Below are 1,144,170 nucleotides of genomic sequence, written 5' to 3'. Positions count from 1 at the left end.
GTCTCTCTCTGTCCCAACAATAAATAAATGTTGAAAAAAAAAAAAAAATTAAAAAAAAAAAAAAGTTTATAAAGAAGCATTAACTGGGTTCAGTCATATATACAGTCCTGATCTCAACAACACCTTATAGCTCAAGGCTGTGTCCTTGAAAATGTCTCCCACAGTGGGAACAGTAGCAGCAGAACGTGCATTCCAAGAACAAGGTAGGCCTAGAGGAGCCTCGCATTGCCCAGAGCCAGCTTCAGGGTCAAGCCGGGGTCAAGCCAGGGTCAAGCCCTCTCAGTGACCTCCTCCAACAACGTGGTGCTGCCTATTTCTCCCTCTTTTCCTCACTCACTCTGCCCTACTTGCTGTGCGTGCTCCAGCCAATTACACCCGTTTAAGTTCTGCACACTCACCTATCTCTTTCCCAACAGGATGTGGGTGTCAACTGCTCCTTTTGTCTTTATGATCTCCCCTGGGATCCTTATGGAGCTGTCTCTTTCTCATTCTCTAGCTTTGAGATCAGATATCACCTTTTGAGAGTAGCCTTTCCTGAACACCTCTAATGAAGTGATTCTCATTCACTGGATATTCTCCATCCCATTACCCTGGATTTTGTCTTTGCAACAATTGTATCACTCTCTGATTATCTTGCTCATTTACTTCTTTACTTGTTTATTGTCTATTTCCCTCCACAAAAACAGGAATTTATCTCTCTTATTTATTGCTATACATATGGTTCATTGCATAATTCCAGCCTCACAGGATGTGTTCAATAAATACTATTGAATAAATTAATGAATTAATTCATACATAAATACCTGAACTCTGGGGTCAAGGTCAATCACACTGAGGTCAAATTCCAGCTATACTTTACCAACTGTATGATCCACAAAGTTATCTAAAATCTCTAAGCCTTCATATCCTAACATGTAAAATAAGTCTAAGAGAATTTCTCCATATTTCAATTATAAATATTCAATCAGATAACATTTGTAAAATTTCTACATAGACACTGGTTCATATTAGATTCTCAGTAAATGCGGCTTTATTTCTCCATCTTATTTCTGAGTTCCTCTTCTGGTAAACTACCTATTCCCCCAGAACCCCCTTTCCTCTTTGCCTCTATGGATTATAGTGAATCCCCTGTTGAATGGGATAAAACAATACTTACCTTGTGGTAGGATCCCCTCCCTAAGGAAAGGAAAAAAAACAAAAAAAACCTTCAAGGCAACCTGGCTATCCACTTACATGACAACATCCCTCATGACCTTGTAACATGAGACCACTTAATCAGACTGCATGTTTGTGTGTTACTATATATGGGAGACAAAGAAGTAAAAAATAGATATATAAAAAACTACACCACGTGGCATTCGGGGCTCAGCTCTTTGGGTACAAACCCAGCTGAGCGGTGCCAGCAGGAATAAAGTTGCTTCCTGGGAAGAAAAGCCTCGGTGTCACGACTCTGTGCGAGAATCCTGCTACAACCTCACAGAGCTGTTCTAAAACAGTGATAATAGTGGTTAAAACATTTAACTAATACTGTTACTGCAACATCAGACACTAGATTATTGAAATATCCTGCAGAAAGATGCAAGGTACGATAGGCATTACTAGTATTTCCAATATCCAATATTTTTCCTATTTCCTGACTGTTGTGAGGACATACCTCTCCATCTCTTTGCAATTGACCACAGTTTTAATAAATGAGCTATCAGGTGACATGTGTCACTTTCAGACTGTGGTGGTGAAAATCCCATGCAGGATTTTCCAGTCTGTCTTCCTCTCCAGTGTGACAAGCCTTCTGTTGAGAAGTTTGAAACAAGTTATATGACTGAGTTGCCACTTGGAAGGCAGTTGTCTACCAGATATCCCAACAGATTTTGTATAAATAAGACAAAACCCTGGGGCGCCTGGGTGGCTCAGTCGATTAAGCTTCAGACGCTTGATTTTATTTCAGGTCATGATCTCACAAGCTGTGAGATCAAGACCCGTGTCAGCACAGAGCGTGCTTGGGATTCTCTCTCTCCTATCTCTCCGCCCCTCCCTCGCACCCTGTCTCTCTCATTCAAAATAAATAAATAAACAAACAAACAAACATTTAAAAAAATGAGACAAAACCTTTTTTTGCACTGAGATTGGGATTTGGAGGGTTGCTTGCTACCACAGCCCACTTTATCCTATGCTGACTAATATATCCTATCCTATCCTAGGCTGACTAATATACAGAGTCAGGGGATAGTTCATTTCCTGGGGTAGCCATAAGCAGGACTTCTCTGAAGGTGACAAGGAATTCATTGACTTCATTGTTTCACGTTTTATAAGGGGACCAAATGCATTTTAGGATGTGGGAATAACCATAGCGCTGTGACCTCAAGAAAATAACTAGATGCAAATGTTTTGATATATGCAGCAAAAGACTGACCCAGGTTACCTCTAAGGCTATAAAGTTATCTGATGTTATCAAAAAAGTCTGAAATTTCACATAGTTTTATAAAAGCATTTGCTTAAAAAAATGCAGACAGCAATCAGTTGAAAGGTGACTATGGACAACTCATTTTTATTAAATCATTTGTGTAAGGTCAAGAAGTCAGTTCTACAGAAACAAAGTCTTCTATATGAAAATTGAAAATCTTTTATATTCCTGTAAATGTCAACTAAGAGGCTAAAAGTTTTGCAATATCAAAAGTATTATTTGTGCTTTTTGCATAAAATATTTGAGCAAAATACTGGTCTTTGGGTTAAAAAATTAATATCAGCATAACTCGTAAAATAACTTCTCTTAAAAACCAGTAAATCCCCTGGAATTATGTCTCTAATAAGAAGCCTCAGGGAAAAAGACTACTGCATCTAGCTGAGTTTTAGGGCATCCCATCTTTCCTTCACATGTGTAGCCAAGGAGATATATTCCTGTTAATGAGAAACTGCCTTAGAAGGTATTTTTCAGAAGCCTCTTTTGCAGTTTTAATCTCCACATAGCAATAAGGCTTTTAGCTGCATCTAACAAATTGACCTATAAATTTTTGTCATTTAAAAAAGGTTGCACATACATTTCAAATTGGCTAAAATGCAACTAAGTTTCCAAAGTATTAACCACCTAATTTAAACCAATTATTAAAAAGAAACACAATGGTTCACTTTCTTACCTATTTCAGTTCTTTACTCAAATGCCACCTTTTCAATGAGTCCCTCCCTGAGCACACTAGTTAAAAAATGAATCCTACTGCCACAAGCACACACAATCTCTATCTTCTGCTTCTTTTTTCTCCATAGCATTTATAATGGTCTAAGAACATACTGTGGGTTTTATTTCTTTATTGCCTATCTCAATCTCACTAGAATGTAAGTTCCCCGAGGGTCAGAATCTTGGTCTATTCACTATTGTATCTTAAAAACCCAGAAGAGTATCTGGCACATAGAAGGTATTCAATAAATATTTGTGAATATTATGAATTATGAATAAGTGAACAAATGAATTCTCTTCCAGGAGACCTTTATTTTTTTATTTCTTATTTTTATATTTTAATGTTTATTTTTGAGAGAGAGTCAGAGCATGAACAACGGAGAGAGACACAAAATCTAAAGCAGGCTCCAAGCTCTGAGCTGTCAGCACAGAGCCCAACGTGGGGCTCGAATCCACAAACCGGGAGATCATGATCTGAGCCAAAGTCTGACACTTAACCAACTGAGACACTCAGGCGCCCCTTTTAATTTTTTTTTAATGTGAGGAGACCTTTAAACACTAACTAGACAAACCACTGTGTAAATCAATTTCTGCCCGCTAAATGATACAAACCCAGAAAATATGCTGGTGCACCTCTCCTCACATTCTAACTCCTCCATACAAACTGTAGCAGGAAGCAGTGCAGATACACGCAAATATAGGCTGATATTATCAGGAAAATGGTTTTGTTTTATCTATAAGTAGAACTTGGAATAAGAAAAGAGAGATGGCAGATTAGCCAAAGCCTTGTCCAACACTGTGTACTCAACAACAACAAGAAACATTACCCAGAATTCAACATGAGCACAGTGTTTCATAAGCTGGTCCTTCTTTCTCAAAAGAACCATATCTAACATTTTCCAAATTGTAGTTGGCATAAATTATTTGGATAACCTAACCACAAGGTTAATATAATAGAACTGCCAATATTGTAGCACTCTAGAAGAAACAACAAAGAAAACAGTGACGTGATCATGGTTAAGCTTTAAACAACCTGCTTTGCCTTAGCAACCTCTAAAGGCCTGTTTTCAAGAACTTAAAAATAATTTGTAACAAACTGGGCTCTGTGGCTTCATCTGGTCTTACCTATTACCAACAGTTAGATTATAAGAGATTCATAAGGTCCCATGGTTTAGGTTATTGCTTTTAGAGGACTGACAGAGCAAAAGTAGGGTAGGTCAGATATATTACTTAGAACTGCAAGATGTTAGGTCAGAATTGATTTCAAACAACAAACGTATATAGCCTAAAACCAAATGCAAAGCCTTAAGATTGAGGGTTCAACAAACAAAATTAGATTTACAAAGCCTATTTTATTATAATTTACAAAAGCTTTCATCCATTTATTCAATCAAGTACTTATTTAGTGCCTCTTATGTACTATGCCCTGGTAATACAGTCATGAACACTGCATTCTTGGTCATGTTTCTTAAAGAATAATCTGCTCAGATAAGCCTTAATTACAGGTAAAATTCAAATCAGATATATAAATTCCAGATAATCCAAAAGCATAATCATTGAAATTGGAAAGGGATTACACAGATTAAGGCAGAATGAGGACCTGCAATCTTGTCCCTAAATCAAAAGAAGATGATTCATAGAAAAAAAATCAAATTAATATCAAAAGTACTAAAGAAGAATATGTCTTAACAAGCAAAAAACTTATGACAATTAGTACTGGTCTCTTTTAACAAGTACAGTATTTAGCGTAGTATCTTCCTTTGAGGACGCTTGACAGTCTGTATCTCAGCCTTTCTTTCTCTTATTAGTTCAAAACAAATGCTTTTTACCATTCATGATACAAACAAACAAAAAAGCTATGTCTAAAGTGAAACAATACAGGGATCCTCAGACTTTTCTCATCCTACAGTTCTCTTTTCTCATCCACCGACACCACCCCACCCTTGTGTTCTACTGGATGGTATAACAGCAAAGAACTTTGGACCAGGAATCATCATGTCTGAATTTTAGTTCTGGATCTACCACTAATTATCTGTCAACTTTGTGTGAACTGTGACAAGTTACTTAGCATACACTGACCTCATTTTTCTCATCTGCAAAATTGAGTAATACCTGCCCTAACTACCACACAGGTTGATTATAAAGAACAAATGGCATGATGTATTTGATAATTACCTATACAACTACGATGGGGCAAATACAAGTCCAGTACCTATATTTTCCTTAAAAGTTATATTGACATTCAACAGTGTGAACAAGGAGAACATGTGATTAATAAGATATTACCATATGTAATTAAGATCTCTTTTTAGGTCATTATGGTGGACTTGAACAAAAGGATTTTTTAATTAACATTCTATCAAGACCTCCAGAAGTTAAAAATTGTTGGATGTGTATTATCTATCAAGTTATTTAAAAACAAAAAACAACAAACAAACAAAACCTCACCCTACTTTGCAGTGTTAAATTAATTGGACAAGCAGGCCATTAGCTTGAGATGGTTCTTTTTTTTTCCTTTAAAAAAAAAAAACAAAAACGGAGATCATTCTACTGCCTTGGCAAATTACATAAGCAAACCCAGATCTAGCCTGTAAATACTTCAAGGTTAAGAAATCAAAACTGAAAGACAACTGATTGCAAATAGCTAATGAGGCTTTCCAAATATTTAAACTATAACCAATCAAATAATTTCCTTGCTTTCCTTCTATGTCTTCTCTATAAAAGTCTTACCCCTAGCTCCTGTCAGTGGAGCACTACGAACCACTTCCAGTTTGGTGCTGCCTGATTCAAACTGACATTTGATCAAATAAACTCTTAATGTGTTTAACATGCCTCAGTTTATCTTTCAATAGCAGTATGTCTCACATTTTAATACAGAAATAAATCTAGAAGTCATCCAAGACACCTACATCTCCCTTGCATCTAGCCTCCCTCTTAATTCATCACCACATCAATTGGTTTTTATTTTTAAAGTTTATTTATTTATTTTGAGAGAGACAGAGAGCATGAGTGGGAAAGGAGCAGTGAGAGAGGGACAGAGAGAGAACCGCAAGCAGGTTCCACGTTATCAGCATGGAGCCCACATAGAGCTCGAGCCCACAAACCATGAGAGCATGACCTAGGGCTGAAATCAAGAGTCCTACACTTAATCCACTAAGCCACTCATGCACCCCAACTGTTCCTTGATAAATGTGCCAAATATATTCACTTCTCTTTCTCTCCATGGTCATTATTCTATCCAGGGCAAGACCAAGATATTTATACATCCCATAATAGTTAATAATTTGGTGCCACTCAAAAATTATTCTTGGGGCACCTGGGAGGCTCAATTGGTTGAGTGACTGGTTTCAGCTCAGGTCATAATCTCACAGTTCCTGGAATCAAGCCCCATGTCAGGCTCTGCACTGGCAGCTCAGAGCCCACTTGGGGTTGTCTTTCTCCCTTTGTCCCTCCCCTGCTCTCTCTCTCTCTGACAAAATAAATAAACTTAAAAAATATAAAATGCATGATGTGGTATGTATATATGATGGAATAGTACAGAGCCTTAAAAAAGAATGAAATCTTGCCAGTTGCAACAACATGGATGGATCTAGAGACTATAGCGCTAAGTGAAATAAGCCCATCAGAGAAAGACAAATACCATATGATTTCACTCATATGTGGGATTTGAGAAATAAAACAAATGAAAAAGGCAACCACTCAGAGAAACAGTGCAGCTTTATCTACTAGAGTGGAAGATGTCCATTTCTATGATTTAATGATTCTACTCTAAAGTGGTGAATATAGTACGACATTGTGCGCACATGTACTCTGAGTGCTAGGTACAAGGATACTTTATATCAGTAATATGCAGGATAGTAAAAAATTGGAAATGACAAAAATGTCCACTGACACTACAGCAGTTAAATAAACATGGCATATTCATACAATGGAGAATTACACAACATTGCAAATGAACAGATAACAACTACACGCAACATGAATTCCACAAACAATACTGAGTGAAAGACACCAGATACCAAATAAAACATTTTGTATGATTTCATTTACATTAAATTTGAAAGAGGCAGAATAATCCATAATGCTAGAAGTAAGGATAATGGTTACTTTAAGGGATAGAAGACTGATTAAGCACGCATAAAATGTTCTAATATAGTGGCAGCGTTTTATTTCTTGACCAATATTTACTGAGTATTCATGGTTGTGTTCCTGAAACTTTTTAAATTTCATTTGTGAACTGGAATTATGTCTATCTCAAGAGGTCATTGTAAGGATTAAATAGTAATGTATATAAAAGATGCACATTGTACCTGATACCTGCTCAGACAGTTGTAATTGTCATTGCTGTTATTAACAATGCTGTGCATACAATAAATTTGAAAACTTAAATAGTTAAAAAAAAAGAAATAAAACAAATTAACAAAGAAAAAAGAGGCAAACAAAAAAACCCCAGACTCTTAAATACAGATGGTTGCTAGAGAGTTGGTGGCTTAGGGAGATGAATGAAATAGATAATAAGCAATTAAAAGTACACTTATCTTGATGAGTATTGAGTAATGTATAGAATTGTTAAATCATTATATTGTTCACTTGAAACTAATATAACACTGTATGCTCATACCCTGCGACCCACCAATTGCACTGCTAGGTATTTATCCAAAGGATGCAGGTGTGCTGTTTCGAAGGGGCACATGCACCCCAATGTTTATAGCAGCACTATCAACAATAGCCAAAGTATGCAAAGAATCCAAATGTCCATCAACAGATGAATATATAAAGAAGATGTGGTGTATACATATACAATGGAGTATTACTTGTCAATCAAAAGGAATAAAATCTTGTCATTTGCAACAACATGGGTGGAACTAGAGTGTATTATGCTAAGTGAAATTAGTCAGAGAAAGACAAATATTATATGACTTCACTCCTATCTGTAATTTAAGATACAAAACAGATGAACATAAGGGAAAAGAAGCAAAAATAATATAAAAACATGGAGGGGGGAAACATAAGAGACTCTTAAATATAGAAAACAAACTGAGAGTCACTGAAGGGGTTGTCGGTGGGGGATAGACTAAATGGGCAAGGGGCATTAAGGAGGACACTTATAGGAATGAGCACTGGGTGTTACATGTAGGGTATGAATCACTGGATTCTACTCTTGAAAGCATCATTGCACTATATGCTAACTAACTTGGATATAAATTAAAAATAAATAAATAAGAAAAAGAAGGAGAGAAAGAAAGAAAGAAAGAAAGAAAGAAAGAAAGAACGAAAGAAAGAAAGAAAGAAAAGAAAGAAGAAAGAGATAGAGGGGAGAGGAAAAAAAGAAAGAAAAACAAAAACTGAACCAAAACTGTTCCCTATACTTCACTCTCAAAAGTGTTTCTAGATTTTCCTTAGGCCCTTTACATAATTTCATCACTGTGAAAATAAATGAATGAAAATAGTTTGTAAAACTTAAGTCACATCAAGAAGAGACCAAATACTATTTTGCTAATTAACAAAGTTGAAAAAAAAACTGTATGTTCATTGTACTTCAATTAAAAATGTGTAATTAAAAAATCTCTTAATAAACTAAATGTATGCTTTACCTAATAAATTAGAAAGAATAAAGGAAAAGTCCAGACTACATAAAGACTCCCTTTGACAGTGGGGTGTGTGGGACAGGGAGAGGAAGAAGAGAAGAGACAGTGAAAGCAAGAAGGCTATATGCTTTCGTCCCCTAAAAACAAGCCCTTGGAGTCTTGGGAGTTGGAAGCAGAGGAACCCTGGAATCTGAGAGGAGAGGGGGGTCTGTATTCTCTGAGAAGATTTGACAGCTATGTTCTCTTTCTTCAGCATAGTAGGAGAGTAGTAGACAGAATATTTGCAAGATTTGTCAAGTTGGAGACATTCCCTGTTCATCACTGTGGTCCAGGAGCAGAACCAGAGGTTTCTTATATACTACATGGGGCTCAGAGGCCATGTGATTCAGACACATATGTCTCAATGAACACATAAGTGACACACATGAAAATAGAATTACCCTATGGTCCAGCAATTGCACTATTAGGTATTTACCCAAAGGATACAAAAATACAGATTTGAAGGGGTACATGCACCCCAATGTTTATAGCAGCACTGTCAACAATAACTAAACTATGAAAAGAGCCCAAATGTCCATTGCCTGATGAGTGAATAAAGAAGATGGGGGAAGGTAAGAGAGGGAAACAAACCACGAGAGCCTCTTAATGATAGAGAACAAACTATGGGTTGACAGAAGGAGATAGGTGGGAGATAGGCTAGTAGGGTGATGGGTACTAAGGAGGGCACTTGTTATGATGGGTGTTGTATGTAAATGATGAATAACTGAATTCTACACCTGAAACCAATATTGCACTGTATGTTAACTAACTAAAATTTAAATTTAAAAAAGTGACACAGATGGACTGATTACTAAAAGTGAGAAAATTAATGTAGATCTCAGCTAATAATCATAGTGATTATTATGACAATATTATGACAATAACCAAGGATGAGAAAAAACACTCCCAGAGCCCCCATAAGTCCTCTAGAACTTAGATACAATACAGGGGAAATATGTAGGAGGGACAGTACCCCGGAAATGATTAAATTAAGATTTGATCTTCACCAGCAGGCAGTATAGGGGTTCAAAATCTGAATTGGTATAAAAAAAATAAGAAATTTTTTTTATTTGTTCTTGTACTTCATGGCCTGAAATCTGCACTTCCTAGGCCTGCATATCTAAAACAATCAATTTGAAGGATACATTTACTGTGATTCATCATTTAGGGGAAAAAAAGGGAAAATTATGTGTTCTTTTATATTCCTTGCCAGAGTCTCCTGAATTTTTCAGCTCTCATTATTGATGGATTCCCAGAACTGCAGTGAAATTGAAATCATGATGGAGTCCACCTGACATTATTTCTACAGCAAAGACAATTTTAGAAATTACATCTAGCTAAACAACTGAGAGTCATATAAATAATGGAAACTATTCTCCACCTCATTCTACCCTCTGGTGACTATTACTACTTTGCAGACACAGGGAATATGCAATTTCAACTTGATATACATTTCCTCTGTATAAGTGCATAAAAGAAATTTTATTTACAAGAGTGTCAATTTCCCATGTAAAATTAATGCCTATACCATATTACTCAGAGCCTGAAGAAATTTAAGATTGTGTACTTTCCAAATCTCTCTGCATTCTTTCAAAACTGTAACTTAAGGGGTCCATATTTATCCCAATATATTTTGAAAACAAAAATGTTAAGTGAAACTAGAAAACTAGAAAATTTACAGTCTTCTGTGAAGCTTTTTCTTCTAGAAAAAAATAATCAGTTTTTATAACAACCAAGCAGCAATTCCAAAGACCAAATTATTGGAGGGTGGGGGTGGGGAAGATGTTTGGTAACAGTAAATATTTATTTAGATAAGCCAAAGGTTAAGTTAATTTTAAAGTTTCTACCAAACCTGGACATGCTAAAGAAGTTACTTATTTAGTTAAGTCCATAAAGGAACTGAAGGTGACAAGAACAAAAGAGAGAAAAATTATATGATTTAAAAGAGAGCTTGAATTCCTGGGTACCTCAGTCAGTTAAGCGTCCAACACTTGATTTCAGCTCAGGTCATGATATAACGGTTATGAGATCGAGTCCCACTTTGGGTTCGGCTCTGGGTATGAAGTCTGCTTAAGATTCTCTCTCTCGGGGCGCCTGGGTGGCGCAGTCGGTTAAGCGTCCGACTTCAGCCAGGTCACGATCTCGCAGTCCGTGAGTTCGAACCCCGCGTCAGGCTCTGGGCTGATGGCTCAGAGCCTGGAGCCTGTTTCCGATTCTGTGTCTCCCTCTCTCTCTGCCCCTCCCCCATTCATGCTCTGTCTCTCTCTGTCCCAAAAATAAAAATAAACGTTGAAAAAAAAAAAAATTTAAAGATTCTCTCTCTCGCTCTCCCCCTCTCTCAAAAAGATAAACAGATACGAATAAAAAAATAAAAGAGAACTTGACATAAAGCAGTAACCAATCCCCAGGTAAAGCTTCTATTGGAGAGACAAATGTGTAGAGTAAAATTTTACTTCCCCTACACAAATCTTTCACAAACCTGCTTTGTGTAATATGAACCTCTTTCCCCAATATCTATGGTATTCCTGTATCATAGTAATGTTGTAATGATCTATGAAATGCTCTCTACTGTTGTTGTCCCCCATTTCTGCCCTTCTTTTCATTCATATATATATCTTCTAATAATCTCTTAAATCCTAATCTCTCTCTCTCTCTCTCTCTCTCTCTCTCTCACACACACACACACACACACACACACACACACACACACACACACATCACACATACATCTCCAGTGGCCCTAACGAATATCTCCCCACTGATAAACCCAAAAGACAGCTATAGCTCTTGTTGCCAGACCAGTAACACCTTTCTCATCCTCCAATTCATTTATGCCTGACCTATCCAATGGATCTTGATGTTATTTGAGGGTTGAAAATATGACTACTATAGTTTTCTTATTCCCCAAACACTCCAAACCCTTGTTGAGACTCCATAATTGAAGCAACTCTGAAAAATCTTCCAGAGTTTAATAAAAATTAAGTTCCTCAATTCTACTGAGAAAGTATTGCAATCTTCTGGAAAGAAGAATTTACTAGAAGAATGACCCCAGTTTATATCAATTTCACATACTGGCTAACTTGAAGAGATGCCCATACATACCAATTACAACTTTGGATTTAGGGCTTTTGGACTCGATTTCCAATGCTTTTCCTTAAGAAAGTTAAAAGAAAACTGAATTTAGCTGCTCCTGAAGCCCTCTATTTCAGAGATTATGTTGCAAATAAAATAGTTAGTTGACTAGTAAAGTGGAAATAAACCAGAAACAGATGGTTGATATTTCCTTCAAATCAGACATAATTTTAAAAGTTTAGGACAAAGGTGATTTGCAAAACAATAGCAACAACAAAAACATGATTCTGAGTTTAATACCTTCCAGAAACTTGTATAAGCTATCTTGATAGTACAAAATCATTTGGATTCATCCATCCATGACAAAGAGTACGTAAATATAGCCTGTAATATCTTCTTTATTAGCCTTCAAGATATATTTCTCCTTGAGTAAATGCACATCCCTTACTTCTAATCTAATCTCTCCAATTCTTTCCCAATTGTACATTTCTTGTGCTTAGCATCATGATATCTTGGTAACCAGTTATACAGAGCAAAGAAATAAAAGTTTTTAAAAAGACAGAGATTTATTTTTCTTACAATGAAGAAACAAACAAAAAAAACCTCACACACGCAAAACTATGCATGAAGTTCAAATCAATACACCTAACCTTATTCTGACTTCAGTTTTCAGGTAAAAGGGCTTATTTGTTGCCTAACACTTTTAAAATACATACATTACAAGTATCAACAGGCATTTATGTTCACTGAAAATTATGTTAAGAATTATTCTCATCTTGGTAAAACACTTCAAGTGTAAACATGTTAATGAAACAAACAAATAATGCTAAAACCCTATAATGATGGTGATGATAATGATAATGATATGATGGAATGTTAAAGACCAGGTTTCATATCTAAGCACCTCTATATACCATCTGTGTAACCCTAGGCTAGTTACTTAAATTCTGAGTCTTAGTTTCCTTATTTTTGAAATGCTCTTATAAGGGTTAAATAAAATAATATATGTGAAGCTCCTTCTAGAGAACCATCTGTGAATGTTAGTTTCCTTCAGTATCAGTTATATTACTTGCAGTCATATGTTACAATTATCGTGGATCTACCCAAGTAGGGGTTTATTTTTATCACATAACAAGAAGACTAGAGGCACAAAGTCCAGGGCTGGTGCAGTGCTTAAGAAATTTATCCAAGACCCAGGTTCCTTGCTGATCTCTGGTCCACCCACTTTAACAAGTGGCTTTAACCTTATGACCACAGGATTGCTGCTCTACTTTCAGACAACACTTCTGATTTATATTAGCATACAATCTTTTTACCTTTAAGTGAGTTCCTTATAGACAATATAGTTGGGTCAAGTCTTTTGAATGTATACCCAGAAGATAGATTTCTGGGTCATATGATAATTCTACATTTAGTTTTTTGAGGAACCTCCATACAGTGTTCTATGGTGTCTGTACCAGTTGGCATTCCCACCAACAGTGTAGAAGTGTACCCATTTATTCACATCCTTGTCAACACTTACCTTTTTTATACGTAATGGCCCTTGTACCTTGGGTGAGGAGATACTTCATTGTGGTTTTGCTTTGCATTTCCCTGATGATTAGTGATGCTGAGCATCTTTTCATTACCCATTGGCCATTTGTATATCTTTTTTGGAAAAATGTCTGTTCAGTTCCTTTGCCCATTTTTAAATCAGGTTATTTGTGAGTTTTTTGTTTTTTATTTTTGCTGTTAAGTTGCAGGAAGTCCTTGTTTATATTGGATATTAACTCCTTATCATAAGATATATGATTTGCAAACATTTTCTCCAAATCCATAAATTGCCTTTTTATTTTGTTGATTGTTTCTTTTGCTGCACAGAAGTATTGTAGTTGATGTAGTCACACTTTATTTTTCTTTTTGTTACTTGTGTTTTTGATGTCATATCCAAGAAATCTCTGACAAGACAATGTTAAAAAGCTTGTTCCATAAGTGTTCTTCTGAAAGCTTTCAAGTTTCTGGTCTTACGTTTAAATCTTTAATTCATTCTGAGTTTACTTTTGTGTATGATGTAAGGTAAGAATCCAATTTCATTATTTTATGTGGATATACAGTTTTCTGAGCACCATTTGTTGAAGATACTATCCTTTTCCCATTGTAAATTATTGACTCCTTTGTCAAAGATCAAGAATGTATATGAATGAATTTATTTCTGGGGACTCTAAAATGTTCCAGTGGTCTATTTTATTTATTTTTTAATTTTTTAACGTTTATTATTGAGTGACAGAGCATGAGCAGGGTAGGAGCAGAGAAAGGGGGAGACACAGAATCCAAAGCAGGCTCCAGGCTCTGAGCTGTCAGCACAGAGCCCGATGTGGGGCTCAAACTCGCAGTGGCTCAAACTCACAAACTATGAGATCATGACCTGAGCTGAAGTCAGAGGCTTAACTGACTGAGCCACCCAGGCACCCCTCCAGTGGTCTAAATGTCTATCTTTATGGCAACACCATACTGTTTTAGCTACTGCAGCTTTGTAATATATTTTGAAATGAGGAAGTGTGATGCCTCCAGTTTTAACCTTCTTAAGATTTCTTTGGCTCTTTGAAGTCATTCCATATGATCCCAAGTGATTCCATACGGATTTTAGGATTTCTTTTTCTATTTCTGTTAAAAATGCCATTGTTGGGGCGCCTGGGTGGCTCAGTCGATTGAACATCTGACTCTTGATTTCAGCCACACTGCTAGAGCAGAGCCTGCTTGGGATTCACTCTCTCCCTCTCTCTCTGTCCCTCACTGCTCTCTCTAGCTCTTTCTCTCTCAGAATAAATAAATAAACTTTAAATAAATAAACACATACATACATACATACATACATAAAATTTTGATAAGAGTCACATTGAATCTGTAGATCACTTTGGGTAGTACGGACATTTGGACAATATTAAGTCTCCCAGTCTGTAAACATAAGATGCCTTTCCATTTATTTATGTCTTTAATTTCATTCAGCAATGTTTTATAGTTTTCAGTACACAAGTCTTCTACTTTCTTGGTTAAGTTTAAAGTATTTTGTTCTTTTTGAAGTTATTGTGAAAGATTATTTTCTTAATTTCATTTTTAGATAGTTCATTGTTGATGTATAGAAATGAAGCATTTTTGTATGTTGATTTTTGTAGCCTACAACTATACTAAATTTGTTTATTTTTAATAGATTTATTGTGTAGTCTTTAGGGTTTTCTACATATAGGTTCATGTTATCTGCAAACAAAGAAAATTTTACTTTTTCCTTTCTGATTTTTGTGACTTTTATATCTTTTTCTTGCCTAATTGCTCCAATAAGGACTTTCAGTACTATATCGAATAAAATTGGTGAAAGTGTGCATTCTTGTCTTCTTTCTGGTTTTGGAGGAAAAGCTTTCAGTTATTCACTGTTGAGTATAATGATATTGTGGGCTTTCCACATTTGACTTTTATGACATTGTGGTAAATTACTTTTAAAACTATACCATGGAGAGTTTGTATCATGAAAGGATGTTGAATTTTGACAAATGATTTTTCTATATCTATTGAGAGGACCAGGAGACTTTTATCTTCCAGTTAATATGGTGTATGAAATTAATTTATTTTCCTATGTTGAACCATCCTTTCCTCCCAGGGATAAATACCACTTGATCATGGTGTATGATACTTTTAATGTGCTGTTGAATTTGGTTCTCTATTGTTTCGTTTGGAATTTTTGCATCTATCTTCATTGGAAATACTGGCCTAGAGTTTTCTTTTCATGTGGTGTCTTTGTGAAGCTTTGGCATTAGTAATGCTGGCCTCATAAAATGAGTTTGAAACTGTACTTTCTTCTTCAATTTTTTGGAAGAGATTGATAAGAATTGGTGTCATTTCTTAAAATGTTTGGTGTAATTCACCAGTGAAGCCATCTGATCCTGGGGTTTTCTTTTTAGAATGTTTTTTATTACTGATTCAAACTACTTATTTATTAGTCTGCTCAGGTTTTCTGTTTCCTGTAGAGTTCAGTCTTGGTAGGTTATATGTTTCTGAGAATTTATTCATTTCTTCTAGGTCATCCAATCTGTTGGTACACAATTGTGTATAATTGTTTATTATGATCCTTTTTTTAAACTCTGACTTAAATTGTAATGTCTCCTCTTTCATTTCTGATTTTGAATCTTCTCTCCTTTTTCTTAAATAGTATAGCTAAGGGTTTGTCAGTTTTGTTTACCTTTTCCAAAAATCAGCTCTTAGTTTCATCAGTGTATTTCTAGGTTTCTATTCTCTATTTCATTTATTTCTACTCTGATATTTATTTTCTTCCTTCTGATAACTTTGGGCTTAATTTGTTCTTTTTCTAGAAACTTGAGGTATAAAGTTATACTGTTATTTGAAATCTTTCGTCTTATAAATGTAGGCATTTATCACTATAAATGTTCCTCTTAGTACTGTTTTTGCTACATCCCAAAAGTTTTGGTATGTTGTGTTTTTATTTTCGTTTATCTTGAGATATTGTGTAATGTCTAGTTTTCTTTTGATTTCTTCTTTGAGCAAATAAATTGTCAAGAGTGTGTTTTTAATATCTGTGGCTTTTCCAGTTTTCCTTATTTATTAATTTCTAGTTTCATTCCACTGTAGTCAGAAAAGATATTTGATATAATTTCAACCTTCTTAAAATTTGTTTTGTGACCTAACCTGTGATTTATTCTGAAATATATTCTGCATGTGCTTAAAAAGAACACGTATTCTCTTGTTGGTTACGATGTTTTGTATACGTGTGTTAGGTTCCTTTGGTCTATAGTGTTGTGAAAGTCCACTGTTCCCTTATTGATTTCCTGTTTGAATGTTCTGCCCCGTATTGAAAGTAGGATATCGAAGTGTCCTACTATTACTGAATTGCTATAATTTCTCCCTTCAGATCTGTCAATTTATTTTTGTTTTATATATTTAGGTGGTCTGATGTTGGGTCCGTATATGTTTATAATTATGATATATTCCTGATGAATTGACCATTTTATCATTATATAATGATTTTTTGTGACAGCTTTTAACTTAAAGACAGTTTTGTCTAATATAAGTACAGCCACCCTGCTTTCCTTTGGTTATCATTCCAATGGAATATCCTTTTCCAACTTTTTACTTTTAGCCTGTATGTGTCCTTAAATCTAAAGTGAGTCTCAGGACACCTGGTGGCTCACTCAGTTAAGTGTCCAACTTCAGCTCAGGTCATGATTTCTCAGTTGATGAGTTCAACTTCCGCATCAGGCTCTGTGCTGACAGTTCAGAGCCTGGAGCCTACTTTGGATTCTAGGTCTCCCTCTCTCTCTGTTCCTTCCCCACTTGTGCTCTCTCTCTCTCTTTCTCTCTCTCTCTCTCCCTCTCTCTCTCTCTGTCTCAAAAGTAAAGAAACATTAAAAAAATAAAAATAAAATAAAGTGAGTCTCTTATAGACAACATATAATTAGATGTTATTTTTTAAATTCATCAGCCATTCTATGTCCTTTGATTAAGGAGTGTTTGTGCCCTACCCTGACCCCAAATTTGAATCTTGAAATCCTAACTTCCAAAGGTGATGATATTAGTAGGTGGGGCCTTTGGGAACTGATCAGGTCTTGAAGGGGTAGCCCTCATGAATGGGATTAGTGTTCTTGTAGAAGAGACCCCCACAGAGCTTCCTAGCCCCTTCCCCATGTGAGGATACCATGAGAAGTCTGCAACCCAGAAGAGAACCTTCACCCAAACATGCTGGTACCCTGATCTTGGACTTCCAGCCTCCAGAACTATAAGAAACAAATTTCTGTTGTAAGCTACTCAGTCTGTAGTACTTTATTATAGCAGCCCCAAGGGACTCAGACTGCTTCTTTAAAATGATTATTTTTAATTCTTTATCAGGAGATTCATATATCTCCATTTCTTTAAGGTCAATTGCTAGAGATTTATTTTATTCCTTAGGATGTATCATGTTTTCCTAATTCTTCATGTTCCAGTAGCCTTAGGTTGATATCTGCACATTTGAAGAAACCATCACTTTACCAGACTTTTTGAACTGGCTTTGACTGGGAAAGACTTTCACCAATCAACCTAGCTAGATTCTGGCCTTTGTACCTAGCTGTGCCAGGCATTCAGTCTTTTATCTTTCTTTTCTTTTCCTTTCATTTCCTTTCCTTTCCTTTTCTTTTCTTTTCTTTTCTTTTCTTTTCTTTTCTTTTCTTTTCTTTTCTTTTTTCTTTTCTTTTCTTTTTTCTATTCTTTTCTTTCTTTCTTTCTTTTGTTCTTTCTTTCTTTCTTTCTTTCTTTTTGCTGGAACCCATAATCTCTTGCTCCCTCTGGCGTCTGACTATATTGGTTCCTTTGGCATTTATTGTGAACAATCAACAGTAACTGGCCTCCAGGGAGTACACTAAAGCACTGGAGATGTTAGAGACATGTTCTATTTCTCTCCCTCAGTTCTGAGTCTTCTCCCAATCTCTCAGAGCTGGGCCAGATGCAGAAAGCCACCTGCCCACTTTACTTTGTTCTTAGCTGCCTCAAAAGTCCAGAAGTGCCAGTATCTTCAGCTCTCCAAGGCAGGACAGAAACCAGGCCTTCAGGAAATGCACTGAAACACTAGGGACATTGGAGGCACACTCCACTCCTTTCCTTCTCTACCCGGGGAGAAGCCTCAGTTCTGTGCCTTTTCCCAATCTTGCAGATCTATGCTGGCCTCAGGGAGACTCCCTCCCTTTTTCCTTTCTCGTACCTGTTCAAGGCATTCAGACAATGTCAGTTATTTCAGCACTCAGCGAGAGGTAAGATAGAAAACCAGTCCTTTGGGGTGCAACTAAAAGAGAGGGAGGTCAAGTGCCATGCTTCACTCTCCTCACCCTCAACACACAACTGAGAAGTCACAGGCTGACCTCACCTCTCTTGGCACTGAGCTGTGCCAGTTTGGGGGAGGGGGTGCTAACACAGATAAAATGAAATTGCTCTTCTTACCCATTTCAGTGCAGCTGTTTTCAGTTTTATGTTTGTCTGAGGTTCTGCAACTTCTTAATTAGATTCTTGACTTCTCATAAAGATAGGCTGGGACCACCTATTCCTCCATCTTCCTGACATCGCTCAGAAAAATCAGGGAAAATTAGTTTCATTTAATCCAATATATCCAAAATCTTACTTCAACTTATAATCAACATGAAGAAGTATTAATTAGATATTTTATATTCTTTTTACATACTAAGTCTTTGGGACCTAGTGTTTAATCTACATTTATAGCACATCTCAATTTTGGTAATGACTACAGTCACTTCATTGATAGCACGGCTCTAGATCTTCTCCCTACCCATGGCCATCCACAGAGTTTAATTCTTTTCCAAGGGGGGGCATTCTCTTCATCTATCACCCTCCAGGGCTATAAATGAGGTGAACATTATAGAGAATGTCTTTCCTGGAGTTGCATGGTTTTCACAACCCCTTGTATCTTATGTATGTTTGGAAGGTCTACTGATAACCTTAGAGGTTGAGTAATTGTAGTCTGTTGCTTGTTAAGTTTGTGTATCTTTGGCAGTAGAATTCACTCAAAAAATAAGTATTGCTTCTGTTCAGTTCTTTATAAAGCAATCATAATCAAAGATCTTGTGTAGACAGTTTCTTAGGATGTCTTAGGAGAGACCTGAACTTAGAAGAGAAGTAGGGCCTCAGTATGATGCTTGCATTGGCTTTGGTGACAGACATAGAAGCAGTTGGCATTTTTATCCTATCAGTCAATATAGATTGCAGGCTGAGATAAAGAGTATCTCCCATATTAAAGATGGACTTCCTTCTACCTTTGTTTGCAGTAAGGTGGCCCAGCATCTGGTTTGCCTAAGACTAAGAGGGCTCCTAGAATGCAGAGCTTTCCATTTTAAGACTGAAATAGTCCCAGGCAAACACTAGTTTGCAGATAAGTCAAATCTAGACTTAGGTTGTCTCTGTTGGGATTTTTTTTCTCCAAAGTCCGATCCCCACTGTATTTTAGGATTTGTATTTATAGCAATCACTTCCAGGTTTTAGATGCTTTATTGGTTACACATTGTATTTGAATGCATACAATCAGAAACTTAATTACAGAAGTTTAACTAAATAGAAGACTATTTTTCTCGTATCTATTTCTCATAACTAGCAGTATGAAAGTAGATAGACCAAGTCTGCCATGGCAACTCCATAAAACTATAAAAGACTCAGGTTCACTCTTTTTCCCACTTAACTTGAGCATTTGGCTTCAGTCCTTATTATCACAAAATGACTGCTCCATCTTCAGGACCTGCATATGTATTTTAGGCAGGAAGTAAATTTAAGGTAAAGTACCAAAAAAAAATAAAAAAAGAAAAAGAAGGAGAAGGAGAAGAAGAAGAAGAAGAAGAAGAAGAAGAAGAAGCGTGCCAACTGAGGCTGTGTTATTAACCAAAAAATTTTTAGAAGTCTTTCTCAGAAGCCCCATCTAGTTGAATTCTACGTATATCTCATAGAGCTACTCCAAGCTGCAAAGAAGTCCGGAAGATGAGTATTTTTCAGTTTCATTGATGCTTCAAAAAACTACATCTTCTGTTAGTAAAGGAGAACTGCAGAGTTAGTAAAGGATACTGCATAAAGGATAAAGAATAAAGGACAAGGATAAAGGATAAATCAACTGATTTATAACTAAATCAATACCCTGCTATATAATAAAGGTAAAATTTATCTTATCTTATTTATCTTATTAAATTCAAAAGAAACATACATAAACTTTTTAAAGATAAAGTAACAATGGAAGGGCCTACTTTTGCACATAATTCTTCACAAATGAATTTGTTCAGTGATTCAATTAAATTCATGAGTTTTATGTGAAAAACTTCAAAGAAATGCGGGTGACCCTAAGGAATTAGACTGAATCCAAGAGAATTTTGGGAACTTGAGTCCTTGTTCTTTTTAATTAATTCTACAAAGTCTGTGACTACTCCAAAGCCAAAGTCATAAACTCTGTCACCAGAGCGGTAACACAAATTAGTGAAAAATATTGGTATAAGACACATATTTTGATTGCTTGTTAAAAATTGCTTAATATTCTTGACAGCTAGAGAAAAATGTATTTTCTTCCATTTTTCTTGAAGCACAATGAACTTTAGGTCTATTTTTCATTTTCCCACTTTTAAGACATAGTACAGAGAAATAGTTCTCTACTGTGAGAAAATAACAGTGCAAGCACAATGATAAATGACAACTGGCATTTGGTCTAGATTTGGAAGGCCAATTATGTGGGTTTGTATCTGGCAAATAGGAGAGAACCTATCCTATGTAAAAGGGGACGTACTACCAAGAGCTAGGCATTCTTACCTATAGAAGTTCAGATCCAGAACATGCTGTCAGATTATGTTTAGGATCCAGATGTTTTCTATCAAATTTCCCGAGTCTTAACTATTGGTTCAAAAAGCATAAAAATAATGGACAAAGTAGATATACCAGTTCTGTAAATCAGATTTGGATTATGAACCATCAGCTGAATACTTTTGCTCTCCAGAAAACCTCAGAAATTTTCCAAAATCCTACATCTTTGGAAAGCAGTACAAGGGCATTAGGTGTTCAGACATGGGGCAGAGAAAATAAAACTGGTAGACCAGAGTTGGAAAAGAGGAAAAACAGAGTTCACACATTTTATGTTCTGATGTCATAAAGATGTAATAGATGCTTTAATTATATTTTGCAAGGACTCTATGTATAGACTTCAGACTGATTTTAATCACTTTTCAAGTAATGGTAGTAATTAATGCACTTCAATGAAAACAGGGCTGGCCAAAGTGGTCAGCACCAATAAATATTAACGAGGGTCAGTAAATGTATTGCAGACAAAGGGCTAAGTCTTAAATTTTGAACTATAAAAGTCTGCAAGGCTGTATATGAAATAGGAGCAGGAATGTTTGGGAGAAAGAAAAGGAAACTACAAGCTGGATAAATAAAAACTTAAACAGTATAGCAGCATGGTTTAAAAAAATAGGCTTTGGAATCAGGCAGATCTGGTTTAAAAGCTAGGTCTTGGCACCTATAGTTCTATGAAATGTAATAATTACCTTACTTCTTCAAGTGTCAATTTTCTCATGTACAAAATCTCACTAATGATAATCCCTATCTTAAGCATTGCTGTAATGCTTAAATTAGTGTTTAGGCAATATATGTAAAGCACTTAGCAAATTACCCAGCACAGACTGAGAACTGCTATACCTGATATTTACATTCTCCGAGGATATGCACATCTTCTTGTATATTTTTATATATACTATTCAAGAAAGCCATCACATGCAATGAAATTCCACCAGTTTTTACCAGTTTGCATTATTTTTCCTTGAAGATTCTAAGTATTTATAGCATATTCATTTTGTAGCATTTAGTTTAATAGGAGCATATTGATTTAATATATGTTTTCCCTGGTTTCACCAGCCTTTTTTTTTCTTAAGAAGAAAAAATATGTGCCCTAAAAAACAGGGTAAGTTTTACTGTTCTTTAGCTACAATCTCATTTTTACATGGTCTCAACAAACCAAGTGTGCTTTTCTTTCAAGCAAAAGATGAGAGTCTGAATGACAGCATTTGATAAGTATCATGTGAAATGCCTAGAAATCAATTAACCACGTTTCTCTCATTGAGCAATGCAGACAAGACAGAACATGCGTTCATCACAGGCCTCCCCTTGGGGTTCTTTTAAGTGTAGAGGAAAAGAGTACCACGTTAGTAATCATTTTTTGCAATGTCAGAAATTGCCTTTTAGTGGAACACTGTGTTCCCTCGAAAACCCTTTACAAAGTTTTTCCCAGCATTGTCCAGGCAAGACAAACTTTGTGTTATTCACAGTTATATTCCATAATATACGGAAAGTGCTCACCAAGCATTCGTGTCAATGAACTAAACTCTTTCTATGTTGATAATTCTCCTGGCAGACAAAAGAAAAGTTAAAATGTCCAAAATAGCACTTAAAGTTTGCACCACTATTTTGAATGATTGATGACTCTACTCATGTCAGTTTTGAGTGACATAAGCAGTCATTTTTTATGTTTTCTTCTCCTCTCAACAACAAGCACATATTAGATGTTTAATAAATATCTACTAAACTAAACTAATATTTTCCATTTCCTTTTAACAATGACTAGGGACACCTGGGTGGCTCAGTCAGTTAAGCATCCGACTTGGGCTCAGGTCATCGTCTCGCAGTCTGTGAGTTCCAGCCCTGCATCAGGCTCTGGGCTGACAGCTCAGAGCCTGGAGCCTGCTTCAGATTCTCTCTCTCTGTCTCTGTCTCTGTCTCTCTCTCTCTCTCTCTCTCTCTCTCTCTCTCAAAAAAAGAATAAACATAGGGACGCCTGGGTGGCTCAGTCAGTTGACAGCTCAGAGCCTGGAGCCCGCTTCAGGTTCTGCGTCTCCCTCTCTCTCTGCCCCTCCCCCACTCATGCTCTGTCTCTCTCTGTCTCAGAAATAAATAAACATTAAAAAATTTTTTTTAAAGAATAAGCATTTTAAAAAATTAAAAACAATGACTAGCAGTGCAAATTTTATACTAATGTAATCCAAGCTGTACACAGCTTGTTCTTGAAAATAAAATGACAATGCAATGAATTCATGAGATTGGAAATCTATAAACCACAAAATCAGACATAATTCTATTAAAAGAAGTAGAGTACAAGTTTTGAGTTGAGAAACAATAAAACCTTCTTATTCTAGACTAATACTAATGTTTCCTTAACTATGAGGATGTTGAAGAAATAAAGTAATGAGCCCATCTGGTTTAAAGTTCAAAATGACTGTGTTAAATAAGAACACCAGGATATTCTATGACTGCAAACCTCATTTGGTTACCTGTTATAGCAACCTATTTTGAGCAATTTGAACAAGGCAATTGAGGTTTCATAGGAGAAAATGACAGCAATTCCAGTTACATAAAAGTAAGTAATTCAATAAAATAGAATTTCTTCCCTAGAATTTATTAGCATAGCAAATAGATGAAATCAGTCTATACACTGTTCCCATTAGTAACCTCCCTGATAATAAAGCAGATGGCATCATTCTGAATAATGTAAAAGGCAAGGCTCCTTAAAAAGACAGATGTAGCTGCAAAATATTAAGGTACAACTAAACAAAACCTGAGCCCTGAAGTTTTAGGAAAACTTTTTTCTGATTTATTGAGTGCATTCCACCAATTCTTATATGTATGTCTGAAATACTGCATGTATGTTTCAACTCGTACTAGGTAGGAATTTGGTTTTTGCCATTTACACTTTCTACTCCACTTCTCTGTGAGGAATGCATAACTGTTTTTCCCTTAAATATATATATGTACATTTATATTTAATTTTGTCTAACATATTTTGCTTTGAATTTGTAATGGGATGAGCAAACTTGAGAAAATGCATTAGAAAATGTATTTATTTCCTAAACCATGTGAATTCCAAAGAGGAAAATATTTCTTTATCTCTTCTAATGTAAACTAACAATAAAAAGTAAGGAAAGGAAGACATTTGTGTGATTAAATAACATGACAACAGAGAAAAAGTTCATTGGAAAATTCTAAAATTCTCCTCTTTGAATGAATGCCTCTTCCTTCTTTGTCTCTATGAGAGAGCAATCATGAGAGAACATTTCACATACACCAAATTTTGTAAATACAGCCTAAATCTTAATAAACTTCTTGATCCTCTGTTTCTGTTTCTTATTTTATTCATTTCTCTTATCTTTCTTATTTCCTTTCATCAATTTTCTTTAGCTTTTCAAGTCCTTCCTTAAATAATTCGAGCTATTTTCAAATTGAGCTGTAAATGAACTTCTACGCACTTTTCTTAGCAACTTGGATGAATAGAACTTTCATTGTCACTCAATTCTAAATAGATTGTAATTTTCATTTTGATTTCACCTTAATTTCTTATGCAGTCTTACTTTTTTGATTTATAAATCTATAGAGTTTTTCTAAATAGTTTTTTGTTCTTGATTCCTAATTTAATGTACTGTGTTCAGAAGACACGTTCCAACCTTACTGGAACTTCTTTTGACAACTAATACCTGACCAATGTTTATTACTGTTTCATGTATGCTTAAAGAGAATGTATATTTTCTATTTTGGGGTGTAGATCAAGCTATTTATTCAAAAGTATTACTTTTTTATCTACTTGATCTATCAATTCCTTATAAGGTTTATTAAAAACCTCCCAGTGTATTTGTGAATTTGTCAGATTTACTGTATAATTGTGTCAGCTTTATATTTTGAGACAATGTTATGTACACAGAAGTTCATAATTTTTATATCTTCTTGCTAAATTCTTCCCTTTTTATTCTGTGATAACCTTTATCTCTACTAATGTTTTTGTCTTGGTTTCTACTTTGTACTATTTTGTTTTGCTAACTTTCTTTTAATTATAGTTTTCTTAATATGTATTTTAATAACCCTTTTATTCTTTTCATCTTTCTGTGTGGTTTAATTCCAGATTTGACTCTTGGATACATCATATAGCTAGATTTTGTAATGTTTACCCAATCTAATTATCTCTCCTTTAATAGTGAAGATTAATCAACACACATTTATTGAATCTTCATATGTACTATCACACTAGTCATAGTTTTATCATTTTCTTTTTTGTCTTCACTTTTTCTCCTTTGCCACATTCTACTGAATTGATAGTTTTGTATAATAATAATAACAGCTAAAATTGATGAGCATTTAGTATAGACTAGTTACAGTAAGGGCTTTGCATGTATGAATTCATTTAACCTTCACAATAACTCAGTAAGGGAGGAACTGTTAATATCTCTACCTTACATTTGAGGAACTTAAGGCACAGACAGGCTAAGTAACATGTTCCACATCATACGGCCAGTAAGAGGTGAAGTTGGATTTGAACTTGGCAGCCAAGTTCCAAAGTTGCTCTCTGAACCACCATGTGTATTCTTCTTATAGTACCTTTTACAATGATTTTTAAATGATTTCTTGGTTTCAGAAAAAACCTACACTTACATGTACAATAATATCCAAACTGTGAATGTTTTAGAGTCTAACATCAACAGTGGAAAATAAGCAAATGTTTTCTGAAAACCTGCTATAATGTTACCCTTCTATTGATTGCCTGAAACTGGGAGAAATAGGGGAGAAAACTCAACACATAGCCTTGTGATTGTTTTAAGTTACATTTTCAAAGTCCAAACCATTTACACATTAAATCCAAAGGAAATTTATTTTCAAAGTAAAATTATAATTTATATATCAAAGGAAAATTATTTGGAGCAAATGATGATCTTGAACTTCATAGCCTAGGCTTTAAGAAGGTCCGGCAGCTTCTGCTTCATGCTCTTTGGTCCCGGAGGTGGCATGTAAGAAGGTTAAGTAACTAGAGAAAGTGGCCCTGAGGATGAGATGCAATTTGGAGCAAAAGTCGCATGAAGAAACATCAAGTGCCAGAGATATGAGGTGAAGAAGCCGTCCTCAATATTCCAGCTCCCAGCCGTTCCAAGCATCCCAGCTGGAGCCCCAGACGTTGTGGAGATTAAACAAACCATCCCCATGTGCCTTGCCCAAACTCTTGACAGAATTATGAGAAACATTTAAGTTATTGTTGCTTTAAACCACCTTTTCCACCTTTCTCATTTCCACATCAATCCCACACTTTGCATATGATCGCTGAAGCCAATGTCACATGCCTGTGGCAGCAGCAAGGATGTCCACTAATCTGCATCCTGACTCTTCCATTAGAGGTGGGACACAACAACAAAATTTCTCCAGTACATGAAAAGATAGTAGCACCCATGAATAAGACACATGAGTACTACACATACCTTATAGCCATAATATGAAAAATATGAGCAGTTAACCATGGATCATGCATAAATTAGATGCAACTTGACAGCAGAGACTTTATCTGCCAAACTCACCTAGAAAAGAGTCTAGCAAATGCATAGTAGACACTATTTGTTAAAAATTACAGAATTATGGAAATATACATTTAGCATATCTCTCATTCCAATAGATATTAATATGTCTTTCTTGTTGACAAGAAGTTTCCTATACATTTTTTTCTTTTTGATGACTGTCACAGGGTGGGGATGGGATAAGTAGTAACAGCTTCTGGGACTCTTTGATTAAATTGTTTAAGGGAAAATGGACATAGAATAATTAATAAAACCCAGTTGAGTTATTGAATTTCAAAGACAAAGAAATAATACTTTACTTACCCAAAGGAGAAAACACATTTGATGGGTAATTTTATGTGTCAACTTAACTAGGCCATGGAGTGTCCAGACATTTGGTCATACCTGATTCTGGATTGTCTGTGAGGTGTTTCTGGATGAGATTAACATTTGAATCAGTAGACTGAGTAAACAAACTGTTCTCTTTAATATAGATGGAACTTATCCAATCAATTGAAGACCCAAATAGAACAAAATGACTGAGTGAGAGGGAACTTTTCCTTCCTGTTGAGCTGGGACATCAGCTTTGTCCTGCCCTCGGTAAATTTACAACCCATCACCTCAAAATCTACCAATTTTTAAATATTACACAGTAACTCTTAACCCAATTCTAATCAAGCCCCTACACTGAAAGTCCAGGCTTAACTTGGACTTCAAAACTCTCATAAATATCCCAACTTTGTCCTCCCTCTAAGATGTGAAGACATTGTCAACACAGTACTCTCCCTAACCATGGTAAGAATAAATTCAGTGTTTCCTTCTCAATGAGTTGTTTAGGTGACATTTTGAGCAAGCCAGTATTTAACAAAAATAATGACTAAATAAGAAAACAACATAAATCATCTAGGCAAGAAAGTAATTACAAACAAGAAAATTCAATGATACCTCAGAAGGTCAGGATGGGGATGAGGAGGAATGAAGTACATAAGAGCTAGAGGCAAGTAAGACTACCAAGGACAAGATTCCCTAACAAAGGTCTGAGGTGGGTTTAACTTCTTTAAAAATAGAGTTTTAAAGGTAGCTGGTGTATTCCTTCTTGGGAGGCTGAGGGAACAAAGATCAATATAACACCTTTGCCTTCTGTCTCAAGCAGTATTTATCAGAAATGTGAGTCATGGACTGCCTACCTCAGAATCATCTGGAATGCTTGATAGAAATGCATTCTCCTAGGTCTTATCAGATTCTGAAAGAAGGCCTTGAAACTGGCAGTTTTAATAAGCACTGCACTTTGGTAAACTCTCACACCAAATTAGAAAGTCACTGAACTAAAGGGTACAATTATCACATTAAAATCACCCTTTCCAACATTACCATTTATTATGGGAGGTATGACTCTTTAATTAAAACTACTGAGGGGCACCTGGGTAGCTCATTCAGTTGAGCATCCTACTCTTGACTTCAGCTCAGGTCATGATCCCAGGGTGGTGGGATCAAGCCCCACATTAGACTCCGCACTGAGCATGGAGCCTGCTTAGATTCTCTCTCTCTCTCTCTCTCTCTCTCTCCCTCTGTGCACTCTCCCACCCTCACACTCTCTCTTTAAAATAATAAAAAATAAAAAATAATTAAAAAAAATAATTTAAAAAAAACAGCTGAGAACTTCTGGACAGAATAAGTAGTAGTAAGGTAACGTTCAACAAATCACATGGCTAAACTTTCTCTCCCTTAACCAAGCTCCCTTCTCACTTCCATGTACACACCCCTGACTAAGTGTTGACTTATTGGGAAAAAAGTCATTTACTAGTAACACTACAGCAACTTGACTTCTTTGGAGTAATATCATGATTCCATTCCTTTTATTGTTCAACTATTTGTTTAAAGTTTGTTTGCTGGATAGTAATCTCTATAAGAACAGAGAAAATTTGCCTGATACCCAGACATTTTTAAAACAAAACTTATTCATGATATTTGTTAAAGAATAGTAAGGCAGATTTATTCAAGAGAACTATCATGATAGTGCTGGAGAGCACAGCAATAGAGTTTTACAGTAGGACAGAGTGATTGGACTCAACTCTAAATATAACAAGGAAAATGGAACTTTATAGCAAAGGAGTGGAGTGAGAGATGGAGGGGAGTCAATAAAATGGAAAATTACTAAGAGGAAATAGCAGGCATAAGGGCGATTCTGGCTAAACTGTCCTACTGGGATTCTTGCTGAATGTAGATCATGGTAATCAGACATCACCTGAAGGATGATGCAAGATGAAGGACCCTGTCAAGTATACCCCCAGAATACCCCAACGAGAATGGGGGATTCTGGTTAAACTGACACAGCAGTGTTCTTGCTAAAACTGGACAATGCAGGGGCGCCTGGGTGGCACAGTCGGTTAAGCGTCCGACTTCAGCCGGGTCACGATCTCGCGGTCCGTGGGTTCGAGCCCCGCGTCGGGCTCTGGGCTGATGGCTCAGAGCCTGGAGCCTGTTTCCGATTCTGTGTCTCCCTCTCTCTCTGCCCCTCCCCCATTCATGCTCTGTCTCTCTCTGTCCCAAAAATAAATAAATGTTGAAAAAAAAATTTAAAAAAAAAAAAAAAAAAACTGGACAATGCAGAGATTAACACAAAAATCAAAAAGTCAAAGCCTAGTTGAAAAAATCTCAAAAGAACCTAACAAGAATTTGATCAAGGGAAAAATCTTTGAACAAAAAAGAGAGGGGGAAGAATTTTTGTCACTATGTCTCCAGATCCTAGCAGAGTGCTTTGCACATGGTAGATCTTCAATAAATATTTGTTAAACTAATTAGCATAATAATGAAAATGTTGGTCAAATGCATTGATTTCCGTTTTAGTGGAATCAATGGTTAGATAGTCTTTCAAACAGTAATTTGTCAACAAGTTATATTATTACGTAGGATCACTCCTCATTTGTGACAATAAAACAGTAAAAAAGATAAAATCTGAGAAGAATCAGTGCAATGAAAAGATTAATAGTTTTTGAATCTTATAAGAACTTTTTAAAATCCAAGATAATACATTTATTCTCTGTGTGACGTAGGCAAGTTATTAAACTTTTCTGAGATTCCAGTTTTCTGTGGAAATTGGTGGTTGTATTAACTAGGTCACTTACCTATGAACTAGAAGTGTTGACAAACGATAATTTATGGGCCAAATCTGGGTTTTACAGTCCAATTTTGTTCAGTCTGGGAACAAAGAATGGTTTTCACATTGAATAGAAAAAGGAGAAGGAGGATAGACTCTATGTGGCCCACAAAGCCCAAAATATTTACTATCTGGGCCTTTAGAGAAACAATTTGCTAATCCCTGTATGATAATTAAATTTATGTGTCAACTTGAATGGGCCAAGGAATGCCCAGATTAAGCCTTATTATGGGGTGTGTCTGTGAGGGTGATTCTGGATAGCTTAGCATTTGAATCAGTGGACTTGATAAAGTAGATTGCCTTCCCCAATGTGTGTGGGCTTCATCTGATCTATTGACAGGCTTCAAAAAGAACAAAATAGAACAAAAAGGCAAAGGAATGAGGAATTTGTTCTTTTGTGTTTCCTACCTGGCAGCCTGCTGAGTTGAGACATCAGTCTTCTGCCCTTGGAATGAAATTTACACAATGGGCTCCCTGGTTCTCAGGTCTTCAGATGTAGACTAGAATCACACCACCAGCTTTCCTGGGTCTCCAGCTGGCAAGTAGCAGATCTTGGGACTTCTCACCCTCCAAAATTGTGTGAGCTAATTCCTCATAATAAATCTCTTCCTATATTCTATGTATCCAATTGGTTTTTTATGTGAAGAACCTTGGTAATACACCCTAATAATGGTAAAATGCTAGAGAGTTGACACAGATAGTTGAGGTAGGATAATAAAGGGGCTGAGTCAAAGCAAATTGGTTTGTTAACAATTTTATTAATTAGTATAGAGAAGAAAAGCATTCAATAGGTCAAAAATTACCAAATGCCAGAAGGTGTATTGATTTTCTCCAGTGACAAAATTTCATCTGGAAAGGGAGAGCTGCTGGATTCACTACCAGATTAAGTTTACAGTAATCCACTTTCATTCTCCAAGATCTGCCTGTCTTCCAAACAGACCAAACAGTGAATTGAATCGAGCCGTGGTTGAAATGATTATTTCTGCATCTTCCAAGTCCTTGCAGGCTCTAATTTCTGCAATCAAGTAAACGCTGTCATAGAACACTTTAGTGAATATAAACTCTTCCTGGTTTGCCTGGGACTTTCCTAGTTTGGGCATTTTAGGATTCCTCTCAGTCCTGAACAAATCAGGAGTTTAATAGAGTGTTTTGGTTGCTTCTGAGTGACCTGGACAACTAGGGGAAAGAAAATTGTAAACTCAGAGTTTTAAGTTCCCCACTCAAAGCCTTGTTCAGGACCCAAAATTCTATAACTGCCCTGAAAGGAACCTCTGCCTTACATAGGGATTGGATTATAAGTGTCTATTGCTGACAGTTTAAGTACTATTTCGCCACTGCATGTCATGAAAAACAAGTGCTCTTTTTACCAATGGAAACAAGGTTATTACTGCCTTTAAATTTAATCACACCCAAGAACCAATTCCAAAAAACATCCAGAGCCAATTCATGATACCAATCCTTAAGGTTCTCTTCTTCTGGAACCACATCCAACGTCAACTTCTATAATAGGGTTCAATCAGAGAAAAGAACTGCCGTGACTGATACAGAAAAAGGAATTTATTAAGAGATTAGACCTTGCAGTATTCTGGGAGTTGGTGGTGCTGAGAGCTGTATTTGAAAACAGGAAACAAAATTTTACTACTTTAAGAGTAATTCAGGGACACCTGGGTGGCTCAGTCGGTTAAGTGGCCGGCTCTTGGTTTCAGCTCATGTCATGATCTTACAGTTCATGAGTTCAAGCCCTGCATCAGGCTCTGTGCTGACAATGCAGAGTCTGGTTGGGATTCTCTCCTCTCCCTCTCTTTAAGCCCTCACCCCCACCCCATTCTCTCTCTCTTAAAATAAATAAACTGTTTTTTAAAATATAGTTTAGGGGCGCCTGGGTGGCGCAGTCGGTTAAGCGTCCGACTTCAGCCAGGTCACGATCTCGCGGTCCGTGAGTTCGAGCCCCGCGTCGGGCTCTGGGCTGATGGCTCAGAGCCTGGAGCCTGTTTCCGATTCTCTGTCTCCCTCTCTCTCTACCCCTCGCCCGTTCATGCTCTGTCTCTCTCTGTCCCAAAAATAAAAATAAACGTTGAAAAAAAAAAAATTAAAAAAAAAAAAAAATAGTTTAAAAAAAAAGAGTAAATTCAGCCATTCCAGGTTAAATTCAACCAATTTAGAATTTGTCATCTCTGCTTTTCTCAGAGAAATAGCATATAAGTTCCCAAAGAAGAGTCATCATAAGAAGCAGGAGTAGGAATGCTTACTTCGGCAGCACGTATACTAAAACTGGAACCATACAGAGAAGACTCGCCTGGCCCCTGCCCAAAGATGCCACACAAATGCATGAGGCCTTCCATATTTTTATCCTGTTATATGCCCTGTGTCTGTTTTCCAATAAAAATAAATAAATAAAAAAGAAAGAAAAGAAACTGAAGGAAAAATAAAAAGAAGCAAGGGTGGGAAGTAGGAGCTCAGAGGTGAAGGGAAGGTAGCTGATTCTCCCCTATAGATCCTGGGTCCTACACTCTGCTGCCATCTAGTGAGATTCCAGTCCCAGTCAATGCTCAGATGTGTCTTCAGTCCACACTGGCATTCGCTGAGGCAGCCAACTTCCCACCTGGTCTTTGATTTTATGGTCCACACTTCTTTCCTCTGTAGTGTCCCTCAACAAGGATATGAGACTTTCTCAGATCTATCAAGTCTCTCTCTCTCTCTCTCTCTCTCTCTCTCCCTCTCACAGCTAACAGATGTCCTCCTTAAGAATATGGAGAAAAATTAGCACACTATGCCACCCCAGTACCACTAGAGTTCCATTAAACCCTCTGCCCCTGACTCTATTTTATGGCATTCCTGACATGGTGACATGGGGACTCCATGATACTGAGAAGTGGCCTTCTTATGTGACTCCAGGCAGGAAGTGAGAGAGAAAAGAGACACTCATACTTCCTGGGGAGTCCATCCTCCCTCCTTCTCAGAGACCTTCACACCCGTTCAGCATTACCATTATCTCCTCAATTCATCTCCTTTTTCTAGCCCACAGAAGGTTCACCATTCCTGTTTTGACTGGGTTTATTTTTGTTTGTGCGGGATTTATGTTTTACAACTTTAATAAAATATTTTAAATATTCCATACACATTGAAAACCCTACAGTACGTTACAAATGTGTGTAAGGCAAGGCATTCTTTACATGCCCGGTGATGATGCTGATGTTCTACTAGTGCCCTGCCAACAGACTGCTGCCATACATTTGAACATTCGGCACGTCAATCGAGAAACAGATTGTACCAAATCCAGGGCTTTCAAAGCGAAGTAAAATAGAGCAGTTGAGAAATGAAAGTATTACTGATAAAACAAGAATTTAAATTTATGGTTCAAAATGAGAAATTTATACTTTCTATTCTAAGCTTCTCAACACTAGTTGAGAAATAATAAAAAAAAAAAAACTAATAAAACCTGACTCTTGGTTGCAGCCCATTTAATTTTTAACTGCAAAATCCAGCCTGCATATTATGAAAACAATTCTTCTCCTTCAATAGCTATTGGCAAGAAGATGAAGATTTTCTGCACAGGCCCCTCACAATGATTAATAGACACCATTTCCTTCTGGACCAAGTTACCAGACCTTTGGTCACAAACATAGCTTCATAAATCTTGAAGATAAGCAATAGCCTAAGTGAAAGTGCCTACAAACAAGATTTTAATATATAGGAGGATGAACCCACAAAGAAGCACACAAAAGCCAGTGTACCCTCTTTCCCCCACTCACCCCATTCTCTGAAAAATTCAAACTGTGCAGTGTGAAAATGTAAGAAGAACATGAATTTACTCAACTTGGCTTGTCTGGCTGGTTAGCATAAATACACATATGAAGTGGTTTTTACATGAAGCAGGTTTTAGTTGCTGGAAAGAAAATGTGGAATTTTTCTAAAGAAACAAAGAATAAATTCTTTTGCTGGAGTGTTACAAAAGATTCTAAGAACCTCTGAACCACACTAGCATATTATCATCCCTATTTGTCTAGTGACCATTCCAACACTACGGTCTCCCCTGCCATGCCCAACCTCAATGTGGCTTCTATTAGGTCCTCCCTCAGCGCAGGGCCTGAAAAGATCACCTATGTTGGTACCCAAGCCCCTAGAAAGTGCTGTAAGAGCTTTATTTCTATTTCTGATAACATTTGAGTGACAAGCAAACTTTTAAAAGGAGGAAGGAAGTTAAAATGAAAACCATTCACTCGTAAAGAAGTTATTTGTAAACACTGTCAATAAGAATTATTGTAGCAATGACTAAATCCCCGCCTACTGAGCCTGGTGCCCTGACATATCCATTACCTGTTCAAGCTTCACAGTAGTGTACTTGCTTCTTCCTGCTGCATGCATTCAGTGGGTTGGGTAGCTTTTTTTCTAGAAATGTATGAAAGATACACAGTCAAAAAATTACAATTAGATGGGGCGCCTGGGTGGCGCAGTCGGTTAAGCGTCCGACTTCAGCCAGGTCACGATCTCGCGGTCCGTGAGTTCGAGCCCCGCGTCGGGCTCTGGGCTGCTGGCTCAGAGCCTGGAGCCTGTTTCCCATTCTGTGTCTCCCTCTCTCTCTGCCCCTCCCCCGTTCATGCTCTGTCTCTCTCTATCCCAAAAATAAATAAACGTTGAAAAAAAAAATTAAAAAAAAAAAATTACAATTAGGGTCAACTTCAGCATTTTCCAACTTTTCCTCCTTCCTCTTTCTATAACCTATTCTTCTCCTTTCTCACCTTCCTCAAACTTATCAGTATGTCTATGGCTTCCCCAGAAAAGTAATACACAGTATGTGGAACCATGTTTTCCAGAAGTGTCTAGTTTCAAAATCCAATGTTAATGTGAATTCTGAACCTTCGTCCAATGACTCTTCATCTCCAGATGCTATCTATAGGCTGAAGAAGTTAATTTTTAAAAAAATGAATCACTCCAGAGTTGTTCAGTAATTGTTCTAACAGTGCCTAGACACCATGTTTCTGTTTTTCTGATTGTTTTAACTGTAACAATTTTCCTTTTTAGCAATTTTATAATCAGTATTACACCCAGCTGTCAACTATTTCAGGGCCTTTAAAACAAAAATGTTCTGCCTTATCTGGGTCTGATTTTATCTTGTAAGTTTTTGTCAGAACTTTCTTGGTAAAGTAGTCACTGGGTTCAACATGGAAATCTAAAACAAGACACAGCTCAACCAGATCCGAAAATTCTACCCTGCAGGTTGCTCAAGATTTGTTCATCGTATGTCTGTGCTAATTCACTTACCTACCTAGAGGTTGGAGAATATATCTAGAGCAGGGAAACCAGAACTTTGAAATTCATTTGGGATCTGGGTTTCCTACTGTTGCTGCTTTTACTTCTGGTTTGACTTGTTTATTTTTCAGGACTGTTTTAGATTGTTTGAGCCACTATAACAAAATATCAGAGACTGGGTGAATTATATGCAACAAACATTTATTTCTTATAGTTCTAGAAGCCTCAAAGTCCAAGATCAGGACGCCACCACACTTGGGTTCTGGTGAGAGCCCTCTTCTGGGTTGTAGACTGCCAACTGCTCACTATGTTCTCACATGGTGAATGACTGCACTAGATCTCTGGAGTTTCTTTCATAAGAGTACTAATCCTATTTGAGTGCCCCCCTTCATGACCTCATCATCACCCAAAGGCCCCAGCTTCTAATGCCATTAATTCAGGGTTTAAGATTTCAACATATAAATATTGAGAGGCCATAAACATTCAGACCATAGCAAGGACTCCAGCCAATTTATTCTCTACATCATTTTCACTGTTCCAGTCTACCTCTGCTTCTAGAAGTTCAACATTACCACAGAAATTTTTTTCCCTTGCCAAGGAAAGATTGGGTTTAATGCTGCATACTTTATTTCTAAGTATAATTTCTTCATAGATCTTGGTTTCCAGATGAGCACATTGCACCTGAAGGTATCTCAGGGCATTGGTCTTCTTACTGCTTAGGTAGAGTTTCAATGTCGCTTAAAGGAATGAAAAGATGATTTTAAGTCGTTCTCAAAAAAAATCCCAAAACGTGAAGATCCTGCATCACCAGGATTTTCATCTAATTTACATTAGATTTTCTTTATTATCTTGCACTTTTAGCAGCTTCTAAGAAATCCAAAGGAACATCATTAGTTGTCAGAATGCTTTTAGCCCTCATGACTCTTCCAATAGGGCAGCACCGTGGCTGTGCTCACTCTTTGGGCATGGCCCCCAGTGACATGCTTGTGTGCAAGGGAGAGATTTTAAACACCTATTTGTCACATTAACCTAGCTTATAGTCTCCCAAAATATAATTTATATATCCATGAGAGGTGCTTTTTTTTCACTTAAAAGCAATAATATTCATATGCATTTAATCACGTGTACCTGTGTTCTGTTTTCAAGGGGCAATGGGGTTCTCAAAGGCCTCAAATCTAGTAGTACATGGGGAAGAATCCTGCACTTAAAAGGAGTGATTTGGGTGGAAAGGGGGACATATGCAGTCATGCTTTACAGTATCATCCCACCATACGACCTACAGTCCGGTGTCCTTTGTCCACAAGGCAGTCCATGTTCCGACCCCTGCCAAGGATTCCATCCTTATATCCTGTCACTCCTAACCCTTCCCTTCACACATGTACAAACCTGTGCCCCTACAGTACATCATCTACAGATCATTACACTCTAAGACCAGGATGTATTCTTGTTTTCTCTTCTCCACTAGAATCTTTAAGAGGAAGGTTGATAAAGTAAGTACCCCCTCTATCTAATAGTACATATAATAAGTACTCAGTAAATATAAATGAATTAATAAAACAAACGAACATTACTATCTCATACAGGATTACTATCTCATACAGGATTTATATTAATTATTGTTTTAAAATTTTTTAATGTTTATTTATTTTTTGAGAGAGAGAGAGAGACAGAGTGCGAGCAGGGGAGGGGCAGAGAGAGAGGGAGACACAGAATCCAAAGCAGGCCCCAGGCTCTGAGCTGTCAGCACAGAGCCCGATGCAGGGCTTGAACCCATGAATCGTGAGATCATGAGACCACAACCGGAGCCAAAGTTGGATGCTCAACCAACTGAGGCACCCAAGCACCCCAGGATTTATTTTAATTATTGATTACTTACCTTACCTTGTCATTTGACAAATAAATGTCTGCTCATTTCCACCATGGCCACTGTCCAGCCTCCACTTCTATTATCACCACTTAATTGTGGAGTCTTTGGGGACAAGAAAACATGTCATTAGCTAGTGTCCTCTGAAGCACATATGACACTGCCTGGCATGAAATTAGTATTTTAACTGCACTCACAGTATTATCTCAAGCTTGCTTTTACACTTTGTATGTCACTAAGTGGACACCACTTGTATCTTCCATAACAGGCTTTAAAATGCATTTTACAGTCTTCTCACTTTATCTCCTAAGATATATTGCAAATGGAAGTCACTGTGAGTGATTCAACACTTATCATCAAGATATTATGAAGATTTCAAAATGCTTTAAAATTGATTCAGCAGTTAAATATTTCTCCATTGCTCCTTGGAGAGGCTCTAAAAGTCTTCCTCTTTTCCTTCTCCCTGTGACTTTATTTTCTTTTGATTTCTAAACATGTTTTCAGGACATTAAAACAAACCACTGAGAAAAATCTATGAGGCAGTTTAAATGAATTGGAATTTGTAAGAACTTTCCTTTTAAATCTGGGACCTCTAGGGACTAGTAAAGGCAACATTTTGCTCTTGGAATTAAATTCACTCTGTCTTTTTCTTTAGAAGCAATAGAGATTCCAGTATCATGGTTCATTATTTCAGCTTCCATAAGAGTTTAAATACATCTGAAAAGGTGGCTAGCTTTGTGAGGAATGAGATATGAAGAACTAGGAAATCCATGACATAAAGTTGGAATTGAAGATACAAATTAAAGATAGAAATCTGATAGTCAGATAACACCCTTTTGGAAAACTACTAGAATTTAGTCAGTGATGGGGTTAGTGTTATATTAAAAACATAATTCTTGGGGTAACTGGGTGGCCCAGTTGGTTGAGCATCCAACTCTTGGTTTTGGCTCAGGCTATGACCTCACAATTCATGAGGTCAAGCCCTGAGCTGGGCTTTGTGCTGATAGCGTGGAGTCTGCTTGGGATTCTCTCTCTCTCCCTCTCTCTCTGCCCCTCTCCCACTCACTGTCTCTCTCTCTCTCAAAATAAATAAATAAACTTTTTAAAAATGAAGACATAATGCTTGCACAAAGGTCAAAAACTACTGTTCTTTCTTTTTTGTCCTCTCCTCCAATCTTGTCAATTTCCTCACATGGCATTTGGGTTCATTACCAAAATATACCATGACGTGGATAGGCTTCCAGAACCTTCTAACTACCAGCAGTAGCAATGAGATATTCGACTTGAAAGTACCCCCAAGAAATCAAATAACTTTAATTTGTTACTAAGGACTTCAGATTCTTAATATATAATAGCATTTCAATACTCTATGCAAGAGCTATATCAGAAATTTAGTGTAGATATTTTGTTTTTTGAAGTAAAAAAAAAAGTTAAATAAGAAGATGTGAGGAACAAAATCAACTTTAATTTATCATGTTGTAGGGTTGGGGGATGAGTGAATAGGTGATGGGAATTAAGGAATGCGCTTGCTGTGACAAGCACTGGGTGTTGTACGGAAGTGTTGAATCACTATGCTGTAAGTTGAAACTAACAAAACACTGTACACAAACTACCTGAAATTAAAATAAAAACTTAAACAAAATAAGTTTACAAACACTTAGAAAAAAACTTACTGTGTCCTAAAGAAAAAATTACCACTGTATAATAAAAGTTACACCTCCCTCTTCTTTTACAACCAAGTCACATCTCACTAATAGGAATTTGATATTCAAACAATGTGAAAAATCAGATTGTCAAATTTTGTTGAAGAAGTAAGCACTGAAAACGTAGCTGAGGGCCACCTGGGTGGCTGAGTTGGTTGAGTGTCTGACTTTGGCTCAGGTCATGGTCTCTCGGTTTGTGAGTTCGAGCCCCACTTCAGGCTCTGTGCTGACAGCTCCAAGCCCAGAGCCTGCTTTGGATTCTGTGTCTCCCTCTCTTGTTGCCCCTCTCCCACTCACGCTCTCTCTCTCAAAATAATAAACATTTTTTAAAAAAAAAGAAAGAAAATGTAGCTGAGCCTTTTGGATTCAACTAAAGTGAAAAGTTCTACTGCTTTATTTTATTTATCAAAAAATCATATATTAGACCTTATTTGGGAATTACCTCTCAAGTTAAGCAAACATAAAACTTGTAACACAAACACAGAAGAACTTTTATGAAAGGATTCCAGCAGAAGCAGGAAGACATTGGTACCATTACTTAACTAAAAGAAAAAGGAAATTGCAAGTTTTCAAGCCAAATGTTTGTGGCACCCAATGTTTGAAGCTAGAGTAAACTTCTTTGTCCACCAGAGTTAACCATTTACCTTACTCCCAAAGACTCAAGTGAATCACAGCAACACAGACATCCGAGCAATATCCTTCTGGGAGATAAAAGGAATAAAAGAAAGCAAATACTAAACTTATATCATTATTTCCAAAGGAAAAATGTGTAAAGAAGTTGCTCCAACTGGTTTTCTGGTTTGTTGTTGTTGGTTTGGTTTTTGGGAGTGGAAAATGCAACCTCATCTTTGGGATCCAGGTTCCTTCAAGCACAGAGTAATGTATGTTGTGTTCCAAATTTGCAAAGTCCTGGTGTAAATATTAAGAATCTTAAGGAATATTCTCTGCTTTGTATCCCCTTTGATTTTTGTTATTTCCATTATGTATCATCAGAAAAAAATAATAAAGTTTATCATTCCATAAAACTAACTTATTAGAGATAATAGTCACAAAAGATTATAAAATTAACTTTCTCTAAAGTAGATCATTAATTTTTACATCAATCAATTAAAACGTGGTGCTGAAATACACACGACATTCGGGAGGACTTGGATCAAGCCTGAAACAGCACTTTAAGACCCAAGAACTGAGAAGTCTGCGAACTCAAAATGAGTGACAGTGAGCATCAAATGACACATTTATGCACCTCTTGAATCTCTGATAATCTAGTCATCTATGTTCCCTTTAATGACACTTGTCACTAAAGTTTCTGTACATAAGAACCTGAAAGATATAATTGTGTGATTTTTATAAATATTCAATTAATGTGTATTTCATAATTTTGAAATTTTTGTGACCAAATAAGGACTCTTATCTTGCAACAATTGTTTGGTCTACCCTTTTCTTTCTTTAAGAATACAATACCAGCTTGCTTTAAAAAAGAAAAAAAAAAAAAAGCACCGTCATGGAATGAAAACACCAAAAAAGAAACACTTTTGGAGGTTGGCATAACAGAATAGAAATTCTTAATATTAGAGATTAGAAATTCTCTCAATTTATCATTTTTCTCCTCTTATTCACGGGAAAAAATCCTCAATCCCAAGAACCAGTTTTAGTTTATCAAGTAGATAAACAAAAGAATCCATAATTTATAAGGTAAGAATGATAATAAATTAGAATGCCATCATGTATATTCCCTGTGGCATTTTTTTATCTAGCAGCTGTCTCCTCTGTCTCTGCTAATTCTCAAAAACAACTAAACCTAGATAGTCCTCTTATAAATTGTGATATATTTCTGGGAACATTAGAAAATCCTCAGCTACACTGCAATTGTGTCACACTATATATAGTAAGAAAATTATTACATTTTTGTTAACTTCCCGGTAACTGTTGGAATTAAGTCAGGCTTTTATGAAAAAGCACCAAAAAAACTTTTCTAATTATGGATTTGTCAATTGAGTAACTGATCATAAATTCTATTTTTTCCAGTATCCTATTAATTTTTTCTAAATATTAACCGTGTTGTTGGATAACAATAGAGGCATTTTGTAGTGTTTAGGAAAATGCCTGATACAAAATAGACAGTTAATAAATATTTTTTAAATAAATTACAGAAAGGTACTCCTAATTTTATTATCTGCCTTCATGTCAACCAAAGTTGTATTTTCTTTGGTTACTGTAATACACAAATATAAAACGTTCCATCTGATATGAACCTAACCCTACCTTAAAATAATCTGAAACTTTAAATTTAGCCAGTGCAATTTATCCAGATCCACTATGTTCTTAGTGGACACAGACCATGCAGGGGAAAAAAAAAAAAAAAAAAAAACTGGAGGGATATAACAGTCAGCCCCCTCCCCCTGCAGAGCATGCAAAATAGGAAGGACAACATGTACATTAATAACTATAAGACTAGGGAAAATATAAGCATCAGAAGACAAGGGAATATACAACAGTTTAGCAGGGACCTCAGAAAAGGTGTCATGGAAAAGGTGACATTTGAAATAAATTATGAAAAAAGGTCACAAGTCTTTGGCATACGACATTATGCCTTGGGATATCTCAAGCAAAGAAAGCACAATGTACTTTTTCAGGTCTATTCAAGGAACTATGACTAACCCACTTGTACTGGAACAAATGGTCAATGTAGGAATAAAGAACAAGAGGAGCCTGAAAGTTGATGTTCAGCTTGGGGCTGGGGAGTCTATACTTACTGTAGTAGGTAATGGTTTAGGGTTTGTATCAGACAGAGTCTAAAGCAAATAGCACATTCCAGTGGTATCAATGGGTACAGTGGGATGAAGACAATATTTACAAAGGGTGTGGGCTGAGTAAGGGACACCAACAAGGGATGGGAACAACATCCTGCCACAACAGCACGGTCAGCAGCACCAGTCCCAAAGGGGGAAATGGAAGGAAATATTACTAGAACCTGCAGAGAGAAACTATAACCATAAGAAAAGGCCTCCTGACACGAAGCAAGGCCTTCTGTGGAGGTGGGCAAGCAACCTATAGCTGAGCAAGGAGAAAACCAGGGGAATAAATACCCTAACTTCCTGTTTGCTCCTTCCAATCTGCTCCTAGTGCCCCCTACTGGCCAAACCCAAATGGAAGCTAGAGGCAAGAAATCTCACTGATGCAGTCTAAATAGGTCCTCCTCCCAGGGCAGAGAAGGGAATGGATCTGGAAGGGCAGAAGGGAAATATCCAGCACAAAGTTTCTAAGCATAACTCCTCTTAGAAAAATTAATCCAACAGTACTGGTATTAACCCAATAGAATCAATGGATGTGCAGATTAAGAAACTAAGAATATAATAGAGAAGACTAGTAAGGACAGTCAGAAATTGGGCCATGGCAGTGGAAAGAGAAGTGAAAAATTGTCTCTGAGAAATATTACGGTGATTGATTTGGGGGCTTCTAAAGGATTAAATGTATGGGGAAAGGAAAATTAGAGGGTCAAAATTTCCAATCTCAGTTCTTGGGAGAACAGGCCATTGTTAGAAACATAAAAATTAAGTGCTGGATTTCAGAGTAAAATAGGTAGAGTTACTAAGTCCTTCTCATGGGAATGGGGTAAACAGGAGAATGTGTGCTAAGAGTAGTATCTTAGAAATCAGGCCCAACCCAGGGTCATGTCAAAAAGCACAAGAGAAAGAATCCAAATCAATTTGGGGCCTAATATCATATACCCTTCATGAAAAAGCTGCTTTAAAAACTAATACTGCTGGAGTGCCTGGGTGGCTCAGTCAGTTAAGTGACCAACTCTTGATTTTGGTTCAGGTCGAGATCTCACAGTTCGTGGGACTGGGCCCCGTGTGGGGCTCTGCACTGGCAGGATGGAGCCTGCTTGGGATTCTCTCTCTCCCTCTCTCTCTGTCCCTCTCATGATCGTGCCCTCTCTCAAAATAAATAAACTTAAAAATAAAAATGAATACTGCTGATTCCTCTCCCAAAAAATATTCCAAAAACCATGTAAATGGGAGGACAAGTGGGAAGTACTAACATAGAATGAAAGGCAAACAACTGTACTGATTGTGGTTATAAAACAGATGGCACAGTCAAAACTCTTGAAAGGCTGCATAAAGTAAAATCAGCAATTTGGCAATAAAACAAATAAAAATCCAAGAAAATACCAACCAAAGCAAAGAGTAGAAGGACGAGAAGAAACATGACTGTCAGCAATTAAAACAGTGTGGTAGTGTCACAGGACTAAGCAAATAGATGAAGAGAAAAGAATGATACATCTGGAAAAGGTATGTGTGCATATAAGAATTGGAACATGATTAAAATCTATTTAAATTAGGGAAAGGGAATATGGATTACTTGATAAATTGTTTGGAAACAGCCAATCTTTAAGAAAAGATGCACATGAGATTTGGTATCATTTAGGAATGACGTCATGTGCAAGTAGCCAAAATCCCGACTAACAGTTGCTTAAATAAATTAGGCAGGGGGTGGTTACATGGTTGGCCAACAAGAACTCTGGGGATAGGCATTTCAGAACTGACAATGACTTAACAGTATCACCAAGAACCAGGTTGTTTCTCTTGCCCACTCCACCATCACTACTCTGCTGGCTTTTGTTTTCATCCATGTTGGCTGAACCTCATGACCTCAGGCCTGTGTCCCAGGCAAGCAGAAAGGGGAAAGGCAAAGAGCAAAATGGCCATACCAGTCGCACATGCACCCAAATCTTACTGTTGGTGACCTCTGTAACTGGAAGATTTTATGATTGGTTTCTTTGCTTAATCTGAATCTTTCAAAATGATCATGCATTGAATTTTGCCAGAAATTCATGAACCTGTTACCATTTTGCAGAAAGATTAATTAATCAAGGAAATCATAAACTTCTTCCTAATTCAGCAAGCTTCCACTGCTCTGTGATTCTCGGTATTTTGATTCATCTTAAATTTTATTTTTAGCATAGACCATTTACTAGATTTCTTCTTCTGGAAAATGAGCTGCAGTGAAAATTTACTTTTATGTACCAAACCCTTGGGAGCACAAAAATTATAGGTTGTCTTAGCAATAATGCTGAGTCTCTAAGAACTTTATTTAATGCATTTAGATAAGCTGTGTATTTCCAAGTATCTAATTGCAACTTTTAAAAATCATTCCCAGCATGATCTTCCCAGAAGGGGAAGATCTGGGAATGAGAAGAGAAAAATCAACCTACAATGAACTTTTCAATACTTCTCTCCATTTTCCTATTTTGTTTAAATATTCTGTTCTGCCATAGAATATTTCATATGCCATAGAATATTTCATATGCCATAGAATATAGAAATATAAATTTATTTTTACCACACAGATGAATATAATTTTTAAGAATCCAATAATATCATATAGTACCAAAAAGATTGCTAGAATTTGGAAAGAACAGAAATGTCTGTGCTTGAATTAGAAATAAACTCTCACTGTCCCCGAAACTAAAATGGTTCTTGTGATTAACTTACATGATATACTGAGGATTTAAATCAGGTTAATTATTTCATATGTGTAGGTTAATCATACCAACATTGGTGGCAGGAAAGCAGTTAAAGTCCAAAAGAAGAAAATGGTATTTAATTTGGGGTGACAGATTTTTCTTTCTTCCTGATCTTCAAATAACTCAAGAAAATCATTTTCCACATACCATTTCTTTTCCATATGCAGTCCTTTAATAACCACTTTGGTCTTCCAGTTAGGAATTTCTAGAAGTGGTGGAGAGAATGGACATCTGACCAGGCTGCTTTTCAACCCTAGCATGCCACTCAGTCATTTCTTGTAAACAGAAAGAAGTTGGGAACTGGCATGTTATGTTCTCTTTTTTAAAAACATTTTATTTGACATTTGTTTTTATTTTTGGGAGAGAGAGCATGAATGCGTCAAGGGACAGAGAGAGAGGGAGACAGTATCTGAAGCAGGCTCTGTGCTGAGAGTCGAGAGCCAGTTGTGGGGCTCAAATTCACAAACCATGAGATCGTGACCTGAGCTGAAGTCAGAGGCTTAACCGATTGAGCCACCCAGGTGCCCCATGGTGTTTTATGTTCTCTTTATCCTCTTCTCCATCAGTGGGATTCTGTCTGATTCATGGAAAAGGGTCGATTGCTACATTAACCAAAGCTATTTCTGATATCACTGTAATGTTAGTGTGAATCCTAGCTCTCCACTAAGGAGGTTCCTGACCTTTAACAAGTCAGTTAATAACTTTGGCTCTCAGTTTCCTCACCAGTAAAATAGGTGCCACTGGGAAGATTAAGAAAGATCATGTTTCAACAGTGCCTTGCACATAATAACCATTTAATATGTTTTAGCTGTAATATATTTTATTTTATGTTATATTGCATTATATTATTAAAATCCTATCCATTTTCAATACTCTTACATTCATGTCCAGCTTTCTCAATGAAACCATCACCCCTATAAGGTAGTCTAAACAATCTGCCCTTACTGATTTTTGTAAGACACAGTATCTTCCCTATTTGAGAATTTAATTACATCCTGTCTTATAAGTCACTCCCCAATTTTCTCATGTTGTCCCAGAAGGAGACCTTGATCCTACGGGGTCTGATGTCTTGTCCTAATCCTGACCAAAGTAGGAGAAACACACACTGTCGTCCAATATCTTTCTGGAATAATTCTGTGCCCTATACTTCATGCAAATGGATGAGCTCCATTCAATTTGCTTGTCCATTAAACAGATTTTCCATCTTATTCAGATTTCCTTGCATGTAAGATCGGGTGTCCAGAGCCTGGCATCTTTTCTTAAACCCATTCTCCTTTGTTTGTATCTCTTAATATCTCCTGCCAATCTTCTCCCCCAAAAAGGAGTGAGGCTATTTATTTCTGCTTCCTGCTTCCATCTTCCAGTCATAGGTAAGGATTATGTTAAAAATATCAATCACATAAGGTCGGTATAATTATGCTAGCAATGCCTATTCAAGCTTTCTTTGGTTTCCAAATTCTCTTTGTCATCTCTCCCATCCTCCCTGTGAGTTCATCAACATGACTTTGAGTATGGCCTATTTAACTTGTCCACACTCCCACGTGAGGCCAGACCTGCAGCTTGACAGATTCTGTGACAAAATGATTGAGATTGTCCAGACCCTTAAGGAGAAGTAAACAAGCTTATACTTTGTCATAATGAGAAGCCCTTGAGGGTTTTAAAAAGGGAAGTAACAGGATAAAATATGTCTTTTAGGAAGATCTGTCCGAGCACAGTGTGAAGACATCTGGATGATATCTTTTTATTATAAACATCAAGCCAGTTATGAAAGGAAGGAAAAACCTGGAGGACAAGAAGGCCCAAAGAGGGTGAAAGGAAAAGGTCTGGTGTTAGAAAGTGGTGTGCAGGTGGAGAGAAAAGGAAGGAAATGTTACAGATGTTGAATCAACAGAATTTGATGACTATTTGAATATGTCATGGGGTAAGAGAAATGAGAAAAATGAAATAACTTGCTTAAGGTTGAATATCACATGCATGTTTCTTGCCTCATCAACTATGACAGGAATGATCTCAAATGTTTTCATACACACTTCAGTGCCCAGTAAACATGTGTTCAGTTAACCAACAAAGAACCAATCAATCTGCCTATGTTATTTGCAGCAAGCCTTGTCTATGAGGAATTGTCTTATTGAAATCCGGAATGTAAGCTGCAAAGCAATTGTAGCCAGTTTTTCCAAGTTTGCACTGGAAAACAATGCTGACAAAAAATTGCAGAGATGCCTGGAAACTAGAATATCAATTCACTCATTGTTTTAGAGGTAATATGCTGACCCGAGCCTTCTCAATGTGATTAATAATCATTAGAATAAATTTGGATAGGTGCTAATTAAGTTTATCTCATTTAAACTAAGGTTATCTAATTTAAGATACACCAGTGGTCCTCAAACTGCAGTGAGCATCAAAACCACCTGGAAGGCTTTGCTTTTCTTTTAATTAAAAAATCAGTTTCTGATTAAGTTGCTTTAGAATAGTATCCAAGAAATCACTTTGAGAACCACTGCCTTAGTACAGTGTTTCCAAAACTTCGATTATGAAAACCACCTACAGTACTTATTAAAAATAAAGTGCCCCAGTATCTCCTCGGATCACCTCTGAATCAGAGAGTTCAGGCGAGGTGTTCAGGTATCTGATTTTTTGTTAAATGCCTCATATGATTTTTAGAATCACCCAAGTTTGTGAAACACTGCCTTAATGCAGCCCTGAGGTAGATTCTATTATTATTCATATTGTACAAAACAAAAAGCAGAGGATTAGCAAGCTATAATACCAATAAACAGCAAAGTTCTTAACCCTTCCAATAGAGAGCTTAAACCACTGTTCATGATCAAATACAAAAAGTTTCTTATAGGGAAGTACTATGAACACTTTGATAAAAGGAATTTTATCTTATTTATCTCGGTATCTCTAAAACCTGGCAAGGTGGATGGATACTGAATGGTTGGTTAGAGCCAAGCCCTATAAAACAACACTATGCTGATACAAAATTTAAAACACAGAGCAGGGGCGCCTGGGTGGTTCAGTCGGTTAAGCATCTGACCCTTGGCTTCACCTCAGGTCATGATCTCACAGTTCATGAGTTCAAGCCCCATACTGGGCTCCTCACTGACAGCACAGAGCTTGCTTGGGATTCTTTCTCTCCCACTCTCTCTCTGCCCCTCCCCCACTCACTCTCTCTGTCTCTCTCTCTCTCAAAATAAATAAACTTAAAAAACAACAGAGCAGCTAACAACAAACAGACAAAGAAAAAAAAAACTCAGCTCAAACAATGAGTGAAATTCAGGAAGGCAGAATCAAGTCTTCATTTGAATGAATTGACTGAAAAGTTAAAATTCTCAACTCAGTAACTCTTAGTAAGCAGAGAAAAAAAACATATATTGACTTTGATGCCATAATAAATGTATTTTATTAAGCATTTTATAAATGGCTTGATATTTATAATAAAAAGATATTTATTACCCAGATGTTAAAAGCCTTAAAAGTGACTTATAGGGGTGCCTGGGTGGCTCAATCAGCCAACTTTTGATTTTGGCTCAGGTCCTGATCTCACAGTCATGAGTTCAAACCTTGCATCAGGCTCCACACTGAACAAGGAGCATGCTTAAGATTCTCTCCCTCCCTCACCCTGTGCCCCTCCCTCCCTTTAAAAAAAAGCGGGGGTTGTGCGTCTGGGTGACTCAGTAAGTTGAGCATCTGATTCTTGATTTCCGCTGAGGTCATGATCTCATGATCGTGAGATCAAGCCCCAAGTTGGGCTCTGCTGAGCATGGAAACTGCTTGGAATTCTCTCTCTTCTTCTCTCTCTCTGCCCCTCCCCTGTGTGCTATCTCTCTTTCTCTCTCAAACTAAATAAATAAGCATTTTTTTAAAAACACCTTACACATTTTTTACTAGATATTTCAGGACTTTCAGAAAATGAAATATCACTGTTTGCCACAGTGGTTTACATGCGCCAACTATCCAAAAAAATTTTTCCTCTGAAATGTTCCACAATTTGATTGAATGACTTATCTTTTATTATTATTTTTAGAGAGAGAGAGAGTGAGAGTGAGGGAGAGGGGCAGAGGGAAAGAGAGAATCTTAAGCAGGCTCCATGCTCAGAGCAGAACCCAATGTGAGGCTCCATCCCACAACCCTGGGATCACGACTTGAGCCAAAATCAAAAGTCAAATGGTTAACTGATTGAGCCACCCAGGCACCCCAGATTAAGTGACTTAAAGAAAAATTTTTTTTATGTTTATTCATTTTTGAAAGACAGAGAGAGACAGGGCACCAGCAGGGGTGGAGCGGAGAGAGAGAGGGACACAGAGTCTGAAGCAGGCTCCAGTCTCTGAGCTGTCAGCACCAGAGCCCAACACAGGGCTCGAACTCACAGAGGTGAAATCATGACCTGAGCCGAAGTCGGACACTCAACCGACTGAGCCACCCAGGTGCCCCAGATCAAGTGACTTTTAAAATATTTAGGATTTTATATTATTTGACTATAAACTTATGTAAATAATAACAGCTAATATTGATTATACTCTATGTCTTTTAATACATTTAGTTCTCAGAACAAGTATTTGAAGTATGTATTATTATTTTCATCATTTACAGATGAGGAAACACAGGCCCAGAGAGGTCTGAGGCTGCTCATGGTTCGCTTAGCCAGAAAGTGGTGGAGCCAGGCAATAAAACCAGGCCGTCTGGGTCTAGAGTTCACATGCTATTCGACCATGATGTTATGCCGTCGCATATATTTGGAATAAAGAACAGATATCCTCATTTCACTTACTTTCTGAATTTGTATCTCCCGGTGTCATTTTTTGCAATAATAGAAGTATATTAGAGATGAAATGGGGACAATAAATAAACAATAATAAAGAATCATCTCTCAAAAAAAAAGTGCTTAATCTGGGCCACACCTAAAAAGACAAAGAAGGAATTAGTAGCCAATACAGTTATAGGGATCAGACCACTAGCGGCCAATTATTTTTTCAAAGAGCAGCCCTACAGGGACAAGCAAATTCTGCCAAAACATGTTGAAAATTTCTTAACACAGCCTTGCTACAATGCTTTCCTAGAGGATCTAGTCAAAGAATCATGCTCCAGGTGGCTTGACAGATGCTGATTTTTGGTGTTCAGTCCCACATTCACCCTCTGGGGTTATGGGATGGCAATGTAAGCCAAAATCCCTGCCTTTCAGAATTGCAGTGGAAAATTTGAACAGATCCAGACAATTGAGAAACCTAAATCCCCAAACCCATTGTGCTTCTCTTGCCGGTAAAAGCAGAACTCCCTGCCATCTCCCTTCTCCTGCCCGAAGATCCTGAAATGACCCCATTGAGAGAATTCCAGTTCCCCTCAATTTCTGATTTCCTGACTGAAAACACACTGACATAGCAGAGTCACATTTTAGACATAATGGCAATAAATTTCATTAGTTTTACAATGCAAGGTACACAGCACATGCATAATGAATATTTGTTGAGTGGAAAGTTAGACAAAGTCTTAAGCAAGCCCATCTACACTATCAAATTCTAGACTTTGATGAGGCATATTACAGTAAAAATCTAGTAGGCTCCAATATTTTCTTCCTAAGCTTATTTTTCTAAGTCCAATCTGATGAAAAGGAAGATAATTATACTAAATTTATAAATGTTGAATCTCCTTTCTGAACAAAAGAGCCCTTAACTTTCAATTAATAAAAATAAGAACAAAGACTGATTTTCCTAATAGAAGAAAAGCTTAAGGTAAAATTTATTAATTTTACCTACAGTGGCTTTTTATCTTCTAAAATATTTTTTTATTTTTATCAAATACATGAATACAGTTCAGAAATAAAATAAGATCAAAAGACTTACAAGGAAAAACAATTGTCTTCTATGTTACCCCCTCCACCTATCCATTTTACTTTCTAAGGGGAAACACTTCTGTTTTTTTTTTTAATTTTTCTAAATTTTATTTTAAATAGGTTCCACACCCAATGTGGACTTGAACTCACAACCCTGAAATTAAGAGTCCCATGCTTTACCGACTGAGCCAGCCAGACACCCCAGGAGAAACATTTCTGAAGTCCTTTCAGTATTTATTTTGGCAGTTAGTGTCAAATCTCCAAATATTTTTAGGTTGCTGTTCGTTGTTTAGCTATTCTAGATTTTATTTATCCACTACTATAATGTATGCATATTTAAATTCTCCCACCCTCTGTCTATTCTCCATCTTTCTCCCAACACAGTTATATAAAGTTTTAGTTAAAATTGCTAAGCTCTGTTTATAATTTTAGGAATTTGTGAAGCCAAGAGCTTTACAGTGATTATATTTCCTTTCCTGTACAGATTTCCTGGAGTTTCTCAGTGTTTTTCTTCTCTTCATAAAATTTATTTTTTATAATAATCTCTCTCTCTCTTTTTTTTTTTTTAAGTTTCAATGGAGCAGATCCTCTGTGTAATCTCTATTTGTCCAGAGACCTCCTCCCTGGAGTCTTCTGTCTTTCTGCTGCCAACCAGGCTGTTTCTCAGATTTATTTCATGACTATCATCCCAATGATTTTTGCAGACTGAGCTTCTGGATCCCACTCTGCCTCATGTTGGTTTACTTCTCTATTTTACTAGGGTATATTTTCATAGAATTCTACTGAGAAATAAAAGTCATTCAGGTAAGATACACTTCCATACCTAAAAATGCATTTGAGCTGCCCTCCACTTGAGTTACAGTTTTAATAAAGAACACTTGGTTAAAAATCACTTTTCTTCTGAAAACTGTACCAGTGCTATACCCCCAGAACCTCCTAGAACAATTCCTAGTGCATATTTGGCACTCAATAAGTATTTGTTAAATGGGTGAATGAATGAATGTGATGCTTGTTCAAAGCTCCTTTTAATTCTCTTCTGTTTCCTGCCATGTTTCTTATTTTTCATTGCTCAGGATTCTCTCCCAAAAATACAGTGATCCTTCTTTGTCTATGCATATTTAAGAAAAAAAGCTCTGAAAAACTGATTGAGAGTGCTATCCACATGAGTGGTTCTCAAAATTTGCTCTTCAGCTTTACCTGGAAACTTGTTAAAAGGAAAATTCTCTAGCTTCATCCCAAACTTAGTGAATCAGAAACTCCAAAGTTGAGACCAAGAAGTCTGAGTTTTAATAAGCCCTCCAACTGATCCCAATGCACACAAATGTTTGAGAACCATGTAGGTAGGACCACTGCTTTTGGGTTATCTGGGGAGGAGTGAGCATTCATATAGGGAGATCTTTTATATAGGATTGCTAAGTTCTTCAGGGAAGAAATCTTGGGTCTCTCACCCACAAGCTAAATATCTAACTGCTAGTGTTTTGCTGGATGGTTGAGAGTGGGACACAATGACTCACTCCTCTGATATGATGACAAGATGGACAAAGTGACTCTTGGATCCTTAGAACTGCTGTAACTTTTCAACAAAGAGCCATCGTTCCAATTCTCTAAGATATCTGTCATTTGGACCACTAATTCAGTTTCCTGTACCTCCTTTTTTGGAGACTATCTTTTCCATAAACTGTACCCACTTGAGGTAATTGAGTATGTCTCTGCTCTTGCCACTTGCAAGAACATGACAAACATAGTTGAAAATTATAAATACTTGTCATTATATGTACTATTTGAATTTCTTGCAACTCAAAAAATTTGTGTTGGGAAACAAAATAATTCCAGCTCTTCACTTTATTATAAAGTACATTTCACATATTTCTGAGAAAGACCACTAGGTGGCACTTTCTGCTCTTCTTATATTCACAATTTTCTCCTTTCCTTTAGGGTAAACCTTTTATGGAGTTCCTTTGCCTCTTGTGGCACCTCCTCAAGATCTCCTGAAAGAATGGTTGCACTTTGGTGACTCAATTAGTCTTTGGTGACTCATTCAATTAGTTCTGCTGCATCAGTAAAGAGTCAAGTAATGTCTTCTAATTGTTCACCACCCTGTCACAAGTCGCATGTATTTTTACCTTGCCTGGTGGGAAATCTGAATACTAAACCCCCAATTCAACAAACTACAAAACAATTGCCTCCATCTGAAATGTAAAATGGTAGTAAGCTTATCACTCTGAGGATATTTTTGTCCTTGCAATAGGGTCCAACCAAATGAAGTTCAAAAGGTAAAAAATGGTTCCTACAAATAAACACGAGTTCCTTACACAGAGTAGTAACAATGATCCTTTGCCTTTTATAAAAATTTTTGTCTTACAAGTTTAAACAATGTGTAAATCAATATTTCATTGATCATCAGTGGATTTTTTTCTTGAGAGGATTTCCTAAAGATTTTTCTTCAAATTTTTCCTATGTATTTAATGCTACTCATCCATTAAGAATCTGCTCATTTGATCACGTCTGACAAATCTTTACCAAAATCTTGCTCTGTTTGAAGCTGAATTAGGGGTCCCACCTCAGTGCTCTGCATACCTCTACATGGCACTTCCCACATTGTCTTAGAATTGTCTTTTTGTGAGTTAGACCCCCTTAAAGTGCAGGGCTGTATGAGAATGATTTCGATATCCTATTTCTATGGTGCACATTGCCATAGTGCACAGTGGGGTGTCTAGTTAGATTTTCATTTGAAAAGCAAGATAGGTCCATAAGGGGAGCCTGGGTGGCTCGGTCGGTTAAGCGTCCGACTTCAGCTCAGGTCATGATCTCACAGTTTGTGAGTTCGAGCCCCGCATCGGGCTCTGTGCTGACAGCTTGGAGCCTGTTTCGGATTCTGTGTCTCCCTCTCTCTCTGCCCCTCCCCTGTTCATGCTCTGTCTCTCTCTGTCTCAAAAATAAATAAACGTTAAAAAAAAATTAAAAAAAAAAAAGATAGGTCCTTATTTATTTGATGAGAATCTTTTAATGTTCACTCCTTTTCTTAGAAGTCAGCAATCCAGTTAATTAGCGAAGCATATTACAAAGCAATACCAGCTAATATAAAGTGAGATTGGGAAAGAAAAAATGAGATTACCGAAATGGTAGAGATGACCAGAAGGAGACGTGTATCTTGTGCAAGTGACAGGTTACTTGGTTGTGTCCTCTTCTCTAAAATGCCATGGGGTGTTAAAATATGTGAGTTCGGTCCTTTGAGGTCTTTCCTTAAAACCCTCACCTTAGGTCACTTTATGTCTTACTAAATGACATATTTTTCATAAACATGAAGCAGTGCAAAACAGTCATCCAGTTGCTCCAAGTTTCCCCAAAAGTTCAGCAGCATTGAAAGGTGAAACATACAAATTATAGTCACTGGCATACAAATTATCACCTGCTGGCAGTTTCACAAAGTAAAATATAAATGTGCTTCCTCTGAACTTCAGCAGGTTATCTATTATTGGATTTGAGGGATTTTAGTTATTTTTAGGGAAATGGATAGGGACATTCTAAACAGGGGTAGTAAAATGTGGTTTCAGTAGAATAAATGAATTTTACCATGAATTATTTGTTTTTAATTTTTGAATGTTTATTTATCTTTGAGAGAAAGAGAGAGTGTGCAACTGGAGCAGGGGCAGAGAGAGAGGGAGACAGAAAATCCAAAGTAGGTACTTTTCTGTCAGTGCCAAGCCCAACATGGGGCTTGAACCCAAAGTCAGACACTCACAACTGAGCCACCCAGGCACCCCGCCATCAATGATTTTTTAACATCTCAGGGGATGAACTGTGAAAACAAACTGACCAGATGACTAAATATAAGAGAAAATATTATTTATGACTCCTTCTATGTCTTGTCAGCTGAAAAATGCTGAGCCTTTCCAAAGAGATACTAAGGGAAAACAAGACAGTAACCAGTCTTCTTCCTCAGCCAGAAAAAATCCCTGCTTTCAGTGTATAAAAATGTGTGAAACTGACCCAGAAAAGACCCTCTCGCTGGAACATAGCCCAGCTTTCCGCCTCTTGTGCTGGCTTCCAGGCAGCCTGACACTGAGACTAGACAAGAACCAGAACTGAGTTAGGGAGAAGAGAAAATGAAGAATGTGAGTGACCAAGACTTTACTTTTGTTTATGTGAAACTTCTCTCCATCAGCTCTTCTCAACAGTTTGTTTAAGATGAACCTACAAAGAGTAAAACTGTACAAAATAAACTCCTTATTTGGTTTCAATCATATATCATCTCTAAGAGGCTTAAATAGGCAGATTTAAATATAATTTTATTTCATTTTCCTACACTGTGTTGTTTGGAGAGGAAGCAATGGACTGTGTAATCCCCATTCTGGGATGCATTACGGTCTTCTGAATGATAGGGAACAACTTGTCTTTTAGTTTTAAGAGTCAGAAAGCCCAGAGGCCATGGATTCAAGTCCTGGTGCAGACATGACTTTGAGACTTGGGCAAGTCATTCTATGAGCTCTGATATCTCCTAAAATAGCAATGATGGGAATAATTACTTCATATGACTTCTGCATGAGTCAGAAAAGGTAATACTAATAACCACCAAAATTTATCATCTTGGAATAAATTTCTAAAGAGTAATTGTGCATTGAGAGGTAGAATTATAGACTGCTCTATTGTAGTCAGGAGGACTCTTTGACAACAGCCTTTCTTTTTGGAGAACAGACAAAAAAAAGGAAGAAAGAAGCTTAATTAAAATCAGTAATAAATCTAACTAGTGGACCCAAGAAAAGGCAGGCATAGCCTGCCCACAAAAGTCACTCGGGGAAGGATATACAGATCTGGGCTTTCTATTCAAAATGTTATGCCATTGGGTATGCATTCCTGAAACCTGGCTTATAGGTTTCCTCCAAAAAGTCTTGAGTCTATAGTCACCCTATAGTCACATACACTATTCAGTTTACTTAACCTCCTACTGTGAGCAGAAGTGGCTCAGTTATTTCTACTGTCACCTGCCAGAGGATTAAATTCAGAGTAGAGCTAAGGACCCCTGAAGCTTGAGCAATTTTTCTCCTCAGTATGACCTAAATGATACATCTTCACCATAAGAAATTATAATGCTATACAGATGAAATAAAAAACTCTCACCATTTTCAAATGTTTCAGTTTTATACAAGCATCCAAAGAACAATTTTTTCAGTTTATTTCTTTGAGAGAGAGAGAGAGAGAGAGAGAGAGCACATGCAATTGGGGGAGGGGCAGAGAGAGTGGGAGAGAGAGAATCCCAAGCAGGCTCCACTGTCAGCACAGAGCCCAACTCAGGGCTTGAACTCATGAACCATGAAATCTTGACCTGAGCTGAAATCAAGAGTTCGATGCTTAACCCACTGAGCCACCCAGGTGCCCCCATCCAAAGAACAATTTTAAAATAACAGTTAATCCCTTTGTAGAAGCCTTTCCACAAGTACTATTTCAATTTACTACTGATGGACTTCAACGGAAAAGAAATGTCACAAGAAATCTCAGTCAGTGTGCCTATGCAATGATATCTCCATTAAAAACCCTGAACAATGGGGTTCAGAGAGCTTCCAGTTTGGTGAACACATGGAGGGACTGGGAGAGTGATATGTCCAGAGAGGGCACCCAACCAGCCTCTCCACATCTTGCCCTATACATCTCTTCCATTTGACTGTTACTTTGTTGTATCCTTTTATAACAAACTGGTAATAGTAAGTAGTGCCTTGCTGAGTTCTATGAGCCATTTTAACAAATTATCAAATCTGAGGAGGGGGTTGTGGGAACCTATAATTTGTAGGTGGTCATTGCGGTAGGGACTTGTGAATGGCATCTAAATTGGGAGTGGTCCTGTGGGGCTGAGATCTTAACTCATGGGACCTGAAGCTAATTCCAGAGAGGTAGTGTCAGAATTGAATTGTGGGCACCCAGTTGGTGTCTGGAGAAATGGAGGATTGGTTGATATGAGAAAAAAAACCCACACATTTGGTATCACAAATGATATAAGTAAAAATAGCTTAAGTATTAAGAAAATTTTGAAAGGAAAAAAATTTTAATATGTTAGAGCTTAAAAATAAATAAAATGAAAATTTATGTTCACGTGGAATGTTTATAACAGCTTTATTTGTAAGAGCAAAGTACTGGAAACACAAATGTCCATCAATGGTCAAATTGTTCAATAAACTTTACGTATTGTTTGGAATAAAAATCTGTACAATAGAGTACTATTTATCAATTAAAAAGAAAGAGCTATATATAGATACCCATGACAACCTAGGAGGTCCTCAAGGGCATTATGCAGAGTGAAAAACAAGTCAATTTCAAAAAGTTGTATTCTGTATGATTCCATTTCCATAATTTTCTCAAAATACCAAGACTATGGCAATGGAGAACAGATTAGCAGTTTGCAGAGGGCAGGAGTGTCAATGGGGGGTATCAAACACAAAGAAGTAGCATGATGAAATTCTTTTGCGATGGAATAGTTCTGTATCTTAACTGTGGTGATGGTTGCATGAATCTATACATGGGATTAAATTGCACAGAGCTACACACACAAAAGAATGCAGGTTAAAATTGGTGATGGGCAAATGAAGTCTGGTTTATTTAACCAGACTACTTAATATTCTGCTTACTAGCCTAGTTCATTTTAATAGTTTAGTTAACAGCAATTTTAATAGTTAAGATTTAACAGCCTAGTTAACAGTAATGTACCAATGTCAATTTCCTGGTTTTAATATTGTACTATAGCAATATAAGATGAAACCACTGGAGGAAGCTGGGGGAAGGGTACATGTGTGAGATTCTGTGCTATTTTGTAACTTTCCATAAGTCTATAATTATTTCAAAATACACAGTTAAAATATAAAAAATAATAGTTAAAATAATACTTATATTAGGTTGTTGTTAACATTTGCTTTGAATTTCGTTAATTTTTAAGAAAATAGGAATTTTTTCCCAATGTGTTAAACAAATGTCACTGTCTTCCCTTGGGCCATTTCTGATTTCACTTCATTCTGACCTGAAAGTCAGATTCAGCATTCCACTGACCTCCCCATTAAAAAAAAAAATCCATTTCAGGAGGCATTGATGAACAATACAGATTTTATTAAAAATTTTATATAGGAGGGGCGCCTGGGTGGCTCAGTCGGTTAAGCGTCTGATTTCAGCTCAGGTCATGATTTCACGGTTCGCGAGTTCAAACCCCACATCAGGCTCTGGGCTGGCAGCTCAGAGCCTGGAGCCTGCTTCGGATTCTGTGTCTCCCTCTCTCTCTACCCCTCCCCTGCTCGTGCTCTGTCTCTCTCTCTCAAAAATAAAATAAACATTTAAAAAAAATGTTTATATAGGAAATATTGCATAATGCACAATATTAAGTTCCCAGTTAGAAAATATAGAAGGATCCTATTCACAACTGCAATAAAACCCAGAAAATTAATAGGAAAAATGTAACAAAAAATGTATAAAACCTATACCAACAAAATTATAAAATCTTCTAAAAGATATAATTGAAAATTTAATAAATTGACAGAAAAATATAAAAGTTCCAGATGGGAGAAGATAAAGCTACAAAGATGCACTTCTACTGTAATAATCTTCAAAGCCAAAGTAATTACAATAAAAAATCATGAAGATTCTTTAGAAAATTCAATAAGCTTGTTATAAAGTTGATATGGAAAAGAAGGTGCATAATAATAAAAACAATGGCTAAAATTTCTGATTACTTAATATTCTCCATGTCACAAATTATCTTATAATCTTTATTGCAAGGATCATAAATCATCATTACAAATGAGGAAATTGGGTTTTAAGGAAGCTAAATGACTTGTCTGTTATCACCAAATGAATGAGATGAAGCATTACCTCTGACCCCAGCTGGTTTGACCCAGAGTCTCTGCTTTTAGCCACTAGATTCTTCTTCCTCAGAAGATAGGAGTCAACAAATTCCTCTTTTTTCTTTTTTGAGTAAACAAATTCTTTTATTTTTTAAAATGTTTATATTGAGAGAAAGAGAGAAAGAGATAGTGCAGAGAGGCAGAGAGAGAGAATCACAGTCTCCGTGCTGTCAGTGCAGAGCCTGACATGGGACTCCACCTCACAAAGTGAGATCATGACCTGAGCAAAAACCAAGAGTTGGATGCTCAACCAACTGAGCCACCCAGGCGCCCCTGAGTCAACAAATTCTTAAAAAGAACAAAAATGGAGCTCCTGGGTGGCTCAGTCAGTTAAGCATCACTTCAGCTCAGGTCATGATTTCATGGTCTGTAGGTTCCAGCCCCATGTCAGGCTGTATGCTGACATCTTGGAGCGTGGAGCCTACTTTGGATTCTATGTCTCCCTCTCTCTCTCTCTGCCTCTCCCCCACTCATGCTCTGTCTCTCTGTCAAAAATAAATAAACGTTAAAAAAAAGAAGAAAAATGAGGAACGTGGAATGGTAATAGTTACAATTAATTAATAATGAGAACAAACTAAGGGTCGATGGGGGGTGGGAGGGAGGAGAGGGTGGGTGATGGGTACTGAGGAGGGCACCTTTTGGGATGAGCACTGGGTGTTGTATGGAAACCAATTTGACAATAAATTTCATATATAAATAAAAAAAAATAAAAAAAATAAATAAATAAATAAATAATGTGTATATACAAAAATAAACAATAGAAAATAGAGCCCAAGAAAGGATCAGTAGTGATATAGATGAAAACTTAGCTTATAACAAAGGTTGCATTTCATATTAGTGGAGAAAAGATGGCCTAGTTGATAAATGGTGTTAGTATAATTGGAAAATATAGAGTTTCAGAGAAAGTTTGGAAATCAATGTTTGGTAAAAAAAAAAAAAAAAATACTAGCCCTACCTCATGACACACAGTAAATGCATTAAAGATATGAATGTAGGGGCGCCTGGGTGGCGCAGTCGGTTAAGCGTCCGACTTCAGCCAGGTCACGATCTCGCGGTCCGTGAGTTCGAGCCCCGCGTCAGGCTCTGGGCGGATGGCTCAGAGCCTGGAGCCTGTTTCCGATTCTGTGTCTCCCTCTCTCTCTGCCCCTCCCTCGTTCATGCTCTGTCTCTCTCTGTCCCAAAAATAAATAAACGTTGAAAAAAAAATTAAAAAAAAAAAAAAAGATATGAATGTATTAAAAATCATAGCAATACCTAAATATCTATAAAAGAATATTTTCAAATATTCAGGTAGAAAGAAACATCTTATATAAGGCATAACTCCATAAAACATAAATAAAAAATAAACTGATTTGTCCTAATAAAAATTCAGAACTTGTGTGACAGAAGAAACCATTAACTAAATTGAAATGCATGTGACAGATAAGAGATTTGTAAAATATATAATAACCATCAATAGCCAGTTTCTGTAAAGTATTTTTTAAATAAGAAAATCCAACACGCACATAAAAAATGTGTGTGTATGGATGTATGTTGTACATGGAAAGATAGAAAGTAGATAGAAGTTTCAGGCAATTCACATAAAAATGTTATTTTCCATTAAAATTTTAAAAAGATGTTTAACCTCATCATTAATCAGAGAAAAGCAAATCAAAAACAAAAATGAAATATTATTTTTGCCAATCTGAATGGCAAATTTATTACAGATTGATAATAACAAGTAATGCTTTAAGAAAATGACCTTTTTTTTTTTTTTTTTGGAGGTGAAAAAGAAAGGAATTTATTTCCATGAGGCCAACACCAGAAAGACAGCTGACTAACATCTCAAAGACTGCCTCCAAAGTGCTGAAAATACTTCTAGGTTTATATAAGGAAAATGTGGGACAACGGTGGGGGGGTACCTGCAGTTGGGCAATAGAGGTCAGGTTGGTTATTGTCTTGGGGTCAATCACACCGGGTCTTGCTAGCGTCAGAGCGGTCCCTATTGCTTGAGGGGGTAGTTTCGGTTCCCATTATGGGATGCTTTGCCAGCTGGGTCTTTTGCTTGAGTTAAAAGATAAGCTGGGGCTCCTGTGGGGAAATCTGAAGTGGGCGGTTTAAGTCCAGGAGAGCCCCTAAGTCCCTTCAAGATGATTTAGGAGGTGCTTCATTTTGAACCTCATAAGGAGGTAGCCCAACAGCTTGGGGTGCTTTTTTGCTCTTCAGTAGTGAGGGTAGGGGGCGCAGGGGCAGATGGCGGCAGAAGCACTGAGGATGATTTAGGAGTTGGCTACCAAAAGTGAGCATTCTTTTTTTTTTTTTTAAGTATTATTTATTTATTTTGAAAGAGAAAGAGTCATGGAAGGGCAGAGAGAGTGGGAGGGAGAATCCCAAGCAGGTTCCATGCTGCAGAACCCGATGGAGGGTTCAAACCCCTGAACAGTGAGATGAACCTGAGCTGAAGTTGGACACTTAACCAACTGAGCCACTAGGTGACCCAAAAGTGAACATTCTTAAGCAGTATAATTCCAGAATAAATTCAAGATGTCTTTCAAGAATACATTTTTGGCAATATCTTTTCAACTTTTTCAAGCTTCTATTCTCTGCCCAAGCAACCTCACTGTTAGAAATGTTGCCTAAAAAGAAATACTTTCACTTGTGCCCTAAGACCTATGCACAGGTATGTTTGATGCAACAATATGAAGCATGAAAAATTTAGAAACAGATGTGTAAATATAAGGTATTTACATAAGGTGTTTACAAAAGCATCCCTCAGAAGAGTCACTTTATAATTGGCTTCCCACCTATTCAAATTTACATTTCTCTGTGCCTTTTCAATCACATTCTTTTGAACAGCCAAATAATGTTTAAAGACGTATTAGCGAAAACAAACTCTAATCAGTTAGAAAGACTGAGAGAAAGAAAGATTTAACACAGCTGTTGTAATTATTCCCTCAAGTATGACTCACAATTAGAAGTGTTGGATATCCTAATTAACAAGCCTTTTAAAGACTTTTAAAAAATAATTCACTAAAGTAGGTTATGCAGAGGAATAATAAAAAATGCAGCTGTCCTACCATTATGCTGATATTATGTGCTTTCAGTTTGGCTGGGTACTCAATTTCAAATAATGGCATCACAAACAGGTTTAAAAAAGTAAGTGAAATCTTAGCATAGAAATGAAGATGTTTTGCTTTGGAAAAGTGTCAAATGAGTCAAAAAGTGGTTCAATGATAGATAAGGATAACAAGGCAACATTAGAAGAGTTTGGATTCAATTGTTTTAGGGGTGCTTGAGTGTTTCAGTTGGTTGATCATCCAATTCTTGATTTTGGCTCATGTCATGATCCCCAGGGTCATGAGACTGAGCCTGGCATAGGGCTCTGTACTGAGCGTGGAGCCTGCTTAAGATTCTCTCTCTATCCCTCTGCCCTTTACCCCAGCTCATGCTCTCTCTCTCTCTCTCCTTTTTCCTAAAATAAATAAATAAATAGTTTCATAATAATATAATAATGACCAAAATCAGCTACTAAGTTAATATCCTAGAAATATGCATGATATTAAGTATTTGCAATAACTAAATCAGTATTACAAGTATTGCTCACTTCATCTTTACCTTGAAGGTTTATGTATTCACTATGGCCAAAAGAAATGGGGGTTCTCATTACAAGAATGAGAGGAGTTGCTTTATTTGGAGAGTCACCCTACTTTAGGGTAATAATTGCCCAGCAGTAAGAGAGTCATTAAATAAACTATATCCAAACCATTAGTAGAATAAAATGCAAAAGTTACAAAGAATGTTAGACCTACATGATGTGACATGGAAATTTTTCCAAGAGAGTTAAAAATAAAACAAAACACAGTTGACCCTGGAACAAAGAGGTTTGAACTGCATAGATTCACTTACATGCAGATTTTTTTCAATAAATACAGCACAATGGGGCACCTGCATGGCTCAGTTGATTAAACATCCTACTTCAGCTCAGGTCATGATCTCACAACCCATGAGTTCAAAGCCCCTCATCAGGCTCTGTGCTGACAGCTCAGAGCCTGGAGCTTGCTTCAGATTCTGTCTCCATCTCTCTCTGCCCCTCCCCCACCTATGCTCTATCTGTATGTGTGTGTGTGTGTGTGTGTGTCTTTTAAAAATAAATAAACATTAAGAAATAAATAAATGAATAAGTAAATGACAACACGTGCTGTAAATGCATTCTCTTCCTTATAATTTTCTTAATATTTTTCTTAAGCTTTCTTTATTGTAAAAATACAGTATATAATACAAATAATGTACAAAAACATGTGTTATTGTTTGTTATCAATAAGGCTTCTGGTCAACAGCAGGCTATTAGTAGTTAAGTTTTTAGAGAGTCAAAGTTGTACTTAGATTTTAGATTGTATGGGGGTCAGTGCACCTAACCCCCACGTTGTTCAAGGGTCAACTGCACTTGCTTTGTGTGTTCATTTAAATGACTCTAGAAAGATGTACATGACATTGTCAGCAGTTACATCTGGAAAATGAGAGTGGGTAAAGAGGGACCTTAACAGTTTGCTCATACTTTTTTTATTCTATGAATCTTACAAAAACGATATTTGTGTGTTGCTTATGCAAATTTTAACAGAAAAAAGGAAACTGATATAGATATAATGACATGGAAATACGGCAAAGATAAGTTGCTAACTTTTTCAATGTGATGGAATAATGTTTATGAAATCATGAGTATATGTATATGCATGTATACATATATATTCCTCAAAGGTGTGTGTGTGTGTGTGTGTGTGTGTGTGCGTGCACATGTGTCCAAACAGATTAGCATGATTACCTCTAAAAAAGAGGATGGGGTAGTAGGTTTTGGAAAATGGAAGTGACAGTCAATATTACAGTTTTGCTTAAATTTTTCTGATATGTATATATTATTTGGTAATTTAAAAGTTTAAGATAAAACTTTTTTGCCTATAATTCACAACCCTCTCTAATTGGCCTTAAACCACATGTCCAAGCTTTTCTTTCACATCTAAAACTTGTATGTATAGTCCTTCACTCAGCTCAAAACTGCTATTTACATAAAGCCATATGTAACCACCCCAAGCCAAGACTGCAAGGTGCAGTTATACAGGATGTACAGGATGTGCCCTGTACAAGAGCATCTAGTCAATGGAGTAAGTGGGGACCCACCAAGGGGGTGAGAAGCTCATGCTCACCAATTCTGCCATAGGCCTGACAACCTCCCTGACCTCAGCTAAGAGTGAACTTGCTCTCCTATGAATTCTTATGAGTCAGTCACCATCCTTTATAGACCATCCATTTGTTAACTTTCTTTTCCCCCCTATTATACAGTGAAAATTCCTGAGGATGAGAAAGTTGCATTTTACTATCCTTCCAAGTAGAAGGATAGTAAAGGAGGTGTTCTATCCGAGAACACATACAATTTGGCAAGAAAGTTCTGCTAAATGATGAATGTATTTATAAATGTGCCATTATACACCAAAGTAGCATGAACCTTTCAGTATATGGATTGATATATAAACTTTTACTATAACTGAGGATTTATATATTGCGGCAATATCATACTGCCAAAACTTTGAGCTAAGTAGGTCATGAAAAATGATGTAAGGCAATATCCAACTTATAAAAGAGCAAAATGGCATAGTTTAACTCCCAGCTGAGACCAAAATATAATTAGTTATTTATTAAAACATAGAATACTGGGGCGCCTGGATGGCTCAGTTGGTTGAACGTTCAATTCTTGATTTCGGCTCGGGTCACGATCCTACAGTCATGGGATGGAGCCTGGTGTCAGGCTCTATGCTGTGCGGAAACTGCTTAAGATTCTCTCTCTCTCTCTCCCTCTATCCCTCTCCCCTGTTCGCTCTCTCTCTCTCTCTCTCTAAATTAAAAAATTAAAACACACACACACAAAACACTTTGCCCCTTGAATATATAAGTGAGCCAGATAAGAGAAATAAGACTTCTAAACAAGTAACAATGCAGGATTGGAGAAAATCAAAGGGAAAAAATTATAATTTACATATGAAGGCAAATTAATTCCATAAAGTATGCCACAAATATGATGGCATTCAAACATGTTATGTGAACTAAATAAAGATACTTAACCCAACTCAGTAATTGGGCTCTGTTAATAGGTTATTCTCCTGGAGCTCTTATGCTATGATTCAGATCAATAAGTATCATGAAGCAGGAACAGGCTCCAATCTGTAGTCTACATTCAAACCAGGATGTGTTCATTTAGCTCCAAAGATTGGACTACAGGGAGCTATATAGTTAATAATCTCCAGGGATCATTTTTCAGTATCTCAGCCAATTTAATTAATGTCTTTAGGTGCCAGCTTCCTTATACAATGTGTTTGTGCATTTCTGGTACATTAATCACACTAGATAGACCTGGATGCTTGATCTTAACTTTAGAGCTCTGGGATTTAATACCAGGATATCAGGAGATTATATAGTGGATGAAATGAAAATTATTTGAATAGAAATTAAATCATCCTGCTATTCCTTAGCCAAAATACCCATGTTGATTACTTATAATATATTGGTAATGATTAGAATCTTACTTGATTGCCAGTGAACTTTATTCCTTATTGGCAAGATTGCCTAGGAAATGTGCTCAAATTTATAGATAATTTTATTTGGTCTCCATAGTTTAGGCCCAAGAACTAGCTTGAACTCAGGTGCACAAAGCTAAATACCTAGTCTGCATCATAAAAGTAATTCATTGAGATTAAAGTCCCTTAAGGTGTTTCATATTAATTTCATTATATTTCAAAGGAAATAAGCATATAAGACAAATAGTTTTCTAAGCAGAAATAGAAAACTTCCTGCAGAGGATACATCTGGGCCCATGGACTCAATTTCTTGACGTATGCCAGTCTGATATAAGGGGGTGATCAATGGCTCATGGAGTCCTGTCATACCCATAAGAGAAGTAGATGGAGTATCTCTATTATCCTTACCTCATTGCTACAATTTCTCAACTTCTGCCCTCTCCAAAGATCCATCTTTTCTTAAATATCTGGATTTTGATGCTTGATATTTTTTATGACATGGAACATTCAATCGAGGAACTAATTCACATTAAAGTACTCATTACTCAAACATTTTATATTCTTTCTCTGTCATCCCCCTGATTCCAATTTTAACATCGATGATACTTGAATCTTTCACTGATGCCACATCTTTCCCAGTATATCTGTGTTCCTGAAGACTCATCCTCGTGAACACTTTACTCTCCAATTCCTAGTATTAGGAGAATCTCCACATCGCCTCCTACAATTCGTTCTTTCTTTCAGTTCTACACTTACTTAAATGTGGTAGTCAGCCATTTTTCCTTGATTTGTTAGAAGGCATTTCTTATATAGCAGACATTACTGAAGGTTCGGGGAAATGCATAAGGTCTATGTCAATGCAACATAAATGACCTAAAATTAAATGTTAGAATAGTTCCTCAATTTGTTTCTACCTACTTAAACTGCAATTTTCAATACTGCTACTCTGTTGGTTTGCTAATCCCCAACCCCCATTACTCCTGCTTGATTGGTGTAGGCAAATTCCTCTGTCTTCAAAGCCAGCAATGTCATCTCTCTCTGACCCTACTTCTGTTTTCTGCTGTCATGTCACTCTGACCATAGCCTCTTCCTAGCTCAAGGTCGTTATCCTTAATCACAATGTCAAAGTCCTTTTGGCCAAGTAAGGTAACCTATTCACAAATTCTGGGCATTAGGACATAAACATCTTTATAGTGTGTGTGGTGCAATCAGTGGACACTTTTCAGGTGTATGTGGTGCTGGAAGTGGCACTATTTGTGCCTACCAAACTGCCCATTCATTTGTAGCCTTGGCATTCTTATATACAGTTAGCAGAACTTGGCAAGTTCATTTTAGAGGTTGGTTTCAAATATATCAAAATTAAACACGTACATTCTCTTTGACTGCATATACCTCCATATCTATGAAATCTATGCCACAGAAATAATTATTTATTTATTTATTTATTTATTCAACAAATAATTATTGTAAGTATATTATATGCCAGGTATTCTTCTAGTTTCTAAGAATAAAGAGAAAGCCCTTGATCTCAAACCACTAGTGAAAGAAGGCAAAAAACAAACAAGCATGTATTATACAAAAGGGTGATAGATGCTTTTTTTTAACTGATGAGAACAAAAGCTTTAATCTTTCTTAATTCTTCTCCTTTCCATACGAACCAACACATCTTAGTGGTTCTATCTTCAAAACATGTAAGAATCCGACCATGTTCTGTTCACAAATATGCATTTACAAAAATATTTCCCAAAATAAGCCAACACATTATTACCAGATTATAGGAGAGCAAACATTGGATAGGATACAAACAAGCGTTTACCACGATATCTTATCCACATATCCAAATGTGTATAACACAAAGTCTAGCCGAGTAATTTACAGTTATGGCACACTGGCATATCATGAAGTCTTCACAGCTATCTATCAAATTTTTATTATTGCATAGATATTTTTATACCCTACCTGAAGATACATTCTACTATGACGATATCTGTTGAACAGATCATTGAGCTAAATGAGTGATATAAAGCAGACTTTACCATATACAAATTGCGGTAAGTAAAAGCTAGAGTGATAATTCAGTATTAGGATAGCATCAAAGTTAGATCTCACATTTTCTAGAACATATGAGAACCTTGTTTCTTAAACATGGAGGCAAATCCAGTCAAGACCATAACCCGCATATTGGCAAACTTTTTATAACAAGATATTAAATATTTTAGGCATTGCAAGGACAAGTCATTTGGAATCTGCCACAACCACTGGGCTCTACTGTTAGAGCACAAAAGTAGCCACAGATAATACATAAAAAATTGACCATGGCTATGTTCTTTTTTTTTTTTTTTTGAAGCTTATTTATTTATTTTGAGAGAGAGAGAAAGAACAGGAGAGGGGCAGAGAGAGAAGGAGAGACAGAATCCCAATCAGGCACTGAACCATCAGCACAGAGACCATCTTGGGGCTTGAGCTCATGAGCCATGAGATCATGACCTGAGCCAAAGTCAGTTGCTTAACCAACTGAGCCACCCAGGCACCCCTACCATGGCTATGTTCTGATAAAATACCCAAGTGTCATATAATTTTATTATAAAAAGGTTAGTATTAATATCTAAAAGAACCTCACTTTTAAAAACATAACAATGTTTTTGGCAGATGATGGGCCAGGCTATAGTGTAAAGATCCTTGCCATAACCAGTTCTGTTCAAATAACATAATATTGAAAGACATGAAAGTACATAGCCCAATAAATATCAATTAAGTGCAATTTAATTACATCAAGTATGCCTAAAACATTCCTATGGTTAAAAGTGTGCTATGAAAAAGTAAAAAACAAAAGTGTGCTATGAATAAGGTTAAGAACCACCCAAGTTCCCATTTGCCCCTGCTAGATGTGACTAAGTGCTTGCTGTTATGATTCAGAACAGTAAGTGTCATAAGGCAAGCAGGCTCTAATCCTTGGTCTATATTCAGAACAAAAATACCTTGACTCTTCTCAAAAGAGCATCTTATTTGAAGCTCAGTAGTCAGGGAACTTCAGGGTACTCTATTTTAGTATAAGTGCCCAGCTAATTAATACTCTTAGCTGACATTTCAAAAAGGTTTGAAAATAAGTGCACTAATCCTTCCAGAATCTGTACTCCTGATCTTCCGTTCAAGTAATGGCTGTAGGGCACACCAGAGCATTTAAAAATCACTTGGACAGAAACTGACTTTTCACTTGACTCAATAGCTGAGACTTATTTACTATGATCTATTAATTCTATCCAGACCATTTTGGCTGTCATTATTTTTGGCTGTAAAATTATTTTTCTTCAGTGACAGGATTGCTAAGTGAATGAACTCAGAAATTTTATTGACCACAATTTTAGCTTAAGAGCCAGTTCAAACAATTGCACAAAGCTACGTTACACAATTTAAATCATTAAAATAGTTGGATGAGGATCAAATTTTCTAAAGACATCCCACATGGATTTCATTTTACTTAAAGCACATTTTGCAGCAAACAAGCATTGAAAGTTAAGTATCTTATTAGATGATAATTGCACTTTTCTGCAAATGTCATTGCTAGGCCCTCAGATTCAGTGGTCTGTCTCTTTCTAACATGAAATAAAGTAGAGGCCAAAGACCCAGGGAGCACCACATTTGAAAGAAAATCTCTCTTTTATAAGCCTCTTTCAAGTATTGTATACCCCTTTCTCAGAAATACCTGTGCCCCTTCCTACAGCTCTTTTTCCTCATGGGTACCTACAGGCATTAATGTTGCCCAGGACCCTTACCCCTTGCTTAACAGAATTAAGCCTCTGATAAAACTGTTTCCAACAAAACAGTAGTGACTTAAATACATTAGCTTCATCCTCCTTTTTGACACAACCAATACTAATTTTAACTCACATGTCATATATCCAGCCTCCAGTGGAATCCTTGATCCTTTCTCTCAGGATTATTGAGCATTCCTGTGATTAACCCTCTCCTGTCACCACTAATGCGTTTGTTCCTGAGTCCTTCATTATTGCCTTCCTTACTGAGGTGTTCCATCATGTGAAACTCAGATTTATTTTCTTGTTTTCTGCAAACAGAAAAAGAGGAAAATGAAAAAGAGATCATTTGTGTGATAGCCTTTTGTGAAGATATAAGGACAATAAATGAGGTTAGGTAGCAGTGACACACACAGTTCAATATTATCCCCACCAACTTTGAGAGAAGCATCTTCTCATGTTGCTCACCTCTCTCTTTCCCTCTTTACAAACACCAGCATTTCAAAAATACCACCTCTGGGGGCGCCTGGGTGGCTCAGTCGGTTAAGCAGCCGACTTCAGCTCAGGTCACGATCTCGCGGTCCATGAGTTCGAGCCCCGCGTCGGGCTCTGTGCTGACAGTTCAGAGCCTGGAGCCTGTTTCGGATTCTGTGTCTCCCTCTCTCTGACCCTCCCCCGTTCATGCTCTGTCTCTCTCTGTCTCAAAAATAAATAAACATTAAAAAAAAAATTAAAAAAAAAATACCACCTCTGGGTTTCCTTTTATATATCCAAAGACTCTTCCATATGCTCTGGTAATCATAGTCATTTTGTCTGAATCTAACTTTTCTCTCCAACTCCGCAGTCTCTAAAAGCAAGAGAGCTGAATGGAGATTTAGTCACTGATACGAATTATCAGTGAACCCTCTACATTGTAGGGCCAGCTAGCATTAATTTTTATTTTAAATAACCACTATTTCATTCTGTAACATTATATATCCTTGCTACTAGGTTCAGTGTTTCTCCTCGTAATGTGTTTAAACTATCTGTTTGGGTCTCTCTTCCCTCTTGGCACTATGAGCTTTTCAAAGTCAGGAACCAAGTCTTACTGTTTTGTTCTTAACTGTTTATTATGCAAAATAATCTAATGAATCCATCTTCATTAGTACTCATCACCCAACTACACCAGTTACCAATTTATGGCCGATTTGGCCATTATTAGAAAAATTTTTGTTTTTACATGTATTTATTTTTGAGAGACAGAGAGAGTTAGAGTGTGAACGGGGGAGGGGCAGAGAGGGAAGGAGACACAGAATCCGAAGTAGGCTCCAGGCTCTGAGCTGTCAGCACAGAGCCCAACGTGGGGCTTGAACCCACAAACCACAAGATCATGACCTGAGCCAAAGTCGGGCACTCAACCGACTGAGCCACCCAGGTGCCCCCCCGATCTGGCCATTTATACCTTGTCCCTTGCTCTCCCCAATATATAATTTTGAAGAAAATCCAGTTATCATATAATTTTACCTGTAAATCTTTTAGTATGGGTCTCTTAAAGATTCAATAAAAACAATACAAAAAAACAATAAAAAATCATGACCATAATGACACTATCATAAAAATATTAAAAATAATGGTTTCATGGGGCATCTGGTTGGCTCGGTTGGTAGAGCATGCAACTCTCAATCATGAGGGGGTGAGCTCAAGCCCCATGTTGGGCATGGAGCCAACTTAAAAAAAAATTAAAAAACAAAACCATTGCTTCATTTAATCATGGTTTGCTTTCTAAGTTTCCATTCCTACACAACACAACATGGAAGTGCTCAACTACTGTCTCTTGAAATACTGAGCTCTCAGGAAATTTTGAGGATGCAATACTCAGTCTCTCCTTTTTTCCCCAATAGATTCTGTGGACATTTCAAAATTCAACCCAATATTACCTTTTCTATGAAGACGTCCCTAATTCTCCCAAATACAGTTAATCACTTCCTCTTGAGGGCTTTTGTAATTCATCATTCATATTATTTGTATGTATTTCAATACTATGTATTATAATTATACATTTACTTGTCTGTGTTCTTGAATTCCGGCATTCTTTTAAGGCAATAATTGTACCTTGTTTATCACAGTAACCTCAACTTCCAGAGAGCCTGGTTATAAGAGAGATTATCTAATTATTTGAAGAAAAGAAGGAAGGGAGGGAGGACATAAGAAGCTGGGGCTCAGTTTTGCTGCCTGTCATAAGAAGTCTGTGGGAGCATTTGCATGGCCCCCACATACCCTGATTTCGCTCCTAAGTAAGCAATAAGGCAGAGGTGTTTGTCTGTTTTACTTATTGTTTTATCTCTAGCACCTGGAGTAATACCTAGTAAGAGTTTAATAAATATTGGAGGAAGGAAGGAAGGAAGGAAGGAAGGAAGGAAGGAAGGAAGGAAGGAAGGAAGGAAGGAGGGAAGGGAGGGAGGGAGGAAAGGCCCTACATAAAAGATTGATGAGTTAAATGTGCACTTGCAAATTAAAATATCTATTATATTAACATTTTTAATGATTTCCGGCTTTCACAAACCTTTTGAATAAACCAGATATTTATACAAGTATCCACCACTTGTGTTCAAACCAGGATGTATTCCTCTCAGATGAAGTATATATTATTTATTGTCTTAAACAATGCCTACCTAACAATCAGTGCCCTGCTAGGAACTTGATTTCAATGTGAAAGCCACCAACATAATCAATGCCCTTGATTGCCAGATCCAATGGTAGATGGTATTTCTGGGTGTACTGATCTTAATGCAAATGGCAACTCAACAAAAGGAATTCTTGCTTCTTCCTTCAGGGTAACTGGATCCATTACCCAGATCTGGCAGGCAGAGCAGAGTAGTTGGCAGACTGATCTAGATGATTTAATTTACTGAGATAAAAATTACATTCTCCTTTGTTTCCTTGGCTCAGGAGTGCAGTTTGATTTACTTTGACCTGGAGATATTATTTGTATACTTGTTTGGCTGTCAGTGAGCTTTGGGCAATGGAGTCAAAAACCTTTTATGAATCCTATTGGTCTCCCTTTTCCCAGCCTAATAGTCAATAGCTTCGAGTAGTCAGTCACATGCAAATCACCTGATTTACCATTTAAAAAGACAAATATCCTTAACTTCCAAGATAACATCTCTAAGTTCCCATCATATCTAGTACTTAGCCCCCCAGCTATTAATTATTTGGCACCTGCCAGCCTGAAAGAAAAGAAATAGAGAATAGTGAGGGGGCAAAATGTCAGAGTGAAATCTGTGAGATTTCTGTCAACCCCCATCCTCTTTTAAACACTCTTCCCACATGGCCCAGCTACCTTTCTTTCAGTAGCCTTTCTTTCCTAGAGTGCTTCAAGTTTTGACTTTTTTTTATATTGTATGCTGGAGTAAAATAATCTGATAAACAAATTTATGCCAAGATTTTCATGACATCCTACTTTATTCTACACATACACACACACACACACACACACACTTTTTTTTTTTTTTTAACCAGGGCACTTCCAATTCATCCTTCAATTTTCAGCTCAGTAATTATTTCTCTGAGCTACTCATCACTGAATAAATGCCCCTTCTCATTAGAATTAAAATGATCTCAATAGCAAAATGGAAAGGCGAGCCACAAATATTTGTAAATTACGTATCTTATAATGGACTTACATCTAGACTGTATAAGAAACTCTCAAAATGCAATAATAAGAAAACAACTAACTCAATAAAAAAAATAGACAAAAGATTTGAACCAATACTTCACTAAAGAAAATACAGAGGTGGAAAACAAGTACCTGAAAAGATGCTCATCATTATTAATAATTAACAAAGGAAATTAATACCATAATAAGATGCTTCCACGTACTTATTAGATCGCCTAAAATTAAAAATTCAGACTATACCAAATGTTGGCAAAGATATAGAGTGAGTGGAATTCTCATATACTGGTGGTAGGAAAGTAAAATGGTATAATGGCTTTGGAAATCAGTTTGGCAGTTTTTTAAAAAGTGTAATATTACCTACCATATGACCCAGCCATTCCACACCTAGGTATTTACCCAAGAAAAAATGAAAAAATATTATTTACATAAATACTTGTACATGAACCGTCATAACAGCTTTATTTATAATAGCCCCAAAGTGAAAACAACCCAAATGTCCATCAATGAATAAACAGATAAATAAATTGAGGATTAGCTTTGCAATTGAATACTTCTGGCAATAAAAAAAAAGACTAACTACTGATACACACAGAAACATGAATAAATCTCAAAGTAATTATGCCAAGCAAGAGAGGCCAAGCAAAATGAAATACATACAATATTCCCGTTTATATAAAATTTTTAAAAATACAGAGTAAACTACAGTGACAGAAAACAGACCAGTAGTTGTTTGGGGCAGGGGGAAGAAAAGATAAAGGGGAGAGATTACAAAGAAACACAAGGATATTTGGGGGAGTGATGGTTGCAATCACTGATTGCAGTGATGGTTTCATGGTTGTCAAAACTTCTGATTGTATATTTTAGATATATGGGATTTCTTTTAAGTTCAATTACACTTCCATAGATGCGTTAAAACTATTTCTTTAGTGATATGGACAAAATATTAATTATATTTGTATCCTTGAGTTCTGGATGCTGCCTGCCCTTGGTACATAGTAAGCAGACTATACACAACAATTCGTAGCAATTGGCAAATGAGATAAGACGGGGATGGTGTCCACCTCCTATGGAGAAACCTCACAGTACTGTGGTCATGTAGATTGATTCTGAGCAAATAGACTCATCTCAGTTTCTGCAAGTGGTTACAGAACATTTATGGAGAAGCCTGTTTCATGGGAATACTTTTGGTTTTTAATAAATGTTTAAAAAGGATTTACTATCAGAAATATCACTATCATTCTTTGGGTGGAACCTTAGTACTGTTTTCTGTTATTAATTTCAGATATTCATTGTCGTTTAGCCAGCTCTTCATTCAGATCAATAGAAAAAAGAAGTATCTCAGTTACAAAGTATGAAAAGAAGGAAGAAAAAGCAAAACTATTTTATCTATTTTATCGTTAATTAGAACCCAATGGTGAGTAAAATTATAAAATGTTTAAACTCCATTAAAAACATTCGGCAATACATATAGTAGGGAACAATTCTGTCACTTTACAGCACAAAAAGAAATAACTATGAAATAGAATACATTCATTTAATCTAGGTTAAAATTTTATAATAAAAATGTAAATCATCCATATGGTAAAACTCACTCTTTGGCACTTCCATCTTTAAAAAAATCACCTGACTCTATAAATCTATATTTATTGTTAATGTTGGATTTGAATATAGAGTGATAAGAATGCTATCAGTTGAACTGAAATCTTTGCCAAGGCATTTCTCATCCAGAAGGAAAATGGGAAAGACAGAGAGTTGGTAGAAAAGAAAATACAAATGACTCTTAAATATATGAAAAGATGTTCACTAAATGCAAATTAAAACTATAATGAGACACCATTTTTCGTGCATCAGATATTAGCAAGGATAAAAAGATCTGATAACTTCCTATGTTGGCAAGTGTTGGGGAAAGAGGCACTTTTATTCCTTGCTGTGGGCCAGCAAATTAATGCACAACACCCATGGATGACAATCTATCAAAATTAAGAAGCACATATCCATTGGTCTAGCTGATATGTACAGTCTGCTCAGTATAGTACTTCAAATTTATGTTCTGGGAATAAATGCCAGTCATACAAGTATCCTTTTTCTTAATGTATTATTTACTGTTAATGTAATTGCATGAATAGAAGAGAGCCCATCTAAAATAAAATTTAAACTATGATATAGATTGTCTTGGTTAAAGTTTCTACATCATAACTTTTTCCACTTGGCCTATAAATTCTCACCAAATGTGTCTTTTTTTCCCCCCTAAATGACCTAGCAACACTATTTGAAAAACAGAGACAGTACATCCCCATAGCTACACAATATTGGACCCCAAATGTCTTTTTTATCTTCTTTCCTGCTGTGCCTAGCACAAGCACAGCACATCTGAAGATTTCATTACAGATTTGTTAAATTAATCTAGAGACTGGAGGGATTTAAGAAACACTAAGGAACTTTTGCTAGCGAGGAATTTTTAATCTTACAACATCCGTGATTTTGCATAGGGACAGGAGAGGCCTATTTTTGATTCAGAGTCCAAGCAGAATTTGCCAAAGCAAATTTAAAACACACCCCCTACAAACACGGAACTATAACATGAAGAAGTCATTTTTATATACTAGTGCAAATAAAAAGACAGCTAGTGGTTTGAGGAAACATATTAGAGGAAAGCATACCCTTTTGTAAAAAGACTATTAATAAGGGCTTGATCCTTAAAGACTGTACTTTAAGTAAGTACATAATCAAAGGCTGGTTTTGTAATAAGATCCTTAAAGGAAGAAACTGACAGATCATATTTGTAGGACAAGATCCATATGGGACATACTCAACAGAATAAAGATAGGACCAGGATGGAAACTATTTCTCTGCCACAATAGATAAAGGATGTCACTAGATTCTTAGCAAAGAGAATTGAGGATTATTTCTGAAACAACTAAGAATCCTTTAAGGTGTGTTATATGTAAGTACATAAGGTAAACATTTCTTCTTACAAAGTCTGTTTATTTATTCCCAACAAATCATTTTATTAAGTCTCCAGTTAGAGATAACAGAGTAGTGCAAGACTCCTGACCATGTTGCAAATCAAGGAATAGCCTGCACTGAAAAATTATAATGAAGCCTATTTCGATCTTAAAAGGTAAAAGGTATTACAAATTTAGATTTTTCCAAACTCTATTTTTTGAAAAATTAGACATGGCTGATGCTCCCTGGTTTTGGGGTGAAGGAGAGAGGGCCAAGAGAGTGAACTGAGCATAAGTTCCTTAGTTCAAAAATGCTTACTATAGACCTCTTTTGGAAATTGATAAAGTATGCTAGCTTATTAATGGTGGAGAATGGCTGCACTAAAGAAACGTCTTTAACTTTAACATAACTTTCTCAAAGTTTTTTTTTTTTTTTTTTACATATATTCAATAATACACAGAAAGATCTACTATTTCACAAGACAAGCTTTGGAAGAGCTTTGTGATAACTAGAGATGGGAGTAAGGTGCCTAGAATATAATTAGGCCCCAATAAATGGGAACTGTTTTCTCCCATACCAAATTATAAATCTGTTAAAAACAAAGACTGATGGTTTAATAACTAATATCCAGGAACACGAGTATGATTTGAAATATCTTGGATAGAATGACTTCTTGGGGAGTCTGTGTTCAAGAGTTTGGTCAGAGAGGGGCACCTGGGTGGCTCAGTCACTGAAGCGTCTGACTTTGGCTCAGGTCATGATCTCGTGGTTCATGAGTTCAAGCCCCATGTCAGGCTCTGTGCTGACAGCTCAGAGCCTGGAGCCTGCTTTGAAATCTGTGTCTCACCCTCTCTCTGCCTCTCTCCTGCTCACACTATGTCTCTCTCTCTCTTTCAAAAAGAAAAAAAGAAAAAAGAAAAAAGAAAAAAAAGTCTCAGGATACAAAAAAAAAAACGAGTTTGGGTAGGGAGAAACACTGCTAGATTGTATTGCTTAACAAATTGGAGGCATAGGGTAGAGTGTAACGACTCATAAAAAAGGGAACAAGTCATAAGACATCTAATGTGGTTTTGGAAAGCACAATCTAAGTAAAAAGGCTTTAAAGGGAGAGAAGTTGTTCAAGCCCCAGTAGGAAATTTCCTGAGATAAGAAAGTTTAAAGGTTAAGAACTATGGTTAGGAAATCATTGGAGAAATTAATTCTAGTTTACAAATATATGTTGACAGAGGAGGAGCCAACATGGAGGAACAGCATGGAAGTCTTTTGTGTCTCGCGTCCATGAAATACAGCCAGACCAATACTAAACCATCCTACACAGCTAAAAAACTGACTGGAGGATTAACACAACAATCTGCACAACCTGAACCACAGAATTCAGAAGGTAAGCAGCGGGGAGAAGTGAACTTGGGGAGAGGTGCAGGAAGGGAGGTGCTTTTGTGAGCGGAGAGAGGATGGAGACTGGGGAGGGGGAGAATATGGGAAAAGCACCCCTCCCCAAAAGCAGCTGGAGAGAAAGTGGAAAATTGGAAATAGCTGCAGGGACTATACTAAAAAGGTAGAAAGGAGAAAGGAGAGAGTTTAAATTCCATTAAGACTGTAAACAAGGGGAGCGGAGTTTGCAACTCTGCAGCTCCATACCTGGTGGTGCTCTGGTGGGAAGGGCGAAAACCCAGGAACAGAGTGGGGTCCAGGAGGATCTCGGGCCACACAGGGAAAAGCGGTTCCACTGCTGGAAGGACATTTGGTAGAGACTGTTGAAGCCACCTGGTCCCAGCAGACTCCAGAAAGCGGCCACATTCACTGGGGCTAGAACAAGGTCATTAAGGGTGAAGCCAGGTGCCAGATGTGTGTTGTGATCTTCCATAATCCCTGAAACGCTGCTGCTACACTGTCTCGTGAACTTTTTGGGGGGCGGGCTGGCACCTGGCCGCAGTCTCTGGGCACCTGCAGCAGCAGGGTCCAGCAAACATTCCTGGGTGCAGCTGACATTCGGCCATTGCTCTTTAGGCCATTGCTCAGTGAGACCCTCCCGCAGAGGGGCAGAATGGGTCAAAGCCGCAGTCCTTCAGAAGTAAGTGGCCGGGAAAAGCAGCCGCATCTGAGACAAAACTCTGGAGAGAGGTACTGCCTGGGGCCTGGTCACAGAGAGTGAAAAAGCAGGGAGTGGACGAAAGCTGGAGACAGAGGATGGGTGCACGATTGCTGATCCCGGAGAACAGACTGGGTAGCTGGGTACGCGATTTTCACCGCTCCCGCGCATGCGCATACGCACCTACAGGCGCCACAACACTCCACCTCAGTAGGCTAGCAGCGCCATCTAGTGGAAAGCGGAACTGTTACACTGAGCTCCGCCCAACTGGGCCAACCTGGCTCTTCAAGAACACAAGTCTCACTGCCGTCTTAGTTTATGGAATATAAAGTGCTTCATAGAATGACTTCTAGGGGAAAACAATTTCAGTCCTACTTCAATCTAGTCCATCTATTGAATTTGGACCTTCTAGCAGGTCCATCTATTCAATTTTCTTTCTTTTTTTTTCTCTTTTACACTTCTTTTTCTTGAATACAGAAAGAGAAAAAAATTCATTTTTACCTTCAATTTCTATTAAAAATATTTTTCTTTAATTTTTTACTATATTTTTTGCTTTTATGTAAATTTTTTAAAATTCTATTTTACTTCCATCATTTTATTTTAGTCTACTACAGTGCATTCGCTTTTTCAAATTTTCAAACGATTTTGTTTTTTCCTTTTTTTCTTCTTTTTTCTCTTTTTTGTTTCTTTTCTTTTTGTTGAATATAGAAAAAGAAAAATTCATTTTTATTTTTAATTTTTAATAAAAATATTTTCTTTAGTTTTTTCTACTATACTCTTTACTTCTGTGTATATTTTTTCAAATTCTATTTTACCTCCATCATCTCATTTTAGTCTACTTCAGTGTATTCATTTTTTTCAAATTCTCAAATGACTTCCTTTTTTTTCTTCTCTCTCTCTTTTTTTTTTCTCTAATCTGTCAAACCACTTTCAACACCCAGACCAAAACACACCTAGGATCTAGCATAATTTATTCAGTTTGTGTGTGTGTGTGTGTGTGTGTGTGTGTGTGTGTGTTTAATTTTTTAATGTTAATATTTTTTTAATTTTAATTTTTTTTAATTTTAATTTTTCTACTTCATTAATTCCTTTTCTCCCCTTCAAAATGACAAAACGAAGGAATTCACCCCAAAAGAAAGAGCACAAAGAAACGACAGCCAGGGATTTAACCAACACAGATACAAGCAAGATGTCTGAACCAGAATTTAGAATCACGATAATAAGAATACTAGCTGGAGTCAAAAATAGATTAGAATCCCTTTCTGTGGAGATAAAAGAAGTAAAAAATAGCCAGAATGAAATTAAAAATGTTGTAATTTAGCTGCAATCACAAATGGATGCAGTGGCAGCAAGAATGGATGAGGCAGAACAGAGAATCAGCGATATAGAGGACAAACTTATAGAGAATAATGAAGCAGAAAAAAAGAAGGAGATTAAGGCAAAAGAGCACGATTTGAGAATTAGAGAAATCAGTGACTCATTAAAAAGGAATAACATCAGAATCATAGGGGTCCCAGAAGAGGAAGAGAGAGAAATAGGGGTAGAAATGTTATGTGAGCAAATCATAGTGGAAAACTTTCCTAACCTGGGAAAAGACACACACATCAAAATCCAGGAAGCACAGAAGACCCCCATTAGATTCAACAAAAACTGACCAAAAACAAGACATACCATAGTCAAATTCACAGAATACTCAGGCAAGGAGACAATCATGAAAGCAGCAAGGGAAAAAAAGTCCATAACCTTCAAGGGAAGACAGATCAGTTTTGCAGCAAACCTATCCACAGAAACTTGGCAGTCCAGAAAGGAGTGGCAGGATAAATTCAGTGTGCTGAATCAGAAAAATATGCAGCCAAGAATTCTTTATCCAGGAAGGCTGTCATTCAAAATAGGGAGACATAAAAAGTTTCCCAAACAAAAATTAAAGGAACTTGTGACCACTAAACCAGCCCTGCAAGAAATTTTAAGAGAGACTCTCTGAGGGGGAAAAGATGAAAATATATATATAAATAAATACCGAAAGCAACAAAGATTAGAAAGGACCAGAGAACACTACCAGAAACTCCAACTCTACAAACATCATAATGGCAATAAATTCATATCTTTCAGTACTCATTCTAAACGTCAATGGACTCAATGCTCCAATCAAAAGATATAGGGTAACAGAATGGATAAGAAAACAAGATCCATTGGGGCGCCTGAGTGGCCCAGTCGGTTGAGAGTCCAACTTTGGCTCAGGTCATGATCTCACAGTTCGTGGGTTCAAGCCCTGCATCGGGCTCTGTGCTGACCCCTTGCTCAGAGCCTGGAGCCTCCTTCAGATTCTGTGTCTCCTTCTCTCTCTGCCCCTCCCCTGCTCACACTTTGTCTAACTCTGTTTCTTAAAAATAAATAAATGTAAAAAAAAAAAAAAGAAAAGAAAACAAGATTCATCTCTATGCTATTTACAAGAGACACACTTTAGACCTAAAGACACCTTCAGACTGAAAATAAGGGTATGGAGAACCATCTATCATGCTAATGGTCAACAAAAGAAAGCCGGAGTAGCCATACTGATATCAGACAATCTAGACTTTAAAATAAACATTGTATCAAGAGATGCAGAAGGGCCTCATATCATAATCAAGGGGTCTATCCACCAAGAAGAACTAACAATTGTAAATATTTATGTGCCAAATGTGAAAGCACCCAAATATATAAATCAATTAATCACAAACATCAAGAAACTCATGGATAGTAATACCATAATAGTAGGAGACTTCAACACCCCACTCACAGCAATGACAGATCATTGACAGATCATCTAATCAAAAAATCAACGAGGAAACAATGGCTTTAAATGACACACTGGACCAGATGGGCTTAACAGATATATTCAGAACATTTCATCCTAAAGCAGCAGAATATACATTCTTCTCCAGTGCACATGGAACGTTCTCCAGGATAGACCATATACTGGGACACAAATCAGCCCTAAGTAAGTACAAAAAGATCGAGATCATACCATGCATATTTTCAGACCACAATGCTATGAGAAATCAACCACAAGAAAAAATTTGTAAAGGTAACGAATACTTGGAGACTGAGGAACATCCTACTAAAGAATGAATGGGCTAACCAAGAAGTTAAAGAGGAAATTAAAAAGTATATGGAAGTCAATGAAAATGATAACACCACAACCCAAAACCTCTGGGATGCAGCAAATGCAATTCTAAGAGGAAAGTACTTAGCAATCCAGGCCTTCCTAAAGAAGGACGAAAGATCTCAGATACACAACCTAACCTTATGCCTTACAGAGCTGGAAAAAGAACAGCAAATAAAACCCCAACTCAGCAGAAGACAAGACATAATAAAGATTAGAGCAGAAACTAATGCTATTGAAACAAACAAAAAAAAAAACACAAAAAAACAAAAAAACAACAAAAAACAACAACAGTAGAACAGATCAATGAAACCAGAATCTGGTTCTTTGAAAGAATTAACAAAATTGATAAACCCCTAGCCAGTCTGATAAAAAAAGAAAAAGGAAAGGACCCAAATAAATAAAATCAAGACTGAAAGAGGAGAGACCACAACCAACACAGCAAAAATAAAAACAGTAATAAGAGAATATTATGAGCAATTATATGCCAATAAAATGGGCTGGGCAATATGGAAGAAATGGACAAATTCCTAGAAACATATACATTACCGAAACTGAAACAGGAAGAAATAGAAAATTTGAACAGACCCATAACCAGTAAGAAAATCAAATTAGTATTCAAAAATCTGCCAAAAAACAGGAGTCCAGGGCCAGATGGCTTTCCAGGGGAATTCAACCAAACATTTAAGGAAGAGTTAACACCTATTCTCTTGAAGCTGTTCCAAAAATTAGAAATGGAAGGAAAACTTCCAAATTCTTTCTATGAAGCCCCCATTACCTTGATTCCAAAACCAGACAGAGACCCCACTAAAAAGGACAACTATAGACCAATTTCCCTGATGAACATGGATGCAAAAATCCTCAACAAGATATTAGCCAACCGGGTCCAACAATACATCAAAAAAATTATACACCATGACCAAGTGGGATTTATACCTGGGCTGGTTCAATATCCACAAAACAGTTAACGTGATTCATCACATCAATAAAAGAAAGGACAAGAACCATATGATCCTCTCAATAGATGCAGAGAAATCATTTGACAAAATACAGCATCCTTTCTTGATAAAAACCCTCAAGAAAGTAGGGATAGAAGGAGAATACCTCGAGATCATAAAAGCCATATATGAACGACTCAACGCTAATATCATCCTCAATGGGGAAAAACTGACAGCTTTCCCCCTAAGGTCAGCAAAAGACAAGGATGTCCACTCTCACCACTGTTATTCAACAAAGTATTGGAAATCTTAGCCTCTGCAATCAGACAACACAAAGAAATAAAAGGCATCCAAATCAGCCAGGAGGAGATCAAACTTTCACTCTTCGCAGATGACATGATACTCTATATGGAAAACCCTAAAGATTCCACCAAAAAACTTCTAGGATTGATTCATGAATTCAGCAAAGTTGCAGGATATAAAATCAATGCACAGAAATCGGTTGCATTCCTATACACCAACAATGAAGCAGCAGAAAGAGAAATCAAGGAATCAATCCCATTTACAGTTGCACAAAAAACCATAAAATACCTAGGAATAAATCTAAGCAAAGAGGTGAAAAATCTATACACTGAAAACTATAGAAAGCTTATGAAAGAAATTGAAGAAGACACAAAAAAATGGAAAAATATTACATGCTCCTGGATAGGAAGAACAAATATTGTTAAAATGCTGATACTACCCAAAGCAAGCTACATATTCAATGCAATCCCTATCAAAATAACACCAGCATTCTTCACAGAGCTAGAACACATAATCCTAAAATTTGTATGGAACCAGACAAGACCCCAAATAGCCAAAGCGATCTTGAAAAAGAAAACCAAAGCAGGAGGCATCACAATCCCAGACTTCAAGCTATACTATAAAGCTGTAATCATCAAGACAGTATGGTACTGGCACAACAACAGACACTCAGATCAATGGAACAGAATAGAGAATCCAGAAATGGACCCACAAATGTATGGCCCACTAATCTTTGACAATGCAGGAAAGAATATCCAATGGAATAAAGACAGTCTCTTCAGCAAGTGGTGCTGGGAGAACTGGACAGCGACATGCAGAAGAATGAACCTAGACCACTTTCTTACACCATACACAAAAATAAACTCAAAATGGATGAAAGAACTCAATGTAAGACAGGAAGCCATCAAATCCTCAAGGAGAAAGCAGGCAAAAACCTCTTTGATCATGGCCGCAGCAACTTCTTACTCAATGTGTCTCCACAGGCAAGGGAAATAAAGCAAAAATGAACTACTGGGACTTCATCAAAATAAAAAGCTTCTGCACAGCGAAGGAAACAATCAGCAAAACTAAAAGGCAACCGACAGAATGGGAGAAGATATTTGCAAATGACATATCAGATAAAGGGTTAGTATCCAAAATCTACAAAGAACTTATCAAACTCAACACCCAAAAAACGAATAATCCAGTGAATAAATGGACAAAAGACATGAATAGACACTTCTCCAAGGAAGACATCCAGATAGCCAACGGACACGTGAAAAAATGAGTGAAAAAAACATCACTCATCATCAGGGAAATACAAATCAAAACCACAATAAGATACTACCTCACCCTGTCAGAATGGCTAACATGAACAACTCAGGCAACAACGGATGTTGGTGAGGATGTGGAGAAAGAGGGTCTCTTTTGCTTTGTTGGTGGGAATGCAAGCTGGTGCAGCCACTCTGGAAAACAGTATGGAGGTTCCTCAAAAAACGAAAAATAAAATTACCCTACGATCCACCAATTGCACTACTAGGCATTTATCCACGGGATACAGGTGTGCTGTTTCAAAGGGACACATGCACCCCCATGTTTATAGCAGCACTATAGACAATAGCCAAAGTATGGAAAGAACCCAATTGTCCATTGACAGGTGAATGGATAAAGAAGATATAGTGTGTATACATCTATGTATGCACACAATGTATGGTATATATACATAGTATATATGTATACTCAGTTACTCAGCAATCAAAAAGAATGAAATGCTGCCATTTGCAACTACGTGGATGGAACTGGAGGGTATTATGCTAAGTGAAATTAGTCAGTCAGAGAAACACAAAAATCATATGACTTCACTCATATGAGGACTTTAAGAGACAAAACAGATGAACATAAGGGAAGGGAAACAAAAATAATATAAAAACAGGGAGGGGGACAAAACAGAAGAGACTCATAAATATGGAGAACAAACTGAGGGTTACTGGAGGGGTTATGGGAGGGGGGATGGGCTAAATGGGTACGGGGCACTAAGGAATCTACTTCTGAAATCATTGTTGAACTATATGCTAACTAATTTGGATGTAAATTTTTAAAACTAAAAATAAAACTCAAAAAGTATATATATGTTGACAAACTGACCTTATGTCGTAATTTGTAATTTACACCTATTGTCTCAGCATGACAAGTAAAAGCATTCACTTTTGCTCTCAAAGATGTTTCAATTTGGGTATAAATTATATGGAGACCCCTTATCTATTGAACAGCTGCTATGTGCCAGTTGCACTAAGCAGTAATAAATTACAAAAAAAAAAAAAAACTAAAACAATAAAAAAAGGCAGGTTCCTTGCATCAAAGAAGTGAACAACTTCATTACAGAGGCAAGAACAGCATGTCTGAAACAAAGTGTAAACAAGAACAGGTTTTCTAGTTTAAGGTTAGTGTTTAGTACAGCAAAGATAGTACAAAAAAAAAAGCAGCAAGGAGAGAGGGTATAATGTACTCAAGGTGTTGACGAAGGTTGATGGACAGGCTGGTCCCTGGAACCCACACCTGAATCACTGTGCCCTAAGTGGAAAAAGGGTGCACACAGACATAACCCACTGACTCCACACAATGACCTTCAGGATGCCTTTCCTGCAGCAAGCAAACTAAGACTACATTCTCAAAGGAGGCTCAATTATTAAACCAGTTTCTTTGGATTAGGTCAGATACTGCTTCTACAGTAAATGCACCCCAACTATAAACAAGGACTTTCTCTTGTCTCCTTCAGACCATGAATATACCAAATTGGGAATTCTATTTATTTCCCCCAAGAACCTTTTAACTTCCAGAAAAGGGCACATTTTTGATATCCGGAAGCCAAACCGTAGGACTGTTTTGCTCTCAGAACCTTTTCCATGTCTGGGGAGCCTCTGGTTCTTGATCTCATCATTTTCCACTATGTCAGCAGTCCCTTGCTGAGTGTCAGCTCCTAAATTAGATCTGCCCCCCATGGCCTTGTGGGTTTAACCATGCCATTTTTCTAAAAAGTACATTTTCATTTTAACAGGTCTTATTTCTGAGTAGAGCCACAGAAGAACACAGCCATAGCTCATAAAAAGCAGACATATATTTTATGAACTTGGGTGGTTTAGGAAGAAGACACCTGCTGAGTGTGGCACAGAAGTCCACGGTTTTCACAGGGAAAGATGAATGAGGACATGTAATCATCCCCTCTGCGAGCAGCAGACCTGATGAAGAAAAGAGCCCTTTCATGTGGGTGCTTCCTAATGCTTTTTGCTGACTTCACACAGCAACTTCAAAGCCCTCCTCTGCCAAGAGTAATTCTCCAATTTGAAGAGCAACACACAGTCTTTTCACAGATCCACAGTCCCCTTCAGACCTCAGGCCATCTGGATGTGGATACTGGATAGCACTTCATTTCTAGTAAAGGAAACAAGTTCCTCATTCAGCCAATGCAGGAGGAAGGGGAATATTTTCAATTAAAGATTTCCCAAAGAGTTATGTCCTTGGTGTTGGCCTGCTACTCACAGTGGTCCAAGAGCCCAAGTTAGTACAACTTGAAATTAAAAGAAAGTATTAATTCTTGGATCACTGAAACAGAATCCTAGTGTGTAGGGCAACTCTTATATGAGCAAATCAATCCTAATGTTATATAAGACACCATAAACTAACTAATAAAATGAACAAAATGCTGACTTGTGCAACCTTAATTTAGTCCCTCAATAGTACTATTGTGTAAAAAACCACTTGATTCTTCAAACAATTACTGTCTGTGAAACAAAATATAATTCACATTTTCTTCAAAGGCAGTAGAAATTTCTTCAACATGTGATATTTTTTTACTAATTTTTTTAATGTTTATTTATTTTTGAGGAGGGGGGGAGGGCAGAGAGAGAGGAAGACACAGAATCTGAAGCAGGCTCCAGGCTCCGACCTGTCATTACAGAGCCCCATACAGGGCTCGAACTCACGAATAGCGAGATCATGACCTGAGCAGAAGTCGGACACTTAACTGAGCCACCCACGTGCCCCTCAACATGTGATATTTTTAAAGAACAAATGATAAAATATGAAAGGATTTTGGGATCCCAAATTGTTCTCATGTGCAATCTTTTGCATAGGGATTTTGATCATTTTAGTGCATCTTGCTAAAAAATACGAAAAGTGTGTGAAGGCTGTTACCCATTGTGAATTAACTTTCCTAGGATCCCATGCATTTTTTTTTTTAACATTTATTTATTTTTTAGAGAAAGCGAGCAAGCGGGAAGGGCAGCGGGTCAGGGGAATAGAGTATCTGAAGTGGGCTCTGTGTCAACAGAAGAGAATCCAATGCGAGGCTGGAACTCACAAACCATGAGATCATGACCTGAGCCAAGGTCGGATGTTGAACCGACTGAGACTCCCAGGTGTCCCAGATTTCATGTTTTTAATTATTCACTAGTGGTACCTTTACATCTAAATTCTAGAAATAATTGCTAAATTTCTACTAGCATTTCTTTTATGTGGAACTGATTTGAAACCAGCAAGAATCAGCTATGCACAGAACCTTTTCCCAATACATTGTTTTAATTAATTCTAATTTTTAATCAAAGTATTATATTTGAAGCATTTTTTTCTGGTATTGAAATGCCATGATGATTAGCCTTGAAAAAAGTGTGTCATTATTTCTTGTGCTGGAAATTTAGTGGGCTTTTCCAATCTGGAGTCATAAGTCTTTCAAATCTGGGAAATTTTCCAGTATAGTATCTAACTGAAAATGTATTCATTTCTGTTTATTCTCTCTTGCTGGGACTTATCTCAGTAGGATGTTAAGCCTTCAGAAATAAGGTTATCTTTACTTTCTTATTTTCTTATCTTTTCCCTCCTATTATCTATCTCTTTGTCTTTTTTATTTTTCTAGGGATTTTCTTTTTTTATGTTTATTCATTTTTGAGAGAAACAGAGAATGTGTGGGGAAGGGGCAGAGAGAGGGAGAGAGAGGGAGACACAGAATCCAAAGCAGGACCCAGGCTCCAAGCTGTCAGCACAGAGCCCAACAGGAGGCACAGGGGCATGAACCCACCAACCATGAGATCATGACCTGAGCGGAGATTAGACGCTTAACTAATTGAGCTACCCAGGTGTCCCTTAGGGATTTTCTTGGATTTATCCCTTGATTCTCTTTTGAGTTTGTTTTTATTCAGCTTATCTTAATTTCCTGGAATCCTTCCATATTCTGATTGTACCTTTTTTATTGTATTCTGTTCTTGATTAATGGATGTCATACATTTATTATCTCTCTAAGGATAATGACTTTAGTTCCTTTGATGTTTCCTTCTGCTGTCTGCATCATCTCTGCTTCCTCCAATGATTTCATTTTTTAGGTTGCTTTGTTTTGATGTCTAGTGCTCCTTAACTATCAGGGTCAGCCCTAGAGCTAAACGTATCCCACAGCATGTTTTTGTAAATACACTTGGTTTCACTTTCTCTAAAGACTAAGTCTCTTCACTTCTGTAGGAGTGAAGAGGGTTAGTAACCTAATTAGCCAGTAAGGGGGAGAAGACAGGATCAATCTAACTCCTTCTTTTACAAACTCTTAAATAATCCCCTATCTTGGGGCCCCTTTAATACCACTTATGCCTACATTATGAATTATATTTCCAATTTCTGACGTTTCTCAGGGTTCTGCAGGGCAAATTAATTGGCTCATCCAAAGGGAAATTGCTATCCCTTCTGGAAGTAAGACATTCATTCAATACACAATTTCATCTTCTTGGTCTTTGAAGAGCCTAAGGAAATGTCACCTATAAAACAGAGAGCTGGATTGTGTGCTAAAATTACTATATTGAGGAACCCAACTCAGGATCAATACATTCTGTGATGCAAAGATTTCCTAGAGGCATAATTGTTTACTGCAGACAGAACCCCATAAAGATGAATAGGGGTAAAGAAATAAAAATTGAAACATAACCAGAATGAAACCATCTGGTAGTGATGTTGCCAAATACAATCTAGAGTGTAATTGGACATCTGCTTAATGAACTTTGAGAGCTCCAGGGAATGTCTTTTAGCCACTGAGCCAAGGATGTCACTAACCACATTGCAAGCAGCCCAGAGTATGTCCAGAGGAATGATTTTCTAGTTAAGCAGAGACCTCTTGAGCTTTCACACTAAATTAGACTGACACTAGAGTGGGTATGGTAATGGAAATCTTTGAAAATAGATAGAATACTTAATCCAATTTTGCAAAGACTGATTTGTTCTTAACAAATCCCATGTTCTACTCTTAAAATACTCTTGAGCTCAGAAACGCTGGCTTCACAGCATGTAAAGCATTTTGTCCTAATTTTAATTCCAACTAGCCATGAAACAGAGGAAAGAAATTGAGAGAAGAGGGAGAGGCACAGAGGCAGAGACAGAGAAAAACAGAGTAAGAGAGACAGAATAATAAACTGTAATAAAAGATGACTCCCATGAATAAAACAATCATACACCTCCATTCAAAGATAGTTTATATAATAGAAGAATAAGACAAACCCCTTGCTCACATGAAGACTAGATCCTAGTATAAAGACATAAGATGTATATATCAGAAATATGGGATCACAGAAGCTTTTTATCTTCATGAGGTCCCAATAGTTCATTTTTGCTTTTATTTCCCTTGCCTTCAGAGACATGTCAAGTAAGAAGTTGCTGTGGCCGAGGTCAAAGAGATTGTTGCCTGTTTTCTCTCTAGGGTTTTGATGGTTTCCTGTCTCACATTTAGGTCTTTCATCCATTTTGAGTTTATTTTTGTGTATGGTGTAAGAAAGTGGTCCAGTTTCATTCCTACATGTTGCTGTCCAATTCTTCCGACACCATTTGCTAAAGAGACTGTCTTTTTTCCATCGGATACTCTTTCCTGCTTTGTCAAAGATTAGTTGGCCATACATTTGTGGGTCCAATTGTGGGTTCTCTCTTCTATTCCACTGGTCTATGTGTCTGTTTTTGTGCCAATACCATACTGTCTTGATGATTACAGCTTTGGAGTAGAGGCTAAAGTTTGGGATTGTGATGCCTCCCACTTTGGTTTTCTTTTTCAACATTACTTTGCCTTTTCGGAGTCTTTTGTGGTTCCATACAAATTTTAGGATTATTTGTTCTAGTTTTGAGAAGAATGCTGGTGCAATTTTGATTGGGATTGCATTGAATGTGTAGACTGCTTTGGGTAGTATTGACATTTTAACAATATTTGTTCTTCTAATCTGTGAGCATGGAATCTTTTTCCATTTCTTTGTGTCTTCTTCAATTTATTTCATAAGACTTCTATAGTTTTCAGCACGCAGATCTTTTACATCTTTGTTAGGTTTATTCCTAGGTATTTTATGGTTCTTGGTGCAATTGTAAATTGGATTTATAATTTTATAAGTTATTTGTTTGTTTGTCCCCTTGTATGTTTAAAATATTATCTCCTAAAATTAATTATCTGAGAGAATGACTAAAAGAAAGAAGAAGGAAAAAGAAAAAAGAAGGAAATTCCTAAAATAATCTCTCTTGACAAGTGTGGATATGCTTCTCTAGAAACAAATTTATTGACAATATAATCTTGCTGAATATGTTTGCTGCAAACTTCAGTGAAATACATTTCATCAGTGGGTTACTTTGTCTGAAGTTTAGGTACTTTTGGTTGGGGATTCCCCTCAACCCTCTATGAGCCAACTGTAGTTTGCTGTTTCTGACACTGTTAATAAAACTCTGGGCACAAGACCAGATGTTCTTGAAGATCTACCAAGGATTAGTAATACAGTAAGTCTTTTTGTAAACAAAGAACCAAGGAAACACATTATCAAAATACCCAGCAACTTTAAAAACATTACCAGTTTGAAAAAGTGAAAAGTCAGAAGAGAGGGGGATTTTGAAGTGTCTTTTGTAATAGCAAAGCAAAAATGTAGTCAAATTTGGTTATAACTGATTTGAGGCATAGAGAGACAAGACAAATACTTCTCTCCTACAGATTTTTCCCTAAGATGAGGAGAAAAAATATCACCCAACATCGCCGCATACACAGGCTATGCGGAGATTCAGAAACAAGAGCATGGATTAGGGTGCAGGCAGGAAATGACCTCTGATCTTGATTCCACCATAATTGGCCGTGTAACCACTTTCAAGCTCCTTCTCAATACCCTCGAGATAATAACAGTGCTCTTTCAACAATAAGTTCTTGTATATATGTCAGACACTGTGCTAAGCACTTTACAAGTATTCAATCAGTTATGGTTCAAAATAATCCAGAAAAGTAGGTGACATTATCATCCCTGTTTTAGAAATAAGGAAACAGAGAGGAGAATAAGTAATTTGCTGACAGTCCCATGAAAGGTAAAAACAGAATTCAAATTCAGGACATTTGGCTCCAGAGTCCATACTTGCAATCCCTTTTTGTATTTGAAAAAAAGTATGATGTATTCTAGAGACAGTATGTGATGTATAATATTGAAGTATATTTCACAGTGTTGCAAAATACGTGGTATTACAAGTTAAAATGTTAATCTTTTAAGTTAAAATTGTATTTCATACAATTTATGTTAAATTATGTTTAACAATTATGTTAAAACAATACTTGGCACAATTTTCCCCTTCTCTACTTCTGATAATACATTTTCTTGAAGACTGGTGAGTGGGGCAGTAGAGGGACATCTAGATATGAATTCACAAAATCTGGCTTCTGGTATCCAGGTGAAAGAATCAAGCTTATTGTTTCAGATTCGTTATCCCTCACCAAAATGGGGATGTTTTCTAAACGACCTTGCTCCTACCTACCACCAGGTTAGATTCAGCTCAATACAGAGGGTAGGCCCTGGTTTTGTAGGTCTGAGGAGCAAGGAGAAATCAACTAAGAGTTGAGGAAGATTTTTTGTTTTTTAAGAGAGAGTTCGAGAAAGTGCATGAGCAGAGGAAGGGCAGAGGGAGAAAGGGGAGAGAGAATCTTAAGCAGGCTTTATGCCCAGCACAGAGCACTTTGTGGGGCTCGATCTCAGGATCATAAGATCATGACCTAAGCCAAAATCAAGAGTTGGATGCTTAACTGACTGAGCCACCAGGCACCCTAGAGTTGAGGAAGACTTTAAGACTCAGTCAACCTTGAATCTGACCTGGAAGTAAGAAGGAAGCAGTGTTGGAGATCATTACCCCAATTTTGGTGAGGGATAACCAATATAAAAACATAATCCCCTTGATTCTGCAACCTGAAGTCCAGATGCCAGGCTAGAGAATACACATGCAGGTTGTAAACTTTTCCAGAATAACCTGAATATATAACACCTTGGATTATCCAAGTGAGCCCAATCTAATCATATGAGCTTTTAAAAGTGGAAAATCTTTCCCAGCTGGGTCAGAGAGATGAGCCGGAAAAAGAAGAGATTCAAAGCATGAGAGGCACTCAAACCACTTTTTCTGGCTTTGAAGATGGAGGGCAGGAAGCCCTGTGCCAAGGCATGTGGTGGCCTGTAGAAGCTGGGAACAACCTACAGATGACAGCCAGCAAGAAAACGGGGATCTTATTCCTACTATTACAAGAAGCTGAACAATGAAATGAATTCTCCCCCGGAGCCTCCAGAGAGGAACACAGCATGGCTGATAATACCTTGATTTTAGTGCAGTGAGACCTGTCAGTCAGACTTCTAAACTTCCTAACTGTAAAACAATAAGTGTGTGTTATTTAAGCTGGTAATTTTGTGGTAATTTGTTATGGTAGTGATATAAAACTAACACAGAAGGGATCTTAGTGATGTTTTAGCTTAGTCCTTAATTTTAACCAGTGAGAAAACTGTGTCCTAGCTATGCTGTAGAATGTTCTTCCAATCCTGTTCATCTGGCTAATACCTACTCTGCTCTCAAGATTCAACTTGGACATCTTTCATTCCAGGTGTTTTCCCTGGCCTCAGGACTTTGGTTAGACATTCCTGCTGTATGGTGTCATGACACTCCATGCATGATTTAGCACATCTACTTCCCGGAAGTCCCACTAAATTTTTAAGAACTAGGACTTTGTCTTACTTAACGTGGTATCTCCTAAACATAACACATTTCTAGCAGTTATAGCTCAAAAACACTGAATGAAAAAAAGACAATTTGTCTCCTGATTACCAATCCCAGACTCTTTCTCCCATGCTGCCAGAGTATTCTACTAAAAAGGATGAGAGCATGGCAAACAAATTGGTAATCTTGAAGTAGCAATATGGCTTGTTTGTTAAGAGCATGGCCTTTAGGAATCATACAAACCAGGTTCATGTCCTGGCTCCACCATCTACTAGATGGCCTAGGCAAGTTTTTTTAAAGGTTAGTTTCCCTTAGTGTTACTTCCTCATTTATAAAAAGAAGACAGTGATAGCATCTGCTCAAATAATTGTATGAGAATTCATTGAAATGATGCTTGTAAAAAGCTTAGTCAAGTACCTAGCACATAGGAAAAGCTAAATGAAAATTGGCCATTACTACTAGATATCTGTGATAGTTAATTTTATAGGTTTATTTGGCTGGGCCACACTGCCCGGATATTTGATCAAACATTATTCTGGATGTTTCTGAGGGTGTTTTGGATGAGATTAAAATTGAAATTGGTGTACTTTCAGTGAAGCAGATTGCTGTCTATAACACGAGTGGCCTCATCCAATCAGTTGAAGGCCAGAATAGAACAAAAGACTGACTTTCTTCAAAAAGAAAGAATTCTTCAGCAGATAGACTTCAGACTTGAACAGAAACACTGACTTTCCCTGCATCTCCATTCTGGCAACACACACACACACACACACACACACACACACACACACACACACTCTCACATCCTACTGGTTCTGTTTCTCTTGAGAACTCTAATATAATATCAAACCTGTAAATATAATATTATTATGTACAACCTGTAAAAATAAAAATATGAAGATAAGTAAGATTCTCATTATCCTTTGTAAATAAATATTTCCTTCATTCCAATATCAGAAGGGGTTATTTCTGTTCAGAAAATCAGTAACAAGATAACAAAAGAGAAAGTAGCCTAACCAAAAAAAAAAAAGGAAAAAAAGGTTAAATGGATGCCAGGCAGTCAAAAACAAAAGGTAGCCACTCTAACTGCTTAACAAAATCACTCTTTGCAATTTTGGTTATTCTGTCTTTTACAAAGGCTATTTGATTTTTGAGAGCCAAAACCACAAGAGGATATCTGGCACTAAATAATTTTAAATCTTCCATGCTGTAAACTCATCCAACATAGAAAATTTTTAACAATGAATTTCCTTTCTTGGCACCTTCAAAACAAGAGCAACTTCAGGGATGTCTGGGTGGTTCAGCTGGTTAAGCGTCCAACTTCGGCTCAGGTCATGATCTCAGAGTTTGTGAGTTCAAGCCTCGCATTGGGCTTTGTGCTGACAGCTCAGAACCTGGAGGCTGCTTCAGACTCTGTATCTCCCTCTCTCCCTGCCCCTCCTCTGTGCTCTCTCTCTCTCTCTTTCTCTCTCTCAATAATACAATAAAACATTAAAAAAAAATTTAAACAAGAACAACTTCAAACCTTTCAGCAATATTACAGTGAACATTATTGCTATTTGGTGATGATTAAGCTTTTAATCTTGCTTTGTATTTCAAAATACTCTTGTTATAATTTGTATTAGCTACCACATATGGGTTAGCCAGATCCTCTGACATTTCTTTCTGCAATATTTAACTAAAAACGAAGAGGAAGAAGGAGGAGGAGGAGGAGGAGGAGGAGGAGAAAGAGGAGGAGAGGGGGAAGGAGAGGGAGAAGAATTCCCCCACACCAGTTGGTTGGAAGCAGCATGTGGCTAAACTAAAATGAAAAAAAACCTCCCCGCTTCTCCCTCCAACCAGAATAACCAGTCTGTAACTTAATAACAAAGTGTTGTAAATCTAAACTGCAACAGGAGTTGAACCACAGTTTTTATTTGCCATGACTCCACTATTCAAAACAGTCTATAAAAGAACTTGAAGGTGTACACACAGAAATTTTACGATGGTTGTAACTAAGCCAAGGGATAGCTAACGATGACTGAGGACCTACCACACGTGCTTTACATTTATTATGCCAGTTGATTCTTATAACAACTCTATGAAGCAAACATTGTTATTATCTCCATTTTACTTATAAGGACAGACAGTGATGCTTCAAGCATTTAAATAAGCTGCTCAAAACAAGGTCAAGTAGCTGGTAAACACGAGCTGGGGTTTTGAACAGTCTGATTTCCACTTTTAATAATGGAAGCCTTTTTTTTTTTTTTTTTAATGTTTAGTTAGAGAGTGAGTGTGTGTGCACATGCTAGTGGGAGAAGAGCAGAGAGAGAGGGGGACTGAGGATCTGAAGCTGGCTCTGCTCTGGCAGCAAAGAGCCCAATGTGGGGCTCGAACTTGCAAACTGTGAGATTATGACCTGAGCTGAAGCCAGACACTTAACCAACTGGGCGCCCCTGGAAGCCTATTTTTTTTAATTGCCTTTATGGTGTTGGGGAACAAGAATTTCCTGTCCTTTTCAAGGTCCTTTTAGTTGGACTAAGAGTCAAATTGACATGAGACAGATAAACAGGAGAAAATAAAATTTAATTTCGTTCATATGGGGCATTTACACAGACATGGACATTCCAAAGACAGTCTGGAAAATATATAAAATTATATATATATATGAGATAAATATATGTATATATTTATCTCATATATATATATATATATATATATATATATATATATATATATATGTCTTTCTGAACTAAGGAAAAGGGGTAGGAGTCTGGAACTTTAAAGAGAAAACATGCAATTCACAGGAAGATGAAAAAGAGTAAATGTTTGGCAAACAAATATTTCCTGGACCAAAAGGAAACAATGGGGTATAGAGGGTTTTGGTCAAACAGGCCTTACTAGGTTCTTCCTTGTCTAGCACTCCTAGTTTATAGCATAATGTAGTGATCTATGGTGATAACTCTTTTCCTAGAGCAGGTCCTCTATCTAAATTGAGGTGGGGGGGGGCGGGTAAAAACCTTTTTCTGAAGCTGCTGAGTTTTGATTGCTTTATTATTTTTATTTATTTATTTTTAATTCTTTTCATGTTTATTTATTTTGAGAGAGAGAGAGAGAGAGAGAGAATGAGCAGCAGAGGGGCAGAGAGAGAGGGAGAGAGAGAGAATCCCAAGCAGGTTCCATGCTGTCAGCACAGAGCCCAATTGGGGGCTCAATCTCATGAACCACGAGATCATGACCTGGGCCGAAATCAAGAGCCGGATGCTTAACCAACCAAGCCACCCAGAGCAGAGGTTCCTGATTGCTTTTGTTTTTCTAAGATTTTTAAAAAAGTTTATTTATTTATTTTGAGAGAGAAAGAGCAAAGGAGGAGAAGAGACAGAGGAGAGAGAGAATCCTGAGCAAGGTTAGCACTGTCTGTGAGCTCAGAGCCCTCCATCAGGCTCCAACCCATGAATGGTGAGATCATGACCTGAGCCAAAATCAAGAGCCGGATGTTTAACCAACTGAGCCACCCAGGCGTGTATCCTTGATTGCTTTTTAACTAAAAAATAATCTTCATGACAAAGTGGCCCATCTGGAGGTGGCCTATCCCTGGCCTCTGTATCTATAACTCCCTAAACTCTATAGAACAAATCCTTTTGCCAAAAGAGAAAAAAAAAAAAAAATACTATGGGAAGGAGAAATTTTATCATATTCCAATAATCACATCACAGCCTCAGTAACTTTTTTAGACTAGCTTGGAGGTTGTCAGATATAAATGGACAAGGAGTAACTTAACACTTGTAGTGGATACTCTAATATCCAGTGGATATCCTCTACCATACCAGGGTACCCATCCACCCTTCTCCAAAGAATTGCCTTGTGCTGGCTGGAGTCACTTCAGCAGGGAAGTTACCCAAACCCTCTCCCACCACCACCACCTTCCCTGTCCCCTCTCCACCCCAGTTCATAACTAATGACTGAATAATACAGGACTGTAAAAGGCCAGTCCTCTTTCCCCATTTCTGTAGGGCATTTATTTCAGAGACCAACCCTTAAGAAGCAGTCCAAGGCTAGACTTTGCTAGACTCTTATTCAAAATAAAATAAACTGTACGAATCAAATACATGTCTATCTTAGAGAGTTCCCACCCTATTCTCTTCCCCCACCAGAAACTAGGGTTTTCCTTATAATGACTTGATCACATAATAACAACTTTCACAATTTCACCACCATAGAGTGGTTTGCTAATCTGTTTAGGAATTCTCTTATGCTGGACTAAGGAATGGTGTCATAGAACAATGAAATGAGGTCAGAAGACCAGAGTTCCAGCCCTGGTTCTGCTACGTGATAAGGATCACAAGACCACTCCGAATCTTCCTTTGCTTCTCTGTAGAAAATGGATTATATTTGTACCTTCCAATTTAACAGGGAAGTGTGAGAACAAGAGAGCTAATAAATGAAAACAAAAACCCATCAAACAATCAGGTCTGAGCATTTTTCTAATTGAAGAAATTGAGATAGAAGGTTTAGTAATAATAATAATGAAGTAAGTAATCTCTAATTCCTAGTACTATATACTATATGTGTTCTGTCAGAGGCATTTTACTCAAAAGATGGGGAATGTTTGCAATTTCGACAGTTCCAGTGGGAACAAATTTATTTATTTATTTTAATTTATATTTTACCATACTTTCTTAAAATTTATTTACTTTGAAAGAGAGACAGTTCGAGTTGGGGAGGGGCAGAGAGAGGGAGAGAAAGAATCCTAAGTAGGCACCACACTGCCAGAGCAGAGCCCAATGCGGGGCTCGAACTCACAAACCTGAGATCATGAGCTGAGCTGAAATCTACTAGAGTCAGACACTTAACCAATTGAGCCACCCAGGACCCCCTTGTGGGAAAAAATTTGAATTGACTCTGTGACCAATAAGTCAAAATTGAATCAAAGGTGAATCTTAAAAAAATAATAATACAGCAATCCTTTTCTCAACTCATCTTTAATTTCTAACCCAAAGCAATTATATTTTTCGTTATACTTATTTTTTTTTTCTAAGTTCACATTTGGATCATGAAGCGAATGGAATCAGGGTTTCTTTTATTGTGGAGATGGAAATTCTTTTTTTTTTCTTGTTTATCTTTGGGTAATTCCTAAGAGAATTTCCCTTATTTTGAATAATACTACTTTTGTAGTATTTCTCTCTCTCTTTTTTTTTTTTTTTTTTTTTTTGCTTATTGGCCTGAGGGTTTTCTTATAAAGCATTTATGTTGTTTTTCTAAAGTGCATTACAAGCTTTATTTCCTTTGCCCTAAAATTTTCTTTAGGTCCACCTGAGTAATTAAGTGACATTATTTTCATTTTATAAAAATACAGGATATTAGATTCCCATTTTTGTTAAAATAAATGTATAGTTCCCAAGTGTTTCCTGGCTTCTCTGTGGAATTCAGGTCATTTAAGTCTACTCTTGTTAAAAAGGATGTCTTGATTTTTAAAAAATATTCCAGATTTCATGGTTACTTTTTATTTACTCCTCACATCTCAGAGCTGGTAGTCTTTGGCACAAAATTCCAAAATCATGGACCACCTTACCAACTTTACCTATAATAGAAATCTCTAAAAAACTAAGAAAACCTACAAGAACACCGAGAAGAAGGGTAAGTGCCATTTCTTTTGTTATGTAATAGAAAGCAACCAGAAGCCAGCTATGAATAAGCTCTCAGGTACAAATATATGACTAAACTGAGTCACAAGCAAAAGAAATGAGCTTGTTATACTCTGTAATATTTTCTCTTAAATGTCATCTAGCTGAATATAATAAACATACTGCTGTATGTCTACTTAAGATAGTACCCACTGGCTTTGGTGTAAGATACTAATTTCATTCAGAATTCCAACAGTGAATGTAGTAAACACAAGGGTAGAATGGTATTTTGGATAAAGTGCCCTATAAAGCAACTCAGTGAAAACAGTGTTCTGGCAGCCTGACTTCAGCTAACCCAACCAGAAGGTGACTGTCTAAGTATTATTTCCTTCTTACAAGGCCAGATGTATTATGAAGGGGGTGGAAGGTGGAGGGTGCAGTGTTTAAATACTAAGTCACTGCCTCTGTGTAAACTATATTAATGGAGAAAGATATGCTTGCAGACAACCAAAAGTTGTAGATAAACCTCATAAACCCTAATAAACATAATGGTGACTTCTCAGGCAGTAAGTAAGGAACAGTGCCTAGGACATGTTTGTGATGGTTAATCATGCGTCAACTTGGCTATGCTTATAGTGCCCACTGTTTGGTCAAATACCAGTTTAGATGTTATTGGGAAGATAACTATTAGATGTGATTAGCATTAAATTAGTAGATTTTGAGTAAAGGAGACCAGTCTCTATGTTGGGGGCCTTCACCCAATCAGTCAAAAGCAAAGAATTTAACATAAAACTAAGCCTCAAGCCTGCAACACAGAAACCCTGTCTGAGACTGCAGATTCTGGACTCAAGACAGCAACAACTCTTAATGAATCTCTAGCTGGACCCACAGATTTCAGACTGGCCAGCCCGAGTAACATTAGCCAATTACTTAAAATTAATCTCTTTCTCTCTCTTTCTCTCTCTGTTCTGTTCCTCTAGAGAACCCTAATACAAGGGTAGTTACTGCTCACAAGAAGCTCTGAGAGACTGAATACACAAATGGACCATGGATAGACCTTATACAAACATGGAACTTTGACCTACAATCTGCAGCAGTCTCTGCAGAAAACCAAACCTTTTATCTACAAACAACAAACAACTGAGGAAGCCAGCCAGCTAGAAGTCAGACCTGCTATCTCTAGTGACAATCCAGGAAGCTAAATATTAACTTCTGTAACAATCATCCCCAAATGGCCAGCACTTGATTAGTAAGTGACAAAGTGACAGCTCCCCTAAGTTTGTCTGTTTTCAACTGAAGACCAAACCTAGAAAACCACATATGCACCCCTAACCAATGGCATTGGACATCCCACTTCAAATTAGGTTGCCTGCAGCTTCCCCATGCCAACAGCCCCTAACCACGGCATACTGAAACCTTCACTTGTTCACACTATAAAGCTTTTCCACTCCTGTCAGCCATAATTTTTCAGCTTTTTTTTTTTTAACATTTCTGACAGTGGTTTAATGTTTTCCATTTAAAAGTCTTCTGAGTTTTAAAAAAAAATTTTTAGTGTCTATTCATTTTTGAGAGAGAGACTGAGTGTGATTGGGGTAGGGGCAGAGAGAGACACACAGAATCTGAAACAGGCTCCAGGTTCTGAGCTGTCAGCACATGGCCCGATGCAGGGCTCGAACTCATGAACCACCAGATCATGACCTGAGCCAAAGTCAGATGCTTAACTGAATGAGCCACCCAGGCGCCCCTGCTTTTTTAAAAATATATTTTAAAAAGAGTAAGTAAGTGGGGGACAGGGGCAGGAGAGAGAGAATCTCAAGCAGACTCCATGCTCAGTTCAGAACCCAACCCCACAACCCTGGGATTATGACTTGAGCCGAAATACAGTCAGATGCTCAACCGACTGAGTCACCCAGGGGGCCCTTCTGACAGTTTTAAATATGGAAATCTTAGTTTCTCATCCACATCAACAGATACTAAATTTTCTACAATTCTTTTTGTTGTTAAGTAAGCTTCATGCCTAGCACAGAGCCCAACATGGGGTTTAAACCCACAACCCTGAGATCAAGACCTGAGCTGAGACCAAGGGTTGGATGGATACACACTTAACCGACAGAGCGATCCAGGCACCTCTAAAATTCTACAATTCTTTTTTTTTTTTAAGTTTATTTATTTATTTTGAAAGAGGGAGGCTAAGAGAGAGAGAGAGAGAGAGAACATGAATAGGGGAGAGGCAGAGAGAGAGGGAAAGAAAGAAAATCCCAAGCTCCGTGATGGCAGGGCAGTGCCCAGTGAGGGGCTTGAACTCATAAACTGTGAGATCATGATCTAAGCCGAAATCAAGTCAGATGCTTAACCGACTGAGCCACCCAGGTACCCCCTAAATTTCTACAATTCTTTATGCTCTGCTTGCCTTTGAGTGTCTGTCAAAACACAAGTGACAGTACCTGACTCCCTTGTAAACTTAGTATAAATAGTCCTTGCTTTTCTGATTTGGTTGGTTGTTGTGATTTCCACAGCCCTAAGGTACTAAGATAGGACCTGCCTCAAAATGCTGCTGCCTACACATGAAAAGATGTTCAGCGTCGCTCCTTATCAGGGAAATACAAATCAAAACCACACTCAGGTATCACCTCACGCCAGTCAGAGTGGCTAAAATGAACAAATCAGGAGACTATAGATGCTGGAGAGGATGTGGAGAAACGGGAACCCTCTTGCACTGTTGGTGGGAATGCAAATTGGTGCAGCCGCTCTGGAAAGCAGTGTGGAGGTTCCTCAGAAAATTAAAAATAGACCTACCCTATGACCCAGCAATAGCACTGCTAGGAATTTATCCAAGGGACACAGGAGTACTGATGCATAGGGGCACTTGTACCCCAATGTTCATAGCAGCACTCTCAACAATAGCCAAATTATGGAAAGAGCCTAAATGTCCATCAACTGATGAATGGATAAAGAAATTGTGGTTTATATACACAATGGAATACTACGTGGCAATGAGAAAAAATGAAATATGGCCTTTTGTAGCAACGTGGATGGAACTGGAGAGTGTGATGCTAAGTGAAATAAGCCATACAGAGAAAGACAGATACCATATGGTTTCACTCTTATGTGGATCCTGAGAAACTTAACAAGAACCCATGGGGGAGGGGAAGGAAAAAAAAAAAAAAAAGAGGTTAGAGTGGGAGAGAGCCAAAGCATAAGAGACTGTTGAGAACTGAGAACAAACTAAGGGTTGATGGGGGGTGGGAGGGAGGAGAGGGTGGGTGATGGGTATTGAGGAGGGCACCTTTTGGGATGAGCACTGGGTGTTGTATGGAAACCAATTTGACAATAAATTTCATATATAAATAAAAATAAATAAATAAATAAATAAATAAATAAATAAATAAATAAAAACAAATTTACAAAAAAAATGCTGCTGCCTACAGAGTCAGAATTTCCAGACTCTTATCATGTAATTCAGAATATGCACAATATATAATGTGTATTCTTGTGTATTTGCCGCCTACCTGGCATTATTAATCAAGTTCAACAATATGCTTTTTTAAGGTGAAACAAATGGCAAGAGCAGACAAATGACTAAAAGCCTTTAATATAAAAGCAATTTAAAACATCTAATTATTTGATTTATGGCTTCTTGACAATAACTTGCTGACAATGCACTTAATTCTAGAAGATTCTTTTTTAAGCATTTCTTTAGACTCAGTAAATTTACCATTACAGATAAAAATATAAATAGTATGTCTCTCTATAAAAGTGGCTTTTGACCTCCCCTGCTAGAATCTATAACGAATCTGCAAACACTAAGATTTGGACATGACAGTTACACAATTGAATTTACAAAAATTACTGTAAGTGGCTGAGACCTTTAATGCTGACGATTAAAAGGGCCCAGGAATCCAAGTTAATGCCACATAATATAGGAATATCACAATAGGATGCATTTGATAATTAGATTTATTTATTTTTTTAAATAGTAAGTACAACGTTAAATCAGCAGAATTTCACAGTAGGCTTCTCAAGTATTTGATTTTTGGCTTATGGTAATTCAGTGTAAACCATTGCTTTAAGTGCTGTTTTCAACAATATGCAAAAATCACACTTGATTTAAGAACATTCATTTAATAATTTAAATTCTTCAGAAAAACATCAAAAATGAATTATCACTATATTGTAAACATGATCAATATAAACCTTAAGCTATGAAAAAAAGATCACAATCCCAAAAAGCAGCACAAATCTCACCTCCTTCAGAGGGAAATGCATACCAAAATTATCAAAAAGAGAATAACAGAATTGACCTGTCAATTACAACAAGAGAAAGAGGAAACTGTTTTTAACAAGGATGATCCCTGTAAGGTTACAGCTGTGAAAGGTAATGAGGTGCCTTAAAATTTTCACTTGAAAATCCTGCAAAGGCTCTTTAATTGTCCATTTGATTACGCAGAGTTGACCTTCTCAGGAAGCAACTTCTACTAGCAGTCCTGGAATGCTAGTTATGACCTGCCTTTGGAGGGTGCTGTATTAAAAGTGCACAAGAAAAATGTTATTAGACCCACAGGCAGAGACTTCACTTCTTCTAAGGACTCTTTTCTGAATACTACCATTTTTTTTTTTTAATTTTTTAATGTTTATTTTATTTTTGGGAGAGAGAGAGAAAGACAGAGCACTAGTGGGGAAGAGACCAAGAGATAGGGAGACACAGAATCCAAAGCAGGCTCCAGGCTCTGAGCTGTCAGTACAGAATCCGATGCGGGACTGGAACCTGTGAACCGTGAGATCATGACCTGAGCCAAAGTCGGTCACCTAACCAACTGAGCCACCCAGGCGCCCTGAATACTACCATTTTTAAAATCTGCCCTTCTACTGAGTTCCCTGTCTATTGTAGGAAGAGAAGAAACCTTTAGAGTTTACAGTGAGGCCACTCTAGAAAACAGTGACCACCCCCTCCAAGATGAGGCACACAAACACCCCAAAATAATTAAACTTACTGCTGCCTTCAAAGCTTGATCTAGATCTTCAAGTATGTCTTTTTTATCCTCTAAGCCCACAGAGAGGCGAATCAGTGTGTCACTAATTCCAAGGGCATCTCTGTCGCTCTTAGGCACTGATGCATGGGTCATGATTGCCCTAAAAGAAAGAATAAGCAAATTTTAGGTCACTATATTGTATCTTATTAACAAATTACAATTATCTTCCACTTTTTTCTACTCTAGATGCCAAATTCTTCATATGTCTATAATTTTTCACAGGCAAAAAAAAAAAATTTGTGAAAATTATCTTTTCTAGTCATTAAGTGAAAACGAAGATCTTTTATTGTTTTTACACCATCAGTGTTCTCAATCCAGACACTGACAGTGCCAATCAAGCACTCCCATGCAGGAGGGAAAAACAGCCTCCAGTGCATGCGTTTTAACACCTGACTGAATGAGGCTTTGACCAAGTCATAAATCCCATGACCAAGCAGCTAGACTTATGGAGGGTCCACTGGACTGAGAGCCAGCCAGAATTAATTCCCTCTGAATCAATGGATTAATCCAGAATGGCACCTTATGAGGCTGATCAGGGAAAGTCAACCCAGGAACACCAGCAGTGGCCAGCAGTGAGCATTAGGAATTCCAGCACATATCCTATGAATGTAGAGGCTTGAAAGGATTTTCAAAATTACCTAGCAACCCATCATCATCAACATGTGTAAAGGTAAAGCACCTACCTAAAGGTCAGGCACTATAATAAGAATTGGGAAACCAAAAAAAAGAGATATTTTCTCCACTCTAGATAACAAAGCAGAAGCTAAAGATGATGACAATTCATGGAACAGAACAGTCTGCAGCAAATGCCAAACAAGTATGGACAGTAAGGATTGCCAGAATTCAGAGGAGGGAGAAACCTGTGGGCGGAGGCATCATGGAGGAGAGAGGCTTGTAGCCTTGCTGAGCCCTACATACATACGCTGTCACCAATACTCATCCTTTCCCTGCAAAAAAATGCTTCTACCCGCAAAATCAATGCCTTAGTTGCTTTGTCCTGTCTCACTGCAGATCCATGGATAGAAAATCTCAGACGTGGTCAACGTAAATGAGTATCTTCTTTTATCACTCTACTGAAGGTCTACATGCAAACACCCTTCTTAAAATGTTGACTTTTCAGGCTTTTAATTCCTTAAAAGAGAGTATACACATAAAAATAAGAACTTAGGCCTCTGAGACCAACAGACCTATGCATGAATCAGTCCCTCCACACACTGGCTGAGTGGGCTTGTAAAAGTTACTTGTCCTCAGCATCGATGTCCTTATCTAAAATAATAATAGCGGGGCACCGGGGTGGCTCAGTCAGTTGGGCATCTGACTTCAGCTCAGGTCATGATCTCACAATCTGTGAGTTCGAGCCCCGCGTCAGGCTCTGTGCTGACAGCTCAGAGCCTGGAGCCTGCTTCAGATTCTGTGTCTCCCTCTCTCTCTGCACCTCCCCCGCTCATGCTCTGTCTCTCTGTCTCAAAAATAAATAAAAACATCAAAAAAAAATTAAAAAAAATAATAGCTATCACTTATTATATGTTTACCATAAGGCAGGTACTCTATGAGGTCATTTGTGTGCATTAACTCATTTTTAAAAAATGAATACACATTGGATAGAACACCTATTTCAAAGTTTGGCATAGTCATTAATAGAAGAAACACATATAAAGCATTTACAAGTGTAAATGTACAAGTATGGAGTGTATTAGATGCCTAATAAAAAATAGTAATTCCTGGTAATAGGTGACATTTATGGGGCACCTGCTATGAATCAAGGCATTGGGTTTGGGATATTTTTTTCCCCATATTTCCATAACAACCCTAAGAGCTGAGTACAGTGCTATCTACATTTCACAACTCAGGACAGGAGAGATTAAGAGAGCATCGGTAACTTTTCTGAGGCCATGGAGTGAATATGTGTTGTCAGGCTGGCAGACCAAGGCTGTGCACATTGGCTTCGCTTCCTCCCTCCCTTTTTGCAATGCTGTAGTCATTGCAGTGATTGGGAGTCACAGAAGGAGGGGGATAGAACAGACAAGCCCTGACCTAAATTCACTCGTCCACTGGCAGGCATTGAGGTTATGGCGTAGCTGGAATATCTGAGGGCCAAGCAACTTTAAACCAAATCCCCAAATAAATCAAGAGGGCTCTATTTTTAAGAGAGACCTAAAGTAATACACATTTCTTTACTATGAAAAATAACCCAATTTCATATGCGGAGTGTGCCCTCTTGTGCATCCAGACTTACTAGCAGGCATCTTCTTGAAGACTCACAAAAACCTATTTTTGTTATCTTAATTATTTGAACAATTATTTGGGCATCATAGATTTTTTTTTTTAACTTTCTGTGAAACTGCCTGACTCTTCCCAGAAACTGTAAACTACTTACTGTGAGAGGGCAGGGCAGCAAATGTGCCTAAATTTTGGCAATCCCTGACACTCCTCAACACAGTGCTTCCAGAACATTGTTATTCCAGAAATGTTTATGAAAATTGAAACACAGAAACATACCAGGGACATTTAGTACACTTGATAACTATTAGGTAATGATGGTGAATCACCACTGCAATAATTACAATCTGTGGGTAGAGTGACACATAATAAAATCAGGACACAGCTCAGGAAGGCTAGGAGGGACAGGTAATCAATAAATGGCAATTATTATTTTACATTTTTTTTTTCAACGTTTATTTATTTTTGGGACAGAGAGAGACAGAGCATGAACGGGGGAGGGGCAGAGAGAGAGGGAGACACAGAATCGGAAACAAGCTCCAGGCTCCGAGCCATCAGCCCAGAGCCCGACGCGGGGCTCGAACTCACGGACCGCGAGATCGTGACCTGGCTGAAGTCGGACGCTTAACCGACTGCGCCATCCAGGCGCCCCGGCAATTATTATTTTAATTATCAATCACATTTTATGGATGAAAAACACTGAAAGCTTAGAGGTGAAGTAATTGGTGGGGCAAGTCTCAAACCCAGATCCAGGCTGCTTTTACCTCCTCTCACTGTTTCCATGGGAAGTTTCAAGAGTTGCTAACATTTTCCCATGTTAGGAGTAATCAGCAAAACTTGCTGAACCTTTGTTTCCTTGTCTATAAAATAAGTTGTTGGACTGATGGATCTCAGGCTGCACATTCTAACATCCTCTAGTGCTTTGATAAAATTAAGATGAATTGACTGGATCAAGAACACCAAGTTAAATTTGGGGTCTGTCTTGCAAATAACAGGAAGTCATTCAGGGTTTACCCAGAGGAACAGAAAATAATAGTATCTAGTAGGGCCCTCCTCTGACCATTGAGGGCATGGAGGTACTTTATCAGAGACACAGTCCCCATTTCAACATTTCAAGGAGATTTGAAATCTGCCCTTTTTTTTTTTTTAAATATATTCTTTTTTTAAAGTTTATTTATTTTGAGAGAGAGAGAGGGAGAGAGTGAGGGGCAGAAGGAGAGGGAGAGAGAATCCCAAGCGGGTTCTATACTATCAGTGCAGAGTCTGACATGGGGCTCGATCCCATGAATCATGAGATCATGATCCCAGCTGAAAACAAGTCAGATGCTTAACTGACTGAGCCACCCAGGCGCCCTGAAATCAGCCCTTCCAATACAAAGTCTCCAACCTCCCTTCTAGAGTGGAGTGGGATAGAACAGTCAGAGCTCAGAGGTCCTAAGATACAAGTCCCCTGGAATCGCCTTCAGGCTGAAGGGGGAAGGAAGCAACATTGGGTGCGGGCGGGGATACATATAGCTCACTGAGATTTTATCAGGGTCTCCATTCTATTGGGTTAAGAGTCCATTCTGATTAGATACCAAGATGCTGTTCTTATTGTTCAGTATCTTTTTAAAAAAAATTTTTTTTTACTGTTTATTTATTTTTGAGAAAGAGCACGCACAAGAGCAGCAGAGGGGAAGAGAGGGAGACACAGAATCCAAAGCAAGCTGCAGGATCTGAGCTGTCAGCACAGAGACCGACATGGGGCTCGAACCCACGAACTGTGACATCATGACCTGAGCTGAAGTCAGATGCTTAATCAACTGAGCCACCCAGGCACCCCTTATTGTTCAATATGTTGAATTATTCCTGATTTTACCACACTCTTTTTCTAAACAATTGTTAAAGCTGACATCAAAGTTAAAACACGGAGAAAACAGAAATATACTCACGGAAGCTCAGCAAGACTTTCGTATCCTCCCAAGCTCTCAGCCAGAGTAAATAACTATGGCAAAGAAAACATTCGTTTAGATCTTTCACTAAAATAAAACTACAAAACTAAATGTTTTTAATAGAATGGCCCTGGACAGACGGTGAAAAATGGGGATTATGAAGAAAACACCAGTCGGGCAGGAAACCCAGAGAAAAAAATGAAAATAAAACCCGTAACACTGATTTCACCCATTAGACATATTATGTGCAAACTTATAAAACATTAGAAGTTGAGGAAAGTGAATCTCCCATACCTTCCTAATTTGGTCCTATACTTAAGTAATAATTAACATGAGCCCTAAAACCTCAGAATTATTGCATTTGAGACCTAGTTCTGTGGTTACTCTTAAATAAAACCTCTATATGTCTACCAAGTTACATACGTTTACTTGTTAGTATATATCACTTACTACATTAATACATCCATTTAACTGCCTCCTGGAGTAGAAGGGAAAAAAACCTGTTTTTGTATTTATTTAGTGTTATAGTGTCATAGAATTTTACAAATATTTTAAAATTACTCTCATAACCGTATTTAATTAAATATATGCTATCTTTCTGCTTTTAGTACAACTGTTAGTTACCAGTAGGCTTTGACTAATCTGGCAGCAGCCTATTCATTGACTTGCAGTATTTAAAACTCAGAGTCTGCTGCATGAGCTCTGTAAGCCCAATGTATGTAGTTACATAGACCTCTCTCCCAGGGCCCCTGAGAGCCCCCTGCTACCATGAAAATTAGACAAAGGCCTCCCTTCCTTCACCACAGGCAGACGCAGCCGGGAGGCACAGGGTTTAGAAAGCCCTTCGTAGGCTGGATTTCAGAATAGCCTTTGTGCAGTGCCCTGACCACACATTAATTTGAAGTTTCATGTACTATTTCACTTGAAAGTGAATTTTTAAAAGTGAATTTTTAAAATAAATTTGAAAAACCAATGCATCAGAACATTATGTCTCTCTCGAGTTCATGGCTATGACTCGAGAGTTAAGTAAATAAACATATTCAGATATCTGCTACTGAGCCAAAGTCATTTTCCAACCCAATGCATTTCATGATAAGGAGGTTTGTGGGTGTGACTTGCAGGTACAAAAACATTAATCCGAGTTGGGTGGAAATGACAGATAATGAACTGCTGTAATTTATCTCTATTACTTATTTACTTTTAAATGTTTATTTATTTTGAGAGAATGAGAGAGCATGCATGTGCAAGCAGGGGAGGAGTAGAGAGAGAGAGAGAGAGGGAGAGAGAGAGAGAATCTCAAGCAGGCTCCACACCGCCAGTGCAAAGCCCAATGCGGGGCTTGATACCACTAACCATAAAATCATGACCTGAGCCAAAATCAAGAGTCGGACACTCAACCAACTGAGCCACCCAGGAGCCCCTACCTCTATGATTTAAATAGCTCTTTTGAAAGTTTACCTTTAGGTTCTTGAGAAAAGTCTCAGCATGTTGAAGAGTGCCCTTAATATAAAAGGTGATCATCCCTGGACAGCCTGTGCACTGACGCTTTGCCAGCTCATGCTGGGGATGAGAGGGCAGTCCTATAATCATGAGGCATAATAAAAGTCTTATTTATAGTCAAACATGTAATTTCAGGACAAAAAAAAAAATCACTGTTTGCTAAAGCAAACTGCAAATAAGCCTAATAATGAGCTTTATGCCATGGTCACATCTGACGACTTGTTCTGGCCCCTGTCTCTATGTCTCTGGCTTCATTTTGACCTATCTTTTCTACCCTCTCCATGCTGGAGCTACATTGGCCTTCTTTACACTGATTACCCCAGCCACTCTGTTACTTATATCATTCTTTAATTTCTTGCTTAACATCTGTCTTATCCACCAGACTAGCTCCGTGTGGAGAAATCCATTTCTTTTGTTAATAATTGGATCCCAGTTCCTAGTACAAAGCTTGGTCCGTAGTTGGCAATTGATAAGCATTTATTCACTGAATGAATCTGAATGCCTGTTCATGCCCTTCTAACAAGTGCTACCCATTCTTCAAGACACAGCCCAAAACTTTTCTCCCTCCTTCCATTTAAAATATACACCAGTCAACAGCTCTTTACCTAGGGTACATATGTAGTTCTGTCTTGGCTTACCTAAGCTCCTTGAGGGCAGGGATCAGGCTTAATTCTCCTGCCCACCCAAACTATATGGCAAATACCTCAAAGGGTTTAAAATAACTATTTACTTAAGACCACCACAATTTAAATAAAATAAATTCAAAGAGTAATACAGAAGTCTGCTAACTCCACATGAGCATTCTAGATGTTGCCAGAGGTGAAAAAATTCAAAAAGCAAGAGAGCTTTGGGGGAATTTTGGTACATAAGTATCAAGTCTGAATTTGACGAATATCAAGCCCCAACCTAAATCAGATAAAAGTTAGAGCTAATGCAAAATAGTTGACTGACAAGACTATAAGCAAATCAACTGAAAAGTAAAATGGTGTAATCTTGGAATAAACACAAACTTGCAAGCTAAAGGCCATCACAGGAACATCTAACACATAAAATCAATTTCCTAACATCCAAGCAGCCACTAGACTATATGCAACACAAGGCCACAGATCAGGTCTATCTTCTTCGCCACCAGACCCACCACAGAGCCTGCCCATGAAACCCTAGGAGTCTCATTAACATACCAGGATAAATAACCTTTTCTACCCTAGGATTAGATTCCAGAAACCGAGCAACTGCCATCCCATTTTCGAAATGCTTCTCCATTCGGACCTGTAGAGTCTTCAGACCTCGATTGCAGAGGTAACAGTCAACAGGAGATGGAACTGCTCCAAGAGCTGGAAAATGAACATATTCTGGGTTAGTCTGAAAGGTGGGAGAGACCCAGAAGATTCTCTCACTCTTTTTCATCATTGTGACTCTGAGAAGCCAGCTACAAAGGCCAATGTTTGACTTCTCGGGGGGGAATTAATATATCCAATCAGAAGCATGAGAATGAAGTATAAATTATGCTTAAAGAGGAGCGCCACGGTGGCTCTGTTGGTTAAGTGTCCAACATTGGCTCAGATCACGATCTCACCATTTGTGAGCTCAAGCCCCGTGTCAGGCTCTGTGCTGACAGCTCTGAGCCTGGAGCCTGCTTTGGATTCTATGTCTCCCTGTCTCTCTGCCCCTCCCCTGCTCATGCTCTTTCTTTCAAAAAAAAATAAACATTAAAAAAAAATTATGCTCAAAGAAATGGGCTTTTTAAATTTTTTTTTAACATTTATTCATTTTTGAGAGTTGGAGAGAGACAGAGCATGAGTGGGGGAGAGGCAGAGAGAAAGGGAGACACAGAATCTGAAGCAGGCTCCAGACTCTGAGCTGTGAGCACAGAGCCCAACATGGGACTTGAACCCAAGGGACATGAACCTTGAGATCATGACCTGAGCTGAAGTTGGATATTTAGCTGACTGAGCCACCCAGGTGGCCCAGAAACGGGCTTTAAAATGAGAGGGGAAATGAATATCCTCCAAACTACACATGAATACAATATGAACTTTTCAAATATGAAGTAAATAATCCTATGGCTTTGATTAAATGACATAGTGCACATAGTTTAACCTCACATTTCTTTGAAAAAGTAGAGAAAAATAGCAGTTCAGCTCCTATTGTTACTGAATGTTCTTCTAGCATTCTATTTAGCTTTTGTCTAAAGCAGCCTAGGAGTTAATATGCCTCCAGGGTACATACCTCGCCTCTACTTTATATAAATGAAAGGAATTTATCAAGCAATAAGTTTTGCTTTTCCTCCTTGGTGCTTCCTTGTTTTACTTTAATACTTACTTCCTAGGGAGGCATTTTTATTCCTAATTATGTTTCTCTCTTATCTGTCAAATTGCAATGGTTAACGAAGTGTCTTCAAATAAACCCTTACCTATACTTGAGATAACTAAACTATCTAAACAGGACATGTGTTTAGACATCTGTTGAAAAATATAAATTCACCTATTAAGTGCTATTTAAAATTAACCACCATTCTAGATATAAAAGGTATAGTATAAGAAAGCCATTATTCCAAAGGTTTTATTTAAAAACAAATCTAGTAAGTTTGAAAATGAAAAATTCATGTGGGCTTTACCCAATTACAGTCAAAATTAACATGGATTTGAAAAATAACAAAATTGATCCCTTGAATCATGTTATAAAGCCCTGCTATGATCTAACTATATTTTTATATCCCAATTTTTCTACTTTCCTTTAAAACTCAGAATCTTTCTCCCCCACATCTCATTTCTTCCTAATTTAGTAGAAAGCTATCACTTCTCAACATTTAGTGGAAATACAAATTATCAAATGTAGTCCCTCTGAGGGGTTAAGGGGAATTCTGGACTTTTCAGTACTTACAATTTTGTAAGAAGCGGAGCCTATCATGGAGGCTCTCAGAATTAAGAGACACTAAGCCCATTACAACATCACTGTGGCCTAAAACAAAACAAAAACCTTGAAGTTAAAAACAATGCACGTCTATTCTTCATTCTGGAATTTCTAAAATATGACTTTCACTTGAAAAAACTCTTTTGGAAAATGATAGAATAAGTTTAAATAAACTGTGTTCAATTTGATAGTACCAAAAGCTATACCTATAATAATAAAATAAAAATCATATAAAAATTAAATGTTTCTTTTTAAAGCTGTCAGTAGGATAAAAATGTAACATTTTTTAGTAAATTTCAATCCTCTGTTCATAAGTCATGAGCATAGTTTTGTCTGCTATAAAATGGAATCTCATATTTAACCAAAGTATAAATTTTTTACTTTCTACATGAGTCACAGAGAAAACCAGAATAGAAGAAAAAAATATCAAAATATCAAACCCTATGGTATTATCATGTATCCATGGAAAGGAACACTCAAAGTATAGACTATGTCTTACCATTCATGTATTTTGTTGCTGAATACATACAAATATCAGCTCCCAGAGCCAAAGGCCGCTGAAAGGAACAAAAGATTTTCATTTTCAATGGTAAAGCACTTGAAAATATGCTTCATTACATGCTTATTTGCTATTGTAAATTTCATTCCCAGTCTAACTTTTCAAAAACACATGCGTCTTAAAATTTTCCAGGATCTCTGATGCTATCTTTTCCCTTTCTCCCTCCCACCAAATAAAAATACAAAGTATTGGACCCAGTATTCAATCCAAAAAGGACAAATTTTCTGGAAATAGCAGATAAACTCAGGTCAACTGGTCTCCCGAACTTGTTTCTTTAGAGCAGTTGCTAGCTGGCCCTAAGTGTATTACTAAATTTATAATGCAGAGATGCTGACATTTTATGACACAGTAAACACAAAAGTAGTTGACATAAACATTCAGCAACTGTTTCATCAAGTGAGTATAAAACTAATATGCTTAGATCTTTGATCATTAAAACCTTATAATGTATGCTGTAATTATTCACTTGATGTGCCATGATCTTGACTCTTAATTACTCTTTTATTGTACCAGTTGTGCCAAGTGTAAAGTCACTTAGTAAGAAAGTTGTTTGGATTGTTTTCCCTCACCCAACTTTCCTGCAAATCAATCCTTTAGTCTTAAAATGTCTTTGTTTATAGCGAGAGTTAAAGTTACAATCAACTTATTCACTAAACAATATATTATCAGCATCTTTCCATTTATACATTCTCTTTTTTTTTTTTTTTTTAAGTAAGCTCTATGCCCACTGTGGGCCTTGAGCTCACAACCCTGACGTCAAGAGTCACATGCTCTACTGACTCAGCCAGCCAGAAGCCTATTCACATTTACATTTTCTGTAAAAGAAAGTGTGGGCATGTGTGTGTGTGTGTGTGTGTGTGTATTAATTAACCTCACCAGTTGTTTAGTCTTTGGAAGGTGTTACTATAAGGGGGCTATAGGGCTTTTTCATTTGAGGTATTTCAAAAACAGGATATTTTAAATCTGGTATTACTCAAAGCACTCTCTACATAGGTGTTTGCTCATCTTCAAAGTGATGGGAGTCAAACTAGATGATGGTCTCTTCCAATGCTAACATTCCGTAAACTCTGGTCAAAAGAAAAGGAAAAATGAAGACCAATAACTAACACCTGTTGAGCTTAATATGTGCTAAGAACCATGTTAATACTTTACCTATCCCAGGGAAGCACAGTACAAAATATTTTACCCGGCTCAATAAAATCAGTATCTTAAGATTCTAATTGTACAGATGAGGAAAAAGGACTAAGAAAAACAAAATAGATCACTCAGATTAAAAAGCTGGGAGAGCTGGCACTCACACCCCGACTACATGGATCTAGAGGTTCTATCCTGAAACACTGAAACTTTATGCTGGTATGTCCATTTTGCCTTTTGTGACGTTTATAGAAGATCCAGAAGACAAAAAGTAGGGAAGAAGGAGAATGTATCCAGTTTTCAGGAGAGTAAAATAATGAGAGGACCTCTTCAGAAGATTTGATTTATGGAATTAAGACATGCAGTTCTTCATGGACAACATGATTCTGATTAACTCAACTGGAATGAATCCAGGTTGAAATGGAGCAAACTGCAGTCCCTGGCATGAGGAAATGTGATGTGGGCTTCAGAAAGGTAGAAAGACTGGACCTATTTTAGTGACAGTAATAGCGAAAAAAAGGGCCAGGCGTGATGAGTAATCTGGGCAGGCCCAGGCTAAAACAATTCATGTAGTCTCCATGGGAATATACAGGACTTAATGTGACTCAGCTAGAGCAATGCTATGCTGTGTTAACTGGCCTAGTGTAAGTAGTATATGGGGTAAGAAGTTGGGATAAAGAATCCAAGAGTGAAAATCACCTGGGACAAATAGAGAACTCCAGGAGCTTTCCACTTGGAAACAGACTGTTTTACCTGATACAAGAAGAAGCTAAAGATATATCGTGAGCCAAATGTAGGTGGCCCATGAAGCTATCCAATCAATGTAGCCAGGAAACATGTTTGAGGAAAAGAAAATATGGTAGTGCCTTCTCACTAAAACAGAAGAAGGTGAAGAACAGGTTTATATAAACTCCCAGGAAATCGGCCAGTCACATGAAGGCAGCAGCCTGAGCCAACTTCAGGGACCCAGAAAAAAAGGGGGCAAGTATAAACAATTGGCTATAAACATCTGCCTAATTTAAGAGTAGCAGAAAATGAGCTGGGCTTTCAGAAACTCTGCAGGAAGTGCTTTAAGAATGAGCATAAGGTACAAGCAGGAAGGAAAGAGCAAGGAGAAGGTAAGCTCCTAATAAGGAAAGGAAACAGATTGGGCTACTCCAAGGAAAGAGAGAGAACATGTGGGAAAAGGGCAGACAACTAGTCAATTGTAAGGAGATCCCTAGATGATCTACCAAAAGGAGCAAAACAGAAAGAAGAATATGGAAAAAAGTAGGAAGAAAAAGAAAAGGAATGGAGGGTGAATGGGAGGGCTTGAGGGGGGTGGGGTAGGAAAAGAGATAGCTTAAAAGGAGCACTGCTGGGATGCCTGGCTGGCTCAGTCAGTTAAGTGTCTAACTCTTGATTTTGGCTCAGGTCATGATCTCATAGTTCATGAGATTAAACCCTAAGTCAGGCTCAGTGCTGGGTATAGGGCCTCCTTGGGGTTCTCTCTCTCCCTCTCTCTCTGCCCCTCACTTGCTCATGTGTGTACATACACACACTCTCCCTCTCTCCAAAAAAAAAAATTTAATTTAAAAAAATAAAGAAATTCATAATATAAATAAGGTAAAGCTATAAAGAGCTGGACACTGAGGCACTGAAAGAAGAGAAACTAGAAAGGAGGAAAGTGGAGAAATAATATGTGTGACATACACTGAGATGTCATGGAGTATAGCCTGTGTTTTCCATTTATTTGGAAGGTTAGCCAGGTTTAATTATATAATGCATTTATATATATATATATATATATATATATATATATATATATATACATGTATATATATATATATAATGTAGTACATTTAAATATACATTAAATTATATAGCTTAAGATTTAATTATATATTTTAATAATATATTAAAAAATAAACACATAATACATACATTAAATATATAACATACCTGTTTTTCAGTCACACCATATATATAAAAAATAATATAACCGACTTGTAACCAGCACATAAACATTGAAGTCCCTACTATTTATAAAGCACTGACAGATAAAATCACATAAGGTCAGCTCTTCAGAGAGTTTACATATTCTAAGAGAACTTAAAAGCTTTAATTAAGACATTTAAAACACACAAAGTCCCATACCACATATTAACCTCGGTTTCAAAAGATATTAACTAATGGCAGAAGGGTCCAATTAAAAAAATTTTTTTTAATCTTCATTTTTGAGAGAGAGACAGAGTGTGGGCAGGGGAGGAGCAGAGAGAGGGAGACACAGAATCCGAAGCAGGCTCCCGGCTCTGAGCTGTCAGCACAGACCCCGACACGGGGCTCAAACTCACGAACCATGAGATCATGACCTGGGACGAAGTCGGACGCTCAACCGACTGAGCCACCCAGGCGTCCCTAGAAGGGTCCAATTTTAATTTTTTGTGTAATCAAGAACTATGATTACATTCCATGAGTTTGATAATGATTTTAATGGAAGCAAGTCTTTCCTTTCCTAGTTACAGGTATCTGTGTGGTCTACTAATAATGCCAAAAAATTTATTTTCATTTACCTGGAAATACGCCGACATGAAAGTGTTATCCACGACCAAAATTATGTCGCCGTGTTTATGGACGGTATGTGCACAGGCTTCAATGTCAATCATCTTCAAGTTAGGGTTTGTGGGGGTTTCAATCCAAACAAGCTAAAACAATTCAATAAATGACAATAGTTTATAACAATCCACTGCACAAACATACATCTCATATATTGTAACCATCTGGCAGACTACAGTGGAAGAGTGTGGGTGATGAAGTTGCAAGGTTTGAATCTGAATCCTAGGCCCCATTAATTTCTGAAAAGTCATAGCTAAGTAACTTACCCTCCATATTCTTCAAATTTTACATCTGTACAATGGGGTTGATAATATTTATCTTATGGAGTTGTTATAAAGATCAAATGAGATCATGTTACATAGAAGCAGAAAAGTGCTCAAGTTAAATTACTTTCCATTATAAAGAGGATGAATTTCAAAGACATAGTTCAGTGTCTAGGAATTTTGTTCTCAAAGGTAAATAACACAGAACACTAAGACTATTACAGCCTAGAATTTTCATTAAGGAGAACTACCCCTAAGCTATCAAACATATTCTAAATATTAACTTAAAAAGTGCCATATGCATTAGAAACTGTAAAATAAGTATCCAGAACTTGAACAGCATGGGTTTTAAAGTAAAGGAGAGAAGTTACACACAACAGAAAACCTGCTCACAGCTCATTTAAGAGACAGTATCATACCCCAAAACTTAGGGCAATTCAGGCACTGAATAGTAGATGCTTGATAGTGATTGAAAAGACCAAAGAAAAGAATTCTGTTTATTAAACAAGATGCCATTGCATTAAATGACATTATCTATAGCTTTCTTTTTAAAGGGGTTAATGATTCTTTATTACTATGTAAATGAGCAAGATATCTAGTTCAGTATTCTTCTGACTCAAGAGTTTTACCAGGGAAAAGATAAGGGAGTTAATGCATATTCTATAAGAATTGAATTATTTTAAAAATAAAAAAAATACTTTGGGTAAGAATTTATTACTCCCATTCACAATAAAAAAATTAGTTAAAATAAAAATAAGTAAATAAATACCAAGTTGATTTTACAGGGACTTGAAAAATCTACTTCATATGACGAGGCAGATATTTCAGGGGGAAAATGTATTAATTCAAGTCAGTAAAGAGCCACTACATAAAGTTCTGTTGACAAGAATTAACATACTCACAATTTGCTTTCCTCCCTTAGAAAGACTCAGACCAGCTATTTTAATAAGTATCTTTTCTCCTAAGCAAGATAAAAAACAAGTTCCTTTGAAAACAAACCTTAATCACTCAAAGCTCACCCCTGTGTTAATCTTCAAAGTAATAATTTGTGTGAGAAAAGGTTTTCGTTTTTTAGCATTCACCACAACATAATCTTAGATACAACTGAAACCTTTTAATCATTAGCAAAAAGTTGGAAAAGGCTGACTTATAAAAGACACTGGTCCTTCTTTTACCCATGCAGAATTTAAATGAGGCCCCAAGAAAGAATATCACATATGCCATTCACTCAGGCACAAAACACCTTCCGGTGGCATACAAGATTCCCAGGACGGAGGCTGAAGATTGTTTGTGGCCTATTCTCCACTTGTAACTATTATTTTGCTGAAGTATCACTTAGAATTCTTAAAAAGCCAGTATGCTGAAGGTTTGGGTCTGGCAAGCTTCCTTTTCTGCAATCCAATCTCTGTGATGACTGTTACCAGTACCAGCTTGATAATGCAGTACAGAATTGTATGCTTTTGCTAACAAATCTTTTTAACAGTTTTTATGTGTTAGATACAATCCTAAGCATTTCATAAGCCTTACTTCATCTACTTTACACAACTACCTTTCTATAAAACAGGTGCAATTATCCCCATTTTGGAAATGAAGAAATTGAGACTTTGCTTAAATAATTTGTCCCTGATAATACACCAACTATGATACAGAGTTAGAACTTGAACCCTGCTATGGAATTCATGTTCCTGAACATCACGAGAAGCCAGACCTATCTTAATCTTGTTGATGGTTTCCAATGGCTTCTAATAAAATTTGTTGTGCAAATTTAAATTATGTCCTCTAGTAAACAAAATTATAAAAACACAACATCACACAGAAAACAGACAAAACTGAAAACTAACTAAGTTACCTTGGTTTCGGGTGTAATGGCTGCCTCTAGCAACTTGGTTTTGGAACAATCAACAAAAGAAATCTTTAATCCAAATTCAGCTGCCACCTGCCTGAAGTACCTGTTTGTACCTGAGGCAGAAGAGAATCAGACAAAATGGAAAGGACACTGTACTGAGAAATGTTTATTCCTTATAGGTATAAATACTTTAAAAATATAAGGAAGTGTCAATCACAAATAAAAACAAAATCAACAATTCTACTTTGGTCAAATAATTTAGCTATCTTGTATAATAAAGAAGATAAGGCTTGGATTTTAAACTAAGAGTTAAAGGGTCAAATTAAACACACTTGATATCTGCACCAAGAACATGAAGTGAAGCAGAAAATATTTCTGAAAACATACAATCTCTGCTCTTTAAACATTAAGTGGCATGCATGCATCAGTATCTTTTCAACAATTTTTTCGTAGTAATCAAATTTAAAATGACTGAACCACTGTCAGTAAAACATTCAAAATAAATTTTCAGTCTGATTATGCTTTGATAATAGAAAAAAACAGGTTATTATTCTTTGTACTTTCTCAATCTTTTTGTTATGTGGTTCTAAAAGCTTTAATGATAAATGAGGCAAAAAAATCAAACTACTAGCTTATAGTTTTACAGTGAAAGAGAGAAGTCATTCAACCTAGAATAATTTCTTTCATAAACACTGTTCTGGATTTGATTTTTACATATGCAAATTTAAAGGAAAAATTTCTATTATTGCTAGTCAAGCAAAAAAAAAAAAATACTCTATGACCAAAGATATACTGAACTTTGATGTTATAAAGACCAACCCTAAGTAATGTAAGATTGAAAAAGAATGTAAAGAATTGTTAAAAATCAACAGCAATTTTCAAGATTTTATACCTAAGTGTGCCATGAGGTTTTTATAATGCATTATAAAAGCAACTAAGGGTTTGCTATTTTTATAATTTCTATTCAACAAACTATCATAGGGAACAACCATAAATACCAAGCAGTTGGCAAATTTCTAGGAGGGTTAAATGATTACTAAAAGTAAGATTTAACTTTTTGTTAATAGGAGATAGATAAAATAATATTCTAGAAGTTTTATTTTAATTATCTGGAAGCATGTGGAATATATATATATTTACATTTTTGCTATTGTTTTGAACACAAAATCAGTCTTGCTTACAGGGCAACCTGTCTCCTTTACCTTCCTGTCCACCACTTTAAATAACTTGCATTTATTTATTTATTTTTAAGTTACTCGCATTGAAATTGTTTAAAATTTGAAGTTCTTAAATTTGGATCCATGATGGACTTCAAGAGGTAAGACTTCTTGACCCTAAACTTAAAATGATAAACATTGGGTGTAATCTTAAGTACACTTTTTGGGGGGAAGGGAGCCCATAGTTTTCGATAGATTCTTAAAAGGTTAAGTGTGTGGCAGGGATACAGGGGTGGGTAGAGGTAAACCCTTGAGAGTGACCTGGGTTACAGCTCATTCTCATTACAGGTAAAAATTCTAAATAACACTAGAATACTCTCTCTTTAAACACTATCTTCTCTGTAGTAGAATATATGTAGAAAGTAAATCAGGTCCAACATCCTCATTCTAGCAGTTTAAATAAAATTATTATTAAGCAATCTCTCTTATAAGCAGTTCCAGAGCATGGATCCTAAATGTTTATACTCTTCCTTTACCAGGTCTGGGCCAGCATGGAGGTGTCCCTCACACCTTTAAAAGATAATAAATAATCAATAAGCCTGGTAACATTGTTCATATAATTCTGGACCTACTTTATTGTCTTTAACATTATCAGTTGACACAACATGAATGAGAGAGGTCACCTACCTCCATATACATCATCCATACAAATAATTTGGTCTCCTGCTTTTAAGAGATGGGTAATAGTCACAGTGGCTGCTAAACCTGAAGCAAAGGCCAAACCTAAAATAAAAGCCAAGTTAGAGTAAGCCAAAAAGTTAAACCTAAAAGTTGAAGAACACCTGGAGTATTTACTTGCTTTACTTTATGTACCTCTCTCTGCTGTTAAGGACAGCCATTACTACTGAGTCACCAGAAGTCCTCCAGTTAATAAAATTGCCAAATTCCCTTGCTGCTTAGGATAAAGTATCTTTTTTTTTTTTCCAGTTTGTTTATTTCTTTCGAGAGAGACGGAGAGAGAGAGAAAGAGAGACAGAGAGAAGGGCAGAGAGAGAGAATCCCAAGCAGGTTCCACACTGTCAGCATGGAACCAGAGTCCAAGTCAGGGCTCCATCCCACGAACCATGAGATCAGGACCTGAGCCAAAATCAAGCACTGGATGCTTAGCCAATTGAGCCACCGAGGTGCCCCAAAGATAAAATATCTTTAACATCAAAATGTATAATTCTGCTTTCTTTATAAAATTTAAACATTTCTTTTATATTTTTTTTTATTTTTTTTTAAATTTTTTTTTTTTCTTCAACGTTTTTATTTATTTTTGGGACAGAGAGAGACAGAGCATGAACGGGGGAGGGGCAGAGAGAGAGGGAGACACAGAATCGGAAACAGGCTCCAGGCTCCGAGCCATCAGCCCAGAGCCTGACGCGGGGCTCGAACTCACAGACTGCGAGATCGTGACCTGGCTGAAGTCGGACGCTTAACCGACTGCGCCACCCAGGCGCCCCTAAACATTTCAAAGAAATAATTCTTTACAAAATTCTGAGATTAAAGGCCAATTGCCAATTAAGTTACAGTTTAAAAATAACTCTAAAAAAATTTCAAGCCTGAAGAACAGAGCTAAGATAGGATCACTCATTAACTATATGGATATCTCAAAATCAGACTTGAGATGTATCTGGTAAATTCTAAAAATATGAGTTTTTGAAGATTTTTTAATGTGTAATCTCTTTTAAACAAATATGATCCTGAAATCTCATATAGAACAAAAATAATGAAAACAACTTAAAAACAAAACCTGGCATTGTATACATTAAACACTGTAAAAGAAAATATCTTGACAAAATGTCAATACATCACTGTGATGATAAAAATCACTATATGGTAGAAAGGATAATTCAATAACTTGAAAAATGTAATTATTATAAAATCTTCTCAGAAGTGTTTAGGTTGGGATTACAGTTCTCTTCTCAGCAGACCTGTGATCCAGCAATGAATTCATATAGAAGGCTAAACTTTAAGCCCAGTTAAAAACAACCATGTTTTCTATATCCCACTTGAAAAACTTGTTGGCAAAACATATCTAAATACTCAGCCTTTATACCTCTTACAGGAGGAAACAATGTTCCCCATACAGTACTAAATTATAGTACAAGTTTAGTGTTTAAAAAGAACTCCCCTAATGCTAACTAGTGCAGCCACTCTGGAAAACAGTCTGGAGGTTCCTCAAAAAATCAAAAGTAGAACTACTCTACACCCCAGCAATTGCACTACTAGGTATTTAACCAAAAGATATAGGAGTGTTGTTTCAAAGGGGCACATGCACCTCAATGTTTATAACAGTGTGTCAACAATAGCCAAAGTATGGAAAGAGTCCAAATGTCCATCAACTGATGAATGGATAAAGAAGATGTGGTATATATATATATAGAGAGAGAGAGAGAGAGAGAGAGAATAGAATACTACTTGGTGATCAAAAAGAACGAAATCTCGCCATTTGCAACAACATGGATGGAACTAGAGTATACTATGCTAAGCGAAATAAGTCAGAGAAAAACAAATATCATATGACTTCACTCACATGTGGAATTTAAGATACAAAACAGATGAACATAGGGAAGGGAAGCAAAAATACTATAAAGACAGGGAGGGGGACAAACCATAAGACTTTTAAAAACAGAGGACAAAACTAAGGGTTGCTGGAGGGTTTGTGGGTGGGGGAGATGGGCTAAATGGGTAAGGGGCATTAAGGAAGAGACTCGGAATGACCACTGGCTGTTATATACTGGGGATTAATCACTGGAATCTACTCCTGAAATTATTGCACTATACGCTAGCTAACCTGGATGTAAATTTAAAAAATTAATAATAAAAAAAACCTCCCCTCATCCAAAACAAAAGGAAATCCCCCCAAAAAATCCCAACAGCTCTTATTAAGATTTCTAACCCCTACACTCTTGCAATGAGAAAACTCAGAAGACTCTTATTTTCTATTCACTATTCTGCCCTCATTTAGTAACATTTATATAAAAAGTACAAAGATGATTTAACGGTAATCCACTCCTCTCATGAAAAAAAAAAGATTCAAGGAGTTAATCCCTCATCTCTGAGGTCACATTATCAAGGGTACCTGGGTATTGCAAATGTTCCCCGATGTTATTCTCAAGCATTATCAGGTGGCTGAACCAGAGTATAAGAAAGTTTATATTCTCAGAGGCAGTGTTATAAAACTCAGTTAATATTTATCTATTTACACTGACAGCTCCAGATGGAGAGTGTATTTACACAAATACTAGATGGCAAATTCTGCCATTTTGCCTCTAATCATATTTATTTTTACCTAATAATCACACATACGCATATCATGCCATCTGTGGGAACTTAGACAAAAAAATTCAATGTCTTAGTAAAATAAAAGTTTTTAAGTAGCTAATCCTTACTTCTTTCCAATTTAAAATTCTGTGTCTCTATGATTTTGTCTACACAGAGAAGACTGGGTTCTAGGCTTCACAAACTTTGAAATGGAAATCACTTACTGTACTTGGCCCCATCTAGTGCTGCCACTGCTTTTTCCAAGCAATTCCTGGTGGGGTTTCCAGAACGACTATATTCAAAACCCTGAAGAAAAGAAATGAGAGTTAATCCTAAGAGATTTACGTTTAGTTATCAGTGTCCTAACACAGCCACCTCCACAACTACAGGTTCATCCTACCATAATGAACTTCTATTATTTAGTTATGACATGTCTTGCCATTAAACAGGAACAATACTGTGGCTGCAGCCAGTGTGATTAGAATTAGGTATCTGCCGCTTATGAGCTGTATGCCAAATAGGTAAGTTACTTAACGTTTCCTAGAGTGAGCTCAGTACCTATAAAATGGGAATAAAACACAGAAAAATAATTCGTAAAACTGTTGTGATGATAAAACTATGTAATGTTGGGGCGCCTGGGTGGCGCAGTCGGTTAAGCGTCCGACTTCAGCCAGGTCACGATCTCGCGGTCCGTGAGTTCGAGCCCCGCGTCAGGCTCTGGGCTGATGGCTCAGAGCCTGGAGCCTGTTTCCGATTCTGTGTCTCCCTCTCTCTCTGCCCCTTCCCCGTTCATGCTCTGTCTCTCTCTGTCCCAAAAATAAATAAACGTTGAAAAAAAAAAAATTTAAAAACTATGTAATGTATAATACATTTGCTCCATGGTGACTGGCACATGCTAACTACTAGAAAAGTGGTTGTTTTTATTAGTAGTAGTATTACTATGTTAGACTCACCTTTACCCGTTCACCTGGGGGCATCAGGAAAAGGGAATCACTAGAGCAAACAGACTAAACTTACTTCTACCCTGTATTTCATTTTCTAAGAAATCAGTGGTACAAGTCCTGTTTAGCAACCTACAAGAATCTATCAACAGATCCCACAAATGCTCAAAGTTCAGATCTTGGCTCTCCAGAGCAACTCGAAAATATGGAGAGTAATTCTTGGCAAAGTGGCTACACACAATTTTTTTAATTCGCTCCTTTTACATGCACCGTACTAGCTATGTTCATCTAGTCATTTCATTTAATCCTCGTGCTCTGCTTCTACAAAAGTGAAGCCAAAGGCCATGGAGAACATCAGAGCCAGTATTCAAACCCAGGATGTAAACATTGACTAAAAATATAATTTTCTCCCCATGCCTCATATACCACATAACAAAACACATTGTTTCTGATTTGGGAGCCCAGGTATTAATAATATATACATAGGGGCGCCTGGGTGGTGCAGTCGGTTAAGCGTCCGACTTCAGCCAGGTCATGATCTCACGGTCTGTGAGTTCGAGCCCCGCGTCGGGCTCTGGGCGGATGGCTCAGAGCCTGGAGCCTGTTTCCGATTCTGTGTCTCCCTCTCTCTCTGCCCCTCCCCCGTTCATGCTCTGTCTCTCTCTGTCCCAAAAATAAATAAAAACGTTGAAAAAAAAAATTAATAATATATACATATATATATTTTTTTAAGTTCTGTTGCTTTGTCTGTTTCCTTGTTTTTGACAAACTGAGTTGACCTATTTTATAGGTTTCCAAGATATCCTCCACCCTCCCTCCCATCACCTCCTTGATGTCACCTGCAGCTGCACTCCCCAGACAAAAAAATGTTTGGATTCATGTGGCCACTGCCACAGAAAGGCACCCCATGTTTCCATAATTATTCACTGCGGAGATTTAACTTTTTTTGCGGGGGGGAGGGAAGGAGAAGTATATCTCAGTGGCAAATTCCCACCCTCTCACCCATTCTATGGCTTTCCAAATGGAACAGGAGAAATAGATGCTTCTCATTCAGCTCCTCAGATTGTCTTTAGCGCTCTCAACTGAGTTTTTAAAGGTATTAACAGGATTTTACCTGGATTTTACCATCCCTGCTGGCTCTCTGAAAATACTTAATTATTAATATCTAGTTAAATGGTTAATTTTCCACCAAGAGCTCAAGATTGGGCAGCCACACATTCACAAAATCCTACATCAGCAACAGACTGCATGCTTGGAAAACAGATTGTATAACACGTTTTGATTCCAAAATACAGTAGCTAGAAGTATCCTAAACCAACTGTAGAAATGCTCTTTGAATTCTATCTCACAGGGGCTCAGTAGGTTAAGTGTCCAACTTCGCCTCAGATCATGATCTCACGGTTCCTGGGTTTGAGCCCTCCTTTGGGCTCTGTGCTGACAGCTCCGGGCCTGGAGCCTCCTACTCACACTCTTCACTCTCTCTCAAAAATAAATAAACTTTAAAAAAAAAAAGGTTTTTTTGAAAAGAATTCTACCTCACAAAACAAAGAGTTAAGTTTAAAATAATTTTTCTAGATTTATATAACATAACACAATAAAGAGGTTTTTGAAATATAATCAAGGCTTTGGACCTAACAAGGTTTATTTAATCAATTTCCTTAAAAGCTCAGCAATTTTACATACTTCAAGATCCCCTCGATGTGTTATCAAAAGGGAGTAACAAAAAGAATCCTCCTTCAGAGCCTTGTAAGTCATTTATCTCTAACTCTGGGTCAGTTCCTTCTGTATAAAACTTGTGTAATACCTGTCCTGCCCTCTGACCTGGGGAAAGTGTGAATGTGAACACCGTGAAATACCCACCTACTGAACAATTATACTGTATGATAAAGCTTAACATATGTATCAACAATTCATGTGGTAAATACTATTATTAACCCATTTACTCAGGATTAACCTGAGGCTTGGATAGGTTAAGCAACTTGCTCAAGGTCACCCAGATCAGAAGAAGTGGTGTTAGAATTCACACCTAGCTCCTCAGACCAGGTGATTTGTGCTCTTAATCACTAAGCCTCACTGCATAAATGATGCAATGGGTTAGATTATTACTAGTATTATTGGAGTAGAGCAGAGTGTAGCCTAATGTCTAAAAGCAGGGTTCTAGAGCAGAGTTGGAATCCTAGCTCCACCACTTACTAGCCATGTGGCCTTAGGCAATAGTTACTTAACACTCTTAAATCTGTTTCTTCCTGAGAAAAATGAATACCTAGTTCCCACTAGGGCTGTTGTGAGAATTATCCCAGAGCATACTTGAAATACATATGATATACTATGTGTAAGTCTGTATCTAGCCCATAGCAAGTACTCAATAACTATTAATAACAATACAGCCATTGGGCATGATCTTGATTCTAGGTGAGTTATCAGATCCCGAGTTGTTTTTTGGGTTTGTTTTTTTTTTTGGTTGACTCCCTAGTATGTCTTTATAATTTCTGCTGCTGAAAGTGATTCAACAAAGTTATGACCCTCAGTTTTGAACTGCAAATTTCCCAAAATTACATGAATTTCAGTTTAAATCTACATGGCAAGTTGGTCATACTGTTCCTTCCAGTCCTGCTTTATCAAAAGAAATGTGATCACTTGACCATCAAATACAAAGATTTAATGCAAGGAAGATTACAGGTGTAGTAAACATCTTTTGGGGATGCAAAGTGGCTACACACAATATTTTTTTTAATTTGTATAAGCCATCTTATAAATTATTTACATGCCTTTTTATGTATAAGCCATCTCTCATTTCCCGCCCAACCCCTGACCCCCATCCACCCACCTCCCCAGCCAGACCCAGCTTACCGAGTGATGGCCGGGAGCCTCTTGCTTGAACGTGGTGGACAGTGAAATGGGGGGCACCACAGCATGGGAGGTCCATTGCTCGGGTTCCTGGCCCACATGGATGGCCTGCGTGGCGAAATGTTGGAAGCGAGGCTGGAAACCGTACGGGGAGGCGTCTTTTTCCTGCATCCTGAGCTGCGCGGGAGGGAAAGAGAAAGAAGGCGAGGAAGATAAAACTAGACAACTGGTACGACGGGCCTGAAAGAGACACAAGACTAGACGAACGAGAGCCAAAGAAACGGCGGGTGAACCACCGCGAGCGCACAAAAACCGGGCTCCCCGATTCAGTGCCTGACACTTTAGTAGCCGGCCGGGAGCTTTGCATTTACCGCAGGCGGAACCAGAGAGACCCAATGAGCTAAGGCCCCGACGCGGCCCCTGTTCCTCATTGGCCGGAAGCGGAGGCGTTGCCTGGAGCGTCGTTGGGACCGCCCTTCCCGGTGCTGAAAGTGGAGTGAAGCGGGAGTCAGTGTGTCCACGTGGTGTTAGTCCCTGCGGGCGAAATTCCTGACTCCGGCCCTGCGGGAGGCTGCCATACTGGCTCCAGAGAGCCACCGAGGCGTCTGTGTGACCTCAGGGCAGAGGTTCGCCGGAGCCCGGGAGAAAGGCTGGCTCAGTTTGAAACCGAGTAACCTGTAAACAGGCCACACAAATAGCTTCCCCTTACTGTGTAGCCAGTGTCCCTGACCCCATCCCCAACCCCCTTTGCCCTAGGGCGATGCTGACCTGACGCTAGCAACCAAGTGGAGATTCCAACGAAAACCGCGGCGCAATCTGCCATATCTGCAGCTTGGATTCTCATTAACTTCGGCAGCCTGCCTTTTAAAGTACACTGAACTTTGTAATGACCCAGTACTTGCAATGATGGAAACATGAGTGAGGGTCATATTTTTCTTAAGGGCAAAGCTGCTGTAGTGAGGATCTCTAATCAGAACTTTGGCAGCTTAATTTGAGTTTAAAATTAAAAGCTTAAAAGCCGAATTTGAGTTTTTTTCGAGACCCGGAGAAACTCTCCCTGATGAAAAAGAGTGTGTGGCTTCAAAAAACTTATTGGAGCCTGAAATCCTTACACAAAATGACTTCACTGTTGCACAACTGACAGCCACATCCTGGTAGGAAAAAGGAAGCAATCCCCTGTGGCGATTTACTACTCACCTGCACCCAGAGTCCTACTCTCAAGGATCACTCATTTAAAAGAAACAACAAAAATCTCCTTGTTCCCTAAACAATACAGATTTGACCTACTTACTATTGTGACTGTTTTCTAGGATTGGGGAATTTAGGAATATTTCTGTTCCCACAAAATATTAGCTAAAGATCTGAAAACTTTATTAAGCCATCAAGAAAGAAGAGATTACAGAATAAACAGTTCTTAAAATTTTACTGGAAAGACCAAGGCAATTTGCTTTTCAAATTAGCTTCAGGGACACTCAGCCATTAAACACTAGAGGAGCGGTGTGAGAGGGTCTGAAAACTTTTAGAGGCCTACCAAAATGTGTATGCCTGGGAGAAAAAAATGGATGGACTCCAAAACACTAATAGATATTAATATCTATTTAATTAATATTTTCTATTTAAAATATAGCATGTCAACTCAAGAGGTATATATAACTATACATGGGTATGTTTTTATGTGATATGCTTAGGGACCGGGAGGTTCTAAATAGTCCTCATTAGTTTACCTCCTAATATTTATGAGCAAAACCTGAATTGTATAAATATGGATTTTTTTTTTTTTTTAGTGTTACTGTAAGAAAGGATTCTTTAAAAGATAGCACCAATATAAATGTTCTATGTTATGCCTTCTTTTACTCTTATAAACTGAGGAGACTGGGGGTGCCTGGAGCGGCTCAGTCAGTTAAGCGTCCAAATTTGGTTCAAGTCATGATCTTTCAGGTTTGAGCCCCACAAGTTGGAGCCCCGCGTCTGGCACTGTGCTGACAGCTCAGAGCCTGGAGCCCGCTTTGGATTCTGTGTCTCCCTACTCAAGCTCTGTCTCTCTCAAAAATAAGTAAACATTAAAAAAAAATTTTTTTAACATTAAAAAAATAAAATTAAAAAATTGTTTAATAAATAAATTGAGGAGACTTTCTTCGATGATCGTTTAGTATTCTGTATCAGGGATTCTTATGACTCATGAATTGTAGGAATTTATCTTTCATATGTATTCCTACGTGTGTGAAGATGAGCCAGGACGTTCTTTATACCTGTTTTTTGCCATTTTTAATATCAAAAGAATAGAAAACAGCTTAGCTTCCAACCATAGGAGACTGGTCAGTCAGTTATGGCATAGTTCTGTGATAGGTACAGTTTGGCAGAGAAGCAGGAGATGAGATGAGGTGGTATGATGTGATCTCTAATTTCTGAGACAGCAAAGCAAAGTATATGTTATGCTTCCACTTTTGTCAAAAGAGTATATAACGTGCTGCATTATTTTTAGACAGATATATATGATTTAATGTGTATAAAAATCGTTCTGGTAGTAGAGACCATGGATCTGTAGTAGAAAGAGAACGTTCTTTACGTTTTATTTGCTTTGGTGTTCAAGTTTTATGCCATGGGCATATTTTACCTTTTCAACAATAATAATACCAAAAGTTCTAAGTTTGAAATTGTAGTTAAGCAAGTTATTTAGCAAAAAAGTTTTTAAATAAATATAAAAGGTAGCCGCTTTATAGTAAATCTACATAGTTTGGGGTGTATGCTAATTTTTCATGTAAATTAGCTTGTAAACAACAAAATAGCATCAACATACCTACTGAAATACTATTAATTCCTCCCGAGACTGAGATTCAGCATGGGCATATATTTTAGAGGAAATGGGAGACTTCTCATTGTTTACATGTTTTCACTCTTTAATCGTTTTATGTAACACAAAGTTCATTATTACTTTTATAGTATATACTTTGTAAAACCTATGAAAATGTCACTGTGCTTCTTGCATATATACACAGAGACCTCAACTACTCTCATTAAAGGCAGGCTGTAAATAAAATACTGTGACTGAATAGCAAAAACAGCACAGTAAGGACCCTGGAGGGATGTTCACATACTACGTTATTGTCAGTTTACATATGGGAAATGATTAGATCTATTTTGTTTTACCTCAAAGGAAGAAAAGTTTTGCTCTTCCTTGGGCTTTTGCCAATGAAATTATTAGATGGGAATTTAGGGCATGGGGAGAAATCCTGAGGAACAGTGCACAAGTCCTTAATTTGTGGGTTTGTAGATCACCGCAGCCGGCCAAAGCCTTCCAGGTGACACCCACTTTCACTTGCTGGTGAGAACAACTTTTAAAAATAACATCAAAAGGAAGCAATCTGGTTTTGATATGACATAACTGAAAGTGACGTATCTTGAGAATGAAAGATTTAATACTGTTGATGGGATTACTAAATGTAATATCAAGAGAGACATTGGACAGTGAGTTTCTAACACAGTTGCTTTGTTTGAATGATGAGATGCAGAAAACAGAAGTGACATGCTCATGCTAACATATACAGTGAATATCTAATCTGAGAATAGAACAGAACTTCATTGGGATAAGAAGAAAAAAAAAACACAGAAATCATTAGAATGCATTCAACAATGATATAAATGTTGCCAAAAATGACTGAAAACATAATGAAGTACTGACTCAGGCACTTTTGACTAACACTAAAACAGCTGAGTTTTGGAGTCAGAATGCTTGGGTTTGAAACTCAGCTCTAGTACCCTAGTACCTGCTATCTCGGTGACCTTGAGGAGTCAATTTACTTAACCACTGTCAGTCTCAGTTTCCTCCTCTGTAAAATGAGGACAATATTAATACTTGACAGTCCTCAAAAAAAAAAAAAAAAGTCCTTAGAAGCTCACGGCAGGGCAGAGATAGGGTAAGGGCAAATAGACTGAGTGAATGGCATATAGGTCAGAAAGCCACTTTTTTATATTTTTAATATTTCAATATCTTTGCAAAAGAATACTATTCTTAGGCCATGTGGTCCGACGGAGAAAGTGGGTGAGGTCTTTTTGCACAGCTCATAAGCCACCACAGAGATAAAATACAAGACATAAGATAAGGTGACTTGAACTATCCAGACATGCAGAAGTCTTATTCAACTGGTGATACAACAATTGAAAAGCTCTTGACTTTCTTGCTGACAATTTTATATCACAGAAAAAACATTTTAAAGGAAGAGAGGAAGGGAAAACACTTAAATTCTCCATGTTTCAGGACTGTCTGGCTTACTGCAGAGCAGTTAACCTTCCTGGTGGCCAGTGGCATACCCCCACGTTGTTTCATCAACCCCAGCTGAGAACCATGGCGCTTGGAACTAAAAGACTGCTCTGAAGTTAGTCTTTCCAACAAACAAAATGGATTGGTAATGGATAAAATGGAGAACTGTGCCTCTAGGAATATCTGTACAAAACAAACGGTTCTGTGGCCAAACGCATTTGGAAAACACCACGTAATCAGCCATGTTTAGATTCCTAATGCCTGCTATTGGCATGACAAATGGTCAGAGAAGTCTAAGAGCAGGAAACCAAGTAAGAAATATTTAAAAAGGGAAAACTCTTTTTTTCCATATGCCTCTTAAGATGTACTCTTCCTATGACCCCTTTCACATTTCTGCTGTAACTGTGTTCGGTTAGCAATTTAAAATGAGCTTCTCTGCAGTTTTTAAAATATTTAAGAAAAAGTATAAAATAATTCTAGTGTAAAAAAAGACAGATCAAGGGGCACCTCCGTGGCTCAGTTTGTTAAGCATCCGACTTCAGCTCAGGTCATGATCTAACAGTTTGTGGGTTTGAGCCCCGTGTCAGGCTCTGTGCTGACAGCTCAGAGCCTGGAGCCTACTTCAGATTCTGTGTCTCCCTCTCTCTCCTCTCCCCCACTCAATCTCCATCTCTCTCTCTCTCTCTCTCTCTCTCTCTCTCTTTCTCCCTCAAAAATAAATAAACATTAAAAATAATTTTTCTTTAAGAGAAAAGAAGTCAAGAAAGTAGTAGAGGAACTCCAACTCTTCCACTATTTTTTTTTTTAATGCAAAAGGAATGTAGTATTTTAAGATTCTTTCCTCTGATCCTTTAAACCAATCACAAATTCCCTGGGATGTCCACAATTGGTCAGTTTATTTTCTGAATGGCCACTACAGCTACAGTAGGCTTTCACCACTCTTTTTCAAACCCCTACCCCAAGACTCTCTTCCTTCTTCTCTTCTTCATACCTTCACAGAAAAGTTAAGTGTGAGCTCACTTAAATTTCCTTTCTGTGCCCCAGCTTTTATCACCCCTTTATTGTACTTGTCTTATCTGAAAGTCACACTCTTATAATAATAATAGTTATAATAACTACCTTTTGTTGAATGCCTTGCTTATTCTAAGGGCTCTGCATAATTACAGTTGAACTTTGAGCAATGCAAATTTTAGGGTAGCTGATACTCCCCACTCCATGCTGTCAAAAATCTGCATATAACTTTTGACTCCCCCAAAACTGAACTACTAATAGCCTACTGTTGACTAGAAGCCTTGCTGATAAGATAAAGTCGATTAACACGTATTTTGTACATTATATGGACTATATATTGTATTCCTACAATAAAGTAAGCTAGAGAAAAGAAAATGTTATCAAGAAAATCGTAGAAAAGAAGATGCATTTACATTACTGTAGTACACAAAAACCACATATAGGGGCACCTGGGTGGCTCCGTTGGTTAAGCGAACCACTTTGGCTCAGGTCGTGATTGGCTCAGGTTGGTGAGTTAGGGCACCACATGGGGCTCTATGCTGGCATTGCAGAGCCTGCTTGGGATTCTCTCTCTCTCTCTCTCTCCCTTTCTTTCTGCCCCGTCCCTATGCATACTCTCTCTCCCTCTCAAAAATAAGTAAACTTAAAAAAAAAGCCACATGTAAGTGGACCCATGCAGTTCAAACACATGTTGTTCAAGGACCAGCTATAATTTCTAATCCTTAGAACAGTTTCAGAGGGTGGAAATTACCTCAATTTTATAAATGAGTAAACTGAAGTTCAAAGAGGTTATATAACTAGCTCTGGTCATAGAGTCAGTGGATAAAGATTCTAAGACTCCAGATCCTATCCTTACCTTCTTCTCCTACATTTTATTATATACTTCCATCCAACTCCTTACCCTCAGGGTGCAACCATGCTCAAACTCCTCCTGTTTAAAAAAAAAAAAAAAATCCTGAATCTCTTCATCCTTCTCTAGCAACAACCCTAATTCCCTTAATCTTTTCATAATCAATGCATCTTTTAAATGTTTCTGTGTTTTAAATGTTTTTTGTACCCATTGCAGCATTCTTGATCAGGTTCTACTGTGTACTTCACTCTGTTCCCTTTTCAGTTGACATTGCACATTATGGGCAGAATCATTTTTCTAAAGTACAGTTTTGATCATGTCAGCACTCTCGAGTCGCTTCTCCTAAGAAAGGACTTTGTGGGGCACCTGGGTGACTCAGTCAGTTAAGAGTTTGACTCTTGATTTTTGCTTCGGTCATGATCTCACAGTTTGTGAGCTCAAGACCCTTATTGGGCTCCATGCTGATGGCAGGGAGCCTACTTGGGATTCTCTCTCTCTCCTTCTCCCTCTCTCTCTCTTTCTCTCTCTCTCTCTCTCTCTCTCTCTCACGCGCGTGCTCTCTCTCGCTCTCTCTCTGCTCCTCCTCTGCCCATGCTCTCTAAATAAATAAATAAATAAATAAATAAATAAATAAATAAACTTAAAAAAAAAAAAAGGACTTTATCCCTAGAGCTATATATGCATGTTTGGCAACTACCAACATTAACCTATATTCATTCTTCGTTAATTTATTCATTCAATAAACAACTATTCAATGCCAATTATGTGCAATCACAATGCTTTGTCTTAAGTCTTTTACCTGTCACCTGGACTATTTGTAATGCTTCCATTCAACCAGAAAGAACATTAAAAGTTAAGGTACAAAACTTCATGGTCTGTCCTGCCTAGAAAAAGTTTAAATTCCTTTATCTGGTGTCCCAGAACCTTGGTTATCTTGCCCATCTTGTTGGGGAATGTCATTGAAAAGACATGACTGCCAGTTGAGTTGTGAGTTGGATCCCAGCACTTGCAGGCTCCTTACTCCCTGCCCTGTTCTTGGAATGTGGGTTCTGCTTGTCCTTCCCACTCCCAGAGCCTGCTCCAAGAACACAACCTTGAGCTAGAGATGTGGTGTTGAGAACACCTACACAGTATATGTGACTAAACCCAGTTAAGGCCTCTATAAATTTTTAAAGATTTGGTGGGTGGGTCCAGGGATCTATTTGTCTTGTCGCCTCCCGAGACAAGCCTCATATGTAAGTTCTCTCTGCTTATTAAAACTGCCACTACCAACCTCTAGTGGCCGGCCTCTTTCTTCTGGTCTCTCCCTGTCCTCTGAATATAGGGTCCAGTTTCAGATTACAACAGAGAAGATTCTTAGAAGGTTGCAAACCAACACATCCCTACTCTTCTCCAGCCACACCAAGCTATATCTATTTGAATATGCCAATGTCCTTTCATGATTATGGGTCTATATTGTTATCCTGGGATTTTCTTCCCCCTTCCTCACCAGGTGAACTAACTCATATATATCTCAGGTCAAGCTTTTCCTCTTCTGGCAAAATTTATCTGAAGCTGCTATCCCTAGAGTTAGTTCCTTCCCACAGACGTGGGTTCCATAACAGTTCTTAGTGTTTTTAATTGAAATTTCTTGTCTAAATGTCTTTTGCTAAATTATATATTCCTGGAAGGAAGGGAGAAATATTTTGTCTTAGTATCACCAGCACCTACATCTGTTTCTGGCATAAAAAAATGCTCAATAAACTTTTATTAAATGACAGAATAAACACTAGGCAATCAAGGGAATACCAGCACGTAGTCTTTGTCCACAAAAAGTCTAAAAAGTAAATAGTGGAAGCACACCAGTATTGCCACACTATTTACTGTGTTTTTTACTTGTTTTAAATCAAACTAACTTCTTTATAAAGGAACTTTGTTCCCAAGTGAATTATAAAGAGCTGATTATAAGACAGCTGTAGATATATCCATAGATCTTTGGTTGTCTGTACGAGTGATTCTTCTGAAGTACAAATCTGATCATAGAAAGAAATTAATGTGAAAATATAGGGAGAGTTGTTAAGAAGCAATGGAAAATGGGAAGAACAGATTAAACTGTTCTTCCGATGGTTGTAGTTCAAGAAAAAGGAGGAGAAAAGATAAGCATAATATCTGCTGTTGCTCTTAAGTCTTCTGTCATCAAGTTATCACTCATATACTTTGTCTTCTACATGACTCTTATCTAATCATCAACAAAACAAATTATTCAACCTGAAAGACCATTGGGTAATTTTATTCAATAACATTGGAGCACTGTTGAGTTCCTCTTACCGTAGTGTTTATTCTAAATGGGCAGAAAGTCATGTTCCTCCATTTATAAATCCATGGTTATTTATTTAAAAATTCCTTTAACCTTTGCAGAAAATTTTTCATGACAAGATATATTCCCTGAGATACCATAAACAGAAATTCTAAGTCCATTTATTTGTGCTAAATGTTCACTTATTAACAGAAACTTAAGCAAAAGATTGAGTCACAACTATTAGGGTTGATAATATCACCATCCAGTCATTCATTGAACATTATTTATTGAATTCAAACTATGTGCCAAGTACTGTGCAAGATGCTGGGTACATATAGATCCAGTGATAAGCAGAATACACGTAGTCCCCAACCTCAAAGACCAAACAAATAATCTTAACATGTTTTCTTAACACAGAAAGTCATTTTTAAAAGACATTCTTATTTGTTATGTCATCACCCAACGGATATTATGAACGACCCTTCCATTTTAACCATTAAAGACATAAGTATTTCCACTGCCTTTCACCACTGTCTCTCTGATGGATTACTGTCTTGGCCTCTCCTTTCCAGCTTACACTCCATACAACACAGCAGCTTGAGTGATCATTTCAATATATAAGCCAAAACATGTCCTTCCTCCTTAATACTTTTACTCTTAACACTCAGGGTAAAAGCCAAAGTTCTTAAATTGTCCTACAAGACCTTAAATTGCTCTCATCTCCTACTCTTCTGGCCTCCATTCACAGTGGTCTTCTTGTTGTTCTTTGAACAAGCCAGACATGCTCTTGCCTTAGGGCCTCTGCACCAACTATTCCCTCATTCAGTGTACCTAAAGGACCCTTCCTCCAAATAGTCCATGGATGATAGCTTTACCATCTTCAGGTCTTTGCTCAAATGCCACCTTATCCTCAGTAAGATTACCCTGACCACACTATTTATTTAGTGTTTAAAAAATTTTTTAATGTTTATTTATTTTTGAAAGACAGAGCATGATTGGGGGAAGAGCAGAGAGAGAGGAAGACAGAATCCAAAGCAGGCTTCAGGCTCTGAGCTGTCAGCACAGAGCCTGATGCAGGGCTCGAACCCATGAACCGTAAGATCATGACCTGAGCCAAAGCCAGACGCTTAATCTACTGAGCCACCCAGGTGCCCCTGACTATACTATTTAAAATCTCAACCATTTTCTCCCCCAACTCTGATCTCCCTTATTTTGCCCCAAATTTACCGTAACATTTGTCTTCTAGCAGACTACATAAATTCCTTATTTATCATGTTTATTAGATATCATCTTTCTCCTCACTAGAATTAAAATCTTTGGGACAACACTTTTTATCTTGTTTACTCACATATATCAGCAGCTAGTACAGTGTCTGGTAGATACTAGGTATGCTATAACTATTTATTGAATAAATAAACATAGAAAAACTACTGCATTCCAGTTACATAAAAAGCAGACTACTTTTTACTTGTATATTGATTCAGCCAAATTTATTAAGCATAAGTCATGACTTAGACACTCAAAGTAGAAGGTGAAGATGAATGGAACCAGGTTCTTTCCATGCAAGTGTTCATATACACACTAGTGGGGGAAACACATAATTTCGTTTTGTCAGGTTAAGTATCACAATAGAGCACAGAAGTCAGAGTAGCTAAGTTTTGCAGATGCTCATAGGATGCAGAGAGATAATTTCAGCTCATAATAATTGCACTCATTGTATGGCTGTTTGTGGGGGGTGGTAGGAATCTTGCTCTAAGGAAGCTGGATGTATAAAATAGTGGTTGAACGTTACTGAGGTCTGGAACTAACATGCTTGAATTAAAATTCTAGTTCTACTCCGTGAGAGTTCTGTGATGTTGGGAATAACATCAAATATATCTTACAAGCACTATTATTACTTATCTTGACACAAGAAGTGCTATAACAAACACTCTTACATATCGATTTAAAATAAAGAACTCATCAAAGCAATAGATTTGCTTCACCTTTATGGACAAAAGGAAAAGAATAAATTCTAAGGCCCTTCTGTCTAAAAGACCAAGCTGATCAATTTTTATACCTTTATAAATCAGAGGTGTTCATCTGAGTACTATTACTGGAGACAACCAGTTAACAAGTGAAACAAGCAATACAACAAGCAAAGCTCTTTAGAGAATAAAGGATGCATTTCATATAATCTTTGAAGCTTATGTATATTAAATAACTTATTTTCCTGCTAATATCAAAAGGGTATTTTTAAAGTAACAGAAAAGTGAACAGGATGATTTTAAGTATAAGTTCTCTATTGTGTCTATATATTAGGCAAAGACAGGTATTCTTGAAATGTTCTCAAGTTGATGCCTTTATAAGCAGCTTAAACTAGATTCACTGTTCAGAATTCTGTCTACACTCTGCAGCCTCAGAAAGAACAATTTCCTTTTCTTTACCTCTATAAATTCCTTTCACTTATGGTTGTTCACTAGGATGCCTTGCATTTTTAAAGGCCAAGTACAGGGATTACTTTTGTTGGCACTGAGTAAAAAGTATAAAGAAAATGAAAACTTATTTAAAATTGCAAAATGTATGCATTTTTAACAACTGGAATATGTGACATGGAACACTCTGCTTCTTCGTCTAGTTTTGGGGGATATTAAGTGAATTAATGCAGTAACATTTTTCTTATTTAATTTTTGTTTATTTATTTTATTTGAGAGAGAGAGAGAGAAAGTGCAAGTGGGGGAGGTGGGGAGGGAGAGAGAGAGAGAGAGAGAGAGAGAGCTCTTAAGCAGGCTCCGTGCTCAGAGCTGAGCATCACATGGGACTTGAGCCTATGACCCGGGATCATGACCTGAGCCAAAATCAAGAGTTGGATGCTCAACTGACTGAGCCACCCAGACACCCCACAAGTAAAGTTTCTAGAACAGTAACTGGCACACAGTAAATGCTCAATAAATGTTATCTATTATAATCATGCAAAGTCTGTTTGCCAAAAAATGTTCTCCCAAAGAGGTAGAAAAATGCTAACAAGTCCATTAAAAGTGTTGTGAAGAAATCTCATGTGTTGATTCACTCTGATTTTTAAAACCAAATCAAGACAAAAATATTTATTGAGTACCTACTATATACAGTGCACTATACTTTGCCCTATGTTTATAAGTTATTATCAGTTTCATATTTGGCTTCTAATTTCGCCACAGATCCTTAGGGAGAGGTCCTAGAAATCTTAACATGCTAGAACAGCAGTTTAACAATGACAAAACAAAAACTGCAATAATAAGTACATGCATGTTTAAAAAAAAATTAGTTTCTAAATACTTATTTCACCTTCCCCTCCTCCCATATATCTTTTGCCCTTCTCTTTTGAATTTCAGTGAACTTCTGTAAGAAATTTTGATAATCAAATTAAAAGATACAATTTCATTAAAATATCTGAAATCTGGAAATTTTTGATTATTTGTATTAAAAGGATTTTAAAAATTAAAAGAATAGGGGCACCTGGCAGACCCAATCAGTAAATAGAGCATGCAGCTCTTGATTTTGGGGTTGTGAGTTCAAGCTCCACGTTGGTAACAGAGTTTACTTTAAGAAAATAAAATAAAGTAATAAAATAAAATAAAATAAAATAAAATAAAATAAAATAAAATAAAACAAAACAGTAAGATCTTGGAGAGGCGCCTGGGTGGCTCAGTCAGTTAAGTGTCTGACTTCGGCTCAGGTCATGATCTCCTCACAGTTTTGTTTTTTGTTTTTTTTTTTTTAATTTTTAATGTTTATTTAGTTTTTGAGAGAGAAAGAGAGAGAGAGACAGAGTGTGAGTGGGGGAGAGGCAGAGAGAGAGAGGGAGACACAGAATCTGAAGCAGGCTCCAGACTCTGAGCTGTCAGCACAGAGCCCGACATGGGGCTCAAACCCACAAGCAGTGAGATCATGACCTGAGCCCAAGTCAGATGCCTAACTGACTGAGCCACCCAGACGCCTCTCCTCACAGTTTTTGAGTTCAAACCTCATGTCAGGCTCTGTGCTGACTGCTCTGAGCACGGAGCCTGTTTCAGATTTTGTGTCCCCTCTCTCTGCCCTTCCCCTGCTCACACTCTGTCTCTCTGTCTCTTTCAAAAATAAATAAACATTAAAAAAATTTTTAAATAAATAAGTAAGTAAGTAAGTAAGTAAGTAAGTAAATAAATAAATGAGTAGGATCTTGGAAATCTGCTGCCCTGAATGAGGTTTCTTGACCTCTACACATAATTTCCATCCTTATGCTTCTTCCTTGCCAAATGATGACATAGGGCCTATAGGAAGCTTGAAGCAGACAGGAATCAACATCAGTGCCCTAGTAGGAGTGGGAGTGCCTGGTCCTCATGACCTTCCTGTGGCTGGGAGAGTATGGGGAGATAAGGGCACATAGAGGCAGCAAAGCCTCATGAGGGACTGGCAGACAACCACCAGCCCATGCAGGGAAAGATAGAATTGCCTTCATCCACCTGCAGTACTATCATATCTCAGCTACCATTACAACCAGACTTAAAACTCAAAGCTGACAAAGGAAAATACAGTTCATTCAAGGGACCATGTTATACCAGTTTCCCCTAGAAACGGTTTCTGCAACTCTAAGATTCATGTGTTGGGGTGGGGGGAGGGGTAGCGAAGATTCCAGGTAGCAACAGCTGTGATATAAGAGAAAACTGTGCAGAAGGAAAAGTTGAACTGCTGTGCCGTTGCAACAGAGGCTCCAGTAGTAACTATTGGGCACTCAGCACCTGGAATAGCCCTTCAACGTTGTCCTGCCTTGAGGCAAGATGGATGGACTTGCCCCCTCATGTACCAGTGGCTAGATATAGACTATCCCCAGGGAGGGGGTACATTGTTGGGTGAGGTGACTCTCTTCAGCTGTGGGCAATTCCTTGAGGGAGATTCAATAGTGACTCATTGGTCACCAACATTCAAAGCAGCTGGGAGAATGAGTGTGTTCTGTAGGGAGATCTGAGTGGCACACCATGGCATCCACCCAACTTTAGCCTCTGAGCTAAAGAGAGTGAGATCAATCTGGTCAAAGAGGATAAACATGCAGTGGAAGAGAACTGATGCCATCTTTAGTTCTCTCTTGGCTGTCAAATGTACTTAGTCTTGGTAGTCGTCCAAATGCTAACTCTCTTGTGGGGACCTTTCATGACCATCTCTAACACACATCATTAAGTATTATCCTTTATAGGTCCCTGATACAGACTTGTAACTTGTAACTTCTCAGTCTAATGGTTTCTGGTGATATACCTGGCACATAGACTCTCTCTCATCCTTCCAGATAGATTTCTTGGGTAGTTTTCTTATTATAGTTTTTTCTGTGAGGACCACATCATGCTCTGAGAAATAATTACCTTTGCCCATCTATGGCAGGACTGCAATACTTCTACAATGGGAAGCAGCAAGTGAAAGGGAAACAAGTGCAGGACCCAGAGTAACAATGGTAAAGACCAACCATGCTGCCTCTCTACCTTCTCAGTTCCAAGCTTGAGTTAGGCATAAGCTTGGGATAAGCAAGGTTATTTATCAATATTTGAATGAAAATGACAAAATAATCTGGCCCTATGGCATCTGACTGAGATTTCATGGACATGGAGGTGAGAGGCAGAAAAACCATTTGACATAATGGGTTTAAAAGTACAGAGATGATGCAACTACATGAATGGAACTACAGGGTATTATGCTAAGCGGAATTAGAGAAAGACAAATATCATATGACTTCACTCATATGAGGACTTTAAGAGACAAAACAGATGAACATAAGGGAAGGGAAGCAAAAATAATATAAACACAGGGAGGGGGACAAAACATAAGAGACTCTTAAATATAGAGAACAAACAGAGGGTTGCTGGAGGGGTTGTGGGAGGGGGGATGGGCTAAATGGGTAAGGGGCACTAAGGAATCTACTCCTGAAATCATTGTTGCACTATATGCTAACTAAATTGGATGTAGATTAAGAAAATAAATTAAATAAAAATACCATAAAATAAAAATAAAAAAATAAATGTACAGAAATGAGAATAATGTTGCTTCTGCTTATACCCTATTAATTCTAGTTCTTTCAATTAACTGCTTTCATGATTTCATAGATATGGTACTAGAATAGGAAGGAGTAAAAGGAACAGTGAGCAGAAGTGAGAAAAAAAATTAGATCCATGGTAAAATGGTGGATCACTTAGTAAATTTTGCTGCAGTATAATCTAGGAAACTGCAAGGACAGGCTTGGAGTTAGAGAGCTCGCCACTGATAACCTTGAAACTCAGAAACAAAAACCATGTTTGATTCTATAAAAAATAAAAGATTTTGGTATGACAAAAGAAACCCTGGGGTGCCTGGGTGACTAAGTAGATTAAGTGTCTGACATTGTCTCAGGTCATGATCTCACAGTTCGTGGGTTCAAGCTCCACATGGGGCTCTGTGCTGACAGCTCAGAGCCTGGAGCCTGCTTAGCATTCTGTGTCTCCCTCTGTCTCTACCCCTCCTCCGCTCATGCTCTGTCTCTCTCTGTCTCAAAAATAAATAAACATTAAAAAAAAATTTTTTTAAAAACTGACAAGAGATAACTGCTGTGGATATTGACTACTTATTTTATTTAGGCCCTACTCTATATAATTTGTATGAATTGGCTCATGTAATCCTACAACCCTATGATGAAAGTATTAGTATTATCCTTAAGAATAAGACAACCTATAAGCGTCCGACTTCAGCCAGGTCACGATCTCGCGGTCCGTGAGTTCGAGCCCCGCGTCAGGCTCTGGGCTGATGGCTCAGAACCTGGAGCCTGTTTCTGATTCTGTGTCTCCCTCTCTCTCTGCCCCTCCCCCGTTCATGCTCTGTCTCTCTCTGTCCCAAAAATAAATAAACGTTGAAAAAAAAAAAAAAACTTAAGATCACTTATCTCTTTCTTCTGCTGTAGTGTCTAAACTGCTGTTAAGTTCATCCAATAATTTTTTTCATTATTTTGACCAGAGTTGAGTGTGTCTTAAATGAATGCATACAATAGTCATGTTCAGTTAAAAGCAGAGCTATAAATAGTATTTGTCAACTACTCAATTTAAAATGGCTTATTAAGGGGCGCCTGGGTGGCGCAGTCGGTTAAGCGTCCGACTTCAGCCAGGTCACGATCTCGCGGTCCGCCAGGTCACGATCTCGCGGTCCGTGAGTTCGAGCCCCGCGTGGGGCTCTGGGCTGATGGCTCAGAGCCTGGAGCCTGTTTCCGATTCTGTGTCTCCCTCTCTCTCTGCCCCTCCCCCGTTCATGCTCTGTCTCTCTCTGTCCCAAAAATAAATAAAAACGTTGAAAAAAAAAAAAAAAAAAAAGAATAAGACAACCTAGCCACAGAGAATTGGAAGAAATTGACATTGTTTATCTGGGTAGTAAATAGCAGAGGAAAGACTCACACTTTAGCAGCTAACCCCAGTACGAACCCTGCTTCCCACTACACTATTTTATCTCTCTGGAGTGTGGGAAAGTGTACCCCACACATTACTGATGATATGATGACAGCCTTTTGGAAAACCATCTGACAACATCCATTAAAAGTATATATATGTATATATGTGTGTGTGTGTGTGTGTGTGTGTGTGTGTGTGTGTCTATTGAACCTATAATTCCAAACCTGGGAATCTAGCCCATATAAGTAAGACAACCAGCACATAAAAATAAATGTATAAGAAATGGGGAATGATGAATTAAATGATGAGATATCCAGAGAATGGAATACTATGATCACAACAAAAAAGAATGAAGTAAACTAAATTGACTAAAAATTTTCTTTAAGGTATTACTGAATGAAAAAAGCAAGATGAAAATAATTGTGCATATAATCCCACACTTATAAAATTGACCAAAAAAACTTTGTGTGTGTGTGTGTGTGTGTGTGTGTGTGTGTGTGTATGATAGAATTACAGAAGCCTGGAGAAAAATAAAGAACTAAAGAAAACTATAAACAGTCATAAAATAATGGTTAGGAGCTTCAGTTTAGAGTCAAACTTAACAGGTTCAGACATGAGATGCACCACTTAATGACTATGTTACTTTAGACAAGTCACTCACTTAACTTCTTAGTTCCTAAGTTTCTTTATCTACACAATGGAGATGATTCCAGTATAGACATCACACAGTTGTTAGGATGAATAAACCAGTTAATGTACATAAAGTAAATAGATAGTGCCCAACACATAGTGAGTTCTCACTAGAGGTTATTTATTATTATTATTATTATTATTATTATTATCGAGAAATGGGAGGAGTCAAGTAAAAAGGAATTTTTAGATGACCTGATGAAAGTATTTTACAATTGCATTTACATAAAATTATGTCCATATATGTCTACATATTTTTTTTTAATTTTTTTTTAACATTTTATTTATTTTTGAGACAGAGAGAGACAGAGCATGAATGGGGGAGGGGCAGAGAGAGGGAGACACAGAATCGGAAGCAGGCTCCAGGCTGCGAGCCATCAGCCCAGAGCCCGACGCGGGGCTCGAACTCACGGACCGCGAGATCGTGACCTGAGCTGAAGTCGGACGTTTAACCGACCGAGCCACCCAGGCGCCCCAATGTCTACATATTTTTAATAGACTTTATTTTTTAGAGCGGTTTTAGGTTTACAGCAAAACTGAGTTGAATTTCTAGAGATTTCCACATAGCCCTTGCCCTCACTTATGCATTGCCTCACCCATTATCAACATCCCTCACCAGAATGTCACATTTTTACATTTGAGGAATCTGCACTGACACATCAAAATCAACCAAAGTTCACAGTTTAAGTTTCACTCCTGCTATTGTATGTATTTTGGGCTTGAACAAATGTATAATGATGTGTACTCACGGTAGTATCCTAGAGTAGCTTTGCTTCCCTGAAGATTCTCTGTGCTTCACCTATTCATCTGTCCCTTCCCCTAACTCCTGGCAACCACTGATCTTTTTACCCTCTCCATGGCTTTTGCCTTTTCCAGAATGTCATATAGTTTGAATTATACAGAGTTTATCCTTTTCCAATTGATTTCTTTTACTTAGTAATATGCATTTTAAGTTTCTATCATGTCTTTTCATGGCTTGATGGCTCATTGCTTTTTAACACTGAATAATATATTGCATTGTCTGCATGTCCACAGTTTATCCAGTCACCTACTGAAGGACATCATGGTTGCTTACAGGTTTTGGGATTATTAATAAAACTGCTGTAAATATCCACATACAGGTTTTTATGTGAACATAAGATTACAACTTCTTTGGATAAATACCAAGGACAGAGATTGCAGGCTTTTATAGTATGTTTCTTTTTATTATTTTTTTAATGTTTATTTATTTTTAAGAGAGAGACAGAACATGAGCAGTGGAGGGGCAGACAGAGAGGGAGACACAGAACTGGAAGTGGGTTCCAGGGTCCAGGCTGTCAGCACAGAGCTCCACACGGGGCTTGAACTCACAAACTGTGAGATCATAACCTGAGCCGAAGTCAGAGGCTTAACTGACTGAACCACCCAGGTGCCCGGAGTATGTTTCTTTTTGTAAGACACTGTCAAACTGTTTTCCAAAGTGACTACACCGTTTTACATTCCCACAAGCAATGATTGAAAATCCCTGTTACTCCGAATTTTTATCATCATTTGGTGTTGTCAATGTTCTGGATTTTGGCCATTCTAATAGGTATGTAAGTGTATCTCATTGTTTTATTTTGCAATTTTCTGGTAACATATGATATGCAGCATCTTTTTGTATTCTTATTTGTCATCTGTATATCTCCTTTGTGAAATGTCTGTTGAGATCTTGGCCTATTTTTAAATTAGATTGTATTCTTGGTTTGAGTTTTAAGAGTTCTTTATATATTTTGGATAATAGTCCCTTATCAAATGTGTTGTTTGCAAATATTTTCTTTCAGTCTGGGGTTTGTCTTCTGATTGACATTGTCTTTCGCAGAACAAAAGTTTTAAATTTTAGTAAAGTCCAGCTTATCAATAATTTATTTCATGGATTCTGCCTTTGGTGTAGCAACTAAATAGTCATTGTCATATGCAGGATCATCTAGGTTTTCCCATATGTTATTTCCTAGGAGTTTTGTAATTTTTGTGTTTTATATTTAGGTCTATGATTTATTTTCAGTTAGTTTTTGTAAAGGGTATAAGATCTGTGTCTAGATTTTTTTTTTTTTTTTTTTTTTGCATGTGGATGTTGGGTTGCTCCTGTACTATTTGTTGGAAAGATTATCTTTGCTTCATTGTATTGTCTTTGCTCCTTTGTCAAAGATCAGTTGGCTAATTAACAACTCAGGCAACAACAGATGTTGGTGAGGATGCTGAGAAAGAGGATCTCTTTTGCATTGTTGGTGGGAATGCAAGTTGGTGCAGCCACTCTGGAAAACAGTATGGAAGTTCCTCAAAAAACTAAAAATAGAACTACCCTACGACCCAGCAATTGCACTACTAGGCATTTATCCACGGAATACAGGTGTGCTGTTTTGAAGGGACACATGCACCCCCATGTTTATAGCAGCACTATCAATAGTAGCCAGAGTATGGAAAGAGCCCAAATGTCCATCGATGGATAAATGAATAAAGAAGAAGTGGTATATATATATACAATGGAGTATTATTCGGCAATCAAAAAAGAATGAAATATTGCCATTTGCAACTACGTGGATGGAACTAGAGGGTATTATGCTAAGTGAAATTAGTCAGTCAGAGAAAGACAAATATCATATGACTTCACTCATATGAGGACTTTAAGAGACAAAACAGATGAACATAATGGAAGGGAAGCAAAAATAATATAAAAACAGGGAGGGGGACAAAACAGAAGAGACTCATAAATATGGAGAACAAACAGAGGGTTACTGGAGGGGTTGTGGGAGGGGGGGATGGGCTAAATGGGTAAGGGGCACTAAGGAATCTATTCCTGAAATCATTATTGCACTATATGCTAACTAATTTGAATGTAAATTTAAAAAATAAAATAAAATTTAAACAAACAAACAAAGTCTCTTCTGGTTTGCCTCCTGCCTTGTTTTTATCTTATTTTTCCTTTCCTTCCCCTATGTTCATCTGTTTTGTTTCTTAAATTCCACATATGACTCAAATCATGTGATATTTTTTCTTTCTCTATAATAATCCCTTTAAGGAGGATTCAACAATGTGTTCCACAATAATAAAATAAACAACTATCTCAAATATAAAAATTAAATGAAAAGTTGATCCCTCTTTCTTTTTTTTAAGTTTATTTATTTACTTTGAGAGAGAGAGAGAGAGAGAGCACAAGCAGGGGAAGGGCAGAGAGAGTAAGAGGGAACCCCAAGTAGGCTCCGTGCTGTCAGCCTGACGCAGGGCTCAGTCTTGTGAACTGTAAGATCATGACCTGAGCTGAGACCAAGAGTCAGATGCTTAACCTACTGAGCCACCCAAGTGACCCTGATCCCTCATCTTCTGATAAATAAGACCTTTAGAAGTACTTTAGATGATGCTACTCAGTGAATTATAAATAAGATTCTGATATGACTTACAAAGTAACCAATATTTGTATTAGACCAGATCCAGTAATATCACATGACATCATCTCAAAAAGTAGGGTGGTTTATTGATTATGAACCGGAACACTGAAGCCAGTCTGCATGGGCTCACGATAATGCACTTTAGGCAAGTTGTTTGATCCCTTTCTATGCTTCAATTTCCTTATTTATAAAATAAGGGTTATAATAGTTTATATCTCAATGTTTATTATGCGGATTAAAGAGTGAATGCATGTGAAACACTTAGAACAGTGCCTTGCAAATAATTATTCAGTAGGTGTTAATTATTGTAATTTCTGAGGGGGAAAACCCATTTTGCAAAAAACTCAAATCTGTATGAAAGATGCATATTTGCAAGTTCCATTACGGTGACACATGAAACTTTGTTTTTTAAAAGGGCTTCAGCCTAATAATCAGGCTTTGGGTATGAGTTCCCTTGAATCATACAATGAAATTCCATCTCCTGACCAAGAATCAGTTCATTAACAACCTAAATCATGTGACTCCAACTGGTGATTTTTGAGGAAGGAGATTTTGGCAGTGCCGGGAGGAAGGGGGAATGTGGTATGGTTATTGCAACCCTGCATAGTATTTGGTAAAAAAAAAAAAAAAAATATATATATATATATATACAACGCCTTATCCAACAAATTCCAGTTCTGACTCAGTGGAGAACAAACTGCCACCCCTAATTCCAATACTAATGGTGAACTGAGTATAAGTGTAATTTTTAAAGCCGTTGGTATGCCCTTCAAAGGTGTCCCTGTTAGGAGGTTTTTCTCCATCTTGGAGAAACAGCAATCCTGTTAAATCAAAGCAATTCTTCATTTACATTGTTTTCACACCAGCATTTTTACTCTATTGCTTTTTGGCATATTTATTATTCCCTAAAGTAGCCTCCAAACACATTGGGCTGCCTGACTGGGTTGTTCAAAGTTTCTTCTGAAACACCAACTATTTTCTTGATACCATTCTGGCCATAGGGTTGCATAGGTTTTGGGTGGTCTGCTTCAACCCAATGTTGTTATTTTTATTGCATAATATTGCAGATTGTGAGGGTTGTAGTGGCATATATATGATACATAAGGTATGGCATAACCCCAACATCTTGAATTAATCATCATCCCAAACTTATTGTTATCATCCCAAGTTTAGCATTTTCATCATCATAAACATTTGTATGGTCACAGCACTAGACTAGTAGTTTCGAATAAAGATGATACAAAAGTCATACAAAAAATAATTCCTGCCAATAAGATATCTGAAATCAATAAGGGAGAGAGAATATATACATTAAAAAGACAAATAGCAAAGTATACTTAAGTATAAATTTAACAAAATATGTACAAGATCTATAAAAGGAAAACTAAAACTCTGATGAAAGATATCAAAGAACAATGAGATAAAAGGAGAGATTCCATGTTAAAGGCTAGGAAGACTAAATATTGTTAAGATAGAAGTTCCTCCCAACTTGATCTATAGATTTAATACAATCCCAACCTAAGTATTTCATTTTTGGGTATGCTTCCATAAATGATGTTGTGTTTTCTCTTTCTTTCTTTCTTTCTTTCTTTCTTTCTTTCTTTCTTTCTTTCTTTCTTTTTCTTGCTGGCTTGCTTTTAAATTCTATTTATTTATTTATTTATTTATTTATTTATCTATTCATTTAATTAATTAATTAATTAATTTAAAGAACAAGGGAATAGGGAAGGAGCAGAGAGAGAGGGAGAGAGAATTTTTTTTTTTTTTAATCCAAGTTAGTTAACATATAGTGTAATAATGGTTTCAGGAATAGAATTTAGTGATTCATCACTTACATATAACACCCAGTGCTCATCCCAACAAGTGCCCTCCTTAATGACCATCACCCATTTAACCCATCCCCCCACCCAACACCCCTTCAGCAACCCTCAGTTTGTTCTCTGTATTTAATCTTATCTTATTTTTTATCCTATTTTTTATTTTATTTTTCTTTCCCTTCCCCTGTGTTCATCTGTCTTATTTCTTAAATTCCACATGTAAGTGAAATCATATGACATTTATCTTTCTCTGGCTGACTTATTTCACTTAGCATGATACATTGTAGTTACATCCACATAGTTGCAAATGGCAAGATTTCATTCTTTTTGATTGCCAAGTAATATTTCATCATGTATATACCATATTTTCTCTATCCATTCATCAGCTGGTGGACATTTGGAGTCTTTTGGTAATTTGGCTATTGTTGATAGTGCTGTTATAAACACTGGGATCCACGTGCCCCTTCAAATAAGCATTTTTGTATCCTTCGGATAAACACCTAGTAGTGTAACTGCTGGGTCATAAGGTAGTTCTATTTTTTTTTTTTTTTAATTTTTTTTTTTCAACATTTATTTATTTTTGGGACAGAGAGACAGAGCATGAACAGGGGAGGGGCAGAGAGAGAGGAAGACACAGAATCGGAAACAGGCTCCAGGCTCTGAGCCATCAGCCCAGAGCCTGACGCGGGGCTCGAACTCACGGACCGCGAGATCGTGACCTGGCTGAAGTCGGACGCACAACCGACTGCGCCACCCAGGCGCCCCAAGGTAGTTCTATTTTTAATTTTTTGAGGAAATGGTGTTATGTTTTCAATTTCCAGTTCCATTTGTTAATTACTGGTATATTAAAAAGTGATTAACTTTTATATGTGTACACATAAATTTAAGAATGTCAGACACAGTGTTTAAGGACAAAAGAGCCACGCTAAAGGGATTCCCAGCCACCAGGGATTCTGGACCCAGGTCCAGAATTGTGATGCCTCCAGCTTTGGTCTTCTTTCTCAACATTACTTTGGCTATTTGGGAGTCTTTTTCTGGATCCCATACAAATTTTAGAATTGCTTGTTCTAGCTCTGTGAAGAATGCTGGTGTTATTTTGATAGGGATTGCATTAAATGTGTAGATTGCTTTGAATGGTATAGACATTTTAACAATAGTTGTTCTTCCTAACCATGAGCATGGAGTGCTTTTCCATTTCTTTGTGTCATCTTCAATTTCTTTCATCAGTGTATTACAGTTTTTAGAGTACAAGTCTTTCACCTATTTGGTTGGGTTTCTTCCTAGGTATTTTATGGGTTTTGATGCAATTATAAATGGGATTGATTTCTCTTTCTTCTGCTTCATTATTTGTGTATAAAAGGCAACAGATTTCTGTATGTTGATTTTGTATCTTGAGACTTTAGGGAATCTGTGTATTAGTTCTAGCAGTTTTGTTTTGTTTTGTTTTGTTTTGTTTTGTTTTGTTGTAGAGTCTTGGATTTTCTACATAAAGTATCATGCCATCAGCAAATAGTGACAGTTTCATTTCTTCAATGCTGATTTGAATGCCCATTATTTCTTTTTGTTGTTTGATTGCTGAGGCTAAGGCTTCTAGTACTATGTTAAATAACAGTGGTGAGAGTGGACTTCTCTGTCCTGTTCTTGACCATAGAGAAAGAGGTCTCAGTTTTTCCCATTAAAGAGGGTTTTTATCAAGAATGGATATTCTACTTTGCCAAATGCTTTTTCTACATCTATTGAGAGGATCATATGGTTCTTATCTTTTCTTTTATTAATGTGGTGTATCACATTGATTGATTTGTGAATATTGAACTACCCTTGCAACCCCAGAATAAATCCCACTTGATCATGGTGAATGAATTTTTTAATGTATTTTTGCACTTGGTTTGCTGGTATTGTATTGAGAATTTTTGCATCCATGTTCATCAGAGATATTGGCCTGTTGTTCTGTTTTTCAGTGGAGTCTTTATCCAGTTTTAGTATCAGGATAATGCTGGCCTCATAGAATGAATTAGGAATTTTTCTTCCTGTTTCTGTTTCAGAATAGTTTGAGAAGAATAGGTATATATTTTAATTTTTTTAACATACTGTATACTGTGTATACGGAATGCCTTAATTACTAATTAGCAAATGTGTTATAATAACAATAAAAAAGATTATTATAATTGTATGAATGAAATATACCCAATCAACAGGTTTTAATTACAAAGGGATCATTCAGAGAATATATGTGCTTGATAAGATCTGTGAGTACAGGATCTTGGGGAAAAAAGAAAGAAATGCTGAAGTAACATATCTTGGATATGAAAAAAATACAGGTATAGCAAAACAACATGTATGATGAACAGCCATGGCATCAAACAAACTGAAATTATATTCAAAATTCAAGGGGTACCTGGGTAGCTTAGTCAGTTGAGCGTCCTGAGTCGGTTTGGCTCAGGTCATGACCTCGCTGTCTGTGAGTTTAAGCCCCGCATAGAGCTCTGTGCGGACAGCTCAGAGCCTGGAGCCTGTTTCAGATTCTGTGTCTCCCTCTCTCTGCTCCTCCCCCACTCATGCTCTGTCTCTGTCTCTGTCTCTCTCTCTCTGTCAAAAATAAACATTAAACATTTTTTTTTAAATTCAAAATGAATTAATTTTGTATAATGAATAGTAGAACATTGAAAGGAACAAAAGCATATATGTAGGACTTGTTGAAAATTCAGGAAAGAGAATGATAGGAAATGCCTGCATTATGAAGGGGCACTTGGATGTTTAAAAATTAGAGATTGATTTATCAAAATGAAGCTGTACATATGTCCTAATATGTTTTGTTTAAAATTAATCTGAATATGTTTCTTCTTTTTTTCCTTCCACTTCCCCTCCCCCCTCCCCCCTCTTCCTCTTTATATTATTCATGGTTATTTAAGAACTAATTAGAAAAGCTTTGAGAAATAAGAATAATTGTCCTGTATTTTGTGTGTGTGTGTGTGTGTGTGTGTGTGTGTGTGTGTGTGTTTTGCACACAGGTACCCGTGTACATGTAAAAGGGTTGTTTAAAAAGTTTAACAAATATTTCAATTAGTACATCACATTTGTTAGTAATTTTCCTAATTCCTACTTCCTGAGATGAAATATTAAAAATATTTTTGCTTTTTATTTTGTGTTAACAGTATATGGACACAACATTGAAAAGCCTCCCCAAAACATAAAAATAAGGGAATAGTTACTTGAATTAAAATTTGAAATGATCACAGCATAATATATAGACTTGTTGAATCACTATGTTGTATGCTGAAACTAGTGTAACATTGTGTCTCAACTACGCTTCAATAAAAAAAAAAACCTTATTAAAAGATACAATTAAATATAATTATCTAAAGTAAAAAAAATTGGAATCATCACATAATACGTATGAGTAGAGATGTGCAAAGTCATCTAAAGAAATGTAACAGCTTTCTGGATTGGACTGGACAATAATCACAGGGAATGTTTGTTTTTGTGTTTGTTTCTCTATTGAAGTATAGTTGACACAGAATGTTATATTAGTTTCAGGTGTACAACACAGTGATTTGACAACTCTCTTTTTTTTTTTATTTTAGAGAGAGAGAGAGAGAGAGCGAGCATGCAACTAGGGGAGAGGGGCAGAGGGGTGGAAGGAGAGAATGGCAGAATCTTAAGCAGGCTCCACTCTCAGCACAGAGCCCAACACAGGGCTCAATTCCACGACCATTGGATCATGACCTGAACCAAAAACACTGATGCTCAACCAAATGAGCCACCCAGGTGTCCCGATTTGACAACTCTAAACCTTGTGCTATCCTCACCCCAAGCGTAGCTACCATCTATCACTGTACAATGCTATTACACTACCATTTACTATATTTTCTGTGCTGTTCCTTTCTTTCTGGTGATTTAGTCATTCCATAATTGAAACCCTGTATCTCCCACTCCCTTTCACCCATTTTGCCTATACCCCTACTTACTCCATCCCCTCTAGCAACCACCAGTGTGTTTTCTGTAATTATGGGTCTGTTTCTGCTTTTTTTGTTTGTTTGTTCATTTGTTTTGTTTTTTAGATTCCACATGTAAGTGAAATCATAACGTATTTGTCTTTCCCTAAGATATTACACTTAGCACAATACCCTCTAGGTCCATCCATGTTATTGCAAATGTCAAGACCTCACTCTTTTATATGGCTGAGTAATATTCCAATGTGTGTGTGTGTGTGTGTGTGTGTGTGTGTGTGTGTATGTGTGTGTGCACCACATTTTTATACATTCATTTATTGATGGGCACAGGTTGCTTCTATACATTAGCTATTATAGTAATACTACAATAAATGTAGAGGTGCACATATCTTTTCAAATTAGTGTTTTTGTTTTCTTTGAACACCCAGTAGTGGAATTACTGGATAGTATGGTATTTCCATTTTTAATATTTTGAGGCACGTCCATCCTATTTTCCACATTGGCTGCACTAATTTATATTCCCACCAATAGTATACATAGATTCCCTCACATCCTCTCCAAAGACTTGTTACTTATTGTCTTTTTGACACTAGCTATCCTGACAGGTGTAAGATGGCATCTCACTGTGGTTTTGATTTGCATTTTCCTGGTGATTAGTAATGTTGTGCATCTTTTCATATCCCTGTTTGGCCATCTGTGTGTCTTCTTTAGAAACATGTCTAATCAGGTTCTCTGCTCATTTTTTTTAAATCAAATCGTTTTGTTTTGGTTTGGTTTGGTTTGGTTTTGAGTTGTATAAATTATTTGTACATTTTGGACATTAACCTCTTATTGAATGTATCATTTGCAAATACCTTCTTCAATTCAGTAGGTTGCCTTTTGTTTTGTTAGCGGTTTCTTTTGCTGTACAAAAGCTTTTTATTTTGGTGTAGTCCCAATAGTTTAATTTTGCTTCTGTTTTCCTTGCCTTAGGAACCATATCAAGAAATATGTTGCTAAGGCCCATGTCAAAGAGATTACTGCCTATGTTTTCTTCTAGGAGTTTTATGGTTTGAGGTCTCATGGAATGTTTTAATATATCTAAAGAAAAAAGAAGCAACATGTAGATGCATATGAGATTGGCGGATGGAAGTGTTAGTAAGAAAAATGAGTCACAGAGGCACAAGTTGGCCCTGGTCATCAAAGCATGGTATGCTGGTGAGGAGTGGATTATTTCTTCTTAGGTCTTGTGAGTGTCCATATGCCTCACAGACTGAATTTCATTCTTGTGGAAGTGTGCACATCAGGCTTTCAGAATGCAATGCCATTAAAAATTAGAATCAAACACCTGACCCCTCTTATTCTGATTCCATGCTCACTAAGCAGCCTTCTGCTTATTTGGCTTTGTATGCAGTTTATCTACAGGGGGGTGTGCTGATGGATAATTCTAGTGTACTCAATGATTAATTTTAGATTAGAATTCTGATACATTAGTCTGTTATCCTTGGTGATCTCAACTCCATCCCTAGAAAATGGACTCACTCTCAGAGAGCTGACAAAATTAAATTTCTTTACTTGTCACCCTGAAGACAAGCTCACAGACTATGGTGAATCCACCATAGTAAGTGCAGCTAAAGAATGCTCTTGACTCTTAGCCAATATTCTGCAAACAATAGCTCTTTGCATTCCCTGGGCCAAACGTTTCTAACAGTCAAGGAACCACAGTAGGTTTAAATTTTAGCAACAGGGGTCCTCAGTAATTATATGATTGCTTAGTTTATTTTTCTTATTTTTTTCTACTCTTGATTTGGTCCCCAAATGACCCAGGTAATATTATTTTGGAAGCCACAAAGGTAGAATGTGAGGATAGGAGTTACCTGAGTGCTGGAATCAGAAAGCCTGAGAAATGGAAATAAACAGGGTGCTGTTGGAGTAAAGATGGCATCCTTATGATACTGTACTTATGACACCAGTTTCACATATTGTTTTATCCTGTTCAGCATGTTCCAGACTCTTCACCAGTATCTGTCTTTTCTTCCGTTAATGAGGATGAGGGAATGCTAAGGAGCAAGGATTCTAAGAAGCATCTTAAAATCAGGTAAAGTTCCTCTGCTATTTGAAGGAAGTGTTGTAAAGTTAATAATGGTGTCTAGAAAACTGATGAACAAGAAGGAGAAAGCTCGAGGAAGCAAACCCAAGGAAGTAAAAGAAAGTTTTATTCTTTTAGTAAGGTAGCAATGCACTGATGTTTACACATGGGATTAGGAGCTGTTAGTACATCACAATCTTTAGGTAGCACATGGACTTTAAGGGAACTGAATGGAATTTAAGGGAAAAGAACAGACTGAGAAGAAAATACAGGTAACAATGAAATTTTCAATAGAGCCCATAAATGCAAGTGGAAAGTATCAATGCATAATACCTATTGTATAATGTAATAATACCTACTATATTGACCGAATTTGGATTTATAGATACACAAAGCACTTTTCACAAACTTAATATGTAAGTCTAAGTGTGGTTTGTATAATCCGAGGAACACTTGCTATGGGTTTATTCCAAACAACAAAAGCAAGACCTAGTTTAGGTGACAGGTGATATTGAAACCAAACTTTGCAATATAAATGACAGAAGAGAACTTTATTCCAGGTAATGACTTCTAACCCGCAAACTGTGAGGTGGCAACCTTTATGTTTACATCTAGATGCTGATTTTAAAATGGGGTTCATATTAAAGTAAAATTATAACACACCTCAAGAATGTTAAATAAACCAGCCATGAATGTTAACTAATTCATTCCTAAAGAAAATATTTATTGATGGTCCATTAGTGCCAGGCACTGGGTGGGGGCCATAGATGTTAGGATGAGTTCAACACAGTCACTGTATTTTTAGAGTTTATATTCTAATGGGAGGTACAGAGAAATAAGTCAGCATTTACACTTGGTGAAAATAAATGGGAAGCGGTGGTAAAAGTGCTGGTTTCCCTGGAAGAACAAAGAAGTACCTAAGCCAGATAGAGATGAGGTGCCGGTGAAGTACTAATAACTAATTTAGGATTTAGGGACAAGAGCAAGAAGGGTGGGGCTAAGTTCTTGAAAGAGGGAATAGAATGGATGATCTTTCGAGGGAAATTGTTCAGGACAAACAGACTGTTGTGTAAAGAACTAGAAGTGCCAAGATTAGAGAGGTAAACAGAGTCAGTGAAACCATGGTGATGTTTGTAAACCATATTCAGTTCTTTGGACGTCATCTAGAGGGCTGCTAAAGATTTTTAAAATATATTTTATATATTTGACACACACAAAAAACATAGTACTATAAAAAATCTGTGTATACACTACTAAGCTTAAGAAATGAATCATAAATACTCTTTAAAAAGGGAATAAGGGGCGCCTGGGTGGCTCAGTCGGTTAAGCGGCTGACTTCGGCTCAGGTCATGATCTCGCGGTCCGTGAGTTCGAGCCCTGCTCATGCTCTGTCTCTCTCTCAAAAATTAATTAACGTTAAAAAAAATTAAAAAAAAGGGAATAAAACCCCCAAAACAAAATTAGATATACATGCTTAACACAAATACACCTATGATGGAATTTCCATATGGAAATGGCACATTTTCCCTTCATGCTCCACAGAAACCACTATCTTGAATTTGGTGTTGTTATTCCTATACTTTTGGATTTGTATTTTAACTACATATGTAACTCTAAATAGCACAAATGGTTGAGAGGTGGGTAAGTTTGCCATATAAAATACAAGATTAGTTAAATGTGAGTTTCAGATAAGCAATAAATAACCTTTTAGTATAAGTATGTTTCAAATATTGAATGAATATTTTCAATACTTGCAATGTTGTCCAAAGCAATATGTGGGACATACTTATACCAAAAATAGTTTACCTGAAATTCAAATTTAACTGGACGTCTTGTAATTTTACTTGGTAAATCTGGCACTCCAAGGGGTAAATGGATGTAGGCTTCTGCATATGCATGTACAAGTGGGAAATGGAAGCTGGAGACACAGGGATTTGGAGGCAGTTTCAAGTGGTAGCTGCCTGAACCCAAGGATGGCCACTGTAAAATCAAGAGAAATGGTTCAACTTTAGAGCTATGTGCAAAGTATAAAGGTCAAGATTTGGTAACTGCTTGAATGTGGGGCTGAGAGAGAGGGAGGAATTTAGGATAGTGGAAATTATACACAATTTTGGCCAGTGGGATTGCTGATGGAAATCAGCTCTACTTTGGACATGTTGGAGTTGGTTGTTCTCTTGAGGAACATTTAGGTTAATTGATACAGCATGTAGTTGAATGTACTTTAGGCAATAAAACAGAACCAGGAAGCCATGGACACAAATAACTGACCCTTATCCATCTATTCCACTTAATCTCTTACATATCTACTTACTGTATCTTAACCTCTTTCAATGAAAAATCCACTCATATCCCTATTCTATCTCTTGTTCCAAGTCTTTGTTGGTAATCTAAAAATAATTTCACTTATAAATGTTGCAATGTATCTTTTCATATTCATCTCATATTGGCTTGTTTTCTCATTATGCTCCTGGCATCTTTCCTCTCTCTCCCCTGCATAAATCTGTGTGTTTTATCTGTCTCAGAGGAATTCCTTCCCTCATTCTGGAACTTCCACAGCTATTGGCTCTGGTTTCCTTGGCAACCTCTGCCTCTCTGATTTTTTTCTGATTATTTAAAAGAAATCTGACTAAATCACTGATAGTCACTGATCAGAAATAGTAGAAAAAAAGGAAAGTGCCCAACATTGCCTCAGAGAAAGGAATTGGGAAGATTGAGAGGAAACAGGAAAATACTGAGACCTAGAGAGATGGATGTAAAATGTGTGATGAAGGTATTGATCTACATGGTTTGTTATTTTCATTTTCAGTGCACTGTTAGGAATATTGTCAGGGGATGCTCAAGACGATAACCTCATTAGTCAGGCAGCTGTATCATCTATCCAAACAAAATTCTCCTAGACCTAGCTCAACCAATATGGAGTGCAGGAAATAATATTTCAGATTATTGTGAAAATATGAAATACAAGCTTTTAGAGAAAGAGGAAAAAAAGATGTAAACTGAACTTGCTTTAATTTTTCTATTAGAAATGTGTTTCTCGAGTAAGATTAGTAACTACCAATTTTAATTGTAGGTCTCTTGATGTATTTATAAAATATAACCAGTGAGATATTATTTTTTTTAACGTTTATTTATTTTTGAGACAGAGAGAGACAGGGCATGAACGGGGGAGGGTCAGAGAGAGGGAGATACAGAATCCGAAACAGGCTTCAGGCTCCGAGCTGTCAGCACAGAGCCTGATGCGGGGCTCGAACTCACGGACTGCGAGATTGTGACCTGAGCGAAGTCGGCCGCTCAACCGACTGAGCCACCCAGGCGCCCCAAGTGAGATATTATTAATGTGTACAGTACATTCTGTGTTTCAGACTGTGATACGATTGCTCTCATTAAACCAGACAATAGGGATTAGGTGCTTTGTCTAAAGCTAAAACAGATACATACATTTCCAAAAAAAATTCAGAAATATGGATTCTTAGCTACACCAGGGGAGAGATTAAGGACTAGAGCATTACCTAGTAAGCTCAATAGTTGAGTTACACAGTTCACTGTTGTATTGAATTCTGTCTTGGTAATATTTGAATAAAAAGTAAATTTGTTGTTGGATGGTGTAGTTATTCACCTGTTTATGTAATTGATAATCACAATGTATTTCATCATATTGAATTCAAGACACAAGTTTTTTTTTTTCCCAAGTAAAATCTCATTTTACATCTGAATGTAGTACTTTTGCTGACTGCTCTTGTCTTTGTCTCCTTTTCATCTTTCCCACCTAGTTCCCATTATGAAATAGTCTTTATAGTTTGTGAGGGTTTATCCCCAACTTGTCCAGTTCAGAAATGAGTGCTGATTGGCAAAACTAATCACGGTAACCACCTCCCCCACAGGGAGTTGTTTAGGTAACCCAGGCCTGAGCCAATCAGCACTCTCCTAGCTACAGGGATTGGACAGGGTCCTTTTATGAATGTCGAGCACCACACTTCTATGGTCATGGGCCCTGTTTCAGAAACTGAAGGAGGGAACACATGGCCCCTGTTAACTGCTGGCAGGCATCTTCTTCCCTGAGGGAAACTGGCCTTTCAGGGGGGACACTCCAAACAGGGAGAGGCATACTAAGAGTCACCTAGAAACTGACATGTATTTTGGATCAGGCCCCTCTTGAAGATATATCTTTGCCCCTTTCTGTAGTATAAGTTGATAAATCAACTTAATTTAAGCCAGTTTTCATTGAATTTGTTGTTATTTGTAAATGAAAAAACAATCCAAGATGAAATATTTTCTCTTGGGTCTCACATAAGAATCCAAGAGAGTAGTAGTCAACTTCAATGTAGTCAGACTGGGATTATTTGTTTATTTAGCATCTCATCACTTAGTTTACAATTGTCTTGGTACATTGTAGATACTTTGGGGTTTTATGTTCTAATTGATTGGTTAATCCAAGAACTGTTAATTATTAATATTAAGCATTCACTATTTCACTATCTGAAAGGCACTGTGCATACAGAAATGATAAACATAGTTCTGGGACTCAGAGAGCTCAAAGGACTAGTTGAGGAAGCAGACAAGATATAACTTGCAAAAATTAAAATGGGAAATCAGAAAGAAGGCAAAGGAAGGACACCTAATTCAGAATGGTGGCACGTTGGATAGGAGAGAAGGAGAGAGGAGGTGTCATTAGAGACTCCTAAAAAGGAGTAACTTAAAAAAAATTTTTTTATTATTTAAGTGTAGATGACATGCAATGTTATACTAGTTTCAGGTGTACAATGTAGTGATGCAACAGTCCTATGCATTACTCAGGGTTCACCATAGTAAGTGTAGTCATCATTTGTCATGCAGCGCTATTATGTTATTGACTATATTCCCAGGCTGTGCTTTTCATCTCTCTGACTTATTTATTTTACAACTGGAAGTTTGCACTAACTTTTGTTTTCGTGCCAAGAACCTCTTTGGCAGTATGGTGAAGCCTAGAGAGCCATTTTCAGAACAATGTTTTTAAATGCATAAAATACTTTGGGTTACAAAAGGAAATAGCTAATGAAATAAAACAAATCAAATCAAAATAAAACAAATCAAATAGCTATTGAAATCAAATAAAAATGTGATATAGTAATTAATGTGCTTTATTAACTCATTAAAAAACAAGATCAAGTAGTGGACATATTAATTAATGTAAGTTTGAGATAGTGATGAGCATAAATGGTATTTTGGGATATCTGTAACAACTGTAATGTGGCCCAAAAATGTGTTTTCTTGTGATTGCAAAGGCACAAGTGCTGCCAATACTATTGTGGTTTGTGACCTACATTCATAATAGAAAGCCACGCTAAAATGAATTTTATTTAGAGGTTTAGTTCAATGTAATTTCCTGGACCCCTGAATTCTATGTCAAGTTAAAAAAAAAAAAAAACCCTTGTGCTAAGAAGAGAGAAAATTTAAACTAATTTTGACAGACTGAGGAGGTATCTAGGTGAATGAAATAGAAATGGGTTTAGGACATATGGAACGGCATGTGCAAAGGCATGGAAACATGAGAGAGGATCAGGGACTGCCAGCAGATTGTTTTGGTTAGAATGAGGAATGAATCTGGAAATGTGGGAGGAGGCGAAGCTGGAAAGTTTGGCAGAATCTCCTATTTTTGGAAGATGGGTTGATTATACATAATGGTGATTACATGTGGTCCTGTCTTTACTGTGTTTGAAATCTTTTGCAAACTCTCCACTGCCTAGTATATACCGTCCAAGTGTCTTACGGTTGCTTTTTACAACCTATCTCCTGCTTTGTTTTCTAGCCTTATTTACAACCACATTTCCTGTCACATACTATGCTCCAATGGTTCTAAAATATAATGCTGCATTTATACCTACTATTTTTTCACCTCTACTAATCAGCTGGATGATCATTTCCTGTGCCTCAGTTGCCTCATCTGTAAAATGGGGACAGTAAGTACCTCATAGAGATGTTGTGTGATTAAATCGAACAGTTATTGAAACTTGCTTGGAACAATGCCTAATACATGGTAAGCTCTCAGTAAATGGTAGCTGTTATTATTATAATTATTGTTATTATCTATATTTTCCCCTTGCCCAATTGGCCAACTCTATACATTCTTTAAAACCTAATTCAGACTATTATCTCCTTCAGAAAGACTTGCTAATCACTTGACTTTCATTTCCTTCAAATAGAATTAATAACTTCTGTATTATATCAGGATCTCATATAATTTCTTGTATTTTTCACAATGTATTGCAATCTTATATTTCTACACCACTTTTCACTATTATATTGTTGAACCCTTAAAAATAAGGGCTGAATATTACTTTTGATGCCTGCAGTGTTTGATTTTACTAGAGGGACACAGGAATTTTCATTTCTATCTACAAGTGTCAGTCACTAGTGATAACATACTTCTTAGCTATAATGGTAGACTATTTGGTGTAGGTTTTTGATTACAATAGGATATTGGCCACTCTTTTTATACACAAGCTTTACATATTGGTATTTTATTCTAGACTGGACCTTAATTTCTCACACTATGCACTACACACTGTTCCTTGGGGAAATTCAAAGACTTCTGTGGCATCAATTACTGTGTAATGATAACTCCTGAATCTTAACCCCGATCTCTGCCTTCTAGGGTAATTTCAAAATATCCAAAATGTAAACCATCTTACTTCTTCTGGTTGAGCAACAAGAAGCTTCAATTCAATATGCCAAAAGCGAACAAAAAAAATTTTTTAACTCTTGCACCTTCTCTAGCATCACTCTTACTAACTTGGTTCATGCTCTCATAATTTCTTACCATCTGAATTACTGCAAACTTCTTTAAAAATTAATTAATTTTTTCTGAAATAAAAACTAACCCTTTCCCTTTGTAAATAAACATTCAAGCAATGTAGGAAATACGTGCTTTGGCAATCCCATCTTCCAAAGCTAACCACTGTTCACTCTGTGTGATAGGTATATTCTGCCATACTTCTACATGCATTTACTAACACATTTATTTTTTGATTTATGCAGTAGTCTGTCAGTTTCTTTGTCTCTAGAGTAGCCTCCTTGTAGTCTATTCTTGATACATGTTTTTCTAAAGTATGAGTGAGTGAATGGCTCTTCTAAAAGGCAAATCTCATCATCCTATTCCCCTATTCAACGTCTCCAAAGGGCTGTCCATTTCCTGTGGGCTAAAGTCTAAACTTTGAAGAAGACATACAAAATCCTGCATATCTGGCTCCTTCCTAACTCTCTAGCTCTAGAATCAGGCCGCATTGTGCTGCATTCCAGCTTTGAAGCATTGGGCAAGTTTTTTCAACTGTCCAGTGAAGATTAAAAATAATATCACAAGGAGATAACAGCATATAAAGTGGCAAGCATATTGGCTGCCTTAGAGTTAATAAATATTGGCTACTGTGGAAGAACAAAGTGTTTTTGTATGTATGTGTTCAGTATCTCTTGCTTTATGAGTAGGATAGGATCCTTTGAGATGTTGATTAGGTAATGGTTGAAGATAACTGGAACAACCTTCATCCCCCTCCCCCTCTCCCCCCCGCTAAAAAAAGAAAAGAAAGCAGGGTAGAAATAAATCGAATTGAATAGATTTGGAAGAAGATGGGAGGTGAAAACCTGAATGGCAGGGAAGGATAAAGAGACCCCAGCTCCCACAGTTATTTATTTATTTGCCGAGGAATGGAGGTGGCAATAAAGTTTAAGAAAGAAGAGATTTGAGAGAAGCAGCTGTCAGTGTAAACGGGACTTCGAAAAGATAAAACGAGTGAAGGAAGACTTCGAGGATGTTTTTGCTAACTACCCCACTTCAAGTTCCCCACAACTTTAGTTATTTGGTCCAGACTTCAGATTTACGTTTCTTCAGAATTTGACGATGGGTCGAGTTTGGCCATGAACTAGTCCAAGGATATTCCATTTACACAATTATTATTTGCCATCCTTTAGCGTCCATTTCTTGCTTGAAACTCTGACACCTGTTTGTAACTCATTTATCTAACAAAAATCTGACTTCCCTTCACCCCGTTTGCCGAATAGCCTGTTTTCCAAGGTCAGCCCCTAAACTGTTGTCTTTTCTGACACCCCAACGCGAAAATTTTTCTCTTATTTATTTGTTTAGTTTAGTTTTTTGTTTTCAACCCAGCTCCCAATTGTTTATCGTCCCCCCCCCCCCCCACCCCCCGTGTTGATCTCTTTGGAGCCAGGAGTGGCGTCTTGGAAATCTAGTAGCTCAGTGTATGATACAAAGTAGATGCTTAGTAAATGTTGATTGAATGAGTATCTTGTGCAACATCATACTGACATCACATCCTGTGTGCAGTGGCGTCAGTTTGCATTACTCTGCTGGAGACCCAGAGGTCTGAGGGTTTCAGTCATTGTTTACAAACTGCATCGAGTATCTCAAACACAAGTTAAGGTTTTACACCGCCCATCAGAAGCGCCAATTGTCAGGTCCTAAACTAGGGGCGGAGCTCGGTTACTCTCCGGGACTAGACGGTGCGAGGGAGGGAGCGGCCAGCTCACTTATCGCGGTGTTTCCTCCCTCCTCCCGAGGGAGCTCTCGCGAGAGAAGTCAGGGTAAGATGGCCGTGCCCTGTTTTCCGGCGTGAGGTAGTGGCGGCGGCTGCGGCAGCGGGGACAGGGATCCTGGTGTCGTGGGCACCTGAGCTCTAGCTCCCCCCAGCGAGCGCGCGTCCCTTCGTGCCTAGGCGAGAGCCGGCTCTTCTCTCTCCAGGAGATGCGTTTGTCCCGGGCTCGGGGGCGCCCTGAGAGTTCATGCTGCGCTGGAGGATCCTGGCCACCGCTCTAATCGCCTTGCGCCGCCGCAGCGCCAGCTCCGTCGCGGGCGGTGAGCCTCCCGGATCCCCTCTCTGCCCCTGGCGGCGATGACCGGGGAGAAGATCCGCTCACTGCGGAGAGACCACAAGCCCAGCAAAGAAGAGGGGGACCTGCTGGAACCCGGGGATGAGGAAGCGGCGGCTACCCTAGGCGGCACCTTTACGGGAGGCAGGCTTGGGACAGGCGGCGGCGGCAAGGGCGGCAAAGCCTGTCATAAGATCTTCAGTAACCATCACCGCCGGCTGCAGCTGAAGACAGCTCCGGCCTCCTCCAACCCCCCTGGCGTCCCGGCCCTGCCGCTGCACGGTTCCTCCGTGACTACCACCTCCCAGTCCCCGGCTCTTCTAGCGGGCACCAACCCCATTGCTGTCGTCGCAGATGGAGGCAGTTGTCCCGCACACTACCCGGTACACGAGTGCGTCTTCAAGGGGGATGTGAGGAGACTGTCCTCTCTCATCCGCACGCACAATATCGGGCAGAAAGATAATCACGGTGAGGAGTGCTCGTCCGTCTCCACCTCTCCTTTCCCGAACGTAGGGTGTGCCTTCCCAGGCCTCTGGAATCCTAGGCTCCTCTCCAACAGACCTTTCTTTCCTCTCCTTTGCTCGTCATTCGGGCCAAATGCCTGTAAATCATGACCGTTTCAGTAATAGCATGCCAGTGGTCAGGGGATTGATGCTTGTGGGTGCAAAGGAATGTTTCCTCCTTGCCCACTTCAAAGTTTCCTCTGAGAAGCTGTTTTGTTTATTTTTGAGACAGGCCTTCAATGTATTGATTTTTTACAAAGAAATTGAAAATTGCCCCATGTCCAACCTGGCCTTCCTATGTTTATGTAACTGTGTTTCTTTTCTTTCTCTCCCCTTCTCTCACCTGGGGATCTCGAATTTTGTACATATAAAATGGCCCACCTGCCTTTCATTATTCAGGTACAGATCCCAACTTGACTGCAACTGGTTGTGATTTCTACCTGCCCCCAGGTTGTCTGTTTCTTTTTCTCTGCTTTCAGGAAACTTAGTTTGATACAAAGTGTCTACACTTTGCATTTAAGATGGGATATAGAATGCTTTGATTTCTAACAGCCAAAATGTAGAAAGTTGTTGGCATTTGATGCCTAGAGTAAGTAAAGTGACTTAAGTAGCTAAAATTTTGGAGTAGAGTTTTGAGTGTTTTGCTTGTTTTACATAATTGCTAATAATGTTTCATCTTGATGACTGTGACTAAAAATAGTACTACAGTTTTTCATAGTAACTTCATCATAACCTATATGGCAAAATAGAGTATCATTTATTATTCAAGGACTGTATTTCTACTTTCTGTCGTAACTCATCAGCTGAACTTTTTTTTTTTTAATTTCAAAAATGTGATGTAATTGAGTTGACTTCCAAGAAGCAGTGCATTTATTAATGAAAACACGTCAACACTGACATTTTCAACATTTAATAAGCCATTTTAATTTTTTTTTTTTCAACGTTTATTTATTTTTGGGACAGAGAGAGACAGAGCATGAACGGGGGAGGGGCAGAGAGAGAGGGAGACACAGAATCGGAAACAGGCTCCAGGCTCTGAGCCATCAGCCCAGAGCCCGACGCGGGGCTCGAACTCACGGACCGCGAGATCGTGACCTGGCGGACCGCGAGATCGTGACCTGGCTGAAGTCGGACGCTTAACCGACTGCGCCACCCAGGCGCCCCTTAATAAGCCATTTTAAATTGAGTAGTTGACAAATACTATTTATAGCTCTGCTTTTAACTGAACATGACTATTGTATACATTCATTTAAGACACACTCAACTCTGGTCAAAATAATATATAACACATTAATGAAATGCTTGCCTGAGGAATAAGCTCCCTTAATTCCAGTGGACTCTAGGCTTCTTATGTGAAATTAGGGCAAAAATTTAGATTAAAAAATAAGATTTCTATTGGTTGTATAATTCTCCAACAATTGCACTTGTATCTGAATTTCCAGTATTGTTTTTTTAAAATAGTTGCCTTTTTAAAAATGTTTATTTTTGAGAGAGAGACAGTGCGGGGCAGGAGGCAGAGGCAGAGAGAGAGGGAGACACAGAACCCGAAGTAGGCTCCAGGCTCTGAGCTGTCAGCACAGAGCCGGATTTGGGGCTTGAACTCATGAACGGCAACATCATGACCTGAGCCAAAGTCGGATGCATCACCAACTGAGCCACCCAGGCGCCCCTGAATTTCCAATATTGTAATAATATCACTGTCATTGATCATAATTCAAATCCTCAAAAAAGTACCTGAAAGCTGCACCTGGTTTTTCATTCCTACATTTATTCAATCATTTTACTGTTATTGCAACAAGCATAATATTGTTTGTTGATGGTAGTGAAGTAATTAGAATCCTAAATCCCTTATACTCTTGTCCTTAGCCTACTGAACTTCTCTTTTTACATTGCTTTGATGTACCAAATGTTTGCAGTGAACTTAGCTGCCCTTGTATTGTTGGTATTTCTGATGACTGTAACCAGTAGTTCACATATCTATAGAGAGTGTAATTTTTCCCCCTTCAATATATATTTTCATCTCTCACCATGAAGTCAACTAGGAAGAGTAGCTTATATTTAATGTGCTACTTCTTTAGTCCCTTTTCTTTCTGTAGCTGCATAATTTCCCCATTACATTACATGACTTTTATTCCTGATATTTTACTAACCTGGATACTTATTTAGATTTTAAGGATATTTTTTCCTTCACATTACAAAAGATAAACGCTTTTAAAATCACCAAACAAATGCAAGCTGTATATTATATTTGGATTGTTGTAACATGATAAGTGCATAGCAGTTTCATACACTCATGCAGGTGCATAGCAGAGCCATGCAGTCATACCACATCATACCACATAGTTAGTTTTATATTCACCAGAGAGATACCTTCTACAACATGATGATGATGATGATGATGATGATGATTATCCTCATCATAGACACAATTTACTGAGTGTGTCAGCACTATGCTAAATGTTACCTATATTATCACATTTAATTTGCACAATCACCTTGCAAAGCAGATTCTTTTATCCTTATTTTAAAGGTGAAAAAAGTGAAGCCTAGAGATACAAGGAAACTTTGCTAAAGTTGCATACTTGGTATAAATTGCAAAGCTGGGAACTGAACTAATAGCTAGGACTCCAAAGTCCGTGGTCAGCCTCGGTAAATATTTCTGTTAGTCAGGACCCACTATACTGTACAGAAGTACATTCTAGTAATGTGTACTGTGGAAATTTACAACAAAGTTCTTTAATATGTATTTTCTCATTTAGTCATTATAGTAGCCTTATGGAGAGATTTTTGCCATTGGACAAATTTCAGAGTTGCTATAGAGCCCAAACCGGTCACTCTTGTTTGTTCTGTTTCCTTTTTATGTAATGGCACAAATAAATGGGCTACCTCATCCACATGATAGCCCTTTAGATCTTTGACAAGAGCTGTCATGTTCTTATCTTTCAGTTAAACATTCCTAACTTCTGCATCCATTCTTCATTTGGCATGGATTATAAAGTGCTTAGATGGTCCCTGAAACATTAAATACTAGATATGTGTGTTAAATAAGTAAATGAAAATCTTAATCATTGTCTTTTAGTGAAACTCAGTTTGTTAATTCTTCCCTTTGAGGATGGTGCTAAGAACTAACCTTAGTGTTAGAGCTATAGTAGCCTCATAAGCAAAGACAAAAAGGAGAGCATATTCGTTGCTTTAAGCAATGTATGTTTAGAGTTGAACAGTGTGCCAATGTGTACTAAAAAGCACACATTAAGTAATGCAGTGCAAGAGTATGTTAATTTTTTAATATTGCTTTTTCTCAAGTGATTGGCTGTCTCTCCATGCTGTCCCTTCTTACAGTTATTTTTTTAACCTAAAATAGGACTTTACATTTATTAAATCATACTTTGTTCGTTTTGATCCTTTATTCTATCTAGCTGGAAAGCTTACTGTGCCCTAATCTGGTCATTTAGCTCACTGTTCGTTAGCTCTTTCAGTTCCCAGTGATGTCTTATTCGATAAACTTTTTAAAATGTGTTTTTGTGTATTTTTGTGTATTTACAAATTACTGACTTGAATAGGAGCAAGGATTGAACTTTTTCTTTTGTGATAAAATGTTCGTTGAGTATGAGTTGCTTTTTCTGAGTCATCAGTTATCTTGAGGAATACTGTCTTTGGATCCAAACAAATCTTTGGAAATATAAGTTAAATACAGTAATAGCTATAAATCGTGAGTATACTGTGTTCACATATGCCAAATGATTGTGACTCATTGTATACTTAGTAAAGTTTTGGGGGGGTGGGAAAAAAGATACACTACATTAAGTGTTCACAAATTTATTTTTATTAATTTTTTTAAGTTTATATATTTATTTTGAGAGAGCGAGAAAGTGCAAGTGGGAGACGGGCAGAGAGAGACGAATGTAAGAATCCCAAGCAGGCTCTGTGCTGTCAGTGCAGAGCCCAATGTGGCGCTTGATCTCACAAACCATGAGATCATGACCTGAGCCGAAATCAAGAGTTGGACACTTAACTGAGCCATCCAGGCGCCCCTAATATACACAAATTTATTAAATTTTATATCCTTAGTATATCTTTAGTTATATACTATTTTTTCTTTAGTATGGAATAAAGTTTAAGTCTAAGCCTCTCTTCACATTGTAAAAAATTTTCTGAATTACTTTTTGACATTGGTAGTTAAAGCATCATGGTGAAATGCTATTTTTTAGTTGATGGTAATGATTTTTACTTCTTTAGCACTTTCAGAATTGAGAATGCTTATGAAGCATATGGAAGACTTTCTTGATTTTGACTGCACTTCTCATTTGTTAAACTTGTAATTTTGTTTTTTCCCTTGAGTTAAATATCCTCAGACGTAAATTATTTTCCTTTGGACATTAATCAGAAGCTCTTAGGTACCAGAGTGATTGAAATCCTTGATATACGAGTTGATTAAACCAGCTTTTCCTAGATGTGAAAAATTCCTGATATATTCTGAGAAATTTGGCAGTTTCTGCTGCCTGTAATTACATTGCCTGGCATGTGACAAGCCATCTTCTGTATACAGTTAATTTTCATTTAAAAAAAATATTTTTTTTTAACGTTTATTTATTTTTGAGACAGAGACAGAACATGAACGGGGGAGGGTCAGAGAGAGGGAGACACAGAATCTGAAACAGGCTCCAGGCTCCGAGCTGTCAGCAAGAGCCCGACGCGGGGCTCAAGCTCACGGACCGCGAGATCATGACCTGAGCTGAAGTCGGCCGCTCAACCGACTGAGCCACCCAGGCGCCCCTTAATTTTCATTTTTAATGAGTTGTAATGTAATCTTTGTGTAGCTATTACACACAGTGATTGGAGATTTCAAATGTAAGTTAAATCTCAACTGCGAGTATTGCTGCCAATGCTGGAAACTCAAGGGAATGGTAATGAAATGGTTAACATGTGTAACCTCTCTGCCCAGTGGCTGGCAGATTTCTTCAGACAGGGATTTTATTTATTTATATTTTTACTTCTTTTTTTTTTTTTATTTTATTTTTTATTTTTTAAAATTTACATCCAAATTAGCATATAGTGAAACAATGATTTCAGGAGTAGATTCCTTAATACCCCTTATCCATTTAGCCCATCCCCCCTCCCACAACCCCTCCAGTAACCCTCTGTTTGTTCTCCATATTAATGAGTCTCTTCTGTTTTGTCCCCCTCCCTGTTTTTATATTATTTTTGTTTCCCTTCCCTTATGTTCATCTGTTTTGTCTCTTAAAGTCCTCATATGAATAAAGTCATATGATTTTTGTCTTTCTCTAATTTCACTTAGCATAATACCCTCCAGTTCCATCCATGTAGTTGCAAATGGCAACATTTCATTCTTTTTGATTGCCGAGTAATACTCCATTGTATATATATACCACTTCTTTATCCATTCATCCATCGATGGACATTTGGGTTCTTTCCATACTTTGGGAAGTAGTTGATAGTTGAAAGATTGTTTCTTTCCATACTTTGGAAAGTAGTTGATAGTTGAAAGATTGTTGATTAGTGCTGCTATAAACATGGAGGTGCATGTGTCCCTTTGAAACAGCACACCTGTACCCCGTGGATAAATGCCTAGTAGTGCAATTGCTGGGTTGTAGGGTAGTTCTACTTTTAGCTTTTTGAGGAACCTCCATACTGTTTTCCAGAGTGGCTGCACCAGCTTGCATTCCCACCAACAATGCAAAAGAGATCCTCTTTCTCCTCATCCTCGCCAACATCTGTTGTTGCCTGAGTTGTTAATGTTAGCCATTCTGACAGGTGTGAGGTGGTATCTCACTCTGGTTTTGATTTGTATTTCCCTGATGATGAGTGACGTTGAGCATTTTTTCATGTGTCAGTTGGCCATCTGGATGTCTTTGGAGAAGTGTCTATTCATCAGACAGGGATTTTAAAACATCAGAAAGATTAAAAACATGTTTGGGAATTGAGGCAATAGGATAATTTGATGCCTGTATGGTATGTTTGTTTTGGCTTATTCTATATAAATCTTTAAATTTCATTTTGATATTATTTTCTCTGCTTTGTTTTTGTTACGAAAATCTTTATGATGGGTGATGCAAGAAAATACTGCATTTTATGTCTGTTTGAGAAGAGGTGACTATAAAGCTACACTTTGCTTTCAAAAAAATTTTAGAATTAAGTGTTAGATGAACAGTTTTAGCCAGGAAGGTTAAAATGCTGGCACATCTTTAAAAGAACAGCAATAACTTTGTATTTTTCTCCTGTGTTTTGTGGTGTTTTCTGAACTTTGTTTTTGAAAGGCAGACCTCAGTGTCTCTTAGAAAAAAAAAGTGAAGTGCTTTTTGGAGGCCCAAGATAATCCATTAAAGCATCATGTACCTTCACTTGGCATGAAGGTGGATTGGCAGTGAAATCTATCATTTCACTGATCTGTCAGGGTTGATTCAGTTGATCTTCATGTCTATGTGAATATGACCTTCCTCTTACCTCTCTTCCCCCATATGCATCTCCCAACAGAGTAGGACTGTCCTTGGGTTAAGTGGCTATGTTTGTTGATGGCATTGTTATAAGTATTAGAATGTGACTTGACACTTAGAATTGTTACGTGAACACATCTGCAGAGCTACCTCATAAGAGGGTAGAACGAGTCCTCTTCTCCCCTTTCCTGTACTGAACTATAATAGGCGCAGGAATCCCTGACCTTTCAGCTTTGGCAAAAAAAAAAAGGGAAGCAGAAATGAGCAGTTATTTCATGTTGTGTCCTTTGCATCCTCAATAAGGCAGGAGAATTCTGGAGGAGTCCTTGAAGAATTGAATTCTAGGCAGTCTGTCCCAAGTTAATGGCATTCTTAAGTCATAGAAATCTAATGTGGAGTATAACATAATTGTCAGGATGCTTTGGATTCTAGAAAATGAACATAGTTCTTCAAAAATTGAGTGAGGGCTGGGTAGTCAAACAACATGTTCCTGTTCATATACTATTTATTTCATTGGGGGACAGATGGAACCTTAGTTTTATTAGAGCAAGACTGATATTGCTGAGGGTAGGAAAAAGAAAAAAGGTCTTCTTTCTGTTTGAAGATTATGAATGGTGTTTGTTATCAGGATATATTAGGTTTAACTGTATGGCTTGGTTGAATTTCATCTGTTCTTGAGCCTGTCACTCTTGTTGAAACCTCAAAGATGATCTGCAAAACTAGGAGGCCATCTCTATATTTGGAATTAGATCTTAGTTTGAGGCCACACTTCTCTACAAAGAGGTTTTTATGAAATTCTATTTGCTTGACTAAGAAGATACAATAAGAAGATACAATAAGAAGATACAATAATAAGAAGATACAATAATATCTACCCCTTGGGTGGGGTACTGTAGTCTTGAATGGGAGACTGCATTTGAAACTGTTTTTAACTCTGAAGGCTCATTTAATAGTAATACCCATTGATACCAATATCTTACTCTCGGTTTTCATGTTAAGTGTCTTCCAGCAGAAGACATTCTTGTTCCTGAGGTTTAGATAGTACTTCAGTTGAGGTTTTTATCTGATACTTGAATTTATACTGTCAGTCTTCTAAAGGGTTAGGTTTATTTGACTCTCATAGAAGTCATCTTTGATCTACTGGTGTAGTGTGTTTTGATTCTTGGCTGTAAGTATTTATCAGGCATGTTAATGCATGTGCTCTCTTACTCAGTACTATACTGAATTCTGTAAAACCACCTATATGCTGTGTTGAATATCCTCTTTAGCACATATATCCTTTGATTGGCTTTCATAGAGAATCATGTGGAAACCTGCATTGTTCTGTGATTGAATGCTTTTTGGAAAGTTAAAAACAGATTTTAACACCATTTTTTTTTTTTTAATTTTTAACGTTTATTCATTTATGAGAGACAGAGAGCACAAGCAGGGTAGGGGCAGAGAGATAGGGAAACACAGAATTGAAGCAGGCTCCAGGCTCTGAGCTGTCAGCACAGAGCCTGACACGGGGCTCAAACTCACAAGCTATGAGATCATGACCTGAGCTGAAGTTGGATGCCCAACCGACTGAGCCACCTAGGTGCCCTGATTTTAGCACCATTCTAATGATTCTTTATAATTATTTAGTTTTTCTTCTCTTTGTTCATTCTTTCCTTCATTTAACAGATACATACTGAGCTCCTACTATGTGACAGTATTTTAGGTGCAGGGGTTGCAGCAGTACCTAAAGAAAATTAGGGAGCAGATATCTGGCAGAACAGTTTCAGATCGAGAATAACAAACATAAAAGCCCCATGTTCAAAGGGGTAGAAGGAAGGCCAACTGTGATTGGTACAGGGGAGAGTGGTAGGAGATAGGAGACTTGAGAGGTAGTAGAGGGGGTTAAGCCTGTGGAGCTTTTGTAGACCAAAAGGATTTTGGCTTTTATTCTGAGTAAATAGGAAGTGAGGATTTTGAGCAGAGAAGTAACACAATCTGATTTTACAAGGCTCCATCTGCTGCTATATGAAGCAAAGCTTGGATGGGCAAGGGTCAATTTAACATGCTATTGTAACTAGGGGTAGCTGTGGAAATAAGGAAAAAGTAGACCTGGTTTGGAGTCTAATATTACGTGTGTGTGAGTTTTAGTAGTATAGTACTGTTTATGAGAGAAAACACAGGAATTCTCCCTTCTTAATGCTTGCTCGGATGGGATTTGAAGGTGTCTAGAAGCTGGAGCTTCCTGTTTTCTCCCTAATTAGGGAGCGGGTGAAATCAAAGCTATTTTTGTAATAATACAAAGTCATTGCTTGCCTTTTTCACTGTGCTGACACTTTTGCTGATGTCACAAAAGCAGTGGTGGGTAAAGTTATCAGAACCTGAGTATGAATCAAAGACCAAACTTGCTGGTATTTACTGTGTAGTCACATAATGCGTATGCCACATATTCGAGTTAAAAAAAAAAAAGCCAGTTTCACTTAATGTCTTTGTTGAAGCTGTAGAAATGATTAATCAAGTCTTAATCTTGAGTACATATCTTTTTGATATTCTTTGTGACATAATACAGATTTTTCATGATGCTCTTCTGCATACTGAAGAGAAAATAAGGGAAAACATTTGTATAGTTCTTTGAGTTGTAAGCCAAACTAGCAGCTTTTGTCATAGAACACCATTTTTACTTGAAAGAACAGCTTCCAGACAAACTATGGTTTTTCCAATTTAGATACTTGGCAGACATTTTTCTGGAAAGTGAATGACTTCACAGAAGACAATTGGTAGTATTTATTGCCAATGAAGAAATTCAGACTTTGGATCAAAAATTACAATTTGGGAAACTTGTCTTTGTCACTTTGACAGTTTTCCAGGATCCAAAGACTTTTTCGGTTGGATTGATGGTATTTTGATTTTTTTTTCTTTATATAATGAAATATGTTGATATTTGGAAGATCTGCATAACTCAATCAACTAGTATTTTTCAGATGATCAGAGCATGATGTTTCAAAATCATGTAAAAGATCCATTTAAAGTACAAGAGAAACCAATGGGTTTCAGTATAACTCAATGCAAAAAGTTTATTGATACAGTTTTAGATTTCACATTGCAGCTAACCTTTAAGACATGACTACTTACTGGGGTGTCTGGGTGGCTCAGTTGGTAAAGCATCCGACTTTGGCTTAGGTCATGATCTCACAGTTTGTGAGTTTGAGGCCCGCATTGGGCTCTGTGCTGACAGCTCAGAGCCTGGAGCCTGTTTTGGATTCTGTGTCTCCCTATCTCTCTGTCCCTCCCCTGCTCTTGCTCTGTCTCTCTCTCTATCTCACAAATAAATAAATATTAAAAAAAAAAAAAAAAAAATGACCTCTGAGTTTTGGTATAGTAGCAAAGAGCACCTCCAATTATTTAAAAAGGCTATTAAAATACCCCTCCTTTTTTCAACTGCATAGCTTCTGAATGTAGGTTTTCTTCAGATCAAAGCAAAATTTACACATTATTGAATGCAGAAATAATTATAAAAATCTAGTGTCTTCTATTAAGCCAGACATTAAAGAAATTGATTTTAATTTTTAATTAAAGAGTTTAAAATAGCACCATTCCTGTCATTTATTTTTTGTTTTGTTTTGGAAAATGCAATTATTTTCCTCATAAAAAATTTTATTAGTTTGTAATAGAGTGATTGTAATTTTAAAATTAATAAAATTCTACATTTAATTTTAATTTCTAATATGGTAAATATCGATAGTTTTGTCCATATAAATAATCTACATAAAAGATCTTTTTTTAAAAAAAGATCTTTAATAATTCTTTTTTTAAATAAGATTTCATTTTAAGTTATTTATTTTGAGAGAGAGTGAGCGAGCAAGGGAGGGGCAGAGAGAGGGAAAAAGAGAGAACCCCAAGCAAGATCCACACTGTCAGTGCAGAGCCCGATGTGGGGCTTGAACTCATGAACCATGACACCATCACCTGAACTGAAATCAAGAGTAGGATGGTTAACTGACTGAGCCACCCAGGTGCCCCAAAATCTTTAAGAGTATAAATGGGATCTTGAGACAAAAAGTTTGAAAACTGTTCATTTAGTAAGAAATTAACATACAGATTTCAGAGTCATGACACATACAATTTCTAGATATATAATTTTAGGAAATTATCTAACTACTGTTAGCTTTATTCTTCTTACCTGCAAAATAGGAATAATATTTGTCTCACAGGGTATTGGGGTAAGATAAGGTTTATGTGGGGCGCCTGGGTGGCGCAGTTGGTTAAGCGTCCGACTTCAGCCAGGTCACGATCTCGCGGTCCGTGAGTTGGAGCCCCGTGTCGGGCTCTGGGCTGATGGCTCAGAGCCTGGAGCCTGTTTCCGATTCTGTGTCTCCCTCTCTCTCTGCCCCTCCCCCGTTCATGCTCTGTCTCTCTCTGTCCCAAAAATAAATAAACGTTGAAAAAAAAAAAAAAGATAAGGTTTATGAAGTATATATAGTACAGTACTGGGCACATAGAATAGATGCCCTGTAAATCTAGCCTTTTGGTTGATAATTTGCATACTTTAGCACTGCAGTGGTCTTAATGTTACTGGAATATTTTTTATTCATTTGACAGGACAGAATTCAGTTTATTTACCAAGTTAGAACCACAGCATCTGATTTCAGATTTAAAAACTATATTGTGGAAAATTGGCAGAAGGTTATTTTAAGTTTTAGTATCTTTTATGTAACAAATTAGCTTAAGCAGCAGGTTGAGGTCTTAGAAAACTGAAGGGATAGTCGATGAAGCTTAACTAGGACATTTGAGCACTTAGTTTCATGGCATACTTGGCCAATAAAGCAAATCCAGTGTTGGCTAGAGAAGGAGTATGATGAAAAAATGATGATGATTTGCTTTTAAAATATTGAAGCCAAAGCATGATGTTTGTTATCTTTAATTAGAATATATTATTTCTGATTATGTACTTAACCTATAAAATGAGAGGGATTGGATAGTTGAATGCAAAGTCATTTCTAGTTCATAAATCTTCTAAAAATGTGATTAATTTAAACTTGTTACAGTAATTTTAATTTGTAAGCATCAGTAGGTACTGATGCTTTTGCCCTTTCACCTTTATTTTCCTTGAAAGCTTAAGAAAATAGAGTAATAATGTAGGTGCATAAAGGCCTGCTTTCTTTACCTAGGTGCTCTGTCTAGACTCGGGTAAGTTCTCCTTAATTTGTGTAGTTTTTTGAATAGTTATTACATTCACATGCTACAAAATTATAAAAAGATGTAAAAGATACATTGTAAAAATAGTTTGCCTCCCACTCATCTTTACCCACTCAGTTACCCTTCTTAACAGCAACTGGTGTTATCAGTGCCTTGTTTTCTTCTTGTCACCATTTAGAACATGGTCCTTTTTTTTTTCTCCTGGAAGATAGAGAAGTGAAGAAAGATAACTATTATTACCTTTTATACTATTAGGGCAAAAGTGGATATTCACAAATTTCTATGTTTGATTTTAAATGTCTCTTTTTTTACTGTCAAATTTGCATATACTTCCAATCTAGACTTCTTGGAGTTCCCATATTTTATAATTATCTCCACTTGGGAATCTCAGAGATACTTCAAAATTCATTTGTCAAAATGTTATTATTATTATTTTCCACCTTATCCCCTCCTACCTGGCCATCCAGTCCTTTATTAAATCACATCATTAATTATCTGGTTGCTCAAGCCTCAATTATTGGGATCATTCTTTGTCTCACCTCCTCCTCCTATCCACGCATATCTAATTAACAGGTTATTTTGCATCATTCTACTTTCTGTCTCTATTGCCACCATTTTGAACACAATTTTAAGTTTTTTTTCCCTTGGAATGCTACACTGGACTCATATCTGGTCCCATGTCCCCCTTCCTTCACAAGAGTGATCTTGGAATGTCATTTTTATCATGTCATGTCCCTGTTCAAGATTCTTTAGTGCCTTCTCCACTAAAAAGTAAGTTCATATTTCTTACCATAGTTATAGAGCCTCACATGATCTGGACCTTGCCTGCTTCTCTGATATAATCTTTTGTACAAATGTCTCTTTTTTTTCTTTTCTGGCAATACTTGTTTTCTTTTAGTTCCTTGAATATGCCAGGTTATTCCTGGTCTCTGACTGTAATGCTTTTCTTCTTATTCTTTGATTTCTTAGTTTCTACTCCTCTTTAAGATCTCATTTTAAACATTATCTCATTAGAGAGGTTTTCCTGCCTGAAGAATCAAAGTTATGTATCCCTTTATTAATTTTTGTCTTAGCTCTTTGTTATTTTTCTGAACACCTATCATAATCTGTTTTGTCTCATTTTCTGTTTTTCTGCTCTCTTTTGTTAACATAAGCTCCTTGAGTACAAGAATTATTTCTAATCATAGTGGTTGACTCTTTAATATCTAGCACTATGCCTAGAACATAGTAATGCTCAGTAAATCTTAAGTGAAGATGAATGGATTTTATCTCTGGGTAAAATGTTGGGAAAAATAACAGAACCTTTGAACTTCTAATTTACATTAAACTATAATAATGACTCTAGAATCAAGTAAACTAGATTATGAGAAAAAATTTTAATAATAGTAATATGTGATTATATATAGAAATTATATTGACTGACAGGTGTTCTATCCTGGAAGCAATGCAATATGACATGAAACCCTTGCTGATCAGAGCAGGGGTCTGCATACATAATTAAAGGGCAAGATAGTTATACCGTTGTTGAATCACTCTGTTATATACCTGAAACATTGTGTGTGAACTATACTTCCATTAAAACATTTTTTTTTAAAGTGCAAGATAGTAAATATAGGCTTGCAGGCCTTACCATCTGTTGTGTGAAAGTAGCCATCAACAATGAGAAAGAATGAAATCTTGCCATTTGCAACAACATGGATGGAACTGGAGGGTATTATGCTACATGAAATAAGTTAGTCAGAGAAAGATAGATATCATATGTTTTCACTCATTTGGAATTTGAAAAACTTAGCAGAAGACCATGGGGTAAGGGAAGGGGAAAAAATAGTTTCAAACAGAGAGGGAGGCAAATCAGAAGAGATTCTTAAATACAGAGAACAAACTGAGGGTTGATGGAGGGAGGTGAGGGAGAGGAGAAAATGGGTGATGGACATTGAGGGAACTTGTTGGGATGAGCACTGGGTGTTGTACGTAAGCGATGAACCACGGGAATCTACTCCTGAAGCCAAGAGCACACTGTATACGGTGTATGTATACATTGACAATAACTTGATAATAAATTATATTAAATTTTTTTAATTTAAAAAAGAGAGAGTAGCTATCAACAATTCATAAACAATCAGCAGGTGGTTATATTCTAATAAAACTTTATTTATGTCATATCCCTGAATTAGAGGGTGAGAATGTATCTATATGGGAAACAGATGGCAAGTTTGTGCCCTACAATAAGCCTACCCCTTCTTTTTGCCTTCATTTCTTGCTATCCTTAGGATTATAGCAGTAGAAAAATAATAAAGCTATTTCTAGTATCTTAGAAATATTCACATCGAAGAAGCAAGTGGGCAAGTAAGCTTATTTTAGTCAGGCGACATACCTGGGTGATGATTCTTTAGGTAAAATAAGATGTCCAGTACAAAGGCTTTTGTAAGGAAGACTTTTGCTTTTAAAATCGTTAGGGACATGAATAAATATTTGCTGCAATTCTAGCAACCTTACTTATACCCCATTTATCTTCTATTTATTTTTAAGCAGCATATTGTAATATTATTCACATACCATACATTTGAACCATTTAAATTATACAGTTAAATGGTTTTTGTTGCATTCAAAGTTCTGTAGCCATTACCACAATTTGAGAACATTTTCATTCCCTAAGAAGAAGTCCTGTACTCTTGACCTTTTACTTCCTCCTCCCCCCCATTTGCCTCAGCCCTAGATAACCACTAATCTGCATTCTCTATAGATTTGATTATTCTAGACATTTCATATCAATGGAATCACAATATATGGTCTTTATGACTGGCTTTTTTCACTTAGCACATTGTTTTCAAGGTTCATCCATGTTATAGCATGTATCAGAACTTTATTCCTTTCTGTTGCCAAATAATATTCCATTGCATAGATGTACCTCATTTTATTTATAGTTAATGGGCATTTGAGTTGTGTCTACTTTTTGACTATTATGAATTACACCGCTATCAACATTTGTATGGCAGTTTTTGTGTGAACATGTTTTCATTTTCTTGGATATATACCTTTGGCTGGGCCATGTGGTAACTGTGTTTTTCAAAGTATTTTACTTTGTATGAGGATTTATTTCAATTTCTCCTCCTTGCCAATACTTGTTACGTCTTTTTGATTATAACCATCCTAGTGAATGTAAAGTTGTATCTCATTTTAATGGCTAATGATTTTGAACATCTTTTCATGTGCTTATTGGCCATTTGTATATCTTCTTTAGAGAAACAGCTATTCAGATCCTTTCCTGTTTTTAAATTGTTTTTTTTTTAATTATTTAGTTGTAGTTCTTTATATATCTGGATACTATCAAACTTATAATTTGCAAAATATTTTCCTCCCTAGGTTCTCTTTTCACTTTCTTGATGCCATTCTTTGGAGCAAAAAACATTTTAATTTTTATGAAAGCCAATTTATTTTTGCTTTTGTGCTGTGCTTTTGATGTATCTGAGAAGTCATTACTTAATTCAAGGTCACAAAGATTTACTCCTTTGTTTTGTTTTGTTTTCCAAGGGTTTTAATAGTTTTAGCTCTTATAGTTAGGTCCATGATCTATTTTTTCTTAATTTATTAAAAAAAAATGTTTATTTATTTATTTTTGGGAGAGAGAGAGAGTAGAGGAGAGGCAGAGAGAGAGAGAGAAAGAGAGACAGACAGACAGAATACCAAGCAGGCTCCTTGCTGTCAACACAGAACTCAACGTGGGGCTCAAACTCACTAACCAGGAGATCATGACCTGAGCCAAAACCAAGAGTTGGACGCTTAACCAACTGAGCCACCCAGGTGCCCCTAAATTTATTTTTGAGAGAGAGAGACACACAGAGAAATGCATGCAGGGGAGGGGCAGAGAGAGAAGGAGAAAGAGAATCCTAAGCAGGATTTGTGTTGTCTTGTGGAGCCCTACATAGCGCTCAAACTAATGAACCATGAGATCATGACCTGAGCCTAAATCATGAGTCGGACGCTTAACTGACACCCAGGTGCCGCCTGTCCATGATCTATTTTGAATTAATTTTTGTGTATGGTATGATTGATCTGTTGATATTTAGGAGTGTCTTTATGCAAGTACATACTGTTTTGGTTACTGTGGTTTTGTAGTAAGTTTTGAAATTTGTAAGCCTTCCAACTTTGATGTTCTTTCTCAAGATTGTTTTATATATTCTGGGTACTCTGAATTTTTATATGAACTTTAGGATCAGCTTGTCAGTTTCTTCAAAAAAGCCAGTTGGGATTTTGATGGAGATCGTTTTAAAATTATAGACCAATTTGGGGAGTATTGTCATTTTACCAGTATTTAAATCCATGACTTCAGGATGTCTTTCTGCTTATTTAGGTATTATTTAATTTCTTTCATTGATATTTTATAGTTTTAGGAATATGTCTTGCACTGTTATTTTTATCTTTCATTTCTATGTAACAACTCCTCTGTCTCTCAACTATCTGATACTCTTCGTTGTATCTAGAGTATTAGAATAGAGTGTCACAGGAAAATGCTTAGATATCAGCTTGTTCTTTTAGCTTCAGAGTTTAGAAAGGGTTTTTTACTTTGGTTCATTTTTTGAATGAACTGAGAGGAAAGTGGGGGAAGTCTGATTGTCTTTTCCCATACTAGATTTGAATAAATCTTCATTGCAGGATGGATGAGCAGGAAAAAAAAAAGTCATTTGATAGTCTTTGAAAAATACTCATTTAAAAGAAGTGTCATCAAAGTATCCTGAAGATACTGTTAAGTAAAGGCTTGACAGTATAGAAAATTAAATGAATGATGTAAAAAAAAAAAAAATTTGAAAACAGACTGTAGAGGAAAAAGAAAAATTAATGAGGGATAAGTTATAAATACAGAGTTATACCTCTATAGATTTCATTTGATGAGTAATATGTACTTTCAGATAATAAAACAGAATAACTAGAACAGAGGCAATACTCAAAGCTACAGGTAAAGAAGAAAAACATTTTTTGATCTAAAATTGGTTCAGACTCCAAAGTTACAACTCATAGAAAATTAATGAAAAGAGATTCTGTATATCTTGGTGATATTTTAAATTTTAATGAAGAATTCTATACATATATAAGTAAAGAGCACAGATTGCTATTGAACAAATGAATATCAGTTTGGCCTCAGACCTCTGCAATATTAGATCATACTTGCTGTGACATCCTCTAACTGTAGAATTCTTTCTAGTCAGGTATTCATTTGTGAAAGCAACAATAACATTCTAGAAAATAGATTAACCACCATGCTATCATTCCTGAAAAGTATTATTCAAAGAAATATCCCAAATCATAAGAGATGAATTTACATGATTAACCCAAGAAAGGAGTTGTGTCAGAAAAGCGTTGATAGTGAACATTGAAACCACTTAATTAAACGTACCATAGATGAAATCTAATAATCATAGTAAATATGATTACAATCTTGACAGCAAATTTCCAAAAAAAAAAAATCTTTTGCTTCAAAATTTAAGACATATATTCTATAAAGGGTAAGAAAAAGGTTTATAACTATTGATTAAATTAGTGAAACAAAAATGGAGATGAGAAATAAAAGCATTAATTTTTTCATTTTTTGTAAAAGGGAATCAAATGTATGGTTTATTTTTTGACTGTTAGATAAATGTTAAGTTTAAAAGTATTTTCTAAAAAGGTGTAAATTTTACTGCAAATAGAATTTAAAATCTGTCTATATTCTGTGTTACTGCAGAAAATAAATGCCATTTTATTTATTTATTTTTTAATGTGTTTTTATTTTTGAGAGAGAGAGAGACAGAGTGTGAGTGAGAGAGGGAGACACAGAATCTGAAGCAGCTCCAGGCTCTGAGACATCAGCACAAGAGCCCAACATGGGGCTTGAACTCATAAACCATGATATCATGACCTGAGCCAAAGTCGAATGCTCAACTGACTGAGCCACCCAGGCGCCCCCCATTTTAAAAGCCCAGATAAAGACAGAATAAAATAGCAAAAGCACTTTTAAAAAATAGAAATTTCCCAAACTGTGATTAGGGCAAATAAGGCTTTATATTCTTTTATTGTATTAGTAATGGTTTTTGCCATTGCAAGTGAAACTCACTGCAAACTAGATTAAGCCCAAAGGTATTTATTGATTTGTATAACTGAAAGTGATAGAGTAAGAGCTAATCTTGGGTTTGTATGTATCCGGATCTCCTGCAGTGTTGTGAGGACTTTTTAACATTTTTTTTTTTTCTTTTTCTAATAATCTCTTAGCTTTGCTATTAGGTAAAGCTCCATTTTTTCCTTTTGCAGTTGGGCTTTATCTATTTCAGTTTTTTAGCCTCTGCTCTTGACATTCTGTGCCAGAGAATTATTTGTGAGATGAAATTGTCCAGTGCATTGTAAGGTATTTAGCAGTATCCTTGGCCTCTACTTTCTAGATGCCATTAGCACCCTCACTCCTCAGTTTTGACAAGAAATGTGCCAGACATTGCCAACTGTTCCCTTGGCATAAAATTGTCCCTGATTTAGAACCAGTAACTGAGGTGGTAGAGAATATGAGAACCACCTTAAAACATTGTGGTTCCAGCAGCAAAAGACAGTCTTCCCAGCCAGTTCTAGCACCAAAATAAAAATGCAGAAAATAATTTTCTAGTAAAGAAAGAAAGAAAGAAAGAAAGAAAGAAAGAAAGAAAGAAAGAAAGAAAGAAAAGAAAGTCAGTCAGTCCCAGGTGGGAATTGTGCCTTTCCCTGAAATAGTATTCTAGCTGGGTCTAAAAATAGTAGCTATGGCATCTACTAAAAGGAAGGGAAAAGACTTTTACAGACACATCTAAAGGAGATTGGAAAAAATGGAAAATTTATGGCTGAGTCAATGGCAAAGATTATGAATGGAAAGATTAGTTACTGATAAAATTGAACTTGAGATAAGAATGATTTAAAAGTACTAAGAATAATTATATTTTGATTGAAGTTATGATCATTAGTGCTCATAAAATTATCTCATTTTTATACATTAATAGTACCAAAGAATAGAAGGCATAGTATTACAGATATGGAGAAAAGTTAAGAAATAAAATTGAAGTATCATTTCTGCCTCTAGTCATGATGGACTAGATTAGGATTAGTCTTCCTTAGAAACAAATAAGAATCAAATATTTAACTTAAGATTATTGGAAATCTAACAAGGTAGGAAGTAATTACTGGGCCAAGTTCTGGCAGAAGAAGGAAATCCAAAGATTTAAGCCTCCCATTTTAGGTTATTTTGCCCCAGTAGCTTTTGTAGAGCCAAAAGAAGTAGTTAAGAGGCTGAGCAGCACTTTTGATGGCCTCACTGAGGTAAGAGGACAAGAGGTGGAGGCCAGTGCCTACTAAGTGTGAATATCTCTTTAGTACTCTGCTCTTTTAGCATGTAACTTGAAGAACTGCACCTTAGGAATAAGGGTGAACTGAAAGTAAATCAACTCTGATGGAGGCTGAAGCACAACTTTGTGTCATTATGAGGGCCAGAAAAAATGTCAGTCCCTGGATTAATGAAGTCTAGTAGTTCCGGCCACATGTGAAAAGCAAATGAGAGTATCTGGGTGGTTTGTTTCTTATGCTTCAAATTTTTATAGAGAGAGCTCATTAAATACTATATCCAGTATATTATTAGAGATGCCTGGGTGGCTCAGTTGGTTGAGCTTCAAACTCTTGATTTCAGCTCAGGTCATGATCCCAAGCTTGTGGGATCAATGCCTGCGTTGGGCCCCATGCTGAGTGTGGAGCCCTCTTAGGATGCTCGCTCTCTCTCTGTTTCTCTCTGTCTCTGTCTCTGTTTCTCTCTGCCCCTCTCTCCCACTCATGCTCTCTCTAAAATAAAAAAATAAAAAATTAATATCATTTATAATTAAAGATGACCAACATTATAAGGAAACTGAACAACATGATGAAAACTGGGGTTTCGGGGGGAGGAATTAAAAGAAGCCCATCAGAACTTCATTTATTTTAAGTATTATTAGAGGCTTTAAATAACAACATTTATTATGTTCTTGGGGGATAAGAGATCAGTCTGAATATTTTAGCAGAGAACTGGAAACTATAAAAATTGAAATCACATATTTGAAAATGAGCCAGCGGCGCCTGGGTGGCTCAGTTGGTTGGGCAGCTGACTACAGCTCAGGTCATGATCTCGCGGTCTGTGAGTTCTAGCCCTGCATCAGGCTCTGTCCTGAGAACTCAGAGCCTGGAGCCTGCTTCCGATTCTGTGTCTCCCTCTCTTTCTGCCCGTTCCTGCTTGCTCTCTGTCTTTCTCTCTCTCTCAAACATAAACAATAAAAAAATTAAAAAAGAAAGAAAATGAGCTAAATAAAAATTCTCAAATGGAAAAATATAATAACTGGAATTTAAAACTGTTTAAATAGGCTTACTAACAGTTTTAGACCCTGAAAAAGAATTCGTGATGTTGGAAATAGGTTAGAAGAAAATATCTTTAATGAAAAATGGAAAGGGAAAGAAGTTTTTAAAAAAATAGAAAGGGTAAGGGGTGCCTGGGTGGCTCAGTCAGTTGAGCATCTGACTTCGGCTCAGGTCACGATCTCACAGTTTGTGGGTTTGAGTCTCCCGTTGGGCTCTGTACTGACAGCTCAGAGCCTGGAGCCTGCTTCAGATTCTGTGTCTCCCCCTCTCTCTGCCCCTCCCCTGCTCATGCTCTGTCTCTCTCTGTCTCAAAAATAAATAGAAACATTAAAAAAAATTTTTTTTAATAGAAAGGGTAAGAAGTTTTACATTAATTGAACCCCAAGAGAAGAGAACCCCAAGAGAGAAAGCAATATTTGGAAAGATACTTGCTAAGAATTTTACAAAGTTTGTGAAAGACACAGATTCAGGTATTCAACAAGTCCAACCCAAGTAGAATAAACAAAGGAATCCACACTGGAGTGAAAAGGCTGATTAATTTGAAAAACAAAACAAAACATACACATAAGTGCAGCCAGAAATGTCACATTACTTTCAAAGGAGCAGTAGAAAGTTCTATGGCTGGCTTCTCAACAAAAAAGGAAACCATAAGACCACGTAGAATGTGAGGAAAAAATAGCATCCAATCAATAATTATATACTCAGTGTAATATCCTTTTAAGATTGAAGTTGAATACACATTTACAAACAAAAACCTGAGGGAAATCACTTATCAAACTATCACTAAAGGTAATCCTGAAGGATATGTTTTGAGTAGAAGAAAAATTCTAATGGAAGGTTGGAGATGAAGGAAGGAATGAAGAGCAGCAAAAATGGTAAGTAAATCTAAATGAATATTGACTCAATAAGATAAAAATAAAACCTCATAGGACTAGATAATAGCATAAAAGAAGATTGCTAGCTCCCTAAAAGGTCTGGAATTTTTGGAGAACTGGTTTGTTTTTTTGGAAAATAGCCTATGCCAGTAACTTGGCAACTCATAAAGTTTACTTCTTAAATAGCATTGTGAGCAAAACTTCTTATCTGGAGACATACTTCAGTGTATGATTATTAACAATGTGGGGCACCTGGGTGGCTCAGTAGGTTGGGCATCTGACTTCGGCTCAGGTTGTGATCCCATGGTTGTTTGGTTCAAGCCCCACATTGGGCTCTGTTCTGACAGTGCAGACAGAGCCTGCTTGGGATTCTCTCTCCTTCTCTCTGCCCCTCCCTGACTCACTCTCTTTTGAAATAAATAAATAAAAAAAAACAAAACAACGTTTATTATAGAGGTTTCCATATCTCAAGTAAAATTAGTTATGAAGTATGAAAACTGGGGAGTAGATTGCCTAGTTCCTAGTGGAAATTTTATTTCAGGAAAATATAATGTGAATTATGTCCCCAAATCTGTCTTTTTGTTGTTGTTCCTAATAGTGAAGACTAAGAAATTTACTGTAGTCCAGGTTTTTGTTTTGTAAAATTACTTACAGAGAAAATTTAAGTTTATTGAATTTATTAAACTTCTAAATTTTGCGCAAAATACTATCTGGCTATCTTTACAGACAGTTCTTATTCCACTGTGCTTTTATTCAGCAAAAGATTGTGTGTGTGTGTCTGTGTGTGTCTGTGTCTTAACCATCTGTACAGGTTTTGTCAAACTAAGAGAATGGGATAGATCATATACAAGGTTTTAAAATTTTTTGGGGGGGCGCCTGGGTGGCTCACTCGGTTGAACATCCAACTTTTGATTTTGGCTCAGGTCATGATCTCCTGGTTTGTAGGATCAGGCCCTGCATTGGGCTCTGTGCTGGCAGCACGGAGCCTGCTTAGGGTTCCCTCTCACTCTCTCTCCTCTGCCTCTCCCCTGCTTGTGCGTGTGTGTGTTCTCTCTGTCTCTCAAAATAAATAAGAAAGATTTTTTCTTTTGGATAGAGAGAGAGCACATGTGTGCGTGCGTGATGGTCAAGCAGGGGAGGGGCAGAGGGAGTAGGAGAGAGAATCTCAGGCAGGTTCCACACCCAGTGTGGAGCCCATCCCTGGTGCTCCATCTCATTACTATGAGATCATGACCTGAGCCAAAATCAAGAGTCAGACACCTAACCTACTGAGCCACCCAGGTGCCTTAGATCATATATAAGGTTTTTAGAACAAGTAGTTAAATCTTGTTTTATGCTGTATATGATTTCTTGATAAGTGTGCAGCTCATTTTATAGGCAAAAATTGTTCATGTGGTGCCTTCTGTAAAAATGCTAATACTGAATCTGAAAATTAGTATACACAAATTTTATTTAGTAACTTTATTTGCAAATATTACTATAGGTTTTCTTTCTTTTATAATCAAGAGGTTTTTAGGCTACTAGTGTGGCTTAGGGTATCATTTTGAAATTAAATTAGTCATTGTATAACATCAACTAAAAGGATATATTCAAACTTCATAGTGTAGCCTTTTGCTTATCTTACCAATTTCATTATTTACTATTCTCTTTACCCCCACTGGCCATAAACATTTTTTTGTTGTTTTTGTTGTTTGCGAAGTATGAACTGTTCTTGCATTTGAATGTAATTTGGGGGAATTGTTTTTAATTTTTAAATTGTTTTTAACACAGTATAATAGTGAGTTGCTTTATTTACCTATAAATTTTTAACCCATTCAAGACTTATTTCAACATGATCCCTCTTTAATAGTTAATTGTTTGCACAGACAAAATTAGGAGCTCTGTTCTTTATTCCATTATCATGCTATACTCTCTTTTATTCTAATAAATAATAGCAATTATTTATTTTCCTATCAGTCTCTAACAGAAGACTTCTGAATGACTTGAGGGATTGGGTATTTTTGATATCTGTCCCCAAAGATGAGTATATAGTAGGTATTTAAATTATTTGCTGAATGAACAAAGAATGATATGATAGATAAATTAGCAGGAAAGGAATCTGTGAAATCTCTTGGGAGAAGAAATCTCAAAAGCAAACTGGGTATCCTTTTTTTTGGTGGGGGTTGGTTTAGAATACATTGTGTTTAGAAATCATGGCATCCTCTGACTTTGAATTTGCCATATAAACAGGGTCATTTTGCAGTCACATTTTACTTAAATCTGTCAGTGAAATTTCTGAAGGAGCTAAAACCACTTTTAAATAACGATTTTCTATGTTTTTACACTAATTTAATTTTTTTTTAATTTTAGGAAACACTCCTTTACACCTTGCTGTGATGTTAGGAAATAAAGGTTAGTAAATATTTCCTTTCTTATGTTTAACTTCATTCATGTATTTTCACATTTAGTTAAAGCTTTTTAAGATGAATTTTGTCTTTTGAGTTTTTCAAAATTAACCTGATTATTTTATTTGCTAATTGAGTTAAGAGTCAATATATTAAAAATAATAACATTTTCTCATTTTCTGTAGTTCACCTCAAGAGTTAGTGGAAATCCTGTACTAACTTTATGCTTTTTGAAACTGTGTGTTTTTTCTTATTTGGTTATTTTATCAAGGAAGTATTTATAATTTCCAAATATTAAGATATGTTAACTTTTATAATACTTTTAATATTCAGAGAGTTTTATAAGATTCTTTAATATGGACTGTTTTATATATCTAAACGCAGAAGTCTACACCTTTTGTATGTTAGATGTTTGTAAAATCTTAATATTTACTTATTCTTTAAAACAAAAACTTCATAGATGATTTAAAAGATTTACTTTGAGAGAGAGTAAGACAGAGTGTGAGCAGGATAGGGGCAGAGAGAAAGGGGAGACACAGAATCGGAAACAGGCTCTGGGCTCTGAGCTGTCAGCACAGAGCCTGATGGGGGGGCTTGAACTCACGAACGGTGAGATTATGACCTGAGCTGAAAGTCAGACGCTTAACCAACTGAGCCAGTCAGGCGCCCCTGAAATATTTACTTTTTAAGGTTATTCCTAGAAGTGATAAAATCTTTGTTATCTGGTTTCCCAATAATCCTGGAGAGTGAGGATTTCAGATAGGTGATTAGTAACATTTTGAGTGCTGGATTTTTAAATTTTTGATGTGTTTGATAAAAACCTTTTAAAAACATAATCTTAAATTTTTAAACAGGCTAATGAATTTTTGTTAACATTTTTTCTTTCTGATAACCTAGAAGTATCATTTTGGGACAACTATTATTGATACAAAGTATAATACAGTTAGTGTAAACATTTGATCTGAATGTATGCAGATCCCAGGGGTGTTATCAGTGCTTGCTTTGTTGAAAAACAAAATTTTTTTGTCAGTTTGGTTTTTAAGTTTATATGCCTAAGCACATGATCTGTAGGATAATTTAATGTTGACTTTAATTCTGTATAAATTGGTGACTCGTATTTTGTTTTCATTTTTAAATTTATTTTATGCTGTTTTTTTTTTTACCTTCTTGCAAGAAATATGAGTAACTTCAAAGTTAAGAGAGATTTATTAAGAGGCTACATATTGTAGAAACTCAAGAAATGGGGACTACCTATGTCTCAGGAAGAGAAGTAACTGAGATCATTTGGGAACTCAGCCATTCTCCCCTCACTCTGTCTGTCTACCTACTTACCTACCATCTGTCTATCTCTTCTGGTGTGTCTGCTGTTCTTTATGTATATGTAAATTATAGATATAATATTTATAACACTAAGAGGAGACAAAGCAAATATGATAAAATGTTAACAACTATTGAACCTAGGTAGAGAGTATTAGTATTTAAATGTTCATTGAGATCATCTGTTTTTCTGTATGTTTGAAATTTTTTATAGTATTGAAAGAGAAACAGAAATGGTATTGTTATGCTTTATCATAGGTTTAAATTTTTTTTGTTGTTGATATTATTCATTTTTGAGAGATAGAGCATGAGCGGGGAAGGGGCAGAGAGAGAGGGAGACACAGAATCGGAAGCAGGCTCTAGGCTCTGAGCTGTCAGTACAGAGCCCGACACGGGGCTTGAACTCTCAAATTGCGAGATCATGACCAGAGCTAAAGTTGGACGCTCAACCGACTGAACCACCCAGGTGCCCCTATCATAGGTTTATATTAGCATGTCTAAATTATGTTTCACAGAACATTAGTTTTATGGCATACTAATAATATTTAGGGGAAAATAATATTTCCAGGTCAAATCGATTTGGAAAATAGTGGGTTTAATAACTATTAAGCAGTTTTCTTTATTATGGACTTTCTTAGAACTTTGATACGCTTATATGCACTGTGACCTTCTGAGTTGAGGCAGGTGTTGGATATAGAGTCATTATTCCCCAAAGTTATCTGATTTTTTTCCACATGTATCCTGAGAGATTAGAGTTCGGTGGAAGGTATTTTGGGGAAACATTTGGTTAAGTGATTCAGGATCTGCACATGATGTCAATATTTGCTTTTTCTGAGTCCTTTTCATATAAGGTAGGTCCAACCGTTAATAATACTGATCCATTTTACATTAAAACAATTTTTTTAATGTTTATTTATTTTTGAGAGAAAGAGAGACAGAGCATGAGTGGGGGAGGGGTAGAGACAGACAGAGACACAGAATCCAAAGCAGGCTCCAGGCTCTGAGCTGTCAGCACAGAGCCTGACGCAGAGCTCGAACTCATGAGCTGTGTGATCATGACCTGAGCCAAAGTCAGATGCTTAACTGCCTGAGCCACCCAGGCACCCCCCATTTACGTTTTTTTATTTGTATATTCTTTTTTGCTTTTTTCTTTATGACCTTTAAACATTTTTGAAATTTGATTACACAGGAGTGTTATTGAAATGTGTAGTGGAAGATAAAACATCTACCTTATTGGGGTGCCTGGGTGGCTCACTTGGTTAAGCATCTGACTTCAGCTCGGGTCATGATTTCATGGTTCATGACTTTGAGCCCCACATCAGGCTCTCTGCTGTCAGCACAGCACCCGCTTTGGATCCTCTGTCGCCCACTCTCTCTGCCCTCCCCCACTCATTCTCTCTCTCTCTCTCTCTCTCTCTCTCTCTCAAAAATAAATGTTAAAAAAATATATAAGGGTGCCTGGGTGGTTCAGTTGGTTAAGTCCAACTCTTGGTTTCGCTCAGGTCATGATCTCATGGTTTTGTGAGTTCAAGTCCGGTGTCAGGCTCTGTACTGATGGTACAGAACCGGCTTGGGATTCTCTGCCTCCCTGTCGCTCTGCCCTGCCCTCTCCAACTCTCATTGTCTCTGTCTCTCTTTTTTTTCTTTTTTCTTTTTTTTTTAATTTTTTTTTCAACGTTTATTTTATTTTTGGGACAGAGAGAGACAGAGCATGAACGGGGGAGGGGCAGAGAGAGAGGGAGACACAGAATCGGAAACAGGCTCCAGGCTCTGAGCCATCAGCCCAGAGCCCGACGCAGGGCTCGAACTCACGGACCGCGAGATCGTGACCTGGCTGAAGTCGGACGCTTAACCGACTGCGCCACCCAGGCGCCCCAAACAATATTTGTTGATTGATTTAAAGAGAAGTACCCCAGGACTTTTGCACTTTTATTTACTTCTGTCATTCATCTTAACTTAATAACTGTTCTTTTCACCATTGAAATCTGATTTTTTTCTGTATTTCTGGGTCTATTGACCATGTTGGCCTTTGAGGCTGGGAAGTTGTTGAACTATAGATTTGAACTGAAATGGAAAGAACATCATACTTAAGGTTTCGGGAATCTTTAGAAGAAGAAATAGAAAAGAAATCTTTTCTTATCCTTTTGGTTAGACATCATAGAAAGGTTCTTCAGATCAGTTGCTTCAACTTTTAATTCATTCTTTTGGATCTGCAGTTTTAAATTTTTTGTCTGAAATAACTCTAGGGTTATTATAATTTCTCATTCTCATAAGAGTGTGTCTGGATGTTCTCTTTTGTTTGCACTGTCCTATTTATCTTATTCTCTCTCTTTGTATTTTATTACCTTTATAAATCTTGCTTATTTATATGTGATTTCTGTTCCTCATAATTTCATTTTATCCATATTCCTTAAGGCCCAGCTTCTTTGTTGCATTTATATATTTTCTTAAAAAAATAATTTATTGTCATGTTGGCTAACATACAGTGTATATAGTGTAGTTTTGGCTTCAGGAGTAGATTCCTGTGATTCATCACTTACATACAACACCCAATGCTCATCCCAACAAATGCCCTCCTCAATACCCATTTCCCATTTTCCCTTCTCCCCCAAGCTCCCTCCCCCATCAACTATTAGTTATCTGTCTTTAGAAGTATGTTATGGTTTGCCTCCCTCTCTGTAATTTGTTTTTCTTCCCTTCCCCTATGGTCTTCTGCTAAGTTTCTCAAATTCCACATATAAATGAAAACATACAATATCTGTCTTTTTCTGACTGGTTTATTTCACTTAGCATAATACCATCCAGTTCCATCCATGTTGTTGCAAATGGCAAGGTTTCATTCTTTTACATTGCTGAGTACTATTCCATTGTATAAATATACCACATCTTCTTTACCCATTCATCAGTTTATGGACATTTGGCTCTTTCCATAATTTGGCTATTGTTGATGGCACTGCTGTATATAAACATTGGGGTTCATATGGCCCTATGAATCACTCCTGTATCCTTTGGATAAATTCTAGTAGTGCTATTGCTGGGTCATAGGGTAATTCTATTTTAATTTTTTGAGGAATCTCCACGTTGTTTTCCAGAGTGGCCGCATCAGTTTGCATTCCTACCAACAGTGCAAGAGGGTTCCCATTTCTCCACATCCTTGCCATCATCTGTTGTTTCCTGAGTCGTTAATTTTAGCCACTCTGACTGGTGTGAGATGGATCTCAATGTGGTTTTGATTGTATTTCCCTGATGATGCGGGATGTTGAGCATCTTTTCATGTGTCTGTTAGTCATCTGGGTATCTTCTTTGGAAAAGTGTCTATTCATGTCTTCTGCCCATTTCTTCACTGGATTATTTGTTTTTCAGGTGTTGTGTTTGGTAAGTTTTGATACTAACCCTTTATCTGATAGGTCATTTGCAAATACCTTCTCCTATTCTGTTGGTTGACTTTTAGTTTTGTTAATTTCTTTCCTTTGCTGTGTAGAAGCTTTTTATCCTGATGAAGTGCCAATAGTTCATTTTTGCTTTTATTTCACTTGCTGTCAGAGACCTGTCAAGTAAGAAGTTGCTGCGGCCGAGGTCAAAGAGATTGTTGCCCGTTTTCTCTCTAGGGTTTTGATGGTTTCCTGTCTCACATTTAGGCCTTTCATCCATTTTGAGTTTATTTTTGGGTATGGTGTAAGAAAGTGGTCCAGTTTCATTCCCACATGTTGCTGTCCAATTCTCCCGACACCATTTGCTAAAGAGACTTTTTTCCATCGGTTATTCTTTCCTGCTTTGTCAAAGATTAGTTGGCCATACATTTGTGGGTCTAGTTGTGGGTTCTCTCTTCTATTCCCATTGGTCTGTGTGTCTGTTTTTGTGCCGATACCATACTGTCTTGATGATTACAGCTTTGGAGTAGAGGCTAAAGTTTGGGATTTAGTGATGCCTCCTACTTTGGTTTTCTTTTTCAACATCACTTTGCCTGTTCAGAGTCCTTTGTGGTTCCATACAAATTTCAGGATTATTTGTTCTAGCTTTGAGAAGAATGCTGGTGTAATTTTGATTGGGATTGCATTGAATGTATGTATAGATTGGGAAGTGTTGACATTTTAACAATATTTGTTCTTCCGATCCATGAGCATGGAATGTTTTTCCATTTCTTCGTGTCTTCTTCAATTTCTTTCATAAACTTACTATAGTTTTCAGCATATAGATCTTTTACCTCTTTGCTTAGGTTTATTCCTAGGTATTTTATGATTCTTGGTGTAATTGTAAATGGGATCGATTCCTTGATGTCTCTTTCTGTTGCTTTATTATTGGTATGTAGAAATGCAACCAATTTCTGTACATTGATTTTATATCCTGAAACTTTGCTAAATTCATGTATCTGTTCTACCAGTGTTTTGGTGGAGTCTTTCAGGTTTTCCATGTAGTGTATCATGTCATCTGTGAAAAGTGAAAGTTTGACTTCTCCTTTGCCAGTTTAGATGCCTTTTACTTCATTTTGTTGTCTGATTGCTGAGGCTAGGACTTCTAACACTATGTTAAACAACAGTGGTGAGAATGGACGTCTCTCTCTCTCTCTCTCTCTCTCTCTCTCTCTCTCTCTCTCCTTGACCCTCCCATACACACACACTTTCTCTCAAAGTAAATAAATAAGCTTAAAAAAAAAATAGCCTAGTGGGTATCCTTGCACATCTTCCTTCTTTTTTATATAACAGAGGGGATTAGTTTGTTTTTAATGAAGTTAAATCACTATATACAGTACTATGCTATATTTTTGTTTTCATTCAAAAGTTCATCATGAAATAGTTGTACAAGTTCATAGATCTTTATGAATGTTTATGTTACTCTAACTTCTTTATATGTACACACATACACACTTATTTGCATAAAACTTGATGGTAGGTTTCTTGAAGGGAGAATCCATTTTACTTACTTACTTGTTTATTTATTTATAAAATTCTTTTTAACTGAAAAAAATTCTTTTTAGTTTTTTCCAAGTTTTTATTTATTCTGGTTAACATACAGTGTAATATTTGTTTCAGGTGTAGAATTTAGTGGTTTATCACTTACATACAATACCCAGTGCTCATCAGAGCAACTGCCCTCCTCAATATCCATCACCCATTTAACCTATCCCACTGTCCAGTAACCCTCAGTTTGTTCTCCTTGGTTGAGAGTCTGTTTTGTGATTTGCCTCTCTCTTGTTTTCCCCCTATTGTTCATCTCTTTTGTTTCTTAAATTCCACATATGAGTGAAATCATATGGTATTTGTCTTTCTCTGACTGACTTATGTCATTTATCGTAATAGTCTCTGGCTCTATCCCTATCATTGCAAATGGCAAGATTAAATTCTTTCTGATGACTAATATTCCCATTGTGTGTGTGTGTGTGTATACATACACATAATTACACACCACATCTCCTTTATCCATTTATCAGTCGATGGACATTTGGGTTTTTTTCCAGAATTTGGTTATTGATAATGCTACTATAAACATTGATGTGCATGTATACCTTTGAATTAGTATTTTTGTATCCTTTGAGTAAATATCTAGTCTTGCAATTGCTGGATCATAGGGTAGTTCTAGTTTTAACTTTTTGAGGAAACTGCATATTGTTTTCCACAGTGGCTGCATCAATTTGCATTCTCACCTACAGTGTAGGAGGGTTCCCTGTTTTCCACATCCTCGTCAACATCCGTTGTCTCCTGTGTTGTTAATTTTAGCCATTCTGACAGGTGTGAAGTAGTATCTCATCATAGTTTTGATTTGTATTTTCCTAATGATGAATGATGTTGAGCATCTTTTCATGTGTCTGTTGGCCATCTGGATGTCTTCTTTGGAAAAATGTCTATTCATGTCTTTTGCCCGTTTCTTAACTGGATTGTTTGTTTTTTGGGTGTTGAGTTTAATAAGTTCTTTATAGATTTTTGGATATAACCCTTTATAAGATATGACATTTATAGATATCTTCTCCCATTCTATAATTTTCCTGATTGATTCCTTTGCTGTGCAGAAGCATCTTATCTTGATGAGGTCCCAGTAGTTCATTTTTGCTTTTGTTTCCCTTGCTTCTGGAGACATGTCTAGTAAGATGTTGCTGTGGCTGATGTCAAAGAGGTTTCTGCCTGCATTCTTCTCTAGGATTTTGATGGTTCCTTGTGTCACATTTGGTTCTTTCATCTATTTTGAATTTATTTTTGTGTATGGTGTAAGTAAGTAGTCTAGTTTCATTCTTTTGCATATTGCTGTCCAGTTTTCCCAACACCATTTCTTAAAGAGACTGTCTTTTTTCCATTGGGTATTTTTTCCTGCTTTGTCAAAGATTAGTTGACCATATAGTTGTGGGTCTTTTTACGGGGTTTCTGTTCATTCCATTGATCCATGTGTCTGTTTTTGTGCCAGTACCATACTGTCTTGATTACTGCAGCTTTGTAACATAACTTGAGGTCTAGAATTGTGATGCCTCCAGCTTTGCTTTTCTTTTTCAAATTGCTTTGACTCTTTGAGGTCTTTTGTGGTTCCATACAAATTTTAGGATCGTTTGTTCTAGCTCTGTGAAAAATGCTGGCGGTAGTTAGATAGGGGTTGCTGTAAATGTGTAGATTGCTTTGGGTGGTATAGACAATTTAACAATATTTGTTCTTCCTGTCCGTGAGCATGGAATGTCTTTCCATTTCTTTGTGTTATTTTCAATTTCTTTCATCAGTGTTTTATAGATTCAGAGTACAGATCTTTTACCATTTTGGTAATGTTTATTCCTAGGTATCTTAAGGTTTTTGGTGCAATTGTAAATGGGATTGATTCCTTGATTTCTCTTTGTGCTGCTTCATTATTGGTATACAGAAATGGAACAGATTTCTCTATGTTGATTTTGTATCCTGTGACTTTACTGAATTCATGTGTCAGTTCTAGTGATTTTTGGTGGAGTCTTTTGGGTTTTCTATATAGAGTATCATGTCATCAGCAAATAGTGAAAGTTTGACTTCTTCCTTGCCAATTTAGATGCCTTTTATTTCTTTTTGTTATCTGATTGCTGAGGTGAGTACTTCCAGTATTATGTTAAATAACCGTGGTGAGAGTGGGCCTCCCTGTCTTGTTCCTGGCCCTAGAGGGAGAGCTCTCAGGTTTTCCCCATTGAGGCTGATACTAGCTATGGAATTTTCATATATGGCTTTTACTATGTTGAGATATGTTCCCTTTATCTCTACTTTGCTGAAGGTTTTTACCATGAATGGATATTGTACTTTGTCAAATGCTTTTTCTACATCTAATGAGAGGATCATATGTTTCTTATCCTTACTTTTATTGATGTATCACAGTGATTGATTTGTGAAAATTGAGCTACTCTTACAGGCCAGGAATAAATCCCACTTGATCATGGTGACTGATTCTTTTAATGTCCTGTTGGATATGATTTGCTGGTATCTTTTTGAGAATTTTTGCATCCATGTTCATCAGGGATATTGGCCTGTAGTTCTTTTTTTAGTGGAGTCTTTGGTTTTGGAATCAGGGTTAATTCTGGCCTCATCAAATGAGTTTGGAAGTTTTCCTTCCATTTCTATTTTTTGGAATAGTTTGAGAAGAATAGGTATTAACTCTTTAAATGTTTGGTAGTATTCCCCTGTGAATTCCTTCTGGCCCTGGACTTTGGTTTGTTGGGTGATTTTTGATTACTGATTCAATTTCTTTCCTTTTTATCAGTTTGTTCAAATTTTCTATTTCTCCCTGTTTTAGTTTTAGTAGTTTATATGTTTCTAAGACTTTCCATTTCTTCCAGATAGTCTGATTTGTTGGCATATAATTTTTCATAATATTTTCTTATAATTGTATTACTGTGGTGTTGGTTGTTATTTCTCTTCTCTCTTTTGTTATTTTATTCATTTGGGTCCTTTTACTTTTCTTTTTGATAAGTCTGGCAAGATTTTATTAATTTTTATTAATATTTTTATTAATTTTATTAATTTTTTAAGAGAACCAGTTCCTGGTTTAATTGGTTTGTTCTGCTTTTTTGTTTGTTTCTATATCATTTATTTCTGCTCTAATTTTTATTATTTCCCTTTTTCTGCTGGTAGGTTTTGTTTGTTGTTCTTTTTATAGCTCTGTTAGTAAGGCTAGGTTGTTTGAGATTTTTCTTGCTTTTTGACATAGACCTGTATTGCTATATATAGTTCTCTCTTATGACTGTTTTACTATATCCCAAAGGTTTAAAAAAAATTTTTTTTTTTAACGTTTTATTTATTTTTGAGACAAGGAGAAACAGAGCATGAACAGAGGAGGGTCAGAGAGAGGGAGACACAGAATCTGAAACAGGCTCCAGGCTCTGAGCCGTTGGCACAGAGCCCGACGCCCCGACGCGGGGTTTGAACTCACGGACCATGAGATCATGACCTGAGCCGAAGTCGGCTGCTCAACCGACTGAGCCACCCAGGCGCCCCGATCCCAAAGGTTTTAGATGACTGTGTTTTCATTTTTATGAGTTTCCATGTATTTTTTAATTTCTTCTTTAATTTTCTGGTTGACCCTTCATTCTTTAGTAGCATGTTCTTCAACCTCTATGTAGTTGTGGTCTTTCCACTTTTTTCTTATGGTTGACTTCAAGTTTCATAGCTTTGTTGTCAGAAAAGATACATGGTATGATCTCAATTTTTTTGTATTTATTGAGGTCTGATTTGTGACCCAGTATGTGATCTATTCTGGAGAATGGTCCATGTGCATTTGAAAAAAATGTGTATCATTTAAAGCTAGTTTTTCATTTAAAACTAGTATTTCCTTGTTTTTCTCTTTAAGATGATCTGTCCATTGATGTAAGTGGGGTATTAAAGTTGCTTACTATTATTGTATTATTATCAATGAGTTCTTTTATTTATTTTTTTAAGTTTATTTATGTATTTTGAGAGAGACAGCAGATGTGTGAGCTGGAGAGGGGCAGAGAGAAAGAGAGAGAAAGAATCCCAAGCAATTCCACACTGTCAGTGCATAGTCTGACTTGGGGCTCAAGCCCTGGAACTGTGAGATCATGACCTGAGTTGAAATCAAGGGTTGGTCACTTAACCACTTGAACCACCCAAGCACCTCTTTTGTTTGTTATTAATTGCTTTATCTGTTTGGGTGTTGCCAATTTGAGGGCATAAATATTTCAATTGTTGCATCTTTTTGTTGGATAGACCCCTTTATTATGATATAGTGCCCTTCTTCATCTCTTGTTAGAGTCTTTGTTTTGGAATGTAGCTTGTCTGGGAGTACCTGTGTGACTCAGTCAGTTGAGCGTCCAACTCCTGATTTCAGATCAAGTCTTGATCTCATGTTCATGAATTTGAGCCCTGCTTTGAGCTCTGTGCTGGGAGCACAGATCCTGCTTGGAATTATCTCTCCCTCTCTCTGCCCCTCACCCACATTCTCTCTTTCTCTCTTTCTGTCTCACTCTGTCTCTCTCAAAATAAATAAAACATAAAAAATGTAGTTTGATATAAGTATTGTAACTCTTGCTTTCTTTTGACAACCATTTGCATGATAAATATTTATCCTCTCATTTTCGATCTGCAGGTGTCTTTAGGTCTAAAATGATTCTCTTGTAGGCAGCATATAGATGGTTGCTTTTTATTTTTTTTTTATCCATTTTGACACCCTGTGTCTTTTGATTGGAGCATTTAGTCCATTAATTTCAGAGTAATTATTGATATGTGTTAGTGCTGATTTATTACCTGTTTTGTCATGATTCCTGGAGATTTTCTCTGTTCCTTTCTAGTCTTGTGTGACTTTTGGTCTTTCCATCCCACTCAAAGAATCCCCTTTAACATTTCTTGTAGGGCTGATTTAGTGTTCATGAACTCCTTTGGTTTTTGTTTGTATGGGAAACTCTTTATCTCTCCTTCTGATCTGAATGAGTATTCTTCCTTGCAGATTTTTCTCATTTAGCATGTTGAATATATTATGCCACTCCCTTCTGGTTTGCCAAGTATCTGTGGAGAGATATGCTACTAACCTTATGGGTCTTACCTTGTGAGTTAGGGATTTCCTTTGTCTGGATGCTTTTAGGATTTTTTCTTTATCACTAGATTTTGCAGATTTAACTATAATATGTCTTCGTGTTAGCCTGCTTTTTATTGATTTTGATGGGAGTTCTCTCTACCTCCTGGATTTGGATGCCTGTTTTTTGCCCCAGATTAATAAGTTTTCAGCTGTTATTTCCTCCAGTAAACCTGCTCCCTTTTCATTCTCTTCTTTTTCTGGGACTCCTATGATAAGGATGTTACTAAGTTTGATGGAGTCACTGAGTTCCCTAAGTCTATTCCTGTGATACATCATTCTTCTTTCTCTTTTGTTGAGCTTCATTATTTTACATGATTCCATTTCTGTATCACTTGTTCATTCCTGTGCTGCTTCTATCCTTGTGGTCATTACAACCAATTAGTTTTGAATCTCAGATACTGCATTTTTTTCATTTTTGCCTACTTGTTTTTTAGCTCTTTTATGTATGTGGTAAGTCATGTCCCTGATGTCTTCCATGCTTTTCTCAAGTCCAGTTAGTATCCTTATGACTGTTGCTTAAAATTTTGCATCAGGCATATTATATGTGTTTCAATTTAATCTTTGGCTATGACCTTTTCTTGTTCTTTCTTTTGGGATGAATTCCTCTGGCTTGGCATTTTGTCTTCGTCTCTGTCTTCTCTCTGTTAGAAAATCCTGTGTGTTTCCTGTTCCTGCGTTTAATGGCTTTATGAAGAAGAGATCATTTAATGTCCAGGGCCTGGTGCTTCAGGAAGTGTCTCTGGTGTTTGCTGTGTGCACTCTGCTGCTGTATTTTGGCTGCTCTCTCCCTTAGGTCAGTCATCTGCAGAGGCTCTCCTTGCCTGCAATAAACAGTGTTTGGATCTTGGCCAGAGTTTTAATAGGTGTGTTGTGGTCTGCCTGTTAAATGAGACCTGATGCTGTTTCCACTAGAACTGAAGCTTTGCGGAACTCTTTGGTCAATAGATGAGGTGCATGCAAGGGTTTGTGCTGGTCTTGTGGGGAAGGGGCCTGCTGCTGTGGTCCTTAGGCACATTTGCCCAAGAAAAGCAGCACCAGCAGAACACAGGGGCTGGGGACCTGTTGTAATCAGGTTAAGCAGACAGTGTTGACACTGTGGTATTTACTGAAGTTGGTTTATGCTGAGGGGTGGGGAGGGGGGTGGGGGGGAATGGCACCAGCCAGCACCTTTTTCCCCAGAGAGGGGATCCCATGCTTGCTGTCCTCAGGATAGCCCTCCCAGTAGAGTGCATTATTTCCCCTCATGCATCCTAGGTGTTTTTCAGATTGCTGTTTTCACACTGTCTCCAGGTTGCTTGCTTGCTTGTCTGGAACAGTGCTGTGCACTTTGGGCTCTATCACAGCCAAACTTGCTGACTTTTAAAACTCCAAACTTTAGGTACCTGGTGTGGCAGGGCCTGTATTGATCTTCCGGGTGAGGGTCTCACTGTGCTGGGACAGATGCAGGTTTGACCCAGAAGGGTAGTCACGACAGCATGCAGCGGCATGGGATTTGGACCGAAGCAGGCTAAACAGCCATTTTCCCAGTTAGCCACCCTCAGTCGGTGCCTCTGCACTTATGCTGAGGGATGGAGGAGTGAAATGACACTCACTAACTCCTTTGTTCACAGAGAGGCAATGGCACCTGTCACAGATACCTCCAAGAAGAGGGAACGGTCTCCCTCCATGTGCTCTAGGCAATCCTCAGATTGCACTGTCTGCCCTGGGGTTGCTTGCCTGACTTCTCTCCAGAAGTAGGGCAGTGCCCTCAGGTCTCTATCCCAGCCAAGCCCACAGGGCTCCAAAACTCCAGTCTTTGAGCCCTGCTATTTGCAAAAACTCATGAAAATCAGCCCCTTTTGTTTTCCCAGCCAATGGCTTTGGGGAAGTATTCTCCTTGTGCTTATTCCTGTTCACTCCACTCTCTTGTCTTTCTCTATGACCAGGGCTCCCTCCCTTCCCCAGCACCTGCAGTCCTTTTCAACCCCAAACCACTTCTCTGGGCTTCCTACCTTCCTCAGTATGCCTCCCCCCCCCCCCCCCCCCAGTTGTGCAGTGTTTTCTTTCAGTCCTCAGGTAAATTTCTTGGGTATTTAGAATGATTTGATAGTTATCTAGTTGTGTTTGAGGGACGAGGCAAACCTAAGTTCCTCCCACTCTACCGCCATCTTAGCTTCTGCCCCTCTTACCTCTCTTCTTTCAGTAAACATGTTAGCAATCTGCTGGATATTCTTCCATACTTTTCCCCATGTTTATTATTACATATAAAAGTGTATGTGAATCTAAACACATACTTACAAAGGTAATTAAGTTATTTTCTAAAAAATGGGATCATAATACACTTCTGCGTGAGCAGATTTGTGATATCATTCAGCAGTACAACGTGGACATTCTTTTATATCTGTTGGGATGGCTTAAATTAATTCTTTTTAAACATGTGTCTTTTGGGGTACCTGGATGGCTCATTTAGTAGAGCATGTGACTTCTGATCTCAGGGTCATGAGTTCAAGCCTTACGTTGGGTGTAAAGCTTACTTAAAAAGTTAAACAATAAAAATTTGTCTTGTTTCCATTCTTTTTTCTTTCAGTGCTTCATTATGAAAAATTACATATACTCAGAAAAACAGAAATATGATCACAATGAACATTCAGATACTCTGTACCTAGGTTCAGTGTTTGATAACATTTTGTCAGATTTGCTTTCTCTTTCTCTTAGTGTTATATATATTATTTTTTCTGTTTCGTTTGAAAGTTTCACATAGACATCATGACATTTTACCTCCAAATACCTTAGCATGCATCTCTAAGAATAAGGACATTCTCTTTCATAACCACAATATTCTTATCACTTAAGAAAATTAATATTATTATAATCTCTAATATCTAATCCATATTTAAATTTTTCCAGTTGTTCCAAAAATGTCCTTTATATGTCCTTTATATTGAGTCAAAACTCAATTAATTGAGGTTTAGTCATTGCATTTGGTTGTTATATCACACTATTTTAATATAGAAAAGTTTGCCTGCTTTTTTTTCTTCCTTTATACCTTACTTTTTGAATTGCATGCCCAGTCAATTTGTAGAATGTCCTTCATCTCAGATTTGCCTGATTATTTTCTCATGATGTGATTTAACTTATTCCTTGTATCTTTCTTCAAATTGAAAATTAGCTATCAAGATTTGATTAGATTCAAGTTAAATATTTCTGGACAAAATACTACATAGGTGACATTTTGAACTTTATATTGAATCACATTAGAAACACAAACCTGGTTGCTTTGTCCTTTAATATGACACTATTCTTAAAAAATGGCTGTATAACCCTCAACAATAGCCAAATTATGGAAAGAGCCTAAATGTCCATTAACTGATGAATGGATAAAGAGATTGTGGTTTATATACACAATGGAGTACTACGTGGCAATGAGAAAGAGTGAAATATGGCCTTTTGTAGCAACGTGGATGGAACTGGAGAGTGTGATGCTAAGTGCAATAAGCCATACAGAGAAAGACAGATACCATATGGTTTCACTCTTATGTGGATCCTGAGAAACTTAACAGAAACCCATGGGGGAGGGGAAGGAAAAAAAAAAAAGGTTAGAGTGGGAGAGAGCCAAAGCATAAGAGACTCTTAAAAACTGAGAACAAACTGAGGGCTGATGGGGGGTGGGAGGGAGGGGAGGGTGGGTGATGGGTATTGAGGAGGGCACCTTTTGGGATGAGCACTGGGTGTTGTATGGAAACTAGTTTGACAATAAATTTCATATATTGGAAAAAAAAAAAAAAAAAGGATTCCGGACCTCAGTTTCCCCAACTGTAAAACAGGGATAACGATGGTACTTACTTCATAGGGTTAGTAAAGATTAATGAATTAATAGAAATAAAGCGCTTAGTAGCTGGCATGCTGTAGGTGTTCAGTAAACACCAGCAACTGTTAGTTGTCTCCTTATGTGAACCAATAAAGTCCAAATGGACAATAAAAAAAAAAAATGGCTGTATATTACTCTAGTGGTGTAGATACATCCTATTAATCAGTCATTCTCACATGATGGATATTCACTTAGTTTCCAGTGTATTTTCCATTATAAACTGCTAAAATAAACATTCTTATGCATGTATTCTTATACACTGCTACACATGTTCCTAAGTACCTCTGTGAAATTTCTATTTTACTTTATCTTAATAAAATTTAGTATAGTTATTCCTAGTGCTGTGTGCTAATATAGTTATTCCTTCTATGTCTAGGAATCACATTCTTCTTCCATCTCAGTTAACCTACATCACACTATCATAACACTCTTATTTCCTTCAGAGCACTTACCATTAACTGATATATATATATATATATATATATATATATATATATATATATATTTCTTAATAGTTTATTTATTTTCTTCTAACACAGGATGTAAGCTGTCTCTCTTTTTTAAATTTGTTTATTTATTTTGAGAGAGACAGAGAGAGTACTAGCAGGAGAGGGGCAGAGAGAGAGAAGGAGAATCTCAAGCAGGTACCACTCTGCCAACGCAGAGCCCAACGCAAAGCTCGAATTCACAAAACCATGAGATCATGACACAAGCCAAAATTGAGTTGAACGCTCAACTGACTAAACCACCCAGGCACCCTAAGATGTAAGCTTTCTGATAGCAAATCCTTATCTTTTTTCTCACTGCTTATATCCAGGACTTAGTGCTTAGAAATGGCATATAACAGGGACTTAGTTAATATTTGCTGAATGATGGATTGAATGAATGAATCGTTCATTTAGGAAATTTAGAATGGATAGCCATCCTAAATTTCCCATGAGCCTTAGTTTTGAATTTTTTGCCTGTTAATATACTTCTTATTTCTACTTTTTAAGAAGTGTATCCTCAACCTATAGAAAGGATTATACCTTAGACTTACTTTGACTACTGGAAGGACTGTCCAGGGGTACTTGGGTGGCTCAGTTGGTTAAATGTCAGACTTCAGCTCAGGTCATGATCTCAGGGTTCGTGAGTTCGAGTCCTAGGTCAGGCTTTGCGCTGATAGTGTGGAACCTGCTTCAGATTCTCTGTCTCTTTCTCTCAAAAATATATAAACATTAAAAAAAAAAATGTCCAGATTTGTTCTTGTAATCATAAACAGATGTTTTCCTCTTTTGGGTTTTTATTCTTGAAGTAAATGAATCGTAACATTTGAAAAGAAATGTTTATGGAAACATTACTGGTCCTTTTTGAAAGCACATTTTTTTTCTGAAATAAATTAGGAAGTTTCCATTTGACATTCCATACATACACGTCCTCTTTTGATCTTGATTAATAGGGGCGCCTGGGTGGCGCTGTCGGTTAAGCGTCCGACTTCAGCCAGGTCACGATCTCGCGGTCCGTGAGTTCGAGCCCCGCGTCAGGCTCTGGGCTGATGGCTCAGAGCCTGGAGCCTGTTTCTGATTCTGTGTCTCCCTCTCTCTCTGCCCCTCCCCTGTTCATGCTCTGTCTCTCTCTGTCCCAAAAATAAGTAAACGTTGATCTTGATTAATAGATAATTTGATTTAAATTACTTTTGGGGATCTTGTTATCTTTAGACTATGAAAATATTTTCAGAATATTCTTGGGAACAATTATTAAGGAACATAATACTTCCTTGTAGAGAGATCCAATTTATTTTTAAGTAATAGCATGGAGACTCCTTGAATCTGAGATCTAAAGTTTTGAAATAATCTTGTTTAGATATTTTGGGCTTTTAAAAATTATTTTTCTCCATAATACAGTGTTTATTTTATAGATCTATTTATGCTAAAATTTGTTTGTTTCTTTCTTTGAGAGAGAGAGAGACAGAGACAGAGCATGAGTGGGAGGGGCAGAGAGAGAGGGAGACACAGAATCCCAAGTAGGCTTCAGGCTCTGAGCTGTCAGTACAGAGTCCAATGTGGGGCTTGAACTCACAAACCATGAGATCATGACCTGAGCCGAAGTTGTATGCCCAACCAACTGAGCCACCCACGCGTCCCTTAAATTTGTTTCTTAAATTCCTAAATGATTTTTATATTTAGAGATTCTAAAAATTGCATGTTTTTGATATTATTACCACTTTATGTTTCAGAATGTGCTCATTTACTTTTGGCTCATAATGCTCCAGTAAAGGTGAAAAATGCTCAGGGATGGAGCCCGCTGGCGGAAGCCATCAGCTATGGAGATAGACAGATGAGTAAGCAACATAAATTATGTTGTTGATATATATGCTAAAAATATGAAGTTATTTCATTTGACATAATTTTCATTTAGGGTAACTTTCCATAGTATGAAAGGTTTGTAGCTATTTGTAAACTTGTATGCGAATTGTTCATGACTTAGGAACTTGAACATTGGGTAGTACACAAAAAGAATTGAGGAATCGTGTTTAAAAGTATGTTATTATTTTTTCTTCTTTTACAGTATTCTGCTCTTGATATTTTTCCATTGTTTTACTTATTCAGTATGAAGTATTTTTAAAAACACTGAGACCCAACTGTCCTTTTTGGCAACTAAGTTATATGGGAACATTAATTGGAACTGAAAATAACCACAGTGTGTTGTAACAGTTATCTTTTTGCTTTAATTGCTGGGTATAGGCTGTGCTGAAAGTGAGAAGCAAATCTCTTTGTTTTAGTCTTTGAGAATTAAAAAAAAGTCACGTATTTTCTCACAGTATATGGAGTGTTCAGTTACTCTACCTCCCCTATTCCTAAGTTTTCTTTTTTCAACTTATACAGGTCTTATTTATGTCAAGCACATCTCAATAGTTGAAAATTGTATAAAATTTCAATCTGGATGAATAAGAATATTATTTTTCTGGTAATATCTTTTTATAATTTGAGGCTGAAAATAATTAAATCTAGCCTTGTGGAAGGAACGGTAAAAAAAAATTGGGCAGTTTATTAAAGAAGTGTATAACATTGAACACTCTCAGAATGTTACCATGGATTTAGTTCTGTTTGATGCTACATTTTGGGCTCTTATGCTTTAGCTTTTATGTAATCCACATAGTACATGTTTGTGGACTTTCTGAACACTTTGAGCAACTTTTAATGGTGAAGTTACATTTGGCCTTAAGATTTAATGAGATAAAATAGTGATGATTTAACAATTATATAGTATATATATTTTTTGTTATTTATTGTCCTTTCTGGACAAACATCAAGAAGCCCTTATGAAAGTAAGAAACCATACTAATTCTAGAATTATGTCAGGGAAAAGATGAAAATATACAGATCTAATAAACTAAGAATAAAGTCAGAGTTGCAGCAACCAGTCTGAAGAAACTTTCTCTGATGTTTCTAAGCCATTAGCAGAATGGAGAGGAAACCAGATAGATTCCTGGGCTTCTGACTTACACTGAGACTTTTGTGGCTTTCACATAACTTTTTTGTTTTGCACTTGATCTTAGCCAAAAGGCTGAGAAGTGGTAACTTTTATTTTTATGTTTGTATTTATTTATTTTGAGAGAGAGAGAGCAAGTGAGCATGTGAGTGAGCGGGGGAGGGGCCGAAGAGGGAGAGGAGAGAGAGGATCCTAAGCAGACTCCATGCTGTCACCATAGAGCCCATTGAAGGGCTTCATCTCATGAACCGTGAGGTCATGACCTGAGCTGAAATCAAGCCACCCAGGCACCCCAATAACTTTATTTAGAGTCAGTGAATTTTTAATGAGTCCTTACTATAAAGCATGTATATAGGGTAAGATGTAGAGAATGAAAACATGGCCTCTGCTCTTGAGGAATTATAGTCTGTTGGGTAGCCCAAGAAATAGTTTTCCTGGAAAATCAGTTAATGGACTTTAATATAAAAGATTGAGCCACATAGTAGTTGAGGTTTGCTTTTAAAGTGATTTTCTTCTATAGAGTGATGGCTTGGATACACATTCTGAATAGTATTCCATTGTCAATCATTGAATAATTATATATCCATAATTCTTCAGTGGTTTTAAAAAATCATTTCCCATCACATGAAATGGAAATATTTAACTGCTAACTTAAAGGATAATAAACCTAACAACTCTTATGCTACTCTTAAGTATTTAGAAATATTAATCTATAACTCTTAAGTACTTAGAAATATTAATATAAAAATATGAATGTGTTTATAATGGTGTTAAATTGGTCTTTACTTTGAGATTGTTTTAAGTATTATGATTTAAGTTTTTGATGGCTTGTGTTACATTAAAACATTCTGGGCATAGAAAGTTACATTATTTGAAAAATCAGAGATAATCTAATATTATAAATTATTACTGAAATATCTAATTAGCAAAATATAATCTAATATTATACATTATTAGAAAAAACTGTGACCTGTTTCTTTTTTGGTCTGATTTCTGCTAAAGTTTTTGTGCTACAGAACAGTGAGATAATGCTAAACTATTCATCTGAGACTTTTTAGAATTATTTCACTTGAGGGGCACCTAGCTGACTTAGTCAGAAGAGCATGCAACTCTTGATCTCAGGGTCATGAGTTCAAACCCCATGTTGGGTGTAGTGATTACTAAAAAAAAAAAAAAAAAAAAAAAAAAATTAAAAAGGAATTATTTTATTTTAAAATTAATTTAGGCTTATGTTGCTTTCCAGCTTTATGCTGGTTGCATGGTGAACAGTGATCATTGCAGGCCAGTATTACAGATCAGTCTGGGATTTAATTAATTTGATGTTAGATTTGTTGAGTTTGAGTTATCTGTGGTATATCTAGGTAGAACTAAGAAATGGGAAATAATTATTCTGGAGCATAGAAAGAAGTAGAGGGCAGAAGATCCAGATTTAGGTGTACTGAATACTTAAAAAATACTTTATATGGGAAAAGAAGGAAAGAGAAAGATAAGTTGTAGTTTGTTGGAGTTCTTCATTGGAGCCTTTGTGTGAATTCTAATATCATTTAAATCCTCTAAAACTAATTATCTTTATTATCAGTCATCACTAATGAGATTCTTCTAATATGGGAGTACACATACTGATTCCCCCTGAAAGATTGGTCATTTTTTATAATTGCATTTTGAATGTATGTTTCTAAGAAGGTTTGAATTGATATTTTATTTTATGTTGTTTTATTTTATTTTTTAAAATTTATTTATTTATTTTGAGAGAGAGAGAATGAGAGAGAGAGAAAGAGAGAGAGAGAGAGGAAGAGAGAATCCTAAGCAGGCAGCATGCTGCTAGAGTACAGCCCGAATCAGGGCTCGAAACCATGAATCTCGAGATCGTGACCTGAGCCGAAATCAAGAGTCAGATGTTTAACCAACTGAGCCACACAGGTGCCACCACAGTGTTATTTTTTAATGTGAAGTTTCATAGAACAAGAATCTCTTTGTCACTATCTTTTTAATAATGTTTGGGCATTTTAATCTAATTATTATTTAGTGCATGCCTTTAGTCAGTTCAGTATATTTACCTGGTGAAAAATATGTGGCTTCTGCTTTTCATTAAGCTATCTTTTCTATCTACAAATTGAATTCTTTCCATTTTTTACATTCACAGAGGTTGTTTGAATTTGAAGGCAAATTGCCTTCCTTGAAGGCAAGGAAGATTAAAGTATTTGAGCTTAGTATTAAAGTATTAAAGTATTTGAGTGGAGAAGAATTATAAAAAGAATTCTACTAGGGGTGTTTGGGTGGCTCAGTTGGTTAGGCATCAGACTCTTGATTTCGGCTCAGGTCATGATCTCTTGGTTGGTGAGAGCCTGCCCCGTGGGGGGCTCTGCGCTGACAGCAGTGAGCCTGGCATGGGACTCCCAACTCAGGAATTAGAAATCATGACCTGAGCCAAAGTTGGATGCTCAACTGGCTGAGTCACCTAGCTACCGCTAGCATCTAAGAGCTTTAAAAAAGAGAATTACTTTCTTCTGTGATCACCATTTCATTTAAAAAAGACATTTTGAAACAAAAAATGGTATAAAGAATAGTCTTTAAATTGAAAAAAAGTATATAACTTATAAATAAAGAAGAAACACCAACCTGATTCCAAGTCTTTTTCATTTTGCTGCACATCACTGGAAAGTTGAGAGTTTGGCACTGAAATGTAGACTTGTATTTGGAAACTACTAACCTAGGTCACAGAGCTAGTGTATAACTGAGATGAGGTCCGTGTTCCTTGGCTTCTAGGTCTCAGCCTCTTTTGTTCCAAAAGACCTTGAGTAATTGAAATGTGCTCTTTGATTTTTGGCTTTTTGAATACAGTGGGATTATGGTTAGACCTGTGGTTAAAAGTAAGAATAGATTATACTAATTTTCAGATTCTTCTCTGGGCTTTTCCTAATTTGGCCAGTGTGGACAGAACAAATCTCGTCCAAGCTTTCACTGCTGTCTTCTTCCCTTTTACTTAAAAAAAAAAAAATATTTTTTTTAATGTTTATTTATTTTTGAGAGAGAGAGAGAGAGAGAGAGAGCGAGCAAGCGAGTGCTGGGGAGGGGCAGAGAGAGGGAGACACAGAATCTGAAGTAGGCTCCAAGCTCTGAGCTGTCAACTCAGAGCCTGCTGTGGGGCTTGAACCTACGATCTCTGAAATCCTGACCTGAGCCGAAGTTGGATGCTTAACCGACTGAGCCACCCTTTTTACTTTTTTTTTTTTTTAACCTTTTGCTTCTGTATTCCACATAAAGGTTTAAGTAGCTTATAAGAATACATACTATAAAATAGTAAAAACTAACAATTTTTTAGTGTATATGAATGTATACATGTACATATACATATGTATATACATAATGTATGAAAATATGTCAAGACTAGGAGGAAATCAGCATGTAGTGATATATACATTTTTTTTCCTCAGTGCATATTTTCCATCTTCTCATCTTTTGTAAGGTTTATTTCATTTAAGTATAATATTTTCCCTTATTTCAATACATGTTAGGGATTGATTGGTTTTTGCAAGTCAGTTTTAGACCTTCATTCTAGTAGCTAAAAATTACATTTACTTAATTACAGGCATAGTAGTAACCAATTTATATTGAGCCTTTATATAAATTCCACATAGATTTTATTTTATTTTTAATTAACAACTGAAAAAAAAAGAAACTGAAATTATGGGAAATTAAGTAACTTGTTCACATTTACATATAGCTAATAAGTAGTGAAGCTGGAGTTGCACTTTGGCATTGTAGCTAAATCTCAATCTGAACTATTAAGAAAATACTATGGAGGGCTTCAGGTTTTATTAGATTCAGAAACGCTTTCACAGATAAAATAGGATCCATTTTTATATTTTTTTCTGCTATGTGGGGATGTGTGAGAGTACAGTCTCTAGTGAGAAAAGAACAGATACACCCAGTAACAATTACAAATAATTACATTTTTACATAAGTGATATCCAATGGGATCTTTGAGATCTTTTAGATCAGTGTTACAATAGGACATTGTATCATCTGACTGAGATTGATAAATCTTGGCTCACTCACGTAAATACTTACTGATAATTAAAAACTAGGAAAACTAGTGTGAATATAAGTTCATGTTGAGGTGTCTCTTCTCAATTTTCCTTGGGGTTTATAACAGTTTTATTAAACTTATTAATATAGTATTTATATCTATATATATCTTTGTATAATAAGTAAGTGATGTTTTCTAGCATGATAAATTTTTTATAAGTCTTTTTAATTGGGCTATAATTAACAGTCTAGCATGGTGAAAGTTATTTTAAATTGAAACTTTTTAAATTTTAGTTACAGCTCTTTTAAGGAAGCTTAAGCAGCAATCCAGGGAAAGTGTTGAAGAGAAACGACCTCGATTATTAAAAGCCCTGAAAGAGGTAGGCTATATCTCTTTGCTGATCTTTACCTAAAGAGTAATTGTAAGTGTACTTTAAGGCATTTTTTAAAATGCAGTCTAATGCTTACTGATGATTAAGAGTTAAGAAATGGTTTGTCAAAATCCTGTTTGAATTAAGCAATAATGATAAAACAAAATACTCTGATTATAAGGTATAAATTTAATTTTAGGGAATCACCATTTACTTTGAACTAGGAAGGTAGATAAAGAATTACTGTTTTCAGCAAATTAGATAAGAGATCTAAGAATAAGGGGTAAGCCATAATTAATGGCAATAAAAGATTCCTGAAGAGCTGAAGCCACTACCTGCTAGCGGGAACAGCATCTTCTTTATCTAACAAAACTCTTATTATCTTCATGATGGTAGGAGCTGGGTGTGTTGGCTCAAAAAAGGAAGAGAGCTTTGTTTTCTCTTATTCTCTTACACTGTAGTTTTGATGTCTGAAGTAACTGTGGGAGAAAGATAGACCTATCATGATAACTGTCTCCTCTTAAGTATGCCTTTTTTTTTTTTTTTTTATCTCAAGCGATAGATTTTTTTTGGGAATATTTGATCACAGTAGTTTCCTTAACAGTTATAGGCTTTGCTTTTTAACTTCTACTTTGTAAAATTCAGACTTTTACTATACATCTCATAAGATGACATATTATTTCAGATTTAGTAAACTTGTGTTACCATTTTATAGAAAAAAGTATTTCAGTGTGTCATTTTCGTAATCCATCATGAGGCTGCACAAATAGTCATTTTGGAAGTTGTATTTTTTAACACATCTAAAGTTATGAGCTATTTTTACAACGATAGTTACTGTTATTTTGGCTATGCTGGGAAAATGGACTGTTTATTGATGCAAATTTAAATGCCTGTCAGTTTCAGATATTCCTGTGTGGTTAAAATGGTCTTGTAAAATCCATAGTTGGTGCATATTTTCCTTTGTAGTTAAGTATTATAATATGTGCTATTGTAATGTTTTAAGTAATTTAATCATATGTTTTTGTTCTTTCTTTTAACTCCAAACTTTTAAACTACTTTCTGTTTCTGTCTATAGACCTTTAATGATGGTAGATTTTTTTTTTTTAAGTAAAATATTCAGTAAATATAAGGACTGCTTATTAAGGTGCATTCAGTAATTGTTTGTATTTTGTTTCTCAGCTAGGTGACTTTTATCTGGAACTTCACTGGGATTTTCAAAGCTGGGGTAAGAGTGTACTATGTTTTACTATAAAATATGTGCACTTGCAAAAATGCAAGTGCAAAAGTAGCTATTATATGGAAATGTTAACACAACAAATTTGTTACTTGCCCTAAGGAAAATTAAATATTTCTCATAACATTGAATGTAATAGTTATAAAGCCCTGTAGTAATAGTTATCCGAACTTGATTAGTAACTTTTAACATTCTTATTTTTAAGATTGAAAATTATCTTTTTTTTAACCAAATGAAATGAAATATTACATTAATTAAATATAAGCAATTCTCAAAGAGAAGAGAGTAATAATTATGGGATTATTAGATTACTGAATTTTTTTTTTTAAGTTTTTTTTTTTTCCAACGTTTATTTATTTTTGGGACAGAGAGAGACAGAGCATGAACGGGGGAGGGGCAGAGAGAGAGGGAGACACAGAATCGGAAACAGGCTCCAGGCTCCGAGCCATCAGCCCAGAGCCCGACGCGGGGCTCGAACTCACGGACCGCGAGATCGTGACCTGGCTGAAGTCGGACGCTTAACCAACTGCGCCACCCAGGCGCCCCTAGATTACTGAATTTAAGGAAGTTTGAAATATAGTACTCAGATCCTGAATGAGAAGAATTTGGTTAACATTATTTGATTTTGTATATTTTGTCAACTTTAAATAATTTTTACCATTTTTATTGTGTACTTTATAGCTACTCTCTTAACATATTTTTTGGTTGTGCACTGTTTCAATTTTTCAATTATTTATAAAACCTTAATCCCTAGATATTTTGCAGTCTTTTAATGGTTTATCTTGGCAAGGTAAGTTTCTCTCCTCCCCTTTTTAAACCTGAGTCCATTTAGGGAGAAAACCTTCATGTCTAAATAGGAAGTTTGATCCTAGTGACCTTTACTAATTAAACAACTACTAAAGCAACTAAATTTAGGTTTTTTTTTTCTTGAAGATTTAAAACCAATGTAATCTGTATATAGATTTGAATATAATGAGCTTACATGTGTTTTTTTAAGCATCTGCATTAATTTTTGTGATATAAAGATATTTGAATGCTCAGGGATAATTATAAAACTAATCAGATTTGACAACTATAAAAATCACTGTTAATGTTTCACGAGAATGCTTTCGCATCCTTTTCAAAGTTTACACAGCATATGGTTGAATACATATATATGTGTGTATATATCCTCAGAATTAGTTTTTTTTTATGGGATCATGCCATTATATCATTATGCAATTTGTCATTTTTACTTAATGTATCTAATATTAGGCATTAATTCCATATTAGTTCATGACGAAGTACTTCAACCATTGCATAATAATGTATATGGAATGAATGATTAAAGTTTTCCTAGTGTGTTTGTTCTCTAAATGTAAAGTTTTGATTTGTGAAATAATCAGTTCTTTCCAACATTGTTACAACTCTAGCAAATCAGGTTAGTTTGGGCTCTATCAAAACCACACATGATTTTGTTACTTTGTAGGCCTACCTTGCCTTTATGCTTTATATATCATTCAGAAGCCCAGGTGTCTTAGAACACTGAGGGAAAAAGGTTTGTAGTAGCTTTGTATAATAAAAGAACTCCAAGTTAGATTGGTTTAAAGCCTGATTACTGGGGCGCCTGGGTGGCGCAGTCGGTTAAGCGTCCGGCTTCAGCCAGGTCACGATCTCGCGGTCCGTGAGTTCGAGCCCCGCGTCGGGCTCTGGGCTGATGGCTCAGAGCCTGGAGCCTGTTTCCGATTCTGTGTCTCCCTCTCTCTCTGCCCCTCCCCCGTTCATGCTCTGTCTCTCTCTGTCCCAAAAATAAATAAAACGTTGAAAAAAAAAAATTTAAAAAAAAAAAAATAAAAAAAAAAAAAGCCTGATTACTGTTTTTTACCCAGTTTTTTTTTTTTTTTTTTTTTTTTTTAACATCTTTAGAAACCCTAGTCCAGCTTGGTGAGCTTATATTCAAGGTTGTCCCTTGAGTATATTGGCTTTTTAACTGATTCTCTTAGAAACTGTTAGTGGTGTAAATTTAAAATAGTCAATTTATCTTGCTGAGCAAATGTTTTAAAATATTTTAATACTTTTTTTAAGTTTATATATTTATTTTGAGAGAGACAGCGCAAGCAGGGGAGGAGTAAAGGGAGAGAATCCCAAGCAGGCTCTGCGCAGAGCCCGACATGGGGCTCAAACTCATGAAACTGTGAGATCATGCCCTGAGCAGAAATCAAGAATCAGACACTTAACCAACAGAGCCACCCAGGCACCCCTGTTTTAAAATATTTTAAAAGTAACATTTCAGTTATATGAAGCAATGGAAATGGATGTAATCACTGCTGAAATTGTGCAAATATCTGTAGTTATAAATATATTTATAAATGTTGCGTAATCAAATTCATGATGTAACCATTGAGGTATTTGTTAAAAGTACTGCTTCTTTGAGGATTGATAGAAAAAAGTCAGCACATCTGTTTCATTGTTGATAAAAGATTTTACTGCTTTCATGTCAAAACTATTAGCACCTGATGGTTAGATGACATGTATAATTCTAAAAACTAAACTCATTGGCTACATTTAATTTAGACACTTGGGATTAAAAAGCTCTGAATAATCCCTATTGTTAGATTTGATTAGTAAGCTTTTTTCTAGAGTTTAGGCATGATTCTTTCCATTGTCAAAACTCCTAATATCAAGGTGTGTGGCTGGCTTGGTTGGTAGAGCATGTGACTCTTAATCTCAGGGTTGTGAGTTCAAGCCCCACACTGGGCGTGGAGCCTACTTAAAAAAAAAAAAAATGAAGAAGGGAGAACTTATAAATTCCCTTTTCAAACATAAAATGCTAAATAAACATGAAAGTTTTTTTTTTTAAACTCTAATACTAAAAAAAAAAAAAAAAAAAAAGGCAACCCAGAAATAAGAGAAAGTTAAGAAATATTGAGCTCCAGGATTAGGTTTAATTTAGAGGTAGTGGAGCATGCACACCCTTTCTCATACTGTTGTATTTAGTGTTTGGCTGAAAATAGCCTCAGACTTGGTTAACAGCAAATCTGAAGGCAACTAAACTATTCCACCTTAGGTTTTTAGATATAGAAAACCTTTAAATTGGAATCAGAAATCATGGCTCCTATTTGATGTGGCAAATCACATGTCTTTCATGGGCCTCAGTTTCTTTATTTTATTTTAAGTTTATTTATTTATTTTGAGAGAGAGAGATTGAGAGAGAGCATGCGCACGCTCACAAGCTTGAGCGGGGAAGGGGCAGAGAGAGAATCCTAAGCAGGCTCCATGCTATTGGGCAAGGAGCCTGATACAGGGGTTGATCTCACAACTGTGAGATCATGACCTGAGCTGAAACCGAGTCATGCTTCATTGACTGAGCCACTCAGGGACCCCTTCAGTTTCTTCATTTTTATATGGGAATAATAACTGCCCCAGATATTACAAATTTTGTTTATGTGTGGATGAAATGAAATTATTTTTTGAAGGAAGTCCTTTATATACTGTAAAAGCATTAAGTAATTTATAGTATCATAATCATGACTTCAAGTTTAGCATCACGTATATAGCACATTTCAACAGAAAAACTAGTAGTTTTTAAAGTTTCTTTATCTCATAATCTACAAAATATCCATTTTTGAGACTGTTATTTGTATATTATAAATGGAAAACTTTAGGTTTAGAAACTTTTCTTAAGACCAAGGAGTAAATGACAGCAAAACCAAATTAAAATATACAGACTGTTCATTGTTAAGTTCAGTGAATTATGCTACTTTTGGAGTGCTGTGTTAAACTCTCAGATTATGCTGTGATAATTTAAGACACAGAGAACTTGATTGTTCAGTTTACATGAGGGAGGAAAAGTCATCGTAGAATTGGAAAATGCAAATTGCTCTATTGCTCTCCTGCTATTTAATGAAATTGTATTTATAGGAGTAGATAGGATCCAGGTCCATCAGGTTACCTATTCCTGATGGTTTAGTTGCCATAGGGCACTGTTTTCTCATCTATAATAATGTCCTACAATATGTACCTCAAAGTGGCATTGTATTGACTCTGCTACTTGTGTGTGTTGGTGGGTGGATGCGAGGGCAGAATGGTGAACTACACAGCAATTACAATTGAATAGTAGATATTTGAAGTTGCTCAAAATTGCCTTATATGCTATTTTAAATGGAAAAAATGATTTTAAAGGAAAATTGTTACAATTTTAGTGAATTAGTAGAATATTTACATTACTCTTTTTCTAATAGAGAAATTTGTAGTGTCTCAGAACTTCAGGTAGTTATTTTTTATCTTTTCTTTTTAAAAATACAGTGCCTTTACTTTCCCGAATTCTGCCTTCTGATGCATGTAAGATATACAAACAAGGTATCAATATCAGGTAAGGTGATTTGATTTTTTTCTGAGTAACAGAAAATTGAGATGTATAGGAAGTTTTTCTTTCTGTAGTAATAGGTTACATTTGAATGTAGTATTTTATAACTTAAACATGCTGTTATATATTTACACTATTTTATCTTATTTGAGACATCCTACAGATAAGGAACCAAAGACATAAAATCTTGACTAAAACAAAGGTATTAATTCTAATTCAACTACAGACTATCTAGCAGGGAAACAGTGAAGATCATGGTATAATACTGAGAAGATTTAAGATGGTTATCTCTCTGATCCTGACTTTTTTAAAGAATAAGTGACCCATAAGGAAGACACAACTCTTGTCCTTTTTTTTCCAACCCTCTCATACCCTTCCCTCCTGTATCCATCCATTCATCTAATCATCTCTTCCTTCGAGTAAAAACTTGAAGGCTAATTTTAATTTTCTTCTTTTTAAAATTAATATTGACTTTTTGATCTAATGGGAAATTATTTATTTTACTCATTTCAGAATTTACTTTTATCTTTCTTTATGTCTTTGTATTAATACAGGTATGTCTATAAATTATACATATGTAAATATATAAAACTGGCAAGTATGCCAACTTATATATATATATATATACATATTTTAGTATATTTATAAATTATATATATAATTTTGTATATCTATAATTTTGCATATCTCTAGAATATTAATTTTGTATATCTATCTCTATAATTTTGCATATCTCTAGAATATTAATTTTGTATATCTATCTCTATAATTTTGCATATCTCTAGAATATTAATTTGGACATGTAAGGGTCTAGAACTGGAAGTATCTTGAAAGATTATTTCATATAAACTCTTTATTTTATAGATGAGAAAATTCAGAGAGGTGATGTGATTTTTATAGGAGCATATTGCGAATTAATGGCTGGGCCAGGACCTCTGACTTCATGTCTGTTCTTACCATGTCACAAGGCAGAAATTTTAGTCAACTCTGAGATTTATTATGAGATATATTGAATTTTAGTGAAGAGATAATCTTTAGTTGAAAGTAAGTTCTAGGGTATTTGTTCTCAAGAAATAGAATTTGAGTAAGGTAGAAGTTTCAGGTTTTTGTTTTTAAAAAATAACCTCTAATGATGTTTCTAATTATGAAAGTGCTTATGTACATTAAATTCATGGTCATTATTAGAAACCTTGAAAAATGCAGAAAAACATGGAAAAAAAAGTAGGAAAGGATTTGATAATTATGTAGATTTACTTAAGCAACCTGTTAACAATATATATGATTTCATCAAAAATTACTCATCAATTTAGAAATGTTTACTATAGGTGCTTGCCAAAGATAGCAGATAATTTGGGAGAATATTATTATATTCCTTGTGCTACTTTAAAAATTGTTAGTGTTAGTTCTATTTGATTCCTAGAAAAAAAAGGAGGCTTTAAAAAATTATTTCACATTTATATATGACTTTTAAAAGTAAATGATATGATGCATATTACATAATAAATACAGGTAGTAAAGCTGTAAATGGTTAAAATAGAGACATAAGAATAAAAGCCTGAAGGAGAATAATTGTGTCAGAGAATATAGATTAAAAGGAAGTTACTATAATTTAGGGGTGCCTGGGTGGCTCAGTCAGTTAAGCATCCGAATCTTGATTTCACGTTCTCACAGTTGGTAAATTCAATCCCCGCACCAGCCTCTGTGCTGACAGCATGGAATCTGCTTTGGATTATCTCTCCCTCTTTCTCTGCCCCTCCTCCACTAGTACTATCTGTCTGTCTGTCTGTCTGTCTTCCTCTCTCAAAATAAATAAATAAACTTAGAAAAAAAAAGAGGAAGCTCCTATAATTTAGCAAGATACTCAGACCTCGGACTTAAAGCAGCTGAGGATAAAGGAGAGATGTGATAGGTTCTAAAGCTGTCATTACTGAAGTTTACCAGGTTAATAGAGAGGCTGGCTTTTAGGACATATTGCAAAAGTTTTTTGCATAGATGAGAAGAATCTAATGAAAAATAATCCATTAACATTAAATAAAAACTTTCTTTTTTTTTTTTTTTTCCAACATTTATTTATTTTTCGGACAGAGAGAGACAGAGCATGAACGGGGGAGGGGCGGAGAGAGAGGGAGACACAGAATCGGAAACAGGCTCCAGGCTCTGAGCCATCAGCCCAGAGCCTGATGCGGGGCTCGAACTCACGGACCGCGAGATCGTGACCTGGCTGAAGTCGGACGCTCAACCGACTGCGCCACCCAGGCGCCCCTAAATAAAAACTTTAAAATGTAAACATCATGAGATGATTAGTTTTTATTTATTTATATATATATTTTTTTTTTTAATTTTTTTTTTCCACGTTTTTATTTTATTTTTGGGACAGAGAGAGACAGAGCATGAACGGGGGAGGGGCAGAGAGAGAGGGAGACACAGAATCGGAAACAGGCTCCAGGCTCTGAGCCATCAGCCCAGAGCCTGACGCGGGGCTCGAACTCACGGACCGCGAGATCGTGACCTGGCTGAAGTCGGACGCCTAACCGACTGCGCCACCCAGGCGCCCCTATTTATATATTTTTTTAATGTTTATTTTTGAGCGAGACAGAGCACGAGCAGGGTAGGGGCAGAGAGAGAAGGAGACACAGAATCTGAAGCAGGCTCCAGTCTCTGAGCTGGAAGCACAGAGCCTGATGCAGGGCTTGAACCCATGAACTCTGAGATTATGACCTGCGCTGAAGTCAGATGCTTAAACCATCTGAGCCACCGAGGCACGCCCGATTAGTTTTTTTTAAACATCACTTCAAATGAAACTGAATTTTAAAGTATGTTCACAGAAATCTTTAAAGTTTACTTTTATTTCATGACAGCCATGTGATCATTTAAAATACCTTTTCTGATACCAAGGAGAAATTAATACTTTAGTGGAAGTAGGAAAGTATGAGCAACTTTATTGTTGAGAATATTAACATTTTCACTATTAATAATTATGAGGTAATCTTATGAGCGCTGACTGAAATGATCAGAGCAAAGTTTGCAAACTTTGCCTCATTTCAGGCTTTTCTTGTCTCAAGGCAAACCTCTATTATGTCCTTTTGCAGTGTTATTTGGCATTCTCCAAGCTTTTATCTTAAAAACATTTTCTATTGATTTTTTTGAACATTTTTAGTTCCAATCTTTACATTTGTATAATTATATATTTTTAATGGTTAATTACATGGTAAAAATAGAATATATTTAGACTCATAGGCTTAAAGCAAGGACTAGTTAATAATTTAAAATACCATCATGACAAGTTATGTCATTATAAGGCATGTGTAATAAAGCTTAGTAGATCATCTAATATGTCAGGGATATTGTAGAAGATGCATTAGACAGTGTTCTTTCAGTTGCAAATTATAAAAACAAATGAAATAAAAATTGACTATGACTCATTTTAGGTCTAGCTAGATCTAAGGTTTCAAATGTCACTATGTCAGTCTGTCTTTGTCTTTCTGTCTCTGTCTCTGTGTATCTTTCCTTTCACTATACTTACATCCACTACCAACCCACTACCACTCTCATCCAGGATGGGCAAGACGGAAATGGATGCAGAAGATTGTTCTGTTTCATTTCGTCTTTTATGTGAGGTATAGAGTTTTCTGGTAGCTGCAGCTTGAAGTCCACATAGATCACTGATATAAAATTATCTGTTCCTTTTTGATATTCAGTAGCCCACATCTTACAGAGGTAAGGGATGAGCCTCTTTTACTGGCATTATTTTCTTACGCCACATGTACAAGTAGTAACAGGATGTGTTCAGTAGTACAGGCTGGCCCCTGGAGGTGAACCAGGAGCTAGAATTCAGCTATAAAGCAGCAGGCAGGATTCACTCCTACAGGAGTTGGTGACTTGCTTTTTTTAGGGCTTCTTGATTTCATTATGAGGGGTGTATATATTTTATATGGCTCAGAAAGGAGGCCCTTATACATAAGGTAACCATACTTCCTTGTTTGCTGTTGATTCATCGCTATTGTCCTGACAAAATTATTAATGGTATCACATTGATAAATTATATATGACCCCAGTTACTCTTTTTGATGCAGCATATAAGATATGTTCCAGTTCTCAGATTTTTTTCTGTGTAGGGAAACCAAGAATGCTCATTCACTTTGCCTAGTCTAGCATGAGAATTGAATAACTTACAAGGTAATGAATTCTTAGAAACTCAGCAGCCGGGGTGTGATCAGCATCTCTTAACTGCTTTGTCAACCCATTTTTTTGATTAAGGACTATATTTTGAGCAACCAGTAAGAGAGATCCTAATGGGATCTCCTACAAAGCTTGGTACAAGATTGAAACATTTTAGGGTACTTGTGAAGTTTTCCATTCTAGTATTCTCCCTAATTTCAGCAAACAGTGGTTTGTGGAATTTATTTGAGACCAATCCATTGAGCTAGACCATGCCAGGTCTTGGTTACTAAAGACTACGATAAACATACAAGTATGTTAAGTCCGTGAATCTTTGATACAGTAATGATCCATAAATTTTTAGGCTGTGGAGATGTTGGGAAAGAATGCTAATCTGAATCAGAGAGTCAAACAGGACAAGAATTTGGAGTAAGTTAAATGATTTATCTAGTTGAAGGATGAAGCAAGGTTTGGTATCAGATGGCTCAGCATAAGGCATAGATGTAGTAGATCAAAAGAGCAAGATTGGAAACACAGTCCTTAATCTAAGAATGTGGTCCATCCATTTCTGTACCCTTTCTATATACTCTGCTGAGCTAGCAGCATGGTCTTATTGGGATCAAAGAATGTTAGACAAGTTTACTTTCCTTTTATGCCCTTCACAGTTGAAGTAACTTTTATGGAGTAGCTGCAGTAAGGGAAATGGTAAGGAACAAGGGTATAGTTAGGGAAATACTTGAACAATATGGAAACAATATTTTTTTTTTCTGGATTAATGAAGGATTTATTCAGAAAATGAACTATAGGAAAAATGGAATATTATTTAAATATTCTTTCAGTGTTTTTAAATAAAATACTTTCGCCTTAACAGTAAGTTTGACTTTGAAGTATGGTATTAGTACCTTGGTAGAAGCAATGAAGCTTGTTTAATTATTATGGAGTTTTATCAAAATTTTATTTGTCAGGATTTCTCATCTACCCGTCTTTCACAGGCTTGACACTACTCTCATAGACTTTACTGACATGAAGTGCCAACGAGGGGATTTAAGCTTCATTTTCAATGGGGATGCGGCACCCTCTGAATCTTTTGTAGTATTAGACAATGAACAAAAAGTTTATCAGCGAATACACCATGAGGTGAGCATGTTGTCTTATCAGTGTTCCTCTAAATGCTTTTGTAAAAATGTATGTATGCAACCAAGCCTCAGTGTAATTGTTTTAAAAGGCATAAAGTATAGGTGAGATGGTTCATCCCCAAAGCTTTCATGTCTTTACTACTAGCTTTAAATTTTTTTTTTTTTTTTTTTAATTTTCTCGTCTTCATCCTGAGCATTCCAATGAGATTGTTTCTTCATAATTCACTGATGATCTCCTGGTTAAAGGATCTCCAACTTCTCTTAGTTCTCATTTGTAGCTCTCATTTGTTGAACTTGTGCTGGCCCTTTTACCATTTATTATCTTGCTACCTTAGCTTCTTTTAATTTTGCTGACAATCTCTGTTTCCTTAATAGCAACACCTCTTTTGGCTGTCTGTCACTCTTTTTGTACTCTTTTACTATCCCTAACTCTTTGGCTACTTTTCTCTATCTTTTCCACCTTAGAATACAAAATTTTCTTCCTTCTGTCACATCATATTTCCCTGTTGGTATTGTTTCCACAACCACTGTTGAAAAACATATATACATTATTTTTATCCTTTGTTCCCTGGATGGCCATTTCCCTACTATAAACCAAGAAAAAGCTTTTCCTGTATCTTTGTATCATTGATAGCCTTAAAAATGTTTTTAAGTCAACGTCTTATTTTGCCACTGTTGCTTTTCTTTTGTTTTTATGTTTCAACACTTCATTTCCCCATGTTGTCATTCATCATATCCTGTGGCTCCTTTCTTAATATCTCTTAGATTAGACCTTCCTACTACCATATGTATTCATGAGACCTTAATTATCTTATATGCATTTATATTAAATATTATTATTCAATACTGACATAGTTTCCTAACTGGCAGTGAGCAATGAAAATTTAGATTGGTAGAGGGAAGAAAAAGGAGGTATTCCTTATGGAAGAAAAGGGATGAATAAATTCAGGGAAATGGGAATGAGAATGGTCTGTTTGAGGAAAGAGATCTGACTGCGGTGAAGATCTCTTATTGAGCATGGGAATGTGGTTTATGAAACGCTTTAAAAGCCACATACTAGGATCTGCTGTAGTTGGCAACAGAGAGTCATATTCTTTTTTTTTTTAAGATTAAAAAAAATTATTTATTATTTATTTTGAGAGACAGAGAGAGTGTGGGAGGGTCATAAAGATAAGGAGATAGAATTTCAAGCAGGCTCTGCACTGCCAGCATGGAGCCTGTTGCGGGGCTCGAAATCACTAACTGTGAGGTCATGACCTGAGCAGAAACCAGGAGTCAGATGCTTGACCAACTGAGCCATCCGGGCAACCCCAGAGAGTCATATATATGTTTTTTAACATTTATTTATTTTTGAGAGACAGAGTGTGAGCGGTGGGGGGGGGGGGGGGGGGGGGGTTGGGGGGGTAGAAAGAGAGGGAGACACAGAATTCAAAGCAGGCTGCAGGCTCCGAGCTGTCAGCGCAGAGCCCGATGCGGGGCCAAAACTCATAAACCGTGAGATCATGACCTGAGCCGAAGTCGGATGCTTAACCGACTGAGCCACCTAGTCACCCCACATATATTTTTTTTTAACGTTTATTTTTGAGAGAGAGAAAGACAGAGAATGAGTGGGGGAGGGGCAGAGAGACAGACACAGAATCCGAAGAGACTCCAGGCTCTGAACTGCCAGCACAGAGCCTGATGCGGGGTTCGAACTGCCAGCACAGAGCCTGATGCGGGGTTCGAACTCACAAGCCCTGAGATCATGACCTGAGCTGAAGCCAGATCCTTAACTGACTGAGCCACCCAGGAGCCCCCAGAGAGTCATATTTTTAAACAAGGTGTTGATTTGATCCACAAGTAATTTAAGTGCTTTGCAGCTTTACTCATTAAATCTTTAAAATAACCTATCAGACCGGGGCGCCTGGGTGGCGCAGTCGGTTGAGCGTCCGACTTCAGCCAGGTCACGATCTCACGGTCCATGAGTTCGAGCCCTGCGTCGGGCTCTGGGCTGATGGCTCAGAGCCTGGAGCCTGTTTCTGATTCTGTGTCTCCCTCTCTCTCTGCCCCTCCCCCGTTCATGCTCTGTCTCTCTCTGTCCCAAAAATAAATAAACGTTGAAAAAAAAAAATTAAAAAAAAATATTGTTAAAAAAAAATAAAATAAAAAATAAAATAACCTATCAGAGCAAATGGTTTTATTTTCCCCATTTTACAGATTAGAAAATTAAGATTTATAGATGTTAAATGACATTTCCAAGATCACACAACTAGTATGTAAGATGGATTGGAAAAGGGAGACATTGGAGGCAGGGAATTTATGGGAGACATTTTTACAGTTCTACAGGTGAGAAGTGGTAAGGATCTTGACCAGGATGGTACAGTGAATACTTAAGACAAAGAGATTATGACGTACATTTCCCAGAATGAAAGACTATGACTTGCTAGTAGTTTGAGTATAGTGAATTAAGAATTGGAAAGATTTAAGGGTGAGTGTAGTGCTTCTATCTTGAAGAGTAGAATCATGGTGGTGCCAAGGTTAGAATTAGGAGATCTGGAAATGGAAATAGGTTTGGGGTTTTACATGATGTTTGTTTGCTATAATCAGTGTACTTGCTTCAACCATCTATTGAACTTCTTTGAAGTATTTGCTATTATTGGTAACTCAGTTCTTAAATTTTTCATTTTCTTAGGATTTGACTTTGGTCAGTGGTTCTTTTCCCTTCTCTTCTTATTCTTTTTTCCTATTCCCTTTTCTCTGCCACCTCTTGCATCCTCAGTATGGTTCTCATTCCCTGCTATAAGTAATGATTCACAAATATATATTTCTACCAGGTGGATCTCTAAATGGAGATCTGTCTACTTAAATTCCTCATGGATATCATGTAGGTCTCCCAGGTACCTCAAAATTCAGCTCATCTAAAAGTAAATTCCTTTTTTCCTCTCCAAACTCCAAACCTGCTCTTTCTCTCATTGTCCTTGTTTTGGTGAATGATATCATTTTCTATTCAACCAGAAAACTGAGTTATTTTTGAAATATTTTCTTATATTCCATGTTCTAATTAGAGAACATGTGTGGTCCTTTCTGTCTCCCTAATGTCTTATTATTACCTCTTTTTAATCATACCATTATTGACACAATCCGGGTATTTATTATTTCTCAACTGGACCATTGCAAAAGTCTCCTACATGATCTTCCTATCCCCCTTCTTGACTGCTTCTAAATTATCTCACATATTGGAGATAGATTGAACATTGAAAACAAATTCATGAAATCTGCCTTCCTTAAAGGTACTTTAAAAGATCTCTATTTTGGGGCACCTGGGTGGCTCAGTTGGTTAAGCATCCAACTCTTGATTTTGACTCAGGTCACGATGTCTCAGTTTGTGCGATTGAACCCCAGATCAAGCTCTGTGCTGACAGTGTGGATTCTGCTTGGATTCTCTCTCTTTGCCCCCGACCCCCAAATAAGTAAACTTCTACAAAAAAAAATCTTAAAAAATAAAAAAAAATAAAAGGTCTTTATTTCCTAAAGAATGAAATCCAAATTCCTTGGCATGGCATGGAACCTTCTGTGATGTGGCTTTTGCTCACTTTTCTGCCCTGTTTTTACCTTGCTATCTTAGATACCCTTATTACTGAGCTGTTTACAGTTTTTCAGATGTGCCAGGCTATATAGTACTTCATTCCATTGTTCACAGTTTCTGCTTCCTGGAATGCTCTTCTTGTACCACTTCCACACTTGTGGGACACCTACTTAGTGTCACTTCTTCCCTTGCCAGGAGACCATTATATTCTTTATGCTCCCACTAAATCTGGTATCATAGAGCTTCTAATGCTATATTCATTTATATGTCTTTCTTACTCTGTTCCCTGTGGTTCTTTTAGTTGTATTCTCTGGTTCCTAATATTTTGCATCAGTGCATTCTAGGCTAGAGTTTGGCAAACTCTTTCTGTAAAGGGAAAAACAGTAAATGTTTCAGATATTTATTTATTTATTTTATTTATTTATTTTTTATTTATTTTATTTTATTTTATTTTTTAAAATTTTTTTTTTTTAACGTTTATTTATTTTTTTGGGACAGAGAGAGACAGAGCATGAACGGGGGAGGGGCAGAGAGAGAGGGAGACACAGAATCAGAAACAGGCTCCAGGCTCTGAGCCATCAGCCCAGAGCCCGACGCGGGGCTCGAACTCACGGACCGCGAGATCGTGACCTGGCTGAAGTCGGACGCTTAACCGACTGCGCCACCCAGGCGCCCCTGTTTCAGATATTTAGATATATTTTTGGACCAGATGGTCTCTGTCACAACTATTGACAGTATTTAAATGAATGAGTATGGCTATACTCCGATAAAATTTTATTTATAGAAACAGGTGGTACACTGGATTTGCCCTACTGGCCGTAGTTTACCAGCCTTTATTCTAGACTCTCGGATAATTTGTTAAATAATTTGAGCTCTTGCATATTAAAGACAACAGGATAGCTAACTAGGCAACAAATGAGCTAGAAGCATGGTATTGAAATAGAAGCCAGAGATTAAGGCTATTTATATAAGTATTAGCTAATGTTATATTATCAATGAGATCACTAAAGGATTGGTATTTAGGGTATGTGTGTGTGTGTTTTATGCCTAAAAAAATACAGCAAAGCTAGATTTTAAACATTAATCCTCAAACAGGGAGTAGTTGTTTATACTAATATACATAAATAATAGCTGTTCAATAAATGTTTGTTGAATGAATGAATCAACAATTGGTCTTTTTCAATGATGTGGTTAGGAAATGGTCAGTCTATGATTTTATAGAAGAGTTCTGTTCCAAAAGTTTATTTGAAAAGAGGGTTTTCAAAAGTTAAGGCACGTTTCTTCATACATAGTGTTATTTATCTAAAGTGTTGTTCGCAAGCTAATACATAAAATCCTAATTGATTTATAACACATTTGAAACAATGTTTAACAGTTAGTTCTATGCAACCTCTGACAGCCAAAGTTTTTCTTTAGAAAATTGTGTTCAGAATTAGTTTGTTCACTGGGACTACGTTTTTACCTCTTTAGCTTTAGCATTAATATCAAGATTTTTCATTTTTCTCTTGTAAGTGTGCAGGAAATGGTACTATTGCAGTCCCAAGGTATTGCTGTTTTTTTCTGTAGTTCCATAGATTCAGAAATGGACTAAATCTGGGTGAAGTTTGGTGGGGAAGAATAGAAAACAGACCTCTCAGGAAGTTAGAAATCAGGATGTAAATCCTATGGACAATTCTCATTCCCCAGTTTCTGCCTTTTCTCTCTTCCTTCTCCCCCCCCCCCCCCCCCCCCCCCCCAGGACACTGTAGTCTTAAAGTATCAGAGATTCTCTCTCTTGGCCTGTTACAGGACAGAACCTCATTTTATACCTACTCATTTACTGTCCCATACCTGATCAGTAAGTCTTCTGCCTCTGAAGCAAACACAAATCTTTTTTTTCTCTTTTAAAACAATAATAATCAGGGGTGCCTGGGTGGCTCAGTCGGTTAAGTGTCTGACTTTGGCTCAGGTCATGATCTCTGTTAATGAGTTCAAGCCCTACTTCAGGCTCTGGGCTGACAGCTCGGAGCCTGGATGGAGCCTGCTTTGGATTCTGTTTTTTCCCTTTCTCTCTGCCCCTCCCCAGCTAATGCTCTGTCTCTCTCTCTCTCTCAAAAATAAAAAATAAGCAACAACAAAAAAATCAGTTATTATATGCCAGCCCTGGGGAATATGTAGAGGATAAACTTGAAATAAGACTACTTACTAAGTTTAGAAACCATGGGTTGGTATTTTCAGATTCCATTTCTTTCTATAAGGAATATAGAGAAAGTTTCCTTCCTTTCTTCTCTCCTCTCCTCATCTCCCCTTTCCTTCCATTTTATAGCTATTAGGAAAGAAAGGCTCAAATGATAGTGGTGGGTCTTTGGATGAAAAAAGAATTAAAGTAAGATTCATCTGTATTAAAAAAAAAAAACCTTTATATGGGAATTTTGTCTCAGACCTGTCAACTTAATTCTTAATCTTTTAAAATTGCTCTACATACTCTATATTTCTGTAATGGATAAGTCAGTATTGTTTCCATGACATATTTTGAACACAAAGTATTGTATTTCATGTACCCTGTATATATAGACTTATAATTAATCATAATTCTAACTTAGTTAGATATATGGAGTTTAAACTTCTGTAATTGGTTTTTAGGATAAGTAGTACTTCACATTTTTTAGAATCTGACCTTTTGTTTTTTGAAATCTGTAACATTTTAATTGTTGATTATTTTCATATGTAGTACTAATAACCTTTGAAAACATAGATTTTTATATTTAACTTTTGTTCCCACTGCAGGAATCAGAGATGGAAACAGAAGAAGAGGTTGACATCTTAATGAGTAGTGATATTTACTCTGCAACTTTATCAACCAAATCGATTTCTTTCACACGTGCCCAAACAGGATGGCTTTTTCGGGAAGATAAAACAGTATGTGCCGATCTTGATTTTTCAGTTTAAAAAATTGTTTATTTTTTAATGTTGCCAAAATAATGTGGTGGAGGTGTAGGAAGCTTACTGACTTATTTTCCAGTAGTTTATTCTCTCCTCCCTGAATCAAAGATAGGGAATTATAATGGTTGTTTACAGAGTTGGAAGTTATTTTTGCAGAAGCCAGGAGAGAAAGTTTAGCTCATTTGAATTTTATGTTGGGAAAGATTCTTGATGTCAACTGCCTTGTTATTTACAGGGAACAGTGTCTTCACATGGTTCTATTATATTTCTAATGCTTTTATTCCTTAAGAAGACCATTAAGAGGGATACACTTTTGAATTCATTTCCCTGGACCTTTTTATTGTTTCCACATTGACTTCAAAACTATGTACTCACTCAGAATCTGTTTCTCAGTAGTCCATATATATGACTAAAATTAAATAAGCTTACATTTCTATAACACTGTCATTAAATTAAATTTCCATGGAGATTCCCTCATTAGTGAATTGTAAATTCTTTCCATAATTCCCATTTCATCTGCCAGCAAGAGGTTATATAAAACTATTCAAAATATGTTAAACATGTTTAATTAGACATGAAGAAGCATTTGGTAAAGTTTTAAAGTTAAGAATAAATCATCATATAGGTGAAGGCCAAGATTTATTGCTTTTAAACATTATGTATTTAAAATTATGTTTTATTACACATGGTAGAAATGGACATATTCTTCCTGGAAAAATAAAAACAGCTTGCATTAGAGTTCTCTGAGGAAATCAGTAGATCTCTGTCTGTATCTCTATCTAGATATATGTATATCTCTATATAAATATATGGATATAGAGAGAGAAGGAGGGAGGACTATGGAAGAGATTGATTTATTTAAGGGAATTGATGTATGTGAATATAGGTGATGGCCACTCTGAAATCTGTAGAGCACTCTAGCAGGTCAGAAATTCAGGTAAGAGTTGATGTGGTCTTGAGTCTAAAATCTACAGGCTAGAATCTTTGGCAGGGTTTCTGTGTCACAGCCTTGGGGCAGAATTTCTTTTCCTTTTGGAAATTTTAGTCTTTGCTCTTAAGGTTGGCAGTTGTTTGAATGAAGCCTACCCACATTGTGGAGGGTAATCTACTTTATTCTAAGTCTAGTGATTTAACTGTTAATTACATCTAAAAAATACCTCCATAGCAACATGGAGACATGTTAAGCCAGACAGCTGGGCACCATAGTCTAGCCAAGTAGATACAAAATTAATCACCATACAACCTTATACATAAAGTTATAAAGTACCCCTTTACGAGTACTCAGTCCCCAGAGCCCTTTGTAAAGGATTATCCATTAGTATACTCAACTTTTTTTTATGTTCTGCATTCATAAATATGTATCCCTAGTAATATGTAGCTTTAGTTGTTGATATTTCTTTATTTTTTTCTGGTGTTATATCTACTGGTTTGGACCTTTTTTTCCCACTCTTTAGTTTGTTTAGAAGCTTTTTCTTATCAGTAGTGCCACTTCATTCTTTTTAACAACTGCATAGTATTCCATAATATGGATTGTAGTTTATTTATCCAGTCTCTTATTTATGGACATTTTGATGAATAACACACATTTGTGCCCAGTTTTCTGCCATTATAAATGATGTTGTGTTTATCATCCATTCACATGCCCTTTCATTGTCTATTATAGACAGCAAGAAATGGAATGGCTGGATTATGAAGAATATACACTTAAAATTTTTATTGATATGATAATTTACTTTTAATAAATTCTTTCTCATTAGAAGATTTCAAAAAGTGAGAATTATCACCTGAGTATTTCTCAGCCATAGAAAAATTCTCACTTTTAGATATAGGCTTCTCAACTTTCTTCTCTAAGCCTGTTTGGCAACAAATAGTATTATAGGATTCCTAGTTGTGAGCTCCTACACTGCAATCCCTTTGTTGGCTTGAAGTCTTATTTGTTTGTACTCTGTTCTTCTGGACAGCATTAGAGGATCACCTCAAGAGAAGATAAAAATTGAAGCTGCTATTCATCTAGTACTACTGCTAAGCAGCTCAAAGCTCTTGAACAGCGTCTAGGTGATCTTCTTAAATCTTTGACAGGTAAGGAGGGAGTCAGTAATACTTATGGTTCCCATTTTGTAGGTAGAAACAGGTGCAGAATGCCTTACTTTTTGGTGACTGGTAAGGAGGCCACCAAAAACAAGGTGGACATGGAAATAACTCTAAACACATAGTTTTGGAATGCCAGGAAACATCAGAAGATGGAGACCAAGTGATTTGCATGCAGGTAGAAATGAGAAGCTTGTTTTCAGTAAGTTATTGATCATGTTTTTTGTAGTAAGCTGTTTGAAACTGACCACCCATGGGTCTGAAAAAGGTGAAGGTTAATGTTGAAGAAGGACTTCATTGAAAGGAAATAATTCTTTTCTTGATATCATTTATATCACTTGAGTTTCCCTATCCCTAATCCATAATGTAAGCACTTAATTGTAATTGTATTGGTGAGCAAAACTATTCTGTTGTTCTCTCTTCTTTATTGAAAGCAGCAAGCAGCTGTAACTTGAAGTTTGATCCTGTTAGAGAATAGAGTATTGGAACAGGTAATTAATTCTAGTTATGCTAGAGATTCTTATGTAATTTAGATTATTTCTTTTTATTCCACTTTTTTTTTTTCTATCTATAAAATGGGAACAGTAATTATCCCTGACCCCTCCTTGTTACTCATGGTGTTTGACTATCAGCTAAATAAAGTTTTCAGATAGCTTTGTGCTACTTGGGAGTAGATTTTAAAGGAATACTATGTGGTATTTCTATTTAGATTTAATTCATTTGCAGATTAACTACCATACATCTTGGGTGTTTTAAATTTTCCTTTACAAATTTTAAATGTGTAATTGTATATATATTCTTAAATTTAATAAAATGCATAAAATAATTTGTTAAGTTCAAGTACCAAGTGAATATTTATTTTCACCTAAATGTTACATGTTTATGGAAAAACATTGTGTATTACTTTGAAACTTTCTTTTTGATCTAAGATAAACTTAATTCGTTTTATTATTCTGAAATATTTGAATGTTTTATTATTTTGATTATTTAATTTTGTTTTAGGAAAGAGTAGGAAACTTTTTGGCAGACTTTTATCTGGTGAATGGACTTGTTTTAGAATCAAGAAAAAGAAGAGAACATCTTAGTGAAGAAGATATTCTTCGAAATAAGGCCATTATGGAGAGTTTGAGTAAAGGTGGAAACATAATGGAACAGAATTTTGAGGTATAATATTTCTAATTTACAATTTTCTAAAGAGAGAAGGGGTACACTTCATTCCTGGCGCTCAGTGAGTTTATAGAAGAACATTCATAGATTTGTTTGTTTGTTTGTTACTATGTATCACCTTTTATTTTTCTGTGATAGGGCCTTTGGTGACTTTTTTGTGAATTTATTCTTGGTCTTTGAGTCTTCATTAACAGATTAAACTCATTTTATAAGCATGAAACCCAGTGTTAATTTTTAATCTGTGTCCCTTTGCCTATGTTTTTCCTACTTCATCAACTGAAATCTGTTGCTCTGAAGGCCCAGCTCCTTAATGAAGTCATTTCTAATCTATACTTTCCCATAAGTTTTTTATTCAGCATGTGTATATTGAGAGCATGCTTTCTGTAAAGAATTGTGTGCCAGTAAGGAAAGGGGAGGGGAAATTAGGAAATACTAAGGTACATGGGACATCATCATTGCCTCTGCAATCTTATTCCCTAATCAGATGAATTGGATGGGTTCCTAAATTTATTTTTCATTTTGACAATTTTAGATTTACAAAAACCAACTAAAACAGTACAAAGAATTCCTGGATGCTCTTCATCAAGATTCCCCAAATGTTAACATTTTACTACATTTGTATAGCAGTGTTTTTCAAATCGAAGGCACCATAGGGACCCCTTAGTAGTTTATGAAATCAATTTAGTAGGCTGTGACCACCCTTTTTAAAAGAGAAAAAAACTAGAATCTAAATAATGATGTTAGAGTAAAACCAGAGGACATCACATGTAGTATAGGTCATTATTTCTTTATGAAACCAAGTTTCAGGGGTGTATGTGTTTGTAAATATGTATATGTGTGAGTGCTGGTTTGAAGTGTAAAATGTGTCACAATAGCAAAAAGTTTAAAGGCTATTTTGAGGAGGCTTGAATTCCTTGAACATTTAGTCTCTCCTATGGTGTCAGATTATGTTTTAGCAATAGATAACCATTTCAGATTAGTATGCCAGGTTCCAGCTAATTCATGGTAATGCTGTGCATGCCAGGAAAATATTTTAATGTTTAGAAAGTTCATGTGTCGGGGCGCCTGGGTGGCGCAGTCGGTTAAGCGTCCGACTTCAACCAGGTCACGATCTCACGGTCCGTGAGTTCGAGCCCCGCGTCGGGCTCTGGGCTGATGGCTCAGAGCCTGGAGCCTGTTTCCGATTCTGTGTCTCCCTCTCTCTCTGCCCCTCCCCCGTTCATGCTCTGTCTCTCTCTGTCCCAAAAATAAATAAACTTTGAAAAAAAAAAAAATTTTAAAAAAATAAAAAAAAAGAAAGTTCATGTGTCTAAGTGACTCAGCCATAGTTTAGTTAAATAAGTACAGGATATGAAGTATTTAACAATCCTCATTAAATGTTAAAGTTGTGATTATGCCAGTGTAGTGTGGTCCTGTCCCCTTTCTGCCAGATCCTCTAGTACTTACTTTCTTTGGGCCATGGGATAGAGCCTCACAGGGTTTCATTTTCTGGAAGCCTTCGGGTATTTACTGATCTCTTGAGCAGTAGGACATGATATGCTTAGGAAATAGATATGGAGAAGATGAACTGAGAGAGGGAATGCTGAGCTCCGTCTTTAACAAAGCTGCTACCCTCTCCCATTATTGACCAGATAAAAGGCCATTTCTTTGGACTTGCCCTGTGATTTAAATTTTATTGGGCTTGTTAAAAATTCTGAATAGGTATATAATAGAATAAAATAATATGAAATAAATTAACTAATTAGCTTTTGACTTCTGGTCAGAAATCAAAGGAAACACTTCCTGTGTGAATCATAGCCCCTTGAACTGTATAGTTCTTGATGAATATTTAGATTCAGTTTTTCAATTTGTATAAAAGAAAAAAAACTTGATGGGATTTTGATAGGATGATGTTGAATCTGTAGATCAATCAATTTTTACATAAATGCCTGCTTGATTTTTCTTAATTTGACTTTTCATTTTGAGATAATTGTAGGTTCACATACACAGTTGTAAGAAATAATACAGAGAGATTCTATATATGCCTCACCCAGTTTCCTCCAGTGTTAACATCTTGCAAAACAGTAATATCATCACAAGCAGGGTATTTGCATTTATAGGCAAGGTATAGAACATGGCCATCACCACAAGATCCCTCCTTCCCCTTGTATAGGCACACCTACCTTTTTGCCCCTTTGCCCCTTCCCTGTCCATTATCCCTGGCAACCATTAATCTGTTTCTCCATTTTTAAAATTTTGTCATTTCAAGGATGTTGTATATAACCTTTTGATTCTGGCTTTTTTCCTCCTTCACTAGACTTAATTCCCTGGTAGTTTTTCCAGGTGTGTATATCAGTAGTTTGTTCCTTTTACTACTGAGTAGTAGTCCATGGTATGAATGCACCATAGTTTGCTTAACTATTCACCTGTTGAAGGACATTTGGGTTTCCAGTTTGGGGCCATTTATGAGTAAAGCTGTCATAAACATTCACATATAGGTTTTCGTGTGGACATAAGTCTTTATTTCTTTGGTAAATAAATGTTCTAAATGGTCTCTTTGGGAATGCATGAAGCTGGCTGTTTGTGTGTGTGCATGAGGGGTAAATGGGCAAGGGGGACCCTTAAGGAGTGGGCCCTAGGACTCTGTATGCCCCACTGCCCTGATGGCTCTGGACCATGGTTCATGCTAGTTGTTTGATGTATCTACTCTGTGTACTGTTCATACTGTAACTGGGGCCCATGGGTGCAAGAGCACTTGGCTCTGATGATCCCAAACAGAGTAGGTTAGGCCACTTGCCACTGACAAAATCCAAAGGCAGAGAGACAAGTGGTGGTGAAACAAGAAAGGAATTTATTTCAGTGAGGCCAACACTGGGAACACAGCTAACTGATGTCTCAAAGACTCTCCAAAGTGCTGACAGTACTTCTGGGTTTATGCAAGGAAAATGTGGGACAGAGGTCAGTGAGTACGTGCAGCTGGACAGTAAAGGTCAGGTTGATCATTGTCTTGAGGTCAGTCACACAGGGTCTTGCTGGTGTCTTGGCAGTTTTTATTGCTGAAAGGAATAGTTTGAGTTTCTATCAAGGGATGCTTTGCATGTAGGGTTTTTGTCCAAGTTAAAAGATAACTGGAAAGAAGAACTGAATCAATTTGAAAGTATAGACGGAGGTTGAATGGAGGTATTTGAAGTCCTCTCTCAATACTTCTCTCTAGAATGCCCAGACCTTGTTCTTGCTCTGGTCCATTCAAAACTCCCTCCATAGTGAGGGGTTCATATTCCTCCCCTCCACACACACACACAAAGACTACAGTCAGGTCCAGGTGCAATTGCTAGGTTTTGTGGTAGTTGTCTTTTCATGTACTTATTTGCTATAAAATATACAGATTTATATCCTCTTTGATAAAATGTTTCTTCATGTCTTCCCATTGTCTAATTGGATTGTTTCTTTACTGTTGAGTTTTCAAAGTTCTTTATATATTCTAGATACTAGTTCTTTGTCATATGTGTGTACAGGTATTTTTTTCCTACTCTGTAGCTTATCTTTTCATCCTATTAAATGGGTCTTTTGAAAGGAAAAGTTTTTAATTTTGATGAGGACCAGTTTATCAGTTTTTGTTTTATTGCTTCCACCAAGTCTAAAAACTCTATGCTTATCTGCAAGTCCCTAAGATTTTCTTCTATATGTTTTTGATAAAGTCTTATATTTCTACATTTTACATTTAAGTCCATGAATTAGTTAATTTTGTATAAGGTGTAATGTCTTTTTACTTCTTTCTTTCTTCTTTTCTTTCTTTTCCTTCCTTCCTTCCTTCCTTCCTTCCTTCCTTCCTTCCTTCCTTCCATATTTTATTTGCCTTTGATGGCCAGTTGATTTAACACCATTAAAATAAAAAGAGCTATGCTTCCTCCATTGAATAACCCGCTGGAATTTTTATTGAGGTACTGTTGAATCTGTAAATTAAAGTCTGGAGACTTGATATCTTAAAAATATTGAATCTTGTATTTGATAAACATGGTATGTCTCTTCATTTATTTAGGTCTTTTATAGTTTATCTCAGAAGTGTTTTGTAGTTTTTAGTATACAAGTCTTACACATTATTTTACTAAATTTATCTGTCAAGCACTTAGTATGGTAATGTGTTTGGATTTCATTTTCCAGTCGTTCCTTGATAGCATATAGGAATATATATGATATTTATGTTAGTTATATCGTTTTCATAGCTTCCTTAGGGTTTTCTACAGATGACCATATCATCAGGTAATAAAGGTTTACTTTTTCCTTGGTAACCTTTTTGCCTTTGTTTGTTTTTCTTACCTTATTATACTGGGAAGTAACTGGGAAGTAACACTACAATATAATGTTGAATAAAAGTCCTGAGAGCAGGTGCCATGCCTTTTACCTGACCTTAGAAGGGATTTTTTTATATCAGTGTGAATTTTAAAAAATCATTATACTAATTTGCAACCTGGCAGAGGTAATTTATTAAGAATTACTAAGAGCCATGACTATATTGTTATTTGTTAGCTCTAGAATCCTTATAAGATTATATTTTTAATTGTTTTAGAATGAAGGAAGTATGTATCTCATATGTAGTTTGGACTTTTGATAGGGAAGAACTGAAGAATTACATTTGAGAATTTTTTGGAGTTCAATTATAAATATTTAGAAGAAATTTAAAGAAAATAGTAATTCTGTCAGATACTCACCTATACATATAATTTGATTTGGCTGAATCAGGTAAGGTACAGGATGCATGAACATCAAAATAGTATTGATAGGTCTAATAATAAAAAAGGTACAAAAAGCTGTGTTTGTGTGTGTATGTGTGTTTGTGTGTGTTTGTTTGTGTGTGCGTGTATTTTCTTAGATAGAATTTGCTAACACATGAAAAGCAGCATGAAATTGATACCAGTTTAATTCTATTCAATAGTGGGAATTAAAAGAGGAGAGAAATATTTGAATGCATTTTGTAGGTAATTTTAGGAATATAGTTCTTTTAAACCTACATGAGCTTTTTAGGAAAGGTATATATAAATTAACATGCAAAAGTTGAAAAATTTGAGTTAAAAAAGAGTAAACGGAGGGATCTGTTGAATTTTAATGATGAACTATGTTTATAATCTTAACAGAGTTTAAAAAAACATATACAGGAGTTTAAAAAAAACATAGGACCCTTAACCCAGGCTGTTCTTGCTTTAAGTATATTCCTTTCCAGTCTGCCTTGGTCGTAGTTGCTTCTTTCTGTATATTCAGATGTTTAACATGTCACAGAATTTCTTTCAAAATATTGGGAAGCTGAAGTTGGAAGAGGAGTGGCAGAACCTTAAGATACCATCCTGGAGAGATGCTGTTGGTAAATGTAGTAAAAAAAAAAAATCAGTATTGTGGTATTTAAAAAATTATGTTCATAAAAGGCATATTAGTAAAAAATATGTTTGGCTTTGGAGCATTATTGAAAATTTCAAGAATCTAGAAAATAAATATAATTATTCTTATTGTTTCAAAAAACATGAAAATCATATTTTTAAGCCACATTTTAATAGAAATTCAGTTTTTAAAAATAAATGTCTAATTTTTTTCAGAATAAATTTATATTCTTTGTTGTAAATGAATAGCTTTGAGTTTCTTCTTTTTTTTTTAGGGAAATATTTTTTCTAATTTCCGTAAGAAATAACTTATAGATAGCATTTAGGAGGAATTGTTTGCCATTTAACTAGTTTGCCATGCCTCTTCTTCCTCTCCCTCCTTTCCAGATATGTTTTTCATATTTAATGTATATTTTTGATACACAGAGGATCTGAAGTGGGCTCTCTGTTGACTGCAGACAGCCTGATGCAGGGCTCGAACTCATGAACTGCGAGATCATAACCTGATTCACAGTCGGACACTTAACCGACTGAGCCACCCAGGCAGGCGCCCCTTGACAATATTTTTTATAGGAAAACTTAAGTGCTCAGAAATTCTTAAGTCATGGGTACTTGCTCCTATGTTTTTGGTGCTTTTTTCCCTTTTTGTTCTAACCAGTTATTGTTGGAGGAGGGAACAATTCTCCATTTATACCTTAGATACAGAGTCATTGGTAAAAGCATTTATTGTGTACAAACTATGTATATATTATGTGTGTGTGTATAATTTATATATTATATATTTAAATATGTAAATATTTAAAATATAATATTGAGTTAAAGTCTATTACTATTTATGTATTTTTTAAGTATATAAAATCTAAATAGGAATACATAGATATAAAATAAATGAATGTCTTAAACTTCCAGAAGCCTTTGCTATATAATAGAATAGTGGCAAACCTAGCAAAAAATTTAAAAATATTTTTTATATGCTTCAAGGAAAACAGGCATTTGAATTTTTGCATTTAATCATGAAGAAGGGTTTGATAACATTTCAGTTACAGAACCTGCTGACCTGGGGAAATAACATTAGAAAACCATCTGGTATTCTGTGGCAGCCTTCATGTCTTCCTGTTTCATTAGATAGCTATGGTAGCAGTGCTGAGGGAACACTAAAGGATGTAGCTACAAGTGTCAGTTTGTCACAAAGGATCAATTAGAATAAACAAACTAGGAAAGACTTTATTAAAATATAATAATTGATATCATGATGAGGTAAAGTACTCAATAAAAGGTTAAATTAGATTTATTACAGTCTCTTTATAAGATGGTAATGTATAATGTACAGTTTAGGAAGAATTTTATTAGAAACAGTAGGAACTGCCTAGAGAAGTTTATTACCTGAAAAAATATACTTAACTGACATGCCACATTATCTAATCATGCCTGGCAAATGAGTCTTTATTATGATAATATGTATATATGTATGATAATACATGTATATATACAAGTATAAAACCAGTTATAGTCAAATATACATAAGTATTAACCAGACTGGAAGCAAGAGTAGACAAATTTGAAGCAGTGTTCAAAGAGAAATTGATTATAGCCTACTTAGTTAGAGATTTAGATGGAGGTGAGATTAGCTTTTGCTGTTTTTCTGTGTTGGAGCAGCAGTCTTAAGTTTTTCTAGCCTTTTCCCCCAGAATTACAGGTTCTGTTAGTTAGCATATATCTGTCTGTCTTTTGCAATGCTACAAGATACTATTTTACCTCATATCACAATATTTATGAGGGTCATTAACTACCTTTTAAGCCTACTTGTCATTGTACGAAGCCATTGCCACATACCACAGCTTTGTGTGTAGTGTCCTACTTCATGTATTAAATTGGTATTGATTACTTTTTTCTTCTGTAAAAATCTGAGTTTGTGTGGTTTCTCTGCTCTGTGGGTTAATCTCAGACCTACTCTTTTTTTGTCTTATTTCTTTGCTATTCTTAGATGTGACTCTCATCCACATGGTTTAAGATTATTTATTATGTATTTAGTATTGCAGCTAGCAGGAATAGTAGTAATTCCTAATAATAGTTTGGAATAGTTTGGAAGGAGACCAAAATTTTGTCCTCCTGATTGTTTGAGGACCCAATCAGAAGTTGCACACATCACTCTGCTCACATCCCATTGGTTAGAACTTAGTAACATGGTAACACTTGGCTAGGATGGCTAGAAAAATAAGTCTTTAATCTAGTAAGTCATATGTGTAGCGAAAAATTTGAATGGGAGTTTTGTTTGTTTATATATTTAATTTATGTATGTATGTATTTATTTATTTTACAATAAAGAATGGGAGAATAGACACTAGGTAGACAACTAGTGGTCTCTAATGTCTCATTGGTTGGATACATATCTGATGATGCTTCTGTTATCATTTAAACACTGGTAACTCTCACCCAAAATATACTTTGGACTGTGACTTTTCTCCTAATCACCAGATCTTTAGTGCTTTCCATCAACTCCATTTGGATAAACATAAGTATCTAAAATTTAGTATATTTAAATCTGATCAAACAATTTTGTTCCTCCTGCCTGTCTTCTCTGTCTTGAGTGATGGCACCATTATCACTACCATTACCCAAGCCAGCAACATGAAATTTGTCCTTAGACTTCTTTTAGCTTTCCTTACCCTTGTGTCTGATCAATACAAAATGTTGAAGATTTCTTGAATCTATTTTCTCCTTCCATTTTGAAACAGCAGGCTGTTGTCATTTCTCATTTGGATTACAGAGATAGCTTTGTAACTTACACACAGCTCCCAGAGTGCTCTGCCTGAAATAGATTGAACTTTGTAATGCCTGTGCTCAATAGCTAAAATGTATAGAGTAATTACTATGTGTCAGGCACTGTTTTAAGTACTTTATATTTAACCAGCCTTTTTTATCCTCACAACAACCTTGTGAGGTTATATAGTTGACTAAACTGAGACAAAAGAGGTTGAATAATTTGTCCAAACTCCGTTGGTAATTGGTGAAGACAGGGTTTAATCAGTCTGGCTCCAAAATGTGTGTGTTTAAAAAAAAAAAAAAAAAAAACACATTATATTGTTCAAAATATCTGTCTGTTGCTTCCTGAGAAAAATACAGATCTACTCAGTGCACAAAACCCTTACAAACTACTTTTTCTCATTTCTGTCTTGCTCCCTTATCCCTGTTTCTTACTAGTTTCTCTTCACATACTCTACTCCCACTAAGTACACACACTACACTTGCAGTTTTCCAGTACACCGCATTTTTCTCACCATTGTGCTTTCCTCAGTCTCCTTCAACTGGTGATTTTGTTCTCTTTCTTTTCGACTCAACTGCTCAGGAACCATGATTGCTGGCACTTACCTTTGGCCACTCCAGTCTGAGTCAGAAACACCTTCTCTGTGAGTTTATGTCCTCCTTTAGATCCCTAAATCATAGCCCCCATTATTCTGGATGATAACCTACTTTCTGTGTGTCTCTTGTAAGCTTTTCACAGATGGAAAAGCTTTCATACTGCCTATGTTCAGACACTGTTAGTTTCCTTTTTAACGACATCCTTTGATGCTATTCAGAGATCTCAATGACTTCTGACCAACAAAATGTATGGCCCCTTTTCAGGCTTCTTTCTCTTTAAAAGTCTTTGTATCATTGTATTTAACAGTCTTTTGGCCTCTCTGACAAGTTGATGCTCTGATTTTTCTTTTTTCTGTATTGATTAATATTTGGCTTCTTTCTGTCTCTCCCACCACCCCCCAAAACCACCAATGCATGTTATTTTTAGGACTTAGTCATCAACCCTCTGTTTTCTCATATATATATATATATATATATATATATATATATATATATATATATATATATATTTTATCTAGTCAGAGAATTCCCATATCTTTAACTCTGATTTCTTCCCTTTTCTTTTTGTAACTGCCCTCTAGAAACTTCCCTGGATATAACTGTTACTGTTATTTACTGAATACTTTATTCTGTTCTAGGCAGTGTGCTCTTTCTATACATTAATTCCTTGAATTCTTAACTATAAGATAGGTGGTCATCTCCCATTTTGCAGGTGAGTTAAATTGACATAAGAGAGTGTAACTTGCCCAAATTTCTACAACTACCAGTGGAGCTGGGATTCCAACCCAGTTTGCTGTCTTCAAAATTCTTGATTTTAACAGCTCTAGTATCCTACCTATTAACATCTAATGCTCATAATATCCAGAAAGAAAGGTACTTCTCTGAATGGGGCCCTCTTCCAGTGTCAACTCTTTATCTTGTTATTTATATCAGTCTTTCATCGATTGCCCTTTGCTCCGTGAGTTTGTCTTGGCAGTTTTCAATTTCTGCGGCCACTCCCTTAGTCCTTATTGCAAATCCATCCTGTGGTAATACAAATTGATATTTAACAAAGACAACATGTAAGTTTTAAAAACTGATATGATCTTTATCACTGTTGTTACTCTCTCTTCTGAACTTCCCTTTTCAGTTCAAATACATCAACTACTTTTTTTTTTTTTACCATTAATTCTTCTTGTCTAAAATATACTTTTTATTTTGTTTTCATTTAAATCTGAACGTCCATCTCCTAGTCTCAATTTATTGTCCATAGAAGGTTGTTCTTTTTTCTGAACTTCAGTACTACTCAGTTTTTTGTAAGTTCATTTGGCCTTTAATCATGTAATATTTTATAATTCTGACTAACTGTTATGTCTGTATGTTTGTTTTTTTTTTTTCTTTCCAACTCTGAATTGTAAATTCCTTGAAGTCCGGGTTAGTTTTTATATTTCTCTTTTGTTCCCATGTTCAACATCTGGCATAATATCAGGAATATTTTAGATGATTAAAACATTGAATGAATGGATTTGATTACTTTGATACTTGTCTTATTTGAGATTTAGAAAAAAAAAATAATCTTACTGATGGAGCTTAAATCACCATGGAACTATCTCAGAAGTACTTCCTAAAGCATTATATTGAAGAGATTTAATTTAAGTATGTTAGCAATTTAAATAGTTTATTTTATGTTTTTATTTTATATTTTTAAAAATAAGACATTTTTCTTTCCTCTCTCCCTCTCTTTGTCTCTTCTTTCTTTGTTTCTTTTTATTTTTTGGCAGCCGGTTCGAAGACAGTCCCTTACCCCTCCTCCTCAGAACACTATTACATGGGAAGAATATATATCTGCTGAAAATGGAAAGTAAGTTTTTTTTATTTTATTTTGGAAAGTAAGGGTTTTTTTTTTCTTTTGGTTTTATTTTGTTCATTGGTTTTTAGAAAGAACAATTTGGAAAAACATGAATATTCAGGTGTAAAATTATCTTAGAAAGAATTACTATTATGGTTTTGTCTGAAGCAATTATTTTTTCTTTTAAAAATATGATTAAGTGTGATCAGAATGGAATGGTTGTTTTTCATATTGCCTGATGCTCAAACACTTTCCTTTTGTCCCACATCTTTCTGATGCCATTCAAAGAAAATATAATGTGAGGAATTTCCCACTGCAGTTGCTTATTTGAGTGTTTCTATTATGTGTGAACTTTTATATTCTGTTACTCTGCTGAGACTTTACATGGTGGGAAAAGCCATGCACTGCTTTTCTACTTTTTACCTTTCTAAGCTCATCAACTATCATTTATCTCTTTGTTTTAGCCTGTGCCAGACTTCTTCTCATCATCCTTACAAAAGACTTTGCTTAATGTTTTGTTACTGATCCTGGGGCACCTGGGTGGCTAAGTTGGTTGAGCACCCGACTTTGGCTCAGGTCATCATCTTGTGGTTCGCCAGTTCGTGTTCCACGTTGGGCTCCCACTTCGGATCCTCTGTACCCTCTGCCTCTGCCCCTCCCCTGCCTGTGCTCACTTTCTCTTCTTTCTCTCTCTCTCTCTCTCTCAAAAATAAAATAAACATTAAAGAAAATTATTTACAAAATGTTATATTACTGATCCTTACTAGAATACCAATTACATGGTTTGTATATAGTAGATACTTATTGAATAAAAGGATGATGAGTGGATAAATGATTTTATTTTTTTTTAAAGTTTATTTTGAGAGAGAGAGAGAGAGCATGCAAGCTGGGGAGGGGCAGAGAGAGAAGGAGAGAGAGAATCTCAAGGAGGCCCTTTGCTGTCAGCTGCTGTCAGCGTGGAGCCTGACTTGGGGATCTATCTCAGGAACCGTGAAATTGTGAACTAAGCTGAAATCAAGAATCGGATGCTTAACTGCCACCCAGGTGCCCTAAAGTGGTTTATTTTAAATGAATAAGTAAAAATATTTTTTTTTTCTGGCCAACTGTGTCAAAGAAGGTACAGTTGTTTATAGAAAATATTATTCCTTTGGTGGAGAAAATAAAATATTGCCTACTTCCACGATTAGGAAGAAGTTGTCATGACTATTTTTTTTTTCTATTTAGGGTTTTTTATTATACTCTTCTAACTTCTCCAAAATGTTTCCATCTTATAATAGTCTATAGTTAATATAAAGTTCTTTATTTTTTTCTTCTTATTGGTCAGTGCTAAGAAGTGTACACAGTAAAAGAGATTCAATTGGATAAGTGATTTTAGAGATATACAATATTTTTAAAGTTTATTTTTTCTAGTGATTTGATTTATTCCTAAAAATAGTGGCTATTGAAATTATATTCAATATGAAATTTGTTGAGTTTGATCATTTTTCTGAACTTTTCATTATGCTAGTTTCTTCTTTTTTTTACCCTTGTCTCATTTCTTGTATATGTCTTAAGTCCTTTTAACATAATTTAAATTGATTTCTACACAGAGTAAGAAAAATTAAAATATTAATGATGTCCTTAGAAGATGACAGATTCTTTATAGAAAGATGATAACATGTAGAAAAGGTTTTCCTAATTTTTTTCCCCCCATTTTAGAGCTCCTCATCTGGGTAGAGAACTGGTGTGCAAAGAGAGTAAGAAAACGTTTAAAGCTACAATAGCCATGAGCCAGGAATTTCCCTTGGGAATTGAGTCGTAAGTGTGTTACAAACTATAAACATTTATGAAAGAAATTGTGAAACCCTAAAGATTGTAATGATATTTGCATCTGAGTGTTGCATTTGATGCCTTTGAAATGAAAAAGCAAATAGCCATTGCTTTGATACTATGTCACCCTTATATACATTTTCTGGTTCACAAATTATTAACATTTTTACTACTTTAACCAGATACATTTTCAAATTGTTTTTAAATTATAAAAGTAGCAAATGAATATATGTTTATTGTAAAAAATAGCGTGGAAGTTTATAGAATAAAAATAACAGTTTACTTCTACTTCACTAATAGTTAATTGGTGAATAACTAGAGTATTTTTGTCTAGATTTTTCTGCGTGTTTTTGCATTCTTTATAAGCTTGAGGGATAGTTTACATTTTGTTCTGTGAGTTTTGCTTTTTAATTTCTTTTTTCTTTTTTTCTTTTTAAAAAAAAATTTTTAATATTTATTTAGTTTTGAAAGAGAGAGAGACTGAGTGTGAGGGAGGGAGGCACAGAGGGAGAGGGAGACACAGAATCAGAAGCAGGCTCCAGGCTCTGAGCTGTCAGCACAGAGCCCAACGTAGGGTTTGAACTCATGAAGTGTGAGATCATGACCTGAGCCAAAGTCAGACACTTAACCGATTGAGCCACCCAGGCGCCCCAGTTTTGTTTGTTTGTTTATTTTATTTAAATCTTGTATTTATTTTTGAGAGAGAGAGAGACAGAGTGCAAGCAGGGGAGGAACAGAGAGAGAGGGAGACAGAATCAGAAGCAGGCTCCAGGTTCTGAGCTGTCAGCACAGAGCCCAACACAGGGCTCAAACCCATGAACCATGAGATCATGACCTGGGCCAAAGTCGGATGCTTAACAGACTGAGCCACTCAGGCACCCCTTGTTTTTTCTTTTAAAAATGAGTGTACAGTAGGCAAGTTTAGAAGGGGGAAGGAACTAAGAAGGAAAAAAAAAATAGCCTGGGGCTTCAATTCATTCCTTACTACAAAGCTGTAATCATCAAGACAGTATGGTATTGGCACAAAAACGGACACACAGACCAATGGAATAGAATAGAGAACCCAGAATTGGACCCACAAATGTATGGCCAACTAATCTTTGACAAAGCAGGAAGGAGTGTCCAATGGAAAAAAGATGGTCTCTTTAGCAAATGATGCTGGAGACTTGGACAGCAACACGCAGAAGATTGAAACTGGACCACTTTCTTATATCATATACAAAAGTGAACTCAAAATGGATGAAAGACCTAAATGTGAGACAGGAAATCATCAACACCCTAGAGGAGAAAACGGGCTAACAGCCTCTGACCTCAGCTGTAGCAGTTTCTTGCTTGACTTGTCTCCAAAGGCAAGGGAAATAAAAGCAAAAATGAACTATTGGGACCCCATCAGGTTAAAAAGCTTCTGCACAGCAAAGGAAAGAATCAACACAACTGAAAGGCAACCAACAGAATGGGAGAAGGCATTTGCAAATGACCTATCAGATAAAGGGTTAGTATCAGAACCTACCAGTCTCAACACCTGAAAAACAAATAATCCAGTGAAGAAATGGGCAGAAGACATGAATAGACACTTTTCCAAAGAAGATACCCAGATGGCTAACAGACACATGAAAAGATGCTCAACATCCCGCATCATCAGGGAAATACAAATCACAACCACTTTGAGATCCATCTCACACCGGTCAGAGTGGCTAAAATTAATGACTCGGGAAACAACAGATGTTGGCGAGGATGTGGAGAAACAGAAACCCTCTTGCACTGTTGGTAGGAATGCAAACTGATGCAGCCACTCTGGAAAACAACGTGGAGATTCCTCAAAAAATTAAAAATAGAATTACCCTATGACCCAGCAATAGCAGTACTAGAATTTATCCAGAGGATACAGGAGTGCTGATTCATAGGGGCACATGTACCCTAATGTTTATAGCAGCACTATCAACAATAGCCAAATAATTTGAAAGAGCCAGATGTCCATAAACTGATGAATGGGTAAAGAAGATGTGGTATATGTACACATACATATCTACACACACACACACACACACACACACGTATACACACATATATATACACACACACATATATGTATGTGTCTATACACACACACACACAATGGGTCACTACTCGGTGGTGAAAAAAATGAAATCTTGCCATTTGCAACAATGTGGATGAAACTAGAGCATATTATGCTAAGTGAAATAAGGCAGTCAGAAAAAGATATATGTTTTCACTCATATGTGGAATTTGAGAAACTTAACAGAAGAGCATAGGGGAAGGGAAGGAAAAATAATTTACAAACGGAGAGGGAGGCAAACCATAAGAGGCTCTTAAATACAGAGAACAAACTGAGGGTTCATGGGGGTAGGGGGTTGGGGGAACGGGGAAAATGGGAGATGGGCATTAAGGAGGGCACTTATTGCGATGAACACTGGGTATTGTATGCAAGTGACGAATCATGGGAATCTACTCCCAAAGCCAGGAGCACACTGTATACACTGTATGTTAGCTAACTTGACAATGAGTTATATTAAATAAATAATAAATAAAAATGAGTGTATCTCAGTATTTGCACAATAATTACATTTTTATGTCTTTTTCCTCTTTCCTTGGTATTTTGTAGTATTGATGTACTATCCTTTATTTTATTGTACCCCTACTGATAAACATTTTGATTGTAGTTTTTCACCATTGTAAACAATACTTCAATGAACATCTTGACTATGTCCTTTCAAACCTGTACTTATCAGATGCTCATTTAAAAAAAAATCATTTTGGAGAGATGGGTGGAATGGGAGAGGTGGGTCGGTAGAGCTGGCTGACAGAACTATAGCTTTAGCCTCCTCTCTAAAGTAAGGGGTAAGTTGAAGCTGCAGGCTATTTTTTCCTTCTTACTTCCTTCCCCTTCTAAACTGGCCTAGTATATTAAAAATAATTCTCATAAAAGAAAGAAAGAGTCATATTTTTTTTACCAAGGATATACATGCCTCATACTCCTCAATAACCCAAATATAGAAAAATAGAATGAGCTATGTATAGTCCTCAATCTATAGATCAGAGAGGGAGATTGATAGTTCCCAGATGTGGCAAGGGCATTAGCCATGCATACAAATCTGCATAATTCATCCTGTCTTGGATCCAGTTGACCCATAAAACTGGATACACCAGTTTTATGTTCTAATAAGGAAGAAAATGTGGCTAATTGTAATATGCTATCAATTTTAGGAGTTATCCCAATTTCACTGTTAATATGTGAAAAAAACCAGGTACATTAGTATTTATAGTGTGGTCATTATAACCATTCCTTCTGAAAAAAAGAAACATAGCATATAAAAGCCAGACAAAGAATTCATTCTAGAATATAACATAGGTCAAAGAACAGAAGAAAATTCCTTGTAAATGCTATAGAAAAACGTAAAAGGTACCTGGGTGGCTCAGTTGGTTGAGCGACCGACTTCAGCTCAGGTCATGATCTCACAGTTTGTGAGTTTGAGCCCTACGTCGGGCTCTGTGCTGACAGCTCGGAGCCTGGAGCCTGCTTCTGATTCTGTGTCTCCCTCACTCTCTGCCCCTCCCCCACTCATGCTCTGTCTCTTTCTGTCTCAGAAATAAATAAACATAGGGGCGCCTGGGTGGCGCAGTCGGTTAAGCGTCCGACTTCAGCCAGGTCACGGTCTCGCGGTCCGTGAGTTCGAGCCCCGCGTCGGGCTCTGGGCTGGTGGCTCGGAGCCTGGAGCCTGTTTCCGATTCTGTGTCTCCCTCTCTCTCTGCCCCTCCCCCGTTCATGCTCTGTCTCTCTCTGTCCCAAAAATAAATAAACATTGAAAAAAAAAAATTAAAAAAAAAAAAAAAAGAAATAAATAAACATAAAAGAAATTAAAAAGAAAAACATAAAAGGAATGTGAAATCAGTGAAATGGATCATTCTAAGATGAGATGATAATAGAATGAAATAAAAAGACTATAAAGCTAAGGAAATAAATTAAGCACTAATAACACTGTTGCAAAATAAATACATTAGAAACAACAGTGAACACAGTAGATGTGGCTGGAAAATAAAATCCGATAGTTCGTAATGAATTTATGAAAAGAGATTAAAGGAATTGGAGAAGTAGCGTTTATGGAGGATAAAGAGGGTTCAACATAAGGATTATTGGTGATCCACTTATATAGAGAGCCTCCAAAATGTAAACAAAATAATATTCAAAATAGGATAAAAGACATTTTTTCTGTAAGGAAACCCTGAGTTTGTAACATAATATTATGTTCTAATGAGAAAAATCAATAATGATTGTAACAATAATTATCCCGATTAGACTATTGGACTTCAGTTGTTGACAAATCCAAAAAAGAGGTTAAAAACCTGGCTTTACATTTTTTCACATCTCTGGCATTTCGGAGACAAAGAAAGTGTGATCAGGTAGTGTATCTGGCTAAGATGTCATTTACATAGCAAGGCAGTTGAAGAAAACACAGAAGAATTCAAGAAATATAGCAGCTATGGGTCCACTTTGAAAGAAAAACACTATTGCTAGGGGCCCCTGGGTGGCTCAGTCGGTTGGTTAAGCATCCGACTTCAGCTCAGGTCATGATTTCACCATTTGTGATTTCAAGCCCCACATCGGGCTCTGTGTTGACAGCTCAGAGCCTGGAGCCTCGTTTGGATTTTGTGTGTCTCTCTCTCTGCCTCTCCCCCACTCACACTCTGTTTGTCTCTCAAAAATAAAGATAAACATTAAAAAAAATTTTAAAAAGGAAAACACTACTACTTAAAAATGAAATCCATCCAACCAAAAGATGAAAGGAGAAGTTCTAGTTAATGACTAGTGTAATACTGAATCCTGGGAGACATCATGAAATTGTAATTCAGAGGGAAAGAAGCATAAGCTGAAATTTTATGCCAGCTAGATTGCCCTCTAGCAAAACAGAACACTCATTTATGAAATCTTCAAGAAATCAAGGAATACTAAGCACATAAGAGCCCATCACACATAAAGAATTGACAGTGAAATACAGCCACTCAAACAGTGAGGCTAAGTAAAGAACTCAGGAAAGTGTAGACTTCAGAAAGAACATGGGTGTAAGCCTTGAGTTCATTTAAGTATAGATCTAAAGTCAAACAGTGTGGAAATTGTGGCTTCACATTCAAATGTAAAAGTTGTGAACTTTGACAGTAAAAAGAATAATAAAGAGTCATGAGGATGAAGGAGGTGACATTTCCTCATCCTTAACATCTAGAAGTTAATACTGTCTGAGTTTGATGCATATAGTTATAAAACAACATAAGGACACAAATCAATTTGAAAAATGATAACATTTTTTTCTCCTTCCATTTTTCAGATTATTGAATGTTTTGGAAGTAATAGCTCCCTTCAAGCACTTTAACAAGCTTAGAGAATTTGTTCAGATGAAGCTTCCTCCAGGCTTTCCTGTAAAACTAGGTAAGAGAAAAATTTACATTTCCTAATAGGTAATTTCATTGCCTATTAGAAACATGGAACAGTTTACTAACATTTAATAAGAAATGTGCTTTTGAAGGAAAATGATTTCCTAGTTGCTTATGTTTTTATAGTTTTTCTGTGATGATACGGATTGAGATTCATGTTTTCAACTATATAAAGTGCCCAATGCATTTCTAATTCTACTGGATTTAACTTACATATAAGGGATATGCGAGTATTTCGTACAATGGGGTGCGGTTAAACTTACAATGCACTGTGATAATGTTTTTAACATGGAAATAGGGAGACTGGATTGAGCCCTAAGTTTTAGCAGACTCTTGAGTTTCTGAACAGTGGGGATGTTTCTGGGATCAGCAGTCGGTAGTCATGGGTAAAGTAATCCTCATTTTTCAGTCTTAAATGTTTAAACTTAATTTCATCTTTTTTTTTTTTTTAATTTTTTTTTTTTTTTTTTTTGCAACGTTTATTTATTTTTGGGACAGAGAGAGACAGAGCATGAACGGGGGAGGGGCAGAGAGAGAGGGAGACACAGAATCGGAAACAGGCTCCAGGCTCTGAGCCATCAGCCCAGAGCCTGACGCGGGGCTCGAACTCACGGACTGCGAGATCGTGACCTGGCTGAAGTCGGACGCTTAACCGACTGCACCACCCAGGCGCCCCTAAACTTAATTTCATCTTAAGCATGATCTTTAAAAATAGTAAACTCCCATTTTGTATGCAATAGTAGTGCATATTTAACTATTTAAGTATATCAGAAAACTGGGAACAAGAGACTATTAAAAGTTTCTTTAGGAGTTTAGACTTATATTTAGCATTAAGCTTCAGGAGAACCTTTCATACCACCCATTTTATGTTTGGATGGCATTAATATGCCAGCAGATATTTAATCAGTGCTTGCTATGTGCCAGATGCTTTTCTAGGGGTTAGAGACAGCAAAGTCTCTCTTAGTGTTTGCATTCCAGTGGGAGAGAAAAATAATATATAATAAATATAACCTTTCTATAATCCCTCAGATATATTTTATTTTTTTATTCAACATTACTGAAACCACATTTCACAATAATTAGGCCAAAATGCTTTTCTCTCAGAAATAATGCTTTAATTCCTAAAAACATAACCTTCTCAACTTTCCCAACCTGGAAGTAAGCATTTTGAGGGTTAAAATGGATTTTAAAGCATGCTTTCAAAATGTCATTATGATTCCCTTTGTGATGAAAAATGACTGGGAACCCAGTATCTACTTGGAGAAACCAGTGATAAGACCTTAGGCAGAAATGATTTGAAAATTAAAGTGATCAAGAGATGTGTGTTTGAGCTGTGGGTAGGGATCATTATGTGAGCATTTCTGCTTAAAATCCCACTGTAATTCTCTATAGCCAGAAAATAGTTGAAGCAATGGACTCCCTTGTAGGTGCTGTATTTAAAGAGGCACAGTGACAAACTAAAGTAGTGGGCAGGGATTGAATATATGACAGTTTCAAACTATCCCTGCATTCACATCTATTTAAGTCCCAAACCCCAAATGCCCACAATACAATATAGACTTGTGTGCAAAAGAAAAATCTGATTATGTGAAAAGGAAAAAAGAGTCTGCAATACTTCTTTGCAGGCATTTCTCTGTTTAGAACCACATTCTTAACAAGGAATTGATAATCTTTTGCTTGTATACTTAAAGTTTTCAGGAATTTGTTTACCTTTCTCTCTTTTGTCTTTTTGTCCCTCTTTTGCATTAAATTCCTATAAAACTCTGGTCCTGGGTCTGGGTCCACCATTTCTGTTTCTGTGTTCAGTCTGAAAAATACAATTGAGGGGGAAAATTATAAAAAATTTAGAAATTGTTGTTAAGACAATTGTATGTTTTCAAAATCAGCCAAAGCTTTAAATCTCTTTTTATTCTCCTTCCATTTTGCTCAAAGGCTAAATTTGAACCTCTTTTCACCAGTTCCATTCTTCTTCCACTATTTCCTCCCACAGTCTAAGCAGATGATTTTTGCTTCCTTTGTTCCAAAAAAAGACAATCACGGGGGCACCTGGGTGGCTCAGTCCATTGAGCATCCAACTCTTGATTTCGACTCAGGTCGTGATCCCAGGATTGTGAGATCGAGCCCCACATCAGGCTCCACACTGAGCATGGAGCCTACTTAAGATTCTCTCTCCCTCTGCCCCTCTCCCCGACTCGCATTCTCTCTCTTTGTCTCTAAAATAATAATAATAAAAAGAAGCTTGCTTCAAAAAAACATGATCTGAAACAATACCTCCCTATTACCACTCCCCATACAGACTTTTTTTTTGCTCCAATTCCATCTTTTCCTTTATCTTTCCTGTCTCAGTGGAAGTGGTGCCTCTCTTTTTAGCTTGAATAATCTCTCCATTTGTACTATGGATCTGTTTTCCTCCCATCTCTTTTAAAAAGCTTGCTCTACCAATCTCCCCCTATTTCTCTTTTATATTCAGACTCTCTTCTTTACTGCTTTTTCTCTCTTAGCTGTCAGACTTTGTTCAGATCTATCTCCTTTTAAGATTCAACCAATTGGGGCGCCTGGGTGGCATAATAGGTTAGGCATCAGACTTCAGCTCAGGTCATGATCTCACGGTTTGTGAGTTCGAGTCCCACATCGGGTGAGCACTTTGAGCCCAGCTTCAGGCTCCGTGCTTGGGATTCTCTCTCTCTCTCTCTCTCTCTGCCCCTTGCTCATTTGTGCCATTTCTCTCTCTCAAAAATAAATTAATAACAGAAAAGAGAAAAGAAAAGAAAAAAAAATTTCAACCAACTAAGTAAAATATAAAACAAACCCTTGAACTCTGTCGTACCCAGCACTTGCCTTTAATCTTTGCTTTTCATAGCCAGGCTACTTGAAAGTCTACTTTTTATCTCCATGGTTACTTTCTACTTATAGTTATATTGTAAATGGGAGAAGGTGAAGGGACATAAAGGGAGGCAAAGTTTTTCTACTTCACTTGAACTGCTAAAGTGATGACACCAGGAGACTATAAGTTAGTTATATATAATCAGTACCTGGCTGAAGAAGCCATATACAAAGAGAAGAATCACCTCAGTCTTTTTCTTCATTTTCACATGAATGTTCTTGCTGTATGTCTTCACACTTTCCCATGTTGTAAGGACACTTGCCATATTGGATTCGGGACCACTCTAATGACTTTTAACTTGATTACCTCTGCAAATTGTAGACCTTGTCTCCAAAAATGGTCACATTCTATAGTAGGAGTTAGGACTGGAACACGGATTTTTGGAGGGGAAAGAATTCAATGCACAGCAATAGCCAAAGCAATTTTGAAAAGAATAAAGTATGAGTAATTAGTCTACTCAATTTCAATATTTATTATATAGCTATAGTAACCAAGACTGTGTTGTATTGGCTGAGGGATAAATATATAAATCACCTTAACAGAACAAAGAATCCAGAGATAGACCCTCATAAATATGCACAACTGATTTTTTATAAAGATGCAATAGCAGTTCAATGGAGGAAAGCTACCCTTCTCAACAAATGATGCAGGAGCAATTGGACATCCAAAGGAAAAACGGAAACCTCCACCTGAGTCCTGTGGTTATATAAAAATTAACTGAAAATGGACCAGAGATTGAATTAAAATGTAAAACTGTAAAACTGTAAAACTTCTGGGAAATAAACAGAAAACACCTTACAGATATAGGTTTAAACAAAGAGTTCTTAGACTTCATACCACAAGTATGAGCCATAGAAAGAAAAATCAATGAATTGGACTTTATCAAAAGTAAAGCCTGTTTGCTCTGTGAAATACCCAGTTAAAAGAAAGAAAACACAAGAACTTTTGAGACTCATCAGTAACAAGCCAATTATAAAAGGGCAAAAGACACAGACATTTCATCCAAGAGGATGTATGAACGGAAAACAAGCGCATGAACAACGTTCAGTATTATTAGCCATTGGGGAAATGCAAATTAAAATTAAGTGTCACTTTACATACCTAACAGAACGGCTAAAATAAAACATGTGACAACACCAAATGTTTGTGCAGAGGTGGAAAAGCTGGATCACTCCTTACGGGTTGAATTGATTGTAAAAGCCCCAACTAGAAACAACCCGGCAGCTCATTGCAGGTTTTCTTTATCTCTTCCACTCTGTGTTTATTATTGATATTTATATTGTTAAATCTAGTGGATGCTTTTCTGTTATCCTTCTTAATCTCTCCAGGATCTGTAGCGTTCTATTTTTGTAGAGTCCTGTCTGAATGAATGATAGTTTTTCTTCAGATTTCCTCTGACTTGATAGAATTCTCTCTTGATTTTCTTCCTGCCTGTCTGGCTGCTGCTTCTGGAGCACATCTCTCCTTTTGCTCTTGTCACCTTACATTATATTCTCATTGCATCTGCTAAAACATAAGCCAAAGCACGTTACTACTCTGCTGACAAACTTTCATTGGTTTCCCATTTCCTGGAGAGTAAAAGCCAAAGACTTTTTCTGGACCTCAAACCCACTTGATGTAGGTCCCTGTTTCTCCTCTAACCTCATCTCCTCCTTATCTTCCCCTCATTGGTCTCTTAGCTGTTCCCAGGATACACCAGACACTTTCTTTTTTAGGGCTTTTGGGCTTGTTCCCTCTACTTGGGATTTTTCCCCCTCTAGACAACTAACTGTATGGTTCATACCTCAGGTCTTTGGTGAAAGGTCTAGAACTCTTACCCCAATTATTCCAATTCTGATGGGATTTTTTTATCACATATATTTAAGTGATGGATTGTAGTTAGTATTTTAAAACAAAGGGACTTATGTATTTCTTTTGTATTAGAATGATAATAAATCAGCTCAGATTAAGAATAGCATCTATGCTATAATAAGAAGAAAAGATGCCAGAATGCAAAAAGCACAAATGTTTCTGTCTCTTTGCCCCAAGTAAAAGATCAAAAGACCAGTGGAGTCTGGCATTACAGTTTTAAGACTGGGAAGCAATGGGAACTTGTGTTTTTGGTGTGATTCTTGATGCCTTGGTGTGTGTCTCTTTTCACCAATAGAAACCCTTCTCCAAACTAGACACACTCACTATTAGACATATTTTAGGATTTATCAGTTCCTTGAATAATGCTTTTTTACATTTGAAGGAGTATGGATATCTCTAATAGTATTTACGGTGTATAAATAGATGATCACTTTATTTTACGGTGTTATCATTGATCGTCCTCTCTAGATATTCCCGTGTTTCCTACGATCACAGCCACTGTGACTTTTCAGGAGTTTCGATATGATGAATTTGATGGCTCCATCTTTACTATACCTGATGACTATAAGGAAGACCCAAGCCGTTTTCCCGATCTTTAACTGACATGGAAAATGATGTCATCTGACCAAGGAAAGCAAGAGAATACAGAGACCCCAGAAGTGAATCCAAATAGAAGGGACAAATATTCCACGGAGAAAAGGGAATTACATTGAATCGACACATCAGTAAAATGATATGATGAAATGGGCCTTTAAAAAGAATTTCAGCAAGTTTCCTGATGTGCCATTTTCAGTCTTTTTAAAAATATACATATTATAAGTGTAATAGTTTGACACCTTAATGACCCTGAGTACTTCTTATGTAAAACAGCTCTAAGTGCTGTGATTTGTTTTTAAAGATTTTTACACTTCTTGTTGAAATATATATGCATATAAATATATCTATATCTAAAACACTCCTGGACCATTAACATAAATTAAATGTCTTAAGAGATATGAAGCCCTTTTAAACTTGTCATCTTATATTCAAGGTGATATTTATAAATACTCCTTCAAGCTTTGTTTTCATAAAATGTAAACTATGTAACATTATGTATAGTTCAGTAATTTGAATGTTTGTTCAATATAATGAACTAGAAGGAATGCAGTTTTCTGTAGATGAATGAACCAAATGGTAACCATTAAACAATTGCATTTATATGTTGCAATACATTTCAGAAGGAGCGTTCACTCTGCAGGGAATAAGGTACCTCCTTTAGCACCTTAGTGCAATTCATCGTGGTGCTATTTGTTTTTACCTGAATTCTTTCTTCAATGAAAAATGTTTGTTACTAATCTTCCTTTCATAGAACCTCAATTTTTTTTTCTAAACTTGAGTTTAAAAGTCCTTTTTGTGTTCATGATAAGGTGTGGTTAGCATGCTTAAAGATACTCCTCTTCCAAATCTCAGCACTTTAAAAATACTCCACAAATTTTTAAACTTGCTTCCTAATAACTGCACATCATTCTGATTATTTTGTTTTTAATGGAACATGGATGCATTCGTGTCAGTTTTAAAAAAACAACCCACATATTTTGGATGTCCCTACATATTTAATGCTTTCAAAGTAAGGTAAAAACATTTTATATGCTAACAATATTTGTTACCAGCTAAATTCCAGAAATGTACACAGGATCGACAGTTCCTACTGTTTATTTTTTTAAGTCACAAGAAAATATTTATTGATTTTAATTAATCTCCGAAGTGAAATCATGCGTTACTCATTTTTGCATTTAAAATTTTTCATATTTATTCCAAGATGGTTTGAAGGTCCAAGAATGAAAATAAATTAGGGAGAATAATGTATTACAGTCATAAAATGTTATGCTGTATTAAAGAGCTTAAAGAAATGTTTTTTAAATGTGTACTGATAAATGTGTCAGAATGCATCTGTCAAATTTTGTAGAATGACCAAATAGTTTAAACTTTTTCCAGGATTTTAACTAATTTGAATGAATTTAGAGACTTTTATTGAAGAGGTGATTTATTTAAAAATCCAAAGCATCAACCATAAGAAAATTTTATAATAAACATCTTTAAAGCTGCATCTTCATGCTGAAACATACTACATTGCATACGTTGACATTTTATTAAATACATTTTATAATGAAGTAATCATAGTTAAAAATTCAAAGACCAATTACTACCTTGTGTGGGTCTGTTGAATTTTGTGGAAAAAGTTGGTAAACCCAGATTAGGTTTATTGAATAGAAGTTGATCCCTATTATTTTGGGAATGCTTGTTGATCAAGTGACTTGGAGACTGAATTATCCTGTCGGTGATTATATGAGGTGTGAGACACTGAACAGCAGTGGGCACTGTTGCTTTTAGGCTCCCTCACTTTGTGGGAATATGGTATGCTTCAGGAGTAGACTGCAGATTTTTTCAGACATACAGACAACTTAGTGGATAAGAAACATGGTAAATTGCAGCTTGGGATTTATCAAGCTCCTAAAAGCTGTGAATATTTTGCTGGGGTACACTGGAGGTAGGAAGACTACTGAAAACTTTTGCACTTGGATTTTGTTTTTAACTCTTATCTTCTTCTTTCATAAAGAATAGTAGATTATCCATTCCAAATTTTTTTTTTTTTTTTTTTTTTACTCTCTCATAGAAGCTTATTTAAAAGTTCAGTGGGTGATGGGCACCCATATTAAGGAGAGCACTTGTTGTGATGAACACTGGATGTTATATATGTGATAAATCACTAAATTCTCCTTCTGAAACCAATACTACACTGTATGTTAACTAACATGAATTTAAATAAAAATAAAATTAAAAAGTTCAAATTTAATGAAGCAATCAGGAAAGACTTTGTTTAAGAATTCTTCAGTCTTTGTTAAGAATCCCCAGTCTTTCAGGGATCAGCCCCTCTGGGTTGATCCAGGTTTTAAAAGGGCAACCTACTATCTCCCATTCTGGGTGGGATACGAGCCTACATATCTGTATTATGTATTATCACTCCACCAAAATGTCTTTTATCTGATCACAGAGGGCAAGCAAATGTATCTCTTATGATGGTGAAAACAAGGAGTTAATTAATGCAAATAAACTTTTCACAATATTAGACTTTTCAAAATGTGCCTTTTAATCCAGTTAATGAAGCTCTATGTATGCTGTGTTTCAAGTAAGTAGATCAAAAAACCATATATTTTGATAATCTCACGTGAAAATCTAGATTTTGTGTTGATTTATTTAAGTCTGTAAAATTCTATATGCCTTCCAACTGTGACTGAAGAAACTGTTTAAACTTGGGAGACTGTAAAATGGTCACCTGACATGGCCCTTTACAAGTGCTCAATATTCCTGCCACCTAGTACAGAATCAGAGGAGATAGGATTCTTGTCTTCAAGAAAATTGTTCCCTAGAGACAATTTGCCTCTGTGTGTAGTCATTTGTATACAGAGAATTGTCACACGTCACAAAGGGAAGCATAAAGCAGATGCTGTGATTATGGGGGGGCAGGTCCATACAGTGGTCTGGAAATGAACGCATTTTCAAAGAAGCCGATAGCAGCTGTAGCCAAAGAACTACCAACGGCTGACCCTTGAACACACAGGGGTTAGCGGTGTCAACCTCCCCCTCTTCCCCCGCAGTCAAAAATCCATGTAACTTTTGATTCCCCCCCACCCCCCCCACATTTAATTACTAACAGCCTACTGTTGACTGGAAGGCTTACTGACAAAGAGGTGATTAACAAATATTTTGTTCATTATATATATTATATATTCTTGAAACAAAGCTAGAGAAAAACATTAAGAAAATGATGAGAAAATATACAGTACTGTGCTATATTTATCAAAAAATCTGCATATAAGTGCAGCTGTACAGTTCACACCCATGTTAAGTGTCAACTATAGTTTCTTTCTCCTGCTTAGAACTGGTGTTGCGCCCCACTCACTCAAAAATGGGTTTTCCTGGTGGTGTTCATGTACAGTTTGTTATTCACACCTTGGGGGATGGTGGTAAATGATTGTTTTAGTGAGCCTAGTCTTTCAAATTGAGAATTAGTGAGTAGCATGGGGCACAGTATGTCTCTACTGTTAACTCTAGCAAAAGGTACCTTAACCATGTTTTCAGAATCAACAAAATGCATCCTTACCAAACTTGTTATATTTGAAATTAGGAAGTTTCAAAGACGACTGATGGTGAAACTTGCCCCAGAGATAATTGGACAGGAAGTGTTAAACCACTTGTAAAGACAACAAAATTCAACTTGGTAAAAGCCCATCAGTTGTATACTATGAATTAGCAGAAACTACCTTTGCAAAGCATTTTATGACAGAAATCTGTGGCAATAGTATGTCCTAGTCAAACCATCTCAAGTATTAACATATTTTTCGGATCATGTGATCCTTCTTACAGTACTATCCAGTGAACTTTAAAAAAATTTTTTTAAAGGGTATCACATTGTAACTGTGTGTGTGTGTGTGTGTGTGTGTGTGTGTGTGTGTGTAATGTTTATTTTGAGACAGAGAACAGGGGAGGTGCCGAAAGAGAGAAAGAGAATCTCAAGCAGGCTCCGTGCTGTCAGTGCTGAGCCCAAGGTGGAGCTTGAACTCATGAACCATGAGATCATGACCTGAGCTGAAATCAAGAGCTGTTGGCTCAACCGAGCCACCCAGCCATCCCTCCAATGATGAACTTTTAAAACTGTTACAGCTCAGTTTAGAATAGTGCTTTCAGCCACAATGGCACCTATGGTACACAAAATTAGAATTTCACGCTGGCCACAGCACTTATAAATACTGAAATAAAATCTCTTAAAGGCTTTAAAGAAAGGTACTTGGCAATCCTTCCTGAATTTGATCATGCTTTGCAGGTGAAAACAAGGTAGAAGCTGAGTGTAATGTAAAAACAAACCATCACTTATATCATCTGTACCTCTCATAGAGTTCTTGGTCACTAATGGTGGCTAACAATGACTGGCTTTAGTATTTTAAATAATGAATGTGGGGGGCGCCTGGGTGGCGCAGTCGGTTAAGCGTCGGACTTCAGCCAGGTCACGATCTCGCGGTCCGTGAGTTCGAGCCCTGCGTCAGGCTCTGGGCTGATGGCTCAGAGCCTGGAGCCTGTTTCCGATTCTGTGTCTCCCTCTCTCTCTGCCCCTCCCCCGTTCATGCTCTCTCTCTGTCCCAAAAATAAATAAATGTTGAAAAAAAAAATTAAATAATGAATGTGGGTGGCGTGGGAATTTCAGAGGACAGGACAGAAGCAGAAATTCCGTAGTTTATATACATTGTGGCTTCTCAGCTGGCCCCTTTGGGATGATGAGGCAGTAGCTGGACCTACAATTGCCTCACCTCCCCCTAGATCCTCCTTCAGCTTCTCAGACTATCAGCCAGGACAGTGAAGGGTCCTAGTTTCTGCAGGACACCCCTGCCACTGAGGTCAGAAGCAAACAAGACCTGATGGACCTAAGTTTCAGCCCACCCTTGTGGGCTCTGGCTCCTGTGTGTGGTTCCATCTTACTCCTACTCCTCCCAACTATCCAGCTTCCACTGTAGACTGCCAGTGGGGCTTTAATCTCCAGCATTGCAAAGACACTTTTGAGACTCCTTAACCAGCCCTCAAAATTAAGGTCAAATCTCTGTTAAGAAAAGTTGCTTCCAGTGATTCTGCTCCTCTGAACACCGATAAGAGAAACATTCTTAACCTATATGATACTTGTCTTCTGAAACTTGATACTTAAGCAAATTTTAACTTTTCACAGTGAATGAAAAAAGGCAGTTTTTACACCTGGTATATTGATAGCATTGTATCCTAACTGAAAAGTAATATTAAGCATCATTTGGATCATCCCATTCCTTGTGACCCTAGACCTTTAATTTCTATGTACAAATCATACATTAGCTAACCAGCTTTTTAAAAAAGGACATCCTTTTAAAGGACTAATTTTAATGACGTGACCTGGGAAAATAACCTTCACAACAGAAGACTTTTAAAAGAACGTGGGGCGCCTGGGTGGCGCAGTCGGTTAAGCGTCCGGCTTCGGCCAGGTCACGATCTCGCGGTCCGTGAGTTCGAGCCCCGCGTCGGGCTCTGGGCTGATGGCTCGGAGCCTGGAGCCTGTTTCCGATTCTGTGTCTCCCTCTCTCTCTGCCCCTCCCCCGTTCATGCTCTGTCTCTCTCTGTCCCAAAAATAAATAAAAACGTTGGAAAAAAAAAAAATTTAAAAGAACGTGAACATCACTTCCCCGATTTTTGTAAGGACAGAATTAAAAAAAAAATTAGTTCTATCAGATCAGATCCTTTCTCTGTGAATTCTTTGATTACCAGTAACATCTACTATTACACTTTAAGTATATTCTTTAGAATATCCCCACTGGTAAATTAGCATGGTTCACATATGAATTATTTTGCTAAAGGATGTCTAAATGTATTTCACACAGACCTCGACATAAAATGAAAACGGCATTCAAAATAAAACTGAATAAAGCAATCTCAAACATCTACAACTCCAGATTAGTCTCATTTAGAAAAGCTGCTTGTGTCAATAAAGCCTTAGTGATAGACATACTCTTAAAAGTACCAGTAACATTTGTCACATTGATAGTTAGCTAAAATAAACACAATTACTGTACCTGATCACAGAGAAGTATTTTAGAACAGGGATGAAATTCATTAGCTTAGATTTGAGGCAAAAGGAACAGAAATCTTAATTCCAGCTTGAAAGGTCTATCTTCAAACAGCATGCCCTCCCACCACATCCCAAGTACATAATCTGGTGCCCAACTGGAGAAACTGGTATTGGTTTTGCTAGAGGGAAAGTTGGCTTGTGCCTGCTGATACTCACCACAGAACCTTGGTCAATTCTAAGATGCAACACCAAGGTTAAAGAAAATTAGTTTTTTACTGTTCCAGTGAAAGCCTAGTTTGATTTCCCCAAGTACCTAACATTTTCCTATGCTCCACATAATAGGTTATCGCTACCAGGAAGGTGATCCAAAATCCGGTCACAAAAAGAAAAACATAGCCTTCTCAAAGCCTTGTCTCCACACAATTTATCTTAGAGCTTCTGCTAAAACATTATCCCAAACTAATTATTGTATAGTTTTGAAAAGCTCCATAATCAAATGGCAGGTACCATTTACTGACCCAGGCATATTGTTTTTGTAACTACCAAAATGCATGGCAAAACCCCTCATTCTAGACAGGAAAATTAAGGTAAGAAACAGGTCTCCCACCTGGTGAATGAAACCAAAGTAAGAATGGACATTCATATAGCTTACTACTTCTCATTCACTCCTGAAGGATTGAAGTAAATAAATAGGACAAACATTTTTCTAACAAAACCACCTTTATTTTTAAATCATTTTTACTACCAAATACAGAACATAACTCAGCGTGGAGGCAGTATTCACTTGATTTCAACTGATTATGTGGTAAAGGGTTGTGTCCCCAGTGCAACCCTACCTTTGTGCATAAAATGTTCACTAGAAGAATAACCTAGAAGTGTGGATTCCCTTCACTGTTAGAATCTTAAGTCAATGGCACTATTTTAAAGCCAAAAATTTCTTAACTGCCTTTGAAAAGTTAGTATATTTGTTTGTATTCAGAGATTACAAGTGAGGAAACAGGTTTTACTATTAGGTTTAACCACATGATTGCCAATATTTTACTTGTTTTTTGACTTACAAAAATGGCAATGTCATATGGTTCAACCCTTACTAAAAAAGTTTTCCAAAGTTTAAACAAATGTCATTTGTCTTCAACTTTGTGTTTAAAAAACGCAATGGGACCATTACTAGAACTTTTTACTCACTATAGACAAAATTCCTTTGATAAAATCTTTAAAAAGTTACTTACTACAAACTGTAAAAACAATGCTGCTTTTCTATATGGCATTTTAAAAGTTAAAAAAAATGATACTCAAACTTGCATAAAAGCTACAATTCCAAGTCTCATTTTCTCCTTAATGCCAGCCAAACACTACTCATTTCATAACTGAATAAATAGACTATTTAGTATTTTACAGTAGATACATACCATTGACAGTTTCTATACTATTCCAGAAAAGGCAAATATTTATATTTCACTGAAAATATAAATTTACTAGATATAGGTGGGATCATTTATCCTAAAGTTAACTGCTTTACTCAACCCCATTCCTACGCCCAGAATATGAGAAATAAAATTACACTAAGACTGTTTTAGATAGAAATAAAACCAACTTTGACAATTCTGATGGCAACTAATCGCTACACTGACGGATTTCATCTCATTACTGTATTTCAATATGTGGACTGAAAGGGGAAAGAACTTGATTTGTAAAATGAATGAGGTAAATGTCATACATTCAACAGTGTAAATAAATACAAATACAGTTTTACAGGAACATGAACATGAGTTTAAGGGTTTTATTATCAAAGTCTTGTAAAACAATTTCAGAAACTGTACATCAACATGGCACAGACTGTAGCCTACTTTTGTTTTTACTGCACAAAAGTGAAGCTTGAAACTCCTGTAACTAAGAAAACAGTTGCCTAACTACTTTGCATTTAACATGGAATCACTGTGTGCATAAGATTACTACTGCAGTAACAGTAACACAAATTTATTGGTTTTATACAACTTGAGATCAAATAAAAAGTACATTATCAAGTAGATTTGTCTTATTTTAAAAGCGTATGAAGGTCAATTTAAAATGCACTACCCTCTTTTTCCAACACTGAGATTAAAACAAATTAATAAAAGAGTGGAAAATTGAAAATCAGGACAAGAGAGAACTTTTCTCTTACAGATGGACTCAGGATAGGCAGAAGCTTTCACTGATGTAGATGTGGAATAAATTATTTCAGGAAAAAAAAATTCCCAAACACCTTATGAAAAAGTATACAACTCTACTTCAAAATATGCTATTTACTCACTGCCAAAGACAGTTTCATTTGAAATCTTGTTTCTGTAATTAAAGCCTAATCAGCCATCAAAAAAGGTTAGTGCATATATAACCTTTCAAAGTTAAACAAAAGCCACAAAAATTTAGCCGCAAGGCTTAAAGGATTATCTATTTCAAATGTTCATTTTCAGGTGTAACTGTAAGAATGTTAATTTGTCATGTCAACAAACAAGACCATAAGTAGATCCATCATGTTGGAGGATTTTAATGACATTTAGGATATTCCTGCCACAATAACATGCAATCAGTGCATTCCCTACATGGCTCTATTACGGCAATGAATCAAATTCTAGAAATACTATAAGTGAACTTACTTATAATAAAGGAGATCATACAACATAAACAATCCATGCCTGCTGTAGATGCATGCAGCTTTTCATTTTTGTTATGAAGCAGCACCAGAATAGTAAAACTGCTTGGATACTCAATCAGATTTCACCATGTCAAGAATTGGTTACTCATGTGTCATTTTCTAAAAGCTTTTGGATGTAAATAACTAATATCAATATCAGGAGCTTTATAACCATTTATAACTCAGAGCTGTATACATCTAGGTTTGAGATGAACAAATACAGCATTAAGAAATCACACAAAGGAATGACACTGATGCATGTATACAGTTGGATTCCCATGGAGGCAATATTCAGTCACTCATATCCATGTCTTCTTCATGATGATCATCCCCATTCACTTTGGATTCTCTTAGTGAATCACCAGTTCCCTTTTCCACAGAACATTCTTTTGTTTTAGGGGAACTTGGTTCTGTTGGCTTCTTCTCCTCTTTTTTCTCTTTCTCGCTGTCATATCCTTGTTCCTCTTCATCGTAATCCCGTGTAACCTGCTTTGCCAAGGAGAATAAAAAAAGTAAACGTCTTCACAGAAAAACCACTTCTTAAAATTACCAGCACTACCCTAAGTATCCAAGTAAATTAGTTTGGAAACATACTTTCACATCTTTATCACTCTCTGATTTTCTTTCCCGATCCTTTTCCTTATCTTTACTTTTCTTCTTCTTGCTTGTTGAACGTTCTCTTTCATCTCTGCTTCTTTCTTTGTCTTTATCTTTCTTCTTCTCCTTTTTATGTCTAGGATGACAGTAAAAAAATTCTCAAAAAAGATGCTTTAAAGGAACCACTCAAGAAGTTTCACCCTTAAGTGTAGCAGTAAGTTTAAACTTCTTCAGATGGTGAGCCTGACCCAAATTCATACGACACGAAGAACAAAGATCCAATTTCAAAATACCGGATACAAGCTGTGCACAAATAATACAGGCAAGAGGACTGGAAGCGGGTTACAGGTCTAAACGCTCACTCCCAAACACTGTTTATTAGAACACAGTCTCAAGCATGGAGGGAATGAATACATCAGCATGTTCTTAAGCACTTTAGTTCCTGAAAAGGAAGGAAAAGTCTAGAATTTTAAAAATAAAAACAGTTTCTGAAATATAGAGAAGTACAGATCCCTATGACTAATATTCTTACCTCCTAGGGGATGGTGAGCGAGACAATTTTCTTTTAGGTGACCTAGGCTTTTTAGGAGATCTCGTGCCACTCCTACTTCGTCGTCGTCGTCTCTCTCTAGAAACACAAATGTGCAAACTAGACTTTAAAATACAGTATTATCTAAAATATGCAGGCACATCATAGCAGATGTGCCCATGAGAGAGCTCCACTATGAACTCCTACAAGTTTCTGGTAATGAAAAATCCATTTATTTTCCTTTAGTTTTTTTTCTTTTTTTTTCAGATTTTTAGTAGTAATCTCTATACCCAATGTGGGGTTCAAACTGACAGCCCCAACTTCAAGAGTCGCATGCTCCACAGACTGAGCCAGTCAGGCGCCTCCAAAAGACCCATTTTCAAATACTGTTTTGAGCTGAAGAATCAAATGAATAATAAACAGCTGCAATGTTTTTGCAAACTGTGTGCTTTTCCTTTAATGTCCTCAAGAAAACCTTAAGTTTTCTTAAAGACAAAAGTTCTAATGCGTGAGGAAAAAGTCTGAAGTAAATGTTCAGAAACTGGTTTAAATTCAGTGGCTAGAAAAGGTATATAAAAGTATGTTGTGATATGAAAGTCAATTGCTAATAAACTCTAGGACAATTTTTTTTTTTAGGTAAAATTCAAGGAGTGGAGTTAGTAATAACAGAGATCAAACTAACTCCCCACATTCCAACAAATCATGTTGCCGTCAACCCTGCTTTGAGCAATTGTTTTTAAGATGTATATAGCCTTTCCCATCTTTAAAACTGTGGGTTTTTCTTTTCTTTTTAAATATTCTGCCTGCCATTGTTCTGAAAATTTTTAAGACTTATAAGATGACCGTTATAATAATTTAGGCACAAAAAATAATCAAAATCCCACATTTTCGGTTGTCTTTTTTAAAAAAAAGCTTTTTGACTCTTACAGCCCTGGGACCTCTACCACCAGAAACATTACACACAACTTTTCATTCATCAAATATTTATTAAGCTTGTCAAGTCTGTATACCTCATTCTTTTTGCTACCGCTCTGTGTAATCGAAAACTCCAAATACCCTAGATAGAACAGATGTTTTGTATTTGTCACATAGTATGTATGCAACAAAAATTTAACATCTATCAGTACATTTTCTTTTTACTGCTGAATAATATTCCATTGTATGAACATACCATTTTGTTTACCCATGTTAGTTAATGGGCACTGGGGTTAACTTTTGGCTTATTATGAACAATGCTATTATAAATATTCAATGCAAAAGTTTTTGTGTGGAAATTAGGTTTTCATTCCTTTTGGGTACATCCCTAGGAATGAAACTGCTGTGTCAAGAAATTCAAACTTTTTAAGGAATTGCCAGTTTTCCAAAGTATCTGCCCCATTTTAAAAATATTTATTTATTTTTAGAAGAGTACAAGTCGGGGAGGGGCAGAGAGGGGACGGAGGATCTGAAGCAGGCTCTGCGCTGACAGGCTGACAGCAGCGAGCCTGATAGAGGCTCATGAACTTGAACTCATGAACTGTGAGATCATGACCTGAGCTGAAGTCAGAAGCTCAACCAACTGAACCACCCATGTGCATTTTACATTCATATCAGCAATGTTCAGAGTTCCAGTTTCTCCACATCCTCACCAACCACTAGTTACCATCTGGTTTTTAAAATATGACTATCCTAGTGGGTGTGAAGTGTTTTTAGTTTGCATTTCCTTGATGACTCATGTTGAACATCTTTTTATGCACTTATTGGACACCTGCTTACCTTCTTTGGAGAATTGTCACTTCAGATCCTTTGCCAAATTTAAATTTGGTTATTTGACTTTCTATGATTCTGCACATGTATTTCTGTACATCCTTTCTATGATTTCTGAACAAATCATATGGCCTCTCATTTTATCAATAAACCACTATGTATGTGGATATTTTAAGTATGACTTACTATAATAAAATGAACTTAATGTAGCAATTCAGCATACATTAACATTAAAACTTAACTGTTAGGAAAAGAACACAAGCAAACCAAATCAGGATGTGAAATGTATACGGCAAACATAAAAACTGACCTTTATAACTGAATTTCATGTCATTTCAAATGTAACACCATAAAACGTAAACAGAACTTTAGGTTACTCTTCAAAATTGCCTTAAAAAAACTTCAACGCTGAAGTATGTACTGATGTACTAGAAAACATTTAATGCTCACAGTCTACTATTCTTGCAAACAAAGTTTTAAAAGGTGCCAAGAACTCCTAATGCCACCTTACCTGCTTGCACTTCTGGAACGTCTGGCTGTGCTATAACTTTTTGGTGGTGTTTTGGAACGTTTCTTTTCTTTATCTTCTTTCTTTTTTTCTCTAATAGATGAACACAATTTATGAATGCATAAGAAGAGTCAGCTAATATAAATTAATATAGCACTACAAAAAGCACAATGAAATCTAATCTCATTCCTGAAAAATGAATGGTATTCTTATAGAAACAGTATGGGAATAATAGCTCAAGTGGCATATTTGTAGGAAATCAATTTTAAAAAATCCCATTTTCCTGGTATTACACATAAAACTCTCCAACAAAGCAAAACAGACTGTATGATGAGAAAATAATAAAGGATGATGGCCAATTTCTTGGTATATACTCTGGCAATAAACACCAATAGTTTTAATAACTGCTTCTAGGCTCTTCAAACCTCTTCTCTCTAACTGAGTACCAGTTTCCCAACCCACCATGGCTCTATGTCCTCTACTATCAAGCCAAACCCAACAATGTGCCACTGGATTTAATCGTCAACATTACCAATATTCTAAAGCACATACTCTATGTTGTTAGTTAATTTCACCATGGACCAAGCCAACCTTCTACTTTTGTTTCCTGCTACATATTCTGGGCTATTCAGTGCTATCAAAATAATTCCCATCATAATGGACTGTTGCTACAACCACACCTCAACTTCTCCAAGACTCTGGGCAAAAGGTAACCAATGTCTTTGTTGAATGAGAAGTCCTTTAACCCCATAAATGTATACATACCCAGCCTCAACTATTCTATAATTTTAGACATTAAAGTATCTCTTTTTTTCCCCCCTAAGCTAATTGCCCTATGCTACAGTTTCTATTTCACTCCTTTCCTTCTCTGGTCACCCTGCTTCCTTGAGTTACCTCCTCTCTTCATTCAAGTCTTTACCATCTAATTTCCAATTACTCTAACAGTCCCTTAAGGAGACCCAGTCATGTTTCCACAAGCTGATCCTTTATCAGAAATCTTTTCAAAGTACAAATCTGAAAATAATAGCTCCTGATTCCATTAACTTTTCCATCTGGAGACACCGTCTCCTGGATCAGGTGTGTCTAAGTGTGAATAACACAGCCTTCCGTGTGTCACCTGTCTCCTTACACTTTTCCGACCTCATTTCCTAGTTCCCCTACACCAAAATACTTGTTTTCCTAAGAATGTATGCTAACTTCGTAAACTACGTTCTATACCTGAAACCATGTTCTTAAATCCAGTCAAATCTTTCAGATTTTTTTTTAATCTGAGAGAGAGAGAGAGAGAGAGAGAGAGAAAGTGAGCATAAGAACGTGGGAAACAGGCAGCAGGAGTGAGAGAATCCTAAGCAAGCTCTACATTCAGTGTAGACCGTGACATAGGACTCGATCCCACAACCCTGGGATCATGATCTGAGCCTAAATCAAGAGTTAGATGCCCAACTGACTGAGCCACCCAGGTGCCCGTCAAATCTATCAGAATTCAATACTCAGTCACTTCTCAAGTCTCTTCTAACACGACTAACAATGATACTTCCTTGGTAATCACATTAATCTCTCTTATATAAGAAAAGTTCCTTGAGGAAAAGAATGCCCAATTCCTCTTTGTATAATAAAGGTTTCATTACACAAGTTTGTTTGATTGACTGCATTAAGATGACTCACTCTGTAAAATATAGTAACAAAGCCTCCTTTCCCAGTTGAGTTATATGCTCACCAAAAATAAATTCTTCTGGATACCAGTTGTCTTTATTATTGTAATTACATAATTATACAAATGGATAACAGTCTAAAATAAAAGGTCTGCTTCTAAAAATTTAGGCAAATATTATAGAAAGTGATAAGAAAAGTTGCTAAAAAAACATTGTGAAACTATGTGACAACTAAAATTTGAGAAGAAAAAATTTAGTCACTTTTAAAATGTGATAGTTCTCTTGTCACCTTAAAGGTGGCTGAAACGAAAAAACAAAAACAATGATTTAGTAGATGTTACTCAGGACTACATATTAACTTAAAAGGGTCTGGCCCTAAATGAAAAAGACTACTGAATGGATGCTTGTTTAAGTCCAAATAAAATGTTAAGGTAGGATGTTTAATGAATCCTTCAACTTTAGCCTTCTGCTGGTTCCAAATCTTGGGATGAGACACTCTAAGTATGGTTCAGCAGTTCTTAAAAAATATTTATAAGGTGCTGACAATGAGATTTGTAAAGATGAATTAAGGCATGGCTGTCTACCATGAACTCTTTAGCAGACCAAAGGAATGGCTGGTAGCACCATATGCTTAGCAGGGTTGAGTGAAAAGAAGGAAATGAAAGAAGGCAGTGGGATAGCTAAGAAATTTTATTACAGGGGCGCCTGGGTGGCGCAGTCGGTTAAGCGTCCGACTTCAGCCAGGTCACGATCTCGCGGTCCGTGAGTTCGAGCCCCGCATCAGGCTCTGGGCTGATGGCTCAGAGCCTGGAGCCTGTTTCCGATTCTGTGTCTCCCTCTCTCTCTGCCCCTCCCCCGTTCATGCTCTGTCTCTGTCCCAAAAATAAATAAAAACGTTGAGAAAAAAGGAAAAAAAAAATTTAAAAAAGAAATTTTATTACAAAGAAATTATTATCTAGGTTTTCAGCTATAAGGAGAAGCCTCAAGTTTGCAAAAGGGCACAAGAAAACAAATGTCAGTCTCCTCAAACTTCAAAGAGTCTCTTCTCCAGTCTAGCCCTATCCCCTTTCACCACCTCTTTTGTCATTAAGTAGCACTGTATTTAAGTCTTGGAAACTCTAAAATTTGTCTTCCCACTCAATGTCAACGGTCTACTGTACCTGGTTTTTGATGTGCTCCTTGACCTTCTACCTCTCTCTCTGGAATGAGATCTTCTCCGTCTTGGACTTTTGGATCGTCGCCTACTTCTTGACTTAGAATGTGATCTCCTTCTTGATCTGCTTCTTGATCGCCTAATAATGCAAAAAGAAAGCCAATACACATATATAAATGCAGAAAGACTAGCTTTGTGACTGTTTCATTTAGCATCAAATGATTCAGACATATGGGTTAACCATCAATAAGTATGGGTAATTTTCTGTCAGTTGCTGATACTATTCATTTAGTCCATAAATAAAACATCTTTGATACACTAGAAATTAATACTTTTTTTTTAACACCTGGAATTTCTTTTTTTTTTTTTTTTCAACTTTTTTTTTTTTTTTTTTTTTTATTTTTGGGACAGAGAGAGACAGAGCATGAACGGGGGAGGGGCAGAGAGAGAGGGAGACACAGAATCGGAAACAGGCTCCAGGCTCTGAGCCATCAGCCCAGAGCCTGATGCGGGGCTCGAACTCACGGACCGCGAGATCGTGACCTGGCTGAAGTCGGACGCTTAACCGACTGCGCCACCCAGGCGCCCCTAGAATTTCTCACCTTACCTGTCAAAATAGTCCTCCTATGCCCTACAAGTCTGAGCCTAAAAATAGTGCTAGACAATGAAGGAAAATAGAAAGTTATCTGATTCATTTGCATCATCTTCCACAACTACACAGAATTTTATCATGTATCTTATGTGAATCCTCACTACTGCAGGTTAAATCTATGTCTCTATTACCAAATACTTACATATTCTTACCATGTGCCTTACAAATACTCGTTCTCACAATAAGCCTGTTGAGTAGGTACCATTCTTATTTGCATTTTTTAAATGTAATCCACTTAACGTGTTCTTGCCATCTATGATTTCTAATTGTTTCACTTGATTATTTCACTTCTATTATTTCACTTGATTTACAACTTAAGAGATATCCGAGCAATGCAGATTTATATAAAAATATGCAACTCAGCACAGTCTCTTTGACTCTCATATCCCGTCAACATCATCATTATCTCTAAGTGATCACCCCTTTCCAGTCCTGTAACAGAAGTATTTCTCTGTGTCCTCTCCTCCTTTACCCCCAATCCTATATACTTTCTCTTCCAGAACTTAAGCACAATTAACTTTTTGATGTTGTCAATGATCCTCCTTCTTATATTTTATCCTCTTTTACAAATAATTAAAAATAAATTGTATCGTTTGCTTAAGACTTTTTTTTTTTTAAGTAGGCTTCATGCCCAGCACGGAGCCCAATGTGAGGCTTGAACTCACAACCCTGAGATCAAGACCTGAGCTGAGATCCAGAGTTGGATCCTTATCGACTGAAGCACCCAGGCACCCCAAGACTTTTGTCATTTAACTTATAAGGACCATTCAACTTGTTTCTAGGAAAATTTCTAGTATAGTCTAAACTTTTTGTATTCACTTCTTCAAGTTGTCCAGAGGATAGACACTTTAGAAATGAAAAAGATTTTTGTGTTCAAATCTCAATTATAAGGCAGCACATCTAAAACATTCTCTGAGCCCATTGTTTGAACATGAAAAAACAACAGCACCTATATTACAAGTACTCGTCGTTTAAAGTGAAATTAAAAAGTTCAGCTCTGCAGCGGGGCAGGTTGCCTGGTAGCTCAGTGGGTTGTATGTCCAACTCTTGATTTTGGCTCAGGTCATGATCCCAAGGCCGTGGGACTGAGCCCCGTGTTGGGCTCTGTGCTGGCATGGAGCCTGCTTAAGATTCTCTCTCTCCCCCCTCCCCTACTCACATGCTCTCTCTCTTAAAAGAAAAAAAAAATTAAAAAAAAGGAATTCATGGGCACTTGAGTGGTTCAGTCAGTTAAGCTTGTAACTTAGGCTCAGTTCATGATCTCACAGCTTGTGAGTTCAAGCCCCGCGTCAGGATCTCTGCCTAACAGCTCAGAGCCTAGAGCCTGCTTCGGATTCTGTGTCTCTCTCTGCCCCTTTCCTGCTTGTGCTCTCTCTCTTAAAGATAAAAATTTTATTTTATTTTTATTTATTTATTTATTTTTTTTTAATTTTTTTTTTCAACGTTTATTTATTTTTGGGACAGAGAGAGACAGAGCATGAACGGGGGAGGGGCAGAGAGAGAGGGAGACACAGAATCGGAAACAGGCTCCAGGCTCTGAGCCATCAGCCCAGAGCCTGATGCGGGGCTCGAACTCACGGACCGCGAGATCGTGACCTGGCTGAAGTCAGACGCTTAACCGACTGCGCCACCCAGGCGCCCCAAAGATAAAAATTTTAAAAAATATAAAAAATAAAATTCAACTCAGTGCCTTAGTGTAGGTGTATGTAAGAAATACTGACTGCCTTCTTTCCTCTTACTAATGTGCTTAGATGGCTTCTTTTGTCTCATTATCTCAAACTGGTGTTTCAAAACCTATCACTAGTGTCTTACCAAATTCAATAAATTTTTGTTAAGTAAAAATTGTGATAAAAAAAATCACTTTTTTTTTACTGTATTTGGAAACTACTACGAACAATCCTTCTCAATACATGTCTATAGCCTAGGAAATGTTCATGTAATACTTACGTACCTTTCTGTAAGCTTAATAAAAATGGAGAGTATATACATGTCTACCTTATTCAACACTCTACTCTTAACAACTACTATGTTGCCTAACTTCAGTAAAGGGAAATAATAGTATATTTTGGGTGATATGGAATACAAAATATCAGAATAATCACTTTCTTCTTGAAGGTTAAAAAAAATTCTGGAAAATAAAAATTGATGTTACTAGAATTAAGCACTACTCATCTTTTGAGGACTCTGGCTTTAAGAAAACTTAAAGCCAGAAAACTTAATGGTCGATAACCATTTAGCTAAACTGAGTTATTAACTCCTTTTTCCTGCCTTTAATGTATACAGAAAAATTACAGATGTAGAAAAAATCATAAGCACATTCTTAGTTTCTTTCTAAACAAAAGTGATTAATAATACAAAATATCTTAAAAAATTCTAATAAGCAGGGGTACCACACCCATAAATTTACTAAGGTCCTGAAACAGCTATTTTTTTTTAAGAGTGATGTGCTGTAGAGCCACTTTAACACACTAGCTTATATGAGCTCTTAAAAAAGAAATCAGAAAAATATACATAGCAGCATATTAAAAGTTTGTTAAAAGTAACTGGTCATTTTACAGATCAACATGCTTAAGATACTACAACCCATAATAATTCTGTTATGAGGTATTGTTTATTACAAGCGTCCAAAAACACTCTGTTCAAGGAAATACATGTTTCATTGTAAATATTTCCTACTGGTCATATTAAAATAATTCAAATTAAAATCTGAGAACGCTACTATGTAGTTTGGTATATACAGAAGAAAAAAAACTTAGGTTCTCCTTTTTACTGTAAACTAAGCTAGAATAGCATGGTCCTGGAAGATGAGGATTATAAGTAGGACCAATATTTCATGTCAGAGTAAAATTTTAGCTGATCCTGAACAAACAAAAACGAGTTCCTCAGGTGCAGGTGAAGATGTAGTAAATTTCATTAGGCAGAAAGGAACATTATGAGCAAAAACATGGAGGTACACAGAAAATGTGGCTCCTTGAATACTAGTGACATAGTATTGAGTACTAAATATTAAATCTAGTCCCTTAAGCAATGTTCTGTCCAATGAATGCAAAAATCACTTCTCGTACTTATTAAAAGGCCAATGGCTGTTATCAAAGAAACTGTCATGACTGAGTTGTGAGCGTAACTAACTGCTTTTCCCCTGAACTATCACCTTTACCTGGAAGAGTATGTCTGACAAACTATGTTCAGACTAGGTACTGGCAGACATTCTCTTGAAAAAATGAACAAAGCCTATCATGTCACGAAAAACAAACTTGTCGCTGATGACAACATCTGAACTTTCAAGAGAAAATTAAATTTTGGAACACTTGAACCCACTACAGTGAACATGACAGATTCTTAAAAGGGTTTTCAGACGAGATGTATGGTGGTATTACCAAAAGAATAGAAAATCATTTGCAAATATTCATGCATTAGATGGGTAATCAATCTGTAGGTTGAGTGATGACCTTCCAACTTATGAGTGTTAAGAGTCTAGTGAAAAATCAGAACTAGAATTCAAGCCAAAAGTTTCAAGTCTAGTGTTTTTTCCATAGTTCTAACTCTATTCAGTGCTCCAAATCCCAGTACATTCCTCCCATCCCTGGATTTTTTGGAGTTTTAAAGTACCGATCATCTATTTAGCCCATACCTTTTCTTCATGTACACATATGTGAATTCACACACTGTACTAAAGCGAAGTTACTAAAACACACTTTAACCAAGAGCTAAGTATGTTAAAAGGTAGTAAATGAAGAAGGATGTGAGGTATAGAAATTATCTTTGTCTGTGGTACAGTAAACTACCATAAACAATCTAACCTGTGCCTAGAAGATGAGGGAGTCCTCCTCCTTCTAGAACGCGATCTTGATCTTGAGTGCCTTCGTTTTTCTTCTTTCTTATCTACATTTTAAAAAAAGGAATCTGTATTTAGAAATCATCAAATAGGAAGATTATTCCCGTTCGTGAGTTATTCTAAGAATTTATTAATTCTCAGATTTCATATATCATCCTTAAATGTTATGTGATCATTTTATCCAGGCTTTTGGTAGACACAAATTAGGCTTCTGATTTTCGGCTAGCCAAAAGTTCCTTTCACTATTTCATTTTCACTAGACTTGGAAGGCTGTGAATGTAATGTCCATAAGCAATTGATGAAAAGGCAATTGATGAAAAGAATTAAACCTTCTCATTCTTTATAGAGAATCCTCTATATGAGGATCCTTTCTCATCCTCTAAATGAGGAGTCCCTTTTTCCATTCCTAGGTTTACTTTCCCAAATATGGCCATAATTCACCCAGATTGAAATTATTTTCACATGTTATATATTAACACCTCCCAACCACCACTTAACTACAAGATACATATTTTTAATAGATTTATAATAGAAATAGAAACATTTTTAGTTCTTAGTCCATTAAGATATTCCTTCTTTCTTTACCACTTAGGCCTAAGCTGCTCTGCTAAACAAATTCCAATACAGTTATGTTAAAGTGGTTGATAAACAGGTTCAATATTTGGCCTTTGATTCCAAAAAGTCATGATTCGTTCACTGTTCTCACTATACTCCAAGACAGAACTGGGTTTTAGTAAGCAAGCTGTCTTAATCTGTTTGATCCCTCCTCTTTGCCACCAATTTTCAACTGTGTAAGTGTAGGAGACAGATCTAGAATGATTTGACTCCCATTTCCTCGATTTTAAATAGTACACATAAGCAATTCCTTTAACTTGGGACTTAAGAGGAATAAAGCTATTGCATTCTTCATACATGGTTTGTATGAAAGTGAGATTGAAGACTTCTTTCACACTTAGACCATTTCATTAATACAATTCAATTTACTGCAAATGTCAATATTAATAACAAAATTCTTGGGGGGATTCATAAGTAAACTATTTTTAGTAATTCTAGTTACTAATTTTCAATGAACACAGAAAGTTACAGCATGGTATTCTAGCTTTGTAGTCATAGATCCAGTTATGTCTACAGCTTGCCTTGTGGCCTTGGATTAATTAACAGTCTGATTAAATAACTGACATAAAGCACTTGGTATTAATTTACCCAACATTATACTTACAACTATTTTCCTAATCCCGTACACATGTAAAACCTTCCATTAAGAAGAGTGAAAAATGAATAAATCGCTACTTAAAGGGGGGAAAAAAAATCAGGACCAAACATCCAGTCTATATAGACAGACAACACGATAACCATTCATTTCATCTCAAAAAGACAATCTGCAAAGAATAAGGTACTATTTTTAGGTATTTGCTTTTCTTTAAACAAATGTCACAATAGAAGCATCTTTAGTAGGTTCTTTTGGTCAAATTAAAGACTAAAATCAACTGGGCTATCCCAACACAGGCAAACATAAATCTAGGCACTATTATTTCAGAATGCATCATTCTTTGAGGGATGGGGTATGGTGCTTGTCTGGCAGGATGTAGGATTGTAGGATGTTTAGTAACAATCTGACCCTCTACCCACCAGCACAACAATTAGGTATCCCCAGGTATTCTCAAATATGTCAAGGTGACACGTCCCCTCCCCTTGCCTAGGATCACTCCACTACATGATCTTTCATCAGAATTTGGAAAATTAAAAAAAAAAAAAAAAAAAAAAAATGACTATAGTATTACTCAATAAATTTCCAAGCTTATGCAAGAATCATTTTCACAAACAATCATATATTTTCAACACAAATGCCTACAATACTTTACCTGGTTCTATAGCAGCAGATATTAGGGACTGTGCTTCTCGTACTCTCTTCATGGCTTCCTCTATTTCTTTACTAGAGGTATCTGATTTCAGACTTGGTGAAACAAGACCAGCAGCTACATGATTCAACCTGAAACAGAACCAAGAACTGAGATCCGAAGGATTTTAAAATGCATAACAGTATTTCAAATAAATGTACAAATGTTTTATATATCATCATTCTAGGAAAATACTACTTGAAAAAGAGGAGAGAATTTCATAATAATTTCGGTAAAACCACGTACAATATAGTATCCTTTTCAATACTGACAATGGCATCTGCATTTTAAAGATTCAGAGACCTCTGGAATAAGAAAAAATACCTGCTTAATTTTTCTGAACACCCATTAACTTTCCATAAGCACATGTTGAGAAATGCTAGTACATGGGAATACACAGATGCTGTAGATTTTTGATTGTAGATTAAGATTTCGATTTTTCATGATTTAAAAACTTTCTACAGCAGCAAAATTTTGCTTGGGAAGAACATTACTTGTAAGGTTGAGGATAGACAGAAAATGAGGCAGAGGCCAATGGCACACCAAAGTTACTCATGGAATTGCTGACCGGAAAGATGGACCTCAAGGGTTTACACACACGTGAGAAAAAAAAATTAGAAACAAATGTAGGACAGTAGTAATTATTTGTGGAGAGAGGGAAATGTAAACAAGAATGGGTACACAAGAAATTTCAACAGTACTGGTTATAAGCTGGGTGGTAGGTACATGCTAAGATTTTATCTAATAAGTTTTAAGAAAAAAGGCAACTACCCTAGTCAAATGATTCTGTTCTCCCTCACTCCATGCTCTCCCACTTGCTGATAGTGAAAATTCACTAAGTAGGAAAAGCATTAAGTTCAATTTAACATAAGAAATTATCTATTAAAATACCTCAGGACTTTGCCACATATCAACTAGAGAATGTACACTTATAGCACAAAGAGAACTTGCAAAGCACCTAAGAAAAGATGTTGGCATTATGTGACATTCACTGCTCTTCTGCTCTGGGATACTGTTTCCTTCACTGCTGTCTCCCTATCTACTATTCATGCCCCAGGCTCAGCCTCTCTGATCTTAATATGAAGTTCTCCTTGTAATAAGTCCCCACAGCACCTGTGTACTTCCTCTTGTTGGATGCACATACTTTTACTGTATTTAAATGTCTCCCTTTCTGACTACAGTATAAATGCTATGAAGGTACAGACTTATAGCAGGTACTCAGTATACATCTTTCAAAAGAATTAACTAAAGTTAACATGTAGCTCTTTTCTGGTCATCCTGGCAGAAAGTATTTACAATTGTTCAGAAAGAGTCAAATTATATGAACACAAAACCCTTTACAGATGGGCTTACTTCTGAATTTTTCTCCTTGTTTCTAGAAAACAGAATTATGTATTGTACAATTTGAGATAACTTTCTAACTATCAAAAAGTAACTTCTCCAGACATTCACATACTATATCCATTATCACCAAAGGAAATACAGACAAAAATCCTTACTTGGGATCAACAGTACTCATAAGCTTCAGCAACTGATCTGCAGCAAGAGACTGCAAAAACAAAAATATAACAGTGAGAATACATAAAATAAGTGATTGTTTTTTTTTTTCCTTCAGTATGTTGAATGTCTTAGAATGCTCTCTGGCCAACCTCCAAAAAGTAACATTATTTTAGGCACAATCAATGGTAACCAACAGGAATATAATGTCAGTGAAACATGTCACATTAAGTTGAGCTGCTTTACCAAGTTAAATATGAATATCATAATGCTGAACAGTCTAGGTTTTATAAAACAATTACTTCCTGCTTATTTTAAGACTTTCTGAGGAGGTAACATTTCAAAGAAAAATGTAAAACAGAACTCCAAGTGCTTAGGCAGTGTAATGCAAGAATTCCACAATGTAAGGACTTTAGAAAAAAGTTTAGCCAAATTAAAGTGAGAGAAAACAAACTTTCCAAAGGAGTAAATAACAAGAACATGAATTATGAATCTATGTTCCCATCCTTTCATGACTATTTACTCTGACTCCGTAACATAATGATGTACTGGCTTCTTGTGAAACTACTCTGAACTATATAAAACGAGAAATTCTCTAATGGTTAAGTGGCTATTAGTGCAGTAACCTTTTAAACCTTTCATTCACAAGTTTATATAAAAGACAGTAATACTACACTACAGCAATCAGTTTTTTTCTGTTCTGGAAACGCAAACATAACAGTTAGTGGTACAAATTCTTTAATTATAAAAATGCGCTCAAAATTGAAGGCTTTTAAGTTGTACCTGCGAGTTCAAGTTTGCTCCAGGAAGCCCAAGTGCAGCAAGGGCAGGATCAAGAGTAGGAGCTCCCAAAGCAGCCAGTGGAACAGCGCCAATCTGTAAAATTTCAAATTTTATTTATTTAAAATTTAATTTTTGTATCTTATGCGAGGGGTCAACTTTTTCCCCCCTCTTTTAAAGGACAATGTAGTAACTAATTTAAGTCCGTAGCTATGTGGGCTCTGTTGCAACTACTCAGCTATGCCACTGTAGCTTCAAAACAAAGATAATACTAAACAAATGGGCATGGTTGTGTTCCAATAAAAATTAACAAAAATGGGGGTCTTGCCCAAAGGCTGTAGTTTGCCTACCCCCGCAATATACAGTAGCCTCAATTTTCACTTATTACGGCACATTTATCCCTATGGCCAGAAGTCAGAAGAGTATTTTAAAAAATGTAATATATTCTTGTGCTAACAATTCTAAATATTTACTGCTTCTCAGCTCCAAATCCACTGTCCTTGCCCTGTTTTGTGATAATGGAAGTAGCACCCTTATAAATATTTCTCTCTTGACATCTGGCATGATGTTAAGCTTTACCTGTAGGGGGACCTAGAAAGACACTGTGGAAGGGGTTTCTCTTCCTAGTTCCTATGTCCCCTTTCTGATTGTTACTGCAGGGGGATGCCCAGTGGTTGGTTTTCATCTTTTTAGTGAGTTTTGGTGCCATCTTCTTGGGCACCTTCTTCTAAGTTCTGTGGGCACCCCAGAGAATTTCTGTGTCATGCATCCTTTCTGAAGGAGGTGTGAAACTTAGCCTTAAGAGAGAAGAAGAATACCCTCATCTAATGTGTTTGCGTTCTTTCTTCCTCAGCTCTAGAAGTAACGGTTGCTTCTTAAACCTGTGGTTACTGTATTCATTGGGGTTGCACTAAGTAATCTCCTGTTACTAATAACTCTTTATATTAAACTTCTCCTATTCAAATTACTATGTGCTTTTCTCTCTTGCCTGACATGATTCTAATCAATAATAGATGCAAACCACGCAAAGTCCTGTAGCTCTACAGGCAGTATGACTTTCTTTGTAAGAACTGTGCAAAAAGCTCTCCAAGCTTCTAGTAATATTTAATAAATAAAAGGTACCAAACTGTACTTTAACTGTTTACAGAGAACAATTAAAATATAGCTACTATTACTATAAAAATATCTGCCTTAGTTATTACCTAATTTTATATATTGAAGATATCTACCTACAAGTTACCCAGATCCTCATTTTGTAAGTAAAAAATTAGGAGCTAAGTGACAACGTCATACTCAAAAAGATGGAAATTCCTACTGTCATCCTTTTCTGGTACCATACCAGTCACTTAATAGTTAACTGAACTCTTTAGACAGGCAAAATAACAGAAAAAATGCTATTATTTATAAAATTCTAGTTGAAGCTTGCTGTTCACTATTACCTGTGAAACCACTCACTGACCAGTTATAATCTCTGAATAAGAACACATGCAATTTGAAGTGCTTTCAGTCCTAAAATGAGATACTTCTTACAGTATCCAATCACGATGAGAAACATTACTACCAAAAATTTTCTCCAACTTTATTTCATCTTCCCCATGTTAAAAATCTCCATCAAGAATTCATCTTTATTTCAAGCCATGTACTTAATTCAAACCCCATAAGAGTAAAAGATCAAAAGGGCACTGAGAAAGAAAAAAATAGTCTGAATTTCACCTTTCCTTCTGGGTCCAAACGAACATACTATTTTTAATAGCATGTTCAACAGAAGTCTTATACCTCATGAGGTTCCCCCCCACACCCCCAATTGTTCCTTAGGAGTTATTCTGAGAGTGGCAAAACCAAATATAACAGATTTGTGATTTTCAGAATGTTCTTAAAAATGTAAATTTTCAAGACGTTCTCCCTAGTATCTACGATTACATTATAGGCTTTACAATACTGTGCACTGATCGTTAACAGCACTTAAAAAGCTCAAGTACGATTAGGTTTATCCACAATTCTGTGTTCCTTTCTATCCTTTAAGAATTCAATGAAACTAGTACCTGGGTAAGTGGGTTAGGGGTAGGCAGGAGTCCACCACCAGGCAGAAGACCTGCCACTGCATTAGCTGGTGCCAACAGAGACAAAGCCTTAGTCTCATCAGGAATAACTCCTGCAGAGAAACATCCTTGCATTAGAACACACTCTTTTGCAAGACAGAAAACACACAAAAACACCCAGAAAATGTCTCCCTGATACACCACCTGAGTTTGTTGAAAAGTACTTATGTTCGCTAAAATATAAAGCTTGACTTCTATGATTATTTATCATTAATTTTATGTCAGAATGAAACTTCAATGTGTGAAAATTTGTTTCCTTTTTCTCTACAAATGGTTAAGTTTCTAGAGTAAAAAAAAAATAGCACAATACACACTACTTTTTTGTTAACACTGCCAAGATTTCATCACCTGTACTCGATTTTTAAGTCATGAACCAAACGTAAGCAAGCACAGTCGGTTCTCCAGGGGTGTGCTCTCAACTTTCAAAAGCTGTTTTATGAACAACGACTCGTGTCGGCTGCTTCACTATAAAGCACACAGAAAAATCAAGATACACAAGACAAAAAAAGTTTGATTTAGGGGTTAATAATATGGTACAGTTACTATGATTTTCTTTTACACCTACCATACAAATTTTGTAAAAATTAAGAGAAGAAAAGTATGTAAAGGAAATATTCTGTTGGAATCAAGCGTAGGGCTTTTGCTGACTCATGAAAATGAATATGAATGTTTCTGAAGGTCTCTGAATACACACAGGATGTGTGTGAAAGTGAGTAAGAAAGAGAGAGAATAGGTAAAACAACATGGCACATTCCTTACCTGTATAGTAAAATGCTTTATGTTCCAACATGTGCCATGCTAACCATACCAAAAATGCTGCTACATGAGTGTCAGTTCAAAAGCTAACTTAGCCAAACTCCTAAAGCCAAAAACAACATGTATGTCTGTTTTTAAAGCCTAATCTGTGTATTCAGATAAAATCTAAGGGTCCTAAGACAAATATTTATGTAGACAATTTAAATTCTATCCAACAGCAAAAGCCCTATACAGATGGATTAATCTGTTAATGTGCCCAAGCCCCCAAAATGAGAGTTCAATAATACAATTAAACTACATATTTGCAAATACCAGTAGTATTTCTGTAATACATATTAAGAAACTGCATCTCATCATAAAACATACAATATGTACAGGGCACTTAAGAGAAACTGGATAAGCTGCAGAAGAAAACTGTTGGGTGGTATTTTCAGCAGGGCCTGGTATATAGTTCAGGCTGAACCAGGGAAAAGAACTGTAAAACACAACAACAAAAAAGAAAAACCACTGTTAAATAAAGGTAATGGTTCCTTCCACCTATACTGAGAAGTGCCGATAATATAAACAAATGTATACTACACAGCACTGTTATCTTGCTTGTGTCAGAGCTGTCATCAATTTAGATACCAAGAGTTATGGAGGGGTGGGGGGAGAAGATCATTTAGATATAGGGCATTAATGCATCAATATTAACAAACCTACAAAGATTATGGGATAATTTTGCATGCAAAATTATGTCTCAAGAGGATAATATTAAGTATCAACATCTTACTCAAATTAGTGCATTTGCAACATATTTCTGGCAAACTAACATCCTCTTGAATATATTGTGAGACACCTGATAGAAGATCTGCATCCATTAAAAAAAAAGTCATGCATCTGATCCTCTGATTTAAAAAAGACTATTTAAAAATAAAACTACAATTTAAAAATAGCAATGAGGCCCCTCACCAGTTAATTTTCATGCGTCAAGAGTATTTTTTTTACTGCTGCTTTGATAGAACCATGAAATACTGCATGAATGTGTAGAAATGAAAGAAAAAGAAACAGACAAAAGAAACAAACATTAACCAAGGAACCTAAATAACCCCCAAATCCATTACTATTAAGAGTTCCTTCCATATCCAGCTATCTCAGTTTTTACCAATTAAGACTATTCCTTACCGTAGACTTTGTGTCTATTGTTTTAAAACACTGACCAAGAGCCAACACCAAAGTGTAAGAGCTAAAACTAGGGTGAATGGTGACAAAGGGATTGAGTACATCAGTTATTTAACGGTGGCAACATTAATACAGCATATCATACCAAGAATTAAATACACCAAAAACAGATACTGGAACTAAATACTTCTGTAATTCTATATACACTCCTAAACATTTCATTTTCATAACAGATACTAAAAAGTTTACTATGGCCTAACAATATTTAAGAAAGCCAGTTATATGATATACTGTATTATGTTCAGGACTTGGGAACTATGATACTTAGACAATAAGAATTCTTTAAATTTAAAGCCTAACTATAGTTTTGCACATTACTCACATGATTTGAACCTTGTTTCAAAAACTGCATTTTACTTATCCTAAATCTGAATTCTGGAAATTTTCTCTTGGTGTTAAGTCTTACCCTACAACAGGCACACTGATATAAGAGAAATTGCTTAATCAAAACACACTAAACTCAAACGTTTATCAGTACATATATAATTTAAAACCTTAAAATAGGGTTCACACACTTTAATATCATGGAGATAGATGTACTATTATTACATAACATGTCTTAATCCATCTAAGAATGCAATTTAATTTCTTCAGAAAACCACAAAGGCAATTCTTCTAAATTTTAAGGACTAGACAGTTCACAACTTTTACAAGGTATGGTGTAAATGTTCACACTGGTATTCAAGATCTAAGATAGCATCTAAAGTTAACAATATCAAGATTCTGCTTCCACTGACCAGTTCATTAAGGGGAAAGCATTTAAATTCTGGTCAGTATATATGTTAAATTATTAGCCTAAAATCCAGTAATTTTATCATATTTCAGTGATTTCTTTGATCAAAATTTATAGTAACAAAAAGCAAATAAAGTAGCAGTACATTGGGAACAAACTAATTATAAAAGGTCTCAGAAAATTTTACAAAATGGAATTAAAATAGTGCTGTCTTGTCACAGTGGCTTTTTTAGATCCAAAAACCCTGCTCATTATTTTTCTGTCAAATTACGTTAACAGCCTAAAATGTAAAAAGAGAGAAAATGTAGTTAACAAATGGTTACACCAGGAAAACACTTGGGGGACTTGAGTGCTTGCTGGCCTTTAGTTAATGTCTAGAATCCCCTGTAGCTGCAGAGGACCCACTGTTTTTCAGTCATCTGGAAGAGTTTTGCATTTGCCTTCTCCACTACAAAAATCACACACACAAATAACAGAGAGAAGAATTTATTATTTAGAGATATCTAGAAAATATAGCAAGAATGAACAAGAAAATCTGGCATAAAAACAATTCACCCAGTGCCCAGCTGGCACCTAAGCTATAGGAAATCTTGAACTTTCATAAAAACCAAAATCATTGCAACCCTTGGTATACTGGAATTCAATGTGGGATTTTTTTTTTAAGTTATCTGTGAGAAGAAGTACTACATAAATAATACTAACCTAGTCATATTCAAAACAGAAATAACATCATGCATTTATTTGAAGGTTTCTACATAAATGTGCATGGAGTGAACCATTCACCTTCAGGACTTTTTCATAAAACTCAACATTAACTAAGTAGGTATATCTTAAGGAATTACAATAGGGATATGGTTTTAATGAACTTAAAATGTTTTAAAAGAATGCAAAAAGTTAAATATCTTATAAAAACAGGCCTGATTTCTAATTTTTAGAATTAAAAAAATCTGCAAGTAAAAATATAGACTGCAGTATAACAAGGGTTTCAAAATTTTAAAAGCTTAAATTTCTAACATGCTACTAACGCTCACTCTACGACTATACTGAGGTAGATGGTCATCATAGGATGCCCTCATAGGTAGTTAAACAAAGCACAAACCTTCTGCATATGGTACGACTATCAAAGCTCTGTCAACGAATACAGTGTTTGTCAGATGCTGTGCCACAACTGCTGAATCCGGATCATGGAACTTAACAAAGCAGACACGGGAAGAGACTGGCAAAGGTGAATCACTAAAAAATAAGCAAATAACATAAAAAAAGAGAAAAAGAATATAAGCTAAAACACAAATGTATGACTCACAAACATTCCAAAAGTAAAATAGGCAGATAAAAATACATACCACCGTATGTATTACTTTATTTAATCACTTCAAAAGAAAATGATGTTTCAAATAAGGTACCGCCCACTGAGCTCCTAGCAAATTGCATGTAGAGAAAAACAATCACTATTTAAATTTACAGTGTATCAAGTTAAAAAACAGTTTGTAACTATAATCTCAAGAGTCTGAGCAGACCACAAAACTGTCAACATTCTTTTCCATTAATACCATACCACCCACTTTCTAATTACAGGTAAAAATAATTACTTTTGGTTTAGAAAAATTTTCATTATTGGTAACTTTTCAGAGTTAAAAACACAAAAAATTTCCACTTCAGGGATAAAAGAATATTGCAAGAAGGTACATCTTTTTGACAATCAAGCAGTTTCTTGACCTGACTACTAAATGCTGTCATCTTTCACCTACAGCATGTTAAAACTCCTACCCATTATAAATAATTAAGGCTGCCTTACTCAGACCACCTTCAGAAAAACACACAAAAAATGTATACACTTCTACAGTACTCCAACCCCAAGTATTACACAAATATTCAAAAATTCCCTCAGTTAATTGTTTTTATAGGTGTAACAAGAGAAGTGCAACTTATGGCAGGGTAACAAAGATTAGAGGAGGATTTTTCTCTTAACCCCACACCAAAAGTTATTTGAGAACCAATGCCCTAAAGCAGTAGTAATCACCAGTGGAGTAAAACACAACAAAACAAAACAACCCAGGTTCCCCACTCTACACAAATTAAATCAAGATCTTTGAAGTACTGAATGCCTCCTCCTTCTTTAATTCTCCATGACGATTTTAACATGCACCCAGAGTAAAGCACGACTGCTTTATTATAACAGCCAATTGCATTTTAAGACTCAATAATGAAAAGGTAAATCCTAAAATAGATTGGAATGCTACTAGAATGGGGCTTGCTGCTAACTTTTCTAGTAAATTAGATTTTCGTGTGTACATAAAAATGTAATTACATCAGATTTGGCTACACTAGGTATTTCAGATAAGCATTCGTTGTGGCAAGGATTTTCCTCATAATTTAAGCACTAACATGAAGATATAATAGCTCAAGAACTCAAACCCATTAGAACTTTTAATGTTTCCTGAAAGGCATTGCCCATATATTAAGCACATACCCAAATTCAGGTTCAAAGCACAGCTGATAAGGTACATCCAAAGGGAATTTAAGCTATCTTATTACAGAAGCTAATGCCAAATGTTTTTGAAAGGATACAGTGTTTTTAATGTGGACACGGTGTTTCATCTTTTTAATGTGAAGCACTACTGGTCTATAATTTAACAATGCTGCACCCATAGTAGTGGAAAGAATGTCCTTTCAACAACTGTAGAAATAGCATCACTTTTAGAAAGTGTATCACTTTGTATTTCTTACATATCCACCTTTTTAGCACAAAATTAAAAAGTTCTTTAAATTATGCTATCATTTCATTCTTAACACCTACCACGATGGCTTGGGAAGTAGACACTTAAATTGCTGGAAAAGTGATCTCTACTATTTCTCTGACACTGTCATCTGACTAAAGGAGAAAATGACTATATAATAAGCTGTTAAAAGACATCAACCCAGTGAACAGTTCTTTTTATAAGAAAATTAGGAAATACTGCCTACGTGTTCACAGTGTATTTCCATTAATTCAGCAATTAAAATGCTTCATATTTTTTCTATCCATTCATGTCATTGCAATATTACAGCTATTGCTTGCAGCTATTATTTAGCTATATCAAACCTGTAAGTGATGGGAAGCTAAAAACATGAATAATTAAATACTATGGAAAAGAGAGTCGTAAGTCACAGTAAGACAACACAGAAGGGCAAATAATTCATCTCCTCCCACTTCAAAAGATCTTTTTTAAAACCATTACTATTTGGACCCACGGGTACACTTTTCTATGTTCACTTAGAATTTATTAATAAAAGACACATACTAATAAGATAGCATGTTAGTTTCAGACTGATGCCTGAAATTAATTTTTTTTAAATTCGTTTTATGTTTGAGACAAAAAGAGAGAGAGCATGCGTGTTGCACGAGCAGGGGAGGGGCAGAGAGCCAGACACAGAATCTGAAGTGGGCTCCAGGGTCTGAGGTGCCAGCAGAGCCCGATGCAGAGCTCGAACTCACAAGATGACGTGAGCCAACGCTTAACTGACTGAGCCACCTAGGCGCCCCTGAAATTAATTTTCATACCTTAGAATTTTGTGCAAGTACCACTTCCAAAAATATAATCGTGTAAGAATTAATATAGATGAAGCAGGGCTGCTGAAAAGAACTGAGAAGCAAGATAGAAAAAATTGAGCCCTGTATGATGCTTTTGCCTTTAGGTACAGAGTGGTAGTATTTTTCCACTGTTTTTTAAAGTGTCCTCTAAGGGTTGTTTCCAAATCTTTTGGGATGCACAAAGAAAATTGAGATTTCTGTTTTTCATCAAGCCTAATGAATCTGAGAATCCCTTTTGTAGGAGGGCTTTGATTCATAAGATCCACTGTTAATATACATGCCAACTAAAGTATGATAACTAGTTTAGGCCACCGATAATACTTTTTCAACTCCCACTTTAATACTGTTAACCAAACCATTTCTGGGTGGAAAATTTTGAGCATACAATCATAAACAAAGGCATCTCTTAGGCTCCCAAAACAACAGGTCAGTGACAATGTTAACATTCACCTGAAAATATGACTCTCTTGCCCTAATATGCCCTCTTTTTGTGTCCTTATTCAGTTATAAAGAAATACAGTAAAATGTTGCATTCAATTAAAAAAAAAAGTTTTTAAAGATAACGTTACCAAACTATTCTGTTGTTTATACTTATTACCCCTGATATACTTATTTTTGGTGCTCACTTCCACAGCACATATACTAAAATTGGAATGATAGAAGATTAGCATAGCCCCTGTGCAATAACACTCAAATTCATGACATGTACCATACTTTTAATTTTTTCTAATATATTTTTTGTTACAAGGTTTGTAAACTTTTCCTCAGAAATTTAATGTATGATGATTTTTTTTTTGCTGTGAAAGAAAACTAATTTTATTTTTGTTTTCCAGTTGGGATAAGCAAATGAGTTCCACGTGAGTTTGTGAATAGTGAATTAACTTTCAGCGACTTGAAATATCAAATATATACTACATCAGAGTCTGCTATAGTTATGGAGCTGGGTCTACTTGGCTATGCCTTCATTGAAAATAAAGTCTTTTGGTAACTATAGAAAAATAATCTATTTTTGGTTATTTAAGTTACTGACGTTAACCTTCAACTTAATGTGTAACTTTGACACATGCTTCCCTGGGATCATTAACCCAATGAACTCTCTGGTTATATTCTCCATTCTGAAATACACTAAAACCACACATTTAAAGAATACCTACTAACTGTAAAAGAATGATTCCACTCATAAGTTGCTTGGCTAAATAATGGAAATCCTTATCAAGCAAAGCAGTGAAGGACAATCACGACACTGGGGTTGAAATGCTAGTTCTGACACTGGTAGAGTAGTTTGGGAGTGCAAAACAAACTATGTGAATTTCAGTTCACTCTTCGTAAAACAGGCTCAGATAAAATAGGAAAGCATCTAGCATATACTAGACATTCAGACAATGTTGAGTTTCCAATATGCAATTTAGGAACAAACAGAATCAAATTAACTATTTTCCTTTAAAAGAGAGTGAGAGAACACCAACAGAAGCTTCTCAAATAGCTGTATGGCTGTCATACCAAAGAAAGGGTTAGAATATTATTTTTTTATGAAACATTATTATCACTGGGTAAAATTATAGGCCGGTGATTTTCTTAAAAGAACCAAGAGGGGGACTCAATAATGAAACAAAGGGAGAAACCTTCTTGAGATTGTCACTGAAATGTTTGGCATAATCCCAGGTCCTAGAATCTCCCTAGCCCCTGCCAATAGGCATTTATAAATCAGCATGTCAGCAGTGGTGGGTTAGGGCTGTCATGCTCCCCAGGTGATGCTGGTGACACAAGAGGCCACATATTCTAAAAGAGGGAGGAAGCTAAACCTAACCTGTCAGTTGGTAATTAGGGCTTTAGAGAAAAACAAAGCAGTTAAGTTGAACAGAGAAAGCAGGAAGCAGCAGTGTTTTATTTCTATACAGGGTGATCAGGGAAAGTTTCTCTGATTAGGTGACATTTGAGTAACAAAAGGAAATAAGCATGTCATAGGTATACCTCTAGGTGAAAAGAGTTCAAGGTGAATATAAATGCCTTTTGAGGAAAATAGAAAATACATATACCTCCTTAAAAAAGTGGCAAATGTGTTTACAATAGATTTTATATATTCTGACCCATTCAATATTATTCTCTAAGTAAAAAAGTAGAGTTTTTGAATATTTTGGAATGATGAACCTTTCTGGAGTCCTATGTCAGATTCCATACCACATTATCCCTGGCAAGCTACCGCCGAAAACTGTAGTAAGCTTACAGAAACTGTCCATAAAGTATTTCCAAATTATGCAGGTCAGATTAGCAACTGAGACTTACATTAACATTAAATCAACATAAGTAGGAATCTACATCCATACTATTCAAATCACGAAGGCAACTAGGGTAATATTAGCATCTACTATATTGGAACCTTACAGTTTCAGATGAGAAAATTATATGTAGAAATATATATGAAGGGATCAAAGAGCAAAAATGTGTCAATATTTATCTGCTCTCTTCCCAAAACAGGGAAAAGAGTTCTTAATGCACAGCACTCCAGATCATGTTATCTGATGCACATAAGTTATTCTGTTTCTGATGGAACTACTCCTTTGATAATAAAGCAAAAAAGTCAGACTCTGGTCCATCATGATTCTAAGATGTTGATCATTCATTAGGTAAAAGAGGAACCAGTAAACAGCCAACACCTCTGTCATCTGTTTATAAACGCATCATAAGAACAGCATTTTCAAAACTAACAAAACATTCTAAAGTCAGCAACTGTAATGATATTCTTAATAACTTGTCAGACTGGAAATAATTATTTCATAATCAATCCAGTATGTCAAATACTTCAAGAAATAACATGATTACAAAAATCATATCGGTCATTCTCATTTTCTGCCCTTTTACTGTTTATTAATTTCACTAACAACTTGATAAATGGTATGTCGTGGGAAAACGGAATAAAATATTTTTGTATGCTCATATTATGAAAGCTATTTGCCCTCCATTACCAAAGGCAGTCAAGTTTCCATTCAAAATAACAAAATGCTCCCCGAATTCTACACTCCGTGAAAATCAAGCATCTCTCTGCATGAATATTTCCCGAAAATTAAACACACCAATCTGAAAACACTAAGAAATCATTTGAAAATATTTTAAGCAGAAAGTGATGAAATATGCGAAATACTTAATACTGCAGTATAATCAACCTGTTATTTTAGAGTAAAAAGTACTTAATGATTTATTACAGCCACAACAGTGGATTCCTTGAGGACTCCAATTTCCTGTTTAGTACTTAAGTGACATCATAAAACTCTCAATGTACAGCGGGTACCCTGCGTTCATTAGACAATAATATTTGAATTTTCACTCTTCACAAAGAGCACATCATTTTATTTCAAATGTTGGTTCTAGTATTTATCACGTAGCTTACTTCATAGCTTTAGTTTTTCTTTGCAATTAACCCACTCATTTAATATTTTCGCAATGAGACAACAGAATAAAAACAAAAAGCCATCAATCGAAATTCAAAAATTTAACATTCTATTAAATTCCTCTCAAGAACAATTGTGAAACATAAAGGTGTACGTTTTTTACACAAAAGAAAACCTTACGTTTCGGCTATAACCCATTTTTGTCATTAAAAAAATTAAGTATTAAGGCTCACTGAATTGTCAAAGAATATTAACTCAAATATATTCACTGCGCCAGAATCAGTTAACGGCAATACATAACAGTTAAGTGAACTGACAACAAACTTCATTATCAAATTAACATAGGAATGAATAATTTTGTTACTTTTCAAAGAACTCAAACATCTGACTTAAAAAAAAACTATATACAAAATTCATAAAATTTAGTTTGCCTTCCTCTCTCTCAATGCTCAAGGAACGACCACGTTGGCACAATTTAAGAAAAAACCCCAAATCCTGAGATTTTAAAAGGCTGTGCCTCTTTAATTCCCAAAACACTGTCTTCGCTTCTTTGCGTTAAGCCTAATACGCAGTTTCTTTCACAAGTAAATCAACAGCCTGCCTCAACTAAAGCAACCTGGTCCAAGGGAGCGTCGACAAGGGCCTAGGAAATGGTGTAGTTAGGCCCCGAACGGGGAGGAGTTAGTAAAAACGGTGATGGTGGACGATACTCACTCTGGCGGGAAGAGGCGCAGTTCGTCGATCTTGCCTAGGAAACCGAAGAGGGTCCGCATCTGCTCAGAGCTAGCGCTCGGGGAGACATTAGTCACCTGGATTACCTCGGTGCCGCCGCCTCCGCCGCCACCGCCGCCGCCACCGGGCCCGCCGCTGGGGCCCGGGCCCGCAGTACTGGGGACGACGGTAGTGTTGCTCATGGCGCTGCTCGCGTTCTCGCTCCTGCTTTAACACATCAAACACACAACAAACAGTGAGAGGGAGGGGGAAGAGGAACCGGTTCGCCGGAGAGGAGACAGACGTGTGTCCGCTGTTACAGCCGCCGCTGCCACCGCCGCCGTTCCTCCACCCCGCCGCTTGTCGGGGGTGGGGGGGGGGGCGAGAGCGCGCGAGTTCGAGACCACGAGAAAACAAACGGCCGCCCCCACCTCGCTTTCCAACCACCTCACTCGCGGGCCCGAGCTCCCCACAATGCCTTGCGGCGCAAGGGCGCGTCACCGTCGACCCCGCCTCGCGCAGGCCCAGCAAGCCTCGTCCGCAGCCAGAAAAATGCGAGGCACCGCGGTCTAATGGAGGTCGTCGTCCCTCTTCGCTACCCCCACCTTTTTTTTTTTCTTTTTAAGAAGCGGAAGTCATTAACTTTAAAAAATAACCATTCACTCCTCTGCAAAAAACTGCACACCTTAGCAACTATCCTTATTAGAAATGACCACGATATTTTATTTCTTCACACAGAAGAGCTACAGATCTGTCCAGTTACTACGGAGATTTCCTCGCTAGTTACCAAATTTTCCTCCCCATCACTATACAGTTATAAACCTTTACATACATTTTGGAAACATTAACTTTTTAACCAATTTGCGTTGCCACTAAAACCTTGAAAAGAGATTTCAGTGTTTTACTTTAGCGCTTAACACACACATTTTATTTCACAAGTTGACTTTTTAAAATCACACTTTATAGTACCTAAATATATTCAAGTATATGATCTGAAATTTCTACAGAAAAACTTGATTTACATACATATTATCTTGCTTAAAATAGTTTTGAAGCTTTGACGATGAAAAATTGTCTAATTTTTCAACCTCATCTGAACTACTCACCCATTTTATCCAAACACGTGCAGTTCCCCAAACCTGACAAAATCTTTCATGTCACTGTGCCTTTATATAAATTATTAATGCCTTCCCTCATTTTATCTGCCTTCCTCTGTGGGGCCTTCCTTCCCTCACACAACTTCTGCAAGCTGACTTAGGGCTTCCTCTTCTCTGCTCGACAACAGAGGATACATATACTGTATTTGTTATGTTGACATGTATCTCCTCCCAAAGCCTTTGAGTTTTCTGAGTCAGTTTAAGACTCAGGGAAATGTCTGTCACATAGTGAACGTCCAATAAATGTATTAAATACATGAATAAATATGCCTTAATGACAGAGCCATTCACTCTAAGACGATTGTTAAATATTTTACTTGCCCCTAAATATTTTTGGAGGCTAACACCTGAAGCTAAAACCTGAGGTCTTACAGGATATTTTTGTTCATTAATACATCTATGCAATAAAGAAGTCAAGAGTGTGATTTGTGAGAGATTAGAACACAAAGTTATTGAGATTTGGATGTAGAGGCAATTAGCTAGGTTTATGCACTAAGTCCCTTCTACTAGTTCTTATAAAAACAAGGGTAGGTTGGTTGCATGTAAGTCTCAGTAAAATTACAAATTACAACTAATGGCATGTCACTCATTGGTGTGTACTTGTGAATATAAAAAATGTCTGATAATTTATTTTCTCACTTTGAAGCTAACACATGTAACTGCCAATTACAGACTCTTAATTTGTTAAAGTTAATTTGTATCAGGACACACAAAACTGAGGCTGCCCTAGTGGCCTGGCCCAAGTCATAAATCTAAACCTAAGTCAGCCTGCACCTACGGGAAACACCTACCTCAAGAAACCTAACTTACACCAATCACAATCCTCTAACTCAGCTTTTAGTTAACTTATCTTATCTAGAAAACAGGGCCTGCTAGCTTTATAAGAAAATCCCTCAACCTCCTGGCCAATCATGTCCTATTTCTGTGCTGCTTCTCCTAATCTTCTCTAGAACACGCTCTTGTCCAAAATCTTTTGGGAAGGGTGTTTAACAGTTTGTGAGGCACCGTAATCCCCGAATCCATGGATTGTCTTCCCTGGAATAAAGGACATCAAACTGATTACCAAATTGTTTTTTGCTTTGTTTTGTCATATGAAAAGTTCAACACTTACTAGAAGTACCTATCATGTGCCAATCCTGCTACATTGTTCTATGATAAAAGGACAACACAAAGGCAGGGTTCATACCTGCCTTTTTTTTTTTTTTTCTTTAATGTTAGCATGTTTTTATTCTTTATTGGTGGATACACAGAAATCTTTTATGTTACTCTACATATATCTGACATATTTCATAATTAAAATTATACATTCAAACCAAAGAGAGTTTTGTGGTTAAACCATCAGAAGCCAGTTTATGTATAATGACTCACTGAATATGCCAATAGATGGTGCTTCCAAATGGAGAAACAATGTGGCAAAAAAGAATCTTATTATAATAAAGAGGATTTTTGAGTATTTTCAAGTCATCTGATAGGTAGAAAAAACACTAGATCTAGAGCCAGAAGAGTGGTCAGAATACCACCCTGTTATTTATAAAGCGTGATTTGAAGAAATTTCACTTCACTTCTAAGAATCTACTTCAATCAGGACCTGAACCATAATCATGAAAATCTTTGTAGGTCTAACAAGTAGATTAAATAATTAACTACCTTGAGTTATTGTTATATGATGCCCATAGAAATAACTAAAAGCAAATAAATATATCAAAGTAAATAACAAGTATATCTATTTTTATATCTATTTTTTATGTTTATTTATTTTTGAGAGAGACACAGAATCTGAAGCAGGCTCCGAGCTGGCAGCATAGAATTTGACATGGGGCTTGAACTCACAAACAGCAAGATCCTGACCTGAGCCGAAGTCAGACACTTAACTGACTGAGCCACCCAGGTGACCTGAATCTATAGTAGTTTTAAATCACTTCAGATTTGTTTAGGCTCCTGATTAAACATAACTATAATATAGAATCTGAAGATGGGTATAATGGTCATCTTAATTTACTTTAACGTCCATATCATAAATGTTGTTAAAAACTTACAAATTCCTTCAAGTATTATGCACCTGTTATGTTCCAGGATTTTCCTAGACATTAGGAATACAGTAGAGAAAAGATAGTCAATGTCCCTGATCTCATATAACTTTAGTCTGACAAACTTTCAATGAATAAACACAAAGATGTATGTGAATAATATGCCATGATGAAAATAAACCAGGATAAAAGATAGGGGAGAAAGTGTTATCGAGCTGAGACTTTATTTTATTTTTTTTCAACGTTTATTTATTTTTGGGACAGAGAGAGACAGAGCATGAACGGGGGAGGGGCAGAGAGAGAGGGAGACACAGAATCGGAAACAGGCTCCAGGCTCTGAGCCATCAGCCCAGAGCCTGACGCGGGGCTCGAACTCACGGACCGCGAGATCGTGACCTGGCTGAAGTCCGATGCTTAACCGACTGCGCCACCCAGGCGCCCCTCGAGCTGAGACTTTAATAAAAGGAAGCAAGCCTTTTGAATTTCTGGGGGAAGAGCAATCCAAACATGAGAAATAGCAAATTAAAAAGATCCTGAGGGCAAGAATAAGTTTGAAGCTTTCAAGAAAAGTTGGAAGATCATTGTTTATATTTCAGAGAGACTTATAAGGAGATCCTGTCAGTATCATGTGGAAAGTGAAGTGAAAGAAATATGTAAAGGGAAGGGTCACAGCTGATCTTTGGGAGTAGATTGGGAAGGCTTCCAGCTATATCTGAATGAGAAATATTACCAGTGTAACCAAGATTTAATGCTATTTCTAATCCAAAGCAAAAAGTAATCTGTCATTTTGGCCTGTATACCAGTCATATTATGGCTTATATAGTCATATAATTGGTTTTGGCCTATATATGCATGTTATAGTGCATGATTTCTGAAAGGCTTTTGGAATATAGAAAATAACTTATAGGTTCCCCATAATGAAGTCCTATTACTTACAGGTGGGGAACAGCCATTATCACACTGCTAAGATATTGGCAGGAATATGTTGATATTCTGTAAAAGAATATTAGAAAGTAATACTTTACACAAATCTTCAGAAATAATACCAAGCTTCTTAGTCATAATGAACAAGCTTTAGTACTTTCCAATTTAAAGCTTCTACAAAGATCTTGTGTTTAAAAGAATGAAACTAGATCTCTATCTTACACCACTCACAAAAATTAACTCAAATGGATTAAAAACCTGAAACTATACAACTTCTAGGCAAAAAAAAAAAAAACCCAAAAAACAAAAAAAAAACCCCAAAAAAAAACCACACACACACACACCCACCCAACAACAACAGGGAAAAAGCTCCTTGACATGGGACTTGGCAATAATTTTTTGGACACCAAAAGCACAAACAACAAAATCAAGAACAAATGAGTGGGACTACATCGAGCTAAGAAGCTTCTGCATAGCAAAGGAAACCATCAACAAAATGAATGAAAGTACAGAATGGGAAAAATATTTTTGCAAACCCATAGATCTGATAAGGGGTTAGTATCCAAAATATACAAGGAACTCCTACAACTCAAGAGCAAAAATAAATAAATAAATAAATAAATAAATAAATAAATAAATAAATAAATAAATAAATCCAATTTAAAAATGGGCAAAGGACCTAAATAGACATTTGTCTAACAGTTATATGAAGTGATGCTCAGTGTCACTAATAATCGATTAGGGAATTGTAAATCAAAACTATAATATCACCTCACACCTATCAGAATGGCTAGCATCAAAAAGAGAAGAGACAACAAATGCTGGGGAGGGTGTGGAGAAAAGGGAACCTTTGAGCACTGTTGGTGGTACTGCAAATTGGTACAGCTAGTAAGGAAAACAGTATAGAGGTCTCTCAAATATTAAAAATAGAACTACATATAATCCAACAATCTCACTTCTGAGACTGTATCGGAAGGAAACAAAAACACTATGTTGAAGAGATATATAAACCCCATGTTCACTGCAGCATTATTTGTAATATCCAAGACATAGAAAAAACCGAAGTGTCCACTGACGAATGAATAAAGAAGTTGTGGTATGTATATGTATGTGTATATATATACACAATTGTATTATCATTCAGCCATAAAAAACAAGGAAATCCGTTCATTTCTGACAACATGGGTGGACTTTAGGGCATTATGGTCCCTGAAATAAGTCAGACAAAGACAAATATGGTACAATCTCACTTATATGTGAAATCTAACCTCTCCCCTCTACTGCCCAAACTCATAGAAAAAGAGATCAGATCTGTGGTTACTAGATGTAGGGGTGAGGGTAGGGGGAATTGGAAGAAAGTGGTCAACAGGTACAAATTTCCAGTTATAAGATAAATAAGCACTAGAGATGTAAAACAAAATGACTATTTAAAAAATACATTTTTTCCTTTCTATTATCTATATGAGATGATGGGTATTAGCAAAACTTATTGTGATAATTCACAATACATTAAGATCAAATCATTATGCTGTACACCTTAAACTTACACAGTGCTGTGTGCCAATTATATCTGAATAAGACTAGGAAGAGAATACTTATAAAGATATTTCCAATGCAAAAAACAAATCTCATAATTTCAGCTGGAATTTCTTCAATTAAAAGATAGAATAGGCACAGGTATGTATTATCACTCTACCCACTGGATACCATGTTCCCAGTTGGATAAGTCAAGCAAGTCACCTGTTACTGTTAAGATTCGCTTGTGCACACTAATAGAAAAGGCCTCCAAATTGACACAATTTTGCGAATCTGCAAAAGCAACAGAGTTTTAATCAAATTAGTTAAGCAGCAATTTCTCTCTAGCAAATAACACTTTTTGAGGACAGGGAAGACAATGTATTTGTCTTTGTGTTTCCTGATGCCCAACAATATACTACAACAAAGTCAGTATTTGACAAAATTTAGGAAGTATCATTTATGTGCTAGAAACTTCACAAATGCCTCACTCATATAATCCACTCAGCAAAGGCTTGCTGAATGAAGACAGGAATATACTTGTTAGATTTACAAGGAAATCTGGTTGAGATAAACTTTCCAAGTATTTGGCTATACATTTTTTTCTCTATGGCTATAGAATGTAGTAAGAAAAAATATGAAATAAACTGCTGCTTACAGATCCTCAACTTAAAAAAAACTTATCTGCAGATCTATCTTAATTTGAATTTCATTAAAGAAAGGTTTTTTTTTTTAATTTTTTTTTCAACGTTTTTATTTATTTTTGGGACAGAGAGAGACAGAGCATGAACGGGGGAGGGGCAGAGAGAGAGGGAGACACAGAATCGGAAACAGGCTCCAGGCTCCTAGCCATCAGCCCAGAGCCTGACGCGGGGCTCGAACTCCCGGACCGCGAGATCGTGACCTGGCTGAAGTCGGACGCTTAACCGACTGCGCCACCCAGGCGCCCCTAAAGAAAAGTTTTTAAAGGTTTTTTTAAAAATAAAATCTACGCCCAACGTGGGGCTCAAACTCACAACCCTGAGACCAAGAGCTGCACACTCCACCAACTGAGCCAGCCAGATACCCCTTAATTTGAATTTCTAATTTACAATTAGAGAATTTTATTTCTAATTCTATAAATTAGATAATTCTATAAATATTAATATCTATTTTAATATCAAAATTGTAAATCTCACGCTCCCCTTTCTTCTTCTCCATCTAAATGAAGAGGAGAAGCTAAAGGATAGTTAGCATTATGCGACCAACAGATAGATGGATGAATGGACACACATACTAGGACAGAAAAAAAGTCTACTTAAATTTATTTCCAAATACTAGTTTTGTATTAATTTGTACTGTCTACCAGTAGCAGGAATATCTATGTTTTTCAATTGGACAGCACAGGGTCTATTAATACCTTGAATATTAACATAGAGGAAAAAAGTAGTAGTTGGAGCATTAAAATGCTGTTGCCTATATATACATATGCACAGTATTCACAGCCATAATGCATATGTATTACTTGGAAAATCACAACTTACTTCTACAGATTTGTTTGGCTTTTTGGATTGAAGAGGGTCAACATAAATACTTGGATGGAGAAGCTCCAGATACAACTCAATACTATCCTCTATGTTATAGAAGGTTCTTTTGGAGTTTCAACTGAGAAAAGGCCATTTGAGGGGCTGCTTCACAATCGTTAAAAAAATTCAGTAGAGTTACACGTATCTTTATTCTAAGTAAGCAGTTTCAAGCATTTTAATATTAAAGTTATCCTTAATCAAGGAATTAGGCATCTGCACCATTTGAGCACTTATTTTTTTCCTATGGTATAAAATTTTCTGTTTATGAAGGAAAATTATTTCGAAGGTCTGATAAAACTGGGAAAAAAAGAAAGTGTGTTCAACTCAGTAAAAAGAGGACCTACATTGGAACGCTTTTATAATGCCTTTTAGCCCTGGCAACACTTAAGGTGATTATGAATGCAGACCTAGAGTTAAACTAAAGGGGCTCTACCACCAATGAAGGGAATTGTGACCTTTGGCTCACTACTTTATGCTTCACATTCCTCATCTGAAAAATAAGGATAAGAGTGGGTTGTTATGAGGATGAAAATACTAATACAAATGCTTAGAAAAGAAAATATTAACTTCTATTATTATCCTTACTCTACAAATTAAAAATCTTCCATTTTCAAAAATGAATAGTTACCTCAACTGGGTTCCATTTTATTTACACTATCACTATATTTTAGGCTAGTACTGTGCCTTAGACATCATTCACATGAAAGATATTAATCAGAAAAGCTAATATATATAGAAGAGTTTCTTAAGATCTCACTTTAAGTTTGTTTGTTTGTTTTTGAGACAGAGAAAGAGCACTGATGGGGGAGGGGCAAGAGACAGGGAGGGAGAGAGAATCCCAAGCAGGCTCCACACTGTCAGCACAGAGCCCGATGCGGGGCTTCAACCCATGAACTGTGAGATCATGACCTGAGCCAAAGTCAGATGCTAAACCGACTGAGCCACCCAGCTGCCCCAAGACTTCACATTTTAACATAGGTTTTGTTTTTGGCCTATTTAAAAATTATAAAGTAATAAATGCCAAATGTTAAATACTAAAACTATTTAAATGTTAAAAAGTCCAAGTCCCCCATTCCACTCCTCTGTGCATGTTCTCAACCTTTATAATAGGGGCTGCCTATAATTAGCCATGTGAGCCCTAATTCCCTTATGTGAAAAATGAGGACAAAAGTACCAAAGTTTTTAAGATTAAAAATAATATGAATATGAATCACCTAGCATAGTGTCCAGAACATAGGCACTCAATGAATGGTATCTATCATTACAGGAAAGTCTGTGTTCACCTTATCTTTTCAATGTCTTCCCTCAGAGCATTATTGTCAAACGTGAAAATATTTTGGTAGTAAACATGTAAAACTAATTACTAGGTGTCCTTTCTTCTTTAAGAGGTTGCTACAACAGAAAAATGACACCAACAGATTTCAAATTTTCATACTCATTTTGATCCTAATACAAACAGCATGCACAAATAATTGATAATGGCTAAACAAAGCATCCCTTTTTTGGTAAAATGCAAATGTTTCATGGAAAAATCTTTCTAGGAAGGCTTCAATTACTTTTCTACATTTTTAGAGCAAGAGTATTAGTATTCTTATTTTTAAAAGACATAAGCAATTGCATATATGCTTGATTAATCTTAAAAGTACTATGACATGGGTTAGAGCAACAGACCATCAAATGACCAAAGCACAGGAAAAAAAAAAAAAGGAAAATATTACTAAGTACATGAGACCATCTGAATTCCTGACAAACGATAAGCTAAAGACCATAATGCTTTTTCCCAAATGCCATTCCAGTCACTTGAAACTGTAACTATGAACTGCAATTAGCTCACATTAAGGTCTAAAAACACAGAGATGTTGATCAAATAATTATTTTGGATAGAAGAGATGGTGGAAAAGTAACTTTCTTGGAAATGAATTAAAAACAAAAAAGGTCAGTCTCTCTAAAATGGAAAATAATCAAAGCCGTATTAACTACGTAAATTCAGTAATGAGGGCAAAACATGTATCTCCAGAATGATGAAGAACAAAGCTGGGTTCACAGATTTGCCATGTAGGGACCAGATATGTATGTATGTACATAGGCATGTATTTATTTTTTCAAAAAGTTTATTTACTTATTTTGAGAGAGAGAAAGAGCTCAAGTGGGAGAGGGACAGAGACAGAGGAAAAGAGAGAAACCCAATTAGGCTCTGTGCTGTTAGCACACATCCCAACACAGGGCTCGATCTTGTGATCCATGAGATTGTGACCTGAGCCGAAATCAAGAGCCAGATGCTTAACTGGCTGAGTCACCGAGGCACCCCAGGACCAGGTATTTAAATGTTCACTAGTATTTTAACATCCCAATGATGGTACCTTTCAAATTATTGAAGTATACGTAACTGTGATATTTTAAATGATGGGGAAAAAAAACCGATGGGGAAAAAATTGTGGACAGTCTTAAAAGTTCTTAAAGTTAAACTAGTGTTTATCTTAATTTCAGTTGTGAGTATAAATATTCTGTCTTGAAATCTGAGTATCAAATTTTTAAATAAAAATCTATTGATTGTGATTATCAACAAACTATCAAATCATCCTTATATTTCTTTCTTATCAACTTAAGTTGACACTAAGAAAAAAGTCTCAGTGACCATATATCTTGTCTTATTAAAACCTTATAAAAACTGTTCATATAGAACAATATACGCCATGTATAATCATGTAATTTTACTCTTTTTTTTTCTTAAAGTATTGAGCAAATGAAGCTGCAAGCTGAATTCAACGGAACAAAACTGTCAGCAGGGGTGATATAAAGTCAAATTTTAAAACAGTGGATTTTTACTAAAACCAATTTTTAGGGGTTGGGCCTGGGTGGCTCAGTTGGTTAAGCGTCCGGCTTCGGCTCCAGTCATGATCTCATGGTTCGTGGATTTAAGCCCCAGGTCAGGCTCTGGGCTGACCGCTCAGAGCTTAGAGGCTGCTTCATATTCTGTGTCTCCCTCTCTCTCTCCCCCTCCCCTGCCACACTCTGTCTCTCTCTTTCCAAAATAAACATTGGGGAAAAAAACCAACCATGTTTAAACAGATTTATTTACTAGTGCTTTTGTATGTATTAATATAAAGATAGAATGATATTATAAAGCACACTCTAGGATTTGGTGCCCTAATTTTCTCTCTGTATTACTTTACTACTTTAAAGCAGACAAATTCCTAAACCCTATAAAATTAATATTTTCAGTCAGAGAAACATTAATCTTGGAAAAATGAGCAAGAAAATAGCTATTAAAGGTTAGGAGTAAGGGGGCGCCTGGGTGGCGCAGTCGGTTAAGCGTCCGACTTCAGCCAGGTCACGATCTCACGGTCCGTGAGTTCGAGCCCCGCGTCAGGCTCTGGGCTGATGGCTCAGAGCCTGGAGCCTGTTTCCGATTCTGTGTCTCCCTCTCTCTCTGCCCCTCCCCCGTTCATGCTCTGTCTCTCTCTGTCCCAAAAATAAATAAACATTGAAAAAAAAAATTAAAAAAAAAAAAAAAAGGTTAGGAGTAGGAATCACTGGGAATAATGGGAAACAATCTCAGCTGATTTTAGAAAAAACAATAAACAATACCATAGTGCCTTTTATTTAATGACAGAAGAAAGACTGCTTTATAACCACCCATTCAGCTTTTTCTCAATAGAAAGGAAATAAACCAAAAAATAAAACTAATAGTAATAAGGATTTTAAAAAATGTATTTTTTAATTAGTTCCTCCACTTTTCTTCACAGGAAAAACACTAGCATGTAAAAGCCTTTTTGAAAGATGAAAATGAGGGGCGCCTGGGTGGCTCAGTCGGTTGAGCGTCCGATTTCAGCCAGGTCACGATCTCGCGGTCCGTGAGTTCGAGCCCCGCGTCGGGCTCTGGGCTGATGGCTCGGAGCCTGGAGCCTGTTTCCGATTCTGTGTCTCCCTCTCTCTCTGCCCCTCCCCCGTTCATGCTCTGTCTCTCTCTGTCCCAAAAATAAATAAACGTTGAAAAAAAAAAATTAAAAAAAAAAAATAAAAGGGGCGCCTGGGTGGCGTAGTCGGTTAAGCGTCCGACTTCAGCCAGGTCACGATCTCGCGGTCCGTGAGTTCGAGCCCCGCGTCAGGCTCTGGGCTGATGGCTCAGAGCCTGGAGCCTGTTTCCGATTCTGTGTCTCCCTCTCTCTCTGCCCCTCCCCCGTTCATGCTGTGTCTCTCTCTGTCTCAAAAATAAATAAACATTAAAAAAAAATAAAAAAAATAAATAAAAGATGAAAATGATAGTTTCCTAAAGCTGGTGGACCAAAATTCTCTTCTATTGAAAGTAGAGGGAAATATAAGACCCAACACTTGAATCAAATATTAAACTACCTAGAACAAGCTCACTGCTTTATGACTCAAAAGTGAAAAAGCACAGGGAACATACAAATGAATTTCCTAAAATAAAATGCACTCTCTCCATCAGAAAAAATTACCAAAAATTTTGTTGTTATTACAACAAAATACAATTCAAATCCAGATTTAAAACTATGAATAAAAATGCAAAATATGTACTGTCTTCAATGAAATAGTATAGAATGTTTAAAAGTTGGTAGTTATAGGCATAAATGGAAAACAAACGTGAAACTGCAAAATGAAATTTTTAAAGAAAACTGAAAGACGTGGGTAACAAACATCTGAAAAGTTGAATATTTAAAACATGGAGAGCCCCTGTCCTATATAATTTGCTCTCAATTTTGATCATTTAAAATAACTTACTGACGGGGCACCTGGGTTGCTCAGTAGGTTAAGTGTCTGACTCTTGATTTGGGCTCAGGTCAAGATCTCATGGCTAGTGAGATTGAGCCCCACATCGGGCTCAGTGCTTACAGTGTGGAGCCTGCTTGGGATTCTCTCTCTCCCCCCTCTCTGCCTCTCTCTCTCTCTTTCTCAAAATAAATAAATAAAGACTTTAAAAACATAAAATAAAATAACTTACTGACAGAGGAAGGGACAAACAGAAAAAATTTGAGTAGTAAGTATATTAAAATGTAAAAAATTCAACTTAAGAAAACATTTAATAAGCAATATATGTTAGGTTCAACAATTCCAATCAATAACAACAGTGTTAAAAAGCGAAATGCTCTCTCAATAACTTTACAATAAGATAGCAGTTCTCACTGATTAGGCAATATTCTGAAAGATAAACAATACTAATTCAAAGTAGGCTACATCTAAATCTCTTAATTTACACACACACACACACACACACACACACACACACACACACACATCCTAGAAATGTCTGAAAAGCAAATTCACATTGCTCTTAGTTGGTAATATTTTTTAAACAAATGTGCTTAAAAATTTTGCAGAAATTAATGCCATTTTCCTTTACTACTGTTTCTCTTTTGCCTCAGTAAATCCATCTTACCTACTGTACCTTTCAGCTTTGAAAAAAATCTAACAAGTCAGAGTGGCCAAAATGAACAAATCAGGAGACTATAGATGCTGGAGGATGAGGACAAACAGGAACCCTCTTGCACTGTTGGTGGGAATGCAAACTGGTGCAGCCACTCTGGAAAACAGTGTGGAGGTTCCTAAAAAAATTAAAAATAGACCTACCCTATGACCCAGCAGTAGCACTGCTAGGAATTGACCCAAGGGATACAGGAGTACTGATGCATAGGGGCACTTGTACCCCAATGTTTATAGCAGCACTCTCAACAATAGCCAAATTATGGAAAGAGCCTAAATGTCCATCAACTGATGAATGGATAAAGAAATTGTGGTTTATATACACAATGGAGTACTACGTGGCAATGAGAAAGAGTGAAATATGGCCCTTTGTAGGAACGTGGATGGAACTGGAGAGTGTTATGCTAAGTGAAATAAACCATACAGAGAAAGACAGATACCATATGTGTTCACTCTTAGGTGGATCCTGAGAAACTTAACAGGAACCCATGGGGGAGGGGAAGGAAAAAAAAAAACAGGTTAGAGTGGGAGAGAGCCAAAGCATAAGAGACTCTTAAAAACAGAGAACAAACTGAGGGCTGATGGGGGGGTGGGAGGGAGGGGAGGGTGGGTGATGGGTATTGAGGAGGGCATCTGTTGGGATGAGCACTGGGCATTGTATGGAAACCAATTTGATAATAAATTTCATATATTCAAAAAAAATGTAAAGAAAAAAAAGAAAGAGTAGAAAGGCTTCCATTTTAAAATCAAATTAACTATGGAAGGATAGTGGTTATTCTTGATGCCTTCCTTTTGTTACCTTCTACATCAAATATGTAATCCTCACCCACTCTTGTTAATCTTGCCTCCTTTACATCCTTCAAACTCCTAGATAGTCCTCTTGATCAAAACAGGAACAATCCAGTGTCATCTCTCATCTGTATTCATGCATCATCTTCCTAGGGAGATACCTCCCGTCTTCATACATGCTCTTTCTTCCCTGGGTTCATCCCCAAAGTTAACTTCTGGAAGAAAAAACTTACCTTGTCTCTCTCCTGATTAAAAATTCAGTGTCTCCTATAATGGTTAATTTATGGGTCAACTTGGCTTGGCTATAGCGCTCAGTTGTTTGATAAAATAATACTCTAGATGTTGCTGTAAAAATATTTTTTTAAGTTGTAATTAACATTCAAATCAGTAGATTTTGAGTGAAGCACTTTACCTTCCGCAATGTGTGTGGGCTTCATCCAGTTGGTTGAAGGCCTTAAAAGCAAAGACAGATTTTGCGAAGAAAAAGGAATTCTCTTCAAGATTTAAACATAGAAACCTTGCCTGCATTAGTTTTCAGCTTTCTCTTTATCTCTAGTTTGATGGATTAGATAAACAGATGGATAGATACATACATACATACATATGTACGTAGATAATAGATGATAGATAGATAGATAATAGAGATAATAGGTATAGAGACATAGATATAGGTAAAAAAAAAGAAAAAATCTAACATGTAGCAATGTTCTTAAGAGTAATATGGATATGTCTGAAAATGTCTTATTAAATTTTAATGGTAGAGACATGCCACTCTATCTTACTTTGATAATAGTTTACTTTCTGTTACGAAACGTAACAGCATTTTTGGCTGGTGTACTTTTTTAATAAAGTTTATCCATTTATTTTGAGAGGGAGAGAGAGAAGAGAGAGAGCAACTGTGCATGTGTGCACAAGCAGGGGAGGGGCAGGGGAAAAGGAGAGAGAATCCTAAGGAGGCCCTACGCTCAGTACAGAGCCACATGCTGGGCTCAATCCCACAGAACATGAAATCATGACCTGAGCCGAACTCAGGAGTCAGATGCTTAACCAAATGAACCACTTAGGCATCTCTGGCTGATGGAATTCTTAGGCTCCTATATTTTTTGTTTCTTCACTTTCTTTTTTCATTTGGCAAAGAAGATAATCACTTTCTTTCTTTCTTTTTTTTTTTTTTTTCATCTGGCAAACAAAATACAAGAGAGAAACTTTCCATTACCTTATTAAGATGAATATAATAAGTGCAGAATTCTGGCAAATTCTGTTTCAAAAGGTAATTATTCAGTAGATGCCTGCCCCTGCACAGGAGACATCCATTTCATATTATTTTAAAAATCCAATTTTTTTTAAAGTAAATGCTTTTGCTGAAATGCTCAAGTTGAAAAAGGATTGGCTTTTTTGTTTGTAATGCATTCTTCCAAAAGTAATACAACTGCTATAAATTGCTAAGTCCCATGAATATAAACACATACATATATGTATGTATATAAAACTATACTCTCTCATAAAGGAGCTCAATTCAAGTTGATAAGCTTTCAGTTTCTATCAATTTGAGATAAAATATGTAACTTTTCTGTGTGAGGTAATAATTTTCACCCTCACTTACTTAATCTGCACTTGGTACACAGTACAATATACAGTTTACTATAGATACATACTAGTATAATGTTTACTTCTGTCAGTTTATATCTATTGAAGTTTACCACAAGTACATGGTCACTTGGGAGTTTTCAGAATTACTTTGCCATTAAGCAGAATTACGTTCTTCTTATACAAAGTGCAGCAATGTTTATTATAATTATATGTCAATAATGAAATATTTAACTTCACATAGAAGCACAATAAATGAAAATATTATACCTTGCCCATTCTTTTAAAAAATATTGAAAAAAAGAATCTATGGTAGGGGAGAGGTGGTTACTGTAAACTTTTATACTTGAGTAATTCACCCTCCAAAGGCTGTTAAATCCTATGAAAGAGAAAAAGTGTTTTCTCTAATATAAAAAGCCTCCTTTAAAACATAACTGAAGTGTCCCTTAAAATGGTTCTAGGATAAAGGTGTTGAAAATGATGAAATAAAAGCCACTAGGCAAGTCATAATGATAAACAAGAAAGATTTTGGAGAGAGAACTAGGTTCACGTTCTTGACCATACCACTTACAGAAACTTGTGACCTCCAGCAAGTTTCTTAATCCCTTTTAGCCTCAATTTCTTCACCTGCAAAAATAGTTATTGTGCTAAATAAGAGCAAAGGAGATATTATTAGCACTGTGACTGGCACTTAGTAAGGTGACAATCATCATTACTGTCAAGATAAACTTGGGCTGCGGAGGAGGCTCATTACGATCCTTGCATTAATACCCACTCTCCTTCGTTGGTAGTGTAACTACTGGTACCTAGCTGTTACTCACTTTCAGTGTAAAGGACTCCAAAGAACTAAGAAGAATACAGAGCGAGAGGGGGTTAAAAACCGAATTTTACAGGTAGCAAGAACCTGGACTCTGGCTGCAGAATTTGTCAGTGGGCCGTCATCGCACTTTTCAAAATTCTCCTGGTTCGCAGCCGAGTTGATGGAGGGTTTGGAGATTTCCCGGTTATGTGCATGCTTTTTAGAACAAAATCACTTCAGCCAAAAGAAAAGTCTAGCACCCAGCACAGGACTGAAGATGATGACTTCCTTATTATTTGTTGAATCAATCAATACAGGTGTACATTTCAGGGAAAAACTATCCAGGAAAACCGACTTATTGAATAAAATTTTATCTTCTATCCTGGAGTCCCTTTCCTCTCCAAACGCTCAATATTTAAAGTTCTATCTTCACTTAATTATTTAAAAAAACGAATGAGAGAGGAATTATCCCTAAATTCATGAAAAAGGAGTAAACTTTAAAAACGGTCAAACTGCCTACAGTTAGTTACCCAGCTGGTAAGCTACAGAAGCAGCTCCATTCGAACTCACATCTCCTGCGCCTCAAAGTCCAAGCTGTTTTCAATACACTAATGTTTGCGCCTCGGCTTATCTCCGTAAACTGTCCAGTAGAGAGAACATTTATCATTGATCTTTCTTTTTCCTTGTCTGATGCCAGCCCTTCCATTTCACGCTACCTCCTATGCTGGGCTATAAACTAAATACAACAACAGGGAAGCTGCACGAATTCTAGGAATCGCGGTATATGCGCGAAGAACAGAAATCTGTTTTATCTTCTACGCCAGACGGATGTCCGGCGCCACCACTACAAACGACAAACACAGGCTAGGGTCCAGAGAGGCTGAAGACCGCGCCCAGGTCTCAAGTTTTGGTCAAGGCCCACGTTCAGGCCAGGCGAGGAAAGGTTATCCTTCCCCGACACCCTGGCCAAGGCGGGAGCCCAGAAGAGTAGGTTGGAGTCGCAGTAACAGTACAAACAATAAAGCCCAAAGTCCCTCTTCAGTCCGTTAAGCGCACTTACTTGAGCAAAGTAATTCCAAGACACAAGGCCGGCACCGGCAACGGGAAAGGCTCCTCTACCCTCCAGCCCAGGCGCTGGCGGTGACGACATCGGGGCCGCGCCGGCGAGAGCTAAGGCCCAGCTCAAGGCCACGAGCACAGCGCGCGGAGCGCGCGCTCTCGACAGGGGCGGGTTGACACGCGGGCGCCACCTTTAAGCGTCACGCGCGGGGCTCTGCCTCTGGACTTGAGGGTTTGAACATGTCGCGCCTGAAGGGAGTGGCCGAGCGGGATCCCCGAGTGGGTTTCAGAGCTGAGAGGAGAGACTGCGGTGCCTCGGTACCCCAGGGGCTTTTAAAGGCAGCGAGGAAGAGCGGCCAGTTAAACCTGTCGGGTCGGAATCTTAGTGAAGGTAAGATCCAGAGGTACCACCCGATTGTGCTGTTAGAAAGCACTTGCCCCTGTCTGGCACCCTTTCCTTGGCCTGCTTTTGGCCACTGCCACAGTCTCCTAGCTAGGACTCCCAGGCTCTAATTCAGGCACTCATCACAGTTACACTGGTTCGGTCAGTACGGTTCGGTTCCTACTTTCTCTCAAGGAATAGTGAGCATATTTCCTAAATTGAGGATCAAGATAGATGCCACACAAAGTGAATTTGGAACCATCCTGAAAAACCTAGCACAGATTTGGACACCATGAATAATAGCCAAATGCTCTTTTTATTGTCTGTTGTGTAAAGGAGGGACTGGGAAGTGGGAAGAGAGAATATAGCATTCTTCCCATAGTGTTTTTCTCTTTTATTCAGATTTTAGGCGATCCGAGATTGAAACCTTCCATTTTTCATCTAATGATTGCTTTTTTATTGTGCCATGTATAGAGCAGATAAAGCAAATACTTGCTGAACGAATGAAAGGGTATATGACGTAAAATCTCTGCTCTATCTGCAAAAGCTTTTTATCAGTGGGAACATAAATATTTTAAAACTACAGATACACATACACATTTGCTTTTCTCAGAGCCTGGAACAGTTTCCTTGATACCTGACTAGGGGTTACTTGCTTCCTGTAGGACTCTGCTCAGAGGTCACACCTCTCAGAGGCCCTTCCTAACTACTCTATCTACAAACACCATTGCTAACACTGTTTTCTTGTTCGATTTTTTAATAACATTTGTCATTATCAGAATTTATTATGTATTTGTTTATAGTCTTCCCTGCCTTCTCAATAGAATGTTATTTTCAAGAAGTCAGGGAGCTTTGTTTTATTCGCTGTTGTTATTACTAACAACCCAAAATAGTACTTGGTACGTGATAGATTCTTATTAAATAAATATTTGTGGAAGGAATAAGTAAATGAATATTTGCAAATACTAAGTGGTATACTGGAATGTACTTTTTGATTGGACCCAGATGATTTTGTCTAGTACGTTTAAGGGAGCAAATGAATTTTGGCTCTGAACTCCATGATGACATGATCAGGGCCATTTAGGTTATCATTGTATAAACAGAACCTAACAAAATTACTGGCACATATTAGGTACTCCATAAATTATGTTGAGTAAGTGGATGTATAGTATTTCATAGGGGAGAAAAATATAAATGGGAGAAGCACATGGTATTTGTAGTTTATTATCAAAAAGAAATCCTTGTTACCATAATGTAGAAGGTGTTTAACTGTAGCCTTCAACTTCTCTTGCCATTCAATCTTTGCCACCCAAACCACTGTAATTCTGAACTATGTAAAGTCCCTTATGGGGCCATGCTCTTTATCTCCATATCTTTGCTCATGTAACTTTGAGATGCTTAATCTTACTGTGCCTTATTTTCTCATTTATAATGTGTTTGTGATAATAGGACCTACTAAGGTTTAAATGAGATAATACACACAAAGTATCTGGTACTAAAAAGTACACAGTAAAAATGAGTATTACTGTTATTACTATTAACATTGTAATAACTTTCTAAGTGCTTTCCTGGATTTCTTTAAATCTCACCCTCTAAATCAGTGTCATCATCAAGATATCCTTTTAAAAGGATTTGTCTTTGACAAATGCCTAATGTCATGTATCCACCATTACGGTATCATAATGAACAGTTTTACTGCCCTAAAAATCCTCCGAGCTCTGCTTATTCATTCCTTATCTGCTTCCCCTGAGGCCTGGCAGTCACCAGTCTTCCTGTTCCTGTAGTTTTGCCTTTCCCAAAATGTCATATAATTGAAGTCATATGTAGCTTTTTCAGATTGGCTTTTTTCACTAAGCAATATGCCTTTCAGGTTCTTCCATGTCTTTTTGTGCCTTGATAACTCATTTGTTTTTATTTCTAAATAATATTCTATGGTATAAATGTATGTACCATTTTATCCATTTACTTTTTGAAGGACAACTTTGTTGCTTCCAGTTATTGGCAGTTTTGAATGAAGCTGTAATTTGTGTTCAGGTTTTTGTGTGGACCTAAATTTTCAACTAATTGGGTGTTAACCTAGGAGTGCCATTTCTAGATCACATAGTAAGACTGTGCTTAGCTTTGTAGGAAATTGCCAGACTGTCTTCCAGAATGCATGTACCATTTTGCATTCCTTCCAGCAATGAATGAAAGTTCCTGTTGCTCCATATCCTTGCCACTTTGGGTATTGTCAGGTTTTTGGAGTTTAGCCATTCCAATGAGTGTGTAGTCCTCTATCTCAATGTTTTAGATATGATGTGCAACATCTTTTCATAAGCTTGGTTGCCGTCTGTATATCTTCTTTGGTGAGATGCCTGTTCAGATCTTTTGTTCATTTTTTTTTAAGTTTATTTATTTTGAGAGAGGCAGAGACAGAGTGAGTGGGGGAGGGCAGAGAGAGGGAGAGAGAATCCCAAGCAGTCTCCACACCATTGGCACAGAGCTCGATGCGGGGCTCGAACTCACGAGCCGTGAGATCATGACCTGAGCTGAAGCCACGAGTCGGACCCTTAACTGACAGAGCCACCCAGGCACCCCTGTTCATTTTTTAATTGGGTTGTTTTCTTATTGTTGAGCATGGTTGTCCTTTATTTGTCTTTTCATGCAACATGTCTCTGTTCAGTAACTCAGGATTCAATGAATAAGTGATATATAGAAGAAGGCCAGTGGCCTGTTAGGATTTTTTAAAGTCAATATTATATGAAGAGTAGATAAAATCAATATAAGTATTGGTTTTTTTTGACCAAGTAATTGCAGAAAAATGATTACTACTCTTTTCTGATAAACTTTTACTAACTTGTCCCTTTTACTGGCCTACACATTGTTATACTTTTCAAAAACATACTCCTTTTTTAAAAAGTCTTCTCATTATTTATATTATCTCCAAATTTATATTATCTCTTCTCATTAAATTATCTCCAAATGTTATTACCTAAAATTATGTATTATGTTCAAAACGATTATCACACTTAGCTTCTTTCAGATTGTTATCAATATGTATGAGATATCATGAGATATTTATATGACAGATATGAGCATATGAAAGTGTTTGAATGCTACAGACAGATACTTATTTACATTGCATTTGTTATATACCTGTTATGTATGTTTTCTCCAGATATTGTGCTGAAGAAGCAAATTGACACTTCAGATAATTTATAGTCACATGAGCATTTTGGTATGTTTTATTCAAATTTGTTTATTAAAAATTGCACTTGTTAAATAACAATTTTTTGTGTTGTATTCCAGGTCTTTCTTCCCTTCTTATTTATGCAGTAATACATAGGTACATTTGTAATGTACCATCATGTCCATAATTTCTACATGGAAAAATAGAACCTAGCCTTTAATTTTGAGGTATATAACCCAAAACAGTTAACAGTCTGTTTATTCTTTCTCTTAGATGGTGGCCTCCTTGAATTGATTCTTCTTAGCAGAAGCTCTAAGAACAATGGGACACTTTATTTCCCTGATAGGGTGTTATCTGATACCCAGTACAGATTAATTTTTGTGTGTAACTGAAATCTGAGTATTCTTGGGGATTTTTAGTACCCTTTCTTTTTATAGGCTGTAGTTCTTTTATGGAAATACCCATTTATTATTTTCTTCTTTATAAAGCATTGTATCTATGACAGAAAAACTACTATCTATAGAAAGCATAAAAAGTGAAAATAACCATTCAGGGTTAATCACTGTTGATATTTTGAAGGTTTTTCTTCTATAGTTTTCTGTGTGAATGTGATGTATAATTTGCCTTTTATTTTTTATTTTTAACAAATTAAGAATTGTACTGAGTCCTCTTTTCTGAATTTTGTTTGTACATTTTTTGGTGTTACTTACATAATCTGATTATTTTTAATGACCATAATATTTCATCTTATGACTACAATAATATTCTTTTTTTTTTTTTTTAAATTTTTTTTTTCAACGTTTATTTATTTTTGGGACAGAGAGAGACAGAGCATGAACAGGGGAGGGGCAGAGAGAGAAGGAGACACAGAATCGGAAACAGGCTCCAGGCTCTGAGCCATCAGCCCAGAGCCTGACGCGGGGCTCGAACTCACGGACCGCGAGATCGTGACCTGGCTGAAGTCGGACGCTTAACCGACTGCGCCACCCAGGCGCCCCTACAATAATATTCATAAACATCTGAATGTTATTGGTAGTTTTAAAATTACCATTCATGAGTGTCAGTTTTATAAGTTACTCACAAAGTTATGCCTTAACAAAATAACTGTTAATAACCAACTTCAAAGAGAACATTAGAAATATTCTGGAAATTTTAAATGACTGCTCTTTTTTCTGAGCAAGTACACAAAAATATATCATTGTTTGGTTTAGTATAGATATTGCAGCTTTTTCATTGGACCAGATAAAATAAAGATGGAGTTGAAAAGGAGGTATTGATTGTTGCCTTGTGGTTGCCTGCCATTGGTAGAACAATAGTATAGAACATGTTTTTGGGTGATTCATCAAAAACTCAATGAAAGAAAAAGGTGCCAGAGTTTGGAACAAAAGAATGCTGTAAATTTTAAAGAAACCACATTGTTGAACTGACAAGAAAATTGGTAGGTGGATAATTTATTAAACAAACCAATTATGTTTATTCGAAAACCATATTATTTGAAAGGGAAATAAAGGTATAAGGCTATCCTGCCTTACCTTTCAAAGAGCAGTTTGGTTAGTTTCCATTTGTGGAATTAAGTAAATAGGTCTAGGGCTTCTAGGCCTCCAGATGTCATGTCATCTATTTTGAGGTAGTAAGAATTTGCCTTATTCAGTATGTAGAGTTTGTTATGACACTATAAAAAGTGTAACATAAACCGTATACTTCCCAAGTTTTAAATAACCACCCTTACATCTGTATTAACCATGTTCTGCTTTATTATTTACCTTGACTCTGTATTTTGACTACTGGTTGTCTTCATGGAATTTACTATAATATTCTAAACAGCTCATAAGAATTAACCAAAGTATCAGATTTTAACAACAAATAATTCCAGAAAGAAACTATATTTCCAGATGAGTAGATCATTAAAACAAACTAATTCTTGAACATTTTTTAGAAATAAAAACAAAAGGAAAGTGTTTTAATCTGTATATGATGGCAGAATCTTGAGGTAAACATTTAATTTTTAGCATACTGAAATCCTGGGAGGTCTGGAACAAGGAATTAGATAATTAATTAAAAGTTCCATTCCTATTTCTTGATCTGTTAGAATAATTCTAAACTTTAGTGTCTCAAACTCTTGATGTGTATTTCAAGTTATTGTCAGTGCCAAAATTTGCTTAATAAATGAGTGCAAACTTAAATTTATCTCTATATTAATGTCATGTTCATTAACTTGCATTGTAATGTTTTCTTGAGTAAGAGTTAAGTGAATGCCATCTGTCATATATTGTCACAGGAAAAAAAATTATTGGGAAGAATGGAATTACAGTTTCAGTGAGACTTATGTTCACTATAAAGCTGAATGTACTCTCAAGTGAAAGTAATACATTCAAGCATATTTTTCTCTTAAAGTGATTGGTAAAAATGTTTTCTTTTTTATATGTTAAACATTGTTTCATTTTTTCTTATAGTATCCTGCTGGACTTCAAGAGTACCATTCTCTTCATGTATTCTAACGTAACAATGACTCAGGTGCTCTAAAGCACAAAGATACATCTCTCTGTGTCAATCTCAAGCTGCAACTGAGTTAATACCTTCTATGTAACTATAATTTTATTCTGGGGTGTGTGTGTGTGTATGCGTGTATTTTTTTCTTATTAAGCTTTAAAGATAGTCTGAAAGTGACATAGTATTGTGGATTGTCGATATGGGATTCTTTCTTTAGTGTAATGAGCCCATTGGTTGTCATGAATAAACTACTGTGGAGAAATTTGGAATGTTTATCAATGGAGCTTTTCCTAATCTTTTACATAGTGTTGGACTTACTGGTTTATATTCAATTCTCATAATTTTTTAAAAATGCTCATAATGGGGTAGACAGTTTACTGAATGGCATTTGTAGGATAAGCTGTTATTAAAATATTATTCTGCACCTAGCAAAAGCCTTTTTGTACTACTGTTGTTGGATCCTAGCATTTAAATTATGATGGGGCCCTCTCATTTAATCAGCAAAGAAATTGGTAACCAGAGATATTAGATGAGATGTTAATTGGCAATCAGTTGGATTAGTTGCACCGAATCTTAGTTCCCTGACTCTTTGGTCAGAGATACACCCATTATGTCCTATTGTGTATCATAGTTTAATATATTTACAGCCTTTTAGAAGATGGAATCTACATAGAGTAGGATATAGACCTTAATGGGAATGATTATGGTTTTCTACTTAAGGAAACATCATATATGGTGGGTAATCTTTATATCTATGAAACTGTTTAAAATGGTCAAAAAAGACCTTTAAATCTCATATGATCTGTTGCTCCTATGGTTTGCTGGCTACACATTCTTTTATCTCTCCATGTAAACACCATTTTAATCATGTTTTTTTCTTTTTTATTTCTTCTCTGTTTCTTCCCTTACTCACTTCTAAGTATCTTCCCCATATTATACAGTTCTCTACCATCAGCCCATCTGTATTCCCCCTTTTTCTTTTTTTTTTTTTAATGTTTATTTATTTTTGAGAGAGACAGACACAGAATGCGAGTGGGTTGGGGCAGAGAGAGAGGGAGGCACAGAATCTGAAGCAGGCTCCAGGCTCCGAGCTGTCAGCACAGAGCCTGATGCGGGGCTCGAACTCACAAGCTGTGAGATCATGACCTGAGCTGAAGTTGGACGCTCAACCAACTGAGCTACCCAGGCGCCCCTCCCCATTTCTATAATTAACTATTGTAAGTGGAAGAAAGAGTAATATGCCAAAAAAACATGTAAAGAAATCTTTTCTCAGTCTTTGTTAAGGGCCATTCTGTCCAGTGTTGAAGCCTTAGTCACCTATGGCTATTTAGATTTTAATTAACCAAAATTAAATAAAATTAAAAATCATGTTCTACAGTCACTTTAGCCACATTTTAATAAGCGTTCAATAACTGTATGCAGCTAGTGGCCATCATATAGTGCAGCATATAGGAAATTTTCATCATTGAAAAAGTTGTATTGGGTAGTGCTCTTCAAGGCAATTATTATCTTGAGAGAAATATATATATGTGTGTGTGTGTGTGTATGTGTGTGTAGTATACCAGTGTGTATATATGTATGTGTATTTATACATGTATATACCTCAATTTGTTTATTCATTCACTTGTTGATACATATATACATAAATGAATAAATGTGTATATGTTAATAAGATTATCTTGATATATTACATCATCTGTATTTTTATTTTGCATTAACCTTATTGGAGTATAATTTACAAACAACGTATGCATCATTTTTTTTAATTAATTTTTTTAATGTTTATTTTTGAGAGAGAGAGACAGAGCATAAGTGGGGGAGGGGCAGAGAGAGAGAGAGAGAGGGAGACACAGAATCTGAAGCAGGCTCCAGGCTCTGAGGTGTCAGCACAGAGCCTGATACGGGGCTCGAACCCACGAACTGCAAGATCATGACCTGAGCCAAAGTCAGATGCCCAACTGACTGAGCCACCCAGGTGCCCTGTATGCATCCATTTTAAGTGTATCATTTAGTAGGTTTTGACATACACACACACACATTTGTGTAATCACTACCACAATCAAAATGTAGAACATCTTCAATATTCAGAAATTACCTTTTAAGCTCCTTTTCTGGCAGTCAATCCCTACTGCTAGTTCTACACAACCAATGATCTGCTTTTTGTCAATATAGATTAGTCTCTTCTAGAATTTTATTTACATGGAATTACAGATTTGCAATTTTGATTTCTTTTGCTTTAGCCTTCCCTTGCTTAGTATGTTTTCTGAGGTTCATCCATGTTGTTTATATCAGTAGTTTTTTTTTTTTTATTGTTGAGTAAGTCTATTGTATGTATATACCTCAATTTGTTTATCCAATCACTTGTTGATATACATTTGAGTTGCTTCTAGTTTTTTTTTTTTTTTTAAGTTTATTTATTTATCTTGAGAGAGAGAGAGAGAGAGCAAGCAGGGGAGGGGCAGAGAGAGAGTGAGAGAGAATCTCAAGCACTAAGGTGCAGAGCCTGATGCAGGACTCAAACTCACTAACCACGAGATCACGACCTGACCCGAAATCAAGAGTCGGATGCTTAACCGACTGAACCACCCAGGCACCTCAAATTGCTTGTAGTTTTTGACTATTATGAATAAAACTGCCATGAACTTTCAAATACAGTCTTTGTGTAGACATACATTATCGTTCCTATTGAGTTACATACCTAAGAGTAGAATTTGTGGACATACAGTGATAAATAAATGTACATTTAACTGTTTAAGAATTTACCAAGCTGTTTGCTCCTAGTAACATGAGTGAATCAGTTGCTGCACGTCATTACCAACATTTTCTATTGTCAGCCTTTTTAACATTAGCCGTTCTTGGGATCGTGTTGCAGTATGTCCTTATGGTTTTATTTACATTTCCTTAATGCCTCATGTTGTTGAGCATCTTTTCAACTGCTCATTAACCATTTGTGTATCTGCCAAGTGTTCATATTTTTTGTCTATTTTTAAATTGAACTATTTGTCTTAAGTTATGAGACCTTTTCTATTTTGGGGATAGGAGTACTTCTCAGATATCTACCTCTATTGATAATCTATTATATCTTCTTAGTCTGAGGATTAATGATTTCTTTAGAAGAACATAAGGTTTTAATTTTGATGCAGTCCAGTTTATCATTTTTTTTTCTTTTGGGTTTTGTACTTTTTCTGAACTAAGAAATTTTCTCCATCCAAAGGCTGTGAAGATTTTCTCCTCTGCTTCCTTTTAGAATGTTTATAGTTTTAACTATAATATTTAAGTCTATGATCTATTTTGAGTTAATTTCAGAGTATGTCATAAGGTAAATGTTGAGGTTCCTTTTTTCATCCGTATGAATTTACAGTTCCAGTGTGATTTGTTGAAAAGACTCTCTTTCTCATTAAATTGGCACCTTTATTGAAAATCAATGGATAATATATTATTGTGTAGAATTTTCCTTAACTTTTCTTTTCTATTGATTAATATATCCTTATGCTAATACCACAGTGTCTTGACAGGCTTTATGGTAAGACTTGTAATCAAGTACTGTTAAGTTCTAGAACTTTATTCTGTTTCAAAAAATTATTTAACTTATTTCAGTTATTTTGCATTTTGATAATACATTTTAGAAGTTTAGAAGTTTGTTAATTTCTATAGAAATGCCTCCTGAGATTTTGATTAGGATTATGCTGAAGCTGTAAGTCACCTTAGGGAGAGGTGACATCTTATTAATTAGTTTGTAATGTGGTATATTTCTCTACTTACCCAGATCTTCTCTGAGTTTTCATATTTTATATTTACATACCACAGGACTTGCATATATTTGTTAAGCTGAACCCTGACTATTTCATGGTTTTAGATTGTGTGTCTTATAAATCTTTAAACATATAAAGAATATTTTCATTTATCAATTGCTAATACATGGAAACACAGTTGAGTTTTGTATATTAATCCTGAATTCTGTGCGCTTTCTAAACTCATTACATATAATTTTTTTTTATAGATTCCTTAGGATTTTCTGTATAGATGATCTCTTAAAGAGACAGTTTTACTTTTTCCTTTCTAACCTGAACATCTTTTATTTCTTTTGTTTTATTGCATTGGTCAGGATCCATAGTAAAATTCTAAAGTAGTGAGAATGACTAAGAGAAAGCCCTTAGTCTTTCACCTTTATGTATAATGTCAGCTGTACCTTTTTCATAGAAACCTTTTTTTTGAGTGTGTATAAGTCTCATAGATTTAAGGAGATTTGCTTTGCTTCCATAAATCCACTGTATCAGACTAGTAAACCTGAATTGTACTTCAGTATCCTGAACTTGAAACTTTGCACTTTTTCATTTAGTATCATTCTGTAATCGTAGTCAATGACTGCAGGGTATAACTGATTGTTGCCTTGATTAATAACGCTCAAAGTTCTAAATCAGACTGATATGTAGTCCTACTTATATGATGGAATGAAAGACTCTTTAAAATAGTTTTGCTACCACGCTATAGTAAGTTAGTACCTTCTGGAGGTTTCAGTTTTTATAGTGGTGAACCTCGACTCTCCATGTTCAACTTACAGTCTTATTTGCTGTGTTACAGGAGTTGCGATATTTGTTCCAATGGGATTCACACAATGTTGTGTGATGGGGTAAGAAATAAAATTGTATGTTAGGTAAAATAGAGAGCAGCTACCAGAGTCAGTTATGCTTTCCAAATATCCACCGAGAGTCAAGACAGTAGTATAACTTTACAGGTGTTTGAATCCCATTTCTGCTCCTTACTGGCTGTGTAGCCCTGGGTAAATTATACATTCTCTCTGTGCCCCATTTTTCTTGTCTATAAAACAAGAATAGTAACAACACCTATCTCGCAGAGTTGTTACGAGGTTTAAATAGTATATTAGAAAATTGCCTGGTATTTGTAAGTGTTAGCTATTATCATTAGCTATTATTAACATCAGTGTTTTCTCAGAGAGTATATATTAATGTTATAAAATTATGACATAACCTTATAAATGTTGATTTCCATGCCTTCTCCCTATTCTATTAGTGCAATGGTAGAGTCCTTTCTTTATTTGCATTATATGTCGACTGCAATGTGCTGTGCAGAGTATGTATATAGTAAATATAGTTGAATGAAGATAAAAGATTTAATATGTAAAATACATATCATATTCTGTTTTTGAATAAAATCAACTTTAGTTGTAATTCATTGTTCGTTTGAATTGTTTTTAAGTATTTTTTTTTAATGTTTCAGAAATTACTTTCCAATAGATGAACTGCATGGCTATTATAAAAATATGCCACTTAGTATCTCACTTCTTGTTTTCTTTCTTTTCCTTTTTTTCTTTTTGGTGTGGTGGTGATGGAAATAGTACCTCAGTGTGTCTGGAGAATAAATGTGGATATCCCTGAGGAAGCTAATCAGAATCTTTCATTCAGTGCTACTGAGCGATGGTGGGAGCAGACGGATTTGACCAAACTAATCATATCCAACAATAAACTTCAGTCACTTACAGATGATCTACGACTGCTGCCTGCTCTCACTGTTCTTGATGTAAGTTGACTGATTCTAAATATGTCATTAGTTGCGACTCTAAGAGACTCTAAGGCTAAATTTAGGCTTCATAAGCAGAAAAAAGTAGAAAACCCATGTTTAATTGGTAGACTGTAGGAAGAATAACAAATTATTGGTGGGTATAGCATGATAATTAAGAGTGTACGTACAGAACATCAGGCTTCAGTTTCTGACTGTGCCACTTGATAGCTGTGTAACCTTGCAAAGTAACTTCATTGTGCCTCAGTTTCCACTTTTATAAACCAGGACTGACACTACTACCTATTTTTAAAACTTGTTCTTAGAATTATTTTTTTTTATTTTTATTTTTTAAATTTTTTCTTTTTAACTTTTATTTACTTTTGAGACAGAGAGAGACAGAGCATGAACTGGGCAGGAGCAGAGAGAGAGGGAGACACAGAATCTGAGACAGGCTCCAGGCTCTGAGCTGTCAGCACAGAGCCCGACGCGGGGCTCGAACTCACGGACCGTGAGATCATGACCTGAACCGAAGTCGGACACCCAACCGACCAAGCCACCCAGGCGGCCCAAAACTTGTTCTTAGAATTAAATGCATTATTGCATGCAAACAGAATCAGCATTTAACAGGTGGTTGCTGCTGCTTATCCGTTTTCATTGCTATTATTTTTCTCATCATTATTCTAGACATGAAAGCAGCACTTAAAATTAATTTATTCTAAACTTGTCTTCAACGCTGACTTAAATTATTGAACATAAATTTTTGTGTGTATATTAAGAGACTGTTTTTAGTCTCTAGTTGCCATGTGTTGTGAAGTAAAGCATGAGTAGTTTGTTTTACAATCTACAGAGTTCTGATGTACTTTATGTAGGAACATCAGAAATCTTCTAATTCATGTTTGAAAAAGTTGGATCTGGTGAAATTTCTAGATACGTTTTTATTTTCTTCATTTGTAAAATGAATGGATTGGCTTTAGGTGTTCTCTCAGGTTTCTCGTACTTTCAAAATAATATGGTTCTGTGAGAACATGAGAGAGGTTCCCCCTACCCTTTCTCTCTCTCTCTCTCTCTCTCTCTCTCTTTTTTTTTTTTTGCTATATGTTGACATAAATCATACCATCAAAGTGCTATTAGTTTCTAATAGCTATTAGTTTCTCATTTCTCATTTCAGATTGAAATTCCACTCAATGAGATAAAGTTATTTTTTAAATTGTAATCTTTAAAATTGATGACTTTATCACTTCACGGTTTCTGAACAGCATTGTGGTCAACTTCAAATTCCTTTTCCTCTTCTGTACATGGAATAAATTACCAAACTCCAACTCAGTACTGTTGAATTACAGTAACAAAATTATTGTGGAAGAATTCAGTACAGTGACAAACTCATGCTCATGTATTATTAATTATAAGACTAAGATATTGACTGTCTTTTAATAACTTTTAGATACATGATAATCAGCTGACATCCCTTCCTTCTGCTATAAGAGAGTTAGAAAATCTTCAGAAACTTAATGTCAGGTAAAATTTAAGCTTATTTAATTTCAGTATTGCTAATATAATGGTATAAATCTAATATTTTAAAAATATTTTTTAACATTAGAAAATATTTTTGTATGATCTCAGAAAGTGGTAAAAGCAGAGTAAGAGTTTTAAGTTTCTCAGATTATTTATTTTTGTTTTAGAATTAATTGCCCACATGTTTTTCTGATTTTACAAATGTCCAGTTGATTTTCTGAAAGTACTTTTTGTTTTATTTTTATATAACAGTTTTTAGTGGTTATTTCAGAAAACCTTTTTGTTAATATCTCAGGTTTTAAGTTACTTTGATATTCTTTAAAATATCCAGGTCAAGCAAAGGAAGAAATTTGAAACAGTTATTTCATTAGTGATGAAAAATGTCATGGCTTTAGTATTAGTAGCTTTTAAACTTTTCTGAGGACTCTGTGGATATGGTTCCGATACTCGTTAGGTATGTGGGAAGCCAGGTGGCTAAGGCTCTCACTAACTTTTTTTGCCCTTCAATCTATACCTCTAGACTTTTAAGAAATAACAACCTTATATGCTATATATACACAGGTTAGGGGAAAAGGGATTTGGGAAGATTTCATTTAGTAGATAAAAAGGTCTAAGTGTTCAAAACATAGTTTGAAAAACTGTGGTTTATAAAATAGGTATGGTTACAGATCTATCTAACATAGCATAGTCAAGTCTCTGTGTTCTGGAGGTAAGTTCATTGCTTTGAGGGAAAATGGTTCCTTAATTTACAGCCCTTATCTGGTGAAAAACTTAAAATTACCACAAAAGCAAAAATAGCTACACACAAAAGGTGCTAATTGTTTAGAGCTACATCAGAACTTCTTCCCCATACAAGTCAAAGGCATGGGTATGGCCTGTAAAGGCAAGAGCCAAAATCTAGAGTCAAAGTCTAGAATCAGATGAGCCACCTAGGAGCCCCAATAGTAACCAATTTTTGACAGTTTTTTAGTGTTTCTTATTTTAGAATGCATCTTTTGGCATTTTTGTTCTAACTAGTTTTATTTTTATATAATTTAAGGTTATTTTTACCCTGTTATATTTCTCATTTTACCCTGTTACTTGTTAAGTAATTATATATGGTGTGAAAGTAGAATGGATTCCTAAGTAAATAGTTAAGATAAATCTGGGAACAGGTTAAGTCAGGTCATCTCTTAATTATCAAGGAATATATCATGCTCAGTGACTTGGGACTTCTAAAACAATAAACCAAGTATCTCTACAGAGGAACTGAGTAGAAAAGTTAAGACTAAGCACAAAGAAGAGTGGAGTCACATATTGCATTCAGCTGGACATGCCAGGCTCTTAAAAAGAGCTATTTTTGTCTTGAGTGCTAGCTTAAAAACATAATCCCCATATGAGCTGTGACTCCCATTATAATGTATGTGTGCCCATGTCTCTTGTCAAAATTCTAAAATTCAGACATAGTATGAAACATTGTCCAGTATATCCTTTCACATTGCATATAAAATCAAGAGTAGGTTATAAGGAAACAATTAAAAGTTCATAAATTATTTCGTTAAAAACCTGTATTTCTTTGTTTTCTTTGAAACTATTGATTGCTTTAGCTTACTGTAATTTTAATGAGTTAACATCATTAGCATGTGAAGTTTGAGAAGTCCTTAAAATTAGTCACCATATTTTATTTTTTAAAATGAGCCCATGTAGTTAGCAAAAATACCCTTACAATTATGTATTGTGTTGTGACCAAATTAATCAGCATTTATTTTATCAATCAATAGCCATAACAAACTGCAAATACTCCCTGAAGAAATTACAAATCTGAGAAACCTGAAGGGCCTCTATCTCCAGCATAATGAACTAACTTGCATACCAGAGGGATTTGAACAACTTTTCAACCTAGAAGACTTGGTAAGTTGTGATTTTCCAATTTTTATGTAATTTGGGGCAGGTGGGATTTTTCACCAGGCTTAGAAATTGAATGTATGATTGAAATGATGAGAACATGGACAGCTGATTACATGACTGGATTATCAGAAACTGCATTTCAATTAGATTGCTAAATTAGGTATTATAAAATCAGTTTTTCTTATTTTTTCTTATGAAATCAATTTAGGTTTGAATTTAGGAAGAGAGTGTGGGAAAGGGGTGACAAGGATGACTGTTATTCAGAGGATTTTTATGGTTTTGCAAAATAGAGCATGGGTGCTGTAGCATATACCAGTTCTCTTTTGTATACCCATCCTCCTTTATTGCCTCTATGACCCTCCTGTCCTATGAGTGTCTAGATAATCCCTTTAAGGCCCGCCTTTTCGTCCCCATTTTTCAAAATGTCCACATTATCTCACAAAATTTTCATTTTATCTGTCATATCCTAAATAGAAATAACTGTAAAGCAATACAGATATTATTTTAAGAATAATACAAACAGTAGGCACTTGGCTTTTTGCTTTACCTATAGCGAGGTACATAGTTTTATCCCCTAGAATAGATACAGAATTACGGTTTATAAAAACAAAACAAAACAAAACAAAAAACATCTCATCTGAAGTCACATAACTAATAAGGAATTTAGGATTTTAACATAAGTCCATTTGACTCTAAAATGTATCCCTTTTTTTCTTCCACTATACCCTTGAAGGAGTAAGATTCCACTGTAAAATCTGCAATCTGAAAGACGTTAGCTAGATTAGATGGAAATTAGTTGTTCTGATATATACTCTCTATTGTACATGGTTAATTCCTCTTATATTCTTGTTCTTTTCCCAATTACATACTTTGAAGAACTTATTTATATCACTTTAGTCTTAAAGTTTATTTCCCACTAAAGGAAAAAGTAATTCTTTTACCTCTGTTTTTTTACTTTTAAGTACATCTTCCTTGATATTTCCCTGATCTGCTGTAGTGTTTGAAATCAATGTATATACTGTCCTCAGACATTCCTTCAGTATCTGTCAATATCCAATCTGATCAAATTGGATATAAGGTTTGGAAAGCAAAAGGCATAGGTAGATAAAATGAATGGCTAAGGAGGGAGCCATCAGATTTTCTTATAAAGTTTAATGGTAAAAGATAGCAATTGATGAAAAAAAAGAGGAGTATTTAGATTAGAAAGGAAACGTAATAAACTGTAGCAGTTCCCAGTTGTTTTTATGGGTTCCCAGATAGGCATATGCATAATGAAAGGATATTTCAGTTGAGAATTGTGTTCTTAAGGACTCATTTATCATATCATAAATGTGAGCACTAATATATTACAACATTAGAAATATAAGCATATTAGGGGAGCTTGGGTGGCTCAGTCGGTTGAGCATCTGACTCTTGATTTTGGTTCAGGTCATGATCCCAAGGTTGTGGGATTGAGCCCTGCATCAGACTCCCCGCTGAGTATGGAGCCTTCTTAAGATTCTCTTCCTCTCTCTCTCAGCACAGAGTCTGACACAGGGCTCAAACTCACGAACTCACAAACTGTGAGATCATGACCTGAGCTGAAGTCAGAAACTTAACTGACTCAGCCACCCAGGCATCCCAAGCTAGTAGTATTTCTTAAAGGTATATAAAAACTGCTTAGCAATGGTACTAAATAAATATTTACTGAAGGAATGACAGCATAAATATGGATTTATTTATATATAATGTATTTAATGATATATAAAGTAGATGCATTAAATTAGATACAATGCTTTATATCTAATACAATTATTAACTGCAATAATGTTTAATTTCTTAGTAAATTTTGTTGATTTGGGTTATTTAAAATGTCTTAAGAATTTGTGAATTAATATCTCTTCTGTATCAAAACCCTTTTTATTTAAGCTTTTTATTTTGAAATAATTTTAGATTTACAAAAATGTAAAGATAGTACAGAGAGTTCTTATATATTCTTCACCAAGCTTTCCTTAATGTTGACAATTTACATACTCATGGCACATTTGAAAACTAAGAAATTAACATTGGTACAGTATTACTGACTATACTATAGATTTTAAGATTTTCCCAGTTTTTCCACTAATGTCCTTTTTTTTTGTTCCAGGATCCAATCCAGAATACCACATTGCATTTATTGTCAGTAACTTTTGATATTAACAAAATATTTATTTATTAGTAATCTCTTAGTATATAGAGTATTAGAGTTGTAGATTGTTTCCTGTTGTAGTTTATGATATGCTGTGTTATTTATGATAGTAACAGTGTGTTTTATAAAAAATAACTGATCTAGCATTTTTACCTTTTTCTATCATCTTAATTGATTTAGGGTTACAAATGCAACTGTTTAATGTTAGACTGAATGAAAGTCTTCAGAGAACAAGTTACCTTAAGTCATTTTTTTCTTATCTATTGTTGCAATTGTCCCTATCTAACAGTTTGCTGTTAGCTAGTGAAGTACTTACACCTAATTCAACTGTCATTAAGTATTATCTGATTGTCTTTTAAGTGCAGTTTCAAAAAAAATGTTCTCTCATAACTGTTTATGCTTTAATGAAAAACTAGAAACAATGATTTAAAGAAACAGGTATAGACATTAATTAGGCAAGCTTGAATGAAGGAAAATAGAGAGCAAACTTCTGGACTCTATTAAAGCAGATTTGCTGAGATCAGCAGAAGAATGGAGGGACTATTTTTCCCTTAAAAATTAAAATGTCCATTTTCTCAGCTTTATTTTTGTCTTTGAAGAATTTTTCTTTCTTGCAAATAAATTTTTCATTTCATATTACAATTTACCTATATGGTTTGCCTAATTTATCATAGGTAGTCAATAAATACTGGATGAACAAATGGGTTTTTAAATTAAAAACATGATGCATGATATGACTTAGTAGTAACAGAAACCTTTATGTAAAATATTTCTGAAGTCAGAATTCATTCTGATTTCTTCCTGCTACATTATTAGGCACATAGTGGTCCTGTAGAATACTGAGGTAATGAATGACAACTTGTGAAATTGTGAATGGGGGCTACAAAACATACCACCTCTGAAATAGTCTTGTTTTAGGTTGCAATCTCCTCAAACTTCTGAAATCCCTTTTAGGGATCATTTGTTTGTTTGTTTGTTTGTTTATTTATTTATTTATTCATTCATTCATTCTTTCTTTCTCTTTCTAAAGGATCTTTCCAATAATCGTCTTACAACTGTTCCTGCTAGTTTTTGTTCTCTGTCCAGTCTGGTGCGACTCAATCTTTCCAGTAATCAACTGAAGAGTTTGCCAGCAGAAATAAGTGGAATGAAAAGTAAATCTCTATTTTAAAAAATACATAAATTTGAAGTTGGTGCAACTTATATTTAGAAAAATAAATTTTAATATAGTTAGTTACAGAGAAATAAAATAATAGATTTTATACTGGCAAAGCAAACAATAGCAAGTAGCCAGATTTTCTTCAGAGCATTATTGTCTAGCTTAACTTCCTAAACAGCTACTACTAAAAACATATTTTGGCATATCAAAAAGAGGAAAATAAAATATGATTATGAACTATGGTAAAATTATATATCTGAGATATTGATTAGGGTTTTGAGCTATGCTATCTCCTCATTCATTCATTCATTCATTCAACTTTCACCAAGAGGTTATTCCCCTCCCATAGGTGATTCCGCTTACGTGGTTACATTATAGCTGTAGTTCCTCATGGCCCAGAAATAATGATGTCAGGGATGGTCTAGTTTTGTCCAAATGGTCAATCATTTTTTTTTAAAAAGGTTAAAATAGTGGTTCTATTGAAGTTTACCATTGAACCATTATATTTAATGTATTCTAGAACTAATAATATTAAGTGATAAAAAAATAGAAGGCAGATTTCAGTACCTTTTAAATAATTATACTTAATCATCTTAGAATTCTTGATTTAGAGGCCAAAATCTTGGTAATTTTTGTTGTTGTTGTTTAAAGGCAAACTATTATTATTTCTTGGTTAATGAGCACACTGTGTGTGTCAGCCTTACACTGTTTACCTTATATAGTCTTTTCTGCTAATCATATGTAAGCCCTCTTCATTTCTTTAAACCTCCCTTTTGTGGAAGTTATGGAAGTGATTTTGTGCAGTTGATTACAGATCATTTTGAGATAAATTTGTAAAATTGTGCTGTTTTAGTTTAGATTAATAGTCATTTGTAATAGGAATGCATAAGTTAAATCTGCCATAAATCAAGTTGATATTCTAGGGGAGCCTTTGCTTGGGTTACGAGTAATGAAGACTTTGCTTGTCTTTGCCATTTTTCAGTAAACATATTAAAAAGTAGAGCTAAACATAAAATATGTTATCTCTAGTTAGTATGTAAGAAGCATGGATTTTTTTTTCCCATAAATTAGATGGACCTATCTTGAGAGATGGGAAAAGATAGAGAAATCGATAGAAAAATACTTCGAATTTATGGCAAATTTTCCAATATGCAGCATAATTCATGATTAGATACTTTCTTCCTTTAGCCATGACAGTGATACTTTTAAACTATCACCAGTAGTACATTTGGTTATTATCTCACTATTTATGACTGGATCCTAAGAACAATATTCTAACATTCGTGTGATTCTTTGTAACGAATACTTTTACATATGTTGTTTTGCCATTACAGAGGTTCTGTACGTTAGGGGGATGTGTATTTTTTACATTTTAAAGATTCATAAACCTAGACTTAGAAATTATCTTATAAATTGTATCCTATAAGAGCTTGAATCCTCTTACTCCATCCCCATTGCTCTTTCCACTGCACGCTGCTTGTATTCTCAGTCAGTGCTCTTAAATGCAAACAATTGTGAAAACTGTAGTCTCTAACTTTTATTATTATTTTTTAATGTTTATTTATTTATTTTGAGAGAGAGAGAGCATGTGTGTGTGAGAGTGGGGGCAGGACAGAGAGAGGGAGGTAGAGAAAGAATCCTAAGCAGGGTCCATGTTCAGCATGGAGCCTGACGCTGGTCTAGATTCCATGACCCTGTGAGATCATAACCTGAGCCAAAATCAGGAGTTGGACGCTTAACCCACTGAGCCACCAGGGGTCCCTATAATAGGTCTGTAGCTTTTAAAACCAACTTTTCTTCATAGAATTTACTGGATTTGGGGTGGATTACATTGTGACATTTTTAAAAATGCTGTAGCCAAATAATACATAAATTACTACATTGTTGAAAGTAGTACATTTCTTTTGAAAAACAACTTCTTTAAATACTTAAAGAGGCAGTTTAAGGCAATGTATCAACTCAGTCTTGCATTATGTTAAAATTGGTAGGCTCAAAATATAGCAAAAAATGTATATCACCTATTCAAACTAGACAGTTGAGACTGAATTGTGGAAAATATGTGGTGTGGTGGCCATTGCAAGTTGAAGAATCTGTGATATGGATTGGGGGCGTACTGCTTATTGAATTCTTAATGGAAAGAAGACCTTTACTTTTATCCATTTAGTTTTTGATTTGCCTTTTAAGAAAGAAAGATCCAGGAGGTAAGAGAGAGTTGCTGCAAGTAAGAACATCCTTCTTGAGCTATATAGTATGCATTCTTGTCCATAGTGTTAGCTAAGATGTTAGAAAAAACATGTAATTTAAACAAAAATAGAAAAAGGAAGGAAAGAACACAGGGAGAGAAAAGTAGTATGGATGGATGGAAGAATAGGAAGGCATACATAGAAATCCCAGGCTTTTTGACAGAAAGTCAACTTGGGGTGCCTGGGTGGCGCAGTCGGTTGGGCGTCCGACTTCAGCCAGGTCACGATCTCGTGGTCCGTGAGTTCGAGCCCCGCGTCGGGCTCTGGGCTGATGGCTCAGAACCTGGAGCCTGTTTCCGATTCTGTGTCTCCCTCTCTCTCTGCCCCTCCCCCGTTCATGCTCTGTCTCTCTCTGTCCCAAAAATAAATAAACGTTGAAAAAAAAATTAAAAAAGAAAGAAAGTCAACTTGCCTAATTTAAATATATATGTCTGAGCTACTACTAGCCACAGTTGTTTAATATCCATTCATACAGCTAGTATGCATGCGTCTTTATATGTCTTTAACTACCTTAAGCTTTTTTTTTAAGGATGTATAAGTACTGAGGGAAGTAATATCTCATAGTATGTAGTTTATGTATTTTAGAATATCTTAACAGAGTACTGGAGTACTTTGGTTTTTACCATTACAAAGATTACTTGGACTATTATTATTTTTTTAAACCACTTTATTGATGAATGATTGACACAAAAAGCTATACATATTTAATGTGCACAACTTGGTGAGTTTAAGATGTGGTTGGTTTTTTGTTGTTGTTTTTTTAAAATTTACATCCAAGTTCGTTAGCATGTAGTGCAACGATGATTTCAGAAGTAGATTCTTTAATGCCTCTTACCCGTTTAGCCCTTTCCCCCCTCCCACAACCCTTCCAGCAGCCCTCTGTTTGTTCTCCATATTTAAGAGTCTCTTATGTTTTTCCCCCTTCCTGTTTTTATATAGTTTTTGCTTCCCTTCCCTATGTCCATCTGTTTTATATCTTAAAGTCCTCATATGAGTGAAGTCATATGATATTTGTCTTTCTCTGACTAATTTTGCTTAGCATAATACCCTCCAGTTCCATCCATGTAGTTGCAAATGGCAAGATTTCATTCTTTTTGATTGCCAAGTAATATGATGACTTGGACTTTTATTAAACATTATTTTTAATATCAGTTCTCTTTAATTATAATTAAATGTAAAAAAAAATCTTACTTTACGTTTAATTCTAGGATTCTTGATTATTATATCAGTATTGCATGAGTTTATAAGTCCTCATGATGATCCTCATGATGATGTACACATTCTTTGAATGTATACATAATTATAGACTAATAATTTTCTTTATTAAGATATTTTTGTTTTTCACTTACTATGTATTGCAGGATTAAAGCATTTGGATTGTAATTCAAATTTCTTAGAAACTGTACCTCCTGAATTGGCTAACATGGAGTCACTAGAATTGCTCTATTTGCGGAGGAATAAATTACGTTTTCTACCAGAATTTCCTTCTTGTAGGTTATTAAAGGTAATATTTACTTGATTACTAAATAACTATGTATTTTCTGAAAGTTAATTATGAAAATGAAAATTTTAATCTTGATTTACCTTGGGAATGTGTATTAGTTATAGGTGCTATGTTTTTCCTATATTTTTCAGAATTTTAATATGACTAAATACATTCATGGTATTGCTAGTAATAGATTTTTTTTTAACGAAATAGTCAACTTAAAAATAGGAATTTGTCTCTTTCATCTGGGGAGTAGTATACAACTGGAGAAGTAGGTGTTGAGACTAATGTCATAAGTTGGAGCCATACTGTAGGAGACCTGGAATACTAGGGAGGAATATGTATCTAATTCTGTAAGTTGCCACCTCTCATGTTTACCTGATCATAATTGGGTCTCTTTAAAATTAATTACTTTCTTATGGTTTTAAGTATATAGTGTTAACATTGTCTTTTAAATTTGTCATGTTTTGTTTTTCTTCATGTATACTGTTATGTATTAGAGTTAAAAGAGTTTTATTTATTTGTTTTTTAGTTTTTAAAGTTTTATGTTGAGATAGAAAGTGTGAGTGGAAGAGGGCAGAGAGAGAGGGGGAGAGAGAATCCACAGCAGGCTCTGCACTGACTGTGGGGAAAGGTTCGACATGGGGCTTAAACCCATGACTGTGACCTCATGACTCCAGCCAGCCGAAGTCGGAAGCTTAACCCACTGAGACATCAGGTGCTCCAAAAGGGTTTCTTTTAAACAGAATGGTGGCAGTGATAAAAGGAACTGAAAATGTTATTGTTTAAAGATTAATTATACATCTAATATTTATAGATTCTGTTAATGGGAAATCAGTATATATAATAATCACTAATGAAAATGTTGAATAACAAATTGTGATATAAATAACTTTTTAAACTTATTCTGATTTGTTTTAAAACTTTACTTTTTTTTATTAGTATAGTTCTTAGATTTGTATTTTTATTCTATAAATATTAACTACTAAATAATTTCTGTGGTTTGGTTTTACAGATTTTGAGCTTCTGCCAGATTAAATCTGTAATTATTTTTAAATTTCCAGAAAATCCTTGAAAGTGTTCTGTTTTTGCCATTTTTAGCTGTAAGATAGCTTACTTGTAATTGAAAATTTAAGCACCTTAGTAATTAGAAACATGTTTTTCCATGTGTTTTTCAGTGATTAGATTTCAATATTATTTTCATTACCTAATAAAAATTGAATACAGAAATACATGTGATTGATCTTTGGTTTTGTAGGAATTACATGTAGGTGAAAACCAGATTGAAATGTTAGGGCCAGAACATCTTAAGCATCTGAATTCTATCCTTGTGCTAGACCTGCGGGATAATAAGTTAAAATCTGTTCCAGATGAAATTACACTACTACAGTCTTTGGAAAGGCTTGACCTAAGCAACAATGATATCAGTAGGTAAGTTTAAAGATCAAATGAATAAGAAATCATGCCTGCATTCGCTTATAATTCAGAAGTTAATATTAATAAGTTAATAATATTTGAGAAAAACGTGGAGATCTTTTTTTTTTCTAAATTGAATTCAGTAAATATTTAGTAAACAAGTATCATGTACAGACCTACAAAGAATAGTTAGATTTGGTCCTTGACAGCAAGCTTAAAATACTAATAGAATCAGATCTATTTTACAAGTTACTCTAATCCACTAGAACGTAAACTAAGAAGTCAGGATATTTATCTGTTTTGTTCACTGCTCTCTCTCTAACTCCTAGATCAGTGCCTTGGTATATAGAAGGTGCCTGATAAATATTTCTTGAATTTATCAAATGGATGTAAAGACATGGGAGAGATATAAAGTGCTTTGGGGGCTTAAAAGAGATACAGGAACCAGCCATTTATTGAGAGGAATCAGGGCAGACTATGTAGAAGAAATGTTTTTAGATGATCGTTAGGACTTAGACTAGTGTGAAGCAAGTTGAGTGTTTAAGAGCACAAAATTTAAGATCATACCTACTTTCAGGGTCATGCCTCACTTTAGTCCCACCATGTGATCTTTAAAGGATGACTGCGATTTTTAAGTACACATGTAAGGTGATTAGAATGATTGCCTTGGTAGGATGAAACTGTACAAAGAAAGCTTTGAAAGTTCAGGAAATTGTAGGGATATATTTAGAGAACAGCAAGGAATCAAGTTTACCTGGTAAATAAGGTACATTAAGGGAGACTGTGGGAATTTAGGACTTGTAAGTTAAGGCCATGTGGTCTGTAAAATGCTTGTGAAGAGTCAGTTTTCATTCGTTAAGAGATGGGAAGCTACTGAAAGATTAAGAGCAGAACCAGTTTGATTATATTCTCATTAAAAAATAAATTGGTGGGGTTCCTGGGTGGCTCAGTTGGTTGAGTGTCCAACTTCAGCTCAGGTTGTGATCTCATGGTCCTTGAGCTTGAGCCCTGTGTTGGGCTCTGGGTTTACAGCTCGGAGCTCAGAACCTGCAGCTTTCAGATTCTGTGTTTCTTGCTCTCTATGCTCCTCCCTGGCTTGTGCTCTGTCTCTCAAAAATAAATAAACTTGGGGCACCTCGGTGGCTCAGTTGGTTAAACGTCTGACTTCAGCTCAGGTTATGATCTTGCAGCTCGTGGGTTCGAGCCCTATGCTCAAGCTCTGTGCTGACAGCTCAGAGCCAATGCCTGCTTCGGATTCTATGTCTCTGTCTCTCTCTGTCCCACCCCCCCTCACTCCCTCTCTCTCTCTCCCTCTCTCAAAAAATGAATAAACATTAAAAAAAATAATAAACATGGGGTGCCTGGGTGGCTCAGTCAGTTAAACATCTGACTTCAATTCAGGTCATGATCTCACAGTCTGTGAGTTTGAGCCCTGTGTTGAGCTCTGTGCTGACAGCTCAGAGCCTGGAGCCAGTTCTCCCTCTCTCTCTGCCCCTCCCCACTCATGCTCTGTCTCTCTTGCTCTCAAAAATAAATAAAACATTAAAAAAATTAAAAAAAATAAACATTAAAAAATTTAAAAAAAATTGGTGATTATGGGTTGAATACATGGGATAGGAGTGGTTTTGCATATGGGAAATCTCAGTAAACTATTAGATCATTAGGGAAGAATTTTCTTTGCTTACTTGAAGGGCAAAATTGAAACATTTAATATTAATGAGTATGGCTATCCTGAATCATTGATTCTTTCAGATTTGCTTTTTATGGTTTTTATTTAGCAAATGTTTTAAAGTTCACATTTTTTTAGCAATCACAATATGACAATTTCAAAATAAATCTATTTTTTCTTTTACATGTTAAACATTTATCTCAAAGGGATTTATTTTAGGCCTATGTTACTTGGGCTGTTTTTGACATGGTTATATGATATAGTTTGTCAAATGTTACTAGTTTTATAGCCAACTATTTGGTTGAATTATGTTTAATCTTTTTTGTAGTCTACCCTGTTCATTGGGAAAACTTCATTTGAAATTTCTGGCACTAGAAGGAAATCCTTTGAGAACGATTCGAAGAGAAATTATAAATGTAAGCATATTTGGAACTCAGCTATGTTTTTAAATTTGAAATTCAAACATGCATGTTGATCTATGAAACTGCAAAGTATGTCTTGGTGAATATGTATCTTCTCTCTATGTTTTCAGAAAGGAACCCAAGAAGTTTTAAAATATCTGCGAAGCAAGATTAAAGGTACTTTTCTATATTTTCCTGTATTTTGAAGGAAAATGTGAAAGGTAGTGAAGTGCTAACAATACATAAATTTACATGTATTTGGGGTATAAATAATTAGAGGAAATGGTCCATGGCAGGTGTGGTTCTAATTCTGAAATCAAATAGGCCATACATATGCTGAAATTATAAAAACATCCTTAAATTCACAATAATAATGTTTTATCCTTAATTTATTTCATTTGCGCTACATTGTACCAACTGGAAAATATAACAAAGATTCAATAAGTACTCTAGTGCTTTAACTTGCAAAAAAAAGCAAAACTTGGCTTTTATGGTAAATGAATTCTATTGACTGGTGGTATATTAATAGTATCTGAATATCTGCTTCATGCATAGTTTTGCCAAGTTCTAACAGATATAAAGATAAAACACATTTTTCAGGATATGTTAATTTAGTATGAATATGCACCCAAAGAGAAAGTGATACTATACATTTGATTTTGTTTTTAAATTTTTATGTTTATTTATTTATTTTGAGAGAGAGAGAAAGTACTAGCAGGAGAAGCCAGAAAAGAGGGAGAGAGAGAATCTCAAGTGGGCTCCGCACTGATATTCATATGTGAAATCTCAGTAAACTATTAGATTACTAAGCCCGATGCGGGGCTCAAACTCACAAACCATGAGATCATGACCTGACCCGAGACCAAGTGTTAGACACATAATAGACTGAGCCACCCAGGTGCCCCACTATACATTTAATTTTTAATGCTATACTAAAATTGTGCTATATCCCAATTTTTATTTTATGTATGTCATTGTAGGATACACTAGAGCATTTAGAAAAAATCAGTTGTACCAGTGTATTGCTGAATAACAAACACTCTACAACTTAGTGGCTAGATACAGCAACTGTTAATTTAGCTCACAACTCTGTTGGTTATGCACAGCCTAGCCTAGCACCATATTGCCCATATGTTAAATGAATAACAGGGGCACCCGAGTGGCTCATTTGGTTGAGAGACCAACTCTTGATTTCGTCTCAGGTCATGATCTCATGGTTTCTGGGATCGAGCCCCACTGTTTGCTAACAGCGTGGAACCTGCTTGGGATTTTCTCTCTCTCTGTCTCTGTCTTTCTCTCTATCTCTTTGTTCTTTTCCTGCTCGCACTTGAGCACTCTCTTTCTCAAAATACATAAATAAAACATTTAAAAAAAATGAATAAGGTAATTGAATGCTTCAGCAATTTCCATTTTCCACCTTGACCTTCCAATAAATTAACATAATTTTGTAAGACTTTCATTTCCTGCCAATTTCTAGGTATGCTTTCTCCCCCAGAAAAATGTAATTCTGAAATAATCAGTTAGGTGTCATATCAGAATAATCCAAACATTTTTTAAAAACTAAATTTTTTAGGGTAGTTTTAGGTTTACAGCAAAATTGAGAGGAAGGTACAGATATTCCCCTATATCCTCTGCCCACACATATGCATAGCTTCCCCATTATCAACATCCCTTACCTAAATGGTACATTTGTTTTTTTTGTTTTTTTTTTTTTTTTTTTACTAAGGATGAACCTACATTGACACGTAATCATCCCAAGTCCATAGTTACCTTAGAGCTCACTTTTGGTGTAGTGTATTCTACGGATTTGGACAACTGTTATATATCTACCATTATAATATACAAAGTATTTTTACTGCCCTAAAAATCTTCTGTGATCTGCCTGTTTATCCTGCCATCCCCTCTTATCACCCATCTCTGATCTTTTCCCAGTTTCCGTAATTTTGCCTTTTTCAGAATGTCTTGTAATTAGAATCTTTCAGATTTGCTTCTTTCACTTTGTAGCATGCATTTATGCATCCACCATGCCTTTTCATGGCATGACAGTTCTTTTTTTTAAGCACTGAATAATATTTCCATTGTTTGGATGTAGTACAGTTTATTTATTTACCCTACTAAAGGATATGTTGGTTGCTTCCAAATTTTGGCAATTATGAATAAATCTACTCTTTTTTTTTCAACGTTTATTTATTTTTGGGACAGAGAGAGACAGAGCATGAACGGGGGAGGGGCAGAGAGAGAGGGAGACACAGAATCGGAAACAGGCTCCAGGCTCTGAGCCATCAGCCCAGAGCCTGACGCGGGGCTCGAACTCACGGACCGCGAGATCGTGACCTGGCCGAAGTCGGACGCTTAACCGACCTCGCCACCCAGGCGCCCCAAGAATAAATCTACTCTTTTTTGCACATGGATCTTCTGATGTTTCAGCACCACTGTGGAAGAGGCCATCTTTGCCCCATTGTTTTTATAGCTTTTGCTGCTTTGTCAAAGATGAATTGAGTGTGTTAATGGAGGTCTATTTATAGGCTCTCTGTTCTGTTCTATCGATCTCTTTGTTCTTTTGTCAATTTCACACTGTCTTGATTACTGTAGCTTTATTGTAAGTCTTCCAATTGGATAATGTCAGTCCTCCAACTTTGTTCTTCTCCATCAATACTGTGCTGGCTCTTTTGAGTCTTTTGCAGCTCTATATAAACATCTTGCCAATATTGAGTCCTTTTATCCATGAACGTGGAATATCTCTCTAAGTTAGTTCTTTGATTACATTCATCATAGTTTTGTAGTTTTCCTCATAGAATTCATGTACATATTTTGTTAGATTTATATGTAGCCATTTCGTTTCGTTTGATGCTAGTGTAATTGTAATTGGTATTGTGTTTTTAATTTCAGATTTTACTTGTTCATTATTGATATAAAAGAAAGCAATTTACTTTTGTATATTAACCTTGTATCCTGCAACCTTATTATAATCACTTACCAGTTTCAGGGGGTTTTTCTTGTCACATCTTTTGGATTTTCTACCTAGATCATGTCATCTGTGGACAAAGAATATTTTATGCCCTCCTTCCCAGTTTATATTCTTTTTATTTCATTTACTTACCTATTGCATTACCAAGGACTTCCAGTATAATGTTCAAAAGGAGTGGTGAGAGGGGGCTTTCTTACCTCGTACCTAATCTTAGGGGGAAAGCTTCAGGTTTCTCACCAAGTTATGATGTGAGTTGTAGGTTTTTTTGTAGATATTCTTAAGTTGAGAAGGTTCTCCTCTATTCCTAGTTTACTGAGAGTTTTTATCATAAATGGGTGTTGGCGTTTGTCAGATGTTTTTTTATGCATTTATTGATATGACCGTGTAATTTTTCTTTTTTAACCTGTTGATGCGAAGCATTGCATTGATTGATTTTTGAGTGTTGGACTAGACTTGTATACCTGGGTCAAATCCCACTTGATCACAGTGTATAATTTTTTAAATACTTTTTAAAATTCAATTTGCTATTATTTTGTTGAGGAATTTTACATGTATATTCATGAGAGATAATGCTTTCTAGTTTCTTGTCATATCTTTTCTGGTTTTGGTTTTAGGATAACTTGTTGGCCTTGTAGAATAAGTTAGGAAGTATTCCCTCTGTTTCTAGCTTGTGAAAGAGATTGAAAAATTGATATGATTTCTTCCTTAAATGTTAGGTAGAATTCACCAGTGAACCCATCTGGACCTGTTGCTTCCTGTTTTGGAAGGTTATTAAATATTGGTTGAATTTCTTTTATAGATACAGGCCCATTCAGGTTGTATGTTTCTTTTGTGTGGGTTTTGGCAGATTGTGTCTTTCAAGAAATTGGTCTTTTTCATCTAGGTTACTAAATTTGTGGGCACAGAGTTGTCAATTTTAGAACATTTTCATTACCTCAAAAAGAATTTCCATACCCTTTGGCTATTATGGATAATGCTGTGATACACAATTATTTACAAGTTTCAGTGTGAGCATGTGTTTTCATTTCTCTTGTGTATATATCTAGGAGTGGAATTGCTAGATCAATGGTAATTTTATGTTTAGTCATTTCAGGAACTGCCAGACTATTTTACAAAGCAGCTGTACCAGTTTCCATTCTTATCAGCATTGCATGAGGGTTCTGATTCTTTCACATCCTCACCAACACTTGTTGTTTTCTGACTTTCTGATTCTAGATGCACTGGTGGGTGTGAAGTGGTATCTCACTCTAGATTTGATGTGCATTTCCCTGATGACTAATGATGTTGAATGTCTTTTCATGTACTTATTGGCCGTTTGTACATCTTTGGAGAAATGTCTGTTCAGATCCTTTGCCCAATTTTTAATTTTTTTTTTAAAGTTTATTTATTTTGAAGGATAGAGAGAGGGAGGGAGGAAGGGAGGGAATCCCAAGTAAGCTCCACAGTGTCAGCACAGAGCCCAATGCAGTGCTTTATCTCGCAAATGGTGAGATCATGGAAGAGTCAGATGTTTAACCAACTGAGCCATCCAGGTGCCCCCAATTTTTAATTTTTTATCTTTTTATTATTGACTTGTAGTAGTTCTTTTGTATCTCTTGTCAGATATATGATTTGCATATATCTAGTCCTCTGTGGGTTTGGTTTTTCATTTTTTGGTACTGTCCTTTGAAACAAATTTTTATTTTTGTTTTTTTATTTTGATAAAGTTAATTTATCTGTTTTTGTTTCTTTTTTGCTTATGCTTTTGGTTTCACATCTGAAAATCCTTTGCAAAAATCTTTTTTGTGAAAACTATTTCCTTTGTGTTTTTTTGAAGTTTTGATTTTATATTGAAGTATTTGACTCATTTTTTATACTGAAGTATTTGATTTGAGTTAATTTTTATATATGATATAAGATTACAATTTATTTCTTCTCCATGTGGTTATTTAGTTTCCTTGCACCATTTGTTGAAAATACTATTTTTTCCTTATTGAATGGTTTTGTCATTTTTGTTGAAAATCAGTTGACCATAAATACAGGGTTCATTCTGGACTGTCAGTTTTATTGCATGGATCTGTATGTCTATACTGTGCCAGTACCACAATATCTTGGTTACCATTGATTTGTAGGAAGTTTTGAAATCGGGAAGTATAAATTCCTTATTCTTTTTTTCTCAGGCTTGTTTTAGCTATTGTGGGTTTCTTGCAATCCCGCATGAATTTTAGAATCATTTTTTTGATTTCTACAAAGAAATCTGGGATTCTGGTAGGGATTACATTGACTCTGTAGATCAATTAAGGGAATATTGCCATCTTAGGTTTTTTAGTTAAAAAGTCAGTAAATGCTGATGATAAAAATTCAGTCAACATACAAAAATATATAATGAGAAGAAAATCCATCTCTTTCATAGTCCCTTCCCAAAGGATAATAGTTTCCCTCTTTACATTCTCCTTGGTGCTGATTATTAAAAATAGCTCAGGGGCTCCTGGGTGGCTCAGTTGGTTAAGCGTCCGACTTCGGCTCAGGTCATGATCTCGCGGTCCGTGAGTTCGAGCCCCGCATTGGGCTCTGTGCTGACAGCTCAGAGCCTGGAGCCTGTTTCAGATTCTGCGTCTCCCTCTCTCTCTGACCCCCCCCCCCCCCCCCCGTTCATGCTCTGTCTCTCTCTGTCTCAAAAATAAACGTTAAAAAAATAAATAAATAAAAATAAATAAAAATAGCTCATTGGAAAGTGTTGAGAATACTCTTAGTATGCAATCATGCTAGTGTACATGTATATGTAAAAAATAATGCTGGGTTTTGTTGCTGGTTTGATGTTTTCTATCTGCTGGTATAATTTGGCAATATATATATTACATACTCTTTAAAGTGACATAACCAAACTGCCAGGGCACTTCTAAATACCAAAGCATTTACTTAATGCTAATATTTATCTTGATGTCTTCTATTTCTATTTGATACTGTCTTTTATTTTGTGCTACTTCTATAAATAAAATATCCATATATTTGCATAAGAAATACTAGTTTAATGATTGTTGATTAGTGAATAACTGATGAACTCAATGCAAGAGAAATGTACTTTATAGTATTCAACAAATGTTCATTAATTTCCCAGGGATACTACTGATTTTTTTTTATATTCTTTTAGTATGCCTTCTTGTCTTAACATATGAATGCTAAGACTATTTTGTTTTTTTCATGTTGTTGAAAATTGTCTTTTTTACTCTTGTCTAGATTGCTGTGGTCTCTTGTCAAAAAATCGTGAAGCCATTTCTTTTTAAAATGTATGATTTGTGTTTATTTTGCTCTTTCTACCATATGATGGCAGTGTTAAACAGTGTCTGGAGACTAGTGAGGGGGTTGATTGTGTGTGAATGTGTGAGTATGCATATATGTTAGAAAACATCTATTGAAAATAAAATCTTGCATTTGCTAAGAAAAACTCTTAACATAAATAATGTACCAAAAGCTTACTTGATTATGTAAATTGCCAGGTTTTAAGTGATTGAGAATAATCAGTTTCCTTGTGTCCTAAACCGAGAAGATAGGCATATGCATATTTGGTAGACATTTGTGGGAAATAATACTTTTCCTTTGTTAACAAATTTCTTCTAATAGACCATATTATTTTTCTTAAGAAGGAAGTTTAGTGTCATTGTTTGTTCTGAGAGATTGTTGTTATTCTTTGAAGGTTCTTTCCTACTCCTAAATTTCCTTATGGTAAGATTTATTAAAAGATTTCAAAGCCTTATAGTAGTAATGTTATCTACTTTCTATTAATTAACTATTAAGTTCTAGACCCAGATTTGAGTCATTGGAAAAACAGTATATGACTAAAGACATTCTCACCAATAATAATTTAGAAATCACGCATACCATTTTTACATATTTTCGAAAATTTAAAAATGACTTTGTACTATGAATATTGATTTTTTATAATTTGTTTCTTGCCAGATGATGAACGTAGCCAAAGTGATCCTGTTACTGAGACTGCCATGACACTACCAAGTGAATCCAGAGTCAATGTACACGCTATCGTCACATTAAAAATACTAGATTATAGGTATGTAATTTTCTTAAATACTGCATAACACATAGGAAACTTTGAGAAATAATCCTTCAGATATAAGGACAGTTGGTAAGGGAGAATTCATCAGAGTGCATTAGTACTTAAAGTAATAGCATTTGTAAAATCAGTGATGAGATAAAAGCATATTAAAAGTACAGTGAACTTAAATGCCCATTCCTTAGGTGCTTTGTGTTTATTACACTTAAGAGGTATATAGATGGTTATTAATATTGAAATTATTATACTAAAGAATATTTTATTATTATCAAAAATAAAAGAGTGACAGTACTGGTTGGTAATAAATTTTGACTCAGTAACCAGCATCAAGAGAGAATTTTATATTGCAGGGGTCTGTGTTAGTAAGTAAGTATCATTTAGTTAATGAAGACTTCAAGCAGGCAGAGCTTGAGAGATTGTACCCCATTAATAAATCTAATTAATAGAGCATATAAATCTAATATACTGGAGCCTAATATTATGCTCTAGTATACATATATTAAACCTGAAACAATTGTAATACTGTTATATAAATTGAGACAAAAGCCTAACCATTTTTATATTATGGAAGTTTATTCAACTGGGAAAGAAGATACCTATGTACAGGTTGGGAGGGGTTGGCAAGTCTTTTTTCAATACTATCTAGGCAACAATGATAAAACTAATCAATACTGTCAAAGCTCCTACACTGATTGGCTTGTGTCTGGGTATTATAACGGTAATACAAAAGAATACAGACTCAGATTCAAGTCAGGTGACTAGATTTATTTATTTAGTTACCTAACAGCCAGCATCAGTGTCTAGCCTCTTTGCCTTACTGTATCAGTAGGAACCATCTTCTCAGCAGTCAGGTTACAATTTCTATTTCAGATCTGTTGTTTCATTAACGTTTTTACCTCTAGTCTGACACTCTTCTGTGTTTGTAGAAATCACTGCTCTAAACCAACTTCCTTTTTTGACACTATAACACAAGATAGTACTCTTCCATACTTAAATTTGTATCCTTCTTCTCTCATAGCATAGCATGGAGACTTAGCATGTCTTATATTACACATAATATATCCATTTATTCAATAGATATTTTCGAACCTAATAGGTATCAAATCCTATGCTAGGTGTCATCATACACCAAATGATGATAAGACAGACTTGATTCCTCCTTAGAATTTCTTTTTTCTCTCCCTTTATTCCCTCCACCATTCCTTCAATCCAATAAATGGGTACCATTTATTGAGTCCCTATTCTATGCTGGGCACTGTACTAGATATTTTACAGATGCTGTTGCTTTTAATCCTGCAAACAGTCTATAAAGTAATACTGAGACAGTTTTATTTAAGATAACCATTCCCACTTTTTAAAGTCACAGATATCACAAAAGTGTTATAAAGATAGCAGTGAAGACCATACATCTTAGATTGTTTTGATTCTAAATTTATTGTAATTTATTTTCCTCAGAGACTTTAATTGGAAAGGAGTATTCCATTTAAAATATAAATTAAGTCCCAATCTCAAGGCATAAATGCCTTGAACTAAATTTTTTAAGAGTGTGAATCTTCAGCATTTGATTAAATCAGTTCCCTGTGACTTGAGCATTTCTGATGGAAAAGATAAAAATGCTACATCTGCACAATAGAAAATAGGGCCCGAAAGCAGAAGTCGAAGGCGTAAAAACTGAAATTTTGGCTGTCTTTTTATCTATCTATATTACAATGCCTTTCTTATAAGTTCCTCCATATTACACATTATATGTAATAATTGTTTTCTTGTCCATATAGTCATTAATTTAGCATTCCATCAACAATTATTTTAAGTGGATGGCATATTAGGCATTGAAAATTGTAAAAGAAGAATGTAAATGGCTAATGATAACAACAAATTAGTAAATCTGCAAATGTCAGAGTACTACTATATTTCATTTAAGATTAAATGTATACTTAATTGAAAAGGAAATTTATTTACAGTATACATTATACATTTGCAAAACTTCTGGCACACATAACAATGAATAACTCTTTAGATTCAATTTCACAGAACTGAGGCTAAGAGAAAGTAAATTACAAAGCTCCCTTAATGGTAAGACCAGGGATAGTTTAGTCGAAGGCCACTATCCTGTCTACTTTGTCACATGCTAACAGAGGGAGAAATTGGTTGAGGTTATGAGAAAACAGTTTAGTATAATGTTGAACTTTTAAAAAATTATTGTTACCTTGCAGTTAACTGTACACCACATAAAGTTGGCAAATAGTCCCTGTTAGAGATTTTTAGAAAAGGGATGACAACAGTTTTAAAATTATAGCTTTAGTTCTATTCTGAGGTAGAGGAATCCATTTACTGATTACTGTCCATTTACTGTATGGCTTCTAAGCATCTTAGACTCTGAAGATATATCTGTTTTTATTCACATGGAGTATGTGATTGCTCAGAAGGTATGATACAATGTATTATGATACAACATGTTGTCTGAATTCTTAATGGTGAACATTTTGTGAGTTGGCAGGTTTTTGTGGCATTCTTTACAGAACTTCAAAATGTTCTTCATAGCCAACTGCCTCGAAAAATCTTATAAAATCTTTAAAGTCCTTTAAAAGTGAAAAGTAATAATCATATCTTCCTGGACTGTTAAGAATGATGCATTTTAAACCATTTTCCATTTAGTGATAAACAAACAACTTTGATTCCTGATGAAGTATTTGACGCAGTAAAAAGCAACATTGTCACTTCTGTTAACTTCAGTAAGAATCAGCTATGTGAAATTCCTAAAAGGTGAGAATTGCTCATCATGTCATTTCTATTAAGTTGTGACTCATTCTCAGTGGTTTTTGCACTTCAGTGTCAAGAATTATTATTTTTCACAGTTTTTTAACTTGAAAGTATATATATAGTTTTCTTCATTAATGTTACTTGAAGGATTTAGCAAAATTCACCTAAGTATTCTCTGAGACATATTAACATTTGTCCTGAGAGGTGTACAGGTATAGGTATTAGAATTTTAGGTATTAGAATTACTGATAAGTATTAGATATAATATAAATAGGTATTAGAATTATTATATCTATAATATAATATACCTATAAGTAGTCATTAGAATTATTAAAAGTATAAGTTACTTTTTCCATATAATGAAATATTAGAGAACATTTTTTTAAAAAAAAATTTTTGTTTCAACGTTTATTTATTTTTGGGACAGAGAGAGACAGAGCATGAACGGGGGAGGGGCAGAGAGAGAGGGAGACACAGAATCGGAAACAGGCTCCAGGCTCTGAGCCATCAGCCCAGAGCCTGACGCGGGGCTCGAACTCACGGACCGCGAGATCGTGACCTGGCTGAAGTCAGACGCTTAACCGACTGCGCCACCCACGCGCCCCTAGAGAACATTTTTAAGATACCGTCCAAAGCCAGGTCCATGTGGCTTAATAGGAATTTTCATTTTGAGCTTCATGTTAATGAATTACCAAGCCACTGAATTTTTCCATTGATAGTAAAAGCAAAACAGATTGAATCCTATTAATATTTTCCTCCCAAAAAAGAATTCTTGACTTCCGAATATTAGTGCATGTGCATTGTACTTTGTATTATTCAGTGTATCTTTGTTGATATTAATTATAGCAAAATCTTTAAGTTATGAGAGAAAATTAGTTTACTATAATGTTGAACTTTTAATTTTTATATATATATGTTTTTTAATGTTTATTTATTTTTGAGAGAGAGAGAGAGAGAGAGAGAGAAAGTATGAGCAGGGAGGAGCAGGGAGGAAGGAAGACACAGAATCCTAAGCGGGCTCCTTGCTATCAAAGCAGAGCCTGATGCAGTGCTCAAACTCATTGTGTGAGATCATGAAACCAAGAGTCAGACTCTCAACTGACTGAGCCACCCAGGCACCCTTATGATACTGAACTTTTAAAATGATTGTTAGCTTACAGTAATCTGTATACCCAAAGAAAGTTGACAAGTAACCTTGCAATGAAAACAACAATATGGGAGACAGAATGGTGAAATGATAAAGAACTTGGACAGCGGAGTCATTGCATATATCTGTATCCCAGATCTGTGAGCTGTGTGGCTTTGAACAGGTTAACTAGCTGCTCTTAGTTTTCCTGTGAAGACATAAAGTCCCTGTTTTATAAGAATTAAATGACATAATCCCCACAAAGCATTTAACCAGTGCCTACCACTTAGTAAGCACTTAAGTATTAGGAAAAAAAAAAAAAAAGAGTGGGAAAATAAAATGGCTTTCATCTGACTGCCAAAAAAAATTTTTAGATATTCAAAATTTTTAAAGTCAGACAAAGTATAACTTGCTTTCTATTTTACAGACCATAGTTTGAAGAATGCAGATTTTTTTTTTAAGTTTATTTTTGAGAGAGAGAGAGAGAGAGAGAGAGAGAGAGAGAGATCACAAGCAGGGGAGGGGCAGAGAGAGGGAGAGAGAGAATCCCAAGCAGGTTCTGCACTGTCAGCACAGAGCCTGACACGAGGCTTGAACTCACAAACCATGAGCTCATGACCTGAGCTTAAACCAAAAGTTGGATGCTTAACCAACTGAGCCATGAGGCACCCTGGAGAACACAGATCTTAAAAGACAATTAACTTTGAGATTCTGTTGCAAAAGGAGAACTAGTTCATCTCTTGTTTAAAGGGCTCAGAGTGTATTTGACAGAATAACTAAGCACTTAGATTTGCTCTCAGGATGTTTGCCTTGGAGATCCTGGATCAAAACTGGGAATGAAGATGGAAGGAGTTAAAAGATATCACCTTATAACTTACTTTTTCTTTTTACCTGACAATCTGGTTGTTCGTATGCACAACAGTATGGTTTTCTGTTACCTCTGTTATTTCCTCATATTTTTTTTTAGCAATTTAGAGGGCCAAAGAAGAAAGATAGTAGAGACATACCTTGATCTAGAGTTTCTGAGTCATTTTCCCTCTTTCTTAAATTTTTATTTCACAAGTCACAGTTTTCACTATATTATTTCCTGATTGTGAAAGTAATACTTATTCATAAACATTTGAACTAAATGAAGGGACAGATCATTTCTATTTATTGATTTATTCTGATTTATTCTATTCATGGCATGTTTTATTTCAAGCTATTTCCCATTTAGATTTATATATACCATTTGTATCCCAGCTGGTTTATATGTCATAAGTGTTTCCCTATGTTGTAAACAATACTTTTAAAATCTGATTTATCTGTGGACACTTGGGTGGCTCAGTCAGTTGAGCGTCAGACTTTGATTTCAGCTTGGGTCATGATCCCAGGGTTGTGGGATTGAGCCCTGTGTCAAGCTCCATGGTGAATGTGGAGCCTGCTTGGGATTCTCTCTCTCTGTCTCTCTCTCTCTCTCTCTTTCTCTCTCTCTGCCCTTTTACCCTGTTCGCACTCTGTATTGCTCTCTAAAAAAAATAATAATAAAAATAAAATCTAATTCACCTATATACCATAGGTTAATTATGGCAATAAGTAAAGCAAAACATTCTGTTTCTTTAGGCCAGGTTTCCAGGAGAATTCCTAAAAGGGGTATGACTCTCAATTCAAATATCCAAAAACTTTCCAAAAGTTTCTTATCAGTTACTTATCCAAACTCATCTTTCTTTAGCAGCTGATAACTCTTTCTTTCTTCAGTTTGCTAATACGATAGAAAAAAATGATTTACAGTTATAGCTTAACTTACATTTCTAAGCAAATTTTATATAACATTTTTTGTTCTTATAGTTAGTAGCATGCTTTAAAATAACTAATGTTGATTAGGCTTGCTTAGAAACATTTAAGTCTTTGACTTAAATTGCTTAGTTGTGACACCAAACCTAGGAATTAACTTAATGTTTTCTTCCATTCATGATTAATGATAATTTGGACAAAAAATACTTTTCTTGAAAATGTTGACATATCATCTATACTTGAAAATGTTGACATATCATAGAAAAGATTGTGAAGTACTCAGATACTGAGAATATTGTATTATGCAGTCTAAAAAGAAAACTACTATAATACAGAATACACATCTAAACTGAAATTTTGTGAGAAAAGTAAAAGTTACGGAAAATCTTTTTATTTTACTTTTTTAATTTTTAATGTATTTATTTTTGAGAGAGTGAGACAGCATGAGTGGGAGAGGGCAGAGAGAAAGGGAGACACAGAATCTGAAGCAGTCTCCAGGCTCTGAGCTATCAGCACAGAGCCCAATGCAGGGCCTGAACTCATGAGCCGTAACATCATGACCTGAGCCAAAGTCAGGCAATAATCAACTGAGCCACCCAGGCGCCCCTAGAAAATCTTAATTAGCAAAAATTATATCAGAGTTTCCCCCCTATGGTCTGCTTATAGTTTTGAAGTTCTGACAGTAAATTCAAAGGCTAAAATTTTAAAATGATTTTTGTTTCAGGATTGTGGAACTGAAGGAAATGGTTTCTGATGTCAATCTCAGTTTTAATAGGCTTTCCTCCATATCCTTGGATTTATGCATGCTTCAAAAGTTGACTTTTTTAGATCTCAGGTATTTATTGATACTATTGCTTCACTTTTTCATTATAATGTGTCTTTGAGTTTTGCCTAACATTTGCCCTTTCTCTCATATTTCCTAACAAATCGTGGAAATTGGTCTTTAGGTAATTAATAACATTTTAGGACAAGTCTAAAATTAAGCATTTAGGAAATAATTTAATCAAACATCTATCATTTGTAGGCAGTTTATAAGTTAAATAAGAAATAATGATTTGAAAAATTAGAAAATATGAACACATTCTTTAAATTCCTACGTAAGCAAAGTTACAAATAACACATGGAAAGTGTTTGTTTCACACTGTTCCTTTCCTGAAAGTAAATTAAAACTGTCAAAATCCTCTGCTGGCACAGCAGCTAGGATGGCTTCTCTTAAAAAGAACCTTTGTGGTTTCAAATATTATGTTAAATGTGCAAGGCCAGAAATAAAGAAAAAGAACAGCCTGAGTGGCAACAAAAGGAAAGAAACTATTTAAAGCCCTGCAGTGGTAATAAGAAGTTTAATTTAAATGTGTCCTAAATTGAAGAGACAGCATCAGAATTGTCACAGTTCTTTGAGGGTAATAATAAATGGCTCAGGGGTAGATAGTCATTTATTTGTTTGGGCTTTAAGTCTTTATTTGTAAGCTATATCTCTATTTTCTAGGCTTCCTACTCCTATACTGTTACTGGGTGTGCTTTTAGTTTATTTAAGGCATAGCTCCTCTTATTCTGCTCAAATAATAGGCAAATAACAAGCTAAGTTATATCTGTTTGAGAATTTATTCTCTATTCTTTCTATAGAGACATTTTTTATTTTTTCTTATGGAATTAAAGCAAATCTACTAATACTCTGCTCGTATTAAATGTAGAATTGCTTGTTTTGAGTTGGTAGTTACACTGCCAAAGTAGTGTAAGACCATATTTTAGTTTAGTATTAATGGAGAATAATGAATTCAGAGAGAATGAATTCATGTACTCATTCTTGCTATCTATACTTTTGTCCCATTCGTGTGTGTGTGTGTGTGTGTGTGTGTGTGTGTGTGTGTGTGTGTATGCCATTGTCTATAACTATACCTTTAGGCTTCTAATTAAGTGACTAACATACACTTTTATATCTGATATCAGTAGGTATTTATGACTCTAGGAAAAGGATAGAAATCACCAGTGAGTTATTCAGTACAACTTAATAATAACGGTCTTTATAACTGGAGAAAGGTACGGAGAAAAGAAAAAAAGAACATAGGTGTAGAAAGTATGACTTAACATATTAGGCTTTACTTTGGAATGCAAAGAAATTTAGAAAAAATTCAGCTAATAGGTAGCCATCTAGTTGGATATAATTTTCTCACAAATATTTTCTATTATTAGTAATTATATAGTTTCTAGAATCCTTCTACCTTCTTATTAGCCTTTCTTTTAACATTGTTCCCAGATCCTTCCAACAATAAATGCGATTCTGTTTACTGCCATGTTTCATCATAAGATTCTAAAAAAAAACATATGCATTGTGCAAATTGAAATTATAAACTTAGAGTTGAAATGGACTTGCTTAATGCCTATGTGGTAGAAAGCTCCAAATTTCTAAATTCATAGAATCTCATTACTTTTCCCTTCTTTTTTTTTTTTTTTTTTCATATAATTTTACACTTCTGCTTGGAGTAGAATTTCATGTCTGTGTGCAAGATATAGGTATTAAACACCAATCAAATATTTGTGGAATCAAATAATGTGATATTCGTAGGCATGATCTCAAGGGCCCTATCTGTGAGAAGTATTGATGAGCTCAGTTTAAAGGAGATAAGGGATTCGTTTACAGTGTTGCCCTGTTAAATCTATTATTAAAGACTTGGTTGTTTTATCAATTGGTTGCATATTGGTATTAGGATTTGGCATACAAATCAAATACCTGAGACAGCTGACTAATTCAGAATTCTTAGGACTTAGCTTTAATGAGATAGATCAAGGACTGAGAAACCAAGCTACATAATTTTTTTGTCTGATCAACACTTTAATTATAAATTAAAGTTGTACAGATTTTCAAACTTTGTAAATCATATTTTTTTTTTCCAATTTAGGAACAATTTTTTAAATTCTTTGCCTGAAGAAATGGAATCACTGATAAGACTACAAACAATTAATCTTTCCTTTAACAGGTGAGAGACAGAACTGACTAATCCATGACTAAGGATTTTTCTGTGGAGAATTTGTAGGTTTTACTAGAGAATACAGCTAAAAGAACCAAATAAAACAGCCCCATGTGTTTACTTTATTTAAGTATTCAGGTCTATTTTCACTTTATTCTACTTAGAATTAAAAAGTGATATTGCTTTCTTAGAATTTTCACAGCTGATGTCTGGTATACATTTTGTTCCTTTTAACAATTTTAAGAAACTGAAACTTACAGCCCAGTAGGAAGACAGATATGCAAATAAATAATTATAATTGTTATAGGGAAAACACAGTGCATAGGTAAATGTATTTCCTGAGATTGCTTGAAGGTGGAGGAGACAGCATTGAAAGTAAGACTTGAAAATTAGATGTTGGCCAGACACACAGGGATAGGGCATCCAAGGTGGAGTAAATAACATGTACTAAGGCACAAAAATGTGAGAATACTTTGTGTTTGGGACATGTCAAGCAGTTTGATATGGATCAGACCATAAAGTAAGGGGCTAGAGAAGTAGAAGTAACAAATGAAGTTGGCATATAAGCAGTAGCAGGCCCTCTGTGGGATTTATATACTAAATAATAGATTTTATTCTGCAAACACTATAAAGATACTGCTAATAATTAAGAGTAGCTAATATTGGGGCACATAGGTAGCTCAGTCATTTAAGCCTCCAACTTTGGATTTAGGCTTAGGTCATGATCTCATGGTTTGTGGGTTCGAGCCCCTCATCAGGCTGTACATTGATAGCAGAGAGCCTGCTTGGGATTCTCTCTCTCCCTCTCTCTCTGCTCCTTCCCCACTAGCACACTCTTCTCTCTCTGTGTCTCTCTAAATAAATAAATAAAGTCATTTAAAAAAGAAGAGAAACTAATATTTAATGGGAGCTTATTATCTGCTGATAGAGGACTAAGTACATACATCTCATTTAATCTTCAGAAAAGGTGGTTTCTGTCATTATAGTTCTGTATTACTATGTTCACTTAAAAATCAAGGATTAGAAGTTAAGTAACTCACCTAAGGTTCACATAAATAGTAAATAATAGATCTGGGGTTTGAGCCCAGGTGGTTTGCCTCCACGAGTTGGCCTCTTAACAACTATGTCATAGTGTTTCCTATGATGAAAGTGTTTCTGCTAACAATCTAAATATTAATAGCTAACATTTACTTACTGTATTCCAGCTGAAATAGAATTATTCAGTCCTTATAACAAGTGTGTAAGTTTAGTACTATTATTATTCCTCATTTGCAGTTGACGAGGCTAAGGCACAGTGATGTAACTAAAATACTGCCTCTTTAAATTTTTGTCCTGTCTGCTTCATTATTGCTCATGCTTTCTCATGTGTAGGTCAACAATGATATCATTATTGTCATTATTTAAAAATATATCCACTTCTTGGATTTCTGCTAATTTTTATTTGTGAATCAAACTATCAGTTCTCTATTAAGTTTCCTATTGAGCTGTCAATCACACTGTCAAGTAACGTCTGTGGGGAGATGGCAAAAGCTAACCTAACTTCTGTGTGAACAGGTGAGCTACACCTTTTTAAATTAGCTTCTTCATGCATTGGTGTGGAAAAAGAGGAAGGACCGCTTAGGGGCTGTTCAGTCCATCTGTGCTCCTAGTTATTCACTTGCCAGTCCCTCTGGAACTTCAGAGCTGCCTTGAGTTTACCTTTGCTAGTCTTTCTCTTCTTTTCTTTCCTTTTCTCATCTTTTCTTTCTTCCTCTCTCCCTTCCCCCCTTTCCTCCCTCCCTCCATCTCTCTCTTCTTTTCTTTCTTTCTTTCTTTCTTTCTTTCTTTCTTTCTTTCTTTCTTTCTTTCTTTCTTTCTTTCTCTCTTTCTACATCAAGGCAGCAAAAGAAGGCCTGTATGTGGAAGTAAAAAGGCCACAACTATAAAACTGTCCTTCAGCCCATCCCTTGTCATTTCTAGTCCATGACACAATTTATCTCACACTGAAACCAAACCAGCCACTGTCCCCCAAAAGATCCTCAATAATGTTGCATTAATTGTTGAGAGCTGTCAGCCTTCCCTTCTTTCTTGTGGCATCTTCAGTGTTGCTTTGGATGAGGAAGCAGCAGGCTATGTTAGTCTGTCATCTTTTGAAGAGCCAAGAATACACTCGTTTGGAAGCTTCATCAAAGCAAAATACAAATCTCTAACATTTACTTAAAACATTGGCAGTAATTCTGTCTCATAAGAAGTAAAAATGAGCTAAGGAATAATACCTACATGGAGACATTTTATAGAGAATCTCAGAAGGATTTCCTGGTTTCTTAAATGCGAAGAGAAAAACATGGGAGAAAAACATTGTTGGATTTACACAATAAGTAGAAAGTGTTACAAATCTGTCCACTTAACATATATTTCAAGGTTTCCAAAATCAGTTCATTTTCTTGAAAATTGGGATAGAGGACTTATACCAAATACAAAATAAATTACACTAAAGAAAACTACATCATGATAACAGACTTAAGATAATCTATTTGAAAGAATGCTTTTGCCCTGATCCCAATATATTTAGGTGTTCTGTTCATATTTTAATAGGTTCAAAATACTACCTGAAGTTCTGTATCACATCCCCACACTTGAAACAATTTTGATTAGTAACAATCAGGTTGGATCTGTGGACCCTCAGAAAATGAAGGCAATGGAAAAGCTGATCACATTGGACCTTCAAAATAATGACCTACTTCAGATTCCACCAGAGCTTGGTAATTGTGTGAACTTAAGGTAGCTACACCATTCTACTAGAGTTTTCCATTGATTTTATTGATTTGTAAGGATTTTTTTTTCTCTCTTATTGAGGTACTTTTGCAGGACAGTTGAAGTAAAAAAATTGATGTTGTATTAAAAATAACAGGTAACAAAATCCAGAATACCAATTGTGCTTTTCAGGTTTTAGCAAATATATATTTTTTTAGCTTTGCTTATATGGTATAATATAGTGTAGTAACTGTTTTCTGATACTTTTGTCATCACTATATATATGTCTAACTTGAAACTCCACTGTGTAAAAATGTCAGTTGTGCATGTAAGGTTTTTCAGAATCTGTTACAGTCACCATGTATTTCAAGCCCAGCATGGTTTTCCTTATTCTTTGTGTTAGCTGTTACCTTAGTCTCAAATGCCTTTACCCTGCTTTTATCAGCAATCAACCTAAGTATCATCTTTGAAAACTTTCTTGCTTCTCCAAGCAGTTAGTCCCTCCTCTGATTTTCCATCCTGATTTGTTTGGACTCATTTATACCATTTCTTTTACCTCCTTTAGAAAAGAGTTGTCCCAGTGCCTAGAACACAGTAAGCACCCAATAAGTGCTGGTTAAATAAATAGAAAGTGAGTTTGAGATGTCAACAGAAAGCTAAGTGCTTAAGCAGAATGTTTCAGAAGTAATTTATTGAAACTGATGATGGCTTGGCATATTTTACTAGGACGCACTGGCATCTGCTTTGGTACCTCTTATTAGTGAATGTAAGAGTAAAATACTGTTGGTTCTCGTCATTTGCTGTAGTTTGTATTCTATAAAGTCTCTGTGAACACCAAATTCATGAATACTGAGCCATTTCTGCTGGGGAAGTATCGAGTTAGGTTCTTTTGAGCCTCTGGTCACATTTTCATGAACCAGTCAATACATAACCTTGTTCTCTGTGTGTTTCTGTATTTCATGTTATTTATTCATTAACATTTAACTATGGCCAAATAATACTATAATTCATGCCTGAATGAAGCTTGTCTGACATATGTATTTTCTCTGTAAGGCACACGATAGTCTTCTTGTGTTTAGGGAAACTAGACAACACTTGAGTCCTTACTTGGCAGGCCAATTTTAAACAGTGAGATCACCAACACAAAGTACAAAAATGCAAAAAATGTTGTACTAAGTAGACTACAGAAAGGACACTTGATTACAGTATGAGAACTGACACAAGAAGGGAGAACATCACCTGTTTAACCTCAGCTGAGAATGTTCTTATTGATTGACTCAAATTTTTTGCTGCCCTGTGCAATATCTAAAAATGACCTCGAAAGTGCCATGAGTATTGATTTGGGGTTACTAATAAATTTTGATGATAGGCAAGTTAGTGCATAAGGAGTCTGTGAATAAGGAGGATTGACTGTAATGAACTCCTTTTTATAAATTAAGAAAACAGCCTTTAAAAGAATCCCCATGGACCATAGAAATACTGAAGATGTAATTTAGATCTACTGTATAATATGGTGTGAATCGTTTGACTTTATTTACACACCTAAGTTTGAAAATTAAAACAAAAGTCTCTTTATTTTATAATTTATTTCATTAATTATATAAAGAAACAAATCAAACAGCACTCAAATCTCAAATTAAACCTCATTTCAGAACATATGAATAGATTTTGTGTGTGTATCTGGTCAAGGGAGGTGGAGAGCAGACACGTGTTAATGTTTCTCAGGGTGGAAGTGGGATATGTGGATTATATTATAGTCCTTGGTATGTGTACTTGTCAGTATGCTCATTCTAACGTGTAAATATAATTGAACCATGTTGTATATGATCATTATAAGATTGAGAAGAGGATGGGTAAAATGGGGGTTCCTGTCACAGCTCCTCTGTTTAGTAGCTGAATGATCTTGGACATGTCTTTCTTACTCCTCAGGATTTATGCTTCCTTATCTATTAGATAGGAATATTAATGCTGTCTAGATCATAGGGTTGTAAGGTGATTAAGAGAGTCAGTGAATATAAATTACTCAACACAATACCTTTCATATAATAAGTGTTCAGTTAATGTTGTTTGGGTTATTATTGTAGTTCTAATTCCAACTATTGAAATGCTTAGATTTGAAAAGGGACAAGTAGAAAATAATACACACATTTTATTTATAAAGTTGCAAATGAAGTTAGAATAAAAGCCTTCCTAATGGAAAATGTTGAAATTCTTAATTTTCTCTTTTGTTTAGAACATTACTGCTAGATGGAAATCCATTCCGTGTTCCTCGAGCAGCCATATTAATGAAAGGAACAGCTGCTATTCTGGAATATTTGAGAGACCGGATTCCTACTTAAATTGGAGTTGTTTTATAATCTTGATCATGTTCATTCTTAGACTTCTTAACATTGATAAGTAATGTTTTTCTAAGGTATCGTGTGCATTTATAATGGTGATAACCACATACAGTGTTAATGCATTTATTCTGATTGTTTTGCATAAGATTTATCTTACTTTCATTCCTTATAAGATAGCAGTTTCTTTAGATGTGAATTTTTATTTAATGTAGTTTAATATTTTTATAATGATAAAGCATTTTTGTAGAAGTGGGTTTTTTCTCCCCATTTCTCATTGTGTTACATATAATGTGACCAATGAATTTGAATATGACCATCTAATTTCTACCTTTTTGTTAGATATAAAATTGGATTGAATTTTATTCAAAACTGTTCTTTGGTGTTTAAAAAAATAAGACTTTTTCTTACCCATGATAAGACTTAGTGATACGGTTAGTCTTGGTATAAATTTTAAATTAATATTCACTGTCTTGTTTTTGTTTTAATCTAGTTGAAATGTTTCTTTTCTAGCCTTTTCCCCATATCTTATGAAACCATTTTGTCAGAAATGCTACATGAAGTGTAGTTACTGGTAGAGAAAACAGTAAAAGTGTTATAATTTTTCTCACAATTTTGAATTTAAAACTTGCAATGAAATGCATGTATTAATATACAATATGTCTATTACTCTGTACTAACATAATCTAGTACTTCTGGATTCAAAAAATTTAAAGAGATTGGATCTGCATATTTTTATCTCCCAAGTATGAGTGTTTAAAAATAACTTTTGTTCTTTTTAAAGTCCTGAAGACCTTATTTTATTAATTCTATAGTTATCAGCAGCAGAAAATAACTAACAACATATACTGCAATGAAATCTTGACCTGTACTTTCTTAAATACTTACTTAGGTATTTGTACACATAACCTACTCTTTTGGTGTGTTCTAACCCAACCTTGTGCATTTTTTTTTATTTCTAGAGCCTTACTTTTCAAATTTGCTTCTAATAACCTATAGTTAATGTGGTAATTTTCTGAAAGGGAATTTGTTATAGGTTAACTTGATTTAGTAAAAAATAAAATATAAACATTTTTATTTACACCAAAAATACCAGAAGTAGGCTGATCAGTCATTATGAAACTTACCATGTGAATCTATTAAGTAGCCAATCAACAGAATGTCTATTAATTTATATAGACAGGTAGGTAGGTAGCTAGCTAGCTAGCTTTTGAGTGATTGTGGCATGCTCATATTATGGGAAAAAAAACAAAACAAAACATTGCCAATAAGGATAAATAGCTACATGTCCGTAATAAAAGTTACATTTTTCAAATATTGCTTATAATGGTTATGTTTTTCGTTTAAAAGAAACATGCCTTTTTCACACTACAACTCTGTGGCTAAGAAATCGGCTTTGATATTAAACAAAAGACACTTTACAATAAGGTGACATTTTATTATTTATACAATAAAGAGACTTTTATGTTATTCAAAACACGTTTTTAAATACTGAAAAAGTTGAGTACACCAAAGCCGAAAAATGGCTCTGCTATACACTGCACAGCATTATTTTAGTCCCTGTATTTTGTATCTGTACAGAAAGCATCTTCAAAATGCATTCTAATCACATTGTACACCTTTACCAATTAGTGTCAGTACATAAAATAAACTGGAGAATACAGCTTGCATTTGCAAATTAACTGACAAAGTAATTAATTTCACTGATTCAGTAAATTTAAAATATAGATTCATAGGACTCCTTTGCACATAAAATGAAGCAGCTTTCAAGGTCATTATGGTCTTATACTGCAAAAGAAAAAAACCATTAAGTACATTCACAATCTATGTTAATAAAGTAGTAAATATGTCTTCATTCAGTTTTTATTTACATCAATATGTAGTTCAACTAAAAAGTACTGTTAATTGTGATACAGTTTGTTAACACATACAAAAATGACAACTTTTTATATATAATTTAAGCTCAAAATCACAATTATCTCAAAATATTAATTACAATACAGCCATTTCAATTAAACATGTCATGATTTAATTGTTTTTTATAAAATGGTAAAATTTGTTATTAAAGTAAGCAATTTGTTTTGAATTGGCTACAGTTCACCCATGTAGAAAACCTTAAATGTTAAGAGGTGTTTCCTGCCCCTCCCACCCGAATTTGTATACAGCCACCTAGCCTAGCAAAGAGACAGAAAAGGCCCCAATTTATAAAGATTAAGCCTCTTTTGCTATACTGCTGTGGCTTGTTGCTTCTTCCATAAAAGCTTTACAAGGGGAGTGTCAATAAACTATGCAATGAAATGCATGCATTAATATACAATATGTCTATGTAAAATGTTAGTGTTTACCAGTGCACATTAAAATGTTCACAAAGACTGCAAAAGAAGTCATAAAGAAGCATTTATAAAGATCTACCAGTTGCAAACTGTGAACTTGAAAACTACTTGATAACGTAATGAAATTTCTTTGAAAACAGATCCCAATTCTCTGGCTAAAGGAATTCTAGTTACTTGGCCTTAAGGTGTCACTGTTGTGCTGCACATATGGTAGTGAAGTCAGATGTTGAAAAAGAATGAGTCTAGAGACTGTCTTCATCTTACTAAAATAGTGGCCCAGTGTTGCATCACTGCATAGGAATTTTTCTTAAACCTACGGAAGAGTGAAATATTTCACTAGCTGATTATATGCTCTCAAAGGAAAAATGGACAGTTTATATGTGTGTGCATGTGTTTAGCATATGGAAAAATATTAATATAAATAGGTGGAATTAGAACTTTTTTATATAGTAATAAAAGGATTGTGTCCCTCCAAGTAACTAAGGTCCAAAGTAATCAACTGTCAAGTAGTTTAGGAATGAAAGAATAATTTTCATGGGTACTTAAAATTCTAAAAACCTGCATCTAGTATCCTTTTACTTATAATTCTTTACAGACCAATTAAAAGTCTAGCACTGTCTATTTAGAATTGCTGCTGTTAATATTTCTTTTCTGAGTAGAAAGAGACCATAGTTCACCTTATGTTTACTTATATGCAGCTGGGTGGGGAGGGTGCCCTTAGGTGGTTATACAGTGGGAAAATGAAACTATAGTACTTGCAGCCTTACTTTTGCAAGGTTATTTGAGATGGTCTTTGAAATTTGCAAACAATTTGGTAGATTCACCTCTGATTTTTTAACTAGGAAAAAATTGCTCTTTTATATGAGGACAGTGCCATTGTCCTTAAGCTTCCTTTAGTCCCTTCTCTATGCTGAGTACAAAGAGAAACTTGACTGGCTTTGAGACAAAAATATCCAGCTTATCTGCCTATTATCTTTCTCTTCATTTCAAACAGAAAACAGTAAGGCTTGTGTTTTCAAGGAGAAAAATGTAGTTGAGGGTGTTAAAGGGAAATACCTAAACATCATAAAGCGGTATAAAACATTTATTGCATTCCATTGACACTAGGTGTCATCAAAGCTAAAACCAAATTACCAGAGTAAAACTTAACAGACAACACTACTCACTGCCCTGAACAGATGCCTTTTCCACATTCAAGACCAGTAAGAGTCCTCTGCAAGGAAAGACTACAAGTATTGAATATGGAATTGATTCTGGCACTACATTCTGAAAACTAATGATCATTCTAACAAATATGGAACTGTTTTATGTTCTATCTGCCTGAGACTTGCAACTTGGTTTTCCTGTGGACTTTCCAAAAAATTACATAAGATTTCCTGACTAAATAAGAGATGTTCTTTAGTAGAGTGCTGGGGAAGGGGAAGAGAGATGGAAAGATACAAAGAGTTATAATATGATTGCTTTTGTCCATTCATCAAATACCTTCATTAATCTAGCTATCATAAAAGTCAGTTGACCTGCATACCTGGGCATTAATCTCATTGCTTTACCTGTGCAAAACAAGTGTGCAAAGAAAAACACCTACATATGTGTGTCTATACAAAGACACAAAACCTGAGTCACAATAAAAAGTTTTTAATCTAAGAAAACTTTTCTTAATGCAGGAAAATAACCTTTAAAGGGCCAAAAATACCTTTGTACAATATTATCAGCTGACTTGAAAACTTCAATGTGCTTAAGTATCACGTATTTTATAAGACCCAACGAAAAAAGATCACTTACATTTGATAATTTTCTTAAGTATAGATACCCACATTTTTACTTCTAACATCTATTTTCATTCCCCTGAATTCATTAACTTTTCAAAAAATAAATAAAAAGCACATTCAGCATGAGGACTGTTTAATTTCTGATGAACAGTTCCTGATTTTTTTCTAAATATTGAGGACATAGGAGATTTGGGGTTGCTAGGCATATAACTAACTGCCAAGCCACAATGGAATTCTAAAATTCAAAACAAAATATAATCTGTTATTAAGAGAAACATTACTTGGAAAAATATTTTGTAGATGCAGTTGGGCCAAAGTCTGCGTAAAGCTATTCTCTCATTTGCAGGCTCCCTCCCTTTCTGCAGACAGCTCAAAAACTCCTTTTTTTCTCTATGCTCCATTTCCTTAGCTTTCAATGGTTTTCTTACCTTTTCCCTACTCGAACCCTGAATTGTGCCAGCTGAAGCTCCCTTGCCCACATTCAGCCACCAGTTACAATATTTTCTTTACTCATCTACATCTTTGTTATCTCTTCCTCTTCCTCAGGAGCTCCGTTCTCTGGGATGACTCCTGGGCTTCCCTTCATGTGCCACTAACTAGTCAGTTAGGAGAAAATCTGTTTAAATGTCCCCATCCCTAACATTAGACACTGACCTAAGGCTCGATTCAGGACATACTTATTCCCTGGTCTGTATACATCTTAGCTGCATACTGAGGATATTTTGCAGAAAAATGAGTGCAAGTTGCTTCTCCCATGTTGCCTTCAAATGGCCACTGCCATCAACTATACATTTATGTCAGTTAAATTACTGGCACTTAGAAGAGGAAGCCATCTGAACAAAAGGTTCAATCCTTGCATCTGTAGTTGGTTGGGGGGGGCGCTTTGAATACTCGTATCAAAAGGTGAAGGGATTCTGGGCCGTGGGTCTGGTTTGGGGATAGGTGGGAAATAAATGCAGTAGGGTAAGGGATTAGAGGCATTAGCCTAGGGAACTGTAGTCTCTTCCTGCCTTTTAGTATGACACTTGCCCAAGGATCACTAGAAGGATTTTGTATTGTGTGGAAGGCTAAAAGCAGAGTCACACTTTCTCTGCCAATAGACTCGTTACCATGGGAACCAATGCAGAAAAATGAAAATATGACAAGGGGCTGAGGATTAAATGTGGAGAAAATTGATAGGGAGTTAGTTTGTACATGGCAATTTGAGCACTGGGGATTTAAAGAAACAGGATGTTCCTCGGGTGGCCAGACCAATGAAAATGGACAAAATGCCTTGTTGGTAGCTGATCCTGGAGGCTGAGATGTGGGGGATGCGGGGGAGAAGGCAGTAAGCATGTTGTAGTTTGGACAAGGGGGACTCAAATCCAGTCCCATCCCTGGTGAGGTAAAACTCGTCAGTCCAAACGTCAAGTTAACCATATGATCAAAGCTGCCCTCAAAAGGCATGTCCATGCTTAACCTGAAAAATAAAAGCAGACTGCCATAACAATTTTCTTCTTGCCCTTCCAAAGCCAGGACAATCTACCTGACGAAAGTATTGCACACCTAATATATTATTGCTTGAGACACATTCCTGAATATTAAAAAAAAAAAAAATCACAACTTTAAATTTGTGGTTGCCAGCCCCCAACAAGCAGCTACTGTAACCTAGAATTTAAATTAGTTTTTCATTAAGGAAATAATTATTTCACTTCACCCAATGCAAGTCCTCTTTATGTATATGCCTCTGTCATTCTGGAGTTGATCATAAACTGATCAAACCAGAATCTAGGATTCCAGGGCAATCTTCAACCAGGACTTGAAGCATCCACCTAATCTGAGGAAGGCAGACGTACACATTGTACTTTCAGAGGTTCTAGGGAGACTGCACCATTTTGTCCCTTAAGCTTCCCAAAAGGCTATTTTCTGAAATCCAACGATTAATGCCTCGTTCCTGTGACTTAAGCTTTTGGCCCACATTTAAATGTAGTTGTCCTGAGGAGATGAGGGAAAGTCACAGTGTAGATGACTCGATTGGATCCTTCCCAGAAAGCTAATTTTCAAGTGGTAGTGACACCCTTCCCCTGACCCGCCCTCCCAACACACACACACATTAAAAACTAGAAACACCATCCAGGAAGTAGGAGACAAGCCATTGTTGGATAGCTGTCTTTAGGGTACATCTAATTGCAAATGGTCTGGATAAACTATGATCTTTGCACAGTGCTAAGTACACTGGAGATAGATTTCACTAGAAATGTTTATTTATTTACTAATGATTTACTGTTCTGTGTGAGTTTCTTACTGAAGCCTCTGATAATCTTAGCAATGGGTTCTTGAAATGCCAAAAGCCCATTAATTTCTGTTTTCTCAAGAGTTCTTGGAGAATTCTGAAATCCAATAAAATGCCTGAATTTTCCTCCACTTGCAGAGTTGGAGGCAAACTTGATAAACAGAGATTTGAGTACAGTGATCTTGCTTACGCTAAAATAATTTCTGATATAAATATTCCAGTGAATTTCAGGATTGGAGACATCTATGGTTGGTTTTTGCAGGGAGGGGGCATTACAATGACCTGACACAGGACTAATCTTTACAGTCACATGCAGGACTACTTTGTACGAGGGACAGACAGGTAAGCACATCTCTTTCTGAGGTGAACAAAGCATAACAGGGCCTTCACAAGCAGCTATGCCTTTGAATTTGACATGTCATAAATACAACACTGCTTCTTTTCATTTCTAATATGGTCTCTGAAATCAGGCAGCAGATGCCTGGAGGAATACTAACTGTTCTGGATTAAACTAAAATGATTAGCTTTTTCTGTGACTTTGTACTGATTGTCTCACTGGGAGATCTTTTCTTAGACAAACTTCAGCTCCTCCAGGCTGGGAGGCCACCTCTGACACTCTTGTATTTAATAGTTTTACCACATCCATTCATTCTTCAGCCAATTTAAAAAACTGTCCTAACAAATGTCATGATGTGTTGAGAATTTAAATTTGATGCCTTCAAATATTTTAATCAGTTTGGTTTTTCCTCTCCATTTTCTTTGAGGTTGTGTAAGTGATTCCCTGCTCTATCACGAACGCTAAGGAGTTAGAGACACAACTTTTACAGAGTTTCCTCTAGTTTTGCATACAGTTGAGTATACAGTTCACAAAAGAACCACTCTTGCCAATATTAGGACTTGTATTGCTTTCATCTCTCACAACAGTTTGGAAATATAAAAGCTGTCTTATGGGTGGAATGATGATATTTGCATAGTAGGAATGTGAGGAGTAAGTCTAGAGTACAGCATGCGGACTGTAGCTGATAAAATCATATTAAATACTGGAGATCACCTAAAGGGTAGATTTCAGGGGCTCTCACCAGACACACACAAAAAAGGTAGCTATGTGAGGAGATGAGTTAATTAGCTTGACTGTAGTATAATTCGCTAACGTATTTGTATATTGAATCATCAAGTTGTACACCTCAAATATACAATTTTTATTAAAAAAAAAAACTAAAAAAGAAGAGCATCACACTCCATAGCTGTTAAATAAATAAACAGTTCAATGTAATAGTGAAAAAAATGTGGCTTTTTCATGTTGGCCACTGAATATATGTGGATACCGGGCTTTTTCCAATACTTTTCAAACTTCATCTCCAGCACTATGTCCAAAGTGGTACTTGAGGATCAGAAGCCCACTGACTAAATATTGAAGACGCACTAACTCATAGCTGTAAGCATGCTTCACAATCCATTGCATAGTTTTAATAAACTTACATTTTCTAAGTCGGTGCACAAAGACACTAAATTGCTCTAAGGTAAAACCCACCACTTCGTCTCCAAATGGCAACTAATTTTCCAGACCATGGTTGAACTCATATACTTTTTGAACCCACCTTGATTATATAGTTGCTGTTCTACCTCTAGGCTCAATCCAACCAGAGTAAAATAAATAAAAACCTTCACGTTAACCTCAAAGAACAAACAAAAATGCTGGGATTTTGTTGGATGTAAAACCGTATCTCTCTCTCTCTTGCTAATGTAGTAGTCACTGACAAGATTTTCCCCTCAGGATATAATTTATGGGAATTTAGATGGCTGCCACAGCTGAGTGCTTAGAGATGTTGCCAGGTGAAATTGCCGATGCTGAAGGACCTTAGAGAAGGGTCTAGGGATGGACCCCATAGCACCTCCGCTGTCTATCTCTCTGGACAGCGCGCATCTGTATCTGCTAGTCACTCTGTCCAGCCACTCTGGTTTTTTGCTTCCTAGAAAATTTCATTATAGGTGCTCTTCAAGTTGCTTTTCGTACTGAATTCTAATGAGTCCTGTTCTGTTCCTAAACACAAAGCATCCCCCTAATGGTGAGGTGTTTGCTAATACTAAAGAGTGTGATCTTTTCCTTTATGTAAGTATATAAATATTTAGACTATGCAAGTCTACCAGAATTAATTGTGTTTAAAATACAAATGAAATACTTTAAAGCAAAATTTCAAGAGACAGCAAACGTTCACCATTCTATTCTCTCCTTTCTTTAGACTGATCTCTTCAAGCGGCACATTAGGCCTTTGTTGCCAAGCTTCAGTACTCTCTCTCTCCAGGAAACAGGAGCTGCCATTGAGTCCTTCAGCCCCTCTGACTTTGGCCCTTAAGGGACAACCCCTTGGAAGGACAAAGCCAAGTGAAAGTGGAAAGCCAGAACTCAGCTAGCCTAGAGACTATCCTTCCCTGATATGGTTCATTCAAGAGGAGGACTACAGTTATTTTCATTAACCTGAGACATTGTCCTTTTTTGGAAAAGGATATCTATGAGGGACAGGAGCCTGCCTTCTTCCTAAGGAAATAGAAAAATATTCCTCATTCATATTATGTTAAAACAAAAAGGTGAAAGGAAGCTTTCGCCATCTTATTAGAGGAGGAGAGGTGATAATACACTGTGCTCCATTCTCCCCTCATGTTTTGTACCTACACAGTACCATTTATTAGACTTTCTGTGTCTGTTTCCCCACTACACTGTTTCTTGAGAGGGGGCACTGTGGCTTATTTATATCTTCCATTGTCCTCAAAATCCTTTGCTCATCAATATTTGTTGATTAAATTGCATGTACAGCAAGACAAACTGTTTTAATTACTGATAACTTTTTTAAAAGAATAAACACATAGATTGTCCAGAGACCAAATCTTAGGGTGGTCCAGAGGAAGACTTAGAGAAAAATGCTTTAACAGCTCTTGAAGCTAGATCTGTTCCAATCCATACACAGACCTGGGTGAATGCTCTAAATATGGGTATATATTGTGAGGGTGTAGGTGAAGATGCTGTAGATATTTATGGAAAGTTTAAAAAATAAAAGAAGTTATAGTATTTTACCTTCGAGTGGTTTATGATGATTTGGGTCCCTAGATCACAGGGATAGTAAATATCATTTTTCAGAAATAAGTGAAAACCTAAAAAATGATTGACTTGTGTATGTGTATGTGTGTGTGTGCACGCGCGTGTGAGACACAGAGTCCCAAGTTTGAATTTCCCTGGGAAATGGCCACAAACCTCTATCTATAATGTTTGCCAGCAGCCTTCATGGTTTTATAAAGAACATATCATAGAGATGGCCTGCTAGAGAAATCTGTCTTGATCATAACAAGGCTGTGTGATTCTATCAAGTGCAAAATACTTATTGCTAAGTTGAATGACACCACAAGTATGGCTGAAGAATTGTATTCAAAGACTAGTCCCCAAAGAAGGTTGAATGAATTCCCTAAGAGTGCACTGTATTAGTGGTTCCCGATCAGGGGGCCAGAAGGAAATGGTTTCCTTTGGAGGAAAACACCCGAGGATTTAAGTAGTTTTACATAGACTTCGGGAAAGAAGAACTTGTTTTCCTTCTATTTTTGCTTGGGGTTGGAAGAAGAAAAGATTAAATGGTTTTAAGAGAAACCATGAACCCACAAATAAATAGGACCGATGGAATTAGCAAAGGAGAGTCCCATACAAAGGTGCTGGCTAAGTTGTGAGGGTGAGGATATAATTAGCTTAGAAGCAGTAAACAAAAATATTTGGGTTTTAAAACTATGATCGAGCCATCAGACACTCTGAAGTTCCAAATATTTAAGAATCAAAACAGCTTGAGGACAATGTCACCCAAACTGCCAGAGGTTCTCTGTCTTCAATACCCAGACATTCTGACTGAAAGAAGGGAGGTGGGGGAGATTTTAAACTACCTTTGGAATCTGATTATCACTTAATGAGAAATCTTTTGAAATACATTCCTTATTCCCTTTACAATAAGGTACAATCTGATTATATTATGCTAATTACACAGATAAGTTAGGAGTTTATATTAGATGCCTAGCTGCTGCCAGTTATCAGCTGGAAATAAAGCCATACACAGATACACACATACTTGGGTTGAACTAGTTGTAGAACTGTGTAAGGAAGGCTATGCTAGGCACATTTACTTCTTGATGTTTAAGTTTTAGACAGCTCATTTAAAAACATGTATTTTAAATAACTTGTGGCAAATATCTTTCTACATATTTAGAATGAGCACATTGTAAGGAAGCTTCTTACAATAATGGCAGATAGGCACAAAATATTTGGAAATCACAATGAGATTAGAGAATAGCTATTAAAAAGGTGGATGTAATAATTAAACTGAACAATTGGGAATATCAAAACTTCAAATCACACATTCACTGAGGCTTAGAGAGAGCCCTATGATTGGGTCTCTTTATGATTGGGATACAAGCAGAAAGTTTTAGTAAAAAATATAGAAACTACTTAAACCCAAAGCTCTTCATTTGTTTTCTTATATTTAAATTTAAAGCATTGTTTCAAATTAATTGTCTCAAAAGAGTATAGAAATGGGTGTTAAAAGTTTCATCAACAGTTTATTAACACTTACTTATTCACAGGTACATCAGCATAACCGGTATGAGAATGGACTGTCGAGAGTGTTTGGTAATCCAAACTAGAGAATTGCCAGGATTTGGATATAGAATATAGATATAAGGGCTCCATCTAGTGGCAGCTCTTCCTAACTGCAGACATGTTCCTAAAATGTATGTGGATCTGTGCAACTACAGATGAGGACAGTATATGTCAGATTTGAATCCAGCAATTTAAACGGAGGGTCTTATTGGGATGAAACATATGTTTTGTTTCCTTTGCAGGGTGGGTTACTGAGGAAAGTGGTAGCCTGTTCTCTGGAGGAATTTAAAAAAGCATTAATTCTTCCCAGAAGGTAGACAGATTAACCAGATCTTCTCAAGGTCCTTTTCTATCTTCTGATAGGACAATAATTTCCCTTGTTTTCCCTCAGAATTTACTTATGGATATATTGTTTGATATTAGGTTTTATTTCAGAAAATTTCCCTGTTATTTTTTTTTAAGGAGATAACTTTTGGTGATTTTCTTTATACTGAGAAGTTGCTTGTCCAAAAAATTATCCACTACATTATGAAAGTAGTTCCTAGAAACAAATAGCAATTAAATGAAATATAATTCTAATACATGCCTCAGTTTTTCATTTTGAATTCTTTCTACTTCTAGATGAGTGGGAGGGAGGCCAGAAACCAAGGAGAGCTGAAAGATCACTTTACCAGCCAGGAGAGAGGGGAGGGAGGGGAAGGGAATTCTGGAACTGTCTGAATGAGGGGTTTTGTCACCAACAGACTGGAGAGTGTGTCTGAATCTGAATGTGATTTCTGTCATCCAGTTTCTCTCTGTTCTTCTCTATCACTGTGTTACCTCCCTTCTTTCCCTTTTTTTCTCATCCTTACTTCCCTAATGTACTAATTTCTCTCCAACCAGCTCTCACGCCTGCTTTCACTCTTATTATTCTAAAATACTCTTACTGAAAATACTTCAATGACTGTTACTATTCTGAAATATTCTTACTACTCTAAAATGTTACTCTATCAACTAATAATTTACTTTTCATTTTTCACTTCAATTGGTTCAAACGGACATTGGCATTCTCTTCCTCTATAAATATAGAAACACTGGGCTACAAGAGCAAAGCGTAGGTCTCTGGTGAGTTTGAGGCACCATACTCTTAAAGGAAATGATGATGAGAGTTTCCTTCAATGTATATTTATGGTTTCTAGAATTTAAAAAATCCTGAAAAGAAGCCATCATCAGCCAGCTAGCAAGTTCTCCTCATATAATGAGGAGGTAGCAAGTTCCCCTCACACAAAGAGATTAAAAGACAGGCAGATGGAGTGATTAATATTATCTGTATAAGCAAAATAGTAGATGAGAAATGGATTTAACTTTGGGAAGATTTCACTCAATTCTGTAGTCAGTTTGTGTTGAAACTCAAATAGAAAAAGATGGGAAATAATTCTGAGAGAAAGCTAAGAAAGAAATGCTTTACTTAGAAGGAAATCAAGATCCTATGAGGCAATGAAGGAAATGTGGTTAGGAGCTTACCAACCTAGGGCTTTCCTCTCTTAGATGCTGTTTTTCTTTTTAGGGGCTACATTCTGCTTCCCCTCAAACCCTTAGATGAGGGAAGTATCTAATGAAGCTGATGCTAATGGCAGTATAAATAATTTTCTCTCTACTCTGATATCAACAGACCAGATTCTGACCTCTATAAAAGTTTGGCATGGGACACGTGATTTTATCAAGTAATGCAGATTGTCTGTGATCTATCTAAATAGTTCATCATGTTAATGCTATAGCTTTTGTGGCTTTTTTTTGATAATTTTGGCTGGAGTATATGACATTTTCACTTTAGGGATACAGGTGGTGGAATCTGTCCATGAAATGATGCCAAAATGCAATGTGTAAACACTGTCAGAGTGAACTATGGTCAAAGGCCTCTGGACAGGCTCTTCCTTATTCTAAAATGGACAGCATGAGGCAGAAGTTAAATTTTAGAGCTAAAATAGGGTTGGGGACTCCCTCTTCCCAACTACCTTTCCCTAATCCCATTCCCAACCCAACTCTTTACCATTTCCCATGCCTCCAAATTTTAAAAGTAGCTTGAGCAAAGTAATCTACCAAGTCGTAATGTACAGGGAGAAGAGCCTTAAAAGGGGGTCTAAAACCAGATCCAGCCATCTGTTTGTCTTCTCAGTTCACAGTCACATCACCTCTCTAGGACTTTGGGCCTCTGATAAAATGAAACAGGACTTGATTATCTCTAAGATGTCTGTAAGGCCAAAACCATGGCTCTGTAAGTTCAACCTCATGCACTCATTTCTCTGAAATATTTCTGGAATCTATATGCATGATTTCTTCCAAGATGAGAAAAAAAAAACCAAATAGATCAAAAGGATAGATGTTATATATTCCAATTCAATGAACAAAAGCCTCTTCTTAAACTTTTTGGACAATGTTAAGGTCCTTAGAACACAAAATAGGAAAATTAAACACAATTGGTAACACGTGGAAGAGTCGCTTAAAAGGTCTTAGGAGAGGATCTGGAGGATTGGAGGGGAGGAAGATTAGATTAAAAGGGGGAATTAAAAAAAAAAAACACTAGAAACAAAAGACTAAGAATGGTGAATGAACTGAGAGTTAAGATTGTGTAAACTGGACATAAACTTCCCACTTAATTTAAAAATCCTGTCATCCAGGGGCGCCTGGGTGGCGCAGTCGGTTAAGCGTCCGACTTCAGCCAGGTCACGATCTCGCGGTCCGTGAGTTCGAGCCCCGCGTCGGGCTCTGGGCTGATGGCTCAGAGCCTGGAGCCTGTTTCCGATTCTGTGTCTCCCTCTCTCTCTGCCCCTCCCCCGTTCATGCTCTGTCTCTCTCTGTCCCAAAAATAAATAAACGTTGAAAAAAAAATAAAAAAAAAATCCTGTCATCCATTTAATTATTGTATAAACATTTATTGAGCACCTACTATGCTTCTGAGTCTATGACAGGCACGAACGATCCATGGTAAGCACAACCAGATGTGCCGTCTGGAAGCTCTTCTGTCTAGAATGCCTCTTTTAAGTATTGTCTGATCCTTTCAAAGAGTTGATGAGAGAGAACGAACAAATACCAAATGGCTATGTGATAAGTGCTATAGATAGAACAGAATGTGGTAAGTACTATAAAATATGCAAAAAAATTAATAAGACCTTATTACCATAGGGAAGAGAAATTTCTTCCAGTTAAGATCAGGTAAAGTTTTACGATGGTGGTGATGCTTGAGCTGGATATAATTTCGATAATTTAGAAAGGGAATGGGAAGAGGAAGACATCACAGTGGAGGGACCAGTGTGGGTAAAGGCAGAGGTTGAAAATCACAGGGAATACTCAGGGAAAGGTAAGGATTTCTAGGTGTCTACATCATTGGTTATGTATAGTTAAGGTGAAGAAAAAACCAACAATTCTTAGATTCAGAGGAATCAGATTTCCTTGGAAGAATAAATAGATGTCTATGATATGTAAATATGTATGATCTAACCTCACGCAAAGTCATGGGGTGGAATGAACAGCCTTCAGCGAAAATGTCCCTCACCCCACTGAAGGAAGTGAAGTAAACAAACAGGAAATGCAACTGCTGAATGAATATTCACTTCATTGCATTTCTGAGTGCATCATTCTAACATTGGATAATCAGGACTCCCATGCTCCCCAATAGTCGGTAAGAGGCAGTGGTCATAGGAGCAACCCTTTGGGGACACAACACAGAAGAAACTCTTCAATCCAACAGTCCATGTCTTTTAAAGTACTGGCTTCCATCTCCTTCCCCCAACATGTCAGGGGCCTATAGACACAGTGCTGTTGAGGAGCACCATCTTTCACTATGTTCTCTCTCTTCTTTAGAACGAACAAACTGGCAAAATTCTCTTCCACGGATTCAAGGGACTCTGGTTGCTACTTATGTTGTCCAGTAAGGTCTCTTCTCTTGTCACTTCTAGCCTATCAAATCTTGCCCTAAATCTTGGCAAACATTGATAATGGCCTCCCAAAGGCCATAAGACCCAGTAGGGAGAACTATGTGTATAGCTCCAAATGGAACAACCATGCTCAAACACGAGAGATTTGACTAGATAAAGATGCTACTTCCTTTTGCTATACACAGGTTGAGGGCAGGGACAAAGGGACTCACCACATTGCCTTGTACTGTCTTTTTTTCTGGAAGCTCTCTCATCTTCCCACTTGGTTGTGAGACTCTGTGCAGAGGAGACCATGTTGTATCCCTTGCAGAGCCTGGTCTATAGTTGATGCTCCACAAATAGTTGCAAACATTGCACTTAATGTTTTCATTATATTCTCCAATAAAATGCCCATATTTTGAATTTTGAATGACATACCTTAAACTTCTGAGATTCAGCTATAGTAATTGTTTTCCTGTGGAGGAAATATGGATTTTTCTGATGAAAATAAGTCTGTGTAAGATATTTTACTCCAGGTATAGAGATACCTGACTATACACTGCATACACATGTTAAAGTTGGGGGAAACAAAAACTAGCACAAATAATACAATTGTGCAACAGTGATAGTTTAAGAATGAATATATATATACACATATATATATATGTATATATATACCTTTCAAACTAGAGAAAGATTGGATCACTTATTTAACTTTTACTCAACACTCGTTCCCACACTCATTGAAAATTATGGTAGGTTTGAAAATAATATTTGTAAAAATTTGACCCATGGCTTTTTCTTTGGGTCAGGCCTACATTGGTTCTGATACCAGACTATTAAGAGTCACAGGATTTCAGTGCTTTTTACATAAACACTGTCAGGATTTCACAATCTTCCACTCTTTAGGTACTGCAATTAATAATATTAGGCAAAAAAAAAAGTGTTTTGTAGCATAATTTGGGGAGATACTGGTACAGCTTCAGAGATATCCTTATCTGTGCCTGGCTTACATCCAGTTCCATTTCTTATCTTGCTTAGTGCTCAGTGAGTTGTTACCAAGTGTGAGCTTACCGTCCTACAACAAAATCCAACAAGGGAAACTAGCAGATGAAGTAATGCTTCTAGAGCTGGAACCAGTGTATTATTTCCCTTCCCTTTCAGTTTTCTCTCTTTACTTCCCCTGGAACTGCTCTTTGGGAAGATTATGACAATCACATTGTTAAAAGTCCAGGGAAGTCAATATTCCTAGATTTTCATTTATTCCTTTTAATCAAACATCAGAAATCTCTGGCTTCTCCAAAATAGAAGGCTTGCAATCTATATCCTCACAAGAGAATGTTTCCAAACCATTCTCTTGCAGAGAATGTCAAAGGTGAGGAAGATTGGAACCTGTCCCACTAGCAATCAGCTGGCAGGCTTAGAGAGAGTCCTCGATATGGTAAAATTCAACACTTAAAAAACAGAAGTGGAAACACGGTTCTATTAAGGCATTGTCACCCTTGCTCTTGAACACACAGTTTGTTGTCAGAGACAGAAGTGTTCCACCTTTGCACCTTGGTTAATGCTATTAATCCAGGTTCCTTGATCACCCAAGAAAGTTCTTCCCAAGCTGGAAGCTGGAACCATCAGTAGATACTCAAGTGTCTCCAAACAATTAGAACTCTAAGGGGCCCTCTTAGTCTTGTGTCAACAGGATAGATGCAGACGGCCACTGCCTTTGGAACATCATGGGGAGTTAGAGGGATGAATCTATAGCAGCAATAGCAGCAATGAAGAGAGGTCAGTTTTACATACTAGAAACAGAAATGACCCCGAAAGTTTCCAAATATAACTAGAAAACTTGACTGCATCTGCTTTGACTTTTGTAGAGTGGGATGTTTCAGAAAATACATTCTCTGAAATGTTTAGATCAAATGAAGCTGAAAGGCTGCATTGGAGAGCTGACACCCAGGATCTCCTATAATATTAACCCACACGCTTTCTATGCACATCCTTTTTTCCACAGCCCATGTTCTATTATCTTTCTATAATGTATACTTGGGTGATGGTCTTACTGAGTGATGGGGAAACATTCTGGGCCAAGGCAAGATGCTTTTCTTAGTGGAAAGCAGTTGTATTGCTTGGGAAAAAAGGTTCATGCAGGTGATCTCACATCTGAAGATTTCCCCCCAATAACCAGATGACCAGATAACTACAACCATAAGAGAGGGCACATCACCAACCCAGTGTTTGAACATTTTATTGAGCCTCACAAAGATTTAGCATTGCTGTGAGAGGAATTTTACTGGAAACTCAACCCTGCTCTTCTTGATACTACGTAAAGGATCCATCATCCTAACTTATTGAATTTCATTATTTGCATAACTTTTTACTGACCTAGTGTTTCAATAAACCTGCTCTTTGGTCAGTATATCAGGAGTCAGTCAAACATATTGTCTGATTGAATTCACCAAAGGCTTAGAGTAATAGTCTTGTACCAACATGCCGACATGGTGGTTTATCTGGTTATGTTGTATTGTTGCCTCTTGATAACAATGTCTCCATCAGAGTAGACATTCTTGATCTGTGTGCCAATGAGGGGCAGAAATTGACTGAGGATGGCATTAACAGCCAATGAAAAGACAGGTTAGGAAACACACTATGTTTTCTAAATATTTAAATTTTGGTGAAGATATTAAATAGATTTTATGATTTATAGTAAAATGTTTTTTTCTGGCTTCCTTCATCTAGTCATTTTGGCAAATTCAAATACTTTTTACTTAATATTTGAATGTATAAATCTAATTTCTTCATTTTCTTTCATCTGAGTACACTTTCTCTTCAGTTCACCTGGTGAAATATATTTCAGTACTACTTTTTAAGCAAGCAATTTTATTAGTAATATGTGTGCAGCCATCTTTAGGATTAAAAACAAATTAATGTTGATTTGTCATCCTCTCTTTAAAACTGCCTTTTTCATATTGAAAGTGGTAACCCAATGGAAGACCCGGAAGTGACTGGGATTGTTAGATGTTTATATAATTAACAGTTCTAATTAACGAGGATGCATGTATTTTACAGGTTTCAATGAGTGATAAATCAGCACGATGTAAATATTAGCATGTTATACTGATTTTGAGTATTCCTTGCCAAAAATCCACTCATATTTTGAAATTACTATGTCTAGATGACTTATGTCTGAAGGTGGAAATTATCATAAGGGAGCTTTTGTGACAATGTATTATAAGCCATGTAAGTTGGTTTTTAAAAGTTGTCCACTAATGTCTATTTGGTTTGCAAATCTGTAGGAATTCTACCAGTATTTTTCAGTGCTTGTTCTTTGCACCTCTGATCCTTCTCATTCCCCTTCATTGTGTCTTACTGATCCACCAGATATAGACAGCTGCCTCAGGAAAAAGATCTCAATAAAAATCAAAGACCAAGAGGTGAGTCTATTGGAGTCATCATGAATTCCACTCCTTTGTTGTTGTCAATCTTCTTTTTTTAAAGGCACACCTTTAACTTTTTGGGGGAGGAGTGGGGTTGGTGAGGGGCGGTTAATACAAACCAGATTCTAAATTCAGGCAGCAAAAGCAGTTATTCCAAAAAAAGTCAATACTCAAATTAATGTATTATTGGTTTTGGTCACGTATGGAATAAATTAGATTTTTTAACCCCCTTAAGTAATTAGTGATTTTATTCAATCTAAAAAAAAAATGCTTCTTTTCATTATTACCTGCCTTTTCTCAGTATGCAGCATGGCAGTACAAGTGACAATGAGGTGCTTTGGCACATCACATTTCTTTTCCATTTGGTCAGGGATCCCTTTTCACTTTTTCTCACTTCCTATGGGAGAGGAAGGGTTAAAGCATTGGCCCAGGACAACGTTGTCACATCAGGAGTGACAGAGGTGTTTACTATGATCCTCTCAGCTTTGTGCCTCAGAAGCATCTCCTGAAACCCTGGGTTTGATGTGGAAACCTGACATAAGAAGAGACTTGGGAAGTCCTCTATCTGGCTCTTCTCTCACCTCTCCTGTTAAAGATTAAACAAAATTGATGGGATGACTTGAGATGCTTCATTGCCACCAAACTATACCCATGAGTTTGTTTTTCCTTTATGTGATCTTGTGAGGCCAGTGGCGGGGTGGGGGGCATCTATCTTGATTCATGACGATCATTCTATACTAGGAGCTGGAAACAGTGGTACCATGGTTTGGTGTGAGTGTTTGACAAAGAAAATTAGGCTCTGAAAGACATTTCTCATCAGAAACTGTCAATATATTAAAATGCATTTAAAAGTTACTTCTGGGAAACATATTAAATAGGCCAATCATTTAATCATTTGCTAAATGTCAAACCCTATAAAATCATGGTATAATGTCACCCTGACATAAAGCAACATCAAAATTAGTGCATCATCTATAAAGTGAAGTATCATTTGCCTTCAAGTGACAAATTCTATTGCCAAAAAATACCACTGTACTTCTAATAAGTGACACTCATTTTAATAGACCCTACAAAAATACAGTATTTTCAATGTCCCCATAAAACAGTTAACTTACAAATATTACTCTCAGAGCTTTGGTGACATCAATATGTGATACTATTGTGAAAATCCTTATAGAATACTTGAAAAGCTAGCATATAAACTAAATTCATTATATATATATAATATATATATAATGTGGAACTATGAGGGGGAACATGCATACAACCAACTCTGGGAAATTATTCTGGAATTTCAAATGAACATTTTAATCAAATTAATGACTAATATATAAAAGAAATATTTTTAAAGGATTATAAAATGAATTTTGATCATTTATAGAGGAAAACAATTCTAATGTAAAAAATAACTAATTCTATATTAACTATGCTTGTCTTTCTCTCCAGTAAGACAGACTCAGGATTTTATATACTTTGAAACTTTTTTGGAAAAAAAGTATTTTCTCTATTTTTGCCCACAAAAACAGGCACTGAAATTAATATTACAGGTAGACCACAGCTCTGAGAAATTATATTTGCAGTTTCATATTTAAATACTAAAGTTTTTTAATCATCCACCATAACTTTCTAACAACAGTCTTTCTTAATGATAAATTTTATCAATCTCCAAAACTCATTTTAAATGATTTAAAAGTAGCAAATTAGATAAAGCAACACACAAATAAATTCCACATTTACAAGTAAAGAAATCACAGGGGCTACATTTTATAATCAACATAAATTTGAAAGAAATAAAGCAATATCTTTCCTGCCACCCATCATTCACTGCTTAAATTTGTGGTGAAAAAGATTTATCTATAATGACCTTTAGTCTGTATCTTAACTCTGTGTGTATTGTAATTAGCTAAAGGCATTGAACAAATTAGTTTGTCCTATTTTTATTCAGGTCCCAGAGATAAATGGCTAATTTATGAAATATTTCACTCTGTGTTATGAGAATTTAGCAAATGAATATGGAACCAAATATAAACACTTTATACCATATGTACAGTTACTTTCATAAGGCATTATCATGTAATTTTTATTGAAAAAGATTCAATATAGTAAAGTCTTATTTTAAGATATAGTTTCTTTCTCAATCCGAGATGTTTAGTTTATGAAAATATTATTTTTCTCTATATTCTTTTTGTATATATGCCAACATATACCTGTGCTAGAAATATTTTATGGGAATTACAATTCTTTATATTTGTATTTTCTATATAAAGGCATATACAACTTTGAGGCAGTGTTTCTGATGGAGAGCAGAATTCGTAAAGAGCTTGTATGTGCTTCCGTGCTCTGAAATTATATGAAATCCACTTCGAGAAGAAACTTATTTGATTAAAAAAACAAACCAAAAACAAAAACAAAACTGCACCAATGCACAGCCAGAGGCTGACAATTAAAACTAATACATAACCACATGAACATCATATTTATATAGTTAACATTTTTAAGGATGATCAGTGCTAACATATAGTATTATACATTTGGCACTAATGTTTGCCATTGGTCCAGCAATTGGCAAAATTTGTTTCTATGTATAAATTTATTTTTTGAACATTAGGTCTGGCTAGACGTATCTTCACTATTTATAAAAAATATTTAGACAGTAAGCTCACGTTGAATAACTAGGTCTACTGTGTTCTGGAAACTCTTCAGTAGTAATACAGCTTTTTCATGTTCCATATGTACAAAACTATGTCCATTTGCCTGTAAACACACAAATAAAACAGGGCAATCAATGCAAGATACTTGTATGTCACTTCACCATTGTTTCTCATCATAAGAGTCAAGGGAGTATTGAGCAACCACAAGTTATCAGTTTTTAAAATTCACAGAATTGTAACTATGGAAACAACGAATTAATTTCATCCAGTATGACTCAATTTATTAATTCAACAAATATATTTATGAAGCATCCGGTATGTCCTATCTGGGACTGTCCTGGCCACTCTGCTAATCATGGAGATACACTGGTGAATAAGAGCCAAATGTATTTGAAATATGGTACTTGTTCTGTGGTTGTTCTTTTGATTTGCTTGTTTTTTGCAGGAACTTAGTTGAGATGTTTTGGAAGTGCCCACAGGACCATTGCCTTCTTGCCATTTAATTTCTGATAGAATAGGGGCGCCTGGGTGGCGCAGTCGGTTAAGCGTCCGACTTCAGCCAGGTCATGATCTCACGGTCCGTGAGTTTGAGCCCCGCGTCAGGCTCTGGGCTGATGGCTCAGAGCCTGGAGCCTGTTTCCGATTCTGTGTCTCCCTCTCTCTCTGCCCCTCCCCCATCCATGCTCTGTCTCTCTCTGTCCCAAAAAATAAATAAACGTTGAAAAAAAAAAAAAGTTTAATTTCTGATAGAATAAATCCATCGGCAAGGTCGAATATTTCACTCATGACACACATGATTGTGCACTCATAGTATTATTAAATCTTATTTTGCCTTACTGAAAAGTTCTTAGTTTATGCATTTTTATACGAAAGAGATCATTTTTATTTCTCCCATTGCTAAATGCAAGTATATTCATTATTTATACCAGTGGTTCTCAAGGATGCCATCTAATACACCTAAGAGATTGATCCCTCAGAGGTAAAGCACATTGACGTTGGTAACAGTGAAGATGCTTGCCATCTTCTAGTTAAGAATCATCAATCTATGCATTCAAAATCCATTTTTGAAAGTTTATTTATTTATTTTGAAGGAGTGTGCAAGAGTGGGGGAGGGGCAGAGAGAGGGAGAGACAGAATCCCAAGCAGGGGCTCCACACTGTCAGTGTGTAGCCCAATGTGGGGCTCTATCCTCTGAAAGCTGAGATCATGACTTAAGTCGAAATCAAGAGTCAGATGCTTAACTTACTGAGCCACCCAGGCTGACCCCCAAGTCCACTGTAAACATAATTAGCCTAAGGTTTCAATTTTGGGATTCCAACTGACTATTATTTAACATTTCAAAAATTTTCTGTAGTGACTGCTCATGGTTCTTTTTCCTTTTTTTTTAATTTTTCTTCTCTACATTAAATTACAGATTCTCTTGATTGGAATGATTTTTATTATTAATATATACAAAAGTGGATCCCATAAACCTTCACTGTCATGAACGACAAAATAAAACCCAATCTTACTGGAATTTGGTAGGAATAAATCTTGGAAACTTAATAGGCAACAATTATGTAACTGTTTTCCTTATAGGCTGGGACGCCACTGATTTGGAAGAGTCGCCAAATTGACTACTTGGCAAAGTATGGACAATAGAGCCAGTTAATTGGTTGAGTTTTTCAATTTTCAATTTGCTGAAACTAATTTTGGGAATCCATTGCCTTTTTTGTTTTATTTTTTAAATGCTTTCTTAAAATATGATTAATATTTCACATAACCACTCAAGATATTTCACTGCTTTTGACTTTTTAAAATTTATAAGAGTAGGCGGTACCTGGATGGCTCAGTTGGGTAAGCCTCCCACTTTTGATTTCAGCTCAGGTTATGATCTATCTCACAGTTCTGAAATGGAGCCCCATGTTGGCTCTGTCAGCGCAGAGCCTGCTTGGGATTCTCTTTCTCCTCTCTCTCTGCCTCTCCCCTGCTCATCTTCTCTCTCTCCCTCTCAAAATAAATAAATAACAAATAAATAAGATTGAAAACAGCAGCTTTCTAGCATTACTGGATAGTCTTTATATCATAGATGAAAATCATGGGACACAATATATGTTATCACTAGTTTGTTAAAATTGGTTGGCCAATGATGTGATAAAAAAGAAAGTCCTAAAATATTGCATTTTTTAAACCAAAGTACATCTAACAAGTAAGGAAAATACTAGGACACAAAAATGTAAACCCATGAAAACCCATATAACTAGAAGTTTAAATTTATTTTGAATTAAAGAATCTCCCTCTCTCTCCCTCCCTCCTTCCTTCCCCATTCTCTCTTTCCTTACTCTTTTCATCTCTCTCTCTCTCTCTCTCTCTATATATATATATATATATATATAAATCTGTACCTATCATCTATCTATATCTCCTTTAATATGTATAATAACATTTAGTTAATTGAAATGCCTATCAAGGTTGGCATTGGCTGTTGCAGTGGCAGGAAACAGTAATTGGGTAGAACTTTGGGTTTGTTACACAGCCCAAATTTCTTGCTTTAAGTTATAGTTAAAAGCAGACAACTGGGTTCTGTGTGATGTTATTTCTGGTTAGACGGTGATGTGGAATAGAGAGAGCACAGCATATGGTACATTCTTTTTATTCTCAATCTGTATCTGACATGAGGAAAATAGCAAACTTGGGTGAAAGGTATGTTTATTTTTGAGGAATAATCTAACTACCTTAATGCTTCAGTTTGACCAAAAGGCATGCCTTGATTGTGAAATAAATTTAACTTTATTTACTTATTTACTTACTTATCTTAAGTAAGCTCCATGTCCAATATGGGGTTGGAACTCATAACCCTCAGGTCAAGAATCACATGTTCTACGGAATGAGCCAGCCAAGTGCTTCTAAATTTAACTTTAACCATGGAGTCCTTGAATGTTAAATATTGTTAATAACTTTGTGAGTGCTCAGATTTCCTCTATCAGAAGACTCAGAACCTGGAATTGGAATGAACTCAAACCCACCAAGAATTTTCAGAGCATTGTTTGAAATTTAAATATCTTGGTGTTTCAGGGAAAAGGAATGTTTTGGGATTTGGAGGCCATCAATGGTATATTGTCCACCATTACACTTCACCATTCCTGGTTTTAGCAACTACTAATCTCAAAATAATGTCAATTTTGAGCCTCCTGGTGCTTACCACAGGCTGTGTTCTTATACTGACTGTACAGAAAGAGGAGGCAGAGTAAATCCACCCATATACACCCCAGCCCAGTGCTTTGCCTCGTCTGTGTTGGGAATGGGGGGACATGGAGTTGAGGTTTTGAATCTGACTTGTTCCCTATTCTCCAGGCAAAGAATAGAAATGGAGAGAGCTGAGGCTGTAGCTTTGAGACATAGCAACTGGGCAGGGAGGGATTGTGGCTGGCTCTTCAAAAAAAAAAAATAATAATACCAATTATAAGGGCATAAGTGACACAGAACCCAGATAGCAAATTAATCATAGCTGTTAATTTTTAGTGATACTTTTATCAAAAGTTCTTCAAAAAAGGTTGCTCTGTTTCCACCATTTTTTCAATCAAACATAAATCTTTACGTGTTAACTGTGCCCAAGGCATTGTGCTTGGCACTGGGGATAGGAAGTAAGAAAGAGATGAGACAGGGACGCTCCCATCGAAGAGGTGACTATATGGAAGGGGAAATTAGCCATGGACACAACTAAAAACAATGTAGAAAATGCCTTACCTGTAGTAAGGACTCAGCAGTTGCTGAATTGAATTAATATCAGAAGAGATAAATAAAGTACTAGAGTAGCTCAGTGGAAGGAAAAGAGAGAGGTTAAATTTCCAGAGAAGTTGTTTCTCTGAGGTACATAAGAAGTTTCTCTGGTAGTCACATCTGGCAAGAATGTGATTAGTGAAGGGCCACAATCAATGTTTTGTCTCAAGGCTGGGGTTCTCTCCAGCCTTAGACACATGAACAATTGGCTCTTTCAAGTAAATTTTTCAACAATCGATGCAGGGAAAAGAGTTTTTATATGATCCAGGTATGTAATCATTTTAATGAGAATTTAAAAATAAAAATACCAGTGAGTTGAGATCTTAGGCTTTAGCATAAGAAGCAACCATAAGATTAAACTAATGTGGAGGGGCTTGATAGGATGTGGGGTTAGTTCATAGATTCCTTTCTTCAAAATGAAGAGAGATAGTTCAGTATGTGAAACATTTGAACAGAACTTTTCTGGAGAGACAGAGAGAGGGAATGAGAGAGAGAAAACGTGAGAGTGAGAGCAAGCATGATCTAAGCTAATCCTGTTATTTTATAAATGAAAGAGTTATATCTCAGAGAGACCAGCTAAGTGACTGAGGCCACACAGCCAGGGCTGAATAATCTGATACCATAATATTTCTTCTCATTATTTCTCTCAATACTTCACTGAAATAATAAGACTACAATTGCTTCCATCGATTTGAGCTGGCATTTCACTGATTATGCTAAAATAATGAACATTTTCCCCTTGAAATTATTGCTATATCACCTCCTGACATAATTTTGTTCTTCACTGCAAAACCTAACTTCTCATTCAGATTCCTATCAGGATTAACTTAATTCATTCTAAAAATACTGGCAGAAATAACATTTAATCCTAAATTAGCATCTCCAGAAATGCTGAATCTCTCATTCTTATTATAGTATTAACTTTGGCTTAATTGGGTTCTTGTAGCCATATGTGAGCTTTCGCTCTCAAAAGTGGAAAGACTAAGTCAGGCTATCTGCTAGGACAGTGCCAGGAAACTTGAGGAGAAATGGATTAAAAAAGGAGAAAAATTTTAGGGTAAAATCTATAAATTTGGCATCTCATTGAACATGGGTATAAGAAACAAGAATCAAACTGTGATACAATTAATGAAAAATGGAAATGAAAATGGAGTTTGAGGCCATGGCAATGTGTGCAAGGGAAATATTGATCACATATTTAGAGACAAAAGAGTAGAGTCCAGGAAGGAGGTCAGAATGGCAGCATTAGCAACAGAGGTTAGGTTTTACTGCAGTCTGGTATTCACCACATGGAAGGCTGAGAGATTTATCAGAAAATACGTTTAATGGGGCGCCTGGGTGGCGCAGTCGGTTAAGCGTCCGACTTCAGCCAGGTCACGATCTCGCGGTCCGTGAGTTCGAGCCCCGCGTCAGGCTCTGGGCTGATGCCTCAGAGCCTGGAGCCTGTTTCCGATTCTGTGTCTCCCTCTCTCTCTGCCCCTCCCCCGTTCATGTTCTGTCTCTCTCTGTCCCAAAAAAAAAAAATAAATAAACGTTGAAAAAAAAAAAAAATTTAAAAAAAAAAAAAAAAAGAAAATACGTTTAAAAGGGAACACTGTGAAAGAAGGAAAATCTAACCAAGGGAGTATGAGGGGGCTGCAGCTTGAGAAATGGAGAGCAGAGCTGAGAGATAGTGTTTGCTGTTGACCTTGGCATCTAAGAAAACCTGTCTGAATTAAGGACGGGGAAGGTAAAGCAGAGCCTAATCCTTCCTGCCCAGGGATGGCAGAACTAAAGAACAGAGATTCCCATGGGACTGATGCACGAAGGGGAGAGAATAGGAAAGCTGGGTTCCTGAGAGCTCCCGGGAGGAGAATAACTGGGAAGAGTTGTCATGAAGGGGGATCAAGGTACTGTGCTCATAAAGTAGCAGGAAATCCAAGAAAGTAAAATCTTTTCCAGTGGCCCCAGTGAACCCTAGTTTTCTGCAGCAGAGTAAAAAAGCAGGGAAAAGGAATAGCTAGATGAAGTCTGGCCTTGTATTTGGGTCTGTTTCCAAAAAACAGGCTTCAAGATGTTCCGAATCACAGTCCGGGTTCTAATTCAAGGCTAGAAAGATCCCATGTATAAATGAGCTTTTAATGTCACTTTAAATATCAGCTTTTTGTTTTCACGCTTTGGAAGTGAAAAATGAGAGTTATGTAGTTGGAAACTCAAATACAGGGCTGATTTTCCAGAAGGAAATAAGCAGATTGATAACTTAGATCACCAAGTTAAATAAACACTAGGACTCTACATGCAATTTTAGTACCCAGACATGTTTTGGATCCAAAACCCAAGCTTTGGTGAACCTCAAGAGGACTGTTCAAAATGCCACAACTAAGGACTGCCTGGGAATGGCTTCAAAATACCAGGAGGACTCTGAAAGATCAGAAAGCACATTATTTTAGAAAGTTCACTAAAGATTAAATGAGTTAATATATGTCAGGTGCGTAGGCCTGGCAAACTATAAATCAATCAAATGTTAGCTACTACTATTAATGTTACGTCACTATTATTTTCTTGAATTTTCATGGAGTCACAAATAGAAGGACAAAATGTCAGAGGAACTTTTCTCTTTTCTTGTTAGTTAACCTTAATTTTTTTTAAAGATGAAAATGTGAGGAGGATCGGAGACAGTACATGAAATATCCAAGCTCAGAGTGCTAGAGACTAGGTGGGAATTTATGTCACAGATGTCAACTCTGCATCTTGGCATAATTCGTCCCATTGGATGTTGTGAGGTTGGTAATGACTGTTTTAGGTTCATTACATGAATTCAATATTTAATATTAATTGAACCATTTCTTGATATGGAACATTATGTTAGACCTGATGTTGGGGGATACAATGATGGAAAGGGTTGGAAGAGGGATTTGAATACTTATGGTTGTCTTATGTGTCTGACTAGAAAAAGGGCTGAGGAAATAAAGGACAGTACTATGCAATATTAATTGCAAGGTATAAATCCAATGATGCTTTGAAAGTGATGCATATAACCTACATTTGTGCATTTCATAATTTGGATATACATAATGGAAATGCAAAAGATGGTTGGAAGACTATATGTTAAATTAATGAAATTTTTATTTATTAGAGAAATTTTAATGTTTATTTATTTATTTTGAGAGAGAGAGAGCGAGAGAGAGAGAGAGAGAGCGTGTGTGCATAAGTGCGGGAGGGGCAGAGAGAAGGAGAGAAAGAATCCCAAGCAGGCTCTGTGCTGCCAGTGTGGAGCCCGATGTGGGGCTCTAACCTACAAGCCGAGGGCACACCACTGGTCCGTCTCGCCCGCCACGCCGGGGAGGTGGAGCATGAGCGCACGTGTTAGGACCCGAAAGATGGTGAACTATGCCTGGGCAGGGCGAAGCCAGAGGAAACTCTGGCTGGATCATGACCTGAGCTGAAATTCAGAATTGGATGCTTAACTGACAGAGCCACCCAAGTACCCCAGCTAAATTAATAAAATTTTAAAATACATTGCCACATTTGGCCACATACATGTTTATATAAACACAGTGTCTATTGTGGATTATAATAAAATGTGTGCACTTTAGAGGAAATAGCAATTTAATGAAAAAATGAGAAATAAATGAAATGGCTTATTAAGTTAAAATGAAGTTAATAAAAAAAATTTAGGAATGAAAAGATACTCTGAAAATTTTATGCTTCCAGAATATATGGCTAATGGATTTCTGGCTTTAGCCGATTTGAAAGTATAAAGGAACATTTTACTGTATAATCTTTATATTGTTTCCAGAAGATATCCTACCTTTTAAAAATTCCATTTGATATCTGTGCCATAAAATGATTTTTAATTGCCCCTTTGCATGATTTAGATATGGAAAGATGGAGGGTTAATGAAAAACAATATTTACAATAACAACAAAAAGTAGAGCTTTGCAATTATGGTAATCCATTTACTATAAAACATACTTGGTTTCTGGATTTCATCCTTTTTTTCCTTCCAAGATCTATCTTTGATTTCCTTCTGGTAAATGCTTTGTTAAATGGATAAATTATGGATGTTTATACTATAGAACTTCTACAGAGGATTCTGTAATTCAAGATTCAGGAATTTTGTTGTACCCTTATTATCCAAAACTTTAAATTTAAAAACTAATTGCGAAGGAGTCTTGGCTGAAAGGTAGGTGGTATTATCCAGTAAGACGGACAGCATGACTCTTTTAGGATACAAAAAAGAAATGGAATTAGAGACTCAGATGTGTGATTTTTGTTGATTGAAACTCACCTTCAAGGACAAATATTTAAAGGGTCAGCATAGATGCAGTTTTAATTAAAAATTTTTTTAATGTTTATTTTTGAGAGAGAGAGAGACAGAGAAAGACAGAGAGACAAGTGTGAGCAGGGGAGGGGCAGAGAGAGAGGGAGACACAGAATCTGAAGCAGGCTCCAGGCTCTGAGCTGTCAGCACAGAGCCCAACATGGGGTTTGAACTTGGAAACCACGAGATCATGACCTGAGCCAAAGTCGAATGCTTAACAGACTGAGCCACCCAGTCACCCCAGATGCATGTATTTCGTATATTAGATATACATTAGTACATTAATATCTTTGAATGCCTAGGCTCTTGGAATGAGGGAAAACTTAAAAAAAAAATACAGCAACCATATTAGAGTTATAAGGGCAAGCCTTCATGGTGTTTAATCCTGACAGCCAGACATTATGAGAAACAGTAGAAATCTTAAATAATTATAATTATGTTTCACATTAGCTACCTGGAATTAATTCTCATTTCAAAATTTTAATCTGATAGAGTGCTCTCATTAAATATTGGCATATATTTGGAATTGAATATACTGCATAATCAATACTACACTGACTTTATGCCAAGTCATTTGGAAACTTTTCCTTTCTATCAAAAATCTGAACTATAGATCCTAAATTCTGGGAGAGTTCCTATGAAAAGTTTACACAGAGCTTTTTAAATGTGAGAAGTCTGAAGTCTTAATGGCTTTTACTTTAGTATTAAAAACTCTTTATAGAATAAAACATAGATAAGAATTTCTCTTCTATCTGAAGTGCACACATGTATTACTGCTTGAATATTTCATGAATTCAGGCTCAAAAAAGACATGTTAAGATAGAATAGACTCAACTAAACGAAATACTTTGTCAATTTTTGGTTTACAAATTTGGGCATGGAGGGCACCCGGGTGGCTCAGTTGGTTAAGTGTCTACTATTGATTTCGGCTCAGGTCATGATCTCATGGTATTTGAGTTCAAGCCCTGCATTGGGTTCTGTGCTGACAGTGTGGAGCCTACTTGGGATTCTGCCCCCTCCCCCTCAAAATAAATAAATAAACTTAAGAAAATTTTTTAACAAAAAAAAGTTTAAAAAATTTGGGCATGGAACTGATAATAGTCATCTTGAAGACATTTACTTATTTATCTGATTTTAGAATGCTGTTTTCTTCTTATCAAACATCTTAAATGAGCATCTCTAACAAATGGGTTTCCTACCTTGGTTTGCAGAGCAGTTCCCTGATAAGATAGATGTTATTTATTTTAAAAGAAATAGAAACTGCGAAGTGAACCGAACTGCAAAATCAACTTCTCATTTTCAGGGGCTCATTGTAGCCATGTTGGTTTCCATTTGGTAAAACATTTTCTCTTAAAAGAAGACAGACTGGGAGCTGATTTTATTAAATGTTTAAAGTCCCCTTCTATCTATCCTCTTTTCCTTCTTCGTTTTCTGCTCAGGTAATTTTGGGCATGTCTGCTTCCTGGGCTAGGTTGTATGAAGCCAGGGACTTAGATACATTCTTTATTACATTGTTCACATTGCTTGGCACAATACTTTGTACACAGTGGGCGTTTAATACATATTTTCCAAATATATAAATAGCAAATGTGATGAATATGATGCTATCAGTAAAATTTGTTGCAATAAAGCCAATATTGTATAATGGAAGAAGGTCAAATAAGTTATTTAACCTCTGTCAACAGTAGATACCTTGCAGGGTTGTCTTGTGATATAAAAGATACAATAGAGGTACTTAATTGTTATTTTTGTTTCAGCCAAATTATGGAAGTTAAAGGCAGACTAATGAGCTTAACTTGTTTTTGTTGGTTTACCTGTTTTCCTTATCTCTTATTTTTTTGATGTGCAATAAGTATTTACTCAATCTTTTATTAGCTGACTGTACTGAACTTCATAAATGGAATGAGATATGGAGTGAAACTCTGGCATATAAAATCATAAACAATTTTGAAAATAATTTTTTGTTGTCTTCTAATCAAATTGTATCAAAAAATCTTATTCTTTGAATGTATCACATCATTATAAGCAATAGTTTCTCTAAACACTAAGAATGACATGACATGATTACTGACCCCCTCCCCCACCTTTCCCTCCAGCCTCTCTTATGTTTTTGATTTTCAACCACCAAATAAAATCATAAAGAAAAGCATTAACTCATTTGACCTTGCTGGGAAATGCTTTAGTGAAATTTCCAACTACCTTAAATTTATTTTTTTTTGAGTCTCATACTTCCTTTTAACCATAATGAAAATTTCTCACTCTACTTTTTGTAGCCTTTTTGGGAGAAATTTTTAAAAATTCAGAGACATGAATATACTCTAACCCATTCTGAATGACTCATGATGATAATTATGAACATGAACTCTCTGTGGGATAAAGCTGTGGGTCCAGTTAGATGCTTCTATAAGAAACATTTCCTAAAGTGTGTTCTTTGGAGGTAGTTAATTGATGTTGTTATTAAGAGGGATGTATGGTTAAATATGTTGGGAAATAAAAGTTTGAAAGATTTTTCAGGGTCTGAAATGCTTAATACATTGTGAAATACTGAAGCAAGGGATAGAATCTGAGGTGGCTCAGATAATTTAAGGGATGCCATTGGGAAACACCTTATAGTCTATACTTAACGACTCTGCTGTACTTTTTGAATTTTGTTTCTGTCTTTTAAAAGAAGTTTCTCGAAGAACGAAATATGGCCCTTTGTAGCAACATGGATGGAACTGGAGAGTGTGATGCTAAGTGAAATAAGCCATACAGAGAAAGACAGATACCATATGGTTTCACTCTTATGTGGATCCTGAGAAAGTTAACAGAAACCCATGGGGGAGGGGAAGGAAAAAAAAAAAAAAAAAGAGGTTAGAGTGGGAGAGAGCCAAAGCATAAGAGACTCTTAAAAACTGAGAACAAACTAAGGGTTGATGGGGGGTGGGAGGCAGGGGAGGGTGGGGGATGGGTATTGAGGAGGGCATCTGTTGGGATGAGCACTGGGTGTTGTATGGAAACCAATTTGACAATAAATTTCATATAGTGAAAAAAAAATAAAAAATAAATAAATAAAAGAAGTTTCTCTCCCTTCCTGCACAGTGAAACTGTCAGCTATGACTTCCTGCTTCTGATGATGTGCCTGGATCCAGAGGGTTTCTCCTTGGTGGTCTGGAAAGGTAGGCAAAAGATTCCAAGTATCCAAGTATGAAATCGGGTCTTATGAGTAAAAGGCATGATATTTAGTGCATGGGCTTTGTGACATTAATTATGGCTTCTCAGAAGCACTTTGTTTTGAGGTTGTTGAAGAAATATGCTAAGCTAAGTAAGATAACACTGTTAGCAGCTAACCACACCTGCTGGTCATTCAAAGATGTATAAAACTTCCATTCAGACAAGGAAGGTTTGATCCGGTGGTCAGATACAGATACAACACTATATATCTGTATATGACAGATTCAGGCATCTGTGGACATTTCTTTTAGACTTTTGGGAAGTCTAAACTTTTTTTCTCACATTCTGAGCCTTGAAAGCTGTATCTCACCACCTCCTCCCCATTCTAAGCCCCCTTTGTGTTTCAGTTCTCCAACTCAGTACAAAACCTTAAAATTCTAGGATTTTCTTTCTTTAAGCCTGCAATTTCTCTCTCCAGTATTCTCTCTTTGAACTCCACACTCACTCATTCTGAATTGAGTCTCTCACCTCTGCTCCTTAACAGTGTTGTCAGGCTAGCCCACAGCTGTTCCTCCTGCTACTTATACTCCTTTCTCCTCCCTGTTAAGCTTGGGGTAACTCCTGCTCACTCTCTTTCTCTCTCTCTCTCTTTTTTTTTTTTTTTTGAGAGAGAGAGAGAGAGAGAATCCCACGCAAGCTCCATGCTGCTAGCACAGAGCCTGATGCAGAGCTCCATCTCATGAACTGTGAGATCAGATGCTTAACTGACTGAGCCATCCAAGGCACCCAACTCCTGCTCAATAAAGAGTAAATTCTCTTGATAAGACACTCCAAGTCAAACAACCTACTGACAGCTAGCTGAAACTTGATAGACTTGTTTGTTGAGAGTGGGTTCTTGAATTGTCTATATGAATTGTACAACCAGAGTTTCTTATGACTAGAAAACAAGGGGGAAATATCTTATTTTTTTGAATTATCGTATCTTTTGATTATTTTATTTTGGTATCTTAGAGATATAGCCATTGACCAGGAATATATTTTGGGAAACTCTTAAAATTATGGTAAGGTAGAAGAGAGTATGAAATGATCTGCAATTATGTATCATATTAGTATACCTTATATGAGAAAAATCTGTTTTGATGACTGGTAAAATTTGGATGTCATTAATAAGTATTTATAAATCATTTAATTTCTTTTCTCCTGCCAAAGTTAGGCACTTGTGTGTGGACTAGGGGTGGACAGACAAATGAAGAGAATATTTTGACTACAGTCATATAGTAGAATATTATACTTATAAATATAATATGTAATATAATATGTAATATACTTACTTAAATGAGCATTATGTTATAACTGTGAACCATGTTAACTATCAAGTACAATATGATTTTCTCTAGTCTATTCATTTTTCAACAGAATAACTATAATTAATAGATTTTCTATAGTTAAAAATTTTTAATGTTTTAATTTATTTTTGATAGAGAGAGAGAGAGAGAGAGAGAGAGAGAGAGAGAGAGCACAAACAGGGGAGGAGCAGAGAGAGAGGGAGACACAGAATCCGAGGCAGGCTCCAGGCTCTGAGCTGTCAGCACAGAGCCCAACGTGGGTCTCTAACCCACAAACCGCGAGGTCATGACCTGAGCCAAAGTTGGATGCTTAACCAACTGAGCCACCCAGAGACCCCTACATTTTCTACATTTTAACATATTTTACATTTAAAATGTATAATAAGTTAGATTGAAATTTTTTTTAACTGGAAAGAAAGTTACAAAAAAAAGAAACTATGATGTTAAACCAACAAAATCACTACTTCAAAAATGGGCAAATATTGGCAAATTCACATGGTTCAATCTAATAATTTTTTTGTGATGAATGTGCTTTTATTGTTCTCTCTCACTCCTGTAGGATTTGACTTTATGTAGGAAGATGAGGTTGGGAGGGTTCAAGTCTCCCAGCATGGCGGTAGCTTCATTTGAATATGCTCATTAATTATAGTGTATTTATTCTGGGAAAATGAACAGTGAAATGTCGGAAACATCATGCAAATATATTTTAATTAAGATCATCCTCTAATGCACACCTCTTCATGTAATTCCTATGACATGTTCCTGATCCCATAGCAGAGTAAGAAGAGAATAGTGGGTAAAATAAGTTCTAGACAAAGAAAAGGACAGCTCTTATATAATAAATTTGGGGTTTGGTGGAGATTTAGGAAAGGTATATCTTTTTTGCTACTTAATATCTCTTGTTATTTGCTATTGGGTTAGATCAAACCCAATAACTCCCATCACTTAGGGAGCTCATTTGTTGATTTTTGTTTATTTCTTTGTTCCTTTTACCTTGATTTTCTAGGCTGTTACATTGGTAACAAGGCTTGTAAATAAATTTGCTCCGGTAAGGAGCAAAGATCCTATTTCTTTCTGAAAGTATAACCCACGTCTGCTTTTTAACTAGTATGAGTAAAACTGTGAATATAGTAATTCATTTGATTAAGGTCTATGTGCATTTTTCTTTTGCTGAAAATGAATTTTGATTTTATTGTACTTGATACAAATGAGTTCCAAAGCAAAAAATAAAATGTTACATCTTTCATAGTCATTTGTGGAGAGAAGAGCTAACCCGGGTGCAGCTCTTCTGCAGATTTTTGGCTTTTAACAGATTGGGTTTATGATTCCTTCCTACTTCTTGCATTAGGAAATGATTCCTTAGTGCACTTTGCTGTTGCTGTATACCTCTTAAGGACTAGAAATACTAAACTCCCATGTTCCTACATATAAGCCTTCTAGAATTGCACAGCTAGAAAAGAGTATTCTAACCCTGAGACTAGACACTAACTGATTTCTTATTTCCCTTATTCAGTATATCTGTATTCATCTATACTGATTATCCATCTATCTACCATCATCTATCACCTACCTATAGATATATGGATATGTAACATTTTAGCATGTAACATAAACATATATTATGCATTATATCTGGATTCTCCTGAATCCAGAGAGAAAAATCTTTCTTTTGCTACCTCTGTCATGAATGAAGACAACTCTTCGCCTTATCTCAAGTTATGGAAGACTTCTCTAAGCAGCCTGGCATTCCAAAGATCAGAGATCTGAGATTAAGTGCCTACATTTTTTTCAGGCTCAGATATTCAAAATAATTGTTTGAAATTCAGTAGAGAAAAAAAAAAAACAAAAAAAAACAAAACAAAACTAGCCCTATCCTTTGCTAAACAGTAGCACTTACCAAGTGTTAGGAAATTACATTGTTAATTTATTCTTGACTGTTTTCCATCGAAATTTATAAAATCATTGAAGAGTTGAACATTTAAGCTGAGAGGACCTTAGATATAACATAAACCACACTTCATTCTACACATAGTTGTGAGTCCCATAGATATGATATAAAATGCTTAAGATCAAAGGGCTAGTTAGGAAATCCAAAAATATAGAACTTACAGAACAAAATGGCAAAAACAAATTTAGATTATTTTATGTGTGTATTTTGTTTCAATATTTTAACTCTAGAGATCAACTGCTGGCTTGGTCTTCTGCCTTCATGGACTGGACTCAAACCTGTTGGATGCTGTTTCTACTGTGACAATGCTACAGGTCGGAGCAACCCATAGTCTTTTCAGAGAACTATGATTTTTGAGAACTTGAGTTTTCATGATCCTGCTAGTTAGTTTAAAATATTTCTGAGCAGGGACCTGGTTGGCTCACTCAGTTAAACACCCAACTTCGGCTCAGGTCATGATATCAAGGTTTGTGAGTTCGAGCTCTTCATCAGGCTCTGTGCTTTCAGCGCGGAGCCTGCTTTGGATCCCATCTCCCTCTCTCTCTGCTCCTCCCTCACTCAAGCTCTCTCTCAAAAATAAGTAAACATTAAAAAAAATATTTCTGGGGTACCTAGGTGGCGCAATTGGTTAAGCATCTGACTTTGATCTCTGCTCAGGTCAAGATCTCACAGTTGGTGAGTTCGAGTCCCACGTCGGGTTCTGCACTGATCGTGTGGAGCCTGCTTGGGATTCTGTCTTTCCTTCTCTCTGCCCCTCCCCTGCTTGTGCTTTCTCTCTCTCTCAAAATAAATAAACTTAAAAAATAAAAAAATAAAAAATATTGCTGGGAATAAAATATTAAAATATATGTATATAGAGTTATATAGGGTTTCTACTTTCCTATAACTTTTTGAAAGTGTTTGGTAAATAGATAGAAGATCTCCTCAGAGCCGAGTTGTATTGGGCCCTTGCATTGTTGTAAATGTTTGCAGAGCCAACCTAGAAGGGTCCTTTCTGACATGTCTTTTCTTCCCAGTGTCCTGATAGATTATGTTGAACCATTTCATTATTGCTCCAAATGCTTAAATATCTGTGATGAAAGATACTTCTGCCTAGTGATATAGCGAGAAATTTCTGGGGTCATAAGTGAAAATACTGAAGCTTAAATAAACTGATGATACTTAAGTCCCTTTCTTTGCAATGTAGGAAATAATTAAGCAGAAGTGAATTCAGAGAGAGGAACAAAGAAAGCAAAATGGTTATACCAAGCATTTACTTAGCTGTTTACTGGAGTGACCCTTTTCTGTTCCACAGAGCTTTAAGTTAGAGAAAAAGTCCTTTCTCTCAGACAGTACATTTTAATAAGTCATCTTATATATAGGTGCTTGTTCAAGCATCTGAGAAGGGGGAGGAGGGAGATATAACCATGTGTTTCACAGTTTTCAAACAGTAATAAGCTTACTGTTGAGAATTAAATATGGACGAGTCCCTTCTTCTTCATCCAAAGTCACATAGATACCCTATTTTGGTACCTCATGACTCATATTTGATAGCTATGCATAGATTATTGTATGTCTCAATTCTTCTTCCATTACCAAATAACAGTATTCATATAAACAAAAATATGCAGACCATCTACCATATGCCAAATCGTGGAACGTAAAGAATTATATGAGATTGAATTTGTTTCTGACTGCCTCTCAACCCCCCCCCCCCCAATAAAGGCAAATAAAAAATGTGAGAAGGACTTATTGCCAATCATTTAATTCAAGTCATTCAACTTAATAACATGGATACATATTTGTTTTATGTTGTCATTTGAAAACAATGCTTTTTATCTCTCTTACCTGAAGGATCTTATCACCAGGCTGCAGCAGATTGGATGCTGGTCCATCAGGCTGAACCCTAGTAACAAAGATACCCTATAAGTCAGAAGTAACAGAGGTTAGGATTATTATCAAGAACTAGCCCTAGTTAAAAAAAATTTTTTTCATTCACATAGAAACAATGAAAACAGACTAGAAAAAGTTTACATATGTAAGCTTCAAAGGTTATTACAGCATTTTAAGCAAGGTACCACTCTTCAAGTCAAGTTTGAGAAGCAACATCTTATTTGGATAACAAAGGTTTATCTTGTTTTTAAAATACACTTATAATTTTTTTTTTTTAATTTTTTTTTCAACGTTTATTTATTTTTTGGGACAGAGAGAGACGAGCATGAATGGGGGAGGGGCAGAGAGAGAGGGAGACACAGAATCGGAAACAGGCTCCAGGCTCTGAGCCATCAGCCCAGAGCCTGACGCGGGGCTCGAACTCACGGACCGTGAGATCGTGACCTGGCTGAAGTCGGACGCTTAACCGACTGCGCCACCCAGGCGCCCCTTTCTTTTTTTTTTTTTTTTTTTTTTAATTTTTTTTTTCAACGTTTATTTATTTTTTGGGACAGAGAGAGACAGAGCATGAATGGGGGAGGGGCAGAGAGAGAGGGAGACACAGAATCGGAAACAGGCTCCAGGCTATGAGCCATCAGCCCAGAGCCTGACGCGTATAATTTATAAATTAATCTCATAGCATAGTCTTAATCGCTTTCTTAAATAGTTTGAAATATGGTACTAAACCATTCTCCATATAATTCTGAAATTGTCCTAAGGTATTCTTCATTGAAAATGTATTCTATTCGATAGGTTGTAATCTGTGTACACTTTAAAAACCTTATCAGAATTACATGTAAATATTGGTTTATTTTAATCAGTATTACTTTGTACGTTACTGGGAATTTTAATATAAAATGCGTATGAACAAATTAAGCATAAAAAAATTCCAAGCATAAAGTTTCTACCCACATAGTTACAAAACCCCTAAATTGATTAATTTAGTTTATAAAAAATCAAAACAATTTTCTTGATCATGTATATAAAGCAAGCATAAAGTTTCTACCCACATAGTTACAAAACCCCTCAATTGATTAATTTAGTTTATAAAAAATCAAAACAATTTTCTTGATCATGTATATAAAGCAAGCATTATTGAATGTCTACCATATGCTAGGTTTCGATTGCTAGTGTTATAGTGATACACAGAATATAATTTTTGGCTTCAATGAGCTCACAATATAGTAAAAGTCAAGAAAACAAGAATTATAAAAAAATTAAAAATATAAATAATTTATATAAAAATATGTATCAACATATAAAAATTATATCTTAATACAGTTATTATTTTTTGTTCCTAAGAAGTATTAATAGAATAGAAGATAATATTTTAATGTCATTGCCTGTTATTCAGTAAATCATCTTATTTGTTGATTTGTAAACTTGATGACTCTCCCTTCAGCCCATTAGCTTTACATGCGTGTGTGATGGTTTAACAAAAAGACCCGAATTGAAATACGTCTTTGTGTGTTTTTATTTAGCATTTCAGATCTTTATGAATTATTCGTTTAAAGCATCTGAATGGTTTTTATCTTTCTGATTTTAAGCAGTTTTCCTTCCCATTTAAAGATGGAACTACAGGGGCGCCTGGGTGGCTCAGTTGGTTGGGCAGCTGACTTTGGCACAGGTCATGATCTCACAGTTTGTGAGTTCAAGCCCTGCGTCGGGCTCTGTGCTGGCAGCTTGGAGCCTGGAGCCTACCTCGGATTCTGTGTCTCCCTCTCTCTCTCTACCCCTCCCCTGCTCACACTCTGTCTCTCTCTGTCTCTCAATAATAAACAAATATTAAAGAAAAAAAATTAAAGATGGAACGACAGACAGTCATCAAGATCTTTAGAAAACTGCATAACTTTTAACCAGTAATTCAACTTCTAGAACTTATCTTGAAGTAACTGGACAAGTGGCAACATTCATTTACTAATACATTAATCATAGAATTATCTGTAATAATAAAAATACCAACCACACATAAAAGTCTAATAACAGGGAATTGATTAAATTACAGTAAACTCATACAATAGTATGATATGTGGTCATTAAAAATGAAGTCCTAAATGGCAGGCATAGAGTTCACTAGTGCTTAGTGAAACAAGCGGGCAATAAAACATTATACTGTGTGATGGTATTCTTATGCTATGATACTGTCTTTGCTGAAACATGTTTATATACATATTTATGTGGGAAATATCTGGAAGGATATATTCCTAAACATTAACAGTGGTTGTTACTGGGTAATGACACTTCATATATGTATATAATGTATATTTTTTTCTTTTTTGCTTCTCTGTGTTTTCTAATTTTTCTATAATGATTATGTTCTACATGTAACATTAAGAAAATAATAATAAAACTTAAAAAAATAGGTTAATAATGTCACTGTTCAGAGTGACAGAGTGCTCAGCTTCAGTTGTACAGATGGTCAATTCAAAAGGAATAAGAAAACTGGTTGAAAAGGACAGTAAAATAAGGCATGATGGTTAATCCACCCGACCAGTGAATGGCACTGGTCATGAAAATAAATATAATTTTTACAGCCTGTACACATTGGGCATATAGCACTCATGCCATCAGTCCAGGACACTGTATGTGCAATTGGTCCCTCTGGTAGTCCCCCTCTTTGTCATCGGGGTCTCTGTGCAACAGGCAGATTGTCACTGTTACCCAAAATAAGCCACTACATCTCTGGGTGCCAGAAGTGAAGTTGTTTTGAATATTACTTTATCCCAGCAGTCAAAGTCTGGGCTCCTAGTTAATTTTGATTGCCTTTCTTCAGCTTATTCTATGGGAGCCATTTTTAATAATGTTTGCATGAATCCAGACCATAAGAGCTAAATTATGGGTATTGTATCTGCAATGTTGGGAGGAATAGTAATGCTCCACAACCTGACTGCTGAAAGAATACAAGTGTAATGTACGTGACAGGTTTAATTTCATCCATCACAAAGCTCTGTGGGATTCAATCGCTGTTCTGAAGACTTGCTTTGAAGCTTACTCTTATGGTGGCCTGAGTCTTCCAAAGCATTTATTGCTGCTTTCTAAAGCTTTAATATTTCTTTTTTTAAATCATTTTATTTTTTCCCTTTTTCATAAATTAAAAAGAATTGTCTACATTTATTTATTTTTGGGAGACAGAGAGAGATAGAGCATAAGTGGGGGAGGGAAAGAGAGAGAGGGAGACCCAGAATCTGAAGCAGGCTCCAGGCTCTGAGCTGTCAGCACAGAGCCCGAGGCGGGGCTGGAACTCACAAACTGTGAGATCATGACCTGAGCCAAAGTCAGATGCTTAACCGACGGAGCCACCCAGGTGCCCCTCCCTTTTAAAACATTTAAATCAACATTAGTTTCTTAGTTGATGAAATTTATTGATTGACTAAATTCTACCCCTGAAACCATTACTACACTGTGTGTTAACTGTTAGTGCCCACTGGTATAGTATTTTTTTTTTCCTTTACATATACATACATGTCTGATCAGGCTGCATACTGCCACATTAGTTGAAACAGATAGCAATGAGTGTTATCTTTGATAATGCTCTGTGGCATTCATTATTTGTGTAAGTGGAATGTTTCCAAAAAGATTGCCTGCAAAGGCCAGTGCCCTGATTTTTCACTCTATTTATGTACATAAATACAGCCATAGGAAAAAAAAATAACTCTGAACCCATTTTGTGGCCTCTGCTATGATGAATATTGATGACTTTGATGCAGTTTTGGGAAATCCATTATAGTAATGTGTCATTCATCTTTTCAACAAATTCATTTTATCTGAGACTTCAAAGAATACTTTGGCACAGATGACAGAATTTGGTAAGGAAGCAAACTATTTGTATTCTAAATGTTAGAGTAATAACTTCCTACTGTTTGGTAAAAAACCATCATGTACTTATCAAAGATCCATATCATGGCATTATCTATTTTATAACTCTGCTGCAAGATTTAAAGTATGTCCAGTTTCTTTTCTTTTTTTTTTTTTTTTTAGTTTATTTATTCATTTTGATAGAGGCAGAGAGTGCAAGCAGAGGGGGGAATGTAGAGAGAGGAGAGAGAGAGAGAATCCCATGTAGGCTCTGCACTGTTAGCGCGGAGCGCCACATGGGTTCGGACTCAATGAAACTTAGTTGAAATCAAGAGTTGGACTCTTAACTGACTGAGCCACCTGGGTGCCCCAAGTATGTTTAGCTTCTTGTAATATTTGGTTGAGTGACAAATGTGGGACAAACTATCATGTAATACATTCAAAACAAGCGAAACAACCTATATACCTAAGGTTATAGCAAGACCATTTTGCCCAAGGAAGGAAAATGCCTCAGTAACTCTTTTTCAACAAGGTTGTATATATTAGTATTTTTGCTGCTGCTGTCAAGTTAACACAAACTTAGTGGCTTAAAATATCACAATTTTATTATCTTACAGCTCTGTAGGTTAGAAGTCCAAAATAGGTCTTAATGGGGCTAAGACAAAGGTTTTGGCACAACTGCATTATTTTCTGGAATATCTAGGGGAAAAGTTGTTTCCTTGCCTTTTCCAGCTTCTAGTAAATGAACACATTTCTTGGCACATTGTCCCATTTTCCATCCTCAAAGTCAGCAATTGTTCATCTCTCTGACCATTTATCTATGTTCATATGTCCCTCTGACCACAGCCAAGGAAGATTCTCTCACCTACATGATTAGACTGGGCCCACCTGGATCCAGGATAATCTCCTTACCTCAAGGTCCAGAATTTAAACTCAGCTGCAAAGTCCCTTTGCCATGTAATGTAACATATTTACAGGTTCTAGGAATTAGGATGTGGCTATCTTTAGGGGGGCATTTTTTTTTCCTGCCTTCCCCATAGTGTAAGAAGTGAGTAAGAGCATAGCTCTAGAGTTAGCTTATGTTTACCATTCATTAATTGGTGACTTTGGGTAAGTTAATTAACTTTCGTGTACTTATCTTTTCCTCATCAGTAAAATGGGCATGGTAATGGCACGTACCTCATAGTTATTAGATTGAGTAAATACATGCAAACATACTTAGAATAGTGCATGGCACTCAGTGTAGCATCAATAAATGTTATTATAATTATTGAAAGTCTGAAATCTGAGCTACAATCCAAGGTCTTTATAGCCAGTAAAACCCATACTGAGAGTTTCTGAGTCTCCAATTGTACTAGATTGATTGTCTGAAAATTCTTCTTTACCCTCAATTGGGAGTATATTAAAAGGCCAACATTTGTTATCTTTCTCTTGAATGTCCATCGGATAAAAGGATTTGCATCTCCTGTTTAGAGAAGAGGACAAGAAGAGAGCTGGGAAGTCTCTGCTATCTCATCTGTGGTTTCCTAGTGGTGGCTCTCAGTGATAATGGCTCCAATTATTGTTCACTCTCAGTAGTGGACATGGGTGCCAACTAGAGGGCTTTCTGATGGTTCTTAGTAACTTTCAGGTGTTGCTTCCTTTCATAGCTCCAAGTCAGGAGTGTTAGCTCTTTGTAGTAATAGCTGTTAGAGTCTAGTTACTGGCTTATGGCATTTCTGAGTGTGTTGTTCTAATGTGTAACATCTCCTGACCAGCATAATGACTTTCCCCTCTAGACAGCATCTCACAACAGAGCCACAAAATATGTGCTGCAGCCCTTTCTGAAGAATATATGTTTGCTTTCCTCAGACACCAATATCTGGGTGTGCTTGAGTCAGACACAGCCTCCCTGGACTCATGCATCACAGAGGGATCCCCACAGGTTTGAACCAGAGCTAATCTAGAGAGGGCTGGCCAGATGCTACTAATAGGTGAACCTGTTGCCATTTCATTTTTCTTCCCCATTTTTTTAAAAATCACTCTTTGTGCAAGTCATAAATCGTTTTTTTTTCTAAAAGTACCCAGAATGGGTTTTTAAAAAAGTTTTACTTTTCACAAGTAATTTTGAAAAGTCGCGAGTATGGGAAGTTCTTCATGGAGTTAAAATCAGACCTTGTCTTACTGGTTACCTAGTCTATACACCTCTGGACATAAACCTTAATGGACTCAGAAAGTTAGTCTACAAGGTGAACATTGAACGTTCTAACTTTAGAGGACAAAGGAACTTTATATGGCTTTTTAATGATGAAGGTGAATGACTGTGACAGTCTCAGCGATTGTAAATGTAGACCCCAAAATAGAACTTGTCTTAAGGGAACTGTAAGTTCAATTTATGAAATATGTTTTTCTTTAAAATTCTGAAAAATCTTGGCTCCAGCTGACAGTAAGAAATTGGTTTCTAGGAAGGCCATATCTCAAATAAAAATTGCATACTATTACCATTACAATTCAGAACACCTTGGTTAAATATTATAGAATATAGTATTTTATGCTCTCATATACTTAAGATAGTTCAAAAAGTATTTTTGGAGGAAAAAGTGACTCAGAGCAAACACAGCTATAGATTCAATAGCTTTTAAAGTTTTTTTTTTTTTTTTTTTTTTTTGCAAAAAAAGGGCAAATAATTTTTTTTTCATGGGTTGGATCAAGTTAATATGAAGCTGGGATGTGGCTCATAGAAACAGCATTACACATATAAAATAGACTAAATTTAACCCCTGTGATTAGTGGAAGACGTGCCACATCAAGGATAAAGGTATTATTATCAATAGTTTTCCTCAGTATGAATCAGGAGTGTGATCATAAAATATTTTAAGACTAACTGCTGAGTATCAAATCTTTGGCTTTGAACAATTTGCTACCTTAGCAACTGAGGAATCTATATGTACCAAGACAAGAAATGTATACCATGGTCATAGAAACTGAAGGAGAGTGGGAAGGGTGAGAGGAAGAAAAAGAGGCATTAGCAGCTGAATATGATGCTTCAGTGTACGAATGAACTTAAGTCAACAAAACAATGAAATATAAAATCCATAAAAGATAAGCAGAAATCATTGTTTAGAAGCCTAGAAAACTTGAGCCTCAAAAAAACAGAGATATAAATATGCTACAACTGACCAAAGTCCACTAAAAATTTCGCAAAAATATTCTGCACAGATGTTTAAAGGAACACAAAACTCCTTTTCACAAGTTTTTAAAATAAACATTAAAAAGGAAATCACTCGCCTTCATTTGTAAAAAAATTACTAATAATACATTGGAGCAACACAGAGACTGGTAAAACCCATAGAAATTAACTACATGATTACAAACATCCTGGTGGCACTATAATGGAGAGGAAGAACTACATATTGTTTGCTCTTTAGACTTGTATCCTTCTTTGAGGTCATTTTAAGGGTTTGTTTAGTAGCCAAAATTTTTTTTAAAAATCTGTATTATATATACTAAATATACATAAATACCACTATAGATGGTATATAAATATATATTCTAAATATATATGTTTAGTAGCCAAATAACATATATATACATAATATACGTAGCTATCTATATTATAGCCATATATATATATATTTTTTTCAAGATACTGCTTTTCTGATTTGCTAAAAGCATCCAAAATAACTTATTTATTCCTCTTTATTTGAGATTCCTTAAGAAATGACAAATTAACTACTAGAATCTTTTTATGGTTTGATGCTGATCATCATGAAGTATTCTTTTCTGAATATATGGGTTAAAATTATATTTGGCTTTAATTACCTTATAATTATAATTTTACTCTTTAAAGAAATTTTTTTTAGTTTTTATTTTTGAGAGAGACAGTGTGTGAGCAGGGGAGGGACAGAGAGAGAGGGAGACACAGAATCCGAAGCAGGTTCCAAGGCTCTGATCTGTCAGCACAGAGCCTGACGTGGGGCTCGAACTCACGAGCTGTGAGATCATGACCTGAGCCAAACTTGGTCGCCCAACTGACTGAGCCACCCAGGCACCCCTAATTTTCCATTTATTAATTGTTCCAGTATTCCAATTATTAACTAACAGTGAAACATCTCTGGGCTGTCTGTCCATGGTGACTGAAAGTACCTTTGCTTCCTGCTCATTTCTTGGTGAAATTCCTGAGCTTAAAAAAGGTTTCTCTCATTTGATTTTCATATTTTCTCTTAAAGACAAATCATGACACTCCTTCACACAGTCTTTTCAGATTTTTGCCTCTTTGGAAAAAATATAAACATGTTTTCATTTGTTTTATTTTATGAATTCTTTAAAGTCTATATTTAATAAACCACCTCAACTGCTACTGAATATTTGGGTTGCTGAGCTTCCTACAGTTTACTGATTCTGTCAGGACCTCTCGTGGCTTCTATTTCCAGCTTCCTATATGGCATAAAATAGTAGAAACTATTAAAAATAGGAGTAGGTTACTGTAGGTGCCTGTGGATTCTTCTTTGAAGCAATTCCTAAAATAGTATCAGTAATCAGCTTTCTGATTATCATCACTGCAGACTTCCTCAAAGCCCCTTCGATGGTATAATTTTTGACACTATCCATTTCAAAATAATGAAGTGAAAAGTGAAGAATTCAGTGAAAACTTTTTCTGTCATTTATGCTAAAATAACATTTTTTAAGTGAAAAATTATTTTGTAAGCTATATTCAGTCAAACTATGATTCTGTTAGACTTAATTTGGCTTTATATAATGGCTAACACATCGTTGTATAGTTAGACCTTGCTAGAAGTGTTGTTCAGAGATGGCAGTGAACTCAGGAGGTCAAAAAGTCCAGTGGTAAATGTCTGGAAGGCATACAGTTGTAAATTCCTGACACACTGACTGATGAAGTGGCCAAGGCTGTGCATTGGCAGTATAGCATGGAGTGACAAGGAAGGTTTTTGTTTTTGTTTTTGTTTTTCTTGTCTCTCTATATTGCTATACTATTTGAAATTATATATGTTAATGTTTTCATTTGTTATCTGTGTAACTTTTTAGAAATTGTACGTTAAAGAAAAAGGGCTTTGCAGTTGCACACATTTGAAACCAAGAATGTATTATGTTTTGTTTTATTTTATTTTATTTTATTTTATTTTATTTTATTTTTTGGGGGGAGAGCACATGCAAGGGACGGGCAGAGAGAGGAGGACAGAGGTTCCAAAGCAGGCTCTGCACTGACAGGCTGATATCAGCATCCTGATGTGGGGCTTGAACTCACAAACCGCAAGATCATGACCTGAGCCGAAGTTGGACGCTTAACCAACCGAGCCACTCAGGTGCCCCTTTATATGCAGTTTAATATTTATGTAGTAAATATAAATCACATGCTATGTGGAGTTCTAGACAAATGTGTTTGCTATTCTTAATTTTTATATCTGTGAAGAACACATAAGAAATAGACATATGGCATGTACTTTTTTCATAGGCCAAGAATGTATCTTTTGAATCTTTTTGTTTACCAATTACCCAATGCCATGAATCTAAGCAAACCTGGAAAATTATTCTTGTGCATTTTCTAACTTGCCACTGTCCAGTGTGCCTCTGAGTATTATTATTCCTGAGTAAAGGTATCAAGTAAATGCTTTGATTCTGCTCATAGAATACATCTTCTCTTAATATTTATCATATAAAAACTTTCATTTGATGTAGTACTCATCTCCACACAAAGAAAAAATCCCATTGTTTTTCTAGGTGTTGAAGGAAGAGTGTAAAGTTGAGTCCTGTTGCAGGCTGTTTTGGCATCTGGAGTCAATCTTTTAGAAGTGACGTAGGATAGAATACAATAACTTATTCTGAAATTCCAGAACATTTATTTAGGGTTTCTTGGCAATTATATTTCACATTTGCCATGTTTACAATATTTTTCTTGGGCTTGGGACTTCACCTGTACTGTAGACAAATTAAGGCATTTTTAAATTTTTCATTTTTTCATTTCTGTGTCTACATACAGACTGCCCAAATCCGTGGAAATATGGGTGGACTCTATGGCATCAATTGAATGTGGGTATTATGATAAAATGGTGGAGAATAAGTGATTCTTTGGTCCCAGTGCCCCAGTATGTGTATTTCCTGATACCAAGTATTTTGAGGATATCCATAATATAGCTTTCATTTTGATACTATGACTAGATGATTGTTTGTGGGACTGTTCAGTACTATACTTTTAGAATATATAGAAAAAGTGACTAAGAGTTTTCTTTAATATATTTAAACTTTAGGAGCTTAATCCTTCCTCCTTAAATAAGGCAAGGAGGGATAGCAGTCTCTGAATGATGAACTATGTGAACGCATCATTTAAAATTCACTCATCTACAGAGTCTTGGGCTGACTTACGAAGTCGCTACAACAATACAGTATCAGTCATCCATTAATCCGGTCTCTTCTTTCTAACAACATCCAGTGGAAACTGTATTGGTCAATTATTTGAATTTTGCAATCATGAGTTATTATCCCATGTACATTTAAAAATAGGTAGAGATTATTGTGGTTTCTTCCACTGGCAGAATCACCACTCTAATGATACCTTAGTGCAGAAGTTATATAATTGCTTAGCAATCCACTGTGTACAGTCTGCTTCTAATTATCTAGGTTCAATGGAGAATACATGCTGACTTCCAAGGACTTGTTGAAGCAAATATCTAGACTTGACTAATTAAAGGATTTTGTAATACTTTCAATATTAGAATATCATATTAGTCTCAACTCTACAGGGTATAAATTTGTCATGTGGCTCTTCCGCTAAGTGGCATTTGCAGAGTGTGGCATGCATCATAGTGCTTATTAAGAGAAAAGGATTTGGAGTCAGATCAATTTGTGTTCAAATCTTGTCTGCCACATATTACCCAAATGACCTTGGACAAGTTAATTAACACCTCTGGGCCTCAGCAAAATGACAGATAATAATACTCAACTAACACAAGTTGTTAGGAAGATCAGATAAGTGCATGTACATAAAGAGCCTAACAGAGTGACCAGCACATTGTAGATACTCAATTAAAGGCTATTATTCTTATTCCTTTTATTATTATCATCAGATTTGTTAGATCAAAATCTTTCATCTCTCTGCAGCATATGGCTATCCTGACAGCAATGTTTCTCTATGATAAGAGACCAGATCATGGCTTCCATCCACTTACTGGGAGGACAGAGGCAAGCATTATATAGGGCCATTTTCATCTGTTTTTCTCTTTCCAAGTATGTAAAAGCAGTTTTCACCTGGCAGTGAGCCCAAAATAATGAACTCCATGATAAGTGAATTGGTCTGTTCAGTTATTAAACCTTGTTCTGACAATGACACAAGCTGTAGGACTAACGGTACTCCATCCATTTAGCCCCAGGAGACTATATTTGATTAGGACTACCTTGCGCTCTTTGAGAGGAGTTAAGTTTATAAGACCAGGTGCTGTCTGAAGCTCTCAAAGTCCAGTACAAAATAGTCCCCATATCTGGATTAATCCTGAATTCCCCCTAAAGCCTCAGTTAGCTTTTGGAATGTCTTAAGTATTTTCTGCATAAACTCATGCAACCCCAGAATTTAAATTGGAACTTCTACCAGACTGAACAACACAGTTCACTCTTGCCCTATTCTCATACTTCCAGCGTTTTGGGATGATTACTTCACACTTCATGCTTTCCTTATCTGGCTATATATAGGCAATCCGTTTGGATCCTGTCTCACAATGGACCTTGATATTTGGCTGAAACAGTGGTTCCCACTAATCATAATGAAGAGAATGGAACAAATCTACTGGCTACTTTATACAGAAAGTTCTCAATGCCTTGAAGACATCCAGGCATCTTGGATATTTAGAATTTTGAGTGTCATTACAAAACAGTCATACATTCATTCATCAAGAGTAAGTAAAATAATACAGTGTGCTTTGGAGAATATTTCTTTTTTTTAATATTTTTTTATTTTATTATTATTATTATTTATTATTATTTTTAACATTTATTCATCTTTGAGAGACAGAGAAAGACAGAGCGTGAGTGAGGCACAGAGAGAGAGGGAGACACAGAATCTGAAGCAGGCTCCAGGCTCTGAGCTGTCAGCACAGAGCCCGATGCGGGGCTTGAATTCACTGATTGCAAGATCATGACCGGAGCCGAAGTCAGATGCTCAACTGACTGAGCCACCCAAGCGCCCCTGGAGAATATTTCTAATCCATGAGTTGTTTATTGAAAGTGAATACATATCATATTAAAGTTTAAGCTTTTGCTTAACTTTGACTAGGACTCGTTACAAAGCATCCACCCTGACTAAGGTAGTATCTGTTGAATTTAAGCATCTGTTTAATTTGGTTCTCCTCACCCTCAGCTGTAAATTAGCCACCTGATGAAAAAACAGTCTGTTTTTCAGCAGTGAAGAGAGGAGTATTTTTAAAGTTCATTTTCATTTTCTTACTGTTTGGCATTTTTAGTTTAGTTTAGTTTAACTTTAGTTTAGTTTAGTATAGTTTAGTTTAATTTAGGCATTGGGTTCTACTCTAAATTTATGCAACCACTATAAGAATGGGACATGGGGCTAAAGAGATGCAACTGAATTTCCAAGAGATTAATCCCTTTCCTTGTGAGTGAATTAAATTCTTGTAATAATTGTCAGAGCCAATATCTTAGATCCTCTGGACACTTCTAACTAAATATCCACCATATGTTTGGTGTGACATCAAAAGTGGTCAATAAATTAAGAGCAGTCTTGACAGTCTTCTGCAGATTTGGAAGTTTTAATTACTCCCACCAATTTTGCAATAATAGAGATTCACTTTTCAGATTGTGAAGTGTTTTAGAGAGGAATCAGGTGAATAAAAGTGCTTTTTAGGGGAAATCTTTCAGTGGACACAGTATCAATTCAAGCTTTATATCCGTTGTATTTAACCACAAGAGCACATTATAATGTCATAGAAATAGTTCAGTCTCACTAGAGACATCAGAATGTCATAAATGTGAAATTAAATTAATAGTTATAAAGCGTTCATATTTGTCACAGTGGAAGAATTACAGGAATAATTTTAAAGTCTCACATTTACTGTCTCTTTCACTTGAAAATCACAGCAGAAAATCAACAGCATTCAGACCTCTTGACTACTTAGCAATCTGTTCATCCTTAATTTAAAAACATTTATTACCCTGTACCTTCCAAAAATATAATAACAAATGTACATGCTCTTGAGAAAGGAGTGAAAAACATGTCTTTTGGATTTTAACTGTCTTAAGAATGATAAGATTATTAACTTCTCATCGGAAGAATTTAGGGAGAAGATGTGAAACCAGAGGCAAAGAGAAGGGTTAAGATGAATAAAACATAATGATATGAGTCTTTTAAAAATACCACCATATGTTTCTGATAACTGTGAACTTTCATAATTTTTTTGTCTTAAGATATATTGATAATTTATCAAAATTAAATAAACACTTGGTCCTGCTAAACCATGAGTATTTTAATTCTATATCAATGGTTATCCTCAACATCATTTCAAAATAGAAAGGCAGTAGTTAATGATGCACAGACATTTCTAACTGGCATTCCCCTAATTACATAGGGCTGCCTCATATACATTACTTATATATGAATAGCTGCTCCAACCAGTTGACCAAAGGAACGCTTATCTATAGCCACTGGGGAATTCTTTATAGTCCCTTCCATCTTAATATGTTGGGTGTGAATAATTCTACCTTATAGTCTACCTCTTCCTCTCTTCTTCTCCAGAAAGGAAACAAAGAAGGGTACAAACAATATTTGAAAACAAGAAGATGGAAGAAGTAGAGGAAATTAAGAGATAAAATCCTGTTTCAGGCTATAGAAATCTCCAGAGCAGGGGCATCCATGGTTTTTCAGAAGCAGGTTTTATGATCAGAAATTGATGTATGGTTTTTTTGTTTTTTTGGTTTTTTTTTTAAATAATAGTGATAAGTGGAAAGAATCAGTCCCAGGTTGTGACTCAGAGGTAAACCGAGACCTTGTGGAAGTTTCATTCATATCTAATTTCTGTCTGTTTTCATCATCCCAAAGTTTTAAGCCACTTAAATGCAATTAAATTTGATGAGGTCAAAAGCAAATAGTTTCAATTATCATCAATTATAATATAATTATAATTACTGATTGATTCAAAGTCGAGAGCATTAAACTCTGATGCCAGCAGGGTAGCTCAGGGTAACTTTTCCAAAATAAAAAAAAAAAATCAGGTGGTCCAGGTCCACAGAGGGATCATACAGGCCAGATATGAATTTGGACACCATGTTCGGTGTTCAGCATTAAGGTAGCGGTGAACTTTTACTCACGGTGTGACAAACAGGGCTAAGCATAAGAAGAGGCCCTGATTTTTCTGCCATGGCTAACTTTAATTTTCCCACAGAATATTTATTTTCAGTGGTCTTTCAGTCCATACTTCTATTAGTGAAATACATTATGACCATGATAACTTAAAGAGATTTCAGTCAGCTGGCCCTGGCCATGAAGCATTATTTAATCATTCTGTTACTATGAGAAAACATTTTCCCAAATAAGTGATCTACAAGTAAACTTTTGGAAACAACTTGTTATAAATTGCCTGTATAGTTTTCTTTGAAAATATATACAAATGTAAGCAAAACAAAACACAAAAAAACAAAAAACCTTTTCTTTCAAAGAGAATGCTTAATTTTCTCCCTATTCTTAGGATTTGTCAAGCACTGCAGTGAATTCCGTTTCCCTTGTGCTGAAAAAGTGTGTAACTGGATTAATAATTAGCTAGTTTATTAAAGCCCAGTAGGTTTTTTTCTGACATTTTTTTCCTTTGGTAGAAGACAGTGTTTTCCTAATTAAAACTGTCAGTAAGAAATTCACTTCTTACCTTGTCAGAAGGTTTAAATGGATTTCCTTGTCCGCTAATTCCACCACTGATACTAAATCCAAGGCCAGGATTCTTTTCTATTCTCACACAAAACTATGTAAAAAAGATATAAAAAAAGTGATCAACTATATGTCAAGGCTAAATATCTTCAAATAATTGCATCACAGTAGAGAGATTCACATTTCACTTAAGTTGTCAGGATTAGCCTATATTAACTTAGTACAGAAAAGACAAACTATTTAGTGCTCCTATAGGCATAAGTTATCATTGAAACTAGCTTGAAATTACCTGGTAAAGCAGATATTAGTAAGAAATTACTCATTACTATGTGTAGGAATACATTTTGACAAACAGTTTTTAAAAATTAAGATTTATAACAATAACAAGATTGTGCATTATTTCAGTTACCTACTTTAAATCCACATATATTCTGATCAATTTAGAAGAGACTGTATGAATAAGTGAAAGAAAATTTGCAAGTGTACATTTGGGGAAAATATGGTCATTTAATTAAGTTGCCACTGCTTTCCAGGAGAGTAGTTCAATTCATCTCCTTGGTAGATGGTTCTATTGTTTAGAAATATAGGGCTTTTATTTTGAAAAAGAGTAGAACTTTTGACCATAGTCTGAGTGTATGTGGAACAGAGGAAGAATGAAATAGTAATAAATATTTTGGGTTTGGCACCAGCTCCTGGAGGGACAGTTAGAGCCCTTGGAAGACAGAGGACCTGGAAAAGAAAGAGGTCAAGGATATGGAGAAACGGTGATAGGCAATAGTCGATGAGTATTTAGGAAAGTGAAGGATAATCTTCTAGTATTCTGTGCTTTATTATCTTCCTAAGCCCAAATGAAAGTCTGTTAAACACAAGAGCCTTGTGCTTTGAGACCTATGGGGAAAAGATGGCACCAGGAATAGGTCCAAATCATGCTAAGGCTGTAGTAAAGATGTTAGCTATTGTAAGAGTGAATGAAAATGTAGATCAAGAATCCAGCAGAAGGAAAATCATTGCCATGAATGACCTAGAGGAATTATAGCAAACCTAGGAATTCTTGATGATTCTGAGCTAGGATATGTATGAGGACCATGGTGAAAAAGCTAATTTTTCATGAAAAGTGGGACGGAGTGACCCTAGGTGATTGAAAGACTTGGGACCCCAGAGGTAGCATACACTTTGGTTACATAAAGAAAGAAAGAAAAAAAAAAAACCCCACACTTTTATTATAACTTCTAAGCACAGAACAAGTGCTGGAACTAGGTGAACCAAGTGTTACTAGAGATTGGGAGGCAAAAGATTAATAATGAATTAAGAAGAAAACCTAAAGAAATACATTAGCATATATTTTGTATTTATGTAAATATATACTGGGAAAGTTCCTAAAGATGATTGGAAATGTTTGCTTTCTTAAGTAGCTTACTATTTTCCCTAGCAATCCTGCTTAGTTAGCCCATTGATTTGCTTATGTACAAATGCACATGCCCAAATGCTCTCTATATTTTTATTTTCAAGGTATCTTTAATCTCTACCTCTTAGATAGATCAAGGCAAACTTGAGTACTGTGCCTGGCTTAATTAGCATATATTATGAGTTGCCGGGAACTGGATTAATTAGGTTTGGCTGTTTAATGAGACTACCCTTAATTTACTATCATATTTCATAATAATAAATATAATGTTAAACTATTACAGAGTTCACTTACAACACAAGGGCAAAGAACTATCCACTAATGTGATTTTTATGGTAGAGTCTTTAATGAATAGTTTCTAAATTATGGGTAACTGCAATTACCATAAGTACTTTCCCATATTTTTATTTTAAAGATATGTTTAATTATAACTTTTCTTCTAATTGAGCTAGATTTGTTAAAACTAGTTATCATAGGGTATTAGCAACTACAGTTTATAATAGCTTTGTATTTATATGGCTCACCATCTGTGGATATGAACATATAATAGCTTGATGTAGCTTGAAGGAATATTTTTGCTTTATTCAATATACCGGTTTACCTTGTAGTCCTTTTTTGTTATTAGTGGTTAATTAGACAATAGGAAGAAAGAAACTAATATAATTTAAACATTTTATCTTTGTGTTTTCCCATATATCTGTGCATTTCCAATTAAATTATTTGAGATTTGGGTTACATCTTTCTCATGTGAACATTTTATATTGTACAATGAACTATGTGGAAGGTATATACACTTTTGGCTTTCCCCAGGCCACTATAAAACCTGAAAGGAAACATATGCAACACATTTTATTTACAAAGTAAATTGCTGAGAGTACTTTCCAGTCGTTCTCTTTCAATGTACCAACTGTATCTATTTTATATTATTGTCAATCTGGAAGGCACTAAAAATCTAAGGGAAACAAATTTCATATGTGCCAACTATATGAATAACTGCCTCAATAAATTTTTTAATAATAGAAATAATAAAGATGACACTGTGGTTTTATAAATGTGACAAACAGCCATAAATTTTGATCTGAAGCTAGACTGCCCTTGGGCATGCTGTGGTATGGCTAATAGGTTGTGTTGTGACTGTTGTGTCCCATAAAGCATGTCAGAGAGAGTATCATCTCAAATATAAGGAGTTCCACCTGCCTGGTAACAGGGCCATAAAATGTAAGACGAGACGATACCTCACAGCCAAGAAGCAGTCTGAAACGAAAGAGGATTATCAAAGCGGAAACGTGGTTTTCTAGCAAAAGGTCAGAACTAAGAGGCTAATAAATAGCTTATTTAATGAAAATAGCATTTCAATTTTCTATTAATATATTGATATCAATGAATGAAATTTCTGGCTGAAAATATAAACATCAGCCTGGAAGTCAAGGGTGTATTTGCTTCTTTTAGAGGCTGCTTCCATCACTTGATGCGTCTGGGTCTCTGTCAATCTTGCTCTAATTAAAATACCGGGTCTTAATTTAGAGATGTCTATGATAAAATGAATTGTTAATGTGGCAGTGAGGCCCTGTGAGGTCATAGTCTATGATCTCTAGAAGGTAGTAATCTGATTTGGCCTTGCAATGCTCTACAACCTAGTGCCAAGAACAAAGGAAATGGTAGCACTTGTGTATACACATGACATAAAAACAACACATATGTGTGTGTGTGTGTGTGTGTGTGTGTGTGTGTGTGTGTGTTGGGAGGTGTCATTCAGGTTTAGGGCGTTGCATTACAGAAGGATATTTGGTGATGTTGTAATGAACCGGTTTACTATGTTCTAATTACCATTCTCTTTCCTAGCAGTATGTATAAAAGCTTTCAATGGATACCTATTGCTTTTGCTGCTCAAGATCCATTCATCCTAATTCTGGTAGCTATAACCTTAATTTCTCTTTGAATAATCACCCACTTTCCTATTCTCAGCCTATATGCTTTGGACGGATCATGTTATGTAGGCCTAAAACAAAGCACCATATCCCCTAGAAATATGATGTGTGACAAAAGATACTTTCAAATATGCATTGTCAAAAGTATATAATGGTTCCTTCTTAAAACATGTGATCAGCTATTAGTAAGTATGCTAGTTATTCAAAGGAATGCTTCAATTAATAAATTACCTGCTTGGTAAAACCATTATAGCTTTGAAAATAAAAATTGTAGAAATCATGATTCATGCCTTTATTCCACAAATAGTTATTGATTTCCTACTAAGTGCCAGGTATCTTGTCAGACAGAAGAAATATCCTTACCCTCATGGAACTTACATTCTAGTGGGGAAGACAGATAGTAAGCATGTAAACAATAAACAATTTTGGATAGTGAGATGAGCTGTGAGAAAAATAAAGCAGGGAAGGTAGTAGAGAGTGATGGAACAGGAGTGTGGAGCTATTTTAGGTAGAACAGCCAAGAAATTACATTTCAAATGCTCAAGTGACATTTTAGCAGAAGTATGAATAATGTAAAAGATGAAGCAACAAACAAAAAAATGGCAAAACTGCCAGCCTCCAACTCAGTTATTTTAAATGCCCTAAAGGCAGATGGGTATTTATAAAATCAAGAAACAACAAGATGGCACAAGGATAAAATTGGGAGTCCAGAAACAAACCCTACTATTTATGGTCAGCTGATTTTCAACAAAAGGTCCAAGGTGATTCAGTGAGAAAAGAATAGTATTTTCAAAAAATGGCACAGAGACAACGTACCATTATCCCATACAATGGGATATCCACGTACAAAATAATGACTTTTACCCTTACCTCACACCACATGCAAAAATTAACTCAAACTAAATCCAGAGACTGAAATGTCAGAGCTAAAACTATAAAACTCTAAGAGTAAATCTCCATCATCTTCAATTAGGCAATGATTTCTTAGATATGAAGCCAAATGTGATAAAAGATATGATTGACTTTATAAAAATTAAAAACTTTGGTGCTCCAAAGGAGACCACCAAGAAAATGAAAAGACAACCCACAGAATGGGAGAAAATATTTGCAAATCATATATATGATTAGGGTCTTATATCCAGATTATATGGACAACCCTTACAGTTCAGGAATTGAAAGAGCCAAATAACCTAATTAAAAATGGCCAAAGAATTTTAATAGACATTTATTCAGAGAAGACATATGAATGGCTAATAAATGCATGAAAAGACACTCGACATCATTAGTCATTAAAAAAATGTATATTGAAATCATAATGACATACTATTTCATAGTGTAGCTATAATAAAAATATAGATGTATCTATATTTTTATTTTATATATAATAATCATCATATATAATATATCATATATGTAATACATATATATAAATATAATAAATAATAGAAAGTGGAGAAATTAGAATACTCATTCATTGCTGGTGGGAATGTAGTTTGTGGTAGCCACTATACACAAGAGTTTAGAAACTTCTCAAAATGACAAACAATTACCATTTTGTGAAACTGAGCAATTTTATTCCTAAGTAACTGCCCCCCCCAAAATGAAAACATACATCCACACACAGATTTAGAAATGAATGTTTTTAGCAATATTATTCATAACGGCCCCAAAGTGAAAATAATCTAAATGTCCATGAACTGATGGATAAATAATTTGTGGCGTATCCATGTAATGGAATATCATTTGGCAATACAAAAAGGGATGAATTAGTAATACATTCTACACTTAGCACATTATGCTAATTGAAATTAGTCAGTCACAAAACTCCCACATATTGTATGATCTCACTTACATTAAATACCCAGGGTAGGGAAATGTATAGAGACACAAAGTAGATGAGTGATTGTCTAGGGCTGGGAGGAAATGAAGGGGAGGCTGTATGGAAAGTGACTGTTAATGGGTACAAAGTTTCTTTTTGGAATGATGAAAATGTTTAAAAATTACATTATGGTGATGGTTGCACAATTTTATAAATATACGAAACCCACTGACTTGTACACTTGAAACAGGTGAACTTCAAGGTGTGTAAATTATATCAATAAAGCTGTAACAACAACAGGTTCAGCATGACTAGAGAAAGAATAGTGGAAGGAAAGCGAAAGAGACTGGCAGGGGCCAGGATATATATAATTCCAGAAATTTCAAAGCCAATAGGGCTTTTTAAGCAGAAGTGTGACATGATATGATTTATATAATGACATGATCTGATATTACGTGATACATAATATATTAATATACTATATATAATTATATGCTGTAATAATTATATGATAATATGTGATAATTATATAATATAATCAAATATATAAATGTTAATATTCAAGAATAGTTAAATTTTTTATTCTTCTATGTTCATACCTTTTTTTGTTGTGAATTAGATGTAAGTCCAACTCAAAGTGCTAATTAAATCTTTTGAAAAGACATACTAAATAAAGATTAATGAGTAAAGTCCTCTGATGTACCATTTTCTAGATCTTCCAGAAAAAAGTAGCTGACTCTGTGTGTATCTAAGAAATAGACACTCCACACCCGAAAAGCAAATAACCCAGTGAAGAAATGGGCAGAAAACATGAATAGACACTTCTCTAAAGAAGACATCCGGATGGCCAACAGGCACATGAAAAGATGTTCAGCGTCGCTCCTTATCAGGGAAATACAAATCAAAACCACACTCAGGTATCACCTCACGCCAGTCAGAGTGGCCAAAATGAACAAATCAGGAGACTATAGATGCTGGAGAGGATGTGGAGAAACGGGAACCCTCTTGCACTGTTGGTGGGAATGCAAATTGGTGCAGCCGCTCTGGAAAGCAGTGTGGAGGTTCCTCAGAAAATTAAAAATAGACCTACCCGATGACCCAGCAATAGCACTGCTAGGAATTTATCCAAGGGACGCAGGAGTACTGATGCATAGGGGCACTTGTACCCCAATGTTCATAGCAGCACTCTCAACAATAGCCAAATTATGGAAAGAGCCTAAATATCCATCAACTGATGAATGGATAAAGAAATTGTGGTTTATATACACAATGGAATACTACGTGGCAATGAGAAAAAATGAAATATGGCCTTTTGTAGCAACGTGGATGGAACTGGAGAGTGTGATGCTAAGTGAAATAAGCCATACAGAGAAAGACAGATACCATATGGTTTCACTCTTATGTGGATCCTGAGAAACTTAACAGGAACCCATGGGGGAGGGGAAGGAAAAAAAAAAAAAAAAAAGAGGTTAGAGTGGGAGAGAGCCAAAGCATAAGAGACTGTTGAGAACTGAGAACAAACTAAGGGTTGATGGGGGGTGGGAGGGAGGAGAGGGTGGGTGATGGGTATTGAGGAGGGCACCTTTTGGGATGAGCACTGGGTGTTGTATGGAAACCAATTTGACAATAAATTTCATATATAAATAAAAAAAAGAAAGAAATAGAAACTCAAATGCTTAACTCACTAAAATTTAAATAAAAATAAAAAAAGAAACTCAAGTGCTTTTTTGTCTGTAAATAAATTATAAAGGTCATTCACTTCATTTCCTTCATTTGAGGAAAGAAACCAAGGAAATCAAACATATATTTGGTGGAACACTGACAGAGGCCTTCTGTTCCTACTGCAGTGTTTACTGAACTCTACTTTGTAGAAATTGTGGTGTTGAGTTACACATTATTTGTTTCAAACTGTGGATTATAACTTCAGAGTTGCAGTATTATTTTGGTTACTGAAGAATAAAATTCTAGAGGAAAAATATAAATAGGAATACTTTAAGTGGAATAGAATGAGGTATGGGATGTCCCTGAAACAAACTGAGTAAATAACATATATTAAAACCATTTTAATACTTATTTTCCAACTATCTTCATCAAATTATTACCTTTTAATTTAAAAATCCATAATTTAAATAAAATTTTCCAAGTTATTATTCTTATATCAAACACTCAGAATAATGTTTTCTTCACTTGACCTCAACAGATGAAAGGCTCACCCTTATGAGCTCTTTAGGCAGCTGACCAGAGCATCTAAAGAAATGTCTGAAATATTATCTTTTCACTAATTGTTTCATGTACTCCACATATTATTAAATATTAAAATGATTTCTTCCAAGGTACACTGGGGTGGTTTTGGAATTTGTTTTGCTTCTTTTCCCTTGAATATGAGGGATGCAGATCACTTTGTATAACTCACAGAAGTTAATTCTAATGTAATTCGAAGGTAGTAAGTTCTCTTTCAGGGACAAACTTTAGTTTGAATGTATACTCATGGGAACTGGCAAGAGACATCTATGGAACTCCTGCCATCCTTGTATGTTAGGCCGATTAGCAGGTGTGTCCTCTTGTCTGGGGCAGACATGGACTCAGGGATTTATTTTTCCATAGTTTAGTGTTTGTGACCACAGGCAAGACGTTAACTTCTCTGAATCTTACTTTTCTAGTTAATAAAACAGAAAGTGCTCTACCTCTATCAGATCATTATTAATTGGATTAAATAAGTTAATACATGAAAGGGTTTTGAGATGTTTGAAGCATCATGTTGATGTTTTTCTTTCCTATTTCTGCTTTGATATCTGTATGTTCCACATATATATAAATATACTTTGCCTTGGATTATACATTTGCAAAAAAGAAAAACCAAGTTAATGTTAGTTCCTTTTAAAAATATTCAGCAAATTATGGACAATGTATGTATCAAATTAGTGACAATAATGTAATTACCCAGCAGTAAATTGTTGAGTTATACAATATCTAAAGTATTGGCTCTTAGCCTTGGCCACACAACAGAATCCATTTGGGGAGTTTCAAAAGTTCCCATTAACCAGGTCACGTCTAGACTAATGAAATTAGTTTCTTTGGGAAGGAGGCCAAGGTGTCAGTTTTAAAGCTCCTGAACAGATTCTAATATACAGCTGAGGTTGAGAACAACCAATATACAGTATTTTACGGTACAGGGTATGGTAAGGCTAGGATCCTCACTAGGATTGGGAAACAAAGGGAAGAGCTGAGACTATTCCACTGCTTAATGTAACTCTGACTCAAATCCTCTGTTATGATTGTCAATAGTCAAGATGGCTTATGCATTGAAATCTCTTTTCTAAGTAAAATTCCCTGAAAATGAACTTCAGGTAATATGCACATGGTTTTGTGTTGTAAATAATTTGTTAAAAAGAACATCCATTATGAAATCAGATTTATAGTCTATAGAAATTAATTGACTTGAATCTGGGTAGCACTTTATGGTTTAAAATTTACTTCCATATATTTTATTTAATTTAATCCTAGAGTTGAAAACAGACTTGATTTTCAACACCTCTGAAAAATAAATATGTAAATATAAGTGCATTAAATTAGAATTGTTGGACATTTTGCCCTGTTTTGTTGTGGCAGGTGGTTTGAAAGTTGAGATGTTTCATCATTGAGGAGGAACGTCAAAGTTTACTAAGTGCTTTTCTATGGTTAAACAAGGTTAAGAATTCTGGCCAGGTAAAAAATGACATTCATTTTAATTCATTCAATGTCCTCAGTGGTGGCATTTATTATATATGCTTATTGCTATATGGAGTTTATTCTAATAAGATTAGAAATGCGTTAGTTCTTTAGGTCACATTAAGGGATGCAGAGCTATGTTTTTGTTAATAATAAAACTTTCCATTTATTCAGTACCTTTTGATTTTCAAAGCATTGGAAGTGCTCATGTGAGTTCAAGTCAACACTCCATCTGCATAAGGCAGTTCTGTAAGTCTGAATTGTAGCTGAAGCAGATTTAATTAATATTATTTGACAGAAGAGGACACTGAGGCCACAGTGGGCAAGTGTCTGAGGTCATGTGGTTAATTGAATTGGGACACAGAACTTCGGTTTTGAGTCAGACAAACCTAGGTTAAAATTCCAACTTGCCCAATTATACCTTTGACAAGTTACATATTTTCTCTGTGCCTTGGTTTCTTCATTTACAACAAAGAAGAAAAGATTATTGTGATGATTAGATAAAACATTATGTGTAAGCAGGACCCGCTATATACTTAGTGGTGCAAAATGAAAATGTGAGTCTCCTTGTTCAATGATTATTACTAATGACACAATGGCAACAGCAGAGCATTAAACCAAGTGTGAGGTACTTCTAAGTGCAAGACTTTGTGTAACTTCACTGGTCACACACCCCTGAAGCCCTGCCTGTGTTTAAGATACATAATATAGGGGCACCTGGGTGGCTCCGTAGGCTAAGCATCTGACTTTGGCTCAGGTCATGATCTCACGGTTTGTGAGGTCGAGCCCCACGTCAGCTGTCTGCTGTCAGTGCAGAGCCTGCTTTGAATCTTCTGTCTTCCTCTCTCTCTCTGCCCTTCCCCTGTTCATTCTCTCTCTCAAAAATAAACATTAAAAAAATATACATAGTATATACGACATATATACTATACAGTAGTCCCTCCTTATCTGCAATTTTGCTTTTCACGGTTTCATTTATCCGTAGTGAACTGTGGTCTGGAATCAGATGATCCTCTTTCTGACTAATCCTCAGCAGGTTGATAATAGCCTAACACTATGTCACAATGTCTACATCATTCACCTCACTTCATCTCATCATGTGGGCCTTGTATCATCTCACATCATCATGAGAAGAGTGAGTACAATATAAGGTATTTTGAGAGAGACAGAGGCCACATTAACATAGCTTTTATTACAGTTTATTGTTATAATTATTCTATTTTATTATTAGTCATTATTGTTAATCTCTTACTGTGCTTAATTTATAAATTAAACTTTATCATAGATTTGTATGTATGGGAAAAACAGCATATACAGGGCTCGATATTATCCATGGTTTCGGGCATTCACTGTAGGAATATATACCATATGAATAAGGGGGGGGGCCTACTGTATATAGTGTATTTAGCATAGCAGACACTCAGTGTATGGTGGCTGTTGTCACTTCTTTTCCTATTTTCATTTAGATTTCTTTTCCTTAAATTAAAAAATTTGTATTCATTGTAATTGGATTTTTTTCAACTATAGCATTGCAATAAGTGATTATTTAAAAAAATTTTTTTAAATTTTTTTAGAGAGAGAGCAGGAGCAGGGAGAGGGGCAGAGGGGGGGGGAGAGAGAGAGAGAGAGAGAGAGAGAGAATCTTAAGCAGGCTTCATGCTCAGTGTGGAGTCCAAGGCTGAGCCTCTCCCATGACCCTGGGATCATGACCTGATCCAATATCAAGAGTTGAATGCTCAACAATTCGAGCCACTCAGGCACCCCCACCCCTTTTTTATTTTATTTTTTAAAATGATTAGTTTTTTTAAAATGTGAAATTTCCAAACTTTAATAGAAATTATGGTGCTTCATCATGCTGTGTAGTCTGCCTATACTATGTTTATAATGTCTCCTTGCACTTAAAAATTATGAATGATTTAGGTTTTTTCCATATTGTACAGATCTTCCTCAACTTACAAGGGGATTATATCCAAATACATCCATCATAAGTTGAAAATATTATAAGTCATAAAATGCATTTAATACACCTAACCTACTGAACATCATAGCTTAGCCTAGCCTGCCTACTTTATATGTGCTCAGAACACTTAACACTAGCCAACAGCTGGGCAAAACCATCTATTACAAAGCTTATTTTATAATAAAGTATTAAATATCTCATGAAATTTATTGAATACCCTACTAAAAAAGAGAACAGAGCAGTTGCACAGGTACAGGATGGTTATAAGTGCATCAGTGTTTACCCTCGTGATGCTGTGACTGACTGGGGACTGCAGCTCACTGCCACTGCCCAGCCTCAGGGGACAGTACTGTCCTGCATATTGCTGGTCCAGGAATAGATCACAGTTCAAAATTTAAAGTACAGTTTTTACTGAATGAGTATTGCTTTTGCACCATCATAAAGTTGAAAAATCGTTAAGTCAATCTATTGTAAGCTGGGAGATGTCTGTACTTGGCCAAACCAACATTGTTGTCATCAGTTAAGAAAACTCTGTTTTTCTCTTTATGGCTTTTTAATTGCACCACTAGAAATGCGTTATTAAAATAGAGTGTCTTGATTTATATGACTGAAACCCACATTAGAAATTTTCAGTTACTTCCTTGATCTTTGCATTTCAATCACTACTCTATAGTTTTCATGTGAAACTATATAGCTTTAAAATATTTTAGGGGCGCCTGGGTGGCTCAGTCGGTTAAGCTGCCGACTTAGGCTCAGGTCATGATCTCCTGGTCCGTGAGTTCGAGCCCCGCGTCGGCTCTGTGCTGAGAGCTCAGAGCCTGAAGCCTGTTTCAGATTCTGTGTCTCTCTCTCTCTGACCCTCCCCCATTCATGCTCTGTCTCTCTCTGTCTCAAAAATAAATAAATGTTAAAAAAATTAAAAAAATATTTAAAATATTTTTCTCGCTTTTTTTCCCTTGTTAAATATGGGATAAAAGTCGTTAAAGCATGCGCGTGCGCGCGCACACACACACACACACACACACACACTGGAGAGGTCTGAGTTTTCAAAGGAATTCTAACCCAGAAAAGTAAAAAATACATGTAATATTTTCATTATGAGAGTGATATACATAACCTTTTTCAGCCTCTTTGACTCTCTCTTTTTGGTTTTATTTTGCTTTATTTGATTTTCTGTTTGTAGATTAGGGAGGTTGGGACTGATATCATGAAATGCCCTCCAATATTTTAATTCTTAAAATGTATTTCTACCTCTTCTATTTCCTATTTCTGTACTCTCAGTGCCAGGCTAACTATGTGTGTATGTGTGTGTAGAATTGTATCATTTGACTCTTACAAAAATCTTTGAACGTTGTTTGTGGGTGGTAATGTTCTCATTTTATAAGGAGGAAAACAGAACCTCAGAAAGAGTTTATGACTTGGCCAGGGTCACACAACTAATAAGCATTAACATGAGACTCAACTCCAAATTCTGAGACCCACCCCTAGTATTCGCTTTCCTGAATGCTATGGGGTTAGGTGAAGAGGTGGAGAAGTTAGGGGGGAAAAAAGAGATGAAAGAAAACAGTGTAGTACTTGGTGGTGTGCTGGAAAATGTTTACAAGCTGGCTGAGGGTAAGGGGTAGCCTGATTTGTAGTGTTCATTAATTTCCCTGGTGTAATTATGCCCATAGGTTCATCCTATGGTGTGATGTCACTGAAGGAGGAGTTGGGAAGTAACGATCCAGTATGAATCTAGCATACCACCGGTGGTAGATAAAATGTTACAGTGAATTGTGAAAAAAAGTTTTGAGAAAATGTCAGATTTATAGCTCAGGGGAATGGGGAGCATAGTTTGGGGACTAGTGCTCATTATTTAAAGACTCCTTAGGCTTCTCATGGTCAATCCAAAGTTTAATCTCAGCATTCCAAACCATTTCAGTCTGAAACCAATGCAGAAAAAATTGGGAAGCTGAGAGGAATTTGCTTAAGTCCCTTTCTTAACAAAGCCATTGAATGTTTCAGTTTTTACCTCTCAGTTTGAAAGGCACCTGGATCAAAACATTTGCAAGCAACTACAAATACCTTCTCTAAAAGAATCATGATATTTTAAATTTAATTAGTATATAATTGTAGAATTTAGTAAACCTCTCATTGGTCAAACTATACAATTTATGTATTTTTGAGAAATAAGGTAAAAAAGTCTTTAAAATTACAGTGCTCACTAAACCTATTATTCAAAGTAGGTAAAAAAGGGCATTGATCTCAGAGAATTTTTAAATGCGCTGATTCTAGGTGAAAAAAGATCATGTAGCTGCTAATAGAAATAATTAAATCAGAGAACTGGGTTAGGTTATGATATTTGTGGGAGAGGAAATATGAATAATTTTTAACCTTCTAGGTGCCTGTAAATAAGGCATAATTAAAACTTTATCAATGTTTAAGAATCTCTGGAGAATTAAAAACATCATATCAGGTGCCCTGATTAAAGGCACCTTTCTGGTTTATTTTCCTTGTTACCTTAAATCCAACACTTGACCTAGATCAAGGCAGGATAGGAAGAAAATTATCTTTTAAAAAAAGCCAATGATTCTGAGAATGATTAAGACATAATCTCAGCTTCAAGAAGGATTTTAAGAAATAGAGGCAATGTCTAGAGCAGCTGGGATCCAAATAATGAATGGCTATTAACAGTGTAAAAGAAAAAACTGGAGGACGAAGATAATGTCTGAGATGTTCAGAAAATAAGGTAGGGTAATGTGTGAAGCTTAGAGTAGGCAGTAATAAAATGAAATCCTTATATACCATATTAAGGAGTTGGTGAAGTCAGTAGGAGCTTTGCCAAGTTATCTGAAGAATGAAATAAGAGAAATTAATTTTATGGGAGTATTAAGATCTTAATGTCTTGCTTTCTAAGTGTAATATAATTTAATAGATAAGATCCTATTCAGTTTTCTGGTTCTAAGGAAGAAAAACAGATTCTGTAATGGAAAAGTAAATCCTAATTTTAGATACGTCAAAGAAGAAGCAATTTTTGTGCTACTTGGTATTTGTCAGTAGTTTTTGGAGCATTTCAGAAATGTTTCCGTTCAAACTGCTCTTTATCATTTTCTTCAGAGCAAAGCTTTATCTTTGTCTTATTCAACAATCAGAAGATAGGACTTTCAAAAAAGTTCCCACTGTCCCACAGTTTTACACTGTCAGTTTCACCAGAGGCCTTGGTAAATACACTTAATCCCCTGACTCTAATATTCAAAAGCCGTGCAATAGAGCTAAATTGGAGTTGAAATTGAGTAGATGGTGTAGGATAAATAAGAAAAACTTCCAGTTCATCAGATTTTCCTTATGTGAAAAGGCCATTTTATCAACAATCAATTTTTATGTGTTGTAGTGTTTAACCACTGAAAATAATGAGAAAACCCCTACAAAGAATGCTCCACTCCATTCAACATGGTGACAGCATTAATTTGTCCCAGACTACATAAATGAGAGAAGGTAAACCATGGATTCGTTGGACTGCCCTGAACATTCCCTGAAACTTCATCAATTATAAAAGCTCTTCTCACCTGCTCTGGATATCCATCCATACTCCTTTGCCCTTTAGTTTGAATTAAGCACCGTCCAGGCTGAGGTCCCCGGGTGGCCTGTGAAGAGGGGATCTGAATAGGCAATGGTGACTGAAATTGCTGGATGGTCACTTTGTTTATATTTCCCTCATATGGCTGCTGCTCCCGGCTCCGATGCTGAAGGCTTTGGGACCCCATCAAAGTCTGGATGTGGCTTCCTGCCTGTGGAGAAGATAATTTGTCAGACGAAGATTCATGGTGTTGAAAGGATGTGATTAAAGTAGAAAACACGTACAGAATACCTCTCTGGTAAAGTGGCATCATTTGGGCTCTCAGCCACTGCTGGAAAGGATAATGAAAAAACAGTAAGGGTCTGCCTACTGTGGTTTGTGAAAATGTTAATATTGGAGCAAGGTTGCAATAAATACATTCATAGTCATTTGATGCCTTGCCACAGATTATTTTGTCCCTGATTTTAAGGGAGCAAAATTCTCCCTGAAAAATTTCAAGAAGAAAAAGAAGTCACAACTTAAAAATAAAGTGGAGTCCTATCTGGCATTTTATTTTATTTAAAAAAAATTTTTTTTACATTTATTTATTTTTGAGAGACAGACAGAGCACAAGTGGGGGATAGGCAGAGAGAGAAGGAGACACAGAATCCGAAGCAGGCTCCAGGCTCCGAGCTGTCAGCACAGAGCCGGACACGGGCTCGAACTCACTGCAAGATCATGACCTGAGCTGAAGTCGGATGTTCAACCAACTGAGCCACCCAGGCGCCCCTCTGGCATTTTATTTTGAATAACAGCAGGGAGAGAGATGTAGTATAGGAAACATCAGGGGGAGAATGACAGAAGCCAGTTCCTAATTCTGTAGCAAAAGAATTGAAGTGTATATATTCCTTTGTGGCACAGTGCATAGTGAGCTTGTTCAGGTGAGTTTAATCAGTATTTATTCATTTTCTGCATTATTAAATCAAGAATATGGTTTTGGGAATCTTTAAGTCACATTGAAAATGAATGATATGATAAATTCTTGTGAGTATCTGTAACTCATGGAGGCACTAGATATGGAAAGGTCTTCAAAGTGAGCTCTGCATGCATATCATCCCATTGTGAGTTTTAGAGAGATTATTAGTACCTCATGTAAAGCAATCTACTTTTTTTTAATGTTTGTTTATTTTTCAGAGACAGAGTGCAAATGGGAGAGGGGCAGAGAGAGGGAGGGAGACACAGAATTGGAAGCAGGCTCCAGGCCCTGAGCTGTCAGCACAGAGCCCAACGTGGGGCTCAAACTCATAAGCATGACAGCATGACCTAAGCTGAAGTTGGACGCTTAACCAACTGAGCCAACCAATTGTCCCAGTAATGATCATTTCTCACTTCTTAAGGTTGGCTGTTGGACAGAGAAGACATGTTCACTTGGTCTCCAATCTTCAAATGATATGGTGCATACCACTGTTCTGTGCTCACTTTGATTTTCACGCCTTTGTTCTAGCATTGGTTCCTTGAATCGTTCTTTCTGAAACTTTTTCCACCAACCAAGCAGTTCTGCTTGTGGGCTGGTAACCTAGCATATGCCTTTCAAAATTATGTATTGTTTAACATGGAGGTCTACCATGGAAAGTGAATGCTTATCATTAATAGTTTTAAACATATGTTTTACTGTTGTGCTTGGTACATCCCTTATTACTATGGAAAACATCTGAGGGGTTACTTCCTGAATTAGTTTTTTTTTTTGATCTTTTAAGGGTAGATAATTTGGAATTCAAAAGTGAATTTTACCTTAGAATTCATTAGCTAAGAAAGGCTGTGAATTTTGCTATTAGTAACAAATTTGTAATTCATTAGCTAGGAAAGTCTGACTAATCAAGATTTTTGATTAAGAAATCAGATTGGAGGAATAAAGGAAACATTATTAAACATGTATTCAAGGAAGGGATTAATTTGAATTTTTAAAAATTCTTAAAAAAAGAGCAATGTGAGACATAGAAAATAGTGATCATGGAATATCATTTGGAGAAGATGGGAGGTATATTACTTGGTTCCAAACAAAAGGTGATTTCAGTAAAAAAATACTCAAAGTTATTATTTCACAATATGAATGGCAAAGTAAACAACCATTTGAATATATATTTAGACCCCAACTGGTTAGCTTATTATCATGTACAATTTTTTACATTCAGAAACACTAAACATATATCAGTCATGAAAAATTGGAAGAAAAGATGCAAAAAAAGAGTGTCAGGCAAAATGAGCACAATGTGAAAATAATTACCAATCCAACGTTATCCAACACAACTAACCAAGAATGGCAAAACTATAACATCATAAACACAACTAAGATAGCTTTATAAAGGGCAAAAATATATTTCTTTATTGCACCTATTCCCTTCTCAGAAATCTAAATGAAAGGAGATGTTGCAACTTTGAGAGCTATTCTAGATGACTGAACACCCTCCTGGTCAAATTTTTGTCTTTAGTTTAATTCTCTCCTACCTCTATAGAATTTCACATTCTCTTGTTCGGTAGGAGAGAAAAGCCATGATAAGCTGTATGACATTTTGAGCTGCTATACTCTGAATGAACTCACTGGCATGCTAAGCTATGCTAAGTTACATAGCTAGACATTGATTTCCTAGAGTTAGAGGAGCTGATGATGTAGGCCAACTGAAGCTGTACAACTTGGCTATGGAACAATAAATTGATTTTACACTTATACCTGCTTGTCACCTCCACTGTCATAATTCATGGGTCTTCAGTCAGTGCTTGAGCCAGTGGAAAAGAGGAACACCATCAGTTTAAATGAAAGTGATCACATAGACAAGCAAAGAATTGTTAACACCCAGAAAAACTTAGAGGGATCTAGAGGGGCAGAGATGGTGGAATAGCATGGAAGTTTTTTTGCATCTCTCGTCCCTGAAATGTAACCATCCTGCACACCTAGAAAACTGACTTGAGGATTAACACAACAATCTGTACAACATGAACCAGAGAACTCAGCAGGTACGCAGCAGGTACGCAGAGAGGTGACCTGGCGGGGGAGAGGAGGAGCTGTGCAGGGCAGGGAGCTGTTTTTGCTTGTGGGAGAGGACGGCGAGGGGGAGAGAATACAGAAAGCACCCCCAATGCCCAAAAGCAGCTAGAGAGAAAAGAAAGTGTACACAAAGGACTGAACAAAAAAGGGAGAAATTAGAAAGGAGAGGGTTTAAATTCCATCAAGATTCTATAAACAGGGGGAGTGCAGAGTCTGAAACCCTGCAGCTTGATACCTGGTGATGCTCTGGTGGGAAGGGCGAATCCCCAGAAGCAGAGAGAAAGAGGTCTTCAGGGTCCTCAGGGCATATGGAGAGAGGCGGTTCCCCTGCTGAGAGGAAACTTGGTAGAGGCTGTGCGGCCTCTCCACAGGCAAAGGTCCCAAATGGTCCCCAGAGACAATCACATTCGCTGTACTGAAACAAGGATGTTAAGGGGAGCCTGGCACCAGATGTGTGTTGTGATTTTCCATAATCACTGAAATGCTGCTGTTACATGATTGCATGATTTTTTTTCTGGGGCAGGCTGGCACCCAGCTACAGTCTCTGGGCATCGGCCGCAGCGTGGTCTCCCAAACAGTCCTGAGGGTGGGCTGGCATCTGGCCATTGCTCTGTGAGACCCTCACCCAGAAGGTCTGAGTAGGTCAAAGCTGCAGTCCCTCAGAAGTGAGGGGTTGGGAAACACAGTCACATATGAGATAAAACTCAGGAGGGAGGTGCTGCCTGGCAACCTGATGGCTTGGTCACAGTGTAAAAGCGGGAAGTGGACAGAAGCCAGAGACAAAGGAGGGATGTACAATTGCTGGTTAGGGAGAGCACAGAGTTCTGATACTAGAGATTGGGTAGCTGGGTGACACCAATTTCACCTCTCCCACGCATGTGCATACACACCTACATGTGCCACAACAATCCACCCCACTAAGCTAAACAGCCCTATTTAGTGGAGAATGGAGCCCAGCCCAACTGGGCCAAACTCACTCTTCAGGAACAACACAAGTCTCTCCGCCTGCTTAGTTTATGGACTATAAAGTGCTTCATAGTTCAACTTCTAAGGGAAACCAATGTAATTTTAATCGTACTTCAGTCTGTTTGCTGGTCCATCTATTCATTTTTTTTCTGTTTTTATTCTTGAATGCAAAAAGAGGAAAAAAATTGTTATTCTCCATTTCTATTAAAATATTTTTCTTTAATTTTTTTCTACTCTATTTTTTACTTATTTGTAAAACTTTCAAATTCTTTTTTTTCCTTCCATCATTTCATCTTATTGTATTCATTTTTTCAAATTTTCAAACATTTTCCTTTTTTATCATTTTTTTCCTTATCTTTTCCTTCTTTCTCTACTTTATCAAGCTCCTTTCAACAACCAGACCAGAACACACCTAGGATCTAGCATCCTTTATTTGATTTTTTTGTACTGTTTTTAAGTTTTTAATTTTAATGTTTTTTACCTTATTAATTCCTTTCTTCCTTCAAAATGATGAAATGAAGGAATTCATCCCAAAAGAAAGAAAATGACGAAATGACAGCCATGGACTTAATCAACACAGATACAAGCAAGATGTCTGAACTAGAATTTAGAATCATGATAATAAGAATACTAGCTGGGTTGAAAACAGATTAGAATCTCTTTATGTGAAGATAAAAGCTAGTCAGGATGAAATAAAAAAATGTTATAACGAAGCTGCAATCTCAAATGGTGGCCACAGTGGCAAGGATGGATGAGACAGAGCAGTGAATCAGTGATTTAGAGAACAAACTTATGGAGAAAACTGAAGCAGAAAAAAAGAGGGAGACTAAGGCAAAAGAGCACAATTTAATAATTATAGAAATCAGTGACTCATTAAAAAGGAACAACATCAGAATCAGAGGGGTCCCAGAAGATGAAGAGAGAGAAAAAGGGATAGAAGGGTTATGTGAGCAAATCATAGCAGAAAACTTTCCTAACCTGGGGAAAGTCACAGACATCAAAATCCAGGAAGCAAAGAGGACTCCCATCAGATTCAACAAAAACCAACCATCAACAAGGCATATCATAGTCAAATTCACAAAATACTCAGGCAAGGAAAGAATCATGAAAGCAGCAAGGGAAAAAAGGTCCTTACCAACAAGGGAAGACAGATCAGGTTTGCAGCAGACCTATCCACGGAAACTTGGCAGGCCAGAAAGGAATGGCAGGATACATTCAATGTGCTGTATCAGAAAAACATGCAGCCAAGAATTCTTTATCCAGCAAGGCTGTCATTCAAAATAGAAGGAGAGATAGAAAGGTTCCCAGACAAACAAAAATTAAAGGAGTTCATGATCACTAAACCAGCCCTGCAAGAAATTTTAAGAGGGACTCTCTGAGGGGAGAAAAATGGAAAAAAAAAAAAAAAACGACCACAAGCAACAAAGACTAGAAAGGACCAGAGAACACCACCAGAAACTCCAACTCTACAGGCAACGTAATGGCAATAAATTCATATCTTTCAGTACTCATTCTAAACATCAATAGACTAAATGCTCCAATTAAAAAGACAGAGGGTAACAGAATGGGTAAGAAAACAAGATCCATCTGTATGCTGTTTACAAGGGACTCACTCTAGACCTAAAGACACCTTCAGATTGAAAGTAAGGGGATGGAGAACCATCTATCATGCTAACAGTCACCAAAACAAAGCCAGAGAAGCCATACTTACATCAGACAATGTATACTTTAAAATAAAGACAATAACAAAAGATGAAGAAGGACATTATATAATAATTAAGGGGTCTATCCACCAAGAAGATCTAACAGTTGTAAACATTTATGCTCCAAATGTGGAACACCCAAATATATAAATCAATGAATTATAAACATAAAGAAACTCATTGATAATAATACCATAATACTAGGGGACTTCAACACCCCAGTTACAACAATGGACAGATCATCTAAACAGAAAATCAACAAGGAAATAATGGCTGTGAATGACACATTGGACCAGATGGACTTAATGGATATATTCAGAACATTTCATCCTACAGCAGTGGAATACACATTCTTCTCCAGTGCACATGGAATGTTGTTCAGAATAGATCACATACTGGGACACAAATCAGCTCTCAACAAGAACAAAAAGATCGAGATCACACCATACATATTTTCAGACCACAATGCTTTGAAACTCAAAATCAACCACAAGAAAAAATGTGGAAAGATAACAAATACTTGGAGACTAAAGACTATCCTACTAAAGAATGAATGGGCTAATCAAGAAGTTAAAGAGGAAATTAAAAAGTACATGGAAGCCAATGCAAATGATAACACCACAGCCCAAAACCTCTGGGGTGCAGCAAGGCAGTCATAGGAGGGAAGTATATAGCAATCTAGGCCTTCCTAAAGAAGGAAGAAAGGTCACAGATACACAACCTAACCTCACACCTTAAAGATCTGGAAAAAGAACAGCAAATAAAACCCCAAACCAGTAGAATACAGGAAATAATAAAGATTAGAGCAGAAATTAATGTTATAGAAACCAAAATAACCAGTAGAACGAATCAACGAAACTAGAAGCTGATTCTTTGAAAGAATTAACAAAATTGATAAACGCCTAGCCAGTTTGATCAAAAAGAAAAAGGAAAGGACCCAAATAAATAAAATCAAGAATGAAAGAGGAGAGATCACAACCCACACAGCAGAAATATAAACAATAAGAAGAGAATATTATGAGCAATTATATGCCAATAAAATGGGCAATCTGGAAGAAATGGGCAAATTCCTAGAAAAATATAAACTACCAGAACTAAAACAGGAAGAAATAGAAAATTTTAACAGACTCATAACCAGTAAAGAAATAGAATTAGTAATAAAAATTTCCCCAAAACAGAAGTCCGGGGCCAGATGGCTTTCCAGGGGAATTCTACCAAACATTTAGAGAAGAGGGACCTCCTATTCTTTTGAAGCTGTTCCAAAAAATTGAAATGGAAGGAAAACTTCCAAACTCTTTCTATGAAGCCAGCATTACCTTGATTCCAAAACCCCACTAAAAAGGAGAACTATAGACCAATTTCCCTGATGAACATGGATGCAAAAATCCTCAAAAAGATACTAGCCAACCAGATCCAACCATACATTAAAAAAATTATTCACCATGACCAAGTGGGATTTACACCTGGGATGCTGGGTTGGTTCAATATCAGCAAATCAATCAATGTGATACAGCACATCAATAAAAGAAAGGACAAGAACCACATGATCCTCTCAACAGATGCAGAGAAAGCAGTTGACAAAACACAGCATCCTTTCTTGATAAAAACCTTCAAGAAAGTAGGGATAGAAGGATCATACCTCAAGATTGTAAAAGTCATATATGAAAAACCCACCGTTAATATCATCCTCAATGGGGAAAAACTGAGAGCTTTTCCCCTATGGTCAGGAAGGAGACAGGGATGTCCACTCTCGCCACTCTTATTCAACATAGTATTGGATGTCTTAACCTGAGCAATCAGACAACACAAAGAAATAAAAGGCATCCAAATCGGCCAGGAGGAGGCTTACTTTCACTCTTTGCAGATGACATGATACTCTTTATGGGAAACCCAAAATATTCCACCAAAAAACTGCTAGAACTGATCCATGAATTCAGCAAAGTCGCAGGATATAAAATCAATGCACAGAAATGGGTTGCATTCCTATACACCCAATAATGAAGCAACAGAAAGCGAAATCAAGGAATCAATCCCATTTACAATTGCACCAAAAATCATAAAATACCTAGGAATAAATCTAACCAAAGAGGTGAAAAATCTATACACTGAAAAGTATAGAAAGTTTATGAAAGAAATTGAAGAAGACACACACAAAAAAGGAAAAATATTCCATGCTCCTGGATAAGAAGAACAAATATTGTTAAAATGTCAATACTACCCAAAGCAATCTACGTATTCAATGCGATACCTATCAAAATAACACCAGCATTCTTCACAGAGCTAGAACAAACAACTCTGAAATTTGTATGGAATGATAAAAGACCCCGAGTAGGCAAAGCAATCTTGAAAAAGAAAACCAAAGCTGGAGGCATCACAATCCCAGACTTGAAGCTGTATTACAACCTGTAATCATCAAGACAGTATGGTACTGGCACAAAAACAGACACTCAGATCAAAAGAACAGAATAGAGAACCCAGAAATGGACCCACAAACATATGGCCAACTAATCATTGACAAAGCAGGAATGAATATCCGATGGAATAAAGACAGTCTCTTCAGCAAATAGTGCTGGGAAAACTGGACAGTGACATGCAGAAAAATGAACCTGGACCACTTTCTTACACCATACACAAAAATAAACTCAAAATGGATGAAAGAGCTCAGGGTAAGACAAGAAGCCATCAAAATGCTTGAGGAGAAAGCAGACAGAAACCTCTTTGACCTTAGGGGTGCCTGGGTGGCTCAGTCAGTAAGCGTCTGACTTCGGCTCAGGTCATGGTCTCGCGGTCGCGAGTCGGGGTCTGTGCTGACAGCTCAAAGCCTGGAGCCTGCTTTCAGATTCTGTGTCTCCCCCTCTGCCCCTCCCATGCTCATGCTCTGTCTCTCTCTCTCTGTCTCTCAATAATAAATAAACATTAAAAAAAATAAAAAAAACCCTCTTTGACCTTGGACGCAGTAACTTACTCAACCTGTCTCTGGAAGCAAGGGAAACCAAAGCAAAATGAACTATTGGGACCTCATGAAAATAAAAAGCTTCTATGTACCAGAGGAAACAATCAGCATAACTAAAATGCAACAACAGAATGGGGGAAGATATTTGCAAATGACATATCAAATAAAGCATTAGTATCCAAAGTCTATAAAGAACTTATCAAAGTCAACACCCAAAAAACAAATAATCCAGTGAAGAAATGGGCAAAAGACATGAATAGACACTTCTTCAAAGAAGACATCCAGATGGCCAATTGACACATGAAAAAATGCTCAACATCACTCATCATCAGAGAAATACAAATCAAAACTACATTGAGATATCACTTCACACCTGTCAGAATGGCTAACAATAACAACTCAGGCAACAACAGATGTTGGTGAGGATGCAGAGAAAGAGGATCTTTTTTGCATTGTTGGTGGGAATGCAAACTAGTGCCACGACTCTGGAAAACAGTATGGAGGTTCCTCAAAATATTAAAAATAGAACTATCCTGTGACCTAGGAATTGCACTACTAGGTATTTATCCAAGAGATACAGGTAGGCTGTTTCGAAGGGGCACATGAACCCCGATGTTTATAGCAGCACTATCAACAATAGCCAAAGTATGGAAAGAGCCCATATGCCCGTCAATGGATATATGCATAAAGAAGAAGTGGTATGTATACGCAATGGAGCATTATTCAGCAATCAAAAAGAATGAAATCTTGCCATTTGCAACTACGTGGATGGAACTAGAGGGTATTATGCTAAGCAAAATTAGCCAGTCAGAGAAAGACAAATGCCATATGACTTCACTCATAAGTGAATTTTAAGATATAGAACACATGAACTTAAGGGAAGGGAAGCAAAAATAATATAAAAACATGAACTGAGGGCTGAAGGGGGGTGGGAGGGTGGGGATGGTGGGTGATGGGTAATGAGGAGGGCACCTTTTGGGATGAGCACTGGGTGTTGTATGGAAACCAATTTGACAATAAACTAAAAAATAAATTAATTAATTAAAAAAAGAAAAAAATAAAAATGGTATCTAAGAAATAAAATAATATAAAAACATGGAGAGGGACAAAACATAAGAGACTCTTGAATATAGAGAACGAACAGAGGGTTGCTGGAGGGGTTGTGGGGGGAGGATGGGCTAAATGGGTAAGGGGCTTAAGGAATCTACTGCTGAAATCATTGTTGCCTCATGTGCTAATTAACTTGGATGTAAATTATAAAAAATAAGCAAATTATAGAAAAAAAAAGAAAAACTTAGAGGGGTCTAGAACATTACTTTAAACCCATGGATGCATAATCTACATGAAAACATCAGTAAAGACTGCTTAACAACCCCTTCATTGATTAGAATATTCTTATAATGGTCTATCCAAGGGTGAAAAGCTGATTGCATATATTATATAATAGCCTGTAGAATTATTTTTCTGGTTTATTTTTACCTTCTCATGGGATAGGTGCAGCCCAGGACTATGCTTTGATTTGTAACTCCTTGAAGGCAAGCTCTATATCCTACTTATCATCTTTAATGATTTGCACAGTAACTGGCATTTAATAAATAATGACTACTATCCAAACACTAGGTGCTAAACAATGCACTAAAACTTACCTTATACATATATCCTCCTTTAGTCCTTATAACAGCATTAGAGATTAATTATTATGAATTAATATTACCCAATTTTGCTAAGGAGGAAACTAAGTCTTGGGGAGGTTAAGTAGCTTTCCCAAGTAATTTGCACTAGTGGTAAACTGACAGGATCAGGATTTGAACCAAGGCTGTCTGACTATTAAAGGTCATTCTCTTAAACACAAAACTATACTGCAATCTCCTTACCCCCAAATTGACTTTTCTGTTCTGAAAAGGAACAAAAGGATCAGGTTTAGGATATATTAAATTTCTTTAGCAGCTCTTTAATTTGCCAAAGGGCCATTCCTACTTATTGAATTAGGTCTGTTATCTATTTTAGATCCTATGGATGTGACAGATTGTTATAGTTAGGCAAATAAGTGCATTTAGCAATCTTTCTATAATTATGAAGTAATGAAGCTCATGTTCTCACATGGTTTGGTAAAACATAAAATGGGCATGAAAAGAATGTGCTGTAAAATGATTCTGTTTGCATCAGTACTGTTCTTTCATTCTCTATTGGGGATACAGGCTGCAGTGAATGGGGAGAGGGAGATACAGAAGAAAGCCAGGAGTTAACACTACATTTTGTGTGAAGTTAAGCAAACATAAATGACATAAGATATCTAATGGGACAATTACAGTGTTGGAGGGACTGTAAAGAGGGTTTTTTCTGACTGGCACAAAGGCTTGAGAAAGGTAATGAGGATGCTTATGATGAAGTACAAAGGGCTAATGAAAATGTAGAAAATGTCAGAGGCTCGATTTGTTCAAGCAGAGGGTTAGTCTTGAGAACACTGACTCATACTGAAGGGGAATTTGAACATGAAGCTTTCTGTAAAGACTGTGCTACACATTTTGAATGATAAAAAGAAATAGAGTAGATCTGACATTTGTTTTGAACTTTCAAGGGGAGGTTGGACAAAATAACATGTATTTGAGGAGAATAGTGATGAAACATAGTATTTTCAAGTTGACCCAAAACCATACTGTCAGAATTTACAGGGAAAAAGTCCAATATCCATAGAACCCAAGAAAACGTTTATGTCTCTCTAAGTGAAGAATGCTAGACTGAGAAGTATATTACCCAATTCATCTGTCATCTGTTTTACTAGCCACCTTGGCTCTTGAACCACTTAGGATTGCTTCCAAAAATCAAACAGCCTCGAAAGATGACAGTTTATGCCGCTGAGAATATTCAAATGGACACAATTCATTCTCTCACATTAAGTGCAACAGAGTTCAAAATGTTTGGGAGCAGTGTCAACAACACAGAATCATCTAAAAAGGATAATTCAGTAACTAATTTCAAGGAACCAGTGACGCTCATTTAAATGAGTCAGTTACAATAATTTTGTAAAACGACAAAAACCACAAAACAGTCCTAATCACTTTCCATTTATACCATATGTTCTGTAGTGACTTCTTTTAGTAAGCAGGTTAAGTTTAAAAAATATAGACAACTGGACTTCTGCTTCCAGTTAGATGAAGTAGACTGACTTTTCCCTGTTCCCTTTAAGAACAATTAAAACCTTGGACATAATAAAGAAACTTGGACATATAATATAAAACAAATATATAAACAGTATATATATAATTATATAAACAAATATAAGGGAACTCTGGAAAGAAGACAGAATAATGCAGATCAATTACGGATCTGGAGACCAAGCAACAACATGGCACTGAATCTCTTGGGTTTTATTTTTGTGAGAGTCAGGACCTTCTCTATCATTCAGTGAGGCTACTCCCACTGAGGTATTAGTGGAGACCCTCTGTGGAGCTGGAAATTCCATCCTCATCTAGCAATAACAAGAAGACTCTGCCTCAAGTGTCAACGGAGACTGAATGGGAAAATTGGACTTCTCCCTACCTGGCCTGAATGAGGCAGTGCCCCATTCTTCTCCAGTTGGAGTGGTTTCAAGGAAAGATAGCTAAAACATAAGGTTTAAGTACAATCCAGAGTTTTATAACATTCTACAAAATTTCTAGGTTTAAATCATACCAAGAACCAGGAAAATGTCAAACTAAATGGAAAAAGATAATCACTAAATGCCAACACTGAGAGAACGGAGATATTAGCATTATCTGACAAAAATTTTAAGGTAGCTAATTAAAAACATGTATCAATGGCCAATTATGCATATGCTTAAACAAAATGAAAAAAAAAAAACCCAGTGAAAAAATATAAAATTTCAGCAAATAAATAGAAGATATTAAGAAGAAACAAATGGAATTTTTAGAGCTGGAAAATACAATGACTGAAAAGCTCAATGGATGGGCTTAAAAGCAGAATATAGAAAACAAAGAAAAGAAACAGTAAAGTAGAAGCCAGGGCAATAGAAATGATCCAATCTGAATAAAGAAAACACACTGGAACAAATGACCAGAGTGTTAGGGACCTAACAATCATATTATCGAAAGGAAAGGAGGAAGAGAATGGGGCTGAAAATTAAACGAGGAAATAACTGCTGAAAAATTCTGATATTTGTCAAAAGACAAAAACCTACAGATCTGAGAAGCAGAATATCACACAGATTAAACTCAAAAACCATGCATTGACACCTTATAATTAAACTTCTGAAAACTTAAGACAAAGAAAAATGTCCTAAGGCAGCCTGAGAAAAGTGACATCTCACCAGAGACTAAAAACAAATCAAACGGCAGTGGATGTCTCATCAAAAACCAAAGAGAAAGGAAAGAAGTGGCACAATATTTTTCAATCGCTGAAGGAATAGAACTGTCAACCTAACATTTTATACCAGTGAAAATGTTCTTCAGGAATGAAAGAGAAATTGAGACATTCTCCGCTGAAGACAAATGAAGAAAATTTGTCACCACCAGGCCTATCCTAAAATAATGGCTAAAGAAAGTTCTCTAAATAAAAAAGGAAATAATAAAAGAGGAAACCTTGGAACATTAGAAAGAAAGAAAGAACATAGCAAACAAATATATGGATACATATAATGAGCTTTCTTTATCTTCTTGAATTTTCAAAGTAATGTTTGATGACTGAAGTAAAACTATGTCATTATCTGAGGTGGTTCTATATGTGTGTAAAGGAAATGTTTGAGACAGCTATAAGCAGAGAAGGGTGAAGTGACAGAAAGACAGGTAAAGTTTCTGCACTTCATTTGAACTGTTAGGTGATGACACTAGCAGACTCTCATAATTTATGTATATAGAATATAATAGCCAGAGCAACCATTTAAAAAGCTACACAAAGAGGTTTACTAAAACACTGTAGATAAATAAAATAGAAATTCTAAAAAATGTCCAAATAACACACAGGAAGCAGGCAAAAAAAAAAAAAAAAAGACAAAACAGAGAAGCAAAGAGAGAGAGAGAGAGAGAGAGAGAGAACAACAAACAAAAAATTACATTAAATCTTTAAACCTTAATGTGTCAGTTCTTAAATTCAAAGAGACTAAATGCACAAATTAAAAGACAGATCTTGGCAGAAGGGATTAAGGAACATTACTCAACTATATGCAGACTATAAAAACTACATGCAGACATTACTGCAAATATAACAATATAGGAGGATAAAAAGTAAAAGCATTAAAAACATATATCATGCAGATATTAGTTAAAGGAAAAGAGAAGGGGCTGTATCAATACTAGATAAGGTAGATTTCAGAGCAGAGCAAATACACTCAATATAGAGAGGGATCTTATGTTATGAAAAAAGAGTCAGTCCACTGAGGGGACATAGCAATCCTAAATGCATACATAGCTCCAATAACAAAGCTGCAAATACGTGACCAAAATTGATAGAACTTAAAGAGAAATAAACAAATACACAATTAGAGTTGGAGATTTCAACACTCTTCTCTCAACAATTGATAGAACTACACTGAAAATGACCAAGAATACAGAAGAACTCAACAATACCATCAACTAACCAGATCTAATTGTCATTTATTGAACATTCCACCTGACGTCATTCGAATACACAGTATTTTCAAGTTTTCATATAAAAATTACTAAGATAGAATATATCCTGAACCAGAAAACAAATCTCAGCAAATTTAAACGAAATAAAATAACACAGAATGTATTCTCCAACCACAGTAGAATCAAACTAAAAATTTATGACAAAAAGATAAAACTATCTAAACACTTGTAAACTACACAATGCAGTTGGAAATAATGTGTGGGTTACAGAGGTCTCAAAAGAAATAAAATAATATATTGAACTGAACATAAATGAAAATACAGCACATAAAAATTTGTGGAACACAGCTAAAACAGTGCTAAGAGAGAAATTTATGACCCTAAGTGTAGGTACTAGAAAAGAAGAAGCCTCAAATCAATAATTAAGATCCTACATCAAGAGCCTAGGGAAAGAAGGGCTAAATAAAAGCAAAGCAAGTTGGTTTTTATTATTAAGTTATATAATAATATAGTTATATAGTTATTATTATATTATAGTTTTTATTATTATAAAAAGAGAAGAAAAAAAGCAGAAATCAGTGAAATGGAAAGTGACTAACAGATAAAATAGATGAAACAAAGAGCTGGTTCTCTGAAAAGATAAAAAAGTTGACACATTTCTAGTAAGACTTAAAAAGAAAAAAGAAAGAAGGCATAAGTTACCAAAATTAGGAATGAAGAAGGGAATATCATTTCAGTCCTATAAACATCATAAGGCTAATAAGGTAATACTAAAAATAACTCTACACATAAATTTGACAATTGATATGAAATGGGCCACTTTCTTGAAAAACCCAAACTACCATATTTCATCCAATATGAAATAGATAATTTCAATAGTCCTGTAACTATCAAGATTGGAATCTGTAATTTAAAATCTTCCAGGAAAGAAATCTCCAGGTCCAGATGGTTACATTGGAGAATTCTAACAAACATTTAAATAAGAATTAACGTCAATTCCACACACTCTTTTCCAGAAGAGGAAGTAACATTCCCAATATATTCTATAAAACTAGTATTGTCCCAATAACAAAACCAGACAAAGACAGTACCAAAAAAAAAAAAAAGAGGAAGTAAAAGAAAACTACAAACCTCCTTCATAGATGAATGCAAAAATCCTTAACAAAATATTGACAAATAGAATTCACCAATATATATATATAAAAGAATTATGTACCATGACCAAGTAGGGTTTATTCCAGTGATTCAAAGCCTGCTCAATATTTCAAAATCAACCAATGCAATGCACCATATTAATGGACTACAGAAGTAAAATCATGTGATCCTATCAATGGAAGCCTAGGACATTTGACAAAATTCAGTTCCCATTCATAACAAAAATTCTGAGATATATAGGAATGCAGGGGAACTTACCCAACTTGATAATGAACATTTCCAAACTTAAAGCTAACATTATACTTAATGTTGCAAACTGAATACTTCCTCCCTAAGATGAAGTACAGGCACAGATGTCCACACTCACCACTCTTTTTAAACACAGTACTGGAAGTTCTAGTCAATAGACTAAGGCAAGAAAAGGAAATAAAAGGCATACAGATTGAAGAGGAAGAAATTAACTGTCCTTATTTGCATATGACATGACTGTCTACATTGAAAATCAAAAGAATCAACAAAAATATATTCCTAGAACTAACAAGTGAGTCGAGCAAGTTTGCAGGATACAACATCAAATGTATTTATGTACGTTAGCAACAAACATGTGCACATCGAAATTTCAAGCAACAGCATATACAATCACACACACAAAAAAGTGAAATATTTAGGTGTAAATCAAACAAAGCTTGTACAGGACTTATACGCTGAAAAACTACACAATGCTGATGAAAGATATCAAAGATTTAAATAAATGAAGACATATTTATAGATTGGAAGACTTAACATAGTAAGGACGTAATTCTCTCCAAATTGATACACAGGTTTAACAAATTCCTATAAAAATCCCAGCATGATTTTTTAATGGATACATATAAGATTATTCTAAAATTTATATTGAAAGGCAGCAAAAATAGAATAACTATAATGATTTTGAAAAAGAAGAAGAAAACAGGAAGAATAAGCCTATCTGATTTCAAGATTATTATAATTACAGTAATCAGGACTGTGTGATATTGGCAGAGGGACAGACAGATAAATGGAACAGTTCAGAGAACCCACAAATAGATTCACACAAATCTGCCCAAACGACTTTTTGTCAAAGGTGCAAAAGCAATTCAATGGAAAAAAGATAGCCTTTTCAACAAACGGTGCTGGCACCATTAGACATCCATAGGCAAAATAAATGAGACCTGACCTATGTCTCATACTTTGTATGTATATAAATTAGCTCAAAATAGATCACAGACTTAAATGTAAAATGTTGAGAATGAAAATCAAACTACAGAATTCGAGAAAAGATTAGCAAATCAAGAATGGGATCAAGAACAAAGAACCCTCAAAATGCAAAAGTAAGAAACTAAATAATCCATTCGGAATAATGTTGAAAGATGTGAAGAAACATTTCACCAAAGATTATACAGATGGCAGCAAATAAGCACATGAAAAGATGTTCAAAATCATTAGCTATTGGAGAAATTCAAATTAAAACCACAGTGAGATATCACTACACATGTATCAGACTGACTAAATAAACCATAGTGACAACAACAAATGCTGACAAAGATGAGGAGAAACTCAGAGGCTGCTGCTGCTTGAAATGTAAAATGGTAAGAACCGTTCTGGAAACATTTAACAGTTTCTTAAAAAACTAAACATGCAAGGAGTACCATATGATGCAGCAGTAATATTCCTGGGCATTTATCCTAGAGACTTAAGACCAACATTCAGACAAAAACCTGTCCATGAATGTTTAGAACAACTTTCTTCATAACAGCCCCAAACTAGAAACAATCCAAGTTTCTTTCAGTGGGTGACTGGTCAAACAAACAGATGTGTCCTTACCATAATATACAAAACAGCAATAAAAAGTAAGAAACTATTAACACACACACACACACACACACACACACACACACAACGATATGAATGAATCTTCAGAGAATTATGCTGAGTAAAAAAGCTAAGCCCAAAAGATGACATACTATAGGATTCCATTTGTATGACATTCTTCAAACAACAAAATTATAGAAATGGAGGGTTGTAGAAATGCCAGGAGTTAATTTAAAAAATAAGAGGCAGTACAGATAACACAGTCTTTGAAGGTAGATGACTCTGGGTTTTATTTCTTGCTTTTAGTTGTGCAATCGTATACAAGCTACCTAAGCCCTCTGCTTATCATATGAAAACTGTAGATATAATAAGTGCTTCATAGAATATTGTGAGGAATAAAGAAGACAATGTATTGAATTGAGCAAATTTCTTGGTACATAGTAAGTACTCAATAATTGCAATGAGAATAAAAAGTTCTCTGCTGCTTAAAGATCTGATTGTTCTTTGGACATAGCAATAGATAATCACCCAAAAGAACTGTTTTTAAACCTATGGCAATTAATCAATGTCAATTTGCTTTATAAACTGCTCCTGAAAGTTAGCTAATCAGCAAGAGTCTCACTCAAATAACCATGCTTCCCCAGTTCAAGGTCAATTAACCCCTAAATATTCCAACTTCTGAAAATCCATCAATTCTTGAACTCCATGCTTCCTCAGACTGTCGTTTTACTCAGAGATTGTACCTTACAAGTTATTTGTTAGCAAGCAGTAAATTATGTTTTGTTTCAGATATTGAAAAATGGCTTCTTTATGGAGGGATACCGCATATACAAATTTAAAAAACACAATTCTGGGGCTACTGCGTGGCTCAGTCATTTAAGAGTCCGACTTTGGCTCAGGTCATGATCTCGTGGTTCATGGGTTGGAGCCGCGCATCAGGCTCTGTGCTGACAGCTCAGAGCCTGGAGCCTGCTTCAGATTCTGTCTCCCTTGCTGTCTGCCCCTCCCCCACTCACGCTCTTCCTGTCTGTCTGTCTCTCTCTCAAAAATAAACATTAAAAAAATGTAAAAAACACAATTCTGTCATAAGTGGAGATGATGCTACTCACTCTTCACTAATACAGCTAATATTTTAAGTTGCAGTGATTCACCTTCATTTTTTTTCCCATAGACACTTCCATCCCCATTATTTATATGATTTCATAAAACTGTCCAGATGAAGAGTACAGCCAGTGTTAATGTATAAGTAATTCAAAAGAGACACTAACTCATGACCTTGGTCTCATTAACAGCCTGCTGTTAGGAACACCGCTAAATGAAAATTTAGCTTGTCCCTAATTAACAGATTTTTATCCAAAATAATATTATAACAGCTACCAATAATTAAACACTTATATGACAGACATTGTGATAAATATTTTACATCGTGGTGTTAATTTTTAGAACCACTCTATAAGGTATGCATCACTGTGCTCTTTGCCCCACTTTGGAAATTCAACAGCAAAGCTTAATATGCGCAAGGGCCAATCAAAGATAAAGTTCAAGTTGATAATTTCTCTTGCACTCCTGCTTAAAAGAAAAAAAAAAGAACACGATTGTAAGAACTAATAAAAAATTGAGATTTTTTTTCCCTGCAGCTTTAGTGCATTATTTAGTTTTTATGTTTTAGTATAATTGTCATTTTGCAGGGATTAATTCAATATTCAGTGCAGTTTCATCACGTTTACCAGTGATTTTGGTGACAGGATTTATGTTATTTTGTGGAAAATGGAGAGAGTGTTAAATAGGGGGTGTGGTTGGAATCTTAGGTGATATAATCAGGAAGTTTGATGAGCTAAATTATTGAGAAACAGAATTAACAAAATGAACTAAATTCAATACTATAGAAGAATCTGTAGGTAGGATTCAGTCATGCCCAGAGCTCCTACATCTGTTCCTTCTGGATTCACAAAAGTAAGTAAAGAACTTGCAAATGTTTCGGATGAAAGAAAATGAAGGTTTAGGGGAAAAAAGTGCATTTAAGATCTAAACTCAATTTGTGTAGGATTGGGAAGAACAAGTTGAAGAGGACTCAAAAATTATTTTTAAGTACATGACTGGTGCCAGGGTTTCTTTCTCTCTTCTGAACATGGAAGAGAAGAAACAATACCAAGTTGTGGCAAAAAGTTCTAGCTAACTACATATCAAATATATTGCTGATATTGAGGGTTATTTATTATTACAACAGGTCTGTGCTATAATGTTTTCTGAAAGTTTTTGGTTGAGTGGGGTGGGAGGGATACAATACCTTAGTAGTATAACATAGTAGTTAGACCAGGTTGTAGAAGCAGACATTACTAGGCTCCAATCCTGTGTTCCTCAATTCCATGCCTCTGGCTCCCTGTCCCATAAGATTGTTGTGAAGATGATACGAGAGTGTCTATGTTAAACAACTTAGTACAGTCCTACTCTGTGTTGTAGAAATTGTTTTATAATTATGTTAACCAAACTAGTAAGCATTATTTCTTCTTCTTCTTCTTCTTCTTCTTCTTCTTCTTCTTCTTCTTCTTCTTCTCTCTCTCTCTCTCTCTCTCTCTCTCTCTCTCTCTATTTTAAATATTCAGCTGGGGCAGTTTTGATGCCAAAAATCTATGTTCTCCCATTTGGGCATAGAGGACAATTAAGCACAGATACTTGGAAGGGAGCTCTGAAGCTTAAAAGAGAGGGGGCAGGAAGATGTTCTTTCTCCTGTCCTGGGGACTGGGTGACATTGCATTCTGCTGGCATAGTGCAATATTTTTAGAGGGGGTTATTCAAAATACTTGTTGACTTCAATTTTTTAAGAGTTAAAAACTGGTGATATACTTCAATGCCCCAAATGACAGTTAAAAGGGTGAGGCAATAGGCCCTTTCCCTTCAGTGCATACGCCTTAGGATGACAGCTGGCTGATATGTGCAGACAGTCTTTTCCGGCTTATTGAATCTCATAAGCATATTCTCTTATGATTAAATGTCAACTTATAAAACACAGCTATGGAACTGGAAATTATTAACCAAATGAAAAAAACAATAAAGGATCCACAGTAGCGAAAATGATGAAATTAGAGCTAAGTCTATAGTCTTCAACCTACAATTTGTTTTGTGATGATGCTAACTTACTACATTCCTGAAATAAAATAAAAAGATGTTAACAGTAACAACAAAAATTTGACAATTATTCCTTTCACCCTTAAGATTTATTAGAGCCTTTAGATAGCCAGATAAAGTCAGATAAAAATCAAGTGGCAAGACATGGGATCTTACTCTTGTGATATCTTCTATTCGGCAACAATCCTTGATCATCTGCCAGTTGCCATGTTGTTTAGATCTTCAAATTACATACTCGGTCATGGACATTTTTATTTCACTGGATTAACTTTTCATTTTCCTTTTGCTTTTATATGTCTTCCAAAATGAAGATAGTATAAATGTTATTGAGTTATTTCAATTTTCCTAGGCAGAATAGTCATTTGTTTTAAGGAACAACAAGAATTGATGGAATAAGTAGTTTTAATCTGCCACTTTATTGTTTTAATCTGTGGCAAGGTTTTTTTTGTTTTTTTTTAACCTCTGACTTATCAGTCATTTGATAGACGTTCTTTGGGTTTGCACTCTCACTGAGGAAATAATTTAATTTTTTTTTCAACGTTTTTTATTTATTTTTGGGACAGAGAGAAACAGAGCATGAACGGGCGAGGGGCAGAGAGAGAGGGAGACACAGAATCAGAAACAGGCTCCAGGCTCTGAGCCATCAGCCCAGAGCCCGACGCGGGGCTCGAACTCACGGACCGCGATATCGTGACCTGGCTGAAGTCGGACGCTTAACCGACTGCGCCACCCAGGCGCCCCTAACTGAGGAAATAATTTAGAGTCAGTCCAGATGAGAGCAATCTCCTGATTTTATAACAGCGATGGCTTTCACTACTGGACACAGCTGTATTGTTGTACTTATATTAGGAGATAAAGGGATGTACTCTGGAAATTAAAGAATTAATGTTGTATTAAGTAAAAAAAAATAATTAAAAATAGCAAGCATGAAACTAAACAGGGTTTTACTCAACTGCCACTTTTGCTTCAAGTTAGAGATTTTTTTCACTCACATTTCTACAAACTCCTATCCACATTAATAATAGTACATCAATCGATTAAAAATATATCATTCTAGCTGGTCAGATTAACAAAATAAATCTTTGCAATGGATCATTAAATAGAGGAAATTACTTCATTGATTTCTTCAAACGCTTCTTCCTGATTCAGCTACTATTACCGAGGACATGGAACTGCCCCTGAAGGGGCCCCTTTCCATGAAAGTTTTGACTTCCTACAGGCCATGTACTCTTGCTTTGGCAATTAATTCTTATTTAACAAGCAAGTCTTACTATTTACTCAGGCTTCTCTCTCTTATTTCAATAATTCGCAATTATGGGGGGCATTGAATCTAATTGGATGCATTCATTCTTATTTCTCTAGTATAGTGAAAGACATGGCTGCACTGATTTACTGGAATAGATAACATGGCAATCAATCAGGAAGCTGTGTTTTAAAAGCATACATTTAATTCATCTGAATAATGGTTCTGATACTGGTAACATAAAAGGAGTGCAACTTGAAATTCTCAAGACTAGATTTGAGCCCTTAGCTTACAATTCCTACAATTATTCTTTGGATTATTGTATGTATTTTAACACCTAGCAGTGCATTTTTATCCTGTTCTAGAACAATAACTGATATTTATGCCATAAAGACCATGCTGAGGCTACGCTAGTAGATATAAAAGCATATATTTGTTAGGCAGGGGACATTAGTGCATGTCTTAATGTAGTCACTAAACATAAGCATCAGAAATTTCAAAGAGCCTCCAATGGATATTTGGTGGATGCCTAACAATATTAGCAATAATTGATACTTAACCATAAGTCATATAAGATAGAGTTTTCACCTACTTCCCTCTCCTACTCTTGACCCCTCCTAACCTGGAAGGAGATTTGTATGACGGTGGGTATGCTTGCTTCCCAGGCAACTCGTGTGTTGCTTAACACTCCTTTTTTTGGGTGCTGGGGTGGCTCAGTCGGTTAAGTCTCTGACTCTTGATTTCAGCTTAGGTCCTGATCTCATGGTTTGTGGGTTCAAGCTCCACGTGGGGCTCTCCGCTCACAGCGCAGGGCCTGCTTCAGATCCTCTGTCACCCACCCTCTGCCCCTCTCCCAGTCATGCTAGCTCTCCCTCTCAAAATTAAATGAACGTTAAAAAAAAAAAAAACCCTCCTTTTTCAATCTAAGGGCAAAATTAAGGAGTGGGTACTTACTATGCACACAAATAATCATTTTCAGATTATTTCTGGATACCAAAACCCTACTTTCCAGGATATCAAAGAAAAGTATAGTTGCATTATTGTAGATCCAGAAAGTTGTCTTCAAAATCATGCTAGGGATTAAGGTTCATACATTTGCTATCTTCCCACTGTTCCCCTGTCCTTTTTAAACTTTAGTTTCCTGAAAAAAGTGGCTTTTGGTCAAGAGAAAAATTGCATATATTAGTGTAGGAAATTTCTCTCTGGGGGCAACAGATTGTGCCAAGTTTTTTTTTTTTAATTTAAAAATCCATAATTATATGACGTCATCAATTTGCCCTTTCACTGACTCATTTCTTCATTTTTGGGCAGAGCTCCCTGACAGTGAATGAGTTTGGCTGGTCTTTCTTCTTGAAGCTCAGCAGCCTCAGTGGAATATGCTGTCACCGTGGATATCAATGTGGTCTCGATAGAGTCAATACAGAGTCCTAAGTGACACCACCGTGAGTGAGAGTGACAGGAAGAGGATGAGTGAAACAAGGAGAATCTCAGTCTACCAAGTGACTCAGAAAAATCTTTTCCTAATGTTTAGAAAAAAATGTTTGGAGCTTAAAATGACTATATAAAGGATTCCAACCTGTTTTTGATTTTCAGGGATGGCCCAGTCTACCAGAAAAATTAAAGAAATATTTACTCTGGCCAGTGCAAAATGTGCCTCTATCAGAGGAGAAAAATGAGGCCCGGAAAAGAGAAGCAGAAAAGCAGGAGCCAGGATTGTGCTTGGCATTACTCACAGTGATAGGGAAAGTTGTTCTCATTTGCTTATGGACTGACAAAGTCGAGGCATTTATTCCTTGTGGTTCTTTACTGTTAATAATGTGCATTGCTTTGGGAGGGAAAAATACAAAGCCTCAGGCAAAACCTACTATACCTGACATATTTCTTTCTGTACAGAAGAAGAGGTTAGCTACAGAATTGACAATTACTAAGTTTCAGAATATTTTTTTATTTCACTTTTATTTTAAGCTGGAACTTGACTCTGATGTAGTTGATGGAAATGAGAAACATACCTATTTCCCTGTATCTTACCTCCTATATGCAAGGTTTACTGGGTTGATTTTCCTATCTGCTTCTTCCACATATTGACTTGCTCTCTTATAGCCTCAAGATCTACTCTACTTTTGCCATCCTTACTTTTTCCAGCATTTAAATATTCATCTCTCTTTCTTACCTGTTCTAGACTTTACACTATTTCCATATAAGCAAGCTATATTTACCCGCCTCCCTGCCTCTGATATAAGGGATTTCAACAGCACTATTGCTGTGTCTCAGCTAAATTACAAAAGTTGTGAATTATTGTTACTTTTATTTCAGTTCCACATATATACAGTGCGTATAGCAGTATTTGCTCTTAATGGAAAAGGGTTTGGAAAAAGTTACTTTTCAATGGCTATAACTTAATAATCATGTATTTTAAATACTTTTTTTTTTTAATGTTAGAGAGAGGAGTGACAGTGAGGGAGAGGGGCAGCAGGGAGAGACAGAATCTCAACTTCCCCTGCCTAACAAATATATGCTTCTTTTTTTTTTTTTTTTTTCTATTTATTTTTGGGACAGAGAGAGACAGAGCATGAACGGGGGAGGGGCAGAGAGAGAGGGAGACACAGAATCGGAAACAGGCTCCAGGCTCTGAGCCATCAGCCCAGAGCCTGACGCGGGGCTCGAACTCACGGACCACGAGGTCGTGACCTGGCTGAAGTCGGACGCTTAACCGACTGCGCCACCCAGGCGCCCCAAATATATGCTTCTTTAACAGAGAATCTTAAGCAGGCCCCACGTTCAGCATGGAGCCTGATGTGGGGCTCTATCTCATGGCCATGGTTCATGACCTGAGTTGAAATCAAGAGTTGATGCTCAACCAACTGAGCCATCTCTAATGATTATATATTTTAGATGATATCTATGGTAGAATAGTAAAATGCTTTTTATTTAAACAACTAAATATGCAGGTTAATTTTCATCTGTCACACTTTTAAATATCTACTTTTTATTTAAAAATGATCTCACTTTTTTGGAAAGTTCTACAATAGATGGACTTTTATTACAAGTGGAAAACCAATTCTAGTAAAAATTTGATTCACTTGTTTTAAAATAAAAATGATATCTTGACCATATGGTCAACAGCAAGGCAACATAAGATTTTCAGAAGGTATTTTAGATCTTATCTTTCTAAGTATGTATAGAAAGAAATGGTAAAATGAATTATACTAAGATACATGAAAAATGCCAAAATTAAAATAAGGAATGAATATTCCTTCCCAGGAACTTAATTAAAAAAAAATTTAATACTTCATATGATTTGAAAAAGCAAAAATTCTAATTTGGTTCCTGGGAAAGAAAGGATAAAAAGACAATGCAAATGATAAAAAAAAACAAACCCACATAAGTTTTCTTAACTTTCTTTAAGTTTCTCCTAATGAGTTCATGGGCATGCCTCACAGATGACAAGCATCTGGCAATCACGAAGCCCTTAATGGCTGAGCTGGCTTTGTAGATGTGAGAAAATCCTGGGCAAATTCAGCATCAGGGACAAGTTTATGAGCCAAGACTAAATTAGCTGCATTTTTATACTTTTCTTCTCAACTGTGTCCATCTTGATGTTGACCCTTGGTACCTATCTTTATTATTCTAGCTGCCAACTCATTATGCACTTAACCTAGAAAAACAGACACTTGGGGAGGGAAGAGTTGCTAATGCTGAAAGAGACCTTTGAATGTCTAGTCTTTACATATTAAAAGATTTTCAGATTTAATAACACTAGGATTTTAAAGTTTCTTGGTTACCCTTTCCAGAAAGGGAATGTTTTAAGTTTCATTTGTTTTAATATGCCACTTTAGCCTTTTTGCCACAATGCTTTTCTGCTCCAACATTGCAACATATCCTTACGGGCTTTATCCTTCAATTTTAAACCTCCTCAAGGATATGCAACCTTAAGACTCTCAAAAATTTTTTAAGACTCTCAATATTCTTAAAAGAGTTTGTCATTTCAGAAGTAGGGAAAAACAGCCTTGTCATTCCTATGGAAGGAGTCTACCAAATCAGAGTATAATATCTGGCTTTAAAATGAAAAAATTTTCACATAAGAAAGGAAAAACAAAATTTCACTATGAACTTCCTACTATTTTCTCTTAAGTATGGGAATGTAATCTAAAATATGTAGTCACCTGTGAAATCTTGGTGAGTAATCTAACTTAAACCCCATATCTCTCGGAAGAAACTGTTTCTTTTCCGGACAGCGGATAAAAATAATAAAAAATAATGAAAATAATAGTACTTACCTGATATGGTTGTCATGGGGATTAGATGAAGAAATACATTATGACATTTAGCACAATACCTGACACAGAGTAATATTTAATATATGGTACATAATAGTTCTTACCAGAGTGACTTTAGCATAATCCAACAGATGACAGCTGTGAAAGCAGAGATGTGACAGCACTCTAACGTACAAATATTCCTGAAACCACTGTTTTCAGCCATTCAAAAGTTTTTAATAGCAATTCTTAAAGTGCTTGTGTAGTAATGTTTGGAATTCAGGGGGAGGTTTACATAGCTGTGACATGTTCTTCCAGCAATGACCCCCAGACTCTGCATTGACGGATATTTAGAATTTGAGATTTTGGACACTGACATAGCAAGAGAGAACTGAAAACTACCACCTACTATTACACCATTAAAAGAAAAAAAAAAGTCAGTTAAATCCCACCTCTTGCCACTCAGAAAAAAGAAAGCAAAAAAACAAGTCGGGATTTAACACCCTCAAATTTTGCCATGGATTAGCCACTCTCGGTACTCAGGACAGAAATAGTAGATAAAGAGCAAAATCCTTTCTGATCGATGAGCACTTTTTGTCTATTTTATATGTCTGAAATATTTGATGTGTTGGAGGGTACCCAAATTTGTTCTCCTATAGTGTTTGCAGTACTCACAGGCATATCCGTGAGTACTACCAATATTAGTTCAACCAAAGAGCTATGATAGCCAGAACGGAGAGCCACAGTTCAATCAAAGCCTTTCTGAAACTGTGTCTCCCCCTGAATCTCTGAAGCACCACAAGGTTTCTGATCATGGTAGTATCACAGCACTAAAAACCACACAGTTGAAGTATCACAGTAGTAACATAGGAGTATCTCTAAGAATAATAATAAGATTGTTCAAAAACTCTAATACAGAGATTTCAAGAAATACACTGAAATGGAGCTGGCTACGACTTCATCATTTATTCTCCTTTGATTCCCCATTCCATTTGTAGTCCAATTCTTAATTTTCCATTCTCACTCTGTCTACCCTGACTACTCACTTCAACTGCAAAAGTAATATTGATTTTTAAAAACATTCACTGTATAATAAAATATAAACACAATAAATAGTAGTATTTTTTTTCATATTTATTTCAGTGAATCCGGAAGCCCAGGTTAATAATCCCATTACCATTTTCATTTCCTTAAATTGATTCTCACGGAATATTAACTTAATATATTCATTTAGAATATAATAAACTAAATTTGGATATTTAGAGCATCTTTTAATCTCTCTACTCTGTGAGATAATAGGTAGACACATCTATACGTTCTAAAATCCCAGATTTTAGGCAAATTTCAGGTAATCTGAAAATGCATATCATGATAGTGGGAAGAAGATACAAATGAGTTTACACATGAAAGACATACTACATTATTTCACATTTGAAAAGGAGTATCAAAGGTTATGAAGTTTTCACATAGATGAAATAATTATTTTAGTCTTAAATAAGACCAACTACCTTACTAATGTTTAATCAATACAGGATTGCATGGGGTTCTTAAAAAAAGTAGAGAAGCAAGCAAATGATTATCATGATTTTTACTGATGATATGATTATGGAGCTTGAAAATAGATTTCAGGTAAAGTGCATATATGGATGGTTAATGTAAACACCTCTTAATTCCATTTAGAATAATAAGTGAATAAAGCTTTTTCTTTCATGGGAAAATTATAGTAGCTTTTGCAACTATGTAAGTGGATATGGTTCCCCCCTTGGGTAGGCAACCTCCCCTTGGCTCTGATAGGTATTCCTTCAACTTCCTGTCATCACATTCATCCTCTTATCTTTCCTCAAAAAGAAGTAGATCCCCCTCCTTTCTTCGCTGAGATTTTCAACTTTCTCTTCACCGGTAACTTCTCATCAGCCTTCAAATATGATCAGGTATCTGCCACTTTAAAAATTCCTTCTGTCTTCCTTACATCCCTTTTTATATTCTACCATAATTCTTTCATTCCTTATGAAGAAGCTCCTTTCTTGATATTCTAGGTTTCTATGTTTACCTACTCTTTAATGTAGGTTCCAATGAATTACACTCCATCAAGTAGGTATTAAACTGCTTTTGCCAAGACCACCAATGATCTGTTTCTAAATCCAGAGAGCCTTTAGTCATACTTATTTTGTTTGAATTTTTTTTGTTTTTGGCAACACATGACACTGTTGACCACTACTTCCTTAAAACATTTTTTTCCATCTAGTTTTTTATTGGTCACTGGAGTTGAGAGCCCTATCTATTCTACTCCAACTGATTAGTCAAAGCTAATCATATAATTCCATTCATTTTGCTAGGGGTGGGAAGTCCTTCACTATTTTGGATCAATGAGATCTAAGAAGACATTGGTATTTAGGGTTGAAAAGTTTTGCTTGAAGTTTTGAAAAGTTTTGCTAAGAAGAGGTAGGGATTTAGGATTGAAAAGTTTTGCTTGTAAAAGACTGCTTTTGGAAACTTGGCTCTTTCCCTTGATGGATTTGGAAGAGGAAGCTTGTATCTCTAATTGTCACTGGCACACAACATAAATAATGAGAGGGACCAATTTGGGGATAAAGCCAACAATATGGATAGAAGAATGGAGAGGGAGAAAAACCCTAAGTATTTAAAATAATATAACTGAAGACTAAATCTGAGGCTTACTCTAGATCTTGATAATCAGCTAGATATTTACTTAATATTCAAGGCTGTTTCCCTTGAAGTTTCTATAACTTGTGGTAGACCCTATTGATAAAATCTATGGTTATTCCTTCTCTGTTCTTCTTCCTAAGAACATCCCTAAATGTTGGTGTCCCATGGAGCTCTGTGTCATCCATCTGCCTCACAGCTCAATTATGACATATATTTTGATGATTGCTAAGTCTGTATCTTTAGCTAAGATTTCTCTCCTGAACTTCAGATAAATATCTCTAAATATCCACTAACCGTTACCACTTAGATACCCTAAAGATACCTCAAGTCAACACAGTAAAATGTAAACTAGGCTTGCCTCCTCCACTTCCAACCATTAACTCTTCTTGTGCTTCCAGTCTCAGTGAATGAGATATATATCTCATTCTATCTCCTATACCCTATGTCCAGTCAATCCCAACATCATGTTGGCTCACCTTTTTTTTTTTTTTTTTTTTTTTAAATTTTTTTTTTTTTTTCAAAGTTTATTTTTATTTTTGGGACAGAGAGAGACAGAGCATGAACGGGGGAGGGGCAGAGAGAGAGGGAGACACAGAATCGGAAACAGGCTCCAGGCTCTGAGCCATCAGCCCAGAGCCTGACGCGGGGCTCGAACTCACGGACCGCGAGATCGTGACCTGGCTGAAGTCGGACGCTCAACCGACTGCGCCACCCAGGCGCCCCTGGCTCACCTTTTAAGAAGATATTGAATCTATGCATTTCGCTCCACCACCCATTGCTTCCACTTACTCTCCCCTGTATTACAGTAGAAGCTTTTTAACTGGTCCAGTTGCCTTCAGTCTTTCTTCTCTATAATTCATTCTCTGAAAAGCTATCAGAATGTTCTTTAAATGAATATTTAATCTTTGCTGTCTCATGTTGAAAACATTTCAAAACTCCCCTTCTCATTTCCTTCAGAATAAAGTACAGCACGATCAACCTTCTGTTTACCTTCCAGCCTTATTTTACACCACTCCTCTCAACTTTGGTTTCTTTACTGAACAGGTGCCCTTTCCAGAAAATCTCATAACCCTGTGTCCCAACTTCAAAGCACTAATCACACATTATGTTTATCTGCTGTGTTAAATATTGCCCAACAGGCAGATTAATAACATGTGTAACACCTGTAATCAGGGTATTAACAGCTATTTGAGGTAAAATAATTTGATATTTAATATATATATATATATTTTAAAAAGCACTGAAGTAGTCATCAAGAGGAAAATCATCACCTAAATTACAAAGAAAGTATGTGATTATGTAGTATATATGTAAGCTATGAAGCATAATTATAAAATTCAACCTAAGAAATAAAACAGTAGCAAGAATAATGCAAATTTCCTCCATGATCTTACCCCAGTTTCCTCTTTAGAGATACCTCTAATCATAAATTTTGCTAACCATTCCCTTTTAAAAATAGTTTTCTGACTCATGTACTTATGCCTAAACAATATATTTTAGTTTTGCTTATTTTTGAGAATTATAAATTTGATAGGTTTGATGTGTTCCATCTTCTGAAACTTGTTTTTTACTAAAATTATGTTTCTAAGGTTTATACATATTATCATAATTACTGATTAACTAATTTTCATTGCTTTAAAATATCCTTTTGTGTGAATAACAGAATTTATTTACATACTTTTCTGGTGGTAGGTTTTTCCGGTTTCCTACCATTGTAAACATTAAAAGTGTCTTGAATAACATCTTAGGAGGACAATTTTTAGAATATAAGGTACACTCATGGTCATCTTTATAAGATAATTTGATTCCAAAATGGCTGTTTTTATTCCTACAGGAACTATGAAAAGGTTTCCATTGCTCTTATACTAGCAAACAGTTTACATTTTTCAGACTTAATTTTTGTGGACTAGTAGGTATAAAGTAGCATCTGTTTTTTTTTTTTTTTTTGCATTTCTGATTGACAAAAATATTCTGCTTTTTAAAATGTTTATTTACTCTCCTAATTCTCCTTGTATTTTACCATTCTTTTGTATTGTGTTGTATGTCTTTTCTTATTGACTATATGAGTTTTAAAAAATATATTCTGGAATAGCAATCCCTTGTCTCTCATATATGTTGTAATTATCTTTTCCTGGGTTGTGGCTTTCTTCTTATTCCCTTTATGGTAATTTAACATGTAGCATTATAATTACTTACTTATCACTTAGGCTACCTCACTAGACTAAAAGATCTTCAAGTTAAGACACCATATCTTACTTTTGTTCCCCAGAATCTAAAAACTGCTCAACACATAGCTGAGCACAGTTGCTCAGTAAGTATTTATCGAGTGAATGATTAGATGAATGAACCGGTATGACTTTACAAATGGTAAATCAATCTTTTTAGTTGAATTTCATTTTACACAAATTGGCTACACCATACTGCTAAACTCAAGAGGGTCAGAAGTGTATATTACACACAATCCTGTACTTGCACTTCAAAGGTGGGTATCAGACACTAGTAAGAGGTGATAGTATCCATAGAGGTGGCAGGATATTGTTTATAAAAATCTGTTACCAACTCTGAACATTTGGCAGTGTACATTTTTCATTCTTTTCATGCACTTATGGTTAACTAAACTCCTTATAGTGGGAAAATATTTAGTCTAAATTTATTACAAAATTAGAAATGAGGTTATGACATAAAATATGGATTACATATTACAATGGATGCACAAGGTTCATCGTTTGTGTCATTAATTTGAAACTGGTTACCTTTTTAGTAATGGTGTCCGGAGGTACATCCCGCCTCCCAAGAGGATAAGGATTCCATTGGCCACTAGGAGATACATCTTCTTGTCCATTGTCTAAAATGTTGCTTTGCTGGGACGGGGTCTATTGCAAAAATGGTATGGCATTCTTTAGTGATGTAATAGAAGTTTATCATAGTTTTCTGAAAAGAGTCCCTAGTGACTGTAAAATTAATTGTGTTTAATCGCAGAAAAACAAATATTCTGAACTGGAAGTATTATTATTCACTATTTACTTAATAAGAATTCTGAATTGACAGGTTTTTGGAAGCAATGAGAAATTCAATGAAAATAACCACTTTAGAATTACTTACTGAATTTTAAAGAAAAGTTTAGATTATTTACAATACCTGAATAAAAAATAATCCGAATAACATTAACCAATTGTTAAAAACCACAACATTTAAAAATTGCTTAATTCATTTCTTTACTATAATCTTACCGTTTAGACTATAAACTGAAACCATATAATACATAGTATATAACTTTCAATATTCCAAACCTAAAACAAATTTTATAAGGCTGTACTGATTCTGGGAGAACATGCGTTGCACTAATCCAAAATAGTGTTAATAATAGTATAGTGTAAGACTTACGGTACTATGATATTATCTACAGATAGCTTTTAGGGAAATATGAAAGCAACATCAAAAACGTTGTGCTATTAGAATCACAGCATAAAATAAATCTGACTGTTGTGTTTCTAAATTTATTTATATAGATCATTTGTGCTTTAAGTTTAAACACCTCATATATTTTTAGCTGATTTACTGCTTATTATTTTTAACAAATAATAATACCCCTGTATTTATTATTATTAGTATTTGATATGGGAGAGAGTTCCATAGTTTGACCTGAGCAGGTAATTACAACCATCAGAAAGATGGGCTCCCATAGAGGGATATAGTAGTGGTACATTTTTCCTGTGGAATGAGATTAACTTTTCTCAATGACTTTTCTCCTTCTCTAACCTACCACATATGCAGCTACTCCTTGATTTGCTGGGGAATTCTTCTGTGGATGAGAAATTATGCTGTTTCGTACACCGTTTTCTGTATATGTTTTGAAGTATCCCTATGGATAAATCAAGCCTAGTTAGAGGGTGCATGTGCAGCTCTATTCTGTGTGAGGAAGTGTCCAACCCCAGGGTGGGAAAACTGGGCCATTCTCTTCACAATGTTGCACAGATGGGCGGCTTGGCAGCTCTCATCTGGTTATACAGAGTGGTCCTTGTTGGTTTTTAAAAAAACAATTATATAACCATCCAATCTGCATGCTGATTGCATGCGTTTTTTAAAAAGGATTGCTTGGAACTATTTTAAAACAGGGTTATGATACCAGATGGAGTTTTCCTAAGGTATAATGGATATCATGAAAAGTAAGGAGGTAACTCAATTTTCTTATTGTACTTTGGCCATGTGAATTCCTTTTTCAGGAGTCTATCAGAAACTATGAACAAAGAGAAAAACCATCCTGAACTGAAGCTTCTGGGTTAGCTAGGAATGCATTCACTTGTGGTTGTTTGAAAATTCGCATGTAGGTAACACATTTAAAGTACATATTACTTGAAAAAAAAACAGATTGCTACTAAATCCCTGTCTGTCTGTTTTCAAGCATTAATTTTCCTTTATTTACTAATATTTCCTTTATAATATTTCCATTATAGTCTTTTCCTTTTTCAGATTAACACGTTTGCATATGCCCCCCCACAGTTTTTCTATATATTAAAATACAACAAATCAAGTTATTAAAATTAAGCAGTTAAAATATAAGTATTCAGGGTAAGCACTCCTAGCTGGTGTTTTTTTGTTTGTTTTTGGTTTAAATTAATATCCATGTCTTTCTGGCTTGATTTCTTTGCCAGTGAAATGGGATAAAAAATGTGTTCATCTGGCTAAGTGTTTGCAAAATACACTTTTAAGAAGTGGCCAGAATATATAACACAGATATCCCTTTTTTTCCCCCCTCTATATCATGTCCATCTCCTTCTCTATTTCCTCTACGAGTCCTGCTTCAGCTGCCCAGACAGGACTCTTTGTCACAGAGAGCAACTGAGAATTGCAGAATTTTTCTTGGTGTTAAAAAAAGGTGAAAATCCTTTAGTTGACATCCTAATATCGTAATGGTGTAGGTTCTTCATTCATTTAGGAATCTCTCTCTCTTTTTAAAATTAGAATTAGCAACCACATCGATTCTACATTACAGGGGTCAAAGAAAACATAAACATGCAGACACGTGAAAAAAATACTCTCACTAGACACGGAAATTAAAGGAATTTCCTGAAAGCAATTTCCTTTATTCATTTCAAGAATGCTCTGGCCTTTTTTGTTTTTCTTAAGTGAGACATCCTGGGAGGAAGGGGAGTTTAAGTTTGGAGAAGTAGAAAGACCATGAAAACAGCTTATCAATGTTGGGGGGAGGGCGGGGATGGGTAATCTAAAAAAGAATTATACAGTGGGTTCACATTCTGTTCCTAAGGTGTACAGCTATTTACTAAAAAATTATACTTTTCACAAACTGCTACTGAATTGTATGTAAATGCAGTTGCTGAGTTGTGAAAATTCTAACAAAGGTTAAAAGGAGCAACTGAAAAACATTTAAAAAAGTAATGAAGCTATCATTGTTGAAATTTGTTATTTCAGAGAAAATAACCAAATTGAGATTCAGTTACTCATTCAATTATTTCTAATACTACATTCTAGATGTTTTCTTTAGATACTTTAAAAAAGTAGGAATGAATCTTCTTTTCCTCAGCATATGTAACCAATTAAATATAGAAGACATCGAAAATTACCATATTGCACCATTTTCTCAGCATCTAAATTCTGTAGATCTTTAATATTTCAAAATATAGACAAAATGGTCATTATGATTTAGTGAAAAATCAGAAATTATATTTGTTAAGAAATACTCCAATGCTAGGAGTTTTGCTGATGGGACTCTGTCCCAAAAATGACCATGGACATTTATAGATTTAACATTTATGTTTTTGACTACTGTGAATGAGCACAAGTGTGTACTGGAAGAAGTAATTTCTAATTTGGCTGAGACATAAATATGCATGAAAACGTGTGATATATATATGCATGTATATAAATGTGTGCATGCATGTGTTTATATGTGCCTATGTGAGTATGTGTGTATATGCAGGATTCACGTATATGAATAAATGAGCTTAGCTGACCCAGTAGTTTTACTTGCGTTAGCTAATTAATGGATACACTGAATGCTTGACAAATTATACTTACTGCATTTAGCTGGAGAAATTATATGAGAGTGGTATTAGCATTTGGCACTTTGCAAATGTCTCAGGATGTATGCCTTAAGATCTCAAGGATCTATTTTGCTTAGTAATTAGCCTATAGTTCACAAAGGCATTACCATAGATTCAAAAATGTTTTAAAAACAATTTTCCCAAAAGTATTTCCAGTGAAAATTGGAATATAATTTATTTTCCACATATATTTAAAAAATAGGTATTACAAAGACAAATATACGCCAAGTTACAATATAAATGATTTTGATTTCAAGGGGTTCAATCTGAAGGTGGTAATGTAATGTTCAGATGATTTTTAAACCAGCATTTCATTATTATGGTTAGGAAGCGTATGTGTGAGTACTAACATCATGATGTTGGTAATGTTAGTCATTGTCCATGAGGATTTATGTGGATTTACAGGCTGGAGGTTTTTTTCATAATTAGAAAGATAAGTGAATCTTCCTTGAGTGATAGATAGCCAATAATAAATCCAGCAGAATCAATAGAAACTATAGGCAATAGAAACTATAGCCCCAAGGTGCTACATAAATCTTGCTTTGCTTTCAGCAGAAAAAAAACGGGATTAAGTAACCCATGAGAGTAGGGTGAATAAATGCACATCAAATGTTGGTACTATTTGATCCTGAATCATGTGCATAGATCCAGTAAGAAAGGACATTAGAAATTTAAAAAATAATTTTAAATAGGTGCAAACATTTCTATCTAAATTTCTCTAATTCAAAAGGTAGTAGGATGAGTATCAAGTAATAAAACAGATAGCAAGGCCATCTTCTTCCAGGCAAAATTCTATGAAAAGATTATTTAATACATATATTTCCATCACTTCAACTTCCCTTCCTCTGAAATTGTAATTTATATTAGTGTCTGTTCCAATAAGGCACTAAGTAGTGGGTGCTACGGTATAATATGGTGGTAGAAGTTGAAAAGAAAGGAACAAGACAAAAAAGTATCAGTTTCTTCAATGTGGAAGAGATTATGCTATACCCCAGCCACACACCTGCAGAGGTGGAATTAGAAGAGGCCAGTGATTTCTTCCCCAGTCCCACTTGTCTCTGGGGCTGCAGTAGCAGGAATGATTAACTTGTGATTTTGGGGTGTTCACAATCTTTGGCCTTTCCCTGCCATCAAGCATATTTCCTGGTGATAACTGAGTGCCCAGGAAATGGGTGAGCATGAGGTAACTTTAAGCGGTTACTTTAAGGTAAAGGTAAGGTAAGGTTACTTAAGGTAACATTAAACATTTACTAAATTCTGCTATGAGAGCCCTGTGTCCGTAGCACAGAGGGAATGATTTGGGTCATGATAGGTTTTGGATTAGTTAATATATTCGACTTGTGTATTCTCTTCTCCATCCCATAATATCTATTTTTCTGGATTATTGTGAAGATGATGTGAGATCATAATGTATATGAACAAACTTTATCAACTATTTTGAGTTATGTTCTCTGAAAATGCCAGGTTTTATAAATATTTGAGAAGGCTTCATTGTACAGTAAAAACAGCAGGGACCAGGGTGCCAAGCAGAGTCAGATTCAAATTTTGCCTACTACCATGTTAAGTGCCAGGGTTACAGTAGTAAAACAGAATTGAGGGAAGTTCCTTTGTGTGACACGTGAGCCTCAGTTTCCTCATTTGTACAATGAGATAAATACTTCCTTTGTGGATTTATGAGGGTAGTGTGAAAAAACATATTTAAGGTACCTAATGGTACCAGGTACACAGTAGATTCTTCATAAATCCTAGTCTTTATTCTCTTGTTGAAATTCTTATTCTACCATTAATCTGGATAATAAAAATGGCATTTTGAACTGACATTTTACAATATTAGATTTCTCTCTAATAACATAAAATTTCAAGACAATAGCTAAGCTCAATTACAACAGAACACATCCAAAGAAGCACATGGAACCATTAATAATGTCATAGAAAGTTGCTTTAAATGCTTTTTGGAGAGGCAGTAAATAAATGATAAATGGATAAATGAATGAATGAATAAATAAATAAATGAATAGATAGAAAATATTAATAATTTTATAATTTAATAGCTGATTTATATAGGTTAAGTGTTCTGGTTATAAGTACTATTAATTTTTTTAGGAAATTAAAATAAATATCAATGAATAAAAACATTAAAGAATATTAAATATTAAAATAATTTTGGGGCACCTGGGTGGCTCAGTCAGCTGAGCGTCCGACTTCAGCTCAGGTCATGATCTCATGGTTTGTGAGTTTGAGACCCGCATTGAGCTTGCTGCTGTCAGCACAGAGCCCGCTTTGGATCCTGGGCCCCACCACTCTGTTCCCCTCCCCTGCTGATGCTCTCTCTCTCTCAAAAAGAAATAAAACATTTAAAAAATAATAAAAAAATTTTGTTGTATTTATTAACATTCTGTTAATATCTTAACAGATGTCATAAAATTACCATAGAATATGTAATTTACTGTTCATAGTATGGAGCCTATATGTGGCTTGTAATTCATGAAAAATGTTTAATACTTGACCTGGCATGTAATAAATATGAACAAATTAGAAATATTCAATGCACAGCAAAATCTGGGAAAGTCTTTTCTTTTCATCTACATAAATATTCACTTTTAAAATAGAAGTATAGATTCTTTGATCTTCATTCACAAATAGCTATATCCTTTAAATAATTTATTACAAATTTGTTTAAAAATTTGAAAAAAAAAACTAGATATTTTTGGTAACTTAAATAGAAACTCAAACCAAAAAACAAATAATACACTGAGTCAGGACCTCAGTTAGCACAAATAGTGACTTCTTGTCAATTACCAAAATGGAGGTCGGGGGAGGTCAGAAGCACTGAAAGGTGCCCTCTCTGGGCAACCTGCAAACAGATAGTTTCAGTGTGACAGAGAAAATACAAACAGTGCTCCTTTCTCTTAATTGAGAGAGGTTAAGGCTTGAAAACAGAGTATGGGGAAAGAGTGTGGATTTCAGCCTTGAATGTTCCCGGGGTAGGGCACTACCTACACAAAAGTAGCTGCAACTCGAATTCCAGTGCTTACATGGTAATGCATGAAAATGTTAATTTAGATTCCTTCGACATTCAGAGTCATTTACCACAGCACCTAACTAAGGATTGCCAGGATTGTCATTTAGGAATTTTATAAATAAAAAGAGCTCAGTATTTCCACGGGAACATGAACAGTTTTGTCAATTTTATCTACTGAAAATGTTTGTTTATAAATTGCTCTTACTCTATATTTTCAATGAAATTCTCGTGGCTCACAAGCATTTAGAGACTGAAAAGAAATCTTAAATTACTGACATTAATTTTTATTATCTTAAGTAGCGAAAGTGTTGTAATAGGTTTTTATGCAAAGGAAAATAATTTTTGCCTGTCTCCTCTCCTGGTGAGAAGGGTTCAGGGAAATTAAGCCTCAAACATAGGATCTGTTAGCAATGGCCAGTGGAGCCAAGAAAGGAAAATTTTACGAGAGGCTGTCTCTAAAACTTGGCAGAGAAACCAAAGAAATTTTCAAATTAAAGAAGCTCTGTGGAAGAGATGTGCCTGAGCACAAAGATAACGGGGCAGAGACAGACTGGAATCCATGGAAGTAGGGTCTGGAGTATTATTGAGATATCGAGCACTCGGTGCCCATACCTAATAAAGTTCCTGCACTGGCAGCAGGTAGGAAAGTTGTCCCAGATGTCTAAAGCTCAAAGTTTATAGGCCTTAAACTGATAATTTAGGGTCATAAAATCTTTTAGGGGTAATGGAGTAGTTGCCCTGTCCGTATTCTTTATTCCCTCCCTTGCCTTCTCTCTCTCTCTCTCTCTCTCTCTGGTGTGGATAATAACATATTGATGATAATTCGTTTTGAGATGGAATATTTCAATACTTGAATTATTCTTGGGTTGCAGTTTAATGCAGCTCCCAAAGAGAATTCCTTTAGCTCATCTCTGTACCTAACCGAGGAAGGTTGAAAAGTCTCCAAATATGATAACTCTGTAATATTTCCGATATAAATGATCTTAGAGCTATAGTAACAGTTAATGAATGCATTTTCTAGGCTACCCCACACAAGATCAGAAAATTAATACAGCAACACAGAGGTACTGAATTTATATCTGGGGAACACTGCAGACATTGAGAAATATATGTTTCAAGTATAGCCCATTTTTCAGAATATATTTATGTCATTCTATAGATGGATAAGCAAATAGGACTAAACATTAAACAAAATAAGGGGTTTTCCATATAATTTGAGGGGGTTCAAGCAATAGCTCCCTTCCTATCAACATGTCTCTAATCTGCTCACTGAATTTTGAAATTCCACCCTCTTAGTTTAAGGGTTTGATTTCTACCAAGTGCCAAGCCCTCCAGGGGAGAGACCTATTTCAGTTGTGATGTCTCATTACTCCTTAGTGCAAACACATTTCAGGGTCTTTTGAATGCTGGTTTTGTGAGGGCAGAAGATGAGAACCCTGGGCATCTGAGGTGACATGAAGAAAAAGTTCCATTAAAGTAGAGGCTGCCATAGAAAGGGTCTTGCTGATAGTGTGCTGGAGCTGATTTGTACTAGCTCGTGAGAGCTAACTGGACTCATGTCCCAGTTCTGTGTTCAGCGATGTTAAGTTAGTACCTTGAATTTGGCCATAGAGGGAGTGGTTACATCACAGACATTAGCAAACGCCACAAACCAGGGTTTGTTCTTCTCCCTGGAAGGAAAGTTACCTACACACCCCTTGTCCTGCCACAGGAGACTGAGGACAGGAGAAACAACATTCAAAAGTTCTTAATTTAGTCTTTTTTTTTCTTTCCAAAATAATTGTGGGTGAGGAAAAAGCTGTGAATATAAATGTCTCTTTGGTTTTATTCCTCTATTCACGGTAGGAAGCAAACTATCCAGAGTCAGGGATTGTTATTAAGACTAATTTGACAATAAAACATGGATTCAAGGTCTTTTGACCCTCATTTTGCTGGGATAGGTTTTTTTTTTCCTTATGTTCATCAATTTTATTATGAGAGAAGTGTTTGGAGGCTACTGTCATTCTGTTATCCCTACTTTGCATTGCTTTTTTCATAAAACTTACTAGGTTAATGACTATATTAATAATATAGTCATAATGACATATTGTGTGAAAATGACTCATTAGCCTCCATCAAAATGTAACTAAGACAGAGGCATTAATCCATTTCAACAGGTAAAATGTGCATTCTCAGTTTTGCCTGAATAAAACAGCAGAAATGTTCTTTTGACAATGGAAATGTGTCCTCTTCCAGTATATTTCATTTCAAATTAGCCCACAATTTCACTTAAGGCCATGTTAACGTGCTCCTTTCCCATTAGTCTAGGGTGAGTAACAATTTGCTAGCTAAACCACAACTTGCTCCTCACGTTTTATGTCTGTGTAATATTTCCCACAAAGACAATGGGCTGAAGGAGCATCGAGAAGTGCCAAACACTTCGTTTCCATTATAATTTAGGTCTCTATGTCGTTTCCAAAGGAATCAACTGAAATCCAACAATAATTTCTAGCTCTGTTCTCAGAATGTGTCAGCAAGGGAACATAGGGCTATCTCTGAAAAGGTTTAAAAATATATGTTTATATATCTACACACACACGAAAGAAAGGAAAACAAAGAAGAAAAGAAAAAGAAATGGGTAATAAGAAAATGAGCCTTAGAGCAACTCAAAAAGCCATGTGCCTGCTCAATCCAAAAAGCAAAGCTATTAAGCAGGAACCTGCGAATCGTTCTAGCTCCAAAGATTCATTTAGCAGCTAAGAGTTTGGGCTCCACATCATTTGCCCTTGTGCTTTTTGAACTCAGGAGAGTCTATAAGCAGGGTTGTATGTACAGCCTAAACACATTAAGTGAACAAACAACATTAATTGGCTTTGGTATGCTGACACATGTAAGGCAGTCCATACTTACTTTCTGAAGAGGTAGTTCTTGTAGATCAAATTTAGACTTAGTCTGCAAGTTTAAAGTCATGCTTCTGCCTGCATGCATTGCTGAAATACCTCCATAGGGCAGCATGCCAAGGTTAACTGTGTTGTGTTTGTAAGCAGCATTCTGAGTAGAGGAAATAATCATGTGACAGGGTGTGAACACATGCTCAACAAACTGATTATTACATGAACATGTTTAAATTTATAACATTTAACTTTAAGCGGGCAAACAGTAACTTCCTTTTAAACATGCACTTGATCAGACAGAAGCATACAGTAAACAGTGTTAGTTATGCACATAATGAATACCATCCAAAACTACAGAAAAGACAAAAAAGCAAGGATACATTCTGTTTTACATTTGCTGCTAACTCAAAGGCATAAAACCTATCTCTTCTATATCATGATAGTAGTGACTTTGGACAAATGTTGTTCATCTGTGGTAGTCTATTGATTTGAAAATTTCAAACAGTGCGATCTTAATCAAATTCTGCCAGCTGCAAATCTCATGGTCTCTTTCACATTGTGAGATAAACACATACAAAAGACAAATGCCAGCTTCTAATGCTGCCTTAAAATGGATGTACTACAATGTTAAAGCCAAAATCAGTGTCCTTTATTTCTGTCTATAGACATAATTACAGCAACTCAGAAAAAGATCTGGTCAAAAAATCATTCAATCTGACTATTGGCTAACTGAATTTACTGATTAATTTAGTAAAACCAGTCAAATAACTTGTATGTGGATCTGAGGATTCTAAGGTTTTTTTTGTTGCTTAAAAATTACATTTTAAAATGGAGAAATTTCATAATGAATCTATAGGAATTTTTATTTGAACTATTAATGCTATGTATCAATTTTAGTATATGTGCTGCCGAAGCGAGCACAGTGCTATGTATCAAAAATACCTAACTATCTAGAGCACTCTGGTGATATCTGCATCGTGGTTATCCTTCAATCGGTGCATCTAAAGTTATCCCAAGTGTCTGATAGCTAGTTAATTTTTTTCTACAGAACGTCATTTAAATTAAAACATTTTGTAGGCCCTGTCATCAAATAGCTTCCATTAGTATAATCTCCACTTTCCAACTCTCATAAAAATGTAATAATTAACAGTATTTGGCCCTTTTAAGTAATTCTCTTATTTTGGATTAAAAAAAAAACTACACAAATTAACTTAGTACACTTTTTAAAGACTGACTGTTCTTGAACAATAACAGCAAACAGCTATTCTGTTCTGAGGGCGTTGTTTGCAAAGTAATGACTTTTAGCATCAGTTTTACTGAACTCAGTTGAAAGACTATGCTCCTGATGGTGTGTGCTTGTCTACCAATCACATTTGTTATGGATCCTTGATTATTTCATCCAGAGATTTTTCATTGTCACCATGCCAAAGTTGAAAAGGACACTGAACATTTCAATCTAGCACCTGAATGATTCCTTAAGGTTTAAAATTACTTCAGTCTAGTGCCTTCTTAGTTCCTGCAGAAGAGTAGCAATCTCGGACATAGGGGTTCAGGTTTTAAATTCTCTCAGTCACAGTGGGACTCTGTAGTGGAAGCATGAGCCTTGAGGTTAAACTACAGGAGAAAACAGCATCTTTTATCTGTAGCTGCCTCTCCAAGGTCAACACCGGGCAAGATCCTTAACCAACACCATTTTGGACTGTTAAGCTTATCCAATGTCCAGGCCTCTAGGCAGTTCTGTCTTATGAAGAATGGACAAAGATCTTATGGTTTCTAACATAACTATTTGATATCCGGATTGAAATCTTCACCTAAATTTCACTGGGAAAGAAACACACCAAATCTCTGGTGCAGTCTGACTTTGAACAGTATGTGAAGTAGCACAGCTATGTCTAAACTAGTTTTATATAACGAGACTGTGCTTCAGTACCCTGAATTCATGTTTGTGAATAGCTGAAAAATTTTAAGTAAGATACAGCCTGAAAAGCTCAATAACTCCATTGAGGGGGGGAAGAAATGTTACGTGGAGGAAACAAGAAAAAGAACTTTTAGAACCCAGTGGCTTGAAGCAATACTCTCAGGTAACTTAATTTCTTGGAATAAAATAAGAAGCTATTGCACATACATTGAAGTTGATCTGAGGAATGAAAGACAGACTGAGGGAATTATAAACATACAGGGGAAACGTGGAAGCTAATTAAAAAGGAAGGTGTGGGCACAGCAATAGGAAACACGCATGAGTTTACTTTTAATTATCTGGATCTGGGATTGTCAGGAGGCTTCCAAACTTCTGCTGATCCAAATCCCCCTCCCCCAGACCTATTTTCTTCTTTCCAAATTCCTGCTCCAGCTAGCGGAGTAGCTCTGATCAAAGGAGAGGAACTGTTTATCTGAGAAACCAGTAAATAAATGATGGTACCAAATGCTTAGAATTTTGTCTTCTTTCTCATGCTTTGTTCTCACTCACTCTTCTCTTGCCTCAAATTACTAGCCATTGCACATATGCTCCGAAAAGCTTCTCATAACCTTTCTTGACTAGTTCATCTTACCCTGTTACGTATGGTCGTGTCTACACGAGGCCAGAGTTCCCAAACTGTACTGTATTATTTGGCCCCAAATATTTTCGCCCTCCAAGTTATCTGTCTACATGGAGGGTAAAAGTTGAGGTAAGGCATGGTGACAACTGACCAGGTGTCTCCCACTGACAGCCAGTCATGAGGCTTTGATGAGGCTCCCTTCAATGGGACTGAGCACACCTATTTGAAACAGACATTCTGATGAAATATTTTGCAAGGCAGAACCAATTTCCACATTGAAAAACTAACACCCACACCCCCATTTATCAGTTCACTTTTCCCTAAAAATAATTGTGTTCTTGTCATGTAGACACGACCTCCAAACAATATAATTACTTAAAAAGAGTATACCTGAAAACATAAAATTCAATATTAAAGAAATATATAATAAATGCAGTGACCTGTGTTTTTAACAGGACACCAAATAAAATAATAAAACTATTGAGCAAAACTTTCTAATGGTATATTATTAATTATTACCCAGAGCCCCAATTTACACTAAGTTTTTCAACCCTAGGAAATGAGAACAAAGGCTCTATTTTTACAAGAGACCTGAGGATTCTAAGGTCAATGCAGAGTACGCAAAGCCCTCTACACCAAAGCCATGAAGTATACTCACTGATAATGGTCAATTGATCATAGTTCTACAAAATGGAATACCAGATTTTTCTTAGAGAGATAGATATGAACAGGCAACAAAAAGTCACTCTCAGCTTTAAAACAGTACATATATATATATATATTTTTTTTTTTACTCTCCTCAATCACTATTCATTCCATGCTTTATTATGACTCAGTTTGTAACTGAATTGGGATTAATTTCCTTTTGCGTTGTTGTTGCAATATTCACACTAATTTGTACATTTGTAGTCTTCATAAAGACATCAGCTATTTTTGTTGCCTATAGTATGATTTGAATTTAAGCATTTATTTCTTTATAAAAGCCAACATTTGAAATGGCAGGATTTTTTATTTAATAAAGTAATGTGTAGGAGGGCATTTAATCTCTGCTTATTTTATCTTTCTGTTTCTTGCTGGGAAGATTATTGCTCATTAGAAGTAATAAGTTTACGAGTCCCATAGCAGTAACTGTATGCAAATTTTATAAACAAATTAGGCTTGACTTTATTATAAGTGAGTCTGTGCATTAAGGGGCAAAATACTCACTTTTTATAGATTCAATAAAAATCGTACTCCTTAGGTCACTAGAGAACAGTTCTGTGTCCTAGGAGAGGCATTCTGCCTTAATGGCCAGAAAGCAATTGAAGCACCGTCCCATATAATAGAGTCAAATTCTTTCTTACTAACAATATTTAGGCTAGATTTGATAAATCATTCACCTACAGGTTATGGACTCTCGAAGAGCAGTAAACAATATCCATGAGAAACTATTATGATCGATTTCCCCACAATATAGAGATAAATAAAATGCTGATCATCTATTCATTCATGTAGTTCATGCTTCACTACATGTGCTTAGAAATGCCAATAAAGTAAAACTAAAGGCAGGAGGGATATTCTTACAGAGAAATGCCAGACATACCCTGTCTAACCTTCTAGCTTCTATATGTCTAAGCAGCTGTTGTCTCCAGTCTGCAGGCATTTTACCACAGCTCTCCTCTCCCTTCACAGGAGTAGGCCTCGTCTTTATATCACTGTTATCTGATGGCTTGTCACCATAGTTACCCAAGTTATAGTCAGATGGTATTTTTTCCAAAAGAGCTGCCATAGTAGGCCTAGCTGAAACTGGCCTGGTTTGGGAGGCACCGTAACTCTCTGTACTGTAGCTTCTTGCAGACAGTGGCCTCCTCTGGGTAAGGTTTTTAACTGGAAAACTTCCCGCCTGAGCTTTCACTTCTTGATATGAAGGGTGTTCATCTTCATACCTGCCATTCCTTTTCAGGAACTGGGACTCAGTCACTGAAACGCTGCTTTGGCGATCCAGACCTCCCCTATATGGAGGTCTGCCGTACCTATCACTCGGAGGCAGCTCATGAGGTTCACTGACCCTTCTAAACATGGCCATTTCTGTGGAGCTCGCCAGGGAGTCAGCTCTTCTCAAGAAGCCTGCCCTGGCACCTTGGCTTGCAAACTGGGCATTCACCACAGCATCCTCATTAACAGATGGCTGAGAAAATGAGAACATTTGCTCCATTGGTGGGTATCCTCTGTAAGCTCTAGGACTAACCAAATCCTTGGCGATGTTTTTGCTGGGCTGTTGCACGTACTCAGAATTGTGTTGAAAGGGGGGTGGTATCCTCTTTTCGGCTTTAACTTCCACTGCTCCTTGGGGATTGAAGCTTTGGTCAAACTGATAGACTTTTTTTGTCATGGAAGCCTTCTGTTGTTGTGGCCCTTTACTACTTCCATAAGTGAGCATCTCATCATCCAGCATTGGGACTGACTGGCTTCGAGACATACTGGACATACCATGCTCTGGTCCCAACATTTTATCTGGTCGTTCATGGCTTCCTAAGTGATCACTCCCAGAAGCATAGTTTTCTAATGGTATATTATAAACCTTGTACGTACCAATGTCAATCTCATCGATACTCTGTGACTTTTTGAATTTATTGGACTTGATATCTTTCATTAGTGGGGAAAGCCTCTCTGTGCTTTTGCTAATGGAAATAACACCTTTAGAAGATTCTGGGCGGCAGTGGATTTGAGAAAAGACATTGCTAAGACTCCTGTTGGGATTGGAATCGTGATACTCCCATGGTACTCCTGGAGAAAAAGGACTAGGTATTTCAACAGATTCTTTTATATGTTCTTTCCTTTCAGGCAATGGGCTGGTGGTGGGGGTTGTCTCTAATTTGGAAGGGAAAGCGGTCCTGTCTTCAAAAGGACTAGGGGTTCTGGTCCAATTCTGCCAAGGATTGGAAGGAGGCACTTCTGTTTCTGGTGTGTGTCTGTGTGTAGACTGCTCAAGTTCCAGGGGAACACCAACAATCCTATCCTGCCTAATCAAAGGTCTGCGTCCGTGAGAAGATGTGCTTCTAGATTTCGAACTTAAGAGAGGATTGTTGTTGGCATTCTCGCCTGTGGTCTCTTCTGCAACAAACCCTGTGTTATCATAATGTGAACCATCAGTCCAGTTGTCAGTGAAGGCATCACTCATTGGCAGCCGGTCAGGACGCTGTGGTAGATTCCCTGGGGGAACAGCCTCCCGCTGGCTGAGTAATGGCTTTGAATCAAGAGGCTGTGGGAAAGATGGTGCAATCCTGTGAAGACAGTGGGAAGATGAAACATGAAAATGAGGAAGAGCTGGGTCTTTGTCAGAAAGAGAAGCATCATCCAAAAATGCCACAATCCTTTGTTAACGGATCATCCAACCACACCTCACTTATGACTAAGATAGCATTATTATTTCATATCTATCCCTATACCTTTCTCTGACTTTTATTTCCTCCTTGTAATTATCACCTTCTAACATATCATATAATTTACTTACCTATTTTATTTATCGCGTTTTGTCGTGTGTCCTCTGCTAGAATGTAAACTCATGAGGGCAGAAATTTTTTTTTTCTCTTCAAGCCTAGCATCGTAGGCACATAGTAGGTGTTTGTTGGATGATTAAATGAGTGAGAGAAATGGATGGGTCTTCAGTAATGGTCCTGAAGCTTGTCCCATAATTAGAATCCCCTGATTCCTTTCTGGTCCTCATCCTGGAATTTCTGATTCTTACATTTCCAAACTATTGTTTGAGAGTACCTTTCTTATAAATACTTGATACGTCCAATGAACCCAGACTATCTTCAAATAGCATATATTTGAAGGTCAGGTATTGAAGACGTTAAATCCATTGTATAGAGAACACATTTTCTTAGAATGTAAATTATATTATATTATATTATATTATATTATATTATATTATATTTTTTGGTCATTAGCCTGTTTACACTAGTGACCAAAGTATCTCTAGAAGATGTTCATTTTTCTAGGTTTATTGTAAATGATTTGCACAGTTATAACATTGAGTTATATATTTTTTTATCAGTGAGAGATTTTTGTTTTTGCTAATATTTTCATCACAGGCATTGAATATTTTCATCATGGGCATTGAAAGGTAGAAATAGTTATTCATTAATTACCAAAGAATATCTTACTAACAGTACTAATGTTATCAATAAAATATGAGTCGAAATCAGTGACTACCTATATCATATGATGATTTGTATTTGCTGTTTATAGCATAAAACATAGCAGCAAGTTACAAAACAAAGAATCAGAACTGGGTGAGTACTACCTCATGGAGTCACTCTATCGTGCTCTTTGTCTTTTAATTTTTCATCTGTAAAATGGAAATAATATAGTAGGAACTATTTTGGAAAGATTAAATATTTTTACTTACATCCTAACTTTTCCAGCTGATGATAAATTGATGATGATGATAACGATGATGATGATGATGATGATGATAGCATTGAAAATTTTATTATTTACTTCACACTAGGCAATAAGTGCTTTCCATGCATCTTACTTTAACCCATTTTGGATAGTGAAATGAGCACATGTGTCATAAATAAGTATTGGGCAAACAGGGCTTTTGGTTTCTGATTTATAAGGGATGCCTGGATGACTCAGTCAGTTAAGCCTCTGACTCTTGATTTCAGCTCAGGTCATGATCTCACAGTTTGTGAGATGGAGCCTGCTTTGGGTCCTATGCTGACAGTGAGGAGTCTGCTTGGGATTCTCTCTCTCCCTCTCTCTCTGTTCCACCCCCACTTGCATGTGCACATGCTCTCTCTCTCTCAAAATTTTTTTTTAAAAAAAATTACAAAAAAATACAATTTCTTGTCCTATCATCTCAACCTGATAATCACCCACTGTCTCTCCCTTAAACAATGGTTTTGCTGCTAGACCATTCATCCTCTCCTGGAAGTCCCAGGGGAACTGTTTTTGCTTACCTGCCTGTTCTGTCTTCTACGCCACTCATGTGCTGAATACAATTCAAAAATTAAGATTCAATTTTTTTTAAAGTTGCTGAAAGAAAGCACTTGGGAACAGAAAAAAGGGAATTCTAAACACACCTGTTACCCCACAAAGAATTATGTACTGCATCTTTAGCTGTTGTCTGCAAGGACCCCACTTTAACCCGGGTGTTAGAGGATCCTGAGGAAGCCTGGGAAGGTGAGTAGTCTGAGTAAGTGCCTGAGGAAACACTGTTATTCAGACAGTGAGTTTTGTCAACTTCAGACTCATCAGTTGATTCTGAAATGTAAAGGGGAAAATGTTATAATGCTATGCACATTGACAAGAATAAACACAGAAAAGCAAGTTTGAAAAACAGATAGCATAACAATGTTAGGAATATATATTTGTAAAATATTTCTACAGACTATGGTGTATCATCATTTACAACTGGTGATTCATCATGCACATGCATTTGTGGCATATTTTCCACATCAGGTTCACAATGTTACCTTTTTTGTCCTTCCCTAGCAGAACAAGTTTGGGTGGGTACAGAGGGGTCTCAGCTAATGAAGGGTGAAGTTCCCCAATCCTCATTTCATTAGCTGGATGAACAAAAGAATCCTGAGAGATATAATAATATAGGACAAGGAAAGTAAACATTTAAACATTGGTTAACCAAGATGGCAATATCTTTATTTGGCTCAGATTTAAAGATTGGGGCTCTAGAATTTAAGTCACTATGGAGCACTAGGAGAAGTGCATATGTTTCTCTGAGCTAAGTACTAAAATATTTTGCTTTTCTAATTTAAATGAGTCCATTTATTCACCAGATATTTTTTGAATGCCTGTTTATATGCCTGGCACTGTGCAAAGAACTGTGGACTTTCCAAAGAAAGATAAAATGTCACCCATGGCCCCTGGAAATTTATAATCTAATTGGGGAGATAAGCTATATCTCATTACAACACAGGACTGACTTATGATAAGCTGTATGTGAGTATATGATATATACATATAGATATATATACATACATGTGTGTGTGTATATATATATATATATATATATATATATACACACACACATGTGTATATATGGTATATACACATGTAAAGGGAGAACTTCCTTAAGAGTTCTAAGAGGAAAGTCTATCACTGACCAACTTTTTTTTTTTCATCCTTAGTCATATTTATGCACAAGTGCTATTTAACAAGTGGTCTTATCTTTAATTTCTTCAGTTTTATCATGACTTCTTCCTAACATTTCTAGTTTTCGCATGATTAATCTAGCCTGTTGAATCTTCATTCTAAATCCGTTCATTGAGTGTAAAGACCAACATTGGTACAAGAATAAAACTTTATAAAGACAAATGAACATGTTAAAAAAAGTATGAATTTAAACTTCTATAATTAAAATTATTATTGCCAGTTAAACAGATAGTGAGACGGCATTGGGGAAAATAAAATACCAAAGTCTCATTTTCTTACACATATAAAAATTCTTGTCTATACCCATGGGGAGGTAGCAATATAAATTTATGCACGGCAGTTATCTTCATTTCTTTTTTTCTTAAATCTTGAGTTAATTTCAATTCGAAAGATAATTTTTAGTATTTTTCAGTTTTCTCTTTCATTAGTACTTGTTAGTTTAAAATAATAATGTAACATTTAGAAATATTTTGTTAAGTCAAAGAAAGCATATACTTGAACACAAAAATGTAGTAAGTGAAATGTGTTCTGTCTTACACCTAATTGGTAATAGTCAGAAACTCTTATTATACATTTTATTGCCCGACATAATGACAGGCTCAAGTATTTGGGTATTGCAAAGAAACATCCGTTTCTTTAACTTGAGGCTTAAGTTTTGTTTTGGGGGTTACTTTTAGTTAGGTTTGTAAGAGAATATTTGCCTGTGAAAAACCTGGGTATATCTGATATGTGTTAATTATTTAAAAAAACATTTCTAGTCAAATTCTTTCATTTTCTACAAGTGGGTTTTGAGACTCAGTGAGGTCCATGCTTACAGAGATAATTAGACCAAGATCCAACATAGAGGCAGGATTCTGGGGTTCCAGTCTTATGATCTTCCCTTATATTGTGCTGCCTCCTAGTGTGCTCAGCTGTGAGCACATCTGAGACTTAAAATCCAGCTCCAGAGTTGAAGAGGGATAGGAAAGAGAGTAGGATTGATGGAAATTCTGGAGATGAAGAGGGAAATCTGTGTTCTCATGGATTTTGAAAACTATTTCAAAGGCTTAGCATAAGAAATTCATGATAAAATTTTAAGGTGACAGAATAGAGAGTAAAGCCTTTACACATCTTTGTAGAAATTTATAACTACAGGAGACCCAAGTTTGAGAAATTGTACCATGGAAAGGTATAAAATATGTTAAGTTTTGTCAAAACTATTTCAGTTGCAAGGTGGCATATTTCTATTCTATTCCTGCTTTATCATTTATTAATCGGGCTATCTTGTACAAGTCAGTGTACTTCTGTGTACCTTATTCATTTCACCAGTAAAATGAAGGTAATAGATGAAAGGAATTAATGTTATTTTCTGTCTAGTACTAACACTCTATGAATTTAAATATAACTCATAGTTACATTGAAATAATATTTTGAAACAATATTTTAAAAAGGAAATATTCTTATGACACCTGATAGAGAACTACAGGAATTTTGTTTTAGTCAATAAAACAGCCCAAAAGTTGTACAAACATAGAAATGTAAATAAAATTAAGGGTTTCATTACTTTTTTCCCTTATGCCTTACACATTTAGTATGCAAGTTATATTGCATGTATAGGTCAAATTTTCAAATTTGTGTCCTAATTTTGTGGCTGGAGCTTGGCATGGTGGCTATGATGTGACTCACTGCTTAAGAATTTCTATTTTGAATCAAAAAGAGCCATAGTGATTAGGGAGTATGGTAGTAGCTAATCATGAACTGCTTCCTTTCTCCAGAGTTCTGTGAGACCCTCCACGTAGGAGGACTAACACTGAAGCAAGAACAATGGATTTGCACTGATCCAGTTAGACTCAATTATCTTTATGAACAAAATGATAATAGTGATGATGATGATGATGATGAAGATGATGATGCCATCAGTTATGGAGAATCTATTACATAGCTGCTACTGCTACTATGCTAAACACTTCATCTGTACTATTAATTATTTAATAGACAACTTTGTTTTTCACTGTTATTTATTATTTTGAGTTATTTATTATCATCATCTTTGTTTTGCAGTTAAGAAGATGAAAGCTTAGAGAGGTAAAGTCATAATTCCAAGTCACAATTTCAGTGAATGGTAGAGCCAAGATTTGAACTTGGATCTGTCTTACTGGAAGGTCTTCTCTGTAATATTATGTATTGTGTACCCAGAGAAAAGCTCACCTACCAAATGGACTTCACAGAAAAGACAAGTTAACTGTCCAACAAAGGAAATTAAGCATCAACTTTGTCTCTATCAATTCTTTTATAAAGAGGCTGGAGGAATCAGGTTCATGTTGGAAAAGTGGGTGAAGCTTTTGGGACTACTATGGTGAAGACAGTGGAGGCTATTGGTAGGGAATCAAATATAATGAAGGTCCTATTTTAAGCACATTGAGCCATACTTGCTTCTGAGGAGACAGAAGAGGGAGAGAAAGAAAAGGTAGAATCTCTTTTTTCTTTAACTCCATTGATCTTGTGCCATTCAAACTAAATCTCCACTGCTATGGCTGTAGTGAAAGGGAGCTGACGACAGAAGTGAGAGGTGGGGAAAAGCTTGTGTCTGAGCTTTCAAGAGTCCAGGCCTAGTATTAATAAAAGCATTTAAGGACATTTTCAATGGTAATTGACTACTTATTACCAGGAGAAAGATGTGTTTTCTCTATATAAAGAAATTAGGTGGAGTCTCCTAACAAAGGAAAAAGTCCAAAACCTTTCTGAACATGGTGGACATGGTGAACAGGTATCCAGTGAGAAGTTTTCTGTAATGCAAGATAGTGGCCCGCAAAATGATTAAAGGGGGTTGGGCAGGATTAGCACATGATTCTCTTGTGGAAGGGAAGGGAATTATCACTTGTTGTAACTTTCCTCTGTGCCAAGAACTGTGCTTGCAGTTGTATAAAAGTATTTGTTTTTGTCTGATTTCATCTCCACAAAAACTAAGCATTATTGGTATCTGTATTTCTAAGATAAAGAAAGCAAAGCTTAGGAAGTTTTCAATGACTTGTCAAGGTCACAAAATTGGTAACAAGGTAGATTCAAGATTTGAATTAATGTCTCCTGGACTTGAAAGCACTTCTCCTTGTTCCTAAACTGTGCTCCAAGGTACCTGTGATGCTGTTGTTAATTCACAGTGTTACATGGGTTGTTTTAAATATTTGGGGGAAACAAAGCAATACTTGGCATCAGTCAGATATTGTGTGAACTGGTGGCTCTCAGTGTCAACATTAGATTGCACTTTCCTTTGATGACAGTCTTTGTGAAGCTGGCTTTTTGGTGGTTCTATGATTAAAAATCAAGTGTCATCCAAAAATCAATATGAAACAGAATTGTAGTGAATGATGTGATTCCAAGGTTTGAGAAGATAAGTGGTGTCCCACAGGTACACACATTTCATCAAGTACTTTTGTTATTTAAGCATGAAATAAAACTATTATCTCCCCTTTTAGTGTATGTGTATTATTTTTCAAATGGCCACTAGGCAGGGCATAAATATTTAATAAATTGTTCAGAATTAACTGCTTAATAAATGGAACTGTTAGGTACTTCTTTTGGACTATGGTCCTTGTAACAAAATTACTAAGATACTAATGGCATTTGTATGCCAAGGGTTTTGGAACCCCCAGATTTTACTTATTTTACATCATAGCTTTATTTACCATACTGTTCTTCTTTCCTTCCCTGATTTTCTCACTCTCCCAATATTTCATCATGATAATTTGCCTTTACTCATAATATTATATTAGTGTATTAATATAGCAAATTGTTATTGTTAAAATACATGTTATTCAACACATAGGTGAAAAATATAAATAGTTGTTGCAGTCAATACTTAATTCATTATGAATGTGACAAAAACCCAAGAGAAATTGTTCTTGCCCTCAATTAACTTCTATTGGATGTAGAGACACACATGTTATCAGATAAGAGTCATTCATATACTCAACAGGTAGTTACTGTGCCCAATTCTGTACTAGGCATTGTGCTAGACCCCAGAAAGGCAATGGAGACAAGACATACCTGACCTCGCGAAACTCACAGCCTGTAGTTAATAAACAAAATAATTAGAAATATTTTTATTATATGTAACACAAATAAACAGGATAATGTGATAGAGAAAATCAGAGGTTCTACTGATCATGGTGATCAGGGAAAGCCTTCCTGTTGAGGTAATCTTTAAACTGAAGGTTGGAAAAATATGGAAGTGTTAGCTATATAATTGGACCTGGGTGCTAAAGACTGAATGTTTGTGTCCCCTCAAAATTCATAAGTTGAAACCTATATGATGATATTTGGAGGTGGGATCTTTGGGAGGTGATTAGGTCATGAGGGTAGAACCCTCATGAATGAAATTAGTGCCACTATTAAAGAGACCCCACAAAGCTCCCTATCTCCTTCTACCTTGTGAGGATATAGAGAGAAGATGGCCATCTATCAACCAGAAAGTAAGCCCTTACTAGACACTGAATCTCTTCGTGCCTTAATCTTGGACTTCTTAGCCTCCTGAACTGTGATAAATAATTTTTTTTTTTAATAGCCATGCAGTCTATGGTATTATGTTATAGCAGCCTGAATGGATGAAGACACTGGTAAAAAGCGAATGTAAACTTCATAAAAGGAATTTGGAAGTAGAAGAGAACCTTCATACCTCTCCATCCTCCTTGTTCATATGACTCTCCCGGCTGTATTCTCTGTCTAGCATAACATATATTAAAAGTCTTGGTATAGGTTTGGCAAACAAAGTGATCAATAAATGTTGATTTATTTCCTTATTCTTTTTTCTCTGCTGAATTTGTAATCTGTTTACCTTGTTTTTTCTTACTGTTTTCTGCTTCTGGTTCTGCCTACCTCTATTCTTTTTTTCCTTCATTTTCCATATTTAACCACATGGATAAATGCGTCATGCAGTTAGTGATATTCTCTTCCACATTCTTGAGAATATGAACTAAATAATGACTCAAAATATCAAATAAGTGCAAAACATACAAGAAAATATTATACACTTAATATAATATACATTGATCAGCTAGACACTCGGTTGTCTGTATTAATTATATCTGAACGTTGAAAATATGGAGCATGGCCCCTTAATCTGGGTGAGTAATTTGATAAAGAATTGGCTTCTCTTTGCTCTAGGATGGCTAAAAGTTGGGTAGAGAAGATCTAGAATTTAAATTTTAGAAAAAGTATTGCACTTACCAGTGAGAATTCTATTCAACATAAAGGGCCAGGAGAACTTAAGAAACTTAAGAAAACTTAAGAAAGGTGGGGTGAATCACTGAAATTATAAAGACTAAGACTGAGCTTCAATTAAATAGGCAATAAGAAGCCACTGTAGTGTTTTTAAGCAGAGAAAGTTAAATTTGTTTTTAAAAGATCATTAACAGAGTAATGAGGGGGCTGAGGACAATGTAAGTCAGGAAGTTGACAGGTTTTATAGAAATGCAGGACAGAGTTGAGGGCCTGAAGAGGTCAAGGAGATACACTTAGATGAAAATGTATAAGCTTAGGTGATTGTTTGGAAGGGGCAGTGAATGCAGAGAAAGAAGGAATAAGAAATCAGGATATCTCCCAAATTTCTACCTTGAGTGGACTAGTAAAATAATGGTACAAGCTGAGATCAAGATCGGGCATATAAGAGCAGAAGCAAAACTGGGGAAGAAACATCCGATTTAATTTTGGATTTTTCATTTGAAGTGTTTATGGGATAATTTTAAGATTTATTTTCTCTACTAGGGTTATTATTAAATTCATGACCAAAGCCATCTTTTCCTTGCTTCACCTATCCCAACCCTGAATTAAGAAATTTTAGAATCTTCTTATTTTGTAGTAAAATTACTCAGTTTATGGGTTATCATGACCTCACAGTTATTTGGATGTTAAACTGTGACTACATGAGATTTAAATACAAAGTGTCTCCAGTGTGTACCTGCTAAACATTGGCTTTCTTCCTTTTTATATTATTGAAATATCTTAGAGATAAAAGCCTGTTATCAGACAATATCAGACAATAATACTGATTTTATAAGTAAATGGAAAAAAAACCCAAAATGAGTACTTAAATTTTCCTCCCTAGATATCCAGCTATATTCTTCTCTTCTGGGGTAGGCTGGTACCTCCACTGGCAGATGTTCACACCATGCTTATTCTTGCTCAAGCTTTTTCCTTTGTCTGGAATGACTTCCTTTCTTTCCACTTTAGATGAATCACCCAAATATCAATATACGGTTCAACTTTAAACTGTTTCACATAACTTTTTAATTGATTGGCCGTGATTGCATCTCTCTCCAATTTCTTAAAGTATTATATTTGCCATCACTCAACAAATCATGTGACTGTATTTTATATGATATGCTCTCTAATCACCTTCTCTGTGGTAATTTTACCTAGATAGGCTCTAAATTATTTGAGGACTATGTGCACATTTTATATTTCTTTTCTCTCTCTCACAGTGTTTAGCACAGTGCTAAATATACAGTTGGTGTTTTATCAATGCAACAAATTGATGCTGTGAAATGCAGATTTGTAAAAGAGTTTCATGAATCTAGATTTTTGAGAAGTGCGTATAGTAACTTCTAGATGTACTCATACCAGTTATGTTCCTAATGAAGATAAAAAAGGTGATAACCAAATTGGCTGAAGAGTTGATGAGATAGTACAGAGGTGGCATAAATGTAGTTGAATTCTTTTCAGACCACACAAATTGATAAGGATGAATATCTAGTTTATTCTAAAATATAGGAATTAAGCTTCACATGACTAGATCCAGAAAAGCTAAATTTCAAAGTTATCTCCTGTTTTTCATTTATAGTAGTGTTTCCTATAATGGTTTTAACCCAAACCCTAAAACAAACAAACAAAAAATTGGCTCTAAATCTGATCCAGAATTTTACTGAGATATGCAGAGTACAAAAACAAAACAAAACAAAACAAAACAAAAAACCCCCACAAAACACACACAAAAAAACCCAACTTCATTTAGTCTTTTCTAATGACTCATACAATAAAAGTTTGGATAGCCAAAACAGTACCATGAAAATGGTATAATGCACTTACTGGCCAGACCTCGCTAGGTGAGCAAGTATTCCTTCTGTGTGTATTGGAACTTTTGGAGTCGTATTATAATTTTAGGCCATGAGGGTGTCATTTACCTGTAATTCAGTAAATGCAACTCTCATAGTTTGAAAAAGTAGAGAAACTCATTTATATCTTAGGGAAAAAAAATGCACTTATCAGAGATCTAATCAGTTTAAAAAAAACATAGAATTTAGTAATTCCAAAAAATCCAAACCACACTGGCAATTACCAATAACCTTGAAATACCTCCACTGTAATCTCCTTTGGGGCTACAGGCCACTTGTGTTCATACTTTTCTTTCACAGTTTGCTCCGTGTTAGCAGTTGGGTTTGAATTCTCAACACGCACTCCATGGCTTGGCTTACCCACCAGATTTTGAACAGATTTTACCATATTCTTTAAATCCTCTGGGTAAGGAGTTGGATATCGTTTTAGGTTTATTTCAACCTAGAAGTTTATAAAAAGAAATTTCACATAAAAATACCTTCGGCAAACATGTTCACAAAACTACTCCATTTTATGTGCAGTAGTGAAACCAAATGCAATATAGTGAGTGTTGAGCTGGCTGAGAAACTGTACTGTTGCTGTCAGTGGTGTTCTTTCCATATTCTGCCCTCATGGGGCTTCTTCCCGCCACACCCACCTTCTAGATTAAAAATAATTTGGGGATTATATCCTAGCTTTAGACCTACCCTGAGGATCATTGAAATAGGAGTAGGTCAAACATATAAGTGACTAGCAATCTGAAGATTTTAAGCAAATTACTGTCAGCTGCTTTTATACTTTAGAGGCTGTTCCTTCCCTATCTTAGTTATTTATAAGTAATTATTTTCATGTTAAAAATATCTTTGGAACATTAATATAGATGATAGGAGGAGACCCCAAAAGATTTACAAGTAGAGTTTATCATGTCTTTAAAAAATGGGGAATTGACAGTATCTGCTACCAAATATGCATCAGCTCAATGTTAATTAATTAGCATGTTATATCAAAAGGTAGGGTAGCTAATTCTTGTTAATACCTAAAAAAAAAAAAAATGCTTCAGGGTGGCTTTTATATTTAGTTTTTACCCTAATAAAGTAACATTGTAGGTAATGCCTTAAAATACTTAAAATCTTAAAATACTCCTTTGTAGGTAATGTCTTAAAATAAAAAATTAAAAATTGAGGAGATTTTCTAAGATATTCTATGTAAACACATAAATGTTAGCTTATATTTACCCAGATATCTATTCCCCTTTCTTGAATTCATTTTTGGTGTATCAATCTGCCTTTAGGGAATATATATTAATGCTCATTCTTCACATTTAATTTAGAGGGAGAAAATATGAGACACTTCCTTATGGAATATCCCATTATCAGAGTATTTAAAATATACCTAAATTGGAATAAATCCAATTTATTCATGCCGATTAAAAGGGAGTGGGAAGAAATATAAGGAGCAGATTTATTTGGCCTGGCTTATTCCAGTAGTCACAACTTTTTGCATCTGAGTAGAACCAACTTTACAAAATGGAATGGTTTATGTGATTGTAGTGAGTATGTGTCTGTGGAAAGTGTGTGTGGGGGTAGGTGGGAAGGAACGGAGAAGGGGAAAGCAAAGCTGAAGAAGGAAAGAGTGGGAATGAGAGACGAAAGGAGAAAGTGGGGGGGCACATGCACCCCCACCTGCCCACACCCATGGAATTCATGGGATGTAAGAAACTATGATGGTGGTATAGATCTGAGGATTGTAAATATGAATTCAAACACTTTTGCTCATCTGCAGATTTAGCAAATCCGCCAACTTTGCCATATTCATCTTCCTCGTGGCTCATTTTCCATATCAAATGCTGGGATTGGACTCCACTGGATGATTTCTAACATTTCTTTTGAGACTAAACATACAAAATTATTTTTCGAATACATTTTTGAAAGGCTGATAAAAAACCAGATAATTCTGCTAGTATAAATATTGTTTAAATGTAATTTTGTCTTTTACACTCCCAAACAAATAAGAATGAACTTAATAATATATAGAAATAAAGCTACAAAAATATAACCCAAGGAAAATTTAGACTTCTCGGAAAAAAAGTGTAAGGTGTTAGAATGTAATGTAAATATAGCTCAGGGTACTTAATTTATAATGCATTCTTAAATAAACATAAAGAGAATGATATCCATGCTAGACAAAGTCCATTGGGATGCATGCATTCTTGGATCTGCTGTTTAAGTTGGTATTAGAAATGTTCATCACAAATTAAATCTAAGTTTTAAATGATATTGTTGAACTCATTTAAAAGTACTTGATATCAAAGGGCTAAAAGTCAAAAAACTACATTTAAAAATATAGATTGTAGAGTGGTATGACTATTATGCCAATTAAGAACATCTTTTAATTTTTAATAACCAATGGTATATGAATGAAAAATAATTTTCAGGTAGAGAATTAAAATCCTATGTACCTTAAAAAATTCTCAATGCTAAAATTAAACTCCTAAATTGAATCAAAAGGAAAAAAAAGTGTGAAATGTTCTTCTTTAATTGAATTAGATTCTTCATTGAATAATGCAATCTATTTTTTATAGATGCTATGTCTCATCTGACAAAATTAGATGACTATTTACTAATGGCCATGGTGCCAATATTTTCTGGTTATTTTATAAACAAGTTAATATGATATTTTGGTCACATCACCAGAATATGTTTGGGTACTTTATCTTTGAAAAATATTTAAATTTAGAAACAGAAACAGATTTGTCATGAATTTAATGAAGCTTCAGTTTTAGAGCCTGTCACTTGCACAGCCTCTTTCTAAAGCCTTGTGAGGGGCCCTACTTATGTATTTAAATGGTTATTTTATATCCTTTTCCTTAAAAGAGGCCCCTCTCCAAACTGTGGGGGTTTCAGGTCTCATACAACTTGGATTTGTTTCACCTAGCCAATAAGTTCCTTGTTTCCCACTTGTTGGACCTGGAGTCAGAAGATCTAAATTTAAGCCACAGATTTACCTCAAACAAGCTATCAGCCACTAACCTTTCTGTCCAGTTTCCACTTGTGTAAAATGTGAATGATAATATCTTTGGTGAATATATGACTAAAATGAGATAATACCTGTGACAGTCTTTTGAAAATGTGTAAATTCTATTCAGAGATTAAATACTATCTAAAATCAGATTCTACTTAGGTATTTTTAAAATCTCAATTCTTTTGGCAGTTTAGATTCTACTATATATACTATATACTCATATATGTATATATATACACACACATATGTATATACATATAAATACCATACTACCTGTAACTATCTGGATTTTTTCAGATTGTATGCAGCAGCAACCATTATTTATTCAGTATCTGCCATTTGCCAGGCACATGCAATATGTTTATAAGGATATTTAATTTATTATTATCTATACGATAAATAATACTTATCTATATGATAAATAATACTTATTTTATTATTTATCATATAGATTTAAATATAAATAAACACTGACTAATTATAATTAACAATAATTAAATAATTATAATTAAACATAGTTTAAATTGCATAACTCATTATAGCATCTGTTCCCATTCTACCAAAAGGGAACAGTGTTGGTCCAAAGTCATACAGCTATAGGTAGCAATGCCCAAATTCAAACTCAGGTCTTTGACTCCAAAGCCTATGCTATGGAAGTGTTACTTGGCTCAGAGCTATTGTCTGGTAGAAGTGAAGCACATTATTTGTACAATCTTGTGAAAAAATGGTGTTTGTAAATCTATAATGTAAATTTTACTGAGTTAAATAACAAGATGATTTCAATTTTTAAAAACATAAAGCTAACAATTTTTTATAATTCCTCTTAAAATTTAAATAACGCTGTAATATTTTATAATTGTTATGTTTGTAAGTTCTGTAAAAACATATTTTATATCCTTTTACAGATTGTTTTGCCTTCCTACTTTTCTTTTTTTATGCCTTCCAACTTTTTAACTCATGTGTGCACTGCTTTAGAAATGAATAAACATGCTCATAAACACAATTTTATTAATAGTTCAGTAATGCCCCAATACAAAAGCAGTTTCTTTATATTTCTAAGTATATAGGCTAGAAATATTCCCTTATTCTAATATGGGATGGAAAAACAAATAGGTGGGAAAAATTGTCACTTATGTTCTTACCAAAATGTTGTATATATCACTCACCATAAAGTATTTGTTCATTTTACATATACATCTTATTAAAATGCAAGATTTTGTACTGCAATGTTATTTCACTTTAATTTTAGAAAAATAGCAATGTTTCACAACATTCTGTATATCTCAGATCTAAAACAAGTGCAGTAAATGCAAATAGCAGCTGCAAGATGTTGGAGACTCCCAAAAGTTTAGCAATGGAAGAAAGAATTAACATAAATAGCTAGGCATTTAGAGATGATATCTTGAATTCACAAAGAAAACCGTGGTTTTCTTATGTAATGATTAAATTCTAATTTGGTTTGGCTGTAAATTCCGGTAAGAGAAATAATAGTGAATGCCTTGATTATTGATTGTTAAATATCTTATTCTGGGATTTAATTAGGACATTTTACACAGAAAGGAAACCTATAGCAGTTTCAGTGAGGATTCTCAGCTGGCCTTATATTGTGCATAGAATATAAGACACAGAATAAGAATCTAGTCCATTACATGTGGATGGTAAAGCTTACCAAAAATGTAGTGTTCTTTCACATCCCATTAAGACATTTTTTTAAATGAAACTTTTAAACACCCAACCCACTGAGATAAGGAAGCCCTATTTGCCACAACTCCTAAACCAATCTTCTCTTACAGGAATTCTCATCATCTGTGCCTTCAAATTAGAGGGAAATCGATACTTTTCAACAAATGTCCATCTTTGTACTCAAAGTCCACTCTCAGCAAATCCCAATTCAAATCTCATGCTGTTTTATGAATCAATTTTTAGTTATTTAATCTCCCTCAGAATTGACATTATACAAAAATGCATGTATGTATGGGGACAATTTAGATGTTATCAACAGTGTCATCAACATTCTGCCCGACTATTGGTATTCCCACACTTTAAATTAAAGAAAAAAATATTTAAAAATGAAAACATAAATGAAAATGAAGCACCCAACTAAAAAATCATGCCATATATCCCACCATTAGGTACCTCATTATTAATGTTCCCTCCCCTGACTTGGTTCTCTCCACCCCATTGCCAATGTCAATGAACAAAACTTAAATTGGGATCGAACACTGGCAACTGGATGGTTTCTATAGGATCAACATTCCTTACCCCAAATCATGCAGAACATACCCCATAAACCACTGTTCCAAGGTTGCCTCTACATGGGGGGTTCTCCTACCCCAAACACCTAGGCCTACCTGTCTGCCACTTAGAGAGGGAAGAGTGGTGGATTGTGCTGCAACTGGCAATGGAGTACACATGCTCCTTTCCTGCTGGAGGCCACTTATACAACCCCATGCCAGCTGTGGGTCATTCTGGGGGACGGGCATATCTTGGATCTGCTGATCACACCTGGCCCATGGTGTGCAGCAATCGCCAGACAGTCTGGCAGGTTGGAGAGTAATCCCACGCTGGCCCCTTTCCCAGGGGGCTTGGCAAGAGTGATCCTGTGGGAGAAGGAATCTCCATTTTCTGGGAGAAAGAGGAGCACTGTAGCAATACTTTCACTTTATCATTTTTCTACTCTTGATTTTTTTTTCACTCTGGGTAATGCATTTAAAACAACCACAGAAAATTAGTTCAAACTCTCTAACAAAATGGTACCAATATCAAATGAAGCTAAAGGGTCACCACTTCTTCACACAATGCACCAGTTATACTACACTGTACACTCTATAAGTAGGGCATTATACTCTAGTCCATTTGGAAGTTTATGGCATAGGTCAGTGGTTCCTTTTTAGATTTTATGTAAATGAAAGGTAAAATGGTGCTAAATTTAATGTATATGTAATGAACCAAAAACGTGTGATTAATTTACTATAAGATTTCCATACATTCCATTCATCATACTTCCATGATGATTTATTTAGAAGTTTGTTTGTGTTCTAATTTGCCCAATAGCCAATGGCATTGGAAATGTTCAAATTAGTCAAAACCAAGTGTTTGAGATTTTTGAAACACATATTGTTTCGCCAAAATATAGATAAATCAAACATAAATAAGTATAAAGAAAATGCAATCTAAAGTATAATGAGCCTACTCTGATTATAAACAAACCTGATCACATAACACACAAACAGGGCTTCTAAATAACGGTTTCCATTTACCATATTTTATGTTTTCATTGACACATATACCAGAGTATATTAAATGTACTATTTTCTTGTTGGATCCTTTGAATATGGATTTTTAGGAATAAGTATGTAGTTTTTGACATTCAGTGAAGAAAAAGAATGAATCAGAGGTCCAGTATAGAATGCATCATCCATTGGTTCTATATTTAACGTACGAAATCTTAAAAGAAGAACTGAGATGTTGTAAGGGTCTTTGTTTACTTTTAGTTTGGCATTGTTTTTTCCAGGAATTCACAAGTTAAAAAAATGTTTCTTTGGTTATTAGATAGCATTAACCAAGCATCCAGAAACATTTTTTTTCAAAGCCAAATCTTTAATAAAGCTATCATTTTGATTTGGGAGTCCGTTTTGGGTTCTCCACAATGATGTAGAGGTAGGCCTTGTCAATTACCTTACTGTCTAAATCTAGTAAGGTTCCAGAGTGTGTTGGTTTAAGAAAGAAGTTTAGAAAATGTGGGAATGAGGGGAAAGAAAAGAACACATTACACAATCTATATCTATTAACAGGATGCACATAACAATTACTTAGGCAATTAGTCACTCAGAGTGAGAGCTGTTAGTATCCATGATGGAAAAAGTACACAAATAATACTATAAAAAATTAGTGAGAGATTCAAGATGTTGCCATGATGTTAATATGAAGATCTGATGTTGAGAAGAACTATATCACTTCTGATATCTTCAAGCTTAAATACTTAAAAATATAGATTGTAAAATTTCACCTTGTTACTTGACTTAAATTAGTTCCAATGAAGAATTTTAAAAATATATGTTTGAGGTGAAAAACTGAATATCCCCTGGTATTCTTGCCTCCTTTAAAACTTGTTTTCATATTTAAGAAAACTCAGAAAATTTTCTCAGATACCCCAGGGACATTGAATCTTTCAGAGATTTTAATGCCAATGTAATATATTAATCTGTTGGTTTTTCCTTAAATGTGTACTTGGGTCTCATATGGCCTGCCTGATGCTTTGCTTGGCGATTAAAAGAAAACCATTTCAGTGTTTCAAAAATATAATAAGATGCTTAGGTAAAGTCTATCAGCCAGATTTGTTTGTTTGTTTTGGCTTTCTCTCACCTTGAATCTCTTTCATGTCGTTACTCTGTAAGATGGGTATTAAATTTGCTCAGAGACATTAGTCTCATTCTGAAGCACACCAATGCTTCTCAAATTACCATCCTGCTATAATGAAAGGTACCACCAGAACACTTGAAGATATATCTGACCTTCAAGCAGAGGTCACTCAATTTTTCCCTAAGTCTATTGTATTAATAACAATGGACAAACAAAGATAATGAGAAGAAAGAAGAAACAAAATTAAAAGTTTCACCTTAACTTTCCCAGCATTTTCGTCATCTTCCTTTTTTTCTTCAAATTCAAAGGCAACAGTCATGCGTTGTTGTCTCTGCTCTTCCCACAGTGTTGGGTTAAAGCTGTCACTGTCTGACTGGAAATCTACAGTTAGATTCCAAAGTATTATTGCTTTTTTTTACATGAAGTGTTATTAATAGAGCTTAGTACACTATGCAAAAAAATGGCAATAGGTACTATAAACAAGTACAAAATCAAAAAAAAAAAAAAAGGAAAAATAAAGAGAAAGAAAGAAAGAAATAAAGAAGAAAGGAAAGAAAAAGAGAGGAAAGTTCCTTTGATATTTGTTACATGGTCTTTTACATCTTAATTCAAATTCAGCTTTCCTAAGTACATATTAGTTACATATTGGGATTGGGAAGTTTTCTAGTGCAGAGAATGGGCTCTCCAAATACTATTACTAATGATAATACAAGAGAGCTGGGCTATACATTTTAAAATATTAATTTTTAAATCTTCACACCAGCACACTATGGGTAGTACTAATATATCCTCAATTTGTTAATGAGAAAACTATAGTTTTCTCTGGGCCAGTGCAGGATTCTATTCCATGTCTGTGTGATTACACAGCCCATACCCATATTTGTAGCCACTAAACTCTATCAGGATTTTATAAAAGGTACTACATAACATTGGTTTTTCAGTAAAGTGTGTAAGATTGAAAGCTTTATTTATTTATTTATTTTTGCTGTGTGTATGTGGTTGGGAGGAAATGGAGGGGAGCTTGTTTTTAGGGTTATGAACATATGGAAATTCAGTCTTTAACATTACAGTCTCAACTAGTCTATATATATCCCCAATTAATAAGGAAAATAAGTGGCTTATAAGTATTTAATTTATATCAAAATATGGACTAATAGTAATATCTTCCTTGCCAACATTAATTGTGAAGATCACATGAAAATGCAGTACAAGTACTTCGTTCAGGCTAAATTCTTTCCCAAAGGACAACACTTATCATATATGTACTTGTTTGTTGCAAGGGATTCTGAAAATTCATTAATTATACTTCTGCCTGAAGAGCCAAAAGGTGACTTGCTTAAAGTTCAAAAAATTTTTCTATTACCAGCTCTTCTTTCCTCAAAAGAGAGCAAAACAAAACAAAACCTGGCTAATTCCTTTACATCACACTTTGCCTAACTAGATCTACCTCAGTCCCTACAATAAATTAGGGATTCAATCTGTGCAACCATATCTCAGAAATGACCAGCAAATCTGAGATTCTTTTCACTTTTCCTTTTATTTTTTAAATCAAATATTTTGATAATCTAGGGACTAATATGAAAATATAAGTAAAGTTTAGGTTTAGGTTTTTCAACACGTGTATCTATCATAGCTACTGACATCATTTAGAGAAACTCAACTTGAAAGAGAAAGAATGGTCATTATTTTCAAGTTATCTCTTTATGGTCGACCCTTAACATGAAATAATTTGGGGCCTGGGATCACCAGACTAAATGTTTAAATTGTGTTCATGAAATTAGTGAACACAGGAAATAAAACAGTTCACTGAACCTTCCTTAAGATTTGACCCTTCTTAGCTCATTTCAGTGAGCTGGGTACTACATTTAGTTAACTAGTCCTATGTCTTAGAATCCACCAAGAGAAGTTGCTCCCAAAAATCAACACTTTCATATAAGATATGAAGAGGGAGAGTTACATTTTTGGGATCTTATTTAAAATAGTATAGTGTACATTGATTTTGTAACCTGCAACTTTACTGAATTCATTTATCAGTTCTCCCAGTTTTTTGGTGGAGTCTTTCAGGTTTTCTATATGGAGTATCATGTCATCGGCAAATAGTGAAGGTTTTACTTCTTCCTTGCTGATTGTGGAAGATAAGATTCATGTTTAGGGTTAACCCTTGGATGACTTATATGTGTCATCTAATTATTTTCATAGCCTTGCCCATGTGTCAGTATTCCTGGCCAGATATCAGAATAAAATTATTCCCTTTTATCCATAATTATATAAGTATAGGAGAAATTTTTACTGATAATTTACCTTCATCACCACGAGGTTGCTGGGGAAACATGTAGTTAGTCAATACTCTTTGCTTTGTTTCTGGATGGGCTTCAGTTTGTAAAGGGATAAGGGCTTTTGACTAGACGCAAAGAACATACAAAATAGATTAATAAGATAGTGAATATGAAGAATATTACTTTTATATAAGACATGGTCAATAGTTTGGCCTCACTGAGCTGAATGAACAATTAAAAGAAAGGCAAGGAAAAAAGTAATCAAATAATTAAGGATTACATGAAAGACTATTGCTGAGGAATATTCTTAAATTCTAAGGTCTTCATACTGAGAGTTTCTTTTTCTGTAGGATACTTTTTTACAAAACCTATCATCTTCACTGAGCAATGTCAGTTTTAGTCTTAAAGAGACCAAGATGTATTAAATTATTCAACTAAGTAAGCTTTTGGTGTGGTTCTATATGCTCATTCATTTTCACAAACTGCTGCCCTAAAAAGACAAATGGGATTTGCTATCAAATCCATGCTACTGCAAGATCATCTATGAATTTAATTAGGTTAAAACAGAAGCATGCTTTGAAAGATATTTTTGTAACCAAAGACAGAGTCCACATAAAAATAAGCAACTATTCTTGTTGTACCTGATGTATCAGTATATTTCTTGTGGATGGTAATATTTAATTCTTTATTATTAATTTGATTTTACAAATACAATTTCTGAAGGGTATTGTAGAACTCTGATATTAAATTATATATACATGTGTGTGTGTATATATATATATATATATATATATATATATACACCTTATTGGAAATGATGATATCTAATGTTTAAAAAATCCACTAATTTCATGACATTTATTAATAGGAGTGAAACACAAAGTGGATTTGGCATATCAACTTGTCTCATGCAACTGAGTCAGAAACACATTAAATCACTGTTATAAATAAAAGTTAAATGATGCAGTCATTGTTCAGTTCAGTCTCCCACAAGAATAATAAATCATGATATTAGCAGATATTTTTTCACAATGAAAGACTGTAGAATAGATTGTTCCATTAGCATAACTCACATTGAATCCAGAAATTATTTATTTATAATGATATATTAATGCCTTGAAAAATCTATAGTTCATTGATAAGATTTGGATTTGAATCTAATTTCTCTACTCAGCAGATGGAAGCAAGTACTATAATGACTGTAGGGACACAAACATTATTCTTACACTTACATTTTATGTTTTGTAGAGATTTAATTTTTTCACAGAAGTAGCCCAATACTTAGAAATCTGGTCAATTCATTTACCTGTAATGCTGCGTTTATGCTCAGGAGATAATGATAACAAACTAAATTCAAGATGATTTGTTTTCATTTGGCTATTCATATTTGCAAAAAGGTGTTTCAAAATTTTGGGATTATGAGAAAAAAGTAAAGATTAATAAGCCATGTCAAAATTGTCCACCACCATTTTTTTTTTCTGGTGGCAAATCAGATGTCTTCAACTATTTCTTGTTATTTTCCAGTTATTAAAGTTATTCATTAACACTCAATTACTGATTTGAATATAATCTATTTTTGTGATTATAAAAAATAATATCAAACCAATTTCACAGAAAATACTGATAATAGTCACAAAATATATCTGAAAATTCCTTGTATAAAATTTTAGAATTAAGTTGATTATAATGAAAGTATTTTAAAAAGGAATACATTGGATAATAATTCCCTCTGTGATTTCTTATTCTTTACCTTCAGAGATATAATTAAAGAACATCCCCTAAGGACACAGAGGTACCTTTTAGAAGTACAAAGCTATAAAAATGATCGTTTTGTGTGTTTGATACATGAGAATGAAGTCGATGCTAAATCAAAGTATTTAAAGAGGGTGGAGATTATAGTACTGTATTATCTGTAGCAATGAAATACACACTTGAACTGCTATCTTTACAAAAATCTTTCAGAAGATAAAGGGATCTATATTTTGTAGTATATGCCGAAGGTAGCTACTGGGAATAAGTTAGTAATTCAAAGCTTAAATTATAGTTCATCTTAATAAACAAAAAAAATCAGGTAATAACGGTTTTTACCTGATTGTCAGAAAGCCACAAAGCTGCAAGTTCTTTAAGTTTGGTAAATGAGAATGGTAAATTCTTCAACCTGCGAAAACAAGAAAATTCTAATAGCGTGGGTGAAGATGGATATAGTTCATTTTTATGAAGAATTATTTAAAATACTGTAACTTATTGATTTCGTTCTTTTCTCTAATTCTTTCCCTTCAGTAGTCTGAGCAATCTTTAAAAAGTGAAAATCCCCATTTGCAATCCTCCAAATGCTTTCTATCACATCTAGAAAAAAATCCAAAATTGTTACCATGTCTTGTCAGATCTTACAAGATCTGGCCCTCCAAGCCCCTCCAGAAACTTCTGCTACTCTTTTCCCGGCTTAGTCCCACCAGCGCCACTTACTGGCCTTTTATCAGCCCACTACAAGGAGTAGCCAAACTCTTATCTGTCTGGAATATTCTTTCTCCACAACTTCACTTAACTAATTCCCATATGTCTTTTAGCTCTTAAATGCCATTTTCTCAAAGAGGCTTTTCCTGCCTCCTTATTTAAATAACTTTCCCCAGTGTAGTCTCTAAGTACCTTATACTTTCTTTGATGGAACACATCATAGTTTGTAATTATATATTTATTTTTGTGATTACAGCTTTGCTGGCTGAACTCCCCACAGAACTGTAGGCTCCATGATGGGAAGGGGTCATGTCTGTCATACTATTAAAGGAACCTACAGCTCCTATAGGTGAGTCCCGAGAGCATGTCCTTTTGTTCTGTCACCTTTTTGTATTCCAAGAGGGAATTTTTAAAAATGCATTTTGAGGTATGTGAGGTTTGGCATCAGCTATGATATTCAATTGAAATGATCTATTTAGTATTGGCTTTAGCCTTTGGAGGACCAAATTGCCAAATGCCTACTTCAGCGTACTATCTGATATCCCTGAAATTGTGTATGATGCATAAATTGTGATTGCATAGGCATATATGTGATTGCCATCATAGTCACTCAGCAAAGTGGTAATATAAACAAAGCCTGCCACTGGATTCATTGTTAATTTCTGCATATTCACTTTTGAATAGAGGTACACATTTTAGATAGAACTTGGAATGAAAATTTCCTTAAGTCTTTAATATGTTGGAATTATTTCAGCCAATCCGTGAATACATATATTTTGACAATGGAAATGGAAAACATTACAATAATTAATAAGGATTGTGGAAATGGTTTATATTATATGCAAAAGGAGTGACCACTTCAAATGATTTAGTAAATTTGAAAAGATATTGATAGCCAATACAAATAGCAACAGTGTGCATTAGCCAGATAACTTTAGGAAGAATATAATAACCTCTCTGAGCTCATAAATATTTATAAAACATAAATAAGCATATAAAGAGTAATGGAGACTGATTTATATCATAGTTCTCTTTTTATGAAATTATTTGCTATACTAGTATTTATAACATGAAACTAAAATTACGTAAAAACTGTTTGTAGTTTTTGGTTATTTAATTTCATTGAAGCCAGGAATTATGAAGTAAGGTGTTATGGGAAGAATTTTTCCACATCATATGGAGATGAATTGAAAGTAGAATATCAATTCTGCCACATCGAAATTATGTGAGAGGGAAACTCTCCTATATCATACAACAAAATGCATGACAAATCATCATCAATCCAGTCATAAATGTGGAGTGTAAGGAAAAGAGACTGTTAGAGGAGGACAAGTTACACTCAATTCTCCTTAGTCCCCCAGTAACGTATGTTAAAAGTGAGCTTCTATTTAGTATCACAAATGTGCAATAAATTGACCATAGGAACAATCTTGCAGTTGACAGTGCATGGGAATAATTTTTCCTAAACTATAATACCAAAATTTTTAAAATTCATTCTATTATAAATGTGAAATGGTGATAGTCATGACATTTGGATGACATTTCATATTTAATCTTTTATCCAAGCATTTCATATTTAATCTTTTATCCAGTTCTTTCTCTGATAGTAATGTTAAATTTGGCCTCAGATTTGATTAATATTGATTTTAATTGCAAGTTAAGTCATTGATTAATTCATTAACTAAGAAATATTAGTTGGCTCTATACTATGTTCTAGTCGCTGTAGTAGGAGAAAAATTAAGCTTATATAACTGACCTGACGAAATAAGTTCCTGGATATTGTGAGATTCTCAATGACTTATTCATATCTTTTGCCCTACCATCTAGCAATATGTCTGTCCCATTGTGGTTACTGAATTATCCTCTATTTGTTGAATAAATAACTTCATTAGCAGCCTTTCTACTTTCTTACACCATACACAAAAATAAACTCAAAATTGATCAATGACTTAAATGTGAGGCCTAAAACCATAAAACTCCTAGAAGAAAGCAGGCAGTAATTTCCTTGACATAGGCCATAGAAATATTTTTCTAAATATGTCTCCTCAGGCAAGGGAAACAAAAGCAAAATTAAACTATTGGGACTATACAAAAAAAAAAAACCAAACAAACAAACAAACAACTTCTGCACAGTGAAGGAAACCAGTAACAAAACCAAAAAGCAATCTACTGAATGGGAGAAGATATTTACAAATGATATATCTGATAAGGGGCTAATATCCAAAATATATAAAAAAAAAAAACGTATACAACTCAACACCAAACAAAAAATAAGCCAATTTAAAAATGGGCAGAGGACCTGAATAGTCATTTTTTTTTTTCCAGAGAAGACATACAAATGGTCAACAGACACATGAAAAGGTGCTCAACATCATTAATCATCAGGGAAACGCAAATCAAAACCACAATGAGATATTACCTTATACCTGTCAGAATAGCTAGAATCAAAAAGACAAGAAATAACAAGTGTTGGTGAGGATGTGGAGAAAAAGGAACCTTGCTGCACTGTTGGTGGTACTGTAAATTGGTGCAGCCACTATGGAAAACAGTATGGAGGTTCCTTAAAAAATTAAAAATGGAAATATTGTATTATCAAGTAACTACTACTGGGTATCTACCTAAGGTAAAGAAAATCAAAACTGTAATTCAAAATGATATATGCACCCCTACACTTATTGTAGCATTATTTACAATATCCAAGGTATGGAAACAACCCAAGTGTCCATCCATAAATTGATGGATTAAATGTGATATATAGATATTTATGTCTCTATCTATAAATATATATTACTCAGCCACAAAAAAGAATGAGATCTTGCTATTTTCCAGGTCAAACAAGGATGGACCTAGAGGGTATACTGTTAAGTGAAGTCAAGTTAGACAAAGACAAATACCATATGATCTCACTCATGTGGAATTTAAGAAACAAAACAAGACAGGAAACAAACAAAAAAAAAGACATTTAAATACAGAGAAGAAACTTGTGGTTGCAAGAGGGGAAGTGGGTGAGGGGATGGCTGAAAGCGATAAAGGAGATTAAGAGTACACTTATAGTGATGAGCATTGAGTAATGTTTGGAATTATTGAATCATTACATTGTATATCTGACATTAATGTAATACTATATGTTAATTATGCCTCAATAAAAATAGTCAAAAAACAACTTTATTAGTATTACTTCTAATTATGGGTCATTTTAAATATTTGATAAGCATATTTTCTATATCATCATGCAGATTATTACTGAATAAAAGTTGAGCAGACCAAGAATTTAAGAGAGAAAACCCCTCTCCAAGTTACAACAGTAATGGAGCTCAGTTCCATTGGGGACTGTAATGGAATCTACTGAGAATCCATTTTCCTATTATATCTACATTATCATATTTCCTAATCTTATTCATAAGACTATAATTAGAAAATTTTGAAAAATGTTTTGCTGAAAGTCATGTAGAACATTCAAAGCATTTCTCTCATTTTCCTGTCTGGTAACCCAGTCCAAACAGGAGAATGAGACTGATTTGATTGGACTTACTCTTGTACCAAGGTATGAAGCTTCCTTGTCATCTTGATTTTAAAAATTAAATCCCAAACCTTTTAATAAAATGCCTTATTCTCTTATATGGAATATTATTGAATTACTAAGTGAATGTGATTTTTGAAAATCACATTATTATTATTATTTTCTTCAAACCAATAAACAAATGAGAACTCGTACATCCATCTTGAAACTTACAGATCTGAACATTCTTAATGATTCCATCTTTGACAGTTTCATCGCAATCTCTGTTTCTCATTCTATCACTTGTCTGACTGAAATTTATTTTGTATGTTCTATTCTATAATCATTTTATCTACTGAGTAGTTATCTTCAGTCAATATTTATTTTTATCCTTTCCTATTGGAGGGCAATTGTGGTGGAAACAAAGATGAATTGCAGTTTTGCTTTTATGTTTTTGCGTATCCACCACTATAACAACTTTGTCACAAGAAGAGCACCTATCTTTTCTTTTTTTGCCTTGCTCTGAACATGACGAAATAGCCATTTGGTTGTCTTTACCATAATGTACAAACTTTATCGTTTTTGATATTAGCTAATTGGCAATATTCTTTCAGCATTTTCATGGTGTCGACAAGACACACATTGTCCAGTTAATTTACTGGAGACATAAATATGTACACAAAAATATATACATATGCATACATACATATATACTTATAAACATATTTTAAGTAATAAATTTTGTAGCTTTTTATTATAACTTTTTCATGTTTTCATAATATTATGATTTCTGAATATAGGAGGGTTTTAGTATATAAATTTGGGTGTACAAATTTTATGTAATTTAAACATATAATAAATATATGATCTGAAATTAATCAAATGCAAAAATTTAGAAATATAAGTTTGAAAATAATTTAGCTTCTGCCATTTTCTCAATAAAACATGGATATCTGCATTCTATAAACCTCATAAGACAGAAAATATTTTTTAAATCATTAACAAGATATAATAATAATTTACTTTTAGTAAATAGCTAATATGTGATTGTGAAATGTTGCAGAAATACCTGTTGTCACTCAAATTTAAGACTCTTAGTTTCTGCATCTGTCCAATCTCTTCAGGAAGAAATTCCAGTTTATTAGAACGTAGAGACATAACTGTTACATTCTTACAGCTTCCAATCTATGGGTAACAAAAGAAAATAAAGAAATACACTGTAAACCATTTTATATTAATTTTTAATGTTAAAATAATCAATTTACAGATTTCCTTGTCACTTTTAAGACTCCCTTAATATGTCTATTGTTTTATTTTTTATAATCCCACTTTAAAATATGTGTATATATAATATATATTCCTCTAGGTATTAAGGCAACATATATCTCATATTCTTTTGCACATTAGGAAGGAAGAATTTTCTTTATAATTTTGTTATTTAGAATGCTCATTAACTTCATTGTTTTAATAAGTTACATTGTTTTTATTGTCCATCCAAGTGAGTGCTAACACATCTATGTTTCTCATAGATCATACATACTCAAAAGATGTTGACATTGCCTTGACAAAGTTAGTTTTATTTCATGTTGCAATGGTACTTGTTATTTCTATTCATAACTTTTGGTTTTAAAATAATGGCATATTGATTATTGTTCCTTCATTATGAAAATGTTTAGTATAAAATGTTAAATTGAAAATATACCCCACATTTTTTTCTTGACATTAATAAATAAAAATCCCACTTAGAAAGAAAAACCAACAGAACCTCCTGGTGAATTCTAAAATAAAAATAATATTATTATGCCACATGATACCTAGAAAAACTATTTACATTAAAAATCTTTCACGTCAGAAATGGAAATGTAATGATCCCAGAATGCTATTTATCATTATTCTTAAGAGCAAAATATTTAAATTATCTAAAACTGCATTCCTTAGCATTGAGTAACTTACAATATTTTATTACTTTTCTTTGCAAGTAGTGTTCGAGTCAAATGCATTTTCTGAGTCAAATATAAGCACTTATCACATATTACTTAAAGGATAATAATCAATAAATACTTATACAGATAACTCCTATATACATTGACAGCTCAACTCATGAATCTACATTGCTACTGCACCAGTTAAGACTTAATCCCAAAACATATTCATTAAAAGTTAGTTAACAAAAACAAGTTTATTTCTCACTTCTCTGGGTAATTCTGGAAGGAAATTCTCATCGACTGCTAACGTTCGAAGACTATGAAGGTAGCCGATAGTAGAAGGTAGAGACTCCAATTCATTACAGCTACAGTCAAATTCTTCTAATAAAGATAAACTGAAAAGTTAAATACATTAGTTAGACATTTTAAAGGTAAAATGGCAAAAGAGCCTTTAAAAGGCCACATATCCAAGTTCACTGAACAAAAAAAAGTTATTCATTTATGACTACAATGGTATCATATAAATTGTTTTATCAGTTCAGCCAAATGGTTCAACCAATGCTATTTAATAAGTGGCTCAACTTATGGGGCACCTGGGTGGTTTGGTTGGTTAAGCATCCTACTCTTGGTTTGGGTCAAGTCATGATCTCATGTTTCATGAGTTTGAGCCTCGCATTGGGCTCTGTGCTGACCATGCAGAGACTGCTTGGGATTCTCTCTCTCTCTCTGTCTCTCTCTGTCTGCCTCTCTGCCCCTCCCCCACTTATGCTCTCTGATTCTCTCAAAAATGGATAAACTCTAAAAAAATTAAAAAAAAAATGACACAAGGTTTTGTTTGTTTGTTTTATACAACTTAAGTGTCATTTATAGCTTGATATTCATAATGTATATCCTTGGAGTGGATGCATATAAGTGGCATGGGATAGGTAGAAGGGTGTGAAGGGCAGGTCCACAAAGGAATAGTAAGGGGGGCAAAACATTAACAACAAATCACTGATTAAATTTTAGGTTTACTAAGCACTTTAAAGATAAAAATAATCTTTACCTTATAACAACTCTATAAGATAGCTATTATTTTTAAACCCATTTTACAGATAAGGAAATTGAGGCTGAAAGAGGCTAAGTAATTTGCCCAGGGCCACACAAAGTAGGAAATCTGGGAGCTTAAATGCACACAGTATGCCTCTGCTGTATTTTCTTGCCTCTTAGCCAGTGCATCTGTAGCCAAGTAGCCAAGAGTACAGAGAGGGCTCATTTCAGCCTGCAGATATGTTCAGTTTGGTTTACATAATATTTTGAAATGTGGTAAACTCTACATAATGATCGAGATTCTTGGTACCTCTTGAAAGAGGAAGATCTGGCAATACTGGGTTGATATTTCTCCATGACAGGCAATAGAAACAGAGTAATGGCTGCTGCCTTCACATGAACACAGTTCTTTAGTTTATCACAATCCCTACTACCCCATATATAGCCAGTTTTGACCCAGATCTACAGAAAGAAATTCTATAAATGCACATTCAAGTTATCACCAGGGAACAAGAAATTTCAATATCTGGTTTGAGATAGCTGGGAAAGAAAGATGGCCTGTCACTAAGGAAGCACTATCTGTATTTAAGTTGTCACTGATGTTGTTGTTAATATTATTACACTGTTATTACCATTCATAACATCATTATTACTGTGATAGGAAGGAACCCCCAAGAGCAAGGATCTTGCTGTTATAAAGCGAAGGATGAATTAGAGTTAGTTGGATTTAAAGTTGTATAATCAGCTTCCATCAGCTGACTTGAATGCAATTTACCCCCATCATTTAGTTAATGAGTAAACACAGAAATTAAACATTATAGGTTTTAAGTCAGTCAGAATGGATTTGTGCCCAAGCTCTGTCACTTACTAGATGTGTTATCTTGGGTACCAAACAATAAAACAAAGACCACAGCTCAAACACCAAAGCTGATTTTATTTACCTGCCAGGCAAAGGAACATACCAGGGAAGAAATTCACAGAGTAGTGCTCTGATGGGGAAAAGTCAGTGCCCAAAGGGGGTGGGTAACAGTGGGATGTGCTCATTAAAGATCAAAATTTGCATTATGGAGAGGGTGGAATGAGTTCACAAGCCTGTGTACTGTTACATAAATCAAGTCCTGTTAACCACGGGTCAGGAAAGAATAATTTGGTAGGTTAAGTCTGACCCCGAACCGAGGTAACTCATGATTCATAGTCCTTAACAGTTTCAGCTACTTAGAACCACATGTAGTGAAACACAGCATTCAGCTTTGAATAATATCTCATAAGCAAGTGCTGCTTAAGTGAACAATTTTCCTTTTTCTCTGAGCCTTAGTTTCTTCACATTTGCAAAGAGAATACTAGCAATTCCTGCCTCATGCAGTTGCTCTGAGTATTTTATGAAATGTTGTAAGTAAAGGATTTAGCACCTTTGCTAAATCCTGCCATAAAAATACATGCTCAGGAAATGTTTTCTCTTTGTATTAGTGAACCCTGATGAATTCGTTTCTAAAACCTTTGAGGCCGCACATGCAGGGGTGGTTATGTTGCTGGGTACCAGGTGTGTATGGCTCTGTGTGTGTGTGTGTGTGTGTGTGTATGTGTGTGTGTGTTGGTGGGGGCAGGAATCAATGTATGTGGGAAACCCTGTAACAGTTTTTTTCTTTAAAAAAAAGTCTAGCATAGTGCCTTACATAGTGTACTTAGTGTACTTAAGTACATAGTGTACTTAATATATTTGATAGAATTGAATAAACCATGTATGGATGATTTAGGGTTATGTACTCAGCAAGTGACCGGTCACAAAAGTGCCAGAAGCTTTCAAAAATAAAAATTTCAGATGTACCTTCAGAGAAGAAGTCAAAGACTTAAACAGTTCAAAATATAATTAACGTTTTTCGTTTTTCTTTTCTTTTATAAAAACATGTTTTGAGGGGCGCCTGGGTGGCTCAGTCGGTTAAGCGTCTGACTTCGGCTCAGGTCATGATCTTGGGGTGTGTGAGTTCAAGCCCGGGTAGGCTCTGTGCTAACAGCTCGGAGCCTGGAGCCTGCTTCCGATTCTGTGTCTCCCTCTATCTCTATCCCTCCCCCACTTGCGCTCTGTCTCTCTCTCAGAAATAAATAGACATTAAAAAAAATTAAAAAAAACACAAAAACCCCCATGTTTTGAGTTTAGTCTTGAGTCACAGTAAGGCAGCCTTTTGTGCGGTTCTGATATGAACAAATTTCAATCATCATGGTTTCATTAAATAACATTGTACCCCCACAACATGGCTCAAACATCAGTATACTCACTAACTGTGAGAAACTGCATAAAGTATAAACTTCGCTCTTAACTCTTGGGTCCACAAATCACAATGTAAATAACAGATGGGCATCAAGACTAGTCACATTACTTCCTTCAAAGTCTGTCAGTGATTTGTCTCTGAACATCCGTCATTCAGTTCACACACAAACAGTACATCATGTAGTTGCATTGCCTTCTTGTCAATCAGCGGTAGATAGATACTATAGGTATAATAATTCAATATTTATAGCACTGTTACCGTTGAAAAATCTCTTGGTCTCCCTAATGCTCTTGGTGAGTTAAATGAAAATGTGAAAACTTACTTTTGATCACCAAGAGCAAATTCACTAATCCAGCCAATGGACCAAGGAGTTATTTCAACTTTGAAAGCCTATTATCTTACACAGACTTTGCAATAAGCCATCAATGCTACAACTGGAGATCATGAAATTTATTTAGCTGAGTTTTGGAAGAAATATGACGTAAAGCATACAAATGAAAGTATTTAAGCATCATGGCAGGAAGTAACAGCAAGTAGTACACGTGCATTACAGCAGGAACTTTTAACACAATGTGCGAACAACCTTGGAGGACTTGAATCAAACATAACTGGAGTTGTAGAAGAAAGAGGGTCACCTGGGTGGCTCAGTCTGTCAAGCATCCAACTCTTGATTTGGGCTCAGGTCATGATTTCACAGGTTTGTGAGTGTGAGCCCCACTTCGGGCTCTGTGCTGGCAGTGCGGAGCCTACTTGGGAGTCTTTCTCTCTCACTCTCTGCCCCTCCCATGCTCTGGCTTTTTCTCTCTCTCTTTTTTTCTCTCAAAATAAATAAATAAACTTAAAAAAACAATAAGAAATGGCGGACTGTGCAGATAATGCCTGTCACTATTCAAGGTACTGTAAATATGCTGCCAGAGGAACTTGGTAAACTCATTGACATAAAAGGAAAGCGGTTGTAATGAAAAGGATGAAGACATCCTAGAGGAAGCCATGCTGGTAATAAACTTCACAGTAAAGGAACTCTCAGAGAAGTTTCATGACACAAAAGCACAAAGGACAGAAGTTTGGAAGACAATTCAAGCTTAAAACGTCACTTCACTGATGCATAGAAAAGCCATTCACTGTGAGCTATAATTTACATGATGAAAAGGCAAGTGATGTTCAAACTAATCTTGATAACTTTTTTTTACAAAAATTATCAGTTTAATTCTTGATGTTCCTACTGTTTACAAAGACAGCAAACAAGATAAATATTACTTTTACTATTTTTCCATTTCCCTATACAATTATAACCAACCGTAACAGTATTTAATGTTCTGAAAAAGGTTTTAAAGACCTCAGGCAGTACTATCATGGTTTTCCCTCATTGATTATTAAGACCGTTGCATGGTTTCAGCTTCCATGGCCATTTCCACAATCCTCCGCTACTGTGCAAGGTGAGAACTTCCTGCATTAAAAAGACAACATTTGACTGCACTAAGGGCTGTACTGAATTAATAATTTATAGTCGAAGTATTTTACATCTCTGGGTTAGAGAGAAAGCTAGTGGTGCAAAACACACACTCTTCAATGATCTCTGACATTTAAAAGATTTAAACTCATAACATTCCAGCTGACTTTGCTGATGGTTATCTTGTTATAAATCACTTAAGGTATTCTAATATAGGATCCTCTCTGAAAAGAGTTATATCACATTTACTCAGATTATCACTGACTTTCAAAAGATAGATCAAAATAAGTGAAATAGGTCACTAGAAAAAGACAAATAATGTCTTATCTCACTTATATGTGGAACCTAAAACAAAACAAAACTGAGCCCATAGATTCGGAGAACAGATTGGTGCTGGCCAGAAATGATGGGAGAAATGAATGAGTGTGGTCAAAAGGTACAAACTTCCAAAATACTTCATGGGGATATAATGTATAGCCTGGTGACTATAGGTAACAGCACGGTATTGCAGATAGATCTTAAAAGTTCTCATCACAAGAAAAAAATTGTAACTATGTTTGGTGATGACTATTAACTAGACTTTGTGGTGGCCATTTCACAATATATACAAATATTGAATCATTATGTTGTACACCTGAAACTAATGTAATGTTATATCAGTTATATCTTAGTAAAAAACACATTCGGTATACTTTTTGCAAGAGAAAGACCAAAAGTTCCCTTTTTTTTAGAATTGTTATCTATAGACTATAATTGTACACACTGAAAGGAAAAATCAACAGCAAGGAAAGTGTAAAGTAGTGCTTCCCAAACTTCAGTGTGCCTATGAATCACCAGCCAAACTTATTAAAATGCAGATTCAGATTCAGTGGTTGGGATGAGCCCGGATTCTGCATTTGTAACAAGCTCATAGGTGATGTCAATGCCCCTAGTCCTAGGGCCACACAATGGGTTTGTTGTAAAGCTTTAAATAAATAAAGCTCTTACAAATATTTCCAGAGTTACACTTACACACACACACACACACACACACACACACACACACACACACACACACAAACAGGCATGCTCATAAAAGATAAAATCTCCATAACTATTACAAGAGTTGTGTTCTGCAAAGCTTTGCCTTAGTTCACACATGACTACTACTGCTGAAGTATGCTACTGAAGGTAGTAATGCTTGAAATTAAACAATAATGGTATTGACTTCATTTTCTAAAATTACCCTCTCTGTTTTTCTCTAGTTTGGTTTTCATGAACTAGTTTTGGCTGGGAAGTTATTACTGTAACATTAACCTTCAAGTACCTAGCTAAATGATAAGACTGTGAATATATTATGTAGATAATCTATAATTTCGCTTTAACATCATTCAGGACCACTAGAAACCATTAGATACTATTAAATCTTCTATTAATGTAGATGGTAAAAAACATAAAAATAAATAGGTTTGGGCTTCACTTTCCTTGTTCAGTTTTCACTCATTAGAAATAATGTAATTCAGTAGAAAATATTCAGACAGGCATGGGTTCTAATTCTAGTGTGGCCACTTAATAGCTGAGTAATTTTGTCTACTATTACTTCCTGTTTTCTCATCTATAAAATTGGTTGATAATGCTTACTATATAGAGTTTCAAAGAGGATTAAATTTATGCTAAGCCCCTGGTATAGATATGGCACTCCATTAAAATGGCCAAGATGGAGAGCACCCTAAAAAAATCTTGAACAATGTTTCTGAAATACGTAAAAGTTATCCTGTGGTAATTCAGTTTTTAAAATGAGTTTTTTCATATAAACAAAACCTTCTAGTAGACAAAATATAAAACTACCTGAAATTGATTAGTAAGGCATGGGAGCTAGACAAATTTAAGGTGATATGAAAGAAATTAAATTTAATTTAATTTAATTGTATTTGCGAAGATTTAGTAGAAATGGATATATAGGCATAACATGGAGATATTGTGGGTTTGGTTCCAGACTGTCAAAATAAAGTGAATGTCGCAATAAAGTGAGTCAAATGAATATTTTGGTTTTCCTATTATATATTGGTGCATGTAAAAGTTATGTTTACATTATACTATAGTCTATTAAGTGTATAATAGCATTAGGTATAAAAAATATACATACCATAATTAAAAATGTTTTTTGCTAAAAAACGCTAACCATCTGAGCTTTCAGAGAGTTGTAATCCTTTTGCTGGTGGAGGCTCCTGCGTTGATGTTGATGGCAGCTAACTGATCAGGATGGTGATTGCTGAAGGTTTTCATAAAATTTCTTAAAGTAAGACAGCAGTGAAGTCTGCCATATCAATCGACTCTTCCTTTCATGAACAATGCTCTGTGATGTGATGTTGTTTGATACCATTTTGCATATAGTAGAACTTCTTTCAAAACAGGAGTCAATCTTCTCAAACCCTGCTGCTGCTTTATCAACTAAGTTTATGTAATATCCTAAGTCCTGTGTTGTCATTTCAACAATCTTCACAGCATCTTCACCAGGAGTAGATTCCATCTCAGGAAACCACCATCTTTGCTCATCCATAAGAAGAAACTCCTCATCCATTAATGTTTCATCATGAGATTGTAGAAATTCAGTCACATCTTCAGGCCCCACTTCTAATTCCAGTTCTCCTGTTGTTTCCACCCCATCTGCAGGTATGTCCTGCACTGAAGTCTTGAACCCCTCAAAGTCATCCATGAGGGTTGGAATCAACTTCTTCCAATTTCCCTTTAATCTTAATATTTTGACCTCTTCCCATGAATTATGAATGTTCTTCATGACATCTAGGAGAATGAATCCTTTCTAGGAGGCTTTCAATTTACTTTTCCCAGATCCATTTAAGGCATCACTATCTATGCAGTTATAGCCTTACAAATTATATCTTTTTTAAAAGTTTATTTATTTATTTTAAGAGAGAGAGAGAGAGAGAGCCAGCAGGGGAGTGGGAGAGAGAGAGGGAGAGAGAGAAAGAATCCCAAGCAGGCTCACGGAGAGCCTGATGTGGGGCTCGAGTCCACGAACCATGAGATCATGACCTGAGTGGAAGTCAAAAGTCAGACTTTTAACTGACTGAGCCACCCAGGTGCCCAATTCAAATTATATTTCTTAAATGATAAGACTTGGAAGTGAAAATGACTTGGAACCATGGACTGCAGAATGGATGTTGTGTACAACATCAGTCTCATTCTACATCTCTATCAGAGCTCCTGAATGATAGGTGCATTTTCAATGAACAGTAATATTTTGAAAGGAATCTTTTTTTCTGAACAGTAGGTCTCAACAGTGGGCTTAAAATATTCAGTAAATCATTTTGTAAATAGATGTCCTGTCATCCAGGTTTGTTGTTCCATTTATAGAGCACAGGCAGAGGAGATTTAGTGAAACTCTTAAGGGCCCTAAGATTTTTGGAATGGTAAATGAGCATTGGCATCTCGCTTAAAATCACCAGCTGCATTAGCCTCTTGAAAGGCATTGGCCTTTCAAAACAGCCTGTGTTTTGAAACTCCAAAGCCATACATTAACTTTTTCTCTCTAGCTATTAAAGTCCTAGATGATATCTTCTTCCAATAGGTGGCTGTTTCATCTACATTGAAAATCTATTGTTTAGTGTTGCTACTTTCAGGAATTATTATGGTTAGATCTTCTGGATAATGTGCTGCAGCCTGTACCTCAGCACTTGCTGCTTCACTCGGCACTTTTATCTTATGGAAACAGCTTCTTTCCTTAAGCTTCCTATACCAACCTCTGCTAGCTTCAGACTTTTCTTCTGCAGCCTCCTCACCTCTCTCAGCCTTCAAAGAATTGGAAGAGATTCTTGCTCTGGATTAGGCATTGTTGGGGCAGGGAATATTGGGGCTGGTTTGATCATCTGTCCAGACCATAAAACTTTCTCCATATCAGCAACAAGACCGTCTTGTTTTTCTTATTATTTGTGTGTTCACTGGAATAGCAGTCTTAATTTCCTTGAAGAACTTTTCCTGTGCATTCACAGCTTGGCTGTTTGGCACCAGAGGCCTAGATTTAGGCTTATCTTGGATTTTGACATGGCTTCCTCACTAAGCTAAATCATTTCTAGCTTTTGATTTAAAGTGTGAGTTATGCAACTTTCTTTCACTTGAACACTTAGAGGCTGCTGTAAGGTTAGTAATTGGTCTATTTTCAATATTATTCTTTCTCAGCAAATAGACAAGGCTGAGGAGAGGGAGGTTGATGGGGGAATGCCTGGTTGATAGACAATTTAGAACACAAATGATATTTACCAATGAAGTTCACCATCTTGCATGAGTGCAGTTCATGGTGCCCCCAAACAATTACAATAGTAACATCAAAGATCACTGATCACAGATCAATCACCAAAACAAATATAATAATAATGAAAAAGTTTGAATTACGGTGATAATTGCCAAAATGTGACACAGAGACATGACATGAGTAAATGATGTTGGAAAAATGGCACTGATAGTGTTACTTAATGCAAACCTTCATTTTGTAAAAAATGCAGTATCTGCGAAGTGCAATAAAATGAGGTATATCTGTAATAACTAAAGGGAGAGATATAAAACTTGTTTGGAGAACATTTAGAATGGGCACATAGTGAATGCTAAGTAACTTTTGCCATTATCCTTATTTTCATATGTTGTAAAATAAATTTCATTTAATTTAGGCCAAGAATCAAGTTTTAGACTCTACCCTTAATTTTCTCATTAATATTTGGTAAGTCACTTGTGCTACTTCTAAATAATGCAAGAAATTAACAGAAATTAAACTAATTCTTTTCTATGGTGTTTATTAAATGAAACTCACCCAGTTTTTATACTAAATCCTACAGTCTAAGATGAAATCAGTCAAACTGTGGTGGAAACAGCATTTGTTAGGAGTAGTCAATCATTTAGCGATTTTACCCGTGAAACATCTATGTTAACTGATTTTGAACAGTTACCATCATTATCAAGATAATATACTTTTCATTTGACCCAATTTTCCCATTTTTCCAAAGTAATCACTGATCTTTCCCTTCCTTTGAACCCTTTAGGAAGTTAATTAAGTTGACTGAAAAGAAAATCTATAATTTTTTTTTATTATAGGAGAAAAGTACCACCCAAATGTAAAATTCTATTTAAAAGTATTGTTTTAAGTGAACGTATCTATAACCCATGAGTAGAAAATAGCTTTGCCATTGAAGAAGACCACTAAAAAAAGATTCTATATGTGTTGCTTGGGTGGCTGAGTTGGTTAAGTGTCTGACTCGATTTTGGCTCAGGTCATGATTTCGTGGTTCATGGGATTGGGCCCCTGTCGGGCTCAATTCTGACAGCACAGAGCCTGCTTAGGATTTCTCTCTTTCTCTACCCTTCCTCTGCTTGCATGTACACTCTCTTTCTCTCAATATAATACATAAATAAACTAAAAAAAAGATTCTATATGCTTCAAGATAGGATACTGAAAGATTTTTTAACCAACAAAAAAGTAGAAACATTTCATTTATGCTGCATTTAGAATTTGGCGACAGCCCATAAATGGTCACAATCCTAAAATATTGGGACAGGGAGTGAAGGAGAAACTAGGCAGTAGAGGACAATGGCTCTTAAATGGAAATCATTGCTGGTTTTGTCCCTTAACTGGAATCTTATACAATCATAAATGAAATTCCATTTGATCATTTCTCTGTACTTTTCTCAATAACTTTTATTTTTTCTGTAAGGATAACTTGACCACTTCAGGAAATAGATTATAATCTTTTTCTTTTGTGTCTTAAATTTCTCTCTCTAGCTCCTTAGACTTTTCAACCAAATACTATGATTCTAAAAGCTTATCTCTGAGGACTCTGCTAAAAAGCATAGAATAATTTCAAACACTGCTTTTCTTTTCTTTTCTTTTCTTTTCTTTTCTTTTCTTTTCTTTCCTTTCCTTTCCTTTCCTTTCCTTTCCTTTCCTTTCCTTTCCTTTCCTTTTCTTTTCTTTTCTTTTCTTTTCTTTTCTTTTCTTTTCTTTTTTAATGTTTTTCTTTATTTTTTGAGAGAGAGAGAAACAGAGTGCGAATAGGGCGGGGCATAAAGAGAGGGAGACACAGAATCGGAAGCAGGCTCCAGGCTCTGAGCTGTCAGCATAGAGGCCATGCAGAGCTCAAACCCATGAACGGCAAGACCATGACCTGAGTGGAAGTTGGATGCTTAACCGACTGAGCCACCCAGGCACCCCTAAAACACTGCTTTTCTTGAGAGTATATTTTATAAGTTCAAATATGTATGTCATGGACTGAATGTTTTTGTCCCACTTCCCAATTCATATTTTAAAGTCTTAACCTCCAGTGTGATAGTGTTTAGATGTGAGCCTTTGGGAAGTAAATCAGAGTTAGATGATGTCTTTGAGGATGGGGCCCTCATAATGGGATCGGTACCCTTATAAGAAGAGTTGCTAGAGAACCAGCCTCTCTCCCTCTTTCTCTGTTTTTCTTTTTGTGCATCACAAAGAAAAGGTTGTGTGAGCACACTGAAAGACGGTAGCTGCTTGTAAGCCAAAAGAGGAGACCTCAAAATGAAACCTATCTTGCCAACACTTTGATTCTGGACTTCCCAGCCTCCAGAACTGTGATACATAAATTTATGTTGTTTAAGCCACCTAGTCTGTGATATTTTATTATGGTAGCCTGAGAAGACTAAGACAATATATTATTATATTTGCAAATCAGTATAAAACATTTTTCTAAGAACTTGATGTTATCATGTTATTAATCATCACACAAAAGAACATAAACAGCAGTAAATAAATGTCTTTTTGATTATTACTATTAAAGCCTATTATAATTTATTGAAGGCTATCTAACAACAACCTCTGAGATGTCTCACAACAACCTCTGAGATGAATTATTATTTCCATTTCTCAGATGAAACAATTGCAGTTCTGAGATGTGAAGTGACATGTCCAAGGTCAATTAGTTTAATCAGTGGAGAAGCCAGGATTGGAATCTGTCTAGTTCCAAGGCTTGCAAACATGCCCCTCTGCCATACTGCTTAGGTACAATGAAGGAGATTAAATATTCTCAAAACATGATCTCAGACCTTAAGGAGCCTATATTCCAGTTGGTAGGACGTGGCAAAATAATGGAAAAGTTTAAATCATGATACAAAAGATAAATAAAGAACTTATATAACAAATGAAAAAATATCACAAGTTAAGAGTGTTCTCTACCTTATATATATAGTTCCCAAAACTTATCTGTCCATGAAACTTATCTTTGTGTCATACTTATTAAAATTCCCAATAATAACTGTTTTGAGTAATATAATTCAGAAAATGCTGGTCTACTTTGTAGGTGTACTAGAGCTTTTGATTTAGAAGAGGAAGCTGTAGCAGTCTGGGTGGGCAGAAGAAATAAGAATTAAGCTGTAAAAACAGTAAAAGTATTTCTTGAATCCAAAACCCGGAAATGCAAATTAAATAAGTCAGTAATTTTTTACTTTATCAAACTATTTTTTGAAAACATTTATTGCATATGTGCACTTTCTATTTATTAATACATTTAATCCTCACAACATTCTTATGAGGTAGGCATTATTATTATGATTTCTATTTATAAGGAGGAATCTAAGGCTTTGTTGCCCAATAACGAATCAAAGAGCCTGGTTTTGAACCCAGAAGGTCTGGCTCCAGAACCAAAGCTATCAACACTATGGTAAACTTCCTCTCTAAGGCAGCTTCATTTTAAACTGGCACTTCAGGTAATTCTGATGCAGGCACAACAGATTCAGGTTTGAGAAGATAGCTGATAACTGTAAGCTGAATCTAGATAGTTGTTCTCAAACTTTAGCATATCATAATCCCCTAAAGGTCTTGTTTACACAGAGATTGAGGGCGCAACACCTAAAGTTTCTCATTCAGTAGACCTGGGTTTGTCTCAGAATGTGCATTTCTAACAAATTCCCGGTTGAAGCTGATGCTGCTGATCAGACAACCACATGTTGAAAACCACCAGTTTAGACCATGTAAAAACTTGAATATTTATGTAAATGGATTTCAGTTTCATCCAGTGAAGTGTGCATGTGTGTGTGTGTGTGTGTGTGTGTTTTGTCTTTAATTAAAAAAAAATTTTTTAACATTTATTTATTTTTGAGACAGAGAGAGAGCAAGAGTGGGGGAGGGGCAGAGAGAGAGAGACACAGAATCTTAAACAGGCTCCAGGCTCTGAGCTGTCAGCACAGAGCCCGATGTGGGGAACAAATTCACAGACCATGAGATCATGACCTGAACTGAAGTCAGATGCTCAACTGACTGAGCTACCCAGGTGCCCCTGTCTTTAATTTTTTGACTAGAATAACATTACATAATGGAAAAGTCAAGAACTACAGAGTATTTGATAAAATCAAGTCTCCTTATTTTTCTCTATTCACCAGCTCCCGCATTCTCCTCCCCAAACTGGTGTACATTTCTAGTTTCTTATGTATCCGTCTATGAAACAGGAAAACAGAAGTAAGAATGTTTTTAGTGTTCAGGTACCTAGAATAAAGCTCACTTATTTTCTTGTGATAACAGTATAGTAAATAGACTACTGGAATTTACTATCTGGGGTATTGATATCATATAAGCTAAACATCGGGATCAAAGAACTAGAGAATTTTAGATGCAGGTAGAAATTATAAGTGAGGAAACTAAGCCACAGAAAGGTTAAATAACTTGTCCAAGTTCACACAGTAAGTGGCATAGCCAATATTCACATCCATGATGTTTGACTCCACAGGCAGTGCTCCTTGCACTATCCCTTAGGAATCTGAGGCCCATCAAGAAGAAAGGTCTTACTCAGCTTTGCTAAGTTACATAGATTGTCTGGTTTCTAGTCCAGAAATATTTGTTTGACCATACACTGTGAGGGAATGACATTTTAAAATTTCCATTCACATTTTTGAGTTTTTATTGCTTTTTTTTAATTGTTAAAAATGTTTATTGATTTTTGAGAGAGAGAGAGAGAGCACACACAAATGGGGGAAGGGCAGAGAGAGAAGAAGACACAGAATCTGAAGCAGGCTCCAGCCTCTGAGCTGTCAGCACAGAGCCTGACACGGAGCTCAAACCTACAAACTGTGAGATCATGACCTGAGCCAAAGTTGGAAGCTCAGCCAACTGAACCACCAAGGCACCCCAACTTTTTATGACTTCTGACCAAGACAATGGAGCTAAGAAAGAGAGGGCTTAGTATGCAGTTTTTCTTACTATGGAAAATCCTTTGCCTCTACAGCAGTGTGACCCATTAAATTACCAAATACTATGAAATGTAGGATACAATTATCATATATAGTATTAAGAGGCATCATAGGTCAATTGACAGCTTAGCTATGAAATCTATTGACTTCTCTCAGCCTCAGTCTCTAATTGTTGATGGGAAGATAATAATATACATAGAATGGTGTTAATGGGGACTTTAACTACATAAGAATTGGGGTAAAGCACAAAACATGGTATCTGGTGCCATGTGAGTAAAAAAAAAGTTATTTATTATTATTTTCATTGTATATTTGACTCTTCGAGTGGCTGGAACTCCTAGGTACAATTTAATGTTGGACAACAAAAATAATCAATTTTACAAGTCATTTCACTCAAAAGTCATGGAATCTTTTTCAACTGTGAAAAATGTTGAAAAATTAATTCTTCCAGCACTTTTTACTAGTTGGACTATTAAAAATGACCAAAGAGGAGCACTTAGGTGGCTCAGTTGGCTGAGTGTCCAACTCTCGATTTCAGTTCAGGTCGTGATCCCAGGGTCGTGGGACTGAGCCCCATGTCAGGTCCACCCGCACTGAGCATGGAGACTGCTTGAGATTCTCACTCTCTCTCCATGTGCCCTTCCCCCCACTAGCATGCTTTCTCCCTCTCTAAAATAAAAATAAAAATGAACAAAGATAAGTCTAACATATTGAAACATTCTAAGTGTAGAATGAGATTAACACTACAGCTGGTCATAACATTTCCAGGATTTTGGAGAGTTCTAGGTAGAATGTTTAATAATAAACTGCTGACTATTCTTTTCACAAAACACTTTTTGCATGTGATCTGGGATGCCATTAAATACCATCATAATCAAATTTCATCTCTAGCCTTTGCACTGAACCTCTGATGTATCAATTCTGAATTCCCTAAGAAAAATAAAACTATTATTATTATTGCTATTGTTATTATTTTTACTTCATACAGATTGCTTATTAAAGTATATTATAAAATTTTAGATATATATTTTTTGCCATACATGCAAATTCAAATTATATATATGCAAGTGCTACATTGAAGTGAGAATATAAGTTAGAAAATGGTCTTGTAATTTTACTATACAAACCATGATGTGATATAAAACAGATACCTTCAAACTTGTTGGTCTTTATAGTCTTAAAAATTATTGATAACCCTAAAAACTTGCGTTTATATTTTTTATATCTATTGGTATCTACTATATAATAAATTAAAACAAGAATTTTAAAAATAATTATTATGTAAAATAATAATAAACCTATAACATGTTAAGATAAATAACATATTTTTATTCAAAGTAATGATATTTTTCTAAACAAAAACATTTAGTGAAAAAGGTAACATTGTTTTTATTTTTGCAAATCTCTTCAATGTTGGGTTTAATAGATGATATTAGATTCTCCTATCTGCTTATGTATTCAATTTGTTGTGATATATTGTTTTGACTGAATTGTGCATAAAAATATCCAGCCTCACACACATGCGTAGTTGGAAAAGGGAGGAGTGTTTCAATAGTCTTTTTGGATAATTGTGATTATTCTTTGATACTACACCAAAACTCGCCAAGTGGCTGTTTTTTAGGGGATAACTGCAATGTAGAATCTGAAACTATATCAATGAACTTTTCTTATTCTTCATACCAATACATTAAACTCAACTGGCTTATTCTGCATTTTGAATGGGTCTTTTACTCATGCCTGATCTTGTAACTCATGCGTTGGTTATTTGGAAAGCGTTGCTTCACTGAGTTGCACAGGTTTTCCAGATGTTGACACATTTCATAATACACTATCAACAAATTATGTTAATTTATATCATACTAGTCTTATCAGAAAAGCCTATAAGTATTGGGAAGCTGTCAAGCTCACAGTGGCAGATAGGAATTTTCCAAAATTCCAATTTTTGCTTGACAGCTCAAATTTTATTGTCAGTCACAAATTCTGTCAGTTGTTTTCCTTGAAGTGATGAGCTCACTTTGTTCATTTTTGACAAAATGTCTGGCAAAAACCCAAGTTTAAATAACCAGTTTGTCAGTCATTCTCCTTTTTGTTGAAGACTATGTCTTAGGTTCACAGCAAAAGTGAATAGAAGGTATAGAGATTTCCCACACACTTCCCAGTGGCTTCTTTTTGTTTGTTTGTTTTTTCACCTTTTTTTTTTCAGTCTATGTCTCTAATACTTTCCTTTTATTTTCCTTGAAACAATAATCAAATTAAGATAATGACACTTAAAATAACTAAAAAAAAATGAGCTTCTATGATAAAATTCTTAACCTTTATCCCTCTAAACCAGTAATCAACTTCTGAGTTAAATAGGCCCGTTTATCTTTGATGAATATTTTTTCATACCTTCAAAGGCAAATAATTATTAATTTTTAAAAATTAAAATGCTTAAAAGAAGACTAAGTATGGAAATAACCTAGCATCCATATTCATAGCTAATCTAGCATCCGAATTCACACCAAATTTACGCCAAAAGCTGCATACTAAAAAAGCAACTTTTCTTTGTGTATTTTTAGATTATCCACCCTTTTTAATTTGTCTTCACAGAGCTAGGGTAATTAATTTATATATTTATATAAAATTATGTGAACATGAGTGGTAAAATATCAAGCATGATCTTGGTAGGCGTAAATGGAGTTGAATTCAGTTTCTCCTGAGTATTGACCTAAAGAAGAAAATTAGTGCCTAAGAATATAATTATATAGGAAGAGTTGTTTTTTTTTTAAAGCATCAGGCTGATAAAGATGATTACTTTTGTGTACCCCAAAGGAAAGTTAATCTCTCTCTATATTGGAGACAATGTGAATAAATGCAGAGAGAAATATATTGCATGGTATTAACATTAAAATATTAAAAATAGATGAGATTTTTAAAAATAGCTGAAATTTTCACTACTTTCTAAAGTTTGGATATTGGTATTTGAATTTAGTCAAATTGTTCTACTCTTGGATTTTCCATATCCATTTTCCATATCCATTTTCCATATCAGTGGTTACTTGCCAACTTGGGGTGAGGAGGGGAGACAGAGAGAAAAGGGGACAAGAAACGTTTGGGATTGAAGAATATGTTTATCATCTTGATTGTGGTGATGGTTTCATGGCTTTCGATCTATTTCAAAACCTATCATATTGTAGATTTTAAATATGTGCAGTTTATTACATGTCAATTACACACATTAAATATTACTTAAAAAAAATTAATGTTTAGTTTTTTGAGAGAGAGAGATCAAACAGGGGAGGGGCAGAGAGAGAGGGAGAGACAGGCTGGAGCAGGCTCTAGGCTTTGAGTTGTCAGCACAGAGCCTGATGTAGGGCTTGAATTTACAAGCCATGAGTTCATGACCTGAACTGAAGTCAGATGCTTAACTGACTGAGCCACCCAGGTGCCCCAAATCTCACTTTAAAAAATGGCCACTCTTCCCTCACTCCCCAAATATACCCAAATCTGTTAAATTATGGATTTCTGTAATTCTTCATTCTGATGTGTGAGGCAAGATTCTTATACAATGAACTTACATAATTTTAGAATGAAGAGAGCCTATCAATTCCTCACTTCACACAAGTTATAAACAAAAGCATTTTCAGTGAAACATTGATAACAATACATATTTCTTAAAGAATCGTGAACCAAATGTTAATGGCAACATAAAATTAGGAAGAGATTGCTCTCAAATAAATGGAATATATTTTATCCTTAAAAGGCAATTATGAGGTCATCATCTTGAAGCTTTCAAAAATGCAAGCTAATAGAGAGTGTAATGCTAGATGAAATAAGTCAGAAAAAGACAAATACCATATGATTTCACTTGTGTGGAATTTAATAAGCAAGAAAAAAAAGCAAGCAAAGGAAAAAAGAGAGAGAGAGAGACAGAGAGACAGAGAAACTAAGAACCAGATTCTTAACTATAGAGAACACACTGATGGCAACCAGAGGGTAGAAGGGTGGGGAGATGGCTGAAATAGGTGATGGGGATTTAAAGAGCGCATTTGTGTGATGATTGCTGGGAGATGTATGGAATTGCTGAATCACTATATTGTACACCTGAAATAAATATAGCACTGTATGTCAACTATACTGGAATTGAAATAAAAACTGAATTAAAAAATTCAAGAATAACCACATTAAAATTTGTAATAAAAATTTAAGAGAAATGCAATATAATTTACTACAAACTATAAAAATTCAATTGAACAAGCTCTGCACTTCCATTTGATTATTTAGTATTTCATATTTATTTTTTCTTTCTTTATATTTTCTTTCAAATTTTTATTTAAAATCTAAGTGTTGAATCACTAAATTCTACTCCTGAGGTAGAATATTGTTCTAGATTTTAGTGATTCATCACTTACTTATAACACCCGGTGCTCAACACAAGTGCCTTCCTTAATACCCATCACCCATTAGTATTTAATATTTAATGCTAGCATTGAAATAATAAAATTGGCATATGCCATTTAAAAATGCATGTTAAACAGGTGTCTATCTCTTTAGCTTCTAAAAATACATTGAACTTCTATAAATATCAATTGGTAATATAACTTTATTATATTATTATAAGTAACCTTTACAGTACTATTATATGGCACTATTGCTATAAAACAATTACTAATATAATATATAAATCATTTATAGTGTAATGGTAATATAGACTACAGAGTTTATACAAATTGATTTGATTTTGTAAGACATATCCAAGTGAATTTAGAGGTTCTACTCAGTCAAAAACATCAAGCTAATAGTATCTGGGAAATTATAGGCAATAACATAATTGAAGATCTAGGTAATCCCTTTGCTTAAGAAAAAATCATAGTTATTTCTTGTGATATTATATAGTTAAATGTCAATGCAATGTTCAGATATAAAAGTAAATTAAGATAGTAGAAAATGTTTTGAAGTAAAAAATCTAACATATCGTTTTGTTTCTGGCTTAGAGGGGCTGACTGGTATGAAACTTTGGCACTTACTTTCCGATTGTATTGGGTAGTATTGTAAGTTGATTGTCATCTACTTTGAGAGTAGTTAGTTTTTTCAAAAGACCTAAAACAGAGAAGAAGTTTTATTAATACATAAGAACAGATCTCTAACAGAAAATACAATATGAAAGAAAAGGAATCACTTGTGAGGAGTATTTGTCATGCCAATAGGTTGCACTCTGTTCATATAAACCTACAAATAAACCTACAAATTTGCATGTGCTCTAGTTTTGACTGTCCAGTTGCAAAAACTTTACCTACATCAGTGGGAGTTCAAGTACATCAAAGCAGACAAATAAACAAAATGTAGGGCTCCATAGAAACTTAAGTTGACAGCAATACTACCACATTTCCCTTATCTATTTTGCTGCAAATGGACCAGATGAAAAATTTTAAGCCAGCTGTGATTTAATGTATAATTAATTCGCAAGCACTAAAAAATAACATTTTTTTATTTGTGATACAAATTAAAAACAAATCTGAATTAAGCCTAATGATCAACAAATGGGCACTGAGGTATTGTGATGCAGTGATTATAATTATGGACTTGGAAAATTACAACATATGACCTCATACTCTTTTTGTTACCATAAATCCTTGAACTTGGATCAGCAGAAAGTACACAAACTTGCAATTTTAATATACCGAGTAGAAGTGGCCAAGAATTGAAGTTTCAACTATTTATATTTCACTGTCGGATTTATGCCTTTCATACCCTTACTGCCTACTCTATTCCCAGGGTTCTAAGGAGTAATAGCCACAGAGTAATTGAAGTACAGCTTCCTTTACCCAGCCATAATTTAATCTTTGGTATCAATATGGCTTAAATAGCCAAAGTCCAAGGGCAAAGCATGGTTAATTTTTGTTTTACATTGGAAATATGCATATAAGCTGTAGGCTACTTGTTTTGCATAAAACTAGTTTTGATGGATATGGTAGTTTCCATGGTAAAATGTGTTTGGGAATTACTAAATTAAACAACATTAAACATATTTCTTAAATGAAGTTTTCCTAGGAGCTTTTAATATATTAATGTAGCAATGTGACTCTCCAAAGTTATTGCAGAATGCGTGTAAGTGTGCAGGGTCTTGTTCAGCTAGTGTTTGATGAATGTGCTTTGAAAAGCATCGCTGTAGATCATGCCCATCCACCTCAAATATTCTGAGGATTCCTTAAAAGCATAAAGTCAGAATATATTTGAAATAAAAACCAATTATTACACTTAAAATTGCAGTACCCTCAGTTACATATTCTGTAGAAGCACTCAGAATCTCTAGTGAAGAGAAAGGGTCTCACTGTCAAACTGCTGTGAGAAAATATCTACAAAATATCAAAACTTAATACATCAGCTTGTGCCCCCAGGATACACTGCTGAAGATAGCAGCACCTGGGAAAGACGACAATTCTCACTGGGGTAATTTGTCTCTGAAGTTTGCACACCCACTGCCATATTTATCTATGTTTAAAGGGTGAGTGAATCACTTCAGTTTCTCTAGTGTGTATGTAAAAAATGTCAACCTTGGAAATATGAAAGAACTCCTAAGCTTGTTCATCAACTGTGAAAAGAAAACAGGGGACAATGAATTACAGCTAAATTTTTTATGACTTGGTAGCCCTAATCAAATGACTGCACCTGCCCACCAATGGAGCTAGAAGGTGGTTGACAGTCTCCATCACTTGACTGGGTCATAAGAAGTTTTGAGCTGGGTCACAAATGGCTGTGCAAACACCATGAAACCAGGTTGCAAGGTATCCTTTAAGAGAATGACAGTACTTAAGTCTAAAAGTAGTGGTGAAAAAATCTTGAAGCATGTTAGGGACTAAAACCAAAAGGTTGATGCAACAAAGTTTTTCGAAGAATGGAGTAGAGGCTCTGACAGCTGATAGAAGCTTCTGCAGCTTTAAAGGTGGAAGCAAGTTAGGTCTCTTTGCTTAGTTCCATGTCTGTGGATTTAAAGGAATCTCACTCATTTGTGATGTGGCAACTTTGTCACTCACATATTCTATCTACGAGGATGCTCTTTGGACAGATTCTGGAGCTTCTATAGGAATATGGTTGTCTGTAGAGCAGAAATAGAGCATCAACCTTACCTTCATTGCTCATGACTTCCTCGGGCAGATAATTCCTTTACTGCATTTCTATATCATATCTTCTTGGGCTTTCTTCTTCTACTCTACAGGAATCAAAGGCATTCTATCTTGTTCCTTCCCTCTATTTGGGTTTTTCCCTAATTCCCCACCTCTTTATCCTACACTCCCAACTAAGAAGTATTGAAGAGAAAGAAAGAGGAGGCCTTTTACTATTGTTTTAGCTACTTATATATAAATATATAATAAGCAGCAATGTTTTAAACATTAATATGATTTGTTATCAAAATAGCTAATATTTACACGACAGTTACAGATATGTAATAAAACTTTGAAAAACCAAATAGCTGTGTGCTCATCAAATCTGAGATTATAATAATTATCATATTATTATAATAGCTAATACAAGCACTTACTATGTGCCAGTTACTATCCTAAGCAATTCTATATATATGAATTCACTTATTGCTGAAAATAATCCCATGATGCAGGTACTACTACTGCCCCACTTAATAGATGAAGAAACTGAGCGCAGAAAGATTAAGTAGCTGGTCTAAGGTCACAAAGCTAGTAAGATAGAAAAGCCAGAATTTGAACTCAGGTAACTTGACTATGAAGTCTGTGTCCTTAACCATTAAGTAAAAAAGATAAATTATTTTGGAAAGTAAAAAAAAAATTAATTAAAGCTCTCTCTAGAGGAGCAAAAGAGCCCCCTTCATTTTCCCTGGAACCAGACAAGGAAAGGGATTCAGCATGCAGGGGTTGTTGAGTAAATCACTCCATTCAAATACCTCATGGCTGTAGAACTAAAATAGATGTGAAGGAAGTAAAGATTTTAATTTTAGTTGCTATTTTCCTTTATTGGTACTATGGAATTTCTTATCTTTTGTTCTTTTAAATGTTGGTAGCCCAATAATGTCAAAATAAAGAAGACAAGATGCAATTTCCCATCAGAATCAATCCCAATCAGAATCTATGAATTCTTTTAGGGCCTGAGGACACAGCTCTCAGTCTCCTATCTCAGATACTTCTCTTGATCAAGAGGGGGATTTTTGGAGGGAAGTCAGCTATTGTACATGTATAATCAGGGACTCTGGCAACTCTGCAGATGCATAAATGTAATCTTCCCTGAAAGGTCAATAGAGTTTAAAGATCTTGTCTGAGGCGTAAGCTACTATAACAAAGTTACTTTCCTAATTTGAGAACCATTCAGATTCTTAATTAAGGTATTAAAATACATGGTATCACCTGTCTATCCTAGTTGGCTTTATGTCAGCCAAGTATCCAATCTGATGTTTTCTATCACTTATCCATGCTGTCTTCCTCAGACCAGAAAGCTACTTTCCTGGTCTTCTTTCTTAAAGGAAGATATTTTAAACAAATAATTATATCATCTTTTGTTTTACTATGTGCCATTTTTGTTTCCAGGATTTCTAATTTTTTTTTAAAAACCACCTATTCTTAGTAAGAGTTCTTATTTTTGTTTTATTAGTTATTATTTTTATGAATGTCATCCTAACTTTTGTGTATTTGACAATCTACACATACTTAAAAATCATTTTTTACATTTCTTGGTGACTTTGGTTTCTCCTGGGTAAATTTTCCTATTTGTTTGAGTTTTTGGTTGTGGTTATAACATTAGTTTTCCTTTAAAATTTTCATTTGCATGCTCATTTGTGAAAGTGAATGTTTTCTCTTTACCGATGCTCACCCCTCCCTGCCTGATAGTTTTGTAGTTACCTCCCCTGACTCCCAAGTTTCTGGAGTGGGAGTATAAGGCATGTATTTTGACTAGGTGGTTATCTTGACTAGATGATCATCGCTGTCATCTTAATTAAAGGATGCTCTTTTTAACCATTACACTTCCTCACTTTCTACAACATAAAAGAGTATTTTCTAAACTTATCTAATTATAAGTTTCATCTAGGATGTTTAATAAAAACAAATTAGAGGGCCTACCACAAACTTACTGAATCAGAATTTTCAGAGAAACTGCCTGGAAATGTGTAAGTGCCTAATAAAACTGTCAGATAAGTCTTACAATGGAATGAGTTGGAAAAATACTGTTATAGTACAGTATGTGAGTATATAAATCAAAAAGTTATTAAATCTAGACAGAAAGAAATTCTAGCCTGTTTTTCAAAACTAGTATCCTCTATTAGCCTGAAGGAATATGAAAATGGAAGCAATCAAATAGTGAAGAAAAATTTGGAAAACTGCTTTATCTTCTAGCTTCCTTCTAATTAGAGTACCTAGGTGTAACTTAATTTTCAGAAGCTTTAATAAGTTCAAGAATATATGACACATTGTATTCAAAGAGTGTTTAAAAACTAACACCCAAAGTCAGGTAATTTGCTGATTATCCTCCTAAGTCCTCTCATAAATAATAGTAAGATATGTACACAAAACAGTTTACTTATTATTAAATTAGATTCTTTAGTTACCTTACTCATATAAAAATTTGTAACAAAAATGGATTGGGTGCTTGATAAATACTAACAGACATTCTCTGCTGTCATGAATCTTAACAGCATATAAAAGAAAATACATCTTTTTTTAAATAATAGAACTACAAAGAGATTTTATATTTATTATATATTTATGTTATTTTCAGATTATAGCAGTGTTATAACAGTATTGAAAATAGGATATAGCAACACTCTGTGGATAGAAGCTATTGTAATTTTATGGTGATAAAAGATGATATACATGGTTATCAAATTACTCTAAATCTAAGAAATCTACTTTTTACAGTAACATTTTACAACTTAAAAGATTTGAATTGAAAAATATATCAATTTGGTAGGATCATGTATTTTAATAGTAGAGCTTTCTTGAGTTTGACAATTATTTACCATTTCATTTTAAGATATTGGTAAAATAGTATTATACCAGTAATAATGAACTTTGAATAATGAAGTTTGTAATTCATTATTATCAGTCAGGCTAACAGTATATTCCCTATATCTACTGATAAACTAAGACTACGCCAAAAAAGAAAGTTTCATATATTTCATATAAACATTCATGACACAATAGAATATTCTTACCTATAGAGTCGGGCAACTGTTGCAACATATTGGATGACAGTAAGAGGTCCTCAAGGGCTTCACATCCAGAAATTTCCATGTCAACCGTTTCTATTCTGTTTTTTGACATATCCAGGTATACCAACATCTTTAACTTCCCTATAGACTTGATAACATTGCGTAAACTCAGGATTAGTTGAGAAACTTTCACAAGACATTTGAAAGTTGTAAAAACCACAATACTGTAAAACTGATTTTAAAAGCAACTACAACAATAATATGTGTTGGTAAGAATGTCGAGAAATTATAATCCTTGTACATTGCTAGCAGGAATTTAAAATTGTGCAGCCACTTTGAAAAACAGTTTGGCCATACCTCAAAATGTTATACATAGAGTTTCCATATCACCCAGCAGTCCCTAGGTGTATACTCCAGGATGCAACATATGTCCACACAAAAACACAAACTTTAAAGCAGTATTATTCACAAGAGCCAAAAAATGGAAACAACCTAAATGCCTATCAGTTGATGAATGGATAAACAGCATGTGTTATATCCATATGTTGTACTATTATTTTGCAATACATGCAAATATATATTACAAAATGGATGAACCTTGAAAATATATGCAGTGAAAAATGCCAGTAATAAAAAAAAAAAAACAAACAGCTGTTGCATGATTCTATTTGTATGAAATGTCCAGAATAGGCAAATCTATAGAGATGGAGAGTAGATTAGGGTTTCTAGAGGTTGGGGGTAAGGGGACATGGGAATGACTGCTAATGGCTTCAGGGATTTTTTTGAGATAGTGCAAATGTTCTAAAATTAGATTGTGGTGATGGCTACTCAACCTGTGAGTATTCTAAAAGCCATGGAATTGTATATTATAAATGGGTGAATTTTATGGTATGTGAATTATATCTCAGTACAACAGTTAAAACAAAACACAACAATCTCAAAGTTGCCACTGAATTAAATAAATTAATTAATAATAAAAAATAAATAACAATTGTCACCCAAACAGCATATGTTGACATATTGATTCTTACACTTTCAAATGCATAAGAAAGGGTTTAAATCCTACCAGATTCAATATTCTGTTATTCAACAGTTGTTTTTGAGAGTCTACTATGTAACAGGGCTTGTGTTATACATGGAGACCAATCATGAATAAGTCAACTAAGTATGAGGAGAGACTTGTCATGATACAGACAAAATCTGTATCCTTATGGAGCTCACAGTAGTGGAGGAAACTGTCAAACAAATAATTACAATACCCTATAATATATGCAATTAAAAAAACATGTAGAGAATGTCATAGAAGCACAGGGCTGCAAACTGCCTGGAAGACACAGCTTGGCAAGAAAAGGAGAACATGCACCTAAAAGAGAAAATGACATATACTGTTCATAGTAAAATGTGAAAAACCATGGCATGTTTGAGGAAGAGTGGGACATTTGATTTATAAGATTATAAGAAGACATGTGTTAAAAGGCCTTACATATTATATGAGGAGATGTAAATTCTACCTTTTAAGGAAGGAAAGCTATTCAAGAGGTTTTTGTTTGTTGGTTTTGTTTTGTTGAAAGAGAGAGCATGCATGTGTGCCCCAGTGTGCCTGTGAACACAGTGGGAGTAGGGGAGGAGCACAGATAGAGGGGAGAGAAAGAATCCCAAGCAGAATCTGTTCTGTCAGCACAGAGCCCAATGAGTGGCTCAACACCAGGAACCACGAGATCATGACCTGAGCCGAAATCAAAAGTTGGACCCTTAACCGAGTGAGGCATCCAGGTGTCTGTATTCAAGGTTTTTAAGACAAAGAATGACATGATTAGATTTGTGCTTTAAAAATCCAGCTTCAGGGAACTACAAAGGAGAGATTCTGTGATGAGAGTTGCAAAGACCCATCACGAGGATCTGGAAACAGTTTTTTTTTTTAAGTTTATTTATTTATTTTGAGACAGAGAGAGATAGTGTGCAAGCAGGGGAGGGCAGAGAGGGAGAGAGAATCCCAAGCAGAGTCTTCACTGACAGCCTGATGACAGGCTTGAACTCACAAACCATGAGATCATAACCTGAGCCAAAGTCGGACACTTAACTAACTGAGCCACTCAAGTGCCCCTAGAAACAATTTAGCTGAGGAGATAAGGGCCTGAATTAAGGCAGCGGAAGTGAGGAAGAAGAAGGGATGGGCTCAAAAAAAAAATCAGAAGTGGAATAATTAAACTAGTAACTAGTTGCTGAGGACAGGGAAGGAACAAAGTCATACTGTGAACAGGAGTAACAGGGACCGCTTAGCTGGGACATGGAGCACAGGAGTCAGGACAAGATAAAAGTCCTCATTTTCAGTTTCTTTCAGGGCATATTTTGCAAATAAATACCCTACACATAACTGTGTTCAGTGGATCATCTGTCTGTTTAATCCACCCGTATCCATTTTAATATATTGTCTCTACTTGTTTGACAGAATATAAATAAAAAAAAAAAACTTATTACACACACAAGCACACACTTGGCACTGTGCCAAGTACTTTGGCTATATTATTTGATTTAATGCTTCATATCTTTGCTTCTCAAAATGTGTTTTGCAGACCAGCAGCATTGGTACCACCTGGAAGCCTGTCAGGAACATACAGTCTTAGATCTCAGACGCACTCTGGACCTACTGAATCAGAATCTGCACTTCAACGCACAATGAAATTTAGTAATTAATGTCACACAATGGGAAGCAGAGACAAGGAGAAGTTTATGAGAGAGTGTTCTTAGGATCAATACCAGTGGGAAGACAGAGAGGAGAAAGGAGGCACGGCTAGGCAGATGAAGCAGCTGAGCTGGAATGAAATCTTCAGGAACTCCTTGGGTGGCCCTTTAAGAGTCACTGAGTTGGATTGCCTGGCAGTAGCAGGGTGAGTCTAAGTAAGGATGAGGAGCCAGGCCTTTATCACTGGTCATTGGGTACAGGCCTCCCAGACTAGAGATGTGACCCTGGGTAAGGAGGTTCTTTTCAGCTGGAGCAAATCCTGAAGAAGGTGGAAAGCTGCAAACAGTATTCCCAGAAGCTTCAGGAATAGAGAGTAAGTTCTTCATTCCAGGAGGATGATTCATGACAGCAATTATTACAAATAACATTCCAAGGTTACCCCATTAATGAGGGGTGGAGCTAAAATTCAAATCACTTTTCTCAGATTACAGACCACAAAGCCTATTGATTATATCAGCAGTCACTGACCTCTAACTCCGTAATTAACCCAGCATATATCTCTAGGTCTGTGACCTCACGCCCCATGGAGGCACAGAATGTGCGAAGTCTTGGAATAGATGAATAGTTGCTAGGCTAGGAACTGAGTACTTTGGGTGAGTAAAGCCAGAGGGCTGAATTCTCCCTACACCTGGAAATATGTCACTTGGAAAAATACTGTCACTTTACTTATAGATTCCCACCCTAAGGAGCTATTATGATACCATAACCATTCTTCTCTTCTGGTGAGCAAGGAAGGAATGATGTGTTGTGGGGGGGGGGCTCTTTTTTGTTCTTTCATCATGAGGAAATTTCTTTACTCTTTGAAGCCCCCTTCATTGTTATTTCCAGCACAACTCAATATTTTGGTGTGAAGTTTCTAAACATCATTCTTAGAAGCAAAACAACACTTTGGTGTTTATTTTTGAGTCTTTCTAAACCCTCACTTTCAAACACCTTATAAAAGCAATAGTAGCCTGCGGTGATAAAGACCTTTGAAGTCTAATGTCTCAGAATCCTTGGGGATATTGAATGCTGTTCCAACATCTCTCGATACAGAGGGCTCTATAAGTGAGCAGTAGATAGTAAATGAAAAAAGTAAAAGCCATCACAAAAGAAGATACTGGAGTTTGTTTAAAAATAAATACTGATTCAATGCATTGTTTACTCACATTTGGGTTGATTGATCTTAGAGTGACAGTGAACAAGATAGCTATGTAGAAGACTAACTTCTGATCATTAGCTCCTTTCTTCTCTGATTTATGAAAAATGGAGTAGTAAAATGATAGCTCAGGCTTCCAAAAGTATTTTAAAAGTATGTTACTTTAATGTACAATGATACATGAACTAATAATAAGATGATCTTGCTTTTTTCCCTGGGTCTTATAACACTAAATATTTAGGATTAATCATTTTGTGAAACTGATAGACTGGCTAGTTTAAGGCTACATTCAAGATTAGTCTCTCAAAGACACGTGTTTCTAGGTCCTTGCATAACAACTATTTGCCAGCACAGACATTCAGAAAGCCATGCCTCTTTATGGCAGGGAGGTGGGGGTATTCCCACAAGGAATAAAATAAAATATAAAAACTCAAGTGTACTAAAGTGAGAAATCTACGTAAAGCAGTATGTAAGAAAAATCTATTCTCACAACACTTATCTGTTCACAGACGGTTTCAACACTACTTTTCTATTTAGATAAAAAGCTTACTAAACAATATGAGGTCTGAATTGATTGTTAAGTTTGGATTTTGGAAATGTAATGACTATGAAAAATAAGATGAACCTAATTCTCATCTGTGCCCTTTGTTGATTCTCTAGCAGCAGGATTTTGGAGCTTGAGAATGAACAACAGCCCCTGGTGTTGGTTTGAATTACACTTCCACTATTTACTGGCTGCGTGACCTTGGGCCAGTTTCTTATTCTTTCTGTTTCAGTTTATCATCTGTAACATGGGGATAGTAGGAAACCCTACTTCATAGGCTTATTATAAGGACTCAAGGAGTATCTATTTGTAAAACATCTAGCATTTATCATGAGTTAGGCATTATCTAGGTGTTTTTGAATTAGTAAATATATTGAAGAAGCGGGTATAGACTTTTCTGATTAGACATACATTCCGATTTCTCAATCTCTGCACAGGGAATTGGTGAGTGTCTTCCCTGTGTTGCCCCAGGATTTGTACATACTTTGGCTATGGCACAAATTGGGCTCTACTACATGTAGTGGAATCTAGATCTGTCTCTCCTGTTATGTGTGAGTTCCTCAAACAAATGTATTCAAGGTCATTGAATATATTATCTTTGTAGCTCTAACATTAGCATGGTTTCTGGTTCATAGAGGTGTATTTGTAAACGGTTTTTGAATAAATCAATATATAAAAGATGTGCATGCTTTTTTGTTTTGTGTCTGTGATGATAGTATAAATGTATTCTTTTGATAAGAGAAGAAAGTATTTTTTTCCTGAATCTTTTGCCAGATTTTCTCTTTCATGTGGTCTCATGCTTGTTCAAAAGAGAAACACTTCTTGTTCTTGTTGCTTTTGCAATTATTTTAAGGAATTTTTTTTTTCAACGTTTATTTATTTTTGGGACAGAGAGAGACAGAGCATGAACGGGGGAGGGGCAGAGAGAGAGGGAGACACAGAATCAGAAACAGGCTCCAGGCTCTGAGCCATCAGCCCAGAGCCCGACGCGGGGCTCGAAGTCACGGACCGCGAGATCGTGACCTGGCTGAAGTCGGACGCTTAACCGACTGCGCCACCCAGGCGCCCCTTAAGGAATTTTTAATGTCAAGTCAAAAGAAGAATAAAATTGGCTTTGGGAACACACATCAAAATCTCAGTGGCTGAAGAGTTATTATAAATCCAGCTGCCCTGGCTACTCAGCCCAATTGTGGTTGCCGTGTGTGTGTGTGTGTGTGTGTGTGTGTGTGTACATGCTTATTTGACTGCATGTGTTATGAGTGGCAAGAGGCAATGTTTTTATTGGAAGCCACTATTTCACTGAGTGGGAAAGGCTAAATATTCAAACTCAATGAGTTAACTGGTAAACCTACTACTTAGGAGATATTACTGGATTGTCTGTGTGTTAGTAGAAAAAAAATGGACTCTAGTTGAACTTTCTATTTTTAACACCTGATAATTTGCCATTTACCATTTCAAAAATTCAAATGGGTTCTAATGGAAATCACCCAAACTGAGAGAAAGATTTTCATTTTGTGGAAAAGCTCTAACATAAGCAGAAACTATTATCTAGTTACCTATACAAATAAGTTTGATTTTGCAAAAATAAGACTTGGTATTATATGTAGCATTTTCTTTTTCAGTATATAACAATATAACTTTCTCAGTTTTAAAAATCGGTATGTGGAGAGATGAAAAATATAATCCTAAGAGAACAAGAGAATCTTTCATACATTTCGTATGCCTATACTATTTACAAAAGGTATGTGAAATACAAAAAATAAACAAACAAACTAGTGAAAAAACACTTGGTAACCAAACAAATGTTTTATTGTGAAAGGCAAACACTGATATTTATATATTAAGATTATTAGTCATTACCATTAATATATAGCACAGATGCTAGACAATGTGGCATAATAAAAACTTACATACCCCAGGTAGCACTTGTAATGCATTATTATCCATCCATAACTCCCTTAAATTTTGTATTTGATCCAGAACTTCAGGCTAGAAGAGAGGTAGGGAGAAGACAACACAATTAGTCTTTTCTTAGCACAATAGAAGTGTAATTTCTTGAATCTGGAAACTTTATTTGGGAATCTAATGTTAATCCTTTAAGAAGTTCTAAGTTTAACAGACTTTCATCAAAACTGAGAGTCCCTCGTATAGCTAACTTAGAACTCATCTGGAAACAATCAGAACAACAGTAATAAAAATTAGAATCTATAACTCTCTCTTAACACCTTACAATGATCCTTTGTAGCATTTATTACACTCTAATTACTCAATGTGTCTGTCTTCTTCACTAAAATATAAGCTTTTGAAGAGCAGAGCAATGTTTGTTTTTTTCATCTTTATTGTTTTTTTTTAATTTTTTTTAAAAATTTTATATTTTATTTTTTAAAATTTACATCCAAATTAGCATATAGTGCAACAATGATTTCGGGAGTAGATTCCTTAGTGCCCCTTACCCATTTAGCCCATCCCCCCTCCCACAACCCCTCCAGTAACCCTCAGTTTTTCTCGTGTTTATGAGTCTCTTCTGTTTTGCCCCCCTCCCTGTTTTTATATTATTTTTGTTTCCCTTCCTGTATGTTCATCTGTTTTGTCTCTTAAAGTCCTGATATGAGTGAAGTCATATGATTTTTGTCTTCCTTTGACTGACTAATTTCACTTAGCATAATACCCTCCAGTTCCATCCATGTAGTTGCAAATGGCAAGATTTCATTCTTTGTGATTGCTGAGTAATACTCCATTGTGTGTGTGTGTATATATATATATATATATTTTTTTTTTTTTTTTTTAATGTTTATTTATTCTTTTTTTTTTTTTTTAAATTTTTTTTTTATTTGACGTTTATTTATTTTTGAGACATAGAGAGACAGAGCATGAACGGGGGGAGGGTCAGAGAGAGAGGGAGACACAGAATCCGAAACAGGCTCCAGGCTCCGAGCTGTCAGCACAGAGCCCGATGCGGGGCTCGAACTCACGGACTGTGAGATCATGACCTGAGCCGAAGTCGGTCGCCCAACCGACTGAGCCACCCAGGCGCCCCTTTTTTTTTTTTTTTTTTTTTTTTTTTTAATGAGTTAAGTGGGTAGTAACGTTTTTTGGCAGCTTGTTCTTTAAATTTTTTTTTTTTCCAACGTTTTTTATTTATTTTTGGAACAGAGAGAGACAAAGCATGAACGGGGGAGGGGCAGAGAGAGAGGGAGACACATATATATATATATATATACACACACACACACACACATATATGTGTGTATATATATATATATACCTCATCTTCTTTATCCATTCATCCATCGATGGACATTTGGGCTCTTTCCATACTTTGGCTATTGTTGATTAGTGCTGCTATAAACATGGGGGTGCATGTGCCCCTTCGAAACAGCACACCTATATCCCGTGGATAAATGCCTAGTAGTACAATTTCTGGGTCATAGGGTAGTTCTATTTTTAGTTTTTTGAGGAACCTCCATCTGTTTTCCAGAGTGGCTGCACCAGCTTGCATTCCCATGTTTATTTTTTAATCACTATTCCTCACATCCCCATTGCTTGCCATGGTACTTGACACACAATAGGTTTTTATCATGAGTATGTGTTAGAGCCTTACACACAATTGCCCCCTCCCCCACCGTCCCAGGCATTGTATTACTGAGATATGATAATAGTATGAATCAGACCCACTCATTTTTTATCTCTGCATTTACTCAGCAAATTTTGATTGGTTGAACAGTGGGGATGCCTACTATGGTAAGGCACAGTGTACGATCCACAGTTATTCAAACTCAGTTACTGCCTTGAAGTAACGGATGATCTAATTGAACAGACAAATGCATATAAATAGCAGAAACAGAAGGTAGCATATGGGAGAAAAGAATAATGTAGAGAAGTTCAGAGAAAGGAGAGAGAGAATATGATCAAGGTGTAACACATAGTGCATAACGAAATTTCAATTCCCAAGTTGAAGCATTCTCTAAATTGTACCTCATGGGCAGCAGACTATATGGAAAGGTTAGAGGTTGCTATTGCTACCATCATTATCTTTTTATTCGTGATGACCTTTTTCTGATTTCTCTCTAGAAATTATCCTATTCAGGCCACCAGCTTCCCTTGAAGTTGATTCCTTCCAGGAGGGAAGTGAGGAAGGCCTAAGCTAATTGGTGCATAGTATTCACCTGGCCACAGGGTTGGCTGGAGGATGGGAACATGATCCATTCAGAGCAGTTGAGAAACAATGTTTCTTTCACTGAGGCTTCAGGGGAAAAGACTTGCTCTTCCCTGCTGGATTAGAAACTGGAAGGGGACAGCCCTGGGAGCTTCAGGTGTGAAGAAAAGGGGAAGGCTGTTTCAGTTAAGAGATGGATCCTGATGACATCATATTAGGCCAAAATTAAGCCACACCTGAAATCAGATGTTTTGTCTCTTTCAACTGAAAAAAAAAATTATCACTGAAACAAAGTACAACCATAGTTCAGTAAACTTTGAGACCTACTTAGGAAAACTAGTGTATTTTATAGAATAATAGTGTGAAAGAATGGAATTGTATATATGTTAAGATGAGAATATTGGTAATCGTGGGTAAGCAGGAGTGATGTACACACATCTTTGACACATTAGAAGGGCTTCAGAAACTGCTAGGACTAGTTTGGAAAGAGGCTCTGATACCTTTAGCTTGCAATTGCAATTAAACATGGTACTATTCCTTGGAGAAATTCCATTTACAACAAAGATCAAAATCTAAAGTTAGAGAGTGGCATTCAGCTGTGGACTCAGAGGCATGTGTGAGTAAGTGTGGGGGATTTTTTTTGTGTAGGAAAATATTCCTACTTTTACTGACACCAATAGCAAACAGTCAGTGAACTACTCCAACTGTATGATATGCTGGGCAAGGACGGAAAACATAAATCAGGTCGTAGGAAGCACACTCTGATGTGCAGAGACTTTGAAGCAGAGGGCTGGCTAGGAATAGTCAAGCCAGTTGGAAAACATCAGTCATATGGTGCAGATTTTCCTACACCCAGGCACCATGCAGACTTTATGAAAAGAGATAAGAGTTGCATACTGGAAACTTCAATACATCCTTATGTATGTGATAAGATGGAGATTAATTTATAAACTTCGAATGGTGAACATTACTCAAGATAAACTCTATTGTGTTGTGGTAACAAATTAATCCCCAAATCTCAGTGGTTTAACACCACAGGCTTACTTCCCACTCTCACTACATCCAGTGTCATGGGTTGCCACCATCTCAAGACTTCCAGAAGAGCCAAAGCAGAGAAGACAGTATAGAAAACTAGTCATTGCTCTTAAAGATCTCAGACTAGAAGGGACATATATCACTTCTGATTATACCTAATCATCTAGACTATTTCTATGGCCTCAAGTTTAAGAAAGCCTAAGAAATATAAGAGAAATTCATGAATTATTTGGTGAACACTACTGTCCCTGCTACATGGTGACACCATATATATAAAAAAAAAGAATGGCAAGAATGGATACATAGTACTTCAATAAGTCAGTTATCCCTTCATTCAGTAAGTACTTATTAAACATCACCTAAGTTCTAGGCATTACACTAGAGTCATAACGCATGGTGTGGTCTCTGTCCTCAAGAAAGTCATGGTCTATTTCTGCAGCAAATATGCAAAAAGCAAATACATGGCATTATGGGAAAATGAAGAAAGGGGAACCTATATGCCCTTGTAATGAGGAAGCCACATAACTATTCATGGAGCTCAGATGGGAAGGAGTTGGTCAGTAAAGAGGAGAGAAGAGGAAGCACATTTTAGCCAGAAGCAGAGAGATGAGAAATAGCATGATGTATGAATGGCAACAGGCGCTTTGCTTTACTGGGGTGTTAAGTTTGAAATAGAGTGAGTAGTAGAAAATGAGGCTAACAAAAGAGGGTGGGGTCTGTGAAGGTCTCATGTTAGGGAGATAGAACTTTATTACATGGGTGAAGGAACATCACTAAAAGATTTTTAATAGGAAGTGATTGTGGCAGATAGGTGTTAGATATATATAACTGTCCTGTTGGAAAAAGGAAAAGAAAACAACAGGAAATCTTAATAGGGCTAGTTACGAAAGAGATAATGAGGACTAAAGATAAAGAAGTTGAATTCAAAAAACACTTAGACAATGAAAACAATAGGATTTGGTGACTTAATATAGGGGTGAGAGTGAGGGTCATGCACGTCCCCCAGTTTCACAGCACCTGGTAGTTGTCACCAATGGAAATGCAGAATATTGGGCTGGAAACATATGAGAGAGACTGAATTTAGTGTTTTTTTTCTCAAAGGTTTTATTTAAGTTAAAGTTACTTAACATATAGTGTAGTATTGGTTTCAAGAGTAGAATTTAGTGATTCATCACTTACATACAACACCTAGTGCTTATTATAACAAGTGCCCTCCTTAATGTCCACCACCCATTTAGCCCATCCCCTGACTTATTTTCCCTCCGGTAACCATCAGTTTGTTCTCTATATTTAAGAGTCTCTTATAGTTTGCCTCCCTCTCTGTTTTTATCTCATTTTATTTTTCATTCCATTCCCCTGTGTTCATCTGTTTTGTTTCCTAAATTCCACTGAGTGAAATCATATGGTATTTGTCTGTCTCTAACTGACTTATTTCACTTAGCATAATACACTCTAGCTCTGTCTACTTCATTGCATATATATACATACACATTACATCTTCTTTATTCATTCATCAGTTCGTGGACATTTGGGTTTTTTTCCATACTTTCGTTGTTGTTGATAGTGCTACTATAAACAATGGGGTGCATGTGCCCCCTTTGAGTCAGAATTTTTGTATCCTTTGGAGAAATACCTCGTGGTGCAATTGTTCGGTTGTAGGGTAGGTCCAGTTTTAACTTTTTGAGGAACTGCCATACTATTTTCCAGAGTGGCTGCACCAGTTTGCATTCCTACCAACATTGTAAGAGGGTTCCACTCCTTTTCTGTGCAAACTTGCAAACATCTGTTGTTTCCTGAATTGTTAATTTTAGCCATTCTGACAGGTGTGAGGTGGTATCTCATTGTGGTTTTTATTTGTATTTCCCTGATGATGAGTGATGTTGAGCATTTTTATGTGTCTGTTAGCCATTTGGTATGTTTTCTTTGGAGAAATGTCTGCTTATCTTCTGTCCATTTCTTAACTGGATTAATTCTTTTTAGGGTGTTAAATTTGATAAGTTCTTGTAAATTTTGGATTCTAGTCCTTTATCTGACATGTCATTTGCAAATATCTTCTCCCATTCCATGATTGCCTTTTAGTTTTGTTGATTGTTTCCTTCACTATGCAGAAGGTTTTTAACTTGATGATGTCTCAATAGTTCATTTTTGCTTTTGTTTCCCTTGCCTTCAGAGACATGTCTAGTAAGAAGTTGTTGTGGCTGAGGTCAAAAAGGTTGCTGCCGGTGTTCTCCTTTAGGATTCTGATGGCTTCCTGTCTCACATTGAGGTCTTGCATCCATGTTGTCTTTATTTTTGTGCATGGTGTAAGAAAATGGTCCAGGTTCATTCTTCTGATTGTAACTGTCCCGTTTTCCCAACACCATTTGTTGAAGAGACTGTCTTTTTTTTTCCCATTGGATATTCTTTCCTGCTTTGTTGAAGATTAGTTGACCATACATTTGTGGGTCCATTTCTGGGTTCTCTATTCTGTTTCATTGATCTATGTGTCTATTTTGGTGCCAGTACCATACTGTCTTGATGATTACAACTTTGTAATACAGCTTGAAGTCCAGAATTATGATGCCTCCCACTTTGCTTTTCTTTTTCAACATTACTTTGGCTTTTTGGGGTCTTTTCTGGTTCCATACAAATTTTAGAATTGTTGGCTCTAGTTCTGTGAAAACTGCTGGCATTACTTTGATAGGGATTACACTGAATGTGCAGATTGCTTTGGGTAGTATAGGCATTTTAACAATATTTGCTCTTCCAATCCATGAGCATGGAAATTTTTTTCACTTCTTTGTGTCTTCAATTTTGTTAATAAGTGTTCTACAGTTTTCAGAGTACAGATCTTTTACCTCTTTGGTTAGGCTTATTCCTAGGTATCTTAACGGTTTGTGGTGCAATTGTAAATGGGATCGATTCCTTGATTTCTCTTTCTGTGGCTTCATTCTTGGTGTATAAAAATGCAACAGCTTTCTGTACATTGATTTTATATCCTAAGACTTTGCTTAATTCATGTATCAGTTTTAGCAAAATTTTTTTTGTAGTCTTTTGGGTTTACAACATAGAGAACTATGTCGTCTATGAATAATGAAAGTTTAACTTCCTTGCCAGTTTGGATGCCTTTAATTTATTTTTGTTGTTTGATTACTGAGGCTAGGACTTCCAGTACTATGCTGAACAACAGTGGTCAGAGTGGACATCCTTGTTGCGTTCCTGACCTTAGGGGGAAAGTTGTCTTTTTCCCCATTGAGGATGATACTAGCTGTGGGCCTTTTGTATATGGTCTTTGTGATGTTGAGGTATGCTCCTTCTAGCCCTACTTTCTTGACTTTTTTTTTGTATCAAGAAAGGATGCTGTATTTTGTCAAATGCTTTATCTCCATCTATTGAAAGAATCATAAGACTCTTATCATTTCTTTCATTAATGTGATGTATCATGTTGATTGATTTGCAGATATTGAACCACCCTTGCAGCCCAGAAATAAATCCCACTTGATCATGGCAAATAATTCTTTTAATGTACTGTTGGATTCGATTTGCTAGTATCTTTTTGAGAATTTTTGCATTGGTGTTCATCAGGGATATTGGTCTGTAATTCTCCTTTTTAGTGGGGTCTTTGGTTTTGGAATCAAGGTAATTCTGGCCTCATAGAGTGAGTTTGGAAGTTTTCCTCTCATTCCTGTTTTCTTGGACAGTTTCAGAATAGGTATCAACTCTTCTTTTTTTTTTTTTTTTTAATTTTTTTTCAACATTTATTTATTTTTGGGACAGAGAGAGACAGAGCATGAACGGGGGAGGGGCAGAGAGAGAGGGAGACACAGAATCGGAAACAGGCTCCAGGCTCTGAGCCATCAGCCCAGAGCCCGATGCGGGGCTCGAACTCACGTACCGCGAGATAGTGACCTGGCTGAAGTCGGACGCTTAACCAACTGCGCCACCCAGGCACCCCTCAACTCTTCTTTAAATGTCTGGCATGGGAAGCCGTCTGGCCCTGTACTCTTGTCTGTTGGGAGATTTTTGATTACTGATTCAATTTCTTTGCTGGTTATGGGTCTGTTCAAATTTTCCATTTTTTCCTGTTTAATTTTGGTAGTTTACATGTTTCTAGGAATTTATCCATTTTTTCCAGAATGCCCAATCTGTTGGCATATAATTAATTGCTCATAATAGTCTCTTACAATTGTTTATATTTCTTTATATTTCTGTGGTGTTGGTTGTAATCTCTCCTTTTTCATTCTTGATTTTATTTATTTGGATCCTTTCTCTTTTTTTTTTTTGATAAGTCTGGCTAAAGATTTATCAATTTTGTTAATTCTTTCAAAGAAGCAACTCCTAGTTTTGTTGATTTGTTCTACTGTTTTTTTTTTAATTTCTATATCATTTATTTATGTTCTGATCTTTATTAATTCCTTTATGCTCATTTTAGGTTTTATTTTCTGTCCTTTTCCAACTCCTAAAAGTGTAAAATTAGGATGTGTATTTGAGATTTTTCTTGCTTCTTAATAAATGCCTGTATTGCTACATACTTCCCTTTTATGACTGCCTTTACTGCATCCCAAAGGTTTTGGACTGTGGTGTTTTCATTTTCATTTGCTTCCATGTATTTGTAAATTCCTTCTTTATTTCCTTTTAAATGTTTATTTATTTATATTGAGGAGGGAGGGGCAGAAGAGAGGGAGAGAGAGAATCCAAGCAGACTTTGTTTTGTCAGCACAGAGCCCAAAGTGGGGCCCAAACCCATGAATCATGAGATCATGACCTGAGCTGAAATCAAGAGTTGTATGCTTAACTGACTGAGCCACCCAGGCACCCCTCATTTCTTCTTTAATTTTCCGGTTAACCTATTCATTCTTTAGTAGGATGTTCTTTAACCTCCACGTGTTTGTGGTCTTTCCACATTTTTTCTTGTGGTTGACTTTGTTTCATAGCACTGTGGTCTGATAACATGTGTGGTATGATCTCAAACTTTTTGTACTGGTTGAAGGCTGATTTGTGACCCACTATGTGATCTCTTCTGGAGAATGTTCCATGTGCACTTGAAAAGAATGTGCATTCTACTGCTTTAGGATAAAATGTTCTGAATGTATCTGTTAAGTCCATCCAGTCCAGAATGTCATTCAAAGCTATTGTTTCCTTGTCGATTTCCTGCTTAGATGATCTGTCCATTGTTGTAAGTGGGGTGTTAAAGTCTCCTGTTACTATTGTATTATCAATGAATTTCAAGTTTGTTATTAATTGATTTACACATTTGGCCTCTTTCAAGTTGGGGGCATAAATACTTAATAGTGTTAGATCTACTTTTTTTTTTTTTTTTTTTTTTTTTTGGAGAGAGAGAGAGAGTGAGAGTGTGTAAGCAGGGAAGAGACCAAGGAAGAGGGAGAGAGAAAATCTTAAGCAGGCTTTATGCCCAGTGTGGAGCCTGATGCAGGGTTCAATCTCGTGACCATGAGACCTGAACCAAAATCAAGAGTGGATACTTAACTGACTGTGCCACCCAGGCACCGCTAAATCTTCTTGTTCAATAGACCCCTTTATTATCATATAGTGCTCTCCTTCATCTCTTACTATAGTCTTTTGTTTAAAATCTAGTTTGTCTGATATAAATATGGTTACTCCAGCTTTCTTTTGATGTCTATTAGCATGTCCTCACTTTCAAACTGGAGGTGTCTTTGGGTCTAAAACGAATCTCTTAGGGGTGCCTGGGTGGCTCAGTCAGTTGGGCATCTGACTTCAGCTCATGATCTCATAGTTTGTGGATTCGAGCCCCATGACGGGCTCTGTGCTGACAGCTCGGAGCCTGGAGCCTGCTTCGGATTCTGTGTCTCCCTCTCTCTCTCGCTGCCTCTCCCCTGCTCCCGCTATGTCAATCAAGAAAATAAACATTAAAAAAATAAAAAATAAAATAAAATGAATCTCTTGTAAGCAGCCTATCAATAGGTCTTGTTTTTTTTTTTTTCATCAATTCTGACACCCTGTTCTTTGATTAGAGTATTTAGTCCATTTGTATTCAGAGTTGTTATTGATAGATAAGAATTGAGCGCCATTATATTGCCAGTAAGGTCACTATTCCTGTAGATTGTCTCTGTTCCCTTTTAGTCTTTGTTGCTTTGGGTCTCTCTTTCCCTCTCAAAGGATGACCTTTAATATTTTTTGCAGAGCTGGTTTAGTGTTCATGAATTACTTTAGTTTTTGCTTGTCTTGGAAACTATCTCTCTTTCTATTCTTAATGACAGCCTTGCTGGATAAAGTATTCTTCACTGCATATTTTTCCCATTTAGTACATTGAATGTATCATGCCTGCCAAGTTTCTGTGGACTGCCAAGTTTCTGTGGATAGGTCTGCTGCTAACCCTATGTGTCAACCCTTGTAGATTAAGGACCTTTTGTCCTTAACTTCTTTCATAATTATCTCTTTATCTTTGTATTTCTCAAGTTTCACTATGATATGTCTTGATGTTGACCTGTTTGGTTTTTTTAATTTTTTATTTTGAGGGGAGTTCTCTGCGCCTCTTGAACTTGGATGCCTGTTTCCTTCCCCACATTAGGGACTTTCTCAGCTATATTTTATTGAAGTAAACCTTCTGCCCCTTTTTCTTGCTCTTCTTCTGGACTCCTATAATATGGATATGATTGCACTTAATGGAATCAGAGAGTTCTCTAAGTTTATATTCATGATCTAATAGTTTTATTTCCCTCTTCTTTTCAGCTTCATTATTTTCCATAATTTTGTCTTCTATATCACTTATTAGCTCCTCTGATTCTTCCATCTTCATTGTGATTAAAACTAGTCAGTTTTTCATCTCAGTTATGGCATTTTTTATTTCAGCCTGCCTAGTTTTTAGGTCTTTTATCTCTGCAGCAAGTTTTCTCTGATGTCTTCTATGCTGCTTTCAAGCCCAGCTAGTATTCTTATGATTGCTGTTCTAAATTTTTGTTCAGATGTATTGATTATATCTCTTTTGAGTAAATCCCTGGCTATGATTTCTTCTTGATTTTCTTTTGGGGAGAATTCCTCTGTCTTTTCATTTTGTCTAGGTGTCTGTCTTTTACGTGTTATGAAAGCTTGTTATATTTCCTGCTCTTGAGAGTACTGCTATGTTAAGAAGGTGTCATACACTGTCCAGGGCCTGTTACTTCAGGAAGTGTTTCTGGTGTATGCTGTATGCACTCTGCTGTTGTGTTTTGGCTGCTCTTTCCCACAGGCTAGTCCTCTGCAGAGCTCCTCCTTGCTTGCAGTGTGGAGTGTTTGGACTTTTAACGAGGTGTGCTTTTATTTGTTTGTTACAATATGCCTGATTAAAAATTATAAAGAATAAAATAAAAAAAAGAAAAAAGCCTGATCCTAGAAAGAGAAAAGGAAAAGGAACTAAAACAAAGAATTAAATAAAAAAACTGTAAGCCTGGTTCTAAAGGAAAATAAAGTTAAAAAAGAAGACTGATCCAAAAAAAGAGAAAAGGCAATGAACAAACAAACAAAAAACTATAAGCCTGATTCCAAAGAAGAAAAAGAAGAAAAAGAAAAAGAAAAAAAAAGCTTGGTACTATTTCACCAGAACCGAAGCTGATGCTTTGGAATACTCTATAATCAGTAGACTTGGTGAATGGCGTGGGGTGGGGAGAGCTATGCTGGTCCTCTAGGGGAGAGGCTCACAATCAGACCTGCCTTAGCAAAGATGTCTCTGCAGAACACAGGGGGGCAGGGTTTGGTGTACGTGGCTTCAGTCTCTACTGGAGACTGTTGCTCACTGCTCTCTGTTGCTCACTGAAGTCCCACCCTGCTGGTGGATGGTGTCACCCTGCTCTCTTATCCCTGGAGATGGAAGCTCATGACTGTCACTGGTTGGGAAGCCCAACCAAAAAAGCAAACAATCTCTCCCTCCTTGTGTCCCAGGCTTCTGTCAGATCCCAGCCCTCACCATCTGCCTTGGCTATTGGCATGCCCAGTGCCACAGTTCTCGTGTGCTTTATCTCTGGTGTGCAGCTGGGATTCAAAACTCCAAATATTAAAGAATGTGGCATGGTGCAGACCTGCTCCTCTCCTCTAGAAGAGAGCTTCACTTTGCTGTATCTGGTGCCATTTTGTCCCAGAAAAGCAGTCACAGGGCTACACAGGTGCGTGGAGTTTATGGTGAATCACGATGAAAAGCTTCAAACAGATTATCTGCCCTCTGCACGTGCTTCTGTCCCTTGCTGCTGAATGTCTGCTCAATGGTGCCCACTGGGTCTTTTGTCTTTAGAGAAGCAATATATCCTCTTCCAAATGTACTCCAGGAAGGGTAGTATTCTCTCCCAGTGCGACCTAGTGGATCCCTACACCATGCTGTCTGCTCCCTGGCCTCTGTCCTCCTTTCCAGGAGTACTGCTGCCCACCTGGCTTGACTCTGGTGAATGGCGTGGACTTTGAAAACCTCAGAATTTAGGGGTGCCTGAGAGGCTCAGTCATTTGGGTGACCAATTTCGGCTCAGGTCATGATCTCATGGTTAGTGGGTTCAAGCCCTGCACTGCACCCTGTGCTGACAGCTCAGAGCCTGGAGCCTGCTTTGGATTCCATATCTCCCTCTCTCTCTGCCCTTCCCCATTTGCTTTGTCTCTCTCTCTCTCTCTCTCTCAAAAATAGATAAACATTAAAAATAAATTTTAAAAACCTCAGATTTTGAACTCCATTGTTTTCAAAGACTTGCGATAATCAGTTCCTCTTGATTCCTCAATCAATGGTTTTGGAAAGATGTTTTTCTTGTATGAACCCAATGCAGGGCTGTCTCTCCTCTTCCATTTTCTTCTCTCTCTTCTCTGTCCATGGAAAGGGCTCCCTCCCTTCTGCGGCACCACAGCTTCCCCCCACCCCCCCAACCCAATTCACATCTCTGTACCTCATAACCACCATATTTTCTCTCTCTAATTTTGCAGATTTTTCTCTTAATCCTCAAATAAATTCCCTAGGTGTGCAAAGTGATTTGATGTTAATCTACTTGTGTTCAAGGGACAAGGCAAGCCCAGGGTCCCCCCACTACTCTGCCATCTTAACTCTCTCCTCTGAAATAAGTTTTGACCATGATTAGATTTAGGTTACTGTGAGATACTATTGGAGATGTCTAGGAATCAGTTAACTACTAAAATCTGAAGGTTGGGGAATAGGTCTGAGCAAGTATAAATACATGTGGATGAGTTCCCTATGGAAGAATGTGAGGAAACCAGAGATACAGCTGACTGAGAGAAGAACCTTGGGTAACATTAACACTCGAGAGCTGAAAACAGGAAGAGCAAACTCAAAAGAAGGCATTAGGGCATAGAGTCCAGGAGAGAAAGAGGTTACTAAAATCCAATGAATTGAGTTGTGTTAAGGAATAAGGAAGTGTGAATAAAAGTATCATTTACAGGAGAGATGTCCAGTGAAATAAGAGACTGAAACTGTCCACTTAATTTTGGAAATAGTAGTATAATGGTAACCTTAGTGATAGAGAGAAATTGAGGGGCTATGAAGAAATTGAAGAAGTCAAGGGAAAAGAAAGCTGATAAGAAGATACTAGTAAAGACAGGCAGATTAAAGACAGATAAAATGGTATAAAATTAATTGAGTAAATTCTAAAAGGTGGCAAATAAGTGAAATTGATAACACAAGAGGAGATGCTGGCCTTGAATAGAAGTAGGACATCTCTTTCACTGAGACTCCAGGGAAGATGGTAAAGGTGGTGTGGTTGTAGGTGGGCTTGACTGGGGAAAGGCTGAAAGTGGAAATAGGGCATGTGTGAAAGTCTCAAAGTTTCTTGATGAAGTAGAGAGCAAAGTAACCTGTTGAGCAGGAGGGGTCAAGCAATTTGTACACATACAGCACTTGGGGAGAATGGTACACACTGGCATAGTTTGAGGGGAGTCAAAGAGGAAGGTAAGGGCAATCAAAAGAGTCCTGTCAATGATAATTATTTTAACTTTTTGGGGGGCCATGTGGGGGCTGAAGTCTAGAAAAATAAAAGAAGAAGCAAGAGACTTCAGATTTCCAATGAGGTCAGTGAGGAATGAGGTAGAAATGAGGCATTGAGAGAAATAGGAGGATAAAAAATTGGAATGAGAGCAGGAGTTAGGAGTTTAAGATTTCTCAAGTGGTTCCAGGCAATGATAGACTTGAAGCTGGAACTTTGGGTAGTATGAAATCTTGGTGTGTAGGCAGGGGAGGATGCTGTGGGAACATAAGGCCTTGCATGGTCTCTAAAACTTTGGGTAGGCTTTGATGCACTGTATAACTTGGTCCCTTGGCTGTGCCAGATAAAGTGGCAGATAAAGCTGACCAATTACACCTCTAAAATATCTCTCACACTGGGTTCTACTGGGAACCCGAGGCATCTATGACTACTTGGAAAAGGATAACTAATGTTAATCTATATTTCTACTTTATTTCAAAAGTCCTCACTTAATTTATTTAATGACATAATAAGATAATCATAGTCCTACTTTATGGATGAAGAATCCAATAATCATTTCCTGAGGAAAATGAGAATGACTTTATGAGGATTGCATAACTATAGCTGGGATTGTTCCTCATATCTTCTAGCTCCAAAGATGACATCATGTTACCACTTAAAACTGAAATCCTGAAATAATGAAGCATGCTGGTGATCACAGATACCCAATAAAGAAAGTAAAGCATATGCTGGGTTAAAAAAATATATAATATTTTTATTACTGGATGTTATAATAACATATGCCACAGAAGAAATTTCAGCTAGTTCCTAATAATAGCAGAGAGAAAATATATTTAGTAGATCAATACATGACTTTGCTGAAACAAAAGCCATAACATGAAGATGATGCAATGGCATTTCATGATCAATCAACAATTTTAAGTGGCTCTTCGAATGAAACTATGTGGCTTACACTCAACCTTACACATAAACTGCCTTTTTAAAAACACTATAGATCTTCCCAGACTTGTGATGGGGTTACATCCTGATAAACCCATCAGAAGTTGTAACTATTATATGTCAGAAATGCATTTAATACACCTAATCTATTGAGCTTCATAACTTAGCCTATCCTGCTTTCATGCTCAGAACACTTACATTAGCCTACAGTTGGGCAAAACCATTTAACAAAGCCTGTTTTATAATAAAATGTTAAATGTCTCATGTGATTTATTGAATTCTGTAGGGGAAGTAAGAAATGGAATGGTTGTGTGGGTACAAAATGGTTATAAATGTATTGGCCATTTACCTTTGTGCCCCTCTGGCTGCCTGGGAGCCGTGGCTCACTCTTGCTGCCCCACGTCACAAGAGAGCATCACAGCAATATTGCTAGCGATATGATCAAAATTCAAAATTTGAAATCTGGTTTCTACAAAATGAGTATCATTTCTGCATCATTTTAACGTTGAAAATTGTGTGGAACCAATGTGAAGTCAAGGAATATCTGTACTTAATGTCATATCAAAGTTAGTTGTTGCCATTAAAAATGAATGAATTTACTCAAGAATGGCTTAGTGTATTCAATGCTGGTGAAGGTGTGTGAGCTGAGCACTCACATAAAGTGCTCTGAATATTACAAATTAGCATAGCCTTCTAAGGAAAACATTTTCAAATATGTTTCTAATGTCTGAAAAATGTTCATATCTGCTTTCAGGCAACTATTCTACTGAGATGCTCTGAAATATAGAAAAATCTTATTGTAGAAAAACATCGTTGCAGAGTAATTGATAATATTAAAAAGTTGGTTAGAATCTAAGTAAACAATAGCCTAAGGGAACAGAATACCAAATTATGATAAAATCATATGTTGGTATAGTACACAACAATGAAAGTGAATTATCTATATTTTTAAGTATGCTGATGGATAGAGCTTGCAGACATATTGAGTGAAAAAATAGGCATAAACATTCATACACCACAAATATATACATGCAGTTAAAATAGGAATGTATGGAATAGAAGCACACCAAATTCAAAGTTGAAATTGTGCTGGGATAGGAACAAGACTAGGAGGGAGAACATAAAAGACTTCCATTTGATCTATAATGTTTTATTTCTTTGAAAAAAAGATTGATCTCAAACACAAAAAGTAGTTAACATGTGTTCATTTGGGTTGGTAGGAGTTTGACCTATTACTTTAAATTTTTATATTTTAGGGGCACTTGGTGGCTCAGTTGGTTAAGTGTCTGACTTCGCCTCAGGTCATGATCTCACAGTTTGTGAGTTTGAGTCCCCCATGGGACTCTGGGCTGATAGTTCAGAGCCTGGAGCCTGCTTCCAATTCTCTGTTTCCCTCTCTCTCTGCCCCTCCCCCACTCATGCTCTCTTTCTCTCTCTTTCAAAAATAAACATTAAAAAATTAAAATTTTTACATTTTATAAAGACATATTTTATTTAAATATTTATATACTTTATAAAAATATACTTTTTTATATGTTTTTACTTTTTTTAAAGGTAGAAAGGGGCACATGGGTGGCCCAGTTGGTTAAATCCCACTCTTAATGTCAGCTCAGGTCATAATCTCACAGGTTCCTGAGTTCGTGCCCCACATTGGGTTCTGCACTGAACAGCGCCGAGCCTGGTTGGGATTCTTTCTCTCCCTTTCTCTGCCCTTCCTCTGCTCTCTCTCTCTCTCAAAATAAATAAAAAAATGAATTAAAAAATAAAAGAAAAGAAAAAATATCGGAAGAAACTATGTCAAAATATTAATTTAAAAAATATCAGTGGTGGGATTACACGTGATTAAAAATTTCCTTCTTTTACATTTTTTCTATATTTTGCAAATTTCCTACAGCATGTAGGTATTACATTTAATAATAAAAATATTAGAGAACATTTTAGGCTTTTAAATTTATACCCACTTAAACCACTTTAGGATTCTTTTTGTAGTGACCTTACTTTGGTTAGTTAAAATAAGCTAAGAAAACTATCACATCAGTATTAACATAAATGGAACATATATTTTGTAATACTGCAACAAATTGCAATAACTTCCATCATGTATATACAATTGTCTGTTGTTCTATTTATTTGAATATATGTAATACTTTTATTCCAATAATTTGCATAATAGAGTTAGTTTGTATTCATTTTTATATCTATTAAATTTTTCCTTCAATGAGACTAAGAGAAATACTAACAGAAAAACATATTAACTGAAGTTTATCTAATTTTGTTAAAATTAAACTAAGAAAATTAAAAATCTTAAATTTTAGGAAAAGGACTTTAAACTCTAACTGCCTTAAAGTTGATTAGATGATCTGGTGATATAGCAACTTGTTACTCCCAGAAAATATGTATAATGAAAAAGCAGTAAGATAGAATCTACATTTTGAAATAGACTGCAGATAAATAAAAAGGTGTTTTCTCAAACCAACAAATGTAAAGTACTAAATGCAAATTTGAAAAATTATATTCTCTAACAAACTGACATAAATTATGATATTTAACTGAGATATTTCAGTTACTACATTTTTTGAAATTTTAAGATCAATACTTCAAATTATTATTTTTATTTAATTTTTTCTTACATTTACCATTTTTGTAAATGTAAAAAATGATAATCTTTAGTGTTTGCAAATTGCCAAGGAAGAAAAATTACATTTTAAGAAACTTTCTCCCATTTTTCTTTAAATCTTTTATTTAATAATATGCTTGGAATATTACTAGCCCTTTAGTCTCATAACTGGAAAATTTTTCATTCACACATTTAAGAGTGCACAGTTGAAACCCTTTCTGATACACAAAATTGGATGATTAAAATTGTTCTGCTCTGATGACAAGCATATGTGTTCATTCTCTCAATTGTTTTCTCCTATATGCCTTGAGACCATTTAACTTCTTCAGTTAATTTCTTTGGTGATGAAAAGTTTAGCGGTCTCTTCAACCTATCTCCACTTTACATTAGTTCTCAATTTTATTTCAGATGTCATTCCCACTACAATGTTTTTATTTTAAAGCCGTGTTTTTAATTCAATTACTGTAATTAGTTAATATTTAAGAATATATTTGTATATTCCATAAGTTGTTGAATGAATAAATAGATATTCTTAACAGCAATTAATAATAAAATCTACTGCTGAGAAAATGTGATTAATTTATAATTAATTGAAACACTTTCAGCCATAAAGTTTAATGAATATTTTAATATGAATATGAATGAAATATAATCCATTTAAATACTCAGATGAGTATACTGATGGCACACAGTAAAAAAAAAAAAATCTGATGACATGATGCTGGGGGGAGAAACAATACATGAAATGACTGAATTAGTATCCAAAATGATCTGAAAATGTTGGAAGACTGGATAGCTCTAATTATGTGCAGTTCAATAGGGAGAAATGTAAAATCCTGCCATATGTCTCAAACCAATTATACACATAAAAATTAGAAGAAGAAGTACCTATGAAGAAAACAGGATTTAAGTCAAAAGTAAGCTCAGTGTTGGTGAATTCATTTGTTTATAGGTGCATTCATTCAGTGAAGAAATACTATCTGCCCCATGCAAAGAAGGCACTATAATGATCTCTGGGAATATAATTCAGACTGTGAAGGGCTGTGTTAAGATACTTTTTGTTAACGCCCCATTGTATATGCAATCATCAACCCACCGAAGGACTACAGAATTCTATCCCCTCTAGGTGCCCAAGTGTAAAGGTATCTTCAACAAACCAGAGTTTACTCAAAATTTCTGGAAACCATGCCATAGGAGAAATGGCTGAAATGACGTAAACTGGTTAGGTTGGAGAATGGAAGATGTAGGCATAAAAGACACCTGTCTTTGAATATCTGAGGGCTGTTGTATGCAGAGAGGTTGGATTTGTCGTATCTTCCTCCCTGGTTCAGAACTTGAATCAGTGAGGAAAGTTGCAGGAAGGTAGATGTAAGTAAGCATTGCAAAAGGAGTGACTTTCTCCCAACTAGATCTGTTTAAAATGAAATAATCTAATTTTCTGTAGTAGAGAGTGACTCTTCTATCAAATGAACACATAGTTTCCTAAGAAGATATAAATAATAAGAATAAAAAAATAACAACAAAAGCTAACTTCTATTGGGTACTGACTACAGTAAAGCACTTTTCAAAGTGCTTTTACATAAATTATTCTTTTTAAAAATTTTATTTATATTCAAGTTAGTTAACATACAGTGTAGTCTCGGCTTTAAGGGTAGAACCCAGTGATTCATCTCTTACATATGACACCCAGTGCTCATCCTGAAAAGTGCCCTCCTTTTTTTTTTAATGTTTATTTATTCTTGAGACAGAGACAGAGCGTGAACAGGGGAGGGGCAGAGAGAGAGGGAGACACAGAATCTGAAACAGGCTCCAGGCTCTGAGCTGTCAGCATAGAGCCCGACACAGGACCCGAACCCACGAACCGTGAGATCATGACCTAAGCCGAAGTTGGAGGCCTAACTGACTGAGCCACCCAGGCGCCCCACGATAAGTGCCCTCCTTAATGCCTGTCACTCACTTAACCCTCCCCGCCCCCCACAACAATACCCTCTTCCAGCAACCCTCAGTTTGTTCTCTGTATTTAAGAGTCTCTTATGGTTTGCCTCCCTTTCTGTTTTTATCTTATTTTTCCTTCCCTTACCCTATGCCCAACTGTTGAATTTCTCAAATTCCACATATGAGTGAAATCATATATCTTTTTCTGACTGACTTATTTCACTTAGCATAATACCCTTCAGTTCCATCCACATTACTGAATCTCAACAACTATCCGATGAGGGAGGTATGATTATTGGACAGGTAGTAAGCAGGGTGGTTAAGAGCAAGGTTTCAGGAGCTAAACTGAGTTCAGCTCAAGGTTTTGTTGATTATATGCTGTAAAATCTTGGTTTGGGTTCCTTATCTCTACTAGGTGAATGGCAGTGGCACGTTAATGAGGATTAACTGTATTAAAATATTTAAACTGCTTGGAACACTGGTTTTAAAAAGTGTTTGTGCATAATGCTCAATGAGTATTATCTATTATCCCTACCTTACAGACAAGGGGATTTAGGCATAAAGAAGCAAATCACTGTGCTCAAAGTTTTATGGCTAATATATAGGGAAGGCAAGAGCCTGATCTTGAAGTTTTGTTAGATGGTGAGTAAGGTTCAAAAGGAGAGGGGTATCCCAGAGAAAAGGACTAAGTGGTTCATGCCTAGTATGATGCTACTTGGGCAGGTAGGTTTAAAATGAAGGTGCCAAAGCAGGAGATCAGATGCTAATCAGAGACTTTATTTCACTCAGTGTATTCAATTAGTATTTATTCAGAGTCTATTTTGAACTGGGCACTGGAAGAACAGTAGTGAACAAAACAAGCCTTCATGGAGATTACATTCTGGTGTTTCCTGTTTCCTAATGTCCCATAACACATTAACAATTAGATAAGGGAAGCAATTCTGATTACATAATTTCCATTTTAATATGCTACCCACTACCCCACAGAGATTACAAGTTTTGATGATCTTGACTAAATCCAAATTTAAGAGTGAAAAGTGTATAACGCATACATTCTCATCTCATAATTCAAACTGGTCTTCTAGTGTTCTTTCTCCAAAAAACTGCATCCACTTCCTTCCTCCATTCTTTATCTACACTGCAGCCAGTAGGCCATTTCATTATGTCTGCTTTTGCTTGAAACAAAGCTTTCCTACCATCCAAAGAATACACATCTCAGATACCTTTACATATAATACAAAACAACTGTCATCTGACATTTTTCTTTCCCTACATCCTCATTCAAACTGGAGCCTCAAAGAAAACCTAACTCTGCTGTTCCTAAAGGCATCATGCTTTATCTCACGATCAGGCCTTTGCAAATACTGTTCTCTAAGCCTATTGATCTGATCATGGATTGCATTAGGTATGCTTCCTTCCGTGTTGGAATTCCTACTGGAGCACTTTGCATATTATACTGTGAGCTCCTTGAAGCAGGGAACTGCTTATTTACCTTTGTATCTTTAACACTTTCCATGGTAACTTGTGCATGCTAGTGTTTCACACATTCTATCTGAATTGAACAAAATAAACAATCCACATTCGTAATCAATCTTTTCCTTGACTCTGTTTCAGTAACTCACTCCCAATATCCCACTTAAACTGTCAACACAAGTATCTGTACCAACTCTGAAATCTCAGTTGCAAATATCCCACTGGCTGACCATCAGCTCCTATATTGCCAGTCCACTTGCTTCAGTAACATAGAACTCCCCTGGAGCAGTTACTGGTACGACTGACATGACAAATCTACCTTTATTCATCTATCTTTCCTTCTTTACTCAGCTGAGAGTCATGATAAACCCCACATCATTATAAATGGTTTCTTGCAAACATCATTTAGCTAATTTGTCCTCTTTCCTTTCGTCACATTCACCTAACTGAACTTAACCTGGGTCTAAGCCAACTTTCTGCTTTTTTTTTTTTTACTGCACTAAACTTTGTTGGAAGAAATCACAAGGTGGCTGTTTGTCTCACTTTAAATTCATGACAAATACCTGAAACGAGGACTGAATACTGCTAGACAACCATATTACTTTTCCTCAAGAAGTCTTTTTTCAATTCTCTGAGACTATTTCAGAGTTCTTCAGTCTTGTTAAAGATTGCATGCTCCTCTTAACTCCAGTTCCTAACCTACTCTATTGTTCACTGAAACAAACAAACAAATAAGCAAACAAGCAATCAGAAGTGGAATCACTCCAGAGGTAATGAAGCTTAGACTTCAGGCCTCTCACATACATGTTGAGACAAATTTGCAAAGGAATACATTGTAGAGACAATCGGTTAAGATTGCTGTGGTTTGCTACACAGACTTTCCCTCCATCATACTTCCTTGGGCATAATGTGGCACGTTCAGGATCTGGCTTAGTTGAAATTGAGTTGGGGATGCATTTAGTTTGGATTTAGCACAACATGTTTATGTGTTTTGTAGTCACCTCTATGGTTCTCTTCATTAACCACCTCTGGCCCTTCCAAATGCATATCCCCTTCCTGTCCATTTGAGCTCTAGATCGCGTCTCTTCCATGTCTTCTTGTCTTTGCAGGGGTCTAGACTTGGAGTTATCTCTTTCTCACATGCATCAATCTGTGTGGCTACCAGGTCATACAAACATGCTTTAGTTTCTCTCATCATTAAAGAAAACCCCAAAAAACAAAAAAATAAAACTATTTTCATTGCCTCTATGGCCTCTTCCAGCTACTTTCCCATTTGCTGCTCTTCTTCAGAGACACCTTAGAAAAAGTTTTGTCACTATTTGCCTTGGCTTCCTTATCTGCCATTCACCCTTAAGACACTCTGAGGTATCACCGAAAACTGCTCTTGTGAAAGTCATTATTACCTCTACTTTGTAGGGGGGTCCCTAAAATACAACTACATACATCAGACTTCATGCTTAGCCGCTAAAGTCAGATAGTACAGGGTAAATAGCAAATCATGGGGGAAAATATTAAATGTAGAAATGAAGAAATTACATTAAAGTCCAATTAACTAAAGGAAATATTATGGTTGTAAGTATTTTCATGGGAGAAAAAAATTAGCAGTTGCTAATGCAATTTTAAATTCTAGAATCTTCAGGTGATATATGGATATTAATTAATGCAAATTATAATTATATTAAACTGTATAATTTCTATGTTATGCCTATTTTCCCAATGTCTTATTAATGTTTGAAATGTTGCAAATATATACATATACTTATAGTTATAACATATTCCATAATTTACAAATTTCTATGAGCTAATCTGAAAATACCTAAAACTGTTTTGTAGCAGGTAAGTATCTTTCCAATATAGATATCTGAGTCACTATTTTTTATTTACCACCATTGATCAATCCCCTGACATGGATTAATTTATAATAGCAGTGAGAAATGTTTTTAATGAAATTGATGAGATGTACATAAGAATCTATTATAGCATTAGTCTGATCTTCTATAGGTACTGGAAAACTTTTTGTCTTGGTACTTCTTGATATCATTATTGGATTTCACTTAAATATGGTGAATATTAGTGTATCCAGCAAGCCAATAACCTGAAATTTCTTTAAACTTTCAGTTTTACTGAAAGTTCACTATTTTGAACTAACTTCTGGAGCATATCTTGCGTCTCTGAATCCCTAACACTGAGCAGTGTGCCTGTTGCAAAAAATACCAGCAATGACCCTTGAAGGTCATAGAGGTGTACTGCAAAACTGAAGTACTCTTGAATCTAAGACTACTTCTATTCAGAGTGATTTCAATGAAATTCAGGATTTAAATTTCTTGAAAGTCAGTAATCAATCAATGGTATATATGATAATTAGTTCTCCATAAACCACAGAATGACCAATTACTTGAACAGAAAATAACAAAGAAATTTCCACTAATCTGCTAAACAGTAAGAATTGTAGCAAATAAGAAGCTTAACTGTCAAGTGTGTGTGCATTAACTTTTCTGCCTGAAAGTCAGTCAACAATAAGGCAGATAATTACATTTTATGTCAGTGTCTTAGGTTTGTTCAGTGGAAGTGAGGACCTATATTAAAAATTGTAAATCTTTCCATGTGAAGACCATTTTGTTGTGTTTGGTAGTTCATTAAAGTCAGGCAAGAAAGGATTCAGACAAGACCCATTTATATTTGAATTCCAAAGCCATTCTGTCTTTAATTTGTAGCAGTTAGGAAATTCTAATACTGAGTCATAACCATTGTATCTTTACCACCTAGCCTAGTGGATGTTTAATAAATATTTGTTAAATGAAAAAAGAAAATTATTAGTATTATTAGTAGAAGCCTTTAATCTTGCTGTGCTTTAATTTTCCCATTAGAAAAGTGGAAACCCTTATATTTATCCTATTTTAATTCACTATATAGTAATGTTCTACACATCAAAAAATGTTTGCATGTTATACATCATGGGATTTTCAGCTACATTTTGAGGACATAAGTATTTATAAACATTATTAGTTTTATGGGTTATTTTAAGTAGAATTTGAGTTATTTATTTTGCATATTATTCTTTTATTATTACTTAATATATTTTTGTTTATTGTTCCTGCATATGTCATCTTCATTTGTGCATATGTCATATGTCATACTTTTATAATATATTCTTACTCTCCAGTTATGCACATTATTATGTTATGCATATTATTGTTATTATGTTATGCAGTTATTCTTAGTTAAGAATCAGATCAGAACACAAATGGTGGAAGGATTGCTGGATATTTCTTATATTTTTTCCATATCCCTAATAAACAATATAAAGTGGTAAGGAAAATTTATAACATTCCACAACATCTATCCCTAAACCTGGTTACTGTAATACTTATTATCTAAATAATAATAATTAATAATAATAATAATAATAATAATAAACTAAACCTAACAGCTTATACTACCTCTCATTATTAGTATTAAAATATACACTATTTATTTATAAATAGTATAACTGGTCACTTCTGAAGATTTCGTAAGTACTTACCAAGCACTAACTTCATATCCAGCACTGTGTTAAGGGATATAAGTGCACGTGCATGTTGGGGAGGGAAAACTCAAGTATTGTAATACAATCTCAGACAAAATGTCGATACAGGTTAATGGAGAGAGGCATAGGATCGAGAGCTAACTATTGTAGTGGAAATTATAGTAGTATACAAGGCCAAAGAAAAACAAAATGAATTGGGGAAAATGATATTAGTCTACCTGACCAAATACCTTATAGTAACTAGGGAGAAAATAAATTCAATTGTGTCTTCAGTCAGGTTTTAACATTTCATTTTTTCCACATCATTTGCTTTAAAGCTCTTTAAAAGTCTTAGCTTTACTTTTCCTGCACAAATTCTATTATGTGAACTACACAATTAAATATATATATTTTTTATTAGCTTTATACAACAGTTGAATGAGTTGTTTGCCAGGGTATATTAAACTGTCAATATAGTTCCACATCAGTACACCCAAATTATTCTTATGGTACTGTGTTGATTCCTTTATTAACCCCCATTTGTGAGCTAATTGCCAATATGTAATTTAGTAAAATTATAATATTTATTGGTGCAATCTACAAAGATCAAGGCTATGTAATTTGAAATTACATGCTTGATTGTTTTGCTCATCTCTGTAAAAAATTGTATGTTTTATTGGACAACTTTTTTTACATTACAAATGAGCAATGAGTTTCAAGATTATAACTGGAAACAGTTTGTATTATGTCAACTTTAAATGAGATATTCCATTATCTATATAACCTTGGATAATATTTATAATTCCAGAACTCTTTAAGAGTTGTTTTAATACACTTTCACCTTACCTACCTCCTCCTTCTCTTTGTCTGGTTAATTGTACTCATCCTTTAGATTTCATTTCAAGATCACTTCTTCAGGAAAGTCTTTGGCCACATTCCTTTATAGACTCCTCAACACTTATCATAGCTGGAATTTTATATTTGTGAGTGTATTTGATTAATATTTGTTTCCCTCACTAGACTATAAACTCCATGAGGGCAGGGACTATCTTTGTTTTCACTTTACTTTTGTATATGAGAGTTTGACAGAGTGATCAATAAATATATTCAACCAAAATATATTAGTGTGTGGGATGAAGCAGAGAACAAAGTAAACTCATACAGCTACATCCATTCATCCAAGGATGAATGGATAAAGGAATGAGGGACAATTTGTTGAAACAAATGATTCCATATCTGCCTTCCATGTAATGACGAATCTTTTAGTTTGGATCTTACACATGGTGCTTTATGATTAACATTGTGTGTTCAGTGCCTTGCAAGTAGTAGATTGCTAACGACTATTTGCTAGATTAGTGAAGGAATTAATTTCTAAGTGGATTAATTTTAGATGTACAGGTGATGCCACCTGTGTTATAAGACCAAAGGAATATATTTTAACTGAAAATTTATTATCCTTTTAATAACAAGTTCATTTCTTCTTCACGTGTGAACAGAATGTTTTTTTTAAATTTTGCTTTATCATTACTATGGTTATTAATATTCAAATTCACATGAACACATCAATAAGGGATTTTGCTAAAAATGTGAATTCCAGCCAACGTAATATGAAAAAAAAGTTGTCCATACTTCAACTTGAAACATATGCTTTAGTCTATTTTTTTCTTTTTAATACGGAGTTGTGAACAGATGCTTGGGCAGGTTAATTCTGTATTAAATCTTGTACTTCTACACGTGCCATGGAGGTGGATGCTTGCCAAGTCTGCACTGTAGCTCCCTTGTCGGTCATTAATCACATCAAAACCACTTATTTTTGCTTTTATTAAATTAAGATGAAAATGAGAATTCTGCTAACAAAGGTTTATTTTATAGAGTGGGGAAGCAGCCTCATCTCTCATTCCTCTGCCTAAGAAACTGTGCTTTTGTTAAATTAATCTAATCATCAGCCCTCAGCATGTTTGTGTTTCGTCCTCTGCATTCATTCCTATGATCTTGTCAATCGCCTGGCTGGGATGTTCTCTTCCCTCCCCACTTATCCAAATCCAGCTCATTCTTTGAAGCCCAGCAAATCCTGTTTCTTATGGAAAACTTTTTAAAATTACACCAGTCATCAGTAATCCCATTAACATACATCAATCCCACAGAGTCTGAGGATCTACTATTTTCCAATAGCTAGGCCATAGACGGGAAAAACACAAAAATTAAGTCTTTCCCTTATGATGCTATAGTTTAAGAGAGAGAGAAAAAAAGTCAGCATTAATTTAACAAAGACTTATTAGCTGGTAGCCATTTTCAAATTTACTGTGGATAAGAATCATCTTGGATGTTTGATAAAATGTAGATTCCTAGGATTCACATGAAACCCACTGAATCAGAATTTCTAAAAGTATGACCCAGAAGTCTCAACTTAAAAATTTTTAAGTGTTGATGGTAATTTAAGGATGTTTCCTTAATACACATTGCTTGTACATAGGGGTTGCTAAGATGAATATACAGATTTTCTGCCCTCAAGGAACTCACATCCTAGTTAGGGCAGGATGTTAGTAACAAAACAAATCAAATATTATGTGACTATTACATTAAAAAATAGAATAGGCTTGAGAAATGATTTCAGGAATCATAGAGGATAGAAAGAGTCAATATCCCTGGATGCACTGAAAGCACAAGTTAGCCTCACTGACTTCTGAGGGATTGAAATCCTTTTATGGACTATATTTGCCAAGCAGTAGGGGTGGGAGAAGGGAAGGTTGTATATTGTGATCATGTACCTACATAGATAGGGACAGTTGTAACATCAGGAGGGAAGTAATGGGTACAGTAGAGATTTCTTTATAGAGAAATTTACACAAGGGGAAGACAATTTCCAGCTAGTAACATCAGAGAATTTTTGAGGAGGTGCTGCATTTTGGCTGAACCTTGATGATGGGTAAGATTTATAAACTATAATATAGAGATGAGGAAAGGCAAGGATATTCCAGAAGGAAGAATTAATACAGTCAAGGACACAGAGGCAGGAAAGCAAGCTGCATGTATGGAGAATAGCAAACAGTTCGGTGTGGGCTAGTGAAAGGCATAAGAAGGACAATTTTTATTTTTCTTATAGTTTTAGACTTAGGGAAACACTTTAGAAAGGTAAACTGGACCAGATCTCAGAAAACTTCGAGTACTAGAACTCAGAGTAACATTTATTCCTTGGACAGCTCATTTGACACTTAATATATTCTACTTTTTATGCCTTGTCTCCCCAGCAAGCTTATACTTTTCTTGGAGAAAGGGAAATGTTTCATACTTCTTAATAAGTCCTTCAGAATGCAGTGCAATGTCTGGCACACAGCAGGAGTTCAAAAAATTATCTTGAATGATTAAGAGGGATTGCATTTGTTTCCACAAGGAAGGCTTCCATACCACGCAGGAAGGCCATGAACCACTGGGGTTTTCTCTACTCTGTTGGCACCACATATGAGAAGACTATCACTGTCAACAATCACAGGGGTCATGCTCTGAGTAGGTTGGAAGTATCAGAAAATGAATAATGCAATTCCAGCCCACTGGGAACTTTACTACAGAGGCACGCTCCTTTTTTGTTTTCTTCACATCAACTATAAATATTTTCTTAAATTTGTATCTGTCTTATTAGCATAATATAAACATGGGTACTTGGGATGGAAAAAATAGTAACTGTTCTATACAACAAACTGTTCTAACATTTAAAAAATAATAACTGATTGTTGTAGTTTTATTTGGGCTACAAATTTAAGGAAGACATGTTTTGTTTTGTTTTGTTTTGTTTTGTTTTGTTTGGAGATTTTTTTCCCAAAGTTATAGAACTGGCTCTCAAACTCTTCATAGATTTGTGACTGTTGAAAAGCCATGATCCCTAATCCACCCTATAACAAACACGTATAACACATTCAATAAATACATCCAGACAAGGCAAGAAATATCTACTGAAAACCTACCCCTTATTTGAAAATGTTTTAGGTTCTTGGAAATGCTGGTTAACAAGGGAAACAAAATCTCTGATTTTGTGAAACTTAAATTCTGATAAGATCTAGTACTTTGGTTAAATTGTTTCAGCAACAGCAACAATAATAGCAAAAACAGTAATTAGTTATACTGTCTAATATCTTAAATTTGTAAAACTTTCATTTGCTTTGTTATTTTCCACAACACCCTTCCCTTCTGATTGTACACGTTTCCTTTATTTTTAAAAAATTCCCTCATTTTGCTCCTCTCCATCCCTTGCGCATCTGGCAACCACCAATTTATTCTTTGCATTGAGGAGTATGGGTTTGGTGTGGTTTGGTTTTTTGGATTTCACATATAAGTAAGTAAAGTCACACACTATTTATTTTTCTCTGACTTATTTTACTTAGCATAATACTCTCTGGCCTCTCATTTAGTTACAACTAAAAGCAACATACCTGATTCTTTTCACCCAATCCCTTTCTGCTAGTTCTTTATGTCTTGAATCCAACATTTTGTTCCCCCTCATTTCTCCTGTCTTCATTTCTTACTTCTGTCCATATAATCTGTTTCCTAAACTATTACAATAACTTTTGCTTATCACTGTATTTAATCCATTCCTATTAAAGTTCTAGTTGCTACTGCAATTTCTGACACGTAGTAGGTTATCCATAAAATATTCATTGGGTGATTAATTCATCCTTCATCTCAGCGGTAAATTTTAAAACGCAGATTTGCATATTTTATTTTTCTGTTCAACAATTTCCAGGCTCTTTGTCGTTCATGGGATAACTGCCAGATTCTTAGCATGACATTCAAAGCCTCTGATGCTCTTACTTTAGTTCATTTTTCTAATCTCACCTCCCTTTATCCTACAACAGAATCTATACTCCAGCCATATCTAACCACTTCAAGCTTTCCAAGGCTACTCTTCTAATTTCTACTCTTTTGAAACCTCCATGAGCTGTTCTCTCTCCTCTACTTATCTTTCAAGTCTTTCCTCACCTTGAACCTCTCAAGTCTTTCCTCCCAAAGTCACTCTTCGGTTCTCCTATTTTATAATCCATTTCTCCAACTACCTTTTATTTGCTAATTGTGGTGCTATCATTTGCATTTTCAAAATTTCTGAAAGGTAAATTTATGTTTTATTCATCTTTGTATTCTCAGTGCTTGCAGCGACTGCATAAATACAGAGCAAATGTATGGTGAATGAATAAACAGCAAGTTGATTCAGATGTCAAAGTGGGTTTTATCTCCCATCTCTCCGAGTTCCATTAAGAGGACAAAACAGAAACAAAATTCAAAACAAACAAAAGGGAAAAAAAACAGTGCTGCAAGTGAACAGGAAAGGGTAAAATTAAGAAGCCAGAAACTTAGAGAGTTTTTTAGAAGGTACTAAGTAGATTCAATTATAGTTTTAAAAAATTCAATGCTAATCACCTGTGACTTACTACAAACCAAAAGGGGTCTCTCTGGGAAGTCAAAATTGTTTGGTTTCTCTAATGAGTTCCAAAAGTTTGTGTATATTAGTACGGCTTTCGAGAGGGAAAATGTGCAGGACCCACTAAAACAAAACATGTGTAACAGACAATCCAGCAATTCTCCTCTAACAGGCCGTTCTTTGCAAATATTTGCATGTATATGGAAAAATTGGTCATCGCCTTATTAAAATAGCAAAATATTGGAAACAACATAGATGTCCACCAATAGTCTACAGAATAAATAATGTCATGCCCACTCTAGGAAACCATATGTAACTTTTAAAACAGAATAAAAGATGTACAGTGTACGTTTTATGTTCTTCAGTGGAAAAAAATGCATATGCACATGCACCTTTGTAATTGCATAGAAAAAGAAGAGGCATGAAGACATTAAACTTTGTTTACCTCTGATGAGTGAGACCAGGAAGTTGCTGAGGGGGATTTTTTCTCTTTTTCCTTTTTATACCTCTGTATTAAAATCACTTTTGTAACTAAAGTGCCATATAAACAGTTTAACAATTTAAACAAAGAAAATTTCCAGATGTGAAATAACAGGGGCTGAGAGCAAAATAGGCCATGGTCAGCCCATAAGGAGCAATTGAAGGACTTCTAGATAGTTGGGGATTAGTACTTCGGGTTATTTCACTAGCTGGAACTGCTCATTAAAGATCTGCCCACTGGCTTCTAATATGAGTGGTAGGGTCAAATAGAGAAGGAGGCAGTATTCCAGCTAACTTCAGGCTGGCACAATCAAAGCAACAGTGAAATTCTATAATGTGTTTATCCTCAACAGTAATTATTCCTCCACATCTTGCTAGCAAGTGCAGCTGTAGCCCCTAAGAATCCCCTGACAATGGCTAGACAAAATGATGGGTTGAGGACTGCTCTGAGGACCTGCAACCTAACTAGAGTGTCTCCTTACAGGTGGCTGACCACAGCATTAATTATCTAGGCATGGGCAGAAGGCTTTGCATTGGAGGTTTCTCATGTAAAGAAGGGCCCTCTGCTGCCATCTACCTTTCTTGCAGGCCCCAAATGACATCTGCTTGCTGGTCTACCTACTTGCTCACTTACCATAGCCAATATGTAGTACCCTGCTTGGGGACCCAGGGAGAGTGAAATAGGGAAAGGGAAACCGAACTAAGCAATTATTTTACAGTAGAAGTGCTGCAGCTCTATGCTTATCTCTCAGGGAAGACTATAAGTCTAGCACCGACCCTTGGCTGAGATAAGGGCAATGAGCTAATTAATAATTTATAATGTACTATTTAAAGTTTGAAACTCCCCTGGTGATACCCAGCACTGATCTGTTTATTGGGGCTTATGCCTGGCATCACCAGTTAGATAGTCTGGTCTAGCTATGTGTACAGAAGGGCACAAAAGGCATGAAAGGTATAACTTTTAGGAGCTCTCTTGAAACTAAGATTTATCATTCAAATTGTGGTGGTTTTATTTACAGATGAAGCACATACTTGTGTGAATGTGAAGGATCTTGGGAAGCTGTACTTGGAAGGTTCTCGGTCCCCTGATGTTTGACCACATTCTTTCTACTGCTCTACTGTATCATTTGCCTTTATTGAAAGTCTTATGTGAGTATGCTCTGTGGAGACTTGCAAATCCTTTCAATTATCCAACATGTTGTAATCTTTGCAAAAACAATGAGTACAACATAGTGTATTAGTTTTTCAATGCTGCATAACAAGTTACTGAAAACTTAGCCGCTTAAAGCAACGTTCACTTATTAGTTGTCAGTCTTTAGGTCAGAAATCAGGACGTGGTATGGTTGTGTTTTCTGCTGAGGGTCTCAAAAAGCTAAAGTCACGGTAATGGCTAGCCTGCATTATCATCTGGAGCTTGGAGTTCTCTTTCAAGCTTGGGTGGATGTGGCAAGATTCAGTTCCTTAGGGTTGCAAGAGAAAGGTCCCTGTTTCCTTGCTTGCCGTCAGCTATTTCCTTGCTGGGGTCACTCTCTGGTCGCAGAAGCTAGCTACATTCCTTGAAATATGGCTTCTTCCCCTGGCCATATCACACTTCCAATCTCTTTAATTAAAAAGAATCCATTCCCTTTTAACAATAACCTCATTAGGTTAGATCCACCCAGGATAATCTTTCTATTTAAAGTCAGCTGACTTGGAACTTTAATTACATCGGCAACATTGCTTCCTAGCAGTACTTGTATTAATGTTTGATTCAATAACTGGGAGAAAACTTCTGTATTCCAGAAGGTACAGATCTTGGGGGTCATTTTAGAATTCTGTCTTTCATAATGGCTTCAATTTGTTAATTGAGCCTATTAATACAAACCATAGAATTGCATTTTGTGGAGCTAGAGAAAGTAGAAGACTATTTGGTACCAGACCCCTCTCTCATTTTACCAGAGTGACTACTTTTATCTATTATACACAATTTTGGTCTGTATAAATTGTTGTTATTACATTTTGTTCATACCCCTCCTTTTGGTAATCACATCTAGTCTCATGATTTTAAATTACACACATGCACACACACACACACACATATGTATATATATATACACACATATATGTATATCTGTACATGCATAGATAGACATATATATGTATGTATATATATATACATATCTGTACATGCATAGATAGACATATATATGCATGTATATATATATACATGCATATATATGTCTATCTATGCATGTATATATATATGTGTGTGTGTATACATACATACATATATATTGTATGTATATATGTATATATGTATATATTTATATATATATACATGCATATATATATGTCTATCTATGCATGTATATATATGTGATAATATATATATATATATATTATCTGGCCTGAACTTCTGCCCAGATTCATAATTAATAGACTTTTTGAATTCTCTACTTGGATTTGTAATAGGCATATTAAACTTCAGATTTCTAGAAAAGAACTCCTGATCTCCCCCTTTAAAACTACACTTCTTGTAACCCAAATCTCTAGCTGGGCTAATTGATGAAGGTCTTCCCCTTTACAAAACTAATCTGTAAAAAACGGGGAAATGTAGGTGGTTTTGTTCAGACACCAAAACAAAGTGTCATGGAACATTGAGAAACAGGGAATATAGCCAAAACAAAGGAAGAAAATAAATTTCCTAAAATCAATGCTAATAAATGGAAATATATTAATTAACTGACAAAGAATTCAAAATAGACATCATAAAAATTCTCAGTGAACTTATGAAAACTATATATGAGCAAAATAAATATTTCAGTAGAGAAAATATAAATATATTAAATATTTATTTAATATTTAAGTATATATTGAATATACATATTTAAAAAAACAGATACTTGGGAGCTAAAGAACACAGTAACTGGGGCGCCTGGGTGGCTCAGTAGGTTGAGTGTCCAACTTTGGCTCAGGTCATTATCTTGTGGCTCATGGGTTTGAGCCTTGCGTTGGGCTCTGTGCTGGCAACTGGGAGCCTGGATCCTGCTTTGGATTCTGTGTTTCTGGGTCTCTCTGCCCCTGCCCCACTGATGCTCTGTCTCTCTTTCTCTCTCTCTCTCTCTCTCTCTCTTTTCTCTCTCAAAAATAAGTAAACATTTAAAAAATTTAAAAAAAAAGAATACAGTAACTAAACTGAAAAATTCACGATAGGGTTTGAACAGCAGATTTGGTCAAGCTGAAGAAAGCAGATTTGATCAAGGAGAAGAAACTATAAGTCATTTGAAATTATCCAGTCAGAAAAGAAAAAAGAAAAAAAAAGAGTGAAAGCTGTGAAAAGAGCTTAAGGAACTGGGGTGCCTGTGTGGCTCAATTGGTTAAGCATCTGACTCTTGATTTCAGTTCAGGTCGATCTCACTGTTTGTGGGATCAAGCACTGTGTTGGTCTGGCACTGGCAGAGTGGAGCCTGCTTGAGATTCTTTCTCTCCCTGTCTCTCTGCCCCTCCCCTACTCATGCTCTCTCTCTCTCTCTCTCAATAAATAAATTTAAAAAAAAAAGCTTAAAGGACTTATGGGATACCATAAAATGTATTAATGTGTGCATTATGGATATCCCAGCAAAAAACTAAGAGAGAGATAAGGCAGAAAGCATATTTAAAGAAATAATGGCTGAAAACTTCTGGGGAAAGAAGTGATCATCTAAGTTAAAGAAGACTGTAAATGTCCAAGTAGGATGAACTCAAAGAAATCAACACCTAGGCATCTTGTAATCAAAGTATCAAGTCAAAGACAAAGAGAATTTTGAAAATAGCAAGAAAGTCACTTGTCTCATACAAGAGAACATCCGTAAGACTCTTATTGGATTTCTCAGCAGAAACCTTACAGGCCAGAATAATGTGTGATGGTATATCCAAAGTGATAAAAGAAAAGAATTGCCAACCAAGAATACTATATCTGGCAAAACTATGCTTCAAAAATAAAGGAGAAATAAAGACTTAAAAAAAAGTTGAGAGAGTTCAATACCTGCCTTACAAGAATCCTAAAAAGAATCCTTCAAGTTGAAATGAAAAGATGCTAAACAGGAACATGAAGCATACAAAAGTATAAACCTTGCTGGTAAATATAAATACATAAACACATGCAGAATAGTACAATTCTGTAACAGTAGTACACAAATTACTGTCAATTCTGATATAGAAGTTAAATGTATAGAAGTACAAAAAGTAATTAACTATAAAAATAAATTAATAGACAATATAAAAGATGTAATACACTTCAATAAAGTGTAGAGGGAGAAATAAAAGTATAGCTTTTGTATATAACTGAAATTAAGTTGTTATTAGTTTAAAATAAATTCTCATAAGATGTTTAAATAAATAAACATAAATAAATAAAATAAATTCTCATTCTTATAAGATGTTTTATGTAAGCTTCATAGTAAAAAAAAGAAAAGAAAAAGCATCTATAGTACACACACACACATACACACACACAAGAAAGGAAACAAAATATGTCCCCACAAAAATAATTAACAAAACAGAAAGAAGACAAGAAGAGGAAAAGGACAGAAAAGCTACAAAGCAGACACAAAACAATTGACAAAATGGTAATGGTAAGTCAATCCTGATCAATAATTACTTTAATGTAAGTGGATTAAACTCCCCAGTCAAAAGACACAGAGTCATGGCCTTTCGGGTTGTTTTTGTTTTGTTTTGTTTTTTGGCTGAATGGATTAAAAAATAAGACACAGCTATATGCTGTCTACATGGGATTTACTTTAGATTTAAAGACACACACAGGCTGAATGTGAACAAGTGGTATAAGTATATACGCACCCAGAAAATATCAGAAAATCCAAACATGTAAAGAAAAAAGTTGAAAGAACTAAAGGCAGAAATACATGGCAATGTAATAATAGTAGAGGATTTTACAACCCCACTTTCACTAATGGATAGAACATCCAGACAGAAGATCAATAAAGAAAAAGAAGTCTGAATCACACTATAGACCAAATGGACCTAATAGGCATATACAAACCATTTCACACAGTAGCAGCAGAACACACATTCTTCTCAAATGCACATGCAACATTTTCTGGGATAGACCACATGTTAGGTCAAAAACAAGTCTTAACAAATTTAGGAAGATTAAAAAATACCAAGTGTAGTTTATGATCACATAGAATGAAACTAGAAATTGATAGCAAGAGGAATATTAGAAAATTCACAAATATGTGTAAATTAAATAACACACTCCTGAACAAGCAATGGACCAAAGAAGAAATTAAAAGGGAAATTAGAAAATATCTGGAGACAAGAGAAAATGAAAACATAACATAATAAAAACTGATGGGGGGTGGCTGGGTGGCTCAGTTGGTTGAGCGTCTGACTTCAGCTCAGGTCATGATATCCTGTTCAGTGAGTTTAAGCCCCATGTAGGGCTCTGTGCTGACAGCTCAGAGCCTGGAGCCTTCTTTGGATCCTGTCTCCCTCTCTGTCTGCCCCTCCCCAGCTCAAGCTCTGTTCTCTCGGTCTGTCAAAAATGAATAAATGTTAAAAAAAAAACAACAACTCATGGGATGCAGCACAAGCAGTAGTATGAGAAAAGCTTCTAGTAATAAATGCCCATATTAAAAAAGACGGAAGATCTCAAATGAACAGCCTAACTTCACACAACAAGGAACTAGAAAAAAGAAAACAAACAAAGCCCTGATTTAGCAAAAAGAAAGAATAAGAAGAATTAGAACAAAAATGAAATAGAGTAGAGAACAACAATAAGAAAAAACTCAATGAAACTAAAAGTTGTTTTTATGAAAGGATCAACAAACGGACATCTGTTTGGCTAGACTAAAAAAAAAAGAGAAAACTCAAAAAAATGAACTAGAAATAAAAGAGGAGACATTACAACTAATGTCACAGAAATAAAAACAATTATAAGAGACTACTGTGAACAATTAGACACCAACATTTGGACAATTCCTAGAGGAAATGGATAAATTCCTAGAAATACACGATGTTCCAAGACTGAATTGCGAAGAAAAAGAAAACCTGAACAGATGAATAAACAAATAAGGAGATGGAATCAGTAATCAAAACCTCCCAAGAAAGAAAATCTAGGACCAGAGAGTTTTACTGGTTAATTCTACCAAACTTGTTTTGGAAGAATTAAAGCCAATCCTTCTCAATCTCTCCAAAAGACTAGGGAAAAGGGAACACTTCCAAACTCATTTATGAAACCAGCATTACCCTGATGCCCAAATCAGGCAAAGTATACTACAAGAAAAGAGAATCACAGGCCACTAGCCCTGATAAACATAATTGAAAAACATCCTCAACAAAATACTAGCTAACAGAATTCAATAGCACATTAAAAGGATGAACCACCAAAACCATATGAGATTTATTCAGAAGATGCAAGAATGTTTTAACATAAGAAAATCAACCAGTGGGATACACCACTTTAGCATCAGAAAGAATAAAATAACATGATCATCTCAATAGATTCAGAAAAGGCACTGACAAAATTCAACATTCTTTTATGATAAAAGCACTCAAGAAATTAGGAATAAAAATAAAGTATCTCAACAAAATAAAAGCCATATATGAAAAGCCCACAGCTAACATTATACTCAATGGTGAAAAACTGAAACTCATGACTGAGGCAAGGATGCCTGCTCTCACCGCTTCTATTTAACACAGTACTAGAAATCTTAGAACATATAGGCAAGAGTAAATAAGATATACATAGCATTCAAATAGGAAAGGAAGAAGTAAAAGTATCTGTTTTCAGATGAGATGGTTTAAATGTAGTAAATCTTGACTCCACCAAAAAAAAAAAAAAAGACTCATTATAACTAATAAAAAAATTTGACAAAGTTGTAGATACAAAATCTAGATTCAAAAAGAATCTGCATTTCTTTACACTTTCAATAAAATATCTGAAAATTAATCCCACTTACAATAGAATCAAAATAAATAAAATACTTAGAAATAAACTTAACCAAATGTGATGAAACACTTCTTTATTGAAAACTACAAAACAATGATGAAGGAAATTGAAGAAGACATAAATAAATGGAAAGATGTCTTAGGTTCATGGATAGCAAGACATAATATTTTTTAAATGCCCATACTAACCAAAGCGATCTACAGATTCAATGCAATCACCATGAAAATCCCAATGACATTTTTTTTTACAGATATATGGAAAGCAATCCTAAAATTTCTACAGAATCACAAAGGATCCCAAATTACCAAAAGAATCTTAAGAAAGAAGAACAAAGGCATAGGTCTCATACTTCCTGATTTCAAAACATTATGAAGCTACAGTAATTAAAACAGTAAGGTAATGGCATAAAGAGAGACATATAGACCAAGGGAACAGAATAGAAAGCCCAGAAATAAATCCACTCAAAAATGATCTTCAAAAAGGGTTTAATGATACACAATGTACAAAGGATAGTCTCTTCAACAAATGACGCTGGGAAAACAGGATATCTCCATGTAGAAGACAGCAACTAAACCTTTATCTTACACTATACATAAAAATCAACTCAAAATGGATTAAAGACTTAAATATTAGCCCTGAAACAATGAAATGCCTGGAAGAAAACATCGGAGAAAAACTTCATGACATGGATTTTGGCAATGATTTCTTGGATATAATATCAAAAGCATAGAAAACAAAGCAGAAATAGGCGAGAAGGACTACATCAAACTAACTGCACAGCTAAGGAAATAACAAAGTAAAAAGGCAACCAAAGGAATGAGAATAAATATTCACAAATCACATATCTGATAAAGGATTACTATTCAAAATATAGAAGCAACTCCTACAAGGGGCGCCTGGGTGGCTCAGTTGGTTAAGCATCCGACTTTGGCTCAGGTCATGATCTCACAGTTCGTGAGTTTGAGCCCCCCATCAGGCTCTGTGCTGACAGCTTAGGGCCTGGAGCCTGTTTCAGATTCTGTGTCTCCCTCTCTCTTTCTGCTCCTCCCCCACTCATGCTCTGTCTTTTCTTCAAAAATAAATAAAAAACCGTTAAAAAAACAACAAAAAAAAGAAGCAACTCCTACAAGATGGAAGAAAGACTCAATTAAAATATGGACAGAAAATTTGAGTAGACGTTTCTCCAAAGAAGACTTTTAAATATCCAGCAAGTATGTAAAAAGATGTTCAACATCACTAATCATGAGGGAAATGCAAATCAAAACCATAAGGAGATCATCTCCTATGTATTAGTATAGCCATTATCAACAAAACAAAAAAATCACAAGTGTTGAAAAGAATGTGGAGAAAGTAGAACTCTCATGCACTGTTGGTAGGAATGTAAAATGGTGAAGCAACTATGGAAAGCAGTATACAGGTGTCTTAAAAAATCTCACATCTGGATATACATCAAATAGAACTGAGATCAGTATCTCAAAGATTTATTTGCATTCCCATGTTCATTTCAGCTCTACTCACATGGCCAAATGTGGAAATAAATGTCCACGGACAGATGAATGAATAAAGGAAATGTGATACACACACACACACACACACACACACACGTATATATACTCATATGTGTATATATATATACTCACATGTGTATATATATATATATATATATATATATATATATACTCATATGTATACACACATATATTTATATATACACACACACATATATATGGAATATTATTCAGCTTTAAGAAAAGAAATTCTGTAACATGTGACAACAGGGATGAACTTTGGGGACATTATGCTAAGTGAAACATGTCAGTCACAGAAGGACAAATGCTACATGATTGCACTTATGCGAGGTACCTGAAGTATTTAAACCCATAGAAGCAGAAAGTAGAATAGTGGTTTCCAGGGGGAGGGGTTTATGGGGAGCTGTTCTTCACTGGGTGTAAAGCTTCAGTTATGCAAGATAAAAATGTTCTAGAGATCTGCTGTACAGCACTGTGCTCATAGTTAATACTGTACTGTATACTTAAAAATTTGTTAAGAGGGTAGCTAATGTTATGTGCTTCCCCCCCCAAAACAAAAAAGAATTGAAAAAATAAACAACAACCTTGCATCTGGTAGGGTAGTCTACCCAGAAATAGAAATTTCCACCGACAATGTAAGAGAAAACTGATGCAGCCACTCTGGAAAACAGTATGGAGGTTCCTCAAAAAAGTTAAAAACCTACAACCTAGTAATTGTCCTACTAGGTATTTACCCAAAGGATACAAAAATATAGATTTGAAGGGGCACATGCACACTGATGTTAATAGCAGCATTATCAACAATAGCCAAACTATGAAAAGAGCCCAAATGGCCCTGGACTAATGAATGGATAAAGAAGATGTGGTATATATATGGGTAAAAAAGATGTGGTATATATATGGGGTACCTGGGTGTCTCAGTTGAGCATCTGACTCTTGATTTCTGCTCAGGTCATGATCCCAATGTGGTGGGATTTAGCCCCGCATCTGGCTCCATCCTAGGCATGGAGCCTGCTTGGTATTCTCTCTCTCCATGCCCCTCTCCCTTGCTTGCACTCTCTCTCTCAAATAAAAAAATATTTAAAAAAGAAGATGTGATACACACACACACACACACACACACCCCAGAATATCACTCAGCTATCAAAAGGAATGAAATCTTGCCACTCGCAATGATGTGGATGGAGCTAGAGTATATTATGCTAAGCAAAATAAGTTAGAGAAAGACAAATACCATATGACTTCACTCATATGTGGAATTTGAGAAACAAAACAGATGAACATATGGGAAAGGAAAAAAAGCAAAAGAGAGAGGGAAACAAACCATAAGAGACTTTTAACTATAGAGAACAGAAGGGATGATGGATGGAGGTGAGTGGGTGATGGGCTAAATGAGTGGTGGGTATTAACGATGGCACTTGTTGTGATGAGCATCGGGTGTTATATGTAAGTGATGAATCATTAAATTCTACACCTGAAACCAATTTTACCCTATTTGTTGACGTTAGTTTAGTTATATATAACTATAGTTATATAGTTATATAATTTAAAAACTTGAAAAAAAGTAGAAAATTTATCTTTTAGTTGCTTAGGTCTCAACTCATGAAGTCATTATTAACTATTCTCCCTCTCATTCCTGACATCCAATCTGTCAATAAATCCTGTTGCTTCTACCTAGAGGCAGGTGTACTTTAAATTTAATGAGGTTCAAACTTTCAGGACCTTATTTGCATGAACTCCTTGCCAGATCCTGGGAGGAAGTCTGGCAGTGTGTTTACATGGCCATGTTGTGTGCAATTTGTAAAACTAAGCTTGTTTTCTTTTTTAAGATTAAAAAATAGAAATATAATTCACATACCATAAGTTTTACCTTCTTAGAATATAGAGTTTAGTGACTTTTAGTATACTTACAAAGTTATGCAATCGTAACAACCATCTAATTATAGATCATTTTCATCACCTCCCCCAGAATACATCACCTCCCTCCACCATACTCAGTCTCTCCTCTCTCCCCTTCCCCTAATACCCTGGAAAGTATAAATCTATTTTCTGTCACAGTGGATTTGTCTATTCTGGAAACTTCATATAGATGCGACTGTACAATACATAGTCATTTATTTCTGTCTTCTTTCATATACCATACTGTTTTTAAGGTTCATCTATATCAGTCCTTCACTATCTTTTTATTGCCAAATATTCTACTGTATGGGTATACTACATCCCACTTATCCATTTATTAGTTAATGGGCATTTGGATTTTTTCCACTTTTTAGCTATTATGAATATGCTGCTATAAATATGCATGTATAAGATTTGGTGTGGACATATACTTTAAATTTTGGGGGGTAACATGGTAAAGTGAATAATGGCTCCTGATAGTTGTGCATATCCTAATGTCCAGAAACTGAGTATGTTACCTCACATGGAAAAGGAGAATAGAGGTATTATTATTTCAAAGGTCTTGAGATGGAGAAGAGAGATTATTCTGGATTATACAAGTGTCCTAATGTAGTCACAACTGTCCTTATAAGTGGGGGCTGGAAAGTCAGAGAAGGCAAAAATGGAGATATGATGACAGAAACAGAAACTGAAGTGATGCAAGGAAGGGGCATTGGGATAAGGAAGGTAGGTGGCTTCTAGAAGCTACAAAAGAAGAGAAAATGAATAGTTCTCAGGAAGGAACACAGCTTTAATGACACTACAGAACTTTAAAATAATATATTTATGCTATGTTAAGCCACTAAATTTGTCATCATTTGTTATCATTTGACAATGGGAATTATATTTTGGAACTTGGAAGTGGGTTACTGCCATAATAAATACCCAAAAATGTAGAAGTGTCTTGGAATTAGGCAGGGGCTAGAAAAATTCTGGCTATAAATTTGTGAAAGAAAAATCCTAGATTGCCTTGAATAGAGTGTTAGCAGAAGTGCGGATGATAATGACCCTCTGCTAAGGAATACTCTGAAGGAAGTGAAGAGCATGGTAAAGAAAATCTGTATCATCTTAGAGAATACCTAAATCATCATGAAAAGACTGCTGATAGCAACATGGATGCTAAAAGCACTACTTTTTTTTTAATTTTTTTTTTTTAACGTTTATTTATTTTTGAGACAGAGAGAGACAGAGCATGAACAGGGGAGGGGCAGAGAGAGAAGGAGACACAGAATCCGAAGCAGGCTCCAGGCTCTGAGCTGTCAGCACAGACCCCGTCACGGGGCTCGAACTCATGGACCGTGAGATCATGACCTGAGCTGAAGTAGGAGGCTTAACCGACCAAGCCACCCAGGCACCCCCTAAAAGCACTACTAATGAGAGCTCCGAAGGAAATGAAAAAACATGTTAACATGGAAAATAGAGGAAAAGGGGTCTTTGTTACATAGTAGCTGAATTGTGTCATACAATTATGTGGAAAGCAGAACTTTCAAGACATAAACTTAATATTTCGCTGAAAAGATTCCCAAGCAAAGTTTTGAAGGTGTGTCCTGGTTTCTAGTTGCTAATTACAATATAATTGCAAGAGGAAAGAGATACATTGAAAGATCGCTTAAGCAAAAAGAAACCAGGACTTGATGGGATCCTCATGCTATACAGATTTAAAAAAAAAAAAAAAAAAAAAAAAAAAAAAAAAAAAAAAAAAAGCTAAAATTAGGAGATTTTACTGCCAGGAAAGTATGCTCCAGAAAGAAAGTCAAGGGTGTGTCTGGTCAGACTTTTGCCAGTGCCTTGTAAGTACTAAAAAGTCAGAGTATTCATTCATTCATTCATTCATTCATTCATTAACACAGAGGGTTCTGAAGCTATCAGGTAGGTGTCTCATGGAACCTGTCAGACATCTTAGAAGAAGCCAGGAATAGAGATGGGATCATCCAAGGAATATTTGTGAAGGAACTTCTTGGGCAGTGGAGAAATTGTCAAGATATACAAGGGAGATCCACAAGGTTCTTAAGACTGCTGCATCAACAGAACTACTGCCAGCATGGACTGAAAGGGACAGAAAGAGTACAAAATGAAAGAATATTGAAGGCTTCCAAAATTCTAGAGGTAGAAAACAGGTTGTTCAATCTACTTGACTGCAAAAACTTGTGTTCCTTCCTGTAAAGGGAAGGGTGACTCTGAGGGTGGAGCCATAGGCACAGAGCAATAAATCTTGAACTACAGAAGTTATTCCCAAGCCTTGAAACCTAATGGGTTTTTTTCTGGTTGGATTCAGAAATTGTTTGAGTGTAGAATCCCTTTGTACTCCTATTCCCCATGCCCCCGCCCTATAACTGTTATCCCATGCCTATTCTGCAATTGTATTTTGGAAGCAGATGAACTGTTTTCTAGTTTCACAGTCTACAGATGGGAAGGAATTTTGCTCCAGGATGGACTATACCCACAACTTTACCCATGCCTAATTTAGATGCTTTAGATGATCAAATTTGGGACTTCTGAGCTGATGAGATTTAGATGGAATTCTGCACTCGAGTCAATGTTATAATGGATGAAACTTCTGAGAAACTTGGGTTGGGGTGAGCATTTTCATGTGGGTCAGGCATGAATCTTTGGGAGTAGAGGCCCGACTATAGTAGCCTGAATAATGGACTTCCAATGATGCCCATGTCCTGATCTCCAGAACCTGTGAATATATTACCTTACATGGTAAAACAGAATTTGCACATATGATTAATTTAAGAGTCTCGACATAAGGAGATTTTCCTGGATTATTTGGGTGGTCCCAATGAAATCACAAAAGTTCTTACTAGAGAGAAGCAGGAGGGTCAGAGAAGACAGAGAAAGAAATATAATAATGGAAGCATTCAGAGTAGGAGATGTACTATCTGATACAGAGAATGAAGTGATGTGAGGAAGGGGCTGCTGGTGGAAGAATGTAGGCAGTCTCGAGAAGCTAGAAAAGGCAAGGCAGGTATTCTCCCATGAAGCCTCTGAAAGGAGCAAAGCCATGGTGATACCTTGATTTTAAGAATTGTGACCTCCAGAACTCTAAGATAATAAATTTGTATTTTTTTAAGCCACTGAGATTTTTACAATTCTGCAATAGGAAAGGGCTATAGGTATATATCTAGTCCCAGAATGCTGGGTTAAAAGTAAGGCATGTTAAAATGTTTCTATAATTTCTATCATGGCTTTCCCTATGTTGCAATTTCCCTCATGTCATGTAGTGATGGATTGGCCACAGACATTTTTGGGAGCTGGACACAAGGCATCTTCATGGCAATAGAGGTTTAGTGGAATATATTTTATGATTTGCAATCTTGCTTGCATATAGTTAACTTGTTACTAGCCAACTAGGATAGAAAAGACTTTCAGAAATACTCCTGCTCATTGTGCAAACTCCCCTGACCATCATGACATGAAAATGCAGGGCCAGAGGATATATTGGAAGATGAACATTCCTTTCGTTCCCAGCACCAGAAGTACGTAGGTGGTGGAGGAGAAACAGGCTTGAAATGTTTGGAGCCAGACATTTCCCCAAATATGGCAACAATCCTAAAATTTTACAAAGCATATCAGTGAAAAATTGTAAAGCTGAAATGAATGGTTCTGAATTATCAGTAATAAAAACCATGGTAGAGTAGAGATTGGATTATTTTTCTATTATTTTCATAGAAAATGGTATTACAAAATGTATGTCATGTGAAGACTGTCAAAGAGCATGAAGCCAAAATGTAGGGGGAAAGAGAACATTATAGATATGTGTCATTATGTTGTTTTCTTTGACTTAATGATGTCTATGTCATTTGCTAATTTTTCAAAATTGTATTTTATTAACTTTAATTTGTAATTTAAAATTTACAGCTTCAAAACAATTCATAGTTTCTTTTTCCATCTTAAGTAGGCATTCACTTTTGTAACTAATTTATTCCTAATTTTTATATTATTTATTGAAAGAGTATCTCCAAGTTACAAGTTCAGATTCTACTTCTGGCTATATCTTTCAAATTTACCCCGAAATTAAATCCTACTGTCTCCACTGCTAGCTACTACCTCAATCTAGGATACTACTATTCCTTGCCTATATTATTGCAATAGCTTTCTAACTGGTCTCTTTGACTTCACCTTGCCCCACTTTCTACTTACGTTCAACACAGCAGTCAAAGTGATCCTGGAAATGTAATGTAATGCAATGTAATGTAATGTAATGTAATGTAATGTAATGTAATGTAATGTAATTAATGTAACATGTAATGTAACATACTGTAATATAATGCAATGTGATGTAATATAACTTAATATGTCAGACCACAGGTTTTACTTGTTCAAAACCTTCCAAAGGGCTTCCATTTTTCTCTGAATAAGATACAAAATCCTTAAAATGTCTTACAGGATTCTCTCTACCTCCACCTTCCTTCCAAAATTGACTTATCATCTACTCTTCCAACTTATTCTGTACCATCCCTTTTAGTCTTTCTTCCTGTTCACATGTCAGTCTTGCTCTCATATCAGATGTTTGTAATACCTGTTTCCTCTGTCTAGAACAATCTTACACCCAGATATTTGCATGGTTCACTCCTTCTCTTTCTTTCTTTCTTTCTTTCTTTCTTTCTTTCTTTCTTTCTTTCTTTCTTTCTTTGTTTATTTTTTGAGAGAGAGAGACAGACAGACAGACAGAGTGTGAGCGGGGGGAGGGGCAGAGAGAGAGAGAGGGAGACAGAATCTGAAGCAGGCTCCAGGCTCTGAGCTGTCAGCACAGAGCCTGATGTGGGGCTCAAACCCACAAGCTGTAAGATCATGACCTGAGCCGAAGTCAGATGCTTAACTGAGCCACCCAGGTGCCCCACTCCTTCTCCTACTTTAGATTTTTACTAAAATGTCACCCGAGTGAAGCTTCCCTAGCCACCCTAACTAATTACACCTTCTGTAAACACACAACTTTATCCGTCTTCTTCTTGATAGTTTTCATTGTCTTTTAGTTTTGGTTTACTGTGAAACCTGAAATCAAATACATCGTTTTCTATTACTTCTATTTCAGATAGTATGTCCAAATATTACCACTGCAGTACATAAGTGAGGAAAATGTAAATTTTAATTTGATTACTTTCAATACAGTCTTTCTGTTATTTTTTGGATGATTCATAATCCCTATTCACAACTCAAGATTATTCTTTTGGGGTTATTCCATGATTGTATAATACTTCTATTTTCTTGGGAAAGCCTTGATTATAAATGTATACTCTTATTTGATGTAGTTTATCCTGCTTCAATTAGGGAGTATTTCTTTTTCCTTTAATTTCTCCGGTAGAAACTGTTGACAGAAACACGAGGACACTTGACTGCATTGAGATATATGCCATTCTTAGAAAAATCTATCTATGGAAAGGCAAACAGAGCTAATTAATTTCATTCATGGTATCCAGTCATGATATTGCAGTAATGAGAAATGGCAATTGAGAGAAAACAGGCAAAGATGACTTATTTTATGGCTAGGGAAGGGAAAGTTTGAAAGCAAGAAAATGACTTTCTTTATTTGCATGTGGACATTTGGGTTTGCTTATTAAAACCCCAGGTCAACAGATGTGGTATTTATAAAAATAGAGACCCCAATTTCATCATCTTATGAATAAAAAACCGCCACAATTATTTTCAGTCAGAAAATACATTTTAGTTGAATGATTCATCAAGGATTCCTTTCAAATTCCAGAGTTAGTGGAAATAGTTTTATTTACTTATTGATCACAGTGGCAAATTGTGTACTTTAGGGTTTCATGGAGAAACTCATTTGGAAGTTTGTCTCAAAGTGAATTGAAATTGATTCCTCAAAGGATATCTAATTGTAGAATGATTGCTTTGCAGGTAAACTAAAGTATTGCCTCCACCTCTATTATTGTTTAGTTTGAATTAAAAATTTCCAATTTACATAGGCACGATTTTGATGATGAGAATCAACTGAACTATTCACTTTAAAATTAAATGATTCATTCATTCATTCATTCATTCAAAAACATTTATCAAGTGCCAGTTGGGGACATGGAGCTCTGCTAAGTGCAGGGAAAGCTTTCTGGAGGAAATGATGTCAAAACTGAGTCCGCCAAAGCAAATATCCATTTTATTTCAAATGTGTAAGCTCTTGTCTTTTCAGCAGTGGGTCCACTTTTCTGTATTCTACTTTGCAATTCTGAGGTTAACAACATTTCTTTTTTTTTTTTTTTTTTTTTAATTTTTTTTTCAACATTTATTTATTTTTGGGACAGAGAGACAGAGCACGAACGGGGGAGGGGCAGAGAGAGAGGGAGACACAGAATCGGAAACAGGCTCCAGGCTCTGAGCCATCAGCCCAGAGCCCGACGCCGGGCTCGAACTCCTGGACCGCGAGATCGTGACCTGGCTGAAGTCGGACGCTTAACCGACTGCGCCACCCAGGCGCCCCAACATTTCTATTTTGACAGGTTGCTCAGTGTCAGGCACTGACAATTGGGTAGACTGGAGAGACTGGAGAGAGACTGGGAGGATACAGGAGGAAGATGGGGTTTGCTCCTTCTAGTTCACTCCTGGTCATTTCAGTCTCAACAGCAACACTTCTCTTTGCAATGACATTAAACTTCAGCAACTGCAGCAGATTTCAGTTTGTAGTTTTTCCACACAACTAGAACCAGCCTTATCATGCCCCTCAGAGACCCCAGCACCAGCCTCTTTATGGGTCTAAGTCCCAGCTTTATTTATTTATTAAAAACTTTTTAATGTTTATTTATTTTTGAGAGAGAGACAGACAGAGTGTGACAGCATGGGGGGGGGGGTGGTGGGAGGCAGAGAGAGAGGGAGACATGGAATCTGAATTAGGCTCTAGGTTCTGAGCTGTCAGCACAGAGCCAGATGCTGGACTCAAACTCATGAGTCATGAGATTGTGACCTGAGCCAAAATCTGTCACTTAACCGGCTGAGCCACCCAGGCTCCCCTTGATTCCTAGCTTTAATTCTTTCTAGCTCCTTATACTACTTTCTTCCATTTGTTCTCTCCCCTAGAAGTGCTAGCTGGGTTATTACCTCTGTGATTCTTCCGTGTCCCCTTTCTGTACTTTCTGTTTTCTAATACATGAATAGCTGTTCTTTATATCAAATTTCCTTTGTTAAACCATGGATTTTGTTCCCACCCCCTGACTGGGCCTGGACTGATAAAGAAATTGATGTGCCTCTAATAATTTTTAAAATGTTTCATTTATCATGTTTCTCTTGATATGTTAATACCTTTGGCAATGCTTGTGATATATATATATCTATAATCAATGTCCACAGTAATTTTACAAACGCAGGAAATGGAGGAGGTAATAATTAGGATCTCTCAAATATTTTCCCTAAAAACATGAGGCCAGTTATATGATTACAAATTGTATTTTACTATTTTGTTCTTTTTTTATAAGCTTTATCTGAAAAATAATTGACAAAATCTGATTAGTAGGTATGGCAAACCTATGTTATAATAACTCATAAAAGAAATTACCAGATATGTAAATATATAGTGCTTGCCTTAGGTACACATACATCCTAGGTAATTAAAAATGAGAATGCCTTGGGCAAACTAGGGAGGTGAAACCATTGGCAGCTATGCTTTTAGTAGAATGAGTTTAATTTAATTCTAATCAATTTAAATTACAAGTTAAAACATTAGCTAAAGTACTCGATTGTTTCAAATTTCTATGAAAAAACACTTGTGTAATTTATATAGCCCAAATAAATATTCTATTGTAGGAGCCAAGGGTAGGTAATACAAAGGCTACTTCTTTGGCATACTGATTATTTTGAACTAAAAATTACTTAAGTGTAAGAACACTCTGACTCCTTTTCGTCTCTGGAAACGGGAAATAAATCAACCTTGTGAAAGGTACTCTCCCTGTACCAGCAGGTAAAGGGACATTCCTACCATCATAGATAGGGAATTCAGAGCATAGAAAGCTATATAAACAAAGCTTATAGTTTTAGTAATTGACTAACTATTCCAGCCCAGTCCAAATTCTATTTAGAATTCCTTACTAATTGAAACCCCCCGACATGAAGTTTTTTTGTCCCACCAACTTCACACAGATTTATTGTCTTTTTGTCTAAAAAGTATAAAAACTGCCTGTGTTGGTCATTTCTTTGGGTCTCGATTTCATTTTGGGGACTTCGTGCACACACATTAAACTTTTTCTTCCCCCTGCTGTTAATTTGTCTCATGTAAAATTAATTCTTAGATCAGCTGGAAGAATCTTGAAGGGTAAAGTAAAATCTTTCCGCTCCAGCACTATACAACTATTGGCATTTCTTCTCAGTGTCTCCATTTTTTATTTATCTATTTGAAATTTTTATTTGACCCTACGAATAAAGTGAAAAAAATCAACAAAACTATTTCAGTTTGAATACTGAGATTAGAAATTCTTGCTTATTGTGATCTGTAGACTTACTAAGCATTTAAAATGGTGATTTGTGGAATGCAGAATATTTTTTAAGCTTTTCGGAAAAGAAGTTTTATGGAATATCAATCCTCTAATGTAGTTCATAGATGGCTGAATTTATGAAATGTTCTTATAAAGACTGCTTAACATACTGTCTTAAATATTAGATAGTTAAATTGATAGTACTCATTTCCTGATGAATTCTCTGGACTTTAAAATACAACCCGTCTTTGCATTGTCTTTCAAAAATTGAAAGTTTTTGTTCATCATATGAAATATATACTTTTACTGTTTAAAATATTTTTGTTGCTGTAATTTAGGTGTTTGTTTTTAAAGTTTTTTAAGAAAAATATTTATTTATTCTTGAGAGAGAGAGACAGAGCATGAGTGGGAGAGGGGTAGAGCGAGAGAGGGACACAGAATCTGAAGCAGGCTCCAGGCTCTGAGTTAGCACGGAGACTGACGTGGGGCTCAAACTCAAGAGCCATGAGATCGTGACCTGAGTCGAAGTTGGATGTTTAACTGAGCCACCCAGGCGCCCCAGGTGTTTGTTTTTTAAATTCATGTTTTGTTCTTTAATATAGAATGAGTGGCCCATTATTTAGAGATGTCTCTGTCAGCAGCTTGTACATCAAATAGTTCAAAGAGTTGAAAGTACTCTTAAAATGATATCACTATCATGTCTTAAATTCTGGAGAATTAACACTGGATAATTTTGGATAGAGAGGCAGAAAGATTTTCTTTAAGGAGATGAAATAAACATTTTTAAAATTACCCCTTATCTGATTGCTTTTTCAAAGAAGACCTTACAAAATAATTATTAAAATAGCATTTGAAAATCACTTATGATATCATATTCATATCATATTTAGTCCAAAGTCCAGAAGGATATATGGAATGGAACACATAGACAAAAGGAAATATCTGAGGAGATAAGGTCTGATAATTTTCCAAAATTGATGAGAAACACAAACCCACAGATAGAGAAAGTACACAAGAATAATGTATACAAATCAAATGCATAAGCATTGATTTTTAAAAATCCCAGAAAGGATTAAATTAAATACAGTTTATATAGGTCAGGATCATCAACATATTAAGATTATGTTGGATTTATTTCAGGAATGCAAAGGTAGTTTTACATTAGAAATCCTCTACATAAACAAAATTAAAAGGTAACCTATTAAACGGAAGAAGATATTTGCAAAGGACATACCTGATAAAGGGTTAGTATTCAAAGTATAGGAAGAACTGATACAAATGAACATACAAAAAACAAATAATCCAATTAAAATCCATTAAAATGTGAAAAATCTTTTTTGAAGAAAATCATAAAACTTCACTGAAAGATATTCAAATGGACAAATAAATGGAGATATGTCACACATAAGGAGAGTCAATAACAGAAAAATATAAATTCATCATAAACCAATGAAAATTAATTTATAGAATCAATGCATTTCTAAACAAATTCCAATGATATTTTTCCATTTTAAGCAACTTGATAGACGAATTCTAAAATTTATATGCAAACTAAATGTCCAGATGCCTAAGTTGTAGAGACTTATCCTATCAGATATTAAAAACTTATTATTTGTGCTAATTAAGACTGTGTGGTTTTGGTACCCAGAAAATAAACTAACCATTGAAGAAGGTAACCTATGAATATATGGATACCATATTTTGTTAAGAAGTTGCACTCATTCAGAGGAGAAGGAAGGACTGCTTAATAAATGTTTGGAAAACTATCTGTTCAGAAAAAGAATAACATATGCAATGTAAAATAATTAAGCCTAGATGGAAATACACCTGGCTATAAGTAATGAAATTTTAAAACTTTTAGAATAAAAGATGTGTTTGACTTTGGGGAGGCAAGTTGTTCTTCTTCCCCTTCTTCTTCTACTTCTAGAAAAAGAAGACACACGTTAGAGAGACACTGAGTGAGAATGCATGAGGAGTGAGGAGGAGAGAAAGAATCTTAAGAAAACTCCACACTCAGTGCAGAGCCCAATGTGGCTCAATCCCATGACCCTGGGATCATGACCTCAGTCAAATCAAAAGAGTCAGATGCTCAACCGACTGAGCCACACAGGCACCTCAGGGAAGGCAAGGACTCCTTAAGCAAGACACAAAATATGCTAGGCATAAAAAAAGTATGCATTTGATTACATTACAATTAAGAACTTCAGGCCATCAAAAGACACCAAGAAGCAAGTAAAAAGAAAACTGCAGAGATTGGGAGAAGGTATCTGTGCTACATATAACCAACAAGACGTTAGTATCTAGAATATATAAAAGTTCCCTGTAAGTCTACAAGAAAAAGGCATCCAATAGAAAAATGGGCAGAAATACATGAACAGGCATCTCACAGAAGAGGAAACACTATCAGCCACCAACATATGGAAAAAAAGCACCAATCTCGTGAAAGCTGAGGGATATTCAGATTCAGATAGTAATGAGATGACCCTGTCAGCCATTATAGAGGCAAAAAAAGTCTGATGATATCAAGTGTAGGTGAAGAGGTGGAAATGGGGGGTCTTATACAGTGCAGGTAAATGAGTACAACTATTTTGAAACAAAAAAAGAAAAGCATTATTTTTCAAGTTGAATATGTGCACAATTAATGACTAGTAAATTCTGCTTCTAAATATATGCTTTAGAAAAATTCTTGCACACATGCACTTATAGGAATATTCATAGCAGCAATGTAATAAAAGCTGGACAGAAATGACTATGAAGAAATAAGTATATAAGTTGTAATATAGTCATATTTTAGAAAGTCTGAGAACAAGCAAAGTGAAATAATATAACGTTTAGACATATATATAAATTTAGGGAATGTTAAAATTCAGGATTGTAGTTATTTCTGGGAATGAGGCAGAATTAGGTAAGAGCAAATAGGTAGCTATACAGGACTGGTGATATTCTATTTCATAAAAATATGGTGGCGGGTACACAGGGATGCATTATATTATGTTTTGTAACTTAAACATATATTACATATATTGTTTTGTATGCATCAAATATGATATTGTAAAATTTCAAGCCTCCCTGACTTTATTATTTTCTCTTAAGTGTAAATTTCAATTCACTACTTATATTTTGGCTATTATTTGACAGCCTTCCTAATTTAGTTGCAGAGAAAACTTCTAACTTATAATGTCTGTAAAGAATTTATTTGAATTTGATAATCATACAGTAATATAAAATAGAATGCAAACTGTAATTCCAATTTGGTAAACAGAAACATCTCTATAAAAGCACACATAAGCAGTATTATTATGTCACGGTTACAGTGAAATTTCAAATCTCACTTCTCTGACCTCCCTCCACTTGAAGAGCAAGAGATCAAGAAATCAGGCCTTTCCTGGGATCCTCCTCCCCAGTTAGTGCTTGTAGGAGTTCCTTTTGTGGCAGGAAGGTGAGTGGAGACAAAGGAACCTCCCACATAACAGGAGATGCTCTTCCAATGACCTCTGTAATCCATGTTTTCCTTTTCTGCTGCGCACTGTCACTCATGCTGCGGTAGGCAGGTTGTTGCCTGTGCCACAGTCTGCCTCCATTACGTTGCTGTACTCTGAACCACGTACAGACCACTTAACAGTTTACTGTCTATCTCCTCTGGGCTCACCTCTTTTCTCTTTCTGGTTTGCAAAGAAGCATTCTTATTTTGTTTCTTAGAGCTGACTCTTGATGCAAGTTCCCACGGCAGAGTTGTTGGGGGCTCTTACTTATTACCAGGGCCCTCCTTCAATACAGGAAGGGGAAAGCTCAGGGAGTAGGAGACTGGGAGCTAGAAGCTGGGGCTAGATTGGGGGATGGTCAGCCATAGCCTCACCCTGATTCTGGATCCACTGATCCCATCTTCCTCCAGGTTCTGCTGTTCAATCTGCTTCCTTTTCCAGTATTCTTCTCACTTAGGTGATTTGACTTTGGGGGCTCTGTTATTTCCACTACTAGTTCAGGATGAACAGGACTCTTATTTCATCAGATAGATCTATATACACCTGAAATATGGCTCCTGGGCCCCATTGCAGTTAATGAACCTGTTTTAGTGTCCCTGACTATTCTATGACTATGGGAAGTTCCTGATTGCTCTGTGGAAGTTAGAAGGCTGTTCTACCCAGAGTACATAGAGGAGCTTTAAGAATTGATGGTATCCAACACATCAACCTAATAGTGTCTCATTTCTGACATGGCCCCAGTAATACTCATCTGACCTCATTAAAAAAGAAAATGGCAGTGGTGGGGGGAGAATATACCAAAACCACTAATCATGGTTTTATAAGGGGTTGAGATTTTATGGACGACTTTTGCTATCATTCTTACAATCCTCTTAACTTTCTGAATTTTAAAAAATGGAGGGGTGCCTGGGTGGCTAAGTCAGTTAAGTGTCTGACTCTTGATTTTGGTTCAGGTTGTGATCTCATGGTTAATGGGATGCAGTCCCAAGCTGGGGTCTGTGCTGACAGAGCCAAGCCTGCTTGGAATTCTCTCTCTCTCCTCTCTCTCTCTCTGCTTCTCCCACTGTGTGCATTCTCTCTCTCAAAATGAATAAATATTAAAAAATTTAATGGAAATATATTAATTTTATATTGACAAAAATAACCCATGAAAGAGACAACAACAACAAAACCTCTGAGAATCTATTATGTTCCTGGAACTTTGCCCAGTATTTCCTGGTGGCCACTGCTGTTAGAAACATAAAATAATTCCTTCTGTTTAGGATTTTTGAAGTAGATATTTCTACTTCAAACCTCATTAGCATATTTACATTGAGTCTCAAACAAGCAAGCTTCTGTTCTTTTTATTAGACTTTCACATTGTAAGTTTTTTGTTGTTGTTGTTGTTGTTTTTTAACTTATTATCATCTTCTCTCCATATCTGTCTCTTTACCATGCCACACAAATGAATTCTCTAACAGTAATCTCCTACGTGACAATACCTAGCTACAGAATGGAATTTATCCCCTTGCCTGCACATGACATTGTACCTAGAGGCCTCGTATCAAAGCAAATTCTCTTATTTGCTCATTAAAAGCTGTTACATTCAGAGAAATAACAGCTAGTCCCACACATATGACTAATAAAAGTCAGACATTTGATTAAAAGTTAATGACATAAGAGATGTGAAGTTCCATAATTACACTCCCATCTCTTCCTCCCTCTGCCAAGTAACTATTATCAATAAATAAAGGGTCTTAAAAAAAATGCAAAAGAAATTTTTTTAGAGAGATTTGTTTTGTGACTAACACGGAAGATTGGGAGTTCAAAATAAAAAAAATGTTTCTGCTCAAGTGATGATTTCTTAGATACCATGAAGCATAAGTTACAATATGTTTCTAAGTGTACTTTTACTATGTCTACTTTCAAAAAAGTAAACATATTTTATTCATGTTTGTTGGTCCAAATATTTATAGTAACACATTGATTCCTAAACTATCCATGTGAAAGGCTTGCAAAATGATACACTTGACAGAATCAAAATTCATAGAAACATATATTGAATGCTTATTATAGATTCTCCTGCATAGAACTTTTCCCAAAAGCCTGTGAAATGGATGCCTCTGAGGCCCTGATTTTATTGAAGAGGACACCAAGGATAGAGAGTGAGCTATATAGACTCAAAGGTACCCAACTAGCCGGTGATGGAAATGAGAGTGAAACCTCAGTTGTTTGCACATCAAGTGGACTCTCAGAGCCTGTACGCTCTTAATACTAGTATTAAAGCTGGTGAGGTATCTTCACAAAAGAAATCGGGGATGGACGGCCAAGCCTAATACTGGAGGGAAGACAGGGCAGAGACTAATATATCTACAGCCAATGAGAGCTGAGTGGTAGCAATGCAAACAAGGGAGAAATGGCCAGTGCTCAAAAGGAGTATTGCCTGAGCCTAGAAAATTGACTATGGCTTCAGAACTCTAGCTTTAACACAAGGGGCAGGGTCAGCTGCAGACATCAGCCCTGAGGCCAGCATGTCTGGCAGGACACTTCTGAAAAACAGCCTGAGACCAGAGAGTCCCTTTCCCTCAGGTCAGAAAGACATGTAGCCTTTGCACATACCCAAGATCCATGTTATGAAGAGAAGCTGGGGAAGGTGAGAGGACACACGACAGAAAGAATTTTTATGCGAGGAAGATGACCACAGCCCAAAGGAATCTTGTAACTTCTTAAATCAGATGAAACTTTTAATTGCAGAAGAATGAAAGTCAGCTTTTACCCTCAGTGAACAGCTGATAGAGGCTGGGATAATGGCCAGATTAGTTATGGTCAAAGCTAAACAAGCTAATTTCTTTGCACATTCAAGATGCAGTGCAAATCACACCCTGTAAACTGGCATTTACTGAGAATCCCTTTTTCCCATGCATTATCTCATTTAATTTTCACATAAGCCCTGCAAGGGAGGAGCCATTTTAATTTCCATTTTATAGAAAATGAAAAAGAGGCTTAGAGAGGTGAAGTGATTTGCACAAGGTCACATTGCTAGCAACACAGCTGGGAGAGAATAGTTGATTACTTAATTACATGTTTTAATTTAAAAATAGTTAAAATACATTTCAGATGAATTGCATTTTTTAAACTTGAAGTTGTTCAAGTGGAGACTTCTGAATTAAAAAGAGTCTGCTTATAAAGGAGTATTTGCTTTCTAATTGCATTTGAGATTCTGGTCTTCAGGCAAATTTTAAAGAAAACTTAAGTCCTGAAAGGAGAAGTCAGAATTTCTTTCAGTTTTGGTGGCAGTGAGATTGGAATATGTATTCATTAGAAAGACACTCTCAGTACAATTAGAAATAGAAGGATTTTAACCATTCCTCTCCACTAAGCATCCCTAAAGGAAGAAGTCTTCAAGGTATGAGCTTTGAGTTAATCAGGTTTTGCTTTAATTCTTGTTCAATTACATAAAAGCTGTGCAAGCTGGTGACCACTTTGAGCTCATTTCCATAAAGTTAACATGGCAACATAACAAACAAGGGTTAAGTGAGATAACATAAGTGACACGCTGAACTTGGTGCCTGCTACATAACTGGTGCTCGAAATTGTCAATTTGCATCTGTTTACCTATTCCTCTCTCTCTCTCTTTTTAGCGCATCTAATATTATCCGGTAGTCTGTGGTTTTCTATACAGTCAAACAATCACTTTATTTCCCGGATTCCATTTTGTTGTTATATTTAGCAAATGCAAATGTGCAGTTGGATAATTCAATACCTGCAGTTACAGAGACAGAGCAAAATAAATAATCTCCTGGAGTGCATTTATCAAGTTTAGAAAATGCATTCGCTTACCAGCTCACTGAATTCATTATTGCCTAGGTCAAGTCTTTCCAACTGGGCCAGTTTGTGCATTGACCTATAACAGATGGAGAAAAATACTATTGTGAGACAGTCCGTGACACATTGCTCCAAAAGACATTCTACCCACCCTCTGTCAGATTTACCTGGTTTTATAGTGCACAGAAATTGGGGTATTTTATAGAGAGAAGCAAACTGTAAATATAAAACAATGTATGCAAACTGTCACCTGCTTATCATATTTCCAAATGCCCATTATTGTTGGGAATACAGAGCTGGCTGTTTAACATTAAATCTGGGAAGCTTGTTTAATGTCTAGACTAGCACGTCCACAACAAATATATTTTTAAGAATCACCACAGGTTTAGGAACCAATGAATAAACACAATTCTGAGCAAAGCATTCTAATGCCCCACAAAATGGCCACAATTTCATCATCAGTATTCATTATCGACTTTGCTAAGTGAATTTCTGCTACAGACTGTTGTATTCATTGTCTCCTGAAGATATTGTCTGGGATTCTGGCACCACCCTATGAAACGGCAATGGTAAAACCTTGGGTAGAGTAGGTGCCAAAGGTCAGAAGTATCCTAGCCCATGACACATGCGGTCAGCATTTCTTAAGCCATTCTCAAGTACAGTATACGGTGTAAGAAAAGATCACATTTTTCTGAGTTCCAAGTTTTTATCTTCCCACTAACCAGAATTCTATCCTTAAATCATGACTATACAGAAATTCTAGATGCTTCATTGGCTCAAATCTCAGAAATTTTAGTTCCTTTATCTTTAAAATGGCTACAGTAATTATCTCATAGCATTTTTTGAACATTAAAATACTACTGTAATCCAGACACTGTCAGGAACTCAGAAATGCAAAAATGCATGTACCCGTTTTCATTCAGCAGCTGTTATTGAAAGATGACGCACTAGGCAATCTTCTTGGGTCTGGAGTACAATAGTGAATAAAAGGGACAAAAACTCTTGTCCAAAGGCACTTTACATTGTAGTGGGGGCAGAATTACAATAAGTAAAATGATTAAGTAAAATATAATAATATATTAGAAGGTTATAAGTGCTATGTAGAAAACTTCAGCAGAGGAGGTAGTACGAAGAATAGACATAGGGGGATTGCAATTTTTAATAGGGAGATCCAGATAAGGTCTTACCAGAAAATGAAATTTGAACCACGCTTAAAGGAAATGAAGGAGCATGCTAGTGCATGGACCCTAAAGCAGGGACATGTTGCTTGCTTGAAGACATCCTAAGAGACCATGTATCTGAAGCAGAGTGAGGGAGAAAGGATGTAAAGAGATGATAATGAGAAGTTAGATAATCTGAGGGCTTATAGCCCAGTGTAAGATGTAGGCTTTGATTCTGTGTAAGATGGAGAGTCAGTAAAAGGTTTTGATTCAGAGTGTGACTGAAGTGACTTATTTTAAAAGGCTATTTGTGATGGCAGGCTTGTAAACAGACTGAGAAGGACAAAAGTAGAAGCCAGGAGATCAAGTAGGAGGCTAATGGAACAAACCAAATGAGAAGAAATGGCAGTTTTGGACCAGGGTGGTGGTACTGAAGGCGGTGAGAAGTGGTTGGCTGCTGAACATATTTAAGATTAGAGTCAAATGTCTTGTTGCTGAAATATCTATGAGGAATAAGAGAATGTAGAGTCAAATGTAACTACAAGTGTGTTTTGGTCTGAGCAACTACAAGGGTGAAGTTATAATTGGTGGGTAAGGAAGACAGGGTAGAACAGGGTTTTAGGTAGTTCAGAGATTTGGTTTTAAATGTTCTTAACCCCACCAACTCACCCACCCACCCCTGCAAAAAAAAGGTAAATATTTGAGGTGACGGATGTGTTAATTAACCAGATAGGGAGGACTCCCTTCATAATGCACATCAAATGATCACTATATACCCTGAATGTCTTACATTTATTTGTCTATTATACCACAATAAAGTTGAAGGAAAAAAAAAGATGTCAAATTTGAAATTTCTATTGTAAAGCCAACTAGAGATGTAAAACAGGCAGTTATATACACAAGCCTAGAGTTTAGAGAAGTCCAGGAAAGAGAGATAATTTAAGCATGGTTAGCAAAGAGACAGCATCAGATCTTGAGAACATGAGATCATTAAGGGACTGAGTGGAGATGAGAAGAGAATAAGTCTAAGATGACACGAGGAAGAGCCAGCAAAAAAGCCTGAGAAGTGACAAGGGACAATAGGAAAAAAAAAAGAGTATAAAGACGTGCGAGTCAAGTAAAGAAAGTGTTTCAAGATGATGGAAATGACAAATTGTGGCAAAAACTGCTGATAGGTCTGACAACTGATCACTTGATTTACTAACATGAAGATTAGTGGTCCCTCTGGGAAGATCAGTTTTATGTTTTAAGCCTTTGCTAATGCTCTTCCCCCCCCCCATTCAATATGTCATACCCATACACGTCTAAATATTACTTATTCAATAACATAAATATATTGATTTCGTATTATCTCTCAAGTTTTAAGGTTATCAATATGAAAGCTATGTTCATATTGCCAAGTAGTTCATAATCTTGAGATGTATAGCTAAGACAGTGGACAATGTTTACCAGTGAAGTAAATGTCATAGAAAATATATGTGTAAGTTTCTAAAGAGCACAGGGAGAAGTACTCTCTCAGTGTTGGGAGTAAAAGGCCTGGCTGACATTTCATTCTGGAGCATTGATCAGACTATAGGGTCAGAGGATATGGTCTTTTTTGGAAGAGATGTCAAAGGGGTGGGTTGAAAGAGATCATGGCCCATTTCAAGGAATGGCAGATTCATAAACATAATAAGAAATAATAAGAAATGAGAAAATTGGTATGAAATAAGAAATAATACGTAAGCAAGGGCCGTATTATAAGCTCATCCATATCAAATCAGGGAGTTTGAGTTTTAGCCTGAAGGAGATGGAAGCCTTTAGGATTTAGATCAGATTTGTATTTTAGAAAGCTCACTTTGGCAGCTTGGAACAGTGAGAGAAGTGGGGAGAGGATATGCTAGTAAAGAGGCCCAATAAGACTGCTCTGAAATGCAGGTAGGATGTAGCGGGGTCAGAAATAAGACAAAGGCAGTATGGATGATAGAGTGGGCAATGAGAGATGCTCTGGTGAAGAAATGACTTGGTGATGATGATGACTGATTGCGTGTGGGAGGTAAAGGAGAGGAAGGAATTTAAAACAGTTTCTGGATTGAATACCAGTGTGGGAATATTAGAATGGAATTAAAGAAAACTATTACGTGTATGTATGCATGTGCGTGAGAGAGAGGAAGGAGGGGAGAGAGAGAGAGAGAGAGAGAGGGACAGAGACTGGAGCTCAGGTAAAAGCTCTTGACTGGAAATAAAAATTTGAAAAATAAATAAATGATGTTTTTTGTCTATTCCACCTGAAAATTATCCCCCTTTTTTAACTCACATACCATTTGCTTTCTTTTTTATTTTTTTAATGTTTAGTTATTTTTTGAGAGAGAGAGACAGAGAATGTGGAAGGGAACAGAGAGAGAGAAACACAGAACCTGAAGCAGGCTCCAGGCTCTGAGCTGTCAGCACAGACCCCGATACGGGGCTCGAACTCATGAACTGTGAGATCATCACCTGAGCTGAAGTCAGACGCTTAACCGACTAAGCCACCCAGACACCTCCCACTTGCTTTCTTGAATTGTCCATTTCTCACAAGCATATGCCTCCTTTTTCCACTTAGATCTTAAAATATGTTTCAAGATGTCCAGAAGGGTCTGTGCATGACCTCCATCAGTCCAAAGAAAGTTGTGAAACTGTGGCCAGCATTGTAAGAAGAACATCTGCCTCCCCTCTTGCCAAATCTATACCACTGAATAGGTGTTTCTAGGAAAGGGGATGGTAGTGGCTGGACCCCATGAAAAAAGAGTTAGATTTTCTTCTGAGCCTGGGAATATTGAGGAATGGTGAATTCTTGCAAATCTTGTTGCTCCACCAAAAGCCCAATAAATAAATGATGAGCACCAAAGCCTTGAGAGCCAAGGTGAAGGGCCAAGTGGCCAGATGTGGCAAATGAATGAGAAATAATCACATGAGTAGCAGAGCCACATGTATTTGACTTCAGCATGGTGTAGCCTTGGGCAACAAATATTCTAGTGAAAACCACCATGAGCCTAAGACCAAAGGCCTTTGCACAATTTTCTGAATTCTCTGAACCCTATAGTTCTCACTGACCCCCAAGGAAATCATCACATAACCCTGAGAATAAGTATTTTTCCCAGCCTTAATGGTGGAGAACCAAGACAAAATTAATTTTATTAAATGAAGAAATGGGGAGGTCTTTATACCCGAGTGTCCTAAGGCAAGTTTTATTAATTCTAGGATGAATCTTTTTTCTAGGCTAAATATTACTGACTTCTTTTTTTTTAAGTTTTAAAAACTAATTTATTTATTTTGAGAGAGAAAGAGAGAGAGAGAGAGAGAGAGAGAGAGAGAGAGAGAGAGAGAGAGAACACATGCTTGGAGGGGCAGAGAGTGAGGGAGAGAGAGAATCCCAAGCAGGCTCTGCACTGTCAGCACAAAGCCCAACGTGGGGCTCTAGCTCAAGAACCATGAAATCATGACCTGAGCTGAAATCAAGAGTCAGACACTTAATTGATGAGCCACCCAGGTGCCCCTGAATATTAGTGACACTTTAAATCAATCCTTGTATGTTAGGATTTCCAGGCCCCTAAATACTCTGATTATCAATGTTTCTCTTCCAAAGCAGGGCCAGGTTCATATCTGGAAACTCTGCTTTTGTACGTGAAGCTTTATTGGAGCACAGCCATGCCCATTTGTTAACATATTATCTATGGCTATTTTTCACCCCAACAGTGGAATTGAGTAGGTGTGACAGAGATCATATGGACCACAGAACCCAAAACATTTCTTATCTTTGAGGGCCAGGTGATAGTCAGAAATGAACACTATTCTCTAGATGTGGGCTGACCAAGAAAATGTATAAAGAAACTATTATCTCTTATGTGTATCCAGTGTAGTTTAAGTTTGATTGCTTTCATGAGGGGATAGCTAGCCTCTATGTCATCTCTAAACATTTTTCTCTTCCCATCCTAGTCTTGGGCTACTGCTTCTGAAACCCCTGGTTCATAAATTCATACCTAGAAATCATATTTTAAATATATAACATAGCTTGCTACCATTCCTTTGCCATTCTTCTGAATGGGCAACATTTTTTCTTTTGCTTGTTCTGGAACAATAAAAAAAAGGCTTTCCCATGAGGTTTTCTGAATGTTTCCTGAAGCTTATTTAAGTTCTGATACTTTAAAAATAGCATTTATTTTGTCTTAATCTTATCCATTTTATTTTTATGATCCCCCTTTCCATTAAAGTTTAATTACTGTCACCAAAGTTTCCTTCTGCCATTACATTCTTCTGTTTTCAAGTTGTCTTTCTAATATGATTTCTTACATTTTATAACTTTAAAATTATTACATTCTTATTTATGTTTTTTGAGGATGTCATTTAATATTATTTCTTACATTTTTACACCTTTAAAATTAACTGCCTTTACCCACAAGATTTTAGATGGTTCATAACACAGCCCACTGCTTTTCTTGTTCAGGTGCTAGTTGTTAAACTATAATCGTTCTGTCAATTGTCCAAAAAAATGTTCCTTTTAGCTGAATGTATGTAATAGGTTTTAAATTTCATCAGGATAGAAACAAGTAAGACTTTACGAGAAAAATAAAATAGAATCCATGGTATTTTGTGTTAGTAGTGTTCTTCGTGAGTACTCATTCATTCACTTAGTTTGCACTTTTTACGGCAGGCACCATGTGGGCATTGGAGTTACCAAGATTCCTGTGGAGTTACAAAGATTTCTGGGATTCAGGGTTTCTCAACTTGGCACTAATGACATTTTGGACAAATAAATTCTTTGATAGGAGCCTACTGTGGCATTGTTGAATGTTTAGCACATCTTACACAGTCTTTACTCGGAAAGACTTATTTTCTAAATGGGAGTGACCTTTAAAAGAGTAATTACTTCCCAGGGTGATAAGTGCTAAGGTAAACATATGTATACATTGCCATTGGAATTCAGAAGAAGGAACATCTAACAGTTTAGTAATTTGGGAAAACTTTAAGAAGAGGTGACATTTCAGTTGGGTTTTGGAGAACCTTGCAATATTTACATATATCAAAAGAAGCAATGAAAATACAGAAAGAGTACATCTAAAGCTGAGGTTCTTCCGAGATTGTAGCTTAAGTCCAACATTTTAACATGTGTCTGTGAAGGATGTGAAAGATTTTGGTCCCAAGTGAAAAAACTAAAAATTCCCATTGTAGTTGTTGCAGGAAACCCTATTGTCCTACAATATAGCTGGGATACAGTTATCTTGTACACTGTGGGATGGTTAGCCGCATAACAGAAGCACTCTCTTCAGTCTTCATAACCAAAATATCTCCACACGTTGTCAATTATCCCCTGGTTGGGGATGCAAAGTGGGGGTGGGGAGTGGAAATTATCTCTAGGTGAGATGTACCTTGATAGAGGAATACTTCAGACCTTTATCTCCTCTCTTTACTGATCAGTAGGAGGGTGAGCATCTTATGTCCATTTGTTTATGTCCTTACTCCACCAGTGGGTTCCCATGTGGGCCGTCCTTATGCAGTTCATGCCAACCTGCTTGAGGATGCACTCATTTGACCATGCTCTTTATGTATGGTAAGCATATGTGGGTTTGGGGCCTATCTCTCCAACCCCACAGGGAAATCCAACTGGTGTGATTTCCCCTTACAAATGGCTGGCCTTGAAGACATGATCACCACCATAGGTCAGGGAACAAATATTAGGACCTGGTCACAAATTTGGGCCACATTTTTTTTTTTTTCAACGTTTATTTATCTTTGGGACAGAGAGAGACAGAGCATGAACGGGGGAGGGGCAGAGAGAGAGGGAGACACAGAATCCGAAACAGGCTCCAGGCTCCGAGCCATCAGCCCAGAGCCTGACGCGGGGCTCGAACTCACGGACCGTGAGATCGTGACGTGGCTGAAGTCGGACGCTTAACCGACTGCGCCACCCAGGCGCCCCTGGGCCACATTTTCTACCAGTAATGCTGACAATTTGATCTTCATCTGCCTGAACCAAGTATCTTGCTGATTATTTAGATTCATTTGTAAGTTTGTCTAGTAATTAGATGGTGCAAGTTCCATAGTAATTGGTTGTATTAAATAATGTTTACCAACTATGGTCATATTATATACGTAAAAATTGTATAAGTGTATAGTATTTCTATGATTGTCACTTTTATTATTGCTGTTTCTCTTGACTGTAATATTCTTCCCCTATATCTTCCAATAGCTGGCTGCTTTTCCTCAACTCTGCTGATAACATTTTCTCCTCATATAGTCCATCTCCATTACTCAAAATAAAACTTCCTTTGCACCTTCACCTTATATGTTCTTGTGTTTCATTTTATTCTTAATTCTTAACACTGGAAATATTTATTATTTAATTAAATATTTTATTTAATCAAATGTTTAATACTGAAAATTAAAATCATTTTCCTTTGCTTACTAATTATTTTTCCCATGCTAGACTAACACCCCATGAGAGCAAGTAAGTTGTTAGTCCTGTTCACAGTGTAAATAGGTTTTCAGTCAGTGTTGTTTAATGAAGACATTCACCCGTGCATGAATGAATGATTCTTTATCAGTTAGAAGTTTGCATCTAGAATATTTACAAAGACAAACCACTCAATTTTTATCAGGTATCTACAATTAATTAACAGTTGCCAAGGAAGCAGCTACAATTAATTAGCAGTTGCCAAGGAGATATCCTGATAGGGCTGTTTTAATGAATACTGTAATGAATATACATTAGCTCATTTATTATGAACTATGTATGATGATAAAAGCAGGTAAGTCTGAGGTTCACTAGTCTCTGGATATCTAAATCTTGTGTTAAGTTGACTTAATGATATTTCCAATAATAGGTTTTTAAAAAATTCAAATATTAAAAGAAATATTCTGTGACATATTTAAGTTAGGTTTTTGACTCTTTTGAATATCTGAAACATAACAACAAAACTATGAATGTGGAGTAGTTGAGGGCATGGACCCCAAATCTCCCCTCCAGAGCCTTATTCCTCTTACATGCTATGTCTACTTTTTGTTCCCAGTGAGATTGAGATACTATTTTTTTTTTTTTTTAATTAATTGTATCTCACCTTTTCCTGTGCTTTGGCCACAACATTCAGACTACCTGAGTCTGAATCCCTATTCTACCACTCACTAGCTGTTTGATTTTTTTAAAATTTTTTTAAAAACCTTTATTTATTTTTTGAGAGAGAGAGAGAGAGAGAGAGAGAGAAAGAGACAGAGAGAGAGGGAGCAAGAGCATCCCAAGCAGGCTCTGCCAAGTCAGTGCAGAGCCCAATGTGGGGCTTGAATTCATGAACCGTGAGATCATTACCGGAGCCGAAATCAAGAGTCAGACAGTTAACCGACTGAGCCACCCACACACCCCAGCTGTTTGATTTTGAACAAATTAAAGCACATATTTGCACCTCAATGTTCTTATTTGTAAGTGGGATGATAATAATAATCCGTACTTCATAGAGTTGTGTGATTAAAATAGTTAATTTAGGTAAAGCACATTAATAGTGCCTGATAAATGGTAAACACTCTGTAAGAGTTAGCTATTAAAATATGAAGGTTTTCAGAGTTGGAAATAACTTCAGAGATTTTCTAGGTCAGAGTTTCCTAAAGTATTCTTAAGGATTTATAGGTATGGCATAATTTAAAAAAGATTTCAGATGGCCAGTGCATTTTGGCAAAGCTCGCTAAAAATGTTAAAGGCAGTATATCTTGAAATCTGGGACTGTGATACCTCCAAGTTTTGTTTTTTTTTTAATAATTCCAGTATAATTAATGTACAGTTTTATATTAGTTTCAGTTGTACAATATCAACAATTCTATACATTACTCAGTGCTTAACAGGATAAGTGCACTTTTTTTTCCAGTTTATTTATTTATTTATTTTGAGAGACAGAGAGAGAGGGAAAGAGAAGGTGAGAGAACCAGCAGGGGTGGTGCAGAGAGAGAAGGGGACAGAGGATCTGAAGCAGGCTCTGTGCTAACAGCAGCAGGCCCAGTGCAGGGCTTGAACTCACACACCTTGAGGTCATGACCTAGGCCAAAGTCAGATGCTTAACCAACTAAGGCACCTGGGCGTCCCAGGATAAGTGTACTCTTAATCTCCTTCACCTATTTCAACCATCACCCCCCCCACCCCCCACCCCCCACCCCCCACACACCTTTCCTCTGGTAACAGTTTGTTCTCTATATTAAAAGTCTATTTTTTTTATTTGCCTCTTTTTTTTTCTGTGTTTTGTTTCTTGAATTCCACATATGAGTGAAATCATACAGTATTTTTCTTTCTCTGATTTATTTCACTGGTATCTCCAGTTTTGTTCTTCTTTTTTAAGATTGCTCTGGCTATTCAAGGTCTTTTGTGGTTCCTTACAAATTTTAAGATCATTTGTTCCAGTTCTATGAAAAATGCTATTGGTATTTTGATAGGGATCGCTTTAAATCTATAGGTTACTTTGGGTACTATGGACATTTTAACAATATTGGTTCTTCCAATCCATGAGCATGGAATATCTTTCTATTTGTCTCTGTCATCTTTAATTTATTTCATTAATATTTTACAGTTTTCAGAGTACAGATCTTTCACCTTCTTGATTGTTTATTTCTAAGTATTTTATTATTTTGGTGCAATGGGATTGGTAAATGGGATTGTTTTATTAATTTCTCTTTCTGCTACTTCATTATTGGTGCATAGAAATGCAAAGATTTCTGTATATTTTGTATCCTGTGACCTTCCTGAAATCATTCAATCAATTCTAGTAGTTTTTTGGAGTCTTTAGAGTTTTCTATATATAATATCATGTCATCTGCAAATAGGTAAAGTTTTACTTCTTATTGGCAGTACTTCTCAGGTAAAATATATAAATGTTCATTTTGATTCTCTAACAGATGAAACTAAATTAGACTTTTTTCTTGTCTTTGTGACCAAGGGACATTTACTTTTTCTTTCCTACAAGACGTTTCTCAGACTAGGAGCACACTCTGGAAAACTTTTTGCAGATGAGGAAACCGAGTTCTTGTCCATGAAAACATAGGCCTAGGCATATTTAAAAACTTTATTTGAATATTTAAATTCGATCAGATCACCCTCATTTGTCTGCTTGAATTTCTGACCTTTTAGGCTCTGCATCTCAGCTGTCAATACTGACTTTAGATTCTCCTTGTGTTTATGACTGTTTTGGATGTAGTTCTCTGACCTTTCACATTTTCCTGAAAGACCATGCAATTTTTTGCCATTTGACCTTAGGCACCACAACCTCAGTAAAAGGAAATGCTCACTTCTTACTAGAGGAGAATTGTGACTTATTCAAGGTCACACAGAAAGTTAATAACAAAGTTGAGAATGGTAGACTCATTCTTTTCCCAGCACGGGCCAGCCATCTACCTCTGGCCTGAAATGTTTGGATTGATCATTGCTTAAATGTGAATGCTTTTATGAAAAGCATGTGCTCTATAGCTCACCATAGTCTATGCCAGGAGCCAGCAAACTTTATCTGCAAAGGGCCAGGTTGGAAGTGTTTCAGACTCTGTGGCTCATAGGATCTCTGACTCAACGACTCAATTCTGCTATTGTAGTGCAAGAGTAGCCACAAATGATATGTTAACACATGGACATGGCTTTGTTTCAGGAAAGCTTTATTTACAAAAAAACCCAGGGATGCCAGATTTGGATCATAAGCTATAGTTTCCCAACTCCTAGTCTACATCACTCCTTAAAATCTCACATCTAGATGGCTTTATGGGTTTGTGATTTAAGTCTGGTACCTAAAAATACTTAAGTTTTCAAAACCTTGAATATAGATATGATAGATAAATTAAGAACTGAGAACATTATTAGGGAATTTCCACTAGATAGCTATTTATATTAATTATTTGAAATTCTCATTTTTTAGGGTACAAGCTATTGGAATCCAGGGACATTTGTTCTTAATACTGTCATTTTGATTGTGTTTATGAAATTTGAGTCCTTACTAGCATGCTATTACTTTATAGAATTTTCAGTTGCAAATCTGGAATAAGAGTCCAATGGGAACAATGACAGAAAATGATGCAATATCTTGGTGCATCTGCATACAATGTATGGTTTTCTTTTTATCAGATGCAGAGACTTTATTTAAATGTACAATTATCCCTGAAGCCACATAAAGCTGGCAGAATTCATATTTCCTCATAAATTCCCAGTGTAGTAACTTAGGATTGCTGACGCTCACAGGATTCTGCCAATTTTTGGCCTTGGTTTATGCATTCCAGCTTTTAACTTGTCTTTCAAATGTGCTCAAACACTCTCTAATTAGTGGCTATTCATGGCACAAGGAAAGGAAAACTCTCAGTTGTTAATGTCCGATATTTCTCTCTTATTGAGACTTAGGGAAAGAAAATATTACCTTTCCACTTTTCTTAATTTGAGTCTTATGTTTAATGAACATAAGTATTTTATAATTTTGACTTGCCAAGTTTGCCACATTATCATGTTCTTCTCTTGTTAATAATTTTTCAAATGATGCTCATATTATAAATTTTTGAAAAAAAATCGTTCTTTACAGTGTAAGCAGTAAACACTAGAAGGCCCAAGACTCAACATTCTTTAAAAATGGAACTACTGGCACAACTTATTTTGAAGAAAGATAAACTTATTATCTTTACAAACCAGGAAAAATTAAAATATAGTGTCTGAAGGCAGATACAGCATAACTTCTTTGATCAAATATTTTAATAAAAATTCTCCCTTGATTATTACTATATTTTAAACCCATGTCACAGCTACAGTTTCTTATTCTTCATCTTTTCAATTCAACTTCCCCCTAAGAACAAGAACAACAAAATGCTAAACTGGCTTCCTGGAATCTTCTAGATGGATATGTAGCCAAACTAAACATCTATTACTTTGTCAAAGAATATTGGGAAGACAATTTTTTAGACAAGTTTATTAATGTTTCTCAATTAAGATATTCTTCCCTGCAGTATTTAAGTTATTAGAATAAACATTTAAAATATATAATTTACATCAAGTTGTCACATATTTTGAGTATTTCCTTTGGAAATATATTTTCCTATTAAACATTCAACGTTTAAAGGTTTATGTTGATTTTATGATGTCTTACAGGAAAAATTCTCTTTCTTGTAATCATTTATCTCTACTTCAGGGCAGAACATGAAAGAAACATTCTGTATGAAGAAATAAACTCTCAAGTAGTCTCTCAAGAATACTCCTAGTTCACAGGGATGCCTGAGTGGCTCAGTTGGTTAAGCGTCCAACTTCGGCTCAGGTCATGATCTCACTGTTTGTGAGTTCAAGCTCCGTGTCAGGCTCTGTGCTGACAGCTCAGAGCCTGGAGCCTGCTTCGGATTCTGTGTCTGCCTCTCTCTGTGCCTCTCTCCTGCTCGCACTCTGTCTCCCTTTGTCTCTCAAAAATAAACAAACATTAAAAGAAATTAAAAACAAATAATCTAAAAGAATACTTCTAGTTCATACAGTAAGGTATACTTGTCCAAGGAAGTAAAGTGAAAAACGGAACCATAAGGACAGCAACTGGCTACAGGACAAATTCTGTACTGCTCCCTTTTTTTTTTTTAAGTTTTAATTTATTTATTTTGAGAGAGACAGAACATAAGCAGAGGGTGAGGGGGTAGAGAAAGAGGGGAGAGAGAATCCTAGGCAGCCTCCATGCTGCCAGTGCAGAGCCTGATGCGGGGCTCAAACCCACGAAGCTATGAGATCACGACCTGAGCCGAAACCAAGAGCCGGACACTTAACTAACTGAGCCACCTAGGCAACCCCACACTGTTCCTTTTAATGAACGGTCTCCTTAGAGAAGAAGCCTGCATTCCATTCCATTTTCTACAGTCTACTTGGGTTTATAACCAGAACTAATCATTCATTCACTCTTTACATGAATTTTCCCACTGGCCAAAATTATTGTGCATTCCTAACTCATGACAATGCAGCAACGATGTAATTATACTTGTAAGGCTTTTTGAGCTCTTCATAGGGGAAAGGTGCCATATAATCAGGAACTATGACAATTGTCTCTGTGTATGGCTACCTGCTGGAACTGACACTTCTGGCTTGCACGGCAGCAGTCTGATCAAAGTGTTATTAAGAACAGAATCAGCTACGAAGATGCTCATTTTCATTACCACATATTGCAACCTACGTTATGAGGTTATGGAGATATTTTGAATGCTACTGAAAAAATAGGCAGGTTTAAGCTGTTTTAAAACTCCTATAGATAACTGAGCAGGAAACACTAACGACAAGTTCCTTTACCAAGAGATTCTTTTAACACATACATGCACTCGTGCACACACAGAGACACACACACAAACACACACACACACACACACACACACACATGAACTTGATTCAGGCTCATCGTTTCCTGGCTATACTTCATAGAAAACTTTATCACTGGTTGCACTGGGCTTTCTAAATACTAATTCATGTACTTTTACATAGATTTGGCCTTAGATTATTGATACCCTAATTGATGTATAATATGGATGGATGCAATCCTGCTGCTAAGGTGCCAGAAGATTTGACCTTCAGAAGAAAAAAGGCTTTGGGATGCCTGGGTGGCTCAGTTGGTTGAGTGTCCAACATCAGCTCAGGTCATGATCTCAAGGTTCGTGAGTTCCAGCCTTGCATAGGACTTTGTGCTGACAGCTCAGAGCCTGGAGCCTGCTTCGGATTCCGTGTCTCCTTCTCTATCTGCCCCTCCCCTGCTTGTGTTCTCTCTCTCTCAAAAATAAATAAACATTAAAAGAGAGAGAGAGAGAAAAACAAAAAAGAAGATAAAAGCCTTTGAAAATAATCAGCCAAGGCTGGCAACTGTTCCCAGACAACGGCCATTTTCCTCCTTCTTCTTCCTTGCAGCAGTATCCGCTTTGCATCAGAGACTGAAGAGCCAGATAGTCCCTAGGCACACCTCCTTTGAAGTTAGGACATGAACTCATGACTCTATTTTGGCCACTAAAACAGGAAGAGGAGGAGGAGAAATTCTGGATTGATTGCTGAGGGAGATTTTGAAAAAAAATTTCCTCCTTAACTTAAAAGACAGAGGTGGGGGCACGGGAATCCACGCCCCCCCCCCCAACCCTAGCCCCTTTATTCCTCTTTCTCTTGTGATTGGATAAGAATGTGATGTCTAGAGTGGCAGCAGATGTTGTGTAACCATGAGGTAACAAGTCTAAGGATAAAAGCCAACATTCTGGGGATAGCAGTATAGAAAAATGGGAAAAAACCCAGGCCTTTGATAAAATCATTAAGTTACTGAAACCAACTTTGGAACTGCTTACCTTGAGACTTTGTTATGAGCAACAAATGTACTTCCTATTCAGAGTCACTTTTACTCAGAATTCTGTTTCTTATAGCCAAAAACATTATTCCTACTACACTCATTCTACAATTCTAGTGTTTGGGGATCATGAGAGATAAAGTGCATTTTAAATAATTTTAAAAGAAACAAAATAAACAGGAAAATATTTGCACAGTTTTATGTGTTTATCATAAGGTTAAAAAAAACATTTCTACAAATCATTTAAGGTTTAGGATAGTTGATATTTTTCTTCCTGCATTTGACTTCAATATTCTAGTTTTCCATTTTGAGAATTCCATTTTCATAAATTATTCTGGTGTGATGCCTGATGTTCATAATTTCCTTGTCAGAGCTTGTCAGAAGCCATGACTGTGATTCTATATGTATTCTGTTTCTTTTACTTATCATTACTTTATAGTTTCAGGAGTCAGGTAAAGATGTTCATATTTTTCAAGTCTGTATTCCTCTTCCTTTTTATTTTTATATCTTCAAAGAGAATTACTCTACAAATCATTTTCTCTAGGTTCAATTTCTTCTTAAAATAATCTTTGTGTCAGACTCAACTAGATATTTTGTTTTAAAGTTATCCCTAGAGAGTCTTCCCTTACCATTTGAATGCTAAAACCTACACCACTGGCATATATTTTAAAAAATTTTTTTAATCTTTATTTTTGAGAGAGAGAGAGACAGAGAGAGAGAGAGAGAGAGACAGACAGACAGAGTGTGAGTGGGGGGAGGAACAGAGAGAGGGAGACACAGAATCTGAAGCAGGCTGCAGGCTCTGAGCTGTCAGCACAGAGCCCAATGCGGGGCTTGAACCCATGAACCCTGAGATCATGACCTGAGCTGAAGTCTGACGCTTAACCGACTGAGACACCCAGGCGTCCCGAACTGATATATTTTTTGATAGTGTCTATCAATACATGAAAATAAAACTGGATTTTATTTAATAATTGGAATGATACTTTGTATATGCTTTCAGCTGCATACATTCATTTCAAATAGCAATTTGAGAACAAATTTCACCTAGGATGAATTTCTGGTTGGCCTTAACCAGGACTAATTTTTTTCCCCCAAGGATATAACTTGACATAAAGATTATCATGCTAAAATATGATTGTAACAATCAGCACTTAGAAGTTGTGAAATACAATATAATAGGATACCTATCAGAAATAATGGACTATACAATAGAAATAACAATGGGTAAGAAATCTACCCTAAATGAGACCACTGTGAAATGTGCCTCATAATGAAAAATCATTTCAATCTAAGAACTTTAAAAGACACTGAAGTCTAATTGCATTACTTCTTATGGTTAATTATACTTATATAAAGTAAATCTTGCTTTAAAATAGTCATGAGTTCTGGGGCACCTGGGTGGCGCAGTCGGTTAAGCGTCCGACTTCAGCCAGGTCAGGATCTCGCGGTCCGGGAGTTCGAGCCCTGCGTCAGGCTCTGGGCTGATGGCTCAGAGCCTGGAGCCTGTTTCCGATTCTGTGTCTCCCTCTCTCTCTGCCCCTCCCCCGTTCATGCTCTGTCTCTCTCTGTCCCAAAAATAAATAAACGTTGAAAAAAAAAATAAACAAAAAAATAAAATAGTCATGAGTTCAACCAGTGCTTCCTGACATACTCTCAAGAAAAATTATATCTCTGAATCTGAATTTTATTAAGGAAAGACTAACTTTTTGTCAATGTGGCAAAACACTTAGCAAAGTGTCCAAATAGGAAGAAAGGCCTAAGTCTTCATATCATTGTTATCATTGTGGACCAAGTAGTAAGTTTATTATCTAAAATCTTTACCTTTGTATTCTACTGATACTTCCTTTTATGAATTCTGTGTAAATTAAGATTTTAAATTCATTAACCAAATAATTCTTTCTTTAATGTAACAAACATCTATTGAAAACATAACAGATGTTAGCCTAAGGAAGCCTATGTTAGCCTAATATCATACTATGATATGATTGTTGCCTCAGGTACCTCACAACCCAATGGAATGATCATAAGAGCTTACAATTATTTACATTAGCTATGTTATTACTAGCTACATTATTAGTTACACTATTAGTTACAATTAGTTGTGTTATTACTAACAATAATAATGAATACTGTTAGTTTTTTATTATGTGTGTGACAGTGATTCAGGGATTAACAAAACAGACACAATCACGGCCTTGATGGAGTTTCCATTCTGTTAGAAAATTCAGAAGTTAAATGATTATGTAATTAATGTATTAAGCCTGGGACTCATGCTACCTAGATATCAGAATGCTATAAGAACTTGTAATTTAGGGTCTGACCTAGAGATGGCTTCATGTCAGGTAATACTGGAATTGGGGTTTAAGAAATGAAGAGTTCACCAGATGGAGAAGGCAGATTCCAAGAAGGCAGAAGGAAATTCCAAGCAAAGAAGATGATGTATAAACCTAGGTGTTTAAAAAAATTAGACACGTTCTGAAATAGCAAAGTATATTCTAAATAAAATTCTTTGCAACATGGAGGGAATCAGAGGAATTGCTTGTTTCCTGAACGTTAATGCCTAAAGAAGAGACAGAAAGTTCTTTTTCAAGAGCAATTTATTCATGGAGGAGACTGGTCTAGAGAAGTATTCGCCTGTCAGGCTACAGTAGGCTATGTTCTGAGGGTGAAATCATATTGGACCTTCCCACCGTGAACAGCACCTCATTCTTAGAGATGGAGTAAACATCAGAGCCAAAATAAGAAGATATTTATTGTATATTGTATTCCTACAATAAAGTAAGCTAGAGAAAAGAAAATATTATTAAGAAAATCATAAGAAAGAAAAATACAGGTGCACCTGGGTGGCTTAGTTGGTGAAGCATCTGACTCTTGGCTTCAAGTTCTTATAAGGAGAGGAAGGATAGAGTGTCCCAATAAAGCAATGATAGAAAGAACTTACCTCTTACTTATCTCTTTCTTATTTTGGTGAATGTTACCACTATACTCCCTATAGCCTAAAATGGAAACTTGGAAGTCATTCAAAACATTTTTTCCTCCATTACTGTCCAAATTAGTCAGTTATGAGCACTTGTTAATGCCACCTCCATTATATGTCTTGAATGTTCTCTTTCAATCTCCTCTGCCTGACCCAGACATAGTTTCTTCATATCAGGTTATACTAGAATTAGGGTTTAGGAGATTAACAGTCTCTTAGCTCCTCTCACTTCCTAGTGTACTTACTTTTAATTAGGCACTTGTTACTATTTTAGATTAGCTCTTCTTACTTTCTGGACTATGGTAACCCCGGCCTTTCTAACAGCCTTTCACCAGTCTGCCTGTCTCCAATTTCAGCTCCTTCCAATCCATATTTATCGTCATTACCAGAATAACCCCTAAAATAATTTAGTGATGTCATATCTAGGTTCAGAAATCAAATTCTTTTAGGAATAGGTCTAAGTTTCTCCACACTGCATTCAAGGAACCTTATACAGTTGGCCTTTGAACAACATAGATTTGAACTATGCTGGTGCACTTATATGTGGACTTTCTGTTTTGATAAATACAACACAGCATTTTCACAGCAATGTATTTTTCTTTCTGTTTAAAATTTTTTTTAATTAATAATTTATTTTTGAGAGAGAGAGAGACAGAAAGAGTGAGTTGGGGAGGGGGGGGCAGAGAGGGAGACAGAGAATTCTAAGCAGGCTCCACACTGTCAGCACAGAACCCAGTGTGGGGCTTGAACTCACAAACCATGAGATCATGACCTGACTTGAAGCCAAGAGTCAGATGCTTCACCAACTAAGCCACCCAGGTGCACCTGTATTTTTCTTTCTTATGATTTTCTTAATAATATTTTCTTTTCTCTAGCTTACTTTATTGTAGGAATACAATATACAATAAATATACAAAATATGTGTTAACTAACTGTTGGCTATCAGTAAGGCTTCCAGTCAACAGTAGGCTATAGTAAAGTTTTTGGGGAATCAAAAGCTATATGCAGATTTTCAATTGCCTGGGGTGATGGTACTCTAACCTGAACCTTATTCAAGGGTTAACTGTAATTTGACACCAGCTTTCCTTTCTGGTTTTATTGCCTGCAAATCCCCTCTACATATTATAAACTATAGCCATAATAAGCCAAATGGCACTAAAAGTTAGGTTTTCTAATGGAGCCATTCTCTGGTGAATTTCACTTTGGAGGTCATGAGACTAAGTTTGGCCCATTTAATGTATCTCAGAGGACTCTTCAGATTACAAAAAAAAAAAAAAAAGAAATGCAATTGGGAATACAGTAAAACCTTGGTTTGTGAGCATAATTCGTTCTGGAAACATGCTTGTAATCCCAAACACTTGTATATCAGAGAAATTTCAAGAACCATTGGCTCACTTGTGATCATGTGATGTTCAGCTATTACTGAACTACTCATAAAACATTGCTTGTCTACCAAGTTAAGATTTATTAGACATGTTTGCTCATCTTGCGAAACACTCGCAGAAAAATTACTCGCAATACAAGGTTTTACTGGGATTGCATTTCACAAAGAGGAATTTTTAGAGAAAGTATTTGTTTTGACTTCACTTCTTGAAAGAACGTTGTTATTAAAAAAAAGTCATAATTTTTATAGATCACAAAAAAACTCCTAAAGCTTTTGGTTTGTATGCAACCAATACAAAGTGCCTCATGTGAAACTGACCAATAAGAAATGATCTTACCTAATCTACGTAAGGGATGTACTGCAATATAATGACTATAGTTAACAGTGCTACGTGATCCATATGCAAGTTGTTTAGGGAGTAAATCCTAAGAGTTCTCATTGCAAGGGAAAATGGTTTTCTTTCTTTTTCTTTTTATTGTATCTATAATCTTTGATGCACGCTAACTAAACCCACTGTAGTAATCACTTCATGATATATGTAAGTCAAACCATTATTCTATATACCTTAAACTTACACAGTGATCAATGTCAATTATATCTCAATAAAACTGAAATAAAACTGAAGAAAAGGAGCTATTATATTTATCATTATAAATATGAATGATCTATATTTAAATAAAAGTAAAGTAAACTTAAAAAAAAATCTATGTAAAGAAGTCTGGAACATCAATGAAACAGTAGGTAGAGTCTGTCAGAGCTCCTACTCTCTCTGTGCCATGTGGGGACACAGCGAGAAGGAGGCACCTGCAAGCCAGGAAGAGGGCCCTTGCTGGCAAACAGAATCAGCCAGCACCTTGATCTTGGTTGGACCTCCCAGCTTCCAGAACTACGAGAAATAAATTCCTGTTGTTTAAGCCACTGTGTCTATGGTATTTTGTTATGGCAGCCCAAGCTGACTAATACAATACCTAATAGTTGGAAATTGTAGGCTTGAGTAATTTTTTAATTGGCAGCCCAGCATCAGGCGTTTTGGTAATTGATGCTTGAAGGGTCCTGGTGGGAGGCAAAGCTTACCTACTGAGAAAGGGAAAAGCAGCCCTGGCAGCTGACAGCTGGTAGATTGCTGGGTTGCTACTCCCTGGGCCCTGGTGTTTCCCCACTGATCACAAACAACTTCATAAAATATCAACCTCAGTTGAGGACTGTTTATGGTCACGATGGAACAAAACAAGAACAAGACAACTACCAGATCATACCTGAATGGAGATACAAAGGCCTGATGCCTCCTCTACTCTGAGGGGCTACTGCTTCTTCTCCAACAGCAGCTCCAGCTCCTCTCCATTCCCCTGGTCTCATAGGTTAAAAATACTAGAATCTCCAATAACCAAATGTCCCACTTTCAGAGAATGCCCAATCCAGAAAAGACAACCATGTTCTTGAAACTTCTCCAAAATACCTACAGTCCTTTCTAACTCCCTCTCACTGACATGCTCCATGGTGCTCCAATGTATGCAGCCTCTCTTGGTGCAGCAATTAATACACCTAATGTTGGTGAGTAGGTATAATTGGTGGTCTTCACTTGCTAGTTATCAAAATCCCTTTTAGGATCCTTTTTTCAAGGCTCTCTGGCATTAGTGAATTGGGCACCTGGGGTACACAAGTCAGATGCATCAACTACTCCACAAAAGCCACTGACTGTGGAGTAATCACTACAGTTTAAGCAGCAGCAGCAGCAGCAGCAGCAGCAGCAGCAGCAAGAGCGGTGATAACAACAGAGACTGCAGCACAGGTCAGCACCCAGCTCTGGCAGGGGGCCAGAGCAAACGATGGCTTTCACAGTGGCATTTCACCACACTGTTCTTTTTAAAATTGCTTTTGCCAGTGTTCTAAGTTTTACCTATTGTCTTATGGTTGATTCTTTCATTTATTTAATGTCCTCTCACTAAAGTCTTTTTCAGCTTAAAGCATACAGAATTGGTTATTGTGTGATCAACTAAGAAGTCTTTGATATTGGAACCGTATTCTACATAATATTCCTGTGCAACTTCATGCATTTGATGACTGAAATATAACTCTCCAGTCACAGAGGCTCTTCTAAGTTCCAGGTCTACATTTTTTTAATTGTTTACTGAGAAGCTCCTTTGACTATACAACATGAATTTACAATTTATCATATTGAACACAAAACTAGTCATATTCCCAGGCCTCCTCTATTTATTTGTCTATGCAGTTGATATTATCTAAATCAGAAAGCCATGACTAATTATTCACCAAGCCCTATGGATTCTACTGTCTCTAAAATCTATTTCTTCTCATTTTTATAGTCACCTTTATAGCTCTAGTTCAAAGTTTTGTTTACCCATGGGTTATTTCCATGGTTTCATTAACTTGTTATCATGGTTGCAGTTGTGACCTCTATAATCCACTCTCCACATAGAAGCCACAGAAATCTTGTTAAAATGCAAGTCATATGATGTCATATAAAAGCTTTTCTTGGTTCCCTTTTGGAGAACAGAGTTGGTTCCAGAATAAAAATTCATGAGATACTGGAATGTCCAGAAATGCTCTTGAAATTTCCAAGGCATGTGCATGTCCAATTATGCTATATGAAATAGATTTTGGTGTTCATGTTTTTGTCTAATAGAGAGCCTTTTAGGTCTCTATTCTAAGCAGAGAGTCAGTCTGTTAAAAGGGATTTTTATTTATTTATTTTTTTTTCAACGTTTTTTTTTTTTTTTTTTTTTTTTTTATTTTTGGGACAGAGAGAGACAGAGCATGAACGGGGGAGGAGCAGAGAGAGAGGGAGACACAGAATCGGAAACAGGCTCCAGGCTCCGAGCCATCAGCCCAGAGCCCGACGCGGGGCTCGAACTCACGGACCGTGAGATCGTGACCTGGCTGAAGTCGGACGCTTAACCGACTGCGCCACCCAGGCGCCCCTAAAAGGGATTTTTAAAAATCTTTGCCATCCCTGTAATACCACAGTGGCATATTGCAGACTGATTCAACGAATATTTATTAAGTTTTTACTGTGCATCAGGCTTTGTTCTAAGGTATAAGAATATAGCAGAAAGTAAAACAGATAAAGTCTCTGCCCTCATGGAGCTACCATTTTAGTGAGGAGAGATGTATAATAAGGAAATAAGCGTAAGTATATAATACAACATGTCATGTTAAGTGCTATGAAGAAAATAAAGCAGGGTGAGAATGACTAAGCATATTTGGAGGGCAGCTATTTCATAATAAAGTGGTCAGAGAAAGTCACTCTGAAGAGCTAACATTTTATCCATTTTATCAAAGTTCTGAAGAAAGTGTGGAAATGTAATGACATAAAGTAATATATAGCTTTTTGTGTTTATATATATAGTATAAAAGTATAGTCTTTTGTATGTAGTATATATACAAAATATATGGTTATACTATATATATAGTTATATATTACATATATAATATATAGTATAAAAGTATACATAGACTAAACTTTTATACTATTCAGTATAGTCTTTTGTATATATATATGTATATATATATATATATATATACATAATAGATACATGTATATATATACATACATACGTAGTATATATATATATACTATATATATGTATATTATGTATATATGTATATATATACAAAAAATATATATATATACAAAATATATGCTATAAATGTATATATAGTATATATACAAAATATATAGTTATATATAGTTATATTATACCAAATATATAGTATATATATATTATATATATAATATATAGTATAAAAGTATATACACTTTTATATACCTTTTATATATATATATATTTATATACCTAAAGGTATATATTTATATACATTTTATATATATATATATATATATATATATATATATATATATATATAAACACAAAAGACTATACTGAATAAAATAATGAGATCTGGAGTTAGACTGTCTGGGATCAACCATGAACTCTGTGATCCTGGATAAGATATTTATCTTTGGGCCTTAACTTCCTGTTTGTGAAATGGAAACAATGTGAATACTTATACTGTTGGGTTGTGCATCTTAAATAAGTTAGTGGATGTAAAAGTTTCAGAGAACACAGTAAATATTCAATAATTGAAGTTATTACTATCTTGAAAAATGTATACTCAGAGAATTGAGGTTAGGAAGAAAATCTTTCAGTATCGCAGAATCTAATCAATAACTTGTAGACCGTAGGGGAAACAAAGCCTTTAGTAGAAACAAATGAAGATTGAGATACTAAGCTTTGAGCGGCACATAAACAACCATTCATATCACTCATCCAAGTGTTCACTAAATACCTACCATGTACCAAGCACCACACCAGAAAATGGACATGAAAGTGAGAAAGTTAGACATTATCTTTTTTTCCCAGAAAGTTTAAAGTGTAACAAGAAAGACATACAGTAATTATGAAAACAAGCAAGTAATTAAGACAACAAGCAATTATGATAGAAGGTATATAGATAATGATATAGGACATATAAGGATACTCTAGGAGTATATACCTGGAATAGTAGTAAGGGCTATGAAATAAAGAACAGACATGCCAAACAACATATAGGAAATCGTCTGGACTAAACCAAATAATTTCATTAGCTTCACTTTTATTTTAATAAGGTACCTATAAAAGAATACATATCAGAAGTATAATGCTCACTAAATTTTTGTATCCTGAATTTGTTGCCCATGTAACCAATATCAGGATGAAGAAACAAAATATTCCAGAGTACAAAAGCAGCCCCCCTAGGTACCCACTTTTAATCACCACCTTACCTCTCAAAAGATAACCACTATTATAATTTCTGATAGCATAGACTAGTTTTGCCTCATGTTGTATTCTATGTAAATGAAAACATATATTATATATTCCTTGTGTCCAGCTTCTTTCCCTAAACATTTATACAGAGACTTGTGCATGAATGTTCATAGAAGCCTACTTGTAATAGTCAAAAGCTGGAAGAAAACCACCCATATATCCATAAAGAGGTGAAAAAATAAACTGGTATATTTATATAACGGAATACTATTCAGCAATAGAAATTGATAAACACTACAACATGGACAAATAAAATAATTATGCTCAGTGAAAGAAGCCAGACCCCCCCCCAAAAAAGAGAGAATATAGTTTATGATTGCATTTATATAAAATTCTATAACATTCAAACTAATCTGTAGTGACAGAAAGCACAACAGTATTTGTCTGGGTGAGAAATGGGTGAGCAGTGCCATTGAGAGTGATGGAATGTTCTTTGTCTTGATCATCGTGATGTTTTCACTGGTGCATATATTTCAAGACTTATCAAGTTGTCCACTTTATGTATAGTTTATCCGATGGCAATTATATTTAAATAAAGGTGTTTTTTTTTTTAAAGGAGATTTGGGTAGTTTACTAACAAGTATTAGCAAAATCTTCCTGAATTCAATATGTATTGAAACCTCTAAAAAAATACATCATCACATATCTTCAAAACACATATCTTCAAAATCCACTTTGGGTGCATTCTACTTGGCTGTGCCATGGTAATTAAAAATAAGGCTTCTGAGTCAGGCTGTCAGGGTTCAAATCCTTCCCCCTCACCTTACAGGCATTGTAACAACTAGGCAAAAATTATTTCTTTAGGTTTCAGTTTCCTCATTTATAATGGGCACAATAATAATACCTACTTGAAAGAGTTAATGTGAGGGCTATATGTGTTAACATATGTAAAGAATTTAGAACTCAATCAATATTAGCAATTGTATTACATAAAGAAGTGGAGATTCTGGTGCCTATATTAGGTAAAATTAAATGGGCAGTTTCCTTGCAAAATTGACTGAATTGGGCTTATTTTCTGTATTGATATGACTCATACACTGGCACACAACACCCTCCCTGAATAAACTCTCTTCTATTTTCCAAGTCTCGTTTCTTGACGTGCACAAGTCAGTATGTCCTACCCAAATGAATCTCCTAGTACTTTACATAATTCATCAGTTTCTCTCCCATCTCTCTGCTTTTGCACATGACTTTTCTGTGGCTTAGAATATCTCTTCCAGAGAATCAAGAACTCATTAAGAAGACTGAATATATTTCTGAAATTCTCAACACATGGTGTAGTTCTCACCAAATTGTAAGTTTTCAACAAATGTTGGGCAAGTTTTCCCTGATTCCAATTTTCATTCTTTTATTGAGTTTTCTGTCACTAATGTTAAATACAGTTATTTCTTATCCTGTCCCTTAAGCTTGGTGTTAACTGAATGTACAATTTTGCACTTCTGTTAGAATTAGTAAATGACAAAACTGGGATGACAGTTTATAGATCTGCATCTCACTGTGTCCACATTTCCTACTCTTTTTTTAATCCTCTTTTTTCCCCAGTCTTCCTTTACAATTAATTATAGATGCCCACATAAGCCTGTTAATCCATAGCAGGCTGATAAAAATGATGTTCTTTTTAAAAAATGTTTTTAAATGTTTATTTATTTTTGAAAGAGAGAGAGAGACTAAGCACAAGCAGGGGGGAGGGCAGAGAAAGAAGGAGACACAGAATCTGAGCTGTTAGCACAGAGCCTGATGCGGAGCTTGAACTCAAACCTTGAGATCATGATCTGAACCGAAGTCAGACACTTAACCAACTGAGCCACCCAAGAGCCCTAAGAATGATGTTCTTTTGCTTCTTCCTAAAATTTTATCCAGTTTCTCTGTTTTTTTTTTTTTTTTTTTTTGCTAAATCACAAAATGCATACCTATGATCTGCATCACAGAAAATAAGAGCTTATTTTTCAAGTATGAGAAATTTTATATTAAAAAGTAAATTTAGAAATGTTATAGAATGACAAATGCCTGGATATGAGAAGCTACATAGTTTCTACATATATTATATTAAGGAATATTGAAAGTACATTGTTCAGTAATTACTGTACAGAAACATTCAAAACTGCTTAACTGTGTTTTATGGTAATTATTGTACTAAAGCAATTATATTTCAACAAGTTTTACCAGTTAGTGTGAAATCCTTTTGCAAAGCATAAACTTATAATAAAAATTATAGTTCTAAACATTTGTCCTCAAGGAGAAACATAATATAGAATTAATAGACATCAATAAATAGTATAAGCTGACACAAAAATTAGTGTACTGCCTGTGGCACAAACAATATTATTTATATGATAGTAAATAACACTAAAGTTCTTATTAGCTGAAAGGGAAGTATTTTTTACGCCTTCTTTACCAGGCTAATGTATAGATCAAAAAAACATATTGTTAAAAGCATTTTTTAATAGGCTTTGAAAAATGTGCATGTTAGCCATATGAGGTATCGTTACCTTTATAATCTTGTATGTTAGGAAATGAAAAAAAAAAAGAAAACACCTTTATTTTAAAAGTTTGAAAAGATAAAATTGATAGTTAAGGATATTGAGCCATAAAACAGTGGTACAATAATTATCTTATATTATTAACAAATAAACTGGCAGTCATAACCTTATGAAACTCACTGATCATCTCCTCAAGGTATCATGTGGACTGAGCAGTTGACTTATGATTCCAGAACACAAAATGCACCCTGACATATATCTCAAGAGAATAAGCAATTCTTGTCATGTGTGACAAATGTCTATAATCTAGTAGAGGTATTAGTATAATTTGATTTCTAATCAAGTGCAGTGCTGTGGAGGTAAATCAATCAAATGAGCAATATCAGCATAAATAATTTAAATTGCTAAAAATATAATTAAAGCAGAACTATAATCTGTAAGCAAACAGTGAAGTTGATACACTATGGATTATTACAGATAGCAGTGGATTTGAATCCAGGTTCTCCCATTTTCTATCAGAGTGATCAGTTTTCCCATTGGTAAAAATGTGGTAACATATACCTTACACAGTTGTTACAAGCTTTAATGAAATCATGTTTGTGGGTAAATATTCTTTCATATCCACTAAATAAATATTAGTTTCCCTTCATTGTCAAGAATACAAGCCCACTTGTAAACTAAATCAATTTTGTCTAGATTATTTAAAAAAAAAATTCTTATGTTTATTTTTGAGAGCGAGAGAGACAGAGCACAAGTAGGGGAGGGGCAGAGAGAGAGGGAGACACAGAATCAGCGTGGAGCCCCATGTGGGGCTTGAACCCACGGACTGTGAGATCATGACCTGAGTGGAAGTCAGATGCTTAACCGACTGAGCCACCCAGGGTCCCTGTCCAGATTATTCTTTTATCAGTAGGGAAGAAAAAGTTTGAGTTGTAATGCACATGTCTTCATGCATCTTCAGGTCTATCAAAGTGCCAGGATGCCCAGAAGAGATTTAAAAATAAGTAGAGTACTGTGTTTAAATATATCAACTGCTTTATTTATAGGATGTTGCACTAACAAGTATTTTCTCTTTTTTAAGTTTTTAACTTCTGACTTCAATACCAACTCTTCCTTGTTACTCATATATATAGTCAAGAATCCTTTAATATCTACCAATTAGCCAGATTCAAACTCCTCAATCTACCTTTATGCTTTTATTTCACCATTCCTATTAACTTATTTCAAGTATCAGCAAAATTAGGGCTTTCCTTATTCCATAGATATGCCCTTGGACTTTTCTCCACCTGTCATTTCCCCTGACTGCTTTCCCCCCAATAGTTGAAATGTAACTTCCCTTTTAAAGACTAGATCAAATGTTCTCAAATCTACCCTCTCTTCCTCCCAAACAGAAATAATTTTATTTTCTCTAAGTATTTTTTTTTGGGGGGGGGGTAGGTGGTACTTTTCTTCCTTTCTATCTTTCTTTTCTTTCTTCTTCCTTAGCTATACACACTATATGCAAGCCTTTATGCTAGGTACCCTGGAGGATGAATAAAACACAATACCTGTCCTTAAGAAACTTACAATTTGGAAATTACAGAAGGAAAGTGTGTAAATAAATGAGTAAAATCTAGGTGGAATACAGAGGACCGAAGGATAGAAGTGTAGGCCTTCTACACAGGAAGAAGTCCCCCAGTGTGTGCTTCTCATGGGTCATGTTCCCTCACCTCTGGCTTCCGCATGAAGCCCACAGGGGATTACAATTCTCCTCCTTTGATAACTTTTCTTTGAAAGAATCTTCCAGTGACTGTTGTCTTTTCTCCTCTCAGAAAATGGAGGTGGAGGAAGAAGCCAAGTGGGCAGAGTGGAAGAAAATATAAAAATGTCCATCTCATCACATTCCATTTTAATGTGTGTCTCTCTCTCCCCGAGTATGCAAATACTTGTCCAACATCTCTCTGGACATTTCACAAAGGAATAGCAACTTCTTATGATTTGAGTATATTAGAATTAGTAGTCAATCTCTTATCTTTCTAAGACAACAAGAGTTTGAGTTTTGTAGTCGATGAATGCTCCTTATTACTCTAAAATAAACCAAAAACACCAACACATAGGGTTCTAGATTTGTCTCATCCACCCAGGGCTAAGCCAGGAGACCCTAACTCTGTGGCTTGGGGATTTATTTCTATTCCTTACTCTGGGATGGCTCTGGAGGGTCACTGGCCAGAGCTGAGAAGTTGCTCATCACCTCCCAGAGACCACAGTGCACCAAAGAGCCCCTCCAATACTGGGGCATCACAGAGCATTTCCAGCTTCCAGGGACACAAGGATGGGGTTCCAGGGAGGGAATTTTGTTGATAGGCCCTCTGGAGACCTGTCCTGGTGGTTTTGTTCTGAGATTCCAACCTTGCCTGGTTCACTTGGTTCTTGGCCTGAGGCCAATCATGACATTAAACCTGGAGATTTTTGTCAGGCTCTCCTACTGAGTTACCTCTTTGTTGCTGAACTTGTCCTTCCTGGTTTACTCAAATGGTAGGCATATTCCAGGCAGCATCCAGTCTTTTTATTCCATCGGCTGCCCTGGAATCCTGTGATTTTTTTTTTTTAAGTGACTAGTAATCTATACAAGTAACTCCAAAGCTTGCATTATCTTCAGTCCTACAGTATAGCCAGATCAGCAGGGCAGCCCTTCTAGCTAGTGAGGTAAAGCTTGAAAGTAAGCTCAGGGAATGTTCCAGAAGCCTTATCTTCTTTTGCAGAAAGAACTTTAATTTTTTCAATACTTGGGTAGCCTAATAATGCCACTGACATGCTTCTCCAACTGAACAAGAATTCCTAAACCAATCTTGCATTCTCTAAAAAATTGCAGTTCTAATCTCAGTGTAATGATCACATTGTCCCAAGTGGTTTTCCAAGGAAAATACAGTTTGTTCTAGATTCACTTTTGAGCTTTTATACTTTAACTGCAGATGTCAGTCTGTCATGATTTCTTGGCTTTCTCTACAGTAATGCATTCTTCAGAGAGGCGATTTTAACGTAAGAAGCTAACAAAGCTTGTGATATCTACAGATAGTAGCCACAAAAGTCCTATTTACAAATATTTACAATGTTTACAAATACCTATTACAAACCTTTAAGATGGGAATGAAATTGAAAGTTGAGATTTAGTCTTCAGCAAATTTTATTAAAATATCTAGATATGTTTTCTTCTACTTTCACATTACTGTGCATTTCTGATTCTTCCACCGTCACTGAAATGTCTTTTTGTGCCATCCTGTCCTCACCATCTTAGGTCCTCTGTCCTTCACACAGTGAAGGATATGCTTCACACAGTGGCCAGGCTCACAGGACATCCTTCTTCTACATCTTGTTTTCCTAGTATGCATTTTCTCGTTGGGAGTGGAATATTGCTGTTCTGTTTGTCTCCTAACAATCTGACAGAAACCTCAGAAACATTATGCCAAGTGAAAGAAGCCAGACAAAGAGACTACATGTATGATTTCACTTACATGAAATGCTCAGGAAAGGAAATTTATAAAGACAGAAAGCAGATTAGTTGTTCCTTGGGGCTGTTGTGGGAACTGATATAAAAATGAGGATAGATTGCAAATGAGCACAAGGAATTTTTGGTGGGCATGATCGAAATGTTCAAAACTGCATTGTGGTGATGATCACAAAACTATAAATTTGCTCAAAACTATTGAATTATACATTTAAAATGGGTGAGCTTTATGCTGTGCAATATATAACTCAGTAAAGCTGTGAAAAAAGGAATCTGAGTGACTTTTTTCCTTAGTTTCCTTAGCTGGGAGGGTACATGAGAATTCTTACTTAAATTTTATCCCATCACTCACAAATCTAACTTACCATTTCTCTGTTCAAACCTGTTTCATTAAAACCTCATCATTGCCCACTAAATGAAGTCTAACCATGGCACATGACCCCCTCCATCATGGTTACTCTTTCCTCATGTGTACTATTTGCACATTTGATTACCTGTGATATGTTCCTCTTTAGCAACACTCCTTTTCCTACTGCCCATTGTTTAAATTACAATTTATTGTCCAAAAGAATCCTCCAACTTCATGTCCTTTGCAATTCCTACGTGGACTTTACCAATAGGATTAAGTTTTTCTTTGCACTATTTCTGTTCATTCATCACACTTGTATAATCCCACGTAATATGCTGTATTGTATGTAATGCATTACTTCTCTATGTTCCTTACCTGACTATAACCTGCCTAACACAAAGGCATCTGTTGTACTTAGTGTGTCTAATAATAGTCACAATGTTTAGCACACAGTAGGTCTTCAATCGATGCTTACTGAAGTGGACTGAACTAAAGATTTGTATTTGCTCCAAAATTTGCCCAAGTGGTGACTAACAGTTTGGATTTCAAATGTTATATCCGTATGTATCATACCTCTGAAACCAAAGAAAGTTGTATGTGGGGGGAGGAAGACACAATTACTGGTTTGACAGATTTTTACCTCAATGAGATTTTGAGCAACTTTGTAGTCTGTACATCCTCAGGCTGTTCTAACCTTCTTCTATTCTGAACCTGTCATTTTTACTGTACTGACATCCAGTTGCTGTACCTTTGTCCTACTAATATTTGATTTTTAAGCTGATAAATAAATATAAATTATCTGTTTTTATTCAGTTTATGTTGATCACTAATGGCAGAAGCAAACAACATAAAATAAAACATACAACACCTAACATGGCTTCGTTACATTTTGTTTTTTACTAAAAACTGAAAAACTGATAGGACAATCATATACACATGTATATGTATATATATACATGGGGTGTGTGTATATATATACATGTATGGGTGTGTGTGTGTATATATATATATATATATATATGGTGTGTGTGTGTGTGTGTGAGACAAAATTTAGATGACCTGCTTGTTTTGTTCTAGGAAAAGTTGACTTGATTAAAAAAATACAAATTGGCAAAAATTTTGGTAAAATTTGATATGAACAGAAAAATAGGGATGGGAGAGTATATGAAATTCTTAATGAACTTGCAAGAAACTGTAACTTCTAAGAAACACAGGGAAGATTTATCCTATTTTCTGAGGCATTCCTAAGAATCATAAAAATTGGATTTTGCTTCATGAGATGTTAGTAAGATGGTAAGGGCAATTCAGTATGTTGCTTACATGGTGGCCCAGGTTTCTGGGAGTGACATTTATATCATGAGAGAGAAAAACTTCTGCTTGACTTGGTATCCTGGAGGATGGATAAGCATATATTGAGCTTCCCTCCTGTTAAGGGTTATTTTGTGTTTTAGTTTTGTTTTTTATCGAGTACATTTTGTTAAATTCTGGTTTAATATGCCAATCCCATTACCCATGAATTTATAATCAACATATTTCTAAAAGGCAGCACAATAGGAAATTATTATGATTTCAATAACTCCAAATGCAAAATACATTTTGTTCTCTTACCATTTCATCTAGTTAAAAATAGATCTAGAGGCTAAAAATTATGTAACTACAAAAAGAACACACTTAATATTTTTGTTAAATTGGTATGTGTGATTCCTCTTAGAATAAAATTAGAGTGATATAAACATTGTGAATGAATTTACCATAATTTATACTTGTTGGGACATTAACAGTGATGCATAACATCCACAGGGGTCAAAAATGAATCAAGTATTATATTCAATGGTATTAGTTTAAATTTTACTTTTGTAATCACTTCTGCTGATGAAGTTTTAAACCATTCCAGTTTTGACAATAGTTATTCAAGTTAGTTGTAATTTCTTCTCATTAAGAAAAGTTTCCTTGGGGCTCCTGGGTGGCTCAGTTGGTTAAGTGTCCGACTTCTGCTCAGGTCATGGTCTCATGGTTTGTGAGTTCAAGCCCCAAGTCAGGCTTTGTGCTGATAGCTCAGAGCCTGGAGATTGATTCGGATTCTATGTCTCCCTCTCTCTCTCTCTGCTCCTTCCCTTGCTCGCACTCTGTCTCTCTTGCTCTCTCAAAAATAAATAAATGTTGAAAAAAAAACTTTTAAAAAGAAGTTTCCGGGGCGCCTGGGTGGCACAGTCGGTTAAGCGTCCAACTTCAGCCAGGTCATGATCTCGCGGTCCAGGAGTTCGAGCCCCGTGTCAGGCTCTGGGCTGATGGCTCAGAGCCTGGAGACTGTGTCCGATTCTGTGTCTCCCTCTCTCTCTGCCCCTCCCCCGTTCATGCTCTGTCTCTCTCTGTCCCCAAAATAAATAAACGTTGAAAAAAAAAATTAAAAAAAAATAAAAAGAAGTTTCCTTTATCTACAAATACAAGCTTTCAATTGTAATTATCATAAGACCAGAAACTCAAAATGGTTTACTGCAGTAAGATCATGCCAACAAAATAATTATCCACCAGAACTTCTGCACATTGCTACAGACTTAATTGCAGCTTTATAAGACTTTAAAACTTTAACAATGGAAAGTCCAGTTTCTCCCTTGGAACATAATAGAGACAGAACAGCAGTATTTCCTTAATCGTTAAACCCCCTTTCATGCAGAATGTTTAAATAATCTCTAAAATGGCATATGAAGGACATGGTGAGAACATATTATAAATTTACACTAAAATTGCCCAATTTATTTTAAAGCAGAGTCAGAGATTTACTTCTGTGTTCATAGAATAGCAACATACCCTTTAAAATACAGTTTCTAAAGATATAGGCAATGTATGTAAGAATGACAGAAATCAATTAACATATGGCACACGCAGCTAAAAGTGATATTGTACAATTAAGTAGATTTATGGATTTTTACCTACAGATCTTCACAAGTACTCCCAAAAAATCAGCATTCACACAATTTTAACTAAAAAACCAACATAGTTTCTTATGTATATGTGCTTTTTACAAAGGGCTACGCATTTTAGGACATAATTTTATTATTTTATATAGTTCACATAATTAAAATACATTAAAACAGAATAGAAACATTCAGAAAAGTGCATTTCAACTCTGTAGTGTAGGTTTTGCAAAAAATGGCCATTTGTAACATCCTAAATGACAAAATGGAATAGAAATAAAACAAAACAAAAAGGAAGAGCTATTAAGCTCGATGTATACAATAAAACGAGGATAAATTCTTTGTATCTTGCTTTGTTCCAAAAAACAAGTTAAGATGGGGTAAAGGATGAATATGTCATACTGCACCATGATGAAGCCCTCTGTAAATTGAATTTCAAACTCTTCAAAGTTTCAGTATGAAACATACCCTACTTCCAGTCCTATGTATACAGTGTTAAAAGTACATGCACCCACTATGTTGATTGTTATTTATTTTGCAAAAACATCATTATAAAGACTCATTTTACATGCAAATTGAAATGCTTTAAGTCATTGAACTGTACAGATAAATCCAAGGTGGTTAATTAACAAATGTGTTTTATATAACTATTTCACAGTAAATCACATAAAATGCAAGTACACCTAAACCAATCAATCACTGGCTTTTCATATTTTGACTTGGGGCCATGTGGGAATAATCTATCACTTTGGAAAATAATTTCACAATGAAACATTATTTGAGAGTACAGCAGAAAAACTGGGCAACCATATTTTGTCTCTGAAGAATATAACTGACTAGAAAAATTCTCCTATTTCCTACATTAGGATGACTTCTAAAATGAATTATTCTGATCTATTCAAAAATACTCATACAGAAATTATCTGTGACAGCAGCTTTATATTACAAATAATGAAATAAATTTGAGAATATATGGGTACTAATGTTTTTCTGGGACCGAGAAAATGTTGTATTCATTGAAATTTAAGGCAACTGAACACACTTGTAACAAAAATCAGGTTTCTCAGTATTAGTCAGAAACGTCATTGTTAAACTTTAACAAAGACCAAACATTTTGCATAAATCTAGGGAGTAGGAAGGCAGCCCCCATCAGCAGGCAGCACACCAAAAATGTTTGGTTTCAATAATACAGTTTGGGAGAACTACCTCTACAAAGTCTACTCGTGCTGATGCTCCTGATGCTGCCATTTCTGACGCCCGAAAAGCTGCTGCCTCCACATCCTCTGTTGTAGGTGTCACTGTATAGTCTCAGGCGATTGGGCAAGGGGCACACTCTGGATCTTCAGATGCTAAGATGAGAAAAATCAATTTCAATGCCCAAAAGATGGAACTCCTAATGCAGAGGTGACTAAAATAATTACCTATTGGTCTACAGGACAGGGAAGTGGGATGTTTGTTCATTTTTACGTAATTCCATAGAAATAGGTTTTAAACAAGATTGTTGTAAGGAGGTACAGCTCTAGGATTAGGAAGCATTTTAGACAAGATAGAAACAAAAGTACACTGAGTGGAATTGGACCACATGACTAAAAACATGCATACTCCCTGAAAGGAGAAAGCAAAATATTCACATAAAGATTGTTGAGTGATATTTTCCCATGAAAATAATCTGCTTAAACTTCCATTTCCAAGGTAATTTCTGCTCATCTAAATTAATTCTCTACAATAACAAACATTATTGATGAATGCCATTTAAGGCAGAATATGAATGGATCCATTGGTATTTTACTCTGAATTTCAGCATTCCATTTTCTCTCTGAAAATAACAGACTTTATTTTATGAATATCTTCTGTTATATGAAATTTTTGTCTTAAATATATCAGTTCCCATCATACACAGAATAATTCAGCTTAATCTGTATAGTGTTTGAGAAAAAGCTTTTATATGAGAAGATATCACTGAAAGAAACCAGTAAGAGATACATATGAAAGAGGACATACTGTAGAAAACTGCATTGTATAAAAAGAATTTTGATTGAAAGAATGTTTTGGGTTGTAAAAATTGATCATTGCTCCCATTTTTAAAATTAAATATTTAAACCGCAGCTTTTGCCCAGCATCTTCACATTGTAATAAAAATATGTGTGATTTGTATCTTGAAACATAATTTTTTATAAATCATTGACTTGAATGCAAAATGATAAATGCAAATGTTGGAACAAAACAATTTACAAAATATTTACCGGCTCTGGAAACACAGAAATAGTGCAATTTAAAATACCATGGTTATTTTTAATTAAATCAGTAAAGTAACCATCTTTTTTATTTAAAAAATGGCATTCTTATGATAGTCATTTATACAGCTTATGCACCTGAATCCATTTTATTTGATATACTGTAAAGGGACAAATGATCACAAATTATACTGACAGATTCTTATTGAATATAATTTTTCAGCAGGAGCCATCCTGAATCAATTAATCATGCCATTACTCTAATTCTGCTCTCCATTTTTTCCAGAAAAGCCACCAATCACGTTTCACTTAATGACTTATACATATTTTATTTACAATTTTTGATGCACTACATTTTTTCAAATTCATTAAATGTTATAACTTTCCTAACATATAATGATTTAAAAATTGGATATGCTTAAAAACAAAGCAAATCATGGATTCTCACATAAAAGCAATTATGGTTATAATAATATTAAATGATAATTGAATGCTTTAGCTATAATAGAAATTCTCTTTGGCCCATCTAAAGAGACTGCTACATTTTCAATTAAAAAATAAAAATGTATTTTTACATTACAATATTTTTGCATACAACTGAAATTAGTGCACATTAATCTTAAAGCATTTTCACAGAAGGCAAGAAATAGAGGCTTCAAACCATATAAAATTATTAATTAAATTAGAAGAACTTGGCAGATTTTCTAAAAGTTGAACAATTCCAGGCTTATAAGAGGTACATTAAGAATGCACATAAACTATTTGAATAAAAATTACTTATCTGCATGTTTAATTGATAGGCGATACATAGATTCTTTGTGAGGATATTTTGCCTCACAGATATTGCTAGAATTTTAGTTTCATTATTTCTTGCTTGGTGTAATATGATGTAGTTATTTAAAAGAGATGTTTATTTACAAACTGACATAGCTATTTCACATCATTATTTTAATGATCCCAATATATAGTCCATATTCTTATTATTAAGAATTAAATCCATATTCTTAACTTTAGTGACATAAGGAAAATAACAGCACGTGCAAATATTACAAAAACATTAATTTTATATTTTATATATTCTACTGTATTTTATAAGTTAGATGTAGATAATACTATGTAGCTTCAGTTCAAATTCAAGTTGAATATAATTGTACACTTCGTGTATTTTTCTTGAATAATTTGAAATATGCAGTTGGATAGCTGCCAGACTCAAAATAATTAAATCTTAGAGTTTTGTCTCAGATCTCTCTGCCTTATCATTTGACCTTCTCATAGGGCATATAGATTATTCAAGAATGAATTTGTCTAACGGAATAGTAATATAGCATTCAGTATTCTCATTCCAATATTGAACCAGCCAGAATTCAACAGCACCTGAAATCTTAAAGTATTACAGAATCCAATTTGTCTTTGAAGATAGAGGACAAGTACAAATCATTTGTTTAAACATCAAAGGCGATTAATAGATAAATCTTTATAATGGCAAGTAACATTTTATTCTTTAAATACATTGGATAAAATTCCCCAATCCATGTGTCATTTGCAGTTTAAGCTTATTAAAACTCAAGGAACAAAGAATGTGCTTTTATCACAAAATGTAGTCATTTGACAAATAAGAAAATTTAGGCTATAAATATTATTTGTATATAAAAGGTTGAAGTAATAATAAATAATAAAATGCAATTATGTACCAGCTAAATCAACTTCTGAGATTCCTTTGCTCTAAAACATACCTTATAATATTTAAAAATGTTTTGTTGATATACTAAAGTATCTCAAAGGAGTTTAATTTTTTTGTTTTTTGTTTTGCTTTTTGTTTTTGTTTTGTTTTGCTTTGTTTTTTTGCACAAGAGAAAGAGCATGCGTGAAAGAATTGGGGAGGGGCAGAAGGAGAGGGAGAGAAAGAATCTTAAGCAGGCTCCACAACTGTGACATCATGACCTGAGGTGAAATCATAAGTCAGATGCTTAACCAACTGAGCCACCTGGGCAGCTCAGGAGTTTAATAAATAAGTGGAAGAGTGTTTTAACTATGGTAAGTCACTACAGAAGTAATGCATTTAGAGGTATAAAAGAGAGGGAGTGACAAGATTCTGTTTGATGAATTAAAGAAATAATTCAGAGATAACCTATGATCTGAGTCTTTATTTTTTAATAAGAGATAAGCATAAAGAAGAAATTCTAGGCATATGGAATTGCATGTATAAACAATATTAAAAATTTGGAGCAAATGACTTCTAAATAGTATTCTTTTACAAAGGAGCTTAACATGGAAGGAGTTGTTGGAAAATGAAGCAATTTATCACGTGTCCTTATACATTTATTTCTATACCCCATTCTTTTTGTTCAGCCGAAAAAAATATTTCTTCACCTATTTCGCTCAAATTCTTACTTGTGCACTTAATCCCGGATCCTACCAATCTTTTCTGGGAAGGATCAGGCTTCTTAAGTTTTCCTCTCTTTCTTCTTCAGTGATATCCTCTCTACTGGTTCCTTACTCTTGGGCTGTGTGCAACCTACAAGTCAGCTATCTTCTCTTCTACCCATAACATGTATACTTTATGCCTAGCTCATGTTAACATTTATTTCTTATTCACTGAACTAAAATTCATTGAGCAGCTACTTTGTGCCAGGCAATGTATTGAACAATGGAGAGCAAGATGAGTTGGTCTCTGTCTTCTTTCTCCTCTTCTGAAAAGGGCACTCTATCTTCCTTCTTCATCAAATGTTCAGTCATCACCCCACTGCTCTCTAGATTTCTTGCCTCAATTTATTTTTTTAAATAATTTTTTAAAATGTTTATTTATTTTTGAGAGAGAGAGAGAGACAGAGCATGAGTGGGGGAGGGACAGAGAGAGAGGGAGACACAGAATCCAAAGCAGGCTCCAGGCTCCACGCTATCAGCACAGAGCCTGATGCGGGGCTCAAACTTACAAACCATGAGATCATGACCTGAGCTGAACTCAGACACTCAACCAGTAGTGCCACCCAGGTGCCCTTACCCCTCCAATTTAATGAAACTGCCTTGCTCTTAGGGAGTTAGTATCGCTAGTGGTGAGTCTGACAGTTTTGGTGAATAGAAAGCAATCTAGAACTGACACCCACATCTCCTGCTATCTGCTGACTTTAAGCTAGTTATTTGACTTTCCTTGAGTCATCATATTCTTAATGTATGAAACAGTCACAATGACACCTCCGTTTACTGAGTGAAGCTCAAAATGAAATATAATGTATGCTTTATAGCTCTTTACCCAGGGCCTGGCACATAAAAGTTCAAGGAGTTGTTGTTAGGTATCAGTGTCCAAAAATCTTTCTGATTCCAAATCCTACTAACAGTTCTCGGTCTTTATCTTTTTGGGATTTCTTTGCTTTCTTTGCCTATTGATTATTCCCTTCATCAAAGCTCTTCCTTAAATTCTACACACAGTGATCTTGTGCTTCATCTCACACATTAGTGTCTCCTTCTCTACCTATTCTGCAAATGTTGGTTTTCTGTTCTAACTCCATTGCTCTCATCACTCAATACACAAAGATCTACTCCCACAATCTAAAATAACATATGTACTAACGGTGCTTACATCTATCCTTCCAACCAAATTTTCTTTGAGCTTCAGATTCCTATATTTAACTGTATTCCCGGTATAGAATTGAATCTTCTTAAATTGAATTCATTGTTTCCCCTTTAAACCAGCTGTTCTCTCTGGACTTTTTAAAAAAATATTCATTTACCTTCACTGATTTACATTCATTATTCTGAAGTACATCATGAGTTCTTACCTGGATTATTACAACTGCCTGTTAATCTGTTCCCTTTTCCTGAAATCCATATTCCACATGGTTACCAAAGGACATTTAATCACACCACCCTCTTATGAGCTGAATAGTCTCCCTTGCCCTCCAAATTCATATGTTGAAGTCTTAATTCCCAGTACTTCAGAATGTGACTGTATTTGGAAATAAGGTCTTTAAAGAGATAATTAATTTAAAATGAGGTCACTCAGGGGGACCTTAACCTAATATAACTGGTGTCTTTATAAGAAGAGGTGATTAGGATATAGATTCACAGAGGGAAGTGAAGACACAGAGAAAAGACAGCCATTCACAAATCAAGGAGAGAGACCTCAGAATAAACAAATTTTGCTGAAATTCTGATTTTGGACTGCTTGTTTCCAGATGTGAGAAAATACACTTCTGTTGTTTAAGATGCTCAGTCTGTAATACTTTGTTATGGTAGCCTTAGCAAAAGAATATAATACCCTGTTATATTTCTTTAACAGTTGTTCAAATTACATGAGATAGAATCTCAACGTAATAAGCCTCCCTAGAGCTACCACACCTTTCTATTTAGCTTCCTTTCTGACCCTTGTGTGTCATCATACTAAACTTAAAAGACCCTCCACTGCTTATAGTTCACTGCCCAACTGTTTTCCTTACCTTTGTACTTCTGCTACTACTGTCCTTTTAACTGGGCTGATTTCTATCCAGTCCTTTAGATCAACTTAATTATTATATTTCCTAATTTGATTTTTAAGAAACGTAGAAGTAAGAGCTGTAAAACATGGACACATAGAAAAATGGGGGAAATCACCATAACCTTTAACCCTAATATGACCACTATAAGTCCTTAATCTTTTCCTTCTAGCTAATTAAGACTGATGTTTACACAACTGAAATTTTACTATATGAGCAATTTTGAATTCTGTGTTTATTTGATTTGATATTATTCTTTAAGCATTTTTTTATTATTAAAAAACACATAATTAATGTAACCATTAATGACTCCATAATATATTTTACCATGTTGGTTTACCTTGATTAATCTAATCATTGTTCCACAACTAGAAAGCTGTAAGTTTTCACTGAATGGGCTTAATAATGAATTGTGTGTTGTAATTCCCAAACTTTTAATTCTAGACTTCTTTCCTTGTCTTTGCATCTGTTTATGAGTTGGTCCTCATTACCAGAGCATTTTACCAAAACTTAGTCCAGAACAAACCTCAGTATTTCCAACTATTACATTCTCACCCGTCCCATATCTCCCAAACCTCTTTTCCACCTCTACCACAGTAATTCACCAAGTCTCCCAAACTAGTAGCCAGTGGGTCATCCTGACTTTTCTTTCTGTCAGCCTTTCTTATTTCAAATTCAATCATTCACTAAAATGTTTTGACTCTGTCTCCTAAGTAGATCTGTGTCTTTCCTCTCCACTCTACTGTCATTGATATAAACTCTTTCACATGATCTCTAGGCCACTGAAATGGCCCCTAAATCAACCCCCTCTGTCTCCAGATTCCTCAATTCTATCTTCCTCAAATTGCTTCATAACTTTCACCATAACTGTTAAAGATATAAATCCGATCATGTCAGTCCATAGCTTAATAGCTTCAGTGGATCACTGGATCCTTCAAAACCATGTCCTAACTGCGGTGTTGAATAAATAACTGAGTTATTTACTGAGATGTTACCTTTTTTAAATTTTACAAATACTTGGAATTCAATGCGGTTTTTGTTTCCATGAGGATTAATTTGGAAAGGTTCTTAATGACATTCCACTGATTTCAGATTTTGCTTGAGGTTGGCTTTAATAAATTGTCTTGTACAATCCAAATTAAAACAAACCTATATTCCAACCATTTCTCATGGCACTGTAATAGGTGTTTATATATATATATATATATATATATATTTATTTATTTATTTATTTATATTTATATTTATATATATACTATATATAATATAATATTTATAAAATATTATATATATACAACATACATTAATATATAATTATATGTTGTAACTTATACATTAAATATATATTTTGCTATTCAATCCTTTTTGCAACCCCCTGAGGAAATCAGCCTGACTTTTCCATTTCATATTAGTGTTTCTTGAAAAACTATATTGTGACTTTACATAAGTGTCTGTGTGCCTGAATCCACCCCCAAACTGGGAACTTGGAAAAACAAAGTATAATAAATAAAAATCATTAAAGAATTTAAATATCTGTGTCGGCAAAATCTTCACTGGAGGTTTGAGGTAGGAAGAATATTAAAAGAGAAAGAGGAGACTAAAAAATATCCTTGGGTAAAATCATAATTGGAACAGAAATAAAATATTTTTTCATTTCTAAATTCCTTTGGCATGGAGACATACAATAATTCTGTGAAGCTCTCCATAATGGAGCCTTTACTAAAGTAGTTTAGGGGTGCCTGGGTAGCTCAGTCGGTTGGGGGTCTGACTTTGGCTCAGGTCATGATCCCACGGTTCGTGAGTTCAAGCCCTGCATCAGACTCGCTGCTGTCAATGGAGACTCGCTGCTGCTTTGGATCTTCTGTCCCCCTCTCTCTCTGCCCCTCCCCTGCTTGTGTTTTCTCTCTCTCTCAAAAATAAATAAGCTTTAAATAAAAATAAAGTAGTATATTTATACCAGTGTCTCACAGGGCCTGAGAAAAATAAGACTTTGTACTCCTATCGTAAGTTTAAATATATATAAACTTCTCAAGGTTTAGTCAATTCACAAATGTTGGAAAAACAATAAACATATTGCTAAAAACATTATTACTCTAAGAATAACTCATTAAATCACACACAGTAATCAATAGAAGTACACATTCATCATTTCAAACATAGAAACTTAATGGAGGCTTGACAGTAAGCAATAATTACCAAAGAAACACTAATGTAGAATTGATATTCAGCACTAACAAATTAATTTTGAAGCTAATTGAAAAGAAACTTTCTTTGAATAACACTACTATATTGTTATAATTTTTTTATTATACTTTTAAAGAATGTTCTGATGCATTCATTATATGGGGCAGAAGTATAATAAGAAGTTTTGTGAACAAGAAATGGTAAGTAACCCTTGGAATCAGAAGGTACAAGTCTGAAAAGTCTGGATGCCATCAGATCCTAACCCTTAAAACTTATTTAAATGTACTTTGGGAGAATGAAAAGATATCTAGCCCTCTGTAGTATGTCACACATTGCTGGTTCCACACATTCTCTCCATTTTTTGCTCCATTTTGTGGAAATTAATAAAGGGAAGCCTCAGTAAAATGGGGCAGGAAGGATAGAAGGGGAGGCAACAGAGGGAGCTGTACCACTAAAGGCCAATTATGGGAAGAACTGTCGATTACCAGACCCCAGCAGAAGAATCACTGACAGGAAAGAATCATCAATTACAGCGCCATCCATGCCTCCCCAGAAAGAAACGTGTACATCGAATCTCTTATAAGAAATTGACTACCCACCCCTGCAACTCAGCCAATGAGAAACCACAGTCACCCATAATCACACAGGCTTTTCTCCAAAGGACTCATGCTCAAAACAACCCTACCAGCTTGCCCCTTCTTCTCCATAAAAAAATGCTCCTTTCCTTTGTTTGTTGGACTTGCCTACGGTTTTGCCATAGCTTCCATGTCCCGAATTGAAATCCTCTGTTATTCCCAAGTAAACCCATTTTTACTGTAAAATAACTGGTTTTTGTTTTGTTTTGTGTTGTTGTTGTTGTTAAGGTTAACAATGCCCAGACCCTACAGCTTTGGCACCTCTGGCAGCTCTGGCAAGGCAACCCTATCTGCTCTGAAAACCACATCTCCCATAAAGAACCTTTAGCTTTAGTGGACAGGAATTAAGGAGAACATTCTACTTTCTCTCATTTTATCCACCTATTGTTTTCTTTGTTTCAGATGTAGTGACTTAAGAAAAATTAAAAAAAAATTTTTTTTTTCAACGTTTATTTATTTTTGGGATAGAGAGAGACAGAGCATGAACGGGGGAGGGGCAGAGAGAGAGGGAGACACAGAACCGGAAACAGGCTCCAGGCTCTGAGCCATCAGCCCAGAGCCCGACGCGGGGCTCGAACTCACGGACCGCGAGATCGTGACCTGGCTGAAGTCGGACGCTTAACCGACTGCGCCACCCAGGCGCCCCAAGAAAAATTTTAAAACACAACAAATCTACTTTTTCTATTAGAATGCTCACCCTTCTGGGCTCTATCATTCCAAAATTTGAGTGTTAAAAATAATAATCAAAAAGAATGAAATCTTGTCATTTGCAACAACATGGATGGAACTAGAGTGTATTAGGCTAAATGAAATAAGTTAGAGAAAGAGAAATATCATATGGTTTCACTCATATGACGAATTTAAGAAACAAAACAGATGAACATAGGGGAAGGGAGGGAAAAATAAGATAAAAACAGAGAGGGAAACAAACCATGAGAGATTCTTAAATGCAAAGAACAAACTGAGGGCTGCTGGAGGGGTGGTGGGTGGGGGTATGGGCTAAATGGGTGATGGGCATTAAGGAGGGCACTTGTTCGGATGAGAACTGGGTTTTATATGTATGTGATGAACCACTGGGTCCTACTCCTGAAACCAGTAGTGCACTGTACGTTAATTAACTTGAATTTAAACAAATAAATTAAAAATAATACACCTAAAGCAAAAGCGTCCTGTTGAATTTTATTTGGGTTTCTTTCTTTTGCCATTTGAGAATTTGCTATCTTGACCACTACAAATCTACCCATGATTAAAAGTTAGATGAGGTACATTTAGGCAAAGTTATTTTTTTCCAAGCATTCCATCCACCACTAAATATTCTTTTTCACTTGGCAATAGCACTTTAGAGCTATGTCTTCAATCATTACTGCTGGTGAATCTAAAGTTATCCTGGTCACAGGCTGATTTTCAGGTCACTCTTAAAGTGACTAGAACTTTGCTCAGTGGCTCTGTCTTTGTTGTTTATATAAAAGGAACTCTCTTGGGTGGTTCACTTATCCTGATGCTCTTGAGGACCTTAATCTCTTGGCTATTGGAATCTGGTGGCTATTAGTGTTGACATCAAAAGTTCACTATGGCTCCATTACATCAGCTACCATTAGTTCTTCCTTCTGATAATTAGTTTTTGAAACATAGTGGTTATTTAATGAGTATTTGTTGAATACTGGACAGATGTCTTGCAGATTGTCAACTGGCATCTCTACTAGGACCATAGAAGGTATGTAAGTACTTGCATCGGTGCTTAGGTAATCCTTTTCAGGCAAAAGAAGTTATTTTTGCAGGTTTGTTGAGGTTTGGGTAGAAGTAGTTCCCCTCTACTAGGATGTTCTCAAGTAGAACAACTAGAATCACCTCATATTTATACTTTTGGTTTATACTCATTCTATCTCTCATGGTTAACTGCAGCAAGGAACTTTATGGCTGCAAAAAAGAAACCAACTTATCTTTGTGCACTCATATTCTTCTTTACTTGAAAAAAATAGTCAACTTCCTTTGGACAGCAATAGTTGCCATATATTTATTAGTAAGTGTCAGCCTGCACTGTATTTATTTATTATTCTAAATATTCAAGCTTCCTTAACATATGATATGGTATTGCCTCCATGACTCTCTGTATCCAGTTTACAAAGATTGTAATCACACCTTTTCCTTTGTTACAAAGTTCCTCACTGTAGACTACAAGATGTTAAACCCTTTGTTTTAAGCAGTATTTCATCAGTGGTAGAAATCTTGGAAACCATCTTTCAATCTGATGATGTAATTGTCATGTTGCTTTATCTTCCAACACTTCAAATACAGGGCTCTAGAGAATTAATGTTCTTTTTTAAATATCAACAAACATGAAATAAAATTAGTGAATAAATTACTTACTGAGTATTGCCTGTCACAGTGTTTGGAATATCCCAAATGGGTTTCATTATCCTTCTGTTCTAGAAGACCAGTATGTTTTTTTTATACACATAATGTATATATTTGAAGCTGTGTTGAATATCATCTTAGGCTTTTATTTTTAAGTTTGTCAAATGAATTCATCTATCCATTCATCCATCCAACAACCATCCTTCTATTTATTCTACACACTTACTACTGCTTTAGGTAATGTCGAAAGAAATATGAAAGACATTCTGCTATAAAGGAAATTATAGGCCTGTGAGGAAAACAGGCAAGTAGATAAACAATTATAGTATAACAAGGATATATATATTTTTTCTTTTTTCTTTTTTTTTTTTTTGAGCGAAAAAGAGAGCATGAGCAGGGGATGGGGGGAGAAGAGAGAGAGAGAGAGAGAGAGAGAGAGAGAGAGAGAGAGAGACAGACAGAATCTTAAGCAGGCTCCACACTCAGTGCCGAGCTCAGGGTGGTGGGATTGAGCCCACCTTCTGTTCCAGACAGAAGGAAATGAATAAGCGAATTAGACAGATTTGACAGAACTTGTTGACTGATTGGATGTGGGAGTAAGAAATAGGCTTAGGATGATTCACAGGATCTAGAAAATGTTATTTCCATTATTTCTAAATGAGCTTAGAGATACTGGAAAAATTATAGATAGTGATGTAAATGATAAGTTCATCGTTGGAACTGTTGACTTTATGGTACCTGTGATGCACTGAAATATATAGGTTATTCACTTTTAAGATTCTTTCTAAGAACAGAAAGGATATAGACTACAACTCTAAAGGATTGTTGCAATAGTGTTCTCTAGGTTAAGTTCTTATTTGACAATATCTTCAGTTGACTGCATTTGCTGAAAGTCTTCCCAATACCTTCTGCTATTCAGGGCCAGTAGACACTCTCCTGTTCCAAAATTTTCTGTTAATGTGGTCATCTAAATACAGCATGACTATTAATTATCGGTAGGCTTGAGATAGGGCTATTTATTTCCAGGCAGAAATCTGGAATCTGGACTCTTCTACTGTGCTTTTCACTATAATGCTTCAGTACTCTTTTAATATCTGCTTTCTTATAAAAATAAATTCACTTCTGTTGAAAGAGGCCCGGATCTTTTGGGATCTCATCGTATACTTCTGTCCAGCAAAATAACCTATATGCCATATGTCAGGACTACTACCACTGTTTCATGTTCTACCTAGGGGGTTGAATTCAAATCTGTGTTTCCAACACTGTTTTGGGCTGTAGGTAGTTCCCGCTGTGCAAGAGATGAAAAGGGGGGAAATTAGACTTCTTTACTGAGGATACTTTTGGTTAATTTTGGAAGGTGTTGTATTGACTGATGATCATCCAAGGTATGAAGTGCTCTTTGCATCAGACATACCAGAGGGTGCCCTTCTACATAAATGCACAGCTACTGCAACTTCACAATGAAATATGATCTCAATAGAGAAGGCTCAACCCCAAGGAATTGGACCTGATAAACCTGTCCTACTTGGCAGATAACTTTAAAAGTGCCAGAAAGCTAGACTGCCCCATACAAATTCTAAGATTGTTTTGTCCAATTGAAAACCTTTGGAATTACAAGGGAAGATGGGTTAAATAAATATTGAACTTTTTTTTTAAATTTTTTTTTTTTAACGTTTATTTCTTTTTGAGACAGAGACAGAGCATGAACAGGGGAGGGTCAGAGAGAGGGAGACACAGAATCCAAAACAGGCTCCAAGCTCTGAGCTGTCAGCACAGAGCCTGACGCGGGGCTCAAACTCACGGACCATGAGACCATGACCTGAGCGGAAGTCGGCCGCTCAACCGACTGAGCCACCCAGGTGCCCCAATATTGAACTTTTTAAATGAGTAATTTGGGGAGAAATAATATTTTTATGACATTAATATTCTTATAAATGAAATGATATGTATTTCCATTCATTCAGATCTTCTTTTATGACTTTTGATTAGGAATTATAGTTTTTCTTCATAAGAAGTATGCCTTTCTTGTTAAATTTATTCCTAAATATTACTTAGTTCTGGTTTCTATTGGGAATGAAACATTTATTTCCATTTCTTTTATCTATTTTTTTCTAGAATGGAAAAAATATTGATATTCATATATACTTATTTTGTCTCCAACCACGTGGAAAACACCTTAATCATTTTAGTAATATATTTTGGCTTAGATTCACTAAATGTACATAAGTATGACTGTATGGTTAGTAAGTAATATAACTGTCACTATCAGTTACTTCTACTCGATTCATTGAGAAGACAGCTTTATCCTTGAAACCTTATCTACCTTTAAGAGTTATACAATATTGGGCAAATTGTTCAACCTCTGTAAGGCTTATTTTCCTCATCTATAAAATGTAAACTGGTAATGGTATCTATGTCATTTGGATTAAATATATCGATAATACAAAACACATTTGTACAGTGCCTGGAAGGTATAAAACCCTGTGAAATGTTGGCCGTTATTATTACTATTCCTGCTGAAGAATTCACAGGCAGAAAATCAGTTTTAAGTAATAACTGTAAATTGTCCAGTAGTATGGCTTCCTAATAATATTTAAAGGGAGAATAGATATAAGATTTTTAAATAGGCTAGCTATAAGGGCTTGGTTTCTTCTGGAGAACAACAGGTTCTCCATGCAATATGGAAAAAAAAATAACCCAAACAAAAAATACAAAGATATCTGATTATTTAGCAAAATACAATCCAACAAAGCATACATATTTCATCCAATAAGTCTTTTCAGATTAAAAAACAGTAACAGTTAAAAAAACTCTTATCATAGAATTGATGTCTGCATAAAGAAAGAAAAATAAAAGAGAAAGAGAATGGTGAATTAAATTTTGTGAATTGTGGGAACCAGTGGAAGAGACAATTGAACTTACAAGTCATAACTACAGCAGAAATAAATATGTTCAGTATAAATGTCTACTCACATCATTTAGTTCAATTTAACTTCTTAATAAAAGAAAAGTAATAATTTCTTCAAAAAAACATATTGAAATGTAATTCTCAAGGAAAGTTTTTGTTGATTTAAAAATGGATCAAAATTAACACATTGTATTTGTCGGTTTAAAGAAACTTTCCATACTGTTTTGAAGTCCTCATTCCTTTCTGAACTTTGCTAACTCTTAACAAAATCATTACATTCAGAGAAAGGTTGACAACACTTAAATTTTTATAATTTAGCTAAGAAAAGCTTCCGCAAAAGTGATTAATTTACACTTGTCAAAGGAAAGAGATTTAACATCAGAATCCATTAACCCTAACTGCCACCAGTGAAAAATAAAAGGGAAGAAAAATTTTCTTGGCTCAATTTATAATAAAAACCTATACTAACTGAAAAGAGAAGACAGAATATTCGGGTTAGCTGTTTGTCAATAGAACATTGGATTTGGGGATCATAATCAATATAATAATGATAGTTTTGATAATACATATATAGTAAATCTATTATATAGGCATGTAATACTAATATAATATGTTAGAAAAGGTAAAGAATAAACATTAATCTGAATAATGCAAGAATCACAATGCATGTGTTATCTGCACATTAAAAAGTGTTTAAATTTGTCTTCATCTAATTTTTGGAAATTATAAAAAATCAATTATATCTATTTGTCTTCATCTAATTTTTGGAAATTATAAAAATTTAAAATTATATATAAATTATATATATATAAAATTATATATTATATTATATATTATAAATAAATTATATATATATAATTATAAAAAATCAATTACATTTGTTAATGTAATCTTCCTACATACAGATGGTACAAAGTGAGCCACTCTCAGCAGAAACATGCCCATATTATGGGCCATGTATGAAGCAGTGTATTTGGGTTTGGGTTGACCTAGGAAAACTTTTTTGAGGGGAGGAGTGGGGCTTATTTTTGTTTGTAAATAGTGACATTTATTTCCTGATCAGTTATCTAGGTTTAAGAGTACACTTTATAGTTGCAAAAACCATTTCCTTAAACTTTATCCTTTATAGAGCTTTATAAAGTGTCTTTGATTGCCTCATTAATGCCATTTTCTATTAAACACGATTGGAATATAAATACAATCCAAGCTTTACCCTTCTTATTTCTGTGTAAAGGGGCTCTTTGTTGCACATCGACAGAAATTCAACTAACTGAGTTAAAAAAATATTTTTTAATGTTTATTTTTGAGAGAGTGAGAGAGCACGAGTAGGGGAGGGGCAGAGAGGGAGATACGAATCCAAAGCAAGTTCCAGGCTCTGAGCTGTCAGCACAGAGCCCATCACGGGGCTTGAACTCACAAATTGTGAGATGGTGACCTGAGCTGAAGCTGGATGCTTAACCAACTGAGCCACCCAGGCGCCCCCAACTAACTGAGTTTTATGCATACACCTATTCAAAAAAATTATAATCTTCCTTATAAAAAAACAACAGTAAGTTATCTTGCCTCTTCAAAGCTATATGGAGCAAGATTATCATTTTAATAATTATTCTTTCTGTGTCACAGAATCAGGAATAAGGACCTTTGCTAAATAGTTTCCTTAACACCAGTGATCCTCTATTGAAATTGCCTCATCAGAAGACTCACCAAGAAAACATTTGCAGTAGGAAAGAAATGAATAATTAAATCAAGTCAAACATCTAGAACTACGTTTTTTTTATTTTAGAGAGAGAGAAAAAGAGAAAGTGTGGGGGGGGGTGGGGAGAGGAGAAGAGCACAGAGAGAGAGAGAGAGAATCTTGAGCAGAGCTCCATGCAGAGCTCCATCTCATGACCCTGGGATAATGACCTGAGCCAAAATCAAGAGTCTGCCGCTCAACCTATGAGGCACCCAAGTGTCCCTGTAGATCTACTTCTTACATTTTCATTAATTTGAATGGGTTATTTTAGGCTGAGGTTTGTATTTTCTTTTTGTATTCTCTATAGGTTTTCTCATACTATAAATTATGGTATCATGCTTTGGACATATTAAAAGGTTCATGGCACATTAAAGAAGTCAGCAATAATTCAATGCAGTAGCTATGAGAGTGTAACAATATCACATAGTATTTATGAAAGCACCCATAACATTAAATTATTCCTTATTCATCCTTATTTACTTTTTGTCTGTTTGAATAATACTGTTTACTGCCTTTACCTGAATTAGAATATATTCAGGAGAAAAATTATCATTTGTTTCAATAGGCATGCCATCTTCTTTTGGTAGGGGCTGACTGACTCTGTATGCTCTGTTCTCTTATTTATGGAAGTCGTGTCCCTTTCCACCCACTGTCAGAGTCCCCACTCAGGACAGTATTCTGCCTGATGCTCACTGCCATAATAATATGGCTGTCCAATTAAAGCAAAAATAACATTTATATGTTAATTGCGTTTGGCTTGCTTTTGAAATGTTGATGAGGTTCTCATGTGCCACAGCATTCTGGCTAAGAACAACTTGTCTAAATTAAAATTAGCCAGATATAATTCTAAATAAAGGTTTTGAATTTATTTCTATAAGGTTTTCATAGTTATTCAAACATTTACATTGTATTTTTAAGAAAAGTTTGAAAACATGATAGATCTTAAGTCTTGCATAAAATGTGCTGTATTTACTATCAACTAAGCATGGAAATAACAAAGAAAGTTGAATACTTGATCTTAAAGTATTATAAAATGTATAAATATTAGCAATAGCATAAATATACAGACTTCATTATCCACTATGTGAAGCGAAAATAATAATTTGAAAATTTTCAAACATTGTTTCTATAAATAAACACATCTTTCTTCAGTCACATTAATGACCCATATATCTACTCAGGGATTTGATTCATGAGGTTTTTGCCTTGATTAAGTTTGCCAGATTTCAGCATGAGCATATGAGACACATGATGTCTGATTTGGAGTACAGAGTGTAACGGTATATCTATAAATACTGTCTGGTTGCACTTATGCTATTGGTGTATCACCAGGACTTCTGGTTCCAAGTTAAAACATGCATCCTGTGAAAACTAATGACATGTCTTCATTTATTTAGCAATTTTTGATCAATTATTCAACTCTGAGCAAGGAAGGATGCCAGGCATTTCAGAGGTTACTACAATCAATAAAAGGACTCAGAGAACAGTTCCTAAGGAACTACAAGTCAGATAACTCAGGAAATGCAAAGTGGGCAGTTGTGCCATGGCAAGTTTAGTGCAAATATCTTTTGACTCACGGTTAGTGAGCCAGAGGGGGTGATTCTAATATCTGTACTTTGGCTTCCTGGCCCCTGCTGTGTAACTGCCAGGTATGTGAGGTATAAAGCAGGAGCAGAATTGGCAGAATTGGTAAACTTGGAATCCAGAGGCCCTGTCAAAGTTTCCAACTCAAAGGATGAAAGGGAAAAGGAAAAAGAGAACACCAGGAGTGATTTGGCATGGTAATACTGGTGTAGTCTATGGGTATGGTCCCCTTCTTTCTGAATTTCTTTTTATCTTGAGCAAAGACTATTGCAATATCTGATTCTTTGTGAGAAGTTTCTCAGGGCTTCTTCTTTGTTCCCTCCTTCTGAAGCTTAAGACACACTTTCACTTATCATGCATCAACTATGTGCAAACACTACTGGGTATAATATACATACTATATTATCAATTATGCCTAAATTCATGATACATATAGGAAACTGAAGTGTGAAGAGGCTAAATTGTTCATGCTAAGGGACACAGATACTAAGTGGTGAAAGAGATTTGAAATCATGTTTGTCCACTTTAAAGTTTAAGTCCCTTCCACTTGGCCTTTGTGCTTTTCCTGCTCCCGATGCAGGTTGAGTTAAGGAAAAAGAATCCAGATTTTATTCTGTAAACTTAAAAATATATATTATCAATAGAATTTTTGATATTTTAAAATACTGGTGTCCTTTGGAAATTTGCTTTGAATTTTAAAAGATTTTTAAATTTACTATTACACTGTTGGAACAACTCATCTAACTACTGTTGTTGTTTTTTTTTCAAAGCAATATTTATTTTTTATTGCATAGTTGTCAAGAAATAACTTTATTCTGTGTGAAATTACTAAGAACTTCTGGATTCCCATTATATCAGGTCATCCTAAATATGATGGTTAAAAAATACTTTATGATATACCAGAAAATTCATATTCCTGTTTTCTCTTCCTTGTCTAGTAATCACAGTGAAAAATAAAGTGTGTATTTCTATTTTAAGATAAAGATGGAAAAAAGTAACAAACAATGGAAGTAACTTAGGGAACTTAATTATCCTTGTTACAATTGTATCCAAGATCTCAATTTACAGACAGGCTAAAATTATGTTACAGTTATACTCAAAGTCTCAACTTATAAACAGGCTAGAGTTAAAACTATGTTGACTTACTTATTTAATACTTATTTTGCAGGTATAATAGGAATAGCAAACATAATCAGTTTATTTGATGGAATTTTGTATCATCTATCCATAACCTTAAAAATGGAAGGTCTGCTAGATTTTATAAGGGAGTAAACTTTACTTGTGAACTAATATTGGATGTTAGTCACTATATTTGATAAGGAATATACAAAATATTATGTACATTACTGAATTACAATTGAAGCAAGAATTTCAGTTTTCTTATTGTTATTGTAAACGGTAACAGCCATTCACTGCCCAAATCAACTGAGTTTATATTTCTCATCTACTTTCTTCCACTATTTGCTGAGTTTTAGTTCTGCCTTCATCTTGGATTAGACTCTTTCAGCACACTTCTTATAACAATTCAAATATTTATTTTAAGCACAAAATTTTGTATCAGGAATTATATCTAAATGAAAAAATAAAAGGTGCTAATTTCTTAATAACTCAAGTAGAACACAATGCCATTAAAACATGGCTTATTTTACAATGTTAGGTGGTTCACAAACCACCAAATAATGGTTCCTTCACTACAACAATGGAACACACTGTGTTTCATCTATTAGCGGTTTTTGTTCGCTTTATTGTTTTTCATGATAGCAGTCTCATCACGGAGATGGGCAGCAGTCACAGTTTGGTCTGGTGGATGATTGGAAGACTTTGTAAACATTTCATTTAGGAAGCCACAGAAACTTTGGTAAAATATGTCTATAGCAAATTATAACTGCATTTTGGATATTCAGATACAAAGTGTTTTAAATGGTTTGCTTCCCTGGCAACAACATTTGACAGTCTAGAAGAGGCCATATTGCCTCACAATACACTGTGCCTTCATTATTTCTTTCTTTAGAACACATTTCCATTTTACATAATTCTATGGAAATTCATTCCATGAAAAAGTATTATAATAAATATTCTTATATGGAAATATAACGCAATATATATAGTGCATATAATATATAAACAAAGAATATGTACAGAGTTGATATTTATTTTTTCTTTTTTTTTTTTTAATTTTTTTTTCAACGTTTATTTATTTTTGGGACAGAGAGAGACAGAGCATGAACAGGGGAGGGGCAGACAGAGAGGGAGACACAGAATCGGAAACAGGCTCCAGGCTCTGAGCCATCAGCCCAGAGCCTGACGCGGGGCTCGAACTCACGGACCGCGAGATCGTGACCTGGCTGAAGTCGGACGCTTAACCGACTGCGCCACCCAGGCGCCCCGATATTTATTTTTTCAATTGAAACAATTAACATATTAAATTAACTAATCCAAGAAAGTAAAGTCCATGTATAACTAATAGTGTCAGTTTAAGACATGCCTTTATATTGTCAACATTTAAAAAAAAAATTAAAGACAGCAATACTAATTTGACATCTGTAATGCACTCTATTTCAGGCTAAGATTAAATGGAATGACCAAAAAGCATGCAATTATAATAAGAAAAAAAGAAAAACAATGTGCATTATGCTTGAGTTAAGTTTTAAATAGTCAAGAGCCAGCTGCAGTGGACAGATTATTTAATGAGAAAATATCAAGACTTTAACTTTCTATTCATTTCTGATCCTTACAATCAATCAGATACCCACCAGGTACCCACCATGTGCCTGGCATTGTTCTAGGCACTGAAGCCCTTCTTTCTATACCGCACTGCCTGCCTTTATGCAGCAAATGCTCATTGAAAACTTTTCTTATGCCCCACATTGTTGTGAATATAAAGATAACAAATAAGACATTGTCCTTCTCATTAAAAAATTTACAGTCTTGGGAAATACTCTTAGACAACAAATCCAATATAATGTGATAAAGGCTATCAGAGAGGAATGTACACAATGCTATGGTAGCAAAGAGTAAGGAATAATTACTTGTGCCTTAAGTGTCTAGAGATACTTTTGTAGAGAAAGTGGTATAGGATTATATTTTAAAGATTAATTTTGATTGTATAGCAAAAAAGAGAGAAGAACAAACAGACATTCTTCCCTGACTGTTTCATATCTTCAATTACCTCCATTGTATAACTGAGATTCGATAGTCCCTGATCCCAGGCACTCTCCTGTACACAGCCTGAGCTCCCTCCACTGGGAATGCCTGGCAAAACCAAGCCAGCTGTTTTCTGCTGGGCCTACAGCAAAGTATCTGACTTTCTGAAGAAGAGGTCTCAACTTTGCTGAATGGATTCCCTTTAAATATATAACCTTAAATTTCAACTGGACAGTCAGCACTACCAGATGATACTATGACAGCACCCTTGTATATTCACTTCCCCTTCTATAAGACAACTTACTCTTTCACACTTTTTCATATCTCCAATCCAACATTTTTATTTACTCTCAGTCAATGATTTTTCTTCATACTTCATAGAGAAAACCAAAGCAATTAATTGAGAATGTTCTTATTTTTCCACCCTCAAGCCAGCAATCTATGTTTATATCCATTTTCTTTAAGACCCTTATGTTTCCATGTTAGAAGAATTTTTTGCTTCTATAGCCACTTCTCTCACTTGTGCTTTGCACCCCATTCTCTCACCTCCTCAAGCATCTGGTCTTATAATTATTTCTCTTTTTCCTGCATTTTTATTTTCTCTGTTTCTACTAGATCATTCCCATCAGCTTGCAAATATGTTTTGAAATTATCCATTGTAAAAATCATTTCCCGGACACCATATCTCCATCCAGTTTCTGCCAGCTTTTCACTCTTCCATTCTGCAACTAAATTCCTTGAAAGAATTGTCTGAACTTGCATCTCCTTTTCCTAATCCCTATTCTCTCCTCAACCACTCCAACGAGGCTGCACATAATGCATTACTGAAATAGCTCTTATTAATGAACTATTTCTTGCTAATGCCAATGCTCAGTTTTCTATTCCAATTTTACTTGACTTCTAAGTGGAATTGATACAATTGACTCCTTTCTTCCTCTTTTTTTCTAGACTTCTGTGGTACTTCTCGCATTTGGTTTCCTTCTTAACTCTTTGGTTGCTCACTCTGGTTCTTTCACAGAGTCACCTTCCATACTTAATCTGTAAATGTTAAAGTGTTCCAGGTTCAATTCTGTGTTCTTGTCTCTTTTCCATATTCTCTCCCTTGATTACTTCAACCAGTATCTGAATTCTAAATATCATCATTCAGTGAAGACTCTTAAAAATTTATCTCTATCTTCCTGAGCATATGAGTTATGTACACTTGACTGTCTAATAGGGATCTCAAACTTTCCACTGCCAGCATCAAATCTCTGATTATTTTCATCTACTCCTCTTCAAATTTTCTCTATGTGAGAAAATTTTGCCACTTTCCATCTTGCTAGTCAAACCCAATTTTGGAGAAAGTATTTGATTCCTATCTTTGGCTGTCATCACAAATTCTTTCAATCCACAAGGCTCTTCCTCCAAATGGATCCTAAATCTGACCACTCAACATTTACAAAAATACAATCCTAGACAAAGCCATCATCATTTCTTGTCATTACTATTGCAATCATCTCCTAAGTAGTGTTCTTTCATTTTGTCCACATAAAACCCCTTCTCTGTAGAAGTGCCATACTGATCTTTGTAAAGCTTCAATCAAATCATATGTCTTCTTTGCTCAAATCCTCAAATGTCTTTCAATTACAATCAGAATATAATCCTAATTTTCAATCATGGCCTACAAGGCAATTCATAATTTTACCCCACCTGATCTTTAATCACATCTCATACTCCTTCACTCTATGCTCACTAAGATCCAGCTACACTGGACTTTTTATTCCTGAGATACTGGGCTTACCCCCATCACAAGTGCTTTTACATCTAATGGTTTTTGTTGTTGTTTTTGATTTTCTTCTAGAATTTCAAATCATTTTCTTTTAAAATTTTTTTTTTCTTTCAACGTTTTTATTTATTTTTGGGACAGAGAGAGACAGAGCATGAACGGGGGAGGGGCAGAGAGAGACGGAGACACAGAATCGGAAACAGGCTCCAGGCTCAGAGCCATCAGCCCAGAGCCTGACGCGGGGCTCGAACTCACGGACCGCGAGATCCTGACCTGGCTGAAGTCGGACGCTTAACCGACTGCGCCACCCAGGCGCCCCTCAAATCATTTTCAATATTCAAATCTAAATGCAAATGCCGAGAGAGGGAAGATGGCGGCGTAGGAGGACGCTGGGCTCACCGCGCGTCCTGCTGATCACTTAGATTCCACCTACACCTGCCTAAATAACCCAGAAAACCGCCAGAGGATTAGCAGAACGGAGTCGCCGGAGCCAAGCGCAGACAAGAGGCCCACGGAAGAGGGTAGGAAGGGCAGCGAGGCGGTGCGCGCTCCACGGACTGGCGGGAGGGAGCCGGGGCGGAGGGGCGGCTCGCTGGCCAAGCAGAGCCCCCGAGTCTGGCTTGCAAAAAGTGGAGGGGCCTACGGACTGTGTTCCGACAGCAAGTGCGACTTAGCGTCTGGGAGGTCATAAGTTAACAGCTCTGCTCAGAAAGCGGGAAGGCTGGAGGACAAAGGGAAGGAGAGCTGCTGAGCCCCCGGATGACAGAGGTCAGTTTGGTGGGGAACAAAGGCGCTCACCAGCGCCATCTCCCCAGCCCATCCCCCAGCCAAAATCCCAAAGAGAACCAGTTCCTGCCAGGGAACTTGCTCCCTCCGCGCAAACACCCAACTCTGCGCTTCTGCGGAGCCAAACCTCCGGCAGTGGATCTGACTCCCTCCTGCTGCCACAGGGCCCCTCCTGAAGTGGATCACCTAAGGAGAAGCAAGCTAAGCCCGCCCCTCCTGCCCCTGTGCACCTTGCCTACCCACCCCAGCTAAGACGCCAGATCCCCAGCATCACAAGCCTGGCAGTGTGCAAGTAGCCCAGACAGGCCACCCCACCCCACAGTGAATCCCGCCCCTAGGAGAGGGGAAGAGAAGGCACACACCAGTCTGACTGTGGCCCCAGCGGTGGGCTGGGGGCAGACATCAGGTCTGACTGCGGCTCCGCCCACCAACTCCAGTTATACACCACAGCACAGGGGAAGTGCCCTGCAGGTCCTCACCACGCCAGGGACTATCCAAAATGACCAAGCGGAAGAATTCCCCTCAGAAGAATCTCCAGGAAATAACAACAGCTAATGAGCTGATCAAAAAGGATTTAAATAATATAACAGAAAGTGAATTTAGAATAATAGTCATAAAATTAATCGCTGGGCTTGAAAACAGTATAGCTGACAGCAGAGAATCTCTTGCTACAGAGATCAAGGGACTAAGGAACAGTCACGAGGAGCTGAAAAATGCTTTAAACGAAATGCATAACAAAATGGAAACCACCACGGCTCGGATTGAAGAGGCAGAGGAGAGAATAGGTGAACTAGAAGATAAAGTTATGGAAAAAGAGGAAGCTGAGAAAAAGAGAGATAAAAAAATCCAGGAGTATGAGGGGAAAATTAGAGAACTAAGTGATACACTAAAAAGAAATAATCTACGCATAATTGGTATCCCAGAGGAGGAAGAGAGAGGGAAAGGTGCTGAAGGGGTACTTGAAGAAATAATAGCTGAGAACTTCCCTGAAGTGGGGAAGGAAAAAGGAATTGAAATCCAAGAGGCACAGAGAACTCCCTTCAGACGGAACTTGAATCAATCTTCTGCACGACATATCATAGTGAAACTGGCAAAATACAAGGATAAGAGAAAATTCTGAAAGCAGCAAGGGGCAAACGTGCCCTCACATATAAAGGGAGACCTATAAGACTCGTGACTGATCTCTCTTTTGAAACTTGGCAGGCCAGAAAGAATTGGCACGAGATTTTCAGTGTGCTAGACAGAAAAAATATGCAGCCGAGAATCCTTTATCCAGCAAGTCTGTCATTTAGAATAGAAGGAGAGATAAAGGTCTTCCCAAACAAACAAAAACTGAAGGAATTTGTCACCACTAAACCAGCCCTCCAAGAGATCCTAAGGGGGACCCTGTGAGACAAAGTACTAGAGACATCACTACAAGCATAAAACATACAGACATCACAATGACTCTAAACCCATATCTTTCTATAATAACACTGAATGTAAATGGATTAAATGCGCCAACCAAAAGACATAGGGTATCAGAATGGATAAAAAAACAAGACCCATCTATTTGCTGTCTACAAGAGACTCATTTTAGACCTGAGGACACCTTTAGATTGAGAGTGAGGGGATGGAGAACTATTTACCATGCTACTGGAAGCCAAAAGAAAGCTGGAGTAGCCATACTTATATCAGACAAACTAGACTTGAAATTAAAGGCTGTAACAAGAGATGAAGAAGGACATTATATAATAGTGACAGGGTCTATCCATCAGGAAGAGCTAACAATGATAAATGTCTATGCGCCGAATACCGGAGTGCCCAAATATATAAAACAATTACTCATAAACATAAGCAACCTTATTGATAAGAATGTGGTAATTGCAGGGGACTTTAACACCCCACTTACAGAAATGGATAGATCATCTAGACACACGGTCAATAAAGAAACAAGGGCCCTGAATGAGACATTGGATCAGATGGACTTGACAGATCTATTTAGAACTCTGCATCCCAAAGCAACAGAATATACTTTCTTCTCGAGTGCACATGGAACATTCTCCAAGATAGATCATATACTGGGTCACAAAACAGCCCTTCATAAGTTTACAAGAATTGAAATCATACCATGCATACTTTCAGACCACAATGCTATGAAGCTTGAAATCAACCACAGAAAAAAGTCTGGAAAACCTCCCAAAGCATGGAGGTTAAAGAACACCCTACTAACGAATGAGTGGGTCAACCAGGCAATTAGAGAAGAAATTAAAAAATACATGGAAACAAACGAAAATGAAAATACAACAATCCAAACGCTTTGGGACGCAGCAAAGGCAGTCCTGAGAGGAAAATACATTGCAATCCAGGCCTATCTCAAGAAACAAGAAAAATCCCAAATACAAAATCTAACAGCACACCTAAAGGAAATAGAAGCAGAACAGCAAAGGCAGCCTAAACCCAGCAGAAGAAGAGAAATAATAAAGATCAGAGCAGAAATAAAAAATATAGAATCTAAAAAAACTGTAGAGCAGATCAACGAAACCAAGAGTTGGTTTTTTGAAAAAATCAACAAAATTGACAAACCTCTAGCCAGGCTTCTCAAAAAGAAAAGGGAGATGACCCAAATAGATAAAATCATGAATGAAATGGAATTATGACAACCAATCCCTCAGAGATACAAACAATTATCAGGGAATACTATGAAAAATTATATGCCAACAAATTGGACAACCTGGAAGAAATGGACAAATTCCTGAACACCCACACTCTTCCAAAACTCAATCAGGAGGAAATAGAAAGCTTGAACCAACCCATAACCAGCAAAGAAATTGAATCGGTTATCAAAAATCTCCCAACAAATAAGAGTCCAGGACCAGATGGCTTCCCAAGGGAGTTCTACCAGACGTTTAAAGCAGAGATAATACCTATCCTTCTCAAGCTATTCCAAGAAATAGAAAGGGAAGGAAAACTTCCAGACTCATTCTATGAAGCCTGTATTACTTTGATTCCTAAACCAGACAGAGACCCAGTAAAAAAAGAGAACTACAGGCCAATATCCCTGATGAATATGGATGCAAAAATTCTCAATAAGATACTAGCAAATCGAATTCAACGGCATATAAAAAGAATTATTCACCATGATCAAGTGGGATTCATTCCTGGGATGCAGGGCTGGTTCAACATTCGCAAATCAATCAATGTGATACATCACATTAACAAAAAAAAAGAGAAAAGCCATATGATCCTGTCGATCGATGCAGAAAAGGCCTTTGACAAAATCCAGCACCCTTTCTTAATAAAAACCCTTGAGAAAGTCGGGATAGAAGGAACATACTTAAAGATCATAAAAGCCATTTATGAAAAGCCCACAGCTAACATCATCCTCAACGGGGAAAAACTGAGAGCTTTTTCCCTGAGATCAGGAACACGACAGGGATGCCCACTCTCACCACTGTTGTTTAACATAGTGTTGGAAGTTCTAGCATCAGCAATCAGACAACAAAAGGAAATCAAAGGCATCAAAATTGGCAAAGATGAAGTCAAGCTTTCGCTTTTTGCAGATGACATGATATTATACATGGAAAATCCGATAGACTCCACCAAAAGTCTGCTAGAACTGATACATGAATTCAGCAAAGTGGCAGGATACAAAATCAATGTACAGAAATCAGTTGCATTCTTATACACTAACAATGAAGCAACAGAAAGACAAATAAAGAAACTGATCCCATTCACATATGCACCAAAAAGCATAAAATACCTAGGAATAAATCTAACCAAAGATGTAAAGGATCTGTATGCTGAAAATTATAGAAAGCTTATGAAGGTAATTGAAGAAGATTTAAAGAAATGGAAAGACATTCCCTGCTCATGGATTGGAAGAATAAATATTGTCAAAATGTCAATACTACCCAAAGCTATCTACACATTCAATGCAATCCCAATCAAAATTGCACCTGCATTCTTCTCGAAACTAGAACAAGCAATCCTAAAATTCATATGGAACCACAAAAGGCCCCGAATAGCCAAAGTAATTTTGAAGAAGAAGACCAAAGCAGGAGGCATCACAATCCCAGACTTTAGCCTCTACTACAAAGCTGTCATCATCAAGACAGCATGGTATTGGCACAAAAACAGACACAGAGACCAATGGAATAGAATAGAAACCCCAGAACTAGACCCACAAACGTATGGCCAACTCATCTTTGACAAAGTAGTAAAGAACATCCAATGGAAAAAAGACAGTCTCTTTAACAAATGGTGCTGGGAGAACTGGACAGCAACATGCAGAAGGTTGAAACTAGACCACTTTCTCACACCATTCACAAAAATAAACTCAAAATGGATCAAGGACCTGAATGTGAGACAGGAAACCATCAAAACCTTAGAGGAGAAAGCAGGAAAAGACCTCTCTGACCTCAGCCGTAGCAATCTCTTACTCGACACATCCCCAAAGGCAAGGGAATTAAAAGCAAAAGTGAATTACTGGGACCTTATGAAGATAAAAAGCTTCTGCACAGCAAAGGAAACAACCAACAAAACTAAAAGGCAACCAACGGAATGGGAAAAGATATTTGCAAATGACATATCGGACAAAGGGCTAGTATCCAAAATCTATAAAGAGCTCACCAAACTCCACACCCGAAAAGCAAATAACCCAGTGAAGAAATGGGCAGAAAACATGAATAGACACTTCTCTAAAGAAGACATCCGGATGGCCAACAGGCACATGAAAAGATGTTCAGCGTCGCTCCTTATCAGGGAAATACAAATCAAAACCACACTCAGGTATCACCTCACGCCAGTCAGAGTGGCCAAAATGAACAAATCGGGAGACTATAGATGCTGGAGAGGATGTGGAGAAACGGGAACCCTCTTGCACTGTTGGTGGGAATGCAAATTGGTGCAGCCGCTCTGGAAAGCAGTGTGGAGGTTCCTCAGAAAATTAAAAATAGACCTACCCTATGACCCAGCAATAGCACTGCTAGGAATTTAACCAAGGGACACAGGAGTACTGACGCATAGGGGCACTTGTACCCCAATGTTCATAGCAGCACTCTCAACAATAGCCAAATTATGGAAAGAGCCTAAATGTCCATCAACTGATGAATGGATAAAGAAATTGTGGTTTATATACACAATGGAATACTACGTGGCAATGAGAAAAAATGAAATATGGCCTTTTGTAGCAACGTGGATGGAACTGGAGAGTGTGATGCTAAGTGAAATAAGCCATACAGAGAAAGACAGATACCATATGGTTTCACTCTTCTGTGGATCCTGAGAAACTTAACAGGAACCCATGGGGGAGGGGAAGGAAAAAAAAAAAAAAAAAAAAAGAGGTTAGAGTGGGAGAGAGCCAAAGCATAAGAGACTGTTGAGAACTGAGAACAAACTAAGGATTGATGGGGGGTGGGAGGGAGGAGAGGGTGGGTGATGGGTATTGAGGAGGGCACCTTTTGGGATGAGCACTGGGTGTTGTATGGAAACCAATTTGACGATAAATTTCATATATAAAAAGAAAAAAAAAGATTAAAAAAAATAAATAAATGCAAATGCCACCTTTTTACAAAGGTCTCCCTGACCATCCTACTCCATAAACAAACAAAATAAAACCAAACAAAAATCTCCAAAAGCAGCAACCCACCAATTAAATATAAAAACCAAAAAAAACCAAACACTTTCCATAATATCATCCCATTTTCTTTAAAGCAATTTCTTATTTATTTGTGTTTATTGTCTGTCTCCCTCCATCAGACTTGAAAGTCATTGAAGTAGAGAGAATCTACCGTTCATTGTCTCTATTACTCATTGTCATATCCTCTAGCACCTGGATTGGGTCTGACACATGTAACATTAAATAATTAAATAACTTTTAATTAAACCTTTAATAACTTTTTAATTAAATAACTTCAAATAATTAAAATTATTTTTAAACTGACTTGTTTATTATATGAAGTGAGAATGTATCAGTAAATGTGCAGAGACACAAACCTGTAAGTCATATTTAGAGAATTCAGTGAGAGGTGGTTGGAGGGAAGGTAGGAGTCAAACTGTGAAGGGCCTTGAATGCTATATTTAGTAGTTTGCATGTTACTGTACAAGCTATGGAAAACCAAAGTTTTTAAATTATATATTCTCTCTTAAATAGTGCCTTCAGGTATGAGATCTTTCTTTTATAAAAATTAGGTATGGGGGCGCCTGGGTGGCGCAGTCGATTAAGCGTCAGACTTCAGCCAGGTCACGATCTCACGGTCCGTGAGTTCGAGCCCGCGTCGGGCTCTGGGCTGATGGCTCAGAGCCTGGAGCCTGTTTCTGATTCTGTGTCTCCCTCTCTCTCTGCCCCTCCCCCGTTCATGCTCTGTCTCTCTCAGTCCCAAAAAAATAAATAAACGTTAAAAAAAAAATTTAAAAATTAGGTATGCATTTCAAAATGTATATCCATTTAGTTGGATGTAATAATTAAAGAGATACTCTTTATAATTCTATTTAGCATAAGAAATGCTTTTTCTTTTGCTTCTGGAAATTTCATGAAACATTTCATCAAAATAAACTTTTTACTTTTAGAAATTTGTTTAATTTAGAAATGTTTCAATATAATCAGAAGAATCAATAGCCTTCATAGCATTTTAATGTAATTAAAACACAAAAGTAATTCATTTATCTAAATTGCCACTGAATATTTCTTAGTAGAAAATGTATTATTCTTACCTTTTAATTCATGTAGCATAATATTTTCTATCCCATGTTTTTAGAGCAAATATAAATCTGAATAGTTAATGCTTGATAAGTCATATCATTTCAATCTGATTTATTTTATTTCAATTCTTATAAAATTAGAGTTTATATCTAGAAAAGATTGCTATTATATGCTAAATGTTAACATAGGTCTTTTTAACATATTGAATAAAGTTTAAATATAAAGAATAAATGGATGGAAAGACAATGCAGTTAGGAATAGGTTTGGGATCTTTTTGAGGATAAATAATATAAAACTAAACATAATGGAATATGAAATTTGGGAAGGAAGAAATAATAACTTTTAAAAGCCATGAAAGGACACCTAAAGTCTCACACTACTATAATAAAACAAAATATACATTCAAGGAAAGTAATGTCATAAAGTTATTGACTTTTTACTTTTAAAATTGCTATGGCACTATCTGTCATAGAAACTGGAAAACATAGCAACTTAGAAAGATTCCTCTTGTTCAGCAGAAAATCAAGCTTTTTTAGGATGTATTTTGCATATTAAAACACCTGAATTAACCCTGATTTGAGTAGAAAGGAGAGTGGAAACATAAAGAAAGCAAAAATATCTATAGAATTAGATACATTTCATCTGTTTTATTGGTCTTATTGAACCAACTATAGTTTGTTATTTATTCATATACTAGTCCTTTTTAAAAGTAAAAATCAAAAGATGGATGGCAGGGAACACTTTTTAAATGCTGGAGAAAAACGTATCTCTTGAAGTTCAGTTTTCCTGCACTTACTAGAAGTTAAGTGCATTTATAGAATACTGTAAAAGGGCCCTAATGAAAATCAATTCACCAAATCTCTTCTGTGCCCACTGTTGCTGAGACTATGTACCATTACAAAATTTGTAATTGGGAAGGAAAAGCATACTGCTTGACATTGCTTAGTTGATAGCTGGACTATGGAGCTGAAGCTTATTATAAGGTTTTTGAGTCAAACTATAATTAGAGCAAAATTCCTGTGAAAACTTTGCCTTGAAAAATATCTAGGAGATTTCCTAAGCTACTACGCTGAATGCAGAATCTATGGTTAATTTCACAGTGTAAGTAATGGGAAAATTAAGGGATGATTTGTTGTTTTTAGGACAGAAACAGGGAAGTTACCAAGAAATGCTTGTAAATACAAAGGTGCATCGTATATTAGATGTAGCAGAGAGATCCTGTTGGATATAATGTTGAGAAGTAATGGTATTAGAAATGGTGACTCCAAACTATGAAGGATCTTGACAGATTTGTCTTCTAAGATCTGTAAGCAGTCAGTCATTGTGAGCTTCTAATTTTTTTTAATGTTTATTTTTGAGAGAGAGACAGAGGATGAGCCAGGGAGGTCAGAGAGAGAGGGAGACACAAAATCCAAAGTAGGCGCCAGGCTCTGAGCTGTCAGCACAGAGCCCAACGTGGGGCTCAAACTCATGAACCATGAGGTCACGACCTGAGCTGAAGTCGGAGGCTTAACCAACTGAGCCACTCAGGCGCCCCATGAGATTTTTAAATGGACATGTGTCATGGTGTGTTTTAGTAAGGAAGCTGTGACAATGACAGAAGATGAATTCCAATGGGGGGAGAGAAGAGGAAGAAGGAGTTACTGGACGTTAAGGCAAGTCATGTTAAGGACCTCAAGTCAGACAGTGACAGAAGGAAGGGAAGAGTGCTTGCATGTGACATAAGTTGATGGCCAGGAGATTTGGGGGCAGTAGGACAGGAAAAGAGGATTGAAATTTCTAATTTCTGTAATAGGCGGATGGTACTGTCATTAGGTAATATATCATTAGAAACCTGGGATTTCTGTTTTGTTTTGGTTGGTTTGGTTTTGTTTTGCTACGGAGTGATGGTTGGAAGAGAGAGATAAAGGTGATTTCAGTTTTGATACTGGTGAATATTCCATTTGAGATCTGGCTATTAGAATATAGAGATGGAATTCAGGTACACATTTGCAATTCACAACCACAGAACTAATATCTGAGAACATAAGAATAGATCTGTTAACTAGGTCTTTTCTGTCTTTGTGTATTTTTTTTGGCCCAAGACTCAGACCAAGATCAATATTTGGTCTATGATGTTCAGAAAATATCTTTAGTAAAGATACTACATTTATTCATAAAAGAGAGCAATCATTCACACTAAATAACGTGAATTTGCAAATATTCAGGGAATGGATTTATAAAAGTACAGGAAGTCATAAATGGTGGATATGTTTCTTATGGTGCTTGTTGAGAGCTTTTATTTTTTAACATGTCTTTTAAAATTTGAGTTCAATCTACAGTTTATCATTTATAAAGTTTATTTATTTATTTTGAGAAAGACAGAGTGTGTGAGCAGGGGAAGGGCAAAGACAGAGACAGAGAGAATCCCAAGCAGGCTCTGCATGGCCAGCGCAGAGCCTGATGTGGAACTTGAACTCATGAACTGTGAAATCATGACCTGAACTGAAATTGACAGTAGGATGCTTAACTGACTGAGCCATCCAGGAGCTCCTCAATTTACCCAATTTTAAAGATTTGCCAATCTTAAAATGGAAAAAAAAAAACAGCCTTTAAGAATTGATAAGTAGTTAAAGTTTTTATATACTTTTATTAAAGGGAGACAATGATTTATATTAGTTCTCATTACAACACTGCTTAAAAAATAAGAAGGGCATATTAGCATTGCACATTATTTTTAAGACTTTGTTATAAACTAAATAATAAAAAAACACCATTCCCTTTCTAATAAAGAGATTTTTATGAGATAAAATGAAAAACATGATTCATGCGATTTTTAAACATACACTTGAGTTTTCTAAGTGCCAGAATTTAACAACTTTTGTTTAAATACTTCTCTAGTTTTAGATGATCACAAGATTCAATTCATCAACTCTTATCTAAAACGTATTTTCCAGTTTAATGGAAGTAATGACCACTGAGTATTCTTTAAAAATGATGACACTGAAGTTCAGAGAAGTTAAGTAAATCAATAACCAAGTAGCAAGGGCTTGAACACCAAACTAGAGTTGTCTAACAGCAAAGTATAAACTCATTCAAGTACATCACGGCACTTCTCAGGTGAAATATAACTAAATACACACTAATTGTTCTGTGAGAGACTAAGCCTTAAGCTCTTATGAAACTGAAGCCATAGCACTTTCAACCTCACTAGTATATAAGGCAGTTTTCATCTTTTGGAAAATTTACTCATAAGGGATCAGAGTGGCTATTAATTGAAATTCTCTGAAAAAAATGATTTGGTTCCACAGTTTTACTTGGCTTTTGTGCCCTCTCCTAATCTCTTGACTGGACTTGACATAACCTTATTAACTATAATATTCTAAGTCTTTTTTTTTTTTTTTTAACATTTATTTATTTTTGGGACAGAGAGAGACAGAGCATGAACGGGGGAGGGGCAGAGAGAGAGGGAGACACAGAATCGGAAACAGGCTCCAGGCTCTGAGCCATCAGCCCAGAGCCTGACGCGGAGCTCGAACTCCCGGACCGCGAGATCGTGACCTGGCTGAAGTCGGACGCTTAACCGACTGCGCCACCCAGGCGCCCCTATAATATTCTAAGTCTTAATTTTATGTTAAAAACATAAAGCTGGAAAGAAGTACAATTAGTTCAAAAGTCAAGAGAGCTCACAGCTTTTCCTTTGGTTAATCTTTGGAAGGTATATGTTTGATATGTTAGAAGGGACTCTAATAATCACATTATTATAATGCATTATTATTTATAGCATGCTTTTAAACACAGGATGCCATAAATATCATTTATTTCATTTTATTTTAAAATATAAGACCAGATGAGCAGAGGTAAAGAAAATACCTAGTTCTAAGTGCAACTCTCTGAAACCAGAGGTCACTAATATGATTAGTTGGTTAGTTAACATATCAATCATAGTGTTGCTTTCAATAAAGATAACCCAGGATGGGATGGTACAACGTGTTTAACAAAACATTATGCCTTATAAATTGATATACCTTGGTAAAAGCATAAGGTAATATGATTATAAAAACACGTTGTATCCAATTATGTATTATAGTCACAAAAACAGAGTTAATAGAAACATCAAAAAGCTATTCTTGTAAGCTGTGCCTGACAATGGAATTTTTTTGTTACAATAGCACTAAGGAACCTATTGATGTATTTCATTGAAGTAACTTGTACAGTAATGCCAAATGAGATAATTCATTAATAGGATCCTGAAATGAGAATAGAAAATGACTTAGTCACACCTGTCCAGTTCAGATTGCATATTATTTTATGACTTTTTCTTCATTATTCTGACTATAACTGGTAGTAAAATAGATAATAAAAGAAGAGAGGTTTTAAAAGAGAACACATGATGAGTACATTATATTTTTGTAAATCTGCCTATAAAGCAATCTTATTTAAAAAGAAAAATGAACTGACATGAAAACTAAAAACACGTATTTGCAAATGAATAAAAATTTAAGTGATAATTATAGAGTATTTGTTACCATTCACGTAGGAAAATAATAAATCATATCTATATCTAGATTAGATATAGATGTATATAGATATAGATAAATATTTCACATAAGTAGAACCTTAATCCCTAAAATATTCATCTTTATAGTTATTTTAGTATGTAAATGAAACTCTCCCCTTATACTCTATATACATACATATTTCAGAAATGAAGCTGATCATTTTCTCCACAGTGATACTGTTTCTTTTTTTCAAAGATTTTATACTTTAAAACAGCTTTTAAAATAAAACTTTATATTAAAACAATCTTAAAATTAAAAAGTTTCAAAGTGCCTTACAAATAACTGTTCTGAACCACTTGAGAGTAAACTGAAAACCTGGTACCCCATCAATTCCACACTTTAGTGTATATTTCCTACACACAAAAACATTCTCCAACCAAATCAAATACAACCATCCAAATTAGGAAATTTACATTGTTACATTGCAACCATCTAATTCTCAGAGTCCATGCAAGTGTTACCAGGTACCAATAATATTTTTAGAGAAAAAGAATCAGTTCAGAATCACTGCTCATAGTTAAAATGTCTCTTTAGTGTTCTTCAATCAGAAATACCCCTCAGTCTTTCTTGACTTTCATAATATAATGTCTATCATTAATAATGCATTAATGTAGCTCTGGTTTTAATTTATATTTATAATTCAAGGGATCTTTTTTTCTTAGAGAATGTCCAGATAAGGTATAATGTTTTGGCACCATCTATAAATAGTTATACATGTGTTGTGTGGGCCCTTAGGCATTCTCACAAATATGGGGAATTTTTATTTATAAATAACTCACCATTATCACTATTTATATGCTGCTACATTACTTCCATGGAAACAACTGCTAAATTTCATTTTAAAAATTGTTATATCCTTTCATTTTTATCCTGACACATTTCTTGACTAAACGTATGATCTTTTAACGACAGAAGCAAAGAAATAAGTGATAGTATTTTGGGCATTTCTTTAGTTGTCAGATATTAATTTCCTTAACTTGACTTGAAATTACTTACTTCCCTTGTCATGCCTTAGCTATTATATGTAACTTAAAACCACTGAGGGACCATGTGTGTGCATATGTGTGTGTGTGTGTTCATGTATGTATTATATTATATGTAGGTTTAAAAATCAAGCCTCAGCTATCAGCTATTGAGAGACTCATCTGGTTATAATATTTGATATTTCATATAATTTTCAATGGGGAAAAGTAATAAGGTGACACAAAATGTCCAGGTCACAGAACAGATATTTCTAATCGTGACTCAATGTATTAACATTCTTGTTTATTTAGTGAGTGCCAACTATTTGCCAGACACTGTTTTAGGCACTGAAAATACAGCAGTAGAAAGAGAGAAAAAAAGTCTTCTTAACAGAGCTTACGTTCTCCTAAGGAGATCATTTCCAAGTAAACAGAGTCAAAATAATTCAGAGAACCATAAATGGTATGAAGAAAATAAAAAAGAATAGTGAAATGGCACAGAGGCTAAGAAAGGACAATCTTGTGTGATGTAATCAGAGAAAGCCTCTGAGGAGACAACATCTGAAGAAAGATGTGACTCAGAAAGAAGATGTAGCCATGCAAGGTTTTGCGGGGAGAGTTCTAGATAGAGAAATAGCTGGTGCAAAAGCTCCAAAATGAGAGCAAACTCATTTTGTTGTACTTCCCCTCAAAAACATATAATTAAGAAGATACTTCTGCTATGAGGAAAATTGTACCATGAAACTTAAAAGTTTTCTTTTTGGTTATCTACTTTTTTCAGATGTTCAACATCCTCAATTATTACATGTAATCAAGACCTACTATTTCAGGGATTTTTAAGCAAATGTGTATCTGAGGAATTAAATTTTTTTCTCACTTATTCATATTCCTAGAAGAATGATGATAAAGGAACATCATAAGAAAGTTTATAATACTAACTTGTATTTAGTAACAAAGAATTTGTCTTAGAATCTGCATCTATCAAAATGTCTTATGTACCAAATACTAGTTTACTTAAAGGATACACATTTTAATATATATTATATTTTAATTCTTAAACATTTTTACATTTTGCACAGACTGATTTTTAAGACAAAATTAAAAGAAGAGAAAATCACTGATCACCCAATAAAGACTTAGCATCTTATTTGTATCCTTGAGCCATCTTTTGTTGGAGTAACTGTTCTAAAACTAAAATTGCTTTTCCTAAAATTACATTTTTCCTTTATTTTCATTGAAAATACAAAATAAAGGACAGTAGAAAGCTCTCATATATCTCTTAGTTACAGGTCTAGATTGGTGCTCAGAAGGTATTGTATAAAATACTTAGTGAAAAAGTTTATTTTTATTCAAGATAAAACTTCATGCAATTCTCATTTTATAGACACCAAAGCTAAACTACAGTTCTCACCACATTCTATGCATGCCCTTGGATCTTCAGATTTCTGTCTATAACTTAAAAAATAATACAGTAGACTGGACATAACTTTGAAAATGATTTTTAAATGTAAAAACTATAACAGCTTTACAACATACATGCATAGCGGTCTGCCAAGGAGACTTAGTGTCATTTCTACACATCTTTACAAGATTTTTTAATGCCAAACATAGTTAAATCCATGTTATCCTACTAATTTTCATTATGTTTGATAGTGGGCCATACTCTCAAAGCCTAAAGAATACCCCTGTACCAATTATGAGCATCATTACTCATTACTCTGAACAGTTAACAGAGCTACATCAGATTTTAATTTGTATTTAAAATGTCTATTTAAAAATATATACTTAAAACCCTGACAATCTGTGTCAGATTTATGTTATATTTCACATCAACACCATTATTTGCAAGCAGAAAGGATTTTCTGGAAAAAGGATTTTCATCCACATACTTAATATTTTCTTCTTGACCTAAATGTATACATTTACACAAATGGGATAACTGCTCTTTCACTACGGTTTGGTTTCCACTGAGCCATATTTCCACTCTATTTTAAATGTAGACATTTATAGCATTAGGGATGGAGACATTAGGGATGGAAACTTTGGCAATTTGCATTAGCAGATTATTGCTAAACAAGTAACACTCCCAACCACATTCCCATATTCCCATCTTTGTTTATGCCCCCAACCTGGGACATGGTGCCTCCATTAGACCTATGTATAATAATACATTAGCTTAGATAAAAGCTACTCAAAATTGCATATGGTGTCCATCTATAGAGACATTTCCTCCTTTTCATGTTTTCTCCTTGTCTTCCACATATGGAGGAATGAATAGATGTTTTATTTCTATGTATATATATTTTTAAATGGGATCATATCATTATTGAAACTTTTTATATTGCATTGACAGAATTTTCATACATAGTGTCATATATAAAATGTACTTGTAGGTATTATATTGATATATTGGTTAAAAAATATCAATGAAATTCAGTCTAGTTAGCTTAGGGAAAGAATTTAAAAAGTAAAAAGTAAAATTGAGTTTTGGTCCAGCAGAGGAAAGGTCTCAAAGTCTGACTGATATGTTGGAAAACTAATAATTGTATTCAATATTTTTCTCTAAGACCCCAGGAGGGTAATAATAGCAACATATACTTTCTTTTTTTTTTTTTTAATTTTTTTTAAAAAGTTTATTTATTTTGGGGAGAGAAAGAGACAGAGCATGAATGGGGGAGGGGCAGAGAGAGAGGGAGACACAGAATCTGAAACAGGCTCCAGGTTCTGAGCTGTCAGCGCAGAGCCTGACGCAGGGCTGGAACCCACAAGCCATGAGATCATGACCTGAGCTGAAGTCGGATGCTTAACTGACTGAGCCACTCCGGCACCCCAACAACAGTACTTTCTATAATTTAATAGCAACATATGCAAGCCATATTGATTTATTTGTGCAAAAAATTACCAATTTTAAATAATGTTTGACTTTCAAAAATATTTTTTTCTGTAAATACAAAATTCTATTATTAGACATAAATATGGCAAGGCAGGACAAAAGAAGCATTTTATTAAACTACATGCTGTGTAAAATTTAAGGGATTAGTTCTTGCATAAAGATATCCTATGCTTTTATATAAACCAAATTTTAAATAGACTAGCAGAAAGAAAGTTTTTGAAAGAATGTATAAAATTTCTGCCAAACCATTTTAGGATCTTTAGAAAAATTTTAATCATTTTTATGAAATATTTTTGCATATTCTTGATTTAAAAACTGAAAACTATCACCACCCATAAATTAACTTGAAGAATTAAGCAAATGAATAGCTTGAACATTTTGATTGTTTTGAGCTATAAAAATGTCAGTTTCATAAATTGCAATGAAGTAACTTCCTAGTGTGTGTGTTCAGCTATGAGAAGAACCTTAGATGGCTCTTCCCACATTGACTTGCAATCACACAGTTTTATAAAGCAGTATACATTCTTAATGTGAATGTTTTATAATTTACTGTACTGTTTTAGGCTCTCAGAAGAAACTAGAAAAATAAACTCAATCAAAATGGCTATGCATAGCCAAAATAAAAATAGTCATTTTTTTCCTATTACTGAAAAACCACAATTCAAAATTTAGAAAAGACACAGTCACTTACTTTGGTAGAGTTTTCAAATGATTTTCTCTTAACTCCAAGATTCGCAATTTGACAAGTCTGGAGAAAGTGAATAAAAAAATTGCTTCTTAATATTTCTCTATAAAATCCTATTCCTCTGATAGAGTCAAGTATCACTGTATTATCCAAACAACTATGTCTGGACATTACACATCATGGTTACAGATTTTAAAGAATTATACAAATCGGTTATAAGTAGAGTTGTATCAACATTGGACAATGACAAATATCATTTTACTAAAAATAAAGATTATTCAAAGATACCACTGGGTCCAAGTAATCTAAACTTCATGTTTTATAAAAATATATTCACTGTTATTTAATTGTATGTCACAGATTACTAAATATCTACTTAATACCAGGTGCTGTATTCCCTGGAACATGGTAATACTGTCCCTCAAGAGACTATAAATGAACTTGTATAGCAAATAGCATAGTATAGTGGTTAAAAGTTTGAGTTTTGTGGTTAAATCTGGATTAAATCCAGACTCTTTCATGTTCTATCACTGTGACATTGGGTACATTAATCAACCCTTCCTAACTTAAGTTTCCTCATCTATGAATCCTACATTTCATACTTACCTACTTGCTAAGATCTATAGTGTGAGACACACTATTGTTAAAATGTCTATAACTGAGCTTTCAAATGTACTTAGTTGAAGCTACTTTACAACAAATATTAATTGGATTCTCTGAATCCTTGGTGTTTTGGGAATATTTCACTATTTGAGCTACGTCTCTTACATTTACTGGGCTTTTAGATATTCATCTAGGTCTCTTCCTCTTTTCTTTGGGTTTTGACTCCTATCAAATTCTAATTTAATTTTAATTTTAAAACTCCTCATCACTATATGAAAAAAAGTGATTCAGTTATTCAGAGCACGGGTATATCACTAGTAAGATTTCTTAAACATTTATATGTCTCAAATCTTCTCAATATTTGTACTAGTGTGAAGATATTTTGTGACTTCTTTTGCTTTTTAGGGGCACCATTCTCAGGCTTTGGAAGGAAATTTTGTAATTCTTTTTTTTTTTTTTTTTAGTTTTATTTATCTATTTTGAAAGAGAGAGAGGGCAGGGGAGGGGCAGAGAAAGAGAGGGAGAGAGAGAATCCCAAGCAGGCTTTGCACTGTCAGCACAGAGCTTGATGTGGGGCTCAAACTCACTAACCATGAGATCATGACCTGAACTGAAATTAAGAGTAGGACGCTTAACCAATGGAGCCACCCAGGCGCTCCAAATTTAGTAATTCTTTTGTTACGCTATCCAGCTGAGGGTTAAACAACTGTTTAGATTACAATAATAAAGTAGAACATATTTTGGCAGACAATTTACACAAAATTAAATTCTAATTCTAAGTGGTTTTGGATTTGGTATTATGTTTTCTGTTGGCCCAAATCTCTTCCTTCACATTAGGAGTACTAAAGAGAACTGAGAAAAATTTAACACATAAAAGTATGGTCTAGTATGATAAATATTCTCTGATTTGATAAATTAAAAAAAGTGTAATTATAGTGCTGGAGTCAGTACCAGAGGACAGAGATAGTTATATGGACAAATTTTGAAATGTCAATTCATTAAAAACTAGGTAAATGCTCTTTTGAAGATCTGTGAATTTTAAAAACTGTCCAACTATATTGTGTTCGTAGGTGTATGATATCATGATCCGCAAAAGTAATGGAATTTGGGAAATGTTGATTTGCTCTCTGTATATAAAATGAGGCTATTACATGTTAAGGGACTTAAATAACAGTTCTTTTAAAAAATTTTTTAACATTTATTCATTTTTGAGGGACAGAGTGTGAGTGGGGGAGGGGCAGAGAGAGGGAGACACAGAGTCCAAAGCAGGCTACAGGCTCTGAGCTATCAGCAAAGAGCTCAATGCAGGGCTCAAACCCACCAAACTGTGAGATCGTGACCTGAGCTGAAGTCAGATGCTCAACAGACTGAGCCACTGAGTCACCCCAACAGTTCTTTCTTTTAATGTTTATTTATTTACTTTTTGAGAGAAAGACACACACACACACACACACACACACACACACACACACACAGACAGGGGGAGGGACAGAGAGAGGGGAAGACAGAGAATCCCAAGCAGGCTCTGCACTGTCAGCACAGAGTTTAACAAGGGGCTCGAACCCACTAATTGTGAGATCATGACCTGAGCTGAAATCAAGAGTCAGAGGCTTAACTGACTGAGCCACCCAAGTGCCTCTCTACTGAGTTCTTAACACCAACAGATAGGTGTTGAGTTATACTCAATTTATTATTTGAATAATTTCAAAAGTGATCACTTAGAAAAATGCAGTTGATAATAAATGAAAAATATCTTAAGTTTTAAGATATGTCTTTTATATATAAAAAATAGTTCATTGTTGAACACTTGGAAAACATTGAAAAATATGAAAATTAAAATTATCCATAATTGCACTTCCAAGGAACCAGTCTTTTAGCTCACTCATAATTTATATTGAAATTGGTTAAATATAGTTTATATATTTTATTATAATATACTCCTAAATATAACTTATCATAGGAGTTAAAAGAACTATTTCCCTAAACCAGATTATCAATTGACATAGTATTGTCATACAGATGTGTCATAATATATTCAATTAATCTCCTAGACAGATGTGTGCCTTCACTTCTTTCATATTGTAAATAATGACAAATATCCTTGCCCATAACTCTCAGTGTGGTATCTGATGTGGATGTCATACATTTCTAGAAATAAATTACAAAGGTAGTAGTAGCAAATATTTTCAAATCTTTTCAAACACACTGGTCTGAAATTCATCATTCTTTCTTAATAAAAACCCTCGAGAAAGTCGGGATAGAAGGAACATACTTAAAGATCATAAAAGCCATTTATGAAAAGCCCACAGCTAACATCATCCTCAATGGGGAAAAACTGAGAGCTTTCCCCCTGAGATCAGGAACACGACAGGGATGCCCACTCTCACCGCTGTTGTTTAACATAGTGTTGGAAGTGCTAGCATCAGCAATCAGACAACAAAAGGAAATCAAAGGCATCAAAATTGGCAAAGATGAAGTCAAGCTTTCACTTTTTGCAGATGACATGATATTATATATGGAAAATCTGATAGACTCCACCAAAAGTCTGCTAGAACTGATACATGAATTCAGCAAAGTTGCAGGATACAAAATCAATGTATAGAAATCAGTTGCATTCTTATACACTAATAATGAAGCAACAGAAGACAAATAAAGAAACTGATCCCATTCACAATTGCACCAAGAAGCATAAAATACCTAGGAATAAATCTAACCAAAGATGTAAAAGATCTGTATGCTGAAAACTATAGAAAGCTTATGAAGGAAATTGAAGAAGATATAAAGAAATGGAAAAACATTCTGTGCTCATGGGTTGGATGAATAAATATTGTCAAAATGTCAATACTACCCAAAGCTATCTACACATTCAATGCAATCCCAATCAAAATTGCACCAGCATTCTTCTCGAAACTAGAACAAGCAATCCTAAAATTCATATGGAACCACAAAAGGCCCCGAATAGCCAAAGTAATTTTGAAGAAGACCACCAAAGCAGGAGGCATCACAATCCCAGACTTTAGCCTCTACTACAAAGCTGTCATCATCAAGACAGCATGGTATTGGCACAAAAACAGACACATAGACCAATGGAATAGAATAGAAACCCCAGAACTAGACCCACAAAAGTATGGCCAACTAATCTTTGACAAAGCAGGAAAGAATATCCAATGGAAAAAAGACAGTCTCTTTAACAAATGGTGCTGGGAGAACTGGACAGCAACATGCAGAAGGTTGAAACTAGACCATTTTCTTACACCATTCACAAAAATAAACTCAAAATGGATAAAGGACCTGAATGTGAGACAGGAGACCATCAAAACCCTAGAGAAGAAAGCAGGAAAAGACCTCTCTGACCTCAGCCGTAGCAATTTCTTACTTGACACATCCCCAAAGGCAAGGGAATTAAAAGCAAAAATGAATTACTGGGACCTCATGAAGATAAAAAGCTTCTACACCGCAAAGGAAACAATCAGCAAAACAAAAAGGCAACCAACAGAATGGGAAAAGATATTTGCAAATGACATATTGGACAAAGGGCTAGTATCCAAAATCTATAAAGAGCTCACCAAACTCCACACCCAAGAAACAAATAATCCAGTGAAGAAATGGGCAGAAAACATGAATAGACACTTCTCTAAAGAAGACATCTGGATGGCCAACAGGCACATGAAAAGATGCTCAACGTTGCTCCTCATTAGGGAAATACAAATCAAAACCACACTCAGATATCACCTCATGCCAGTCAGAGTGGCCAAAATGAACAAATCAGGAGACTATAGATGCTGGAGAGGATGCGGAGAAACGGGAACCCTCTTGCACTGTTGGTGGGAATGCACACTGGTGCAGCCACTCTGGAAAACAGTGTGGAGGTTCCTCAAAAAATTAAAAACAGACCTACCCTATGACCCAGCAGTAGCACTGCTAGGAATTTACCCAAGGGATACAGGAGTACTGATCCATAGGGGCACTTGTACCCCAATGTTTATAGCAGCACTCTCAACAATAGACAAATTGTGGAAAAAGCCTAAATGTCCATCAACTGATGAATGGATAAACTGATGAATGGTTTATATACACAATGGAGTACTACATGTCAATGAGAAAGAATGAAATATGGCCCTTTGTAGCAACGTGGATGGAACTGGAGAGTGTGATGCTAAGTGAAATAAGCCATACAGAGAAAGACAGATATCATATGTTTTCACTCTTATGTGGATCCTGAGAAACTTAACAGAAACCCATGGGGGAGGGGAAGGAAAAAAAAAAAGAGGTTAGAGTGGGAGACAGCCAAAGCATAAGAGACTCTTAAAAACTGAGAACAAACTGAGGGTTGATGGGGGGTGGGAAGGAGGGGAGGGTAGGTGATGGGCATTGAAGAGGGCATCTTTTGGGATGAGCACTGGGTGTTGTATGGAAACAAATTTGACAATAAATTTCATATATTAAAAAATAAATTAATAAATACATAAATAAAAATAAAAAATAAATAAAACACATTGGTCTGCATGAAGGTCACAACATTCTGCAATTCTATCAGCGGTATGTGAACTGATCTTTTTCCTTAAACTCTATAAACAGTGTTTATATGACAGAATACAAAGCTCTTTATTCTCATTTTAATTTGTATTATTTTTATTGTTTGTGAGGATAAACACTCCATGTGTTCACTGGCAATTTGTACATTTAATTATAAATGGCTCATTCTGTCAATTACCCATTTTTTCCCCCTAATGAGCTCTTTGTCTTCATACGCATTTGTAAAATTCTTTATATGTTAATGATATAATTTGCTTTCCATATATAGCACAATGTTTTCTCAGTTTACTGTTTTACCTTAATTTTAAAATACTTTCTGATATTATTTTATTTTAAATGTATTTATGTAGTCAAACCTATCTATCCATTTATTATTTTTTCCTTTGTTTCTAAACTGTAGATGTATTTCTCAGTCCAAGAGCCATAAATATTCATGTGTGTTTTTTGCCAGATAAGCTCTCATTGTATTTTTTTATATTTAACTCTTTAATTTCCCCAGAATTTATTTGATTTTTAATGATATGTAGAAACTTAATTTTACTTAATTTTGTACAAAATATTTCATAACTAACTTTGTCTCACTTAATGAATAATAATGAGTACTATGTTTAATCACAATTGTCACTTTTGAAGCCTCACCTACCGGTGCTGGTAACATACTCACTTACCTATGGTGAAATAAAATTTCATAATTTAAATTTCTTATTCTTACCTTCCAAAATTGGCTGGAAGAAATTCAAGAAAGGCGTCATTCAGGTAGAGCTGGGTCAGATTTAGAAGCTGCGTGAAGCCATCAGGGAGTCTAGAAAGGAGTTAAAGGTTTAGTCACTGCATGGATGTTGCCATAGAAACAGAACAAAAATATATATCTCTAAGGAGAGAAAATAGATGCGTAATACATTTTTCAACTCTTCTTTGGTATCATAGTAATGGAAGAATTTATTGAGCATGTTGTTACAGCTTGAAAATTTTGCTTGTTATTAAAATAAATGGCATTCACCCACCTCTACGCTGCCCTCCTATGCTGAGATTTATGTCACCATTATATTGTCTCTTCCTGTTGCCCTAACCTCATGCACACCAGTGAGATATTTTTTATAGAAATTTCAAGTTGTATGCCATGTTTTGCAATTTTAAATTTAATGTTCTTTCTTAACAGAATATTCACATTTATAATCAGGCAAGGGTATCTCCTTACTCTTTCACTAAATCATTAACGTGTGTCTACCTTATCGCGATGGTGACCAAACTTGGCCAAAAGGACAGAAGAAGCATTCTGTCCCCCTAACTGATAATGTATGTGAATTGTAACTTAAATTTGTGCAATTAATTCTTAACAAAAATGACCAAGAAGATTGAAACTATAAATATACAGAATCCTAAAAGCTTTAAGAAGCATTAAAAAGGTTGAAGATATATCCTTTGTGAAAATTTACCATTTGGATGAAATAATCATTTGCAATATTTAAATATTTTTCACCAGAAAGACTTAATTCAAGGATTTTCCTGGAGACTTTTTCTTAGCAGATGATTTAATTTTTTCCTATGATTAAATTTCTATTTAAAGATCTTTAATGACTTCATCAATGGTCTAGATAAGACTATGCTCTTTAATAAAATACTTCTCAATAGTGTTCACATTTGCCTTCCCCTCAAATTACAGCCTATCTCCCTCCTTGCATTTACTGACAAAATTATTTAAAGACCTGCCTATACTCACTGCTTGTTATTACTCCACAAGCCATGGTTTTCTGGCATCTACCCCAACTCTATTTCTGCAACTGCACTTGCCAAAGCCTCCAATGACCTCTAAGTCTCAAGTCCATTAACTTCATTTCATTTTGTATCTAGCACTGCCTAGCAACAGTTGTCATTGATTGTTCTCTCTTTCTTGGCTTCTAGTACACCCTTTTCCTATTTCCCTTCCTCCTCTTTCTGGGATACTCTGGGTTTCATTCCATGGTTTCTCTTCCTCTGGCCAATCTTTTGTTATGAAAAGTTATGTATCCAGAACAGTACGTATGCATCCACAACATCATTTAATAAATAGAACCTGTGCCTTTAAGAAACCCCTGAGTGCCCATCCCCAACTACCTCATCCTCCTATTCGCCCCTCAAATTCCTGAATGATTCTTATCAATCTGCTTTCTAGTTTTACTATACCTTCTTAAACCCTAAAAAAAAGTGTGGTTTTTGCATGTTTTTAAACATTATATAAATCCAATCAGGAATCAAATCAGTTTCAGGAATATTTTCCTGAAACTTTTAAAAGTCAGCATTAGTATGAAATTCACCCATTTTGATGTCAATAATGACTGATCACCATCATATACTATTCCACTGTATGCCTACCCCACAATTTATTTATTATTCCCTTTTTAATGAACATTAAGGATGTTTCTAGTTATTATATTATAAATATTGTTTATGTAAATATTTTTTTAACATATGTCCTGGTGATTACATAAGTTATATTCCTCATCATAAGGGATTAATGTGCCACAGGAACAGCCCTCAACTAATGACTAGTAAGACTCAGCTCCTTCACCCATTATGTTTCACAACTCTGTGATATATTTTATGCTGTTTCCCAGAGCCCCCCCCAGAGAGATTAAGGTACAGTTGTCCATACTAGTAAATAGTTTAATAACATACCCTCAACAAGTATTTCTTGAGACGAGTTCCTAAATATACTGTGTGAATTCTTTTCTAAACACCTGTTTCTGGGGAGTCCAAACTAAACACAATTAATATTTTTACATTACTTTGTAGGAATTATTTACACAGTTAGAGGACTATTTTTATATTGATTGTTTTTACTGTAAATATCTTGCTCCAGTTTTGTTTTTGTTTTTGTTTTTTGAGAGAGAGAGGGTGCAAGTGAGTAAGGGACAGAGAGACAGACTGAGAGATGGGGAAAGAGAGAGAGAGAGAGAGAGAGAGAGAGAAGGGGGCTTACCAAAGTGGGGCTCAAGTTTTACCCAAAGTGGCGCTCATGTTCATTCAAAGTGGGCCTGAAACTCACCTGAAGTGGGGCTCATGCTCACCTAAAGTGGGTCTTGAGCTGCTGAGTTGAAGTCAGATGCTTATTAACAACTGAGCCATCCAAGTGCCTGCCAGTTTGTATTTTGAAGTTGGACTGTTTTTATATGACTACATAGAGTTTGTTTCCATAAATTTTCCCTTAAAGAGAGGTAGGATTCATGAAAATAGGAAAGAAAGACAAAGAAGGCAGAGGAAGGGTAAGGGTTTTATAAATAGAAGTGAGAATTCACCTTAGAGGAGTGGCAAAGGGAAGATGAGTTCTAGAGAAAATACTTTATGTACAAGATATTAGGAGTGAAGATTTGAGAATGTCAGTAGGGGACAGGATTTAGAAGGTACTAAATGCTTAACTCAAAGGTTTGAGCCCTATCCTATAGGATTAAAAGGTATCTCAGGGAGATCACTGTTTTTCTCTAAGTTATCTCTTGTTGTAATACATTAGCTCATATCCTGATAGTATGGTAGTTTTTATGATAATGGTACAGATGTTCAATAGATTTCAATACACATTTAATTACTATCTTACTTTAATGTCCTTATGGCTCCTATACTTATTGGAAAGAAGGTATCATTTATGAATTTTTAAAAATGAAGATTAATACATGTAAAGTGACAAGAATGTTAAAACCTTTGATCTAATAATTTACTTTAACATTCTAGTTACTAACACATAAAAAGGCTTTAAAATGCTAAATTTCTAGTTATAGGGACAGTTTGAACCATCCAGCTTCCCTTAGAGTACTATTCTGCATATGTATGTGCCCTAAATGGTATTACATTATACTATTCTTTGATCAAAAATGTATTTCTTTATTGCTGCTTCTCTGGCAAAGGTTTTTTTTTTTGTTTTTTTTTGTTTTTTTTTTTTTTTTTTTTTTATGCTGCAGGAAAATTTGGTTTCCTATATAGAACACTTCTTTAAGGATTTAAGAATTGACCACATTGTGCAGATTCGAATTGTAAGATTGGACTGCTAAAAATAAGTTACATCAAAAAACAGAATACAAAGTAAGATAGCTCATTTTCAGGCTGGTTATAAACAAACATGTGGTGCCATTTTATATTGAACCTTTATTTTTTAAAGAATGTAGAGTTCAAGTGTATATTTATACAGTATGTCTTGTTCAATACTATGTGTATTTTTATTTCAATTCACTTCAACAAGAATTTATTCAGTAGTTACTCTGTGCTTAGATTCAAAATTAATGTCTTCTTCTTCACTTTCTTGGAAGAATTACACTCATAGATTTAGCAAAATTCATACCAATTGCTTTATACCAAACTGCTTATAATAAATGCTTGTACTAATTGCTTTGCACACGTGTTGGGCACTTTCTATTCCTGGGATAAATTCATTGGGGACAATGAATTTTAAAATTTTCCTGAGTAAATCTAGTATTTCAGTTTGAAAACCTATTATTTGGAAAATATATAAAGTCAGTAGCTATGCTAAAGAAGACATTTAATTCTATTGATTTTTAATTTTATAGTACAATTTTGTAGCTTCTAATAGAGACAATGGACTCAGTTATCAATATTACCATTTACAGAGGAATGTACAATGATAAAGATGACAATCATGGATTGTCTTTATCCTTAATCCAAACTGATAGAACTTTTATCCAAGTGCTTCAATTAAATCTAACATTTTACACTCAGGGAGCTCACAATAATGAAATGCTTTTACTATCTAAAAGTAACTGATGATTTTCCACATTTGACTGATACAATGAATTCAAAGAAGAATGTCTGGGGCACCTGGGTGGCTCAGTCAGTTAAGCATGTGACTTCAGCTCAAGTCATGATCTCACGCTCTGTGAGTTTAAGTCCCACGTAGGGCTCTGTGCTGACAGCTCAGAGCCTGCAGCCTGCTTCAGATTCTGTGTCTCCCTCTCTCTCTGCCCCTCTCTCACTCACACTCTGTCTCTCAAAAATGAATAATTGTTAGGGGCGCCTGGGTGGCTCAGTCAGTTGGGCCTCCAACTTCGGCTCAGGTCATGATCTCGCAGTCCGTGAGTTTGAGCCCCGTATCAGGCTCTGTGCTGATAGTTCAGAGCCTGGAGCCTGTTTCGGATTCTGTGTCTCCCTCTCTCTCTGACCCTCCCCCGTTCATGCTCTGTCTCTCTCTGTCTCAAAAATAAATTAACGTAAAAAAATGAATAAATGTTCAAAAAAATTTTAATAAAAAATTAAAAAACAAAGAAATGTTTTATATATATTGGCAAATAATTCTTTAGTAAAGAAGCACATTCGTTTTATTAATCACTTAAATTAAAAGTGACATATTCAAACTACAAAAAAGAAAGTTTAATACAGCAAACACCCATATAATTTAGTGGTTGAGCACATGGGCATTGATGTCAAAAGACCTAGGTTTGAATCACAGTTCTTTTAGTTGTTACCTCTGTGACCTTGTAAATCTTTGTAAGATTCAATTTCCTTATTTGTAAAATGATGATGCTACTATCCACTTCCAGAGTTGCTCTAGTGATTAAATGATAATCTGCCCCCTAGTAAGAACTCACTAAATGAGATCAATTATATTACTTGTCCTTGGTATTACTTTTATTCTGATCTTTCAATATTAACTACAGTACTAATTTAAATACTTTTATTAATGCTATCTTTATTGTTAGAATAGGCAAATTAAGATTGGCCACCAACCTCCTTCTTCCAATACTTTTTTCTAATTACATTTACTTTAGAAGTTAAATGAAAACCTATTTGACCCCTGATAGAATAGTTCAATCAAATTACATTACAGGTTTTATAAACTGTGATTAAGAAGTCAATGTAAAATCTTCTCTAACTGAAAAGATACTTTACATCTAAAGAGAGATCAGTCACGAGTCTTATAGGTCTCCCTTTATATGTGAGGGCACGTTTACCCCTTGCTGCTTTCAGAATTTTCTCTTTATCCTTGTATTTTGCCAGTTTCACTATGATATGTCGTGCAGAAGATCGATTCAAGTTACGTCTGAAGGGAGTTCTCTGTGCCTCTTGGACTTCAATGCCTTTTTCCTTCCCCACTTCAGGGAAGTTCTCAGCTATAATTTCTTCAAGTACCCCTTCAGCACCTTTCCCTCTCTCTTCCTCTTCTGGGATACCAATTATGCGTATATTATTTCTTTTTAGTGTATCACTTAGTTCTCTAATTTTCCCCTCATACTCCTGGATTTTTTTATCTCTCTTTTTCTCAGCTTCCTCTTTTTCCATAACTTTATCTTCTAGTTCACCTATTCTCTCCTCTGCCTCTTCAATCCGAGCCGTGGTGGTTTCCATTTTGTTATGCATTTCGTTTAAAGCGTTTTTCAGCTCCTCGTGACTGTTCCTTAGTCCCTTGATCTCTGTAGCAAGAGATTCTCTGCTGTCCTGTATACTGTTTTCAAGCCCAGCGATTAATTTTATGACTATTATTCTAAATTCACTTTCTGTTATATTATTTAAATCCTTTTTGATCAGCTCATTAGCTGTTGTTATTTCCTGGAGATTCTTCTGAGGGGAATTCTTCCGCTTGGTCATTTTGGATAGTCCCTGGCTTGGTGAGGACCTGCAGGGCACTTCCCCTGTGCTGTGGTGTATAACTGGAGTTGGTGGGCGGAGCCGCAGTCAGACCTGATGTCTGCCCCCAGCCCACCGCTGGGGCCACAGTCAGACTGGTGTGTGCCTTCTCTTCCCCTGTCCTAGGGGCGGGATTCACTGTGGGGTGGGGTGGCCTGTCTGGGCTACTTGCACACTGCCAGGCTTGTGATGCTGGGGATCTGGCGTCTTAGCTGGGGTGGGTAGGCAAGGTGCACAGGGGCAGGAGGGGCAGGCTTAGCTTGCTTCTCCTTAGGTGATCCACTTCAGGAGGGGCCCTGTGGCAGCAGGAGGGAGTCAGATCCGCTGCCGGAGGTTTGGCTCCACAGAAGCGCAGAGTTGGGTGTTTGAGCGGAGCGAGCAAGTTCCCTGGCAGGAACTGGTTCTCTTTGGGATTTTGGCTGGGGGATGGGCGGGGGAGATGGCGCTGGCGAGCGCCTTTGTTCCCCACCAAACTGAGCTCTGTCGTCAGGGGGCTCAGCAGCTCTCCTTCCCTTTGTCCTCCAGCCTTCCCGCTTTCTGAGCAGAGCTGTTAACTTATGACCTCCCAGACGCTAAGTCGCGCTTGCTGTCGGAACACAGTCCGTCAGGCCCCTCCGCTTTTTGCAAGCCAGACTCGGGGGCTCTGCTTGGCTGGCGAGCCGCCCCTCCGCCCCGGCTCCCTCCCGCCAGTCCGTGGAGAGCGCACCGCCTCGCCGCCCTTCCTACCCTCTTCCGTGGGCCTCTCGTCTGCGCTTGGCTCCGGCGACTCCGTTCTGCTAATCCTCTGGCGGTTTTCTCAAGATACTTTACATCTAAATATTTTATTTTATACATTGTAAAATTATAAAATTAATATAACTATTTTACAGTATAATTTGGAATATAAAGGGAAAAGAAAAAATTGCACATAAATCCACTTAACAGCCATAATTACTATTTTAGGTATTTATTTTTTAAATTTTTTATTATTTTTTAGTGTTTACTTGTTTTTGAGATGGAAGAGGGGGAGAGAGGGAGAATCAGAAGCAGACTTCAGGCTCTGAGCTATCAGCAAAGAGCCCAACGCAGGACTCAAACTCACAAACCGCGAGATCATGGCCCAAGCCAAAGTCAGACGCTTAACTGACTGAGCCACCCAGGTGGCCCCATTTTAGGTATTTCTAATCTATTTTCCAATTAAATGTTTTAAAATCACTGAAAAATAGGATCATGATTTCTCCCTTTACTTTGTAATTATCTTTCAATTTTGCTATATAATCAGAATCACTACATAATCTATCTTTCAAACTAGGACATTTTTGAGAATTAAAAATGAGCTGTTATTAATCATGTCACATCAAGTGGTATAAACTAGGATGATTTGAGCAAAGAGAGACATATGGTTACCCTATATATAATCTTTGTATCCATCCAGTAGATGTACCATAATTTATTAGCAATGTCCTTATTGTTATGCATTAAAATGTGTCAAAATTTTCAAAATGTAGCTTTTAATTTAAACCAAAATCAAATGTTTCTTCAGAATTGGTGAAATACAGCAAAAGAATCCCAAGCATCTAAATACTATCTTAATGTGTTTCTATCTGTAAAAGGGTATACAGATAATGCTTACCTATTTCATAAGGTTACTGAAAAGATGAAAATGAAATAATGTATCTAAAAGTATGAGACATGATAGACTCTCAATAAATGTTGGTCCATGCTTTTCTCATTAAGTAGTTTTTGTTTTCAATTTTTTCATGGTAATTTTCACCAATGACTTGGTTAAGGCATTCAGACTATACTATAAAGTTCACATCTAAAACTAAAACTAAAACTAAGATAATAATACTGAAAACTGTAACTTTTATATTCCAGGGTCTTTATGACTTACTGCTTCATAGAAATCTCGAGTCAAAGAAAATGAACAGAAAAGCAAGAGAGAAAAACCAATGAAACCCAAATATGGTGTTTTGAAAAGAGCAACAAAATTGACAAATCGCTGGTCAAACTGATCAAGCAAAAAAAAAAAGGAAGAAGACACAATTTATGGATTACAAGAATGGAAGAGAGAGCACCACTAGAGAACCTGTAGATATTTAAGGGCTGTTAAAAGAACATTATAAAAATTAAGATTCCAATAAACTTGAAAACTTATATGAATGTACAATTCCTGAAAATCACAAACTATCAAAGATCACTCAAAAAAAAAAAAAAAAACCAGGTAATTTCAATAGTTATTATGGTATTTAAATTTGTAATTAAAAAACTTCCCATTAAGAGAAGTCCAGGCTCAGATGGCTGTACTGGCAAATTCTACCAATATATGAGGAGGAAATAATTCTAATTCTGTACAAACTCTTATAGAAAATAGTAGAGAATGATTCCAAACTATTTTTATGAGGCCAGTTTTTACCCTGTTACCAAAGCCAGGCAAAGAAATTACAAGAAAAAAATTTCAGACTAATATGCTTCATGAATATAGATGGGAAAATCCTCTACAAAATATTAGCAATTCAGAGCCATTAATTTATAAAAAAGTAATACTTCCTAATCAATTAAGGTTTACTCCTGGGATGCAAATTTGGATCATCATTCAAAAAACATTCAATGTAATTCACTATATCATTAGACTGAAGAAGAAAAAACACATCATCATGTCAACATGTTTGAAAAAAAAAGAGCTTTGACAAAATTCGATATCCATTGATAATAAAAAGTCTCAGCAAACCAGATATCAAAGATGTGGTGGATAGATTCCAAGGTAGCCTCCATGACCCTCACTTCCTGATGTTCATGCTTTTGTATGATCTTCCTTAGAGTGTGATAAGAATTGTGACCTGCTTCTAATCAATGGAATATGGCATATATGATGAGATGTCACTCTCATAACTATATTAAAATACTGTCTTGCTAGAAAATTAACTACTCAGCTGCTGGCCTTAAAGAAGCAAGCTGCTATGTTGTGGACTGCTTATGGAGAAGGTCAACATGGCTGGGAACTGTACAATAAATTCACTGAGCTATACATGCTGTATGTAAAATATATCTTAAAAATCCTTTACAATTAGTATACTACTTAAATTGATTTTTGTATTGAGTAATTTTTTATTAATTCCCAAATTACTTAATGCTTTTAGTGTTGGCATTTTTTGATGAAGTAGGACATACTCATTCATCTTTTGAAAAGTTAAACATATGGAAGGAATTCAGAGACATAGTCAAGCCACAGTTTTTAAGCTTCTTAAAGATATAAATTATCATCGGATTTCTACTCCCAAAGACATTATCATGATTCCTAAATAAGATGAGCTATTAGAATTAAAGAAATAGAAGTCAAAACAATTCATCATCTGCCCTCGATTATAACTCAAGTCAAGGACTTGTTTGCAGTCTTGGTGTGAAAAGTTACTAATGCCTATTCTTTGTTGAGAAAATTGCATTCTGGTTTAAAAGTTTTGGAAAACACTTTTCACAGTTGTTTTTTTACTTCCATACTCTTTTTAAGGTAGAAAAGTTGTTATTTTTCAAACATATCTTACTTCTTGATGTTCCATACTTTCTACTAAAGGCCTTGAATTATTTTACAAACCATTCACTGTAAAGATCTCCATCTAAACTTCTATCTCCTTCTTTTATATTCTGTTCCTAGTCTTATCTACAGACTCTTTTCATGATCCATAAAGAAAGCATCCTCATTACTACCTCTTCTTAACTGTATTGATAAAAAAATCTCCCTTCACACTCCCTTTGGTCTTCTAAAAAACACTCCACTCATTAAATGCTTTTCTAGTGGGCTTCAGTTTTTCCTAGTCTCCCCAACTCCATACAGACAGAAGACTCAGGATTTTTTTTTCAAATTCTGTTATCAGTTTTTGTATAATTATAATGTCAGTCTTACTCTGAGACTACTTATCTGTGTCCCATACCATTGAATTGTTTTAATCTCTCCCAAATATTGCTACTACTGTCATTCCAGGTTTTATTTCTACTTCAATTGTTAAGTGACTTTAACATTCAGATTCATGATTTATCCAATCCATTCATTCCATGGTTTCTTGACCTATTTGATTGCACAGTACACTGTATCCCTATGACATAACATTAATTTGCCAACATTGACACATGCTGGCTCTCATCTTCCCATGGCATTTCTCTACTAACAGATCATAAGCCACAAATACCCATTTCTTTTTTTTTAGATGATTTTCTTTTTCTCTTATGTTTATTTATTTATTTTGAGAGAGACAGAGAGTGCGAGTGGGGAAGGGACAAGAGAGAGGTTGAGAGAGAGAGAATCCCAAGCAGTCTCTGCAATGTCAGCACAGAGCTCAACATGGGGCTCTATGCCATGAACTTAACAGATCATGACCTGAGCTGAAATCAGGAGTCTGATGCTTAACTGACTGAACCACCCAGGCATTCCCACAAATATCCCATTTCTGATCACAGCATCTTTACCATCCAAGTTTTCCATTTTGTTATCCTCATAGAATTGTCTTTTTGCTCTTCCTGGTACACAAATACTCTCCTTATCTGGTCATACTTAATTCATTTTCCAGTCTGAACTACATGATCAACTATTTTCATGCACCTATCAATTTATTAACCTCTTGCACTCTTGTGAACTTTCATCACATCCTTAGTGTGAATTTTCCATCATGATCATAACTAATAACTGTTTCCTTAGTTTCAGTGCTCTTTCATGGAATGTTGCCTGAAAGGCACAGGAAAATGATGACATAGTCTGCTTCATAGTAATGCCATCTTGTGCCAATTAGGCCTTCATCATTATTCAGCAAAGCTTTTAATCATCTTTTGTTAAACTATTCTGATTTCATTATTTTCCCCCATCATTCTGTTAAATTGAATTTTAAATGCATGATTTAAAACTCATTTGTTATGTGAATTTCCTTTATATGGGTACATTATTATCCAATGGAAACATTAATATAAATAAAATGTAATCATTCATACTCACTTAGAAATGGGATTGACACTGGCTTCAATAATTGTTAAACACTTACAACATTTAATGTTTTCTGGAAATTCTTGTACACCTAAAATGTAAACAAATAAATAAATAAATAAAAATGAACATGAAAATGTCCCAGCAAAAATTCTTCAAACTATAGTTCTAATATTAAGAATAATTAACTAAAATTATGAGTTAATATATAGTACAGATATAGTACATATATACCATTAGGATAATCATTTAAATAAGTATAACAATGTAATAATATGTTAGTGTCCTATAATATATACATACATTTAAAAAATAAAATTTAAATGTTAAATAATATTTTAGCACAATAATACTTGGAAATTGGTTATAAATTGAAGACAATTGTATGCTCAGCATAAGATAGATCTTGGGTTTTTACTAATTTAAAGCAATAAAAATAACTAGGTATTTGATTATTAAGTGCTACTACTGTAGTAAGGGGATATCAGCAGATATAAGAAAACAGAAAAGAAAACCTTGGCTTCTTTTATAAGATTGGAAAATTGAACATGTGAAAGATACATAGGGATATATCACAAAACCAATAGATATTCCCAAACTAATGTGAGTCTCTAATAAATTTTATGCAATTCTTCTTGTTGGCTGCACAGAATGTAGTTCTACATCTGCCTGAAAGGGTGAAAAGGTGAACAACTCTTCATCGGGTCCTCTCTCCAGTCTCTGAGGCAGCCAGCCTGGCTCATCACCCTATCACTCTTAGAGAACTGCTCATCTGCTGTCAAAGTTGTGCTGTGGGCTATGTAACAGAAAAACAGGTCTTTCTACAAAACTGAAACTCAGTAAGCCACAAACCTAATCCATAAATGTGAGGGTCAAAGAAATAAAAGATGTGGAGGATATTTCAGTTGATACAAATGAATCAAATATAGTAGGTTATACAAGAGATAGAAGAGAGGGCAGCAATATGAAGCTATTCCTATATGTCTACATTACTACCAGCTCTAAATTTTTGAAATTATTAAGGGGGTAATATTCCTATAAAGTACTAGACCTGATCAGTATTTCATGTTCGACAAGAGGATAAGGAACATTTTGTGGCAGGATTTTGTTGAACTTTTTAATGATGTACAGTCAAGAAAGAAAACCACCACCTTCCAAGATTCCATTGACCTACACCACCATGTCCACAGAACCTTGAAGCCCAGTGAAGCAGCAGGAGGACAGTCAAACCAAGACAGGTCATTTATCCACTGCAAAATAAGGGTACAAAAGAGGGTATGGAGACATTTCTCATGCTTTTTCTCCCTATGTGAAAGTTCATCAGAAACTATGCTGTCCTAAAGTTATTGCTGAAGTATTTTTGCTTCTTAGTTAAGAACCCAAGGAAGTGTAGGAGCTCTGTTACATACAAATTGAATGAGAAAAGCCAATTCTCTTTTTTGGAAGGGCCATAACATCTAGAGCCACCCTCATTAACTAGACCTGAATAAAATGGCAAAGAAGTCAATATGTCAATCCTTGAGATGTCCTCAATATTTCCCCTATGGTATTTATATTTCCTTTGGATATCTGCAACCAACAGGTGGGTAAGGCTTCCTTTATGACTTTAGCTTTTTTGTTCAGCAACCAGTTGGGGCTCATTGCATACTGGTATACCCAATGCCTTATCTCTACACGTGCCTGCCTTCTTAATTATGTGTAAACCAAGACATAGAAGCAGAATCAAATTAAAAAATAATTTTAAAGAAAAGATTGTATCTCTTTATCTTCTACTGAAAATGTAATTCCCTTTTGTGGTGAAAATACTACTAAATTATTTGTTTAAAAACATATTATGTTGCTTGTAGTTCAAACTTAAACTTGATCAGAGCTGAGTCTATTGGATTAAGATGGAATCCCAACTTCATCACTTAGTGGTTGGGTAACCCATTTAAATGTTCAATGTCTACTATGAAAAATGCTGATTATATGAATAGTTTCAAAGACAGTTGTGGTGAGGATAGAGAGATAAAGCAGCAAAGCAATTGGCACAAGGTGCTGCATAAATGTTACCTATAATGATTAGAAATACAGAGGAAGGGCCAAGATGATGGAACAGCATGGAAAGTTTTTTTGAGTCTCTCATCCCTGAAATACAGCCAGATCAACACTAAACCATCCTGCCCACCTAGAAAACTGATTTGAGGCTTAACACAACAATCTGCACAACCAGAATCACAGAACTCAGCAGGTATGTGGCACAGAGAGGTGAACTGAGGGAGAAAGCTGCAGAGGGCAAGGAGCTGTTTTTGCTTGCAGAGAGAGGATGGACACAGGGTGGGGAGAGAGTACGGAAAGCATCCCCTTTGCCCAAAAGCAGCTGGACAGAAAAGAAAGTGTACATGAGGAACTGAAAGAAAAAAAGGGAGAAAGAAGAAAGGAGAGGGTTTAAGTTCCATGAAGACTCTAAACAGGGGGAGAGTGGAGTCTGAAACTCCACAGCTCAATACCTGATGAAGCTATGGTGGTAAGAGCAAATCCCCAGGAGAAGAGAGTGAGGTCCAAGGGGTCCAATGGCCACATAGAGAGAGGTAGTTCATCTGTTGGGAGGGCATTTGGTAGAGGCTGTGCAGCCACCCGACACTCAAAGGTCCCAACAGACACTGGAGAACAACCACATTCACTGGTGCTAGATCAAGGATGTTAATTAAATAGGAAGCCTGGTGCCAGATGTGTGTTGTGATTTACCATAATCCTTCAAAGGCTACTGCTACACAATTGCATAAACTTTTTCTGGGGCAGGCTAGCACTCATCCACGGTCTCTGGGTATAGGTGGCAGCATTGTCCCACGATCGTTCCTGGGGGCAGGTGGGCACCTGGCCACTGCTCAGTGAAACTCTCCCCCAAAGGGTCAGAACAGGTCAAAGCCGCAGTCACTCAGAATGAGGGGTTGGGAAACACAGCCACATCTGAGATAAAACTCAGGAGGGAGGTGTCACCTGGCAACCTGATGGCTTGGTCACAGGCAGGGTAAAAGTGGGAAGTGGACAGACTCTGGAGACAAAGGAGAGGTGCACGACTGCTGGTTGGGACAGCACAGAGTTCCAATATTATAGACAGGGTAGCTGGGTGATACCATTTTCACCCCTCCTGCGCATGAACATGCACACCTAGAGGCACTGCACAAACCACCCCAGTAAGCTAAGGAGCACCATCTATTGGAGAATGGAGCCTTTACACTAAGCCCCGCACACGGCGCCAACCAGGCTCTTCAGGAACAACACAAGTCTCTCCACCTGCTTAGTTTATGGACTATAAAGTGCTTCATAGTTTGACTTCTAGGGGAAAAGGATGTAATTTCATTTGCACTTCAATCTATTTTCTGGTCCATCTATTCAGTTTTTTTTCCCTGTTCTTATTCTTAAATACAGAAAGAGAAAAAATTTATTTTTATTCTCCAATTCTATTACGAATATTCTTCGTTAATTTTTTCTACTATATTTCTTACTTTTTTGAAAATTTCTAAAGTTCCATTTTTTTTTACTTCCATCATTTTATTTTATTCTATTTCATTGTATTAACTTTTTCAAATTTTCAAACATTTTCCTCTTTTTTCCTTTTTTCCCCCTTTCTTATCTTTCCCTTTTTTCTCTAATCTATCAAGCTCCTTTCAACAACCAGACCAGGACAACCTAGGATCTAGCATCCTTTATTTGTTTTTTTTTGTGTTGTTTTTAAGTTTTTATTTTTAGTTTTTTTTACCATGTTAATTCCTTTTCTTCCAAAAATGATGAAACGAAGGCATTCACCCCCCCGACCAAAAAAAAAAAAAAAAAAAAAAAAAAACAGGAAGAAATGTCAGTCAGGGACTTAATCAACACAGACACAAGCAAGATGTCTGAACCAGAATTTAGAATCATGATAGTAAGTATATTAGCAACAGTTGCAAACAGATTAGAATCACTTTCTGTGGAGATAAAAACTAGTCAGGATGAAATAAAAAATGTTATAACTGAGCTGTAATCTCAAATAGATGCCACAGCAGCAAGGATGGATGAGGCAGAGCAGTGAATCAATGGTATAGAGGACAAACTTATAGAGAACAATGAAGCAGAAAAAAAGAGAGAGACTAAGGCAAAAGAGCACGATTTAAAAATTAGAGAAATCAGAGACTCATTAAGGAACAACATCAGAATCATAGGGGGCCCAGAAGATGAAGAGAGAGAAAAAGGGGTAGAAGGATTAGGTGATCAAATCATAGCGGAAAACTTTCCTAACCTTGGGAAAGATACAGACATGAAAATCCAGGAAGTACAGAAGACTCTCATTAGATTCAACAAAAACTCACCATCAACAAGGCATAACATAGTCAAATTCACAAAATATTCAGGCAAGGAAAGAATCATGAAAGCAGCAAGGGAAAAAAGTCCTTAACCCACAAGGGAAGACAGATCAGGTTTGCCGCAGACCTGTCCACAGAAACTTGGCAGGCCACAAAGGAGTGGCAGGATATATTCAGTGTGCTGAATCAGAAAAATATGCAGCCAAGAATTCTTTATCCAGCACACTGTCATTTAAAATAGAGAGATAAAAAGTTTCCCAGACAAACAAAAATTAAAGGAGTTTGTGACCACTAAGCCAGCCCTGCAAGAAATTTTAAGCAGGACTCTCTGAGGGGAGAAAAGATGGGGAAAAAAAAAGACCAAAAACAACAAAGACTAGAAATGATCAGAGAACACCAACAGAAACTCCAATTCTACGGGCAACATAATGGTAATAAATTCATATCTTTCAGTATTCATTCTAAACATCAATAGGCTAAATGCTCCAATTAAAAGACATAGGGTAACAGAGTGGGTAAGAAAACAAGAGCCATTTAAATCATGTTTACAACAAACCCACTTTAGACCTAAAGACACTTTCAGATTGAAAGTAAGGGGATGGAGAACCATCATGCTAACAGTCACCAAAAGAAAGCCAGAGTAGCCATACTTATATCAGATAATGTATACTTTAAAATAAAGACCATAACAAGAGATGAAGAAGGACATTATATAATAATTAAGGGGTCTATCCACCAGAAAGATCTAACAATTGTAAACATTTATGCTCCAAATGTGGAACATCCAAATATATAAATCAGTGAATCACAAACATAAAGGAACTCATTGGTAATGATACCATAATACTAAGAGACTTCAACACTTCACTTACAGCAATAGACAGATCATCTAACACAAAATCAAGAAGGAAACAATGGCTTTGAATGACACACTGAACCTGATGGACTTAACAGATATATGCAGAACATTTCATCCTAAAGCAGTGGGATACACATTCTTCTCCAGTTCACATGGAATGTTCTCAAGAATAGATCACATACTGGGACACAAATCAGCCCTCAACAAGTACAAAAAGATCAAGATCATACCATACATATTTTCAGACCATAACACTTTGTAATTTGAAATCACCACAAGAAAAAATGTGGAAAGATAACAAATATTTGGATGAATGGATAAAAAAGATGTGGCATATATATATGCAATGGCATATTACTCAACAATCAAAAAGAATGAAACCTTGCCATTTGCAACTATGTGGATGGAACTGGAGGGTATGATCCTAAGCAAAATTAGTCAGAGAAAGACAAACATCATATGACTTCACTCATATGAGGACTTTAAGATACAAAACAGGTGAGCAAAAGGGAAGGGAAGCAAAAGTCATATAAAAACAGGTAGGGGGACAAAATATAACAGACTCTTAAATACAGAGAATGAACAAAGGGTTACTTGGAGAGGTTGTGGGAGGGGGGATGGGCTAAATGGGTAAGGGGCATTAAGGAATCTACTCCTGAAATCATTGTTTCACCTTTTGCTAACTAAAAAAAATAAATTATTAAAAAAAAGGGAAATACAGTTGACCCCAGACCAACATGTGTTTGAACTACATGGGTCCACTTAAACATGGATTCTTTTTTGATAAATACATGCAGTACTGTAAATGCAGTCTCTCTTCTCTATGAATTTCTTAACATTTTCTTTTCTCTAGTTTATGTGATTGTAAGAATATAGTATTTAATACATTTGTATGTGTTGATTGGCTGTGTGTAATTGATAAGGCTTCTGGTCAATAGTATGCTATTAATAGTTCAGTTTTGGGAGAGTAAAAAGTTTTATGTGGATTTTCAACTGTGTAGGAATTGGAGCCCAACCCCTGTATTGTTCAAGGGTCAACAGTAAATGGAAGAAGACTGTGTCAGTCAACAAAGGAACCAAATATCAAAATGGGCTGGCTTGAGGTAACGCATTTGTAAAATTTATCCACCTAAGAGAACACAGCAAATAAATAGGAATTAGTGTGCTGAAGGATCCCTATAGCTAACCAATATAGTATCTGAGATAAATGTTCAAAGGTTTCCAGGGGGAACTTTACCATATATACTAATATATGGGCCCTAGAGTTTAAGTTCTAGAGCATAACTTTAACTTCTAGTTCAACCTAAACATGAAGAGGTCGTTTGTCAAAGAGTTAAAAGTACAGGGTGGAATCGTAACTGTGCTGTCATATCTCAGTGCTGTCACTTAACTAGATATTATTTTATATAATATTTGAGCATCACTTATTCATTTTTTGTCTAATTCAAAGAGTTGATCTGAGTATTAGATAGTAGGAAGGTAAAGAAATTAGTATGGCACTAGATATAATTCATATATTAATAAGAATTACGGTAACTTACTCTTCTCTATACCACTGTGTAAAATAATTTATCTTAATAGTCTTATGGGAAGATATATTAAGCAATATTATTTGCATTTTATGGATGACAAACCATACATTCACAAAGATTCGGTGACTTATTTAAATACTAATGGGTGTTTACAGATGAGAATGTATAAGGTAGGATTTAATTCAATTTTTTAACACTATATCTTTTATTCCTTTTTACTTCATTATATTATTTCTTATTAAAATTACATTTGATTTGATTATAGAATCCACATCTTCATCAACCAGTCTTTGAAACTGATCTGTATGGTCCTCTGAAACACAGTGTTTTTGAAAACACCTTTATAAGAAAGGTGATATTTGTTTTACATAGATATATGGTAGATCTATAGATAGATAGATAGATAGATAGATAGATAGATAGATAGATACACCTACACACACACACACACACACACACACATTTTCTATCATGAACTTTGTTTCGATTTTCAAATGTATTCATCCTGAAGTAGAGGGATACATATCCTGTACTTCAACAACACATATACTTCAATCATATTAATTTGTGATTACTATAGGAAGTGGGCTCAAACATTTGTAGGCCATTACAATTCAAGTTCTACTCCCTGTTTTTCAGCTGAGATAACACATAAACTTTTTAACACAGGCCCATAAGGAACTCTCTTCTAAGGCCATGAAGAGTTCACTTTTGGGAATCCCTGGAGATTCAAGCTCATTATGTTTAGAATAGATTCAAACCTAGGCTGGAATGCCATATGTTCACTTCAGTAACTATATCACAAAACCTATTTTGAATATGTTCATAGAAATATCATGAAATGAAAAATTAGATTTCTGCATTCTGAATTTAAAACAGAAATAAATGTTTAATGTAATGGAATGATCAAAATTGCATTAACAGAATATTAATACCTTGAAGTAGAAAAGATATGATTGACTATTTTATCTGATTAATTGTGGGGTTTTGTTTTGTTTTGTTTTTCCCTTCCTTTAAAAAAATGGGCTCAAAAAGTTCCTGCTCAACTTTCAAAATTATTCAGGAACTTATGCCCTTTGTGGGTTATTCATTCTTGTCCTTTTTCCTGCTGCTTCTATCTCAGTCATTCTTCCAGAGGGGGTGCAGAAGAAGGGAAAGGGGAGAATTCTGAAATCAATCAAATATGGATCTTTCCTGTGTAGCATGATAGAAAATGAAAAGTCATTAAGTTTAGTATATATCTGGTTAATTGCTTTTATTTGGAGTATCTTATCTATAACTAATGCGGACATCTAAGTCTTGACAATGATCTTAAACCTATAAGTAATATAGTTTTCAGATTTATTTAATTATAAAAAATATTATTGGTGGCAAAATAAAAATCAAAACTCAAGTGTTTTTAAAATCTTGGGTTAGGCTTTAAGTAGGTTTTAAGTTGGCAATAAAGTATGAAAGCAAATGTTTTTCCCCTGCAATAGATAAGTTTAGAGTCTAAATGTAGCAAACAATTTTGTCATTCTCACACATAGAGCCTAACAAGAGTAAGAACAACATTGATCCTTATGATCATAAATGAAAGGCAAACCTGAGTGTAAGACATTTACATAACATATAAACTGTTTTTAAACCTTACTTACTGAATATATTTATTTAATGTGTTATAATTTTTACCTGTCCTCATCCACTCTCTCACCTAAATCTTCAGTCTAAATATCATCCATAAAAATACATTTATATTCAACGATCTGCATGATAATTTATTTAGCTATTTTAGGACATGTAGCTCTCTCTTCTTAATACCTAGCATTTTAGATTATATAATGTCTGAAATGAAATGATACTCAAAAAGTAATAAGACATGGTACTTGCTTATAAGTTGAAGATTCACTAATTTACCATCTTATTGTATATTTGATATTCTCTGATATTTGAGTCGTTAACTATAATAATAAGGTCCCTGAGAGAAATGGGTCATTTCATATATTAGACAAATATTTGAATACTTATTCTGTTAAGAACTGTACTAAATATTGGGGATACAGGAGCTCCTGGGTGGCTCAGTCGGTTAAGCATCCGACTTCGGCTCAGGTCATGATCTCACAGTTTGTGAGTTCAAGCCCTGCATCAGACTCTGTGCCGACAGCTCAGTGCCTGGAGCCTGCTTCAGAATCTGTGTCTCCCTCTCTCTCTTCCCCGCCCCCACTCATTCTCTCTCTCTCTCTCTCTCTCTCTCTCTCTCTCTCTCAAAAATAAACATTAAAGAAATATTGGGGATATAGCATAAAAAAGAAGGACACATTCTCTTCATTTGTGGAGCTTATATATTCTATCAGAGAAATTTGTATAATAAAACAAAGATAATTAATAGAAATATAAATGTATAAAATTATATAGTATCTTAGCAATGAGAAATGCTATGGGAAAAGATAATTAGAGCAGAATGAAAAGGATCAGAAATACCTGGGAATGTCCAAGTTAACCAGGGTGATTAGGGTAAGCCTCATTGATTGGGAAGATGGCATTTGAGCAAGGACTTGAAACTGAGAGAGATAGAGACACATATGACTGGATGTCTGAGGGTGGAAAGTAAGAGCCTTTCAGGCACAGGGAATAAATAGTGAAAATTCTATAAGGCCTGAGTATGCCTGATGTATTCTAGAAATAGCAAGGAGTCCAGAGTGGTTAAAACACAGCCAGGAAGAGTAAAGTAGCAAAACATTAAGTCAGAGGGATAATAAGGTTGTGTATGTGGGTGAGCAGATTGAGGGTGTCAACCCATTTGGGCCTTCTTAAGCCATTGCAAGGAATTTGGTTCTTACTCTGAATGAAATAAAGTGACATTGAAGGACATGAGTGTATTATGATCTAATTTATAATTTAAGAGGATCACTTTGGTTCCCGAGTAAGGTGGCCTTTGTAAGAGGGAGGACAACTGGAGGCTGTATAGTAAAACATGAAAAGAGTTGATGGTGGTCTACCTCTGGGTGAAAGTAGTCGAAGGAGAGAGGAATGAATGGAGCCTGAATGTATTTTGAATGTAAGACCAATAGGATTTCCTGATGGATTAGATCTGGAGTATGAAAAAAAAAAAAAGGGAATCAAGGATGACTGTAGGCTTTTTTGCCTCAAGCAACTTGGATGAAGGGGTTGCCTTTAACTTAGATGAGAAAAAGCAATATGTGAAGTAGGCTTTGAAGAGAAGATAAACAGTTCATTTTTTGGACATGTGTAATTTGAGACTTCTAGGAGGAGATGTCAGGTAGTTGTTTTTTATGAATCTAGAGTTTAGGAGAGAAGTCTAGACTGTAGGTCAAAAAACTGGGGATCCATGATTACATAGATAGTATTTAACCATGAGACAAAATATGAACACCAATGATGTGAGTGAGATAATGAAAAAAAGAGGACCAAGAACCAAACCATGAAGGACTCCAAAATGAGGATAGGGAGAAGAGGAAGAATCAACATAGGAGACTGAACAAGATCAATCTGACAGATGGGACAGATAATTAGTAAGTATTGACTTCTAAAAGCCAGAAGTAAATGTATCAAGTGGGAAGAAGTGATCAGTTGTTTGAAATGATGCTGATAGGTCAAGTGAAATGATGACCAAAAACTGCCTGTAGATTTAGTAATGAAGAAATCAGGGTGATCTTGACTGGAATGATGTTGTTGGATTAGTGGGCTTGAAGATAAGAGTGGTTTGAGAGAGGAAGAGGAACAAAATTGTAGATAGAGAATACAGACAACCCCACCTAGTGCTTTTGCTACAAGCAGGGGGAGGGGGAGTCATTCAGGAAAGAGGAGCTAAGAAGTTTTGTTTAGAATGGAAAAATAACAGCATGTGCATACACCAATTAGAGTAAACAAGCAGAAAAAAACCTTGATTATGTAGTAGAAAGCAAGGAGAATTGTTGGAGTGATATCAATGGGTAGGCAAGAGAGGGTGGTTATTCAGTGGCTTCAGAGAGGAACAGGAATAGTTCATCTGTACTAATGGGCAGGAATCCGAGAATACGAGTGCAGATGCTTGTAGATGGGGAGATATGATGGTAAGTGTCTGGGGGAAGTTATCATCAGAGAGCTTTGATTTTCTCAGTGGAGTAGAATCAGTAGCCATAAAGATAGGAGAGAAGGTATGGGAGTTTGAAGAAAGAGTAAAACAAATGAAATAATCACAAGAAGAGGAGAGGCAATGGATTAAGGAAGTAAAACGTGACTTTGGAGAAGTGTTAAGGCTGCATTTCAGATTTTCAATCATGAATTTAAAGTGATATCAGTGTGATTGAATGTTTTTTCCAGATCCTTTTAGCAATAGGTAGAGAGTTGGGTTCAACCAGGTTTGTAATTTTACTGAGCCAGCACAGTGATATAAAAGGAGGAAAGGTGTCAAGGGTATCATTTGACAAGTGACCACAGAATCCAAGCCATGTAAAGAGGGAAAAAGAAAATATATGAACAAAAAGGCAAAGTTGGAAAGATATGTCAGAATATTAATAGATTGGTGGTTCTGACAGGGCTAAATCATGTTTCGAGCTATAAGAGAAAGTCATCTGGAAAAATAGGAGGATGGAGTTAGAGAGTGAGATTCATCAGTTGACATGAATTTCTTAATGTTCCTGACAGTACCTAGATCAGACCTAGGAAAACAATGAAAAGTCAGTGTTTATTAAATTGGATCTAATTATATTTTCACATCAATACCTTGAAGCAATGAACTAAAATACTTTACAAATATGGAAAGAAACTTGACTTTAGTCATAGGGCTTAGATTGAAAGGTATCCCTTTCTATTCAAACATAAAATTGGGGTGCCTGGGTGGCTTGTTGGTTAAGTGTCCGACTTCGGCTCGGGTCGTGATCTTGTGGCTCCTGAGTTTGAGCTCTACGTCTGTATCTGTGCTGACAGCTCGGAGTCTGAAGCCTGCTTTGAGTTCTGTGTCACCCTCTCTCTCTGCAATCCCCTCACCCCCACTCATGCTATGTCTCTCTCTCTCTCTAAGATAAATATTTAGCAAAAAACATAAACGACTTCCTACAAATACCAAATTTGGAATGATTTAGTGTTCTCTAATGCATTAAAATTTATGTTTATTACTGGGGTGCCTGGATGGCTCAGTCAGTTAAGCATCTGACTCTTAATTTTGGCTCAGGTCATGATCTCATGGTTTGTGAGATCGAGCCCTGCATTGGACTCTACATTAACAGTGTGGATGGAGCCTGTTTGGGATTCTCTCTCTCCCTCTCTCTGTCCTGCTCACACTTGCTCACTCTCTCTCCCTCTATCTCTCTCCCTCACTCTCTCTCCCTCTCTCTCAAAATAAATAAAATAAACTTTTTTTTTAAAAAAGAAGACCCTCTTTAATAACCAAATTTATTTTTGTTGCTTATAATTTTGTATGAATTAGTATACATGATAATACTTGTGGATAGTGCATGTTGAAAAACTTGTTTACTGAATTTCACAGATATCATCAGTCTAAATGGTTCACTATGTGATATAAGTGCCATATGCTGATAAAAGACAAAAACTTTATGTCTTGTATAAAATAAAGGAAGAAAATAAATTTAGAAAATTTTAATATTTTTATATGCTATTTTGTGATACCGATTTTTATAATTGCTATTTTGTTTTCAATTTTGAGAAGGCAGGCAGGCTATTTGTATATCTAGTAAATTGGATTAGATTTAGGAGCAGATAAAAATAGTATTTTTTGAGGACAAGTTTTAAGCACCTTGCTTTATTTCATATTTATAACAATTTTATAAAGTGGTTTATTACTCCCATTTAACTAATGAAGAAACTGAGGCTTGCGGGGGAAGCCAGGATTTGAAACAAGGCCAACTTTATTTCAAATACTATCAAATTTTATCTATGTTAAGCTGCCTCCATCAAATCTAGGGTTTAAACTACTTTGGGGTATAAGTCTTAGCTACCCAAGATTTGTAAGGTAGCATTTATAACAAAGCACTATATATTGCATTTGTTCCATACATACTGTCTACGTCAACTACAAACAAGCTAAACTTTCTGGAACTCTGAATTTAGTGCACATTCATGATTGACTACGTAGCATTCTTACATGGTGCATAGTAAACTGCATTTGTTGTATAATTACCTTCAGTCAAATTTCAGATGGTATCAACTTCCTGAAACTTTAAGTATAGTGCTCAAGAATAAGGTTCCTTATCTCTGAATTTAACATATCTGCAACAAGTGCTATAAACCTAGTTCAGAATGTTTGTATTCCTTATATACCATTCAACTGACAGTTATTAGAAGGAACAAATAGGAAGGGGTGCCAGTATGAATAAATTATAACTGATAATCTGATAATAGAAGGGATGATGGGAAAAACTACAAAATTAATAACAGAACTATTCAAGTCTATCATTCTTATCTTTCTTAGAGGCAAGCAGCTACACATATTAAAAATAAAAGTTCAATAAGACAGCCCATGATGAACTCAAATCAACCTGGAAAATTTAAATTGCATTAATTACACCAATTTAAAGAAGATAATGCAATATGAAACATCCTTGGAACAATTTCCAACCAGAATGATTAAATAAAATTAAATATTTTGATATATAGAAGGATAAATTATCATTTTATTTTGGAAAATTAGTTTGTATATAAACCCTCATTCCCCAAAGATATTTGGTAAATGAGGCAATACTCCACTGAGTAGGAAGCAATGATTATAGGGAGATTTCAGAGGGAGCAATCTACTGCATGAGAAAGGAAACACAGTCAGGAATTAGATTAGTAAATTTGTGAGAAACTGTATAGGCAAGTTACACCTTAAAAGAAAGAGAGAGAAAAAAACAAGAAGAATAAACAGACTGGAATGGTTTGCTTTACCTCTAACCACTCTGGTGAAGAGAATGGAGAACTCGATAGGAAGGTAAGCAAGGATAATCAAAAAGTCTCCTGCAAGACTATGTCTATTTTAGTGGTATTATGAAGAGAAAAACCAAATGCAGGTACGCTAATGAATAATTCCAGACAGTCAGGCAACTGATTCTGCCTTAGGGACATGTCTGGCAAACATTTTGAGAAGTCTCTGTGACCTTGACCAACAATGAGTTGATTCACAGAGGAATAAATCTCACATAGATAAAATGAGTTAATGAGTGATACCTGATTCCCTCTCTCCCTTTCTCTATTTCAAAAATAAGCACATTGAAAAACAAACATTCTTAACAGTGAAATGAACTGCTTCATAATCTAACTTCATAGTCGATCGATGAATTCTTCCTTCATTATCAATCAACCACTTCATTGAGCACTTACTGCCTGCACATTGATGTGGCCACTGAGGATGGAGAAGGAGTGTGTGATATAGCAGTTATTGTTCTCAAGGAGTTTATACTGATGCGGGGAGGGAGTCAGAGTAGTAGAGAGAGGGCTCACATGCTTCATTATCAGTTCAATGTTTTTCTCTTACAATTTTCCAGGATTTACAAAGACACAGAAAACAGGTTAATCACTCAGCTCAGAAAAGGCTCTGCTGTTACTCAAGGAAAAGTTTTCAGTTTAGGTGACAGAGCAGACCTCAGAATGATGAGAAGGTGAGGGTAATTCCTTTTTAAAAATATATATTATATTACCCGATTGTAAACTCCATACCCCGTGGAGTAAATCCAGATAATACACATAAGCATTGCTTGTTGATTTTATTTCCTGACGAAGACATCAGAAAAAGTTAAAAGTCCTGGCATCAGGCTGAGAAGGTGACAAGGACACAGGCCTGGTATTTGTTGCCATCATATTCTCTAATGGAAATACAGGGAGTCAATCCTTAGTTTATTTTAACACTGTAATCTTGTGTAGAAATGGGCTTTGTAGAAAGGAAACCTGTTTTAGAGTAAGGCAAGTGCTAGTGATTTTCAGATAAATAACACATTAAGAGTGTTGTGAGCGAGCCATTTAATAGGGCAAAATAATATGCTTTACTCTAAACAAACGGTCCAATGATTTGCCAAACACCAAAAAGCATATTTATTGTTAATTGAGAACAACTGCATGGTAACATATTCTCCCCAGCTCATAATAAAGCATCCCAAAATAGACTTCCCTAAGAATTTATATACATACTTCTTGAATCTCTTTCTCTTATGCTGAAAATTTTAAAGATTTTTATCATATAATTGGCTGCTCATTTCTTCTTTTTCTAGTGTGTTTGAGAGAAACTCACTCTCATAGAAAGTTGAGGATATTATTTGTCCTTAGTGTTTTGCATGCATTTAGGGAAAGGGTGGAATAATTGGCAAGTTAGTAAAACACATAATAATGCCTTCAACTCTGATTGCCTTTCATTTTAACTAACAATAGTGATTTTGCCCACTATGATGCTGTTCAAATCTCTTCTTGCATAGAAATAAGTTTTAGAGGATGAGAGAAAAATCACTTAATTGCTGCAGAATTAGGAAGGGCTTTCATGTTAATTCATTTTCATTAAAGTCGTTAAATTATAGCATCAGTCTCTCTGAAGCTATGATAAATCAACATCAGACTTAAAACTGAACCACTGCCTAATTAAACCTTATCATTCATTGTCTTGCTTTACCATATAAAACAATTTACTCCATTATGACCATGTATCAGCTCTACAAAAAGGCATAGACTATTTATTCAGAGATCACAATATCATAAAATGTGTTTATCTCTGATAAACAGGATTTTTATTTTACTACTGAATTAAGATCTAACGAATAAATAATAAAAAATCCATTGGCATGGAAAGTGATGCATTTACCCATGGATTGCTGCATGTAGTTTTGGTAACAAAAAGACTTAAGAGAGGAAGGGTGATTTAAATGCAGCATGAATGTTTATTTACTTGTCTCTCTCCCCTCTCTGTGTCTTTATATATCTATCTATATCTATATCTATATCTATATCTATATCTATATCTATATCTATATCTATATCTAATCATCTTATGTAATTATATTATATTATTAGTAGATCCTTAGTGTGTACTCAATAACCAGAGAATATGTATTTTTTTAACACTTATTTATTTTTTGAAGACAGAGAGAGACAGAGTGCAAGCAGGGGGTGGGGTAGAGAGAGGGAGTCACAGAATACGAAGCAGGCTCTAGGATCTGGGTTGTCAGCAAAGAGCCCGATGTAGGGCTCAAACTCACAAGCCCAACCAACTGAGCCACCCAGGCAACCCAAATATGTATTTTTATTACAAACAAAACCAAATATTTATAAAATTGACAATACACTTGGCCACAATGTGAAAGTCAATAACGAGAAATCAGTATAATCTAGACCATGTAGTCTGCAATATAGTTCAATAAGAATAATGTGATGACTAAAAAAGTCTCAAATATGTTAGAATACTGAAAGTAACTGAGTAAATCCTAAGAAAGGAGGAGAATGATAAACATTGCTGCAGTTGGAAATAGAAAAGTAAAAATCAATGATCGAAAATAAACAAGCCAACCAATAGAGACACTAACATGCCAAAGAGTATTATTTGAAAAGTTAGTAAAGTAGAAAAACTTCTGGCAGGATGGATGATTAAAAAAAAGAAAAGTAAAAGACATGGGACGCCTGGGTGGCTCAGTCAGTTAAGCACCAGACTTTGGCTCAGGTCATGATCTTGTGGTTTGTGAGTTCAGGCCCCGTTTCAGGCTCTATGATGACAGCTCAGAGCCTGGAGCCTGCTTTGGATTCTGTGTCTCTCCCTCTCTCTGCCCCTCCCATTCTCATGCTCTGTCTCTCTCTGTCTCTCAATAATAAATAAATGTTCAAATTTTTTTTTAAAAGTAAAAGATGTCATGAGTAAACAGTATTAGAAATACAAAGGAACAAATGGCCACTGATATGGTAGAGATATATGAAACACATAAGAGAAGCCTATGGGTGATGTTTGACAATAAAATTGAGTATCTACATGATGGGATAGGTGATTTCCTTGGAAATTATAACTTATTAAAAAATGACTCAAAATATATAAACATATAAAGGGTGGGAAAGAAAAACCTGTCACATGCAGAAAATATAATTTTATACATAAAAAATTCAAAAGAATCTAGTGGTTATGTATGAGAACTTACAATTCAGCACCATTGCTGAATGTAAGATTAAAATATGAAAATTAATAATGTTTCCATATAACATGAACTAAAGCTGTAAAAATCACTTTTAAAAAATGAATACAATATAAACTAGCAACTTAAACTGCTTAGAGATAACTCTTGACAAAATGTGTGAAAGTCTCTCTTGAAGGAAATCACAAAACCTTATTGAAAGACACAAAATAAGACTTAAATAAAGCTAAAGTTCCATAGTATGCTCATAGATTACAATAGTTACTGTCACAAACATATCATTTCTTCCCAAATTAATCTTTAATCCAAGCCGATTAAAAAATGCCAATAAATTGTTTAAAAATTTCAAGAAGTTAAAACTAAAATTCATATGGAAGAGTTGAATACCAAGAATAGCAAGGCACTCTTGAAAAGGAAAAAAATGAGGTCTTGGGTTATCAGATATTGAAACTTAATATTAGTTATAGTGATCATAAAAATGTGATATTGGCACAGGAACAGGCAAGTGGGCTGACAGGGCAGGAAAGAGTTTGGAAAAAAATGTCTTTCATATGTAAATGAGGTTGAACTAAAAATTAATGAGGAAACAAGGGATGATGTAATAAATGTTGCTGGACCAATTAATCATCTTACTCATATGGAAAAAATAAATTTTGATTATATACAGCATAGGAAAGTAAGTTGCAAATGGATTAAGGGCCTCAATGTGAAAAGAAAAACTAATACTTTTGGAAGAAAATATAGAGAAATATATTTATGATATTAAAGTAGGAAAGAAGTTCTTAAATAAGCTTTAAAAATACAGACTATAAAGGAAAGAGTGACAAATTTTATTACATTGAAATTGGCAACTTCTCCATGACAAATGGCATCCTAAGCAAAGTGAAAAGACAAACCACAAATTGGGAGATAATATTTGTAGCCCATTTAACTAACCAGGAAAAAGTGTTCACAGTAAATAGATCTTTTGAATCACCAGGAACCTAACAGACAAACAATAAAAGAAATAAAATGGGCCAAAATGAAAATGTGCCAAAAAGACAATTTGTAAAGAAAGAATCTACACTTGCCAATAAAAAGAAATTTAAAAATGCCAACTTTACTGGTGATTATGGAAATACAAATGACCAACCTACCCTTATATATTCATCTGATTAGCCAACACTTAAAATATCTAATAATCCCAAATGTTGGCAAGAACATTAACAGTGGGAATATTGATACTTTAGCTACTATCATTACATGTACATTGATCATTTAAGGACAAATTTCAGAAACATGCGTGGAATGAAATACTTGTAGGCATTCAATGTAAAAATCCATTCTTTCCTTCAACTCCCATATGCATTCAGTTACCAAATCTTGCAAATTATCTCCTCAATGCACATGGAGGAAACATGTCTGTTTCCTTCTCACCATTCCCATTGTTACAATCTTAATTTAGTCCCTTTGTCTCTTTGCTAGACTACTTAAGTAGCCTTCTAATTGGTCTCCCTATCCCCCCTATTCCCACCACCATTACCAAACTCATCCTTCACAAAGTAGCGTTAGCACTCTTTCTAAATTGCAGATATGGCTAGGTTATTCTCCTATTTAATGTACTTCAGTTGACATAGGCTACAATGTAGATTAATGTAACAGTGAAATTCTAACAGTGCAGGTTAGGGTAGATGACATTTGGTTTTAAATACAATGTTTGGGGTGTTTGTGAAACGTATTATGGCTATGTTCAGCCTGCAGTTGGCTATACCAATCTGAAGCTCAAGGAAGAGACCAAAACTTGACACAAAGTAGTCATTATTCCAGAGAGCAAAGATATTAAATATATTATTACATGTCAGGTTAGTGCTGATTTTAGTAGTTATTCATTATGTATTACAGTGCCATTTCCATCTTTTCCAGCACTCAGTTACACTTAACAGTTCCCCAGGATAGCAGGTGGGGACCCTATTCTATGTAGGTCCCTAATGGAATATAATATAAATATACAAGTGTATATTTGTTAAAAAATGCTTCTGTATAATGTTTATTTATTTGCCAAATATTTATTGAGCACCTGCCATGGTTGCTGGCCTTTGTTTTAGCAGCTCCAAATACAGAAATGAATAAGATAGTGCCTGATTTCAAGAGTTGCATAATATAATCATATATATAAGGGTATACAGAAATTAAACAGTGAGATAAGTTCAAAATGAAAATATATACAAGGCATAAAGTTATCACAGACGAATGAACAATTAATTCTCTTTGTGTACAAAGGTCAGGAATGTATCTCAGAATAAATCACATCTGAAATGTCTCTTAAAGGTGATGAGGACTCTGGTTGAGGAGTTACAGCAGTGGGAAGGAAGGAATATTTTGGGCAGACAAAATAGTATTGTTTCCTTGTGTCATGAGTAGCCAGCCTGATGCATTTGGGAACAACAATCTGGCATTACCTGAGGATGAAATGCAAGGGGATATGGGTCCTTTGGAGTTGTGGTTAGAGAGGTAGATGAAAGCTATTCACACAAATAGTGTAGATGTTTTCTATACACAATAGTTCACTTATCTAATGTTTTAATATAAAAGAGTAATTTTAAATTATGGAAGTTAAACAGTGAACAGGATTTCAAGTGGCAGAAATGGATGTGAAAAGTAAAGATTGGGGGCCACATGGACAATTAAAATCAGCCTCCGAGTGAATTAGTTTTGTCATAAAAGGTCACATATCAAATTCAAGCACATTTCAAGCAAATTTTTACCTAGATTGACTAGTCCTTAAGTGAGTCCCTGCCTCAAATTAATCATTCTACTGTCTGTACCTAAATGCCAATGCAGATTATATTCTCTCATGCCTTGACTCTTCCACCAGGACTATTCCAACCTTGTCAACGGTGATGCTGACACTGCCCTTACTTTTTCCTATCTAGTCTTTCTTCCCTTGACAGATTCCCAAAGGATGAGTTATGGCTCTTAAGTAACTATCTAGATCTCTGCCACAGATTTCAGGGATAGCTTTTTTAGGTACAATTTTGTGAAAGTATTGATGTGTCAAAATCTTTTACTGTTTGTGTAACTTTTAGCAATGGCTGATATATCATCGTGTTCCTCAAACCTTTTGTGCTGCTAACTTTGCAGATTATTTTGCCATGTCTAGCATGTATTTTTGCATAAATATTTCCAGAACATAGAGACCATAAGCACAGCAAAAAGTCCCTAACAATATTCACAAGGACTTCTAAAGATGCTCACAGAGTTCTTTCTGAATTGAGGACATACAACTCTCAATTCACTTCCTGGCAACAAAAATGTCTTGATGCAAGAGGGCCACTAGGAGATAATTATAAAAATAACATATTTCTTAGGAATTTCATGTTTATATTTAGAAAAGTTTTTTCTAATCCTCTTAAAAAATAGATATTTATTTACTCAGAATACTCAGCTAAAGTTGACTGAAGACCAAGGGATGCATTATATTTGTCCATATAATATTTTTCATAAATTGTAATTTCAAAATAGAACTTGATGTGTTAATATATGTAAATATATAAGCAATATATATGTACCAAAATATCAATCCACACAAATATGTGGCCTATAAATCTATTCTTAATAAAGGTAGATGTAATGTCATCTTTCAATGGATCTAAATTTAGTTGCTATTCTAAGTCAACATGTGGTCCTTTTAGAATTGTCTTCCTGAAAACCCTCCAAGTGGTAAGTCAGGTTGGTGTAGAGAGATGTGTGTGTCCCCGTTTGCATACTATTTTCTTCAAATGAAATGTTCTCACTTCCTCAATCCATAGCCTTTATTGAATAATTCCCTAATAAAATAGTCTTAACTTTCTAAGAACTTATCATTGTAACTTGTGCCATATACTTAAGCATGTCATTGTACAGCCTCATGATATTTATTTATAGGTGTTAGTCCTATTTCCCTAGTGACACTGTAGATGTCTCCATGACTCTTAGACTCATAGACTTGAAGAAATCACTAGCAATTCACACTGGTACTATCAACAAGTGTTCCATGTTCCAAAAGGAACATTCATGAATTCAATCAATAATATTTATCGAGCTTCTATAGTATGCCACACACTGTTTTAGGCAATAAAGATATACCAGTGACTAGAACAACAACATTGGAACATTACTGAATTTAATTCTAGTAAATGGGACTCTAGACAATATATAAACAATTTAAATATGTAGTATGTTGGTTTCTCATAAATAGTATAAAGAAAATGAAATGGGGAAAGGAAATAGAGTGTGTATCTAGTGGATAATAACAGCAGGATCTTAATTTTAAATGTGATGTTCCAGAGTTTCTTAGGTATGCTACGTTTATATGTGATCAAGAGATTTTTCTGGTGGTCTTTAATGACACATTAAGATCCTTATGTACCTAGAATGTCAAACCAGTCTTACCTAGCTGCTGCTTCTTCTTCTTTTTTTTTTTAGTATGCTTGTTAGTTTTTCCTTTATTTTTTTGTTTCCTTTTTTTTAAAAAACACTTTATTGAAGTATAACTGATACACAAAGAACTGCACATATTGAATATATATAACGTAATGACTTTGGACATATGCAAATACCAGTGATAACATCACCACAAACAAGGTAATAGATTTATCCAAAACATCTCAGAGTTTCCTTGTGTCTCCATATTTTTTGTGTGGTAAGAACATTTAATATGAGATTTACCTTCTTAAAAATTTTTGAATTGCACAACATTGTTAACTATACGCACCATGTTGTAAAGTGGATCTCTATAATTTACTCATCCAGCATAAATGAAATTTTACAGCTACCGAATAACAACTTCTATTTGTCCTGTCTGGACTTAGGTATCATTTCTTAGGGTAACTTTCCCTAACCACAGCAACTGGATTTATTCTACTAGTATACATGCCCTTCACATCCAACATATCTTCACACTAATTGTTTGTTTAATCATCCATAATTACTTGTCTAATGTCTAATGCATCCATTAAAATGTAAGTTTCATGAAGGGAGGGACTTGTTTGGTTTACGCCTGTTCCTTTGGCACCAAACATACTGCCTGAAAAAAAAAAAGCAACACGCATATGTACACACACCCATACACACACACATACATGCACACATACATGCACACACACGTTTAACCAACTTGTTTAATGATTGAGGGTAATGTTTTATATCCTCATAGTGCCTGGACATAACCCTTTCGACTAATCTTTCTTTTATTCTAGTAAAATAAGGAGCCAAGTTAATTTGGAAGATTTATGAATATATGAGAACACAGGAAATCCCACAAACATTTAAAGGAAAATGTCATCAACATGAACATCAACATTAGCATCAGCATTAACATCACCACACATGTGAGTTTGGCCAGAATATAACAAATACTACTAAGCACTTATTATTTCCCAGCCACTGCTCAAGACATCTGAGATAGATATATCAGTGACCAAAACAGAAAAATCCCTCCTGCCTAATAACAGAATTTACAATCTGAGGCAGGAAAAGATAGGCAGTAACCATAATAAGTAAGTGAATTCTATAATACTGAGAAGATGGTCAGTGTTTTGTGGAAACATGGAGCAAAGTAAGGGAAATTGGGAGTTCAATTCCAAGTACAGTGAATAGGTACACCTCACTGAACATGTAGGAAAAAATTTTACTCTGATTATGAGGAAAATAAATGGTGTAAAGATAGTAAAATGTTCTGCAAAAGATTAAATCACATATCTGAATACAGGGGGGAAATAAGGCCTGAGTGAGCCAGAGATATTAATAAGTGGAGGGGAGAGAGGTTTTCTGTCTTTGATTTATAGTTTAAGATTTAACGTTTCAACAAAATTAACTTGGAGTTAAAACAAAATCAAATAAAAAGTGTTATATCATTTGCTAAGAGAAAACAAAGTATGTCTTCATATAAAAATTCAAATTATTTAGAGATAAGATGAGAATCTTACCATTTTTACTGATGTCGAGTTCTTTAAGATTAACTAAACTAGCAATAGTGGTTGGCAGATTTGAAAGATCATTATCAGGAATACTTAGTTTTCTTAGAGCTTGACAGTTGAACAATTGCTGTAAAAAAAATAATGATTAATTAGATTTCAATTTGGTTAAATCCATTCATACATAAACTCAGCAACAAAATTCAAATCACCATCTTTATAAATGGGGTAATAAAAGGACCAGCTGCAAAAGTCTCACCTTCTTCCACACTCATATTCTCAATTCTTTTCAGAATGCTTCATTTTCCATCTCCATGTTAGTGCGTCACTATTCTCTGCTATCCAAATTCAAAACACAAGGGATTGTTTCTTCCCCTACTGTTTACTATTAATGTTCAATTTGCCTCTGATCCTATTGATTTTTTTTTCTTTCAAATATGTTCTGGAGTTGTCCCTTCCTTTCTATTCCCACAGCTACCAGGGTAACCTCAATTCTCTTTCTCTGCAACCACGTATTACTTCCATTTAACCATGTTTGACAGTTGTTTATTTGGCATGCAAGTACTGTGATACAATTGAATACATGGGCTCATATTTCTCTGTGTCCCTACACAGTGCTTCATAAACATCTAGCAAATAAAACATTTAACTTCTTTTTTTTTTTATTTAAAAGATTTTTTTTAATGTTTATTCATTTTTTGAGAGACAGAGTGTGAGCAGGGGAGGGTCAGAGACAGAGGGAGGCACAGAATCTGAAGCAGGCTCCAGGCTCTGAGTTGTCAACATGGAGCCCAAAGTGGGGCTTGAACTCACGAACTGCAAGATCACGACCTGAGCCAAAGTTGGACGCTTAATCAACTGAGCCACCCACGTGCCCCAAAACATTTAACTTCTGATATTTAGCTAAAAAAATCACTAGTGATTGGTTCATATCTGCCATCAGTCCAAAGTACTACGTGGAGAAGAGTTAAGTGTTAAAGCAATGGTTCTTACATCCAGCATGGTTTTAATCACTGGTAAATCGAGGTGCTTGTTTCAAATGTGGATTCTTGGGCTTTACCCAAAGAAGTACTGACATGATGGGTCTGGGATGGGGATCAAAATCTGCATTAAAAAAATTTTTTTTAATGTTTTTATTTATTTTTGAGACAGAGAGAGACAGAGCATGAGCAGGGGAGGGGCAGAGACAGAAGAAGACACAGAATCTGAAGCAGGCTCTAGGCTCTGAGCTGTCAGCACAGAGCCCAATGCGGGGCTCGAACTCACAGACCAGGAGATCATGACCTGAGCTGAAGTTGGACACATAACCAACTGAGCCACCCAGGCGCCCCTGCATTTTTTTTTAAGTTTATTTATTTTTGACAGAGACAGACTGTGAGCATGAGCTGGGGAGAAGCAGAGAGAGGGAGGGAGACACAGAATCCAGAGCAGGCTCCAGGCTCCAAGCTGTCAGCACAGAGCCTCATGTGGAGCTCAAAGTCATGAACTGTGAGATCATGACCTGGGCCGAAGTCAGACGCTTAACCGACTGAGCTACCCAGGTGCCCCTCAAAATCTGCATTTTTAAACAATACACTCTACTGATCTGATTATTTTGATGCGGGTGTTTCCAGTACCATATTTTGGGAAACAATGTTAGGTTTTTTAGCTCTGCCAATCTCATTTTGACTACTCAAGATATGAACAGTTGGGGCAGAATTTTTTATTCATTTCTGGAAGAATTATCTTAATGAGATTTCTTTCTATTTGACATTTCTAATTGTATTTTGCTGAATTTCCACAGATAAAGTGTCTGGTATCCAGGACCATGCAATTGGCCCACAGAGCATTTACCTAGTGCTTATTCTTTCATGGAATTAGTTATTTATAGGCAAAAACAATGTAATACATGGTTGTTATTTCTTAATTCATTAGTTTTTTAAAAACTAGATTGCACTGGTTTTTCCTTAAGATAAAACATACAGTTTCTTGCTTTTGGTTGGTCATTTTTGGCTCCTTATAAAGATTATTTCCAATACTTAACATAGTGCTAGAATTTCAAAATGCCATACAGAAGTGTCACTACCTCTTTTTATAAAACCTAAAAAAACAAAAAACCAAAAAACCAAAAGACAAAAACAAACAAAAAAAACTTTGATGGATTGTTTTTACTAATTACTAATTTTCCCTTTAAAAAATAGAAAAACAGATGTCTATACTCATGGTAGATGTTAATTTAAATTTTTGCACAGTCTCTATCATTCTGTTAGGACCATTAGGTCCACCCACATGCAATGTGGTTAGTTATACATATAAAGATTTTGGAAATTCAAATGCCTCATGATTGATGTTGGTAAGATGTACTAACTCTAATCTGATTACTATAACCATTTTATTCAAAATTCGGACAAATTATTTTGAAACAGCTTTTTTTTAAATTCAAGTTTCATCATCACCACAAAATTCTCAATTTATCTCAAGAATTAATTAGAGGTCCTTGTTTTGTTGAAGATTAATGGACCATATAGTTGCGGGTTAACTTGAGTTTTCTATTCTGCTCTATCAATCTATGTCTGGTTTTATGCCAGTAACATACTGTCTTGATCACTACAGCCTTGTAATATAGCTTGAAGTCTGAAATTGTGATGCCTTCAGCTTTGCTTTTCTTTTTCAAGATTTTTTTGGCTATTTGGGGTCTTTTGTGGTTCCACAAAAATTTTAGGATTATTTTTCTCTACCTATGTGAAAAATGCTGGTGGTATTTTGATAGGAATTGCATTAAATGTGTAGATTACTTTGGATAATATTGACATTTTAATGATATTTGTTCTTCCAATCTGTGAGCACAGCATGTTTTTCCATTTCTTTGTGTCATCTTCAATTTCTTTCTTCAGCATTTTATAGTTTTCAGAGTATAGATCATTTACCTCTTTGGTTAGGTCTATTCTTAAGAGTCTTATGGTTTTTGGTGCAGTTGTTAATGGGATTGATTCCTTGATTTCTCCTTCTGTTGCTTCATTATTGGTGTATAGAAATGCAACAGATTTCTGTATGCTGAATTTGTATCCTGTGACTTTATTCATGTATCAGTTCTGGCAATTTTGCTGGGGGGGGGGTTGGATTTTCTATAATGGAGAGAAGACAGTTTTTAACAAATGATGTTGGCAAAACTGGACAGCAACATGCAAAAGAATGAAACTGGACTACTTCCTTACATCATACACAAAAATAAATTCAAAATGGATTAAAGACCTAAGTGTGAGATAGGAAACCATTAAAATCCTAGAGGAAAACACAGGCAATAACCTTTTTGACACTGGCCATAGCAACTACTTACTAGATATGTTTCCTGAGGCAAAGAAGATAAAAGAAAACATAAATATTGGGACTTCATCAAAATAAAAAGCTTTTCTGCACAGTGAATGAAACAATCAACAAAATTAAAAGGCAACCTTCTGAATAGAAGAAGATATTTCCAAATGACATATATGATAAAGGATTAGAATCTAAAATATGTAAAGAACTTAAAAAACTCAATACCAAAACCCTAAATAATCTAGTTAAAAAATGGGCAGAAGACATAGATAGATATTTTTCTAAAGAAAACATCCAGATGACTAACAGACACATGACAAGATGCTCATCATTCATCATCAGGGAAATACAAATAAAAACTAACAATGAGATATCACCTCACACCTGTTAGAATGGTTAAAATTAACAACATAGGACACAACAGGTGTTGGTGAGGATATGAAGAAAAGGGAACCCTTTAACACTGTTGGTGAAAAAAATGCAAACTGGTGCAGCCACTCTGGAAAACAGTATGGAGGTTCCTCAAAAAGTTAAAAATCTGGGGCACCTGGGTGGCTCAGTTGGTTAAGTGTCTGACTTTGGCTCAGGTCATGATCTCATGGTTCCTAAGTTCAAACCCCATGTTGGGCTTTGTGCTGACAGTACAGAGCTTGGAGCTTGCTTCAGATACTATGTTTCACTCTCTGTCCCTCTCCCATTTACACTGTGTCTCTATCTCAAAAATAAATAAATATTAAAATTTTTTTTTAAAAAAAGTTAAAAATGAGACTATCCCTATGACCCAGCAATTGCACTACTAGGTATTTACCAAAAGGATACAAAAAATACTGATTTGAAGGGATACATGCACACCAGTGTTTATAGCAACATTATCAACAATAACCAAATTATGGAAAAAGCCCAAATGTCCATCAACTGATGAATGGATAAAGACGAAGTGGTATATACATACAATACAATATTATTCAACCATAAAAAAAAATTAAATCTTGCCATTTGCAACAATGTGGATGGAGCAAAGAGACTATTATACTAAGTGAAACAAGTCAGAGAGAGACAAATACCATATGATTTCACTCATACGTGGATATAAGCAACAAAACAAATGAACATGGGGGAAAAAGAGAGAGGCAAACCAAGAAACAGACTCTTAACTGTAGAGAACAAACTGATGATTACAGGGGAGGTGTGCAGGGGGATGGTTTAAATAGGTGGTGGCTATTATGGAGGGTAGTTGTGATGAGCATAGGGTGTTGTATAAAAGTGATCATCGTTAAGCTCTAAACCTGAAACTAATATTACACTGTATGTTAACTAACTGGAATTTAAATAAAAACTTGGAAAAAAAATAAAATAAATAAAATAATTAATAGAGGACACTATATTCTTTTTCACTTTTAAATGATCTATGTCCAGAGCATAGTTCTAAAAACTCCTAAACACCTTATTGCATGGAAAATTGAAGACTCCTCTGGTATAGAGGTTAAAAGCATGGCATTTTGAATCAGCTTGATGTGGGTTTAATTCCCATGCATTAGTTATTAGCTGTGTGATCTTAGGCAAGTTACCTAACATCTCTGAACTCTATCAATTTCCTAACTTGTAAAAATGGGAAAATAACATTACCTAACTTGAAGGGTTGTTGAGATATTTAAATGAGTTAATATATTTCATCAATTTTAAGTACTGCATTTTTTTTACATAGTAACATCTTTGATATTTGTAATGAATTGTACAATCATGAGCAAGTTACAATTTTTAAGGAGTGTACCTTTCTTAGTGGCACAATGATGGCATACCTTATTGTATTGATGAATAGCCTTGGATTTAATGAAATGAATAACTTATGAAACTGTAAAAGTATTAGGCACATAGTAAGAGCTTGATAACTGTTAGACATTCTGAGTATTTATGTATGCAGATACAGAGGCATACCTATACAGTAATTGATTTCTTACTTTTCTATATGATGAGGTCTTTGAAGGCAAGAGTCTTGTTTAATTCATCTTGATATCAACTTGTTTCACCTTTGTATATGCCAAAGCAGCTAGCACAGTGTCTTGTACATAGTGTATGCTGAATAAATATCTTTGAAAGTACACTTAGATAAGCCAAGGGAAAAATGAGGATAGTGGCAAATTCCAGCTGAGAGTGGTACTTCACTGAACTGGAAATTTCAGATAGGTAAACAATCTCAGTGGAATCTAAATTTCATGAACAAAGCAGTCAGCTTTGAACATGAGTCAAAATGTCTACAAGTTGGCAAAGAAATTAAGAAGGCATTTTAGTGATTCTTGCAAGATTCAAGCTTTGAATGAAAATGAAATAATGATTATGAAATAGCTGCAATTCTTTCATACAGTATAAAAGAGAAAACATAATTAATAGTTAATAGAGTAAGCCTGTTAATGGTAATGGTTATCCTGGTTTTCATTTGTTAATGATATTTCACATTTCAAAAACAAAACTGTTTTGAGTCTTAAAATATTTTTGTAGTGAAGTGTTCTTGGGCTAAATGAAGCAGTTTAACTCTGACAGAAATTGGTTTGAGAAGAGTACACAATTTAAATTACTGACTCTGGAAAGCAATGGTTAGATTTTTAAAAACATTTTTTAATGTTTATTTATTTTTGAGAGAGAGAGAGACAGACAGACAGACATTGGAGAAGGGGCAGAGAGAGAGGGAGACACAGAATCCAAAGCAGGCTCCAGGCTCTGAGCTATTAGCACAGAGCCCAACGTGGGGCTCAAACTCATGTACCGTAATAACATGACCTGAGCCAAAGTGGGATGCTCAACTGACTGAGCCACCCAGGCGCCCCAATGGTTAGATATTTTTTAAGAGAGCTGATACAAAAGATAAAGGTCTGAGTGTTGAAATAAAACATATTTGGAGCCAAAAATGTATATTCTAAAAGGCATAATATTCATTTATTCATGGAAAACCATTAACTTATACTTGTTACAAACTACATACTATGGTAAGTGAAAGGGTCACAAAGTGAGTAAGACACAGCAACTGCGATCAGATTGCTTACAATTTAATATTTAGACAATAAATTAGATGCAATGTGAATAAAAAGTTTGCCAAGATAAATATCAGGTGTGATGAAAACACAAAAGGAGAATATCTGCACCAAATTATGTTGATGATAGTGGTGGGGTTGACTCATGAGAGTACACCTGGACGGGGTGATGAAAAAATGGATCACCCAAGAGACAGCACAAGTTAGCCAGATGAAGGCTAAAGAGGAATAATAATGGGACTTTCTATAGCATTTAAAGATATTCCCACTCAAAGACTGTGTAACTGAAACTAGTTTCAGATAATTAGTTTCAAAGCATGAGGAGACTTGGATCTTTGAGTGAATGCTCTGAATCTACAACATTTACATGCATTTAAAATACATTTAGTGAATACCTATCATATGCTATGGTCTATGTTTAGCACTGAAAATAAAGACATGAAGTGATACTGTCAATTTCTGTTTTTAACAGTATGGTGGACTAACTATTCAAAGAAAAACATTGTAGTGAAGCAGAGCTACACACACACACACACACAAACACACACACACACACACACAACTAAATTCTGGCTGTAAAGTACAAGAATTCCTCAAATTCCAGAATAACAAAGAAAATTATAATGCATAGAGTTAAACAGGTCTACATTTAACTTTTGCTCCAGTGATATCTGTTGGTCTCTGGTGCCTGAAGGCTGAGGTGTTTTTTGTTTTGTTTTGTTTTGTTTTGTTTTGTTTTGTTTTGTTTTGTTTTGTTTTGTAAATAGAAGGATGGAAAACTGTTTGGGATCTGAACAGAGTGGGGGCTTGGCTTACAGACCACACCAGTTAGAGTTGGGATCTCCTAAGGGTGAATGAACTAGAAAAAACAGTCCTGCAAAGAGGGTTGGTGGGGAATGCATGCTTTTTTTCAGTTTGGCTCTGAGTGAAGTGAGAAGAAAGAAAGAAAATAAGAAAGAAAGAAAGAAAGAAAGAAAGAAAGAAAGAAAGAAAGAAAGAAAGAAAGAAGAAATGAAGGGGAGAGAAAGAGAGAGAGGGAGGGGGAGGGGAGGGATGGAGGGAGACAGGAATGATGGAAGGAAGGAAGGGAAGGAAAGGAAAGGAAGAGACAGGAGGGAAAGAAAAAAATTGGAAAGGTAAAAAAAAGAAACAACTAAGGAAAGGAAGGGAAAGAAGGAAAACTGGTACAAAAAAGGAATGGAAGGAGGGAGGAAAGGAAAGGAAAAAGGTAGGGAAAAAGAAAAGAAAAGGAAGAAATAAAAAAGACACAGAAAGAAAAACAAAAATTAGCCTTCTAGGGATTTCCAACCACAGCCTATCTTCCAGTGAGTTAGGGGAGTTAGGGTGTGGAATTCACAGTATCTATAAAGCTCCTTAAAACCCAATCCAGAGTTACAGGTGGTCTAGATTACTACTGCCCCCAAATAACTGGTAAAAGTAAATACAAGTCTCCTCTGAAGGAATGTATTTTAAATTCAGGCCTCAATAAATTCCCACAGATAAAGTTCCAAGAAACATGGGATCATTAAAAAAAAAAATCACTAAATATACAATTAAATAATCAACTGAATGAGATACTACAGAAAAATAATCTTGCCTCTAAATAATGCAAATACTAGAATTATAAAACACAAAATGCAATTTATACACAGAAATAAAAGTATGATTTGAAAGAAAGCATGATGATAAAACAAGACATTATCAAAAAGAGCTCACAGAACAGAAGAATAAACATGGCTGGAGAAAGTCATTGTGAACTAGATGTAAGAAGAAATGAACTGAATGAAAGACATGGAGATGGAAAATAGAAAAGACTGGTTAGATGGCATGAAGAATACAGTAAGAAGAGCTTTTTGAAATGTACATAAAATTTAGTAGAGAAAAAGAGGATGAGGTTCTTAAGGAATTCCAGAATTGTTGAGAGACCCTCATCTTCAGGTTGAGGAAGCTCAACAAATTCTAAATAAGATAAATCAAAAATAACTATATGTAAACTTATATGAATCTGCAGAGTATCAAAGGCAGTAGATCTTAAATATTACCAAAGAGGAAAGATTACCTTCTAAAGATTGAGAAAGAGAAAGACAGAAGATTTACCAATTAAAGCAATGATTCATTAGATGTTATTACTAAAATACTAACAGTAAGTAATATAGTATTTACAGCTACTTTAAAAAAATTTTTTTTTCAATGTTTATTTATTTTTGGGACAGAGAGACAGAGCATGAACGGAGGAGGGGCAGAGAGAGAGGGAGACACAGAATCCGAAACAGGTTCCAGGCTCTGAGCCATCAGCCCAGAGCCCGACGCGGGGCTCGAACTCACGGACCGCGAGATCGTGACCTGGCTGAAGTCGGACGCTTAACCGACTGCGCCACCCAGGCGCCCCTTACAGCTACTTTTTAGGAAAAGGACAACATGATAATATTTTTAGAAAAAGACAAACTGAGTTTACTACCAAGACACTTTCACCAAAACAACTGTCAAAGAGTATCTTTTAGGAATAAGGCAAATGGCTCTAGCAGAGAGGTCTGAGCTACAAGAAGTAATAGCATTAACATTTTTAAAAATTTAAAATACACAGTTGGTTAAATCTAAAGAAGCATTGGCTATAGAAAAATAAAAGTGGCAAAATTTTTAATTAAGGTTTAAAACATCAATATAAGGGGGCACCTGTGTGGATCAGTCAGTTAAGTGTCCAACTCTTGATCTTGGCTCAGGTCATGATCTCAAGGTTTGTGGGATAGAGCCCTGCATCAGGCACTAATAGTGCAGAGCCTGCTTGGGATTCTCTTTCACCTACTCTTCCCCTCCCCAGCTTGTCCATATGCCTTTTTTTTTTTTTTCTCTCTCTCTCTCAAAGTAAAGAGATAGGTAAATACATACATACATATGTACATACATACATACATAAATGTAACTGAAAACAGTTTGGTAGTGGCATAAAAACCGACATATAGATCAACAGAATAGAATTGAGAGCCCAGAAATAAACCTACTTATATACAGTCAACTAATTTTTGACAAGGTAGCCAATAAATGAAAGGATAGTCTCTTCAGTAAACAGTGATGGGAAAACTGGATAACCACATGGGAAAAAGTGAAATCAGACACCTATCTTATATCACTTACAAAAATTAATTCAAAATGAGTTAAATACTAAATGTAAAATGTGAAACTGTAGGACTACTAAAAGAAAATATAGGTAAAAAGCTCTTTGACATTGGTTTTAGCAAAGATTTTGGGGACATGACATCAAAACCCAAACAACAAAAGCACAAATAAACAAGTGAGACTACATAAAACTAAAAAGTTTGTGCACACCAAAAGAAATGATCAGCAAAATACAAAGGTAACCTATGGAATAAGAGAAAATATTTTTTTTTTCAACGTTTATTTATTTTTGGGACAGAGAGAGACAGAGCATGAACGGGGGAGGGCAGAGAGAGAGGGAGACACAGAATCGGAAACAGGCTCCAGGCTCTGAGCCATCAGCCCAGAGCCTGACGCGGGGCTCGAACTCCTGGACCGCGAGATCGTGACCTGGCTGAAGTCGGACGCTTAACCGACTGTGCCACCCAGGCGCCCCAAGAGAAAATATTTTTAAACCATTTATCGAACAAGGGGTTAATATCCATAATGTACAAGGAACTCATATGACTCAATACTAAAACAAAATAAAACAAAAACCAAAATAATCTTATCAAAAAATGGGCAAAGGACTTTTCCAAAGCAGACATACAAATGGTCAACAGGTACATGAAAATATGCTTGACATCGCTAATCATCAGGGAAATGTAAATCAAAACCACAATGACACATCACCTCCTCCCTGTTAGAATGGCTATTACCAAAAAGACAAGAAACAAGTATTGGCAAGGCTGTGGAGAAAAGGGGACCTTTGTGCTCTCTTGGTAGAAATGTAAACTGCTGCAGCCACCATTAAAAACAGTATGGAGTTTACTCAGGAAATTAAAAATAGAACTACCACATGATTCAGCAATCCCACTTCTGGGTATATACACAAAGGAAATGAAAACACTTACTTCAAAGAGATATCTCCACCTCCATATTCATTGCAGCATATTCACAATACCAAGACATAGAAATAACCTGTGTCCATCAACAGATGAATGAAGAAAGAAGGTATGGTGTGGGGTGCATGGGTGGCTCAGTTGTTTAAGTGTCCGGCTCTCGATTTCAGCTCAAGTCATGATCTCATGGTTCATGAGTTCGAGCCCCACATTAGACTCTGCACTGACAGTGCAGACCCTGGGTGGGATTCTCTCTCTCCCTCTGCTTCTGCCTCTCTCCCTCTCTCTTTCAAAATAAATACATATATGTGTGTGTGTGTGTATGTGTGTGTGTGTGTGTGTGTATCTCCGGGAATGCTATGCAACCATAAACAGAAGGAAATCCTGCCTTTTGTGAAAACATGGATGGATCTTGATGGCTTTATGCTAGGTGAAAGAAATCAGAGAGAGAAAGCCAAATACTGTATGATCTCAATTATATGCAGAATCTAAAAAATTTGAACTCATAGGAACAGAAAGTAGAATGGTGGTTGTCAGGGACTGTGGGATGGGAGAAATGGGAAGATATTGGTTAAAGGTTATAAATTCCAAGCTATAAGATAAATAAGATCTGGAGATCTAATGCACAGCATGGTGACTATAATTATCAGTACTATATTATATAGTTGAAAGTTTTAAAGAAGGTAGATCTTAAATGTTATTACGCACACACACATACACACAAATCATAATTATGTGAAGGGATGGAGATGTGGTAACTTACTGATAACATCTTATTGTGGTAATTATTTTGTAATATATACATGTATTTAATCATCACACTCTATACCTTAAATTTATATATGTTTCATGTCACTAATAGCTCAATAAAGCTGGAAAAATCTACATAGAACTAAAATTCTGAAGAAGAAAAGTATATGAATCAGGGAAAAGATAATCTGATTAAAAAAGTCTCACATATTTGCTTTATGAGGAGGTTAAAGATACTGATTAACTTTAAATTAATTTCTACAGTAATTAAAAAATTTCTAGGGTAACAACTAAAGCAATATTAATAAGATGCATAATTTCCTACAGGGTAGAAGCAAGATAAATGGAATAAGATAAAAATAAAACATATATATTTAGTAAATATAATGGAAAACAAGTAAATACTTAACAGAAGCAATATAGATAAAAATGAAGACTAGTATGGAATATATTAATGAAAATATACCCAGAGTAGCCTTAAATAAATATGGATTAGTTTCTCCAATTAAAAACAAAAACTATCATGTATATTAATATTAAAAATACTCAAGTGAGGGGCACCTGGGTGGCTCAGTCATTAAGCATCCAACTTTTGATTTTGGCTCAGGTCATGATCTTATGGTTCATGGGATCGAGCCCTGCATCCAGCTCTGTGCTAGCAGCACAGAGCCTGCATGGGATTCTGTCTCTCTCCCCCTCCCCAGCTCTGTTCACACTCTCTCTCAAAATACATAAATAAACATTTAAAAGAAATCAAGCTATATCTTATTACTAGTGATCCACCGAAAACTTGATGGAAAAATAATAAAACTGGCATAATTAATCAAAAGAAAGTTTATGCAACAATAATGATTTGAAGCAAAATGTATTACTAGAGAGAGAGTGGCCATCTGCTAATAAATACCAGCTCATGAGGAATATATAACTCTAAACTTGTATGCACCTACTATCATTACCTTGAAAATATTTGAAGAAAAGTTTAACTTGCCTACATGGAGGTAACATGATAACAGGGTATTTTAACAAATATCTCTCAAAAATTTATTGAAAACAGACAAAAAGAACAGCATGAGAAGGATAGGTATTTAACTCTGTTTAAATGTCTGGCAGAATTCCCCAGGGAAGCCATCTGGTCCAGGACTCTTATTTCCTGAGAGATTTTTGATAAATGATTCAATTTCTTCACTAGCTTTAGGTCTGTTTAAATTTTCTAATTCTTCCCATTTGAGTTTTGGTAGTGTGTAGGTGTCTAGAAATTTGTTCATTTCTTCCAGGTTGTCCAGTTTGTTGGCATATAATTTTTCATAGTATTCTCTGATAATTGCTTATATTTCTGAGGGATTGGTTGTGATAAAGCCATTTTCATTCATGATTATATCTATTTAAGTCCTCCCTCTTTTCTTTTTGAGAAGTCTGGCTATGAGTTTACCAATTTTGTTCATTTTTTCAAAAAACCAACTCTGTTTCATTGATCTATTCTACTGTTTTTTTATTTTGGATTCTATATTATTTATTTCTGCTCTGATGTTTCTTATTTCTCTTTTTCTGCTGGGTTTGGGGTTTCTTTGTTGTTCTGCTTCTAGTTCCTTTAGGTATGCTGTTAGATTTTGTATTTGGAATTTTTCTTGTTTCTTGAGACAGGCCTGGATTGCAATGTATTTTCCTCTTAGTACTACCTTTGCTGCATCCCAAAGCGGTTGGATTGTTGTGTTTTCATTTTCATTTGTTTCAATGCAATCCCAATCAAAATTTCACCGGCATTCTTCTCAAAGCTAGAACAAACAATCCTAAAATTTGTATGGAACCACAAAAGACCCCAAATAGCCAAAGTAATATTGAAAAAGAAAACCAAGGTGGGAGGTATCACAATCCCAGACTTTAGCCTCTACTACAAAGCTGTAATCATCAATACAGTATGGTACTGGCACAAAAACAGACACATAGACCAGTGGAATAGAATAGAGAACCCATAATTGGACCCACAAATGTCTGGCCAACTAATCGTTGACAAAGCAGGAAAAATCATCCAATGGAAAAAAAAAATCTCTTTATCAAATGGTGCTGGGAGAACTGGACAGCAACATGCCAAAGAATGAAACTAGACCACTTTCTTACACCATACCCAAACATAAACTCAAAATGAATGAAAGGCCTAAATATGAGACAGGGAAACCATCAAAACCCTATAGGAGAAAGCAGACAACAACCTCTTTGACCTCAGCCACAGCAATTTCTTGCTTGACACATCTCCAAAGGCAAGGGAATTAAAAGCAAAATTGAACTATTGGGACCTCATCAAGATAAAAAGCTTCTGTGCTGCAAAGGAAACAATCAACAAAACTAAAAGGCAACTGACTGAATGGGAAAAGATATTTGTAAATGACATATTGGATAAAGGTTAGTCAATTTTGGTTAGTATCCAAATCTATAAAGAACTTACCAAACTCAACACATGAAAAACAAATAATCCAGTGAAAAAATGGGCAAAAGACATGAATAGACATGTCTCTAAAGAAGACATCCAGGTGGCCAACAGACACATGAAAAGATGCTCAATGTCACTCTTCATCAGGGAAATACAAATCAAAGCCACACTGAGATACCACCTCACACTGGTCAGAGTAGCTAAAATGAACAAATCAGGAAACTACAGATGCTGGCAAGGATGTGGAGCAACGGGAACCCTTTTGCACTGTTGTTGGGAATGCAAACTGGTACAGCCACTCTGGAAAACAGTGTGGATGTTCCTCAAAAAATTAAAAATAGAACTACCCTATGACCTAGCAATAGCACTACTAGGAATTTACCCAAGGGATACAGGAGTGCTCATACATAGAGGCATATGTACCTCAATGTTTATAGCAGTGCTTTAAACAATAGCCAAATTATGGAAAGAGCCTAAATGTCCATTAATTGATGAATGGATAAAGAAGATGTGGTTTATATATACAATGGAATACTACTTTGCAACAAGAAAGAATGAAATCATGCCATTTGCAGCAAGATGGATAGAACTGGAAGGTATTATGCTGAGTGAAATAAGTCAGTCAGAGAAGGACAGATACTATATGTTTTCACTCATGTGTGGATCTTGAGAAATTTAACAGAAGACCATAGGAGAAGGGAAGAGGAAAAACTAGTTACAAACAGAGAGGGATGGAGGCAAATCAAAAGACAGGGAAAATGGGTGATGGGCATTGAGGAGGGCCATTGTTGGGATGAACACTGGGTGTTGTATGTAAGCCAATTTGACAATAAATTATATTAAAAATAAAAATAAATAAAAAATAAATAAACAAACAAAAAGAAAAGAAAAGATATAGAATTGATGGCCACTAGATTGAACTAGTGGACACATAGAGAACACTGAACTCAACCATTACATAGCAATTTTTTTTTTTAAGTGCATATGAGGGGCACCTGGGTGGCTCAGTCAGTTGAGCATCTGACTTCAGCTCAGGTCATGATCTCATGGTTCGTGGGTTCAAGCTGGGCTTTGGGCTCTATGCTGACAGCTCACAGCCTGAACTCTGCTTTGGATTCTGTGTCTCCTTCTTTCTCTGTCCCTGCCATGCTTACACTCTTTCTGTCTCTCTAAATAAACAAACAAACAAACATTAAATAAATGTTTTTAAAGGTGCATATGAAAAACTTGTAATCAACCACGTACCAGATGTAAAGAAATTCTCAACAAACTTCAAAGAACTTGTAATAAAAAGGCCAAATTCTTGGACCATAATTCAAGTTATAAATTATTAACCAAAAGATAACTTTAAAAGTTTTGTAAAAATTTAAATTTAAGAACTCTTGAGTCAGAGGAGAAATCATATTGGACATTACAAAATACAAGTAAGTGATAATAAAACGTGTGTTAAGAATGGCAGGAGATAGCTCGAGAAATTGGGAGTGATTTGTCGCCTTCAAAGCTTACATTAGGAAAAATAGAAGGCTGAAATGAATGAGTTAAGTATGCAGCTTAAAAAGAGAGGGGCACCTGGGTGGCTCAGTCGGTTAGGCGTCCAACTTCAGCTCAGGTCATGATCTCACGGTCCGTGAGTTCGAGCCCCGCGTCGGGCTCTGTGCTGACAGCTCAGAGCCTGGAGCCCGTTTCAGATTCTGTGTCTCCCTCTCTCTCTGCCCCTCCCCTGTTCATGTTCTGTCTCTCTCTGTCTCAAAAATAAATAAACGTTAAAAAAAATTAAAAAAAAAAGAGAGAAAAATGGTAACATAATGTAGAAAAAAACAAAAATAAAGAAGAGTCCCTTAAGCAAAGGAACCATGTCTTTTCTGGGCCATTATATGTATCTTATGATTCCTTTTCTCTTTGTAAGTTTTTTATTGTGAAATGTGCATATACAAGAGTTTATATAATCTGTATGTTCTTTTAAAAATTATGATGATAGGAGTACTTGGGTGGCTCAGTCGGTTAAGCGTCTGACTTCAGCTCAGGTCATGATCTCACTGTTTGTGAGTTCGAGCCCCACATCAGGCTCTGTGCTGACATCTCAGAGACTGGAGCCTGCTTTGGATTCTGTGCCTCCCTCTCTCTCTGCCCCTCCCCTACTCATGCTCTGTCTCTTCCTCTCTCTCGAAAATAAATAAGTATAAAAAAATTAAAAATAAAAATTATGATGATACAACAAAAACCCATATTCCTCAATCCAGTTTAAAAAGCTACTTTCTGCCCCTCCCATTCATGTCCTTTGTTTCCTACCTGACCCATCTTGAGGCAACCAGTTTGTGGAATTTTATTTTACTCATTTGCTCACTTTTATTTGTACTTTTACCACAAGTCTACTAATCCTAAAATACATATTGTTAAGATTAGTCCACTTATATTAACTGGAATAATACTGCATGGTTTCTTCCACAACTTGCTTTCACTCAATATTATCAAAATTATTCCATGTTGATGTATATAATCTATTGATTCACTGTTACTACTTTGCACTTCATATAACACAATTTTCTTATATATTCTATTATTGACAGACTTTTGTCTTTTTTTCCTTTTTTTCCTAATATAAAGCAATACTGCTAAGAATATTCTTATACATGTCTGCTAGTGCACATATACAGACATTTCTCTAAGGAGGTAGACATATGCTCAAATTTACTAAGTTATAGAAATTTTTTTCCAATGTAGCTGTAACAATTTAAATTCTCACAAACAAGGATAAGAATTCTTTTTTTAAAAAATATTTATTTATTTTGAGAGAAAGGGAGAGAGAGAGATCACAAGAGACTGCACAGGCGGGTTAGGGGAAGAGAGAGAGGGAGACAGAGAATCCCAAGCAGATTCTCTGTCAGCACAGAGCCCTACATGGGGCTCAATCTCATGAACCAATGGATCATGACCTGATCTGAAACCAAGAGTCAGATGCTTAACTGACTTAGTCACCTAGGTGCTCCAAGGATAAGAATTCTTGTTTCTTCATACTATTTCTGAAATTTGGTATTTTCAGACTATATAATTTTTTCCCAATCTGTGGGATAAACAATGGTAATACATTTTACCTAATAACTAATAAAATTGAACATATTTTTCTTGTTTTATTCATTTGAAAGAGTTCCATCACATATTCTGGATACTAATTCTTTGCCAGTTCTCTCAATACATGGCTCCTCTTCCCATTCTTTATATGGTATCTTTTGATAAAAAGTCATTTACAGTAGTCAAATTTATCCCTCAGTTTTAATATGTACAGATGGTCTCCTATTTTCTTTTCTTCTAAAAGCTTTAATGCTTTGACTTGACTCATTTGGAATTTATTTTTGAGAAGGATGTGAAGTAAGGATCCATTCTTTTCCCTTTATAGATGACCAGTTATTCTAGCACCATTTTTAAAACAGTCCATTATTTCTCCACCAATTTACAAGACAAGTTCTGTTGTATATCTGATTTCCACGTAAGTATGAGTTAGTCTCTGGACTTTCCATTTCTAGTACATTGGTCTATTTGTCTATCTCTTATTACAGCTGGATCTTCAGAAATCTATGACTGTGACTTTGTCTTGTGCTAGAAAATAGCAGGGGAAAAATACCAGAGAATGCCTCAAGAAGGTAGAAACATTTCATCCAACTTTAAGAGAGGGATAGTTCTGTGAGCAGAAGGTGGGCTGGGGAGGTGAAGATAGACTGGGAAAAGCAGAGAAGTCTAGAAAGCTGTACTAGGAGGAAAGGCTCAGAGACATATTAGGAATAGTGGAAAGAAAAAAAAAAGTGGCGACCATCTAAATTTTGTGGAAGGCAACAGGAAATGAAGGTTTTAGCCAGAATGTGAAAGGGTCTAAGAGCCTAGGCTTTATCCTACAGGAAGCGCTTGGATGGTAATCTTTAATCATTTGTGTCAACTTTACAGTTGCTATCTCCAGAAACACACACATGCACACACACACACGCACGCACACACATGCACAAACATGCGTATTTGCCACCCATTTCAAAAACTTGCAAACCACCAGAAGCCCATGCTTCGATCTGTGGAGCAGGCTAAGAACCCTTGTAGTAGGTCATAACATGTTACTTCTGGAAAAGCAGATGTAATCAGGTCCATCCCCTGCTTATGTTTTCATTGTCTTCCTGCTCTCTTCTGAGCAGAGCCCAAATTCCTCAATGTGGCTTTCGATGCCTTTCACCTCTCCTGTTTCTCATCTTGTCATTCCCCTGTCCCGTCTCTTCCTTACACCTTCCCTTCTACTGGCCTGCATTACCATATCTCCTGCCACACTCAGCAGCTCTAGTTTCTGTACCCACTTTACTCTGCCTTGTCTTTGCAAAGCCAGGTCTTCAGCTGAAGCTTTTCTCCATTCCACCCTATCCCAGCTCCCTTCTACCCCATCTCCAAGATGAGGCCCTCCAGTCTTTCAGGTCACAGCTTAATATCAGTTTACTTGGCTCTACTCATGTACACTCACAAAATTCGATATTTATCCCTATTGAAGCCTGGATGTCACTATTTGGAGATGGTTAGACTGTAAGTTTCTGTAGTTCCTGCAGCATCTGCAGGGTATCATTGACACACTGTACTTTCTCAGTAAACCATTGTTCTTTCATGAATATTCTAATACAGGGGAATGGTAAATAACAAGATAGTCCTGGCGCCATTTCCTGAGTGTCTATTATATAGGTGCAAGCCACTAAGTTAGATTTTAAAATATATCGTCTCTATTTCTTACAACAATGTTGCAAGGAAGGTATTATTATCCCTACTTTGCAGATGAGAGAACTGGGGAGGTTAACTTTTACAGTATCAGACACCTGAGAAGTGTCAGAGCCAGCATTCAAATTCGGTTCTGTCTGCTATAAGACCATTTCTACTGCAGCACGCTGCTCCCTCTGCGCCATCAGATCTGTGTTTTGGAAAGATAACAGTGACAACTGACAGAAGTTGGCAGCTGCCTAAGAGGGGAGAGTGAATAAGACAGGGGGAAACTTGAACCCTTCATTATGGTCCCAGGAAGATTAGGGAAGAAAACTCAGATTCAGGGACTATATTTAACAGCAAGGACCTAAATTAGAGTAAATGTGAGTATATGTTATAGCACTTTGCTAAACCTGAGGTGCTATACAAATGCAAGCTGTTATAACTTGGATTAACATTTTATTACCACCTTTGACTCAGACTTGGAAAATTAAGGGCACAATAAAAATGTCATGAATGTGAATGACTATATCTCAAAACAGTTCCTTAGAAAAAACTAAGATATAAGATGTTTATTTTTCCACCACAAACAAAAAATATTAGTTGCTTGTGAATTAAAAAATAAACACTTTTCCAGAAAAGTATCATATAAGATTATAAATATTCAATGAGAGGTTTATTAATGCCATGTGTTGGCACAAGGGGATTCCAACAGGGAAAATGACTGATGAGTTGGCATTGCCGAATGGCTGGTTTCTTAGATGTTCTTCTTTTGAACCCCTTTAAAAGTGTTCAAGCAGTATGGTGTTTCCAAGTTCTTTTGAAAGCTGTTTAAAAAATAATAATTTTATGCACATTATAATAACAATTTGAAGATTCTTTAGTTTAATACAAATGTTAATTATTTTTAGTTAGAAAAAGCCAACTCAAAAATAATAGAGTAAAAAAATGAAATTGTAAGCTTCTAATTATGATGTTCATTTGCTTGGTTTTTTTCCTTCCTCTCTCCCTTCCCTTTTCTTTTCCTTCCCTCCTTCCATTTCTTCCTTACTTCTGCCCTTTTTCTCATTTCCCTTCCTTCCTGACTGCTTGCATTCAGGGAGCATCCTTGAACATCTACTCAGTAACACACACAGTGACAGGACCCAAAGATAAATAACAAAATATCCCCTTCCTCAAGTATACAGTCAGCTAGTGGTTATAAATACAGAAAAAGAATATAATGCAATGAAATAAATACTATAATAAAAAGAGGCCTTTGCAAAGTGCATTTTTTATTTCCAAAGAAACACTTCTAGACCTTGCTTTTAACCTAGAGAATTGGGATGTGTGGATTCACGTGCCTTTCAAACTGTTTTATACTGTTCCCATCCATTAATGTTCACTCCTTAAGTGTTCATAATTGGGGGAAGTGACTGACTCAGGTTTTTTCTTTTTTGTTTTTTGTTTTTTGAGAAACAACTGGCACCTGTGACCAGAAGCAGACAGGTGGGCGGTCAGAAAATAGCTAGGCTAAAAACAACAAGAGTCTTAGTTAAGGCACTGTCAGGAAGGGTGAGGAGGCAGACACACTGGGAGGAGAAATCCTTCAGACTTGATTTGAGGCAGTCAAGGAAGGGAGGGTTTTGGGGTACAAGAAACATTAAGATCCCCGGCAGCAGTGGAGCGATAGGTTGATGTAGGAGGTGTGGGCTTGGCAGTGCTGATGCATGAAATAAGACTGCAGCTCTAGGTAAAGGGGGCACTTAAAAACCCTTCTAGGGCATTTTAGTAATACTGAATGTGCTGCAGAGAAGAGCTCTTTTCTCTCTCACATAAAGATGACAACTACAAGAAATACTAAACATTTTATCCCAGAAACAATAAACATCACTGCTGTTGTTTTTAAAATATAGATCTTTTTCAGCAACAATTTGTACAAGGGTGTTGTTGAATCATTTCTTCCTTTAGAACAGCAAGGTTATTCTAGCATTTGTCATCGTCTTAGAAGGAAGGAGATATATCTATTTTATTGGAGTAACAGCTGTCAGTTTGAATATACAAGGCATAGCAACCTTGCCATAACCATTCTACTTGATCAAAACATGCGTTTGGAAGTTTGTAAATGAAAATGTTTTTAAACTCACATATCCATAATTACTTCACTTGATGGTAGCAAGCTAATAATACCAAAAGAGAAATAGAAAAAAAGTAAAAGCTGAATATAAAAGCAGCACTTTTTTATTTTTAAAAAATATGTATGTATGTATGTATGTATGTGTGTGTGTATGTATTTTGAGACAGAGCAAGAGCATGCATGAACAGTGGAGGGACATAGAGAGAGGGAGAGAGAGAATCCCAAGCAGGCTCCACACTGTCAGCACAGAGCCTGACGCAGTGCTCAGTCTCATGAACCATGGGATCATGACCTGAACTGAAATCAACAATCCGAGGCTTAACCGACTGAACCACCCAGGTCCCCCCAAAAGCAGCACTTTAAATGTTCTTAATTTTGAACTTGCTGCTAAGCATTTGGGGCAAATTCCTGGTATCTCTATAATATTTAAGACAAGTGATGCAATGGCATGCATATGCACGTATGTTTTGGTGTTGCTTGTGTGCCCACAGGTATACCTTGGGGGTTTCTTTTGTTGCCTTTTTAGTAACTAGTAGTTGGTAAAAAAAACCTGGCTAATTGACATTTATAAAAGTCTTGGCTTTGTCTATAGAGAGAGTAATCAATATGGTTTGTGAGCAATTGGGTTGAATGGCATTAATTTAGACATTCCTATATAGATAGCAAGGTTTTTTTCTATTTATGCTTTGATCAGTTACAGGTAACTAAAAATCCAACTTGTGCTGGATAGCCCTGCCAAACAGTAAATCAAACAAAAGATGGCTTGTAGTATAGCTGGAGTCTCTTTTCCACTTGTAGTCATGGTAGAAAAGTTATAAACTTTGGAATCAAACACACCTAGATTTGAATTCTGATTCTACCCTAACTAGCCACCTGCTGTTGAACAAGTTCATACATTTTCTCTAAGGCTCAATTTAGCATCCCAAAAGCCCAGTTGGATTGTGTTCTAGTATTACCTCTAACAATGCACTTCTGCCCAGCATAATTCCCTGACCCCCACCCCCACCCCCCGACCCCGCATCCCAGCAAAGCATGATTGGTTGTCTCTCTACTGTGGTTTCATATAATCTTGTGTATGCAGTTCTACAATCCACTTTTACAAAATCATATTCCAATTAATTATGCAACAAATATTTAGTGAGACCCTAACTGTGAACCAAACATTGTGTTTCCTATTGAAACAAAGACTACACAGACATAGTCCCATATCCTAATGCCTTTCTTCCTCAACCCTATTTCCTTAGAGTCCAGTAGGTATTCAACAAATGTATATTGAATGAACAATTACCTTAGGTTTGGTAAGTGCCACTGCAGAACTGTACACGTGGTAATATGGAGACACAGGGGAGAGTTAAATAATTGCCAGTGAGTGAAGAATGACGGTTGTGGGAGGAGGTGACAAGTGAGGTGACTTTTAAGGGGACCTATGAGGCAGAAGAAAGAGCTTAGAGGCAAGAAAGGGTTTTGTGTTTGAGGGACACTTCACATGAGAGCAAAGGTGAGAGGCTGGCAAGGTCAGCTGTAGCCAGACAATGCCTCACAGTAGCATGATAAGCTCAGTTGCGTGGTTTTGTTCTGTAAGTTAAAGAGGAGACAGGGAACAGTCTTAGTCTATGCTGTGGCCTGGTCATATTTACATTTGGATATATCACTGTTGGCTGTGTGAAGAATAAATTGGGGCAAAAAAGAGCAGGCTTCAGGCCTATCAATAAGGAGAGTGTTCCATTAGTCCAGTAAGAGATGCTGAGGGCCTCACAAAGGCTCTGTTTACAGGGTAGAGAGGTGAGATTAGATTTAAGAAATATTTGGTAGCAAAATTGACACTACTGCTGTTGACTTGAGGTGGAAGGTAAATAAGGAGGGAAAGAATGACAGGGTCCTGCTATTGCTACTGAAAGGAGAGTCACCAACTGAGACAGAATATAGAACGGAAGGGTTTTAAAGGGAGGAAAGTAGACTTGTTGAATGTGAATATTCAAGAAAATCCAGAAAGCACATATAAATCTGAAGACTGAGAGATAGGGCTGAGCAGGCAAAATAGATTTGTGTCTTCAGTACAGTAGCTAAGAGCACGAGAATGGATGAATGTGATAACCTAGAGAAAGTGGGAAGATGAAGAGCCTCAAGTTGTTATTGTAAAAGGCATAAATAAAACTGTATTGCCCAGTCTAATGAATTACCTAGTTTTCGCCTTGCATGGCATCCCCGTTCCTTGACAATTCCATCAGTCCCTCCTTAGAACTCCCCGCTCCCTAGTTCCCTTGGCTCTGTTCTTAACAGAGTTCGGACTTCGCTGTTAGCATCCCCCATGCCCTGCTCCTCTGGCCTGTACCCTGCTCCATTTCTCCAGAGAGTTAGAACTTCTGAGCAGGCTGCTGACAGTCCCTCCCTGGCAATGACAGAAAGAGCCATCGTTAATGTTAATGAGTAGATTCATGTGGTGAATGTATATTACAAGCTTTTATGTAGTCAATTCTTAATTGTTTAGAACAAAGAAGAGAACCTTTATTCCTATTAAAGGCCACTGACACAGACAAGGGACAATTGAGGACCCTGAGAGTTAAATTTAACACAATTAACCTTTATTGCCACCTCAAACAAGAGAACAAATGTTTAATTCATTTGCTTAAAATTTAAAGGCAACAGAGTTAACTCTTTAGGCAATAAATAACCCCCCCCCCCACACACACACTCACGCACATGCATATTCACTGAAGCCAAAATGAAAAATCAACAGTGAGTCTACTTGATACTAGGAAATCAAGCAAAACATTTCTAAAGAGATACATAGAATATTGGCATTTCCTCTAATCCATGCTTAAGATTTAACTAATTTATTGCTGTTGTGGGTTCCTTACAGACACAGCAAACTACTTCTTGGTATAGAAAGGATAAATATCTCCAGGATTTTGTTAAAAACTAATTTTCACATAATTTCTGGAAGAATAGGTATCTACAAAAGATTTTCTTTTTTCATATCACTGTTAATTTAAAAAAGGAAATAACTTCCTTTCTGTAAAGTGGCTTATCATTTCTCATTTCACAGAAAAAAGTCAGCTTTCTGGTATCCTTTATTGTCTAGCAGCTGCTAACAAATGAGGTTTTGCCAGGTCCCACACTCACACCTCACACGCATTGTTTTTAATCTATAACAACAAAGAATTACCACAAGGTCAATAAATGACAAACACAAGATGCTGGTAAAACAATCCTGGAAGGTAGAGGTTATCTCTTAAATAGGGGAGAAACTGAGATGCAGGGCTTTCAGGAAGTCTGCAATTCAAATTCAAATCTGCCTGGTTCTAAAGCCCTACTGTTTTCCACTACACCAGACATTTCACTTCTAACTTCTCTTTGTCTCAGCAACTACAGGCTCTAGTGGAATTATGAAGCTGACCTTCCAAGTTAAATAATACCAGCTAGCAGGCAATAAGTGTGAGTTTACATTATTCATATCCTTTGCTTCTCTTGTTTCCTATCATTTCTCAGCACCTGGGGAACAGTTCATTATCTCTGAAGTCTAGTTGAGGGTCTCTTAAACTTTTCTGCCACGGTACAGTACCTCTTAACAACAGAATACGGCGAACATGACTTGTTAACTTTGCAATGTAGATGAATTTTGTATTTGATTTTATAACGTATTCCTATTTCTCTCTTAGAAATCTTCTTAATTAGTTGCCATTCTGGAAAAACATACCACATGTATACTATAGTAGATCCTAACTCACGGCCTCATATGTCTGTACTGAATTTTGGAAGCAAATGTTCACATGGTGATTTTTACATATGACTAGAGGTAAATCTATGGAAGATCAGCCTCATAATCAGGTTGAAGGAATTTCATGCCCCAATCACAAGTTGGGAGTGGCCTGACTTTCCAGGAGTCCCTGGTCAAAAACTGGATCTCGAAGTGGTTCTAAATCAGAAAGGGCATTCTACTAATGCAGCAATTTGGACCCACTTCTGGAATGAAATCAGCCTTTAGGGAACTGATGGAGCATTATTTCTCTACAGTATAATAAAACATTTGATAGAGGAATTGTGCCCTAATTTCTCTAGAAATTTAGAAGATAAATGTATAAAAAAAACAAGCAAATAAGAAATGAAGCAACTTCATTTATACTCTAGGGAAATAATCCTCTATCAGTTCCCTAAAGGCTGATATCATTCTAGAAGTGAGTCCAAATTGCTTTTTTAGTAAATTGCCCCCTCTGCATTAGAACCACTTCACATAATAATGACTGAGCCAGGAGACGAATAACATTCAAAACAAGTAATAATCAGCTAATAACTATTGTAAGAATTAATTAAAATAATAGATAGCAGATACTGACCCACCTTTGTACATTTACATTTTTACTTCTTATATCATTTAATTTTCTCAAATAATACTTTATAATTTACTTGAGCACTGGACATTTGCATTCACCACTGCATCTTACAGATCATTTTCAAAAGAAAGGACCACAATACGGTCAGATCCAGCAAGAGGTTAACCCCTGGTTTTCTCTTCCAGCTCAAGTTTCTTTCTTTTAATTATTTTTTTTAATTAACGTTTACCTTGATAAAAACATTACATCACTTCTTTGTCCTCTCATTTGCAACCTACCGTTCCTCTTATAGAAGTAGTTGTTTTCAACTTTTTAAGCTTTTATTTCTTATAATTTCTTCCATATTTCTAGAGATTACACATGTATTTCTTCTTCTTCTTTATTATTACTATATTTTTTATTTTTATTTTTGAGAGAGAGAGAGCATGAGCAGGAGAGGGGCAGAAAGAGAGGGAGACACAGAATCCAAAGCAGGCTGCAAGCTCTGAGCTGTCAGCATAGAGCCTGACATGGGGCTCAAACCCACAAACCATGAGATCATGACCGGAGCTGAAGTTGGATGCTTAACCAACTGAGCCACCCAGACACCCCTAAATGTCCTCTTTTATCAGTTGTAGACATTGTCTATATATAGCTGACCCTTGAACAACAAGGGTTTAAATTGCACAGGACCACTTATCTGTGAGTGTCTATCAATACAGTTAAGTCTTATAAGTATATTTTCTCTTCTTTATAATTTTAATATCGTTTCATTTTCTCTATTGTAAGAATTCAGTATATAACACATATAGCACAAAATATGTTAACCAATTGTTACGTTATTGGTAAGGCTTCAGGTCAACAGTAGACTATCAGTAGTTAAGTTTTGGGGGAGTCAAAAGTTATATGTGGATTTTCGATTGTGCAGGGGTTGATGCCACTAACCCCTGTGTTGTTCAAGGGCCAAGTGTATTTCATATTATGGCAGTTGAAAAATCATATCATTTCTTACCATCACTTCCTCTCTTTTTCCTCATCTTCCCATTATACATGCATCCTAATTTGTTGTCAAATCAGTAGTTAATGCTAATATTAATAATGTTTATTGTACACTGTGTTTTTGTTTACTCAAAAAAGATTTTTTTCCTGAAGTTCCTTCAGGTTTTATTTGCTTGGTTTCCTATGCATCTATCCTTATTTTTTTCCCCCAAATGCTCAAACAGCTCTATCAAATGCCCAGCAATTATATTTTCAAATGCTAAAGCACATTAGATAAATTTCATCTTAATTTGATTCTGGAGGAACTCACTTCTGCATCCTGTGTAGCCAGCTCCAGTCTTGGCAGATCGCTCTCTCAGTGTGATATGCACATGGTTTCCATAGTTACTCATTACCAGTCCCCTGAACTGGGGTCTGGTTTCCCAAATTCCATACTTTCTGTCTGTTGGTTTACACTCACATCCTCTTCTAGAAACCTGAGTCACCTGTCACTCATTTACTTCTTCTTTTGAAATATAGATATACAGCAGATGACTAAATCCAGTAAATTTTGCCTCCAAAAAGCATCTCCAATCTGTGTCCTTTGCTCCATCCTCAAGGGTCACCATCTGGGGCCAGACCATCATCACACCTCATAGATTTCTAGAAGATATGTCTAACTGGTCTCGTTGCTTCTGGGACTACTCTTTTATTTCTATTCTTAGTGTAGCTAGAACTTTCAAAACTATGTGATGATGCTATTACCAGATACACTCTCAAATAAATTTCCATATATTTCAGGATAAAATTCAAACTGCCAATCTTAGAGTAGATGGCCTTCATAACTCTCCAGCCTTGTTTCTCACCATCTTTCTTACACTGTGCATTTAAGCAATACTAAACTTCTTTCAGTTCCTTAAATATGCCTCATATGCACTGTCTCTGGAAATACAGCTCTCTCCTTTTCTAGTGAACTTTTACTGTTGTTAAGTCTTAGTTGCAATGACATTACTCAGGAAGGATGCCCCACTACATGTTTCCAAAACACCCATTCCTTCTCCACCCATCATAATAAACAGTATACTTTATGCAGTTATTTGTTCAATGTCTGACTTCCATGCTACAGAGTACATACATCTGTTCAACAGCTGCTTGTCAGTGACTAGAGAAGTATCAGGCACAAAGCAAAAGTGAATTATTTTTTCATGAAAAAAATAGTGAATATCTATATTAGGTTGCAAACTCCAATTTTCTATAGGAGCTAGACAGCCAACTTCAATGCTAGGGGACAGCCTGCATGGAATCTGTGGCAAACTAGATCTGCTATATCAAAAAAAGCCCAGCAAGTGGGGGAAGAACCAAGATGGTGGAACAGCATGGAAGTTTTTTTGCATCTCATGTCCATGAAATACAGCAGATCAACACTAAACCATCCTGCCCACCTGGAAAACAGATTTGAGGATTAAAGCAACAATCTGCACAACCTGAACCACAGAACTCAGCAGGTACACAGCGAGGAGAGGTGAACTGGGGGAGAGAGAAGCTGTGGAGGGCAGGTAGCGGTTTTTGCTTGCAGAATGAGGATGGAGACTGGGGGAGAATACAAGAAAAGCACCCCCCACCCTGCCAAAAGCAGCTGGAAAGAAAGTGGAAAAGTGGAAACAGCCGTAGGGACTGAACTAAAATGGGAGAAAGGAGAAAGGAGAGGGTTTAAATTCCATTAAGACTCTATAAACAGGGGGAGCACAGAGTCTGAAACTCCATGGCTCAATACCTGGTGGTGCTATGGTGGGAAGGGCAAATCCCCAGGATCAGAGTGAGGTCCAGGTGGTCTTTGGGCCACACAGGGAAAGGCAGTTCCCCTGCTGGGAGGACATTTGGTAGAGGCTGTGTGGCCACTCCACAGGCAAAGGTCCTAGCTGACCCCAGACAACAACCACATTCACTGGTGCTGGAACAAGGACGTTAAGGATGAAGCCTGGTGCCAGATGTGTGTTGTGATTTCCTATAATTCCTAAAACACTGCTGCTACATGATTGTGTGAACTTTTCTGGGGCAGGCTGGCACCCAGCCGCAGTCTCTGGGCATTAGCAGCAGCACGGTCCCACAACGTTCCTTGGTGTGGCCAGCACCCAGCCATTTCTTGGTGAGACCCTCCACCAGAACGTCTGAGCAGGTCAAAGCCACAGTCCCTCAGAAGTGAGGGATTGGGAAACACAGCTGCATCTGAGATAAAACTCAGGAGGGAAGTGCCTCCTGGCAATATGACGGCTTGGTCATGGAGAATGTAAAAGCAGGGAGTGGACGGAAGCTGGAAGCAAAGGAGGGGTGCACAATTGTTTGTCAGGGAAAGCACAGAGTTCTGATATTAGAGATTGAATAGCTGGGTGGTACCATTTTCACCCCTCCTGGGCATGCACATACACAATTACAGGCGCCACAACAATCCACCACAGTAAGCTGAGTAGCACTATCTAGTGGAGAACAGAGCCGTTACACTAAGCCCTGCCTGACTGGGCCAACCTGGTTCTTCAGGAACAATACAAGTCTCTCTGATTGCTTAATGTACAGACTATAAAGTGCATCATAGTTTGACTTCTAGGGGAAAATGATGTAATTTCAATCATATTTCAGTCTGTTTGCTGGTCGAACTATTCAATATTCTTTTTTGTCTTTTTTCGTTTTTTTTCCTTTTCTTGAATACAGAAAGATAAAAAATTTATTTTTATTTTCAAATTTTATTAAAAATATTTTAAATATTTTATTTTTTCTATTATACTTTTTACTTTTTTGTAAATTTTTCAAATTCTATTTTACTTCTATCATTTCATTTTATTCTATTTCATTGTATTCATTTTTCAAATTTTCAAACGTTTTTCTTTCTTTTTTTACTCCCTTTTTTCTCTAATCTATCAAGCTCCTTTCAACAACCAGACCAAAACACACCTAGGATCTAGGACCTTTTTTTGATTTGTTTTTATTTTATTTGTTTGTGTGTGCTGTTTTTAATTTTTTAGTTTAATTTTTTTTTACCTTATTAATTCCTTTTCTTCCTTCAAAATGACAATACAAAGGAATTCACCCCAAAAGAAAGAGCAGGAAGAAACCACAGCCAGGGACTTAATCAACACAGATAAAAGCAAGATGTCTGAACCAGAATTTAGAATCGTGGTAATAAGAATACAAATTGGGGTTGAAAATAGATTAGAATCCTTTTCTGTGGAGATACAAGAAGTAAAAGCTAGTCAGGATGAAATAAAAAATGCTACAACTGAGCTGCATTCTCGAATAGCAGCCACAGCAACAAGAATGGATGAGGCAGAGCAGCAAATTAGTGATATAGAGGACAACTTGTGGAGAATAATGAAGCAGAAAAAAGAGGGGACTAAATCAAAAGAGCACAATTTAAGAATTAGAGAAATCAATGACTCATTAAAAAGGCACATCAGAATCATAGGGGTGCCAAAAGATGAAGAGAGAAAAATTGATAGAAGGGTTATGTGAGCAAATCATAGCAGGAAACTTTCCTAACCTGGGGAAAGACACAGACATCAAAATCCAGGAAGCAAAGAGGACTCCCATTAGATTCAACAAGAAAACGGCCATCAACAAGGCATATCATAGACAACTTCACAAAATACTCAGGCAAGGAAAGAATCATGAAAGTAGCAAGGGAAAAAAGGTCCTTAACCTACAAGGGAAGTCAGATCAGGTTTGCAGCAGACCTATCCACAGAAACTTGGCAGGCCACAAAGGAGTGGCAGGATATATTCAATGTGCTGAATAAGAAAAATATGCAGCCAAGAATTCTTTATCCAGCAAGGCTGGCATTCAAAATAGAAGGAGAGATAAAAAGTTTCCCAGACAAACAAAAATTAAAGGAGTTGTAACTATTAAACCAGCCCTGAAAGAGATTTTAAAGGAGACTCTCTGAGAGGAGAAAAGGTGGAAAAAAAAAAAAAAGAAAAGAAGACCAAAAGCAAGACTAGAAAGGACCAGAGAACACCACCAGAAACAACCAACTCTATGGGCAACATCATGCCAATAAATTCATATCTTACAGTACTCACTCTAAACGTCAATGGACTAAATGCTCCAATCAAAAGACATAGGGTAACAGAATAGATAAGATAATAAGATCCATTTATATGATGTTTAAAACAAACCCACCGGAGACCTAAAGACACCTTCAGATTGAAAGTATGGGGATGGAGAACCATCTATCATGCTAATGGTCAACAAAAGAAAGCCGGAGTGGTCATACTTACTTCATACAATCTAGACTTTAAAATAAAGACTGTAACAAGAGATGAAGAAGGGCATTATAGCATAATAAAGGGGTCTATCTACCAAGAAGATGTAACAATTGTAAACATTTATGCTTGAAATGTGGAACATCCAAATATATAAATCAATCAATGAATCATAAACATAAAGAAACTCATTGGTAATAATACCATAATACTAAGGGACTTTAACACCCCACTTACAACAATGGACAGATCATCTAAACAGAAAATCAACAAGGAAACAACAGCTTTGAATGACACACTGGACCTGATGGACTTAACAGATATATGCAGAACATTTCATCCTAAAGCAGTGGAATATACATTCTTTTCCAGTGCACACGGAATGTTCTCCAGAATAGATCACATATTGAGACACAAATCAGCCCTCAATAAGTACAAAAAGATCGAGATCATACCATGCATATTTTCAGACCACAATACTTTGTAACTCGAAATCAACCACAAGAAAAAACGTGGAAAGATAACAAATACTTGGAGACTAAAGACCATCCTACTAAAGAATGAATGGTGCCCTGGGTGGCTCAGTCGGTTGAGCGTCCGACTTCGGCTCAGGTCATGATCTCACAGTTTATGGGTTCAAGCCCTGTGTCAGGCTCTGTGCTGACTGATTGCTCAGAGCCTGGAGCCTGCTTCAGATTCTGTGTCTCCTTCTCTCTCTGCCCCTCCCCCGCTCACGCTTTGTCTCACTCTGTTTCTCAAAAATAAATAAATATTAAAAATTAAAAAAAAAAGAATGAATGGGCTAACCAAGAGTTAAAGAGGAAATTAAAAAATACATGGAAGCCCATGAAAATAACACTACAGCCCAAAACCTCTGGGATGCAGCTAAGGAGGACATAAGAGGGAAGTATATAGCAATCCAGGCCTTCCTAAAGAAGGAAGAAAGGTCACAGATATACAAACTAACTTTACACCTTAAAGAGCTGGATAAAGAACAGCAAATAAAACCAAAAAACAGCAGAATAAAGGATAATAAAGATTAGAGCAGAAATCAATGCTATCAAAACCAAAAAAAAAAAAAAAAAAACCCAATAGAACAGATCAATGAAACCAGAATCTTGTTCCTTGAAAGAATCAACAAAACTGATAAACACTTCTCCTTTGATCAAATAGAAAATGGAAAGGATCCAAAAAAATAAAATCAAGAATGAAAGAGGAGAGCTCACAACCAAAACAGCAGAAATAAAAACAATTATAAGGGAATATTATCAACAATTATACACCAATAAAACGGGCAATCTGGAAAAAATGGACAAATTCCTAGAAACAGAAGAAATAGAAAATTTGAGCAGACCCATAACCAGTAAAGAAATAGAATTAGTAATCAAAAATCCCCCAAAAAACAAGAGTCTAGGACCAGATGGCCTTCCAGGGGAATTCTACCCAACATAAGGAAGAGTTGACACCTATTCTCTTAAAGGTGTTCCAAAAAATAGAAATGGAGGGAAAACTTCCAAACTCTTTCTATGAATCCAGCATTACCTTGATTCCAAAACCAGACAAAGACCCCACTAAAAAGAACTATAGAGCAGTTTCCCTGATGAACATGGATGCAAAAATCTTCCACGAGATACTAGTCAACTGGATCCAACAATACATTAAAAAAATTATTCATCACAACCAAGTGCGATTTATACCTGGGATGCAGGGCTGGTTCAATATCCTCAAAACAACCAATGTGATTCATCACATCAATGAAAGAAAGGACAAGAACCACATGAACTTCTCAATAGATGCAGAGAAAGCATTTGACAAAATACAGCATCCTTTCTGCTAAAACCCCTCAAGAAAGTAGAGATAGGAGAATCATACCTCGAGATCATAAAAGTCATATATGAAAAACCCACTGTTAATATCATCCTCAATGGGGAAAAACAGAGCTTCCCCCCTATGGTCAGGAACAAGACAGTTCACTCTGGCCACTGTTATTCAACACAGTATTGGAAGTCTTAGCCTCAGCAATCAGACAACACAAAGAAATAAAAGGCATCCAAACTGGCCAGGAGGAGGTCAAACTTCTTCTCTTCACAGATGACATGATACTCTATCATGGAAAACCCAAAAGATTCCACAAAAGAAAACTGCTAGAACTGATCCAAGAATTCAGCAAAGTTGCAGGATATAAAATCAATGCACAGAAGTCAGTTGCATTCCTACACCAATAATGAAGCAACAGAAAGAGAAATCAAGGAGTTGATCCCATTTACAATTGCACCAAAAACCATTAAATACCTAGGAATAAGTCTAACCAAAGACATGAAAAATCTATACACTGAAAACTATAGAAATCTTATGAAGGAAATTGAAGAAGATACAAAAAAAATGGAAAAATATTCCATGCTCTTGGATAGGAAGAGCAAATATCATTAAAATGTCAATACTACCCAAAGCAATCTACATAATCAATGCAATACCTCTCAAGATACCACCAGTATTCTTAAAAGAGTGAGAAAAGAACAATCCTAAAATTTGTATGGAACCACAAAAGACCATAAATAGCCAAAGCAATCTTGAAAAATAAAATCAAAGGAGGAGGCATCACAATCCCAGACTTCAAGCTGTATTACCAAGCTATAATTCTCAAGACAGTATGGTACTGGCACAAGAACAGACACTCAGATCAATGGAACAGAATAGAGCACCCAGAAATGTACCCAGAAATGTATGGCCAACTGATTTTTGACAAAGCAGGAAAGAATATCCAATGGAATAAAAACAATCTCTTCAGCAAGTGGTGCTGGGAAAACTGGACAGCGACATGCAGAAAAATGAACCTGGACCACTTTCTTACACCATACACAAAGATAAACTCAAAATGGATGAAAGACCTAAACGTAGGACAGGAAGCCATCAAAATCCTCAAGGGGAAAGCAGGCAAAAACCTCTTTGACCTCAGCCTCAGCAGCTTCTTACTCAACAATTTTCCGGAGGCAAGGGAAACAAAAGCAAAAATGAACTACTGGGACCTCATCAAAATAAAAAGCTTCTGCACAGAGAAGGAAACAATCAACAAAACTAAAAGGCAACCAACAGAATGGGAGAAGATATCTGCAAATGACATATCAGATAAAGGGTCAGTATCCAAAACCTATAGAGAACTTATCAAAACTCAACACTCAAAAACAAATAATCCAGTGAAGAAATAGGCAAAAGGCATGAATAAACACTTCTCCAAAGAAGACATCCAGATGGCCAACCGACACATAAAAACATGCTCAACATCACTCATCAGCCAGGAAATACAAATCAAAACCACATTGAGATAACACCTCACACCTGTCAGAATGGCTAACATTAGCAACTCAGACAACAACAGATTTTGGCGAGGATGTGGAGAAAGAGGATCTCTTTTGCACTGCTGGTGGGAATGCAAATTGGTGCAGCCACTTTGGAACACAGTATGGAGGTTCCTCAAAAAATTAAAAATAGAACCGCCCTATGACCCAGCAATTGCACTACTAGGTATTTATCCAAGGGATTCAGGTGTGCTGTTTCAAAGGGGCACAGGCACCCCAATGTTTAGAGCAGCACTATCGACAATAGACAAAGTATGGAAAGAGCCCAAATGTCCGTCAATGGATAAGTGGATAAAGAAGGTGTGGTATATGTATACAATGGTGTATTACTCGGCAATCAAAAGGAATGAAATCTTGCCACTTGCAACTACATGGATAGAACTAGAGAGTATTATACTAAGCAAAATTAGTCAGAGAAAGACAAATATCATATGACTTCACTCATATGAGGACTTTAAGAGATGAACATAAGGGAAGGGAAGCAAAAATAATATAAAAACAGGGAGGGGGATGAAACAGAAGAGACTCATAAATATGGAGAACAAACAGAGGGTTACTGGAGAGGGTGTGGGAGGGGGGATGGGCTAATTGGGTAAGGGGCATTAAAAAATCTACTCCTGAAATCATTGTTGCACTATATGCTAACTTTCTTGTATGTAAATAAAAAAATTAATTAAATAAAATATCATTTTCAATGGGGGCGGGGGGTGGGGAAAGAGCCCAGTAATACTCAATACTCAATTCTACCTATTTTTTACCAGTTAGGAATATGGACTCCACCAGATCTACCCTTTTTGTTGTTGTTGTTAAAGACAAGCCAGCAATGTGGACTTTTCAGTAAAATCTGATGTTTTATAATTTGAGCACTAACTCATTAAAAACAAAAGAAAACAAAACAAAAGCATAGACAGGCCTAACAAAACATGGCTTCCTGTTTCAGTCCTGTGGGTGAAGAATAGATATGTATTGCTAGTATTGATCTGATGAGGCCGTTTCTGATCTATCACGATCTTCTAGTATCTTTTTGAGAATTTTTGCTAATATCAAATATTATACATCTAAAACACAATTTGTCATGTTTTTCTACATTATATCCTCTTCCAATATATTTTTCAATAGTGTTATTTCCCAGTTCTCTAGGATGAAAATCTTATCATCTTTAATCCCTCCTTGTTCATCCCTGAGTCTACTAAATGCCAAACTCTTAAAGGTCTTCCCTTGGATTAGCAAAGTGAAAAGAACATGAGATTTGGAGTGCTATAGGCCAATTCATTATTTCAAATTCTTCAACCCATTTTGCTTCAGTGCCTTTACATTTAAAATGAAGAAAACAAACTTATCTGTTAGGGTTGCTCTGAAGACAAAAGAGCTATTGCATGTGAAGTACCTAGTACACAGTAGGTGCTCAATAAATACCCATTGCACTTCCTGCCTTCTCTTTACTTGCCCTGTCACCTGTTTTTTTTATTCTTTTCTGATTCCACAGCTAACACACTGGTCCAGGCACGTAAGCTAATGTAATTTTAACTTGCCTCTTGCATGTGTTTCTTGGCTACCGACCATGTCAAGAAAGAAACATTACATAATATAGCTACTTTATACAGTTAAGGTTCTCAATTTTCTTTGTAAATTATAATCCTCTGTAATCCTAAACTTCATGCACCCATGTTTTCACCCTGTCAGCTCACATAAAGATTGACACTTCGTATCCTTTCAGTTCAGTGGCTCCAGCATTTCTTTAACACGTGGAGACCCTTACCATTTGAACCAAATGTCAATATCCATCATGTCCCTCAAGTCATACAAACCATCATCATCTGTACCCATATTTTCTTTTTTCTCTCTTATTAAAATGGAGGAAGCATGTCTGTTTCTCTCAAAGGTAACACCTTCATGCATTCTGTGAATTCTCTGTCCTTTTACTTTCAAGACTTGGAATTATTTTCTTCTAATTTCTTCTCATTAGTGTACAAATGTGCTCTAATGTCACTGATCTTAAAACAAACAAAATACTTATCCTGACCTCAAACTTCTCTCTAGTTTGTCTCATTTCTCAGACTTTCTTCACAGTATAACCTTTTAAGAAAGATGTGTATCTCCATTTTCTTTTCAATGTACTTCACTGGGTTTCCATGCTACTCCTCGTATAAGGGTCACTAATTACTTCCACATTAGCAAATACAATGGTCCCTCCTCTGTCATTTTAGTCAATCTCTTGGTTTGCCACTCCCTCTTCTTAGATCACTTTCTGTTCTTTTCTAGCTTTTAAGACAATACCTGATTTCCTCCTCCTATACCCACAGCAGTCCTTTCTCTCCTTGTTCTCTTTCTAAATCTTTCAGCAGGTCCTTATCTCTTATCTCTCAAATCCACACCCTTAGCAAATCCTATTAACTTTACCTACAAAACTTAGTTTGAAATGTTTCTCTTTTTCTTCACTTCTATCAAACTAGTTGAAGCTACTAACTTCTCACCTGAATAACTACCATAGCCTCTAATCTCCTCACCTTCACTCTCCACTAGTCACAATGTATTCCCACACTTCAGCCAGAGTGGTATTTTTTAAAATATACATTATTTCACATCACCTGTTTTCCTTAAAATCCATCAGTGGCCCCTCATCTCACTTAAAATATAAAATCTGAAGTTCTTCCCTGGCTTACTTGACCTTGCATTATTTAGCCTCACTAAGTACCTACCTCTCCTCCTACATCTTGTACCCCTCTTCCCCTTACTCAATACACCTCCACCTTCTTTCTGTTCATTGAACATGCTACATTCATTCTTGCCTTAGAGTATTCCTTCTGCCTGGAATGCTCTTGTCAGAACTGCATAGTTGACTCTTCTTTGTCACCCAAAACACAACGTAATTCCTCTGCTTTATTTCCATCATGGCACTCACTGTTACCTAACATTTTCTTTTAAAAATCACTTGCATTCTCTTTTTGCAGCAATGTAGATTTTGTGAAAATCAGAACTTGTAGGTCTTGCTCAATAATGTATCTCTGGTACCTAGTGTATATACATAATTGGTACTCAAGATATGTTTGCTGGATGAATTAACAAATCAGTCAATGAATATATTTTGCCTAAAATGTGTTTTTTATACCATTTCCAAAAATATTGGCAGTAAAAGTCAGCAAATGGGTTGCTTAATCAGATTTCAACAAGATTTGATATTGGGTAAATGTAAGAAATAAATGATAGGATAAGTAAGACTTCAGTTGGAAGATTGTGAAACAGTTCAAAAAATGACTGGGCTACTATGGATGCCCTAGTTTCTCACTGATACATAAATAAGAGAAATTGATACTATAAACATTCAAACAGCAAAATATTTTAAACAAAAATAGAAAGCAGAGTATGATAACAATGATCTAAAATCTTCCACATATAAACTATGTTTTTCACAAATTTTTTCTTCATCTCACTGTCCCTTGAGCCCCTACAGAATCCATTTACATCTTTATTTACTGAAAAAAAAGGTACACATTTGAATGCCAAAATAATTGTAATAAACTAACATATTTGGAGAAAGATGCTTCAGGCAAGAGATTAAACAAAGTCAAATTTTGATTACGTATGCATCACTCATGTGAAAGTGTCATTCTGGAGGTGGTTTTATATATTCAGATAAATTCCATACCTCTGGCACTGGAGGAGGGAGTGATGCACCATGAATATCTTTGAGGGAGTGATAGAATTAAAAAGGTCTTTCCTCCCCCCTTTTATTTAAACCCAGGATCTTAGAAGAACCCTCCATAGATATATGTGAGGCTATTTATTCATGTAAAATGCCAAGGTTATGGATAATTCTTTGTGTCTGAAAGATAAATACTTAAGGAATTATTTGTTAACGTGCAGTTCAAAAACTGAGGCAATTTTATTAAACAAGTGGTAGTTTTCATGTTCGCCATTTGTAAATTTAGGCCATGTTTAATCTAGGGCAAGGCTTTTCATATTTCTCAATCATGACAATTGTTTAATCAGCAACTATAGTCATACAAGTAGTGCCTTCCATTTTGAAAGATTCCTTGGAGTAGAAGAAAAAAGGATCAATTATCATCCAAGTTTTGATAAACTAAAGTTAGAATCATGAACTAGCATTTTGAAATTTGTATGCCCTAAAATATTTCTTCTGTGGCTCCTTTGATCTCATTAGATTTCTCACAACATAAGCAAGTGCCCTTGATTTCAAAGGCCTCAGGAAAACATGCCCTCAGACTGCTGAATCCTGGTTAGCAAATATCAGTGAATAAAAAGAAAAAAAAGAATCAATTAAATTGAAGATATATGATACGTAAAACATTGGAGGACACTGTTTTTTGCTTGTCCAGCATCCACTCTCCTCTTTTTCCATTAGAACCTTGACCTTCCTTTCAAGGGCATCTCTCTTTGTATATTACTTGGGGAGGAATGTGGAATTAGTATCTTGGACAAGCATCATGATTACATGGGGGTGTTTGGAGGTTGGGTTCCTCACAAGAGCAGCAGTGCGCGACCCATGCTGCTACCGTGCTGCGGATTCTGTGCAGCAATCCAGAGCTCTCTTGGTTCTTATCCTTTTCCCAGGTAAAGTTCTCCAGGCTCCTATTAAGTTAATGAGCCCCTGATATATTTCCAATAAATGTTCATCTTTACCTAAACTGGACAGTTGGTTTTGTGGCCTATAATTCAAAAAACAAAAACAAAAACAAAAAAAAATGAGACAACTATAAATCCATATTCAAAGAAAATCCCCGTCATTTGTTTACCAATTAAATTTTTTGTGTGTGATTGTGCCACTGGATTTGTCTAAATTTCTATTAATGAAAAAATCAACTTTATCAAATATGTGCCCTTTCTTACCACATTAAGTCATTTCTGTTTACTCAAGAGTGATTTTTCATTTTACTGTTCTCATAGAGCTTTCAGATACTTTATGTTATTGGATCCTCACCACACTCCTCAGAAATGAACAAGAACAAATTTGTTTGTACCTACTGGGAATGAAGAAGCTACGGTTCAAAGGGGTTAAATAATATGTCTGAAGGTACATAGCTAACTAGTGTTAGAACTTGTGTTTAAACCTAGGCCCGCTTTCTCTAGACTTCTTTACATTGTTCCATTATTATGTGATAATAACCGGTGATTACAGTCACTATTCTGTTTGTCAGAACACTTTCTTCTATTGCTTATCATTGTTATCTATTTAAAAGGAATTTCAACTGAGTGAATCACAAAACATTAAGTTTGAAAGAAATTAAGTTTAGAGGATTTATTCCTCCTCCATCCCCATATATGTGAAAGTGCACACCATGACATCCCTCTGTGGACTGTTTTAGAGTCAGAGAACACATTCCTTAATCTTCCTTAATTTGAGAAAATATTGTGACAGATTTACTTTATATGGTTAAAGTACATAATGGAAAACATTATGCTCAGTGAAAAAAAAAGCCAGTCACCAAAGGCCCTATGTTGTATGATTACACTTAGATGAGATGTCCGAAATAGGCACAACCCTAGAGTTGTGAGAGTAAAACAAAAAATGGAGACTGCAGGGTATTAGGTCGTGAATTATGGAGAAGCCACAAAAATTACCGTACCTCATTTCAACTCCCAGAATCAGCATCAAAAATTAAACAAACCACCATTAAATGAGTTTTATTTTCTGTGTCCTAGGTTGATATGCTCTAATTTTTCCTGTCCTTCCTCACCTCTGGCCACCATCAAAGGTCATACTCTTTGATAAAATAACTAACAACTAGTAGTTGTAGCAATAACTATTTTATGTCTAAACTAACAGACATATCAGAGGAAGCTATCTATGCTGATGTTTTATTACGATGATTAAGTATTTAGGCAGTATCTTAATACTGGTTAACACAACTGAAATGTACAAAAACTCAAGAGATGTAACTAAGTCTTAAATTTTGTTGGAAGGATCAAGTGGTGGTGGTAGTGGTGGCAGGTGTTGTTATTTCATAGAAGGTCAAAACTTCTTTGGTAAGGTGATGTCTGAACACAGACCTGAAGGAAATGAAGGCACAGGCCATGTGGAATGCTGGCAAAGGGAGGAGCAGGGGCCATGTCTCTAAGCAGAGGGCTCCTTGGCTTTAACGTGCAGGCTCAGGACAAACAGCTCCAACACAGTTGTCATAGCTCATTTGCCGGTCATTAACTTTGAGCTCTATTTTACCTGCTGGCTGCTGGCACAATTCAGGAGCATTTTTGTTGCTTGTTTACTTTCTGTAGAGTCAGTGAGGATTTTTGCTTTTCATGGCCCAGTGACTGGAGCCACGCCATGACAAAATTTCCATCCATCTAAAATATCCCTCTTTGGTAAATTCCTGACTGCTTCAGGTTGTAGGATCAATGTTTCAGCTGCACAGCCCTGCGTGAGTGACCAACGTGGAGCAGTGGGCACCAAGCAATGGTTTTTTGTAATTATAATTTTTTTTATTATTAAGAAACATTTTTTAATGTTTCTTTATTTTTGAGAAAGAGAGAGAAAGAGAGAGAGAGACAGAGAGAGAGAGAGCGAGCTGGGGAGAGGCAGAGAGAGGGAGACAGAGGATCCAAAGTAGGCTCTGCTCTGTCAACACTCAGCCCATGTGGGGCTCCAACTCTCCTACTGTGAGATCATGACCTGAGCCGAAGTCAGAGGTTCAACTGACTGAGTCGCCCAGGCACCCCCACCAAACAATGTTTTTTAATGTAGCCCTTGACTGGTCCCTGGCTCCCAAGCATCTCTCTGTTTCCCTGGAGAAGCAACTGATAGATATGTGGGCATTTTTTCTAGGATCTGTCAGCTTACTGACAATACTGTATATTAGATGTATATTGTTAAGAGCTTACTTTCATTTTTATTATATACCTTTGGGAACTTGAATTTAAGCAACTGCTTCATTGAAAACAAAATACTGAGGTAGTTGGATACTGGAGCTCAACTTCATGTATACTATGGATTATAAAGCTCAAAACTGATGTATTTGTATTGGGAAAATAATTACACACTTAGATTACAGAAAAATAACACTTTTAGCAATTTGCCTGCATTTCACAAAGTGTCATATCTTATTTTTAAAAGTGGTATGTGGTATATCCATGCAAAGGGATACTATTTGGCAATAAAAAGGGATGAAGTACTGGTACATGCTACAAGCTCAATGAAACTAGAAAACATTATGCTCAGCGAAAAAAGCCAGTCACAAAAGGCCCTATGTTGTGTGATTACACTTAGATGAGATGTCCAAGATAGGCACAAGCATAAAGAAATTTCCAGGGACTAGGGGAAGCAAAGAATGAGGAGTGACTGCTAACAGGTAGGGTGCGTTTTGAGGGTATGATTAATATTTTCTAGGATTAGACAGTGGTGATGGTATTAGAATTCTGCGAATATAATAAAAGCACTAAATTGTATATTTTGGGAGGGCGAATTTGATAGGTATGTAAATTATATCTCAATAAAACTGCTTTTTTTTAAGAGTGTAGGTTTACTGCCTACCTTTTCTTGTGAAAGAATGCCATTTATTCTGTGTTTATGAATGTTTTCTACTTTGGCTGTGAAAGCATTCTTTTACAGTAAAATAATAAAAGTCTTGTATAAGACTTTAAAATGTTTATTTAGCAAGAAAGAGAATGTCAGTTGCCATGCTTTGCTGGATTTTGAAATCCAGAAGTGAGGAATCAACTGATGTGGGTCAGGCTGGGGAAACAGGCCTCATGGAGACATTGTCAATATGCCTCCAGATAATCAGCAAGGTTTAAGAATGTAAAGTTTAATATTCAAATGAATATTTGTTTCTTTGGTCTTCTTGCTAATTATTTTATAATAGTTGTATCATTAAATGTTGTATGATGATAACTGTTTTGTGACCTTCTGAATGTTTTATGGTATTTTGATAGAAAGCTAGAACCTATCCTTTCTCGTATTTAAATCTCATATTTTCTAAGTAAAATGCTCATGACCTTCAATTTCAAATGTCTTGGAAGACTGGAAATTTCCAGGATTAGCTTTGATAGTACTACACAAGTAGGGCTATCCTTATCTTCTATTCATTATGAGCCAATAGTTTTTTGTAAGCTATAGAAACCTAGATCAAGATTAATTCAGATGTCATATTCCTCTTACCCATGGAGGTTTTTATTTTTTTTAATTTTTATTTATTGATTTATTTTTACCTACATGAGCATAATAAAATTTCCTTATTTTATCCTTGTACATACAGTTGCCATGACTACTGGGGGGAAAACAAGGTTAAGTTCTAGGCAAGTCCTCTGGTAGTTTTGTACTATCATTTTGTTTTTAAAATTTTAATTATTTGTTTCTCAGCAATCAGGGACATGATCTTGTCTTCTGGTTCTAATTCTCAACTCTAGGTAGATGACTCTTAAATCCATCTCCAACTCTGACCTCTCTCCTGAGTTCTTTCACATTTTGTTTATTCCTCTGTGGAATATTTCCACACGGACAGATATTTTTTTAATTGATGTATCAATGTCTAAAGCCAAGCTAATAATTAGAATGTGTCCAGAATATTGCAACCAAGATGGTGAAGCATTTAGAAAGCATGTCTTTGAAAAATGTCAAAGAAATTTGGAAACTTGCCTTGGAAAAATAGAACTCTAAGGCAAAGCATATGAATGCCTTTCAAATATTTGAAGGCTCAAGCATAGTTCCTTGTCCAGAGAAGGCATGCCTTAATAATCTTTGTATCACACCAAGTACCTCACCCAGTTTTAGATGGATGAATATGGGTAAACATCATTAACATATTGTTGAACATTCTAATAACCAGAACTTTCTAATAATACACTAATTTGCTTCTTAATTTAATGATTTCTTTCACTAATAGAAATGTTCATGAAGAGGTTGGATGAGTGTTGCAAGAGCAACAAAAAGTTAACATTTCTGCACTGGGTGGAAAGTTAGACTAGTTGACTGTGGATACCTAAAGGGCAGTGCTTCCTTCCAACACTCACTGGACACCAAGAAAAACTTTTGTTCATTTGTGCACTGAACTTTTGACTTGTTGTTACTGCAGCATAACCTATTCTACCCTAATGAATACACAGTATTTGGTAATAGTTTTCGACAGGAATCTAACATCCTATGTGGGCTAAGAGAAGTTAATTAACTTTCCTGGCCTGGATTTGCTTATTAGTAATAATTGAGGGCTAAATAAAATAATCTCCAAGGTTGCTCCTACTTAAAAATAATACAACATTGTGATTCTGTGAATCAAAGAAATTTTCTGGGAAAACAGTGATGCTATCACAAACCTGCTGGTGCTGCTGGTAGAGTCAAAAACCTATCGCCCATTGTAGTCCGGGAATTGTTTTCCTAGAAGCTGTCTTCGGAACTTTCAGGCAGAGATAAAGTCATGCCACAACAGTTTTTGTTAGAGAGCCAATGCCCAGAACTACCTTGAGATGTTACAAAATCTTACTTTTCTTTTACTCAGGGTAATTAACATGGGAATTTTCCTTCATCTGTGAGCGGAGAATAATGAATACCGATTATTGAATATTTTTCTATTCAAGGTGTTCCACATACATTATCTCACCAATACTCATCTATTTATCTACCTGTTATCTGTCATCTATCTCACTACTAGTAACCTCTATTATTTTCCCAGTTTTGCTAAAGATGAAACTGAGACTCCCAGAAAATAAAATATCTTCTCAACCAAAAAGCAGTGCTACGATCTAATCCCAGGTTTGTCTGGGTCCAAAGGTCAGGTTCTTAACCTGTAAAATATTTCAAGAGTAGGTTGTAAGTTTTAATATGAAGAAGATTTTGTAGGTAGGGTGCTTCAGATTTAGTTCCATCCTCTTTTATATATGGTTAAATTGACCTCACCTACCAAAATCACTCTCTATATCTTTCAATTTTGGTCACATAATAACTTTTCCAAAATTATTTCTTTTCTCTTTTTTAGAGTTCTCCTTCAGTTTCAAGAAGTTTCTCAGCAGTTTTTCTCCTTATTGTTTTTTTTTTGTTGTTGTTGTTTTTTGTTTTTTACTTTTGCCTTCCCATACTACTTTGTATATAATATACACCTGTTATGGTCTATCACTCTGTCTATAATTTTAAGTTCCTGGTTCAAAATAGAAAGCAAAACAGTACTAAATTATAAGCTGTGTGGGTTTTCTATCACTGTGTGAAAGACATGTCATTTTGTATTTTTACCTTTTACTACAGAAAATTAAGTAACACAGATTGAACTATTCTTAATCAAAAAACCTCCTGTTCTTTCACTTCTATTTTTGCATCTTTTCTGACAGTTTTGACATACCTTTTTCTAATGTCATTAACATTGACACTGTTCTATACCTGTTGTGTAACATCTTACAATAGAAATTCTTGGCCAGCTAGAAAATTCTCAGTATAGAATATCAGAAAGAAAAAAAAAATTAAAACATTTGCAAAAGGTAATTCTTACCATAATGTAAAATCAAAAATACAAATAGCTATCTCATTTACTCAACAAATTTGAAGTCGCCATGGTAACAATGCCAAGGAAACACAAAGAAAACAATAAGATGGCAGACAAATAGGGTTTCATTTCATTTAACTTTGAAGATTAAACTCCCTAGAGACTCAATACTTTGTTTACAAATCCTTAAAAACTTTGTAAATTGTCTGATTAACAGCAACTTTTCCTCACGAAGCAATGACTGCATAACATTTTGTTTGAAGTGTGCATTGTGGTAATCTCCCTAGAGTCCTTGCATCCCTTCCCTTTTTGCTTTGTGTTTCAGCCGGCAATCACAAATCCACAGAGGTGGCTCATCATTGTTTAACTCAATCAAAGTAATCTCATTTTTCTTGCCATAGTGGATTTCACAGCAAAGGGATTGGATCAGCAATGAACATGTAACACAGTTAAGGCCAATGAGACCTAAGAACAAATAAGGACTTTCTTGCTCTTCTCAGAAAGAGAGAGTTTTTATTTCTTAACTTCTTATTTTTCTAATATGCACAAATATATCCATGTACTATTATGATCATATCTCAATGTCAGATAATTTAGAACATATCTCAATATCAAATACATTAGAAGAAAGTAACACAGGACTGTTTTAGCAACAACTTTGAATTTGGAAACTCAAAGAAACCTTGAGAGATTATGTGAAAAATATTTGAAATATATAAAGCATACCAACAATTTTTCCTCAATTCAATACACTGGGAAATTACATTGAGTCTTTGGTTCACTTGTATTATTATTTTTTGTTTATTTATTTATCTTGAGAGAGAAAGAGCACAAGAGGGTAAGTGGCAGAGACAGAGGGAAAGAGAGAGAGAATCCCAAGCAGGCTCTGCACCATTGGCTGCAGAGCCCAATGTGGGGCTCGAACTCACGAACTGTAAGATCATGACCTGAGCCAAAATCAAAAGCCAGACACTTAATCAACTTAGCCACCTAATTTATATGTATTGTTAATCCAAGCTCACTTAGGCTCCTAGTTACTTACTTGATATGTAAGCTCTCTAATGACATTATCTGCTTAATGCATCAAGTCAAACAATGCTGTGCAACCCTCAACACCTTTCCTAATCTGGGTCTTCCCTGCTCTCTCTCTTCTATCTACATATTGTTGACACTCCCTCACATGTAACTGCAGCTCTAGACTCATCACAGTTCTGCTGTTACTCTCGTCTCCCTCTCCATATATACCATCTCAATTTTTGCATCTATACCTTTTGGTCAAGCCCTCTCACTCCACCTGCAAGGATGAAACTCCTCTACCACGGTATTTGGCTCCTTGGCTCTGATTACACGCTATCATGCTTTTGCTTCTAATGCTTCAGTTTTCTCTGTAATTAGGTTGTTAGATCCTTAAGAGTAAGGATTGAGATTTATGTCTCTTGTATCCCCCTATAGCCTCAAACACTGTGTAAGAAGAATAGACACTAAATAAAAACTTGCTTGATTAATAAACCATGTTTTGGGGCACCTGGGTGGCTCAGTAGGAGAAACATCTGACTTCAGCTCAGGTCATGATCTCACGGTTTGTGAGTTCAAGCCCTGGAGCCTGCTTGGGATTCTCTCTCTCCCTCTTTCTCTCTGCCTCTCCCCCCCCCCCCCCAACCCCTTCTCAAAATAAATAAATAAACTTTAAAAAAGTAAACCATGCTTTTACTATTTGTCTTATGGAAACTGTTGCATGGATCTAGAAAATGATTTTAAATAACTAGTTGGCTTAGGGGTGTCAAGATTTAACAAACAAAAATACAGGATGCCAAGATAAATAACCCCTTTTTTTTAGTATATCAAATGCAATATTTAGAGCATAATTATACCACAAATTTTCTGATTTTTAGTTAAAAATTCAAATTTCATGGGATGTCCTTTACTTAATCTGGCAATCTTATATTAGCCCACTCTAAAAAAACACTTGTACTTGTTTTTCTAAATTCAAGCTAAATGTCACATTTATGAATCATTTAAACCTTACACAGTTTTGCTAATCAAGTTCTGTAATACACGAAGTTCTCTGCATTGTTTTACCTAGCGGCAACAACAAAGAGATTGAATATCCATTATATGAAAGTCACCATGCATGTTCCTGTACAGGGAGGCAAAGATGAATAAGGTGCCATCTCTGTTCTCAAGAAGTTCATATTCTTTGGGAGAAAAAGCTCAGCTCATGCCAGTCTCTATTCGATGTTCATGTACATGCTAATCTATATAGTTAAAACTTCCTTTAGGACTGACCCACACCTCCTGACCAAAGATCCAAGACGACACTATATACTTTGATTGTCAAAAATGAAGTATTTTGGTTTTGAAGTACACATTAAATAGTTCCTGTCTCTGAAGTATTATATAAACACCATAATTCATAATCCTAAGTGGAAACAACTAATCACAATTTGTTTTGATCAGCATATTATTCTCAGAATTTGATAATGAAGCTAGCTTTTATTATGGAAGGTTCTTTTTCTGGTTTCTAGGTATTTAATATGCATTTTTTAAGCATAAGCAATGGAAATGTATTGCAAGACATTTTTTTGTTTCCCTTTGAGCCATGGTGTAAATCCTTCACAGATAAATGCCATACCAACTACTTAATATGAGTCACTTATTTAGATGATCATTAATATACAATGATTTAGATTTTGAAACTCTCTGCTGTGTGGTTTTGGTCTGCGTTAGCTACTCTCTTATCATCCAATCTTTTCTGCGGTAGAGAACAAGGACATTTTCTTGCATAGCATAATGTCATAATGGCAATGTATATGTATGTGTGTGTGCACAAAGTTTGATATTAGTTAAAATTTTTAGCTACACTGTGCTTATACTTGTATGTCATATAAATCCAGTAATGTCTATAATAATCAAAGATTCAAAATTCCAGAAACAACAGCATGGTTTTCATAATAGTAGTGTGTGTGTGTGTGTGTGTGTGTGTGTGTGCGTCGTGTGTGTGTGTAAAAGTATTTCCTAGACTTAGAACATACAATTCAAAGTTTTAAAACAATGTTACCTTAATATACAACATATAAATTATAGTTCTAGAATGGAGTGTCATGTTTTTCCTTTCTTTTCCAAACCTAACTATTGATCTCAGTGCACCAATATTGATCTAAATGCCTAATTCATAAAATGATGATTTCCATGGAGTTCAATTGGTTATAAGCATATCATGTGAAATGACAAATGGAGTGGTATTAAAAGGTAAAAAGAGGGGCGCCTGGGTGGCGCAGTCGGTTAAGCGTCTGACTTCAGCCAGGTCACGATCTCGCGGTCCGTGAGTTCGAACCCCGCGTCGGGCTCTGGGCTGATGGCTCAGAGCCTGGAGCCTGTTTCCGATTCTGTGTCTCCCTCTCTCTCTGCCCCTCCCCCGTTCATGCTCTGTCTCTCCCTGTCCCAAAAATAAATAAATATTGAAAAAAAAAATTTAAAAAAAAAAAAAAGGTAAAAAGAATATTGGGGAAAGTTATATCAGTTTGAACAATTTGTCAATTTTCCAGATAGAAGGCTATAGCTAACATCATTAGTAAAGTCTTTGAAATTATGAAATACTCATTTACAGTATATATACTTTAGGTTTTGTCAAAAATTACCTTAGGTAGTTCTTCAATTTGATTGGCATCTAGATAAAGCTCCTCTAATGTCCGCTCAAAGTTAAAGACCTCCTTTGGCACCTGCTGAAGGCTGCAGTGGGAGTAGTCTAAAACCGAGATGATTTCTTCTTCACCTCGGAAACATCGGCACGGCACCAGTCGGCCGATGATTTTCCGTTTGGTGGTCATCTCCAGGCACTGCACTAGAGAAAAAGAGAAAAACAGTCTGCTTAGTTGTCTACCTTTGAAGGGAATTCCTGTAATATTTAAAGCCTTAGAAATTTACTTTTAGTATAAATTTCATAATTATGTGATGCTTTAAAATTTATATAGAAAGTGCGCATTATATTATTAACACTTGAACAGCCCTGTATGGTATGCAAGCTATAGGTTTTATTCCCATTTAACGACAAAGAGATGGAATTCACAGAAGTTAAGAGATTTCCCAACATCACGCAGCTTTGGAATGGCAGAATCTACTCAGAACACAATCCTGACTCTGTACAATGCAATCACCATACTTACATTCTCATTTGACACACGAATCAGTATTTTTTAATTTTACGCATATTACACTACAGAACACAAACATCTGTAATTTGTTGAAAAAAACTATATTTTTTCCATTTCCACCAAAATATTCAAGTTTCATTCCTAAGGTTTATGATAACCTCTTTTTTACCCACAAATTCATTCCATTAGTGAACATACATTTATTAAATAACCACTATGTTCCAGGCATTGATGTAGTTAGTGGGATAGAGTGATAAATTGAACAAAGTCCCTGTTTTCATGAAGCTTCTATTGTACTGGAACTACAGATTAGACTTAGATTGGTTATTTGCTTCAGAATGAGAACCTAGCTTTATGAATCCTATGATTTCACTGGGAGAAAACAGGTTACAATCATGGCAGGAATTCCTGTAACATCTTTGTCTAGATTAAACTGGCCAAATGCCATAAAATCTTGCACAGGCCTGTGCCATTTATAACATGCCATTATAACACTTTATCAAATTTATTAACTTTCATGTCATTCTTCTAGAATGTAAGTCTCTTGAGAGTAGAACAGTGTTTTATTTGTTTTGTATTTGTCTTGATGCTTGACATATGGTAGATGAATTTATTCCATAATAAATGTAGAATAAACAAATGAATTCATGAATGAATAAATGAATATATTTAGGACCCCCCTCCCTCCCGCCCAACCACCATCAGCTGTGGATAATTTGCTTGAAGCACTTCTCATTCTGACTAAAAGGTCACTATCTCTGTGAATGTCTCTCCAGGAAGAATGATTACAGTCTTCCTCTGAATTCTCAGAGCACTGATCATATTTCTTCCCAATTACATGTTCTATTTCCCCACTAGGTGAGTTCTCTGAGGAGAAGTTCTTGTCTTACTCATCTTTGAATTCACAGACACAGTACAGTTTGCCAGCTGCAGAGTAATACTAAATGAACATTAACTTGAAACATGCAAATTTTGGTTCATTTATTTGACTTACCAGCATAAGTTTATTGCTAGAAAGTAGTGATAGTTTATAAAAACAATAGAGAATTTTGCTTTTTATTTATTTAAGTTTATTTATTTATTTTGAGAGACAGAGAGAGAGGCAGAGAGAGAGAGGGAGAGAGAGAATCCCAAGCAGGCTCTGCCCTGTGGGCACAGAGTCCAATGTGGGGCTCAAACTCACGAACTGTGAGATCATGACCTGAGCTGAAGTTGGACACTTAGCCAACAGTCACCCAGGTGCCCCAGAATTTTGCTTTTTAAATTGCTCAAGTTAAATCCTATTTGGAGGAAAATGAGTAGAAAATGTTTAGGAGATGTTGGACATTCAGCCCAAGTTTTAACTTATGAAATTAATAAAATGAAATTTAGGGGACAGGTTTATGAGTTAGAATTTACAGATGGTTATCTGCCTTTGGTATTGTGTAGAAGGCCAACTACAAACATTAAAAAAAAATGACCTTTCTTTTTTTTTTCCAATATATGAAATTTATTGTCAAATTGGTTTCCAGACAACACCCAGTGCTCATCCCAAAAGGTGCCCTCCTCACTACCCATCACCCACCCTCCCCTCCCTCCCACCCCCCATCAACCCTCAGTTTGTTCTCAGTTTTTAAGAGTCTCTTATGCTTTGGCTCTCTCCCACTCTAACCTCTTTTTTTTTCCTTCCCCTCCCCCATGGGTTTCTGTTAAGTTTCTCAGGATCCACATAAGAGTGAAAACATATGGTATCTGTCTTTCTCTGTATGGCTTATTTCACTTAGCATAACACTCTCCAGTTCCATCCATGTTCCTACAAAGGGCCATATTTCATTCTTTCTCATTGCCATGTAGTACTCCATTGTGTATATAAACCATAATTTCTTTATCCATTCATCAGTTGATGGACATTTAGGCTCTTTCCATAATTTGGCTATTGTTGAGAGTGCTGCTATAAACATTGGGGTACAAGTGCCCCTATGCATCAGTACTCCTGTATCCCTTGGGTCAATTCCTAGCAGTGCTACTGCTGGGTCATAGGGTAGGTCTATTTTTAATTTTTTGAGGAACCTCCACACTGTTTTCCAGAGTGGCTGCACCAATTTGCATTCCCACCAACAGTGCAAGAGGGTTCCCGTTTCTCCGCATCCTCTCCAGCATCTATAGTCTCCTGATTTGTTCATTTTGGCCACTCTGACTGGCATGAGGTGATATCTGAGTGTGGTTTTGATTTGTATTTCCCTGATGAGGAGCGACGTTGAGCATCTTTTCATGTGCCTGTTGGCCATCTGGATGTCTTCTTTAGAGAAGTGTCTATTCATGCTTTCTGCCCATTTCTTCACTGGGTTATTTGTTTTTCGGGTGTGGAGTTTGGTGATCTTTATAGATTTTGGATACTAGTCCTTTGTCTGATATGTCATTTGCAAATATCTTTTCCCATTCCGTTGGTTGCCTTTTAGTAAAAAATGACCTTTCTTCTTCATTACTTTCTATCTCTTGAACTCCTACATTTTACATTTCTAGGAACCTGAATCAGAAAGTTTTGTAACTGTTATTTTACTTGACACTTGAAATCCCTGATTGTCAGTTGGTGCCTTCCATGTCTCTACCTGGGCTTTAGCACATATTAGGCAGCCAGTAAATGCATCTAGTAAATATCTGACACATATTAGGCACCTAGTAAATGTTTGTTGAAGTTATTACAGTTATAAAGGTAAGTGATGATGGCTTAGACTATGAGAATGAAAGCAAGGATAGAGAGAAGTGACGGATTAGGAAGACATTTTGGAAACAGAATCCAATGTGTTGGTGATACATTAAATGAGAGATGAAAGGGGAGACTGTGGAGGGAGGGATGGAGAGGTCTTGAAAGATTCCCAGATTTTTAATTTGAGTCACTAGTACTCACACCAACCACCCAGCTGTACTGTCATAGAGCTAACTCAAGGTATATACATGCCCTTGTCTGCCTCTCTGACCCACAGATGAATGTGGAATCAATTGTCCCTGCCTGTGTTGTCCAGTGACTTGCACTCACCCTATTGTGTTGAACCATGTGACTATGTCTTGATACGTGTCTGCTGTTGCCACTGCAAATTTTTTATTATAAACCAAGAGGAAAAAGAATATTCAGGCCTGCACCTAAACCATTTGGTCAGAGGATCCACTGTCCACCAAGACTTTAGGAACTCAGTTCACTAAGACTTCTTTCCCTTTCACTTCCCCAAAATGGAGTCTCTGTTGGTCATCCTCTGTATCCCTTCTGTCATCCCCACAATGTACCAAAGTTTTCCCCTGGCCCAATTTCTCTCTTCTCTATTCCCTGTGCACATGGAGAATGTGCCTTATATCATGATCAAAAACTTCATTGAGCCTTGTCCTCTTCACTGAATGCTCTCTCAGTCTCAACTAAAACTTGGTTCACTTGAAGCCTTTAAAAGTAGAGCATGCTGACATTCTCATGCCTTAAATACTTCAGGGCTGGAAAGTGGAATTGCTTTCCCCCTTGCTCTCTAAAAATGATTACTTTTCTCACATCCTATAAAACCCCTGTTCCTTTGGTAGTCTTATTACCTAGCAGTAACATCCTTCCTCTGTTCCTCATGCCATTCATTTACCATCTCTTGAACACTCCTCTTCACCCTTTGATGACTTTGGTATCTCATAACCTGGACTATTTCTTAATCATAACTGCTTCCATTCCTGACTTATACTCCCTATATCTAATAACTTTCAATTTTTTAGCTTTTCTTCATTCTAAATTTCTAAATAACTTGATTATAGTTTTCCTCCTTTATTTTTCAATACTGTTTTTTTTTTTTTTTTTTTTTAATGTTTACTTATTTTGAGAGAGAGTGAGAGAGTGAGAGAGCCTGAGCAGTGACTAGGGGAAGGGCAGAGAGAGAATCCAAGCAGACTCCATGTTCTCAGTGCTGAGCCTGATGTGGGGCTCAATCCCACAAACCATGAGATCATGACCTGAGCCGAAATCAAGAGCCAGACGCTTAACTGACTGAGCCACTCAGCCACCCCTTGCAGGTTTCGAACATGTAATGTGCTGGTTTAACTTTCTTCTAATAAATTCCAACACACTTTTATTCTAACCAAGCAAAAATACAGAAATTTTGTTTCAAATCAATAGGATTTATTTTATTATGACTATACACTATTGTAATTCAATCACATTTTAATTTTTTTTAATATCCTTATTTTTTCCTTTGCTTGATTTTTCTGTGTACCTTTTATTAATTCGATTTTCTGACTATCTCCACTTAGTATAGTCAAATAAGTGTAATCTGTCATTTTTTCCTCTGAAATAATCCTCTTGTTTATTTTTATGTTTGTTTGTATTTTCTTTTTCCTATCTTGAATGTCTGTTTTCTTCTAGATCTGATATATATATTTTCCTGAAATGTCTCTTCACTATCATTCTGTGAATTTTCCATTTCTTTCTCATGTTATGTCTTCTATTTTCTGAATCCTGTGTCTTTTTTTCTTTCTGGATTTATTGGAATATAACTGCCAAAGTAGAATATAACGTCTAGTAACTTCCTGAGAAAGGATCTCAGGTAGATACATTTTTGAGAGCTTTGCATGTCTGAAAATGGTTTAACTTCACCAAAAACAATTGAAAGTTTGACAGGATATATATTTACAGGTCAGAAGTAATTTTGCTTCATAAATTTGAAGACGTCTTTTTTATTTTACAGCTTTTAAAGTTGTTGCCCCAAAATCCAGTTCCATTACTATTCAAAATCCTGTTTTATACCCACCTTTCTCTTCCATGAGAACATTTTAGGATTTTTATCTTATCCTTAGTGTTTTGAAATTTCATGATAATGTGCTTTGATGTGTTTTTTAATCCACTGTACTGGGTACTTGACAGACCCTTTCACTTTGGAAGCACTTATCTTTTAATTCTGTTAAATTTTCTATTATTATTTAATTGTTAATTTTATCATCTTCTTTGTTTTTATTTTCTCTTTTTCTTCAATCTTGATCAGCTGGATGTAAGACCTATCTCCTAGATTTATCCTGTAATTCAATTATTTATTTTTTCTTTTGTAATTTCTTTGTCTTTGTCTTATTATTCTATTTTCTGAGAGATTTTTCTGAACTTTATCTTCTAAATGATCTTTTATCTGATGGCATAGTTTTACTGTCAAAAGTTATTTGTTGCTTCCTGAATGCTATTTTTACATAGTATCCTGTTTGTATTTCAGGGTGCAATATTGTTTTCATTTCTTTCAGAAGATATTAACTATAGACTTTTTGTCTTTGTCCCCTGCTTCTTATGTTATTTCTGAGTTCTATTTTTCTGTTTGTTTCTTTTGATCTTTGTCTTTTGTAATAGGGGTTTTCTATAAATATCTGGTGATTCGTGACTGTCCTTTAGTATTGAAGAGTGAAGCTCTAAGAAGTTAATTGGAAGTTTGGTATGCAGGATAGGTTTCACTGCAGGATGATCTGGCAGTAAGCCAAAGAATATTCTGGTCTTCTGTCTGGGACATAGTGATGTAGCTTTAAATAGAGAGTAGTTCAGTCAATTTTCCTATTTTCAGTACTAAGTATCTTCAGTTCCTTGCCTGGTATTTGCTATCTCCCAGACTCTAAGGAGGTCTATGCAGTAAATCAGTTTTCATATCCCTTTGTGGGTACTTTATATTGTAGCTAACAGTGTATTTTGTATGTAGATGATATTAACTACATCTTCTTTCACTTTTATCTCAAAATTTGTTGAAATTTAGTATTTCCTGATACCTTCTCTTCTATTTTCTCTGCCCTTGTGAGTATATGTATTTTAAATTTTCTTTTAGTTTAATGGAATAATTTGGGTTGTAAGACTAGATAAATAAGGATGGTGAGGGATTAACTTCCATGTTTAAAATAAAGTTTTATTTTAATCCTTGTCATACTTTTTTTTCTTTTTTATCTAACCTATTAGGAGCACTGGGCAGGGAACTACATCCTTCTTTTGAGAATGCTCTCTTCCTTTGGCTCTCCTGACATCATTCTCTTCTGACATTTATCCTTCCACTTCGGTTCTTCCGTTTAAGTCTTTTGAGAAGGTGCCATCCTCTCTAACAAACCCTGAGATTTATAATATTAGATATGCCCCCATGTCCTCAGGCTTGGTACCCTTCTAACTGTAAAGAGAGTTCTCCCTTTACAATCTCATTCATCTTTCTCAACTCTGACCTCATTTAACTTTGACAATAGGTGGCTATGAAATTTCTTTTTATATCTACTCAGACTTATTTCCCTCATCATTTCCACTTTATATTTTAGGGGCATCTCAAACATAACATGTTCAAAATTGACATGATGCTCTTGAAAGGTATAGAGCCCATCATCACAGTCAAGAGCTTGGACGCTGGAGCCAAAACTCCCTGGCTGTGTGACGAGGCACATTATTTTATCCCTATGTTTAGTCCCTCATCAAATAACGGAGTGCATACAAAGCACTTAGAATTGTGTCTTCAGATTTTAAGCATTCACTAAGTGCTAGCAATTACTGTTCTGCCTAAATCTCTTCCCCCTCCCGTGTTCTCCATCTCTGTGAGCAGCAATACGATTCACCCAGTGTTGCAAGATAGAAACCTTGGCATTGTTCTTGACTCCTCTAGTACCTACACTCCACATCAAACAATCACCAAGTAGTAATGATTAAATAGCCTACATATTTCTTCAATGAAGCCTATTTTTCTTCACTTCTGGTGCCCAGCAACCTAGCTCAGACTATTATCTCTTACATGTATACTTGTCTCTGTCTTTCTATTGTTCTCCCTCCACAGTACAGCAGGAGTGACCTTTATAAAACAAATATTATATCACCTTCTTGCTGCAAATACTTCACTGAGTCCTCTGAGTCCTCTCTGCCCTCTAGGCAAAGTCAAAAATTTTTACTGGCCTGTTAAGAATAATATAGTCCTATAGGTCTAACTCCTACCTTCCACACTCACACCTAGCCCCCTTGCAGCCTGGCCAGGTTCCACTTTTCTGATTGTTTTCTGAGCTCTTTGCATTCACTATTTCTTTCACATTACTAAAACTAATTTTTTTTTTTTTTTTTTTTTTTTTTTTTTTTTTTTTTAGCTAGGGTCTTCAGAAATAGGGCTGTCTCTATATAGCACAATTTCCCTTGCCTTTAAAAAAATAATATTAAGGGAAAATAGCCTCTATTCATCAGGGCAGGCTATGACTTCTAAGAATATGTTCCAACTATATGCTGCAATTCCCTTTTCTCACACTTTAATAATTTAATCAATATTGATAGTGTTCACTAGATTAAAAGCTCTGTGGAGAGAGGTACCATGTTTAGTCTGTTCAACAAAGCATATTTCCAGTAACTTGTCTAGTATCTGGTTCAGGGTACTTTAAAAATATTACTATTATGGGGCGCCTGGGTGGCTCAGTAAGTTAAGCATCCAACTTCAGCTCAGGTCACGATCTAACAGTTTATGGGTTCAAGCCCTGCATTGGGCTCTGTGCTGACAGCTCAGAGGCTGAAGCCTGTTTCAGATTCTGTGTGTGTGTGTGTTTCTCTCTCTTTCTCTGCCCCTCCCCGGTTCATGCTCTGTCTCTCTCTCTCAAAAATAAATAAACCTTAAAATTTTTTTTTTAAATATTAACTATTAAATGAAAATTGGGGGCTAAACATGATTATATGACTTTTATTTGTACAGGTTTTTGAAATTTTCAAACCAGTTTACAATTTATCACCTTGGTTTTTTTCACAAGAAATAAGTATTCGTATGTTATTTTCCTTATTTTATTTGTAATGTTTATTTATTTTCAAAAGAGAGAGACACACACACACACAGTGCGAGTGAGGAAGGGGCAGAGAGAGAGGGAGACAGAATCCAAAGCAGGCCCCAGGCTCTGAGCTGTCAGGACGGAGCCCGATTCAGGGCTTGAACCCACAAACTGTGAGATCATGACCTTAGCTGAAGTCGGACGCTTAACCAACTGAGCCACCCAGGCACCCCATATTTTCCATACTTTAATCATAATCTGAAGTTAGTGAGTCTGTGATGTATATATCACACACAAAATAATTAGTATACCTGAAATTAGATCTCATATCTCCTTACTCTAAAGCCATTGATTTTTTTTTCCTGTAGCAGACTATGTATTACATTAGCAGTCATGTATATAGATTAACATATAAGAATTTACTAAGACATTAATTTACCAGTAATTCTATCTCTCTCTCTTTCACACACACACACACACACATACACACACACTTGACAGTGATTTACACATAGAATATTTCATAGGTACAATATCATTGTTACATAGGTACAAATAACATTGTTCTCCTAACTAGCAATCAGTATTAAAGACTTTTTTGAATGTCAAAGGAAGGGGAATGTAGTAAGTTAGAATGGAGAAAGTGTTTCAAGAATTGAGAAGAGCACAAAACACAAGAAAGCGCATACATGTTACATACATGATATACAGAAGTACATATTTGCTTTTCTCTGAAACACAAACAGTGCCCAGTATACCACAGAAGCTCCACATCCAATATTTGTACTTTAACTCAGAAGCAGTCTGACTTCCTTTGCACAGATCCTTAGCACATATCCAAAAAAAAGTAATTCTTAGATTTTTTGTTTTTTCAAAGGGATTTAAAACTCAATCATATATATATGTATATATATATATACATATATATATACATATATATATATATGAATTGCTAAAGAAGATTTTTCTTCTTCCATACCACTGTGCAATCAATAGTCTCCCTTTCAAGCACTCTCCCAAAGTCAAATGCATTTATACAGCAGGGCTTGCTAACCTGGACTAATACAGGTGAAGTAACAAAAAGATTTATCTTGCTACTTTCTTGAAATCCTTCTCTATTGATTAAATGAAAGATAATTTCAACCACTTGAGAATTATACCTGTGGTAGTTGACTCAAACAATAAGAATATGTGTATCAAAACACCTGGACTTATACCATTGCATTCCCTAGGCTTTTAGGCCCGTGTTTGTCCCTGTTATCCGTATCTAATATTCCATACCTGGAAAGATAAAAGGACAAAGGAAAGTTCAAACTTTCTAAGATTTGTGATAAATACTCTGGCTGTCCTCATTAGCTGGCACAGTCTTACATTTTTCAAATGACAAATGTTTCTAATTTATTCACTGAGAAACCCTTTGCTTTACTAAGTATGCCACAGGGATATGGAAACCTGCCAAACTCTCTCCATGCCCTACTTCAAGAAACATCTTTAAAGCCATTACCTAACCTTAAGTATGTCTCTGAAACCTCCTTATCCAGACAAGATACACGGTGATTCTGGGACTCCAAGTGGAACATCTGAGGCTTCTTTCTTTGTTTTTTGACTGTTGAAATAACTATATTTAAAAAAATACTCAGATTTCATGGGTTTGTTTTCATTTTATCATTATAATATCTGCAAGCCTGCGACTGTTATACTGGTTTGATTTGCTATCAACATAAGGAAACCAGTTTATCTTCATGAAGATCAATGAACTGTTATTAGGACAAACCCCCTTGTGGTTTTTAATGCTGATGCTATCATGCCAGCAATCAAAACAAGAAATCAAGAAGGAAAGCATGGTGCCTGGTACTGAGAAGGAGCATATTAAAAATATTTCTAAGTTCTGCTTTTAGACAAGTTACTTATTTTAAGAACGGCAATGCTCTGTCTCTCTCTGCACAGTCTTCCCAGGAATTTTCATCTACTGACTTCAAAGAGACTTCAAAGAGTTTCTATGAATGATTTCTAATATAAACCATTATCCCCGATTTAGTTTCTAACTGCTTAATGAGCTACCACTCACTCTTTAATTAAAACTCAACTTGTGTAACGCAGAATTTGGAAATATTTACTAAGCTCCTACTCTGTACCAGACACTGTGCTCTCTTGATTTCTTGTTTTGATTGTGTTTTCATTCTCTCAAGTCTGTACCTTGGCATTATCTTTCATTGCTCCTTTTTTTTCTTCTGTATTACACATTTTACATCTTCCCCTTCCTTTCTTTACCATGCACTCAATCTAGTTCAGACGCTTGCCATCTCCTAGTAGTATTGCTGAAAGTACTACTGAATAAAAGTATACTATTTCCAGATATCTTTCCTCTACAATCATTTATTCAACAAATATTTATTAAATGTCTACTATGTGCTAGATACGGGTTTATATGCTAGGAAAAAAACAGTGAGTAAAATAACTCTGGTCACTGCTCTAATGAATTCACTGGACTGTGAGGGAGATGAATATTAAATAAACAGTTTTTCAAATAAATCTATAATTGCACATTATGATAATTACTATAAAAGAAAATATTAATGCTTTATCATTTTATATATGGACATGTACATTAAATATCTTGATTAGTTTTCTAAAATGATGTCCATTCCCCTGTTCTAGAAGCTTCACTGAGTCTACATTTTCAACAATAATATGTCCCAGCCCATGTTCCTGGGTTATATTCTTCTCCAAGAAAAAAGCAGTGTACATTAGCATATTAAGGGCTCAGAGAGGTCTTGTGACAAAGAAATATGCTTATCTTTATTCAAAGCAGTGTTGCCTAAGGCACTTAAAAAAAACTTAAAAGCTAAAAACTTTAAGTTCATCACTCTAATTAGGAATTAGTATTCTGGTGTGTCTGTATGGCTCAGTCAGTTAAGTGTTTGACTCTTGATTTCAGCTCAGGTTGATCTCACAGTTCATGATTTCAGGCTGTGTGCTCTTGCCCCTCCCCGCCCCTGTACACAAGTGCTTGCTCTCTCTCTCTCTCTCTCTCTCTCTCTCTGTCAAAAATAAATTGGGACACTTGGGTGGCTCAGTCGGTTAAGCGTCTAAGTCTTGGTTTTGGCTCAGGTCATGATCTCATGGTTTCTGAGTTTGAGCCCAGCCTCGGGCTTCGCACTGACAGCATGGAGCCTGCCTGGGATTCTCTCTCTCCCTCTCTCTCTGACCCTCCTCTGCTCTCTCTGTCTCTCAAAATAAATAAACTTAAAAAAAATAAACCATTAAATAAATAAATAAATCAATAAATAAATACATAAATAAATATTTTTGAAAAGAATTAGTGTTCTGAATCACACATTTTAGGAAAGGCTAGTCTACAAATTTCTTTAGCTTGGCATTCAAGCTATCTTCAACCTAATCTTTCATCCATTTTACTTTTAGGAACATATTTTTCCAGTTCTATGCTCTAGCTTGCACCACTCCTAATACCTAATGTCTCTTATTCATTTTCTTCTTCTATACTCATCCAACCAATCTATGATAAAACACTTAAATATTTATAAATCATATTGAGTGATTTCTTTTGTTGGCTATTATAATTGGTTTGCAGGTCTTAAAACATCACAGTACCAGATGTTACAAAACTCTGTGGAATGGAACTTCTTGGAATAATAAATGGAATATTTTTTTTCACTCTACTTATTTTCTCACTTACTGGTCACAGTATGTGCTGTTAGAAAAAATCCACTTGAGTCTGGATCACTTATGGAAGCTTAAATTCTTCTTTACAAAGTCTTGTCTAAGTATTCTAGACTATAAATAATGCTGCTTTCCTTGTCTTCCTTCTCCTCATTATTTATATTGTCATCATAACACTAACTACCCTAAAGAACATCAACCTAAGGATTATAGAATCAGTCTGGAAAAAAAATCTCTTGAGAGAAGATTTGTAATAAGTAATGGCATATACTTACTCAAAATTTCTCCTTATTGTACCACATAGATTAATAACAGTATTTTAATACTTCTTTTTCTGTCCATACATCCTGTCTTAGAATTTTTATCTGCTGATTTACTTAAAGGTGAAAATATAGCTATAGAAGACAGTAGAGAACAAACTTCAAGATTAGATTAAAAATAGCTCAAGTTCAGGAAAAAGTTCTAATTCTTTTTTAAAAAAAACTGTTACAGTTATATTTTTTGAAGAATATTGCTCTCAGGCAAGTTGTGAACCTTAGCCAAGAGTAGCACGAAGAAACCAATTACAAACCACTAGGACACTTTCAAGGATCTAACTTTAATAAGGTGAAAACCTAAAATAATGTTTCTGAAATAGCTTCTGAAGGCTTGTTTAGACAGAGATACAGAATAAGGTAGTAGCTTGGAAGTAGTCAGATATAAGTTATTTAATTACTAGAAACTTAAGTTTGCTTGGAAGTTTAGCCTAATCACTTATCTCATCCTTGAATAAGCTACTCAGATGACGGTTTTATACTCTGATATCTCCTGACATATTTTTATACTGTGGTATAAGACAATGGTTTATGTTCTTAATGATGGTTGAGTTACTAGGAAAAGATCAGTTATTCAGCAGGATTTATTGAAGAGCTAGAGATACGTATAGTATATTTAGATGTAGTTTAATCAAATATTTTATTTTCTTTTAGATTTATTTATTTATTTACAGTGAGCATGAGCAGGGAAGGGGCAAAGAGAGAGGGAGAGAGAATTCTAAGCAGGCTCTGCACTGTCAGCATGGAGCCCAGTGCAAGGCTTGAACCCATGAAAGAAATTTGGAGATCATGACTACCCAAATTCAAGAGTTGGATACTGAACAGACTAAGCCACCCAGGTGTCCTGGTCAAATATTTTATTTAATGAAAATCTAGTTATATGATGACCAATATTTATTTTTGTAAAAAGTCCTTTTATGTGAAACATTTCATACTTTCTTGAGTAGGAGCTTTAGTAGAAGCTACTAAGAAAGTATTTTCCATGTAGTTCTCTCATCTCAGGGATTCCTTGCCTTTTGTGATGTTGACACAATGTCAATATAGTGCCTTTCACAAGACATGATAAAAGACCTATGCTTTCAATCTGACATAAGCTGATTGAACAAAGGATTTTTAAATGGTATTTCATGCTGCTTTATATTCATTCTTCAATCATAACTATAGATAACTTCTAAAACTGTCTATTTTTATTAATATTTTAATTAATGCTGATGATGGTGGTACTTGTGCCTTCAGGTTAGAGCAAATGCTGCCATTTTGAAACAACTAAATAAACAGAGCTTGTAGTGATGATCTTTTAATCAATTAAGTTGCTTTGGGTATAAATCTAGGCAGTTACTTTATAATTGGAAAGATTTTAAGAGATTATGAAACATATAAGCCTACTTGATGTCACCTTCAGGCTGAAAAAATAGTTAAAATAAAAGAAAAATTAATTTAAGAAGCTTTCTGCTAGGAAGTTAAAGGCATGTCATAATACACGTAGAGATTTAATAATTGTTAAATGAAATGTTCATGAAAGTTACCATGGCAGAATCAGACACTCATATTTTAAAAATGTTTATTTACTTATTTTGAGAGAGAGAGAGGGGGAGAGAGAGAGAGAGAAAATGAATGAATGGGGGAGGGGCAGAGAGAGGGAGACAGAGAGTCCCAAGCAGGACCTGTGGTATCAACGCAGAGACTGATGCGGGGCTCAAAATCACAAACTATGAGATCATGACCTAAGCTGAAATTGAGTCAGATGCTTAACCGATTGAGCCACCCAGGCTCAACTTTAAAAGGACTCATTTTAAAAGGAACTACTTTCTAATAATTCTGAGATGGTTTTCATTGTTAGTGTCTGATATGAGTAAAAGTACAATTTCACATAACAAATTAAAGCATCTTCAGTATTTAAATGCTTATCTTTATTCATTTTGTAAGTAACAAAGGCTACATATAGAATTTTTGTTGTTTGCTTAAATTCTTACTGAATTAAAGTGCTTAGGAAACGGTAAAAGGCAACAGAATTTGAAAGAATTAAGAGAATGAAACCAGGAAAAACCGTTTTGCAAAGAGGATTGGAAAAAGCTTTAAAAAGGTAGGAGAGCTCTTGGGATGAAAAGAGCACACCTAAATAATGGGGTCCTTTTGGTGGACAGAGTGTACTTCACAAAGATCACAGTGCTACCAGTGTAAACATTTCTAAAATTCAAATCTAAACACATGTAAAATTCTTCACAGCTCCCTGCTACCTTCACTATCAATCCTATTTTTCGAAGCACAGAATATAAGCCTCTGCCAAGACTACAGTCTCCCTAGCAAACCACACTTTTGCCTTGTATTCCATGCTTTTGTGCCTTTGTATTTCCTGTTCTCCTGAACTATCTTGCTTGATCATCTCTTTTGGAATTCCCTTCCTTACTGTTTTTAACTAGACTCAGGGATTATCCTTGTAGAAAAATTTCCTCTACTATCCCTGTTATAGTTGAATTATATCCTCCAAAAATTCATGTGTTGAAGTTCTAACTTACCGTGTCTCAGAATTTGAAAATAGGGTTGTTGCAGGTGTAACTAGTTCATATGGGGTCATAACAGAGTAGGATAGGACCCCACTCTAATATAAATGACACTCTTATAAAAAGAAGACATGTTGGGGGTGCTTGGGTGGCTCAGTCAGTTAAGTGGCTCAGGTCATGATCTCATAGTTCATGAGTTTGGGCCCTGTCAGGCTCTGGACTGACAGCTCAGAGCCTGGAGACTGCTTCGGATTCTGCCTCTCCCTCTCTCTGTCCCTACCCAACTCATGCTCTCTCTCTCTCTCTCTCTCTCTCTCTCTCTCTCTCTCAAATAAACATTAAAAAAAGAAAAGAAGACATGTAAAGAGAGATGCACACAGAGAGAAGATGTGAAAAGACATGGAGAAGACATCCATCTATAAGCCAAGGAGACAGTTCTGGAACAGATCCATCCATCACAGTCTTCCAAAGGAATCAATACTAACAATGCTTTGATTTAGGATTTCTAGCCTTCAGAATTATGAGACAAAGAATTTCTGGTGTCTGAGCTATCTAGTTGGTGGTCTTTGTTATAGCAGCCCTAGCAAACTAACTCAACCCTCTTTATCAGCTTCCATTCAAAAGTTAGGTGGCCCTTAACCAGCGTCTATAAAACTCAGGGCCCAATATGGCAAAGACTTATTTACAATTGTTTTCTTGTCAGTCTCCTGAAGTAGTGTGAGTTCCTTCTTTTTATTTTTTTTAAGTTTATTTATTTATCTTAAGGGAGAGAGAGTGCACTCACCTATGAGCCAGGGAGGTACAGAGAGAGAGAGAGAGAGAGACAGAGAGAGGGAAAATCTCAAGCAGGCTCTGCACTGGTGGCATGGAGCTCAATGCGGGGCTTGATCTGAGCTGAAATCAAGAGTCAGACGTTTAACCAACTGAGCCACCCAGGCACTCCATGGTAGTGTGAGTTCTTAATTAGACCATAAGCTCTGTCCTTTGTTTTTGATGTTGTTCTCCTAATCCAAGATATACATGCAATGTGAAATTCTCTTTTGTACAGATTAATGAAGACAGGCAAAGATGGAACTTTTGTTTTGCCTTAAATTCACCAACTGTTTGAAGTAAATTTAAAACTTCAGTTTCAGTTACAGACAAAATTGCCCAACAAAAGTATAAAATTAGACACTCTGCTATGTGTGACATAGCAGAAAGAACAAAATGGATAGGTTACCTCCTCATTCTCAGAAATAAACATCCTGGAAAAGAAATGACTGTCAGTGTTTTTCATGAATACACATAGTGACTATAATAAACTACTCTAACATAAAAATTTAACCCAAAGACTTAAATAAAGATTTCAGAAGTGTCTTGAAAAATGGATATGGTAGTTATCATGCAAAAATGATGGGCATATCTTGTTTAGAAGGAACAGTTCTAATAGAAAAGAGATAGCACTATATGTCAATATGTACATCCTAAACTGATAATGGAAGTAAATTAAAGAACACTTGAAAGAGAATAAAAATAGAAATTATGTTACCTTGAAAGTGTGGAGAATAAGCTTAGGAATTGCACTGCACTGATGGGCTAACAAGGCATAAAGAATTAGAAAGCCACAGGATGAACACACCCAAGTTTGGGTAAATAAGATTAGGTAACAGGGCAAAGTCCCCAGTATAGGCCAAAGACATAGAATAGAAAAGCCTCAGGATGAAAGCATCAAAAATGACATAGACAAGATTAGGTATTCAGGGAGGAAATGCCCCCCAATTTAGTACAATAGCACAAAGCTGCTTTCACAGGAAGGAAGGACCAAAATAGGTAAACAGGTAAACAGGGCTATAGACCACAGCAGGGAGAAGTTGCCCAGAGGGGAGTTAACTAGCAAAGGAAAGGTGCCTTGTTGACCCTGAGGTAGCATGCTCTGTCTTTCATGTCTCAGTGGCTAGTTTAGGTAAACAGAGGTGGTGCCTTATGTCTGCTGTAAACAACCTTCCACCCAGCACCAGACTTTTGTTTTGTATTGACCCAAATCCCTCACACCACATATCTTCGAAACCCCCTTTCCTCCATGCCCATGAGTTAATGTTCATGGTTTCATTTTCTCTTTGTGCATATCCATTAGGCTTGTAAGCCTACTGATCGTAATAAGAATGGAGCAAGCACCCATACTCAGGGCTCTTGTCTCTTCCTGGACATTAGCCTCTCTCACATTTCAACCCTGCATCCGCTCTCTTGCTGGACAAGAAAGAACTCTAGATCTGGAGTCTCCGACATGAAAGTACGCTATTAACCACCAGATCATGTGAAATATATCTGAAGGATACTTTTCTAATGAATATTATTGTATTGACAGAGAAAAAAATAAGAATAATGAGAGAAGAGTTGTTTAGACATGGTGGGCACATAGTTCAGTTCAATCAAAATATTGCTACTTAAAATCTCATTTGTTATTTTCTCCAGAATATAAAAGTGATACATACTTATTATTAAGAACTTAGAAAATATAGAAAAGTGTAATAAAAGAAAATTCACCACATTCTTATCCAGATATAAAGCACTATAAACATAGTGGAGTATTTTCTATCATTCACTTAATGTTGTACTCTAGGTACATGCATACAGACACATACACACAGGCACAAACATGCAACACACATGCATATTAAATATATTGTTCTGTGTTGTACTTTTCTACTTAGCATTATACTATAAACATTTTCTCATTTCATTAAACATTCCTAGAAACATACTTTTTGAAGATGATGAAATATTCTGTTGTGAATATGTCTACCAATTTATGTGACCAATCTTTCTTCTATGCTTTAAATTTATATGTTTGCCATTTTCTCCAATTATAACTAATACCTTGATAAACAATTTCAAATACAAGTTCTTGTGCATTTACTAGGTGAGAAGGATTTAAATGCTTTTGTCCTTCTTGATAAATATTACAAAACTGCCCAATTGCTACTGCCCAGAATATTATATATGAATATCTATTCCCTTGAATAATATATGTTATCAGTTTATTTTCAGTCATTGTAAGTTTGATAGAGGAAAGTATAATCTGAAGTGTTTTCAATCTTTTTCTTTGTTTGCTCCTTCTTTGTGCTTATAAAATCAGTTTGCTGAATGGACTTAACTCAGTGGCTTCAAACAGGAAACATTTTATTTTTCATCGGTTAGTCTCAGTCTCGGTGTGTGAATAATCCAGATATTTTTGTAGGTTTACTATCGGTCATAGTTTTTGAGCAGGTGTGTCCAAGAGAACAACATAAATGACCATACAAAGGATGTATCCTTATAGGTGAAGAGGTAATAGAATTTAATCCTTCGTTTGATTGTGTTTCATGTAAGTGTTATATACAATAATGTGAATAAATGGGGAAAAATTATAAGATTTTGTTCTCCACTGTCATAGATGGATCCTTTCAAATGGAAATGCCTCTTGATAGCACTTATGTTGATTGACCTTGAAATTTTGCATCAAACTTTAAATCAAGAATACTTATTTTTCTTACTTATACAGGATGCCACAGAGCAATAATTTTTATAGTAATATAAATTCTGTTTTTCCTTTGTTTCATGAACCCAGTTAGAGGGCAACCTACCTCTGCCAATTATAGTGAGATAAACATATAAATGCTGTCAGAACAAGTTTTCTTTCTATTTCACATTTTCCAGATATATGTAGAACAAAACAAGGTACAGAGATAAGCATCAATGGAGAAAAAATGCACCTAATTTCTCAGTAAGTAGCAACAACAGTCTTCCTAGACAGGCTAAGAACCAAGGGCCAACCGTAATCTAAAGCAAAAAAGTAACATAATGTCATTATTCTCCTGGAACATCTTCTTAGTTTTTAATAATATTAGAAAGGAACTCATTAAATGAATTTATATGCATCATGTTTGTGTGTTTGTATGTGTATGCTGAGGTTAAGAGCATGTAGAGCTCAGAGCAGGGAAAAAGCTGGACACTGAGATAAATGAATATACCTGGTTATTAAAGTAATCTTTTTATCTTCTTAGAATAAACATTTCATTTATATTTTTAAAAATATTTTCCCCATAGTAAAGGGGATATATTTAGAATAATTATTTTTTTTCTGCTTGTCTCACAGTTATCATGAGTATTGTGGTATGTTTTGTAAAGATTATAATAGATATAATTGGGCAGAGTATAGAAATTAAAGAGCAGGTAATCATATATTTTAGACATTTTCCACTTTTAAATAGAAATAGAGTAAATATATACAGCCATACTACCTCAGTAATTATTTTTTTCTTCTTAAAAGTTTACATTTCAGCTCATCCTAAAACACCAGAATATGCATTATTTCTAAGTGCATATGGAACATTCTCCAGAATAGATCACATATTAGGCTACAAAACAAGTCTCAATAAATTTTTAAAAAATAAAATCATTCTATATATCTTTTGTGACTACAACATTATGAAACCAGAAATCAACCACAAGAAAAAATCTGGAAAGAGCACAAATACATGGAGGTTAAATAACATGCTACTAAACATTGAATGCATCAAACAAGAAATCAAAGAGGAAATTAAAAAAAAGTACAGAGACAAGTGAAAAGAAAAACACAGTGGTACAAATCTTTGGGATGCAGTAAAAGTTCTAAGAGGGAAGTTTATAGCAATACAGGACTACTTCAAGAAGGAAGAAAAAATATTGAATAAACAACTAATCTTACATCTAAAGGAGCTAGAAGAGTTAAGAATAAACAAAACAAAAAAACTAGCAGAAGGAAGGAAATAATGAAGATTAGAGCAAAAATAAATGAAACAAAAAGTTAAAAAGCAATAAAAAAGAACAATGAAACCAGGAGCTGGTTTTTTGAAAAGATCAAAGAAATTGATGAACCTTTAGCTAGAATCATCCAAAAAAAAAAAGAGAGAGAGAGAGAGAAAGTGAGAGAGGACTTAATAAAATTAGAAATGAAAGAGGAGAAATAACAGCTGACACCACAGATACACAAAGCATTATAAAAGACTATTCTGACAAATTATATGCCAAAATATTGGACAACCTAGAAGAAATGAATAAATTCCCAGAAACATATAATATTCCAAAGCTGAATCAGGAAGAAAAAGAAAATCTGAACAGATTGATTGTCAGCAATGAAATTGAATCAATAACCAAAAACTCCCAACAAACAAAAGTTCAGGATAAGATGGCTTCACAGGTGAATTCTACCAAACATTAAAGGAAAATGTAATACCTGTTCTTCACAAACTATTCAAAAAAATAGAAGAGGAAGGAAATCTTCCAAATTCATTCTATAAGGCCAGCATTAACCTGACACAAAAACCAGATAAAGGACTGAAAACAAAAGAGAACTACAGGCTAATATCTCTGATGAACATAAATGCAAAAATCCTCAACAAAATATCAGCAAACCAGGAGTGCCTGCATGGCTCAGTTGGTTAAGCATCTGACTCTTGATTTCAGCTCAGGTCGATTTCATGGTTCATGATATTGAGCGTGAGTCAAGACTCATGCTAACAGCATAGAGCCTGCTTGGGATTATGTCTCTCCCTCTCTCTCTGCCCCTTCTGCACTTGTGCTCTCTCTCTCTCAAAAATAAATAAATTAATTAAAAAAATATCAACAAACCAAATCCAACAATATATTTAAAAAATTATTCACCACAATCAAGTGGAGTTTGTTCCTGGGATGCAAGGGTGGTACAGTATTCACAAATAAATAAAAATGATACATCACATCAGCAAGGGAAAGGATAAATCCTTAGGATCATTTCAATAAATGCAAAAAAAACCCCACCCATTTAATAAAGTACAACACCCATTCACGATAAAAACATGCAACAAAGTAGGTTTAGAGGGAACATACCTCAACATAATAAAGGCCATATATGAAAAACCTACAGCTAACATCGTACTCCATGGTGAAATACTTAGAGTTTTTCCCCTAACCTCAGGAAAAAGAGTTGAATATGGAGTTTCACCACGTTTATTCAACATAGTACTGGAAGTTCTCATCCCAGCAATCAGACAGAAAAGGAATAAAAGACAACCTAATTGGCAAGGTTAGAAGGAAAACTTTTCACCATTTGCAGATGACATGATACTCTATGTAGAAAACCTTAAGGAGACCACCAAAAAACTACTAGAATTGATAAATAAATTCAGTAAGGCTGCAGAATACAAAGTGAAGGTACAGAAATCTGTGGCATTTTTATACACTAATAATAAAGCAACAGAAAGAAATTAAGAAATCAATCCCCTTTACAACTGTACCAAAGAGAATAAAATACCTAACAATAAACTTAACCAAAGAGATGAAAGACCTATACTCTGAAAACTATAAAACATTGATGAAAGAAACTGAAGTCAACACAAACAAATAGAAAGATATTCTATGCTCATGGATTGAAAGAACAAATACTGTGAAAATGTCCATAATATCCAAAGAAATCTACAGATTTAAACCAATCCCTATTAAAATACCAACAGTAATTTTCATATAAGTAGAATAAATAATCTTAAAATTTGGATGGAACCACAAAAGAACCCAAATAACCAAAACAATCTTGAAAAAGAAAAACAAAGCTGGAGGTATGACACCTGAGATTTCAAGTTCTACTACAAAGTTCTAGTAATGGAAACAGTATAGTATTGGCACAAAAATAGACAAATCAATAGAACAAGATAGAAAGCTCAGAAACAAATCCATGATTATGGTCAATTAATCTTCGGCAGAAGAGGCAATAATATGCAATAGGAAAAAGAAAGTCTCTTCAATGAATGATGCTGGGAAAACGGTACAGCTTCATGCAAAAGAATGAAATTGGGTCACTTTCTTACAACATACACAAAAATAAATTCATAATGGATAAAAGACTTAAATGTGAGACACAGAACCATAATAATCCTAGAGAGGAACACAGACAGCAACCTCTTTTGACCTCAGTCATAACAGCTTCTTACTAGACACATCTTCAGAGACAAGGGAAGTAAAAGCAAAAATGAACTATTGGGACTTCATCAAAATGAAAAGCTTCTGCACAGTGAAGAAAACAATCAATAAAGCTAAAAGGTAGCCTTCAGAATGGGAGAAGATATTTGCAAATGATACATCTGATAAAGGGTTAGTATCCAAAATATAGAAATAACTTCTCAAACTCAACACTCCAAAAACAAATAATCCTGTGAAGAAATGGGCAGAAGACATGAATAAAAAATTTTTCCAAAGAAGACATTCAGATGGCCAATAGACACATGAAAAGATGCTCGATATCACTCATCCTCAAAGAAATAAAAATCAAAACCACAATGTGTTATCACCTCACACCTGTCAGAATGGATACATTGAACAACACAGGAAACAACAGAGATGCAGGGAAAGGGGAACCTTCTTGTACTGTTGATGGGAATGCAAACTGGTGCAGCCACTCTGAAAAGCAGTATGGAGATTCCTCAAAAAGTTAAAAATGGAACTACCCTATGATCCAGCAAGTGACCTATTAAATATTTACCCAAAGAATACAAAAACGCTAATTTTAAAGAATATATTCACACCTATGTGTGCTTCAACATTATTTACAATAGGCAAATTATGGAAACAGCCCAAGTGTCCATTGATAGATAAATAGATAAAGAAGAAATAGTATGTGTGTATATACATATATATGTATATATATATATATATATATATATATACATATATATATACACATATCAAGTGTCCATTGATAGATAAAGAAGAAATGGTACATATATATATAATATATAAATTATATGTATAATAAATATAAAAAACATAAATATAATATATATGAAATTTATATATATATATACTATATATGTGAAAGAAATGGTATTTATATATGTGTGTGTATGTGTGTGCGTAATTTTGCCAATTGCAATATGGATGGAGCTGGAGAGTATAATGCTAAGTGAAATAAGTCTGTCAGAGGAAGACAAATACCATATAATTTTACTTATATGTATAATTTAAGAAATAAGACACACAAAAAAGAGAGCAAAACAAGAAACAGACTCTTTTTCTTTTCTAATTTTATTTAAATTCTAGTTAATTAACATATAGTGTAATATTGGTTTCAGGATTAGAATTTAGTGATTCATTACTTACGTACAACACCCAGTGCTCATCATAACAAATGCCCTCCTTATTACCCATCACCCATTTAGCCCACCACCCCCATCCCCCTCCTCACCCTTCAGTTTGTCTCTGTAGTTAAGAGTCTCTTATGGGGTGCATCCCTCTCCCTTTTTTTTAAAAAAAATTCCTTCCCATATGTTCATCTGTTTTGTTTCTTAAATTCAAGATATTAGTGAAATTACATGGTATTTGTTTTTCTCTGACTGACTTAATTTTGCTTAGCATAATACACTATAGCTAGATCCACAATGTTGCAAATGGCAAGATTTCATTATTTTGATGGCTAAGTAATATTCCATTGTGTATATATACCACATCTTCTTTACCCATTCATCAGTCAATGGACATTTGTGCTCTTTCCATAATTTGGCTATTGTTGATAATGCTGCCATAAACAGCAGGATGCATGTACCCCTTTGAATCTATATTGTTGTATCCTTTGGGTAAATACCTAGTAGTGCAATTGCTGGGTTATAGGGTAATTCCATTTTTAACTTTTGGAGGAACCTCCATACTGTTTTACAGAGTGGCTGCACCAGTTTGCATTTCCCACCAACAGTATAAAAGAGTTCCCTTTTTTTCATATCCTTGCCAACACCTGCTGTTTCCTATGTTGCTAATTTTAGCCATTCTGACTGGTGTGAGGTGATATATCATTGTAGTTTTGATTTGTATTTCCCTAATAATGAGTGATGCTGAACATCTTTTCATGTGTCTGTTGGCTGTCTGAATGTCTTCTTTGGAAAAATGTCTGTTCATGTCTTCTGCCCATTTCTTCACTGGTTCGTTTGTTTTTGGAGTGTTGAATTTGAGAAGTTATTTTTATATTTTGGATATTAACCCTTTATCAAACATGCCATTTGCAAATATAATCTCCCATTCTGAAGGCTGTCTTTTAATTTTATTGATTGTTTTCTTCACTGTGCAGAGCTTTTTATTTTGATGAAGTCCCAATAGTTCATTTTTGTTTTTACTTCTCTTATCTCTGAAGATGTGTCTAACAAGAAGTTGCCATAGCCAAGTTTGAAGAGGTTGTTGTCTGTGTTCTCCTCTACGATTTTTATGGTTTCGTGTCTCACATTTAAGTCTTTCATCCATTATGAATTTATTTTTGTGTGTGTTGTAAGAAAGTGGTCTAATTTCATTCTTAGGCATGTTGCTTGCTGTCCAGTTTTCCCAACACATTTGTTGAAGACACTATCTTTTTTCCACTGGATATTCCTTCCTTCTTTGTCAAAGATTAATTGACCATATAGTTGTGGGTCCATTTCTGGGTTTTCTATTTTGTGCCCTTGATCTATGTGCCTGTTTTTGTGGCAGTACCATACTATCTTGATGACTACAGTCTTGTAATATTGCTTGAAGTCCAGAATTGCTATGCCTCCAGGTTTGTTTTTCTTTTTCAGGACTGCTTTGGCTATTCATGGTCTTTTGTGGTTCTATACATATTTTAGGATTGTTACTTCTAGCTCTGTGAAAAATGCTGGTGGTATCTTGATAGGGATTGTATTAAATGTATAGATTACTTTGGGTAGTACACACATTATAACAATGTCTGTTCTTCCAATCCATGAGCATGGAATGTTTTTCTATTTCTTTGTTTACTTTTCAATTTCTTTCATAAGCATTCTATAGTTTTCAGAGAACAAATCTTTTACCTCTTTGGTTAGGTTTATTTCTAGGTATATCATTGTTTTCATTGCAATTGTAATTGGGATAGAATCCTTAATTTCTTTTTCTACTGCTTCATTATTGGCTTATAGCAGGGGGTGCCTGGGTGGCTCAGTTTGTTAAGCATCCAACTTCAGCTCATATCATGATCTCACAGTTCATGACTTCAAGTCCCTCATTGGGCTCTGTGCTGATAGTGTGGAGCCTGCTTCAGATCCTCTGTCTCCCTATCTGCCCCTGCCCCACTTGTGCTCTCTGTCCCAAAAATAAATAAACATTAAAAAAAAGAAATGCAACGATTTCTGTACATTGATTTTTATATCTTGCTATTTTGCTGAATTCATGTATTTGTTCTAGCAAGCCTTTGGTGCAGTCTTTCAGGTTTTCTACATAGAAAATCATGCCACCTGCAAATAGTGAAAGTATGACTTATTCCTTGCCAGTTTGGATGCCTTTTTTCTTTTTGTTTGATTCCTGAGTCTAAGACTTTAAGTACTCTGTTAAATAGTAATGGTTAAGAGTGGACATCCCTGTCGTGTTCCTGACCTTGGAGGAAATGGTCTGTTTTTCCCTATGGAAAATGATATTAGTTGTGTGTGGGTCTTTTTTATATGGTTGTTATGATGTTGAGGTATGTTCCATCTATCCCTACTTTCTTGAGAGTTTTTATCAAGAAAGGATGCTATATTTTGTCAAATGCTTTTCCTCTGTCTATTGAGAGGATCATATGGATCTTATTCCTTCTCTTATTAATGTGGTGTATCATGTTGATTGATTTGCCAATATCAAACCACCCCTATATCCCAGGAATAAATCCCACTTGATTATGGTGAATAATTCTTTTAATGTACTGTTGAATTCAATTTTCTAGTATCTTGGTGAGACTATTTGCATCCATGTTCATTAGGGATATTGGCCTATATATCACCTTTCTAGTGGAGTGTTTGTATGGTTTTGGAATCAAGGTAATGCTGGTCTCGTAGTATGCGTTTGGAAGTTTTCCTTCCATTTCTATTTTTTGGAACACTTTGAGAAGGATAGGTATTAACTCTTCCTTATTTATTTAATTTTTAAATGTTTATTTATTTTGAGAGACATAGAGCACTCATGCAAGCAGAAGGGCAGACAGAGAGGGAGAGAAAGAATCCCAAGCAGGCTTCACACTCAGCATAGAGCCCCATACAGAGCTCAATATCATGACCATGAGATCATGACTTGAGCTGAAATCAAGAGTAAGATGCTTAACAAACTGAGCCACCCAGGCACCCCTAACTCTTCTCTAAGTGTCTGGTAGAAATCTCCTGGGAAGCCACCCGAACCTGGACTTTTGTTGGTTCAGTGATTTTTTATGAGTGATCAATTTATTTGTTGGTTATGGGTCTATTCAAATTTTCTATTTCTTCCAGTTTCAGTTTTGATAGTTTGTATGTGTCTAACAATTTGTCCATTTCTTCCAGATTGCCTGATTTGTTGGCATATAATTTTTCATAACACTCTTATGATTTTTTTGTATTTCTGTGGTGTTGGTTGTAATTTCTCCTCTTTAATTCATGATTTTATTTATTTCAGTGCTTTCTCTTTTCTTTTTGGTAAGTCTGGCTAGGGGGTTATCAATTTTATTAATTCTTTCAAGGAATCAGCTCTTAGTTTCATTGATCTATTCTACTCTTTTATTGTTGTTGTTGTTGTTGTTGTTGTAGTTTCTATATTGCTTATTTTTCTTTACTCTTTATTGTTTCCCTTCTTCTGCCGGACTTAGGCTTTATTTGCTGTTCCTTTTCTAGCTCCTTTAGATGTAAGGTTAGGTTGTGTATTTGAGACTTTTCCTGCTTCTTGAGGGAGGGATATCCTTTCCTTTTGGACCATCTTTGCTGCATCCCAAAGGTTTTGGACTGTCATGTTTTCATTTTCATTGACTTCCATTTATTATTTTTTATTTCTTCTTTAATTTCCTGTTTAACCATTCTTCAGCAGGATGTTCTTTAACCTCCATGTATGTGGTCTCTCCAAATTTTCTACTGTGGTTGACTTCAAGTTTCGTAGTGTTGTGATCTGAAAATAAGCATGATATATTCTCAAAGTTTTGTACTGGTTGAAAACTGATTTGTGACTCAGTATGTGAACTACTTTGGAGAATGTTCCAGGTGCACCAAAAGAATGTGTATTCTGTTGCTTAGGATGAAATATTCTGAGTATATCTGTGAAATCCATCTGTTCCAATGTGTCATTCAAAGCCATTGTTTCCTTGTTGATTTTCTGCTTAGATGATCTGTCCATTGCTGTGAGTAGGGTGTTAAAGTCCCCTACTATTATTGTACTATTATCAATGATTTGCTTTTTGTTTGTTATTAATTGATTTACATATTTGGGTACATCCAAGCTGGGGGCATAAATATTAACCATTGTAAGATCTTGATGGATGGACCCCTCAATTATGATATGGTGCCCTATATCACCTCTTATTACAGTCTTTAAAATGTAGTTTGGTTTAAAATGTAGTTTGTCTGACATATGTATGGCTATGTCAGCTTTCTTTTGATGTCCATTGTAGTCTCTTGCAGGCAGCATACTGATGAGTCTTATTTTTTTTATCCATTCTGATACCGTATGTCTTTTGAGGAGCATTTAGTCCATTTAAGTTCAGAGTGATTATCATAGACGTGAATTTAATACCATTGTATTACCTGTTTCTGGAGATTTCCTCTGTTCCTGTCTAGTCTTTGTTGCTTTTCATCTTTCTTTCCCACTCAAAGAGTCTCCTTTAATATTTCTTGCAGGGCTGATAGTGGTCATAAATAAACTCCTTTCATTTTAGTTTGTCTGGGAAACTCTTTATCTTTCCTTCTATTCTGAATGACAGCCTTACTGGATGAAGTATTCTTGGCTATATATTTTTCCCATTCAGCATGTTGAATATATCATGCCAATGCCTTCTGGCCTGTGACATTTCCGTGGACAGATCTGCAAAACTAATCTATCTTCCCTTGTAGATTAAATACCTCTTTCCCTTGTTGCTTTCAGGATTATTTCCTTGTCTGTGTATTTTGTGAATCTGACTACAATATGTCTGGGTGTGGGCTGGTTTTTGTTGAATTTGATGGCAGTCCTCTGTGCCTCTTGGATTTTGATGTCTGTGCCTTTCCCCAGATTAGGAAAATTTTCAGCTATAATTTTCTCTCCTTTCCCCCTCTCTTCTTCCTCTGGGACTCTTGTGATTTGAATGTTATGCTTTAAGGAGTCACTGAGTTCCCTGAGTCTACATTCATAATCCAATACTTTTCATTCCATCTTTTTTCAGCTTCATTATTTTCCATAATTTTATCTTCTGTATCTTTTTCTATATCTTCTATATCTTCTATATCTTTTATCTTCTATATCCTTTGCTTTATCCATCCTTGATATCATTGTACCAAGTTGGTTTTACATCTCAGTTATAGCATTTTTTATTTTGGCCTGACTAGTTTTTAGTTCTTTTAGCTCTGTAATAAAAGACTCTCTCTTCTATAGTTTTTCTCAAGCCCAGCTAGTGTCTTTATGATTGCTGTTTTAAATTCTGGTTCAGGCATCTTACTTATATCTGTTTTTGATTAAATCACTGGCCATTACTTCTTCCTGTTCTTTCTTTTGGGGTGAATTCCTCAGTCTTGTCATTTTCTCTAGGTCACTGGGGTGTGTGTGCGTGTGTGTGTGTGTGTGTGTGTGTGTGTGTGTGTGTGTGATTGTTAGGAAAGCCTGTTAAATTCCTGCTCCTGACAGTAATGGCTATATTAAGAAGAGTTCTGATACTCTCTTGGGCCTGGTGATTCAGGAAATATTTCAGAGTGTGCATCCTGCTTCTGTGTTTTGGCTGCTCCTTCCATCAGGTCAATCTTCTGCAGAGTTTTTCCCTGCCTCCAGTGGGGGGGTGATTGGACCTTGTCCAATCTGTGGCAAGTTTTAAATAGGTGTGTTTTTGTCTGCTTGTTAAAAAAATAAAATAAAATTTAAAAAAGGCTAGATCCTATTTCCCCTAGAGCTGAAGCTTTGGAGCACTCTATGATCAGTAGACTTGGTGTGTGCAAGAGGTTTGTGTTGGTCTCCTGGGGGAGGGGTCTGCTATGCTGGCTCTTAGGCTGACTTGTTAGGAAAGATGCACCTGCAGTGCACAGAAGGGGTGAGATTTAGGGTAAATGGCTCCAGCCTCCGCTGGGGTGTGCTCTGTTGTCACTGAAGTTGGTTAGTGCTGTTGGATGGGGGCAGAATGGTGTTATCTTACTCTCTCATCCCTGGAGTGGGAAGTTCACACCTGCCACTCTTCAGGAAGCCCTCACAAAAGAGGAAACAATCTCTCTTTTTCTGTTCGTGGTTTGCATCAGATCTCTGCTTTCACCCTGTCTGTGACCAAGCTGTCTGCCCACCAGGCAACACAGTACTCCTGTGTTTTATCTCAGGCATATGGCTGAGTTTCAGAACCCCAAATTTTAGGGACTCGGTACAGTGTGGACATGCACTGATCCTCTGGGGGAAGGTCTTGCCATGTTGTCGTCAGTGCTGGTTTGTCCCAGAAAAGCACTGCATGACAACACAGGGGTTCAGAGTTTATGGAAAGGACAGCAAAAATATGCCACGAATTTTGCTGCTCTCAGTAGGTGTCTATGTTCCTATGCCAGTGAACAGGGCAGTACATTGGCACATGACAGCTCTTTTGTCCCTGGAGAGGCCATGTCACCACTTCCAAATGCACTCCAAGAAGGGGAGGTATTTCTCTTTGTGTGGCCCAGAGAATTCTCAGACCATGTTGCCTGCTCCTGGACCTCTACCCTCTTTCCCCACAGAATCACCGCTAAGCCCTGCTAAACTCCCCAGGCATGACCCTGGCAATGGCACAGACTTCTAAAACTTTAGACTTTGAGCTCCGCTGCTTATAAAAACTTGTGGTAGTCAGCCCCTCTTCTTTTCCCTGTGAATGATTTTGGGAAAGAGATTTCCTTTGCAATCTCCTGCATGCTGCGTTCACTCTTTCTTTTTCTCTCTTTCCCTTTCACTTCTCTCTCCATGATTAGGGCTCCCTTCCCTCTGCAGCACTCACAATTCTTCTCCCCCAAATGAACTCTCTGCACCTCCTATCTCCCATGATGTAGCCATTTTTCTACCTCTAGATGTGCAGTTTGTTCTCTCAGTCCTCAGATCGATTTTTTGGGTGTTCAGAATGATTTTATATTTATCTAGCTGTGTTTGAGGGGTGAGGCAAGCTTAGGGTCCCCCTACTCCTCCACAATCTTAACTCACCCATAAGAAACAGACTCTGAACTATAGAAAACAAACTGGTGGTTACCAGAGGGGAGTAACCAGAGGGAGGGTGGTTGGGGGGAAGTGTGAAATTGGTGATGGGGATTAAAGAGTACATTTATCAGATGAGCACTGAGAAACATATACAATTGTTTATTATCTTATAAACCAGAAACTAATATAACACTGTATGTTAACTATACTGGAATTAAATTCAAAACTTAATACAATTTTTTTAGAGAAGTTTACATTTCAGATAAATATCTCAGATTGTTTTTCCCAGTAAATTTCTGCCCCTGTACAGATTCTCTAATTGACAACTACTATCACTGTCCTTTGAACTGATGCTCTTATTATTTTTCCCCCAAATCTGACCTTCTTAGTGTACTGCCATCTTGCAGTTAATGAATTAACACTCATCCAGTCTCCTAAACTAAACATTCAGAACCATCCCCCACTCTATATTTTCTACCATTATTCTCTTTCAATGTCACAAATGCGTCAGGTTTTCAAATGTGGCTCCTCTCTGTAATCATTGCAGGAATGTTGGATTATGTTGCTTCTCCTCTTCCTTTGATTTCTTAAATAACTTTCTAGTTGGTTTGTACATAGCCTACACTATAAATGCTGTCAACTTTTTCCACCCAACACATCCATGATGCCTCTGCATTCTTCCATGCTTTTGGAAATGCTTTTCTCTGCCAGGAATGATCTTCACTCTTTTTTTTTTTTTTTTTTTTTAATTTGGAGAAATCTTAATCATTCATCCTCATGACAGCTCAAATGTCCCTCCCTCTTCAAATCATTTCCAACTTCCTTAGAATCTAAGATATTTTCTTCTTTTGCCCTTAGACCTCCTTCTGCATTGATTGTGGTAAATTGTCAAAGCTCATTCTAAAGTATTATCACAACCCAAACCTACTCAGTCTTGATCAAGACAGACAATTCCAGAATTCTTTATTTTACAAGTGTCCATCCTTAACCAGCTAACAATTCAAATTTCTTTTTAAATTTCATCAGAAAGGCGAGTCACAGCACTTTCATCCTTTATTAGACGTTATATATGGGTGACATCTAAGTGATGAATCATACTTCTTATGAAATGTCTTCTATAATAACATTTATGTTCTAAAGAATACCCTGGCAGGTTATAATAAACAAGACCAACCCTGATTTCTTTAACAATAGGATATCTTATATACTTAGTAATTCTGCTTTAAGCATAAAACAATGCATATGTTTTTAAAATTCTTTGTCATTTATACATTACAATTATGCCCTGTAAACAATAAGAAAATGGCTGACAAAATTGAGAGCATTAATATATTTTAGTCCCAAAGATTTAAAATAATGAAGGACTATGACATATCTCTGTGAAATAACAATCATCTAATTTTTCTGATTTAATTTGAGAATGATTGACCATGCTAAGTGCTGAAACCTGTTGGTAAAAATATTATTAAATAAATGGGTCTTATATCTCCCAATTATTCATTATATATTCAGCCATTACTGAAATATCTTATAATATTTACACACACACACACACACACACACACACACACACACAACTATACCCACAAACACACATATGTAAATATCTTCTAATGACTATAATCTGAAGACACTAAACACACCCAAAACAAAATATATAAAATGACATAAAATTATTTTACTTACAAAAATATTGTGCCTTCAGAATTACTATTGGTTTGGAAATCCTTTCACTGGAAATATTCTCTATTAGTTGGTTATACATAAATTATACAAAGTAGCATTGTTAAAGTATATTGTATTCAAATATTAAGCAATACAAATTCTAAATAGTTCAAACCAATAAGTTTAAACTACTTCATGTTTAGTTCTTCATAAGTAAAATAATAATTTTTTACTGGAATTTCTCAGACCTTTAGCAAAACTAATAGCTTATAATTCTAACTATTTGCATATAACTAGCTCTGTTTTATTTTACTTAGAGTCTGTAAGAATTTTAGAGTTTTCCTTTTGAGTTTTTGTGTCACATAATTTACATTAACACATACACACATATCATTTTTGTTTTGTTCTTGCTTTTTCAAAATTATGTCCAAATCTCCACTAGCTTTTAAATCTTAGCATCATTTTCTGAATAATTTGTATTAGCTTAAACAAGATGAAAGTTCATCTTGAAATGTCCTGAGTGTTCTAAGTGGAAAGGATCTGATCAGATCTTCATTTCTATCTTGCTAGAGAATAATTTGAAGAAGGTTAGGAAAGCTATCCGTAAGTTCTGTGGCCAAAAAAGAGACAGAGAAAAGAGAAGTAAACATGGTAATAGATGAAACAAATAGATAAATTACAGTTATAATCAGCAAAACTTGGTGATTGACTGGTCATGGTTGGTAAATCTCCTTTAGCTTGCTCCTGTACAGAATACCTTTGGGGGCTAGTAGAATTTGGTTATTATTTCTTTTATCTCCTCCTCATACATTCCTCTGTTCTTTACTCTGCTTCCCAAACGCCTGCTTCCCTCCACTAATTCTCTCTACTTGGCATTTTTGTGATTTCTACACTCACAACTGATCTCTAGCATTTTTCTTTTGCCAGGATTCTTCTTGCTTTTTTTTTTTTTTTTGGTTTCCTATTCTTTTCCTAGTCTTATTCATTCCCTCGGGTCTTAGGTTATATGTTACCTCTGTGGAGCCTTCCTGATACTCCTGGACTGTAGAGTTGCCAGATTTAGCAAACAAAATAATAATAATAATAGATAATAATAATAATAATGGCAAACAACAGGCACAACCAAAAAAAAGGATGCCCAATTAAATTTAAAATTCAAATAAACAATGGATAGTGTAAGTATGTCCCATGCAATATCTGGGACAGTTATTTGAAATTCAAATCTAATTGGGCATTCTGTATTTTATCTGGCAAGAGAGAATTGCCGCTAGATGCTACATAGCTCAATGAATTTGGCACTTTCTACCTAATATACTTTAGTTGTTTGAATGGTTCCCTTCACCACTAATCTACAGAGTAAGATCTCTAAGTCTCCTTTTCCTTACTGCAGTTCCCCCAGTGCCCGGTGTAGTGTCTGGCACATAGTGGATATTTCATGGATATTTGGTGTATACATTTATGGATGGATATTTCTATTAACTTGCTCTGGTTGGGGGTTTGGCAATACTATGGAGCGAACTGTATCCCCTTAAAATTCATAGGTTGAAACCTTAATTTAAATGTTACTCTTTTTGGAGAGAGGGACTTTATAGAGGTAATTAAGGATAAATGAAATCATAAGAATGGGCCCCAATCCAATAAGGACTGGTATCTTTATAAGAAAAGGAATAGACACCAGGGACATACAAACACAGAGAAAAGGTCATGTGAGGACAGAGCAAGAAGGTGGCTATCTGTGGGCCAAGGAGGGAAGCTTCATGAGAAAGCAAGCCTGCCAGCACCTTGATCTTGGACTTCCAGCCTCTGGAACCATGAGAAAATAAATTCTTTCTATTTAAGCCACATAGTATGTGATATTTTGTTATGGCCACCCTAGGGGATGAATATAGCAATCTTTGGTATGCATAGCCATCATCAATCAATATGCTTTTTCCCTTCTATTTAGAAAACTGACCAATCATACAATAGAGCCCATAACCACTCATCTCTTGTTTATTTTCTCCATTTGGTTGCTCTTTGTATTTGTATTTTTGATATTACTCATATTGTGAATGCTGGGTAGTTATGAAACCATATTGTGACTGACAGATGACAAAGGCTTTTTTTATTGTAAACTTTTCAGATGAATTCAATTTACCTAATGATAGTTCTTTGTTTAATAGCATAAACCAGGAGCCAGTTTCTCCTCTGATGATTGACATCTTGAAAATTCAGACTTATAGCCACCATTGTACAAAAATTAAACTTTGTTTTGGCAAAATAGGACTATATCTTCGTTAGCTAGTTTTTCATTAAATTAAATGAGGTATAAATTCTCTAGCACAGTTAACCAGTGAATTGCCTCGTAAACCACCAAATAGCCTGCTTCCTCTGATAATAAAAATATAAATATTCAGAGCAATTGAAAAGAAAAAGAACACACAGGCCTACAGTCAAATCAATTAACTTTCTAAAAGTATGCTCCCAATCTTATTTTACTCTTGTGCTCTCTCATGTTGTATCCATTCTGAGACTGTACAGTTTAAATCGTCCCATGTCTCCTAAGCAGTCTTGGCAGTAAAAAGATGGCCTCAAGCCATCCTGATCTTTGTGAGTTGAAAGCATTCATTCTTCTATATTCCTGGGCTTAGAATGGACGTGCTGCAAGCCCACAGCTCTACGGCCAGCACCTTTAATTACTATGCTTACCCTTATCTTGGCCTGCCTTCTGTTAGCCCCAGTGAGGGCAGGGGAAACTATATAATTTAAATTATGATATTTCCTAGCTAGTCCCTATCCCTCTATCTTTTCTTTTCCAAGTTAGAAAAGAATAGATGGGGAAAAGCAACCTGATTTGCTTTCTCTATAGCCCTTATACATAAGCTCAACATAATCTCAGCAGTGTACTCTCCCATCAGCATCATTTCACCTCTGGTTACCATAGTGACCAGCTACTGCTATCTTGCTTTTAGTCAAGTCTCTCAACCCCTCTTTATTGTTCAATATAAGAATTTTGCATTATACCCCATAACCTAAAAACTGCAGTTTGGGGCATAATTATAGTTTGTTTTTCCTCTCTAAGGAATTTCTCACTTGGCCATTTTTTTTAGGTCCTGTTTGTTTCCAAGCTGTTAAGAGTCTCCCAAGGACTTACTCCTGCCTATCTACTTTTTACTGAGTCTCCAGGGTCCACTTAAGTTTTTTTTTTTTTCTTTTCAAGCTGCCAAGAGTCATATTTGTAATTCCTGATAGTTTATTAAGTAAAGCAGTCTAGCTCATTCCGTGTCTCATTTCTCTCACATAAACTACCCCTGGGGGGCCTTGTCTTTTACAACTAACAGATCCATCAGTGTGTTGTTTTTGAATAAAAATAGGCTTTTTTCTCTCTCTCTCAAAGGAGTACTATTCAATATTTCTCAGCAATTGGCTCAAACAGCAGCCTACTATTACACTAACACTTTGTATAACAAGAAAAACACATTAAGGTAATTTTTTAAAGGTAGGCCTTTTGTTTTAGAGTTCCAGGTTTCAATTTTAGAAGACATTTGATGAACTCACCAAAAAAAACAGTAAAAAATGGCAGAAAAAACAATTTTTAAATAGGTTTATATCACTATCAGAGGTCCCAAAAGACACTCAACTGCAGATTAGTATTAGCTCGAGAGTAGGGAAAGCAGAAAGCAGAATGAGAGGTCAAGAACATGGACCATGAAATTATAAGATCAAGGTTCAAATTCACAGCTTTACCAGTTACTAGCTCTATAATCACAGTTAACTTTCCCACTAAAATAGAGATGTCCCCTTCTAAATAGGACAGAGTAAAATAATTAGTGCAAAATTCCTTATTAGATCTCAATACGTTTCCCATTTTCTATGGTCTCATTGAGCCGAAGATGGCTTTCCTCAAACAATTCAGCCCTCATTTGGCACCCAAAAAGGTTCTCAGTAAGCCCAGACAAGACATTTTTCCCTCTGGAATAAAATGAGGCAGTTTCTGCCAAACATAGTCATATTCCCTGTTGGACAAGTGCAATGTGAGCCTACAGTCAAATTCCCTTGGGTGAGGGTGTGAAATAAATGCAGCCAAAAGCTCTTCTTTTCCTTCCCGCCTATCCTAAAAAAAGCAAGAATAAATTCCAGACCTACTATTTATTAAAAGACTCAGCTTCATAATCTTTGATCCAAAACTCCAGTATAGACTGTGGGAAGTTTAAATATATTAGGGCTGATCAAGGGAGAGACATATCAGAATAAAGCAGTATTTTAAAAGCTTTACTGCGTAGCACATGGACAGGTTTGCAAGAGTTCTGGGAATTCTCTCTGGAAAGAAGACACAGTGGGGTGAGATCAGCACTCAGAAGAGGAATGGGGCAATGGAGAGGGGGCTTTTATGTGTAGAGTATGTTGCTCAGCAGCAAAATAGGGAGTCTCTCAGTTGGAGAGGTGCCAAGGTTAACAGCCATTTGAGGTCTTTGTAGCCTTAAGGTTTGCCTTATCTATAGGTAGCATAATGGGTTCAGTTTTGTGGGGCATGCAAAGCAGGCCGACTTGAAATCGCTTTAAAAAATACTTATTTGGACTCTTTTTAAAGCAATTGGATACATAAGAATTTGAATTTGGCTCTGGCAGGCTTGGAGCCAGCAGTCTTAGCTTGCTGTGAAGAAATAAATATAGGGGCCAATACACAGAGGTCATCTTTAACTAATTTATATAACCAAGACTCATACTTTCAGAACCTTTGTTTACAACTTTATTGTCTCCACTCAAGTCAGGGGCTGATAATATCAAAGGCAATGTAAAGACAATGATGATGATATTAATAATCATGATGGCTCCCTTAATTAGGTGAGGGCCTATAATGAATCTCCTAAGAAAGAGTTGGCAGCTTTAATCCCTTTATACTGCAAATAAGGAGACTAAGTCCCAAAGCAGTGAATGCGTGGAGATTCAAACACATGAAATCTGTTTAAGTACAAAATCTGTATTTGTGTTCTATATACATTCTCTTCTTATCATGAGAATGAAGTTTTGTACGAAAATTAACCCAGATTTTCTGCAACTTTCTAAATAGCAATTCTGTTTTAGAAGGTGTTCTGTTCCTCTGAAAGACCATTACTTAACTTATTCGCACACACTAATGAGGTATTTTTGAAAATGTCTCGTCATTGAAATACTACTGGATTTTGTTAAATATGAAGAAAACATTAAGTAATTTTTATTTGTGTAAAAAATTAAAAATAGAGAAATAGTAACTATATATAAAGTCTCTTATTTCCTAAGAGGTGAAGATACAGCAAAGTGACTTAGCAAATGTTCAAATATTAAATAGCATAGAGTTACTGAATAAGTTAGTAATTGTCTATTCTCAATTGTCTATTCAGAAGAAGTAATCAGTCAGAAAAAGTAATCAAATCTTATGGGGATTAAAAAAGCAAGCTATATAACACTTTTCCTGTAGTGTTTAATCTCACAAATTCCAAATGTCATTTTTCAAAATAGAAAATTGTGAAATAATTAATTTCAACATATGTCACAGTGAGACTTGCAGAAAAGCAGCAAAAATTTTACTTTAAAAAGAAGAGAGCAATGCCAGTGTCAACAAATGTATATATTTTCCAAGCACCAAATTCTGAGCATTTTACCAGAAAAAGTGAGCTAGACTTACAATTAAATTTCTATTGCTTTTACTGAACTTAAAAAATTCATTGAATTAAAAATAAATTCATGAGTCCCTCATGAAGAAAGAGAGATAGATGAAAAAGGGAACTTTTTATAAGAATGCTAAGTACAACGTAGAAAAATGATAGAACATAACCATTTTGCAATCCTAAATGGGAATTCAGTTAAGGATCATCAGTGGATGCTAAAACTATTGGGTAAAAAATTGTTGGAGTTAGGCTGTTCATAAGCTTTCAAATCCCACACAGTAATTACCAATCACAAACGCAAAAATGTATAATGGAGGGATTTGACACCACCTCAATTATGTGGTCAAATTTAGGACCATCAGTTGTGGGAAAAAATGATATTATATGCTTCCTGATGTGACAAAAAGCATACAGCACCAACAATCTGGTAGTCTTGTCCAGAGGGGTTACCTAAATATAAAAATGAGGAAACGATTGACAAATTCAGTATCTCAGACATTTAAAAAGATGACTGGTTAAGACTTTCTAAAAGTTTTAGGTAGTCATAAATGGAGGAGTAAAGCTAAATGCCTTTGAAGAAAATGACAATTTTAGCAAAGACGGTATTTCTCTGCATTAAAAAACAAAACAACAAAAAACACGTGCAGTGTTAAGAAATCTGTGCAAGAGGTTTTTCGTCTTAGCCAAGAATGGTTTGATAGCTTAAAGAAGAGAAATGTTGGTCATGACATATAACACCAAAATTCAGGGAAAACCTGCAAAAATTGATGTGAGAGGCACCAATATACAACAATTTTTTTCCACCATTATTCAGAAATAAAATTAAAAAAAAAATTGGGAGTCACTTGTACCTAATATAGATGAATCAGGTACTTCATTAATGCAAATAAGGAAACATGAGCAGAAAATAAATAATCAAATCATGTTATTATCCCTGTTTTCTGTACAACTTATATCAAATTACTTCACTGGCTTAATTTGCACACTCTTCTCTCTGTCCCTGGGTGAATAATGTGCCATCTTATGGAATCTGAGGAAAAGCATGTTCACAGAGAAGTGGAACAAGGACCAATTATAAGCTTAATTGCGTGTCTAACAGGGAACATCAAGTATCATCAGGAATCTTGCCAGAATTCCACTAAAAAGCTTTGGATTAAGAGTCAGGAGACCTGAATTCTAGTCCCAGTTCTGCCATTAAGTAGCCACATGATCTGAATCAAATCACCTTTTACTTTTTAAGTGTTCTTATCTATAAATAGAGTACCCTGGTCCCCATTACTATAATTTTCTAACTTTACCATGTCTTAAATAGATAAGAAAATACATGTTCCAGTTAATTTTTCTTTACTTGTATTTTCTATGCAAACCCATCTAGATCTCTTCCTACACTGAGATCTCCCTTAGGAATTAGCTATTGCTTTCACAACTAGCTGTACAGAGGTACAGAGCCTCTGGATCAATTGTGGAGCCACTGACTAATTTCTACTTTCTCAGGAATGTATGGAGTCCTATTAACCATAAAAATGCTTTATTTCTAAGGTGTTAAAGTGGATTACACTATAGAAATAATTTGGCAAACATGTATGTTCAAAACTTAGAGTCAAAATATTGCCAAGTACATATTAAGCCCAATTGAGCATTGAAGAAATTTTTTTGTATCTTCTTCAAGAGATGGATGTATCTTCTTCATTATTATATTTACTTAAATCTCACTTTTCTCTAGATTATTGTCCTTGTTTCTCAATGTCAAACAATCTTTATTACATTCCCTTACAACAGAATGTTAATGAACAGAGCTTTAAAATAACTGCTGTTTCACAGTTCCTGAATTTGGATGAGATATTTAGATTCTTTACTTCTAAGTTTTTAAGTTTACCTTTTTTAATTGACTAGAAGTTTTGGGATTTCTCAGTGATTGCATATTTTAGTCATAATTGTATGCATCTTCTTTTGAACAGTTAGCTACATATATGTTCTATCTTTCATTAGATTGCTCAACACCGTCTGATTTTTTTAAAACTACAAACAACCTTCAAAAATTGATTTTCTTTTATAAAAACATAAATGTTTCCTTTATTAAAAAAAAAAAAAAAAACTCCTCGGGGCGCCTGGGTGGCGCAGTCGGTTAGGCGTCCGACTTCAGTCAGGTCACGATCTCGCGGTCTGTGAGTTCGAGCCCCGCGTCGGGCTCTGGGCTGATGGCTCAGAGCCTGGAGCCTGTTTCCGATTCTGTGTCTCCCTCTCTCTCTCTGCCCCTCCCCCGTTCATGCTCTGTCTCTCTCTGTCCCAAAAATAAATAAACGTTGAAAAAAAAAATTAAAAAAAAAAACAAAAAAACAAAAAAAGACTCCTCTTTTTTTCCTGAAGTTATGATTCAGATCTTTTTAAAGGAAGTCATTATTTTAAAAATTAGCTAAGTATTAATATTACTAAATTGGAATTTTTTGCAAGTTTAATACATTTTTAATTGAAAGCCTGTTTTGTATTTTATTACATTTTCTAAGCATTAAATGGTCTGAAGAGTAGTTCCATAATTTGTATAAAAAAAATCAAATAAAATTCTTTGTCTAGTATTTTTTTTAAACTAAATTAACTAGTTAGCAATAAAAATGTTCATTTTTCTGTAAAGTGAGAAAACTTAGGGATAGTATAAAGGACATTTTCACATTTCAGCTGGAAATATCAAGCAATAACTTCTTATTACTAATAAGCAAGATCTTTTAATAATGTCACTCCTAATTCATAATTCTATTGCTTATAACTGCTCAGAACATTTGATGTTATTATCTTATCTTCAAAATGTATCAATAGAGAATCCTTAGTTAGACTTGATAACATTCACAGATGGAAACCACTTTCAATAATTTTAGCATTGCATATTTTGTTCCAGATGCAGTTTTCCAATGTGTTATTCGACAAGAAGGTGAACACCTTTCAATATTACAATCCAAGTAAAAATTCACCTTGTAAAGGGTGTCTAAACACTTTTTTCTTTTTTGCCAGAGGTAAGTCAGGTGCATTTTGTTTTATGTTACCATCCTCCAAATGTATCTTATACATTTGTGTATAATGTGATGTTTCTGTGTTTTGGTAAAACAATAGCAAACACAGACAACTGGCATTACCTAGCTTATAAAGCATACCTTTTAGCAATGTGTTCCTTTCCCCTGGGCATAGCTTCAAAACTATACATCAAAGTTTACTTCTCTCATGTGTCAAATTCCTTGATTGCAAATAAAAAAGTTGTGGGGTTTTTTTTCCTAGTAGAAAAAGTAGATCTGTTTCCTTAAAATGAAGGAAATGTAATTAATTTTCACAATGCTTTGGCTATTGATGATGGAAGAAGCTGGAATTTAGAATCCAGTGTTCTCTTTCCAATTCTCTTATTCTCCAAAATGGCAGATATTTGATGTAGCAAGAAACAACCAATCTGTCTTGTTCACAAGGAGGACCCCACACAGTAGGTGCAGCCAGTGAACTGCAGGATGGCTTTATCCCTTTTTCCCTTGCTGCATATTTTATTGCCTTTAATGTGTAGCTTCATCCCTTGTTAAATGCATACTCCAGGCAATTTGACAGATGGGATGGATTTTTTTTTTTTTTTGGTGTTTATATGGTATTTTCAAAGCAAGAACAAATCTGCCTTTTCAAATAGTCTCTAGTTAGAACTCCGTAAAACTGCACATGATTCTGTTTTGTGGGGGGAGAGGGGAGGGGTGTTTTTTGATTAAATGGGAATTCAATATATTAGAACTTCATAGTTTCCCCCCGCCGAAAGAAAACCCAGGCAATACATCACAAATATCAAACTATTCTATTGATAATTTAAAAAGATAAATAAAAATATGGCCCTATATATTCTGAAAAAAGTAATAAAGCTGCCAGGAAATATATATCCCAGGTGACTGCCAGAGGCAGTTGATAATGCATTAAGCACCACAGGAACGTAAGGATGCAGGATGATTAAAAAGTGGTTGACATAATGATATATCGCATGTTGACTTAAATTCCTCCTGGGAACTATTTTTATACTACCCTTACATCAGAGCTGCCGTAAATTAATAATCATCAAATTGATTAACAGCTTTTATTTAACCTTTTCTGTATTCATGAGCGTGAAATTATAGTAAGAGTTCATATTTATAATTGTAGAGTCTGTTTATTTAGTGTCTTCTAAGGAAATATAAAGCCCCACATGAAATATATAAAACCAGACTCTTCAATACAAGGTCTTACAGTGATACATCAAGTCTTGGTTGTTTAATTTCCACACTCCTTAACTTAGAGCTTCCATGGAAAACCTCCTTTGTAATGGTAATTGATCTAGAAAAAGCAGTTCTGTAAAATATGGTTATTTTTCACATAACATGTATTAATGGACATGCTATAAGGATCCTCTAAACTTACTCCTGCTCATATGGTACAGGATAGACCAAGAGTAACAGTGAAGAGCAGTGAAAGAAAAGAGAGCCACTTAATTGAAGGCCATGTGAGTAAATGAAACATCTAAGAAGAAAACCTGGCAATAAAGGAGTTAGCTGGCAAGAAGATGGTGGCGGGAAAGAAAAAGGAAGAGAGCATTAATGGCTGAAATAATAAAAATCTCTTAGAAAAAAGTATTTAAAATAGAAACTTAGGGGCACCTGGGTGGCTCAGTCGGTTGAGCGTCCAACTTCGGCTCAGGTCATGATCTCACGGTTCGTGGGTTTGAGCCCCATCTCGGGCTCTGTGCTGACAGCTCAGAGCCTGGAGCCTGCTTCCGATTCTGTCTCCCTCTCTCTCTCTGCCCCTTCCCTGCTCATGCTCTCTCTCTCTCTCAAAAATAAATAATAAACATTTAAAAAATAAAATAAAATAGAAGCTTAGCACTTCCTATTCCTTTCCCCACTCTCTTCTCCGATGCTGTGAGGTGGCTGCCCAACCCAGATCCGGTTGTGGATGGAACCATTCATTCTCCCAGCTGCTGGAAGGCTGCCTGTTAATGGCTCACAGGTGCATTCCTCTCTGGCACTGCCTTTTACTGAAGTGGATTATCTTGCCCAGGTTATACTCCTCTGATAACTGGTGCATGCTGGTTTAAAAACCCAGCCACCTTTTCTCACTTTGGCATAATTATGAAGGGCTTCCCCAGCTCCAGTGCTACAAATAGGCTCTGTCGAAGCCTCTGTTACTACCTCACTGTAGTTAATTTCTCTTTCTACTCAACACTCCCCAATAATCCTTATCCTTATCCTTAGATCCCATTTCCAAGGAGCCCAATCTATGACACATTTGATTCCTTATCCTACAGAATTATAAAGTCCTCCACAGGTCCTCAACACTATCTTAACCGCCAGATTCCATGAACCCTTAAATCTTGTACTTTTTATCTAACTGTTGATCATTGTCTTTCCCTTAGCATTCTTTATACTCTTGCTTACATGTAACTGCTTTACCCTGGTTATCCTCCTACTTCTTTAAGCATTTTCCATTTTTGCTTTTGGTTTTAACTCAAGTTTTTCTTTCAGTACTCCTCTTACTTTGCTTTGTACTTTTTCTTGGGAAATCTCATGTACACTCTTGGCTTTAGTCCCCATCTTCATAGTAAAACCTTCTGAATCCAAATATTTAGCTCAGATCTCTGTCCTGTATTTCAGAAACCCACTAGGTATTGGTCCCTGGATATTGTATGGCTGCTCCCAATAGACATTCTTCTACCTCCATGATCCCCACCAGTTTACCCTTCACACTATGACCAGAGGTACCACATTCAATGCTTCAATGCTTACTGCCACTGTCACTGTCCCATTGTTGTTGCTTTAAGAAGGACTTGTTCCATTTCTATTTCATAAACCTATGACTCTACACAGTTTTATAATGGTTATGAAATTTTATGATGTTCTCTCCATCCAATTTCTCTCATGCAAACTTTCTTGCTGGCAATACAGTAGAAAGGGAATGGTCCTTTGAGTCATATAGAAATAGACTGTGATGCTGATTATCCCTTTAGTTAACTGTGGTAACCGTGAAAAGTCACTTAACTAACTTCTCTGCAGCTCAGTTCCTCAACTCTCTTATAGAGATATCATGAGGGCTAAGTGAGAAAATGTGTGTATAAATGTACTTGGACTACATAAAAGTTACTCAATAAATGTCATGTTCTCTCCCTTCTGCCCTTCCTCTCCTCTCTAGGTTTATTGCTCCAGCTATGCTTTAAACAACTCAACTCAGTTTCTAAATTCCAGCTAAAAAGTGCTCAACCAGACCACAGGTAGGAAGTGGGCTCTTCGTTCAGCACAGATAATTAGGAATAAAGTCAGATAGACGTGGCAGCACTGGGAACTCATTCACCTGGCATCCGAACACCTCAGGGTGCAGAAGCCAGTTGCTGGTTCATGCAGAGATCCCCAGAGCAGACACACCTGGCCAGGAGCCTGGGGTATGCACCTGGTCATAGTCTCTCTCTGCTTATCGTGGCCTTGACAGTCAAGTACGATTTGTATCAACTTCACTGCTTCCCTATAGCTTCCCTCTCCTACGATCACTATTTTGTGGCTTACCCCAGCATTTAGTGACTTCTTTCCTCTCATAATATTCAAAACCTTTTGACATCTAAGTTATATACAGATATTATAGGATTTAAAGAATGATGGCATCAATTTCATCCTTTATATTTTAAATATCTGTCCCTATAGATGCCACCTGTAATCTGTAACAGCTGTTTTTCAATTTTAGGTTATTCTCAAATAAACCATATTAAATTATTTTAAATTTCTAGCAAACATGACTGATACACTTTCATTAAGATATTGACTTGGAGGTGGTTTAGGTTAGTTTTTTGTTTTTTGTTTTTGTTTTTGTTTTTGTTTTTTTGTAGTATAGGCTTACTACATTTTTAAGGGAACCAAATATATAAACCAAATAAAGGAATACATAATTATTTGTGAAAACAGTTGAAGAGGATTTATTTAAAAATAGCAAATCCTCATTGTACATTGAAATGATTTTATTTACAAAAATTCAGTAACATTATTGTATAATTTTTGTAAGTCTCTCTGCCATTTATAAGTATAGACCTCTGTCTTCTCACCTCAAAAGAGACATGGCCTCTTGAGTGATTCCTACATCTCCTGTTTCTCCCTATTCCGATCCATATGTCGCACAATTCTCAGGATTTGTGTTCCAAATTCATAGGCCTAAACAATCACTCCTTTGTGCAAGATGCACACACTCAAGAGAATGTGGATTTCATATTTTATTTATTGCTGTAACCCCAAAACTTAGAGTAGGGTTAAGCTTGTAGTATATGCTCAATAAATATTGGTTGAATAAATAAATCCTATTTAAAAATAACATAAATTTGTCCTTTTTGGGGTATAATTTTCTAACGTTATATTTTCCTTTACAAACTATAAATGAAAACTTTTTCAAAATAGTTTAGAATAGGTTAAGGTTTGAATACAAATTCTGCTTTAAATATGCTTTCCTTTGAAATACATTTGTTTAATTTGGTTTATATTTATTGACTCAAACACGTTATTTTATTTTTGTTTTATTTTTATTTTGTTATTTATTGATTTTGGGGGTTTTTAATTCAAGTATAATTAATATACAATGTTATACTAGTTTCATTCAATATAATGACTCAACAATTCTACTCATTACTCAGTGCTCATCACAATAAGTGTACTCAATCTCCTTCACCAATTTTACCCATCCTCTTACCCACCTTCCCTCTGGCAACCACCAGTTTGTTCTCCATATTTAAGTCTGTTTCTTCTGTTTGTTTCTTTTTTTCTTTATTTGTATATTATGTGCTTGCTATGCGTCATGTATTCTGTTGCTTCTTATGCCAATCTATTTCTTATACTGTTCTCAAATTTAAATTTTACATGAATAGCTCAAAATTCCTCATTTATAAGGAATGGGTTCTGTCATTTTCATTTGCTGCTTCATTCCCAACACCTAGGCAATCTTATGAGGCAAATGCGATTATTATGTCTTTTCTTTTCAAATGAGGAAACAGAAACAATGGAAAATTAAAGAATGTGCTCTGTTTTATACAGCTTTAAGTGGAAGTGCTGGATTTTAAAGTAGATAATTCAACTCCAGAACATGGACTTCAGCCACTAGACCCTGCAGCCTTCATGGCGTAGACATCTTTGTTACCCCTTGGTGCATATCTAACACCGTAACTTGAAAAGAATAGGGGACTCTAAATATCACATAAGATGAATAACGATAAGAAGAAAGCTTTAATTCCCAGTGATCTTCCTAAAACTTTGTGGCAACTAGCCAATAAAACATGGAGATAAATAAGAGAGAACCCAAGGACTTTTGGCAACTTATTTAGTGTCAAAAACTGAAACAAAAAACACCAATACTCTTCTCCCCATCTTGGCATTTTGTGGTACTTTTTTTCTGTTAACCCAGTAAGTCTCAGATGAGGTTTACTATCTCTCATTTATTTGACATCTCTTATCTATAAAATAACATTTTCAGGATAGCTGCTATAAAAGTATGAAATCATCTTTACGGGTGCTTGGGTGGCTTAGTCTGTTGTGTGTCCAACTCTTGATTTTGGCTCAGGTCATGATCCCAGGTCATGGGATTGAACCATGCACTGAGCTCTGCACTGAATGTAGAGCCTGCTTAAGATTCTCTCTGTCTCTCTGTCTCTCTCTCTCTCTGTTTCTCTCTCTCTTTCTGTCTCTCTCTCTCCCTCTGCCCCTCCCTCCAGCTTGCACTTGCTCTCTGCATATAAAATAAAAACAAATTTTTAAGTCTGAAATCATCTTTGTATTCCACATTAAATATAAAATGTTCCATAATTGTAAAAACTTTCATTATCACAAGTGAATTAAGATTAAAATAATAAAATAATTCAAGAAGACAGACTTCCTGTCATAATCTATAAGAAATTCCCAACTGCTTCTAAAGAAATAAATACCAACATAAATTATCTATAGAAGTATTATAGCAAAAAAAGAATTAATTCTACCAACAAAGAAAAAATGTATTTTCCCCATACACTAAAATCATACCTCAGGTGATGAAAATATTTGCAATATATATGAAAGAAAAAAGGGCTCGTATATATAATATAAAAAGATCAGTTACAAAATGATAAGAAAAAGCCAACACAATACAAAGGTAGGCAAAAATCTCAATATACAAATTGCAGAGGAGCATGTGACTAATATACATATGAAACAATGGTTCATCTCTCTAGTAGTCAGGAAAGAATAACCTGAGGTAATTCAGATATTACTTTATATCCAGTAGAATGAGAAAAATAAGAAAACAGTGATTATGACTTATTTCTGAGTAGCAATGTGGGAAAGGATGTTAACATATCTGTGACACTATAAATCACTGTAGCTCTGAGTACAATATTCACCTATTAAATATAGAAAGTCATGTGCACCACATTATGGATAATGGTAAAAGCTGGAATAAGCCCTATGCAGGTCAATTTTACAAATTCTACCAAAATTACAAAAAGGCATGACATTGTATATAGCAATTCCACTCTTCTTATGATAAGCTTGCATAGATGCAAAATAAGTTATGCATATGATCATTTAGAGTAGCTTTTTGTGATAGCAAAAGACTGGGAGTTATATAAATCCACACAATGTGCTATTTAGGAGTTTGTAAAAAAATGAAAATAAAATAAGCAAGTTTTCTAAAAACAAATATGAAATTATGTCTGATATTTTCTCCTTACTGGGGAAAAAATGCCATAATCTAAGGAAAAGAAAGAAAAAATATGTATGTGTGTATACATAGGCTTATTATATATTGGAGAGATATCTCTGGAAGTCTATATAAGAAACTGACAATACCAGTTACATTGATGTACAACAATGCTAATGTACTTAGTGCCAAGTGAACTGTATACTTAAACATGGTAAATTTTATGTTATGTGTATGTTATGTGTATTTTATCACAATGAAATGATTTAAAATCTATGTCCTATATAAAAGTAAAACAATATAATTTAAAAATTATATATGTACAAATTTACAAATGTAAAGTGTATTTATGTCCTACCAAGCTTATATCTGGGTATGTTCCCCCTTGGAAACACAAGTAAATAAATGGGGATATATTCAAGTTAGCTCATATACCATTATACTAAGAGGGAAAAACTGGAAATAGAGTAAATATCCCCGAGTAGGGGATTGTTTAATAAAATGTACCCAGATATTATAGAATCTAATACAACTGTTAAAAAGAATACATTATGAATGGATAAATAAACTACAGTACATCTGTACAATGAAATATTATTCAGTGCTAGAAAAAATTATCTATCAAGCCACAAAAAGATATTCAGGAAATATAAATGCATATTATTAAGTGAAAGAAGCCAATCTGAAAAGGCTACATACTGTTTGATTTCAACTATATGACATTCTAAAAAAGGCAAAACTGTAGTTATGTAAAAAGGTCAGCAGTTGTCAGGGATTAGGAGGGATGCAGGACAGAGGATTTTTAGGGGAGTGAAACTATTCTGTGTAATACTATAATGATGAATGTCATCATACATTTGTCCAAATCCACAGAATGTACAGCAAGAGTGAAGCCTAATGTAAACTATGGACTTTGGATGATAATAATATGTCAACATTGATTGTAACAAATGTACCACTCTGGTGAGGCGTGTTGATGGTATGGGGGGCTATGCATGTGCAGGGTCAGGTGATATATGGGAATTCTCTGTAGTTTCCACTTAATTTTGCTGTAAACCTAAAACTGCTCTAAAAAAACCAAAAGTCTACTTTAGAAAAAATTCTAAACAGAAAAAAGAGGAAGAAATGAAAAAAGACATTAATCTATGCTAGTTGACATGTAAAAGTTTCCATGATACACAAAAACAAGGCACACAAAGTGTTTTTTGGCAGCATCAATGCTTCTAGAGAGAGAAACTGGAAAACCCATGTAAATGTAAACATCTGCTTTAATGATTCAAAGAGCTGAGGAAGCAACAAAGCTAGTTACTTGGGTAAGTTTTCAAAGTGGGGAGAACCAAAAAGAAAGGAGCTTTTGATGCCCAGCTCATCTCCTTTCTCTGGAAGCATTTGCCAATTCTATGATAGAATTTAGAGTCTGATAATCTGGGTTTAGTTTGATCAGAGGGCCACAACTGGGGAAAGACAGATAACAGCTTTGGGTGGTCTGGAAAGCCTAATGTAAACATTGGAGAATTGAGGAACCTTAAATGTATACTCCCCTTTGAGAGAGAGTCATTGGTATATTTTGACGCTTCGTGACACAGAACACTAGAGTTTTAGATAAAAATATCTAAAACACGGAGCAAAATGTCCTGCCTTATCAACAAATTCATGAGGGGCAAGAATCATAGTAAACACTCCAAGGTTTCAGTTGAAAATCTTAGAGGGCTATGCTTCAGAAAAGGAAGCAACCAGAGACAGACTGAAGCATTCAGCCTCTACTCATTTTAATCCCTGAAAAAAATTAGGTGGAATATTTTTTTCTGCTTTACTTGCCAGGATATTATCATCTGGTGACTCTAAAAGTTTTCATACTCCATGTCTGGCATTTAATAAAAAATTACTTAAAAAGGTAGGTTCATAATGGCCAAAGTATAAGGAAATAAACAGACACTAAAAATAGATTTGCAGGTGATCACGGTATTATGGACAAGAACTTCAGAATAACTACAATTGATATGTTCATGAACACAGTGGAAAAGATGGACATGATAGGTCAGATGAATAGAAATAAAATTTCTCCAGATAATTAGAATTTATAAAAACAGATCCAATAGATGTTCTGTAATTGAAAAACATAATCTCTGAAGTTCAGAATTTAACAAATATTTTAAAAATCATATTAGAGTGCGCCTGGGTGGCTCAGTCAGTTGAGCATCCGACTTTGGCTCAGGTCATGATCTCACAGTTAGTGAGTTCGAGCCCTGTGACAGGCTGTGTGCTGACAGCTTGGAGCCTGGAGCCTGCTTCCGATTCTGTGTCTCCCTCTCTCGCTGTCCCTCTCCCCCTCACGCTCTGTCTCTTTCTCTCAAAAATACATAAACATTAAAAAATTAAAAAAAATCATATTAGAAATTGGATAATGAGCTGGAAAACAGATCAATAGACAGTACCCAATTATAGAGAAAAAGAATATAAAATAAAGGATAGAGTACAAGAGAAATGTGGGCACAGCGGAGAGACCTATGTAACTAAAGTCCCATAAAGAAGAGAGAAAGAATGAGATTGGAACAGTACTTACAAAGATGATGACTAAGTATATTCCAAATTTGATGAAAAGCTCTAGCCCAGGAAAATCTGTAAACTATGGGAAAATGACTGAAAAGAAAACCACCCCTGGGTGTATCATAATCAAATTGCTGAAAATAAAAAAAAAAATGAAGAGAAAATCTTAAAAGGCTATAACAACAACCAAAACCAGCTCAATTAAAAATTAGGCAAAGGATTTGAACTGACATTTATCCAAAGATGTACAAAAGGCAATAAGCACATGAAAAGATGCTCATTAAAGCACTCATTAAAGGATAAATGGAAATTGAAACTACAATAAGATATCATTTCATATCCATTAAGATGGCTACCATCACACGCACACACAGGTACACTCACACACACTCACACACAAACAGGTGTTAGCTCAGATGTGGAAAAACTGGCTTGCTTTTTGCACCATTGGTGGGAATGTAAAATGGTGCAGCCACTATGGAAAACAATACGGCAATTCCTCAGAAAACTAAAAACAGAATTATCATATAATCCAGCAACTTCACTTCTGGATATATACCCAAAAGTATTGAAGGCTTGGGTTTAAAGAGATATTTGCACACCTATGTTCATAGCCGCAATAATCACAATAGTCAAAAAGTGGAAGCAACCCAAGTATTCATCAACAGATGAATGGGTAAACAATATGTGGTATATACATGAAATGGAATATTATTCCATCCTAAAAGGAAGAGGATTCTGACATATGCTACAACATGTGCAAAACTGAAGGACATTAATATTGAATGAAATAAGCCAATCACAAAAGTACAAATACCATAGGATCCCACTTATATGAAGTTTCTAGAGTAGTCAAATTCAGATAAAGTAGAATGGTGGCTTCCAGGGGCTACAAGACATGTAGGAAGAAATGAAAGACAGACATGTTAGAATTGTTGTGAGAACGGCAGTCATGTGAGAGCAAAGAAGGAACACAGGAGAAGGACTGGGCTTTTCCCAACAGTGGCAAATGGAGTATTTGTCAGCCTACTATGGGAAATCATTTATGAGATTACTACATGAAATAATAATGGGCCATATATAATTGATAGGATTATCCTGTAAGAAAGAGTTCTTCAACCAAAATACATTAAGTTGAATTAGCTATTCAAATCAGAAGTTTCAGGGAGTTATGATGATATTCTGAGAATAAGCAAATCTGAATTAAAAATCTGAAACTATGCAAGACAAATCTGAAAAACATAATTCTATTATTGGGATTGATATATGAAGGAGATAAGGTAAAGAATAAAGGTGCTATATTGGAAAGGATTCACAAATTCATCTGGCCTCCAAAGTTGGATTATCTCCATGGGGTTCCTAAGCACTGTCAGATATCTCAAAGTTTTTTCTCATTCAGTCATCCTCCTCCAAGGCGTCTCAGCAGCGTTTGACATGGCTAACCTCTATGAATATTTCTGCTTTTGTTTCTTTAAAAAACAGAACAAAATACTGGAAGCCAGTTTTCCTCTTACTGCTGACCACTGCTCAGTTTTTGTGGCTGATTCCTCTTTCTCTAAGCAGAATTTTGATGACTGAATATTGATCCTAGGAACTATACCTATGGTAATATTCCCCTTCCACTGTGTACATGTTTTCTGCCTGGTGAAATCCTGGTGGCTTCAACCACTGAGTCTATTCAGAGAAATCTTCTAGTCCTACCTCCAGTTCTGCATTTCCACCAACCCTGAGATGTCCCCATTTTGCTATATGCTCCAGGCACCTGAACTTCACATTCTGAACTAAAGTTACCATTTTAACATCCTCTACTAAAGGTAAACTCCTCTTCTCTTAATGCTCCAGATTTCAAATAATGGGGTCACTATGCATCCAAATGAAGTTCCTATAGAATCCAGTGAAGAAGGTATTGTTTCAAATCAAAGTCCTCCTCTCTCTCTCTAATGCCATCACTTTAGTTTGAGTCCTAAGTTCCCCAGCAAGTGTCAGTTTCCTGGGCTCCCACCACCAGACTCTCTCATCTTCCAGATGTTTTTCTTTTTAAAAATAATTCTTCTTTTAAGTTCTTTAATTCCTTTTAAATTATAGTCTTCTTCATTTCCTTCTGAGCTGAAATCGATGCTAACTATTACCAAGGCATTTCTAAACCCATTTTCAGAATTTTCTCTCCTTTAATACAAAGACAGCCCAACTGAACTATTTAAAAGTCTGAATTTTGAATTTCAAAATTCTTACACCTTATAGTGTAAGCTTGTATCACTGTATGACATCCTAAGATAAAAAGTCTAAGTTTATAAACCAGATTCATTAGGCTTTCATTCATGCTTTTTTATCTCTGAAGTGTTTTTTGAGTTATTGTTTAGCATTCTTCTTATCAAAATATGTGGTTTCAATTGTATAAACATTTGATATAATTTGTATGTGAGGTGTTTATCAACCATGATTTATCATTTATAAAGCCTTAACAAAAAGACTGAAAGGGAAGAAACTTTTTTTGGCTTATATAATTCTTTAGGAATCTGTACTGTTAAGCAATTGAAATATAATTTTAAATGATGTCTGTAATTATAGAAATTTCTACTACTATAGGATTTTAAATTAAAATACATATATAATTTCTAAAAGTTTTGATTGTGGATACTGCCATAATTTCTTATAGATTTTTCTTTGCAGATATATCTTAATCACCATCCATTGAAAAATATCTGTTAAATTAAGAACTAATTATATTATTATCCTGAAAAATACATGTATATTATGTATATATGTGCATATAAATATGTTTATGCGTGTGTATATGTGTAATTTTAACATGTAAAATCAGTTTCTAAGTGCAGACTTAGTTCCTTAATCCATACCAATGAAAGACTTGATGCAAATACTTTCTAAAATGAGTTTAGTTTTAACATTTTCTGATTCTATTACAATCTCCAAGATGCATTTCAGGAGAAAGAATCAGCTTCAAACACTTTAATATGGAACAATGAGATTTTCAAAGATTCTTGTTGCCATTCAAATAATCTTATTTACCCTTTCCACATTCTTAAGTCTTTTTTTAAAATCCATTCATCCAAACATTACATGCTTTTATCATTGAACCTCCTATTTCATTTCTTGAAAATGTCAGTGAGTACTGATGAAAGGAAAGTTCCTGCTTTATGTCTGGATTTCATTTGATATCACCTTGAAATTTTAAAATGTAACCTTCAAAAGTGAATGTAACTTCATTCTCTTTCTTAAAAGCATGATTGTATTATAATTCCTATTAATGGTTTAGGAGAGGAATTAATACATTTATACAGTGGTTGAATGTGTTGCAAGATACAGGGAGATTATCAGTCTTTTCAGAAAGGAATATATTGTTGAATTAGGTCTCTAAAAATAAGGCCTAGGAAAAGATACAATATTTAAACTCATCTTTTTGACCAAAATCACTTCATTATCATTGACCAAAAATCTGTTTCCTGAAATCCATAGTTACCAATTTTCTTCCTAACTATTTTTGTGATGTAATATAGTTAACACAAATACTACTAAATATGAATTTAAAATTACAAGGCTATTTGTAATTATAGAGTGAAATTCCCAGAACACTACTGAATTCTATATACTTAAGCATAGTAAAATAACATAGTATCTACTTGCTAGTTATTCCTGTCTCTGCAGACTTCTAGGTTGTGACCACTTTGACTTGCATTTTTTTCATGTAGCGGGCTCCTTTAAAAAAAAAAAAGAAAATTTAAAAGATTTTAATTACTGTACTTATAAATTGACAAATGCATCTAAATGAACATAATAAGCAAGAATGGAATGTGAAGAGCTTAATCAGATGTTTTTCTAATTGTCAGATTACACATCTTAATCAGAATAATTCCACAAACACTACCATTTTAAGTATTTGAGCTTTGAATATATAAATTCAGTGTGGAACAAAGAATGATAATATTGTCCAATATTCCTTCTAAAAACAATTCTGTTTCTGCGAGGAAAATTCTTTGTATAGTGATTTTCTTCCTTGTGTGTTTGATTCCTAATAACTACATAATAAATGTGAAATGTTATTTTTACCTTGTTTTTAAAAATTACAGAAACAGAATTTCTTTTAAAATATTTCATAATTTAGATTCTTACAGGTAAGAGTTGCCTTTTCTCTAATTATTTTGAATGAATAAAGTTTTATGTTCTCACTATTACACCTTCAACCCTGATTTGGTAATTCCCAGTGATCATTAAAACAAAGTGCTTTGACACTGGCACTTATTACGTGTGTGGATACTCATAGCTTAATGTGTTTGATATAGTACAATGAAAATAACCCAGCCTAGAATACCCATATGCATTTGTAATAATCAAATTTATTTTTTTAAAGTGACTTTAATGAGATTAATGCACATACGCACATTTATTTAGTATTGTAGTTTGCACTCAATATGTTACAACCTATGGTTGACAGGGGAAATAAAGAAGAAAATGACACCTTGAAATTATTTGTTTGAATACTTAATGTAAAGGCTTCATATTTATAAAACCCAAGAATTTTGATATAATTATTAAATGTGTAAGTCAGGACTATAAGGTGATGAGGGAACCTAGGGCAAGCTGAAAGGCCTCAAAGGCTCTACCCCGTACCCCCAGGTGGGATATGTGTGATATTCCTGGCTGCCCAAGAACAAAGGAAAGGAGAAAAACAAATGGGTAAGTGGTAGAGATCATAGTGCTGCAGGACTTAAGTCTCCATCACCCCTCCATAGTGATGTGGGAAACCAAAGTAGAAGGAAATGGCAGACAAAACGAAATTTCCTTCTAACCTGCAGCCCATTGACAAACACTTGAGGATGGCAGAATAAAACATTTCTCCTGGAACTCCCTACTGTCTTAATGCTAATACTTTGCTAGAGGGAAAAAATAACCCTAAGCTAGACAATAGCTAAGCCTCCACTATACGGGGAGTCTTGTTTAGCATATGAAAATATCACTGAAAACTTCCCCTGGACTTTACCTCCCCCAACAACCAGTGTCTCCTCATGGTCCCAGGGCAGCTCTTCCAACTTACAGGTCCTATCCCCGTGCTTCAATAAAATCACCTTTTTGCACCAATGACATCTTCAAGAATTCTTTCTTGGCTATCAGCTCCAGACCCCATGAACCCCACAAACCCCACTGTTACCCCAAAAACCTCATCATATGGAACCTCCATTTATCAGTGGAACAGAGAAGGATTTAGTCGACACAGAGTCAGGCAGAGCCTGGTGTGTTTTAGGAGTCATAAAAGAAAGCTTTATTGATATTATTTAGTACAATTATCTAATAAAAAATTTGAAAAGGGGCATTAAAGGACTAAGAAAATATTCAAGATCTGCTTAATAAAGCCAATTGTACATGGTGACATTCAGGTACCAAAAAAATCTCTTCTTGAAATTAAGACTCTAAAAGATATTTCGGAAGATAAAAACGGTAATGAAATATATAAATAGCAATTAAAATGCTGGAGATTATGTTTATTTAATTGATGCAATTATTTACTTGTATAAAATGCATGGTTTTAAAATAAGGCTTAGCAAACCATATGTTTAGGCTACAGTAATTTTCTGATTATAAATGCAATATTGAAATGAAATAGAAATTAACAATTTTTGTAGTTATTCTTAATACTTTTGTCTTTTCATTTATACTAAAATTAAAAATGATTTACCTACCACCATTACAGGTTACATAATGAAATGCTTACAGCCTGCAATATAGTATACTGAATTCTGTAGAACTACACAGATGCAGTCTGATTCAATACCATTTAACATAGTCTAGAGTCTAGATTAGAAAACTAGAATCATCTATTGTAACTTCTTTATCTGTATAGCGGCGATAATAATTAACCTTAAGTGCCTCACAAATAGTTTTTAAAAAATAATATAAAGTAAGTTTTTTTTTTTCAACGTTTTTTTATTTATTTTTGGGACAGAGAGAGACAGAGCATGAACGGGGGAGGGGCAGAGAGAGAGGGAGACACAGAATTGGAAACAGGCTCCAGGCTCTGAGCCATCAGCCCAGAGCCCGACGCAGGGCTCGAACTCACGGACTGCGAGATCGTGACCTGGCTGAAGTCGGACGCTTAACCGACTGCGCCACCCAGGTGCCCCTAAAGTAAGTTTTTAGTAGCTAAGCATACAACTTAGGAGATCTGTCTTTGCTATTATTTTGTTTTATTGTAACAAGTAAAATTATAAGCTTAAAATATACTATTCTAGTGCCTAAAAAAGTGATATATACTTTAAAATAAATTATTATATTATTGTTTTCTGTTTCCTTCTTGCTACTTTGTTGGAAATAAAAATTGTCCCTCTACTTCAGGCAGATTCCCTTTCAATATAATGAAAAAAAGTCTGAATTATTAATATTATTATTACAGTTATATTATTATACTATATGATCCCATAGTATAGTATGCTATACTATACTATTATAATAATTATATCATTATATTATTATAGTATAATATATAGTTACATTATTTTGAGAATGAGTAGATTTGCTTTTGTTATTTGCAAATCACTGGAATTGGGCCTTGCCATGGCTAGCTGGGCATGCACACTCAGCAGGAAATGGAAACAATGTTAGGAGGACACACACTCTTTTAAACACAGTATTTTATTTTACTTCTATAAATGACCTAATATACTTAGTTAACAGATAAAACCACATTTTTAAAGCTGATGTTGAAGGGGAAAGAAGGAACTCTTTGGTTATAATAGAGACTAGCATACCAGCCTTGATGGCAACCTTTTACTAAATAACTTAAAATGCTTAAAAGAGAAAGAATTTTCCAGTGTGTGTGTGTGTGTGTGTGTGTGTGTGTGTGTGTGTGTGTTTTGTTTTTTGTTTTCTGTTTGTTTGTTTTTTTCCCAGCACTATCACTGTCCCAGTTGGTGCATTGTATGTTTGGCTAAGTGCCTGAGCCTCAGGTTAAAGTCCATTTTAAAAGACTTAGTGCAAGAGCTTACATATGGAAGCATTGTGTGCAAGTCTTTTGGAAGGTTTCTTGCTTCAGGGTACACTCATTTTGCGGTATTTCTGGTTTCCAGTTTTTCAGTCAACAGTCTGGCAATATAATCTACTCACTCAGTGCCTAAACTGTGTGTAAAGGATGACAAAAACAATCCATGTTATGCATTAAATGGATGCTAATTATCACTAGCTAGTGCTCCTTATTACACCCCTTTTCTTCCCAAACTGTCCATATCTTTTGATAGTCTGAGCTGCACTAACCCCAATTTGACCTGCAATTTCAACTTGCTACTCAAAAGTACAAAGTGCATATGAAAAGTCCTTAAAGTATGGGTTACTACTTAAAATACAGCCTGGGGGGGCAAGTCTATATTCAGTTATGCTCTAGCCAGTGCGTCTCACTCTGTAGAGGCTGTAATATTTAACAAGTACTGGTACAGCCTTTGAGCTATGACTATGCAGTAAACAGGCCAGATTTGGATGCTAAGCACAACTCCCAGCTTCACATTTCAATTATATTTAAATGATATTGCCTAATATAAGTGTTTAAATGTTCATTAAAATTAACCTTTCGTATCGAGAGGGCACAGTGGGTATTCTTGACAACACTAAAATTTTAGACATAGGTTTCCAACTACTACTGGATAAATGAAAATTCAGAGGGTTTGAAATGTCAAGAATGCTGTGAAATAGATACTGAATTGGCTAAGAAGTTTAACTCTGTCTCATGATTAATGTTCTCTTAGTGTTTCTGTGATGTGATTACTAATAGTAATTAACTATTTAATGCCAGTAATGCCAGCTAATGAGGTACAGACTCTGCTTATCACAGAAACTTGATAATATCAACCCAGGAAAGACTTATGTGGTAGGGAACAAACTTAGGTTGAATTACAAGGTTAAAACAAATTTGAAATACCCACAATCTGTTTTAGGAGGAATTTCATCACAGCCCTCCTTAGCAAGTGAAGGTATTTTGAAGGTCATCAGTATCTTTAGCAAACTCAGGATTTGTTGTCACATCTTGCAAGTATCAACCTATAAGAATTCTAGGGGGAAGGCTTTCCAGAAAGCATGAGACCATACACTTAAAACTGGATTTGTGAGACCTGAGTGGAGCAAAGGATGTCTTAGTAGTGGCACTGTACGTCATTTGACTTTAAAGAAGAGCCTGCAAGTTCAGATATGAAGGCTTTTCAGAAACCGGAGGGCAAAACAGAATTTCCAGTATGAGACTAAGGCCTTCTAGATATCCTACCTGTGTAGGCTCTCAGATAAATTATGAATAAACCCTAGAAGAGCTGATCATCGAGGGGCAGTGATCCAAAGCAGATTTAAGTATAAACTGAGACAGGATATGTTAGAAGTGCACACATTTTGCTACGGGAGCTGGGGTGGCGGGGCACTCGGCACAATCTGGAAGTTTCTGGAAGGCTCTGACTCGGTGATCAGTCAGTGACTTAGATGCCCTGAGCATTTTATACATTTTATTAGATTTTAATTGAATTTCAATTTATAAAACCAAGATTCTTTAAGTTTCTTCCCTGTATATGTATTACTTTGAAGGCCAATAAAAAGACCAAATATGACAGAGCCTTGTGAATCACTATAAGCCTTTGTGTTCCTTTTATATTTACTCCCCTCTTCAAATCCCTTAAACTCTTCAGGGAGGAGGAGGAATAGACAAGCATAGAACTGCTGATATTTGGGGTTTAATTTGTTACCATAGTATGGTCTGTTCTTCCTTTCTCATATAATATAAAATTTCACAGGTGAGACAGACAGTAGACAATGGAATACAAAAAGCCAAAATTGCTTGGAAGGCAATAAACTGAGCACTTTAAACTGGAATAAAAAGAGAAGACCTTTTGCAGTATATTGGATCATAAGTATTTAGATGTGTTCCCTTCCCACCCCTCTTATTTCCATGGGAGGAATAAACCACCGATGCTGGGTTTGGCTCTGTGACTTGCTCTAGTCAATAGAACAGGTGCAAGTAATGGTGGACCAGTTCTGATTCTAGCCCTTAAAAGGCCTTATGTGTTTCTGTTCATACTGTTACACCTCTGCCATGTATAAAAACTATAAAATGAACATGTTCAGATTAGCCCACTGGTCCCAGGAGGAAAATGAGAAATATATGGAGCACAGTTGTAGAGCAGAAGCATCATAGAGATCAGCTGACTTCCATCTGACCTCCAGGCATGAACAAATCAGCAGAGGCACTGAGTGAAGCCCAGGCTGCCTTGACAGATCCCCAGCCAACCCCCAGACGCTTGGGCTAAAAAAATGTTCATTATTGCATGCCACTGAGATTTTGTTGTTTGTTATGCAGTAGTACTGTAGTAATAGCTAACTGATACATCTCAGATAAGGTGGTCAAGGAAGGCCTCACTGAGAAGGTGACAATTAAGCAGACACCTAAGGAATGAGAGAGACCTCTTTATGTAAACAGCTGATAATTAAATTCCAGGAAGAAAGATCAACATTAAAAAAGACACCAATGCATGTGGCAATCTTTGAGGAACTAAATAATGGCCAGTATGCCTGAGCCTAATCAGCATGAAGGAGAGTAAACCAAGAATAGATTGAGACATAAGGAGGTGACAGGTCAGATGTTGTATACCCTGGTAGGAAATTAATTTTTAAAAATTTCAAGAGCCAATAGGATCTTTAGGTTATCTGTTTAAGGCTTGCTTAGAAGTGGAAAATGAGTTAGAAGAGAAGACAAGAAATACTTGAAAATGTACTTACAAAAAAAAAAAAAAAAGAAAATGTACTTACATAGCAAGCACATTGGTTTTACTTTAATTTTATGCATTATATGCACAGTTGATCCTAGAACAACATGCATTTGAACTTACATTGCACATGTAAGTGTGGGTCCACTTACATGAGGCTTTTTAACAGTACAGTACTGTAAATGTATTTTCTCTTCCTTATGATTTTCTAGTAATATTTTCTTTTCTCTAGCTTTCTTGTTGGGAGAATACAGTCTATAATACATATAAAATACAAATATGTGTTCATCAACTATTTATGTTATTTTTAAAAAAGTTTAATGTTTATTTATTTTTGAGAGAGAGAGAGAGAGAAAAAGAGAGACAGAGTGTAGGGGAGGAGGGGCAGAGAGAGGGAGACACAGAATCCGAAGCAGTCTCCAGGCTTTGAGCTGTCAGCACAGAGCCCGAGGTGGGGCCCGAACTCACAAGCCATGAGATCATGACCTGAGCCGAAGTCGGACGCTTAACTGAGCTACCCAGGCACCCCCTACTAATGTTATTGATAAGGGTTCAATTCAACAGTAGGCTACAGTAGTTAGGTTTTTGCAGAGTCAAAAGTTATATGCAGATTTTTGACTGCATGGGAGTGGGGAGTTGGGGTCCCTAATCCCCACACTGCTGAAGGGTCAACTGTATATATAGCAGCTTTGAGTGCTGATGGAGATCAGAGGTCCTTTCACATTTCCACTGCTACTGCTACCTGACAAGCCTAGTATGACAGATAATCTCGGACCAATCTTATAGAATGCTTTGCTGATCTCTCAGCCTACTTTTATTGGCCTAAAGTGTCTGTGTGTGTATATATATATATATATATATATATATATATATATATATATATATATTACCCAGTGGTATCTTTATGGCACCACTACTGTCTTATAATATTCCATTGAACCACGTAGTCCAGCAGAGTATATAATGTGCAGTAAAGAATACAAAAGAATAGGGGCGCCTGGGTGGCTCAGTCGGTTAAGCGTCTGACTTCAGCTCAGGTCATGATCTCACAGTCTGTGAGTTCGAGCCCCACATCAGGCTCTGTGCTGACAGCTCAGAGCCTGGAGCCTGTTTCGGATTCTGTGTCTCCCTCTCTCTCTGACCCTCCCCCGTTCATGCTCTGTCTCTCTCTGTCTCAAAAATAAATAAATGTTAAAAAAAAAAAAGAATATAAACAGGCCATTGTAACTACATTTTACTGGCATCTCACATTGTCCTGACTGGGGTTTTATTGCTTTTTGTCAGCCCTAAAGCTGTTGTCTGCTTCTTCACTGGTTTCTAGGACTGTAGCTTTAGCTACCTCCAAAACAATAATAAAGTCTAGAGATGACTTTCTAAAACATTTCATCATGCATGCTTGACTTGGGGGAACAAGGGTGAGGAAACAGAGAACTAGCATTTACTGAGTACATATTCTGTTACAGATATTATCCTAAGTGGCTAGAGACGATATTTCTCTCAGATTGGTTTCCCCCTGCAGCAGATTCTGCATAAGGCATAGATTAGAGGATAAATGCTTTATTTAGGAGGCAATCCTATGAAACACCAGTTTAAGAGTAAAGAAGTGAAACAAGGAAGGGAAGAAAGCCAGTAAGTGGTGTTTAATGAAGCCAGTGCCACTCTGGGCAACTTAAGCTGTATCTGTATGGAATATATGTCAGGTGGGTATGGGGTGGGTGGTGAGGAAGGTAAGCTATTTATTCCCTCACTCCCACCTGTCAATGACTGAATCTGCACTGGGAGGCATCCACTCCTATGTACTTCCAGGCTGCACTGAACACTTGCTGGAAGAATGTTCTCAAGAGGATTCAACAGTGTTTGCACTTAGATACCATGGGCACACAGTAGAATGTTAAGGATCAAGAGGACATGGATGGGTCCCCTGCAGCTACAGAACCTTTTTCTTGTTTATTCTTATTTTTTTAATTTTTAAAGTTTATTTAAATCCAAGTTAGTTAACATATTGTATATTAATAATTTCAGGAATAGAATTCAGTATACCCAGTGCTCATCCCAACAAGTGCCCTCCTTAATGCCCATCACCCATTTAGCCCATCCCCCCACCCACCCCCCCTCCAGCAACCCTCAGTTTGTTCTCTGTATTTAGGAGACTCTTATGGTTTGCCTCCCTTTCTTTTTTTTATCTTTATCTTACTTTTCCTTCCCTTCCCCTATGTTCATCTGTTTTGTTTCTTAAATTCCACATATGAATTATGTCACCATTTTACAGAGGCTTTTCCTGATCACTTAATTTAAAAATACAAACCCCAGTTCTCTGTCATTTGTTCCTTTCCTTCTAAGCCTATATCACAATTGTTCACTATTTTTTCTTAAACTAAAATCAAATGATTACAACTTTAATGTTTATTTATTTTTGAGAGAGAGACAGACAGACAGAACGTGAGCAGGGGAGGGGTAGAGAGAGAGGGAGACACAAAATCTGAAGCAGGCTCCAGGCTCTGAGCCGTCAGCACAGAGCCCAACGTGGGGCTCAAACCCACTAACCAACCATGAGATCATGTCCTGAGCTGAAGTCGGATGCTTAATCAACTGAGCCACCCAGGAGACCCTCAATATATTTCTGTATTTGTCCCTAGTATGTGAGCATATCAAGGTCAATAATGGAGTTCGTTTTTTGTTCAAAGACATCTAGTACAAAGTAGGAACACAGTATTTGCTGAATCTATTATTGAATGACAGCTCTATGAAGTAGGTAGTGTGATCTTCATTACTGACTAGGAATACTAGGGCCATATTGGTGGTGACAGTATTCCAATCCAGGATTGTCTGACATAAAATCCCGTACTGTGATAATGATACCATGCTGTTTTTCTATTTCTTGCCTCAGAAAATTCAATTATTTCCTATTTCCTGCATCATTAAATTTAAATTCCTCTGCCTGACTTTCAATTCCTTCTATAATCTGGCTAGTTAGATTATTCGTGCGCCTTGAAAAATTGTGCATAAATACATTATAGGATGAATGAAATGTTGCTTAAAGCCACATGTAAAAATGATTTACAGGCTGCTTATTGTCAATAACTAGCTTAATATGAGAAAACAGTGTGATCTGGCCTCCAGAAAGTCCAATATAAAAGGCTAAATGAGAGGTGCCTGGATGGCTCAGTTGGTTAAGCGTCCCATTCTTGATTTCAGCTCAAGTCATGATCTGAGCATTGTGGGATCAAGCCTCATTGGGTTCTATACTAGGCATGGGGCCTACTTAGGATTCTCTCTTCCTCTCCCTCTGCCCCTTACTCATTTGCACGCACACGCGCTCTCTCTCTCTTTCTCTCTCAAAAAAAAAAATAAATAAATAAAGGCTCAGTGAATGTAAATATAATATTTAGAGCAGCCAAAGGAAGGGTGTGAGTGCTGGTGGAATGCAACACTGTTTCTGAGGCCAAAATTACTGGAACTCAAAGTAACTAATGATAGAACAGCAAATTCCTTTTATCCATGCATAGGTAAGTGATTTTGCTTTAGATAGTTGGGCCTGAACGAAAACCATACAACTATACAAGCAAAACAGAATCAGGAAGGATGAAGCCAAAAAATAAGAGAATAAAAAAAATACGCACAATGTATTCCTACTTATATTTGCTAAGAATGTATAGATGCTTTCATTTGCATGATCTCATTTAAGCCTTAGGACAAGGTCATCAATATGGCTGTAAGACCTGACAAAAGCAAGAAAATAATTTAACATTCAGTCTTGCAGTAAAGAAGCAACTGAGCACTAGAGTAAAAATTCATATAAGAAATAACTAGGTGATAATATAACCAATTTTTTTTTGAGGAAAGATGTTGTAGAATGCATTGATTGATCAAAATACCTGAAGCATTTTCCCATGCTATCAGGCTCCTCCTGTAGGTGCCTCCTCTCATGGGAGGATTATAGCTCCTGCCCCAGCAATGTTAGCCCAGGCCATGTGACTCACTTTGGCTAATAGAATATAAGCCATGGGAAAGCTTTACACCAGCTTGTGCTACTACTGGTGCTATGTGCTGTCTGTGGCAAACCCTAGCTACAAGCTCCATTTTTCTTTCTAGATTCTGGAACAAAGAGAAGGCAGAGCTGAGCCCCAGCCAGTATGTAGCCAACGTGTAATGGTAGTGAAAAATAAATTTTTGCTATTTTATTTATTTATTTTTAATTTTTTTTTTCAACGTTTATTTATTTTTGGGACAGAGAGAGACAGAGCATGAACGGGGGAGGGGCAGAGAGAGAGGGAGACACAGAATCGGAAACAGGCTCCAGGCTCCGAGCCATCAGCCCAGAGCCTGACGCGGGGCTCGAACTCACGGACCGCGAGATCGTGACCTGGCTGAAGTCGGACGCTTATCCGACTGCGCCACCCAGGCGCCCCAATTTTTGCTATTTTAAACACTAAGGTTTGGGGTTATTACTGGAATGGTAAAAGTTGTGTAAGAAGAAGTGGGTAAAAGTGTCCTTCTAATTCTGGGAAAATTTACAAATTAAAAATTGAGATCATGAAGAAAACCACTTTCTATTCATAATTTTGAGTTTAACGTAGGAAAAATTTATAAATGACATTAAAAGTGCTTATAATATTTAAAAAAATTGACATATGAGGGCATAAGAACATGTGATTCCAAACAAAATGAGAAATGAATTATTGAGTTGTAATGTGATGGGGAACAGAATATGCCACTTTGGCATGTTAATTATTTTGAATTAAAGTTACTTCAGAACAGCTGGTACAAAAAAGACGCTCCGACTCTCCTTTGTCTCCCAAAAGCAGAAAATAAATTTTCCCATGTGAAAGGTACCCTCACTGGACCAGAAGAGTGGAAGGTCTTCTTACACCCAAAAATAGGGAATTATAGGGCTCAGGAGGCAGTACAAACAAATCTTGTTACTTCTTCACTAATTTACTACCCTAAGCCCAAACCTCTTTGTCAGTTCTTTACAAATGTATTCTTTGTCTATCCTTTCTTTTGTCTACAAAATTAAATTCATTTTTCCCCTGTTAATTTGTCTATGTCAATTTAATTACTAGGCCAGACAAAGCACTTGCAGGGGAAGAAAGGGAAAGTTTCCTGCCCCTATAGATGTTTATTTGAAATGTGTAGGAGAATTTTATTTACTTGGTTAACAATAGTACTGTGATGTCTAAAAGAACTTAAAATATACTACATTTATACATTTAATTGATTACATTTGCAAGAGTGGTTTAAGTGCTTAGGGAGGTTTTGCATGTTACATCACAGCTTGAAGAACGTAATTGAGGAACATAAAATGTATTAGATTTATGAAGAAAATAAAAATATTTTAAAAATTTAATAGATTTTAAATAATAAAGTTTTAAACTAATTGTTAAAATGTACCAGATTTATAAATAGAGGAAGATTTGTATGTTTAGCTTTAAAAAAAAGTACTGAAAAGCCAGGTTTAAATGTAAAAAAATTTAACTTATAAAATAAAAATTAATTTAAAATTGCAAATAGCCATAAATAGTCTTGACTGTGCAGAAAAGTCTTCCTATAATATTAAAACCTCACAATAACAGAAGTCACTATGAAGCAGTACCATATTTCCCATTTTATAGATGAGGAAATAGAGGCATAGAGGAATTAAAGTTGCCCAAAGCCAAAATTATGGTAATTTACTCGATTTAATAATTCCACAAATTGCAAAATAGCTTTCAAAGGCTTCCTAAAATGTACTTTGTTCTTTTTTGTACCTTTAAAATATTAATGCGTGTTTACTTATAAAAGTTTTCTAAACTATCAGGTTTAAATGAAGTTCTAGCTATTACAGATATTTGCATATTGGAAGAAAATTATTCTGTCTGATTTTTCTGTTGACAATTAAAAAAAGTAAAAAAAAAAGAGAAAACATAAAAAGGAAAAGAAAGAAAAAACTTCTTAAAAGACTGGCATTGAATGAATCTTTTTGCTTCCTGGAAGAAAGGCAAAGTGGAAAAGCACAAGCTACAAATTTTGGTAGTCAGTTTCAAGGAAGCTCATTAATTCTGATCCTAAATTCTTAAAGGGTGTTAATTTGTTGATTTATGTACCTTTTAACCAAGAATACCTCTAAAAAGAACATAACCAAATCCTTTACTTTTTCAAGTTTAAGAAGAAATGGAAGAACTTTTGATAAATCAAACAAAAGTGATTGTCAGATGCATGATTACCTCTATACTTTTATATTGATAGCCTTTTGTGATAAATCAGTGTCATTAGTTAAAGAACAAGTCTCACAATGAAGTTTATTTTACCATATGCATTATACACGTGAGACATAGGCACACACACACACAAACACATTTATACCATCTTGAGGATCTGAAACATTTACATAATCTGTTGTATGATTCCCTTATATCAGAAATTTCAATTTATTCTTACATAGGTATATAAATATGTAACTAGTGTGCTATCATAAAAGACTCTAAAGTTATGGTATCCTTGGGTAAACAAGCTAAGAAGTGCAAATTTAAGATTAAAAAATAACCTTCTCAATTCTCATATTTCCATATAAAATTTGTCTAGATTTAACATTGAAATTTTAAAATACAGCACCAATTTTATGAAACAAAGGAAAATAAGATTTATTTGTTTTTGTTTTGAAGCATTAAACAACTAGAAAAAGTAATTATGTGGTCTTAACCATGTGTAATCTTTTTAAAATAAATATATATTTTAAAATTTTATTTAAGAGAGACAGAGAGGGGCGCCTGGGTGGCTCAGTCGGTTAAGCGTCCGACTTCAGCCAGGTCACGATCTTGCGGTCAGTGAGTTCGAGCCTCGCGTCGGGCTCTGGGCTGATGGCTCAGAGCCTGGAGCCTGTTTCCGATTCTGTGTCTCCCTCTCTCTCTGCCCCTCCCCCGTTCATGCTCTGTCTCTCTCTGTCCCAAAAATAAATAAACGTTGAAAAAATAAAAATAAAAAAAAAAATAAGAGAGACAGAGAGCACATGCACAAGTGGGGGGGGAGGGGCTGAGAAAGAGAGAGACAGAGACAGAGAATCTCAAGCAGGCTCCACCCTCAGCTAAGAGCCCTATGTGGTGCTCCATCCCACAACCTTGGGATCATGACCTAAACCAAAGTCAAGAGTCAGACGCTCAACTGATTGAGCCACCAAGATGCCCAACCATGTGTAATCTTTAAAAATGATGCGAGGAGAGACTCATTTCACTGAGATTTTACAAGATAAAATAAATCAGGACAAGGTAAAAATAAAATGGGGTTGGTAAATCTGAGGTATTATTCATCTAAAACTTTTGGTATTTTCTCTTCAGAATCTTGCAGGGTCTCACAAGCACTAAAAAAACATTAAATAATTAAAGGCTGGATTGGATGGATCCAATCGCTGATGGATCAGTGAACCAGGGATTGGCCACCTCAAGCACTTTGCTTAATGATGGTGTAGGTAATACATAACTAGAAATATAAATGATGTCTATGCAATAACCATTGCAATTGATCCTAGGAGTAAAAGAAAAACATGTCTGGATAATGCTTGCCATAAAGCTGCTCACCCTTTCCTCACTGTTAGTGAATTTTTTTAATACAAAGGTCATTATGGCTATTAAGTACATATTATACTATGCCGAGAATACTGCCTGCATTTCACATATCATCAGAAATATTCATCTCAATAATAAGTTTCCCAAGTGATATAATTATTTGTTTAATCAAAAATCTTTTTTTTTTTTGCATTATTTATAATCTTTAAGTTCACCTCTCTATCATACTCAGTCTTGATATCCTTCGATATGCACTGCGGTTCTTAAAAATTGGTAAATATAGCCTTTGAGCCAAGAATGAAAAAGTGAGCTTTTAATAGTCACTTTTCCGTTTTTCCTCTTTCCAATTAATTTTATAACAAGTTTAGTTAAGAGTTTGCCTGAAGGGGAAAAAAAAGCCTGAAAAACTAAAAGCCTTAGAAAAAGCTTAAAAATCATTCTGTGGCCAATGATGCAGGAACTATTTATTGTTCCACCATAGATTATCCTTGGTAATAGTGTCTAGCCAAAGTATTATTAATAACAGGATGCCAGCAGAAATGTTGCTGATCACAAAAGCTGTCATATTCACTGTCATCTGCAGTGCTTGGCTCCATAAGAGAGCAGTAAGAATTAATGCCCATTTTGACATGTTCTATCTTGCCTGACAGTAAACTGATAGGCATGTGACATGTCAAATACCAGAGGTGAAAATATATTCTTGATTAAACATGGTGTGTGATGACCCATGAATACATAGGTAACATTAGTCACTCTTCAGGATGCAGCCAAATGTCAGAACTAGTCACATATATTTACACATTGAAAATTAAGAAGGAAGTATTTAGCTTTGGTCTTGATGACAGGATGTTCGAACTCACACAAACTAAAGCAACACGATGCCTGGTTTGGGGGCATTTGTTATAAAAAAATGTAAATTAACTTAAAAACAGAATTTAGAGCAAGACTTTCTGCACTTTGTACCATATGGACACACCATCAGTTCAAGTAGTTAAAATATGCAAAATGTCATCCTTCTTTTGGCCTGTACAATACTGAGGATGCCATTTTAGAATCTTTAAGTACAGATACCCTCTGTGTACCAATTTGAAAATAAATTAAGCCAACTCTTTCTAAAATAGCATCTCCAATTAAACCTTTTTCTTTAATAGAACCAGAGAATCTTCCAAAGGGGCTAGAATACATTCCTTGGTTTCAGAACCTTTATTTAATAGAAACAATTACTTATTCTACATATAAAAACAGCCTCATGTGGATCAGAGTTTTAGAGGTTATGGGTCCATCAACAAACTCCAAGGAACATGAATTCATATATATTCCACTGGCTTTAACATGCTATCAATGTAATGATTTTCTTTTTCATTTTAGCATGGGAGACAGATGAAACAACAAAAATTGAAGTGTGTGTATTTTTTTAATGCAGATTTATTCTGCTATTCATTAATTAACTCATTTAATGAGTAAGTTTATAGCAAGCATCCCCATGTGCCAGGCACCAGGCTGAGCACTGGTGATGCAGATGCAATGGAGGCACCATCTCTATCTCCACAGAACTAAGAATCTAGTGAAGCAAACTTCACAACACTACATTCTATCCAAAGTATTTCTGCTTTTGGTGGGTATTTTACACTAACTTTATTCCAATAAACCTGAAACATTTAAACTGCATTGGTTTTCTAACTGACGGGTTATTCTCTTAACATATACTTCTTGGTTCTTTTTTTTTAATTTTTTTTTTTAACGTTTATTTATTTTTGAGACAGAGTGAGACAGAACATGAACGGGGGAGGGGCAGAGAGAGAGAGGGAGACACAGAATTTGAAACAGGCTCCAGGCTCCGAGGTGCCAGCACAGAGCCCGACGCGGGGCTCGAACTCACGCATCGCGAGATCATGACCTGAGCCAAAGTCAGACTCTTAACCGACTGAGCCACCCAGGCGCCCCTTCTTGGTTCCTTTCAATGCAACATTTGATTTGACAGTTTAGAGCAGAAGTTTCTGGAGGCTTTGTCTACACCTTTATCCATGATTTTAAAGCCAAAAGTACCATTAAAAAATAATAATTTGAACCAAATGCAAATCACCTGTCATTTTGCAGCCAGGGCTGCAATGGGTCAGAAGTCAAGGATGCCAGACATTAATAATAGAGAGGGAGCCAAAATGGGACATAGAAAAGTCGTGAGCTCCAAACTGCAGTGGATACCTCCTGGGAATCATTTGACCAGTGAAAATTCTTTCTCTCTGGTAATGGCTTTAGTACACAATGCAGCATGACCCTGGACTTGGGGGACAGAGAATTGACTCAAACTGACTGGTCGTATCATTTCTCTGCTTACAAATAAAACATGAAATGGGGGAGATGGTGATTTTTAATCTTTGGATCTGAGTCACATTAATGCTGTCACTTGAGAGAGAATAGCCATGAATCCTAACTGAATTCCCTAGAATTTTGTAGGTCCCTGTCTTTTCTTTGTTTTGTTTTGTTTTTCCCTCTTCTTTCTTTTTTACTTGAGTGAGGAAGTTGAATGTATCATCAAGTTACTAGATGATTTCCCCCCCTGGGGCTAGCACTGCTATTCTATGAAGTAATGGAACCAACCTCATAGTAGGTAGAAATCTCTCATGGCCTCACTGCTTTACTCTGGTTTTCCATCCAATGGTGTGGGGAAGGACATGAAGATGCCAGGTTAATATGGGTTTCTGTTAGCCAGCAGAAAAATGGGAAGTACTCACAAGTATAACAAGATGTTCAAATACAGAATTCAGTAGACGCAGAAAGATAAACACGATATTCCAAAGCCAAATCTGTGTACAGAATTTACAAAAGAATAATAATAGCAAATCATTATATAGTGTTTACTGTATGCCAGCAATTGTTCTAAGAACTTTATATATGTTAACTAATTTAATCCTTACCATTGTCTTCAATGAACAAAGTGAGGGACAGAGAGATTAAGTAATTTCCCTGAGTCACCCATCTAGTTAAGCAGTAAAGCTGTTACTGAACACAGGCAGCTTGGCTACAGGATCTATATTGTAAACTACTCCCAATTGTTCTATGCTACCTAATTTCAGGTTCTGCAACTTTTGGATATCCCAGCCAAATCAATAATTTATAAGGGATCAAAATATCGAAAGAGAAAGAGTTTATGAAAAGATTTCTTTGGAGAAGCTACTGGCATTTATGAATACTTTCCCCACCCAGGGGTAAGGAATTCTTGATGTTCCTTCCATCACTTCAGGCTTGCTGAGTGAAGCATCCACGGAACCATTCAGAGAGCTTGAAATATAGTCTCTGCAGTTGGAAACACACAAGACTGGTATTTGACTCATGCTCAGAGTGAGAACGCAGCATGTACAGCAGTTTATGGGAGGCTACATGGCTACCTCAGGATCTGTATGCATGCCCAACTTTTGAGCAAGAGATGTGTAAGTGTACCTGTCCATTGAAGTAGGGCACACAAAAGAGAGAACTCAGGTGGGGTCATCTTTGTTTATGTCCAATACAGCTGCCTAGAAGGACAGATGAACCCTGAGGCAATAACCTGGAAGCAAATTCTGGATTCCTAGGAATTGCAGAAGATGTTGCAAAGACATCCAGAAAAGAGATGTTTCTGCAAAGACTAGGGAGAAGTTCTGCCAGTGAAGCGATTTGCCAAAGAAAAACCATGGAAATAACTACCCAAATAGTTACTTTTAACATCTCTAGCCAAGCAAGATCTTCCATGTCACTTAAAGTTTCTCCACTTCCTTTTTTGGTCTTAAGAGGTTCTGACCACACCCACTTGCCTAAAGTCAAAAAACAGCTACAAATGGACTGGGATGCAAGGGAAGAAAAATCTTAAACTTGAATGAAGATTAAAGCATTAATCAATAATTTGTACTGACATAGTCTAATGACAAAATTGAGGTTGTGATTTGTGACTTAAAGCAATTACAATGCTGTCTATTCCCTAAGAGTGGATCAATACCATTAGGTCCCAAAGATGACTATCCCTTTTTAGAAGGATACAGGGAGACAAAAAATATAGTTGCATCGCAATTATGTCATGAAATGTGGTTGCTCAACATATTGATTATATAGGGATGTCGAAATCAAAAGTAGAATGCAACATATTTGGTTGTAGGGATACGAGAGGATTCTAGAAATTTTGTGCACTTTTCTATGTGTTCCTGGAGAGTAGATTTAATAAAAGGAGAGTCAGGTTGGATTCTCAAATTATGGGAGGCTTCTTGTTGATTTATTTAATGGCAGCTTTGGATAGAGTCTTTGCTTTCTGGGGCATGGTTTTGAAGTCATTCTGGGTCAAGTATTTTGGCAGGAGGTCAATTTTGTCAGGTACCAGAGAGGTGGCATCAACCTAAGAAGTATGGGGGTTGAAAACTAAATTTAACTAATATAGGAAAATCTGTATGGTGTTATGGTACCTCATGGATGGGTAAGTCTTATCAGGAGAAGCTTTCTGGGTTGGCTTTTCATTCTGAAGCAAGTGTTCTAAGTATTGGCATGCATCATGGCAGACTGAATGGGGATAACTTCTGCCAGAGACAGTTCATGGTTATAAGTGACATAGGAGTGTAGTAGGAGAGGAGAGACTTATTGTTTACTTCTCAGATTCCATTTTTCCTAAACTTTCCTAAACTTCCTAGGCACTTGCCCCATTCTCTCTTTTCCATGAATGTAGAGGGTTCTTTCTTCAGAAAGAGCATAGATGCAGAGCTCGGATCCTTACCCTCTTTTTCTCCTAGAGCCTGCCTGTGAAAATTTGGTTTTACCCTCCAAGGCCTCAAGCTGTACTACAGTAGGCCACATGAGATGAGGCTACATGGGTTAATTCTCAGACTGTAGCCACGTACTTGAACCACATCCTACAATGTCAGTTTTATCAGCAATAAACATAAATAGACAAAAAGTAGATTTGGGTGATTTAAATTATACCTGGAGAAGTTTTTGATGGGACCAGGGCATATGACTATGGGCTTTCAGCTTTAACAAGTGAGCCATGCAGGATTTGATTTAGGCACTTGTTATAGTTCACAGCAGTTTTATTCCCAAGGAAGTGGTTGTTTTTGTACAGGTGGAACTATTTTATCAACACTGTACTGGCCCTGCTGACGTTAGTGGATAGTAGCAACAGGGCTTATGTTACTAATGTATGATCTGAGCTTTGGGTTGAATAAGCACATAAGCACTGTCCATGGTCTTATAATTCAGAGAACACTCATTGTGAAGGCACTCACAGTAGAATGATGAATCTGATTAGTAAACAAATAAAAAGTAAAATGGAGCCCTTAGAATAATGAGCATATACCCTTTCCTAGGTGGAACTGAAAAAGATAACAAACAAATCAGTGAAATTATTGCATACCTAATGGATATACAAAGAAATAATAAAGCCCGCATTTGGAGCACATAGCCTTTAAGAAGTGAGTTTGTGTAGGGTATCCAGAATGAATTGCAGTGATGTGAAAAGAGTCTTCAGTTTTATTATCAGAATAGAAGCAACAACAAAAAAATAAAAACAAAATACAGGAAAACTAGCTTATTCCTTTGGAGAAAAAGAGATTTCCTTAGGAGAAATACTGAAATCATATGGGAAAGATTAGACAGATATGAAGCAGAAAATGGTATCTTGAAGGCTGAGAGAAACAGATATTAAAAGGAAATGGGCAGGGGTGCCTGGGTGGCTCAGTCGGTTGGGCAGTTGACTTCAGCTCAGGTCATGATCTCACGGTTTGTAGGTTGTGGGTTCGAGCCCCACCTTGGGCTCTGTGCTGACAGCTCAGAGCCTGGAAACTGCTTCAGACTCTGTGTCTCCCTCTCTCTCTGCTCCTCCCCCACTCATGCTCTGTCTTTCTCTCTCTCTCCCCCAAAATAAACGTTAAAAATTTTTTTTTAAAAAGGAAATGGGCAGACCCAGCTCTGACTAATCATAAAAAGCCAAATAGAAAAGTAGATGTCTCAGCTGTATAAATCAAACAATTGTGACTGGATCCTAAAGAAATCTAACCAAAGCAGGGTGACAGAATTTGAGAGAGCAACCTAGAATGAATCCTTGAGATAGGGCAGGATCAGAGGAACTGAGGATGTGGCCTTTTAAATGTGTGGATGAAAAGTTCAGAGTGACAGCTATTGGGAATTACAACTTGAAGAATAGAGAACTATACCAAGGGTCCAGAAAACCTGAACAAATTTAAGGGTAGGAGGCAAAAAACCAACACAAAATATTTAAAGCATTCTTGGAGGAGTTTCAAAGTGATACAACCATTAGAGGTAATGGTACAGGTAATGCCTTGCCCTTCAGTAACATTCCAGAAATTTAAAGAATCAGCATTTTAAAGAAAGATCCAACAAAGGGGTGCCTGGGTGGCACCTTGATTAGGTGACACCCAGGCACCTCTTTTTTTTAATTAAAAAAATTTTTTTTGATAGAGAGAGTGTGCACATACATGAGTGGGGGTGGGCAGAGAAAAAGGGGGACAGAGAATCCAAAGCGGTCTCTGTGCTGACAGCAAAGAGCTGGACATGGGGCTTGAACTCAGGATCCATGAGATCATGACCTGAGATGAAGTCTGATGCTTAACCAACTAAGCCTCCCAGGCACCCCAAGTGTCCAATTCTTGATTTCAGCTCAGGTCATAATCTCACAGTAGTGGGATGGAGCCCAGTCTGGGGGCTCTGTGCTGGCTGTGTAAGCCTGCTTGAGATTTTCTCTCTCCCTCTCCCTCTGCCCCTCCCCCACTCATGCTCATGTGCACCCACAGGTGCTCTCTCTCTCTAAAAAGAAAGAAAGAAAGAGGCAAAGAAAGACAGACAGAAAGAAAGAAAGAAAGAAAGAAAGAAAGAAAGAAAGAAAAAAGAAAGAGAGAAAGAGAGAAAGGAAGGAAATATCCAGCAAAGAAAGACAAGACATATTAAAGAGGACATATTATAGGAAAAGGCATGCAGAATAATAAGAGCTCAAGTCCAGGCTTTAGCCTGATGTTACTTCATGGGAATCTTCCTGGATGGGATTATCCAACTCAGGTAGGAGGTCATGGATATGATTTGTTTAAAGAGCGAAGGCTTTGAAAGACTCAGTACTTACTGATTTCATATCTCATATGGGAGAACTCACAAGACAATATTTAAAAAATATATTAGAAAAATACATATTTGCATCCAAAAGCAATGAAAAACAAAACAGAACAAAAGGTACCAGTAAGTAGTACTAGTTTTACACTGTTAAAGAAAGAAATAGATCAACTAAAGGCACAACTTAAACTCTTAGAAACTCAACTGAGGCCCCCTGAAAGTTGCCAGATTTAGCACACAAAAATAAAGGACATTCTGATGGTTAATTTTGTGTTAACCTGACCATCAACCTAGCCAAAGTACCCAGATATGTGGTCAAACATTATTCTGGATGTTTCTGTGAGGGTGTTTTGAGATGAGATTGACATTTAAATTACTGGACATTAAGTGAAGCAGATTGTCACCCATAATATGAGAGACCCTCATCTAGTCAGCTGAAGCCTTTTATAGAAAAAGATTGATCTCTGAGAAAAACCAAATTCTGTTACCAGATGGTTTTTAGACTTGTCTTGCAACATTGGCTCCACCTTGGGTCTCTTGCCTACCAAGTTACCCTACAGATTTTGGACTAGCTAGACTCCATAAGCATGTGAGCCAATTCTTTAGTAAATCATACACACACACATACACACACACACACACACACACACACACACAAACACACATACATACACACAGGGAGATCTATAGACAGAGATCTATCTGTATCTACAGATATAGATATCTATGCCTATATCTACAATTAGATATAGTGTTAAAAATGAAATAACAAGCCCCAAATGGAGTCATTTGCCCCCGCAATAGCACACCAAGACTTAATTACAGTTTCAACCTCTCCCAGGAATGTGAGCTTTTACCAATCAATCTAAAATCTCCAGAGCAGCACTAATGAGGTAATCTGTGTGATAAAAACCCTGCCATCCTTTCCCCCCACAAAAAGATGTAACAATCCTTTCTTGTCTTTTGCTAATAACCTCTTGCCCCATACTTCTTATATAAACCTCTTTCGTACAGTTCCTCAGAACATCTCTCTACTTGCTGGATGGGATGCTTCCCAATTCATGAATCACTTAACAAAGCCAATTAGATCTTCAAATTTACTTGGTTGACTTTTTTTTAACAATAGATAGATGGATATATTATTGTTTCTGGTTTTCTGGAAAACCCTAATACAGGCACTCAGTTACATTTCAGATTCAGATAAGAAATGAGTAATTGCTAGTATAAATGTGCCCTAAATACTGTCTGAGACATACACTAAAAAATTATTTATTACTTATCTGAATTCAAATTTAACCAGGTGTCTTGTATTTTATCTGTCAACCTTACTCTAAAAGGAATAGAACACTATGTGCCTATGTCACTTCTATCAAAAAGATACAGTAGAAAGAAACTCTACTCAAGATCTATCTGGAACAATATAATGTGGAGGAAAGCAAGTTTCTCCAAAGAGGAGGTATTTACCCTCATGAGGTCTTCAGAGGCACACAATTCAGCCATAACAATGGCTGCTTTTGGTCAGGAACATGCTGAGGTTAATTCCGCACAAGAGACAGGCAAGAATGACAGCGGTTGTACAGGTCTAAGAAATTCCACAGCAATGCACATGGCAGTGGCCACTAGGCTTCCAGGATCAAAGACACTTGCTCACCAGACTGTAAAATACATGCCATTAGAAAGATTCAAATTCAGTGCATTGCTGGCACTCAAAGAGTGCCAAAAATTAAAATTAAAAGTTTGGAAATATTTCATGGGAAAGAAAGGCACTCTGATGATTACAGTGTTCATCATTATAAATTTCTAAGTTTTGGAAAAAAAACCCACTCTCTTAATAGCCTCTGAGAGAAGGTTATATATACAGGTGACATATAAATGCATCAAGCCAAAATTAATCTTTGGGGGTGTTCTCCCAGCTGAATTTAAATGCAGAAGTCATGGATTCTAGATAAGTAGTAGACTGGTGTGGCTAACTGCTTTACCTCCTTGCTCATATGACATCCTTTGTGTGAGGTTTATTCTATTCTCCCCACTTAAAATTGCCCTCTAATCTCTCTCTGGTCCTAACCCCCCATAACTTTGCTTATATTTTTCTACAAAATGAATCACCTTCTAATGAATTATTACTTATTTATTTTGGTTAATGTCTTTTTTCTCCAACTAGAATATAACTCTGTTGAGAATGGGAAAGTTTGCCTTTTTTTGGTTTTTAAATTTTTGCTCACTATATATCACAAGCACCCAGAACAGGGTGAGAGGTGCAAGGCAGGTACTCAATCAATATGTGTTGAATAAATGAGTGAATTTAAGCATATTGCAGAACCCTAGATATCACATAGGACATTATTTGGGATGACAAGTAGAACATGAAATGAAGTGTCAAGATTTTGTTTTAAAGTGGTCTTAGAGTGAAATTTATACTACTTCTCTCTGCCCCCAATGATCCCAAAAGGATCCACGGAAGAGCAGCACTTGATATCTGGTTAGAGACTGCCCTAATAAATCCCCCCCCCCCATTGTCTAAGGGCCTAAAGTTTAAGCCCAGTAGCTTAAGAGATAAAAACCCTAGGAAACATTGTAAGTGGAGATTCTTCTTATGCACTCATCTAGTTTCTGGGTGCAGAAATTTCCCCAGCACCCTTGACCTTTATTTCTTTTCTAACTCTTGTTAGGAAGTGAAGCAATTTATGTAATTCATAAATTTTGAAGGGGAAGTAGACATGTGTAGCCCAGTTTGTTCCTCCATGTTTCTTTGAGACGAAGCTGCTTCAGGAGATAAGCTACATTGATCTGTTCCTCAATGCTATAAATTTTTTAAGAGAAATTCCCCATAGAAAGAAGCGTGTGTTTTTTCCTTATTGCTGTGGCTGAGTAAGTACATATGCATACAGCTGAAGTGTACTATGAAGTAGCAGATTGTTACCAAACATCTTAGCTATGTCCCCCTATCTATCATTAAAAATGATTCTTGATCTCTGTCTGACATTTTGTCAATATTTGAATTGGTTCCAAAATTTTTCTAGAATGCAGAAGTTATTTATTGGATGTCTTTAAACTCTAGTAGGTGTCATGACTGAATCAAATTGTAAGTTTTACAATTCATTCTTTTTTGTAAATTTTTATTGGAGTAATGACTATATATCAAATATTGTGCTCAATGCTAGTAATAGATGAATAAGATGTGTCCTCTTGCCCTTAAGCCACTTATAATCCAATGGAGAGGAAATAGACATGCAAACAACAGGATAAAATATTGTGCTCTAAGCACTGCATTCACAATCTGTACAAAGTGTTCCAGAGACAGATAGGAGGGAGGTACTGCCTTCTGTCAAGAAGAGAAGCTTTGGTAAGGAGGAATGAATTAGCAGGGTGGTTACTACTGAAATGAGAGGAAGGATGTAGAAAAGGCTGAAATTTTATGTGAAAAAGCTTTCCACCAGATAATAGAACCAACTCTTAGCAAAAATAGTAGCAAGTCAAATTTATTTGTCAAACTCCTCATCTATGTATTTTTCGGAGAACTTTCCTTTTCTTCTTGGGCATCCAAATATGTCTTGATGCTTGATTCCTTCCAATTATTAAGGTCAGTGACCTAAAATTGCTTTTATGTCAAAAAGTTTCATGATTTGACTGGAGTTCCCCCTTGAAGGAATTTGCATTTTAGAAGAAGTCCGGCGGAGGTTGAAACCCTAACACAAATGAATGATATGTTAAGCCAGTGATGCTACAAAATAATCTTTTCTGAAATTGCATCCTAAGTAAAATCTTGGAAGAAGTTGTTTGCAGTGACAACTAAGCATGCTGGCTTAAACCTATGGACTTTCCAGAGATCTTAAGACATATTTTTTGTAAGTTACTTGCCTGGATTTCTATTACAACCTTGGATATGATGTATCTAAAATATATCAACTCTATACTGAATTTGCATGAGCCTGATTTCAATTTTCTAATAGGTCTAAGAATGCTCAGTCTGCAGATCAAGTTTAATCTAATCTTCCTTTAATCTTATTTTTATATCATGCCAAAATAATTAGTCAATAACATATGTTAATTTCAAGTGGTGATTCAACTGAGTGCAACGTCAGTTTTTGTTATGGCTCTGCATAATCACAATCTACAATATTACTAGAAGTGTAACATTTAGTAAGTCTTCCTAGCCAATGAGCAATCACTGACCATTTATTTCTCTTGAGTTGTCTTCTATTAAAATTATATACATTATTCGCTTTGTTGTAGGACTTAAATGTTCACCTTAAAAATGGATCTAAGCAATGAGGAGTAGGGAAGACTGGTCTCCTGGAATGGAGGTATTGAACTAAAAGAGAAGAGCAGAGGTGGGTAGGAATATGCAATTTAGCAATTCTGATATTTTAGGCACATCAATGCTAATTTATAATTCTTTAAACTGTACATATATGCTATTTCTTTGCATATATGATATTTTATGTTTAAAAATCTGTAAGGATTAAGCAGAAGATGAATTTTAAAGAACTAAAATGAGGACACAGCATAGTGGAGTTATGTAGAATGGAACAGAAGAAATTAGATGGTTTTCAGAATCAAACTTAGGTTTGTATTCCAGCATTGGCACATAGATGTGTGAAAACTGTATACATTACTTAACAAGTCTGAGATTCTATAGCCTCATCTATAAAATGTGACTAATAATTATTTAAGCTTGAAAGTAAGAAGAGCTACCCCCAGAATGGGAGATACAGGAGAAGTGGGTCTCATTTCAAACCAGAAAGAAACTGGGGGTTGATGGGGGTGGTGGGGGAGAGGGGAAAATGGGTGATGGGCGTTCAAGAGGGCACTTCTTGGGATGAGCACTGGGTGTTGTATGTAAGCGATGAATCATGGTAATCTACTCCCTAAGCCAAGAGCACACTGTATACACTGTTAGCTAACTTGACAATAAATTATATTAAAAAAAAGAAAATTAAAGGAAAAACTGAAAATAATGGCAACACAAACTGCCCATAAAGTGTAGAGCTTGAATAGGAAAATAAGGTGCTGAATTATATATGAGGTCCCTTTAATATCAGTGCGCAGATTTCTGATCTTCCAGGTAACATCCCTTATTTCCTTTATTCCTATTCCCAACCTTAAAATATTTTGGGATAGCTGAAAAAATATAGACAAATACTACAAATATTATAAGCCATAGTATGCGATACAGTGTTGGATAACTATATGAGAAGCCAAATGGCAAATACATTACCTAAGATTACTTTTAACACTAAATTAACTCTTTAAAGTGACTGGCACATTATTATAGGCTTAAGCCAATGACTGTATAGCATTTCCCTGGAATACAGTAATGGTACACAAACAGATATATAACAAAACTTAAGCTAGTGAAATGATAGGGAACATTTTCTAGGAGCTTCTTGGAGATTTTCTAGCAGAAAGAGAAGTCCAGGAAATTTTCGTTGTACCTTGACATTGTTATACACATGAGCAAGGTATATAACTGTATAGCCTGAGAATTTCATTAGATTTCTTTATTGGATATGATCTTCATTAGATTTCCCCTTCATCCCCCAATGCCTAAGTCCCCAACCAAGTGAGCGAAATGACAGTAGCACCAGGTAACTAACATCATGGTTGAGTGACTACAACATGGTTGCTAGAAAAGAACCCAAGTGTCTGGAAAGCTAGCACAGACCTGAAATGAGGTCAGTTAGAAAAAAGGTAACCTCAGGATATTTTAAAATAAAGCACACCACTTCTGCACCTGAATGTTCTATAATTCTTTATCTTATTTACCATAGATCATCCAAGGCTTGATTGTTTTTCAATCCTTGATTCATTAACATTTATTTTATGATTCTTAACAAGGATGGTTTATCACCTTTTTGAAGGAGGAAACTAAGACAGTAAACAAAATGTCAAAAAGAAGTAGCTTAAAAGCAATAATTATCATGGCAAAAGTGACAGATGACAACTTGATATGGAAGAAAGCACAGATGGAATTCTATTACCACAGTTCATAGTAATGGGTATCTGTAAAACTCCTTGAATCATCAGGAGAAGTTTCAATCATGTTCAATAACTTCTAACATGAAGGAAGGAACATGACTAATCATCATGATTTTCACTAAACTGGTTAATACGAGAATATTTAGCATTTGGAAAGGTAACATTCAATTACTTGAAAACAATATAATTTTAAGTGTTATCTCCTGATAATATCAAATAGATTTTTTTTTGTTAATGGAAAGTATAATATCATTGCCATGAGGGTAGAATTATGTTTTTAGGAATTTAAATTCTATAAGAAGTTTAAATAAAAAAAACCTTTTCAATGTGTTTTTCTTATTATTCAGAAACTCAATAGATAGATAGGCTTTGTGAAATTTTAGTTTCCATAATACAGTCTCAGTTTAATTCTGAGGAAAAATTACACCTTCATAAACATTTCCCTATATAAAAATAGTAGTGTTTTTGTTTAAATAGGCCAGAGTCATAACTATGCTACCAAGAATTTCTTAGTATTACAGTTCTTAGAATTACAGTTCTTGAAAAAGAAACTGTAAAAACAAACAAACAAACAAACAAACAAACATTATAACAAAGCTAAACTAAGGGGGAAGTATATACAGCTTAAAGTTATATACAGGTAAAATCAAAGAAAATATAAGTTTGTAAAAAATAAATTGAGGATTGTTTATCATTATGGAATGACTTTCTTTATTATGTTTGATTTTGAACTTTTTAAAAATATAATTATAGTCCCTCTAGCTTTCATTTAAATAGTATGAAATATATATATATATGTATATATATACACATATATATACTTTTTTACCCTTTTATATTTAATCATCTGTGTCTTTAAAGAGATTTTTTTTTATAGGCAACACAATGTTGTCTTTCGTTTTTATCCAATCTGACAAGCTCTACCTTTTTTTTTTTTTTAATTTGAGAGAGAGAGAGAGAGAAAGAGAACATGAGCAGGGGAGGGGCAGAGGTAGAGAGAAAGATAATCTTAAACAGGCCTCCAAGCTCAGCACAGAATTCAATGGTGGGCTCAATCCCGTGACCCTGAGATCATGACCTAAGCCAAAATCATGACTTGGAAGCTCAAGTGACTGAGCCAATCAGGTGCTCCAACAAGCTCTGCCTTTTAATTGAAACATTTACACCATTTATAATTAATGTAATTATCGATATCATAAGGCTTAATGCTGCCATTTTATTATTTTTTGTTTGTTCCTTGGTTTTTCATTCCTCTGGCTTTTTTTTTTTCTTGCCTTCATATGGGTTATTTGGATATTTTTAGCTCAATTTTTATTTATAATTTATTTTTATTTATTTATGATTTTTGAGTATATAATTTTGTATAATTTTCTTAGCGGTTGCTCTGTATAACATAACTATGTAACTATCACAATTTACTGGATTTTCAATGTCATTACCACTTCGTGTGAAATAGAGATCCTTATTTACATTTAGGTCCCTTTACTCTCCCTACTTCATATATGTTCTTATGTTAATTAGTTCTTCTACATACGTTGTGCACTTTATCAAGTTCTGCTATAATTTTTACTTCAACAATAAAATATGACAGAAAAGAATGTCCTATTAAGTTTAGTTCTATTTTTACTCAATTTTGTTGTTCTTCTTTCACATCATTAGAATTTGTGTTCCTTTATAGGTAAAGGGCTAAGTCTTTGTTATTTCTCTCTGGTTCTAAGATTTTCTTCTTTATCTTTAGTTTTCATAAGTTTAATTATGACATATCTTATTGGGGATTTTTAGGTTTTATCATTTTTAGAGTTCATCTAGCCTCTTGAATCTCTAAACTTATGTCTTTTAACAATTTGGGAAGTATAACCAATACTATTACAAATTCTTTTTTTTTTTAGATGCTCTTTCTCTTTCTAAGACCCTATTATTTTTACAGAAATTCTAGAAGTTTTGTCCATTTTTGTTAAGTCTATTATTATCTTTGTTGTTCAGATTGAGTAAATTTGAATAATTTGTCTTCCAGCTCACTTACCTTATTCTTTGCCATTTTCACTCCACTATTGAGTCTATTCAGCAAGATTTTTATTTTGGTTATTAAACTTTTCAGTTATATGATTTCTATTTTTAATAACTTATTTCTTTGTTGAGATTTTCTATTTTTTTCACTTGTGTCAAGAGATTATGTAATTGTTTGTTGAAGCATTTTTGTAATACCTACTTCAATCCCTTGTCATATAACTTCAACATCTGATTCATCTTAGTACTGGTGTCAGATAATTGTGGTTTTCCTTGTTCTTGATATACTAGTATAATACCATTTTTACCTTACAAATATATAATAAATCCATTGGTATAATACAGTTTTCTTTTTTTTTAATGTTTATTTATTTTTGAGAGACAGAGTGTGAGTGGAGGAGGTGCAGAGAGAGAGGAAGACAGCAGATCCAAAACTGGCTCCACACTGACAGCAGACAGCCTGATGCAGGGTTCTAACTCGCGAACCATTAGATCATGGCCTGAGCTGGAGTTGGATGCTCAATCGACTGAGCCACCCAGGCACCCCAGAATAATACAATTTTCAATCCTATCTTGGACATTTCTGGTTGTTATGGTTGGAGACTCTTGAACCTGTAAGAATCTTCTACTTTTACCAGGCACTTATCCTACTTAGATTTAGCATATAGATTCTGGACTACTTTTGTGGGTTTTAATTACAATGACAGTTTTCTAATCCCTTGTAATGCTAATGCTATTCTGGTCTGCTTTATTCTTCTGGCACTGTGGGCTATTGCTCACACACTACTGGTGACATCTGCCACAATGAAAGTGCCTTTCTGGGAACCCTAATGTTCAGAGTACCTTTCTGGGAAGGCACAGAAACCACAGGGTCTGGGTCTACTTATGCCACTGGGTGGAAGGCAGGAAAACACAGGCTTTCACAGCCACTCTCCCCTGCTACCTGCTGCTGAAGGTGGATTAAAGTGCTTGTCAGCTGGGATTTTAGAATGTTGGTTAGGGCTCTCTAAAAGATATCTACTGGGCTTCTCTCCCATTCCTTTGGATTGGAAGAACAGACTTTTCTTGCTTATTACTATGTGTTTGCTGTTGTTGTTGTTGTTGTTACTCATGTCTTTTGACAGTGCCAGTTTGCAGTTGTCTATGGTGTCCAGTCCAGGGATATATGGAAGATAAAAAAAACAAAAACAAAACAAAACTCAAAAAACACACAATGTTGTCTTTCCTCAATTACTGAAGTCCCAGCCAGTTTTTCTTCTTCTTTTAAGCTTTCAGAGTCCTTTCACTGAATAATTTTCAGGGAAAATTAGAAGGGAAAATCAGGGAAAACTGAGTTCTTGGCATCTGTTTTAAAATGAAAAATTTGTCCTTCCACTCTTGCTCCCTCCCTTCCTTTCCTCCTTCCTCTTTTCCTTTGTTTCTCTCTTTCTTTCTCTCTTTCTTTGTCTTTGTCTGTTTCTAATTCTTTCTCTCCTCTTCCCCTCTCTTTCAAGGGGACTCTTATGGTACACTTTTATTTTAAAAGTTAAGTAATTAATTTCTTCACTTTTCTGAAATATTTGTTAAATATCTCCTAAGTTCGAGACACTACATTATGTGTGGCTGATATAATGGTAAATAAGACAGATATCTTGCTCTTCAAAGAGTTGATAGTGTGATTTAAAAAAGCTTATCAAGGGGCACCTGGGTGGCTCAGTTGGGTAAGCATCTGACTTTGGCTCAGGTAGTGATCTCCTGGTCTGTGAGTTCAAGCCCCATGTTGGGCTCTGTACTGACAGCTCAGAGCCTGGAGCCTGCTTTGGATTCTGTGTCTCCCTCTTTCTCTGTCCCTCTCCTACTCACACTCTGCCTCTCTCTCTCAAATATAAATAACATTAAAATTTTTTAAGTAAAAATGTTTGTCTAGATGTTTCTGGAGGCAGATCTCATTTAAGTGACTGTATAGCATACTGTAAGAGATTTTATTTTTTTATTTTTTTATTTTTTTTGTTTTTAACGTTTTTATTTATTTTTGGGACAGAGAGAGACAGAGCATGAATGGGGGAGGGGCAGAGAGAGAGGGAGACACAGAATCGGAAACAGGCTCCAGGCTCCGAGCCATCAGCCCAGAGCCTGACGCGGGGCTCGAACTCACGGACCGCGAGATCGTGACCTGGCTGAAGTCGGACGCTTAACCGACTGCGCCACCCAGGCGCCCCTGTAAGAGATTTTAATATGTAGTCACATGTGTTTATTACCTGGAGAAGTATACTCAACTAAGTCTGATGACTTTTTCCTTTGAATCACTCTGATTTCTTTCTTAAAACAATTTGTAATTCTTAGGTTGGATTCTCATTTTTTATTTCTTCATATATTTGTCATTATTTCCCTTCATCTTTTTGGGGGGCATATTTCCCTTGTATTCATGGGTTTTCTATATTTGTTCTTCAAATATCTGATATTTTGGGGTGCTTGGATGGCTCAACTGGTTGAGCGTCTGACTCTTGATTTCAACTCAGGTCATGATACCAGGGTCATGGAATTGAGGCCCAATGTCAGGCTCTACGATTAGCATGGAGCCTGCTTGAGATTCTCTCTCTGCCCCTTTCCCCCCCTGCTGGCTCTCTCTCTCTCTTTCTCTCTCTCTCTCAAAAATAAATAAATAACAATTAAAAATTTTAAAAACATCTAACATTTTACAATGTCAAATTTTCTTTTATGGACTCCCATGAAGATTATGTCGAGTTTCTTCTAATACCTTTCCTCATCAGAGTTCATTTTTATTTCTGCTTTTTACTTGTTGGAAAAAAAAAAATTCTGCCTTTTCCTTATTTTTTACTTTGCAATGGGGCACCTGGGTGGCTCAGTTAAGTGTACTACTTCAGCTCAGGTCATGATCTCGAGGTTTGTAGGTTTGAGCCCTGCTTTGGACTTTGTGCTGACAGCTCAAAGCCTGGAGCCTGTTTCAGATTCTGTGTCTCCCTCTCTCTCTACCCCTCCTCCACTTGTGCCCTGTCTCTCTCTGTCTCTCAAAAATAAATAAATGTTCAAAAAATCTCTTTATACCTTGCAGGTATTTAATAGAATATTTATATTCTTGTGATTATTAAAAAAATCATACTACTTTATTTTTTTTCATTTCTACATTCAATATTTTTCAAAGGTATACTCTTCCTTTCCAAGGTAATTTTTGTTGTTGTTCTCTGATTCTATACCATTTAGAAATATGTATATTCTGTCCTCCTATCACTGAATATGTTCAGGAATTAAAAGAACACCCATGTGGTTGAAATACAGAGAGTAAAGGGATAGAGTGTGAGATGAAGTTGAAGGGGTGGGTACAAGTTAGACTCTTGGAGGTCCTATAAACTATAGTAAGGCTTTTGTCTTTCTTGAATGAGCAATGGAAATCCATAGGATCATTTCAAAATGAAAGATTTTAAGAAGTGTATATAGGAGAACCACTTTTTGGAGTATCTGGTAGAATCTTAAAATCTTTGCAAAGGAAATGATTTGTGAGCAGATTCAAAATGTATTCAGAAGGCAAAATTAAGAAGCCTTGAAATTATGGTGGCTATAGGAGGAAAGTGAGAAAAAGGTATGAACAAAATCACTTCTAGCTTTATGTCTTTTGAAACTGGACAGTTCAGAAGATACAACATGCAGACAAAAAAAAAACCGTGGAAGAAGCTCAGGTTTTGAGGGAAAGAGCACTGATTTTGAGACTTTGAGGTATTTTTTTTAATTATGTTTATTTTTGAGAGAGAGAGAGAGAGAGAGAGAGAGAGAGAAACCGAGTATGAACCAGGTAGGGGCAGAGAGAGAGATGAAACACAGAATCCAAAGCAGGTTCCAGGCTCCAAGCTGTCAGCACAGAGCCTGACATGGGGTTCAAACTCATGAACTGTGAGATAATGACCCAAGCGGAAGTCAGACACCCAACCAACTGAGCCATCCACTTTGAGGTACTTTTAAGAAAACCAGGGAATGTGTCAAGTAGATATTCCGATATATGGAGAGAGGCCTGGGTTGGAGGTACCAATCTGTGAAGAATCTGATTATAGTAATAATTGATGCTGTGAGTGTAATTAGATTGTTCATGGAAAGAGTATTTTTGGAAGAAGAATTCAAACAGTCTTCAGAAATTTTAATATGTAATGGATGGAAATAGCAAGTTGAGCATGCAAAAAAGTAATCAGAGAGACGGACAAATATCAGTATTGTATTATAGTAGTCAAAAAAATTTCTTTCAAAAGAGAATCAATAGCATTGATTTGTGCTAAGAAGTTAAATAAAAAGGACATTATAAAATTTGTTCACTGAATTTAGCAAGTGGTAGGCAGAATTCTAAGGTGGCCCCATGGTCATCATAACCCCAAGTTCAGAACCCCAAGTTCAAGCCCTATATAATTCCCTCCCCTTGGATACGGGTAAGATCTGTGATTTGTTTATAGCCAATATGTGGGGGATAAGCTTAGGAATGCCCTGGGCTTACACCAATGGGTTAACAAGGCATAAAGAAATACAAAGCCATAAAATGCTTACACTCAAGTTTGGGTAAACCAGATTGGCACCTCATGAATAGGGAGATGCAAAGGTACCAGGAATAGGGAGGTGCAAAGGCACCCCAAAATAGAGAGGAGGTCCAGGGCCCCCAGAATACAAAAGGAGGGGCAAAGGCCCAAAATAGGAACGGGCACAAAGGTGCCCAATACATAGGTATATGAAATAAACAAGATTAGATATTCATGGTGGAAGCACCCCTAATTTAGTACTATAGCATAAAGGCTGCTTTCACAGGAGAATAGGGCCAAGTTCGGTAAATTGGTGAATTGGACTATGGACCACTCCACTGCAGGCAAAGCAGACCAGAACGGAGATGGTTAAGAACAGAAAAGGTGCCTTGTCAACCCTGAGGTTATTTCCCCTACCTGTCTCATCCCCTAGCCTAGCTAAGATAAACAGAGGTGCTGCTTCATGCCCCCTGTAAACAACCTTCCTTCCAATGGCCCAGATCCCAGATTTTGTTTTGTATTAACCCAGACCCCTAATCCCAAGTATCTTCAAAACCCTCTTTTGCTCACGTCCACAAGTTAATGTTCACAGATTCATTGTCTCTTTGTGCACGTCCATCGCCATGTTTGTAAGCCTTCTGATCTTAATAAAAATGGGCAAGGACCCTTGTTTGGGGCTCTTGTCTTTTACCAGACATTAGCCTTCTCTTGCTTTAATCCTGCATCTGCTCTGTTGCTGGCCAAAAGAGAACTTTAGACTTAGAGTCTATGACACCAACAGAATATGGAAAAGGTGAAGGTGTAGTTAAAGTCCCAAATCAGTTCACTGTGAATTAAACAAAAGTGAGATTATCTTGGGTGAGCCTGGCTTAATCGGCTGGAAGCCCTTAAAAGATGGATAGGGCCTTCCCTGAGGACAGAGTCTCCTTGTGGTCTCAATGAAGTGAGCAGCCATACTGAGAACATACATGTAGCAAGGAACTGTAGGAGGTATCTAACACCTAAAGATGGCTTCCCGCTAGATGCCAGCAAAAAGCAGGGCTTTGGCCATACAACCACAAGGAAACAAATTCTTCCAACAACCTGAGTAAGCTCAGAAATGGATGTTTCCTCAACTGAGCTCCTGGTAAGATCCTGAAGCCAAGAACCTGGCTAAGCCCACCCTGGACTCCCAACCCACAGGCACTGCAAGATAATAAATGATGTTTTAGCCACTAAGTTTGTGTAATCTGTTGCATGGCAATTAAAAACAAATAACAGCAACACAAAGCAATTATTGGTGGTCTGAATGAAAGCTATTTTAGTTGAGTGACTGGGTAGGACCCAGATTGCATGGGTTTGGACGACTGAGTGGAAAATAAGTAAATGGGGTGAGTATAGATGACTCTTTACAGAGGCTTACCTAGGAATAAAACAGAATGTAGTGCTGTAGCTGAATGGGGCTGTGGTTTGGCAGACAAATTTATATCTTTGTTTTTTTTAATAGGATGTAAGTTGAGCATATTTCAAAGCCTGTCTTTTACAGGGAGCAATTTATTTTTACTGAAAGTTTGCTTGACTATGCTAGATGTAAAATATCAAGATATAATTCACATGAAATAATTGGTTAAGAGCTATGTCTGGTGACCTAATGTTGATCTTCACTTGAAAATACTGCAGAAAAGTATAAAATATTATAAAAGAGAGCAGTATGAATTATGCTACTTAGCAAAACCTTCTGTATGCAATATCTCCAAATAAAAGAGACTTCTCCTTGCATCTAAAGGAGTCAATTTCTACTGTTCCTTCCAATTCAAAGGGGAAGCCACATTTAGCTTTCTATGATGGCTTTCTAAGGTGGCAGCTTTCCATGGGAATTGACCCAGCAAGTCTTGGTCAAGATCCCATATGGAATTTGTAGAATAATAAAGAATGATGCTGCTGTGTGAGAAAATTACTACCTAACATGAATTACTATTTAACACTGCTGCAAGAATTTCAGATTTATGTCATTTGTTCACAAACTGTTGCTTGCTGTGCATTGTTTCTAAAGATAGTGGTGGTAATTTCTATTAATTTCCATTTCTGTGATCAGAAACATGCTTTATTATCTTCACACAGATGCTAAGTTTTAAATAAGAATAATAATAAGTGAAACAAAACAGAGAAGAAAGAAAAGAAAACTATGTCCCAGGTTCTACACCAAGTACTTAATACAGGCATACCTCAATTTATTTCATGGCACTTGATTGTTTCACAGATAATTGTGTTTTTACAAACTAAAGGTTTGTGGCAACCCAGTGTCAAGCAAGTCTATCTGTATCATTTTTCAAACTGCATTTGCTCACTTCACATCTCTGTCACATTTCAGTTTTCTCACAATATGTCAAACTTTTTCACTACTATTATATTTGTTATGGTGATATCACGTGATCTTTGATGTTGCTATTACAATTGTTTTGGGGAGCCACAAACTATGCTCATGTAAGATGGCAAGTTTAATCAATAAATGTATGTGTTCTGTTTCACCACCTGCCATCTTTCTCCCTCTCCTAAAGCCTCTGTATCTTCTGAGACACAACAATATTGAAATAAGTCAATTAATAACCCTCTTAAGTGTTCAAGTGAAAGGAATAATCACATGTCTCTAATTTTAAATCAAAAGCTAGAGATGATTAAGCTCAGTGAGGACAGTAAGCCAAAAGCCAAGACTCTTGTGCTAGTTAGCCAGGTTGTAAATGCAAAGGAAAAGTTCATGAAGGAAATTAAATATGCTATTTCGGTGAACACATGAATGATAAGAAAGCAAAATACCCTTATTTCTAATCTGGATAAAGTTTGCATGGTCTGGATAGATCAAACTAGCCCCAACAGTCCGCTAAACCAAAGCCTAATCTTGAGCAGGGTCCTAACTCTCTTCAATTCTATGAAGGCTGAGAGAGGTGAGGAAGCTGCAGAAGAAAAGTCTGAAGCTAGTAGAGATTAGTTCATGAAATTTAAGGAAAGAAACCAACTCTAATAACACAAAAATGAAAGGTGAAGTAATAAGTGCAGATGTAGAAGCTGCAGCAAGTTATCCAAAAAAATCTAGCTGCGATAATGAATGAAGATGGCTACACTAAATAACAGATTTTTAATGTGGATAAAACAGACTTCTATTGTTTGGAGATGTCATCTAGGACTTTCCTAGTTAGAAAGGAAAAATCAGTGCCTGGACAGGCTGACTCTCCTCTTAGGGGACTAGAGCCACTGGTGACTTTATGCTGAAATCAGTGCTCAATGACCATTCCAAAATTCCTAGGACCTTTAAGAATTATGCTAAATCATTGGTGCCTGGGTGGCTCAGTGGGTTAAGTGTCCAACTTTGGCTCAGGTCATGATCTGAAACCATGATCTCAAACCACGATGTGGTTTGTGAGTTCCAGCCCTGCATAGGGCTCTGTGCTTATGGGCTCTGTGCTGACAATTTGGAGCCTGGAGCCTGCTTCCGAATCTGTGTCTCCCTCTCTCTCTACCCCTCCCCCACTCATGCTCTGTCTCTCATTCTCAAAGATAAAATAAACACTAATTTTTAAAAAAAAATTAAAAAAAAAGAATTATGCTAAATCTACTCTGCCTATGCTCTATAAATGGAACAAAGCCTGGATGACAGCACATCTGTTTGTAGCACGGTTTACCAGATATTTCAGTCCACTGTTGAGACCCACTGATTAGAAAAAAAGATTCCTTTCAAAATATTACTGCTTACTGACAATATATCTGGTCACTGAAGAGCTCTCATGAACATGTACAACAAGATTCATGTTGTCTTCCTGCCTATTAACCTAACCTCCATGCTGCAGTCCATGGATCAAGGAATCATTTAGACTTTCACATTTTATTATTTAGGAAATACATTTTGTAAGATTATAGCTGCCCTATACGGTGATTTCTCTGATGACTCTGGGCAAAGTCAATTGAAAACTCTGGAAAGAATTCACCATTAGACATTTGTGATTAAGGACATTTGTAATTCATGGGAAGAGGTCAAAATGTCAACATTAACAGAAGTTTGGAAGAAGTTGATTCCAACCTCCTGGATGACTTTGAGGGACTCAAGACTTCAGTGAAGGAAGTGGTTGCAGATGTGGGGGAACTAGCAAGAGAACTAGAATTAGAAGTGGAGCTTGAAGATGTGACTGAATTGCTGCAATCTCATGATCAAACCTTAACAGATAAGTTGTTTCTTATGGATGAGCAAAGAGAGTTGTTTTGTGAGATGGAAACTACTCCTGGTGAAGATGCTGTGAAGATTGTTAAAATGACAACAAATGATTGAAAATATTGCATAAAGTTAGTTGATAAAGCAGTGGCAGGGTTTGAGAGATTTGACTCCAATTTTGAAAGAAGTTCTACCATAGGTGAAATGGTATCAAACAGCATTACATATTACAGAGAAATCGTTCGTGAAAAGTAAATCAGTATACAAAATGTTTTGTTGTCTCATTTTAAGGAATCACCACAGCAATCCCAACCTTCAGCAACCACCGCCCTCATCAGGCAGCAGGCATCAACACTGAGGCAAGGTTCTCCACCAGCAAGAAGATTACAACTCACTGAAAGCTCAGATACAGTTTGCACTTTTTAGAAATAAAGTATTTTTTATTTAGATTGTACATCACTTTGTTAACCATAATGTTATTGCAGACTTGACAGACCACAGTATAAACATAACTTTTAATATGCACTGGGAAGCCAAAAAAATTCATTTGACTCATTTTATGGTGATATTCACTTTATGATATTCCCATTGTCTGGAACTGAACCCACAATATCTCCAAGGTATGCCTGTATAAATACCTTCCTTTAATTCTCAAAACAACACTATAAGGTAGACTCTATCACTATCCTCATTTTTCAGATTAGTAAATGGCGTCTTAGATTAAAAAAAATAATACCCAGATTCCTGCAGCTGGTCATACTAGTGTCACATTAGAGAATAAACTCTTCTGTGAGACTCTGAAGTTAATGTATTAATTAATTAATATGATATACTGCTTCCATTCTGAAAAAGAGGATTTCTTAGGGAATTAACACTGTTTGGTAACAAAGCAAGAAGAATTGTTCATTATACTAACAAGGGATAACGAAGACCTCTCTAGAAAAGAATAACATTTTATAAGTTTCTTATTTCTTATTATGTCTTCCCATGTTCAATAACTTAGTCAACCCAACTGAGTTCCTGAGATGATATTTGAAAAATGCCCTGACTGCCACAATCCAATTGATGAGGACTTGCTTGTGAATACAAACATCAGTTATGTTATATACCTTCCATAAGACAAGAATAAAACTTAACTCTAAAATATGCCCACCTTCATTAGTCTTTTGTATCCATGATGATTTACTGTCATCTGCAGCCAGTCATTTGACTTAGCCTAGTGGTTTTCAAATTTAAGTTGGCATCAGAATGCTCTGCAGGGTTTCTTCTAAACACACAGATTACTGCACCCAACTCTCAGAGGTTTTGATTCAGTAGTTGTGGATCACAGCTCTTAAAATTTGCACTTCTAACAGCTTCCCAGATGCTGCTACTGTGTTTGCTCTGGAGAGGCATACTTTGAGAACCAATGGCCCAGATCTGGCTTTAGAAACCCTTTCCTGTAAAGAATCAGGTAAATACTTTTGGCTTTGTGAGCCATCTAATCTCTGTCATAATTACTCAACTTTTCCTCTGTAGTGTGAAAGCAGCCATACACAATACCTAAAGAAACAGAGATGGCTATGTTTCAAAAAAATTTTTTTTTTTTACAGAAACAAGTGTCAGGCTGGATTTGGTCAATGGACTCAATGGTCAACCTCTGGCCTAGACTAACTCAGAGTTTTGAAAAAACACTTTATATATGTTAAATAGCAATTCTGAGAGAATCATTGGTAGATTCATTCACAAAACTTTCTTATAAGTTTTAAAATAAAACTTATAGAGAACTAAGCTATTTGTGGTAAACCAGCATAGAGGAGAAACCCCAGAGCTTCCCTATGAACCCAATAAAAAAGCAGTACTTTTATGTAAGAGTCTGCTTCTTATACTTTTAATTTTATCATGCCCAGAATTCAATTTTCATTTTCAAATTTTAGTTTTAATTGGATATTGTTATAGTGTTAAAAGCCATAAATCTATGAAATAAAAGAAAACTAACACTAAAAAAACTAACACTATCCTGAATGACATAGATGATAACCCAATCAGATTGTCTATTAACTTTATAATAAAACAAAATAGAATGAAAACACTCTACCTGCCATGAGTGTGCCCAGTTCTAATTATATGGTTTTTACTCAGAACTGCATACTCGAAACTAATTTAAAATGCCAATATTATCTAAAAAGTCAATTAAACTACATATGCCAGTGAACCAACCACATTAGCTCTATCCTTATAAAATGTAAGTTTCTGTAAAAGGAAAAAAAATCGCATACATTTTGGTCATAATAGAATGTGTTTTAGTTCCCTGAAAATAATTATATGCAAATAGCAAGAGGAAAGTTAGTATTATTGGTCATCTTATAAACTTAAAATGCAAATATTATGTCAAACGTCTCCAACAATGCTACAGGCTAGAAATATTAAAATAAAGTCTCCATAGACAATTCCATATTCTAATATTTACTAATCTGCAGATGGAATAAAATGATTTTATGGTAAGATATATGACTTCCATCTTTCAAAATATTTTCGTAAATTTGATTGTTTCCTTTTGATCAATGTTTTTGATCAAATGTTTCCTTTTGAGCAATGGTTTTATGTTTACCATTAGCTATTTATTCTTTAGTCTAATGCAATGGTTTTCAAGGGGTTCTCAGTTTTAAAAAATGTTGAAAGAGTGTTGTGGTCAAATGAAACCGGAAACTATTGATTTGAAACACATTTCAAAAGTTTCTTTTACATCAGGACTCCTCAGAAACATTAATATTCATGGTATGAATATCTAACAAAGACGTGGTAGACTATGCAGCCTTTTCCAATCTCATTTGAACATGGAACCCAATTATCAGTAGAATATCTTGATGTACAAGAGAAACAGTCAACAGAACAATGTTCCTAGTGTCTGAATCAAGGCATCATTTAGTCATACGGTTTTAAAAATAAATTGAATTTGATTCAATAAATATTTATTAAGTACTTCTGTTATTTGACTAATCACTTAAAAGTTAATCCTTTATTGTAAATGCTACTCACCAAACTCTATCTAGAACATAACCCTATTAAACATACTTACACTCTTCTTCAGGCCTCTTCCTGAGTGCTGCACGAACTTCTTTACAAGGACTTCTCTGATATTGTGGGGGATTCCTTCCCCTTATTAGGTTCTCCATCCTATAAGAGAGAATCAAAACTAAATTTAATACCAAAATCTTTATAAATTTTGACTCTCCAAATGGTCTAAATCAAGAGTCAATAATTCAAGTATCTACTAAGGCTTGGTAGACAACACTATTAAGTGTCTGTCAAGGAATGAGACAGTAGGGAGTGGCAAGGACTGTGGCAAGTGGAGAGTGCTTGGCTTTTCCAAGGAGTTCTAAATTTTAAAAAAATTAAAAAATACCACGTAGACAAAATTCATATACCTACTCTCCAATTACAGGTTGCTATGAACTGAATGCCCCCCATCCCCAAATTTGTGCATTGAAATCCCCTATGTAACTTCTCAGCTACTAGCAATATATGATGCTGACAACTGGAGAATAACAATAAATGAATTAAATGCAAGTTGGATTAGCATATTTTATAGCACATACTTTGTGTTCAGTATTTTTTGGTTTCAGTAAACATAGTTTTGTGCCACCAGTACATAGTCTACTCATTTTGATAACACTAAAAACTACTGAGAGTTCAGAATTTGAAAATTCAGAACAAAACCATCTATTATCACTTTGAAAATATAAACATAGCTTCTTAACATCTACAAGATTATTCTAATGGGATATCACTGGTTTTGATAACAGCTGCCAAAAGCATATATACCATTGAAAACAGTATGGTTATTATGGGCGATAGTGGTGTAGGGTCTCCTAGTTAGTGGTGCAGAAGATTATGTTTCTGGTGTCTAGGGGGCAAAATTAGGAGAGGACAATCCCATAAAAGCATTATTTAAAATTATGTAAAATGTGAGATAAATAATCTTTTGTAGTGGGGTAGTAACATAACACTATTTCTATGGGAAATGGTCATTAGTTCTTAAAAACACTTTTCAATATACTTCCTGAAATTAATCCATTTGTTTGTAGGGGCTTCTGTGTGTGTGTATATGTGTGTCCATGTATGTTCAAATGTACATGCCTGTGTATATAAAGTACAAGAAAATGTTTCTTAGTATGTGATGGTAAGTTGGGCCTTAGTTTCACTTGAAGTTCATTTCAACTGAGAAAAAGAATTACTTCTCTTGAGGTATAGCAATACAGTGACAGGGAACAAAGCAAAAACCTGAAGGGTTTAAGACATAATTTACTCTAGCACTGTTTATGAGAGGAAAATTAGCTTTCAGGCCTGTCCCTACAGTTTAACCATAAGGATTAGCTGTATAAACTAAATTATATAAAATTTTCTAGTTTCTGACTCTTGAATTAATTCAATGCACAATTTTGATTACATGTTTCAGCAAATATACAAATTACAATTAGATCTAATAATAACTTTAAGTGAACTAATAATTATTCACTAGTATTTACAAGCTCAAGACAGTAAAATACAATAAACATAACCTGTACATACAAATGTCTGCATAAAATTGTGATGTGATTTTAGAAACCAATTTTACTCAGACAACTTATTCTGATCAGAATCTATGTAAACCACTCTCTTCGATGGGTTATTATTTTTCCTTTTGTATCTCTGACTACTGAATATGTGAAATTGATTCCATATAATTATGGTGGGTTTTTTTTTATTTTTTTATTTTTTTATTTTTATAGAACAAGTCAGGAAGCATTACTAGGGCTCCAGGAGAGTTTTACTCATATGGTTGCTATTGGACCCAAGAATCTCCAGGTCAATCTCCCCAGGAATCATGGTGACCAAATCTTGTATTCTGAGAACATTCACAAGCAGATCTGCAGATTATGCAATATTAGCAATGGCTTAAATGTGTGAGCCTAAGTTCTGGGAATCAGACTGCCTAAGTTCAAACTTCCATTTTGTCTATGAAAGGATGATTTTAGAGAAAGATAACCTATTTTGCACCTTATTTTTTCATCAGTAAATGGGGAACACAAGCCATTTCATCGGACTGTTGTGAGGATTAAATACATGTAAAATAGTTTACATTGTGTCCATCACACTTTGAGGGCTCAACAAATATAGCCATTATTTATCCTAACTATCCCAAGTAAAAATGAAATCATATACTAAAATTTTAAATGTCTAGTATGTTAGGAAAAGTATGAAAACTGGCCTTTATTTAACAAAGAAAAAGAGCAGATGGCAATGTTGAGGAAAAAAGAAATTCTGGCTAAATAAATGTTTTGATTATTAGCAAAACACAAAATATCCATGCATATGAATTGCCAATTTTCAGAAATAAAGAACTTAATAAAATATACTTCATTTTATTTAGTAAGATTTAAGATTTACTCTATGATAATCTTTCAAGGATACTAAGATGGGTAAAAGTGAGTTGCTATTCCCATAAATTAACTAAAGTGCTACATAATGTATTCTTAGAGAATTTATAAGATATTTCAGAATTGTACAGTGCCCTGTGACCTTAGCAACAAGTGAATTTATCTTATAATGTATTACCATTCATCATTTATTCCATTTTGTCTTTACAACAACCTCCTGAAAGGTTATTTTATAATGAGGAAACTAAGGCTCAGAAATGTTCAGTAACCTGCTCATAGCCACACGTTAAGTAAAGGTTCAACTGAGATTTAATCAAGATTCTCTGACTTTTTATCTTTTTCTACTTGTTTCCTAATCCATTATTTCCACAAGTCTATGATTATTCATTATAATTCCACTAGGAAACTGATACTTGAGATTCTACTGTGTAATGAATAATTAGTGGCAACGTTCTTCTTAAACACAGCAATATTTACATTAATCTATGCCTGTATATAAATAGTATACATATTAGATATTTATATAAATATAACACTACACAAGTATATATATACATATATATTCGTATTTAAGTTTATTTGCTAATTACATGTTCATTTTTGATCATTTAGCTATTTTCACTGAAATGTTCCTTTCTATCAGTGACTATTTAATTACTTAATTTTTTTAATGCTTATTACTGATTTTTGAGAGAGACAGACAGAGTGTGAGCAGGAGAGGGGCAGAGAGAGAGAGGGAGACACAGATCTGAAGCAGGCTCCAGGCTCTAAGCTGTCAGCACAGAGCCCGACGAGGGGCTCAAACTCATTACATTTTAAGTTTTTGATAACCGCCAAAAAGATAACTGGAGCCAAGAAATTCACTATAAATGATATATACAATACACTAATAGATGAAAAAAATTGTAAAAAGCATTGAAAGTTCATTTTTTCTCTGGAATGCCAAATGTTATGCCCAGTAGAAAACACAATTTGAATTAAGTTAAAATTTTACAGAGCAATATTCATGTGCAAACTATTACATAACTGTGAGACTTCCATCTTCCTGAGATTACACTCTTGGTTACATGAACTCTTCTACCAGTGTCATCTATGATCTACAGTTTGCATTAAATGATCAGACAAAAAGACAAAAAATGAAGCTTTGGAGCACAGCCAGGACACAGCAAAGGAGCTTTTCTTGCTACTTTCAAACTTGGCAAGCCGCCAGTGGGAGTGTGTTAACAGTGCCAGCAAGGAGAGATTAAGTGTGATGACCACAGGCAAGACAGATGCTCTAACAACTCATTGAAGAGCTCTGAAAAGTGCAGCCTACATGTCAACTGCTGGGAAGAAATTGAGACAGCCACATTAATATTAAAGAGTGTGAAAAAGCAATCAGAGATTATGAGCAAAGGTGTCTACAGCTCTCTTGGTGTGTACCCCAAATTTAGGTCACAAAATCACCTGAGGAGCTTTAAACAAGTACACATTCCCCCATTCCCACTACTAAAGATTTTCATTCAGTAGGCAAGGGTCAGGTACAAGTAGATGTATTTTTTAACATGAATCAAATACTTCTAAAGTAGCCTTACACTGATCACAAAACTGGCTTTTGGGAAACCCTATAAATAAAAAATATACACTTGGGAGATACAGGGGAGGGAAGTTCAGTGAAGTCATTCCAGGATATAGCCATTTGCTGATACAAAAGTGAAAAGACTGCAGTTAGGACAGGTACTATCAAAAATGAGAAGATTAGCCCAAGAGATATTGTCAAAGGCTTGCCAAGTTCTCTGGTAGTCCACCAGATGAACCAGGAGGCTGCCCACTGATAAGGCTGATAATCTCAACAGTGAAATGATTTCCTCCAACAAGGTTTGGCAGACTCAGCTGGAACACAGAACAAGTTTGGATTAATTTAGAATTGTGGGTTGGATTGGGAGTATGACTAGTTGAAAAAGGAAGTGAAACTTGGGTACAAATATGGTTGAAATGAATTTGTACTGGATGGAGGAAGATGAGGGAGAACAACTGAGTCACTGGAAGACAAAGGTGTTTGGTTAAGAGAAGAGAACCGTTAGATGTAAGTATTTCCAAAATGTCCATTATGTGTCAGGTGCTATGTTAGGTTCTTTATATATGCATTATCTAGGTCATCCTTATTTTATTCATGGTTAACCTGAATTTCAGACATGTTAAGTAACTTGCTTAGCATCATACAGTAAGTGCAACATTCAGGATTTAAATCTAGATATGTCTGACTCAAGAGCCCAGGCTATTAGCTACTATGTGAACTGTGCAATAGAAATTTCTGTGATGATGGAAACGTTCAATATCTGTGCTGAGACAGTAGCTGCTAGCCATATTCAATTATTGAGCACTGAATACGTGGCTAGTGTGACTGAGGAACTGAATTTGTGATTTGTGAAATTTTATTGAATTTAATTTATTTAAATTTCAATTTCAATAGCCACATGTGACTACTGTAGTAGATAGCACGACAGGCCTAGAAGTCCCCGTTTAGCACATGACTGGTAAAAATACAATTCTCCACTGAAGAATTCTGAATTAGTGAATAAGAGGGAAGTAAAATCTTTTTTTTAATGTTTATTTATTTTTGAGAGAGAGTGGGGGAGGGGCAGAGAGAGAGGGAGACACAGAATCCAAAGCAGGCTCCAGGCTCTTAGCTGTTAGCACAGAGCCCAATGTGGGGCTTGAACTCACGAACTGTGAGATCATGACCTGAGCTGAAGTCGGATCCTTAACCAACTGAGCCACCCGGGTGCCCCTGATAGGGAAGTAAAATCTTGGACAAGTATTCCACATGAAGGTCTTTAGAGACAAATGAACAAGTGAACTCTTCTTCAACCTAGAATTGGTTTACAGTGACCTCTTAGGAGCCTCTTGGCAGAAACACACTTTTTCAGGGCACCTGGGTGGCTCAGTTGGTTGAGCGTCTGACTGTTGATTTTGGCTTAGATCATGATCTCACGGTTCATGAGATTGAGCCCTGAGTGGAACTCCACACTGACAGCACAGCCTGCTTGGGATTCTCTCTCTCTCTCCTCTTTCTCTCTGCCCCTCCCCCATTCATATGAGCTCTCTCTCTCTCTCTCTCAAAATAAATAAATAAACATTAAACAAAACACTTTTTCATGCAACTATGGTTTTCAACTATGAACTCTGCCTGTAGTACATCTAAGTGCCTTCAATATGCACTTAAAACTCATTCCTATCTCTGGGCCTCTACATATAACGCTAAATGAGTTCTTCTCTTAATCTATCTGAATAGTGCTTTTTTTTTTAATGTTTATTTATTTATTTTGAGAGAAAGAAAGAAAGAGTGTGTGTGAGAGAGAGTGCGTGCATGCAGGGGAGGGGCAGAGAGAAAGGGAGAGAAAGAATCCAAGTAGTCTGATGTGGGGCTCAATCTCATGACCATAAGATCATGACCTGAGTTGAAATCAAATGTTGAATGCTTAAGCAACTGAGCCACCCAGGCGGCCCTATCTGAAGAATTCTTAATCATCCTTCTAGTCTTCATTATAATATCACTTTTTCAGATAATAAGGGATCACTTTGACACCTTAATCTAATGAGATCCCAAAATATGGTTCCATCCTACAGCCTGAAGTGTTCCATCATAACAGTTATCACAAATTGCAATTATATATTAGTCTTCCAAAATTTTTATTTAATGTCTGCTTTCCTCTTGGAGTATAAGCCCCATGAAGGCAGAGACGATGTTGATTTTATTTTCCACCTTACTGGTGGAGTGAAGAAATGGGCATGGTGTTTGGCATTCATGGATTATTTTCTGCTTGAATGTATGAATAAACCTGCCTTTCCTAATCCTTCCATGAGGGAAATTGTATGCTCTGGGATCACTGGGTATGACCCAGGTAGTTAAACTAGTGAGTGACCTTCTAAATATTGCTATTGTTCCCTTACCCCCAACCTATGTGCTTCCCCTCAGTCATTCAACAGCACCTCCTAACACTTTCCTACTAGGCCATCACCTTGCACTCAATAACTGCCTCTCAGCACTGCACTTTCCACCAGCTGCCAAGGCTACGAGACATCAGAGAGCAGGTGGGACAATCCTGGATTCCCTTTGTTGCAGGGCTTAGGAATGAGAGGTGATGAGGGAGCTGCTCTCCTTAGTGTGATGCTGCTCTGTGGGAACTTTCACCGGCAGAACCGGGTGCCCCAACTGGTGTGTGTGTTGGGAGAGTGATTTAATCATGACATAAAGGAAATGGATTAAAAAGTAAAATCAACTTGTTTTGCTTACAAGATACCAATATACTGAGGCTAATTTTTCCCTTCTCACTGAGCTTATTACTATATTTGCTGCTTTGTGAACACACCTCAAACTGGAGAAATATAGTGCTTAGTGGGTTTATTTGATGAATAGACAATTTAGATAAAGCCCTTAAATGAAGTTCGGCACACAAGCAATGAATTGAGTATTTGCAAATCTCTTTGTTTGTGCTCTGTAGGCTCCCTAGGACTCCTGAAGGAATTTTTTAAATCAGTTAAGTAGATATAAAATAAATTATAAAGAGTAAATATCCTTGACTTGGTTTCTAAAACAGTAAACATTTCAAGTATGTCTTAATAATTATTTTTAATTCAATAACCTTGAACAAATGCAGACATTTAAAAAAATCAGATTTACTTTTCATTGAGCTTTTATTTAATTTGATTATAAGCAGAATTAGACACAATAAACTACATACCTATGAACACAACCCCTTATATTTAAAATAGCAATCAATATGAGTAGGAAGCTCAGTAAGATATATAGTAAAATATGGTAGCATTTGTTGCCTTCAAATTTAACAGTCATATACAAGGAGCATTTCTGTTAGAGTACAGAGCTATATATATGATATTGACTACAATCAGAAAATTTACCCAATAATTTTGTGGTAAAGAGCATACTACCTTTTAACTCATCAGAGTCCAAAGATTAAAATATATATCATGTGACAAAAGTCAAACATCCTTTTCTTTCCACAGGTACTCCATCTTCCATGGTATTCTTTAGCACAGTGCCTAGACTACAGTAAATACTCCATAAATACTTAACAAAAGATTGAATAAATAAATGGATGAATGAAGTCTGCTCCTTCCTAGCAGGAACATTTGGAAGATTCTTCTTTTCCATTACAAATTTTACCCATACCTTGAGCTCAATAACAGCCTCTCAGCACTGCACTCCCCCCAGCTGCCAAGGCTACACGACATCAGAGAGCAGGTTGGACAATCCTGGATTCCCTTCGTTGCAGGGCTTAGGAATGGTAGGTGATGAGGGAGCTGCTCTCCTTAGCATGATGTTGCTCTGTGGGAACTTTCGCCAGGAGAACCAGGTGCCATCCCTGAAGGCCGATTTTTCAGTCCCAGTTCCACTCAGAAACAAATCCAACCACTTCAAATATATTCAGTGCTTGCCTTCTGAATTTTCCATATTATATCTATTAAACGTTGGAAGAGTAACCAGCAATTTTCAAGTTAGTATTAGTCTCCATTTCAGTTTTTGTGCCCTTTACTCATATAGATTCTAAACTATTTGAGAGCTTTGATATAGTGCACTGCGGTTGTTAAAATGTTTCCCCATATCTTATTTCATTTCATTTTCATGACAATTCTGAAACAGATATTAGTATGTCACTATTTTATAGATGAGACAATTGGAAGTCTGAGCTACTAAGTGACACGTGCAAAGTGACACAGAAAGGCCAGAGTTAGGACTTGAACTCTGTTCCTTTGACTTCTAAAAATCCCTCTTCATTTCACATGCCACCATGCATACAAAATATTTATTCTTTTCTTTTTGCTAGGGTCTTGTATGGTAAGATTTTTACGAAGTGAGTCATAGATATTCAAAAATCTTAAAATATTGAATAGTTACAAATAATTGTCACTTTAATTTATTATTCTGTATGGCTGAGCACTCAACAAAAATATTCATCGTAAAGTAAAATAAATACAAATAATAGGGATTAAAAAATTAAAGTGTGCTTAAGCATGCATACGGAAGAAGCAAGGATAAGATTTCTATTATTTTTGGAAATAATGATTAGTAGTTTGTCCTGCCCAAAGGAATAAAAGAATTAGGGAGCAGCATGCTGTGACTATCCAACCTCACCAAGTTCTAAAGCCAAGTGACCCCAAGTGAAGCCAAGTTTCAGAATTCCTTAATTGGCTTAGAATTCAAGAAAAAAAGGGAAAAAGTTGAAGAAGCAATGGAAGTGCTCTTGCTCTATCACTGAACTGCTGTTTTCTTGTGAGTGAAGTTCAGCCCAAATTCAGCACAGTGAACCAAACCCCAGAATAAAACTATGCATGCACCTTGAGCAAACAATAGCCATTAAAAAGTCTCGAGTGTTTATAAAGACCCAATTTGAACTGCAAATGACATAGCAAAGATAATCAATACCCAATTATCTCAGCCAAATGTGTTGAGATGATACTTAATAAGGACAAACTGAAGTTAAAGAGCAAGATTATTGTGAAAAGAAATCACTTCTTAACTACACTTAAACTGCTTGAAAAGAGATTGAAATGCTTAACAGAACAGAAAGAGACAACACACTTTTGAGTCGGGAAAGTATCACATGTCTGAGTTCTAGGGCCAGTGATGATTTACCAAAACTGCAGGGATCATCAATAGTTTCAAAGAGTAGAAGCTTGTTTTTACATGGCCATTTAAGGGATGAAAAGTCTACAGTATATTGTTTCTACCTTTTGTAAACCACAAATTAGACCTGAAAAGTGGAGGGTTACATATAGTTTACTTTATAGAGGTTACAGCAGACAATTGTCCCATAAAAATCTAGAAATTAATGGGAAGAACATGTGTTAGCAATGGGAAAAAAATTCAGGAAAGCACACTATTGACAAAATTCTAGTTTTAAACTGATTTACTTCTTTCCTATTTAAGAAAAAATATTTTTGTTTTTTACCCATACACAGAATAATATTGTACCAGAAGTCTGTTATCTATATGAAGGTACTTTATTGACAAATTCAGTTGGTACAAGGTGTAGCAAGCTTCCCTTATGAAAGTCCTTACATAAATTAATAGTTACATGCAAGATTTAAGAACATATTCATTGCCAAAATTACAAAAGGATAATCAATTAAGTTCACTAAACTCAGAGTTATTGAAAAAAATTCCTTAAAATTATACAAATGAAGTGGCTAAATTAACAGAGACTTTCACCTACAAAAATGAATGACATTCACAGGATGACAAAAATGTGAAGAAGGCATAATAAAAAATAAAATCAATACATCCAAACCACTCTCAAGAGCAAAGAGAGCTGGCAATGAGGAAGAAATATATCCATTAAAAAAAAAGGTAAGAATTCATAGAGTAGTCCTAATGTTGAATCAACATAATTATGCAAAGAAAAAGATTCTAAAAGGTACTGAAAATAATGCTAGGTTCTTCAGTAATATTACCACTCAGATTATGATAACATTACAAATTATATATGAATTATCCATCATTCTTAAAATTTAATAGCATATGGCAATTATTTCTCTAAAAAATTGTATTTTGAATAAGTTGAAATCCATAAATATAATTAAATTACCTGCCATCTAGAAATTATTACAATTTAATACATTTATAAGCTTTGGGGCACCTGGGTGACTCAGTTGGTTGAGCACCTGAATTTGGCTCAGGTCATGATCTCACAGTTTGTGGGTTTGAGCCCCACATCGGGATCTGTGCTGACAGCTCAGAGCTTGGAGCCTGCTTTGGATTCTGTGGTCTCCTTCATTCTCTGCCCCTCCCCCGTTTGTGTGCGTGCTCTCTCTCTCAAAAATAAATAAACACTAAGAAAATTTAAAAATACATTTATAAGCCTAAGTTTGATTCCTTTTCCACATTCTTTTCTTTCCACCCATCCTTTGACTTTAAAGAAGAGAAAGACACCTGAGTCAACATTTATGAAAGAAGAATACTAATGCCACCAGAATACAGAATCATCTCTCTTTTGAAAAGCCTTCTATGGTTTTGCCCACTTCCCCAACTATCTTCTGTCTCTGTCCTAGTAAGGGTCCTATGCATATATCTTATCACCCCAGCCTCCACTAACAATCCTTGAGGGCAGAATTGTCTCCTCTGTGAGGATCTAGCACAATTCATAGACTACAATGGAAATTAAATATTCCTTTCTAAGTGATTAAATGAATAAATGGTGTTAGAAATAAATGTATGTCCTCTACAGTTCTAATGTGATGTATGGTTATACAACATTTTCATATATTTATTTATTCCTTATAAAGAGCCTGCGAACTTAGTATTTTACAGATGAAGAAACTGAGACTCATTTACCCAAGGTCAGCACAAAGCCAGACTCATGTCCATATTTTTGGATTCCTGCTGATCTTCCCACCTCGGCACAGCTGCCTAAATGAAGGAACAGCTCTGCTCCTTTTAAGATGATTCCACTTTCACTAGGAGCCTTCTTAAGTCTCAGACGGGGGATTACTATCACATAGGGTAGTTGTTTAGATGCAGAGAAAAATGTATATGAAAGTTTTGTATTTATTTTGCAAGAAAAGAATGTATTCCTTTCTCAAAGTGAAATGGGGAGAGTTGGCAAATATGAATAAATATTATTCTCAAAATGTGCATAAATATCTAACCATAGAGTATAATATATAAATAGAATGGCATCAGTCTTTGTTTGCAATGTAGGGATGTGAAGAGCATGTTCTTCCCTGTAGTTCTCTGTCTTCAGCCTGTTCTTCTGCATCCTGTTCCTGATGAATCTCTTTTAGTCACAGAAAAGGCCCACAGGTCAATGGTTCACGGTCACTACACTGAGGTTTTTCTGAATGTTAGGACAATGTTCTAGTAATTTCTCTAAAATTGTTGCATATGGTGCAGAGTCACAGAAGATATTCAAAATGTTCTTCAAATAAATGAACTGTTATGATTAATCAAGTGAGTACTGTTTGATGGCTATAATTCTTACTGACGACAAAAGCAGATGACATCATAATCAGAAACATATTTAAAATTTCTAGGATATTTTAAAGCATAAACACTTTCAATCTTTTATGGAATATGGAATATGTGGTATGTTTTACTAAGAAAGAGAAGTCAAGATGATTCATCTAGGAAGATAGATTTCTGGGAAAAACCCAATTAAGTTCCTATTTGAGGCTGAGTACCCGAACAGCCTGAACTACTCAGATGGACATCACATAATTATTTGCTATTTCTAGGAGCATTTAAAAAATCTTTCTGCTTTTTCTAAAAATTTATGGATCAAAGGAAGGATCATGTCACATGGTGTATGGCTATTTTACCTCAGAACCTCTCACCTGGCATTTCTTGTCACAATGTCTTCCCATTACCCTGCCAGAGGGATTTGCTTTTTTGTTTCCTTTTGCTTAGCTTCTATTGCCTACTGTTGTACATATGTAAATACATTATTATCCATTAAAACAATATTAGAGCAAACATTCACAGGGTCTGTGGTACAACCCTTGCTTCCCTATGGTCTATTTTCAATTTGGCACCCAAGGAGTCTTTTTGAATCAGGAGTCAGATCTTGCACTGCACTGTTCCCTGCACTCTGAGGACTCAGATTTTACTCACATGAAAAGCCAAAGTCCTTAAGATGGCCTGTGGGGCCCTTTGTTATGGTGCCTCTCCTCATACCCCTTTCTCTCCCTCTTAGTCAATCTAATTGGGCATATACACTATGCTCCTGCCTTAGGCCCTTACTCTGGCAGTGTCCTCTGTGCGGAATCCCTTCACTTTGTCAATTCTTTAGTCAGAGGTTACATTATTTCAATGATGTCTATCCTAACAACCACATTTAATACGATACTTTGAGCAACTCTCCCAATATTTCACTCATGCACCAATACTTCTGATCGCTCTTGCCCTGTTGTGCTTTTCCTTTACCCTAGGGCTTATCAACTGGCAACATAATCTTTTAATCTACTTATTTGTAAAATTAATTACTTATTGACTGTAAAGTCCATGTGTGCTTTGAAAAGAATGTATATTACCATTATCCAAGCATTGATGTTTTTTGTTTTTGCTTACATATATTAATTAGTGAGAAATGTATGACTACTTTCCCTGTATGCCTGGTGAATTTGTCGATTTCTCCTTGTACTTCTGTCATTTTTTTTTTTTTTTGGTTTATACAATTTGAGTCTATATTACTGAGTATATAGAAGCTATAACTATAGTATCCTGATGAATTGAATCTTCTGTCATTTTGTAGTGATCTTAAGATCTAATAAGGCTATTTACCTTACAATCTAATTATCTGATAATACAGTTGCAACAACTCTCATGGATAGCAACTGCCTGGAATATCACTTTCCATACTTTTGGATTAAAATTTTTTGGGTCTTTATAAGTAAGTTCTATTTCTTGGAAAGAAAATATTGTGTATTTTAAGTCTAGCTTTTTACAAATTCATTTTGAAATCAGAATGTTATATTTACATTTATCTGATTTTACTGAAAATAATTTGGATTTATTCCTGCAGTTTTATTTTGTGCTTTCTATTTATACAGATTGTCTATTTTCTTCTTTCAAATTGAGGGTTTTTTTTCTATTTTCATTTTATTTTTGTCTTCTCATTTGGAAATTATGACCTCTATGTTTAGATATATTCATGTATTTAATATTGGTTTCATTATTCTTTTCCATCTCAGACATTCTCCCTTTGATAAGAATCCTTCTTCCTGAAGTTCATCCCTTAAAATTGCCTTCGAAGTGAGTCAGGGGATTTTAAACTTCTTGGTTTCTCATCTGAAAATGTCTACATTTTGTACCTCTTCTTAAGAGATATCTGTACAAGGTAAAGAATTAAATGTGGACAGACAGCTTAGAGCTCATTGAAGGTGTTATTTCCAACTTACAGCCCCAGTGTTGCTGTAAAGAATTCCGGTATGATTTACTACTCTTCTTTGGGAGTTAACCTTTCTTTCCTGTCTAGCTGATTTTAAGATCTTTCCATTGTCTTTTCTGTTTTTCAGTTTCACTATGACATTGTCTATTTATAAATTTCTTTTTATATTGGCTTTGCTTTTTGATTTGAGATATATTGTCTTTTAGCAATTCTGAAAAGTTTTTCATTGTACCTTTGATTATTGCTTGTTCTTGTTTTTTCTCTTTTTATAACTTTAAATGGAATTTAGGCCTTTGCACTCGATCTTAAATGTCTCTTAACATCTTGTGTTGGAAATTCTCTCTTTGCCCCATTTCATCCACTCTGCTCTGTGTCCTGGGACACTAACCTCTATGTCATGTATCAATAAAGTCCCCCTGCCTTTGACATCCAGGTGTGTTTGACCAGTGAAAGGTATCATCAGGAAACTAAGTGTGAGAGAAGAGAGGCAGGGGTACTTATTTTTTCTGTTGCATTCTTCTACCAAAGTTTGCAGTTCCTTTCAGAAGATGCATTGCTATAGCTACAAAGACAGCTTTCTTAAGTTTCTCAAAATCTGTCTTTTTCCATGCTATTTTAGACACAGGTGTGAAAATGGCTCTTTGCTGTTGTTAGCCCCAGAATGCTTCATCATACATTGTTGATTTCTTTAGTTCTGCCAATTGTGATTTTATAAATCCACGTGATTATAGACTCCTGTCCTTTTCTCACATTTTCATTTCTTATTTCTTAAAACACATAAATTTAAGATAATTCTAATGTCTGAAAACTTTGTGATCTGATGATTTTGGTTCTTGTTTCTGCTGATACTGATTTATAGTGCCATGCTTCCTATGGTTTCTGGTTTCTTTATGCATTTTGTGACATTATAAGATGAGCTCATTTTTCTTGGAAATTTTATCTTTGAGGATTCTTTGAGGTCCTGATTGGAGTGTGTTTAGTCCAGAGAATATCTAAGATTTACTTCCTGACTGCCTGGCCATTTCCAGCCACTAAAACAAGAGCTCATGTTTCCTACAGTTTAGCAGATGGCCTTAGGGTAAGTCTAGTTTCAATTCTTACCTATCTTCCATGGTCTTCTCCTTGATTTAGCTTTCGGCTACTTCCTTATTTTCTAGCCAGCTCAGCAATTCATTTAAAGAAATGTAGTTTATATTTCATCCAGATTTTTAAATTGCTTTCATGGGAAGTTTCTTTCAGGGTATGCAGTACTTCATGCTGACAACAACGGAAGTAACTTTTTTTTTTTTTTTTTTTTTACAAAACAAACATTCAATTACCATGATATATTTTGCTAAGGTGAAAACAAACTAATAGGAATTACTTAAAATATTACCACTGTATTCAAGATATGAGGAAATTGAGCCTTAGAAATGCTAAATATGTAACCTATAGGATATGACACAGATAGGAAGTAGGAAAGAGAGGATTCAAATTCACATTTCTCTAATTTCAAAATCTCTATGTTATAAGACCTCTGTTAACCCTGGCTTCCTTGCATTGTATCAGAATAATATTGCTAAGAATATAAATAATTACTTTGAGATCAAGTAAGAGCCATTAAATTCTCATGGTACTAGTATAAAAGTGATGAGTTAAAAACAGCTGCTACAAGGTGCACCAGAGAATATTAGCAAACTAGTATACAGATTTTTTTAACCAATGGATTTCCATCATTTACAATATTAATAAATCAATAAATATTTGTACTTGGTGAAAAACAGGAAATAAATGAACCTGCAAGATAGCATGATAAAGATCCAAAATTATTCCTAGACAAAAATTTTAAATAGAAAAAAATTAATCTGCATTAGCCCTCAAATATCTTTTTGTTCACTTCTCTCATTTCCCATGCTTTCTCCGCTTTCTCCCAGTCTCTGCAGATCTGGGTAAGTCAACAACGTCTTATGGTGGATTCAATCAATATTACCCCTTAGAATATTTTATAAAGGAAAGATATATCAGGCAAAAGAATATGTACGCATTTTACTTATGGTGGTTTAGAAACAACACCTGGATGAAAGGGATCCTTGGGAATCTTTATAGTACTTTTCAAATTGGACAATATAGATATTGTCTATATTGTTTCCACATATGGTTCTATGTGTCATTCTGAAGTAATTCTATCTATAAGAATTTTCTTGAAGCACTGATAATTCTTTACATAAAGTCTTTTATGCAAAAGATAGTGCCATCAAGAATCCAAGAGATTGGGGCCACCTGGGTGGCTCCGCCAGTTAAGCATCTGACTCTTGATATTGGCTGGGTCATGATCGCACAGTTCAGAAGATCAAGCCCCATGTCAGGCTCTGCTCTGGCAGCCAGGAGTCTGCTTTGTGATTCTCTCTGTCCCTCTCTGCCCCACCTCCACTTGTGTGCTCCCTTTCTCTCTTGCTCTCAAAATAAATAAGTAAACATTAAAATAAAGAATCCAAGAAATTATTGTTTTAAACAAATAATAACGTTTTTGACTAGTCATTATACTTTACAAATATTATTATGTTTGGTCCTTCACATTAATCATATAGTAATAATATCTCGGGAACATTTATCACTACTATTAGGAAACACACAACTGTGAGTGAGGAATTAGGTCATGTGAATTTGGGTCAGTAAACAGTATCTCTCTCACATGCAGACAGACTCACAATGCAAGTATCTAATTTTGTGTCTATAATTGTGGCTTTTTATACCTTAACAAACAACTATGATTTTGCTTCTAATCAAATATTTTTGTCTTCCTTTTTCCTTTTCTTTTTCTTTCTTTCTTTCTTTCTTTCTTTCTTTCTTTCTTTCTTTCTTTAATTTTTTAATAATTATGATGTAGTAAAGGATTATAGTAATTTCTTGATACTTTCCATTATATTGTCACTCTAATTTATTTCTACTGTAATTAACATCATAGATATTTATCAGCTTATAATCAATCTTTAGGTTCTAAAAGTTCTGTTCAATGAAAAAGTTCTTTTGAAACTCTACTTTTTGTTTTGAGAGAAATGTTTGTATTACAAGTTATGTTAAATAACATGAAAAGTCTTGTTAGGAAACTAAAGCCAGAAGTGGATGACTTCACATTTTTTAACAAATATTCTTTCCTATTTATCAATTACCATATACTAAATAAGCTAAATGTCATTCTTTCAAATGTTACACAGCAACATTTTTTTTTATGTTTTAATTAGAAAATCACTAACATGTTCAGAAGAGATGCATTATTCTATACATAGATCTTTAATTAGTCCTCTTGATATTTACTGCCTCTCTTTTTCTCTGTTCTGTTTTCCTAGATTAGTGGTTCCCAAATTTTGGACTGTGGATGTCAAAAGCTTCACTAGGGAAATGAGAATAATAAGCAAAGTTTTGAACTCTGCATTGAGCAACGTTTTGGTGTTGAGATGTTCTTTTTCATATGATGGTGGCGATAATAAATGGTAAATTTATCATTATTATTCTAATAAAATGTCCAAACTATTAAAAAAATACCCCTGCTTTGCGAAATTCCAGTGGCAAGGGACCAGTGAATTGCATGATCTTGGAGAGGATCTTTTGGGAAAACATGGCATTCTTGACTAGCATGATAAGTTGGAGATTGGTAATACTCTAGCTTAAGGAAAAATAATACCAAAAAGCAAAAGGAAAACTTTACCTCTGTTCCTAGCACATGGTAAGCATTCAAAAAATAGCACCAGAGACCATGTCTAATGAATGAAGGTACAATTGTAAATATAGGTGGATATATTTGAATGTGTTGCCCAGTCAGAAGTGTTGCACACTGAACTGATTTTGAGGGCTATGTGCCTGGCAGCACCATAATGATAAGCATATAATATGCACAAGTGAATAAGGAAACAAACACTAAAGCCAATATACAGCAGAAAAGCTCTTAATCAAGATTTATCTGAAAATGTAAGAGAGGGAAAAAAAGAAAAAAATATTTTCCTTTATAAACCCAGCTCAATTTCAGTAGAAAATTTAAAAGGTAAAAATGGCAACAAAGAAAACAGTCTTTCCTGAGTGTACTATCCTTTATACAAAAACATATTTTATCATTTTTAAAGCAATATTACTTTACATAGCAGTCTTTAAAAATAATCAATCAGACCCTATTTTGTTAGTATTGAATCAAAGTTGTGTTTGCTAGCATTGAATGGTACAAGTCCTAAATTTTTGACCTAGAATGCTATTTTTTCCCTATGCTAGCCAGCATTATTAAATGGGCATTGGTAAAAAATAATGATGGGGCACCTGGGTGGCTCAGTTTGTTGGGCATCCGACTTCAGCTCAGGTCATGATCTCATGGTTTGTGAGTTCAAACCCCGCGTCAGGTTGACAGCTCAGAGCCTGGAGCCTACTTCAGATTCTGTGTCTCCCTCTCTCTGTGCCCCTCCCCCACTCACACTCTGTCTGTCTGTCTCTCTCTCTCTGTCTCTCTGTCTCTCTCTCAAAAATAAAGATTAAAAAAATTTTTTTTAAAAGATGCATTAATGACATTATATGTCAATTTCCTTATCTAATCTGAAATGGCTCTCATCACAAAAACTAAGATTTTATTAGACCTTGTACTTAAATAAGTTGCCCTCTGTTAAAATAATAGCAAATTATTGATCAGAAATCATGATGTATTACTACAACATGAAAAAGATATATTATTTCATATTACTACTTATTTTGTGCATTTTAGCATTAAGTGTAATAATAAATAAGGAGGTATGGAAGAAAAATGATGTCTAAATAGATTGTATTATGGGCTCAACTAAAATTCATTGTGTTAAAGCCTTAATCCCCAATATGCCAGAATGTAACTGTATATGGAAATAAGGTCCTTAAAGAGATGCTTAAATTAAAATCAGGCATTAGGATGGGACTTAATCCAATCTTAATGGTATCCTTATAAGCAGAGGACCCTGGACATGTGAAGACATTCCAGTGACATGCACGCTAAAAAAAAGACCATTGAAAGACAGAGTGAAAAGGTAGCAATTCATAAGCCAATGAGAGAAGTCTCAGAAGAAACTAAACCTGCTGTCACTTTGATCTTGGGCTTACAGCCTCCAGAACTGTGAGAAAATAAATTTCTGTTGTCTAAGGCATCCAGTAGTTTGTCATGACATCCTTAGCAAAATAACACAGATTGCATCTCTATCAGTCTTTTTTGTTAAAGGCTAATTGATTATTTTATTAACTCAGATTTTGTGGTCTGATTACTGACAAATAAGGAACTGTTTACTGTGTACTGTCCTCTGTCACTTTGGATTGAGATGAAGACACAATGACTTTATGGTGTGGGAGTAGAACAGGATTTTTAAAAATAAGAATCCTGCATTAATACAAAAGCTTAACTCTTAAACAATCTCTTCTATAAATTTGGAATTCTTTATTGGCATTAAATAATTTTCTGTGGATGGGGATTTTTTACATGAAGTACTACCTTGGTTTATCATAATTTTTCCAAATACCAAAGAGCACTAATTCTCAACAGGGGGTAAATCAAATAGCTACAGTTGTGGTGGGGGGTGGAGGTAACTTTCTAAGTCAGAATCATAGCTTCTTTTTCTGTGGGGATATACCTATCCTATAGAAAACACAGAGAAACATTAAGCTAGAATGCTTCTGTGAGCTTAGTAAGCAGTGTTCATTGCAAAGTACTAAAAATATCCATTTTTACTTATTTTCTATTATTAAAAATCCTCAACTATATAAATTGCAGCTGACACTATGCAAAGACACCAACAATAAAACAAAAATAAAATAAAGCCTCTAAATTCATAATAGCAAACTTTGTTCTGAGACTCAAGTCAGGTTATACATGTTAAATGCTTACATGAGTCCTTTGTGCTCAGTAAGTAATCAATAAATATTAGATAATTTTACCAAAAATTAAAAATTGTAGTATATCAATATTTGTAGTAATGGTATTTAAATATGAGGAAAAGTTTAAAATATGTTTATTTTATTAACAAAGGCAAATAAAAGTGCATAAAATGGCTAGGAAAATATCTATCAAATACTGTTGAATAAAATGTATGTTGAGCCTTAATAACTCAGAATCAAGTAATCAGCTAATAGCCAAAATGTATTGAGAATGTATGATTACAGGAATTACATAGCTCATTTATCCTCACAACAACCCTATAAGGTCAACATTTCATAGAGAAGGACATTCCTTGCTCAAGGTCATTCACAGCTAGAAAACAGCAGAGCCAAAATTTGAATTCAGGCAATGTGGCTCCAGAACCCACGCTGTTAATCAAAAGAACTGAACATTTCTTTTAAAACTAAAATTCATTGTACCTATAAAATGTCTATATGGAATCATATTTAATCCTCCAACCAACATTATAACATTTTTCCCTTTGAGAAAAATTCCATTTCCCAAATATGGTGGAAAAGTGAGAAGTTCTTGTAATACACATGTGAGTAACCTGAAGCCTTCTCTTTATAACAACCTGGGAGGAGGCATCTTTCACTTAGAGTGCAATGTGAATGATGGCCTGTGGAATTGTGGATCCTGGCAACCATGAGCTCAAACTGGCATTCACTAGATCAGACTATCAACTCCTGAGAGCAGAAAGTAAACCATGTTCACTAGTATAGCCTCAATGTCAATGAAAGTAGTTGGGATAGATCAGTAATCAATTTGATGAATATTAAATAAACAAATGCTGGCATAAATTTTTTTATTATAACATAAGACTTGGAGTTTTTTCAATTATAAAGCACTATTTAAGAGGGAGTGTCACCTGGTAATATATGAGTTAGGCATCAAGAAAAGTTACCATTCAACATAAGGTGAATTAAACCAACTGTCACATTGTTGCAAAAAGCATTAGTCAGTCCTAGTGTTATATAAGTTCATATAACAATTGTTATATAATACTTTCCTATTTGCAGGATACCTCATCAAGCCTTGTTAACATTGAAACACTTGCAGTTTTGTTCATGTTACTACATAGCATATATATATTTTTAAGTATTTATTCATTTTGAGAGAGAGAGAGTGAGAGTGAGGGAGGGGCAGAGAAAGAGGGAGAGAGAATCCCAAGAAGGCTCTGCACTGTCAGCACAGAGTCCAATGTGGGGCTTGAACTCACAAATCATAAGATCATAACTTGAGCCAAAATCAACCATGAGATCATGACTTCAGCCAAAATTAAGAGTCGAACGCTTAACTGATTGAGCCATCCAGGTGCTCCTATATAGCGTATTATTATCACAAAAGACATCAGATCAATTTATGGTTTATATACAATCTCATAAACTTAAGAACTCAAAATTATAGCAATTCTTATATTAATATTTGTGGGTAAAATCTCAAAATTTGACAGATAAGTAAGAATGTTTCCATTTTGTTGGTTACTGTTCTTGGAATGCCTTTTTAATTATTATAAATTCCTTTTTAATTATTATAAAAATTAATTACAGTATAATTAATATACAGTGTTATATTACTTTCAGGTGTACAATATAGTAATTGAACAATTTTATACATTAGTCAGTGCTCATCATGATTAAATGTACTCTTAATCCCCTTCACCTATTTCACCCAACTCCTCACTCACCTCACCTCTGGTAACCATCAGTTTGTTCTCCATAGTTAAGAATCTGTTTCTTGGCTTGATTCTTTCTTTCTCTTTCTTCCTTTGTTAATTTGTTTTGTTTCTTAAATTCCACATATGGTTGAACTCGTATGGTATTTGTCTTTTTCTGACTGACTTATTTCACTTAGCATTATACTCTCTTCCACTGTGTATAATTATATCTATACCTATCACATAGTCTCCATCCAGTCATCTATTTTTTTGAGAGAGAGAGGGAGAGAGAGAATACATATGAGCAGAGGAGGGGCAGATGGAGAGGGGAACAGAGAATCTTAAGTAGGCTCCACGTCCAGCACAGAGCTCAACATGGGGCTCCATCTCACAACTGTGAGATCATGACCTGAGCCGAAATCAAAAGTCAGATTCTTAACTGAGTTACCCAGACACCACTACGCATTTATTTATGGATGGACACTTGGGTTGCTTCCATAATTTGGCTTTTGAAAATGATGCTGCAATAAACATAGAAGTGCATATATCTTTTTGAATTCCTGTTTTCATATTCTTTGGGTAAATATCAGCAGTGAAATTACTGGATTATATGGTAATTCGATTTTTAATTTCTTGAGAAACTTCCATACTGTTTTCCACAAGGGTTGTACCAGTTTACATTCCCACCATCAGTGCATGAAGGTTCTTTTTTTTGACACATTCTCACCAACACTTGTTCTTTCTTGTGTTTTGAATTTTACCAATTCTGACAGGTGTGAGGTGTTACCTCATTGTGGTTTCGATTTGCATTTCACTGATTATTAGAGATGCTGAGCATCTTTCATTATGTCTCTTGGCTGTCTGGATGTCTTCTTTAGAGAAATATCTCTTTATGTTTTCTGCCCATTTTTAATTGAATGATTTATTTTTGGTGTTGAGTTATATAAATTCTTTGTTTCTTTTTTTTAAATTTTTTTTAACGTTTATTTATTTTTGAGACAGAGAGAGACAGAGCATGAATGGGGGAGGGTCAGAGAGAGGGAGACACAGAATCTGAAACAGGCTCCGGGCTCTGAGCTGTCAGCACAGAGCCCAACGCGGGGCTTGAACTCACTGACCGTGAGATCATGACCTGAGCCGAAGTCGGCCACTTAACCCACTGAGCCATCCAGGCGCCCCTCTTTGTTTCTTTTGAATACTAACCCTTTATTAGATATGTCATTTGCAAATATCTTCTCCCCATAAGTAGGCTGTTAGTTTTGTTGATTGTTTCTTTCTCTGTGCAGAAGCTCTTTATTTTGATGTAGTCCCAATGACTTATTATTTATTTATTTATTTATTTATTTATTTCCCTTGCCTTAGAAGACACACCTAAAAAATATTCCTATGACCAATGTCAGAGAAATTACTGCTTTTGCTCTTTTCTAAGATTTTTATGGTTTGAGGTCTCACACTTAGGTCTTTAATCCATTTTGAATTTATTTTTGTGTATGGTATAAGAAAGTGGCCTAGTTTCATTGTTTTGCATGTTGGTGTCCAGTTTTCCCAATGTCATTTGTTGAAGAGTCTGTCTTTTTACCATTGCATATTCTTGCCTTCTTTGTCAAAGATTAATTGACAAGGTTAATTGTGGGTTTATTTCTGGGGTTTCTATTCTTTTCCATTGATCTATTTGTCTATTTAACATGCCAGTGCCATGCTGTTTTGATTATTGTAGCTTTGTAGTGTATCTTGAAATCTGGGATTGTGATACCTCCAGTGTCGTTCTTTTTCAAGATTGCTTTGGTTATTTGGGTTCTTTTGTGACCCCATAGGATTGTTTGTTCTATCTATGTGAAAAATGTTGCTGGTATTTTGATAGGGATTGCATTAAATCTGAAGACTGCTTTGGGTAGTATGGACATTTTAATAATATTTGTTCTCCCAATCCATGAACATGGAATATCTTTCTATTTTTTTTTTTTTGTATTTTCAATTCCTTTCATCAATGTTTTATGGTTTTAGTGTATAGGTATTTTACTTTCTTGTTTAAGTTTATTCTTAGGTATTTTAATATTCATTATGCAATTGTAAAAGGGAGTGTTTCCTTAATTTCTCTGTCTGTTCCTTTCTTATTAGTGTGTAAAAATACAAATAATTCTGTACGTTGATTTTGTATCCTGCAACCTTAATAAATTCATTTTTCAGGTCTAGTATTTTTTGATGCATCTTTAAAGTTTTCTCCAATATCTCTAGTATCATGTCGTCTGCAAATAGTGAAAGTTTTACTTCTTCCTTGCCAATTAGGATAGCTTTTATTTATTTTTCTTGTCTCATTGCTGTGGCAAGAACTTCTAGTACCATGTTGAATAAAAGTGGTGAGAGTGGATATTGCTGTCTTGTTTCTGATCTTAGAGGAAAAGCTCTCAGTTTTTTCTTATCTTAGAGGAACAGCTCTCATCCTCATTAAGGATGATGTTATCTGTGGGTTTTTCATAGATGGCTTTAATTATGTTGAGGTATGGTCCCTCCAAACCTACTTTGTTGAAGGTTTTTATCATGAATGGATGTTCTACTTTGTCAAATGCTTTTTCTATATCTATTGAAATGATCCTATGGTTTTTATCATTTCTCTTGTTGAAGTGACATATTAATTTGATTTGTGAATATTTAAGCACCCTTGTATCCCAGAAATAAATTCCACTTGATCGTAGTGAATAATTTTTTTTAATGTACTGTTAGGTTTGGTTCATTCATATTTTTTTGAGGATTTTTTCATCAATGTTCATCAGAGATATTGGCCTATAGTTCTGTTTTGTTTGCAGTCTTTTGTCTGGTTTTGTTATCAGGATAATGCTGGCCTCATAGAATTAAGTTGAAGCTTTCCTTTCTCTTCTATTTTTTTAAAATAGTTTGAGAAAAATAGGTATTACCTTTTCTTTTAATGTTTGGTAGAATTCACTCATGAAGCCATCTCATCCTGAATTTTTGTTTGTTGGGAGTTTTTTGATTGTTCATTCCATTTCATTGCTGGCAATCATTCTGTTCAAATTTCTAATTCTTCTTGATTCCATTTTGGGAAGTATATGTTTTTAGGAATTTATCCATGTCTTCTAGGCTGTCCAACTTGTTGGTGTATAATTTTTCATAATATTCTCTTTTAATCTTTTTCTATCTGTGGGGTTTGTTGTTATTTCTTCTCTTTCATTTCTGATTTTGTTTATTTGAATCCTCTCTCTCTCTCTCTCTCTCTCTCTGTCTTTTATGAGTCTGGCTAAAGGTTTATCATTTTTTTAAGTCTTTTCAAAGAACCAGCTCTTGGTTTCATTATTCTGTCCTATTGTGTTTTTTTTTTTTTAGTGTCTATTTCATTTATTTCTGCTCTAATCTTTATTATTTCCTTCCTTCTGCTGGTTTGGGGTTTTGTTTATTCTTTTTCTGGCTCCTTTAGGTGTAAGGTTAGGTTGTTTGTTTGATGCTTTTCTTGCTTCTTGAGGTAGACCTGTATTGCTACAAACTTCCCTCTTAGAACAGTTTGTGCTTCATTCCAAAGGTTTTGGACTGTTGTGTTTTCATTTTCATTTGTTTCCATGTGTCTTTTCATTTACTCTTTGATTTCTTGGTGGACCCATTGATTGTTTAGTAGCATGTCACTTAACCTCCATGTGTTTTTTCCAGATTTGTGTGTGTGTGTGTGTGTGTGTGTATGTGTGTCTGATTTCTAGTTTCGTAGTGTTGTGATTGGAAAAGATAAATGGTAGGACTTTGCTCTTTTTGAGCATGTTCAGACTTGCTTTATGGCTTAATGTGGGATATATTCTGGAAAATGTTCCATGCATACTTGAAATGAATGTGTGTTCTACTATTTTTAGATGGAATGTTCTGACTGTATCTGTTAGATACATCTGGTCCAATGTGTCATTCAAAGCCACTGTTTCCTTGTGATATTTCTGTTTGTGTGATTATCCATTGATGTAAGTGGAGTGTTAAAGTCCCCTACTATTACTGTATTACTATTCATTACTTCCTTTATGTTTGTTATTAGCTTCTTGAAGTATTTTGGGGCTTCCATGTTGGTGCATAAAAATTTATAATTGTTATATGTTCTTGTTAGATTATTCCCTTTATGATTACATAGTGTCCTTCTTTGTCTCTTATATAGTGTTTGTTTTAACGTCTATTTGTATGATATAAATATTGCTGCTCCCTAACTTTCTTTTCAATTCCATTTGCATGATGAATGCTTTTCCATCTCTTCACTTTCAATCTGCATATGTGTTTGGGTCTGAAATAAATCTCTTTTAAGTGAATGCTTCAAACTCTCAGAAGCATTCTGGTGATGTCCTCTACTCATTTCTCCCTTCTTTACTAATAGAGTCCCAATTTTGTTCAAGGTATTTGTTCCCTAAATACTAAAATCCTACATCTGCCAAACTCCTTTGAATCTAGGGGTGGAAATGTGACCTAATCAGGTTAAAGTTCTATAAGTCAAAGTCTAGGGGCTTTTGAGGAAACTGTTTAAAAGAGGCAGACACTGTTACCCTCTTCTCTATGTGTTGTCCTTTTGTCCTGATTATCACATGGATATGATGTTAGCGATGGCACATGCAACATTCAGGCAATAAGCAGGACAAAAAGTATATGGCTGAGTAGACAGCTGGAAGAAGCTGGTGTTTCTGGCAACATCTCTGAGCTACTTCACCAGCCTGTTATTACTACTTACTAGTGGAGACAAGTATAGAAAAATAAAACATACCGGTTTAAGTCACAGTCAGTTTGGGGGGACTCGTATTACTAAAAATTGAATGTAATCCATAACCTGTACAGACATCTTTTAGTAATAAACGTATTCAAGCATATATATAAGGTCTGTGAGTTCTTGTAATTAATTTCATTAAATATTTATTAAGTAGAATTTTATTACAGAAATCTGAACAAGTTCATAGCTTTTTCAACCTGCCTAATTACTCCTGGGATTCATTTGCTTACTGGCCTGAGGAGACCAATTAGTTGTGAGAGATGGATCTTATACCATCTTAGAAGAAAACCTTGATCATGATGAAAGGCAACAGGGTACACACACTGCAGCCAATAATTTTGAGATACTGGCCAGCATATCTGCTGTGGGTAATTCTGATAATTTTTCATCAAAGTGTATATTTCTCTATTAATTTCATTTCTGAGAAGGGTAACCCATTTATGTTATTAAAACAATTTACCACTTATTAACAGTGAATAAGTGGCAGGCAAGTTGCCATATCCTCTTTTAACTTAACTTTCACTTGTTTGCAAACGATAACATGTACACTTTCTCTTGTAGCCTAATAGCAGCTACCATCTTTTTAAAAATGCACCTAAAATGCATAAAATAAGTACATTGGGCAAGGATTCAGAAATAACTTATTAAAGTTGAAAAGTCAGATGCTCTGTCTTAAGAATGATAGCTTTGCTTTTTTATCTGGCATCACTACCTAAGTGCACTGGCAGGCAGGCATTGTAAGGTCTATGACACATACTCTGTGTGATAAGAGTGACTACTTCAAGAATGATTGTTGTTTCTTCTTATCTCAACTCTTATTTGGGAAGCAAGTATCGATTAGGAATTTAAACTGGAATAAGCACAATTAAAATATATTTTTTCTTATCTAGATTGTTTTGAATGAAACAATCTGAAGTTTCTCAGGCTGCTATATTTTGATATTTTATCTTGTTTCTAAGATAAACAAGGTTCTTAGTATCATGTCTATGCTTTCCCTCTGCTTCTGACTTTTATGTAAACTACCCAGTTAATTTTATCTGCTACTGCCTTTTAAAATACCTCTAGTAGATGTTGTGAGGCAAAATAAATAATCTTTGAATTCACAGATGTAATTGGGTTTTCAAAATTTCATTATGACCAAAGAGGATACATAATTTGGTCTTGACTACAAAAAGAATTAAAATTACTTTCCTTGCAAATTTTAATGTTTTTTTTTAAATCAGTGTCATAGCTGATGTGTAAACTAGGTTAAACTTCCCTCAGCAAACAACTTTTGTAAGTGTATTTATTTCTTTAAATAGACTTGCACATTTGAAACTATATATGAACAATAGGAATAAAATATTTAAAAAGTTATAATTATTTATGTCTGTTAAGTTTATTCTAGAACTTAGTTATATTCAGGTTGTACCTTTGGCTTTCACCTAATTAGAAAGAGTTGACATTCATCACTTATTTTTATGAATCTAGATCTGCCAAACTGTCTCGGGGAATGATTTAGCTGGAGGCCTCAGTCCATAATTCTGGAATTGACATCTATACTTGTCATCACTGCTGTAACTTTCACATGAGGGTAGCCTTCCTATCTGTGGCAGCTATAATCGAGTGAAAAATGTGCTAAAATATACCCATTAAATTAGGTAAGCTATTGACAGTGCCAAAGTAATGATGCTTGCAATCTGCTCTCATGTTCTGCCAAAGTGTGTCTGCAAATTTGAAGCACTCAGAGTGCATTTAAGAAGAAAGAATAAAAATTTCTGATTATAAAAAACTGCACGTTACATCTTATTCAGAAGGAGTGGTTAGAAACACAAACAACACAAAGCTTACAGGCCTGCATGTAAAAGTCAGTCAAAGACTTCACAGACAGCCCACCCACCCAATAGGTGGTTAATAAATATTTGCTTTGTGAATGAAACAATGTATTCCTCTATAACAAATGAGATATATGTTTGGCTTTTTATCCGAAAGTTTTTTGACAGTGCTCCAAAGCATTTTTTAAGAAGTAAATTTGTTCTTTTTTATGAGGAAGAAACAGAATTAACAGTAAGATGACACGGAAAGAATTGCCTTGAAGAAGAAAAACACAAAATAAATAACAAAGTAATATTTCTACTGTTGTGCTATGTCCTTGGTTTCATTAGCAGAGAGCCACGCTTATTTTAATATTTTGTGTGGGAAATACTGACGGATTTTCTTACTATATCTTATAATCTCTTATTGTATGCTTGCCTGTCACCATTCATAAGGGATTCATGCCTGTACTGAGATTAAACATCCTTGAGAAGAGAGCCCCATCCCCATGTGACTGTCATTGAAGGTCAAGTATTAGCCTATAAGGGCGTCTCATTTGATATCCACCTTATTCTTTATTCATTCTTAACTGCCTTTGCCAGGTCCTGGGTAAAGTCTAGAGGTGCTGCTATGCAAACTGGGGCAGTTTGTTAACTGCACAAGGACTCTTGGCTTGGAAAGTCTGTTCACCAAACCATATGTTCTTGCATGATGCTCCATCTGCATGAAGGAAGGGGAGTCTCCTTTCAATTAGCGCAAAGGCACCATATGGGCTAGCAGTGTCTTTGTTGACATCTGTCCTGGAGGGTTTCTAGAGCTTTCTTATATTCCTCCCAGTCTCCACTCTCACCTCCTTCCAATTCTATTACCCAAAGGTATCAGAGGTTATTTTCTAAAAAAATAATTACGAAACGATGGTTATAATTAACTATCCCTTTAAGTGTTGACAGTTCCTTATATTCCAGATATTTAATGAACTTATATGTCATACAAGGTCCTTCAAAACCTTTTCAGCATTCAGTTCCATTTGCCATAGCCCTGCAAGTCTGTCTAAAGTCTAGTTTAGGCAAAGCAAATAAACTGTTCCCCATTTTCCAGAGCAAAAAGTAGTTTCCTGCCCCTTCACAACTGGCAAATAATAATAATAACTACTCACAATTTTAGAGTACTCCTTGTATGATAGGCATCATTCTAAGCTCTTTATGAGGTACAACAGAAGAGTTGCTATTATGATTTCCCATTTTACAAATAACTAAGCTAAGGCACAGAGAAGTAAAGTAACTTAACACAACATCAGGTAATAAGTAAGTGGTGGAACCGGGATTTGAAGACTACAGGGAGGGAGACAGAGAATCAAAGAATGTGTGCTCACATTCCAGTAAAAATTGTCTCTGGAGAAACTGAAGATTTTGAAAAACCACAACTGAAGATTATTAATAAAAATTTACTTCTGTGTCAGCACACTATTATTTTCTCAAAATAATAATAATAATACATTCTCAACGTTTTCTGGTGGCTTTCCATAAGGCATAGAAAGAGTATCGCATACTCCGTGCTTCCTAGAACATGCCTGTGCTATCTACAACATGTCCCATCGCCTCAGTTTTTTCCTGGTGTCTCATGGTGTAAACAAACCCACAAACAAAAACCACTTCAAGTTTTTATAACAGAGAGAAGTAAATGGAGAGAAATTTGGTTAAATGGGAGGTGGAGGAGCTGAGAAGCCCAACAGGGGAGGGAGATTAGCACTAGCAGGAAGCCACTGTCCAGGCTGGTGTGTAGTAAGAGAGGAGGAAGGTGTGTTTCTGAAGTCCACGGTATCCGGCTCATCTGGCACCAGCAGGGACTACAATAGGCTGGTCTAGCAGGAACCAGACTGAGATGTAGCTGCTAGTAGCTAAGCCCCTAAGCACAAAGTGGGAGAGAACTACTCTAGCTTCTCCCTCTCCCCTTTCTCTCTTCTCCACCCAGAATCTCCCCCCTGGTTAGCTTCATTCAGAAACCAGCCAACAGGTCATCCCCTGGAGCAGGTAGAGGAAGAGCAAGGACTGACCCTAAGGGCACACAGGCTCAGCGTTTGGTGAATGCCTCATTCTTAGGCCTCCCTGAAGAACATTTCCCTGTTCCTCTTACATTCTCCCACCAAACCATACAATTCACTTCTCATAACACTTTGAGTATTATCTTTTAATAAAATGAACAATAGTTAACAATTTGTGAGCAATGAAAATGGGATAGACACTAAATCCCATACAGATTCTCATTGAAACCTACCAACACTCATGACAAACAAATCTCCATTTTCTTTTACTGGGTAAGTTCCATGAGGGCAAGGTCCACGTCTACCTTGTTTTCTATTAGTAACCTAGCATTTAGCATAGATCCTAACATGTAGTAGGAAACCCACAATTTTTTATTGAATCATTAAATTTCCTTGAAATAAATCTGAAAAAAAAGGATTATGGGCTAAGCTTAAAATATTTTTCATATTAGTGAAAGGTATTTTCATTTATATTCAAACTGACTCAAAGAATCACTGAATTTTACAACCTAACTTGTAACAAATTAGCATGCTAGATACTTAACAAATAGTCGTGAATTCCCAGATGATAAAGCTGTGTATTAATTTGAGGATAAAAATTGTCAAAATGTATTTCTTTGATGAATATAATATGACTGTTTTGAAATCTTTCTGAAGTAAATTTTGTATGAAGTTTGTAACTAGTGGTTTTTATTCCTCTTTAGAATTTTTGGAATTTCTTCAAATGCTTAACTCATTTTTTACTATTAATACCTGCAAGTGTGCAAGGGAATAGTAAAATCATTTCATGAATACAGTTTTCTAAGTCTTAAACAGTTTTTCTTTTAGTAGGTTTTTATTTAACATAGAAAAAGAAAGCCATACCTCTTTTGATAATCAAAAAACCAAAGCACTGTGGGCCAGTAAGTATGGGAAAGCCTATCACTTGCCAATTTAGCAGTGATTCGCATTTGTTTTTTGTTTTTTGTTTTTAATTTTTTTTTCAACGTTTATTTATTTTTGGGACAGAGAGAGACAGAGCATGAACGGGGGAGGGGCAGAGAGAGAGGGAGACACAGAATCGGAAATAGGCTCCAGGCTCTGAGCCATCAGCCCAGAGCCCGACGCGGGGCTCGAACTCACGGACCGCGAGATCGTGACCTGGCTGAAGTCGGACGCTTAACCGACTGCACCACCCAGGCGCCCCTCGCATTTGTTTTTTAAACTAAACTCCAACTGGTTTGAGAAAGTGCTTGTGGAATTTAAGAAACAAAACAGATGAACATAGGGGAAGGAAAGGAAAAATAAAATAAGGTCAAAGCAAAGAGGGAAGCAAACCATAAGAGACTCTTAAAGACAGAACAAACAGGGTTGCTGGAGGGGAGGTGGATGGAGTCATGAGCTAAATGGGTGATCGGCATTAAGGAAGGCACTTGTGATTAGTACTGAGTGTTATATGTAAGTAACGAATCAGTAAAGTCTACTCCTGAAACCAGAAAGAGAGAGAGAGAGAGAGAGAGATGTTAGTTGAGAAAGAAAGAAAGTGATGTGCTTATTCTCAGAATATGAACAAGCTTTTTAAAACAAATATGCGAATCCAATTCTTTCTCTGCTATATGTTTTCTGAGCCTCCTTAGATGTGAGCATGTGGACTGATTCTGGCCTATGGGTGGTAAGACTATTGAGAGAGTTCTGGGAATGTTATTCCACCTCAAAGAAAGAAAAATCTTCCTTCCTTTAGGGATGCTTGAGACTAAGGAATCCGTATGAGACCTAGATTCAGAAAGGCAAAGAGAATCAGAGAGTTCTGAATATCATCAAGCTCTTAAAAACAAATGAATTGTAGACTCTCCCACCTTCAGACCTCTTGCTAAGTTAGTTTGAGCCCTTGTTTGGTATCTTTGGCTAAGTAAGAATAATCCAAGTTACATATATCCTACCAACTAAATTCAGAATAATTTTTTAACCAGAAATGTATTTTCTTTGTAAGAAAAAAAAATAAAGGAACTAAGTATGTGATGTATAGGAAAGAAAGGCCTGAAGTAGTATAACTCTATTCAGTGTAAATTCAAACAGAAATAATGTTTGATTTGGGCGCCTGGGTGGCTCCGTCGGTTGAGCGTCAGACTTCGGCTCAGGTCACGATCTCGCGGTCCGGGAGTTCGAGCCCCGCGTCAGGCTCTGTGCTGACAGCTCGGAGCCTGAAGCCTGTTTCAGATTCTGTGTCTCCCTCTCTCTGACCCTCCCCTGTTCATGCTCTGTCTCTCCCTGTCTCAAAAATAAATAAAACGTTAAAAAAAATTAAAAAAAAAGAAATAATGTTTGATAAATTTTTATTATAAAAACAAAACAAACTAATGAATCCTGCTTGATTAACAAAAATATGTGAATTACAGTGACTACCGCCTTACAGTTTTTCATTATTTCATAAATATTTATTGGTAATATATTAGACACAATTCCTATTTATTTATTTGGATTTTCAGAGAGAGAGAGAGAGAGAGAGAGAGAGAGAGAGAATGCACATGCATGAGTGGGGGAGGGGGAGAGAAAGAAGGAGAGAATACCAAGCAGGCTCTTCACTGTCAGCACAGAGCCTCACACACAGGGCTCGATCTCACAGACCTTGATGTCCCTTTTTAAAAATACTCTTAGTGGATGGAAAAAAGGATAAAGTAAAACAAATATATATGAGTCTCTAGAACTTTAACAGAAATTTTAAGTTACTGCTATAAAATACAAAAATAAAATAGAATCATATGGCATGTATGATCCATACTTCTCTAATGTTCAGGATGGAAAGCAACATAATTTTTACCTGTGTTTAACAATACTGGGCGCAGACACACCTTCCTGTCCCTATGTTAACCCAGACTGACAACGAACAACAATAAATTGTTACAGGAAATAGTTGGCATTATAAAATGAGATTGTGAACTAACTAAAATGAAAATAGTTTACCAAGATGAAAAAGAGAATAAAAATAGTTTATATATCAAGCCTATCAGCTTACTCATCAAGACTGATTCAAGACACTTGCCCAGCTGTGCCCAACAATTCAAAGCTATTATGTCATAAACTGACCAACTCTAACCAATTCTCTACCTTGTAATTCACCTTAAAATTATACGGTCTGGTAATAGTTAGTCCGGACCTTTACTTCTGTTTGATGGCCTATATTGCAGTTTAGGATTAGGAATGAACGAAAGAATGTGACTAAAGACTACCATAAGTGTAATTTCTTGACACTGTGTTAAGAATAAGAGTAGGAGTATTTTCCTATATCTAAATTAACCAATGCTGAGATACTGCATAGTTTCCTGTCCTTATGTTAACATCAAGAACAAGCAAAATAAACTTGGTTTTTGTTCTAGTAAATACTTGTTTCTGAAAGATAATTCTGTGGATTAACCAAAAATTTTATTTGTCAACATTATATTTTACTGACACTCACTTCATTTTGCCCTTCAATCCCAATCCCATCTTATTCCTCTCCTTGCAGAACCTATCTGAAAATCTCTACTCTCTTAAACCCTGAAAGATCCCACCCTGACCTCCCTATTCTGACATACTACCAAGATTCTCTCAAGGTAGTATTTTATTACTTATTGTACTAGGCTTAAGAAAGTTAGCTTTGTTTGACCAAGACATATCTTTGGTTATCTTTTAAGAATTTCTTTGTCCTTTAGAAAATCAGCCACTGACATATTAAAATTATTCTATGAAATTAAGTATAAACACACAAAGCAAAAGAAATAGGCCAGGAAGTATGGTGGCTATAGGGAGTGGAATTATATAAGGTAGAGAAATTACAAAAGGTAATTTACAGACTTCAAGCAGCTATAAAAGAGAAGAAAAAAGAAAAAGAAAACTAACATAATTGGTGATCCCTCTCTTAGAAGGAGTCTGACAATTTAAATAAATTATCTGATTTAAATCTCAGAATAACTTGGCCAATTTTCTAAATTTTCAGTAAGGAAATAGAATTGATGAAGTTAAATATCTTGCCTAAGCCAGCATGTATAGTGACAGAGATGTGATAATATATCAGGTCTTGTAACTACCAGTCCCATATTAGTATTTTCCTGCCTAATTCTGCAATACTGAATTATTTCTTTAGAAATAATGCCAAGACTATAAACAATATTGTTCTTTTAAACTTGAGAATGTAAAGGAATGTAAACAATTCCAGGAAGAATTACAAAATCTAAATTTATTTAGAATTATTAAAAACATCCACCCAGTAAAAATCAAACACAAAATCAGATACTACCACAAAACCCCTAAGCCTAGATGGTTTGGATAATCTACTTTACACAACCTATTCTAGATAAAGGAAAGAGAAGAAGAGAAAGTAAGGGAAAAGAGAGAGAAAAAGGGAAAGAACAGTGAGGAAGGAAGGGAAGAGAGACTATTGCCCAAATAATATGGAATCATCATATGTCAAAGAACAAGACAGGGCAATATGAAAAAAAATAGAATCTAATTTAATTCATAAACATAGTTGAAATATTAATAAAATTAGCAAACTAAATCCATTCAGATATAAATATTTAAAACTTATTATTAATATGTTTATTCCCAGAATGCATAGTTGATTTAACTTTATTTGTTTTACTTTTTGAGAGCTAGAGAGAGGCCACAAGTGAGTGAGAGGCAGAGAGAGAGACAGAGAGAATCCCAGGGGGTATGGGGGAGAGGGGGGTTAGAGAGACAGAGAGAGAGAGGGAGAAAGAGAGAGAGAGAGAGAGAGAGAGAGAGAGAGAGAGAGAGAAGCAGGGCTCATCCTAAGCAAGGTTCATGTTCACCCAAAGTGGAGCTTGTTCTCATCCAAAGCAGGGCATGAGCTCACCAGAAATGGGGCACGAGCTCACCTGATGTCAGACTCAAACTCATGAACTGTGAGATCATACCTGAGCTGAAGTCAGATGCTTAACAGACTGAGCCACTCACCAGAACTTATTCATCTTCCAATTGCAAATTTGTACTCTTTGACCAACATCTCCCCGGTTCCCCCATCTCCTAGGCACTGGTAACTACCATTCTACTTTCTATTTTTACAAGTTTGCCTTTATTTGATTGCACATATATGTGACATAATACAGTATTTACCCTTCTCTCTGATTTATCTTATTTAGCATAATGCCCTCAAGATCCACCTATGTTGCTGCAAATAGTAGTTTCTTTAGTTTTCATGATTAATATTCCATTGCTCATGCATGTATGTGTGTGTGTGTGTGTGTGTGTGTGTGTGTGTACACAAATATCTTCTTTATCAATGCATACATTGATAGACCTTTAGGTTGTTTCCTTGGCTGCTGTAAATAACTTGATCTATCAAGAAGACAAGAGATAAGTATCGGTGAGGATGTGGAGAAATGGGAATGGAAATTGGAAATGGAAATTGGAGCAGCCACTATGGAAAACAATATGGAGGTTCCTCAAAAAATTAAAAATAGAACAACTGTATTATCCAGCAATCCCACCTCCAGGTATATATCCAAAGGAAATGGAAACAGTATTTTTAAATGACTGTCTCAAAGATCTTTGCATACCTCACAATAATTATGTAAGGTACTATCTAAAGTTTGCAAAATCAACATAAAACTACATGGAAATTAAGCACGGTGGTTAAAGCAGACTCTTCAGCCAGACTGCTTAGGTATACTTCCTAGCTCTTCTATTTTTCTATGCCTGTAATCTTAGCAAGTCACTTAGAATCTCTTTGTGTCTCAGTTTCTGTATCTGTAAAATGTATGTATTAATTAATGTATATATTATTAATATTGATCTGATCAGGCCATTGTAAGAATGCATTACTAGATAAAAGTATTTAGAATAGTACAGAACACATTGTAAGTACCTCTAAATTATTAATTATTGTTAAACATTGCCTTTTATGTCACTAAGTGTAAATAAGTTAAATCCTATCAGACTGCAAAGACTCTCACAGACTGGATCACAAGACAAAGTCCAGCTGTAAGTTATTTATCAGGATTTAACTCAAAGAAAAATGACAGAAAATGTTAAAATAAACTATTAGACAAAAATAGTGCCTGGGTTAAGCGCCTGACTTCAGCTCAGGACATGATCTCATGGTTTATGGGTTTGAGCCCTGAACTGGGCTCTGTGCTGACAGTACAAGCCTGCTTGGGATTCTTTCTCTCTTTCTCTCTCTGCCCTTCCCCCACCCTCTCTCTCTCTCAAAATAAATAAATGAACTTAAAAAAAAAAAATATTAAGAAAGCCCTATTTAACTCTTAAGCTAGAGAGAAAATTAAAATAGAAACTTCAAACTAGTTAAAATTATAGGCTTAAAATTAAGTATTTATTCATTAATCCTATATATATTCACTATTCTAGTCTCTGAGGTTGCCGTGATAAATAAGACAACACAGTCCTTGCTTGGATGGAGCTTATATTTTTGTTGGTGAGGAGAGAAAGGCACCTATTAACTCACTCAGCCACTAATTCAGTAAACCAGTAAGTTATCAAATAATCAAAGAGGGAAAAAACGCTGAGAAAAGCAAGAACAAAACATGGTGATTAATAAAACAGTGATTTGGAGTACCAAAAGATGTTAAAGTGAAAAATAAATATAAAATAACTTTTTGAAAGAAAAAAGCAGTAGAGTGGCATTTTACATAGTAATTATGTAAAAAGACTAATCAAAAGCATGCAAAAGTAAGAACAAATTATGTAGAAAATTTTAAATGTATAAAGGGATACTTGGGACTTGGTTAATTAATTCTACAGATATTTATAGACTATATAATAGACTCCACGTACTGTGCTAGGTGTTGGGAATAAAATGGTGAACACAACGGTTTTATTTCTTTATATAGCATAAAGTCTGGTGTGGGGGCCACAAAAAGTATCCAAGGAAGAAAAATATAATGTGATAAGTGTCAGTGTATGGAAAGAAGCAACGGATGCTATGGGCACAACTAAGAGTGGCCACTCACCCTGTCTTTGAGGTTCAAGAAAGGGTTACAGGAAATGCATGGGGTCTTGGCCAGAAGGAGCAGCTTGTGAAAAGTCCGTAAGGTTAGAGAGAACACATTTTATTAGATAATACAAACAAGATTCAGACTGTCTGGTGCAGAGAGAAGAAAAATATTCAGAAAGGGGGGGGGAAAAAGGAAATAAGGGTCAATCAAAAAGTCTTGTAAGCCATGATAAGGGTTTTAGATTTTAACCTTAGGTCAACAGGGAGTCTTTGGAGTGACCTAAGTAGGAGATAGACATGATCAGATTTAAGATTAAGATGAACACAGTGGCTAGATACAGAGTTGAAAATAGACTGTGGACACACTGAGAGAAGGCTGCTGATCATTGGGTTGCATTTCTTTATCAAGCAGCAAGCCAGAGTGTAATAATATACAAAAGTAGAGCTTAAAGTTTTAGGGGTAGGTGGTGGCAAATGGGAAAATACTTGTAATACATATTCATACATTACTAATACATCCTAGAAACATAAAGATAAAAGGCTAATGGGTAAACACAACTAATAGAAAAAGAAACAGCCAATGAATATTTGAGAAAGTACCAATATCATTAAAAAAAAGCAATTAAATATAACATTCAACTTTCAGATTAACCAAAATTAGTTATTAGTAACAAAGTAATGGTGGCAAGTATAGGTAAATGGAACTGTTGATGTGTTGGTAATTGTTACGGATATTTTTGTAAGTCAATTTGGCAGCAACTATAGAGTCTTTAAACACTAAAGTCCCATAGCCCATCAGTAACAATCCTGTACCTCCACTCTACACAAATATCTGCTAATTTCACTATTGTCTGAATAGCACAGTATTGAAAATAGTCCTCAGTGTGAAACTAGACTACCCTCTCAACAAGTTTTGTTATAAACAGGACAGAAGTAGATGGTAGATAGAGTGGACACAAACCAAAGTAGTGGAGGATAATTTGTTTGTTTTTAATTAAAGATACTTGTGGAAGTTTAAATGAGGAAGGAAATGAACAAGAGAGAGATGTTAAAATGCAAAGACATTACATAGGTAATGGATGGATGGAAGTAGAAGATAATGTAATCCTAAGCACGAGCAGAAGATTCACTTTATAAGAACTGTAGGAGGGAACAGAAGAGAATAGGTACATACGCCAGTGTGATTAAGGATTTAGTGACAAGAGATTGAAAAGTTCCACATCTGACGGTGTCTATATTCTCTCTGATTTAAAAGTAGTTTAGTTTCTGCAAGTTGGAGGAGATATAGTCAAGTTATATTTAGGGGAAGTAAAAAAGATAATAAAGAGCCAATGTATATATATTGAGGACCAGAGCATAATAATAAAATATAGAAATATTAATTCTAATGGCACCTATCCTTGGGGTTATTTACTTTCGTCAATAATTAAGTAAAAGCAGAGAGAAAACTTGTCACTGACTAAGAAGGACAAAGAGAAAGGAATTGAAGAAACATTGTAAAGACAGTGGTTAAAGTGATGTAGTAAGGAGTCAAAACTAGGTCAAAACTGAGATGAAACAGAATCGATAAAAAGTGTAGAGTTGTCATGGTAATGGAATCTCAAAGCATTTGAGAATGGTGATAGGATGATTGAGTTTAGAGAAGGCAGGTTACAGAGAATAAAAGGCCTAAGTAAGGTTACAAAGAGTTGGCATTTCTAGCTGATAACATCCGAGGTATGAATAACATGCTCCTTTAAGGAGCAATCAATCAATCTTAATGTACAGTTTTATTTGAAGTTTATCAAAATTCTTATGCAACTAAAAATGCTTTCAAAGCGGTTATCATAATGACTTTTTGAGAAAAAAAATAGGTTTTTATTTAAATAGATTTTATTTCTTAGAGAAGTTTTAGGTTTAGAGCAAAACTGAGCAGAAAGTGCAGAGTCCCAGACACTCACTGCCCTACTCTCACCCACAGTCTTCCCTACTATCCACATAGACACCAGAATGGAACATTTGTTACAACTGATGAACCTACATTGATACGTTGTGATCTTTTTCACCCAAAGTCCCTAATATACATTAGGATTCACTCTTGCAATCTTACAACCAATGCGTTTTGATCAACAGATAATATACATAATATTATGTAGGCATTGTGTGTTATTACATAACTGTAAAACACAAATGTATAACACATGTATGTATCCACAATTATAGTATCACACAGAATAGTTTCACTGCTCTAAAAATCCTCTGTGCTATGCTTATTAATCCTTTCCTGCACTCCCTAAAGTCTGGCAATCACTGATCTTTTCACTGTTACCACAATTTTGCCTTTCTCAGAATGTCATACAGCTGGACTCATACAGTATGTAGCCTTTCAGATTGGTTTCTTTTATTCAGCAATATTCATTTAAGTTTTCTCCACATCTATTCACAGCTTGATAGCTCACTCTTAGCATTGAATAATATTGCTCTGTCTGGGTGCACCACAGTTTATCCATTCATCTACTGAAGGACATCTTGGTTGCTTCCAAGTTGTGGCAATTATGAATAAGGCTGTCATCAACATCTGTGTGCAAGTTTGTGTGAATACACTGTTTTCCACAGCGGCTATAACATGTTGCATCCCTACTAGCAACAAAGGATAGTTCCTGTTGCTCCACAATTTCACCAATATTTCGTGCTATCAGTGTTTTGGATTTTTGCCTTTCTAGTAGATATATAGTGGGATCTTATTGTTGTTTTAATTTGCAATTTCCTAGTGATATATGGTATTGAGAATCTTTTATATACCTTTTTTTTTTTTTGGTTTTAAATGGAACTTTATTTTAATTTAATTTGATTTTATTTTGTTTTTAAGGTGTGTAAATACCGTCATTCTTTTTTTTTTATGTTTTAAGATTTTATTTTTTTTTATTTTATTTATTTATTTTTTTTTGAATTTTTTTTTATTTTTAATCTTTTTTTTATTTATATATGAAATTTATTGTCAAATTGGTTTCCATACAACACCCAGTGCTCATCCCAAAAGGTGCCCTCCTCAATACCCATCACCCACCCTCTCCTCCCTCCCACCCCCCATCAACCCTTAGTTTGTTCTCAGTTCTCAACAGTCTCTTATGCTTTGGCTCTCTCCCACTCTAACCTCTTTTTTTTTTTTTTTTCCTTCCCCTCCCCCATGGGTTCCTGTTAAGTTTCTCAGGATCCACATAAGAGTGAAACCATATGGTATCTGTCTTTCTCTGTATGGCTTATTTCACTTAGCATCACACTCTCCAGTTCCATCCACATTGCTACAAAAGGCCATATTTCATTTTTTCTCATTGCCACGTAGTATTCCATTGTGTATATAAACCACAATTTCTTTATCCATTCATCAGTTGATGGACATTTAGGCTCTTTCCATAATCTGGCTATTGTTGAGAGTGCTGCTATGAACATTGGGGTACAAGTGCCCCTATGCATCAGTACTCCTGTGTCCCTTGGATAAATTCCTAGCAGTGCTATTGCTGGGTCATAGGGTAGGTCTATTTTTAATTTTCTGAGGAACCTCCACACTGCTTTCCAGAGCGGCTGCACCAGTTTGCATTCCCACCAACAGTGCAAGAGGGTTCCCGTTTCTCCACATCCTCTCCAGCATCTATAGTCTCCTGATTTGTTCATTTTGGCCACTCTGACTGGCGTGAGGTGATACCTGAGTGTGGTTTTGATTTGTATTTCCCTGATAAGGAGCGACGCTGAACATCTTTTCATGTGCCTGTTGGCCATCCGGATGTCTTCTTTAGAGAAGTGTCTATTCATGTTTCCTGCCCATTTCTTCACTGGGTTATTTGCTTTTCAGGTGTGGAGTTTGGTGAGCTCTTTATAGATTTTGGATACTAGCCCTTTGTCCGATATGTCATTTGCAAATATCTTTTCCCATTCCGTTGGTTGCCTTTTAGTTTTGTTGGTTGTTTCCTTTGCTGTGCAGAAGCTTTTTATCTTCATAAGGTCCCAGTAATTCACTTTTGCTTTTAATTCCCTTGCCTTTGGGGATGTGTCGAGTAAGAGATTGCTACAGCTGAGGTCAGAGAGGTCTTTTCCTGCTTTCTCCTCTAAGGTTTTGATGGTTTCCTGTCTCACATTCAGGTCCTTGATCCATTTGGAGTTTATTTTTGTGAATGGTGTGAGAAAGTGGTCTAGTTTCAACCTTCTGCATGTTGCTGTCCAGTTCTCCCAGCACCATTTGTTAAAGAGACTGTCTTTTTTCCATTGGATGTTCTTTCCTGCTTTGTCAAAGATGAGTTGGCCATACGTTTGTGGGTCTAGTTCTGGGGTTTCTATTCTATTCCATTGGTCTCTGTGTCTGTTTTTGTGCCAATACCATGCTGTCTTGATGATGACAGCTTTGTAGTAGAGGCTAAAGTCTGGGATTGTGATGCCTCCTACTTTGGTCTTCTTCTTCAAAATTGCTTTGGCTATTCGGGGCCTTTTGTGGTTCCATATGAATTTTAGGATTGCTTGTTCTAGTTTCGAGAAGAATGCTGGTGCAATTTTGATTGGGATTGCATTGAATGTGTAGATAGCTTTGGGTAGTATTGACATTTTGACAATATTTATTCTTCCAATCCATGAGCAGGGAATGTCTTTCCATTTCTTTAAATCTTCTTCAATTACCTTCATAAGCTTTCTATAGTTTTCAGCATACAGATCCTTTACATCTTTGGTTAGATTGATTCCTAGGTATTTTATGCTTCTTGGTGCAATTGTGAATGGGATAAGTTTCTTTATTTGTCTTTCTGTTGCTTCATTGTTAGTGTATAAGAATGCAACTGATTTCTGTACATTGATTTTGTATCCTGCAACTTTGCTGAATTCATGTATCAGTTCTAGCAGACTTCTGGTGGAGTCTATCGGATTTTCCATGTATGATATCATGTCATCTGCAAAAAGCGAAGGCTTGACTTCATCTTTGCCAATTTTGATGCCCTTGATTTCCTTTTGTTGTCTGATTGCTGATGCTAGAACTTCCAGCACTATGTTAAACAACAGCGGTGAGAGTGGGCATCCCTGTCGTGTTCCTGATCTCAGGGAAAAAGCTCTCAGTTTTTCCCCGTTGAGGATGATGTTAGCTGTGGGCTTTTCATAAATGGCTTTTATGATCTTTAAGTATGTTCCTTCTATCCCGACTTTCTCGAGGGTTTTTATTAAGAAAGGGTGCTGGATTTTGTCAAAGGCCTTTTCTGCATCGATTGACAGGATCATACGGTTCTTCTCTTTTTTTTTTGTTAATGTGATGTATCACGTTGATTGATTTGCGAATGTTGAACCAGCCCTGCATCCCAGGAATGAATCCCACTTGATCATGGTGAATAATTCTTTTTATATGCCGTTGAATTCGATTTGCTAGTATCTTATTGAGAATTTTTGCATCCATATTCATCAGGGATATTGGCCTGTAGTTCTCTTTTTTTACTGGGTCTCTGTCTGGCTTAGGAATCAAAGTAATACTGGCTTCATAGAATGAGTCTGAAAGTTTTCCTTCCCTTTCTATTTCTTGGAATAGCTTGAGAAGGGTAGGTATTATCTCTGCTTTAAACGTCTGGTAGAACTCCCCTGGGAAGCCATCTGGTCCTGGACTCTTATTTGTTGGGAGATTTTTGATAACCGATTCAATTTCTTCGCTGGTTATGGGTCTGTTCAAGCTTTCTATTTCCTCCTGATTGAGTTTTGGAAGAGTGTGGGTGTTCAGGAATTTGTCCATTTCTTCCAGGTTGTCCAATTTGTTGGCATATAATTTTTCATAGTATTCCCTGATAATTGTTTGTATCTCTGAGGGATTGGTTGTCATAATTCCATTTTCATTCATGATTTTATCTATTTGGGTCATCTCCCTTTTCTTTTTGAGAAGTCTGGCTAGAGGTTTGTCAATTTTGTTGATTTTTTCAAAAAACCAACTCTTGGTTTCGTTGATCTGCTCTACAGCTTTTTTAGATTCTATATTGTTTATTTCTGCTCTGATCTTTATTATTTCTCTTCTTCTGCTGGGTTTAGGCTGCCTTTGCTGTTCTGCTTCTATTTCCTTTAGGTGTGCTGTTAGATTTTGTATTTGGGATTTTTCTTGTTTCTTGAGATAGGCCTGGATTGCAATGTATTTTCCTCTCAGGACTGCCTTCGCTGCGTCCCAAAGTGTTTGGATTGTTGTATTTTCATTTTCGTTTGTTTCCATATAGTTTTTAATTTCTTCTCGAATTGCCTGGTTGACCCACTCATTCGTTAGTAGGGTGTTCTTTAACCTCCATGCTTTGGGAGGTTTTCCAGACTTTTTTCTGTGGTTGATTTCAAGCTTCATAGCATTGTGGTCTGAAAGTATGCATGGTATGATTTCAATTCTTGTAAACTTATGAAGGGCTGTTTTGTGACCCAGTATATGATCTATCTTGGAGAATGTTCCATGTGCACTCGAGAAGAACGTATATTCTGTTGCTTTGGGATGCAGAGTTCTAAATACATCTGTCAAGTCCATCTGATCCAATGTCTCATTCAGGGCCCTTGTTTCTTTATTGACCGTGTGTCTAGATGATCTATCCATTACTGTAAGTGGGGTGTTAAAGTCCCCTGCAATTACCACATTGTTATCAATAAGGTTGCTTATGTTTATGAGTAATTGTTTTATATATTTGGGTGCTCCGGTATTTGGCGCATAGACATTTATAATTGTTAGCTCTTCCTGATGGATAGACCCTGTCACTATTATATAATGTCCTTCTTCATCTCTTGTTACAGCCTTTAATTTAAAGTCTAGTTTGTCGGGGCGCCTGGGTGGCGCAGTCGGTTAAGCGTCCGGCTTCAGCCAGGTCACGATCTCGCGGACCGTGAGTTCGAGCCCCGCGTCAGGCTCTGGGCTGATGTCTGGGAGCCTGGAACCTGTTTCCGATTCTGTGTCTCCCTCTCTCTCTGCCCCTCCCCCGTTCATGCTCTGTCTCTCTCTGTCCCAAAAATAAATAAAACACGTTGAAAAAAAAATTAAAAAAAAAAAATAAAAAATAAAGTCTAGTTTGTCTGATATAAGTATGGCTACTCCAGCTTTCTTTTGGCTTCCAGTAGCATGATAAATAGTTCTCCATCCCCTCACTCTCAATCTAAAGGTGTCCTCAGGTCTAAAATGAGTCTCTTGTAGACAGCAAATAGATGGGTCTTGTTTTTTTATCCATTCTGATACCCTATGTCTTTTGGTTGGCGCATTTAATCCATTTACATTCAGTGTTATTATAGAAAGATATGGGTTTAGTGTCATTGTGATGTCTGTATGTTTTATGCTTGTAGTGATGTCTCTGGTACTTTGTCTCACAGGGTCCCCCTTAGGATCTCTTGTAGGGCTGGTTTAGTGGTGACAAATTCCTTCAGTTTTTGTTTGTTTGGGAAGACCTTTATCTCTCCTTCTATTCTAAATGACAGACTTGCTGGATAAAGGATTCTCGGCTGCATATTTTTTCTGTCTAGCACACTGAAAATCTCGTGCCAATTCTTTCTGGCCTGCCAAGTTTCAAAAGAGAGATCAGTCACGAGTCTTATAGGTCTCCCTTTATATGTGAGGGCACGTTTGCCCCTTGCTGCTTTCAGAATATTCTCTTTATCCTTGTATTCTGCCAGTTTCACTATGATATGTCGTGCAGAAGATCGATTCAAGTTACGTCTGAAGGGAATTCTCTGTGCCTCTTGGATTTCAATGCCTTTTTCCTTCCCCACTTCAGGGAAGTTCTCAGCTATTATTTCTTCAAGTACCCCTGCAGCACCTTTCCCTCTCTCTTCCTCCTCTGGGATACCAATTATGCGTATATTATTTCTTTTTAGTGTATCACTTAGTTCTCTAATTTTCCGCTCATACTCCTGGATTTTTTTATCTCTCTTTTTCTCAGCTTCCTCTTTTTCCATAACTTTATCTTCTAGTTCACCTATTCTCTCCTCTGCCTCTTCAATCCGAGCCGTGGTGGTTTCCATTTTGTTATGCATTTCGTTTAAAGCGTTTTTCAGCTCCTCGTGACTGTTCCTTAGTCCCTTGATCTCTGTAGCAAGAGATTCTCTGCTGTCAGCTATACTGTTTTCAAGCCCAGCGATTAATTTTATGACTATTATTCTAAATTCACTTTCTGTTATATTATTTAAATCCTTTTTGATCAGCTCATTAGCTGTTGTTATTTCCTGGAGATTCTTCTGAGGGGAATTCTTCCGCTTGGTCATTTTGGTCACCCTGGCGTGGTGAGGACCTGCAGGGCACTTCCCCTGTGCTGTGGTGTATAACTGGAGTTGGTGGGCGGAGCCGCAGTCAGACCTGATGTCTGCCCCCAGCCCACCGCTGGGGCCACAGTCAGACTGGTGCGTGCCTTCTCTTCCCCTCTCCTAGGGGCGGGATTCACTGTGGGGTGGGGTGGCCTGTCTGGGCTACTTGCACACTGCCAGGCTTGTGATGCTGGGGATCTGGCGTCTTAGCTGGGGTGGGTAGGCAAGGTGCACAGGGGCAGGAGGGGCAGGCTTAGCTTGCTTCTCCTTAGGTGATCCACTTCAGGAGGGGCCCTGTGGCAGCAGGAGGGAGTCAGATCCGCTGCCGGAGGTTTGGCTCCGCAGAAGCGCAGAGTTGGGTGTTTGCGCGGAGCGAGCAAGTTCCCTGGCAGGAACTGGTTCTCTTTGGGATTTTGGCTGGGGGATGGGCGGGGGAGATGGTGCTGGCGAGTGCCTTTGTTCCCCACCAAACTGAGCTCTGTCGTCAGGGGGCTCAGCAGCTCTCCTTCCCTTTGTTCTCCAGCCTTCCCGCTTTCTGAGCAGAGCTGTTAACTTATGACCTCCCAGCCGCTAAGTCGCGGTTGCTGTCGGAACACAGTCCGTCAGGCCCCTCCGCTTTTTGCAAGCCAGACTCGGGGGCTCTGCTTGGCCGGCGAGCCGCCCCTCCGCCCTAGCTCCCTCCTGCCAGTCCGTGGAGCGCGCACCGCCTCGCCGCCCTTCCTACCCTCTTCTGTGGGCCTCTAGTCTGTGCTTGGCTCCGGCGACTCCGTGCTGCTAATCCTCTGGCGGTTTTCTGGGTTATTTAGGCAGGTGTAGGTGGAATCTAAGTGATCAGCAGGACGCCCGGTGAGCCCAGCGTCCTCCTACGCCGCCATCTTCCCTCTCTATATACCTTTTTTATTAGGTGTCTTTCTCAGGTCTTTTGCCCATTTGTGTTTTTTGGATAAAAGTCTTTTATCAGATACATCTTTTACGGATTTCTTCCATTCTGTGGCTCCTTCAAAATTGTGTGGGCTATTTTATAAACTTTAGAATCAATTTGTCAATATCCACAAAATAACTTGGCAAGATTTTATTGACATTATATTAAACCACAGTATTTGTGTATTCTTTCACCAATAGCACATTGTCTTGATTACTGTAGCCAACAAACATGGAATATATCTCCATTTATTTAATTTTCCTTATATAGAACTTATACATTGTGGCTCACACACCTACATGTCAATTGCAGAACTATAAAACTCCTAGAAAATAATATAGAATAAAACCTAGATGACCTTGGATTTGATGATGACTTTTTAGGTGCATGACTAAAGATATGATGCATGAAAGAAATAATTGGTAGTCTGGACTTCATTAAAATTAAAAACCTCTATTTCCTTCCTGAATATTTTTTTTTCTCTGCACCAGGCAACACTCACCACAATAAGTATAGTCACCATCTGTCACCATACAATGTTATTACAATATTAGTGACTATATTACCTATGCTATAGTTTTCATCTTTGCCATTCATTTATTTTATAACTGGAAGTTTATACCTCTTACTCCTTGTATCTGTTTAACCTATCCCTCCCATCTACCTGTCCTTTGGCAACCAGCAGTTTGTTCTCTAAGAGTCTGTTTGTTGGTTTGTATTTTTTTGTTTGTTTTTAATTCCAATATAAATGAAATCATATGGTTAAAAAAAAATTCCAGATGTTTGGAAATCCAGAATAAGTGTTCTAAAACAAACAAACAAACAAATGGATCAAAGAAGAAATCAAAGTGAAAATTAGAAAATATTTTAAAAAGAATGATAATAAAAATTCTACATGCCAAACTTGTGAAAAATTATAGATATACTTGTTTATATCTAAACCTGTTTATAGCCAAAACTGAAAAGAATTTATAGCCATAGACTAGTGTGTTAATTAAAAACAAAGACTGAAACCAATAATCAAGCATCCATTTACAGAAATTAGAAAAAGTAAAACATTAAACTTTTCAAAGTATAGAAGTTTGGAAATATTAAAGGGAATAGAAGGAATTATTAAAATATCGAATAAATACACAGATGAGAAAATTAACAATGTTGAAAGGTGGTTCTTTGAAAAGACTGACAAAATTAATAAAGCTCATAACTGAGTCTGATTCGGAAAAAAATAGATAAAGCATATATAATACCAGAAATGAAAATGAATTCATCACTAGAGGTTCTATAACATTAAAAACTGAAGGCTATTATGAACAAAACTATGCTCATAATTTAGAAAAAAAAAGCACAATGTATAATAATTATGAAAGATAGTACAAATGTAGATGATACAAATCCCCCAAAATCTAAACAGAAATTATTTTAATTAACATGAGAGTTTATTAAAGTCGCTGGATATGAGGTTAATAATCAACTTTATTTCCAAATATCAGAATTTTTTTCCTACCTTATGACAATATAAATACAACATAAAATGTAAATAGTAACAGTGAGTACGTTTTTCTGGTTTTCAGCCAGAATAAACTTTCAATATTCCATCATTAAGTATGATAACTGATAAAAGTTTTTATAGATACTTTAATTAAAGAAATTCTTCGCTATTCTTATGTTGTATATGCTTACAAGATCATCACATTGTATACTTTAATTATATGCAAATGTCAATTATTTCAATAAAATTTTCAATAAAATTTTTTAAAAAGCACCATTCATAATAGCATACAAATACATAAGAGTAGAATGAATTATGCATATAATATCTTATAAAATACCATGACACATTATTGGGGGGAAAGTAAAGCAGATCTATAGAGCTAGAGGATATACAGAGTGGAACATACATTATTAAGATGTCAATTCTTCCTAGATTTATTTACAGACTTAATAATCCCTAATAAAAGTCACAACTTGTTTTTTTTAAAGGATTTGGCAAATTGTTTCTAAAATGAATATGAAAATGAACCTAGTATAGTTTAGTATCATGTAATAGAAATAGGAGCCTACACAAGTATAGGAAATTATAGTCAACTATATAAAGCATATAACCAAGCCAGTATAGAAGAACAAGGAGGGAGGGCTATTCTCACAATTAGTATAATTATAAAGCCACAGTAATTAAAATATGTGGTAATGACTTAAGGATAGAGAAATAGGTCACTGGAAAAGAATAGAGTCTAGGAACAAATGATGCATATGTGGCCATTTGAATAGTAATAACTGCTAGATGAACTAGGTAGCCATGATAGGAAAATTAAATAAAACTTGATTATCACTTTATACCACATATAAAATTAAATCTAAATGAATATAGATCAAAATATAAAAAGCAGAGATAAAACTTATAGACTGTAATATAAGAGAATATCTTCTATGTGACTGGGTGGCTCAGACGGTTGAGCATCTGACTTCGACTGAGGTCATGATCTCACGGTCCTTAAATTTGAGCCCCATGTCAGGCTCTGTGTTTACAGCTCAGAGCCTGGAGCCTCCTTCAGATCCTGTGTCTCCCTCTCTCTCTGCCCCTCCCCCCTCCCATTCTGTCTCATTCTCTCTGTCTCAAAAGTAAACATAAAAAAAAAAGAAAAGAATGTCTTCATGACTCTGGCAGCCACACGTTTCTTAAGGAGAACACCAAAAACATATCCTACCCAAAAAAGTCTGATACATTAGATATTAAAAATTCTAAAACCCTCTTTTATTAAAAGATAAATGGAAAAACAAACCACGGGGTGGGAGAAGATATTTAAATCACATATAATCAATACAAAACATTTATACAGAATGTTTAAAGAAATAATAAATAAGAAAAGGGTGACCGATAAAAAAGTACATGAGTCTTGAATAGGTACTTCATAAATAAACATCTCCAAATGGTTAATAAGCATATAAAAAGGTGCTCAACATCATTAGTCATTGGGAAAATGTTAATTTAAATCACAGTGAGATTCTATTACATGTCCACTGGAATGGCTAAAATTAAAAATGACTGACAGTACTGTGCATAGGGGCCAATGAATAACAACAGGAATTCTCTGCTGGAATGGCTACAAATAGTTCAACAATTTTGAGAAACTCTTTGGCATTAGCTACTGAAATTGAATATACATACATCTTACCAAGCCATTTGACTATAAGGTGTCTAATACTCAAAAGAAATGTGTGCACCTGTCTCACAGTTTTTCCTTTCTCAAAATTCCAAGGGGCAGCAAACCTGAACTGTGATTTATAGAGATTTTCTGAGCACTCTCAGGGATGGCAGACAAATTGTTTCCACCCTGAGCAGGCAGACCAGGAACCAAGAACTACTCAAGATGTAGCCTCGAGAAGGACCTGAGGCCAGTCTTGAGCCCATCATCTATTTAGAGCAATCACCTCTAATAGAGTTGTAAGCTTCCAATACTTGAGCATGTTTAGTATCTTTAGCTTTCACTTGCTAAACTGAATATAGTTTGGTCTCTGATATGTTATCAGGAATTATTGCAAAGAGCTTTCTTATACTTGGAAAAGCAACATATAAGATGAGAATACTGTTATTTTCCCTGAGGCACTGAGCTTCTTCAAAATCCCTTACATAGCTCATTTTACCACCACTTCAAGGTGAGTTTCTGTACAGTGTTCCAGATCCTCTTCATTCTGAACATTACACAAGGTCTTGGGTTTCAGCGAGAGCCAGTATTTCCTAGGAGTTATACACCTTTGGTATTAATGTATAATAAAGTCCATAATCTCTTCTTCCAGTTATAGAAGAATCATGGGTTGTCCTAAAGTCCATATCAGAGATGCTAAGTCCAAACAGAATAATGAATTATCTTCAAGTTATAAGATGAAAAAAGGATTTCATCTTTTCTTGACCTTTTTGACTAGATTAGCATGTAGAAAATGGTCCTGAACTAACGAAAAGCCATATGTGGATAAACGTCATTTGATGAATAACTACAGTGAAAGAGTAATCCACACATGGATAAGAAAGTTTCCATCCAAAAACCAGTGCCAAGAAAATAATAATTTAAAAAATCATCTACTTTCTATGTGATGTTCATTTTCACAGAATTTTCTGCTTATATTAATTAGTAAACTTAGAAGGATAAAAAGCATATTTACCTCCAGTTACACAAAATGAACAACTGTTATACATAAGGAATTATTAAGATAGAAGATGAGTAAGGCTGGATTTCTTTGTTCAAGGAAGTTATGAGTCTAATTTCAGAGTAAGCCAAGTACACAAACAGATAAGGTAAAATAAAACATAATAGTGGCTCTAAGAAAGATACAAATGAAACTGGGAGTTCAGAGAAGAGAAGTATTATATATAATAATCTGCTAAAGCTTTGTGTAAAGGTCAGAATTCAGAGAAACGTTGAAAAATCAAAAGGATTTAATTAGGTCTGAATAGGATGGAGAGGACTTCCTTGGTTGTTTTTTTTTTTTTTTTTTTTTTTTTTTTTTTTTTTTTTTTTTTTTTTTAATGGAAGAAAAGGCATAGGCAGGTAAAGGGCTGAGAGAGTACAACACAAGTTAGAAAAAGAGTGGTCCAGTCCAATAAAGGCTTAGAGAAAGTCCATGGCAGTAAGGGAAGAAGTGCCAAGGCATGGGCAGAGGCTTTGAATTCATTCCAAGTTGGAATTTATACTTAATTCAGTAGACATTTGAGGGGCACTGAATGTTTGAAACATGGGAGTGGTTCCACCAGTCAGTAATGAGTAGGAAGAGCTGGACAGAGAAAAATAGAAAAAAATGAGGAAAAGCAGGTGAATTATGTAGCATATTTATTGCAACAGTTCTAGAGCACATTTATTGCATATTTATTCCAGAGATTGAACTTGCCAGAGTGGCTGCTACTAAACTAGTTAGAAAGTCTGGTACTAACATATCTTTACAAATAAAAATGATAGAACCTGACAAGGCAATTTGCAAGCTAACATTTCAAGAGTAGAAAAATAAATGCCATATTCTAGTAAAGAGATTGAGGGTAATTATTAAATGACAAAGGTATTTCAGCCAGGGTGTTTTCTAGTGAAAGGAAATCTCTTGTATGTGACATAAGAACATGTTCTGAATTAATTTCTAAAGATTTCCTAAAATCCTAAGGTTCCAGACAATGTGAGTTAGAGTAGAAAATCTATTAATACTAATATAATTTAATAGAAAATTAGATGGCCAGGCTTTGATTTGGGACAGTCATTTTTCCATAATGGAATATAAGAAAGTGAAAAGAACAGAGACAATGCAGTTGGATAAGTCTAGTTTGAAATCTGATCCCAGAGGAGGTTGGCTAAGTTACCTTACCATTTTGCACCTAGATTTTCTCTTCTGCAAAATGGGGATATCCTTCCTCATGAAATTTTTTTGAGTATTACTTTAAATGTAAAAGTAAAGCACCTTGTCAAGATCAATTCATAGTGTGGCCTTGATAAATGATAATTACAGAAAAAAGGACACATATTTACAAAACAAACAAATACCAAGTAGAAATGAATAGAGAAAGATGAGAACAATCCTTGTAAGGGGAGGAATATTGTCAAGAACTTTCTACTTGCAGGCACATTAAAAATAACTATAATTTCAAACACAAGAAATATTGAGGAGAGTGACATTATTTGCAGTATGCAAATTTATTTAATGCTGGCTTAATATAACTAGATTTTCATGTCTAATTCTGTATATGAAAAAAAAATACCCTCACATAGACAAATAGTTGGAAAAGGCAAGTATGTTAAGATGATTTTGGATACTTCACAAAAGCTCCTGGTTTCTTAAACCTCATTACAATACAGAATCTGGGGGCACCTGGGTGGCTCAGTAGATTAAGTATCCAACTCTTGATTTTGGCTCAGGTTATGATGTAACAGTTTGTGGGATTGAGTTTTGCACTGGATTCTGTGCTGCTGGCGTGGAGCCTGCTTGGGATTCTCTCTCTCCCTCTTTCTTCCCCTCCCCCATTCGCACATGCACAGGATCTCTCTATCGAAATAAATAAACTTTAAAAAAATACAGAATCTGAAACTATACCAGTAAACATTTAATATTCTGTTACATTAAAATCCATGGTTCTATGTTGCACTCTGAATGGACAGCTAACCAGTACATGATTTTTCACTAAGCAGTGGTCCTTTGGAAAACAATTGATCACCAAGTTGATCAATTTCTTCCAAATTATCTTCCAAATGTTGACACATATCATTACACAATATCAATATTACCACCAATCTCATCAGAAAAGTCTTAAACATTGGAGAAGCCTTTAAGCTCATAGCAGCACAAATTTCTAAATTTTTAAATTCTATATTCTAAATTTCTAAAATTTTGATTTTTACTTGAAACCTTGAATTTTACCATTTGTCACAAACCCTGACAATTGTTGTTCTTGAAACAGTTGACTCACTTTGTTAATTTTTGAGGATATTTCCACAAAATACCAAAGTCTGACTTGTCTGTTCTTTCAAGCAGAAATAGTATTCCAGAAAAAAAGACAAGTTTAGCTTGAAACTCAAATAATAGAAAAAACAATAGAAAAAGGGCTTCTTCTTGAGACAATGTGGTGTTCAACGTAAGTTGTTTTATGCATACAAACATTTCTTCATGCAGAATACAAAAGATTTGCACCCAGGGTGCCTGGGTGGCTCAGTGGGTTAAGTGTCTGACTCTTGGTTTCAGCTCAGGTCATGGTCTCATGATTCGGGACTTCAAGCCCCATGTACCAGCTCTCAGCTGGTGGTGCAGAGCCTGCTTGGGATTCTCTCTCCCTCTTCCTTTGCCCCTCCCCAGCTCACACTGTCTCTGTATCTCCCAGAAATAAATAAATAAATAAATAAATAAATAAATAAATAAATAAACTTAACAAAAAAGATTTGCACTCAAACATCAAGATTTATTAAGATAATTATTCTTCCTTCATCAAGGACATTCTTAAGAAACTGATGACATTTTGACTGCAAGTGAGTCGCAGTGAAGAAGACAGGAGCTACTATTACATTTTGATGCCAATGCTTTGATTGGTGAAAAGACACCAGCAGTGTTACCATTGTTGTTTTTTTTTTTTTTTTTTTTTTTTTTTTTTACATCAGTACAAATGTCAACATACTGAAAAAGTAACACAAGTTACTAAAAAAGAAAAAGAAAAAGTTTGGCCTTATAGGACACCACCTCCCTACAAAGGTCCATGGACCATAATTTGAGAACTGTTGGTCTAGGAGTCACAGGGTCACAGATAACTGGGGCAGGGATCGCTGAGGCACTAAAGTAGAGCCTGTCAACATGCCAACCCCTCCACTCAACATAGAGCTACATTGAACTGTGACATGAGTAAGAAATAAACTTTTATTGCTTAAGCCACCCAATGTTGAGATTGCAGCAGTGAGCTTCTCTGAGTATAGAAATTGGTACTTTGAAGTTGGGTGCTACCATAACAAAAACTGAGATAGAGGGCATTAAGCTAATGCAGGCATGTGGGCCATAGATGGCAAGGAATCAGAAGTTTCAAGGCTGGAAAGCCCTATTCTGTTTTTCAAACATTTGGTAAAACTGTCAAGAGTTTGGAAATCAGGCACATGTTCACAGAGCCTATAGCTCTAAGGAAAGTAATGAGAAAGAATCCACATGTCTAAGTGGTGGATGCTATTGTTGTTTTCAGCAGAGTCTTGAGAGAAAGAGATGAGCTTAAGCAAAAATGGGCAGGGTTGTTAGCAGAAGTGATAGTTAAGAGAAAGCCCACAAATTTGAGGGCTTGAAGGAATTCTGAAGACAACTACTTCTAGGCTTCAAGCAATAGGAAATAATTTGTCTCTGGGATCTCTGGGATTCAAAGCCCTAAGTATTAGCCTTTATGGTAAAGATCAGATTCAGGATACAACCTCTCCATCCATGTCTGATGGCCTAAAGTAGCCACCATCCAATGGAGAGAGACTGGCATGTACAAGAAAGAACTTTGGATATTGCTACTGACATAGAATTAACTAGAATCAAATAGATCAAAGCCCAGTAAGTTTTCAAGGAAATTTTATGGCTAAAGAAACCAGGAGCCTGAAATTATTTGATATTTAAAATAGCTCTTTGGCCCCAATACTTGCATTTGCCAGCGATAAGCTGTGAATATGGGGCAGCAACCAAGGTAGGTATACACCCAGTGCTCACACCACATCTGGCAATGGAAGCTAAAGGAAGAGGAAAAACTTCCCAGAGTCTGGAGCCAGGGGTCTTAGGAAAAAATGGATCAATGTGTTCTTAGCAGAACTGAAGTCTAATTAAGGAATATCCCTCTCAATTGCACTACAGTGGGGGTCTTCACATCCTGTCTAGTCATACTTCATAATTTTTATGGATGAGTGTCTTCTGCTCTTTCTCTACAAACAAGTTTCTACTGTGTTATTTTTATTAAGCTCAGTCACTGCATATTATTACATATGAGAGTGTGGATTACTCTTCCTTTCAGTTCTTACGCTACTGGCCCACAAGGAACAACATCCAGATCCTACAAAGATTGCTTATCACCCAAGTACTGTCCTTGTGCTTTGACCTGGATCCAGTGACTAAATGTGATTTTGGTTTGACTCTCTGGAGGAGAAAGGAGTATATTCTATGCATGGGAAAAGAGTTAAACAGTGATGTTCAAAAAAGAGGACTATTGGGGCGCCTGGGTGGCGCAGTCGGTTAAGCGTCCGACTTCAGCCAGGTCACGATCTCGCGGTCCGTGAGTTCGAGCCCCGCGTCGGGCTCTGGGCTGATGGCTCAGAGCCTGGAGCCTGTTTCCGATTCTGTGTCTCCCTCTCTCTCTGCCCCTCCCCCGTTCATGCTCTGTCTCTCTCTGTCCCAAAAAAAATAAATAAACGTTGAAAAAAAAAAAAATTAAAAAAAAAAAAAAAAAAAGAGGACTATGACAGACACCACTAGTGCTGACCAATTTACATGTTCTCCCCTTGTTCCTGAGCAAAGTGAGAGTACATTTTCCATACCCTTTAAGCGTGGCCTTGTGACTTATTTTCAAACAATGGAATGTGAATGGAAGTGATGTGTACCAATTTCTGAGTACATAAATACCTCTTTGTCTTTCTTCATCTATTGGCTGATGGAGAAAAATCTAAAGATTTAGAGGAAATACTTGTAAAAACAAATAGAGGGACCCTGGATCTTTGGATGACTGCTTGTATAGAGTGCACATTATGCACTCTATTGGATATTCTATTGCAGTCTATTGGACTGCATTGGACATTCAAAAGAATATGAGATAAAGCTTTTATTATAATTATCTGCTGACATTTGGGGAGGTTTTTTTGTTTTTTGTTTTGTTTTGTTGTGTTTTTTTTATAGCAGTCAGCTACCCTGACTATAAACGCTGAGCTGTTGAGTTCTTCAGACAAAATAATTTCTTCCATTTGTGGACTTAAGCCCCACCAGCTCTCAGAGTATTTCTGATTTTTTCTCTAAGCGTATAACGCATCTTTCATCTTACAAAGATTTTTGCACCACATCCTATCCTTGTTGCTAAGTGTTCTTCTTATAAATCATACTCTCAAGATATTTCTGACCTTGTTTTTTTTTTTAAACTGGAGAGTCAATAACTATCAATTGGGAACCTACCATGTGCCAGGCATTGTAGGTACTAGTGATACAATGGTAAGCAAATCAGATGTGATCCCTTTCCATCATAAAAACAATACACTGGCTTTTGCTGACTTATTTGCATTTGACTTATAGACTCTTGCTTTTGTTAGATGCCATCCTACTCTTTCCTGGAGTGGAACTCTAATCTCTAGCTGCTCCCACCCATATTCCAATGTAATGAGGACATCCATTCAAATATCACAGCTGTGAGTAAAATGTATTTAAAAAAAGGAGTGCTAACAATGAAACTTGCCACCAGACAATTTGCTGGTTGTGTTACTGATTAGAAATTGAATTTCTTTGTCATGTAGCTTGAAATAGATGGAGGATTAAAAATGCAAATACAATATGGAAATTAAATTCTTCTCAAAGAACAATGAATAACTTTGATGTCCAACATTTAAATATTCTAGTGGTTTAAAGTTAAGTTCAGGAACACATGTTCCTCTCACTTTCCTGCAGTACATTCTGAACACGGACGTTTCATTGAGTATTAAGTAGTTCATTAGACAACAATGCTTCAATCGGTCTTATTGCTCCCACTCTAGCCTATCCTTTGCCTAGTCTAAATGTGTCCCTTTCACTTTGAAATACAGGTCATCTCATTTCTCTGAAAATCTGCTAAGGCTAACATTTTTGACAACATATCTTTAAGGTTGAAGCCAGACTGACCTTCGTTATTCATTAGCAATGTGAAATACGTTAAGTGAAATTTATTTTCGGTTGGTCTTTCTAGGCTTTAGATTATTATTTTTCCTTATCATAAAGCCCATGAATGTATTAAGTCATCAAGCCTTTGGAAATTTCCCATTGAATTGTCTAAATCATAATAATGATAACTCTAAATAAAAGATTGGTAAGCTAATTGAGGAATCAAACACACAGGACTTTAAGGCTTTAGTACAGTATAGAGTATTTTTATGTTATTAAAAACTTGCCTATGAGGGGGTACTCTGGATTTATATGTGGTATTAGTACTACTAAAGAATTTATTTTAACAGAGAATAATTGACCTATTAATTATTTTAGAATGTGAGTACAAAAGGCAGGCATACTTTTTTACAATAACAAAAAGGATTTTCTTACTAATAAAAAATTAATACTTTTACTAATTTAATTCTCTTGCAAATAAAAATTTTACTGGATTTTACTAATAAAAATCCACTTTCTAGGTAGCTGAAATTGACATTAAATTTTATTTATTGCACCATGATTACATTAAAGGTTATTTTAAATACATTCAATACTTTCTTCAAGCTTCTTAACAGCAGATATTAAGAATCATGCTTTTTTGTTAAACGTTGCAATGCTAGCACAGCACTGCTTTCACAGATGACACTTGAGAAATATTTATTGAATTCCTTTGGTAATCACATTTCAATTTTGCCTTGTCTTTTAAATTACAGTAAATTGATAGTTTCATTAATAGGAATCTTGGCAATACATAATCAGTGATTAAGACTTACCCTCTGACCAGCCCTAAGAGAGTTAAAATTCTTACCTTTTCTGTGGTGAATGTGTGAAGGGGGATGCCTTAAGATGTTAGGAAGTGATTGCTGCTTGATCAGTGGGGATTTTCTCAATGCAGTATGTGGTTATAACAGTATAAGTTTTTTAAATCTTTATAATTATACTATTTCTGCTAAAATAGTGATTTTCATTAACCTCATCGCAACATGAACCAAAATTTCATAAATTAAATATCTTTGCACCCCCCTCCTTAAATTGCTTGCTTCATTAACATATATATGCATATATATAGTATTGCATGTACATTTATACTCTTTTCTCATTTCAGGAATGTGTTTAGCTTACAACAAATCCACTTAGAGTGATTTAAATAAATAAAGGCTTATTTTTCTTCACATGGTTAGAATTTTGAAAGTAGGAATCTGGTGGTATAGATTTCATAGCTCAACAAAGTCAACTCCTTGTTCTCTCTTATAATTTTGTCTTTTTTTCAAGATGGCTACTGCAGATTTCTTTCAATGTGATAAGAAGGGAGAAGGAACAATATCAGTAGCCTCTGCCTCTTTTACCATTTCAAGAACCTCCCCCAGTAATCTGCTGTTTCACTGACAAGAACTATTATTACAAGGCTAACCCTAGCTGCAAGGGAGGCTGGGGAAAGGAGAAATTATATTTTTAGCCTCGGTAAACTCAAGTGGTGAGAGAGAGGGGAAATAAGAATGTTTCTTGCAAAAGTGCTCATAAATTCTTTACAAAAGGGATTAAAATGTTGATAAAATCTAACAGATGATTTTAGAGCGGGAAGAGTAATTACATGGATCTATAGCCCAGCATATTTATATTTAATCTGAATATCTGATGCCAAATATTTGGCTAAAAATAAGGAAAAGTGGGAGAAAACTACCTTAGGCTCCTGCAAAGACACAAATAGAGTGTATCTAAGCTAGTTCTTATCCTACCCAGTGGGGTACATTGTGGAGATACTTCTATGTTACACTGAGAGACATTTTATACAGCCTATATGTAGTCTCCAAATTTGTGGCAAATTGTTTCTAGTAATTCTAGTAATTAGAGTTGCCTGGTATTATTAGGAATTCTGTTCATTTCCACAGTAAGTAGATTAGTTGCATTTTACAAATGAGATAGATCACACAAATTGTTAAATTTCTGTATCCCTCAAGTCACACAGAAGTTAATAGGAGAGCCAAGATAAGTAATCAGTGCCAAGAAAGGGAACATGAATGAAGACAATGAAAGTTGCCTAAGGGTGATTTAAATTGCTCCTGTTCCTTCCTGCACAAAAGAACACAGCCCAAATTGGTGTTTGGTCAGTGATATCAACAGGCCACAGAGGCCAGGACAAATGAGTGTTATCTGCCTACAGCACTGATAGGTAAAAACAAACACATTCCCTAGCTGGTTTGCATTCAGTTTTAGTGGCACAGAAAAGAGTGACACACAGTTATCACATACTCCAGGGTTGTATTCCAATTGTATTTAATATTGTTTGAAATATGTTGACAATGGAATTGGGCTTGGAAATTGTTTGTTATAATGAACAGTTTATTATTATGCTCTTGGGTGTCCGTCTTAACAAGTTTCTGAGAAGAGGATCTGTGTCTGTTACAGTCATTTCATGTTGGTGTGCCTCTCATGTGCTCCTTCAAGCACAAAAATGATTAACAAATACTCTTTTAATTTTTTTTATTATTTTTATTTTTTAATTTTTTCCTAACATTTATTTATTATTGAGAGAAAGAGAGACACAGAGCATGAGCAGGGGAGGGGTAGAGAGAGGGGGCGACATAGAATCCAAAGTAGGCTCCAGGCTCTGAGCTGTCAGCACAGAGCCCGACGCGGGGCTCGAACTCACAAACTGAGAGATCGTGACCTGGGCCGAAGTCGGTCGCTTAACCAACTGAGTCACCCAGGCGCCCCACTCTTTTAATTTTTTAAATGTTTATTTACTTTTGAGAAAGAGAGAGACAGAGTGTGAGTGGGGAAGGGGCAGCGAAAGAGGGAGACACAGAATCTGAAGCAGGTTCCAGCACAGAGCCCGATGTGGGGCTCGAACCCACAAACTGTGAGAGCATGAGCTGAGCCGAAGCTGGAAGCTTAACTGACTGAGCCACCAGGCACCCCACAAATACAAATGTAAGTAAACCAATAAAATTTTACAATAAAGAGTTCGTGTATAAATATGACATATTCATGGATATATCTTAATTAATATGAAATAAAAAATGAACTGGTTTGCCAAGAAAAGAGCGATTGTATATGTGATGAGATGAATGTTTTCTAATTGCTAATGCGTTATGAATGATAATATTGTGTTCTTACAATCGTATGTCAGGTAAGTATTTTTATACATTAGTTTTTACTGTTTTCCAGGCCTTTTTGAATATTTTTTTATTTCTATTTTTCATCTTTATTTATTTTTGAGAGACAGACAGAGTGTAAGTGGGGGAGGAACAGAGAGAGAGGGAGATACAGAATCCAAAGCAGGCTCCAGACTCTGAACTATCAGTACAGAACCCTATAGGGGGCTTGAAATCACAAACCACAAGTTCATGACCTGAGCCGAAGTCAGAAGCTTAATGACTAAGCCACCCAGGCACCCCTGTTGTCCAGGCTTTTAATGAAAAGCCATAATTATTTTTTATTATCCTTTCCTCTTGGAATTATATATACACCTTGGAATATATATATATATATATATACACACATGTATATATATATATATATATATATATATATATATATATATACACACACACACACATTTATGTTTATACTCTGTCATTTAACTGCAAGTATAACTTAATGACACTACAAAAACACCTTTCCAGGATAATTCCTCTTCTCTAGTTCTCTCATAAGTCAATTATAATAGCATCAGGAAATTAACCATCTCAAAAGTTACAAAATGCTTACATTTGCTGAATCTACAAACAGGTTGCTTTGTTCAACATTTGTAAATATACCTTTATTTAAGCAGCAAAAAATTCAAATCAAATGGGCTCACTATATGCTAGTCAGTATGCTAGGGACTGAGAATACAACAGTGAACAAGACAGATTCCCTGATTGCACATACAAGTAAGAAAAGCAGCAAACATAATACAATGTAGTCAATATCAACAGAAATGTGTTGAGCATTTCCTGCCTCTACTTGAGAGACACCTCCCACAGACTGGAAGGTAGGGCCTGCACTGAAAACTGAAAGACTAGGGAAGGAAAACTGAAGGATGAGTCAAAGTTCATTAAGTGAAGATGGTGGGGGAAGATAAGATTGAGGAAAAGGAACTAGCATACGGAAAGGACAAAAAGTGAGAAAGAATGTTCCAAATTACAGAACGTGAAATTGTTTAATATAACTAGAGCTGACAGTGCACAAGGTGAAAAGATGAGCCTTGGTGTTAGCATTTACTTGCTATGTAATCTTGGACAAGTTAGTTGATTTGGGTAAATTCTTTAAGACCCCAAGCCTGCCCATTTCCTCATTTGTATGGTAAAAATAATGATATGTTTAATACAGAGTTGTAAAAATGCCTATGTGTGTGTGCATATTTTTATTTTACTTAATTAAGTTAAAAACATTAGAAACGTTTCAGGTAGATTACATTACCTGGTATAAAATACACAAACCAATTTAAGAAAACAGTTCCTCATACCAACACTTTAAAATTCCTGACATGTTCCCTTCACCATTATGGGTATGCACTTAAGGCAAAAAGAAGCTTCTACATAAGTAACAAGAGTTTCAGAATAAAGCTAATCTTCTCATTAAGTATATTTCACAAGGGCTTATTTTCAAGCCAGGCTATGGCCACTTTCTAGTAATTAAACTCTGTATTAAAGCATATAGCAGAACAACCAATAACCAAATTCTTAAAAGTCTCACAAACTTAATTTACATGTATTTAAATATTTTCGAGGTGTTAGAATAGTAATTGCAATAAGAAAATACAGAAAGTTATATAAAATATAAGTGTTATTAATTGAAAAAAGGCATGAATGATGATTTTTAATCTTCTCAGATCAAGGTCTGATGTAGTCATGTAGATTTTTAAATTCTTAAGAATCTATAGTACAGTATTTTATTGCAGAAAACACTGGTTTATATTATTTAAGTCACAGTTTGCTGAAATACAATTATTTACTTTTAATGAAATATATTCTTCAACATTAGAGCATAATAGGAATTACTCAAAGACATCATTAAAATGTGGGTGACTTAAAAAAGAAATTAAAAATCAGAAAGGAAATATGGTCAATCCTCAATATTTGGAGATTCTGAATTTTTCAAGTTGCCTTTTCACAAAATTTTTAAAATTTTTTTTAAGTTTTAAAAATTTTTTGTAACATAAATTTTTTTTTGTAACATAAAAATGGCCATATTTTTTGGCCATTTGTGGTCAGGTGGATACATGGTGGCAAAAAAATGGAATAGCTCAATATAGACACTTCCAGCCGAGGTGGAATGCTTTGCCTTCTTGCTCCACCACTCATATTTTAAACAAGTGTCCTTTTTGTGGTCTTTAGGGTCACATTTTGGCATTTTTGTATTTTTTGTTGGAAATTTTTCTCTTTAAAATGTTCCCCAAGCATAATTGCTGAAATGCTGTCAGTGTTCCTAAGCATGAGAAGGCTGTCATGCATCTTATAGAGAAAATACATTAGATAAGTTCTGTTCAAACATGTGTTAGAGTACTCTGGCCATGAATTCAATGTTAATGAATCAATAATGTATATTCAATTAGGTGCCTTTAAAGAGAACACACATAAAACAAAGTTATATATAGATTGGTTAATAAAAACTTGACCAGAGGCTCACAGGAACCTAAATTTGTATTTCTACTAGGAGCAATGATTTAATATTCACTTATTCTGTGTTTGCAGCAACTTATTAACAATATAACTACTATGAAATAAAAAAAAAACTCTCCTGTCATATTTTATCTCATATAATTTAACAATTACTACATGGAGCACCTGGGTGGCTCAGTTTGTAAAGCATCTGACTTCCGCTCAGGTCATGACCTCATGGTTTGTGGGTTTGAGCCCTGCGTCTGGCTCTGTGCTGACAGCTCAGAGTCTGGAGCCTGCTTTGGATTCTGTGTCCTCCTTTCTGTCTGCTCTTCCCCCCACACGCGCTCTGTCTCTCTTTCTCTCAAAAATAAACATTAAAAAGTTTTTAAAAATTGCTATACATCTAAAGGAAGGTAAATAAGGTGAAAGGCAAATGACAATCTAGGAAAATATTCACAGTACTTAAGGCAGCAAAGGTTTAGTATCAATAATATATTTTAAAAAATAGAAAAGATGTGAAAATAAAACATATTAAGAGCTAAATGACTTAAATTTCACTTTGGCTAAAATTGTAAGTACAATCATTGGTCACAAATTTCAAGACTATTAATGAAAAACTTGAAGTAAAACATTAAAAAGCTATTGACATAAGTGTTTTCAGATTAAAAGCACCAAGTTATTCATTAACTTGGAGAAAATTAGCAAATATATATGTACATTTTCCATAAATTTATACTCATTTTATATATTTTCATCATAAGTTGATTTCTTATCTAAGTATATTAAATAAGAGTAAAGATCTTTCTTATAGTCAGATTTAGTAAACATTCAAGAACTATTGCCATATGAATCTGAAAATGTTTGCCATGGAAAACTATATTTAAAAGTAATATTCTGTGTATGGTGCACCTGGGTGGCTCAGTTGGTTAAACTTCTGACTTTGGCTCAGGTCATGATCTCGCAGTTTGTGAGTTCCAGTTCTACATCGGGCTCCATTCTGACAGCTCGGAGCCTGGAGCCTGCTTTGGATTCTGTGTCTCCCTCTCTGTGTGCTCTCTCTGTGTGTCCTCTCTGTGTGCCCCTCCCCACTCACTCGCACCCGCACTCTCTCTCTCTCAAAAGTGAATGAACATTAAAAAAAATAAATAAAATAAAAAGTTGAAAAAATGTTCTGTGTAGAAAATTGTGTTTTCCTTAAATTTATGAAATACTTTTGTCTTGAAGACTGAACAAATTCACAGGTCTTATAATCGGTTACCTACTATGTGTTATAAATTAAGGCAGTATATAAGAAAGGTTTCTATTAGATTAGAAACACTTCTAAAGCACTCTTAAAAAATGTTTTATATAAAAAAAATTTAAACATGTCTCTAGCCAGGTTACATTATAATACAACAAAAGACTTGCTCATTTTTCCACAATGGCAAATAGTGCAATGAACAAAAGACCAAGAAACAATCTATTAAGACAGTTCAAAACGCCAATCAATAAGTATGTGAAAAAAAAACAAAAAACTCGCTATCACTAGTAATCATAGAAATGAAAAACAATGAGTTACTAATTTTAGGCTATCAGATTGGGAAAAAATTAATAAAGAAGAAAGGGAAGGGAAAGGAAGTTAAGAAGGAACATCGACCAAAGGATATGTCCCTGAACCCAGTGAACAATCTTGTCATCGCTAAAAATGCAGCAACCTGAAATTGTATACTTCCTAATATGGTACACAGTACCACCGATAAAGTATTCTCGCAAAAAAAAAAAAAAAAAAAAAAATTAAACCTGAATCTCCTCAAGCTTTTAAATGTTCATTTTTGAGAAAGTTCACATAGGCACGTGAGCTGGGAAGGGGAGAGAGAGGGGGATAGAGGATCCAAAGCAGGCTCCATGCTGCGAGCAGAGCAGAGCAGAGAACAGAAAGCCCAATGCAGGGCTCCAACCCAGGAACCAGTCCCTGGGATAGTGACCTGAGCCAAAGTCCGGCACTTAACTGACTTAAGCCATCCAGATGCTTCTCCCCAAGCTTTTAGATCTAACCACCAGTTCATAGGAGGAGATAAGGTGGGAAAACAAAAAATAAAAGATGGGAAAATGAACAGGCTAAACAATATAACAATAGATTAGTCAAATCTATAGCATAGAAATTTGCTGAAGAAAAATGATGCTATTTCTTCAACACATAAATTGCAAGAAAGAAACAGAAAATCATTATAAACTTGAATTCCTTTTTTTTTTTTTAAAGTTTAGTTCTTATCTGCTGGAGATACACTCTGACATACTTATGAATAAAGTGATACATTATCTGAATTTTCTTTATAAATTATAGTAAATAAACATCAGTATAAAGGAAACAAAAGTCATAAAAGTGATCACTGTTGAAGCTAGCTGATGGGATATTTTGGGGTTCATTTTAATATTCTTTTTACTTTTTCTGTATATATGAACAAATTGTGGGAAATAATTGTGAAAGGTAGTTTGTAAAATGTCAGTTGTACAAATCTTTCATTTTTAGGCATTTTTATAAATAAAACAGTGGGCAAGATGTCCAGTGTTTACTGCAGCAATGTATAAAAAAATGTAACAAGCTATCCAAAAATGGAGTGTTGGTTAAATAAAATACACATACCCACACATACCACTCATTAGAAACCATAACATAAGAACAATTATTCACATTGGCTTGAAACAGGGCTTTGAAGTTGACAGGTTCAAATCATGTCTATGCCACTTACTATCTAAGCCCCATTGTATAAGTCACTTAACACAGCTAAGCCTCAATTTATTTATCCATACTAATAGTACTCAGTGAGATATTTTTTTTTAAATTTTTTTTTTCAACGTTTATTTATTTTTGGGACAGAGAGAGACAGAGCATGAACGGGGGAGGGGCAGAGAGAGAGGGAGACACAGAATCGGAAACAGGCTCCAGGCTCTGAGCCATCAGCCCAGAGCCTGACGCGGGGCTCGAACTCCCGGACCGCGAGATCGTGACCTGGCTGAAGTCGGAGGCTTAACCGACTGCGCCACCCAGGCGCCCCTCAGTGAGATATTTTTAAGATTAAGTGTTATTAGTGTTTATTTCTGGGTGATAGGATAAGTGTTGATTTTTTCCTTTCTTCCTTATAGTTTTAGGTTTTTTTTTCCTATTATATATATATATATATATATATATATATATATATATATATAACATATATATGTAAAAATTAAGATAGGCTCATAAATTTATTAATATTTTGATTTCATACAGTAAATTTTTTTCTTTAGCTAAGATTAGAATAATGTAAAGATTAACATATTGAATAATTTTCCATTATTGTTCTATGTAACTAATCATCTTTATGAATATGTATAAGTGGTTTAGCTTTGAATAATTAGAGGGTAAAATAAAATGCTATATGACTGAAACAGAGAATAGAAGCAATATTCTAACAATTGTTACAAAGCAAGGTCAAACTGTGAAACCCACAGTCTCCTTCCATTCTTCTTTGTCTGCTTTTATAGACTGGTTATTTCTCATCACAACTAGAAAGCCTAATGTTTTCATGCTGCCTCTGCTAATCATCAAATATCCCATTCATCTGGAAATTTTTTCTATGGAGAAATACCAATTTCATAAATATCATGTTGTTTTAAACTATATGAACATGTATTCTGATAAATTCTACTTTTTCTAGTATGTAAAGTTAAAGACATACATGGTGACTCAGAGAAAATAGCAGTTCTTATCTTAAAGCTATTTAAGCAAAACACGTGGTAGAATATATCACCTCTGAGGACAGGGTTCTTATAAGTCTTGTTCACTTCTGTACTCCATCACCCAGCAAAATGTCTAGTATATTAAAAACATCTAACAAGTATTTACTGAATTTGTTGAAGAAGCTGAAAAGAAACTAGGTTAGGAACTGCATATGGCAAGGTCACTGGTCATGATATTTTTTATTAAGTTATTTTAAGATGTGGTGGGACAGTGGCACAGAGGGACTCTCCCTGAGTGACTGGCAGTGCCTTCATGTCACAAGACCACATCCAGTGAGCCAATGGGTGGTTCAGCAGAGAATTCCAAAGGTGGCCACAACAGCTGCATGAGACAGAAGATGGTGTCACAGTCTTTGAGGGTAAGGGGGATGCCAGCAGCCTCAAAGAACCTTGGGACGTGAGGAGGACGGCTGTGGCAGAGGTGGTGGCTAAAAAAAGATGGCCAAAGAGAGGTGCTTTAAAAAGTCTTTTCAGGTTAGTCTTGAAGATGTAAAGAGAGAAAAAAGGAATAATAACTTAACAGAGAGTGAGAAACTCAAAATCATCTGTAGCTATGCTATATCAAATAATCACCAACATTTCTATATTGTTTAAAGATTATCTGAACTACAATAGAATGTAAGTTTTAGATTTGGAAAATGAAAGATCCGAAGTGAGAGAAGCCCAACATATCACCTTACAGCTGAGAAAAAATGCTACTACCTTGAATGTCAGCTATTTGCTTGGAAAGAAAAACATATTTTGGAACAAAGAAAACCTGCTCAGGACCAATGAGTATGTCCCTTTGGAATGGATCCCAATAGTAATGACGACTCCAAAGACTTAAGGTGTTTATATCAAGTTCCTCCTCAGGAAGCTGACTTTCCAGAACAAGGAAAATCATTACAAATAGAAGAGCCAATACCTGCTATTGCTCAAAATAGACTATTTGATTTTGAATATACCAGTTCAGGTGAACATAATCTGCTAACAATATCTATTACAGAATTCTATCTATCCATCCATGGCACCTGGAAGAAAAGTTTTAATTATCTTAGTAACTTTGATAGCTTTGATGACTTTGAAATGAGTTACTTCCAGGGAAATCTTTTGAATTGAAAAGAATAACAGTTGCAGATCCTCTAGTAAACGTACACACTAGCTGAAAATGTAGAACAAAACTCTGTCAGTGTAACGACGAAATTATTACCAAGGCTGATTCACCTAGAAAGGATCACCAACACAAAAGAAGTTATCTTCAAGGCTAAATTTGAACAAATTAAAACTAAACTTAGAAATTCACAAGGAAGAAAAATAGAAAAGAAAAGCTAACAGAAGTAGAAAATCAATGTGTACATCAAAGTATAGAGGGAGCCTGGATGAATATTTTAAAGAAAGAACTATTTCCAAGAAATATTTTGATGGCACTATCAGTTCCAGTAATGCTTACAATTTTAATTTGATTTTATGTTACTCCTTTCTGACAAAATAAGAAATGATTCTAAAGACACGAAAGAGGCAATGAGCCTGAAATGAGCACTAATGAATTAAGTCTAAGAGATTATTATAATTACTTCTATTTGCCTTCCAAAATGCTTGTGAATACCTCAAAATATTGCCAGTAAATCATATGGAGCCTGATCACCAGGCCTCCATCTAAAGAGACTAAAACATACCAGTGAAAAATAAACTAAGGATTCCAAACCAACACAAACTGTTATCTGTATGCCATCTGAAACTCTTCAATCACCTCATCTTATTCTGAAAGATATCATCAATGTTTATTTGTCTCCTTTAGTAAAAATCAGAAAATTAGATCTTTTTTCCAAAAAAAAGATCAAAGAATAAAGAAAGCTCTTGACCTTGCCTAAATGTAGGTACACGTTCAGCATGAGCTACAAGACTCTAACTCACTTTGAAATTTAAAAAAGGGAATTTATTTAGGTGTGTGTACACAAAAACCTACAACTCTAAAAAATAGAAATCAAATACAATGGCACTTGAATTAAATGATTGTTGCTGAAATATGTCCTGTACCTCTTCCCTTTCTTTGCTCAAACAAAGAATCTGTAAGGTGGTACATCACTGGGTCAAACTGCCATGGGTCAAACTGTCATGGACTCTATAGATTATGAACACTTCTTCAAAACTATACTGAAAATACGTTTTATCTTACACCTTTAATAAAGTTAAGCTTAATTTTTAAATATACATAGCTCGACTTAAGTACTATTATAGAATTATAGCAGATTTCTTATACTGCCTGTAACCCTAATTATAGTCAAAATGTATATTATACTTCATCGGAAATCAATAAGATGTTTTCTTTATTTTTTTAATTTACTTTTTTATTTGAATATAGTTGACACACAATGTAACATTAGTTTCAGGTGTATAACATAGTGATTCTACAAGTTTTTGCATTATCCTACGTTCACCACAAGCATACCTACCATCTATTACCAAATAATTTCAGCACAATATCATTGACTACATTCTTTATGCTTTGCCTTTTATTTCTATGATTTATTCATTCCATAACTAGAAGCCCGTAACTCCCTCTCGCCTTCACCCATTTTGCCAATCATCAGTTTGTTCCATGTTATCTACAGATATTTTAATTATTATGTTTGGCATCTTCATTTTTTCCTTAAGCAAGAGATGAAAGTGAATCATTTTGAAGACAGGCAGATGGGCTTTTGAAATTCCTTACAATAATATTTCAGTAAAGTAACTATTGGACATTCAGAGCATACCTTAAGTTGCATGTAAATCCCTATAACACTATTGTACTTAATTTCTCAAATAAAATGTTTTTGAGATCATGATTAGAGAACTGACAATTTCTTAGGCTCAGGAACTAGGTAAGTGACTATCTCTGAATTAGTTCTAAAAATATGGTGCTTAAAGTGATGCTTCAGCAAAATCACAATACTAGTGTTGCAGACTTTCAGGATAACTCTTATTGAGTCAAAAATTTAAAACATTAAATGCATGAATGTCAAGGACATTTTCTACTTGCTTTATATAAATTTTTTCATCAAACAATGAGAAGGAATTAGTTCAGTTCAGAAAGTTTGAGACCTATGTTCACACATATGTGTGTGTGTGTGTGTGTGTGTGTGTGTGTGTGTGTGTGTATATATATATATCTTTAGTTTTAAAGCAAGTGTAGTTTGTGCCTTTCAAAATAATATTTATAAGATAAAAACATAATTCTGAGTTTGATCTAAAATTTAATGTTTAGATTATTTTACTCTAAATCTTTGCCTAACATTAGGATCATTCTCTATACCTGGCACACTTATTTTTCCAGCCATAATTCTCAATGAGCCCTATATTCTAGTCAAAATAGATTTTAATTCTTCTTTAAATTTTTTTTAATGTGTGTTTATTTTTGAGAGAGAGAAAGAGAGAGAGAGAGAGAGACAGAATCGACAGAATCCAAAGCAGGCTCCAGGCTCTAAGCTGTCAGCACAGAGCCCAACATGGGGCTCAAACCCACGAACCATGATATCATGACCTGAGCCAAAGCTGGGCGCTTTGGCTTAACCGACTGAGCCACCCAGGCACCCCATAGATTTTCATTTCAGATAAACAAATAAGTAAATAAACAATAAAAATTCATGCCCTCCTACATGCTTTTTTTTTTTTTATTATTATTTACATCCAAATTAGTTAACATATAGTGCAACAATGATTTCAGGAGTAGATTCCTTAGTGCCCCTCACCCATTTAGTCCATCCCCCCTCCCACACCCCCTCCAGGAACCCTCTGTTTGTTCTCCATATTTATGAGTCTCTTCTGTTTTGTCCCCCTCCCTGTTTTTATATTATTTTTGTTTCCCTTCCCTTATGTTCCTCTGTTTTGTCTCTTAAAGTCCTCATATGAGTGAAGACCTATGATATTTGTCTTTCTCTGACTGACTAATGTCACTTAGCATAATACCCTCCAGTTCCATCCATGTAGTTGCAAATGGCAAGATTTCATTCTTTTTAATTACTGAGTAATATTCCATTGTATGTATATACCACAACTTCTTCATCCATTTATCCATCGATGGAAATTTGGGCTCTTTCCATACTTTGGCTATTGTTGATGGTGCTGCTATAAACATGGGGGTGCATGTGTCCTTTCAAAACAGCACACCTATATCCCTTGGATAAATACCTAGTAGTGCAATTGCTGGGTCGTAGGGTAGTTCCATTTTTAATTTTTTGAGGAACTGCCATACTGTTTTCCAGAGTGGCTGCACCAGCTTGCATTGCCACCAACAATGCAAAAGAGATCCTCTTTCTCCACATCCTCACCAACATCTGTTGTTGCCTGAGTTTTTCATGTTAGTCATTCTGACAGGTGTAAGGTGGTATCTCATTGTGGTTTTGATTTGTATTTCCCTGATGATGAGTGATGTGGAGCATTTTTTCATGTGTCAGTTTGCCATCTGGATGTCTTCTTTGGAGAAGTGTCTATTCATGTCTTTTGCCCATTTCTTCACTGGATTATTTGCTTTTTGGGTGTTGAGTTTGATAAGTTCTTTATAGATTTTGGATACTAACCCTTTATCTGATATGTCGTTTGCAAATATCTTCTCCCATTCTGTCAGTTGCTTTTAGTTTTGCTGATTGTTTCCTTCACTGTGCAGAAGTTTTTTTTATTTTGATGAGGGCCCAGTAGTTGATTTTTGCTTTTGTTTCCCTTGCATCCGGAGACGTGTTGAGAAAGAAGTTGCTGAGGCCAAGATCAAAGAGGTTTTTGCCTGCTCTCCTCGAGGATTTTGATGGCTTCCTGTCTTAGATTTAGGTCTTTCATCCATTTTGAGTTTATTTTTGTGTTTGGTGTAAGAAAGTGGTCCAGATTCATTCTTCTGCATGTAGCTGTCCAGTTTTCTCAGCACCACTTGCTGAAGAGACTGTCTTTATTCCATTGGATATTCTTTCCTGATTTGTCAAAGATTAGTTGGCCATATGTTTCTGGGTCCATTTCTGGGTTCTCTATTCTGTTCCATTGATCTGAGTGTCTGTTCTTGTGCCAGTACCATACTGTCTTGATGATTACAGCTTTGTAGTATAGCTTGAAGTTCAGGATTGTGATGCCTCCTGCTTTGGTTTTCTTTTTCAAGATTGCTTTGGGTATTCAGGGTCTTTTCTGGCTCCATACAAATTTTAGGATTATTTGTTCTAGCTCTGTGAAGAATGCTGGTGTTATTTTGATAGGGATTGCATTGGGTAGTATGTAGATTGCTTTGGGTAGTATCGACATTTTAACAATATTTGTTTTTCCTATCCAGGAGCATGGAATCTTTTTCCATTGTTTTTGTGTCTTCTTCAATTTCTTTCATAAGCTTTCTATAGGTTTCAGTGTATAGATTTTTCACCTCTTTGGTTAGACTTATTCCTAGGTATTTTATGGTTTTTGGTGCAACTGTAAATGGGATCAATTCCTTGACTTTTCTTTCTGTTGCTTCTACGTGTGTTTTTCATACCATATCTTTATCTACACTTATCTATATACCTCAATTGACATTAACAGTATACAAATTGCATGTCCCTAATAGGCCTAAATACTTCTAAAGAAGACATTTTGTCTGATTAATTTTGGCATCCTCTATGGCATGTATCAATTACCTTGCACAAAACAAGTTGTCAGTAGCTTTGTTGAATGCATTCTATATATTTAATAAAACAGTCCAGTTCTATCAGGACAATCACCCTCACTAAGCTGAGAACACACCTGCTTACCTAGCCAATCACTCAGATGTCCAGTGGGGTGCCATATGTCAAAACCAGATTGCTCTCACAGATTTCCTGAATGACTTATTTGTAATATTTTGTTATTAAAATATTTGTTATCACATAAATGAGGTGTCTTTTCTACCTTCTTGTGTAATAGCAAGAGTAGTAAATAGTTTAACTTTCTTTTACAGAGTACACACTTACTGATTTGTATTATCACTCAAATCCTAAATGGCAGGAAGTTTCTTAGAGCTACCCTAATGCTGCCTGTGATAAAAATGTCAGTAGATTTAAAACTACTTATAAAATAATTATAGCAAAACACATGAAACAATAAAAAGTTATGCCAAAGACATCATAGTACTTCAAAACCTAATCTATCATGCATATAATTCTGTTCTCTAGTAGAAGTAATCCAACAAACCAAATCACTAAATCAAGTTAAGGTATTATTGACTCAATATTTTTCTAGTTCCACATAACATCTTAATCATAACAGAAGACTTCTGTAACTCATCTGCTTCTCACTAATCAAGAGGATTATTTGGGGATTTTACAAGTTTTAAATTATTTGAAAAGGTCAATACAAAACTGATTATTTCTTATTGACAAAGTTAAAAATCATATTGTTATGAAAATAAAAAAAATTGCAGTATTTAGCTCTGTGGGCTAGGTTCAAATCTGGAATGACTTGGCCAAGTAAAATAAAATCAGAAACTTTATAATTTTTTAGCAGTTTGAGGTTTTAGATCTTGAATTTAAAAACAGCATATCTACCTATGTAAAGTCTTAAAAAGAACAACAGAGAGGTCATAATTTTCCTTCCAAAATGTCCCAGATATAAAATTTGATTCCCCAGTCCAAAGAAAAGGAAAAAAGATCTTAAAATATTCAAGAGCTTGATAATGAAAAACAGCAATAACAACAACAAAAACCCCAAAACACCAAAAAACAAAAACCCAAACAATTCATAAGGTTGATATAAATTGAATTATTTTACACTGTTAATATGTTTGAATATAGTCCATTTATTTTTAACCAAATTTTTGGGAATGAAACCAAACTACTAAGGATGCAGAAAGAGAAAGGCATAAGCAAAGCAACTACAAAGGAGAGTAGTTACTGTGCCTCCTAACTTGTCATCTACATTATGGTATTCTAAAGAATATATAGTAAATTTAAATTTAAAAATGAGTCAGAAATTTGAATATTATTAACGAGATATAGCATAAAAATAAAATAATTTTAGCCTTCTGATATCAAATATCTAGGCCCTAGAATCTAAAAAGCAATAAATGAAACAAAAATTTCTACTTATTTTTTCCTTAGAAACTTCTGTTTCCATGAGTCCTTGGATTAAGATATTAGTCAAACAGAAATTATAATGTGTAGAGAATATCTGGTAAAGTGGTGTTTCAGTAACGAACCATAACATGAATTACACTAAATGTAGGAGTTACATTTTTATGAAATGAAAAGTTATAAAATATAATTACTATTACATCTCAAGTTATTTTCAACATACTTAAGTTCTTTTCCTAACAATCAAGGGAGCTCTTCCATTTATCACCTCCATCATCAGCATTACCAAATTTCACCAGGCTCAGATAATGAACAAAATTTATTGATGTTATTCTGAGTCATCTGAATTCTACTATTTAAGCTATGTACCTATATTAGACTGAATACTGGCTTCAAAAAGATAGGTCCCAGTCGTAAACTTTGATACCCGTGAATGTGATCCTATGTGAAAACAGGGTCTTTGGATTTCAAGATGATGTAAATTTAGGGTAGGCTTTGCAGCCAACCATGAGTGTCCATAGAACAGAGACAGAAAAAGAGAAAAGAGACACAAGGGAAAAGCCAGGTAAAGATGGAGTTAGATGCTGGGGTAATACATGTATAAATCAGAAAGCTAAAGACTGCTGGAGTCTCAGCCACCAGAATGTACAAAAGAGGCATGGAATAGACTGATTTTTCCTCAGAGCCACCAGAAGGAACCACTCCTGCTAACACTTGGATTTCAGACTTCATAGTCTCCAACAATAAGAGAATAAATTTATGTTATTTTAAGTCACCCACTTTGTGGTAATTTGTTAAGGTAGTGCCAGGAAACAAATATAACATATAGAACAAGGGTAAAAAAACGATAATGAAAGCAATGATTTTTAAGAAAATTTTATTTATTTTACCAAAATTCTTATTTAAAATTTTCCATTATAAGACTTCATAAAATTCAGATATATAATGAAATATGTACCATGTCATCTAGGCATATAACACTTGAGGAATCATTGGTTTATTTCAAAGTACATTTTTTTCTCTTACAGCTTATTTTGTGTACAATATTATAAGTATTAAGCATTATGTTCAAAGCCGCACGGCTGATTAGGAATATTGCTTATGTTATTTATTTTATTTATTATTCATTCACTTATTTTATAGCAAGATTTTAAATTTTTTTAATTTTTAAACAAATGTTTATTTATTTATTTTGAGAGAGAGAGAGAGAGAGAGAGAGAGAGAGAGAGAGAGAGAGAATCCCAAACAGGCTACACACTGTCAGTCGAGAGGGCCCCATGTGGGGCTTGATCTCAAGAAATTGAGACAATGACCTGAGCCAATATCACAAGTTGGACACTTAACTCACTGAGCCACCCAGGGACCCCTAAGCAGGATTGTTTTTTAATTTTTTTTTAAGTTTATTTATTTATTTTTAGAGAGACAGAGACAGCAAGAGAGAGAGCCTGACGTGGGCCTCGTACTCATGACACCGTGAGATCGTGACCTGAATCAAAACCAAGAGTAGGATGCTTAGCCAGCTGAACTACCTAGGCACCTCTAAGTAGGATTTTTTTTTAAGATTTAATTTCTTTAAATAATCTCTATACCCAACGTGGGGCTCGAATACACAACTTCCAGATCAAGAGTTGCACGCTCTAAAGACTGAGCCAGCTAAGTGCCCCTACTTATGCAATCTAGTAACATCAAGTAATTATAAAAATGTAAAAAAATAATAGTGTATGTATTAAAATGAATCCATTTGCTTATGACAGAAAAATGCTGTCAAAATTATAATTGAACAGGGAGACAGAGATCTGGGTTTTGTTTCTTTGGCATTTTAAGGTCATATGATCATGAAATTAACTAAATCTCACTTTCTTTATCTGTAAAGTAAAACTGACAAAACTTGCCTATATAACTCCTTGAGATTCTCTCTGAAATAAACTGAAATGTATATGAACATATTTTATACATTATTGGGGTTGCATACTTCAGTTTTCTTATTTAAGTAATGTTTATCATAAAACTGCAAAGAAAAACTATATATGTGTGAACCAGTCAAAGTAACTTTATAAAACCGAATCCAGCAGTTGAAACTGTGGCTTCTTCTAAAGGTGCAAAAGCAATACTTTACCAAATTTTAACATGAAAATCATTTGAGCCTCAAGACAAGTATACTCATGTCATTATTGTTAAATGAAAAAAGACAATACAAAAGAAGTGGATAGCATAACCTAATATTTATTTATTTATTTATTTATTTATTTATTTATTTATTTAAGAGAGAGAGCATGAGTGGCGAAGAGGGGCAGAAGGAGAGAGAATCTTCAGCATGCTCCAGACTCAGTGGACCTGACCACATTGAGTGTGGAGCCAGACGCAGGGCTCCATCCCACAACCCTGGGATCGTGACCTGAGCAGAAAGCAAAAGTCAGATGCTCAACTGACTAAACCACCCTGGTGTTCCTTCCCCAGTATCTTTATTTTCTCACGTGGAGCTGGGAAAAGTTTTGTGTACTGATACTTGTTTTAAGATATTATTCATGAACAATCTGAAGATTACATTGTTGTATGTTTTGTATGATAAAAATGACTACATTGGCATATATATATATAGTGGTGTTGAACAATGGATAGTGAATGGTAGAAATCAGGTTTCTTATTGTTGCAATAGGGGATCTCAGAGAAACAAGAGGTGGAGGATAGAATGATCCATGTGGTAATGGGCTAGAAACTGTAAGAATTCATGTTTAAATTAATATAGATACATGGTTACACATAGAAATATTTCTGGATATGTATATATACACATATTAGTATGCACACATACATTTCCTTGCTCTGTCAGCTGAGAAGGCCTAGAAGCAGTAATACCCCAGTAGCAATACCACAGCTAGTGCTCTCATTTTCTTTTCTACTACATTCTTTACAAAATGTACCAGAGCTTCTTGAGAAATGTTTCTAGGACTGGGACAGAAAATATACAAGATGACCGCAGAAGCATCTTGTAGGGACACAAAGTAAAGAAGTGATAAAAAGTATGTCAAAGGATGGGGTACCTGGGTGGTTCAGTCGGTGTCGGGATTTGACTTCAGCTCAGTTCATGATCTCTCAGTTTGTGGGTTCTAGTCCTGCGTCAGGCTCTGTGCTGACAGCTCAGAGCCTGGAGCCTGCTTTGGATTGTGTCTCCCTCTCTCTCTGCCCCTCCCTCACTCACATTCTGTCTCTCTCCCTCTCAAAAATAAATAAACATTAAACAAATTTTAGAGGCGCCTGGGTGGCTCAGGCAGTTAAGTGTCCAACTTTGGCTCAGGTCATGATCTCACAGTTTGTGGGTTCAAGACTTCTGTGCTGCCAGGTTGGAGCCTGGAGCCTGCTTCAGATTCTATGTCTCCCTCTCTCTCTCTGCCCCTACTCCACTTGCCCTCTGTCTCTCTCAAAAATAAATAAACATTTAAAAAAATTTTTTTTAATTTTTTTTTAATGTTTATTTATTTTTGAGACAGAGAGAAACAGAGCATGAACGGGGGAGGGTCAGAGAGAGAGGGAGACACAGAATCTGAAGCAGGCTCCCGGCTCTGAGCTGTCAGCACAGAGCCCGACACGGGGCTCGAACTCACGGACCGTGAGATCATGACCTGAGCCGAAGTCGGACGCTTAACCGACTGAGCCACCCAGGCGCCCCTAAAAAAAATTTTTAATTAAAAAAAAAGTATGTCAAAGGAACATAGGAATCCAATAAAAAAGTACCTAATGGTTAAAGCTGAAGCAATTTGAACAATAAAATAAAGTTGTATTGGATTATAACTTCAAGTATAAAACAAACATCCATGAGTCCATACTGGTACTTTATCTCTGTGTTCTTCCTCCCCAAATCCTATAGCCCTAGCCTAATCATAAGAAAAAACATAACACAAGTCTCAGTGGAGGGACTTCTAGAAAATACCTGACCAGCATATCTCAGAATTGTCAAGATCATCAAAAATAAGGAAAATGTGAAAAAGTGTCACAGCCAAAAGAATCTTGGGAGATATAATGACTGAATACAATGTGGTATTCAGGATGATATTCTGGAACAGAAAAAGACATTAGGTAAAAACTATGAAAATAGGAATTAAGTATGGTATTTAATTAAAAATAATTATAAGTCAATATCAATATTGACTTATTAATGGTGACAAATGTACCATACTAATGTAACATAATAAAGGGGAAAGTGGGCATGGCGGTATATGGGAGCCCTCTGTAATGTAATACTTACACTTACTTTCAAGACAGTAAAAAAAAAAAAAAAAAAGATTATATTAATGGAAGAAGCGGGCTTAATAAGTCCCCCATTCCAATGACCTCAGCTTATGTGGGAAACTGAAATACACATTGGCTCATGCTCACAAAAGTTATTAAATGAAATAAACTGAGAGTTATACTTAGTTCAATGTATTGTCCACTATACTACAATATCAATCTATTTCTGAAGACAAATATAAAACTCACGGCTTTAGTTTTCTGTTACTTGCTGATCCCATTTCAATTGACCCTGGACATAATTCAATAATACTTTATCTATGTGGCATCATTTCAATGGAGTTCACAGTGATTTGTTACCGGTAGATTTAATTGGAAAATACTGAGTACCACTTAGAAAATATAATATTGTACATTTTACTTTTTTAGTTAACAGAATATACTAAATATCTTTTCTGAACACCATATATTTGGCTTTTCTCTAATACAGTGATTCCCTGAGTGTAAGTATGTGTGCTTTGCCTGCAATTCTAAACTTGGTTTTTGCAATCACATGGTGGTAATTAGCTATCTCTACCTCCATGACCATATTTCTAGTTTTCATTTTGTCATATACTTTGCCACCCTTCAACAGCCAGTTCCCTTCCTCAATTCTGTTACTTCTGGGAAGTCTGCTACATTGTATTAAAAAGAACACAAGCGGGGCGCCTGGGTGGCGCAGTCGGTTAAGTGTCCGACTTCAGCCAGGTCACGATCTCGCGGTCCGTGAGTTTGAGCCCCGCATCGGGCTCTGGGCTGATGGCTCAGAGCCTGGAGCCTGTTTCTGATTCTGTGTCTCCCTCTCTCTCTGCCCCTCGCCCGTTCATGCTCTGTCTCTCTCTGTCCCAAAAATAAATAAACGTTGAAAAAAAATTAAAAATAAATAAATAAAATAAAATAAAATAAAAAGAACACAAGCAACAGAGTTGGAAGTCTTGGGTCCTGCCACTTGTTCACAACTTTATAATTTGAAACAAATCTGTAACCTTTTTTGAGCTTCTAAGGATTGTATAAGGATACAATGAGACATATGCTAAAGTCTATATATAGTTATTTTATTTGTTTTCTCCTGGAAGTGCAAGTAGGTAACTAAGCTTTATAAGAACAATTTTGAAACAAAAAATACTTAGAGTAGAAATTAACGGTATAAATAGTCAATAAACACTTATTGAGGATCAGCCTTTATTTAAAGCTTAGAATGCATAAAATGAGCATAGAGCATAAGATGTCCAGCACTATATTAAAGTGCATAATCTCCATTATTATATTAAATCCTTATGTAGTAGACTTATTACCATTTCCCTTGACAGATAAGGAAATTGAGCCCTCGAGAGCTTAAATGTCTTGCCCATATGAGCTTTGGTGCTGAAATTTGGGGGGCATTATTTTTCAACTTGGAGTGATATTTTATTGATTTTTTTAATTAATTCTTGCTACATTTTAATTTTTCTAGGTCTCATAAACAACAGCAAAAGGAAAAAGTAGAGAAAAAAGATGCAAGACTCAGCATCACTCCAAAGAAGGTGCTGTTTCTTCTTCATTAAAGTCAATTGTGTCATTTAGAATGGATTTGACTGAAAGTAATAGAAAACCTGGCTTCTTTGGCTCAAACAATAAAGAATACTGTTTTAACTTGACATATAAGGTAAATCTTAGAGTGGCTCTAGACTTAGTCTGAGCAGTGTCTTGGAAGTGTCACCAAAGAACTGGGAGGCTTCTATCTCCCTATTCTGTCAACTCCTAAATTATATTAATTCTAAGACAGGCTAGTTTTTTGGTCAAATATGGGTGCAGCAATTTCAGATATAGTATCCAAATAAGAAAATATGCAAAAGAATAAAAAGGGCAGTTTATTTGTGTGTGTGCATGTATCTTCTTAAGAGTGAGGAATTTTTTTTTTTTTTTTTTTTTTTTTTTTTTTTTGCAGACCTCCTGTCATGTCTTGTTGGCCGGAACTGGGTCTAACCAATCCTTGATCAATAGATTGAAATGGTCATAACTGGGCTAGACTAATTATAGTTTACCCTAGAGATGGAAAGAGATACCTCCTCCTGAGACTTGTGTGGGAGGGCAGATACCTGAAAAAAAAAATACCCAAATAAAATCAGGGTTCTGGCAGCAAGGCAGAAAAAGGTACTGGATGTCACATATATAAGTAGTTATGTCTGCTGCCATACCACAATCAAGTAAATGAAAGAACCAAGGCTTTAAAAAATCCCAGGCTCCAACTACTGCTCCTTTTCATTTGTAGTATGTTGCTTCAATTTATCAGATGTGACTTCCTGATGAATGAAATATTATTTTCTAAGGCTTATGTAATCAAAAAGTCTTATATGGGGCACCCGGATGGCTCAGTTTGTTGAGCGTCCGACTTCGGCTCAGGTCATGATCTCGCAGTCTGTGAGTTCGAGCCCTGCGTCGGGCTCTGTGATGACAGCTCAGAGCCTGGAGCCTGTTTCAGATTCTGTGTTTCCCTCTCTCTCTGCTCCTCCCCCACTCATGCCCTGTCTCTCTCTCTCTCTGTCAAAAACAAATAAACATTAAAAAAAATATGGGGCGCCTGGGTGGCGCAGTCGGTTAAGCGTCCGACTTCAGCCAGGTCACGATCTCACGGTCCGTGAGTTCGAGCCCCGCGTCAGGCTCTGGGCTGATGGCTCAGAGCCTGGAGCCTGTTTCCGATTCTGTGTCTCCCTCTCTCTCTGCCCCTCCCCCGTTCATGCTCTGTCTCTCTCTGTCCCAAAAATAAATAAACGTTGAAAAAAAAAAATTTAAAAAAAAAAATAAATAAATAAAAAGTCTTATAGTTTTATTGTACTTAAAAAAAGACAGATAACTTACAACATGGCTAAGGATGCAGACTGGAGTTCATTCCATATTCTGCCTAGTTCCCTGCTATAATTTATATAAATTATTTCATGAGAATAGAAGGTCCAAAGCAATGCAGTAAAGTGTCTGGTGAAAATTTAGCCTGTGCATGTGCTTACAGATTAGAGAAGCACTATAACAAGATAAATGATGCAGAAAGCTGCCAGTGTGCTTCTCCAGGTGTGCACAAAGATTCTTGGTAAATGTAGCAAAAGTAAAAGGACACATACACCCAAACGAAATTAGTGTGAACCACATGTGCATTCTATTCGTGTGATCCTAGGCCTATGATTTACCCTCTCTGGTCCTTTGATTCCTCACTTGTAAGACTGAGATCATTTCTACCTCACACTTGAAAAGAGCAATATATCCTGTTTGTCTGTTTCTACTTTCTCTATAGAGACTCTTCCTAGAGCTTGAGGCACATTTGTGGCAATTATTATGTTTCATTTGCCATGCCAGGTCAGGTAAAAAAATAGTGTGTGAGCAAAGTATATGAAATCCATGGTGACTGTGAAATTGTCTGAAATATGCGAATAAGAGAGAGCGTGCACAAGTACTCCTGAATGGGGCCAAAGTTAATAACGTCCAGTACAAATACTAAAGAATGCAAAATTTGTAAACAATGTTGGATCACTGACTTTGATAATGGCATCCTTCAGTTAACCATTACATCCAATATCTTTTAGTACATTTTGGCTGAAAACACCTTGGTATTTGTGATAGTAAATTTTATGTATGAACTTGGCTGGGTTACAGTGACCAGGTATTTGTTCAAACATTATTCTGGATGTTTCTGTGAAGGTGTTTTTTAGGATGAGGTTAATTAATATTTAAATTAGTAGACTTTGCATAAATATATCACCCTCCATAATGTGGGTGGACCTCATTCAATCAGTTGAAGACCTTAATAGAAAAAAGACTGACCTCCTCCCCAAGTAAGAAGGAATTCTGTTAGAAACTCCCTTTGGACTTAAAACATGGCTAAATAGCTCTACACCCTTCTCTTGAAACACTTCTCTGAGTCTCCAGCCTGCTGGCCTACCCCATAGGATTCTGAACTCACCAAACCTCCACAATATTCATGTGAGTGAATTCCTGAAATCAATCCTCTCTGTCTCTTTCTGTCTGTCTGTCTGTCTGTCTCTCTCTCTCTCTCTCTCTCTACACACACACACACACACAAATACATATACACATACATTATCTATCTATCTATCTATCTATCTATCTATCTATCTATCTCCTGTTGGTTCTTTCTCTAGAGAACTCTAATAGAGTATGTGTACTGAGCCTGCCTTAAACATTTCTTGACATAATGGAAAGACACATATAATGAGAACAGAAGACTCGATTTCAATTAGAGTTCTGTTATTTCCCAATTCTTGGTAAGTTTCTTTGATTTCTTTTTAGTTGCTTTACTCCCCTGGGCTTCTATTTTCTCTATTTAGTATATGGTGGTAATCACATCTACCTTACAAGATAGCTATAAATATCAACGCATGTGAAACTCCATTTGGTTTTTGGGAACAGTCCCTCATAGAACATTCCCTAGTGTTGTTTTTCCTGACAAGTACTCCTTTCTTTCTTTCTCCCTATTTTCTATGACTATGATTGAAATGAGCTCAATGAGTCACAAAAGTATTCTATTTGCAAAAGTGGTAATTATAAGGAAAGCAATCACATTGCTACATGTTTTTTATATATCATTTTATTTAATATGCTAGCAGTCTACATTGAAGTTAAAGGCAAATGAACATCATCTGAAATAGTTAAGTCAGTCTAGCAGATTGCTTCTCACACATTTCTTCTTAGTATCTTTTCTGCACTCACTCACTTTGGGGTTTCAAGTCAATAACCACTTTTCAGTCTACAGTAATTTACTGAACATTTATTATGGATCTGGTATTGTCCTAGGTGCTAGACACACTGTGCTTGATGCTGGGGTTTGAATTAAACCTGGAAGATTTATTACTTAAATTATATCAGTCTCATTTAATGGAAATTTATATTTATACTATATGGTAGAAGGGGACAGACAGGCTAGAAAAGGTAGGAAAAACAGTAAATTTTCCTACCTTCTAAAGGCTCTAAGAACCCAAACCCTTTAAATGATAATGGATCCTAATAGTTTAGAAAATTAAATACAATCTTTGTGGTCTCTGGACTTTTGTACATGATTTCTTCCCCTTAATCCATGACTGTCTCTCCAGCTTTTTCCCCTTCTCATCCCAAAATGTAAATGTCACTTCCACTCAGATCTACCCTCGTTTTGAGTCTTGGTTACATGAGTATGTTCCTGTCTGATGTCACCATGTAATTTCCCCATCATAAAATTATAATGCTTGTCTTGGTTTTATTTGTCTCTCCCACAAAACTGTTAACATTCTGACAGTAGAGGCCATGCATTTCTTGACTGATATTTATCTCTAGGGCCAACAGTAATATTTAATAATTATTTGTCAGATAAATAAGTGATTGGATCAGTTACACCACAATCAATAGAGAAATTACACATCCATTCCCCAAATCTAATGATCTTCATGTCTCTACCTCATTCATTCTTTCATGTATTCATTCAGAAATTCTGTGTTAAGCTTCAGGGCTGTATATCAAAATCAGAATTAAATACTCACCATGTTCTGCTTAAGAAAGCATATCTGGATATGAATTAGTTAATTAACTAGGTCATCAGCTATTGATATTGAAATACTTGTTATTTCCAATATATAAAGTACTTATTTTTTAGATTCATCACAGTAACACGTCTTATGCCATACCCCCTAACTAGAATATAAGCCATGAGGACAGGGATTTTTGACTATTTTATTCAGTGCTTTACCCTGAGGTCTTAGAAGAGTCCTGGCACATACTAATTACTCAATACATATTTGTTGCATGAATGAAATAAATTAATGCACGTACCATAGAAAGAACTCTGGTTTACAGATTAAAGCCCCAGATTTTGTTAACCCCATCCCAACTTGGCTGGGAATCTCTGATAGTACAAACCACACAGAGTTCTGTGAGGGTTAAGTAAGATAATATTTATGAAAGCAAATTGGGAAATACTGACCAAGTGCCAGGTAGTATCAGTAATATTGAATCAGAAAAACATCCTTTTATAATAATACTGATAAAAGATAACAGTATTTATGGTTTCTATTTCTCAGTTTTATAAGGTAGCGAATGAAAATTTGAATTAATTTTTGAAGCTAATCTGCCTGCTTCGCCAACACACCAAGTGACGCCACCGGCCTGTTCCCAAACCAGCTCAGTGTAAATTACGTGCATCTCTTACACCAGTCAAAGAGGGGAAGGAAATGCTGCTTACGTTATAACCACATACTTCATAACTGAGTCGAAAGGTACATTTGTGGGTGAACTCCATTTCTGCGCTCAAAATAGGCATGAGGAGATGCTTAAAAGTAAGCTTTAACTCCAAATGAGAATATGTGTTCCAGGTTTTAGCTAAACCTAGTAACAAATTTCCCACAGATCCAAATGCCTGATATCCTGTTCACTGAGATGGAAGAAGAAAGTTTATTTTTATTCCAAGTAAAGCTGAAAATGTATTTATAAGCACTATTGAGTTATAAAACAGGTTATCTTTCTGAGACACTTCAACAGATACTGCTGTTTCTATCCATTGGTTTATCTCCATAATACAAAGCATCCATTATGTGCCAGTTTGCTTGTGCCTTGGTTAAGCTCTGTGAAGCAGTAAGTATGGTTAGATTTCTATGCAGAAATCTAGGCACAGAGACATTCTACCAGACAGTTGTTGCACAGTGGTTAACAATAAGGTCTCTAGAATCAAATGGTCAGAGTTTTTGTTCTGGTTTCTCCATTTAATGTGTGGTCTTAAGCAAGCTACTTAACTTCTCTAGGTTTTTAATTTTGTAGCTAAAAATGATACTGACACTAGCTTTGCTGTGAAGAGCAAAGGGGGCAATCCTAGTACAGTAGTTAGAATAATGCGTGGCACAGACTAAGTGCTCTTATTATGACGAAACACTGGACTCAGAACAGAAAAAAAAAAGTGTTTGCTTTAAGGTACCTGGCCAGTCCTTCTCTTACAGATGTAGACCCACAGGTACGACCATCCACCTGTGCGTGATTGAGGACACGTTCTTCTTACTTAGAAGAGTCAAGTAAAAGGCAAGTAAAGCCTCATGTCAAATCACACCATACAAGCTACTCTACGAGACAGTTTAATATCCTAAGAGTAGGCAATCACTTACTGAATACATTACTAAATATATTTTCAGAATAACAACATGTGCTTTATTATAAAAGCTAATCAAGTTAAAGGAAATTTACTGAGAAGTCAAATAGTATATTGTAGTTCAATATTTTCAAAAGAAGCAAAGGATGGGATATCTATACAGATTTCATAATATGTCATCATATCATGTAATATTGAAGTGCCATCTGGAAGAGTTAATTGTTGTTGGAATGAATAACATGATACACATTTTCACCACATCCGACATGCAGTAAAGCCAGAATAGGTTGAAATTTACCATGTGTGGTAGTGTCTACTGCACCATTAGAGCAAGGAAACCAAGGTAGGGAGAATAATGCTCTAAAGTTAGCAGCTGCAATAATTACTATTGAAAAAGATACGAGTTGTCAGGCAGCTGTCTGCCCTGTACTGGTTAAAAGCCAGACTTCCTGGGTTTGAAACTCGCCCAATCCACTACCAGCTACAGACCTTGGGCAAGTTACTTAAGCTTCATATACCTCACTTTCTTCATTTGAAAAATGGACACAATGATAGCACCTATCTTATGAAGCAGTTGTGAGGTTTAAATGAATAAATCCATGTGAAATGTTTAAAATAGTGCCTGATACATGACAACTATCACAAAAATTAACACTGATCATTTTTATAAAATTCTCTTTAGGTTCAGTGACATCATCTTCTATGTATGTTGATATTAAAAGAGAATGATGTAAGACTCCTTCTCATCTTTTAAGATAGTTTAAATAACACCTCCTCCAGGTTGAGTAGGAGTTAGCCAGGCAAACTGGTAGCAAAGTCACTGAGGAGAGAAGCAACATAATGAATGAAAAATAAATGCAGGATTTGACCAGATTCTGCTGGCACCAGAGACTATGACTTAGTGCAAGGGGGTGGGGGGATAGGGGTGGCAGAGAGACCAGGTAAAATGCTATCAGAATATGTCAGGCCAGAGATTATGAGGATCTAGACTAGGGCATTGACAATAAGCAGAGAAAAACATGGGCGAGCATGAAAATCTCGCAAGCATGGAGAGTATGGACAGGACTTAGTAATGAATAAGATATAGGATGCTGAGGAGAGGGATAATTCAATATCAAGTCCTGAGAAGCAAGTAATAAGAGTAATTCCAAAGGCATTTCAGGACCGTTAGGAGCCATAACAGAATTGTTAGCATCAGAATAGAGCCTTCCTAAGGGTTCCTTTGAAGAAGAGTATACAATTGCATTTATTGTTAGTGTTTGTATTCTGGAACACTTGCAAAATAAAACTGGTCACAGTAAGCGCCCAACATTAGTATAATCCATTTGGAAAACAATTTGACGGTACGCATAAAGAGTCATAAAACCGTTCATAATCAACCATATAAGAATTTCACTTCCAATAAACTATTTCAATGAGTTTAGTCAATACAGGGATAAAAAACTGTGTCCACAAAGATGTACTTTGAACATAACTGACATTAGAGAAAATGTTTGCATGGCCTGAATGACCTTCAGGAAGAGACTAGTCATGTTGTATATCAAGTTCATAGAATGTTATACAGACAACAAGAATTATAGATTGTAATAACTCCTATCGCTTTCTGAGTTATTGTACTTTATACATAGTATAGTACACTTTCTAGATTATTTAACTATCATAATTCTCAACAGTCGGTCCTTTTTTTAAGTTTATTTATTTTGAGAGAGAGAGAGAGAGCAAGTGTGAGTGCAGGAGGGGCAGAGAGAGAGGGAGAGAGGATCCCAAGTAGGCTCTATACTGTCAGCGCGGAGCCCGAAGGGGGCTTGAACTCAAGAATCATGAGATCATGACCTGAGCAGAAAACCAGGAATTGACGCTTAACCAACTGAGCCACCAAGTACTGTTATTCTCATTTTGCAAATTAAAAAATTAGGCTTCATAGCTAATGAGTGGCAAAAGGACTGGAGATGGGGGCTGTGGATAGCTTGTGTTAAGGGATAGGGCCAGCTGTATGTGCTCATGGCTGTAAGAAGTTCACAGTCTCCACTTCCACAGATGAAAACCAGAACAAGGATTTAAGGTCAGGTCCAGTTCACCTGACTACAAAACCTGTGCTCTGAACACCAGGCTTACCAAGTTGTGTTTAAATAAGAAGAGATGAACGCCATGTGCAGTCTATGTAAAATGTGCACGCCTAAAAGGTAAATAGCAAAAGGAGACAGGAGAAATGAGAACTGTTGTGTTTTGTTAAGTTCTAAAACTTCCTTAGGTTGCAATTTGGTTTTACTCTGAAAGGACATTTAAAAATATGTGGATATTAGAGTTAAGAAAAATATATTGTATATTCCATTTTACACATCAAGTCTCTTGATGACATCTCAAATTGTCAGCACACTTGAAAAAATCAAAGAATAGCTACTCAATAGCTACTATTTCCTTAAGAAGATATATGAAAAATTCATTAACTACCTATGGATTGGTTCTAAAAGCAGAACAATACAAAACAAGTATTAGATATCCAAATATAGTTTTGTTATTATTAAAACCACTTGGATTCTACTGTGGTCATGAACTTACATTACTTTTCACCCATTTGCTTAAAACAGAATATGATTCTTTCTCAACCAAAATTCTAAGAATACTCAAGTTTTTAAATGATCCAAATTATAGAATTCTCATTTTCTATGCTTCATTTACTCAGCCTTTCTTACATGCTACATACTACAAACCTAAATAAACTCCATTCTCTGAAAAGCTGATTTTTTGAAAAACCTGTACACAGAATAAAATGAGATATTAATTAAAAATATTATGTAAAAATTAAAAAAAAACTGAAACTTTTATGAGGCATTAAGAGGTAGCATTTCAGTGTCAGGATTCCTGGTTTGGATTTTAGCTCTGCCTCATAAGACCCTGAGAAAATCACTATCCTATCCAATCACACATCTACACTCTCCTCATTAGTAAAACTGGGAAGATAAAATTCCCTTTCTTCTAGAGATGTTGGCAAACTTAAGTACATGTTGGTCATTACTAACATATGCCTGATAAATGAAAATATTAGCTGTTATTTTTAAATCTAAAAGTAGGATTCTTGGCATTTCTATTTCCAATATAAGTTCTTAAATTTCTACAGTGCCCCCTAAATGCTCACTGCCATAAATTCAGTCATGAAGTCAAATCAGGCAATCTTTGCCCTTTAGATAGAAAATTGACAGTGGTGTAGGCTAGCATTCAGTACTTACAATGGGATGACTGAAAACTCAAAAGTTATGAAAACGATCAAGTGTTGCCAAAAAGTCAGCTTTTCTGGGAGAAAATATTGCTTATTCTGTCTTTCTTTTCTCTTGTTATTCCTTTGTTAGGAATAAAATATAATTGCTCTAAATTTGTTATTCTTGATCCTTTTCAAGTGATGTTCTTATGTTCTTTTGAATCAGTAGATTTTACATAATGATTTAATTTCATTTAAAACTTTCATTACATTGGAACATCTGTTCTTTTTCAAATTTTTTTAATGTTTATTTATTTTTGAGAGAAAGAGAGACAGAGTGTGAGCCAAGAAGGGGCAAAGAGAGAGGGGAGACACAGAATCTGAAGCAGGCTCCAGGCTCTGAGCTGTCAGCACAGAGCCCGACACAGAGCTCGAACCCACAAGCCACGAGATCATGACCTGAGCCGAAGTCTGGCGCTTAACTGACTAAGCCACCCAGGCGCCCACATCTGTTCCTGTTTAAAGACTGAAGAGAAATGGTATGAGGGTTGGTTTGTGTGTTGTGTGTTGGTGTGTGTGTGTGTGTGTGTGTGTGAGGGAGGAAGACAGGGAAGGAGGAAAGGGAAAGGAAGAGCATATGAGGCAAGATAAACTATACCACCCTATCATAGCACGTGGTGCAAAGTAACATAATTGCCTTTACTCCTCTGGACAGTAAAGTGTTTAACAGTAGAAATTAAGGCCATCCCCAGCACTTGACATGGTTCCTTGTACATAGGGAACATGGTTAGATTAATATATTTTTAAATAAGTGTTTACAGGACAAGAGACAGAAAAGATAAAGGGGGAAATAAAAGGAGGACTGCCAACACAAAGATATGAGGAAAGCTTCTGTATTACTGAGGGAAAATGGTAGATAAACCTTACAGAGATTGTACAGATAGATAGGATAAATTTGCTAATGTCTTATTAATAAAAATAAAAAAATGTCCATTCCTTCTTTATCTAATTTTTCTTTGTTCTAATTGGATGAAGAAATGGATAGTTAAGTACCACTTGATCATCCATCCTGAATCACAGATTAGATTTCTGGTGGATTTCCAGTTAATATAGAAAAATAAAGAATATTTATCTTTGTGATACCAAGTTATGAAAAAATGTGAAATCAGAGGGAGTTGTCAAAATACTAAAGATCAGATTTATAAATGTCCATAGAGCAAATCCATCATGGAAGCTATTGTTTTTATTATACTTTTCTATAGGGAGATTATTTGAGGATCATATAGCTTTACTTCAAAGCATGTATGATTTATGTTTTCTGGGTAGAGAGATTTTTCCTCTTGACATCTATGAGAAAACAACTGTTCTGCCAAATGGCTCTTAACCCCATCCTTTTTATGTGGCAGCAACATAAAATGCTCCTAACATTAGATACTGGCATAAAGAAAGAACTAAAATGTATGTAAAGTGATCTTCCGTGTTAATTGAACACGCTATCTTTTTTTGTCATTGATTATCACTGTTTTTGGTTCTGCCCATTTATTTTGAGGAAATCTCGAAAATTGCAAGGAGGAAAGCAATGGAAGTCCTATAACTGCTGAGCACAGCCTCTGGTATGCTATCCACAATCAAAGATCAAAGATTCTATCCTGCTATTTTCATAGGATTTCTTACAGTTTATTTCTCATTTCAATTAATGATTATCATCTTCGTCTGACGAAAATTAAACTTCAGTTTATGTATGGCTAAGATTTTCTACTTGTAAGCAAAATACCTATAGTTTCTAACCACTACTTCTTCACATAATAATATTAATAAATGATTATCTATGATATTTTACTGCATCTTATATTTTAAAGTGTTTTCTTATTTATTTTCTTTCCAATTTTTGCATCTCTGTAAAAGTAACAGAATTAAAAGAGATTAAATTTATACAAAGATCATATCTTTTATATATTTTTGATATTAGCTCATATTTGATATTAGGCCAGGATTAATGAGCTGCTTAGGACTGCACATGCTAAGAGCTGAGCAGAACATCTGTGGGCAGATGTAATACCATAGTTGGCATTGTCAGGATTAACTGGATATACCATCAAGTTAGAAACCTGGAACATAAGATCCACTACTTCCTAAATGCTCCAAAGACATATCTTCACATGACATCCCAGTCAATTTTATACTAGTGTATCACTTATTGTGGTAGTGACTTCCGGGAAAATCTTTCCGAAGCCCATTGTTGCCAACAATTTTGGAGGTAAAGTAGGCTTCTTTTGTGCAAAATATCATGTTTTCTAAAGCTTCTGTAACACTTGCAAAAGTCCACCATAGCTGGCTGATAAAGCAACAATTGTTAGTACTGCATCATTGCTAATGTTATTAGACTTTGCTAATTCTGACCGCTGATTAGCTCTGTTAAGAGCTATGGAAGAATACAAGATGAAAGAAAGAGTAGAGCGCTAACTTTATTGAGCACCTACCACATGCTAGGAATTAACTGGGTGCTCTACAGATATTATCACATTTAATGCTCACAGTAACTTGACAGGGTAGGCATTATTATACCCAGTTTGTAGATAAAGAAAGTTAAGCATAGCTTTGTCTTCAATTTCTGATCTACTTGGGGATACAGAACAGACAGAACAAATTTGTTACTTTACTTTTTTGAGGAAATTGTTGGATATAATTGGTGGTTTATTTTAAAGAAACAGAATCTAAATTGCACAGACTAATAATATTATGACCATGTAATATTTGGAGATGCTTTATGGATAATACTCTTTCCTACATTCCCTGTCTACAACCTCCTATTTCCCCTGCAACTGTGGAGCCACTGGCCTTCATTTTAGGGGGAGAGAATGAATATGGCTGAAAACAAAGAAGTTATTGCTCAGCCTTAAATTTCAAAATAGAGTGTTCAAAGCCCTTATCTGGCACAATAGTCAGAAAGCCAAATACCTGTTGAGATAAAGGTTTTTCTTGGAATTTCAAAAGCTGGACATTAACTATCAAGAATAAGCTAGGAGAAAGGGCAAAGATTGTAACTGTCAGCCACAGAATACCAACAAGTATTTGATGACTTAATACCTGACTTCCTATCCCAAAGGAAACAGGCATTTACCATATAAGACAGAACGATTCAAAGTGAACAAAACTGGAGTATGGATACCATGGGTGGGTAATATCAGCCCATTATTCGGATCAAAATCTCAGGTGGAAGGGACAGAAATATCCAAGTGGCATTAATGGCATCTCTTCAGGGCTTGTGCTTATCTTCCCAAAAATGTAACCCTAGAAGTTTACAAGCCTCTTAAAACATCCCAAATCTACAGGGCGCCTGGGTGGCTCAGTCAGTTAAGCATCCGACTCTGGATTTTGGCTCAGGTCATGATCTCACAGTTTGTGAGTTTGAGCCCCACATCTACCTCTGTGCTGACAACATGGAGCCTGCTTGGGATTCTCTCTCCCTCTCTCACTGCCCCTCCCCCCCCCAAAATAAATAAATAAACTTTAAAAAACTACCCCAAATCTACAATTGGTATCTGAGCAAAAACTGAGGAGATCTCTATAGACATGGGGCCAAGAGCCACCTCACAGAGTTCTTCATACCCCATAGTTCTTTGTGAAAGTTTGTGAACTAAAACTCTCTGAGGTGAGCATGAAGTGCTGAAAAGATGGGCATCTTTAGGGATGGAGAGTTGAGATAATGAGAACATAAAATACTATGACATTTGAGCTAAAGTAACAACATACAGAAAGTAACAATATACAGAAATGTTAAGGGTGATAGAGGCGATGGTGATGGTGGCTAACCCAGTGGTTGGATACCTCAGCTCAGCAGAGGCCAGAGAGTAAAGGAAAAGAAGGGCATAAAGGATAAGGTATCCCACACCCAATGTATGTGACACACACACACTCACACATACACACGCACACACGCACACACAGCAGTGTAGAGAAGGAAAGACAAAGACTATTTTAGACAAAAAGTGACTTGATAAATTTGTCAAGGAAATATACATTTAACAAGAACAAAATGAGACCTTGGGAGATACTTTGACATTAGGTAAAAGTAGATTTTTAGAGTTACATTTTGGCACATCAGAGTTTGTGACTGTGACTATAAATTTAAACCTACCAAATATTAAATTAAAAACATCTAGTCTCTAATAGTTTATAAAACATTTCAATATATTTGTCTCATTTGATTCTTATGGACAGATGGTGAGGTAGACATTAATATTTTTAGTTTCTTTACACAGATTAAAAAAACAAACCGTTAGAAAAATTATGTAGCCTGTTCCAAATTTCCTAGTTATTTCTTGGAAAGCCAGAACTCAAATTCTAGGTTCTACAAATGATAAAGCTCAGGCTTTCTCCACTACTCTATATGGCTTCATTTTACTTAATATTGATATACTCAATTTAGGAAACTAAATGCTTAGTATATTCTTTAATCAGCATCTAATGACAAGAATAAAAAGGTAATTTAGAATGCAGACTTGATCACATTATGCCTGAAATAATTAGCAGTGAGTACATAGGTTAGTTGTCAATTTCTTATCAAGTTCATTTATACTTTTACTATTCATTTATTCCTCAAATATTTATTGTATAGGTACTGTGTGCTAAGAGCTGGGTGTACCAAAAAAAAAAAAAAAAAAAAAAAAAAGAATAAGATGCTAGTTCTAATATCACAATGGTCTTCCTAGTGGAAAGGACACATAAACAATTAAAATACAACAGAATTAGTCTTTTGATAGAGATGCACGCAAATTACTTTCAAAACAGAGGAAAAGCCACTAATTTACTCTGGAATGCTAGAAGGAGAAAGGTTATAGAAGGCCTTCATGGAGAAAGTAACATTTGGAATTAGAATGTAAAAAATAAGTAGAAGAAGTTTGCCAGTATTTCTGGTACATGCCATGGCTTGGCACAAAAGCTGGGTACATTTTTGGAACTTCTAGTAGCTCAATATGGCCAAAATATTAAAGGCATATGGGAGCAGAGTTGGAGCAGAAGTTTCTGTGTGTATATGCCATCCATGTCAAGGAGTTTGAGCACAGACAGTCAGGGATGGTTTTTAACCAGAACTGTCCTGGTAGACCTATTTTTCACAAAGTCCCAAGGCCAGAGAGTCCAATAGAGGTTGGATTGGAGGAAGAACAGTATAGAGGAAGTCAGGGGCCACTGCAGTAGGGCCTAAGGAGGCCTTGAACTAGGAGAGGAGTAGTCGAACCAATAAGGGAAAAGGAATTTGAAAACTGTTTAGGAATTAGAAATCATACAACTGAAAGAAAAAGCTTATGTTGATAAGGGAAGGAAAAGTAAGGTATGTCAAGTTTGGGTCACTGAGGAAGGAAGAGAAACAACAATCAGAGAGAAGTGATTTAAGGAAGAAGACATTTTCTATAGCAGTAAAGTACTCAATGATATTGTACAATATTTTAACATATGAAAACTTAAAAATATTCCTAATAACAGACATCTAGGTATACAAACACATACAATATATTTCTTCAGGTAAATACGTTAAAGCCAAGAAAATAATACCTCCTACAAATGACATTTTTTAGATACAATTGTGAGAAGGGCATGAATATGTTAGGAGTTATTAGAATCACTCACTTTCCATTTTGTTCCTCAGAATTCAGAAAACAGTAAAACTAAGGTTTAACAATGAATGGGATTTCTTAAGACCTTAGATTTTGTTGCTTAGTAATGGACAAAGAACTGTATTTTAGAGAAATAAAAAACAAGTATTTATGAAATGTGAATTAAAGCCTTAAGTAACACTTGAAATGCCAAGAATAACAGGTAAAAATGCTTTTTTACATTAATGGCTTGATTTTAAAAATCTACATTGGCATCTACGAAACAAAAGACTTGTTTTTCAATTACAATAAAAATACATAACATTTATCAAGACTTACTGAAATTATTTTAGGTAAATGACATGCATTGTCTCATTAATCCTCCCTCAATACACTATCAGAACAGGAATACTTTGCATATTTTGTACATCAAAAATGAGAGACTAATCTGTCCACAGTCCCCCAGATGAAAAGAAGCAACACTAGAACCTGTTCCAGACCAGCTGAAGCTGGAACTCTTGCTCCTGACCACAAAATCGACACAATCTCTCTTCTCATTTTGTCTTCATAATCAAAAACATGCATTTCACTGTGATCTTGAGCAATTCACTGGTACTTCTGGGGAATATATGAACTCAGTAAAGCAAGTGGTATGAGATCTAGCATTTATTAAGCCTCAACTAGCAGTGCTGGGCTCTGTATCTATTATCCTATGTAACTTTAAAACATGTTGCTCTGTATCTATTATCCTATGTAACTTTAAAACATTCCTATGAGGGTGCGTGTAATTATTATTGCAGAGTTGTTCCCATTTGAAAGAGGAGGAAACCCAATCAGAGGGGAATGGAGAAAGCTTTGGACTCACAAAGCTCACAGCTTACTGGCAGAATAGAATGGAGACCCATGCAACTCCTCACCATGTCTCCTTGAGGGAACATACTTTGGAGAACCCAGCTCAGTTTAAACAGGGTGGAATATTTGTAGAAAGAAGAAGCAGAGTGTTTGAGAAACCTGTAAGCGGAATGTTAAGGCTGGTGAGCTTCAGCTTAAGAAATTAAGACTTTTTATAAGCAGTGGGAAACTCCTAAAGATCTCCCAGAGGAAAATTAATTTTGTAAGGAAGGCATTCACAAAGAATGGATTAATTTGACGGATGGGTGAGGGACACTAAAGTCAGAAAGACCAATTACAATAATACATTAAATTCTTACACATAAGAAAATAGGCAGACAGAATGAAAAACAACAACAACAACAACAAAACTTCTCAGTGGGTAAATATTTTAAACTGACAAAAACTAACATTTATTTTTGGAATTTTTTGGCTTACCTCCTAACATAACTGGAGCCAGTAAGCCTGGCTGAGTGTCAGATCAGTTCTTAGTACCTCCACTACACGGCAATAGTAGATTTAAGTCCACAATAACCCTCTATTCTCTACAGATTCATATAAGAATCCACAGTCCTTCCATTTTAAGAATAAGTTTTTGTACACAAAGATTTTTATCTAGTTGATATTAACCATATTTGTGGTATAAAGGAATCAAAGGCATCATCTTGTAAAACATATAAGATAAATAATGGAACAGTTTGCTAACTAAAAATTTTAGAGGGATATATTTCCTGGTAATAGTTAATGTAGTTCTTTCCGAATTCCCTGGTGGCTGGCTGTGTCATCCTGACAAGGTCAGTGGCCCTCATTTAACTGGCTGAAAGTGTTTTATCACATATTCTACTTCTAAGAAATGTTTACTGTGATGGCCCACAACTTATTCTCGACATCTGCAGCCTCTTTCAAACCTTCTCTTTTTGTTTTTATGATGCAAATGAGTATTGATATCATAGATACTTCCATATGTAATGGGAGTATTTTTATAATAGTGACTTCATTTATAAATATATAAATTATGCACATCGTCTTTTCAAAAGCTTTATATTTCATTTAGTCTGATCTATGCAAGTGGTGTAAATGTATCCTTGGGGGGAAAAGAGAATTAAAATATTCTACAACATGAAATTTTCCTTAGGTAATAAAACTTTCCTGTAACTCTCTAGCTTTTCAACAAGAGACAAAATACTTTTTGGCCTTTATCTTAAAAGAAATGAATCAATAGAAATCAATAAACTATTTTCAGTGTGTAGGAGATAAAGTAATTTTGATTTGAATGTCCAGAGTACGCTGAGACAGTAGTGAAATGAGTATTATTATGTTCATTTCCAGGATTAGTAAATTATGAAGTAGAGAGTTAAAAATAATTTTCCTAAGATCACCTAGCAAGAAAGTACCATAAGAAACTTTAAACCCATGTATTTGCTCTACCTGCAGTTCAACTATACATGTCACCAAACTACAGATGCCAGCAAAATAAAATTTTGACAGCTATATAATAAAATAAAAATTTCAAGTCCAGGGTGGCAGAAGGTAAGAGATTATTATGGGTTAGCCAACGAAGGTGATAAGAATTCCGTGTCTTCTGAAATAGAAGGCCTCAAAATACCCTCAAATATTTCAGTCACATGTAAAAACAGAGAAATGAAATTCTGAGGAAATAATCACTCTGTCTACCTTTGCCTCTGAAGTTCTTTTTTGCTGATCAGCCTGGGGTCCACTTTCATAAAAACTGAAACCTGCTTCAATAGGATATTTAGGATGACAGAAGTGATCCCAAGGCCTCACAAGTAGAAACATTAAAACCATCCTAATGAGCTGTATTCAGCAAAATGAGTCTTTTCATCTGCCTCAGATTATCCCAGAGTTGTGTTTTCTCTACCATTTTGCTTATTTAGCTGGGCACAGAAGATATTCATTAAGAAGCAGAACTGACATTGCCAAATACCTTTCTGTCTTGAAGAAGCCTCGAATACACACTGATAATTGGCGTGATAAAGTGAAACCCTCTGGAGAGTTTTTGTGTGGATAACATCACCCTCTGTCAATTGAAGAAAAAAAAAATGAAGAGCTAACACAACGCAACCCTATTCATACTCCTTGAACAATTCAAATGACTTTGCTCAGCTCTAAATCTGCTGGTAGCCTGTAGCAGAAAATAAATAATGCCTACTTTTTCTTATAGTTTCCTCATTTGGGGTAAAAAAAAAAAATTTCTGTTAAAATAGGATGTGAGAAATTATAAAATAATTATACTGTGACATGATGGTTCTTGAATATAAAACACACTGATTTCCAACACAGCAGTCTTACTTGTCTTTGTTTTATGCATTGGGGTTGTTTGTGCTATTTCACTTGCTAAAACGGTTCCACAATTACAAAAATGTTTGAAAAGCATTCATCTACTGGTGATGAATCCAAAGTCTGAGTACAAGTGGTTTCAAAAGAACACCAAAGGAGGTTAAACATGAATGATTTAATCTATTTACTTCTGAATAATCTATTTATTTCTATTTTAATTAGAAATATTATCAATTTTAATGATTCTACATGTTAATACGACAAAACAAAAATTAAAATTTTCTTTGTGAAAATATGGTTCATGCAACAAACAACGGTTACATTTCAAAGTGATAGCTAAAGTAGACGTGAACAAAAGTAAAATATATAAGGTTTCAACATTAAAGGGAATTTCAGATTATAGCTTTATCAACTAACAGTCATCTTGAAAACTCCAAAGTATATCCATTCTTAAAATCTGAATCACTCCACAGATCCTCAAAATTTTCATTAAAAAATAAAATTTTATTTCTTAACTAAGCTTCAGCGCTTTAAAAGAAATTCTGTTTTCCCAAGCTAAAAACAAATTACTATTAATCTAAATTTCAAGATGAATGTTATTTTTTTCCAAGTGCCCCATGCTAGGAAAATAGTTGTGCTAGGGAAATAGCAGGGCATAACAAAAGTAATTTATTAGAGAAATTTATAAAATACATTTCAATTCAATCAAAGAAAAAAAACAAAATATATTCACAAGTATTACTATATTAAACAGATCTGCATTCTGGCTAGGATTAAAAGAAGAAGAAAGAAGAAGAAAGGAGAAAGAAGGATGAAGAAGGAGAAGAAGAAGAAGAAAAAGAACAAGAACAAGAAGAACAAGAAGCAGGAGAATAAAAAGAAGAAGAAGGAGAAGAAGAAGAGAGAGACTGGAGAATTGCAGTTGATAACCATTGTTGTTATTATCTTTGGTGCCAGTCCACTTGAAGGCAATTATGTTAAGGTAGGAAAACTCAGAGTATAAATGCTAAGAACAGTACCCATAAGGTGGATGATGGTTTGAAAAGAGTCAGAATTCCTGATGGCATCACTGAGCCGTAATGCCAGTGTGGATGCTTACCCATCTATTCTCTTGCCATGCCCCTCTTGGTTATGTGACTTGCTACGGCCAAGGGAATATGAGTGGACACAAAATATGTTATATGTGAGTGGAAACTTTCATTGAATGGGTCAGTGAGGCCTCTTCTTCCTGCTCTCTACCAGGGGAACAACACATCTCAGATAAGGGCTACTCCTCCAGCCTGGATGCTGGAGTCAGAAGACTGGTAAATACAGCCAAGCAGACTTCTGACTACCTCACAGATCTGTAAGTGAGAAATAAATCTCTGTGGTTGTAAGCCAAGGAGATGTTTGGGGATTGTTAGTGCCCACTGCAAATGCTAACTGGAAGAAGGGGTAAAATCACTATCTTAATGCAGCCACTAATTGTTGGTTACTTGCAGCTGAACACATTCCTAAAGAATGTACCAATGATATGTACGTGAATGAATGAGTATCACTTTACCTATATATGCACTCTCCGGGCAGCAATTTTCAGTGCGTCTTAACTGACAAAACTTAGTGCCAGGAAATTAAAATGGTGAAAGGTTCTAGGAAAGGGACTACACACACAGGATAAGTTGCAAATATGTGTGGCCTTGCCCAGAGAAGTCCACAGTATGGATACCTGGGTAGCTACAGATTTACAAGGTGCTACAAAGTACTTGAGATGAGTTGTTTCAACAAACTCCACCAGTAGTTAACATCCTTCTGCACATCTCAGGCAACCAAATATAGAAGGACCAGGAGTAGATTGTTCTTTTAAAACTTTAAAGCATGATGGAGAAAGATGGAAGAAATTAGTATTCAGAAGGAATGGATATATATTCATGTTTCCTCTTCATGCCAAAGAACAATTAGAAAAAAAACCATGATAGCAATATAAGTGAGTCACTCTAATGCATACTCAAAAATCATTTATTTGAAAGAATCTGTTTTCTTAAAAAGAAGCTCTAATTGTTATCCCCACAGACTTATTCACTACATTTCCAGTAATTTTATATAGGGATGTTTAGTTTTATAAATTGATGCTCTGATTCATGTTTCCTCAATATGTCAGCCAGTTATTCAGTTTCCCTCTATTAGTGTCAATATTCTGGTTATACGTGAATAGATTAGCTCCCTCTCCAGGTTTCCCCAGACAAGAAATTGTACCTGCATGTATCCAGTTGTTCCTGTCAGAAATCTTGCAATAATTCTTGATACTACACTTTTACTCACTAGCCGTCTCCCTATACCAATTCAGCAATGAATCTAATAGGTTGTACAAAGCATATCTCAGCTCTATCCACATTGTTCCATTTCCACTACCAAAATCCTAGTCCAAGACACCTCAATGTCTTGCCCAACCTTCTGTAAGCATCTCCTAATTTATAAAGCCCTACTACTACTCTTGGCTTCTAACACATTGTAAACACAGCAGCCCAAGTGATCATTTAAAATATCAATCAGTTTGTACTATCCTTCCTTTTAAAAATGTTTAATGACTTCACATAGAATATAGAATAAAAATCTTAATTTTTTAACCTGGTCAATAACCCCCGAGGTGATCTGCCTCATGCTTTTGTCATATTGTGCCAATCTTCCTCTGATCCCTAACATCCAGCTACACCAACCTCTTTCCAATCACTCTTCCCTCCAATGCACCATCTTCTCCTGTCTTAAAGTCTTTGCATATATTATTTGCCTGGCCTAAATTCTCCCGATTTCTCCCTTTTATTGGCTAAGTTCTATCATCTTAGAGGTCTTATTTAAATATCAGTACCTCAGAGATGCTACTTCTTCTGCTCAGACCCTCATTATATTCATTCTCAGTTCCTTGATCTTATCCTTCTTATCTCTTATCATAACATGAAGTTATTATATCCCTAGAGTGATTATTTATTTATTGTCTGCCTATCCCATTAGTGCCATGGAAACAGGGGTCACATTTGTAATCAGCCTTCCCTAACACAGGCCCTGGCACAGAGTAACAGCAAAATAGATATTTAGAATGAATGAATGAATACACACCCTTGAATAAAATGTATTAAACTGAGAAAATTTTACAGATTCTAGTAGATATGTTAGATTCTTTATTACATATATTGTCCTACCCATCTATAGAATGGGAAAATATGTATCAAATAGGAAGATGTTTCATTTGTTTACTAATCAGAGGAGCTGTTATTACATTGTGCAAGAACAGTAGCAGAGTTCTTAGACTTTCAGTGAATCAAAAATATGAGTGCACACTAAATTACAAATTGAGAAAGTCAAAGTGTTTAAAACTTATCAAATTTTCTCAAGCAGACTGATCTTTGTTTTTTTTTTTTTTATATGAAATTTATTGTCAAATTGGTTTCCATACAACACCCAGTGCTCATCCCAACAGGTGTCCTCCTCAATGCCCATCACCCACCATCCCCACCCTCCCACCCCCCCCATCAACCCTCAGTTTATTCTGTTTTTAAGAGTCTCTTATGGTTTGGCTCTCTCCCTCTATAACTTTTTTTTCCTTCCCCTCCCCCATGGTCTTCTGTTAAGTTTCTCAGGATCCACATAAGAGTGAAAACATATGGTATCTGTCTTTCTCTGTATGACTTATTTCACTTAGCATAACACTCTCCAGTTCCATCCGCGTTGCTACAAAACGCCAGATTTCATTCTTTCTCATTTCCAAGTGATATTTCATTGTGTATATAAACCAAAATTTCTTTATCCATTCATTAGTTGATAGACATTTAGGCTCTTTCCATATTTTGTCAATTGTTGACAGTGCAAGCAGATTGATCTTTGTATGAACTTGTGAACTATGAGATCGTGATCTAAGCCGAAGTCTGATGCTTAACCGACTGAGCCACCCACGTGCCACCTTTCTTTTTAAAATTTTTTAAATGTTTATTTATTTTTGAGAGAGAGAGACAGATCATGAGTGGGGGAGGGGCAGAGAGAGAGAGAGAGAGAGATTAAGAATCTTAAGCAGGCTCTAGGCTCTGAGATGTTAGCACAGAGCCTGATACAGGACTCAAACCCATGAGCTACGAGATCATGACCTGAGTCGAAGACAGACACTTAACTGACTGAGCCACCTAGGCACCCCTGATCTTTGTATCTTTTAAAAATACCTTTGTTAATTATTATAATTTTAATCATTCATTAAATAAAATACATTTTTGTATTAAAATCAGAGACATATGTAAATAACATCCCTTTAATTGTCACACCATATACTGGACATTAGGACTCCACTTTCACTAGAATTTCACTCAGGGAATGAGTGAAAGGCTAGGTTATCTTCAGTAACAAACAATACCCTCATTCCCCAAATCTTAATAGTTTTCTTTCTCATGCTACATGTTGAATGCATGTGTGCAGAGATGACTTTATTTAGTGTTGTCGTTCAGGGACCAGGCTGATGGAGGACATATCATGACACACATTTCTATAGTTGCTTCATCAGGGAAAAAGCAAAGTGTGTACTAGGTCATAAATATTTCTATTCAAAAGAGACACTTCTCACTTTTTGCTCCTATTGCATTGGCCAAAGTAAGTCACATACCATGCCTCACACTGAAGATAAACTGAGGAGTATAATGGTGTTCTTAGAAAGGAAAGAGAAGAAGAAATTGAAGGGAATACTAATGGCTACAAGAGTCACTTAGAAGCATTCAGAAGCATTGATGTAACGTGCATTTTTCAATATGCTGTGAGCTAATTTTCTAGGGATAAAAAAATCAAGTAAACCACTATATATGTGCTGGTTTTGGAGACTGGAGACAGTCGTGCAAGCAATTACTTAATGCTAGGAATGATGTGTATTCACATACTGCATTATCCAGAAAAGACCAAGTTACAGTCATCTTTGATCACACAAATTATACAATTTTTTAAAAGAAGGATCATTTTAAAAAGGTTAATCAAGGAACTCTAAAGTTTCAGTACACTACATTCACATTCTACATATTTTCCATTCAAACAATCACTCTAAAAAGAACTTAACAACTTTACAGTGATCTTTACTCAGCTTAAGGGTAGATTTCTGACTTGACTCAGACCCAGAAGAGACTGCAAAACCCTTCAAGTAGTCTATCAAGTAGCATCATAGAGTTTTTTGTTACCTTCCTTTTTGGTGTAAATACCAGAAGCCATCATATTACTTTTATAATGTGAGCATCAGACTATAATTCTTGACTCCCAATAAAATATTCTACCTTCTATACCCCAAATACACTGTTTTGTCCATTGTTAAGCAATAATATTAAAAATATTAGGTGACATTTACAACAAGAAATTATTCATTCATATTTCCCAAATCCAAGTTCAACTTTCTGTTTTCTGCATTCCTATTTTTCACACATGATCACACAAAGACATTCTATAGGAAGGGGCACCTGGGTGGCTCAGTCGATTAAGTGTCTGACTTTGGCTCAGGTCATGATCTCACAGTTCGTGATTCTGAGCCCTGCGTCAGGCTCTGTGCTGACAGCTCAGAGCCTGGAGCCTGCTTCAGATTCTGTGTCTCCCTCTCTCTTTGCCCCTCCCCCTGCTCGTGCTCTGTCTCTCTCTCAAAAATAAGTGTTAAAATTTTTTTAAAAATAAAAGAAACTATGTAGGAAGAAAGGGGAATAAGATTAAGAACACATTACATTTGTAAAATTACGGATAATTTTACACATGCAAAGAAGGCATGCACCTGTGAGGTTTGGGGCTGTCGTGGTCACACGCAGAGTCAAAAAGAGTGACAAGTGCATCCTCAAGACTGATCACAGACACTGGTATGTTATTTTGTTAGCAGCCACTGCTACACCCTGTCTTCAGGGCTGAATTCATGTTAATTAATAAGTGTTAGAGAAAGTATATACCTAATAACTGCTACAAGTGTCTACGAAGACAAGTACCCTTGGCCTGGCTCGGAAACTATCTTTGGGTAGATCTACAAAGAGTGCACCTGGCACTAAGAGCTTGACATATGTATAATTATATCTAGCAAAAGCAGACATTAAACACTGTTCACACAAACCATCTTCTAACTTTTTTATTTACCAGCACATTTTAGACTTTAAGATAGATGATTCTCAATTACCCATTGTCTTCCTAGTCTTTCCAATGTATTTTTCTTAAATAGCATGTAACTTATCTCAGTATGGAATGTGATCCTGTTAATCCATATATTTATTAACTATTAATAAAACTTATTTTCTTTATGGTTTTTATATGTGTGCCTTACAGTTCTAGTAGTTTCTTCCTGTTCCAAAGTACAAAAGTACATCACTTTTGTACCTCTCCTCCTTTGTTCATATCCTACTTTAGTGTTTGTCTACTGTGTTTGAGTTTTAGCGGCTTGCTGATTATCTGCAGCAAGTGAACCTTAGCTATGTCAAGATAGAAAAGGCAAGAGAGCAAGTAAGGGAGCAAACACAAACACTCATACTCCTTGTACTACCTGTCTAAATATCTCTTTAAATAAAATTAGATACTTTGAAAGATAAAATGGTATTATTATGGAGATAATTAGAATCCTGAACTGGCGAAGGTTGACATCTTGTCTTATCTTTAACACCGAGTTTTAGGACATTCAGATTTTGTCATGTAAAATGGTGTGTGGGATTATATTCACAGATACAGAAATATGTTCCGTTCTATCACACCCACGAGTCCCAGAACAGTACACTGAAAGCTGGCATGAATAGGAAACATTCTACAAATGAAAAGCATAGCTAATCTGCTGATATGTAATGAACTAATTTAGTCATCATGGTTTTTCTTCCATTTTAAACACCAGCGCTGCACTAAAATGTTCTAATTTCCCTTTGAAAGAGGATTCTTAGATGTAACTATGTAGGTATGTCTTGTTAAATCAATACTTTTGTTTGTAAATATTTCTATATGTCATTGCTTATAAATTAAATGCATATTTTAAGAGATGTACATCATAATTTTAAAAGTGCTTTATAATTGTTGCAAATATGTTTTGGCAGTAGGTTAAAAAATAAAAAAATCATCCTGCTCTAAGTTTCCTAGTAACCAAACTTCTTGATAAAGTGAACTCGGAATTTTAGCATTAGAAAAAAACATTAAATGGTAAAAATTTATTTCAAATTTGTCTCATGAAAAAAGAGAGAACTAAGCCATAACAGATATATAAACAGTTATTTAGCAGTTAGAGAAAACTTGTTGAAGGACCCTTCAAAATGTAACTTTGTAATGCAAAAAAAAATCATACAAATGAATATGTTTCACAAATTCCAACTGCATCACCTTTTCTTCTTTTTTTTTTTTTTTTTTTCAGAGCAAGAAAGCATGCAAGCTGGGGAAAGAGGTAGAGGGGGAGAGAGAGACAGAAAAGAGAGAGAGAGAGAGAGAGAGAGAATTGTAAGCAGGCTCCATGCTCAGCCAGAGCCCTACTAGATTCTAGGACCCTGGGATCATGATCTGAGCTGAAATCAAGAGTCATATGCAACGCTTATGCAATTGAACCACCCAGGCACCCTTCACATTTTATTTTCTTGATTAAAATGTTTTCTTAATAAAAATCTAAGGCAATATTATGTAGAAAGGCCTAATCTCAACTAATCTCAATTTAAATCATTCTCATTTTTTGGTAAGATACCTGAATGATTTCTCATTAATTAAATTAGCAAATTTAGAGGATAATTCATTTATTTGAAATGAATTAAACATTTCTCCATCATCCAACACTAATTTAGTGGGTATTATACTAAAAAAGACCAGTAATTTAAAAGAATATTTTAATATTCATTAAAAAGGATATAGTATCCAAATTTAGGATATTTTATATGAGTGAAATTAAGTCCATATTTCCTAAATAAAAGTATCCTTTAAAAAATAAAATACTTAATAGATGTTAAATTTATAGTATTAAACTGCCTAAGCCACCAAATCACAGTGGAAAGATAACATAATTATCAAAAAAAAAATAGACCAAAATTCAGGCCAAAAATGACATGAGAAATAGATGTATTTTGGATAAAGTCATCATGTTGGTTGGCTTCATTAACTGGATTTATAGGATTAAGCTTCTTTTTCCTATTTCCCTTTCCTTAGGGGTAAAGGACTCCAATAGTTCCAAGGGTATGGTTTTATTGGCAGAGGTCGGGAGCCAAGAAATCTGGTTCTACTTCTGTTTCTCTCACTAACAGCTATGTGCCTCTGAGCAAGAAAACAAACAGTGGGGCTCAGTTTCCTCTTTTGTAAAGTAAGACCCTATAGAGTCCTTACCATCTCCAAAGTGTTACAAACTCATGAAATAGTAAGGTTATAGCTGTGTGTGTGTGTGTGTGTGTGTGTGTGTGTGTGTGTGTGTGTGTTACAAAATGGAGCAATTATAGCGTGTATGTACATGTGTGTGGTATGCCCAATGTTCAATATGGTATTACCCTAAGGACATTGCTAATATTTAACAATCACTCAGAGTTTAAATAGGTATTTGATTTAATTACAATAGCTTTTATAATTGTCTTAAGAAATTAATCACACTTGAAGTGGGGAAGAAATTTTTTCATGTCTTGAATTATACCGTCTCAGAATAACACCAGAGTAAATATCCAATGTGGTATCAGTGTTCGCAATATGCAGTCTGAGGTGCACCTGCATCCTACATGACTCTAAGACCGCTCATGGTAAGAGCTACAATGTTGAATACCTTAGATGCAGAATACTTACATAGTTACTACTCAAGAAGTCTAATTGTTTGCACTTTTAAATTATTTTAGTTACAGGATGTCTGGGTGGCTCAGTCAGTCAAGCATCAGACTCTTGATTTCAGCTCAGGTCATGATTTCATGGCTGAGGAGATCAAGCCCCACATCAGGCTCTGCACTGACAGCATGTAGCCTGCCTGGGATTCTTTCTCTCCTCTCTCTGGTCCAACCCCGCACATGTCTGTCTGTCTGTCTGTTTCTCAAAATAAATAAATAAACTTAAACAAATAAATTATTTTAGTTACACCATTTATGTCACATTAATTCTTTAAATTTAGTTAAAATAGTTTAGGTTTGTGCCCATTGCTCACCTTTTTGTTGCAACAAGTGTCTTCCTAACACTTAGACCCTATCTCAGAAAAGCTCATTTCCTGCCTTTCTATTACCAATTAATTTGATAATGCAACCAGCCATCTATAAAATATTTTCTATAATTGAATTAAAACATATAGCATGTGTTTACTTCCTGGATAGCACAAAATTTAATTATCTTCATCAGAACACACACACACACACACACACACACACACACACAGGCACATGCAAATTCTACAATTCCATTGTTCTTAACAAATTTGTTACCTTGGGCATGGTATCTCTTAAATTTTTTTTTTTTCAACATTTATTTATTTTTGGGACAGAGAGAGACAGAGCATGAACGGGGGAGGGGCAGAGAGAGAGGGAGACACAGAATCGGAAACAGGCTCCAGGCTCTGAGCCATCAGCCCAGAGCCTGACGCGGGGCTCGAACTCACGGACCGCGAGATCGTGACCTGGCTGAAGTCGGACGCTTAACCGACTGCGCCACCCAGGCACCCCGGGCATGGTATCTCTTAAATATGTTCTCAAACTTACTGAACTTCATGTGGAGCAAAAATACCCTGGCACAACTGAAGAAACTACATCTTTAAGAAGCCAATAAATGAGTTCTTTCAACAATGTAATTATTCCATTGTTTAAATATTTAAGCAGATCATGTCAATGCTAATTTAAATTTCAATACTTCATCTCTGGTGACTGTTGCTTTCATGTGCATTAAAGTAAAATAATATTTTTGTATAGAGATTTTAAGTAATTTTTCAAGCAAGGAACAATGTAATGAAAATGAGTATATGCAGGAATTCCTGTGGGTCATTAAATTTATTTAATATTTTTTCCATGTGTCATTGAAAAACAAATGATAATGTTCTATTATGATTAACAACTTAAATAGCACATATGATACCTCTCCAGAGGTTTATATATCAAATATATCATAATAGTTTCGAAGTAGACATGACAGCTCTTGACTCAAACTTGCTTTATTGAAAGTCTCCTTAATGTACATTTATATGACAGATTCTAATAGCTTATTAAATGTTTCTGTCATTAATTAATTACCAGAAAGATAAGCAGTATCTCTGTGCCAATATTAAATTACGGTCACAAAACCAATATGGTGCATTATTGCCAAATATGTAAATAACTTTGAAAAGCTGGTTTGAGATATTAAATTTTCTTTATTCATTAAGAAATAATTCTAAGGGCATCTGGGTGGCTCAGTCACTTAAGTGTCTGACTCTTGGTTTCAGCTCAGGTCATGATCTCAAGGGTTGTTAGTTTGAGCCCTGTGTAGGGCTCTGTGCAGACAGTGTGGAGCCTGCTTGGGATTCTCTCTCTCCCTCTCTCCCTCTCTCTCTTTCTCTCTCTCTCTCCCCACTCTGTGCCCCTCCCCTCCACATGCTGTGTCTGTCTCTCTCAAAACAAATAAATAAAAAAAAAGATATAATTCTATGATCTACAGATCTCAGTCATTTAACAAGTATTAATTTATACCTCTGAGGGAGAGGACATGGTATGAAACAAAAAAATCATAGGAGCCAAATCTGGGTTAAATCTTTATCACTTTCTAGCTATGTCACATGGACTTGTCATTTCTGTCACTGAACCCCAATTTTCTAATCTTTCACATGGTGAGAATAAGCTTCTGGCAAGACTATTTTGAAGTAAAGCATCTGAATCATGATAGGTGTTTAGTAACTGGTGGCTGCTATTATAATTATGATTATAGTTCATGCACTATGGTAAGGGAAGCAAGATGACAAGGGATGACTCCCGATCATGAAAGCTCATGGATTTCTGAGCATAATCACTGAATTCCAATATAGAAGACAGATATGTGTAACTATTTCAATGGCATACCTTAAAAATATACTACTATGCCATCACTATACACAGCATCCCCCCACCACCCACATGACTAGAAAAATTGGTTTGTATCACAAATTTTTATGTCCCACTCTTCGAAAGTATTCAAACCACTTTTCATGTACCATTTTGTCTTATTTGCTATGCACTAGAATTATAAACTAGCAATTATTACTACCTTTATTTTATAGCATTAAAAGAGGCTAATTTATATTACCAAAGATCACATGTTAATTCTGGAAGTAAGAAAAGTAGAAAACCATAGAAAACTAAGGTTTTCTTACGCCTCTTTCACTACGTCAGGATAATTCACTAGAGTATTTTCTATAAAGCATTACTACTTATAATGATTCAAATTTGTTTGACCAAACATGGCTAAAAACTTCATAAAGGAAAAATATTATTGGTTTTAGGGTCATCATCTTCCAAACATTATTGATTCATATATAGTGCCACTTGTAATTTTGAGTTTTCCTTGACAATTCACAATTCAGTATTTCAACACATATGTAAAATTTACCATCTATGCATCGCCTCTCTGCTTTTGTGTTTCCTCAGAATACAATTTAATTGCTATACTACACGGTCAAATTGTTATTTTAATATTAAGATTCCATTTTTTTCAAACCTGAGGTATTAAAGCCTCTCCACTGAACAGTGATATGACCCCTAGATTTAAGAGAGTCAGTGTGAAAAACAAAAACAAAAACACAAAACAACTTCAGGGTTCTCAGAAGATCCTAGGGTCATCTCCAAGTCATTTCCTTGGAAATATAAACTAGTTAGTGACCATTTGTCTTGGCACAAACTAAAAGATCTGTCCTATGTCACAGATTTGAATTAATGGTCTCCCCAGAGTCATATTACAAATTCACATGACTGATTAGACTCAGCCAAAAAAGAATATGGGTAACACTATAGAGCAGTCATTGTTACTGAAGAACAAAATGTTCCAAATAATGTCTTTTATTGATGGTGTGGTTGTTACAACTGTTATACTCAATGAATTACATATATTCTTTAAATGAAGAATTTTCTGAAAATTATGAAATAATTTATGTGAAATAAGAAAATGTAAGAAGAATCCAGAAATAACTTGGATGGTAATTCATCACTAGTTGGTTACTCTTTGTGTACTCTGTTAATTTGGATATACAACGAACTTATAATACCATGGAATGTGTGATCTATCCTTATGTTAAGACCATAGTCATCTGAAGATAAAATTATAGTATAAACAGGTGTAATTTCGATACATCGATTATTAAGTTATCAATTAATCAAGGTAAAATATAACATCTTCAAATTCTCAACTGTTCTAGAGTGGACATTTTAAGACATGATTACACAGACCAAGTCTGTCTATCAAGTATTACCACACACTAGGAACTGCAAATAACAGAGCTCTAAGAAATACCCCTGGGAATTAACTCCATGTGGGTAAGATAATTATTTGATGACTTTCATAAGTGGTAAAAATTCATAGTGATAGTCACTTGTATCTGCACATTTAAAAACAAATCCAAAGCAAACAAAAATACAGATACACAAAAACTTTAAGCTATGTTCTGTATTTTACAGAGGAAACAGAAACATTGAAAGCCTACAAAAGAAAGTGGAATAAGATTTCAATTAAGAAAATTTTAATGCTAGCCTAAAACAGTGCTAAAATTCTGAATAAAACATGGCTACTGCCACTGGACCAGGTTTATTTCTTTAAGAAGTTGTTTCTAATTCTGAAGCTGCATATGTGCAGGCACACGTGACAGAGAATGTAAGGGTTGCCATGGTAAGTACACATCTTTTCTTGGACAGTGAAGTATAAAAAAATGTCTAAAGAACTCTCACTTCATAATATGTCATGGAATTTGACTCTGCTTTCCCTACCACAGCATATTATGTGATGCAATGCAGTATAGTACAGAAATAGCCCACATTTTTAAAACTTCAGCCCATTAAGATGGCTAATAAAAAACAAGGAGTGAAAAATGAAATAAGAGAACTCCAGGTCAGATAACTCTATTTAAATGGCGAGACTAGAACACGTTCTACATCCATTAAATTTATAAATAATCACACCTTGGGACATTCCACAGGCCTGAGATACCTCCCGGGAGTCCAAATGCAAATATGGCTAAACCACCCCTTTCGATATACTTGAGTCCTAGGACTCTTATTTTTAAGGAAAAATAAAATCATTCGAACATCCCTGCTTCTTCATTCTTGCCCCGGTGCGATGAATGATTTTCAGGAAGCAGGGATTTGACCCTCCTCTACTGTCTTTTGCAAAAAGATCTCCTGGTGGTTCTCTTAGAGTAGGTGAAGTCAGCTCAAGACGCCTGGATGGAGGCGTGACACGGGCTGGGGAGGTGACGGAATCTGTTGCGAATAGCAGCAGCAGGTCCTGAGGCGCTGGAGAACTCACGTGTGCAGGGGCTGAAGAACTTTTCTGCCACGTCTCCCGGAAGGAATGCCTCACTTTTAAATAGGAGACTAGCTGGGGCGAGGGGTGGGGCGGGAAGTGGGAGGTAAAAAAGAGAAGTGGGCGGCAGGGGAGAAGATCCAAGCCCTCCACCGGTATCTACCTGTGCTTCTCCACCTCCTACTCTCGCCCCTGGTCAACTTTATTATTTTACCTTCTAATAGGAGGACTTAAGCAACCGGATGCTGAGCATCTCATAGGCTCAGCCTGGAACAAAGAAAATCGAGTTCCTAATACTGTATCTCTCCCGTCGGAGAGATCACGTGTCCTGCTTTCGCTGGAATGCACTCTTCTCGCCCACGCTATAAAAATCTCTATTGTGCTTAGAAATTTTGCCAAGGTTAAAATATGCTGTCATGCGAATTGCTTTTAATCTATCAAAAGAGCTACATTTCAGTGTATACAGGTACACATATTTACGTGCTGACCCAGTTACCACTGCAGGTAAATTCAGTGTGTTGAAAGTGTGATGGGAAAGTAATCGAAAAGCGCAGGTGGAGAACCTTTATGTCTCACTGACCCCTCCCCCATCATTTCTAATCCCCTTTGAAGGAGAACTTCGAAAGGAACGTGGGAGTCGCAGATGGTTGCATTCTGAAGCCGATTCCCGGGAGTTGTGAAAGTGACCCCTTCCCTTTTCTGCCTGGCGCTGTGCCCTCTCGCCCAGCCCGTTCGCTTTGTGACTTGGTGGGGAGGAGACAGTGAGGGAGAGGGCGGAGGCGGGTCCTTTATTCAGCCCTGATGGCCAAGAAGTAGTATAATGAAGCAGTTTTGCAGCCATCTCCGTTATGAAGTCACACTATTTTAAAAGGCATTTTGTTCAACCCCTATCCCCTCACCCGCATTCTTGAGTCTGCAAACTGTGAGACTAGAGACCTTCGGGAACCAATCTAATTGTCCATGAGCTAGGATGCCATGATTACCGTAATGTTAATGTGCTTCCCTCCCTCTTTCAATGTAGGATCCGAAACTAGTCCTGCATCCTTAATGACTCTAAGAGGAGGAGGCAAGATGCTGAAGGGGGCCCAGCTCTGGGACTGGGAATCGTGCAGGTTCACCAGCTTCGCCTTGCAACACAAAGGAGATGTGTGGGTAGGAGTTGTCTAGCTTAAGGGGAGAGAGGCATCATTCTCCCTGACTCCCTGGAAAAGCTTTCACTCCATTGCTACCCACTTCTTTCTGTCCTCCAATCTGTCATACTCCTCTTCCCCTCCAGCCCCCCCCCAACAAACCCCACCCTTCCCCTTCAATTCCAAAGGCATAAAGATTTTCTAATTGCATTTGCCAAACAACCGAACACCAAACAGTAATACTACACCTTCCAAGATAAAGGGACAAATGCGACCTTCCACAAGTGTGTGTGTGTGTGCGTGCGCGCGCGTGTGTGTGTGTGCGTGTGTGACACGATCAAACGGGCGCTTCATCCCTCAAACACCTCCAAGAAAAAGCTTACAGGAGATACCCAAGATAATAAAGAGGAGCTAAGACTAACCTCAGCTGCACCAATGGTCCCAGCACCAGCGTCCAACACTGGCTCTTTACCTTTCCTTTTCGCAGTATGTAACCCTTTAGGGTCTCCCGCCAGCCCAGGCCACTCGGTGCTCCCATGCACCCACACAGCCAGCACCCATTTCCAAATGCCCCGCAACCTACCACATCCCCGCCGCCTCCGCGGGCCACCTCTCGAGCAGCTCCCTGAGAGCGCTGAAGACTCGTGTCCTCCCCCCACACCCCTCCCCCCGCGGGGGCTTATGTCCCACACCTCGGGCGCTCACGGTCGCCGAGGCCAAAAACCGCGAGGCCCCCGCAGCCCCCACTGGCCACGAAACAAGAGTGTTCTACTCACATCGCCGGCGGGAGAAACTGCCCATGAGGTTCCAGAGAGAGTGAATCGTGCAGCTGCCAAGGCTTATTCCTTAAAGTGTTCGGGGGTCCGCAGTGGAGTGGGCACGAGGGTCCTCGGAGGAAGAGAGGAGGGTGGAGTAGGAGGAGGAAGACGAGGAGAAAGGGGATTCCAGCCAGGTGCCGCGTTAGACCATGATGCCGGTGCCCTTCAGGTGGACGGCTGGAGAGGTTCCGGCGGGAAGCGGCTGAGGGGAAGCCCAAAGCGTCGGCCAGGGAGGCAGGAGCGCATTCACTCCCTTGCCTCCGCCTGCCCTGCGCGCCGCGCTAGCGACCGCAGCAGCAGCAGCAGCGGCGGCGGCGGCAGCGGTGGCGGAGGCGCAGCTACCTCCCCACCCCCAGAAGGCTCCACAGACAATAAATCCCGGGCGGAGAAGAGGCGAGCAGAGAAGGCGAATCGTGCACCCAACTCTAACACACCCTGCCTGCCGCTGGGCAAGAATCCCCGAGGACCCGGCGCAGTGGCGGCTCTAAGGGGCCGAGCGCTCCCGCGTCTGCAGGCGACAGCGGCGGTCCGAGAGGGCGGTTGCAGGTCCCTCCGGCGAGAACCCGCTGCCCAGGGGCTGGGTGTCCGTGGTTTCAAGCCCGAGGTTCTCCTGGAGTGGGGTCCTCCTCCGTGCAGTGGCTCGGCGCACAGGTGCCAGGCTTGGCAGGCGAGGAGGCGCCGCTCGTGGCTCTTGGCTGTGTCTCCCGGCTCTCCCCGCCCCCTCTCTTTTTTCCCACCCCCTTTTCCGACGACACCAGCTGCAGCTGCCTCAAAGTGTGAAAAATGTCAAGGAGATTTTCCAGTGATAAGAGGGGGTGCCCACTTTCACAGCCCTCGGCCCCTTTTTGAGGATCCTCGCCTGCCTCTCTGACCTCTACACACGGGCTCCCCCAAATTTAGAAGAAAAATCCCAGTCCGGCGGAGAACTGAGATGCTCGCCTTCTCCGGGCTTGCTCGCAAGCTGCTTTTAGAGAACGGGACAAAAGGCCGAGATCTCCGGGTTCCTCCCGTAGCTCGCGGTGGGCTAGGCAGGTGCTCAAGGAACCGTGCAGGGCAGCGCTCCGCCAACGGCTCCTCCTGCTGCCGGACTGGCCCGTGGCGCTCGAGTGGCGCGGCGCGGCGCGGCGTCCTGCAGCGCGGGCGACTCCGAGGCTGTAGCGGCTCCGGGCCTCTGCGCCTCCCTGAGCGCCCCTGCACCCGCACCAGCTCAGTGACGCTGCGCTCGTGGCTCCGCAGGCTGCTGCTCCTGCTATCTCAGCAAAGAGGCGGCCAGGAGCGCCTCCTCGGGGTTTCCTCCCCCGCCCGCCTTTCCTGCTGCAGGTTGTTGGCTGCCAAGGAGAAAAGTCTCTGCTTGCGGGTCGGTCACTTCACATCAGTCAAGGCAGCGACCTTTGTGCCTGCTCTGACATTTCCTTCTCATTCTGTGGCCAGGGCTGCTACCCTGGGAGTGCGCAAAAAGAGAAGGGGTTTCCCAACTACCCTTCATGGTTTCACCGCCACTCCTCCTGCCATGAGCATACACTCTCACACACACTCCTAGCTCCTTCACATAAAGGCACACACAGACACTTTATTCTCACACACTTCTCTTTAAACTCTTATAAGCAGCAATATGTTAAGAAACATACTGATGAAGTTAGTACTATTTTTAGACTTCTATTTTATTCTTTAAACCCATCTGATGAATTCTCTTTGAAACTGGATTTGTTATCCTGGAATCATTCTTTTGTGCAATATAGGCTATAGGGTTTTTTTGTTTCCTCCACATGGAAGAGAAAGAATCTCCATTTCCTAATACAGTCAGGCTGCATGGCATTCAATTGCCATTCTGGGGTGGATGTAAACTCAGAGTTTGCTAAAAAGAAAATGCACTTGCTTATATTCTTAGATTTGCAATGCTAAAATCTTCAAGGTCAAAAACCTTCCTGGCTGCTGGGATTACCTAGGAAGATACTTCCGAGATTGACATCTAATCTGCAGAGTACCAAGAATAAGGATTATTTCCCACTTTACCTGGGCCATGAAGGTGGGCTGACTTTTAAGGACACCTTGCCAGTATTTGATATCATTTGCATGTGGAAGAGAGAATATGTTTTAAAAAGTCAGATCATTTTTAAAATGTATTATAAAACACCACAGAGGAACGGTTCTGAAATGGCAAGGAGGTGGAAAAAGAATGTTAAAATGACAAATTTTTGAATTGACCTCTGTGGAGCTCTATTCTTTTCCACCCATAGTTTTGTCCTTGTAAACGTATTACCGCATCTCAGTGTCTCAGCTGGATGCAGTGAGATGAAAAATTTTAGGTACTGATTGAAAATATAAAAAACTAACCTCACACAACAATTACACAATTGTGCAGTCTTTTATAAACTTCCAGGGTTTTTTTGATATAGTTTACACAGAATTTTCACTTTCCTAAAAGTACTTGGTGGATAATGTTATCTACACTTACAGGAAGGGTACAAAGGCTCAACTCAGAAAGGTCCCCAGGTGCCTTGTATTTGAACTCAGAATTTCTTATTTTTCCTCTAGGATTCATTCTCTTGTACCAAAATATTTGACAAAAATCATTCTACTTAAAATCATAATTGACTATAAGTAACTGCTTACATACCCACCAATAAAGTTACCTCCCTTGTGTTACGTGGAACTGTGTCCCTAACTCAAAACAAACTTGTTCCTTCCCAATAGGGAGACAGATGTTTTGAAACTCCAAATTAAAAATTGATGATGTCCTTTTAATATACTTCAAACTATATGTCCTCCTTTTCCTTTTATTTTATCCTCGAACCTTGATTTCAGGTTATAAAGACCCAAATGGATAAAAGTTTTTATATATGTACAGATGGGATGTAGTACCTATGGTTTTTAACAAACATAATTTTAGCATTTAAAAAAAGAAAAGGAGGGAGATGAATATTTTCTGTAGAAGAGGCTTTGGATACTATGGCCTATTTTTTTTTCTAAGATTTATGAATCTTGAACAAAATGTGGCTACCTTCACTATTTAAACAATGAGGCACACTGAAGAGATGTCAATGCTTTCATAGAATTATGGAACTATTGAAATGCAAATACAGGTGCTGTCTTTAAACTCCAAGTTGTTCTGTCATCAACCCTCTGGAAATGCAGATGACTGTGTGATAATTGGAGAAAGATGAATGAATACCCTTAGGCTGTCACTCAAGCAGAGGTCTAAAAGCAGAAATAACAACAATTTCAAAAATTAGATTGAGGTAGTTTTAACAGATTAGCCGTTCAGATTACATGTATGAATGGCTAGACATCACCCCTATAAAATTTTGTAAATTGTTAATCAATCCCTTTTACTCACACTACTACAATTTTTGAAATGATAATCTATTCCCAGGATTAAATTCCTAGAGAATAAAGACATATTGTGATGTTAAACAATCAAGTGCCAGATATCTTCCTAATATTTCTCTTTGGAAGCCTGAAATGTCACCCTTGTCTTAAAAGATTTCCTCTCTGGCAATTCCTCATTAAAGTAAAACTACTATGGGAAGCACAACACTTTTAGCTTTACCAACTGTTAATAGCTTAGATACTGGTCGTTGGGAAAATAGACAAACATGTTTAAAATTTGAAACAGCTGGAGGAGTTTGGTAGTTATTTTTATTTTTTACTATCATTTATGAGAGTCTCCCTTGAACCACATCTCGGTAGTTCTTGGTATTATCAGATATTTTCACGTTCTCTAGTCTTAGGGTTGTGAAATGGTTATTTCATTATGGTTTAAATGCAGAATTTCCTGGTTACTTAATAGATTGAGCACCTTTTCATAGGTTTATTAATAATAATGATCAGTATCAGTGGGTTACAAGAAGGATAGGAAGTGCTGCATTGTTGTGGTTAGCTTTTGAAAAGCTGGGGAGAAGCTCTGAATACGAAGTAGGAATCATTAAAATTCTTCCTCAAATTAGTTACATGGCCTTTACTGTGAAACTAATCTCTCAGATTAACAACCTGTTCTAGCTAAAGTGAATGCTTCTTTGTTGTGGTTTTTAATCTATCTGGATAATTATTTTTAAACATTAATTTGCATATTTAAGGTATACAAAATACAATGAACACTGATGTACTTACCACACACCTGAAGAGGGAAAGAGTGAAGCTTCCTCTCTCATTCTTCTATTTCTGCCTCCTCACCCCTCAGAGGTAACCTCATTCCTAAATTTTGTGTTTATTTATACCTTTGCACATAAATAAATCTCACGCACTTTTACTGCTAATGATGTTTTTGCATTGCTTTGGAAATTTAATCCTTATATAAATAATATAATGTAGTATGCATTCTTTTGCAACTTGCTTTTGATATTTTAAAATATGTTGTGTTTCTAAGAATAATTGATCTTAATAGGTGTCACTGTAGTTCACTAATTTTTACTGCTGTATGATAGTTGATTGGATAAATTTATCATATTCACATTCTGATGACAATTTTTGCTTTCATAAGTGATGTGAACATGTTTGTTTTTATCTCTTTTTATCTCTTTATGTATGTGTATGAGTTTTTCTAGTTTACATGTCACCTACAAGTAGACTTCTTGTGTTGTAGAGTATATTCAATATTAAATTCTTTTCAGTTTACTTCTTTACTATCATTTATGAGAGTCTCCCTTGAACCACATCTCTTTAGTTCTTGGTATTATCAGATATTTTCACATTCTCTAGTCTTAGGGTTGTGAAATGGTTATTTCATTATGGTTTAAATGCATAATTTCCTGGTTACTTAATAGATTGAACACCTTTTCATAGGTTTATTAATAATCCACATTTCCAGTTTGAATTTCTTGGTTTCTATACCTCACTCATTTCAATTTTGGGGGAGTGTGTGTGTGTGACCTACTTTCTAATCCTTTGTCAGTTATTTTTCACCTTTAATTATCACTCTTAATATGGTTAATATGTTTTTTTATGTTATTTATTTTATTCATTTTGAGAGAGAGAGAGAGCATGTGAGCACAAGGGAGGGGAAGAGAGAGGGAGAGCAGAGAAAGGGAGAGAGAGAGAGAGAGAGAGAGAGAGAGAGAGAGAGAGAGATTGAGAGAAGGGTAAAGACAGTCCCAAACAGGCTCCATGCTATCGGTGCAGAACCTGATGCGGGGCATGATCCTTCAGATGATGACCTGAACTAAGATCATGACCTGAGCTGAGATCAAGAGTTGGATGCTTAACCAACTGAGCCATACAGGTGCCCTTAACATGATGTTTTTATGAAAAGAAGTTTTAACTTAGTATTATTAACTTTACCAGCATTTTCCTTTATGATATATGCTGTGCATTTAATTTAACAGAACCTTTGCTATCCCAACATTAAAAATACCTTTTTTCTATATCATATTCCAAAAGCTTCATAATTTTAATGTTTTACTTTCAGACTTTAAACCATCTGAAATTGATTGTGTATATGGTGTGAGGTAAGGGATCAATTTTTGTTTCCATTTTTTTCCTCATGAGAAACTGACGCCTCCTCTATCATATACCAGCTTATTGGTCAATTTTTGGCCTGTGCATTTGGTTCCATCTGTCTTGCTATACTGTCTCAATTAAAAGCTGTTCTAAATTGCTGTCATTACATAATCGATACTGATATATAGGAAGAACATGGCATCTCGTCTTGTTCTTCTTTAAAATGTCTTTGACTTTTCTTCATCCTTTCTTTTGGGATATTGATTTATAAGCATGGTATAGATCCATGAGAGCTTCTTTAATGTTTTTCACACCACAGATATCTTGATAACAGATGTGAAATCCCAAGACCTTGCTCTGTCTGGTGCTGTATAAAATTGGCAATTCTCTCTCATAAGCAGTTCAGACTAAATGTATCATGCCAGTAGTCCAACAGGAAGGTTATCTTAGATAACATGTGAGGAAAAAGACCAACTGACAGGAATAAAATATCTTTTTAAAAGCAATGCATGTGAGTTATCTAACATATTATGCATAAAAATTTATTGAGAACATCTTTGTTATCTCTAGGTAGTTTCATATCTATGTACAAAATTTAAAATACACATTTCATTCTAACATTTATATTTGTAGTTGAAGCATCCTAAAAGGTCTTTATGATTCTACAATTGTATAGTCGTATGTTCTTAAACTTTAATATAGTACATTATTATTAATTGAAGAAAGAATTATAAAAACAGGTAGGAAATTGATGTTCTTCCCAGCAAAGTTTTTTTTTTAATACAACTATAAGCTACTGAAGAACTTCCAGTGGTTTGCAAATATAGGAATTCAAACTGCATAATGAGCCAGAGTTCAGAAGATTACATGTACACACAATCCAGATCATATATAACACTCTACTTCCCTTAAAATGATATAATCCTTTAATCTAAGGAATCTGTGCAATGCTAATTTTTTTTTCTATGCTAAACCAGGTTTTCTATGTAGAAATGCTAATTATCTTTCCTTAGAAGTTAGGACAAAAAAAAAATTCATTGTTCTTTTTCTGCTTTGTGCTTTGTCCTATCTTCAGATGGATAACTGAAAAATTAGCTACCATTAAGTTTTTTCAAGTTTTCCATCAAATACCTGCTAGAATAGTGCCTTGCTATGGTCAATATTATGAAGTCATATTGGCCCATCTGTAATTGTTTTCTTATATAACACAAGTCTTGGACTTCAATTATAGTATCATGAATTTGCTCTGGTCCAGAAAAATAATTCCTAGGAAAGAACAGTTTTCCATTCAATGATGAGAAAATAGACATAGCCAGAAAAAAATATTATGAGTATGTTTTTGTTATGTAAGATAACATCTAAAGAGAGATGGAAATGTTGAAGGTAAATTTAAATAGAATTAAATCCTAATTTAATTATAGAAAGATATATCAAGCTGTGACAACTTTGGTAATTTTGTTTTATAAGTTTTTTTCTCTTTTTCAGTCTGCACAATCTTGTCAGTCTATTTGCCTGAGAAAATAGTCAAATGGTGGTGCCAAACAATTTGATGAGTTGATTAAATTACTTATTTTTAGTAAAAGCAGCATGGAATGGGTGAGACATCTTATGTAGTCAGGAGCCAAGCATTTTTTGGTTAGGTCTCACTATTTTGTTTACTTCAAGGCCAAAGAAATGCCTTTCAGTACATAAATCATACTAGACTATTTCAGTATGTTTCAGAATGGTAATATTTAGCATGGAATATAGCCAAAGTTCAAAATACAGTCTTGATACTATTGATTAATAAGAATAACTTCCTATTGTATGGATTTTATTTGATAACATTTTATTTCAGTGAATTTTTCTCCCTAACAGTTTTCACCTGATATCTTACAATATGTAATTATAAAAACTCAAATTCCAAAATTTTATGTTAGATTAAAATCTTTCTTACACCTTATTTTTCAATAATAATCTAACTAGTGTACAATTCAAAGTTGATGGTTATTATTCCTCAGTATTTTGTAGATATTACTTCATGGGTTTTGGTGTTCATTGTTGCTGCTGAAATATTTGCCCTCAATATAACTGCCATTTATTTGTAGCCAATCATTTCTTTCATTCTTGCTATTAGATATTTTCTTTTTGTCTGTGAGTACTGATGTTTTTAAGAATGGTTTCCTTTTTTTTATGTCCTAGATTTTATCTAATGTTATTTCCTTTATTATTTTTTATGCTGCTATGAATTAAAAATTCATTTTGGAAAAAAATGAAGCCTTTCTCTGGATATATTTTGCCTCTCCATCATTGCCTATCCTGTTTCCTTATCTTCCATGTCTCTTAACCACTCTTTAACATTTTTTCCTTTCATCTCTCTGTGCTACATTTTGTGTAAATTTGTGTGCTTTTTCTCCCAGTTGACTAATTCTTCAATTATCTAATGTAATATTTAACCCATGATTATGTTTTTAATCTCACTAACTATATTTATATTTCAAAATCTATTTTATGTATCAAAATTTTCTGATCTTTTCTGAAAGTGTCATGTTTCTTACTGTTTTTGATTCCTTCTTTTATAGTACATTCTGTGTCTACTTGTTTTAATATCTGAAGTTCAAGGGGTCTAATTTGGGGTGCTGACTTATTTTCTTATTCAGGGTGGTATATCACCTTGGATTCTGAGCTCATTTTCAGTTAGATGTTACATGTGGAAATAATGTGAACCTTGGGCTGAAGATGTTTTCCTCCAAGAAGGATCTATATTTGTTTTTTCAGGTGCCCTGAAGAGCTAGCTACCCAAATAACTTCTATGGGTTTCCCAGGCCACCCAAATAAGTCCCAAGTGATCAAAAGGAGATGGCTGTGATGATAAATTCTCAGAGAAAGACTTTTTTCTCCACTCAGAGCCAAGAGTGAAGCAGATAATGTACCTTGTAATCCCTGTTTACCAGGGGTAGATAATTTTAAATTAACCTTTTAGTAAAAATGTAGGTCTTCATGTGTTTCCCACCTTCTAAATAGAGGTCTCAGTTAACTCCCATCTTTCTGTTTTTAAAAAAATTTTTAAATGTTTATTTAGTATTAAGAGACAGAGCGTGAATAGGGGAGGGGCAGAGAGAGAGGGAGACACAGAATCCCAGGCAGGCGCCAGGCTCTGAGCAGTCAGCACAGAGCCAGATGCAGGGCTTGAACTCACAAACCACAAGATCATGAGCTGAACCAAAGTCAGACGCTTAACCAACTAAGCCACCCAAGTGCCCATAACTCCCATCTTTCTTAAGCAAAAGGTCTAGTATCCTATTTAGCTGCCTGTTAATAGGCACATTCTAGATTACTGAGTGGCATAATGCCTTCAGAGGAGTTAAATATTTAATGCTTCTTCTTCTTCTTTCTTTTTTTTTAACGTTTATTTATTTTTGAGACAGAGAGAGACAGAGCATGAACAGGGGAGGGGCAGAGAGAGAGGGAGACACAGAATCCGAAGCAGGCTCCAGGCTCTGAGCTGTCAGCACAGAGCCCGACGCGGGGCTCGAACTCATGGACCGTGAGAGCCGAAGTCGGACGCTTAACCGACCGAGCCACCCAGGCGCCCCATCTTTTTTTTAAAGTAATCTGTACACCTAATGTGGTGCTTGAACTCAGAACCACAGGATCAAGAGTCATATGGTCTACCAACCAAGCCAACCAGGCAACATACCCTCTCAACTTTTTTCTTTTTTCTTTTTTTTTAATTAAATGCTTCTTATCACTATAATTTTCTGTTTTCTCTTAATTTTTGACCTCTAAGAAATTATCTTATTTTTGGAATTTCTCTGTCCGCAAAATAATAAATAAAAGCAGTTTGTTATTTTGCTCCAGCATTTCTAGATATTTTGTTCAAGTATTTTCATGATATTTAGGCTGCCATACTTTGGAAGTGGAACTAATTTATCTGTTTACAAGACAATTTTTGAGGTGATATTTTCATTGTCAAAATGTTGAATTAGCTGAAATAGCATTTGTTTACTTCTTTTTTGTAGAGCATGCTATTATAAGTGGTAGCAGTGGGTATGAGCTTTGCCACCATGATGTTACAAATGATAGTGTGGTGACACTACTGACTGATAGATTTTAAGTAAAATAAACAAAAACACATTTAGTTATTTTTTGATTTCCCTAATATATCTTCAGGGTCAGTGTAGGCACAAATCTCTTTCAATACCAGTTATCTTCATCAGTTAGATAGTGAACACGTTCTACTAAATGAAATTTATTATTATTATTATTATTATTATTATTATTATTACAGGTCCAACTATGAGATACATTCAGTTATTATTTGATTAAAGCCAACTCCCCTGATAGCAGTATCACAAACAACTTGAATCACGAACGGTGTTTATCTACCAATTAAAAGTTTAAATATGAGACGTAAAAGAAAAAAACATGCAAATTTAGCCCTGTTTGGAATACATGGACTCTTTGATAAAGATATAGCAGTGAATTCAGTAATCTAGAAAATTATGGAAGAAAAAGAGACTAGTAACAACATAGCATTGTTAAAGAACATGTTAAATATTACCTAATTGTTTCTCTGACAGACATTTTTATATTTTCATTCTTTTCTGATCATAGAAGAAATATATATTTATTGTTAAAATCCCAGGAAATGCAGAAGTTTTATGAAGTAAAATATTAAAATGCTCTATAACCTCTTCCCTTGAAATAGCTACATTTATTTATTACAATGGTGTATCCTTCTGAATTTTTCTCAGCATATAGTAATATACAGCTATATTATTAATTTTATCCTGCAGAAAGGTATTCTTACTATGTATGTTGCCTTATAACATGCTCTTTGCTGAATAACATATAGTGAAATATCCTTCTATTTCAGTTTCAATATAGTAATCTCCTTTTCTCTTAGGATTTATAGAATCCCACCCCATGGATATACCATAATTTATGCAACCTCTTTCCTATTAATGCTATTGGTGACTTGTAATTTTTTCACCATTATAACAATTTTGTAATGCATTTCCATGTACACATGTATTTGTATTCTTATGTGAGAATATGTAGCATATATTTTTTGAAATATTGATAAACTAAACATTTTATAATAATATAAACATATATTAATAATAATATAAAATATAGTCATGTTGTAATTGTTATAGTATTACTGAAAATGATAATATGCAAAAATTGATAGATGGTACCAAAATCCATCTTAAAAATGTTAAACTAATTCATGTTGTCATAAATTGTGCATCACAATTCTTGTTTTTTCACACCACTGTTGATCTTGGATATCAGTCATCTTTTAAACCTTCCCAATCTAATAGACAAGCACATTTCATTACTTGCATATCTGCAATAATTATTAAATTGAGGTTAAGCATGTCTTCTTATGAAATTTGAAATGCAGAGGGTTTACCTTATTACTTGTAAGTGGATAAGATGGTCTCATTTCATCCTATCTTCTACCTGTGGCAAGAAAATAACCAGGAATAAGATAACAGTACAGAAATCAAAATCTTCCCCACAGAAAATCAGTTTTTAGTTAAATCCCATGAGACTTTAGGGGTAAAAGGAAAAGTGTTGAAGTTCTTTCAATTCATTACATATCCCCACAATCCCAACCCCCAGCTCCTTCTCATTTCTCTACCAAGAAAAAGGTCACAGATCTGAGAATGTCTGATATCCTCCTGGATTTAAACCACATCAATAAACTAACCTTCACCTAGTTGACTGAAAGGAATGTTTTAGTGTTCAGACAGGAATTTGGCCATTACATAGATATTGCCAAAGGGTTTTTGATAACCTTATTCTTCCTACCAGACACTGACAGTTCACATTGTGTAATCTTCAAGCTCAATAGCATTTTCCTAGTTTCATTGTCTGAAAATGCCATAGACTGCTATCTCTGAGCATGGATCACTTAGTGTATTTGTTCCTGCATAGGAAGAGAAAATTAGATATAATTTACTGTCAGTCATTTTGTCTTAAGCTTGATATTTCAAATAAAAATGAGTAGCATTTGTTTCTATACAGTTTCTTTATGTACAAGGCATTTAAAAAACAAGTAAGAATTTGGGAAGGTTGAGAATAAGTAGATAATATGAAAATCCTTATGAATATAATTTATTTATAGTATTAAACCTGCAACGGTGTGTTTTGTTTTGTTTACTTTCATTATATAAATTATTTTGGATGAGTATACTATCTTCTAAAGCCTAATAAGGTATTATAATGTTAAATGCATATCTAAAATAACCAGGAAGATTTTACCATTGCTATTTAACCTTTATGTATTGTATTCTTTAAATATGTCAAGATAATATTCCTGTTTCTCTAAAGTACACACCTGGATAACTTAAGATTTCTATGCTTATGGTAACATTAAATTTAAAGAGATTATTTTACTTCCCCAGAAATAACTCAACATTTTATATAGGTAGCAGAGTTATTACATTAAAAACTCCTTAATTTAAAATTGAAGTTGCTGGCTTATACTACCCACAATGTGTGCTTAAGTGTCTTTGTAATTACAATCTGTACCAAAATTATTTAACAAAAAAATTCCTTTTTATACTTTCACCATATTTATGCCCTCTAATACATCTATTTTTTTTGGAAATTATATTGTTAGCTGATTTTCATAAAAATGACCATGAAATTAAAACTTTGAATTCTGTTTCCAAATTCTACTTCATACTAAAGGTATGGTTAATTGTGTAAAATGATGTTCAACACATTTAATGCAAAACGCTTTAAGTGTTTTAAGGAGAATATAAATGACGGTATCATGGCTCCCGGATCAGCATGGACATTTGAGTCTCTCAGAGAATAGGAAGAAGGTAAAAATGTCTATTCAATTAATGAGGTTTATTCAACAATGTGTACAGTTGATACCAGTATCTGTTACCTTGCCCCATTATGATACCGAGAATTTGCAACCAGAAGGTAGACTCCATTTTAAAGTTTTTGTTTTCCAGGAAGGAGTCTATTATTTGCAACTCCAGCCAGCTGCTCTGTGATGCACCACCTCCAGACACCTTTTCTCTGATGATGCCACCACAAGAGCTTAAAGATTTTTTTTTCCATAAATTGCATAACTTCTCTCTCAGGCAAAGTAAATCAAAGTGCAACAGGGATAAGGTTTGAAACATATGCAAAGCAACAATAACAACAAACAAACAAACATGGGCAGAACATGTGCATGTACCTTCGCTCTTCCTCCTTCCCATCTTTGTCCTACTTTCCTCATGACATAGCAGGGCAGTCATGCAAGTTTTTTTCTTTTATAAACTACATCCATTATGGATGTGTCTATCAATTCCTGCCTCTAAATTCTCATGACCTTTCACAATGAAGATGAAATAGACCAAGTCTCTGGCTTCTAAGAGCTTAAAGTCCAGTAAGTTCACATAGATGGTATTTGAAAAACTCCTAACTAAAATGGACTACTGGATTCTCTCCTTTCCAGTAACATAAAACTGAATAAATAATACACCCCTTTCCAGAAGCATTGGAGATAAGGACATCTTTTTTTTATTAATTTACTTTATCTCATGGTCTATTCTATTTAAGCAAACTAAATAATATTTAATACAGTGTTTACCCAGTGCAAGGGTCTATGGATAACATAGAAAAGTAGAGTGAAAGCCTTTGACATGTATTCACACATACACACAAACACACACATATGTATATATATATATATCTATATAAGTTATTTATAATTCTTATTATTTTCTAGGATGTGATGATTCATAACAACTGAATAAATGTATTATTATTGTTATTTTTCTGAGGTATTGGAGCTGGGTATAAGAGCTGAGTGTAGAAGCTCATACTGAATATATTATTCTGCAAGTAAAGTGGGCAGTGGCAGTGTTGACAACGGATAGAAAGGGGAAATCAAAGAAGGTAGAGGCTAGGATATTGGCCACCATTTGGAGTAGGATTATAGAAGATATACCAGGGAATGAGATAGTTTGGGGAAGAAAATTAGATGGTGAGATTATGGGAGTCAAATGCCAACATATGAGTCAGCTACATGACTCCATCAAATCTTCACAAATGGGGCTAGATTGAGGAAATGCTGATTGTATTTAGATTTCTCATAACAAGCAATGGGGGAATCTACTTCTGGAGAGGGGAAAAGTGTCATATCAGCCTATGAGGATGATCCTCTTACATTTGAAAATGTAAGTAATAATTTATGAAAGAACACAACAACTTCTGAAAGAATACATCAACAGGAAGTATTTTATGACTTCAGACAAGGGTGGTCAGGAAATTCTTCATATAGAAGGGAAGATTTCTAAGCCTTTGCAAATTTATGTCGAAAACCACCCACTGCTAAATAGTAATCCAAGCAACAGTTTCCTACATACCTCACAAATCTCAGGAGATCTTAAAGCTCCTTAGGAGAGCAGGCTTGTGTGCACCTGTAGAGAATATACATAACAGAATTTATGTTCTGGAGAATATGAGAATATGTTCCAGCCCTGTTCTTAGCCTAGGCAGTAGAGACTAATTATGATTATTGTACATGGGGACAAGTGTATCATATTTCTATCATAGAAATCATTATTAACCTCTCAAACTCTGGCATCAAGCATTTCCTTTAAAGGTTTTGGCACCTCTCTGTCTATATTATGCGACAGAGAAGAAAACTGAGTCTTTTTTTTTTTTTTTTTTTTTGGAGTTCTCAGAAAGATATGTTATGAACTTAAGACATGGTCTCTTAAATTACATTTTTATAATTGATCCAAGCAACACAAAATATTTATAAAGGAATATGGAAACAGCTTGAAATAACAGCTAAGTTTATTAGGTACTATCCTCACTAAAGTATTACTTAAGTCTGAAGTATTATCCTTACTAAAATTTAATATTCTTGGACTATATTTGTATAGTCCTGGGTCCTACTTATACTCTTTATTGCCCTCTTGAACTATGATTATTCACATACCCATTTTCAATATCTTGGTAACTTGGATGTTTTTATAGTCCTGGACATTATACACAAGCTGAAATAAGACAAATTTCAAGGAACCCAAACTTCTCCTCTGCCATACAAAATTAATTAACAAATAAAAAATTCCTGATGATACACTAGAGAAAGTTACCAAGTGGAAGTAACTGGTTATGAGGTTAAGAATAAGACATTGAAGTCAGGCAACTCTATGTTCTGCTTCTGGTTCTGCTAATTATTGCCCAAATTTTGGCATTAAAAAAATGCCAGTGCCTCAATGTCTCCCTTTATAAAATGAAAATGATATCTAATTGTCTATATTATATGAATATTAAATAAAACCATACCTAAAAAGGGCTTAGTGGCTGCGTGAGATAAGGATTTATAAATTATTGTTATTTATTTATCATTAACTTACATATATAAATGTTAATTCAGTGTAGGAGTAAAATTAATTCCTTTTGTACAAGAAACATTATAACTACAAATAATGACTGCCTTTCCCATTAGAGTATAAGTGTTATGCAGGCAGGGATGTTTATCATATTTACGATCCCATACCTATAAGTCTTAGAGCATGGATGTCATTGAACTGTACATGTTTACTTATTGGGTGCATATGTATCATCTGGGGAATTTTTATGGAACTTTTAATGGTCCCAAACCAAATTTGGAAAACCGCTTATCTACAGAGGGTCAATCAGATATTCAGACTATGACTAAACAAATTTGTGAAATTTCACTGAATCCTGCTTTGGTTCATATGAAGGAGGAGCCAAGTTTGTGGCCATCTGTTCATGATAAAAATACTAATGGAAGTCAACTCAGTGATTTGGATTTATTCTCTTATTTTTATGAGCAGTGATTTGCTCATTGTAAATGATAAGTAAGATTTAATCTTGTGATCTAATAGAGAATAAAAGCATTGATACAAGGAAAAGAATGATAAGGACCATTAAAGAAGTACCATTAAGAAAGTACCATCAAAATGTACTGTGAATGCTCAAGTGGGGAAATATTTAAATATTAATTTTAAAAAGTAATTACTAATAACTGATTAATACATTTGGTAAATAAATCCTTATATGATCTACACATTTGTTCTCCCATGATCTCTTGATTTTATTCTCAACTTACTATCCTTTCTGACAATTCTGTGTTGTAGATAGAATTATTTTTAGGTAGAAGAATCACTGAAAACTTCTTATGAGAGCCAGAACTTGAATAAGATTTAGAAGCAAGAGAAGGATATCTGGAGAATAAGATAAAAAAAGACTACATTTCACAATTAAAAATACTCTTTAAGAATTCTTATGGATTTCACCATATAATTAGAAAGAAATATTATCTATGTGATTGTGATTATTATTTGGATAGTTCAGGTGTATTTTTCATTCATTTGTGCTTGCAATTTTCTAACTTCTGCTCCATGAGCATGTGACATCACAAATAGTCCTGAATGCACTTTGCATGACTTTTTCCTCTTCCAAATTTTTCCTTTGGCTTCTCTATTGCCTGAATGATTTCTTAACAGTAAAGTAGTATATAGCTCTGATTTTAAAGTAAATCAGTTTCATATGTTTAAATTGTATTTAAAATATTCCAAGAAAAATAATAACCAGAGAGTGGTATGAAGGAGTGATCAGTCATGTTAGGCACCAGTGTTACCTGTTTTAAAAATCAAAATCAAGTTTTCAAATGTGATTAAATAGGTTTCACTGTACTGTGAGCTCCTTGAGATCACAAGCTTTCATCTTTCCATTGCCTGGCATGTAGTACATCCTCATTCAATCTTTGCTTGATGAATATTTGTAGTGTTAATACAGATTAATTACTGAGTAGTAGAAAATGGAGAAGTTGACGTTGAATAAGGTTATGAATTCTTTCATTTATTCCTTCAACAAAAACTAGCTCAGTTCTAACAATTGTTCAAGAATTGTTCCTGGTACTGGAGATAAAATAGTGAATAGCAGGCTCTGACTGTCCTCAAGGAGATTCCAGGCCAGCAGGAAAAAAGCACATTGAGCTACCTTTTAACACTTCTTGTGGCAAGTGCTATGAAGGAGAAAGCACCAGAAGCAAATGACAGGAGGATGTTTCTGATTGTAAAGCTGACATTAAAGTTAAACTTTTTCTTTTTTAATGCTTATTCATTTTTGAAAGACAGAGAGAGACAGAGCACAGCAGGGGTGGGGCAGAGAGAGAGAGAGAGAGAGGGGGACACAGAATCTGAAGCAGGCTCCAGGCTCCAAAGCACAACGCCTGATGCGGGGCTCGAACTCACAAAACGTGAGATCATGACCTGAGCCGAAGTCAGATGCTTAACTGACTGAGCCACCCAGGAGCCCCTAAAGTTAAACTTTTTAAAATGTTCTTCTAAATATAGCAAAGAATATAAATATAGCTTATTGTAAGAACTAAGAGCAGACTCAGAATAAATAACACAAAAAACTTAAACAGGAAAACTTAAGCTGAACAGTTTCTCCTTTTCCCTGATAAGATTTAGGTAAGATTTTTAATATTTGAAGGAACATGTTTTAAAACTAAGGGAACCTGAAGAATTGGGGAATGAGGAGGGTAATGAAATGGACTGGTTCTGAACATCATTATATTCCTAAAGCATGTGGCACTATGCTTTACATGCAATATATGCTCAAAAAAGTGTTAAGATACTAAATTAATTAATTGATCTATAAGAGTAAGGCAAGATGGTGGATTAAAAGACATGTAGAAGAGACTACCAAAGTTGGATTATTTTAATTAGGGACTAGGAGGGAATTTAGAAAGAAATGATATGATAATGACTTGGACAAAGGGATTTGTATTTCTTTTAAATCTTGTTCTTTAACGCCTCAGTTTGTTCAGATATTACTTCTAATGTGTCCTTAGCTAACTTAAGCTAGATGAGGCTGAGGATTAGTGCTGGGCCAGAAGGATATTAAAAAAATATAAAAATAAAAATAAACTCTACTTATCTACCTATTATCAATGTAGATTACAACTGAATTACTCTTCATTAGAACTCTCATTTGCGATTAGGCATTTTTTAAATTTTTAAGTGAAAATGTCATTTAAAAAAATATATATACATTACTTGTTAAATCACAAAGTGTCGAATTCACTGGATTAGGTCACCTTTTTTATTATAGGTGACTCATTTGTAGAGACACTGATTTTCCTGCTACTCCTCTCCCCTCCCTTGGTTTGTGTTAACAGCCTGCTTGTCTTCTGAAGTAAGTGAAAACAAGTCTGATTTTCCAGAGGTAAGTTGTAGGTTTTGGTGGGAGTAAAGTTGTTTAGAAGAAAAAGGGCTAAATTGCATCTCATTTAGGAGATGGAACAGTATAGATATTGTTGGTTGCCTATGCTCAGCCATTATCTTCTTCCACTTATTAACCCAGATGATCTGAAGCCACTTTTAGTTGTGCATTGTCTAACCTGAAATCAAAATCATTCTAACTGATTAATGGGGAGTTAGTGTGGATTTTTTTTTCTGGTGTAAAAGAAATTATGCAGTTAGTTTATATTTTAATCTATTGGTATAGTATTCTTGTCACACAATGAATATTATATAGAAAACATAGTATACATTTTGAATAAAATAGTAACATCCTTGGATAGCCATCAATATAATACTTAGTTTGATATAATATTATTCTCAAAGTTCTCAAAAGTGCTGAGAAGATAAATTTGTTTAAGCACTAGCAATTGTAGTTAAAAAGCAAATCTGTTGGTGCAGCATCGTAAATTATTATTGCTATAAAAAACATAAAGCCAAAGTTTGAAAAGACTTTGTCTGAGGCCTGAATCAATCAATCAGCCAAATAGGTGGGGACGGTGTTCTAGACAAATGGAAGAACATGAACATCGGTTGCCCTGCAAATTATTCCTCATGGCAAGAAAGCAACAGATGAAGGTCAAAAATCTATAACATTCTACTTAATGGGAAGTTTGAGAATAAAATATAGCTATCTTATTGCACTTAGAATACTTTTGGCTACAGAGATCAGAGTTGGACTCCAATTAGCTTAAACAATAAGGAAAGTAATTTGCTCAGATATGAGCTCCAGATGGAGAGAAGTTCTCAGGGGTGGTTGGCCTAATATGTCAAGAGCCTTACCAAAAACCCAGGTTCTTTCTATATCCTTACTCATAGGCACCCTAGATGACTGGGTGTTTGCCAGTGGTTACTGAAGCTGTATTCTTTCTTTTCCATATGCAGACATGGGATGAGAGGACTAAAGGCTTTTTGTGACTCTGTTTTAAATGTTAGGAATCATTTTTCTAGAAACTACTTCCAAACTTCTCTCTGGTTCTTACTGGCTTGACTTGAATCTCTTGCCCATTCTTCATAACTCTAGACAAGGGGGAATGGGGCTCTTAAAATAATCAGTACTATCCCAGACCTAGGAGGTAGGGACATTTTTTTCTGAGCCATGTGAGCTGCTGGGAAGGGCTATTATACCCAAATAAAAGTGAGGCTCTAAGGGGAAGAAAGAAGAGATAGAAGGGTTAGAATAAGCAACAAAGAAGCCAATTACTTTTTATTCACCAAAAGTCTACTACATTCAGGTGTAGTAGTAGAAATTTTTATTCAGTAAATTATTTAATTAGTATATTACCTACAAATCAAAATGGTATTCTATGAGGGGAAAAGTAGTTTTTTTCAGCTCATAACTTAAACAATTATATAAGTCCTTTTCTTGATACACATACATTTTATTGCTATGCAGAAGTATTCTGGAATACTTCATATTTTTGTCACACAGAATATACTTTAAAAAGTATATTAAGGGGCGCCTGGGTGGCGCAGTCGGTTAAGCGTCCGACTTCAGCCAGGTCACGATCTCGCGGTCCGGGAGTTCGAGCCCCGCGTCAGGCTCTGGGCTGATGGCTCGGAGCCTGGAGCCTGTTTCCGATTCTGTGTCTCCCTCTCTCTCTGCCCCTCCCCCGTTCATGCTCTGTCTCTCTCTGTCCCAAAAATAAATAAACGTTGAAAAAAAAAAAAAAGTATATTTAAAGGTTGGGGTTTATTTCAATAATTTTTATTACTTTATCAATAATGGCCTTAAGTAAAACTGCAATTATTATTATTTTTAAGAGTCTGAGTACTATTTTTAATTATTATTTAATGTAAGTGTGGTTAAATACAACAACTGACAGTACAGTTTGGTGCCACTGTCCTGATTCTTGCTACGAAGTAGGCAATTTTACCCACCATTCTCTTTGCACCGTCAGTGTAAATTTTAACATAGTGAATAAATAGTGAATAGATGAAATGATGTCTTCTTATTATTATAAAAATATTTCTGTCCTAATGGATTCCTTATAAAAGCTTTAAGGGTATCCAGAGGCCTATAGACACATCTAAGAATCACTGGTCTGTAGAAACATTGTAAAGTCAGCCAATTAAGTTACAAATTCAGCTTAGTTTTTACAAAAATCGCAACCTTGCTCTCTTCTTGGCACCATGGTAGGTGTTAGGGCAAAAAAGGGTGTGTAGTGTAATGTTCCTACTCTTAAGAAGCAGGCACATTGAAGCATGATTCTAGGCCTGGGAGCAGAATTGTGCACAGATAACTGCCTTTCTTTCTCACTCATCTTCACTCTTCTGGCTAGTCAGGGGTTTGCTTTTTATTAGAAACACAACAACAAGAACAACAACAAACAACAAAACCTACTTTAAATTTTCAAAGATTACCTAGTTGTAACAGATTTTAGTTTAAGTTAGTCCCTTATGATAAATGCTGTTTTTCATAGTTTTGCATCCTTCCTTTGGTCTTCCCCAAAATGGCATTTGGAATTCTAGGGGAGAATACTGTGTCCTTGTGGTGCTACCAGTAGAGAAAAGGTGCTTCATATCCATTGGGTAATGGGGTGTCTTTTTTGGACTCTGTACTGATTATTTCCTTGTCTATTTAGTCATTGCTTTTTTAACTGACATTGTGACCAAGTGGAAATTATGTTTTCCCTGAGCTTAACTAAGGGCCTCTTGTCCTCCCTGATAATGTGGTCCCACGTGAGTCTTCACTGGCACTTGAACTTTGGATACAACCCAATTAAACCCTGATCTACAGCTTTGGACTTACTTTCTTCTATTGCAGCAGTCTCTATACTAAACTCACCAGCAAGCTACTTTCTGTGACCCCTGCAGGCACTTGGGAATGTCTAGATGCCGGCCAAACCACAGAGCACTCTGGGCATTGACACACTTGGTGAGTAACTAGTTAACATCTGTCCACACTCTGTCACTGACCTTATTTTGTTTAATAGGTTTGCCTCTGGTGTGCAGAATCGTTCTGCAGAAGGGTAACTTCACCAACACTAGTTAAGGAATAGCTTTCACCCCCAGAATTGACTCTCATTTATATAGCAAACAGCCCTTCTTTACTCTGGAAATGAAACATTGGGACACACAGGTCCTATTGCCTAATTCCTTGACTTCAGGATTTCTCCACCTTCCCAACATTCATCTGAGGGTCAGAACAGGCAAAATTTCCACTTACCCCAGATTTCACTAGTATTTTCCCTAAGTCATTCTATACTCCTTCTGGGAAAGTCATTCATTCTGTTCTCCCTTCCCAAGGCCATACTAGTGGAAAGAATACAATGGGCACAATTTACATGACAGTAAAGTATATCCTCTGACGTTTTAATATACAATGTAGGAGGAACTGCAGGAAAGAGATGTGTCTTGGTTTTGTTTTTTTTCTTTTGTAAACTTAGTCACAAAACTTTAATAAAAAGAGTATTTTAAGAGATAAATTTTCTTGAAAATTTGGGAAACATTGGAGATTTTCTTTTTTTAATTCTAAAAAATATTTTCATTTATTGCTTAGAGAGAGAGACAGAAAGAGACAGAGCATGACCCCCTGGTCATGGGGCGGGGGGGGGGGGGGGCGGTGCGGAGAGAGAGGGAGACGCAGAATCCGAAGCAGACTCTAGGCTCTGACCTGTCAGCACAGAGCCAGACATGGGGCTCAAACTCGTGGACTGCAAGATCATGACCTAAGCAAAAGTCGGATGCTTAACTGACTGAGCCACACAAGTGTCCCCCTCCTTTTTTAATTTTTAAAAATATTTTTACTTATTTTTGAGAGAGAGGCAGACCGACAGACTGACAGAGCATGAGTGGGGGAGGGGCAGAGAAACATTAGAGTTTTTCAAAAAGGAATAAAAGAGCCACAAGATCAGATACAGGAGAAAATTTCAGAAAGTTGAAGGCTTGGGATACACTGCTAAGTGATTAATGGGGAATTTCTTGGAGATGTTAAGAAGCTTTTGTTTACTTTTTTAAACAATTTTTTAAATGATTTATTATTTATTTTTGAGGGGGGGGGGTGCCAAGAGAGAGGGAGACACAGAATCCAAAGTAGGTTCCAGGCTCTGAGCTGTCAGCACAGAGCCTGACGCAAGGCTCAAACTCATTATTTGTGAGATCATGACCTGAGCCAAAGTTGGACGCTTAACCGACTGAGCCACCCAGGTGCCCCACTTTTGTTTACTTTTTAAATGAGATTGTAGAGAGCTGAGAAATAAGCAGGAGATAAGAAAATGGCAATGAGTGGCACTATGTTTTCCAAGGAGTTTGGTTGAGAAGTGAGTAAATTAGGGCAGTGGCTAGAGGGGAGTCTCTTCATAAAGAATACTTCTTTTTTGGTGGTCGAAGCATAAGCATGTCTACACTAAGGATAATGAGCTACTCAGAGGAAGTTATTGGAGATTTAGGAGAAAGGAGAATGGAGCAAGGTCCAAAAAGCCATAAAGATGATTCAGATAAGGATAACAAACAGAGGGTTACTCTGGAAACAAGATGAGGGCCATATGTGCCCTGGAGGCAGGTAGGATGGAACTGTGCATGTGTATAAATGTCCAAATGTTTCTACACAGAGAGAAGAGAAGATGATGGTGGTTTAGGCCAGACTGCCTTACATTTTGTTAAAGATATTAGCTGGGAGTAATTAGCGTAAGAGGTTTGAAGAAAACTGGGAGGAAAATAGTGGAGGTCTGAAAAGTTCTGTAAAGAAAGTGACTAAAATAGTAGCTGAATATAAAAAGTAATTAGGTGCTGATACTAGACCCATGAATTTAGTGGCAACAATGTGCATGGTCATAAAATTTTTATCAAGCAGCACTCAGTAAGAAAAGGCCACTGTGAAAGTGATCCAGAGTTGAGATTTTGCTACGTGGACAACACAAAAGAACATGAATTTGAAGGATCTGAGCATGATGGCAAGAGAGTAGTTCATGTAATCAACAGAAAAATCCAGGTAAGAAATTGAGGTCAGAAAGGGACAAATAAAATGGATACCAGAAATAGAAGGACCAAGTTCCTCATTGTATTCAGAAAGAGGTATATTGTAGGCAAATAATAATAATTATAATAAAATAAAATAAAATATAAAAAAAAATTCCAAGTTGCAGGAACACTGTGTGTGATCTAGAGTGAGAACAACTGAAATGTGTTCTAGGTGACTATTCCTGGAAATTAGAAGAAATAACAATAGTTCATTATTGTCCCAATGTATAGCCAGTGTTCCCAATGCCATGCCTTGATCATTTGGTCTTTACCCTGCTGATTTGCAGCATTCATGATAAATCAAGTTCCCCTATACATGTGACTCCAATTCTGTTCCATTCTCATGAATGACTCTCAATCAAATGAGTCTATAATAAAATATATATAGTGGGTTTTAATATCTGGTTAGACAAGTTCCCCTTCAATATATTTCAAAGTATTCTTGGCTTCTCTGGTCTAGTCACTAACTTAAATATAATTTTTTGGTTAAGCTTTTTAAAATCATTGAATAACCCTGGTGAAATTTTCATTGGAATATCATTGAATGTACAGATTAAATTGAGACAGTTTACCTTGTAGCAAGAGCAAGTCTATCCATTCATTAATATGTTAGTTTGTTAGATTTATACAGATATTCTTTCATGTTCTTTATGATCTTGCTCATCACTAAGATTTATTCTTGTTTTTTTCTACAGATTATTTTAATATTATGAATACCACTATTGAAAACTTATTATCCAACTGATGTTGATATTGAATGGAAATTATTACTGCTCTTTTTTGAGTCTGGGGTTGTTTATTATACAGCAATAGATACCTAGCACGGTGACGTGTTTTTTTTTTTTTTTTTTTTTTTAATTGTTCTATTCTCAAATTAGTTAACATACAGTGTAGTCTTGGCTTCAGGAGTAGAACCCGATGATTCATCTCTTACATATGACACCCTTTTAGACAGTGATCTTATATTCTTACTGATTAATATTTAGCTATTAGACTTTAGTTATTAGTTCTCAGAACTTGTTGAATCTGCTAGTCTCATATTCACTCATATCAGTGAGGAATAGTATATTATTTTTTCCACCCAAATACCTACACCGATCAGTTGGAAGGAACATTTAGGGAAAGAATAAATATAGGAAGCAAGTGGTATAGGTATTTGGGGGAGGAGCATTCTAGAAAAGTGGGTTTTGTTTTACAGTATATTATTTTTTATTTTTTTTACTTTATTTTTGAGAGAGAGCGAGCATCTGTGGGGGAGGGGCAGAGAGGGAAACAGAGTTCATGCTTCATGCTGGGCTTCATGCTGACAGCAGTGATCCCAATGCAGGGCTTGAACTCACGAATCACAAGATCATGACCTGAGCCGAAGTTGGATACTCAACCAACTGAGCCACCCAGGTGCCCCTCTAATATTATTATTTTTATAGTCCATTTTCTTTCCAAATATACTCTCTCTCTCTTCCCTCTCTTTTCCTAAGCCTAGCTCATTGTCAACTTTGTTATTTTCTTGTTGTTTATAAAGATCTAGTTTTGCTTTCACTGATTCTATTAATTTATGTTCCCTATTCAATAATTTTTTATATACATCATCATTATCACCTTTCTCTTATTTCCATTTGCTTTGTTCTTTTTATAATTTCTTGAATTAACCTGTTAGCTCATTAATTTTCAATCTTTTTACTTTCTTAATGCCATTGATTTCCCAAGATATCTCATAAGTTTTGATTTTTAATGTCTTTATTGTCAAATTCTTAACATTATGCAACTTTCATTGTGATTTCTTCTTTGAGACATTTTATAAGATAATTGAATTTATATTTTTTTCATATTTTTTTGGATATTTTCTTTCTAGTAGATGATCATATTTTGAGGAAGTTTTATATGTGCTTCAGGAGAATACAAATTCTCTACTCAATGAATTCTATGTTAAATTTAATAAATATGTAGCTCAAGTCATCTATTATTTCACTAATTTTTTCTATACTCAATTCATCAGTTACTAAATAAGTATATTAAAATGTATTTTGATTATAGATTAATCATTATCTTTTATGTAATTTTGTAATTTTGCTTTATGTATTGTGAAGCTATGTTATTCCATGTATTTACATTTAGAATTATAGTATCTTCAGGATGAATGTTATCATTTCTTAGAAACTTTTTTTTCCCAAATAATTTTTTTTTTTGCCATTATTTCACTTTGGTCTGATATTAATGGAACCACACCATCTTCCTATTAGCATTTGCCTAGCATATTATTTTCCCATGCCTTTATTTCCAATTTTTGTCAATCTTTAGGTGTTCAGTGTATGCTTGAAGCAGCAGATGTCCTATTAAGAAGCATATATTGGATTTTAATATTTTCAATACAGACTGAAACTATCTTTTAATGAGTTTATTACATATACATACATTGTTATAACCGATATATTTTGACTTCCATTGAACATCTTACTTGTGTTTTCTTCTTATCATACTTTTAGCTTTTTTTCCTCCTTTCCTGCTTTGTATTAGATTGTTCCAGCAGTTTTCATAACCATTTGATTTTCCTCTCTTTAGGTGATTTGAAGTTTGTACATTACACATTTATTCTTTAGGTGAATACTTGACTTAATGAAGTTTATTCGTAATCCATATTTCTGGCTTACAACAGAAGACTATAGAGATCCAACAGCATTTAAACTCACTTCCTCATATTCCATGCTAATATCCAGTATTTAGCTCCAACCTGATCTTATACCTCAAATTAGCCATCATCATTATTATTGGTTTTATAAAATTGATACTTATTTAGATTTGACAATACTAATTACTATGCTTGTCAAATTTATTTTATCACATTCTTTCTTTCTGGATTTGAATATCTCCATAGTAAAGTGTTGACTTTAGTGCTGATTTCAAACAGGGTCTGTGAGTGGCCTAGTCTGTTAGACTTTGTCTGACATGTGCTTGTTTTCATTCTTCAAAAAAAAAAGTTTATTTATTTATTTTGAGATTGAGAGAGAGAGGGTGAAAGAGTGCATGCGAACAGGGGAGGGGCAGAGAGGGAGAGAGGGAGAGGGAATCCCAAGCAGACTCTGAGCTGTCAGCATAGTGCCCAACCTGGGGCTTGATCTCACAAACCATGAAATCATGACCTGAGCCAATATCATGAGTCAGATGCTTAACCAACTCAGCCACTCAGGTGACCCATTGATTCACAATTTATATGGGAACAGATTTTCAATTACTTTTCAGTAGCATTTTGAATATTCCAATATTTTTCTGTCTTTATGACTATTGCTATTATTGTTGTCTGCCTAAATACCATTCTTTAAAGGTAATCTGTCTTTTAAGTTGTACATGAAACTGTAAACATTAAATATCTTATAGCATATACAACAAGTAGAAGAGAGTATGACACGTAGTAAGTTCAAAATTAATCTTCATCACTGTTGTTACTACTTTAAACATGCATATTTTTTCACTTGACGTTTTCTTTATCTCAGGTTTTTAAGTTGCTGATTCTTTTGTTTATATTTTCTAACTCTCCCTTATGAGGAATTGTTTCCTTACATGGTAGTGGTTTATCAGTTTAATTTTTTTTTTTTTGAGAGGAGAATGTATGTGCAGAAGATGACTGTATCCATTTCCCAGTGGGAGCTTCCAGAACTAGTTTGTTTTTGTTTTGTTTTCATTTTTCTATTGAGTTATATTTGACATAAAATATTTTGTAAGTTTAAGGTGTAAAACATATTTGTTTGATACATTTATACTGCAATATGATTGCCATGGTAGCCTTAGCCAACAACTTTATTGTGTCATATAGTTATCACTTCTTCTAGTGTTGGGAACAGTTAAAATCTAGTCTCTTAACAAGTTCAACCTTTATAATACGGTTTTGCTGCCATAGTCACTATACTGTGAATTAGGTCTCCAGGATTTATTTATCTACCAGTTGCAAGTATGTACCCTTAAACAACATCTCTCCCACCACCACACCCCCTAAGACTCAACCCCTGGTAACTACCATTTTACTCTTTGCTTTTATGATTTCATCTTTTTTAGATTACACATATAAGAGGTATTACATGGTATCTGCCTTTCTCTGTCTGACTTATCTCATTCAGTATAATGTCCTCAAGCTCCATCCATATTGTTCCAAAGAACAAGATTTCCTCCTTTATCATGACTGGATAATAATACAGTGTGTGTGTGTGTGTGTGTGTGTGTGTGTGTGTGTGTGTGTGTGTGTATCTTTTTTCATTCATTGATAGACTCTTAAGTTGTTTCCATATTTTGGCTATTGTGAATAATGCTGCAGTAAACATGGGAGTTCATAAGTCTCTTTGGTAATCTGTTTACATTTCTTTTGGGCATATATACAGAAATGGGATTGTTGGATCTTCTGGTAGTTTTATTTTTAACTTTCTGAGAAATCTCCATGCTGTTCTCCACAGTAGCTGAACCAGTTTACAATCCCACCAACAGTGCCCAAGACTTCCTTTTTCTCCACATCCTCACCAACACTTATCTGTCATCCTCTTAATGACTGCCATTCTTAAAATGTGAGGTGACATATCATCTTGTTTTTGATTTGCATTTCCCTGATTATTAGTGATATTAAGCACCTTTTCATGTACCTGTTGGCCATTTGAATGTCTTCTTTGGAAAAATGCTTATTTAGCTCCTCTGCCCATTTTTAATTTTTTTTAATGTTTATTTATTATTGAGAGAGAGAGAGAGACAGAGACAGAATATGAGCATGGGAGGGGCAGAGAGAGGGGGAGACACAGAATCTGAAGCAGGCTCCAGGCTCTGAGCTGTCAGCACACAGCCTGATGCAGGGCTAACTCACAAATGAGATCATGACCTGAGCCGAAGTTGGACGCTAACCGACTGAGCCACTAAGGTGCCCCTCTTCTGCCCATTTTAAAATCAGATTTGTGTTGCTGTTGTTAAATAAGATTGAATTGTGATGAATTCTTTATAAATTTCAGATATTAGCCCCTTATCAGATACATGGTTTGCAAAACTTTCTTCCATTCTGTAGGTTGCCTTTTTCACTTTGGTTATTCCTTTGCTGTGCAGAAGTTTTAAGTTTGATACAGTGTCACATGTTGATGTTTCATTTTGTTTTGTGTGTGTGTGTGTGTGTGTGTGTGTTTAGTGTTATATTAAAAAAATCATTGCCAAGACTATGTGAAGAAATTTCTTCCTTATTTTTTTCCTAAGAGTTTTATGATTTCAAGTCTAAGTCTTTGATTGATTGAGAGTTCATTTTTGTGAGTTGTGTAAGGTAAGGATTTAATTTCAAGGTTTATCAGTTTTGTTTTGCTTTTTTTCTGTACTTACCCCCCCCCCCCGGAGGTTTTATTTGTTTGTTGTTTTGGTGTGTGTGTGTGTGTGTGTGTATCTTTTCTGTGAGCATCCCATGAGTTCTAGGTTCTCAAACTTTCCATAATGCAAACTTTTGCTTTTTGTTGGACTCCCTAGAGTTTTCCTGTGTTGGGCCAATATTTATACTTAATATCTTGGAATTCCTATAACATATGAGTAGTGTCAACATGAACCCCAAACTATGTAAGACACAGTGTAAGATGGGAGTCTTTCTTTTCCTTATTTTAGAGCCAAGATAACCTCTTCCAGGATATCACCTTAGTATAAGTATCTAGGTTTCAGATCCTCACTGTACTCTGGTCCAAGGTTTCATCTCCTACTCCCTGTTGTTTGTTAAAATCACAACCCCTAGGAATTATATCTGGCTCAATGTCTGTCTAAATTGACCTTCTTTTCAGTCACATGGAATTTTTCATCTCTTCCATTTGAGGTTGCTTATGTATTTAAAAATTGCTATATTGGGGCGCCTGGGTGGCGCAGTCGGTTAAGCGTCCGACTTCAGCCAGGTCACGATCTCACGGTCCGTGAGTTCGAGCCCCGCGTCAGGCTCTGGGCTGATGGCTCTGGGCCTGGAGCCTGTTTCCGATTCTGTGTCTCCCTCTCTCTCTGCCCCTCCCCCGCTCACACTCTGTCTCTCTGTCTCTCAAAAATAAATAAACATTAAAAAAAATAAATAAATAAATAAAAAATAAAAATTGCTATATTTCCTCAAGTATTTCTATATATTTGAGCAGGAGTCTTCTCCATGCCAACCCAGTCTGCCATAATATTGGAATTTATTTCTTTATATCTTGACACATAATACATGGTCAATTAACCCCAGTTTTCTGTTTCACTATTGAGCAGCTGGGTGGATATAGGGATCTAGTGCTTAAGAGAGAGATCTGATTCATTTACTATATTCATTTACTAAGAAGATAATACATTTTTGGCTTATTAGGTACTTCATAACAACAACCCTGTCTGCCAAGTATGGTCCTTATCTTCTTTTTATAGATAAGGAAACCAAAGATGAGATTAAATGAATTACCCAGAAGTAACAGTTACAACCAAGATGATTATTCAAGATACTAACTCCAAATACAGATTTCTTTTATTTCTAAGGCTGCTTGTAAGTGTAGGTGAAACTTTCCAGACAACATGACTATTATTCTATGTAATGAAAATTTGAGGCATTATCTCAATGAGAGATTATAGAATATGAAAGCCATATCAGAAAGATTATATAGGGGCGCCTGGGTGGCGCAGTCGGTTAAGCGTCCGACTTCAGCTCAGGTCACGATCTCGCGGTCTGTGAGTTCGAGCCCCGCGTCGGGCTCTGGGCTGATGGCTCAGAGCCTGGAGCCTGCTTCCGATTCTGTGTCTCCCTCTCTCTCTGCCCCTCCCCCGTTCATGCTCTGTCTCTCTCTGTCCCAAAAATAAATAAACGTTGAAAAAAAAAAAAATTTAAAAAAAAAAAAAAAAAAAAAAGAAAGATTATATGAAAGCCATATCAGAAAGAAGCCAGAATTTCTATCAATATTTTATGTGCTGTGCCTATTTTACCTATCCTGAGATCTAAAATGTGGTCAAAGTCTTTGGGTCGAGGTAAGTTCATGATAAGTGACTACTTTCATAAGAACTACATAGGAGAAAACAAAAACAATGTGTAATGGTTTTGTACTCCATGTCAAGAAGTTAAACTTACTTTTTCTTTAAAATTGACTTGAATCGGGGTGCCTGGGTAGCTCAGTCAGTTAAGCATCGACTCTTGGTCATTGCTTAGGTCATGATCTCATGGTTCATGAGTTCGAGCCCTGCATTGGGCTCTGCTCTGACAGTGCAGAGGCTGCTTGGGATTCTTTCTCCCTCCCTCTCTCTCTGACCCTCCCTTGCTCATGCTGTCTTTGTGTCTCTCAAAATAAATAAATAAGTAAACTTAAAAAAATAATTGAGATTCAAAATTTTATACCTATCTTATCTTATTTCTTTTTAGAATAAAAAAATTTGGGTTTTTTTTGTTTGTTTGTTTGTTTTTGTTTTTGTTTTAGAGAGCAAGAGAGAGCATGAGTAAGAGAGAGGGGCAGAGGGACGGAGAGAATCCTAGAGATTCTCCCCAGAGATTCTGAGATAGAGAAAGCAATTGTTTAATTAATACATCAATACATTATCAGAAACAGTATGTGTGTGTGTGTGTGTGTGTGTGTGTATGCAAACACACAGATACGCATACATATACAGTATATATATAAACATATATAAACGTTTGTTTTAGATCCTTTTGACTTCATAATATAATCATGTTTTAATTTCATACAAAGCTAAGCTGTGGGGACTAAACATTTTTAAGATATTTTATCAGTTTTCTATTTATGAATGGAAGAGCTAGAAGCAAAATTAGAGATAATTTAGTTCTCTCTTCTTATTTCAAAGATGAAATAATATCAAAACAGAACCAAAACTAAAATGCTAGTTTTATTATCTTTCAAATATGTTATGATTCTTATCAATGTACTAAAGTGTAAAGGGTAAAGTAATTTAACAAAATAAAATGTTTATTTTATTCATTTTAAACCTGGGTGTTTAAAACATCCATTACCACTGAATTCATTTATTCTGTACTTTATAAGATCAAGGTACATCTATTTAGACAACAGAATTGATTTGTTTGAAAATTCCTTATTTTTAATGTGGCTGCTTGACATGGTGAAATCAATAGTCAATGTTACAAAACTCACAGTAAAATATTAAAAAATGCTATATCTAGCATTTTGCTTCGATGTTTGTTACTGGATTTGAAATTAGAGACAACACAAATATTGACTTATTCCCATAATAATTCTTTTGAAATAAAAAAAATAAACAAAAATAATGAAATGGGTAGCAGTTTTCCACTGGCATAGCAGTTAGAATTACAGACTCTGGAGTGAGACTGTCTGGCTTCAGTTCTGGGTCAGTTATTTAACCTTTTTGTGCCTCAGTTCCATCCACAGAATGGAGTTCCAAACACCATTGTGAGAATGACATGTGTTAAGTATGTACAGTGTTTAGAAGAGTACTTCATGCAGAGTTAATAGTGAATGAGTCAGCTATTATTGCTTTTGCTGGTGATTGTGTTATTTTTGATTATTTTATTTTGGTAAGAACACTTAGCATGAGATCTATATCCATAACAAATTTCTAAGTGTAAAATAATGTTGCACAATAGATTTCTAGAGCTTATTCATCTTGCTTAAATGAAAATTTAAGCCCATTGATAAATAATTCTGTATGTCCTCCTTCATTTCTTCCTCTCTCCAGCCCCCAGGAATCACAATTCCATGCTTGAAACCTATGATTTTGACTATTAGTTTTTACTACCAGTGTAATAACTGTGACAGTAGAGAATCTTCAAGGTAGCTAAGAACATCTGATAAATTGGAGAAGAAAATGTATGTTGAATTATTTAGATCACTAAGGTTTATGGGGATTTATAAGGATTTAGACTAATGTGGAATTTAGTTACCCAAAACAAATGAGCCATTTCCAAATGGAAATTTAGATTCTGGACAACAACAGTATTGCAAAATTGTGATTCCAGGTGATCTAAGACTTTTTTCATTTTCTGGATTTGTGTTAACCGTGGTTGTCTACATTTTAATGGGGGTTAACATAATCAAAGATAATATCAATACTACAGATCAGTCTTAAACTTGAGTATTTGGTAAGGCCCACAGTGAACAATATAATCAAAGAGAGTATAACCAGGATAGACTGAGACTTACTAAGACAGCCTTCTCTGAAATATTGTCTAATTCACCTGTAAATTATAATAAATTATTTACATAAAATATTATATATGATTAGACCCTTATTTTCTTTTCTCATTCTTCTATATGTGACTCTGTGTACCAACCAAAGAAAACATGCAGAATTGGCAATTGGAGGATTAGCAATTTTCATGGACTATATATATATATATATAGTCACAATTTGGCTTATATCTGATCATATTTACAAAGGAAGCCATAGGTCTATGGGTTGAAAGTAATTTTTAGACCACAGAGTGGTATTTGTAACAGACATGACTTGTCTTGCTAGTATCTATTTTACTTCTTTCCCATTTGAGGCCACCATGCTTGTTCAGTGATTTTGACCACCCCGTGTGCAACAGTTGGGTTAAAGCAATCAGGGAAATTCTGTTTCCTGCCACAGTTAATAGTTTAGGAATGGGTACATAACTCAGGTCCAAGCCATCTGGTATAGGATATTCTCCTGATCATAGTAAATGTGACTAAAGTTATTTTATTGGAAGGGAGCTTAGCACATTATTGGCAATGAATGAATGAAAGAAGCCCTCTTTTCCTCCTGGATGTCATCACGAAGGCACTAAGCTCCTGTTTTCTTACCACGAGAAAAGCAATCTGAAGATGCACCTAGTCTGTAATGATGGCTAAGTTGAGAGAATCAAAGAGAAATGTAGCTGTAAAGAAATGTAGATGCATGTTAAAGATATTTGCTCTTTTAAAAAAAGTTCCCAGCAAATCCTTTGACTCTATCTTTAAAATATATTTGGGATCTGACCAACTTGCACATCTATCGTTATGGCCTAGTCCAAGCCACCTACATTTCTTACTTGGCTTGTTACAATAGCTTTCTAACTGGTTTCCCTGCATCTACCCTTGCGCCTAATCAATTCTCAGCACTGTAGCCAAGAGACTTGTTAAAATGTATGATCTGGCCAATTCTCTGCTGAGTGTCCCCTAAGACATTCCCATCTCATTCAGAGTAAAATCTAAGCTTCTTACAATAGCCCTTAAGGTTCTATGAACACTGTTTATTTTCTTGCCGTTTCTTTTCTTTCATTGCTCTCTACCTAACTTTCCTTCACTCTGTTCAGACCCAAATGGCCTCCTTTCTGCTTCTTAGCATCCCAGGCAAACTCCTACCTGAGGCTCTTTCACTACTTATTTCCTCTGCCTGGAATGCCTTCCTCCTAGATATTCTTATGGATCACTTCTGCATTTTGTCCAGGTCTTTATTCAGATGTTACTTTTTAGGTGAAACCTTTTAAGACCACACTATTATTACAAGCCCCACCGTCTACCACATATACCCACCGCAACTCTGCTTGCTTCCTTCTCAGCATTATTTTTTCCTTTATCATCTTTATCATCATATAATTGCTATTCATTTTACTTATTAATTTTGACTTTTTTTTGTCTTTGTCTTCTCTTAATTGAATATAAGTTCTAGGAATGTTTCTGTTTGGTTTGCTGTTATATCTCCAAAACAGAGTACATTTCCTGGCACAGAGTTGGCATTTAATGAAAACTTTGTTGTTGAGTGACTCATGAATCTCTGAAAGAAATTTTGCCTACAGTCTGATCTCCCTTTGAATTTTTTATTTACATAAAGCAATACATTCCTTTTATTATGTAAGTAAATTTAAGTTGAACTATCTTTTCTTTGCAAGTGACAGCGTTGTAACTGAGACAGTAATTAAATATTTGATGGACAGAATGAGCCTGCCAGAAGCAAACCTTGAGATGAGAATTCATGTGAAAGTGATTTATTAGGACAGACTTTGTTATGGGTTGAGTTGTGCCTCCCCCACCAAAGATGTTGAAGTCCTAACCCCCAGTACATATGAATTTGACCTTATTTGAAAATAAGTCATTACAGATGTACTTAGGTAAGGTGAGGTCATACTGGAATAAGGTGGGATCTTAATCCATAATGACTGGTGTTGTTATAAAAAGGGGAAATTTGGACATAGCCACCAACACAGGGAGAACACCATGTGAACCTGAAAGCCAAGATCAGATGATGCTTATCCAAGTCAAGGAACAAAAATTGTCAATAAACCACCAAAAGCTAGATGAGAGGCATAAAACAGATTCTTTCATAGCCCCTCAGAAAGAAGTAACCTTACCAATACCTTGATCTTGAACCTCTAGCTTCCAGGACTGTGAGATAATAAAGTCCCACCCAGTTTGTGGTAGTTTGTTATAACAGCCCTAGGAAACAAATACAAGTTGTTGGGGGCATTTAGGAAGAGGAATTGAGATGGGAAGGAAGGCAGACAAACAAGGGGATAAAGGTCCACAAAGGTGACTTTGGTTCAATCTCAAGAAGTCTGTGAACACTGTAAGTACCACCTCTCAATTGTTCTAGTCAGAGGCAGGAGGGCAGGAGCTGTTGAACTCCTACACACAACAGTTATTGATTAGGGGAACTGCATGGTACTGGGTAGATGGAAGGGGCACCTCTGGTTTCCCTGTGCTCTCTATATGCAAGAATCCACTGTCTTTCCTACTGTATTCAGGTCAAGATTGCATTTTTGTTTTCAATTGTGACTCTTCTTTAAAACACTATTCATTTCTTGCAGGTAGTTACTTTAATACATTTGATCAAATCCATGAACTATCTGACTCAAAATTCTGACTGTAATATTCACACAAATAAAGGTTTTGTACTTACAGATCATTGCATTGTTTTATTTCTTAGTATTATGCGAATCTTGTATATAATGAGCACAATAAATATTTGCTTTTCTATTATTTTGGAAGACTTCATTAGTGACTTATCCAACAACCATTTATCCCTTCCTCCTTGCTAGTAAAACCATAATTTTGTTCAATGTGTCTGACTACATAGAGGAATCAACATTTGTCCAGGCCTATCATAATTTGTTTGAACAATCCCATTCATCTTAGTCAGTTACTGTTTTGACCAATGAAATGCAAACATCTATGGAAGGACTTCTGGGAAATATTTTTCTCCCTGGTAGAAACTCATAAAAGAGAGAAAGAAGAACGCTTCCCTCTCATCTTCATTTAGACCCTTGTAACCTTGAGAAAATAAGTTAATGACAAGAAGCCAGCAAGGCACATATGCTTGAGAGGAAGAATTGAAAAGAAAAAAAAAAAAGAAAGAAAAAGAAACAAAACTTGGGATCTTAACAATGTTGTTAAGCTTCTATAAACAAATTTGGGACCACTGACTTCTAGTTTTGTTAGCAAATACAAAATGTCCCGTATGAGTTACTATTGTTCATGCCTTCTTTTACTTAGTTCTAGCTGAGACAATTTTTCTGCATACATATCATGTGTTTGTCTAAAGATTTTTTTTACCTTTGATATCTAAACATGAAGTTTGTGCACTTGTGTTTCTTATTTTCCAATATTCTGGCTATAAGTTATTCCTTGATGTCACACATTTGTGACATGTGTAATCGTCATATCATTTTCCCACACGTAGTCTCTCTGTTTTTGCTTACCTCCTAAACCTGTTTTGTTGGTCTTCATTCAACATGATACAATAATGTAGGGTTCGTGAGTTAGACAAAGTTGAGTTCAAGCCCTTATTGTGCCAATTAATAGCTGTGTTAAGTTAATCAAGGCACTTAATCTCTCTTAGGCTTCAGTTTTCTCATCTGTAAAATGAGGAAACCAATGGCATCTTCATTATCTTTTATTCTGATGATTAAACAAGTTCTCGGTCAATAACCAGCAATGATGCTTATAAAGATAACACTTCTGCCCTACACATATGCATTCACCATAATCTGGTGTGCTTATTTGTTTGCCAATGGACTCAGTTACATGAGGACAGAAGTGTTGTTTGTTTGCTTTCACTGCTATAGCTCTAGTACCTTGAATAGTTCTTGAAACATAGCAGGCACTCAATAAATATGTTGAATGATTGAATGGATTTAGTTAATGACCATGATTTTGGCAGTTCTATAATCTAGGGTTAACAGTCTTAGAGAAAATTGCACAGTACCATGGGAAATAATTTACCTATATAACAGCATTGATATACAACAGGCATTGTTGCAAAGAAATCTGAAGATCAGGATTTGCCTACCTGCTGGGTCTGGCTGACAGACAAGTTTTGTATGTCTTATATACGTTTCAACATTTTTTTAATTAGTTGTCAAAAAAATTTTTAAGAGTCTACATGAAATTAGTTTCTCTTTGAAACTGGAAGATTTTAAATCAGCTGCATGACAAACAGCTGAAACAGAGTAGCTGTTGGCTTTAGTTTATTTATTTATTTTTGAGAGAGACAGAGAGAGAGAGAGAGAGAGAGAGCAGGGTGCCCTGTGCACAAGCGGGGGAGGGGCAGAGAGGAGAGACAGAATCTCAAGCATCAGCCATCAGCACACAGCCTCTGTAGCTGTTTGCTTTAGATAGTTCAGGTTCCCAGAATTCTTGCCCCTCACTTCCTTTTCTGACGTGGTTGCCATTGCTCAGTATGTTTGCACTGCAGTGTTTTTGTTTTTTCTTAAGCTTTACTGAGGCATAACTGACAGATAAATTTGTAACATATTTAAAATGTAAATTCATGGTACTGTAATGATTTGCTATATGTATACATTGTAGAAAGATTTCCCTTATCTAATTAATTAACACATCCATCAACTCACATATTTATGTTTTGGGGGAGGTAGGAATTGCACCACAGTTTCTGTTTAGGTTACCCTCCTTCATGTATGCCTATTGTTTGTCTGGTTCTGGTAGGCATTTGAGTTTGTAACTTTTGCAGATCAGACCCTTGAAATTTACCTAAGGCTTGCTGCTTCATGATATCTATCATTTTCAAGTCTTTCTTTATCAGGAAACTTGACTAAAAAGACTCAGGATTACAAGATACTTAGTTTATACTGTGGAGTCTCATAAATTTTCCTTTTTAAAGAAAAATTAACCTTGATTTTTGATCCAATTAAAAATGCATATAGTTCAAAAAATAGTACTAAAAAGGTATGCAATAGGATAATAAAATTAAATGTCTTTTTTAGTTTTATTCGATGACCAAAGGCCAAGAATAAAGAAATCATTACCAAATAGCCCTGTATTCTGAATCAAGGTGCTACACTTATGCTGTATAGGCTAACCAATTGTGGAACTGATTCTCCCAACTTTCATGATTCCCCAGAATAGAGCCAATAGAGGGGAGGCTAAAGACTTGGGAAAGAGAATTCCCAAAGAAGGCTCTCATGTACTGTATAGTTTTCACCTCTAGAAGGTGGAGGGTGAGGGATGCCTCCCTCTCATCTTAAAACGAATGAGAAGGGCCTTGAGAGGATCAGTCTGATAACTTGCATAGACTTCTTAGATTTTATGGGGACATAAATACACGTAACTGACTCACATCTAGGAAAATTAAAGTAAAAAGTAGTATGTAGAGTTGCCTGCCTGCAGCAGAGCAAACAGAGCACGTTTTTCCCATTTTCTCCTTGGGAGGAAGATGCATTTCCATTTTGCCTGGCAGGAATGTGACACTTTCCCATGAGTCTAGTGGACCCATAACATGTACATGGTCTGCAGCCAAGTTAAAATAGTGTATCTTATAGGATGAAGGTGTTACTGGATTCATAAATGGAGGGTATCAACCTAGGAGAGCAGGTTACCAGAGAGAGCCATTATATTCCAAAGCAAAAAAAGGGAGATTTTATTGGGGGAGCCCCAGAACAAGCAGCCCTGAGAAACACAAAAGTGCCACCACCCACAGGAGAAAAAAAAAGTCAGAGGGTAAGGGAAAAGGAAAAGCAATAAATAGAGAAGTCTTCCATTGTCTCCTGTCACTATTACGCAGCCCTCTCTGTAGGCCTCCCAGCCTATAACAGCCCTGAAGAATAAAGTTTTTTAAATGGGGAAGACTATACCTCTCTGCCCTTATCACCTGAACCCAGACAATGTAAATACTATGCTACATCTAAAAATGACCAGAGTACATTTTATTGTCAATGAGTAACCTACAATAGCTATTTTATCTACAAGAAAATTTACCCAAGAGATAAAGAGACAGAAGATTGTATTTGAAAGAGCAGTGGAGGCATCAATTTGTTTTCTACTTGTACCTTATTGAATCCTGCTCATATATATAAAATAAAATTGTCACCCTTATATCAAAAAGGATCTGTGTCCAGAATGTCTTCTCTATTGTCATGCTTCCCAGAGGCAGCCACTTCTCAACCTTTTAGCTGCTTCCTCTGGTATTTACATCCATACTTCTACTCTGATTTCTCTTGGTTGATTAATTTTGACAGAATCCATTAAACTTTTCATTATAGCAGTTAAGAGTTTGGATGAGCTAACATTCTTTTATCTTCTCTGTACAAAGACAACTACATCATAATTTTTTGTGAAATTGTGAGTATTTAGAGTACTAGAATTAAGCAAATTGCTGAGCCTTGTCATGGACTCTGAATATATTTCTTTTTTGCAAAAACACATTTAATTTTACCTAAGCTAATTATTGTCTCATTTTTATCCATTTGCTTAGTGTTACATGTACCAATTATTTATTTATTTTTTCTAAATTCTCTCACAGGTCTGTCAAACACCTTACAGTAATGTTCACAAATACTGCTAAACATCACATGATTTATCATTTCTATGTTTTTATTTTCATCTGTTTTCTCTCTGTCTCCCTCCTCTCTCTCGTTTTCCTTCATGCAATCCTTTGTTTTTTTCTGCTCCACTTTGAACAGATTTCTTTCTCAGCCTGATGAATAGCTGCTATCCAGGGACTTCCTTCACTTTTATTTTGGAAATCCCCTTTGCTTAATTTCTTTGTTGCTTAGGTTTTTCTTTCTTTATTTCCTTATTCTTCTTAGATTCAACAATCATTGGTCCCCTAAGATAATGAATTAAATGTAATGTATTTTTACTCTTTACATGTATGAAAATTTTACCCTCATAATTGATTGAGAGTTGGGTTGGATACATTATTTTAAGCCGGGACTAATTTTCCCTAAATATATTGAAAACACTGCTGATTGTTTCTAGTATCTGCAAGTGCTATTGAGAAGTTCAATACAATGTTTTCTTATTCCTTTGTATCTGACCTGTTTTTCTCATCCAAAGGTTTTCCGACTCTTCTTGGTACCCAGTGTTCTGACATTTTATAATGCTGCCTTGATATGTATCATTTTTATTCACTCTGTTAGATCCTTGCTGAGTTTTATCAATGGAAATAGTCAAATATTTTGGTTATGAAAATTGTATTTTATTAATTATTTGCTAACTTCTCCCTTTTTCTCTATTCTTTCAAAACTTCTATTATTCAGATATATATAACATTCTACACTCTAATTTTCTATCTCTTCCTTCCTATTTTTGAGATCTTTGTCTTTTTATTTTCTTCCTAGGTGATGTTATTTTTCAACGCTTTGAACTATTCTTTTGAATATATTTATTTTGGTTATCATATTTCTCATTTTCAAAAACTTATTCTTCTCTGTTCCATTTTTATATAATTCCCTTTTATCAATGCAATATGTTATCTTTCTCATATTAATTACAGTTCTTCATTGCTTTTTTCAAAACCAATGGGCCATAGGGTATATATTAGGAATAGTTTCCTCAGCGATCATTTCTTGATAGCTGTACTTTAATTTGAAGTCTTTTATTTTAAAGTATAAATAAAACTGGGGCGCCTGGGTGGCGCAGTCGGTTAAGCGTCCGACTTCAGCCAGGTCACGATCTCGCGGTCCGGGAGTTCGAGCCCCGCGTCAGGCTCTGGGCTGATGGCTCAGAGCCTGGAGCCTGTTTCCGATTCTGTGTCTCCCTCTCTCTCTGCTCCTCCCCCGTTCATGCTGTGTCTCTCTCTGTCCCAAAAATAAATGAACTTTGAAAAAAAAATTAAAAAAAAATATAAATAAAACTTACCTGAATGTTAAATGTCTACTTGTTTCATTGTATTATTTTTTATTTAACTATAGGACTATTTATTATCAACAGACAATGTAAGTAGTAATACAAAATATCAGTTACTTATATCATTTAATAAATTATGAATTACTTATTCCATTTGCATATATAATGATTTGTAGATGATAGCTTTGGCATTCTGGTCACAAAACCACTATATTAATAAATTGCGATTAACATTTAAGTTTCATTCCATATTTATATTTGGGTCACTGATAATATAGGATAATCAAATTTTCTTGCAGATTAGTGTATGAGTGGAATTATTGAAACCCTCCATTTATAGACAATCACAACTGTTGCATAGTACTTATTTTTTGTGTTTTGTTGTTAACTTGGGGACCATACCTTCACCAAAAACCATGCAGTATTTCCCCTTTGGATAAAAGAGCAGCATATATTTGCCATTTGCTGTAGTCTGCTGGATGTCTGCAGTGGTTTGTGCCAAATGCATTGCAGACGCTGCGGCAGCAATAATGTATTCATACTGTGTACAACTACATTTCAACAGGAACAGTTTCTAGATGTGTTTACTCAACTTTTGGCCTTTGCAAGGAACATAAATATAGATTGCTTCATATACTATGCACATCCATCAAATTTGAAATAGAATGGACCCTTATAAATGGTAATATAAAAATCCATGAGTGTGATGCAGAATAAAGTAATAAAAGTTTTATTCATTATAATTTGAAATCTGACAGGTAACCTATGAAGTATTTGTTGTTTGGATGTAGAGTGTCTACTTAATTCATGCTACAGCCTATTAGTCAAGTAATTCAACAAGTCAAAAATGCTCCATATAGTATCTAAAGCTAAATATAATGAAAGGTGGGGTTAGCACTGCCTAAAGATCAATGTGATTCTTTAGATGGTTAATGGAACTCAAGTTTATATAGCATTTGAGCTTTAAACTGTGTAATAATGGATAGGTTTAAATTACTATAATCATAAATATTTTCTTCTTAAAAAGTGTAGTATAGACTTCCAGTTTCCCCTTGCATTTTTTTCTCCTTTCTCCCAAAGCAATAGAGACTTTAGCTAGGTAGAGTGCAATTCACATGAAGATTATACTTCCAAATCTCCATGGCAGCTAAGTTGTCCACATGATTAAGTTTTTAACCAATGGAGTGTAAGTAAACGTGGTATGTGTGATTTTCAAGTCTTGCCTAGGAAGAGATGATTCACATTATCCTCCATTTTCCCTTTTTGCTAACTGCAATGTCAGCACAGTGGTGAGATGTTTCATACCACTCAGGCAAGAACACTTTACAAACTATGGATCCCTTGATGAAGTCATTCAATACAGTCAACAAACAAACTTACACTTTTGCATAAATAAGAAATAAAACACTTCTGCTGAGGTCTTTCACACAATCTTGCTTGGTCTATCATGTCAACTAATCTCTCCTATTCTTACAGTCACTTATCATGAAATTCGGGGACTTCTTGTTTTTTCATCTTATTCTGTTTGGAGTTGATTTTTTTTATGTGTGTGTATTTGTTACCCTTATAACATTATGACACAGCCATAGCTTTTCCTCTCTCAATGCCATCAAGAAATAACTAGTATACTATACTTTAGTACCACTGGATTCTTTGAACAAGCTAAGGATATTTTTTCTCCCAGCATCTTTGAATTTGTTACCCCCACTACCTTGAACACTATTCTCACAGATATATTAGATATCATATAAGATATTATGATTCATTTCTTTCTGGTCTCTGTTGAAATGTTACCTCTCCCAGATGTCTTCCCTTATCCTATTTCACATTAACTCCTTACTCTGCTGTGTGCAAACAGCAAGGACATTAGATCAGAAACTGATGAACTACTGAGATAGAATATAGGGCATATCAGGGAGAGATCCCTGGAGGGAGGAGTGATTTGGGGAAACCAAGCTCAGAGCACATGGATGGAAGTGGAGAAAAGAAGAATGTTAAGATGATCTCTGAGTAAGCTGTATTTGAAGCAGTTTAGGGATTGTCTCTTTATTTCCTCATGGTTGGCTGAATAGTTAGTAAATTGGGTTATTTGCCCGCATATTGTACAGGAGTGAGAGTGTACATTGAAACCAGAGAAACAGAGAATACCCGCAGTAGTTAACAACCCAAGTTTGGCACCCAACTGGTCTGGCACCTGGATGCCAAAGACAAACTTCTAGTCTACATATCCCCATATTCCATCACAAGCACCACAGGCAGGCAGGCAAAAAGAGAATCTCAACACAAATATGAGAAAATAACCAAGAATCATTGACAATTCAAGAAAAATTGATACCATAAAACAGATACCAAACTCAACATCAATACTAGTAAAACAGAAAAATAAATTTATATATTACTATATATTTTATATTATAAATATATTTATGAAGATATACTATAATGGAGAGTATTTCTGAGCCTACCGTGTATAATTAAAAAAAAAAAAAACTAGAAATGCTGGATATCATAGAGAAGGCAGATACCGACTAGAACAAAACAGGCAGGGAATTCATTGCTCAGTATTAAGTTTTAAGACAGAGATTTAAATTCCAGGTCTGGGGGCACCTGGTTGGCTCAGTCGGTTAAGTGTCCAGCTTTGGCTCAGGTCATGATCTCACAGTTGGTAAGTTTGAGCCCCGCATTGGGCTATGTGCTGACAGCTCAGAGCCTGGAGCCTACTTCAGATTCTGTGTCTTCCTCTATCTCTGTCCCTCTCCCACTCATGCTTTGCCTCTCTCTCAAAAATAAATAAAACATTAAAAAAATTAAAAAAAATCAATTTCAAGTATGGGAAAATGGTTTCATTTTTGTATTTAAAAATTTTTTAATGTTTTTATTTATTTTTGAGAGAGCAAGAGAGCACCAGTGGGTAAGGGGCAGAGAATGAGGGACCAGAGGATCCCAAGCAGGCCCTGCACTGACAGCAGAGACCCAGATGTGCAGTTTGAACTCACAAACCGTGAGATCATGAGCTGAGTCAAAGTTGGACACTTAACCAACTGAGCACACCTAGCACAAAGGTTTTAAAGTCAAACATATTTGATTTTAGTTGAAAGGGAAGATTGTCCTTATTTTCATAAGCTGAGTTTTAACTATAAGAAGCAAACTGGGGAGGAAAAAAAATTGCCATAGAGCAAGACTATAGAAAGAGGAAGCTCATAAGGGAGAGACGTAGCGTTTATTTGCTGGTAAATTCCCAAGCTATCTCTATAGTACCTCCTGCAGGCCAAATCCCAATGTGCATGCAGGTGGATACATGGGTGCGTGTGTATTTGATAAAAATGATCTTTCTGCTCTGAGACCTCCCAAAACGTAATTATACAGATGAGCAGGGATTTGGCTTTGCACTTCCACATCCAGAGAGGATGCAAACTTCTTAGAGATGCCCAGTAAGACTAAAGAACAGTGGAAGGGAGTATGTGGTTAGACAGATCATCTGAAAAGAAATGTCCATTTGGTGAAAGCAAGCAGGCAAGTAGCTAAGAAATTCAGAGACCCCCTCCTTCTGACCTTCCCACCAGCATCAATGGTAGAGGGTCACAGATATTGAAAGGGCAAAGGAAGAGCATGCAGAGTCTGTGGAATATGGGACAAGAACTCAAGTGACACCAGCAGCTGATGCCAGTGCAGAGTGTGACCATATGTCTGGCAGTGAAGATTAGTAAAAAGGGAGGGTGGCATTCAGAGCAGACTGCACTTCCCTGACACACGTATATGCCTCTGTAACAGTTTTCATTTGTATAGCAGAAACTCCTCTAGTTTAAGCAGATTAAATTACATTCACATTCTGTTTTATAGCTGCAATTGTCATAGATATTAAAATTTAATTCTTAATTTAAATAGAATTATGAATAAATATTTTATGAGAAAAATAAATGTAACATTTCATAAAAAAGTATTTTATTTTTTCCATGTTTTATTTTTATAATTTTACTATATAAATTCTTTTTGACTCATCTCCCACTTGACTAGATGACTTCAAACAAATAAAAAAAATGATACGAAGGTGATGCTTGTAGAGTGCTGGTGTATTTTAATATGTATTTATACTGCCAACACAGGTGGATGACAATCTGAATGGCTAAAGGTCCTGATTTGCCTCTTAGCCTTCAGCTTTGCACACTGCTCCATTGTCAACATCCGAAGTTGCTGAAGAGAAGTGTGAGGTAAATCTATTTCTTTTTCTTTGTAAGAGACCTGTTTATTTTAGCTGAATGTTTCTTAGATAAGCTAAATATAAAATTAACGACAAATAGAATTTGCAACTCTGAAGCTTTGCAATTTTTTTCTGACAGGTAGACCTCAGTGAGTCCCTTGGAGGTGCAGATTTATGTCATCTTTTGTTTCAGGACAGTATTCTTTCATTAATATTTTGATTTTTTTTTTCTTGTTTACTAGCTCAGTTCTCTTCTCTTGGCATACCAGTAATCTCTGTGTTGGATATGTGCTATCTTTTTCACCAATTACCTTTTATTTGCTTTCTAGGGTATTATGTGATTTCTGAAATCTCTACTGCATGCCATCGATTTGATCTGAAAGTAGACTGCATTCTTTCTGTACTTCGGTTTGTTTATAAGTTCTGTTCTATCTTTATTGTTCCCTTTTATTTTTCCCTTCTTCTGCTTTAGTCTATGTTATCTAATTTATTATCATAACTTCTATTTCATAAAATCTGGTTTCCTCAATGTCCTGAGTTGCAATATATTTCTTTTTAAATATATTTTGTCAATTTTTTTTGCTGAAGTCCTATTTTTTTCTGTTTACTTATGTTTAAGTAGGGTAAATTCTATTCACACCTATATGTCACAAAGTTACAAGTATAATCTCCTTGACTCTCTTAGTATTTATCTGTTCATTCAATGCACATACATTTATTGAGTGTCTACTCTGTACCAGGCACTATTGTTCACCCTGGAGGTATAAAGGTTAACAAGACAGGCAACAGACCAGTCCTCCAGGAGGTTGTATTATAGTGTGAAAACTTAGACAATAAGACAAATACATAGGATGATGTTTAACATCAGTAAACACTATGGAGAAAATGACATGTGGGAATGTAGTAAAGCATGACTATAAAACTGATGCATATTTAGCTAATATTAGGTAAAGCTTTCCTGAAGATGTTAGAAACTAAGTTATAAATTCAGTGTTTGGTATTTTGATTGCCTACTAAGGTCCCAAGGAGCTGGGACCCCAAGCAATGCACTGTGGTTTACCTGATTTTTTTTTTAAATCATTAGATTCATTCTATTAGACCAGGAATATGTCTTGTCCCATTCATGGTGAGTTACCTTGAAATTAAGATTCTCCTTTCTATTGTGACTGGCCTAGTTATTTTGCTGAAAACTAAAGTGAGAGAGAGACACATAATTAGTGAAACTTGTTTATATTATAGTCCAAATATTATCTCCATATAGTTATTTCTCATACCTGTACTTCTAGCTCTCATTTTTTTTCTCATTAAAAGGCCAGGTTAGATAATAAATGTTCTTCTACTCATGCCTGATTTGATGACTTAAAGAAGTATGGGTCTTTTATATCCTTTCACAAAACCCACTTTTATTTAACCTTCATCTATTAGAACCTAAAGGTAGAATTTTCTAATTTATTCCTCATAATACTGCTCCATGCTCATGAACAACTGAGCCGAGCCGTACATTGGTTACCAGTATTCTTCCTTAAGTTGGTTCAGAATTTTCATATCAGGTGGGTTTTCACTAAAATTTGTGGCAGGGGGTTGAATTCTTCACTGGTTTTGGAATAGATAATATTTTTATCTCCAGTTGGACCTTTTTGTTGTTAAATTCCTTGGGTTTTGAAGAGGGTTATTTGCTAATATATACTTATTCCAAAAATTTTACCATGTTTGTTGAAAGTCCACCCTTTCAGTGCTCTTCATTGTGCACTTAGAATATTTGTTACTTTTTTATACTTTACATACATGTCACTTATATGTTACATATATCTGTTATATAGGCTTTATACATGTTATTCTAATATTTACTTACCAAAGTCTATATATTGGTCATATAAGAAGAAATAAAACACAACAGTATTGCCCTGCCTTTATAAAAAAAAAAAAAAAAACTGATTTATTTGTTCTGTTTCAATATGCTACGGGAAAAAATAAAAAAAACTCAGAAGACATGAACATTTTATAGTAATATATTTAGTTCAGTAAATTCCCATCATCTTTCAACACTACTAAATATTTTTTTTTTCAACGTTTTTAATTTATTTTTGGGACAGAGAGAGACAGAGCATGAACGGGGGAGGGGCAGAGAGAGAGGGAGACACAGAATCGGAAACAGGCTCCGAGCCATCAGCCCAGAGCCTGACGCGGGGCTCGAACTCCCGGACCGCGAGATCGTGACCTGGCTGAAGTCGGATGCCTAACCGACTGCGCCACCCAGGCGCCCCAACACTACTAAATATTAAAGTATACATACATATATGCATACTGTGAAAGAATTACAGCTCTCAATTGCTATATATTTTGCAGGGAGATATGAAGAAAGTATAAGGAGATACTGATTAGCAGAAAAAAGTATGTTTTGGTTTTCTTTACTCTTAGCACTGCAAAATTTGTCACACATACTTTAAATATAATGAGCAAACCCAAGATTCTTCACATTCCTCTTGCCTCTAGAAACTGGTTAACTTTCCACTATTAATAACACAGAAAATATTCTCTAGAGAATCCTGGTATGCTCGGACACTGTGAGAATATCACCTATATTATTTGGTCCTTTGTAATGTTTCAAAGCAGTGATTTCGGGCAAAAAAAAAAAGTGTTACTAAAACAGAAGAGTAAAAAGAGAACCCTTAAGTAACTACCCTTTGTTTACAATTGGCCATCATCAAATTGCAGAGCTTGCATCACAAGATGATCCATTGCAGTATAGACATAATTTTTTAAAATCCATAATTATATATATTTTATCTTATACTCAAAAATTGTATGTAGTTTGCTTATGTTCTTCATAAGAAGTTAATACAGTAGAACACACAGTTAATTTATGAATAATTAAATGAGTCCACAAGTCTTGGAGGTACATGGTCAGATATTTTTACTAACAGAGTGCATAATGAAGAGAAAAAATGGTTATCCCTGCATGCAGATCAAACTGCCTCTCCATCCTCCATCGAATTGCATTTACATCTTTGCAAAAATCATTTTGCTGTACTTGTGTGGGCCTATTATCAGTATCACATTGTTCTGATCAATGTAGCCATATAATAGGCCTTAATATCAGATTTCTTCCACTTTATTTATTATTTCAGCTATTCTAGAGATTGTATCTTTCCATATTCATTTTAGAATAAGCTTGTCTATGTCTACAAAATACCTTGCAAGGATTTTGATAAAAATTGCATTAAGCTTATAGATCAAGTAGGGGAGAATTGATGTCCTTAATATGAATATTCCAATCAATGAACACAATATTAATCTTTTTTCTCTCAAAAATTTTCCGTGAATATTAGTGAAATAATATACTGAATTAATATGAGTATTATTCATATAATATGGTAACAAATAGAAACTTGGTCTTAATAATTTAGACTTTTATTTGTCTTTTCCCCCACTACTTTTTTCATCATTTCCCCTATTAGTTGTATCGAATTAATTTTGTTGTTTTTTTTTTTAAACCACCTATAACTGAGGTATAATTGACATACAAAAAGCTGTACATAATTCATGAATACAGTTTAATGAGTTTGGAGATAAGTATACACCCATGAAACAATCACCACAATCTATGGGACTTTGTACACTTCGGCTATTACTCTTTATTCTTCCATACCCCCAATCTCTGGCAACCACCATATATTCTCTGCTTCTATGAGTCTATTTTACATTCCTTATATAATGGTATCATGTAGTATTTGCCCTTCTGTGTCTGGCTTATTTCACCTAGCATTATATCCTCCAGGTTCATCCGCATTTTCATAAGTAGCAGGATTTTCTTCTGTAAGTCGGTATAATATAACATTGTATGCATATATCATATTTTCTTTATCCATTCATCCACCAACGGACATTGAAGTTACCTCCATGTCTTGGCTATTGTAAATAACACTGCAATGAACATGAGAGTGCAGACATCTCTTTGAGAGTGTGACTTTAATTCTATTGGGTATATACTCAACAGTGAAATAGTTGGACTATATCGTAGTTCTACTTTTAAGTTTTTGAGGAATCTGCATATTGTTTTCCACGGTGGCTGCACTAATTTACATTTTACCAACAGCATACAAGGGTTTCCTTCCCTTCATATCCTTGTTAACATTTATCATTATATTTTTCACATATATTTTACATATATGTAAAATATACATGTTTAATTTAGATATATATAAAAATTTATATTTACTATATATGTTTATATTATTATATATAGCCATTCTAACATGTGTGAGGTGATATCTCCTTGTGGTTTTGATTTGCATTTGCCTGATGATAAGTAATGTTGAGCACCTTTTCATATACTTGTTGGCCATTTGTAAGTCTTCTTTGGAGAAATGTCTATTAAGTTCCTTTATATGTTTTTAAATTGGATTATTTATTTTTTACTATTCAGTTGTAAGAGTTCTTTGCATTTTTTGGACATTAACCCTTTATTGGATATATGGTTTGCAAATATTTTCTCTCATTCTGTAGGTTGCCTTTAATTTTGTTGATGGATTCCTTTGCTGTGTGGAAGCTTTCAAGTTTCACATAATTCTATTAGTCTATTTTTGCTTTTGTTATCTGTTTCTTTGGTGTTCTATCCAAAAAATTATTCCCAAGCCAGTGGTAAGGTTTTTCCCTATGTTTTCTTCAAAGAGTTTTATGGTTTTAGGTCTTACATCTAGGATTTTAATCCATTTTAAGGGGTCCCTGGGAGGCTTAGTTGGTTAAGCCTCCCATTCTTGATTTCAGCTCAGGTCAAGATCTCATGCTATGTGAGAGTGAGCCCTGTGTCTGGCTCCACACTGACAGTGCAGAACCTGCTTGGGATTCTCTCTCCCTCCCTCTCTCTGTGCCCCTGCCTCCCCTCTCAAAATAGATAAATAAACTTAAAAAAAGTTTTATTCTATTTTGAGTTTATTTTTGTTTATGGGGTAATAAAGGTCAATTTCATTCTTTTGCATGTGGATATCCAGTTTTTTTAAGATCACTTATTGAAGATACTGCCTTTCCCCAGTATGTATTCCTGGCACTCTTGTTGAAGTTCAGTTGATCACATAGGCATGGCTTTATTTCTGGGCTCTCTAGTTTGTTCCATTGGTCTATATACCTGTTTTTATAACTGTACCTGTTTTGGTTACTGTAGTTTTACAATATATTTGAAATTAGAAAGTGTCATGCTCAAATTGTTCTGACTATGCAGAGTATTTTTGTTTCCAAAAGAATTTTGGGATTTTTTTCCTGTAAAAAGTTCCCTTGTGGTTTTGATAGAGATTGTATTGCATCTCTAGATTGCTTTGGGTACAGTAGACATTTTAATGAATAATTCATCTAATCCAATAACACAGCATATTTTTCTAATTATTTACCATTTAAAATGTCTTTCATCAATGTTTTATAATTTTTGTATGTAAATCTTTCACTTCCTTTGTTAAGTTTATTCCTAAGTATTTTATTCTTTTATATATTAATGTAAATAAAGTTTTTTTCTTGATTTCCATTTCCAATTGTTCATTGCCAGTATGTATAAATGCAACTGCATTTTAATATATTGGTTCTATATCCTGTAACTTTTCTAAATTTATTATTTTTTTTGTGTGGAGTCTTAAGGTTTTCTACATAAAAGATCATGTCATCTGCAAACAAAGATGATTTTACTTCTTTCTTTCTTATTTGGATGACTTTTATTTATTTTTCTTGCCTAATTGCTCTGACTAGAACTCCCAATACTATGCTGAATACAAGTGGTGAGAGAGGGCATCCTTCCCTTGTTACAGATGTTAAAGAACAACAAAGTTTTTAATGACTGAGTACGATAGCTGTGGACTGTATTGTGTTGAGGTAAATTTCTCTATACCTTATTTGTTGAGAGTTTTCATCATGAAAGGGTGCTGAATTTTGTCAAATAGTTTTCTGCATATATAGATATTATAATGCTATTTTACCCTTTGTTCTGTTAATGTGGTATTATCACATTGATTATTCCATGTTGAGTGATGCTCCCATCCCAGGGAAAAATCTTACCGGAGTATGGGATACAATCCTTTTAACATGCTGTTGAATTTGGTTTGCTAGTATTTTGTTGAAATTTTTGCTTCTATGCTTACCAGGGAGATTGACCTATAGCTTTCTTTTCTTTCAGTGTCTCTGTAGCTTTGGTATCAGGGAATAATGGCCTCATAAAATGAGTTCAGATGTGTCTCCTTTTCTTTTTTTGTAAGAGTTTAAGAAATACTGGTAATCATTATTTAAATGTTTGGTAGAATTCATCTGTGGTACTGTCTGGTCCTGGGCTTTTCTTTGTTGAGAGGTTTTGATTACTGATTCAATCTTCTTATTTCTTACTGGTCTCTTCAAGCTTTTTATTTTTTCTTGATTCAGTCTTGGTACATTGTATGTTTCTAGGAAACTATCCATTTTTTCTAGATTATTCAGTTTGTTGGCATATAATTGTTCATAAAAGTTTCTTATAATTTTCAAAAATTTCTAAGGCATCTGTTGAAATGTCTTGTTTTTCATTCCTGTTTCTATTTAGTTGAGTCTCCTTTTTCTTAGTCTTGCTAAGTTCTGTTTATTTGTTTATCTTTTAAAAAATCAACTCAGTTTCATACATTTTTTGTATTGTTTTGCAATTTTCCATTTCATTTCTTTCTTTTTTTAAATTTATTTTATTTTTTTTATTTTATTTCATTTATTTCTGCTGTAATATTTATTATTGCCTCTCTTCTGCTTACTTTGGGGTTAGTTGGTTCTTCTTTTTCTTGTTCCTTGAGGTATGCATTTAGGTTGTTTATTTGAGATCTTCTTTTTAAATGTAGGTGTTTATTGCTGTGAACTTGCTTCTTATATGGCTTTTGCTACATCACATATGTTGGGTATGTTGTATTTTCATTTTCATTTGTTTGGAGATATTTTCTAATTTCAATTTTGATTTCTTCTTAGATTCAGTGGCTAAGAATGTGTTGTTTAATTGCCACATATTTGTGACTTTTCCACTATTCCTTCTATTGATTTCTAGTTTCATTCTATTGTAGTTAGAAAAGATACTTGTATAATATCAGTATTCTTAAATTTATTAAGATTTATCTTTTAACCTAGCATTGACCTATCCATGGAGAAGGTTACATGTTTATTTGAGTGATGCTGTTGGGTCAAATACTCTGTTTGCTTCTCTTAGGTACCTTTGGTCTAAGTGTTTTTCGAATCTACTGTCTTCCTATGATTTTCTGTCTGGATGTTCTATTCATTATTGAAAATGGGATATTAAAGACTCCTACTATTACTGTCTGTTTCTCCCTTTAGATTTGACACTTTTGCTCTGTATATGCTCGGATTTGGGGTACATACATATTTATAATTGTTGCATCTTCCTGTTCAATGAATTCTTTTAGCATATAGTGACCATCTTTGTCTCTTAATGACTGTTATTTATATAAATTCTACTTTGTCTGATATAAGTATAGCCACCCCTGCTTCCTTTTAGACTATGCACATATAGTGTAGACTATACACTTTTAGACTATACACATACATAGTTAAATCTAAAGTGAGTCTCTTGTAGAAAGCATATTGTTGCATCTTGTCTTGTTATGCATTCAGCCACTCCATGTCTTTTGATTGTGAAGTTTAATCCATTTACATTAAAAGCAATTATTGATGGGTAAGGACTTACTATTCCCATTTCTTACATTGTTTTATGTTATGTAGCTATTTTGTTCCTCCTTTCCTCTTTTTCTGTCTTCCTTTGTGATTTGCTGATTGTTTTGTATTGATATGGTTTGATTCTTTTCTATGTTTCTTTTGTGTATCTTCTTTAGTTTTTTGGGTTTTTTTTTTTTCTTGTGGTTACCATGAGGCTTACATAAAACATCTGATACTTAGAACATACTATTTTAAAAGATTTGGATACGTAATTCTCTAAGCACTCTCAAAGCCATGGGCACATCTTATTGTGCTTCCTGTCTCATTGTATTTACAGTCTTTGTTTATTTTATCATACCTTCATCTAGGCCTAGAGATTCTTAAAAGCAGAGCTTTTGCCTTGTTTTCTTCATCTCTCTAATGGCTGGCACATAAAATGCATTCAGTGTTTGTTGAATGTACAAGTTATTCCTTGCAATTAATGGGGATTTACAATGATATAAAATCCTTTTTACTTATTATCTTACTTGTTATCTCAATTACTATCTCATTCTTGCACTAATTGTAAGAACTATATTGCTTTATTTTAATATCACAAGTAAGGGAACTGAAATTCAGATAGTTTCAGTGCCTTGTTCATCGTCACAAAACTTACAATGATGTACTATTTTCCTAATCTAAGGCAATGCATTTTGTGTTCATATTTACTTTGAGGCTAGAAAGATAGACAAATATTTTACAATTTGTACAATCTGGTTTTTCAACAAGAAGAAGGAAAAAGAGACTTAAATCAATTAGAAAACTCATATGATTAACATGCTTCCTGTACCCTACTTAATAGCCTCTATATGGAAAATGGGAACATTGGTAAAGAAAGCTGTCATCACCATTGCTAAATTATTTTCTATTCCCAATCCACTCTATCTAAAATGGAAAATCTCCTTGTGACAGAAAGAAAAAAAAAACTGAAGTGTTGATTTATGTTACGCTGTCTTATTTAAGGTTGTGTCAATAAAATGCCACAGATAAAAGTAAAACACATATTTCATTTATATTCATAATTGGAATTAGTCTTCTGAATTCTGGTAAAGAACTGGATTGTCTATAACAACAGAACAGTTGGTGGACTGAAATATTAAGAAATCATAGGAAATTTAGTTTCTTTGATGAAAAATATGCTAAAACTGAATTGTTGTTTTGAGGTAGTATTTGCAATGTCCCAGGCTCATCCAAATTAACTGAATGTTTGACCTGAATCTGGGTGCTGACACAGCCTAAGTGGAATGAATGCGACTTGATTATGATGAAATCAAAGCAATGAGCTAAAGGTTTTTTAAAATCCCTTTTAGACAACATTTTAACTAAAACAAATATAACCCATTATATAATTTATGAAACTGGTCTGCAAGTGTTCAGCAATAACCAAACTAAAATATCTTTCTATTGGGTAAAAGAACCCTACAATGAAACCAAACAAATCTTTGAATAAGCTGTAAATAGATATAAAAGGTATAAACATATTTAAAGTTAAAAGACTTGAACAGAAATAAACTATTATAGCTTTAACATTTTCAATTAATATCTTTCAAAATACTACATCTCTATCTGGGTTAAATTTCAACATAATAATAAAATCTTTAAATGATGTGTAAGAGAGCTACTATGAAGCACAGAATAGGTGTTTGCTATAATTAGTGATTGAATAATTATCTTCATAAAATTTCTCAAAACTTCGTTAATGTGTATATTTAACTTTCATCTGAATGACTTTTATGATCTCATAATCCTTACTTGTTCTTAACTTTTTTTAAAAAAACATAATATTTATTTTTGAGAGAGAGAGAGAGAGAAAGAGAGAGAGAGAGTGGGGGAGGGGTTAGTGAGAGGGAGACACAGAATCCGAAGCAGGCTCTAGGCTCTGAGCTGTCAGCACAGAGCCTAATGCGGGGCTCCAACTCACAAATCGCCAGATCATGACCTGATCTGAAGTAGGATGCTCAACTGATTGAGCAACCCAGGTGCCCCTTTAATTTTTTTAATTTTTCTTTTAAGTCTGTTCACTTGCCATCATAGTCCAAAGTCAAGTTTCATTCCAAGTGCCTTCCTTTTTTTTTCTGTATTCCTTCTTAACTTCCAAGTACTAAACTAGCCTGATACTTCTCTATCACCAGGTTTCCTCTTAATCCAGATTCTTGGGGCGCCTGGGTGGCGCAGTCGGTTGAGCGTCCGACTTCAGCCAGGTCATGATCTCGCGGTCCGTGAGTTCGAGCCCCGCGTCGGGCTCTGGGCGGATGGCTCAGAGCCTGGAGCCTGTTTCCGATTCTGTGTCTCCCTCTCTCTCTGCCCCTCCCCCGTTCATGCTCTGTCTCTCTCTGTCCCAAAAATAAATAAACGTTGAAAAAAAAATTAAAAAAAAAAATCCAGATTCTTATCACCTCTTAGCTAAAATCTCACAATTGTCCATTTACCTGCCACTGCCCCTGCCCCCACCAAAGCAACTTCTATCCATTGCTTCTAAAAGTAGGATCCGTTCACCAGAGCACTGGATTCATTTAGGGATTTTTTCATCTGGCTTCACAAAAAGATCTGTGTAGAAGTAGAACATGCCTGTCAAAACACTGCTGTGTCTTGAGATAAATAAAAGAAATTTATTGTGAATTAACAAAGTGCCAAGTCTTAGAACTCAATTGAGATTGTATGCATATATATATATATAATTATATATTAGATAATATATAATTTATAATATTTAATAGTATATATATAATATTTATTATATATCATACTATTATATACCATGAATTATATATATATGGTTTTATTTATATTATATATATCTGATAATCTATACAAAACATATGAATATCATAACTGTGGCTGCATTGCAAATTGCCCCCAAGGGACAGGATGAACAATACATTGCAACTTGGTGACTCGCAGTCCTGATTGTTAAATATGATATTTGTATGTTTTCTCCTTGCTGTCTGAATCTGATTTTTTCTTTAAAGTCTGCTTGACTTAATACTTACAGCTCTTAAAGTCTTACTTCACTTCTAACGAAATAATAAATATTGCTTCTTTCAAAGAAAAGCAGCATATCATAGTACAGTAAAAATTTTAGCTTGCAAATCAGAAAGTAATCCAAACTTTTCAGCACTGAGTGCAGAACTCTTTCACTGTTCATTGTCTATACATTTAGTTTTAGGTCTGACCCATTTCAGTTCCTTTTACCACCTCCCCCTGGAGGCAGCTGGATTTGTAGAACAAAGTCAGTTAATAATAAAAGATACTGTTCTCTCTAACAATGCCAAAATGAAAAGTAACTAAAGCCAAAATAGAGAAAGCAATTATTCCCTCTCTTTCCCAATCCATCCAGGATATAAAATATCCAACTAGCCCCCTGGCTGGAAGTGGGCTGCTGTTTCAGTAATCTTTCTAAAACAATAGTTTTGCTTGGATATTGTAAGAGAGCAAGATTCAAATAAAACAAAACAAGAACAAGAACAAGAAGTGATAGGAAAGCATGACACATTTGGATTTCTAGACCTGGTTTTAAACTCTAAATCCTCAATTACACTTAAATTTTTCAAGTTACCTAAAATCTCTGAACCCAGATATGTTACTGATACAAATGGATTCAAAATATCTGCAGTTTGAGAAGTAATTAGTAATAACAGCAATAAAGCTAATATTTATTTACCATTTACCTCATATCCACATAATCTAAGTGCTTTACATACCTATTTTATTTCATCACTCATCAACTTTGCTGAGTAGCTTCTATAATTATAAAAATGAAGAAATTTAGTGTTATTTTGCATAAAATAACTACACAAAAATTGGCAAGCAGGCAATTCAAATCTAGGACTGTCTGATTCTAGAACATGAGTGTCTACTATCATAAAACACTGCACAGGATTAAATGAAAATATGTGTGTGAATGTAAGTGATACATAACATGTGCCAATTATATGTCAGTTTCTTTCCCCTTTCCTCTATTTTAAATTTATGATATTCATAGCTAAACAATGAAATCATAGTAGTACTATTGTAATTTTACAAATCCAGGTATCAACAAGTCTAAAAAATTTTAAATATTTTCAGACTTTAAAAAATGGAACACAAGGGGCACCTGGGCGGCTCAGGTGGTTAAGCATCTGACTTCAGCTCAGGTCATAAACTCATGGTTCGTGGGTTTGAGCCCCACATTGGGCTCTGTGCTGACAGCTCAGAGCCTGGAGCCTGGTGGGGATTCTGTGTCTCCCTCTCTATCTCTGCCCCGCCCCCACTCGCACTCTCTCAAAAATAAATATTAAAAAAATTAAAATAATGGAACACAAGATTACAAGAAATCCAGGAAAGCCTCTTGAAGAAGATAAAATATAAAATGACTTTAAAGGATATGGTACATATTGACCAAAAGGAGGGAAGTGAGAAGGTAATTTGCCCTCCATTGAGATCCACATGTAAAAGCTATTATTTTATTTTATTTTATTTTATTTTATTTTTCAACGTTTATTTATTTTTGGGACAGAGAGAGACAGAGCATGAACGGGGGAGGGGCAGAGAGAGAGGGAGACACAGAATCGGAAACAGGCTCCAGGCTCTGAGCCATCAGCCCAGAGCCCGACGCGGGGCTCGAACTCACGGACCGTGAGATCGTGACCTGGCTGAAGTCGGACGCTTAACCAACTGCGCCACCCAGGCGCCCCTAAAAGCTATTATTTTAAACAGAATTAGTTTTGTATTTTTTTCATTGATTTTTCAGGGTCCTTGTTATAAAGTTCTTCATTTGCCAATAGAAGTTAAGTGTTTTATTTCCCCAATAAAATTGACTTTGAGTTGTAATGACCTAATTTAGTTCTATGAGCCATATTTCTGTGAACTCTTTAAATCTGAGTGTTCAGTTCTTCATTAACATCCTGATTTACATGTCCCTAGTGCTGCTACAGCTGCTTTAGTCAGCATAGGCCCATTATTGGAAATGCTTTGATGGAATCAGAGGCAAATACTCTCTTGCTTCACTGGGCATATGCTGAACAACCAGAGATATTCATAAGCAAAAAAATGCTTAATAAGTAAAACAGAGGGAACAAAACTAGACATTCATAGATTTTTTTTTTTTTTTGGCAGAGATGATATATTGCTGTGAGGCCATTTACCAAATTAAGTGAATAGAACTTGATTTATTGCCATTTTATTAACTTGTTACTTATGAGTAGTTTTACTTGGGCTGGGTCCATGTACATAAATTTGTTGCACTTAGTCAAATAATAGATTCATTTCCACCCGTATACGGACATCACAAGTGTTTGAGTATGGACTCCATATGAAAATTCTCCATATAATTAAACCATAGTCAGCCACCATTTTGTTATGGGAATAGATTCGGCAAAACACCAGGTTAAACATTTATGCTTGTAAAGTGTTCCTGAAATCTGGATATAGATATGTCAATAACCATCAAGGAATCCAATTTTACTATATATTTATAAATAAAAATCCAATGTGTTCATACTTCAAAGTCAACAGAATCTATAAAGGATGAATAAAAGGAATTCCTGAAAAGAGTAATTAATGGAATTGATGATTAGCATTAACATGGACCATGTATTGTGATAGGTGCTATGGGGGAGAGTTACAGTCTCCATTTTCCTCTTATTTCTTTGGGTATTAAATCCCAAACTCCAAAATAAGGCTGAGAAGTAGGCTGCTGCTAGAGACATGTGACAAAGTTTGGGCCAGTGGGATGGAAGTTGAAATAATGTGCACAATGTGTGCTAACTTCCTGACAACAAGCTCTCTACCCTGGACTTTCATGCTCTGTCATCTCCCAGAACAGAAATGCAGATGTGGAGGTCAGCCAGCTTCAACCATGAGCACAACCATGCCATAGAATATGAGAAAATGTCAACATGGAAAGAACTAATATCCCCGAAAGGCCTCGTAAAGCAGGACTCACTGACCCATCTTGGTCTTTTCAGTGGCAAAGACATATGTTCCTTTTTTTCAAATTCCTATAATTTTTGGTGTTTTTGTTATAGCACCTCAGCATATACTGTGAATAATAAATGGGCTTTATGTATTTCCCCTCATTTTATCTTTAAAACAACCAGATGACATGGGCATTATCTCTGTGTTAATGTTCAAAATGCTAGGCTATGTAATGATCGAGTCTTTGGTTCACATAGAATGGAGAAAGTATTTGACCTCACAACTTATGCCTTTTATTTATTTAAAAAAAATTTTTTTAATGTTTATTTTCAAGAGAGACAGAAACAGAGAGCAAGGGGGATGGGCAGAGAGAGAAGGAGACAGAAGCTGAAGCAGGCTCCAGGCTGCAAGCTGTCAGCACAGAGCCCGACGCAGGGCTTGAACTCACAAACCACAAGATCATGCCCTGAGTCAAAGTCGGACACTCAACCAACAGAGCCATCAAAGTGCCCCTAACCTATGCCTTTTAAACAAGCACTTGAGGGGCGCCTGGGTGGCGCAGTCGGTTGAGCGTCCGACTTCAGCCAGGTCACGATCTCGCGGTCCGTGAGTTTGAGCCCCGCGTCAGGCTCTGGGCTGATGGCTCAGAGCCTGGAGCCTGTTTCCGATTCTGTGTCTCCCTCTCTCTCTGCCCCTCCCCCGTTCATGCTATGTCTCTCTCTGTCCCAAAAATAAATAAACGTTGAAAAAAAAATTTTTTTTTAAAATAAACAAGCATTTGATTTTTTTTCTGAATTCATATCTGTCTTCAATTCCCATGTAATTTGCGATTGAATGCCTTTGTCTCCTCTCTTCCTAGGTGTCTAGGTCCTCTGTGACTCCCCTGGTGTTGTCTTGCTACCTCAGCAGCTCTTTTCAGTCATTTCTGGGTTCAGCATTTCCCAGAACTGCAGTGTTTTGGTTTGCGATGTGTAAATTTTCAGGATACATAATTGAAAAACTATTGAAAAAATTCCATTTTTCATGAGTTCATGTAAACCAAAGAGAAATAAATCTGATTGCATTAAAAAGACCAATTCAATGAAATAAATATGCTCTGTTCCTTGTAGGCCTGGAGACTGAAATCTGGTTTACTGCACACATTGAAAACTTCCATTCCTGGCTCAGAATCACCTTCTTCCTCTCCTCTATCCTTAGTGACTTATGCATCAGTGATGACTACGGAAACTGGAATCTCAGTTTTTTGTTTTGTTTTGTTTTGTTTTTTTCTTTCCGCTTCCAAATGATGGTTTCTTCCACTCCATTTCAGCCATCTGTTCTTCTGGATGCACCTGGATGCTGTCATCAGAAACTGAGCCTTCTCTTAGATCTGAGTTTCAGACACACCAATATTTCATCAAAACTTTCTCTATACCTCTAAGACATTTGCTATAGAACCACAGCTCCTTTATTTCAACTTCCTTGAGACCTAAAACATCATACTTTGGCTTTTCTTGCTACCTCTTTGCCTCTTCCCTCTTGTCTTTACTATATTCCTTGTTCAGGTTAAATTCCATAGTCTATAATTATAATCACACCTTGGCAAGCATCCTCAGCTTACCTGCTCCTCTCTCTCTCTGTTGTTATCACCTGAGATAGCCTCCAACCTAGAGAAACCAAATTCCTTTCTCTTCTTTGCCTATACACAAGGAAATGAATATTGCCAGACAAAACCATAGAGTGCTGGTTTCATTTTAGATTCATACCTACAAACCTCAAACAGGTCCCTGATTCTGCACATCCTTTCTGCTGTGTGTTCCTATAAAAAACATTCCTCACTCTCTGAAATAATTATTTCACACATTATCCCATCTGTTCCTGTTTCCCCCAGTTATGGTGGATAAAGACTCCCTCCTCCTTGTTTTCTATATTCTGTCTTTCCCTACTTGAGCAACTGACACCTTCGTGTAACTCTTAACCTTTCATTCATTACCCCTTTCCTTCTTTTTATCTCTACCTCAGTCAGGTAGAGAGATGCTCTGACAATAACCCCCCTTTTTCTGCATCATCATTTTTTCTCTTTTTTATTGTGTACCAATCCCATCAGTATGTAAACCTGCCAAAGTTCTTCCCATCTTACCAAAGAAAATCTGCCCTTGATCCCACAGGTGTCCCCTTGTTTCTCTACATTTCTTTGTTTCTGTTCATATTTTGAAAGTCATCTACTCCCTTCATTTATTCACACCCTGTTATTTTGTTGACTTTTCTAATAAGTTTTCTATCCCCACCAGGGAACTGAAATTGCCATTTCCTATGCTTATCTTATCGGACCTTCTTTCTGAATAAGTCCTTTTCTCAATCTTTATAACACTATGCTCTATTGGTTTTCTCACAAAGGTTTTAGCTGCTCTTTCTATATACAGCTATTAAAATTCTGTGCTAGAGCTCAGTTCTTGGTTCTTGTCTTTATGTTTTCTTGCTAGATGAGCTCATCCATTCCTATGACTTTGAAAATTATCTTTACACTGTCAACTTCCATACTTATACCCACAATCCTGACATTTTTTTTTTCTGATATCTTGACTTCTGTAACTGAAGAAATATTTGACTTTGCCAGTTATGTATTTCACAAGCATCTTAGAGTTAACGTATCCTCAAATAAAACTATTGCATTTCCCCCCAAACCTATCTCCCCCAAACGCTTCCCCCATGTCACTAAAATCGAATCAGATGTTCAATTCAGAACCCTGAGAGTCATTCCTGATATCTCCATATCTTGTAGATTACATAACCAATCCACCCCAGTTCCATTGGTTCTGTATAATGTATTTCAAATATGTCTGCTCCACTCCACCATCACTGTTGCTGCCCTTAAGTATCATCATGTCCAATCTGAATGATCTCTTAACTTGTCTCTACAGTTTCACTTTGCACCCTTACAATCTATTCATTAAACACTCAAATGAGCAAAATATTTTCTAACCTGCCTACGGGTATGCACTGTTGCTTGCCTACCCTCCAAACTCATATTGCATCACTCTCCCTCTTGCTTCACTTCTGCACTTCAGCCAAATTCACTTTCTGATAGTCTCTGGTATATGCAAAGCTCTTTCCTGTCTCAGACTCTGCACTTCTCTTTTCCTATAACTAGAATCATCATCCTGGCATTCCTTGAAATCTGGCTTCTTCTCATAGTTTAGGTTTAAGTTTAAATATCTCTGAAAGTAACTGCATTTTCTACTTATTGATTTATGGGAAAAAAATTAAAAGAAGATTTTGTTGTTGTTAATGCACATCAGTGTAAGTTACCTTCATGGCATACAGCCTTTAATAAAGGCGAAGTATTATAGAATTTGCTGTTTTCAAAATATTTTACTAGGACAAGTGCTAATGAAGAAAAGACTTTATGGAATTTTTTTTTTTTGATACATAAAACTTCTCTATAAGTATTCAAGGTGAAAGTTAATGCAAGGGTTTTTTTTTTTTTTTTTTTTTTGATTATTCAGGTCATAGTCAAGTTGCTGTAGCTTGTGCTTCACTGTGAAATCGCAACAAAACAGTCTGTATTACCGTTTGCATACTACTATTCGATACTGTACTGTGCTGTTTATTCATTACATATTCTCACTCCAGATTTAATGCTTGAAAGAACCCTAGGGAACAGAGCTAAAGCCAATATGGATTAAGGTCCTTAGAAAACTATTCATGACACAGAGTACAGAATCAAGTATGTATTCTGCACAAATCACTCTTAAAAATTCAATGTGATTGATAATATGTGTTACTGAAGGCTATATTGGAATGGTGCTGCCCTTGTGATAGTAATTAAATGTTTACCTTGCTTTTACCAGACCTTTATAATTTGGTTGAAAGAATTGTCTAAAGGTGAGCCTGGACTCAGCAGCACTGTAATTTTATTTTACTACCTTTCAAAAAATACAGTTAGCTTTTGTTAAAAGTGTAAACAACACAGACATTGATGCTTCAGGTGCTGTCTTTAACTAAAGGAGTTTGCTTAAACCAATTTGGACATATCTTTGTGTAATAATGCCCCCCTTGCCCATGCCTGATATTTGAAATTACATATTCTTACTAAAATTGGTTATGAATAAGCCATATGTTACAAGGTATCTGGAAATCTTATGAACCTTTTCCTGATTCTACCTCATAAGGAGCTCATCTCTTTTTTAAAAATTTTTATTAAAATTTTTATGTTTATTTTTATTTTTTAGAGAGAGAGACAGACAGACAGGGAAGGGTCAGAGAGAGAGGGAGGCACACAATCTGAAGCAGGCTCCAGGCTCTGAGATGTCAGCACAGAGCCCGATGTGAGTCTCAAACCCACGAACCATGAGATCGTGACCTGAGCTGAAACTGGATGCTTCACTGACTGATCCACCCAGGTGACCCAGGACCTCATCTCTTTGAAAGAAATTCTATGAATTCCATTCCTTACTGTCTATGATGTTTACTACCTACTAATTCAACATTAAATAATAACCATGTTATGTCATCACAGCCTTTAATAGCTGCAGGTCTTACTCAAGACTCGTTTTTAGAAAGCTGTTTTGAAAAAGCAGTTTCTATAATTTGATTTTCTCTTTATGAAAAAGCAATACTAAATGAGTAATCTTAAATAATATAATGTGTCTTTTAACTAGAACATAAAAGCAGCTTTTATTCCTTTTATTTGTGAATGCACTAATACATGTTAAAATCTCAATTCTAAAATGATTTTGATTTTTTAAATGTTTATTTATATTTGAGAGACAGAGAAAGAGAGAGAGAGACAGAGTGCAAGTGTGGTGGAGCAGAGAGATGGAGACAGAATCTGAAGCAGGCTCCAGGTTCCAAGCTGCAAGCTCTCATGGGACTGGATCCCACAAGCAGGGAGATCATGGCCTGAGCCAAAGGCAGATGCTCAACCAACTGGGTCACCCAGGTGCCCCTAAAATGATTTTCTATGTACCTGTCCCGACCAATACTTTACAAAATAAACACAAAGTTCATTTGCTCTTTGAACCCATATTTAATGAATGCTCACTGAACATTGTGCTAAGTGCAGATGTTATACACATGATTGTTTTTACATGATGTCAAACCCAAAACAATCTTGTCCAAAATTAAAGATGACCACAAAACCTTTGACATTCTTCCTATTGAATATTCTGTGTAGGATAAATAACTGCTTTTATTGGTAGAATAATACGGAGATGACGTGGTACAAACTTCTGAGTACACACCCCAAAATTGACACAACCGTTGTGCCATTTCCTGCCCACTGGTTTTCTTGCCTCTTCTTTCTCTTGATATTTGGTCACCATGCTGTGTGGAAGCTCAAACAGGCATATGGGAAAACACAGGTAACAGCCAATACCAATATGCCATCTGTGGTAGCCAGTTTCTAAAGTGACCCACAATGATCCCTACTTTCTGGTATTCATGGCCTTACATAATATCCACTCACACTGAATTTTTTTTTTTTAATTTTTTTTTCAACGTTTTTATTTATTTTGGGGACAGAGAGAGACAGAGCATGAACGGGGGAGGGGCAGAGAGAGAGGGAGACACAGAATCGGAAACAGGCTCCAGGCTCTGAGCCATCAGCCCAGAGCCTGACGCGGGGCTCGAACTCCCGGACCGCGAGATCGTGACCTGGCTGAAGCCGGACGCTTAACCGACTGCGCCACCCAGGCGCCCCTACTCACACTGAATTAAGTTGAACTATGTTTGACCAATCGAATATTGCAGAAACAACATGGTGTGACTTCGTAAACTAAGTATTAAAAGCCATTGCAACTTCTGTCTTGCTCTTTCTCATATCACATTGGGGAAAGCCAGCTGCCATTTCATAAGGTCGTTCAAGCAGCCTTACAGAGAGGTCCACATGGTGAGGAACTAAGGTCTTCTGTCCATAGCCAATACCAACTAACCATCCATGTGAGTAGGCCATTTTAAAAACAGATTCTCCAGCCTCAATCAACCCTTCAGATGACTGCAGTCCTAGTCAATGCCTGGCTAGCATGATGCATGACGCAGCATGAGAGACCCTGAGAAGAAATGCTCAGCTAATTTTCTCTCAAAAATCTGCCCCACAGAAACTGTGTAGAAAAAACAAAAGCACCCACAAATGCTTTTGTCTTTCTAAGCCACTAAATTTCAGTTAAATTGTTATGTACTAATAAATAACTAATATACCAGCCATTCATAAAAGCCATCTTGGAAGTTGGTTTTCCTGCTCTGGTTCAGCCACTCCACTGATACTGTGTGGAACAAAGACAAACCATCTCTGCTCAGTCTTGTCCAGATGGTAGATGATTATTTTTGTTTTAAGCCACAAAACTTTAGAGTCATTTGCTGTGCATCAACTAAAAACTGGAACATACAAGGATCCAGTAATATATATTCCCACTATAAGAGACCTAACCCAACAGAGGCAGATCTTAAATAAATTCACAAAAGTGTTATAATAGAGGTAATAAATTGTACCGTTGGAGCACAGAACAGGAGAACCTAACCTAGGCACAAGAGTAGAAATTTTGAGAAGGCTTCCCAGAGTACATAAGTCTTGTAAGTCTGAGTCTTGTAAGATAAGAAGTTTTTATTCTGATATTTGGAAATGTGGCACGCCCACATGAATGAGTATTATTTGCTTCCTCATTCCTCACTGTCCTTAGAAATCCAAGTTTACAGCCCTTTATAAAACTTGATGAATAATAATTACTTTAACAGAATATAATTCTATAAAATTGGTCATTATTATCATACAAAACATAAGGCCAGTATTTGTTAGGAACAAACATATTTAACATCTTTGATTAACTTTATATGCTAGCTCTAATTAACCATTATCGTATTTGTAGAAAGGACAGTCCAGTCCTACCATCATCAAAACAAAACCTTTTCATGTTGTTGAAGGATCTGGATTAAGAATGTTTGTTTTTGGAATCTTAATTAAATCCTTACAATTTCCACAGATCGTTTTCTGTCTGTCTTACTCTCACTGCCTCCTCTGGGCCATTCTAATCCCTCTGGTTGATAGTGATCAGCACAAGGAACATAATCTAAGCAGAAAGATTCTACAACCATTTTGAACCCAAAGTAGCTTCCACAGGTTACCAAGAAAAAGGAATTGACACCATTTCTCAGATAAAGAGTTCTTTAAGACAGTGATTCCAATATGTAGAACTGGTGAGACCACATGAATATGCAACTATTAACTTATTTAAAAAATTTATTTTTAATGTTTATTTTATTTATTTTTGAAGGGGAGAGAGAGAGAGAGAGAGAGAGAGAGAGAGAGAGAGAGAGACAAAGCGTGAGTAGGGGAGGAACAAACAGAGAGGGAAACACAAAATCCGAAGCAGGCTCCAGGCTCCAGGCTGTCAGCACAGAGCCCGATGCGGGGCTTGAACCCACAAACCATGAGATCATGACCTGAGCTGAAGTCGAACACTTAACCGACTGAGCCACCCAGGTGCCCCAACTATTTACTTATTATGTACCCTAACTTCTAGCAAAGTCACAGGGAAAAACAGGTATGTCATTCATAAAAGATTTTTCAAGCACAAATTCAAATTAAGCATTCTGCGTACAATTCAAGCTCTTTCACTCATGACCTTAGTTTTCGTGATGGCACCTATTCTGACATGGTGCTGATTAGACAAGGTGTGGCTAGTTCTATCTCTAATTTATTCATTCACCATAATAGCATTACCATAGAGAAGTTCTCCTTCCAGGGCAATCAGGGGGAGTGCATGTGCAGCACAGCATATACTCAGTGAAAACCTGCTGTGTTGTTTACTAACTTCATTTTTGTGATATTAAGAGCACATAAACTTTGTGCAATTTTATGCTTCCCTTTTCTTCTTCTACTTCTTTTTTTTTCCTTTCCCAAACAGGCTTTAATCCGTTGAACTAGAGCATTAATCCAAATGTAGTATTTTTTTTTTTCAGGATAAAAAGATACAACTTTTATTATTTTAGGACGAGCAATAGAAACATAATATACCAATTAAAAGTAACCATTTACAGGGCACCTGGATGGCTTGGTTGGTTAAGCAACTGACTTTGGCTCAGGTCACAATCTCACTGTTCTTGAGTTTGAGCCCTGTGTTGGGCTCTGTGCTGACAGCTCAGAACCTGGAGCCCACCTCGTATTCTGTGTTTCCCTCTCTTTCTGCCGCTCTCCCACCCCCTCTCTTTGTCTCTCTCTCCCTCAAAAATAAAGAAACATTAAAACAAATTTTTAAAAAGTAACCATTTATTGGGGCGCCTGTGTGGCTCAGTTGGTTGAGTGTCCGACTTCCACTCAGGTCATGATCTCACAGTTCGTGAGTTGGAGCCCCGCGGGGCTCTGTGCTGACAGCTCGGAGCCTGGAGCCTGCTTCGGACTCTGTGTCTCCCTCTCTCTCTGCCCCTCCCCCCCTCATGCTCTGTCTCTCTCTCTCAAAAATAAATAAACATTAAAAAAAATTTTAAAAAGTAACCATTTAGAATTTCAACATAGGCCAGTTGATTTCTTATATATCTAGATGTACTTTTTTGTTCATTACTTTCAACATTTTGATGAAGTATACCCTTGGTATTAAATTCCAAAACCAAATCATCTTATTTAACCTAATTACCTTTGATTTTGTCCCCCTTCCTCTTTTTAACAGAATCCCCTTTTCGTTAATGCTGTCTGTGTTTAAGATATCTCTTTGGATGTTCTAACAAAGAAAAAGTAACATTGGTTTAAATAACATAGAGATATCATGCAAGAATACAAGTATAAAGAGTCCCGATCTTAAATGAAGGATCCATAATATCAGAGATTGCCATTATCATAGTGTGACTACTATATAGTCTAAGATTATAAGGGATACATTCCAGCCAATGGGAAAGAGATAAGGAGGAGCCGAGAACATGCTTCCTTCCTTTAGAGACTTAGCCTGGAAGTTGCACATTTCACTTTCATTCACAACTAGAACGAATCCTAGCCTCGCTTAGTTGCAAGGGACACTGAGAGATACAGAACTTTCCTGGAATATGTGCCATACCGAAACTTGGGAGTTCTGTTACTAAACAGCAAGAAAGAAGTGATAACAGATGTCATCCAATTCTATGAAGAAGAAATACAAAATTGGTGTATTCTATTTCTAATTATGATTCCTGAGTAGATTTTTATTTATAATAGATGCTGCATAAATATTTTGAATAGCTATGTAGAATATATGTTAAGATATGACAACAAATAAACCATAATTATTCCTCTTTCTGAAGCAGAGAGTCATGAAAACTCTTAAGCTTCTTCTGGTATCAAGGAACAGAGAGCCACTAAAAGTCTCTTAGACTTTTAAGAGTCTTAGGTAAGAGTCTTAGGTAAGAGTGAAAGTAGAAACTTTAAACTAGAAAACCAGGAGCTTACTCTGTATCTCTCAAGCACTGTATGGTCTGTCTGTACTCAGTTATGCTCCAGAGTTGGCTGCATTTATCTCCACCACCAGTCCCCACCATGCTCTGTCCTGATTAATGTATATACATGCATATATTCAGATAATGGCCACAATCTTCAGCTTTATGTCATGGCCTCCCAGTTGTAGCATATTTTATTAACAAAAAGTCTTTCAGGTTTCAACTTCCTGAAACTGGAATCAGATTGAGCCAAGTTCAATTTTCCAACAATTCCACAAGTCACTGGCCAGCCTATATGTATTTTCTCTGAATCAGGTATCCACCCAGGGCTTGATCAAAATTGTCAGGTGTAATTTGTTTGCTTGTGTCTTTTATTAAAAAAAAAAAGCTAAGTTGTAAAGGCCATGTTTGTCAAAGGGTAGCTATTATATCAAAATGAGGGAGGGTAGGGAAGATACTGATAACTGCCAGTAGTTCAGTCTGCAAGTCATTTGCCATTATTCATGATATCATCATCATCTTCATCATCATCACCATCATCATCTTCAACCATCATCATCCTTATACACCTATGATTAACTTTACACTTTGCCAATAAACATTTACACTTCGTGAGATAGACATTTAGATAGAACCATAGAACTTTAGATAGAACTTTGAGAGAAATACAAATGCAAATAGCAAAACAAATGAGTTTAAAATCACTGAAAAGCTAAATGCTGCTTAGTTTCAAGTGCTTGTAAAAGGCCTAAATAATACAATACGGGACAGGGAAGGGCAACATCAAACTTAAAACTCTACCAAGAAAAAAAAAAACAAACAACAAAAATGAGAGCTATAAATGAGAAAGGATAGTAATAAAAAAGAAAAAAAAGATGAGTTAGAGAGAAGAAAGGAATAATAACAAAATGGAAATGCATAAATTTCTGTTGAGAATTGGGTATAGGCATGTACTAAGAGATGTATTTCAAAAATTTCAAAGATCAGCTTGAGCAATGCTTGCTGATATCACGAACATAAAGCCCAGGCTGAATGTTTAAGAATTATTTAAGGTTTTCATACAAGTGACATCAAATTTTCAATATGTTTGGCTTATGCCATCTCAAGAAGCAAGGAAGAACACATGCTATTCATGGCCATCTTTCAATACCCATTTATTGTATGCATAGTATATGCCAACCACTACTGGCTTTCAAGTTGGGCTTCCCAATCAGCAGTTCTTTCAGTAAACTGGCATTGTGTGTGTCCAATATTAGTAATGTTCCGGGTGCTTGGAATGTAAAGCTATCTAGAGGAAGAGAATTTTTTCTGGAAATAGTCTCTCATACTCCCTTTGTATGTTTGTTAAGCAAAAATATAATTCTGTGACAAATTTTTGACCTAACTTACAAATTGCTGAGAAAATGTCAGGGGTATATATATCTGAAGTACTGATAATAATGGGTTTATTATTTATTTAATAAATGTTTATTATTTATTATTATTTATTGTTTATTTATTTAATAATTGTAGGCAGTCAATGAAATATTTTATATTTAGGAGGTCTTTTCTTACATGTTTATGATTTTGGAAAGAAAGCCTAAATTTTAAAAATCAATAGATTTTATAGATACTGTGATGGTTAATTTTATGCGTCAACTTGGCTGGGCCATGGTGTTCAGATATGTGGTCGCACATTATTCAGGATGTTTCTGTGAGAGGGTTTTTGGATGAGATTAATATTTAAAACCATAGATATTCAGTAAAGCAAATTGCCCTTCACAATTTAAGTGGGCCTCATCTAACCAACTGAAGACCTTCATAGATAAAGACTACCTTCTCCCAGGCACAATGGAATTCTACCAGAGATTGCCATACTCGCTCTTTCTTGGTTCTCCAGCCTGAAGGCCTTTTGACTTGAACTGCAACAGCTCATCCTTGGTCTAAAGACTGCTTGACCACCCTGCAGATTCTAAACTTACGTCCCCCATAAGCATGTAAGCCAATTCCTTCAAATAAATCTCCACTTATAAATATCTTTCTAAGTTGGTGTAGGTATGTGTATGTATGTATGTGTGTGTGTGTGTGTGTGTGTGTGTATCCTACTGGTTTGTTTCTATGAAGAATACTGATTAATATAGATACAAACACACTTTCTACTGATATTTTTATCTCATTCACGTGATATATGTTTAAAAAGATAAGCATTGTGGCACCTGGGTGGCTCAGTCGGTTAAGTGTCTGACTTGGGCTCAGGTCATGATCTCAAGGTTTTTGGGTTTGAGCCCCGTGTTGGGCTCTGTGCTGACGGCTCGGAGCCTGGAGGCTGCTTCGGATTCTGTGTCTCCCTCTCTCTCTGACCCTCCCCTGCTCACACTCTGTCTCTCTGTGTTTCAAAATGAATAAACGTTAAAAAAATTTTTTTAATTAAAAAAATAAATAAATAAAAGATAAGCATTGTAAGTTTGAAACCTTCATTTCAAGTGTATTCATTTCTGAAGTATTTTTTTCAGTTTGTCTAAAGGATATTTTTTCTGATACCATTTCCAAAAGCAGGTATTTTGTCTTCCCATTGAATATTACACAAAAACTTTCAGGATAAAAAATGACGGCTTATATATTCCCTAGGTGAAAATACTGAAGTGTTTTTATGGTCCTTTCCAAAGAAGATAGTCTTGGAAAAATTCCTGTGAAACTGAACTGATATGAACCAAAGACAGATCTACATGTTAGATCTAGTACTTATACCTCAGTTTGGCTGATCTTTATCTCTTACTGAATTAAACAAATCAAGAATTAATTCCTTAAAAATTTTATTTACAGAATTAAGTAAACCAATGTTATTTTTTACAAATTCATGAATCCTTACTGAAGAGATCTATGTATTTTCATTTTCTTTTGCTTTTAGCCTTACTATTATTATTGATTTCTTTCTTTAACAAATACTACCCTCCCAACATATTCATCATTGATTAGTTTTTAAATGTACTTATTTTTGTGTCTCTTGCATCTTTGGATCATAACATTATGAAGTATGTGGATAATAGGAATGGTTTGAAAAGACACATGAGGCTCCAAGTTCAACACAATAAAAAAAATGAGACTCAAGTCCCTTTATCATTCATTGGTATCTCTGGTAAAGTCTCCTTCTTCCCCATCTCTGCCACATTTATTATTCATACTGTTATCCACTCTGTCGTCATGAGCTAGAAGTGTCACTGTTATTCTTCTAGATTCTAGTGGTGACCTGAAGTGCTTAATGTCTCTTATGAGGCTGATTTTTCTCAAAATTCTACCTGTGGTCCCTTTCCTCCACATTAGGCTCTTCCAAAGATGACCCATTACTGCAATATTTTTGTCCTATCATCATATCTTCTAAAGTTTCAGAAAGACTCGCTTTAAGCTCCCTGTTTCTTCTAGCACTTCTCACTTGCAGTACTTAGGGCAACTTCCAGGGAAATGAAAACAAAAGTATGTTTGTGTGACACCCACTTTCCCGTCAATAAATGTCCTTTACCACCAAGCAAACAAACTCTCAAGATATGTTCAAAAGTGCTTAAACTCCCTGAGCTTTAGAGAAATATTTATCTACTTTGGGGATAGCCCTTTATGTCCCATTTTATTAGAGGGTTTTAATCCAGACGTCTTGGATCCCATTGTCCTAATTCTGGAGCCCCTTGTCCAAACAGTATGTCCATTTGGGCTGCTGGATTCCAGCAGAGATGGAAAATTTCTCTTAAGCAGCTTTATTCTCCACTGCATTAACCCAGATACAGGTGCTGGTGGCACAAGACCTTTGTTAACTTCAAACCACTGAGGCTTCACAGGGCCTCTTAGACTCTCAAAACATTCCTGTCATTAAGAGAAGACCAAAAACCAGTTTTGTCAGTTCTCAATCCCATTGCTTCCTATCACTCCACGTTAATACTACTGTCTAATAAGATTTTGGTTGTATAGTAACCCCTCATTTTCCTTGAATGTTAGTGGATATTTTCTTCTATTTTGATATGGTTAATTATCAGAAAAGGTGTTGGCCAAAGAATAAACTGAGGCACAAAGAGGCTAAGGAGCTAGTCCATGCACAATGTTAAGTATTGGAATTGGGAGATTATTTTCCTTCATCATGCTGGCTATGTGCATGGTCCCACATTAGGTCCTAGGTATATGTAGGACAGAAAGGTAAGAATTGAAGGCACTTACAAAAGCACAAGGTACTATTGTTGAATACAGTAAAACCGTAATCACACACACACACACACTCAACAGCAATGTGCTCCTTCACTTCTAGGGATGATTTTAAGACTTTGAAAGCCCTACTGTGAGATTATCTCTAATCAGATAAAGAACAATGCAATTGTCTATAACCAAAACCAAAGAAGATATAAATGGAATATAAAGAATATTCTTCAATCCTGTCTCTCCTGGTGAAAGTGGCGGATCATTCACTGAGAATATGGTCTGCCAATTTAATGAGGAAAGCGTAAACTGCTGAACTGTGGTTTACAAAAGTTGTTTCCAATTGCTTGTCCTTTTTTGGAAGTAAAATTATAATTGCTCTCTTAGTCAACAGTCATCATCAAGTGAAATAAGCAAACAACAGAACAAACTGATTTAAAATCCCTTTCTCCAGGAAAGACACAGATCTAAACAGATTCATTTTTACTGTATCAATGTGCTCCAAATTTTAAAAATTATGAGTACTTCTACATATTACTTTCACACTTAAAATAATTTTGGTAATTTGATGTAACATTATATGGTTTGCGGTTATTTCTTTTTTTTTTTTTTTTTAATTTTTTTTTTCAACGTTTATTTTATTTTTGGGACAGAGAGAGACAGAGCATGAACGGGGGAGGGGCAGAGAGAGGGAGACACAGAATCGGAAACAGGCTCCAGGCTCCGAGCCATCAGCCCAGAGCCTGACGCGGGGCTCGAACTCACGGACCGCGAGATCGTGACCTGGCTGAAGTCGGACGCTTAACCGACTGCGCCACCCAGGCGCCCCTGCGGTTATTTCTTAAAGTCATAAAACTTAATTTTTTAGAGTAGTTGTAGGTTCACAGGAAAATTGAATGAAAAATATGGGGAGTTCCCATATACCCATCATCAGACATGCACAAATCTTTCCCACTATTGACATCCCCCACTACGATGGTACATTTGTTACACTTTATAAACCTACACTGATGGATCAGTATCACTTAAATTCCACAGCTTACATTAGGGGTCACTCATAGTGTTGTATATTCTGTGGGTTTAGGCAAATGTATAATGACATGCATTCACCATATACAGAAGAGTTTCACTGCCTTAAAAATCTTCTATGCCCTGCCTGTTTATCTTCTCATCACTTCCTATCCCCTGGCAACCACTGATCTTTTTACTGCTTTCACAGTTTTGGCTTTTCCACATAGATAGAGAGTTAGAATCATCATATGGGATGTAGCCTTTTGAGATATGTGTCTCTTTTTAAAAGCAAGAAAAACATGAGCAGATATCTGTAGCACACCTCTGCTCATATGTCATCAGGAAGAATCAAGTCACATGGCTGCCCCATAACAAACCCATTGGAGGTTATCCTGCTCAGTACTGACATGGACTATATGAAGATGAAATGACAAGTGAGGTGTCTTTGGATAATGTGACACTGAAATGAATAGGGGCTTTGAAATCACATTGGCTTGGATTTTAATCCTGAGTTGGCTATTTACTTGAGCCACATTTTTCTCCTTTCTAAAAAGCAGATATAAATACCTATAGGATCCTTGTAATGATTAAATAATCATGTAATGAAACTGATGTGGTGCCTGGCAAAGAGTTAGTGCTAAGTAAACATTTCTCACATACAATACTCTGCCTCTATACATACCACATTCACAATACATGTAATTGAATACAACTGAGAATGGTGGGGCTCACCCTACCGATATGCTAATTCAACTAGTCATATCTATAGCAACAGATTTACATGCAGTTATAAAGAAAAATTAGTTGGATTATTTCAATTAAAAGGGATAGTCACTAGATTGTTATTAGTAGGTTTTTTCTAAGTAAAAAAATGTTTTGTTTTTACAATTTTCTATTGGCAGCATTTATTTTTTTATTTTTCTGCATGAAAAAAAATAATGCATGTGTCTATGGATATAAAAGTGGGATGATCTCATGCAGAGAAGTGTCTTTTGACTTTTCTCCTTAATCTAAGTGGAGTATGCCCTGATGCACACACTATTTTATTTTATGCATGTTCTTTTATTTTCTGAACTCCATTCTATTTTGAACCAGGTTTGTGAAGCTTTGCTAAATTTTCCCTGTGAGAAAATGATTTTGAGCTTGTCAATCCATCAGCATGATGACTGGGAAATATTTTATTTATTTAATTTTTTTTTTCAACGTTTATTTATTTTTGGGACAGAGAGAGACAGAGCATGAACGGGGGAGGGGCAGAGAGAGAGGGAGACACAGAATCGGAAACAGGCTCCAGGCTCTGAGCCATCAGCCCAGAGCCTGACGCGGGCCTCGAACTCGGGGACCGCGAGATCGTGACCTGGCTGAAGTCGGACGCTCAACCGACTGCGCCACCCAGGCGCCCCTGGGAAATATTTTAAAGAAAATACAAATTGTATTTACCAAGAAGCTGAAAATATAAAGCAGTGTTTTCTACTTGTCACCGTAAAAGAGCATGACAAATTCATTGTTATCCTGACTTCACAGTCATCAGTGATTCTACACACAGTGGTCACATAGGCACTATGGTTGTCACTAGCAGTAGAGCTCGATATATCTTTACAAAAACATCAAACATCACTGCACTATCACGAAAGGAAATGCCCATTATTCCTGGTAAGACAAGGGTTACCGAAAGGTTTATGATTTATTCACTGTGGTTGGACAACTTCAGCAATGAGGTTAATTGTATTGTTTCGATAGGTATTGGAGGCAGATAGATTTGTTTCTCTCAATTTTCATCCTAGTTTCTTGTCAGTTGTCCTATAAATGTGTGCAGCTGGTTGACAAAGGGATCATATTAAAGAACATTTATCAATTATCAAAGTAGAGGAGAAGAAAAATAAATTTTCCAGGGAGAGTACCATCTGCTAGGCACTGTGCAAAATGCTGGGGATACGCAGGTGGATGCAATAAGATCCTCATTTTCAAGATACTCACAATCTATGGGTTGGCAAAATTAAAGCTCTGATACAAGTGTGGTTTATGCTGGGATGGAGCTGCACACAGAGTGCTATGATAGCACAAAGAGGAGCGGCAGAGAGAGCACAAAGAGAACTTATTTGATGAGATAACTATTGGTGTATATAATGCAGGAGAAGCATGGTAGCAAAGGGCATTTTAGGCTAAGGGAGTAGCCAGCACAAGATCACAGAGGAGCTGGTGGTTCAATGGGAGTATAGTTTTCAGTGTGTGGGGGTGGGGGAGGCGGTCATGGCAAAAGATCATGTAGATCCTGAAGATAGGGAGAGGAGGAATCAGGTCAGGAAGATTCTCCATGCCACAAAGATCCCATATTTTACCCTGAAAATTACAAGGTGCCAGTATAAAGGCAATGAACATATTTGCAGAGTAGTTTTGTAGCAGCATGAAAAATAAATAGGATGGGAATAATATTAGAACTAAATTCCTTTGGTTAAGCACTGTAACACTGTTACTCAGCTTTTACTCCCCCAGAGTGATTCCTACAAATGCTGCAGGAGGAGGATGTTAAATTACACAGGAAAAGATCATCACTATTTCTGTAACCAAGGACAAATAATACAACTCTCAAAAGCAAGCAAGATTCATGTCTGCCTCCAGGGACACTTCTCATTAGATAAGGGCTATGCTATTATGGCACTCAATAGGATGGAAAAACCATCCTGCACATGAGGGCTCATGGTGGAAAGGTATTTCCAGCAGTTAGAGAACAGAGTACACCGAGCTATTTGAGCTGGAAATGCAGTCTCAGATGCTGCCAAGAAAAGCTTTCTGGCACTCTGTGGGCAAGGCCTCTGGTTATTACTTCTTGCTTCTAAGATGCTCACCATTATCTTAAGCTCATGTACTGCTTGAATTCAGACAAAATCAAAAAACAAAGTAGCCCATTAAATTATATGAAGGTGCTCTCAAGACATTCAAAGCGTTGGGTTTCAGGAGTCCCTGAAAATGATAAAATGTGGCAGAAAGACATTTAGAAATTACTAATATGATTCTAACCTTTAAACATCAATAATAATAATAAGTTTTCAATGGCTGGAAATATTTAGATTAGTATATGTTAGTCTGGGAATGGACTCTCATCTGTGAAGTTTTTTTTTCTTTTTAAGATAATTTTTGTCTTATGAGGCAAAGTGAACCCACCCTGTAACCAACATTCAGTTCCAGAAATAAAATATTATGCGATAAAGCTAAAATAAAAAAAAAATATAAAAGTTATAATGACTTTTCCACAAAGTGAAATGTATTCAGTGAAAAGCCTTTCTTAACACTCAGACTGTGTCGCTTTCTTTCTTTCTTTCTTTCTTTCTTTCTTTCTTTCTTTCTTTCTTTCTATGTTAAGATACTCTTTCTTTCTTTCTATTGGGAAGTGATATTTGTAGATATTAGGCTTTCTTGGTTGATATTTTTATTGTCTTCAACTTGACAAAATGATAAGGTATCAAAGCCAACACTGGCTTCCCTGGATACCTCTTGAAATGTCTATCTTTCATCAACCATGAAATCCCAGCGTATAGGTAACTATGTTAAAGAATGATAGAGGGGCGCCTGGGTGGCGCAGTCGGTTAAGCGTCCGACTTCAGCCAGGTCACGATCTCGCGGTCTGTGAGTTCGAGCCCCGCGTCAGGCTCTGGGCTGATGGCTCAGAGCCTGGAGCCTGTTTCCGATTCTGTGTCTCCCTCTCTCTCTGCCCCTCCCCCATTCATGCTCTGTCTCTCTCTGTCCCAAAAATAAATAAACGTTGAAAAAAAAATTTAAAAAAAAAAAAAAAAAAAAAAAAAAAAAAAAAGAATGATAGAAAGGGTATTTGTTCATTGAATAGTGGAGGAATAAAATATATATAAAGTTTTTTTTCCAGTCTAAAAATAAAACCAAATAAATACAATTTTCTCTTAAGAGTTAAAGGACTTTTTCCTGTATTTTTGTCTCATTTAAAAAAAAGTTCTTTTTTACCTGTTTCTCTAGAAAAGAGTGGATAAAATGTACATATCCTTTAAAAAATTTTTAAATAAATTTGCCACAAAATTTGTCCTGTTTCTCAATATATCAAGAGATTATGATATCCTTCACTGTTATGTAGCTTATGGTTTCACATTAAAAAAAACCAACACTGTGAAAATTCAGTTAGGACCTTTGTAGTTATTGTTGAATAATCCTTACTTCTAAACTTAATTTAGCAAATATAATGGTTTTATGAGAAAATCAAGATATATTTTATGCTTCTAAGTAAAGGTATGCTTTAAACTTATCAAGAATTTTAAAAGGTATTTTATAGTGTACATTTTAAAGTGTATTGTGGAAACGATTTTTCCTAAAAATATCATTGATAACAATAAACTGCTTTGCCACAATTTCATCTTGTCCAGAAATTTTACAATACAAGAAAAGATCATTGCAAATTGGTTACTACTTCCAAAAAGGCAACTCAAAACCATATTACTGATGACAAGTTGGCTACATTATCTTTGCTTACAGAAAGATAGGAGTTTAGAGAATGATGGCTGAGCAGAACTGACTGTTTTTCCAATCAAAACTCTGGCTGACATGCTTTATCTAGAAGCCATGAATAATGTCTTCATTTTTCAAAACTCTGTCATTAGGAGCCTGCTGAAGTCTAGGAATATAGTTGCGTTCATCTTTGTAGTTTGCTATAGATAAAGGAAAATCCTACCAATATAATTCTAGATAACAGATGTGTAACTAATGAATCTATTATTTCTCATGGTGGTAAGATAGATCAGAATGAGGCATCCAGGAAAGAAGGATATTAGATATATGGTAAATGGTTTAAACACCATAAGCCACAATTTTGTACCATGTACAACTAAAGCCTCTGAAATGTTATTCAAAGACTGTCTAAAATTATTAAAAAAGGAAAGTAAGATGGTATTCAAGTTAATAAATATTTACTGAGTATATCTTATGTATTGGGTATTGTGCAAAATTATGAGAAGAATAGAGGGGATAAACCACAATCAACTGGATAAATAGATTCATACGTTATTATAATTACAGGTATTAATCTAATCATAGGATATTAACCTAACCTATTGACATGCGGTTTTTGAGATTACTCCCCACTCCCCAGATATAACACAATTTTTAACTTTGTAAGGAATCAAAGAGAATTCAAATTGAAATAAGGTGTTATGTATAATTATTAAGTCATATAAAATAAATTATTATAAAGGTCTTTAATGCTAGAGAACTAGAAAGAAAAATGCAGCAAGTACACATTGTAAGTGGTACTGCAGATTGGCACAATATATTTGAATTCATTCTGAAAAAATAATTCTTCAGAAAAAAAGCTATATAAACTTAGAGGTTAACTGCAAAATTTTTTTAAATGAGATCATCATAAATATAAAATAGGAGGACATTGAGAAAATTATAGAAAACCAATTCAATGAAATATAATGGGATCATTAACATTTAGGTTATAAAAATATAGGTATACCTTGGAGATATTGTAGGCTCAGTTTCAGATGATTGCAATAAAGCAAATATTGCAATAAAGCAAATATCGCAATAAAGCAAGTAAGTGCATATAGAAGTTATGTTTTCATTATACTATAGTCTATTAACTGTACAACAGCATTAGCTCTAAAAAACAATGTACATATCTTTTCTTAAATTTTTTTTAATGTTTTTATTTATCTTTGAGACAGAGAGAGACAGAGCATGAACAGGGGAGGGGCAGAGAGAGAGAGAGAGACAGAATCTGAAGTAGGCTCCAGGCTCTGAGCACAAAGCCAACGCGGGGCTCGAACTCACAGACCGTAAGGTCATGACCTGAGCTGAAGTCGGATGCTTAACTGACTGAGCCACCCAGGCGCTCCAACATACACATCTTAATTAAAAAATACTTTATTGTTAAAAGATGCTAACCATCATTTGAGCTTTCAACAAGTTTTAATCACTAATCACAGATCATCATAACAATAATAAAAATAATATTGGAAAAGTTTGAAATATTGCAAGAGTTACCAAAATGTGACACAGAGATACAAAGTGAGCAAATGCTATTGCAAAAATGTTGCTCATAGACTTGCTAGGTGCTGGGTTTCTATAAACTCTAATTTGTTAAAAAAACATAACACAGTAAAACCTTGGTTTGGGAGCATAATTCATTCCAGAAACAGGCTTGTATTCCAAAGCACTTGTATATCAAAATGAATTTCAAGAACCATTGGCTCAGTTGTGATCATGTGACATTCAGTGTCACATACTACTTGTATTGCAAGACATTGCACTTTATGGAGTTAAAATTTATTAGAAATGTTTGCTCATCTTGTGGAACACTCACAGAACAAATTACTTGGAATCCAAGGTTTTACTGCACCCGTGAAGCACAATAAAGAGAAGCACAATAAAACAAGGTATGCCTGTAATCTAGTGATTTTTTAGAAATAATAATCCTATGGCCAACTAATCTTTGACAAAGAAGGAAAGAATATCCAATGGAATAAAGACAGTCTCTTCAGCAAGTGGTGCTGGGAAAACTGGACAGTGACATGCAGAAAAATGAACCTGGACCACTTTCTTACACCAGACACAAAAATAAACTCAAAATGGATGAAAGACCCAAACATAAGACAGGAAGCCATAAAAACCCTAAAGGAGAAAGCAGGAAAACCTCTTTGATCTCCGCCGCAGCAGCACCTCAACATTTCTCCAGAGGCAAGGGAAACAAAAGCAAAAATGAATTAACTATTGGGACCTCATCAACATAAAAAGCTCCTGCACAGTGAAGGAAACAATCAGCAAAATTAAAAGGCAACTGACAGAATGGGAGAACATATTTGCAAACGACATATCAGATAAAGGGTTAGTATCCAAAACCTATAAAGAACTTACCAAATTCAACACCCAAAAAACAAATAATCCAGTGAAGAAATGGGCAAAAGACATGAATAGAAACTTCTGCAAAGAAGACATCCAGATGGTCAACAGACACATGAGAAAATGCTCATCACTCATCATCAGGGAAATACAAATCAAAACCACAATGAGATATTACCTTACGCCTGTCAGAATGGCTAACATTAACAACTCAGGCATCAACAGATGTTGGCGAGGATGTGGAGAAAGAGGATCTCTTTTGCATTGTTGGTGGGAATGCAAACTAATACAGCCACTTTGTAAAATAGTATGGAGGTTCCCCCCAAAATTAAAAATATAACTACCCTATGACCCAGAAATTACACTACTAGGTATTTATCCAAGGGATACAGGTATGCTGTTTTGAAGGGGCACATACACCCCAATTGTTTATAGCAGCACTATCAACAATAGCCAAAGTATGGAAAGAGCCCAAATGTCCATCGAAGATGAATGGATGAAGAAGATGTGGTGTATATATACAATGGAGTATTACTCAGCAATCAAAAAGAATGAAGTCTTGCCATTTGCAACTACATGGATGGAACTGGAGGGTATTATGCTAAGTGAAATTAGTTAGTCAGAGAAAGACAAATATCATGTGACTTCACTCATATGAGGACTCTAACACATATAACAGATCCACACAAGGGAAGGGAAGCAAAAATAATATAAAAACAGGGAGGGGGACAAAACATAAGAGACTCTTAAATATGGAGAACAAACAGAGGGTTACTGGAGGGGTTTTGGGAGGGGGGATGGGCTAAATGGGTAAGGGGCATTAAGGGATCTACTCCTGAAATCACTGTTGCACTATATACTAACTTGGATGTAAATTAAAAAAAATTAAAGACAAAAGCAATACAAAAATAAACATTAACAAATTTAAAAAACAAACAAACAAAAAGAAATAATAACTCAAGGTAAGTCTGCTGGCGATGATAGAGTATTATCTAGTAGACCAGTACTTTCACCTAGAATAATTAAAAAACAAAAAAATAATAACAACAAAAACTCCACTAAAATCTTGATAAAGATATTAGAGAGCTTCTAAGTTACCAGGATGTGAGGGGCCATATCAAACAGAGAAGAGACCTTTACTAAAGTGTGCCCAACATTCTTCATGTTGTTTTTTCTCTGAGGATATTTGCTCATATTCTGCATAGGTAAAGAGACCAAAAGGCCAAGAAGCTTGCAGAATAGGCACTGGCAGAGAAGCCAGTAGAGTTTCAAGACCATCTCTTTAGGCTGGGAAGATAAAAGTTGAGTTTAGCGTCACCAAAGCAGGCTGAATTTGAAAGTTTAAAATCTCAGTGAGAAGAAGGGTGCAAATAAGTCACCTTGACACTGGGCACGTGTTTACTCATGAATACACTTGCCATTTCAGCTGCACATAATGAGAAGCTAAGAAATCAAGAAAAAATGATTGCAAAGCAGAGTAGAATTTTGGTAGTCTTCTGGTGTTGAGGTAAAGAAATGGAGTTTAGAAGCCCCCAAGAATGAGGGCTTTAAAATATAGCCCAGACTGTTAACTGGGACCCCTGGAGGGCTATACTATAGGAACATGGGCAAAAAAGAAAAAGTTTGAGCCTAACAGACACTAAAACCAGCTTTAAGTCAGTTCAATCTATGATTAGATCAAGCTGATATGCCTTCTGTTGTTCATCAGAGAATAGGGTAAACCATCTCTAAAGGGACATAACATTATCCAAGTCCATAAACTTTCAGATGCAACATCTGACATTAAAAAATATACTTTTGATAAATGAAAAAATAGGATCAAGAAAAAGAATAGGCAATACAAACAAACCCAAACCCTTCACAGGAAAAGAAGCCAGAGTTACAAACACAATATTCACAATATCTATCATGATACAAAAAAACAAAATGAAAAACAGGCAAATATTTCCCAATTGCAAGAGAAAAGACAAAATGGAGGCCATCTGCAAGAAGACCCGGATGTTGGAATTAGCCTTCAAGGATTTTATAGCAAGTATAGGGCTATTCTCGATGAAAAAGAAATACCACTGACCTGTGTGTGTGGCACACAGTTTATTCTGAACCCTTCCCACCTCATGGGTCTAAGCCATGTACTGACTGGTGAGGAGATTCACTCAGTGCTCAGGAAGACCCCCTTGTGTGTGGTGTTAGTATAGGCATGATAGACTATTCCATGTCTGTTGTGGTTGCTTGCTCCCCTATGCCTATGTGGATTATGTACACGAGAGGAGATGTATTTACCTTGGTTTGAAATGGTTCGAAATTGTTTGGTTTGAAATTGTTAAAAGAAGTCTTTCCAGTTGAAGGAAAATTACACCAGATAGGAATTTTTTTAGGAGAAAATAAATAGCATCACAATTTGTTAAAATTCCGGGTGATTGTAAATATCTTATAATTCCTTTAAAATAAATGTGCCATTCTATCAACAATAGCCAAAGTATGGAAAGAGCCCAAATGTCCATTGACTGATGAATGGATAAAGAAAGAAGATGTACATACATATGTGTGTGTGTGTGTGTGTGTGTGTGTGTGTGTACAATGGAATATTACTCAACTATCAAAAGAATGAAATCTTGCCATTTGCAACAATGTGGATGGAATTAGAGTGTATTACGCAAAGTGAAATAAGTCAGAGAAAGACAAATATCATATGACTTCTCTCATACGTGGAATTTAAGATACAAAACATATGAACATAAGGGAAGGGAAGCAAAAATAATATAAAAACAAAGGGGGGGATAAACCATAAGAGACTTTTAAATACAAACTGAGGGCTGCTGGAGGGGTGCTGGGTGGGGAATCGGCTTAATGGGCAAGGAGTATTAAGGAGGACACTTGTTGGGATGGGCACTGGGTGTTATATGTAAGTAATGAATCACTAAATTCTATTTCTGAAATCATCATTACAGTATATGTTAACCAATTTGGATTTAAATTAAAATAAATAATAATAATAGTAATAATAATAAATGACATAATAAGCATTTAAAGAAGTGAGGAGATCTCTTCAACAAATGGTGTTGAGAAAACTGTTCAGCTACATGGAAAATAATGAAATTGGACCACACAAAAATAAGTTCAAAATGGGTTAAAGACCTAACTGTGATATAGGAAACTATCAAAATCCTAGAAAAGAATACAGACAGTAAGGTCTCGATACAGGCCATAACAACATTTTTCTAGATATGTCTCATGAGGTAAGGGAAGTAAAAACAGAAATAAACTATGGGAACTACATCAAAATAAATAGCCTCTACACAGTGAAGGAAACAATTAACAAAACTAAAAGGCAACCTATTGAATGGTAGAAAATATTTGCAAATGACGTATTTGACAAGGGCTTAGTATCCAAAATATGTAAAGAACTTATACAAATCAATACCCCCCCCAAAAAAAAACCCAAATAATCCAATTAAAATTGGGCAGAAGAAATGAACAGACATTTCTCCAAAGAAGACTTTCAGATGGCCAACAGATACATGAAAAAATGCCCAACATCACTTTTTATCAGGGAAATGCAAATCAAAACTACAATGAGATATCACCTCACCCCTGTTAGAATGGCTAAAATTAAGAACACAAGAAACAACAAGTGCTGGTGAGGATGTGGAAAAAAGGGAACTGTATTGCACCTGTTGCAAGGTTGCACCTGCAAACAGGTGCAGCCACTTTTGGAAAACAGTACTGTGGTTCCTCAAATGTTAAAAATAGAATTATACTATGATCTAGTAATCACACTATTGGGTATTTATCCCAAAATACAAAAACACTAATTAAAGGGGATACATGCACCTTTATGTTGATAGCAGCATTATTTATGATAGCTGAATTACGGAAGAAGCCCAAGTCCAAGAGTCTATCAATAAATGAATGGATGAAGAAGGTGCCATTTATATATACAATGGAATATCATTTAGCCGTAACACAAAGTGAAATTTTCCCATTTTCAATAACATGAATGGAGCTAGAGGTTATGATGCTAAGGGAAATATTCAGAGAAAGACATGATTTCACTCATATGTGGAATTTAAGAAACAAAACAAAACAAAAAACAGGCAAAGGAAAACATAGAGAGAAACCAAGAAACATATTTTTAACTATAGAGAACAAACTGATGGTTAGCAGAGGGGAGTAGGTGGGGAGATGAATGAAATAGGTGATAGGGATTAAGGAGAACACTTGGTGTGATGAGCATCAGTTGATGTATGTAAGTGTTGAATCACTATATTCTACACCTGAAACTAATATAACACTGTAAGTTAACTATACTGTAATTAAAATTAAAAAAATAAATTAATAAATACAAAAATAGTGAAGTGAGGAGAAGTTAGGAGGGGTAGGCTAACGAATTGTGAGACAACTGGGAAAACCAAACTGAGTTGTGTAGTTCGAGCTCTGTGTTTCAGGGTAAATAAGAATGACGGTATTTACACACCTTAAAAACAAAATAAAATCAAATTAAATTAAAATAAAGTTCCATTTAAAATCAAATTATGACATTTTCTGGTGGAGTATATAATATATGCTAGAAATGTTACATAACTATAGCACAAAGGATGGAGGGTGATAAATGAACCTACATGGTTACAGGATTTCTACATTATTTTGTGTATTAATACAATATTAACTCTAAGACTGCATAATATTATGGATGTATATTGAAATATCTTGAAAAACAACCAAAAATAACAACACAAAATTTATTGCTAAAATACCAACAGAGAAGTTAAAATGGAATTCTGAATATATTCAAATAGTCTAAAAGCAGGCAAGAAAGGACAAACAGAGACCAAAAACAGAGTAGGGAACAGTATCAAACAGCAAATGAAAAATAAAACATAAGGCCCAAATTCAATCACATTAATAACTGTATTAAAGTTTAATGTAGTAAGCACTGTAATTGTAAGTCAGAGATTATCAGAATGGATTTAAAAAAGCAAAACCAAGCTGTTTGTGCTTTAATATAAAGACAGAAATGAAGTTGAAAATAAATAGAAAAGATATATTGTACAAACAGCAAGCATAAAAAGTCTGGAATCCGTATATTAATATCAGATAAAATGGACTTCAACAAAGGTGTTACCAGAGATAAAGAAGAACACTTCACAGTGATAAGTCAAATTATAAGGATGAACTAAACATCATATATGTCTCTGCAGCTAATACCAAAATCTCAAAAAGCTGAAACAAAGCTGACAAAAATAAAGGGAGAAACAGACAATTCTGCATAGTTGAAGCTTTTTTCTTTTTTCTTTTGGCAATTAATAGAATAGTATACAAAAAGACTCAGTAAAGATATAGATGATCTGAAGAATACTATCAGCCATGTTGACTTTGATAAAACTCTATATCCAGCAATTGTACAGTACACTTTCAAGTGCATATTGTATGTTCATCAATATAGACTATTTTTTAAACCATAGAATAATTCTCAATAAATTAAAACATAATTAAAGTAATATCATATTTTCTGACCACAGGGGAATTAAGTTAGAAACTAAGAGTTATTAGATAGCAGTAAGATACCTAGGGAAAACACAAATACTCAGAAATTAAATTACATACTGCTAAATAATGCATGGGTCAAAGAAGGAATCAAAGGGAAATTATAAAATATCTCCAACAAAGTGACAAGGAAAATCTAGTATATCAGAATATATGGGATGAAGCTAAAGCAGTGCTTATGCAGTATCTAAGCTAAAGCAATATAGCATAAATAGAAAGATATTTAGAATTAATGACTTAAGTTTCCAAATTAGGAAGGCAGAAAAAAAATTAAAGCCAAAGTAAGTAACAGGGAAGAAAATAACAAAGAAAAGGGAAGAATCAATGAAAGAGAAAACAAGCAATAGAGAAAATGAATAAAACTAGATTTGGCACAAAAGAGAGAATACAGATTCTCAATATCAAAAATGAAAAAAAGTTTATCATTACAGATTGTACAGATCTTAAAAGTATTACAAGGGCATTTTATGGCCAAGTTTATGGTGACATATTTGTCAACTTAGATGAAAAAAAATGAGTACGAAAATGTAACTAGCCCAATTGACACAAAATAACACATATATATATCTTTACAACCTTTATATAGACATATAAAGGTATATATATATACCTACATATATATATATACCTATATATATATATATATATATATATACATATATATATGTAGGTATATATATATACCTATATATATGTATATATATATACCTACATATATATATATATACACACACAGACACACACACACACAAACACACACACACACATATCTTTTAAAGATGGTGAAGTTCTTATCCAAAATATGCTATAGGCACTCCAGACTTACAGGTTCTCACTGGAAAATTCTCTCAAATATTTCATAAAGAAATATCATCAGTCTAAAATTTTTTTAGGAAATAAAATAGTAGGGAATAATTACCAAGTTATTTTACGAAGTCAGTATAGTCCTAATATTAAAATCTTACAAGGAGAGCACAAAAAAGAAAATTCAGCCCCCAAATCTTCATTCATATTGGTAAAAATACTACCAAAGTACTAGCAAATCCAATATAACAATATATCAAAAGGATACCACATCATGACTAAGTAGGTTTGTCCCAGAAATATAAGGTTGATTTAAAAAATTGGAAATCAACCATTGTAACTTGCCATTTTAACATCCTAATAAAAAAGAAAAATATATGCTAAATTCAATGCTGTAGAAAAAGCATTGGCAAAATTCAACACATACTGATGTTAAAAAATAACTCTCAACGAGCTAAAAATAGAAAAGAACTCCCTCAATATGATAAAAATTATATGAAAAATATGATGTTCAATAATATAAAGTGAATACAATAACACTTCCTAAAATTGAGAATAAAGATTCTATTCTCATGACCTCTATTTAACATTGTGCTAGAGAACCTAGCTATAAGACAAAACAAGAAAAACAATAGGCACAGATCAGAAAGGAAGAAAAACATCTTCTTACAGATAACATGATTATTTATGTGGAGAATACAATGAAATCTACAAAACAAATACAGAACAGAATATTGAATTTAGCAGCGTTGTAGGGATAGAAGATTAATACAGAAAAATCAATTTTATTTTTACATGCCAGTAGCAAACAATCAGACAATAAAATTTAAAAACGAATTACCTTTACCATAGCAACAAAAACCAAACTAAGTAGCAAATGTAATAAAAGATGTACAATATTTCTTCTCTGAATATTTAAAAAAAACTTTTGAGCAAATTTTAAGAATTGAACTTAACAGACAACCCATCTCATTCATTGATTGGAAATTTGAAATTTTATATGGAAATGTAAAAGACAGAATATCCAAAGGTATATTGAAAAAGTACAAAGTGAGAGAACTTATACTATCTAACTTGAAGACTTACAAAAATCAAATCAGTGTGGTGCTGGATAAGGGATGATAAATAAATCAACGTAATAGAATAATCCACAAACAAATCCCCACTTTCAACAAAGGTATCAAATCCAATGAAGAAAGGAAAGCCTTTTCAACAAATGGTGCTGAATAACTGGAGATATATATATATATATATATATATATATATATATATATATATATGTATATATATGTATATGTGTATATATATGTATATGTATGTACATATATATGTATATGTATATATATATATGGCAAAAAATAACCTTTTCCGACCTTATACTACAAACACACATTACTTTAAGAGGTATTATAGACCTAAACATTAAAACTAAAAGGATAAAAATTTCAAAGGCAAATATAAGAGAATATATTTTTAACCAGTAGGTAGGTAGAAGTTCCTTAGACCAATCCCAAAAATTAGTGACCAAAAAGAAAATTTAATAAATTAGACTTTACTATTACTAAACATTTCTGCTTATTGAGAGACATCATTAAGAAAATAAATAGGCAAGCCAAAGACTAGGAGAAAATATTTCTAAAACCATATATAACAAATAACTGGGATCCAGGATACATAAAGAACTCCTACAACTCAAAAACAGAATGGCAAACAATCTAATTAAAAATTTGGGTAAAGAACTGAACACTGCAAAAACTATACAAATGGCAAGAAATTCCTATTTGCAGTGTTTATTCAAGGTAGATATTTAAAAAACATGTCTATGAAAATATTTGTACAAGAATATTTATAGACACTTTATTCATAATACCCAACAAGTGGAATGAATCAAATTTCCTTCACTAGAAAAATGGATAAACAAACTGTGGTATATTCAACAATGAAATATTACTCAGTAATAAAAAGAAACAAATTAACAATATCAGCAATGATATGAACGAACCTCTAGACAACACTCAATTTCATGAATTAGAAGTTTCAATATTATAGGGTTGCCTGGGAGGCTCAGTCAAGCATCAAACTCTTCATTTCAGCTCAGGTCTGTGGGCTAATAGTTTGTGGGATTGAAATGCTTGGGATTTTCTCTCTTCCTCTCTCTGTCCCTTGCCCACTCATGTTCTCTCTCTCTCTCAAAATAAATAAACATTTTAAAAAATATGATTAAAAAAATAAGTTTCAATATTATGAAAATATCAATTGTCTCCAAATTATTCTATAGGTTTACTGAAATCTCAATCAAAATCACATTAGGATTTTATTTTTGTGGAAATGTCAAGTTATTTTAAAATACAATGAAAGTACAAGATCAAATAATAGCCAAGACAATCTTAAGGACAAAGCTTGAGGTCTACCACCAATCAAGGTTTAATATGAAGGCGACAGTCATAAATAGAGTACCTTGTTGCACAAGGAAAAACTAACAGACCCATGGAATAGAGTCCAAAAGCTGACTGACACATACATGCTTACAGAGATAACACTAGTAGTGGAGAAAGAACGTTTTTTAATAAATGGTGCTAGGCCATATGTATGGAAAACACTGCAGCTTGAATTAATCCTCAAATCTTACACAAAAACTTATTCAGAATGTACCCTTGATAAAAGCACTCTTGTGTTTTCTTTTCTTAGAGAGGGAGCGAGAGGCAGGGAAAGAGAGAGAGGGAGAGGGAGAGAGAGAATCTTATACAGGCTCCAATTGTGCTTTTATATCCTGCAGGCACCTCAAACTCTACTTCAAAACCAACCTTACCTTAATCGTCTAGTTCTACCTTTTCCCCCTTTCATCCACCTGTGCTTCCTCTTGCATTTGCTATCCTGACCAAGTTATCATCATTTTGGAGGTTGGGTGTCATTCTTGCTTCCTCCCTTTTACATGGGGCAACATTATGTTAGTGACTGCTCCATTATTTCCAGCTTATTATAATCTCATACATATTCCTTTCTCTGTTGTTTCTGTGGTTGACTTGGTTCAAGTCTTTATTATTTTTCTCATGGACTATCAAAAAAGTCTTGTAACTGCTTTCCTTATTGTGCCCTCCAACTAGCCCTCCATACTGTAAGCAAAATGATTTAAAAATTTTTTTTCAATGTCTATTTATTTTTGAAGGAGAGAGGCAGAGCGTGAGTGGGGCAGGGGCAGAGAGAGAGGGAGATACAGAATCCAAAGCAGGCTCCAGGCTCAGCTGTCAGCACAGAGCCTGATGAGGGGCTCAAAGTCACGAACTGGGAGATGATGACCTGAGCCGAAGTTAGATGCTTAACTGACTGAGCGACCCAGGTGACCCAGCAAAATGATTTTTTTAAATGCAAAGTGTATCACAATGCTCCTATGGGTAAAAATGTTCAGTGGCATTCTATTGTCTACCACTGTATGAAGTCTAAAGCCCTTATATGTCATAACAGATTTTGCAAGCTGTGGCTATGACCCCTCTGGTTTAAATCGGATTTTTAATCTAGCCAAAGTAATAATAGTACCTACTATTTACAACACACAATGTGGAGACTGAATTCATTATCTCATGCAAGTTTTTTAACATTCCTTTATAGTGGGAATTGAGTAACATTTATAGATATATAATATATAATTCTCATGTATACCTCATAAGTAGTTAATATTTATAATCATTTTAGTTTTAGGGAAGAATATATTGAGACTAAAAAAGTAAAGTTGTTAGCCCATTGTTACACAGCTAGTTAGTAACATAGCTGAGTAGAATTCAAATACAAGTCAGCCCACTGCTAGACTCCAGGATTCTATGTTCCACATAATGGCCACAAGTAACTACCTGAAGTGCTCTGAATGTGCTATGATTTTAAATCCAGACATTATTTACATTGGATTACTGTTTCCTTGCATTTATATAAACAAGAGAGAGTTGAATCACATTTCTTTTTAGTTTGCATAACTTATATTCAAAGGAAATTTAATTGTCACTCAACAATTTATCTAATTTTGGGCAGTAGCTCTAAATCCTAGAATGGGTGAGAAGTGACCTAGAAGGTCTTCTTTGCATTTTCATGATAATTAATGCTGGAAACCTTGAATATAAAGTTGGATTTTTCCTGACAATTAGTTGATGTTTTTTCAACCGTTACAATGAAATAAATAGTATCAGTTGCATTGTGAAGATTTTTTTTTCTTAAATAGATAAACTAAGGTGTGAAAGTTTTCAAGATGACAATTACAAAGTCATGACATTTCTTTATTTTGCTCCTGTGGAAGACAGACTCATTGCAAGCTTCTTGCATAGAAATAGAAAAACAATGTATTTTCTGTTAAAACTTGAAGGTGTTGGAGTGATTTCAAAATATGCACATAGCTAAGAGCTACATATTTATGCTGTTTAGAGGTTGCTCCATGTCATTTTGGCAGGGAGACCAGACTTAAGAAGATACGATAAGAAATCACTATAAATTTTCCTCTGACAACTCCTGTAATTGCAATAGTTGTTCAAAGGCCTGTGTTCAATTTAGAGATGTGCACATACCTGCATGGGAAATTCTGAATTATATAAATGTTCATTTCCTAAATGTTTGTCCTATTTAGTACATACTAAAGCAACTTCCCTATGTTTTGTTCTTGATGAGATAAATGAATCCATAATCAGCTTTTGCACAGTGAAAATGAGCAGTATGAAAAAAATTCTCAGTAAAGACTGTTCTGAATTATGTTGTTTTCTAGCTCAGTACTGGAGACCTTCCTGTGTTTGATAACCTCATATGTATCTACCATTACTGCTAACATTTCTTTCTCTAGCCTCAGTGGTAAAGGTAGTTGTACTTCATGATCAGATGATATTTTGGCCCATTTTGAAAGTAATAAGTGGGAGGAATTCCGGAAGATGGCGGCGTAGGAGGACCCTGGGCTCATCGCGCGTCCTGCTGATCACTTAGATTCCACCTACACCTGCCTAAATAACCCAGAAAACCGCCAGAGGATTAGCAGAACGGAGTCGCCGGAGCCAAGCGCAGACGAGAGGCCCACGGAAGAGGGTAGGAAGGGCGGCGAGGCGGTGCGCTCCACGGACTGGCGGGAGGGAGACGGGGCGGAGGGGCGGCTCGCCGGCCAAGCAGAGCCCCGGAGTCTGGCTTGCAAAAGCGGAGGGACCTGACGGACTGTGTTCCTACAGCAAGCGCAACTTAGCGTCTGGGAGGTCGTAAGTGAACAGCTCTGTCCGGAAGCAGGAAGGCTGGAGGACAAAGGGAGGGAGAGCTGCTGAGCCCCCTGATGACAGAGCTCAGTTTGGTGGGGAACAAAGGCGCTCGCCAGCGCCATCTCCCCCGCCCATCCCCCAGCCAAAATCCCAAAGAGAACCAGTTCCTGCCAGGGCACTTGCTCGCTCTGTGCAAACACCCAACTCTGTGCTTCTGCGGAGCCAAACCTCCAGCAGCGGATCTGACTCCCTCCCGCTGCCACAGGGCCCCTCCTGAAGTGGATCACCTAAGGAGAAGCGAGCTAAGCCTGCCCCTCCTGCCCCTGTGCACCTTGCCTACCCACCCCAGCTAAGACGCCAGATCCCCAGCATCACAAGCCTGGCAGTGTGCAAGTAGCCCAGACGGGCCACGCCACCCCACAGTGAATCCCGCCCCTAGGAGAGGGGAAGAGAAGGCACGCACCAGTCTGACTGTGGCCCCAGCGGTGGGCTGGGGGCAGACATCAGGTCGGACTGTGGCCCCGCCCACCAACTCCAGTTATACACCACAGCACAGGGGAAGTGCCCTGCAGGTCCTCACCACGCCAGGGACTATCCAAAATGACCAAGCGGAAGAATTCCCCTCAGAAGAATCTCCAGGAAATAACAACAGCTACTGAGCTGATCAAAAAGGATTTAAATAATATAACAGAAAGTGAATTTAGAATAATAGTCATAAAATTAATCGCTGGGCTTGAAAACAGTATACAGGACAGCAGAGAATCTCTTGCTACAGAGATCAAGGGACTAAGGAACAGTCATGAGGAGCTGAAAAATGCTTTAAACGAAATGCATAACAAAATGGAAACCACCACGGCTCAAATTGAAGAGGCAGAGGAGAGAATAGGTGAACTAGAAGATAAAGTTATGGAAAAAGAGGAAGCTGAGAAAAAGAGAGATAAAAAAATCCAGGAGTATGAGGGGAAAATTAGAGAACTAAGTGATACACTAAAAAGAAATAATATACGCATAATTGGTATCCCAGAGGACGAAGAGAGAGGGAAAGGTGCTGAAGGTGTACTTGAAGAAATAATAACTGAGAACTTCCCTGAAGTGGGAAAGGAAAAAGGCATTGAAATCCAAGAGGCACAGAGAACTCCCTTCAGACGTAACTTGAATCGATCTTCTGCACGACATATCATAGTGAAACTGGCAGAATACAAGGATAAAGAGAATATTCTGAAAGCAGCAAGGGGCAAACATGCCCTCACATATAAAGGGAGACCTATAAGACTCGTGACTGATCTCTCTTTTGAAACTTGGCAGGCCAGAAAGAATTGGCATGAGATTTTCAGGGTGCTAGACAAAAAATTTTTGCAGCCGAGAATCCTTTATCCAGCAAGTCTGTCATTTAGAATAGAAGGAGAGATAAAGGTCTTCCCAAACAAACAAAAACTGAAGGAATTTGTCACCACTAAACCAGCCCTCCAAGAGATCCTAAGGGGGACCCTGTGAGACAAAGTACCAGAGACATCACTACAAGCATAAAACATACAGACATCACAATGACTCTAAACCCGTATCTTTCTATAATAACACTGAATGTAAATGGATTAAATGCGCCAACCAAAAGACATAGGGTATCAGAATGGATAAAAAAACAAGACCCATCTATTTGCTGTCTACAAGAGACTCATTTTAGATCTGAGGACACCTTTAGATTGAGAGTGAGGGGATGGAGAACTATTTATCATGCTACTGGAAGCCAAAAGAAAGCTGGAGTAGCCATACTTATATCAGACAACCTAGACTTTAAATTAAAGGCTGTAACAAGAGATGAAGAAGGACATTATATAATAGTGACAGGGTCTATCCATCAGGAAGAGCTAACAATTATAAATGTCTATGCGCCGAATACTGGAGCGCCCAAATATATAAAACAATTACTCATAAACATAAGCAACCTTATTGAGAAGAATGTGGTAATTGCAGGGGACTTTAACACCCCACTTACAGAAATGGATAGATCATCTAGACACATGGTCAATAAAGAAACAAGGGCCCTGAAGAGACATTGGATCAGATGGACTTGACAGATATATTTAGAACTCTGCATCCCAAAGCAACAGAATATACTTTCTTCTCGAGTGCACATGGAACATTCTCCAAGATAGATCATATACTGGGTCACAAAACAGCCCTTCATAAGTATACAAGAATTGAAATCATACCATGCATACTTTCAGACCACAATGCTATGAAGCTTGAAATCAACCACAGAAAAAAGTCTGGAAAACCTCCAAAAGCATGGAGGTTAAAGAACACCCTACTAACGAATGAGTGGGTCAACCAGGCAATTAGAGAAGAAATTAAAAAATATATGGAAACAAACGAAAATGAAAATACAACAATCCAAACGCTTTGGGACGCAGCGAAGGCAGTCCTGAGAGGAAAATACGTTGCAATCCAGGCCTATCTCAACAAACAAGAAAAATCCCAAATACAAAATCTGACAGCACACCTAAAGGAAATAGAAGCAGAACAGCAAAGGCAGCCTAAACCCAGCAGAAGAAGAGAAATAATAAAGATCAGAGCAGAAATAAACAATATAGAATCTAAAAAAACTGTAGAGCAGATCAACGAAAGCAAGAGTCGGTTTTTTGAAAAAATAAACAAAATTGACAAACCTCTAGCCAGACTTCTCAAAAAGAAAAGGGAGATGACCCAAATAGATAAAATCATGAATGAAAATGGAATTATGACAACCAATCCCTCAGAGATACAAACAATTATCAGGGAATACTATGAAAAATTATATGCCAACAAATTGGACAACCTGGAAGAAATGGACAAATTCCTGAACACCCACACTCTTCCAAAACTCAATCAGGAGGAAATAGAAAGCTTGAACAGACCCATAACCAGTGAAGAAATTGAATCGGTTATCAAAAATCTCCCAACAAATAAGAGTCCAGGACCAGATGGCTTCCCAGGGGAGTTCTACCAGACGTTTAAAGCAGAGATAATACCTATCCTTCTCAAGCTATTCCAAGAAATAGAAAGGGAAGGAAAACTTCCAGACTCATTCTATGAAGCCAGTATTACTTTGATTCCTAAACCAGACAGAGACCCAGTAAAAAAAGAGAACTACAGGCCAATATCCCTGATGAATATGGATGCAAAAATTCTCAATAAGATACTAGCAAATCGAATTCAACGGCATAGAAAAAGAATTATTCACCATGATCAAGTGGGATTCATTCCTGGGATGCAGGGCTGGTTCAACATTCGCAAATCAATCAACGTGATACATCACATTAACAAAAAAAAAGAGAAAAACCATATGATCCTGTCAATCGATGCAGAAAAGGCCTTTGACAAAATCCAGCACCCTTTCTTAATAAAAACCCTCGAGAAAGTCGGGATAGAAGGAACATACTTAAAGATCATAAAAGCCATTTTTGAAAAGCCCACAGCTAACATCATCCTCAACGGGGAAAAACTGAGAGCTTTTTCCCTGAGATCAGGAACACGACAGGGATGCCCACTCTCACCGCTGTTGTTTAACATAGTGCTCGAAGTTCTAGCATCAGCAATCAGACAACAAAAGGAAATCAAAGGCATCAAAATTGGCAAAGATGAAGTCAAGCTTTCGCTTTTTGCAGATGACATGATATTATACATGGAAAATCCGATAGACTCCACCAAAAGTCTGCTAGAACTGATACATGAATTCAGCAAAGTTGCAGGATACAAAATCAATGTACAGAAATCAGTTGCATTCCTATACACTAACAATGAAGCAACAGAAAGACAAATAAAGAAACTGATCCCATTCACAATTGCACCAAGAAGCATCAAATACCTAGGAATAAATCTAACCAAAGATGTAAAGGATCTGTATGCTGAAAACTATAGAAAGCTTATGAAGGTAATTGAAGAAGATTTAAAGAAATGGAAAGACATTCCCTGCTCATGGATTGGAAGAATAAATATTGTCAAAATGTCAATACTACCCAAAGCTATCTACACATTCAATGCAATCCCAATCAAAATTGCACCAGCATTCTTCTCGAAACTAGAACAAGCAATCCTAAAATTCATATGGAACCACAAAAGGCCCCGAATAGCCAAAGTAATTTTGAAGAAGAAGACCAAAGCAGGAGGCATCACAATCCCAGACTTTAGCCTCTACTACAAAGCTGTCATCATCAAGACAGCATGGTATTGGCACAAAAACAGACACAGAGACCAATGGAATAGAATAGAAACCCCAGAACTAGACCCACAAACGTATGGCCAACTCATCTTTGACAAAGCAGGAAAGAACATCCAATGGAAAAAAGACAGTCTCTTTAACAAATGGTGCTGGGAGAACTGGACAGCAACATGCAGAAGGTTGAAACTAGACCACTTTCTCACACCATTCACAAAAATAAACTCAAAATGGATGAAGGACCTGAATGTGAGACAGGAAACCATCAAAACCTTAGAGGAGAAAGCAGGAAAAGACCTCTCTGACCTCAGCCGTAGCAATCTCTTACTCGACACATCCCCAAAGGCAAGGGAATTAAAAGCAAAAGTGAATTCCTGGGACCTTATGAAGATCAAAAGCTTCTGCACAGCAAAGGAAACAACCAACAAAACTAAAAGGCAACCAACGGAATGGGAAAAGATATTTGCAAATGACATATCGGACAAAGGGCTAGTATCCAAAATCTATAAAGAGCTCACCAAACTCCACACCCGAAAAGCAAATAACCCAGTGAAGAAATGGGCAGAAAACATGAATAGACACTTCTCTAAAGAAGACATCCGGATGGCCAACAGGCACATGAAAAGATGTTCAGCGTCGCTCCTTATCAGGGAAATAGAAATCAAAACCACACTCAGATATCACCTCACGCCAGTCAGAGTGGCCAAAATGAACAAATCAGGAGACTATAGATGCTGGAGAGGATGTGGAGAAACGGGAAGCCTCTTGCACTGTTGGTGGGAATGCAAACTGGTGCAGCCGCTCTGGAAAGCAGTGTGGAGGTTCCTCAGAAAATTAAAAATAGACCTACCCTATGACCCAGCAATAGCACTGCTAGGAATTTATCCAAGGGACACAGGAGTACTGATGCATAGGGGCACTTGTACCCCAATGTTCATAGCAGCACTCTCAACAATAGCCAAATTATGGAAAGAGCCTAAATGTCCATCAACTGATGAATGGATAAAGAAATTGTGGTTTATATACACAATGGAATACTACGTGGCAATGAGAAAAAATGAAATATGGCCTTTTGTAGCAACGTGGATGGAACTGGAGAGTGTGATGCTAAGTGAAATAAGCCATACAGAGAAAGACAGATACCATATGTTTTCACTCTTATGTGGATCCTGAGAAACTCAACAGGAACCCATGGGGGAGGGGAAGGAAAAAAAAAAAAAAAAAAAAGAGGTTAGAGTGGGAGAGAGCCAAAGCATAAGAGACTGTTGAGAACTGAGAACAAACTAAGGGTTGATGGGGGGTGGGAGGGAGGAGAGGGTGGGTGATGGGTATTGAGGAGGGCACCTTTTGGGATGAGCACTGGGTGTTGTATGGAAACCAATTTGACAATAAATTTCATATATTAAAAAAAATAAATAAATAATAAAAAAAATTAAAAAAAAGAAAGTAATAAGTGGATCATTTTCATTGTGAGCATGGATAAGTGAATTAACCTAATTGACTTCACTTTGCTTCTATAACATGGAATAATAAAAGAAACTTCATGGGGGTGCCTGGCTGACCCATTCGGTTAAGGGTCTGACTCCTGATTTTGGTTTAGATCATGATCTCACAGTTTGTGATATCGAGCCCCACATAGGGCACTGTGCTGATAGCTCAAAGCCTGCTTGGGATTCTCTCTTTCCCTCTCTCTCTCTGCCCCTCTCCTGCTCTGTTTCTCTCTCTCTCAAAATAAATAACTATACATTTAAAAAAAGCAAATTCATGGGTTTGGTGAGTATCAAAGAGTTACTATTTTTGACGTATACACTGAAAAGTAGTGAATATTCATTATTTGTCACCTATGAATTATTCTTCCTAGCAGCCCATCCTAGAAAGAATTGTTAAAGGACAATTTTCTATGCTGAAAGAACTAAAATATTTGCAATTTTTAAAAATACTTTAAAACTGTAAATTTGTTTAGTAGTAAGAAGACATTTCACATTATTTTTCCTTCCATAAAAAAGCAGATAATAAAAATCCAAATTGTAGGATTCTTGTAGGAATTCAGTGAAAAAATTACACTAAATTCCCTAAGAAGAACTCATGGCATATGGTAAGCACTCACTAAATATATTGTTATTATTAATATTGCGTAACTAAGTCCACAAGCAAATATTTGGAGGCAACAGGGACTGATATAGAAAATAATGTATTGTTCTCATTACATAAGGTTAGTTGGTTTTCTCCAGTGAACATGCCCCAAGATATTGGATATGAACATGGGCTGAAGATTGTGTAAAGAAAAATTTCCTCTTCTCCTTTTACTCTATTCACTCCATAAACACATTTTATAAATTTCTCAAACATGATATTTGTTGGGTGTCATCCCAGTGAGCTTGAATGTATTTAAAAAATGGATTTCTTAATTGAAAGAAGATAATTCATCAACTATGAGACCCAACAAAGACAAAGAATTGTGAGGATTATTTATTTATACACTTAAGTACTTTTTCTTATGAACTATACATTATTCCAAATACTTTAACAATATTAACTAATTTAGTGATCATGATACATGATTTGATAGCCTCTATTACTATTTCCATTTACATATAGCAAAATTTAGCACATAAAGAATAAGGAAAATTTTCAGGGTCACACTGGATTTGATTGGAATACAAGTAGTCTAGGTTCACAGCCCTGGTTGTTAACTACCACATAGGCTTTTTCTGGAAAGTTTTGTTGCCCTTTCTAATACAGTTTCTTTCTTTGACCTTTTGCAAAAAGGTTAATAACCCACCTTTTGGCCTTTTGCCTTAATGAGCCATGGATTCAATCTTCATGTGAGAATGATAACTACATTTTATCATTACTTGGCCAGGTAAGTGTGGTTAGTGAAAAGCACTCAGGTCTGAGAATAAAAACTTAGGTGTCATTTTCTTTGCTGGGTGAACTCTACTTAGGGTACTGTTTTCCATATACGTATACATATATGTGTGTGTATATATACATACACGTATATTTGTGTATATTTGTATATGTCTACATATACATATACATTTATGTATATGTATACATATACATGTATACATATACATATATGTATATATACATACAGACATATATGTATGTGTATATATGTATATGCACATATACATATATATACATGTATATGTATACATATACATGTATATATATGTGTGTGTGTATATATATATATATATAAATATACACACACACACATATATATGTAGTGTGTGTAACTGTGTGTGTACTTCACAAGGGAGGATCTATGGTTAAGTAATGGGAAATGCTAGACTAAACAAACTTAGAATTTTTAAATCACAGGACTCCTCAAAAAATTTGATATTTCATGTATAGTGGGATTATTTACATAGAAATCAAGGAACAAAAAATATTTCACAAACGCATTTTGATTGGAACTCTTTTTATAAAGAAAATCTCAAAATCTCACACGACTACTACTTAATTTATCTCTGAGACAGTTTCTTATTTTTATGAAGTTTATTATTTATGAGTTAAACTAAGCAAAAATCCTGTCATTCTGCAAAATAGGAAAGAAAAAGCTTGTACTTATTTTACTTTGATTCATTACTATGATTTGATGTAAAATCTGTTAAAATATCTAGAAAATTTCTTCCCTAGGGAGCTGGAAGATAAGTTAGAACACCGGAATGAAATGCATACTTAAACTAATACAGAGCATCTTCTTGTAAATTTATGTCTTGTTTCTTAATGTCAGGAAATCTATAGTACTCATCTTTTTATCCCCTGTGCCTAACACAGTTACTTGCACAAAACAGGTCTAGATGGAATGCCACTAACAGGGTAAGATTTTTCAAAGAAATTCCAAGTTGATATGACCACTGAGAGTGACATAAATTTCTTTTCCCAGAAACATTGCAATACTTTTGTAATGCAAAATATATAACTCTTAAATACAACAAAAACTTGACTATTGACATAGAAAAAAATAATTGTGCTTATTGATAAATAGAAAAGAAGTATTTAAAATGAAGTATTTTCAATTTGTCATTTCGTTATGTATTCCTAGAGTTATAAAATAATTCCTATTCTAAAAATTATTTTTTTTTAATTTTCTCATAGTAGTGTGATAAGTTTTATACCTAAAATGTCTCTTGAAATCTAGGAACTAACTTCAGTCCACAATGCTTAACGCTTTATATTTAATTTCTATAAGCATATATCTATATTTAATTTAATATTTCTATATTTAATTTCTATTAAAGATTTATGTAACAAACTTTATTGTCTACTGTGTAATCATTCACTCTCTTTTCTCTTACCAAAGTTCAATATTTTATAGATCCTAAAATTAGCAATAAACATCTTGACACCCAACTGTGTTAATTTAGACCATCACAAACATAACTTTTGTAGGACATAGAAAGACACAGAACATTAATTGTATTCACATAAGTCATGTCATTGTGTAATTAACAGTATTGCCACCAAAAACATAAAGATCCCTCAATATCCTGGTCCACTGCCTCTACAGCCATATTTATATATGTCCAATGTAAATGTAAAAATTGAGACATCTGAGGTACTCTGGAGAAAAGAGAAGGTGTTAAAAGTATATAGCAGTGGTTCCAAGGTGAATCAACTCAGGCTGACAGTGCTGCTTATGAAAAGTGTTGCTTATCTACACCCACGGGAAGTATAGATATAGAACCAGAACACAGGAATAAAATACCTTCTTCCAGACTCAAATCTGAAGACCGCCCTGTTGCCTGTTAACATTCAGGCCTAAATACTTCTACTTTAATACCCTGTCTTCAGCATACTGAATTGTTCTGTTATATTTAGATATGACTGACATAAATATAACTCTCCCACAATGGTAGAATATGGAATTCATTGAAATATTTATCTTTTGTTATGTATCCTTTTCTTCTGTGTCTCTCCCCATCTTTATCTCTCTTTCTCTCCACAGCTGTTTAAGGATTTTTTTTTTCTCCACAAGTATTTTTCAATATGCAATTCTCTGACTTTAAAATAATAAGTGATGATTTTATTTAAAAAAAAATTTTTTTTTAACGTTTATTTATTTTTGAGACAGAGAGAGACAGAGCATGAACGGGGGAGGGTCACAGAGATAGGGAGACACAGAATCTGAAACAGGCTCCAGGCTCTGAGCTGTCAGCACAGAGCCCGACGTGGGGCTCGAACCCACGGACCATGAGATCATGACCTGAGCCGAAGTTGAACGCTCAACCGACCAAGCCACCCAGGCGCCCCTAAGTGATGATTTTAAAACAAACATGTACCCGGACTTTAAATATCTATCAGTGACCTATGTGTTATTGACTTAACAAATAATAAAATCTATAAAAATTTCAAATGCTTGGTAGATTTTTTTCATTTTAATAGCAACTGTTAGACTTAAAATATAATTATCTGTTCTATATTTATATCATGAATGCCTCAGGCAAAGCAAACCTCTTCCAAGTGCAACCTACTTCCTTAATAAAGATGATATTTATTTGATATTCCTTTGGTACAGCCTTTCAAAATATACATTCCATGCACTCTTACATAGAAAGGTATTAGAAGATATCAAAATAAAAAAATAAAGCCGATAATGAAAATATTGTGGTTTAAATAGTAACTTTATACATTTTAATTCCAGAAATATACCCCATAATAAAATACACATATCAAAAAGAAAAAAAATGTATACAAGTAAACTTTACTTTTCTTTAGATATAGAATTTTTACTTTATTTTGAAGGCAATGCAAAGATTAAAAAACACCAAAAAGCAAAGCAAGGTAGGAACTATAATTATTTCATACCATTTCTGATATTTAATCGAGAATTAACAGACATTTCAGGAAACAGAACCAAATGCCCCCTAAAAAATGTTTGCAACAGAAATAGACGCACACATGATGCAGATATTGGAGTAATGGGACATGGGTATATGATTATTATTGACATGTTCATGGAAGTAGAGGAAATTGTTGAAAGAGAGCTGGTCTGTGTAAAAAACTAAAAGAGAGATTCACATGGAAATTCTTCATATGAGAAATATAATAATGGAAATAAAGAACTTGATAGATCTGTTATAACAACAAATTAGACCAGAAGAAAACAACAGCAAATTAAAGACAGAGTAATAAAATGTTTCCAAATTGTTACACAGAGATAAAAAGAAAGGATGAAAATATACAAAAGAGTGAAAGGGTCATGGTGAAAACACTTAATATAAATATAATTGGAGTCATAAGGAAGAAAAAGGGGATTTGGATAAAAGTAATATTTGAAAAAATAGTAGTTAAGAATTTTCTAAAACTGATTGAAGATATCAGTCCGTGTGATTCAAGGATTTCTATGAACCTAAGAAGACATTTCAAGCAGATCACTGTTAGGCACATAGTAGTAAAATCTACTTTAAACACACACACACATGCATACACACACACACACACACACACACACACACACACACACACACACAGTTGAAAACCTTAAGAATAACCAGAGAAAAGGCACATCACTTTCAAAGAAACGAGAACAACAGCTTACTCATCAATAACATGATAAAGCCAAAGCCAACAAATTGCATTGTTAAAGTGCTGAAAAGAAGGTAACTTCAACTTCAGATTCTACACAAAGCAAAATTATTCATTAGCAGGTAATGTAAAATAAAGTATTTTTAGACAAAGATTGAGATAATTTATTGTCAGCAGACATGCAGTTTAAAAATACTGGAGTGCTCTTCAAAGAAAATTATTTGAGATGAAATCACAGAAATACAGAAAGGAATAAGAGCACTAAAAATGATAAACAATGGGAAGCACTACTGGAAATTAGAGTATATTAGTCAGGATCTAGACAGGAAACCAAACCAGTTATTAGAAGAGAGAAAGTTTAATATAAAAATTTGTTCACAAGTCAAAGACAGCTAACTATTTAAAAAGGTAAAGGGGTCTATAAATAGAATGGGCAACAAAACAAAACAAAGAAAACCAGCTGTTATTTCTAGACTGAGGGAGAATGAAAAATAAAGGAATTGAGGGTTTAAGAGTCACTCCCTACTACCCCTGCTGCACCCTAAAGCCAAAATTCAGATTTTTTTAAATTTTTTTTAACGTTTATTTATTTTTGAGACAGAGAGAGACAGAGCATGAACGGGGGAGGGGCAGAGAGAGAGGGAGACACAGAATCGGAAGCAGGCTCCAGGCTCTGAGCCATCAGCCCAGAGCCCGACACGGGGCTTGAACTCACGGAACATGAGATTGTGACCTGAGCTGAAGTCAGACGCTTAACCGACTGAGACACCCAGGTGCCCCCAAAATTCAGATTTTTAAAAAAGAGACCATGGCTCCCATAGGAGCAGGCTACCTCATAGTGGTGAAGACAGTTTCCAGGGGGCACAGGCCAGCACTGATCTTTATAAATGATCAGTCATGGCTGGAAAACAGGAGAAGGCTGAAGATGTTCTTTGGAGCTTAGCTTTCTATGATGGAAAAAGTTGCTTGAGATGCAACCATAGTTATCATGAAAGCAGCCCACTAGGGCTTCTCAGGAACAGCCATTGGGTGGGGAGAAATGAATCCAGACAGGGCTACCAAAAAAGCACAACAGGACCTCTGGGTGGGGAGAGCAGGGCTTGAGGGTGTGGTTGAAACTGGTCTGTGAGGATTATAGGGCATCCATGCCGAAGGACCTGACCCAGAATGAAACTGTCTTTTTGCTGCTATTGACTTCCATTGTCACTAGAGTCCTCTAATGACAAAGTCTTACATTGATCCGGATGGCAAGAAGAATTGTTCAGATGATACATCCAAAGTATCACAAAGCAGGCAAAAAGGGTATATTTGGGGCCAACAACAATAACTTGACAATCGGGTCACTGATAATGTGTCTTGTATGGGTTAATAACACTGCAGTATATGTTAATAATAGCACAAAAATTGGGAGTTAGGTGAAAGGGTTATTTTTCTAAGATCTTTGGCATGTCTTAAAAAATGGAAAACATACTAATTTGAGGTAGAAAGTACCAAGTCAAGGATATTTATCCATATCTCTAAGGGACTGTTAAAATCAAATACATATAGAGGCTAGCTTTGAAAATTCCCTAAGGAGATAAAACCAGTGTAGTTATACAAATAAAGCTTAGCTGAGATTATTTTGCAACACTAACTTGCCCTGGGTCATTTCTTGCTTACATCCCTGAAAATTATAAACAAAACTTAACTGTTTTCCAAAATCGATATGAAGTAACCACTAACCAATTCCCTATCATCTAAAAAATTCTGATATTGTAAGCAATCACTGTGAAGAATAAACGGCCACTGTCTTCCCACTATATATTATATTATAACAATGTTTTATAATGTGCTATATACCCCTGAGCCTCATTCTGTGTTTTTGGATGAGTGCTTCTAGTTTGAAAACTGCCTTTTTGGTGTGTGCATAATAAACTTTTACTAATCACTACTTTGGTAATTCATTGGTTTTACTTCTGTTATTCCTGAAGTTTTGATAGAACTTACTAAAAGCGTAACAAAAGACAGCATGACTAATAAGCTCAATACAGAAACAAACAGAATAATGAAACATAATTGATCCACAAATATAAGAAAACAAATAGAAACAAAAGAGATGGGACAAGAGCAAAAAAATAATATGGTAAGATTAAAACCCACGTAAATTAGCATTTATATATGGGTATAAGCTAAATGCCCAGTTAAAAAAAATTTGAACTGGGATGAAAAATATAAAGACAGACCAAGATTGAAAATAAAATGAAGAAAAAAGAGATACTATAAACTGTAAGTTAAAGAAAATAAAAAAGATACTATAAGAGTACATATAAAAGAAAAAAAAAAGATACTATAAAAACTATAAGTAAAAGAAAGCCAAACTATATAATAGACAACTTGAACTAAGGAATAGAAGATTTAGATATCTTGATTAATAAAATGTCCTAATTTATATGCTTAAAGCACAGCATCAACAAATGCAGAATACATTTTATATTCAAGTACACATGGAACACTTACTAAAATTGACCGATTATTGTGCCATAAAGCAAGTCTCATCATAATTCAGAGCATTTGCTGACCAGAGTACTTAAGCAAATACTCAGTAATAAAAAGATAACCAGTAAATCCCCAAATACTTTTAAGTTAAACTACGCATTTGTAAATAACCCATGGAATATTTCAAAATGAATGTTAGAATATATTTTGAATAAATTATATTAAAATGCTACTTATCAAAAGATGTGGGACAAGCTAAAGGGATCTGTCGAGATGTAAATCCATAAATTAGAAAATAAGAAAAGGTGAAAATAAATGATTATAATCATCCATCTTAAAAAAGCTATAAAAAAAAAAAAAAAGAACAGCAGCAAATTATCCCCTAAATATGGGGAAAAGGAAATGACAATATGAGAAAAATTTAATGAAATAAACACAGATATACAATAGAGGTCAAAAAAACATACAAGTTGATTCTTTATGAAAGAAAATAAAATTGTTCATCTTTTAGCAAGAGTGACCAAGAAAAAAAGAGAGAATGAATGAAGACTCAACTTCAGTAATAAAAAGGAGGATATAATCACATGTCCTAAAGATATTACAAAGTTTAGGAGAGGATATTATGAAAACTTTATGCAAACAAAATTGAAATTTAAAAAAAATGGGAATTTCTTACAAAATAATTTAATAAAATTAAAATAAGAAATCTTAATAATTTCATATTCATTAAAGAAATTCAATCCATAACTAAAACCTTCTAACAAAGAAAACTGCTAGAAAAAAAAACTCAAATTGCCTCAACAGTTAATGAAACCAATTCTTTCATTTATGATACAACAACAATCTTATATAAACTCTTTCAGTGTAGGAAAAGAGGTAAAATTTCACAAGCTGTTTTATGAAATCAGCATTATACTGAAAACAAAATAAAAGGGTGTTAAGAAAAATAAATTATAGAACATTTGCAAAATGCTAAGCAGAATATCAACAATTCAACTTAACAATATATAATAGAGATTACCCTCCATAACCAAGTAAGTTACTTCCAGGAATGCACGTATGTTTTGGCATCAAAGGAATTCACCGTGTTACCAAGATGGAGAAAAACCACATGATCATATCAGCAGATATAGCAAAAGCTGTTGATAAAATTCAAAACCCATTCATAAACACTGTTAGCAAACTAAGGATAGGTAGGAATGTCCTTGACCTAATAATCTATAAAAAAAATTCTTCAGCAAAAAATATCAAAAGTTTCTTGTGTGTAGAAACAAGATAAAGATGTTTCCTATCACAAGTTTTTCAATGTTGAACTGCAAAACAAGCCATTCCAATAAAATAAGAAACAAATAAAAAGTATACAGTTTGGAAAAAAAGAAGTAAAACTTTTATTATTCACAGAAGTTTTGATTATGGATATAGAAAATCCAAAATAAACTACAAATAAGTAACTGGAATTAGTGAATGAATTTAACAATGCCATCAGATACAAGGTCAATATAAAAAATCATTTGCATTTCTACACACTTCTAGTAAATTAGAACATGGAATTGAAAAAATATCTTTGAAAATAGTTTTATATATTCTTGGAGAGAAGAAGATAGTGGTAGAGTAGGAGGAACTTAGGTTCACCTCATCCCACAAATACAAAATCATCTTAAATACCCTGGAAGTTGACCTGAAGAGTGGCAGGACAAACTCCACAACTAATGGTAGAAAAGAAGCCATAATTAAGACAGTAGAAAATGCAGCAATGTGGTTTTAGAGAGAAATGGATCATGGCCACAGTGGTGGGAAGGGAGCTGAGGTCACGAAGAATGGTGAGAGACAAACTAACACACAGCATAGTGCACAGGGAAGATGAAGGGGGGCTGAATTTTGTGAGTTCTTGCAACTACCAGGGCTTAGAGCCTGGAGTTTTAAAGTTCAGCATGCTTGCCTCTGGGAGAGCTCAGAGGACATTGAGGCTGCTCTTGGAGAGAAGGCACAGCAAATAGTCTGGGAATATACAGCATAGAAAGGGATCTGAAGTGTGCCTGGGGCACATAGTTGGGAGAATAGTTGCCCATCTCAGAGCATGTCTCAGAGAAAGTGTTCACAGAGAGACCTCTCCAGGAACAAAGGAAATGGCAGGTGCCATTTCCCTCCCCAACCCCTCAGCATAAGCACAAGGCCACCTATGTGAACCAGTACAGCACCACACTCGCTACCTAACTTGCTTACACCAAGCCCTGCCCATCCCTCCCATGCTCAAGTGGAATCATCCCTCCCAGTCAATTTCTCCCAGAGAAATTTATTCCAGATAAAAGAACAGGACAAGGCCACAGTCAGAAATCTAAGCAAAACAGAAGTGAAATGCCTGATAGGTAATTTAAAGTAATGATCATAAAGATACTCATTGGAATTGAGAAAAGAGTGGAAGACATGAGTTATAGCCTTAATGCAGAGATAAAGAAGAACATAGCAGAACTAAAGGGCTCAATAAACAAAATGAATAACATGCTTGATAGAATGAAGAGCAAGATGGAAGAAGAGAACAAATTAATGACCTGGAAGACAAAGTAATGGAAAGTAATCAAGATGAACAAAGGAGAAAAATAGAGTTATGCAAAATGAAAACAAACTTAGGGAACTCAGTGACTCCATCAAATGTAATAACATTCACTATCATAGGAGTCCCAGAAGAAGAATAGAGAAAAGTGGGCAGAAAATTTATTTGAAATTTTATTTTAATAGCTGAAAACTTCCCTAATTTGGGGAAGGAAACAGATATCCAGATCCAGGAGGCACAGAGAACTCCTATCAAAATCAACAAAAACAGACCCACACCAAAACACATTGTGATTAAATTGGCAAAATATAGTGAGTGATAAAGAAAAAATTAAAGCAGCAAGATAAATAAAAACAATAACTTACAAGGGAAAACCCATAAGGCTAGAAGGAGATTTTTTTTCAAGAGAAACATTCCAAGCCAAATATATTCAAAGCACTGAATGGGAAAAATATGCAGCCAATGGTACTCTATACAGCAAGGCTATCTTTCAGAATAGAAGGAGTGATAAAAATTCTCCCAGACAAACAAAAACTAAAGAAGTTCACGACCACTAAACTACCCTTGCAAGAAATATTAAAGGGGAATCTTTCAGTGGAAAAGAGAGGCAAAAAGTGACAGTATAAAGGTGGGAAAAACAAAGGCAATAAAAATTAATATTTCTGTGTAAAATCAGTCATGGAACTCAAAATAAAAGGATATAAAATATGACAGCATGCACCTAAAATGTGGGGAGGGAGGAGTAAGAATGTATTCAAAGTTAAAATGACCATTAACTTAATCTACACCACTATATGCAAAAGGGGTTATATACAAACTTAATGATAACATATATCAAAAAACACTAATAGATATGCAAAGAGTAAAGACAAAGAAATCCAAATATATTACTAAAGAATTTCAACCAATCAGAAGTTTATAGCAATAACAGGCCTACCTCAAGAAGCAAGAAAAGTCTCACATAAACAACCTAATCTTACACCTAAAGGAGCTAGAAAAAAGAACAATAAACAAAACTAAAAACAGCAGGAGGAAGGAAATAATAAGTACTAGAAAAGAAATAAATGATATGGAAAATAAAAAAATAATAGAACAGATCAGTGAAATCAAGAGCTGGTTCTCTGGGAAAAAAATCATTAAAATTCATAAACCTCTAGCCAGACTTACCAAGAAAAAAAGAGAAAGGACTCAAATAAAGTCACAAATAAGAAAGGAGAAATAACAACCAACAACACAGAAATACAAACAATTATAAGAGAATATTATGAAAAACCATATGCCACCAAGTTGTACAACCAGAAGAAATTGATAAATTCCTAGGAACATATAAACTACCAAAACTGAATCAGGAAGAAATAGAAAATTTGAACAGACTGATAACCATTAACGAAATTAAATTAGTAATCCAAACACTCCCAACAAACAAAAATGCAGGACCAGATGGCTTCACAAGTGAATCCTACCAAATATTTAAACAAGACTTAGTATCTATTCTTCTCAAACTATTCCAAAAAAATAGACAAGGAAGGAAAACTTCCAAATTCATTCTATGAGGCTAGCATTGTTCTGACACCGAAACCAGATGAAGACACCGCAAAAAAGAGAACTATAGGCCAATATTCCTAACAAACATAGATGCAAAATCCTCGAAACAATACTACCAAACCAAATTCAGCAATAAATTTAAAAAACTCATTTACCACAATCACGTGGGATTTGACCCTGGGTTACAAGTGTGGTTCAATATTTGCAAATCAATCAATGTGTTAGATAACATGAAAAAAAAAGGGTAAGAATCATATTATCATTTGAATAGATGCAGAAAAAGTATTTGACAAAGTACAACACCCATTCATGATAAAAATTCTCAACAAAGTAGGCTTAGAAGGAACATACCTCAACTTAATAAAGTCCATATATGAAAAACCCACAGCTACCATCATCCTTACTGGGGAAAAGCTGAGAACTTTTCCCCTAAGGTCAGGAACAAGACAAGGATGTCCACTCTCAGCATTTTTATTCAACATAGTACTGGAAGTCTTTGTCACAGCAATCAGACTACAAAAAGAAATAAATGACATACAAATTGGTAAAGAAGAAGTAAAACTTTTACTATTTGCAGATGACATGATACAATATATAGAAAACACAGGGGCGCCTGGGTGGCGCAGTCGGTTAAGCGTCTGACTTCAGCCAGGTCACGATCTCGCGGTCCGTGAGTTCGAGCCCCGCATCAGGCTCTGGGCTGATGGCTCAGAGCCTGGAGCCTGTTTCCGATTCTGTGTCTCCCTCTCTCTCTGCCCCTCCCCCGTTCATGCTCTGTCTCTCTCTGTCCCAAAAATAAATAAACGTTGAAAAAAAAAAAATTAAAAAAAAAAAAAGAAAACACAAAAGACTCCATTAAAAACTGCCAGAACTGATAAACAAATTCAGTAAATTTGCAGGATATAAAACCAATCTTCAGAAATCTGTTGCATTTCTATACACCAATGATAAAGTGGTAGAGAGAAATTAAGAAAACAATCCCACTTACAACTGCACCAAAAATAATAAGATACCTAGGAAGAAACCTAACCAAAGAGGTAAAAGACCTGTACTCTAAAAACTAGAAAACACTGATGAAAAAAACTGAAGATGACACAAAGAAATGGAAAGACATTCCATGCTCATGGATTGAAAGGACAAATATTGTTAAAATAACTATACTACCCAAAGCCATCTACAGATTTAATGCCATCTCTATCAAAATACCCACAGAATCTTTCACAGAGCTAGAACAAGCAATCCTAACATTTGTATGGAACCCTAAAAGGTCCCAAAAAACCAAAGCAATCTTGGACAAGAAAAGCAAAGGGAGGCATCACAATTCCAGACTTTAAGTTATATTGCTAAGTTGTAGTATTGAAAACAGTATGGTACTGGCACAAAAACAGACATAGATCAATGGAACAGAATGGAGAATCCAAAAATAAACTTACAACTGTATGATCAAATACTTTTTGACAAGTAGGAAAGAACCAATGGGAAAAAGACAGTCTCTTCAACAAATGGAGCTGGAAAAACTGGACAGCAACATGAAAAGAAAAGAAGAAAAGAAAAGAAAAGAAAAGAAAAGAAAAGAAAAGAAAAGAAAAGAAAAGAAAAGAAAAGAAAAGAGGACTACTTTCTTACACCATGCAGAAAAATAAACTCAAAATGGATTAAAAACCTAAATGTGAAACCTAAAACCTAAAACTTCCAGAAGAGTAACTTCTTTGACATCATACATAGCAATTTTTTTTCTAGATATGTCTCCAAAGGCCAGGGAAACAAAAGCAAAAATAAACCATTGGAATGACTTCAAAATGAAAAGCTTCTGCACAGCAAAGAAAACAATCAACAAAACTAAAAGGCAACCTCTAGAAGGGTAGAAGATACGTGCAAATGATATATTTGATAAAGGGTTAGTATCAAAAATATATTAAAAAAAACCTTATAAAACTCAACACTCAAACCCCACATAATCCAATTAAAAATGGGCAGAAGCTGGGGCGCCTGGGTGGCGCAGTCGGTTGAGCGTCCGACTTCAGCCAGGTCACGATCTTGCGGTCCGTGAGTTCGAGCCCCGCGTCGGGCTCTGGGCTGATGGCTCGGAGCCTGGAGCCTGTTTCCGATTCTGTGTCTCCCTCTCTCTCTGCCCCTCCCCCGTTCATGCTCTGTCTCTCTCTGTCCCAAAAATAAATAAACGTTGAAAAAAAAAATTTAAAAAAAAAAAAAAATGGGCAGAAGCCATGAACAGACATTTTTCCAGAGAAGACTTTCAGATGGCCAAAAGACACATGAAAAGATGCTCATCATCACTTATCATCAGGGAAATGCAAATCAAAACTACAATGAGATATCACCCCACACCTATCAGAATGACCAAAATCAACAATACAAGAAACAACAAGTGTTGGTGAGGATATGGAGAAAAAGGAACCCTCTTGCACTGTTGGTGGGAATCAGACTCTTGCAGCCACTGTGGAAAACAGTATGGAGATTCCTCAAAAAGTTAAAAATAGAACTACCTTATGACCCAGCAATTGCACTACTAGGTATTTACCCAATGAATACAAACACTAATTCAAAGGGATATATGCACCCCAATGTTTATGGCAGCACTGTTTTTAAAAACAATTTATAGGGGCGCCTGGGTGGCGCAGTCGGTTAAGCGTCCGACTTCAGCCAGGTCACGATCTCACGGTCCGTGAGTTCGAGCCCCGCGTCAGGCTCTGGGCTGATGGCTCGGAGCCTGGAGCCTGTTTCCGATTCTGTGTCTCCCTCTCTCTCTGCCCCTTCCCCGTTCACGCTCTGTCTCTCTCTGTCCCAAAAATAACTAAAAAAAAAAAAAAAAAACAATTTATATTTGTTTATTTCTGAAAGTGAGAGAGACAGAGTATGAGTGGGGAGGGGCAGTGAGAGAGGGAAATACAGAATCCAAAGCAGGCTCCAGGCCCTGAGCTGTCAGCACAGAGCCTGACACAGGGCTTGAACTCATGGACCATGAGATCGTGACCTGAGCCAAAGCTGGACATTTAACCGACTCAGCCACCCAGGCACCTCATACCAGCATTGTTTTTAAATATTTTATTTATGTATTTATTTTGAGAGGAGGAGAGAGAGTGAGTGTGAGCTGGGGGAGGGGCAGAGAGAGAAGTAAGAGAGAATCCCAAGGAGGCTCTGTGCTGTCACCATGGAGCTCAGTGCAGAGCTTGATCCCACAAAACATAAGACTATGACCTGAGTGGAAATCAAGAACTGGACACTTAACTGAGCCACCCAGGCACCCTTATAGCAGTAATATTTGTAATAGCCAAGATATGGAAGAAGCTCAAGTGTCCATCAATTGGTGAATGGATAAAGAAGATGTTATATAGATATAGATAGATATAGATATAGATGATATAGATATAGATATATAAATATAGATATACACACACACATATATACATATATATGTATATATATATATACACAACAGAATATTATCCAGCCATAAATAGAATGAAATCTTGTCTTTTTCAAAGACATGGATGGAACTAGAGAGTATAATGCTAACAAAATAAGTCAGTAAGAGAAAGATAAATACCATTCAATTTCACACATATGTGGACTCTAAAACGAAACAAACAAATAAAAGGGGGAAAAAAAAAGAGAGAGAGAGACTGACAAATCAGGAAACAGACCCTTAACTATTGAGAACAAACTTATGGTTACCAGAAAGGAGGTGGGTGGGGGATGGGTGAAAGGTGATGGGAATTAAGGAATGCTCTTGTCACGATAATTACTGGGTGTTGTATGGGATTACTGAATTACTATATTAAACACCTGAAACTAATATAACACTATGTTACTTGGAATTAAAATAAAAACTTAAAAAATTGTTTTTATAATATCTGATACCAAAAATAAACCTAATGAAAGACATCTACAGATAGAGCTACAAAATAGTGAGAAAAGCTAAAGACCTAAATAATTGAAAAGGTATTGTGTATCCAAGTATTGGTAAACCCAATGTTGTAAATATGATATTTCTTTCATAAATAATCTATAGATTCAATACAATCCCAGTTAAAATCCCAAAGGTGTTTTTTGTTTGTTTGTTTGTTTGTTTGAGAGGGAGGAGGGGTAGAAACTAAAAAGCCAAATAAAAGTGTTTATGGAAATCTAAAAAGCCAAGAATAACAAAGATAATATTAAAAATAAAATAGCTACTTGAGCATAAATTTATATATCAGGTATATAAACTTATTACAGAGCTACTCTAATAAAAATAGTATGATACTTGTGCAAGGAGAAACGAATAGACTGATGAAGAGAAACAGTCCATAAACAAATGGGACACTGCTGTGCAATGGAGGAAGATGGTCTTTTAAGTAATTGATGCTGTGTTGATAGATGTAATTATAGGAAAAACATGAACCTTAATCTCTAATTCATACATACAAATACAATTTTACATGGTTTGTAGACCTTACATGTGAAATTTAAAACAATAATCCTTCCAGAAGATGACACAAGAGAATATCTTTGTGGCCTTGAGATAGGCTTTTTTTTTTTTTTAATTAGGAAACCAAAAACATTCATCACAAAGGCAAAGATTGACACTGAATTACATTAAAATAAAAAAAGCTCATCAAAAATTCCATTCATAAAATGAAACCCCAGGCACAGACTAGATAACAATATTTGCAGTACAGATATTTCACAAAAAACTCATATGTGGATTAAGCCATAAAAAAGGGACAAGTGGCACAATAGGAATATCAACAAAAGATGAACAAATATGTTGGCTTGACTATAAGCATATTAAAGAAAATTAAAACTGGATGTTTCATTTTAATATTTTTCTTTTGCATTTAATAAATAGCAGCTACTTGTGCTTCATTTTTCCAAATTTTCTGAATCAGCATGGAATGTGACTGCAAACATTTATTCTGTTATTGATTATATCTAATCATTGAGTCATAATATACATATGTCTATAATTAGTTAGCCATGAGTAAGCATGCAGACAAGAATACCATCCTACTGTCAGTGCAGTAGCTAATATTGAGTAATTATTGAGAGAAAGCTTCAGTGAAATGTGCTCTGGGGAGTAGGTATGGGAGATGCAGAGGTAAATAGGCACCTGTCCCCATGGACCTAAAGGTGCATTGCATGAAAAAAACAAAAAACAAAAAACAAAAAAACAACGATGCACTGCATGCAATAAACCATAGCTATATACAAATAAGGGAGAAAAACTGACTATCTTTTGTGAGTGCTCTCACAAAAGATAAAAATGTAAACTTGATCTTATTTAGGGAATAAGAGTTTAATGGAGGATGGTGTTTAAGTGGGGCATGGAGAGCTCAGCAGAATTTCAAACAACAGTGAGAATTGGATAAGCGCATTCTAGGTGGAGAAGACTGTGAGAAAAGGCACTTTCAAAGCAAGAAACTACAGCATATGCTTGTAGAATGATCAACTTTGGCCCAAATATTTTAGAATTTTCCCCCACTATCTGTGGATACTAAAAAAGCTAAACTAGTAGAAACAGCGTAGGATGGTGCTTACCAGGGTTGGAGGGCAGAATAATTGTGGAGATGTTAAATAGATTTATCTTGAAACTAGAAGATGAATAAGTTCTGGAGATCTAATGTACAGCATAGTGGATGGAGTCAATAATACTGTATTATAAACTTCTAAGGCTGCTAAGAGACTAGATCTTAATTGTTCTCACTACAAAAAAAAGAAATGATAATTATGGGACATGATAGAACTGTTAACTAACACTACAGTGGCGACCATATTGCAAGATATATATATATATATATATATATATATATATATATATACACACACACACATACATACACACTGTGTATACCTTAAACTTACACAATGTTATATGCCAATTATATCTCAATAAAAAAAGAAGAAATTATCTTCTAGAATGTTCAAGTGGTCCTGGTTTATTTCTACTGGAGCCCAAAATGATGTGTGCTTTTGTATATGCTTAAATGAGAACTGAAGTTAGAAAAGTAAATTGGAGGCAAAAATTAAAGAAGGAAAAAAAATAAGGAGGGCTAAAATTCAATGCTAAGGAATTTTAGGCTTTTTCTTTTCACAAGCAGTAGGAAGTTTTGAATGTCTTTTTTAAGCAAAGGAATGGCAATAATGAATGTGAATTAAACATAACAAATATTATATATATAATGTATCAGCAACTGTGCTAGCCACTGCAGGTATAAAGGTAAATGAGACTTGAACCTTATCTTCACTGTTCTTAGAGTATAATAACAGAAACAGGCATACAAACAATAATTGCAAAAATAAAAGTATATATAAGTGTCAGAGACCTCGTTGATTAAAAAAGGCTAAACATTCTATCAGAAGTATGTATGTGTATGGCAGGTGCTCTCTGGGCTGATACAGTAAAATAAAGCCTACTAGGGAGGAGGAAGGATATACAAAAGAATGTAAGTAGGAATCAGTGAGTTGTGTTATGAGAACTACCAGCAGTTTTATATTTCTGATGCCTGAAGTGTGTGTGTGTGTGTGTATGTGTGTGTGTGTGTGTGTGTGTGTGTGTGTGTGTGTGAGAGTTGTGAGCATGTGTGCACATGTGGAGAGGCTCAGCAAAGGTGAGAGAGAGAAGAGACAAGAGAGTAGTTAGGAATCCAGAGTATGAAGCTGAATTGGTACTATAAAGTGGATTAGGGAATTATACAATTTTAACATCATGGGCAGCATGGCATGGGTTGATAAATCCAGTTCTAACATTTATTAACTTGGTGCTTTTAAACAAGTTGTTTAACCTTTGTTTACCTCAGTTCTCATCTGTAAGATGGGGTACTAATAGTATCTGTTTCATAAGGTGCATATGAGGATTAATGAGTTAATATTTTTAAAGTACTTTTTATTTTTAAAGCAATATTTGTTATACAAAAAATAGATAATTCATATTTCAATATGGAAGGTCTACCAGATTGGTACAATCAGTGATTCTTGATTAATCAGTGATTTTGGCCTATCTACAGAGAGAGAGAGAGAGAGAGAGAGAGAGAGAGAGAGAGAAAGAGAGAAGAAGGAAGGAAGGAAGGAAGGAAGGAAGGAAGGAAGGAAGGAAGGAAGGAAAGAAAGAATTAGACAGAAGTTATGGACAGAAGAGGAATGGTCAACAAAGAGAATGGTCAACAAAGACACACTGAGTCCAGAGAAGAGGTGAGGGAGGATTGGCCTTCATTGGTTGTCTAAATTAGCAAAATCACAGTAAGAGGAAGATCCACGTAGACCACTCTGAAACAAATATCTGTAACTGGATAGATCAGAAACCTCTTTAGATTCTTCTTTTAAACATATCTCTAAATTTGAAGAATCCTGTTGGAAAAACAAATTAACAAATACAAGTGTTGTGGAAAAGCATTTCCAGAGATGGCGGAAAGTACTTCATTGAGATTAGAAGATGGGATGAATGTAGAAGCCATTCTTCTGAAAGTGGCAGCAGCAGGAGTTCCAGCAATGCCTATTTCAAGTACTGCTTCCAGAAGTGGCAAAGGTGAGTGATTGACACTCAGCTCCTGCTAAGTACCAAAGAGGGCAGCTCAAGGAATATCAGCTATGTGTGAGCCTTGGGAGTCCTATGGAGTGATGATGACTTCCTAGGGTTCTTCAAACAAACTTTTTTTGTTCCTCCAGTTCTTCCAACATTTTCATTATTTAATATCCTGAATTAAATTTCTGTATACTTTAAAAACCTTTAGTTGTTTCTTCTTTTCTCATTTGATGCTTTACTTAGGACCAATATCTTTAGGCCTTGGGTAGCCAGGCTTTTGTTTTATCCCACTGTTAAGCAGAAGGACATAGTGAGAGACTGAATACCTACAACACTGGGGATATCACAGACTTTTTCATGGGTTATTGAATTACAACATAATTTAAATTCAGTTGTGCCATGTCCCTGATACTTTTTTCCAAGTTTTAATTTCAATTCCAGTTAGTTTAACATACAGTGTAATATTCGTTTTAGGTGTAGAATTTAATGTTTCAACACTTACATACAACACCTGGTGCTCCTCACAAGTGCCCTCCTTAATCCCCATCAGCCATGTCTGATATTAAGGCAACAACTATGAACAAGTGAGACCCTGAAGAAAGAGAATGGTTACACTTGGGTGGATGTGAATGATTCTGAAAACTTTGAACCCCCATAATATCATGAGCCTCACTTGAATGTAGGAGGAGTCCTTTCTTTTCTATTTGGGGAGACTAGGCATTCTTGCTTTGAAGAACATCAATAACCTTATCTAATGATGTCTATTCTCCTCAAATTCCATCCCATAATCTGCATATCTGTCTATAAAATACCCCAGATATACTCCAGTGGAATAAGAATAAAGTGTCAATGTGGAGGAGAAATCTATCTACTAATACGTTTTGCAAAATTTTGATTTATATCAGCAGAGACTGGGAAATATGTTCAAGAATGTTTGCTGTTCTAGATCAAGGAGAATGAAACCACATTACACTGGGATGATTTTATTGATATGGCTGCATTTACTGTTATGGACTGAATTGTGTGCCTTCTAAATATATGTGTTGAAGCCCAACCCCCCAGTACCTTAGAATATAACCATATTTGGAGATAGACCCTTCACAGGGGTAATTAAATTAAATATTTTTATGTTTTTATTCATTTTTGAGAGAGAGACAGAGAGAGAGACAGAGAGAGACAGAGAGAGAGCAAGCAGGGTGAAGGACAGAGAGAGAGAGGGAGACACAGAATCCGAAGACAGGTTCCAGGCTCTGAGCTAGCTGTTAGCACAGAGCCCAATATGGGGCTTGAACTCATGAACCATGAGGTCATGACCTGAGCTGAAGTCGGTCGCTTAACTGACTGAGCCACCCAGGAGCCCTGGTAATTAAAATTAAATAAGATCATTTGGGTATGCCCTAATCCATGTGACTATAGTTGGGGAAACAGCCTTCAAAAAGGTGACCAAGTAAACATGAGGTTATTAGGGTTGGAATTTAATGCAATATGATTGATGTTCTTGTAAGAAGAGGTACAGACACTAGAAATGGATGTGCAAAGGCCGTATGAGGATGCAGTGAGAAGGTGCCCATCTGCAAGTCAAGGAGAGAATTCTCAGGAGAAAAAAAAGCTTTTCAACAGCTTGATCTTGGGTTTCTGGCCTGCAGAACTGTGTGAAAATGCATTTCTGTTGTTTGAGCTACCTAGTCTATGGTATTTTGTTATGGCAATCCTAGAAAATGAATACACTGACAATCAGTATTTAATGAGTTACTGTAAGCAGCCAGGAGTGGATCAAGCAGTTCTTTTGATTGATTTGAAACCTTTGAGCTCATTTGATACCTCAACTCAGTGATGACCTATATTCAATACCAGAATTTACCTCGTATAATGTAGAATGATTATCCTTGGGAGTGTGTACAAGAATCACCTGGAAGACTTGCTAAAACACAAATTTCTGGGTCCCACTCCCAAAGTTTCTAATTTAGCGAGTCTGGGTTGAAGGAAGAAAATATGTATTTTTAACAATTTCCCAAAGATGCTGAGCTTTTGGAACAAAGGACACAATCTGAGAATCACCTAGGCAAGAACACACCAGCATTTCGTTCACAAAGGAACTTCTCAATTCTTTGGTGAAGGGAGCATCTGCATCCATTAAAACCTTTAGAGTGAAGTTTCTCTGCATATCAGGAACGATGTCTGGGAGACAGTGGAAATAATAGGATGCTGGGGTAGTGAAGGCCTAGTGTCAGTGTTTAAAACACCAGATACAAGATGGGATATAGTTAACATAATAGGTAGTAAAGCTAAAGGGGAATTAAATGTTTGACCCACAGAGAGTTGCAGAAGTGACTAATCAGTTTGCTCCTAGGAATGGAAAAGAGGGGAAACCTACTAAAATATTGTTTGATCTAAATAACATAAAAATAAAACTCTGTGTCTTATGGCCAAAACTCTGACCTGAGTTGTAACAAAGGCTTTCTCCCAGTTGCCATACCTAAGCCAACTCATAGATCAGGAGTCTTTTTTTTTTTTTAATTAAAGTTAGTTAAGATATAGTGTGGTATTGGTTTCAGGAAAAAAAAAATTAGTGGTTCATCACTTACAAATAACACCCAATGTTCATTCCAACAAATACCTTCCTTAATGTCCAACACCTGTTTAGTCCATGCTCCACCCACCTCCCCTTCAGCAACTCTTAGTCACTTTATTGAAGGAGAGGTAAATTTCCCTTCTACTGATACAAGTAATGTTGTAAATCTTCAAAACTTTACTAAAGCAATTGAGGAAATGGAGGGAAATAGACTTGGGGAGGATCACGAAGCAATGGCTCAGGTTTGACACTAATCCCTAGGGACCTAAAATGATGTGGTCTAATAGTCTACCTAGGGGTTTATAGAAGTCAGGTATTAAATAAAATTCTGGTCTAAGACTTTCTCAAAGTGAGCCCCAGTGATTACAAAGATATAATCAGCTCCTGAAAGTATAGTTGAAACAGATATTTTTTGGCAACTAGTAAGACCTCACAATGGCTTCCTGACCTGTACAGTAAGATCTATTATATGAAACAACCAAATAGAAGTCACTAAAATATCAACAACAACCAAAATAGAAAATAAAATGCAATACTGCATCCCTAGGGGCATTTCAGAAAGGGAGCATGTTATTATCAAATATTTGGAAGATGCAAGGTAGTGATTCCTGTAACATCTTCATTTAATTTACCTTTTGAATTGTGAAGAAGACCAATGGTTCCTGGGGAATGACTATGCATTATCATAAACGTACCAGGTCATTACTCTAATAACTTCTGTTCCAGATTATCTCCTAATTGGAGTAATTCAGCACAGCCCCTGACATTTGATACAGAGTTATTGAGCTAAAAAATGCTTTCCTTATACTGTTTAGTAAGGACCATGATAAGTTGTTTGGTTTCATCTGAAGTGACAACTATACACCTTTACTGTGTCATCTGAGTTATGTTAGCTCTGTGGTTCTCTTGTCACAACCTAGACTATAGGAGTGTTGAACAGTTTTCATTTATAAAAATATCACACCATTCCCCTACCTTGATGACAGCATGCTATTTAAACATTATAGCAAGAAGTATTCTAAATGACTTCGTAACACACAAAAATCCCAGTGTGGAAGATACATTTATGAAAACTAAGTGATACCTGGTAAAGATTCTTTGAATATAGTGATATGGGACATGAACAAATTGAAAGATGAATTTCACTTCCTACAGAGCCTACTACTAAGGAAGAGACACAATGCTTGGTGGGTCTATTTGGATTTTAGAAATAAATTATAATTACATTTATGGTTTCCTCCCTGATTCAATTACTAATTAACCCACATACTTAACAATTTTAAGAGGTAGTACTATAGTTTTCTCTAGAATAAGAGAAAAATTTCCAACAGATCCAGTATGCACTGAAAGTCCATATGATCCAATAGATTAGTTGATGTTAAAAGTATATGATAGAGATCACATTATATCTACATGGGGTGAATCACAAAGTTTGGGGAACAAAGCGAAGTCCTTTTTAGAAAACAACTATTCTCTTTTAGAACAACAGCACCTCACTTGCAATTAGCAAGTAATGTATAAACACTAGATGATGGGACAAGTGACAAGAATTGGGCTTATCTAACCCACCAACCCACTGAGTGCAGCAACATATCATCATCAAGAGGAAGTAACTAATATAAGATTGGGTTTGAGCAGATATTGAAGGCAAAAATAAACTGCATGATTTTAAACCATTATGGTAACTATACCGTTTACTCTCCTTCAATCAAATTTTTTTCTGTAAAGGCCTAGATAGTAAATATTTTAGGCTTTGTGAGCCTGAATGGCTGTGATCATATTTATTCAACACTGCCATTATAGTGTATAAGTAGTCGGAGATGATATGTAAACAAATGAATATGACTATTTTCATATGAAACTTTATTTATAAAAGTAGGATAGATTTAGCCCCTGGGCCATAGTTTGCCAATCCCTGTCCTAGGGAGTTAACATAAAAATAAACCACAATAGTGGTTACAACAACTAGTTCTAGTTATAACTAGTTAACTAAAAGAGAAATATATTAAGCCTGGGCGTTCTAATCTTTCTGCACAATATGCTGGAATTAGCCAGAAGAGAACTGTAGCAACTTCATAGGCCTACTCAAGGAAAGTTCTGAAACATAGAAAATAGAGAATTATCCCAAAGAGCAGAAAGTCAAGCCATATATCTAACTGACACTTTATTTTAATAGAGAGATTATGGATCTATATTGTATATATCTGCACTAATTCATGGAGCATAATAACAATTTGGCCAGATGGTCAGGACTCAGAGAGAAAAAGATTGGCAAGTTGTTAACAAAAAGATATGCAGATAAGGTATGTGACAGACATTTTAGGACAGGCACAGATTGTGATGATATTTGTGTTCCATGTGAATAAGTAACAAAGGATGTTCAGAACAGAGGAATACCTCAATAGTCAGGGAGATAAAAATGAATCTTGTCGTGGTTAGTCAAGTTTAGTCAACCTCTTCTTTAACCTACTGTGCAGTGGGTTGAATTGTGTCCTACAAAATGATATGCCCAAATCCTAGCCTCCCAGTACCTATAAATATATCCATATTTGGAAATAGGGTCTTTTCAAATACAATTAAACTAAAGATCTTGAGATAAGATCATCCTGTATTTAGGGTTGTCTCTAAATCCAATGATTGGCATCCTTATAAGAGAAAGAAGAGGAAGATCTAAGACACAGGGACACACAGGAAAGAAGGCCACATGAAGACAGAAGCAGAGATTAGAGTTTTTTCCAAGAAACACCAAGGGTTTCTGGCAGCCTTAAAAAACAGAAAAGAGGAATGAAAAAAGTTTTTCCTCAAGGCTTCCAGTAGGAATCAACTTTGCCAACAACCTGATTTCGGACTTCTCACCTCCAGTACTGAAAGAGAATAAATGTCTGTTGTCTTAAGCCACCCAGTTTGAGATGTTTTGGTGGCCTTAGGAAACTAATATATGGTGACTGCTTAATGGAAAAGTGGACTTGGCATCAAGGATTGAAGGCTATGCATATGCACAACCATAGAGACTGATATGGTGACTGCCCATGCAGAGTTCCAGCCTGAACAACAAATGAAACCAGTGTTGAGCCCAGAACATAGCACCGTTTTGAGGGGAGATCAAGCCAGTCATCTAGTGACAGACTGATTACATTGGATGCCCTTCTCATGGAATGGGCAGTGGTTTATCTCAACTGGTTAGACCCTCATTCTTGGTATGAATATGCCTTACAACCATGCAATGCTTCCACATGAGAACTCATAGAATGCCTTATTTAGGGTCACAAAACATTGCTTTGATCAATTAATTTTACATCAAAATAAGTATAGTAATGGCTTTAAACTATGGAATTCATGGTTTCTACATTATCCTGTTGCAGCTGGCCTTATAAGATATAGGAATGGCCCAATAACTAATCAGTTATGGTTCCACGTGGAAGGCAAAACCTTGTAAGGTTACAGTGTTGTCCTGTAAAATATGTAATATCTTATGTTTTAAAACATGCTTCTATTGCTTCCATGGCCATAATTGGACTTCCAAAAAGAGTTGAGGAAGGGGGTAAAAGAATTAAAGTTCACTAAGATTCTATAAAGAGGGATAGCATATGTTGGAAATGGTAAAATTTTATTTCAGCACATTTGCTCCCAGACAATTTCACAGGGATTCTTGTATTTAAAAGAAAAACAGTCTTCCTATTTTTAAAGAGGTGGATAGCTAAGGTAATTAAAAAAAAAAAAAAAAAAGAAACACTTTCAAAATTAAATTAGCATAATGAAGCAGAACAGGAGTACTAGTCTATCCAGCAGATGTCAATCCCTGTTAATGTAAATTTAGAGCTATTCCAATATCAACAGTTGTGTGAAAGTAATAGGCTGTTCTATTTTGGTTAAGTAATGAGGGCTTGGTAAAATAGTACACTAGAAACCATATGTACCAATAATGGCTTTTCAGTATTCTTACCTCGACTCCCAGTAGCACTATTCTTTTTATAGTTAAATTTAAATCGTATATAATTTTCTATGTCCTTCTCTTGATATTTTTATAAGCTACCACATTCTTAGAATATAGGAATTTGGGAAATTTTATTCTCTGGTTTTGTTTTTAATTTTTATCGTGTACTCTATTCTCATTGTTACAAGCATAGCCACCTCTATTCTTTAAGACAGTGACAGCTTAGATAGAGAATGATGAAGCACACATATTACCAACTGTAAATATCACTTTCAAAAAGCTATTGCATTAAATTGAATATCAAAGTGTTTCTAATCACATCTATAAATCTTAGGAATATGATTAGAATATACAAGCCCAAAATAATGATTTTCATAATATGCCTAGAATTGGAACATAATGAAACACTCAATTTATAAACTTACAGAACCTAAACATTCCAGTATTATATAGTAGAATTCAAGCCAAAGAACAATACCATTTTTTAAATGGTGCTTTAAAAATGAATGTATTGTATGCTACCTTGTACAGCAATACCTCAATTAAGAAATACCCTGGAAAAAGAACTTTTTTAATGAGAATCATACAATTGAAAAAAAAATCATCAATCATGCTAAATAAAGCTGCCTAGGATTCTACCCTACACACAAAATTCCCCAGTGCTCACATCTATATGTCAAGGCCCAACTGAAGGTAAGTGAAACAATTTTTAAAAACTCAGTATAACATTTGTATTAACCTCTTTTATAATTTTTTTTGTATTTCTCTCTCTGCCAATCCTGAGGGACTATTCCCAGAAATTGAGGTGCCTAATGCCTTGTATTTCCACCTATTAAAATCAATAAATTTCTTTTTTTTCGAGTTAATTTTTTTTCATTAAAAATAATTTTATTAGGGCTTGACCACTTCTCATGGAGATATGTAAAAAATATCATTGTTTATGACTTGTTTTATTTTTTATTTTTTTAAAATTTACATCCAAATTAGCATATAGTGCAACAATGATTTCAGGAAAAATTGATAAATTTCTGATAATTGATGACCTACTCTTGGCTCTTGGTGTATTGACTCATTCCTACAACTAAATCTCAATCATGATGCATTATTACCTTATTTAAGTATCTTCTTTTTCTTGTATTTTTAAAAATATATATATATTTTAAAAATTTTTTTAATGTTTTATTAATTTTTGAGACAGAGAGAGACAGAGCATGAATGGGGGAGGGTCAGAGAGAGGGAGACACAGAATCTGAAACAGGCTCCAGGCTCTGAGCTGTCAGCACAGAGCCCGACGCGGGGCTCGAACTCAATGGACCGCGAGATCTTGACCTGAGCCGAAGTCGGCTGCTTAACCAACTGAGCCACCCAGGCGCCCCTATATTTATTTTTAAAGGGAGAGAATGGGGGGGGGCAGATAGGGTGACAGAGAATCCCAAGCAGACTCCAGTGCTATCAGTGCAGAGTCAGACACAGGCCTTGATCTCATGAACTCTGAGATCATGACCTAAGCCAAAACCAAAAGCCAGACTTAGTTGAACCACCCAGGCACCCCTAAGTAATTTCCTTTTTCTCTAAGTAATTTCCTTTAGAAAATGTTTATTTATTTTTGAGATACAGAGAGCATGAGCAGGGGAGGGGGCAGAAAAAGAGGAGGAGAGAGGATCCGAAGCAGGCTCTGAGCTGACAGCAGCAAGCCTGATGTGGGGCTTGAACTCACAGACTGTGAGATCATGACCTGAACTGAAGTCAGATGCTCAACCAACTGAGCCACCAGGCACCCCAAGTAATTTCCTTTCAACTCGAGTTTCTTCCAAGTTTGTTAAAGTAAAATGATTAGCACATTTCTTGGCCCATAGTAGAAACCCTACTCAGTGAATGATAGGTACTTCATTACTCCCCTCATCTCTCTGCATTTAATAGATTGTCATGAGGACTATGGTTCTGATGGTTCTGAAAAAGAAACTATTGTAGAGGACCAGTGCATTTGGAAAAGAAGAAAACTATGACTTATCCATCTCTTTATCTGCTATTATGCTTTGATATATGGGGAGTGGGATGAGTAGGTGGGGGGTAACTGGCCAGTTGAACAGAAAATGCCTTTCTTGCAGTTAGCTGTATCTTGGAAGGAGCTGTTAAGTGGGGGGTGGTCCAGGGTCCAGTGCCTACTTAAGCTCCCAATGCTTGCTTAAACTCAATGGTAAGCCAAAATCAAGGTCCTGGGGGAAGAAGAGAAGCCTGGCTACAGTTTAGTCAAATCAAATTAGCAGGCATTTTGTCCAGATTGGTCAGTAGAGGCAAACAGATTAACTAATCATTTATGAGACAGCTAATGAGAATTTGGAGGTTCCATATTTGGCCTTGTTATAGATAAACAAGGAGGTTATCTGGGAGCCTTCTCTAAGTCATATGGGGAAGAGTGTCTCTTTGCAGTAAACCATTTCCTGGAATAAATAAAGAAAGGTAGGGAGGGGGATTTCTTAACCATTGTAACTTTCTAGGAACACAGGCCTCAGGTAAAGTTGAACAATGTCAGTCCTTAATATCTCCTGTAGGTGAAATAGTAAAATATTAGAAAGGAATCCAGCCCCTCTTTGAATGGCCACTCCATTGTGCAGACAAAACTTGACTACAAATCTCAAGTAAATCAACAAATCATCCACTCCCATGGGTAAGTGAATTGCACCAGCTCTAGCACACAGGAACTGTTTGGGATAGAGAATTCTATTTTCAGGCAAAGTTACCAACAGTTCCAGTGATACTTGGGTTATGCTGAATGGTGTTCAAAAGGGAATAAAGGGAAGGTGAAATCCTTTTTCACCTTCTATCTCTTCAATGTCTTATAATTTCTGCTTCATTGAAATTAAATAATCAAATAAACTGAAAATAGTTTTTAATTGTGTCAGGTGTTTTAAATTTAAAATTAATAATATTTATCTATTGGCCTTATGAAGATTTGAGATAATATCCAATGATAGTAGTTCAGATAAGAGCAGAAAGCTGGTGGAGGAAATATTTTGTCATATAGAGGTGTTCTAAATCCTTAAACAATCCCAAATATGTGACGTTCTAACATTTACTAGTTTCTTCTTTCAGCCAGTAAATACTTACTAAGCACCTAACATGTGTTAGGACGTGGATAATGGTAATTCAGAAATAATGGGATGCTTTTCCTGCTTGCCATGCCTTTATAGTCTAGTAGAGAACTAACATTTAGATTTTGCTTGTTACTTAATGCTGCAAATACAAATAGAGGTCAGTACAGAATCTTACTAAAACACAGAAGATTTAAATAACTGCCCTCTGAAAAAACTGAAATCTCCTCACATAAGAGTGATATTTGGGTGAAATGCTGAAAAATGAATGGAAATTAACAAGACACAAAGTGTGGAAGGACCTTCCAGGAAGAAGAAAGTAGTGATTGTAGAGGGAAAAAGACATACAAAATATGTCATATTTGAAGACCCATCTGTTATATAGGGTGGACAAAGAGTAGGGATAGTGGAGAAATGGCTATGGGCTACACAGCAGGATATTTCTTAAAAGGTGATCTCAGGAGCCCTGCATCAGAATTTCCTAGATTGACTGTTAAAAATCCAGATTTATGGTAGGTATGTATGTATGTAAGTATATATTTAGATTTATGGTCTTTATTTTTTTAATGTTTATTTGTTTTTGGGAGACAGAGAGCAAGCATGAGTTGGGGTGGGGACACAGAATCAGGAGCAGGCTCCAGGCTCTGAGTTGTTAGTACACAGCCTGACGTGGGCTCAAACCCATGAGCCATGAGATCATGACCTGAGCCGAAGTCAGATGCATAACTGACTGAGCCACCCAGGCACCCCTAGATTTATGGTCTTTAATTGAGACCTACCGTATGAGAATTTTCATGGAGTAAGGATCTATAATCTGCATTTTTAATGAATATTCTAGGAGACTCTGATACACTCTGAAGTTTAATATTCATTGCTATAGAAATTGGCAAATTTGAAACAAAGTTCATATTTACTAAAACGTAGAGATTAAACTTTACCTCATAGGTATTTAAAGGTTTTAAAGATTTTTATTTTAAGTTTTTATTTTATTTTATTTTATTTTTATTTTTATTTTATTTTATTTTATTTTTTATAGTTTAACTAGCAGGGTATTTGTTGCTTTTTTTATAATTTTATTTTTTTTAATTTACATCCAAATTAGTTAGCATATACTGCAACAATGATTTCAGGAGTAGATTCCTTAATCCCCTTACCCATTTAGCCCATCCCCCTCCCACCACCCCTCCAGTAACCCTCTGTTCTCAATATTTAATAGTCTCTTATGTTTTGTCCCCCTCCCTGTTTTTATATTATTTTTGCTTCCCTTCCCTTATGTTCATCTGTTCTGTGTCTTAAAGTCCTCATATGAGTGAAGTCATATGATATTTGTCTTTCTCTGACTAATTTTACTTAGCATAATTCCCTCCAGTTCCATCCACGTAGTTGCAAATGGTAAGATTTCATTCTTTTTGATTGCTGAGTAATACTCCATTGTATATATACCACTTCTTCTTTATCCCTTCATCATCCATCGATGGATATTTGGGCTCTTTCCATACTTTGGCTATTGGTGATAGTGCTGCTATAAACATTGGCGTGCATGTGTCCCTTCAAAACAGCACACCTGTATCCCTTGGATAAATATCTCGTAGTGCAATTACTGGGTCATAGGGTATTTCTATTTTTAATTTTTTGAGGAATCTCCATACTATTTTCCAGAGTAGCTGCACCAGCTTGCATTCCCACCAGCAATGCAAAAGAGATCCTCTTTCTCCACATCCTTGCCAAAATCTGTTGTTGCCTGAGTTTTTCATATTAGCCATTCTGACAGGTGTGAGGTGGTATCTCATTGTGGTTTTGATTTGTATTTCCCTGATATGATGAGTGATGTGGAACATTTGTTCATGTGTCGGTTGGCCATCTGGATGTCTTCTTTGGAGAAGTGTCTATTCATGTCTTTAGCCCATTTCTTCACTGGATTATTTGTTTTTTGAGTGTTGAGTCTGATAAATTCTTTACAGATTTTGGATTCTAACACTTTATCTGATATGTCGTTTGCAAATATCTTCTCCCATTCTGTCGGTTGTCTTTTAGTTTTTCTGATCATTTCCTTCGCTGTGCAAAAGCTTTTTATTTTGATGAGGTCCCAATAGTTCATTTTTGCTTTTGTTTCCCTTGCCTCTGGAGATGTGTTGAGTAAGAAGTTGCTGCGGCCAAGATCAAAGAGGTTTGTGCTTTTTCCTCCAGGATTTTGATGGCTTCCTGTCTTAGATTTAGGTCTTTCATCCATTTTGAGTTTATTTTTGTGTATGGTGTAAGAAAGTGGTCCAGGTTCATTCTTCTGCATGTCGCTGTCCATTTTTTCCAGCACCACTTGCTGAAGAGACTGTTTTTATTCCATTGGATATTCTTTCCTGCTTTGTCAAAGATTAGTTGGCCATACATTTGTGGGTCCATTTCTGGGTTCTCTATTCTGTTCCATTGATCTGAGTGTCTGTTTTTGTGCCAGTACCATACTGTCTTGATGATTACAGCTTTGTAGTATAGCATCCTTTCTTTTTTTGTTGTTGTTGTTTGTTTTATTTATTTATTTTTATTTATTTATTTATTTTTTTATTTATATATTAAATTTATTGTCAAATTGGTTTCCATACAACACCCAGTGCTCATCCCAAAAGGTGCCCTCCTCAATACCCATCACCCACCCTCTCCTCCCTCCCACCCCCCGTCAACCCTTAGTTTGTTCTCAGTTCTCAACAGTCTCTTATGCTTTGGCTCTCTCCCACTCTAACCTCTTTTTTTTTTTTTTTCCTTCCCCTCCCCCATGGGTTCCTGTTAAGTTTCTCAGGATCCACATAAGAGTGAAACCATATGGTATCTGTCTTTCTCTGTATGGCTTATTTCACTTAGCATCACACTCTCCAGTTCCATCCACGTTGCTACAAAAGGCCATATTTCATTTTTTCTCATTGCCACGTAGTATTCCATTGTGTATATAAACCACAATTTCTTTATCCATTCATCAGTTGATGGACATTTAGGCTCTTTCCATAATTTGGCTATTGTTGAGAGTGCTGAGTATAGCATCCTTTCTTGATAAAAACCCTCAAGAAAGTAGGGATAGAAGGATCATACCTCAAGATCATAAAAGTCATATATGAAAGACCCAATGCTAATATCATCCTCAAATGGGGAACAACTGAGAACTTTCCCCTTAAGGTAGGGAACAAGACAGGATGTCCACTCTTGCCACCGTTATCCAACATAGTATTAGAAGTCTTAGCCTCAGCAATCAGACAACACAAAGAAATTAAAGGCATCCAAATCGGCCAGGGGGAGGTCAAACTTTCACTCTTCGCAGATGACATGATACTCTATATGGAAAACCCAAAAGATTCCGCCAAAAAACTGCTAGAACTGATTCATGAATTCAAGAAAGTTGCAGGATATAAAATCAATACACAGAAATTGGTTGCATTCCTATACACCAACAATGAAGCAACAGAAAGAGAAATCGAGGAATTGATCCCATTTACAATTGCACCAAAAACCATAAAATACCTAGGAATAAATCTAACCAAACAGGTGAAAAATCTATAAACTGAAAACATATAGAAAGCTTATGAAAGAAATTGAAGAAGATGCAAAAAAATGGAAAAATATTCCATGCTCCTGGATAGGAAGAACAAATATTGTTAAAATGTCGATACTACCCAAAGCAATCTACATATTCAATGCAATCCCTATCAAAATAACACCAGCATTCTTTACAGAGCTAGAACAAATAATCCTAAAATTTGTATGGAACCAGAAAAGACCCCGATTAGCCAATGCATTCTTGAAAAAGAAAACCAAAGCAGGAGGCATCACAATCCCAGACTTCAAGCTATAACAAAGATTTTTAAAATGAAGTTTTTAACATTGAAGTTAGACCAATCATATTTTCCATATAATAAGATCACTGGCTACATATTGGTGAAAAATGGGGAAGTGTGTGTGTGTATGTGTGTGTGTGTGTGTATAACACAATAATAAAAATGAATTGAGATGTGATTACCCCATTCCAGGCAGGAGATATTGTTGTTGAGGATTTAAATTAAAGTAGAGTAGGAGAAGATTTGAAGGATATTTAAAAGGCATAATTGGCCAAATTTTGTGAGCAATTAGATATGGAGGATGAACTGGAGGAAGGAGACTGGAATGAAAGAAACCACTTTCTTCCTTTGGTGACTGCTCTTTCATAAAAGTGTATATACATTAATGCACACATTTGTGTGTGTTAAATACTTTACACACATCACCTTAATAATACTTTTAGGGGCACCTGGGTGGCTCAGTTGGTTAAGTGTCTGACTCTTGATTTCAGCTCAGATCATGATGTCATAGTTTGTGAGTTCAAGCCCCGTGTCAGGCTCTATGCTGATTCTCTCTCTCCCCCTCTCTCTCTGCTCCTCTGCTTGCATGCTCTCTCTCTCAAAAATAAAGAAATAAACATTAAAATAATAATACTCTAAATCATTCTGAGGGAAGCAGGATATTTACCTTTGTTTTATCTCTTTTACAGTTCATGAGACAGAGTCTTAGAAATGTGAGTAAACAAGTCCTAGATACTAGATTATATAAGAATTAAGTACCATTGACAGGATTCAAATGCAGGTAAACTGAGTCCAGGTTCTACCCACTGTATGCATGATTTCTCCATTGAATTAACCAAAACATTGTTTAGGAAGGGAGGGTTGCTATTGTTCTACTCTTATACATTTCACTGAACAATTCTCTAAAGAAGCCTGTAGTGTCCTGGCCAGATTACTAAACTAGTAACAACAATAATTTGTTTTTTTGTACACTCTAGTCTTTGCCTTGCTTCTATGTTAATAACATAGTTCTCTCTTTTATGAGGTTAAGATCTGAGAATTAAAGAATTGTTCTTTCTTTGAATAGGATAGTACCAAACAAATTGCTCTGTTTAGAATCACAACATTGGCCACCACTTTAATCCCTATGGGGATGGCATAATTTCTTTTCATAGTAGATGATCTTTTATTCAACAAAATATTTCTGTTCCACAGTGGCTGAGTATTTAAGAACACATTCTCCAGTTCTATTGATTCCAGGGTTTAGAATACAGTTTAAGCTTTACCAATGAGGGACATTTGAGCATGACTTGAAAGGTGGAAGAAAGGGAAAACCACATTCTTTTTCTCTTTGGAAGTGAAAAGTGAATGCATGGGCTTTAGCAGATGCAAGATGTTATAGAGGTTTTGTTGTGATCATCAAGAACAGCTTTCTATAGTTTTCTGTCCTGGTTGGCAGAACCCAGTTGCCACCTGCTTTTCCACACTACACGTGTGGTGGTAAACCTGAAAGTGAGTGGACGTTCCCCTTGATGTTAGTATTGTCAGTCCTTCCAATAGTTGTGTAAGCAATTAAGTCCCTGTGTTAAATTCCCTTTTTGCTACAAATACTTAGTTATTTCTGTCTTGATGGAAACTTGGATTTGGAATTGATGATGTTGAACTTTATCTGAGCCCTGTATGCCTAGAAAATACTGATAGTTATGTATTACTCTTACTCTTTTGTTCTCAGCCACTCCTGGCCTTGCATATTCCAAAATAAGACCTTGCTTTGTCTTTTCTGAGGACTCCTACAAGACTGCAATGACTTCCTTGTTTACATGCCTCTGTTAAACCCAGATCCCCTCCTTCTCTATGAGACACTCTTTTTTAACAAATGTTCTCCCTATTAACAAAATAACCTAAACAAAATTATCTCTTGGATTGTCTGATCCATTTTATCTTTTACAGAATCATGCTTGTTAATATAACTCTACAGAAACATTACTTATATTGGGAATTCATAAGGGCTACATCAGCAATTCTTTCAAGATCAATGGATGAGAGTTTCTCATTTTCTATAATCTTCCTCAGACCTACAGTTTAAAGAAATTTCCTAACACCCAGATGTCATTTTGGGTTCAAATGACATGATAATTAAAAAGATACTGCAACTTATTGTAGGACAGTATTCTTACTCTGATCTTTAGTAGTAGTAGTAGTAATAAAAAATAAAATAACAACAACAACAACAACAATAACAACAACAACAACAATGGCCTACTATGCTAAAATTGACTTTTGGCAATCAGGAAGCAGATTGTAAAAATAAAAGCCGTTGTGATCTTGCCATCTTTGACAACCTGGATGGACCTGGAGAATATTTTTCTAAATGAAATAAAGCAGACAGAGAAAGACAAATGCCATATAATGTCACTTAGATGTGAATCTACAAAACAAAACAAATGAGCAAACAAAAAAAAACTGAAACAAACTCAAACAGAGAACAAACTGGTGGTTGCCAGAGGGCAAGGGGTTGGGGGAATGGGTGAAATAGGTGAAGGGGATTAAGAGGTACAAACATTGTTATCAAATAAATAACTCATAGGAATGGAAAGTACAGCATTGGGAATATGTCAATAATATTGTAATAATGCTATATGGTGACAGATGGTAATTGCCCTTATTGTGGTGAACATTGCATAATGTCTAGAATTACCAAGTCACTACATTGTACACCTGAAGTGAACATAACATTGTATGTCAACTAACATAAATAATAAAAAAATAAATAATCTAAACACATCAATTAAAAATCAGCAATTTTCAGAATGTATTAAAAATAAGAATTCTGCTATAAATCTGTCATAAAAGAGAAAAAAGAATTGAAAGCTGCTATCTTTAAAAAATAACAAATAAAATAAAGTAAAATAAAACAAAAGCCATTCCAATAGAGTGGGTGGTATATTGTTTTAAAACTTCTATTACTTGCATTTGGGTCCTAGAGCAGGTCACTTATCTCTAAAGTTTAGATCTTTTAAAAAAGAAAAATAATTTCTTGAAATTTTGTGGTAATATATGACAAAAGTTGCACTCTTCTTTAGAAAGGTATATTACTATCTATTGTATATTAATATAAATTTCCTCTGTGGGAATGCATATCTAATAAAAATCTAGATTTTAACATAGAAAAGTTTACTTTTATAACATAGCCTAAAACCCAAACTTTTTTATTAGTTGCATTCATCATCTAGTCTTTCTTTCAGAAATAATTCTCTAAATAAACAACACATGTCTACAGGAATTTGAGACTGTAGTACAACATTCATGTCATTTTACACTTATTTTAAGGTTAAATCTTTTCTTCTTTTCAAAAAAAAATTATTCTGTTACACCCCTATGTTTTCACTGTATAAGCCTATCTCCATATCTAATTCATAATATCTAATTTTCCCCATCAATGATTTTATCTTCCTTTCACATGTGCATAAATTATGGCTGATGTTCAAGGAAGTGGGTGACAAGAAGTGTGATGCAAAGAATAGCAAGAAGTGAAACGCTGTAGAGATTTTGTTATTAAACATATCTAGGCTTGCTAGATTGAAAAGAAAATAAAGGTACCATCAGTTAGAGTAGACTGGTTTATGTTGTGATAATAAATGACTCCAATTGTCAGTGTTTTAAATACCCACGGTTTTATTTCCTGTTCATTATAAGTCATCAGGGAGCTATTTTCATCGTCATGTCTCAGGGACCCAGAGGATGGAGGAGTTGCATCTCAAATGCAGTAAGTCCTCACACCAGAGTAAAAGAAAGACTCTCAAAGTCTCAGATGGTCAGTTAAGTGCTCTGGCTCTACACTGGCAGATGTCACTTTCACTCAAAATTATTGGTTAAAACTAGTCACTTGCCCACCCCCCCCCCCAATCTCAAATTGTGGCTAGAAGGTAGATGGAAGAAAGCCAGAAGTATGTGGTATGGCACCAGTAATGACTACCACAGAAACTGAAGGAGGTGATCAATTCTATATGACTTTTATGAATGGTTATATGGGTTGTCCAGTCTGAGTCATACTTATATGTGGTATTTGGGTTATACCTACATGAAGCAATTTAGAGAACTTGACATTTTTTATTTGAGAGATGATCAACATACACAGCTAGTCTTTAATAAGATTGCTTTTGCTTTTATAGCAATTATAACCTGTGACCTTCTCAGGTCCCATACATCCATGTATTTACCAAATATGTAGTATATATAAAGTACTCAGAGAATATGAAAATGAGTCATCATGCATTGTCTATTCAGGGAATTTATATTGTACAAAAAAGATAAGACATATACATACAAATTACAGATATTATAAAACAATAAATGTAAGAGTTTGAAGGAGGAAAAGATTACTTTGGCCTATGCAAGGAAATGACAGTAGAAGAGATCACATTTTTTTGGATCTTGAAGATCCCACCTATTCCTCTCCTCCCTTCCCTTACTATAGACAATAGAGACAAAATTATAATCATTAAATTTGGATGTACACAACATTAGGAGAGATGTAAAATATGTTTATTTCTCTCTAGAAAGGTCTCCTTTGACTCTTGGAAAAGGTTAAGTACCCAAGCTTCATATTTCTGTAACATGTCCCTCTCATAACAGTTAGCAAGGAGTTAATAGTGTATAACATTTGAATACTTATAGAAGGAGGAAGTAAGCATTATAGGGAAAGGAATGGTATGAGTGAAGGCAAGGTGGTAGAACATGGTAGTGTGGATGAGAAACAGAGGAGACCAGCAAAGAATATGTGGAGAGAAGAAGAGAGAATATTGGAAATGTAGTAAAAATATGGAAATAAAATAGATGAAATTAATTGCAAATATTATCTAGGAATTTCATCTGATAGCATATCAAATGCCATAAGGTTTGGGACATGATATAGGGAATCTCAGGTAGGCTTAAAGATGAGCTAATATCCCTAAGGCAAGGGAAACAAAAGCAAAAATAAACTGTTGGGATTAAATAAAAATAAGAAGCTTTTTGCAGCAAAGGAAACCATCAACAAAATAAAAAGACAACCTACTGAATGGGAGAAAATATTTGCAAATGACATATCCAATAAAGAGTTAATAGCCAAAATATATAAAAAACTCATACAACTCAACACCAGAGAAACCAAACATTACTATTAAGAAATGGGCAGAGGACCTGATAGACATTTTTCCAAAGAAGATATGCAGATGACAAACAGACACATGAAAGGATGCTGAATATCACTAATTATTAGGGAAATGCACATCAAAACTACAATGAGATAACACCTCATGCCAATCAGAGTGCCTAAAATCAAGAAGACAAGAAACAAGTGTTGGCAAGGATATGGAGAAAAAGGAACCCTCATGCACTGTTGTTGTGAATATAAATTGGTATAGCTACTGTAGAAAAACAGTATGGAGGTTCCTCAAAAATTTAAAACAGAAATACCATATGATCCAATTATTCTGCTGTTGAGTATTTACCCCAGGAAAATGAAAACATGAACTCAAAAAGATATATGCATCCCTATGTTTATTGCAGCATTATTTGCAAAAGCCAAGACATGGAAGAAACCTAAGTGTTCATCAATAGACAAGTGGATAAGGAAAATGTATATATACACAATGAAATATTACACAGCCATAAAAAGGATGAGATTATGACATTTGAAATAACATGGATGGACACAGAGGGTATTATCTAAGTGAAATAAGTCAGACTAAGAAATACCATATTATTCCATTCCTAGGTGGAATCTAAAAAAGTGAATAAATAAACAAAAATCAGAATCAGAACTATAAATACAGAGAACAAACTGATGGTTGCCAGAGGAGAAGGGCATGTGGGGTTGGACAAAATGGGTGAAGGGACGAGGATATGGGCTCTAGTTATAGAATGAATAAGTCACAAGAACAAAAAGCAGAGCATAAGGAACACAATATTGTAATAACAATGTAGTAGGAGAGATGGCAGTCATACTTACAGTAAAAATGGTATAATGTATAAACTTGTCAAATCACTAAGTTGTAGACCTGAAACTAATGTAACATTATGTGTCAACTATGCTCAAATTAAAAAAAAAGATGAAGTAATAACTCTTTTTTGACATGGCATTGAGGAAATTAAGAATTTAGCTGTGAATGAATTTTGAAAGAGCATTTTCAGAAAAAAAAGTTCAAAGTAATCTAAGAAAAGGTTAACTCTAGCATATTTAACATGTGTAACTTCCCAAAGGTAGTCACAATTAATTATTAGGTGGGACCAGAACTATAAAGTAGCGATATAAATCCACTAATCCATTCACTCACACATTCATTATTTCAGCAAGCACTCAAGAAACTCGAATGATATACCAGGCAACTAATTAAACGTTGATGTTATCTGTGGACAAAGAAGACTTTGAGTCTAGTGTGGAGACTTTATTTAAACAAATTCCAATAGTAAAATGAGATAACTATTATGAGAGGGACATGCTAGAGAAACATGTAGCCTGGGCACTTAATGTAAGAGTCAGAGTCAGACTTTCTAGAGAGAATAAACATATTTTACATCTCTTCTAATGTTATTTACATCCAAGTTTAATAATTACAATTTTTTCTCTATTGTCTCTAGCAAGGGAAGGTAGGAGAGATGTAAAATCTTAGAAAACAATTTTAATTTTACTGTATATATCAGTCAGGGTTCTTGACTACACACAATGGAAACCAAGTCTGGTTGATTAAAGCATAAAATGAATTCGATGGAAGGCATTCGAGTAACTCAAAAATCACCAGGTAGGCTATAAAATGAGGAGAAACAAGAGAGCCAAAGCCACAGCCAAAATCAGCTATAGTCGGATTAACAGCACCGCTGGCCCTACTGATAACCACAAATCTTAGCAGCGTAGCTACCAAAACTTGATGCTGAGACTGCCTCTGACATAGCTGCCACTGGAGCCTGATGGGAGCCTGATGCTGCTACTACCATTACTAGTTAATCTAAAACAGATTCTTCACTCTCCCTGATTCTCCATGTTATCATTCCCCAATTTAAAGAACAGATGTGTCTGATTGATGATGCAGACAGACCCTAAGGTGGCTCCAACAATCCCTGCCTCCTGATAGTCATGCTTTTGTGCAATACTGTCACCTTCAGTGTGGGTACAACCTGAGACTTGCTTGTAAGCAATAGAGTAGACAAAAGTGACATATGTATTGGTTACATGTACATGGTTATGTTGTACAAGATCATAATACCCACTTTTCACGGGGATACTTTTCCTTGCTGGCTTTGAGGAACTGGCAGCCACACTGGAAAGGCCCACATGGTGAGGATTGAGGGTGACCTCCAGCTGACAGCCAGCAAGAAACTCAAGCTCTCAATCCAACAATCCACACAAAAATGGAATGCTGCCAATAACTGCACGAGCACAGAAGCAGATCCTACCTTAGTCAAGTCTCAGCTGAGATTGCAAGATATGGAGAAAAAGGAACCTTCATATACTGTTGATTGGAAAACAACAGCAATTTGTTCTCTAATTCTCTAAGTGTTGGAGGCCAAAAGTCCGAGTATGAAACTCCCTCCAAAAAACTCTAGGGGAGAATTCTTTGGTTCTTCCAGCTTTTGGTGGCTTCTGGCATTCATTGGTTTATGGTAGCATAATCCTAATCCCTGTTTCTATCTTCAAATCACCTTCTTTTCTGTGTCTGTGTATCATATTCTGTGACTTATAAGATGACTCTCATTAAATTTAAGGCCCACCTAATCCAATATGACATTATATCAGACCTTACCTTAATTATATTCACACTAACTTTCCATAAACATAAAAGTGCTTCCTGACCATGAAAAAGTACTCCAGCAGCATTACCATGTGTATCTTGATGTATCTGGCAAAAGTTGACCTGGCCAGGCTACTTTATTCAGTGTGATTTGAAATACTTGTTTATAATTCAATAAAAATACACTTTGAGGGGATTTAAGGGAGATTCAGCCCTGGAGGATAAAATGCTGTAGAGTCTAATACCAAACCCATGACTTTTCTGTCTTAAAATTCCCACCTTTGCTTCACTTATGCATGTATGTGAAGAAAGAATTCACGTTGAAGCCCACTGCAATAAAGAATGGAGTGAAACTATACATTCATAGCACTGACAAGAAGACTCTGAAAAAAAAATGCTCTGAATGAAAAAAAAAAAAAAATGGAAGATTTTTCTTTGAATAAGTTGTTTGGTTCTGAGGGTATTTTCCTCTTGTCCTGTATACAACTTAAAAGGTAAAAAGTTTTGCTAGAGTTTTTTGAAGTCAAATTCTTCTTTTGCTATAATCTTTTGATTATGGCCAGTGAGGTAATATTTATTGTTTTAAACATTCAATCTAGATTCTGATAGTGAGCACTGATAAAGAACTTTTCATATTTTCTTCTGAATTTCTACATGCTCAGCAGGATTGATATCTAGGAGGCAGGGGTAGAGTTTATAAAGAAAAAGAAATAATTTTGAATGTGGTTTTCCTATAAGGCACAATAAGCCAATTTTTGTGATATACAACAATCAGTTTCAGAAATTCTACATAAAGTTTTATAAGACCCTGGGTATAAATTCAATAGTCATAGGTTGATCTTACAAAAAGATGTTAAAGATTGATATGACCAATTCCCAAACTGCTAGCTATATACCCTGCCACTTCTTAATGGCTATGTTTTCTACATCCCTCTGTATCTGAGGTTGGATATTATCTTCTGTTTATGTAACAGACTCACGAAAGCAATATTGATTTGCAGTGATTAAATGTCAATCTTCCTCCCACATGTAATGACTGATCCTCTGCTTTTTAAGCATTAAATTAAGAAATATTTTGTAGTGTCAGTCAGCATCATGCTGTAGTTTACTGGTAACAAACAGAATCATGATATAGCAGGGAGACTTTAGGAATACAATTTTGTATTTCTTTAAATGTTTCAAGTTGTTAGTATATCCTACTATCTATACAGTAAGATCTTAATGCACAAATTCAGAAGAAATATAATCTTGGATCACAGAAGACAAAACTGTCATTGGTAATCTTCTAAACATTATAAAATCATGTAAGTATCAAATTTGAATATATTTGTCACTAATTCATCACCAAGTTTGATTTAGTATAAAATTCTAGTTCAAGGTAGAGAAACCAAACCCAAGATGCTATTTCAGTCACTGGATTTAAATATAGACATAATACTGACTTCCAAATCTATATTTGGACTGGTATGAAATGTTCTGATCACCAACGGGATTGTTCAAAATACGTCTAATCAGTCAATTCAACAAAAACATAATATATTTCAGATAAGTTTCTTAGAAGTATGAATGTCTTTTCATTCATTCATTCATTCATTCATTCATTCATTCTTTCATTCATTCATTCATTCAAAAATATTTATTAATCTGCCACTATGGACCAGACCCTGTGATAGGTGTTTTTATCCTGTATTAGGTGTTTTATTGCCCTTATTCTTCATAATTCTTCAGAGTAGATGGAATTTTCTTCATTTTACAGAGAAGTGAGAATCAGAGAGATTATATGGAATTCAACACCTAAATTATTTGACTTGCACCAAACATGCTAAGAACTTTTTATTTTTTGGTAGCAAGTAAACTAAAAGGGAATTAAGCAAGTTGAGATTTACTTTTGTCATATAATCAGTTATATGGAGATTTGCAAAAAGTTTCTGTTAATATTGATTCAATAGCTCAAATACATCAAAACCAGCATTTCTGAAATTCTCTTGATTTCTCCCCATCCAGCTTCCGATACAAGCTATCCAAGCTGGCATACAAGCTGGGATATAAGCCATCCCAGATACAACTATCATTAGTACCTTCTTGCACTAGTATAAGTCTAGCACCTTGGATGGCAAAAAATGAGTTAAAGAAATGTGTTGATTTGAGGAAAAACACAGAATTTTCTCCTGATGACTTGTATTGATATTTAGTTACATCTCATCACAACTTATAAGATTATCAGGAATCTTTACTAATGGTAAGTAGAATTCAGAGTTGCTGGATAACCTTATATAAAAATAGTTAAGTGAAATAATAGATTTTGAGGATAATAATTGGTAATGGGTCTATTAAAAATGTAAATGCCCATTTATAAACATCATTTTTTAGGGACAGTATTCATAGCATCCCATCTCTTTCCTTTCCTAAATACCTATGTTTGATATAAATTTAAAATGACTGTGATGTTTGAATTCTATGGAATAAGATCAACTGTTAGACATAAGAGAAAGTGATTTCATTTTAAATAGTGTTTTTCAAATCAAAAGGTTTTTGTTAGGTTTTAGGAGGGATTTGTTTTAGGAGATAAAAATCCTCCAGCTTAATTAATCACTAAAGGTCAGTTTCATAATAAGACTTATGCATCATTAGCAAGAATTCCATAGTCTTTCTGTTACATATTGGTCTTATAGATAATCCAGCTATCACCCTTTAGACCAAGATTCAGGAGGTATCAGTTACTTATTAAATATGTTACTCTGTTGCAATATACTGTTGACAGCTGCACTGTGCTCACTAGAAGAGTCAATTACTGTAATACTCTTGATATTGAACAACTACACATGGCCCTTCCTCAACAACAGCAGTTCAAATTGGATCTCATCCTATTAAACTAGCTCATTCTTTGATCTGTACTGATTGTTTGGCATTAAGCATATCAATAGCATTTCAGAGTTTGTGCTTCTGAAGCTCATACAGTATTGAGTGTAATATGATTACATGATAATTCTGTTGGGTTACCAAAACCAATAGGATGAGGTTGTGTCAGAGTGGAGAAAGTTAAATGACATAGTTCAGTTGGTGTCATGGTATGATATTTCTTCCCAATGGGTGGTGGGGGGGGGGGGTCACTAATGTCATAACAGAAAATTAAAAATCAGTTCTTTTGTCGAAAAAGTGAAATTATTTCCTATTACAGTTTATATAGGAAACAGAAGCAACTAGAGGAGAAATACACATATATACAGTGCTGGAAGGCACAGCAGGATGTATGCAAAGCATTTTAAAGGAAAGTAAATATCAGCGCTAGTATTTGAAATATTTACCAAGGAGTTTTCTTCAGATGGTTTTGTACCCTTTGCACTTCCCTCTTTGGAGATACAATACAGCACAAAAGCATAAAACATCAATCATTTAGGATTACAAAAATCAAATCCTTAGCTTTTCAAAAGCCTAGACTTTAAAGAACTTCGATATATCAAGCCACAGATGATAGCTTTGAAGGAAAAAGTGAAGAAATAGACTACCCACCTCATCTCTCTCCAGACTAGATGCATGTTCTCTGGTAGGAAATGAGAACACAACAGACACAACAAACAACTTACTCCATGGTGCCTCCCCAAAAAGTAGATTTGTGCCTTCCCTTGCCTCACCACATACAGAACTCTTGAGGAAAGATATGGGAGAATATTCTAGATATATTTGGAGATCTAAGACCATAGAGGAATAGTAACCTTGTCCCCAGAGTAGAGACTAGAGTAACCACAGAACAAGCACACAGCTAGAGTAAAAGCCCAAACAAGTACTAAGCTAACATCCTTCGAAGTGTAAGTACAAAAGGTACCCATAGCCTGATGGGTTTATAGTTGGCAGAATCTATCATTTGTACACGGAAAGCAGTATGGTCATGGCATAGAGATTAGTGCCCTAAATTTGTAACAAGGAGAGACAGCAACATACTGGGTAAGTCTATGATGAGGTAGAAACCCATGTGTGTAAATGGTTGCCAGAGTATATACATAATAATGTAGACTTATTGTGCCATCCTACTCTTAACATGGCAAGACCAGAGTGCTACATAATCCCCTCTTCCCACAGAATTTGAGTATAATCCCTGAGGAAGGATGGTGAGACTCCAAATTATCTAAACATATTTATGGAGGCATAAAAACACTATATAATCACGTATGGTAAAATAAATTGACTTCTATTTCCACATCATGAGGTTGGTCATACTTAATAAATCAGTTTGTCATCATGTGTCCTGAGATTAAGAACAATTTCAAGCACTGTTGAGGATAGGTCATTGACCAGTGGCCCCTCTCTGTAAAATTAATAATATACTTTACCAATTGTATTTTATCAAGACTTCTTTCTTTTGCCGAATACTAAATATCTTCTTTTTATTTTGGCATAGATGTGGTACTTTGATTTAACTTTTTTGACACAGAGGTAGTACCATCCTGGCCTTCTAATTTTACATGGATAGATTTAATTTTCTTTAAATCTTTATCAAGTACATATATGAAAAAAAACAGAATTCATATGTCATTAAAAATGGCATTAATGTCCCATCTCCCATCAACCCTTCTTGAACCTTAATCTGTTTGAAAAAATATTTTGATACTTAACCTAGATTTCTCATGTAGAAGCCTGATTTTTCCTCAAGAAAGTTAAGTGTGCAGCAGAGAGTGAAAGAAAAAAATTCAATGTTTACTTAATACACTGTTCCTCTTAGAAAATTAAATGTGTATCAGCGAAGGAGAAAAAAAAATTTCAAAGTGAAAGAAATTAGAAGAATAGACTGAATCATCTCCATGTTTACCCCCAAGTAAAAGGATCTCAGTGTAAACCAAATGATTTCCTCCACAGCACATGGCACACCTGATTAAACCAGGAATGTATTAACATAGGACTGGAGGGGTGATTGGAGGACTTAGCTGGAATATGCATAACTAGTTAAAAGAGATTATCTTTTTATTCTGAGTCCTAAAGTACAATTTTGAGATAGAGATAAACAATTTTGAACTAGTCCCATACTCAAGGTTTAAGTAAGTTATGTTTGGAGAAACTTTTCAAAAAATTCTGAAACTTACTAAATAAAAGAGAATAGCATCTTCACATCTGTTGTTGTCCCTAGCGTGAATACACGATTTCAAAAATTTCCACCATCTAGAAACCTATTGAAATGTGTTTTGTTATTAAAGTTTGGTGTCAGAGTTTGTTGACAGCTTCTACATTCTAGGGCAAGCAAGTGGGCCTCTGTTATGAATTCAATGTTTGTATCCCTCACCCAACTCCTAAATTCATATATTGAAGCCCTAACCCTGAATATAATGGCATTGGGAGAAAGGTCCTTTGGGAGGTAATTAGGATAGATGAAGCCATGAGGATTAAAATCTCATAATGGGATTAATGCCCTCATAACAAGAAACATCATAGAGCTCACTCTTCGTCAGCAAGCACAAAGAAGACATCATATGAGCACATAGAGAGGTGGCCACTGTCTGCAAGTCGTCAGGAGAGCTTCTACCAGAACCTGACCATGCTCACAGCCTGATTTCAGACTTCTAGTCTCAGAACTGTAAGAAAATAAATTTCTGTTGTTTAAACCACCCAGTCTATGCTATTTTGTTATGGAAGCCCCAGTTGACTGTTATAGGTTCTTAAGTAATGCATGGGATCAGAGTCCCAGAAGGTCAGGGGAAGGATAGAAAGTTTTTAGCCATAATTTCTGTGCTGTCCAGACCTACAAATCTCAGTCCTAGGGCTTCTACACGACCAACTCTTAATTTTTTTTCCTAAAGGCCTCCTTCTCGTTTCATTTCATGACTTCTGGCTTCTGATCTTTGACTATAGCAAGCTATAAGTTTTCCCCTTTAACATTGTCACCTGTGTCTCTGAGAGCGAAGGTCCACTCTACTTTAGATCATGCAGCCATCTGCCCATTGTTATTTCACTGAAGAAGCAGGTAGGGATTTTAAGTGTTTAGTGTGAGCCTGGAAATGAGGGTGAGGGGACAGAAGAAAAAAAAGTAGACATTTATATTCTCAAATTACTGGGTGAGATGACAGAGGGAAATTGAGGAAAGACAAATTGCCCTTTAAGGATGATTTAAGAGGAGATAAATAAACAAGAGAGGTGCAACTGTAACACAGTCGAGGCTACTGCTAAGAGCTAACCACTTGGGTTCTAGGAATTGGGTTGAGTTGCCCATCTTTTAGGAACGTGACCTTGATATAATCTTAGGCAGATCACAGCAACTCTTTGGGCCTCAGTTTCCTCATTGGCAAGATTATAAATTTGCACCAGATGAATTCTAGGGTTGCTTTCACATCTTTTTAGAATAAGATGCTTTTATTTTTGCTTTGAATTCTGTCAGGGAAAGTTTCTATTTCAAAAATAATATAGGTCACCTTTATTCATTCTTTTTTCTGGTACCAGCTGAGCTGGTCTTTATATCAGAAACCCTGCAAGACAGAATCCTAGACTCTGAGTTCAAAGGGAGTTTAGCTCATATAGTCCATTTCACCCAATGTAGCCATACAAACATTGCAGTCTCAATATCTAATGAAGACTTGATAGACTTTTAATTAGCTTTCCTAGAAAATGTTCACAACTCATTTAGGAGAAATAAGTGTATTTTGTTGAACAAATCAAGGTCTTAGACATGCCTTCCAAATAGTGATTTGTATTTAATGTCCACCTATTGGTACCAGTCCATTAGTGAACACTAAATATGCTTCATTTCCACCTAATTAAATGTCCTTCATTTCTTTAGTCATTCCTCATATAACATGGCTTCAAGATCCCTCAGGCCTATGTCAAAATTGCTATAAAAATGTTCTGTTCTTGAAACTGATTTCTAATTAATTGGATAGTCTATGGTTGAGTGCTTGTGCCAGAATTCAAGAAACCATATAGTCAATGGGAAGCCTAGGAAACTCATTCACATTATAAGCCCAGGACATGCTGTCATTGGTTATGGTGAAGAAGACCATCATCTGCTAAAGAAACCATGACAAGGTTTTGGGGATTATAAAGCATATAAGTCTGGAGTTTGCTAAACAAAGAAAAAAATGACCTCATTATAGCTGAATATATGGTACACTAAAATTCTGGGAGAAATGACATCCTTTGCAGTTAAAATAAAGGATAATTAGGGGGAAAAAGGTTTTCCTAATTTGTACTTTAAGAAGCTGTCACAGATGCAGTATTGATGAGACACTTGCCTTATATCTGTAAGGCATAAATAAATATAAACATGCATTCATTTAGACATTCTTTCTTGACATAAAGGGGACAAAGCCAGTAATTTTTTTAAAACATCAAAGAATTCCTCACAAATATTTCCAACCAAAAAAGTAAGTTCCAAAATGATTAATGAAGAATGATGTTTCTATTCTTCTTCAGAGGATCTTTCACCCCTGACAAGTAACTAAATCTCTTTGATATCATCAAGCCCATTCTATAGTATTCTTTTTTTTTTTTTTCATTTTCTGAAAGGTGCTTTATTTCACACACAAAACAAAAGTCCTGCATTACTGTGACACAGGCTTTTCCATTAGGCATTTCTTGAACTTTGTCATTTTTTAAAAATGTGTAATTTCTCTGTGATTCCCCATTGCCTATGGAATACCCAGTTATTATCCTAACCTTAAAGTGCTACACATTTTCAATCTACCCTATTCTTTCCCCTTTACCTCCCAAGGTTACTAAGAGTCTCATTCCATAATAGCATCAGATTACAATACAAAATCCCATCATCTTAATTATCTAAATAAGGTACCAGTGAGTAATCCATTAAGATGAAGGAAGGTTAATGGCAACAATTCCTCTCCATATCTGGATTTTTGAAACTAAGGAAACAAGTTATCTGCCCCCAACATTCCTAAAATATGATCAGGGTGCAGGAATATAACAATTATAGGCATTTCTGTTAAAAACAAAACAAAACAGGGGCGCCTGAGTGCCTCAGTCAGTTAAGCATCTGACTTTGGCTCAGGTCATGATCTCACAGTTCGTGGGTTCGAGCTCCACATCAGGCTCTGTGCTGACAGCTCAGAGCCTGGAGCCTGCTTTAGATACTGTGTCTCCCTCTCTCTCTGTTCCTCCCCCACTCATGCTCTGTCTCTCTCTCTCCTTCAAAAATAAGTAAAAACATTAAAAAAATTTTTAAAACAAAACAAAAAGCTGGGAAATGGAAAGTAAAACAGTCACTAGTCTAATGTAATTTTGACTCCAGCTGGGCAAAATCTAGCTAGACTTTCTTGATTAGTCTTGAAGGCCTAGGAACAATCCTCTGTGGCTCTCAGTTCTGCCTTCTGGGCACTTGGTAATACCTTTGAGCTCTTGGTTCTGCTCTCTGAGTCATCTCTTCTTTTTCATGACTAATAGCAAGTGTTTGCAGCTGAGAATTTTTATCAGCTTGCCAGTAGAATTTGGGGGGTTCAGGAGCCCCTTTTAATTTCACACTCTGTTTCTTAGTCCAAGCTGGAGGTGTTTCTGCTGACCTAATTTTCTCAAGAATCTTGTGGGTGGGCCTTATGTAGATTTCACAGGGATTCATTTCATTAGGCAAAAGCCACATCCACAGACTTTTAAGACAATGCCATGTCCACCCTGGCCTCCTGTTGAAGTGGCTTAGCAACAATGCTCAAGCTTCTTAGGGGCTTTCTGGTTTGAATGAGAGAATCTGTAAGGCACATCCTTAATCTCTTTTGAATGAATCTTCTGATCATTCTGAGGTTCAGCAAAAGACTGGAGAGTCACACCCTCAGCCTTTTCCCCAGAGTGTGCTTCCTAGACAGTGAATCTTTTGGCTAAATAGTTCTTCCCTCAATCTGTCTCCTGTCCCATTTTATTATAAGTAGCAAGAAGAAATAAGCCTGAACCTTCAAATCTTTGCTTGGAAATATCCTTAGCTATGTATGCAGGTTCATCACTTACAAGTTCTGCCTTCCACATAACTGTAGGACACAGTTTCTACCACCACATAACAAGGGTCCACCCCTCTTGCTCTGATTTCCAAAATGCATTCTTCACTTCCTTCTGAGCCTTCAGCAGCAGAGTTTTCAATGTCCATGTTTCCCCTAACATTCTGTTCAAGGTAATTTGGGCTTTCTCTCATGTGATCCTCAACATTCCTTTGAAACTTCTTCCAGTTTCTGCTCATGGCTCAGTTTCAAAACTATTCCACATTTTTAAGTATTTGTTATAGTAGCACCTCCCTTTCAGTTACCAGAAGCTATATTAGTTTGCTGTGGTGATGTAACAAACCACCACAATTCAGCAGCTTAAGACAATACCCGTTTATGAACTCACAATTATGAAGGTCAGAAGTCTGGAAATGGCATGGCTAGAGTCTCACAAGGCTAAACACCAGGTTTGGGCTAGGGCTGCAGTTCTTACCTGTGGCTTGAGGTTCTCTTCCAAATGATCACTGGAAGAATTCAGTTCTTATTTATTATAGGCCCGAGATCCCCCTCTCCTTGCTAGTGGTCAGAAGGGGTCATTCTCAGCAACTTGAGGTCGTTCCTCTCCATAGACACCTCACAACATGGATATCTGCTTTCCTCCAGGATAGCATGGATGCATGTCTCTTGACAAATTCTGCTACCAGCCACAGAAAACTGTGTACTTTTAAATGGATTATATGATTATGTCAAATCACCTGAATGATCTCTCTTTCTTAAAGTCAACTGTCCCATATGACATAACCTAAACACTGGAATAAAATATATTATCTTCATTACAGATACATAATTCAAAATCTCTGAGATTATACAGGACATGTACACTATAAGGGTGGGAAATTTTGCAGTTCTGCCTACTATCATAGCAATATGTTAAATAATCTTAACAATTACAGCTAGCCCAAAGTCTGTCTCTAAAAGCCTAACATAAACCAGGTTTAATTACTTTTTACCATTGAGATATAATATCAAGGAGACAATAGTATTTACAAAGTTCCCAGAATTATTGTATTCTGAACTTCATTTTAAGTAATACTTGAGAAATCCCAGTGAATTCTATAAGATTATAAGACCCAATTTACTAAATATAACAAAACCTAAATTATATATATATATATATATATATATATATATATATATATATATATTCTTTCATTAAAAAAACTTCAGCACAGGTAAATCAGTCTGTACTCAAAGATCAATTATCCTCTTCTCTTGTAAAAACTGAGCTTAGAGAAATCTTTATGAAAAAAAAGTATGTTCTCACATTATATATGCCTGTATATTAATCTATATAAATATAACCACTGAGTACCAAATGGGAAAAATAGCTTTGTGTATAGAGATGCAACTGAGAAAGACTTGGAGGCCCTTGTATAGTAGTTTTCAATCTTGGCTGCCAAAATGAACCCAGGGAGATTGAAGAAAACAAATTTCTAGGTCCTGTCCCTAAAGACTCTAATTCAATTGCAGGTCATGGTCATAATAAATTTTATAAATGGCCCTAACTTGGGTCCTTAAGGAGTTGACATCTAAAGTGAGAAAAGACACTTCGAGAATCAGTTGCTTTCACCAAGGATGTAATGTTAACTTTTTTAAATTGAAGTTTAATACAGATAGACAAAAGTACAAAGTCACAAGTATATAGCTTAATGATCAAAAAGAAACACACCCATATAATGCCCATTCATGTCAAGAAATACAAAAATAACAGAGATGAAGCCCCACTCATGACATTTCTAAAGTATGAAACACTTTCTTCCCAAGGGTAACTGTGTGTGTGTGTGTGTGTGTGTGTGTGTGTGTGTGTGTGTTTTAATACAAAGATTGATTTTGCTTATTTTGAATTTCATACCTACAAAATAATAGAATATTTTAAGAAATCTATATGCTTTTATTTAAAAGCCTGTTTTTGAGGTTCATCCATACTATTATATATAGCAGACATTTGTTTTTTTCCTGAATTGTATAAATATAATCCAATTTGTTTATTCCTCCATTTCAGTTATTTTCCAGTTTAGAGCAATTATAAATAATGTTGCTGTAAACATTCTTGACTTATACATACATGTCTTTTGGTCTGGGATTTCTGGGCCATTAAGTATGCAGATATTAACTTTAATAGTCATTTCCTTGTAGTTTTCTTAGTGTAATTGTACCAGATTATATTTCTACCAGCAGCATGTGATAATTCTCATTGCTCCACAGTTGCTAACACTATTGTCAATGTTTTAAGTTTTTAGTTATTAAGGTAGCTGTGTAGTGATGCCTCATTTCAGTTTTATTTTTTATTTCATTCCATTTCCTTAATGATGGCAATTTGGATATTCTCCCATGTTAAGTGCCTGTTCAAGTCTTTTGCCCACCTTTCTACTGGGTTGCCTGGATTTTTCTTTTTGATTTGAAAAACCTTTTTTTATTAATTTTTTTAATGTTTATTTTTGAGAGAGAGAGAGAGAGAGAGTGAGCGGGGGGGGGGGGGGGGTGTTGGAGAGAGAGGGAGACACAGAATCTGAAGCAGGCTACAAGCTCTGAGCTGTCAGCACAGAGCCCAACACAGAGCTCAAACCCACAAACCATGAGGTTATGACCTGAGCCAAAGTTGGGCGCTTAACTGAATGAACCAGTCAGGCGCTTCAATTTGCAAAAATTCTTTATATAATCTGGCCACAACTACATATTTGGGCATATGTTTTACCAGTGTTAAAAACAGTGTAGATTGGTTTTGCCCTCTTTTAAGGATTTCTTTTGTTTAAAAGAAATTTTAATTTTAGTGCAAAGATGTTCTTCTGGATAGTTACCTGTAGATATGTTACATTCTGTACACTTTATTGTTTTGCCTTTCACTTTTAGCTTTATTAAATATTATTTTTATGTGTGGATCATGAAGTATCTTGTAATTATTTTTCTGTATGGACATCAAATTAACCCAGCACCACTGGTTGGAAAGATTAGATGAAATTTTCTAGAGAAAATTTCAGGTTCTAAATAATGCTATCTTATACTAGTGATTCACTTCTGTCACACCCTAAGTTAAGGGTATGCAATTTTAATGGAAAAAGGCATTGAGAAGATCTGAAACCCTAGGAGGGCTAGTATATTTCAGATTGACCATTATTCCTAGATCATAAATTTTTGGTCTCCCAGTTTGGGATCCCTTACTCTTGGTAGGCTCTGACCTCTAACTTTTATTCCTCCAGGCTGTGAGTCTGCCAAAAGTTTCTTTCCCACTTTCTTAGCTTCTCAGCTACTACTTTCAAATTAGCACATGCTTTAAGGGGAAAAGTTGCCCTAAGTGTCAGGTCCAAATTTCTGTGTTTTCTTCATTTTTGGGATCTTAGTCTGGTGAGTCTTATTTATTTGGTAGCTTATATATAATACTTATACACAGATCTTATTTGATTATAAGGATAGGTGGCTTAAGATAGTCTACATTATCTGAAATGAAAAGGCAACTGACAGAATGGGAGAAGATATTTGCAAATGACATATCATACAAAGGGTTAGTACCCAAAATCTATAAAGAACTCATCAAACTCAAAACCTGAAAAACAAATAATACAGTGAAGAAATGGGCAAAAGACATGAAAAGACAGTTCTCCAAGGAAGACATCCAGATGGCCAAACGACACATGAAAAAATGCTCCACATCACTCATCATCAGGGAAATACAAATCAAAACCACAATGAGATACCACCTTATACCTGTCAGGATGGCTAACATTAACAACTCAGGCAACAACAGATGTTGGCGAGGGTGCGGAGAAAGAGGATCTCTTTTCATTGTTGGTGGCAATGCAAGCTGGTGCAGCCACTCTGGAAAACAGTATGGCGGTTCCTCAAAAACTAAAAATAGAACTACCCTATGACCCAGGAATTGCACTACTAGGCATTTATCCATGGGATACAGGTGTGCTGTTTCAATTTTTTTTTTTCAACGTTTATTTATTTTTGGGACAGAGAGAGACAGAGCATGAACGGGGGAGGGGCAGAGAGAGAGGGAGACACAGAATCGGAAACAGGCTCCAGGCTCTGAGCCATCAGCCCAGAGCCTGACGCGGGGCTCGAACTCACGGACCGCGAGATCGTGACCTGGCTGAAGTCGGACGCTTAACCGACTGCGCCACCCAGGCGCCCCAGGTGTGCTGTTTCAAAGGGATACATGCACCCCCATGTTTATAGCAGCACTATCAATAATAGCCAAAGTATGGAAAGAGCCCAAATATCCATCGATGGATGAATGGATAAAGAAGAAGTAGTATATATATACAATGGAGTATTACTCAGCAATCAAAAAGAATGACATCTTGCCATTTGCAACTACGTGGATGGAACTGGAGGGTTTTATGCTAAGTGAAATTAGTCACAGAAAGACAAAAATCATATGACTTCACTCATATGAGGACTTTAAGAGACAAAACAGAGGAACATAAGGGAAGGGAAACAAAAATAATATAAAAATAGGGTGGGGGACAAAACAGAAGAGACTCATAAATATGGAGAACAAACTGGGGGTTTCTAGAGGGGTTGTGGGATGGGAGATGGGCTAAATGGGTAAGGGGCATTAAGGAATCTACTGTTGAAGTCATTGTTTCACTATATGCTAAATAATTTGGATGTAAATTTTAAAAAATAAAATTAAAAAAAAGAAACTTTAAAAATGTAATTTAGGGGTGCCTGGGTGGCTCAGTCAGTTAAGCGTCTGACTCTTGGTTTTGGCTCAAGTCATGATCTCGTGGTTTCCTGAGATGGAGTCCCATGTCCAGCTCTGTGCTGTCAGGATGGAACCTGCTTGGGATTCTCTTTCTCCCTCTCTCTGCCCCTCTCCCACTCACGCTGTCGCTGTCTCTCTCAAAATAGACAAAACTAAACTTAAAAATGTAATTAAAGCCTCTAATAGTTATAAAACTTACAAAAAGAAATAAGAAATCAGTAAATTTCTGTTTATTTGACTCCTCTTGATGTGGAGCAAAATATCTATTTAATTTAATTCATTATAAGTACTTAATGACTTCCAAATTCTATTTTAAAAGAGGCTATGTAGTGATAGGTCAGTGGAAGAAATAAATTTTGGCCAGAGAACCAAGTCCTTTAGGTACCTTTCAGATGATAACCCAGAGATAGACACTGACTTTGTCTCTGGGAAAGCTCTCCTGGTAATGGGGATGGTAGAGGTTATCTGTATTTGTAATAGTGGTGTCTGGACCTAACAACACCTGTTGCTGGAGTATAATTTGTACAATGACAACTATGGCTCAGAATCTGGTTTGGGAAAAGAAAAGTACTGTGATATCCTTTCACATTTTAGTTTTCCTCCATTTATTGCTTTGTCCTAGGACTTTGATAACGATTAAAAGAAACAGGTTGTTTTTGGGGCCATCAGCTATTATGGTTAAGTGGAAGCCACAGGTCAGTGATGGTAGCTTACTTAGGCCAGAACGAAGATCAGTTTGGTCTGTGTTACTCTCTGTTTTCTCTCTCCATCTTTCTATTTCCATTAAAGCCTTGAATATGTTTAGCCACATGATATTATGATGGTTAGGGCATTAGAATCTATCTTTACTTATTGGCACATTCATGTTTTCATCCCTTGTTTCACTCTAAATAACAATAATTATGCTGAAAATAGTGGAAGAGAAAAGGATATTCAGAATGCATACATTTATCCCAGGGATTTTCATATTTGATATTTTCAAAGACTACAGAGAACAATTTGGTACTTTTATTTCTTTTATGAACATTAGTGGTACTAAATAACTTAAAAGTATACAATGTACAAAAATTAAAAGGTTTCTGAAAGTGCACATGTTTCCACACATGACCTGAAGAGGGTCTGAGTGTCTATAGAACATATGTTCAATATCTAGATTTGTAGGTCTTACCCCATATCTAAGTCCAAGTCTCTAGAGAAGGGCCTAGTAATTGGCATCTAACAAGTTTTCTATGAAAACACCGTTCTTATACATAATAATTAATATTTACAGTGAGAAGATCTGTCACATACATTACCTCACAAAGCTTTCTAGAATGGGTATGATTATTTCCAATTTACTGAAGAAGAAACTAAGACACAGAGAGGTAAACCACTGGAACAAATTCACATGAAAATTGAGCTGGCATGCCACCCAGTTCTCCTGACACCAAGTTCAATGCTTGTCTTACTGTATCAACTTTACTCTCTAGAAAGAATCTCTGTCTTAGTAAAGAGATTTTTTTCCCCACATATTGCTTCCTAAACTGCACAAGCTCAAACAGCCTAATACTTGCTCTATGATAGCAATTATTGAGATAGTGTATTATTAACAACTTTCAATACATACACTGGGCTTTTATTTTGAGTGCTTAATTTTGTCAAGGCACTTTAGTGCTCACTTGAGTGTTCTGAATATAAAAGCTCTGCCCTGGAGAGAGCACGTTTATCACCTATGAGTGATAGTGCAACGTGAGGTTACCAGGAGCAGGGATGTTGCCACCGTTAGAGCAGATATAGATGGCTTCTAACAGCCTCTGATGAATGACTCAGCCTCAACTCCACAGAGGTGAAGCTCATCAAATCCACTTACAATTACCTTCTATAATGAACGAGAAAAAGTGACAATTTTTTAATCTCAGATCCTAAGCATTTTGTTGGCCAGCAAATAAGTTACTGATAAAGACTTAACTTCTATACTTTACTGGACTGACTGGAATCAGGGTTATTTTTTGTTTGCTTATTTATTCCCTCAAGCAGACATGTGAAGATAATCAGCATGGCCACTACTGAGAGCTATTGATATTCAACACTTACTAGGTGCCACAAAACTCAGCCGAGAGCTTCATATCATCTGCCTTACTTTGCTTATCACAACAAATTTATTACTTGATTTCATAAGAGGAAACTAAAAACTAGAGTAGTTAAGGAACGTGCCCATGGCCCCTTGGCTGGTAAATCCTTGTGTATCTGAATCTTAACCACTGTATTACATTTTCTTCCTTGATGTATTGAAGATCTATTTTTATAAGATGGAGATGTGTCATAATTTAAATCAAGTAAAGAGAAAAGACCATGGAAACATGTTTTATTTATTTTTTTTCTTGTTGAGTGAGGGTCTTTCAGTAGTATAGTAACCAATGAGTATTCTCATTCAACCTACAAGGAATCGAGAGACAGGGGAAGAGCAGTCATTAGTAATTCTGCCGCTTTTTCATTCCTGAAAATCCAAGTAGCTTGAAATTGGATTAATTGGTCACTCAGACTAAAGAGATATATTAGGTAGTAATGGCCTGGTATATCTATCAGGGTAACTGGCTGCTAGAACAAGTAGAGTTTTAATAAGGTAGAAAAGACAAGGGAACTTAGAGGTTAAAGAGAAAGGATAAAGACCCTTACAAGTCCAAAGAAAAAAGCACAGCTTTGAGAGTGTGTGCCATTAAATTGAGGACAAAACGTCATGTATGGAATCTGAATCTTGCATAGCTGAATCTAACTCTCAGATGCACAGAGCACAAAGAAAAAAGAAATTCAGTGAATGTAGTCCAGATAACAACAGCAATAAAAGAATTTCTTGGGAGTTACCCAAATCTGTATTAGTAGGCAGAACCATATCTTCAGAGGGAATTAGTTATAATTTAGGAGCTACATTTCCTGAATGGCTCTGATTCAAACATGCAGAAAATCTTTGCAACCCTGACGGGCAGCAAGAAATTTTTTTTCTTCCATAGTATTATTCTCTGGAGTTATATAAAACTGTCTATTTCATCATGTTATTTATATCCACACTCCCCTTTTTTCTCACTCCACAGTGACCACTATATCACTAGTCTCAGTTAATAGTTTTATACAATTATGCTCATTCATATTCTCTTTTCAGATAAGAAATTCAATTAGCTTAAATTCTTATCACTATAAATGACCAAATAGTTGAGCAAACTGGAGAGTAAAATGTCTTAAAATAAATATGGATACAGTATTACCTATTGGCACTGTACTCTTACTATTGGGGATTGTGCTCTCAGGGTATATAGCATCACCAAAAACTATCAATGAATGTAGCAGTTAGCTATGATAACTACTCCAGAGGTTAGCAAGTTAAATAACAACCTTTTATTTGTTCATGGTTTTGTGGTTCGCTGGGTAGTTTTTCTAGTGTGGATTCACTTACATAACTACATTCATGTGATGGGTTTGCTGGGCCTCTCTTTTCTGTTACTGATTCATCTTCAAGGGAGACTAGTCTGGGCTTTTTTTTTTTTTAACTTTATATTCAAATTCCAGTTAGTTAACATATAGTGCAATATTAGTTTCAGGTATACAATATAGTAATTCAACACTTCCATACAACACCTGGTGCTCATCACAAGTGCCCTCCTTAATCCCTGTCACCTATTTAATCCATCCTCCCACCCACCTCCCCTCTGGTAACCATCAGTTTATTCTCTGTAGTTAGGAGTCTGGTTCTTGGTTTGCCCCTCTCTCTCATAGGTTAGGCTTCTCTACGTGCAGTTTCAGGAAGCACTGCCAGAGCATAATCCTCAATGCTTATTCAGCATCGACTGCATCCAGTTTGCCCTACTGGACAAGGCAAGTGAGGCCAAGCCCCATGCCAGTAGGGGAGGAGACTACACAAGGGTAATTCATTGGGGGCCTTTAACATAGCAATCTACCACAATCAATTACTCTTCTTTCTGACTTCATATGAGAGGTTTTAAGCTAGCACTTCCACCTAAAACTCCAGAGTAAGTCATGCTTGAGCACTGACTGCTGTCCAAATAGAAAAGATAAAAGTCTCATGGCTGAGGCAAAAGTTACTTCATTTGTCAAACTATCACCTGATTATTCTTGCCTCCAATCCATTCCTCTATTCCTTTATCCACTTCCCTCCCACTGACTTATGTCTTGCTATAAACATCCTTTTCTCTGTCTTCTCTTTTAGCACTTTTATTAGTTAGAGATCAACCGGAGAGGCAGAACCAGTAGGAGATATATATATTAAAAGATTGACCACAAGACTCATGCTGATTGTGGGGGCTGGCTAGAAAAGTCAGGCAAGCTGGGACTCTGGGACAGGAGATGAAGCTACACAGCCCACAGATGGAATTACTTCCTCAGGGAAACTTTAGCTCTTATTGAATCAAGCCCACCCAGATTATCTAGGTCAATCTCCCTTACATCAAATCAACTAATTAAAGACTTTAATCATCTCTGCAAAATACTTTCATAGCAACATTCAGATTTATGTTTGATTGAATCACAAGGAACTGCCATCTAGCCAAGGTGACACATCCAAAGACCACCATATCACTTTTCAATACTTGCTTTACAAAAGCAAATTCAAAATTTTGTGGGCCTTAGCCACCACTGTTTTGTTTTTTTTTTCTGAAAATGGTATGTTCTCTATAAAGTCTACCCTGGCTGCCTGTGACTCACAATACCTATCTAATATTATATTCCTGTAACATTTTATTCTTACAGACTTAGGGGCAGAAGCTCGTCATGTAAATTTCTAATTTTTAGGTTGCTTTACTGTTTTTTTCTTTTCTTTTTCTCTGTTTTTTTTTTCTTTTCCAGTTTTCTAATACCTACTAGTGTTCACTAGTGATCACTCTATAACTGATTCCCTACATAAAACACCCTCTGTTTAAATACCTGATATGTTTGATATAGTTTGCTTAACTATAGAGAACAAAATGATGGTTACCAGAGGGGAGGTGGGGGGGGGTGGATTACATAGGTGATGGGGATTAAGGAGGCCACTAGTTGTGATGAGCACCAGGTGTTTTATGGAAGTGTTGAATCACTACATTGTACACCTGAAACTAATATTTCACTGTATGTTCGTATATATATATGAATAGCTTGAGGGCAGTGTTGGTAATGCATATGTATATGTTTTTGTTTTTCTTCCCTCCATAGCTATCTTTCTATTGATGCATCAATCCATCTGCGCATCATTCTATTCTTCCCACAGAACCCAATCTACCATGGTCTTTATCATCTCTGTTAACAGCTACTTCATTTCTCTAGTTACTTAGGTCCAAACCCTGGGGTTAATCTTGACTCTTCTTTTCCTCTCAGACACCATACCCAATATGTCAGTAAATTCCATTGCTGTCCTTTCAAAATATTTGCACTTCTCAACACCTGTCCCATCACTACCTCAGTCTCAGCCACCTTCATTTTAATTCTTGAGAGGATATTGCTTGCGATGGTCATGGTAATCTTTTGTAAATGACTAAACAATAATATAAAACTTACATGTAAATGTGGCTTTTTTTCCAGTGCCTTCTGGCATTTGCTTTTTCCTTCTGCCTAGAATGCTCTCTCCTGGAATTCACCTGGCTTATTTTCAAAATTCCTTGAGGTCATTACCAAAAGTCCAGTTTTCAGTTTAGCCTTTCATAGGCTCCATCTCTTATATTTTGCACACCACTCATTTCCTCCTTTATTTTTTTTCCTTTATTATTTTTCTTGTTTATTATCTGTATTCCCCTCATATAGCAAGTCAGCTTCATGAAGGCATATTTCTTGATGACTTTGTTCTTTGCAATATTCCCCAATTCCAGAACAGTTCCGGATATGGAATAGATACTCAAAATTATTTGTTGAATGAATGAATGAATGAATGAATATTATTCAATTGATACAATGACACTGGATGACAATATTATTAAGAAAAAACAAAGAATAAAGACAGAAAACTATTCTAGTCAATGTATGCCAAAGTAAAAATGAAAAAGTATTAGCTTATTTTTCAGCTTTACAAAAATTTCAGAAAGTTTTCTCTCATTGCAAATAACTACCCTAAAATATTATGGGGCATTAGAAGGAAAAGTGAAGTAAAATGTAGAACCATGAAAGAATATTTTCAATAATGGATAATAAGTTTCATAGACATGAAATTGAAAAACATGCTTCGGTAGTTAACAGAAGGGGTAGTTTTCAGTATTAATGTAGTATTTAAGATCTACTCTTTTCACAGAGTTCAGAGAAGCTTGAAAGATCTAAAGCTAAGAACTAAATTAGGAATTTGTGTGAATTTTAAGGGTGTTTTAAAATCCCTGAAATCCAACTAGGGACTATCTTTAAAATCTGAGGAATGGAAAAAAATGCAAAACCCTATGTCTGTTCTTATGTAATTATGGAGATCAGTCCTAAAGCCATGAATAGTTAAGTAGCAAGGGGGAAACAAATGGATGAATGCATGAATGCATGAATGGATAATTGCATATATATATGTATATATATACATATATATGCGCATAGCTACAAAATTTCTAGAAGGAAATATACAGTTAATGGCTAAATGAAAGGAACTATATTAAGTGTTAGAAAACTAGGTACCAATTACACACAAAAAAGCAAATCTATGTATCAGTTGGTTGACCTATGAAATAAAATCCACCACATCAACATTAAGATTTAAAGGAAAATATACCCCAAACAGTACTTGACATCCATCCAAATTTCCTAGATATGACAGTTCTACTTTATTTCTATTTTGATATTGTTATATGTAGAATATATAAGGAGTGGCATGATAATAAATGAGCTACCTACCAATCCAGTATTTGGTTTTGAAGTAGTATGACATAGTGAAAATAATTTGAAGGAAAAAAAAAGAATCTAAGATTTAAATATTTTCTACCATTTGTTAAATGTTTTCTTGGAAAAATCTTGACCTTTCTAAGCCTTGATTCCTCATATATAAAATGGGGATATTCTAGCTATTTATTGCTGTGTAACAAATTACTTTAAACTCAGTGGCGTACGACAAATACCATTAATTATTTTATTATATCTTATGCTTTCGTGTGTCATTAATTTGTACAGGGATCAGCTGGACAATTTCTCTGATGACTCTCACAGTGTTGACTGACATCACCCCTGGTATTGATTTTGAAAATAGTTTGGACTAGAGGGTCATAGATTGTGTCACTTCCTTATCTGGCATTTTATGTGTGAGATGTTTAGACTCAGCTGGGATTAGTTGACTGGAACACCTACTTGGTGGTCTCTCTAGCATGACACCCTCAGAGAAACTGGATTTCATTGTGGCTTATGACTGGAGTGAAAGTTTTCTAAGGAAAGGTAATGGAATGCCTCAGCCTAAAAACTCGTTCCGCATCACCTGTGTGTTCTTTCCACTATGGCACTCACAGAGATGATCTACGTTCAAGGTGAGGACACAAAGGCTCCATCTCATGATGAAAGCATTATCAGAGGGTTTATGGCCATATTTTATCTGCTTCAGGGAATAATATTTCCTACCTCATTAGAGTTATTATGAGAGTTAAATAAAATTTAATATATATGAATCAGGTTTACTGAAATACTTGGAAAAGAAGCATGCTGCATGATTATCTCCCAACAACTGTTCCTACAAAGTGCCATCTTTTCTAGGGTCCATTTATCTCTAAAACTGTAAAAATTATCCATCATATATCATAAAACAGTGAGTCCTTCTTAGGTTTTCCAAGAATGCCTTCTTTTCCTGGGTTTTAAGAACAGATTAGTCCATAGGCATTTGAAACCCCAAATTTTCATTAAGTTAAAATATTTTCTTTCCCTTTATCTTTTGAGAGGGATTGGAAAGGAAGGCTTCCATTATTGTTCTTAGCTGATATTTTCTAATACCAGATAGTTATTTTGTGACATGATAGAAGGTAGGAAAGGTATAGGGCAAAGGAGGTCTTACTCGTAGTTGAATCTTTTAGTGATACTCATCAGATGTGGTGGATATCCAACGCCATTTCTTGTGTCACTTCTGTGGACCTCTTAAGTTACTCAATGCATGTGATAATCTCCAGTTGGCCACATCCATCCGCATTTAGCTTTTACCTCTAGCACCTCTGGCCTCCTTATGCCAAAGAAAGCTTTGTCTTTGAAAAAAAGGAAATTGATTGGCCTAGAGTCATTTTCAAGACAACTTATAGCCATCTTCTTTCTGATACATGGAGATCACACAGGCGTCCTTGCTGAGGTGAACTCTGGAAGTATAGCTTATTTTCAGTGAAGCCTTTTTTAAATTATTCTGCTATAGGCTACTTCAGCTAGTCAAAGCTGCTAACCTTTAGATGTTTTAGGCATGAGTCAGATAGCAGTCATTGCTTCCTTCGAATTCCAAGATGTGCATTCAGATTCTCCAAACTCTTATAATATCTCTTCCTCTCATGTGAGAGTAAAGTAATCTCCCATCCCCCATTTTTCACAGTGATTGACATGGAACAGTGGAATACAGGACGTTGACAGTTTCTTCAAAGCAATCCTAAGGTCCGCTTTCTCTAATTCCTCGCATCTTTTATTTTTATCCCTAAGTTTAATAAGGAGCTAAGAATTTCAATGTCATTTTTAGAATTTCTTCATGCATACCCTGCCTATGTGATCTGATATTTGGACTTTTTGAAAACATGGCACTAAAAATTTGATGCCCATTAAAAGGGGGGGGGTCATGTCGTTTCCCCTTAAATATGAGAAGGTTTGATTAATGGAATATGGTGGGAGTAACATCATGTGGCTTTGATGCTGGGTCATAAAAGATGATAGAGCTTCAGCCTTGTTTGCTAAAATACTTGCACTGGAATTCCTGAGCTTCCATGTAAGTAAGTAGTCCAAATACCTTGAGGCAGCCAGACTGTACACCAAAGTCACATGGAGAGGCCACATGTAGGAATTCCAGTCTGCGATTCTAGTTTTTCAGTCCTCTCAGCTCAAGTGCCAGACATGTGTGTAAATGAGCCTCCAGATGATTTTGGCTCCTAATTTTGGAGTCATCCCTAGCCTCACAATCAGCTAAGATATATGTTGTATACAAATTCCTGACCCACAGAACATGTGAGCATAAGAAAATGGTATCTTATGCTTCTGAATTTTGGATTATTTTGTCAAAACTGCAGTAACTGGAACAAGTACCTTATGTATGTGTGTGTATGTGTTTTTCCCAGCTTTGGGATCTCAATCAAACCTGAGTAAGATAGAGTCCTATATTAATGTATTGTCACATAAAGCATTTGGAACCCAAGATGAACTTAATAAAAGATAGTTGTTATTCTTCTTGAATAACACAAGAAACAAAAACTTTACAAGATTCCTTTACTTTCAGTATGACAGGTTCCAAAAGTCCTTAAAGCCATTTTTTATAACACATGCCAGTAGGAATGAAAAGGGGCTACATACCCAGTCTATATCATTCCATGATTTGCCAAAGCATTTGCTTGTTAGCATGTCAGAATACAGCACCATTCATAGGACATGTGATCTGACCCATAACTAAGGATTATATGTACTTCTACTATATACAGTCAGTCAAATGCAGATGATGGTATCTGGGAGAAAGCTGAAGAACTCCATTCAAATAAATATTAGAAAATCTCATTAGATCAGAAACCAAAATGTCAAAAGTAAAGAAAATGCTTGAACAGCCTTTGTTCCCACCCACAACTTCTAACTCACAGTGAGTCTGAAGAATCATGAAATCATGGGGAGCTCCGGGGGACTAGTATGGTACTTGATGAGAGTTGGTCAAGCCTTCAGACTTGGTAGAGGAAATTCACACACACCGAGAGGACTCATCTGTTTAAGAAATGCATCTTACTTTGTCAGTGATTTTGCTCCTGACAAGTTATAAACAAATGGACATTTTACAAATATTGAATACACTAGGAGAGCACACTAGGTCAAGAAATATATTTTGCTTTAATCAAATGAAGGTTTTTGACAGTTTGATAAGCCCATATTTTAATGTACTTTAGTCCAAATTCCTCAATACTGTTTACTATATTGTAGCGGATATTTACAGAGTTGTTTGCTTACCCCTTATGTTATCCTGAAAGAGCTCCTTCTGTAGTCCTCATGGTGATATGCTTGCTAGACTTATATCAATCAAGCTTAAATTATCTCCATTCAAGAGACTAGCCAGGGAAAAAATTCTTATTGTCTTATCTTGGGCCAACTGCCTATCTCTGCAACAATCAATTAGATATAAAAATGAATACTGGCGCCTACCATGTCAACTGTATAAGAAGTTATTTCAGTAACATGACAGGACTGAGCAAGCAACTTCAGTATCCACAGGTGAAGCAAAGAAAGACAAAATTATAGCCTATCAAGTAGAGAACGTGTCAGCGGTGAGCATGGAGAATGAAGACAACAGAGAGAGGAACAAACACAAATCATAAAGAGGAATCCTAATATAAGTTCTGAACTCCCTCCTTTCTTTAGGCTAAAGAGATCCTTGATCTTTGGTTCATGAGATATCACATTAGGTATATAATATATCCTTCCTTTACTTATTTAAGCTAAGAACAATATGTTTCTGCATGTTGCTCCAACAAAAATCCTAAAACACTGAAGCTTCATATTTTAACATTGTCTTTTCATATGCTGAAATTTAGCCATACAAATGTCTCCTAGATCCCTGAATTTCATATTCTCCTTCCCCTTGCTGGTTACTTGCACATATTATTTGTCCTGCCTTTTCCCTTCCTACCTTGACTGGACTGACCCAGCTTATTCTTGAGTATACTCTAGATCTCAGCTTAAAAACAATTTATTTTGAAAGCTGTTCTTGATCCCTCACATCAGGCTTAAGTTCTCCTCAATAATCTCATAGTCCCAGTATATGTCCTACTATAGAAGGTATTTCACTAAATTTGTGTCTTCAAACAGATTGGTAGCTCTTGAAGATACAGAGACCTGGGCCATTGTTAGTAACCATCTTATCTCCAAGTCCTATAATATTGCCTGTCACATGAAGGTATTCAATAGCAATCCCTCAAATAAATGTATAGGTTTACATAAAGAAAACAATGCACACACACACACTAAAGATATATAAATCACACTGGGTATAAGGGCAATGGACATAACAAAAATTTATTCTTTTTCATCTGAATAGTTTGTGCATGTATCTCTTTCTAACCTTGACTTCCTTCTTTTCTTCCAACTAAGGTATTTCCTTTGTTTGTTTATTTGTTTATTTCTGGATCTACCTTTACAAGTTTCTCATACTCAAGACTCTTTTTTTCCCTCTTTTTCCAGCAAAACTCAACAATTTTGTGTCTTATTCCTTCATATCCTTCTTATGGACAGGGCACTCATTGACACATTAGCACATTAGCCGTTGCTTACATGGCAATGAGCTTTCCTTTTTCAGTATATAAATAGTAAGAATGACTTCTAAAGAAAATGTCTTAATCAAAAACATGGCTTGCATCCTAAGAACTTCACTCAAAGGCAACTCAAAAGGAAGGTAATATTTTTAAGTAAGTAAGACCCTATATTCCTTAAATCAAATAAATAGCTGCCTATCCCCTTTTTTGTAGGGTCAATCCTACCTACACATAATTTTCAGTATACCTCATATATAAAGAGATAATTAATTATCCTTAGTTATTTTTAAGTTTATTTATTTTGAGAGAGAGAGAGAGAGAGAGAGAGAGAGAGAGAGAATGAGTGGGGGAGGGGCAAGGAGAGAGGGAGAGAGAGAATCTCAAGCAGGCTCTGCACTTTGAGTGCAGAGGCCTAAGTGGGGCTCAATCCCAGGACCATGAGATCATGATCTAGGTCAAATCAAAAGTTGGATACTTAACTGACTCAAACACCCAGGTGCCCCAATTATCTTTAGTTTTTTCAGCTCATGAGAATAAGTGCCTTGTAGACGATCAAACACAATAATATGTCACATAGATATATATGATGGCAATAAATAATAGAAACTAAATAATCCTCCCACTGATTCTGTTCTATTTAGTGAATTGCCCTTTCTTTCCAACATCCCGTAGTAGGTATCTTGCTCAAAGAAATATTGGGGGTAGAGAAGATACAGCCAATAAAAGTTACCACATCTAGCTGAAGAGAAATGAACAGTGGTTAGAACTCTTTCAGAATGGGTCATATTCTTTAATCTCTTTACTAAACACTTTGGGAATTTTCTTTGGTAAGTTTTAATGTTATCTCTGCTGCACTTTATTCATATCCTGTTATAGCATTTTACTATATTGTGCTATACTTTACTTCTCTGTTCTTGTCTCCTGTGGAATTGTTATTTATTCAAGAGACAGGGTCTTTGCTGTTTTGATTTTGTATACCCAGAGCTTGGTACTGTTTATGCAGTCACTAAGGCTGTGTGGTAAAACAAAAAGAATACATTCTCATATTACCATTTACATGGATGCTTTAATGACATGGAAAAACCTAGCCCTCAAATGATCTTTACTACTTCCCCTTTACTGTTTCCTTCTGAAGATGCTATGGCACATTAACCAGGGTTCTGTTACATACTATCCAGAAAGGAATTAGCATGCACACCTCACTTGTGTTAAAAAGCAAAGGCGTAGCTTTTCCACTTTCTTCCCAGCTATGAATATGTTTACTTCCACAATTTTTATTTACTCTCTTAGGGCTTCCATGAGATGGATATGTGCAAGTGTACATATCTGAAAATACATATATTGTTTAATTAAGAACGGTGCCTCTGCAAGACTTAAAAGTGTCAGACCCTTATGGCAGTTTGAAATTATGAAATTTTGAAACTTGTTCTCTAATTTAACCTGTTTCTATATACTTGGTTGCACTTTTATTTTGTAATATTCTTTACGATGAACCCCAACAGTTTTTCTACAGATTTCCATGTATTTTATGTATGGTTATTTTAAATTTTTGATTAATTTTAAATTAGCTCATATAATTCATCTTGATTATTATGTTCCACAGGCATATTTGTTCACCCACATTTTGTTCATTCACTCTTAAAAAAATTATTAAATATATATTTTATAACAGGATTTTGGACTGGGTGTTAGAGATATAAAAAACAAGATAGCAGTCCAGGAAATTACAGATTTGAAAAAACAAATAAATGCAGTTCAGTATTGATATATATATTGGGGGAGTTTTTTTGTTTGTTTTTTGTCACAAAAGCTCAGCTTTAACTAGGATAAGCAAAAATGGGAACTACAAACTATGAGTGGCCCATTCTGGATCATGTACCCATCCTAAACAAATGAACTGTGCCCATGTAGCAGCAAGTGGGTGAGAGCCTCTGGTCATAAATCACTCCATATCAACAAACTGTGGCCATCGGGTCATGTCAATATTGTGTGGAATGGCTACTTCCAAGGCAATCATATAACTGGGTAAGAAATAATTACTAGAAATGGACACATGTACACAAAACTATTTTCCTAGCACAGTGTTTCAGTGATATTTTAGGAAACTGGGGTCACAATTGGGTTATATTTTAGGAGATAGAGTCGAGGGAGCTTCATAAATAAGGTATACCTAGATTTTAAGTCTTAATGATGAGTAGGTATTTGCTAGGTGGGTAGAGATTTAGAGTAGAATACTACTCTGGGCAATGGAGCAGCTGGAACAAAGGCTTGAGAGTGAAAGAGCCTGATGAGTTAAGGGCACAGTGTGTGGTCAGAGCATAGCTTATATCTGTGAGTGAGAGAAAGATGACTGCAGAGCGGGATTCAAGATGAGACACAGGTTGGAGGGGCAGAGGTGGCCAGTAGATTAGCTACTTTCAAAGTTTTAAGCAAGTAACTTTTCCTTATGAAATGAAAAGTTTACATGGAAATCTAATAAAACAGATAAATCACCGGCTTATTCTGGTTGAAGCCAGAGAGGTGAGTAAAGAGCAGAACTGGCTCTACTTGCTCTCACCACCCTTTTAGATTCCACCATCATACCTCGAGAACTAATGAGGTGGGCGATGTGGTAGTAGGCAAAGGGCTGACAAAACTGTATTTTTGAAAGAGCACTTCATAAACAGTATGGTTGGTATGATTGAGACTCAAAATGAGGATATTAGTTTAAAAGTTCAGTCTTAGTTTTTGAATGAAAACCTTAAACTATTTAGAGCTAGAATAAAGGGAAAGAAGCACTGTAACACCATCCCTTGGAAATTACCTAGCATTCCAAGATTTCAGCATTCAAAGATTCACGGCAACATGAGTGAATCTCAAATACATGCTTAGCAAAATAAGCTAGACATAAAAATGTAAATACTGCAAAATTTCATTTATATGAAATTTTAGACAAGGCAAAACCAATCTCTAGGGACAGAAAACACATCAGGGATTGCCTAGGGCCGTGTCTGCTTGTGATGCGGGGAATTGTGTGCAAAGGGGCACAAAGGAATTTATCGGGCTGATGTAAATGCTGCAAATCTTGATTGTGGGGGGAGTTTCATGGAGGTATAAAAATTTTCAAAAATCATCAAATTATACACTTCAAACATGTGAATTGTACTGTTTACAAAATATAGTCAATAAAGTTGATTTAAGAAAGAATAAACCCTCAATTCAGATTTGGGTCTATTACTAAATAACTGGGTGATACTAATAAATCCAGTATATCCTCTGAACCTCATTTGCTTAACTGCAGGAGAAGAATAATGAATAACACTGTCCAGTCTATCCAACAAGTTTGCTTATAAGCTAAAGTCAAATAGATAAAGGATACAAAAGTACTTTTTAAATGTAAATCACTATAGCATAAGTTATGAGATGTTATTATTGGATCAGAAAATTTTTAAATGGGATTATATTGTTCTTATAAAGGGTCTGGGATTAGGTATGTTTTAAAGGGCTCGGAAAGTGTTTGCCTACAAAGCCTGTCATAAACCCCTGCTCTTGGTTTAAAATCATACCAAAATTATTCTAATAATTTTTTAAAAAGCTAAAAAGATTAAGTAGTGAAATATTCATTTTCCTCTAATTCAGCTACAGAATAAAATTATGAAAAGGTATAATTCATATATTATTCTTGTTAGAATAACTTTGTTTCGCCATCATCAAGAAGCATTTATAACCCATTTACTATTCGGAAAGCCCTGTGTGCTTAAAAAGAAATATGAAATGTTTTAAGTTTAAGTCAAATTTCATGACTTACTGAAATGTTTTAATGAAAGCATTACTGATTTAATGTTAAAGCTACCATTGGGAAGCATTTGGGGGGCTAAATCTAAAATAATGAAATCGATAGCAAATACTGTCATTTTCATCTATCTAAAATACAGCATGAATATCCTACCTTGGAATAGTATGGATAATTAGAATTAGATTTCGGCACACTTGTACAAGAAAAGGATTTTTGACATAACTTTAAAAATCCAGTAGTTCAGATGAAATGGGTAAATAAATAGAATAGTACTTCTAGGAGCGATTCTCATATGCTCTTAGAAAAGTGAAAGTCATTGTAAGAAAGGAAAACAAGCATACCTTTCATTCTACTTGTGGTCTTATACAATGTCTGGTTTTCTTGTTTCCTGTGGAAAGGTGCGTTCATTATCTGAGAAGAGGTATCACAGTCTGACATTGGTAAATTGTCCATTATCTAGGCAGTAACCATCACTGTTTTACAGTCTCAAAACTTGGTCTTATAAAGCAATCCAGAAGTGATATATTTTGTAGCAACATATCCCTATAAAGTGAGTTCAGAGTGATGAATGGAGCAAGAAGAAAACCAATATTAAAGTTTATTATAAGAAGTATAACTACTGCAACAAAACAGGTAATAGGTGAACATTATCAGTACATTTCATCCAAAACATAATTAGAATCTCACTTGTTGGGCATGGGAATAGAATGAGAGTCATTGGAAGAACTAGAAGTGTAATAGCATCAGGCTAAAATAATTTGACATGACTGTAATAATAAGAATGGTCTTGCCAATGGGATAGAAACTAGAAGTACTACAAGGCCCCTTATTGAGGCCCCTCTATTCTGGCTAGTGCTTCAATGGGATGTACACTCTTGCCCTTGTGACTCTTCTTTTATCATTGTGCTGTGGCAGACCAATCCCTCGCCACTTCCAATTGATAGACTCTTTTTTTATAATTAACATATCTGGTTAGATAACGTAGCATATGAATATTCTGAATCATGATATACTGGACCTTATAGATACTTTTTGGAGGGCAATCTTATTTCTATCATTTTTAAATTATTTATTTTCCTTACTTTTTAAAATTTTTTTAAAGTTTATTTATTTATTTATTTTGAAAGAGACAGAGAGAGCAAGAAGCAGGGGAGGCACAGAGAGGGAAAGAGAATACCAGACCATTAGTGTGGAGCCTGATGCAGAGCTCACACTCATGAACTGTGAGATCATGTACTGAGCCAACGTCAAGAGTCAGCCACTTAACTGACTGAGCCACCCAGGCGCCCCAGATTTATTTTCTTTAAATTGACAACAATTACAGATTCTTTAGGGAAGAGGTTTTGTTATTTTTGTCATCTCATCTCTCAGACTCTAGAGCAGAGTTCCACTCACATAACTGACAGAATTATTGATTGACTTATCTGCAGGATTCAAAGTGAATTCTTTTTTTTTAACTTTTTAAAAATGTTTATTCATTTTGAGAGAGAGAGAGAAAGACAGGGTGTGAGCTGGGGAGGGGCAGAGAGAGAAGGAGACAGAATCTGAAGCAGGCTCCAGGCTGTGAGCTGTCAGCACAGAGCCTGATGCAGGTCTCAAACCCACGAACTGTGAGATCATGACCTGAGCCAAAGTCGGACACAACTGAGTGAGCCACCCAGGCGCCCCCAAAGTGAATTCTTATCAAATTTAAACTAGTATACATATGTTTAATATAGTGAATAATTACAAATAAATATATAAACACATAAATATTTCCTCGGTAAACATCCGTTTGCAGTCAATCTGGTGATATACTAGAAAACTCATTTCAGTTTTTCTTTTCCTCAAAAGAATAAAACATTTATTCCCTATTTGTATCAATCAAGGACCTGTTGCAGGTAGCATATAAGCAGAAAGTAAATGATGTACTAAAACAATTGTGGGAAGGGCTAGAGGACCAGATGTAGGCCAGGCATCTAGGATTACTTCTGGAACACCATCACAGAAGCCAAAAAGGAAGCTTCTGCCTGTCTAATCAGGAGGTCAAAGTCAGGGAGCCACTGCTCTAGCTCCTAGCTCCAGACTCAATCCAGCTTTGCTGAGATTTGTAGACCAAGATGTTGCCACCAAACTCTCTAAGACACTATCATCTCAGCTCTAGATATGGAATACATAAGACATCACTCTAGCTACTAGCTTCAGAAGAACATTATTGCAGCTAAGTTCATGCCAGGAAAGTGGATGTTCTATGGATTCCCTGCATTCTCCCTCTACATGCCTGCAAATGTGAAGAATAGTTATTGAATCTTGTGATAAACCAAATAAGGAAAATCCAAACTTACCCTTGCTTACCAGTACACACAGAAGAATACCCAGGGAGGGGGATTCTGCATCACTTTTACTTCCAAATCTCATAAGGGCACATTGGCTTAGAAGAACCCTAGGTCACCTGTGAAACTGAGCTGTCAGGGAGTCTGAGAAGCCAGTATTGCAAGTAGGGTGGGGCAAAAGAGACATCCAGGGTACAATGTTCAAGGAAGCACTCATTCACCAGTGACAATCCTGTAATCTCACAAGCCTTAGCAGGAATTCATCCTTAAATTTGGGGGACTGGGCACCTCACTTGCCTCACTCTAGCCCTGGCCATGCTGAGAAGTCTTTAGTTTTCCAGCCTCCCAAATGGAATTGGTTGGAAGAGTTCATACACCAATCTGCAGTACTGACCATAGCCTGCCACTTTCTCTTTAACATCCTTCCTCCCATAGTAAAACCACCAAAAAGCCTAAGACCACACAAAGCCACTACGTTTGCTTTTGTCTACCACAATGAAACTACCCCACAAATAAATGAAAATTTAACAGATTTTATCCATTCTCAATAAAAGACAACTGTTATCACCTATAAGATAGTCAAAAGAAAAAAAAATGCACTGAGACCATAACATTCAGTAATCTGCTGGTTATTTTATCTCTTTGTTCAAGAATGCTAGTAGCCATAGAAAAGTGGTTCTGATCAATCTAATTCATGTTATAACTTGTAGTTACCCTATATATCATAACTAGGAAAGGAACTGTATTCTCCTGTAATTGAGAGTCATTATCTCATAGATGGAATGTCAAAAACAAACAAACAGACAAACATGATTCATTCTTTGTGCCCAGTAGGAGAAGATATAATCAGAACAAATTGTTGCAGCTTCACAGATAAATAACGCCAGGTATTTGGATACTACTGAAAGTTTCTTGAAGTATTTTTTTCTTTTTACAGAGAACACTCAGCTCGCCTAGGATAATAGTAAACACTTAAAATAGAAGACAGAGTCAAGTCAATTTGCTTCACAGTAATGTCTCAGTTGATTTATTTGTGAAAGCAGAGATGCCTACTCAAGGGGAAATTTTCCTTAATAAGAGATTAAAAAGAAAAACTATATAACATACTACCAATACATTTTAATAAAAAAATGAGAAAGGAATACAGTAAGTGTCAGAGTAAGGGTGAGGATTGCAATTTTAGGTGAGGCATCCTGAGAATGCATTACCGAGAAAGGAGCTTTCTAGTAAAAACCCAAAGACTGAAGTAAGAAGAGGTTATCCATGCACATATCTTGGGAAAAGGGTAGAGAACTCACCAAAACTAAAGCACTGAAGTAGAAGGATGTCTGGAGTGTTGCAGGAATAAAAAGGATTTTAAGTGGCTGGAGTTGGGCATGGGAATGAGGTAGTAAATGAGATAGAGATAATAGAGAACCAGATCATGTAAGGCTTTGGCTTTAACATTTGTAAGAACTAGTCTTAAAAAATCTGTTCAAGACTTAAAAACAAATAAATAAAAAAGACTGGAACTTCCTTAAGATGGAAGATTGGAACCTACAAAAATATCTAGAGTACATATTATATTTAAAGATGAAATGTTAGGGGTACCTGTGTGGCTCAGTCCAACTCTTGATTTCGGCTCAGGTCATGATCCTGGGGTCGTGGGATCAAGCCCCACATGCAGCATTGTGCTGAGCCTGAAGCCTGCTTAAGATTCTCAATCTCTCTCTCTCTCTCTCTCCTCTCTCTCTCTCTCTCTCTCTCTCTCACTTTGCCCATCTTCCCTGCTTGCTCTCTCTCTGTCTAAAATAAAAATTAAAAAAAAGAAAACTATCAATATTGCAGATGATATGATTACTATTAAAAGTCACCAATGAATCCACAGAGAAAATATTAGAGTTAATAAGTGAATTTAGGAAGGATAATGGATATCAAACCAGTATACAAAATAAAAGCAATGATTGATTAAAAAAATGTAATTTAAAATAAACCACTTACTACATAAGGAAGAAAAAATATGATGTCTAGGAATAAAAAAATAGTGTAATGCTTTTATTAAAAAGATCATAACACTTATTTGAAGATGTTATAGATTTAAACATGAAGAGATATCTGATTCTCCATTTAGGATGATTCACTGTAATAAAAATGTCATGTCACTTTTCACTAAACTAATTCTAATCCATATTTCTACACAGTGGAAATGGGTGAAGGGAGTCAAAAGGTAAAAAAAAAAATCTTCACAGGATCTTTGTAAAACTTTAAAACTAGTTTTAAAAATAACATGGAGTAATGGGCTCTCTTTCTTGGCTCTGCCTGCACAGGTGGCAGCCATGTCTTACCCGGCATCATGGCCACCCTCAGACCTCCGGTGAAGCCCAAGAGGATCAAGAAGTTCATCTGGTACCAGTCAGACCCATATCTCAAAATTAAGTGCAACTATGGAAACCCAGAGGCACTGGCGATAGGGTGAGCAGAAGATTCAAAGGCTGGATCTTGATGCCCAACATTGGTTATGGGAGCCACAAGAAGAAAAAGCACATGCTGCCCAGTGGCTTCCAGAAGTTCCTAGTCCACAACATCAAGGACTTGAAGTGCTGCTGATGTGCAACAAATCTTACAGTACAGAGACTGTTCACAATGTTTCCCTCAAGAACTGCAGAGCCACCGTGGATAGAGCAGCCCAGCTGCCTAGACAATCCCAATATCCAGTTGTGCAGTGATAAAAATACATAGACAGACAGTTTATGTGCATGTCGTATTTGTGTTAATAAAACCATAAAACTACAAAAAAACTTATTTGGAGTAAAGGATCAAAAATAGCCCTGAAGAAGATTTTCTCTTCTATAACAAAAATTACTATGAAGCTATGATTATTTTAATAATATGGTATTGGCTCAAACGTAGAATTCTAGACACATGTAAGAGAATAGAAAAACCATAAACATTCTATCTATATACGAAAATTTAATTTAATTTATGACATATTTGTCAATGCAGATAAGTGCATGTCAATTCAGATAAGCGAAAACAAATGATTTTAGATCATTGTTTATCCATTGAGGGGTGGGGGAATGACAGGTTAGCTTTCTACATCATTCAAAGAATCAATTCCAGATAGATTTAAATAGGAATAGAAACCTTTATAATTATTATAGGACACTCATGACCTCAGGACAGAAACAAAAACCAGAAAATGCAAATCATAAAACAAAAGATTGATAAAACATATTATTAGATTAAAATGAACAACTTCTGATCATCACAAGACTCCGTAAAGACCAAAAAATACAAGGTAAGAATTGAGAAAATTCTCAGTAACACATATGGCCAACAAAGGATTATTACCCTACCAATCAATCGATAAGTAAAAAAAGGAAACACCCAATTAAAGTTGAACAAAAATCACAAAAACACATTTCATAGAAGAGGTACATGAATGACCTTTGAATACATGAAAAGATGTACGGACTCGTTAGCAAACCCACAAGTGCACTGATGTCTCAATAACTCCTCATTTTACAGCACAGTGTTGGCAAGAATGAGGAGCAATGAGAATATTCATCCACTATTCATGAAGTGAATATTGTCGCAAACACTTTGGAAGAGAGTTTGCCAGTGTATAGTAAAGTTGAACAGGTACAGTTCTGCTTCTTGGTATACATACTAGAGAAAATCCTGCACAAGTACAAAAGAAGATAATTTATAAGGCAGCAATATTTGCAAAGAAAATAAATGTTAGCATTTTAAATGTTGATAAATGGTAGAATAGATTAATAATTGTATTATATTGATACAGTATTATTCAGCAGTGAAAATAAATTTACTATAGCTGTAAACTGGGGTAACCCAATTCCCCAAATGTAATGTTTGTAGCAATATATCACAGAACCACCAGAGTATGATTATATCATTTAAAAATTTAAAAATAGGAAATATTAATTATATTTTCTTTAGAGTTACCTATATATATGACAAAAACCATAAAGAAATTTAAAGGGCTGATTAGCACAAAAATTAAAATGATGTTTTCTTCCTGAGGTGAATGAGGCCAGTGTGATTGAGAATAGACACACAAGTGGTACAGATGAAGCTTTCAAAATACTAATCATGTTATCTCCTAACTTGGGTTGTGAGTTCTAGTTATTTCTTTACTTAATTGTCTTTAAATTTGAATATATGTTTTAAAACACTCTAAACTTGAGATATGTTTGGGGCACCTGGGTGGCTCAGTCGGTTGAGCATCCGACTTCAGCTCAGGTCATGATCTCACAGTCTGTGAGTTCGAGCCCCGCATCGGGCTCTGTGCTGATGGCTCAGAGCCTGGAGCCTGCTTCCGATTCTGTGGCTCCCTCTCTCTCTGCCCCTTCCCGCTCATGCTCTGTCTCTGTCTCAAAAATAAATAAAAAACATTAAGAAAAAAAATTTAAACTTGAGGTGTGTTTAATAGTAAAGTATTTTATACAAAATAAATGGCATTTTTATTTATCCTTGTATAATAAAAAATTTGAAGTTTCTAAATTAACTCAGCATACACCTTTACATAAATATTTTTATGACATAGATTCACACATGTCTCCAGCCTTATTTGATTAATTTGCATGCCAAAATTTTTCATATTTCCTCAAAAATTTATATCCATGTACAGAGTTTAGTCTTTGGTCACTTAAACTCATCTGGTAGAGGAAAAGTCAAATGAAAGGAATTTTAGGCATGTAATTATCCTTAATTTTTTTCTATTTCAGTACAGAGTCTAAGAACTGCTGAATTCTGGATCAGATGCTCTGCCAGGCATTTATGAATAATATCTCAATTAATTCTCATGAACTTATGATGCATCTGCTATCACTTCTATTTTGCAGATAAAAACCAGTCTCAGCAATGATTAAGCAATTTACATATCACTACATAGCTAATAAAGGTTAAAAGAATTAATCCCTGGTTTTCAGATTATAAACCCAAGGCTCTCCCCATTACATATGGCCATCCACAAGGACACTGGCATTGCCAGGTGCCAGAGACATCAAGCACAGAAGCTTCAATGGAAAAAGAGCTTAATAAATATTTGACAAATGAAGGGATAAATAAATGAGTTTCCTGCAAATATGGTTCTTACTTGAACATTGATTATTTTGTTTCTAGTCTATGATTTTTCCCTCTTTTAGTTATGTCTCTGTAGAACCCTGGACTACAAGTTCAATAAATAATTGGAAATCACTTTCTCATAAGTGGGACATTTTAGACAACATGCTAAATAGACAACCTTACCATAATCCAATTATTTTAACTGTTTTTCTTCTTTCCTTTTTTTAATATTATATTTTGTTGAAGAAAACAGGGATATAGCAATATACTTTACTAGTGGTAACTACCAATGATAAGCTCTGCTATGAAAATCTCACAGGATAAAAGTTTCAAGTTATAAAAAATGAATTAGTTCTTTGTGTTACAAATTCTGTAATTCCAGAATGCTGCAAAGTTATTTTATAAAAGTCCTATTGTACTATATGGAGGAAACTTTTTCTTCTTTTACTTTTTAACCAAAGATTTTCTCAAACTCAAACTATTCTTGTAAGAGTCTAGAGACTATCCCCCCCCCTTTCTACTGAAGAAGCTATGCATATTAAATAATCACTGTGCTTCAACAGCTTCTTAATTTCTAAGCACGATTAATTTGATAAGCAAGCATCTGTACTATTCCCCAAGACTTCTATCCACCAGCTTGGGAATATTTTGCTAATAGAATCACAGGGTTTTTATTGCAGAATTAGTGAACTGGAGAAGAACATTTATTTTCATGTCATACATGTAGTATTTTTTATGCCTACAGATAATGAAATAAAGTATTTAGATTTTGTCTGAAAATAATCTCTAGGTGGTACAAGGGAATTGGTGCTAGGAAAGAGCCTGCTTTTCAGCTTTGCTGATTGTTCTCATGTGTCATAAAATAGCTACAGATTATGTGTCTTCTGTGTTAAATAGTGAAGAAAGACTTTTCGTTTTCTGGGTAATTTATATTTAATGTTGATAAAATGATAAATCTGAACAATTTCATAATTATTTCTTTTCTTCCTCACTTTCTCTCTTTCCTTTCTTTCTCTCTCTCCTTTCACCCTCTTGCTTTTATTCACTCTTATTTTTTTCCCTTCCTTTCATTCTATTCTAGATGAAGACAACAAAAGCAGAACTTTTAAACCCTATTGTTGCAATAGGAAAAAATCTCTGGATTTTTAAATTTTTTAATAATTTTTTAAAGATTTATTTATTATTTTTGAGAGAGAGCACACAAGCAGGGAAGGGGCAGAGACAGAGCAGAAAGAAGATCCAAAGTAGTGAGTCCCATGTGGGGCTCAGACTTACAAAATGTGGGATCATGACCTGTGCCAAAGTTGGCCGCTCAACTGACTAAGACACCCAGGTGCCCCTCTGGATTTTTAATAGTGATGTAACTTTAACAAAAATTCAATCCTTAAAATAAACTGTTGTCTTAACTTGCTACAAAATTTACAGTTTGCAGTAACATACTCTGGAAATAATACAGAAAATTCAGTGTAGGAGAAGACATCTAGACTAGGAAGTGGACCCAACCTCTAATGCTGGCCGTACACTCATCCTATCCTAGTTGTATAATTTTAGGCAGCTGATTCCTCTTCTATGATTCCTAGGCAGTTTCCTCTTCTGTGAAATAGAGTGTTTATTAAAGGAAACTCAAATGAGATTGCTCATGTCAAAGCAACTTAAAAATGGCAAAGCTTCATATCATTGAGAGCAAGAGAATGTTTCTTTTCTATTCTTTAATGTTTGGAATTACAATGGCTGTAACATATCCTGGATTTACTATAAATTCTATTTGGCTGTTTGGAGAAGAGGAGTAATTTGAAAATGGAAATCTTCCAAACTGGTCTTTTGATAACAAGTTGATATATTTGATGTTGGTGAGGATTGGTGGGGAGGGGGAAACTCATGAGAATATCATTTTACCTAAGGCAAATCAGCAGAATTCTTTGCCTTACAGCATTAATCCTATTCAGTATTCAACTTGTCAGCCATGTCACAATAGGGAATATTTTAAACTGATTTTATATTAAATTCAAATGCATAATGCAAAGTACATAAATATTTATCCAAGATATCAAATGAACCAAATTCTTAGAGTGACAGTAAATATATATGTATATATCTTAAAAGATTAAATCTATTCTGGTTTCACTTTTACTATGCTTCCATAATTTCCTCTCATCTAACTTCATTTGTTGGTCTGCATTTACAAGTATAAGCTTTAAGTCCTTGGCCTGCCCTCTCCAGACTGGCTGTAATCAAGACAAAAATTTTGCTTTGATTCTATTTCTTTTCACTCAATGGAAAGCAAGTGAAAATTCTGGGCCTAGAATGCATGGGCTCAAAGACACCGAAATGTTCACTTTGCAAATTTTACTTGCTAATTGAAGAAGATTGGGAAAACAAAAACAAAAACAAAAACAAAAACAAAAACAAAATGGTCAGAGATGAGGTGTCAGAAAGGATTATGGAGATACTTAAGGCTTTATTGAGTATGTCAAAATTAGTTCATTATTTGTAGAATATTACCCAGACGTTCATCATTGATAGTGTTTGTTTTGATTCGCATGTTGAAATACCATTTTCTCCCCTTGCTACCGATAGGCTCTTGTGGAGATTCTTATTTTTAGTTTTATCAGTTATTCCCATAAGATTAGGTGAATCCCCAGAAATTCAACTTTATCTATAAAATTATAATAACATGAAGTATAGGAATGCTGAGAGGATTTTCATTGTTATATTTTTTGATTCCACATATAAGAAAGATTATACAGCATTTGTCTTTCTCAAACTTATTTCTTTTAGTACAATGCCTTCAGGATCCATCCATATTGTTGCAAATGGCAAGATTTCATTCTTTTTATGGCTAAATAGTATTCCAATATATATTTCTTTACCTATCCATCCATTGATGGAAAGTTAGGTTGTTTCCAAATCTTGGCTGTTGTAAATAATGATGTAGTGAACACAGGGGTGCAAACATCTTTATAAATTAATGTTTTTGTTTTCTTCAGATAAATACCCAGAAGTGAAATTGCTGGAGCATATGGTAGTTCTATTTTTAATTTTTTTTTTGAGGAGCCTCTGTACTGTTTTCCATAGTAACATTCCAAAAATTTACATTCCCACCAAGAGTTCACAAGGGTTCCCTTTTCTCCATATCCTAACCAACACTTTTATCTTTTTGATAATGGCCATTCTAACAAGTGTGAGGTGATATTTCATTGTAGTTTTGATTTGAATTTCCCTGATGATTAATGATGTTGAATATCTTTTCATGTACCTGTTGGCCATCTGTATGTCTTCTTTGGAAAAATGTCTATTTAGATCTTCTGCCCATTATTTAATTAGATTAATTATTTTTGGATTGACATATATGAGTTCTATATATATTTTGGGTACTAGTACCTTATCAAATACATGATATGCAAATATTTTCTCCCATTCAGTAAACTGCTTTTTAATTTTTTTGTTGGTTTCCTTTGCTGTGCAGAAAATTTTTAGTTTGATGTGTTCTTACTTGTTTATTTTTGGCTTTGTTGCTTTTGGTTTTTGTGTCAGAGTCAAAAAATCATTGCTAAGACCTATGTCAAAAAGCTTACCAACTTTGTTTTTTTTCTAGAAGATTTATGGTTTCAGTTCTTACATTCAAGTCTTAATCCATTTTGAGTTCATTTTTGTGCATGATGTAAGATAGTGGTCGAATTTCATTCTTTTGCATATGGCTGTCTAGTATTCCCAACACAATTTACTGAAGAGACTGTCTTTTCCCATTGTATATTCTTGACTTCTTTGTTAAAAATTAATTGACTATATGTGCATGAGTTTATCTCTGGGCTCTATTCTGTTCTATTGATCTATATGTCTATTGTCATGTCAATACCATGTTGTTTTAATTACTATAGCTTTGTAATATATTTTGAAATCAGAAACCGTGATGTCTTCAGCTTTGTTCTTATGTGAAAACACTTCAGGTTTTTTAAATTATTTAAAAATTTTTTAATGTTTATTTATTTTTGAGAGAAAGAGAGAGAGCAGAGGAGGGACAGAGAGAGAGAGAGGGAGACAGAATCCAAAGCAGGCTCCAGCTCTGAGCTGACAGAGCCCAACACAAGCTCAAACCCATGAACTGTGAGATCATGACCTGAGCTGAAGTCTGACACTTAACTGACTGAGCCACCAGGTGCCCCTACAAACACTTCAGGTTAAAGAGATGAATAATTTGTGCTTAATGTATATTTAAACTTATTTTATTCTTTTTTAAATTTTTTTTTTTTTAACGTTTATTTATTTTTGGGACAGAGAGAGACAGAGCATGAACGGGGGAGGGGCAGAAAGAGGGGGAGACACAGAATCGGAAACAGGCTCCAGGCTCTGAGCCATCAGCCCAGAGCCTGACGCGGGGCTCGAACTCACGGACCGCGAGATCGTGACCTGGCTGAAGTCGGACGCTTAACCGACTGCGCCACCCAGGCGCCCCTAAACTTATTTTATTCTTATAAACAAGTTTCATTCCCAGATAAAACATCAAAAACAGCGTGCTTCATTTATATGAACTACCATACAACTTTTTAAACCCTTTATAACTTGAACCAAGTGTGTAGTTCCTATTTGATTTATCCATGAAACAAAAGAGTGGCAAAACAATGATCTTGCTAGCACTCAGAGAAGACATGGATCAAGACTATAACATTTCTGGATTATTTTTAAAAATTATCTGTATTTATGACTGCCCATTTATCCTTGGTGTGGTAGCAAGAGGCTACTTTGTCACCACTTCTTCCAGAAGAGCTTTCAGTCATGGTGTGAAGTATGCCTCCTTCATGGGTTGGTCAATTAGAAATACTCCATTTACTTCAAATTCACCAGTTGAAGGTAGTGAGTGGGATGTAAGCTAGATAAAACATAATTCCATGAAGACAGGCAATTAAAATAACTAAACAGAATGGATCCCTCCCTCCATGCCTCCCCCCACCTCTCTCTCTCTCTTACTCTGTGTCCCTCCCCCTCTCCCTCAAACATCATTACAATAAAGGGGACATCATCCTCATTATGTAGACTTTTGTAAGCTTTCCAATTGCTTCCATTCAAGCTAATTTTCTTCACACAGTCACCAGAGAGATTTTTTTCAATTATCTGATAAAATATAAATTCCTTAAATTGGCATTCAGTGCCCTTAATAATTTACTTTCCTTCCTCTTTAACAAATATTAATTTTCTACATGACCTGTAATGTAGCCATAATAAAGAATATCCATTTCCCATAAAATTATATGCTCTTTCCATGTGCTAAAACTTATGACAGATATTATCATCTCCTCACTTATTTCCTGATGGATTTCCATCTACCTTTTTAGAACTCAACTCAAGCATCACTTCTTCTCTGAATTGACCTTAACCTATAGGAGCTGCCTCCTTTTAGTGCAATACCTTTCCACCTCAATTAGAGATATTTTCAACTTGGACTTTAACAATATGAGACAATAAGAAACTGTGTGTCTCTTCTCTCCTTCTTTTTTGATTATAAAGTCTTTGATGCTGAGGATTTTTTCTCTTCTTCTTCTTTTGTGTCTTGCTTATTTTTAATCAACAAGATTTATTGTTGTTTAAATCAACAAGAACCTTGCACAAAGTCTGGCAAAAATTGGTGTTCAACTAGTTTTTATGGAAGAAAAAGTGCTGCTACATAAAAAGCATGATTTTATCCATTTAATATAAGTCACTTAAGAATTATTTAACGTAATTATGTTAAGTAATCTATTAGGTGTTGGCAGATATATTCTTCCATTAACACCATCTTCACCCTAAAATGTATAACAAGATTGCAATCTAGAATGTATTCTAGCTTTTACTTTGCTGTGGAGAAATGAAATAATTTATATGAAAGCTGCATTTAAATAGAGAATTATTAAATCTCTGGTATAGTTACAAGGTGTGATACCTGTATCTGTGGGTTGAGGTTTGAGTCATTTTTATAACAAGAAATTTGAAGTTTGAGTTTACAGTGGTATTACGAGGGGTATCCTTACAAGTAGCAAGATGTTTTAATCATCTACAGTTAAAGAGGAAAGCCCCTGAAATAAAAGAAAATAAGCATCTCTGACTTTACTTATATACTGGAATACCTCAGAGGTGTTGCAGGTTCAGCTCTAGATCACTATAATAAAGCAAATACTCAAATAAAGCAAGTCAAATATTTTTTTTATTTCCCAGTGTATATTAAAGCTATGTTTACCCTATACTGTAGAGTATTTAGTATGTAATAGCACTGTGTCTAAAAACATAACACATTTACCTCAATAAATACTTTATTGCTAAAAATGAGAGTTATCACCTGCGGTTTCAGGGAGTCATAACCTTTTTGCTGGTGGAAGGTCTTAATGTGATGGCCACTGACTGATCAGGGTGATGGTTGCTGAAGGTGGAGTGGCCATGATAGTTTCTTAAAGTAAGACAACAATGAAGTTGTTGTGTTGATTGACTCTTCCTTTCATAGACAATTTCTCTGGAGCATGCTATGCTGTTTGATAGCATTTGATCTACAGTAGATCTCCTTTCAAGATGGGAGCCAATCCTCTCAAACCTGTTGTTGCTTTGTCAACTAACTTTATGTAATATCCTAAATCTTTTGTTGTCATTTTAGTAATCTTCATAGCATCTTCACCACAAGTAGATTCCAGTTCAAGAAACCACTTTCTTTGCTCATCCATAAGAAGCAACTTCTCATCTGTTAAGGTCTGATCTTGAGATTGCAGCAATTCAGTCACATCCTCAGGCTCCACTTTTTAAAAAAAAAATATGTTTTTATTTATTTTGAAAGAGAGACAGAGAGAGCAAGCAGGGAGGTTCAAAGAGAAAGGGAGAAAGAGAATTCCAAGCAGTCACCGTGCTGTCAGTATGGAGCCCAATGCAGGGCTTGAACCCACAAACCCTGAGATCACAACCTGAGATGAAACCAAGAGTCAGATGCTTAACCCACTGAGCCACCTAGGCACCCCGCCAGGCTCCATTTCCAATTCTAGTGCTCTTATTATTTTTTTTACCACATCTGTAGTTACTTCCTCCAGTGAAGTCTTAAACCCCTCAAAGTCACCCATGAGGATTAGAATCAACTTCTTCCAAAGTCCTAGTAATGTTGATATTTTGACTGCTTCTTATGAGTCATGCATGTTCTTAATGGCATCTAGAGTGATGATCCAAACTGTGGTTAATGTTGATATTTCGGCCTCTTCTTATTAATCATGGAATATCCATGACATCTAGACATCTAGAATGACATCTAGAATGGTGACTCCCTTTCCGGAAAATTTTCAATTTACTTTACCATACCCATCAGAGGAATCCTTAACCATGGCAGCTATAGCCTTTATGAAATGTATTTCTTCAATATAAGACTTGAAAGTTGAAATTACTCCTTGTTCCATGGGCTGCGCAAAGGATGATGTGTTAGCAGGCATGAAAACAATGTTAATCTCATTTGTACATCTGCATAAGAGCTCTTAGGTGACAGGTCCATTGTCAATGAGCATTAATATTTTGAGAAGAATATTTTTTTTTTTTCTGAGCGATAGGTCTCAACAGTGGGCTTAACATATTCAGTAAACCATGCTGCAAACAGATGTGCTGTCATCCAGGCTTTATTGTTCCATTTATACAGTACACACAGAGGAGATTTAGCATCATTCTTAAGGGCCAATGGATTTTCAGAATGGTTAATGAATGACAGCTTCAACTTAAAGTAACCAGCTGCATTAGCCTCTAACAAGAGAGGCAACCTGCCCTTTGAAGCTTTGAAGCCAGGCATTGACTTCTCCCTTCTAGCTGTGAAAGTCCTAGATGGCAACTTCTTCCAATAGAAGGCTTTTTCATCTGTTGGTTAGTGTAGCCACCTTCATCAATTATCTTAAGTAGATCTTCTGGATAACTTACTATATTTCTACATTAGCATTTGTTCCTTCACCTTGCACTGCTATGTTACAAAAACAGCTTCTTTCTGTAAATCTCATGTACCAACCTCTGCTAGCTTCAGACTTTTCTTCTGCAGCTTCTTTACCTCTCTGAGCCTTCACAGAATTGAAGAGAGTTAGAGTCTTGTTCTGGATTAGGCTTTCGCTTAAGGGAATGTTGTGGCTGCTTTGATCTTATATCCACACTACCCAAACTTTCTCTGTATCAGCAATAAGGCTGTTTCATTTTCTTATCATTCATGTGTGTTCACTAGAGTAGCTCTTTTAATTTCCTTCAAGAACTTTTTCTTTGCCTTCAGAACTTGGCTAACTGGTGCAAGAGGCCTAGCTTTCAACTTATGTTGGCTTTTGACATGCCTTCCTCACTAAGCTTAATAGTTTCTAGCTTTTGGTTTAAAGTGAGAAATGTGTGACTCTTTCACTTGAACACTTAAAGGACATTTTAGGGTTATTAATTGGCATAATTTCAATATTGCTGTGTTTCAGGGAATAGGTGAGGCCTCAGGATATGGAGGGAGATGGGAGAATGGTGGTCAGTGGAACAATCAGAACGCACAGAACATTTATTACTTAAGTTTGTCATCTTATATGGGTGTGGCTTGTGGCTCCCCAAAACAATGACAACAGTAAGATCACCAAAACAATTCTGAGATATAATTATGAGAATTACGAAAATGTGACACAGAAACTTAAAGTGAGCAAATTCTGTTAAAAGAAATGGTGCCAAGAGACTTGCTTGACAGAGTTGCCACAAACCTTCAATTTGTGAAGAACACAATGTTTGTGAAGTACAATAAAGCAAAGTGCAATAAAATGATATAGGCCCATAGTGATCATGATCCCTAAGCAAAATTAAAGGTGAGAAATCTAAATCTGGAAGACATCCCCATGCTAAGAAAATATTTTAAAATATTAATAAGAAAAAGGAAAAAGCAATCTTTTTTTAAAGATTTTTTCTTTTTTCTTTCTTTTTCTTTTGAGAGAGACAGAGACAGTGTGAGTAGGGGAGGGGTGCAGAGAGAAGGAGGGAGAGAGATATCCCAAACAGGCTCTGTACTGTCAACACAGAGCCCAATGTGGGGCTCTAACTCACGAAAGTGTGAGATCATCACCTGAGATGAACCCAAGAGTCAGATGCTTAACCAACTCAGCCACCCAGGCTCCCCCAGGAAAAAGCAATCTTGAAAAAAGGAACATAAGGGTAGAATTCCGTATACCTGGAATCTTCACTTTGCCTACTGGGGGACCTCATGCAAAACCTCCATTTGTCCTAATGGCCTAGATACAACCAGATATATCTGCCATCATTTTCTACCTCATGATGAACAAAGGCTAGATTTAAGAAAGGAAAATCTTCTTCTAACTTAAGCAATTATTAGTATTAATAGCATTAATAATAGAAGCAAACAGATAAAAAAGAAAAGTAATATTAATAAAATAAAATGGTGATTGTGCTCAGGTTCAGGGAGAATCTGTCAATGGATACTCACTTTGAAGGGAAACTATATTTCTTACCTTTTCCACCCATTTATACTCTCATTTCTTCAAACTCAGATCAAGTTAGAGAACTTTAGAGCTACTGAGCATTTCAGAAGTCATTATCTAATTGCTCCTTTATTTAATAGCAAAGGAAGCACATAAAACCCAGAAAGGTTACATAATTTGCATTAAATTACCCTACTGGACAGTAGTAGCACCACCAGATCATATATTTGCCAACTATCAATTTGATATCATTTTTGCCCCATGAATTTTCCAGTCTACCTCCAGCATGAAGTCTGACCATTTGAATGCACACAACAGAAGACTGCAAGTAAGAATTAAATCCCATTTCTGTTACTGACTAATCTGACTTAGGCAAATCATGTCTGTGAGCATCAATTTTTTCATTTTTTAAGGAAGAATAATAATATATGGGAAGAAATATTTACAGAATACCAGATTCTGTCCTGGGTTCTGAAGACATAGAATTGACTGAAACACAGACCATACCCCCAAAGACCACACAACTTTTCAGTGCCACATTTTCTAAACTGTATTCTGTGGCATTCTCAGACTGTAGGAGGTTAATGATATTTGGATGGAAAAGTATGGGAAACGATTAATTTTATGTCATCTTTTGGAGATCTACAATGCACATTAGCATATTGAAGGCTTTCAAAAATTCTGCTTTAAATCAGTTTAGTATTAACAAATAAAGATCTGAGATAATATTTATGAAAGTGCCTTGTTAAGTATACAATAGAAGACAATCAATATTTATCATCCTTTTTTTCTCAAATTTTTATTAGTTTATCCTACTTGACTTTATTACTTCACTATTTTTTTTTTCCTATCCTTACTTCATGTATCCTAAGTAGTTAGTCATTTATAGGTTTTAGAGGTAAATTCAGATTCAGCTAACATCATTTGCCAGGCACTGAGCTAAGCACATTCTCTATGCTTTCTAGCTTAGCATATAATAACCAGGGTAAAAATACAGACTGCCGTGAAGATGATGTTGAACTGCAGATTCCTCTGGTGACCCATGAGCTGGAGACCTGTTCATGGTATCAGGGATGAATCAGAGTAGTTACTCACCCCTCTCATCAGCTCTTAATGACATAGAATTAATCATTTCCCATACTTTTCCATCCAAACACCATTAACCTCCTACAGGATGAGTACTGAGCAATGTATAGAACTGTTGAATCATTATATAGTAAACTTGAAATGAATAAAACACTGTATGCTAATTACACTTCAATTAACAAAAAATAAAAATAAACTGCTTCAGAACGTTTAGTAACAAGTGCTGGTGTTAACCAAGTACCTCCACATGCAGGCTCTGCATTATACAGGAGATAATATAGATGTGTATATAACCATTTATTCCTCCCCATAACCCTTTCAAGCAGATTGTTGTTGGTTTTGTCCATTTTTTCAGGCAACTATTGAGATGATCCTGTTTTGTAGGGTTTATCCCATTAATGTGGCAAATTAGATTTACTGATACTTAAATGTGAAACCAAAGTTGCATAAGTATAATAAAACCAAATTGTTCATGATGTATTTTTATTTATTTCTGGATTTGGATGGTTAATATATGTTAAGAAAATTCATAGCAGTGTTCATGAAGGATACTGGTTTGTATTTTTCTTTCCTTATGATGTTTTGCTTGGTTTTGGTATTGAAGATACGCTGGTTTTATAAACAAATTGGAAAGTGTTCCTGGTCTTTTATTTTCTAGAATAAATTATGAAGATTTTTATTTTTTCTCCCTTAAATATTTGATAGAATTCGCTAGAAAATCTTCTGGGCCTGAAGTGTTATTTGGTTTTGATAATGAATTCTTTCCACATATATTTGTTATTTGTATTCTCTATTTCAACACCTTGTGTCAGTTTTTTGAGTTCTGTGCTTCAAAAACTTTGTTCATTTCATTGAAGTTATCAAATTTATTGGATAATATTTTCTTATTATTCTTATTAGTATTTGCAGGATCAGTAGAGATAACCCATCTTTTATTCTTGATACTGGTAATTTAAGTTTTCTTCACTTTCATTATTTATTGATATAGCTAGGGTTTTAAAAATTGTATTGTATTTACCAAATGATCAACTTTGCCTTTGTTATTTTTCTCATTTATGTCTGTTTCCATGTCATTTATTTTTTGTTCTTTGTTTTCTTTTTCATACTTCCACTTACTTTCACTTAGATTTTCATTGGTTTTTCTAGTCTCTTAAACTGGGAAATTATACTACTGAATTCAAGCCCTTCTTTGCTAATATAAGTGATCAGAGCTATAAATTTCCTTCTAAACACTGCTGTACTGGTGCTGTCTACCGCCAATTCTGATATGTTGTATTTTCATTATCATTCAGTTTGATATGTATTCTGATTTCCCTTTTCACTTCTCTTTTGACCCTTGGCTCATATAGTAATATGTTGTTTACTTTCCAAGAAGATTTTTCAGATATCCCAGATATCTTATTCACTAATTACCAATTTAATTTAATGCTCTTATGGTCAAAGAAACTCCTATGCAAGAATTAGTGCTTTCAAAATAGTGAGAGATATTATATGGTCCAGCAGGTAATTTATCCAGGTGAATGTTTCATGTGTACTTAAAAAGAATGTGTATTCTGTAGTTCTTGGGTGAAATATTATATATAAATTTGAATTCATTGGTTGGTTTTAGTATAATTGTTCCATCTATTACTCAAAGAGAGGTGCTAAAATATCCAACTATGATTGTAGATGTTTTTCTCTATTTCTGCCTTTTATTTTTGCTTCATGTATTTTGAAGTATGTTTTACATATGTATGTGTGTACATATATATATATATATATATATATATATATATATATATAATATGAGAGAAAGAGACAAAAATATGTGAGTGCATATTTGAATATATATATACATATATGTGTGCATGTATATATACCTGTTTTCTTTGCATGGTATATATTTTCTATTCATTTACTTATCTGTGATTTCATGTTTAAACTACATCTCTTATAGACAGCACATAGTTAGGTTATACATTTTTATTACATTTGATAATCTCTGACTTTTAATTAAAATGTTTATTTATATTTAAAGTATTTTTATATTGTTTAGTTCTAACATCTTTTTTTTTTAAAGTTTATTCATTTTTGAGAGAAAGAGAGCGTGAGCAGGGGAGGGGCAGAGAGAGAGGGAGACACAGAATCCAAAGCAGGCTCCAGGTTCTGAGCTGTCAGCACAGACCCAGATGCGGGGCTTGAACTCACGAACCATGAGATCATGACCTGAGCCAAAGTCGGACGCTCAACTGACCAAGCCACCCAGGCACCCCATAACATCTTGCAAAGTGTATTTTTTTTTGTTCTGTATTTTTATATTCCTTTGTTTCTTCATTTTTATATTCTGTTCAATGACTGAATACTTTGAGTATTCTATTTTAGTTCTCCTAATAAATTTTTCATTTTCATTATTGCTGTATGTATTCCAATATGTATCTTTGACTTGTCAAGTCTTTCTCAGTTAATATTACATATATCACACTAAATTATAAAAAAAACAATAAAATTATAACAATAAAACTCCATTTTCTCCCCCATTCATTGCTCTGCTGTTGTCATATATTTTACTTTTGTAAATATAAACCTCACAAGAGAATGCTATTTTTTAAATTCAAAGTCAATTTTCCCAAAGAAATAAAAAAAAAATATGGTAGTCCATTTTATTTACCCAATTACACTTCTTAGTGTTCGTTAATCCTGTTGGTTATAGGTTGAATTATGTCTTGTCAAATTTCATATGTTGAATTCCTAACTCTCAGTACCTGAAAATATAACCTTATTTGGAAATAGGGCTGTTGCAGATGTAATTAGTTTAGGTGAAATCTTAGGACGGGCCCTATTCCAACATTATTGGTGTCCTATAAAAAGAAATTTGGAACACACGCGCACACACACACACACACACACACACACACACGGAAAATACCATGCAAAGATGGAGGCAGAGATCAAGACGATGCTTCTACATATCAAGAAGTATTACAGATTGCCAGCAAACCACCAGAAGCTAGAAGTTAGGCATGAAACAGAAGTTAGGAGGAAGGAACCAATGGGCTGACATCTTGGTCTTGGATTTCTAGCATCCAGATATCATGAGGTAATAATTTTTTAGCTTATTTTTATTTATTTTGAGACAGAGTGTGTGTGCATGAGCAGGGTGGGGGTGGAGGGCAGAGAGAGAAAGAGAGAGAGAGAGAGAGAGAGAGAGAGAGAGAGAGAGAGAATCCCAAGCAGACTTGGCACTATCAGTACAGAGCCCTATGGGGGTTTGATCTCATGAACCATGAGATCATACCTGAATTGAAATCAGGAGTTGGATGCTTAACTGACTGAGCCACCCAGGAGCCCCTAAATTTCTGTCTCTTATGCCACTCAGTTTATGGTACTTTGTTATAGCAGCGCTAGAAACTAATATACTGCTCACAGAACCAAGTTTCCATCTATAGATCTTCTTCAACTTATGATGGGGAATGTCCTGATAAACCCATCATAAGTTGAAAATATCTTAAGTCAAATTGCCTTTAATATAACTAACCTACCAAACATCACAGCTTCGCTTAGCCAACCAAAACATGCTCAGAACATTTGCATTTGCCTATAGTTGGGTAAAATCATCTAACACAAAGCCTATTTTACAAGAAAATATTGAGTAGCTCATGTTATTTATTGAATACTGAACTCAAAGTGAAAACAGAATGGTTACATGGGTACGGAAAGGTTGCAAGTGTATCTGTTGGTTACCATCATGATCTGGTCCCTGATTGGGAGCTGCAGCTCGCTACCACTGCCCAGCATTGTAAGACAGTATTATGCGGCGTATTGCTAGCCTGGGAAAAGATCAAAAGTCAAAATTCAAAATTCAAAACTCAAAATACAGTTTCTTCTCAATGTGTTATTACTTTTGCATCATCATATGGTAAATAGCTATAACCAAACCGTCGTTGGGGACTATCTGTAGTATCATTTTCCTTTAGCCTAAAAAAAAATGTCCTTTAGCATTTCTTGTAGCATTGGTTTGCTGAGTCCAACACTACAAGCTGGGTCTCTCAGTTTTTATTTATCTGAAGATGTCTTTATATCACTCTTATTTTAGGAATATTTTCACTATATATAGGATTCTTGTGGATGATTTCATGGATGATATGTTGTAGAGATTCCAGATTATGATATCTTCCTTTAACTGATATGGAGTTTTCTTCTGGCAGATAATTAAATTGTTGGAAGATACTTTTGATTCCATCGTGCTTAGGCTTACGTTTTTTGGGGGAGAAAAACCTATTTCAGTTTTGTATTTTAGTCCTATGACATGACCATTATGCTAGAGGTTGGTCCTTACTCCTTCCTACTTACTGAATGTATTAGATGCTCAGCAAAGTGAGATCTGCCCTCACTGTCTAGTCCACAACCCCAATGTCTCCCAGCACTCTACTACTTTAGGTATCTCATCCAACTCTCAGCCCCATAGCGGTAACTCTGCCAGGCATCATAAGTCTTGCCCTGTTATGTGCTACTGCATGGTGCTCTCTTTTGACTTCTGGGGTTTCTTCCTTCCACAGCTACCTTTGCTGGTTCTCTGCCATGCGTATTGAAAGTGTTTCAGAAGCCTCAAGGTGCAGCCTGTGCCTTCTCCTGTGCTCTACTTTGGGTCCATCTCCAGTGCCCACTATCAGGAGAATGCCTCCAGGCAAAGCGCTTGGGTGAACAGAGGGCTCACCTACCTTATGGTTTATCTTATTTCAAGAAATCAGTTCTGTACTGCCTGTTTTACATCGTCTGAAATCAACTGCCTCACATATTTTGTCCAGTGTTATAGGTGTTTACAGCAGGATGGCAATTTCAGTGCACTTACTCAATAGCTTCCTGTCATAGCCGGAAGCAAAAGTTCCATGATCATTTATATTTCACTTACCTAAACCTTGGCATTTTAAATTGATTCACAGAAAGTCAAGGGTAACAGTACACCCAAAGTATGCTATCCTAGCTTCTAAAATGGCAGATAATTAGAAAATCCAAATGATTTCAAATTTAATTAATTTCTGTTATTAACAATAGAAGAAAACCTGTTGGTTTAATTGCTGAACGTGTGACAGTGGAGTCATATTTTATAAAACAGATGGCTCAAACATGAAGTTATATACAAACTACAGGTTCTGATTGATAATTACACTAAAGAAGCCAGCTAGTTTTCTCAATTTGGCATATCCATCCTGGGTTTGGATTATGTGTTATCCTACAATGTTTCCATCAAAACATCTATACTTTGATTCATTCATTCTTCATTAAACCCATCTTCCATCATTCTTTTTGATTTATTTTTCAAAATCTCCCATTCCAACCAAATATTATCCCTTTTTATACCTGCATGCCCCTACTTTCCTCCCATGTTTTCTTGATTTTAAATCCACCCAATAATGTTGTTCCTATTTACCAGAATTGTATATAGAATATGCTTCTCTGGAATTATATTTCCATTTCTGTTTACAAATTGTACCCTGCCAACTCACACATTTACCCTTCTGGCTCAAAATACTCTGAGATTACTCTCTGTATTTTCTGTAGGTTTATCCAGTTCTTTACCATTAGCAAAAGGCAAGTTTTCTCACTGTCCTTAATGTCCCAAACTTTACCCACTCCCTTTTCCCTATAGTTGTTTCTGATCTTTTTGGGACTATTCCTGATGTAAATAAGCTAATCCGTGAATGTTTAAGAAAGTCATCTCAGAAAACTGGCCAGAGCTGCAGTTTTAAATTAACCTTCTGAAAACTTATTTTACAGATGAATATTTAAATAAAGAAGTCCAAACTGGAGGAAATAAGCAATCTTCTGAAATGGGCTTTTGAAATGATGATAATAATAAAAATGACTTACGTTCCCTATTCCTTTATGTAGCATCCATGCAGGCATTGAAATTACTGCTGTTAACTTAGGGTACACATTAATTTTCAGAAATATTTCCTTTATAAAAAGGCAAGAAAAGTCCTGCTTCCTGATAAGTACTTCATATTTCCAGTTCAGGTGAGCATAAATTGAATGCAAATACAGTTCATAAAAAATGTAAGCTGAAAATAAGTAAGTTCCTGACATTCAGTAGAAATGGCAGCTTAGATGAGAGAAGAAAATTTTGTTCACACCCAGCATCAAATGCATCTGCAATATTATTGAGGAAGTAATGAGAATTTATCTCCTGAGGTCATATAATAGCTGTTATTAAAGGAGTTTCAATTACTTGTTCTGTGGGTACACACACACCAGAGTGTTTAGTGCATACACCAAAAGAAACACTGTAATTATCTGGACCATATTTTCTAAGCTTAACATCATGTCACATGGTCTGACAACAATATTTAATACTGCAATCAAGATTATTTTATAGAATGTAGAATGTTATGACCATTATTGCATACATATATATACCATATAGTATATATATAATAGAACTGAAAGAGTAAACTAACATTAGTGGATATTTATTATTATACATTAGACATATTGTATATGGCTCTACTGATTTCTAACAACAGTGTTATTACTAGGTAAGAATTATTAGTCCTTTTTTAATACAAAAAATTAAGACAACTGATACAGGAAAAGATAACATATGAATCTAAGTCAGTCTGATTCCAACACCCATATATTTAAGAACCTTGCCTTTTAAGGAAATATTAATTAGGAAACCCAATGAACATTAAAATTAAGAACATGTAAATTGAAACATAGGCAGCAGTAACTGAAAATATGTTAGAATAATCATGAAACTAAAATTTATAGAATTTGGTTACTATTGTATGTTAGTAGATGAGGAAGAGGAAGAATTTAGAGAAGATTCTATGTCAACAGCTCTTAGTTCTATTAGATCACAAACTCCTCATATATAAAAATATTACTAACAATCCCCCCCTTGTTTATCATGAAATAAAATTTATAGATACTTAAAAACTATGTGCATCCATTCATTAAACAAAATCAGCATAATCTTTTAGATGTAACATATAAAAGAGAAATTAAAGAAAAACAATTTTAACATGTACTTAAGTATATAAACCACAGCACAATTACTTTGGGAAGGTATAATAAAGTCATCATGTCTTGAATGAATGAATGAATATGTGAATAAATGCAGTGTTTCTTCAGATGTTCACACCCATATGAATAATAACTTCAACTGCTACAGCTATAAATGAAGATATATGGGATGGTTGTGTATTGATGACTCAAACACCATGAGCTATGTTGCTAGCAGTGATATAATTTTCCATAATGGTGAAAAACTCTTGGCAGTGTTTGGGAAAAAGGACAATTTACATAGTGTATGAATTTCTGGAAATTCAATATATATTAAAGCTGCCAAAAATCCTTTCTGTTTAATGTGAAACAGAGTTGAATTCTAGGCTGAAAGGATTTTTTAAAATGTTTTTTTTACCTATCTGAAAGTCTGGTAGAACATTTAAAATTCATTCAAGATATAGAACAATTTTGGGGGACATGACAGTCAGATCTACAGGATGTGTCACATCTCTAGCCTACATACTACACACTTAGTAGTACTAGCAAACTTCAATCCTAATACCAACCACAACCCAAAGGGCCCAATAAATACCCCAAATGCCTCCTCAGGAGAGTTTCTCTCCTTTTGAGAACCGCTACACTAAGATTTTGAGCCTTGGTGTTGGGGACTAGGTAGATGCCATTGATGAAGACAGGAAACATGTAAAAAAGAGCATGTTTTGGAAGGGCAGATGATGAGATCATTTTTAGATATACTGAGATGGAATTAATGTAGTATATTCATGTAGGGCTACCTATGACATGGTGAAAATGTAGAACAAAAATTTAGAAGAGAGATTAGACAATAATTTGAAACTATAGGAATGAATGATAGTCAAGGGTGAGGATATAGAAATTAGAAGGAAAGGAGGGCCTGGGTGGCTCAGTAGGTTAAACAATCGACTTTTAATTTCTGCTCAGGTCTTGATCTCATGGTTCATGAGATGGGGCCCTGCATCAGGCTCTGCACAGACAGGACAGAGTCTGCTTGGGATAATCTCTTACCCTCTTTCTCTCTCCCTTCCCTCGCTCTCTCTTTCTCTCAAAATAAATAACTAAACTTTAAAAACAAAGGAGAGAAATATGAAGACAGATCTATTATAAATTACATTTAGCAGAAAGAAAATTGAATGGCAAATAGCAAATGAGACAAAGAAGATACAGAGGGATAACAGAAGTAGGATATATACATGTTAAGGAAAATAAAACGATTTAGAAAAAAAAATAGTGATAGACGTTCTCAAATGCTTGAAAGAGGTCATAGAGAATGAGCTAAATAACTAAGACAGTTGGGCAGGATTTGGTAGTATGATACAGCTAAAAGCCATATTTGCTAATGATTGAGAGGAATACAAAGTGAAGACAGGCAAACAGAAAGATGCATTGCTTTCTTTATCAGTTCTGCTTGGTGTCAGACTCTGGAAAATTTCAAGCTTAGTTTAGGGCATGCAAATGCTGTGAAAATCTAGACCATTTAGGAAAAAAAAATGGGTTTCCTGGCTGGCTCCATTGGTTAAGAGTCCTACTCTTGATTTCTGCTCAGGTCATGGTTTGTGATCTCATGGTTTGTGAGATCGAGCCCCATATCAGGCTCCATGCAAAAAGCTTGGGATTCTCTCTCTCCCTCTTTCTGTCCTTCCCCTAGATCTCCCAAAATAAATAAATAAACATTTAAAAATAAATCAGGTAGTATAGTAGAGGCTGTATTTCCACTGGCATATGGATTTGGAATGCATCCTACTACCTTTGCAGTCTTCAGTGATGCACAGATGAGTTCAAGGAATAAAACTAGCAAGTGGTCTCCATATCATGTAGAGACAGAAACTCTTCCTTGACAGAGTCTGTCTGACAAAGTGTGCATACTCAGTTAGGCTCCTGTGATTGGTTTCTGCTTCTGAAACCAGACCAGTTCCAAAAATTCCAGCACCCGAATAGAACCCTGGTTCCCACTGAGAAGCCCTTGTGGTCCATGGTCCCATGTGCCTGGATACAAGCATCATGACTACTTAAAGGCATCTTTGAAACACTGACAAAGCCACACCATCAGCACCTCTTCAGCTCTAGTTCCACATGTCCTTGTGGAAACTACATTTGAATGTCAGAATTACAGCCAGGATTCTAGCATCTTACTCTTCTCCAACAGTCCTCATGTTCCAGTATATATGGGGGCCATGGCTTGCTGCATGAAGTCAGGTAAGGAACAAAGATGCCATGATACATAATAGCCATTGAAGAAATTTGTAGGTAAAAAGGTAATAACAGACTTTTTCTTCACATGTCATTATGTATTAGCTAACTGAGAAGCCAAAAACTTAGATACTGAGTAAATGAAAACATGTTTTTTCAAATGAAAAGAGAGAGCGAGAGAGAGAGAGGGATATCAGCCAAATATTCAGAGTAAGATAATTCTTGGGAAGTTGTGGGGAGGGGGACATTAATTGTGTAGTGTCATCAAAGGCAGTGGTCATGTTTTATTTCTTAAAATGGGTAGTATGTAGGGGCGCCTGAGTGCTTTGTTGAGCACCTGACTCTTGATTTAGGCTCAGGTCATGATCTCAGGGTCATGAGATCGAGCTTAAAATTCTCTCTCCCTCTCTCTTTGCCCCTCCATCTCTCTATCTTTAAAATAAAAAAATTAAAATAATTTAAAAAATGGGTGGTAAGTAGGTGTTTGTTTTATTATTATTTAAAATACATATATTGTTTGGGTGTATTTACTATCTCACACAAATACAAGGTATATTTTAATGGGGTAATAACAACTATAACATCATAAACAACAATGCAATCATTTGTTAATTGTAGATAGGGAAAAAACAGACTATTTAGAAGAATGGAGGTAATTAATAAATCAAGTTCTTAGGTAGTAGGAGAGAATAGAGCAATCTCACCTCTTTTATAGTTTAGCCTAATATGTATTACAGTGCAGAACAGCTAATTTATTTCCAGAAACAATTTTTAAGCATTCTCGGCCCTTTGTAAAGCCAGAGGTTTCATGAGATACATCTGAAAGGCTCTACTTGGCACCAGGAATAAGCGTATTTTATCAGGTGTACTAGGAAGAATAGCAATGCATTTGCGGAGTCATATGCAAATGCTCAGTCAGACCATATTTTTCCTTTCTTCAAATATCATATTATACTCTATCCCACTAGGAGAAAGATGTGCAGTTTTCCATATTTTAAACATCATTTATGAAACCAGTCTATGTAACAAACATGGGCTATAGATGGTTATTACCTGCACCTAAAAATATTTTAACCTAAAAAATTCTGCAAAAACTTTAAAAAAATTGGAGAGAGTTTCGTGCAGTAATTTGAATATATGCTGGGGAGTGCCAAGTGTCTATAGTAATCAGCAAATAAACTGGTTACTCACATCATGATGGCCATTTTAGAGGCAGTGTAACATAGTGGTTAATGATATGGGTCAGGAGCCAATGCACATAGCTTTGTGTCCCATTTCTGTCACTCACTAACTGTGTGACCATGGACATGTTACTTACTTCATTTATAAAATAAAAGGAGATAAAAAATGCAGCATAGAGAATATAGTCAATAATATTGTAATACTATTGTATGATGACAGAAGGTGAGTACACTTATCATGGTGAGCAAATTCAACAAATATAATCCAGATGGTTTAACAACTCCAAAGATGACAGAAATTTTAAAATAAACAGTTTGAAAAGCATCACAGGCATAAAATTTTATATGGCTGATTATTGGTGGACATTAGCTACTTTACGGACATAAGCTACTTTACAAACTTAACTGTGACTTGATTATTCATAATAAAGGACAACACAGTTGTAAACAAATCATTATGTGGATTATTTGAGTGCTGGAATATTGATATTAATTTCATTACCTGAAGCTTTGCCTGTGAAAAATGTGTAAAACTCCTTCACACTTATGATTCATTTGTTTTTTTAAAAACCACTTACCAAATACTTTCTAAATTATTACGGCCCTAGATTAGGCAACTGAAATAGAGAAGTGAATAGCATGGTACCTGCTCTAAAGACAAGTATATAACAAGTTATAATACAATGTGCTGCAGTATTGTATGTGTTATAAATAATGTGTGGTACGTGGTTGTATGTAGTTATAATACAATGTGTTGTGTATCAGCACTTAAAATGAAATTTTCTGTACCGCATTAACTCTTTCTGGGGGCTTGCATCATTAGTACTGAGAAAATCTGATTCATCAACTCACTCAAAATACATATCCAAATAAATATCATATTTCAAAGTGTGAATTACAGTAATTTTTAAAACCATTAAGTCAAACATTGTCCTTTATCATTGTAATTTACCAAAATCAGTATTAATCTACTTCAGTAGTTATTAGTCACTTATGGATGTAGAAAGTCACTTCTAGATTGATTAGGAAAGTGATACCTGAAATTCTGAACTGAAATGAAGGAATAATACTTGTCTATAATTCACAGGTTTTAAATTTTTTTCTAGCTCTTCACTTGACAAGTAAATGTTTGGGAGCTTGACATAATCAGGATTAAATGCTGTAAAGTATAAAAGGATGAGCGTATATGTGGATTTTTATGTCATTGACATTCCATGGGATAAGAGTACACAATCAATCAGTCATCATTTTGAGTTGGGAACAGATTTTGTGATTCAAATCTGAAAAAAAAAATCACTGAATCATCACAAATATAGAAGTGATTTTGACTTTAATGACACTCAAAATCAGTGAGTTAAAAAAAATCTCAAAATCAAAATGCTCAAAAGCATTGCATCAGCTGGCATAGCTGTCTACCTATTTCAGAATTGTTTTTGCTTAGTATTTCAGAAGAATTCATAAGCTGCTATCTGCTGAGAACACTATATAAACCTCTCTGGGTCTCTGCCAATCTTCTGGATGGGCCTGAGCTGATTAGTATCCCTGAAAGTTGTAGCCAGAATAGCACACAGCTCAGAAGCAGTTCTGCTACCTTGAATATAGTTATGACAAATTCAAAGTGTTGTGAAAGTCAAAAACCAAAGGGAATCAAGAATTCTTGGTCACTAATGGACAAAATGTTTCACTAAAAAATAACACACAGTAATCGTGATAGCCAAATCTTCTACCATATCCTGTTTCTTCTCACATCATAATCAAGTTCCCATGTCTACTGTCCAAAGGAACTATGGCCAGAAGTAATTGACAGGTGTATTAAAACACACACACACACACACACACACACACACACACACACACACACCCCAAGGAAGCTCCTTAGGAAGAAATTTTATGACAGCATGAAATAAAGTGGTTAACCTCAAATAACAAAAGTCTGTTTTTCTGTCTTCAAAGAAGGCTCTAGATTAGAGAAGATGATGATGAAGGTGAAAAAAGGCATTTATACAGTTCTAACTAGTTGAGAAGCACCATTTTAATATTTATAAATTTTCATTTATTCCTCAAAAAAAACTTTTATAAGATTAGTATTATTTTTATCCCCACTTTAAAGATGTGAAAACTGAGGATCCTGGAAAGATGGCGGCGTAGGAGGACGATGGGCTCACCGCGCATCCTGCTGATCACTTAGATTCCACCTACACCTGCCTAAATCACCCAGAAAACCACCAGAAGACTAGCAGAACGGAGATGAGAGGCCCACAGAAGAGGGTAGGAAGGGCAGAGAGGTGGTGAGCGCTACACGGACTGGCGCAAGGGAGCCGGGGTGGAGGGGCGGCCCTATGGCCAAGCAGAGCCCCCGAGTCTGGCTTGCAAAAGTGGAGGGGCCAGACGGAGTGTGTTCCGACAGCAAGCGGGACTTGACATCTGGAAGGTTATAACCTAACAGCTCTGCTCGGAGAACGGGAGGGAAAGTTGTTGAGCCATGGAGGACAGAGCTCAGCTTGGCGGGGAACAAAGGCGCTCGCCAGTGCCGTCTCCCTCGCCCATCCCCCAGCCAAAATCCCAACAGGAACCAGTTCCTGCCTGGGAACATGCTTGCACCACACAAACACCCAAAGCTGTGCTTCTGTGGATCCATCCCTCCGGCGGGTCTGACTCCCTCCTGGTGCCGCAGGGCCCCTGCTGAAGTGGATCTCCAAAGGAAAAGTGAGCTGAGCCTGCCCCTCCTGCCCCTGTGCACCTTGCTGATCCACCCCAGCTAATATGCCAGATCCCCAGCACCACAAGCCTGGCAGTGTGCAAGTAGCCCAGACGGGCCATTCCACCCCACAATGAATCCCGCCCCTAGGAGAGGGGAAGAGAAGGCACACACCAGTCTGACTGTGGCCCCAGTGGTGGGTTGGGGGCAGACATCAGGTCTGACTACGGCCCCGCACACCAACGCAAGTTATTCAAGACAGCACAGGGGAAGTGCCCCGCAGTCCCGCAGCACTCCAGGGACTATCCAAAATGACGAAACGTAAGAATTCCCCTCAGAAAAACGTCCAGGAAATAACAACAGCTAATGAACTGATCAAAAATGATTTAAACAATACAACAGAAAGTGAATTTAGAATAATAGTCATAAAATTAATTGCTGGGCTTGAAAACAGTATAAAGGACGGCAGAGAATCTCTTGCTACAGAGATCAAGGGACTAAGGAACAGCCAGGAGGAGCTAAAAAATGCTACCAACGAGCTGCAAAATAAAATGGAGACAACTACGGCTCGGATTGAAGAGGCAGAAGAGAGAATAGGTGAACTAGAAGATAAAATTATGGAAAAAGAAGAAGCTGAGAAAAAGAGAGATAAAAAAAACCAGAAGTGTGAGGAGAAAATTAGAGAACTTAGTGATGCACTAAAGAGAAATAATATATGCATAATTGGTATTCCAGAGGAGGAAGAGAGAGGGAAAGGTGCTGAAGGTGTACTGGAAGAAATAATAACTGAGAACTTCCCGAATCTGGGGAAGGAAAAAGGCTTTGAAATCCAAGAGGCACAGAGAACTCCCTTCAGACGTAACTTGAATCGATCTTCTGCGCGACATATCATAGTGAAACTGGCAAAATACAAGGATAAAGAGAAAATTCTGAAAGCAGCTAGGGATAAACGTGCTCTAACATATAAAGGGAGACCTATAAGACTCGTGAATGATCTCTCTACTGAAACTTGGCAGTCCAGAAAGGAATGGCAGGAGATCTTCAATGTGATGAAGAGAAAAAATATGCAGCCGAGAATCCTTTATCCAGCAGGTCTGTCATTTAGAATAGAAGGAGAGATAAAGGTCTTCCCAAACAAACAAAAACTGAAGGAATTCGTCACCACTAAACCAGCCCTACAAGAGATCCTAAGGGGGATCCTGTGAGACAAAGTACCAGAGACATCACTACAAGCATGAAACTTACGGACATCACAATGACTCTAAACCCATATCTTTCTATAATAACACTGAATGTAAATGGACTAAATGCGCCAACCAAAAGACATAGGGTATCAGAATGGATAAAAAAACAAGACTCATCTATTTGCTGTCTACAAGAGACTCATTTTAGACCTGAGGACACCTTCAGATTGAGAATGAGGGGATGGAGAACTATTTATCATGCCACTGGAAGTCAAAAGAAAGCTGGAGTAGCCATACTTATATCAGACAAACTAGACTTTAAATTAAAGGCTGTAACAAGAGATGAAGAAGGGCATTATATAATAATCACAGGGTCTATCCATCAGGAAGAGCTAACAATTATAAATATCTATGCGCCGAATATGGGAGCCCCCAAATCTATAAAACATTTGCTCACAAACATAAGCAACCTTATTGAGAAGAATGTGGTAATTGCAAGGGACTTTAACACTCCACTTACAGAAATGGATAGATCATCTAGACACACGGTCAATAAAGAAACAAGGGCCCTGAATGAGACATTGGATCAGATGGACTTGACAGATCTATTTAGAACTCTGCATCCCAAAGCAACAGAATATACTTTCTTCTCGAGTGCACATGGAACATTCTCGAAGATAGATCATATACTGGGTCACAAAACAGCCCTTCATAAGTTTACAAGAATTGAAATCATACCATGCATGCTTTCAGACCACAATGCTATGAAGCTTGATATCAACCACAGGAAAAAGTCTGGAAAACCTCCAAAAGCATACTAAAGAATGAATGGGTCAACCAGGCAATTAGAGAAGAAATTAAAAAATATATGGAAACAAACGAAAATGAAAATACAACAATCCAAATGCTTTGGGATGCAGCAAAGGCAGTCCTGAGAGGAAAATACATTGCAATCCAGGCCTATCTCAAGAAACAAGAAAAATCCCAAATACAAAATCTAACAGCACACCTAAAGGAAACAGAAGCAGAACAGCAAAGACAGCCTAAATCTAGCAGAAGAAGAGAAATAATAAAGATCAGAGCAGAAATAAACAATATAGAATCTAAAAAAAAGTGTAGAGCAGATCAATGAAACCAAGAGTTGGTTTTTTGTAAAAATAAACAAAATTGATAAACCTCTAGCCAGACTTCTCAAAAGAAAAGGGAGATGACCCAAATAGATCAAATCACGAATTAAAATGGAATTATTACAACCAATCCCTGAGATACAAGCAATTATCAGGGAATACTATGAAAAATTATATGCCAACAAACTGGACTACCTGGAAGAAATGGACAAATTCCTAAACACCCACACACTTCCAAAACTCAATGAGGAGGAAATAGAAAGCTTGAACAGACCCATAACTAGAGAAGACACTGAATCAGTCATCAAAAATCTCCCAACAAATCAGTCCAGGACCAGATGGCTTCCCAGGGGAGTTCTACCAGACGTTTAAAGCAGAGATAATACCTATCCTTCTCAAGCTATTCCAAAAAATAGAAAGGGAAGGAAAACTTCCAGACTCATTCTATGAAGCCAGTATTCCTTTGATTCCTAAACCAGACAGAGACCCATTAAAAAAAAGAGAACTACAGGCCAATATTCCCGATGAATATGGATGCAAAAATTCTCAATAAGATACTAGCAAATTGAATTCAACAGCATAAAAAAAGAATTAATCACCATGATCAGGTGGGATTCATTCCTGGGATGCAGGGCTGGTTCAACATTTGCAAATCATTCAATGTGATACATCACATTAATAAAAGAAAGATAAGAACCATATGATCCTGTCAATCGATGCAGAAAAGGCCTTTGACAAAACTCAGCAACATTTCTTAATAAAAACCCTCAAGAAAGTTGGGATAGAAGGAACATACTTAAACATTATAAAAGCCATTCATGAAAAGCCCACAGCTAACATCATCCTCAATGGGGAAAAACTGAGAGCTTTTTCCCTGAGATCAGGAACACGACAGGGATGTCCACTCTTACTGCTGTTGTTTAACATAGTGCTGGAAGTGCTAGCATCAGCAATCAGACAACAAAAGGAAATCAAAGGCATCAAAATTGGCAAAGATGAAGTCAAGCTTTCACTTTTTGCAGATGGCATGATATTATACATGGAAAATCCGATAGACTCCACCAGAAGTCTGCTAGAACTGATACATGAATTTAGCAAAGTTGTGGGATACAAAATCAATGTACAGAAACCGGTTGCATCCTTATACACTAATAATGAAGCAACGGAAAGACAAATAAAGAAACTGATCCCATTCACAATTGCACCAAGAAGCATCAAATACGTAGGAATAAACCTAACCAAAGATGTAAAAGATCTGTATGCTGAAAACTATAGAAAGGTTATGAAGGAAATTGAAGAAGATACAAAGAAATGGAAAAACATTCTGTGCTCATGGATTGGAAGAATAAATATGGTCAAAATGTCAATACTACCCAAAGCTATCTACACATTCAATGCAATCCCAATCAAAATTGCACCAGCATTCTTCTCGAAACTAGAACAAGCAATCCTAAAATTCATATGGAACCACAAAAGGCCCCGAATAGCCAAAGTAATTTTGAAGAAGACCAAAGCAGGAGGCATCACAATCCCAGACTTTAGCCTCTACTACAAAGCTGTAATCATCAAGACAGCATGGTATTGGCACAAAAACAGACACATAGACCAATGAAATAGAATAGAAACCCCAGAACTAGACCCACAAACGTACGGCCAACTCATCTTTGACAAAGCAGGAAAGAATATCCAATGGAAAAAAGACAGTCTCTTTAACAAATGGTGCTGGGAGAACTGGACAGCAACATGCAGAAGATTGAACCAAGACCACTTTCTCACACCATTCACAAAAATAAACTCAAAATGGATAAAGGACCTGAATGTGAGACAGGAAAGCATCAAAATCCTAGAGGAGAAAGCAGGAAAAGACCTCTCTGACCTCAGCCGTAGCAATTTCTTAGTTGACACATCCCCAAAGGCAAGGGAATTAAAAGCAAAAATGAACTACTGGGACATCATGAAGATAAAAAGCTTCTGCACTGCAAAGGAAACAACCAACAAAACTAAAAGGCAACCAACGCAATGGGAAAAGATATTTGCAAACGACATATCAGACAAAGGGCTAGTATCCAAAATCTATAAAGAGCTCACCAAACTCCACACCCGAAAAACAAATAACCCAGTGAAGAAATGGCCAGAAAACATGAATAGACACTTCTCTAAAGAAGACATCCGGATGGCCAACAGGCACATGAAAAGATGCTCAACGTCGCTCCTTATCAGGGAAATAGAAATCAAAACCACACTCAGATATCACCTCATGCCAGTCAGAGTGGCCAAAATGAACAAATCAGGAGACTATAGATGCTGGCAAGGATGTGGAAAAACGGGAACCCTCTTGCACTGTTGGTGGGAATGCAAATTGGTGCAGCCACTCTGGAAAACAGTGTGGAGGTTCCTCAAAAAATTAAAAATAGACCTACCCTATGACCCAGCAATAGCACTGCTAGGAATTGACCCAAGGGATACAGGAGTGCTGATGCATAGGGGCACTTGTACCCCAATGTTTATAGCAGCACTTTCAACAATAGCCAAATTATGGAAAGAGCCTAAATGTCCATCAACTGATGAATGGATAAAGAAATTGTGGTCTATATACACAATGGAGTACTACGTGGCAATGAGAAAGAATGAAATATGGCCCTTTGTAGCAACGTGGATGGAACTGGAGAGTGTGGTGCTAAGTGAAATAAGCCATACAGAGAAAGACAGATACCATATGGCTTCACTCTTACGTGGATCCTGAGAAACTTAACAGAAACCCATGGGGGAGGGGAAGAAAAAAAAAAGAGGTTAGAGTGGGAGAGAGCCAAAGCATAATAGACTGTTAAAAACTGAGAACAAACTGAGGGTTGATGGGGGGTGGGAGGGAGGGGAGGTTGGGTGATGGGTATTGAGGAGGGCACCTTTTGGGATGAGCACTGGGTGTTGTATGGAAACCAATTTGACAATAAACTTCATATATTGAAAAAAAAAGAAAAAAAATACGGATGTGAAAACTGAAGCTCAGAAAGGCAAGTTAACTTTCCCAAGTTCACACAGCAGGTAAGTAACAGGGATCCCACCATGGAATTTGCTCTGTATCTCTACTCTAACTCCTCTGTTTTACCATCAATAAACACAGATTGAGTGAATGGATATATTTTCAAATATTTTGAGTATTATGCCACAAAATATTTTAAGAGCCATGTGTGAGTGCACACAAACACACACACACAGAACACACACACACACACACACATTCACAATATACACAGAAACCGATGCAGTTCTTCGCCCTGTCTTTCAGAAACCTGAACAGTGATAAGCACGCTATAATCCACATATTCCACAGAACCCAATTTCAAAAATAAGAGAGAAAACCTAAAGCCAATGAAACATTGCAAAACGTCATCAATAGCTTTGCAGCATTGTAATTACTAAAGGCAATTTTAAGGATCCATCCCAAATGTTTCTTCTCTAGGAAATAAAAGTTCTCATTAGCGTTTTTCACTTGGCCTGTGAGACTGCTGAGATCCCTGCTCATCTTCACAGCTCTGCTTTCTTTGACTTTCAGCAGCTGTGAATCAGCCAATGTCTGCTGGGAAAAAGGCATGTTGGACTGCTCGGATCACCCTCTGGATTTTCTTTTTCTCTGAGATCTCAGTCTTCCAAGACTTGTGTCTTGGTGGCTCTCTGGTAATTGAAAATATAATTTCTTTTAAAATATTTTTTCACCTATTCCAACTCTTCTAAATGGGATGCTCAGTTCAATACAAGGCAAATTAGTCCATCCTTGTGACCAATTGGGCACCTACCTGCCCTCCTACTTTACTTTAAAGGGAGATTTTTCTCCCCTAGACAGAAAATAGAGACCTTCAATGGAATGCTATTTAGCCACAAAAAAAAAAAAAAAAAGAATGAAACCTTGCCATTTGCAACTACATGGATAGAGCTAGAAAGTGTAATAATGCTAAGTGGAAAAAGTCAGCCAGAGAAAGACAAATACCATATGATTTCACCCATCTGTGGAATTCAGGAAACAAAACAAATAAATAAAGGCGGGGGAGAAACAAACCAAAAAACAGACTCTAACTATAGAGAACAAATAGATGGTTACTGGAAGGGAGGTGGAGGGGAGGATGGTGATATAGGGGAAGGGGATTACAAGCACACATTTCTTGATGAGCACTGAACCATGTATAGAATTGCTGAATTACCATATTATACACCTGAAACTAATTTAACAGTGCATGTTAACTACATTGAAAATAAAATAAAAAAGGAAAAATAAAATAGAGACCTTCAATAGTTTGACCACTAGAACAATTTTCTGACTCTCAAATGCTCACAAGCCATGCAACTAAAGGCATGTACCCTGGAATACTACTCTAAATCATTTTTTCTTCTTTTCAATTAGGCATTTTTTGTGGCAGTTATTCTTTAGTGTTTATAGATTATGTCAATAGCTGCTTAACTCTGTTTGCCTGTTAGTCATGGAATTCCAGAACATAAAACCCAACATGAAAACCTTACAGGGGAAATAAACATCATTCAATGATGCTGAATTGGCAATCAGATGCAATAACTGCATGGGTCTTTGGTTATCTCCTTGTGGAGAGAGGGAGGGTATTTTTGGTTATAAAAGAAGTAATTCCATTTTACTATTTATGAGCATTATTTA

General features: G+C 35.8%; 5 protein-coding genes, 2 long non-coding RNA genes, 2 other non-coding genes and 3 pseudogenes across 27 annotated transcripts; 8 read left to right on the top strand and 4 right to left on the bottom strand.

The window, feature by feature from the left end:
• Positions 1 to 32,112: 32,112 nt before the first annotated feature.
• On the top strand, positions 32,113 to 32,219 carry LOC112849051 (U6 spliceosomal RNA). Its single transcript, XR_003222501.2, has one exon. It is a non-coding gene; the product is annotated as a U6 spliceosomal RNA (small nuclear RNA).
• Positions 32,220 to 34,590: 2,371 nt separating this feature from the next.
• Positions 34,591 to 36,460, bottom strand: LOC147578097 (nucleosome assembly protein 1-like 4 pseudogene; annotated as a pseudogene).
• A 64,355-nt stretch (positions 36,461 to 100,815) lies between these two features.
• CTH (cystathionine gamma-lyase) lies at positions 100,816 to 125,488 on the bottom strand. 2 transcript variants are annotated; one of them, XM_025935281.2, is made up of 12 exons: positions 125,125 to 125,488; positions 121,558 to 121,639; positions 118,712 to 118,807; positions 116,871 to 116,980; positions 114,716 to 114,847; positions 110,970 to 111,027; positions 110,441 to 110,518; positions 108,739 to 108,891; positions 107,516 to 107,637; positions 106,058 to 106,110; positions 101,868 to 102,006; positions 100,816 to 101,395 (listed from the first exon to the last, which is right to left on the bottom strand). In XM_025935281.2, the coding sequence occupies exons 1-12, from the start codon at positions 125,290 to 125,292 to the stop codon at positions 101,369 to 101,371; spliced, it is 1,218 nt and encodes a 405-aa protein (XP_025791066.1). In that variant the 5' UTR covers positions 125,293 to 125,488; the 3' UTR covers positions 100,816 to 101,368. The 2 variants fall into 2 exon arrangements, with proteins under 2 accessions (XP_025791066.1, XP_086573401.1); XM_086717275.1 differs by lacking the exon at positions 125,125 to 125,488 and adding an exon at positions 123,277 to 123,339.
• Positions 125,489 to 161,390: 35,902 nt separating this feature from the next.
• ANKRD13C (ankyrin repeat domain 13C) lies at positions 161,391 to 285,131 on the top strand. 2 transcript variants are annotated; one of them, XM_086717269.1, is made up of 13 exons: positions 161,391 to 162,162; positions 185,413 to 185,454; positions 202,847 to 202,951; positions 208,426 to 208,511; positions 209,682 to 209,727; positions 214,021 to 214,087; positions 219,232 to 219,376; positions 225,707 to 225,838; positions 228,953 to 229,114; positions 239,586 to 239,665; positions 241,352 to 241,450; positions 246,802 to 246,902; positions 284,993 to 285,131. In XM_086717269.1, the coding sequence occupies exons 1-13, from the start codon at positions 161,718 to 161,720 to the stop codon at positions 285,007 to 285,009; spliced, it is 1,527 nt and encodes a 508-aa protein (XP_086573395.1). In that variant the 5' UTR covers positions 161,391 to 161,717; the 3' UTR covers positions 285,010 to 285,131. The 2 variants fall into 2 exon arrangements, with proteins under 2 accessions (XP_086573395.1, XP_025768000.1); XM_025912215.2 differs by lacking the exon at positions 284,993 to 285,131 and adding an exon at positions 252,111 to 254,748 and having other exon boundaries at positions 161,393 to 162,162.
• Positions 169,506 to 174,858, top strand: LOC147578096 (uncharacterized). The gene is made up of 2 exons (XR_015254785.1): positions 169,506 to 172,855; positions 173,087 to 174,858. It is a non-coding gene; the product is annotated as an uncharacterized LOC147578096 (long non-coding RNA).
• Positions 260,028 to 305,261, bottom strand: SRSF11 (serine and arginine rich splicing factor 11). 7 transcript variants are annotated; one of them, XM_086717271.1, is made up of 13 exons: positions 305,119 to 305,261; positions 288,260 to 288,481; positions 281,688 to 281,821; positions 277,822 to 277,931; positions 275,783 to 275,875; positions 275,002 to 275,051; positions 273,467 to 273,594; positions 271,570 to 271,651; positions 267,125 to 267,256; positions 264,316 to 264,405; positions 262,062 to 262,178; positions 261,527 to 261,665; positions 260,028 to 261,421 (listed from the first exon to the last, which is right to left on the bottom strand). In XM_086717271.1, the coding sequence occupies exons 2-13, from the start codon at positions 288,457 to 288,459 to the stop codon at positions 261,224 to 261,226; spliced, it is 1,473 nt and encodes a 490-aa protein (XP_086573397.1). In that variant the 5' UTR covers positions 288,460 to 288,481; positions 305,119 to 305,261; the 3' UTR covers positions 260,028 to 261,223. The 7 variants fall into 7 exon arrangements, with proteins under 7 accessions (XP_086573397.1, XP_086573398.1, XP_086573399.1 ...); XM_086717272.1 differs by having other exon boundaries at positions 288,260 to 288,484; positions 305,119 to 305,255; XM_086717273.1 differs by lacking the exon at positions 305,119 to 305,261 and adding an exon at positions 288,688 to 288,830.
• On the top strand, positions 284,778 to 284,877 carry LOC112849075 (U6 spliceosomal RNA; annotated as a pseudogene).
• A 42-nt stretch (positions 305,262 to 305,303) lies between the features above and the next one.
• On the top strand, positions 305,304 to 353,556 carry LRRC40 (leucine rich repeat containing 40). Of its 3 annotated transcripts, none has more exons than XM_086717267.1 (15): positions 305,305 to 305,508; positions 316,515 to 316,696; positions 318,120 to 318,193; positions 319,951 to 320,080; positions 323,275 to 323,398; positions 327,008 to 327,150; positions 328,391 to 328,563; positions 330,546 to 330,633; positions 330,750 to 330,795; positions 337,523 to 337,631; positions 340,290 to 340,397; positions 344,018 to 344,128; positions 346,191 to 346,268; positions 348,834 to 349,000; positions 351,226 to 353,556. In XM_086717267.1, exons 1-15 carry the CDS (start codon positions 305,358 to 305,360, stop codon positions 351,237 to 351,239), a joined length of 1,698 nt encoding a protein of 565 aa, XP_086573393.1. In that variant the 5' UTR covers positions 305,305 to 305,357; the 3' UTR covers positions 351,240 to 353,556. The 3 variants fall into 3 exon arrangements, with proteins under 3 accessions (XP_086573394.1, XP_086573393.1, XP_025791188.2); XM_025935403.2 differs by having other exon boundaries at positions 348,834 to 349,019; XM_086717268.1 differs by lacking the exon at positions 344,018 to 344,128 and having other exon boundaries at positions 305,304 to 305,508; positions 348,834 to 349,019.
• Positions 353,557 to 370,462: 16,906 nt separating this feature from the next.
• On the bottom strand, positions 370,463 to 942,133 carry LRRC7 (leucine rich repeat containing 7). Of its 9 annotated transcripts, XM_086717261.1 has the most exons (28): positions 940,939 to 940,955; positions 830,134 to 830,231; positions 789,703 to 789,778; positions 736,715 to 736,917; positions 689,407 to 689,524; positions 666,688 to 666,766; positions 655,834 to 655,923; positions 649,989 to 650,045; positions 577,566 to 577,629; positions 521,921 to 521,995; positions 515,585 to 515,729; positions 510,438 to 510,510; positions 491,759 to 491,888; positions 490,638 to 490,753; positions 485,704 to 485,773; positions 483,641 to 483,740; positions 481,596 to 481,720; positions 479,329 to 479,577; positions 474,218 to 474,418; positions 466,195 to 466,306; positions 465,802 to 465,982; positions 462,312 to 463,992; positions 458,209 to 458,349; positions 448,989 to 449,108; positions 417,740 to 417,961; positions 403,376 to 403,468; positions 388,641 to 388,715; positions 370,463 to 372,407 (listed from the first exon to the last, which is right to left on the bottom strand). In XM_086717261.1, coding segments are annotated over exons 3-28 (4,629 nt in total). In that variant the 5' UTR covers positions 789,704 to 789,778; positions 830,134 to 830,231; positions 940,939 to 940,955; the 3' UTR covers positions 370,463 to 372,299. The 9 variants fall into 9 exon arrangements, 8 of the variants coding, with proteins under 8 accessions (XP_086573387.1, XP_025786656.2, XP_025786663.2 ...); XM_025930871.2 differs by lacking the exon at positions 789,703 to 789,778 and having other exon boundaries at positions 940,939 to 942,131; XM_086717262.1 differs by lacking the exon at positions 789,703 to 789,778 and having other exon boundaries at positions 372,297 to 372,407; positions 388,641 to 388,698; positions 940,939 to 941,562.
• On the top strand, positions 375,469 to 375,598 carry LOC112849161 (small nucleolar RNA SNORA51). The gene has a single exon (XR_003222587.1). It is a non-coding gene; the product is annotated as a small nucleolar RNA SNORA51 (small nucleolar RNA).
• LOC147578095 (uncharacterized) lies at positions 413,011 to 418,178 on the top strand. The gene is made up of 2 exons (XR_015254786.1): positions 413,011 to 413,369; positions 417,565 to 418,178. It is a non-coding gene; the product is annotated as an uncharacterized LOC147578095 (long non-coding RNA).
• Positions 895,728 to 896,387, top strand: LOC112864034 (shugoshin 1 pseudogene; annotated as a pseudogene).
• Positions 942,134 to 1,144,170: the final 202,037 nt, after the last annotated feature.

This window comes from Puma concolor, chromosome C1 (assembly GCF_028749965.1).
Source record: "Puma concolor isolate L17-30 chromosome C1, mPumCon1.1.hap2, whole genome shotgun sequence".
In the NCBI taxonomy this organism is placed as follows: domain Eukaryota; kingdom Metazoa; phylum Chordata; class Mammalia; order Carnivora; family Felidae; genus Puma; species Puma concolor.
Note: the sequence above shows the minus strand (reverse complement) of the source record. Positions and strands in the feature narration are given on the sequence as shown.

Excerpts from the sequence above, each read along its gene's own strand:
- CTH (XM_025935281.2), bottom strand. The coding sequence starts at position 125,292 with ATGCAGGAAAAAGACGCCTCCCCGTACGGTTTCCAGCCTCGCTTCCAA. Across the intron at positions 108,892-110,440 it reads GCTCCGCTTCTTACAAAATT|CTCTTGGAGCAGTTCCATCT; the intron begins GTAAGTACTGAA and ends TTCATTTTCCAG. Across the intron at positions 107,638-108,738 it reads AGAAAAGGTTATTTATCCTG|GACTGCCCTCTCATCCCCAG; the intron begins GTATGTTAATGA and ends TCATGATTATAG.
- ANKRD13C (XM_025912215.2), top strand. The coding sequence starts at position 161,718 with ATGACCGGGGAGAAGATCCGCTCACTGCGGAGAGACCACAAGCCCAGC. Across the intron at positions 185,455-202,846 it reads TGTGATGTTAGGAAATAAAG|AATGTGCTCATTTACTTTTG; the intron begins GTTAGTAAATAT and ends TTTATGTTTCAG. Across the intron at positions 209,728-214,020 it reads CTGGGATTTTCAAAGCTGGG|TGCCTTTACTTTCCCGAATT; the intron begins GTAAGAGTGTAC and ends TTAAAAATACAG.
- SRSF11 (XM_086717271.1), bottom strand. The coding sequence starts at position 288,459 with ATGAGCAACACTACCGTCGTCCCCAGTACTGCGGGCCCGGGCCCCAGC. Across the intron at positions 275,876-277,821 it reads CCCCTAACCCACTTACCCAG|ATTGGCGCTGTTCCACTGGC; the intron begins GTACTAGTTTCA and ends GAAATTTTACAG. Across the intron at positions 264,406-267,124 it reads AGGAGCACATCAAAAACCAG|AGAAAAAAAGAAAGAAGATA; the intron begins GTACAGTAGACC and ends TTCATCTATTAG.
- LRRC40 (XM_025935403.2), top strand. The coding sequence starts at position 305,358 with ATGTCGCGCCTGAAGGGAGTGGCCGAGCGGGATCCCCGAGTGGGTTTC. Across the intron at positions 323,399-327,007 it reads AGAAATAAGTGGAATGAAAA|GATTAAAGCATTTGGATTGT; the intron begins GTAAATCTCTAT and ends TATGTATTGCAG. Across the intron at positions 327,151-328,390 it reads CTTCTTGTAGGTTATTAAAG|GAATTACATGTAGGTGAAAA; the intron begins GTAATATTTACT and ends TTGGTTTTGTAG.
- LRRC7 (XM_025930871.2), bottom strand. Across the intron at positions 483,741-485,703 it reads TGTGGCTTTCTGACAATCAG|TCAAAAGCCCTTATCCCTTT; the intron begins GTAAAAACCGTT and ends CTTTGCGTCTAG. Across the intron at positions 458,350-462,311 it reads AAGCTAGAAGGTTAGACAGG|AATGCTGCTTACAAACACAA; the intron begins GTATGTCTGGCA and ends TCCTCTACTCAG.